Raw genomic sequence first — 1,060,263 nt, forward strand, 5'->3', positions numbered from 1 at the left:
CCAGAGCCAGGCTATAAGATGGGACCAGTGACAGAACTATTAAGTCCCGTAGGCTGCAGTGTGGATGAAGATGCCCATCGGAGCAAGAGGCCCAGGGCAGCCTCCCTGGAGGCAAGTGGTATCTGTCCCTCTCGTCTATGGCGTCTCCATCTCCCTTTAGCTCTGTGGAGCCTGCTCCTTGAGCAGGAGGCATTGTCAAAGAAAGCAGCAGCATGCCGAATAGGTCAGATTCTTAAGGCTGCCTCTCCTCTCCTCTCCAGAATACGCAGCCCCCACAGCACAGCACAGCCCAGATATGAAGTCGGCGGCCTTAATATACATTGGTATGTGGCTTGGGATGCAGACTGCACCAGGCTAAGTGTCTCTATTACAAATGTCAAGTGTTGTGAAAAGGAACACAGCTGCTTATGTGGCTAGCTGCCCTCTGCCAGGGCTTTTTTTTTTCCTTCTTCAAGATCCTCTTGAAGTTCCAAAAAGGTCAGCTTTACAAGCCCTCAGGACAGGGTTTTTCTATTTTAATGAGCAATCTCAGCTTCATAGCCAAAGCCCTCTGACTCCCCCCCCCATACCCATTTCCCTCCCTGATGGAAAGTACCATCCAGTGTGACACCCCTCCCAGAAGAAACAAGGTGGGCACTCCCTTTCCAGATCATGGAAACAGTCAATTTAGTCCAGAAATACAAAGATACAATAATGATATAATTATGTGATATAAATATTAACTTCCTTTCCTTGTAGTTGCCAGAGCTCAAGGACAGTTATCACAATAAAAAATAGCAATAGCAATTACAAGAAGTATACTCTGAAGACAGAGAAATCACAAGGCCCATCTTGACATATAAACACAAACATAAAAGTCACACATAGAGAACATTTCCAAGTTAAGGACACACAGTACCGTGAGAAGCACAGCAGTTAATAGAAGTTGTCCATATTTTTCCAAGAGCAGGTGTGTGTCCTTCAGGATCTTGTGCTCCTTCTCTCTGTCTCCAGGGTCATCTCCCCAAACGACTCGGCCTGAAGCCTGTCAAGCCTGTGCTCTGCTCAAAGGTCACCAAGGCCTCAGTTGTGTTTTTCTAGATTTCCCAGGGTAGAGGGGCCGAGCAGGCTACAGCTCCAACACCCTTTTCTGGGGTTCTGTACTTTGTCCTCCACCTCTCGAATCAGCCCTGTCTCCCCTTCCCTTCCTTCCTCCAGTCACACACCCCCTTCCTGTTCATTTCTTCTGCGTTCACCAGCTAATATCCCAATAGACAGCACTTCCAGGAGGGAGAAGCCTCCAGTTGTGGATAGTTCATTTCAGTGCATCAGTTCACTTGCCTCCCAGTAAAGGGGAGAAGCAGACACTGTTTCAGATGCCAGCACACTGGCAGTGTCAGGATGGGAGTCGGAGTCTCAGTGGGACAGGAAACCCACATTTGATCCCTATCCCTTTCTTTATTTTGGTTTTTTTAAAGGAGGCACTCTTGAGCTCTTGCCCAATCAGTTTTGTGGGTCACTAACTTGTTCATGTACAGACTGGAAACACATTTTAATTTAGTTGTCCTCCTCCTGCCCTGTGCTTCCTAGCCTGAGAAACTGTTGTTGACAAAAAGAGACCTTCTCATGTGAGCCTTGTTACCACAAACCAGCATGTTTTTCTCTACATTTCCCCCCTTAAAAAAAGAAAGTGGGGGGGCTGAGGGTGAAGATCAGAGGTTGAATGCTTGTTTAGCATGCACAAGGCCCTGGGTTCCTTCTCCAGCACCAGAAAAGGAACGAAGGAAGGCAGGCAAGCAAGACTTCAAAATACACTATCCATGCCTTGTTTAGCAGGAAATACAGACTCTGGGGAACATCTGGCTTTCCTAATAGCCCCTGAATTAAATAATATCATCTTAAGTTCTTGAACACATTTGCTTCTAGATTTTTAGTCCATTCTGAGGGCCTTTCACCCTCCCTCCGTGTCCACAGCTTCTCAATTCTCTGTGGTCCTGGAAAAAGTCCTGATTCCAGTATTGATCATCAGCTGCAGCTCGCAGAGTCTCCACATTCCTACCCTCCCAAGTCTGGCGTGCCTGCGTAGCCCTGGAAAGATAGCCCTCTCCTCCCACTCCTAACTTCTCCAGCTCCCTTCTCCCCATCTCCCCGTCACAAAGACAAGGGCTGATATTTCCTAGATCAGTGGTGGTGAGCCTATGGCATGGGTGCTGTAGCGGGCTGTTGTTATCATTGAAAGCTCTGAAAGGTTCCACATCACTGCCCTACATGCTATTCCTCTCCCTCCTCCTCAGCATGGGAACCTAATGGCAAGGGGGTTGGGGGTGAATCCGTCAGGAGGTATGGGCATCCCAACAAACCTGGCCTGACAGTTTGTGGCCTGAGGAAGGTGGCTTAGGCCGTGAGACGCCTCTCTCTGGTTTATAAAGTAAGATCGGAGGCCCTGGCCACTCCCAGATAACCAGCAGCCCCTTCTGCAATGCTGAGATGCTGAAGCTGTATTAGGCTGCGGCAGGGACCCACCAACACATCACGGCATGATGGGGACGGGCAGGGTACCACTGCGCTACTTTCTCAGCACCTCCCTAACTCTTTTCTTAATAGGTTCTACCTTAAGAGGCTACTTTGACATTCCTCAGATTGCCTGAGTCCCCTTGCCCAGACACTTCCTTTGAGCTACTCACATACCCACTCTGAGGGTTACTTAGAATGCCCATTGTTCTGCAGGCTGGAAAAGAACCACCCTACCCTCTTGCCTTGGGCACCACTAGAAATGCGCTCCGGAAGCCAGGCCAACTCTGAGAACAAATGGCAGCTCCCTCGGGGCTGCCAGGGGCCTGAGTGTACCAGCTTCAGTCTGAGACTGAGAACACAAAGAGGGGCAGGAAACAGGCCTCAGGCATAGGGCCCTTCACTTGGGCCACCAGTCTTTCCTGTGAGTCCCTAAGAGGCAATCAGGCAACCTGGTTCCCTCTGCCATAGATGGAGGGGTGAGAGATACTGGAGGTTACTGCTGGGTTTCCCAGCCCATCCGGACCACCCCCCTCTCCATGGCCCTCCTCTATGTGGCCTCCACCTCCCGAGGTGTCCGATTGCGCTCAGCCTGGCCCCGACTCTTTACCTTCTTGCCCAGCACCAGCCCTGCCCAATTTTTGCCCTTGGCCTGTTTCCCCTGGCTTTGGAAAGAGCCTGAACGCTCCCCAATGCCTCTGCACCATACACGCTCACAGTACTCATCCACCTGCGGCAGATGGGCAAAGCCAGTGAGCTGCAGGACGTCTTTATACCACCCCTTGGGGAGGGCAGAGGTCAGGCCTCTCTGGGCTGGGCGTTCCTCCAGTCTCGGCTTTCCCGGGAACAGACGATCCAGCTGTGCAGCCCCAATCACCTCCAGAGCCAGGCGGAGCACAGTCTGGGAGAAGCCGTGCTCCAGTGTCGTGCAGGTGTAGGTTCCAGCATCGAGGCGGCTGAGTCTGCGGAACAGCAGCCCCTGCTCTGTTTGCAAGACTCGCTCATCAGTCTTCACCTGATAAGTGGGCAGAAGGCACAGGGGATGCGAGGAGGGACAGGACCTCTGCCAATCAGCTCCTTCGCCCCTACTTTTCCAAACTTGCTATCTTCAGGACTCAGTGCTTGGGTACTTTCCCTTGCCTTTCTCCCCTTCCCAGGGCGCCCAGACCCCAACAGTGAGCTAACTACAGGCAGGACTTCACCTTCCATAACCTGGGAAAGGGGCTGCAAATGCATCTCAAAAATTTAAATGACTAAGGGGCAAGGGATTCAGCTCAATGGCACAACACCTGCCTGGCAAGCACAAGGTCCTGAGTTTGATTTCTGGTCCCTCCCCAAAAAATTTTTTAAATGACTAATGTGCCCCTGGTTAGAACCCTGACGAGCAAATCTTGGCTTCAGAGAGCCCAGCACACATTTCTAGGAAGCAGAGGGGTCACAAGGTATCTGCAGGCTTTTACACATCCATGACCAGATGGATTCCCTGTCTTCTCCAGGGTATGGCCTACAGTCCCATCTCAGGTTGGTAAGTGCCCACTTCAGTGGAGGAGGGAGGGTGGATCGGACCCAGTCTGTGTCTCTGAACCCTGTCTGAGCTTTAGTTTGCCTGTGTGTTGAAGGAGATTGCTTGGGCTGTTAGCGTTGCGCAATTTCATGTTGTTACTCACTTCTATCCCTGGGAGTCTCCTTAGTGCCCAGCCCAACAGCTGGCCCAAGGCTGGCCTTCCCAAGTTCCCAAGCTGCTGGGGAGCCCCTCCTGTAATCAACACCCCCTCCCCTTCCCGCTCTGCTTCCCTGTGGGAGAATGGTTCTTCACCCTGTCGAGCCCATACCCAGCCTCAAGTCCCAGACTGAAGCCATCTGGGGGATGAGAGGATGGGGGAGGGATGTCAGATTCTTCTGGATGGGAGGACAGGGCCTGGGCAAATAGCTGCTCTCCAAGAAGAAATTACAGAGCTGAGAGAAGTATGGAGGTGGGACAAGATCCAGCAATCAGAGACTCAGGCCTGGGACAAAAAAGGACCAAGAAGCCCTGGGGAAGAGACCCTTCCAAGGTGACCACAAGTGTAAGCATGAGGGACTTCTGGACTCTCTTCCATCTCTGTTACCACTTCTTAAACTGGGAAAGTCCCAGTCAACTGTAACATACCCAGAGACAGAAATAGAGACACCTCTTCCTAGGCACTCCAGGAACCTTATACCCAACTTTCTTAGACTGATTTTAGCAGATTTATCTTTCCTCAGAGCCCTTCCTCAGGTTGAGGGCTTGAGGTTCGGGGTAGGAGGTGAGGGTTGGAGGTAGGATCCTCCCTTACCTGGTCAGGCCCCTCATCCTCTGACCTCTGCAAGAACCAGCGCACGACAGCCCGGGGAGATTTGGGCAGGCACTCCAGGAAGGTGCTGTTGTGCTCCGTGCCATAGACCGTGTTGGCCACCAATCCTGGAGTCTCCTCTGCAGAGAGGCCCAGATTGGATCAACATGGGAATTATTGACTCCCATAGCTCACTAGTAGGATGAGGACCTACGTATCTGTCCATCCCCGAGCCCACACTGCATCCCGGGACCCTGAACATGTACTGATCGTAGGTGCGCAGCTAAAACGTTACACAGGATCAGTCTGAGGCAGTGCTTCACAGGGAGGGTGCCCAGGCCACAGGATAAGCAGAGACCCACTCACCATCCTGCCTCTCACCCAGGCACTGTACAGCAGGGTTGCCATGCCGGATGTCCTGCCGACGGAACCGGCGCTTGCCCAGGCTGGGGCGGTATCGGGTGCAGGAGACACCATCCCAGGCACAGTAAGGGTCCCGAGCCAGACAGCACTCGGCACAGGCACTGCCATAGGCCTCACACTGGTGCAGCCGCATCTGGGCCACACCCAGCAGAGAACCCACATACAGCATTTGCTGGGGAGGAACACAAGCATTGGGATCCTGGCCTTTACTGAGGAGCAGTTAGGTGCTCAGACCCACGGGTTTCCTGGGACTCTGCCATGTCCAAGAAGCCTTCCAGAGTTTCCTGGGTTTATTCACAAAGATGTTCATCGCCCACCTATAGCAGATCCTGTGGTAGGATGTGGATGGGCTAGGGTGGTCCAGGATCTTCTGTCTAAGACACGTTTCCAGGCCTCCCTGCTGATGGCCTTTGCCCTCTGCCCTACTAGCCTACTGGACTGACCTCTAACTCTAGAGATATATGTTACTTTAAGCAATCCGAGATGTGTGAGAAAGTTGGAATTTACCATCAGGAACAGGTACGATATTTGCAAGTTGCAAAATGGCACACAGCAGACTTCTAAAAGTGGCTCTCTTGTTTGACCTAAAATCTGGATTTTAGTTTCCAAGCACATCTTACCTCCCTCAAGAACTAGACTTGGTTTTGGTTAGTTCATCAAACAGAATGGTTCGTACTGTCATTGTTTGATTGTCTACTTTTTATGCTTTGATTTTGTGACTTGAGCAACTACTTCTAAGATAATAATATGTAAGTTATCAACTAGTGATTTCTTACTTTTTTTGAAATTCTGTATTATTTCTACATTTTGTTTTGTTTTCTCTAAAAAAAAGAAAAGAACTAAACTCTGCAGCTCTGTCCTTATCTTGCTTACTCAGCATGCTCACACTGCCCACTGTTTCACACAATGTGAATCCTAGCTCTCAGCCGGTTAGGCCCTTGTTGCAAGACCTCACCAGGCTGCCCACACAGTTCTCCAGCACACTATAGCAGTGCTCAAGGGGCTGCAGGTGGGGCAAGAAGATGGAGACATTGGAGAGGGGGCAGCCACCCTTACCCTTTTGACAGAGATCTCCATCTCAGTGATGGGCGTTGGCACCTGGGGAAGAGGTAGGCTCTTAGGATGTGTGGGGTGGGGTAAGAGTCCCCCCTGCATCATTGCTTTCGGTCTCCTTCCCGGCCTGGGTGGGGGTCACCTATTTCCTATCCTGTCCAGCCCACGTTTTTGTCACTAAGGCAAAATGGTCTTTCTTAAACATCAGGTTACAAAAAGAGCCCCCTCTTTCTGGCTGGCTTCTTAGTGGGAGGCTTAGCACAAAGCACAGAACTCATGTCCCCTCCCACAGTTGTGTTCCCCAGAAAGGGGGTGCTGTCCCAAATCATCATCTCATGTCCAGCAGAGCCAACATCCCCCAAATATGCATGGCCCACTGCCTGAATCTACAGAGGGGCTAACAGAACCCTTGGGGACCTGGGGATCTCAGCCACCTCCTCACTGTGACTTAAGCCCTGCAGGACTTTGTCAAGGTGCTCCTTTTGGTCATCTCTCCCTGGGAGCCACTCTCAGCCCACAGGCTGGCTCTAGGCCTCTCACTCCTCCTGAAGCATCGGTAAGACCTCGATAGCAGCATATGCACCAGCACTTTCAGCCCTCCCCAGGCTTACCCGGGCTTCTCTCTCTCCAGCCTCAACCCCAGAGACAGGATTCCCTTCCATCAGCCCACTCACCTTGAACACCTGGAGCTCCTCCAGAAGTAACTCTTCAGGCTCAGCTGAGCCTGCAGCCTGGAGAGCCATGACCTTGAGCACAGAGCCTGAGTCTGGAGCAGCAGTGGAGAGGTCAGCAGAAGAGGTAGAGGGAGCCCACACACCTCCCTAGCCTGGCCACCTGCTTTCAGCCCTCCTACCAGTCCCCAGGAAAATGACATCATAGGTCCCATCTTCTGCCTCCACGCGGTCTACCACGATCTGCCGCGGCATCTGGGCCAGGTTAGTGTTGATGAGGACAGGCCGGCCACGCCGAGGCCGTACAGGCTGGAACATGAGGGGGTGAGCCCTGACAAACCGCAGCACCTCATCTGGGTAGTCCTTGGTGCTGCCAAAAGGTCGTCCTGGCTTCGCGGTCATTTTGCTGGGGCACTGTAGGCAGTAGCAAAGAGAGCACCTGAAGAACCCTGAGATGGCATGCCCCCCACAGTTTCTGCTCCCACCAGGAACTTCTCCCATCTCCCAACATGCACCATCCCACCCAGCCCACCAGAGCCCCAGCCATTCCTGCCACAGGGCTGCATGTGGACCTGGCCTTCCCAAGGAGTCCCTCCTGGCATCTGCTCAGCCTTCCCTTGCCAAGCAGATACTCACCACACCAGGGCGGGGGAAGGGTACCTTGCCCCCATAGGGTCCCCACTGGTGCTGAGGACCATCTCGGTGGGCAAAGGGCCCATTGAAGACCTCCCAGATGTCCACCATGTGGTATACACAGACGGCGAAGCCCTGGAACACAGCACTGCCCAGGACAGGAACAGTCAGGCCAGGGCTCTTGTCACAGAAGGGGAACAGACTGCATTCATTCACAGTGGAACACAGGTGACAGTACGTGCTGCAGACAGAGACTGAAAAGCAAAGACACTGAGGCAAAGGTAAAGAGAGGCAGTCAGAGAATACAGTCATGGAACCACCAAGTCAGGGACAAAGAAAAGGACCCACAGCAAGAATGGGATAGAAGGCAGAGGCTCAACAGAGGGACCAGAAGTGCAGAGAGGGTGCCCAAGATGGTGGGGTACAAGGAGGCCGTATGCACCCACCTGACAGTGCTGAACAGCGCGTACACTTCAACATTCTTTCCTGCCTTGGGCCACAGCAAGAACACATCCTCTGGGACACAGAAGGGACACAGGATCACTCGCTGCCAAGATGTTCCTTCACCAGGTCTGCATCCTCCCACTCCCAGCACACAGGCCTGCCCAGCCGTGCCCTTACCCAGCTGGTCAAAGTGGGTCTCGGCACCTCCAGGGCCAGGCACAGAGCAGACCAGCCTGGCCTTGAGGAAGGTGCTCCATTTGTTCACCAGCACCCGCTGGCCACCAGCATCATTCTATGGTGGGAGCCAGAGTCAGCATGGCTCCACACGACGGTCCCCACCTCCTTCTACTCCACCCTTGGCCATTGTGGGGAAACATGAATGCCAGCTTTGAAGCCTCAGTTTCCCTGGGGGGTGCAGGTCTGGGGAAAGGGGCTGCAACAGGGGTCTGGAACCTCACCACCCCTTCACAGCTCTTACCACACAGACGCGGCCCACACGGCTGACAGTGACATGGCCTGGGCCACCATCAGGTGATGGGACAGTTTCCGAGAAAAAGAAGTACACTTTGTCATTGTCCTGGTCAGGGTTGTCAGGGATCCGTGTGGCCATCACAAACCTAGGGTCTGGGAGAATGACAGGGTGCTGCTGGAGAGAGGGGCTCACAGAGGAAGATAAGGCCCTGAATCCGTAAAGGAGAGAAAGCCGCAGGGGCACCCCACTGGAGCAGAAGCCCCAGGAAGTACGGAGGCCTCCATTCCCCGCTCAGCACCTCCTCTCTTGCCAAGAGCAGACTGCAGCCAGCCTTGCCTCACCATGCAGGACACTTTGATCAGAGTCTGAACGCAGAGCTGGTCGGGAAGCCCCACTTCGGAAGATCATAGCCTCACGCCCCAAGAAGTCAGCAGTGAGGCCCGTGTACAGCTCCCCACCTGGAGTTGGGAGGGGCAGAGTCAGCAGAGTAGGCCAGGCTGCCCTTCCTACCCTCCCTGTGCTCACTCTGGCCTGCATCACCCACCTACAAAGGTACTGGCGAAGGGACGGCTGGGCTCGTGCGGGCACCGTCCCCGTCCACTTTGCACACTGCCGGGCTCCAGGTGGAGCACATGCTGGGGGAAAGGGGAGGCATCACCTGGGGAAGCAGCTCTAGCTCCCACCCAGGCAGCAGTCCTTGCTCGCGTGTGGCTGGACAGTGGGGGTGCACAGAAGGTGCCCTCATTCCAGGCCCCTTTGTTGGGGTCAGCACCCAGCACAAAGGCGCCTTTCAGATCTGTGCTGCCCCCCCTCCCCCCCGCCCCGAGCTCAAAAGGAACCATCTTGGTGGCAGGGAGGAAATGTCGCAGCTTCTCAGTCCTTTGTGGGGCTGGCCCAGGCTCACCTCCCCACGATGCCCAACGGCGATGAGGGCACAGATGGGCTGGAAGGCCCCAGTGCCACATGCCAGCAGGTGAGTCCGGTTGTGGGGTTGCAGCACCCGTACAAAGTTGGCACACTCCATCTAGCAGAGAGGCAGGTGCGTGGAGCCTGGGGCCGAGGGAAACCTTCCATCTCCCCACCCCAAGTCTCAGCCCTGCCTGGCTGATAAGCTCAGGAAGTGGGTAGAAGTGACATTTTTCACCAACTTCAGAATCCCTCAGACCTTGCTCCAAAGGCCCCCCGTAGATATGAGGGAGCAGCTGCAGATGCCCATGGGGTCAGAGCCTAGGGCTGGCTGGTGGGGAACAGACCCCCCCATAACACTCACCAAAGGATCTCTTCCCTTTCGAATGCATTCCTCCCTCTGTCCTGGCTGCGGTGGCCACAGGACCTATAACACAGCCTAGTGATCCAGGTATTCCTCTAACCTCCCACCCTCATTTCCCCACTTTTCCCCATCTGTCCAGCTCACCTCCCGAGGGTCAGGCCATGCCTGGTCCAGCCGCAGAGAGTAGAGAGCATTGCGGCCCCCCAGAAAGAGGCGGTCCCGATACTCATCCAGGTACATGGCCTGGAGGTCCAGGGAACCTCGGGGGCCCAGAAAGATCGAAGAGCGATTGGCAGACAGAAGGTCTAGGAAACAGGAGAGGGTGGTGGATCAGCCTACTTCCCCAGCCCAGGGGTGGAAGTGGCGCACTGCTGGCTGTGCATTTACACACACACACACACACACACACACACACACACACACACACATGCTGGAAAACATTCCATCCATAGGGCTGCTGGAAGGCAATGGGCACATGGTTCCTGGGGGCAGATGGGACAGGAGGTGCTGAGCCTCCACCCAGTCCCACGACCCAGCCACCTGCCTTCTACTTCTCCATCCTTTGGCCCCCTGTTCCATCTGGGCCCTGCCCAGTCCAGGAAAGATGGCCCTACTGACAGAACTTGCAGCAGCAAGCTGGGCAGAAGGCTAGGGGACCTAGAGGAAGGGCAGGTGGGTCCCAGAAGCAAGCAAGGCTGACTGTGGCAGAGGTGGACGGACAGGCAGGAGTGCATCCCCAGCATGGGGACACCTGGCGAGAATATAAGCATGGGGTAAGCCAGGCCTGGCTGGGCAGAGTTCCAGTCTGCAACTCAGGGGTGTGGATGCTGCCTATTTGGGCTCCAGTGCTGGGAGGGGAACTGTCTGAAAACAGGAGTCCCAGGATATAGGATCCTGAAATAGGTCTTAGGGTTTGACAGCCAAGGCAGAGGTGATGTGACAGAAGGACTGTCAGTGGGACAGGGCAAGAGAAAGCTATAGGCTACCCATAGGCTGGGTAGGCTCACCAAAGGATGCCTTTCCCTAAAGGAGCACCTCAGCCCTGACCTCACTTCATACCCAAACTCATCAATAGCCTCTTCCAGGAAGCCCTTCACGATTTGTCTATACTCTGGGGAACTTTTCCTATTGGGGTGTGTGTGTGTGTGTGATACTAGGGCTTGAACTGAGGTGACATCTTCTATTATTTCTTTTTTTTTATTATTTTTATTTTATTTATTTTTTGGGTGCCGGGGATTGAACTCATGACCTTGAATTGCCAGGTAGGCACTTATGCCACTGAGCTAAATCCCTAGCCCCTATTTTTTATTTTTGAAACGGGATCTTATTCAGTCACTAAGTTGCCCAGGCTGGCCTCTAATTTGCAGTCCTCCTGCTTCATCCTCCCAGAATACTGGGATGGCAGGAGTGTGCCACCACAACCAACTCCAGGGCTTTTTCTAGTAGTCTGACCACCCCTAAACCACAGCTTCACGGCTGTTCCCCTAACCCCCTCTGGGGTGGAGCAGCACATCCCCTCAGAGCTTCACAGCATGCCTGTGTCTCGGGTCTCTGTCCTGGGTTCCTAGGGGAAGGTGATTACCACTGCTTTCCCCAAGAGAAATCTGCCACAAGCCTGTGTCTTGGGGACCTGTAGAGGAGGCTGAGCCCTCGGCAGCACCACAGCAGGGTGAGGACAGAGGAGGCCCCCCTAACCCCCACCCCCAGCAGGTGGCAAAGGAAGAATTGCTCTCTGGGGTCCCAGTGGAGAGAGATAAGAAAACCAATTTGGGGAGTGAGCTGCAAAAGGTGGGGGAGGTTCCTCCCTTCCCTGTGGGATGGGCTGCTGTTCTGTCCCTGCTGTCCACCCAGACCCTCCGACCTTCTCCTTCTGTCCCCTCTCTCCTGCCAGTCTGCCCGCGTCTCTCAGGCTCCACGTGTCTCTCTCCCCTCAGGATAGCCCTGCCCTGGCAGTGGCTCCCAGGACCTCCCTGCCTCCCCAGCCCTCCCTAAGTCATCCCCAGCACCATCGTGGAAGCCTTTGCCAAGGGTTGGGGCGAGGCTGGGTGTCCCCTTCCAGGGCTGGCTGGGAGGACCTAGAGCCTGGGGCACTCATTCAACATGCACAAGGAAAGGACAGCTCAGGCCAAGTACCTCGGTAGGAGAGCCGCAGGCGGGGCACACTGGCACTGGGGACGGGGCTGGGGCTGCCCTCTCGGAGCAGGAGGGCCCCCACGAGGCAGCAGACGGCCCAGGCCAAGGGGGCCATGCTGAGGAAGGAACTGCCCTCTGGTGCTGCTGCTGGCTGTAGTTTGCTCGGTTGCCACCAGGCCAGCCACTTATAAGGCATCAGCTCCACCCAGCCCTGGGCGGGAGGCGGGGAGGAGGAAGGGAGGCGGGAAGAACCCTCATCCACCTGCCTCTCCCCTTTGCCTCAGCTGGCTGATGCTTTTGAGCCAGACTGACCGGTACGCCTGTGAGGAGACTTTCCCAGCTGAAGTATGGACAGCTTTCACAGAGAGACGTCCACACACACAGGTCCCCAGGCTCCAGCAAAGTGACAGAGAAGATAGCACAAACAACAGGCCAGAGATCAGGGGTCAGAGTTTGAAAGGCTGGTTGGGGTTCAGCTGGGTTCCTCTTTGCTCTCTGCCTCTCCAGTACCCATAAGCAGAGACCCCCCCCCCACAAACTAACCCTGTGCCCCAGTCCGGGGTATTATGGCCCAGCCTGCAAGGGATTACCAGGCTCCCCAGCTCCATAGCCCCTCCTTACATCTTCCAGGCTCCATCTCTGTTCACTGGGCTTATTTCAGGGCAAGGGACAGGGAAACCCCAGTTCTTCAGCAACCCAGGGTACAGATCCTGGCAGTGTGCTCTTTCCAGAGCCCCATGGGCCACACACGCGGTGATCCTGTTGCCCTACTCTGATTGGGCAGGGGACGGAGATGGAATAGGGTTGGGGGAGATGAGACAAAGGGGATGAATCTTTCTCTGTCTGAGAGCAACTTCTGCCCCCGCCCCCCACTTACCTCCATTCCACCACCACCCCTAGACCCAGATTCTGAGGTTTGGGCACAAAGAAAATTTCACACAGGAGCTGAAGTTGCAGCTCCCAGGGTCTAAAAACTCCCTCAGGTTGGGCATCACAGAGAGAATGGCTCTGGCTCTCAAATGGTGGTCAGGAAACATGAGGGTGCTAAGGGAAGGAAGGACCTAGCCCATATTACACAGCAGGCTGAGGGCAGGACAACTCAGCCCCGCCCCTTCCTGGGGCCCTCTTTGTTTCTGGGGCTCCTGGGACCCACCTACTCTCCCCACTCAGCCCTGGAAGGAAGCAGATTGCCCATGGACCAGGGGTACACAAACTTGTCTCCTTGTCCCATTCCCACCCTCCCCCCAGCACGTATGCAACTTGAGCTGCTCAGAGACTCAGGCTGGACTCAGCCTGGCCCTGCCTCTGGCTGCACAGGCCTTGGCCCAGACCCCAGATCGATTGTCTCCCAGGGTCAGGGACCAGCCAGCTCGGGTATAACAGGACTTATAAACTGTGAGCAGTGCTTATGCAAGGCTGCTAAGGGGTGATGCTATGTTGGGACCTCAAAGGTTCCCCCCCCCCTCTATTTCCCCAGGAGACGTTTTGGTACAGAGCCCAGGCTGGAGGCCACCATCTAGCTGGAGACTGGGCCAAGTAGTCCTTCTGCCATCATGTGGTCACCATCTGTGGGCAGGAAGCCCAAGCACTCCTCAGCCTGCCAGCCCACCCTGGAGGTCTCTGCCCAGCCAAGGCCCTGTTGAAGCTGCAGGAAGGGCTGGAGCTTCCTGGAGCAGGGTATGAGGGCCAGCTCACTCCTCAGGGGCTGGGACCTCAAACTCTGTTGATTTGCATGGCGTTGGTCAAGTGCTTCTGTTCTCCGGATTTCATTTCCCAGTCTAGAGGGGCAATGGGATCCCTGCTGGCTACCAGGTGGGGCTAAATTCCTGGATCAGTGGACCCAGCCACAAGTATTGGGTGTCACCTAGTGGACAGAGATGGAACTGCCAGATTACAAAGCCACCGGCTCCCAGCCGGGTAGGAGTACTACCTCCCAAAAACCTTGGGTTCTTCAGGAGTTAGGCAGTAACCAGGCAACTACAATGGAGCCATCAAGAGGAGCTTCACAGAGAAAGCATTGTCCAGGCCAAGGATACACAGCTCAGAAGTGAAGAGGAGGCCCAGCAAAATAGACAGAGCTAGGTGTGCATACAGGAGATAACAGACCACGAGCAGATTGGAACTTGTGAGCCACGGGCCACTGTGTGTGTATGATGTGTGCATGTTCATGAAGCAGGTGCCTCAATGGGTGGTAGAGGGTAGCAGCCCAGCATACCTGGCAGAATTCTGGAATGGGCATACCTGAAAGAATGGGTGCTCCAGCCACCCACCCCACACAGCTCCTACCTCACCCAAATTCTCTGATGCATCCCCTGGAGCTCCCACCACAGCTGGGACCACCTCTCCCCTCTCTCCCAGGACTTGAGCCCCTCCGAAGGGACATCCAGGAGGTGGTTGGGGCCACCTTTTCTCAACGTGGAACACGTGGCTTTTTATGGCACCATGTTACTGGACAGGCTGTGGCTCTGGGGAGACCCCGACATCCTCCTCCTTCCACTGCAGAGGGACGTCCCTCCCCCTCACCCATCTCATGAACATCCCACATGCCTCAGTGCCACCTCAGCTGGCTTGGCCTCCTGAGTCCTTGTCCTGCTCATCACCAATGACCTCAGCTTCCCCCTACATCAGCAACTGCCCTTCAAGTAGCCATCAAAAGGGATGTGATCTTCCGCACAGCCCTTTAGAACATCCCTTCTCTTGGATACCACCATCTGCACCTCAGTTCCTCTAGTGCCAGTGTGACCTGTCTGCCTGCTCCCCTGCCTCAAGCACCCCTTTCCAGCTCAGATCCAGGGCCCAGCACAATGAGGAGGCCCTGACGTGGCCTGCTGCAGGCACACAGCTGCATACCTGGGCAGCTCTGCCCTGCACAAGTATCATCCCCTGTGCTGCCTCATGGGCTCGTTCACATCAGCAGCCCCCCCCCCCGCGGGCCTCTCTGTCCTGGGGCACTGTCCACACTCATTGTGCCTCCTGGACTTGGTTCATGCCTCACGCTCCACTGAAACCCTCCTATCCAGGCGCTCAGGGCCTGAGGACCTCTGTTCCCCAAACCCCAGGGCCAGCAGCTGACACTCATGCCTTGGTTCTTCCCTCCCATAGCCCAGTACTCTCTTTCAGCCAGCATCTCCCTCTCACTCCACTAGCTACATGTCCTTCCCAGCTGCCCATAAGGAGTGCCCAGCACCCAGCCCTCTGCCACCTCTCTACAGAATCTTCCCAAGGTCCTCATTTGTGCCAAAGCCAGGAAAGGCTTCCACACTGATGACGCCGACATTCACAGCTCTTACTCTGCACCCTCCCTTACCTCTGACCTGGCTTTACCTTCCCACTGTACCATATCAAACGCATCTCTACTTTAATACGGACAAAAACTCTCCATCTGTCTTGTGATCAACCCATCAAAAATGCCTGACTAGAGCCAGTTGTGGGGTTGCACACCTATAATCCCAACACTCTCTGAGGCTGAGACAAGAAGATCCCAATTTCAAGTCCAGCCTAGACAATTTAGCAAGTTAGGGAAATCCTGTTTCAAAAAGGGCTAAAGGCACTGGGTTCAATCTTCAGGACTGGAGGACAAGAAAAAAAAAGAAAGAAAAAAGCCTTGCCTGGACCCAATCCTAAGGAAACACAACAAATCATGCCTCCCCTACAACCTGTTCCCCCTTCTGCAGCCCCATGAGCTGCTCAGCCCTCACACAAGCTGAACCCAGCCACCAGGTTCCTCCCGGAGGCTGTTGGAGCTTGGCTGCCAGCCCAGCACTGCCTTCCTGCTTCTGAGGCCTTCTCAGTCTTTCCTACGACTGGTTCCCTGTGGTTCTTTAGGCCTTGCTCAGTGTCACCTCCTCCAGGAAGCCTTTCTGGACCACTCTTTCCCATAGGCCCACCATGTCATTCTAGCCCTGCACATTCTTCTCCTGCTGCATCCTCAATTGACTAGAAATTCCAGAACTTCAGGACCAGGCCATGCTCTTATTTGTCCCAGAATCCAGGGTCAGTTGGCACATGCTCAGTAACCTCTGGATGGTATGCTGGTAGGCCGGGCTGTTCACTGTGGCCCTTCTTTATCTCCGAAGCATCATCCTTCCGGGGTCTTTCTGGGTGTCTGTATAGTTCCCTGAGTTCTCCAGCTTCTGAGGGCAGGCCTGAGGGGATCCTTCTCCACTCCTCCCAGATCTCTCCAGGGACCAGGCAGCTCCTGCCAGAGGCATCCCTAGAATGCCAAGACTGTCTCTGGAATGCGAGGCCTGTCTGGAGAATGCCAAGGCTGGGACACAGGTGCAGAGGCTGCGGGCTGGCTGGGTGGAGCCAGGACAGCTGATGACATTCTGGTTAAGCCTGGGTGCCAATGGCAGCTGTCCTTCCTACAAGTGCCACTCCTGACACCTCCACTTCCTTACAACCTCCGACTGCTGCTCTGGCCTGGATGTTCCTACTAAGCTGGAAGCCACCACGGCTTAGGCCCCTATTCCCTGTCAGAGAGGGAAGTTGGATCGCTGAGGCCAGCCCCACAGACATGGCCGTGGCCTGGGAGTCAGGTGACCTAGACTCTGTACCTGCAAATGGGTGATGGGATACTGAGCAACCACATGCCTCTCAGGGTCTGAAAGTCAACATTCCTGAGTGGGTAGACAGGTTAGATCCAGCAGTCCCCACAAGGTACAGCTTTACCTCAGCCGGAGCTGAGAGCTCCAGGTGGATGTGTCAAGGGGCAAGCAAGCCCCATGCAGCTAACTCAGCCCTCCCAGCAGAGGGATCCTCAAGGCTACCAAACTAGCTGACCAAGGCAATGCTCCACATGCTTGTTAAATCTCCACATGCAGATTCTGGAGCTGCAGAAGCTGACTGCTGCAGATAGGGCTGGGGTCAGCACCTGGGAAAGGCAGTCAGCAGGGCATGGTGCAGGGCATCTGGGGTCTAACCTGCAGAAGGTAGGTGGGCAGCAGTCAGAGCACAGTTCTGCCGGCAGCCTGCTGGGATGGGATTGTCAGGCAGGAGAGACTCCGGGCAGAGCCAGGCCAGGGAACATCAGAGTCAGACACCAGGACTCCCGGGAGCAAGGTTTTATTTATACATCCCAGGACAAGGGCAAGAGAAGGAATCAGAGAGGATCATGGATCAAGGACACATCCATGCTCAGACCCTGGGAACCCTAGCCCCTGTGCCCATCCCTGGGCCTGGCTGGAATGGAAGCTTGGGCTTGGGCAGCTCTGGGAAAAGGCCAGTGTCTACTCCACACCCTTCATGAACTCCAGGAACTCTGCAGAGAGACAGGCAGGTGTGGGTAAGTGGTAGGCCACCCAGGGTGTGAACAGCAGGAAACTGGGCCCAGTCACCCACTCACCATCATAGTCGATGCGGCCATCATTATTCTTGTCTCCGTCCTTCATAAGCTCCTCGATATCATCCTCTGTGATGGTCTCACCCGTAGCCTGCAGCATCATCTTCAGCTCCTCCAAGTCGATGTAGCCATCAGCATTCCTAAAGAGAGGGCAAGGGAGCCTCAGAGCCCAGAACGGCATGGGGAGAAGCAGAAGAGGCAGCCCACAGGTCAGCAGGTGGGGAAAGGGGCACCGGAGACAAGCATGCAGAATGGGAGACTGAAGCTGGAACATTCCCAGGCTTGGATCTGGGGCTACTCTCCTTCCCTGGCCTGCTTGAGTTGAGGTCAGAATCGCAGCGTCTGCTCACTTGTCAAACATGCGAAAGAGGTCTGACAGCTCCTCCTCAGACTTCCCTTTGCTGTCGTCCTTCATGCACCGAACCATCATGACCAGAAACTCATCAAAGTCCACTGTGCCGCTGCCTAGGGATTGGCAAGGTAGCTGTTTTAAGGCCAGCACCTGCCCTACAAACCCTGTCCTTCCCACACTGTCACACCAACTCTGTGAGGCACTGCGGGCATTGTACCTATTTTATAACTGAGATGTCAGAGGCCCAGAGAGGTGAAAAAGCTTCTGGCTAAACAGAGAAAGGATCTGAGTCCCAAAACCAAGCTGTTTCTGGAAGTTGGGGGGTGTGGGGTGCTCACCATCCTCATCCACTTCGTCAATCATTTCCTGCAGCTCCTCGGGTGTGGGGTTCTGGCCCAGCATCCTCATCACTTTGCCCAGCTCCTTGGTGCTGATGCAGCCATCCTCAGCACCCAGCACAAAGATGTCAAAGGCTGCCTTGAATTCTGTGTCCAATGGCGGGCATTGAGGGGACAAAGCAGCCAGGGCTCAGCAGCTAGGACCCTGGAAAGCCAGGTCTCTGGTGCCATTTGCCAACCTGCCTGGCTCCCTCTGAGACCTCTCTGAGGTCACAGTGAGAAGGACCCCCAGCTGGGTGGCTTCCAGTATGGTGTTCACTCTTAGCAAGAGGTCCCCATGCTCCCCCAGCCTGGCTCACTGTCCCCCCACATGTGAGACAGGAGGTACTCACCATTTTTTTGCTCTTCTGTCAGCTGCTCTACCTAGAGAGAAAAAGGGGTCTCAGGACTCAGATTCAGGCTTTAGCTGCCACAGAGGAAACCAAGTCACTCCACAGGCAGGAAGACTAAAGCAGGTCCTAGGCCATAGAGCAGTGGCCTTCATCTTCCCTTCCTGTCCCAAAGACCTGAGGTAACACAGCCTGCCTCAGAGAGGCTGGGCTCAGGGTCAGGGTGACAGGTGGGCATCCCTCATCCCAGAATCAAGGTGACCCTGAATGACAATACTCAGTGACCATTCCATGCCCTTTCAGCTACCCTAATGAAACCTAAGCTGCATAGTTGAGGGACAGCTGTCCCTCAGGTTGGACAATAAAACCAATGTGGGTGTGAGCAAAGCCACCCACTGTAACCTGACCTGGATGGCCACTGGGCTATTTTTAACAGGGGACAAAGTTAAACCTGGTGATTGTTCTGGGGACTCTGGCATGCAGGGGGTGGGGCAGCCTTATCTGGCCCCCTGGCCTTCTGGTGCTGCCTCGGGAGCCAAAATTAGTCCCCAGCCCCACCGGACCTTGTATGGGCACTAGGCGGACCTTGTATGGGCACTAGGCGGAGTGCTGTTCCCCTCCCAGATCCATGGGCTCCTACAAGACAGGCAGGGACACCACGGAGCCAGCTATAACTCTTCCCTCCCCAGGAGTGGGGCCATTTTCTGGGGGTGAAGGGGGTTCTTCTGGGAATAGCCATCTGGGTCAGGATGTCCTTGCCTCCAGGGTCGGGGAAGATTGCCTCCTCCCTGACAGAATAGGATCTGTAGTCCTTTAATGACCCTAGCAAGCTGCAGAGCCTTGGGGTGACCACTCTCCAGCCCTTACTCCCTTACCCTTCCCTCCCCCTCCCCTCACTGCCCCTCCCTAAGCACTGGGTATGGAGCCTGTCAGATCCCATGGGAGCCACAGCCTCCATTCTCAGTTCCCTTCTTCCCTGACTCTTCCAAGCCCTGTTCTTCCTGGCCTCAAATTTCAAAGCCCCTTTTCTTAGCCCAGGATTCAGGTCCTCTTCCTGCCCACTAAAGCATCTTCAGCTATCTAAGGAGCTGGAGGAGGTGACAGATCAAGATGGGGCAACAAGTTCGATCCCTGGTACTGATAAAAATGAAAAAGACAAAACAAACAAAAATGGGGCAACAAGAAACAGAATGTGAGGGGTAGATATAGGGGGTGGGGATAGGGAGACAGCAGCAGGGACACAGAACTCAGCAGAAACAGAGGCAGGAAGAGATTGAGAAAGACAAAAAGACCCAGAAAAGAGAGAGAGGAATGTAGAAGAGGTGGGTGAAAGACAGTAACAGACTGAAGACACTCAGAAACACAGGGAAGACAGAACACTAAGAGTTCCCTTCCATTTCTTGTGAAAGCCCCTCCCATACCCTCACACTCCCCTCCCTCCTGCACCTTCAAATAAATGCCAGCTCCACCATCCCCTTGAGGGTCTGTGCTGAAGGTATGCTGAGCTTTCTTGGGGCCCCATCACTTCTCTGGGTGACCTTGATCCCCCCATTCTGAACCGAGTAATCTGCCAGTTTGCCCACCCACCCGAATCCTTCCCAGACCCTTCCCTTACTGCAGCCTTGTAGATGTCATCCATGGCAGCGGCTCACAGGACAGACTGCTGGGGTTGCCAGCCAGCCTTCAGGACTCAGCTTAAATAGCCCTGCCTCCTGCATTCCCAGCCCAGCCCACCACTGGGCTTCGAGCAGTAGCCTCCACCCGCCTCCACCCCCTACCCTATTGGGGAGATCCCTGGCTGGCCTGAGTCCCTGTATCCTCTGCCCAGGGCAGAGAGCAATGAGAGCTGCAAGGACCAGGTCTCTCACCCTTTGTCTTGGTCACCCCACTGAGAAGTCTCAGGAAAAGTTTCTTGAATGGGTAAAAACATTAGCCTTGGCACAAAGAGGCAAAGTAGTGGTCCCAGGCCAGGCCCCTGTACATAGTGCCTCAACCTTCTAGCCAGTCAAGGAAATGGGTGCTATTGCCCCCCCTCCCCCCACTTTCTGGATAAAGGCACTGAAGCTTCAGGAAGGGTACTGATTTGTCCAAAATCTGACTCATAGTACCTCCTGCCCAGGGTACCTCTCTCTGAAGTGATTGTGAGGAGCATGCAAATAAAAACTGAGTGCATAAGACCATGTCAAGAGGAGCCAAGTTCGGAGTACAGTGATATGGGACTGAGGCAGGAATCGCTGACCCTCTTTTGGACAAGGTCTAGAGTTCTTTAGCCAGAGGTACTGAGAAGCCATGCCCCAGCCCTTCCAACCTCCCCAGGAAGAGCCACACTCACTTTGGGCTTGAGTCAGCTGCAAGCATGTCTTTCAGCAAATATGGCTGGCAGAGGGCCAGCCACTTGTCCCAGGTCGTCTCCCCATTCCCTTTAGGGGTTGCCTCTCAGGCTGCCACTGGGCCAGGGCTGTTTCCCTAAGCCAGCACCGCAGTTCCCAGGTCCCGGGTCAGTGTACCTCTCATGGGTTTGAGCTCCAGCAGGTCATCCTAGCGCACCTGGGCTGAACGGCCAGCACAGATCCTTTTGTCCACCTACCCACCATTTCATGCAGCCTCCCCCGCCCCTTCATAAACACAGCCTGCCCTCTGCCTCGGTCTGCATGACTGCAGCTGAGAACAGGCTGAATTAGCCCACGGTATTCTCCAGGAACCAGGCGTGACACAGGAGACACCTGCGCGTTAAGCACTGGTCAAGTCTCCACACAGGGAAAGAACTCCAGAGCCGGGCACGCCACTGTTACTGCCCCCCCTTTTCCACAGCGGGAAACAGACGAGGCGAGGCAGTAACTTGCTTCAAGTAGCTTAAGGAGTCCGAGACCTCAGTTCTTCCTTTCAGAAGACAGAGGGTTTATAGGGGATCAAGTTCTTGCGGCGGAGGCACGCAGGTACACAGCACAGTAGTACCAGCCGGTCCACAAGAGCTGCGCACGCGCGCTGCCGGCGGACCTGTCAATTACGGGTGAGGGGCGGGGCGAGGACTGAGAAGGCGGCGGGACCAAGATGGCGGCGCGGGCGGGGGTCTGCGGGGACCGGGGGGCGGTGGGACGCTGACCCCGCCTCCCGCTGCCGCCAGTCGGAGTCAGGAACTGCGGAGCCGGAACATGGCGGCAGCGACGGCGCGCGGCTTCGGGCCGGAGCGGGAAGCAGAGCCCGCTAAGGAGGCGCGCGTCGTGGGCTCCGAGCTCGTCGACACGTATACGGTGTGCTGGGGGCGCGGTACCTGAGGTGGGGCGGGTCCCGGAGACCAGAGACCCAGGTGGCGGGTCAGGGAGGCGTCTGGGCCCGGCAGCCCGGAGTTGGAGTAGAGGGGTCTGCCATTGCCGAAAGCCGAGCCCTGGGTGAGGGGTTAGGGGAGAGTGTAATCCCGCATGTCCGGAGGAGGGCTCTGGGGCGGGGTCTCGGGGGATGGAAGAGGAGATTTGGTTGGAAGGGGTCTGGGGCTGATGGAGGCCTGGGCTGCAGGGATGTCTAATTGAGGCGGAGTCCTAGATCCTCCAGGCCTGCCAGGGACGCGAGCCTGCGTGAACATGACAGGGGTTCCAGGAGGAAGGCCTGGGACCGGAGCGCTGGGAGGATGCGCTGCGGGAAGGAGTAATCCCATACAAGACGTGTGGGAGAGGAGGCAGGATTCTGATCTAGGTGCCCAGGATCACCGTGGAGATCTGCTGTGACAAATGAAGGAGGAATCTAGGAGGTTCATGGCTTTGATGGGGCAGCAAGCGCCCTCACAAATCCTCGGCTATGGAGGAGACAGAAGACCGAAAAGAGCGATATTTCCAGACTGCGATGGGGTTGAGACTCTCTTGGGTCTGGGTAGAGTTGAGTACCAGGCCTGAGTCTGGGGGTGCTGCCTGGTAAAACTTGTTTTTGGGTGGGGGCTCATTGAACACCTCCCAGTCTCCTGGCCATTGTTCCCAAGAGGATAGGGAGTGGGTGGGAGCCTTGCCTCTGAGTGTGTTGTACCCCCTTAACCTCCTTCCTAACCCCCCTTGAGATCCATTCCTGTACTCTTTTTCTTTTCCTGGGAGCCGGAGGAGGGAGCTGCTAGGATGGAAGAGAGGCTGGGGGCGGATCCTGGAGCAAATGGCCTGCCCTGGAGACATGGCTGCTCCTCGGAGGATAGAGGATTAGCTGTTGATTATTTCCTCGTCCCCCTTCCCTGCTGCAGAGAGGGGCATGAAGTTACCATCTGGGGTCCAAAATCAGCTGGAGGGTCATCTCTAAAACGCATCTCCAAAAAGCTACCTGTTTGGTGCCCTGCCTTTCCTGTGAATATGTGGATGGAAGGTAGTAATCCAGATTGATCCTAATGATATAGGACCTCCAAGTGATATAAAGGAAATATAATTCCCAACCTGCTAGATGTCCAGTACACCAAATTTGTGTTCCCCAAAATCAAAGAATGAAGCTCAAGGAACAACAGAGATTAAGATTAGGAAATTTTACTGAGGGAGAGGCATCTACTGAGAGACAGAAGAGGGGGCCCAGGTGGGTTGCCTTGGACCCCACTTTTAAGAGGGAGTTTTATAGACCAAAATCATGAGATAGATACAAGGTGGAATGAAGCTGTGATCAACCAATAAGATTACAAGTATAGCTGCTTATGTAATATTGGTCCAATGGGAAAGCAGATCATGTAGAAAGTGTACATTGAAAGAATAAGGACCTTCTTTGGAAGAGATAAGTCAGGAGGTCCTGGTTACCCACTTGAGTGACTGATATATGTCTAGACAGGAGATACTGGTTGTCTTAGTTACTTTTCTCTTTGCTGAGACAAAATACCCAGTACCCAAAGTTAAAGGGGGAAAGGTGTATTTAACTCACAGTTTGTAGAGATTTTAGTCCATAATCAGCTGGCTCCAAGGTGGAGTGGCTTGTCAGAGAGATTTTGCAGAGAACTGTTCATGGCACCGAAGGTACCAAAAGCAACAAAGAACCTTAACCACATCTTTCTGCCCCTTACATAGTATCCAGGCTACTGGGCCCTAGTGCCAAACCAATCAGTGGACTGATTTAGTAGTCACCTACCCTTTATCCTAACATTGCACTATGAATCAGTCACACACATTAGATTCAGCTGCCTGTGGAGAATCCCCACCTGTGACCACATAAAGCTTGGGGGGGGGGGCATCTAGGTATAAGCCATAACACAAGTCATAGTATATTGGGTATCCCTTGGGAGATATGTAGACCTGGTCATTCTGTCTTTGTCTTGAAGCCAGGCTTTCAATGGATGCACCTCCGTAGTTGTAATATATTCTCATCTTCTGCATTGACTCCCTCAAGGGGCTAGACTATAATATTTTACCTTAAAAAAAAAATAGCTGTCTATAATATTCCTTTCTCTGAAGAGATACACCTGACTGCCACAGGGGCAAGGGACCAAGATTATTCTGGCTGCTTCTGGCTGATGGGGGTCATAGTTGTGATTGGCAGCCAAAGATACTACACAGAAGGTCTGTCTAAAGGCCTCATCTTGGGTAGGCATATAGCTTTGGGAGGAGGCAAGGCCAGAGAAGCAGTTAAGTATGCATGGGCTAAATAAGATCAACAATGCTATTACAAATAAGACTAACAAATGTTTCCACCAGGAAGAGTTGGTAATAGCTCCCCACAAAGAGTTGGGAGAAGGTCCTGGGAATTTCAGAATCCGATGTGACATTAACGTGTCATTTCTTGAACAGCCATTGAGATATAAGCAGAAGAATCAGGAATGTTCCTGCAATACTCAGCTTTTACAACTGTACAAGTATTCTCTTGTTAGAATGTCTAGTACCATCCAATTTTGGAAGACAGCTTGTTTTATTAATTTCACTTCATCTGGGAGAGAGAGATCAGTTGAGGTGTTGTTTAAGACCCAATGAGTATAGTCAGTCAAGGTCTTGATGTATTACAAGGTATCTTCTAATCCTAGGGAAGCAATAAAGATAGAAAGCAAATGATCATGCCAGTGAAACACACTTCTAGTTTCACTGTTTCATCAGTGTCATAGATAGGGTAAGTCTGCAGGTTGGTTGATATTTTTGACATTCCTCCTTTGTAACCATGCAAATCTCAGCATGCATCTCCTTATCCATGCAGGGGGCAGCTAGGGACACAATTTAGTTCCACAGGATCAGCAAGTGCCATTGGAGGCTTCCCATCTAATTCAAGGGTGTTTAAACCAGTCTGTTACAAAGCAGTCTTCAACCTATAAAGTTGTGGTGTATATAAACTGCTTGGGGAGTGTCCCTCCCAAGTAGACCAATGAGAATAAGAGTGATTTCTTTGTTCGCAACAGAAGGGAACTTTTCTACTAAGTTGTCTTATAGTTAACCACATACAGTCATCTCACGTCTGAAAGTAACCATCTTTATATATATAATTGTTGGCTCTGATGACAGATCCCTTATTCCTACTTCATAGGGATTTTGCCAGAGTCTATAGCAAGGATTCAGTGGCATTTTTAGGCAAAAATTTGATTATGTCCAGGATTACTAAGGGTGTCATTTATGGGCTACTCAGTTGCTTTACTGTGGGGTGAACTATGAACCACTGAACTTTTTCATACCTCATCAGTGTTATATTGTAGCTTATTCTAGTCATCTCTTTGAAGTGAGGATACCCTCCAAGGAAGTCCTGATGCCCTTAATGAGGGGAACCATATGTCCAATGAGATGTTTATTGTAGTGACTCTGCATATTCCTGGGCCCACACCAGGAAGGACTTGCTGGAAAAGTAATTACTAGAAGGGCTAAGAGTAACACCTTAGACTACATATCTGAAGACTTTGCTTTCTTTTTGAAGAATTTTAAGTCTTCTGTGAGTTCACGTGGTTATTCGGATGGTTGCTCACACTCAGTGACAGTTTGTGGTTCCCTGGGTTTGAGTCAGGTAGTGAATACAAGAGTCCAGGTGTGCTATCTGGACAGTTGATGGAGTTGATAGGATCACCATGTATGGTGACCTAGGGAAGGAGATAATGAGGGCAGAGACTTCACCAGTCCTAAATCTCTTGAATAGAATATGGAATTTCCCTTTGCTTTAGGCTGAATTTCCATTACTTGTTGAAAAGTGCTACAAGTTAGCCAGTGAGGTGACATCTTTTAGTAAGACATCTGTTTGATGATTTGTAAGAAAAAGGTATCCATTAAGCATTTCAAATGGATCACGGCCTTAAATTTGAGGTGTATTTCTTACTTTGATTAGAGCTAAAAGTGGTAAGTGAGACCACTGTAGTTAGGTCTCCTGAGCCATTTTGCAAAGATGTCTCTTTAGGGTCTCATTTTCTGTACCTTTCCTGATGATTATGATCTCTCTGCACAGTGAAAGGGATGGAGAATGCCCAGTGCCTGAAAGACAGCCTGTGTGACTGTTCCTTTAAAAGAAGGCCCATTATCACTCTGTAAGCTCTTGGGAAGCTCAAACCTGGGGATGATTTCTAAGACAAAAACCTTTACTACTACTTGTGCCTTTTGTGTTCTGCAAGGAGAAGCCTTAGCCCAGTTTGTGAAAGCATCTACCCAGACCAATAGGCATTGGGCCCCTTACTTTGGCATACAAGTGAAATAAGCTGTCAGTCTTCTCCAGGGTGTTTACTATGTGTCTGTACACAGAGGAGGGGCTGTAGTCCAGTTAGGAGGACTGTCTTTTGGCAGGGCTCATGTATTTTAACTATATGTTGTGTTGTCTGGGAGAGTCCCTTTCCTTTGAATCACTTTGAGGCCATCTGCTAGGTCTTGTCTCTCCCCAAGTAGAAGATTTGATGTAAAGTCTTAATGCTTTTCCATTGGCCAGAACCAGGAAGGAACAGTTTACCATCATCTGACTGTAACCATTCTGATGGAAAGAACTGACATCTAAGGGAGAGAGCCCGTTTGATTTCTGACTGAGAGTACTTAGCTTGAGTGTGATCAAGGGGCCCTTCCCAGATTGCAGGGGGGGAGTTTCTGAAGGGGACACCCTTGAGCGGCATCTTGTACAGCTGTATCAGCCAGTTTATTACCTTGAGATACTTTGTCAACTCCTGTTTGGTGTCCTCTGCAGTGAATAACCACTACTTTGGAGGGCATATAAGCAGCTGATAAAAGTTTTGCCTGTCAGACAATTTTGTTTCTTTCCATATGGCTGCATAGGCATGTAATACAAGAAAAGCATACTTTGAATCAGTATAAATGCTGACTTTTTGTCCTTCACTGAGATGAAAAGCCCTGGTTAGAGCTATGAGTCCTGCTAGCTGAGCACTAGGGGCAAATGAGAAACTTTCAGGCACCTGAAAAAGTTACTGCACACCCTGTCTTTCTTGGCCCATTTTCCACAAAGGAACTGCCATCACAGAAGAGAATAAAATCAGGGTCAGTCAGGAATGTGTCAAATGAGTCTTTTTTTGGCAGTGTGTATAGGGAGAATTACCTGTTTATAGTCATGCTTTCAGCTTTTCAGCAATTTCCTCCTTTTCAGTAGAAAGGTAGCAGAATTTAAAGAAGGATATGTCTTTATTCGAATAGCTGATCCTTCTGGGAGTAAAACGTGGTATTCTAAGAAATTTGATTGAATGGGGCTCGGGTTTTAGCTCAGCGGTATAAGCACCTGCCTTGCAAGCAGGCAGTCGTGAGTTCAATCTCCGGTACCAATTAAAAAAAAAACGAATTTGATTGTCTGGCTCTTTTCAAAAGAAAGAAGTCCTGCCACATGGTGAGATGTATATATAAGGAGATCTTTGCCTAAAGTCTTAGATGCCTCCAAGTCACTGTGACCACAGCTGTAAGACACAAAGGCCATCCCTTTGCTATAGTGTATTAAATCATGACTCAGGTACCCAAGCTGTTGAGCAGCTCCTCAATCATGTATAACTCCCAAAGCCTTGCCCCACCTTTCATCAGCATACAGACCCAAAGGGTGTCCTGTTGGCAGGCTTTTAGAAGTGCTTGTTTAAGTTTCTGCAATGCAGTTTGGGATCAGGTTCCCAGGTTAAAATATGGGTATCTGCCTTTTGGGCTTCCTTTATAAGCTGTTGCAATCTCACCATACCCTGCTATCTAAAGGTGACAAAAACCTGTAATTCCTAGGAATCCACTTAGCTGTTTTAGGGTCTTGGGCTGCAGGAAAGAAAGTATTGATTTAATTTTCTCTTCCCCTAGCCTTTGGGTTCCCTTAGATATGGTAAAGCCTAAGTATTTTATATCAAAGCTGCAAAGTTATGCCTTAGGCCTAAAGAGTTTATAATTTCTGTCTACTAGAAAATTCAGCAGAGCATGGGTACCTTGGCTAGAGAGCTCTTTTTAGTGAGTACATAATAATATATAATCTACATATTGCGAGATTATTCAAAATACACCGTCATGGGAAAGCACTTACTTACCCAACGAGATGAGGACGGACTGCCTCCAAAATGATTGAGAAAGCACAGTCCAAGTCAGTTGAGAAGCCTGGTCATGAGGATTTTCAGAGGCAATAAGCCAGGGATTTAGCTCTGTGGTTCAAGCACCTGCCCAGTAAGCGTGAGGTTGTGAGTTCGATCCCTGGTACCAAAAAAAAAAGCCAAAAAGAAATTGGGAATCTGTAAAGAAATACAAAAGAAGGCATCTTTTAAATCTAGCACTGAAAACCAATGGACATCTTGTAGATCTGTGAACAGACAGTATACAAGTTAGGTACCACCAGGTGGGTTGGCACTGCTGTGTCATTTATCAATCTGATGACCTGTACCAATCTCCATTCCCCGGAGTTTTTGAGCCTCCAAGAGTGGAGTGAGCACAAGATATTACAATGTTTGAGTAGACCTTATGCCCTTAATTTACTGATTATGGGCAATAATTGTTAGAGGGCATTATCTCTGATGAGGGAAAAATAGAGGGATCTTTTTTTTTTTTTTTTTTTTTTTTCCTTCTTTTTCCTTTTTCCGGGGATTGAACTCAACGACTGCCTGCTTGCAAGGCAGGCGCTTATGCCGCTGAGCTAAATCCCCAGCCCCAAAATAGAGGGATCTTTGAAATGTATTTGCACTAGGGCAGCTCTTACTGCTTTACCTATTCTACCTTTAGTTCCTGTGCCCATGGTGGGGAGGCAGCCCTCCTGACCGTGTGTATTACAGGATTGAAGTAAAATAAGGTATCTCTCCCCAAGAGGGGAACTGGAATTTTGGCATAATTTAAAAAGAGTGAAGAGAAAGCTGTCCCAGTTACAACCTAAGGGTTGTGAGAAATGGTAAGAGTCACCTCCTCTCCAGTGACTCCTTTCACTGAAGTAGATGGCTGGAAGGAAGGCCAGGGTTGAAAAGAGGGCCTAGAGGCATGCATCATTGTCTAGCAGTAGGCTGCTTTCTTTCCCCTCAATAGTCGTATTTCCCAGAGCTCCTATGGAGGTGACTGTCTAGCCAGAGGGAGAAGGCAGAGAGTGCCCAGATACTTTCAGAATGCTGGAACTGCTGGCAAGATGGTCTGATTTCTGGGGCCTTCACCTCAGGGCTCAGTCTGACTGCCAGTGGTCACCTTTGTGATCAGGGAATGACTTGGGGGGCCTCTTGTTGTGAGGGCTTTTATCACTGTCTCCTATGGTGGCCTGGCTTTTAGCAGTGGTAGCAGGTAAGTTTAATTGTCAAGCTCATCTTGGAGCCCCAAGAATGAGACTTATAGAGTCTACTCCTTTTAAGGCAGCCATTTTTTCTTGGTTTCTTTGTTTTCTATCGTTGGCTTCCTCCTGGTCTCAGTTGTAAACTACTAAGGAGGCAGTTTTCACTAAAGTATCTAGAACAAAAGTGATGTTCTGTAGCTTTTTTCTGATATCTGAGGGCAACTGGGTAATAAACTTATCATTAAGAATAATCTATCAGGGCTGGGGATTTAGCTCAGTGGCATAAGCGCCTGCCTTGCAAGCAGGCAGTTGTGAGTTTGATCCCTGGTACCGATAAAAAGGAAAAAAAGAATAATCTATCCTATCAGATTCAGAGCCAAGAATGTATATTTTATCAATGATTTTTGTAAACAGTTTAAGAAGGCAGAGGGTTTCTCATCTTTCTTCTGGTAAATGGTTAATAATTTAAATAATCAAAAGTCTTAGCTTTCATCCTTCTTACACCTCCAAGAATGCATGTTTGAAGATGTCTCCTATAGTTCTAGTCTCCCATCTGGTTAGTAGGCCAGTGAGGATGTTGTATAGAGTATGCTTGGGCTCCAGTAGGAACCAGCTATTCCCCTGGCTGCTTGTCTTCTGGCCTTCTAAGATTATCAATGTGATAGTCATCTCCAAATGTAATAACAACTTGTAATGCTACTTGTCTCTCATTAGAAATCAACAGTTGATTTAAGAGTGATATTACATCTTTCCAATCTAGTTCATAGGTCTAAGTAAGTTCCCTCAGTGTACTTACCAGGATCATCTGAAAACTCTCCCAGATCTTGTTTGATTTGTTTGAGGTCCCTGAGAGAAAAGAACACATGAACATGGGTAGTACCATATTTACCATTTACTTCCAGTAAGGAACTGAACTTGAGGGGCTTGAACAAAATCGCCTAAGGATGGATATAGCCTTACTCTTAAGATCCAAACAGCAACTGGGGGAAGTTATAGTAAAGGAGGGTTTGAGTAAAGTTGGAAACCTCTGCAGGGTCCAAACCTCATTCTCAGAATCCAAAGGGCAAGTCGGGGGGAACCTCAGGCTGGGTGATCGTGGATGTATCCAGCTGTGTCAGCTGGGCCAAAGGTGTCTGATTTTCCTGGCTTACATTTATATTTTGAGCACAAGTAAGGATTATCTTTTAATGCAAAGAAAGCCTGAACATAAGGTAATTCTGGCCATTTTCCCTTTCTCATAGGACAATTCTAATTATGAATTAGTGTCATAATCAGTACTTCCTTCTGCATTCTATTTTGCCTCTAGAGGGTAGGCAGGCCATATGCAGGCAAAGAAAAATATTAAATAGCTCTTTCTCAATATGTGATGATCGAACAATTTCTAGTGCTTAAGAATACATTCCAGGGCCGGGGATTTATCTCAGCTGCACAAGCACTTGCCTGGCAAGTAGGAGGTCATGAGTTCAATCCATGGTTCAACCATGGAGTTCAAACCAAGAAAAAAAAATACATTCTAAAGGAATAAATGAATTCAACATCGAGTTTCCCCTGTGCCACACAAGAGGAAACTAGGTATCCCTTTTAATCCCTATATACCCTTTTAAGGTGTCCCCTGAGGTGACCTTCTTTGGAACAGATAGCTGTAGGATGACCAGAAGATAGATTAGGCTGGACTGGCTATCCTTACTGACTGATACCCTTACTTTGCCTAGAAACTCACATACCTAACTCTTAGCATGTGTTTCCAAAAGTACAAGCTACAGTTGATTCCAGCTGTAACAGTCATGTTTTAAAAAGGAAGGATTGCTAGCAAAATTAAACCAATAATCAAGAGATCTTTCCAGTTTTTGAAAGAGAGTGAGGAAAATATCAGAGGGTAAACTGGAAGTGGTTGGAGTACTTCCCGGCCTACAAAAGAGATCCTTCTAGAGATAGAGTCAAATAATGGCTTGGAGAAATCCTGCCCTGGGACCTAGGGCAAAGAAGTCCATAAGACATGTGTTGTCTATGTAATCACCTTGGGAATATTCCTTAGGAGCAGACTAAGTGTTACTCAGATTCCACGCAAAAATTTCTGTCTCCGCAACACACTATTGAAGCTCACAGGTTAAAACTTAACACTCATTGTTCAGCAAGCACCATTTATTAGCAAAAGTGTTTCCTTCCCTTACACACATAAATGATGAGAGCCACACCTAGGAAGGGAGAGTGAGCCAGGATGTTGAGGATTCTCCATTAAACTAAATGTTTTAGTCCCCTTAAATATTGTGCTTGAGGAGACAGCTCCTTCTGGTCTCACCCAGAAGTCAGTTCTTTCCATAGGGTCTTAGGTTTAGACTCTCAAGGCAGACCGTTGCCCAGAACACTTAAGCTGGGACATGAGTTCACATGCATTCTCCTGGATGGCCTAAATTCTATTATTTCATCTGATCCAGAGCAGCCATTTTGATGGAGACAGGGGACTTCTGCTTGCTGGCTGTCTCCTTTTTCCATAAAGAACATCATTTTCTCCTTTTAGGTTTACATCATCCGGGTCACTGATGGCAACCATGAGTGGACAGTCAAGCACCGTTACAGTGACTTCCATGACCTGCATGAAAAGGTAACTCTTAGGATTTGTGGCTTAGGGCTTGGGAGTGTGAAGGCCAAGTTTAAGGGCAAAAGCAATTTCATGGGTGTAGTTTACTGTAATAAACCAGTGTATCAATATAATTGGGAAAAAACTGGTAGATACTAGGAGTTTAACACTAGTTCAGGGGGTTCTCCGAGGAACATGCTTGAATTTTGATTTTCACATTTGAGTTTTGAATTCTGATTGCCAGTCCCATATTAGACAGTTTCCCAGTCTGGGACAGGTTTGAACTTTTTTTACCTAATATAGGTGTCTAGAACCTGTTCTTTAGTATCTGGGTGTGACTCCATTTCTTTCTTTGCTTTTGGAGAGAGCAGCCTTTCTCTAGGTCATTGGCAGTGAAAATGTTTTTAAAACGCTCTTGCAGCCTTCATTGGTTTTCATTTTGGTTTGGAAGGATGGTTGTTTTTTAGAGCTCAAAGTTTTGCTTTTCTCTCCAAAGTCTCCAGATGAAATTCCTCATCTGGTATTGCATTGGTATTTGTAAAACTAATTGGATTTGAAGAAGCCTATCCCAGGTGCCCTAGCTGGGTCACCAATACTCCTGGATTTCTGCTATGGAATTTGTAACAAGTGCCTGCTTTCTCACTTTGATTTGCCCAAGCACGGAGCTTCTTAATCTGTGATTGATAATGCTCATGTTTTCTCACAGCTTGTTGCAGAGAAAAAGATTGATAAAAATCTACTTCCACCCAAAAAGATAATTGGGAAGAACTCCAGAAGCTTGGTGGAAAAGAGAGAGAAAGACCTAGAAGTGTACCTTCAGACCCTCCTGACTTCCTTCCCTGGCGTGGCCCCTAGAGTGCTGGCCCACTTCTTGCATTTTCACTTCTATGTAAGTTCCTCTTGGGGTTCTCACCTTTGCCTGCACCTCCACCACTGCTAGACTAGAGGCAGCAAACCAGTATAGACTTCAGCTTTGAAGAGAGGTGCTTTGGAGTTTGACCTTGAGGCTAGAAGACAAAGGAACATCACCCTGGGTTTTGAGCAGAAGCACATTCATTGGCAAATTGCCTTAAATAAACTGACTAGCGATAGAGAGGTTTTCCTCCATCACAATACAGTTTGTTCAGAAAAAATGGCCTGTGGGTGTTTGGAATTCCATTTTCTTCAAAATGGGTGAAGATGGATTAGGGACAGCTGACAGCTGGCTTACACTGTCTTTGAGCTGTTAGTTCACAGCTTAAGACTAATTAAAGGATGGGGTGGTATCTTGGGGTATAAGATCCAGGCTTGCATGGTCGGGTCCTGAGGATGATAATAGATACCTTCCTGGGATGGACTGTGTCCTAGAGCACCTCTGCCCTCCCTTTGGGTAGGAGCAGTCATGGACTGCTGGTGACAGAATAAGTCCCAGATCTCATGAGGAGCCTTTGATACTCAAAGAACCATCCAGCCATTGTATAGTGGGCATCTTCTATAATGTCTTCACCCTTTTTTAGGTTTGTGAATCCATTAAATATGCTTTCTCAGAATGTCCAACAGTATTTCTTTAAAGGCTTCTCCTTTAGATGGCTTGGCCTGCCATCCAGGAGTTTGGATGTGTAATTTGTGATGCCTTAGAAAAATAAGCACAAAATAAACTTTTCGAAATACTTAACTAGCACTGAAATAAAGAAAGGGCATCTCAGCACACACCTGTAATCCCAGCTAGGCTGAGGGAGGAAGTCTCAAGTTCAAGGCCAGCATGGGCAGTTTAGTGAGACTCTCAAAATAAACTTTTAAAAAATGGCTAGGGATGCAAAATAAAAGGCAGTTAGCCTTTAAAAGCAGCTAGCAGTTCCACTTCTGAGAATTATTCCAAGGAAGTGGCAAAAAGAATATATGAACAAAGGTAGTCATGCCAGGATTTGTAGCAAGATACTGAAAATCCAAAAATCCAGTGGGACGAGGTTAAGAAAAATAAAGGGTGCAGCCATGCAGTTGGCTATTAGGCTGTTGCAAAAATGCTGGCAAATGTACATTTGTTAGCATGAGAAAATAGTTAAAGGAAATGAACAGGTCATGAAACAGTTCATAGACTCTGGGATCTCTTTTATAAGAAAAGATTTATGTGAATATATTTAGGACAATTCTAGAAGGTTATACATTAAAATACTAGGAACAGTTTTCTATGGATAGATTTTCAGATAATTTACATTTAATAATTTTTTTCTTTATGTGATGAGGATAGGAAAGACTCCCCTCTCTGTCTTGTCTTACAAGAACGGAAATACAGGTGACGGTTATAAAGGCTCAGACATATTTAAAGTATAGCTTTCTAGAAGTGATTGCAGAGTAAGACAGCTGAACGTTTCTTGGAGCACAAAATACAGTCTAGAGATTTGGGATTTGGTGATAGTGCTAGCTCAGGTCACCAAGCTAGTAGAGGCCATGTGGGAAAACAGTGATATTACAACTGGATGTGTTATGTGCTTTGGATTTTATTTAGTTTATACTGGTAGCATATGTGGTAAACAACACTTTAGTGTTGCAAGTTATTCTGTTTTGTTTTGATACAGGGCCTTACTCTGTAGTTTAGGCTGGAGTTGGACTCACTGTGTAGCCCATGCTGGCCTCGAACTTGCAGCAGTCCTTCTGCCTCTGCCTCCTGAGTGCTAAAATTAGATATGCACTACCATGCCTGGTTGCAAGTTTTTTTTGTGGGGAGGAATACTGAAATTTGAACTCGGGACCTTGCATTTGCCAAGCAGGCACTGTGCCACTGAGCTAAATCCCCAGCACTGCAAACTATTTTCCTTTTTTTTTTTTCTTTTTCTTTTTAGTACTGGGAATCAAATTCAGGACCTCATCCTTGCCAGGCAGGTGCTGTGCCATAAGTCTTGCAGATAAACTTCACTGATTAGTGTTTTAAAAAACTTTGTCCACTTAAGGATGAAACCTGATGAGCAGCCCTTTGAAAGAATAATTCTTATTTATTTATTTTTAAAGCACTGGGGATTGAACACAGATCCTTTATACTGAGCTGCATCCTCAGCCTTTTAAAGTTTTATTGTTATTATAGTATATTTTATAATTGTTCTATCTTAGTATTAGTTGTGGTTAATCTCTTACTCAGCCTAATTTGTAGATTAAACTTTATTGTGAGTCTGTATATATGGGAAAAAACATAGTATATATCACTCGGTCCTATCTGCAGTTTTATACATCTACTAGAGGTCTTGAAACATATCCCCCAATGGGTAAGAGGGACTTCTGTACCACTTTGTGTTTATCTGTGTGTCAACTATTGGACATTTGGGTTGTTTTCACTTTGGGGCTATAGGCAGTGCAGCTGTGAACCCTGATGCACAGTAGTCCCTGTATACCCACAGGAGGATACTTCCTAACACCGGGGACAGTACCCAGCCCTCTGTGTGCTATGACTTTTCTATACACACACAAGGTCATTGCCTTCTCTGTCTTAACTAAGTACTTACACACTGCTGGTAACTTTTGCAGTTTGAGGTACGATAATAGAATTAGCAAAAATTTCTTTTTCCTTCTTCATAATTTCACAGATAGAAGATTCATTTTTACTGTGTATCTCAGCAATTTTAGCCTCTCAATTTTTTCTCATAAAGTGGAAAACCTTCATCTTTTCACTTAAGCAAACACTTTTAAGACTTCTCTTTGGTGGGGTTGGGGATTTAGCTCAGCGGCATAAGCGCCTGCCTTGCAAGCAGGCAGTCGTGAGTTCAATCCCTGGTACCAATAAAAACGAAAAAGACCAAAAAAAAAAAAATTAAAAAAAAAAAAAAGACTTCTCTTTGGTTTATCCAAATTGACACCATCAGTCCTGCACTTCGAGATTGTCTGTTGAGTAAAATAAGTGTTAGTTAAATGCAAACACTTCAAGATTGCGATAAGGCGGGTAGTACGTAAGCTGTGTGTAGTGTAGCTACACTGAACAAAGCCCAGTTGATGGCTCAGGAGTGATGGCAGGTGGCCTTAGATTTTATTATCGTACTCAGAAGCGAATGGCACACAGTTTAAATTTATGACCTATTTATTGTTAGAATTTTCTGTTTAATAATTTCAGGCTGTTTCAGGTATCTATAGGTGGATGAAACCTAGAAAATGAAACTAGACAAGGGGGGAGTATAAAGTTACAGTTTTATATATATTGGAAGCTGGGTCATATAGTAATTTTTGACTTTTTGAGAAACTGCCAAATTGCTTTTCTTTTTTTTTAAATTTTATTTTAAAGAGAAAAAAACCAATGATACAGAATTTCAAAACAAGATAATAGGAAATTAACAAAGGTTTATATATTGCGTATTGTTACCTTCAGAGTAATTGCTCAGATTATAAGACATGGGCCTGCAAATTGATCAAATAGTATAAGCACAAACCGTTCTTTACAATGCACTAAAAGAAATTAGTAGTATAATTATCTTAGCTATCGTGTGTGTGTCTGTGTGTGTGTGTGTGTGTGTGTGTACACATTTGTGTATTCCTGCCCTTCTTTCCTCCTTTCCTCATCCCAATTGTTCTTTCCTTTTGAGCAGTTTCTTTCCCTTTCACAATAGCTATTGCACATTTTGGGTATTACTAACTCTTTGAGTTTCTTACCGTAGAGAGACAATACAATGTTTACACACGCAGGACTAATTTATTTCACTTCTGGGTATGGTCTCTAGTTGCCGCCATTTGCCTATAAAAGCCTCAAGTTTATCCTTCTTTATAGCTGAGGAGTACTCAATTGTATAAAACACCACATCTTTTTTATCCATTCCTCAGTTGATGGGCATTTGAGTAATGGGACCTCCAATCCTAGTTTTTTGAGAAATCTACACACTGATTTCCACAGTGATTGCACAGTCTACACTCCGACTGATAGTGAAGCAAGGTTCCTTTTTCCCTGTGCAGCCCCACTAGTGTTTATTACAGGTTGATTTCTTAATGATAACCATTCTTTCGGGAATCATAGTGTTTTAATTTGCATTTCTCTAATGACCAATATCTTTTTTTTTTTTAAAGAGATTAAGACAAAACAGGACGTAAGAGAGCAGATCAGAACAGAGCAATGTAAGCAATGCAGTATTTCACCAGAAGACAACCCATAATTAACAGTAACTACCACGATGTCTCTTTCTTTGAAATAGTTGAGTATAACTTCATATACAATACTATCAAACAGAACAAAATAGTATAAAAACATTCAAGAGAATGAGAGTATTACGGGGCTTTCAGAACCAAATAACAGAAAACAAATAATGGCTACTATATTATCTCATTTTCCACAGGAAATTTGTTTATACTTTCACATGTAATACAATCTAATGACCAATATCATTGAACATTTTTTCATGTTTATTTGCTTTTCATATTTCTTCATCTGAGAAATGTGTATTCATGTCAGATGCCCCTTTTTGGATTGAGTCTTTGAATTGAGGGGCCCCTGATTTTTTTCAGTTGTTTATACATTCTAGATAGAAGTCCTTTGAGAGACAGTTGACTAAAATTTTTTCCCACTCTATGGGTTATCTTTTCACTCTGTTGGTGATTTCTTTTGATGTGCAAAAACTTTTTAATAAGATGAGATCTTAGTCGTTGATTCTTTGAAGTACTTCCCTTGCAGTTTGGTTTTTTGTTCATAAACGCTGCCGACACCTACAATATTCCTACGTACTTTTTCCTTCAGTAGACTTCTGGCTCCAAATTGTTTTTCAAGTTGCTATGCTTTTCCTACCCACGTACATAGGTTCTGATTTGTGCACATCCTCATATCCTTACTAATTTTTGTTCTTTTTCTTTTTCTTTCATTAAATCCTAGACAACCCATAAGTGTGAAGTGGCACAGTATCTCATTGTGGGTTTTAATTTGCATTTTCACAATGACTAATGATGTTGAGCCTCCTTTTGTGTGCTTATTGTCTTCTTTGTTTTTTTTTTTTTGTTTTGTTTTGTTTTGTTTTGGTTTTTTTTGCTTATTGTCTTCTTTGGAGAAATGTATTCAAATCAGTTCAATGTATTTAAACATCTTTGTAAACATCAGGTTGGTTTTTTATTGTTGTTGTTGTTGTTGCTTGTCTTTTTGAGACAGGGTCTCGCTATGCAGTTCAGGCTGGCCTTGAACTCACTTTGTAGCCCAGGCTGGTCTCGAATTTGCAAGGATCCTCCTGCCTCAGCCTCCCAAGTGCTGGGGTTACAGGAATGTGCCACCACACCTGGTTTAGGTTGTTTTTCTTTTTTGTGGCTAAGAGTTCTTTCTATATTCTGAATGCTAAAGCTTTACCAGAAAGATGATACGCAAATAAAATGATCTCTCCCATTCATGTTTTTTTTGAGATGGAATCCTGCTGTGTCACTCAACCCACCCTTAAACTCAAAGTCCTCCCACGTCATGCCTCCTCAGGTGCTAGAATTACAGGTGTGTGTGTCACCATGCCTGGCCTTACACATACCTTCTTTTAGGAGTTTGAGTTGTAGCTTTTTGGGTGTGAGGGCGTGGGTGTGTGTGTGTGTGATGTGGAGACTGAACCAAGGGCCTTTTTTCTGAATGACATACCCACCGTTTTTATTTTTTGCTTTGGGAGAGTCCCATAGAGTCACTGAATTGCTCAAACTGGACTGGAAGTTGTGATTCTCCTGCCTCAGCATTTCAGAACACTGAGATTACAGGTGCCACCACACCTAGCTAGCTTTTGTATTTAGATCTTTGAGTTAATTTTTTTATATATGGATCAAAATAGGGGTCTAACTTGGTTCTTTTGTGGTATGGATTTTTTGTTGTTGTTGTCTTTTTTGAGATGGGGTCTCACTATGCAGTTCAAGCTGGCCTTGAGCTCACTTTGTAACCCACGCTGGTCTCGAACTCACAATGATCCTCCCACCTCAGCCTCCCGAGTGCTGGGATTACAGGCGTGAGCCACCACTCCTGGCTGTGGTATGGGTTTTAAGGCGAGGAAAGACAGTACCACTTCTCTCCCTAGCCAGCTCTGAGGTGGGAAATTAGAGGAAAGAACAACCTGTGTTTGCTATCTCTGGATACCTGTACCCTGCTCTTGGGCCTGTGGCAATAGACTCCACCCACAAACTGTAGAGTAGAAGTTTTTACTTTCAGTGGAATAGAATACAATAGAGAATTCTAGCACGTCATTTTAGGACAGGACAGCGGTCTTGGAATCAGGCAGAACTGAGTATTTTTCTGGGTCCCAGTCTCTCTTCTTGGTATACTGAGGGGCCTTTTGAGGCTTGCCAAAGACCATGTAGTGAAGGTCTAGGGCAGCAGTGGCAAACCTAAGGCACGCATGCCACAGCAACTGTTGGTACCATTGAAAACTCTTAAGAGATTCGCCATCAGGGGTCTGGCGTTAGAAGAGAGGGTTTAGGTTCAGAGCTTTCCACATGCCTGCCAGCCATGCCTAGCTGTCCTAGTAAGGGAAGACACTTTGATCTCTTGAAAAATGGTTTTTGTGTCATTCTCTGTATTTTGTTTTGTTTTTTCCCAAATCCATTTTATTTCAAGAATAAAAAGAAAGTAAAAAAGGAAAGAATAAAAAGCTACAATAAAATTTCAAAACACATAAACCAGGGGCAACAGTGGTACATACACTGCACGTTGTCATCCCCAAATCATTCACCCAGAGCACAGGACCTCTGCATTCAATTGTCCAAACAATACCAACACAAATCTTTCTTTTCAGTGAACTCAGATAAATAGTAGTATAACTGTCTTAACTATTGTTTTTATATGCAATATGCATACATTTTTTTCTTTCAGCTTCTCATACTAACTAATCAATATGCTGTTTACACATGTCTTATTCATTTCACTAATTAGTATGGTCTCACGTTGCATCCATTTACCTATAAAAGTCTCCAGTGTATCCTTCTTTATGGCAGAGTAGTATTCCATTGTACAAAAAGACCACATCTTTTTTTTTTTTTTTTTTTTTTTTGTCTTTTTTATTTTTATCGGTACCAGGGATCGAACTCACGACTGCCTGCTTGCAAGGCAGGCACTTATGCCGCTGAGCTAAATCCCCAGCCCCAACCACATCTTTTTTATCCATTCCTCAGTTGATGGGCATTTAGGTTGTTTCCAAGATCTGGCTATTATAAAACTGCTGCTATAAACATGGGTGCACATATATCACTGTGGTATGATATTTTTAATTCTTTTGGGAAGATAACCAGAAGAGGTATAGCTGGGTCAAATGGGACCTCCAATGCCAGTTTCTTGAAAAATCTCCACACTGATTGCACAGTCTGCATTACTAACTGTGGAGAAGGATTCCTTTTTCCCCACAGCCCCTCATTCATTATTTCTTGATTTCTTTATAGTAGCCATTATGTTCTCAATAATAATACTTTGCGGTACAGCTGGCAAACATTTTCTCTCATGTTGTGGGTTGCCTCTTTACTCTGTTGTGGTTTCTCTTGCTGTGCAAAAAGCTTTTCAGCAGAGTAAGATCCCATTTGTTGATTCTTTGTGATAGTTCCTGTGCACTCTGAGTTTTATTCATAAAGTCTTTGCCTACTCCAGTGTCTTCAAGAGTTTTACCTACTCTTATCTTCTAGCAGATTTAATATTTTTGTTCTAATATTTAGATCTTTGGTCCATTCTGATTTTAGCTTAGTACATGGTGAAAGATATGGGTCCAGTTTTACTCTTCAGCACGTGTAAAGCCAGTTTTTCCATTTATTACAGAGGCTATCTTTCTTCTAGTGAATGTTTGGCACCTTTGTCAAAGATAAAGTGGCATAGTGGGTCTGGAGTTGTTTCTGCATCTTCTAATCTGTTCCATTGATCTTCAAGTCTTTTTTTTTTTGCCAGTACCACACTGTTTTTAATCACAGTAGCTTTATAGTATAATTTCAAGTCAGGGATTTTGATGCTCCCCCCACCTTATTTTTGTTGCCTTTGTTATTCTAGGTTTCTTCTGGTTCCAGATGAATCTTAAGATTGTTTTCTTGAATTCTGTGAGAATTCTGTTAGAATTTTGATTGGGATTGAATTGAGTCTGTATAATAGTTTGGGAAATATGGCCATTTTCACTGTACCCAAGAGCATGGGCTATCTTTCCATTTTCTAATATCCTCTTCAATCTCCTTTTTCAGAGTATATAGTTTTCAGTATAGAAGTCTTTTACCTGCTTTGTTAGATTGATTCCTAGGTATTTCATTTTTTGGGATGCTATTGTAAAAGGTAATGTTTTCCTGATTTTTCTCTCAGCAAATTTGTTATTCACATACAAGAAGACTATTGTTTTTTGAGTGTTGACTTTGTAACCAGCTACATTATCAAATTTGCATGTTAAAACTAAAAGTCTTAGAGCCAGGGATTTAGCTCAATGGCATAAGCGCCTGACTGGCAAGCGCAAGGTCATGAGTTCGATCTCTGGTACTGCAAAGAAAGAAAACTATAAGTCTTTTGGTGGAGTTTTTGGGGTCTTCTAAGTAGAGTATCCTGTCATCTGCAAATAATGATAGTTTAACTTCTTCCTTTCCTATTTTTATTCCTTTTATTTCTTTTATTTCTTTCTCTTGTCTAATTGCTTCTGCTAAAGTTTCCAGGACTATGTTGAATAAGACTGGAGACAGTGAACATCCTTGTCTTGTTCCTGATTTTAGAGAGAAAGCTTCAGTTTTTGTCCTTTTAGCATGATGTTGGCTGTTGGTTTGTCATAATGGCTTTTTTATCACATTGAGATAGAGACTTATCTATTCCAGTTTCCTGTAGTTTTTTTTTTTTTTTTATCATGAATGGGTGCTGGACTTTGTCAAAAGCTTTTTCTGTATCTGAAATGATCATGATTTTTGTCCTTGACTCTGTTAATATGGTGTATTACATGTATGGATTTACATATGTTGCACCATCCATGCATGCCTAGAATGAATTCCACTTGATCGTGATGTATAATCTTCTTGACGATTTTCTGCAGTGTTTGCCAGTATCTTATTGAGGACTTTTGCATCGATGCTTATTAGAGAAATTGACCTGTAATTCTCTTTCTCAGTTGAGACTTTCTCTGGTTTTAGAATCAGGGTAATGCTTGCTTCGAGGAATGAGTTTGGAAGTATTATCTCCCTTTCAATTTCATTAAAGTGTTTTTACTTTTTTTTTTTTTGGTACCAGGGATCAAACTCACGACCACGTTGTTGCAAGGCACGCACTTATGCCGCTGAGCTAAATCCCCAAATAAGTGTTTTTACTTTTTCCACTAGGATATTTCTATATAGCTGAGACTTGCCTTGACCTTGTTATAAAGCCAAAAGTGTCCTCAAACTTGAGATCTTCCTGCCTCAACCTCCTGAGTGCTGGAATTGTGGGCATGTGCCATCATGCCCAACTTCTTTTTCCCGTTTTAGAGCCATTTGACTAGAACAAAGAGGCTTTTCAAAATTTGGAGCTATGACAGAATTGTTACCATCTCAATGTTGGCTGTAGCATCCAGTTTATTTTCATAACTTATTTTACTTGCAAAGGACCAAGGTCATGAATAAGAACAGATTTCTTTTCAGCTTGCAATCTTAACACTCTGTTTAGGTTTGAATTCCTTAGTGGGGAATCTGCTTACAGCTGAATCACACGTTATGTGCCTGATGTCAGTCAGCCTGCTTTATCACCAAAATAAAAGAAATTAGACAGGATCCCTAATCCTTAACATGTGTGTCCAGCCACATTTGGTGATGGCCTTAGGAATATCTAAGTGATTTCCTAGTTAATGCCCACTGACAAGCACCATCCTAGCATAAGCTGAGCAAAAGCATTAGGATTTCATTGAGCATAGGCACATATATTTGGGGATTCTTAGTTACTTTTCTCTAGTTGCTAGTTTTCTCTAGTTCCCAGTACCCAAAATTAAGGAAGGAAAAGTTTATCTAGCTCTCAATTTGTGGAGATTTCAGTGCATAATCAGCTGGTTGCAAGGTAGGGTGGCATGGCACAGAAGCAACAGCTTATGGCAGCGTAAGGCAGCAAAAGGAACAAGAGCAAAAAGTGGGAGAACAGCCTCATTTCCTCCCGCAGGTGGTAAGTATGCGGCCCCAGCCCCTTCAGCCCCACCCCTGAAGGTGTAGCGCTCTCCATCTCTATGCCCCCTCCTGTACAGGATGAAGGGGTTTGCAAAGTGCGGGCCCTGGCTCCCTGCTGAGTCCCTTAAATTTATAGTTATAAGCTTCTCATGTTGGGGATATACTTGGTTCTGGGGTTCTCTGCACAGACATGCTCAGTTAGAATGTAAGTCACAGCCATAGCCTGTGTGTTCTTATAAAAGACAACCTTCTTCCCAACTCAGGGTGTAGTGCAGTGATGAAGTACTTTCCTAGACTGCACAAAGCCCTGGACAGGGGAAGAAGGAAAAGAAACTACCTTCGCCCAAGCTGCAGTATAAAATGCTGGTAGGCAAGAAGTGTGACAGATCAGTAGGTCCCATAGGGCATTTAGGGGAGTGAGTGTTTTAAATATATACAGCTAATGTTATTTGTTTTTCTCTCAGCGCTGGAATTTGAACCCATGGTCTCACATGTGCTAGACAAATACTCTACCACTGAGCTGCATGCTTAACCTTTTTAAAAAAAATATTTTTTTTGTCTTTTTTGAGACAGGGTCTCGCTATGCAATTCAGGCTGGCCTTGAGCTCACTTTGTATCTCAGGCTGGTCTTGAACTCGCAACGATCCTCCCACCTCAGCCTCCCAAGTGCTGGGATTATAGGGGTGAGCCACCATGCCTAAAATTTTATTTTGAAACAGGTCTCCATTGCTCAGATTGGGCTTGAATTTGCAGTCTTCCTACCTCGGCCTCCTGAACAGCAGGGAGACATCTGTCACCATCCTCAGTTTTAATTTAAAATTGTGCTTGTTTTCTCCGTAGTGAGTTCAAGAACAGTTTGAACTATATAGCAAGACACTCTCCCCCCAAAATTTTTGCCTTGTGTTAATTTAAAATTTTATTGAGGGTTTTTTTGGTTTTTGTTTTTATTTATTTATTTATTTATTTATTTTTTTTTTTTTTTGAGACAGAGTCGTACCATGTAGCATGGACTGGTCTTAAACTCATAGCAATCCTCCTGTCCCAGCCTCCCAAGTACTAATTACTGGCATGTGCCACCATGCCTGGCCAGTAGTGTTTTGTTTTGTTTTGTTTCATTCTATTTAATTAGCTTTGACTCAGACATTTGTGTCACCCAAATCACTTCAGATCCTTTTAGCACCCATGGAGTAGAGCATGAAACTTACTGTTCTCACAGGAGATTTTCCTGGGAGTATCAGCAACAGCTGAGGACAAAGGGCCACAAGGCCCCCTCTTCCATTCTGGTCTAGAGAGGTGTGATTCTGCCCAGCCTCCCCCACAGGCGCACAGTGCTCTGGGTCAGCAGGCTGAGGCATGTGTGCATTCCTCTGTTTCAGGCATCCTCCAAAGGTGAAGGTCAGCCTGGGAAACCAAGTAGAAACCAAGTAGAAAGTGCAGCAACAGTGTGCACTTCCTGTGCCCCTACAGCAGGGAGGAAAAATAGTTTGCTTTTGAGATGCCTCAGAAGTGAAAGCACGCTCCTTCCCTTTGCACAGTGAGGAACAAAACGAGACCCTGGCTCAACAGGCTTTTGTGACAGCAACAAGACAGACAGTTTAATACCTGGGTGTAGGCAGACAGAGGGTGGAAAGGCAGTATGGGGGAAAACACAAGCGGCCTTTTTTTAGGGATTGGAAAAAATAAAGGATATAAGTCAGGAAGGTCTTAGTAGACATCAGTGGTCAGAGTTCTCTGGCAGTCTTGCACCTCAGTGGGCAAAGTCACTAAGGCCTCTGGTATGAATTTGGGGTGTCTCCAAATGTCCTGAGACCTGCAAGATCCCATGTCCTATCTTATCTCTTACTCAGAGAACAATGTCTGCTGGCAAACAGGTCAAAAGCTCGGAAGCTCATGTCCTATTCCAGCCTTAGAGGCACAAGCCCCTTGGCTTTCACTGTCTCAGCTTTCTGTGTCTTCTGGAAATCCTGTGCTGTCTGTTTTACAAAGCCAGCATGCAGGGTGATTCTTATTTCTGAGCTGACACCAGTTGCTATAGGACATAAAGGTTGTTCATGCTGATGGTGAAGCAGGAGGCCTGTTCCTGTGGGAGGCTTTGAAGAGCCCTGTGTATTGACAGTGCTGAGAGGCCTCGCAGCTACTGTTGGGGAAGTGATGTGGGTGCATTTAGGCTGCCCCTGGGGCATCTCAGAGCCACCCCAGGTTGACTTCAGGGAGAATTTGTAGACAGAGTTTGGTTCCCAAAACTATTTGCATTGTTCATGTGCTCTTCCCAATCTTGAGGTCTTCACAGTTGCCAGGATAAACAAATTAACAGGTTCGATGGTACTGATGTTAAACTTCAGAGTGAGCCCATAACCTTTCACATTTAATTGGACCCCAATTATTCTGCTGGCCCTTGCACATTTGAGCCTGCACCCTGCCAGAAAGGAGCAGAAGGAAATTAGGAGAATACTTTTGCAATCTTAGGATAGAGGAAGAGGCCCTGCAAGTCACAAAGGAAAAGAACTACAGATTAAACAATGTAAAAATAACCTCAGTATGTGAAGAAAACCACCTGGAACAAAAAAGTAAAACGCAGGCTGATGGGGACATTAACCACCATTAAAGTAGCCATGTTGTATAAAAGAGATGAGAAACTGAAAAACAGGTTAAAGGATACCTGTGGCCTTTAAGTCCCATAAACATGTGAATTGCAGTCCTGGTGACAGTGATGTTCCTGTGAGTTATGAGGGTGATTGTACAGCCTCCTTCTGGACCTGATTACAAAGGCCTTTTGGCTACCGTCTGTCAGTTAAAATCTCACCTGTGGGATGTGGGGCTGTGGGGCTGTGGGCTTTGTGGAGCCCTGGCTGCTCCATGGTTGCCCACTGCAGTTCCAGGCCAGTTTGGTCATATACAGAAAGGCTCAAGGCCCAGTACTTGGATATAGCTGTGCTGGATTCTACTGTGTAAAATGGAAGGGTCATGGCACCTCCGTACCTGTGGTCACTTGGCTGTGTAACAAGGCTCAAAGAGCAGCTTCCTCCTATAGGGTGTTGGGAGGGGTCAGTGAGCCAGCACTCACAAGTGCTCAGGCATTGCCCAACATGGTTAGGGCCCAGCGTGTTAGTGGCCCTGTGACTGGAGGCTTAACCTTGTCATGCCCCCTTCATCACATCGCTAAAAAAAGAAATCCTCGGGGCTGGGGATTTAGCTCAGCGGCATAAGCGCCTGCCTTGCAAGCATGTGGTCATGAGTTCGATTCCTGGTATGTCGTGAGTGTCTTAGAGCACTCTGAACTCCGGGAAAGGTAAACACGCACACACGCCTTATCGGGACACGGGGGGTACAGTGCTCGGAAAGGAAGACAGGACACGGCACCTTTACTGTCTGCACCGCGTTACACTGCACTGCACGCACAATCTTTATTTTAGGATTCATATATAGTAAACCCGATCAGTTCACAGAGCCCAGATAATTAAGTAGTGAAAAGGCATTCTTTGTGGCAAGCTACAACGTGACAGACTACAATGTTTATTCTAAAGCTATCTAAGTGAAGTAAATAATCACAACCAGTTCTCATAACTTCTCTAGCCCAGGAAGAAATTCATTAGCTCAAGAATGTTGTTAATTTGTCTGCTGTTAGTGTCACAAAGGGTGGCCAGCCACTTCCTCAAGACTTCTGCAAAACAAAGCCAGCTCACAGTATGGATTCCAGAGGGTGAGGGGTCTTACTGAGAACAGGCATTCCTATTCTACCTCCTTTTCACATACCAGGGCGGCTATTGTAAATTGTAGGTTAGAGGGGGTTGGGCCTACAAAGTGACACCTCATCCCCCACACTGGTACCCGTAAAAATACAAAAAAAAAAAAAAGGAAATCCTCTCTACCTCTTGCTAGTGATTCTGGGTACCGTCGTGTGTGTGTGTGTGTGTGTGTGTGTGTGTGTGTGTGTGTGTGTGTGTGTGTGGTACTACTGGGAAATGGTGATTTCCAGGGAGATTTGGCACTTCAGCCCAATAAGGTAATGGGAACCTCTTTTCCAAAAGAAAAAAATATATATATAGGGTTTTTCTAACCCTAACCCTAATGCTAACCCATCCAGCCTTCATCTGGTTTCCCTGCTGTTGAGATCTTTCAGGTAGCCTCATAACTGGAATTACTTAGTTTGCCTTTTTACGTTCCTTGCTTTTTTATAAGTTTACACTCTCCTTTAGTCTGTTTGCTCTATAGAGCAGGAGTCCTGGAATGCATCCTGGATAGCTAATAACATAGCCCGACAAAATTGTACACTCATGGGAGCTGAGGTGACACATGCCCATAATCTCAGCACTGGGAGGACTGAGGCAGGAAGATCACTGTGAGTTCAAGGCCAGCTGGAGCAACATGGGGAAACCCTGTCTCAAAAAAACAGAAAACAAAACAAAAAATGTTTGGTAAACATAACGTAATTATGATCTTTGAGTAGTGTTTTTCATATCTGATTAGATGGTGCTCGAGAGTGCACTGTGGGTGACAGCAGACACTGTGCCTCAGAGGGCACACTGAGTGCAGGCTCCACCTGCACCACTGAGACAAGTCCCTCCGTTCAAACCCGTGCATACCAGGTGCTCCTTGTGTTTATGGGACCTGGCAAGTAAAACACAAGTGATTACCAGTAATGATAGTTCAGCCCACCTGAATTAAACAGGCATGTAAGTTTTCTTATTTACTTACTAAACTTGGACCTGCTGTATTTCATAAAATAGTTTAATAGCTGGATGTGGTGGCTCACACCTATAATTCCACTACTTGGGGGGCTGAGACAGAAGGACTGCTGTGAGGTCAAGGCCAGCCTAGACTGCACAGCAAGACCCTGTCTCAAAAAAACAAAAAATAATTTTATAAATTAAACTATTGTTTTAGCAGCTGTGGTATAGGAAATACACAAATATATCAAATAGTTTTTTGCTCATGATATTTGATAATGTTCTAATTACATGTGCAACATCACTAGTGGCTGGAAATGTTGCTGGGCATAGTGGTGCCTATGGGAGGTTGACACAGGAAGATTGCAGAGTTCAAGGCCATTCTGGCCTAGTGAGTTCAAGACCAGCAGGAACTAATTAGCAAATTTGGTGGTGGTGGGGTGATGCTCTAATACAAATAAGTCAAATGTTTAGCTATATTGGCTACAGTGTATCTTTATATGCACCCAAGACAGTCTGTCTTTGCTCAGTGCATCCCAGGCAAGCCAAAAGGTCAGAGCCCCATGGACTAGATAGCCCTACAGCAACACAGGGTACATAATAGGGAATGCACGAACTCCTGTGACGGAAGGCACAAGGACTTTCCAACCATTGGTTTTGTTTTCCCTGCAGGAGGTAAATGGGATCACTGCTGCACTGGCTGAAGAACTCTATGAAAAAGGTACAAATGGCCACTGGCCCTTGAGATGCCGGGCACAGCTTGTCTGGGCCTACCAGGCAGTCATAGTACTGAATCAATTGAAGTCCTGGCCAAGACCCACCTCCCTGAGTACTCAAACCCAAGTCTGCCCACCTGCATGCACTGCAGATGCGTAGTGGTCCTTCACCTTAGGGCTCTGAGTCCTGCGCTGGGAACTTAGCCTGCTATCAGGGTCTCTTCTGAGGCCCATGGCTGGTTGCTGGGAGAGCAGTGGTGTACTGCCCTCTTACATCTGGTTTGTCCTTACCTGAAAGGATTCAGAGGACAAATAACCAACCTGGGAGCACAGCCCTCCTAGAGAGCATAGGAAGTGTAGAGAATATATGAAGTACGAGCCTTACCATTGAGCCCTGTGTTTACCATCCTACTGCCTTCTGCCAGGAGCCATAGGTACTGGTGAGGACAGTAGTGGTCAGAAATCCAGTAACTGCTTGAGATTGCGTAGGTGAAAGGAGCAGAGGCCCCTATGCCAGTCAGTCCAGCTGAGAAGCCATCTTGCTCTCAGGTGCTACATTGTCCTGGCATCTAAGCCTGCACCTAACCTCAGCGTCTTCATTTGGAGGTTGTAACAGATCTGTTACCTAAATGCTGCCTCTCATTAGCCTTATCCGGGCTCCGTGCCTTCGCACTGACTCAGCCTCAGGGTGGACCCCTAGTGGCACAGTCCCTGTGGCCTTGTCCTCTGCTGTTACGTGTCCAGGGTTGTTCCGTGTTGGGTGTGAGCTCGGGAGGACAGCTGCTCTTGCATGCCTAGGTCATGGCCTCATTTCGATGCAGAGGGTGCGCCTGTTAATAGGTGCTTGCTCTGTGCTTATTGATTGGCTGGCTGGTGAGCTGGGGCCAGGGCCGAAAGCTCATCCCTCAGCATATGGCTATTGCAGGAGAGCAGCTCCTGGGGGCCGGTGAAGTCTTTGCCATTGGGCCCCTGCAGCTGTATGCAGTCACGGAGCAGCTGCAGCAGGGAAAGCCCACATGTGCCAGCGGGGACGCCAAGACTGACCTTGGGCACATCCTGGACTTCACCTGTCGTCTTAAATACCTGAAGGTAAAACTGTGCAGCTCAGTGGCATGGAGGTTGCAGGGTGGGGAGAGGGTGTGACAGAAGGTCCCTTTGTATTCTCAGCTGTGTTTCTGCCTGTGAGCACCAGGGGCATTTCACACACACACACACACACACACACACACACACACACACACACACGGGAATTGAAACCCAAGGCCTTTGTACTGAGTTGCATCCTCCCCCCACCCTCCACTTTTGAGGCAGGGTCTAACTAAATAACCAGGCAGTGTTCAAATTTGTAATCTTGCCTCAGCTTCCCAAAGTGCTGGAATTACAGGCATGTGACACCTGTCTGGTTTCATTACTTCAGACTTAAGCCTTGGCATGCTTTATTGAATGTAGAAGTGGTCAAAGCTTTAGAGGTGGCAGCTGCTGTTACCCCAGTCCAAAAGTGTGGATGGGGAGTGGTGGTAGCAGCAACCTTAATTTAAGCCATGTCTTTGGCTTTAGGTTTCTGGCACAGAAGGAGCTTTTGGAACCAGTAACATTCAAGAGCAGCTCCTGCCATTTGATCTGTCAATATTTAAGTCTCTTCATCAGGTAGAGGTAAGTCCCAGGGGAGCTGGATTGGTGGGCACCATTTTGCTCCCAGCTATCTGGCTAGGAAACAGTATTAATGTCAGTGTCCAGATGTAATTACAAGGCTCTGTTGCTTTTGTATGTGGCAATATGTGACAGATTCTGTCCGGGGAAGTCCTCTTCTGGCTTTGGCTGGCCCTTTCTCTATCCCTGGCATGGATGGCAGGGACAAGGGGTATAGCCCCAATTCCCACCTCATGGGTCTGTCAAGTCATGGGAAGAGTATTGTTTAAGTAGACATCCTAAGAAATCATCCTTAGGATTAAAGAGACCTAATTCCAAGTCTTTTATTTCCCCAGGCAAGAAACTTGGAAAGTTCCCTGCCCTCTGGGGTACCCATAAGAAATGGTTTATATTACTTGCTAATGAGCTCCTTGTTTCTCAAAACAATTTTGTCACCCATTTTAAAAGGAAAGTGAAAGTAGTAATAGTAAAAGTTGTTTTAAATGTGTTAATTGTGCAGTGTGGGTTGCTGGGAATTAAATCCTGGACCCTCACATTGCACAAGTCTCGTACCCCGGTTGGGCTCGAATTCATGATTCTGCTAACCAGCCTCCCAGAGTGTAGGGAAACAGATGTACTCCACCATGCTGGCTAAGCGTGTACTTCCTGAACTTGGATTTTGTGTTTAGCCCTGTGCTCTGTGTCCGATGTATACTCCTTGATCCAAACTTCCCTTGAAAATGGGCACTTTGATTCCTCGTTTATAACTGAGGAAACAGACTTAGGGAGACAAAAGAATTTGGCCAGAATAACACAGTTAAGGGGGGAAAGCCAGGATTTTAATTTGGCTGAGTTTGACTCCAGAGCCTCTGCTGCCCATTGACCACTTCTGACTGTAGCATCCTAGGCTCGCCTTGGAGACCTTAAGGGCCTCTCTGCTTGATGGAGATGGGGTATGTGCCTGGACCACTGGGAAATGAGAAAAAGGCCAGCCCACCCTCCTTAGCAGCGGGGTCTCTCTCTATCTGATCTGAAGAACTGGGCAGTGTGCTTGGCCTGAGTCCCTCCCCTTGTTGCTGCAGGACCATCAAGAGCAGAGGAGCCAGACTGGGTGAGCAGGAGGGCACCACACTCACTGTGCTGTAGGAGTCTCATGTCTCCTAGCACTGGTTTCTATGACTTACCATTTCTGCCTGCCTGCCAAGCCCGCGACGGCCCTTACAGAGAAAATGGAACTTATGGCTCATTGTTAATCTGGAATTTCTCTTCACAAACTATTTAGTCCTAAATAGCTTTGGGAAAAGGGAGGCTTATAGGTTACATTCTGTTGCTGAGGATTTAGACTTGCTCATAGTTGGACTGCTTTTGTCTTTATACCTATTCCCTGAGACTTCTGATGGGGCTACAGTGCCATTCCTGGGGCATAACTGTTCTTTGTTCCAGATAAGTCACTGTGATGCTAAGAACATCCGGGGACTGGTTGCTTCAAAGCCCACCTTAGCTACCCTGAGCATCCGCTTCTCAGCAACCTCAATGAAGGTAAGCTTTGCCTGTTTCCTGCCTGGGGCCCTCTCTGTGGAGCAGAGTCCTGACTGTGGTCCGCAGTACTGAAGACAGTTGTCTGTCAGTAGCCAGAAGTGCTGTCTTCCCCTAGGTTGCCACACACTCATATAGGGGACCACTTCCCCCAGACTTGAAAGCTTTAGGGGCACTTTAGTCCGCATCTTCATCAGAAGGCCATGGTCTGTACAAGCATACTGCTTATCGCTGTCTGGGACCCTGGCCTGAGCCCTGATCACCGGCCAGAGGTTACGGTGCAGGAATGAAACAGAGACAGAAATAATCATGCAAAATGGGGAACCAAGACAGACAAAGTCCAGTGAAGACAGAGCAAGAGGCTTGGTGCCATGTATATTTATTGGAATTTCAACATAAGTAGTGAGTTTCCGATGGGAAAAAAGGAGAACTGAAAGGCTAATCTGCTGACACAGGCAGGGCTCATGAACTGAGGAGCAAAGCATTCCAGCAGAGCTGTTATGACAGTAGCTTTTAAGTTAATCAGTAGCTGCTTAGCAATTACTAAGGCTCTTGGACTAGAAAAGTAATTTAGGCGAGAACTGCAGCACTTACCATGGTTTGAGGCACCAGGGCCGTTTGCTGACCTCCACTCTACCGGCAGTAGGATGGGTTTCACCCAAGACACCAGAGGGAGCCTCTCTCTCGCCCACTTAGCCATGGACTTCCTGTCTCATATTCATACATGCCAGTTATAAATCACCCCTCCTGTTCAGCCTCACGGTGTTCTCCCACATATACAACACATTTATAATAGCTAAATCTTGGAAATAACCTGTATGCCTTACCCATTTATTGTGGCATTTGTCTACAGTAGAGTACTACTGTACCGTAAAGAAGGGTAAGCTTAGGGTGTTTGTAGGTAAAAGAATATAGCTTGAGACTATGTTGTTAAGTGAAATAAATCAGACACACAAGCTTAAATATCACCTGGTTTCTCTTTTATGGGGAACCCCAAGCATAACTAATGAGGAAAACAAAAGATCATGAGAAGGAGGAATTGGCAAGTGGGAGGTCCTGAGTTTAAGTCCCTGTACCAAAAAAAAAAAAGTAGGGAAATCTTTTTCAAATGAAGAAAACAAAAGATAAAGGGAAGGGGGAGAGAAGGAAGAGTAAAGAGGTTTTTAAAAGAGATGAAGAAAAAGTGGAAGTAGAGCTTTTGCAAAGAAAAAGGGAACAAGGGTTGGAGGAAGTGGGGAAAGAAAGGGGGCCTCTTACGTACATGCACATATGTATCTTATGTACATGGGCAAACTCAGCACAACAAATTAACCATCATGGGGCTGGGGATTTAGCTCAGCCGCATAAGCGCCTGCCTTGCAAGCAGGCAGTCGTGAGTTCAATCCCTGGTACCGATAAAAATAAAAAAGACAAAAAAAAAAATTAACCATCATGTACTCCAAGCATGTACATTATTTCAGTGTCAGTGTAGTTAGCAAGCCATTTTAAGGAACTGGGGATTTTTTTCCTCCAGAAAGAAGGGGAATGGTCACTTTTTAATGAGTAAACTGTGGCTGGGATGGAACCTTCAGTTGCCTTACAAGCCCTGGCTGAGCACTTACAGTAGACGGTAAGGTTATGAAGGTGCTGGCCTATTTGTACAGGAGCAAGAGTAACGTTCCAGTTGGGAACATAGGATATTTCTTTTTCCTTTCTCTGTGTCTTTCTATGTGTCTTAGTAATACTAAAATTTTCCATGCATATATAAAAATCATCTAATGGCTAAGTTTATGACTTTGGGGATGTGATCAAGAATTGGATTTGGGAAAAACACTTTCTCGTGAGGCTGCCGTGTGAAAGGAGAACGCTGCAGAGAAAGCAGGCATGTTGGGCTGGCTTGTCTCTGTCTGAGGCACTCGTTGCTGCTGATAGGGGAGCCCTGAAGGGACACACTGCAGGAGGAGCAGTCTTGAGGGGCTGATGTCAGCCAGGGAGGCCCGACTTCTTCCTTATGGGATTCTCAGGGTGCCATGCTGCCCTACTTAGCACTGATTTTATCCCTGTGAAGTAATAATTTAAAAAGCCCGCTGTCTGCAGTAGGGGTCACTCTGAAAACACAGTTGCTTGGCCACGCTATGAATTCAGACCTCCAAGCTCTGAAAGAGCCAGAAAAGGCATCACCATGTAGCAGATGCCCTTAGGGGCTTGAAGGACATTTGTTTCTGAAATAGGGCCAGAGCATGTTGTAAGTGGCTGTTATGTTGCTAAGCCTTTTGGTTATTTCACAATTGTTTAAAGACACATACACAGAAACCCCATTTTAATGCAAGCTCACTTCCACATGCTAAATATGATCCAGCCTTTCCTTAAATTTTGCAGCGGTAGTGTTTCAGTTAGTGTTGCGTGAGGGCCCGAGCTGCTGCCTAACAGATGTTCTTAATACAGGAAGTCCTTGTTCCTGAAGCGTCAGAATTTGATGGATGGGAGCCCGAAGGCACAGCCCTCGAAGGCTCTGTGACTGCCATCATCCCCACATGGCAAGCATTGACCACCCTCGACCTAAGCCACAACAGCATCTCTGAGATCGACGAGTCTGTGGTATGCTCATGACAGCCAACCAGCTTCAGCCCTGGGTGTTTCATTTGGCTGTTTTTGGAAGAACCGCACAGAACCTATATCCAGTGCTCTGTATGTTGCCTGCAATTATAAAGCTAAATTTCAAAAGGAGAATATTTAAGATAGGCAAGGAAATACCTGGAACCAAGCGAAGCATGTTGACTGCAGGTGCATTGGCTCTGCAGCAAGTCCCTGATTCACGAACAGCCAAGTCATGAACTTCACAGGTGTATTGTGTAGGCTCACTTTGTCATCTTACACATGAGTCTGACTTAGCAACGTTTCTCTTGGAATGAATGGAACTTGTTCATAAATCAAGTGACACATTTACTCCCAAGGAGTAAAGCAGAAAATTCTTCTGAGGTCACAGATGTGACCATATTAGAGTGGCATCCAGATAGCCTTAGAAAAATGATGTGATTCTGTGTTTGTCAGATGGGACAGGCAGGGATGAAGTAGGGCAAACTCCCTCTCTGGAGTGTTGCCGTGTGTTGTTGTTATAAGCCAAGTATTCTGTAAAAACAGTAGGTGGTGCTCAGCCCTGGAGCCCTGTGTGTTCCTTCCGCTGGGTGGGAAACAGGAGGCGTCCCTTCAGTGGTCCTGCAGGGAAGTCAGGAAGGTATCCAGCTGTCACCTGCTGGGACAATGGAGGCTACATCCTCTAGAGTAACATTGGATGGTTTTTTCTTTCACAAGAAACTGATCCCAAAGATTGAATTCCTGGACCTGAGTCACAATGGAGTGCTGCTCATGGACAACCTGCAGGTAATGTCTGGGGACTAGGCATAGGCTCTGCCATGTCCTCATTCTCCCAGGTTAGCAGGCAGGTGCAGCATGTGGATCTGGCCTCACTCACAGGTTGATGAGGGGAGGGAGGCTGCACCTTCCCATCCAAGCTCCAGCAGTATGCTTACTGTTGCTCTCCTCCTGAAGACCCATAAGGACATACAAAACCTAGTGTGGTAAAGATGTGCAGACTCGTTCTCAGTGCTCACCCCTACCACTCTGCAGGGCCTGCTCCTGGGCTATGGTGCAGTAGGGGAGGGGCAGCTCCCATTCCCAGTAGCTGTCAGACCACCGGAGCTGGCAAAGCAGGTGGGCAGGAAGGCCCCAGCCCCATCTCTGGAGGCATGCCCTGAGCTGCTCCCCTGTTCTCAATGCCGCTGCAGCACCTGTACAACCTCGTGCACCTTGACCTGTCCTACAATAAGCTTTCCTCCTTGGAAGGCGTTCACACTAAACTGGGCAATATCAAGACCCTGAACCTGGCAGGCAACCTCCTGGAGAACCTGAGTGGCCTGCACAAGCTCTATTCCCTGGTCAACCTGGACCTCAGCAACAACAGAATCGAACAAGTAAGCACCCCTAAGAGGGATTCAGGGCTCTGGGGTTTCTGGGCCCTTTTCATTTAAAAAGGGCCATCCAGCATGTTGCCCGGTTGCTGAGATGCTAAGAGAAGGGGCCAAAGCGGGTAGCATTCATATCTTACAGATGGAGGAGGTCCGGAGCATAGGTGGCCTGCCATGTCTGGAGCACGTTTCCCTGCTAAACAACCCGCTAAGCATTATCCCAGACTACCGGACCAAGGTGCTCGCACAGTTTGGAGAGCGGGCCTCAGAGGTAGGTGCCAGCTCCACCCAGGCAGCCCAGCACACTGGTGGATGGAGTCACAGTCAGCATGGGCAGGAGATGGGGGTCCACCATCCTTGCCTCTTCACAAGGGCATCTCTAGGGATCTTGAATGTTGGAAGTTTACTACCCCCTTGGAAGAGGTTCTCAGTTCCTCCTGCCCCTCTCCTGTTGTGGATTGTCAGCGGCAGGAGTTCCCCAACAGGCTTTATGCCACTTGTGTCAGAGATTCAGACCAGGAGGAGCAGAGCCACAGGCTTGGTATGGGGAACTATCTTTAACTTTAAACTCAGGGCCTGCACACTAACTTACATCCTCAGATTTTGGGGTCGGGGGGATAGCCTTGCTAAGTTACCCAGACTGGCCTAGATTGTGAGATCCTCAGCCTCCCAGAGTGCTGGGGTTATAGAGATGTGCTGCCATACCTGGCTTGTCTTCAACTTTTGAAAAATAACGTTGGGACTGGGCATAAAGCTCAGCAGCACAGTGTCTACCTCACAAGCACAAGGTTATGAATTCAATCCCTGGTACCAAAAAAAATAACAGTAGCATTGTTTATTCTAGTCAAGGGGCAGAAATTCTTAAAATAGTCATGTTTCCCGGCCAGTGTCTGGCTATATATACTGTCTGATTACAAGCCCAGAGTGTTTGCCCACCTCTGCCACTGGAGCCCAGCACAGTGTCTGCTGCCTGCTGGCCGTAGCCATCTACCTGCCACTATGCAGGTCCTTCCCTGGGTTCACTCCATTGCATCAGCCTCAGGTAGGCCCTGCCCTGTTCTTCTGCTGATCCATGGTGCCTCTATTCTAGCCATATCCCACACCTGAAGATATATGAGGCTGCTTGCGTCCCAACTCTGCTCCTTTTTTCCCCAAGTGCCACTGTGTCTACACTGACATTACATCAGTCTTCCCAGGATGCCACCTCCTCCCCTTTCAGGTTCCAGGCTAGGAAGACTTCCCAACAAATGGTGTTGGTTCCTGTACAGGCCCTTGGGACTTTTATTCAATGATGCCACTCGTTCCCTGAGTGCCTGCCAACCGGCATCACCCCCTGCATTTCTGGACTGGGGTCCCTGCCTTTTCCATACGGTTTATGTGTCTCTGCTCTCCTGGTTCCACTGTCCAGAAAGGCCCTCTGCTTGCTCTTGGGCAATCTGAGCTCCACTTGTGTGTGGGAGCTTAGTGCCAATCCTCCCTTCCCTCATCGCAGCCTCCAGGAAGCTGCTGGAGAGATCCCAGGGGAAGATGGGGCAGTCGGGACTTCCTTAGCCTCTAGTGTCCTTACGGGGCCTGGCCCATGGCAGCTACTCGTGTTCCCTCAGCAGTGCCTCACCATCTTCCTCCTGCATGCTTGACAGTCCCCGTGCTGAGATAACACTGTCTGGCCACTGTATAGGTCTGTCTGGATAACACAGTGACCACAGAGAAGGAGCTAGACACTGTGGAAGTGCTGAAAGCAATCCAGAAAGCCAAGGATGTCAAGTCCAAACTGAGCCACCCAGAGAAGAAGGTGGGCATTCATGTGAGAGGTGGAAGGGAGGTTCTCGGAGAGACTGGGCTATGGAATTGCTTGGAGCCACTGAGTGCTGGCTGTACTTCACTGGTGCTCAGGTGTGAGATGGGGCAGTGATGGTGACAGAACTCACCCCTCAGGATTTCTGTGGGGCCATCTTGGCCATCACCTGTGTCAGGCAGCCATTGAGCTCCTTCCCCCTCAGCCCCGTCATTTCTGTTGTTCCTGCGCCTCCTGCTTTCCCCTGGGCTGACTCAAGTGCTGTTCCTCAGGTTGGTGATGATTCCCGGCTCTCGGCTGTTCCCTGCACCAGGCCCAGTGGCTCACCCCCGCTTTCGGCTCCCACCTCTGCCTCCCTGCCCCAGCCCATCTTTTCCAACCAAGGTAATCGAGTGTGGATCATGCTCCTAACAGCTGCACAGCCCTGCCTGGGCCCCCTGGCTGAACGGGGGCTGGAACTGGGGCTGGGGCTGGGGAGAGATGCTGTCACCTGCTTCCTACAGGGTCAGGCACAGGAGGGCGGGCCGTCTGCAGGCTGGCTCCTTGGGTGGCTTGTGGCGGGGGACACCGAGCCTGATTTCAGATTTGTTACTTGCTGAGTGAGGACCCCCATTGCTCTGGACACCCATAGCTAGTTCTGCTAAGATACCACAAGGTGTCTAACAGGCCCTGAGGCTGCGCTTTGAGTAAACTTGGAGCTGTTGGCTCATGAGGACCAGAGGTGGTCAGCTTCTCTAATGGGATACCAGGCCTCATTAGGTTAAGAGGCTGGAGCCCTAATCCCTGTACGAGGAGCTTTCTTTTATCATTGCCTCATCCATGGCTCTCATGGTATTGCCTCATCCCAAAGCACTGTATTTGTGGGACCAGGATGGGCTGTCTGGGTCCCTGTGGACCCCTGGAGGATCAATCCCTTTCACCTGCCCACTGTCTTAGAGTTTTCAAAGGGCTTTCACCTCTGAACCCAGGCATCCTCGGAGATGAGTGAGTGAAGCAGGTCCTATGAGCGAGTGAAGCAGGCCCTGAGAGAAGAGGGGCAGGTGTGCCATCCCCGAGTGGAGCTGAGGCTCAGGACGCGCAGGGAAGAACACCACCTATCCAGGCTCCTGAAGACACAGAACTTGGCGTGAGGTCTCGGGAAACCAGTTTGCCCCCCTGTTTCAAGAGCCAGAAAAGAATCCCATCCCTTGGTGATCCCACTGGTGGAGATCTCCTAGAGAGAGATAAGATAACTGGGCAGGGAAAGTGAAGTCCACCCTGCAGACGGCCCAGGCTGTGGCATGCACACTGAGGAGGGAAAGGAGAGGCGGCGTGGTCCAGCAGCCTCTTCGGCAGGCCCAGCAGGGAGAGAAGACTGGGTAGCAAGAAGGGAGTCACGCATTTATATTAGGGGAAGCCCGAAGCAGAGCAGTGCCCTGAGACCATGCCAGTGACATGCAGAGGAGAACACGGGAGCGCAGAACTGTGGGCCTTGGTGCCAGCGCGTTTGCTCGATGGCGCTTGTCAAAACCTTGACTGAGAGTTTTTGGTTGGTTTTTTTCAAGTTTTTTGTTTTTGTTTTTTAAACATGAAATGGGTGGGGGATTTGCATCCCTGTGAGGAAACCCCTGACCCTGCCACCTGCATCGAGTCCAGACTCCCCTGTGGGCCCCACAGCCCTGACCACAGCGCCGATGAAGCACGCACACTCAGGGAGGTTCCCAAGGGCAGCGAGGTAGGGGCTGGGGATTTAGCTCAGCGGCATAAGCACCTGCCTTGCAAGCACGCAGTCGTGAGTTTGATCCCTGGTACCGATAAAAAGGAAAAAAAACAAAAACAAAAAAAATCCTTGAACCAAGGGCAGCGAGGTATGCCTGGCCCCAAGGCCAAGGACCCAGCCTGATTCCATGGGCATTTGTTGAGTCAGAGAGATTGAGTGTGTGCCCGGCAAGTGGAGAAGTGGGCAGGCAGGAGGAATGAAGTGTCCCTCAGGGCGGCAGCTGCACCCGGGCCTGCTCGTCTGCCCCTTTCTGCCTGCTCACTTAGGACACTGGAGTGGCTCTGTAGTCTGCCTTCTCCTCCTGGTCACTGGACATTGAGACACTATTCCAGACTTGCACCTTTATAAATAAAACTACAGTGGATGTCTTTGTGTGCACATCTCTTTCCTTTGGGTAAGACATGACCAAAGTCAAATTCCCTTTCTGAGGACTTTTCTGATGTCCCTATTCCATGAGCTGAGTGGCCTTTTTGGACCACTTATTTGTGCAGGCCGCAGTCCAGGAAGGAAGTGGACAGACTGTCCCTGTCTGCATTTCCTCATGTCCAAATGGCTAGGCAGAATGGGGGTAGTGGCAAAAAAAGTTGCTTTTTTTTTTTTCTCTCATGAATATGGAAGAATCCACTTAAGTGTGTATCCGCCTGTGTGTGACTGGGGCTGGTCTGGATAAACAGGAGCTCTTCCTGTGGGAGAGCAGCTTTGCTAACTGCCACTGTTGCTCCAGCCTGATCTCTAGAGGAGAGCATTACTGTCTATTAACTGGACCCTCAGGGGCCTGCCTGAAGAGGGTGCTTTCCAGAAAACACCAGACCTCTGGTCATCACAGGAGCTGTTAACCAACTGTTGAAGCCCCGAAGGATTGTGACTACTAAGAACGAGTGTGCAAAATGCCAGTTGTGGTGTGTGCCTGTAATCCCAGCCCTCGGGAGGCTGAGGCAGGAGGATCGCTGCACGTTTGAGGCCAGCCTGGACTACAAAATGAGTTCAAGGCCAGTCTGAACCCCGTAGTGAAACCTGTCTCAAAAGAAAAAGTGCCCGTTGGTTCTCCAACCAGGTGTGGGGCTGAGAGACAACTGTAGAGAGGAGGTTAAGAGCACGCACTTGAGCTCAGGTTCCCTTTACCTGGCTGTGTGATTTCAAGCAACTTGTAGCTCACTGAAGCTGTTTTCTCAACCATAAAGAGGATACATCTTCGTGGATTCTAAGAGGCACGTTTCCTCCCATGACTGCTCTGAATGTGAGATGCGTCTTTCAGTCAGTGGCATCCCCTAGTTGCTGTCAGCCAGCTGGTATTCGTGATGGAGTCGAGGGAAACCTTCCTTCCGTGGACACCTGCTATGATCAAGATGGCACTTCATCCAAGCGTCTTAGATTTGATAAAATGTGGTAAATAACAAGAGGCACGCATGAGCTAATGCTGGGGAGGCGCTTAGCATTGCTCTTGGCTCAACCACAGTGGTCAATGAGGGCTCCCCTTTTCCATATTCATGGGGGACTCAGACAGTGCCCATGAGGGAATGGGGAGCTGCCTGGGAGATGAGCTGCATCCCTGAGGGAAGCAGGGAGGCACAGTTGGAAGTACTCACCAAAGGTCTGAAATAGTGGTTTGAGCGGAAGTGGTGTCTGAGGTGAACCTTGAAGAGTGGGTGACATCTATAGGAGAAGACAAATTCCTGGGGAAAGGGCAATATAGGGAGAGCCCAGAGGAGGCCCCAGGATGCTTCGTGCATGGCTGTATGCTTGCTGTCATTCCTGCCTTGCAGAGCCCTGCTGCTTCGCTTCGTGAGGGTACTGGGCTTGGGCCACCTGCCTGCCTGACTTTTGGGCAGAGGATTTGAGTCATGTGAGCTGTCCTGTCCTGGGCAGCAACCAGACCTGACAAGGATCTCCTGCCCTGTGCAAATCAGGGTTCCGAGTCACTGCACTGGGCTGTGAGGACTGGTGGCAGCTAGGCTGGGGAAGTAGCCTCCAGCCCCGCTGGACCAGCTTCCTACGGTTAGGAACACGTTAAGCCTTCCCCTCAGCCATTCTGCCCACTCTGGAGTGAAGTAATGGGTCCAGACAAGCCATATTTGTCAAACAGCTTCAATAGAGTATGTGAGTCAGTGCCACTGTCATAGAAGGCGGCCCTGGGGCAGTCAGTGGGGTTCCTGCAGGAACAGGAAGTTGTACTCCCCAGTCCTGGAGGACCTTGAAGCCTTCCAGTGAGGTACATCCTGCTGTATGGATCTGTGAACCCTGCAGAGATGTCAGATCTGGGAATAGGGTCATGTCTGGTCATTTCCTGGGACATTGCTCCAGAAGTGGACACACATAAGGCTCTTGATGGACATCACACCCAGCTGCTCCCAGGAGGTGAGCTGGCTCACACCTGGTGTCCAGTTAAGGTATGGCTAGGCTGCATGGGCAGTTTGAGCTTTGCCAAAGTGAGAGGCAAACCGGTCTCCTGTTTCAACTTACCTTTCTTTGTGCACTAGAGAAGATAAGCATCTTTTCTTGCCACTCTTCTGTGGAATGCCTCTTCGTGTACTTTACAGTCTTTCAATAGAGAGTCTGACACCTCACACTCATTTTTTTAAATCTCTAAGAGTTCTTTTAAAAGATAGACACTTGGTTAAATATTGCCAGCACATTTTTCTGTTTGATTTTGCCTTATCTTTGTTTTTAAAATCCATGTACTTGGGGCTGAGGATCATGAGTTTGATCCCCGGTACCGATAAAAAGAAAAAAGAAAAGAAAAAAAAAATCCATGTACTCAAGTTTGATTTTTTTCATAGTCACAATTAGTGTTTCTTCTTTGGTATGTATTCTCAGAAAGCCTCTCTCTGTGCCCTGAGATTAAAGAAGCAGTCATTGGTTCATTCTTGAGTTGTTGGGGATTTCAGCTTGGCCAGTTTCCTCTCTTACCATGTGTTGGCTTTGGGGTCTGACTGGCCCCTGGCCAGGCTAGTAGCCTGAGGCCAGCCCCTTGTTGAAGGGCTGCTCTCCCCGCCCGCCTGCCCCCTCCCACTTCATCTCTGCAGGAGTCATGTTCGTGCAGGAGGAGGCTCTGGCCAGCAGCCTCTCATCTACGGACAGTCTGGTTCCCGAAGACCGGCCCATTGCCCAGGGCTACTCTGATTCCCTGGAGTCCATCCCTGCGGGACAGGTAATGCCTCTGTCTGCTTCTGGGCTTAGTGTACTCTGCTTGGCCACTGTCTTTTGGAGGTGTCTGGTTGAGTTCTTGACAAAGCAAGCAGTTAAGGGTCTGTATTCACGTACTTCTCTCCGTGTATGTTTGTGTCTCTTCCCCTCTGCCTCTTCCCTGCCTCCTCTGTATCTGTTTGTCACATGGGAACAGGCACTGCTCTCTCATTGGGCCCTGGAGGCAGGGGAAGGGCAAGCACCTTGATGCTGCGAGAGGAAACTGCCTTGGGGAAGCCAGATCCAAAGGAGAGCTTCCCTCCCGCATGGCATGTAGGAGCCACTCTGCCCCTTCTCTCATGTCACCCAATATGACCTTGGGACTCCCTCTATAGTGACTTCTCAGTCTTCTGGAGCATATCCCTGTGCCCTGGAAAAGGGGGTGGGGGGAGTGAGAGTGGCTGCTGGTGTCCCTGCAGGCCAGTACCTGCACATTCCTGCAAGACACTGGGGTGGTTTGCAGAGTTTTTGTCTATTCCCAGCTGTCCCTCCCCGGGGTCACACAGCAAGAAATTCCTAGGCCAGGGATTTGCCAGGGCTACACCTCCACTCTTTCCAGGAGGCCAGACCAAATCGGTGATCCAGAGAGCCCTGGATTCCAGCCCTCACTGAGAGTGGTGTCAGGCTTTGGCCTTGGGTTGGGGGTGTGGACTCAGGTCAGATGGATTGGGGTGGGAATCAGTCGCAGCCCTGCTGTCTATTGGCAGGTAACTGGAAGCACGAGCCCCAGGCCCTAAGTGGAGTGTGGGAGCAGTGAGGGTCCTCCACAGACAGCCCAGTGCCTAGCGCAGGCCCACACCCGGTTAATGCATGGGAGTGGCCACAGCAGGTCAGGCTGATTGCATTTTCTTTTCTATCAGGCAGCTTCCAGTGATTTGAGGGACGTACCAGGAGCCATTGGTGGTGCAAGGTAAGGAGGAAGTTGAGTACACTTTCTAAGCCTGGTGGCTACACTGTATTCAAGCTCTCGGCTGCAGGTGAGGGGTAATAAGTTGGTGGGAGTCCTGCAGAACTATCTCTCTCTTTAATGACAGGTGAGATGGACTCTTGTCTATTTCCGTAAACTGCCTTATTCATGTTATCTTACACAAGGGGTTGCAAGATCAAGAGTGGTTTGGTCAGCAGTCTCTTATAGTCTACGAACTAAGGATGATAGTTACTTTGGTTGGTTGGTTGGTTTGTTGGGTTTTTGCAGTATTGGGAATTGAACCCAAGGCCTTCACACTGAACTGCATCCTCAGTCCTTTTATTTTTTATCTTGAGAAGGGTTTTGCTTAGTGACTAAATTATCCAGCTGGGCTCAAAATTGCAGTCCTCCTGCCTCAGCCTCACAGAATGCAGTGTACAGGTATATACACTGTGCCCAAAATGATTGTTCTTTGTTTTATTTTTTTTAGACACGGTGTTACTGTACAGTTCAGGCTGGCCCTGATCTTTGTAGCCCAGGCTGGCCTCAAACTCACAGCAATCCTCTTGCCTTGGCCTCCCAAGGGTTGGTATTATAGGCATGCACCACCATACCTGGCCTCATTTCTTAAGAAGATTCTTGGATTAAGGGTCCCTGGAGTCATGAAATACTAACTGGCCTTTTACAGCAGTTTTCCATTTCTTGTTATACATGCAAGGGCTGTAGTGGCCAGAAGGAGGTGGTATTTAAACTTGAAGGCCCTAAGACATCACCCAGCCCACTTCTCTGTCCCTAGAGGCCACTGGAGCCCCTAGAAGAGAGCTCTTATAATATAATAAGTGGGTTCTTATTATATTAAGAGCTCTTGGAGTGCTCACTGTCTCTAGAGCCCATCGTAGCATCCACACAGGGAGCAGTCTTTGGGGTGCTCCAGAGGAGCCAGTGTGGTCTGGCAGGGCTGTGCTGATTGGCTGCAGTCTGCCCATGAAATCTTGCTTTCTTGACTAAAGCAGGCCATCCCAACCCTGTGGCTGTCAGCACCATGCCCTCCTTCTGAGAACAGGCTCAACTGTGTAAGAGGATTAGGGGACCCATCAGTTGGTCTCTTGGGACCAGGGTGCAGCAGTAGGCTCAGGGACAGGTGGGCAGCGGAGCGTTGCTGACGCAGCTTCTCCCTGCACAGCCCAGAGCACATGGAGCCGGAGGTGCAGGTGGTGCCTGGGTCCGGCCAGATCATCTTCCTACCCTTCACCTGCATAGGCTACACGGCCACCAACCAGGACTTCATCCAGCGCCTGAGCACACTGATCCGCCAGGCCATCGAGCGGCAGCTGCCTGCCTGGATCGAGGCAGCAAACCAGCAAGAGGAGGGGCAGGGTGAGCAGGGTGAGGAGGACGACGACGAGGACGAGGAGGATGTTGCTGAGAACCGCTACTTTGAAATGGGGCCTCCAGACACAGAGGAAGAGGAGGGCGGCCAGGGGGAGGAGGATGAGGATGAGGACGAGGAGGCCGAGGAGGAGCGCCTGGCCCTAGAGTGGGCGCTGGGTACAGATGAGGACTTCTTGCTGGAGCACATCCGCATCCTCAAAGTGCTGTGGTGCTTCCTGATTCATGTGCAGGGCAGCATCCGCCAGTTTGCCGCCTGCCTCGTGCTCACAGACTTTGGTATTGCCGTCTTTGAGATCCCACACCAGGAGTCACGCGGCAGCAGCCAGCACATTCTCTCGTCGCTGCGCTTTGTCTTCTGCTTCCCCCATGGCGACCTCACTGAGTTTGGGTTCCTCATGCCAGAGCTGTGTCTGGTGCTCAAAGTGCGGCATAGTGAAAACACACTCTTCATCATCTCTGATGCCACCAACCTGCACGAGTTCCATTCTGACCTGCGCTCCTGCTTCGCCCCCCAGCACATGGCCATGCTGTGCAGCCCCATCCTCTATGGCAGCCACACCAGTCTGCAGGAGTTCCTGTGCCAGCTGCTGACCTTCTATAAGGTGGCTGGTGGCTGCCAGGAGCGCAGCCAGGGCTGCTTCCCAGTCTACCTGGTCTACAGTGACAAACGAATGGTGCAGACGGCCGCTGGGGACTACTCGGGCAACATTGAGTGGGCCAGCTGCACACTCTGCTCAGCCGTGCGGCGCTCCTGCTGTGCACCCTCCGAAGCCGTCAAGTCTGCTGCCATCCCCTACTGGCTGCTGCTTACACCCCAGCACCTCAATGTCATCAAGGCTGATTTCAACCCCATGCCCAACCGAGGTACCCACAACTGCCGCAACCGCAACAGCTTCAAACTCAGCCGTGTGCCGCTCTCCACTGTCCTGCTGGACCCCACACGCAGCTGCACACAGCCCAGGGGCGCCTTTGCTGATGGCCATGTGCTCGAGCTGCTTGTTGGTTACCGCTTTGTCACTGCCATCTTCGTGTTGCCGCATGAGAAGTTCCACTTCCTGCGCATATACAACCAGCTGCGAGCCTCACTGCAGGACTTGAAGACTGTGGTCATTGCCAAGAGCTCCACAAATGGGGCCAGACCCCAGAGCCCTCCAGTGGATGGCCAGCCTGCTGAAGGCAAGGCCAGGTGAGACCAAGTACAGGTTCCTGGGCCTGGGGAGAGCCGGGGTGTGTGTGTGTGTGTGTGTGTGTGTGTGTGTGTGTGTGTGTGTGTGCGCACGCGTGCGCGTGTACCTCCACTCTGGCTTCACTCCAGCTCTTGAGTGCCCCTGGAATCGCCCTTACTCCTATAGACTTGGTACTCAGCTGCCGCTTAGCTTCCAGTACTTCAGAAGAGCCTCGAGAAGGCTGTTCTTTCACGAGAACAGGTAGACCCAGGCTTCTTCCACCCACACAGTACTGGGCAGCATGTGACTTTGGAGGTTCCTCCCCAAAGAAACTTAGGTGCTAAAAGGAGCAGATCATGGCTGGGCGTGGTGGCTCACGCCTGTAATCCCAGCACTCTGGAGGCTGAGGCAGGAGGATCCTTGCAAGTTCGAGACCAGCCTGGGCTACAAAGTGAGCTCAAGACCAGCCTGAACTGCATAGCAAGACCCTGTCTCAAAAAAGACAAAAAAAAAAAAAAAGGCAGATCAGCGTGAATTGGGTGGGTCCTCTAGTCCAAAGCCCCATTCTTCTGGAAAGATGCGGGTATTGACAGGGAAGGAGTTGGCAGCCCAGTCCTCCTGCTCCCTCCTTGTCCCCCATTTCCTGCTCCTATTCCACAGAGCCTGGCTATTCCTGGACTCCGTCCTGGGTTTCCCTCTGGAAACCTGGGGGTGAGGGTAAAAGAGGGCCCATGTTAGGACCCAGACAGCTTGAGCCCACCTGGATCATAAGAAGGACCTTGTGCCCAAGTAGGTAGCCCTGCATCCTGTTGCTGAGTTTCCTCGGCCACTCCCACTTGAGTAAAAAGCCTTTTATTTGTCTACCTCCCTGTCCCCTGAGACACAGTCTAGCTTATGTTCTCCCATCCTGGTAGACAGCATCCCCTTAGCGTCTCATGGGCTGTGCCACCCCTCTCTGAGCCCATCTTGGTCTGATGCTCTTCAAGAGCTCTCTACCTGTTCCCAGCTGAATTTGGTGACCCCAGTGATTGACTCATTTCCCCACCCCTGGGGAGGCTTCAGCAGTGGGCACCTTGTCTTCACTTCCCCGTCACCCCAGTCTGGCTGGCTCCTGCCTACACAGAACACATGCAGAGCCCTATAGCAGATGCCTGGGTATCTAGCCAAATGCAGGATACAGCCCCAGGGATCTCAGCAGCCAAACTAGGGCCAGTTGAGAAGATGACACCTAAGGAGCTCCCTCTGCAGCAGCTGGCTTCAGAGAGGACCCTCTCAGCTTCCTTGGTATACAGGTTCTGACCATTATTTAGTCTAGTGTCTGGAACCAAGCAGTTCATGTGTAATGGTGGCAGTGTCTAATAGCTTGGGCCACCTGAGGACCCCCCCAGAGGCAAACAGCAGTTTTGAGAGTTTGGTTCTTAACTCTGCCAGCACCCATGCACATTACTCTAGTCGGCACTCAAGACCCTGGAATTTTTCTGCCACTTTGTCAAAAGTTCCCGATCTATGGGCCACAGTGTCTATTACATGCATTTGGCTGGCCCAGTAAGACCCATTCTGTCCCTGTGTGCCCATCTCCTCCCCAAGAGGAAAGGCTTTTCTCTGCTGTTTGTCCTAAAGAAGCTGGTGACCAAGTCTCCGGTAACCCATGGAGTGGTATGTGATGCACACCATGATCCTCACCTTCCGAGGTGCACAGTGTGTACGTGGTATGATTCTGCAGGCCCACACATTAATGTGATGTTTCTTGGGGGATTGGGAGATACAGGGATGACCAGCGTCCCCAGGAAGGCCCTGCAAAGGCTACAGCCCTAGCCCCAGCCCCAGCTCCAGCTTCAACCTCAGCAGAGGCCCAGGCACCACCTCCAGCCCCAGCAGAGGCTTCAGCTCCAGCTCTGGTCCCCGAGGAGGCTCCAGTAGAGACCCCACCTCCAGCCCAGTACCCAAGCGAGCAGCTGATCCAGTCCACCTCAGAGGAGAACCAGATCCCCTTGCACCTGCCTGTCTGCCCATCTCTTCAGCACATTGCCAGCCTGCAGGGCAAGGCTGTCATCGAGCTCTTCCACAGCAGCATTGCCGAGGTAGCAGTCCACACCTGGTCACACCTGGATAGGAAGGTGTCTGTCCCGGGTGAGGCAGGACTTCCCTTGAGTTTCTGTGACATGATTTGAGGATGTGGGTTGGAGGTCCTGAGCTGCCCTCTCTGTTACTCCCTTTAGCTGAGAGGAGCTTCCCACCTTGCTCCATCTGAGGCCTTGGGCATGTGCAGGTCACCCGGGCAGTGTGGGTGGTGGTGCCTAACCTGCCCCGCTCTCGTTCAGGCCCACACCCCACCCCTCTTTGTCCAGGTTGAAAATGAGGAGCTGAGGCACCTCCTGTGGTCATCAGTAGTGTTCTACCAGACCCCAGGGCTGGAGGTGACCGCCTGTGTGCTGCTGTCTACCAAGGCTGTGTACTTCGTGCTGCACGATGGCCTCCGCCGCTACTTCTCAGAGCCACTGCAGGGTAGGACCAGGCTCGCTGTCATGCAGGGGCTCGTGGCATGCATGCAGAGGGGCTGCTCTGGCCTGGGAGTCTGTCTAAGGAAAAGGGGATGACAGCAGCGCTTGCAGCACTTCCTTCCTGGAGCTGTCGTGAGGACTGAAGGCGCACACTGTGCTGGGACCCAGCGAATACTGGGACCTGGCTATGAGAGGGACTGGGCAGCCTCTGCCCCTCGGGGCCTCTGTAGGAGCCTTATTCACTTCTCGGCTCTTCAGAGCCAAGAGAGGCTCAGACCTCAGACCGAGCTGCATTTGAAGCCTTGCATGTGTGCAGGTGGTGGCAGCTCCTCACCAGGTGACCCAATCCTGTCGGACATGCTGCACATCTGGGACCCTTGTGCTCGCCTGCCATAGCCACTGTCACCCTCAGTCCCTTTCTCTCCATGGCAGATTTCTGGCATCAGAAAAACACTGACTACAACAACAGTCCCTTCCACATCTCCCAGTGCTTTGTGCTTAAACTCAGTGACCTGCAGTCAGTCAATGTTGGCCTTTTTGACCAGCACTTCCGGCTGACGGGTGAGTGACCCCCCTGTGCCTTGTGTGATCTTGGATGAAGGCCAGTGGGCTTCCACTTCCATGTGTGGATACATTTATCATAGACAGAGTTATCTCCCTGTTTCCAGGCCAGTCAGCTGAGTGGGAGGAAGCAGCTTCAGGAACTGCTGAGATTGCAGGACTTGCGCCCCAGGGCTCTAGACAGGAGGTGGGGTATGCAGCCAGCACCAGAACTGAGGTCTAGTAGGCACTGGGCTGGGGCAGGATGTTTCTGACTCACACTTCCTGAAGAGAGATAGCTGAGCTCTTTCCCTAATGCCTGTGGATCCCCTTCCAGAAAAATGTCTCATCCCTTCCTGTCTGAGGAATGACAGCCTCTCCAGACCCCATGATGCTCTCCCACATGGGTTCTCCCATGGCTGGCTTTCGGGGGCGGATACCTGCCAGAGAGGTGGTGGTCTGTGGCTGTGACACACCCCTTCTTGCGCAGGCTCCTCCCCAGCACAGGTGGTCACATGTCTGACTCGGGACAGCTACCTGACGCACTGCTTTCTGCAGCATCTCATGCTCGTGCTTTCCTCCCTGGAGCGCACACCCTCACCTGAGCCTGTAGACAAAGACTTCTACTCGGAGTTTGGGAACAAGACCACAGGTACTCTGTCCAGTTCAGACCTCAGACCAGAATCTCTCTGCCCTAGATCCCTCTCTGCCTCTGCTTTTTTCTCTTGCCTCACTTAGCTGACCAGGATGTGGTGTGGGCCTTTCTGTTTTCATCCTAACCATCCTTCAGCCATCCAGGCATATAGTGTCAGCCCTTGGCTGCTGGCTTGGGGCCCTCACAGGATCGACAGCGTGGAGTGCCCGCCATTGCTGGCTTACGGCTGCTGGCACTCCTGGCCCCACCACAGGCCAGTCCGAGGCTGCAGCCCTGGTAGCATCTTTCTCTGCAGGGAAGATGGAGAACTATGAGCTGATCCACTCGAGTCGTGTCAAGTTCACTTACCCCAGCGAGGAGGAGGTTGGGGACCTAACATACATTGTGGCCCAGAAGACAGCTGATCCAGACAAGGCCCCAACCCCCAGCATTCTCCTGTACGTGCAGGCCTTCCTGGTGGGCCCACTGCCACCAGGGCGCTGCCGGAGCCCCCTGCGCCCCAAGACACTCCTGCTCACCAGCACGGAGCTCTTTCTTTTGGATGAGGACTATATCCACTACCCTCTGCCTGAGTTTGCCAAAGAGCCACCACAGAGGGACAGGTACCGGCTAGATGATGGCCGCCGTGTCCGAGATTTGGACCGCATCCTCATGGGCTACCAGCCCTACCCACAGGCTCTCACCCTTGTCTTTGATGATATGCAGGGCCATGACCTCATGGGTTGTGTCACCCTGGACCATTTCGGAGAGGTGCCGTGTGGTTCCGCCAGAGCAGGCCAGGGCCATGAGATCCAGTGGCAGGTGTTTGTCCCCAGCGCTGAGAGCCGAGAGAAGCTCATCTCACTGTTGGCCCGCCAGTGGGAGGCCCTGTGTGGCCGGGAGCTGCCCGTGGAGCTTACTGGCTAGCTCTTCTGCCAAGTCTAGCCCAGTGCCTACAAAGAACAGGGAAGCAGGCTCTCTTTGTTCTCTTAGAAGTATTTTCTCTGCTCCCTTTTGGTATCTTAATTTGACAGTCCCTGTGAGAATGTGAACATGTGTGTTCAGTTAATTCTGTCCAGGGCTGGAAATGAGAATGCCGTTACCCCCCCCCAGGCCTGTGACTCAGCCTTCCATGTGCTGCCCACCCCAGAGTGACACAACAGGCACATCAGCATTGTGTCACTGTGTGCCATTGTTAACGTGTGCAGCTGTGGATCTGACCAACTCCCCTGTCCTTTGTCACTGTTGCTATCATTGTGGGCATTTTGCTGCTAATCATGAAGCTGGTAGCAGAGAGTATGTTGGAAGCTCCCGCCCCATGCAGCCATGGTGGACACCTGTAATCCTAGCATTTGGGAAGCTAAGGCAAGAGGATCACCCAGCGTTTGAGGCCAGCCTCAGCAACATAGTGAGTTCAAGGCTGGCCTAGATTACATAGTGAGTCTCTGTTTTAAAAAAAAAAAGAAAAGAAAAGAAAAAAAGTGAAGGCCTCCTGTGGTCCAAACAAGAGGAAGATCCTGATAGGCCAGTCCAGCAGCCTTGGGGCTGCCGTGGGTTGTGGGGTTCCTAGAGCTACTGGCACCAAGAGTGATTCCTGTTGTCTATTTTCTCTATTCCAATAAAGCAGTTTGACATGGTCTGGGTCTTCCAAGCCAAGGTTCCAGAAGGACCTCAGCCAGGATGTGTTCAGCACAGGGCGGGGGATGGTACGCTGTGGACACGAGGGCAAGGAGTCGGGTGGGAGGGGCAGAGAGCATCCCTCCTTGAGCCTGAGGGTGGGGACTTCTCTGGATGGGCTATGTGGACCTGTGGCCTGGGACAAACCGAGAGAGTGCATTGAACCCCTCGGGGTACCCCCAACACACCAGCCCTCTGACCCTCTGCCAGCTCCTCAGCTCGTCCTGCACCTGGGCCCAAAACCCCTGAAGCCATAGCCCATTGTGAGGAGCATCGTGGGTCTGGGATCACTTTTGGGAGGTGTCTCACTGAGAAGGTTCTGGCCCTTGAATGGCACTGAGGGAGGCAGGTCCCTTGCCTGTGCCTCACTTCCTGTCCCAGACTGGTTGAGTTCAGAGCACTCTCTAGAAGCAGGGCAGGGTCCCCACTCACCTCGCCTGCTTGCTCAGCAGCTTCAGCCCCTGGGGTTGAGCTACAGAAGAGCTGAGCTACTTTGGACAAGCTGCCTGGCCCCTCTGAGCCTTGATTTCCTACCCTCACCCTCCCAAAGGTGGCCAATAAAAGTAACCAACTCCCTTTACCTAGTCATTTCGCACATCTGTACCAAGGCAGTGCCACCCGAACTCCCACAGCTGGCATTCCAGGATTGAGGAGACAAATTCAGCGCTGCACAGTAGCCTGTCCTGTGCAGCTATATGAAGTGGGCGGATTGAAAGCTTGAGAACAGGGGCTGGGGATTTAGCTCAGCGGCATAAGCGCCTGCCTTGCAAGCAGGCGGTCGTGAGTTCGATCCCTGGTACCAATAAAAACGAAAAAGACAAAAAAAAAAAAAAAAAGAAAGCTTGAGAACAGCCTGGGCAATTTAGCAAAACCCTCTCTCAATATATATATATACTATACATTAATCTGTCATAAAGATAAACTGGAAACTGGGCATGGTGGTGCATACTTGTGACCCCAGGACTCTGCAGGCTGTGGCAAGAGGATTGTCACACATTCAAGGCCAGCCAAAACTATAGCTTTCTCAACCAAACAAATGAAAGAAGTTATCTGTCGGAACACAAATGCACCTGGAAACCATGTTTCGATGAATCAAACACAAGCTCAAATATGTTTTCTCTTATATGAGAAACCCAAATTTTCAATAGCCAAATGAAAGATAATAGGAAGTAGGAAGATAGAACTTTCTCAAAAGAAAGGGGATCAAGGTGAAGAGAAAGGATGGAAAGGAAATAAGGGGGGGCTGGGGATTTAGCTCAGCAGCATAAGTGCCTGCCTTGCAAACAGGCAGTCGTGAGTTCCATCCCTCATACCGATAAAAACGAAAAAGACAAAAGGAAGAAAGGAAATAAGGGAATCAATATGTAAACATTTTTTAAATATATATATATATATATATATATATATATATATTTGAGGGGTGTGTACTGGAGATCAAACCCAGGGCCTTCACATCCCCAGGCTTTTTTTAAATTTTGAGAGAGGTTCTTGCCCATGCTGACCTTCAACTTGGGAACTTTATGCCTCAGCCTCCCAAGTGCTGGGGTTACAGGGCAGGGATGCAGCTCAGCGGTAGAGCGCCCTAGGTTCAGCCTTTGGTGTCTGGGGGGTGGGATAAATGAGCCAGCCCCAGCTTATGGCCAGTGCTGATGAAGGTGGAGCCAGGTGACCCTCCCTGCAGCCTGGGAGCTGAACCAGTTTCTTTCATTAAAAAAAAAAAAAAACCTGGGCTGGGGGTGTGGCTCGGTAATGGCACCATTTAAAAAAAAATCCTTCTTGAGTTTAGCCAAGTTTATTTTAATGAAGAAAATGATTATCAAATTGGCCCACCCTCAGAACCAAAGAGGTTCTGAGAGCTCCAGGCAATGAGTTAGGCAGCACCACAATGAGGGGCAGATAAGGTATGAGCTGGTTAACAGCCCACAGGTGCCTGCTGCTCCAGGCTGGGATTGAACTCCTTATTGATCTGACCTGTGGGGCAGGCGTGGAACTTGATGCAAACCCACGCGGCTGCCTGTGCCTTCCTGTAACACCCACCCTGAAGCTGCATCTGCACAGAGGAGGCTGTGTAGGACTGGGGTGACAGCTGGGACCGCAGGAACTACAGTTAGAAAAGCCTAGGCAGCTGGAGCAGAGTGGGGGGCATCGGAGAGGCTTGCTGCTGGGTGCTGTCTTGGAGGGCAGCTACAGGGGCAGCTGCTGAGTGCAGGAGGAATGGCGGTGTGGCTGTCATGGAGGGCGCAGGCCAACCGGTGGAGCACTGAGGGTCAAAAGATTGCCTAGCCAACAGTCTGTAGGCACACACACGCTTAGCTAGAAGGCTGAGGAAAGAGCAGATGCCAGTCTGAAGGCTGCCCAACCACCACCGAAACCCCAAAATCTCTGAGTGAGAAATGTGGGCTCTGAAGATGGGGCAGGTTGTAAAATCTGAGTGAAAAATGTGGGCTCTGCAGGTGGGGCAGGTTGTTACATTTGCATCTGAATTCACTTCAGAATCTCTGATGGAGCCAAGCAGGTGACTGACAGTGGGCTTGGGCTTCCAGGTGGGAATTCTTCTGGAGGGTCTTGGGCCAGGAAGCCCTGAGCAAGGTCCCTGACCATCCATGCAGGGGTCAGTGGCCAGCGCCTTCCCTTCCGCCTGCAGACTGCTGATATGCAGGAGGAAATCCTGGCAGGTTCCTGTCGGGGTGGGTCGGAGGGGGCAGCTTTTAAAGGCAACTGCCCGCCCTGTCCTGCTTGCCTGTGCTGTGCCTGCATCTCAAGAGTTCACTGCCGAGCGACTGCTATAGCCACTTCTGACTTCTGTCCTGGACAGTGAGCTCACCAGCCACAGCCAGCCATGGCAGAGCCCTGGGGCCGCCTCCTGCTCTGCTTCCTGGTCTTCTGGCTGTCAGGCTCCAGCTTTACCAGGGGACAGAAGGTGAGTGTGAGCCCAGAGGGTGGGAGTGGGGAGAGGGAGCATGGGTGTGGGGAGATAAGGAGCCACCAGTGCCTGCCTGAGGTGTGCAGACCCAGATAACTGGGCTGGTGTGCCCACTTGCAGGAGTTAAGCACTGTCAATAGGGCGCAGGTACGAAAGTGTCAGCCTGCCTGCCGTCCGGTAACCAGGCCTGGCCCAGCCAGCCATACGGTATGAGCGGCTGTCCTGGGCTTCCCAGCCTGTGAGAGGAGGGACACAGAACCAGGCCTGTCTGCCTGTCCAGACTCATGTGGACCCTGGGTTTGTCTGCCTGGAGATGGAAGAGCTGCTGGGGACAGCCCAAGATAATGATTTCCAGCTGCCAAGCTGCTGCTTACCAAGCCACAGGCCAAGCCGTCTGTATCCTCACAGCCTCTGGGCAGCCTGTCTTGTTCTTCCAGTGAGGCAGCCAAGGCCCAAGGGTGAGAGAGGCCAGCTATTCCCTCGCTGGAGCCTGCTCCAGACCTTTCCCTTCGAGTCCCCACAAGGGCATGCTGGTGGCAGATGAAGCCACATGTGCAGCTTCCCTTGGTAGGGACATGGCTTTTGTTCAAGCTTTGGGTAGACCCTTGCACCCCGAGTGAATATGGAGACACAATCCCCCAGCTGAGACCTGCTACCGAGCAAGGGAACGTGCCCTGTGAGGCCAAGATCGCGTTTGCGTGATATAACACAGCTTGGTTCTTCTTTTGCCCCTTCCCCTCCACCTCCATTTAAAAAATGGTTTTTCTTTTTCTTTTTTTGTGTCAGATTTATGTCTTTATCAAGTTAATTGTCATTAAAAACAGATTAATATCCAAACTAATAGGCAAAAATATATAAAACAAGACAATTCTGCTAAATCAAAGTCCACTTTAGATACAGTGGCTGTGGTGAATTACAATAACATTTTCTCCTCTTTTTTCTATTGTCTTTTCTATTATTTTTTATTTGTATATTGTATTTTTCATATAAGAAAAGCCATGTAATATTTAAGCTTATGTGTCTGATTCCCTTCACTTAGCATTATGGTCTCTAGACACATTCATTTGCCTTCATACCTTTTATGGCAAAGTAGTCCATTCTGTGTAAATAGCATGCCTGCCTTAGCCATTCATCTGCAATGGACACAGAAGCAAGATTTAGCTTAGAATTGTTCTGCCGTAAACATGGGCCTGCATGTATCCCTGTAACATGCCTTTATAACCCAGAAGGGGAAGAGCCGGGCTGACTGGACTCCCTAGTGTTAGTTTTGAGGGACCCCGTACTGACTGCCGCGCTGGTTGTACCTGTGCACACTCCAGCGACAGCACAGGACTCCTGCTGCACCACACGCTAGCAATGGAGACCGAGTCGGTTCAGCTCCTTGCCTAGCCACAGACTGGTAGCTTGGGCACCACTTGGTCCATTCTGGGACTGGAAAAGAAGGTCTGGGGACCCTGTGGATCCGTGGGATGCAGCCATGCCACCTTCAGTCACTCAACCCTCCTGGTAGCCTGAGTAGCATGAGAACCCTGAGGATGGCTAGGACCAGTGCCTTGCAGCTTCGCCGGGAACAGCCCTGGCCTTTCCTGCTCTGACCCAAGGAAAGGAAGGCAGCTTGGGATCCCTTCCTCTTGGAAGGGGGTTGGGTGCTGGGCTGTCAGCCCCAGAAAGTCTCTAGAAGCCTGGTCCCAGCTTGAGGAAATTTCTTCTCCCTTCTCCCCCACACAGGCTTCCTATTTTATTGTCTCTTCAGCGTCCCCAGCAGGATCTCTGTGAGAGCAGACAGCCCAGTGGGCTCTGAAATGCGGATGGGAGGTGGGGGCAGGGGTACGCTCCGTGGCTCTGGCTTGGGAGGGCCCTGAGGTGCCCAGGAAGAAGGGAATCTGATTCAGCACTCTGGTTGTGCTCCAGCCTCTGTCTACCTGGCAACACCAACAGCAGCACTTGGACTCCAGCCACTGCTGCTGCTTCCAGGTGACTGGGTGGACAGAGGCCTGGGTGCCAGCTTTGGGTGTGGTCCCCAGAGAGTTGGCAGCAGGCTTATCCATCCATCACCACTTCACACACACAGACAAAGCTCCTGCTTCCTCCCAGCCCCTGGCCCAATTCATCACCCGGCCCTTGCTGGCCCTAAGAAGAATCAGCGCACTCCTCTCCACCCTGAGCCAGGCCTGACAAGCATTCCCTCCAGTGCTGGTCCCCAGCCATTACAACCCAGGTCTCTCAGGTGGCTTTGCGGGGAGCCCACCAAGGCTTTACCCTGAACCAGAAACTACTTGGCCCTGGAGCTACTCAATTTTCTAGTAGCTCCCTGGCTCACCAAAGATGAGCCTTAGGGTGAGTTTGAGACCACAATAATCCAGCCCCTCAGCAGGCCACTGCGCGGCTCCCAGCAACTTCCCTTTTGTAGACCGCAGAGGCATGTGCAGAAAAGGCCAAATCACAGCAGTGGAGAGGTCCTGGGACAAGCATGCTCATGGAAGAAAGCACTGTTTCTCCTTTTCTTCAGCTTTGAGAGCCGCACATCTGTAATTTGTTCCAAGACGGAAATTCTGGGCTCACTTCTTTTGGACTACAGTGTGTTCAGCATTTTTCAAGAGGGAAACAGCTTGGCTCCTTCAAGCCATGCTCCAAACACACTTATCAAACACGCCTTCCTTCTGCCCCTTTTGCTCACAGCCAGGAGTTTAGGTTCTCCCCTCCAGGGTAAGTTCTGCTCTGTAGCTTTCTGACATTTTGTCCCCATAAAGGGAGCCCTAAAAGCAGTGTTTTAAAAGCAGTGGCAAAGCCGGGCGTGGTGGCTCACGCCTGTAATCCCAGCACTCGGGAGGCTGAGGCAGGAGGATCCTTGTGAGTTTGAGACCAACCTGGACTACAAAGTGAGCTCAAGGCCAGCCTGAACTGCATAGTGCGACCCCCATCTCAAAAAAGACAAAAAAAAAAAAAAAAAAAAAGCGGCTAAAAAGATAAGGGGCACACAGGGCTAGGCAAGACCTTTCCACATCTCCCACCCCCAAACTCATTCTATGGCCCACCTCAGCCTAGGCACCTTCAGGTGGTGAGGTGCCCTCCTCCCCTGCCCCATCTCACCCTGCTTCCTTGGCTGATGGTTTAAAGCATAAACCAAGTTCTGGGCCTGCCCCTAACCTGGTCTCACTCAGGTGGGGGTTTTGGGGTTTTGTTTGTTTGTCTTTTTGAGACAGGGTCTGCCTATGCAGTTCAGGCTGGCCTTGAACTCACTCTGCAGCCCAAGGTGGCCTCAACTTTGTAGCAATCTTTCTGCCTTAGCCTTCGAGTGCTGGATTACAGGCATGCACCACCATACCAGGGACCACTCACCCGGGTTTATGAAGCTGCTGGTAGCCTGGCCACCAGCCCTACTCTGACCTCTGCTCAGACCACTCTGCCTGTCACATGTGGGCACAAGCTCCTTCCCGCTTCCAGCCTTTGCCTTTGTGCCTGTGACTGACTACTGTGCAACCTTGAGATCCTAAGTCAATCGTCACCTGCTCTGGGAAGCCCCCTATTCTGTCCTCCCAAGTCCCTTGGCAGCTTGTGTTGCCACCGTCATGTGGATGGGTCCCTGCCTATGTCAGGGCTTGGTGACCATGCTGCAGGCCCAAACAGACATGGATCAGATCCCTTGCATACTGCTGCCCATCTCTTAGATCCACAGCTCTTAGTCTCTGGACTAAGTGGAGAGAGCCCATGGGTCCATGCAGTAGAGCAGGGGAGCAGAGCCCATTCAGCACCCACCGTGACAGCCAAAAGCTTGGGTCCTCCTCCCTAGTACAGTAGCCATGACTTAAGAGTGAGGTCACTAGGGGCTGGGGATTTAGTTCAGCGGCATAAGCACCTGCCTTGCAAGCAGGCAGTTGTGAGTTCGATCCCCGGTATCGGATAAATAGAAAAAGAAAGAAAAAAAAGAGGTAAGAGTGAGGTCACTGAGCCAGGGATTTAGCTCAGCAGCGAAGCAAGCACAAAGGTCCTGAGTTTGACCCTCAGTATCAAGGAAAAATATCCTGGGGCTACTATATTCCAAGCGGGGTCAGCTGTGATATATTTCTTTTTAAATGAAAGACAAAGAGGAACATTAGGCTGGGAATCCAAATTCCAATCCCTGATTCCCACTCCATCCCTGAGTGACTTTGTGCAAAGGCCACCAGCCTGTGCTTTGGTTTCATTACCTGGAGTGGGTTGAGAGACAACATGGAGCAAGTTCTCCTGAGGTCACAAGGTACAGACTCAGGCTTCTGGGCTGCAGACAGGAGGCCATGCCGTGGCATCTGCAGCTCCTGACAGTGTTTCTCAGGGGCCTCCCCATCTTTGCATCCCCACTGAGCAGATGGGAGACTGAGGCCTGGAACGGTGCAAGGCCTGTCTTGGGCAGAGGCAAGACCGAATACCGGCCCAGGCCCCTTACTCGCACCCCGCCTGTGGTCCAGGTGCGGTCCAAGCACTGCGATGTGAAGACCAAGTTCATCACGCACACACCCTGTACCTCGTGCGCTGTTAAGAAGTGGATGTGTCCCTCGGGCTGGCTGCTTCAGCGTTTCCCAGACAGGGCATCCCAGAACTGCCGGTATAGATCCCACCCCATCCTGCTTGCTTCCAGAAATATTCTGTAGGGTGGCAAGTACAGGACCTCAGAATGGGGGAAAGGGCTCACCCATGGGTTTCTGTGCCCTGCAGGGAGGTAGAGGGGCAGACAGTGTTACCTGGGCAATGATTGTGTGCTAGGCCCTGTGCTCAGCTCTGGGCCACGGAGAACGAAGAGGTAGTGTAAGAAACAGGAACCCAGTGGGGGAGGTAGAGCGGGCTGCAGGTGCGAGCCCTCCCCTTTCTGTTCCCTCTGTCCCCAGCTATGAGGTGCAGCTAGGGGACTCGCTGATGTCCATGAATGGCTGCAGCATGGAGTGCTGGAAGGATGTGGTACAGAAGGCCTGCTGTCCTGGCTACTGGGGCTCCCAGTGCTATGGTATGAGAGCCCCACACCAGCTCCCTAGGCTTGGCTCTGGGCCCCCACCTGGGGAGCTGCCTATGTTCTTCCAGTTTGTTCATTTCAAGGCCACCTTCTGAAAGCCTTCCTGGCTCAGCCTCCCAGCCCTAGGTGCCCTGGAGGGGGAGGGGCAGGGGAAGTGAAGAGTTCAAGGGCCAGAGCTAAGTTCTTGGCATCCACAGAGTGCCCCGGGGGTGCTGAGACCCCATGCAATGGTCACGGGACCTGCCTGGATGGCATGGCTGGGAACGGGACCTGTGTGTGCCAGGTAAGGCCTGGACAGGGTTGTGGCAGGGGCACTAGGAGAGCTGACACTGACTGGGTATGTCCCCCAGGAAAACTTCAGGGGCTCAGCCTGCCAGGAATGCCAGGACCCCCGCCGGTTTGGGACCGACTGCCAATCTGGTAAGGCCAGCTGGGTCCTCCCTGCCCCTCTCCTCCCCAGCACTCAGCCCTGCAGTTCCCCTTCAGGGAAGTGTGCCTTGCTTCCTCACCCCGTGCGCCAGGTCCTTGCCACTCTCAGAGGCTCCTTCAGGAGCACTCCCTCAGCCCCAGGCTGGGCCATGCTCCTCCCAGGACCTCTCCATGTCATCCTGCATCAGGCTCTGGACTCCTGGGTTATACCTGTAATGCAGAGGGCAGGAAGCCCATGGCTGAGGTCTCACCCACCCTGCGTGTCCCTTCCAGAGTGCAGCTGTGTGCACGGGGTGTGCAGCAGTGGGCCTCAGGGGAACGGAAGCTGTCTGTGCTTTGCTGGGTACACGGGCCCCCGCTGCAACCAAGGTGAGTGTGCTGCTGCGGCAGCCTGGGACAGCGGGTTCTCTGGCCAGGGCAAGGGAGGGTGACTGCTTAAGGACAGGCCTGAGTTTCTGCAGGAGTTATACCTGTAGCCTCTCAGGGGATGGGGCTGTCATCTGGGACTGCCACCGTCTGGAGACTCAGAATCCCACAGCATTGGCAGAAGACCTTTAACCAGGGGTCTCGGGCCCTCACACTTCTCCTTTCTGCCTCCTCAGAGCTGCCTGCCTGCCAGAACCTGAACTGCCCCCCAAACTCCCAGTGCTCCCCAGAGGCTCCTGCCTGCAGGTGCCTGCCTGGCTACACCTTGAAGGACAGCAGATGCGTAGGTGAGCCTGTGACCTGAGGGCTGAGCCTGGGAAGGCACTCTTTTACCTCAGGGGATACAGCGGGGTAGGGGTCCAGCCTTCAGGGCCTGGCTCACCACACACACCCCAGCTTCAGGTCACATGATGGAGCTGTGAAGGAGACCGGGCTGCCGGTGCTCTACTTACGCAGGCTCTCTTTGTGCTGGCAGCTCCTAACCCCTGCCACCCATCACCTTGTTCCTCGATCGCCCATTGCTCTGTGAGTCCTGAGGGACATGCTCAGTGTCGCTGCCCCGAGAACTACCATGGTGACGGCAAAGTGTGTCTGCCCTACGACCCATGCACTGCCAACTTTGGTGGCTGCCCCCGCAACTCTACTGTGTGTGTATACCAGAAGCCAGGCAAGGTGAGCCAAGGGCTCGGTGGGACTTGCCCCCAGTCTGCCTGCTGGCTCTGGCTGTGGGACCCTGGGCAAGTCACAGGCCTCTGGGAACCACAGCCAGTCCGTTGGATGGCGAGAGATGGGGCACGGGTGACACTCCCATTCCTGGAGGCGCATGCCAATAGTTCTCCCAGGTTCTCATAGATGGATGCCTCTTTCCCTCCTGCCCTACAACTTGGCCAGGCCACTTGCTCGTGTCAACCAGGCCTGGTCAGCGCTAACCACAATGCCTCTGCGGGCTGCTTTGCCTACTGCTTCCCCCACTCCTGTGACAAGTCAGCCACTTGCCAAGTGACCCCCGAAGGGAGGACCAGGTGGGCACAGGAGTGGAGCAGAGAGGGTGGGGTGGGCAGCACATACACGCAGGTCCAGGGGCCTCGCAGGCCAGGAGAAGCCCCTGTCCTTACCCTGACCTATCCTCCTCGGGCTCCCAGGTGTCAGTGCAAGGCGGGCGAGGTGGGGGATGGGCGCGCCTGCTATGGACACCTGCTCCATGAGGTCCAGAAGGCCAACGAGATGGGCACGCTGTTCCAACGGCTAAAGGTCACTGTCACCATGCTAGGTGAGTGTCCCCTGGGCCTGCCATTGACTCGTGCAGGAGAAGGTGGGCCACAGTCTGCAGAGATCCTGTTTTCTCTAGCTGAGAGCTCGGAAGCAAAGAATGAACTGTCGCAGGGTATACATGAAAGTGGGAGCTGGAACCCAGCCCCGAGGCCCCCACTTCCCCTGTAGCTAGATGCAAAGCCCCCCACCAACCCCTAACCTGGGATGGGTGCCTGAGGTCTTCCCAGACCCACTCCCTTCCCCCAGGCTCTCCCCAAATCTATTCTGATGCTCTCTCCCTGGCCTTCCAGAGCAGGGCTGCCAGGAGATTGTCACCACATCGGGCCCATTCACAGTGCTGGTGCCATCTACCATCTCCTCCATCTCCTCCCGAAACATGAACGTGAGGCCCCCTACTTTGCCTGGGTGCGGGCCCGTCTTCAGGTCCTGAGAGAGGATCTCTCTGACCCTGGGGACGAGCTGGGAGGTGTGGGCCCTCCTGTGCTGGGTGGCGATCTGAGGTGTGGCTCACAGGACCGTCCGCTCCTGTGGCACACAGGTGACACTGGCCCAGCAGCTCTGCCGACAGCACATCATCGCGGGACAGCACATCCTGGAGGATGGGGGGCTGCCAAGCACACAGAGGTGGTGGACGCTGGCTGGCCAGGAAATAACCGTCACCTTCAGCCGCACGGTAAGGCAGGGACTGCAGCCTGGGGGCCATAGGAGCTACAGGCAGAGGGTGCAGCCCAGGCAAAAACATGGAGGTGGGAAGAAAACTTGGAGCAGGGAGTTGGCACGTGAGGTCTACAGAGACGGGGTCTTGCATCTTCTCAGAGGTACACCTACCAGTACAAGGACCAGCCCCAGCAGACATTCATTATCCTCAAGGCCAACAACATCGCTGCCAATGGTGTCTTCCATGTGGTCACTGCTCTGCGGTGGCAGCCTCCGCCTGCACTCCCTGGGGACCTCAAGGTGTTGCCTGGGCTCCCTGGGGACCCTAAGGTGAGCCAGCACACTTCTCTCCCCACTGTGTGCTGCTAGCTGACCTCTGAGACCTGCAGAGCTCAAGGAGAAGGTGGCAATTATTCCTGGCAGGCAGGCAGGAGGGAGCCAAGTTGCTTTTCCCTCAATCTGGAGCAGACTCACCCTGTCTCTGAAGGTCTCACATGTGTCCCTTTCAACAGCACACCATTGCCCAGATCCTTTCCTCTAATGAGGCCTTCAGCCGGTTTGAGACCATTCTGGAGGTGAGCTGGGGGTGGGATCTAGCTGGCCTGGCCAGGAGTGCTCATTGCCCTAGATGGCCTCGCGGTGTTCTGGGGTTCTGGAATAGCCTGCTCAGCCTGATCCTGTGGTCTCTGTCTCACTTGGTGGGAGTTCTCTGTGGGCTGAAGGTGGCAGAGGCTGACCACGGGTCCCCTAGCTTTCCTCTCCCTGCTGCAGAACTGTGGCCTACCCTCCATCCTGGATGGGCCTGGGCCTTTCACAGTCTTTGTGCCAAGCAATGAGGCTGTGGACAGCTTGCGTGACGGCCGTCTGATCTACCTTTTCACGGAGGTGAGCTTGGTGGGGAGCAGGGCCTACGGGTGTGGGGGCACCAGGACTTCTACCATTCCCAGTGGGGCCTCCAGGAACCAAAACCTTTCCCCTGCCAGGGTCTCTCCAAACTGCAGGAACTGGTGAGGTACCACATCTTCAGCCGTGGCCAGGTGAGAGGTGCTGTGATGGGAGGCCCCACAGCCATGCACTGGGGGTGCTGCTGTGGGTCCGGCCTGCCCAGGGCCCCCACTATAGCATAGAGGAAATCCTGGGACCTAGGGGGTGACTGGATCATCTGGGAAACTTGTGGCCAGTGCCTAGTCTTTGTTTTTTTTTTTTTTTTTTTTTTTTTTCTTGTCCTTTTGAGACAAGGTCTCACTATGCAGTTCAGGCCAGCCTTGAGTTCACTTTGTAGCCCAGAGTAGTCTTGAACTTGCAACGATCCTCCTGCCTCAGCCTCCCAAGTGCTGGGTTTATAGGCATGCACCACTATACCAGGCAATAAAGAAGTCAGTTCATTTCTTTCTTTCTTTTGGTGCCAGGAATTGAACTCATGACCTCACGCTTGCCAAGGAGGGACTTGTGCTGCTGAGCTAAACCCCGGCTCAGTGCTCAGACTTAAGGCACCCTTTCTTCATCCTAGATGACTGTTGACAAGCTCATTGCCAAGAGGCGGATTCTCACTATGGCAAACCAGGTCCTGGCTGTGAATATCTCCAATGAGGTGAGGTGAGACCCAGAGTATCCAAATAAAGGGCCCAGCAGTGGCGCTGGAGATGACCAGACAGTCACCCAGCCTCTTTCTGACCTGTCTGCTGCAGGACCTGTGGGGATCAGGACACTGTGCTGTCCCCAAGTAAAGCAGCCATCAGTCAAATTTCTCTCTTGGGGCCCAGTGGGTGGGAGGGCTCCGAGGAGAAGGGCTGAGCCCAGCCCGTGCAGGGATGCTAACCCCCACCACAGCGAGACCAGGCTGGCACACAAGGTCTGTGATGCAGGGGCGCATCCTGCTGGGACCTGAAGGCATCCCTCTGCGGCGTGTGGACATGCTGGCTGCCAACGGTGTCATTCACATGCTGGAGGGTGTCCTGCTGCCCCCAACCATCCTGCCCATCCTGCCTAAGCACTGTGATGAGGAGCAGCACGAGATCGTGATGGTGAGCCCCTCCAGAGGCCAGCCACTCACTCCCATGGCAGCGGGAGCAAGACCGTCATCTGTCTGAGTCCATGTTCCCCATCACCACAATACCCCAGACCGGGTTGTGCACAGAGGAGGAGGTTATTGTAATAAGGTTCTGAAAGTGGCAGGGCACAGCACTGGCATCTGCTTGGCTTCCGCTGAGGGTCTTGTATGTCCATGGCCAGGGAAGATGCCGAGGCGGGCAGCTCACAGCTCACCCTCAGCGCCTCCTGTGTCGGGGGAGCCCCACAACTGTAAACACCTCCTCTCAGAACTCTTACACTGGGGAACTCAGCATAAGTTCTGGTAGAGACAAACCACATTCAAACTGCAGCAGGCACCAAGTCAGTGGGTGGGCTGATGGTGACACTGAGACCCCACCGCGGACTCCCAGAGACCCGCTCGTACCCTCTGCCTTTGGGCCTGACGATTCGCCCTTTGGGATTGCTCACATGGTCCTCTCCTCGGCCCAGGAGGCCTGAGGGTCTCCTTCCCTCACCCTACTCACTCCGTACCTCCCTGCCCACCCTGCTGCTTTCCCCAAGATGCTACATTCTCCCCCTCTCGGGCCTCCACCGTCTTCCTTCCCTCAGCTTGGGACACCCTCCCCATGACCTCCGTTGCTCACTCTACACCCTTCATTCCTGCCCTGCCCCACCTGTCCCACCCTTTCCAGGGCTCCTGTGTGGACTGTCAAGCCCTAAATACCAGTGTGTGTCCCCCAAACAGCGTGAAGCTGGTGAGTATCCCTCAGCCCAGCCCCCAGGGCTCCCTGAATCCCAACCACTGGATTCTGCTCCAAGTCACAGTGGGAAGCGTGGGGGTGGGAGGCCAGGCCAGACCTGGAGGCCTGGGCTCCACAGAGGCTCTGAAGGTGGGCGTGTTGGAGCCAGGGATGGCTCAAGACCTCCCTCTTGACTAGCTCCACATGGCCTGCACAGGACATCTTCCCCAAGGAGTGTGTCTACACCCACAGTGCTCTCGGGTTCAGCGTGCTGAAGAAGGGCTGTGCACACAACTGCAACCAGACTATCACGGTGAGCCTGAGCAAGGTGCAAGTACTGTGCCCTGGGGAACCGAGGCGCACACTTCTCTCCTGGGGCCCTGAGCTGGGCCAAGTCGCCTGCCTTCCCTAGAGCCACACTGCATCTCTGTGGCAGAAAAGGGGCCATCGAGGGACCTCATCTGGAGTCAAACCAGGAGCAGAAGTATCCTGGGTAGGGTCGGGCATGGCCTGGACCCACGCATGCCCTGTCTCTTACAGAAGCGTGGCTGTTGCAAAGGGTTTTTTGGGCCTGACTGCACCCAGTGTCCCGGAGGATTCTCCAGCCCCTGCTACGGCAAAGGCAACGTGAGTCCTCCTCCCTCCCTGGGCTGGCAGTGACCGGCTATGTGTCAGAGCTGAGCCTGCCTTTCTGGCTTAGGGTTCTTTGCAGGTAGGCAAAGGCAGTGGGCCAATTTTCATTATTTGAATTAGAAATAATTAAATTCATAGATTGTTGCTTCTGTTTTTTAAGGGGTTACTGGTCAATAGTGTTCGTTTTCCTGTTTTTGCCATTTTGTGACATCAGGGCCACTGTTGCATCAGCAGTGGGAGAACGCAGGACTTAGGTTCCCTAGAGAATGCAGGACCTGCCAGACCAGGTGCCTTTTTGAGGCTTAAGAGAAGCATCTGTGATTCTGAAGGTTAAGGTCTTGGAGGAGCAGGAGCTCAAAGCCCCAAGGGAACGAGGAGCTGGCACTGTGGAACAGGACGGGCTAAGTCCCCTCCCAGGACCGACCCTGTCTCCTGCCCACTTTCCAGTGCAGCGATGGGATCCGGGGCAGTGGCGCCTGCCTCTGCTTCCCAGACTACAAAGGCATCGCCTGCCACGTCTGCTCCAACCCAAACAAGCATGGAGACCACTGCCAGGAAGGTGAGTGGCTCTGGCCCAGTCTAGGACCCTGGGATTCCCAGAAGGGAACAGAAATCATCTTCACCTATGTCAGAAAGGCAACTGTAATTCAATCTAAAGCAAACAGGATTTAGGTCAGATACATTGGAGAGCTTCCCACGGGCGGCATCAGGAGCAGAGCAGCTGGAACAGGGCAATGGAAACGCAGATGTCCCTGCCACATTTCATCTGCTTGTCCATCAAATCGGGGCTGACCTATGATTTTGTGACCTTGAAGTGAAATTTCGGCTGGCTGCCCCACCACCACCCCGCTAACCCAGTCCTGGCTCCCAATTAGCACTGCCTCCTGCCTCAGTTTCTCTGCTCCCATCTTCTCCCTACAGACTGTGGCTGTGTCCATGGTCTGTGTGACAACCGTCCGGGCAGTGGAGGGGTATGTCAACATGGCACATGTGCCCCTGGCTTCAGTGGCCACTTCTGTAACGAGACAGTGAGGGACTGTGGCCCCCCAGGGCTGGCTCAGCGCTGCCACCCACACGCCCGCTGCATCAGCCAGGATGGGGTCTCCAGGTGAGGACTCGGACTTCCTTCCATCCCTTTAGTAATCTTGGTGCTGGTTTGCTTGGTGTCCAGCATCCCCCTTCCGCCCATGCCAGGTGTGTCTGTCTAGATGACTTCGAGGGCGATGGCTACTCCTGCACCCGCCGGCACCCCTGCTCCCAGCCAGACCGTGGTGGCTGCTCAGAGAACGTCAGTTCCCTCATGTTCTGAACAGGAGGAGGAGGGGGCTCCCGAGACCCCTGCCCTTGGCCCTGCATCCCTGAGTCATTTATCTGTGCTGTCATAGGCTGAGTGTGTCCCTGGTGACCTGGGCAACCACAACTGCACATGCCACAGAGGCTGGAGCGGGGACGGCCGTGTCTGTGTGCCCATTGATGAATGTGGACTGGACACTCGAGGTGGCTGCCATGCAGATGCCCTCTGCAGCTATGTGGGCCCGGGGCAGGTGCGTAACAGTGTAGTGACCGAGGCCCTGATCCCAGCACAACCTTGGACTCAGGGAGCTGAGGTACAGATGCCAGCCATGCTCTCTGGGATTGGTTCCTGGGCGCTCATGTGCCATCAGGTCCCTGGCAGCCCCTGGTCTTGACTCAGACACTGTCGACCAAAGTAGGAAGAGATCCATCCCTGTGGGACCCGGAAATGTAGCTCTGGAACTTTGCAGCCTCATGTGCTATTCAGTCTCTTAGGGCCTGGAGCCTTCCCCAGGAGGGTTACAGGCCTAGTGGACATGAGTCTTGACGGGTGTGAGAATGTCTACTGCATTGGAGGACAAACCTGGCTGTTTTGCAGTCAGCCTCCACATGGCTTAGGTATGAGCGAGGACCTGTAGGGCTCCCTGTCCTCCCAATTGCACGGTGGCCTTGGGGTCCTGGCCCATGGGATCCTGGCAATAAGAACTTGCATGGCATAAGGCTGGATCAGGAATCTTAAAGTTCCTAACTGCAGTTTTGAATGAGCAAGCTGAGATGTCCCATTTGCCAGTGTGTGGACAAGCCGAAGGGAAGGGGCTAAAGGAGCTATACAGCATGGCAGGGGTGCAAATGAAGCCCCTCCTGCCATCCCTGAGCTGGCCTCAACAGATCCCTACCCATTTGTCACAGCCATGGGCCCGAGTGCCCTGGCAGGGGTCCGACTATAGTGGGCACCAAGGCTCCACAGATGCTTCCTTGCCAGTGCCTTCATTTCCTTAGTCTCACCCTGGGAGCTGGGGGCTTCTGGACACAGAACTCCAGGGAAGCATGGGGAAGGTCCTGTGGGGTCCAGGCCAGGCTCGGTGGGGACAGTCCCCAGGAGGGCCCAGGAGTAGAGGAGGAAAGGACTGGGTGTTCATGGTGAGATGAGGTCCTTTGCTCCCTGACTCCCCAGAGCCGATGCACCTGCAAGCTGGGCTTCGCCGGGGATGGCTACCAGTGTAGTCCTATTGACCCCTGCAGGGCAGGCAACGGAGGCTGCCACGACCTGGTGAGAGGGGTGGGGTGAGCCCTGGGAGGCTCTCTGGTCAGCCTGGCTGTGTCCCCTGACAACTTTGAGACCTTTCTAAATCCCAAATCCAACCATGTCACTCTCTTGTCCTGTCACAGGCTAAAACCCCACAGGTCCTGCAAGAGCCAGCCGAGCCTCCTCTCTCTGCCCCATCCCACCCCATTCCTTGCTGTCACTGAACCTCACTCCCTTTCCCCAAGTCGCCCCTCTGGCCTGGCTATCTCCTGCTCTTAGCTCAAGCTCCTAAAGGCACAGGGCTACCTGGGTGAATCCTGTAATTTGCACGTCAGATGCTCTGGTGCTGCTGAAAGTCAGCAGGGTTGGGGAGTGAGAACCGGTGGCTGGGCAGGTGGAAAGCAGAGATGGATGGGAAAGGGGAACAGAGACAACAGATGACCAGTGTCCAGCTTGCCATATAGCTGATTCATATAGGTGCTGAGTGGAGGGCCATGTCTGTCTGTCTTCCACCCCACCAGGCCACCTGCAAGGCAGTAGGGGGCGGTCAGCGAGTCTGTACATGTCCCCCTCATTTTGGGGGCGATGGTTTCAGTTGCTATGGAGACATCATCCGGGTAAGTAATGGTAGCTTGTCCTTTCTTCCCTGGGCTTGAGCAGGAGTCCTCCTGTGCACCTCAGGTGGAAAGGTGGTAGTGCCCAGGTCGCTGATTGGCCTTCAGTTGCAGGACTAGCTCTTCCCCTCCCTGTAGGAACTGGAGGCAAATGCTCACTTCTCCACCTTCTACCAGTGGTTCAAGGTAGGACAGGGTAGGACCCTTGGGTGGGGGGATCAAACTCCAGCAGGCCTTTCTGGAAGCAGGGGTGTCATCTAACATTGCCAAAAACCGGAGGCTGTCTTATCACTCTTGCCCTGTTCATGGTGTTTAGAGTGCCGGCATCACCCTTTCTGCTGACAGCCGAGTCACAGCCCTGGTGCCCTCTGACTTTGCCATCCGTAGGCTGAGCCCTGAGAACAAATCCTTCTGGCTGCAGCCGAAGATGCTGCCATACCTGGTCAGGTGGGGCAGCTGTGAGCGGGCCAGGCCATGGGAGGGGGAAGCTCCTGGGGGCCCAGGCACTCCCCAAAGAGGCAGAGAATTGGGTCCTCTCCTGGCATGTGTCCACCTGTTGCGTGAAGTGTCCAGTCCCAAAGGTCTCTGTATCTTACAGTAATCTGCTTCTATCCCCCCTAAACTGTTGTCCCTCAGGGCCCATTTTCTCCAGGGTACCCTCTCTGAGGAGGACCTGGCCCGGCTAGGTGGACAGGACGTGGCCACACTGAACCCTACCATGCGCTGGGAGATTCGCAACATCAGTGGGGTATGAGATGAACTCTGGGCAGAGGAGGGACCAGACAGGGGATAGGAGGGAGCTCAAGTGGTTAGAGACTCCCCCCGACCAGTGTTCCCAGAGGATGAGGTTGGGGTCTCCTCAGTCGAGTTCAGAACACAGTTGCTATGTCCTGATGACCATGTCTTTGGGCCAGCAGTGATTTCCCCCCGGGGCTGTCTACACGTATCTACCTGTCCTCCTCGTTGTGGACCCTAGCAGATGTCTGTGTAACCTACTTGGCAGAGCCTGAGTCTGAGCTTTGCCAGCCAGGCTGGGCCACACTGCTCTGCTTGCTGTCTTCCAGAGGGTCTGGGTGCAGAATGCCAGTGTGGACGTGGCTGACCTCCTTGCCACCAATGGTGTCCTACACATCATCAACCAGGTATTGCAGGAGGAGGGTGTACGCCGGACATTGCCTGGGCAGGCCAACAGGCAATGACAGTCCCTTGTGTCCACGTCCATGCCAGGTCTTGCTGCCTCTGCGAGGGGACGTGCAGGTTGGGCAGGGGGTTCTGGAGCGGCTGGGTCAGGTGCCCACTTTCCGCCTCTTCAGGGAGCTACTGCAGGTAAAGCAGGACAACAAGAGCCAATGCCTGCTTGCAGGCACCTTGCCCAGTCTGGGTAAGGCTGGCCGGTAGCTGGTGTCAGGACTGGGATTAACACGCCCATTCCAGGGGCTGAGGATTTAGCTCAGCAGCATAAGCACCCGTCTTGCAAGCAGGCGGACGTGAGTTCGATCCCCAGTACCGATAAAAATGAAAAAGACAAAAAAAAAAAAAAAAAAAAAAATCCACGCCCATTTCTAACCCCTGTTCCTAGCACCACAGCCTGGTGCCCCAGCTTGAGGCTGCCACTGCCTATACCATCTTTGTGCCCACAAACCAATCTCTGGAGGCCCAAGGGAACAGCAGCAGCCTGGTGAGTCCATGTTTCTGGGGGCGGAGGCTAAACACAGAATGAACCTCCTGTGCCGAGGCAGTGATGACCAGAGGGCTTGGGAGTCCCAGATCCCCCTGAGCTGAGCCCCCATCCCCCAGGATGCAGACACAGTGCTACACCACGTGATCTTGGGGGAGGCGCTCTCCATGGAAGCCCTGCAGAAGGGGGGACACCGCAACTCCATGCTGGGTCCAACCCACTGGCTTGTCTTCTACAACCACAGTGGCCAGGTTTGAGAGATGGGCATGTGGAAACCCCTTCCCAGGGACCTGCTCTGGAAGACTCTTTTTGGAGTTTCTCTGCCTAGGAGCCTCTAACCTGTGCTCCTGTGAGACCCGCCTCCCATCCTCGGAGCGCCCCTATGCCCTGTGGTGTGTCCTGCCTTTACAGCTCCTTAAATGCTGGAGGTTGGGGGTGTGGGTGCATTCAACTTCTGGCCCCCTTTTCCCAGCCTGAGGTGAACCACATGCCCCTGGAAGGGCCCTTTCTGAAGGGTCCTGGATACTCGCTGTTTGGCCTGTCGGGGGTCCTGACTGTGGGTAGGAGCCGCTGCATGCTCAGCCACACGGAGGCCCAGCGGGTGAGAGGCTGGAATGGGAGGGAAGGCAGGGGGTGGGAAGGGGTGGTGGGGATGGGGGTGGCTGCCAGTTGACCTGGCCGGCTATGGGGAGCCCTCAGTCAGCCACCCTGAAGGAAGCACAGAGGGTTTGGGGGCCCCCAACCTGGACCACCTGGTGCTGTTTTCTTCCCAGGAGAAATGCGTAAGCTGCTCCCGGAAATTCCGCTGTACTCAGGGCTACCAGCTGCAGGTGAGGCCGGGTTCTGCACAGGCAGGTGTCCTTCCCCGCTTCACTGCCCTCGGCTCCCAAGCAGCCCATACACACCCTGGGCCCGGCTCTGCCATGTACCTGGGGAACTGGAGTGCGTGGGCAGCCACTTCCCTGTGGCTAGGGTTCTGGGAAAGAAGCCCCACTCACCAATGAGGTCCACTTCCCACAGCAGTCTCTCTGGGCCCTCCTACACCGAGGCTCCTGCTCCCATCTGTCTGTCTTACCAGCTTAGACACCTGCAGTGCTTTGTGTCTCTTCATTCTCCTCATCCCTGCCCAGCCCGCTGGCTGACCCTCCTGTCGTTCTGTTCCAGGACACGCCCAGGAAGAGCTGCGTGTACAGGGCAGGCCTTGCCATCTCCCGGGGCTGCTCCTACACCTGTGTCAAAAAGATCCAGGTTTGCCCTGAGCCCCTCCCCCACAAGGTTTTGGCCAGGGAGCAGGTGCCGACAGAGGAGGAGCTCAGACTAGATTTTCAGGGCAGCACAAGCGAAGCAAGGATGGTCTGAAGAAGGGAAGGGAAGAGATGTCCAAAGTCAGAGGGCCGCTGTTTTCCCTTCTGCCCCTCCCCCAGAGAGTAGGGAAGGAGGACTCAGCCCTGGGATCAGGCACTGCCCTTGCAGTCTTGAGCTTGTTCCCCCACCCTGCCAGGGTTGGTGGTAAAAGGCATTCAGCTGCTTTCCGCTCTTATCTGCCTATCCTGGGTTTGTGGCCCTGAGAGGCCCATCTTTTTCTCCCCCTCATCCATCCTGCCCTGCATGGAACATTTTCTTCCTTCCCTAATTCCCAGGTCTTTGCAGGTGCCTGATTGCTGCCCTGGCTATTTTGGCACACTGTGTGAGCCATGCCCCAGGGGCCTGGGAGGTGTGTGCTCAGGCCACGGGCAGTGCCAGGACAGGTTCCTGGGCAACGGGGAGTGCCGCTGCCATGAGGGCTTCCATGGGACGGCCTGCGAGATGTGCGAGCTGGGCCGCTATGGACCCAACTGCACGGGAGGTGAGGACGGGAGGGGCAGGGTGGCGGGCACCTTGGGGGAGGGGCAGGATGCAGGCTCCGCATAATTCCTGCACTTCCTCGTCCCTTTTCAGTGTGCAACTGTGCCCACGGACTCTGCCAGGAGGGGCTGCGAGGGAACGGAAGCTGTGTCTGTAACGTGGGGTGGCAGGGTCTCCGCTGTGACCAGAGTGAGTAGAACACCAGGGCGTGGGGTGAGTGATTCTAAGGGAGACAGTGCCTGAGTGTGAATGACCAGAACCTTCTTCCTGTCCCCAGAAATCACTGGTCCTCAGTGTGAGGAGAAATGTGACCCCAATGCCAAGTGAGATGAACTTTGGGGGGAGATGGGCAAGTAATGGGAGGACTGGGGAACAGGGCAGGGGGTGGCAGGCACAGTCTGAACTGCCACTTCCCTCCTAGCTGCATGCAGAGCTCAGCTGGAGCCCCTGCCTGTGTCTGTGCTGCGGGATATTCGGGCAATGGCAGCTACTGTTCAGGTCCAGCCCTCTGGGTGCCCTAGACTCTTTTCTCAGATGTAGGGGGTGGCTGACCCTTCTGCTGTCCAAATGAGTCCTACCTCTCCCTCCGACCTTTTACCATCTCTCATGACCTCCTCTCGTGCCCCACCTCCACTTCTCACAACTCTTTGGAATGATTTACCCCTAGAGGTGGATCCCTGTGCCCACGGCCATGGAGGCTGCTCCCCCCATGCCAGCTGCACCAAAGTGGCTCCTGGGCAGCGAACGTGCACCTGCCAGGATGGCTACACAGGTGACGGGGAGCTGTGCCAAGGTGAGGCTGGGCCCACCAACCCAGATGGTTATAGGACTAGAAGTCTGGTGTCAGTGGTCTGAAGCAGGCTAGGGTTGGAAAGCAAGGTGTGGAGACTGGAGTTCCAGAAAGGGGAGGGAATAAGCACCTGATGGTATAGACAGATGGATGAATGGAGGGGCTACCAATGGCCACCCCCTCATCCCAGTGTCTGTACCCACAGAGGTTAACAGCTGTCTCAACCACAATGGAGGCTGCCACATTCATGCTGAATGCATTCCCACAGGCCCTCAGCAGGTCAGCATGGCAGGCTGGACACTGGGGTTGTCCTGTATGGTGGGGCCTCTTTCAGACCAGCCCTGGGGAGGAGGTGACCCTTTTGTCTAGGGCACTGGCCAGCTTTTGGCTCCCAGCAGCCCTACTGATTGGGATTTGGTACAGGTGTCCTGCAGCTGCCATGAGGGTTACAGTGGAGATGGGATCCGGACCTGTGAGCTTCTAGACCCCTGCTCCAAGGTCAGGTCCCCCACTAGCACATTTTTCAGGAGAAGGGACTGTGGTGGGGAGCACCTTCCTTACCCTGGGAGGACCCTAAGGGCCTGTGGAGGGCGGGCCACCTTCCCCACAAGCTCAGTCTGGTTCCTGATAATAGAAATGGAGCTTTAGGGTCAGACAGCCACTTCATGACTTCACACCAGGGCTGGATGTGACTGAAGGGTCTTGGAAGTCACTGATGCCTCCCTTCCGGTCCCTGTCTCAGAACAATGGAGGCTGCAGCCCTTATGCTGTGTGCAAAAGCACAGGGGATGGCCAGAGAACGTGCACCTGTGATGCAGCCCGGACAGTGGGAGACGGCTTCACCTGCCGCACTCGCGTGGGCCTGGTAAAGATGCTCCAGTCTGCCCCGACCTGATCCTGGTTATGCTTCATGGCACTGACCAGGATTTGATCCTGATCCTGGTCTTGACCATGGTCCTGCACCCCTGACTCTTCCTGAGCCTAACTCAGCTGTGACACATGACATAACCCTGACATAAGCCCCACTCAGACTCCCTGAGCCTTCCTTTCCACATCTCTGGCCTGACCAGACCTTAGGTGCAGGTGCTGGGACAGGAGCCAGGCCCTGAATGGGGCCACCCCAAATCTGAGCTGATCCTTGCTCCCCAGGAACTCCTCCGGGACAAGAATGCCTCATTCTTCAGCCTCCATCTGCTGGTGAGTAACCAGCCTGGGCCCACCATCTCCCTACTTACCCATGTGGTAGGGAACCTGCTCTGAGTTTGTCTTTGGGGATGATCTATGGAGCCGGAATTGCTTCTCACTTCTCAGGAATACAGGGAGCTCAAGGGTGACGGGCCCTTCACAATCTTCGTGCCTCAGGCAGATCTGATGACCAACATGTCGCAAGTACGAAGCTGCCATAGAGGAAGGTTGGGGAGGGAGGTTGACACTGGTCGTGGGCGCCTGCGGGCAGAGGTAGCAATCGGAGGCCCCATTACCTTTGTGATGCCGCTTTAGGAAGAGCTGGCTCGGATTCGGGCACATCGCCAGATGGTATTCCGCTACCACGTGGTCGGCTGCCGGCGGCTGTGGAGCCCGGACCTGCTGGAGCAGGAGTACGCCACGGCGCTCTCAGGGCACTCGCTTCGCTTCAGCGAGAGGGAGGTGAGCAGGGCGCAGTTGCACCCGCCCTAGTGAAGCCCGTCGGGTCCTTGCCCCAGTCCAGGTTCAGATCCTCAGACTAGCCCAGGGGCACGTGCACCTCACCCTATGCTTGTTTCCCGAGCCTCGCCACGCGTCCCACTCCTAGCTCCTCCCTCAGTGCTGAACCTGACGGTGGGTGCAGCCGGTGCTGCTCCTCCAGCCCCCACCATACCCCCGACACACCCATTCTTCGGCTCCTCCCACCCCATCAGCGCCATTCAGCTCCACGCCCCACCCCCAGGGCAGTATTTACATCAACGACTTCGCACGGGTGGTGAGCAGCGACCATGAGGCGGTCAATGGGGTCCTGCACTTCATCGATCAAGTCCTGTTGCCACCAGACGTAGTATACTGGGAGCCCGGTGCTGTCACCGTCCCCCGGGTATGGTACAGGGTATGGTCCAGACTGGGGCCTGGATTCCCCTTTCCGCCTGACCTGGCTGCTCACGATGGTCTCTCCCCAGAAGAACCTCACCATCACCACCGCTGCAGACAGCTTTGGTTACAAGACCTTCAGCCACCTGGTGAAGGTACTGCCCCAAAGTGTGCCTCACAGTGTTTAGCTTCTAGCAGATGAGGGTGCCTGTGCACACTGCAGTGTGCAGACCACATCTCTAAGGGCGAGCCCACTGACCCAAGTGTGCAGGGGGTGTGTGTGCCAATGCCTCTCCATAAGGGTGCTCCCGTGAAGTGGTCCTTATCTGCTTCGAGCAATTCCAGCTACCTGCACTCAACTGCAGTCTGAAAATACTAGGTGGAAAGTCCCAAAAATAAATGACTCTTAGCTTTCCCCCAGAGCCCCTTAGATAACTTCTAATGTGATACACTGCTAGGAATTCTAATTTATTATTATCGTTAATTTCTTACCAGGAAGAATAGGCTGCACAGGGTTCAGTGCTATTTACAGTCTCATGCATCCCTGGCAGGGTGTGTGCGCGCGCATGCGTGCAGAGTGGAGTAGAAGGAATCCCCTGAGGGTGAGGGGTGTGGCTAATGCACCCTCTTCCCTCATTGCTGCCCCTCACCCTGCAATCATCCTGACTGCTGCCTCTCTGCTCCAACCCACCACCAGATGGCCGGCCTCCTACCCATGCTCCAAGATGCATCCCATCGGCCCCTCACAATGCTGTGGCCTACGGATGCTGCCCTGCAGGCCCTGCCCCCTGATCGGCAGGCCTGGCTGTACCATGAGGACCACCGTGACAGGCTGGCAGCCATTCTCCGTGGCCATGTCATCCGTAATATGGAGGTGAGCACACCTCAGAGCTTGGGGGATCCCCACTGCTTGCTCCTTAGCCTGCCTGCTGGCTCCAGTTGTGGCTCCATTTGTTCAGGCCTTGGCATCCGACCTGCCCAACCTGGGCCTACTCCGAACGATGCATGGGACTCCCATCTCCTTCTCCTGCAGCCGTGGCAGGCCTGTGAGTCTGGGAGAGGACTCAGGAGAGGGCAGTGAGGGACGGCAGGGCCTCCTACTCCCATGTGCTCCACATCATCTGTCTGCAGGGTGAGCTCATGGTGGGTGAGGATGATGCCCGGATCGTACAACGGTACCTGGCCTTTGAGGGTGGCCTGGCCTATGGCATCGACCAGCTGCTGGAGCCCCCTGGCCTTGGTGCTCGCTGCGATCGCTTTGAGACACGACCACTGCGACTGGTAAGGGAGACCACAGGCCAGAGGTGGCGGAGCTGGGGCCCAAGCGCAGCTGTTCTGTCTACACCCACCTGACCTTGTGGTGTTGGCCTCTACCCCTTCCAGAAGATCTGCAGCGTCTGTGGGCAGGAGCCACCCTGTCCTGAAGGCTCTCGGGAGGAGGTAAGGCACCTAAAGTGAGCTAGGATAAGGCAGAGGCCAAGGACTGCCAAACTTAGGCTGCCTATGACCTGACTCTTCCTGGCCCAGGGTAGCACTGAGACCTGTTGGCGCTACCCAAAGCTCTGGACAAACGCTCTACTGCATCCCTTCATGCTTGGTGGTGTATGGGTGCGGCCCAGCTACTGGGGTCAGCCTCAGAGCTTGGACAGGGGTTGCCAGCGCTCCTGTGTCACCACCATCTGGAAGCCTACCTGCTGTCCTGGCCACTATGGCAGTGAGTGCCAAGGTGAGCATCCTGAGGTTGCAGACTCCCGACCCACTCCTCAAGCCCCCAGTTTACCAAGGACAGAGCTCTGGTCCTTGTCCCTAAGAAAGGATATCCAGGGTGGGGGAGGTCTGGGCAATGAGCAGATTTACTAGAGGGGATGCTCAACGGGGGATGGGCGTGTGGAGGCTGTGGAAATGCTGGAGCACCTAGGAGTTCTCCAGGGCCTCCTGGCATGGAGGTGTCCTCAGCAATGTGGGAGCATCGTGGATGGGTGCTCCCTGAAGAAGCGGCCACTGGTTGGGGGGCAGATGCCAGGACTGAGCTACATGCGTGAGTGTCCTGATGGGAGCCCTTCCCAACCTCTTTCTCCTGCCCTGCCTCCCAGCTTGTCCTGGTGGCCCCAGCAGCCCCTGTAATGACCATGGTGTGTGCCTGGATGGCATGAATGGCAGTGGGCAATGTAAATGTCATTTGGGTTTTGCTGGGATGGCCTGTGAACTCTGCGCCCCGGGTGCCTTTGGACCCCAATGCCAAGGTGGGCTATCCCTGCCCTGTCCCACCTAGCCCCAATTCCCTTGGCTTAAGTGCCCACCTTTATCCTCCTGCCTGTCCCTCTCTCCAGCCTGCCGCTGCATGCCACATGGCCGCTGTGATGAGGGCCTTGGGGGCTCTGGTTCCTGCTTCTGTGATGAAGGGTGGACTGGGCCACACTGTGAGGTGCAGCTGGGTGAGTGTCCGTGGGGTTTGTGCCCATGCAGCGTACACTTGCACACTACCCCAAGGGTACACGCAGTGGGGAGGCCTGAGGGTGGCTAGGACAGGTGGACACCAGGAGCGCAGCTGCTGACCTGGTCATATGGGATGGGCCTGGGGGCAGAGTTGCAGCCCGTGTGTACCCCACCCTGTGCATCCCAGGCCATGTGCCGTGCAGGCAACCACTGCGAGTGTGGCTTGGGCTATGAAGGTGATGGCCGTGTGTGCACAGGTGAGCAGGTGACAGGGAGGGACGGGGGGCACCTCCAGTTCCCTTATCACCTGCCTTAACCACTGTCTTCTTCTGTCCCAGTGGCAGACCTGTGCCAGGATGGGCATGGTGGCTGCAGTGAACATGCCAACTGCAGCCAGGTAGGCACAGTGGTCACGTGTGCCTGCCTGGCCAACTATGAGGGCGATGGCTGGAGCTGCCGGCCCCGCAACCCCTGTGCGGACAGCCATCGTGGGGGCTGCAGCGAGCACGCTGACTGCCTGTACACTGGCCCAGTAAGGAGGGCTTGAGCTAACAGCCAAGGCGGGGCAGTCCCTCCAACTCACTGCCCTTGTCTCTGAAGGACCCCACTATCTCCCTGCTCTAGAACACCCGGCGCTGTAAATGCCACGCAGGCTACGTGGGTGATGGATTACAGTGTCTAGAAGAAGCGGAGCCGCCTGTGGACCGCTGTCTGGGCCGGCCGTCACCCTGCCATTCGGATGCAGTGTGCACTGACCTGCACTTCCAGGGTGTGTTCCCTGCTTGCTGCTGGCTGGTGCTTTCTCTCTCTGCCTTCTGGCCAGCTGACCACCATCGCTTTTCTCCTGCAGAAAAGTGGGCTGGTGTCTTCCACCTCCAGGCCACCAGTGGCCAATATGGCCTGAACTTCTCAGAGGCTGAGGCAGCCTGTGGGGCCCAGGGAGCTGTCCTTGCTTCATTCTCTCAGCTTTCTGCTGCCCAGCAGGTATGCGAGCTCAGGAGTCACAGCCAAGTCTTTGGGGTCCCAAGTTGGGCCATGGGTCTCAGCATCCCTGCTTTTGCAGCTGGGCCTCCACCTCTGCCTAGTGGGCTGGCTGGCCAATGGTTCTGCTGCCCATCCTGCTGTGTTCCCTGCAGCAGACTGTGGTGATGGTCAGGTAGGTGTGGTCAGCTTAGGCACCCGAAAGAACCTCTCGGAGCGCTGGGATGCCTACTGCTACCGTGTACAAGGTGCGTCCATCCTACCACGCCCTGCTTTGCCCCTCCTGCCAACCTACGAGTCACTGACCTGCCTTCCTTGCAGACGTGGCTTGCCGATGTCGGGACGGCTTTGTGGGAGATGGTATCAGCGTGTGTAATGGGAAGCTGCTTGATGTACTGGCTGCCACTGCCAACTTCTCTACCTTTTATGGGGTGTGCAGGGACCCAGACTCAGGGGTGGGGCCCGGGTGCCCGGGGTGCCCAGGGAGGAGCCTGTCCACAGCCCTGTCTTCTCAACCTCCCAGATGCTGCTGGACTATGCCAATGCCACCAAGCGAGGTCTGGACTTCCTGGGTTTCCTGGATGATGAGCTTACTTACAAGACACTCTTCGTCCCTGTCAACGAAGCCTTTGTGAATAACATGGTAACACAGGGGTGCGGGCACAGCAGGCACCAGGCTGTTCCCTCTGGCTGGCCCCACCTAACAGGCCTTTCTCCACCCAGACGCTGAGCGGCCCAGACCTTGAACTCCATGCTTCCAATACCACCTTCCTGCACACAAACGCCACGCAGGGGACCTTGCTCCCTGCCCACTCAGGTCTCAGCCTTGTCATCAGTGACGTGGGCCCTGACAATAGTTCTTGGGCCCCTGCGGTGAGTCTAGCTTCGTCCTCCCTGCTGGATCTGGTCCTCTCCTGCAGGGCCTGACACTTGTCTCCCTGCAGGCTCCAGGGACGGTTGTGGTTAGGCATATCATCGTGTGGGACATCATTGCCTTCAATGGCATCATTCACGCTCTGGCCAGCCCCCTCATGTCGCCTCCACAGGCTGTGAGTCTGGGGAGGAAGGCAGAGCTGTAAGGGGTGAGGGACAGCTTTGGCCAGGTCTCTGATGCTCTCCTTGTTTGCAGGGGGCAGTAATAGTACCCGAGAGCCTGCCTGTGGCAGCAAGTGTTGGGGCTGTGGTAGTCATTGGAGCACTGCTCTGTTTGGTGGCAGCAGCTCTCTACCTCCGAGTTCGAGGCAAGCCTGCTGGGTTTGGCTTTTCCACCTTCCAGGTAGGGTTGGCGACACGGAGGTGGTGAGCAGGGTCATTGTCCTTCCATCTTCCATGAGACCTGTCATCCCTCTTAGGCAGAGGATGATGCTGATGATGACTTCGCTCCATGGCAAGAAGGGCACCCAACCCTTGTCTCTGTACCTAATCCTGTTTTTGGCAGCCACGATGCTGTCTGTGAGCCCTTTGATGTGAGTGTGGGAGGTGTGGAGGTGTGGAAGGGGTCCCGGGCCCCATCTTGCCCTGCTGCAACTGGCCTCCCTCTCCCAGGACTCACTCCTTGAGGACGACTTCCCTGACACTCAGAGGATCCTTGCTGTCAAGTGATGGGCTGAGGTCAAGCAGAGCATGTGGGAAGTGACCACTTTTATTGCTTTTCTGGACAGAGGCCCAGTGTGGATGGGGCAGGAGGGAGTGGGGGTCTGTCCTGGATAATAAAGGTACCCTCAGCGGATATGAGCCATGTCACCGAGGAAGGGTGTCTTCATGCAGCCTGTGCACAGCTGGTCCATCCAGAGGGGTGCCTCATGCTGCAGGGGTGTGCGGCGTGGGTAGAAGGTGAAGTCCACTCGGTAGTTGAGCAGGCAGCTGAGAGAGGCCATGTAGAGGTCGGAGAAGCGCACGAGGCGCCTGGAGAAGTAGGTGGGGTTGTGGAAGGTACGGAAGATGCTCCCAAACTGAGCATTGAACAGGGCCTTGGTGATGTACCTGGGGAGAAGAAGGGGCTCTTGAGAGTGGACACATGAGGGCCTAGGACAAGACCTACCCTGGCGCCCCGCTGTGCACCTCAGCTCCTGCCGCTCCTTCATCCAGGCAGCCAGCACCTGTTGTGACTCTGCGTCCTGATAAGTCTGGAGTGGGGAAAAGCCAGTATATGGCTCATCTGCCCAGGAGGCTAAAGCCCTGGCCTCTCCTCCCAGACGACCTACTGCCCTGTACCTGCATGCGCTCCAGCAGCCCCGTCAGTGCCTGCTGCCAGGTCAGCGAGTGCATGTACTGTTCAGTGTTGATGATGCGGATCTCGCGCTCCAGCTCCGGGATGATGGCGCCTGTGCGCCAGCCATGACGCAGCATGAGATCCTGGTGGGAGACTGGCATCAGTGACAGCTGGGAAGCTCCCCACCCTTCAGCCCTGTGACCCAGCCCTGCCTCCTCACCGCTAGATCACTGTAGAGATGGTCTCCAAAGTAGAGGACCCGGGGGCCACGCCACTCTGTCAGCCGGAGGAAGTCAAACAGGTTTCCCTTGGGAATGGAGAAAGACTGCTGAGTCAACAGGTCCCATGGGGCCGAGGCACCGCCCTCTCAGTGCTGCTGGAGGCCAGAGGTCGGGCTGCCCTTTCCAGCGGCCTGGCTGTGCTGTAGTCCTCACCACTCACCCTCCCACTTGAGAAGTGGGTGTCTGCCCACCACAGGGTGGGCGCCTGTGGGCCTACTGCAGTGTCCTGATCCTGGAGGGTCTCACACCTGTTCCAGGCTGGACACTAAGTCCCTGTTTATGAGAAACAGGCCATTGAGCAGGCCCCATGCTCTAAAGCAAAGGGCCCTGAGATTCCTGTTGACTGCCTCAGCCCAGAGGGATCCAAGAGACCAGAGGCCCAGCTCACTGGCCAGGCTGTTGGCTTTTCCTGCTCCGAAGTCAGAGAAACAAACACTTGGCGGGCCCAAATATAACTGGAAAGGTCATGGGGCAGAGTGATGGTGGAGGAGTCAGAACCAGTTGTCCCCTCAGATCCAGAAGCAAGAATGTACACCCAGTGAACGTACACCCATAGTTCACAGAGCTGTCTGCCCCCAAGAGCCTCAGAGGGATGGGAACAGCTGGGACAAATGGTTGTAGAGAAGCAGGCAGACCCACTTAAGGCTGTGACCCCTGGCCAAGGAAGGATCTTGAGGCAAGAGATGGGGAGAGGACAGAGAATGACGGGGACTTAGGGCGAGGCTCATGAGAACCAGGCAGGATCCAACACACACAGCATAAACAAACTTCAGACCGTTGGATTAAGAACTGCCTGGCAGCTACAGAGGAAGAAGTTAACATTCCCACAATAGTGCCTGCTTTCCTCCACCATGGGTAGATGCCGAGACCAAGGAGAGCACTTTCCTCAGAGTGGGGTTGGAGTGCTGCCGCTAAGCCAGGCCTGAGCACTTGGACACTGTGCCCTTGGCCAACTGCTGGCTCCCCCAGCACCAGCATCGAGGCCTCCGGAATCTCTACCCGTAAGACACCCGGCTCAGCCAGGATTTCCACATTCCAGTCAAGGCCAAATGCCTTAATCAGCTCCTCTCATGGCCACCTGATAGTTCAGGCTCGGCCCTTTATCTTCCTAGCCAGGCAGGAAGAGGCCCTCTCCAGTTTTCAGGAACTTGCTACTAGCCTGGCTCAAGAGTTCCCCAGCCGGGTCTTCCCATAGCAGTGCTCAGCCCCAGCTAACTATAGTGCCATTCACCAGGTCCTCAGAGGGGACAGCACATTCTAAGTTCTTTATGCCACAACTTGAGGAGAGTACCAAGCTGCTTTTGCAATAAGGTGACTAGGTCAGGCTCCCCCTGCTACTGTGTGGGGTCACACTCATGCAGCATGACCAAGAAGCCAAGCACCCTCTTCCCATGGTTCAGATCTCCCAGACCTGCTCTCTAACTCACCTGCCATGGTGACTAGCAGTCACTGCTGCTGGTTCTAGCCCAGTGTGGGGCTGGCCAGGGATATGGGGGCTGTGGTGCTTCCTCAGAGGCTGTGGCTACACAGGCCAAGGTCTTGGTTAGCCCCTAGCAACTGCTGGGTGCTACCTTTCCAGACTGCCCTCACCTGCCGATAGATTGTGCCCTTTTCCAAGCGCGTGATCCGGTCCCAGTGGAGTGAGCCCTTTTCATCGAGTTTTCGGAAAGGCCTGAGGGGAGAGCCAGGGGCTGGATCTGCAGTCTGTGCTCCCCGATCTCTGCAAGCCCACCCACAAGTGCATGCCTCCTAGCAAGGTCACTTTCTCACCCCACACGGAGTGACGAAAAAAGGCCAGTCTGGCCTTGTGTCTCAAGTCCCCTCACTAGGGTAGGGGCCTCTGCTTCCCCCACCCCACTGCCTGCTTCCAAGACCATACTTGCGCCGGTCAGTGAAAAAGCTGGGCTTGTCTGCCTGGACGATAACCACGTCAAAGAGTTGGCGCCAGTCGGGACCCACCATGTGCCTCATGCCCTTGTCCCTGTGAAGATGTGATGCAGGCTGCAGGTAGTCTGGCCACCAGCCCAGGCTGCGGTCCTGCCCCCCCATCCACAGTGGGGCTGGACTCACACAAAGCTGAAAGGACTGTTAGTGATGAGGAACAGCTGTTTCCCATGGGCTACCAGGCGGCTCAAAACTGCAAATGTTTCATCTCCTCTCAGGATGTACTTCTCTGAGGGAGAATATGGGCTGTGAGGGCCAGTCCTTCCTCCTGCTCAGACAAGCCAAGGAAGGGCTACTGTCCACCCTTACCCATGTCTCGCTCAATCCACTGGTACATGAGGCCCTTCACATGCACATCTCGAATAGCATCCTGCAAGATGAATGGGAACAATAAGGGCACAGCAGGGTCCAAGAAAGGCCTGCCGTATTGTGGTTGGACTATGCCTTCCTGCCAGCTAACAGGCAGTCCTAGAATCCCTACCGTCACATCCTTGTACAGGTGTGCTTGGTCAAACTCCAGGCTGTGGCCCAGGAAGTAGTCCACCACACAGGACAGCAGTGCCATCTCTGGCAGTGAGAAGATGTCCATGAACTGCTTGATGGAGGGGCCCTATGGAGAGGGCTATGTCTCAGCCATCCCTCTGACCCCACCACCCCGGCACTGGGGTCTAAGGCCTTCAAATATGCCTTGGAACACTGTCAGAACTCAGTGGTGGGTCAGGGCTGGCCAACTGCCCTATGGGGAGCTGGCATCAGTGAGATCACCACTATGTGGCCTCTTTGAGGAGCAAGATGATGGGAATACCTTGCCGTAGAAACCACTCATCTGGTAGAGTGGGATGTGCTGGGTGCCTCCGTAGAGGTCGATCACTTCTTCATCTGGCACAGGCTGGAGGCCCCTGAATTGGGGCACAAACACCATCATTCCAAACCCAGGCAGGGTGGTGGCTGGGGCAGGACCAAGGCAGAGACAGTACTGACCTGTAGGCTGTCCCCAGCTGCACATAATGGAACGCGTCAATCTTCATCAGAAGGCTCTGGGGGCACCAGAGGCAAGTCAGCAATGAGATGTAAGTTTCTGCCTCTGAGCAGCAGAGTTCTCTGCCTCATTGATGTTCCTAAGCTTTAACTAGCTGCCCTGAGCCAGCCTCTTCTAGTCACCATGCCAAAGCCTCCATGGGAGGGTCCTACCGGATCAGGTGCAAACCAAGAAGCAGCTACAGCTTTGAGACCAAGGGGTTAGAGAGATGAGACCTTTCTTGAGAGGAAAGCGGTGACAAGCAAAGAGTCCTGCACATGTCCAGCCAGGACGCTGTACCCAGCCACTCACCTTCTGAATGTCATAGTGGAGGCCTCGGATGGCAAAGCTGGGGTTGTAGTCATACTTGCGAATTCCCTCTGGGTACTACTGAGCAAAAAGAACCAGGCCTAAGCCAGCAGCACTACCAGTCCTGCTGGCTGGCTGGCTACCTTACGGTATCGATCCAGCTCTGCCCTGAGGACCCGAAGAGTCCTACGACTCAGCCTGGAGCTTAGGTCAAGCTGGGCTCTACCAGCTTCCAGGCGTGTCTCACCTTGTAGTGTTCAATCAGGATATCCCGGGCAGCATTAAAGATCTCAGGGTGCAGAGCATCTGCATACTGGGCCAGCGTGTAGTCATAGTCAAAGCCATAGACCTCAACATCACGCAGACTGATCTCATTGTTGGCGTAGATGGCTGCTGGGTTGAGGAGGCTGCAGACCTCAGGGGGCAGAAGATCTAGAGATAGGATAAACAGTATGAGGAGGAAGATGATCCTAGGAGTGGCTATCCTGGGCACTTTGTAGGGTACCTATTCGGGTAAGCCTCATGAAACAACCCAAGATAGACTCTTAGCCTGATGTTGTAGTGGATAAAACAGGCTCAGAGAGAAGGTACTTGCCAGGTAGCAATGGGCCAAGTGCATGGCTGGAGCTCCTCCTCTTCATGCAACCCAGCAGGTGTACCAAACCAGGCTCTCACCAAGCCCCATCAGACATTCAACTGTGGTGGAAGCCTGGCAACACCTGGGGCAGGCAGCTACTGCTGGCTGAATAGCTGCTCTTGAAACTATCTATAGTACAAATTCTGCCGCTTTCTCAAACTCTGTTCAGGAGCACCACTCTTGGTCCCTCCCTTGCTGCCCACTGGCCATATCTACCCCTCCTTAGAGGTATTTTTAAGGGTAGTACGAAGGGACTGGGGAATCTGTGAGTGGGTGCTGAGCACCACAGCCTTTCTACCCTGGCCAGAGCTAGAGCTAGGGCTCAAGAATATGTGATGTAGGAACCCCTTCTGCTGCTCAGGCTGCCAACTCTAAATACCTGCTGCAGCCCAGGGAATAAGGTCTCACTAATCGGATTTCAGCTGCCAGCCAGCCAACATAATGACATTTCCTGGATTTTGCCAGGGAACATTGCTAATTACAACAGTTGGGACATGTGATGCCAGGTTCCAGGCCATTACCTGAGCTGCTCCCTTTGGGGGACGTGGTCATGGCCACTCAAGCCTCGGGCTGCCCATGGGGAGCTGAGCAGGGCACTGTGTGGAGTGAGCTCTGGAGTCACAGGCTCTCTTGCCTGCTTTCCTCCCCATCTGTACAATGTGGGAGGTAGGTGTAGAAAGGGCATGGGCTTTGGGGTCAGCCAGCCCCTTAACACCCATGGTTGTGACTTCGGCCTCAGGCCCTTTCCCTGTTTCTGAAGTTGTACCAACCCATGGGGGTTAATGTGCCTCTTAGTCCCACGAACTCCTTGTCCTGTTTCCCTGAGTTGCAGACAGGGGAGGAGGGAGGACTAGGTGTGTAGGTGTGAAGAGGTCCCAGGTCCAAATACCTCAGGACTCTGTCTCAGCCACAGTCCTAGTCACCAAGCAGGAGTTCCTGATCCCTAGCATTCCTGGCATCTGCTGTATTCAAAAGCTGGCATCGCACCAATGTGCTCCCTGCTCTACAGCATTTACTGCACAGGGATCAATCCCTACCTTCTTCCTTTGGAGTCAAGTGCAGGGTGTGGGTGTGAGAACAGGTGTGGCTGGTTTCTCTGGTGGCCCCAGGCCAGCACAGCGAAGCAGCTGCTCCACAGATCAGATCCATGAATGCGATGAAGCACTTCACTAGGACTGTGACACAGCCAACTGCAGTCTAAGGAGCTGCCTCTTAGGTGCCTGTCTTTACTTATTGTCACTAGGGTCCTGGTCCTTAGCTGCCCGCCTAGCTAGGCCTTGCCTTCCTTATGTTTCCAGGTACAAACTGTGCCAGTGACTCTTGGCACAGTGTTCATAGCTCCCCAGAGTAAGAGGGGTCTGCTTGGAAGTGTAGCACCTTGCTGGCAGAGTTCTTTGCCTTTGCCCATGAGGATGTTCTCAGGGGCAGACAATTCCAGGGACAAAACAGAATGAAGAACCAGCCCACAAGCCCTGGGCTCCTCACGCCATTTTCACAGAGAACACTATAGCTCTGAGGCAGCTGCGTTGCGTTCCCTTCCTGAGGGCTGTGGTGTAGAAGGCCAGGAGAGGATGTGCCCTGAGCTGGCACTGGCCTGCTACATTTACAGTTCCTTGTCCCACCCCTACCCTCCTTCTCTTCTCAGCCCCCAATTCCCTCACCTGCCCAAGCTCCAGGTTCTGTGCTCAACACCTTCCTTGCAACCATGAAACACTCGTGGTTGCCTAAGGGATTCTTGTTCAATCCTCACTCAAGTGAGGTGAAGCAATCACATTCATTCCTCCGCATTCCAGACAAAGAAACTGGAGCTCAGAGAGGTGAAGTCACTTGCTCCAAACCACTGAGCAGTAGGCAATGGAGTTGAGATGTGTGTCTGGGTTACCCCATCTGCCTTAACTCTTCTTCAGCAGTCTAGCCACACAGGTGGGGCAGGAAGTGACTCTCCTGCTACACTGTTCTCCAGGTGTGCATGTAGAGAGCTGGTCAGGAGCTGCAGTTTTGCCCATAGGCATCAGACTAAGGTATACCTCAATGCCAAGAAAACTCAATAAACTGGAGAGGATCAGGCCACAGGGGCACACAGCTGGCTCACGCTGGTGTATCAGTGGAAGGACACTGTACAACAGGAACTTACATGCAAGGTCTGAAGATGCCGGCAGGTCTGGAGGGAATGCCCGGTAGATCCCCCTTTGTCTACCCCTCACACTTCCAAGTAGGATTCTCAAGACCCAGAGTCTTCTCTAGGTGTATGACAAAGACTTCGGAACACTCAGGCTGCCTCTCCATAGAGGAACTCTACCCAGGACTTCAAGGGCTTGTAAACAATTCTCAGAGGTCCTAACTATTATTTTCAGCTTGTCAAAAGATGTGTTTTAGCTACCTTCTGAGTCTTCACACAGCAGCAGTGGAAGCCCCTGTCAGCTGGAATCTTCCAGACAGGGCTACTTAGTCTTAGTCTTACTAGACAATGAAAGGGGGTAACCCAGGGGGGAGTGATATCCCTAAGCTCTGTCTTCTTGGACTCATTTTTTTCCCACAAGTCATCACAACTCTGTAATACAGGCCACTCAGGACACTGAGGGTCCAAATGGGTAACACTTGCTCACTTGCTGAGGGCCACCCAGCTAGGCAGTGATAGGGCCAAAGCCCAAACCACAACTGTCTGGAGCAGGGACAGGGCCTCACTAGATGGTGGAGGGACGTCCAACACTGAGCTTGGGGACTCACTAGTGGCCCAGCCTGCCCTGCAGGGGGGAATTGGGCCTCATCAGCTTATTCTGAGAGACGGGGTGGGGCGATGTGATAAGTGTGCTTATGCAGCCCTGACCAAGGGGATAGCGCTCTCAGGGATTTTAGGGGACGGGGATGACTTGGTGTTTCCCCAACGCTTTTGTCGCCCTTGTAGAGCGCACCCAAACTCAACAGCGAAACCAAGAGGTGTCTTAAAAGCTTAATAGCTGTCAGCTTAGGATCGGGCCGTCACCAAGAGCTCGTTCCCGGCAAGCCCGGCTCCTAGGCATTGTGCACAGCACTCCCACCCAAAAGGCCGACGGTTGCCTGCTTTTCCGCTGCGGCCCGCCCTAGGTAGGACCCCTCGCAGGCCGGCGGGGGGCGCGCACGCCCGGAGCCGCTCCAAGCTGCAGACCGAACTGTGAAACACCCCGCCCCGCCCGCCCGCTCCCCGGCGTCAGGGCTCTCTGCGAGAGAATCGGGGCACCCCAAAGCTCCCGGGACAATCGCCGAAGCTTTTTAAAAGCTGCCCCGTTCTCTGGCTCCGGAGCCCTGACGAGCCCCCGAAGAACCGCGCCTAGGACAGTTTCGGAGCGATGTCCCAGTACTTCGACTGTCCGTCCTCCCGCCTTGCGGGAAACTCACCCCCCGGGGCTCGGCCCACCCCAGTTCACCCACCGTGCACCAGTTTCCGCATGTCCTGGTAACGAGCCCACAAGTGCGCGCCGAGGTCGGCGCTGCCTGCGGGAGCCGGGGAGGGCGCGGAGCGTGGGGTACCGGGGCAGGGGGCGCCAGGACCTGGCGGGCCGCAGCCAGGGCAGGAGGGCGCGGACGAGGCGGCTCGCGGCCCGCCGTGGCCTCCGCACAGCAACCAGCGCCGAGCGGCCGCCCACAGCCCCGCACCAGCCATGCCCCCTGCGTGGCCCCGCCACCCTCTGCCCGTCAGCTACCCCGCCGCCCTCCGACTGCGCGCCCGCCACCGTGGCCACGTGCTCTTCGCGGCGGCGAGCCAATGGGCGCGGCGCGTGGATCCGGCCAGCCAATGGGCTTGCCCCTTGCCCAGGGGGGCGGGAGGCCCGGGGGGTGGGGATAGCCGCCCCTTCCCCCTCCCCCAGTCCCTGGCGCGGCTGAGGGCTCGGTGCCCCTCTTTGGCCGTCGCGGCGGTGATGGCGGCTCCTTCTTGATTCTAGAACCTGAGACCGGCAGTCCCCTCCAGGCTCCAGACGGCAGGGGCACAGAGAAGAGGGGCTGGAGTGCGCGGGGTCCTGGGGACCTGGGGCCTTCTTCTCTTTACCCGGGTTCTTCGGTGCCTCAGCCTCCCCTCTCCCCCGTCTTCCAGTCCTGCCTCGCGGGATTCTGTTCTCCGGCCCAGTCAGACCAGACTGCGTGCTGTGCAGAGCCCGGGCCACTTTGCCCACTTACCTGCTGGATAAAGCTCTCTTCCCGCGCCTGGGGTGCCAGTCTCACAATAGCTGGCATTAGCAGCAGCCTTTCCTTTCTGCCGCTTGGTGCCCACACAGCTGACTTCTTACCTCCACCCAGAGTGTGCATGCACAGCAGGGCTGTGGCTGGGAAACCCTGCGCACAGCTCCTTATGGCCCTCCTGCTGCAGGTCCCTTCTAAGTTGCTGCAGTCTGTTAAAGCTGGACTTCATAATGAAATTCCTCTTCCCTGCTTGGAACAACTGTGCCCGCGTTTTTCTGCCCACATCCATTTTGTGGCCACGCACTAGGAAGACCAGTCCAGCAACAGTGGGCTGTGGGTCAGCTGGGTAGATTTCTTTGCTGGGATGGCTTCTGTGTAGATGAAGACCTGCTGCACCTGAGAACCTACTGTGCCAGTCAGATCCTCTGGTCTGCTGCTGGTAGGGATTGAGGTCCAAAAGGTGGGTTTGTGGGCTGCCGCCTCCCCACAGGCCCCAGTGAGCTAGGTGGGTGCTGGAGACTTATGCGAAAGGTCTTTGGGCAAGTGGATGTCCTGCATGGTCCAGGCCTCTAAACCACCACGTTAAACACGTTAAGCTAGTGCCAAGCAGTTTGTGTGCATGCTTCCTGGCTAGCCTTCAGGGTTGGGTTGCAAGGCAGCCCCTAAACATGCTCAGGACCAACCTATGACCCTTCTTCCCTGCTTGCCCTTTTTGGGGGGGCAGTCCGGGGATCAAACTCATAACCTCACGTTTGCTAGGCAGGCACTCACGCCACTGAGCTAAATCCCCAGCCCCAGCCTGCTTTCTTCTCAGTCCGCTTCTGCCTACTTTGTGTCCACAAAACCATCTTACTGGTTTTCCGCCATCATTTGAGTGTCTTACGTTATCTAATAGTTGTCTCCCGTCTCAAAGCTATTCCTCTGGTTATTTTTTTCCTCTGGGTATTTTCAGCGAGGGCAGTGATACAGCATGAAAGGGTAAAATAAAGTGAAGACTGGGATCAGAGTGCCATTCCCAACTTCTCCGTTAAGGAACACACGTGTAGAACGAGGGCTCAGGACCTCCTCATTACTAGTATTACGTGCAGCTAATGTTAACTGATGAGTTACTCTGCTGCTGGCCCTGTGTTCAGTGCTTTTTATTATTTCACTAAATCGTCACAGTATCAGAGAAAGACCCTGAGCCGCACACCAGTTGAGTAACCGTGGTGTCGTCTTTGCAATACTGTGAAGACGATGCACTCAAAACATCCACACGTGTCTCATTGATTTTAGGGTTATCACAAAATGCTTACTTAGAATTTCCTTGCGATTTATCTTTAGATCGGCTTTGAACAAAGCATATCAAATTCTGTTGTTTTGGAAGTCTCAGCATCAGTCACGTTCCGGAATAAAAGCAAGGAGTTGGATAATTGCATCTGAGAGTATGGTGGAGAGTGCATGTTTACTGCCTAATAGAGGGTCGCTATTTCTGTCAGGCTACTAGGAAAAAAATATGGCGGTGGCAGAGTAGGCAGCGCGGCAGCCAACCTGAGCCTAGGCCTACTCGGTGGATATAGTGCAGTGGGGCCGGCCGCGCCACGTAGGAAGCTCCGCCCCCTGGAACAACCTCACGGAGCATGCGCCATCCAACAGTACTCTAATTGGCGGATCGGCACGCCTCGACGCACATTCTGATTGGTGGTGCCAGGTCGGGAGGTCACCTTCCACCCCGCCCCCCAGTTTCGCGGCTGTCTAGCAGTTGCAGGCGTGTTGCGCTGGTCGGGTGGGCTTGATTGCACCCAGGCATTGTAGCTACGCGTGAGTTCGCTGTATTTGTCTTCAGAGCCACAGTCGAACATGTTCTTCAGGGCCCAAGTGAGGCGATTTCTTCAGAGGGTTCCCGGGAAACAGCGACTTGGCGTCTACAGGTTCCTGCCCTTCTTTGTTGTCCTGGGAGGAACAATGGAGTGGATCATGATTAAAGTACGCGTGGGCCAGGAGACTTTCTGTAAGTGGGGGTGCAGCAGCCTCCGTTTCCCTTCAGGACGGCACGAGGCGGCAGGGATCACTTGTTTAGGGGTTATTACATTGTAGACTGTTCAGCCCTCTAAGCGCCGAACTGAGTTCTCACCCTTGTTGGAAGGACAAGTGCGGTTCCACTCCCTGGCAGCTTTAGGGCAACACCGGCTGGAGGCGCAGCACTTTTTTGTCTACCTCGTACATTGACGTCCAGCTTTATGTCCTTTTCTGCAATTTTGAGGGGAGAGCATATTCCTCGTCAAGCCACCTTTCCTCCTGTCAAGCCTGCCTTTTGCCCTTGCTGGTTATATTGTTTGGGCCTAAGGACAGGATTGCTCACAGCAACAGAATGAGGGTGGATCTCGAGGATTCATGGAAATCTCTATTGGCCTATTCTCTCACAACTCTAGCCCAAACTTTGGAAGGGGCTGGTCTGGTAGGTTAGCTAATTACCATTGTCTTTACAGGGCACCAGGCCTTTAGCCTGGAGTCAGGAGCTCAACATTGAAAAGAAAGCCTACTATTCATTTGTAGGCCACTTCTCTGTTTAAGGAAGAGTTCTCCAAGCACTAAATTATTTCTGCTTTGTCTCTCTCCAGAAACATTATCACTTGTGAATTGGCAACTTTCATGTGTAGTGTTTCCTCCATACATTCATCCATTATTTAATGAGAACCCATGAGAGATTCTGATGGACAAAGCAGAGGGTCTTACACTCTGGCAGAACTAATGGGAAGGCCAGATCCTAAAAGTTATCTTCAGGGGTTGTAGATCAGTAGTAGACTGAAAAGCAAGCAAGCAAACAAAACCATTAGTGCTTTAGGTTGAAGTGCAAGAATAACTAAGTTCTCGGTGGGCAGGTACCATGTTAGATGGGCTCTCAAGACCGTCAGCTAGGGAGTTTCTGAGGAATTGTTTTCATGGCAATGGCAAGAGAAGGCCTGGACACCTTGAGTATATGCTGTTTGACTGAAGCAGATGAAGGGTGAAATAGCTACGAAGATGCCTAGGCAGAGCCACAAAAGCACTAACATACATATTCCTTGGGCTATTTTCTTAGAAACACATATTATAGCCAAGGATCGAAAGGTTGAGAAGTGGCTCTTTGTGGAGAGATTTGTATGGACACACAGGTTGAGGTGGTGGCCTGGTCTAGGCTAGAGAAGAGATACCAGGAAATGCATGAAGCTGAGACAGTCTAGGATAAGTGCTGACAAAGTGTGGCAATTGAGTGCGCTGAAAAGATATAGAAGATAGAGAGGCTTCTGGGGGATAGCTGGGGCAAAGGTGGTACTTCTTTTGCTGGTACAAGACACAGGCTGGGTAATCCTGGCTTTCAGTAGAATGGGCTCAGCTGTAGACACACAGATCTGAGGCCCAGGAGGCACATCGGGCCAGAAATCTGGCTTGGTGGACCAATCACAGGTGAATTGTGATGTGTGTGTCAAACCTTAGTATGTTGAGGTTGACTGTAAATGGCCAGAGAAGCAAGGAGGGATACCAGGTTATCACAGAAGACAGGTGGTTAAAGAAGTATGACTATGTGAAGGAAAAATAATCCCCAGTCACAGAGACTGGAGGTATACAACTGCTGATCACAAGCAGAGAGTAGAGAGAGGCTGGACACCTAGACCCTTGAGAAGGTGCATGGGGCCAGTGCCTGATAGGATAACCTGCCCTTGGAAGTTAGTTGGAAGAGTACTTTGTTAACACAGGACAAGAAGAGCCTTTGAGGGGCCCATTTTTCTCCTTTTCCTTTGCTGTACAGTACTGAGGATTGAACTCAGGGCCTTTACACTTAGCTACATTAACAGCCTTTTTTTGAGTGGTTCTCACTGCTAAATTGTCCAGGCTGGACTCAAGGTTTAGATCCTCCTACTCCCAGAGTGCTGGGATTGTAGATGAGTGCTGCCTTGCCCAGATAGAGGGCAGGTTTTTTTTTTTTGTTACCAGTACCAGGGATTGAACTTACTACCGCCTGCTTACAAGGCAGGTGCTTATGCCCCAGGGCTAAATCCCCAGCCCCAAAGGGCAGTTTTTAGTTAAGGATGATTTCAGAGAGCAGACTAGAAACTCATAGGAGAAGTAAGTGAGGGAATTGTTAAAAGACCAAGGTATACCAGGACCTGATCCTCTCTTTGAAGGTCATGATATCTACCCTGTCATTTAAGTCTAGAACTCCATGAATATAGCCCTCATTTGTTTTGTTTTGAAGTTTATTTTGGCATTGAGTTAAACAATGTTGAGATTCAGAAAAAGATGACAAGTTTACTGGTTGAATTACTCAGATTTTTAGTGTCTTAAAAATCTAAGAAAAATTTTTGTTTGATACAGATGATGTCTACCGTAGAAAAGCCTCAGAAAGGCAGTATCAGAGAAGGCTGGAAGATGCATCAGAAACTGAACTTCAGCAGTCAATAAAGTGAACATGAATTTTACTACTGGTTCTAGCTCCTTTAAAAATGTACTCATTAGCACTCATTCCACACAGCTTGTCCTGTAGCAGCTGTATACTATTCTAAGAACTGCTTTTACAAAGCATTTCCATAGTTCTGCAGTCTCTGAAGAGTTCTTGTCACTATTGGACAGTATTTTTATAGAAGGCGATTTTCTCCTTAAAATATGCATCTAATGGCTGTAGTCCATGAATAAATCTAGTCCATGAAAGATTTAACAATTGAAAGATCAACTGGGATGCTTTTCACAACAGTCTAATTATTGTAAGGCCCTTTTTCTCCCATCCTGGACCTTAGGCATGCTAGGAAAGTGGTCAAGCAGTGAGCTACAAACCCAGCCAAAGCACCTCCCCCTGCCCTTTTGAGACAAGGTCTAGCTATGTAGTTCAAAGCTGTCCTAAAACTCCTGGTAATCCTCCTGTCTCAGCCTCCCAAGTGCAAGTGCTGGGATTACAGGTGTGGTCACATGCCTGGCACCTTTGTTTTTGGTTCTGAGGACTGAACTCACAATTTGTTCCTTGCCAGGCAGGCACTTTTACTGATGAGCTAAATCTCCAACCCTTTTGTTTTTTTCACTCTTTTAAACAAATAATGCTTTTTTGTCTTTATTTTTTTTGAGACAGGGTCCTGCTATATAGTTCAGGCTGGCCTCAGATTTACTAGTCTAGCTTGGCTGTGAACGCCTGGTGATTCTCCTGCCTTTGCCTCTCAATGGCTGGGATTACAGGCATACCTCACCATGCCTGGTGATAAATTTTTTTTTTTTTTTTTTTTTTTACAGAATTCAGGTTAAATAATGGATGTCAAAGATCTCCAGTGCAGTATCGCCTAAACTAGAATAATTATGCAATTACATTTGTCTGCTACCAGCTTGTCTACTTTTTACTACAGTGGTGGGAATTCCTAAATGACTAGTATGCATTACTCATGGTAGTTAGTACTCTTGTGAACTCCCTGGCACAGGAAGGCAGGTCCATGACTCACACCCCTTTATAATCAAAATACTGCACTTAAAACCATAAAGAGAATTTACCTAAGAAAGCAACCATAGACTCGAGACAGGCAAGAGGTCCAGAGAGATCTGCCAATCTGACCAGCTGTATATTTGGGGTACCACTGGAAAAAGCAAAGGCATTTTTTATGTATATTCAAATCTTTTCAAATAAGAAAATGTCCACTTTCTACAGAAAGTTCTGAAAGTTCCTAGCTGTTAGGAAAGAATAAACAAGGTGGTGGTGAAGACTACAGAACAGCTTTAATTTTCTTTGCCACAAACGTCTCTTTAAAGTTTTTCTAGTTTTTTTTCTTCCTAATCTAAGTTCACCCTAGTACCAGTTTTGTGTAAATTAAGAACAAGGGACTTGGAGCTCATCAAAGTACTTCCTACAGCAAGATCAGCATCTATTGGGAGGTGTCCTGTGTGTGACCACTTGGAGTACCAGTGAGCACCACGTGCTGCATCATTTGGTCCACTGTGTTGTCTAGTTGTAAACATAACCTTAGATATAGTGATTAGACTGTTGTCTAAGAAATTACAGCAGGAGGAGGTGGGAGATTACAAATTCAAATTTTAAATCATGCCTGGGCAACTCAGCAAGACCCTGTCTCAGAATTAAAAATATTAAAAAGGACTGGGATGTGAGTGCTCCTGGGTTCTCAGGACTGGGGAAGAAAAGTGGTACAATTCTCAATGATATGGCCACATTTGTTATGTTCTCTCCCAGTTTTAGAAGCTGAAGTATATTTGATACACAATACATGTAAAACACTTTTTGTAAAAAATAGTAGTAAATGCCAATAAAACTGTTAGCTAACTTCTTTTTCTGTCGTTCCTTTCCTGGCATAATTCTTTTCCCCAGAATCAATCACTAGCCTGAATTCTGTGTTACCCTTCTCTATGGTTTTCCTTACTGTTTTTCTCTTCAGAATGCCAATTTTTGTTTTATTTTTTTGATGGTCTCATTATGTACTTCAGGCTGACTTTCGACCCACTATGTAACCCAGGCTGGTGTCAAACTCAACGACCATCCTTCTGCCTCAGCTTCCTGAGTGCTCAGATTCTGGGGATACTACCACAACCAGCTCAGAATACTAATAATAAACTTTTGAAAATATAGCACAATGTCTGACTTTAAGGTAGGCAGACTATAGCAAAGCGGTTATTTTCTGTAAGACACATTTTCAGAGCCTTTTTGGATACAATGAGGAAGAACTCATTTTTTTTTTAAACTTTTTTTTTTTTAATCGGTACCAGGGATCGAACTCACAACAGCCTGCTTGCAAGGCAGGTTCTTATGCTGCTGAGCTAAATCCCCAGCCCCTGAACTCATTTTTGTTAAGGTGCAAAGTTGTTACTTTGCTGCATTCTGTATTTTTTTTGAAGTGTCATACTAGGCAAACACTGTACTGCAGCTATCCCAGTCTTCCCTCAAATCTTTTAATCTCCTGGACATGGTGTCAGATACCTGTAATCCCAGCACATTCGGAGTCTGAGGCAGGATTGCCATACATTGAGGGAAGGCAGGTGTACATGGTGAGCTCAAAGCCAGGTTAGGTTACATAGTTCGACTCTGTCTCAAAAACAAAGCAAAACAAAAATGCCAAAACCAAAAAACTTTTTACTTTATTAGTAATATATAACTACCTTATGTATTATATATACATTGAAACTACTGGTGGAAATTTAAAACGAAGAAATTTATAGTGCTGCTATATGCTGAAAGTGGAATGGCAGTGCCCCCTACTGAGCTGTAAGACCAAAACAGTTTTAATAAATTCAACTTCAAAAGCTCTAGCATGAAAATCTAATTAGTACTTATTGATAGAAATCCACCACCACTATCTGTGATACAGGGCTTTGGAGTTTCACTTTATCATCTGAATTGATCTGGGAAGTACCTAAATTTGATACATAGTAAATAATAAAAAAGGGTTATTTTTGTCCATCTAGCAGTTTCATCTTTGGAAGTTTTTTATTTTTTTTTAATCAGTACCAGGGATCAAACTCAGGATCACGGGCTTGTAAGGCAGCCTGCTTATGCCACTGAGCTAAATCCCCAGCCTGGAAGTGTTTTGTTTTGTTTTTGGTACCCAGGATGGAACTCATGACCTTGCACTTGCCAGGCAAGCACCTGTGCCACCCTGGTCCCATCTTGGACTTTTCACCTAGACCCCTGATTGATTCCAGTAAAGCAGTATCAGGGTTTAGACTGCACATGCATATAAAATTTGAAATTTCTTACCACATTTATGTGTAATCCTTAAGATACACCAAAACAGGAAAGGGATAGTCAATCAATTGCTCAGAACTGAACTTTCATACTACTGACATAGCATAGTTCCAAACTAAACAGTGTCATACTTAGCAGTAATGTCTGCTCATAGAGCTCAGCTAGGACATCAGTGACCATTAAAAAAAATACTCACTAGCACAGATGCACTACAGCCCCACACACTCAGAAGAACGGCAAAGGGATTAGAAGACAGTGGTTAACTTTACTAACATTTCTTAGTCAAAAGCATGGTCATGTTTTAAGAATTTACAAACATGTTAAACACAACTGGGCGACCTCTGTCTCTTCTGGCTATAGACAAACTATTTGAAGTGCAATATTCTACTTTCTGACAGGGAATACAAGCTTACTTTCTGTCCTCAATACATTGCTCTTCAATTTTAATGTTGACCTGCATTTCTGTCTACTCTGCCCATCCTCAGCACGTTAGTCTGCCAGCCTTGGAGGGGTGCTAGGGGACACTTAAGGCTGCAGGCTGACTACACATACTTTTTTGGACTCATGAAGCCTGAGCCCAAATGAGGGATTAGCACACTGACTTTTTTTTTTTTTTTTGGTACTGGGGAATCGAACTCACAACTTTGTGGTTGCCAGGTAGGCGCTTATACTAACTTTTAATCTGTTCCTGATAGCATGAAATCAGGGCTTGCTATATATATAAATCAGGAGTGTTTCTCTTTAATCTGCTTGAAACTAATAGAACAACCAAACGGGGCTAATCCAAATCACTTTGCAAACTCCATTTTTATTTTGATTAAAAAGCTTTAGAGGAACAAACATATGATACATACATGTTATAAGGACTAGTAACCACTGAAACTTCAGATGATGATATAATACAGAAATTAGAATAGACCAAGTTTTAATCATGTCTGAAATACTCAAACTGAAAAATCAATACCATTAGAGGACTTTACACAAGTTAAGTGTCCTCCCTCAATTCCTCATAGGAAAGGGAGGGTGGGTTAAAACAAATAATTAAAAGCCTTTAAAATTAGTTGGCTAACATTCTATCTTAAACTTATAGATCTCCACCATATAAACAGAATTCTCCATAGGAACTTACATTTTGAAAATAGGCTATTACACTTTCCAAGCCACATTACTATACTTCCTGAAACTCTTAGCGGGGAAAAAAAAGAGATACATAGCTTGCTTGTACTTTTAAAAAGTTAGAAGTTTTTTCTTTTTTTTTTTTTTTGGAAAATGGTTGACTTCAAATTTTAAATCCTAAATATTAACTGATGTTCCCTAAGTTAATGTACAGAAAGACATGATTCTAAAATAAATAAATTTTTTTTTCCTTAACTTAATTAGGGCCTGCCTAGCGGTACCCTGAGCCATCTCTACACTGCCTTACAGAGCTCCTGGCTGGCTCTTGGGTTCCACAGCACCCAAGGGATGGGGAAAAAGCCTGGAGGAAGAGTACTCTGGCTTCCAGTGCCTCTGTGGCCCATGATAAAGAGTTTTTAAACAAGTCTTATCCAGCCCTTAAAAAGGGATATACAATGAATGCATGAAATAAATAAATAATTTAACCAAAATTACGCTTCAGGTTCTTTGGTGTAATTCAAGGATGTCTATAAAGAAAAGAATCTGATTGCATCACACAGTTCATGATGATTTAATGATCCAAATAACCAGACTTGAAGATTTTTCTGGTTCAGTTTAAGAATAAGGTATTGATATACTACTGTAATATGTTTCAAAATTCAAAATTATTGAAAATACTTGATGCAAACTGATATCCAGTGGGGTTGACTAATGGCAGTTAAGTTATAAGGGCCTCTTGTATGTATGTTTTTTGAGACAGGGTCTTGCTATGTATTCTGGGCTGGCTGTGAACTCATGATGTAGCCCAGGCTAGCCTTGAACTTGTGATCCTCTTGCCATGGCCTTCTGAATGCTGTGGTTAGAGATATGTGCCACCATGCCTGGTTAAGGGCCTCCTATATTCAAACATTTAGATATAAGAGATATATTTTTACTCTATACTCCTTTGCCCTCATGATTTATTAAGTATTGGTAATTAAGCATCTGGGTATTGATTCATAGATTGAAAGGAAAAAAGTATCCTCTGAAAGTCACTCACAAACTGGTGCTCCACCACAAATGTAACCATTGTTATAATAAAGTAGGTTTCAAAAACATGCTGCCAAATGAAATAATGTTTTGTATTTATAGTTTCCTACCATTTGAGCAGCACATTACCTCTAAATGTTTACCCTAGGACCATATAAGAAAGAGGGTCACTGAAACCTAGTAGTTAGGATCTGTAATGGTCTTTTTAGTGAGCATTTCCTTACATTATGATTCCCTTTTCCTGTAATTCAAAAGCACAAGTTAAATTTAAAAATATAGTTTAGAAAGTAATAGATTTCTGGTTGAGAATTACAACCCTGAAACAAAAAGAATTCCCCCAACTGATAAGGAGATAAAGAATATGAAACATTTGCATATGTAGGCATTGTACCCTTTCACAGTTAGGTGCATGACAGTTCATATCCAATTACTGTACTCCCTTCTGTAGATAAGGTTGTGTTATATTTAAAAATAAGTCATCCCCATGTAGATCTTAATGCTTTTCTTCAAGATGAACTTCAATGTTTTCCAATGTAACTTTTAAATTCTCAAGCCACCTAACATATATAGGCATAATTTGTGAATTTATTATAAACAGATCGAAAGTACCCTTAAACTTACCTTCCAAGACTAACTATAACTCTGGGCTGTGTACATGTTCTGCAAAAATCAATGACACTACTGATGTCTAACTCAACACAACAAAACTGCTGTTTTCCTCCAGGTATCTGGGAATTATACTAGCTGCAGATGAATGCATAGTACTGACTATGGATTTCTACAGAGACCCTCTGAGTTAAAAGAGCAAATGTTTGTCAAACATCTATAATCTAAATAACAACTAGCAGTTGACTTTACCTGTAAGGAACAGCCTTTTCAGAAAGTGGCTTAAGATATTCAGGCACACAAAACATACATATACACACTCCCCCTCTCTAAGTTGTAAACTAGAACAAACTTCACATTTCATTGTCAACTTAAACTAATTTGTAAACTGTTAAGTTTTTTTTTTCATTTTGTTTGTTTTATAGAAAAAAAAGCAACCCCTCCCCAAACAAAACAAAAAACAAAATTCCCAAGCCAAGACAAAATCGTTGATGGTTTCAGTTCCATGGCAACAAGTAAAAAGATAAAACTCCAAGTCTGCATATACAACCAATTATGAAAATGGTTTTAAACAAAGGAAACATATGCAAAAAAATTGTTGTGTATTTGAGAAAGTCAACTTAATATAACAAAACCAAATTGAAATAGCTTATTAAAAGTGTCCTTATATAAAAATGGCCTTGTGATGTACAGTAAAACGCAATAAAAATTATCCTTTGTTCCTTCCCCCCACCCCAGTAACTAAAATGGCTACTGTTCCACAACTCTTTATGTTGTATAAAAGAAACATAATGATGTGATTAAACGTTTTCTAAGTTGTATGCTTGGCGAATGTTGAGGGTATCTCGAAGCATCAAATCTCGCAAGCGCCAGAGGGCATCTGCCATGGTGGTGTGGGCTCCTTTACTTTTGAGCCAGTGGGAGGGTAGACGACTCTCCTGTTCTTTTGATAAATGGACATCACGTCTTCGAGCTGAAAATTAAAGTGCAAATAAACACGAATTGGAACGTTAAGATGACAAAATGTCCTTCAGTTCTAAGGGCCAATAGATTAAGCCATAAAATATTTTACATTATTATTATTATTTGGTACTGGGGACTGAATTCAAGTCCTTCATACTGAAGTACAGCACCAGCCCCTTTAAAGGTTTATAACCTTTTAAGACAGGGTCTTGCCACGTTGTTAAAGTACTCACACTGGGCTCAACTTTATAATCTTCCTGCCTCAGTCTTCTGGAGTGCTGGAATTACAGAAGTGAGCCACCATGCCCCAGATTAATACCATATTATGAATTTTTAACAAGCAGATTTCTTTTCTTTCCATGGTACTGGGTATTGAACCCATGGAGTGCTGAGATACATTACCCTACCTTTTATTATTTTATTTTGAGACAGGGTCTCAGTTTGTGATTCTCTTGCCTCAGCCTCCTGAGTAGCTGGGATTGCATACATGTGCTACCTCAAGCAAATTTCTTACATCATTTCATTAGGTACTAAGAAATCTGATCATTAACAATTTATTATAGGTGCCACTGATATTTAATAATTACTTAATTGCTAACAAACCAGCCTAAAAACAAATATGTGAAGGGGAAAACATACACTCTTAAATTATCAAATTTGGGGGGCTGGGGATTTAGCTCAGGGGCATAAGCGCCTGCCTTGCAAGCAGGCAGTCGTGAGTTCGATCCCTGGTACCGATAAAAAGGAAAAGGACAAAAAAAAAAAAAAATTATCAAATTTGGTTTAGAAATAAATAAATAGAAGCTTCTAAATTTCTCTACAGATTCTAGATAACTCACTCTAGTACATACTAAAAATATACATTAAATCTACTGATCCAAATAACTAACTTGATAATCTGATAAAAGTATACTTTTCAATTTTTTCACCTTTTAAAAATAAATTTAACATCTAACATGAATACATAACTTTCTGAAAAATTTAAAAACTACTCCAAAAAAATGTTTATGAAAAAACTAAACTTTGAAATTTGACTAAAAATTCCATTTTTAAGTATGTGATGTTAATATTCTAAGAAGTTCCAAACCATTCAATGAAACATACAGTTTATTTTACTGGTATATGCAAAAGGCATGTTTTTTTTGACAGGAGCCAACAGCAGGAAAGGACTGGAAAGAAGAATGTATTATTTAGAAGGATTCTTACCTGCCAGGGTTTGGTCCCATTTGCTAATGCTATTGGACTCCGCACTGAGTCCCTCAATGTATTTCAGGTAGGCCTCTGAGTGGAGAAGCCGTTGTGTTTTCGGTGGGGGAGCCACAAACATAGGTGTTGTTGGCTGCTGTATGACAGGGGGGCCAGCTGGATGTGGGCCAGGATATGGAGGTGGTGCCTGCTGCCCCGGAGGCCCCAAAACTCCCACCTGAAAAAGCATGGGACCATGTGGTCAGGCCAAGAAGATACTCTACATATTCTAAAAAGCAAGGTGACTAGAATTGTATTGAGTCTGTGGAAAATCAAACTGGGTGGCTCACCTGTTGTCCATATGGACTTCCACCTGGTGCTGGAGACCCTACCATAGGGGCCACTCCTTGATTCATCACACCTATAATTCAGAATGCAATGGCACAATTAGAAGTTCTGGTTGAGATGACTGAAAAACTTGTTTGATGAGAAATGATGCCATTTATAATGCCAATCTATACATCTCTGCCCTTGAGTGTGATAACCATAAGCACCCAAAACAAGATTCAAATAGAGAATTTGTGTGTGTGTGTGTGTGTGTGTGTGTGTGTGTGTACGTACTTAAACCACTATGCTAATAGAACTTGTCAAATATGGCCATTCTCTAAAAATGATTTGAACATTGTATAAAATTGTAATCTTTCCCTAGGTGAGCTATAGTCAGAATACATCTGTTTTCAAGGTACTTTTCTTCTGACAACACATTCAGCAATTGGAACCTGCTCTAAATTTCAACAGAAATAGCACTGGGATCAGGCTCAGCAGTAAGCAATGTGCTAAAACAGCACAGACACAATGGAAGAGGTTGTGAAAGTGTAATTAACTGAGTTTGTGGAAGTTAGAAGCACTGCCTTGCTGTTCTTTGAGGGCCATCACGGGATACTATAATACTGCCACTTCCATCCTATAGACTAGAACTTTGAAAATCCATGATGTGGGAGTGGAGTTACCTGTTGTTATTCCTTTAGAAGCAAAATGACTTCTGAAGGAACAGAAAGACTTCATGACCTATTATATTTATACTGTTTCTTTGCAAATAATTTAGTAAACTTCATTTAGTCAGCGCTCATGAGCAACTGTTTTCTTGCAAGTACTAGAAGATAGTAAGATGTCTGAAATTTAGTATCTCAGGCTACTTTTATCTCAAGCCATCCATTTGCTGTTTGGATAAAACATAGAAATAGGGAAGGGACCCAGTTCATTAAAAACAAAACCACAAGTAAAACCACATCCAGCTGTTCTTTAAAGCTTAAACAAAACCTTCTGGCTATGCTGTGTGATCATGAAAAACTAACTTCACAGTCTACAGATCTCTACATTAAAAATGCTGGTATGTTGATCAGGCAGAATTCTAAGGTTCAGAGATGTTAAATGCCACCTACAGAAGAGGCGTTCTCTCTCTTGTTAGAGAAAAAAATAAGTAAAAATAAGCTTGTTTTAAAACAGGGATGTTTACATTTCAAGTGCACAGAAGTATACCTAGATCATCACAGTAGGATCCTAATGATTATTGGTGAATGAATGGAGGTGGTGGCAGTTAAGCTTCTGTTCCAACAATACATTACTAAACCCTTGACCCTTCTCCTAGGACACTCATCCACTCCACCCACCCTAGACTTCACACATGGAGGCTCCCCTAAGCTTCCTGTTATTGCTTTGTAAGGCAATACAAACAAGCAAACCTCTCTGCTTCCTGTTTATATATGTGCTCAGCCTGATCAGATATGTGAGTGTACATACCAAGAGGGTTCTTCCTTGTTTATGACCAAAGTGCTGTGCTTCCTTCAAATGCAACTTAGTATCAGAAGAAGGGGGAAAGAAGGATAGCTATGCCCCAACACCCACCAAAAGACACTTGCTATCACGAAGCACTGGAGTAGGACAGGGCTCCCATTGAGGACTATATGCATCTAGAAGGTATCAACTCCAACTCTGTCTTACAGACCAGAGAAATACCCTATGTCAAGCAAGAGGGCAGAGAATTAGGTCCAAGTCCACTGGTCACACAGGAACATCTATTTTATGACTGATTCCTGGTGCCACAGCAATTTACCTACCACACCACTATTTCCAAAATGAAATACCCACTTCTATGACCATTTCCTCCTTTTAAAACATTTGGGATAAGCAAATCTGACAAGATTCCAACCACATTTTATGTGGGTTGGGCCCTTGGTTGATATTTTAGTACTGGAGCAAATAGTATTCCAAGTCATCTGAGGGCATATTCCCTCAAACTAGATAATTAAGTCAGTTCATTTGCATATGATAGCAATTAATATGGGAATTTAGGATTTTCTTTGAAATAATTTTCAATTTGTTAATTCATTATAAAGTCAAACTAGCTATTTCTGGGCCTCATTTATATACAATATTGCTATGTAAAAGAAGTTCTAGGCTTCTGTTGACAAAATAACATCTATGCTAGTATAGTGGGCTAGATGGTTCTTTAAAATGTGATGTCAGGCTTCTTAAGGGGCTCAGATACAGAAAACTAATTCAGTGCAAATCAATTTCCTTCTTCCTTTTTGTTCCCAGGAGGACAGTTTTACATTAGTGATTCCACAATCCCATTAGAGAAGGGCTGTTTGATGATGAGGATGTACAGCACAGATTCTAGAGAGAAGACTCTGTGAGATAAAGAATTACACTCAATGGAAAAATGCACTCAAGAGCAGAGTACTATTGTGTATGACTCTGGGCTACAATTTGGGAAACTTCATTTACTGATAGGAGGCATGACCCTTAGGTTGGCTGGCTCTTTGAACACATGTCATACTATTTAATTATATAGTATGCCTCTTGCCTCTCTCTTGATCTGCTGAGTCTGGCCTCTGCCATGTATCCTGTGTTGCTGCCATAGTCAGGACACAAGTACTGGGCCACTTGCTCAAAGTACAGGACAGGCCCTGCTGCTGATAGCTCTGGGATTCTCAGTGAGGGAACCCCAGCCACAATTGGCAGCAGTTACCTCCTAGAACCACTGGCTGAGGGAGTAAAAAAGAACACGAAGGTGAGATTAATGAGTGAATGAGGATGAAGTTCTTACCCTGTGGTGGGATGCCCGGGAGGCCAGGTACACCTGGCGGAAGATGGTGGGGTGGAGGCCCCCCAGGGTGAAGTGGCTGCATGCTGCCCATGCTAACAAGGCCATCAACTGGGCCCTGCAAAGGTGGAAGGCCTGGCGGATAGCCACCCATCATGCCTTGAAGGACACAACAAATTTCAGACATGCATCATTAACATGCAACATGAGCTAATCACAACCCCCCACATGCACTACCCATGAATAAAGCACCCTTAGTATTGCATGATATAACTGTAATTAGTGAAATTATTTTGTTGTAATAATGAACAAAATAAAAAGTTACAAACATGAAACCAAACATTTCTGGAAGAATTAGTACTTAGTACATTATTGTTGTAGTTATTTTTGCCAGGATAAATGTGCTACATTTTCCACTTAAATAATAATAAAGTGGAGTTCTAATAACAGCTTTCCCACTTTCAAAGAACTGCCTCAAACTGTTCAAGCAGAGCAATCAGTTCTATGGACTGCAACTCTAATTGAACAGCATATACCCTTATCCACTCTGCCCACACTCATATGCCTATCATGGGTACAATGAGGGGAAATCAAAATGGAGGGAAATGAGGTGCACAGTCCTGATCACAAAACAACAAAGCATGGCTCTCCAGCTTTGGTCAAGGATTTTTTCAAGTCTAGTTCATCATCTACTCCACCCTTTGATCCCCTCACTGCTAGTAAGAATGGATAGTGTCAAGGTTTAAGCTGTGGAACAGCTAAGAGCCATCACACGGAATAATGATTCATCTTTAGATTTCAAAATATGTGGAAGATAAAATCTACGTCTTCCCAATTCAACCAAAGCACTGGTCACTCAGAAACCGCTATTTAGAACTTAAGAAGAGCTGGAGAATCAGGCTCTGCTGACATGAGAAAATGCCAATTTTCATCACTGTCACCAAGCTCACAAATGTCCTCACGCAAACCTTCAGTTAACAGGGAGCATTTTAATCAAGGTATAGAATTTCTATAAACAGAGGCTTTTAATCCTTTATTATCAAAGCATACCTTCAAACAACAAGTATCTTCTGTTGGCTAAGGAAAAGCTTCAGCAAACGAGTATTTTTTGGCAAAAGGATTGAAAATAAAATAATTTCGAAATGTCAAAGACTCACCTATGGAAAGCGTTTTAAAATCACATGGCACTTTTTTTTTTTTAAACAAGAAAAACACTTTTTTTTGGATTTGTAATGATTACAAAGCTCCCCCGAAGCATAGTCACTTTTGGTCAAAGCTATGGGACTAGTGCCAAACTTCATTTTTATAGTGTATTCTTTGTACAGGGACTCTGGGAAACTCCAGATTCTGAGAATTTCACTCTGACATTTCCTGAAGACTTATTTTAAAAGTATTTTTAAAAGTTTAATTTTAAAGCTATAATATTATTGAAAATTCTGATTTTGACTCACACTGCTTCCTTTAGTCTTAACTAAACTGAGAAACAGTTACACAAACTGATAAAACGAATGTGAAATCTCTTTATACATGAAATAGAATGGACTTCATTTTTTAGCAATGAGAATTCTGAGAATAAAACTACTTTTTTGGTACTGCTAATCAAATTCAGGACCTTGCACTTGCCAGGCAGGTGCTTATACCGCTGAGCTATATCCCTGGCCCAATAAAACTACTTTTGAAAAGACACCGTAATCTTAAACATGAGGAAATCCAATGCTGCTAAACTGCCTTTTAACCACACCAGCAGCTATAGTTTTTAGGGCTAAGTAGATGAGTAATTTAAAAGATGTTAGGAGGCTTTGCTTTCAATGACAAAAGCCCATCTGAACTCAGCCTTCATGGGCTGTGGCTGAAGATTAAATATTAAGCACTGACACTTGTCTTCATTAAACTGTACTTTGGCATTTATTATCCCAGTCACATGTGTTCAAATGAGCTTCAACGCTTGTAAGCAAAGCTGGTCTCAGATACCAATAAGGCAAGACTTGGGTGGTAAGCAATCTGTAAATTCATAGAAAATCATCCTTTTGGCTGCAGAGTTCCTTCTGTGGACCAAAGACTGGTTACTGTTGAGAATGCCTGCCTTTCACTCCCATGACCCAGAGGTCTGGGCAGCACACCCTTAATAATGGAGCAGTGGCTTTCTAAGGGGTCCAATTCCTCACCCACAGAACTCTAGGATGTTATTCCCCAACAGGGAGCTAAAATGCTGCAGCTGCTGTTTTTCAAAAATGTTTTTAGCTGTTTGTATTCATTTTGTTAATATGTCCCTGGGTTTTGTAGTCATGGGCACAGTGCCACAATATCACACATCAAATAGAACAAAACAAGATGTCAATGAGGGAATTCTAACTTTCAAAGTCCCCATGTTCAAGGCCTGATTTCTAAAAACTTCTGGAACCGCATTAACCAAAATGGGCCATGGAATAGAGCAGGTGATTATGAGATTTGTTAGATCAACATCAGTTACATTGAGAGTACTGAAAAGCCATGATTCTGATGTGCTTTGGTGAGTGCAACTGCTGAGTTCAGAGACAGTGCATTTGAGAACTTGCCATCACAAAAGTTAGGAGCAACAATGGAAAAGTTAACCTATGCTATCTGTTTTTCCTTAAAAAGCAAAAACAAAAAGAGCATCCCAATGAACCTGACTTGAACAACACTGTCTTGGACTCCGTGAGAAAAAGGTCAAAGTCAGACTGGCTTAAGAAGAAACAGGTGGCTTGCACTGACCTCTACAGTCTTGGAGAGGTCACAAAGGAGAGGCCTGAAGTAGTTCTGCAGGCTTCTCATTGGAGACAAGTCAGACAAGGATATTTGATAAAAAAAAAAAAAAAAAGTCAAATTTGCTATGGCTACCAGAATCAGAGACAACACACACAAGCAAACCACATTCATCATTTTCTTTCTTTCTTCATTTAAATATGTGACTGGGATACTAACAGAAAATGCAGTTTAATGTAATTAAATAGAAAAGCATTACAGAGTGGGCACAATGCATTTAATAAGGACTTTGTATTCTATTTATCAGTCATGCACATTGGTGACCAAGAAAGGATTTACAATTCATTGTCAAAAATCCTTTTAAATGGTCTGTCTGTTAAGGATGGCTGCAGCAGAACAAGACAAACTGAATACTGGCAAGAAACAAAATCAATATCACCTAAAGACTGATTTTGTGTTTTTTCTTAGGAATTCCTCTAGAATAGAATTCAGCACCTATTTATGTTTTCTGCTGTAGCAGTCTATCAAGAGCAGTCTGGGGTGAGAACATCACCAGACCATGCCCATAGCCAGGGAAGAGATGGTCCCTATCAATTCCCAGGGTTGGGTCCAGGGCCCATTTCTGGGTTAGAAGGGCGGCATTGCCTGCATGGGAAAGGCAATAGACAACATGGATGATTTCAAACTTTGAATCTGTCATGACAAAAGGCTACAGATTGTGGCCTACTCCTCTTGGAGAAAAAAAAAATGAAGGATTTCTTAAAGTGGAAAAAAATGGTCTTATCTCCTGTTTTTACCTGCAACAGGTGTCAACTGCTGATTGAGCATCCCCATTGGTGTTGGTGGTGGCACCACCCCCATGAGAGCCCCCACAGGGGTGCCTGCTCGGGGAGAAGCACTCGGTTGCTGTTGCTGTGCTGCTCGCTCTCTCTCCTGCTGCTCAGCAACTTTAGCTGCCCGCTCTGTAAAGGCATTTCAGATTTTCAATTCTGTTTTTAACCCAGGAATTCAAAATACCATCCATTGCATTCAACAGGACTAGTAAAAACACAGGCAACAGTTCTGTCTCAATGGAAAGAACAGTAGATGACTAGTCTCAACACAGGAGGAGTCGGGCCGATTTCACTTGATAACCTAGAATCCAGCTTTCCTATCCCATCTTGAGAACTGGTCTGCAAAGATTTCAAGAATGTTAAGACTGCAACACACATTCAGAAAGCACAGGTTTTATTTAAACACATCACCAGCGTAACCACCGTGGTTAATCTCACGAGGCACCCTGAAGATGAGAAGCACTACCATTATTCTAGTATTAATAGCAATACAGATTATTTATAATTTCAACATGAAGCAATTCCATGGCCCATTATTATTTTTGGCACAATTGTTACTTACTATATTTTCCTGATTCCTTGTACCCAATTTTACTAACATTTTGAGGACTCTAATAATTAAAGTCATAGGTTTAGCAGCTGAAGAAAATTAACTCTGTAAGGGAAAAGTAGCTTACTACCTCTTCCACAAGACTTTAGGGAAAGTAAATGGATAATTTCTGTGTTCTAATAAAGCAAGGAGATAATGTTTACTAAATCCCAAAATACATGATACTCTAGGTTACAAGCATCGGAAGCAGGGAATTGACTTACACATGTGTGTAGCTATGTTTCAAAGAACCAGGTTTCCTGAAGCTGAGCAGTTCCAAACTAACCATAAATCATCCTAATTAGCAAGACTTCCAGAATCCAATCTTATTTCATCCAATACACAAGAGGAGCACTTTCTTGTGGCCCTTCTGGGTTGTTACCTGCTATCCCTTTCACTCTCTTGAGCTACTATTCTGCATCTCCAGAGCCACAGCCCCAACAATCCCATTTCAAGCCCACTGGAACTTTATTTCAGGGGGACTGTATTTCCAAAGTTCTCACTACACATGGTTTACTTAACTTCACCATTTATAAATAGGAAATTTTCCCTCATCTTCAGATGGGCAAATGGAGTTTGGGAGACAGGTAGTGTCTTGCCCAAAGATGTGGAGAAAACCAGCAACCTATGATCCAGAATTTTGATATCACTCTCCAACTGGAACACATTAACCCTCCAACATGAAATTCAAAAGGCTACCATAAGTTGAGTAGGGGAAAAATAGCTAGAGGTCACACGTCTTTATAGAGAACCAAGAGACAACAGCTTCAATCCTCCTTTAGGGTAAGAATGTAAAAGTCAATCAAGTTAAAAGACCCTTGGCTGTGATGAAGCTGCCAACAAAGACTCCATCACTAACATAGTTTCACTTTACAGACCCTTAGTAAACTGTGTACAATGAGAATGAGGGACAAAGGCCATTTGAACATCTTCAGCAAGCAGTAAAAAAAAATCATTGATGATTTTTACACACATTAAATTTTGGTATTTTCACTACACAAACAGTAAAATGAGAGAGAGAGAGAGAGAGAGAGAGAGAGAGAGAGAGAGAGAGAGAGAGAAAGAGAGAGAAAGAGAAAGGGAGAAATGGAAGAAAAAAAAAAAAAAAACCCCAACATAAAAGCTCCGGCCTGTGCTGTTGGCTCTCTCTGGGAGCCCAGTTGGGCTGTCCTAGAAAGCAGAAGTATTAAAATTAAGTGAGCCAAACTCCTAACTTTGGGTTTTGAATTTAATGGACAACCCCACCAAATGTTCAGAGTTGAGTCTCAGCCAAATATTTGACAATTCACCCTCACTAGATTCCTCCTGAAGTTCAGATTCCCTGTTGGGAAAACTTCTTGTAAGCCACCATCTCTCCCTCCCTGCTCCAGCATTTCTGCCTTGTATTATTATCTCTAGATTTCTCTCTCCTGTTCACACCCTAAATAACTAGCTGTTCAGTACTGGCTTTGCCTCAGAAAAGGCTTTAATCACTTACCAGTCCAATTATTTAAATACAGGATGACCAAAAATTGTATTTTTTCATTAATTTTTATACGATATTGTAACTAGAAATACAAAAATGACAATTTTATCAAATTTATTCAATATAAGAAATCAGCAGTTGAAATGATACCTGCTTGAGCAAAAGTGCTCTGGATAGTAGGTCAAAGAATGTAAAGAATGTTCTGCAAACTGCCTGGGTGATGCTGGTGTAAACTGTTAAGTGGTTAACCCTGTTAGCTTGCAACTGAGTGCTATATTTCATCTTAATTTGCATAAAGATGAGAAATATCAAAATTCCCCCAAAATTCTAGGTTCTCAGGGAACTGATAAGGATTTCTGAAAGAATGTTCTATAATATAGTTCTATAGGATATTAGCATATATTACAGAAATACATGGTTGAATTTCAGAAAACGTCAGATAATAAGAAACAGGTTACTTATTGTAGGTCTTAAAGACTTTAACATGAAAATATGCCCTGTAAGTTTTTTTTAGTTTTTTTTAAGTCTCTAATGTATGCACTGAGGGTTTTAAAGACAAGAATGCAGAATTCTTCTTAAACTGACTTTGTGACAAAGTGATTTGTGGTTGATTACCTGGCAGAAGAGCCTCAGGAAAGCCTGTCAGATTATTTTATAATAATCATTTATAACAAATGAAACTTTAAAAAAATAATGGGTGTTTTTGGAGACTGTATAAACTAATAAAGAAGGGCATTCTTTTTTTTTTTTTGTCTTTTTCGTTTTTAACGGTACCAGGGATCGAACTCACGACTGCCTGCTTGCAAAGCAGGTGCTTATGCCGCTGAGCTAAATCCCCAGCCCCTACGGCATTCTTAATAATTGTGTTTGCTGGAAAATAATGGATTTGGACCTAGCCAAGATTAATGACTGACCACTGTAAAAAAAGATGGCTCTAAATTGGGAAAATGAATCAATATGTAAAATTTCCAAGGAAAAAATATAGCTCAAAGAGCAAAAGTCCTTCCTAATCTAATGTTTACTACTCATTTTTGTATTAAAGCCATGCCTGCTATTAGCAAGAATAACAGCAGCAACAAAAACAAAAAAACCTCAGAAATTCCCAAGTATTTGTTCCTCAATGGTTAAGAACAACCAAATCCTTGAATAACAGCTCATGGCCTGAAGTGATTTAATTATAGGGTAAAAGGCAGTTGAGCTTTATCAAAGAGAGCCTTAAGTGTCTTAACAGTAGCTACAAATACAAATATAGCACCGTCAGGACTGGCCTAGAGAACCAGGCACTTCAGTTAACCTTAGACTACAGTTAAACAGAGGGCTCTGTAAGAGCCATAATAGAAGATTAACAATTTTAAAAGGCCCCTTTCAAATGAATTCTAATGAAAATTATATTTTAGAACATTGTGCGATCATTCCCTATCTCAACACATGTGTACTTACAGGGTCAAAGAAAAAGGAAAATCACAGTTTTCAATCGCTTTTGTTTGAGGAATTTGGGCGCGGGGTGGGGGTATGTGTGGTGGAGAGGACACACAAGGTCAGGATCTGAGGCCAAGCATTAGGGCAGCTCTCTGTTCAGTCAGAACAAGGCTGTCACCTCAACTGCAGTTGATTACCATCTGGAACAGTTCCCAACATGAAGTTCGTGTGCACACAGCAAGACTGAGAAGAATAAACCCTATCTATGCACATGCATCCCTTAAAAACCTCTCTTGCTTAGAAAGCTGAGAAAGTTGTGCTTAGCCTTTATTTACCTTCATATTCTGCCTTCTTGGCTGTCTCAAGGTTTCTCCATTCTGTCCCCACCAGTCGGCTGAGCTCCCCAAAAGAGTAGTCTGGGTGCTGGGCTTTAATCACAGCTCTCATCTCACTGCTGAACAGGATGTAGCCACTCATGTTGATTTTCCTTTTAGAGCCTTCCTTCTTTGCACTGCCTTTAGCAGATTTTGGGGTAGACTGTAACACAGAAAGGTCTTATAGTGCATCAGAATGTTTTATTTGGTTAGCTGCTGAGTTTCTGAAAGTCAGGAGCATAAGATTCAATAGTAACTGTTTTATAAACACATTCCATTTGCAGCTGGCCATTTCTCAGTCAAAACACACCTTTTTCTGGCCTCTTACCAGAGAAAGTAAGTACCACAGAATTCATAATGGCAATCGGTAATAGTGACCTCATAATAAAAGTCTTGAGAAAATTCTAAATGAGAAAAAAACTGCCAGTAGGTATCACCTCAACCAAAGAACAAGGTCCTAAGGAAGAAGAAATTAAAATGATATAGGCAATGAAAGCCAGAGTAATAAAAAGGGTGATGGTACTCCTTGTTGCTTTTCTTCAAGGGAAAGTGAGGAAAGAATTTTAACAAACTTGAAATTAAGCAAAGTCTCTATGACAATCAAAAAAAGTTAAGCTATAAATCATTATAGCTTAATGATAACTATAAATTATATAATTCAAAACAAGTAAGTAATAAGTTAAAGGCACTGACATGAAAAACATCCCTTTTTCCTGCAGAATTCTGGGCAAAAATTCACTCATGGGTGGGGGACACATCTGCATACCAAAGCTGAGAGCACAACAAGTAACAGGAACATGTCACCTTCACCTGTGGGGGTGTATAGGGCATGAGGTCCAGCTCACTGGCTAGGGGAGTCTGAAGCTGAGGTAGAGAAGGAGGTTCAATGACCTCACTATCTTCTTCTCCCATCTCTTCAACATCATCATCTCCACCTTCTAATTCAGCAAATTTAGCTTCTAGCAATTGGATCTTCTTTTCCAGCAAAGGCGAAGGCTCCTTTTGAGGAATGATTGGCTTTCTGAAAGAAATGATATTACAAAAATGCTCAGTAACACCTCTCCAGGACTGGTCAAAAAGCAGTGCTTTTCTGCCTTTTATATCTAGAAATCACTTCCTGCAATCTGCAGTGTACATTCTAAGGAGAGTAAGGGAATTTAAATGAAGTTCCTTCTCCACTCTGCATTTTGTTTCCCTTCAGCATTAGGCAGCAGCAGAACAGACCAACTGACCAACTTGACTGTGGACAAAGCCAACATATGGTGAGAAAGGATATGACTGAAGGGGGTGGAGTTAGGCAGCGAAAGGGAGAAACAACAACTAAGCCAGCAGCGCTAACCAAAAGAAAAGCCGGTGGTTATTGTAAATTGCTGAAACAATGTGGGTTGTATTCCAAAAGTGACTCCTTCCACGTGGTAGGCTGGAGAAGCAATCCAGTGCAGTACCTACCATATTTGAGAGTAAAAAGCCTTGGGGTTAACTGTTTAAGACTGAACCACAGAACAAGTGCAAAATGACTTGTTTAAGGTTTCCAGAATTATCCTATTACAGCAACTGGATGAGACAGCCACAAGAGACAATCATGGTGGATCCTAGACATACGACTCCCTAAAAAGTTTAAGCTCAGGGTGCGGGATGCAGCTCAGTGGCACAGCCCCATGCCTGGCAAGTACAAGGTCCTGAGTTCGAGTCCCAGTACCATAAATAAATAAATACTTAAGCTCAGACTGAGAATGGCATGGGACCCTGCCCTGTGTGGTGGTAGACTTGGTATGTTGGCTTTCAGAGGTGGTGGGGTCTGAAAGTGCTAGCACTAAGTGAAGTAGTCTGCCTGAACCCCATCTGCACTGATTATATCCACATTCACTTATCCAGGACATGCCTTGGCTTGGATGACTGCCACAATGTAGGGTATAAGGGCAGGGGCTTCTGCAACAGGCTAACCACCTCAAAAAACCATAAAACTTGGTGCAAAAAACTGTGATTTGCTGAATTTTAAGCCTATACATCCTGGAAAGAAACCACTTATTCAAAAATACAGAGAAATTATTTTTGGACTCATTTTTTTTTCCCACAGGTTTTTTTTGATGTTTGGGTTTTCTTTATTTTTGGTTACTTTTTAATTTATTTTTTTGGTACCAGGGATTGAATTTACAAACCTCGCACCTGCCAGGCAGGCTCTTACTCTGCTGAGCTAAATCTGGGGCCCTTTTCTGTTATTTTTACCTAATTGTGTTAATTTCCTTTTATTCTTTTAAAAAGACTTCTTGGGGCTGGGGATTTAGCTCAGCGGCATAAGCGCCTGCCTTGCAAGCAGGCAGTCCTGAGTTCGATCCCTGGTACTAATAAAAAGGAAAAAGACAAAAAAAAAAAAAAAATTAAAAGACTTTTTATCTCACTTTTCTCTTTTATCCCTCCTAGCCCCCAAGGCACCAGTGCTGTTCTCAGCAGGAGCTCAGCACCACAGCTGTCATCCTCCACTGCTGAAAGTAGTAGAGGAGATAAGCTAGGAGACAAGAATCGTGAGTTAGGACAAGAAATTTTACAGGTCCTGGAACATATGGGGACATCTAGAGACACCCAAAAGTTTACATCACACTTCACTTCAAGGACTTTGTCATTGAGATGCAACACTGGCAGAGAACTCTGACCATAAATGTTTATTAAAATCTTCCTGTGCCTGCTAATGTACCCTGCCTTCTCTTGAGCCTTATTAAAGGGGCCCACTTTTGTTTGTTCCCTGTATCCTTTTGCTGTCTGCCTGCACTCAGGTATTAACCCACATGCCTTGCTGCTTCCAAAAAAACTTGTGAGTGTTCTCTGCCTCCTTTGTTCACATGCCCGTTTGTTAGATTATCACCATCCATTATGTAATTACTCAAATTTTGTTCATTCTCTCATTCCCTACCTCCTCTGTCTTTACTGAAAAACCATTAACATTTATTAATCTTAAGTTAACTCTGTTATTACTTTTGAGGTTTTTTTCTGTTGTTAATTTAAATAATTGGTTTGTCTTAGTACTGATACAACTGTAGATGTTTTTATGGTATATCAATATCCAGCTTGCTTTTGATACTCCTAGTACTGATTGTGGTGCTGCTATTGTCAGGGTGGTAAACTTAGGACCTCATGCTTGCCAGGCAAGTGCTACATCACTGAGCTAAATCCCTAGCCTAGTTGTTGCTATTAAGAGGTCTTCTTTGTATGCCAATATCTAGATTGCCTTGAGTCAAACAATACTAAACTGCGTTCCCACTCCCAAAGAACTGCATGCTGAGTCAATTACACAGTATCCATCTGATATAACAAGTAGGGTAGCAAAACTGGCTGGGGAAATAAGTGGGACCAGTCAATTACAAGATCCTAGGACAGCATCAAATAATTCTCAGGACCCAGTATATGGAACTTTTTCTTTTGGGCATAAAATGTGGACAGTATAAAGAGACAAGACACCCTGAGAAGCCCGGTATTATGACTCTTCAGAGTAGCCTATTCTGCATCTCCTAGATGTAGGATGTATTTTTAAATTCCTTTTACCCTTTCCTCTCTTTGTTTAGCCCAAATTTGCTCTGTAGAGCTAGATCTTCCCTTATCCCTCCACTCCTCTGTTTCCAAATCAAACTTTTAGTATCATTTTTTGGCTTGTCTTGTCCAATTCTTTGTCTAAGGCAAGAAGGACTGGGAACTGTTAACTGGTGAGCCATTTCTAAAGGAACTACCTGTAACAATCCTCTCCCAAATTAGCAGAGGTGGCTAAATCTTGGGACAGAGGCAAATGTCTATAATTAGCCAAACCTACAGAGCATCACTGAAAAGCAGATATCAACTGTTATGGATTATATCTAGATATCCCCCCAAAGCCTCATGGGTGGGGCTTATTGGAGGTGGTGTGTGCTAGGATGTGTGCTGCTGGGATCAAGAATGTGAGACAGGATTGATTCATGGTGCAATGGTAGGATTAAGAATGTGAGGAGAAGGGTGGGTAGTACGGATAGAGGATAGAGGTAGTACAGAAAGAAGGCTCGTTGCCTATCACTTTCTGCCTGCCCTGTTTTCCTGTGGACTGTTTCTCCTCTGCCATGCCACCCTGCCTTGGAGCCACCTGATTATGGACTGATACCTCTACAAAGTGTGAGTTGAAATAAACCTTTCCTCCTTTAACTTTGGGTGTCAGGTATTTTGTCTCAGCAATGAGAAAAGTAACTCAAAAAGCAATCCAGATACTGGTGTACAGAGAAAACCACTTAATAGCAACAGTTAGGCTAGGGATTTAGCTCAGTGGCACACCAACTAAAGCAGTTTCCATTGTAGCAACAAAGTCTCTCCACTGTAATCAATCTGGAAAATGCAGTTTGTATGTGCATGAGTGTACACACACACACACACACACACACACACACACACAAAAGAGACTACAAGGCAACAAAATGCCCCCAAACTCCCAAATTTTCCCAAAGCTGATTCAGAAGGCATTAAAAGAGAAGAAGTCAAAAGTCACACATCTAAATTTTTCTTCTTCACACAGGGTTGTGCTATGTAGTCCAGGAAGACCTCGAACTCACTATATAGCCCAAGCTAGCCTCCTGCCTCAGCTTTCTGACTGCTGGGATTATAGGCATGTGCCACCATGTCTGCTAACAACTGAATTACTTGAAATTGTAAGAGAGATGAAAAAAAATAGATCGATAAGGTGCCTGGAGAGTTCAAAGAAGGTATAACTAAACAAATAATGGAATTAATAAATAATCAACAAATTTATAGAAGATACTAATATAGCTGAACTAAATAGGAATGACCAATTTAGCAAAGAATTAAGAGTCTATAAAATGTTACCAAACAAGTCCAGAAGATTTCTACTAAAATATGGGCAGCAGAAACAACCAGTATGACAACAGAGTAGCAGAACTAGAAAACAGGGCTGATGTTGGCAACCAGTTACTCTGAGACACCTTAAAGACAACAAGAGAACATAAAAAATGCATTCAATAGCTGCTACCTGACACTAAGATTTATAGGAATTAGTGAAACATTTGAAGATAGAACAAATAGCATAAAAATCCTGTTCAGCGAAACCACATCAGAAAACTTTTCAAATAAGGGAAAGGAATTTAACACACAAATAATTAAGGAATATGGAACCCCAAAAAGCCACAATAAGAAAAGAACCTCTCTAGAACACTTCATAGTCAAAATTCTAGAAGTCTAACATGAGGAAAGAATCTTAAAAGCTGAGAATACATCTTACCATTTCAATGAATCACCTATTAGAATTACAGCAGACTCTCCACACAAACCTTCAAAGTTGGAAGGCTTAGAGCAAAGTGTTCCAACCCCTGTAAGAAAACAACTTTCCAGAATGATATATCCTACAAAATTATCTTCAAAATTGATGGAGAGGCCACTGTGCTCTTTCACGGTGGTCCTCATGCTGTAGTATATTTCTTTTTCAACTTTGGCCCAAACTTGCTCTGCAGGGCCTGTTTCTTTTCCTACCCTTTAATAAAACTTTGCTACTATGAAAAAGTGTTTCTGATGGAGAAATAAGATAGTTTCATGACAAATTTGTGTTTTGCTCATGTTTTGAGATAGCAGGAGGCTGAGATTAAGGATGACAGATTGATTAATCTGGCAGAAGAAATTTCAAGGCAGTCTAATGTTGAGTTGGTAGCATGGATACTGTTTGGAACCTTCAAATAGTTCTACTTTGAGAATTAGAATCAAAGGGCCCAGAAGAGCTGGAGCACAGCCGGGCATGGTGGCACATGCCTGTAATCCCAGCACTATGGAGGCTCAAGCAAGGGGATGGCTAAGAGTTTAAGGCCAGCCTGGGCTATATAGCAAGACGGGGTCTCAAAAAAGAAAAAGAAAAAAGAAAAAAAAAAAAAAGATGGAGCAGAAAGGAACTTGGTTGCTGAAAGAATTAGCATTAAAAAAAGGAGTACTTTGGAATAGGAACATAGCAAAGATGGCCTGAGGGTATAACAAGGACCAGCAGGACTCAAAATTGCAAAGGTAAATAATTTTGCTTTGAGAAGAGGGCTCCAGGATACTAAAATGGCAGCAGCCTGTCAAAATGGGGATAGACTCCTCAGAATTCAGTTTACTTTGCTCAGTTATCCAGGCACTCTGAGGCCTCTGCAACTATCAGCAAGACACAAAAGGGGTTAGCTACTCCTACAGCTGGTGGCAGACCTTACTGTCATCCATATGATACTGGTTTTAGGTACATGGAAAATTCAAGAGTTGTGGGCTCAGAAAGGCTACCATTCAGATTTCAGAAAAAGGCCTGGGAGGCCAGGCAGTATGTCCCTGAGTGGGTAATTCATGAAGCTATGTGAAGCCAGTGTGCAGAGTAGGTCCCAAGATGTTGGAAAAAGCAGGAATGTAGAATGTCTAAGGAAAGCTATGAGGAGTGAGCAATGCCAGGCAAGGTGACAGGCCATGAGAGAACTGGCAGTGATACAAGGATAGGGCTATCTGAGCTCTTTGGAATTTGCATCTTGCCAGTGTCCCAGGTGCTAGACTTGGAAATAGAAAATTTAATGTTTGCCCTGCTTGATTTTGGTCCCATTCCTTTCTAGCCCTCTAGTACTTCATTTTGGAATGGGAATATTTATCTTGTGCCATGTATGTTGGAAATATTTAATTTTCATTTTTCTAGGAACTTGCAGCTAACAGTTTGCCTTAAATTTCAGAGAAGTCTTTGGATTTGGACTTTTCAGCAGTGGTGAAACTGCTGGAATTTTGCTGACTCTTAGAAATGTAATAATGCATTTTACACAAAAGGATGTACATGAATGTTTTGGGGCCTAGGAATAAAATGTTATGGTTTGTATCTAGGTGTTCCCTCATGGACTCATACAAAACTTCTGGGAAGTTAAGGGATTGTGAGCATGTTATACTGGTCATGACTGTGTGACACTTAATTAGTCCACTGATGGGTTTATAGCTGGGTGTGATATTAGGAGGTAAATCATGGTGGGAAGAGGCAGGTCACTGTGGGTATAGCTTGGAAGGATATCTATTCCTCCTCCTTCCTTGATTCCTCTCAGGTTCCTGCCTGCCATACTATAAACTGTTTCTCCTTTGCCATGTGCCCTGTCATGCTGCCATATCTTGGAACCAGCTGACTACAGACTGAAGTCTCTAAAAACAATGAGCCTTTAACTTGTGGGTGTTAGGTATTTTTCTCAGAAGTGAGACAGTAACTAAGACAGCAATCTTGGGCAATAAGAGCAAAGTGGAAGGCATCACAGTCCTGGACTTCCAAGTTGTATTACAAAGCTACAGAGATAAAAAACATAACATGGGGCTGGGGATTTAGCTCAGCAGCATAAGTGTGCCTGGCAAGTGTGAGATGGTGAGTTTGATCCCCAGTACCAAAAAAAAAAAAACCAAAAAAAATTAAATTTAAGGGTTAGGGATTTAGCTTAGTGGCATAAGCGCCTGCCCTGCAAGTGCCACAGTGAGTTCAATCCCTGGTACCTTAAAAAAAAAAAAGGTACTGGCACAGAAACAGAGAAGTGGATCAAGGGAATAGAACAAAGGACACAGAAACAACCTGAGTCATATTTAGCTATCTACTCTATGAAAAAAGGGCCAAAACCATATGCTGGAGGAATGATAGCCTGTTCAAATGGTGTTGGAAGAATTGGCTATCCACATGTAGAATACTAAATCTAACCCCCTTTTCTCACCAGATATTAAAACTAAAATCCAAATAGATCAAAGATCTAAATGTTAAAACAGAAACCATCTGCTAGAATATAAAATAGGTGAAACTCTTGGAAGGCATAGGCCTAAATAAAGACTTTCTTGAACAGAACCTCAACTGCAAACAAACAACAAAATCAACAAATGAGATTAGATGTATCAAATTCAAAAGCTTTCTGCACAGCAAAGGAAACAGAAACTTATAGAATGGGAAAAAGATTTTGCTATCTTTTCCTCAGAGGACTAATGTCTACAAAAATATATAAAGAACTAAAAAAAAAAATCAAAGCTCCAGCAGTGCGTGATGGTGCACATCTGTATCTTGGCACTTGGCAGGCTGAGACACTAGGATCACTGTGAATTCACATCCAGCCTAGGCTACACAGGGAGACCATGTCACACACACAAAATAAAACAACAACAACAAAACCCCCCCAAAAAAATAAGCAATTAAAATGAAAAGAGTTACTCCTCAGAAAAATTACAAATGGTCAATAAATAATGAAAAAATGTTCGTATCACTGGTCATTAAAGAAATGCAAATTTAAACAACACTGAGATTCCATTTTACTCCAGAAAGAATGCCATCATCAAGAAATTAGTAACAAATGATGCTGAGGCGTTGGGGAGAAAAGAACCATTGTATATTTAATGGGAACATAAACTAGTATAACCACTATGGAAGTCAGTGTGGAGATTCCTCAAAAACCTAAAAATAGAAATTCCATTCCATCCAGCTATTTCCCTTCTAGGTAGCTTCCCAAAAAAGCTGAAAACATATTACAGTGATACATGCATACCTGTATTTACAGCAGCACAATTCATAATAGCTAAATCTTGGAAGCAGCCTGTATGTCCATCAACAGATGAATGGATATAGCAAATGCAGTATTTATACACAATGAAGCACTACTCTGCCATAAAGAAAGATTAACTTGTGTCACTTGTAGGAAAACGGATGTATCTTTACACAATAATGTTAAGTGAAATAAATCAAATAAGATTAAATGGTTTTTATTATATATGAGAAAGCCAAAATATAAAGAGAACAAAATAAAAGCAGGAAATGGGGAGATAGATCTTTTGCAAAAGAGAAGTGAAACAGATGGATAAAGGAGGGAAAGAAACAGCATAAAAAAGAGAATTAAGATGTGTTATGTATATATCTAATTCCCCATGAGGTACTACATTTGTACTATAATCATGTACTAATAAAAAAAAATGAAATTACTTTTATTTAGAGAAGTTTGATTTTAAAGAATTCTGCTGAACATTAACAGGATTCTTTGCAGCACTGGATCCAAAGTCAGATCCTAGGGCTGGGGATTTAGCTCAGCGGCATAAGCGCCTGCCTTGCAAGCAGGCAGTCGTGCGTTCAATCCCCGGTACTGATAAAAAAGAAAAAGACAAAAAAAAAAAAAAAAAGAACAAAGTCAGATCCTAGTTGCTTGTGTAAGGCAAAAAGACTTTTCAGCCTGTGGGATCAAAGAATCTCTTGACAGACAGGACATGAACAAGAAGCCAGTATTATCAGAGTCTAAGCCAGTGGTGGTGAACTTATGGCATGCATGTCATGGCAGGCTGTTTGTATCACTGAAAGCTCTAAGAGGTTCATTATCACTGGTCTGAACCAAGAGCACTATGAGAGGAGCTACCAGTTCCTAGCAGATTATGATGATTTTCCTTTATTTTTTAACTGAAATAGTTTTTATTTTTGAAATGTAAACTTCTCCAGTTTAGGATCTAATAAAAGAATTCAAAACACTGGACTGTGCTATTTTGCTGTTGGCTTAAGTGTTCTTAAGTTTCCAAGCCTTACCTGAAGTAGTAAATTTCATCATCTACCACTTTAGCTGAGAGGGAAAACCTTTTCAGTCCCTTGAATTTCTTCATCTGCTTGTCACTCTCATTGTAGCGGCTCTCACAAAGCATAATGTCATTTTCTGGTATTTCAGTTGGCCTGCAGGAGAGGAAGTCTTTGAAGGATAACACAGCACACTTTCCTGAAAGAGCAAGTTGGAGAGAAATTAAAGGAATAAATTGTGGTCATATTTTTTAATTAACACATAATTCAAAAATAAAGATATATACAGGATATATGAGGATAGATTTTGCAGATCAGTATGAGAAAGAATTGAAAGTTTAGGCAAAGATCCATATATGAGTGCATTTTCTTGTGGGGAGGCAACTGATTTTTTTCTCAGACTGAATCCAGGGCCTGTGTTCACTATGCATGAACTCTATCACTAAGCTATATCCTCAGTCCCTGTACAACTGGTTTCTCTTTTTCTTTTTTTAACATTTTGAGACAGGACCTCACTAAGTTTCCCAGGCTGGTCTCAAACTTGGAATTCTCCTGCCTCAGCCTCCCACTGTTTTGGAATTATAGGTGTGCACCTCCACAACCAACTCCACAACTGATTTTCAACAAGGGTACCAAAATAATTCAATGAAGGAAGGAATCATTTCTTCAACAGATGGTAGTAGAACAAATAAATTTCCACATGCTAAAGAATGAAGTTGGATTTTTCACCTCATAGCATATTAAAAACAAAAACAAAACCCCCAAACCAGAATGGATCAAAGATCTAAATATGACAACTATTCAATTAGTAGACGAAAATCCAGGTATAAATCTTTGTGATTTTAATTAGGTAACAGTTTCTTAAAGACACTGACCCTGGGGCTGGGGATTTAGCTCAGCAGCATAAGCGCCTGCCTTGCAAGCCCATGGTCGTGAGTTTGATCCCTGGTACCGGTAAAAAAAAAAAAAAAAAAAAAAAAAGACACTGACTCTAATAGAGCACCACACACAAAAAAGAAAGATACACTAGACTTCATCAAAATTAAAATAAAAAGGACTGGGGATGTAACTCAGTAAGAGGCCAGGGTATCAATCTCCAGGTATTCCACCTGTACAAGTGAAACACAAAGTTACTGTATGATTCAGCAATTCTACTTCTAGGTATATATCTGAAAGAATTGAAAGCAAAGGTTCAAATGTACCTGTAAACCAATAGTCCTAATAGTGTTGCTTACAATAGCTAAAATGTAGTAATTGCCCAAATAGCCATCTAAATAGATGAACTGGTAAAGGAAATGTTGTATATGTACATTATGGAATATTACTCAGATTTAGAAGGGAATAAAATTTTGAGACATGCTACAACATAGATAAAACTTGAAAACACTATGCTAAGTAAAACAGACCATATATAAAAGAAAAAGTATCAAATGATTCCATTTATATGTTGGATACAGGATTATATACAGGATACGTAAATTTATGTGGACAGTAGAATAAAGAAGAGAGAAGTAGAGAGTTATTATTTAATGGACACAGAGTTTCTATTTGGAATGATACAAAAGTGCTAGAAATAGTCAGTGGCAAGGGGCTTAATGCTAGTGAACTGTATACTTGAAAACAGTTAATTTTATGTTATGTACATTTTACCACAATCAAGACTCCTACAAATGGTAGCATATCACTTACACTGATTGATTGATTGATTGACTGATTTTGGGTACTAAGAATTGAACTTAGGATCTTGCACTTGCCAGGCAGATACTGTGCCACTGAGCTATATCCTCAGCCCACTTATACTGACTTCAATCTAAACTTTGTTGAAAAATATATTTTGGGCATTATTGTTTGCATTATTCAACTAGTTATTCCTGATGATGTTTAGGTTATTTCCAAATTTCTACTCTTTTACTGAAGCTAAACATTGCTGAAATAAATAATTCAACACATGTAACAACTAGTACATGATAAATACATTTGAAGCCTAAATTTCTAGAAGTATAAATGCTGGGTCCAAGGATATGTATATACGATTTTATTTTTACAAGTATTTTAAATTACGTTCCTTGGGCTGGAGATTTAGCTCAGTGGCTCAAGCACTTGCCTGGCAAGCTTGAGGTCATACCAAAAAACAAAAACAACAAAAACCAAATTACCTTCCAAAGAGGTTGACTAATTAAGATTAAGTGCAGAGTGGCTAAATACAACTTCCCTATGCTCTTATCTGTCAACTAGTAACAAATGTCTGGACCCTAGACAATTTGACAGGTCATCTTTAAAAAAAAAAGAAAGAAAGGAAAGAGCATGTATTTTTTTTTTTTTATTTTAAAGGGGGTAAAATTAAACACAACAAAATAGGACATAGGAAAGCAATGTAAGAGATATAAATTTCAAAGCTAGATGACCTGAGATCTTTACTGTCTATCATATTGTCTCTTGTTTTCTTCCAAATATTTGTCCATGTCTTCGCATACAGAGAATTCATACAAAACAACATAGTAATAAAGAATGAGGAAGGCGTTTTAGGTCTTCAAAATCAGACAACTGGGAAGTCACTAATGGCTGTCCATAAAGTCTCTCGTTCTCAATAGCTATCTCTACTTTCATGTATACTGAAGTTCAACAAAACAAAACAGGCAGAGGGGGAAAGGTTGCTTGTTTTCCCCTCGATCTAGGTCCCAGCATGGCATGAGTCCCAGGAAATGCCAGTGACTCCTGTCCTGGGCTGCTGTAGCCTGCCATGGTCACAGCCACTCACCGGGGGGGAGGGGTTGCTTGGTTTCTTGGTGCTCCAGGTCCTGGCAAGGCTCAGGTCTCAGTAAATGCTGGTGGCTCCCATCCTGGGCTGCTGCACCCTGCCATGCTCACAGCTGCTCACCAGAAGGGGAAGGGACTGCTTGGTTTTTTGGTGCTCCAGGTCCCAGCATGGCATGGGTCCCAGTAACCAGTGGGTCCTGTCCTGGGCCACCGCATCCTGCCACACTCACAGCCACTCATGGGGGTGGGATGGGGGGAGGGGTTGCTTAGCTTCCCAGCGATCCAGGTCCCAGTATGGCATGGGTCGCAGTAAACGCAGTAAACGCAGTAAACAGGAGCCTGTGGCTCCTGTCCTGGGCCACTGCAGCCTGCCATGCTCACAGCTGCTCACGGGTGGTGGGTGGGTGTGTTTGCTTGGTTTCCTGGCGCCGCAGGTCCCAGTAAACACCAGTGGCTGGGCTGCCACATCCTGCCATGCTCACAGCTGCTCACCCAGTGGGGAGGGGTTGCTTAGTTTTCTGGCACTCCAGGCCCCAGCATGGCAGAAGTCTCAGTAAATGTTGGTGACTCCTATCCTGGGCTGCCGCAGCCTGCCATGCTCACAGCCACTCACCAGTTGGAGGAGGGGTTGCTTCAAGCTGTTTCTTTCTAATGAATTTACCATTTCACTGGCCAAGTTCTGAAGTGGCCAACAGACCATAGAAAGACATCTCTTTTGGCTCCTGCTTGAAACCAACAATGTCAGGAAGCTGCCGGCCTTGATTCAGGGCCAAAAGAAAGAGCATCTAGATAGTTTGTTTTGTATTATATGTATGAATGTATGTATGGGTATGTGTGTATATACACACATACTCATATGTTGAACTGTACAGGTATCTAACCTGCCTGGGCAGCACTGAGTGAAAAGGAATTGTCTTAGACTGCATATAAAATATACAATACAGTTAACATATACAAGTAAAAAAACCTCTTTTTTTATATTTTCACTTAATAAATTATTTTACAAAGTAACACAGTAAGCTCAAGTTTGATAATTAAGTAAAAAAACCTTGTATGTCTGCTTAATAGCAATGAATGCATTTTCAAAGACACACATGTAGGTAGGCTAGAATAGTATTATAAGTAATCATTACATTTTATGTTCCAAGTCACACAAGAGCATGTAATGTTGATAAATGTGGCTTCCTATTCAACTGGCTACATAGGGGGCACAGGCAGCGGCGTTAACACTGCACTATGCTCCCCCTACCTAGTGTTTCATTGTCACCTATGCAGTCTGTGCTTGAGCACTGTAAAACTGAATCAAGAAAAATATCACTAAAAAAACAAAACAAAATAAAACATAATAATGTTAAAAGTTTATGGCCTTTCCAGGTCTGGTAGTGACTTCTGCATTCCCGACGCTCTAGGAGAATGAGGCAAGATCTGAGTTCAGCCTGGGCAATGTAAGTGACTTAGTAGGAATCTATCTCAAAATGAAAAGGCCTGGGCTGGGGATTTAGCTCAGCGGTATAAGCGCCTGCCTTGCAAGCAGGCAGTAGTGAGTTCGATCCCTGGTACCGATAAAAACGAAAAAAAAAAAAACACCAAAAAACAAAAAGGAAAGGCCTTGGGGGTATAGCTCACTGAAAAAATTCTGGGTATAGTTTCTGGTACCAGAGCAGGAAAAAAAAAAAAAAAAAGTATGATCTTGTGGGTTGTATTACTACTGGTCTAAGGCTGGGGGTTTGGAAACATGAGCACTAGACTAAGATTGGGCATATTTCCATTTCATGACTGCTGATAATTTCTTTCTGTTCTTTCTTGCTGTTTTCTGTTAGGCATGATTTTCTTCTAATTGTTTCTAGGAGCTCTTTATATGTGAAAGAAAACTGATCTGCATCTGTTATATATATTGCAAATATTTTCTCAAGGTTGTCACTTGCTTCCTCCAGTTTTGGCCATGTAGAGATTTTCAACTTTTCTGTAGTTGAATTTATCAATCTTTTCTTACATGGGCTCTGGATTTTATTTGCAAGAACACAAACACTTCTTCTGGGCTGGGGATTTAGCTCAATGGCATAAACATCTGCCTTGCAAATGTGCAGTTGTGAATTGGATCCCCGGTATTAAACAAAACAAAACAAAACCCTCTTCCCCTTCGTTTCTTTTGCTATCTTTAATGCTTCACACTTCATATTCATTGAAATCTTTAATTTAATCTGGGAACTTACAAAAGTAAGATGGGACATAAATATAATTTTATTTTTTCAAATAGTTATCCAGTCTCCAACTATCACTTAAAAATCCATGTTTTCAGGGGCTGGGGATTTAACTCAGCGGCATAAGTGCCTGCCTTGCAAGCAGGCAGTCGTGAGTTCAATCTCCGGTACTGGTAAAAACGGAAAAGATAAAAAAAAAAAAAAAAAAAATCCATGTTTTCCTACAGTTATTTGGTGTGTCATCTCTATCATAGTCTAGATTATATCTGAGTCTACTGTTAACCTTTTACTTTGTTCAGATACTCTTTTTTCTTATGTCCCATATAAACCGTTTAAAGTATTGTAGGTTACAATGTTTTAGTAAGGATATCCTCTTTCACTACACTTTCTAGGTAATTAGAGAGATTAATTTAGAGCCAGGTGATGTAGTGCATACCTGTACTATCCCAGCCCTTTGGGAGGATTAGGAAGAAAGAAGGCAAGTTCAAGCCCAGTTTAGTGAGATCTTGTCTCAAAATAAAAAAAGGTCAAGGATGTCACACAGTGTGAAGGCCCCCAGTTCAATCCCCAGCAACATTAATTAAAGCCAAAACCAAAATACATTAATTTACCAGAGCAGCCAGCCCTCATAACCTTCAAATATTACTTTAAAGGTCCAATCTCCAAACACTGTCACATTATGGATGACATTTTATTTTTACTTATTATTTATTTAGATACAAGGTCTCGCTATGCAATTCAGGGTGGCCTTGAGCTCACTTTGTAGCCCAGCTGGGTCTCTAATTTGAAATGATCCTCCTGCCTCAGCCTCCTGAGTACTGGAATTACAGACAGGTATGTGCCACTACCCCTAGCTTATGGATGCTGTTTGACCTATAAATTTTGTTTTGTCTTTTTGAGACAGGGTCTCAAGATAATAGTCCAGGCTGTCCTTGAACTCACTATTTACCCAGGTTGGCCTCAAATTCATAATCTTCTTGCCTCAGCCTTTTGAGTGCTATGATTACTGGTATATGTTAGTATGTCTAGCTTGAGCTATACATAGGACATACATACTGAAATCATAGCAACACTAAAAGGCAAATGAACCAATTGTTGCCAGCGAGGACAAAGGGCAGAGAAGCTGGAAAAAGCCTGTGAGGAATGGGTAGAAAGTGAGATGATATGATAAATGAGGTGTTTTTGTTTTTGAGATAAAGTCTTGCTAACTAGTCCAGGCTGGTCTTGAACTTGCAGTAATCCTCCTTAGTCAGCCTGCCGAGTGTTGGGATTAGAGGTATGCATCACCATGCCCAGCCTCTTTCTCTTTTTGAAAAAAGGATTTTCCCAAAATCTCTTGGGATTTTATGATTCCAAGCTGATCACTGAGCTGCATCCTTAGCCCTGAAAACCAGATTTCACATATACATACATCCATCTGTCAATTACTATAACTCAACTACTATGTTTGACATTAATACCTTCGACTGAAACATGTCTTCTTCCAAGTAATAAGTAGACTTTATAAGCAAGTACCTAAAGATCAATTCAAGTAGTATTTCGAGTGCTCAAAGGAACTCCCTGGACAGGAGGCAACTGTTCAGTTTCCTAGTGCAACAATCACTTTTTTTTGGTAAAGAAGTCATATGTTCACAAAAATATGTCTTTACAAAATACTGTCACAGTCTACTAGTCAGAGATAGTAAGAACAGGTGAATTTATGGGTGAGTTACTTTCTATCCCATTTCTGCTCCACTCATAAGCTACTGTGGCCAGACAGCCAAATAAGATAACTAGGCCTAGATAAGGTTGACATATGGAATTTCTACACTGTGTATTACTGTATGCTCTTTTGTGGATCTCTAGCACATCACCAAAAAAAATTTTTTTTTTCTTTTGGTACCAGAAATTGAACTCACAACCTTGTGTTTGCCAGGCAGGCGCTGTGATGCTGAGCTGTATCCTTGGCCTGTTATCAAATGTTAATAATGTGTTAGGATTCACTGATCAGACCCAGCTAGATCACCATGCTACCTAAGATGTTTGAAAGAGAGGGTTATCTCCAGAAGTGACTCGCAGGTGGCCTTTTTTTGATGGTGGCCACTCTGAGGGCATCTACTAAATCTAGCTAAGGGGTATAATGTTTGCTTACAAGAGTGAAGCCCTGGGTTTGGTCCTCAGCACCAAAAAGTTAAGACAAAAACCAAAACCAACAACACCCCCCCTCCCTAAATAAGAAAAGAAAGAAAGAAATAAACAAACAAACCAAGCCAACTTCCTTTACACTCAATTTTACTTCTACCTGGGCAAATGACAAACTAAGGCTATACTACAATTTCCTTTTTCTGGGTCTTGCTGAAGACTTTTATTAGCTCATCTCTGGCCTCCTTACCTTTTATACTAATTTCAACAGCAGCCCTAAAGGCAGCTATCAGGGTTGTTGTTGCTTGACATAGTAATTACGTCTACAGCTGGGTCTTCTGTATGTTCAGTTAAGCACTTCATGGCCTGAGTTGCTGTATGTAATACAGTATAGCCGAAGGCATTCGAAGGTCTGCTCTCAGGTCAGGGCATTACCATGAGCTGCCACAGAGCACATTCATCTCCTTACTTATCTTGAACCAATGTAGCATTATCTGCCGTTTCTTTTGTGAGACGGTAAGGCAGGTGAGAGACTGAAAGACATCCTGATTTCAATCCTGACATGAGCTTAAAAATGTATTTTCTAACTGCTATGGAGTAACTAAAGGAAACTCCATGGTCAGCACAGTATCATTAGCATTGTGATTGTGACCTTCCTTCCTAATGGTCTCTGGGAGTTATGCTGGTTATTTAAAGGCTCATATAAATTAAAAATTCCCCTTCCTAATGTGAGGTTGGAGACTATTAACTGGATAGAGTTCAGTTAGTTATCGCCCCTCACTACTCCCCACATTCTACGGAAATGGAGAAGCCAATCCTTGAATTCAATATACCCTCATTCTTGAGGGTGTACTTTCATTAAAGACAGCTGCCACTCCAAGCTCTGCCTGCTTAGAAGTCTTGCAAGTGTACGTTAACTCCAAACCTAAAATAGACAGGGACTGCTCCGAGTCAAACTCACTCTTGAGTTTTCAGTCCACTCCCACTCTGTAAAGTATACTTTTCTTTAATAAATCTCTGAAGGCAGATTATTACTTTTATGTTTTTGCTCAATTTCTTGTTCTGTATACAAATATGGATATCAGGAGAGACTTATAACACTTGTCTGGTAACAGTGGGGTCTCATCATGTTGCACAGGCGGGCTTCAGACTCTCAGGCTAAGGGATTCTTCTGGCTTAACCTCAAGTAGCAACAGGTGCCCTGAGCTCAACATTTGCCTTCTTAATTCAAACATTTCACAGTTCATTGCTATCAACTTTTGTGCCACTTCAATAATGATACCAAAATTTTTCAGAGTTGCAACTGCAGGTTTCTCACAGTGGTCTAGTCACTGTATAATCTATGAAGACAGGATTGCTGAGGCTTGGAATACAGTATCTTTATAAACTTAACAAAATCAATAGTGGAACATCTTTGTTTTAGAGGTTGTCTCCTAAAACTGGTATTATTTAGAATTCTTCCTGAGGCAGCATGTATTAATTTGTGATAGGTTACACTTTGGGGGTCCTAAGATCTTCAATGAACACTGTGCTGGAGGCAGTCCTCCTTGAGTTCTGCCAAATTATTGGTGGTTGCCTCCTCTAGCCACTTGGTACTATTACCTGTGCAGATATGCAGCCATAATACCTTGCCTGTGAAGATTTTTTTCCTCTTGTATAAAAAACTGTGCTGCCTTTGCCCCATCTACCTGGAAGGTGGATGGGGCAAGGCAGCCCATGTGTTCCATCACTACAGCACCACCACCTCTGCCACATGCAGCAGGCTAAGTGTATACTTCGTCCCTATCACCTAGGAATAAAAACTGAAAAGCTTTTACATATTTATGGAACTAAGAAGTCCATAGGATGTATGTTCAGAAAAAGCCTAGGAAGTTGATAATGTTTCACGTTTGGCTAACATTTATGCTTTGTGCAAGTAGGAATTACAGGTAGAGTGGTAAACTGCAGGGTTAAAAGTTAAAGGTATTTACACAAAGATACAGAGGGAATCTAGACGCAAAGACTGGAAATTTTGTTGTAGGCATTTAAAACAAACTCTTTCACTAGCTGATCACTAACCTAATAGGACAGAAATTTCAGTGATCTCTCACAATAATGATACCAATATATAAAAAAAGGCTTAATATATAAAATAAAGTCACTGAACGAAAAGTATAACCCATAATAAACAATAAGAACAAAGCTTGAAAAGGGCAAGAATGTGATTTTCAGATTTATCCCATGATGGTATAATATTCGAAACATCCAGTTTTTAACAAAAACTTATGTAGCAAGCAAAGAAATAAAAAAATATAGCTCATTGTTAAGAAAAAACAGAAATTATTCCTGGAAAGCCTAGAAAATGGATTTACTAAACAAAGACTTTATTTTGTTGCCCTAGAGTTATATCAGTATCTCCTTATAATTTAAGCACCTTTTTAGGGGTCAATCACTTGTCTACAGCACTGCACTGTTTATTAAACTTTTGACACATCCTTTTTTGGGGATGAAAAGTTAAAGGATAGCAAAGATTTATTTCTTCAAAGCCAACATGGGCAAACTTTTAAACAATAAATGATCAAAAATTTCAATTAAGAGTCTTTTGAAAGAAAAGTATTGAGAAACTGAGCATGGTATTGCACACCTATAACCCCAACATTTGGGAGGTGAGGCAGGAGGATTGCCCTGAGTTTGAGGCCAGCCTGGGCTACACAGACACTGTCTTAAAAAAAAAAAAAAGATATCAAGCTTTGATAATCTTAGGCCAAACAATAGCACAAAAGTTGGAGAAAGCTGGGTGTGGTGGCACACACCTGTAATCCCAGTGCTTGGGAGGCTGAGAGAGTAGGATTCTTGTGAGTTTGAGGCCTTAGGTCACATATTGAGCTCAAAACTAGCCAGAACTACACAAGAGTTATGTCTAAAAAAAAAAAAAAAAAAAGTAGAAATAGTTCAGTTCAGTTAGTAATAATGAAAAATATTTCTCATTATTTCATCATAAACAGGATTATCAGATATTTTTTAAAAAATCTAACAAAATATGTCTGAGTTGAATAATTCAGACTAACCTGTTAGTTATGCAAGGAGTTACAGAAAAGTAATGTTTTTGAGAGTTTGGAAGTAATATCAAGATAAAATTTTTAAATATTTTTCAAAATGGTAGACTAAGGGGGTTGGGGATTTAGTTCTGTGGCCTAAGTGCCTGCTTGGCAAGCGCAAGGTCATGAGTTCGATCCCAAGTATCAAACAAACAAACAAACAAACAAACAAACAAAAAAAGGTAGACTGAATGTATACATCTATTTCAAATATCCCTAAATTTCTACTGAAACAAGAAAAATGAACTAAATCACATATGACAACAAGAGTTTAGAATACAAAAGGACAAATTTAAATCCTGGAAAATACAAAAAAGAGGATCAGATTAATGAAGACAATCAATCAATGAATAAATGGAAAAAAGCTCTGAGGATGCCCCTTGCCCCATGGTTGCTCTCATAAAGCTCTAAACTCAGGAAAATGTTGGGTGGCTATTTATTTTTTATTTTATAAAAAAATAAGACAGTTTTACAAATAAGATTAACAATAGTTATTATACTGTGCATCATTTTTCTTCAAAGTAGTTACTCAAGGAAAAAGATTCTTGCAAAAAAAAAACAGACAATAACACAAATCCTTCTTTTTAACAAACGAAGATTAACTAGTAATAGAAATGAAACTGATCAGCATATATATTACTTTTTAAAAAACGAATTAATTTGGGGAAATATTTGAACTTCTCCTTACTTCCTGTTTATCTCTTTTCTGTTTTGCTCTTTATTCATGTGTATAATATAAATGAAGTCTGCTAAAAAAAAGTACACACATTTCAGGAAAAGAAAAATAGTATGATGTTTTTCAATGGATGGTGTTACCCTCAAATGGGGGACCCTACAGGGTGCTGCATGTCACAAATAATGAACTATACTGCCAGCTCATAGAGAAGAAATTGAAAATGCATACATAGCAATCTCAATGACCAAGATTACCCAAGCAGTAGTCTGTTGTACTAATAAATATCTCTAAGCTAATGGTCACCACTTGGAGCACCTCTTGCAATTGTAGAGGCAAAAAATAAAATAAATTTATTATTGAAATATTTTTACAAGTTTTACTTTTCGTGACACTTTTTGGCTCTCTCTCCATACACACACACACACACACACACACACACACACACACACACAGAGTAGTTTTTCATATAAGAGAAACCATGGGATATTTAAGCTTATGTATCTGATTTGACTTAACATTTTATGTTTTCAAATTGTATTCAGTACCTATGAATGCCTCGAGTTTATTATGGCAACACAGTACTCCACTGCATATAATTATCATTATTTTCCTTATCCATTCATGTGTTTCCAAGATCTAGCTATTATAATTTGTGCTGCTATAAACATGGATATGAATGTACCTCAATAGTATGATTTTAACTTTTTTGGGAAGGTATCTTAAAAGAGGATAGCTGAGGAATCACCACACTGATTTCCACGGTGGTTTTATTAGTTTATATTCACACCAGCAATATAGTAGAGTTCCTTTTTCCCCAAATATTCATCAGCCTTTTGTTTGTTTTTATTTTTTCAGACAAGGCCTTGCTATGTAGTTCATCCAGGTTGGCTTTGAACTGACTATATAATTCAGGCTGGCCTCAAACTCATGGTGATCCTCCTGCCTCAGTCTCTTGAATGCTAGGATTACAGGGATTCATGGCCATACTTGGCATCAGTATAATTTTAATTTGCATTTCTCTGATTATCAGAGAAATGCAAATTAAAGAGATGATGAGCTGAGAAAGGGTCTAGCTATAAGTAGTTCAAGCTGGCCTTCCGCCTCAGCCTCCCCAGTGCTGGGATTACAGGCAGGCACTACAACACCAAGCTTCTTCTATTTCTATTCTATTCCATGGATGCACATGCCACGTGTTTTTAATCATGTTTTATACTATGTCCTCAAGCCTGGATTAGGATGCTACCTGCTTTGCTTTTTTTTAATCCTGAATTGCTTTTGCTCTTCTTGGTCTTTTCTGGTTCAATATAAATTTTCTAAAGAAAGACTTTTAATCATCTGTTTTAAGAGAGACCTAAAACAGGTATGTATAACCTACTGCCTATCTTTTGTCCTCTAATTTTTTTTTTTGAATGAAGAACTGTCTTGGGACATTTATAAAATACTTAATAAGAGATAACTATATTAACTGTTTATATAGAGATAAATATATTAACTATATATAGTTAATATTTATAAATAATGAAATTTTCTTCACTTTTATTATAACATTAAAAAAAAGGTGGGCTGCAGATTGGACATGGCTAGTTACTATGAGAAACTGTAAGGAACTAAAACAAAACAAAACAAAATAGAATTATGTCTCACTAGAGATTATCAGAAAGTGACAGAATTTATAAAAGCTAAATAGAAATCCTGAACCTGACAAGTACAATAACCTAAATGAGATTCAACAGAAGATTTGGACAGGCAAAATAATCAGTACACTTAAAGATGTGTCAGTTAAAGTTATCCTGTTTGGATTTTATTCAAATCTGCTATGATTGATAGTACCAAGTTTGAGAGTATAGGCAACTACACTGAAGATAACAAGACTCACTAGGATACCTGTTCTGGTTTGATTATTACCTGCTTTTGAAGTTTTACACTGTCTAAAATGTTTTGTTTTTATTAATATTATTATGTACTGCTATATTCAATTATACTATGCGTGATGATACGGACAATTCTATTGAAGATAACAAGAGACAACACAGTAACCATTGTAGAACTCCTTGTATTATAGTTTTATATGACTTTTTCATTTCATATTTTTATAGGAATTTGTTTTGTTTTGTCTTGCTTTGTTTTGTTTTTCCCTTTAATATAGAAAGGATAGAAATACATGGAGAGACTCATGCATGCGTAGAATCTATAAACAATTTGTGAGAACTGATCATGTAACACATGATGAAATGAACAACTACTTTAAAGAAAAAGAGACACTACAGTACCCAGTGTTAATCCCAGAGTGTCATGATATGAAATCCAGCAATATTATTCTTTGTTCAGAGTGATTTTAGCCTGTTTTGTTTTGTTTAATCTTAATATACATGAAGGTATGGACAGCTATTTTGAAGAGAATGAGAGACATTATGATAGCCATTGTTGACATCCCTATTGTCTGATCTTGAAGTCCTAAAACACCTTCCTCATCTTATTCAGATCAGTTTTATACTATGTTATTTCATGTGAATTCTCTGTATGTGAAGATATGGACAACTATTTGGAAGAAAACAAGAGACAATATGATAGTGAACATCTCTTGATTGTCTTGCTTTGAAATTTGTCTCTTACATTGCTTTTTTATGTTCTGGTTAGTTGTATTTAATTTTATCCTCTTTAAAATAAAAATTAATCCTGTCTGAGGAGAAGAAAAATAAAATGAATAAAGAAAAATGATTCTATGACATCGCTAAGATACCACTAAGTAAATCACCATAGGTATAATGGGAATTGTAGGAAGGAAAAGAGAGAAAGTAGTGGAAAGAACATCTGAGAAAACAGTAAGCAGAAACTTCCCAAATTTTATGAAAGATATTTAAAAAACTATTAAAAGAAAGTTCTCTATATAACAAATATCCTTCAAAAATTAAAAAGGTAAAGATATTTCTAGATAAACAAAAGCTTATCACTAGCTCTGCCATATAAGAAATGCTAAAGGGAGTCACTTAGGTTGAAAGGGGACTAGACAATAACTTGAAGTTATACAAGGAATGGGGCTAGGGATTTAGCTCAGCGGCATAAGTGCCTGCCTTGCAGGTAGGCAGTTGTGAGTTCGATCCCCAGTACCAATAAAAACGAAAAAGACAAAAAAAGAAAAAAGTTATACAAGGAAACAAACAAAAATACCAATACAAATAAATATATAGGTAAATGTTGAAAATCTAGTATTAAGTACTCTGAAAGGCTGAAGCAGGTATATTGCAAGTTTGAGCCCAATCTGCACAAACTAGTGAGACCATGAATCAAAATAAAAAATAAAAAGGACTGAGGATGTAGCTCAATGTAAAGGTTCTGGATTCAATTGCCAGTAGAGAAGAAACAAAACAAAACACAGTATTATTATAATCTAAACCAAACCTCTCTTTTTAATTATAAACGTATGTCAATGGGCATATAAACATGGCAAAAACATCACAAACTGGGTTGGAGGTATATATACAGTAGTTTTTGTTACTACTGAAGCTAAGTTAACAATAGTGGCTAAATTAGAACTAATTCAAACTAAGTGGTCACAAAGTTAAGATTCATTGTAATTTTTAGGGTAGCTACTAAGGAAGTAATGAGGACTGTGAATGCAGCTCAGTGGTAGGACACTTTCCTAGCATGTGGTGTGAGGCCCTGAGTTCAATTCCTAGCAATGTACCAAACCTCCAAACAATCAAACTAAAACTAAAAAGCAAACAATACCCAAAGGAGACTTTAGTCTCAAATTCATTATACTCCTGGTGCTCTGGGATGAGTTTACATTAGGAAGTAAGGCTGTGTAGGACTGCTTTAGTCTGGAACACAATTTGGAAGGAATATCTTTTCGTTGTTGTTGTACTAGGAAATGAACACAGGGCCTTCACACTGAGCTAAACCTCTGGCTCTTTTTATTCTGAGAGAGGGTCTCACTAAGCAGTATAGGCCATCTTCAACCTTGTGACTCTCCTGCCTTAGTTTCCCAAAAAGTTAGGCTGCTACAGAAAGATAAGAAGCATTTAATGACTTTATTAGTCTTTGTATCTTTTCCCCAGTATGGAAAAGCAAAAATCTGTTACACAGTTAGACATTTTTACCATATCCAATTCTGAAAAACTTGAAAGCAAACAATGTGTGTGTGCATATACATATATATATATATATATATATATATATAATATATATTCTCATATTCTATGTAGCCCAGACTGGCCTCAAACTTGCAATGATCTTCCTGCCTTATCCTCCCTAGTACTGGAATTACAGGCATGCACTACCATACCCAGTTAAAATACTTTTTAATATACAAATTTTGTTTTGGTTATGAGCATGACGACTTCTTTACAACCTTGAGCAATAGGAGCTGGTATGTAGAGTGGCAGAGTGTATGCTTACCACAGATGACACTTTGGGTTCAATCACAGCACCAAAACAAAACAGAAACAAACAGAAAAAAAAAATACCACTTGATACCATAATCTTAAGTGACATAAATTGGACACATGTGTAAACACTGCCGTGGTTCTTTGTTGTGAGAAACCAAAAGTGTAAATGGGACCAAAATGTATAATAGGTATTGTGAAATAGGAAGAGAATGTTCAAAGGGGGAAAGGAACAAAAGAGGGGGAAAGAAGGGAAAAATTTTTTAAAAAATGAGAAAAGAAGCCAGGCATGATGGTGTACTCCTGTAATCCCAGCTCTTGAGAGGCTGAGGCAGGCAGATTGTTGCAAATTCAAGACCAGCCTAGGCTACAAAGTGAGCCTGAGGCTAGCCTGAACCACATAGTGAGACCCCATCTCAAAAAGACCCCCCCCAAAAAAAAAGAGAAAGAGAAAAGAAGGAAAACATGGAAACAAAGCTTTTGTAAATGGGGAGAGGAGCAGGGGTTGAAGGAAGGGCAGGGGAATGAGAAAAAAACAAGTTATACCATGTACAGGTACAATTCTCTATGATGACCAAATTCTCTACGACGAATGTGATCATTATGTATATCTGAAATGTAACAATAAAATCTGATTGAGAAAAATAAAAAACCATGAGCCATCAATGTAAAGCTTGTGACCAGTAATTATTGTTTTTTTTTTTTTTTGGTACCAGGGATCGAACTCACGACCTTATGCTTTCCAGGCAGGTGCTTATACTACTGAGCTAACTCTCTGGCCCTGACCAGTAATTATTTAGGAAACCATTCCAAAAGATGCAAAGAGTAGCTGAGGTAAGTAAGCCTTAAAGGTAACTGAGCCAGAAGAATTAACAGCTGAAAAAAATATTGGCATAATACTTGATATATATGACTAGAGCCAAGAGACAGAATGTCACAGTGAATACTCACAGGATGAGGAAAAGAAAACAAAACAAGAGTCTGAAGCAGGGACTACAGTAACACCAGGGTTAAGACACTAAGAGAGATTGAATCTTTTGACTGTGCTCTCCATTTTCCACCTTGTTTTTATAGCATAGTCTCCACTCTGCAGCAACAATGATTTGTTCCTTTGTCAGCTCACACCTCCATTCTACTCAAACCTCCTCCCTAAACTCCACATTCAACTATTGTACTGTCTATAGGACCCACTACCATGACTGGGTGCCCAACCCCTTCAGAGTGCTCATTCCCTACCACTCCTACTGCTCTGTTTCCATAACCCAACTTTCATTATTATCTTGGACATGACTTGATATTCTACCGTAAGGCTTTTGCTGTGCCTAAGAGTACAACTTCCAGCAGTCCAATGGTTTTCCGATGTATTTCAGGACTCTACTAGCATGCAATGTAACACAGGGTTTCTGCTGATCACCCACCTTGCATCAAATTATACTTAGTCCCCTTACTCTGCTTTATTTTCATTGGTAACCTCTGTTACCACCTCTGTTCTGTACCTTTGTTTTTAAATTTACTTACCAGATCCTCAGCTTCTACTCCCACATAAGTCTTTAAGAGAGCAGAGTCTGGTTTGTTCACAACTTTAACCCTAACATCTAGAAGCATCCTAGCACATTAATATTCAATCAATTTTTATGGAATGACTGTGATTAAATGAAAAAGCATAAACACCTACCCAAAATACATGTCATAGGGCAAGTTTCTTCCAGGTTACTCAGAAACACTTCTTTTTTGTAGAACATTTTTGTGGGCTCATGCTCTGTCTCTTCTGGATGAATGAAGATGGGACCATAAAAATATGCAGCTCCATCTCGGACCCATACTTTTTCAATTCTTGGGGGGAGGGGATGGAGAGATAAGGTTACAATAGTATCATTTTTGAAGGATTACTCTAATGAAAAGTCTCTTAACTATAATAATATATACCATTTAGAGGAGTTTCACTGGGTGTTTTGATAATGAGACAATTTCATTTGTTTCCCTCTTTTTCAAGCACATGAGAAGATGCTTGGAAAAAGAACATATGGCAACTCACCTGAGAGAAAAAAATTTTTATCATGGCACCAAAGCATATAATTTAACAGTGTTTCTGACTCCCAGGTTTTCTGTCATAAGACTTATGAATCCAAATAAAGACACAAATTTTCAATATGAGCTGGGCATAGTGGTGCATATCTGTAATCCCAGCACTCTGGAGGCTGAGGGATGAGAATCACGAGTTCAAGGCCAACCTGGTATATATAGTGAGTTCAAAGCCGGCCTAGACCCTTTCTCAAAAACACTTCAATATGTAGGGTAAGATCACACAACTGGCAGACATGCCTTTAACAAAGGAAAGGTTGGTAATCCTTTTGCAGTGCAAGATCTAAAGCCCCTTATCTCCTGAGAGTTTGATGGAAGTCAGAGACTATCTTCCTATTAAAAAAAAATTAACATGTCTGCTATGTGCCAGATACTATACTATTTCCCACTACCAATGCATAAAGTTAATGTTATTGCCCCATATTTTCCTGGTTCCTGACATGAAATAGCATCCTTATTTCACTTAATAGTAACTTCAAGGCTGGGGATTTAGCTCAGTAAGTGCCTGCCTGGCAAGTATGAAGTTGTGAATTTGATCCCAGTATTCTCCCCCGCAAAAAAAGTAACTTCAACCTTTCAATTCTCCTGGCCCATAAACAGGAGTCATTCTTTACTGCCCTCAGACCCATATCTCATTTATTAAGACACTATGAACATGGTCTTCAAAATAGTAGCCTTTGCCATCATGTGGTCTGAGCAACCATCACTCATGCCCTGATTATAGTAATAGCTTTTTAGCAAATCTTCTTCCTTCTATCCATGACCCTTTACAGTCTACTCTCAATAATCAGAAGGCAGAGCAATTCTGTTAACACCTACCTCAAATGTCACTTCTGTACCTGAAACAACCCAAAGACACCATTTAATTTTGTAAAAGTCTAAGTACCCACATGATCTGTACACTATCCTCTGCCTTTAACTCCAACCTACCTCACACACCCTCTGCTAGTAAAACACTGCTGGTCTGAACAGGCCTGATACACCTCCTTTTCAGACCTTTGCACTGACTATTCACTCTGCCTAGGTTACTTTTCCTATGGATACTCACAATTCTTACCCTCTCAGTTAAGTGTGAGCTTAACTGCTCAGTGAGCTGTGTAATGCAGACTGTCCTCCTGTCTCCTACCATGCCTGATTCCCTTTACCCTGCTTTCAGCTTTTTCAACAGCATGTATCACAATGTAACAGATTGTAACTTTACTTACTCAATGTTTGTCTTCCCACTAGAAAAAAGCTCCACAGTATTAAAAGTATTTGTCTCTTTTACTCACTAACATATCCTCAGAGCCTAGCAAATAGTAGCTATAATAAAGGTCTACTGAAGTAGAATAAATCTGATGAGAATAAACCCACAGAGGTAAATCATTTGCCTAAGGATATGCAACTAGCAGAGCTGGGAATATAATCAAGATCTCCTGGAACCAACTACTGTTATTTTATTGTATGTTTGTTTTTTCATAGTGCTGTGGGTAGTACTTAGGACCTCTTTGATTTGCTAGAAAAGTACTTTACAATAAACTGCATCATCAGCTCCCAAATGCTGCTCTAAATCACTGTCCTTTCCAGCCCAATCCAGTACCTGACTCCTTCACTGATGTTTCTTTCCCCAATACTAGGGAATGAACCCAGGTCCTTTGCATTGAGCTATGTCCTCAGTCCTTTTTTAAGTTTTTATTTTCATTAAGGTCTCATTAAGTTGCTGAATTGCCCAGGCCATGTTTGAATTTATAATTTCTTGCTTCAGCCACTCGAAGTTGTGGGATTACATGAGTATGCCACCACTCTTGACTTGTCGTCCAACTATACTTTTATCCTTTCATCAATTTACTTGCTCATTAAATATATAAGCCTCTACCATGTTTCATGCACTATGATTTGAGCAGGGTATACAAAATTCAGCAAAAAGAGCTAATTTCAGGGCATGTGGAAAAGCCAGGGATAGAAACTTGACAATATAATAAATACCAATGTATGGTATATACTCTAAGGAGAAGGAAATGCATGGTTCTCTAGGAGTAGAGACCTAACCCAGTCTGCAGGGTAAGGAAAGATTTCTTCTAGGAAGTTACCATTTCAAATGTAAGCTAAGCAGTTTACAGTACAAAATGGGAAGGGAGATTCCAGAGCTGAGAAATCTGCTAGTGTTAAGAGAAGAAAAAACTAAGAGCCAATGAATGAATTTTTTTTTTTTTTTTAGGTTTTTAATTTTTCAGACAGGATCTTGCTGTGTAGTTTAGGCTGGCCTTGAACTCATGGCAATCTGACTGTTGGGATTTACAGGTATGTGTCACTACATCTGGCAAATGGATGAATGTAAAGAAAGTGGTTAGAAGGAAAAGCAGGGGAAGTATGGTTTGAAAAGAAGCTGGAGAATTTTCCAGAAAAGGGACTTCTGTCTTAGTATCCTAAGAGATGAATGTCTACTGGCTCCCAATCTCAAGACCCAACTTTATCTTCCCTACCATAGGGACAGACAACTCACCTCCCAACACGAGGGCGCACCAGACCATGGGACTTGATGAAGACACAGTCTCCAACTTTTAACCACATGTCATTGTAATGGAGCTGCTCAAAGTAGTGACAACCTGGCTCTCCATTGGACATTTCCACAGGGACATCTTCTTTATCCTACAGTAAAAGAAATGGTGGAAGAAGGACAGCTAACAATCAAGGAGTAGACAGAAAAAAAAAAGCAGACTTTCCTTCACATTAACTTAAAAGAAAAGTCTACCATAAATGGCCTTACCAAACACTGTAATTATTTTAAATTTCTAGATATTTTTCATAAAATAATGTTATTCTAAAATGCCTTTATCAACTCCCTATTCTTCCTTCCCATTCCTATGGCTGTTAGGAAAAACTACTGGAAACAACATTACCATTCAGAAGCAGACAAATTCACACACTGTTATGGAGTATAAGAAGTAAACTTTTCATAGGTTTTCCCTTTACTGTATTTACTGAGCTTCCTAATTCCACCCACCCATCTATCCATCCATCCATCTGGTTAACTGGTTGGTTTTTTGAGACAGGGTCTCACTATGTAGCGCAGACTAGCTTTGAACTCTCAATGTTTCACCTCAGCCTCCCAAGTTCTGGAATTATAGGCATGTTCCACCAAACCCCCCCCCCTTTTTTTTTTTTTTTTTTTTGTCTTTTTGAGACACGGTCTCACCATGCAGTTCTGGCTGGTCTTGAGTTCACTTTGTAGCCCAGGCTGGTCTTAAACTTGCAATGATTCTCCTGCAGGCTAGGACTACAAGTATGCACCAACACACCCGGCTTCTCTTGTTTTTAAATCTCTTTATAAACTCAGTCCAGTCAGTATCTTTGAGTAGCAAAGTTCATTTACTGCACACTCAGGAAAGCAATACAGTAGTTCTTTCTGTCCTCTATAGGAACGTGAAATTAAACAACTCGTAGCTCAACCTGTCTTTATAATCTACTCCTGTGGGTGACATGAAAAAGAATTTCTCTCTCCCTTTCTATCTCTCTAGCTTTAATCACTGATTATATCTAGTGAAATGAGAAGTCAGGGAATCCCCTGGGTCAGGGAAGCCATTGATCAGCACAACAGAAATGAAAGTAAAGACTCGCTACTTATACCACAGTAGCACCTAGAAGCAAGTAGAAGTAGCTACACCAAGTAGAAAGGAGGTGAGCATATAAATTCCAGGAGGCAGGTCAGAGTAATGGAATGAGGTAACCTCCGACTGAAAGCCACTTCCCTCCAAGCCATCTCCACATCCCTTAGAAGGCACGTGAGAGTAGGCCTAATGTGAGAGGTGCAAAGCCCTGGGAACCCACACTGTCCAGACAGTGAGAGGAAGGTAGGTCCATGTCAGAAGCTTCCTCACCCTCCGGACTCCTCCCTCTGATTCTCTGCTTCCACAGAGGAACTATGGCTTTTGCTCACTCATCCCTGGGCAATGTAGCTTCCCTATCTATATACAAGAAAGGGAGCAGGAAGAAAGTTAAGCTAGGTATTTGGTGCTCCCTCTCACCTTCTACCACACCCTCATTTCATAACATTGGAACAATCAATAGATCTTATATTTTTATTATCTTAATTTATTCCAACCTGGAAATCGCCTTGGTGACATAAACACATACTCTGCTTTTGAATAAATTTGAGTTTGTCACCTACTATCTGATGTGAAATTAGGCAAGATATTTAACTTTCATTTCTTAGTTTTTGCATTTGTTATATGAGAATGAACTAGGAGTGATGGCATATGCCTGGAATTTCAGCATTTGGGAGGCTTAGGTAAGGAGGACTGCCACAAATTTGAGGACAGCCTGGTTACACAATGAATTCAAGGCCAGTCTGAAGTACACAGCAACAACTTGTCTCAAGAAGAAAAAATGATGATGATAATGTGGCCATGATATGGGTTTCACAAAGCTTAAATACAGATATAATGTATGTGTAACTATTAACTATAGAGAACTATTAATAATTTCAACAATCCGTGCATTCCTAGAATGAACTCTTCCTTTTTGGTCATGTGTTCTAAAAGAAATTATTTTATTTCTCTTATAAATACACCTTTCCAAACTGGGAATGGTGGCACGCAACTATAATCCCAGTACTCAGGAGGCTGAGGCAGCAAGATCGCTGTAAGTTCAAGGCCAGTTTGGGCTACATAATGAGTTTAAAAAGCCAACCAGAATTGCACAGCAAGAAGACCCTGTCTCAAAAAATAAATAAATACACCTTTCCACTCAAGTAATTTTCATATCAATATTTGTGAGCCTGAGCTCTAGCTTTTGCCAGGCTATGAAATCCACATTATCTGTTTTTTTATAAAATCAACTGAGAAATTTTCCTTGTCCTCTATGGCCTGAGACAATTCACCCATAGATGCTCAATACTGTTTTGAGGGTAGTTCTTTTTTTTTTTTTAAATCGGTACCAGAGATTGAACTCACGACCGCCTGCTTGCAAGGCAGGTGCTTATGCTGCTGAGCTAAATCCCCAGCCCCGAGGGTAGTTCTTTGACCATTTTAAAATTTTTTCATGTTGTCTACTTATGTGCTATATCTCTTCTTCATTTTGATAATTTGTAATATACTAGAAAATCATTCTGTAAGTTTTACAATTAACAAAAATATATACTCTGAATTTCTTCCATTTTTCTGTATCTGAACTTAACTCTGCCATCCCCTTTCCCCCTCTATTAAGATAGTTATAGTTGGGGGCTGGGGATTTAGCTCAGCAGCATAAGCACCTGCCTTGTAAGCAGGCAGTCATGAGTTCCATCCCTGGTACCGATAAAAAGGAAAAAGACCAAAATAAATAAATAAATAAATAAAATAAAATAAAAATAGCTGTAGTTCATTTTATTAGACTTCTCATATGATCAGCTCTTGGATTCACTTTTATTTTTATCTATATTTATTTTTCCTGCTAGGAACTTAATCAGTGTCTTAAGCAGGCCAGGCAAATGCTCTACTACTGACCCATGTCCTCAGTTCTGGGATTTACTTTTAAATTCTATTGTACTGTCTTCTACACATTATTATTCTTTTTCTTTGTCTTCTAGTTTCTTCTCTGTGGCTAAAATGATTTATTTAATTTACTTATTTTGTTCATTTTATATTTCATATTTTATTTTATATTGTTGATATTTTCCTGAGTTTTACTGTTCTCTGGAATGGATTATTTTCAAATGTAAAATTTTTTCTGTGTGACTATTATCTATATACCTTTTCCAAGTTAAAACTGTCTTCAGCTCGACTGTCCTCTGAGTTGTCTGTATTCTTCTCATCATCCCCTTTATCTGCATTTGCAAATACAGATGCCACTCGGACTACAGGCAGGGGCACATCCCGAGGAACAAACCTAACTGAGCTAATGGGCATGGTCCACAGTTTAATTTTCTTAAAAGATTTAGTTTTGGCAGAATAACGTGATTCACAAACAAAAACATCCTCATCGCGAAAGTTTTCTGGGCATAATTTGAAGTATTCCTGGGGAGAAAAGAACAAAACAAGTCAGGTAAATTTTCTAAAAATCAATCAACCCCTGCACCCCCGAAAAAGCAAATACCAACCAATCAACCAAAGGTTAAACTGTTAGGACTTTCTGGCAATAAACAGTAAATGGTGAGATCTAGGATACTGTCTACAGATAGATTTATTAAATATATACCTTTTAACTTATGAACAACATTTCACTCACCAATGACCTTTGAAAATGTTAGTAGTTATAATCTTCCTTAAAGCTTTTGACAGGGTTTATGTGTCTATATTGGCAGATAAAACATATACCTTATCACCTGAAGACCAATTAATAATTTAACATGTTCCCATCACCTTGAACCACTGGTGATGCATGCATGACTCTTCCACTGGGCGGCATGAGTCACCAGTGATACATGCATGACTGTCTCATCAGGCAGCTTGAAACACTTGTACAAATGGATCTAATACTTTTTTATCACTCTTTTTACTAATAACATTAAACCAGAGTTGCCCAGCAGATACAAGAATTAATCAGAAAGGCCTGGTAGCAAGACATACAAATTATAGCTCCATTATGAACATGTGAAAATCTTTCAGAAAACACTGTTAAAAATCAGTGCTTGGGGCCAGGGATTTAGCTCAGCAGCATAAGTGTTTGCCTTGCAAGCATGCAGTCATGAGTTCAATCCCTGGTACCGACAAAAAAAAAAAAAAAAATCAGCTTGGCTTGGGACCAAGGATATAACGCAGTAGCACAGTGCCTGTCTGGCAAGCGAGCACAAAGTCCTGAGTTCGATTTTCAGTTCCCTCCTCCCCCACAAAAAATTAGCCTCGCTAAACCAGGCATGGTAGTATATGCCTGGAGTTCTAGCATTCTAGGAAGACGAGGCAGGAGGACTGCAAGTTCAAGCCCAGCCTGGGTAACTGCTGGGGATTGATTAGACCCCTGGATATGTGGTGGTGGTGGGGTGGGGAATGGCAGGCAGGGAATAAAGAAAGACAAAAGATACTATTCGAGGTTTAAGGGGATCTGGTCTCTTGTGGACTGGCTCTCTGGTAACTCATTTTTATTACTTAGAAGATCAGGGGGTTAATACTGTACTTTTCTTGGAACAGATGATTGTTCCATGAAGGAATAATAAAATGGGGATCAAGTTTAGCTTTATCAAATGGAGCAAATTAAGTGCCTGAATGCCTATTCAGCAGATACTATCTCGTCTTAGGAAGCTGTGAATATAAGTCTTCCAACACATCCAAAAAGCACGCAGCTATCTGCAAACTCTTCTGTCCCTGAGGCAAGTCTCTAAGCTGGGACCACACACAGTCTCATCCCTAACACAGTACACTATTCACATCCTCATATCCCCAACAAGGAAATTTCATGAGCTCCTAGCTTAAAATAAAAAACAAAGGGCTGGGCATATAGCTCAGTGCAAAAGTTCTGGGTTCAATCTCGGCAACACAAATACATCACACATACAAACAAAAGAGGTCTAGCAATGTAAGTTAAATAGTAGAAACAACAAATGGTCTTTCAAAACAATATTCAGGTTAATTTCTTCCCAAATTTATACTGTTACACAGGAGCAGTTTAAAACAAACTTGTTGATTTTATAAATACTACTAGTTTTCATGTTTTTAAGTCTTATTCCCACAAAATGATTGGTATTTTGGCATTCACGAGTTTCTTACCTTGACAAACATGACCACACATTTGCCTAGAATTTTACTAACAGGAATTTTATTGTAATAGTCACTCTTAAAAACTTCTTTTTCAAGAAATTTTCGTGTAGCCAGGTGGAATGTTTCATTTGGCCGATAAAACCAACAGCCATATAACCATTTTTCACCTCAAAAACAGACAGAAAGAGAAAATCATCATTAAGAGAAACTACCTACTCTTTGTAAACTTAGGAAATATTCTACTATCCATGGTATGAACTATCATAGCATTTTTTAGATTCTTAGCATAATTATCTTAGAATAAATAATATAAGGAGGTCCTCTTATAGTAAAAGAGATATGAGAGAGGAAGGTGCTGAGACTTGCTCTGGTCAAATCATATGTAGAGCTCTGTACTTTAGTAATGACTAGATACACTGAAGAACATACTTAGCACTCAGGAGGATAATCCAAAAGTTTCACATGATGGGCAGCTAAAAGAACTGGACTGCCTAGACTACATTTCCAATAGCCTGCTTGTGGCTGTACAAACTTCTATTTTTTTTTTTTCAAGGAGGTCTTTCTGACAAATTCTAAGTGAGGACACTCGTCTCTGCATAATAATTTCTTTCTTATTTGTGATTCACTACTGGAGCGGTTTTGCTGAGGGAAACGAGCTTTGTGTTCCAAATCTGTGCCATCCTCCAGAGTTTGGCTCAAAGTATCTTTTAATAAGCATCAGAAAATAAATGAATCCAAAAATAAATAAATAAATAAAAATAAAATAAAAAAAAAGAAAATAAATGAATCCAAATTAGATTTTAAAAAGTTGTAATTCTAACTCAATTATGACATAATCCAATACTGCAAGATTCTGTTTTTCATACTGTTGGTGCTTAATTGTATCTGTTAGTACACTAAGCAATTTTATTTATTGATGCAACGGATCAATTGCTGTTGGTATAAAATACCTCTGTTAAACTTGTCCTCCCTGGGGAGCAAGTACAATAGCCACATCCTACCAATGTGCCCTTAGATTTAAAAGAAATTTACCAGCTGAATCCTCCCATAGCCTCTCAATACAGACTATGTGTGGCTGTAGGTTGGCTTCTGCAGGTTCTACATAGACATAGTCTCCAACATGGTACATGCTGTTCTTAAAGCTGCAGTCTTGGCTGTATGTGCGATGTAAGCCTGATAGGGTTGCAGCACCTGAAGAATCTTCACTCTTTTCAGCTTCTTAGGTTAAAAAGAGAAAAAAAGTACTCACTAGGAATGTTGGCATCACCTGGAGGGTCCAAACACTACATATTAATACATTTAATTATTTTTGTGACATTCGAAGGATGGAGTCAGAAAGGACACTTTTGACATTCTTAATAGTCTCAACTCAAAATCGCCTTTTCTTTTGTTTTCAAATGGAATCTATGTTGCCGAGGCTCGTCGAACTTACAGGCTTAAGTGATCCTCTTGCCTCAGTCTCCGAAGTAGCTGGAACTACAAACATGCACCACCACCCCTGACCTCAAAACTGTATGAATTATAATCAATTGCCATTAACATACAAAGATTCTATAGAATAATTATTTTAATAATATATGCTCAGTCATTTTTAGTAAATCAGAAAAGCATAAAGAAAATAAGTCACATATAAATCATGTAATCCTAGATAAAATCTGATGTACACTCTCTCCATCCTGTTTCTGTAAATATGAATATCGATGGACTATGAACCATATGTATGTGCCTTTATACTTCATTACTATGAACATTTTCCCTGAGGTGAAACGTTTTTCAACAAGACTTTAATGATTTCACTACAAGTTATCATTTGCATATACCATAGTTTTCCTTTTTCCCCCCTTTTTGTGGTACTGGGGGTTAAACACATGGCTTTTGAACTCAGTTTTATTCTAGGTCTTTTTTTATTTTGTCCAAGATCGACCGGAACTTGCAGTCCTTCCTCAGCCTCCCAGACTGCTGGGATCATATATATGTACCACCATGCCCAACTACTTTTTTTTTTTGGATAATGCTTTGCCAACATTTTGATAATTTCATTAAGATAACATCTCATAAATGCAACAACTTGAAATAAGCAATTTAAATGTTTTATAAATGGATATTTCAGATTATTCTCCAAAAGGTTACATCAGTTTAAATTCTTCACTGTCTAAGTTTTTTTGGGTCAATTTTGGTAGAAAATGTTACCTAGGAATTGACTACTCTGGCAAATTCCTGTGACATACAAAGCATATTCACAACATTCTTGAGAATTTCATATCATCAGAAATAGTCAACTGGACTAAAAGGGATAGACAAAGTACAAAATTAAAAAACGCTATCTGACACCCCAAGTTCCAGAGACAAGAAACAAGGTAATAACACAACTCCTGTAGCCCAGGATGAACTTTCATGAATTCAGAGGACTCCAAGGGCTGAGTATTGAGTACAGAGGACAGTTCCTGGATCAAGAAATCCAAAGCTTGATTTCTAAATTGCTCAGAATAGAAACAGTTCAATCTTTCTCTTTTCAAACAGTAGTATTCACCCGTTATTCTATGCATCTCTCACTATATTTTAAGAGCAGACAATTTGTTTGTATTTTACTAGTTCACAGATTAATAGTGTTTTGGGATGGACTGTGCCCAGAGGCTTACCTACCCACCTACTTTAGAAGATTTACAACATGGGTATCCAACCTTTTGGTTTGCCTAGGAAGCAGTGAGTGAAGAGAAATTAACCTGGGCCATGAATAAAATGCATAATATAGTTAACATATAGAAGCATGAAAACTAATTATTTATAAAGCAACATGAAGCCAAGTTTAATAAAAAAAAGGAAGCTTACATGTCTGCTTTACAATAAATGCTGACGTTCAGAAGCACATGTTTAAATAGGTTGAAAAACTGTTAATGGCAATCCCCATTTTACTTACCAAATCTCAGAAACACATGTGGTTGCCTAATATACTTAAGTTTCAATTTAACTTTGTGCACAGGGAACAGGAGGAAAAGCAAGCACTGCACTACACCCTTTGCTATGCAGAGTCCAATGCAGTGCACACTTGAATACATCACAAACAAGACAAAAGAAAAATCACATAATATTGTTACAAGTTTATAATCCTGTGGGGTAGCATTACTAGCTGTTATAGCTTGCATCTAGATATTCCCCAAAAGCTTCATGCAATCATGGCAGGGAGGGCTTTTTAGAGGTGGCTGGATCTAGAGTGTGTGGTGCTGGGATCAAGTTTGTGATTAGTAAATCGGTCCACTGCATTGTTGCATTGTTCTGCTACACCCACCTTAGGGAAGATAGCCTACATAAAATATAAAAGCAGACAGAGGGATAATCTATTTTTGCCTACCTGCTTGGCCTAGACTATTTCTCCTCTATGATGTCCCTCTGCCATGCAATGCTAGCTTAAAGCCAGCCAACTATGAACTGAAACATCTACAAACTGTGAGCCAAATAAACCTTTCCACCAATAACTTTGGGGGTCAGGTATTTTGGGTCAGCAACAAAAAGAAACTAAGACATTAGCTAACCAGAGCCTAAATGTAGCCTACAAACCTACAGGCTGAACACAGCTAACTTAGATGGTGAGATCTGGGACTTCCGAACTGAGGATATTTAGATGAGACTGTGGTGGCTATCAGAAGAGCACTGTTATAACTATAACTTAAAATATATGGGACTGGAATTCTGTGATGACTAGAAGAAACTGGAAAAATTTTGAAAAACATGATAGAAAAGCTTATATTGTCTTGAACAGATTGACAGTAGAAAAAAATGGACATTAATGACTTAGCAGCTGAATGCTTAAATGACAATTATGAACCTGTATTTGGAAACGGGAGAAAAAGGAATCTTTATATCGTGGCAGAAAGCTTACTAGAATTCTGTCCCAAAATTACTGGATTGTGAGCCTCTGGGGCTGCCTTTTTTATTTGTTTATCTATACACACACATTTATTTATGGATATTTGACACAGGATCTTGCAATGCAGTGCAGGCTGGCCTTTAACTCACTATGTAGCAAAGGCTGTTGTTAAAATCAGGGCAATCCTCCTGCTCAGTCTTCTGAGCACTGGGATTATAGGCATGTTTCACCACGCCTGCTTGAGCTGCTTTTTTGGTCACCTCTTTTTTTATTTTTAGTTTCTGGTAGCTTTCTACTTCATATCCCAATTTTTCTCTGAATGCTTTCTTTCTACTATGATATTTTGAAAACAGCTTTGTTGAGACACAATCCACACAATGTCTAATTCACCTTTTTAAAATATGTAATTCAATGAATTTTGGTATCTGTTTTTTTAAGTGGTTAAAAAAATAACAAACTTTCTATTCCGATCACTTCTAACAGTACAAATCAGTGGCACTGATTACATTTCAATGTTATCCAAGCATAATCACTATTTCCAAAACTTTTATTTCAAACAGAATGTATACTCATTAAACAATTAATTCCTTCATAACTGCAATCATATTTGTCCTTTTCTGACTTATCTTTTTTTTTTTTTTTTTGGTATGTTTGACACAGGATCTTGTAATGTAGTTCATGCGGGCCTTTAGCTCACTTTGTAGCCCAGGCTGATCTCCAACTTTTGAAATGATCGATCCTCCTGCCTCAGCCTCCCGGAGTGCTGGAACTATAGGTGTGTGCCACCACATCCAGCTCATAGTTATATTTTCAAGGGGTCCATCCATGTAGCATGTATACTACATTTCTTTTATAGCTGAATATTCCACTGAATGAACATATTAAAATTTGTTCATTAATCTGTTGATAAGACACAGGACATTTCTGCCCTTTGGCTATTATGAAAAATGCTTCCATGGACATGGGTATATAAATACTTCTTCTAAGTCCCTGTTTTTAATTCCTTTGCAATATATACTTAGGAGTAGAACTGGTGGACCATGTGGTGATTCAGTTTTTTGAGGAACTACCAAATCATGTTCCGTAAGACTTTATCACTTTATATTCCCATTAACAATGTATTGAGTCTCTGATTTCTCTGTATCCTCACCAACACTAATTTTCCTTTTTTAAACAATAGCCATCTTAAATAACATGTAAGTGGTATCTCATCACAGTTTTAATTTGCATTTTTCTCAAGATACGCAGCTTATAATTTTTTTTTGTAGCTTATTTTTATGTGCTTCCTGGTCAGCTGTATAATTTCTTTGGAGAAATATCTTCAAATCTTAGGTCCATTTTTAATTGAATGCTCTGTTTATGTTGGATTGGAGCTTTTTATGTGTTTTGGATATTAGACTTATTGTACTGTATATATGATTTGTAACTTTTTCTCATTCACCACCCAGTCACATTGTGAGCAAATAGTCTTTAAGTTAGTAGAAGAGATTACAGAGATGCTCTGGCCGTCTCAAGGCTACTCTACAATGTAGGGCTCTTTCCTCTATTCAGCAAAGTCCCCATGCTCATAAAATATGTACAGTGATAAGCAAGGAATAAAATTTCCTACTCTATTTCTATGTGTGGCCCTGCTTTTCTCTAATAGTTCTTATTCACTCATTAAGACAACCACAATATTTTCTGGTAATTTAGGATCAATCAAAGACAGTGATGAATAGGTTTAAAAAATGTTACGCCTTTTCTCCTAAATACATGCTATTTACATTTCATATTTTGAGGAAAAGTATCAGCTAAACTTAAAAAATGATTCTAATTATACAAAATTTCACAGGTAGAAACAACATGAGTGATTCCAAGTAACACACAATCAATATATGATTAGCATTTTCTGCTTTGTCTCTCATGTCTTCTAATTTCTATTTCCTCCTTTCTACTTACTCTGGGGTTCATTTGGTCTACTTTTAATGATCTTAGATCTTTCTTTCTAATCTGTTTATCTCATAAATTTACTGGTTTTTTTCATTTCAAGATTTTACTTATTGCTCCATGTCTTCTTTATTAATGGACAATTTACAAGTACACTAATTTCTGGGCAGGGAAATGGCATTCCTAGATTTGTCACTGATTTCTAACCTAATTTCACACTGCATGCATTCAGAGAAAAAATTTAGTATAATCTGAATCCTTTTTTGAGATGGGAGTGGGGAGGTGACTGAAACCAAGGTCTTCTAACCAGTAGCAAGCTACATCCCTTTTTAATCTTATAGAAATAGGCTTCACTAGCTTGTCTGGCTATCTTCAAACCTGAAATCCTCCCCCCCCCCCCCACCTTCTTGAACAGCTGTTCAAGTGGGCTTGGCTATAAAACCAAGCCTTTTCTTTGATAACTTGTTTTATTACCCAACATATGGCCTATCCCAGATAATATTCCATGTATGTGCCCCAGCACGGTAACACATATCTGTAATTCCAGCACTTGGGAGGAGGATCATCGCGAGTTTGAGGTCAGACTGGGTTATATAGTGAGTGCAAGGTCAGCCTGAACTACATAGTGAGGCCCTGTCTCAAAAAATCCATAATTCCACGTATGCTTCAATAAACATATATTCACAGTTACTTAGTACAATGATACATCCGATCAAGCTAGTTCACAGTGCTACTGAGGTCTATGTCTACTGATTTTTGGTCTGGCTGTTCTATCAATTACTAAGGAAAAAGTATTGAGAGTATACTTGTTCAATTGCCTGTTCCTCCATTTAATAGTCATTTTTTCCTTTGTATTATTTTGATGGTTTATGACATCTGTGTATTTTTATGAGTATTCTATGTTCTAAAAATGTTGACCCTTTTTTCCTTAGGAAACATCATTGTTAACATTGCTTTTCCTCTTAAAATTTACTTTGTGTGGTATTAATCCAGCTAATCCAACTTGCTATGGTTACAGTTTGCATGGAGTTGTTCTTTACCTTTTAACTTTGTCTTTCTCTTACAAAAAGTGTAAATGAATCTTACTTTTAAAATTCAGAATGACAGTCAATTCTAATTGTAAAGCATAGTCTTTTTAAGTAAAATGTAGTCACTGATGGCACTGAATTTATTCATGTCTGATATTTTGCTATTTGTTCCATATATGATTTGTTATCTTTTTGTCCTTTTCCTCTTTCCCAATCTTTTTTTTTTTTTCGGGGAAGGAAGGGCTGCGATGGGGCCTTGCTAAGTAGTTAAAGGTGGTCTCAAACTCACAGCGATCCTCCTGCCTCAATCTCTCCAGTGTTGGGATTACAAGAATGTACCACCACGTCCCTTTTTAAAGTTTAAAGTCACTTTTTTTCCCATAAAAAATCTGAATATAATCTAGAATGTAGGCTAATATTTTTCTATTCCATCTACCACCCTTAACCTACTCTTCTCTCCCCAACTCTCTTCTTCTTGTCCAACAGTCTTTTACTTTTATGTCCTTTTATTGATTCCTTAAGAGTCCATATTTAGTGAAAACATGCGATATTTGTCTTCCAATTTCCAGTCACCATCTTCAATAAGAATATTCCCTCAGGTAGCAAAGCCCATTGATTTTGCAGTTAGCCCTATGCTGGTCAAGTTACTATTGTTACCAAATAGGCCTTCCTCTTTGGTTCTGGGGATTGAACTCAGGGTCTCAGATATGCTAGACAGCTGCTCGACTAGTGAGCCACATCCTCAACCCTTTTTAAAAATCTTACTATGCAAGGCTGGGGATTTAGCTCAGTGATGTAAGCACTTGCCTGGCAAGCACGAGGTCATGAGTTCGATCTCTGGTATGAAAAAGTTGTTTTGTTTTGTTTTTACTATGACACAGAGTTTTGCTAAATTGCCCACTCTGTTCTTGAAGTTGTGATCTTCAGCCTCAGCCTCCCATATAGCTGGGATTACAGGTGCACACTACTCTTTCTCTTCTTTTTTGGGTACATCACCACTCAGTACAATTTACTTCAAACATACGTTTTCCTGCTCTGAGGACAAGGTTTGATGTGAAAGACTAATATAACTTTTGGAAAGTCATATATTGTTTCTTTATGTAACTCAAGTATTATTAGAAATTATTGAATTTGTTTCCATTATCAAAGTATCTGTAAGCTATGGCAAGCGACTGGAAGTAATAGTTTTAGATTAACATAATTAAAATAAATCTTTTTTCCTAGGTATATGGCTCAATTAAAGTCTTCTTGTCTGGCCCAGAGAAGCTAACAGAAAAGCCATGCTACTGAAATGGCAGATAGTCAATGTATTCCATGTTGAGAATGTATTGTACCCTCAGTTGTGGGTTGCTTTGTTTTCATCTACCAACAATATGAAGAAGCATTAGACACCCGTATTTGTGAACTGACATTCCTGTAATATGAACTGTATCACTTTTAATCTTATCTGGTCTGATGACCAAACTGATAATGATAAGAAACATTTCCGTCATATAAGTCCAATATGAAATGCATTATCACCCTAAATCTTTATTAAAAAGGACTCTTCTCCAGAACATAGTATTTTTTCACGTTTCATACAATGAAAAGAAACCAACCTCGTTTTTCTTCTTCACGTTTTAGTTTATCTTCTTCTATTTCTTTTGGTAATTTTTCCTTTTTTTCTTTCTCCACATCATTATGCAAATGTTTTGTGGTATAGCTGAGTGCTGGAGAAAGAAGAATCTCTCCATTTTTGCAGAGTTCATCACGAATTTTAATAAAAAACTGCTGAAGTTCTACAGCATCCTCATATATTTCGGAATCTGTCCTATAATGGCATCAAAAGTATCCATTATCATAAACTGCTTTTTAAAAACATTTCAATTATATGTAAAATTCTATTCTATTACTATGCTAATTGCTATAACAATATTCCATTAGAATTCTAATAAGGATATCCCTGAGGTTTGTTAGAGAAGACTCTAATGTGTCACTACCAAGCGGGGACCTCCTGCCCACCGGTTTTTCTCCAAAGGCTGCCTGTTTAGTCACATATAAGCAAAAGCTTCAGCACTTTTTCTGAGATATGCAGCACATACATCAATCATGAATGAACACTGTCACTGTCAGAGTCGCGGACTATATCGTGGCTCCAGGCAAAGTCCAAAATTATATTCGTTTAATTTCAGAAGAACGTATTCTTTTTGGTCCTGCATCAGATTTACCAGGATTGGTAGGATTAAACTAAACTGCGAAGCCACGAGGACATTCTATAATGGCTATAAACCTGAGAATTACTATAAATTTTAGTTTCTCAGAAGTAACTGTAATTCTAAGAAACACAAGAGACAACCTTGTGAGAGAAAATATTATTTGTATCATATTTGGAACCTTTCTAACCCTCTTTCCTCATTTGTAAAGTAAGACGATGGGGGCAAAATATACTTGTAATTCTATTAACTAAGAAGATAAATGTCTAAAAAGTTATTCCTAAAACTAATCACAACAAATGTCTCATCAGCAATCATGGAGACACTTTGGTCAGGAGAGTGTGGCAAGGGAAGCAAGTCCAGTGTGATGTCTGCTGACACATGTCACTAGAGTAACAGACTTGGCAAGGCTTTCAAATGCCTCTCCTCATCAGCAAAGCAAGTGGCAAATACTTAAAAGTCAGTGCTAATAACCTAAACGGTTACTTTTGGAAAAGTTTTAAACGTGTTGTAAAATCACAGGAATGTGAATACTTGTAAGAATAAAATAATAAAAACAAAGGCAAGGGAAGAAGCCACAAAGTAAGACACTATCTTGATGCCTGTTTTCCTGAACAGATATAACTGCAGACTTTTCTTAAAATTGTTCATTTTGTAATAGCTTACAATTTTCAATGTAAACTTTTAACTGGAAACACACATTTAACAAATCTGTTACTCTGAAAAGGCAGATTAACAATTCTATCATATCATTTGGTTTAGTAATGAAGGTTTGTACAAGTCACTAAACACCTGATACACTTATATCATTGTGCTTTATCCAAAGTATCATAAAAATTTACTACTCTGACAAAAGACTAGGTGTTCACTGAAGGTACAAAAACCAAATCTTAAAATGGAAAAAGAACTTTTTCTTTCAATTGGTAATAATCATTTTATTTATTTAAGACAGGGTCTTGCTATACCATTCAGGTTGGTCTGGAACTTGCAATGATCCTCCTGCCTCAGCTTTCCAAGTGCTAGGATTACAAGGGAGTGCCACCATGCCCGGTTTAGATAACCTTTTTTTATAAAGGGTGACATTCAGTGAATAGAAATGATGGAAAAGGCTACTGATACTTTTGTTGTTCTTGGCTTCCCATGAATGAGCAATTTCTCTTTTAATTTTTTCCTTTTTTTTTTTTTTTAATCTATTACCTATCTACCTACCTCTTTCTTTTTGGTGGTCATACATGCTAGGCAAGAATCCCCCCCACTAAGCTATATTCCTAGGCCTTTAAAATTTTTTATTTTGTGACAAGGTCATACTAGACTTCAAAGACTGGCCTGGAACTTGTGACTCTCTTGCCTCTGCATATTAAATAGCTAGCATTATAAGTGTGCACCACTATGGTCACTCTATGGATGTTGGTGTAGCTGACTGATTGCAGTACTGGATATTAAATGCAGGGCCTTGACACTGAGGTATGTCCCCAGCCCTGTTTTATTTTTTGAGAAAAGGCCTACCTCACTACGTTGCCCAAACACAAAATACTACCTTCATTCACAAAAAAAGAATAGCTTTCCTTCTGTTTTTCAGCAAAGTTCTGGGCATGACAAAGAAAGTGTATCTGTAGCAGAGTCTTATATAAATGCACCCTAGGCTCTATTTTCCTAGGCTCTCAAAAGCAAAAACCAATGGGGGAATGAAAAGAACTCATCATCCAGAGGTACAAATCCACTTACTCCTTAAAATAAATGCTACATTAAATAGAACAATTTAAGAGACAAATGCTATTTGCAAGACTCACAGAAGCCCAGAGGTGATGGAGTTGGGGATAAAGGGTAAAACAGAGCTATTTCATTTATTTTTGTTTTGTTGAGACAATGTCTTGCTACATAGTTCAGGCTGATCTTGAATTCACTATGTAATGTAGCTGGCCTCAAACTCACTGATTATCCTGCCTCAGCCTCTCAAATGTTGGGATTACAGTTGTGTACCATCACGCCCACCTCAAAATGGCTTTACACCTAAGAACTATTTAAAGAATAAAAATGGAAATTTAAATTCCACGAAAGCAGGAGCTTATATTTGTTCCAGTGGTGTATCCCATGGATCTAGAATATGTTAATTACCTGGCAAGCACCCAGTAAAAACCTGTTGAATAAAAACCTCCTACAGATTTTGACAACATGCCACCTTTCTTTCTCTATTTTTATTGCTACTGGCAAAATATTAAGAACTGTTTCTTAAATATGGCACTCGAAGGCCTCTTCTATTTGACCTCATCTCAATCTCTCAAATGTATCCTACTCATCTCTTATTTAAAATATCCTCACCTCTATTCATTTGAATCCTACCCATTCTCCTATTCCCTGATGCCTCTTGCCTTTTTAGGTGAACTTAAGCCTACAGAGTTCCTTATACCAATATTTTTTCTAAATCAGGTTGTGATATGTTGTCTTATCTCTGGAACTATTTTTTCCTTAAGCATAAATTCTGTCCCATCCTTCAGATTTTGAGTTCTCAGAGCACAGAGCGCAAGGATTATCCATGGATGTGCTCTATGATGGTGATGATCAGCAGCAGCCCTCTACAGAGGGAAGGAAACAGGACAAGCCACAATGCCTACTAGATGTGGCTTTGGGTGACTTCTTCCTATTCCTCCATTCTTCACATACAAACTGGTAAGATTACCATTTGCCTAGAAAAGCTACTATATATTTTATAAAGAGCATGTGATCAACAGGAAGAGTAAGTGTTACTACTTATTTTTTTTTTTGAAGTTCCGAGCAAATGCCAGCTTTACATATTCTCACTTTGCTTAAAGGTGTAGCCCTTAAACCATAAAACTATAAGGTCTAGAAAAATAGGATTTGTATCTTTAACTTTTTTGTACTTTCTAGAGCACAGAGGATACACAATAATTGCTCTATTGGGATCTAACAACTGAGTATACTATGGATATATGACAAATATTTACCACAGAGTAAAATTAAAAGGAATTTAAATTTTATATAAATTTAAAATGTATCTTTCAGAATATTTTTAATTTTTAAAAAATGATTAAAAATGTTTGTGTGTATTGTGTTGGAGACTGAACCCTGAGAATTGTGCATGCTAGGCAAGTGCTTTACCCTTCTACTGCATTCCCAGCCCTTCTGTCCGAACATTTAATGTCTATAGCAAGTTTTTCTGTTTTATTTTGTTTTGGTGCTGGGGATTGAACTCACGACCTTGTGTTTGCCATGCAGGCACTTATACCACTGAGCTACACCTGCTACAGCAAGTTCTTAAAGTGAAAAATTTGAAATGAAAAAGACACCATTTCAGATGTATGAATGATGGCCAAATTTGTATCAGTGTGATCTCAGAGCAATAACCTAGAGCTGTTTATTTAAAGCACTATCAGACTGAAGTCAGACTTTGAAAGAAAAATCCTATTGCTATTTCTAAATACCATTTCAAATTGTAAGTACTTAGCCTTTAAAAATCATGTTTTGTGAAAGGCTACATTTTTAACTATAAATATGCTTTCTATGACTTCAAGTTTGACATCTTTCCTCTCACTGGCCTTTATTTAGATGATTCAGTAGAGTGGCTCTCTTCCTCCTCGAAGGATATATTTGCACTTTAAGAAATTTTGACTGTCTAGAATTCAGAAGAGCATGATACTAACTATAATCATGTACCTAAGATGAAACAGAACATCAAAGCAGTTTGTCTTCATCTAGTTTGCATTAAATTAAATATCACATTTTCTCAAAAAGAAATGGCTTCGAAAGCATACCGATTCATCCTTCTTGCCCTTTCCAATACTTCAAACATATGCTCTTGAAATAAATCAAGCCGCCGGTAGCGATTATTTTCAACATTCTTCCTAATAATGTCAAAAGTAAGGGGAGGTTTGTTAGGAAAGTTGGGATCCACAGCAGGAATTTCTGCTAAGGAATCACTATAGCATCTTCCTTCATCATCCTGATGACTCATGACCGACACAAAAAGATTATGGATAAGCTCTTGAATAAGCAAAGTCACATTTGGGACATGAGAGTCCTCATCTCCCTCCAAGTCTCTCCTAGTTTCAAGCAGGACTTTGTGTAGGACAAGGGCATCTTTGTAGATCAAAGATTCAGGTTCATTGTATGTACAAGCATTGTTAAACATCATGACAAAATCCTCAACCATAGAGTCTATATCTTGGTACTTGTTCGCCATCATGTGACTTCGAATTTTTTCCATATCCATGGGCTTTTTAATGGTCAGATAGTAGTCTGGCAGTTCAGATCTGGAGGGAAGCCTCAGAAATATTGCACTGAGGCGGCGACCTCTCTTATCAGTGTAGTTTTTAACAGCTTCATAAACTTCATTTAATTTCTGCTGCATTGGAGTCATATATTTTGATTTTTTTGGAGAAACACCACTCTTTCTACCTGAAAAAAGAGAAATAAAGTTAAATGGATAAAGTGAAAGAAATCTGACTTTGTATATAGTTAGTAGTAAAACAATAAGAAAGGATCTATCCAAATGATTTGCAAATCATCTTAAATTAACATGTCTTTAATGAAACAGGATCTATAGATTAAAAGAAGAAGTGGAAGATAACCTTAACTGTTTTCAGTAAACGTATTTTTGGTAGGCGAATTTGTACTCCTGAGGTAGCTGTACTTAAAGTGGCATAAAAGCAAATAAGTAGCTATGTGACACTGTAATTCTATCACCAGAGAACAGATTCTCATCATGGGAGAATGGAGGATGTATATAAAAACTCTGCAGCCTCAAATCTCAAATAAAAGTATCATCAAATTATAACACATTTTATGTTTAAAAATAAACTCACATAAATTTTTTTAGGCTGTCCACTGAAAACCCTAGAAATGATTACCAACTCACACAAATGTATCTCAGAGTACAATTTTATTTATTTTTTAAATTTTATTTATTTATTTAGTTTTTTTGAGACAGGGCTTTTGCAATGCAGCTCAGGCTGGCCTTGAGCTCACTTTGTAGCTCAGGTTCATCTTGAATTCGTAATGATTCTCCTACCTCAACCTCCCGAGTCCTGGGATTACAGGTGTGAATTACCACACCTGGTGCCTATAGTTTTAAAATAATAATAATAATAGTTCTAAATACTAATATCAAGGACCCCTGACCTTTTATCAGAAACCCCAAAAGGTGAGGACTCCCTGGCAAATAGCTGATTCTCAATTTGGTGTATCTTGGAATCCTAGACATCAAATAATCTATCAGTGACTTCCTACTATGGTCATGTCAAAAGAACACAGTCATTAGCCGGAGACAAGTATCAATAAGGACAATAATTGCAATGGGTTAAAACTCAACAATATGTTTGAATCTAGTAGTTTTTGTTTGTGGTATTGGAGATTGAGCCCAGGGCTTTGTACTGAGCTACACTCAAAGACCTTTTTCAAAAATGTATTTTTCTTTCTTTTTACAGTACTGAGAATTGAACCCAGAGTCTCTGCATTGAGCTACACCCAAGCTTATTTTTACTTTTTATTCTGAGTTGGGGTTTGTTAAGTTGCTAAGAAGACCAGGTTGGGTTTGAACTTGGGATGTTTTTGCCTCAGCCTCCCAGAGTGCTAGGATCACAGGGATGTGTCACAATATCCAGTCTAAATCTGGCAGTTTTTAATGATTCATTAAAAAAAATGAGTAAAACTGGAGGGTGCTAGTAAACTAATGTATTATTTTGAAAACTAGTAAGTAAAAGAAAAAAAGGGGTGGGGGGGGTCAAGCTTTTATAATTTCAAAACCAAGAAAAGACAAAAAAATTATACCACTGGTAACCTAATATTGGATAAAGGAAAGTATTTCATTTAATAAATGATGAGAAATGATAAAAATTATCATTTTTAGTTCTTTTCATGGATGAACAAACCAATATCAAATAACATTAACAGAAAGACACAACCAGATACCACGTATCATGTCATCTATTGAGCTGGTTCTTGTGCCAAGAACAGGGTCTCAAGTCTGAATCTTACTTTGGTTCAAACTACTAACTTACAGTAAATACAAGGATGGCAAAACATGTACTATAACACAGGGACTCAATGAATGAACAAAATCTAGACTGGGAAACTACAACAAACACCTTTTTTTTAAGTGGAGCAGAAGGAAGGTCAGATAGGACTCAGACATAGTACCATGTAAGTGTAGAAAATCTTTTGTGAGGTATCATTGCAAAGCTAAAACTGAATTTCATCAAGCCTTTAAAGTTAACTTTCGCCGGGGGTATACCTCAGTGGTACAGCACCCGCCTGGCAAGCGTGAGGTTTTGAGTTCAATTCCCAGTTCCAAAAAATAAAAGAAAAATTAAGCTTTCATTTATAAGAAATAAGGGGGATTAAAAAAAATTAAACTGACATCACAAGGGTCTAATCCAGAACTTGGGACTTTGTACAGTGACTTGGTTTCACCAATGAGCCAACAGGCATGAAGCAAGAAAAGGAGAGACCCTAGATTATGAGTTTAAGGGTAAAAGAGTCAAATCTAATATACTGAACTTAATTAGATCTGGATTTGATGGAGCCAACTGTAAAAACACATTTGTGAGAATCAGCAAAACCTTAAAGCTTGTTAAGTACTAAATGAAACCAAGAAACTACTGATAATTTTATTAGAAATTGAGATTTCTTGAGATTTATTGAGATTACAGTTAACCATACAGAAGAAACAACATGATTAGAGTTGCTTTAAAATAATTTAGAAAAAAAGTAAACAAGATATAGTAAATTAATGTGGCATAAGTTTGCAATTGTTAAATAACATATACACAGAAGTTCACTGTACTAGTCCTTTCATTTGCATATTTTTGAAAGTCTCTGAGCCAGCTGTGGTAGCGCATGCCTACAATTCCAGCATTTGGTGCTAATGCAGGTGGACTGCTGAGTTTGAAGCCAGCCAGGCATATATAGTAAGTTGAAGGCCAGCCTGAACTACATAGTGAACCCTGTCTCAAAAAACAAACAAAAAAATTTTTAGAAGAAAAGATAATTTAACATTTCACATTAAAATTCCTTTTTCCAAAAAAAGACCGAGGTATATCATGTACAGGGACAAATTTTCTATGATGAATGTGATCATTATGTGTACCTAAAATGTACCAATAAACTTAATTTTTAAAAAAATTTTTTGCGTCTCTTTTTTATCGGTACCAGGGATTGAACTCACAACCACACACTTGCAAGGCAGGCGCTTATGCTGCTGAGCTAAATCCCTAGCCCCAAACTTAATTTTTAAAAAACTCCCATAAAAAACAAAAAAAAACTCCCTTTAAACATGTGTTTAAATGTATTTAGTTATTATTGTCATTAGTCTTCAATTTATAGAATTATTTCTAATTTTGAATAGTATTTTATCCTAAAAAAAAAAAAAAAAAAAGTAGACTGAGTTTTGCATTTTTGTAAACCTGTATGCTTTTACAATTCCACTAAAAGATGAATGACTTTAACAAGAAGGAATTTTTACTCAGCAATAAATAATTCTCTATGCAATTGTGAAATTCAGTTTGCAATCATTTCATATGAAAAAAGAGGTGACTGCCAGGGATTTAGTGCAGTGGCATAAGTACCTATCTGGCAAGCAAAAGGTCATGAGTTTGAGCCCTGGTATCAAAAAAACAAAAGACCAAAAATACAAAAAGAGGTGCTTGTTTTCTCTTTTTCAAAACAAGTATGACTTAAAAATATCTGACAAATCACTATCATTTGTTTGGTATTTACTTTATTCATAAGTTTATATAAGACAGAAATCTCTTAGTTTAATGGAATTACTTTTGCTGTTCTTTCCCTCATAAATTTTAATAAAACCACCTTTCAAAAATATAAAAGAATGATATCTGAGTAGGACTGCTCCTGTCAAATTCTGTCCAGTAGGAGCTGCTAGGAGTCATTTTTAATTCTAGAAATCATCAAATGAACACATGCAAAGACAAAGCAAAACTGTCACAATTCTCTTACAGGTTTCAGATACAGAAACAATATTTATTCTTACTATTTAATGTTTAGGAAACATTTCCTGTAAGTATTTGGGAAGGCATATAAAACCTTTGTTGTTACAATCCATTTTCCACACATTCTTCACTGTTTAAACTACAGTAAGAATGTGCTTCACCATTTAATTAAATATTAACAAAGTATGATGCCATCTTACTTAGCTTGAGTTTGGGAGAAGCCAAGTCATCATCATCAGGGAGCGGGCCCAGCTCTTTCCTTTTATCCTTGAGTAATTTCTCCAGGATATGTGCATCATTATATACCTACATTCCAAAAATACATGTAAGATTATTTTCTAGGAAACTTTGAAGGTATAATATATGTCCATAAAGAAATTTTTTAAAAAGTTTAGAATTGATGCAGGTTGGGGCTGGGGATTTAGCTCAGCGGCAAAAGCACCTGCCTTGCAAGCACAGTCGTGAGTTCAATCCCCGGTACCAAAAAAAAAAAGAATTGCTGCAAGTTTTAAGATAAGTCCCCAAACACATTTACATATGTTGTTTTCCTCAAAACCTATCTTGCCCTTGTTACATTATCAAAAAGAACAATTTGTATTTTCACTGATTGTTTGATCATTTTCTCATGCTTATCTTGTAATCTGAACAACCACTTTTAAGATAATAGTATATTAACTGGTGTTATTGTTCTATTTTTTTTTAATTCTGTATCTTTTTTTTATCCTTTTTTGTTTTTAAAAGTTAAAAAAAAAAATCTATCTTTCCCTAGACCTTCAAGTTACTAGATACCCTGATGAAAATTAGAGATTTAAAATATGGAGAGGAGTATCTCAAATCTTATTAAATCTCAAACTTGAGTTCGATATGATCTGTTTACAAAAGCAACCTTGCTTAAGGATCTTTCTTTCTCTAAAGACTAAGGCTAGAGTGGCAAGATGTAGTTGAGAACAAGGTTACTCACCTAATGGCAGTGCCTTCACAGATGCCTCCTCCTACCTCCCTTCATCACCCCCAAAAGCAGGCCAGCTGAGGGAATAAGTGACCTCTCTTCTATGGTCATTACTCTTCGGGTCAGCTTTTATTTCTACCAGTGACGGGTGGTATAATGACCAGTGATGCTAAAGATAGTATTAATTCCTACTATAGAGGAACTTTTTTTTTGTCTTTTTTGAGATGGGGTTTCGCTATGCAGTTCAGGCTGGCCTTGAGCTCACTTTGTAGCCCAGGCTGGTCTCAAACTCGCAATGATCCTTTCACCTCAGCCTCCCGAGTGTTGGGATTACAGGCGTGAGTTACCACGCCCGGCTATGAGGAACATTTTTTTGATCTACAAGTATTTTCAGTACACATTTATTTTTAGTATTATGGACTGAACTCAACGGCCATGTACTTCATATGCTCTACCAATGAGCTATATCCACAGCCTATTTTTATTTCTGAGAAGTCTCACTACGTTTCTTATACTGGCCTGGAACTTGCAATTCTCCTTCCTCAGCCTCCTGAGTATAAGGGATTACAGGCATGTACTACCATATCTGGTAACACATAATTTATTTTATATTCAAATGTAACAGTAGAGGAAAAGAAATGACTGAAAATGTTAGTGAGGTCATGAAATCAATACCTAGTACTGCCACCTTCCTCAATTAATCTGAAAATCAAGATACTTCATATTATTTAGAGGTGCTTTAATAGGAGCACGATGGTGATTCTCATATAAATGCACAATTTCATGGGCTGTCTTTGGAGAAGTATAGCCACTGAAGACAGTAATAATGATGATGTATCTGCAATGTACCTCCATGACAGCATTTAAAAAATTTTTTTTGCAAGACTGTATGCTATTTGGCTTTCTTTTGGGCACTTTTTAGCACTATTCTAAATGTTCAATATACAATATCTTGGGTTGGGGATTTAGCTCAGCAGCACAAACGTCTGCCTTGCAAGTATGAGATCCTGAGTTCAGTCCCCAGTCAAAACACACACACACACACACACACACAAAATGTCTTTTAAAATTCAGAAACAATCCCAGTGTAAGTATTATTATCATTTCTAAATTTGAGATCAGGAAACTTGCACAGAGACTGGCACAGCAGGACTCAAATCTAAGATGATTTCCATTTTAAACAATTAAGAAAAGACAAATGAACTCAGCCATCAAGAATAATCCAGGTTAGGTCTAGAGCTTGTCTTTCAAAATATATTCTACTACTACCCAAAAGAAACGGTGTGTACTGCAGGATCCTCATCTGTCCTCACCTGGGAACCCTCTTCATTGTAGTGCCTGGCATTCCGGAACATCAGTTTCATGTCCTCTATCATTCCCTCTTCACCTGCGTATTTGTCATTGCGGATGTTATGCTCAATTATTTTCAAGTCCATTGGTTCCAAGATGATTTTATAATAATCAGGATAGTCCTTCTTGGATGGTTTAACCATAAATAGATCACAAAGTCTTCTGCCTGAACCTGGCTCTCGAGCTTCAAGAACAACATTGAATAAAATTTTCATTCGCTGCTTTCTTATGTTCTTTTTACTGTTGAAGGGGGAGGCAGAAGGGAAAAATGGTAACAGGTTCAGTTTTCTTTATACAAGGATGTACATAAAATGAAACAAATTAATCTTGCGGGCAGGTGCTTCATAATGATTATAATGTATTGACTACATATGCCACAAACACATTAAACATGCTAGAAGCTATAAACAGATAACAGGAAAATTAATAAAATAGTAAAAACTGTCTGTGATTAACAGACAAATCCGTTAACAATATCTTATGAAATGCAATGGTTGAAAAAAAGATTTTGTTCAACATCAAAAGAAACTGCTAGGGCTGGGGATACAGTTCTGGGACCGGGGATTTAGCTCAGCAGCACAAGTGCCTGCCTGGCAAGTGTAAGGTTCTGAGTTCAATTCCCGGTACCAAAAAGAAAAAAAAGAAACTTGTATCATCAAATGAAATATGGTTCTTCGTTTCTAAGACAAAATAGAGTAATAGTGCAATAAAATTGGCTACTCCTTATTATTAATAAAATCTGCACTTCCAAGCACCAAAACAAACAAACAAACAAACAAAAACCCAAAGAACAAAAACCCACCAAAACTAGAAGTACTTTACCTCTTAATCACACCAAAGCAGTAAATTCTGGTTAGCAGAAAACAAAAGACTGCCTACCAGGTTAGTGTTTCTATAGTGGGCATAACACTTGCACCAATCACACATCAGGGTCAATCCCTGTTGCCTTCCTCCACCAGCATTACTTAAAGAAGTGATTTACAGTTCATCTGAGCTCTCTGTAAATTTTCACCCTTGAATGTGAATCCCTCTTGTTTCCAAATTCCCTGGATGAGATGATTCTGAGAAACTGATAAGTGGTATGGAATAAAGTACAAGGGACCAGAGTCTAACACAAACATTCAAAAGGGGCCAAGACAGCAGATGGTCTCATCTAGAGAAAACTGGTTCAGAAAGGCAAATGATTTCCCCACAGTGGGCTGTTCAGAAAATTAGAAGAAATGACTTTCCAATACAATCGATTGATCTTTCTTTCTTTTTGGTTTGTTGAGATAGGGTCTCAATATGTAGCCCAGGTTGGCCTCAAACTTGCAGCAAACTTCCTGCCTCACCCTCCTAAATGCTGGGATTAAAGGTGTGTGCGCGTCTCATCTGGTCCAGTATGATTTCTGTTCAACTGTTCTTATAGTTTACAGGATACTGGCAAAGAATTTCTAGCTGAATTCTTAACCAGCAGTCTTCAAGTGAACAGTCAGGTATGTAATAAATGACTTAGAACTTTGTTTCTATTCAACAGTCATTTACAAAAAGCCTATAATACAGCACTTGGAGGTAAATATTTTGTTTCCTACCCTATAAGGAAAAGGAAGTTCACTCTGGAAGCACATTTTGTGGCTGTATGGGTCTTAGTCCAATCCTCTGACTCACTCTACTGCTGGGTCATGTGGATCTGGGATCACGCTTGCCATTTTCTTCCATCATTTCTTTTGGGTCTCTGTGTTTTTGTTAGGTAATCTAGGAAATGTTTCAGCTGTGGATACTATTTCTGTAAAGAGGCATCATGCAGTGATGATATGAGATAAACAGTTCTCTCATTCTTGGTCTTTAGCACCACTAAATCAAAACAAAAGGAAGACTCAATAATTCAAGTCCGAAGCCCTAATCATAAAAGATCTGAGTAATCAATTCAAAGAAATCAGTCCTCATTCCACTGAAGGCCTTATCCAGACCAGGAGATCAGTTCTATTGCCTTCCAGAATTCAGCACACTACTTACTCCTAATTGCCAGTAGGCTTTTCTGTATGAAGCTACAAATATGCCCATCTGGGACTGAACCTAAGGCATTTTTGTATTTTGAGACAGGATCTTGAAATTGTGATAGGTTGGCATCTCACAGGCTGGCCTTGAACTCTTGATCCTTCTGCCTCAGTCATCTGTGTGCTGGGATTACAGGGCATGTACAACCAAGACTATTTTAATTCAGATTTTTGTAAGATTTTTAAGAAAAGGGAATGGTCTTAACTGAATTTTCAAAACCAAGTAAAAGAACAGTAAACAGTCCATTCTTCCAATGCCAATAACTTTGAGTTTTGGTAGTTTACAAGAGAACATATTAATAACTTGATATCTAGTTGCAGATAAGAAATTGCTCTAGGCAGGGGTGGTGGCATATACCTGGTAAACCCAGTATGCAGCAAGCCAAGGCAGGAGGTCTGCTGCAAGCTCAAGACCAGTCTTTTTTTTTTTTTTGGTACCAGGCATCAAACTCACAACTTGACATTTGCCAAGCAGGCATTTAGGCCGCTGAGCTAAATCCCTGGCCCTCAAGACCAGTCTTTAAAGCACACTTCCCTTGTCTCAAAAAACAAACAAACAAACAAACAAAAAAACTGGTTTTTAACCTTTGTGCTAAGGTCATAAGTGAACAGATTCTGTTTTGTTATTTTGTTCACATTTTTCCAGACTCTTTTACTGCCTCTGACAATGAGAACTACTGGTCTATTCATTTTAATATGGTTTCTAAAAATCCTGAGAGACAAGGTCTTGCTAGGTCACTAAGTTGCCCAGAATGTGCTTGAACTTTTGACCCTCCTGCCTCAACTTCCAGAGTGCTGAGATCACAGGTGTCTGTATACACCACTCCTGGCTTCTAGCTGCTGTTTTCAATCTCACTGTTTTTCAGATTCATCTTAGAACCCCTGTATGAATTCTATCCTTCCACTTCCTTTAAACTATTACCTGATAAATCATTTTTTTTTTTTAAATCGGTACCAGGGATTGAACTCACAACCCCATGCTTACAAGGCAGGCGCTTATGCAGCTGAGCTAAATCCCCAGCCCCAGTAAACTGTTTTTGACTCATCCATTTTTGGAAAACAAACCAAACATTACAACTTGTAACTGGAAAAAATAATTTTTTAAAAAAAATCAGTACTTTTGAGCATACTAAAGTACAAATACATCTTAAGAGAGTTCAAAACCAGGACTGTTCAAACTTAAGAGAATACTAAGTCAGATCATAAACACTGTTATAATAAATATATATAGCAAGTCCCCAACTTCTTATAAACATTCAAATTGTGAACTTCACAGGTATACTGTATAAGACTCACTTTATTAGCTTACCAACAAATCTAACTTAAGAACTATACTCCCAAAGTGGAACTTGTTCATAACTTGGAGACTTCCTGTAATTTTAAATATGTAATTTTAGAATTTTACAAGAGATAGGCCATAAAGAGTCCTGTACTAAAAATATCAGTATATTACAACAATTTTCCAATACACAGAAGTTACATATCTTAAGAAATAGGTACTGTTCTAATTTGCACAAAGATTTGACTAGTTAGGATTCTGTTCTGAAGCATTAATTTTTTTAAATATCATCCTCCTGAGCCCAATCTACCCTGAAATATGGGAGTCAGTTACCGTTTGTTCCTCCCAGCTTGTCACCAAACTCTAGATTTCCAAAGCATTCCGGGATCTGATTTTCCTTTAATTCCTCATATTACAATGTTAGACCTAACCTAATCTTTGTAGCTGACCACTTTCTCAAATGTCCTTATCATTATTCTTCTACTGAAACTCTTACTTGAATGTATACCAATAACATTTATATTTACAGTAATAGATAATATTTCTATCATTGTGAAACACTACTCTCATATACTGAGAATCAGGTACAATTATTAACCTAACTTTGCAGAAGTCAAAAATGAGCTATTCATTAGAGACCAAATGAATACCTAAATCCATAAACTGAATAATCCAAACAAACATTTGAATCAGCTAATAATTACCTACTGCTTTTATCATGTTTGTTATTTTCCTAAAAGGTAACACTTAACAATTGGTTTCTTACCACTTAGCTCCCTGGTCGAAGACCTTCAGCAGTACTTTCTGAAGTAAATTAGGTAAACTCAAAGGTTCTTTCCTTTATAAGGTTTGCTGTGTTTTACCCACCTTTTCATTCATCTTTCAGTTTTTTTCAATGAGTCTTCCTAGAAAGTAATATCTGACTAAAACTAGCCAGGTGTGTTACTGCACATCTGTAATCTCAACAGTCAGGAGGCTGAGGCAGGAAGATTGCTGAGAGTTTGAGGCCAGTTGGTACTACATAGTGAGTCCAAGGCCAATCTGAACTATATAGCAAGACCTTGTCTCAAAATAGAGCAGAAGGAGAAGAGGAGGAGGAAGGGAGGAGCAAGAAGAAGAAGAAGAAGTAATAATAAATATTATGAAGGGCTAAAATTAAAATTTGCAAAGTCCCTAACAGGAATTTCTTCCAGATATAGAGCTGTATTTAATAAGCACTCACGACATCTAGGCCCAGTTTTAACAGTTTTATACATATTAATCAACTGCATCCTCACCTATGTGGTTACTGTCATTATCTCCCTTTTCAGACAAAGAAGCTGAAATGAGACTTAGACTCCAGAGTTGAAGAATAGGTAGAATTTGAATTTGGGCATTCAAATCTCTATATTTCAGGGTTTACCAGTGTCTCAAGAAGTCCCCATTTTCACTTCCACTAACACCCAGAGTTGGTACCATATACCATAAAAGACATGTAAGAATGCCATCTATAGACTTTTTCATAAATTAATGAACAAAAGTTTTTTCTTTATGAAGATGACAAAATAACAGTTTTGTAGAGTAGATTAGATATCATAGCAACATATAGGTGGTCTTAAAATACTTAATTCTCAAGGAAAGACGACAAAAGGAATCTTGCCAAAGCTGTTTGGGCAATCAGGCAACATTTTTACAATACACAGTTGTGTCCTCTATGCACTTATTTTACAACATTGCTTCCAATATAACTTTACTTGTTTTCAACTTTCCTCTTTCCTTGACCACAAAGTTCCTAGCACATAAAAAAGATAATTAAATGTTTTCCTTTATGATCTGTTAACGTCTAGTGTTTAGCAAGTAATTGATACTCTGAAAAATCAGATGGCAAATGTGAAAACAAAAGCACTCCACAATTATCTTAGCATTGTGATACAGCAACTTGGAAATGTTTCTAAAAATCTAAAGTAACATGCAAAAGAATGGGTGCATTTAAAGAAATAAGGCATGGATAAGACAAAGACTGAGAAGATGTGTCTATGTTCAAGAAATACTAACCCAATGTAGAAGAGCCCACATGCACTAACATCTGGATTATCAATATTGATCCTTCCACCATCCTCAATCAGGGAGACATCCCTAAAAGGGAATCAGCATCCACCAGCCTGTCATCAATAATGCCCACTAAGTAGCAGCCTCTACCTTTTGCTACAGAAGCATAGCCACAATGACTGATGAAGGTGCCTCTGTCCCTGGCAAAAGTGGCAATAAATTTAGGCTCATACTGAACATATCTAGGGATAGCCAATTCTTATCTTAATACATGGACTCCTAAACTGTATTATTTTTTATTTATAATATAAACTGGCACCACATGCTTAAGACTTTAGTTTTCACTTTGTCAGTACTGACCATGTCATAGAAGAGTTACACTTTTAAGAGAATGTTTATGCATAAAAAAGGACTGCACACCTGGATAGCCTCCTGAGACCCAACATCTCACTGTCATGAGTGTTCCTGGGAAAGCAGAAACAAATATTAAATGTGAAGAGAAATAAAACAACCAACACTGGAGGATCATGCATAAACCAAATATGGTTGAGGAAAGGAGGATTATTCAAGCCCAAAGGATAAAAGATCATAATACTTGAAACATTTTGATATGGAAGACAGAAAGTAGATTTTTGGGTAGAGTGATGGGAAAAAGAACCTACTCCTCGCATAAAGAGACAATATAATCATTTTTTCTCACCCTCTTTGGTATTAAAAAATTAGAGAAAGATACACTCATACACAACAGGAATCAAGAAGTATTTGGGAAAATTTGGCCCTGAATTCCCTGACCAAGCTTAACTTCAGCTCCTGGATCGCTGTTTGCTTAACTTCTGGAGAAGTCTATATCATATTACCAAACCCTCTCAACAAAACTAGTTCTGAAAGGTTAATCATATTATTTTGTTGTTGCTGTTGTTACCAAAGTAGGAGACTTATTTTCTCAATCTTTTAAAGTTCACTTATGCTTGCAACTCAAATCCAAGTTTGTTCTTTTAATGCTTTGGTAGATGACTTATAGTTGATTTCTTACTTGTGTATTTCAGTTTATTACACAGAGCACTTTACAGCCAACCTCTGTTAATACAGTGACTTTGTCTGAAATAGGATTTTATCATCTTAAGAACATAAAGCTCAAGCTTTTTGGTTTGTCTTTAAGTAGGTTTTAGGACAATGAAGTTTCATCTAATCTACTTGTGAATCCCAAACTATAAACCACAGAGATAGGTAGTCTTTAAGGGTCTGCCCTTGAACTTTATTTTTCCTTGAACATTTTTTTTTTCTTTTTTTTTTGAGACAGGGTCTTGCTATGTAGTGCAGGCTGGCCTTGAACTTACTTTATGTAGCCCAGGCTGGCCTCAAACTCACGGCGATCCTCCTGCCTCAGCCTCCTGAGTGCTGGGATTACAAGCATGCACCACTATGCCTGGCATCCTTGAATTGTTTTAAAACACAACTAATTTATGATCTCTCTTCATCTAGTGCTGGCACAAAATGTACCATCACATTTGCCTCCATTACCTTCTTTTGCCTGAGAAGTTTTTATCTTTGGTTGGTGACTGATTTGGCAAACACAGGTGATGCTGCAGTAGCGTTATATAATTATACTCAAGGATGCTCTTGATTTGTTGTCTATGATCTGGTTTCACATTTTTCCTCTGTTGCCCCTGGTATAACAAAGAATTAAGAACTTGGAAGGATGAAAGTCACAGGCCAGTAATGGAGGAGGTTTACATCTCAGGGCACACCAATCAATTTAGTTACCATGGCAGAGTACTACAAATTTATTTTCTAAACTAAAAAAAATTGTTTTCCCCATATGATCTTTAAAAGAGGGAAAGACAGGATAGTTTCCCTTTTGTAACTCTTATTAGATCTTTTAATCTATGTACAGAACTGTGTCAATGGCTACTAATGATTTCTTGAATTCTAAATTTATCAAATCTTGCTATTAGGCATTACCTCATTCTTTGTTTAAAGTATCCTTCACTGATTGAATACTATTTGTTTTTTGTTTTTGTTTTTGGGTACTGGGGATCAAACTTATGACCTTGTACTTGGCAGGCAAGTGTTTATGCCACTGAGCTAAATCCCCAGCCCCAGGACTGATTGAATACTACTGCAAAGACTGTAACACATTTAAACTGAGTGTTTCACAATATGTTGTTTCACAATAACCAAGCTAGAGAAACTTCATGTGGGAGGGGCAAATAAAAGGAGATGGTCTTGCTTGAGTGCTTATAGGAACCCAGCTTTAGAATCTCAAGAGAGACTGTCCCCCTTCCACAAAATTCATTGGAGGAAGAAAGGATTAGGGAAGTTGACAGAAAAGTGATGAAACACAAAACACAAAACATCCAAACAGCTAGTTTAACATTTTATGAACTATAAGCTATGATTTGATCATTTACAACCTGACATTCTTAAAATCACAAAGATCAAGTTAACATGGGAAAAGAAGAGCAAGAGCAATTAACTGACTTTACCACAATGGTAGCACCAAATTTCTTCCTACTTTTCCTAACTCAGAGTTCACCTTTGCAATTCACTATGCAGAAATTATTGTATCTAAATTAGATTTAAGTGGCACTCTTAAATGCCACTTTAAAAAATAATCTAAATAGTAAAGAGAATAACATATTTTGCCAAAATATACATCGCACATAAGCTGTCATTTTTCTCTGTGTCATCTATTTTCTTTTTTTTTTTCTCTTTTGGTACCAGGGATACAACTCACGACCTTGCACTTGCCAGTCAGGCGCTTATGCCGCTGAGCTAAATCCTCGGCCCTCTCTGTGTCATCTAAAAGCAAATACGATACCTTTAAACAAAAAGTACAAGAAAAGAGGGTAATAATTCAATTTTAAAATAAATTCTAGAAGTTGAAGTCATTAAACATTTAAAGCTTGTAATAGAATTCATACTTCCCAATTAAAACTTTTTCTGTGCATTTATCTGAATTGAATAGGAACTGAGATGGTTCTGACTATGAGATGAACATATACCTTTTTCTTTTGGCACTACCAGTATCAGAGGTGGCTGAAGAGATCATGCTGTCTCCATCCTCAATGTCATCTCGCCTGGCAAGTTCTTTCTTCTTTGCCTAAAACACAGCAGATCTTGGGAGTCAGGCTCACTTTTCTGAGCCCTCCTATAAATACATGAATGTTAAAGAGCTAGAGGATACACAAAATTAAAGTTATTAAACATTTTTAATAATTCAGTGCAATAAAAAAGCCAGTACACAGAAAAGTAAGTTAAAAGTGGATCCAGTGGGCTGAAGAACAGACATTAGATAAAGCATTTAAGACTATGAATGGTGTCACCTGAGGCAAGTTGGAAAGACATCTTGCTCTGGTGGCTATATTTAAGCTATGCCAACTCACAATGGGTCTTTGGTATTCTTGACTTCTAAGGTGCAATGTGGCTAACAATATAGTTTAACATGAGCAGTGAAGGAAAATCTAAGTTCCAACACACGTATTTTTAAAGACCATCTACCAAAGAGAGCTAAAGGTCCAACCACAGCAGGCTCTGGGAGTATATTTACAGAATACTGTAAAGGAAACATTAGGAATTCATAGCATTAAAGATTACAGTGTTAGTCATAGAAAATTAAGGTACTACGGGTTACCTAAAACTGTCTTTGTTGTTTCCTTGCCCAAAGACTGTTCTTCTAGAACGATTCTACAAAAACTGCGAGAGTCTGATACAGGGGGGTCATGGTTTGGGGCAACTTAGTGAGACCCTATCTCAGAACAAAAACTAAAAACAGGCTGAAGATGTACCCTGTATTGCAACAAAACACATCAAAACAATGCCCAGAAAACATAATAACAAAACAAGAATAAACTAAAAAACCAGAACAATGAGATGGACCAACTTGTATTTCACATCTATCTTTTGGTTTTATAAATAGATGACCAGAAACTTTAGATGCTCTTTCAGGACTATGAGAAAGGAACCTTTGGACACTATACAATGATTAATTCACTTGTGGAGGCTTTGTTCTAGACCAGCCCTATGTGAACTGAGGCGAAGTCTAGAATCAGAGGGACAAAATCTAAATGAGATAATATTATTTGGGATTAAAGCATAAATTCCCAAGAATCCTAAAGTTACATCCAAGGAACAAAACTCTATTTCCTCCATTCATCAAGCTTAATTTTTTTTTAATCTATGATTTTTCTTCTACATAGCCCTGGCAACTCTGAAAAAGTATTTAGCAATAATTGCTGTTAAAATCAATGATCTGATATTGCTGAAGAGGAAATGACATATTTTAAAAGAACACGTGACATATGAAATTATTTCAATAATACAACAAACTGAGCAAAATCATACCTAAGAAATCATACCTGCATGACTTGCTGTAACTTAAGAACTCGCTTATAGATGGCTGAATTGGGAACATTATAGCGTTTGGCATTTTCAAACATTAAATTCAAATCACATTCCAAATGATCTAAGGTTTCATATTCTTGGTTCTTTAGCTTTGTTCTGTGAAAGACCAAAAAAAAAAAAAAATGATTAGAACTTTCTATCATAAAAATTATGAAATATTATTACTAAAAGTCTTGACCAGCATCACATGGCATCTTTCCTAGTGATAATTATTAGGGGATTTTAAAAAAAGAGTTAAAAAATAAAAAGTAGTGGCAATGCCATGAAAAAGCATCTGGAACCTGCAAGGATGATAACTATGAAGAGTGAAGAGATCTTATGATAGTAAGTAAGATGGAGATTTGTAAGAGTTCATTCACTACAATTTCCTCCAATATAATTACTTTATACAATAGCTTAAAGCTGAAGTTTACCTTATTTTATCTAAGTTCTAAGAATCCTGTTATCTTAGACACTATTTCTAGTAGCGTAACACTGAGTTTTAGCAGACCCATCACTTACTTTTCTACTGAAAATTTGTACTGTAGTGTAACAGTAGCTGGCTGAGAGTCTCGGTAGCTATCCCTGAGGGAAACAGGAATCAACCTTTGTATTTATCTACTTGGTATGACAAAGGGTAAGACGTGTGTATCTGTGCAAAAGTGACAAGATGGGATTTTTATCCATTTTATGTTGTCTGATTTTGTATATGTTTACCTGAGCATCACAAAGGGTCAAATATACCTGCACCACACCAAGATTGGTTAAAAATATTTTTCTTTTGATTTTTCTAAGCAGCCCAATTCAGTACAATGGCACATGAAAAACAAGATTTGCAAGTTTTGGAGGAGGTCAAAGGTGAATCATCAGATTACTCATGCACAGATGGTGAAGATGATCTATTATGGTAAAATACATGCTTTCATGACAGAAGAGTGGTGTGGGCATATGACAACAATAATGATGATAGTGAAGATGATGACTTTGACACTGTCTACATGATCCAAGTTCATGTGACAGTAAAATGGAGCAAGAATTGACTGGTAGACACAGGAAATGCAGATCTCTTTAATTCAGATGACAAAGAAAATGGCAATGTGAGTATATATTTGACTAGTTGAAATGTTGCAAAATGGTCATGCAACCAAATGGAATGATTCAATGTTAGAACTAGGTCTGAAAATTTAGTGAGGGTTTTGACAGGAGTGAAGTTTATTGGACAAAATGCCAAATTGCCACTCAGTGTTGGAAATTCTAACAGACAAAATGGTACAAGATGCTGTGAAATACACAAAGGCTGAAATTCAAGTAAAACATTCATATGTACAAACAGCCATATTAAAAATGTATTTATGATAACTTCACTAGCTGAACTGAAAGCATTTATAGGTCTACTGTACTTAAACAGGGATTTCTCTTAGTGATAGCAGGAATGTAAAAGACTTATGCAAAAGCAATGAGTCAAAATATAGGATAAAAATTTATGACCTTGTATAGGTGAAAACACAATATGCTGTTAATTTAGACATTTATCCTGTAACTCAAGCCATGAGGTTATCTGTATATTAATAAACCAAATGATGTAGTGAACAGACTTGTTTCTCCAATCTCCCAAATTAATCAGAATGTGATTCAGACAACTGATTTATCAGTTTTCAATTGATGTTGCATTTGCTAACAGAACAAAAGGTAAATAGTGTAGAAACTGTAAGAACAATGCAAACATTCCAAATGAAATGTTGCAATTTCAAAACAAAGAATTGTATGGTACAATCTTTGGATTTCAGAAAGATGTAACATTGGCCTCATATATGGCAAAGAAAAACTGGTACTATTGACCTTCACATTCTCTGGTTTCTCTTCAGACTGTATAAATATTTTACTTTTTACACTGTAGTTCATAGGTTTTTATTTCTGATATTATCTTTTATGTTTTGAGAGCAAATAAACAGCTGATGTGAAAATGCTGATATCTATTTTAAGCACTCATTATATATTTGATACTTTATTTTATTGGTATCTTATTTCCCTGGTAAGGGCATGTTGTACAAAATAGAAGCTTCTGACAAAACAAGAAAAGAGGTGACAAGATTGCCACATAAGCTAAGGACATGTGCCGTCACTGTATGCGAGATATGTGCATATAACATGCAGTTATCATGTGTGAAGACTGCATTGAGTGTGACAGTTAAAGCAAAGCTTATTTCTATGGTAGAGTTTAGTGATATTTTCAGTGTCATTCATATAGGAAATTATTTCTGATGTTACCTTTTAGGGTCTGTAAGCAAGTACACAGCTGGTGTAAAAATGTTGATGTCTGTTCTAAATGCACAATACAAATTAAGAATTTAATACTTTATTGAGATTTTATGTTCCTGTTAATTACACGCTGTATAACAGAATAAGAACCACCTGACAGAACAATAAGACTGGTGAGATGTCAAGTATGTCCTACAAAAAGACCATGTGCTGGCAGTGTAAATGATATGTGTTTGGAATGTGCTGTTGTCATGTGTGCAGACTGCCTTAGGTGTGATAACTTAAGATTTTTTTTGTAAAGTGATATTGGTATTTTCATTGCAGCTCATATTTACAAATAAAATTTTGTGTTGTTCTTTTCTAGACTTTGTAAAAAACAGATGATTTTGAAATTTTTAATTTTTTTATAAACAATAAAGACTAAAAATGATACTTTATTTTTGTGATTTTTTTCAGTTATATACCCATTGTTTAATATATAAACCTCATAAAATTAAAAATTCAACAAAAATATCAGAAAGAGTAAGATCCATGTTTTTGTGCCTTTATCACAAAATTAGTGTTACGTTCCTAGTTAAAACTCAGAAAGATTTATGTACTTTACAAAAAAATGAAGAGTCACAGCTTGCTCTAACTATGAATCTGTATAGGATAAACATTTAAATCTTTTGACTGAAGGATCTACATATTAATCATCAAAATCACAAAAACAGTATTAAAATTACTGAAAATATGTAAAAACAACTTCACTGAGTAAATATAGAGTTAAAACTTTCTCTTAAAATGGCATTGTCCATTTGGTGTACATTATTGTACATAAAGTTTACCAAAAATTATATTCAGATCCTGTAGTGCTTAAGAAGGTAAAAATATTACAAAATATCTTTGCAAGAAAGCAAAAACTAAGCACAAATTCTGTTCTCAGTACCAGCTAATACAGCTAGCATCCGATTTTAAATTATACCCTGAGATTATTCCTGTCAACTGAAAGGGTATAGTCCTAGTTATTCTCAAAACTCACAAAAAAAATGAGAACTAAAACTTGTAAAATCCAATCTCTGCTAGATACACAAATATTTTTCAAACTAATGACAATCAGGGTAGAAGGGGAAGGAATGGGAAAAATAGAAAATAAAACATGACAACCCAACAACACAGTGGAAAATGATTTGAGGAAACATACTACTTCATGCTCTCTCTTTTTTCATGGTGACATGCCAGATCCAGTGAAGATTGATAAGGATATGCTGTAATGTTTAATTTGACAAAAACTGCTATCAATGAAAACTTTTAACTGCTTCAGAAAGAGGCAAGAATGATGAGATAAATGTATCTAAAGCAAGGGAGCATATTTTATAGAGAATTAATGTCAAGCTGAAATTTGAGATTCATGCTAAGCAAGTGCCCTACCACTAAGCTACCTCCCTAGCTTCTCCCTTCTATTCTTTGTTGGTTTTGAGGAGACTTTATTATGCCAACAAATCTTCTTATGGTTGACTGTATGCAGGGTGACTAAAAAGTATAGTGAATATTTCACCTTAAATATCTTATTGTAATAAAAAGACATTGCCATTACTTCTGCAGTGGTACCTTGGTTCATAAATTTGATTGTAAAGGAGTGTATCTGAAGCAAGGGAGTGTATTTTAAAGGGAATTAATGTCAATGTGTCTGTTAGTGCAATAAAGTTTTTCTAAGCACACTTCATACTGCACATCATGCAGCATCCACTCATCACATATGGTTGCTGAAATTAAAATTAAATAAACTTATAATGAAGTTCCTTAGTTGGGAATGGTGGTACATGCCTGTAATCTCAGGACTCAGGGAGGCTGATGCAGGATAGCCACAAGTTTGAGGCCAGCCTGGGGTACATAGTGAGTCCAAGGCTAGTCTAAACTACACAGCAAGACTCTGCCTCATAAAAACAAAAAATCAAGTCCCTTGGTTGTGCAAGTCTCAGTTCAAGTGTTAACCAGCCAGTATGACTAGTGATTAACATCACACTGGATGACATAAGTAATACAAGACTTTTTATTCCTGGCAGAAAGTTACAGTGGACAGCACTAACCCTAGATGGCTATTGCTCTATAGAATACAATAGGAGCCCAGGAACAGCAGGTTCCTGACAAGCATCATCGGTTCTGGGACCTTAGAAAGCCTTAATAGCCTAAATGCTTATCATTCAAAATTTCAATGCAGCCAGGTTTGGTGGTACGTACCTGTAATCCCAGCACTCTCGAGGTTGAGTTGCTAGGTCATATACTGTATTTACCCAAAAGTAGGACCTAGCCAGAAAATAAGCCCTGCTCAATTTTTTTCAGGATGTTCATAAAATAAGCCCTTCCTGAAAATAAGTCCCAGTTAAGATCATCAGCCAGAAAGATGCATTTAATATGTCTGTTGTAACACATGATGGATATATTGAATCATATAATAGTAACTACTAATAATCTTACTGGCATTAAATACTTAAATAATATAAATTATAATTACAAATACCCAAGCAGCTGCCTCTGGACAAAAGATAAAAGGCTAGGTAAAGAGATGAACTTGAGTTATTGCCAAATGACCAAAGTACAGATACAGTGTACGAATAAGAAGCGTACTTAATAACAAACTGACAGAGTTGTATCTAACACAAACTTCATAATTCAGTATGTCCTGTGTTGTAAGAGATGTATCTAATGCGCTTGTGTAAAATAAAGATAATAAGTTTTCTGAATTTTGGTGCTGCAATTTTTGTTCACTTTCAGGTGGACAATCTTTTATTCCATCATTAATCATCCTCATTTTTTTTTTTTTTTTTGGTACCAGCAATCAAACTCAGAACCTTGCACTTGCCAGCAGATGTTTGTGCTGCTGAGCTATACCCCTGGCCTAATGACCCTTGTTTTTGTTGCCATGTTTGTCTCAGAAGACTTCAGTTAACATTTGATTTGATGGAAACTTTGTAAAGCCCTGTCTGCAAGAAGTCATGATTTGGGTGAATTCATGGGATAAAATCGCTGACAGCTGTGTTACAAATTATGTGTTATGAATAGGCTACATTGGCAAGAAGTGCTCATTTAAGGAGTGCTCTGTTGCTGGACATGAATGATTAGGGCCAACAGTTCTACAGGAAATGAAGTCACAAGAAATTTACACTGGAATTTGGGGTTTAGATTTTCAATGATGTTCCACAAGATGATGACTTGACTGCATATGAATAAATGTACATTTCTGTATATGAATAAATGTAGATTGTTATCATGAAAAAGTAAGATATTCCCTGAAAATAAGCACTATTGAGTCTTCTGGAGCAAAAACTAATACATATAAGATCCAGTCTTATTTTGGGGGAAATATGCTAGATACAGTAAAACTCAATTTTCTGAAACTGTCACAGTATTTTCCAGTGTACGACCTTCTCAACAGTGTAGAAGGGTCTCACTTTGTCTACATACTCAGAAACACATATTCACTCCAGTCTCTTTTTTTTTTTTTTGACAGTAACTAATATAACAGTGTAAAGTGATATTATTGAACTCACAACTGCCTGCTTGCAAGGCAGGTGCTTATGGCACTGAGCTAAATCCCCAACCCTTATATATCATTGTAGTTTTAGTTTTTCACTTCTCTAATGATCAGTGATGTTGTTTTTTTTCCCGATGTGCTTATTTAAGCCATTTATGTATTTTTAAGAGAAATAGGCTACATGGACAAGAAATCCATAAATCCATTCATATGCTCTGCCCATATTTGAATTGGGTTTTTATTATTGAGATTTCTTACTATTATTAATGATACTAGGTAGGGTTTAAGCATGTTGCTTCGTTGATTTCCCAATGATTACATTAACATTTTCTTTTTTTTTTTTTTTTTTTTTAACCCCACCCCTACATTAACATTTTCTAACTTGAGTGCATGCATATTCAAGACCAGTTCAGGCAATATAGAGAAGGCCCTATAACAGAACAAAAAATAGAACAAAACATAACTTTTCTAAAGAGAAATGGGAAACTAAGAGGAGCTATATTTCATGTTTAGTTTTAGCTAATAAATTCTCCAAGAACTGACTATAGCTATTCTGGAGATTCAAGTATATAGACTTTAAATACAAATAAATTATCATCACTCCAATATCAATGAAAAGTATAAACATAAAGAGTTTTATACTTTGTTGAGCTGTAAGAAAAAACAATAAATTTTGAGATAAAGGCATTCTACCTTTAATATCCTTATCCAGTACAAGATGGAATATGTGCAGGCTTGATCATAAGAAAACAAATATTTACACTGCGTAATGCAGAAGTGACCTTACCTGATCTGCTGTAGGGATATGGGCATTTTAATTTGCTGGTAGTAATCAGGGTATTTTTTCTTTGAGGGCAAATGGAAAAAAGGTTCCGCTATTAGCTGCCCTTGGTTATTTCGACAGCTCCTAACTGCGTCATAAAGCTGATAAAAAGGATTTGAAACATCCATAAAGGAAGTGATACTCTCTGCTTCTGATTCTCCTTCTTCATAACGTGCAGCTGGAAAATCAAAAAAAGAACATTTAGAAGTGGGGAAAAGAAACGGAGAAAGAACCACACTTCAAAGCTCTTTTGGTAACCTTGCAGATCAGCCTATACACATTTGAAAACAATTTTTCTGAAAGAATAGTTTTTAACCTTCATTGAAAGCTATGTCAAGGATAAAAATATTACTCAGAAATAGTACATCAAGTAGTGAAAGTTTCAATGGTTTTTCAAAAATTACAAAAAAAACTCTCTCCAGTACAGGGGATTAAACCCAGGGCCTTCACAGAGAGGCACATTCTCAGTCCTTTTGATTTTTTTATTTTGAGAGAAAGTCTTACTAAGTCACTAAACTGCATCTCCAATCTTCCTGCCTCAGCCTCCCAGAATGTTGAGATTACAGATATGTACCATAAACCCTGCAAAATAGTTCTTTTTAATGTGCTTTCCTTGCTGTTGGACAAAAGAAAAAGCCACTCAAGGATTTTAGAGCTAAAGGAACAACATAAAGTTTAGTGCCTTAGTTTGGATGGAATGTTTCCTTATGGCTCAAGTGTAAAGGCATGTGTTATGGTTTGTGTCTGTATGACCCCCTCAAAGCCTCATGCAGTCATGGTGAGAGTGCTTTTCGGAAGATGCTGAAATCTAGTTTGTGACTGATTCATGGTGTAATGCTGGAATAAGGGTCGTGAGTGCCACACTTGTCCTAAGGCAGGCAACCTGGACACAATAAAAGAGACAGAAAGAGGTTTATCTCTCTCTTCACTTGGTTTCTGCTGCTATGAAATACTGTCCCTCTGCCATGTGCCACCCTGCCTTGGAGCCATGTGATTAGGGACAGAAATCTGTACAAACTGTGAGCTAAAGAAGTCATTCCTATTTTAGCTGTTGGGTGCCAGATATTTTGGCTCAGCGATGAGAAAAGTAACCAAGTCAGCTTGGTCCCCAAAGAGCTAGTAGTGAAAGCTAAGTGAGGTGTAGTGGGAGGTTAGGACACATCTTGACTTGAAGGGGTCAATAGGACTCTGTGTCTGTCTCCTTCTTTCCTCTGTCATGAGATGAATCATTTTGCTCTACGATATGATTCTGCTATGATGTACTGCCTTGCCACAAGTCTAACAGCAATGGATCCACCTAATTGTAGACTAGAACTTTGGAAACTGTGAGCCAAAACAAGGTATCTTAAGTATCTCAGGTATTTGTGTCCAAATGTCCATCAGCTGATGAATGGATAAAGATGTGGTTTTTCCTCCTCCTCCTCCCTCTTTTTCTTTTTGTATACAATGGAGTACTACTCTGCCATAAAGGTAAGTTTAAGACATTTCTAGCTAAATGGGACCATGAGACCATATAAATCAAACACAAGTTCAACTACCACATTGTTTCTATGATGAGAGAAACCAAAAATGTAAATAAAGACTAAAATGTATAACAGATTCTGGGAAATGGAAAGAAAATGCTGAAATGAGAAGAGAACAAGGGCAGAGGGGAGCGGAATGGAAAAAAAGTACAGCAAAAAAAAAAAAAAGGGAAAAAAAACAAAAAAAGCTTTTGTAAACAAGCAGGGCAAGAAGGGTTGAAGGGAGAGGAAGGAAATGGAAAAAAAAAAAGATATATCATGTACAGGTACAAATTCCCTATGATGATTATTACGTATATCTAAAAGGTACCAATAATTTTTTTTTTTAAAGGCAGAGTTTTATTATGTAGCGGAGGCTGGCCTCAAACTCAAGGAGATTCTCCTGCTTCAGAGTCCCAAGTGCAGGGTAGGCATACACTGTATAAGACAGAAAATTTAAATTGTCTTATACAGTGTTAATGAATTCAAGGAAACGAGAAAAATCTGTTTTCTTTTTCTGTTTTTAAAAACCCATTTTCTATTTGTATAAAAATAATTATATGTTTTTGTATACATTTTGTATATGTTTTTGTATTTGTATAAAAATAATTGTATGTTCTGGTGTTTTTAATAATTCAGCTTACACCTAAAAATGACCTCTGCAATGGATTATACCTCAGCTGTGATAGATCAGTGAGGCAGAGTCACAGAGACTTAAGACTAAAATATATTATGTAGCCCAGGCCAGCCTTAAACTCATGGTGATCCTCCTGCCTCAGCTTCCCAAGTACTAGTACTAAAGCATGTACTACATGTCCAGCCTATGATACTTTTATAGTTTATGTCTAGATGTCCACTGCAAAGCCTCATGTAGTAATGGGGGGCAGGCTTTAAAGAAGTAGTTGAATCTACAGTGGTGTTTAGAGTAAAGGTGTATGATTAGTAAATTAGTAATTAGTTTGGCACAGTTTCAGCTAGGATTAAGGGTGTGAGTGCTACATCTGCCCTAGGGCAGGTAGTCTGCATGTACAACATAAGGGAAAGAAAAAGGCTTGTGGTTTCTTCCCTTGTTGCTTTTGCTATCTTCCACTGCCACCAACAGTTGCTCCTCTGAGAAGTGCCACTCTGCCTTGAAGCCAGTTGATTATGGACTGAAACCTCTACAAACTGTGAGGCAAATAAATCTTTCCTCCTTTAACTTTTGGGTGTCAAGTATTTTGTCTCAGCAATGAGAAAAATAACTAAGATATTTTTTAAAAGAAAATCTTGTTTCATTTACTTATTGAGATAGGGTCGGTCTCATTAAGTAGTTCAGGCTTGCCTTCAACTCACTATGAAACCCAGGTTACCCTTGAACTCCACAGCAGTCTTCCTGCCTTAGCCTCCTAAGCACTGGGATCACAGGTGTCTACCACTATGACTAGCTTTAATTATATACTTTAAAGCACTGCTAGATATTGTATGCTTATATTTTGTTTGGTTTTAATATTTAGGTATATTAGAGCCATACAGTGGATTAAGGAATTTTTTTTCTATTTTATGTAGAAGTTTATATAAAAATTTGTGCCTCAGGAGGACTAAGAGTATAGCTTGCTGATAAGAGTGCTTGCCTGGGGCTGGGGGTTTAGCTCAGCAGCATAAGCACTTGCTTGGCAAGCATGAGGTTGTGAGTTCAATGCCTGCACTGCCCTCCCCTGAACCCCCACCTTGCCAAAAAAAAGAATGCTTGCCTGTACTGCTGGGTTTGAGCTCCAGCACCAAAAAGCTCAAAAAACAAAAACCTCAGAATTTTGGCTTTAGAGTTTTATGCAGAAATTTTTTTTTTTTTTTTTTTGGTCTTTTTCCTTTTTATTGGTACCAGGGATTGCTCACGACTGCCTGCTTGCAAGGCAGGCGCTTATGCCGCTGAGCTAAATCCCCAGCCCTCTATGCACAGATTTTTAACTGCTAACTTCTTTAAAGATTCTATGACTAACTGGTGTTTTTAATCCTCAATCAGCTTTATATTTTTACCATTTTCTAGGAATTTGTTCATCTAAAATTTTAAATTTCTTTGCATAAAGGTATTATATATTCTCTTTTTAAAACTCCATAATACTTCTTCTACCCCAACATTATTTACTTGGGTTCTTCTGCTTTGCTCCTGATAATCTTAGTACAAATTTACCTATTTTATTAATACTATAGTTCCAATAAAATAATTTTAGAACATATTGGTGTCTTCCAGTACTACACAGGTTTTTTTGTATTTTATTTTAAAGAGGATAAAGCAGAATAAAACCAATAAAAACAAACCAGTATAAAAAATACAGGACTCCAAAACATTACAAAATCAACAATAGCTACCATAATGCATTCTGAGGTCTTTAAAATAGCTGCAGGTAACTTCAGATATAGTGAAAAATCAAACAGAACAGAAAAGAATAGAAACAATAAAAACAACAACAACAAAAAATGAATGCAATGAAGGATTTCAAAATAAGCCTATAGCAAATCCAAAATCACTAACATAATATATCTTCCTGTGTTTGAAATAGCTGCTCCTGCCGCCAGATTTAACATAATCAAACAAAACAAAAGAGGGTAAAACCCAACCCAACAAAACAATGGAAACGATATATGACTTCCAAAACAAGACCATAGGGAATCAGCAATGGCTGCAACCCTCAGAAGAAGATCTCCCTAGATGTCACACTGAGTATCACTCTAAACATATGAGCAGATCACTGGCCACAGACCTGCAATGGTATGTATGTATGTATGTGCGTGTACCTGCTGTTTGTCAGCTCACGTGCTAGAAGAGGCTGGGGTTTGCCTGTTACAGTCTGCCAGCGGCCTGCACATGGTGCTGGTTCCCAGACAGGGTTTGCTTGCTGATACGGCTTTGTTTTTTCTACCCTTGGTCTGTCTGCAAATAGTACTGACTCACAGGGAAAGGCTGGGGTCTCTAGGTTTCCTTTTTAATGAATTTAATGTCCCTTATTCATTTATCATCTTGTTTCTTTTTCCATTCTCTTATTTGCTTATGCTAGATATCTTATTTCCTTTAGCTGTTTTTCTTTTTTGTGAAGAAACACTTAGACCTATAAATTTCTTTTAAGAGTTATCAGTTTATCTGTTCCCAACTAGTTGCTTTTTGATTTTGTTTTGTTGTTGTTTTTGTTTTTTTAGATGGGGTGTTGCTATGTATTATAGGCTTGCCTCAACCTCGTATCAATCCTCCTGCTCAGTCTCTCAAGTACTCAAATTAAAGGTGTGTAGCACCACACCTGACTCTCTACTAGATTTGGTATGTTTTATTTTTCATTATTGCTATTATTCAGTTGTATTTTTTGGTGAGGGGTACCAGGAATTAAACTTAAAGCTTGCAGCTTGCCAAGTAGGTGCTTATGCTGCTAAGCTTCATCCCTGGCCCACTATTGTTCAGTTTTAAGTTTTTTTTTTTTTTATTGGTACCAGGGATCGAACTCACGACCGCCTGCTTGCAAGGCAGGTGCTTATGCCGCTGAGCTAAATCCCCAGCCCCAGTTTTAAGTATTTTTAACTTTTCTATGTAATCTGTCTTTTTAACGTGTTTACTGTAAAATTTCTACACATTCAGGTTTTAAATTTTTATCTTTTCATTATTAGTTGATAGCTGTCATGCAGTCAGAAATATGACTGGTATAATAATCATTCAAATTTGTTAGTAATTTGTTTTACGACTAAGTAGGTGGTCAGTGTTTTGGAATGTCAACCTGGGAAGAATATGTGTTCTTTAACTGTAGAATACATATATCAGTATATATGCATATAATACATATAGTATAGTAAGTTGAGTGACAGCCATCAAAACATATTCATGTCTTACAAAACCAAAATGGCAAGAGATTCTGCAGATGTGTAATCCTGACACAGAGCAATTAACCTAAATTAGGTCAGTGGGTACTTACATGTAATCACAAGGATTCTTTTATGGTTCAGATCTAAAAAAGCCACCCGAAGTCTCATGTGTTGGAAAATGACTGGGTTATAAGGGCGTGATAGCTGGTACATTGCTGTTAGGAGGTACAGTCTGGCAAGAAGTGTTTCCTTCCTCAGCTCCAACTATTACTCTCCACTTCCTGGCTGCCACCGTCTGAGCAACCTTCCTTTGCCCAGGCCCTTTCTACCATGCTGTTTCTATGTTTAAGCCAACCAAACATGGACTGGAACCTCTGAACTGTAAGTCAAAACAAACTTCTCCTTTAATTTGTAGGTGTCAGGGAATTTTGTCCCAGCAATAAGGAAAGTGACTAAGACAGAGTCCAACAAAAGGAAGGGAGGAAAGTCAGACACAGTGGCACCTACCTGTAAATCCAGCACTCTGGGAGGTTGATGCAAGAGAATGCCAAGTACTACCCCAGTCTAAGCAACTCTGGAAGACTCTATCTTAATAATAAAAAAGAGGTGGGGTTTGGGCATATAGCTCAGTGTCACAAGTGTCTGCCTGGCAAGCGTGAGGTTGTGGGTTGGATCCCAGGTACAAAAAAACAAAAACAAAACAAAACAAAAAACTTAAAAAGGATCTGGGTATGTAGCTCCATTGGGTTACCTGTAGCTGAACTGGGTTCGGTGCCCAGGGGATAGAGGTGGGGAAGGTCAAAGAAAAAAGGGACATATTAAAGAGGGTATAAGGGCCATCAGCCAAGGAATACTAGTAACCTCTACATGCTAAAAAAGGCAAGGAACTAGATTTTCCCCTAGAATAACCAAAGGTACTGGTCGACAGCTTGATTTTAGACTTCTTGGCTCCCAAACTATAAGAAAATAAATAAATTTGTGTTGTTTTATACTAATAAGCTTGTAGTAACTTGTTTCAGCAGCAGTGAGAAACAAACATACTTAAAAAGTGCTTAAGTTTCTGTATCTTCTCTGGACTTCTGTCTGCTTATCCAGCAACTGGCAGAAGGCGGCTCCCACACTAAAGGAAACAGCTTCCATTTTTTTTCGGTAAAGTACCATCTCCTAGGGCTGGGGATTTAGCTCAGCAGCATAAGCACCTGCCTTACAAATGCGTGGTTGTGAGTTGAATCCTCGGTACCAAAAAAAAAAAAAAAAAAAAAAAAATTTTCCAAGCCCTAGGAAACAGGTGGAAACAAAAACAAAAACAAAAACAAAAAAACAACAAAAAAAAAAAAATCAAAAGAAACTAAAAGTACCATTTCCTTGTTTCACATACTAGGCACTCCTTTATAATCCCTTCCCCTCAACATCTTATCATTTTGAGGTAAGGTGAATACCTTTTTATATTTGAAATAATCTCCTTGAAAGTCTGTCTTATGGGAAGACAATACAACTATTCTTCAGTTATTTGCTTGTTGTATTTTTCTCTAAACTTCTATATTCAATTTTTCTATATTTCTATTTTTACTCAACTTTAAAAATAAATAAAGCATAAACTTTGGTAAATTTGTCAACCAAGGAGTACAATCAAATGCAACAAAAAGCATGTCCTTCAAAACTAACAAACTGAAGGCCATTCCAATGTTACAGAAATTTCCCTTAGCCAGAAAAGATCCACCTTGAAGGTACTCATTAGCTACCATTTAATGCCTACCAGCTAAAGTAGCATCCTCTTCACTCTCTGAGCCATACTGAAGTGCCATGGTAATTGCAGATAAACGACCCCCTTGGACTGCTCTTTTATTACTAAAAAGAAAAACAAGCAATTAGAAAGTAAAAAAAGACGTTATAACAATTTGATTACATGAACCAGTAACTGTTAACAAAGTATTACTTATAAAAGTAATTTTTAAGCTAGACATGGTGGTGTGTGCCTGCTATCTCATCACTCTGGGAGGCTGAGAGGAAGGAGGTTCACAGGTTTGAAACCAGCCTGAGTGAGACTCCATCTCAAAATTTTAAAAAAGTGTTAAACCTGTTATCCTCTTGCCTCAGCCTTCCACAAAGCTGGGATTACAGGCATGCATTAGCATGCCTGCCTTGTATTTCTTATTATTCCCCATAATCGAGTTTTGGCTAGGCAAAATTTTTTTCTTTTCAGAAAACAGGGAAGAGTGGTAGAAAGCTATAAGTATGCCATTTACAATTTGCTTTTTACTTAAATACAGCACTATTGCTTATTTTATGAAAAATAAAAGGTTTGGTTATTCTAGTATGTTCATTCCTTAAAACACTCATAATGTAACACTCATATTGACAAAACTTTTACTATGAACACAAAACTTAGTCATTTAATACAAGTATTAACCTCACATCTTGTTTTAAATTAATATTAAATACTACCCCATAATATTAAAACATTACACGAGAGATAAGACCTACTATAGTACCTCAATTTTTCAATAAATCACCTGATAACAAGTTCTCAGAATAATCCAAAAGTATTATGTCAAGAGAGCCATTAGACAAAAGTTCGTACGTCTACTGTCACAGCGCGGTTAACTGTCAGACTAAATTTTCTCTCACCGGTAGTATTTGCTAGTGGCGTTTCTCTCTTCACCAAGGCTGCCTTTACTGTGTGTTGAACCTGTTAGTCGGGCTGCAGCCAAATTGGATGCAGTCCTATCCAGAGATAAGATTAAAAAATGTTTAGGAACTAGATAGCACAAATCAGAATTCTGAATATATTTAATAAAAAAAAAAGATTCTCATTTTTTGTTTTTGAGATAAGAGTCTTACTATATGGTTCCGGCTGGCTTTGAACTCACTATGTACCCCAGGCTGGTCTTGAACTTGTAGCATCCTGCCTCAGCTTTCCAAGTGCTGAGATTACAAGTGTGTGTCACCATGCCTAGGTTTTCTCTTCTTTTCTAATGTATTTCTGACTCTCATCTATGCAGCAGGCTCTGTTCTAGGATCTGGGGACTCTGTGAAAGAGGACAGACCAGGTCTGGTCCTTGAGCACCTAACATCATTTCAGAACCTGAAAACTTGGTACTGAAACAATGAGAAGGCGAGAAGAAATCTAGGAAAGCAGGCAACCTTCTCATTTCAGGCAAGGGAAATGAAATTCCACAACTAAGCCTTATTCAAAGTTGTGATCCTGCTTACAGAAAAGCCAGAATTGAGAGTTCAAATCTGCTGGCTAAATACCTGTATTGCAAATATGACTATATACTATTGTGTGTGTGTGTGTGTGTGTGTGTGTGTATATATATATATATATATATATATTTTTTTTTTTTTTTTTTTAAGACATTGTTTCCTGCATGGTTTATCTCCTCAGTCACTGCCCAAAGGACTCTGAGAAGTTGTAGGAATATGCAGGCGCAGACACAAGGTCCAGCTTCTTCTCCAACATCGTGGAAAGTGACTGTACATCATGGGGCAGAGCCCTATGTTCCCCTATGCCACCTGGACTATACTATTATATATTATACACAAATAGCTTGTTATATATACATTTAATATGTATATTAACTATTAAATATATAAATTTGTATTTTTATAAGTCAATAAAAGTACATAGTAGTGCTAAAAACCAGAAAGTTTCTATTTTTTTGGTTTTTTGAGACAGGATCTCTTCATGTAGTCTAGGCTAGCCTTGAACATACGGCAATCATCCTGCCTTGGCTTCCAAGTGCTGTAATTACAGTGGTGTACCACCATGCCTGGCTCAAAATGTTTTTTTTTTTAAAAGCCCTTCAATTGCAACATAGGAGCCAGATAAAGACTTACCTCTGTTTTTTTCAGAATCACATTATCAATATTAAATATAGTCGTAAATTCCGAATCACATTATCAACAGTAAGTATAGTCTTTTAAGACATAAATCTTGTTTTACATTGTACTGATATCACTAGCTAGAAAATTTACAAATATAAAAGCACAAAGGCCTCACTATGTAGTTCAGGTTGGCCTTGAACTTACTATGTAATTTTGGCCTTAATCTCACAGCAATCCTTCTGCCTAAGCCTCCCCAGTGCTAGGATTATAGGTCTGTGCCACCACATCCAGCTCTTAAATATTTTTTAACCTACCTTATCCGAAGACTTGATTTAGTCATTTCATGATGTTCAATCTCTGCTTTTTTCATATAAAATATTTTTTTAATTGAATTTGCATCCTGTCAAGACAAAATTATTTGGCTTTAAAAAAGGAACATAAAGAAAAGTTTAAAATGCCCTCACTCAAGTACTGAGTACTTTTCATAGTACTCTTTCCATTTGAAGCCAATTTCTATTCAGTTGCATAAATCTGCATTCTCTAGCCTTCCTGTAAGTTTCCAAACATCTTTATAAAGCTGTCAATAGTTAAATACAAGATAAAAAGGCCTCTTTCTTTCACAATTAGTCAAGTAATATGCAAACAAATATCTAATGGTAAAAATATGAAATCTTTTTAGGTATACTGATCTAAAACTGAAACGAAGATGAACTTTTAAGTTTCTAAATACTGTATTATGCATGCAAATTTAGAACGAGGGTACTTGCTTAAATTAATAACACAATAAAATTTAGTTTAGGCAAAAAAGACCTATATGTATCAACAATTAGCACTGAACTATAAAATGTCCCATCACAGACTAAGAATACAAGAACTTCATAGTTCATTCTTCCTGATCTTCCTCAAAGCTTCTTAAAAGATGAAAGGAAAAAGTTAATATTAAGTACCAATAACAATTTTGAGTATCTAGGAGAGTGTTTATAAAATCTAACAATTTTAGCATCAAAAGATGTCCTGACTGTCTCTTCCTAAATTTCTAGTGATTTGATTAATTCAACACATTTCTACAAGCAACTATTCATTATAGGTCTACAAAATTTCTAAGAAGAAACTACAAAATAATGAATCAATAACTTTATAATTAGTGTTATACTGTAAAAATGGCTTTTTATATTTATGAATTTTAAATACAGGAAATAAATCAATATTTAACTTTAAAAATGGATCAAAACCTTTTTCTGACAGAAGAATAAATATTTAGATGAATGGAATGATACCAAGATTTCTGAAATAGATCCCTATATCTACAGTTAACTGATTTTCAACAATTGTGCCAAGATAATTCAATGAAGGAAGGATAATCTTTTCAATATATGGTGCTAGGATAGTCCTCCAGGTAAAAGAATGAATTTAACTCCTACTCCATTATCTCAAAGTTAATTCAAATCGGATCAAAGGTTCAAATGTCAATGAGTTAAAGCTATAAAACTCTTAGAAAAAAAGGCATATTAATCTTCAGAGTGTAGAATATGTGGTTTCTTTGATATGACAACTAAAATATTAATAACCAGAAAAAAAAAGGATAAACTAGACTTCATCGAAATTAAAAATTTGGGGGAGTCAAAGGACACTATCATGAAAGTGAAAAGAGAGTGGGAAAAAAATATTTGGAAGACATATCCAAGAATCTTACACCAACACAATAAAAAAAGAGAAGTAATCCAATTTTAAAAATGGGAAACATTTAATTTAATTTTAATTTTATAAATGGGAAGAAAGTTCACACTGTTAAGTGAAATAAACTAGACAGACATGTTTAAATATCACATTGTTTCTCTAATGGGAGAAACGGAAAGGTTAAATAAGGACCAAAATATCTAACAATTACTGGGAAATAGGAAAAAAAATATTCAAATGGGAAGAGGAACAAGGAATAGTGGAGGGGGAAAAGAAGGAAGGGAAAGGACTTCCTCTAATGAATACGATCATTACATATATATAAAATGTACCAATAAACTTAGTAACTTTTAAAAAGAATATAAATTTTAAAAAATGGCAATTGATCTGAATAGACATTTCTCCAAAGAAGATACAGAGATAGGCAATATGCACATGAAAAGATGATCTGCATCAATACTCATTAACAAAAGGCAAATCAAAACTACATCACAGTTCATACTCACTATAGTGGCTATGACACAAATAAAAATAGAAAGCAAGTGTTAGCGAGAATGTTAAAAAATTTTAACACTTGTACATGCCTGAAGAGAATGCAAAGTGGTATGGCAACCTTGGGAAACAATCTATTAGTTCCTTAGAAGATTAAATATATAGTTACTATATGATCAAATAATTCCATTTCTTGGTATGTGTCCAAGGGAAATAAAAACATATGTCCACATACAAGCTCATATGTGAATGTTCACAGCAGTGTTATTCACAATAGGCCAAAAATGGAAACAGTACCAAATGCTGGATAGTGAAATATAGAATATTATTCAGCAAAAAAGAAAAGTAAGTGCTGATGTATATGTTACAATATAGATGAAATTTGAAAACAATACGCTAAATGAAGAAATTATGTCACAAAGGAGCTCACAGCCATAGTAGTGTAAAATTCCTTTTATATGAAATGTCCAGAACAGGTAAATGTGTAAACACAGAAAGTAAGATGGTGGTCACAAAGAGATAGGGAAGTTGGAGAGAAATGAGTGATGGCTAACTGGATAGGGCTGATGGCTACACAACTCTGTGAATATACTAAAAATGAATAAACTGTATATGTTAAGTGGGTGAATAAACTGTATATGTTAAGTGGGTGAAATCTCTAGTGTATGACATATCTTGACAAAATTGTTATACAAAATTATTGACTCTAAATGCAAGTATCTACTAATATCAATGAAAATAGCAACAACAAAGAACTAACCTTGAATACTTGAGAACCAGGCTCATTATAAGTTTTGGCATTTTTTGCTAGGAGATCTATATCTTTGGCCATTGCATGAATACTTTTGTAGCTTCCATTCTACAGTAAACAACAAAATACAGTGGTTCCTCTTAATGACAGTTAATCAATATAACCTTTAAAAAAGAACTCCATATGCTTTTGTATTTTTAAATTGTTGCCAGAATCCAAGATTTTATTGGAAAATATGTATGTATAGTATGTATTCACACCACTACCCACTTACAAATGAAGTTTTGCAACAAATAACAAATCAGAACTAATTATCTTCATAAAAATCTATAAATTTCCAACAAATTAAGTAAAAATGTTATTTACCAAACACATAACACTTACAATAAATACTAACTCATCAAAGTAGACTTATTAGTGTGAACTAAAACTCCCTTTAGTTATCTGGACCACTTGGAATAAATTATAAAAAAAAAAAGTCTGTTATGGAGTCTAACATTCTGCACATACAGTGTGCCAAAGCTGTCGTATTTTAAATCTCACTCAGTCCAAAATAACCCAAGGATACTCATAGCTGCCTCACCTTACTAAGGAAAGAAACACAGGACACACATGAAGCAAAGGGCACATAATAATGGCAAACACACAGAAATATACAGGACTAGTTCTAGAAACAGGAAAGCAAATTAAGTGGCATGGAGGGTAGGGAAGTATGGAACCGTAACACAAGCTGTATACAAAAGGTAAAGTGAGGGAGAAACAGGGTAGAATCCAGAGAACCAGGCAAAGGACTGTAGCTGGTTATCTGCTATGTGGTACTCTTCAACATCTGAATACCCATCTTTCAGAAAAGCGAATCTAAGAACAGATAGAGGACCCTACCTCTCATAGGGGTGAAAGGTGGCATACGTTTGCTTTGCTAACAGCCTAGCAACAGGGCAACTCATGCTTGGCTACTGAGTGACTAAAAAAATGGCCAGGGAATGAATGGCAGTAAGGAAACACGTTGCACAGTGGCAAAAACACAGTAACAGCAAAGATACCACGAAGTGGTTTTGGGTAATCATGGCTATGTCATGATGTCCCAGAGTTCCACTTATTTTCCAAAAAGTAGCTTACCACAGCTTTCCAATCCAATAACTCTATGATGTATCTAACACCCTTTTCATAAATTTTTCTGCTTTAGTCAAAATTGATTACCTTTGAGCAGTTGTTGTGACCAGCATTAGAAAACAAGTGGGATGGCAGGAAGGTTAGGATCAAGAAGATGTAGGAAAGACTAGTTGGCATTTGATTTAACATATTCCCCCTAGACAGATGTCAGGAAGTATGTTCTGTAGCAGTCAGTGGGCTGCCTCAAAACCAGATGATACATTATGGAGTCTGCACAGATTAGAGATCTGTGTTTTAACATCTTGTGAACATACATCTGTAAAACCAGTACTTACTACATAGCTACTCTTTACTACTTAGAATTTAAAACCAAAGAAGTTTCTCCCTCCTGTGCTTCAGTCTATTACTTAATGAGATTAAAGGACACATTTAAGTTTGCCCTTTTGGTTTACCTCCAAGGATCATTAAACCCTCCTTTTACCCTGAGATGATGACTCATACTCACATTCTATGGATGGCAAATGTTTTTGTATATTTTATCATTGATCTCTGTGACTGGGATACTACACCCCATATGCAGCAGAGGAAACAGGCAAGGCACCTGACCAAAGTGACATAGCTAGTAAAGAGTAGAGAAAAAAACAAAAACCATGTTCAGTTCCTTTTAAGGGAACTAGGTTTCTGGTATAAGTTACAGCTTTCCTTATATTGTATGCTTAATATTTTTTCTTTTTTTTTGGTACCAGGGATCAAACTCATCATCTTGTGCTTGCCAGGCAGGTGCTTCAGCTGCTGAGCTAAATCCCCAGCCCTGTATGCTTAATCTTTGATCATCAAACTATAAGCCTTAATCACTCTATATTTTCTGAGTACCTATCTCTGAATGGGACAGTAAATGCAAAGGTAAAGAGTCTGGAGCCAGACTGGTCAAGTTCCAGCTCTTAACAGGTAGTGACTTGGGCAAGTCACTTAATATCCTCATCCTTCAGATTTCTAATCTGTAATATGGGAATAATAACAGTATATATATCTCTTGCAGTTTTTCTAAGACAGGTAATATATATAAATTACTTAGAAGAATACTAGGTTCATAGCCTTTTTTTTTTTTTTGTCTTTTTTTGGTTTTTATCGGTACCAGGGATAGGTTCATAGTCTTTATCAGTGTTTTTGTTGTAGCTACTACAGCTACAGAAACAGTGAATGGACAAAGGACAGAAAGGGTTGAAGAGAACAAGGTATTTTCATTGACTTTACACTCATTCTATTGTGAGATAATTTACTATGAGACACTAACAGTACTTGGAAGTGGATAAAAATAAACAACGAAGTTCTTAGTGCTCATGATCATTTCACAATCAGAAATAGCAGTAGTCAATTCTTTTTTGTGGTGCTGGCAATCTAATGTAGGTCCTTGCACATGACAGATAAGCTCTCTACCACTGAGCTATATTCCCAACTCTAATGTTTGTCTTAAAACACACTCCAAGATACTTCATCTTATTTGGTAACAATATCCTCTTAGACATCTGCTTTACTGAGTTCTAAAAGCCCCTAAAAATGTCTATGAGCTAGAGGACTTCCGGAAGAACATGGTGGATAGATGGCAGCAGCTACAGAGGCTCTCTGAGATACCCCGCTTAGAATCCAGGAATGCTGCAGTACGAGTAGTCCTAAGCAAGAAGAAATACACCCTGCTGACCCAGGAATGAACTAAGCTAAGAGAAACCAACTGGAAATCCAATCCTGGTGCTATAAGAGATAAAAGCGCAGAAGCTAGAACCCGCCCCACTGGAAGTCATGATCTGAATTTCCTGCTGCGGCTGCTGCGTCCAAATCTGCAGGGCAGGGAGAGAGACGCGTAAAAGCTCTGAGAGCGGGAATCTGCCAACGGAGTTGAGAGCAGGACTAGCAAGGAGCCCTACATCAACTTGCAGTTAGTAAGGGGAACGGGACCCTTTCATAGAGTAGGAGGCGCCAGCAAAGGACATACTGGGACCAGGCAGACTTGCCGGGACGGGGCGCTGCAGTGACTTCAGTCACATATTCCCCTCTCAAGCAGGATTGGTGAGGAGAGCCTGGCCTGCGTGACACACTGACTTAGATCTAGTAGGCGAGTCCAACACAGGTCCCAGCGCCTGGAGGTGCACCCTAGCGGTGAAGCCTTTGGTAGGTTGACCTGGAGGGGTGGGCCCAGCAGAGGCGGCCCAGGTCAGTGTCTCCCTAGTACACTGCAGTGGGCGGAACACCTAGCAGGCGCAATTCGAACAAACTATAACTGAAAGAAGAGAAAAAAATTGGGCCTCCTACATTCACTTGTATGGAAGGAACAAGAAGTATGGGAAGAGAAAGGAACAAGAAAAGGTCCTCAATCCCCAATCCTGAGAACACTGATCCAGGAAAGGGAAATGCAAAGGAAGACAGAAAACATGCAATATCAGACATGGCACCAATAGACATAAAGCGATATCTCCAGAGCCTCACAGACAAGTTTAAAAATGAAGTATTTGAGCTGGGGATTTAGCTCAGCAGCACAAGCGCCTGCCTTGTAAAGCAGGCAGTCGTGAGTTCGATCCCTGGTACCGATAAAAAGGAAAAAGACAAAAAAAAAAAAAAAAAAAAAAAAAAAGAAGTATTTAATGAAATAAAGCAAGAGATAAGTAGAATAGTTAGAGAAATGCTAAGCACCACCCAAGAAAAAACAGATGGTGGAATGGAAGAACAGAAAAAAAGGGGAACTGTTTGATGGAGAAAATGGAGAAAATATAGAATACATGAAGCAGGTTCAAAGAGATTACCAGGAAACTAAAAACTCTATCAAAAGCTGGCATAACAGCTTGAAAGAAACTAAGGATAGATTATCTGAATTGGAGGGCAGACTTGTAATATGGGAGCATGAAATGAAAAACTTCTTAAAAATAACAAGAAAACAAACAGCAGTAATACAAAGACTAGAAGATGATAAGAGGATCTACAACCTAAGAATTAAGAACATAAAAGAAGAAGTAGGGACACAAACAAATGGACTACAAAAGCTATTCACAGAAATAATCCAAGAGAATTTCCCTAATTTAGCAAAAGGTAAAGATACTCAGATGTATGAGGCATACAGGACCCCAGCCACCTACAACCCAAATAGAGCTACACCCAGGCATATAATAATCAAAATTCCAGAAATCCAATATAAGAACAGAATACTAAAAGCCGTCAGAGACAAGAAACAGATCACTTACAAGGGAACACCCATCAGAATTACAGCAGACTTCTCGGTACAAACCATCAAATCACCAAGAGCATGGGGGGAAATGATTCAAGCTTTGAAAGATAATAACCTCTAGCAAAGATTGATATATCCTGCACATCTGACCCTAGAAATTGATGGAAAAACATGGTGCTTCCAGGATAAAGAGGAATTAGGGGAATTTGCAACCACCAATTCAACTCTACAGAGAATACTGCAGGATATTCTAAAAAAGGAAAATACCAAGACTTCAGACACAGTGGCAGAGAGGCCACAATGAATAGAGCAGAAAGTGAAATGAAGAAGACAAACTGACAACAAATGACAGAAAAAGAGCTCAACAGAAATGAGGCAGAGAAGATTAGATGGTAGGAACAGCTATTTTGGAGGAAACAAGACATCATAATAGCTAATGCTGATTCAGTATCATCTTGAAGTCCCATCAAGCTTTTATTCTTCTGTCTCCATCGGTCTTAACAGGTTGTAGCTTATTGGATTTTATTATATGTGATAATATAAGCAAAAACTTTTATAGACAAGGAGATTATACAGAAACTGTTGTTCATTTTCTGATAGTTGATTCTAAATACCCTATAATACTGTCATTCTCTTGAATGGTTTTACATTGTCTTGATATGTTTGGTGCTACAGTATACAAAGTTATACTCAAAGACTTCAAGGAAAGAGACATTATGGTAACTACTTTTATGTCGGGATGTCTTGTGGTGAAACACTATTTTGCTTAAATGGTTATGCTTTGACCTGCGCTGTTTTGTTGTTATGCCCTCTTTTATCTCAGTCTCCTTTTTAAATTTATTTTCTTTTTAATAAAGGGAAAAATTTTTAAAAAGCAGGATATATTATTATAGTAACCCACTTTGATTTCCTATTAACTTGATCTGAAACCCTGTATAGCCCTCACCATCTTGCTTTGACTAATTTTCCTCTATTCTGCTTTCCTTGATAGTACCAAGTTCAAAAATATAGGCAACAACTGTAAAGACAATAAGATTCATTATGACACCCATTCCGGTTGACTATTATCTTCTTTTAAAGCCCTGTAATATCTCCAATGTTTTGGTTTTATTCTTTATTGTTTTGTTCAATTTTATTATAACTAATGATATAGGCAATTCTTTTTAAGATAGCAACAGGCAGTATGGTAACCATTGTTGATCACCTAGTATTTTTTTTTTATATTATCTATTATGTTCATCCTTTTGATTTGACTGACTCTGTTCTGTTATGTCACATTTGGTTTTACTCTCTTCAAAAAAAAGTATAAGAACTGGGAGCAATAAAACCCAAAATGTGTAATTGTCATTGTACAAAAGAAAGGAAAAGAAAGTGCTCTAAAGAATATAACCGCATATATATTTAAGTGTATAAGATAAATAACCATATTACTGAGTTTTGTTGGATCATTGAACAAAACTGTTTCCAGTCTGTTTGAAAGTCCACTTTATATGCTTTAATTTTATAACTTGAACAACTATTTCTAAGATAACAATATGTAATCTATTAACTAGTGATTTCCTATTGTTTATTTTTTCTGAAATTCTGTATAACTTGTACCCTATTTCTGCTTTTCTTTTTCTCCTTAATTAAAAAAAAAAAAAAAAAAGAGTCTCCATCCCCCCCAAAAAAGTCTATGAGCTAACTACTCTAAACCACATATGATAATATATGGTCATCTTCATACCTGTATCCTCTGGGCAATGGTCTTGAGATCTATAGGCTCCTTAATTATTGCATAATAGTCTGGATATTGCTGGAAGACAAAAACCCAGGTATGCTCAGTGAGTGCAATCAGCCAATGAGAAGACAAAAGCACAATGACAATCTGTTCTTTGACCAATAAATTAAGTAGCTTTGTGAGATTCACAACTAAAACACATAGCTGTATGACAATTATATTTAAAGCAAAAATAATGCTTAATTTTAAGAAGTTTCATGAAATATGCAACAGCAGCAGGTTAAAGTTTACATTTAGTTTTTGCTAGTTATCATTATGTAACTAACAAACTACAATTTAAGGTTTTAAAAATTTTGAGTTCACAGATTCAGGTAGTTTTGAAGAGCCCAAGATCTTTATTCCTGGAAATAAAGCATAAGTTCGTGATGGACCTGTAACAAGCCTTTCTTCTTCTGTAATCTAAATAATATATTTCATTGAAGCATTTATAAGGAACTATCCATAGCAAAGATTGTAAAATGTTATTTTCATGTTTAACTTACTGTTTCAACTTAATGTTTTACTCAATTTTTCCAAAATAAAAAGTTTTAAGTGAAATCAGAGGGAAAAATGAAGCAAAAATTATAAGCAATTTTTACTTTATCAAATACTAGTCAACCCCAAGAATTTGTACATGTTCGCCGATGTCCTTGAGGTTTTCACAGTGCCTACAGTCATTCATTATGGCCAGGCTCTACTACAAGCTTTGTTTTTGGAAAAACAAATGAAGTTGAACAAAAAGTCAAAAGTTTCGATCCTCGGTACCACGAAAAAAAAAAAAAAAGTCAAAATTTGGCAGCACCCTCCCTGTTGCCCCACTCATGTGCAAGAAGTTCAAGGAAAGTCAAATTAGGCTTTTCCTCTGTCAGTTGGCAATTGCAATTCTACCTTCTGTTTCTGACTTTTTGTTGTTGTTGTTTTTTGAGTCAGGCAGGTCTTGCTGGTTGACCTTGACCTCACTACGTAGGCTGGCCTTAAACTCAAGGCAATCCTCCTGCCTCAGTCTCCTCAGTGCTGGGATTATAGGCCTTTGCCACCATGCTTGATGTACCTTGGTGATATATGACTACATTCTAGGTACCTCATATTTATATAATCTATCTTTTCTTGACTGGCTTATTTCCCTTAGCATTATGTCCAGGATTTATTCATACTGTAGTATGTATTAAAATTTTTTTAAAATTTTTTTATTTATATATATAATTTATTCATTCATTTGTCAATAGATATCGGGGCTGTTTCTTCAATGATTAAAATAAGCACCTAAACAATTTATTTTTAAAGGAAACATTGGTCAAAAAACAGGGTGACAATCCAAAAATGGACATCTGCGATGAATACAAACTTCTCAAATGAAACAAACACAAACAGCAAATAAATATATGAAAAAATGTTCAACATCACTGGTCATTCAAGAGATGCAACTTAAAACAACACTGAGATTCTATCTCACCCTGGAAAGAAAGGCTATTATCAAGAAATCAAGCAATAACCAAACCGTGGGGGGAGGGGGGCTGAGAGGGGAAAAGGAACCCTTCTCCACTGTTGGTGGGACTGCAAACTGCTGTGACCACTGTGGAAATCAGTGTGGAAAGCCCTCAAACAACTGGATTGGAGGTCCCATTTGGCCCAGCCACGTCCCTTCTGGATATCATCCCAGAAGAATTAAAAACATCATACCACAGCAATTAATATAATGTATGTGCATCCATGTTTACAGCAGCACTATTTGTAATAGCTAGATCTTGGAAACAACCCAAATGCCCATTAAATAGGGACTGGATAGAAAAAGATGTGGTCCTTTTATACAAAAGAGTACTGCTTAGCCATAAAGTATAAACAGGAGACTTTTGTAGGTAAATGTATGCAAATTGAGACCACACTCATTACTGAAATAAACCAGATGCACATGTATAAACACTGAATTGTTTGCCTGATGTGAAAAAGAGTAAATAAGATCCAAAATGCACAGCAGATATTGTAAAATTGAAAGAAACTTCCAAAGGAAAAAGAAATTGAATGGGGAAATGGAGAAAACGAAGAAGGCAAAAGCAAAACCAAACAAAAAATATATGTAAGATAGTTAAAACAGTTATACTACTTTCTCTTAATTCACTGTAAAGAAAGATTTGTGCTAAGATTGTTTGGACAATTAAATGCCGATATCCTGTACTCTGAGTAATTTAAAGATAGCAATACACAATTTAACAATTAACCATTGTTACTCTCCAGTTATCCTGTCTTGAAATTTTATTTTTTTTCTCTTAAAAAAAAATGGATGAGCAGAAGAGAAATAAGCTGTCTTATTCTCTGTGAATTCCTGGTAACAGAGAAAAAAGAAATTAGGTACTCTTATGCTGTAAAAAAAAAGAGGAGGTTTTCTGTCCAAGTGAGACATAAAGTACCAATGCACTTATGACTTCATAGCCAAGAGACAATTAACAAAGCTATAGATCTGACTCATAGCACAGCTTCTGAAACTTCAGAATTTCCATGGCCCACTCACTCTTAAATCTCTAGGTAAAGGTATACTTTGAGAGGTATTCTACTATAACACATCTACTGTGATCATTTGCTTCTGTACCTACCATGCTCTCTACTCCCTGAATTTCTTAGGGACACAAACCATGCCATATTTACTTTTATATCCCTGCCACGTAGTTGAAACTCAGCATGTCACTGGAAGTATTTGTTGATTGTTGAGTAACAAAGTTTTTCCCATCACTCACTAAAAAAACTAGTTACTTAAAGGTGGTCTTGATCACAGGCAGGACAGTTATGATATTGAAAATAAAGTATATGACTTCTGTTATCTTAGGTATAGATCTGATTAGAAAGCCATAATGATTATACCCAATATATGATTTTAATGTTTAAAACAGGAAGAAAATAGCATGGTGACTCCTCAAAAATTTAAACATAGAATTATCATATGATGCAACAATTCCACATTGGGTATAGACTCCAAAGAAGTGAAGGCAAGGTCTTAAAGAGATACACCATATGCAGACCATATTTATAGTAGCATTACTCATAATAGCTAACTATAAAGAAGCTCAAATGTTCATTGACAGACAAATGGAGAAGCAAAATGTGCATTGTTACAAAGGAATATTATCTGTGCCTAACACAGGTTACAATATAGATAAACTCTGAAGACATACATATGCAGAGTGAAATAAGGCAGTAACAGGACAAATACAGTATGGCATCTCTTAGATCAAGTAACCATAATCTTAGAGACAGAAAGTATACCAGTGGTTGCCAAGGACTTAAGAGGCCAGAAATAGAATTGGTATTTAATAAATAATGGAGTTTCAGTTTTTAGGTTTTTTTTTTTTTGGTACTGGGGATAGAACTCACAACTGCAAGCTTGCAAGGCAGGTGCTTATGCCACTGAGCTAAATCCCCAGCCTCTGAGTTTCACTTTTGACAGATGAAAAGATCTAGAGATGGGACAATGGTGATTGGTTACATGACAGTGTAAATGTATTTAATGCCACAGAACTATACATTTAAAATGACTAAAACAGTAAGTTTTATGTACATTTTACCACAATAATAAAATAATAACCTTTTGGTCAAGTAAAATGATAAGACCATATCCTTTGTGCTTGCTTTTGAGACCATGAGGTAGGTATTTGGGAACCTCCAATATCTTCCTTTGAGCCTTATTTATTTTTTTATTTTAAAAAAATAAACAAAATAAAACCCATTAAAAGAAAACAATGAAAGTGGTAACAGGACTTCAAAACAAGATAATAGGAAATCAACAATGGCTACCATAATATCTAGTTATTTTCATAATAGCTGCCCATGCCACCAGATATAATAAAATCAAAGAAAAAAAAAAAAAACAGAATAAAACCAAGCCAACCAAAACAATGAAAATGATACAGAACTTTAAAACAAGATAATAGGGAATTAACAATGGCTACCACCTTTAGAAGGAAATTCCCCATAGTTGCTATATTCCATATTGTTATCCTCCAAACAGATGCTTAGGCCTGCAAAGTCAATTAAATACTAAATACTACAAGCATTAAGTGGTTTTTTCTACCTCAGTAACTATCATACCAGCCTGTGTTTCTCCGGATCAGCCGGTTGCTGCTCGGTTCTCATCAAATAGCCTGCAAACTGGCCAGCTCACAGGAAGGGTTGGCTTATTTTTCTTCCCAGCGGCCCATGACTGCCTGAACCTTACTTTATTCATCATTTTTTAATACTATGAACTGAACTCATGAGTTTACACATGCTAGGAAAAGGGTCTCTTTGACTGAGTTACAATCCCAGCCCATTTTATCTTGAGTTGTCCAGGCTGGCTTCAAATTTGTAATCCTCCTGCCTCAGCCTCCCACATAGCTGAGATACAGGCATGGGCCCCTGCCAGCTACTAATAAAATTTTTGAAGTATTTAAAAAGAAATCAAACATCTAAATTCATCTGTCTTTAATCACATCACTTACCACTTTAGAAGGCAGTTTCTGAAAAAGTTCACTAATAAGATGTCCTGATGGATTTGTGGCTACAACTATGGCTTCCAGTAGCTGCTCTAGTATCTCCTTCAGGTAACCTGGAGAAGACTAGGGGGTGAGGGATAAGAAAATCATACTTTGTGATAGAAAACAAAAGTCAGCAACTGGTTCAATCCCCAGTACAGTAAAAATAAAAAAAATTAAGAAAAAAGAAAAAGATAATCAAAGAAATGCTGATACTAGTGGGGGGATTGTATGCCCTAGAATGACCTACATCAAACTAATTAAGCACCTTATATTATTTCTATAAATCCCTTGGATCAAGTCCTTTACTGAACTCTACTTACAGTAAATACTACAAAATCAAAGTTCAAGCACCATGTGTGTAAAAATGATAAAAACACATACATTTTTAGAGTCTGAGCAACTAAGTTTAAAAAATGGCTGTTTCAACACCTGCTGTTCACATCTAATGAAGTCATAGTATCTGGCAGGATGATGACTACATGTATAGAGTTAGGACTACACATTATCAACCTTGGTATGCTCTGTCTGGACTAAAAACTGAATTCATGATACATCAAAACAGAATAAATTGATACATACCATTTTTGCTTTTAAGACTGACTAGCCTATACTTGGAGTCACTGTTTCAATACAATAAACTGTATGTCCTAAAGAGTACTTAGCCAGGAAAAGTTCAAGTTTGAAGCAAGTTAAGATGAAGTATTATAGTACTTTGAGTCGAAATCATGTTTTGGGCAAAAAAAAAAAAAAAAAAAAAAAGATTGTTAATTTATGTTTTAAGCAATAAAAGCACTAAAATTTTTGTGCTAATCCAACACAAGTTCTTTATTTAGTGCAACCTCAATTTAAAGGTCTAATATAATTAACTCTGCCAAGAGGGCATTAACATCTCTTCAAGTTAACACAATGTCTCAACATTCAGTAAATATTTAATATGCAAGACATGTAATTTTTTTTTTTGAGACAGGGTCTTGCTATGGAATGCAAGCTGGCCTTGAACTCATGGTAATCCGCCTGCCTTAGCCTTCTTTTTTCTGTGTGTGTGTGTTTATTTTCATTGTTTAGTGGCCCTTGTTTGTAACACAAAGTGAATGTTTTTGGTGTGTGGAGTTGGTACGTGGACTAATACACTCCAATCCTTCTGTCTTTACTCCTCCCTGCTTTCTCTGACTCCCCTCTAGTTCCACTTTCTTTTAACTTCCTGCCACTCCCCAATGAAAACAGGCTCAGCCAGGACCCTTTATTCTGCACTGTGTACATGTCTGAGCCAGGCACAGGTGCTGATTCATTGTAGAAGCCCTGACCGCAGCTGTGGACCGGTGCCAGCTTCGGTCCCTTAGGAACCTGTCCCCCAGCAGATGATGGGTCCACTTCTCAGAGGAGATGAGCCCTGCTGCCAGCTCTGCCCTGGAGAGATCCAGGGTGAGCACCTCCTAACCAAACCTCCTCCCCTGATGCTTCAGCCTTCTGGGATTACAGGTGTGTGCCACAATGCCTGGCAAGGCACGTAATTTGGGAAGAGTTCTAAATACATTAGTTCAAACATCCAACAGGATACTGATGAAATAAAACTGAAATTGCTATGTCTTAAATCATTTATTTTCTGGTTAAAACACAGCATATCACAGAGTTAGCATCAAAAAAGGAATTATGTTCTACAGCCAAGACTCCTTTCCTTCTCCAAAGAGCTAATTTTGAAACATTTTCCAGGTGACAAGTGGAAGAGGCATATGAATACACACATTCTATTTCAACTGGAAAAACTTTTGAGGAAATTACTCTTGATTTAAAAATGAGCAATCTAAAAACTTCCCCTTGCAGGTGTGGAAACACATGGCTATATCCCAGAACCTGGGAGTCACCTTGAGTTTGAGGCCAGCCTGGGCTATGTACTGAGTTTTAAAGCCAGCCTGAACTACACAGTAAGACACTTTCTCAAAAAAATGAAAACAAAAACCTCAAAAAATAAAACATATGACACAGCTGAATTTATTCAGGAATACGAGATTTGTTCAATATTAGAACAGATTTTCTTACTGGGCAAAGTGGTGCATGCCTAATCCTAGCACTTGGGAGGTTGAGGTAAGAATATCTCCATGAACTGGAGGCCAGCCTGGACTATATAATGAGTTCAAGACCAGCCTAACCACAAAGTGAAACACTGTCTCAAAAATAAATAAATAAAAAAACAAACAAAAAACTTCTTTCCCTTTCACAAATACCTTAAGGCAAGAAAGAAGCTTGGGAGATATAAATACAAATATACAAGACCCTCCTAATTTCTTATGAATTATGTAAATAAAATACAAAAAAATATATAGTTAAATCCTAAACGTAGACAGGCTTTTATAATGTAGTTCAGGCTGACCTTGAACTCACTGTGTAGCCTACCTAGGCTGGCCTTGAACTTGTGGCAATTCTGCCTTGGCCTCCTGAGTGCTCAGACTTCAGGCCCAGCTCATTTTTATTTTGACTAGGGCTCTGAATACCTAAAGTATAGCTGGGCCTCAGCAGGCAATGTTCTGTCCAAGAAAGCATGAGTTAAATTGCTTCTCCTGTATTCAAAAGAGATTAAAATGTCAAGGACCTTTTAATAATTGCCTTCTACCAAGTTCTAACCATTTAATTTCTCCAAATAAGCTGACAAAGAACCTGGCAAACATCATTTTTAGGGATCCTGGAGATTAAACCCAGGCCCCCCATACTAAGTAAGTGTTCTGTCACAGAAATATAAGCGGACATCCCTACCCTATCTTTTTTTGAGACAAAGTCTCACTAAATTGCCCAGGCTGACCTCAAATTTGTAATCTCCTGCCTTAGCCTCCCAAGTAGCTAGAATTATAAGTATCCACTATCAGGTGCAGTTTAGCAGCTGTATTCTGAAACTCCAAGAAGTAGTTTTGATGAATTCATCCAACATTATTTTTTTCTGTGTTACAGAGTTCCAACAAAAGGCCTGTTTAGGTAACTTACAAAAGAATGTAGAATGCTACATTGTGATTTTCACAATTTAGAGGCAGAAAAGAGTGTGATTCTTATTTTCTTTCTCTTTCCAAATGTGTTTTGCTTCACAAATACTTACCATTACCTACATGTAAGGCAAAAGTCGAGACCCTAGAAGTGGATGAACAATAACTGCATGACACACTGTCCAGGGTCACTTGAAAGTGGAGTGGGGCATTCTGGCTGAATGTCCATCTACGTTTCTAGTTACCATTACAACAGCACAGGAAACCCAGCTTCACACAATAGACCAGAAGTAATCACAGGTAGGACACTGTCTACCTTCCCATAGTCCATCAATGACTAGTTCCAGCTGCACACTTACTCCTTCAGTCACTGTGCCTTGATTGTCTTGTCCATCTTCATCATCATCTTCATCGTCTGCTTCTCCTTTCTGAACAAACTCATTTCTTGTTCGAAGATACAAATCCCAGAGCTTACAAGCAGCTTTATATTCAGGTGAATCTGGCTATACATTGGCAAAAAGAAAATTAAAACCCTCAATTTCATATTTTTATTGTGAATCAACTGCTATTTAAAATTTTTTTTTCTAGTATTGGAAATTAAGCTACATTTCAGGTTTTTTTCTTAATTCTTTGTCTTTTATTTTAAGGCAGGGTCTCCCTAAGTCACTAGGTTGCCCAGCCCCGCCTTGAACTTGTAATCCTCCTGCCCAAGCCTCAATGAGTACTGGTTCTACAAGTATGTGCCACTATGCATGGCTCAATGGCTCCAGCAGAGACCAGAATTCTAAGGCACAACTATGAAAAATCTATTACAAAGTTTACACTCTATATAGTTAGAAGATATAGGGGTTTCAAATCCTCTTCTGAGATACCAAGCACATATTTTAAAGACATTATGAAATCACATTATTTACTTATGCCCTATCCTCTTACAAAAACACTTGGGCAGAAGATAAATGAGCTACTAAATTAAATCTACGTATTACTCATACATTAAGAAAGTCAAATAATAGGACAAGACCTCCCGTAAAGGAAGTTAATGATGTCCTGATATTCTTCTTCTTTTTTTTTTTTTTTTTTTTAGTACCAGGGATCAAACTCCCAACTTTGTGCTTACCAGGGTAGTGCTTAAGCCACTGAGCTAAATCCCCAGCCCTGATATTCTACTTTTAAGACATTTAATACCTTCAGATTTCTGGACATGAAGGGTAATATGCATGAAATTTCTTAGTAACAAACCATGCTGAATTTAAAAAAAATGTTTTAAAATGCATTCATGAACTAGAAATAAAAGTGAGAACCCAGGTGGGTGTAGTGGTACATGCCTATAATCCCAGCACTTGGGAGGCTGAGGCAGGAGAATCGCCGAGTTCAACATGAGCTTGCATTACATAACCAAGCTCAAGGCCAGCCTGCATTATATAGCTAGACCTTGTCTCAAAAACAAATGTACAGGCTGGGGATTTAGCTCAGCGGCACAAGTGCCTGCTTTGCAAGTGTATAGTCGTGAGTTTGATCCCTAGTACAAAAAAACCCCCAAAAAACAAAACAAAAAACCAAATGAACAAACATCCAAAAGTGAGAACCCAGGAAAATTAAGAACTCAGAAAACAAAGTTCATCTTAAGGGCATTTGTAAGATAAGACAAACCATCTTTTAGTGTTTGAAGGCATCCTGGACTATAAGGATGGAAGACAAAGGCTAGAGTCTACAGAAGCTGGAATTCCAAAATCACAGTTGCACAGTAAGTGGGACCTCAAATCAGTTCCTGTGCTGCCAAAGAGCAAAGAAGACTGCCCACATCAACCTTCAATTATCTGAAACCAAAGCACTGCAAGCAGTAAAGAGTCGTAAAATGAGTCTCTAAGAGTTCTTCATTGGAACCTAGTCTGCAAAGGCAGGCCAGGTAGCTGATATAAACAACAAATTGAAGATAAATCCAAAAAATATGAGCCCATAGTCAAAAACTTTGAGACATATAAGAATCAAAGAATCACCAGAAAAAGCTAGCAAAAATGACAGTGAAACTAGACAAACACATTAGTAGAATAGCAAAGACAAAAAGACATTATAAAGATAGAAAGAAAAGATCTTTAAAGCTACTGCAGTGATACTAACAGATGACTAATAGCAAAAAGGAATGAAGAAAAAAACCCAGTAAATTTGTAAGTAAAAAGTACTTATGCCAAGCATGGTGGCACCTGATAGCAAGTTGTAATAGGAGGGCTGCAGTTCAATCCCAGCTGGGCAACTTAGTGAGACCTTCATGCAAACAAAACATTTAAAAGCAGGAGTGGTGGTGCATGTCTGTAACCCTACTACTCTGACAGGCTGAGACAGGAGGATCATAATTTTGAGCCTAGGCTGGGCAATTAAGTAACTCAGCAAAACTTTGTCTCAAAATAAAAAATAAAAAATAAAAAAAGGGCAGGGGATATAGTTCAATGTGAAGGTCCTGGGTTCAATGCTTAATACCAAGATATAAACACATTTTTAAGAACTGAAATAAATAAAACACCTTTAGTCGGTAGCTATACATCCAAACATAATAATTACTAAAACTGTAAAAAACTGAAATGTTCTAGCTTTAAAAGATAATCAATTGGGGCTGGGGATTTAGCTCAGTGGCATAAGCGCCTGCCTTGCAAGTGTGCAGTCGTGAGTTTGATCCAAAAAAAAAAAAAAAAAATGACACTCAATTGGACCGGGGATGTAGCTCAGGGGCATAAGTGCCTGCCCTGCAAGCGTGTGGTCCTGAGTTCAATTCCTGGTACTAGAAAAAAAAAAAAAGATAAACAATTACACAAATATAAATTCATACATATGGGGCCAGAATATAGCTCAGTGGCACAGTGCCTACCTTACAAGTACAAGGTCCTGAGTTCAATGCCTGGTACCAAAAAATAAAAAAAAGTCACACATATGCTATTTACGGGATACATATATGACAGAGATTTTAAAATGTTTAGTAAGTGGATATTTCAGGCAGGAAATCTAGACTTAAAAGATTTTGGCACCACAATTAACAAGCAGATCATGTGATCTAATAAACACACAGAGCTTTGTGTCCAATAAATTCTCATATTCAAAAAATTCATAGTAGCATTATTCATCATAGCCAAGATATTGAAACCAAATGCCCATCAACTAGGAAATAAACAAAATGTGGTATACTCATACAATGAAACACATTGTGTCACAAAAGAAATGAAATACTGATACACATTACACTATGAATGATCCTTGAAGAGATTATGCTCAGTGAAAGAAGGTAGTAAAAAATTATAACTGGACAAGGAGATCCACTTAAAGCAGTATAGTTTCCAGAAGCTGGGAAAAGGGGTAAAGAAAAGTGCCTGCTACAAAGTTTTCTTTGGAGATGAAAATATGCTGGAATTAGCTAGCTAGTGGTAATCACTGTACAACATCTGAATAACTAAAAATCCCTCAATTCTACATTTTAAGAGGATTGTGAATTATAGCTCCTTCAAAATCATACATACAGTCTTAAAAAGAAATCTAAGCTAGGCATGACTATGATGCCTATAATCCAAGCACTTTAGGTGGCTAAGGCACGAAAATCACAGGTTTGAGCTTAGTCTAGGCAACACAGTGCATGTCTCAAAACTTAAAAAAAAGAAAAAGGACTAAGGATATAGCCCAGCGCAAGGTGCTATGTTCAATTCCTAGTATTGCCAAGAAGGGGAAAAAAAGACAAAGAAATCTAACATTCACAAAAACGCATTCAAAGCCAGGTGCCAGGTGGGATGGCACACATCTGTAATCCCAGCATTTGAAGCTAATGCAGGATGGCCACAAGTTTGAAGACAGTCTGGGGTATACAGTGAATTTAATGCCAGCCTGAACTATATAGTGAGACACTGTCTCAAGAAAACAAATAGTAATAATAATAGTAGTAATAACTATTATGTCAGTTATCCCCGATATGATCAAAGGAGTCAATCCAATTTCATAAAAATGTGGTCAATTTTAAAAAATTTTATTGGTACATTTTAGATAGACATAATAACATTCACCATGGGGAGTATGTATCTGTACATGGTATGTCTTGCTTCCTTTTTTTCTCATTTCCCTCCCTTCAACCCTTCTTCCCTTGCTTATTTATGAAAGCTTTGTTTCCCTTTTTTTCTCTTTTTTCTTGTGCTTTCTTTCCTTTCACCCATCCCCCTCCCTTGTTCCCCTTCTCATTTGAGCATTTTCTTCTCATTTCCCAATATCTGTTACACATTTTGGTCCTTACTTATACTTTCGATTTCTCACACCAGAGAAACAATGTAGTATTTAAACATACTCAACAATTTTTTTGTACTTGTTGATTTAACACACTAATTATAAAATGGTTAAGAAAAAACCAAGGGTCAGGTATGATTAATTCAACCAAAGAATTATAAAACCAAAGAAAATGAGGAAGGAATAATAGTATGGTCCAGAAATAAACTGGCCTATAAACAGAATAAAATAGAAATAGACCTATAAACACATAAAAAGGAAAATACAGTACTGACATGACACTATGCATAAATGCAGAGAGGATGATGTTGGTTATGCTGAAAAAAACATAGATTCCTATCTCATAAAAGACACACACACAAAAAAAATAATGCCAGCTGCATTAGTTTTATATATGAAAAAAAAAAACTACAAAAATATGAGAGAATAGTTTTATAATCTTTGGGCAACATGATTTTCAGAAACAAAACACGAAAGAAAAAAAATCACAAAGTCAAAGGTGGATTGTTTTGTTTGAGACAGAGTCTTACTAGGTAAGTTAAGACTGGCCTTGAACTCATTTTGTAGCCCAGGCTGGCCTTCAACTCACAAAGATCCTCTTGCATCAGCCTCCCAAGTGCTAGGATTACAGGTGTGCATCACCATGCTCAGCAAAACTGGATAAAAATTTTTTTTTAACTGGATAAATTTGATTTAAAATTTTTAAAATTTCTGTTTATCAAAAGAAATTGTAAAAAAGGAACTGCTAATGTAGCTCACTGGGAAAGTATGTATTTAGCATGACAAGGTCCTAAGTTCTACCTCTAGCACCCCTTCTCCAAATTAAGAAACACAACAGAAGATAAATAAAGCATATATAATTGAAAAATAACATCAAAAATATTTATAATGTTTCAGAACTGAGTATAAACATGAAAACTCAGGAAAACATGGGCAGAAGATCTAGGCAGACACTTTAAAAGTTCACAATAGGGGCTGGGGATTTAGCTCAGCGGCATAAGCGCCTGCCTTGCAAGCAGGCAGTCGTGAGTTTGATCCCTGGTACCGACAAAAAGAAAAAAGACAAAAAAAAAGTTCACAATCATGAATATTGCCTTTTTACTAATAAAAAATTATCCATTCCAATCAAACAGAAAGCACTACTCACCTGCCAGATTGATAAATATTAAAAATCTGGACAATTGGGGCTGGGGATTTAGCTCAGCGGCATAAGTACCTGCCTTGCAAGCAGGCGGTCGTGAGTTCGATCCCTGGTACCGATAAAAAGGAAAAAGACAAAAAAAAAAAAAAAAAAAAAAATCTGGACAATTATCAAATCAGGTATCTTTCAAATTTGATGCTTTCTTACCTTATAATAGGCCTTTGCATTGTTGAAAAGCAGCTGGAAGTCAGCTGTCAGCAGATTAACATCATCATACTCTTCCATTTTTAGTTTTTGTTGGATTTTCATCAAGTCAATGGGCTGAGAAACCACTTCATAATAGTCAGGCTGATTTCTGTTATAATTTAAATGTTTTTAATGATATTAATCCAAGGTGTATAAAAACTAGTTACATTTAAAAACTATCTGTGGTAACATCCAACATTCCAAGTAATAGACCAAATTACAATTTGCTGTAAGACTTACTCCCATCATTTTAACTACAAGAGAGTAACAAATGCAAAACAGATATATTCCCATTTCAAAATACATATTAGTGATCTAAAAACCTAAACTCACATCTGTGATAGGCTTTTATATGCTAGGTATCTAAGGACTACGGTGCCAGCCCTAAAGCCTTGTCAATGCTACCTTTTATATATGAAGATAAAACGCCTTTCATGGTGTTCAAAAGTGGCTCAACACCGATACGTGTTTCACAGCTCTTTATAAACTTACCAAATTTTTCTCCAGTTAGTGATCATATATTTTCTAAGTGCCATCAAGTGCCTATACTCATACTACCATAATAACAATTACTAAGGTTAGAAAAGAGAAAATAAAGCTTTTTGTTTATGGAGTTTACCAAAATGAAAAGGTACAAAACACTGTGTATCTACTTTTAACCAAAGTATTTTTTTTTAAAATAAAATGTATAGGAATGATAAACACAAAAATCAGTAGAGTGATTATATCTAGGAGTGGAGGAAAACACCATGAAGAACTCTGAACATTCTTATAATGATAATTTTTTTCATTTCCCAAGATAATTTTTTGGGTCTTGGATTCATGGATGTTTATTATTCTTTTTGGTTTTCATCAGAGTTCCACAAAACAAACCTTCTGGAGAATGATCTAAATAACTCTTCCTAAATAATTTTTTCAATTCTCTCATTGGATTTTTAGTTTCCTTCTGGATGTAGGAGATAAATTATCACATACAAAGAACGTCATAGTTATTAAGGATTTAATGTTTCTTGGGACCTTGGCAGAGATATGCAATAGCCATTCTTTTAGTGTGTATATTAAAAAATTTTTAAAATTTTATTCTGACATAAAGTATGAAAGAGAAACACAAAGAGCTTTTTTTAAAAAACCACTTGAGTAAGCTCTGACATGACATTCTACCACCCTTGATGTTTTATTTCCTACAATACAAACAAGGACCACAATTCAACCATCCAAATCAAGAAATAAATTTTGATATAGTGCCATCTAATCCTAGACTGTTCATAACTGGCCTGCTGTTCCTAACTTGTCCTTCACAACAAAATAAGTGCAAAACCACATGTTGCATTTATTTGCATTTTCTGGTTCTTTTTATTCCGAAATAATATTTTTGTTAAACTTGATTTTCATGGTCATCACTCTTTTAAAGATTAGGGCCCAGTTATTCTGTAGTCTCTTTCAATGAGTTTTTCTGCCTTTTGGATGATTAAACTCATATTATGCTGTTTTGGCAGAAGCATAAGAGGGATGCTTATGCTTATCTCACTGTACCCTATCAGGTGGCACATGACTTTGCCTTGCTCCATTACTAGGCAAGTTAACTTATTTTTTCTCCTGGCACTGGGGGTTGAACCCAGGGCATTCACACTAAGCTATATCCCCATTCCGTTTCCTTTTGAAAAATTTTGATATAGGGTCTTGTTAAGTTGCTCAGGTTGGGCTCCACTTGCAATCCTCTTGCCTCATCTTCCTAGAGTGTTACATTATAGATGTGCACACCACACCAGATTGATGATGTTAACTTTATTTATTTTTTAAATTTTTTTGGTACCGGGGATCGAACTCATGACCTCTCACTCACCAGGCAGGTGTTTATGCCGCTGAGCTAAATCCCCAGCCCAATGATGACGATGTTAACTTTAATCAGCTGATTACAGTGTTTCAGCCATGTTTCTATACTGATCAACTTACTCATCTCTGCTTTATATTTTATAGCAAAGTGCCTTCAAACAGCTGATTTCTCATCATACTTTAATTCATTCATTTATTTATATCGATATGGGCTCTTGGATTTCTATTTTACCAGGGAGGTTAAAAACTTACTTGATAATTATTCTGATGCTCAAACTGCTCCAGGTTTGGCCAGTAAGAGTTCTTTTCAGACAGCTTCTCTTTTCTCTCTTGTCTCTGTCTCTCTCTCTCTTTCTCTCTTTATACTAGGGATTCAATTCATGACCTCGAGCTTCTCTTTTCTTTTTCTTTAAAAGTTTCCATTTTTCTTGTCCTTCTGACATGTTCCCATCACCCTCTGAGCACTTTATTACTTTATGGAACCATACAACATTCTATCCTCATCTTGTATTTTCCTATCCTCAGGCCTTGAAATCAGTTCAAGGAACTCTGGTTCCTTTTATCATGGTAAATGGCATTTAAAAACCAAGATATGAGTACAAGGTGTGCTTACTTTACCTTGGAGTTGTTCCCAGGCTGCCTCAATGGACAGAGCTAGTCAATATACATATGCTTATAACAGTGTATATTGGAAACCATGAATTCACATCAGTATGAACAATTTCAATTCAACACAGTATTCACTCCGTACACAGGGCTCAATCCAGTTTTCTTTCCCTACTTGCATATTCCTTATCAGCTAAAGATAAGCCTGGCTCCCATTATCTATAACATATTTACATGTGTGACTAGTTTCTCGTATGCTCTCAGTTTTCTCTTTGTGCCATCCTATTACCAGCCTATCCTGATTTCCTCAACCTATTCAGGCCCTGACTTTCTCCTCCAAACTAGACCATACTCTGGTGTGGATGCCCTTCTTACACCCCTCTCAAATTCTCACATTCTACAACAGAAAACTACCACCACCCTTCTCCAAACACGGACATCCTCTTTCTTTCTCTACTTAGGCCAAAATCCTGTACCACAAAACCCACCTACATGACCATTTCCCTACCATGCTCAGGCTCTGACACGCCATGGTGCAACACTACTGTCTACCTGCTCCCCTCCCCATTTCCAGGAATCCTTCCTTCCTGCTACCTCTTGTCATCCATGCAGACACCCATCTTGTTCAGCCTCGCCTAGTGACTTTTGAAATGAATTCTTCAGGAAAGAAAGAAGAAATTTTTACAAATGTATATCATCTATTTATGGTTTAAGTAAATTATAACATTAAGCCTGAGGAGATAAAAAGGGTATTCCATCTGCTATTCAAAGAAAGCATAGGAGCATACCCAAGATACCTCTCTTCATGAGAATCCAATGAAGTGACTATATTGGGCTACCAGATTTTGCTACCATGGTCCTCACATTTTCAGAATTATCAGAGACAAAAGGAAGATAAGGATACTGAGATACATGACCAAAGGTACGATTGTACCTCTGCTTTTCAAGTATAACAGTTTTATTTTTTTCCATTTAAACATACACACAGAAAAACAGAAGTGAAAACTGTCACTATGGTCCAGTTAATGACATTATTAGTATTTTTATGAAGCTTCTTTTAGACTTCTAGGTCCATGTGTGTGTGTGTGTGTGTATACACACATATATATATGTAAACAAAATTTAATTAATTTGTATAGTACATATTCTTTCATAATGGCTTTTCTCTTTTCCTAATAGGTGAGGGTGCCCTAACACAACATGACTGCAAAACAGTCATAAGCACGTTATAGTTTAAACCAGAACAGTGAGAAATACCAGCCCTGATGCACAAAACCTGCTCAACCACCTCTTTCTTTATCTCAGGATGACACATTCTAAATTGTTTTACTGGCTACTGAAGAGCATATTCTCTATTCTACTATAGCTAGGTTCCCAGCCAATAAAAGAGCTTAAGTGGGGCCAGGGATTTAGCTCACTGGCATAAGTGCCTGCCTAGTAAGGTCTTGAGTTTGATCTTGTGTACAAAAAAAAAAAAAAAAAAGAGCTGAAGGGTGCCAAAGCCAGGTCATGCCTTTCACATGTCTTCTTTTTCTTACTAGCTGGTAGGACAGCTGTGTTGAGTCATCTCAAGACCCCTCACGCACAGGTGATACCACAAGGACAACAGAAAAAATAAGTACTTGGGCCCTGAGGACTTCACAAACTTTTGTGCAAGAGAAAGGAAGTTTTCTTTTCAGCCACAGTTAATACAGATGTCTTAGTACAAGCAGCTAATAAAGTGAGGTAAGAGATTCATAAAACGTGTATTTCTAAGCAATATACATGTCTTCTATAGAGGGGCAGTGATGCCTTGGGCACAAGGCTCACATTTTCAAGACTGCAAGATGAAAGTACTCCAGAACCCAAAGTCTGTACCCTTTGCCCCAGGCTACTAAGACTGCTGCTGGAAAGGAGGCAGCAGATGGACACACCTTCCACAGAGGGGTTTCCTGTACTCTGGTCTGATGTTCTTCAACACTACATAATGATTAGAAGACAGTCTTCATAAGAAGACTTAAGTCTGAACACTGATTATCTTTAGAAATTCTGTGAACTTGTGTAAGTTCTTATCAGAAAACTATGATAGTACATCCAGTTTAAATAACATATGAACTGGATACAGTACTGCATATAACACGTGATTAATAATAAACACAGACTTTTATTATTCCATGTCAATTAAACCATGGCTTTCAAGACTACTAGTGACAAAACAGTTTAAACCTGGAGACAGGCCTGGGGATGTAGCTCAATGGCTCAAGTGCTTGCCTGGTGAGTATGAGGTGTGAGTTTGATCCCTAGTTTAAAAAAAAAAAAAATCCGGGAGACAAATTACTTTATTTTTAAAACAGCTCTTCCTTTGTGGCCATGACTAAATTATAGGGCTTTTTAAAATTCAGGTCAATAATGCTATATCTATCTGTTCTTTGAGGTGAGAAATACGCTCATCTTGGAGGTTGTTGGCCACCCGCTCATTTTAGAGGTTGCTGGCCAACTACTGCAGCATAAACAATCACAAGTCAGTCTTGTTAATGTTACTAGCTCTATTAGTTTCCCATAGCTCCCGTAACAAATTAACAACAAACTTAGGGGCTAACCATTTATCATTTTAGTTCTAATAGTTGGAAATCCAAAATGAGTCTTAATGGATTAAAATTAATGTGCTGCTCAGAGGTTTTAGTGAAGAACCTGCTTCCTTGCCTTTTTCAGCTTCTAAATCTTGCCTGTATTCCTTAATTTGTAGTCAGTCCTATTCCTCCAACTTCAAAGCCAGCATTATAGTAACTTCATTTCTCCATCTTCTCCATTTAAAGTGAATACACTGTGCCCAGGGATAATCTCTCCAAAGGTCAGCTCTTTATCCAATTTCATTTTCATGTTCCATTTAACCTAGCATGGTCACAGGTTACATGGATTAGAATATGGACATAGATTTGGAGTTATTATTCTGCTTAGCATGTATGTCTTCAGAATAAGTAACTTTTAACTGGCAGGATTTTGATGATATTTTTATAGCAAAACAGGAAGGATGAAACACAGTTATCAAAGGATGCTGTGTGCAAAATGTCTCTGCTTGCTTATTTATTTATTTATTTATTGGTACCAGGATTGAACTCATGACCTTGCGTTCATGCTTGCCAGGCAGGCGCTTATGCCTGCTGAGCTAAATCTCTGGCCTTTATTTATTTTTGAGACAGGGTCTCACTGTATAATTTAGACTGGCCTTGAACTCACAGCAATCCTCTTGCCTCAGCCTCTCATGTGCTAGGATCATAGGCATGCGCCACCACACCCAAGATGTCTCTGCATGTTTTAAAAAACTGGTCTCTGTTATGTATAACAGAGAAATTCACTGGTATTTTAACAACTATTACAGTACTTTTTAAAAACATTAACTGTCAAGGAACTACAGAAGAAAGAACAAACTAAGTACAATTGTAGGACAGAAATAATGAAAGCGAATCAACAACAGAAAATAATAAAATTAAGGTTATTTTTTGGAAACAGTTAACAAAATTAATAGTCTTAGCTAGAATAATGAAAATAGAAAGTTCAAATAATAAAAATCAGAAATAGAAGAGGAGGCATTATAATCAAAACCATGGGGAGAAAATGGATCATGACAGAGTATCATGAAAAACTGGATGACAATAATAAAAGGATAGAATAAAAGAAATGGATAATTTCCCAGAAATACACAATCTATCAAGACTGCAAAAGAAGATGTAAAAAGCTTGAAGAGACATACAATGAATGTAGAGACTAAATAGTAATTGAAAATTTCTCAGTAAGAAAAACCGCATGGTGGCACATGCCTATAATCCCAGCACTTGGGAGGCTGAGGCAGGAGGATTGTTTTGAGTTTGGGGCCAGCCTGGACTACACAGTGAGATCAAGGTCAGCCCAAACTATAGAGTAAGACTGTCTCAAAAAACATACATACATAAACAGAAAAACCTTAGACTTGGTATTTTCATGGGTGAATTTTATCAAACACTTAAAGCAGAACTATTATCAATCCTTCAAACTTTCCAAAAAATAAAGAGGGGTCACTTCCTAACTCATTCTATAGAACATTGCCCTAACACCGAAGGCACTATCAGAAAGCTATAGATCAGTATCCTGTATAAACACTGATACAAAAAGTCCCCAAATATATTACCAAATTGAAATAATTAGCATTAAAAGGATTACACATCGTGACCAAGTATTCTTGGGATGTTTCAACATACATCATTTGAGCCTTGCATAGCTAAGGCAGGAGGATTGTAAGTTTAAGCCCAGCTTGGGCAGCACAATGAAATCCTGTCTCAAAATTAAAGAACAAAAAGAAAAGAAAGAGGAAGTTGGGGAAGTAGCCCAATGTGAAAGCCATGGACTAAATACCAAGGCCCTTGACTCAAAACCCAGTACCACAAAAAATGAAAAGAAACAAAACAAAATAACCATTAGACTGATTAATGTGATACATAAACTAACAGAATGTAGGAAAATAACCATAATCACATGATCATCTCAACTAATGCAAAAAAGCATCTGACAAAACTAAGCACACTTTCATGATAATACATTCAGTAAATTAAGAGTAAAGAAAATATCTCAACATAATAAAAGTCATATACAAAAAGCCCATAGGAAATATAGTCTTAATGAAAAACTTAAAGCTTTCCCTTCAAAACTGGAAACAAGACAATCATGCCTACAAGACAATCATGCCTATTCAACAGAATACTGGACATTCTAGACAGAGGAAATAGGCAAGAAAAAGAAATTAAACACCCAATGGGAAAGGAAGACATAAAACTATCTGAAGATGATTTTTTCTGTAGAAAATCTTAAAGATTTTATACACACACACTTGAAATATCCCTTAAAAATACTTCAAATAAATGAATTTAGCAAAACTACAGACAAAAATCAACATATACACAAATAGTTGCATTTTTATGTTAACGATAACAACCTAAAAAGATACAGAAACCAATTCTTTTACAATAAAAGAGAAAAAATTTGTAGAAAAAAATAACCAAAGTAACAGAATTGTATAATGAGAACTTAGCAATACTGCTGAAAGAAATTAAAAGACAACAGAAGGAATGATATCAAATATGTTCATGGACTGGAAGAGTTACCATTTTTAAAATCCAACACAAAACTTTTTATAGATTCAATACAACCTCTATCAAAATTCCAATAGGATTTTTGCAAAAACAGAAAAATGTATCCTAAAATTCATGCCAAATTTCAAAAGGCATCAAAACAGACGTAGGCTAGGCATGGTAATACAGTCCTGTATCTCAGTGCTTGAGAGGCTAGGGATTGAGTGCAAGTTTGAAGTCAGCTTGTAGGCTACACAATAAATCGAAGACCCTGTTTCACAAGGAAACAAAACAAAAAACAGGGTAGTCTTCAAAAAGAACGATGTTGCAAGACTCATACTTCCTGGTTTCAAAACTTACTGTAGCCAAGCATCACTTAATAACTGGAATGAACTCTGAGAAAACATCATGAGTTAATTTTGTCATAAGAACATCATAAAATCAACTTATACAAAGATGCCTACAATATCACTAAGCAATATGATGTTAGGGAACATCACTGCATCTACAATCTGTCAGTTACTGAAACATGGGGTATAGCACTGTATAAAGCTACAGTAAAAATGTGTGATACACATAAATTAATGGAATAGATAGATTTCAAAAATAAACTCTTGGGTACATGGTCACATGACTTTTTTCTTTTGAGACAGGGTCTCACTAAGTTGCTAAATTGCCTAAGTGTGGCTGGAACTTGTGATCCCCTTGTCTCAGCCTCTCAGGCATTACAGTCATGTACCATCACACCCACCTTCAAATGATTTAAGGGTATCCAGATCTTTCAATGAAGAAAGGAGGTCTTTTCAACACATGATCTGGGAAAGTTGAATATCTACATGTAAAGAAGAAAGCTAGACACTTTCTTTATACCAAATGGGAAAGTTAACTGAAGCCGGGTGTGGCAGAGCACGCCTATAATCTCAGCATGCTGGAAAGCTGAGGCAGGAGGAAGGCAAATTCAAGCTCAGCCTGAACAATTTAGGAAGGCCCAGCTCAAAATAATAAAAAGGGCTGGGGATGTTGCTCTGTGTGAAAGACCTGGGATACATCCTCAATAGGGGGGAGGGGCAGTTAATTCAAATGGGCTTGACAGGAAGCCTGAAATTCAAGCACTTGAAAGGTTGAGGCAGAAGGATCTATGAGTTTGAAGCTATCCTGGGCTACAAAAATAAGTTCAAGCCCAGACTGTAGCACATAGTGAGAACTTGTCTCAAAAACAAAAACCAAAAATCGCAAACCAAACCAAAAAAAGGGGCAGGAGAAAAAAGGGCTAAAAACGGACCGAAATTCTACATTTAAGCACTAAAACTGTAAAATACAGAGTTGAAATTTCATGGCACTAGATTTGGCTCTCATTTTTTTTTTTTTTTTCCTTTTTTGTCTTCATGAAAGTGAAAACCTTTGGGCATCAAAAAAACATAAAACAGAGTGAACAGGCAACATGCAGAAAGTAGGAAAATATTTCCAAGTCATATATCTGACAAGAGATCAAATCCAGACTACACAGAGAACTCCTAAACTAAAAAAAGAAACAAACCCTCAAAACTTCAAAAATAGGCAAAGAACTTGGACATTTCCCAAAAATGATGTACAAATGAGTGTGAAAAAAGTACTCAAAATCATCAGTAGTTACTGAAATGCTAATCAAAACACAATGGTATACTATCGTCCATCCTTTAAGAGGGCTACTATAGAAAATAAGGAAGAAAGGAAAGAGGGAGGAAAGGAGGACAAAAGGATAGTAGGTATAGACTGGGTTTCTTTCTTCTTTTGGATCTTTTAGGGACAGGGTCTCATTATACATTCAGGCTGGCCTTGAGCTCACTTTGTAGCCCAGGCTGTCTCAAACTTGCAATGATCCTCCTGCCTCATCCTCCCAAGTACTGGGATTATATGCATGAGCCACCATCCTCAGCTTTTGTTCTTTTTTGAGACAGCATCTCTCTATGTAGTTATAGTTCAGGTTGGCTCTAAACTCACTATGTAGCCCAGGCTGCACTCAAACTCATGATGATCCTCCTGCCTGTGTCTCCCAAATGCTAAGTAGGAATGCCAGGCAGCAAGGATAGATTCTAAAAATACACTGCTAGAACATTCATTATAGGCAAGAATGTTAAGAAATTAAAACTTTTATTGCACTGTTGGTGGGAATGTAAAATAGTATTGCTATTATTTACCACAACATGTTACATGCTTAAAAACTAGAAGAATTAAAAATTATTCAGCAATCCCATTTCTAGGTATTTATTCAAAGAGATAATAATAGGATCTTAGAGATATATCTGCACACCTATATTCACTTCAGCATTATTTACAAAAGCTACAAGGTGGAAGCCACACTAGGTTACTGATAGACTAATGGATAAACAAAATGTGATATACACATACAATGGAAAGAAATCCTATTGTACACTACAATACGGATGAATAATCTTGAGGGCAGTATGCTAAGTGAAATGACTAAGTCTCCTGGTTTATCTGCGCATGCCACTTAAAGTCTTTTGTGTGCATAGGTAGAACTTTTGAGAGGTGCTGGAACATAGGGGTATGAATTAGTAAGTGAAGAATTTATAGCTAAACATAATTTGGGAGGTGAAGCTTGGTTGGAGGAAGTGGGTCCCTAGGGTCATGGCCTGGAAGGATCTATCTCCTTCCTAACTCTTTTGATCTCTCTCGCTTTCTGCCTGCCATGCAGAAGCTATTTGTCCCCTGCCATGCCACCCTGCCTGGGACCCAACTATGGACTCAGATCTGTACAAAATAAGCCAAAATAAATCTTTCTTCCTTCAAGCTGTGGGTATCAGGTATTGCAGCTCACTGATAAGCAAGTACTAAGACAGTTATAAAAGACAAATACTGTATACCTCTATTTATATGCAGTATCAAAAGCAGTCAAATTCATAGACCAAAAACAGAATGGTACTTGCCAGGGGCCAGAAAGATGGAAAAATGGGAACTTGTTTAATGTTTAATAGGAACATTCTGCAGGCTGTTGCACAACATGTTACTACACCTAACACTTATTGAACTGTATATTCAAAAATGGTTAAAACTATAAATCTTATGTTTATCATTTTTTAAGTATTAAATTTTCTTTAAAAAAGCTTTACTGTATCTTCACAACTAAGAATAAAGTTGGATCTCAGTATCCTAAAGCCATTTCTTCCAAACTCTTTAAACAGAAATCCTGGACAAGATTCTCCCGCTGTATTGATGTATTTCTAACTCACCTTCGCTTTGGTGCCCTAATGAAGAGTTCACAAAGAAGTCTGCCCTGTTCATCCTTATAGTCTCGGATAGTATTGTAGAGTTCATGGCACACAGCAATCTGTACATAGAAAGAAAAATCACCAGAAAAGTAAACAGAAAGCCAATGTGAACATAAGGATTAAAGACTACTCTAAAAAGAAAATGAAACTTTTTGACCCACAAAAGGCAAATAGAAAAGAGAAAATCCTCCAATTGCCAGATGAGAATTCAAGTTTGAAGAATGCTGCAACTCTCCTTCAAAATAATCTAATGAAGTCTTAGGTATCTTTCATCAGATTTATACTACTGGTGATTTTTTTTTTTCCTGTTCACAATTCTTTTGCTTAAAATCATCCAATAAAGAGGTTTTCATTACAGCAAAAATAAAATCTAAACTTCCACTACTGCCTAAAAGGCCTTATATACTCTGGCTGGGTGAAACTCACTAGTCTCCTCCTTCCTGACAATTTTTCTGTAATTACAATATACCAACCCATCCCTGATCCATGGATGATTGTTTTTATACAGAATCTTCCAGAAGATTCAGGCCAAAATGGCCTAAATCATCCAAACTTTTCTTATTATCACTAGCTTCCCTCACCTTGAACTCTAAGCTTCATATGAAAAATGGGCTTGCCTCACATGTACCTATATCCCAATCACCAGCATAGTGCTTATCACATGACAGGCATACAATTAATTGTTAAATGAACATGTGTCATAAAATACTGATATTCTTTATTGCATTATTAAATTATACTATTACTATAGGACTTTCAGCTAAATATATACTTTTCATTAAAAAAAGAAGAAAAAGAAGTAAAGACACCCTGTATCTCAAATACTTCACCATAAAAGGAGGGAAAGGCAGGGAAATCATGAGAAAAGCAGTCAGAAACTGTGCCACTCACAGGATCTACTGTTGGAAGATTGGACAGTCTCCTCCTTTTCCTGCTTGGGCCTGGTGTGGGTACAGAATGGTGTCCATCATCAAAGTCCCCACTGACACTGCTAGAAGGAGAAGTAGCTCTTCTTCTCTTGGAACCCATGGAATCCAATTTCTTCTATAAAAAATAATTAGCCACACTGTTATATTTAAATTCCAACTCTGCCACCAAGCCTCCAATTGGTTACCTGACACCAAACTAGGTCACTAACTGTTGCAAAAAAGTAAAACTGGCAGTAAGTTTTTTTACTTTCAACTTTGACAACTCAACTACTTTGGGCCCCAAAGTTACCCTGGACTGACATTTCCTAAACCATGTGTGGTGAGTGAGTGGTACAACAGTGCCCTGGAGGTACTGATTCCTAAGCCCCTGAGGTCTCCAGGCAGCCCTCTGAGACACAGGCTCTAAAATAGCAGCTGTTAATGTCAGCAGCTTCATCTGCTTTTCTGTGAGCTTTATTATTACGATCATTTTCCAAGTGGGCCATGATGTAGAAAACACCAGGAAGCAAGCCTAAGGCAAATTAAGTGTGTACGTGGGGTAGAGGTACTGTAGAAAGTTACCTTTCTAGCACTTTGGATTCACCTTGAAAATGAAGTTTCCACACTCATTAAAGCAGGATTCACAAGCTATGCCCCTAAAAATACTTAATCATGATTTCTCTTATGTAGGCAAAAATAGCAAAATGGTGCTTTGAAACTTCTATTAATTCATACTATCTCCTTTTCACACATATGATATACTCTATACCAACAAATTTTGAAATTATAACTTTAAGTGACTACATCAGGGACAGCGAACCTTTTAGAGTGTTCAATGATTCAAACAGCCTGTTGGCTAGAGGATCAGTGAGAATACCTCATAGGTAGGCTTTTAGGTTCTGTTTGGGTGTTCAGAAACACAAAAAAACTGTCATTGTTTTGTTTTGCAGCAGTTTTAGATTGGATGCTAAGAAAATAATCTTAGCACAATTTTACAAATACATATATGTGACTATAACATAAAAAATAGAGAAGCACTGAAAGAATCTGCTATGGTTACAGAGAAATGGTATATACTCAAAAAGTCTACAACTAAGGCTTATCCAATATAATAATAGTATCAACATAATACCAAATGGTACATTGCAATCTCAAAAGTCTTTTTCTAAAACTAGAAGAAAAAAGCAGATTCCAGTTTCAGTCACAACATTCATTTTCAGGCAACTAAAAATTAGTAGGAACAGTACAACAGTAGTTGCCAGTAGTGCCAGAAGAAAAGTTGGGGATTGTGAGGAAACAGAAAACAGAAGCAAATTACACAAAAAATTGTGGTAAGCAACTAAGAAATAAAAGGAATCTCATACATCTTCCCCCAAAATAAAGTCCACATGGAGTTTAAGACAATCTACCATGATGATGTTCTTCAGACTTTGACTTACTTGTAAGTATGTTAGTTTAAAGTTGGCTAAAAAACTTCTAAAAGCTTGAAATAAGGACACCCAATTTTTGTCAGTATTCACTTAACAAACTGGCCAAAATTCAAGTAAAAGGACGTAAGGACCAATCCTTTGTAAACAAGCTATGACAAGCTCACAGGTGAATTTGATGAACACAGGAAGGACCTTTTATGGAGAGGATAATAAAAATTTAAAAAAGATGGGAAGGAAAAGGTAAGGAACGACAGAAAAGGGAAAGGGTGTAGATAATCAGTAATTTACCAGCTTTACCAGAGCACAACCAGCGCCTCGAAAAGCCAGTCTCCTCATTATGTCTGAAGGCCAACTGAAGCCAGTAAGAAGGCAGGACTTTAGAAGTGCTGATTCAATGTTAGTATATTCAAAACTGAAAGAGAAGGCAGAGAAAAGGGAAATCGAAAAGAGTCAGAAGGAGCAAAAATGAGTATGGATAGAAAAAATTCAAATAAAACTGCTAAGAAAGACAAAACTATAGAAAACAGGAATATCAATTCTCTTGTACCTATAAACTGCTGCAGAGGCTCAGGCACTAACACTTCCTGATTGTTCCTTCACTTTATTTATTTTTGTGACACAGTCTCACTATGTAGTTCAAGCTAGCCTCAAACTTGTGGAAAACATGCTACCTCAGCTTCCTGAGTGCAGGAATTACAAGCATGTGCCATCAAACAAGGTCATTCCTCCATTTTAAAACCGAATACTTTCATATGCTTAAAGTTGTCACACTAAGGTTCCCCTTTACTCACATGGAATGACTGTCAATTCCAGGAATGGAGCATGCCTGCTCAAATGCCTCCTAGTCAATAAGAGCAGAGGTCAATCACAGAGCTGAAAAGGAGAGTGAACACATGTGTGAGGCTCACATGTGACACCACGAGTTAGCAAAGCTGGAACAAACCAAGAATGGCTCATGTGAGCCACATCTGGAAAACCCTTTCCCTCTCAAAATTCAGAAAAAGACACTTCTTCCTTATTTGCATTGGGAAGACATCACATATAAATTTAGTAAGGTTTCTTTAAAAAGTCTTCAACTATTTTGGCAGTTAAAAATTATTTTTATAAATAATCCAATAAATATCAAATAACAAAACATGTAAGTATGTTGTTTAGATGACATAACACCCAAAACTTCTGGAAGCATTTAATTTACCTTGGTAAAACAAGAAAAAGATGCAATATAATCACCAAAAATTTTGAACCCAAAAAATACATTTTAACATGTAATCTGGAAGTCTTGCCACAAAGGCAATGTGCTGAGCTGAAAAGCAACAGGACATACATTCAGATTAGGAGCTCCAGACCTTCCATCTTTCCCTGATCCTGCTTGAGTTATACCCTCTAGGATCTGTTTCATTTTTATACTGAGAACAAGAAAGTGTACACGTATCATTTTGGATTGCTGTTACAGTGAAAGGAGACAGAAATCACTTTGAAACTTCAAAACAGGACTCTAGGACCATGTTTCCTGCGACAAGAACAGCCTTCACTTTTTGTAGCCTTGCCTTATAGAACAGTGTTGAATACACAATTTACCTTTTTAATAAACATTCTAAAAGTGCGCTTCAATGAGACCTTTAAAAAAAATGTCAATGTATGTAGTTTAAAAAGGCATCCCTTCAAGTAATCCGTTTTTCACGAAGAGGAAAAGAAATAGCCTAGCTCTGTGGCATGTACCTGTCATCCCAGCACTCTGAGAGGCTGAGACAGGTGGAGTGCAAATCTGAGCCTGGCCTGGGCATCTTTAGACTTTGTCTCAAAAAAATAAAACAAAGGGGCTGGGGATTTAGCTCAGCGGCATAAGCGCCTTTGCAAGCACGTAGTCAAGAGTTCGATCCCCAGTGATATACCTCAACGTGAAGATTCTGGGTTCAATCACCATGTTGGGGGTAGGAGTGGGGAGGAGAAAGGAAAGAAATAGATTTTGTAGTTCAACTCCAGCTGTAAGCCACAAGTCCAAAAGCCTGATAACCAACAATTGACAAGAAGCAATACAGAATACATAATGTGTAACTAGAATACTGACTCATACCCATTCTATTTTGATGATATATAAACTTTTAGTATTATTCTGTGTTTCCAAGAATATTCATACTGTAACACATGGATAAAAGTCTTGGAAAACAAGATTCAAAGGTAAAATAAATAAATAGAAAAATATTTATACAATAATCCTATTTCTCAGAGAAAAATCATCCTTTATCATGTAGGTTGTTTTTCATATTTATGCCTTAGTTACCTACTTTCTTAAGTAAATGTGAACAAATCATATATACTATTTGGTAGCCTATGTTTTAACTAAGAGAAAATTCTTCCAAGTTAACGTTCTTCCTCATGCTTAATGGTCTGATAGCACTTAATCATATACACAAATATACCACAATTTACATTGGATGTTTCAGTAAAGAATTATTAATAAAGGTATTTTGTATACTCTTAAATCCCAAGAAAGTTACCAAGGCCCTTCCATTGACCCACACACATATTTGCTACAGTTTTAACCTCAAGTATGTCTTCAAAACATACTTTCCAATCTTCCATTTTGGATCTTAAGATTCAAATTATGATCAAATGGTTAGCAACTACCAAAGCAAAAACTACATTTCTCTTTAATATTTGTATTAAGTCCAAAATACTTCCAAGCCGTATTTGGAGAAAAGCGTACTCCTAAATGGGGGTGAGAGGGAAGCCACTATCATTTTTGAGGAGTCTGGTTAAAATGCTTTACTTCAACATACGCTACTACATTACTGCAAGAATTTCTAAAATCACTCTACTGTCATTTATTCTTCAAGACTTCGTCTACACTTTTAACACTTTCTTCCCCTTTAAATCGAATTACTTTGGTATAGTAACAAAGCTGCTTTCCTTTCAGAAGAAAACTTTCTAAGGATAAAAAATATTTTATAACCAGAGAACAGTTTTCAAAACCCCGAAGCTTTGTTGTATTGTAGATGAAAAGCTGAAATAGCTAGTCTTTACTCTGAATATAAGTCCCATTGAAAGACGTTCGGCTTGAACAAATCCTCCGAAAAAGAGTTCTTAAGTTTTTCTGTCGAACCGTCAAGAAACAAGAACCTAAAAAGAAGGCCCCATGTTGAGGAAGAAAAGGAGGGCTTTCCTGACCTGTCACTGGTACGGGGACTAAGGGAAACGTTGACAGCTTTGAAGCTGTCCCGCGACCAGCGGGAAAGAGGGGCGCGGGAGCTTCCGGGCCCTGGCGCGCCTTTGTCCCGGCCAGCAGGTGCGACGAGGCTGCTGGGCCCGCGCGAGGCCCGCCGCGCCCCGCCCCACGCCGCGCCCGGCCCGACCCGAGCGTCCTTACGGCCGGGGCGGAGCCTCCTCCCGCGCCGAGGCCCACACAAAGGCCTGGCAGCTGGCCGTGAGAGAAGGGCCCCGCCTGGCCCGGGACCGGCCTTACCCAGCCGCTCCGCCGCCTGCAGCCTCGGCCGCGGTCGCCGACCGCTGTGCCCCGCCCCGTAGCCGCCACGGCTGCTACTATTGCTCCTCCGGCCACGGCCACTGCCGTCGCTCCAACACCGCCGCCCTCACCGCCCTCACCCCTCCCTGTACCGCCGCAAAACCAGCCCGCGGCCGCCAAGCGATCCCAACGCTGCACGACACTGCGTGCGCGCGCACGCGGAAGGACGGCGACGCGCTTTACAGCAAGGGCGTGCGTACGTGGTGTTGGTCCGGGGTCTCATTTCGCACGTGGCTCCCGCAGAGTCACCTTGATTCTGCTGTTCTGCCATCGCCGTTTCCAGTGCCAGCATGAAACGGCCAAGTAAGTGGGGTTGTGAGGCGGACGTGGAGAGGCCCTGTTTCAGGTAGTTGCTCTTCGCGTCGGTCTCTGCGCAGACGTAGGAAGCGAACTGTAGGTAGGCCAATGTCTGGAGCCGCGTGGACCTGAGGGCGGGAAGGCCCCGCGTAGATTCGCGGGCTCGCTGTACAGCACAGAGGCCTTCCCCGAGGATGGAGACCATCCGCGCAGATTTTTACGGGCGGCAGCATCTGAACTTGGTTTCGGATCCAGTATTTCATCTTCTACGTTAGCTGAGAACCAACTCTTGAAGGCGTACTTAGTTTTGTGAAATTTTTTTAATGCGGATTTTTACGATTATTAAAGTTAGGAAAGGAAATAGCCTTCCAAAATACGTGTGGGTCAGTTAATAGTAGGAAAAAGGAGGAAGTTTTGCATTATGCAGAACGCGCCTCTAAAAGCTAACAGTGGGCCTGATTAGTGATTCTTTTTTGTTTTTCCCCTTACGGGGGATGGAACTCAGGACCTCGCGCTTGGGAGGCAAGTGCTTATACCGCTGAACTAAATCCCGGACCCCTGATTGATAATTCTCTAGCCAAAGTGGTGGTCGCTTTAGAAATGGGCTTTTGTGTGTAATTTCTGCACTGTGAAAAGAGGTAGGCATTGAGAACTGGCTCCATCCTAAATATCTTGACTCAGTGGGATTTGAAAGTGGCATTTTTTAAAAATTAGGTGCTGTATGTCAGTCTTAACATAAGGTTTGATACGTAATTCCTTTGTTTCTGTATAGAGTTAAAGAAAGCGAGTAAGCGCATGACCTGCCATAAACGTTATAAAATCCAGAAAAAGGTAAATTTTTCGTGGGATACCTTTACCAAACATGCTGCTGATTTGATTTCTGCTCCATCTCCTTTTCACTGGAAGTCTGGATTAATAATTTAGGGACTGGTAGACCATGGGCATCAGGAGTGCACCTGTGGGGAAGTAACCTGTAAATTTTGGTTAACATAATTTTTTTAAGCTGGGTGTGGTGGCATTCGACCATAATCCCAGCACGTGGGAGGCTGAGGCAGTATTGCTGGGGAGTTCAACCCAGCTTGAACATCATAGTGAGACCCTGTGTTTTTTTTAAAAAAAAAAAAAAAAAACAAAACAAAACACTACATGATTTCTTTTGGGAGTGATTATTATTTTTTTTTTTGGTTGTTTTATACCTACACATACATACATGTTTTGTCTGTATGATTCCAGTTAAACTTTCATTTTTCCGGGATTCCGGGATTTTTTTTGGAGACAGGGTCTTACTGTGTAGAATATATAGATTAATGTTGAATTTCTTATGTAGCCCAGGCTGACCTCTGACCTCAGACTTGGAGCAATCCTGAGGGCTGGGATTATAAGCATGCACCACCACACCTGGCCTTTTCTAAGACATTTTACAGACACATCTATATTACAGCCACGTTGATTTCTCACTTAGAATTCTTAAAAGGAATATAGGTTTGTTTTGTTTTCCAAATAGGTTCGAGAGCACCATCGAAAATTGAGAAAGGAGGCCAAAAAACGGGGTCACAAGAAGTCTAGGAAAGACCCAGGAATTCCAAACAGTGCTCCCTTTAAGGAGGCTCTTCTTCGGGAAGCTGAGCTAAGAAAACAGCAGGTAGGTTAATCAAAACGTTGATCTGTGATGTGGTGTGGGTATGTATGGTTTGTGTGTATGTTTGTATATACACTTTTAGTCTAATGGAGAAATTTGTACACTTTTTAAGTAAGGTAACAGCATCAGTCAGTCTCTGGCTAACTTTATCTTCTGGACACAGCTTGAAGAATTAAAACAGCAGCAGAAACTTGATAGGCAGAAGGAACAAGACAAGAAAAGAAAACTTGAAACTAACCCTGCTGATGAGCCATCTAACATTGAATCTAAAGAGGTAGGATTTCATTTCTTTCAAGAAATGGTGCATATCTATAATCTCCACACTCTGGGAGGCTGAGACAAAATTTTCAAGCCCAGGCTGAGCAATTTAGATGAATTTTTTTTTAAAAAAAGACTGAGAATGTATAGCTCATAAAGGACTATGTTCAGACTCCTAAAAAATTAGCCAGGCGTAGTGGCACCCTCCTGTAATCCCAGCACTTGGGAGACTGAGGCAGGAGGATCGATGTGAGTTTGAGACCAACTTGGGCTACAAAGTGAGCTCAAGGCCAGCCTAAATTGCATAGAGAGACCCTGTCTCAAAAAGACCCAAAAAAAATTTCCTTGCCACTAATTAATCAGCTATGGAAAACATGAAGAGAATACAAGTTACAATTACTAGTATGTCAATTTTGTGTTTTCCCCCTTTATATTATCTAGGAATTTGGACAAAGCAAAACTAAGCGACCCAAGCTGACCAAACAGAGTCCGAAGACAGTCCATTATCAGGAACTTAAAAAGGTACCTTAATCTAGGTCAGTGTCTAAAAATGGTAATGAGATTTAAAAATAGTCATTCCCTGACCTGGTATCCCTATAAAGTGGGAATTCTGCAAACTTAACTAATAGGAGGAGGATGATTATGTTCTTGATGATGCTGCTTTCAAGTGCTGTTACCCCAACACACATTTCCTACCTATAATTAGAACCTTACAGAGGAAATTCCATGTGTTAGTTTTGGGTTTGGTTTTTGTTACTTTTAACCACAGGGTCTCACTGTGTAGTGGTAATCCTCCTGCCTCAGCTTCCTGAGGACTGAGAACAGGTATGTGCCACCATACCGCTCTAGACTGTTCTTTCTTTGAAATCCATGTTGATCAAAGTCTGCTAAGCAAGCTTCTGTGTTGCCTTCCTGTGGGAGAAATGATGAGCATTTCGGTATTCTTCATTACACGTGAAGACATGAGATCCAACTCTGAACTCCTTGCTAGGTAAATGTTAGTAGGCTCATATTAAGGGCATTCCTAAAAAAGAAATACTGTTAAAATTGTTCTTGCTTAACAGGTGATTGAGGCTTCAGACATTGTGCTAGAGGTATTGGATGCTAGAGATCCTCTTGGTTGCAGGTGTCCTCAAGTAGAAGAGGTGATTATCAAGAATGGGCATAAAAAGCTGGTACTTGTATTAAATAAATCAGGTGAGCAAAAGGGGGGGTGCCTGTTGTCTTTTGTTCACTAATGAGGTATGAGGAAAACATCTGAATCAGTCTGATCCAACTCTGACCTCAGCAAACCAGAACACATGCAAAGACAGTACTTGTCAAAGACAGTGGGGAGCAGTTGGGAAGTGGTGGGTTGTTTTTTTTTTAACTTTTTTTTCCCCACATTTGTGAAATCCAATTTTTGTTAACTTTTTATCGGTACCGGGGATCGAACTCTCGACCGCCTGCTTGCAAGGCAGGTACTTTATGCCGCTGAGCTAAATCCCCAGTCCCGGAAGTGGTGGTTTCTAAAACTGGTTTTCCTAGCGTTTTTTGTTTTTTGTTTTGCCATTCAAACATTCATTTCTCCCACAGGAAAGTAACAGAAGCTTGCTTAGCAGACTGATGCAATATAGACTTCAAAAAAAGAACAACCTAGAGCTAGATGTGGTATCACATGCCTGTTCTCAGTCCTCGGGAGGCTGAGGCAGGAGGATTACCAGGAGGTTCAAGGCTAGCCTGAACTACATTGTGAGAGCAACCCTGTGGTTAAAAAAAAACCAAAAACCAGGGATAATTCACACAGGGATTTATGTGGCTTAGAAGGTCTATTTGGCCTTCATAAAGAAGTGCTTTACTTAAAAATGTAAGCTTCTGTAACAGTTTCTTATAGGAAGTGATGAATATACCAGATTACTTCCTTTCTACACAACATGAGAGTATTGGTACAGGAACAAGATAAATTAGACTGTGACAGAGTATTTTAAATGAAATAATCACATAGTGGGCCTGAGCAGCAGGAAGAAGAAAACCCAGAACACAGACTTGTGAAGCAGAAAGTAGGAACAGGGTCAAAAATCATTTTTAGGAGTCAGAAAACAAGTGGCTGCAGGCTGTGTTACATTGTAGAGCTTGACTTAATCCTAAAAAGGTAAGCAATGCAGGAAGAATTGAAGTGTACACGTTAAGCTGTATTAAGACAGGCAGCGAGAAAGCTTGCCTTCCCATTTTCCACTTCAGTCCTTTTATAAAACTAGGAAAAGGCAAATAACGTGAAATCCATAATTTTAACAGTTTATAAACTCAACAGGTGGATCAAATTAAAGCACATGTTGTGTTCTTCATTTCTATCAGATCTGATACCAAAGGAGAATTTGGAGAATTGGCTAAATTATTTGACGAAAGAATTGCCAACAGTCGTGTTCAAAGCCTCAACAAATCCGAAGGACAAAGGGAGGATAACCAAGGTACACTTAACTGTTAGTGGTGGGAAGTGTTCTTTCTGATTTTGGATGGTTGAAATATGATGAGTATATGAGAAGTTGAGTTAAAATGAAAAATAAAAAGATCCAACTCTGATTTCATCCAGAGATCGTCTGAAGAAATAAGAGCCCAGTAGCAAAGAGCTGGGCTCTGGTGCTAATTTCTTGAGTTTTACGTGTTGTCAGAAAATTAAACATGTATTTAAAATTTTACCAGGTGAAGGCCAAGAAAAAAGCTTTTCCATTGAAAAATAATGTTTGTTTTGGCAAAGAAGGTCTTCGGAAATTTCTTGGAGGTTTTCAACAGACTTGTGGCAAACCTATACAGGTTGGAGTAATTGGTAAGTTTCAGTTTATCTCATTCTACCTCTTAGCCAAGAATTTTTCCTTCTTAAGAACAAGATTATCATGAAATAAAGGACTTGCTCAAAACTGCGCTTGCCACTTCACATCACACACAAATACAGCTTAAAAACTTAATTGCTGCCAGGTTCAGTTCTTTACTAAGACTGGGCACCACAGGAAGTTGAATTCTAAAAGCCCTTGTTAGCTGGGGGGATAGCTTGGTGGTACAACACTTTCCCGACATGTTTGAGGCCCTGGGTTCAATCCCCAGCACCACATCATTTCATCACCTGGGTAAGACATGAAGCTAAGACAGGTCAGTATTGAACTAAAACACTACAGTCCAACTCTGATGTCACTCTAAACATCAGGCAGACTTAAAATTGGGCAGTGAAAATTTTGTAATTGCCAATATATTAAATGTCTTATATGTGTGGATTTCCCCCTTTTTGTAGGTTTCCCAAATGTGGGGAAAAGCAGCATCATTAATAGCTTAAAACAAGAACGAATATGCAATGTTGGTATATCCATGGGGCTTACAAGGTAAAACTTTTATTACAGATGAGTATTTTCATCATCTTAAACCAATTCCTTGTTCTTTATTTAAACCTGTCAGTGAAAGGAAAAGGGTCAGGCCTACAGTGGGTAGGGTAGGCTTCGAGGAAAATCTGAGCTGTCCAGTTCAGTTTAAAAGACAAATGAATTAGCTTGATTAAAAAGGAAAACTGCCTCAGACCAAGTGTTTTTTCTAAGCCTTGAGAAGAGTATAAGAGCTTTCCAGGTAAAATACTATTATGTTAGAAAAAATAGCTATTTGTTAGGTAGATGTAGACACTATAATGTAGTTCTTTTTAAAGGGGTGGATATTGTTAGGTTTTAGATACCTATGAAGCAAATGATGACAAACTGGATCTGACTCACTGTGCTGAGTGTTTTCAATCCAACCCTGAGCTTCATGTTCTATGTCTTCCAGATAAACCGGTACCCAAGTAATTGCATCTCTTTTATTTTAGGAGTATGCAGGCTGTTCCCTTGGACAAACAGATCACAATCATAGATAGTCCAAGTTTCATTGTGTCACCACTTAACTCCTCCGCAGCCCTTGCTCTTAGGAGTCCAGCAAGTATTGAAGTAGTAAAGCCACTGGAAGCTGCCAGTGCCATCCTGTCTCAGGCTGATGCTAGACAGGTAAAAGTGCTCCCCCTTTTTTTATTTAGAAGATTTTGGTGATTTTTTTAAAAACTACCCTATTTAGGTAAATGATAATTCTTGTTTTGCCTTTTTTTTTTTTTTTTTTTTTTTTTTTAAAGGTAGTTCTAAAATACAATGTCCCAGGCTATGAGAATGCTCTGGAATTTTTTACTAATCTTGCTCAAAGAAGAGGTCTACACCAGAAAGGTGGAAGCCCAGATACTGAACGTGCTGCCAAACTGCTGTGGTCTGAGTGGACAGGGTAAGGCTTATTAATAAAGGAACTGGTTTGTTGGTTTATTTTTGTTTTTGGTACCAGGGATTGAACTCACAACTGACTCATGCTTGCCAGACAGGCGCTTATGCCGCTGAGCTAAATCCTCGGCCCAAAGGAACTGGTTTTTAACAGATATTTTTGTTTTAAAACCAGTGCTTCGTTGAGTTACTATTGCCAGCCCCCTACTTCTTGGACCCTTTCTCCGCATTTTAATGAAAGTATTGTGGCAGACATGAAAAAGGGCTTTAATCTGGAGGAACTGGAACAGAACAATACACACAACATACAAGGTGTGAGAGACTTGTGTTTCACTGCTATTTTCCTCTGTTGACATGCTGATAGTGGTCTCATCAGTTTTTGGTGGGGGCTGTTCCTTTCCTAGCCATCCAGAGCCCTTGTTCAGCCAATAGCGTACTTTTTTATTCTTCGGGTCTGACAAATGGAATAATGGAGGAGAAAGACATACCTGAATTGCCCGGACAGAAGAGAGAAAGAAAACAAGAGGAACGAAAGGATGTGAAAGATACGGTTAGTGACCAGTAAAGTGTTGATTGTGAAGTTGTTAATGTAAAGTGTGTTTTCTGTGAGTTAAAGCTGAAGTGCTTTTCCACCATTGGTACAATAAATGGGAAGGGGTTAAATAGAACAAAGTATTATGCAGTTGATTGAAAGAAGCTCTCCATACTAAGTATTTTTTTACACATCCTGTTAGGTGTATTTTCAAAAAATAACTGGATTAAAATGCAGGCAAGGATTACTAATTGTGCCAGTTCTCTGTCCCATAGGAAAAGATCTCAGACATGTCACCTGTAGAAGAGACAGGAGAGGAGGCACTACCAGAGGAACCTATCATAGCAGGTGAATTTGGGGCAAAGGACTTCACAAAGCAGCTTGCTATAGAATTTTGTGTGTGTGTGTGTGTGTGTGGTGTTTAAATCTTCACTTTCTCTCCCAATATAGGTGACCCGTCTATAAGACCTTGTATTATCTTGGATGAAAAGACTAAAGAGGATGATGCTTACGACTTCAGCAGAGATTATGTGTAACAGAACTCATCATTTTATAAGGATTTTCTTGACATTTCAGGCAAATTGCTAACCAGTTGTATATGTATAATGTGCTGATTTTGGTGTGGCATAACTTGTAAAAATTTTGTGAATATGTATCTTGTACACATTAAAGTGATTAAACAATTTACAAACTGTCCATATTTTATTGAAAAAACTGACTTAGTACAGTGAGGGGACAGTAGTAGTTACCTGGAAGCAAAGAAATCTAAAAATGTATGTTTTACATATACATCAGGCCACAGCTTCCAAAATTAAAATCCAGTAGCAGTTTGAACTGGCTGTACTAGTTATACCAGTCATACCAGTCCATCTGGTCGGTTCACACCATAGTAAGCAAACACTTAGTAAGGCAGATGGAGACATTCAAAGTCCCATCTTGAAAGCTGACTACCAGATTGGACAAACTCAACTTTATCCAGATGAAACAATCTTTTTTCACTTCAGTTGCTACAGATAAGCATTGACGCCCATCAATTGTTAATTCTACTTGTGCGGTCTTCCAAGATTTCCTGAGAAATAATTAACTGTTTTACTTTATGTTCGAGAGCTCCGTATGTCTTCGGATTAGGCTGAATTTGCCTGTTGGATCTGGGATATACCATTTTTCCCAAATATCAGTGTATGATGCAGTTCTTCCCCATGGCTTAAAATGTCCATTCCAGTGGAGTAACTTGGCAGCCTTTACAAACTGTGGTGAATATCTTTTTCCAGCACTGGAACCTTAAAATTGAGAAAGCCAAATGATTATGACAGACAAAAGCAATGCCATACCAGACTATAGAATAGTTAAGGGAAATGGGCTATATTGGAGCTTTCAGTAATGAGGTGGTTTTGGGTTTTTTTTTTTTTTTTGGTACCTGGGATCAAACTCATGACCACATGCTTGCAAGACAGGCGCTTATGCCACTGAGCTAAATCCCCAGCCCCAGAACTTTCAGTAATAACCCATTGTGGTACAAGGTTTGGCACTATTGGCTTTGCCATCAGTTATTTCTACTTACCAAGGTGGCGAACATTCCACATAGGGTCGATGTTAGAGTGCTGCTGATAGAATACAATAAGCAAAGGAGGTGTAGTGATGCTGCCAGCCAGTGTTCTGCTATATAAGCCTTCTCTTGGGAAAGATGACAAATATTAGTGACAGTAGTGACCAACTCCTTTCATTAAGATTCCTTGGGGTTGAAATAGCTGGGCCAGTTATATACTTACTCTACATTAAGTTTCATCCATTTCTCCAGCTGGTTAGTTATATTCTGTCGTTTCCATTCTGTCAGATTTGCAACAAAAACTCCAGGATTAAAGGAACAGGTGCTAGCTTTCATGGAAAGCTTACGAATTCTTTCCTTTTTGTAGTCAAGGTAGCCAATGTAATTGTACTAAAAAACATGGGGTAAATGTTTCAGTTTTGAAAAAGAGTATATAACCTGTGAAAAATTAGCTAGTTGAGTCAGGTGTGATAGCACATGCCAGTTAATCCTGGCACGTGGGCTGGGGCAGGAATTTTGAATTAAAGAGACCCTCTCAACAGCCTTGAGGGTGCAGCTCCATGTAAAGCCCGGGTTTTAATCTTCAGTACTCAAAAGGGGTGGGAGTTACTATGGTCAGCAACAAAAGGTTACAAAAAGATTTCAAGTAAGTTGGGACCTAGCAGACATTTAAGGTGAATTGGGTTAATTCCATGAATGTACAGAAAAGGCACCGTGAGTTTAGTTTTGTTTTTGTGTTTTTGAGACAGGTCTCACTAGTTGAAGCTGGTCTTGAACTCACTATTCAGCCCAAGCTGGCCTGGAACTTGTATCCTCCCATCTTAGCGTCCCAAGTGCTAGGATTACAGGTGTGTCACCACACCTAGTTTGAGTTTTGACATGAAATATGAAGGGAATAAGATGCAGCAAAAAGAACTCACTAAATTTGCCACCTCTTCCTTTTAAACTATTTTACAGGGTGCAGGGTATCTAGTGAGTAGTTTTACCTGATTCCCTGCTCCACGAATGACAACTTTAGTAGAGGCTGAGTCGCAGTCTTCTGAAAACGCAGCTGCATGTCCTGGCTTCAGAGGTGTATGGTACAGGGCAAGAATATCACCTGAAATGGATATGGTGAGGTGGAGGACCAGGTGATGATGACTGCAACATTGGTTGCTTGGAGGCTGCCTGTGCCTCCCCATTGTTTCTCTATAAGGTAACCTTTACAGGAGACCATGAATAAGACACCCATAGCCTGCAATCTAGATACTGACATTATTACCTTGCACAATAACATCATCATCCATGTATATGGCCTTCTCTGCATTGGGAACCAGAATTGGCAAATAGAACCTTGCAAAGGTTAACTGGAAAAGAAGCAATGGTATAAGATATAGTGTCTATCCTTTTATTTGTATAAAAATTAATAGACGTTCTTGGGACCTTTGCAGAAAATATCCAAAGGACTCTTGGAACCACCTAGGCTTGGTCCCCAAGGAACTATGCACTGTACCCACATTAGCTTGGTATTTTAATCATTTCCTAATATCCACAAGTATCAGCAAGGATGCATGGAACTCACTGGTTTCATGGACTCCACCTGGTCAGGATCCTCCTTTACTTTCCCTTCCAAAAGTTTAGTGTCAAAATTCAGAATTTTGTACCTGATGTTTTTCAGTGGGCCACTACTGAGCCATGACCTAATGAAGAAAACACACCACAGTTCAGTTTTAAATATTCGTGTTTTCAAGCCATAGCCTTATCTTTGTGCTCTTCCTAGTATGAGCATAATTTAATGTAAGATACCCTAAGAACCAAATAGATATTTTTGAGCTTTATTCCCAATTTGAGCATATTCCCAATGCCTTTATCTCTTGAGACTCGATTGCCTCATGTGATGTGAGGGTATTCTTACTAATGTCCCTCCATGTACCAAAATTCTATAATTAACTTCTATCACTAAAACACACACACACACACACACACACCCGTTAGGACATCCCATCACCACATGGACCATTTCTAATACACTAGTGAAAAAAATAAGTAAAAAGTACAATCAAAGAACTATTAACAATTCACTGATTAAATGAAAATTGACTATTATTAAGTATAACCCACCAACATCTGAGGCACTGTCCAAGTGTTTCTTGAAGTACATGATTTCTCTAGTCCATTCCAAATCAGAATTTTGTGTACACTTAAAATACAGCCTTGTTTGTTTTCTTGGTTTTTGAGGTAGGGTCTCACTATGTAGTTAGTTCAGGCTGGCCTTAAATTCACTATGTAGCCCAAGTTGGCCTCAAACTTGAGGCAATCCTCTTGCCTTAGCCTCTGGAGTTCTGGGATTACAGGAACTTGCCACCGCACATGGCAACTATAGTTATACTCTAATTTAGTATTTGTTTTTATATCTTGTTGGGTCCTAAGTCTGAATCAGAGAAAGCCACAAGTACAGAAATATTATACAACTTTGACAAATATGAATTTCTTAGTCTAGCTGTTTCTTGGAATGAACTTTGTCTCATTTTCATGGATAAACTCCCATAAGGCTGAGTTTTTATTATAGCAATTAACATATTCCCAATGGCTTGAACCACCAGGTGGCTTGTACCATCGGTGGTACAAATGAGTTGAATCACTTTTATTGGCCTTTTTACTAATAAAATTAGTCAGCTGCTTGATTAGACAGTCATGCATGGTTCAAGCCACTCTGCAGCAAGACACACTAATTATAGTCCCATCATGAACATGTTAAAACAGTACCATTCACTAAGCAACTACTCTGCTAAGTGGTATACATATTCCTTATATACTGCATTTGACATTCCCTAAATTGAATACTGTTTCTTGACTCAACACTCCCATAAATACAGATGAGGGAATGGCCTCCAAGTTTCTCCAAATACCGTGAGCTAGGATTTAGATCGCAGTCTCTCCTCGATTCATCTCACTATCTTGCCACTATGCACTTCCCACTCTAGACCAGAACTAAAGTCTGTCTACAAGATAAGGAATTTGTGATTTTTAAGTCAACATTAAGAAAGCCTTATTATCAAAAAGTTTCAGTATTATTACCGAAGCAGTAACTGAGGAGTTAACAGTATATACAGCACAAGATCATATCATTTCTGCTGTCGTGGGACATGCTTACAATACATTCATCATCTATGCTGCTTCTATGTGGTATAATCTCAATAGATGTATTATATATATATATATATTACATAGGTAAGCAAATCTCACCGAAGATGGTCTGCTGTATTATTAAGTGTGACAATGTAGAAAATCACACTGGAGCGCGTGTTGTGCTGAATGCTGTTTATGGCTGCAATAGCCCCCCCAAGCCTGTCTTCAGATGAAGCAATAACCACAGGAATCTCTTCTTGTTTCCCATCTACTGCATGACTGGGAGCATCTGGGACAAAGTCTATAGGCTCAAGTCCCAGAAATCCTGAATCTGAAAGGAATACACACAAAGAAGGCACTGTAATATAAATACAAGTGCAACAGTTTCCATTTTTGATCAGAACCTAAGAATGGGAGAGCTGATATGAGGATTTATGGTAGTGACTTACCTTATGCTTTCCCATTAAACTTTAAAACACACAGGCCCAAAACTGTTTTCCTCTATGTAACCAAGCTTTTAAAAAAGAAGTGTTTGATAAAACAGGCTGAAAACACTCTGATACACTCTTAGTAAAAAAGTAACCTTTTCAGAGTACATTGTGGCAATTTGTATCAAGAGCCTTGAACAGGTACATGGCCTTTCAACCAATCATTTTCCCTTGCCACATCTGCTAAGAACAAAATCCAAAATGTAATCAAGTTATAATTTTAGGTTAGTATAGTATGTGTTTAAATGCACAAGGCCTAGTTTTAATCTCTGACACTGCCAAAAAGAAAAAAGTCACATTCCCAGGCTTATGTTCAGAATTTGAATAGAAATCTCTGGATCAGAATGTAAGACTAAAATAAAAAAAGACAACAGAGTGCATGGTACTTAGCAACAGCAAGTATTATTCTGTGTGTGCATGTATGCATGAGCACACGTGCATGTGTGTGTGTTTTCCTTCAGTAGTAGAGACTGAACTCAAGGCCTTCAGAGTGAGCTATATCCCCAGCCCTTTTATATTCTGACATAGGATCTTACTAAATTGCTAAATACCTCCCAGGTTGGGCCTGAACTTTCCATTTCCTGTCTCTGCCTCCCAGAGTGTGGGAATGGGATTACAGGTATGTGCCATTACAGCCAGCTTTTTGTTTTGTTTTGTTCTGTTTTTTGGTTAAAGTCATGCTTTTACTATGTTGCCAAGGCTGGCCTCACACTCACAGTCCACTTGCTTTGGCCTCTGAAGTAGCTGGAGTTACAGCCATGTGCCCACATATAGGCTCCTTCTTGTCTTTTACAATAAAATTGGCCCTTTTATCTGTGGGGCCCATGAATTCAAGCACCACAGATCAGAAATTCTAGAAACAAAATTAGTGTACTAAACATGTAAAGCCTTGTTTTTCTTGTCATCACTATATAAACAATACAATACAGCAACAACATGGTATTTACAATGTAGAAGTCAGTGAAAGTGAACCTTTTAAAGCTATCGATGATAACAACTAGCTAAGGCATATATGCTAAGGATTCACCACCACCAGTAAAAGTAATCTAGAGCAGCTAAAATACACAGTAGGATGTACATAAATTATATGAAAATACTGTGCCATCTTCTATACAGGATATGAGATCCACACCTTTATTGATTCATTTACTTATCATTGAATGCTGAGTCCCTGTTATGTTCTAGGCAGTATCTAGACACTGGGGTTACAGCCATGAGTAAAATATATGAATTCCTAGCGTCACGGAGGACAGACAATAAGCAAACACATATGAGTGTGTGTGTGCACACACATGCGTGCATGCTGCACATAATTCATTTCTTGTGGGATTGCTATCAAAAAGTCTGAAAGTCATTGTATCAAAAGATAAGTTTTCTGGGACTGGGGATTTAGCTCAGCGGCATAAGCACCTGCCTTGCAAGCAGGCAGTCGTGAGTTCGATCCCTGGTACCGATAAAAAAAGAAAAAAAAAAAAAAAAAGTTAAGTTTTCTATGGAATAAAGTAAACTTTCACATGAAAATAATATATGAGAAGAGTTTCTCCTATCATAATGATATGCTTATGATAAGATACTTGGATGAGGGCTGGGGGCTTAGCTCAGTGGCACAAGCACCTATCTGGCAAGTCTAAAATCATGAGTTCAATCCAGTACCAAAAAAAAAAAAAGCAGGATTGCAAGTTTGAGTTCAGCCTGGGAAACCTAGTGAGACCCTGTCTCCAAATTTAAAAAGGCTGAGATATACCTCAATGTGAAAGCCCTTGCTTTCAATCTCCAATATAAAAACAAAAAAGAAAACATGTCATGTTCAGTTTCACATAATTTCAACTGTATAGAAAAAATATATACATAGATAAAAAGACTGAGCCAAAATTTTTAGGGAACTCTAGATAAATAAATAATTTTACCAAGTTTTACTCAGCATTTCTTGGGTATCAACTATCAGCCTTGAGCAAGGAGATAAAGCAGTAAAAAAAATACTGTCTTGAAAATTAAATGCTTTTTCCTTTTAGATAAATTTTCCCAAAAGCATGCATAATCTTTTATACATCTCCTGAGTGCTAGGATTATAGGCATGAGCCACCACACCCAGCTACAAATACATATACTGCTTTAAAAAACATGTCATTAGGGCCGAGGGTATAGTTCAATGATAGAGTGCATATGTATGGTCCTGTGTTCAATTCTCAACATCAAAAAAAAAAAAAAAAAAGCACACTATCAACACTACCAGGCGTGATGGTACACACCTGTAATTCCAGTACTTGGGAGGCTGAGGCAGGAGGATTGCTATGAGTTTGAGGCCAGCCTGGGCTCCAAAGTGAATTCAAGGCCAGCCTAAACTACATAGACCCTGTCTCAAAACAACAAAAAAACACTCTAAAAGTCAAGGGGAAAGCTATTATTTTTTTCTTTCTCTAGTCAACTATAGTGGTTTGCAATCCAACAATGATTTTTGGAGCTAGGTGTGGTAGAACACATCTGTCATGCTGACACTTGGGAGGCTGAGGCAGAAAGATCACTTCAAGATCCAGGCCAGCCTGGACTACATGGTGAGACCCTGTCTCAAAAAAAAAACAAAAAACCTTTTTAATACTCTGAAGACTCAAACATACCTCAATACTAAAGCAAGGCAGTATAAACATCTAATTTAGAACAACTTGCAATGGAATTATAAAATAACATGATGTTTTAAAAATCAGCTTACAAAAAACCTCCATAAAATCAGGTTACAAGTGCTTTTATGATTTATTATTAGAGTTCTAGTGATGTGGTTACTCAAGCTAAATGGAAGTAATACAGGTAAAGAAAAGTAACTAGAGTAACCCTACTGACCAGAATGAATTTCAAATACCATGGACACTTGTGTGCTTTCATCTTCTAAAGTCCTGCACTGCAGAAATGTGAGCAGAGGGCAGCCTACAGGGGTTCCTCTAAGGCTGTGATTGGACATAAAGGAATATTCTGTCCAATCAAACCTTTAGCTAATGACTGCACCACAGATGAGAGTGCCACAGGAGTACTAGGTGTACTACTGTGCCTCCACCCAGAATCTTCTGCAAAGCCAAGAAACAAGCTTTCTGTTCCTTAGAGGACTCAGTTGTCCACAACAAAGTAACCTGAGAGTTTAAAGTGACAGTCTCAAAACTTTAAAAATTGCTTAAAAATACAAAACCAAACAAAAATCTGGGCATCTTGATGCACACCCATAATTAACCCCAGCACTCAGGGAGCCTGAGGCAGGAGGATCAGAAAGTTTGAGCCGAAACTGAGCAACTCAGTGACTTAAACCTTGTATCCAAAAAAAAAAAAAAAAAAAAAAAAAAGATGGAGATACATAGCTCATTGTAAAAGCCCTGAGTTTAAGCCCCAGTACCACCTATCCCCTCAAAAAACTGGCCCATATAATGTAAATTAAGACGTGGGATACAACGAACTGCAATTGCTCAACAGATTTGAAGGCATCAGTAAAAATAACCATACCTGAAACTTCCTTCCTCAGCAAACTGCTCAGGCCAAGGAAGTTATGATGCAAAACCAGTAAAAAGAGAATAACAGCCAGCATCAGAATGACAATGTTTACTGAAACAGACAGGAAAAACATGCATTATCTCTCTTTATCTTTCACTAGGTATAAAAGCAACGTAACTGGAAAGAGCACATACCTTTACGGAATGACATCTTTTTCTTCTGTCTTATATATTAGTTATTAACCCTAAAAAACAAAACCAAGTCCCCAAAGTCAGTAAAGTAACAACATGACAATCAAAACACCTAGACACTTTTACTTATGGAGAAAGAAGAGGAATATATGGTATTCTGTCAATAAGCTGTAACCTGGAAAAATACGCAGCCTTAGCCTAATACATTGAATGTTTCAAGATTAAATCAGAGATAGATTCAGTTGTCTGTGAAGTAACCTAAGAATTTAGAATGCTAGTCTCAAAAATTAAAAATTTGCTAAATGGGGCTGGAGGTTTGGCTCAGCTGTGAAGTTCTTGCCTTGCATGCACAAGGTCCTGAGTTTGATTCCCAGTACCACACACACACATACACACATATACACACACATAAAAATCTGCTAAAGGAGGGAATAAAAAAAAGATAGAGCTTCTGAAGCTTATAGTTCTGTTGGTTAACTACCAACTGTTAAGAAAATAGTGTCCTTGGGCCAGGAATTTAGCTCAGTGTCATAAGTGCCTGTTTGGAAAGCATGAGGTTGTGAGTTTGATCCCTGGAACAAAAAAAAAAAAAAAAAAAGAAAGAAAATGTATCCAGTGTTATCCCTCTGCCCTGATTAATCCTCTCTAGCTCATCTGATACCTTCACTTCATCAGAACAAATAATTCAATGGGAACAAGACTGTAGTGTTTAAAAAAAAAAGAAAGGTAGTATAACTAAATTTATTACACAATTGGGCTGGGGATTTAGCTCAGTGGCATAAGTGCCTGCCTGGCAAGTGCGAGGTTGTGAGTCTGATCCCCAGTACCACCCAAAAAAAAAAATTATTACACAATTAAGTTTCTACAGCAATCGCTAGGAAATGTTTCACTAAAGACAGATTTTATGCAACTATGACAATGGGATTACACATTTGCGAACTTTAGCCCTTTCTAAGCTTTATCTTCACCTATAATACTACTTAACTTTTACAAAGACTTGCTTTTTTTTTTTTGTACTGGAACTCAAACTCAGGACCTTGCGCGACATCAAGCACTTGATTCTCAAGGCCTTTGAAGAGAGGAAAAAGATTGAGGTGTTTCAAAGCTGGGTATTATGGGCCAGACTAACAATCTGGGTTAAAGTAATTCAGACAATCTAAAACACAAACATAGTCATTTCTTCCTAGAGCAGTATATATGAAGTATACTGTATTAATGAACTTTCTCTCTGAAGAATACACATTATATGCCCTGTGCTACGTGTCTCTATCACACTGTGGGCTAAACCTTACCTAAAGAAGCTGAGAGATTGAGAGCTGCTAACATCTGCCTGCTTTGACCCAGCTTCTACTACAACTGGACACACAACACACACACACACAAAACCTCATTCTAATAAATCCCAAACAATGATACACAGAACAATACTTTAGTTCATCAACCTCCAGTAACAGTTACAGATAGTAATATACATGGATCCACATGCATGTATCTGTGCTATTTCAGTTAGCCAGACACAAGAAAACCATAACTCTAGCAAGTATTTAATGTACTTAAGTAAATTAGCATGGCAAAAACCACTTGTTGTGAAAACTTTAACACATGCAAAATGCCAATTATTATAGAGTATGTCTGATTGATATTTCATTTCCTAGTAGCAAAGCTGCCTTGATCTGTTCTTGACCTGCTGAGAAGAATCTTCACAACAAAACTGCAGGTATACTCTAAATTTGTAACACTAATATACTTTTGTAAGAATATACAACTATACCATTTGATCAGCAATCTTACACTATTCACTACAAAAGTATTTTTCCTTAGAAATTATAAAACCTGGGCTGGGGATTTAGATCCGTGGCATAAGCACCTGCCTTGCAAGCAGGCAGTTGTGAGTTCAATCCCCAGTACCGATAAAAATTTAAAAAAAAAAAAATTATAAAACCTTAAAGTACTCATCCTCCTTCAAAATAAATAAAAAATAAAGGTCATCCTCACTTCACACAAAGCCTCGCTTTGAGGGCTGTGCTCTGGCTGATTTGCTGCAGAGCTGCTGCTTCTCTTCCTGTATAACCTGGGTGCTGGCCCTCTCTGCCATTCCTTCCGCAACCTCTTCCTAGTGCTATGTATGGCCCTTCCACCTGCTCATGCTGAAGACAGCAGCCTCCTTAGCTTGGACTCACACAGTCCTTTCACCCAGAATTTCAGGTCATTTGCAGAAGCCATTTCGCCAAGGATACTCAAGAGAAGGCATCACTGGGAGGAACACCTGGAGGAAGCCATGTAGCTACTGAGGCAAAGAGCATTCTTCAAAGGGAGACTATGATATACAGTCTTGAGGCGTAGCAGAAGTAGTAAGGAAACCAGTGTGGCAGTAGCAGAGAGAGCAGAAGTGGGAAGGTTTTGTAAACCATTGCACAGGGTTGAGCTTTTGTTCTAAGTAAAACAAGAAGCTGTGGGAGGGATTTCTGGAAAGATGGAGTAGTAGTAAGCACCAAATTACTTATAAAAAACAAATCACCCCCTTAACACCTGCTCCCCAGCACACAAACAAGTCATCAAAGGTGGACATACCCATTAATATGTAAGAAACTTCAGAGGGCAAAAGACCAGTGTCTTTTTTTTTTTTATTTGCTAGCTACCTACACTTAAAGATACACTTATGGCACTTGTGCCTGCTTCTGGTTTTCCCTCCTGTCACTATGGACCAACTACTTCTGTGAAAAGCCATTCCACTGGTGCTCTGGACACTGATAAATGTTTTCTTGGTGTAGCATCATGTTTTTCTCAGACTGTGGTGGGTCACACCCATCAAAATGTTTAAACATGTTCTTTCAGGAGACTCCCCCACTCTACCTCAGCTGAATCACAGGCCCATCTCTCTGCCACTCTTCACATTTTTTTTTTTTTTTTGGACAGAGCCTGGCTATGCAGTTCATGCTGTCCTTGAACTCACTATGTAGCCAAGTCTGGCCTCAAACTTGCAGAGATTCTGCTCAGCCTCCTGAGTGCTGGGATTACCTAAAGTGTTGAAACAATTCAACATATCCAGCCTCCCCCAACCAGACTTCTGCTCCTACATTCAAACTGCTCTTGTGAAGGTCACTACAAACCAAAATTATCTTTTTATCTTCCCCTCCTTAGTGCCAAAGCCACAGGAAAATTCACCCCACTCCTCCTCCTCAGTTATAGGCTTATTTATTTGTTTACTTTTTTTTCCAGTCAAATTTAACAGTATTTGTTTACTTTTGTCTTCACTGACTAGACTGGAAGCTCTAGGAACACAGGGACTTTGACGAAAATGTTTACTGATACATCGCTGCCATCCAAAACTGCCTGGCAAGTGGTAGTAAGCAGGTGATACTGGTTGAATCTAGTAATCATTCTAGTAATCATGAAAACAAACTACAACATAAGGAAAAACACAGAATTGTAATAGCCTCCCCTGATAGGCAATTCCTTTTTTTTTTCCCAAGATCTTTGTAGTTCAAATACCTAAGGATTCTACAGCAATTGGCATCCTACGAAGTGCACCTAAAAAGCAACCCAGAATATGTTTATTCATAAAGACAACAGAAAGTCTGTTCACACAAGAAATATAGACGTTGCAAGTGAAAGCAGTCCCATGCAAACTTTTGCTCTTCCTTATGTCTGCCCTCTCATGCATGGGCTCCTTCGGAGACCGCGGTCTGAATGTTACTGAAAGGCGGAAAAGCACTGAGAAGATCTAGTCACTTTCTCCCATCCCTCCATGGCTAGTTCCCACTTCTCTTTCAGGAGTTTCAGCTCTTCCAAGCCCCACGCTGAGCTGTCCCACATCTCCTGCGCCTCCCTTCCACCCGGGTCAATCCAACCGTCAAGTATTTCTGGTGTGATGTGGCTGTCTCCTTTGACATACTCTGGCCTCTTAAAAAAGCCAAACCTGATCCACTGGCTGGCACAAATAAGGTGAGGGGAGAATGTGCTAGACGCATGATCGCGGCGCTGGCACACTCCTCCCTGCCCGAGGTGCCTAGAATCTCAGCATCTGTAGCTGACCCTGCCCTTACAGCAGAGAGGGAGAGCCCGCTGACCCCAAAGGGGAGGACTGCCCAAGACGTTTCCCTCTCAACGTGTGCACCCCGCCTAGCTCACTAACGGGGGAGGGTTCGAGCTTTTGTAATATACACCAAGCTTCTGGGGCCAGGAAACCCTTGGCTGGTCTCCATGGGAAAGGCCCACCGTGGGTCTAGGAAGCGGACAAATAGGTTTGTAGATAGAGTTTGGGACCACAAGATGGGGGCTGTCTCCACGCGGCGTGAGCAGCGCACGAGGACCCGGGTCTTCTCTCCCAGAGCATTCCCCCTCTCTGAGAAATGCGGCCGGGCCGCCCTACATTTTAAGACTCGGTAGGGCCCGCTCACGTTTAGGAGTGACAGGAGGTGACGAAACGTCCCAGAGACCCCGCCAGGCCCGGAAAGGCCAGGTAAAGGCCCGGTATGGGTCAGTCGTTCCACCAGACACTAGACGCTGGCCGCAGCCGCCCTTACCTGCAGTGGGAGGTCAGCAGCTGCCGCCCGCGCCCCGGCCCGCCCCGCCAGCACAGCGCCCGCGCCGCAGGCCCTGGGGCCCAGCACACCGCCGGACCGCTTAAGTCTGCTGTACTCCGAGCCAAGCCCACCTGCCCGCTTGCCTGCGAGCTTCTCCGCAGCCTGGCAGTACCGCACCACAACTGCCGGCCGGCCCGCGCCTCTGGCAGCTGGAGCAGATCGGCCAGCAGGCGCCACGGGGCAGCCCGGCCGCTGGGGTCCTAGAGGAAAAAAAGGCCGTCTCCATGGAGACGCGCCTCGCGCCCACAGCCCTTAAAGCCTCTGAGATGCTGCAATGAACAGTTTGTCTGTTCGGGGCCGCGGCTTCCGGAACCCAGCGGCGCTGAGGAGGAACCCTTCACGGATGCGCGATGCCTCAGCCAGATCGCCGCCTCGGCCCAAGCAGGCGGTACGCCGTACTACGGCCAACTGCCAAACTACACGTCGCCTAGCGACGACGCGGGGCGGGGCCACAGTTTGTTCTGGCCTGTCCTTGACTTCCGCTTCCGGGGCCGAGGCCGTAGAGCTCAGGGCTTCAGCCTGCTCACTCTGTGACTTACAGTGTCAGGCTTTGGCTGCCGAGGTCTCTCCGTATTGGCTTCGCTTGCTACGCTGTCTGCCTCCGTTAATCATGCTGGAACATCTGAGCTCGCTGCCCACACAGATGGTGAGAGTGTGGCCCGGGGATCCCTGCAGCCTCGAAGCCATAGTCGGAGCACTAATCCGGTGCTGCGTGGTTTCCAACCCGGAGGATTATAGTCCACACTGTCTTTCCCGAATTGTGCCTCTTGGGTCCTCGTCACTTTCCCTGAAAGGACCTTCTCACCCCTGCACCGTTAGAGTGCTCAGGCTCTCCCAGGAAACCCAGAATTTGAATTGTTAGCGTTAGTGTGGCCCGTGCCAAGGCGGAGTTCCATACCATGGATTCCCTTGGTAGTGGGACCAATACTTGTCTTGTTCTTTATCTCTAGGATTACAAGGGCCAGAAACTGGCTGAACAGATGTTTCAGGGGATTATTCTTTTTTCTGCAGTAAGTATGATTTTACATTTAATTTTTTTTTTTTTACTACCCATCTTGACTATTTAATATACTTTGTTTTTAGATAGTTGGATTTATCTACGGATACTTGGCTGAACAATTCGGATGGACTGTCTATATAGTTATGGCTGGATTTGCTTTGTCCTGTTTGGTAAGAAATTTGTGGGTGCTGGGGCATTAGTGACAGGGTAGGTTTTCTGAGTTGGGTTGCTTTGGTTGGACCCAGTCCCTTGGCCTCAACTTCCCCATCAGTGTTTCTCCTCACTACATTGGATAAATGGAATGTTAGTGTCTGTTGGTGTAAACTGTATGAAAATTTACAGTTTATTTCGTCTGCAACTACTGCAGGCAATAAAGTCAAAACTAGCAAGAATTTCTCTCAGTGCTCACATTGCCTGCTCCACCTTTCTTTCAGGGTAAAGCCTTGTGTGTAAACAGTAGGGCTTGATCCCATCACTCTACAGTATGTTGTCTTGATAGTGACACAAAACTTTCATAAAACTATCAGTTTTCGTTGATGTTATGTTATTAACTTCACCACAGGAGTCATTTGGTAACCAGGCAAATTATACATAACAGTCTTTAAAATTTTCAACAGCTATAATTGATTTTTTTTTCTCTTCTGGTCTAGCTGACACTTCCTCCATGGCCCATCTATCGCCGACATCCCCTCAAATGGTTACCTGTTCAAGAATCAGGCACAGAAGACAAGAAATCAGGGGATAGAAAAATTAAGAGGCATGCTAAAAATAACTGATTGGAGTTTTCATGATTTAACACCTGCTTTTATTTCCTGTGAGATAAACTAAATTGCTTTCATACCCAAAACATGAGCTAAAACCACCTATACTCTAAGAGCACAGCTGTGTATGGACAATTCTTTGTGTTTCATTTCTAACCAGTTTGGACCCAAAAATACTTGAGACCCTATCTTGATAATCTTGTTCTAAATGGAGAACAGAAAACAAAATACAAGTATGTAGTGTTTCTTTCAGGTATACATAAAAAATAAATGCCTCAAACAATAATACAGTTTATCAAAAGTTTTATAATTCATTATAGATAATTAAAAAAATCAAAAAAAAACTCAGCATAAGTCTGGGTCTAAAGGGTCTTTGTTGATTGTTCTACAAGACTTTTAAAAGTTAAAGTTAGAAGTTCATGGTTTTGTCGGATGTGGTGGCACATGCCTATAATCACCACACTAGGGAGGTCAAGCCAAGAGGATTGCCTTCAGTTCAAAGCCAGCCTGGGCAATTTAGCAAGACTCTGTCTCAAAATAAAAAGGGTTGGGAATATAGTTTAGTGCAAATGTTCAGTCCGCAGGAACACAAAAAGTGCGGCAAAATTCCAGTCTTGGTAACAGGCCAGCACGTTTATCTTTCAGAATCTGGAGCAAATAGTATACATATAGAAAAACTTGTGCACTTATTCCCCCGCCCTGGAATATCTTCCCTCAGATACACAGTTGGCTCCCTCCTTTCACTGAGGTCTCTACCCAGGTATCACTACAGTGGAGTTTTCCTACTACCCTAAGAAATAACAATTATATGCCACATCACTTAACCTGCTAGGTCTCATGGCATTTACCATATCTCACAGTTTATATTTGTTAATTGTTCTCACTAGAACATTAGCTCAGTGGGAACAGAGACTTCATTTGGCTCACTGAAACTAACACTTCAGTTCTTTGATCAAAATAGCCACAATTCAAGGGTTCAGTAGCCATATTTGACTACCCCATTGGAAAATGTAAACATAGAACATTTCTGTCATCATCTATTAATTATGTCTTATACAACTAAATATTTAATGAGTGATTTTATGTATAACAATTCACTTTTATTGAATGCCCAATAATGAATCCTGCACTAAGCAACAGGGGAAAAAACCTCCAAGTAATGGTTGTGCAAGTCATACTCAGTAACAGTGTTGCAGTATAGCTGGAGTACAGGTATGGAACTTTTTTGGCCTTCTAACCCTATGCAAATTAAGAAACACTTTTAAAAGAAAATCAAAATCAGTGATTGACTTTTTAGAAACTAATGTCATAAGAGGTAGATCAAAGTCTCTTAAATGTGGCCAGTGGCATATCTTAGAAGGTGGTTATAAAATTAAGGAAGAGGGTAGGGATATAGGTTAGTGGCACAGTTGCCTGCCTGGCAAGTGTGAGGTCATGAGTTCAATCCTAGTACCAAGAAATAAATAAAATAAAGGAAGATATGCACCAGGCATAGTGGGCACACACCTGTAATCTCAGCACTTGGGAGGCTGAGGCCAGCCTGGGCTACAAAGTAAGTTCAAGGCCAATACAAACTACATAGTGAGACCCTGTCTTAAAAAAAAAAAAAAAAAAAAGATAAGTGAATTAACGAAAGAAAACCCCACAAAATACAAGATCAGGGTAACAACTGAATGTTTAAACAAAAATACAATGTAAGAGAGAAGATTCTTCTAATCCTAGGAAAATAATTTGTACTACTTTATATCAATTAATGAGAAAACTTAAGTAAAACCAGCTGGTGGAATTACCTGCCTGTAATCTTAGCACTCTGGCTAAGGCAGGAGGATCACAAGTTCCACCCCCACCTAGACAACTTAGTGATTTAGTGATATCCTGGCTCAAAACAAAGGGCTGGAGATACAGCTCAATATTAAGGCCCTGGGTTCAATCCCTAGTATTACCAAAAAAAAAAAAAAAGATGTAAGTAAAATCAGTGATTATCCAGAGAGATACAGACTTACAAAACATGCAAGAGGTAAACAGCTCAAAAAGCCCAACAATTTGCCAAAAATGTGCCCCCAAGTAGATGGTTTTTATAATTTCAGTTCTAGTAAACCTTCAGAGTAAAACTAAGTCTCAGAAACTAGACTGTGAGCACTGTTAAGGGCTGAGAGTATTGTTTGATTTACCACTCTATCTTAGTTCCTGACACAGCACCTGGGACAGAGTAAAAATTAAAAAGTGACAGGGGCTGGAGATTTAGCTCAGCGGCATAAGCACCTGCCTTGCAAGCAGGCAGTCGTGAGTTCAATCCCCGGTACTGATAAAAAGGAAAAAGACAAAAAAAAAAAAAAAAACTTAAGTGACTAAAGAATATTTCACTAAAACATTTGTATGTATAATTTTCAAAGAAAAGGGACTTTTTTTGTAGAAACAAAACATCTGGAGAAGTCAATTTTAGAATTCTTTCAATACCTACGTAAAATTTAACTAACCAAGACTTGGATTTTATTCTATAAAAACTTTCGTAGATGAACATTATTTCTTTAAACTAATAAAATATGTGATATACAGTGTTTTAAAACAACACTATCTTGATGAACATGAAGACAAACTATGAGACAACATTACATATATCCAATATAACTAAGGATCTGGGCTTTACTTACAAATTGCTTCACTGGAAAAAGAATTAGTGTTTATGAGTTGTTTTTGCTGATAGGAAAATGAATCTAACAAAACTAATAATAGAAAAACATGATACAAAGCAAGAATTGTTTAACATCAATTCCTGTAAACCCAAAATGAGACACATGTTAAATGAAAACAAAACATTGGAAGTCTATGTGTAAATAAGGAATGGGTTGCCCATATACTACACAGAAGTTCATATTCTTTAAACCTCTTCACAGAATAGTAAATGAACTGTTTTTAAAATAATGTATCAACTCCTGAAGGTTAGCAGATAACATCACTACACATAGTCTTTATTTCTCCTGTTGCTTTTATCACTGTAGTACAATATAAAAGTTCCAACCCAAAGCTTTATGGTCCTGCTTTCCAGCTAATACCTTAAAAAAATAAAGCTCTAGATATAAAGTTGATGCTTTAAAAGGCTCAGTAACCAAACAAATGTAACATTTGTCCTCATAAAAAGGATATGAAAGCAAAAGTTGCTTTTCCTCTGTGAACTAGCTTCATATTACTCTATTTTGTCCAATTTTTTCAAGTACAAAAACTTCAAAGAGATGCATAAAGGGTGGTAAATGGCTTCTAAACAGCTTTTCTATGGTTTGTTTTTTAAGCCAGAAACTTTTGAAAATAGGTCAAAAAATTCTCAAAAATTCACATGTTCTTCAAAAAATTTCAACTGACGAGCTTTCACACTGTAAGTTGTATATTTCTCACCCATGTGTTCCCGTAAATGTACCTATTTGGGAAACAAAGAGAAAATCAGTATATAGTAGAAAAACATTTCTGCAGTCTTAGAAGAGCTTTCCTTAGCATAATACTGAAGGTGTAACCTATATAGAAAAATACTAGTAGTAATGTTTACACAGAAATTTAAATTTCAAACTTTAAAAAAAGATAGTATAAAAGAGCAAAAAAATAAACCAGGAAAGATATATAACATTTATGCCAAAGGATTAAAGGCATTAAATATAAAGCATTCTTAAAATCCAACTGTATTACAATACTAGAATTTATAAAGCAAAACATCCACAGATAACCCCGCAACATTTACAAAACCAATTCATAAAATTCAACCTAACTAGTAAACAATAAAGTACTGCGTGCCAGGCATGGTGGCACATACCCGTAATCGCAGCATTCTGGAGGGCTGAGACAGGAGGATCAAAAGCTCAAACTCAGCCTGAATAACTTAGTGATTTAGCAAGACCCTCTCTCAAAAAAGAGGTGAGAATAGTGCAAAGGCTCTGAGTGCAATCCCCAGTACTGAAGGAAAGAAGAAAAGCTTTGTGACATTCGGCACATATGTGTCATTAAGCAAGTATCCACGGCCTCCTGATACAGTGTACCGACACATCACTTGGGTGGTGTCCCTGGCAGAAATGGGTAACCTGAATCAGTCAAGGGAAAACACAAAAATCTATACCAAGTGACATTTTATAAAACATATGGTCTGTTCATATTAAAAATGTCAAAGTCACAAGGGACCGTTCCAGATTAAATGAGACGTAACTAATATAAAATTAATCCTGGTTGATTCCACATTGCACATGACAGCATGAAAAGCTCTACAGATCTGTCCTCAATGAAACTGGTGAGAATAATTTCAAAGAACCATTTCAAGGATGCAAAGGGCCTTGAGGCACAGCATATGAAGAAAGTTGAAGGAAATCTACTAAGACCTAATAAAAAAAATGAGAGTTACTGTTCTGCAAATCAGGACCAAGTGCCATCTGGAACTCTATGAAACAACTATTACAGGGTCATATGGCAGAGCCCTGAAAGCCTCTGCCTGCCAGCAGTTCACAGGTGAAAGGCTTTCTTTTTGGTAAGTGCGGGCACCTAGCCTATTAGGGTCAGGATTAGGGCTAATTATTGCTGCAGCCTATGGCTGAGGCTAAATTGCAGAGAGTACAGCCAAGGCGTGGACGTTCTTTTCTTCCCCCCGGGTATAAAGACCTGGGGAACAGAGGCTGTATCTTGGGTGTGGTAGTGCTGAAAATAAGACAGCTCCAGTCTCCTTTGCTATAGGCCACAAAGTAGAATCCCTACTAGGCAAAGCATACAAAGACCAGAGGCTGCTATCTCCACCTGCCCCCACAAGTGCTCAGTTTCAGTTTTCTTTTTTTAGGAAAAAAATGCATGCCTTGTGTGTTGCCCAAGCTGGCCTCAGCTCCTAGGTTCAAATGATCCTAAATAGCTGAGACAACAAGCATGGATGACCATGCCTGTCATAAAGTGTTTGGTTTCTGAAATGGGAATGTTACACATATGACATTGTCTCCAACCCTCCTTCCAGAGCCATCTCAGACTCTAGTGATAGAAACAGGTCGCAAATCAGAATATCAACTGTCTTCTGAAATGAGCTTTCTTGGGAACAGGCCATAGAGAATCTAAGCTGATCCTCTCAAAGAGTAGAAGAAATGGTAAAAGGCAGCTTGGAAGTATTTAACAGATTCATTGGCATGCAGGCTGCACTGTAGCATGGGCTAGTTTACTGGAGGACACCAGCAGCTTGGGAAGAGCTCCTTGGAGTCAGAAATAAAGATCTCAAACAGTGGTCTCGGGACAATCCTGTCAAAAGAGCCAACATTTGTCTGCTGTTATGTGCTCCTCTGCAACCCTAGTACTCTGAGAGGCTGAGGCAGAAAGTGTACAAGTTTGAGCCCAGCCCAGCAACTTAGTGACTCAGAGGAGACCTTGTCTCAAAAACTATAGAGCTGGGTGGGGATACAGCTCAGTAAGAAGGCCCTGGGTTCGAGTCCTAGTATGGAGAAACAAAATGATTATAGTCTGTGGCACAATGTATACCCTAGGGCACTGTTGAAAGTAACAGGATGGGGCAAAAAAAAGACAATCAGCAGGACCTGAAAAGATGTTAGAAGCTGAGTAGTCGGGGAAAAGACGAGGCCTGCCAAGTCCAGTTGTTCCACCGGCATTCCCTGGCTGCACTCACTGAGAGACAACTCCAGGGTCTTAATGCTGCACTAAGAGGAAAAAGGAGGGACTGAATTCACTAAGCTAATCCAGCCAGGCTAAACAAATAAACAAATAAATGTGATCCCCCAGGGGGACAGTACCCAGAGCTACAATATCTGAAAATGTCCAATTTCCAATAAAGTTATTAGACATGCAAAGAAGCAGAACAGCATGACATGTACACAAGGGGAAAAAAGCAAGCAATAGAAAGTGCCCAAGAGCAATCAGAAGTCAGGTTTAACAAACACTTATACAGTCCACTCCTGGGTATAATGGTGCACACCTGTAATCCTGCCTACTTGGGAGACTGAGGAAGGAAGATCAAGAGTTCAAGACAGCCTGAACAGTATAGTGAGACCCTGTCTCACAGAAACACATAAAGAGGGCTATAGGAAGATATGATGGGGCTGGGGATTTAGCTCAGCGGCATAAGCACCTGCCTTGCAAGTGTGTGGTCGTGAGTTCAATCCCTGGTACCGAAAAAGACAAAAAAAAAAGGAAGATATGATGACAATGTTATATCAAATACAGAATATCAATAAATAGAAATTATAAAATATCAAAATGGAAGCTCTAAAGTTACAAAGTACAATAACAATATGAAAAATTCACTAGTGGATTTTACAGTAGATTTACATGTCAGAAGAATTAGCAAACTTGGGGCAGATCAAAAAAGATTATGCCATACAGAAAATAGGAAAGAGAAAATAAAAAATGAACACAGTCCCAGAAAAATTCAGGACACCATTAACTGTACCACATAAGAACAGCAAGCACATCAGAAGAAACAGAGTAAGGTTCCCAAAAACTTCAAACAATTGATGCCTAAAAACTTTCCACATTTATCAGAAAACAATCTACACATCTAGAAAGCGAATTGAAATCCAAGTAGGATAAATTCCAATACATTCATAGACACATTAAAATAAAAATGATAAGACCACAGGAACAAAGAGAAATTCTGGTATGCAGCAAGGAGGAAAATGACTCCTCAGGAGTAAAGGAAACCCAGTAACATTAACAGCTACCTTATAGGCAGCACAGGCTGGGACAAAGAAGGATGAGACACACACACTTCTTAAAGAAGCTGACAAGCAAGAATCTGCCAAGCTATCTTCAAAAATGAGATGAAATAAATTTCCAGATAAACAAAGGCAGAGAAAATGAGGTTGGAAGACTTGACTTACAAGAAATACTGAAGGTAGCAAGACTCTGTCTCAAACAAACAAACAGAGCTGGGGGTAAAGCTCAGTGGAAGAGTTCTCCTGAGCTCAACTCCCAGGAACCACGCCCCCTGAAAAAAAAAGGGGGGGGGGGAGAAATTAAGAAAATTGAAACAGTCCCAGATGAAAAAAGTTGACAGATTTCATTATGCTAGATTTGCTTTCTGAGCAATGTTGAAAGGGAATCCTTTAGGTTGAAATGAAAGGACACCTCACACTACTTCAGAGCTTTATGAGCATCTCCAAAATAATTAAACCTATAAAAGCAGAGTAGCATGGTGGTACAGAAGGCAACATGATGAGGGAAATGGGGAAATAGTGATCAAAGGGTAAAAACTTCCAGTTAGAGCATTAAGTTTTTTGAGATCTATTACACAGCTTGATGATTGTAATTAATAATAATGTATATTTCAAAATTCTAAGACTAGGGGCTGGGGATTTAGCTCAGCGGCATAAGCGCCTGCCTTGCAAGCAGGCAGTCATGAGTTCGATCCCCGGTACCGATAAAAAGGAAAAAGACAAAAAAAAAAAAAAAATCTAAGACTACATTTCAAATGTTCTTATCACAAAAAATAAGTGGCAGTCATGTTAGCTTGATTTAATCACTATACACTGGATACATGTATCATGGCATGACACTGAACCTCACGACTATGTACAATTATAATTTGTCAATTAAAAATAAAAAATATTAGCCAGGCATGGTGGCTCATGCCTGTAATCCCACCACTCAGGAGGCTGAGGCAGGAGGATGGTTGCAAGTTCGAGACCAGCCTGGGCTACAAAGTGAGCTCAAGGCCAGCCTGAACCACATAGCAAGGCCCTGTCTCAAAAAAATAAAATAAAATAAAAAATATTTATTTCTTTTCAGTTTTTATTCTTTATTAGTACACATCTTCATTACATAATGATCACACTTGTAGGGAGTTGGTACATTCACACAACACACTTTAATTCTTTTTTAATCCCCTTACCCTCTCTTCCTCCATCTCTCAGTCCCTTCCTGTTTGTAAAAGATCTACCTCCCTATTTCCTATTGTCCATCTTTTCTTTTGAACTTTATTTATATTTGGGTTTCTAATGTAAGAGAAGCCATGTGATATTTAAGTTATATTTTCCTACAAATGACTCACTTAAAGGATATGTGAGAATGGTAATCCACTGTGTATAAATACCACATTTCCTTTACCCATTCATCTGTTTTTAGACACAGAAGCCACTTCCAAGATTTAGCTACTCTAAGTTGTGCTGCTAGAAATGGGGATATGTATGTATGTATGACTGTAATATGATATCTTTAACTTTTTCAGGAAAATACCTAGAAGAGAGGATTGAAAGAAGTTTCTAGTTTGAGTTTCTGAGGACTCTCCAGAATTCCTTTTTCCCCACTGCCTCATCAGCATTTGTTACTATCTGATTTCCTGATAACAGCCATTCTTACTGGAGTCCGGTGGAATCTCAGAGTTGTTTTAATTTGTATGTCTCTAATGGCCAACGGTTTTTTAAAAAGCAAATTTTAAAAATAAATGAATATTTTGGTGTATATAAATATATGGACAATTATAAAAGCTGGTATTAGTGTAACAATGGTTTGCAATTTCACCTTGTGTATGCTCCATGGTTTAAGACACTAATACATTTAAATCATTAGTCTAAAAGCTAATATTATTGTGACTTTGGGTTATAATTCCATATTTTTAATTTTTAGAAACCACTTACTGGTTTATAAGGCATAACAGAAATATACAGTGAATGTGTAAATTAAAAAAAAAAAAAAACACTGCCATTAACATCCCTCAAAATATCCCCTCACCTCAAACACACTTATTCCATCACGCTTGCTCCTTTCTGAAGCAATTCTGGGAGTCCTCTTTTGAGTGTCTTCACAATGTATGATCAAAAATACAGTGTGTGCCATTGCCAAGTGCCATCCAAGGGAAAGGCAGGCTCGTAAAAACACTACTACGTGAATTTATTTTGTGAATAAACGTATTCACAGGATCTGGTACTGTGTGAATTCCTGCTCAAAGTGACCATGAAAAAGTAAACATTTTGAATTCATTCAGGATTTCAAGGCAGCTATGATAGCTCATCTAGAGTCACTCATGAAAAGAACTTCTAGAACTAGAACCATCAAGAAAGCAGCAAGAATTATGGGATATTCTAAGTGAGAGTATTTTGAGGGGAATAATTTACTATAAAGTTTTAATTTAGTATTCACTGTATTTTTATCACACTGTGTATGTTTTAGACACAATATATAAGGATATAGTTTGTTTTTAAGATATAGTTTTGTAACAATAACTGCAAGAAATTGGGACAGACCTGTCAGAGGGAGAGTTTCTGCATGTTATTGAGGTTGAGCTGGTATAAATTCACATTGAAGTATTATAATTATAGGATGTTAAATATAATCCCCTGGCTGAATGTGGTGGCACACACTTGTAATCCCTGCCCCCTGGATGCTGAGGCAGGAAGGCCCCTGCAAACCAGCCTGACTTGATAGTGAGTTCAAGCCCAGCTTGAACTGCATAGCAAGATTTGTCTAGATGTTCCCCCAAAGCTTCATGGAATCATGGGGTGGGGCAGACTTGTCTGACGTGGTTGAATCTAGAGTTTGTGATTGATTTGTGGTCCAATGGTGGGATTAAGGGTGAGTGCTCTGCTTGCCCTAGGGCAGTTACCCTGTATACAACGTAAGAGACAGAAAGAGCCTTCTCTTATTGCTGCTGCTCTCTCTCCTCTCTTGCTGCCATGAACTGTTGCTCCTCTGTCATCGTCATCCTGCCATGGAGCCAGCTGATTATGGACTAAAAACCTCTATAAACTTCAAGCTAACTAAACCTTTCCTCCTTTGAGTGTTGAGTATTTTGTCTCAGCAACAAGAGAAAAGTAACATACACACACTCACTTTCCCCATTGTAACCATATTTGCAAAAAAGGAAAAAAAAAGTAAAGATAAAAAAGAGGAAAAAAAGAGAAATGCATAGGATATTAAAATATTTCACAATAAAATAATCAATTATGGTAAACATAAAACAAGATAGTAATGTAGGAAGTAAGAGATAAAGGTCACACAGTTGATAGAAAACAGTAAATCAGAGACTCTCATCAATCATCACTTTAAACATAAATGGAAGAAATGTTCCAATCAAAAGGGGGAGATGGCAGAATGGACTAAAATAACAACAGATACAAATTTAGTCAATGAAAGACTAGATCTAAAGATACAAATAGGTTGAAGAAGATACTCCATACAAATACTAACCGAAACAGAGAAAACAAAATAGGCTTTAAATTAAATAGGGTTGCAAGTGGCCAGCTGTGGCGGTATATGCTTGTAATCCCAGAACTTGGGAGGCTGAGGTAGGAGAACTGCTGCAAATTCTAGGTCAGCCTGAGCTAAAAGTAAATTCAAGGGCAGCCTGAACTACACAGCAAGACCCTGTCTCAAAAAAAAAAAAAAAAAAAGGTGAAAGAAGCAAACATATCATATGTTAATAACAGATTCAATATAACCAGAAGATAGAATAATTACAATCTTTAAAATATATAAAACAAAGTCAGGTGTGGTGACATATGCCTGTAATCCCAGAACTTCGGAGGCTGAGGCAGGAGGATCATTGCAAGTTTGAGAACAGCTTGGGCTATAAAGTGAGCTCAAGGCCAGCCTGCATTGCATAGTGAGATCCTGTCTCAAAAAGACAAAATAAAATAAAATATCTTAAAAAAAAAAAAGAGCGGAATTGAATAACAGTGGAGATTTAATGCCCTATTCAATCCCTGAAAGAATAATTTGGCAGAGGATAATTTTAAAAACAGAGAACATGCAATAGTTTGGATCTTGATTGTCTCCCAAAGCACATGGTATCAGCTCCAGGACTGTTGGGAGGTGCCACCCCTTAGAGGGAAGGCCTCATAGAAGAAGGTAGGTAACTGGAGAGATGCCCCAGAAAGGGATCCTGGGGCCAAGCTCCTCTTCTTCCTTTCTCTTTGCTTCTCAGCTGCAATGAGATGAGCAGCTTCCGCTACCACTTACTACCAGCACGGTACACTTCCTCCCATAGGCCCACGAGCCACAAACTAGCCATTCTGAAACCAAAACTAGAATCCAAATAAATCGTTCTCATTTTTAAGTTGATGACTCAGTCACAGCAACAGGTGACTAACACAAGACTTAATAAACCAATGAGATCTAACAGATACATGCCAACCTCTACCCAGCAACAGATTGGGTAGATCCAGAAAAGGACAGTTTTTGACCCTTTTACTGAGCTTTCTCAAGCTTATTCAGACTTTCTCCATGACAGAGCATAAACTAGGATGTGATTAAGTCTCAGTAGCTTTTGAAAGATAGCATCTTTTTTTTAAGTTTTTTTTTTAATTTTTATTTTTTTCTTTTTTCTGGTACCAGGGATCAAACTCATGACTGCCTGCTTGCAAGGCAGATGCTCATGCTGCTGAGCTAAATCCCCAGCCCAAAGATAGCATCTTCTTTAACCACAAGGGATGTAGTTAAGAGCCAGTAACAAAGAAAACTAAAAAACTGACAAATGGTGGAAACTAAGCATCATACTCCAAAACAATCAGTGGGTCAAAGAGGAAGTCATGAAAAAAAACTACAGACAAGTGAAAATAAAACACAATACATCAAACACAGGATTTGGTTAAAACAGTGGTAAGGTGGAACTTTATGGCTATTAATATTTATTAAAGAATGTCCCAGGGGCCAGGGGTTTTGCTCAGCGGCATAAGTGCCTGCCTGGCAAGTGCAAGGTCATGAGTTCCATCCCCTATACCAAAAGAAAAAAAAGGAAGAATGTTCCATCACTGTGGAGAGAAGATTTCAGATGAAAACCTAATTTTACAATTTAAGGAACTCAAAAAAGAACTAAACCCATATCAGAAGTAAATAAATAATAAATATTAGGGCTGAAATAAAAAACAGAAAAACATCATTAAAACCATGAAGTGATTTATGAGTGATACTGATCTAATATCTTTTCATGTAGTATACTTGTTTGATTTTAGGATCAGGGTTGAGCTGGGCTTGTGTAATGAGCTGGGAAGTATCTCCTCCTAAACTTTTCTGGAAGAATTTGCATAGTATTGGCATTATATCTTTCTTAAATGGTCGGAAGCATTCACCAGCATAGCCATCTGAGCCTAGAGTTTTCTTTGTGGACAAATGACTGTTTCTAGATGGTACACTTAGGCTTTATATAACTGCTCAGTCAACTGGAGAGATGAAAGTAGAAAAGTAGATGCCAGGGACTGACAGAAGCAGGGAATGATGCTTTAGAAAGCACTGTCTAAAAATACCGTGAAGTCTAAATAGCAAAATTTGTTACAGTAAAAGGCACATCATTACTGACATCTTCACAATACTTCCCCTTGTTTCAAACACACTTATCCCATCATTCTTAACACTTTCTGAAGCAACTCTGCAAATCCTCTTTCCTGCCCTATTCTTAATAATATTCATTAAAATTATAGTGAAGCTGGGTGTAGCAGTGTATGCTTGTATTCCCAGCACTCAGAAGGCTGAGGCAAGAGGAATGCTCTGAGTTTGAGACCTGCTTTGGCTGCATAGAGATATCAAGGCCAGCCTGAAACACATAGAGATCCTATCTCAAAACAAACAAAAAGTACAGTGAATGCTACTGCTGAGAGTCATCCAGTAGAAAGACAGATTCATAAGAATATTACAGTGTGGGGCTGGGGATTTAGCTCAGCGGCATAAGTACCTGCCTTGCAAGCAGGCAGTCGTGAGTTCGATCCCCGGTACCAATAAAAAGAAAAAAGAAAAAAAAAATATTACAGTGTGTCCTCATCAAACATTCACTGCATCTGGCACCATGCAACTTCTGGCACTTTCCCAAAGTCCAAATGACCGTGAAAGATTAAAGTTCTGAACTGATGCAGGATGTCAAAGCAGCTACAACAGTGCAACTAAAGACACTCGTGAAAGGATTCTACAACTGCTTCAGAAGGTGGCAAGACATCACCATACACTAGCAGATTGAGTCTCACTTTCTCCATTTTGATATCGTAGGTTGAGAAAATTTTTTTTGCAAAATACACGGGACCAGTTTCAAATTTCAATGTTTTTCATATTTGGGATACTTGCAAAGAATTCATTGGTTGAATATTCCTAATTTAAAAATCTGAAATACTCTGAAAGAAAAGTTTTTTCAAGGTAGAGTCTATTGTATAGTTCAGGCTGCCTTAAACTCAATATACAGTCCAGGATGGCCATGAACTCACAGCAGTCCTCTTGCCTCAGCCTCTCGAGTGCTGGAATTATAGGTGTGTGCCACCACACACAGCACTGTGAAATTTCTTTGAGTACCAACAAGTTCTAAGCCAATTTGGCTTTTAGAGCACTCTGGATATTCAAATAAAGGATATTCAATATGTATAAGCATTTCCCTGTTACTAAGTGTTCACAGTTATCTTTTATTGTTTATACTTTTTTTTTTTTTGTCTTTTTCCTTTTTATCGGTACCCGGGATCGAACTCACGACTGCCTGCTTGCAAGGCAGGTGCTTATGCCACTGAGCTAAATCCCCAGCCCCCAGTTATCTTTTACTGTACAGAAAACTCTTGCTTCAAATTTTTAGTATTATCTTTACACACAGATCATCTTCTGCATTATTTCATTGGTTAAATTGCTGCATGGAATTTTTATTTCAAAGGCCATAAACCTCTTATGGCCTCTGGTATACTGTATACCAATAATTTGCTTTTGAACAAGTTTAACAGTCAAATTAAATTTGTTTACTCTTCTGGCCCTGAATCAAGACTGTCAGCTTCCTGATGCTGTTGGTTTCAAGCAGGAGCCTAAAGAGATGTCTTTCTGTGGTCTGTTGGCCATTTCAGAACTTGGGCAGTGAAATGGTCAATTCACTGGAAAGAAACAGCTTGAAGCAAACGCACCCCCCACACACACCATGAGCAGCTGTGAGTGTGGCAGGCTGCAGCGGCCCAGGTTGGGAGCCACCAGCATTTACTGGGACTCGAGCCATCCTGGGACCTGGAACACTGGGAAATCAAGCAACCCCTCCTCCCTGCCTGTTTTGTTTTGTTGAACTTCAATATACATGAAAGTATAGTTAGCTATTTTGAAGAGAACGAGAGACTCTATGACAGCCATTAGTGACTTCCCTATTGCCTGGTTTTGAAGACCTAAAATGGCCTTCCTCATTCTGTTCGGATCAGTTTTATACTATGTTGTTTTGTATGAATTCTCTGTATGAAAAGACAATGGATAACTATTTGGAAGAAAACAAGAGACAATATGATAGACAGTGAAGATCTCAGGTCATCTAGCTTTGAAATTTATGTCTCTTACATTGCTTTCTTATGTCCTATTTTGTTCTGTTTTGTTGTGTTTAATTTTACCCCCTTTAAAATAAAAATTTAAAAAAATTGTTTACTCTTAAAAAAAAAGAAAGTGACAAGAAAAAGGGATAAGTATGCTCAATGTGAATGGGAGTATTTTAAAGGAATTAACAGCAATTTATATTTTATTGTAATAATTTACTTAAAAAGTAAACATTTACCATTTTTTAACATATCTCATATTGTTTAACAGATGCAGAGTTTCACTTTTGCAAGATGAAAAAGTTCAGAAGATGGGTAACAGCTGCACAACAATGTGAACATATTTAATGCAAGTAAACTATATACTTAAAAATGGCTAATGTGGTAAATTTTAAATATGTATAATTTACTATAATTTTTAAATGTATATATTGTTGAGTCGATAACAAAAGAAATCTATTTGTCAATAACACAACTGCATTAAGCTAAGGAAAAGACTCCAGATGTTAAGTTATATACACAAGAATAAAAAGGAGAACAAAAATGATAAATAAGGCCATTCTTGGACTGCAGGGGAGAACAAAAAGTTAACAAGAAGCTAAGACCTCCTGTGAGTCCACCCAATGCACAGGCTGAATGCGGGGGAGCCAGACACAAGCCCTGTCCTGTGAGTTCACACTATTCGTGGACTGTGGGGGAAGAGAACAAGAAGTCAATGAGAAGCTAAGACCTCCTGTGAGTCAGTGCCACACACACACTGACTGGGGGAGAGCCAGATGCCAGCCCCTTTAGAAGTGTAGGCAGGGAGACAAGAAGAGCCCATAGTCCTCCACCTCCAGTAAGCGATCAGCTGATCCAGAGAAACACAGGCTGTGATGATAGCTTATGAGGTAAAATACAATCTAATGCTTGTAGTGTCTAGTGTTTCCCTGACTTTGCAGGTCTAAAACTGGTAGTCTGATCAGCTATTCGGAGGATAACAATATGCAGTGTAGCATCTATGGGGGATCTCCTTCTGAAGGTGGTGGCCACTGTTAATTCCTTATTACCTTGTTTCAAAATCCTGTAGCATTCTCATTGTTTTGTTTGGTTGCATTTTATTCTATTTATCTTGTTTGATTTTGTTGTATCTGATGGAATGGGCAGCTATTTCAAAGGTATGGCAGCTATTTTGGATTTACTATTACCTTGTTTTGAAGTCCTGTACTGCATTCATTATTTTGTTTTTATTGGTTCTTTTCTGTTCGTTTTGTTTGATTTTACTATGTCTGATTTTACTATGTCTGAAGGTATCTGCAGCTATTTTGAATAAAACAAGAGGCATTATGGTAACCATTGTTGATTTTCTATTATCTTGTTTTGAAATCCTATGTTACTTACACTGTCTTGGTTTTTTGTTTTTTGTTTTTGTTTTGTTTTGTCTTTTTCCTTTTTATTGGTACCGGGGATCAAACTCACGACTGCCTTCTTGCAAGGCAGGAGTTTATGCCGCTGAGCTAAATCCCCAGCCCCTACACTGTCTTGTTTTGATTGACTTTATTCTGTTTTATTTTGCTTGGTTTTATTCTCTCTAAAATAAAATGTGGCTTCCAGGAAGACAATTATCAGTGCCTCCTGAGAATCCGCCATGCTGGGACTGGCAGGATCTAACAAGAAGCCAACTAGCCAGGCTTTCTGGTGAGTCACACACACACACGTGGGTTCCAAGAAGAGAAAAGTCAGATAGTGCCTCATGTGAGCCTATAGGCATGTGGGCTGAGAATCATATACATACCGCCCCCCACTGCCAAGCAACCTACTGGTTCAAAGGACAGGCTGAATGCATAGCAACTAAGGTACATAAAGCAACTAAATGCTTGTATTGTTTGGCTGATTTTGCAGGCTCTTGAGAGGATTATAGTATGCAATTTAACAAATATGGGGATTTCCTTCCATCTTGATTTGAAGGTCAATATTGTTCTCACTGTTTTGCTTTGTTGTAAATGTTTTGCTTGATTCAATATTGTTTTGATTGGTTTTATTATTTTGTTTTTGGTTTGATTTTGCTATACCTGATGCAATGGACAACTATTGTGAAGATAAGCTATATTATGGTAGGTATTGTTGTTTTCCTAGTATCCTGCTTTGAAGTTCTGTACCAATTTTGCTGCTTTTGTTTCGACTGGCTTTGTTCTGTTTTGTTTACTATCTTTAAAATAAAAAGAAAATAAATAAACATAACCATCTGTACAAATAACTTGAAATTGAGTATCTTACCCAATATTCATCAATGATATAAAATATATTGAGACTACATTGAAAGCTTGAGTCTGGCAAAACATCAGGAGTATACATCATGACCAAATGGGAATCACCTCAGCAATGTAAGGCTGACCACCAAAAATCAATTAATGTAACATAACACACAAATAGAATTAAAAACAAAAGCCACCATCACAGAAACAGAAATAAAGCACTTGAAACAAGAATGTGGAACTTTGGGTACTGCTGGTAGTAATGTAAAATGGTACAGTTTTTTTGGAAAGTGTTGTACTCTAAGAAAACAGCTTCGTTATATGTGTATTATAGCAAACCTACAATGTGGCTTACTAAATGTGTTTTTTTTATCCTTTTTCCCTAACTGATAAGTTAAGTGACCTAATTGATATGTTGAGCAATACTCTCCTCTGTAAAGAATTGCAAGAATCTCACCTAATTGATATGTTAACCATTGTTGCCCTCTACAAACTACAGAAGTTGTGCTAAAACAAGCTAACAAGGGTTGTTAATCACTGTTAGGCACCTCTATTCTCCCCTAAAGAGCTAAAGAAAACTAGGATGACCCACTAATTTACACTTGTTTGAAGTAACTTGCTTGTGTGCAGAGAGATTTGCATATGAGTTTAACCCTTTACCTAACCTTGATTCCCCTCCCAGAAAGATAGATACATATAACCGCCGTTTTCTGTTCTGTATGGCGCCTTATTGCCTCCCTCTCCCCTCACCTATCTATTTATAGACCATAAAGAATTTGGGTTTCTGGTGACCTCTTCCCGATCCGGTGATGATCTGTCATAAAATGAGCCTGCCCCAATTTTAAGAACTGTTTAGCTTCAAAGAAATTACCGGGAAATACTATGGCCCAAACCCCAATCGGTGCTTTCCTTTTGTTCTGTATGCATCAAATGAGTTAGATATCAGATCTTTGTAAAACTTAAGTTTCAGCTTCTTGTAACTCTTGACCCCTTTGCACCCACTAGCGAAAATGAGATGTCCTGGGATAATTAACTCTCCGCTTTCTTCTCCAAATATTGCTGCAGATGTGCCACTCCAAGATAATGTCAGTCTGTAGGATGGGAGTAAATTGAGAAACACCAGGAACTCCTGAGATTGTCAGAGCTAAGTGGACAGCAATACAGTTTCCAGACTCAGGTCAACAAGTTTGATGGCTCTGCAGGTTTCTTTGTTTCTCCCCCCCCCCCCTTTTCCTCCAGCCTCTTTTTAAAGTCCTCCCTTCAGTCTCTGGGACACAGTCTCCAAATTGGCTCCCGGAGACTCGTCGCCAGGCCTGGAAATAAAGCCTTTACTACCTAAATTTTCGGTCTCTTGCTTCCTTGGATTTTATACTGGGGCCGAGTTATAACAGAAAGCAGTTTGAAATTTCATCCAATGTTTCAATGTAAAGTTACAAAGTGATCCAGCACTTCCATTTCTGGATATATATATCCAACAAAACTGAAACCCCATACAAACTTCCATGAGGACTCACAGCAGCATTAATCATGCCAAAAAGAGGAAGCCCCTCAAAGGCCATGAGTTGATGAGTGAACAAAATACACAGAATATGGGGCTGGGGATTTAGCTGAGCCAAAGAAGCAAAACAAACACCACATCTTCCTTAAAGACCCTAATTAAATGAACTGTCCAAAAGAGACAGATCTATAGGGAGCAGAAAATACTTGTCATTGTTTAGGGATGGACAATTTAGGAGACAATAGGAAATGAATGCTAGTTAGTACAGAGTTTCTTTACAAGGTTAATGAAAATGTCCTAACATTGTGATGATGACTGTACAAGTCTATCCACATACTAAGAACCTCTGAAATATACACATTAAATGGCTGTATTATATGGTATGTGAATTATATTTCAAAAAGATGCTAAAAAATTGTATAGTATAAGCAGCAGAACACAACCAGTAAAACACTCACCTCTCTCTCCATTTCATCCTCCTCATCTAAGAGATCATACACCTGCTCCAAAAGCTGAACTCCTAGGCCCTGGATGACATCAGCTCTCAAGACTTCAAGTATTCTCCTGATCTTTTCAGAACCTGGCATGATAGCTAAAAAGCAACAACAAAAAAGGGAAAACAAACATTTTTAGTAACAATGAAGAAAAACAATATTTTTTTAAAACATCGTTTTAAAAAATAATCTTGATAGGTTTGGTTTAACGATTGTGTGTGTGTGCGCGCGCATGCACTTAGTAAATACTCTACCATTGAGCTATATCTGTGGTCTAATATTTTACTGTCTAAAAATTTATGTCAAAGTCAGTGTCTCCTGAGAATTTGCCATGCTGGAACTTGGGGACCCACCAAGAAAGCAATGAGCAGCCTTCCTAGTATGTGATGCAAGCCACAGGCAAGCCAGGGAGAGAGTAAGTCAGCGTCTCCTAAGAATCAGCCATGCTGGAACTTGGGGGATCCACCAAGAAAGCACGAGCCAGCCTTCGCGGTAAGCCAAGCGGCCTGAGCCGAAGGCAAGCTAGAGAGAGAATAACTCAGTGTCTCCCATGAACGGGTTGAGAATCAAATGTCCTGAGGTCAGCCGGAATTGATAGCAATTAAGGCACATAAAGCAACTAAATGCTTGTATTGTTTGGTTAATTATGCTGACCTAGGGCCAGAGATCTGAGCATCTCTTGGGACGATGACAGTATGCAATATAGCAAATATGGGGGATTTCTTTCTATCTTGTCTTTGAAGGTCAATATTGTTCTCACTGTTTTGCTTTGTTCTGATTAATTGTTTTGCTCTATTCAATATTCTGCTTTGATTGGTTTTATAGAGTTCTGTTTTTCGTCTGATTTTGCTATACCTGATGGAATGGACAACTATTGAGAAGATAACAAGATATACTATGGTAGCTATTGTTGTTACCCCAGTATCCTGCTCTGAAGTTCTGTACCAATTTCACTGCACTGTCTTGACTGGCTTTGTTCTATCTTATTTTGTTGTAGTTTACTATCTTTAAAATAAAATTTTAAAAAATCAAAATAAAAATTTATGTAAAGCTTCATATTTCACTTCCATCTCCTACACTTAAACTATCTCCTAAAAAAAGTCTAACTTGAAGAAAATACACTGAAAAAAAATCCCAATCACATTACATAATTTTCATAAAAATTACTGGGTTATTTACATTTATCTTTAAAAATTAATTTTCATGAAATTTTTCAGACTATGTCTGTTGCATAAAGTAAGATAAATCTTTCATAGAGATATCCAAATAAAATTTAAAAATTAAAACAATTTACAGGTATTAGCTCCTAATAAACACATGTTCTAGTTTGCTGTAAAAAACTAAATGGATCACCTGAGGGCAGCTCTTTAAAACGGAGTTGCCCTGACTCTTCAGCAACTTTCCCATGAAGAACCAGTGTGTCCCGATACTTTCGATTAAGTCTGAATTCTGAGCCTAGAGCTGGTACCGGGAGATCTTCACTGCTCTCTTTTGGGTCCAGTTTAAGGGTTTGAGTCATCAATTGTATCAAGTCACTCATTTCATTTGTATGACTTTTCCTGAAAAACAATTCTTCCTGTTATTTAGTTGGCTTCATAAAAATTTTTTATTTCAAGTTAGATGCAGGTTTGGGGATACAGCTCACTGGAGAATGTTTGCATGGACAAGCCCTGGGTTTGATTACAAGCATGCTTACACAGAGACACAAAATGACCTTTTTTTAAAAACTTTTTATCGGTACCGGGGATCAAACTCATGACTGCCTGCTTGCAAGGAAGGTGCTTATGCCACTGAGCTAAATCCCCAGCCCCCACAAAATGACCTTTAGGGAATGCTGCTTCCAAATGTCCATGTAAGCTCCTAAAGAATAACACAAAAATAACAACTACAGACACTATGCAAAATACAAAATCAACTAATGTGAAGACAATGGAGAATGAAAAAATCTGGAAGCAGATTCAGGAACAGAGTCAAGACTTTTTAGCCTAAGGGTAGGTCATACGTAACTCAAAGTCCAAGAATAAACCCACAGTATATCTAGCCTATAAAACCAAAGACATAGTTCAGGACAACTACTGCCAATAGAAAGTGAGAGAGAAATCTTGCAAAAGAGAGATCCTAGAGAAAAGCTGACCCAGATTCTTGGTACAAGTTCTGTCCAACCATTCCAAGTAACTTAACTACATCCAAATACAAAGGTCAAAACTATTTAAAGAAACACAGAAATACCAGCCTCCAATGAAATAAAATTCACAGGATATGGCATCCAGTCAAAAATTACCAGAAATGCCCAGGCATGGTGGTACGTGCTTATAGTCCCTGCACTTGGGAGACTGAGGCAGGAGGATCACTGTTAGTTCAAGGCCAGCCAGGGCTATACAGTGAGTTCAAAGCCAGCCAGAACTACACGGTGAAACCCTGTTTCAAAAAAGAAAAGAAAAGAAGTTACCAGAGACTCAAAGAAGCAGGAAAACACCACTGATTTGTAAAGAAAAAAACTTAGTTAACAGAAATAGATCCAAAGGTAAAACAAGTGATAAAATTAGCAGATGAGGGCATTAAAATGGTTATCATAAATATGTTTCATATAGTTATTACAGATAAAAACATGAACTGGTTAAGGAAAGGCACAAAAGATGTAAAGAAGACCCAAGTTCTTTCTAAAAGTGAAAAACACAGTTATATTAACTCATGAAATAGGATAAACAGAATAGAAACTATAGAAGAAAAAAATCAGTGAACTCAAAGATACACCAGCAGAATCTATGAAAAATGAAACAAAGCAACAAAGCAAAAAGAATAAACGGAAACCAGCATTCTGGGACAAATTAGACAACTTAGGGACTCAGTGAGATTCTGTCTCAAAAAATAAAATAAAATCAAAAAAGGGCTGGGATGTAGCTCAATGCGAAGGTCCTGAGTTCAACTCTAGGTACCCCCAAAAAGAAAAGGAATGAACAAAGCATCGGTGAGGTTTGGATAACTTTAAGCAGCCTAATACACATTTAACTAGAATACGCAAAAGGCAAGAGAAAGTCCAGTGAAAACTGAAGAAATAATGGCCAATCAATTTCCCATGGTGGATGTGTTTACTATGGTATGGTCAAACTTTTCCAAATCTAATGAAAGCTGTAAAACTAGATGTGCACACAGAAGAGAGATTCTTAGCTGTAACATATACAATACAACATATATATTGTCAGTGAGTACTACAGGTCAGAATACTGCTATAAATGTATATTTAGAATCACTCACACAGAAATAATTTCTGAAGGGAACCAGAAAAATAAAAACTTACCCATCCCTGGAATCCCCATCTGATTTGTCAGTTGAACTTGTAGAAGAACTTAACTCATCCTCAGACAGACATTTAATCCGTTTTCTTTCCTATTAATATGTAGACAAAATTCCACATGACAACACAACCAGAAGTTAATACAGGTTTGCCAGTCTTAGACGCAATCACTAAACAATCTATACCTACATGCAATTTAACAGGAGAAATGAGCAGATCTAAAAATTAAAGTTATTTTATCCAGTGACATCCCAGTTCATTCATGAAGCTCACAAGTGAAGGCTAAGAAATACTAATGTAGTTTTACAAAGCCCTAGGGAATTTCAATGGGGAAGAAACTTCCTTTCCAGAAGAAAGAGGGTGATTAGTTCTAAGTGATTCAGTTCATAAAAGGGCTTGATCCATAAAGAATATTGGCATTTTAAACCAGACAGAATTTCACCTAAACAATTTACCCTGTTCATATATAAAACTCTTACGGTGCTTTAAAGGGTTGATATAATTAACCCAAACCTTGAAACTTTTGAGAGACAGAGATGGCAGCCTAAATTAGTAAAATACATCAATGATATGGTCAAAGAAAGATCTTCATTGCTTTTATTTACATTTATTTATTTATTTATCTTTTTGAGATGGGATCTCGCCATGCAGTTCAGGCTGGCCTTGAGGTCACTTTGTAGCCAAGGCTGGTCTTGAACATGCAACAATCCTCCTGCCTCAGCTTCCCCAGTGCCAGGATTATGTCCATGCACCACCATGCCAGGCTTTCATTGCTTTTAAAGGGCAGAAAAATTCATCCCCAGGGCATTTATTATACAGAGAGAGATGAACATGGGTTAGAAACACCGCAATTACCAGGTAACCACCAGATGGTGGGGCTATATTATCCATAAACAAGAAGGTAAACTGACACAAACAGGAAACTGAGAGATGATAATTAGCAAAAGATTAAAATCTAGTCACATCACTGTATATACTAGTAACACAGCAGAATAAATGATGTGTTGCGTAGTGAAAAGTCTTAGGGCTGGGGATTTAGCTCAGTGGCATAAGTACCTGCTTTGTAAGTGCAAGGTTCTGAGTTCCATCCCAGGTAACAAAAAAAAAAAAAAAAAGAAAAGTCTTAGGAAGTCTTGTTTTAAAGATTACCAGAGAAAGATTCTTAACTAGACTGTCAACTATTTACAAGAATACCTGAAAAATGTATGCCTTCAGTGGGTCACACATCATCCTTTTAATTATTATTTACCAGCTCCTTTCCTCACCAAGAGCGCTTAGCAAGGCCCTGTCTCTGAAATAAATGGAGCTGACTGGCACGAGGGTTACAGTATTAGGCTGAAGGACACAGACACATCCACCCTCTCCTTTTGGGTAATGCACCTGTGTACTGCCGTAGTCAGAAGAGAACCGTCGGGCAGGGAAGGCCTGGCCTTCCTCCTGCAGTTTCCCCGGCCCTACTGCACTCAGACTTCTCCTCACTGAAGGGCCTGAAACGAGAACACACCCAGTAGTTATCTGTGGCAGGCTGGTCTCAGTTGAAGAGGGCTTTGCACAGGGTACAGAAGACACCTCAGGCAAAGGCCAGCCAAAAGTTACTCAAAAACCTCTTCATTATCACTGCGGTGTCTGGCACCTTAGTTCAAATCTTAGCCCTGGGTCTGCCCTTCTGTGACCTTGAGTAAGTTAGCCGGTCCCTTAGAACCTCAGTTTCCCCAGCAGAAACCTTGGAAGTTACTGTAAATAAGAGATAATGCCCTTACAATCTTCACCATAACCTCTTTAGATGTTTAGGGAAATAGCATTAGAGCTACAGTAAAACTATGTTTAGATAACGGTAGTAAAAATGACCATGGCCCTCAGCCAGAGCAACACATCCCTCAGCTTCCTGGGTGGTCCTGAGGAGAGAACACTTCTGACTGACACAAAACCGAGTTAAACATTCATCTGGTTTTCAGTCTGAATTCTCCCGGGAGTCACTCTCCTCAAAGACCTCTTGCACTCTTTTTTCACACTTCCTTTCTCTGATGATATATTTCAGATTCAACAGCCTACACTGATTTTTAAAAAAAGAAGAAAAAGAAAAAAGACTCGCCTAAGAAATCTGATTAATTGATTGATTGAGACAGGATCTCACTATGTAGTTGAGGCTGGCCTCAAACTTGTGGCAATCCTCCTGCTTCAGCCTTCTGAGTGCTGGTATTAGAGGTGCATGCCACCACACCTGGCAGTCTAAGAAATTTAAAAATTCTTCCAAATCTATTCCCCAAATGGATTACCACCTCTTGAAGTCAACACTCCATAATCAGAACTAGCACTGATGCTCATGAGCGAAACTAGACTGTCAATTAAATGAATAAAAAGGTCACCTTCACATGAGGGGAACACCTCTTCCCGTGACTGCTTCAGTCGCCTTCTCTCTCTGGCTGATAATGGTCGATCCTTTTAACGAAAGTCACAGAGTTATTTCTGTTCCTACTCACTATTTCTGTAATGCCTACAGTGGATGATGCACCACCTAACACTAAGAAAGAGGCCTTGCACTTGCCTCTAAAGGAGTGCCACTAGAAGCCAACCCATACCCAGGTGACAGCTACTGATGAAGGATTACAGCCCCTGTTTTGGGGAGATACTCATTTTTGGAAGGGCAAAGGGGGACTTTTTCATTTCTTATTTTCAGAATCTACTTAGTTTCTTTAGTTAACTGGACATCTGTGCAAACATAGAATCTCTCCATGTCAATCTAAGGTTCTGCTGAGAATCATCAAGCTGGCTCTTCCAATGTCTGGCAGAAAGCAGGGCTATTAGGTGCTAACACACACAGGATTATACAACCCACAACACACACAGGATTATACAACCACAAAAGCCTTGTAAGATTTATAAAATCCCAACAGGCACTCCCACAAACCTTTGATGATGCTATCCCACTGCCCCTCATACTGCTCACAGACACAGTGGCCGTGCTACTTGGGCACTCAGCATTCTGTTGTGTTGGTATGGTATCCACTTCTCCAACCATGGGATGGGAAGGCAAAAGCCGAGGAGATGCCCCTGGGAACTTAATTTTAGGGGAAGATATGGTAAGTTTTATATGCAGCCATCTATAGAGGTCCCTACTGTCATAACCTGAATGTACACGTCAGCAATTTGTCATTTGTCCCTAAAGCTTCAAAACATTGTGCGTGTGGTGTGTGTGTGTGTGTGTGTGTGTAACAGACTGACAAAAGTGGATAATCAAGTAAGAAGCTTATAGAGAGGGTATCTTACTTTAAGAAAGATGGTATCAAGATGAACTGTGCGTTATGAGTTTGATTCCTAGTACCAAAAAAAAAAAAAATGAATTGGGCAGAGTATTTATTTATTTACTTACTTATTTTTGATACTAGGGATCGAACTCACAACCTTGCACTTGCCAGCCTGGAACTTATGCCACTGAGCTAAATCCCCAGCCCCAGACTATTTATTTATAGTAAGTAGCAAGAACTGCTTAGCAATGTAACATTAAGCAATCAAACACTTACCCTCATTAGCTGGTTCCTTTACCTCTCAAAATGATCTGTCTGTCTTTGCTGGGGAAGATAAATTCCTTCTGTATTTCTAATTTGCTGATACTTAAAAATCAAGTATCAGGCCTCTTGCCCTTGACACCCTTTTCTGCATGTTCTTGCTATGCTGTTTAGGTGCCGTTTTGCCGGGTATTAATCATCCTACATGAGAAACGAGCTTCCCCAGTCTGATTCCAAACATGCCTTCCTGCTGACCTGGCTCCTTCCCACGCCACGCTCAGCCTGTTCTCTCTTCTTCTGTCGCCGCTGTCGAGACAGGGAAGGTTCAGTCCCACAGCTGTGTGGCTGTAAACCTGGCTGGATTCTGCTCTGTTTTTCTATAAAAGCTTCATCAGCAACTTGATCCTTAAAAATAGGAAAATGAAACAAATATACACAAAAGACGACCACAGAATGAAAGTCTTTTGAACTTCAAATGTCAAATACCTACTTTTAAAATTGCAAAATGAAAAAAATAAAATTGCAAAACAAAAATGGAAGGGAATAGTTCTCTTTCTCAAAATGAATATTCATTTGCAGTGCTGACAAACTATTTTAGATTTTTTTTCTCTTACCCCAAATAAAAATAACTCTTTTAATCAAATTACTCAAATTGCAATTAAACCTAAAGCTACTTCCAAGGGCTGGGTATTTAATTTAGTGGCAGAGCACTTACCTAACAAGCGTGAGGCCCTAGGTTCACTGCACAGCACCAAAAAATTCAAGAACAAAACAACCATAAAAGAAACCACTTCTGCTTGATCTTACTTTTAAAAACTTATTACTTTGGGCCAGGGATTTAGCTCAGTGGCACAAGCACCTGCCTGGCAAGTGTGAGATTGTGAGTTTGATTCAGGTACCAAAAACAAAACAAAACCTCATTACTTTTAATAGGTTTTCTATTTTCAACATGAATAAATGTTTTACATGACATCAAATTTAATACACTCCCCAAGTAAACACCAGCTATCTGTAAAATGCACAATTAAAACAGCACTGTGGTCTGATGTATGTCAAAAGCCTGCCTTCCTGAGCCCACTTCCTCATCTGAAAACGGGACCAGTGCCTGGCATACATTGTACAGTTGAGCCTTGGTATCCATAGGGGACAGATTCCAGAACTCCCTTTTGCCCAGGTACCAAAATACATAGATGTTCAAGTCTCTTATATAAAATGGCATTTAACTGCACATTCTTTATATCCTTTAAATCATTCTAGATTGCTTGTACTGCCCAACACAATGTAAGCACCATGCAAATAACTGTGACACTATACTGGTTAGCGGGTGATGACTAGAGAAGGCGTCTGTACACATTCAGTACACATAAAGGTTTTCCTTCTCCCAGTATCTTTCATCTGTGGCTGGTTGAGTCCACAGATGTAGGAGATGCAGATACAGAGTGCTGGCTGTGGTGCTGTTAGAGTTTAGCTGAAATGGGACACCAGGAGCAGTCAGGACAATCGTACTTATTCCATGCTCAAAAACGGTGACCTGCTGGTGGCAGCACTAATAATAAAATTAACTTTAAGTTACAAAAGGTGAACAGGATAGCTAGTTTTAGAAACCAATGTATACCAAACATTAACATAAGACTCTATTTATTGCATTTTTTTAACCTATCAAGAGTATTCAAGTTTCCAAGATGATGGACACTGGTAAATGAATATCATTCAATTGATACTTCATTTGTTTGTTTAATGGTAGTGAAAATTGAACCCAGGGCATTTACACTGAGTTATAGTCCCTTTTTTTTTGTCTTTTTGAGACAAGGTCTTGCTATGCAGTTCAGGCTGGCCTTGAGCTCACTTTGTAGCTTAAGCTGCTCTCGAACTTGCAAACAATTCTCCTGCCTCAGCTCCCAAGTGCTGGGATTACAGAAGTGCGCCACCACACCTGGTTTATATTCCCTTTTTAAAATTTTTATTTTGAGACAGGGTCATGGCAAGTCCCTAAGTTGCCCAAACTGGGCTTGAATTTATGATCCTCTTGCCTCAGCCTCCCACAGTACAGGGATTACAGGCACGAATCACAATGTCTAGACACAGTCAATGCATTTTGTGCATATGTGTGGGTACACAGAACTGAACTCAGGACTGTGCACTTGCCTGGCAGGCACTGTGCTGCTAAGCTATGTCCCCAGCCCTATCAATGCATGTTTATCAGAATCCTACTATCAAAATCTATCAGGTGTTATCATTAATACAACATTTTTAGATCTCTGGAAAATACAAAATTATAGGTAAAAATAACTTACTCTTTAAAGAGGAAACCCAACATCCAACATAAAATAGAGTACAATAGATTAATTTACAACATTGCTATTCTAGCTGAACAAGATCAGCATAATAAATAACAAATGATCCAACTTTTAAGAGAGAAATAAATGTTTTTCTATTGGTGATAGTTTAGAATACTCAAAATAAAGCTTACATGTGTATGAGAATGACATGAACAAATGACTTAAGGAGCATCTCCATGAAATCCAATTGAATTCTGAAACAAATTATTCCATTTTTATGAAGAAGAAAATAATAACAAACTGACAGCCAAGTGTGATGATGCACTCATATAATCTCAGTACTCAGGGGCTCAGGCAGGAGAAGCACTTTGAGTTCGAGGCCAGTCCTGCCTACATAGTGAATTCTGGGCCAGCCTGAACTACAAAGAAAGACCCTGTCTCAAAACAAAACAATAATAATAATAACAACAACAATGAAAAGTAATAGAGGAAATGCTGCACGTTAAATTCTACCAAACAAGTTTACTATAAAAGCTTAGTGTAAGACAGACTGAACAGAGACAAGACAGGCATGGCTACTCTCACGCTCAACATGAACAGTAAGAATGTTGACAAGGGAAGCAAAGCAAGCCCTCCCTGCGAATCAGCGCCATGTGCGGCCCATGAAGGGGAGCGGGAAACTAGGCCCCAGCCTTTTCCCATGAGTCAACAGGATTTGCAGACTGCAGAGGAAGAGAACAAAATCACCAAGCAGCAAGCCCTCCAGCCCTTCCTGTGAGTTGGCGCTATGTGTAAGCTGCTGGGGGGACGGCCAGATGCCAGCCCCTCTGGCATGTAGGCTACGAAACAACAAGAGCCAACCCCCACCCCACCTTCCATAAGCAACTGGCTGATCCAGAGAAACACAGGCTGGGATGATAGCTATTCAGGTAAAATACAATTTAATACCTGTAGTGTTTAGTGTTTCACTGACTTTGCAGGTCTAAAGCCGGTAGTCTCATCATCTATTCAGAGGATAACAATACACAATGTAGCATACATGGGAATTTCCTTCTGAAGGTGGTAGGCATTGTTAATTCCCTATGATCTTTTTCTGAAGTCTTGTATCATTTTCACTGTTTGATGGGGCTGAGTTTTATTCTGTTTTGTTTTGTTTGATTTTGTTGTATCTGATGGCATGGCATGAGCAGCTATTTCTAAGACAGCAAGACATATTATGGTAGCCATTTTGGATTTACTATAGGCTTGTTTTGAAGTCCTTTATTGCAGCCATTGTTTTGTTTTTATTGGATTCTGTTCTGTTTTGTTTGATTTTTACTATGTCTGAAGTTATCTGTAGCTATTGTGAAGACAACAAGAGGCAGTATGGTTAAAACAAGAAAAAGAAAGTGTTGGCAAGGGTATAAAAAAAATGGAACCGGGGCTGGGCATTTAGCTCAGCGGCCTAAGCACCTGCCTTGCAAGCAGGCAGTTGTGAGTTCAATCCCTGGTACTGATAAAAAGGAAAAAGACCAAAAAAAATAGAACCCTCTGATAATGCGACTGAGAATTAAAATTATGCAGTTTCTTGGGAAAAAGTTTTGTTTTAGGGAGAGTTTTTTTGTGTTGTTTTGTTTTTTGAGACAGGCTATTGCTTTGTAGACCAATCTGGCCTCAAACTCACAGCTATCCTCCTACCTCAGTCTCCTGAGTGCTGGGATTACAGGTGTGCATCACCACACTCATCAGGGAAAAGTTTCACAATTCCACAAACAGACAGATGGTGGTACACCTCTGGCTAACTCCAGCACTCGGGGAGGCTGAGACAGGAGGATCAGAAGTTCAAATCCAGCCTAGACAATTTAATGACTTAGCAAGAGCTGTCTCAATATAAAAAATATAAAAGGGCTAAGGATGCACCTCAGTGCAAACGCCCCGGGTTCAATCCCTAGCAATCTAAGCAATGTTTAAAAAAAGTTAAACATAAACCAGATGTAGTGATGTACATTATAATCCCAGCTATTCAGGATCTAAGTCAGGAAGACTGCAAATTCACAGCCAGCATAGGCAACTTAACAAGGCCCTGTCTCAAAGTAAAAAATAAAAAGGGGTGGGGGTATAGTTTAGTATAGAGCAACCCCAGATACAATCTCCAGTACCACCACCAAAAAAAAAAAAAGAAAGAGAAAAGGAGAAGAAAGTTTACATACAGTTATCATATGACTGAGCAATTCCATTCCTAAGTATAAATTCAACAGAAAGGAAAGCACACATCCATATAACAATGTCTAACAAGTGTTCACAGCAACAGTCTTAACACTGGCCAAAAAGTAGAAGCAACCCAAATGTTCATCAACTGATAAATAGATACATAAAGTATCATAGAGATATACAGGGGAATTTATTTGGCAATTAAAAAAAAGGTACTGGCTACCTTAGATACTATGGTACTACCATAGATAAACCTTGAAAACAGTCTAAGTAAAAGCAGCCAGACATGAATAGCCATTGGCTGTATCAGAATAAGCGAACAAACTAGAATAAAAGTTGTCAGTGCTTAAGAACAAGAGAAAATGGAGAGTGACTATTACTTTCTTTTCACTGGGTGATGAAAATATTCTTCTGCATTTACACTGGAACACTGAATAACTAACTGATTTTCCTAACACAATAACCAAAGCATGTGATCCTTTTTAACCACACTTCCCTGTCTTCTCTCCGGAAGCCAGTCCTACTGCATGTCACTCACCTGGAGCTCTGGCTTTTGAGCTTTGTTTAGAGGCTGTGATGGCTTTGCTGCTTTGGTCCCTTCCCCACTACTATCATCAGAGGGCTGTGTGGGGATCCAGTTTTCAGGCTGGGCACTGTGGTTAGTGTTAACCTGCAGACTCTCTGCTTCCACTTGGGAAACACTGCAGTTATCTTCCAGCTCCCTAGAGGTATCTAAGTGTCCTGAGTGAGTCTTCTGAACGAAGTCACTGTTCACTGAACCCCTCCTCTTTGCAGGTAAGATGTCAATATTCACCCTGCTGATGGTAGCTAGTGATTCTGCGGCACTGCTCACACCTGGTTTGCTAGCGTGCTCTTCTGGAGGAGCAGGTAACCTCAAGGGGCCAATGATGACGGGTTTCTCCTGGGGCAAACATTTATCTTCGCTCTGAGTAGAAAGATGTTTCAAAGTTAGAGTTTTCCTCCTGCTTACACAAAAACTAACTCAAAATTGAACATGTTCCTCAAAAAGTTAAACACAGAATTATGATACAATTTACCTTGGAATGGACATGTTACCAGCAATTCCATTCCTAGGTACAGAACTGAAATCAGGGACTAAAGTAGAGATATGTGCACCAATAATTCTCAAAAGGCAGCAATGACCCAAATGTCCATCAGCAGATGGATTTAAAATAACATAGTGCATACATATGAGTATTAGCCATAGAAAAGGAGGAAATTCTAACACACTACACATGGATGAACCTGAAAACATGCTAATCACAGAAGAATACGATTATACGATTCTATTTATACAAAATATTTAAAATAGCAAAATTCACAGAGACAGAAAATAGAGAAGTTATGAGGGCCTAAAGACTGAGGAACTAGAGAGTTATCTCTCAGTGTTAACTAGAACAATTTCTGATATGATGAAAGGGCTTGGAAGACGATGGTGATGGTTACACAATATTGTGAATGCAATTAAAGACCCCCACAGACCAAAATGCCTGCTGTAGCAAAAATAGAGAAATACTACAACTGACTAAGTGGATTTATTCCTAGAACATGAGAATTGCTCACATCAAAATAATCAATGTAATATGCCACATGAACAAAATGAAGGGGAAAAAAAATCACATGATCATCTCAATGTGGAAAATGCACTAGCCAAAACTCTACATTGTTTTATTTTCTATTTTTTTCCTGAGGCTCACTGTGTAGTCCAGGCTGGCCTTGAACTCAGCAATTCTCATCTCAGGCTCTCCACCATGTCTGGCTGTTTCATAATTTAAAAAATTCAGTGAAATAATAATAAAAGGAAGTTATCTTAATACAATAAAAGCTATATATATGGGCTGGGGATTTAGCTCAGCGGCATAAGCGCCTACCTTGGAAGCAGGCAGTTGTGAGTTCGATCCCTGGTACCAAAAAAAAAAAAAAAAAAGCTATATATATATGTATAAATCTTACACCAAATATTCTACTTAAAAGTAAAATCTGAAAGCTTTTCCTTTAAGATCAGGAAAAAGGAAAGATGCCTCCTCTCACCACTTCTACTCAACATAATATTGGAAGCTGTAGCCAGAGTAATTAGGCAAGAAAACAAAGATAACAAGCATTGAAAATGTGTAAGAAGTAAAATTATCTTCGTTCATAGATGATATAATCTTATGTTGTAAGTAAATCCTAAAGATTCCTCAAAAAATTGTTGGAACTAAGAAGTAAATTTAATAAAGAAGCAGGAGACAAAAATCAACACACAAAAATTAACTGCTTTTCTACACACTAACAATGAATAATCTGAAACAAAAACTACTCCATTTATAATAGCACAAAAAAAAAAAAAAAACACTTAGATATTAACTAAGAAGCCAAAGGATCTGAAAGAAACTAAAGGTGGGCTTGGTGGTGAGTCCCTGCAATCCCAGCACTCTGGGAGGCTAAGGTCAGAGGCCAGCTTAGATTATACAGTGAGTTCAGTACCAGACTAAACTACATAATAAGACCTTGTCTGGAAGAAAAGATGAAGACAAAGAAGAAGAAGGGGGAGGGGAATAGAGGAGAGGGAGGGGAGGGGAAGGGGAGAGGAAGAAGAAGAGGAAAGAGGTGAAGGAAGAAGGAATTAAGACATAAATAAGTGGAAATGTTCATAGATTAGATGACTAATACCATTAAGACGTCATTAATAGAATAATCTATACACTCAGTACGACTTCAAACTCCTAAGAACTTTTTTTTTTTTTTTTTTTGGTCTTTTTTGTTTTTATCGGTACCGGGGATCGAACTCACGACCACCTGCTTGCAAGGCAGGTGCTTATGCCTCTGAGCTAAACCCCCAGTCCCCCGCCCTTTTTTTTCTGAAACAGAAAAAATCCATCATGGAAGGCCTGAGAAATCTCAAGGAATTCCAAAGAGTTAAAGCAATCTTGAAAAGGAAAAAGAATATTCACCTTTTTCAATTTTAAAACTTATTCTAGAGCTATAATAATCAAAACAGTTGGTACTAAAATTAAGTACCAGAGAAATGGAATAAAAGATAAAGCCTAAAAATGAATACTTACATGCACTCAAGTGATTATTGATGAAGATAATACAACTATTTGTGTTAATCAATTTTCTGTTGCTGTAACTGCATAACACTCATTGTTTTGGTCACTGTGGGGTCCAGGGTAGAGGGGCTATGTGTTGTGAGGACCTTGTTTCTAGAGGGAACTCCACAAGAGTATCAGGGTAACACAAAAAAATCACATGGCAAAAGGAACATATCTAAAACAGTCAAACTGGCTTTTGTAACAAACTGATTCTCAAAAATAATTGATTAATCCATTAATCCATGAGTGGACTAATCCATTCTTGAGGATTACACTCCTGATCTAATTACACTCTTGATCCAATTACCTTTAGGCCCCACCTAATCCCATCTCTTAACACCTCACAATGAGGATTAAATTTTAGCATGAGTTTTGTTGGAAACATTCTAGCCATAGCACCACCTCTCAATAAATTTCAGCTATAATATCATTCAATAAATTGAACAGAACAGTCTTTTCAAAAAACGGTGCTGAGAAAACCAGACCCACATACAAAAATATGAAGTTGAAGCCTTTTGAAATACCTTATATAAATATTAACTCAAAATGAATGAAAGGCCTGAATGTAAAAGCCAAAAATTATAAAACTCTCAGAAGAAAAAATAAGGCAAAATGACATTGGATTTGGCGAAGATTTCTTGGATATGACACCAAAGAACAAAGAAAACGTAGACAAATTGTGTTTTTCTCTGCTTCCCATCTGACTCCAGGTGAACATGTCCCCGGGCTATGCATGCCATCCTGCCTTGGAGCCAGTGAACTATGAACTGAAACCCAGGCCAAGTAGGAATCCACTGTCAAGTAGAATGACCATGCTTCTACTGCCCTGCTGGGGCCTTTGCTTAGAAGAATCATTTTGCTTAGAAGAGCACAGCTGTGATCTGGCTGCCTTGGGGCAGCAGACACCAGACTCACACACAACTCCAGAAGAAACATACAAGCAGGGAACAGCAGCTCTTTCTGCAAACTGTCATAAGAGTAGATCAGAGATCTCCATGTTAAAGACATCACAGCCCTATGGACCTTAAAAGTTACCTGCTTATTCCACACCCTAGTCTTTTCCTTCTACCGGAGCTGCGAACAAGTCTTTGGGCTCACTCTAAATTCTTGTATTATTGTCATAACCATTTTTAATAAAAGGACTTCCTGCCACTGGGTATGGCACCAGGAAATGGAAAAAAAAGAAAAAGAAAAAACGTTCAACTTAAAGATTTCGGAAATGCTCACCAACAATGGAATGATATAACATCTTGTGGATCGCTCCTATCCAAAACCCAAATGAACAGAAAAATAACAAATGTTATGAGAATGTGAATAAACTGGAACTGCTGTGCCCTGCTGATGGACTGTAAACTGGTGCAGCTGCTATGCTGCTGTTGGAAAATGGTGTGGAGGTTTATCAAAAAGTCAAATACAGTATTATCATTTTACCCAGTAACTCCACTCCTTGATATATATCCCAAAGAGCTGAAAACAGGTATTCAAATATTGAAGTACTAAACAAATGTTCATAGCAATAGCCAAGAGATGAAAACAGCTCAAATGACCACCAATGGATGAATGGATAAACCACCTGTGGAATACACGTAAAATGGAATATTAACCAGTCATAAAAACAAAGGAAGTCCGAAAATGTGCTACATGGATGAACCTTAAAAACACTCAGTGAAAGCCAAGCATAAAGGGTCATATATTGTCTGACTCCATTCATATGTGTGACTCCACATTCATACCTAAATCCACAGGGACAGAGGTGGGGGTTGTCAGGGGTGAGGTGAAGAAGGAAATGAGAAGTGATTGCTTAATGAGTAAAGGATTTCCTTTAGGCTGATGAAAATGTTTGGAATTAAATAACTGGTGATGGGCCTGGTGTGGTGGCGCACACCTGTAATCAATCCCAGGACTAGGGAGGGTGAGGCAGGAGGATTGCTGTGAGTTAGAAGTCAGCCTGGGCTATGTAGTGAGTTCAAGGCCAGCCTGAACTACATAGTGAGACTCTGCCTCAACAAACAAACAACATACATAAGAGATGACGGCTGCACATATTTGTGAATTATTAAACACATATAATTGTTTACTTTGAAAAACTTCACTTTATGTCATGCAAACCTCATCCTTTAAAAATCTAAGAAGTTATTACAACACTGATTTCATGAATAATTTGACAATTTGAGTCTTCTGTGAACAAAGTGAATTTAAAAGAATTACCTTCATCAGTATTCTTTCTTTAGGATACAGGATTAATTGCACATCAGAATTTCTAGTAATAATTTCCCCATAACATAATTTGTCCAGGCAACCTGTCTTCTAAAATACAGTCTCTAAATCACGAGCCTTTAAAAAGCCACGTACAGGCCAGGGATTTAGCTCAGTGGCAGAAGCGCCTGCCTGGCAAGCACAAGGTTGTGAATTCAACCCCAGTACCCAAAAAAAACAAAGCCACCTACCATTACACGTGTCTGGGGGTGCTCAGCAGAGGGGAGCTGGGGGTAGACTGCTTCATGATTTGATTCTGTCCTCCTGGAGACCACTGTAGCAACAGGCTTGGATTTGGCATCACCGTTTTTAATGTTGGCTTTGGAGGTTTTTCTTTATGAGGCAGAAAAGAATTAAAGAATATCAGTACAGTCAAGATTAAGGAGCTTTAATGCATATATGAAAACATGTGTACACATTACACTTCTCTAAAAAACTGCAACCTGAATAGAGAATAGTCTTAAAAATCTGGTAAGTATTTTGTGAAACACCTGACAAGTACTTTTCAAAACAAAGTCATAAAAAACAGGGTGAAAAACTATCACAGACTCAAAAAGACCAAGGAGATATAAGGTAATACAGTAACTTGAACTGAATCTAGAAACAGAAAAAGGACATGACAGGAAAAACTACCAAAAGCCAAATAGTCTGGAGTTCAGCAGCAACACATCAATGTTGGTTGGTTTCCTAGGTGTTTTTTTTTGGTACCGGGGATTGAACTCATGACCTCACACTTGCCAGGCAGGTGCTTGTGCTGCTGAGCTATACCCCAGCCCTGTTTCTTAGTTTTGACAAATGTACCATGGTAGTATAAGATGCCAAAGATGAAAGCAGGTGAGAGGGTACACAGATATTCTAGTAGGTGACAGTATTCAGATCCTGTCTGTACTAGCCTGGCAACTTTTCTGTAAATACAAAATTATTCCAAATAAAAATGCTGCCTGCAAAGTGCAAGGTCCTGAGTTTGATACCCAGTCCCCCAAAAAAAAAAAAAAAAAAAAATGCTATGAGAAAGTGCCTCATGTAGAGAAGTACCAGTGAAAGTTTCCTCTCAAGATTCATGTTTGCAATAATGCCATAGGTGATTTGACAAATCTGACTGGTAGAGAACTGTGTGGTATACACTTTCTCACTTGCAGAATAAATGCATACAGGAATAGCATCAAACCCAACCGTTTTAGTGTTATTTCTAAAACTGGACTATCCCTCTGGAGAAGTCAATGAGAACGTGGAGATCAGAGTGTTGGAAGGCCTGCTTGCTTGGAAATTACAGACAATGTAAACAAAAAGACAGTCTCAGTCCCTGGGGCCCTCTATTATTGTCTTCTCTCCTTGCACATTAAACTTGCCACAAGGAAGACGGAGAAGACAGAGATGGTGACAGTTTTGATCAGCCCTACGTCTTAGCTCCCAGACATTCAGTTAGTGAATGTAAAACCTGAGAGTTGATAAGAGGAATTCATTTCTTGAAAAACTATGTGAATCAAGAGTGAGCTTTATATATGGTCTCATAAATTTGAATACTATTTTATGTGATTATTTTTACACATAGTAAAGACTGTAATGGTTCACTGAACAGTTCTCTCCATTTTTCTGAAACCAAGAGATAAAACCCTGTATGGGAGATGTTCTCCCTGTATCAGAAGGAAAATAACAATCTTGTCATCAGGAATGAAAAGTTGAGACAGATAAGACTGTACAAACAGACCATATTAAAAATAATTCTGATCTTCCTTGATCCTCACAAAGTTTACTTTTCCACGCTTACTTTTCTTGTTCAATCTTTTATAAAAGCTATAGGTTTCACTTCTTGTTTTTGTTTGTTTTTTGGTCTTTTTGAGACAGGGCCTTGTTATGCAGTTCAGGCTGGCCTTGAGCTTGCTTTGTAGCCCGGGCTCATCTTGAACTCACAATGATCCTGTCTCAGCCTCCTGAGTACTGGGATTACAGAACTGCACCACCACATCTGCCCTAGGTTTCTTTGGGTCTTCCTCCTCTTAGGAGGGCTCCTGGCTCACCTAAAACTTTGGTAGACAAATTTAAATCTGTATGCTTCTCATCTCTTAATTTGTCTTTCATCAGTTTAATTCTCAGGCCCAGGTTTAAAAAAAAGAACCCAAAGAGGGTAAAATTTTGCCTCCTCTATATATTCTAAGCACAGTTTACTTGGTGTTTTAAAAAAACTCACCATAAATTCTTGCACATGAAAATTATAGAAGCCACCCTCTTTTACTTCATCTAGTTAGCCCAGCTATTTTCAAGGAAGTATCTTACGCCTTAGTGGCCTCCAAAAACAAGGAAATCTGGTGTTTTATATAAGGCTGCCGCAGGATGCTCCTCACAGAGGGTCTTTCTTCAGGCCTTTTGCTCAGCATTGTTCTTATCAGGTCTGCCAGCTCGGGGCTATAAGCTTTTGGCATTGGTGGCAGCTACAAAGAAAAATAATCCTGCAATTATGACTAATGATCTTATGAAACAAAGTAAAAGATGGTTTCCCAATATTTATTAAAAGTCCTACATCCATAGAAGTAGAAAATAATCAGCATATTAGTCTATAGCAAGTATGCTGGTACTCTAATTGAAATAACATGTAACACTATAAAACTGTTTCTTTCAACCCAGCAGTCATATTAGAGGATAACTCTCTCCCCGAAAAGTAACAGCATGAATTTCTAAAGATTTATACACCAGGATGGTCAATGCATTACTGTTCTTACAGTAGTTAAAACCTGGAAACAAACATCTATGGACTTGCATTAAATTATGGTCATTTATTCCACAAAATAATTATGGCACATACTTTGTGTGTATGTGTGTTACTGAGGTTCGAACCTAGGGAGCTGCATCATTTCCTGTTCCCTTTCTAATTTCACTTTAAGACAGTTTCACTGAGTCACTCAGTGGCTCCAACTGGGATCAAACGTGCCATTCTTCTGCCTTAGCATGCTAGGATTACAGGTGTGGCTTAAAGGACACTAGCACAAGTGCCTGCCAGGCAAGCACAGGTGCTAAGTTCGATTCCTGGTACCAAAAAAAAAAAAGAAAGAAAGAGAAGGAATACTAAACTGCTGCTTAAAAAATAAAAGACAAGTGCCCAGCAAGATATGCCAAGTATAGCAAACTGCAAAAGTAAGTTATATGTCACTATGTACAGCCTGATTGTATTTTGGAACTTTTTAAAAAAGTAGCTCTGTGAGGGCTGGGGGTTTAGCTCAGCGGCGTAAGCACCTGCCCTGGCAAATGCAAGGTAGTGAGTTTGATCCCCATTACCAAAAAAAAAAAGTAGCTCTGTGTATACCTTGTCTGTTTACAGGCAGGTGAACTCTAGCAGCCTTGAAATAAATTGCCACCAATAGATAGCTCTAAGCGATGGAAACAGAGATGGGAGATTCACTCCCACCAAATGTGATTCTTTAAGTAGCAGAATTAGGGGCAAATTGGACTTGCTCATACACACACACATACAGACACACAGACAAACAAAACCCCCCTTGGTGCATGGATGCCTCAGACTGCAAAAGAGCAACTGGTCTCACTGAAATAACACACAGCTGGGCAACTCTGGCATCCATATTATTGACAATGCTTTTCTTGGTCCTCTACAATCCTGGCCCCACGGATTAAACCCAGGACTAGGATACATCCCCAGCTCTGTTTTATGCTTTGAGACAGAGTTTCACTAATTTGCCCAGGCTGCAAATTAGTGAACCTGCAGCTCTTCTACTTCAGCCTCCCAGAGTGCTGGGATTTACAGGTGTGGCTGACAGTTCTTAATCACTTCCCAGTGACCATGACAATTATCAAAGGAAAAAGTTAAAACAGTAGACTCATCACTGGCATGGCTCATTCATCCACAGCTGCTCAGGAAAAGATACTCATACCACCTTAGAGCACTTGTACTCTTGTGACTAAGGAAGAAGTTTCCAAAAAGCTGATTCTTTTGAGCCACTGAACCATTTTTGCAAACTAATACTAAGAACGGATGGATCACATCTCCTCAAATTCAACCCTTCTCAAAGAAGCAAGCCATCACTCTTTTTTTGGGGGGGTCTTCTGAGACAGGGTCTTGCTACGTAGTTCGGGCTGGCCTTGAACTTACTATGTAGCCCATGGTGATTGTCCTGCCTCAGCCTCCCAACTCTTGGGATTTTAGGCACACACATGTCCAGCATGCAACCCACCACTCTTAATTATCTGCCTAATATTAATGATTACTCATCAAGTGATTTAAATAATCACTGATTTTGTCCATAGCTATTTGCAAAGATGCATTATATCAACCTTACTTAGTTAATTCCGGGTAATGTTTACCTTTCCTTCAATAATCCGATAAACTAAAGAATTCATGTCTTTTGCATTGAAGGCATGTTTCAGGGTGGCCATTTCATAGACACAGCATCCCAAAGCCCAAACATCAGACTAGAAAAGAAAAATAATAAATGGTGAAATGTTTAAGTATCTTACTTACATTTTCCCCCTTTAAACAAACAAACAAAAAAATTTTTAACTCTATTTTCCCTTAACAGAGCCATAGACAATAGTAATTTAACTATTCTGAAAAATTCTGAAATTCTGGATAGTCTCCAAAGACACAGCAAGCCATCACGCGCAGCCCGATCCTACCTTGTAATTGTAGGGTTTGTTTGAGAAGAGTTCAGGGCTCATGTAATAGGGTGTGCCAATGAGGGTGCTCGCCATGTCGCAGTGGCTCTCCAACACTCGGGCAATTCCTAGGTCCCCCACTTTGATGATGTTTGTTCTTGTCAGGAAGACATTTTGAGTTTTCAGATCTCGATGAAGGATATGTTTTTCATGTAAATACTGAGAGAGGAAATAAAATTTCATTACATATATGCTGATTTACTTATTCCTAGCTTCTTAGGCTGGGGATTTAGCTCAGTGGCAAAAGCGCCTCTCCTGCCTGGCAAGTGCAAGGCTGTGAGTTCGATCCCCAGTACCACCAAAAAATATATATAAATAAATAAATAAAAAGTCTTTACTTATTCCTAGCTTTTTAATATTATCAGTCATTGCATAAGTTAAAGAGCTTTAGTTACTTAATCACCAAAATGTTACTGGTTTATAAACTCTGAAGTTAAAAGTCTACAGTAGGTATGGTGGCCAAAGCCTGTAAACCCAGTGTATGGAGGCTGAGCAGTGAATTCAAGGACAGCCTGGAATACATTGTGAGAGCCTGTCTCAAAAACAGAAAGAAACAAACAAACAAAATAACGCAACAGTCTCACAATTTTCAAAGCAAGAAAACTAAATTCTATACATTAAGTGGCCCAATGTCTTCCAAAATCGTTTCCTGGTGCCTTGGCATTTATGTCATTTTTATATTACCTGGATCTAGTTTTAAAATATGCTTATAAACGCCCACTCAAGGTAAAGACAGCTTAAACATCAAGTACACATTCCTTTCCCCATGAAATCCTAAGCTTAATAACATTTTCGAATATAGTATAAGATTATATTTATTTACTTCTGTTTTGGTTTTTGAGATAGTTTTGCTGTAGTCTAGGCTGACCTTGAACTTATGATGATCCTTCTGCCTCAGCCTCCTGAGTGCTGGGATTACAGGTGTGTGCCACCCTATTCTGCTCCTAAGATCATTTTTATTTAAAAAGTATCTCAGAATTTAAACAAGGCCAACTGGTTCTAGAAAACTCTACCAGTTACTGAATAGCAGTTAGTATACAGTTTCACTTTGGGGTTTGTGCTCATCCAAACACACACTTGTTTTACATTTCTCTCTTTTTTTTTTTTGTACTGGGTACCAAACTCACAACCTTGCACATGCCAGGCAGATGCTTACACCCTAAATCCCTAGCCCTTGTTTTGCATTTCTACTCACTGCCACAGAGAATAAAATCCCAAATCCTCAGTTTAGAAATACTAGTTAGTCCAGCCACCCTTCAGCCCAACACAGCTGATCAGCAGATAACAGTCTGCCTCTGTCAACTCAGAGACCTTAAAACTGACTTTGCTATAATTGATTTCAAAAATTTGCTTTTCTTTTAAATAGACATGAAACCTGTGTCACATAGACATCACTCAGACACATTCAAATGCTAGAGCAAGAAGAACTGAGTTTACTTTATAAAAACTACATTATTTTTCCTCTTTTTAAAAGTTTTTTGAGACAGTGTCTTGCATGTAGCTAAGGCTGACTTCAAACTCCAATTCTCCTGCCTTGCCTTCTGAAATGCTAGTATTCCTGCACGCATCATCTCACCCAGCTTAAAAGAAAAATACATTTTTTTTAATGTAAGCATTTTGAAAAACATTTCCTGAAATACATCTGCCATGTTCTTGCCTTGGAACAAGCAGTACAGTGTGTAGACAGCACAGCACCTGCAAAGCCATGGCGATCTGTACAAACCACTCCACCACCTGACGCTCGGGCAGCAGCTGGCCCTTCCGCTCCTTGAGCTTTTGGTACAGATCGCCCCCTTCACAGAAGCCCATGACGATGTAGAGCAGGCCGTCTCCTCCTTCCCACGACTCCTTGTAAGTGACAATGTTGGGGTGCTTCAGCTGAGACAGGAGCTGAGCTTCTTGCTCAGCAGCTTGCCGCTCTCGGCTGGTTGCGTTTCGGAGGTTTAGTTTTTTGATGACATACTAATGAAGGAAACAGGTGTTTTACTATAGAAACACGGTTTTGTATGTTCTTAAAGTATCTAGAAGCTCACAAGAATGTTCTCAAAGTCAACCTTCTGCGGCCTGTTCATTTTGCTTGTTTTGTTTTCCTTTGTTTTGTACAGGGATCAAACTCACGACCTTGAGCTTGCCAGACAGGCACTTACACCACTGAGCTAAATCCCTGGCCCCTTCTGGAGCCTATTCAATAATGTATTTATTTTGTTTTTTTAAGAAGCATAAAACTGGGGCTGGGGATTTAGCTCAGCTGCATAAGCGCCTGCCTTGCAAGCAGGCAGTTGAGAGTTCGATCCCTGGTACCGATAAAAACGAAAAAGACAAAAAAAAAAAAAAAAAAAAAAAGAAGCATAAAACTGGCAGGAAGTTAGCTCAGTAGCATAAGTGCCTGCCTTGCAAGCGCGCCGTCATGAGTTCAATTTCTGGTATCAAAAAAAAAAAAAAAAAAGAAACAGGAGCTATTCTGGAGCTATTCTGCCTGGAACACAAGCTCAGGCATAAAAGATTTATTCAGTGGGTATTGAGGAATCATTGATTAAAGATAACTCCCACGTGGCCACCTCTGACAACTTTAAGGGTGATGATACTGAAATGGGGGCCGTGAGAGGTCTGACAGGAAGATGAAGAGCTGAGTTTTAAGTGAGTCCAGCAGACTGCAGGAGAACTGTTTGGGACTCTTCATTCAAGGAGCAATGTTTGCCAGTCGCTGAGTTAGACCCCGGGAATGCAGGATGCTGCGCTCAATCATTCCCCATAACACTGGGGAAAATACTTGCTAATACTAATGATGCTTCTTGTAAGACAGATTTATGGCCAACTGAGGTCACAAAAAATTAGCCTTTCTACATGCATTTCACAGTTCCATTGCTGCAGAAGCCTACAGTTTCAGCTGCTTTGGAGACTGAGGCAGACTGATCATTTATGCCTCCGAACTCAAGGCCAGCCTGTACAACATAGCAAAACAGTTTTAAAACAAAACAACAAAATACATTTTTATTAACAGTTAAAAGAGTGAATCTGAACTCACATATCATTAGATCAATTATAAAACCTGGAACTGTGGATGTAACAGCAGTAAAGTACTTGCCTAAGCATGCACAAAGCCTTGGGTTCAATACCCAATATCACAAAACAAAAAAAATTGTGTTACAGATTCCTTGAACTCTTAAGTTCTCCTTACACAGGTACATAAAAATGTGGCTTAAATATATACCTGCCAACAGAATGGGTCTATGAATTACATTAGATTCTTAAAGAAACATATGACCCGATAAAGTTAGAAGTCACTGACCTTCAGTATACGAAATTACTCCCCCTTTTTAAAAAATCAGTAATCTCTAACATTTAATACACTACCCTCAGCTCAAAGATCATACAGTTCATCTCTTGAACAAACACATAGATAAATGTGCTTTGTGAAATATAAACTATTGCTCAAAGAGAGCAAGTAATCTTTCATCCTCGGCTCAAAAATCCAATGATTCTTCAATACCCACTGAATAAATCTTTTATGCCTGAGCTTGTGTTCCAGGCAGAATAGCTCCTGAGACAGAGGAATGTGTCCTACACTTAAGGGGATCATCTCTTCTTAGTGTTCCTGATTCAACTGGGTTGTCTTACCTTGATGTAACTATTGTCTTCTTTCAGTTTCAAAATTGCCTCGGCTTCTACAATATATGTTCACCCTATTAATAAACTACACTGAGGGCTGGAGGTGTGATTTGATCCCTAATACCGCCTAAATAAATCATACTTAAGAACTGACTTGTTACCCTGTGGGTGGAGATAAAGTGCTTTAATTTAGGCAAAGGAGTAGTAACATAACATTTAAATGTCAGAAAGATCACTGACTGGATAAAAGTGAGGGATTAGAGAAGTACAAGTATGTGGCAGGGTCCGTTTGAGACCCAACGGCCATAGCCATGGCTCCGCTAGAAAGACATGCTGGATTGGGTTGGTACCAGTGGAGATGGAGAGGCCTGTTGGTTTAGTGACAAACAGACTTGGAGTTGCGGGGGGGATTAAAGATAACTCCCACGTGGCCACCTCTGACAACTTTAAGGGTGATGATACTGAAATGGGGGCCGTGAGAGGTCTGACAGGAAAATGAAGAGCTGAGTTTTAAGTGAGTCCAGCAGACCGCAGGAGAACTGTTTGGGACTCTTCATTCAAGGAGCAATGTTTGCCAGTCGCTGAGTTAGACCCCGGGAATGCAGGATGCTGCGCTCAAGGAATTGTCAGGGATGCGGAAAGGTGTGCAGATCAAGCACACTACTTAATACTACACAGGAAAGTAGAGGACGTTTGGTTGGGACACATGTTACAGGGAGTGCTGGCCTAGCTTTGATAACCTGGACAAGTTCCCCATGGAAACGCCATCCCAGATGATCCGGCCTGCTTCTCCGGACAGCGCCCTCGGCCCTCCCCGTCCGTACCGGGCCCCAGCCTCGCGGACCTGCCTGCCGTCCCGCCGGTGCTTCACGAGCGTCACCTCCCCGTAGCTGCCCCGGCCCACGACCCTCACGTAGCAGTAGGCGGCCAGGGGCATGTTCCTGGCGCAGGCCCACGGTCAGGATGCAGCGGAAGCGACGGGCAAGGCAGTGGGCTACGGCGGTAGGCCCCACTCATGCCCGAGAGGCAGCGGTGGGGTGGGCAGCGTAGGCGGCCCGGCGGCGGTAAGAGAACCAAGAGCCAGCCCACCGCGACGCCGCTGCCATAGCGATCCTCGCCTGGGAGGCTGTGCGCATGCTCGGATATTCCCGGAGGAGAAGCCATAGAGCCAACGCTGGAGCAGCCAGAGCGGTTCCGCCGCCCCGGGAGGACCTACCATAGAGCCAGAGCGTTGGGCAGCCAGAGCGACTCTACCGAGTCCTGTGCACTCGGCTTGCGCTCAATCGCGCTGGTGCTAGCGATAATATAGGCTGTATAGTTTCTACTCGCTGGACTCTTCCTGGTTCTGAGCTCCTTACAAGTACAGTCCAGGCATTCTACAAATAGTTACTGACTTCCTATTTGTGTGGTCGAGAAAGTTTCTGGTCTCCTGGAGCTCACATTCTAATGAGCAGGTGGCAGCTTCTAGCTACACCAGTAACTTTTAGTATGTCTGGTTTTTAACAGGTCTAATCTGTGCACCCAGCCCAGTTCGTCGTTTTGATACTTGGCCAAGTAAATACACTGTAGATACCGGTAGTGCACTTTGATCCTTAAAAATTCAGCCGACTTACTGAGAACTTAAAAGAACTCTCAGTGTAATGACTTAAACCACGGCCGTGAGAACTGAACAGTGTGTAGCCCAACTTCTAACAGTTTGAGACAGGATCTCCAAGAGAACGCAGCAACGCTTTACCCAAAAGCATTTACTTTTTTTTTTTTTTTTTTTGTCTTTGAGACGGGGTCTCACTTTGTAGTTCAGGCTGGCCTTGAATCCATGGCAGTCCTCCTGCCTCAGCCTCCCAAATGCTGGGGTTAAAGACATGTACCACTATGCCCAACAGAGCATTTATTTTTAGAAAAGATATATAATCATAAAACCTTTCTCTATTTCATTTCAATATATATACATATATACACACACACACACAACCAGGAATATGTCAAAACCAAAATCTCTTCCTTTGAAATATTAATCATCTGCCAGATGTGGTGGTGCATGCTTGTAATTTCAGGAGGAAATTACAATACAAATGTAATTTCAGGAGGCTGAGGCAGGAGGATTGCTGTGAGTTCAAGGGAAGCCTGGGCTACAAAGTGACTTCAAGGCCAGCCTGAACTGCATAGTGAAACTGTCTCAAAACCAAAAAAAAAAAAATTATCAGAAAGTGTTAACCAGGCATAGTGGTGCACGATTACAATCCTAGCACTTGGGAGGCGGTGGCTGGAGGATCAAGGATGAGTTGGAGGCCACCCTAGGACTACAAAGTGAGTTCAAGGCCAGCCTGAACTGCACAGTGAAATCCTCTCTCAAGAAGACAAAAGGAAAAAAAAGTTAGATGTCACTTCTATCTCCCAGTCTATGTGGGAGGAGAGAGCCCTAACTTCCGTATATATGTATATTGGGTTATAATTCAGCCTTGAATGAAAGTCAAGAGATTTTGCCACATGAATGAACTTTCCATAATTGCCAACTAGCAGACATAGTTGATTTAACTACACTTACACTGACCAACCCTTTGTATTCTCTCCTTCCTTTTAATCTGAGTGAGACCCTTACTCCTCTTTCCTCTTGCACTGTCCCTTTAAAATGCTCCACCACCCTACAGAAATTGTAATGCAGATCAGCTTTTTGCCCTGCTTTCAGTAGTTGCTGAATAAAAATCTGTTTTTTCTAATTTAGCTAATGCCTAGTTTTGTTCATCTTTAACAATAGCATCAGGCTGGGGGTGTAGCTTAGTGATAGAATGCTTACTCAGCATGCACAAGGCCCTGAGTTCAATCCCCATTCCCCTCACACACTCCAAAAAAAATAGCATTAACTAAAGTTCAGTATTTATTTGTTGTTCCCTTTTGTTTGGTTTTCTTGTACAGCTGAAATTTGCATTGTAGACAGAATGTGCAAATCCTAAATGTACAAATAGATAATCTTGACAAATACTTCTACCCAATTCTATCAAGATATAGACCAGATATGGAAAAATCAGAACCCTTTTGCATTGCTGATGGGAATATAAAATGTTTCAGCTTGCTGGAGAAAATTGTATCATGCTTCCTCAAAAAATTACACAAAGAGATGCTTTCCCATGAAGCAAGCCCCACCACACTGATTGGAAAGAGCCTCAACCAAAAGAGAAACCATGCCTTCCCATGAGCCAGCCGGTATGCAGCTGAAAAACCAGAAAAGCATGGCCTACTCTCTGCCACCTGCTGATTCAGAGGATTTAGGATAAAATGATAGCAACAGAGGGTAAGAAAGAGGCTTGATGCTTGTGTTGTTTGGTTGACTCTGCAAGGCCTGGAGCCCCAGGTCTGGGCATCTACCGGGAGGATGGCAGGGTGCATTGTGTCAGCAATGGGGGTTTCCTCCTGTCTTGTTTTTGAAAACCAATGTTTTGTTCCATTTTACTGTTTTGTTTTATTCCTGGGTCTGGTAACCTGAGCAACATTTTTTAAGATAACAATGTGCAGTATTTTTCTCAGTTTTGTTTTATTCTGATTTATTGTTTTTATTCAGTGTTATGTTTTGATTGGTTTTATTCTGTCTTGTTTTGTTTGATTTTTCTTTATGTAATGGTACAGATAACTATTACAAAGATAGCAAGATATATTATGGTAGCCATCATTAATTTCCCATTATCCTGTTTTGAAGTTCTGTACCATTTTTACTACTTTATTTTGATTGGCTTTTTTCTGTTTTGTTTTGTTGGGTTTTATTCTCTTTAAGATAAAATAAAAAATACTATTGCAAAATTACACAGAGAATTACCATATTATCTAGCAATTTTACCCTTGGGTAGAGACCCATGCCTCTAATCCCAGTACTAAGAGAGACTGAGGCAGGAGGATCAAGACTGGCCTGGACTCCCAGTGGGTTCAAGACTGCTTACACTATGTAGCAAGACCTTGATCAAGCAAATAAAAAAAGGATTAGAGGGAAACTTTGTATTTTGTCCATTTTCTCGCAATAAAAAATGGTTAAATTTTTTTGAAATTTCAAAAAGCTATGGAGTATTTATAATCTTTATTTCATTATCAACCCTATAAGGAGACTTTTAGACAACTTTTAAAATCATTTTCTCACCATGAAACCTTAATACCACAAATACACTCTATATCTGTTTATATCCTGTGATCACTGAGAGGGAGACAAACCGCAGGGCTACCTGAATTATTCCTGTCCTCCTCCAAGAAACAATTTTTGTTTTTTGATCCATTGGTGACAATATCACTGCTGTTAACAATTCTCTCTCTCTCTCTCTCTCTCTCTCTCTCTTTCTATATATATATATATATATATATATATATATATATATATATACTAGAATATTACTGCCACCCTAGAATATTCTAGAATATTCATCATGCCCCTTCTCAGTTAACCCCCGGGCCAGGCATTTAGCTCAGCAGCATAAGCACCTGCCTGGCAAGCACAAGGTTGTGAATTCGATCATCCTTACCAAAAAAAAGGCGATACTCAGTTAATCCCCAGTGCCCTCCTAGAGGCAAACACTGTTCTGTTTTTTCCACCATAATTTTTTTTTTGTCTGATGAAAAAGCTGAACTACATATTATATGATCCTTTTCATCTCTTGTTGTCAGCATCGTATCTAGGAAACTCCTCTGTACTTTCACTTCTACTGCAATGTACATTTGAGGGTCTGCTTATTTCCCGTACCAGCATGAACTGAGCCCACAGTAGACTGCGTATGCCAGGTTCTGGGTACCACTTGGAAACTGGCTGCCATGCAGGGGGCTGATGCCCTTGGAGAAGAGAGCCAGCCAAGTCAAAGGAAGCCCCATAAATCCCAAGGAGGAGGGGGCTGGGGATTTAGCTCAGTGGCATAAACGCCTGCCTTGCAAGTGTGTGGTCGTGAGTTCGATCCCTGGTACCAGTAAAAATACAAAAATAAAAAAAATCCCAAGGAGGAGCCAGAGGCTGAAGAGGCACTAAAAGGAAGAGCTGTGGAGGGTTGGAAGGTGGAACTCATGTCCACAGGAGTTAGAAACTTCCTGCAGGAGGCAGCTGGGAAAACATACAGTGTCACATTGATCCATCTGATCTTCCACAAGGACAGGAGAAACAGGTCAGAAAGTCATCTGTGCCTTTCCTGGAAGCTGCTCTGAGACAAAGTCCAGGACAAGCAAACAGATTAGTGAGGCCTCTGGGCCCCTCGTCTCCTCAGGGTCAGAGCAACCAGATCATCCCACTCCTGGAAAGAGTGGACTGACCAGAGGCCGTGTCTGCCCAGTACGCTGAGGCTTGTTGGGGACAGGGAAAATTTGGGCATAAAAATTAAGAAATTGCATGTACAAGAGAAGTCCCTTAAGAACTCTTGGCATTTGGATCTTCAACTCTGCTGCTTCTTCCTTCCGTGCAAGGCAAAAGGAATTTCTGTCATTGTGGAATGGGCTTTGGAGTCTAAGAGGCCCAGCGGTGAACCCTTGGGTCTGTCACTTTCTGTAGGACCAGCATCCTGGAAGCATCACAAGGCTGGAAATTGGACAATATAAGGCTGAGAGCAAGATGTGGATCCTAATGAGCCCTCAAGTGTGAAAATGATATCTTTATCCTTGCCTGGGTGGCAACACGGCAAAGCTGATTTATGTCCTACTTTCCAAATCTGAGTGTTACAATCCAGAACAATGAACAACCAGCTGAAAGCATGGGTCACCATTGAGCCTCCCTCCTGCAATGGACCCACACTGCCTCTGACAGAACCACTGCCAGGGTTGGCGTCATTAGAATCACAAGTGTGGCTAAGTGCCTCAGTGCTGTCCTAGCTACCGAACTACCTCCCTGGCCTGAACACGAGTGAAGAGTGTATTGATGCTTAGAGTTTCTTGGCATGGTGACACACGCTATAATCCCAGCATTCTGGAAGGCTGAGGCAGAAGGATTGCAAGTCTGACTCTAACATGGGCAATTTGGTTACTTAGAAAGATCTTGTCTCAAAAAGGAGGGGGAAAAAATAAGTGTCGGGGAGCACGGGCATAAAGCTCAGTGTGAAGACCCTGGGAGTTCAATCCCCACTACCAAAAAACTTTTTAAGTATTACTTAATGTAGTTTAAAATCCATTTTAACTGTAACTTCTTGTCGAATCCCCTATCAGCAGACATAGGACAAGGTGCGCTGTTGAGGGTCTTCACAGCTCACATCAGCCTGGTTGGGAGTTTACACAGCCCAGCGCTGGGACCCCCACCCCCAAGGAGAGAGCTTTTACTGCTGATTTTTGATCTGCACCTCCCAATATTTGCCTTCCCTGTGTCTAATGTTTAATCCATGTTTATTCAGCATTGTATTGATTAACGGTCTGAGTAAAATGAGAGAGCGGCAGGAGCCCGGAGACCATGGATGGTGCCATGGGGCTGCAGACGCTGCTGTGTGTGTATCTGGTGTCCCTCCTCACCCTGCAGGCCATGCCCGTCTTGGGCTTGGCCACAGGCAGGTCCAAGAGCAGTGAGGTATGTGGCAAAGCCTTCAGGGCAGAGCCAGGCAGATCCACCTGGAGGGGGCCCTGGAGGGACACAAGACCCCTCTTCAGGGATCGGGGCCCTCTCCTGCCACCCTCAACCTCCCCTGACCAGACAGGTCACCCCCTGCAGTAGGAGGTGAGGCTGAGGGGCAGGGGACGAACTGTCTTCGAGCATTCCCACTCACCCCTGGCCCTGGCTTTGTTTTGCAGAAGCGACAGGCTGTGGACACAGTGAGTGAGCCTGGGCAAAGGGGTCTGTGACGGGGCCATTATTACAGGTTTGCTTTCCCTCAGCCCTCAGGGATCAACTCCTCTTCTGGCGCTACAGGCAGAGGGGGCTCCTCTCTTCTGGCAGTGGCAGACTGTCCCTACTCACCTCCCCCTCTCTACAGTCTCAGAAGAGAGAAGGGGGTCTTCCTGTGAGGCCCTGCCTCTTCTTTTGGCATCTGGCACCCTCCATCAGAGGTGGGCCCCAGGATGACAAAGAAGTCTCTCACTCACTCAGAGGCCCTGTCCCAGGCTACCACTCTGTCCTGTCTTATTTCAGATAGTCAATGGCGTATTCATCCGGAGTTTGAAAGTCAACTGCAAAGTTACATCTCGCTTTGCTCACTATGTTATTACCAGCCAAGTAGAAAACAGTGCTGACACAGCCAGAGAAGTAGCCTTCGAGGTGGAAATCCCCAAGACAGCCTTCATCAGTGACTTTGCCATGTGCGTGTACAGCCTGACACCCACACCTTCCCCCAGGCGTGTCCATTCATCTTTCCCAGGTTAAGAACAGAGCACCCTGACAGGATAGACCATCTCCTCACTTCCACAAGAGGCACAGTCTGCCCTAGCGCTGAAGGGAAGAAGAAGCCCTTTGGGTCTCAGAGGCAAACTGGGGCCTCCAGTGGAATGTGTTCAGCCCCAGGCCCGAGGAACAAAGGCCATGCTCAGGGCTGACCTCTGTGGCCAAGGGCTCACGTGGACAGGGCCTTCTCAGGACCCAGGCTCAGCACACCTCCAGTATGAAGTGCCTGTGTGGTCAAGGAGCCATACTGCCCCTGAGGGCCTTGTTTCTTCCCCACAGCACCGCAAACAGGAACACATTCATTGGTGACATAAAGGACAAAGTAACTGCATGGAAGCAGTATCGGAAAGCTGCCATCTCTGGGGAGAATGCTGGCCTTGTCAGGTATGTTCTTGGCCCTGCTGGCCTGGCCGCCAGGGCTGCCTTCCCCGGTTCAACAGAGCTGTAGGGGCCAAGGTGGCTATGGCCAGAGAAAGTCCCAGAGGACAGAAATGTGAGCAAACTACCCAAATCCAGATGCCAGCATGGTGCACTGGTCAAGGCTCCACAGACCTAGATCTCCTGGGGGAATTGGGGCTCCCATCCCGAGCCTTGATCTTGATCAGCCAACTGATACTGGGGAGACAGCACTAATGTAAGAGTCATTGATCTTGAGGGCCACGCTCTGAGTGAGAAGGCTCCATGTGTCATCTGCCACTTGTCTGCCTTTTCTTGCTTCTCCTGGTACATGCAGGGCCTCAGGGAGAAATATGGAGCAGTTCACCATCCATATCACTGTTGGCCCCCAGAGTAAGGCCATATTTCGGCTGACCTACGAGGAGGTGCTGAAACGAAAACTTACACAGTACAACATCATCATCAAAGTGAAGCCCAAGCAGCTGGTGCACCATTTTGAGGTAAATCACAGCTCCTGCCCTCTTACATTCACCAAGGCTCTTAGCACTGGTTCAGCACCCACCGCTTGCCACCTCAGACAGAACAATTCAGTTTGCTTATCTGTGAGATGGGAGAGTCTTGCACTGTCCAGGATTGGTGCAAGACATGCTGAACACCCAGGTAATGTGTCAGCCAGAAAGTCCTGGGCGGCCTGATGGGCTGTGATCATTGATGGCACCTAGGTGGTGGCTGAGTGAAGGGATTCAGGCAGGCACACTCTCAGTGGTAAACACTTTTTGAGTGCCTACAATGTGCCAGGCTCTGTGCTGAGCAGGTAATTGGGTCAATTGTTGGTTCCTGGCTGCGACGTAATGCAGGCCCAGAAGGCCCAGGTGCTGGCCTTGGAACAGAATTTGCTTCAATGGTATAGATCGATGTGGACATCTTTGAGCCTCAGGGCATCAGCAAGCTGGACGCCCAGGCCTCCTTCCTCACCAAGGAATTGGCAGCCCAAACTATCAAGAAATCCTTCTCGGGGAAAAAGGTACGTGTGATGGCAGGGGATGAGGTGGACCCTCAGGGACTTCCTTACCTGGCTCACCCATGGTGGAATGTCCAGGCTTAGCCTAGGAGCCAAGTGGGGCTACAGGCTGCCCTCAGACTGAGTGAGACTGGTACCAACTGGTTTTTCATGGCGAAACTAAGCATTCTTGATTCTCAAGCAATTGAGCAGAGCCTGAGTCTTTAGGTTGGGAATACACCAGCTCCAGTTCTGCTACTCATCAACCCATGTATATTCCTGACTTGCTTGAGACTCAGTTTCCTCTTTGTCTCCCTCAGCCCTTGGGACAGCATGCAAGGAAATGAATGGCATATAAGACAACCGTGGATGCTTTGTGCTTAGGACTCCCAGTTTCAATTTTCTTGGAAACACAGTTATGTTCGAAAATGCCTGGCCTTGGTCTACCCAAGGATTTGCCACTTGGTACTCATTTTCAAGAGTCCTGAAAGCTCCCTGCTTTGTCCCCACCCCAGGTCTTGGAGAAGTGTGGGGAGGAGGTGGGTGGCCCAGGGAGATCTCTGCTTCCTATCTCGCCCTCAACCTGAGCCAGGAGCAAATCCTCTCATTCTTCTGCACCTTATATAGTTACTCCATAGCAATTCATTGAAAAGAAATGTCTGGTACAGGCAGAAGTCCTTTTAAACAAAACAGGACTCCTCTATACGTTAGCATAAACACACTTGCTTTCCAAGGGGGACCTTTTAACCAGCTTTTTTCCAAGTTTTGGCACCTTGTTTTTTTATTTGACAGCTTGATTACTATCTTTTATGTTACCATGCTATTATTTTGTTTCTGTTTATATGCCCCAAATGGCGATGTGTATTGTAGAAAATCCCCAAAATTCAAAAGTATAAAAGCAAAGGAAAAGGTCTTAGCTCCCATCATATACAGGCATGTTCTCTCAGCAGCTAGGTGAGTGGTCTACTGGACTAATTTCTGTGCCCAGACACACCCACACCCCCACACACACACACCCTTTCTTTGTTTTTGAAAACATCCTGCTCAGTCTTCACATTCTGCAGGGTCATGTGCTCTTCCGCCCCACCGTAAGCCAGCAACAGTCCTGCCCCACATGCTCCACCTCTTTGCTGAACGGGGACTTCACGGTGACCTATGATGTCAACAGAAACAAGCTCTGTGACCTCCTGGTGAGGCTGAAGCTTCTGGTATGAGCCCAGGGGGCAGGCCTGGGGTGCTAGTGGGGTAGCCTCCTCACTCTCCTCTGTTTCAGGTGGCCAATAACTACTTCGCTCACTTCTTCGCCCCCCAAAACCTGACTAACATGAGAAAGAACCTGGTTTTCGTGATTGACATCAGTGGGTCCATGGAAGGCCAGAAGGTGAAGCAGGTAAATTGCAGCAGTCAGCAGGTCAGCCAGCAGAAACTTTTTCAGTCCCGTCATTCCCTCCACACTGGCTTGGCTGCCAGAGTCTGGCTTACGACGCTCACTCCTGGGGGAAGCAGAGTGATTTAACTGAGGTCGCAGCTATGCCAGGCTCTGAGATTGGCTGTTGCTTCCTGGAGATACAAGCACATTCACTTCTCAACAGCAAAACTGTGGGTGACAATGATACCCACAGTGTCCCCCAGGAGATGTGTCTGGAAGAAAAAATCTGGCTGCTGAAAATTCTAGAAATAATCAGGATGGTTTATGGGGAGGTGTCTTGCTGCAGGGCCCACTGCCCACAGGCTCTCAGGACCCCTCCCTCGGTATGCTGAAGCCATGGCTGGACAGGCCAAGCTACAGAAACACCCCTTCCTCAGGGCCTCTAAATCTTGTCGCCATGCTGGATTCCTTTGCATTCGCCTAGCCCTAGCAAGAGATGCTTTTCTCTTGAGGCCACTTGGCTGGCCTGTCCACTCCCTTCTGTGGTCTACTGCGGGTCTCTGAAATGGGCATCTGGAGTTGATGGAGGGTGCTATCCTGTGATGAACCTGGTGCCATGTCATTCTACTGACTGTCCTGCCCCTGCAGACCAAGGAAGCACTCCTTAAGATCCTACAGGACATGCGGCCAGAGGACTACTTTGACCTGGTCCTCTTTGGCTCCAACGTGCAATCTTGGAAAGGCTCGCTGGTACAAGCATCCAAAGCCAATCTGCAAGCAGCTGGGGACTTTGTGCGACGCTTCTCCTTGCATGGAGGTAAGCGCAGGGGTCTCGGATCACCCTAGGATCACATCTACTTCGTTAGAATATGGGTGTACCCTGCTCTGGTTTCTCCCCTTTACAGCCACAAATCTAAATGGAGGTTTGCTCCGGGGAATTGAGATCTTGAACAAAGCTCAGGAAAGACTCCCAGAACTGAACAAACATGCCTCCATCGTCATCATGCTGACAGATGGGGAGCCAACAGAGGGTGAGCACCTGAAGGGCTGCTTTGGGAAGTGGCAGTCTCCTTGTCACCAGAGGCGTTCACCCTAATGTTGGAAACCCAACCATTGGAGGTGCTGTTGGGGGACTGAAAGCTTAGGACTAAATCAGGCATTGCTTTAAAAACACAGTGGAGGTCATAGACTCTGTAGGATCGTCAAGGTGCAACTCTTCCTGTGCATTGGGAAAGGGGGACATTTGTGCTTGACACAGGGCTAACCAGGCCTGGAGGAAGGCTAGGATTCCCAGGTAATGAACCATGTGTTCAGCTCTTCCTTGTGCCAAGTGCAGGACAAAGAACTGAGAAGAAATACTGAGAACAGAGCTGACTCTTCTTTGAAGGAACCCAAGCTCTACAGGGGGAGGCAGACCTAAGCCCTTAAACGAACAGGGTGCCACAGGGCTGGAGGACCACAGACAGGGGACACTTGGCTCAGGTGAGGTCTGGAAAGGTCCTTGGAGGAAGTGAACAGTAAACTCAGTCTGGAAGGAGAAGAGAGGGGCAGGAAGGGACCCCTAGCAGAGGGAGCAGTTTGATAGGAGAGTATAGGCACTGCAGAGCCTGTCCAGAAAAGGTGGGCCATGTACACTCGGAGAACCAAGGGTGGAGTGGTGGGTGGGGCTTTGTAGGCCACAGCAAGGAGCCACACGGGAGAGTTTAAAACAGATCAGATCTACTCCTCGTGGATCCATGAATGGACAGGGCCTGGGAGGAGCTCTGTCACCAGCTGCTGCAGTTACCAGGTATGCCAGGAGGTGCTACCTCCACCTAGGAGGGAGGTGGTCTGCACTAGGAGGCTTGGGCCTTGGGCAGTGCTCCTCACATGCTTCACATGCCTGTGCGCTGGCATCCTGTCACCGTCTGCATGTGTGGCTGCAGGGGTGACAGACCGAGCCCAGATCCAAAAGAACATCCGCAATGCCATCCAGGGCAGATTCCCTCTCTACAACCTGGGCTTTGGCAACGATGTGGACTTTACTTTCCTGGAGGTCATGTCCATGGAGAACAATGGATGGGCCCAGAGAATCTATGAGGATCACGATGCCGCCCAGCAGCTACAGGTCTCTCCCGTACTCCTCACCTACCATCTGTGGCATGCATGGGGAGCCCATCAGCCTAAAAGAGATAAAGCCCTGACACAGAGTGCAAATCAGCTGTGTGACCTTGAACCAGTTACTTAAACTCTCTGAGGCTCAGGTTCCTCCTCTAAAGTGGGGATCCTGACACCCATCTTGTGAGCAGTGCCTTCTTATCAAGGAGCTCGGCTCTGAGGCCACACCCCATATCCTTTCAGGGCTTCTATAACCAGGTTTCCAGTCCCTTGCTGGTGGATGTGGATATGCAGTACCCCCCGGATGCTGTCTCGGCCCTGACCCAGCATCGGCATAAACAGTACTATGATGGCTCGGAGATCGTGGTGGCTGGGCGCATTGCAGACAACAAACTGGGGGTCTTCAAGGCTGATGTGAAGGCCCAAGGGGTAAATGGTGGCCCACAGAAGGCAGAGAGGCCAGATAACACCCAGAGGAGTCTCCAAGCCCATGCTGTTCTCCAGGGATCTCCCTTTCCCAGAATAGTGTCCCTAGATCCACATGTCACGCTCAGCAAAGACCTGGGCAATGGACAGGCTGGAATGGGGCGAACATGGCCTCAGTTACTTGTACTGTCTTGACCCTAGGGGTACCACCTCTTATTTGTCACATCATTCTCCTGGTATGTGAGATAGCAAGAGTCTCATATCCTCCCATGCACGCTCACGTTACAACCATTTCTCAGACATCTACCATGTACCAGGCTGTGTGGCACAGTGCAACATGTGCATGTGCGTGCACAAGGATGGGAGGAGAACTCACTGGTCAGGGAGATCTGGGCCCTGCCCTCCAGGTGTAGACTTGAGACCAGGTAGTTTAGGGTTCTGTACAGATCTTTTGAGTGCAGAGAGCTTAGCTGGACCCTAGCTCTGCCCTAACCAGAGTGGTGACCTTGAATAAGTAAAGTCAGATCTCTCTAAGCCTCAGTTTCCTTTTCCATACAGCACAGGTGACACCACGTTAGACTGTTTTATGGGTAAATGGAATGATCCTCATAATAGCTTTATGCAGTGCCTAGACCAAAGGACCCCCTTGGGAAAGGGGCTCCATTATTGTAGCTGGGAGGTAGAGGATATTTGTGTGCTATGGCAAGTATGCGGCATGCCCAGAACTCTGGGCATTTGGAGAAGCTGCTCACAGGAGGAACAGCTTGGTGTTTACTTGTCTTTCCCAGAGACAGTAACTCTATGAGGGCAGGGCCTGGTCCTCCCACCCCACCAGATCCTAGGGCCTACGCCAAGCCTGGCTTGCAGGGCCTGCTTGGCCAGCATTTGTAGAATCAATCAATAAATGAACAAATGAATAGGCATGAGGAGAACAGGCTCGGGAAAGTGGGTGATACTTAGATCGAAGTTGCAGAGACCAGAAGATATTGGGACCCTTCAGATCCTGGACACCTTTTCACAAGCCTCTCTCACCACAAATATCAGGAGGGCCAGGAATTCAGGACAACTTGCCTAGTGGATGAGGAAGAAATGAAGAAACTGCTCCAAGAGCGTGGCCACCTGCTGGAGAACCATGTTGAGCGTCTCTGGGCCTATCTCACCATCCAGCAACTTCTAGCCAAGCGGTAGGGGCCCTGCAGCTGCCAAGGGTGGACAAGGCCACCCCAGAATTCCCTAGCCCTCGAGGCGAGTAGAGAAGGGGAAGTTCTGGCCTTTTGGGGTGATGAGTGGGTCAGACTTCTTTCCTCCTTTTGTTCTGGCTCAGAGTTAACATCAACCAGCTGGTCAACAGTATGGGTAGGGCGCTCTGCAGACAGCGCTGTTTGCCCCATTGAGCCATCTTGGAAGAGATAGCCATTTGCTGAGTAGCTGGTGTGTCTAACACCCTAATTTGGGCCCCAAGGTCAGTGGAGAAATTCCCCCTAATCCCCATCTAACAGATGAACAGAGGCTTGGAGAGACCAGACCACTTGCCCTCAGTCTCGCTGCTGTTAAATTCCCAATCTATCTCTGAAGCATATCCCTCCATCCCAGAGATATCTTGAAACCCTGAGACCCTTAAGGCCACAGCCATTGAATAAGGCACTAGAGGTGCTCAATGCATGTTTGTTGAATGAAACAATGAGTAAACAAACAGGTGGAGGGAAAGGGAGTACAGGTCTATCACTGCCTGAGCTGGGCTCTTGGAGCCACATGTGTCTTGCGTGCAGGATGAAGGCAGAAGGGGAGGAGAAGGCCAACTTGTCAGCCCAGGTCCTGAAGATGTCACTGGACTATCAGTTTGTGACACCGTTGACCTCCATGACCATCAGGGGCATGGAGGATGAGGATGGGCTGGAGCCCACCATTGACAAATCTCCAGAGGGTATGACTACCAAGGGTCTGCAGAGCGGGAGGCTGTGGGCCAAAAACCTTTTGGGTGTTAATTCTCTTCTTTTTTCCTCCTTTCCAGATTCCCCACCCTTGGGTGAGTTTTAATGGTGGTGGTTTTAGTGTGGGACTTCTGGCAGTTGGGCAGGTGGCACAAGCTCCAGCCCCTAGGCAAACAGCTCCCCATTCCCTCTCCCTCTCTGGTTTTGGCCTACCCCAAGACTCCCTTCCCCACTTCACCCCAAACTTGGCACCACACTCTCATTGTTTCGTGATCCTCGCACTGCCTGACCACCCTGTGCTCTTTGTCTTTGTCTTTTGCAGAGATGGTAGGACCCAGAAGGAGTAAGTGGCAGCCACCTTGGCAACTTGCATCTCCACCCCTCTCAGTTCTCATGTTGCTGGCCCTCAGCTGAGCCTGCAACCTCCACCAAAGCCCTCAGCTCACCAGCTCTCTTCACTGCCCCACTGGGGATCCCCTGATGAGGGCATAGCTCACCCACCTAGATCTCCATCAGAGGGGAAAGAGCAGCCAGACCATTGTACCTGGTCAAACTTCTTTCCCACATGCTGAGAAGCATTCTGGGGCACACAGTGCCTGCCTCTGCTCTCGTGGTCTCAGGCCAGCCTGGGAGGGTGGGAGAAACATCAGCAGAGGGATTGGCAATCCCTGAGGGCCCAACCCCTCTCTCCCCAACGTCCTTTGCTCTGCCCCACAGCGTTTGTACTCTCAGCCTTGCAGCCAGCTCCTACGCAGCCCAGCTCCAGCTTCCAGCAGTTACCAAACCGAGTGACAGGTGGTAAGTGCTGGGGGGGGGGGTTGGACAGATGCCCACCGTGCCTGGCCTTCTCTCTCTTTCTAAGACCGGCCTAGTTGAATTCTTGCCCCCACTGGCTCCACTTGCCTGATGCCCAATCTAATGTTATCGTGCTTGGCTCCCAGTGGACACTGACCCCCACTTCATCATCCACGTGCCGCAGAAAGAGGACACTCTGTGCTTTAACATCAACGAGGAGCCTGGTGTGATCCTCAGCCTGGTACAGGACCCTGACACAGGTAGGGTGGATAGCATGCCCTCTGCCAGTCAGGGCAGGGACAGTCCTCTTCCACATTCAGGCATGGACAGACTGCCCACAGCCTGCACACTCACTTCCCTGTGCAGCATCAGTTTGGCCAGGCTCCACCTACCTCCTCCTTGCTCCAGCATCCTAGCTGGACCCTACACGGGGCTGGCCTCATGGACATGGACTACATAAATGCGCAAGACTTGCACTTAGAAGGGCAAACTTCTTAACGTTCTTCTCTTGCTGTCTTGAAATCCTTAACTATTCTAGAGCAAGAACCCCTTCTTTTTATCTAGTATTAGATCCTGCAAATATGTAGGGGTCCTCACCTACGTCCTCCATGGCACGGCTGTGTAGAGCCTCCAAGAGTCCCCTCCCTCCGTGCTGAGGAGATGGGGACTCTACCTTTTGCCTCTTTCTCCTTCTGCTTCAACTTCAAGCATTTGCTGAGAACTTGCTGGGGACTGGGGATGTAGTGGGAACCAGGACAGTCCCTGCCCTCATAAAATTGAAGGAAAACTGAATGCAAACAGGTGACTCTCTTCGTAGATGGTTATTTCAGAGTGAGAGAGATGCTGTGCTGGATGTTTAGGTGGGAGGAGGCCTCTCTGAAGGGTCCCCACAGCACTGCTGTGAGCCTCCTCCTCAGTGTGAGGACAGAGAAAGGAAGGCAAGGCCTCTGTAAGAGCCCAGGACAGAGGGTGAGGCCCAGGACAGCTGGTATGGTGGGAGAGGTGGCAGGGAAAATTTGGTTCTCGAAACAGGACAAGTTTCGACAGCTCTATGGTGTGGATGACTGTAGCGCATGAGCAAAGACCGCTGGACCTCTCCCTGACAATGGCCCATTGCCCCCCTGCAGGTTTCTCAGTGAATGGACAGCTCATTGGCAGCAAGGCCAGGAGCCCTGGGAAGCATGAGGGCACATATTTTGGGCGGCTGGGGATCACAAATCCTGCAACAGACTTCCAGCTGGAAGTGACTCCCCAAAACATCACACTAAGCCCTGGCTCAGGTGGGCTCATGTTCTCCTGGAGAGACCAGGCTGTGCTGCGGCAGGACGGGTAACTAGGCCAGACCTGGGTGGGAGAGGGTTGTGGTGAAGACCCAAAGCTCCCGTACTCAATTTGCTGCCTGGATCTGCAGAGCCCTCATCCCTAAAATCCATGGCGATGCCCGGAGGCCCTGTGCAGACATGTCAGGGTCTGGGGACCACTTTCTTTGGTTCCTGGGCAAATGCTTCTGGCCTAGGGGCCTGAATGCTCTGAATTCCATTCCCAATGCACCAACAAAGCCAGCTCATCTCCCCAGATCCAGCATGTACTGCTTCCATGAAGCCTCTACTCTCTTGTTCTGCTGAATCCCAGCATTCTCTGGGCTCCCTTTCAGCACCTGTCACATCTGCCTTGTCTCACATTTGGTCCTTCCTTTGGTTATTCATTTATTTAACAAATTCTGTAAAGTACCAGAGCCTGATTCTGGGCAGCAGAACTGAGTCCCATATAGAGGACATAAGTGATGAGTAGAATTCAGAGGTCACAGACTCTGATAATAGACTGGCTAGAAGCTAAGTCTTGGATCCACTCCTCCTCAGATGTGTGACCCTGGGCAAAGAATTCAGTGTCTCTGACTTAACTCTGCTCATAAGACCTCAGTCTCGTAGAATAGAGACAATTAAATAGAGGTGTGCAGTGTAGTTGCTTCTGTTCTCATGCCATCCTGGCTTTGCAGAATGGTGGTGACTATCAACAAGAAGAGGAACCTGGTGTTGTCCATGGATGGCAAGGCCACCTTTGAGGTTGTCCTGCACCGAGTGTGGAGGGGAAGTGCAGTCCACCAGGACTTCCTGGGTTTCTATGTGCTGGATGGTCGCTGGATGTCACCTCGGACACACGGGCTGTTGGGTATGTCTGGCCAGGTGTGCTCACAGTTTCTGGGGCACCCAGACAGACCAATCTGCAGCGTGGCTGACAAGATTCAGAGCTCTGAGATGGCTTGTCCCAGTGAAGGTCTTGTCCTTTCAAAGTACTGTGATCAAACACAAACAAAAGCCATTTAAAGCCATAGCGAGAGGTCCAGTTAGCAGACAGAAAGGTCCAGAGGATCTCCAGGGACCTTGTGAGTGGGGAGGGTCATCAGCCACTCTGTTCCTATATGGCCTTTCTGTTGGTTCTGTTCTCTGTTGGGCACCGAAACCTCTCGCCTCTCTCTCCAGCCAGATTCCTTCAGAACTGATTAAAAACAGTACCACCTAGAAATATATGTGCCTCTGCAACAAGTGAACTAAGGTGGCTTTTGATGTTAAGTCTTACCAGAAATACTCAAGCCCTTAAAAAAACCCACACAAGAAACTGGCTCAGCCCCCAGTGAGCCCCTGCTGAATGCAAGGCAGGAGCAAACCCATGACAGTACCTTCTTCCTCTCATGTGCCTTGCTAGGACAATTCTTACACCCCTTTGATTTTGAAGTGTTGGACCTCCGGCCAGGCTCTGATCCCACAAAACCAGATGCCACACTGGTGGTGAAAAACCGCAGGCTGACAGTCACCAGGTAGGTGGGCTGTTTGCCAGTGTTTCCGTGCATGGTGCTTTCTGTTTCCTATTGTTGGTCCAGGGGTCTTGTGGATGGTGTGTGCTTCCAGGGGAGGTGCAGCCTTGCAGAGCTCCAAGAAGAGTAACAGCTGATTTGTCTGTTTCCAGAGGCTTGCAAAAGGACTACAGCAAGGACCCCCGGCATGGAGCAGAGGTGTCCTGCTGGTTTGTCCACAACAATGGAGCGGGACTGATCCATGGCATTCACACTGACTACATCGTCCCTGACATCTTCTGAACCCTTCAGCTGGCACACTAGACTTCCCTTGCTACTGTAGCAGAGTAGGAGGGCATCTGCCTGACCAAGCTGGCTCCTTATTTCAAAGAACCCTGTGACTTGACTATGCCCAGAACTGGCTGTTTTGTTTTATTTTGGTGGGAGGAAGGAGCATGGCAAGGAAGTGACTCAAGATACTGCACCTTGAGAGGACTCAGTGATCACAGCCAAGCCAAAGTCAGGAGAAGTGGGTCACAGGCTGGGAGGGCAGCCCACGGCAACTCTACTTCCCATATCCTGCATTTCAAACTTGCCAGGCAGGCACTTATACTGCTGAGCTAAATCCCCGGTCCTATGCATTTCTAATCTTTGCAGCTGTCAGGCTCCAGGGCCTCTGGGTCCCCAGAGTGCCCCTTGTACAGCACTCCCCACTCAGGATAGAGCCACTGTTACTATGGTGACATGAACAGCCACACTGGCCCAGAGCTTCCAGTAGCCAGCACTCACCCTGCACTTCACATGAGCTCTTTAAATGTATGTTCCCACAGGCCTAGGGGAAACTTTTATTATACTCATCTACAGCTGAGATTAGGTGATCTGTCCTAAATCACTTTTATCAGTGGCAGAGCCAGGGTTTGAACCCCTGTTGTTGACATCAAGCATCTGTCATATATAAATATTCCAGTCACCAGGTGGCCAAAACCTATTGGGATTCAGTTCTGGATAATTTAGAATGAGCATATGAAAGAACTATATCCAGACAGACCTGGTGTCCTGAAGAAGTCCTCAAAGATCAGGAGGCTGCACCCCGGGGTCAAGGCCTCCATTTCAGCCCATTTCCCTGCTGGGGTGTCTACCTCTAGGAACCAAGCTGGTGCCTTCCCAAAGGCAGACACAGTCACCACTATAAAGCTGGGATTTCAGGGGACCAGGAACTGCAGCCCATGGTCTCCTCACACTAAAGTCTAGAATTCCCTCACTAGAATCTCTTCCCTTAGTTTGGTCTTGAGACCCAATTACAATACAGCATCACAGTGTGCACTCTTTGGGGGAGCCATGGACCCTTTGTGTGAAGGTGTGTGGGCCTCCATCCATGCTGTTCCTGAGTTTATGTTGTCTTCTCTGCTGACTTCTGTCCAGTTCCCACTACAGATAAGGCCTGTGAGGGCTCAGACAGCATAAGGGGAATTTTGTGTTCTGAGGACCGAATGATGAACACAAATGCTGAGCCCCAGGTCTGGGAATACAGGACCCCTTCAGAGTCGGCTGTGTGGCCAGCAGAGGTTTGGAGGTCAGCTCACCTTCGAAGGTATACTGCCCAGCTGGGGTCTCATCTGCACTTTCCATAAAATGGAAATGGGGACCTGGGGACCTCTTAGATTCCACATCATTCTAAATTCTGGACAGTGACTCCACATCCCTCCAAGACCTTAGCTATTGATCTCTTGGGGGTCCTTTAAACATCCTCAGAATCCTTATTTTGAGTTGTCCCTCTCATAAAATTCCAAATGTTTGGGGGAAGAGACAGTATGTGATGCAAGAGGCTGAGGGGAACCTCTGCAGGTAGCCATGGGGCTATGAAGAGAAGTCTTTGGGCAATGTAGGAAAGATTACAGTCCCACCTTGACCCCAACCATCACAGATGCTTAAAATGACCACATGAACAAAAGTCCCTGGATCCAGAAAACAGCTCTGAGGGGTCCTCCCTCCACCTCTAGGTGTAAGCATCTGTTTGATTTGGTCTCTACCCGGCCAGAGCTTGGCACCTGCTACCAGTAGAGAGTGGCATAAGATTCAGGAGATCTGAGGAAAGCAAGTGCTGCCTAGTCTGGCCTTAGGCATAGGTTTTTGCCCCCAGAAGCTGTATCTGTCCCTCTGCCATCACTTTTCTGACCTAATCACTGTCCTTGCTCTGCGGCTTCTGCCACCTCCAGCATTAGTCCATTGTCATCCTCGGCCTCACATTTCTCCTTTCTGCCTTCTCTCTCTTCCCTGCTCCTAGCTCTTTCTGTACACCTCACTGGCAGGCTCAGGGCTTTAGTGGCAGCTATGGGTCCATCCATAAGTTGGCTTAGCCAGGTGTCCTTTGTCTATTCTCCCCAGCAGTGAGCCACGCAGGCAGGATACGGGGTCTGCTCTGCTCCAAGAAGTTATGCAGATAGTGGGCCCATGGCAGCCTCGCTGAGAGGCTGGGCACTGACAGGGCCTTGGTGTGTCTTAGGAGATCTCAGTCTTCATTAGAAGGAACTCAGTCCTCATTCAGGAGCTCCTGGCCTGGATGCCAGTGCCCCAGCCCCATGAGAGACATTTAGGAGGATGACTGAGTTCAGTCACATCCTTGGCCAGACCCTGGAAGGATGGAAGGGAACGTGACAAGGTCCAGTCTTCTATGAGCATCCTGAGGGCACCATCATACCTGAGCACACAAACTTCACCGCAGTGACAAGACAAACCCTCAGGGAGCTTGGGTGTGGGGCAGGGTTGCCCTGTAGTCCATTACAGGAAGAAGGAGGAAGGCTGTTGGAGGAGGGTGCCCGGGGATGGCAGAGAGATGAGAGATGCCAGGTGCAGCAAAGAGAGGGCATGCCAGTGTGGGGACAGTAAACTAGACAAGCAAGCTGGAGCCAGATCCCAGAGAGAGTGCTAGGTCACAGAATTTAAGGTTTATCCTTTTTCTGGGGCCCTGGCAGCCAGAGAAAGGATAATGAGCTAGGGACTCAGCTGTGGAGGTCCAAGTCTGAGAGTGACGGCTTGGTTTTGTACCTTGAGAAAGGAAGGGCTGTGATCGAGGGACTAGATAGGCACCATGTGAACAGTGAGGACAAAAGGCCACAATGCCGGGCTGGGGATTTAGCTCAGTGGTATAAGTATCTGCCTTGCAAGCAAGCGGTCATGAGTTCAATCCCCGGTACCAAAAAAAAATGAAAAAGACGAAAAAAAAAAAAAAAAGGCCACAATGCCAAGGTGGTTCCTGCTCTCCACGAAACTCCATACTCATCTCCAACGCTCACACCAAGGAAGCCAAGAGCCCAGTTGCCCACATGCAGTTTCTATTTTCTAAAGAGCCTTCGTAGCCTTTGCCTGGCAGGAGCAATGCCCTAACACAGCTGACAGTTCCCACTGGGCCTCTTTAGATAGTCCCACCCACGCCTACCTTCCCGGAAAGCTTCCCGCCTCTGTGGGGTCAGCTGCATGCTGCGGGTCACTGACCCTGCTTGGAAAACACTGGGCTCATATAAGGAGGACGAGCCAGGCCTGTGAGCTTAGCAATGGCATTGGTTTGGCGGCCCTACCTCACCTTGGCTTTGTTCTTCAGCTTGGCAGCCTCTGGCTTTCCAAGAAGTGCTCTCCGGCTGTTAGCGGTGAGTCTGCCCCTCTTTGCCATCAGAGCACCACTCTAGGAAAGTCCTTTGAGTGGGGTTAAGAGGAGGTAGAGGACTGGGCATTGCATTACTGGACAGTGCAGGACATTGGGAGAACTAGGCTGCAGCCAAGGCCTACTCTAGCCTGCTGTCTTGCCCTAGGAAAGGCTCTTAAAACGCGTGGGCCTCAGTTCCTTAAATGGGCACCATGCCGTGAACTTCTTGACTCTCTAAGGTCATGAAGGCTGAAGTCTCAGACAAGTGCAGAGGCCCCTGCAGAATTTAGAGCTGAGTCCCATGGGGCTGTGGTTGGAGACAGGGTGTTCTGGGAAGAAGCCTGAGGGCCCAGGGCCAGGGAAAGCAGAATGAGAGGCAGAATGAGCTGGAGTTTGTGGGGCATGAAGAGCACACTGGGTCCAGTTTTTCTTTTTTTGCTCCCTGGGTAACCTAGAGACTTATCTCTTTCTGGACCTCAGTGTCCCCACCTATTCAGAAGCCCTTCCACCTCTGACACATGGCCTGGGCGGGTCTTGTGTCTGGAGGTTCTTTAAAGTTATGTAGTGGGGCACGGTTAAACCCTGGCCCCAGTCAGAACCTGCTCCCTGGCCATGGTGGCCTTACCCTTGACCTGACCCCTCTGTTTGTTTTGCAGATACGGAGCCTCCCGGAAGGGGTGAGAACTTTCACTGGGGTGGGATCCAGGTGGGGCTTGGCAGGAGGCAGCTGCTTGCCCAACTGCTGGAGGTGTGGGCCATGACAGGTCCCACACAGCTTGTGGGCTGCTGCCCTGGCAGACCTTGTGTGATGAAAGACCTCTGGGAAAGAGTACTATGGAACCACCGGTCTCTAGCCTCCTGGGAGGTGACTCAGAAGAACCTCATCAGTCGTCCCTTCCTCCCACAGACACTTGTCATAGTTGCTACCACCTGGCCCCATGAATGGGGCTGGAAGAAAACAGTAAGGTGGCCTCATCACCCTCACAAAAACTTTATATCCTAAGCAGAGGTCTCCCTAGAGCCTCCTTCAGTCCATCACTGTCATTGGAAAGAGGGTGTCTGGGGACTCCCCTTCAGACAGAAAGAGGTGCCTGTTTGGGAAACAGAACCAGCCAATATCAAGGACACAAGAGGCAGGCTGGGGTGTACTGGGGGAGAAGAGAACATGACACAAGAGAAGAGATGCCAGGAAGATCTGGGGCAGAGCCCTGGGTGAGCAGAAGCTCAGGATGAACAGAGGGGTCAGGATTCTTCCAGATAAGTCTGGGGCACAGGGAAGGCCATGGTCCCTGTAATGCTGTGACCAAAGGTGTGGGAGCAATGGGGAGCTGTGGGAAGCTGGTCAGATTTGGGTTTCTACAAGCTCTCACTGGCTATGCCTGCCTAAACAGATTTCAGAGTTAAGGAGGCTGAGCAAACCTCGGTGCCATGGTGGCCAACTGAATGTGGGGATGAACACACTGCCTAGCTTCCAGTGGAGTAACCAAGGGGCTGACTACCAGGAAGGAGCCTTAGATCATGCAAGGAAGTGTTTGGAAGGGGAGTGGCCAGGTTAACACGTGACTCCTGGGTGTCACACTTTACTGGCCACCACCCGCTGATCTTAGCACATCTCTCCCACAGTTGGGAACTAATGACATTGAGGTCTACAGTACCACGATCAACTGCAAGGTGACCTCCCGCTTTTCTCACAATGTCATCACCACGAGGGCTGTCAACCGTGGACATGAGGCCAAGGAAGTTTTTTTTGATGCGGAACTGCCCAAGACAGGCTTCATTACCAACTTCACCTTGTGGGTACCATGGCTGCTGGTACTGAGCTCAGGAGAGAGGTCTGGCCCAGAGTGACATCCCTCATATTTTCCTCCTCCAAACTCTGTGTTGCTACAGGACCATCGATGGTGTCACCTACCCTGGGAACATCAAGGAGAAAGAAGTCGCTAAGAAGCAGTATGAAAAGGCTGTGTCCCAGGGCAAGACAGCTGGCTTGGTCAAGTAAGTGTGGCCCTGGGGCCTTGGGAACGGCTGGGCTGTGGGGCCTCCAGAGATGGAAATAGTAGCTATTCGACTGCTGTAGCTACATGTGTCCAAAATGTCTACATTATCCCATTTTACACTGAAGCAACAGGGGATCAGAATGGTCAGAGTAGAACTTGAGCCCCGGGGCAGGGTGGGCTCATGCAGTCTGTCACATCCTGTCTAGGGCCTCTGGAAGGAAGCTGGAGAAATTCACAGTCTCGGTCAACGTGGCTGCGGGCAGTAAGGTCACCTTTGAGCTAACTTACGAGGAGCTGCTGAAGAGGCACAAGGGCAAGTATGAGATGTACCTCAAGATCCAGCCCAAGCAACTGGTCAAAAACTTTGAGGTAACAACCACATCTGCTCCCCTGCTGGGGCTTGCTTTGCTGTGGAGAAAGGCCCACAGACTAGAGCACAGGGCAGGGTCAGAGGTGCACAAGTTCCGGCCCTACATGTGGTTCAGGAGCATAGAGGAATTACAGCGCCTCTGGCCACAGCAACTAGGGGCCACAGGGGGAGGCTGAGCTAGATGCAGCACATCCAGGTTTGGTGCTGGGCCCTGAGGGCCAACACCACAAAGAGCCTCTGTGATGCTTGTAACTGTGTACATTTTACCTGCATCAGAGCTGAAAGCTACAGGAAACACCTTAGTGGCAGAACACACCAGGCAGAATAGAGAGTACTTTGGGATGGGGCGCCCTTCACAAGCCCCTGTGGTTACTTCCTGGCGGGAGACACCAGCCTTAATCTTTACCAGTGTCCTAGAGGACTTGCTTCATTCCATTTGACCTTGATCCAGAGGCTGACCTTTGGACTGTCATTGAGTGACATTGTCTTACTTTGGTCATTTCAGATTGATGTGCACATCTTTGAGCCCCAGGGCATCAGCACACTGGATGCTGAGGCTTCATTCATCACCAATGACCTCCTGGGGAGTGCCCTCACCAAGTCCTTCTCAGGGAAGAAGGTGTGGTAGATGCCTCTGGACCTGAGTTGCAGGGGCAGGAACTGTGGCCCCAGCAGGACAGGCCTGCTGTTAGGGGCTTGGCTCATGTGAGGGGGCCTCAGGGAATGGTTAGTCCACAACCATCCTTTTTCTCCTTGGCCACCTGAGCCAGGAGCAAGGATGCTAGAGGCAGGGGCTGCTGATGACATGTGAGGAGAATTAGGACCTCAGCTCTACTGGGGCTGCGGGGACGAGGGAGCTGTTTAAATTCCAGCCCCATTCTATCTGGGAAGTGGACAGGGCAAGCATTACTGTCTCTGATTTACAGACAACGAGGCTGAGGCCAGATCTGGTGACATCACATTAAAGGGTACCTTATTCTTGGTGTTGGGTAGTTGGCTCTAGTCCCCAAGGCCCTCAGCTATTCCAAAGACCTTAATGGCAGTGAGCAGTAGCTGAGCAAATGTTTCTATAAACAGCAAGACTCAGACCTCCAGGGTGAACTACAAAGAGCACAAAGAGGGAGCTTAGCTTCTGCAGGGCAGCACTCCTGAGACTAGTGCCAACGAGGGGGCTTCCTCCTTCTCCCTCCTTCCTCTCCTCTCAGCACCAACTCCAATACACAGAGCCACCCAATGTGAAGTTTCCTTAGGTAGTTTTCTGGTGCTGAGCTTCAAAGTAGATTGAGTTGGGGTGTGAGGATTCAGGGAAAAGGGAGAGAGGTGCTCAGAAAGCCAGAGCTTGGGGAGAAGCTATGCCTACTGGGACCTGGCATTCAGCAGCATGCCAGTCCTCCAGCTCCTGTCAGTCTCTGCTCTCCTAAGAGCTCCTGTCAGGGAAGGCTCCTGGGGATGCCTGCCAGTGGGCAGGACTGGCCAAGACCCTTCAACTCTGTCTCTCAGGGCCACGTGTCCTTCAAGCCCAGCTTGGATCAACAGCGTTCGTGCCCAACCTGTGCAGATTCCCTCCTCAATGGAGACTTCACTGTCACGTACGATGTGAACAGAGAATCTCCAGCCAACGTGCAGGTAGCTGTCAGTGGCTCCGTTGGGCTGGCCCATTCCCCATTATAGTAGGGAGAGGCTTTTGCCAGGGGGGCTGTGGATGCATCTGCTGCCACCTCCTCCATCTTCAGCCCTAGACTGAGTCTCTTTCCCTGACATAAGCCAGCCAATGGCTGAGTCTTTGCATAGTTCCTCCTAGAGAACAAGAAAGGGACATCTTTTGCTTAGGTGGAAAATGCCTGACTTCTATCTGCAAGAGGAGCCAGTATGGTACTCCTAAAGGGACACTGGCCTCTGACTCTCTCTGTCTCTCTCTGCTTTCCAGATAGTCAATGGCTACTTTGTGCACTTCTTTGCACCTCAAGGCCTTCCAGTGGTGCCAAAGAATGTGGTCTTTGTGATTGATGTCAGTGGCTCCATGTCCGGTCTCAAAATAGAGCAGGTTTGATCTCATCTCTCTCAGCACAAGGGACACAGAAGGGTGGTGGGGGGGAGGGAGAAACTTTTTTTTTTAAGTGGCAAATGCTGGTATTTCTGGTGAAAAAGAATGAAAGACTTCTGTTCACCTTTACGAGGGGCCACAGGGAACACTCACTCAGCAAGGACACCAAGGGCTCGGCATCCAGCAGGGGCCAGGAAGGACCTTGCCTGCTGCTGCTTTTGCACTCAGCTTCTTGTCTGCTTGCCTCACTCTTCCTCAGACAAAGGATGCTCTTCTCAGAATCCTGGAGGATGTGAGGAAGGAGGACTACCTGAATTTCATCCTGTTCTCTGGGAGTGTGACCACTTGGAAAGATCAACTAGTTCAGGCTACTCTTGAGAACCTCCAGGAGGCCAGGACGTTCGTGAAGAACATTTATGACCAAGGATGTAAGAACACAGTGGAGAGCAGATGCGCAACCCACTGGCTGCTTCCTTTTCTCTGAGAAGCATGTTTCCTTCCTGCTTTGGGGCACAGCCTCTGCTGGTCTCAGCCCTGCTGATCCTGCTAGCGTAGAGGTAGACTGGGCACTCCTTAGGCCTTGAAGGCAGGGTTTGGGGTATCTTCTTTGTGGTAAAGAGAAAGTCATTCTTTCTGTTTCTGACCTACAAGCCTGGTGCCCTGCAAATCCTGGCAAGATAAATCTACACAGAACTCTTTTAGGTGGGAGACTCCACCACCTATGGAAAGTCATAAATGATGTCTACACAGCTCCCTTCTTTCAGAGAGAGGGGCTTGAAGTCCATCATATACTTGTCTTTATAATCACCATGGGGTTTTTGTTTTTGTTTTTTTGTGGTACCGGGGATCGAACTCATGACCTCATGCTTGCCAGGCAGGCACTTATGCCACTGAGCTAAGTCCTTGGCCCCTCACCATGTGTCTTTTAGGTAGCCTTTTTATCTTCATATGAAAGAGTAAATCATTGGTTCATTCTGTCATTACTCACTGAGCACCACCACGTAAGAGAGATGGGGTGCTCAGCACACAAGTAGAGTCTATTGTCCTGACTTCCTCCACTCCAGTATCTTTGTAACCTGGCACCCCAAGAACACCCTCCAATGGCACTGTCTGTGTCACAGTAACCAACATCAATGACGCACTGCTGAGGGCCATCCACATGCTGAACAAGGCCCAGGAGGAGCACCTGGTCCCCGAGAGGAGCACCTCCATCATCATCATGCTGACTGATGGGGATGCCAATACTGGTGAGGGGAGAGAGTGGTTCTGACCCAGGGTGAGTGCCTGACTGTTTTCTGGCTCTGTAGCAGGCTTACTACTACAGCTATTCCCAGGGAAAACCTTCAATTTCCCCACAGTCTATCAGCCCCTCAAAGCCTGGGCCCTGCCTCCTCCTGCCAGGCTCTAATAGCTCTGCTCCTGTAGGAATCAGGCACTGCCAACAGAGCTGGGGCAGATGGACCCCAGAGTCATGGCTGGGGCATGAACACTCCTTTGCAGGTGAGAGTAGACCTGACAAGATCCGGGAAAACGTGCGAAACGCCATCCAAGGCAAGTTCCCTTTGTATAACCTGGGCTTTGGCAAGAATCTGGATTACAGTTTCCTGGAGAGTATGGCTCTGGAGAACCAAGGGCTTGCCCGGCGCATTTACGAAGACTCGGATGCTGACCTGCAATTGCAGGTATGCCTGTCTTGCACATTTCCAGGAATGACGGAGCCCATCACTGACTCAGTTGCTCTTCCACTGGGTGGCAGTTTCAGGCATTAGAAGGTGCTTCCTTTTGAGTTGAAATCTACAGTCAACAGCCTCTGCCTCCTAGCCATCAATAATGGTTCCTATCCTGTCCTCATGCAACAAAGAACAGATCTGCCTGCTCTGCGGGACTGCCAGGTCAAGTGCAAGATATTCCGTGAAATATAAGCTGCAATGAATAATTTTGATGTAAACATTTCCAAACATTGTATCCGATGTTGTATTAGTTTACTAGGGCTGCCACACAAAGTGCACTGCCACAGACTCAGCTTAAGCAACAGACATCAGCTCTGATTCTGGAGGTTGCAAGTCCAAGATCAAGGTGCCAAAGCTTAGTTCCCTTCCAAGGGTGCTGAGGGAGAAACTGGGTCCAGACCTTCCTCCCTGGCTTGTCAGTGGTCATCTTCTCCACTCTTCTCCCCAATCCCACCCTTTGTGGGACTGGGGACGAAGCCAGGACCTTTGCACTGAGCTACATCCCCAGCAATCCCCTTTTGATTTTTCAGACAGGGTCTCACTAAGTTGCTAATTGGCCCAGGCTGGGCTTGAATTTGCAAATCTCCTGGCTCAGACTCCCATCATGCTGGCATTATAGGTGCATACTGCCACACTTGGATTCAATTTCCCTTTTTTATAAAGATACAAGTCATACTGGATTAGGGCCCACTGAAATGACCTCAATGGATCATCTTCGTAAAGACTCTACCTCCAAATAAGGTCACATTCTGAGGAACTGAGAGTTAGGACGACAACAACATAAGAACTTTGGGAATGCAGTACATAATTCAACCCATAACAAGCATACTTACACTTAAAAAAATTTTTTTCCCCCAACATTCAAATTTAACAGAATGTCCCATCTTTATTTGCTGAATCTGACAACCTCTCCCAGGCAGGTGGACCCTCAAGTCTTCTTCTCCCGTCTGCTACCTTCTCTGTCTTAGCAGCGTCCCTTGATTTTCTTTTTTCCTTGCTTTCAGGCCAACAAGTATTTCTTGCTATGGTCCTGTGTGGGGAGTTCTGTTCTGTTCTTCCTGGTTTTTGCAGAGACTGGGGGCCAGGAGGGCTCCCACAGACTGAAAGGCATAGTCAGGGCCATCTAGGAGTGAAAATGAGGGAGCATGGTGGCCGATGCCAAGCCACAGCAGCATTAGAAACTAATGTACCCCAGCCTCTTCACATCTGCCCTGGGGAGCCCAAGATAACTGGACCTTTGCTCTGGGCCTCAGGGCTTCTACGAAGAGGTGGCCAACCCACTACTGACCGGGGTGCAGGTGGAGTACCCTGACAATGCCATCCAGGACCTCACCCAGAACAGTTATCAGCACTTCTACGATGGCTCTGAGATTGTGGTAGCCGGGCGCCTGGTGGACGAGGACATGAACAGCTTTACGGCAGATGTGAAGGGCCAAGGGGTGAGTGGAGATCAGTGTCTGGGCACGTACTGGTTAGCACTCTTGGCCTCGGTTTCCTGGTTGATGTCTGGGAGCAGCTGCTCCTCAACCTGGCCCACCTGGCTTCAGGTTCCAGCCCCCATGCTCCTTCCTTCTTCCCCAGGCTCTCAATGATCTGATCTACACAGAGAAGGTGGATATGAAGGACATGGAGAAGGCCCTGAAGGAACAAGACTATATTTTTGGGAACTACATTGAGCGGCTCTGGGCCTACCTCACCATTGAGCAGCTCCTGGAGAAACGGTGACCCTGGACCACTCCTCACGCAGCTGGGCCCCAACCTGGGCACCCTGCATGGCCTCTCCCCCGACCTTGGCCTCCCCTGTGGCTGCCTGCACTCTGAGCAGGCTGAGTGGGAAGAGCTCCCTCACACTTACCTTCTGTCCTCTGCTTGGCCCAGCCAAGGAAATGCCAGAGAGGCTGATAGAACTGAGGGCTGGGGACTGAGGTCTCAGCACCCAGAAGGCAAAATTGGGCCCACCCCAGAGGGTGCCGTAGTGGCATTTAGGCTTACTAGGATATAAAGCCCCTCGCACAGGAACTGGCACATGCTGGGCATTGGCTTAAGGGCAAGTCATTGTCGTACTAGCCATTCCAGAGAGGAAACAGCTCCAGAGAGCTGGTGAACCAGTCTTTTTTGAGCTCCACTGGGGTAATCCCTAGCTCCACTGGCGTGATGGTGTCCCTGGTTGCACCTTGTCAGCCTGGTCTTGTTCTAGGGGCCAGTGGAGGGGAAGGCAGGCAGGGGGCTGTTCTCAAGACTTATTCTCCCCACAGCAAGAATGCCCAGGGTGAAGAGAAAGAGAAACTTACAGCCCAGGCTCTGGACCTATCCTTGAAGTATCACTTTGTGACTCCATTGACTTCCATGGTGGTGACCAAGCCAGAGGATGATGAGAATCAGACAGACATCGCTGACAAACCTGGGGAAGGTGGGCACAGAGAGAGAAGGGCAGAATCTGGAGACTCTCTCTAGAAGCCCAGGCCCAGGGTACCCAGAAGAGCAGGTGACAGTCTGGGAAGACCAGACCTTCCACAGAGGGGCAGATCGCTGGCCTCAGAAAGAAAACAGGCCAAGAGATAGGGAAGGCGGTGTGGTGAAAGCAGTCACCAAAGACAGCAGGGTGTGGGGCAGAGAGGTGTCTCTGAGCTTCTCCAGGCTCACTGCCCAGGGGACATTTCAAGGACAGGACTTAGGCTGGAGCATTCAAAGTTTCAGTAGACAAGAAGCACTTTCAACCAACAATTTTGACCCAAAGAGCAGGCTACTAGACACCCAAGGGCTGTGAGAAAGAGGACAAAACCTACTCAACCAGACCCCAGACTTTACTCTAGGGCTTCCAAATGTTCATTGCAAATGGGTGCAGGCTGGAGAGGAAACAGTTGGGCCAGGCAAGGCCAGGCCCTAGCTTCCATGAGTTCCTGGTTCCAGGGGACACCCTGTTGCAGTGCAGCTTGCTGTAGGCCAGGCAGCAAGCCCCAGGACTCTTGGGCCACTACCATCTGTTCACTGGCTCTGGCTAGTAGTATATGGCCTCTAATACATTTATCTCCTTCCTCTCTCTCTGCCTACAGATGCAGAAGGTAAGCTGCAGCCAGAAGCCAGGTGAACACTGTGGAAGGGAGGAGGAGGACATAACTGAAAAGGTATTTCCAAGCCAGCAAGGACACTTAGCCTGAGTGGGTAGGGTACTCAGCAACCCTACAGTTAAATCTAGCTCTATTCCTGCACCTCTTGTGGGATGGAGAGTCAGATTCTGCACATCTCGGAGCTTCAGGGCTCCCATCAATTGATTGTGAGTGACTTTCCCTGCCAAAGAAGGGACAGTCAGCATGAGAGTAACCTGCATCCTACATCCCATTCACAAGTGCCTTTTGACTTTTTAGCCAGGTCTGCAGTCCCCTCCATGGCCTACCAAGGTGAGTATCTGTGGCCTGCTGGCTACCCCTGCCCCTGTCTAACCTCCCTCTGGGGTCTTTCCTCTATCAGCTCTCAGGTAGGTAGATGGGCCAAGTGTCCAAAAGAGATTAGGGGGTGGTGGAGACTAGGAAAGAATGAGAACATTAGGGAGCAGGAAGGAAGGGAGCATAAGCTGAACTCCAGCAAGGGGTCCTGGTCTTCTCCAAGCTGCCTGCTCAACTCAGCCCTATCCTGCTTTGCTCCACAGTTAGCTACCAGCCTCCTCAAAACCCCTACTACTATGGTGAGTTCCCCTGAGACATGGCTCAGGGTCCTGGGAGTGGAGCACCTGCCGGCCAGGGTTTAAGGAGCCAGGGGAGACCCTCGGCACATTGAGAGGCTCCAGGAGTCACCCCTTCTCTGATGTGCCCTCAGTGGATGGGGATCCCCACTTCATCATCCGAGTCTCCGAAAAGGATGACGCCATCTGCTTCAATATTGATGAAGACCCAGGCACAGTGCTGCGTCTCATTCAAGACCCGGTCACAGGTGGGGGCTGCAGGCCTGGGTTCTTCCAGAAGGGAGGCTGGAAGCCCTGGGCGGGCTCAGGAACCAGGTCCTCTTCATTGTGCCACTGACACACCTACCTTCACATGCAGAACCTTCCTAGGGTGGGAGGGGCAGGGGCTGCCAGACTGTCTTCATGTGGGGATGAAGCCCAGGGTCTTCATATCGAGCTACATCCTCAGCCCTTTTTATTTATTTTTTTTATTTTGAGACACAGTCTTGCTAAGTAGCCCCGGCTGGCCTCGAACTTGTGATCCTTCTGCCTCAGCCTTGGGCCAATGCCCTTAGAAAGAGTTCTAGAGTTACTGGGTAGCCTGGCCCTGGGGATAAGACCCATTTCTCTGGACTACACTCTCTGGTCTAGGCAAGAAGCAGATTCACAATGTCCCTGTACAAACCAGACCTGAATGTCTGGAATGAACAGGACTAGGCTCTGAGGTCCCATCTTCCCCCGTGGATCCCATTCTGCTATTCCTCCACAGGTTTGGCTGAAGGGAGAGGCACATCCCTAAATGCAAGCTTGTACTCAGTGGGTCTCTGGTCTCTCTTCCTGGTCCTCCTTCTGGCAGGTCTCACTGTTAATGGGCAGATCATCGGAGACAAGAGAAACAGCCTTGACTCCAACACCAGAAAGACTTTCTTTGGGAAACTGGGCATTTCCAGTACTCAGATGGATTTCCGCATTGAGGTGACAACAGAGAAGATCACCCTGTGGAAAGGGGCTGTGCCAACAAGTTTGAGCTGGCTAGATACAGTCACGCTTGTGCAGGATGGGTAAGGTCCTCCAACTGTGTCTTCAAGGGGTACAAAGCCTGAGCTCTTGAGGGGATCACAAGAGAGATCAGTAGACTCAGAGTTCAGTCTCCATGGAGCATGACCACAGCGTCCCCAACTAACCTCTGGACCCCCTGGGTCAGAGCCAGAATTGATAGCTGGAAAGTTCATAGGTCTGACTTTGAGGGAAAAACTCGTTGGATGAGACAATCTGGGCGTAGTGGTATGCACCTGTAAGTCCCAGTGGCTCTGGAGATGTGGTAGGAGGATAGCTGGAGCTTAGGAGTTCACAGCCAGCCCTGGACAACATAGCAAGACCCTACATTGAAAGAAAAAGAAAAGAAAGCACCAGGTTAATATTTAATATTCTCTGGCAGAAGCTGCAAGTTCTCAGACTTCTTAGCCTTTCTTGTGTCTTCAGATCCTACCGAGACTGGTGGACAGGGAAGGAGTGATGTTCCCACTGAGGCTCAGAGGGGCACAACATGCCCAAGTCCACACTGACAGTGGCTGAGCTAGGGCCTGGATTCTCAGGATGGCCCTCTCTTGCTATTAGACATGCACAAGGCACAGCCTTTTCTACCCTCATCTGGTAGCTCCTGGAGTCTGTGTGCATCAGGTGCTATGCACTGAAAAAAGCCTCGCTGAGATGATGCCAGTGTCACTGGCCTCAAAGCCACCTACTGTTTTCTCTTAGGCTGTCGGTGACAATCAATAGGAAGAAGAACATGGTGATTTCCTTTGGACGCGGAGTTAACTTTGTGGTTGTCCTGCACCAGGTGTGGAAGAAACATCCAGTTCACCAAGATTTTCTAGGCTTCTATGTGCTAGATAGTCACCGGATGTCCACGCAGACACACGGGTTGCTGGGTAAGGAATGTTCAGACATCAGGCTGCTCAGGCTGCACAAAAGCATGGGAAAGGCTACCCGTCACCCTGTACCCCGTTCACGATACCCCAGTTTTGCATCAACTCTGAAAGGCCAGAAATCCCATTACCTGTGGCAATGGCCAGCGGCTAAGAGCCTGAATGCTTTTGTTTCCAGGTCAGTTCTTCCACCCCTTTGACTTTGAAGTGTCTGACATCCACCCAGGCTCTGACCCTACAAAACTAGATGCCACAATGGTGGTGAAGAACCACCAAATGACCGTCACAAGGTGAGGGGACACCTTTGACACCTAGCTCACCCTGTCCAGCCATAAGACAGGAGCAAGGCACCCTCTCTGGAGTGACACATTTGCCTAGTGGGCTCTGGTTTCTGTTCTGTTGTTTCTCCTAGAGGTCTTGACCTTTTCTAGGTCCCTCTTAATCAAGGAGAACCTCAAAGTTGGAATCCCGGAAACAGTAATCATGTGACCTTATTCTAGGCCAAAGACTTCTAGATTCTTACAATTTCCAATTCCACACTTGTTTTTCAACCTTAAGCCCATGACTAACACAAAAATATCCTCCCCACCCTGTGCATTACCAGCATCTCTCTCTTTTTTTTACCCCAGGGGCTCCCAGAAAGACTACAGAAAAGACACCAGCATGGGGGAGAAGGTCAACTGCTGGTTTGTCCACAACAATGGAGAGGGGCTGATTGATGGTGTCCACACCGATTATATAGTCTCCAATCTGTTTGAGTAAACCTGCCAGCTTCTGTTGAGATGGAGGGTCCAGTATACCCAGGACACAAAGCGCAGAGCAAGGCTGTGGAAGCAGTGGTGACAATAAAGTCTGATGTGGGAACGAGCTAGCTCTAAGCCTCTGTATGCCTTCATGGGGCCCTGCTCTAAGAACAGACAACTGAACCAAGCAGCTCAAGGAAGGGACAGCTGGTGGAGGCAGCATCTTGGGGCTCATTTGACACAGATGGGAGACAGAGTTGGTTGGGCTTGTACTACTCGGGGGCAGGAACCAAAAGGATGATGTGGGAGGAAAAATCAAGAACAGGCTCTGGAGCAAATGGGCTCTGAGAAGTCAGGTTGAGTATAGTTCTGGGTCCAGGAATGTCATAGGAGTCAGTGGTCATGGCTCAGGAGTTCCATTTAGGACCTTCAGCAGAAGGAGGTACTCTAGGGAAAACGTAGCCCACCGCTAAGTGGAGATGTCATCCATCTGTAATAGGACCTGTCCTATTAGCTTTCTGTCACTGTACAAGATACCTGAGATTATCAATATAAAGAGGGAGATTTATTTTGGCTCAGAGTTTCAATCCATGGTGCTTAGCTCCATCACTTTGGCCTGTAGTGCTACAATGGGTGATGGCAGGAGTACGTGGTAGTCTGTTCACTTTACGATGGTCTATAAAGCAAAAAGCCCTTGGAAGGGGTCAATACCTCGATAACTCCCTGTAGAGGATGCCATTCAATCCTCTAGGCTCTACACTCTAAAGGTCCCATTGCCTCCCAGGAATGCCACAGGCTGGCAACCAAAACTTCAATACATGGACCTTTGGGGGACATTCAAGACCCAAACGGAAGCACTACCCGTGTATTCACCCACTCACTCATTCCTTCAGCCATCCATCCCTGCCATTTACCAACGCATCAATCCGTCCACTCTCATTGATTCAGCAGAGGAACACAATACGCTGGGGTCAGGACACAGGGCACACAATTTAGTAATCCAGTTTGTTTCCATGGCTGCCCAAGTTTGCCCTCAGCTGGGCCAGGCCTTTCTGCAATCTTCCAGTCACCTCGTGGGAATCACTAGATTTCCTCCCAGTGAGTCTGGGGTTGGGTAGGGAGGCAGGGAGAGGTCCCTGGAGAAGGGCTCTAAGAGAACTCCAGCCTGGACAGCTCTCTCTCCCTTGGCCATCCTGAGCCTTTGTGTCTCCTCATGGCCTCCCAAAGAACTTTTCAGAGCAGAACGGATCACCACTCCCTGTTTGACTCCCCACAGATGGCAGGACCTATCCATGGCTCTTGAGGCCAAGACAAACCTTCCTCTGGTGTCTCCACTTCCCTCCACTTTCTGAGTTCCAGACTCACAGGCTGCTTCTAGTGGCACAAATATAACCCACCCTGCCCTGGAGCCTTTTCCCCTGAAGCTCTCTGTTGAGGCCCTAAGGGTGTACTAGGCAGACAGGACCCTGGTTAGAAGCAGTGGAGGATTTGCTGTAAGAGTACAGAATCAAACGGGGAAACCTGAATGCCAGTGTGTGGTGACATGTATGTGTGTGGGGGGCATAGAGTTGTCCCATCTCCCATTCCACACCCCACAGCTGGAGCCAAAACTAGCACTTTCCAAGTCCCACACTGGCCTTGGGGTCTGGAGAGGGGACTGGAGAGAACAGAAGGTGATCCTTTAGGTAGATGGAGGGCACTACTGGTGGTCTGGTGGCAATTACTATTCTAGATGAGGGCACGTGGGATACCACTCCCACCATGGGGCCTCTCCACGACCTTGGGTGACTGTAGCAGAGGTCTGGACTGGGTTGGCTAGAAGGGCCTATGAAGGGACCCTAGAGCAGGAAGACCCTGCTGTCCTGTTCAGTCCTGGAGGGCTGTGGAGCCACGTGCTGGCAGGCAGTCAGTATGAGGTCAGTGTTCACATCTAGGCAGTAGATGAAGAGATAAGAAAACTTCATGTGGTCTTAGATCTTCCTCAAGTGCTCCTTCCTGCCCTGCTGCTCCCACTAGCAGCTGAGCTAAAAGGGCTGGAAGAAAAGGCAGAAAGGTTCCCAGCCAAATCCTGCTGCTGGCACAGGCAGGGAGGTCTTCCACGCAGGCAAGGAGGAGGCTGACTGTCTTCCAGACCCACATGGCCTGCGTCCGCCTGTCCCTGCCTGCAGCCAGCTTTCAGGATAGAGGCCACGCTCCAGGCAAGCACACACAGCCCAGCTGGCCTGGCCCTCCCTCCCCTTCACCTGTCCCACGCACCTGTCCTTCCCCTTCCCTGAAGTCAGTGCAGTGGCCTGGCTCTCGTCATACGTGGTTCTTCCTGATATCACTGCCCTGTTTCATCCTGGGCTAACTTCCTGTCATCCTTCAAAACTCAGTCTCAATGTTACCACCTCCGGGAAGCTTCCCTGATACCCCCAGATTGGCAAGGTGTCTCCCCAGACTCTGGCAGCACCTTGTGCCTTGCTGGGTAACGACGGTCACAGTGGCATTGTGTCCATCATTGGGCCCAGCAGGCACAGGACCTGGCCCAGGTCATGGCCCAGGTAAGCACTGGAAAGCACCTGGAAGATGAAGGAATGAAGGGCACAGTACCCAGCCTGCAGGGGCTGGCACGGCCACCGCCAGCCCTGACTCCTCTGCTTCTGCACAGTCTGTGGCCTGGCCAGGATGTCCATGTGCCAGGGAGTGAGCTTGAGTTGGGCACCCTTCCAGTATCTGTGTAAGGCTCTTGTTAGCCCCACAGAAAATGCCCCATGGCCCAGGCTGCTCTCCTGTGTCACAGGACTCTGTACTGAGCCCTCTAACCAGGAGACCCTCCACCGGGAGCTGCAGCCTAAGACACCCACTCGCCAAGGAGATGGGCAAGCGTGGGCCTGGCACAGGCCTGACACAGAGAAAAGAGTTTCTCTGTGTCAGGCAAATTTGCTGCTCGAGACCCCTCCCCTGGCCTGTCCGCTGACCTTCCAGACTCATTCAGCAAACATCCTTCCTAGATCAAGAGCTGGAAAATAAATGCTTCTCTGATGGCTCAGTCTGTTTGCTCTTAGCCAGCAAGTGAGTTCATTTTCTACTCTACCTTGGCTGCCAGGAAGCTCAGAGGAAAGCTGAGTCAATCATCTTGGTCTCTGATTATTAGCTTCCCTCTCGGTTTTTAGTCTCATGGGTTCAGTTTTTGTTTCATTCCCCTTATTCTATCTCTTTGTAACTCACAGATTATTCCCTTTCTTTTTTTAGAAGCAGGTGAAGCTCAGCCATCTCTTGATATCCACAGTAGACTAGTTGCAGGACTCCTGTGGATGCCAACACTCAAGTCCTTTATACAGAATGGTGCATATGTCATACGCCCAACTGTGGATTTTTTTTTTTTTTTTAAGGCACTAGGGACAAAACCCAGAGCCTCGCACTGAGCTACATACCAAAGTCTTTCCTTTTTATTTTGAGACAGGATCATGCTAAGTTGTCTAGGCTGGCCTTAAAACCTGCTATCCTTCTTCTGGGCAGCTGGGATTACAGCCATTTGCCACCACATCTGGCTCTTCTGTATATTTTAAATCATCTCTAGATTATTTATAATTCTTAATATAATGTAAATAGCATGCACTTGTAGAGAGGATCATGAGTTTGAGACCAGTCTGGGCTACACAGAGGAGACTGTCTCAAAAAGAAAAAAAAAATCCATTCATGTTTGAATTCAATTTCTTTGACAATTTTCCTTCTGTGATTGACTGAATCTACAAATGTGAACCTAAAGATACAAAGGACCAACTATAATAATAAAAAAGTTTTTTTGGTGGTACTGATGATCTATCACCATTTGTTTGTTTGTTTGTTGTATCACCCTTTATATTTTTGAGACAGGGTCAGTCTGGGCTCAAACTTGAAATCCTCTTGAAATCCCAGCCTCCCAGAGTGCTGGGATAACAGACGTGCACTACTGCTGTGTGGCCACACATTAGTCTGGCTAATACATTTTTGAAGTGTGTCTTGCCTGTAGGAAGTGGGTAGAATCTTTGGGATGGCCAACCATGGGACATGAGCAGGAGCAGGGACCCAGAACACCCCACTGGATGAAAGGTTTCTGGGAATCGGACCCGGCTCCTTCCTGAGCCTGGGATGTGGCCACTGTCTCTTGTCTTCAGCGCCACCTTTACCTGGCAGGGAGTAGACAGGCCCATTCCTGGCAAATTCCATTGCAAAGCACCCCAAAAGTTAATGTGAAAATCTGGGGGTTCTCCTATAAAGGACAAGCCACTCCACTTCACTGTTTTTGAATCAAAACTACTTTTCAGAGACCCCTGAGCAGCCAGGACTCTGCTCCCTAAGAACGATCACCAGCTCTGGACCCCGCCAGCAGGAGACGAACATTCTACATGAGTGGCTTAGCTTTACTTTCCCAGCTTGCAAAACAGAGGGGCAGGGCTGAGAGTCTCCAGGCCTGACTGGCTACAGGCCCTCGAGGGCTCACGGTGAGAGAGTCTAACGTTCCACGGGCTGTGTTCAAGATGGATTCGGAGGCCTTGTGATTTGATGTGAAGCCAGAGTCACCTCCTTCTTTGGCTCACACCATTTTTATTTGTAACAAGTGGGAATCCCCTTTTCCATTGTGATTCAGGCCCCACAGGGGATCCCTGCAGCCACCTGCACACAACAGGGCAGCAGGGGGAGGGCATGGACTCCTTTTATCTGAACTACAGCTCCACCTTCCAGCAGGAAATCTCTGTCCCTTCTTGGTGATCCAACTTGAGCTCTCTGGGATAGACAGAAGGATAAACAGATGGTCAGCAAGTCTCAGGTGTGGAGGAAAGAGGGGGATAGGTGGGAACAGGAACACATAAAGTGGGGAGTAACTGGTCTCCATAGTACAGATCAAGAATGCCTGATTATCCATCCTAGGGTCTGGGGTTCTAAGAGTTCGGGACAAGGACAATGAGAGTTTTCTAGTGATCCTGGGGCTGTGTTTTCTGTGGGGCTGAGCTAATCGTCCTTTGGAAGGTCACGGAGAGCTTTCAGACATGTGTCTGTTACCCATCTTTCTTTCACCTGGTTCTAACTGCTGAGCAAGGACAGAAGGAGTGGGGTTCTGCACGACCTGGCTCCAGCTCCCTGTCCCCATCCTGCCCTGGCCATGCTCAGTGGCTGTAGGTGCCAAGTCACCTGGTGGCAGAGTACTCCTTCCCTTGAACCTTCAGCTTGCGTCTGGTGTCATCTGTAGCTGCTGGTGGCTCCCAGAGCACATCTTGGTAAAACTGACCTGAGACACAAAGGGTGGATCAGTGAAGGTTAAAGACAGGGGAGCCTGGGAGACACACAGAGGGGCAGATACTGCCTGCTCTTCAGCAGAGCTGGTCTCTGAGGATGCAAGGCCATGGGCTGAGTACCGAGGGTCCCTCTGACGTGGCTGGAGAAGCGGTCAGTGTCACGCAGAAAGAGCAGGAGCCCCTTTGCAGGACTATTCTGAGACGACAGGCCAATGGTTACTTTGTCTGGGCCACTGAGCAGCAGGAGTCCTGTCTGGTTCATGGTCATCTTCAGGCTGTGGAAAAACCCAGTGGTCTGAGCAAGAAGGCAGAGACACCTGGATGGCAGCACGGGGCATGACAGTGCCTTGGGTGTAGAGTCCCTGTGTCTTCAGGGTTTCTGTTTCCTGTTGCTGATAAAAAAGAGCCAACCCTGGCTTCATGATATCCAATTTCCTTAGCATTATTTATAAAACAAAACAAAACAGTGGTTTCTTTAACCACTGGTTTTCTTAAATTTGATTTTTCTTACGAGTTAGTTTTATATGATTTAGGGCATTTCTCTGATACAGCTCTCTATCCTTTCCTCTTGTATAGCTGGTGCCACTTGCAGGTGATTAGGGTTTGACTGTGCCTTGTGTGTGCTCGGTGTCTTTTGAGTCCACTCCCTCCTTTTTACTTACCTCCTTGGAAATTGCTACCTTTTGGAATGTTAGGCTGCTTTAAACCTGCAGACTATGATTCTGCTGTTATTCTGACAATATGAATGCAATGCTGAGGCTTTAAATGGGCTCGCCTATAGTTTAGCCTGCTTTCTTTTGCTTGGTTGCTTGCCCGCTGGCCTTATTCCCCTTTCCTTCCTTCCTCTCTCCCTCCTTTTCTTTTTTATTCTGTAGTCCTGGGAACTAAACCCAGGGCTTTTACACTGAGTTACATCCCCAGTCCTTTTAAATTTTTATTTACTTATTTTTTATTTTGAGACCAGATCTTACTAAATCACTAAGTTGCTCAAACTAATCTTGAACATATGAACTTCCTGCCTCAACCTCCAGAGTGCTGGGATTATGCATATCCATTGGTCTATTTTTTCTTTTTCTTTTTTTTTCCTTCCTTTTTTCCCAGTACTGGGAATTGAACCCAGGACCTTTGCACTGAGCTACATCTCTAATCCTTTTTACTACTTCTTCTTTTTTTTAAACATGAGACAGGGTCTCACTAAATTGCTAAGTTGCCCAGGCTGGACTTGAATTAGAGGTATATACCACCATCAACTTCATATTTCTTTATGAGGATCTTCCACAGCTCATGAAAACAAATGGATTTTCCATTATTACAATGAATAGAAATGTTTCATTTTCTGGTATGTATTTCTAAGGTACAGAAATACTACTGATGTTTGTGCAACTATTAGATAACAGGAGATTATAAAGTCTTTTATGAAGTTGGGGAGGTTTTCAGATAAACTCCTTGGGCCGGCTGGATGTGGTCATTTGTCAAGTGGAGACGAGGCCCAGCCTCGTGGTTCATGAGGTAGCAGTGAACAAAGCCCTCCACCCTGGGAAAAGATGAGCCATGCACAGGCTGGAGGCACAATGAGTGTGGTCGACAGAAGGCCAGGGTCTCTGGCCTCTTATAACTTCCAGAGCTAGAGGACTGGCCCTGGAAAGTCTATGGAAAGGCAGCCGTGCCTCTTGGAAGTCACCTACCACCATTACCCACCAGCTTCCCAGAATGACCCTCAACAGGTCTCAAACATCACCAGAGTCTCAAGGGTTGTGCTAAAGGTAATACTCCCGGGGCCAGAGCTTGCCAGTTCTCATGACTGCCATCAAGACCTCCTGTGCCCCACAGCTGTGTAGGAGGCACAATGTATCATCTGATGGCAAATGCTCCCTGAGAGCCTCTTCCTTTGGGTCCTCTGACCCCTCTGACTCAGGGTTAGGTATCAGTGGAGAAAGTGGAGCTCAGAGGAGCTAAGTGGTCAGCAGAGGCTCACACAAGATTAGCTGCAGAACTAGCTCCAAATGACAGTTTCATGTATGGGACACTAACATCAGTGAGTTGTCAGAAGAACCAGGTCTCCAGGATAACTTAGTGGTGCTTCCAGAGTCAAAGGGCTTTGGTGCAGAGCCCCTGAGTCTCTGCTTCATCCCTAGGTCTGTGTTCTTGTCTGCTGGTCAGTGTCATCACTAGCCAGCGTGGCAAAGAGCTCATCTGCTTTTATACCCCAGCTCGGGACATACCCAGGCAATACTGAGAACAGTGTCTCCTTCCAGTTGTATGCAGAGTTTCTTCGGTTCCGGGTCACCACTATGCGTTCAGGGGATACATGAACCTGCAGCTCGGGGTTCTTAAAGGTCACCTTGATCCACCAGAACCCCGCCTTCTCTGCCTTGTACTCGCCAGTCACCTCAAGCCCTGAAAAAAACAAACCAGGTCAAAGCCAGGGCAATGCACTGCCCTGAGCAGGGAGTTCTCTTCCTAGAAGTGTTCTTCACCAATTAGTGTCCTTGGAGAGCCCCCTACTTCCTCAGCAACACTCCACACTGTGGCCCGGCTCCATATTCCCCCCACTTCTTCCTTGGCTTTGCATGACTTTGGAAGGACCCCTGGTTCCTTGATGAAGGCCATTGACAGTGGGACTTCTGAGGAGGGATGTCTTGTCTCAAGTCTATAACCTTCATCAAGCCCCTGCAGTGTGGCTGGGCCAGAGTTAGCTGCCTCGTCAAAGGTAAGATGGGAAATCCCTGAAGGCAGGGAGCACATAGCCACTTGGGCCTGAGTGCTGTCATAGGAGACCATGTGATGATCCTGGGAGGACCAAGGGATGGATGTCCTTTAGCTCTTCTGGCTCTGTTTGTGTACTCCCACGTGCTGTGTGTCCCCACGTCTGCTTTGCCACCTCAGCTTGACCAATGAGGCCCCTCCAGGGTTATGGGGTGGGGTCAGGCCAGCATACCACTGGCCCCCATGGAGAGATAGGGTTCTGTGCTCTGCAAATTCTGTTTTCTCTATCTGAAAGAGCATTAACTTCTTCTCTACTTGTCTGGCCCAGCCACTCTTGGGTGACCTAGAGTGCAACTTGATCCTCAGGGAGCTCTGGCCCCTCGGCACAGACCACAGTGAACCCAGTCACCCAGATCTGCACAGGATGTCTGGTGAAGGCCTATGGATGGATGGCTGTTGTGGGAATCTATGCTGGGGTGCAGGGCATGTGTACATACTGTGTGTGTCTCTGTGGGCAAATGGTAAGGGGGTATGAGCAGTAATGGGCTCTCTCTGGGTGACTGGCTGGGTGTGTAACCTCTCACCTTGGCCAGGGTCCAAAAGCAGGTCCATGGGACCCTGCGTGTGTCTGATGTCCACACAAAGTCGGTCCACACTGGGCTCCGGCAGCAGCAGGATGACAGTGGGAGGCTGGACAGAAGCTGGGACAGCCACACACAGTTCCTAGAGCAGATGAAGAAATCTAGGGGGCAAGGATGGGGAGGGGAATTGGGAAGGCTGGAAACTTACCTGGAGTTGGAGCTACTATAGTTGCTTCTAAAATAAGAAAAAGAAAGAAGTCTAGGTTCAGGAAGCCCTTTCCTGGAGAGTTGGAGCACCAAGGGTAAGCAATGTACAGGTGTGGCTGGGCTCCCTCTCCACACACCCACACGGCAGGTTCACAGAGACCCGAAGGGCCCCAATTGGAAGGAGACACTGCTCCAGAGGCTCTGGCCTCGGTGTACCTTTGTTTTTTACTTTGGGACAATGCAACACACCTTGAATGAGATCTGGGAGAATCATTGGCCTTGAAGCGGATGCAACTGCAGGAACATTCAGAAACAGAAAGGGAGGTAGCATCAGGACTCAGAACAATCTGCACAACCTGTGGGCATCCCTGCCCTGTGTCCACCAAGCTCTGGCACATTTGTGTCCCGGAAGAAGGGCCAGCAGGGGAGATGTGGAGGAGATAGGTCCAAGTCTGCTCTGCAGCTGCGTCTGCGTTCTGTTCCAGACTTCAGGAACAGAAAGTGCGAGGGCTTCCTGCTGGCCCTGGGTGTGGGGGAACCCTTCTCTCTAGAAGGCTCTAGCACGAATGGTGAATCACACCCAGAGGAACTGTCTTGTCTTGGGAGGGAAGTCTGATGTCCCTGAGCCGGGGGAAGGGGGTGGAGGTGAAGGTGCCTCAGGAGGGCAGTGACGTTCAAAGAGCCCAACCACGAGCCCTGTGGTCAGCCATTGCCCTCTTTGGTCCCAGGGTTCTCCCCGACCAATTAGTGTGAGGGAAGCTGCAGTCCAGGTTTGGAGTCTGACCACCTTAGGGAAGGCAGAAAGCCATCACTCACACTCAGGAAGATAAAATGATGAGGAAGGGGTAAGGGGTGGCTGGTTGAGAGGTGTGCGGTCAAGGGCGGTGCCTCAGAAAAGGCTGACTCCCCTCCTCTCCCTTCTGCTCTTTCTCTCCTTCTAGAAAGGATCCAGCCCATGCTCACTGAACATCATCTTCCTGTTTTTGGCTGTGCTCTCTCTCACCCCCCTCTACAGAGCAGGTTCAGTGGCCATTGCAGAGAAACTGTGGCCCTCTGGGGGTCAGAAAGTAGCTTACTGAGGTCTATGCCTGTCATCCTGTTCCAGTTCTGAAGCAGTAAGGAGCCAGAAACAGGTGGATGGGGATCATGAAGAGGAGGCACAGCTATTTCAGGTAGAACATCAAGAGGTCTAGCGTGTTTGAATCTCCCAGCAGCACCAAGAGCTCCAGCTCCAAAACTTGTAGGGAAGTTAGAAGTACCTAGTTTGCAAAAATGAGTACTTGTGATCTTTTCTCAGGCAGTGTCATGGGTCCCCAGAAACAGGGTTCAGGGACCCCATGCCAAGAATGGATGTGGGCTCTCCCTTCCAATATTTAGCTATTCTGTGTAGCTCCACCCCCCATCTCAGCCTGGGAGGATCTCAGACTGGACTCCTCCCCACACAGCTGAAGATCTCATCTCCCCACTGGTCACCCCTCCAACTACCTAGCCCAGTGTGTAACTGCTTCCATCATTAGCCAGGCTCTGAGCCTATGGCTGGGGTTATGATTCTGTCCTCCCCCACCTCTACTCCCTCCTCATTTGTCACCTGGGTTTCTGGGCCGTCCTCTTGCCATATGCAATCTTGAAACATGACCTGAATGAAAGTCATTGAGATTTGGGTTTACTCTTAGGACTTATCTTTCTTGGGCCCTAGCATCCCTAGTGCCCAGGACACGGCCTGGGGGGCAGCCAGTATTTAAATGAACAGGTGATTAAATTCACCAGTGTGCTTGGTCAGATAACACCACCTCCTGCCCCCAAGATGGGGCCAGCCTTTGATCGTATTGGGTTCTTACCTCCTCTGGGGACATTCGTGTGTCTATTATCTGTATAAAGTACACAAACACAACACAGGGAGAGAGGGAGAGGAGAAAGAGGGCACTGTCAGGGTAGTTTTGATCAAGATGAAGTGCTTATGTTCCAACTTGCTTCCCAACTCCAGAAATACAGAGACAGAGACTGAGCCTGTCCTCAATTTCCCCATCAGAGTCCTCCCAGACTCTTGGGAGTATGTGGACGGCAGGCAGGGTCTTGGTTGGGGTGCAGGGGAGGCGGGAAGAAGGGCTGCCTAGGAGGTGGAGAGCCTAGCTTCACACTTACCGTCCTCCACAGGCTTGTTAGCCACTTGAGACTGCTCCTGGCCTTCAGGTTTGGTGACCACCATAGATGTGAGGGGAGTGACAAAGTTGTAGTTGAGAGATAAGTTCAGAGCTCGGGACTTGAGGGCCTTAGATTCGGCATCTGATGCTGAAACACTGTTGAGGTTGAGGATGTCAGAGCCCAGGAGGTCCTTGGAACCTGGACCACTTTTGGTCCCCCCTGGGCCCCTCCTTGGAAATCCCCATGGGAGAATGTGGAGCTCAGACATGATACACCTCTCTGCAGCTGTGTCTGCCCTGAGGAAAAAGCTGAGGAGTGCTGACATTGTGCGCAGCCTGCCCCAGTGGTCTGCAAGGTCAGGGCCACTCACGAATTCTCCAGCAGCTGTTGGATGGTCAGGTATGCCCAGAGCCTCTCCATGAAGTTGTGGAAGATGTACTTAGGACTCTGGAACAACTTCTCCTGCTCAGCAGTGCTGGACTCTGTCTCGAAGGTGACGTTCTGCATATCCTAGAAAGAGGACCCAAGCAGTGCTGGAGCAGATCTAGGGCACTGACCATGAGGGTTGCATTTTTCCTCTGGAATAGGGAAGGAATTTAGGGGTGCAAAGAGCTCAAGTTGCAAAGCCTCCAACCTGACAGGAAGGGGAGATAAAAGGTTGCCATGTGTCCCAGGTGCAGGTTGGCAGTACAAAGCCAAGAGCTGACCCTCTGGGGGAAAGGGCAATGAGGCCTGGAACATACCGAGGGCTACATTAGAAACAGCAGCAAGAAGGATTTGTAAATGCAGTGTGAAGCAGAAAGGGTCCCCAGATATAACCCACACTTACTCCAAAGAGGAGGAAAAATGACAAGAAGGGGAAGGCCTCAGTGACAGAGAATAGAACTCACTTGTCCTCAGCCCCAGATCTGGGGGTCCACTCATCCTAATGAGCTGTCCCATGCCCAAGCCAACCCTCTGCTATGGCTGGCCACTGTGGGATGATGACAGGGCAGCACATGGCCAAGCTCTGTGGAGACTGACTACTTTCTTCCCAAGGTAGGGGCCTTGACAGCAGTTAGAAACAGAGGGCTGCGGGACCCCAGGCTTCTTTCAGCAGAGCCACTCACAGCAGACAAGAGCCCCTTACCAGGCAGATCGTCTCCTGCCCACCCTGCTGGCATCAGCCTCTTCTCGCTCTTGGCCAGGGCCTGACCTCCCGGTGCTTTGGCAAATCCTGGCCATGTCCGTGGATTTTGCCCTATCCACACGCACAGCAATTTATTTGACCCTCACTCTTTTTCAGTACCGGGGTTTAAATCAAGGGCTTCCGCAATGAGCTACACCTCTGGTCATTTCTTTAGTTTGACAAAGGGCCTCACTCAGATCCCCTGGTTGCCTAGGTTGGGTGCAAACTTGTGATCCTCCTGCCACTGCCTGAGGTCTTTTCTTAACTGAACTTTAAATAGATTAACACTTTTACTTGGCTTTATCTCAGGCAATAATTTTGTTATTGTTGTTGTCTTAAGATAGGGTCTTGCTATTTAGTTCAGGCTGGCCTTGAAATCACTATGTATCCCAGGCAGGCCTTGAATTCATGGTGATTCTTCTGTCTCAGCCTCCTAAGTGCTGGGATTGCAGGCTTCTGCTACCATGCCTGGCTTGAGTTCTGTACTTGGGGACTCCTGAGCTCCAGGGTGATGTCAGATGCTAACATGCATGGAGTGTTTATTCTTCTGGGCTAGACATGGGTTATACAGTAAACTTCAGAAAGTGGGCATGGGACTTACTCTCATTTTTACACACAGAGAAACTGAGTGACTTCCTCATTTCTCACCTCTGGGAAGCAGCAAAGTTGGGTCTGAAATCAGACAGAACGGCTACACTGTCTGCAGCAAAGGGCCCAATAACGGGCTATTTTTGAGCTAAGGTCCCCCTCTCCCACCTACACTACTACTTTGCTCTCCAGACATGCTGCCCTCCTGCCATATACGCCTGGCACATCCCTCCATACCATCTGAGCTCTGCCCACCTCCTACTCATCCCTCAGTCTCAGACTACTCCAGGATACCCTCCCTGAGTCTCCCAGGCTGGCACTCCTGGCACTGCTTTGTGAGTCCCTGGGTTTGTTCTGTCAGGTGCCTTCTAGTCTGTAGCTCTATGTGTATAATCTGTGTGTGTAATCACCAGAGGGCAGGGAGGAATTGGCTATGCTCACTCCTGCATCCCCAAGGCGTAAAGAAGGATGTGACATGGAGCAGGGGCTCTGTTTCTCTTTGCAAAATGATAGGGACGTCCTGGGAGAAGGAATTCCAGGCTGAGCCTCTTGTGGCACAGGCAGAGAAGGCTGAGCAAGCAGACTTGGTGAGCTGGGCCCAGCCACAGTGCTGCTTTGGGCAAGTTGCCTGCCCTGCCTGGTGAGCGCGGTTGCTCATCTGTGAAATGGGCAGTCAGCTGCCACTTCAGAGGGCTGTGAGAAGACAGGAAGGAGCCTGTGGTCACTTCACGCTCACAGGAATGGTGAGGTGGCAGCAGCAAAGACTGAATGCTGAGTGCTTTCATGCATCAGGCACAGCACAGATGTTACTATGAGAAGCACCAGGGCGTCTCACAGAGCCTGGTGTCATCCACAAGTTGGGTGACAGAGGGGATACGTGAGGCTTACTCGAGACTTTGAGACTCACTCAAGGCCGATTAGCTAGAGCTTGGTAAGGCAAGGATATGCTCAGTCCCTCTGGCTGCAGAGGCGAAGCTCCTCCCTGCTCTTCCCTCCCAGCCGACTTGGCCAACCTACCATCTGTCCACTGACTTTGGCTGAGAACACATCAGAGCGCTGGTCCCGGAGCTTTCCAGCTACTACCATCTCTGAGCCCTTGAAGAGGAGTCGGAAATTGTCTTGTGTGACCTCTTCCACAGCGTTGCTTGGGTACTGGAAGGCCACGTTTGTCAGCAGTGGATTGGCCACCTCCTGGTAGAAGTCCTGCAGGGTGCATGTAGGGGGTGTCACAAAGGCAGGCTGGGTCTGCCTGGCCCTATGCAGTCCAGTGGGGGACACTGGCACCTGAAGTTGCAAGGCAGAGTCTGAGTCTTCATAGATGCGTCGAGCTAGCCCACCATTGTCCAGTGCCAGCTTCTCCAGGAAGGCATAGCTGACATCAAAGCCAAAGCCGAGGCAGAAGAGGCTGTACTGGTTGCCTATGGCTTCCTGCACGTTCTTCTGGATCTTTTTGGGATTGGTCTCCCCTGGACCAGTGGATTTAGGAAGAGATCAAAAAAAGAGCTCAATGGATATTTCTGGATATTTCAGAGCCAGAAGAGTCTAAGTGATATTCCCTTTGCCCAAGCCCCCCAGCAAGCCTGGGTGCAGCTGCTTCCCCTGTGCAGTGTGACATGGAGTGGCTGGGCAGTGCCCTCACCCACAGTGGGGTCGCCATCAGTGAGCAGGATGATGAGGGAGACGCTCCCGGCAGACAGCAGCTCAGCTCGGTTGCTGCTTTCCAGCAGCTGCACAGCCATCAGCATCGCATCATTGATGTTGGTTCCTAAAGGGCACACACTTAGAGTGGCTCCCAGCCCAGCTCCTTGGAAGCCTTCAGCCTGCTGGGGTGTGAGCCACTCACCTCCAGAGGCATAGATGGTGGCAGCATAGCTCTTGGCCATGCTCACATTCTCCTCTGATGCTGGCACCAATGCTGGCTTCCACTGGGTTGCTTCCTCACTGAAGACAATGATGTTGAACAGATCCCTGGGGTTGAGGTCACTTAGGATCTTGATGAGGGCTTCCCGGGTCTGATCAAGAAAGAAACAAGAGGAGATAAGGTGGGTGACTCAGAGGGATCATGGTCCTTAGGTTGGACATGGAACATGGAGCATGCTCTGGGGACAGAGGCTGCCCCATGCCTAGGCCAACCTCGACTCCTGGAAGCCTCCCACCCAGGAAGACAGAGCAGGGAGGGGCCCCCCACTGGACCAGAGCTGATGGTGGAGAAGACTGGGAGTTTTCAGGGCATACCTGCTGTATCTTCCTGCCGCTCATTGAACCACTCTTGTCAATGACAAAGACCACATTCTTGGGCATTGTGGGCAGACCTTCTGGGGCGAAGTAGTGCACAAAGTAGCCATTCTCAATCTGAGGCCAGAGTAAGACCACACCCACAGGATCAGAACTGCAGCCCTACCCTAACCTTGTTCAGGCTTCTTACGGTAAATCCTTGGGTTTTTATGTTCATCTATTCTATGCCCACTTCTCTGTCCCAACCTCTCAGTTCCCCAAATTCATGCCATCTCTCAAGGCTCAGTCCCTCTCTTGCTACTATAATTGAGCATAAAACTGAGGTATGTCTTCTGGCAGCAAAGGTAAAGAGGGACCCCACAGAAGAGCTCTTCAAAGAGACAAACCTTTTCTGCCTCCAGCAAGTTTTAGGGACAATACAAATAAACTGCCTATTTTCTTTCTGTGTCAATATGTAGTGCACACTGTAAGTAGGGTTCATGATTTTTCTCTCCTAGAATACTCAAGCTCAGGTCTTTGTGAGTGGACAGATTTCTAGGTTCCCTTGCTTTTGGCTGGACCCACCCACCTGAATGGAGCTCCCAGAGGCGGTCCGGTTCACATCATAGCGGACAATGAAGTTGCCATCCAGGACTGTATCTTGCTGACCTGCAGTCTTTTGCTGCTGGGAGAGTGTGGGCTTGAACTGGATGTGAGCCTGGAGGAATAAACCAGGTTGAAGCCAAGGAAGAACAGCGAGGCCAAACTAACATCTTCCATCTCCATTTGCATAATAGGAAGTCAGAATTCCGGGATGCATCTTCAAGTCAGTATTCCAGGGACTTTCTCTCAGAATGAGCTGCTGCTAGACTGCTTCCATGTAAGGACTAGGTGTTATAGGAAGTCCAATTTCTGGAGCCATGCATGGAGGCTGGGCCCGGGACATACGTGATTCTATTTCCTCCACTCCACCAGTCTACTCTTCACATCTCTCCCCAACAAGTCACAGGGTCCCCACAAGGAAACAGAACGCCGTTCTTCTCTAGGCTTTGCCCTCCGTGTTTGCCCAGACAGAGATCTCCAAAGCTCCTCCAGCTCAGAGAGTCTGCCCAACTGCCCCACACTCTGGGATCCAGCTCACAGGAATAGACTAAAGACAGGTCCCTGGGAGCTCCACCTGCTGGTCATGGCAGGCCCACCTTGTTCTTATTCTGCGTGGTGGTGAGGGCACTGGCTAGCTCGTTGGTCATGAAAGTGCTCTCTGTCTCCAGGAAGCTGATGCCCTGAGGCTCAAAGATGTGAATGTCCATCTGGAAGGAAAGATCCGGTCGTCAGGCCAGTTAGGAGCCTGGGTTGGGCCTCAGAGGGTGGGGCACTAAAGAGAAGCAGTGCTGGGTACCTGCAGGTGCTTGACCAGCTGCTGGGGCCGTACTTTGAGTAGCAGCTCATATACCCCCAGATGCCGCCTGAGTAGCTCCTCATACACCAGCTCAAAAGTAATCTTGGCAGCAGGAGCCACACTGACCGACACTTGGAACTCCTCCATCTTTCTCCCAGTGGCCCTGGGGAAGAAGTGTATCGGGTCTGCCCTGTTAGGGGCCAACGAAGGGGCAGTTTCCCTCTCCCTCCTGAGGAACCTCCAAGGGCTCACTTGATGAGGCCAGCACTCTCCCCTCTGCGCACAGCTGTGCTGTACTGCTCCTGGGCCATAGCCTTCTCCTTGATATTCCCCGGATAGGTCACACCGTCGATGATCCTGGGGGCACAGAGGTGGGAGCTGCCGAGAGGCTGGTGGGAGGGATCTCTCCAGTAATCGGTGTGTCTCCTGACACAGTGACTCTATTTTGCCTGTGCCACTGATGTTATTGTGTATCTACTGTGTCCAAGATCCCAGGCCTGGGTGAGGCTCTTACCCATCCTGTAGTGTGTGTAGTGTTAGCAATAGGCATTCCACAGAATGGTCAGGGAAGGAAAGGGCTGGGCTAAATTCAGCCTCCTTTCTCCTGGTTACATTCTAATTCGCCCTTCCAGACTCACAGACTGTTCTGGAGGAACAGTCACCAGCAAGAACTTTTCTCACTTGGCACTATGCGGCCCAGCTTGAGCAGGAGGGAGACACAGAGCAGAAGCCTTGGACCTCTTCTTTGCAGTTGCCTCCATCTGCCGGCTCACGGACTCTGCAAGGAGCTTAGCCTCTCTGGAAGTAGTTTAGCCAACTGCTGGATGGGATTCCTGGGAGTGTGAACCTTCTCTTCATCAGCCATCTTTGGGGTTGGAAAATCAGTGTGTGTGTGGGGGGCAATTTCTCTGGAAGGGAAAGGGCTGCTCCTTTACATGTCAGTAAACACCTACTCACAAGCTCCATGGGGGGCTGGTGTGAAAGGGGAGTGCAGAGGGTGAGAGGGCAAGCAGCTGCACACAGCTGCCATCCCACCTCCCACTCCCTGGTTATACTCTAATCCTGGGCCGGAATGGTGCTGGGAGGGGCAGCCCAGCTCTCTTGATGGGGGCAGTTCTCAGTATCTTCAGATGTGCTGCTGGGGTGTGTGGTTGGACTAGGGAGTGGGAAACTCTGTATCATGCTTCCCTATCTCACACAGCAGTGAGATCTGGGGCCAGAGAGACGTGGTGCCAGTCTTGGGCTCTCAGTTGGTAAGGTGGTTTGGCTTCTGGTCAGAGAATGGCACAGCCTGAAAAGCTCTTGCTGCAAGCTGGGCAGTACTGGGCCAGGCTATGAAAAAAGTAAAACTGCCATAGAGGGGGGATCTAGAACATGCCTTCTCTCTCTTTTTCATCTAGTACCTTCCCTAACTCTGGGAGCAGCCTCTCTCCTGTCCTCAATGACAACCTCCTCAGGAGGCCAGGGACAGACAAAGTGTTCTGCTGAGCTTTGTAAACATTGCAAAACTGGGTGGGGAAGGGCAGCTCAGAGTCCATAGAAAGCCCAGGCTTGGCAGAGCAGACAAGCTCTCTGCAGTCACAAAGATGATCTCTCCTCACAGCTACTCTTCTTGTAGGACAGTTCAAAGGCTAGGAAATTCTCCTCATTCTGAGCTGGAATCTGCTTTGATCACTCCTTTCCACCTGGGTCTGGCCTCAGGCCACTACAAGCGTGCACTCTTCAAAGGCAAAGACAAATGTGCTGCGGTCCCCTGCCTGCCATCTGGGCAGCACTTACAGATGAAGGCTGGGGGCAGGAGGGCCAGATCACCTCTGAAAATAGGGAGCTCCCTACTGAAGCCTCTTCCTCTGAAGCCTGTAGATGAAATATGCTTTTTGCTTCTAGAAGAGGGGCTTAGGGCCCAGAGGAGATGGAGGCGCAGTGCTGGGTTGTGGGTGGGGAGGAAAGGAGGTAGGCACCTACATGGAGAAGTTGGTGATGAAGGCTTTCTTGGGTAGCTCCATCTGGAAGGTGGCCTCCTGCACAGCATCAGCTTTGTTGACCACCCGGCTGGTGATGACCGTATGGGCAAATCGGGAGGAGACCTTGGAGTCCACAGTGAGGCTATAGATGTCGATGCCATTCTGGACCAGTGAAGGGGAAGGGAGTCAGTGTTCCAGTGCCACACTAGCTGGGCAATACTCTTCGAGGGGGCAGGGGAATGAAAATGATCAAAATACGTGCATGTGTGAATGTGCCAAAATGAAGCCCATTAATCTGTACAACTAGTATGTACTACAGGAAAAAAATGTGAATAAAAAAAGAGCCTAACCCAGACCAATCCATGCCCCCAATCTGAGTTGCTGAGCAGACCTCAGGGTGAATCCAGGGTAGATTTCAATCTGAACACCCATCTGAAATAAGAGGCAGGGTATATTCATTCTCTACCCTACAGCATCAAGGAGCAGGGGCCACATTTGTCTTGTTCTTTGGGGACCTATAGTGCCCCATGGGAACAGCAAGCACCTAGGGGGTTTGCTGAAACCCAGAGTTTAGGAGGAGATTGTGCTTCTCCTTTGTGTAGAGATGAGGACCCTGGTGCAACCAGGAGCTGCATGTCTAGCTGAGCTTTGCTCAGCAAAAGGACAGTAAGGAAGTCCTTTTATTTTGGTGACTCCATGAAAACGGGGCAAAACAGCTCCTGCCAATCTCTAACCAGAAGTGGGAGCATGGAGGTAGAAAAGGGTCCAACATGTGAGTGCTGGGAATCTTTTTTGTCCCTATGTTCCCAGCAGTGGACCCTCCATTCAACCCACCTCTCTTCAGGATCCCCCACAACACATGACCTTTGTCCCAACACCTGAGGTGCCCCAAGACAGAACACATGGGCACACATGCAGAGCCTTACACACTTTTTACCCACCTGTGGGCACCATGCTTCTGTACACATCAAGCACGTTCTTCTGGACATGTACACATGGTTCAGCAGAGGTGCGAGCTAGTTTGTTTACACACTAAAGGGCTTGCCTTGTGCCAGGCACTCTTTATTTTTCTGGTGCTGAAGACTGAATCCAGGGGTAGTTCCATCACTCAGCTACCCAGGCTTTTGGTTTTGTTATTGTTGTTGTTGCTGTTTTTAATTTTGAGACAGAGTGTCTCTAAGTTGCCCAGGCTGGTGTTGAACTTGCAATTATAGGCATGTGTCCAGCTCTAATGGGTATTTTATAAGTAGTATGAGGCAGATTTTCCCAACAATCCTGTGTACTGATTGTGTGATTACTCTGTTTTATAGATGAGGGAACTGAAAGCATGGGAGTAGAAGGGCTAGCTCATAAAGCTATATTGCTGGCCACCTGCTCTGCAGCCAACCTCAGGGGGCAGCTGGCTAAGCTGTATTTTCTTATCTGCAAAATGGAAATAACAGGGTAGTCCTTCTAATACAGAATCAACTGTGAGGCCCTCAGGTAGTGCCTGATGGTGGGCCAACACTGTTTCTTTTCGTACACGCACGGGGTCGCACACACTCCTACTTAAATGCTTGCACACTCAGAGGCTCTCCCCACTTTCCACACACATGCTCTCATTGCCCAGCTCACACTGCATCCATTTGGGCACACACGCACAGGCACCATGGGTATCCGATACCTTCTGAGCAGTGACAGTCTGGAGGACCGGTAACAGCAGTGCGGACAAGATCAGGATGCTGCTGCAGGTGTGGACATGGTCTGGCATCTTCATTCTGGCTCCAGAGTCTGGCCAGGCTGCCTCTAAATCTGAGAATAAACGAGAAGCAAATTAATAAACTGTATGCTGCTCCACCCCTGTGGGGGCAGGTTCTGGGAAATGGGGATCTGTAAGCCAAAAGCTCAGGGGCCTCAGATAAGCAGGCCATGATCAATGTCCAGTGGACTTTGGTTGGGGCAAGGGAAAGGCAGATTCAGGCTGGATTTAGGTATTGGAGCCCCTTTTGAAAGGTCTGGAAGTTTACCAGGCACCATGACCCCCATCCCCCACCAGTTTTCTGAGCCCCAGCTCTATGGAGCTTGGTAGGATGATGGGGGAAAACAGAGTAGCAGTGATAACTAGTGCTAGAGAGCTATCCCTCTACGTAGCTTCTTGAGGGAAGGGGGGACTTGATAGCACTGTGGGACTGGGCAGTTGGGCCCAGGAATTGAGAAGCCCATGGAGGTATCTAAGGGGGAATCAGACAGAATGGAAAGGTGTGGATCAGGACCTCTTCTCTTCCAGGTGCAAGACTGCTGTTTATGCCCCATTGATCTAGTTCAACTCCAGCAGGGCCCCCAAGCAGGTCTGCAACTCGACAGTATACAGAGTCACAGAGATGTATGTCTGGTGGCCTACGCAGGTTGCTAGTTCACTGGCAGGATAGCAAGGCACAGAAGCCAGATGCAGAGAGCTCCTGCTGTGGTGGGTGTGCTCAGGTGGCCTGACTGGGCAGGATGCCACTGTCAGGGTGGTCTGATGCAGCCACAGCAGGCCTGCTGAGGTGCTGCCCAAAGGCCTGTGTGGTAGTGTTTGCCTTTGATAAAGGTGAAGTGCTGCTTTTATGACAAATAGTAGTAAGCTGAACAAATATTAGGCTTCTGGATGCAGCTGACACTCATTCCCTGGTGGCTCTGGGATGACCAGTTCCGGTCTGTGGACACACATGGATCAAGATTAGTCATGAACGTGTGGCCAAGTGCAAAGTCCTAGGTTAGGGAGGTCAGCTCGGTGACACACAGCCTCAGGGGTCCAAGTGCTTGGGTGCCTACTCAGGGCCTTGGGGTAGTGTCCCCACTATCAGTCATGCCTTCTTCAGAGCTGGCTTTTCAGACTTTGGAGTCTACAGCTGTGAATAAAGCTTTCCCTTTCCTCAGCATGGCTGTGACTAGAAGCCTTACCTCTGTGCCTGTCCAGACTGCTTACACTTTTGGCTCTGGGGTATGAGTGGGGCCATAGGGAAACATATCCCTTTTGCATCTGGGGGAAGAGCTTCTCCAGGGTCCCAGAGTGCAAACCCAGGTTCTGTCCCCACAGATGGTCTGTTCTCATGGGGCACAGAGCATAGGCTTAGCCTGGAGTAAGAGCTATGTAAGATGCCAGGCTAGCTGGGAATGTGGGAAAGGGCCTAAGCTGCCAGGTCCACTGGCCCAGGGGACAGAAGGGGTTTCCCAGCAGGTTTTGGCCTTGTGCCAGGCACTGCAAGCCCAAGGCCTGCCAGTTCAGCCTCAGCCTGCCGATGGTCAGGCCATTATAGCTGGATGGTCTCAAGTTTCCCAATTTGACAGTCCCATTCACATGGCTCAGGGGTCTGAAGAGGGAAGGATCACACACTGCTGCAAACTTGGTATCCTTTGCCCTGGGAGCATGGGCGGGGGCTGGAAAGTGGAGGTGAGGCTCAATCTGCTGCTTGCAAAAGGAGACAGTAGGGAAGGAAACTCACTGCTACTGGCCACAGAGCAACCCTGACTGGCCTTGTCTTTGAGAGGTGTGCAGCTGCCAAGGAGGCAGCGAGAACGAAGGTGCAGGGGCAGGGGCAGGGGGCTGTTGTGAGGGCTGAGGTCCCATGAAGTACCTCAGTGACTTCTGTGGCAGGCAGGGGGAGGGGTACTTCAGGCCTCCATTGACTTTATTCTGAGCAGTACAGGCTCCAGCTTCACTCTTCTGTTATATACAAGGGGAAACTGAGGCTTGGATAAGAAGAGGCTGAAGTCAGAGTCAGTACAGGATCTCCATATCCAAGACTCTAAGATGTCTCAGTGGCCTGAAAAGCACCAGCATTATTCCCTGGGCCTTCCCAAAACCCAGGAAGGCTACAGGCATGTCTCTATGCACCGCCCCCATCCTCCCTCTTCTCTGCAGACAGTGCCATGACCAATCAACACCCTCCCAACGCCAAGGTCAACTGGGCATCTTCTTTATTGGTGTTTGCACAATGCTGGTACCAAAGGGCCAGGGCAGTGGGGGAGAGGCTGCAGTCTGGAGCCAGTGGGGAAAGGGCACATTGTGGCATAGAAAAAGAGTTCATGGGAAAGGCTCCTGTGTCTAGGGGTCAGGACGGCATAGGAGTGGTCAGCACTTCTCATCCAAAGATGCTCTTGGCTGGTCCAGCTTTGGGCTTCTCAAAGACCGTCTCAGTACCTGTGCGGCTGCGGCTGAAAACCGATGGGGCGGCCATGCCAGCTTGCTCTGGGGAGGGAACACAGGGTACCATCAGGGCCTGAGAGCTCTCTCTCTAGGAGGCACCTTGTGCTGGAAGCAGCCCCTCCTTAGCCCAGGAGCTCTGGACTCTTAGAAGGGACCCTTGACCTTCTTTCCCCATCCCCAGCAGACTATGTGCCCTAACCCCACCCTCACCCGCAGCAGACATGGAGGACACTTACCACAATCCCGCATGACCTGGTAGGTCTTAGATTTGATTTCCTGATTCTTGGCCAGGTTCCCTCGGGCCCCCTTGAGGTCTTCTTCCTTCACAGGGGGCCGCTTCTTCTTGATAGGGCCTTCAGGAACGCCATCCTTGAGGTGCCCAGAACTCTGTCTTATTATCTGAGGCCTCAAAACAGAGACTGTTTCCGTACCTCTGAAGTTCTTCTTCCTCAGCTTACTGAACTCAAGTCAATCTGAGGCCCATTCCTCTTCCAAGAAGCCTTTTTCACTACACCCCATCCCTTACCACCTTGGTCTGACCTGTGTACCTGCTTTCCCCAAGTCAGGGAGCTCCTGGGGCAGCCTCACATGCCTGCCCAGCCAAATTCAGATGGGGCACAATGGGCAGAGGGGAAGAGAGGATCACCTTTGAGGCTGCACAAGCCTAGGCAATCTATTGAGTTCTGCAACCTGCTCACTGGGTGACAAGGGGTCTTTTAGAAAGTAACCTTCTGGGGCTGGGGATTTAGCTCAGCGGCATAAGCGCTTGCCCAAGCAGGCAGTCATGAGTTCAATCCCCTGATAAAAAGGAAAAAGACCAAAAAAAAAAAAAAAGAAAGTAACCTTCTCCCCACGAAGCCACCAGTATTTTTATTTTTTCTGGAAGGGAGAGGTAGACAGTCCAGATGTCATAAAGTTACAGTACAAACTTGGTGCTCACCCACAGAACAGACAGCAAGGACAATCCATTCCTTTGGCAGGCTGCTGTCTGTCCAGCGCTGGGACATCCTGACTCAGTGCTTACACACATACCCCAGGCACCTAGGAGTCTAAATCTGTACTTTCCTAAGCCCTCGAGGCAGGTGCAGGAATTCCCTCCTTCAGCCTGTACTAAGCTTCTGGGGCAACCTCTCCAAATCTCCTAGAGAAACACTGCTAGAGACAGCTTTAGGGGCATAAAGCTGTGCATCTATAGGCATGTGTGTGTGTACACATGCACACTCTGCAAAGCCACAGCTACAAATGTCTACAACTCTCTCATAAACAGAGATCTACAGAAATGCCACACACACCACCCTCACCCACCCACCACAGAATAACCAGAGTCAAACTTAATACAGATTTATGAAGGTAAGCTGGGACCTAGAGTGTCCTTGCTGGTCACAGCGCTGCCTGTTTATGTTTGGTTCTAGGCTCAAGACAGCTGTCAGAAATGATAGTATCTGGGTCTCCTCCCCCGATCCCTCTGGCTCCAACCCAGCCAGTGCTGGATCTCCTACCTGGGACATGGTGGGTGCTGGGCAAGCTGGCTCTCCGAGGGCTACTCTGGAAGGCAGTAGCAGAGGGACGAGATCTGCGTGAAGCCTGGCTCTCTGGAGTTTATATAGCCTGCTCTCCCCTGTCCTGGGAAGTCACTCCCCTCCTCCAACAGGCTCCCTGATGATTCAGGTCCACACAGCCACTAGCTTCAGAGTTTATTCTTGGAGATGAGAGGGGCAGTACTCTAGAGGAAGCAGACAGCTGGAGAGACCCAGTACCCTCAGGAATAGCTGCCCAGCACAGGTGGTGACTGACTTGTGTGTTTAGAAATGAGTTCTGGAATGTGAGTCTGCAGAGGCCCATCTCGGTGTGGGAGGCTGTCTTTGAGGAACCAGGGTCCTGAGCTATGTCAGATGCTGCAAGCTTTTCTCTTCTCTTTCCCTGGATTCCAGTGGGAAAAGACTTTCCAGCCCCCAAAGACAGCAGGACAGAAGTTTCCTGTCTATCTCTCAGAAGCATCTGCTCAACAGCCTTCAAGGAAGGGGCCAGTGCTGGTTCACAAAGGTGGAGGGAGTGAGGCTGAGGGGAGTCTGGGAACTGCTGCACTGGGTTTTGCTGATGTCTTTGTTCTCTATCCACCACCAGTGCAAGGCACGCAGAGGGATGCAGCAAGGTGAAGGTAAGGGGCCCAGGAAGGATGGGAAGGGAGAACAGGCTTGATGAAGAGGGCTCGAGCGAGAGCCTCTCTGCCATGGGTCACTAGGGGGCTGGCCAGTGAACAGTTTAAGCACCACAAGAAGCTTGGGGGACAATGAACCCCACCCTAGCTACCAAGTGATAGACAGGCCAGGCTCAAGGACTCTCCTGGAAGGTCACTGAGGGCTTTGTGCTGGAAGTTTTCACATCTTCATCTTTGCAGGGGAAGATTCCCAGGGGCACATGGCAGGACCCTAAGCATGAAGTAGCCATGGGGAGTGGATGTGAATAGGTCCAAGCTCTTCCCATTAGACTGTCGGTTCTTTTTTTTTTTAAAAGACAGAACAGAATCTTCCTATCCAAGTTAACTTCAAACTCACAATCCTCTTGCTTCAGTCTCCCAAATGCTGGAATTACAGGTGTGTGACACCGTGCTTGGCAGGGCCTTTCCAGTTTGTTATGGTGGTTATTTTTACCCATGAAGGCTTCTGGCAGACGGAGCCCAACCAGGCTCTGACATTTGGTTATCCCAAATGCCACTTCACTGCTGTCATACCTCAACCTCCACCCTAAACCCTCTCTGGGCCCAAGATGCCAGTGTGAGGACTGCCCGGCAGGGTGTGAGATAAATGCTGACATGGGGAATGCCTGGGATGCCAAACAGGGCTGAGAGGCAGGGCACGCACAGCAGGCCCTTTGAGGGCTCTTCCACCAGTGCTAGAGGGGCCACCTGGGTGGTACCTGAGGTCTGGCACTGCCCCGTAGCTCTGTCTGTCCAGCTGTAGGGGCCAAAGACATGGGAAATTCACTCCTCATATGCTACCTGCCAACACAACTCATTCCTCTGGAGGCAGTCTGGCGTAGGCTCATTAGCCAGGAAGTGGGAAGAGTATGGCCATATTTGGTTACTTTTTTTAGTAGATTTCAGCTCCACTGCTCCCATCAGGCCGTATGAGGTTCCTTCTTCCTCTGTTCCCTGGGGGAAAGCCTTCTAACTCTCTACGGGAATTTTTTTTTAACCCTACTGCACTGTTCCAATTCTAGCAAACCTACAACCAATAACAAAAACAACAAAATGTTTCTTTAAAAAATAAAACCTATAATAAGCTGTAAAAGCTTTATTGAAAATCATCTTACAATGTAAGTACATCACCTTCCCTTTCATTTCAAAAATGTTTTCCTGTGACTCGTAACACCACTGGCTAAACACCTCCAGCTAAAATTGACAGTTTTTGCTCATGTAGGTCTGATTTCATGAAAAGGAAAAACAAATGTAAAACAACCAAATCAACCAACCGACCAACTAACCTACTCTCAAAGCAGGTCAGACCGAAAGTCCTTCACCAAAAGCAATGTCTTACAGGGTAAAACAGAACTCTGCCTCTTAGCTGTCAGCACAGGGGCCTCTAAGAGCCAGCTCTCCACCCTCGAAGGTGGCTGCTTTGTCAGGCTGGCAGGTAGCTCCTAGGGCCACCTAACCTGGCTACGAAGTGGCCAGTGAACGTCAGCCTGGGAGGTCCTGGGGCAGCCTTCAGTGTGTCCTGGGCTGAAGGGAAGTCACAACTTGCATGTGAGTCTTTATATTTTACCTGAAGAAGATTAGGTGCCACTAATCTTGGTTCCCTGTTGTAAGGAGGACACAAGTTTGAGGCAAGAGGCCACCAGCATGTAGGTCTGGCTACCTGAGGTTGAGGGGCCACAAACTCTCACTCTACACATCTTCAGGATGTGCAGACTGAGGAGCCCACTCCCACCCATGATCTCACTGTTATCGCCCCCTGTCACTGTCAAAGTCCCACCGACAGTACAAGGAAATAACAACAATAACCATCTCTTCTAGTTAGATGACAGTTCCTCCTCATCGGTTTATTAGTTACAAGAAACTTGTTCATGACCTTGACTTGGATAACTTGTCCATGGATAACTTGTTCAAAGTCCAGATTTGGACAAATGAGATTAACAGAACACAATATCCATTAGTATCTCATTGCTTCTCAAGCATGGTGATGCCTGCATTAGCCGGGCCGGTGAAGGGCTGCAACCTCATAAGGCACCTTGGAGCAGGCGGTAAGGAAACTTATCCTGGGGGAAGGACAGCTCAGGAGGATGTTCTGATCACAGCCCTGCCTCGACTTTCATGGGACAGTGAACTACAGAAGAGGACCCAGTGACTACCGGCAGCTCTCCTGCAGCATGTGAACATGTGTGCACATGTGGGGTCAGGTAAAATACATCCATGTGGGAAGAAGGTAAGGCCACACATATGCTGCCACGCTGTCCAAGCCTGCACTCCAGGAGGCCTGCTGTGATCAGACTTCCTATTAGACCTCCATCCCTGCTAAGCCAGCTCCACAGCTTCTCCTTTTTAAAAAAAATCAGCATTCTGGGAAAACCCAGCTCTCACTGCCTCTTCTGTCTTCCACACCTACTGCTCAGCAGGAGCTGGGCTGTAGGTGAATCATCTGAGGTCAATGCAATTTGGAATTTCCGTTTTTCATAGACTGGAGCTCCCACACGTCTGTGCCTGCTTTGGAAACACTAGGAGTTTAAAACTGACTATGTGGCTGTGGGAAGGTGGCAAATAGCTTCACAGGTTGACCCACCACAGTGAACAGGAGGGGGGAAGAAAGGAGGGTCAATGATACCACTAGGGATGGACAGACTCATCAGGAGTGCTAGTCATGTTCTTCTCAAAGGGGATCAGTAGATCCCCACTGGAGAGGGGTGGGGAAAGATCACAGGTGTGGAATGGAGAGGTACAGGAGCAAACAAGAGCAGGAGCCATGCAGGCCTAAGAGAGACTCCCTCTCCATGGCTCTCTCACTGCCAGCCACTCCACTCCCGTGGCCATGATGGCCATGCTGACAAAATCAACTCCTACTGCATAGCTAGTCCCCATCCTGGTGGTGTCTGCATTTCTAGGGGAAGTTGGGCTGAGAGGGTCTTCCAAGGTGTTCTCCGGGGTCCAGGACTGGCAGCACCATAAGCAGCAGGGACAGTCCTGCAGGCCTGCTTTAACAGCTTGGCTCACCCACTCCACACATATTCAGACCCATGATGCTTAAGGAAAACACACGAGTTTAAAAAGAAGGATGCACAGGGTTGTCTCCACTGTCCGTCTTCCCACCCATACTGCACCACTGAGGTTTCTTGTTCTATGTGTCCATGGCAGCCTGTCGGCTTGATGAACCCTGGACAGCTCCACCATGCTGCTTCCACAGCAGGGAAGTGCTGGGCTCAGCCCACTCCACCACATTCGGCCAACTCCCAGAGCCAGGGGCTTTTGGCTATACTGAGACATAGGTGCCACCATCCAAACTAGGGACATAGCCTAGAAGCACCTTGTGCTGCTATGGATTTGGACAGGGAGCTCTCTCATCTCTGCCTGCTCTACTAGTCCACTTGCAGCTTTGTGGGGTGTAAAAAGAGACTCACTTGGCCAGGTGGGTATTCATCAGACTGCTGTGCAAATGAGCAGATGACAGCAGGTGACACACCAGGGCAGGGCTAGTGCTGCAGGCTGCCACAGTGGAAGCAAGGAATACAAGCAGCCTGGGGGTCTGGATTCCTCTGGACACAAGATCTAACTTTAAGAGTCTTTTCTCAGCCAAAATTAACTAATACCTGTAACCTGTCTGCATTCCAGAAACAGATGCCAAAGAGCTTTGGACTAGCTGCCTCCTACTCAGGCCTGTTCTCTACATACTGGGCTTCTAGTTAAGGTTGCTCATCTCCCCTTGAATCTTTTTTTTTTTTTTTTTAAATTAAGTTCTGTCCCTGAATCTTATCTTGACTCATTGAACATTACCTAACAATATTCCAAGTAAAAACTTTTGACTTTGTCCTCCCGCCAGCTCATATACCATGAAAGGCAAACAAATCCATTTCTTTGGGGATTAAAAAGCTTTTAAATACAATAGTATGAAAATATAACTTAAAAAAATATAAAAGTGAAACAGTATACGGAAGACTTAAAAATCTGTTTTGCTCATTAGTCCCATAGGTATTTTGTAGGAATAAACACGTACTCAAAAAACAGTAACACTGTCACAGCTCATAAAACCGGCTTTAGAAATCAAGAGTTACAAAAGCCATTTAGAGTAAGAAAACATTTCCGTTCCAACTTGGTCAATGAATGACTTCTAGCCCCAAACATATCATGTGCCCACACTGCCTGCAGCCTCGGTGAGGTCCATGTATACCTGTGTTTTCTACCATGCCACCCAGTCGGACACAGGACAGGAGCTTTGGGGTCCCTCACAGCACTGTTCAGGACAATGACAAACAAAGCTCTTGGCTTGCATATTTGGTCAGTGTTTGTAGTGCAACTGAGCGGGGTACCTCCAGCTGCCCACGGCCCACTTGGGCGCTGGTTCTTCTTCCCTGTTTACGTCACAGTAGTCTGGGAGTGGGCAGAGAATGGGCAGAGACAGTGGAGGAGTGGAGGTAGAAGAGGAGGGGCAGAGAACGGACGGAAGGGCTGATGCTGTGGGGTGACCATCTGCTGACACAGCAGCTGGCCGGGCCCCAAACTTGTCACCCCCAGCATTGGAATGTGTCATACAGGCAGCCCAAAGCGGTGCTTTTTCTTCTTCCCAGGCTTGAGGGGCGTCAGTCTGCAAAGGTCCTCCTCCACATCGGATTCCTCCATCTCATCGTCAGCTGAGATCAGGATCTGGGGCAGAGGAGAAGCATGGCCTGAGACGCTGAGCAGTGCCTTCTGCCTCTGCCTGCTGTACACCTGGGTGCTCCAGGAGGTTCCAGGGTGGCGCTTCTTCACATAAACAGAAACCAGCACTGAGTTGACAGACCTTCTGTCTCTGCTGACGCTCCCACCCTCTTCTCCCATTCTCTAGCTGGACCGCCAATCAGTTAACAGGAACCTGCAGCTTGATTTCATATAGGGAATCTAGAGCCTTGAAGCTGCCTTAAATACAGCAGAAGTAAACCAAAAACCCTCTTTTCAAAAGGAAAAGAAATTGTTCATGGGATGTACATAGGGCAGGGGGATTCAGAGGGGCTGTTTTGTCACTCTGAAGAACTTCACCATCATTGAAGGCAAATAGGAATGTTTGCTTGTCTGAGCCCCTTGAATAACTCATCACACAGACTGAGCTTCCAGAACAACTATGCTCATCCCCTGTTCACTGTCGTGGCACCTACTGGCCTCAGATCTCTAAGCATCAAAGAAAGACCAGCAGAACCCACACTAAGTGGGAGAGGCCCGGGCTCACTGTGCAGGAAAATATGAACTCCTTCTGCTCCAGGAGCAGGGCCAACAGCCATCACTTCTCCAATGGACTGATCTCTTGAGACGGTGATGGCAAATCTTTCAGAAACTTGAGTGTCCAAACTGCAACCCAAATCACTTACATACTGCAAAGTGCCAACTCTGGCCCTATCTGTACTGTTATCTGATGTTCAGTTGCTGGGGTGATTGGCTCATGTGCCTGCTGCAGCACGTGTGTCATAGGTCTACCGTCACTGTTTTGAAGGCCTGATTGAGCTTTCACTATTGCCTGTGCAAGCATAGCCCAGGCACAAAGTACCTTACTTGGCTGGCGCAAACTTTGCTAGTCTCTCCTTTTTGTCAGTCCATCCTATACACTGGAATAAATACTGCTCTGGCCACAGTGAATTTCATATTACCCAGGCCCCAAAACATGTGGCTGAATGTTCACAAGCTGCTCTTTCTGTCTGTAATGCCATTTGTCACTCACCAAATGTTTACTAAGCTCTGATGATATGACGAGCCCTGTGCTGGATTCTAGGAACACACCTAGAGAAGACATGGGCTTAAGCTCTATTCCAGTTATCTTCTGAAAATCCCCAGACAGCCCCAGGGGCCTGCTAGGGTGCTATGTGTGCCTCAGAATGCACTGCCCTGTGAGGAATTCTCTGTGCACCTATCTTCACCTACACACAAGTCTGCAGGTTGCGGCTCACATGTAAGCAGTGAGTACTGTGAGCGCCAGCCCAGAAACCCTTGCCTCTATGCTGCTGCTCATGATTACCATCCTTCCCTGCAGTCAATGCCTTCGGGAGTCCGGGATATAAGGGAGATGAGGCCATCTCTTTCACACCTGTCTACTCCCTTCTTTACAAGTTAACAGGTGGCTGCAAAAACTTCCAGACTTGTTAGTGGTGGGCTACGATTTAACAACTAACACTTGAAGGCCAAATGCAAGGCTCACGAAGGTCCTTGCCAGCTTCCCTGGAACAAGGCATCTCCTTCTTTGCTGTCTTTCTCCACTGACGGTGGGACCGTGGAAGGCAGGCCACACTTACCTTGTGCTCTGCCCTCTTGTCCTAAAGAAGACCCACTCAGCAGCAGGCCTGATCACTGGCTGGGTGGGAGCTGTGACCTGGCCTCTTCCTCTCTCTGGGTATACTGTGACTCAGCACTCAAGAGAAGACCAAATGCAAAAGTGAGACCAGAGGCTTCCAGGGCCAGAAGTGCAACATCAGGCCACGGAGAGTCAGGGGAGAGACTCCTACCTCAGACTCAGATTCCTCGTGGGATGCGGCCCTTCGGTAGCGGACTTTGCTCCCATTCCTGGAGTCCTGGTTTGCTCCTCTCTCTTCTAGCTTAGCTTTCGTCTTCCCTTTTCTCATGAGGAAATTGTCTACTACCCAAAACATCAAAGCCTGTGGAAGGAAAAGTACAGGTTACTGTGGTACAAGCTAATCTCACAGCAGAGCAGAACATTCCCACAACCACCCTTCCCCAGGCCATTCTGTGTCACAAAATTCAGAAGGAGGAGGAGAAACCTCATGCCCCAACCCTCTTTATCTCCTAGAAGCTTTGTGAGAGACTCCTAATCTCTATTTCCCTGGTGCAATCTTCTTACTAGAAAATAGGCAAGAAAATCCTCAGCCTCTTTACCAAGGAGTTTTTCTTGTAGTAAGTGACTGGCTGCCTGTTGGGCTCAAGATAAAGGTCTCTGGACATCTATTCTAGGCCATCTATGTGGGTCCCTAAAGGGTGGCTATACTGCTTCTGTGTGCCCAGATTCCTACAACATTCCTATTTCCTGTCTTTTAGCCACTGCGTCACAAATTTTTCAGAGGACTGTCTGTGGAAAAAGAACTGGGGAGCATTCAAAATGATCCTAATCTAGAATTCAGGGTCACAGGGAGGGGTATCTTGGTGGTAGAGTAACTGGCAGGAAGGGCAAGACAAAATCCCCAGGACCCTTCATCTTATATAGGGGTCCTGAGTGGGAACCTGCCTTTTAATGAAGAAATCCTGCCCTTTCCAGGGCAGAAGTGGGGAGATGACAACTGATTACACAGAAAGAAAGACCTGAAGGCTATCGAATGAGACTTTTTTTCTTTTTGTCAGACTGTAAACTTTGAACAGAAATATGGAGGCCAGGACCCAAACCAGGTAAAATGCAACATGATACTGACATTGACAAAGAAGGGGACGATCAGCATGACAATGGCCAGTTTCAGGTCTGGGTTTTCAATGGGATTCAAGAGGGCCACCTGTGAAGAGAGTAGAGGAAGTGAGGGGGACAGGCACAAGGCAGGGCTGAGAAGCCTTGAGAGGGACTAGGCTAAGACACCCTCCCCCCAGAGCTGGACAAGAACAGCCTTAACACCAGCCCTGAATTAAGTGTAGTCCCCCAGATCTGACTGTAATGTGGGGACACCCTCCCCCCCCGCTGTAGACCATAACTTTTTGAGCAGTTGGATTTGCTAGGTGTGGTAGGCTTACAACTAGAGCTAGAGCCAAGCTGTGTCCACAGTGACTAGAAAGGCCAAGGTGGGGGGGACTGTGGGCATTGGGGACTGGAGAGAGGAATTCAGAGGATACTCATTAGTGACATGAGCAGCAAGACCACTTTCTAGCAGACAAGTGGACCCCAACCACTCATGTGAGTCAATGCACTGAAATGCCTTGGCTTACTTTCTTAAAAAAATAAAGCCCAGTCACAAATAAAACCAAATGGAGGCCAAGAATGGAGCCACATGTTCTGGAAGATTGGGGCTGCTTCCTGAGCAGTGGAGGCATATCTGTGTGGCATTAGGCCAGAGGGCAAAGGTCAGGCTGGGGAAAACTATGAACTCACTGGAGTGTGTACATGCTGGTGGTCACAGACCAGGAAGCTGACTGCAGCCCCAAATGGCTCAGTTAAGTAACTGGCAAAAACAAATATGTCTTTCAGAGAAAAATGACAATGGCAAGATCTGAAGCCTAATCAGTCAGTAAGCAACCCACAGGCAGAACCTGCATTTTCTTTGGTTTATATATCCCCTGGCTTAATTTAGGGTGGACACTTATGTAAATAAGATGGATGGGTGCTAAGTAAAAAAATGAAGTTAAGGCTCTTATAAATGTTGCCCTATCAGACCAAAGACAGGGTCTATTCATGGAGTTAAAACAGAAATCAAACTGGGTTTTCCAACAGGGCTGGAGTGTGTGGGTGATAGGAGGAAGTGCTGTTTGCTTAGCTTAGCAGGCAGCTTCTGCAGCAGGGACAAGTGGCAAACCTTTTTCCACTGAAGTATGAGGAGTACGATGAAGACAACAGACTTTTCAAAGATCATAATCACGATGTAAAGGGCGCACTGCCCAGCCCAGGCTCGCCACTGCAGAGGGTCTCCTGCAAGGACAGGTGGGTGTGTAGTCGCAGGCCCAGGCATCCGAGACAACATGCCCGCCCAACTGCCCCCACCCAGGTCTTTTGTGAGCCCTCATACCCAGCCACATCCTAGAGTCCTGGCTCTAAAGATACTTAAAGTGGCCCTGAGCACCACTTCATTTCTAACAGGCAAATGCAATGTTTTAAGTAAAATCAGAATTTCCAATTTGGACATACTAGAATCATCTTTATTTCAAGAGAGTCTAAGAATTAAAAGGCACTAAAGTTAGTAAGTGCTCCTGCTGGGACCCAGAAAGGCTGGCTCTCTGTGCCCTGGCAGCAGACGCTGTATGAAGCAAGACTGCTATTATTATCTGTTGTTGATTTTTCCAGTGACTGTGTTATCCTTCCTTTCCTCAGATGAGTGATTTACAAAGGCAGTAATAGACCTCCATGTTCATTTCCCAACTTTCAACCTCCTACCTCTTATGCTACTTCCTGGTTGCTCTCCCTCCCTGATGGCAGAAATCCATCCTGGGAGGAACTAAGGTTCTATATGTTCTATACGGGTAACCTTAAATACCCTGGCTAGGACAAGAAAGAGAAAAGCCCTTAAAGCAAGGAATTGGGAATGATGAGCAGAGGCCTGCAGTGGTGACAAAAGCCCCCCAGTGATCCTATTGGTTACTATACTGGAAAACTTGAAAGGGGCACCAGTCCAGGATACTCTGTTCTTGGCGAACCCCCAGAATGCTTCACAAAGGACTCAATGTAGGGTAGAGGACCCGCCCGTCAAGGGAATGATCTCAACATGCAGAACCTAGTGACAGGTCCTGGGAGCTACATAAGCCTCTCCAAAGTGGGAAATCACTGGGGGTTGCCCCAAAAGCTCTGTCAGAGCTGCTGAACACCACTGGTCAGAATGAAGGAGGGTAGAGAAATATTTTAGGAGGCAAAGGCTCTAATCCAGGCAGTGAGAAGAGAATTCACCCAGAAGGGCAATCGTCAGCTCCTCATTTGATTCCAACATTTCCATGGCACTCTAATCCCTGTGCTGTACAGGTCCCCAAGGCCATCTGGGGCTGCCAGTGTACAGGCAGAAGCACAGGGAGTGCCTCCAGGTAGTTGTAATCGACAGATCACCAGGCTGTTCCCATTCAGCAGAAAGCAGGGGCAAACATACCAGCTGCCTCGTCTGAGGTCTTCCCATCTACTTTCAACTCTAAGGTAAGGTGATGGAGCCAAAAACAACCCATTTCCAAAGTACACCCCTCCTTGTGAGGTTGTTATAGGTTTTTGCAATGCTTACGGTGAATCTCCTGACCTTATGGAGAAAGTAGATGAAATTATTTGCTTAATTAAGCAAGACTGGGAATAGCCAGACAAGAAATGTCTCTGAATTGACACCGTGTGCCTGGAAGTCAGTGGGGGGAAAGGGCAGCATTTATTTACTATCAAAACACTACTTGGTCACAGTGTACACCCTCCACTCACTTAGACTGATGAACGGAAAGTACTTTCCCTGCCATCTGCCTCACATCTGAGATTCTGGTGCACAACTGAGTTGCCTCTTCCCTCTGTTTTAACTAAAACAAAGTTTAAAATAAAGCCCAAAACCACAGTGAAGAGAGGAAAAAAGCACCAGTGATCTCGCTCCAACACATCAGCTCTTAGAGACTCCAAACTCATCTCACCACAGCAGGAATGCACATTTGTGCTCGTTTCTGTTCCGCTGACAGTCAAGTACTCCCAGAGTCAGGTGTAGTCACCGTGCCCTGTCTTTTACTGGATAACCTCAGGTACATGGCTGTTTGGTTTTAAGGTTGCAGGAATAGGGCCCAAAAGGAGGGATCAAGCTCGTGCTGCAAGGCTCCTGGAAGGGAGCCTTTGAGTAGAGACGGGCAGCAAAGCCCATGACACACTGCCCCTGTGGGATGCAGACCTCACTTTCAGGGAGAGGGCAGCCCAGTTATCAGACTACAGACACCTCCGACTGGGCAAGTGCAGCCTACTTCTCAAATCCTGTGTACTTTCTTCTAGAAACCATGCAAGCTTCCCCAAAAGCACGTTTCTCTCCTTCATTTACAATAGAAAGTTGTGGGGCCTACGTGGAGTTTCTGCCTTAAATGCAGACAGGTTCCCAGGTGTCTCAGGCAGAGTAAGGGTCCACATGCTGATCCCCAGAACCTGGGAGTATGCAACATTACTAAGCAAAGGGGAATAACGGCTGGCAACAAGAGTAATCAGCTATGTTAAGACAGGGACAGCCTCTGAACACCCAGGTGCGCCCAGTGTAACTGCAGGGACACTGTACGGTGGAAGGCAGCAAAGGTCAGAGGAGCAAGGTCGGAGCAGTGTGATGTGAGAAGAACCGGATCTGCTGTTGCTGGCTTTGAAAGTGGGGAACCACGGGCCAAGGAATACAGTCTCTAAGGCTGGGAAGGTGCAACAGAACAACCTCTTCTATCAATTCCTGAAGGGTCTGTTCCCAACGTCACCCTGATTTTAGTTCAAGAAAATCATGTTTCACTTCTGAAGGAAAGAACTATAATTAATTTGTGCTTTATTCCCTAAGTCTATGTTAATTTGTTACAACAGAGACAGAAAACAACACAAGCTGACAGAAAGGAGTAGTTAACTGAAGAGTGAAGAGACAGTCTGGCAAGTGAGACTTGTGATGGTCCTTAGCAAAGAGCAAGTATCTCTGGAGACAATTTGCCCCTGCTTGAAGACTCGTCCCCAAGGTTAGTAACCGAGAAGGCAATGTCAGACCAAATGGCACGAACATCATCATTGCCTCCTTCCTGCTGACTCACTCTTCAGACTGCAGACAACACATCTGGGAATAGGCCTGCTGTAGTGCTGAGTGTAACAGGTTGAGAATTGATCCCCACTCCAGGTACCTGAGTAGTATACAGTTGACTGTGGGATCTACCTTAGCTCCGGCTGGTTGTACTTGAGTCAAGGGCCCTGATCTGGGTGGCTATAGTTCAGTTTAGAGTCCTGCTGTCTGGTTGGTTATGATGGGCTTGAGAGCTTTGCTTTCCAGAAGGGAATCTCAGTAGCAAAGGAATAGTGGTCATGAGCAGTCTGTGGAGGTGGCAGGATTCAGGTAGCCCACCACAGAGGCCATGAGGTCTTCAGCCACATGCTGGTTGGGTACACTTTGTGAATCACCCAATTTCTCTAGATACCTAGTCTATAAATGAGGATGGTGCTGCATTGGTTCACACATGCTGGGTCCATTTCCATCCTGCAAGCTGAGGAACTGATGACTTGGAGAGCCTTCCCTGGAGCCCAGGAGGTACAGGCTGCGTGCTGGACACTATCTTAAGTCAGTGACTCACCAGGCATCAAATAGCAGAGCTAAGAAAAGCCCTCTCCTAAGCTCATTTTTTCTCAATGGCGACAAACAATTATACTTAAGGTTTCTAGAAATATCCAAGGCACTCGCTAACTTCACAAATCGGCTCCCATCTAAACTGTCAGTCCACTGAGAGTCTTCGACCATCTAGAAGTGAGTGGTCCTTGGGCCCAGAGTAATGGTAATGAGCTTTTTTGGAAGGTGTGATCATGAAAGGAGACTGGAACCCAGGATTCTATCTGTACTTCTTTCTCTTGTTCTGTGTACCCTCTCATGGCAAAGGCTCCACTGCTGCTGCTCCTGCCTGCAGACAGCAGGAACTAACTGGAAAGATGGGAAACAGCTGACCCCTTAGTCCTATCCTGAAACCCCAGGGGCAGCTTATTTGTATTTGTGTGTGTATGTGTGTGTTTGGTATCAGGAATTGAATTCACGACTTTGCACTTGCCAGGCAGGTGTCTGTGCCACTGAGGGCAGCTGGTTGAGGCCACATCTAGCCATTTCTCATGCTCAGAGCCAGTAGGAAGGTAGGTTGCTACTGAAGTTCTATCTGAATGGGTCTGATGAGATGGGCCAGTATACACAAATCAGCTGTTTCAAGCCTCTGAGTGAGGATTGACCTTGTGTCCCTGGTGATTGGTCTATCCTGAAGCCAGATTGGGAGGGGGAGCAAGTCAGCATTTGGGAGAAAGCAAGGTATTCTAACTTCAAATAGAATGCACCATTTAGTTTTGCCTATGTGAGCTCCTCTCTGCCAGTGGAATGCCCTAACAACAGGTCAAACGCAGATATGCAACAGAAAGAGGGGCAGGACTTCTACCTCCCAAGAGAAAGTTGCCTGCATCTCTCCAACGTGCTAGGTGAACTCTATAGGAAGCCTGGACAAATGAGGCAGCCCTGCAGCCCAGAAAGAACTGCCAGTGCTCTTAAGTAAAAACAGCTAACATTCAGCCCCTATAAGTCCAGTACTTCCTGTAACCTTCTCTGAAACAAGGTAAGAGCTTTGCCAGTGAAGCAGGCACCCACCACCCAGAGAAGTAGCCTTGCCCACCATGCAGAAGAGACAGCTCCCAGTTCCCCACCACCACCACCACCACCACCCTGTGCCCGTGGTGTATGCCCGTGGTGTATTACCATATTCGCCAAAGCGCAGGGATTCCCACTGCTGCCACTCCACCAGGACACTGACAGCACGCACACCCACATAGATGAGTAGCATGCCCACGGTGGCATCCAGAAGAAAGTTAATGAGGTACCTATGAGGAAAGGGGTAAACATCACTAGCTGTGCCCTCAGTGCAGTACTTGCCAAGGTCTAAGGTGAAGACTGATGTAGACAGAGCCCAAAGAGAAACTGACTGGCCCAGCATGTTGTCTGGCCTTGTTCCAAGGGATTCCAGTCAGCCCCTGTGGCAGGCTGCAGGGGTTGTGGCTCTCACTTCCCACTAAGGTGCTAATTCTCAGCAAGATGAGGTAGGAGAGGGATAAAGAAACTTTAAAAACCTCATGTTCTTGCCAAGCCAACATTCCATAGAAGACAGAGTCCTTGGAAGCAGCCAAGGAAATAGATGGCAAAATAAGACATAATTAATAATAACAACAAAAAAAAAAAAAGGGGGGGGGGTTGGAAATTTAGCTCAGCAGCCTAAGCGCCTGCCTTGCAAGCACATGGTTGTGAGTTCGATCCCTGGTACCAATAAACAACAACAACAACAACAAAATCTGTCCAGTGATGTTTATACCCTATTGGTATGGCCACAGAAGGCCTGAAACAGTGCTGCTACCCCGGGAAGTTTAGGAAAATGCTCTCAGAGTTTCTTAGACAAAGAGGGCAGGACTACATATCCCTCATATGCCCCTGTCTGCAATATTACAAGTGATATTTTTGCACTAAGGAAAGGTTTATTCCCCAGGAGGAAAGGCTGGAGGACTGGAGGAAGCAGGAGGGTCAGAGGCCTGCCGTGTGCAGACCACAATTCTGGTAAGGTGGTCCCATGTATCTGACACAAAACCTTGATCCTTACCAAAGAAAAGCCCTTTTCCTATCTGCTCTCCCTTGAGGGCCTGCACTCAGCTCCAGGAGAGTACTGCTCACTGTGGCACAGTGGGAGACAAGGTTGGCAGTGACCCTCTGTGACACAAGGCTCAAAATCCCTGCTGATGAGCTCCAGGATACCATGGGACCTGGCTATGGGCAGATTCTGCTCTACCCAGCCAGAGCTTCTGTGATGTGCACAGCATGCCAATGCCAAAGGAAGCACACTGTGTTCAGTCTCCAGAGGCCAGAAACCAGATTAGAGAGGGAAAGGGGACAGTTATTTCACAGCCTGCCCTTCCCGTTTAAAGTCACAAGGGGTCACTCTTAGACCAGAGATGGAAAACCACAGGCCTCCAAGGTAATTTCTCCTCTGGCCTGAGGCCAGGTGGCTCTGCTCACATCTAATTAGTGTCCAGTGGGCCTCACATCCTAAGACCCAATATAAAAATCACAAGGATGACTGATGTACAAACATGCCTTACGTTCATACCTTCGCTCACTGAATACTTCTTGAGCCTGCTGCACGCTGGCCTTAGGAATAAAGAGCAAGCTCTATACTCTGTTCTCAACACAGGAAGATGGGCAGGCAGCAGGGCATCGTGCAGGCCTTGGAGCCAAGCATACTGGACTTGAGTCCAGTTTTACCGCTCCAGAATTGTATGAATTTAAGCAGTCAAACCTCTTTGTACCTTAACTCTCTAGCTAGAAAGCAGAGCTCATCAAAGCTTCTGTGGGGCAAGGCTGTTCTGTGGATAAAAGAAGGCAGGAGATGAAGGAAGCCAGTTTCCGTAACCATCTGCTAAGAGAACCACTTGGGCACTATCAGCAAGGAGGACAGGATTTACGGCCAGGTGAACATTTCAGACAGATGCTCTGGGGCTGTGAAAGTATTTTGCACTGCAAGGCAGAAAATCCCCTGCTCTTGAGGTTGAAGAGATAAACGATAGTCAAAGATAATCTGACAGTGAGTGGCTGATACCATAGAGAACCCTCTCCACTCCATGCCCTATTCTGGAACAGAATAGGGCTTTGTCCTACGGTACCAAGGGTAGCTGGGAGGCTGGGAGATGTATATGCATGGGGTAAGGCCTTGAGAGCCAGCTGAAGCTGTGTGCGATGAGTTCTCAGGGGAACACAGAAGAAATGGAGGTCCTCCCCAAGCTATGGAGGTGAAACGGTGGCCGAACCAAGCCAGCCCACATTCTCAGTGGAGGGTGGACCGTGTCTGTACTTAACCTGGGCCACTTACAGTGAACAAGGGTCCTCTTCAGTGAGATCTGCTAAGTACACATTTGCAAAATGGATGAACAGCATCCCTATGGCTTGTTTGGAAGTATCTAAAAACCTGCATAAAATAGAAATGGCACTTGTTATTAAGTCGGGACAGGAGGGTAATATCCAACTTGGAGAAAATAATCAGACCACAGAGGTTAACCACACCAACCTGGAGACAAAGCTTGAAAACTAATCCCTAAACAAGGAGAGGGAGAAGGCAGGGAAGGGTCTGCGTGTATAATAAGACTCAGAGATCTCTGGATCTAGGTCTTCACAAGGTTCCTCCCTAGTGCTGAGTTTGGGAGTCACCTAGTTAGAATCCAAATACCCAGATCTGAGAAAACCAATGAGCAGGGAAAAAACCCCAAAGATTATTAATATTTGGCAGTAATGTCTTTAAGACAAATATATGCTTAAAATTTTATGAAGTGCCATTATCACAGTGACCTATTAAGGTTTTCTCTGAAGGCAAGTGTTTTGTGTACACAAGAGCAGACCAAGCAGCCTACAAAACCAGCTTCCTGTAGACAGTAGCTGTCCTGAGGGGCTGGCAGTCTCCTTCCAAGTGACTGGGTATTTTGGAATTTTGTCTTCTGAACTTATCTGTAAAGCTTTACCACCTTATACCCACAAAAATTGTCACTGCAGGGTCATCCTTTAGGAAACAGGCTTGAGTATCTATCTAAATGAATACACACTTGGTCTCTGCTCATTTCTTGACACAAAGCCCCTAAACCCTTTGCGACTTCTTGAGTGATGATAGGGGTGCTACAGCAACTTTGTCCTAATACTTGGTTTCTGACTCTAGTTCCTGTTACAGAGCTCCTAGTCCTTTGGAATGTTTGGGGTGACAGAATCCTTTGTTTTAATGATCTGACACTTTGTGGCTCCTAGACAGCTGCAGCATGGACAAAGTCACCAGAAAGACTGAGCTACGATCAGAAGCCCCTCCCTCTCAACACCATCCTCCAGGGCCAGAGGGGCTTGCGTTTGAGTTGACTGTCAATTGTGACTATGTGATGAAGCCCCCACACAAATCCTTCAACTACATGATCTGGAGAGCTTTGGGCTCATGGAGGATGGTGCACCCTAAATCCTCAGGTACAGAAGGTCCCAAGCTCAGAAACCTCCCAGACCTTTTTCTACAGATCTCTTCATCTGGCTGCCCATCTTTATCCTTTATAATAAACCAGTTAATGGAAATAATGTTTCACAGAGTTTTATGAACTGTTTTAGCAAAGTCCTGAACAGAGGACGGGGCTGTATATACTCCCTACTTTGTAGCCACAAAGTAGGTCAGAAGTATGGGTTCCCTGAGGATCCACTACTCATGATTAGCATCTGAAGTGGAAGGGCAGGTTTGTGGCACTGAGTCCTCAGCCTTTGGTGTCTCTGCTAACTCAGGCAATTGGTATCAGAATTGAGTTAAATTATGATATGTTCAAGTAGCAGTATCTGGGCTGCTGGAAAACTGATTAGTATGGAAGGAAAAACCTGTACATTTTGTGTCAGAAGGGTCATGAATATAAAAAGTTTTCCTTTATAGTGGGTCCAAGGAAGACCAGTTTGGGGCAGAGCAGCATTTATGTGGTATATGATAATGGTAGTTGACAATCTCCAAATTTGGATTCTTTTTGGTTTATATGTATATACTACAGAATCCAAGAATTTAAACATAATCTAAAAACAGGGTGGTAAGACACAAAGATGCCTGCAGTAGAGAAAGATGTATTATTTTCTATCTTCTAAGATTAGAAACAGTGTGATCATAAAATAATGCTAGGGATCAAAAGTAATCTGGAAAAGTAATCTGGAAATTAGAAATGCTTTCCCATTATACATAGTCCTAATGATTAACTCAGTGAAGGGTTCCAGACACTCTATGTTACGTATACTTTTTTGTATTTCATTCCCTACTTACCATGGCCACCTCTGAATACCTGGCCCTGCAAAACTCAACAATCAAAACCATTCTAGGAGTAAGTTCATACTTCAGTACGTACCATATCCTCCACGGACGTCTTTCATGCTTTGGTTCTCTGAAGCGTTTGACTGGAAGAAAAGACAGACAGCAGCAGCTTCCCAAAGCAGCCACGTAAGGCAAAATACACACAGAAGTCACTGGTCTACTCACTGTTTATGCTACTGCTAAGTACTCTCTCTTTTAACATGTAACAAAATACAATAAGCCCAGTGAAGATCACAGAGGTTCTGTACTGCCTGCTGACCATTGCAAGCTTGGCTCTTCAGGAGCGGACACTTAGGAAGTATGACTTCTCACAGCATGTGCAAAACTGTATTTTCTTCTTTATGACAAGGCTTGCTCAGATCATTACTGGAAACAACAAAGCAGAAAATTGCTGCTCCCAACTCTGGGACATGCTCGCTCAGAGGACAAACCTACTTACTGGTTTACTTAATGCCTAGCTCTAGCAAGGCACCAAGGGTAGAAATGTAAAGTCAGCTACCTAGCAACTAGGGGAACAGACACATGTAGTGCAGGCAGCCCTAGCGAAAAGGCATGTCAGAGTCCAAAGACAGGAAGGGTGGTATCAGGGCAGGTTTTCCTGATGGAGATGGGCAAGCCCAGGCCTGAAGACTGGGTAAGAGTTGCCAAATGGCCTGGGAATGGGAGGGAAGGTACCTCCTGGGCAGAGCCAACACCATGAGTTCACAGGTTCAAGGGCAAAGTGTGACTGTTTGCTTGGTGTCATTTGGCTTCAGTAGAGCAGACAGCAAGGGAACCTGCTAAGGAAATCCCGTAAGAGGGTAACAAATCAAGGAGAGACCACATGAAAGAGTGACACATGACAGTGCTGAGTCAAGGGCCCTGGAACGACTCCTGTGGAAAAGGAAGACCCTTTCATAAGGGAAGGGTTCTAAGCAGATTCAAAGACATCTGTGTTTTAGAAATGCAGCTCAAAGACAGCAACAAATCAACCTCTCCAAAATTTGGAATCCGGACACTGGAATATAATAACTTGGGAAGAGAAAAAGGAGAAAGGATCTGAAGGGAAAACTGGAGCCCGAAGGGGAAGTAAAGAGACAGGCCTCAATGCAGAAAAAGGAGGTAGCAAAACACACTTTCTCCCTCGCTTCTGGCTTGAATCTACACAGTCACAGAGAGGGTGGGTGACTCTAGAGGCCTCCAGGGAGACCACACTAGGGGAACGGTGCAGTGGCTGCTGTGAGCTATAATACCAGGTGAATGGTTCCAGTCCAAGCATCTGCGCTGTCCCTAGAGAGGATGCTTGGCCCAAAGCACTTTAGGGAGGGGCCAACTGAACCTGGGACTTGGAGCAGCAGTGGACTGGCTTCATTCAGGGCTCCCAGTGACTGGGTGAGGAACAACAGTGGGAGACATCCAGGGTCAGGGAGCTAAAGTCCGTCCAGCAAAAGACACCCAGAGTGTTGCAGGCTGAACAACTTCGGCCCCAACTTTACAACCAGAGACTAGGATCAGTCTGAACTGCTTTGGAGGCAAAAGTACCAGAATCAACACTGCAGCCTATTCCTGCCTCAGGCTGGCTGGGGCCCTCCAGCATGGATCTGGGCTCTGCTTTCCGTGACAGCAGAGACACACACTGAGTTGGACACTACCATGAAACTACAAAGACCCCAGAAGATAACCACAGGCTTGAAATCACAGAGAAATCATTTTTCCCTTTTGTTTGGTTGGTTTTTCATAAGTGTGAATACACTATTTTTTAGGGTTTTTTAAAAATCCTTTTTCTTTCTTTTTCTCCTGTCTTCTTCACCAGTTTCCCAAGTAACCTTCCTTTGCTTTAAGCCTTCTAATCACTTCTGCTTATTTATCTATTTTTTTCACTTTTCTCTTTTAAATTTTCTTTCTGAAGGATAAAAGCACTCTATTGAGGGGATATTAATATATCTCCTCAGTATTATACTGTATATAATTTTCTGATTTTAGGTTTTGTTATATAACTATAAATCTTGTACCTATAGTTAAAGATGGCAAATTAACAGTTTCCACAGTTCACCACCTCCTATACTTCTTGAGGATACCGTTATTAGTAATTGTACTAATTTAGCCAAGGCAACATAGTTTTTCTGATCAGGTGTTCTTCCTTGTATGCCAATACTGAGATTGTCTGGGAGGTCATAAAAAAATACCAGTCTAGTACAAAGAACTTGGGGCTAGGCCCAATAGGCAGCAACCTCTCATCCCCAATAAACTGACGGGGAGGGATGCTGATTTAGATTGAAAAGCCAAAAGCCAGCTGGTTATACCTAGAAGACATCTCAGAAAAATAGCCATTTCCTACTAGTCAAGAGGTCGTAAATACTGGTAATAAAGCTACATTTCATAAGCAATTTACAATTTAAAAAACAGAAAATGAGAAAACATGGAAACAAGATGCAACCTTAGACCTCCAACTCGCCCAAGGCAAATCCAGGAGGTACTGAAGTGATTCAAATAAAAGACAAACCCTTAGGCAACCTTTATAAAACAAGGAAAGAAAAGACCCAAATCCATGCAATTAGGAATGAAAAGGGAGAAATTACAGTGCTTCCTGCAGAAATCCTAAAAATCATTAGGGCTACTTTGAAAACTTATATTCTAGGAAGATGGAAAACAAACAAATGGACAGATTCCTAGATACATATGAATTACCAAGGCTGAATCAAGGGTATAAAAATCCTAAATAGAACAAGAAGCAGGCCCTCCCTGTGCATGGACTATGTGTGGCCAGCTTCTTCCTGTGAAGCAGGGCCATTCGCGGACTGGAGGCAGTGGGGAGAACAAGAAGGCACCAAGGAGCAAGCCCTCCCCATGAATTGGCGCCACGCAAGGGCCACTGGAGGGAGACCGGATGCTAGTCCCTTCTGGTGTGCAGGCTAGGAGACAAGAAGGGCCACAACCTCACCCTGCCATAAGTGGTGAGGATAGCTGAGGCAAAATACAATTTAATGCTTGTAGTGTTTAGTTTTTCACTCACTTTGCGGGTCTAAAGCCTGATCATCTATTTAGAGGATAACAATACACAATGTAGCATCTATGGGGATCTTCTTCTGAAGGTGGCAGCCACTGTTAATTCCCTGTTATCTTGTTTTGAAGTCCTGTATCATTTTTATTGTTTTGTTGCATTGGGCTTTATTCTGTTTTGTCTTGTTTTGATTTCATTATATCCAATGGCTCAGGCAGCTATTTGAAAGATAACAAGACATATTATTGTAGCCACTTTGGACTTAATACTATCTTATTTTGAAGTCTTCATTGCATCATTTTGTTTTTATTGGTTCTATCTTGTTCTGTTTTGTTTGATTTTTACTATGTCTGAAGGAATGAGCAGCCTTTTTTTTTTTTTTTTTTTTTTGTCTTTTTGAGACAGGGTCTCTCTATGCAGTTCAGCTCATTTTATAGTCTAGGCTGGTCTCAAACTCATAATGATCCTCCTGCCTCAGCCTCTCTAGTGCTGGAATTCAGGCATGGGCCAGAATGCCCAGCTGAGCAACTATTTTGAAGACAACAAGAGGCATTACGGTAACTACTGCTGATTTACTATTATCATGTTTGAAGTTCTTCTTCTTCTCTCTCTCTCTCTCTTTTTTTTTAAATCGGTACCGAGGATTGAACTCATGACCGCCTGCTTGCAAGGCAGGTGCTTATGCCACTGAGCTAAATCCCCAGCCCTGTTTGAAGTTCTATATTGAAGTCCTATATTGCTTACATTGGTTTGTTTTGATTAGCTTTATTCTGTTTTATTTCACTTGGTTATATTCTCTTTAAAATAAAAATTAAAAAATTCTAAATAACCCAGTATCAGTCAATGAAACTGAAGAACTAAATAAAAAACAACCAACAAAGAAAAGCACAGGTCATGATAGTTCATTTCTGAATTCTACAAGGAATTTAGAGAAAATCCAATGTCATTACTCCTCAAACTCTTTAATGAAACTGAGTAGGAAACCATATTGCCAAACAAATTCCTGAAAGTAACCTGATACCAAACCAGAGTTCTCTTCAACTACAGGGCAATCTCACCAATGTACATGGGCACAAAAATTCTCAGTAAGATACTGGCTAGCAGGCTGCAATGAATCATCAAGTAGATTATATACTATAAGCAAGTAAGATTCATTCTGGGATGCAGAGATGGTTCAACATATACTAGCCAGAGAAATTAGACAAGAGAAAGAAACAAGGAATAAGAATAGGGTTGGGGCTTTAGCTTAGTGGCATACGCACCTCCCTGGCAAGCACAAGGTTGTGAGTTTGATCCCTGGTACCAAAAAAAGAAAGGAGGGCCAGGGATTTAGCTCTGTGGTATAAGTGCCTGCTTGGCAAACATGAGGTCATGAGTTCAATCCCTGGTACAAAAAAAAAAAAAAAACAGAAAAGAAAGAAAGATTAGGAAAGGATGAAGTTAAATTATCATTATTTGCAGATGACATGATACTCTACATAGAAGACCCCTAAAATTCCAAGACTCCTAGAATTAACCAAATTCAGTAGTGTAGCAGGATACAAAGTCAAAACTCAAAAATCTATAGTATTCCTGTACGCAAACAACAAACTCACTGAAAGCAAAATTAGGGAAACAACACATTTCACAATAGTATCAAAAAAAAAAAAAAAAAAAAAAAGAAAGAAATAGTGATCAATCTACCAAAGGAAATAAACGACTTTTATATTGAGAACTACAGTGCTCTGAAAAAGAGATGAAGAAGATATCAGAAAACAGAAAGATAGGGGCTGGGGATTTAGCTCAGCGGCATAAGCACCTGCCTTACAAGCAGGCGGTCGTGAGTTCAATCCCTGGTACCGATAAAAAGGAAAAAAGACAAAAAAAAAAAAAGAAAGATATCCCTTGTTCTTGAGTTGGATAGGCAGAACCAATACAGTAAAAATGACTACTTCCAAAACTGTTATACAGATTTAATACAATCCTGGTCAAAATACCAGTAGCATACCTCACAGAATAATCCTAACGTTTATTTGGAACCAGAAGATGAATAGCAAAAATAATTCTGGGTAGTAAGAGCAATGCAGGGGGCATCATAATCCCCTACTTCAAATCATATTACATAGCTACCATGATAAAAATAGCATAGCACTGGCAAAAGAAAAAAAAATCCAAACAAACAAACTCAAGGGTCAATGGAACAGATTAGAAAATGCAGAAACAACTCTGAACACACTCAGCCACCTTATCTTTGACAAAGAGACACACAGCTTTACTGGAAGAAAGACATCCTCTTTAATAAATGGTGCTGGGGGTTGGGGGCGGTGTAAGTGCCTGCCTGGCAAGTGTGACATCATGAGTTTGATCCCTGGCACCCAAAAGTAAATCAATAAATCAATAAATAGTGCTGGAAAAACTGGCTTTCCACATGCCAATGATCAAACCCAGACTCACATCTCTCACCATGCACTAAACTAAAATCAAAATGGATCAAAGATCTAAGTGTTAAAACAGAAATAATTTGCTGAGAGATAGGATGGGTAAAACTTCAAGACTTTAGGCAAAGACTTTATGAATAAGGAAATATTACAAAAACTCAACAACTGAGATCTCATCTTATTAAATAGCTTTTGCACAGCAAAAGAAATCCACCAACAGAATGAAGGGTCAAGCTACAGGGTGAGAAAAATTTGTTAGTAGCTATGCCTCAGACAAAGACCTAACATATAGAATATATAAAAAACTCAAAAAAAGCATATCCCTCCCAAATTTAAAGACTTAGCGCAGAAAAGGACATCTGAAATGAATAGACATTTCTCAGACGAAGTACAAACAGCAAATAAATACATGTAGAAAAGTTCAACATCACTGGTCATTTCACAAATGCAAATTAAAACAACACTGAGATTCCACCAAGGCTGGCTAGCATCAAGAAATCAACCAATAACAAATGTTGGCAGGGCTGTCAGGGAAAAGGAACACTTTTCCACTGTTGGTGCAAGTGTAAACTGGTGCAATCACTGTGGAAATCTGTATGGAGATTCCTCAACGAACTAAAACTAGCTGGGCATGGGGGCACATGCCTATAATCCCAGCACTTGGGAGGCTGAGGCAGGAGGATTGTTGTGAGTTCAAGGCCAGTCTGAATTACATAGTGAGACCCTATCTAAAGCCCATGCCCCTAAAAAATACTAACTAAAACTAGAGGTTCCATTTGACTCACCTGTTCTTCTTGGTATCTTACTGAAGAGTTAAAAGTATCATACTATAGTGACATATGCACACCTACGTTTATAGCAGCACAATTTGCAATAGCTAAATCTTTGAAACAGTCTAGATGATCACCAACAGATGATTGGATAAAGAAAATGTTTTCTATATACAATGGAGTACTACTCTTTCACAAAGAAGGATAAATTCAAGACTAAAGGTAAATGGATGTGCCTTGAGAACATACTTTTAAGTGAAATAAATCAGACACATGTGTTAAAATATCACATTATTTCTCTTCTGTAGAACCTCAAGGACCAAAACGGATAACAGATACTGGGAAATAGGAAAAAAATGTTCAAATGGGGAGAATAAGGAAGAAGGAAGGGAAAAGGGAAAGAGAAGGAAGGGAAAAGGAAAAACAGGCAAGTTTTTGTAAATAAGGAGGAAAAAAAGGGTTGAAGGGAGAACAGGAGAATGAGGAAAAAAAGAATCAAGATATAGTATATATAGTTGCAAACTCCCTGTGGTGAATGTGATTGTTATGTATATCAAAAGTATACCAATAAAATTAATTTTAAAAAGAAAAGGAGCTCTGTTAACTGTGCAGATAGGTTTCTGGGGCTTCAGGAACTGAGGAAAGATGTTGGTTGTGGTCACAGTACTAGATATCAACACTTTAGGTACAGAAGAGTCAGCAGGAATAGGGTGTCCATTGAGCAACAGCCTGCCCAACCTGGCAAAGGATTCACAAGACTCGCTTTTCCACCCTGGGGGGCTTCAGGCACAACTGTCTGAACCACAGGAAATGAAAAGCTTTAAGGCGTCACGTTTACCACTGAAGATCTCAGCAAGCATTTCTGAAAGATTCTGCCTACTAAAACAAACACCTAAAGTGCTGCTCATGAGATGTCTTCCTACACAAAAGCACCAAGAGGAAAACACAGCAGCACCAGTCCATGGAAGATGCCTTGTTATAACTGGCAACAGGTGAGAACCAACTTCTGTCAGTCTTTTTTTTTTTTTTTTGTCTTTTTCATTTTTTATTGGTACCAGGGATTAAACTCACGACTGCCTGCTTGCAAGGCAGGCACTTATGCCGCTGAGCTAAATCCCCAGCTCCCACTTCTGTCAGTCTTGAGCCTCCAATGAAGCTGCAAGAGGAGGAGAAGGGTGACACAGCAAACAGCATCCAAATCAATAAACCCTACTCTAAATGGGCAATCCACAGCTGGCAAAGCAAGAGCTACCTGTACAAAGAATTGAAATAACAAATCTGGTATTTAGGGGTCATGTTGATATAACAAGACCAAAACACATGTGGAATTGCAGAGTCTGTCATCTTAACACAGAACAGATCCAAAGCCTCAGCAATGCCAAAGAATCTGGTTTGAAGGCCAAGAGGTTCTGCTTGCCTGAATGGCTGTGAAAAGCAGGAGGCTCCTTCCCACAAGTACACCAAGTCTGACTGAGGGGCTGGGAGACTCAGGACAAAATGAAATGGGGGAAAAGCCACCAGCCAAGGCCACAGCCACTTCATGTGCATTCAATCTTCTACCTCAGCAGACTATCTCTGTCAATACAAAATAAAGAATGTCAACATAAATAAGGAGATGTTCACATTCCTAGGAGATATACACTGAAGTACCAGTATACATCTGCTCTCTGGTGGTTAAGGGAGAAATTATATGTAATTATGTACATTAAATATATTATAAAGGGTATATTATAATGTTATAAATACATAATAAATCTATTATTATACCATATTAATATGATCTTGTATACATGTATGAAGAGAAAAAAATGTTGTCCTAAGGGCTGAATTGTGTGTCTTCCCTCCCCTCTAATTCATATGCTGAAGTCCTAACCTCCACTACCCCAGAGTATAACTATATTTACAGATGAGACCTTTGAAGAGGTAATAAAGGTTCACTGAGGCCATGTGGGTGGGCCCTAAACTAATACATTTGGTTAGAAAGAGATTAGAACACAGATGTATGAATACATGAAGAAAAGACCATGTGAAGACACACTGAGAATGTGGCTCTTTGTGGGTCAAGAGAGAGGCTTTGAAAGAAACCAGTTCTGCCAACTCACATCTTCCTCCGAAGCTTTCAGTCTCCAGAACTATGAGAAAAGAATGTCTATTGCTTAAGCCATCCGGGCTCTGATACTTTATTATGGTAGCCTAAGCAAACTAATTTATGTGGCAATTCAGTAACTAGTGGACCAGGAGAGAATACTGGGATATTTATTACTCTTAGACTTCTTTGTAGGTTTAATATCTTTCCAAATACAACGCTGGGGGCAAAACATGCTCCAGGAGGAATGAACTAATACAGTTATTCAAAGGTCAATTTGGGGATGTCTTCTAAAATTTTAAAGGTATGCATTCTACCAGTATTATCGAGTTGGAGTGGGACACTATCATAATACTGTAAGATGTAGTGGGACATTATTATAATACTGTCACAACAAAAATCTAGGAAGAATCAACTTTAAATAAATGTCAATATAGAGTTAAGTGTACATGTATCATTATGCATATATGAAAGCAATACTCACCAATGAGGTACACAGATGGATTAATATGGAAAGACATGATTTTATTCACATCCATTTTAACAGGTACATATTTGTGCATATTAATGCACACTCTTTTTCCACAAGAATATATGAATGATTAGTAACAGGAGCTATCTTTGATGAAATGAATTATGAGTCAGGGAAGCAGACTGTTTATTTTTTAAAATTTTTTGAGATGCTCAAAATCCAATTCAAACCCAAGGCCTCTTGCATGGTAGGGCAAGTGCTCTACCACTGAACTAGATTCCCTGCCTGAAAGTAACTTTCTATAGCACTCTGGATGGTTTAAACATTCCTTCATATTTTCATAGTGTGCTTTCATTTAAAACCTGAAAAAAGACAAACTTCTCAGAGACCTGTGCTAATGCAGCAAAGTACAGTAACACTGTGGGAGAGCCAGTGTGATTTACAGGTGGGATTTGAGCCAAGAAATGCAAAGGAACTGTGTGTGCACCCAGGTCAATACACGCAGAATGCAGACCGTAGTCAGGGATTCAGGAACTTCTGAAAAGCAGAAGTGTGGCCTCTGCCTTTTCCTCTCTCATCTCTTTTCCTTGGAATGTTCTGTAGTAAAAAAATCTTTAATTAAAAGAAGAAAGAGAGAACTCACTAGGTCTAATTTGGTAAGGGAGAAAAATCCAATCAGGAAAATTGCTCATCCAGCCTGTTGTGTCTTACAGAGGGGCCTGACAGTCAGCAGGGGAGATAAACACACATCCTTCCCTTCTTTACACTGGGAGGGGTGCTGTGTGTGGGGAGTGAAACGCGGAACACAGCCCAAGTGGAAGTGAACTCGGCAGCAGGCAGACAGGAGGGGTCAGGCAGGCGGGGAGTGAGCGCTATGCAAGGAGGTGGCAGGGATGGGGAGGTGGAGACTGGAACCCGGGAAGGTGCAGGATACTCAACAGGCTTCAGCCCTGGAGTCTGTGCAAGGGCTGCCCTTCTGCCTTCTTTAGACCTGGTGGGCAGTGGCTGAGGCCAACAACAGGCTCACTGCACTGCAGTTGTGAAAGCAGCCTGAAAGGGTGATGTAGGAGAAAGAAGATCCCTTAGAGATCATGACAAAGGCAGGGACAAAGGACAGCAGTATGACTTGTTGCCACAGGAGGTGCAGGGAAGTCAGATTCAGGCTGTTTCTTAAATGTTGAGCTCACACAGTGACTACAGGGCAGGAGAGAAAGAGAACAGTGGAGAGGCCACCAGCTCCTCCCTCAGAAGAAACCACCACGGCTCAGACAAGGCTGAGCCACCTGTCCTGGCCTCAGGCAGAGCTCCAGGACTTTCAGCTTTCCTTCAGGATGGAGAAGTCATTCAGATGGAGTCAGGAGGCTTAGCAAAGTGCAGTATGCCCAGCATCCTCTGCAGAAAGGACGGGCCGAGGGCAGGCCAGGCTCCCACATCACAGCTGGAATCAAAGGCCTGTGGAGCCCAAAAGGACTTTTCCAAAGAAGGAGGAGAACACAGGTGACCTGGACACTGCAAGGTTTTGCTGGCAGGCAGCACTCAGGGGTACCCACCTCCCACATAACGGCTCTTCCCATCCCTTCAGTGAAGCCTGAGTCAACAGCCTCCAGGCCACGGTGGGCTCCTTAGCAGGTTCTTGGACTGTACACATCCTAGAGACAGGCAGAGAGTCATAGTATTCCTCAAGAAGAGGTGTGGTCAAGTGACTCTGAGACAAGTAGTTCTGAATCCAGCCTCTGCTGCTAACATGCTATTAAATTTGTGCCAGAAAAGAGGAGGGGCACTGCTAGGAGCTCCACATTGTTATCAAGTTAAATGACACAAGACAAAGGACCAACACAGAGCCTATGGTTAGGAAAGCAATCCTACTGTTCTTACCCTGCACCTTCTCAAGAATTTCATTGTTTTATCTCTGTTTTTTTTTTTTTTTTTTTTTTTTTTTTTTTTTTGTACTGGGGATCAAACTCATGCAAGGCAGGTGCTTATGCCACTGAGCTAAATCCCCAGCCCTACCCTGCACCTTCTCTTCCTTCTCCTACTGGTATCTACTCTTCACAGGCCTGGGCTGAACCATCCTTATCCTGGTCTTAGAAGCCTATGACTATAGTCTGCTGGCCGGAAAGCGACCTCTCCTTACCATTTCATTCTTTCCCTCCCTTCCTCCAGGTAGCTCAAGAGCCAAATCCTAGTAGAATCTTAAGACTGCAACTCTGCTTGCCTCCCCCTGGCCACCCTCCCAATTTTCATGGCTCTTTTTCCTCTTGACTCTTGGGAAAAAGCTGCCCTCTATGCCAAGGTATGCCAGCCTCTATCCCGTACCCAAGACTTTCAGTGGTACCACTGACTCCTACCCATCTGCCTAGCTTGGTCATTTCTTCACAGCATAGAAATAAATTGCCTCTGGGGCTCTTTCTTTCCTCACACTCAACTGCCAACTTTCTCTGCCAATGCTGCCATGGAGTCTTGTGGACATACCCTTTTCCTCATTCCTACTACCTAACTAGTCCAGGCACCATGACTGCATTTCTGTTCTCACATCTCCCATTGCTTTCCCATCCATCCATCCCCTGCTACATTGAGCGCTCACCCTATGCTGGAGATGGAAGGATGGACAGTATAGTCAACGTCACTGGCCTCAAGGACCTTTCAGTCTTGTTATACAGCACACGTCTAATTTGCCTACAACAACCTCCATTTTCTCTAATCTTATTTTTGAATTAAAATATAGTTTTTGGAAAAGATGACTACATAGGAATTTATAAAATTCAGAGAACATTTTTCTATTTTATCTTTTAAGAGTACATTTTTTTAGTAATGTTCGTATGGTATTATCTTTCTCAATTTCTATTCTTTCAACTTTAAGGTTAGTCTATTATAAGCAGCAAATAGATGAGTTTTCCTCCTAAACTCTAGTGGATGATTGTAGTGGACTGAATAGTGGTCTCTCCCAGGCAGCCTCCCTTCCACTGTTCTGCAGGGAAGCAATTCAATCAACTACTTGCCTCCTCTCAACACAGAGGGAAGTGACTGATTCATGATACCTTATGCGCTTAAAGTTTGAATATTGGACATCTGGGTATCAAGAGTGATGGAGTGGGCGTGGTGGTGCACACCTGTAATCCAGCAGTTCGGAGGCTAAGGCAGGAAGATCATTGCAAATTCAAGATCAGCTTAGGCTATAAAGTCATGGTGCCTGGACTAGCTCAACACCAGCCTGCACTGCACAGTGAGACCCTGTGAAGAGGTCAATTTAGGCAACATAGTCTTATCGTGAAGAATATAAATAAATATAACAAATCAAAATGCAAACAACTATCGAGTGTCACATCTTATAGATGGATATCCACACGGTTGGCTTGTGGAAAAAGGTACACAACGCACATTCTCAGCAGAAAGGAGGCTGAGCTTGTGGGCTGTGGCAAGAGGGAGAGAACCAGTCCAGATTTGCTCACAACCATCAACAGTACTTAGTCTGAATGGAAATGCCTGCAGGGAACTATAGAACACAGCACTGAGCCAAGTCACTGGCACAGACCTCAGGGACCACACTCTTCCTGCCCCACCACTGGTCTTTTCCTGGACAGTGTCAAATGCCCCTTTTAGGTGTTCTTTTACACTAAGCACCATGCTCAAAGCCACCCTGTGTTTTGTCTAAGATGGGAATATTGTTTATGCCTCCATATGGCTGTCAATGTTGTCTCATTTAAATTTATTAAAATTTTGTTGCCTCCATTTCACTTAAAAATCCAATGACACACAAATTGTATCAAGCTTTACACTTAAGATCTGTGCACTTTACTTCGTGTAAATGATACCTCCAGTGAACTGCAACACACAACTTGAAGCCTTCCCATTTCTTTTCATAGCATTTAAGATAAAGGGCAGATTCTTTCTCTGGTCAAGGCGTCATACTACAGAGGCCATGCTGCTCCTCTTCCTGAGCCCCACTCACTCCCACCACATGGGCTTCCTCTCTGCACTGCACACCCTGCACTCCATCCTCCTGTTTACAACACTCTTCTCCCAGATAGCCAAGTCCCTTGCTCCCCTTCATGTCCTGCTGTGGCTCTCAGCTCACCTCTTGTGATCATGTCATCAGCAGGGGGCATCTTGCCCTGTTCCTTGACATCAGTTCTCTCTTCTATTCCCTCCAGAGCACTCACCTCAGAAAGTCACATGCCCTTTCTTGTCTGTTCACTAGTAAAGGAAGCTCAGCAGGGCCAGGCCCCTCTATTCTGTCCACCTCTGTACTCCTGGCATCCAGAGGAGGTCCAACTCTTCAAATGCAGTGATCAGTGAACACAGAAATTCATTCATTGCATCATGTAAGCCCTGTATAGTGAGGACTGTGCACGTATTTATTTTCACTTCAGTGAGTTCCATGAATTTTCATGATGAGGTCTCCCAGAAGCTTAGTTTATAACCCACAAACCCTGTAACAGAACTAAAATCATTTTAGTCTTGGACAATGGAAGGTAGCAAAACTGCCAGGGACAACTACTCCCAACTCTTTCTCTAGTTAAGGCAAGGAAGGATAGACTACTTATCAAGGTCTCCCTCACCAAATCTGGCCTTAGCTGTCTGGACCTTGGTTTGTAAGCAGCCTAAGGACTCATGAACACTTTTTGGTAAGGACTTCACATTTTCTGGACCAGATGAAGCCCAGGTTCTAAGTCTGCCAGCTTTAATCCTCTTAGATAGAAGCTCAGCCAAAGGCTGAGAGAAATGATGACACCTTTCCACCCCTGCCAAATGCTGAGCTGTCTAGCAAATGGATATGCTTCACCTTCTGGACACAGTCCTCCTTGAAGACACTGCATCCCTGGGGTACAGGGCTGTGATGCCACCTGCTAAAGATAACAATCCCAGGAGGAGTATGGGGGCACTATTACTGTGCGTACCACATGGGATTCTGTCTGACAGAAATATGAATGGCTGATAAACACACACAAAGATTTGAAACCATGGCAACACTGATTTTTAAAATGCAAACTAGAAATTATCTTTAACTCTAATAGATTAGTAAAACATTATCAAAACATTTTTTGAATGTACCAAACTAAAATCAAAATGCTGAAGATCTAAATATCAAAACAAAACATTAAATCTGCTGGATAAAATAGGTAGAATTCTTGAAGACACTGGTGTAAGCAAAGACTTTCTGAACAAAATCCTGACTGCACAGGAGATATCACAAAGAATCAACAATAGGCATCTTATCTTATTTAAAAGTTTTTGGACAGCAAGAAAAACTACCAACAGTGAAGAGACAACCAACAATGTGGGAAAATATTTTTGGTCAGCTGTTTCTCAAAGGATTACTATCTAGAATGCATAAAGAACTAAAACAAAACAAAATAAAAAAACCTCAGACCTCCAAAATTTAAAGACCCAATCCATAAATGGGCATCTGAGATAAATACATGCTTCTCAGATGAAAAAGCACAAGGACAGAAGCCCCAAGTATGAAAAGCAAATAAATATATGAAAAATGTTCAACATCATTGGTCATTCCTGAGATGAAAATTAAAACAATGTTGAAATTTTGTCTCATCACAGAAAGAATGGCTATCATCAAGAAATCAACCAATAACAAATGTTGGCAGGGCTGAGGGGAAAAAGGAACCCTTCTCCACTGCTGGTGGGAGTGTAGACTGGTGCAACCACTGTGGAAATCAGTGTGGAGATTTCTCAAAAAACTAGAACTAGTTCAATTTGACTCAGTTATTCCTCTTTCTGGTATCTTCCCAAAAGAAAACCATCATACCATAGTGATATATACACACCCGTATTTATAGCAGCATAGTTTGTAATAGCCAAATCTTGGAAATGGTCCAAATGCCTATGAACTGATCAATGCATAAAGAAGATGTTATTTTTTTTTTTTTTACAGTGGAGTACTACCCAGTCACAAAGAAAGATAAGCTTGAGACATTTCTAGGTAAATGGATGCACCGTGAGAATATACTCTTAAATGACATAAATACTGTATTGCTTTTCTGGTGTGCCGAAAGTGTAAATAAGGACCAGAATGTATAATATATAGTGTGAAATAAGAAAAATGTTCAAGTAGGGGAGGGGAAACAAAGTGAAAAAATAAAACTTTTGATAAGGGTACTGAGAAACAAGTACTTTTAAGCTGCTGATAGAAAACTGTAGAACTCCTTGATAAATGTGGGGAAGTCAATGTAACTACACTGTTGTCAGGGTGGCCTCGGTGGCCTAAGTTTCCTAGGAACCAGAGATGCTATAGGCAGAGTGTCCGAGATGCTGCTCCAAGGCCTGGAGATAGGGCTGGGAGGTGAAAGATGCAGAGTCTGACCCAAGGACCAGGAAGAGTTGGAGAACTGTAAATGCTTTCTAACGAGAGCCTGACAATCCGTGTGGACAGAAGCCCCAAGTATAAACTCAAATGGGTTGCCCTGGGGCTGGGGATTTAGCTCAGCGGCATAAGTACCTGCCTTGCAAGCAGGCGGACGTGAGTTCGATCCCCGGTACCGATTAAAAAAAAAAAAAATGACAAAGACAAAAAAAAAAAAAAAAAATGGGTTGCCCTATAAAATCCTATCCTGTAAGCCAGGTCTCTGGGCAGCTGAGGAAGCTCTAGTACAGGGAACTCACAGAGATGAGTAGCATCTGACCCTGCTTTGTCGTCATGGCACTGCCATCTCATATGCTAGAGACAAAGAAATTCAAGAATTTCATTTACTTATAATGGATTGGGGGGGGGTGTTCTCTCAGATCACATGAGAAGTTGAAGCAGATACTTTTGCAATGCCTATCAGGATTTTATTTTTATTTTGTTTATTTTCTTAAAGATAGATAGGGTTATGTTGCCCAAGCTGGGCTCTAACTCCTAGCCACACGTCACCCTCTTGGCTTAGCTGCCTGAGTACCTGATAGGTATGTGTCACCATGCCCAGCTCCCCACTATGACTGTAAGTGGCCATACTCTGTGACCCAGAAGCTGCTTCTACGATTTTCTTCTATAGTTCCACTTGCATAAATACCCACAAGTTTATATGTGAAAGTGTCCTCTGCAGCACTGTTTATTATAAATAGCTAGCCAATATCCAACAGGGAAGGAATTAAAAGTTATACATTATCACACAATGGAAGCCAACTGCTGAAAAGTAAGGCTGAGATAGTACACATACAGTAGCAAACTTGATGATATATAAATTATACTTCAATAGAATTATTTAAAAAGTGAGGTAGCACAGGGGGGTATGGTGGTATATGCTTGTAATCCCAGAACGTGGGAGGCTGAGGCAAGAGGACTGCTGTGAGTTTAAGGCCACCCTGGGCTACATAGACCCTGTTTCAAAAAAAGAAAAGTGACATATTACTAGAGGTAGATCTATTTGCATTGAAATGCAACATTATATTAAATGTTAACAAAAATAATTCACCAATCTCCTTGAGGCTGAGACAGAAAGATCACTACAAGTTTAAGGCCAACCTGGAATGTAACTATAGTAGGTTCAAGGTAGCCTAGACTACATAATTAGATCCTGCCTCAAAAAACAACCCCCTAACCCATATATATATATATTTACCCAAACAATAAATATATATCATTTTTATTAATGTGCTGTATTTTTATTAAAAATATATATACATACAAAAGTTTGGAGGTATACACAATAGACAAGTTAGTCTCCAGAGCATGGAGTTACAGTGAACTTTCACTTTTTATGCTACCTATTTTCATAATATTCTGGTTGTCTACAGTAAATATATATTACTTTTATAGTAAAAAAAATACAGGCCTCTGCGGCTAAAACTAGTAATTTAAAAACTATTAAATTACAATTTTGCACATTAGGCAATTAGTAGCCTTCCTTAAACTCAACTCACCCTCAAAATTTCCTCCTTAGAGAAGAGCATTCAGCAGGCAGAACTCCCTCGAGATGGAGAACAGGCCTTTGGGTCCAAGCTCAGTAGCCACTGAGGTGGGCCAGGATCAGTGCTGCAGTGATCCTGTGTACAGCAGCTCCTGGGTCCCCATCTGCCAGACCAGGGCTCTCTCATTCTATGCCAACAGGCACAAATAAAATAAAGTGTTCATGGTATATATGTTTCTATTTTTTTTTTTAATATTCTCTGGTTTTATTGCCTTTCAAAAATTAGTCACTAACAGCCAATCCTGACTGTGCTGGATAAGAGACCTTTGACTATAAAAAGTTTTCTTTAGTAATTATAGAGCTGACCTTCATGGCAACTTCATAGCTCACCAAGCTTTTAGAAAAAGGTAGATGCTAGCAGCTGAGTTTCTCTGAGGTAACATGGACAACCCAGCCAATCCTACCACAGAGGTTGCATCTTCAACTCAAGCAGGGCAGACACCTGTCTGCCTCCTTCTAAGGAGAGGCCCCAGTGAACCACTACATGGTAAAGAACTGTAAGCCATAGCTGGATTTTGTTCTAGGAAGAACTTCAGTTGCTTTCATGGCCCAAACTCTGCACAGGGAACACAGCTCATAATGGGCAGAATGCCTGTGATGTTTTTGTTCCTTGAGCTCTAAAGGAGAGGATGACATATCTTGGGGTCTACCTGCCAAGAGTTAAGCACAGAAACTAAAGGACTTGCTGGGGATTTAGCTCAGCACCATAAGCGCCTGTCTGGCAGGCACAAGGTTGTAAGTTGGATTCCTGGTACAAAAAAAAAAAAGAAACCAAAGGCCTAGATATTAGGTCATTCAACTGTACGAATTTCCCTGGGAAATGCCCCCTTGCCCCGTAGTGTGTTTCATTCATAAAGATTATTTTAGTCGGGCAGGTTCACCTTGACATGGCCCTCAATAGCATCATGCTTCACCTTAATAGACAAACAGCCTCATCCACTACCTAAATCCATTACGCATTCAGCTGAGTTCCCACAAGGATTTCTGAGTCAGCCTCATCAGATAAGGCATTATCAGCATCAATTACACTGACGGCTCCAGGCTCAAGATAAATTAACTCACTCACTCTATGAGGTGGTATATAGAATCAGCCAATTTTCAAATGAAGAAACTGATGCTCAGAGCCACGAAGGAACTAGCTGAATCCTACAGGCAGTGTGGGGTAATGTCAGGACCAGAACCTGGGCCAATGCAAAGAATCAGCATTGAGCCTCTCAGAGCCTGGTCTGAGTTCAAAACATAAAGCTTATGAAACTTAGACCTTTATGAAATCCAGGTGAGATTACCAAATGTGAAGAACCTCTGAAAGAGGATCAGCTAAGAAAATGTAAACCTAGATGGCCAAACAATTCTATGTATCTATATCTGTATCTGTATTACAAGCAAGGTTCAAAACTCCAGGATGTGTGGCAAAAAGTGGATTCAAATTTTACTGCACTTAAATGTGAGGATGGCTGGTCCCTGAAGTTTATGAGGACATGGAAGAGGCCACACTAGCTCCTCTGAAAAGCTTGTGGCCATTCCTGCCACCACCCTTGGGGCAGCTCAGACTCCTGTGCAAACGTGCATTGCTGTCAGTTGGGAGCAGGACAGAGCAAAGTCTTGCATTGCATGCAAGAGCATGCAATGTCTCTGCATCATCACCACATGCTTCAGCCACCTCCCACTATTGCTGCTCTGGGTTCTGTGCTTCTAGGCTGTTTCAGCCAAGTGGTATACTAGGAGGGTTGCGTTTCCTTCCTCATGCTACAGGCCAGACCAAACTGCCTGGACCAGTTACTGAACATAAACAAACACATGCCACGGTAGAGGGCACAGAAACAGCCACAGAGCCATGCAGTGGAGGGCAGGAGTAAAGGCCTCTAGGGCAGGACACTTTGGCCTAAGTTGGCTGAGATGCTGACCTTGCTAGGAAGTCTCAGACGAGTCATGCAGTCCCTCCAGTTCCACCTATAGATGGAGTCTTGGATTAAGCTATCTGTATTTTTCCAATTATGACTGATAAGAGATGGTGTGACGGGGATTTCCTACTTCCCCAGGACCTTCTGCTATGGAAGTGTGCTGGCAAGGTGAGCTCAGAAAGAGAATTCTCACTCAGCACCTACCATGTACCAGGCCGTGCTAAGTTCCTTTTCCCGTTCAATTCTAAAAAACAAAACAAACAAAAAAAAACATCAACACAGGTAACTGCCTCCCCCAAATGAGGACAAGAAACAATTTCAAAAGGATAGAGTCACACAGCACTAGAAAAACTATCATCCTGTGTCACAGTGGTCATGAAAGGCCAGGGCATTTGATACCAAGGCCTATACCTTGCCACAGAGAGGCCACATGTAGCCTAAACATCTTACAAAAGCCAGTGTGATACTCCCTTCAGAAGCTGGTGGGACTTCCAATAGCATGGTAGATAACCAGTTTTTAAACACTCCTCTGCTGTGCAAGTGAGCCATGCATGACCAAGATGGAAGTGACAGTACTTTTTAATAGCTAAGTATCAGAGGCCACAGGAGTACTGATGTATTCTCCTGGTATACAGACTAACCCTGATAAAATGTACAGCAGGTCTGTAGAAGTTAGAAGACCAGGAGTAAAGATCACTCAGACCCAGCACGGAAGCTGGCTGCGGTATCTGTCATTGTTAAGCACTCACGAAATTTTTATGGAACACAGAATGGATTCATTTCCAGGTGGAACCTGAAGCTGTTGCTTTGCTTTCAGTTCAGTCTTAATGACTCTCATGCTTTGTTGACTTATTGGGCTAACAGCCCTCCAAGGTAGGAAATAGAACAAGGCACTACAAGTACTCACCAAGTGCTTCTGTGGACACTCTCCTTCCTCTATCTACTTAAAAAAACTTTAGCTTGAAGTTGTTTTTCTTACTCATCCAGAAAAGGGGCATCTGCTCAGTGGATTGGAGTGTGTGCTGACAGGGCTGGCATTGGGGCTCAGTGGTACATTGCTTGGGCAGCTCACCAAAGGCACTGAGTTTGATACATACATACATATGCATGCACACACATGCAAGCACACTCCCAGGTGCACGAACACATACAGGAAAAAAGACCTCAATGATGCCACGTAGGGTATTAAGAAGGGCTCAGAATCTGGCACTTACAGCATGGCACAGAACACTAGGGAGGAGGTAGAGATGGGGAATTATAAACAGGAGACACTGTGATCAACTGATTACTCACATGGCTTCTAGGAGACTAAAACCATACTGACTGTTTCCTGTTATTGGGGTGGCAGGAGTTTTCAATGTTTGCAGGGCAATTCGAATTTCCCAACTCATGCAATTTACTGCAGCTACACCTAAGTACTGAGCTGTAACTAAAGACATCAAACTTTGTCTTTCTTTAAATTATTTTAAAAAAAAAGCTTATAAAGGGACCCAGATGCTGAGTCCGAGCGGTCACAGTAAGATCCACTGGCTTTGGATATGCAAGGTTCAAAATGCTTTTAAACATTTTGTAAAAATCTGCCTTCAATTATGGAAGATATTGCTCACTAGATACAGAATCCTAGCTTGATAGGCTTTTACTTCTGGTACTTTAAAGATGTTGTTTCATTGTCTTTTGGGTTGAATAATTCAATAAAGTCAATGTTAATTCTTATGCTTATTTTCTTATATATCTTTTTTCTTCTAGTTGTTTTTACAATTTTTTTCATCTTTTTTTTTTTTTTAAACAAAATTTTTTTTTGTACCGGGGATCAAACCCATGACTTTGTGTTTGCCAAGCAGGCACTTACGCTGCTGAGCTAAACTTCCAGCCCCTCCTTTTGTCTTTTTAAGACAAGGGCTCACTATGCAGTTTAGGCTGGCCTTAAACTCACAATGATATCAGTTTAGGCTGATCTTGAACTCACAATGATATTCCTGCCTCAGCCTCCTGAGTGCTGGGATTACAGGCATGTGACGCCATGCCTGGCTTATAATTTCATTTTTATCTTTGTTTTTCAAAAGTCTGATTTCACTTGGTATCGTGATTTTCTTTTTGTTTATCCTGCCTGGGGTTCATTAGCTTCTTGGACCCGTGAATTTAAAGTTTTCAGTAACCTTGAAAAATATTTAGCCAAATAATTTTTTCTGCTCTTTCCTATCCTGCCTCTTTTGAAAATCCAACTACATGTCAGGTCTTTGATATTTTTCCATGACTCACTAAGGCTCTCTCCACAGTTCTTTCATTTTTCCTCTGTGCTTCAATTTGAAAGGTCTGTTAGGCTTTTAAGTTGACTCATCTATTCTTCTGAAAGTCTAATTTTTTGCTAAATGTATCCAATGAATCCTTCAGAAACTGTATTTTCAGTTCTAGAAGTTCCATTAGGTTCCCCTTAATATCATCCACTATGCTCCTCATTACAATTTGATTTTTCTTTAAAACTTCAGCATATTTATCATAATTATTTTAAAATTAATTTTAAATTAATTTTAAAATTAATCTCTGTCATCTCCTGGTCTACCTACATTGATTGACCTTTGTTTTCCCCCACAATTTCCTATTTCTTCACATGTCCAGTAATTTTTAAGTTAGGGATATACAGTATATTGTTTTTAGTGACACTGTTAAGTACATTTTGTTGTCTTCCTTTAATGAGTACTGAAGTTTGAGCAAACACAGAAAAATTTGATCACTGAGGCTTTTTTCCTTAAATCTTAAGGTATAATTTACATACCAAAAATATACCTGTATTAAGTATACAGTTCAAAGACATTTGAGAAATATATATGTTGATGTGACCCTCACTATAATATGGAGTAATTTCCATCACCTCAAAAAGTTCCTTCAAATTCTTTTGTAGTCAGTCCCACCTCTGCCATCCCAAGACAACCAGGTATCTGTTTTCTGTCACTAATATATTTATTTATTCTCTAGAATTTCATATAAATGGAGTCATAAGTAGATTTCTTTTGCTTCTGGCTTCTTTGGCTCAGCATATGGAGCACTGAGGTCCAACCATATTGCTGTATGTATCTGTGGTTTATGCCACTAAATTGCTGGCACTTACTCCATTGTACAGACATACCATAACTTGTTTATCTGCTCATTCACTGATGACCATTTGGACTGCTTACAGTTTGGGGCAATTATGAAACTGCTATGAAAATTCACTCGAGTTTTTCGGAACGCGTTCATTTCTCTTGAGTAATCTACAAGTAAAACTGCTGGATTATATGGAACATGAAATTTATAATAAACACTCAATTTTCCAAAGTTGTGTCATTTTAAATTTCCAACAGCACTCTTGAGAGTTTCAAATTTATTACTCTTCTGTTCTTGGTATTTTTGGTCAGTCTGTTCAATTTTAGTCATTCTTATGGATCTGCATTAGTAACTCATCATTTTAGTGTATTTATTAGTACATGTTTATATGTCTTGTGTGGAATTGGTATATGTACCTAACGCATCTTAATTCTTTCTTTCGTCCCCTTTCCTTTCCTTCTCTCCCTCCTTGGCCTCCTTGAGATCTGTTTCCCTACTTCTTACTATCTTTTTGTTCTTCATTATAGTTTGGGCTCTCCTATTTAAAAAAAAACATGCTGACTCATTTTGATTTTAATTTGTATTTCCTGAATAATTAGATTGAGCATATTTTTATGTTAATTGGACATTTGTTTATCTTCTTTGGAGAAATGTGCATTAAGATTGACCTATTTTCAGGAAAGGACTTTATAAATAGGACCCCAACTGCACAGGAAATAGCACTAAGAATTAATAAATGAGATTACAGCAAATTAAAAAGCTTCTGCAAAGCCCAACAATTGATAAGCATGAAGAAAAACCTATAAAATATGTAAAAATTCTTGCCACCTACTCCTCTGACAGAGGGTTAATACCTAGAATTTATAAGGAGCTCAAAAAAAAAATTGCATCTCCCAAAATAAAAGACTCAACCAAAAAATGGGCAACTGAAATGAATAGATACTTCTCAGAAGTACAAATGGCCAATAAATACATGTAAAAATGTTTAACATCTCTGGCCATCGGAGAAATGCAAATTAAAATGATACCGAGATTCCATTTTACTCCAAGAAGAATGGCTACCAACCAAAAACAAGCAAATGAAGCCAAGTAGCCAGCCTTTCTGGTAAGCTGTGCAAGCCATGTAGGGCCCAGAAGATAGAAGCCAGCAGCTCACGAGAATTGGCCATGCTGGGACTGGAAGGAGCCCACCAAGAAGCCAAGAAGCCACTAGCCAGCCTTTCTGGCAAGCCATGCAAGCTATGTGGGACCTAGGAAGAGAGAAGTCAGATAGCACCTCCTGTGAGCTTACTGGTGTGTGGGCTGAGAATCAAGAACTCATCCCACTCCTCTGTAAGCAACCAGCTGGTCTGGAGGACAGGCTGAGTTGATAGCAACTGAGGTACAAAGAGCAACTGAATACTTGTACTGTTTGACTGACTTTGCAGGCCTGGGGCTGGCGGTCTGAGCATCTACTGTGATATAACAATGTGTAATATAGTAAATATGGGGAATTTCCTTCTATTTTGTTTTTGAAATTGAATATTGCTATCACTGTTTTATTTTGTTCCAATTAATTGTTTTGCTTTATTCAATGTCCTGTTTTAATTTGTTTTATTCTGTTTTGTTTGGTTTGATTTTGCTATATCTGATGCAATGGACAACTATTGTGAAGATTACAAGATGTATTATGGTAGCTGTTGTTTTCCTATTATCCTGCTTTGAAGTTCTGCATCAGTTTCACTGCTTTGTTTTGATTGGCTTTATTCTGTTTTGTTGGGATTTACTATCTTTAAAATAAAAAATATGAAAAACATACACACACATAAATGCTGGCAAGGTTGTGGGAAAAAAGGGCAATCTTCTATATTATGGGTGAGGTTGTAAACTGATACAATCACTATAGACATAAGTATGTAGACTCTTCATAAAAAACTAAAACTAGAAATTCCATTTGACCTAGTTATTTCCCTTCTTGCTATCTTTCCCAAAGACATAAAGACAGCATACCCATGTTTAGAGCAGCATAACTCAATAGCTAAATTTTAGAAGTGGCCTATCTATCCATCATCAAATTAATAGATAATGTTAGTACATAATGGAGTACTGTTCTGACATAATGAAGAATAACTCTGAGTTATAGGTAAGAAAACAGAGAGCTGGGTATGGTGGCATACCCCTGTAATCCCAGCACTTGGGAGGCTGATGCAAGAGGACTGCCATGAATTCAAGGCCAGTCTGCCCTATTGGAAAAAAAAAAAAAGATAGTAGATATACCTGGAGACCATAATGTTAAGTGCAATAAATTGATATATAAGCTTATATACCATATAACTTCTTTTATATGAGAAGCCCAAAGTATAAATAATAAAGAAGGAGATTGAGAGATGGGGTAGGGAGGCAGGAACAGGAATAAAATGAAATAAGAGGGGCTGGGGATTTAGCTCAGCAGCATAAGCGCCAGCCTTCCAAGCAGGCAGTCGTGAGTTCGATCCCTAGCACTGATAAAAAAAAAAAAAAAGAATTAAGATATATTAAGTACATGTACCTATCCCCTAAGAGGAATGTAAACATTATGTACTCCATATATAGTCTAACAAAATTTTTTTTTGAAAGATCCTTTGCCTATTTTAAAAACTGCACTCTTTTTACTGAGTTGCAGGAAGTTTTTACATGTTCTGACTTCACACACTTATTTATGTTGGAAACAATGTTTCTCAGTTTGTGACTTGTCTTTTCCCTTTTTAAAATTAAGATTATTTTAAATTGACAAATCTTGCATGCATGTATAGGGTACAATTTGATGTTTTGATATACATTTATAATGTGAAATGATTAAATCAGGCTAATTAGTATGTCATCACCTCATTTGCCAGTTTTTGTACTAACATGTTTGAAATGTATTCCTTGTTACTTAGAAATAGAAGCAGCATACTCCCCTTATGTGAAATGCTTGGGCTGGGAAGAGTCATGAGCTGCAGAGAAATAGCCTTTCAGAGATTTGGTATCCAGAGGCTGGAATACAGCAATGTGAAGAAGAGAAGCACACAGGATCTAAAGCAAAAATTGAAGCCCAGGGAGGAGAGAGAAGAGAGAGACTTCAACACAGGAGGTGGAAGGGGCACTTTTCCCCTAAGTCCTGACTCACCGTGTGAGAGACATAGCTTGAACAGATGCACAGTGACTACTGGTAATCCCAGAGGCCTCCACAGAGAAATGCACCAGTGGAATAGAGCCATGGATGCAGCGGACTGCAGTGGCTGGTGAGTTAATTCAGCTTCAGACACCCCCCAGGAGAGGGCAATTGGCCAGTAGCCACCTTGGAGAGCGGCTAACTGTGCTTGAACTCAGAGCAGCTCTGTGCTGGCTCCATCTAGTAGCTCTTACTGTTAAGGAGAAATGGAACTGAGTTCAAGTTGGTAGGAGGTCAAGGGACTGAGTTTAGCCTGGCAGGAGGCACATGGACTGTTGCAGGCTGAACACAAAGGGTTCCAGTCTCACTGCCAGAAAACAGCCTGAACTTTAGTGGACAGGTGCAGGTTGACTGTGATTACCCATTGCCCTGCCATAAATCTATGGCTAGCTTGCTGGGATTAATCAACATGAATCTGGATTCTGTCTGCCTACTTTGTCTACTAGTGACAGCAGAGAAATACCTTGGAGTAGACATTTTTTTCTTTTGTTTCCTCTTTGTTTTGTTATTTCTTGTTTGTTCTTGTTTTTATGAGTTGTGAACATTGTTTCTAATTTTTTGTTGTTGTGAAATGCTTGGGACTAGAACAGTTTCAGATTTAGTTTTTCTTTTGTTGGAATATTTGCATAGATATTACTGGCTTAGCATTCCTGATCTGAAATCCAGTAATTTAAAAAATGTGTTGAATTTATGTTAGGGATGTGTGACCTGTATAGAATAAATTACTCTTGCCTGTGGTCACACTGTTATACAAGAACTCAAAGCTTATTCCTATCTGAAATTTCATACTGTCTGACCAAAAACAACTCATTGCCTCTGTTCTTTTTTCCTTTGTATTTTCTTAACAATAAGTTACGAAGAACAGAAATTCTTAATATAGATGAAATCTAATTTATCACATTTTTATGGCTCAACCTTTTTGTAGCCTAGGAAATGTTCACCTATGTTAAGATCAGAAATATTTGCTCTTTTAGTTTTATTTTAAAGAGCATAAAGCCAATTAAAACAAATCATTGTAAGTGACACAAGACTTAAAAGCTACAGAAAATCAACAATGGTTACCGTAATGCCTCTTGTTGTCTTCAAAACAGCTGTAGATACATTCAGACATAGTAAAAAATCAAACAAAATAGAACAGAATAGGACCAATAAAAACAAAATAATGAATGCAGTAAAGGACTTTCAAAACAAGACATCAATAAATCCAAAATGGCTATCATAATATATCTCCTTTTCTTCTAAATAGCTGCTCATGCCATCAGATATAATAAAGTCAAACAAAACAAAATAGAATAAAACCCAACCCAACAAAACAATGAAAATGATACAGGACTTCAAAACAAGATCATAGGGAATCAACAATGGCCACCACCTTCAGAAGGAGATCCCCATAGATGCTATATTGCACACTGTTATCCTCTGATCAGCGGATCAGACTACCAGCTTTAGACCTGTAAAGTCAGTGAAACATTAGACACTACAAGCATTAAGTTGCATTTTACCTCAATAGCTATCATCCTGGACTATGTCTCTCTGGATCAGTTGGTCACCTATGGCAGGGGTGGGGTGGGATAGGGGTTGGCTCTTCTTGTTTCCCAGCCCATGTTCCAGAAGGGGCTGGCATCTGGCTCTCTCCACAGCAGCCTGTACTTGGCGCTGATTCACAGGGAGAGCTTGCTTCTTGATGGCTTCTTGTTCTCTTCCCCCAGAGTCCATGAATGGCACTAACTCACAGGAAAAGACTGGCATCTGGCTCCTCCCCCAATGGCCCACACATGGTGCCAGTTTTCAGGGAAGGCTTGCTTCTTGGTGACTGTCTGTTCTCTTCTCCTGCAGTCTGCAAATGGCTAGAAATATTTTTTCTTAGTTTTCTCTTTTAGAAATATTATACTAGCACTCAGGTTTTTTTTTTTTTGTACTGAGGATCAAACTCATGACCTCACACTTGCCAGGCAGGCACTTGTGCCACTGAGCTATAACTTGAGCTATAACTTAAGCCTAGCATTCACTTCTGTACTTGCATCTATAATCTGTACCTAGTTGATTTTTGTATATGGCATATGGCTATATCTATATCTGGCTCATGACTCCTTCTCCAAGGCAGGCCAGAGAAGCTAGAATTTCTCTTTCTCAGAAGCAGGTCACAGAAACTCTAATTTTCCTCCACCTGATCTTGGAGCTGGCCATGAAGAAGTTCTCTGACATATCTCATCTGATTGAAGACCATAAGTCCCCTATTTTAGAAGGCATCCTTGGGCTTGGGATATAGCTTAGCAGCATAGTGCCTGCCTGGAAAGTGTGAGGTCATGAATTCAATTCCCAATACCAAAGGAAAAAGAATCTTTCTGAAGAAGCTGAACAGAAAGGCTGGCTTTCCCTACCCAGGATATTAGCATTAAATCATACTTTTTGTTCAATCGAATTTCAACATGGTTGTCCACGCTTTGATCACCATCATGCAATAAAACATAAAAATCCAAAAGCACAGGGTTTAGCGATTTTCTGGATAGCTGAATACCTGGAAGTTCCTAGAGGGTAATGTGTCCAGAGAGCAAGGAAGCTCAGTGCCTCTTATCTGTATTCTAATCATTTATTTTAAACCAGCAACCCAAATAAATGTTTCCCTGAATTCTGGGAACTACTAGAGCAAATCAATGGCAATTGAGGTGGTGTTGTGGAAACCTTAATGTATAGCCAGTCAATCAGAAGCACAGACAAAACAGTCTTGGGCTTGCAGTAGGGGGACACCTAAGGAGAGAGGCAGTTTTTGATACTGAGCCCTCAACCTGTGGGATTTTATCTCCAAGGAGATAGCATCAGAATTGAATTTAGTTGAAGGACGCACAACTGGTGTCTGGTGCTGCAGAACTAATTGCTTGCTAGAACTCACCCACGTTGGCGAAGAGATGTCTGGTTTCTCTGGCCAGCCTTAGAGAGAGTTTGGAACTGAAAGCCATGGAGGAACACCCAGGCCTCCCTTGTGTCAGAAGTGATCTGTTATGTCATAGGAGACACTGAGTTTTGTTGTTTTTAAACGCAGGTATGAAGACTTGATTTTAAGCTATATTCTTCTTGAGCTACACACTAAGGCATGACTCTACTTCATGTTCTATATGTCTACCAAGGAACCTCCACTATCAATGTGACCTGGAAAGGACTCTACTTATATTTCCCCAGCAGCTATTCTCTACTTCACTTCATGACTTTCAGCTTGCAAAACACAGGTGAGCATTCACCAAGCAAATGTCTCAAGCTTTTCTCTGTGGGGTTTTGTTTCCTTCACATTGTGTCCTGCACATTCCAACTGCTTTGGCCTCCTCAGTTTGTCTTCTCAATGCAAACTGCTGGTTCCCTTTAGGTTCCTTTGCATTGTGAGGAGATCTGGAAATTATCTCCAAGTGGAATGTGGGGAGAACCCTATTGGGCTAACCATCCCTTTTCTTCAGGGATCACTACTGTAGTAACTTGTTGTCCAACATCTTTAGCCATTGTGCTGCAAAAGCTCTGTCATATATTTTGACCTGTTTTCTGTTGCTTACAGAAGAAATGTAAGCTCTCTGCTTCTTCACAGGCAAAAGTCACTTTATTCACTTTTGCGCAGGCTCAAATATAAATGTATTCACACAGGAAAGATTCTTCTGGCTTCCATGAAAAGTCCTACTGGATCCCAATCTCAAAATGCAAACCTTTGGCTTTTTCCCAGTCCGTCGATTATGGCTACAAAGGAGTGCAGTGATGCTCTCAGTAAATAACCATGGTGGTCAAGGACAGCGCAAACCAAATCATGTTGAAGATATCCACTTGCAGGGGAGGCAGGAGGCCCACAGGCATTAGAAGCAGCATCCTGCATCATACAGCACAAGTGTATGCTATACATGGCAGGCCAAAGAGTAAAATCCACTGGGCTTAAACTATACTTTGGCCATTCTGTGGCTGTTGCAACCTTAGATAAATCACTAAAGCCAGTTGGTACCTTAGTTTCCTTGGGTATAAAACAGGATATTCATCTCAGAAGGTTAATATGAGGTATAAAGACTTACAATATGCAAAAAACTTACAGGACTCCGCACAGATAGAGCACTCTACAATGCAGCTCAGTGTTATACCAGTTACCAGATCAAACTGGCCAAAGCACCTTTATTTTCCATTGACAGCCCCAACCTCGTCTCCACGGGGGCTTTACAAAAAATACTGAATATAGACCTTGTATTTACATAGTCTGAAAGTGTATTCTGGGATTCAGGTATAGCTCAGGGGTAGAGTGCCTGCCTAACATGTTATGGTTTCATCCATAACGGCCAGCATCACCCTAACATACACCTCTAAATCACTGATTAATTACAAAGATTGAAACTATAGCTTCACAGTGGAGAGACCTAGAAGAACCACCTTACCCAAGTTATCAAAGAACCAACACCAGGTACCCTGAGTTACAACACATGGAGAAGGTCATAACAAAATAAAAAGAATCCATGACATCACTTATGCAGCACCCTTGCCAAAAACAGGGAACAAGGATGTAATTATGAGAAAGTATCAAATATTCTACAAAATCTCCTGCTAAAAAAGACAAACGCTAAGGAACTATTCTAGACTAAAGGAGACTGAAGAGACATGGTAACATGTAACATATGACCTTGGACCAGGAAAAGAGCTTTCACAATACTCAGGTGACTGATGAAATTTGAGTATGAGCCATGGATAACAATATAGTAATGTTAAATTTCCGGCTTTCACAATAAGCTGTATCCCCATTCTTTCTTTATTTTGAGTCAGGGTCTCACCAAGATATTTAGTTACTTATGCTGGGCTCGAACTCATGATCCTCCTGTCTCAAAATAAAGTCCCAAAGTGGGGGATTACAGGTATGTACTACCATGCCTGGAAAATTTCTGAGTTTTGATCATTGTACCATGCTGTCAAAAAGATGCCTATGTCCTTAGAAAATGCATGCTAAGGTATTTACTACACAGAAAAGACAAAGATCCCACCCTCCTCCCACCTTTTAAGACCTCTTACTCTTAGAACCCTTGGCCTAGACTACCTTCCCAAGCACTGAGTACTCCACCATATGCCATGAAGGCCTGGCAGCAGATCAGATCCAGGCAGAAAGACAGGCAGAGCAAGCAGAAGCCTTCCCTGTCTAGCACAGACTAGATATCCTACAGATAAAGAAGAGGAAGAGGAGGAGGGGAGCGAAAGGGGAGAAGGAAGAGAAAGAGGAGAAGGAAGGCAGCAAAAATTGTTAGGGAATGTTTCTTGGAAAATGAACAATGTGGCGAGGATAAAAACGAAAGAGAGAAAGAAGAACATGGGTAAGGTGAGAAGATTGGGAACAGGGCCTATAAGAAGGGGCATCTTACTGCATCTCGGCATCTGCTAATACCGTGGCTCTGCCTGGCCCAGGCTGAAGGGCAGACTATGGTGGCTGCAATGACAAGCGGAGTTATTGCCAAGGACGGGGGCTGTGGGGCAAGGAGCCTGGCTGTTCTGCAGGTTGCTGAGTTATAGCTTTATTCTAAGCTATGAAGGCCCCACTACATAACATGACAGCAACTGTAGCCAAGGGGGAACAAGAACCGAGGAATCCCACAGAGTGGTTCAGCAGTTCTCAGGCCACAGGCAGGAGCTGCAAACACCCTGCACACGTAGTGTCCACCTGCCACGTTCCTTGCTGTTATGCCTGCATCACATAGGCCCAAATCAGCCTGAGCTACTGTCCCCATAAGCCTGGTGCAAAGATCTCTGTTATTAGGAGAATAAGACCCCACTGTAAAATGGCTGTGTCCAGAATACTGTCTCATCTGTAGCAGTGACACTTGATCTCAGCTCCACAGCAAGACTATGACATGCATGTTTGATGTTTCCTTGAAGATATTTCCCCATTTTGGATACGGGTAAACTATTTATTTAATCACACACTGAAAAAAATCAATATGAAATCTGCTAAGTGGACTGATGGGCAATTTAAAACATCTCTATTTAACCTCAGAACAAGATGAAGACGATAGCAATGTGATGATAATGATTTTTTTTTTTTTTTGTCTTTTTCCTTTTTATCGGTACCAGGGATCAAACTCACGACTGACTGCCTGCTTGCAAGGCAGGTGCTTATGCTGCTAAGCTAAATCCCCAGTCCCGATGATAATGATTTTTATTTATTTATTTATTTAGGTCAGTAACTGATAGGGAATCTCACAGAGAAATCTGAAGGTTGAATTATAAAATCAAGGCTTGACATAAAAACATATCTGTACAACCCCAATACGGATTCCTCATCTCTGGCCCCTCCTGTGCTTCTGCTATAGAGCTCAGACTGGAGTTGGGGCAGCTTTGGTAATGGCAGACTAGGAACCTGCTGTTGGCAGCAAGTCAGAAACCCAACCCCAAAGCTAGTGAATGAGCAGAACCTTACACGTGCCTCTCACCGTACTCTACTCTCTTCAGGGGACCACTCGTCACACATACCTGGTGCAAAGGTCTTGCTCTCTGCAATGACTGGCAAGTATTTCGCCAACCAGGTAGAAACCCTGCACCACCTCAGCCAAGACATTCACACTGCCCAGTCTGGCCAGGAAATGTGACAGTGCTGCAGCTGGGTTTCAACCGTTTTCAAATGCATTTTACCACCTCATCTCTAGATCACATTAGTAACAGAAAATGTCTTCTAGAAAAATGGAAAGGCCTGTGACAAATACAGATAAGCTTAAGAGGTCTAGAAAAACCCACAGACTAGAACACACACACACACAAAAACTGAACAGAAAAGAGTATTATGAGAAAGATGAACATATAAAAACATCTACGTTTGACCCCATGTATGTCCAGATTTGCTCTATAATTATTCATTAGGCCTCAAACCCAAAGCAATCCCCAAGCACATGACATTTTAAGTTACACACTGTGTACATTCCTTCTGGTATCTAGCTACCTGGTTATCTCACTACAGAACAAGGCAGACTGTATTCCTGGCTGCCACAGCCTACAGTCCAATGATATCAGGAAGGGAAATGTTCTCTGAAGATCCTCCTGCTTTGGGCTAGGACTTGTTTTAAATAAAAAACTTAATCTTAATAAGTTTCTTACATGGTTAAAGCCCCTGAGGAAATACAACTTAAAAAGGACAGGGAGAAAATTTTCAATCTCTAAGTAATTTCTAAGTAAAATGGTATTAAGCATATAATCACCCAAGTTCGCCAGACCCTAAGAGTAACTCCTGGGGGTGTAAAGTGCAACCAAGCTCGCATTTGGGTAGGTGCCTTCATGGCATTGCTGTCTTCTTGCTTGAAGGTGCAGCTCTCTCCATATCTATTTTACAATACATTCTACCTAGACTTTTGTACGGCCCATGAGTCTTGACTGAATTCTTTTATCAGAGTACTCAGAACTGAAGACCAAGGAAGTAGGGGTTGGCTTCTTGCTGGCTTCCTGGTAACAGTAGAACAGGATTTCCGGAATACGCTGACAAGTGGAGCTCTCATCAGAGGTATTATGTAGCAAAGTGCAACCCTACCAAGCCCTTGGACCACACTCTCAGGGTGGGTGGCAGCTGTTCCTAGGACTTACACCACATGACATGACTCTGGCCACACTCCCCCAGTGCTGTACAGAATCAAAGCTGGGATTTAAAAAACAGGAAGAAAGTACCTCTACTTTTCCTATATCTCGATGCAATGCAGTAGATAGTCAATAAAAGCTAGTTAATAGTAAAAAGCCTCCACATGATACTTCCTGTCATGATGTTCTCTGCCTCACCACAGTGCAAAAGCAATGGAGTCAAGTAAGCAAAAACAACTGAACCAAAAATAAATCTTTCTTCTTTTCCATTATTTTTTGCAGGTGTTTTGTAATGGAACACAGTAATGGAAAACTGATTAACACACAATCATAAAGCATTAGGCAATTTATAAGAAAAGCATTTTATAAGAATCAACAGATAACCTTAAAAAACACAGCAGTCTGGAAATCCCTTCCTCTGCTGCTCAAACACTAGATCCGTGGTGGCAAACCTATGACATGTGTGTCACAGCAGGTTGTTTGTTATCAGTGAAAGCTCTAAAAGGTTCACCATCACTGCACTAGATTCAGCTGTGGGTAGCACCACCCCCATCTCCTAGGTAAAGAAATCTCCACAAAGGCCAAAGCAATTTTCTGTAAATCTATGATTTATCTCACATGTGCATGAAACGACTGGAAAAGTCATTTCAAATTTATATGTTAAGGCTACCAATAATCATAAATGGATCAAAAATCTATAGACATAAAAAACTATGAAAGAAAATCAGAACCATTAAGATAGCCAAAAATGAGGTGATGCAGCCACAGATAGGATAATCAGAAAGTACAGCTGTATGAGCAAGGGGTGGAAAAGCAAGTAAAACACAGGAAGCACCCAGAACCTGAGGGACCTGTCTAACCCTTCACCTCTCGGCACCTACCAACCAGGAAGCTGCATGTAAGATAACCCCTTCTTTCCTGGGTTCCTGTGAGTGTATCAAGTGCTGAGCATGAAAGCGGGCACACAGGTTACTCAGGAAGAGCACAGTACAGAAAGAGGTCAGCTCTAGTGGCAAGTGCCACACACCTGTTACCATGGATGTAGGTGAAACAAAGCCAGTGACTTGAATGCAGTTTGTCACCTGGAAACTACACAGCTCAGTCTATTTGATGCCCTTTCAAGTGCTGTGGAAAGGAGGAGGTTATGATGTCTTCTGAGCTATTTGGAATTCTCAACTTTGCTGCTTAGGTTAAAGTTTTTACACTATGTACTCCATAAAACAGCACTAATGTTAAACAAATTGTACAAGCAATTTTTAAAAAATGAGGAAATCTTTCACTTAACTTGGAAAACAAGTTGTTTTTACATAACTCCTGAATGCACATACTGTAATAATGCAGATGACATTTCCCTCTGTGTTATCTTTTCAACACTGTGACAAACTAGCTGAGAACAACTTAAAGGAGGAAAATTTATTTTGGTTCAGAGTTATGGAGGTTTCAGCGCACAGTCAGCTGGCTTCATTGTCTTTAGGCCTGGGCAAGGCAGAAACATAGTGGATGGGTGTAATAGAAGAAAGTTCCTCACCTCAGAACAGCCAGGGAGTAGAAAAAGAGCAAGGGAGCCAGAAGGGAAGCTCAGAGGACGAAATATAGTCCCCAAGCCAGTCATGGTGGCACATGTCTGTAATCCCAGCACTCTGAGAAGCTGAAGCAGGAGAATCATTTAAGTTGGATCCCACCCTGGCAACTTATCAACTTAGGGAGGCCCTGTCTCAAAACAAAAATAAAACAAGGGTGGAGGATACACACCAGTGGGAAGGTCCTGGATTCAACTCCCAGTGCTGGGGGGATACATACATACATACATATATACATATATAAAGTCCCCAAGGTCATACCACTCCCTTTATTTAGGTCCCATCTCAAATTCTGTCACTCCCAATAATGCCATCAAGTTATGAGTCCATCAATGGGTTAACCCATTAATGAAATTAGAGTCCTCACAATCCAGTTACCTTCTGAAGGCTCCAACTCTGAACACATGAACCTTTATTTTATATCTAAGCCATAACACTCCCAGTCTCATTGAGGGTCTGCTGGGTGCCTGACACTGCTTTATCTTTCTTAAAGACATTCTTCCTAACTTTTGCAGCCCCACAGGACAGAAACTACTATCATTATTTCACTGGGGAAGATACTGAAGCTTCGAGGAATACACAAGTTTTTCAAGTGCCCTCTGTAGGTGAAGCAGAAGTGGAACCCTGGACTAGATCGACAAATAGGGATCCTGCGTTTTTTAACCTCTTGTAAAACTTCGTTACTTCAAGTAAGTATTATACTAATTGCAAATGATTTTAAAAAGATCATTAAAGCAGCAGACAGCCTCTCATAGAGGAACCTTTGCCTGAACAGGCAATGAACAGTCTAAAAACTGTAGTTGATGAAATTATTCAATAATTCAGACTGTTCCCTACTTCAGACAACTCCTTCTTGCCCTGATTTTATTCCAAATTAATGAAGTTTTGTTATAAATAAGGTAGCTGATAATCATAATAGATAAGTGCTACCAAATAAAGTAGCATTTAGAAAATCTAAAAACTTCCTAAAAACAGACCTTGAGCCAGCCAACATATTAACATTGTCTGTAGCACTTTGTCCCAGGGGCACAATACCAGCCTGGGAAAGGAAAAGGAATGTTCTTTCTTTGCCTGGATGAGTTCTTCACAGGGAGGAAAGAACACTGGCATTTGTGGAGTGGGCCACAGACTGGTGGCGTCAGTCCTGAGCTCCCGTTCTAATGAAGCCATATCTGGGCTTTCTCATTTTACCTCTATGGGGTGAACAGTTACTGAGAAACATGGTATCATTTATTAGTTGCTAAAGAGACAGGTACATTTACAAGGGAGAGATGAGGGGTCTTCCTCCACCGCCTCGACATCACTGACCTTACTGTTATCCACAGTGGGAAAGCCTGACTTTTTGTGCCTCCCAGGAGGATGTAACAAGACACACAGACCATGGCTTATGCAGTGTTCTTCCTATAAAAAAGATTTCAGGATCTCATTCCCCTCCACACTAACGTGAAGAAACACAAGGGTGGGTGGGACAAGCACCACCACAAAGACACACAGAGCCATCTCCAGAATGTACGACAGTTTCTCCACCCCAACCAGCACTCTTGCAAGAGTCAATATATTTAAACCAAGGCATGGGGAGAGTGGAGGGCGGCACTTGCTTAGCTTGTGTGAGATCCTGGGCTCGATCCTCAATACTACCACCAATGAAACGGAATGAAATGAAATAAAAAGTAAAATGCGTATGAACAGTATGTGTGTGTAGGGTAGGAAGATTCTTCCAGAAGCAAAAGTGACTTAAAAACATAACAAATACAATGTACGGGCCTTGACTGCCTCAGGTTTTTAAAAAAAAATTTTTTTTTTTTTTTTTTTTTTTTGGTCTTTTTCCTTTTTATCGGTACCAGGGATTGAACTCACGACTGCCTGCTTGCAAGGCAGGCGCTTATGCCGCTGAGCTAAATCCCAAGCCCCAACTGCTTCAGTTTTTTAAAATTGTAGTTATAGAAGACCTGTCATATTTGGGGAAAGGTAAATGTGAAATGTGTTATTAGGTGACATTATAGAGTTACTATATTCTTAATTCTCTTATGTTGTTAGGAGGAAGTAAATGTGGCAAAATTCAAACAATCACTGAATCTGTACAGGGCAGACTGATATTCTCTGGACTATTTCTTGTCTTTCCTGTGGGTCTGACAACTTCTAAGTTAAAAACTGGGAAGGTGTGTGGGGTGTGGGACTGGTGATCACAGAAAAGGCTGTGCCAATACAGAGGATACACAAAAGCCGGCTCAGTATGACAGAAAATGTCAGGCATTCTTACGTGAGATTAAGATATGAAAGCTAGGTGCACTGGCTTGTGATTTTACTTTGGGCCACAGGAAAAAGGCTATCAATTCTAACTGTTTCTGTACCACACAGATTTCTACCAATCTGCTGGTCCAAATATTGATGACATAAAAACAGATTTATCCAAGCTCTTAAATGCTTGTTTTGTTAAAAGCTAATTCTCTCCACACTTCAATCCAGACCTCTGACTGCACAGTGAAGAAGGCTTGAGTTTGCTTTGCACTCACAAGCCGTGAGAATAAACATTCATAAACGCCAACATATACACTGGCCAATGATGACCTTTGGCTGATGGTTGGGCAATTTCTCCACACTGGAACAACTGTTGAACTCTAGGGCTGCTTAGCTCTGTTCTGCTTCGGCTCTGGTTTGAGTAACTTCACTGAGTCACAGAGTAGAAACAAAGCTATCAAATCAAGAACTGCCTAACAGGCAGAACACAACCAAGCCCCGTCACTAAAAGTATTTCTTTTTATGCAGACAACCAGTCACTTCCGTGAGATCCTAGAAGACCTAGAATGGAAAGTCACATAATAAACTGGCCTCTGGGTTTGCATGGCTTTCCTTGTACACATAGGGTCCTTTACAAAGACCACAACTTCATTAACAAGGCGAAGCTGACATCAGGATATGCCACTGTTTGGTAGTCTGCATATTCACATAGATTGAAAAACAGGATATACACAGGACCTGGAATCTGTGCTCATAACTGCCTGGACTGAGTTTATAAGGTAAGAAGTCTTTTAGCGTGCCAGGATGGTAATCTTTATGAAAACCAAAATTCTTCCTGAGGCTGTTAAGACTGGTGTGACATCTTCCTTCAGGACAAAACTTCCCAGCTAAAAAATGAAGCAACTGGTTAAGGGGAGGGGAGGTGGGGAGGTTATTTACAAAAGTAAATAAATAAATGGCACATAAATGCTATGATCTGAAGATGCACTGAAATCAGGGATTTGAAGTGAGGAAAAGTATTCAGTTTGTCTGGCACAGAAGTGGGTTCATTGCCTATAAAGGGAACTGGTCTAGCAGGAAAGCATAAGTTCCTGCCCTCAGACTTGAACACCACCCAAGAAGACACACACTGAGACCCCTGCCTGGACACAAATACCTGGAAGGGGAAAGATGATGGCCTCAAAGAGGGCAGAGAGTGTTATACTGCACAGAACAGACTAGCATTGAAAATATGCTTACAGATAACAGGATGGCATGGCCTCATCTTAACAAACCAAGCCCTTCCTTCCTCAAGGGCAGCCAGGTGCACACTCTCACCCAGGAGCCTGGCCCTCTACCTCCTGCAGCTGGGCCAGACTGACAGAACAGTCTCTGTGCTAGAAAGACAGAGCCTAACAGCTGGCATATTCAGCTGACAGATTCACTTCCTTGAGATCACTACTTCCTCCCCTTCCACTTTCTCAGCAAGATCTACTGCAATGCATAAGGTAGCCTCTTAGGGATTTCTTCCTCTCCCCAGCAGTTCAAGAAGGAAAAACCCGACAGTTCTACTTCAACCAAACTATAGAAAGGCTCATCCTCTACTGAGTCTCACCAGTGGGATCTTGCCCAGCCACACAGTCCATTGCTTGGCCTGCACTTTTGTGTCTAGGTAGGGCCTCATTCCTGGGTCAAGGGCAGAACCAGCTCTGGTCTTGCCAGCTCTTCATCACTACTACCCTCTACTGTCCCAAGACCTACCAGGCACTTCCACAAACCCCATCCACATCAAGACTTCCACTGAACAAAAGTCCTTCTTCAGTTTTTGCAGAGAAAGCACAAACTACAAAGGAATTTGCACATATGCTCACACTTAAAATTAAAGAGATGAGCATGTCCCCAGAGATTCAGATTCTGGACATATTCAACCAGGTATACTTCTCAGCTGTGAGCAACTCTGCACTGTGTTAATCACATTTTCCTCTCTGAATTACAAATGCCAAACCCTAGAGGGGAGAAGGCAGGTTATCAACATCAATCAAACCCACAAACAGCCACAGTTAAGTGTCTTAGTTATTTTTCTCATAGCTGAGACAACATACATGACACCCAAAGTTAAGTAAGGAAAGTTTATTTCAGTTCAGAGTTTGTAGAGGTTTCAGTTCATTATTGGCTGGCTCCAAGATAGGGTTGCATGGCAGAGGGGCATCACACAAGAGAAACAGTTCATGGCAGGCAGAAGGCAGCAAAGTAGCAAAAAAGTAGTAAGTGACCAACAAAAATGTTCTTTCTGTCTTTTGTATTTTGTTTAGACTACCCACACTAAGGGTGGGTAACACGCAAACCCAGGGCGGGCCATCCCATTATTCACAACTAGAATGATGCCAACCAATCAGTGGACTAATTTAGTAATCACACGAATCCCAATATAACACTCTGGAGCCAGTCACCTCTGAAAAGGTCCACCTATGACAGCATGAGGCTTTAGGGGAGACATCTAAATACAAGCCATAACTGGTAGGTAGGCTACATAATCTCTGGTCAAGGGAGAAAATAAAAATTCAACCAGGGCTGAGAATACAGCCTAGTGGTAGAGAGCTAACCAACACGTGTGAGGCCTTGAGTTCATTTCTAGCACCCCTGCCTCCCAAATTAAATCTATGGTTCTTTCAGGAGAAAGGAAGGCTGGTTAGAGGTGAGGAAAGCAGGAGAAAAGAAAGGCTGTACTCACAATGTCTTTTCATACACACACACACTACCTACTCTCAAATCAGTAAGTGAATTTGGCTAAGTTGTCAAAAATTGTTGTGGGAATGTGAATATTTTTTAGAGCAGAGAAGGTAGCAAGGTAAGTAGAGACTAAAAAGCGAAGAAAAGGTAGCAAACACTACAGTTGGGCATTTGTTGCAGGATTTAGCAAGGCCAGAAAATTAGAAAGCAGTGTCATCCCTCCAGGGAAACCTAAAGCCTCAGAAAGTTCACTTCCACAAACACTTATTATAAACAAGTACCGTAATGAGACCTTACAAGATACCTGCACACAGCTGTCTGAGTCCTAAGGCCAACTGAGGTGCTGGAACTCCCTGCTCTGCCCAGAGAGTACAGCAGGAAAGTTTTGAGAACAAGTCATTCTGGAATTAATGCTTATGTACAGATAGTTATAGCCTTATCTTCACCCAAAACACAATCACAGGGTACTCCTAAGCCCATATGCTACACTAAGCTTTCAGTTACTTTAATAAGAAAGATGTGCATTAAGAAAACAACATCTCCACCAAACCCTACTCCGACCCCGCTCTGGCACACCGGGCAACAAGAGCCTTCTGGGACTACTTCTCATTAGGAAACTCCCAAAGAAGTGCCCCTGGTTACTGCACAGGGACTCTGAGACCTCTCATGATCTTCTGGGCCTCCTTCTCCAACAAATCATTAGTTTGCCTGAGTTTCATGCAAAGAAAGAAAACTTAACATATGCATAATAAAAGGTTGGGAAAGGGAACAACCAGGGAAATCTTGAGATGCAACTTAAGGTCAACTTGAGACAAAGATGGAACAGGTGGTCCTGCTGGGGAAAAAGTTGGGGGGAAGGTGTGGGGAGAGGGCAGTCCGGTCGTATCTTGCCATGACCAAGGGGAGAAAAAGGCCAAGGGCTGGCGCTAGTGGTTCTGGATGCGGGAATCTAACACACTTCAGGAACCACAAGGGATGCAAGACAGCAAGACTCAAATGAGAACAGAAAATGCAAATCTTTTAAAAGTGCAAAAAAAAAAAAAAAAAAAAAAAAAACAACCCCAAAAACAAACAAATAAAACCCTCAGCATCAGACATATAGGGATGTGAGTTCAAAGCGCAAAGGGAAAGACTAAAGAGAAACCTTTGAGAGGGGTTAGAGGGTTGCCACCCCCGGGGATCATAGCTCCAGGCTGTTACGCGGGTTAACCTTAACTTGTGATGAAAACGTGGGAAGGGGGCGAGTTTTAGACTGGTACCTCAGAAGACAGACGTGTAAGGTGGCAAGGGGAGGGTTCCTCCCGACTCAGGACGTTTGGGGTTAGGGACCTGGGCGATCTGTAGTCTGGAAATGTCCAGCCTGAGCTCGCGGGGGGAAGGCGTCTTGGCAAAGGGCCTACGTGCCCACGCCTGACCTTTTTGGGCAGTAGGGTGCCCGGGGCGGGGTGGGGTGGGGTGGAGGGCTCTCAGCGCAGGGCCCGAGGAGGGGTTGGGGTCCGGGACTCACGCATCAACGTGCTGAAGGCCACGACACCGAGCAGCCCTTGCAGGAAGATGCCGAAACTGTGCATGAGTGCGCCGCTCTCGCAGCGGCCCGGTCCAGAGGCGACCGTAGAGGGCGGCCTGCCCGTCAGTCCGCGGCTCGAGTTCCCTGCGGGGCTCTGCATGGCGGCCTGACCCGAGGGCGCGGGGCGCCGGCCCGCCCGGCCTCACTGCTGCCGGGGCCGCGCCGCCAAACGCTGGGCTAGTGATTCTGCGGGCGGCCGACTCCGCGCCGCGCGTAAGCCGACGTCTGAGATCACAGGGCCCGATTGGCCCGGCCCGGCATGGGGGCGGGCCCTGCCTTTCCCTGAGGGGCGGGACTCTGGCCAAGGCGAGTGGGCAGGGCCGTGGGTCTCGGTTTGTAAGTAGCCAGACCAGGTGAGTCTGGGGCTTCTCAGAGCAGAGTGTCCACCGCGGGGACCTCGAGCTCCAGAGGTCAGGAAGACAGTAGCAAGGATATCTGTGGCTAAATTTTTCGGTGGCTAAATTTTTTTGCCGCCAAGCTAAATTCCTTGCATCCAGGTGAATTTATTAAAAACATGCTTGGATTTCATCCTCGGAGATTCCAATTTGGCACTTCAGGAGTGCGCTCCAATAAACTGCAGCTGATTATTCTGAGCAGATGGTTGAGGAATACAAGAGAGCACAGGTGTCTTCCTTCCAAACTAGATATTCGGTGTCCTTCTACTTCCCTGGCCCAAAGATGGAATTCAAGTCATTAAGCAAAGCCCCGAATTACGCCCCCTTCCTTTTTATGACATGGGATGTTGTGTTGTGTAGGCTAAACTGAAACTCAGCTCAAGAAATCCTGCCTCATCCTCTAGAGTAGCTGGCACTACAGATGGGTGACTATGGCTGGCTCCCCAAAGTATAATTTAAATAGTGACTTGAACTTAATAGTTTCATTTAGAAATATACTGAATTTAGATTGAAAAGTCAGTGTACACAAGTCCTCACTTTGTTCACTTAGGGGGTAAAACTTTATGTTGAATGTGATTGGTAAAAAAGCAAATGATTGGTTTTGCCAGTCTCAATGTCCCTTGCAACACACTAACATGTTTAGGACAGAGGCTGTAATTCCTAAGTCTGGCTCCCAGAGGTGCTCTGAACCCCCCGACACACATGACTGTCAATCAGGCAGCATGGGGCAGCCCAGTTGGGTGATTCTAGCTTTGGGGAATATGTTAACCTCCACCTGACTGGTTGGAACCTGTTTTCTGGCTGTGTCAGGGATGCTAGTCTCCTCTGACTTCTGTCCACATATCTCTTGCTGCTCCAGAACACCTGTCCTTCCTGCTGTATGTCACCGTAAACACAGCTCAAGCCTGGCTACTTTTGTTGAACAGTAAATACTACATCCAGGGATTTTTTTCACCCATAAAATATCTTCAAGAAATTCCAATTATATGAGGATTAAATGGTATCTAAAAAGTTTCTTAGTTGACAGGAATATTTACCTGATTATCCAGACAACAGTAATATTTTCCAGTCTTTGTCTTATAATACACTTTTCACCTCTGTGTCTCTACATAGCATGGTAGCTTTGCTCTGCTCTGCAAACTGCTGCTTACGCTTGAGTGCCCACCTGACCGCCTTTTGTGCTCCCTCGTTCCCTTGGGCGTGGTGGTCTGCTGTAACTTGCCCAAGTGCTAAGTCACACACCTATCTACGTGGCTTGTACAGCCAAATGTGAGCCTTCTGAAGACAAGAACTGGTTTTTACTCATTTATGAATCCAACACAACGTCCAGCACAGATAACATACAACAAAATACTTTTTAAATTAAGTTGAAGTTTAATTTATAAATTTTAAAACTCTACACAAATATTGATCATTGGCAAATACAGAAAATCAGTTTAAGAAAATAAATGGATAAAAGAAGATTAGACTACTGTTTTCAAGACCAAGAGAGATCTTATGTGGTTCTCAGAGAGAACCAAACCAGAGGACATGTCTTAAAGCAGAAGGAGATTGTGACTGGGAATAAGAAGACTCTGAGTTGCTTGAAGACACAGATAGCTCAAGGAAAACTGCACAGTGGGCTGAAAAATGAAGTTCCAGACAAGGCCAAGTTTGCACATCCAGATGTAGAAGCATCCTTAAGGCCCACAGAGAACAAGAATCACCTTTAGAGTTAAAGGGCAGAATCCTCAGTGGCAGGAGCAAGGTCACTGTGGAGGATTCTGCTGTTCCTACCTTTCCTGAGCTGAAATGAAAAAGTATCTAAATCCAGAGAGAGAAAGGATGAGAGGGGCAGAGAATTATGTAATTTTATTAAAGTAGAAAGGAATATTCTCCTGTATTTAGAAATAATTCCCCCAGGCCTGCCCCCACCCCCTGGCCTGGAGTTTTGAAGAGTATAGTCTGGCAAAATGCCCTCCTGTCAAATCTGCAAAATGACGTTAAAGTTTCTCTTCAAGTTTATAAAAGTTATTTATGAAAAGTAAAGAAAACACGCAGATCTGTCCAAAATAGTGTTCTGTTTTTAATCCTTTGATGTTATGCCATCAAATGATGGGAGTTATTTTATAGGTATTCATGTATATATTTCTGCTTAAGAGTATTTTATCTTCAATGGGTAACTTTGAAATTAAGAGAAAAGAAGAACAAGCAGGAAAGATACAACGTAATAAGCATTTCATTTCATTTCACTCCAAACAAGCAACTTTAAAAAAAAGGCAAAATACATTAAACAAAGTGCATCAGTTCCAACAAGTTACTACTAGAAAGAGGCCTAAGGACAGTGCTGGAACCAGCCAGGAGTCCTTCCCTGGCAGGCCTCTGATTGTCGTTAGAGAATATTCAACCAAAACAGGAAGGGAAGGGAAAAGAAATAAGCACTTAAAATCTCAAAAGAAATGTTCAAAGTATGTTTCTCAGAGATCTGTGCAAAACGAGCTAAGACCTGTCCAGCATTAACTTTACCAAGTTTTATAATCTCCCTAAGTCTTCTGCTTTGTGACTTGATTTTCACCACAAGCCTATCCACTTAACATAATCTGACTACCGCCCTTCTGCCAAGCTAGGCTTGGGGTCTGACTGAATGAACCATGTAAAGAAACCCTTAAGACTTGAATTTCCACACATCCCGTGAACAAGCATGCCAATCCCCATCAGCCATGGTGGCACCATTTCACTAGTCATCATCCTTTGCCCCCTAGGGCACAGGTCTACACTTTACTGCTGGTGTAGGGACATGCTTAGCACGTTCTGCCTTGTATGGTTCCCTTTCCTCACAGTCCTTTGTGATAGGCCACAGTACCAGGACAGACCGGTCAGCATAAGGGGCAAGTTTTAGGTCTACTTCTCTCTATCCTCAACTCTTCACTCCTAGTTTTTCTGGATCCTGTGAACATCTGCTTCTTAAACTCCATATCCAAGAAAACAAATCTGCACTGCACTGTAATGCACACTACCTCCTATACCTCTGAAAGACTCCCCTAGAAACAAGGCCACCAGTATGGTCTGAAACAAGCACTAATGAAACATCTTAAGTAAGAGGGCTTGAAACCAGACCAATTTGGACTGGCCTTCAAATTTAAAACTCTTACACCAAAACTCCAATTCTAACAGGTAGCTGATTTAGATAAATTCAGATTTCCAAAGCATACACATTCTCATACAAGGGAATCATCAGAATTCACTAGTTAAACATTTACAGTAATAAAGTCAAGAAAGAATTATAATGACAGGAAACTGATGTTTCTTTTTGATTTTGTAGGAGGCTGTCAAATAGTTTCTGAGCCAGCAGCATACCTGTGATACATGGTTACTTATAGTAGACGCAGGACTAAAGACATTCAAATTTAAAAAGGGAACAATTGGTCTGCACTAAGATTTACATTTCATATCTGTTGGTGATGCCTCCTTCATGATAAGGCCTTTACATCCTACTGCTAACACAGAACACTTGAAATTGTGTGCATGCATATGCCCACACAGAGAACATCTCCAGTGCAGGAACCAGAGTTCAAATTGAAGGCTTGAGGCTAACAACTCTTTTAGAACTTCCATGGGAATAAATCAAACCAGCAAATAAGACCTTGGTGACAGGTAAGTAAACATAAATGCCAGTGACACTTTTCACAAGTCCTCATCTAGATTACCTATTTTCTGTGTGTCCCCTGAAGAGTTGTTGATTTGAAAAGGAGAAATAGTTCTGAACCCTATTCTACCTAAGGCCTCCTAGAACTTTTAAATTGTATTCAGGTACTACATTAGTTACTGAATTCATACTAGAGAGCAAATAAAATGTATTCAAATCCTCAGAAAACTTTGGTCTAATGCCCTTTCTCTCACAGTGACAATAATTTTACTTACAGGAGAGAAGACATATGAAGGCCAAATTCTGACTGTTTTCTATGTGTTCCTCTATTGTAATTCAATACATATTTACCAATATCATTTCCAGTGTTTTGTGATTATCTTTCCTTGACCTAAGGTTCTATTTTGTAGATCCTAATAGCTACCAATATTCCTAAAGGAAAACTAAAGATGGGATTAGAAATCCCTACTAATGCATTTCTTGCATTAGTCATTTCAAATTCTGCTCAAATAAGAAGGAAGATGTTCACAAAGGAAAACAGCATGGTCCTCAAAAGCCCACAAACTATAGGAAAAAGCCCAGAGCAAATCTGCATGTGCAATAAAAGGTCTCCCTTATACGCTAACCTAGTGGTAAAAGTCTATTGGCTGTCTAACTTCTCAAGTCCAGGAGGATGATCCAGTCCATTAACCTGTTTTTAAGCCTGTTAATCCAAGGTAAAAATGGATCATGAAAATCCTGATCTCAGACAGCTATGAGACCAATTAAAGGTAAAATCCAGATAAATGTAGCTCCTTACTAATGTACCTCTCATAAATTTAAGAGTATGTCTCTAAAACACAAAGTTCATCCGTGTGTGTGTGTGTGTGTGTGTGTGTGTGTGTGTGTGTGTGTAATACATAAGCATTTACTCCAACACAGTAAACTATTATCAGGTTTAACATCTGTTTTGCATCACAATAAATGGGCTATCACTGTTCCTACTCCCAGTGGCTCTATGAGGTAAACAGCATTGAAAATTTGTGCTTTAAAAAAAATGCCCTGTGCCACATTTCCAAACAATTATCCTTTAATATATAATATCTGGAAGAAGGGGAAGGGAGAATATAGTTTTTCTTTAATACAACTGTCCAAAAAAATGTATCCTAGCAGATGAATACAGCAAATATTAAGGGAAACCCCACTCACATGTGCAGTTTAAAGCCAGTTTTTCTCTAGAAGGAAACGGCTTAACTAATCATGGTAGAGATAAACCAACCTGTTATGCTCCGACCCCACACAGGTTAGAGACCATGTACTTCAACTATCAGGGGCTCCAGCCCCTCATCTGTCAAGGGAGGTGGTTCTAAATGCTGGTGTCTGAAGAAGTCAAGAAGAGAGACAAAATAACATTCAATACTATTATTACATTTTGTAAATTTCACTTTCCTAAACAAGAATGCAATATGGGACTCTAAACATTAATTCTGGAACTTTTGTGTTCCATTGCTCTTCCTCAAGGGACCCTCTTTTGCTTTAATGCCTTGACTGCTAAGCTGTTGGGAAACTTCCTAAACACGATGTCACCATCCCAAGTCCACCTGCTTGATGCTGACTGTTCTCCAGCATCCTATATGTTTCTTCCGCAGATAAAAAAATTAACCAAATTTTAAAAACTGGATCTTTCAGTATGTTCAAATATGCTTTTACTCAAATGAAGCCTATTTTCAAAGACAGCCGGCATTAACCCAAGCAGAATTAATGCTTTATGATTTGGTTGGAAGGCTTGAGTCAAAGTGGTTTATCTAATAAAGAAAGCATCCACACTATAGATTACTTGCCAGTGTTCATAAAAACAAGTGGAGTTTGAGGAGAGAAATGGAAACACAATCAGTTTAAATTTGTAGTAGTATTACCTTATATTTGTATAGTTGTTTGGAATTTACCCAGTTTGCAGTTTTAAAACAGTTTCAGTTCTGGAAAAGATTAGGTTATAAATTTGCAAGTGACTAAAATAATGCAAAAGTAAATAAATAAGTAAACCAGGTGAAGGAGGCAATCTGTGTAGGTCTTTTCTCATTCCTGCCCAGAACAGTAATAAGTGCTATTATTTTCTAATAGTTGGCAACAAAATCATAAAAGTGAAAATTTGCCTGAAGTTTCATGTTAATTTAAGGTGAATTAAACACCAAAAAGGACACTGAGTTATCAAGTGGGACTTCAATCTACAGATCACATTCAATTTAAAGGTAATTGAAGAAAAGCATAAATGAGGCTGGGCAAAGGGGTTTCCCGACTCCTTAGCCATTCCCAATTTTACTCTGCTACTGAGGAAAGTGCTGCAGAAACTACACGCTGTTTTACCACCAAACTCTATACTCTCTGCTGCTCATCTAAAAAGCAGAAGCAATAGGGTAGCTGGCTCTTTTCTTTTTTTCAAGATGGGGTCTAGATGGCCCTGAACTCATGGCAATCTTCCTGCCTCAGCCTCCTGAGTACTATGATAACAGAGAAATGACCTTTCTTTACACTGGATCCAAAGGGATACCTACTATTTTCACAAGAAGTAAGGACTGCAAAAATGAAACAGAGGTAGACAAACAACTCTAGAGAAAGTAAACACAAAATAAAAGCTACTTAAGTCCTCTGAGACTAAAAAGGCCAGAGTAATCAAACTAAAATACTAACAATCTTCATGAGGCTACTTGACACAGGTAGCTGGAGCTGGGTCAATGGAGAACCACGACAGTAGGGTTCTTAGATCAGGCCTGTTGAGGAACTGGTTTAAATGCCAACATAGTGTTCTTAAGAGGGCAAATAGTGTTTTTCTGCCCTTCAACTTCTGTCATAGTTTTAGTGTTCACTAGCTTAAAAATGGCATCATACAAAAACCTCATTCACAGCCATAAGCTCAATTATCAACAGAGGTAGTAAACAAAGGAACTTTTAGAATAGATTCTAAAATGGATCAAAGTATGACTATACATTCAAAACCTTGGAGCCACATAATTATCCCCAAAATGAACTCTTTTAATTTTAAAATGCTTAAAAACACAATGACAGTGAAGCACTGATGTGCCTTAGGCACAGTTACAAATCAGTGCTGAATTAAAGCTATGTCTTCTCTTTCAAAAAAAAGAAAAGAAAAGAAAGCAGAGAACAAAGTTCAGTCTACAGTGGGAAGAAACAGGATGAAAAGGAAACTAAAAAGGTGCTATCCAGTCACCTAGATTATTCTTTGTTTTCAGTCCACACCACTGGAAATGCTTACTCTTCTTCTTTTTCTTCACAGCCTTTATTTTTTAAAAACTGCAATATGAGATGTCCACATTTCCACTGGCAGGAGAGCCACTTTTGTGCCGTTTTTTGCTTCCTCGGTGTGGGTCCTCCTTCCCTGAAAGTGCAAAGAGAGCAAGCCGACACCTGCAGGGTCCAGAGCCCCAGGATTACTCAGCTCCACTTAGAGAACAGGGTAAGAGATTGGCTGCATTTGTGCTTCAAAGGTCCAGCTCACTTTGGTTGTCCTTCTCAGTTGGCAAACTGCTCATAAAAAGCAAACTTGATCCTTTCTATGTGATGGCAAAGCTTGATGGCAGGGCCTAATTTTAAGTCCATGCACTCTTGAACGGTAGGAAGGGTAAGGAGCAACAGGGCCTGACCATCAATTTCCTGTTAAGGGATAAACGCAAATTACGTATGACATGCATGTGAGTAGCAGCTTGATCATGACAGTCCCCATTTATTTTGTCTGTCAAAATCAATGTCCCTGTCCTTCACGGTCCAAAGCAACAAAGTCCTTCACTTTCCCTTTAAATAAATGTCACACATTTTCTTTCTGGTGGCTCTTCAATCCTACACCCTAAGGAACTTTTAGAGCTGATTAATAAATTTTACCAAGAATGAGAATCTATTCTTCAAGCCTCTGTTCAGCAAAATTCAGTAAGCTAGTGAACCCTGTAACTGCCAGGTAACTGTGCAAAATAACATCTTTTTAGAGGGGCCAAAGTCTGAAACAAAATATTAACTATAAACTTTAAGGCTCTTATAACATTTGTAAAAACCAGTTAAAATCTTCAAAGATGTTCAGTTTTGAACACCCTTCAATTACCAAAACAAATTTCAATATTTATTTAGGGTCACTGACTGTTTTCTTCCCAGTGCTGGAGATCAAACCCAGGATCATGTACATGCAAGGTAAGTAACAGATCACTGAGCTACATTATCTGTCCACCACTGTTAGTACTACAGCAAGTCTACCTCTGTGTGTGTGTGTGTGTGTGTGTGTGAGAGAGAGAGACAGAGAGACAGAGAGAGAGAGAGACAGACAGACAGACAGACAGACAGACAGACAGGAGACAGAGAGAGAGAGACAGAGAGAGACAGAGACAAAGACAGACAGGGTCCCACCATGCAGTTCAGGCTGACCTGGAACTCACTTTGTAGCGCAGGCTGGCCTCAAACTTACAGCAACCCTCCTGCCTTAGGCACCCAAATGCTGGGATTGCAGGTTTCCCCAACACACCCAGCTTGCCTTAAAACTGGTTACCATGCTAGAGCTTGATGTATGACAAATGCCAATATTTTAAAAAAATAAGCAAATTATTTTCAAAAAGATGAGGTCAGTTAAGAAAGGCAAGTTTGATTTTAAACTACCTAATATTGAGGGGATAGAATCAAGTTCTTAGAAAAAAATGGAAAAATGATAACCTGTTTCAACAATGAAGTCTGGTAAACAATTTTTTACTGTCTTTTCTCTCCTAAAAAGAGAACTGAAACAATGTGTTTCTTTTAGATTAAAATATTTTCCTGCAAGTTGTAAATAAACTGTGGACATTACATGCGCAGTTGTTTGCTAAACGGCATTATTGTTTTAGGTGACGGTATCTGTGATTACCTGGTCTAGGAATATTCTTGCCAGCGGAGCGCAGTCAGTGGTTCTGATGAACCGCACCACATCTGCCACACTCCATTTCAGAGGGTTACTGTCCAGATGAAGTCTTTCAGCAACTTCAATCCTTATTTCCTTCATTCCCAACAAAACCAGACCAAATGATGTAAGAGCTATTTTACTCTTTCAAAACAAGTCTATTTAAATTTATAATCCTTCAACCCAAAATCTAAAGTGATCTTACGACATGACTTCTCCCAGCAAACATGGTAAAGTCCCACAGGCATTAGTATAGTACTTGAGAAAATTATAATACAAATTTTATTTATTTTGAGATAAGGTCTCACTGTGTAGTCCAGACTGGACTTGAACTCTTTGTGTACCCAGGCTGGCCTCAAACTACAGTGATCCTCCCTCCATTTAGCCTAGGATTACAGGCATGTGTCAGCACACCAGTGGAACAAATTTTATTTTAAATTGACTTTTACAACACAAAATACCACTAAAGAAGAGTTCATTACCAAGTTTCAGTAAAATAATTTAGATAATTTAACAGAGAAAAGCATGTTTTGTTTTGTTTTGAAGAGAGGGTATCACTATGTAATTCAAACTAGCCTTTAACTTGTGATGATCCTTGTGGCTCAGCCTCCTGAGTGCTGAGACTATAGGCATGTGTCACCAGGCCTGACAAAAAGATTAACAATAACTTTTAAACCTCCTAGTTGTTCCTTGCATATTGTGCCTCATAGCTCAGTGGCACAAGTGCCTGCCTGGCAAGTACAAGGTTGTGAGTTCAATCCCTGGTACCAAACAAACAAACCAAAAGCATGCATATTATAAAAGTATTTTCCCTATAATAAATGGCAGACTACAAATAAACTAGCAATATCATCACTACCTTTTTAAGAGAGACTCTAGAAATTCTTTGGAAGAAATGGAATACCAGATCATAGAGGAAAACAACAGAAAGCAGGCAGTGAGGAGGACAGATAGACACTTTTTAAAAGGGTACCTTTGGTGAAGGAGGTTTATTTTCGTCATCAGAAAATGACAAAGTGTGAAGCTCCCTTTTCCTCCTTTCTCTGTCTGGGAGCTGTGAGGAAGACATCTCACTTTGGGTAGGAGAGGAGGAACATGACTTTTTCTCTGACATTTCTGACTCTTCCTGTAACTCATCCTGCTGCTCGGACGTACTGCCCTCACTCAGAGAATCATCGTCCCCTTCATCTACATCATCTTCGTCTTCAACCCCACTTCCCTAGAGGAAAAGGAGGCAAGTGTCCTTAAAATTCAGGACAAATCAGTTACTGGACTACAAAACCATCATCTATTGGCCAAAGAACTGATTTAGAGAGACCAGCAGGTCTTCTGCATGTGGCCTTATCGTAAGCCAGTGGTCACTTGGCTCCTACGCATGACAGATGCATCACAGATCTCCTACCTGAGGGGAACCCACTGGAGTATTGTCAACGGATGTAGAGGAGCGTTTCTTCTTATGAACAAACACATTTTTCCGCCTCTTTCTTCTCTTATTGGCTTTTTTCAGCGCACAAGCTAAGTTACTATGCCCACCAGGTGGCCTCCCAATTCTTTTGTTTTTCTTCTTTCCATAGTAGTGGGCTAAATGTGGATGACAAAGACAAATCAAGTAGTTTCATTATTGTTGCATATGTTAGAACTGCAAGAGATTCGACTAGCACAGCAAAAAACAGGAATATTGTATTTGAAGTTTAAATGATACATATGGTACAATAAGCAGAAAAGTGTACAATTTGATTAGTACTGACAAATGCATAAACCTGAATAAGCCTCCTCCAATGGATCTCTATCAACAGAGAAAGTTCTGAGGATCCCTTTCAGGAGCACCACTATTCTAATTTCCAACACTGTAGATCAATTTTGTATCTGTGGATCACAGAGTAGGTACTTTTTTGTAAATGACTTTCACAGTATGTTTTTGAGTCATCTATCCTGTCATACACAAGAGCAATTCATTCCTTTGTGTTAGCAACTAGCATTCCATCATATGAACATACCAGTTTATCTATTTTTCCTGTTAAGCATCGAGACTATTTCACTTTTAATACAATTAATTTAATTACAATGAATATTCTTATTTAAGGCTTTTAATGGGTATGTTTCATTGCCTTGAGTAAGTGCCTAGTAATGGAATTGCTGTATGATAAGGTAGATGTAGGTTTAACTTTTAAAGAAACTGCCAACTTTCCTAACTGGATGTATAAATTCACATGCCCACCAGCAATGTATGACATCAAGTTGTTCCCTATCTGTGCCAACCATTATTAGTAATGTTGGTCTCTTCCATTTTAGCCAATCTAGTGGGTGTATTTGGTTATTTTTCACTGTGCTTTTTTTGTCCAGTTTTTGAAAAGTACATTTTTACTGTTAATTGGCACATAACAATTACACATATTTATGGGATTCAATGTGACATTTCAATGTATGTATATAATGTGTAATGGTCAGATACAGGTAAAAGATCTACATTCATCAACTTAAACTGTTATCTCAATCACTTACCATTTCTTTTTTGTTGGGAATATTCCAAATCCTCTCTAGTATCTATTTTGAAATATATGAATAGTTTATAAAACAATTAGATATTATCTCTTCTATCAAACTGCACTCTTGTACCCATTAACAATCCTTTCTTCATTCACCCTCCCAGGCTCTGAGAACCACTCTTCTATTTTTATTTTTATACCAAGACTTGTATTTTATTTTCTATGTTTATAAGATCAACTTTACCTTCCACATATGAGAACATGTAGCATTCACTTTTCTGTGCTTGACTTACTTCACTTATCCTAATGTCCTCTAGCTCCATCCATGTTCTTACAAATCTCACTGCAGTGTTGTATTCCCCTAATCATTAATGATTCTGTGCAGTTTTCATGTGCTTATTGGACATTTGTATATGAAATGTATGTGAAAGTTTTTTTTTCATTGTTTTGAAACTGTTTTGTTTATCTTTTATGGTGCTGAAGATAAAATCTAGTCTCTCTTGGGTTAGGGTTAGGGCTAGGCAAACTCCCTGTTTCTCATGAGCTACACCTCAAATACTTTTTAAAAAAATTTTTATTGAAATCATAGTTCGTATAAAACTTACCAGTTTAAAGTATACAATTCAATGGTTTATGCTTGCAGTCTTTACCACTATCTAATTCCAAAACATACAGCTTCTTTAATTTTAATTTAGTTGAAACTCACATAGCATAAAATCAACCATTTTAAAGTGTACAATTTAGAGATATTTAGTATATTCAAAATAGTGTGAAGCCATTATTGCTGGCATATCTTAAAACTTCCCTTTTTGTTATTGAGTAGGGGAATTCTTAATACACTCTGGAGATAAGCTCTTTACTAGATACATGTATTAAAAATAATTTCTTCACATACTGTGGCTTTCGTTTCTATTTTTTTAAATGGTATTATCCAAAGAGCACAAGTTTTTAATTTTCATATTTCACTATATGGCTTATATGCAGATGTGCCCCCAAAGCCTCACATGGTCATAGGAAGTTTTGAAAGTGGTTGGTTTGGGGCTGGGGATTTAGCTCTGAGGCATAAGCGCCTGCCTCGCAAGTGTGTGGTCGTGAGTTCAATCCTTAGTACCGATGGAAAAAAAAAAAAAGTGGTTGGTTTAGAGTGTGGTACTTGGTTAAGTGTGGTTTGCTGGAATTCAGGGGCTGGATAAAGGAAGGCCCCACCTCAAAGGCTGCTGGCCTGTATGAGATAAAAGGGGGAGGCAGGCTTGCTGTTGCTACAGCCTTGTTGTCTCCAGTCTGTTGTTTCGCTGTTTCCTGCCTGCTTGCCACCGACTTTCTCTTTGTGATGCCCCTCTGCCATGGCACCCTACCCTGGAGCCAGCCAATAATGGGCTAAAGCCTCTACAACTGTGAGCTGAAATAAACCTTTCCTCCTTTAACTCTGGATGTTAGGCATTTTGTTTTGGCAATGAAAAAAGTAAGATATTTACTTACTAATTGCTTCCTTTCTGCTAGGTGTATTTCTAGATTCTAAGAAATCTTTGCCTACCCCGAGCACTTGAAGACATTTTCTTTGTTTCTGTCCAAAAGCTTTATAGTTTTAGTTTTCACATTAGGTCTATGACAGATACTAATTTTTGTATATGACATGAGATATGAGTCAAGTAGTTTTGTTTTTGCTTTTACTATTTGAGAATTCAGTTGTACCAGTAACATTTGTTAAAAAGAACTTCCCTTCCTCACTAATTGTTGCTCCTGTAAATCACTTGACTATATATAAATTGGCTCTACTTCTGGACCTTCTATTCTGTCCCAATACTTTTACTACTCTTTAATAAGTTTGTGATGGGGCCATAATTTGTATGTCTGGCTGCCGGGCAGCTCTATACAACCAGTGGTATATGTGTCAGTACCCCACTGGGCAGCATAGGACAGTCCCATTAGGTTGTGTACACTGCCTAATTGTGCAGTCATTTATGTACCACCAGTGGTTTGAGCCAGTGGAATGTGTTAATACCGAGTTCTACTGATTACTAGCTTTATGATTTTTTAAAAAAGAAGGCAGCAGAGAGCAGAGTAAAAGTTCTTCAACTTTATTCTTTTCCAGAAATATTTTAAGCATTCTAGATTCTTTGCATTTCCACTTAAATTTTAGAACATAAAGACAATTCAATAATGAAATATATTCTAGTTCTAGGTTATGTATTAAGGCAATATCAAATTCTAATGTAAATTTCTGCAAAAATGAATTCCTAATAATACAAATCCATTGGAGATCACACTCAAATTACTAATTAGGAGAAATAGGATTATTTTAAAGCCTAGGGTAATTTCAACTTATCATTGCAAAATAAAGTTCATATATCTTCCCAGTGTTTCTCTATTTTATATATGTAATATTATTCATATATTTATATGAATGTTTTCCACTTAGCTCCTAATAACTGCAGTTTCCTAAATGAAGGGTTGATAATAATGAACTAAAATAATCTCTGCCTTTAAGGAGTTTACAATTCAATAATTACAAACAGAAACTACTAGGAGGTTAGACTTTTACATGCATTTGTAATTCAAATTCTGATTAGAAAGTCTGCCATGCCGAATAGATCAGCATCATCAGCTGCATTAAGGAACTGCTGGAAACCTGATTAATCAGAATGTGCATTTAAACAAGACGCTCAAGTGATCTGCAAGAACTATATAATTTAAGAGTCACAGATTCCTAAAAGAATTATTTCAATCTGACTCAGTAAAGTCCTCCCTTCTGTTAGTTTTTCCAAGTGACACCAGGGTTTATATTAGTTAAGGAAATGCAGGATAAGAATTTTGTTTTTGGGTGATAATGCCCTGATGAGAATCCACATTGTGAGTTTCACCCCACATGACTCTTGCCCCAGTTTCACAAAGATGACGACCAGCAGGAGGGAGGACAGTTCAGAGCTAACACTGCACTTACCTCTTCTTTGGGTACTTACATCTCCCAACCACCAGGGCTTCTTTTTTGCTCTTCACAGACACTGAGCAAGCTCCTGAAAACCCTGTGGCCTTGTTGTTCCCTTTACCAACTCACATGCACAGCAGTCAGAAGACTCCATGGCCACCTGTGCCCGGCCTTCCTATTCAGTTTTGTGCCTCATCTTGCTTCATCTCCCCTGCCTCATACTTGTCTCGACATCTGCTTGCTTCCATCCCACATTAAATGAGAACTTAGGGAGGATAGGAATTTTATTTTAATTATTATTAGTTTTGGTACCAGGAATCAAACTCACGACCTTGCGCTTGCCAGGCAGGCACTTATACCACTGAGCTAAATTCCTGGCTTTATTTTATTATAATATCCCAGGCCTATGACAGTGGCAGCACACATTCGGCACACACAGCTCACAAGCGTATGAATACATTTTATACTTATTAGATGTATCAGCTAATTCATATACATGTCATATAAAAGATGGCAAACTAGGACTCAAAGCCTGTTTTAGTATAGTCCTACAGCTAAAAATGGTTCTTTTACTTCAAAGAGAGTTCTTTACCACAAAACAAAAAACAATGTGTGACAGAGATCATAGAACTGGCAACATAAAGTATTTATTAATTGACCCTTTACAGAAAGTTTGTGTACTTCTGCTATATATAAATGTATGCAAAATAAAAATATTTTTCCAGTATATGTGGTATAAGCTTCCATGGTTAACACACTTGAAAAACATAACTCACTGTATTTGGTCTTTGTAAGTACAGAGCAGTTCTCAGAACATGTATCCAGAACCATCCGTGGACCAAAAAGGTTAGGACAGCATTCCAGTTTGATACAAGTTTGCCGGCAGAATTCAGTCACCCGATCTGCTGTCTTCACTATTTCCACAGTAGCCCGATAACTCTTTCCTTTATATCTGTCATTGGAAAACATTGGATGCCAAGTTTATTGAGCCAGTGACTACCCAGAGAAAAATCGAATGTATTAATATAACTGAAAAATACTTTTGCTTCTTAGAGTACTGTGTCCTTCATAGTTTATTGACTTCGAGAACAATTAGAACGTTCTGTGACTTACACTAAAACATGATAAACAATGACAATGAAAAGCTATTACTTAAATAATCAAAATAAAGTTCCAATGTTCTATTTTTAGGTGAAGGTTTTCAAGCAATATTTTTACTTACTATTATAAAAAGGATAGGAGCTTTTCATTAAATCTTTCTTTACCCTTGCAGTGATTCTCATGGTGTGGCTCAAGGATGTGGTATGATCTGCCAACTACCATCATCCATCCATGAAGAAAGTCAGGTCAGAAAATAACAGCAAATGTTTATAAACGTTCACAAGAATTTGAAAAAATAGTTTTACATCTTCTGAATCTAATAAAAAATTGTTCTTGCATTTCTTTTAAATTTTGTATTGCTTATACTCCATTTTTACCATATGTTATAAACTTATTGACGGAAACCAACAGAAAAAACAAGCCGAAATCCTTTGCCACAAAGAGCTAAAGCAGCACTACCACAGGAAACAAGCACTCTATTATTCACAGAAGTGACGTGTGACCGAATAAAGACAAACAATAGTAAAGGGTCGAAGAATCTACTCACTTGGCTTTTAGTACTTCCCCACAACTGTGCCACACAGAGTCTTTGTCCAGCTGGAGCTCCCGAAGAACACGACTGGGCTTATAAGCCGCATTGATGAGTAAAGTGAGGACCTAAGTTCAGTTTTAAGGAATATGGATTGGGAAGGAGAAAAATAGACCATCAGAAGCGTGACACTTTCCTTACTCTGCAGAGTACTAATGCCATTTTGGAAATTAATTCTTTCTTACTAATTAAAAATGTCAACAAAACAATATTACCTAAAATATGACAGTTGCCATAGTTGCACATAAAGAACAACTGACCTTCAAAATGTTACGATCAGTAAAAAACAGGCGCCATCAATTTCGATTTACTGTCACTTGCTTCCAAATGCTTTCCCAACCATGGTACACACAGAAAATTACCATATATGTGTTTGTGACATTGTGCAGACAGTTGAACATTCTTGTGGCTAAAAGAGTTTGTCCCAGAAGCTTTTTGTTAGGCCCTGCCTTGTCACACCCTGAGGGCTGAAAGGTTCTACAAGTCCTCACATCTATTATCCATGGTACACAGTACACTAGATCGAAGTATGAAAGTCCAGCAGATTCACTGCTTTATCATGGCTCTCAGTTAATGCCATGCAGCTTCTAAGTCATAGCCTAATCTCACAGTTCACTCTTTTGTAGAGAGGGCTGGCCTTGAACTCACAGTGATCCACCTGCCCCAGCCTCCTGAGTGCCGCGATTACAGGCATGTGCTACCATGCCCAGTTCTCACAGTTCACTCTTGCACTGTTCTCATGTGTCTCTGACAGAAACGAGGCTGCTCTGTGAAGAGCTACTTACATAAATGTTCTAGTTACTTATGGTCAAAAACATTAAATGGAAAATTCCAGAATTAAATGAGTCTTCAACTATAACTTTAAATTATACACTGCTCAGAGCAGCATGAAGAAATCTTGTGCCACTCTGCCTGGGACATGAATCATCCCTTGTCCAGCGAACCCCCAGTGTACATGCTCTTATCTGCTTGTCTGTAGCTTATGGTTTATCAGATCAACTATGTAAATGCTGTGTTGCTTGCATTCACCCAACACTTAGTGAGCCCAACACTGCTTCATGGTGCAGACACCATTCATCTCACTTCACCTCAATCTGTATGCACTGCATCATCTTATACCACCACAATTACAGTAGCAAACACAGCATGAGACACAGGTCACATTTATGTAGCTTTTACTGTAGTGTTTTGTTATCATTGGTCTGGTTTTACTTACTGTTGTTGTTAATATCTTACTGTATCTCATTTGCAAGTTAAACTTTATCACAGATGGTATAGCTTAAGTGTCTCCCATGTGTCAGGAGCTTGGCTCTGGCGTGGTAGCTATGGGAGGTGATGAGGTGATGGGGCCTATGGGGTGATCCTAAGGCCACCTGGGGGACATCCTTGGAAGGACTGGTGGACGCCAGTGTCTCTCTAACTTCTAGTTTGGTTAAGCAGCCTGCCTCAAAAAATGGATTAATATGATAGTTATGTGTATATATAAATTTTAAAAAACATACTATGTAAGCTTTGGCACCACCCACTTTTCAGGCATCTATTAAGGTCTTACCATGGTGACAGTGAACCTTTTAGAGCATTCAATGACAACAAGCAGCCAGCCACGGCACCTGTGCCGTAAGTTTACTACCACTGTGATAGACCATGGCGGACTACTGTACACGAGAAAAGCTAGTAACTTGATAGCGCCTAAAGCATATGGCAAGTGGCTCCCCAGATGAGTAAGCTTAGGAGACTGCTAAGAAGTTCGTTTGATCTAGGCCAAACCTTACCTCTCTGAGGACAAGAACACAGTTCCCAGGTCCTACACATTGAGGGAGCTCAGCAATTCTTCCTTTGTTAAGATATGGCCCTGAGAAGCAGCGGTGGTTGAAATATATCTTTGGACAACAATACTTTCCATTAATTGTAACTGGGAAATTAAGAAAAAAATATTAGGAACTGTCATTCTCCTCCCCATATTTAGAAAGCTGAATTACTAGGGTGAAAAGTTCAAGCATATACATCATTGGGTGAGGTGTTTTTTTTGTTTTTTTTTGTCTTTTTCCTTTTTATCGGTACCGGGGATCGAACTCACGACTGCCTGCTCTCAAGGCAGGTGCTTATGCCGCTGAGCTAAACCTCCAGCCCCCATTGGGTGAGTTTTATAAATTACTTTTTTTTGTGTGTGAGCTAGGGATTGAAACCAAGGGTTCGTGCATACTACGTAGGTGGTCTACTGATCTGTACTATCAGGCCCAGAATTACATATCTAAAGGTTAACAAATTATCTGAGGATGACCTTGAAACACTGTATACCTAGAAGTTTATGCTTACCTCATTCTAGACCACAGAGTTTATCACTATGCTAAAATAAATATCCTGAATTACATGCTGATTTCCTGGAATTATGTGACACTGATGTAGAGTCAATCTGCTACTTCTATCAATAAAGAAAATAGAGAATCCACTTCACGAACCATGATGACCCTGACAGTAAAACATTTCCAGTTCTTTAAAAAACAACTACTCAATAATCTATTTTGGAATACTTGTAAGGATTCACAACGAATGTTATCCAGAATCACATTTTGTCTCCTAAAATCCACCAACTACATACACTGACCCTTGAGCTAGAACTGCCCTCAATAGGAGAGACGTTTTGCTCAAGGTTCCATTCCTTGTGAGGTGGGGTGGGACCTATAGCTTACTTCTAATAAACAACCACCACGCCTGGATTTCAGATACTTTCTGTAGTGGTATCAGCTCCAAGACTGCCTTGGGACTAAAAGCAACTTCTGTTCCAAGTGTATTGCACTTTGGTTCACCTCTTGGTATAATCCTGCTCCTTTATTCCTGCATCCTTACTCCTTCCAGGAGCTGTTTCCAAAACCCAAATCAAACTGCCAAGGATGTAATCATAAAGGAGATATTAATGTCTTAACTCTACAGTTTAATTCTATAGTTTCAGTAGGCCATCAGTGCATCAAAAATAACAAATTAACACAGTTCTGGGGGCTGGGGATTTAGCTCAGCGGCATAAGTGCCTGCCTTGCAAGCAGGCAGTCGTGAGTTCGATCCCTGGTACCAATAAAAATGGGAAAGACAAAAAAAAAAAAAAACATAGTTCTGATCCTCTACGTACAAACAATATAGTGAAATGGTAGAGGAGTAGAAGAGACAAAAATTTTGAACATTTGAGTTCCATTTCTCACCCCACCACTAAACAGCTCTCTGAGTACTGGTTTGTTTTCTAGGCATTTACTAAATACCACCTAAAGACCCAATCTGTACTAGAATACACAAGGCCTAGAAGCTCAGCATTATACAGCTAGCACAGGGTTAGTCAAGAGTTGTATTAAAAGATTCTGGACAAAACCTGAACCTCTAGGTTCATCTCGTTTATTAGTCACTGCTTCTGGGACAATCAAATAAATCCAGTGTTTTATTTTTTAATTGTGAAATTTATATATGTCATCAAAAGTGTTTAAAAAGAATAAGCCTCTGCACTCAAGCTCCTAGCTTAAGAAAGAGCACTCTCCCTGGAAAGCCTCAGGTTCCTTCATCTAAAGTGGGTGACAGTAACATTGACCTCTACAGCCCTTCATACACAACAAATGATCAGTAAAGAATAGCTACAATTACAACTTGGCAGAAATATTAACATACAGACAACTATAAAATGAAGCGCATCTTGCCTTGTTCCACACAAGGCACAATCAGGCAACTCTTTTCTGAATGTACATTCTATAAATAAAATGTCAAATACTGCCCATTAGAAGAAACTAAGGGTCCTCTTTTCTGTAAAATCACAAATGCTTATACCTGAGTCTGTAGAGTTCAGCTCTTGACTCTTTAAGCCCTGATGGACAGTCCTCGAGGATGGTATTCTGGGTTAAGAAAACATAGCTAAAATAGTGAGATCATCCTTAAGATCAGCACAGCATGAGTGTTAGTTTCCTCCAAATATAAGAAAAAAGCTAATACAGCAGGTTGCAAAATCTGCAATAGAAGGACTTTCATCACACCTTGTTTTAAATATGCAATTGCTTCTAAACTTATGTACAGAGTCTAATGAGCCAATGGACTATCTGTAGATGATGTGATATTGCATGGTTCAGATGAATTTTCCTTTTAGTAATACGTGTGCAAGAAATTAGAAATTATGAGATTCTTAACTTTTTTTTTAATTTTTGGAGACAGGGTTTTGCTACGTAACCCAAGCTGGCCTCAAACTTGTGATTCTTCTGTCTCAGTGTCCAAAATGCTGAGATTACAGGCCTACACCAAATATGCCCAGCTTCTTGTAGAATTTTTAAAGCACAAGTAAATTATTTTTTGCAATAGTCATGTAACAAACATTTCATATACGTGTCTTCCACTTATTTCAAAATTGTTTTAAAATTATGTTTTAAAAGAAAAACCCAGACTTATTCTACAAGTAGCAATTCCTTTTTTTTTGTCTTTTTCTTTTTTATGGGTACCAGAGATCGAACTCACAACCGCACACTTGCAAGGCAGGCGCTTATGCCGCTGAGCTAAATCCCCAGCCCCAAGTAGCAATTCCTAAACAGGGCTAATTCACTTTTAAAGAACACTTTCTGACTAAAGCTTTGGACTAGTCTCCGCAAAGTCAAAGAAACATCCAAGGGCAGCTTTTGGTCATCATTATCTTACTTTTTTTTTTTTTTTGTCGTTTTCGTTTTTACCGGAACCGGGGATCGAACTCATGACTGCCTGCTTGCAAGGCAGGCACTTATGCCACTGAGCTAAATCCCCAGCTCCATTATCTTACTTTTATAACTAGAGTAAATTTCTACCATAACCATATAGAGAGATAATCTAAATTAAATGAGGTCATAATGATAGGGTTGTAATCTGATAGGCATGGTGGCCTTATAAGAGGAGGGCAGAGAAGATGCCCTCAAAGACAAGAAAAAGAACAGAGAAAGAGACAGACAGACAGACAAAGATGGAAGGGAAGGATGGGGGTAGGGAGAAAAGAAGAGGGAGGAGAGGAGATGAGGGAGAGAAATGGGGGTGGGGAGAAGAGGTAGAGAGAGACCTATTTTTTTTTTTTTAAATTGGTACCAGGGATTGAACTCATGACCACCTGCTTGCAAGGCAGGTGCTTATGCCGCTGAGCTAAATCCCCAGCCCCTAGAGACCTATTTTTAACATGTGAAGACTCAGCCAAAAGGTAGCCATAAACAAGCCAGGAAGAGAGCCCTGATCAGGAACCAACCCAGATGACGTCTTGATCCTGGACTCTTAAGCCTTCAGAAAATAAATTTCTGGGGGGCTGGGGGTTTAGCTCAGAGGCATAAACGCCTGCCTTGCTAGCAGGCAGTCGTGAGTTCAATCCCCAGTACTGATAAAAAGGCAAAACACACACACAAAAAAGAAGAAAATAAATTTCTGAGATTCTAGCCACCTGGTCTGCAATATTTTGTTATGTCAGACTAACAAAGAATTTGAAACCCACTGGTCACACACACACACACACACACACACACACACACACACACACACAGAGAGAAACTTTTGTATGGTGAGATTCAAAGGGACCACCAATTAACTTTTGGTTTTTAAAAATCATGAGTGAAGATGCTACAAAGAATTTCCTAATTTAAGTGTCTTTTCTTTTGGAGTTGCTTCTTCTAACTCAAGACAGGTATTATAACTATTTCCATATTTACAATTTTTGTCCTTCCTTCACAAATACTAGCAAGGGGTCTTAATTTCTTTTATTCAAATGACTTCAGGCTCTAAAAGCCCTTGGAAGATATTTTGAGAATGTAGTTTATCCTTTTTATATAACACCTTTTAAGAAAATACATATATTGTATCAAGATGTACATAAAATTATCAAATTGAATTAAAAGATTATGCTTCCACCTGAGAAAATAACTCAAGAGAAGATATAGTCTGATATGTTTATTCTTCTTTTAGACTGCCTAACTTTCAAATTTCAACTATTCAGACATCGTATTATACTTACTGTTTTTCTGGTTGAACCACTGCAATCTTCCTCTGTTTATGTACTGTAAAAAAAAAAAAAAAAGAAAATGTCAAGAAAAATAAAAAAGATAAAGGAAAAGTTATATATGTATTAAGCTTATTGTGACTTATTTAAAACTTGGTTTCTGCTGGGCTGGAGGTTTAGCTCAGCAGGCGTAAGAGCCTGCCTGGCAAGTATGAGGTCATTCAGTTCAATCCCTGGTACTAAAAAAAAAAAAAAAAAAAGTTCAAAACTTGGTTTAACTATTAAATATGGTAAATTGGTATTTATATGTCTGAATATTTGAGGGACACTTTCTAGAGAGAAGGTTTTACACAAGGAGCAAAAACAGTATTTTCAAAGCTCTCTAGGTCAATGAATTCCTAAAGAAATTTCCAAGCAAAACCTGATATTCAAAAGAAATACTAATTTCATTCAATAGGGAAGAGCAGTATTCAGTAGATCATGATGGGGACCTGGACATCTACATATAAGTAGTCACACTCAAAGCTGGGTGTGGTGACACACTCTTATAATCCCAGCACTCAGGCAGCTGAGCTGCAAGCTTGAGACCAGCCTGGGATACAAAGTGAGCCCAAGGCCAGCCTGAACTGTATAGTGAGACCAGGTCTCAAAGACAAAAAGGAAGTTACACTCTTACCTGGCATCATTTATAAAAATTAATTCAAAACAGATCAAACATCCAAATATAAGATATAAAACTATAAAACTCTTACAGAACAATACACACAAAAATCGTCAGGACATTAAATCTGTAAATGATTTTTAAAATGTGATACTAAGAGAAAAAAATAAATGTTAAATGAGACTAAATCAAAATTTAAAATTTGTGCATAAAAAATTAAATCTTGTACAAAGCAGGAGAGTGAAAAGGCAATGAAATAGGAGAAAATATTTCCAAGTCAATATCTAGACTAGAGCAAAGAAGTCCTGTAAGTAATTAAAAGATAAATAATCTGGTTTTAAACTGGACAAAAATGTAGCTAAGTTATTTGATTTTTGACAAAGTGGCCAAAACGTATATTGGAGCTAGGAACAAATGGTGCTAGGAAAATTGGGTATTAAATGCAGAACCTGTTACTTATCCTGAACAAAAATCAACTAAAAAAAAAAATTAAGTCAAGTATGGTGGTACACGTCTGTAATCCCAGGAGGATGCTGGAGAAGGAAAATCACTGAAAGTTCGAGACCAGCCTGGGCTACATTGTGAGTTCAAGACCAATCTGAATTATAAAGTGACACTCCATTTCAAACCCCAATCTCCAATTAACTCAGCATGGATCAAAGACCTAAATATAAGATCTGAAACTCTGCAACTGCTAGAAGATACAGGGAAAACACTCCAAGATATAGGCACAAGCAGTTCTTGAAAAGGACTCCAAAAACTCAGGAAGTAGTGAGAAGTGACAAACAGTGTTCCATCATATTCAAAGCTCGACAGAAGGAAAAAATAGAGGATGAGACAGCTACAGGACTGGAGACAATCTTTGTTAGCTACTTTTCCAAAAGAGTATTAAAATGAACTCAAAAAAACTTAACACCTAAAGAAAAATAACCCAATCAAAACTGGACAAATAAACTGGACCCTTCCAAAAGAAGAAATGTAACTGGTCAATAATTATATGAAAAATTATATGAAAAGTGTCAACAGGTCTAGTTACCAGGGAAATGTGAATCAAAACCACACTGAGATTCCATCTCACCTAAGTCAAAATGGCTACAATCAAGATTAAACAAACAGATAGACAGATAAACTCTAATAAATGCAAGCCAAGATGCATCAAGAAAGAACCCTGTATACACTGTTGGTGGAAATACAGATTAATACAGCCAGTAAGAAAATCAGTAAGGATGTTCCTTCAAAAACAGTACTGTATGATCTAGATATACCACTGCTTGGTATATAAAAGGAAGGATTAAAGTCAGCATGCTACAGATAAACTCACATACCCAAATTTACTGTGGCACAATTCACAATGTCCATAATACAAAACTAGCCTCAGTGTTGGTTAATGGGTGAGCAGGTTTTAAAATGTGGTTTATATACACAATGGAGTATTATTCAGTCATAAAAAATAATAAAAGCATTTGTGGGAAAATGAATGAAACTGGAAATTACCATATTCAGCAAGATAAGCCAAACGTAGAAAAGTATAACATATTTTCCCTAATATGTAGACTCTAGGGAGGAAAAGATGACAAGAAAGTAAAAAGGGGCATGGCCTGGCTTCTTCCCATATTTATATTTTTAAAAATACATTTTATTGACTGACTACTATGAAGAGCAAATCAGAACCATGCTATGACATCAATTCACAAACACTAGGGTGATTATCAAAAACAAACAAAAATACAAAGCAAGTGTTGGGAGGATGTGCAGTAACTGGAGCCTCATACACTGCTGGCAGGGAGGTAAATGATGCAGCTGCTTCCAAAAAGAGTATGCTGGTTCCTCAAGCTACTAAACAGATAGTACCATATGACTCAGCAATACTACTCAGAATACACAAGAGAAACTAAAACATGTCTAAATAAAAAGGTTACTAGTGTTCAAAGCAGCATTATTTATAATAAAAATGGGAACAACTTGCGTGTTTATCCACCAATAATTAAACAAACATATAACAGAAAGTCATATAACAGAAAGTACTGCTGGACATTATAAGATGGATGAATTCTGAAAACATTATGCTAAATGAAAGAAGGCAGTCACAGAAGACAGACACATTCCATTGTATGATTTCATTTGTAGCAAATGTCCAGCATGATCAAATCTACAAAGGTAAAATACTAGTGGGTCCCTAGGAAGAGGGTGTTTTTAAAGGGTATGGGGTTTCTTTCAGAAATAAAGAACATGTTTTCAAATCATGGTAACAGTCAAATTGTGGTAACAGTACAACTGAGAATACACTAAAACCACTTAATTAATTAATTTTGGGGAAGTCTTTTCGATACAGGGTCTCATTATGCAGTTTAGGCTGGCCTTGAACTCACTTTATAGCCCAGGCTGGTCTCGAACTTGCAATAATCTTCCTGCTTCAGCCTCCCGAGTGCTGGGATTACAGTGGTATGTCACCATGCCCGGTAAACAACAGAATTTAAAAGCAAATTTCATGGATATAGTTATAGTTCAATAAAACTGTTTTTAAAAGAGTGGAGAAAAGCAATCACTTTCAAGATTAGATTATACAAAGACTCTAGCTTTTTCTTCTTCTTCAACCTCATGTTCTCTAATGTCTTCATTCTAATGGAAGCCAGTTGCCATCCTATGAGGTGCCCTGTGGAGAGACCCATGAGGCAGAGATCTAAGGGAAGCCTCAAGTCAACAGCTAGCAAGAAGCTGAGACCTTTGGCCCAACAGCTCAAGAAAGGCAAGTCTTTCTGCGATGGTCTGAATGTCTATGCTCTCCCAGTTTCATACTGAAACCTAATCACCAATGTATTCACAGTAGGAGATGGGGGTCTTTGGATGATGATTAGATCATAAGGGCAAGATCAGAATTAGTGCCCTTAATGAGGCCCTAGCAAGTGAGAATGTGGGGACATAGCATGGCTTTTTTTGACACCTTGCTCTTACACCGCACAGCCTCCAATAAGATATTATTTACAAGTTACTTGGTCTCTGACGTTTTGTCCCAGCAATGGACTAAGATGCCTTCCAGTCATCATTTGTGTAGAGCTGGGAGCAGATTCTTCCCAAGGTGAGCCCTGAGAGGACTCTTTCCCTGCCCGACAACTTCACTGCAACCTATGAAAGACCTGGATCCAGAGGACCTACCAAGGTACACCCAGACCCCCAGACCACAGCAACTGTAAGAAAATAAATGCTGTTGCAATAAGTAACTGTCTACGCAGGCAGAATACATTTTTTTCTCTACAACGTCCTGATTCATACTAATTGGTAGCTGCCATACGTGAGTATTTAACAATCAGCCTTCCACCCCAGAAATAAATACCTCGTGCCCGGCGAGGAGTGCTGAGGGGATGGCCATTGGTCTCACACCAGCCCAAAGGAAATATATCCATGGATTCTACGCTCACTATACATTCGGGTACAGGCTTCTTAGATCCTGTTTAAATTAAAAAAAAAAAAAGAACAAAATAAAGCACTTTTAACCCAATAAATAGCCATTAAATAGAAAGTACAGTACAGTACTTTCTAAACAATGTTCTACTGCTGCAATAATACAGATACAAGTCTGTTAAGAATATTTTTTTCATGGAAATCATACTATATCATGCATGCCAAACATTACGAAAAAGGTAAACTGTTTCTATGCATAACTTGTAAGGACAAAAATGGGTAGTGAAAATAAGGCTAAATCTCAGTAAAGAACAGCAAATAAACAACTGGTATTATTCAGATGGCTAACAATTATAGTCAGTTCCTTGAAATAATTAGATACCAAAAGGCAAAGTAATAGCTCTATTCAGTAATAACATTTGTTCTGGTACTCAAGGAGTAAGGCAGAAAGTAGAACAGTAAATTCAAACCAGAAAGTGATTAGGCCAAGTTGCTCAGAAGAGATTGCATGAGACTCTATATTTAATCCTGTCCTTCACATCTGCTTTAAATGCCAATTCTAAAAACTCAGAAGCAGTAGGTAGCTTCTCAGAATATGATTATCTGGCAGCAGGATGAAAAAGTAACCCAGGCCATACACAGTAACTGCTGTACTAAGTACTCACACGTCCTTTATTCCACAAACGTGCCTAATCGCTGAATACTAAGGTAAGTAAAATACATTAATTTCTACTTTTATACTCTCTAGTTCTGTAGGTTTCGGGCAACCCAAACATTATTTCTTCATTAAGCCTAGTATTAATGCTCACTTACTTTGGACACATAAAAATACACTCTATTTGACTTACATTCAAGAAAATAAAGGACTTGGGCCAGGGATTTAGCTCAGCAGCACAAGCACCTGCCTGGCAAGCATAAGGTCATGAGTTCGATCCCCAGTACCAAAAGAAAAGAAAAGACAAAACAAGACCAGACTCTAATACTGTTAAGTGAAATAAATAGGACACATATGTGTAAATACCACATTGTTTCTCTGGTATGAGAAACTGAAAGTGTAAATAAGAACCAAATTGTACAACAGGTACTGTGAAAGAGGAAGAAAATGTTCAAATGGGGAAGGGAACAAAAGAGGGGAGCAGGAAAGGAAAGAAAGGAAAAGTAAAAAAAAATGAGAAAAAAACACATGGAAACAAAGCTTCTGTAAATGAAGGGGGGAGGAGGGGTTGAAGAGAGAGTAGGAGAATGGGAAAAAAAAGTTATCTCATGACCACGTACAAAGTCTCTATGATGAATGTGATCATCATGTATATCTAAAATGTATCAATAAAATTTGATTAAAAAATAAAAAGGAAAATAAAGAATTCTATGATAGAGGTTATTAAAATTCATTTCCTAAAATTTGAAAGCCAAAGACAGGAAAATAATTTTTAGATTAGAACCTTGCATTTCGAATGAGAAATCCTGAAAAAGGTCACTATTTACTTGCCCATTAAGTGTAACAGGCTGCACTACAGCAGAAAGCTGGAAGAGCGACGCAGAACAGCCCTAAGAAAATTCCAGGAGAGCCTGCACTTACCTTCCAGCTGGAGCCACAGGTAGGAGCCTCTGACTGCAGTAATGGTGGCAATGCACACTTCTTCAGGGAGAAGGGGGTTCACTGCCTCCAGCTTCATGTTCTCCTTAAAATCATGTTCAGAAACTGACTAGAAAATGAATGAATCAAATCATTTTACTGAAAAGTATTTATTTCTGAATGGCCAGTTGTGAAACATGAGAAAGGATACAAGGTAATTTTCTGGAGACAATCATAATTAATGTTCTACCACACCCCACTCCCATACTGCAGATTCAATATAGAGACAATAGCACTAAGCCACATACCAATCCCTTTCTGTAATTTTAATTTTATTTTGATATGGGTCTCACTAAGTTTCTCAGGTTAGCCTCAAACTTGTGGTTCACTTGCCTCAGCCTCCTCAATACCTGGGATTAGGGCATGCACCACGTACCATGCCAGAATGTTCAGTTGCATGCATTTGTTAAAACTCAACCCATCCTAGCACTCAGGAGGCTGAGGCAGGAGGATGGTTGTTAAGTTCCAAGCCTGGGCTACAATGTGAGCTCAAGGCCAGCCTGAACTGCATAGTGAAACCCTGTCTCAAAAAAGGCAAAACAAAACAAAATAAAACAAAAAACCCCACATAAACATTTAAAAAAAAAACCCTCAAATGGTATACTAAGGAAATTCACTATATATGTTTTTTTTTTTTTTTTCTGGTACAGGGATCAAATTCACAATCTTATGCTTGCCAGGCAGGCACAGTGCCACTGAGCTATATCCCCAGCCCTAAGTTTTTGTTGTTGTTGTTCTGTTTTGTTTTTAATGAAAAACATACACACAAAAAATTATTGGATTAACCAATTAATTCATGTGTTTGGCTGGATGAACCTTTTTGCAAGTAGCATTCAATCCTGAAGTCCACTTTAAAGCTAGAATTTATTTTGCTTTTTTTTTTTTTTGTCTCTCAAGGAAGCAAAGGGGCTAACTTATTATAGACAGCATGATCTTTAGGTATGTTTCCTGGATATTGCTACACGCATGATGATCCTGCTCAAACTGTGTAATTTTTTTCCCTCAGTTTCTTCTTTTGTCAGAGGAAATTAAGCAGTAGGTTGTCACAAAGTATCAATGAAATAAGGCACTTAAGACTCTATGTCTTGAACCAAATGGTTTTCAACCACTGTTAGTTCACTTCCTCTTCCTGAAAAGGCTCTATCATGAGTGAACTCCCTGGCTCATACGTGTATGTGTACTCATAATAGGCGGAAAGGATTAAAAAAAAGCTTACAAATGGGAAGAGGTCATTTAAATCAGGTTTTTAAGAACTGCAGCTTCCAGGTCAAGACCAACAACTGAGTATCACCATTCCACAGTTCTCCTTTCTGATAATTCACTAAAAGTTAGGTTTTGCTTGTTTGTTTGGGTTTTTTTTCAAGATATAATCCTTATGGAATGGATATAACAGGAGAGGAAACATTTTATAAGCCAAAATTCAGAATAGGGTATTTTAACTAAGTATAGCAAAGAAAGGTAAATCTCAGTTGGTAATGAAGAAAGCTAACATGTCAGAAATGAGTATTAGACAATTGAAGGTAGAGGAGAAAAGGAACAAGAACAATTTGTTGGAAACATTCAAGAAGGATTTAGGTCACGCCACTGGTGGCTCCTCTACTCCATCTCCAGGGCACCTATCTTCCCTTCCCCTAAGAGAGGTTCGATTTATCGACTCCTAGGCAGGAGGACACAAGGAACTGTTAAGGGCATGCATGGAATGCTAGGGCCTGGCCCGAGCCGAACTATCAGGCAAAGGCTAGAAGGGACTTCTTGTGGTATATGGTTAGATCCACTGGGTCAACACCTAAAAATTTTAAATTCCAGAAAGAGACAAGAGTGAAAACAAAAGAAAGGAAATGAAACACGTGACTCAAGAAAATTTCCCCATACCGAAAGCCTTGATTGCTCGGACATAAAGTGCCCGTATCAAGGCGCATTATTGTGACAAGAGATAACAGATTCTATAACCTTCTGATGACCTTCAGGTCATCTACAAAAGATCAAGACTAAGAACAGCTTTTAGCTTCTCAGCAGCAATACTAGAAGTCAGAAAGCAACTGAGTCATGTTGTCAAAAATCTAAGGTAAAATAACTTCCAACCTAAAACCCCTTAAGCCAAACCTTGAATCACGTTAGTCGACATCTTCAAACATATCCTAATTTATGTCTTTGTACCACTTTAGGAAAATACTGAGGGCCGTGGATCATGACAATGACACGTGCTCACAGATGCGCAGACACACAAAGCACACCGGGCGCACGAAAGGTGCTGTAGTAAACACTCACCCATAATGCTGCTATGGTTATTTTCGAAGCAAGAAACTCAACTTAGTCACCTCAGTTTCCCCTAGACCAAACCACCTGCTGGGAATTCTGCGCTCCGCACAGGAAGAAGGCCGGCTGACACAGGGTCACTCTGCATCAGAAGGGAAAGGCTGCCCACTTGAGTACACGGCTGTGGGTGGCAGGGAGACCACAGGGTATGGCTGGGAGACTGGGAGCCCTCAGGACACTAAGCCTGGGTCACTGCCCTGCAAGTCCAGGGCGACCTGGCTCTGGGAGGGGCATGGCCAGAGTAGGGGTGAGCAGCTGAGATCCAGACTCCAAGGGAAGAAAGGTGGGCTAGAGAGCAGAACCAGGCTCCTCGGCTATGTGGTACGCAACAGTGTCTTTTGAGTGTCACTTCCCTGTCTGTGAAATTGGAGAGTTGCCTTCTTTCCCAGCCAGCTTCGTGTCCCCTCCTTTCTCTTCCCAGTCTCCATCTTACAGCCCCAGGCCCTTTGTACAAGCCACTGTCTGCAGAACCTCTCCTTTCCACAGCTCCACACACAGCCCATCAAAACAAGGAAGTAAACTGAGAATGGAGAGGTCCTATAAAATACTACAAAACTGCAGACTTCAAATCAGAGAAAATGAAGACAGGGCAATTCCTTGAGTGAAGGGCAGTTCCCCAATTATAACCACAGGACAAGTCCAAAGAACCTCTCGAGAAAGAAAAAGTAGTAATCCATTAAGAGAGATGACTAAGAAAGATTTTAGAAATGAGGGATTTCCTGACACAAGAGACTACTGGAAGATGTAGTAACAGATACAAAGGAAAATTAACTATATGAAAAAGCAATTGCTAACAATGTTTTAAAACATTGTTTTAAAAACAAAATTTTAAAAAATCATAAAATACTGCAAGTGTCAGTTGTAAATGTTTGAATGACTAAACTGAGCAAAACTGGGATTTAGCCAAAAACTGAAATACAGTTCTAACAGGAAGAAGATGTAAGGCAACAGGGGAGGCAGTATAAAGTAGCGAACTGCTCATTTATGGTAACACAATCAACAGTGGTGTCTTAAAACTAACACCTCAAGAGATGGCAACATTATTTTGACAATAAAGTTTAAATGCCAAATTTCATATTCCTGATGAGAAAAGGAAGTGGCAGTCAAGCCTGGTGGTGCACTTGGGAGGCTGAAACAGGCGGATCACTGTGATTTTGTGGCCAACCTGGGCTACCTAATGTAGCTACCTATGTGAGCTCAAGGTCAGTCTGTACTACCTAATGAGACTCTCTCTCCAGGGAGAGGGGAAGAATGGGAAGGAAGGCAGAGGAAAGTCATAGGACAGAGGCTGTGTTTCTACATTCTAAGCTTTTTACTGCTATGTGGTTTTTTAAAACACATGGAAGCATCATTTGGAGAGAAGTATTTTTAAATAAGATTAGCAATTTTTTCCATTTAATATTTCAACATTTTTTCATATGACAATATTAAGCCATCAAATTATGAAACAAAATCTCAAACTCACATGATTTCAGTTATTGCAAAAAACAGAACTGCTAAATCTTTTTTTTTTTTTTTGTCTTTTTGAGACAGGGTCTCTTTATGCAGTTCAGGCTGGCCTTGAGCTCACTTTGTAGCCCAGGCTGGTCTCACACTTGCAATGATCCTCCTGCCTCAGCCTTCCGAGTGCTGGGATTACAGGTGTGAGCCGCAACGCCCAGCCAGAACTGTTAAAACTCATAAAACTAAACTGATTAGAAAATTAATCTGTAGTAAATGTCTTCTTCTTTGGGCCATTTTATTACAATTGGTAGAACGGCCATGTGGGTTGTGTGAGATGATTAACTCCAGAGCTAACAGTCATGAAGAGCCAGGCAAGCACAGCAGTCCCTACAGCTCCTACTTGAGGATGTGGGGGTCTCACCAGAGGGAAGCACCGCTGGGGAGCAGCTTCAGCGCCGCACTGTTTGAGGTAGTCGGCCCAGTCGAAGTCCTGGCTCGGGTACCCTGTGCAGTGGAGACAGAGAGTGAGTGTTCCGCATCACACGTGCTCATCTGGCTCTGCTGCTCTGTAGGTGCACACCCACAATCCCCAAAAGTTGGTGATTTTATAGAGGGGAGAGACATTCCACACATCCAAGGCACAGCTGTTACTATTCTCAATTCTGAGAAACTGAAGCTGAGGGTACTCTATCCCCGAGATACATTCCTATTCTTCTTTTTTTTTTTTTTTTTTGGTTGGAGACAGGGTCTCACTAGGCTGCCCAGACAGGACTCAAACTTATGATCCTCCTGTGTCAAGTGCTGGGATTACAGGTTGATGCTATTGTACCCAGCTTTCCCCTTCCCTTCCCTCAAGTACTTTGACTAAGATCCTTGAGTAGTTAAATTTTATTACATAGAGTACTTCTGGTCAAACTACAATGCAATGAAACTCACTGGATAAATTTCTAAATTTTCAACTTTAAAACCAGATATTCACTTTGAGCAATATTTTACATGACTAATGGCTGGCATTTACCAGAAGAACTTCTGACAAAGGCTGGGGATTTAGCTTAGTGGCCTGAGTACCTGCCTGCAAGTGCAAGGTCATGAGTTCCATCCCAGGTACCAAAGAAAAAAAAGAATTTAAGACACTTATGATTGGATTTGATCAGTACAACTGAATGATTGGATTTGATCAGTACAACATAACTCCTACTTCCATGAGGCCCAAATTCTAAGCCTGATCAATCATTTACCTCCCAGCTGTGGCTCACAAGTCAGCTCCCAGTGCTCAGTATACACCCCAGCCCATCCCTGTGACTGCCCAACAGATGCAGGATTGAGTCCACCCAGAGCTACCAGAGAATCCAGCCATGGAAAAGTCCAACAGTGGAACATACTCTAACAGTTTCTTAATTATCACTTTCCAATATGTAAACATATGGACTCCAGACTTTAATGTTTACTTGTCTCAGGTCTCTAAAATATTAGGGCTACGGAAAGTAGGACAAAAGAGCTTGGGAATGCCAGCTTACACAACTCATTTAAAGGAACACTACCAAAGACCATGACTGCATACCTGGAGGTGGACTGATATGTACACCATTTTTTAGGCTCCACTGCACAGGGAAAATACCAGGGCTGTTAACATGGCACACAAAGGATCGCCGTGCATGGCCCTCTGCTCGCAAGTCATCCATCTCCACCAGAAAGTACTTCTCATCAAACACCTGCTCATGCAGTTAACAGATGAAACAGACAGATGGTTACACATATATCTGAACACAGACACGGTACACATGTATGCTTCACAGTCAAACATGTCACAAAAGTGCACAGTCACACTGGATAGCAGTAATGTTAAATGCTCAATAAATGTCAGCCTTCTATCAAACACCACTTTAAGTATAACACGATGGTCAAAATTTATAGCGATATTTGCATTTTAAAAACTAGTAACAGGGGGCTGGGGATTTAGCTCAGCAGCATAAGTACCTGCCTTGTAAGCAGGCGGTTGTGAGTTCAATCCCTGGTACCGATAAAAAAACGAAAAAGACAAAAAAAAAAAAAAAAAAAAAAAAAAAAACTAGTAACAGTGAAAGACGCATTGCCGTCAGTTCCCCTCAAAATACTACCCTTACTTCAAATGCATTTATTCTATAATTCTTGCCACTTTCTGAAGCAGTTCTGGAATTTTCTCTCTTATGAGGGTCTTTATGAGGTGTAATTAATAAAATGGTGATGCTGATGCTGAGTGCCACCAATAGGAAGGCAGGCTTGTAAAACATTACAGTGTGTCCTCTTCCTCGAGATGTGGCACCATGAGACTTCTGGTTCTTACCCAAAGTGAGAATGATTATGAAAGGTAAACATCTTTAATCAATTCAGGACATTGAGGCAGCTAGAGACACATGCCGAAGAGACAATTTCCAGAACTACTTCAGAAACCGGTACGAAAGATATGATGTGTTCCAAGAATGGAAAATATTTTGAGGGGGATTAATGGCACTATGTCTTTTACTGTAACAATTTTTTTAATTCACTGTATTTAGTTTTAATCTAACAATCTAATGAAAAAGGCTATATTGGAGCTGGAGATTTAGCTCAGTGGCATAAAGCAACTGCCTTGCAAGCAGGTGGTCGTGTTGATCCCTGGTACCGGAAAAAAAAAACAGTCAAAAAAAAAAAAAAAAAAAAAAAAAAAAGGAAAAAGGCTATATTAACAACTCCATTTTCTAGACAAGGAAAATGAGTTTAAAAACAGTAACTTGTCTCAGGTTACACAGTCAGGAAGTAGCAGAACTTGGATTCAAACCTAACAGTTGGGCTCCAAGTAAAATTTAGTTTATGCTTAGTCAATGGTCAGCTCCAGATCCCTGTTCAATTTCCATCGCTAAACTTAATAACCTTCTTTTAACTCCTAACCATACATTTCTTCAGACTCCAGACACATTATTATGACTTTATTTACAAGTTCAGAATTTTCCCTGGCCCAGAGAATCATCTTCTGTCAAGATAGGGAAAACTTGTATCTCAGCAGGTCAGATGATTCAGCAGTAAAGAAACTGCATGTTGCTTTCCACTTCTGGCTCTGCTTTCTGTAAATCCGCTTCTGCTATGATCCTACACTGAATCCTCTCCCTTAGGCAGGAACGGAGTCACTGGCCCTTGACAATGTGCTCAGCTCTTCTGTTTATTCCTAACAAAAGCCTGACATCTGTCAGTCTTTTGAGGAGTACAGTCTGAATCTGGGATACAGGGCTGTAGCTACTCTCACATCTGGTGACAGTGATTGCCTGCTTCCTCCACATCTGATGCCAATCAGCTCTGTCCCAGGCAGGACGATGATGACACTCTCGGCCTCCAGACTTCACAGACACAGTGACTGCATAACTTCTTCCAATGATGCATAGTTAGGCCTGCCCCAAAGACTAATCCTTGTCCCCACTGGGTACCCAGGCCCTAAGTCTTCTTTGCTTGACTATGGCTACCAAGCCCTGAATAAAAAACTGTCCAGATAAAACTGAACAATAAAGTACAAAATATGCACAGAAGTAATTCTAGCTGACCTCACAATCGGATATTTTGTTTTGCTTTTTCTGTTTTGAGGATGAGTTTTGCTAGGTAGTTTAGGTTGGCCTTAAACTCAGTATGTAGCCACCTGCCTCAAACTTGAAGCAATCCTCCTGCCTCAGCCTCCAGAGTGCTGGGATTATAGTACTGTGCCACCATGACTGGCAACAAGTTGGATTAACAGAGAATGAAGATCAAAATACTACCATTTCCTAAGCCAGTCACTATGATGGGGACTTTTCCTAAGAGAATTCTTTCTATTTTACCTTAACAATTGTAGCAGGAGAGATCTCAAAAGGTGACCATGGGTCTACAGCTTCCAATTTCATATTTACAGAGAACGCATGAACGCCAATAATCTGTTTGTCCTGAAAGGCAAACAATGAAAGGGAACAAAAATGTAGCATTGACTTTACACTCAAATGTAACTAAATAGTGTTCTAATAATTAATTAAAATAATGTCTAGCTTCTGCTCCTAAAGTCCTATAATTTCTTTCCTGGAAAAAACTAATCAAGACAAAAAACAACATAGAGGGCACATTTTCTCTCTACATTTAGAACACAAGGGAAATCTAAAGGAAAAACCAAATTTATTTTATAACAAGTTAAGACTACCCATTTAAGAGTGGGAGAGAATCTTAAGAGGACTTAAAGAGAAAATCCAAACAAAGACTGCAAAAGACAAGTGTGATCATAGGTTCAGCCTCAACCCTGCCTCCTTCCTGTGCAGACCAGGGCGCTTGTCTGCTTCTGGGGGTCATTTTCACTTTTTCTCTTTCCTTAGCCTACTATGAGAGGAGAAACATTGTCTCTCAAACATTTTTGACTTTACCTTAAATAAGTAAGATGGCAATGGTTCTTCTTCTTCCTCTTTGACTTTGGCCAAAATCTCCTGCCACTCAGCTTCATTTTTCAAATGTCTGATGGCTTCAGCAAGACAGGACAACATGCTTTACATAAGAAAGCCTATATACTTGCTTCAACTAATTTGAAAGAATCTACATAAAGAAAAGAAGTACTTCCCACTGGGACAGGAGAGAGTGCAAGCCCTTTATAATCATCTTCACTCAAAAGAACTGGCGTCATAACCTCAGTTAGGAGTTATACAGAGCTAAGCTTTGTGAAAACGCCTTCAGTAAGATCATAAGGGTTCCTATAGGCCACAAACCGGAGTTTAACACAATCTGCTGTGAATTCAGTTTACTACATATACCTATCTGAAAGTCACCCAAAGAATTTTTTCTTTGCTTTGATAAGAAGTCAGTATGAGTTTGGGCAGAAGTCCCAAGAATTTAATCAATGTGTGGTAATTATAAATTGAAGATAATGAAAGAAAAATAGGCATTTAACAACTCCATATAAATTTGTCATAATACCTCTGTTAGACTTTAATGAGAAGATTGTTTTTCAGTCTCATGGACATCATTAACAACAAAAATGTGTTTTAAAAATGTGTATTACAGATTTCCTACTGTTTATTTTTTCTGAAATTCTGTAAAACTTGTACTCTTTAAAAAAAAAAAATGTGTATTACTCTTTACCTAGTGGGGGCCGAAGTTCGTATCCTTGTTGAGCAGCCCAACCAACATGATGAAGAAACGGATCCAAGTAATACAACCAGTGTTCAAAACTGTCAGGACTCTCCAGTCCTTCGTAATGCAGCTTCAGCCGGCCCCCAATATTCTCTACCACAGTAACAATCCAAGTACTGAGAGAGTCCCGAAAAGCCTGGCACTCTAGCCTGGATCCTGGGGCAACGAGATCTAAAGGGTTCCTTCCGTGGCGGAGCTATGGGTTTAAAAAGTTGAATGATTAAATAAGAGAAGTTAACCTATTTTTTAAAGTTCCAAATTATTTTAAACCAACTTTCACATATTTTTGCCCATCAAAAGCCAGTGACTTTAAATTGTCAACTATTATACAAACCTCTTACATTATTACTTCTAGATGATATGAAAATGCTTATCTTAAACAAAAACTACCTATAATAAAATAACTGTTTTTAACATCTCTTATCTCTAGACTTGTTTCATTTAATAAGAATTTTTTGAGTATCATCACCACTTTGTCTGACTGTACAAGTAAATATAGTTATCATTTTTAACATGTGGAAGTGTCCCATAATCCCACCTCTGAGAACTACAGTAAATACCTGGCATTCACTCTTTTCTACACACAACTCACTACCCACTGCTGCCTCTTTTTCAAAATGAGACCAGTATATACTTTTCTACTTTCTTCAGTCTGTCCTTCACTTATTACACTGTAGGTATTTTTCTAGTAAGATCTAGTCTAGTCAGCTAGACTAGATTTACATCTAGTCAGCAGATGTAAATATTCCTCACTTTTTTTTTTTTTTTTAAACCAGTACCAGGGATCGAACTCATGACCACGTGCTTGCAAGGCAGGCGCTTATGCCGCTGAGCTAAATCCCCAGCCCCTAATCTTCTTCACTTTTACAACTGCTTTATGATATTCTTTATTGTAGGTGGGCAATGATTTATTCACTTAGTTTTTAATGACATCTCACTTATTTCTGATTTTTTACCCATTTTACAAGGTTCTAATGAAGTTAGTAAGAATTTTTTATTACACCAAAGGAAAGGGAAAATTCAACTCTATCTAGATATATCTTTAAAATTACAAAACAAAATAGAAGAGAAACATTCATTCCCAAGTCAGCATTTAGTCATTTAACACTTAATCTTTCATTTCTTTGAGTAAAAAGTGCTCCATTTCGAGGTATGCAAAGGAACATATAAACAAATGGAGAAACATATTCACAGATCAGATTTCAAAATGGCAGAAACACTGTCAATGCAGAGTAGAGTATTTCATCAGTGCATTTATTCATGCCTTCATTCATTCAAATTTTACTGTTTTACACATGCAAGTCTCTGACGAAGCATAAAAAAATGACTCAGACTATGAAAAAATAAAGAACAGCTTGAAATATAGTAGTCAAAAATCAAGACTTAAAAGGGGGTGTTAATAGGTCATAGATCTAAATGTAAAAGTTAAAATTATAAAATTTGTAGAACAAAGTACAAGAATGTCTTTTTTAACCTTGGGCTAAGCAAGGCCTACTTAGATACGGCACCAAAAGCACAAGCAACAAAAGGAACAGATACTGTACATTAGACTACATAACAAAATCCTTTGAAATGATGGAAAAAAAAAACAGTTCTCAGAATGGGAAAAAAAAGTCTGAGAATCAAATATTCTATCAGTAGTTGTACAGCATAAGAAATCCTTCAATTCATTAATAAAATCAAATTTTAGAATGAGGAAAAACATTGTTCCAAAAAGATTCATGAATGCATGTCCAAAAAGATGTTGCACGAGCAAACATTGTTCCAAAAAATGATGCATCAGTGACACACAAAATGATGCTCAATGTCATTAGCCCTTGGGGAAATTCAAATCAAAATGAAACATCACACCAATGAGGATAGCGATAATCAAAAAAGGTAACAAGTAGTAGCAAGAATGGAAAGAAATTGAAACCTTCAAACATCACATTTCACATACATATGCCACAAAGCAGTAAGGTATAATTTAGAAAGCCCACAACAGATACATTTCTCATGTAATCAAAAATTTATACCCACTAACAACTTCAAAACCACACTAATTTAAAAGGACTCTGGAAGTATGTAGCAGTAAAGTCTGAATGAAAAAAAGGTGATCTCAAGTTGTCTGGCCTGAGTTACACATGCCCACCCGGAAGCAGAATCAACCCCTGCTCAATTCCAGGGTGAGAGCTCTCAAAGGCCTCACTTTTTAACAGTGTCAAACAATCTGGAAGACTAGAATTTTTATGTATTAGCAATGAATTCAGAAGATTTGCAAGCACCTAGAAAGCCACCAGCTTGAAACCTCCAAGGATAAATTTAAACTTTATAATACTTATGCCTGTGTCTCTAGTAATAATGTTTATTTGCTTCAGAGTAGAAAATTAGCTACTGATTTTAGATTCCTTAAGGGCCTTCCACACTGATTTTGACATACAGTAATACTCACGCCCTCTAGCAGTGGAACAGGAGGACTACACGCTCCCATCAGGGCCTGCCGCAGAAACGCATCCCAATCAGAGACTTTATCTCTGATGCCTAGATGAGGGAAGAAATGACATTACTCAGTGTCAGCCACAGAGCACAAGGAAATCTGATACTTGGAAATGGCTCAGAGGTATGCTGCTCATTTTCAGATCTAAAAGTTCAACATACTGTTTTTTTGGGTGCATGAAAAGACAAGATAAAACAAAACAATTCTTCAGACTTTAGTAACAGTTGTATACAAAACAACTCTGTTACCACCATTTTAGCCAAAATGTACGTTTTATCTTTATAGGAAAATGTCAAACATACATAAAAAGTACAGAAAAAGGTAAAATGAGTCCTCATGTACCATCATGCTTAAACACATGTCACCTCACAGCCAGTCTGTTTCATCTACAGCAGGAATCAGCAAGCTACCTCCTGGGAGCTAAATCTGGCCTGTTATCTATTTTTGTAAATAAAACTGAACTGGAACACAGCCAAGCCAGTTTGTTTATGTACTGTCTGTGCTGCCTTCACACTACAAAGGTAGACATGGGCAGCTGTAATACAGACCATACGACCCACAAACCTGAAACATTTATATCTGGCCTTTTATAGATAATCTGTAAACCCTGGCCTATAACCTCACAAATATTATTCTCACTCCATCAACAATTACCTAGAAAACAATTCTAAGTATCATATAATATATAGTCCAGTACATATTTCTAGAAGTAAATAACTTTTTATGTATCCAGAACAGTATTGTAACCTTTAAAATGTTAATAATTCCTTAATGCCAAATCTCCAGCTCATGTTCAACTTTTTTCAATTGTCTCATAGTTTTAAAAAATTTATTCGATCAAATCAGGATCCAAAATTAAATCTATACATTGTAAATGGTTGCTCATCTAAAGTACCTATAATTTGTAGGTTCTTTTTCCTCCCTCTGGAGTCCCCTTCTTGCAGCACGAGTGACTCAGCCTTTATTCTAAATAGTTTTCAGAGTCTGTTTTCATAAGCTGCCTCTCAGTGGCAACCAGCTGTTCCACTGTCATATATACTTTTTTTTAGGAGTAGTATATATTGAGAGAAAGAAAACTTCCATTGAGAGACAGAAGGGTTCCAAGTGGGTTGCCAAATGTCACCTATGCTTTAGAGACAGGTGCTCAATCAAACTTGGATTAGGTATTTTTTGAAAGGAATTATATCCTCCCATCAACAAGTAAATAAGGTCTGGTTGTCTGTTCTTTGTGACACTAGATGGAATGAAGGCAAAAAATGGAGAGAGTCTATTACTCTATTTACTAACCAAAATACTTCTCAAACTTCTCTTCTTCAACTTTTTGATTATTTTAAAGCAGGGCTCACAAAACCTTTAAAATAACCAGTTGGTTCCTTGGCATCTTCCAAGGCCAGCAATAATTTCACTATGAAATCATAACTTAAAACACATGTATTTGACTGTAGTCAATCTGAATTTTTTTTACTTCTAATAGAAAAGTAAAATCATCATTTATTGATGTTATTAAGTTATTGATTTATTGATGCCCTTCAATCTGTCATTTTGTTAACTGTCAGATACATTGTTTGTACAGTTTCACTGTTATCCATTCTACTTGGATATATAATTTCACTTTTTAAATCTTTAAGTAGAGAGGTTTATATTTTCTACTGCTTACCTTTATACTAATACCTTTGTGTAATATTTTTAGCCTTCTATTTTTGGGCTATTTTCTTTTTGTCTCTAAACAATACTGAACTTAGGCAACCTCTTTTTGTCCTTCTCATTCAGCACTTCATTCTGGGTAATGTCATTTTACTGCCAGTTAATTCTAACAAAAAATTAGTTAAATTACATAGCAAACATGATTTTTAAGAGGCAATAAGCAGGCGTGTGCCAGTACTCACTCACATGTTCTCCTCTGCTGCGTCCCTTCCTTAAGAGCCTATGCCGACACTGCCAGAGCAGCTCCATGCACTGCCGTGTGCCTACATAATCCTCACTTAGTCTTACTCAACTTTCACACTGACATGTGATGTTTCTTGCAGTTCTTATACTCATTTGCTTCCCTATATATGACAAGCTTTTTTAGTATGTAATTTGAATTCTTTTATTTTAATAGTTTATTTAAATTAGTTACAGTATTTTGTTTCATTGTGTTGGTTTTCTTCTTTAAGGATTTCTACTTTATGTATCATAAATTTTATGTATCATTGTAAATCTGTCTATATAATTTTCTCCAAGTCTTTTTGTTTTCCCAGTTTTTAATTTCAAAACGTTTTCCCTTTCTTCATCTTCCAGATAGTGTCCGTGGTGATTTATCCCTGTGTTCATCTGAATTAAGTTTTTATGTCTAGGGCTGGGGATTTAGTTCAGCGGCATAAGCACCTGCCTTGCAAGCAGGCGGTCGTGAGTTCGATCCCCAGTACCGATTAAAAAATAAAGAAAGTCCCACACTATCAGCCTAGCCCAGCCTGTTTAGCTGCCGCGCCTGGCCATAGGTCTGCAGAGGAGGAGCTGGGCAGATCTGGGGTGCCCTCACCGGCCTCTCTGCGTGTCTGGAGGACTCTGGATATCTCCGCCCAGACTGCTGGAGTTCCCCCAGGCTTCCAGGTGCAGTGAAGGGGAGAGGTGGGTTTGAGGCTTCCACATCAGCCTCCCCATTCCGCCTTCACTTGGAGACCAGCTGAGCTCCCGATAGGTGGGCTGGCCCACACTACCAGCCTAGCCCAGCCTGTTTAGCTGCCGCGCCTGGCCATAGGTCTGCAGAGGAGGAGCTGGGCAGATCTGGGGTGCCCTCACCGGCCTCTCTGCGTGTCTGGAGGACTCTGGATATCTCGGCAACCAGGGAGGGTCCACAGGTTCCTGAAGCACTGCGGCCTGTGGTGAGTACCCTAACCCGGCTGCGATTGAAGAACTGTGGAGCTTCCAAGGGGCAGGTGGGCGCACAGTGTCCCTGAGGCCCAGCTTGTCTGGAACTGCGGAGTTCTGAGCAGGCAGAGGAGGGCCACTGGTTCTGTAGGCCCAATGGCTTGGGGTAGCGCGGTGCCAGAGTCTCAGTAGCTCCAAACATAGAAGGGGATTTTCAACAGATCCTGAGGAAGCTTTCAAATAACACTTGAAACACAGAAATATAGGAAAATGACAAAACGAAAGACCAAATTACAACCTCAAACCTCCAGCCCATCTCAAGAAACCCTAGGAGCGATGTATATGGAAGAAAATATATCCCATCCACCTCATATATCGGACACAATAGCCACTGAAATTGACAAGCAACTCCAGGAAGCTTTAAAGAAATTCAAACTCGAAATAATCTCCCAGATAAAAGAAGAAATGATAAAAGAAATGAAAGAGATTCTAAATATATCTAAAGAAAACACAGATAAAAAATTGGAGGAACTAAACAAAAAGATAGAATCCCTAGACGAGCAATATAAGAAACAAACAGAATACATAATGCAGATGCACAGAGATATACAGGAAATAAAAAACTCCACTAAAAGTTGTAAAAACCGCCTTAATGAAAGTGAAGATAGAATTTCAGACCTTGAAGACAGGATTGCAGCTAGTGAACAGGAAAGGAAAGATCTTTTGAAAATAACAAGGAATCAGGAAACAACAATTCAACAACTGCAAGACGATGCAAAGAAGAATAACATAAGAATGATAGGGATTAATGAAAGAGAGGGAGACAACATGAAGGATGTCAGGAGGATATTTAGAGAAGTAATAGCTGAAAATTTCCCAAGCATGAGAGCAGAAACTGACATCAGGATCAGTGAAGCATATAGAACTCCAAACAGTCATAACCAAAATAAAACTACACCCAGACATATAATAATCACCATCCCAGAAATCCAACACAAGAATAGATTATTAAAAGCTGTCAGAGAGAAAAGACAGATCACTTATAAAGGAAAACCTATCAGAATCACAGCAGACTTCTCAGCACAAACGATAAAGTCAAGAAGAGCATGGAGTGAAGTATTCCAGATCCTAAAGCAAAATGATTTCCAACCAAGACTGATATATCCTGCAAAACTATCATTCAAAATAGATGGTGCAATACGATACTTCCATGACAAAAGAACAGCTGAAGAACTTCATGAACACCAAACCAACCCTGCAAAAAATATTGAAAGACAGTTTAGATACACAAAGGAAAAAACCACTAAGCAAAGCAAATAATTAAACAGAACAGAAAGATAAAGATGCAACAGCAGAGAGATAACATTCCTACAATTAACCAGCATTTAACAGTAATAACCATTAATGTAAATGGTCTCAATGCACCAATCAAAAGAAACAGACTAGCAGAATGGATCAAGAAACAAAATCCAACCATATGCTGTTTACAGGAAACCCATCTAACCCAGAAGGATACTCACAGACTGAAAGTCAAAGGATGGAAAACAATTCTTCATGCAGCAGGAATCCAAAAAAAGGCAGGAGTAGCCATTCTGTTTGCAGACAACATGAACTTTAAACCAACAATGACCATAAAGGACAAAGAAGGTCACTACATACTCGTAAGGGGAAAACTCCAAGAGGAAGAGATAACTATCTTAAATATATACGCACCAAACTCCAGAGCACCCAGTTATATAAAACAATTATTAACAGAAATTAAAACTCAAATTATCAGTAACACAATTGTAACAGGAGACCTTAATACACCACTGACACCAAGGGACAGATCAACCAGACAGAAAATGAGCAAAGAAATAACAGAACTGAATCACACCTGTGAACAAATGGGTTTGATAGACATATACAGAATGTTCCACCCAACAACATCAGAATACACATTCTTCTCAGCAGTACATGGATCATTTTCTAAAATAGACCATATATTAGCTCACAGAACATATTTAAGCAAATGCAAAAAAGTTGAAATCATCCCTTGCATATTATCGGATCATAGCGCTCTGAAATTAGAAATTAATGACAAAAGATACTGCAAAAATTCCGCAAGCACATGGAAACTAAATAACACACTCTTGAGTAATCAGTGGGTCACAGAAGAAATTAAAGAAGAAATTAAACAATACCTAAAAGAAAATGAAAATGCAGATACAACTTACCGGAATCTGTGGGATGCAATGAAAGCTGTTCTGAGAGGAAAATTTATTGCACTGAGTTCCCACATCAGGAAAACAGAACGAATACAAATAAATAACTTGATGCTACACCTCAAACAGCTAGAAAAAGAAGAGCAAGTCAAGCCCAAAGCCAAAAGAAGAGAGGAAATTATAAACATCAGAGCAGAAATCAATGCAATAGAGACTAAGAAAACAATCCAAAGAATCAACGAATCAAAGAGTTGGTTCTTTGAAAGAATAAATAAAATCGATAAGCCCCTAGCCAACCTTATTAAAAAAAGGGAAGAAAAAGCTCAAATTCATGCAATAAGAAATGAAAAAGGAGAAATCACTACAGACCCAATAGAAATACAGAGGATCATCAACACCTATTTCGAAAACCTCTACTCTCAAAAGTTTGATAACACAGAAGAAATAGACAGATTCTTAGAAGCATACGAAGTACCAAAGCTAGATCAAGAGGATATAAAACTGTTGAATAACCCAATCTCTGCTAATGAACTTGAAAATGTAATTAAGTCCTTACCCACCAAGAAGAGCCCAGGCCCAGATGGATTCACTGCAGAATTCTACAAGAAATATACAGAAGACCTAATGCCGACACTCCTCAAACTATTCAATGAAATTGAAAGGGAAGCAATCCTTCCTAAATCATTCCTGGAAGCAAATATTACTCTAGTACCAAAACCTGAGAAAGACCCAACTATAAAAGAGAACTATAGACCGATCTCCCTAATGAACACAGATGCAAAAATCCTCAATAAAATATTGGCAAATAGGATCCAGCAAATCATCAAGAAGATTATACACCATGACCAAGTGGGATTCATCCCAGGAATGCAAGGATGGTTCAACATACGCAAATCAATAAATGTAATCCACCATATCAATAAAGCCAAAAATAAGAATCACATGATCATTTCTATAGATGCAGAAAAAGCCTTCGATAAGGTCCAACACTTATTCATGATAAGAACTTTACAGAAAATTGGAATAAATGGTCTTTACCTCAATATAATAAAGGCCATTTATGACAAACCAACAGCCAGCATCATACTAAATGGCCAAAAATTGAAAGCCTTTACTTTAAAATCGGGCACAAGACAAGGATGTCCTTTATCACCACTCCTATTTAATATAGTACTGGAAATACTAGCCAGAGCAATTAGGCAAGAAAGAGAAATAAAAGGGGTAAAGATAGGAAAAGAAGAAGTTAAATTATCATTGTTTGCAGATGACATGATACTCTACATAGAAGACCCCCTAAACTCCATTGAAATACTCTTAGATACAATAAATAAATTCAGTAATGTGGCTGGATACAAAATCAATACTCAGAAATCAATAGCATTCCTATACACGAACAACAAAATTACAGAGAGGGAAATAAGAGAAACTGGACTATTCACATTAGCAAGCAAAAAAATGAAATATTTAGGAATTACTCTTACGAAAGAAGTGAAAGACTTATACAGTGAAAATTATAATACACTGAAAAAGGAAATTGAAGATGATCTCAGAAAATGGAAAGACATCCCTTGCTCATGGATAGGAAGAACATTGTGAAAATGGCCATTCTCCCAAAACTGTTATACAGATTCAATGCAATCCCAATAGGAATACCATCAACATACCTTATAGATCTAGAGAAATCACTCCTAAATTTCATCTGGAACCAGAAGAGACCTAGAATCGCAAAGGCAATTCTAAGCAGCAAAGACAAAGCAGGAGGCATCACAATCCCTGACTTGAAGTTATACTACAAAGCAACAGTAGTAAAATCAACATGGTATTGGAATCAAAACAGAGCCGAAGATCAGTGGAATAGATTAGAAGATACAACCACAACTACGAACACACTCAACCACCTTATCTTTGATAAAGGAGCCAAGCAGGTTCACTGGAAGAACGACAGTCTCTTTAATAAATGGTGCTGGAAAAACTGGCTCTCCATTTGCCGAAAACTAAAGCTAGACCCATGTCTATCACCATGTACTAAATTAAAATCTAAATGGGTCAAAGATCTGAATATTAAAACAGAAACACTAAATCTATTGGAAGACAAATTAGGTAGAAACCTTGGAGACATAGGAGTAGGTAAAGAATTCATGAACAGGACTCAAACCGCACGGGAAATACTTCCCAGAATCAATAACTGGGACCACTTCTTATTAAAAAGTTTCTGCATGTCAAAAGAAATCTCCAGCATAGTGAAAAGAAAACCCACAAACTGGGAAAAGATTTTAGTGAACTCTCAGACAAGGGCCTCTTGTCTAAAACATATAAAGAATTAAAGAAACTCAGACCTCCAAAATTCAAAGATCCAATCCAAAAATGGGCATCTGAGATGAATACGCAATTCTCAGATGAAGAAATGCAAATGGCAAATAAATACATGAAAAAATGCTCATCATCATTGGTCATTAGAGAAATGCAAATTAAAACCACACTGAGATACCATCTCACTCCTGAAAGAATGGCCAGGATCAAGAAAACCGACAACAAATGCTGGAGAGGCTGTGGGAAAAAAGGAACTCTCCTGCACTGCTGGTGGGAGTGTAGACTGGTACAGCCTTTGTAGAGATCTGTCTGGAGATTTCTCAAAAAGTTGGGACTGGAAATCCCATTTATTCCAGCTATTCCACTTCTAGGCATATTCCCAGAAGAACTGAAAGCATCATACCACAGTGATATATGTGCACCTATGTTTATAGCAGCACAATTTGTAATCGCCAGATCTTGGAAACAACCCAAGTGTCCATCAACTGAGGAATGGATAAAAAAGTTGTGGTATTTCTATACAATGGAGTATTATTCAGCTATAAAGAAGGATCACATTGAGATATTTGTCAATAAATGGGCGCAGCTTGAGACCATACTCGTAAGTGAAATAAATCAATCTCGCATGTGTGAATACCGAATAGTTTCCCTAATGTAAGTAATGATTCAAATATATAAAAGTATGTGGTAATCATGATTCCCCATTAGGTGGCCTTGGAGCCTTATAAAGTTTTCACTCATTAATTAGAAAGGCTTTATTCTGGGCTTCTTGATATGAAAATATTCGAAGCTAGAGTATATGAAGTTTTATCCAAATATTTCAAGGAAAAAGACACTATGGTAACTACTATTAAGTCAGGTTATATGGTGGTGAAATACTCGGTTGTTGAAACAGTCATGCTGTGACCTCTATTGTTATATTGTTATGTCCTGTTTTATCTCAATCTCCCCCTTATTGTTTTAAAAAAATTATTTAGTCATTTCTTATGTTTGTCTTAATTAAAGAAAAAATTCAAAAAATTAGGATATATAAATAGTAACTCTTTTTGATTTCCTATTAACTTGTTTTGAAGTCCTGTAGTACTCCCACGATCTTGTTTTGACTGATTAGACTCTGTTCCATTCTATATGGTAGTATCAAGTTTGAAGACATAGGCAACTACTTTGAAGAAAATAAGATTCACTAAGATACCCATTCTGGTTTGACTATTGTCTTCTTTGGAAGTCCTGTAATGTTTACAATGCCTAAGTTTTACTGGTCTTGTTCTCTACTGTTTTGTCCAACTTTATAATATCTAATGAGATAGACAATTCTTTTTAAGGAAACAAGGGACAACGTTGATAACCATTGTTGATAAACTTATACTCTGTTCTACACCATGTGCTATGTCTATCCTTGGTATTGACTGACAGCTTTGTTTTGCCATATTTGACTGTATTCTTTCCCCCCGCAAAAAAGTAATAAGCACTAAGGAGTAATAAAATCCAAAATGTGTAAATTTTGTTGTAAAAAAGAGAGGGAAAAAAAAAAGAAAAAGAGCTCTAATGGATATAACAGCAAGTGTGTTTAGGGGTGTTAAATAGCTGACTATATCAATGTTTTTGGATCATTGAACACAGCTGTTTGCAGTCTCCCTGTTTGAATGTCCACCTTGTATTCTTTGATACTGTGATTTGAGGAACTATTTTCAAGATGATAATATGTAATCTACTAACAGGTGACTTCTTACTGTTATGGTTTTTTTTTGTTTGTTTTGTTTTTGTTTTGTTTTGTTTTGTTTTTTTGTAGTTCTGTATTACGTGTACCCTTACACCGCTTTGGTTTGTTTTGTGTTTTTCTCTTTTTCCTCTTAAATTAAAAAAAAAAAAGAAAGAAAGAAAGAAAGTTTTTTTTTTCTTTTTTCCTTTTTATTGGTACCAGGGATCGAACTCACGACTGCCTGCTTGCGAGGCAGGTGCTTATGCTGCTGAGCTAAATCCCTAGTCCCTATTTCCTTATACTTTTAGGATGAAATAGTGGGCGGGGTAGTTCTGTGTTTGTAGGGTTTCCCCTAGAGCTTCCTAAAAATCCATCCCCACTCAGGACCATAATATCAGATCTTAAGCTTCATTTCCAAATACCATCCTTCACTAAAAGAAATGAGGACTTCTTGAGGAAATGGTTGACTTCAGAGTTGAGACAGAAAACCTTTCTGAGCTGCAAAGTCTGATATTGATTGTTCAAAGAATGAAGAAGACATTATCAAAAAGACATTAGCCAATTTGAAGGAGTTCCTATTCACTGAATCTAGGACAGTTTCATATCAAAACAAATGAGACTAAAAAATGAGATTATAACCCACTGAATAAAACACAATTATAAGTGTACACTGAATCACAACACACACACACACATACACACACACACAGAATCTGCCCCCAAAATGGATACAATGCATACATACTTCAGAAAAAGAAAAATATCATGTTTTTTCAACACATGGTATTACCCTCCTACAAGGGACCCTAAAGGATGTCATACATCAGAGAAAACCCAGTACACTGCCAGCCCTTAGAGAAGAAACTGAAAATGCATGTGCAATAATCTCAAAGACCACGATTACTCAAGCACTACTTTGCTATATTAGTCAGTGTTTGGAAACTAATGACCACCACACTGAGCACCTCTGGTAATTGTAGAGGCCAAAGATAACTTGTATTAATCTCAGCTGCCTCAATAAATTTAGTATTAAAATATTCATACAAATTTTTCTATACATGTTCAATTAAGAAATGTAAACATTAGAAAAACAGTACTTGGCAGCCAGTAGAATAATACTATTTCAGATAAAATCTATAAATTGATGCTAAAAATAGTAGGGTAAAGTTTGAAAAGTAATACAGTATGTTCATAACATCAAAGAATCTTCCCATAAGATACTCCAATATAAAAGGGTGGAAGAACTTGACAGTGGAAAACCTGACATATACCACCTTAATCAAGTGATGAAAGTTTATATCAGTAATTCAACAAATTGAATATATGCATCTCTTAATAGGATACAATACTGTATTGTGTAAAGGACACAATTTCTCTTATTTTTCCTATAAAAAGGACATAATCTAATTCTAAGGAAACATATGACAAACCCAAGTTGGAGATGACTCTACAGAATAACTTGCCTGTACACTTCAAAAATGTTAAGACAGAAACCAAGCAACCTGCTTGCCTCCCTGGTAAGCAGCTGTGAGCCTATGGCATGCAGGCTGAATATCAAATATTCCATCCCATCCCACCCTCCCACACCACCCCGGTAGCAAAAGAAATAGCAGAAGGGGATTTCCTTCTACCCTCTCTCTGAAGGCAAACATGGTTATCACTCTTTTGCTTTTTTCTGATTAATGGTATTGCTCTACTCAGTATTCTGTTTTGATAAGTTCTGTAATGTTCTGTATTTGGTTTGATTTTGCTACATATGAGTGAAAGAACAACTATTGTGAAGATAACGAGATATATTATGGCACCTATAACTGTTATCCCAGTAACCCTGTTGTGACATTCTGTACCAATTCACTGCACTGTCTCAATTGGCTTTGTTCTGTCTTGTTCTGTTGTACTTTACTACCTTCAAAATATTAAAAAAAATTTTTTTTTAAATGTTAAGACAAAGATTAAAAAAACTGAGGAGAAATGACAACTAGACACTATGTGATCCTAGACTAGATCCTGAATCAGGGACAGACACAGGACATACAAAACATTCCTAGGACAAAGACGTAATGAATACTATAGAAAAAACTGGCCTATATGTTTCAAAATACCAAGGCCATAAAAGACCAAGCCTGAGGAAGTATTCAGATTAATAAGGAAACTTATTTATGAGACAACAACTGAATGCTGCATATAATCTAGGATTTTCTTATACAAAGGTTATTGGGACAAATCGTACAAATTATCTGTAGACTGAATAATAGAATTGCATCAGTTACTGCCTGTTTTTGACATTTTTATGGTATTAACGAGTGCCATGTGTTACAGATACATTACGGGACTTATGAGTAAAAGGGCAGCATGTCTAAAAGTGATTCTCATCCAGTTTGCTAACAGCATGCGTGGGCAGAGGAGAAAGGACAAAGCCAATGTGCTAAAATGTCAACATTTGGAGAAACTTAGCAAAAAGACTCCAAGAATTTTCTATACTGTTCTTACAACTTTCTTGTAAACCTAAAATTATTTCAAAGTAAGAAGAAAAATGCTGATTTTCTATTATTTTGTTTTGAAGTCCTATATTGCTTTCATTGTTCTGTTTTAATTTGCTTTATTTTTGTTTGGGTTTATTATCTTTTACACACACACACACACACACACACACATACACACACACGCTCTGTCACTTTTTTCTTTCTTTTGCCTTTATTGTTTTTCTCCTATTTAATTTGTGTTCTAGAGTTTCTTACTGGAATGAACCTTTAGTTGGTTCATTTTAAGAGTTCATAGTTCCAGACTGCTTAGTAGCAAGAAGAAATAGGCCAATAAAAATAAAAAGAGCACCAACAGCACATTGGCCCAGTGTTCTAAAAAACAAACTTACATGTCCCAAACTCAGAGAACTTCACAGTCATATAGGATCAGAAGCAACCAGTGTTCGCTACGAGCATCATAAAAACCTGAGCTTTTAGGGAGAAAATTTTAAAAGACAGAGAAATGTGCATGATTTCTTATAAATATTTTCATTCGAAATGAAAATCTAAAAGTGTTTAGTAAACCTATGTGGGTGGAGACTGAAAACTTCAGGGCTGAACAATCAAAACTCTTACAATAATATCGTTTCGTGTCTCAAATGTATTTTATTACCTTCTGGGGCTTCCAGGGTCTTCTTATTCTGCTCACACCACCCAATGGGGTAGAGATTGGCTTTCCTAATGTCATACCAGAAGTCTGCCCTCCGATCCTCCCCGTAGCCCTCGTAGCGGAGGAGAAGCAACTGCTCACAGGTGGTAATGATGGTGGCAACCCAATAGGTTTCAGGGTTTGTTCTCACAGCCACCTCCAACTTCATCCCAGGAGCAAATCCATTCTGTAAACGAATGTCCACCTAAACATGGAAACTATTATTAGGCACAAGGGAAGTACCATAGGTATTTCTCTGCCTAGCACTGAGAGAACATGGGAAGAGTACAGCTTTAGGGACTGAATCTAGGGCCTTGCCACACTAGACAAGCATTCTATCACCAAGATACATCCACAGCCTATTGTATTTTGAGACAAAGTCTCACTAATTTACCCAGGTTAGCCTTGAAGTTGCAATCCTTCTGCCTCTGCCTCCCAAGTAGCTGACATTGTAGGCCTGTGCTGCCATAATGGCTCAGTATTCTTTTAGTCCTGAAGCACTAAATGCAATAAAACCTTAAGAAAATCCTGAGAAAGTCCCATTGTAACTCACAGGGTCAATCCAAACAAACCACAGAAATAAAAATGACCCTTCATCTGACAAAAGAAGGAAATCAGTATTTCACCAAAGTAGTCTATTATGATTATAGAAAATTCTTTCTATGAAGTATGTACATTGCTAACTACGGGGGATCTCCTTCTGAAGGTGGTAGCGACTGTTATTCCCTATTATCTTGCTTTAAAATCCTGTATTATTGTTTTGTTTGATTTTATTATATCTGATGGTCTGGCCAGCTGTTTTCAAGTTAACAGGCATTATGGTAGCCACTGTTGATTTCCTGTTACTTTGTTTTGTAGCCCTTCATCATTTTCACTATTTTGTTTTGAATGGCTTTACTGTTTTTTAAAAAGTATGTATATTAGTAAATGCTCCCTATTTTAACAGCCTTCAACACTGTGTTTGCAAGAGTGATTTCTCGATCATTCATCAGAAAATCTATGAAACTAGAATAAGGAATGGTCAAATATAACCCATGATGGTGACAAATTAGCATAATATATACTAAATTGGGGAGCTATACTTCATAGTGTCCCCAAAATGGTCTGTTTCTACCAGTTATTTTATTTGATTTTGTAGCAAGAATCAAACTCAAGACCTTGCACTTGACAGGCCTGTGTCACTGAGTTACATCCCCAGGCCCCTACGAGTTACCCTTAAATAGTAATGTTCCCCTTTTCTCTCTCAGAGCTGTTCTAGCTCAGGTAAAGTATTATATGGTGATAAAGATAGGAAATAGAAATTCTGAAATTATCTTATGTGTGTATAAACCACTTTGATTTCTTCTCTTGGGATATACCTCAATTACTTGGCCAATTTTTTTTCATTCAGTTTATATTTTGGATCCCAGTTCTATAAAGGTTATTTGTGTCACAAGTATCTTCTCATTTTCATGCTGACATCTTTTGATGAACAGAGCTCTTTTAATTTAATGCAGTCTAACATCAATATCTGACATGTAGGGCAGCCAGTCTTTATATTTCATTAAGTGTGTCCAGCTACTTATGGACCTTGATCTATCCATATAAACTTCAGAATCAGCTACCTCAAATGGGGATGTGTGTGCAGTTTGATTTGGGTTGCAGTAAATCCGCAGACTTACTTGTTAAGAATGAACTATTTACAGGAATGAATATATTATAAACAAAGTATATTCTCCTTCATATATATGGGCCTTTAATTTAGTTTTCTTTTGAGTTTTCTTCCATGATCCATGTGTTACTTAGAATTTTGCTGTTTAACCTCCATGTATATGGAGATTTTTAACGTTTTTGTTATTGATTTCTAGTTTAATTCCACTGTTGTCTGAGAGCAAGTATTGTATGATTTCTATTAAATTTGCTATAATGTGTCTTGTGACCTAGAATGTGGTCACTGTGAATGCTTCATGTGCGTCTGCTATTGGATGAGGTATTCTATAGATGTTCATTTATCCAGTTGACTGATACTATTTTTAAACTGTGTTCTTACTGATTTTTTGCCTAAGAATTTGTGCATTTCTGATGGAAGTGGTGCTGAATCTTTCAACTATAGTATTGGATGTACTTCTATGAATTCTTGAAGCTCTGTTGTTGGGTACACACATGTTCATTGTTATGTCTTCTTACAGAATTGACCTCTTTATTATTATATCTTTCTTTATTCCTGATAACTGCTGCCTGAAATTAACAGAGTACTCCCATTTCCTTCTGATTGGTGTTGGCAAGCCATATTTACTTTCACAAGCTCTCTTGTTTTATGACACACTGAGACAGCTAACATTCAAACTCACTGTTGACATAGCTGGATAACTATTAACCATAGGATGGGCATGGTGGTACCTCCTTCCAATCCCAGGTACTGAGCAGGCTGAGGCATGCACAACATCTAGGGTTCAATCTTCAGCGCAAGTGCACATGGCATGCACACATGCACATGTATGCGCACACACTAAACAACAACAAAAAGGCCTACTATTTACCTTCTTTTATTGGGAAAAGGGATACTGCAGACTGAACCCAATCCATCAGACTAAATAACATCCTTACTCTTCTTACGTTTTATTTTTGAGACAAAAAAAATATTATATATATATATATATATATATATATAATAACACAATAAATATTATTTGTTAGTCCTAAATAAAAAGTATTGTATTTTTACTTCTAAATAAATCATCACCTTACTTTATTTAGAGGACAGTGTCTTTCTAAATTGCCCAGGCTGGTCTTGAACTTGTAGTGATCCTTTTGTCTCAGCCTCCTAGTTAGCTGCTCAGCTAATCTTAAGAGATTTTTGTAACTAGATTTACTTTGCAAGAAATAGTAAAAGAAATTCTTTATAAATAAGGAAAACTGGCCAGGTGTGGTGGCATACATCTGTAATTCTAGCACTTGGGAGGCTGAGATAGAACAATTGCTACAAGTTTGAGGACAGTCTAAGCTACACTGTGAGTTCAAGACCAGCCAGAACTACACAGCAAAATCCTGTCTCAAAAAAGGGGAAAAAAAGAAAAAGAAGGAAAATTATATTCGGATTTAAATTGAAAAGGAAGAGGATTAAAAGAAGGTATAAAAGGAATAAAAGAAGAAATAAAAGGAATAACAAAATAAATTTTCTTATTGTCTAAATTCTTAAGTCTAAATTGACTTTAAAAGATTAGTTTGTTTAAAATAACAATAGCAATAAAATATTTTTTGACTATAGCTTGTAAGTATCATATTATATGAATGACAGCAATGTTACAAAGGACAGACATATGGAAGGATTGAGATTACTTCAGTAAAGGAATTTGTACTGCTTATAATATGAAAGTGCTATTTTTAAAACACTTTGACTGATTCTAAATAAACACTGTGAATTCAAGAACTACTAAAAAATTTTTGTAGAAGTATAATGATATGCTAAGAGTACTATGCTAACTGAAATAAGACCAAAAAATGAAATACGATTGTACTATGTGAGGTATACAGAACACAGAATCGATGTTAGCAGGGACTACAAAAAGCTGGGGAAGTGGGAAGTTACTGTTTAATGCTACTTTCTTTTTGATAAACTGCATGTAGTTGCACTGAATGTATTTACTGCTGCTGAACTAAAAAATGACTTAAATGGTCAATTTTATGTATATTATAACAAATAGTTTATGATGTAGTGATTGAAAGGTTTCCAATACATTTCTTTACATATACAGTCTACTTACAAACAACATTTTACCCTTCATGTACTATATAAAGATCTTAACAACCCTATACTCCCAAATCTTCTCTTCACTGCTTGTACTGTTATAGTTACTGATATTATATAAACACATTTTTACTATTTTTGCTTCAGAGGTCTCTCTTACAGACACTGAACTTAAGAAAAAAATGAGCTTTATATATCTTACATATATGCCCTTCCTCACCATCTTTTAAGTTTCTTTGTAAAGATTCAGGTATCTATCTTACATCAAATTTTTCCATCTTTAACTTTTAATTTGTAATGATTTCTCTTTAATGTTTGCATTCTTGGAAAAAAGTATTTCTGCTTCACTTTTGGATGGAATTCTTGGTGGATGCAAAATTCTGAGTTGACCAGCTTTTTGTGTTCTTTTTTCTTTCAACATTTTTAAGATCATACTCTGTTATTTTCTGGGTTAGTTTTTGAAGATTTTGCTGTAGTTTTTTGTTCTTCTACTTGCAGTATGTCTTTACTTCTTAGATAGTCTTCTAGATTTTCTTTCTTTGGTTTCATAGTTTGGTATGATGTGTCCGGGTTGGTTCTATCTATTTAGTATTTTTTGATTTACATTCCCTGAGCTGCTAGATCTCTGCTGTGTTAGCTTTTTCCCTACTGAAACTGTCATTATGTTTCCAAATATGTTTTCCTCACTCTCTTTCCACCCTCCTAGACTCCAGTTACAAACTCATACAACTGCACAGTATCTCATAGCTGTTGGGTGTTCTGTCTTGTTCTACCCCCTTCTGATCTCCCACAGTCTTTTCCTTAGTTGTCAAGCCTATCGATGAGCCTGAAAAAGGTATTTGTCAACTTTCATTATGTTTTCATTTGTATTATTTTCACTTCATTCTTTCTAATAGTTTTCATCTCTGCTAATACTCTTTTTCTGTTTGTTCATGTTCTCTGCTGTGCTAAGGCCTTTAACATTTAATCACAGTTATTTAAAATCCCATCTGATAGCTCCAACATCTGGGCCATATGAGTCTGGTCTGTTGATTGCTGTCTCTTAATGGTTTGTTATTTTTCTCTTGCTTCTTTATGTACCCTATAATTTTTGGTTGAAAACAAAACATCAGGCCAGGTATTTAGCTCAGTGGTATAAATGCCTGCCTGGCAAGCACAAGGTCATGAGTTTGATCCCCAGTAAAATTAAAAAAAGAAAAAGAATTTAAGAAAACAAAACATCATAGAACAACAGATATTTAGGCAAATAACAATTATTCCTAGAAATGGGCATGTTTCTTCTTAGGCCTTTAGTTCAAGGAAGAAGATGAAGTTAATCTAGTTAGCTGTGGAGCTGGGTCTGGAGTTTGCTGTTGCTATGTTTATGCACATACATCACAGATTTCAAATTCCTATAGCATCATTAAGTATTTAGGGTATAGGCTCGTTTGCCAAAGGGCTCTTTTTGTCAATGCCTCTGCTCCACTCTCAGACTTAGATCTTTATGACTGCACAAAGAGAATGTCTCTTCATAAGCTTACCTTCCCCTAAGGTTATACGAGCTGGTGGTGAGAATAAGCTGAAGAGAACCACTCTGAAGATTCAACCTCAGTTGTAAGCTGAACTTTATTTTATTTTATTTTATTTTGGTCTTTTTATCGGTACCAGGGATCGAACTCACAACTGCCTGCTTGCAAGGCAAGCGCTTATGCCGCTGAGCTAAATCCCCAGCCCCTGTAAGCTGAACTTTAGTCTGTGTCCCAGGGCCTTGCAGGGACTCCTAATGCTTCAGCATGTGTTTCTAGACATCCCTCTGGAACGAAAGGGTTTTTTTGTTTTTGTTTTTGTTTTTTCTGTTTTTCCTCAGGCTGCTACAGACTTTCACCTGTTTCTCAGGATTGATAGGGTTTGCATTCCTTTCTTTAACAGCTGTAAAACCAATGTTGTTTTATTTTGTCTAAAATACCAGTAGAATTTAGTCTCTCAAGAATCAGTGCCGTTTCTTGAACCAGAATGCGCCATTAGGAAAGCCTTTACACTCTTCAAATATGAGAGGCTGAGTGTGGTGGCTCATGCCTGTAATCCCAGCACTCAGGAGGCTGAGGCAGGAGAAGCCCTGTATTAGTGACCAGCCTAGGGTACAAAGTGAGTTCAAGGCCAGCCTGAACTGCATAGGGAAACCCTGTCTCAAAAGACAAAAACACAAACAAAATCAAATATGACTTCTCTCAATTCTTTCTTCAGTCTTGTTTTCCTTTCTCCTGTGTTCCAAACCGGATCCTATAAAAGCCTTGCCAGATGCCTGTACATTCATCTCCACTGACCTGAAGATCTAAGTTCTACCAGCTTTTTCTGTAATAAGCTATAGGTATCCCTTCTCCACGCTTGGTTTTCACTATGTGGGGTGGCCCCCTGCCATATTCTATGATTCAGGTTTACAAATATTTCCTAGAAAACAATGAAAGAGTGTGTGTTTCTCCTTTTTGTTTCGTCATTCAAAGAAGAATAAAAGTGAAATGCTTTTCTTTAATTAAAAATGACCTTTTTTTGGATACAGGATCTCGCTATGCAGTTCAGGCAGGCCTTGAATTCAGAGGTACTCCTGCCTCAGCCTCCTGAGTGCTGAGATTAGAGGCATGCATCATCATGCCCAGAAAAAAATGACATTTTTAAAACTAGAATTTAGGTATGAGGTCTTATTCTCTAATTCGAACATTATATAAAATACATATTAGAATAGGAATAAAATTAAAAACAAGAATTCAAAGGTATTACAGAACCACTAACAGGCTTTCCATGAAAAAAGAAAAAAGTAACCAAAGCACTGTACCTCTAAATTTTTATGCTCAAACTCTAGTATGACTGCATTTAGAAATGGGTCCTTTATAGAAAAGGTCTTAATCCATACAGGCTGCTACCATAAAGTATCTTAGACTGAGTCATTTACAAACAACAGCAATCTCTTGACTACCATTTTTACTAGCTGAAGAGTCTAAGATCCAGGCACTAGCAGATTCTGTGTCTGGTGAAGCTCACTGTGTACTTCACAAACAGGGATTTCTTGCTATGATTTCACATGGTGAAATAAGCAAACAAACTCTCACAGGTCTCTTTTATATAGGCAATAATTCCATTCGTGAAGGTAAAGCTCTCAGCCTTTACTCACATCTCAAAGCCCTCATGTCTTCATGTCCCCACATCATCTCTTCCTATCATCAGAAAGGTGGATCGGTTTCAACACATGAATTGTAGGCAGACACAAATACTCACATCACAGCAGATGAAGTCAGATTAAAAAGATCACAGGGTGCACCCCCAACCCAATATAAGAAGAGGCATCAGAGAACTCCCACACAAGTGCACACACATATACTTCCTGTCCCAGCCTGTTCCATGTTATGTGAAGGCACAGCAAGAAGGCTGCTATCTCCAAGCCAGGAAGCAAGATCTTATCAAAAACTGACCAAGCACACTGATCTTAAACTTTTAGTCTCCAGAAATGTGAAAAAGTAATTTATACTGTTTAAAAAACAAATCTCCAATATTTTATCACAGTAGTCCAAAGCACACAATACACAGTAATTTCAGTTACTAATTTTGCAAGTTTTAAAAAGAAATTTAGCCCAAGCTGGAGGTGCATGTATGTCATTCCAGTGGTTTGGGAGGCAGAGGCAGGAGGATCATGAGTTTGACCCCTGCTTGGGGAACTTAGGAAGATTCTGTCATAAAATAAAATAAAATAAGAAAATAGGATGGTTCTGGGAACTGAATTCTGTCCCCATCTCATTATTTTTAACTTTTGAGACAGGGTATCACTAAGTTGCTAAATTACCCAGATGAGCTTGAACTTGCCACCTTCCTGCCTTAGCCTCCCAGAGTACCCCAACTACAGCATGTGCTACTATGCCCAGCTTAGACACAAATCAGTAACTAAATTTTCGATATTTTTTTACATTCTAAATTTTTACATAGACCAAATATGCTATTCCTTGCTAAAGCACTAAGCTGGGCTGTCAAGGCATAAAGCTGGGCTGCAAAGGCCATTAATAAGACCCAATAGATGACACATTTATGCTCAATTAACATTGCTGAAATCATTTTCAGTGAGTAAACCAATGAAGTACAAGAAATTTGACAATTTTTTTTTCAGTGAGAAGGGTTTTTGTTTGTTGTTTGCTGTTTGGGGCAATCCTTCTGCTTTAGCCTTCCAAGTGTTGGGATGACAGGTATGTATCACCATGTCTGGCTATTGAAAAGTGTTTTTGACAAAAATAAAAGAATACTTGTGAAGAGTCAAAACGGTAAGTACTATTCTGAGAAGAAAAAAAAATACACAAAACCAAAAAGGATTTTAGATTATGTCAAATTTTCTTGTCACACATTTGTAAATCCAATATTTTGGGAGGCTAAGTCAGGAAGATCAGCACGAGTTCAAGGCCAATCTACACTACAAAGTAAATTCCAGGCCAATCTGAACTACATAGCGAGACCCTGTTTCAAAACACACACACACACACACACGCATGCACGCATGCATGCACATACACACACAGAATATGTCAAGTTTTCTTAATGAGCAGGAGGAAGAAAAAGAAAAAAGCACTTAAAGTTTTTCAAACACCTCAACTTAACACTATATTCTCTAGTAATTACAGTGATTAAAAGGAAAAAGATATAACCAGTGAGCAAATAATTATTTCTTACATGTTTAAATGACCCATAGGGAACTGCTGTGGACCCTGTCTCTTCTAGATAATCTTCCCAGCTTAATTCCACTTCTTCCATACCAGATCCAGCATCTGGAATTAAAAACAAAACAAAAATGGTCTCAGTTTTTAAAAAAAACTACAAAATTAGTAATCTAACAGACTTTACTTCAGGACAGGTTGTTGATTTTGTACAAAAGAATTAAGTAGTTTTTTGTTGTTTTAATGGCAAGTTCCTGTAGTTTACAGATATTAAAACCCATCAATTAGTAGTAGTTTGGTCAGCTATTACTTGCTGAGTAAATATCAAATCTGAAGTTCTCATATGAATACAATTGTTACAATCACTTTGGACTGCAATTTAGAATCCAATATTAAATATGTAGTATATTAATAGGTATCTCAAACTTAAATTTCCAACTGATGTTTTCTGAGTATTTGCCAACAAGTACCCTCATCAATATCTCAGCTCAATCCAAAAAATGTAAGTTGTTATTCTTGCTTCCCCTCCATTTCTTTCACACTTTAAATCAAACTCATTAAAAAAGTTCTGTAGTTACTATCTTTAAACATATACCTAGTCTATTTCTCACCCTACGTTCTGATGTCTCTAGCACAAGGCCTATGTACAGTCACTTTCACCTCTCACTGATACTTAAATAAGATCTAAAATCTTCAGGAAACTAAAAAGATCCTTCCTGATCTAATCCCTAGCCACCTACTCTTCAACTTTCTCCCCATCTACTCTCACCTCCTCCAGGTGATAAAGGGTTCCTTGCCACTCTTTAATCACGCACACACTGCGAAGCCTGGAAGCCTGTCTACTGTTCTCTCAGCCCCAAGACTCATCTCCCAGTGGAGATCACACCTCCATTTCACTCAAGTCTCTGCTCAAATGTTCCACCTTCAGAAAGGCCTTCCATCAGTACCCATCTAAACAGGGCTCTGCTTCCACTTTCTTCATGGTATTCATTCTTACCTATACATCTTTTACTTCCCTATTGGATCATTAACTCGATGCAGAGAGAAATTTTGCTTTGGTTTCACCTATGTCTCTGTCACTCACCCACACTCAAAATACCTGGCGTATTGAAGTCTGTATGATAAAAATACAGTAGATGTTGCTGTGAGCGCCACCCAAAGGAAAGGCAGGCTTCTAACAGCATCATGGTGTGTCCTCATTACGAGGATCTGGCACTGTGTGACTTCTGGCTCTTCTCAGAAATGAAAATGATCATGAAAGGGAAATATTTTCAAATGATTCAAGACACAGAGGCAGTCACACAGTACAACTAAAGACATTCACAGAGGACTTCCAGAACTGATACAAACAATGGCATAAGTGTGTTCAAAGCATAGGGGAATATTTTGAGGGGATGCACAGCAATGTACCTTTTAGTTTAATAAATTTTCAAAAGTTAAACATTCACTGCACTTTTCAATCACACCCTCATATATTCTCATAAAACCATGGCTGGAACAGAGCAAGTTCTCAATAATCAGTTGAGTATACTCTGGAGGACCGTGCTCCCCATGAACGCAAGAAGGCAAATATGAGTACTGTGTACTCACTACCATTCTATCTGTAATAGTAACAGACTAGAAGCAATCAGTAGTAGGAGCATAGATAAATTGTTGCAGTCAGTCAATAGAACACTGTTATGTATATAGCAGTTGAAACGAATAAGCTAGTACCAACATAAATCTCAAAAAATGTCAAGTAGAAAAGATAAGTACAGAATGAAAAACAGCTAGAAAATTTAGGCTTGAAAATAAAACTGCAGCATAATGTTTATGAATACAAGCATATTAATAAGCATAGAAAAACAAGGTTAGAAAGAATATGTATGAACTTTACCAATATTACTTTTTTGGGGAAAAAGATAGCAATATTAGAAGGAAATACTAATAGTATTGTTTTATTCTTTTTAAAAATGGAAACACATGCAAAGAAGTCTAATATTACTGATCATATGAAAATGCATATCAGAGCCACAATGAAATAGTGTCTCACACACATTCGAATGGCTATTTCAAAACAGTAGAAAATAATTAGTATCCTTGTGCACTACTGTAGGAATGTAAAACTGTAGAAAACTATATAGCAGTTTCTCAAAAACAGCTTTTTAGAAATTATCACAGGATCCAGTGATTCCACCTCTGGATACATATTCAAAAGAAATGAAAGGGACTCAAACAGGACTGGTACATGAATGTTCCTAACAACAATATTCACAGTAGCCACTGAAGTAAAAGCAACCCAAGTTTCTATCAATAGACAAATGGACAAACAAAACGTGGTGTATGAACATAATAGAAAATTACTTAGTTTTGGAAAGAAAATCTTGTTACATGCTATGTTATGGATGAGCCTTGAGGATATTATGCTAAGCAAAATAAAAGACATCACAACAAGTAAATGCTACACGATTCCATTTATGTAAGGTACCCAGATTAGTTACTCTGGAGCCCCAAAGTAGCATGGTGGAAAAAAGAACTGGCGAGTTATTTATAAAAGGGAATCAATTTCTACTTTGGAAAAACAGTTCTGGAGATGAATGGTGGTGATGACTGCATTACAATGTGAACTTACTTAATGCCACTTTAAAATGCTTACTGGGTAATATTCGTATTGTGAACATCTTAGCACAAAAAATACAAACAAATATTAGGGAATGGTACAATTTTCTAACTTTTCAAGGTACAGACAGTTTGTTATATTTTTTCCCATATTTTTATGAACTTGAAATTTTTCACTAAGAATAAAAGTTGACAAAAACTGCTTGGAGAACAACCTGGAAGTACAGGCCAATAGAAAGTCAGTATTCATGGTCCTAGGGAAGGAATCTAATGCTTGCAGCAGCATGCTAATTTAAAAATGAAAAATAAATAGTAACAACAATTTGTAGACTAATCAAACAAAATTTCTTACACATTAAAAACTACTAAAGCTGAGAATAAGATTAATGATCTGACAGGATGATAAGCAAAACTTATGAAAAGAGAATAAAAAAGAAACAAAATAATCATAAATATATGAAAATATACAACTTCTCACTTTTATAAAAAAGTAAATTAAAAGTACACTGAATTACCAGATTAGAAAGAACTTTAAAGTCTCAAAATATTCTCTATGTTGAAATCATAAAACAGGTAAAGCACAGTCACACAACTCCTGTGGAAGAAAGCTTGGCAATATCTAGCAAAATTGCGTATGTATTTACCTTTCAATCCAGCAATCCCACTTCTAGGAATCTATCCCAAAGATATGCTGGCAAAATACAAAAAGACATATGTACAAATCTATTCACTGAAGCACTATCTGTAATACCAAGACTGGAAATAACCCAAATGTTCTTCAATAAGGAACTGACTGAATAAATAGTATATCCTTCAAATCTAAACACCAAGGCTACATTATTCAGTTCTACGGAGCTATTAAAAGCAATGAAAATAACCTCTACTTAACCATGCAGAATAATCTTCAAAATATATTAGGGAAAACAACTGTATAGAAAACGTTTTAACAACCTATAAAATGGGAGAGAAATAAATATGAATGTGCGTTGTAAAAAGAAATGCACATAAACATTAATATATGAAAAATGTGCAATTATATACACACATACATTGATTTGTTTCTATTTTTAAGATGAAAGGAATAAGTCAAAATGTAATAAAGCTAAATATGTGAGTAAGCCAGGGATTTAGCTCAGTGGCATAAGTGCCTACCTGGCAAGCGTGTAGTTGTGAGTTTGTTCCACGGTACCACAAAAAAAATGTGGGTAAAGGTGCAAAATAAACAGCATCAAGCTGAAAGTGACAGTTGTTATGTGAATTTGGTACTGTAAAATATTTAGATACTTTACACAATTCAGAAACATTAAAATGGTAGAAAATTTTTAAAAATTACACATAAGCCAAAACAAGCCTATTTAAAACAAAAGAAAAAAGTAGAATTCAATTGTCATGTTCAAATTCAGTATTCTGACCTCAAACCACAATGGAACTTATTTAAAGACAAAAATCATAAAGAAATGTAAAAAAAAAAAAACAGAAAAGAAAAAAGGAATGTCAAACTGCATACTGTTAACTTATGGATTTTTGGAATGTTGGTCTTGTTAGTTTGAAACAACTGTAGGAAACTCCAAGCAAGGTAACCTCTAAGAAATCTATGGAAAGAAACACCAAACTCAAACTTATAAAAACTAAAGAGAAAGATAGAAATCTTGAGTGTAACAAAAGAGAAATGACACCTCTCTCAAACAGGACACAGTGGAGGCGGCTCATGCTGGAAAGAGGGATATTCCCGGGATGACACATTTCTCATGAAGTCCAGAAGGATGAGGCATACTACTTTTCAAAAGCAGGAAAAAGAAATGTAACTTTAACCTATAATTCTATATCTAGCAAAAAAGTATACTTTACTAATCAATGGGGAAATCAATACATTCTCAGATGAAAAGGAAACCAAAAAAAAAAATCATTGCCTATAGACCTACCCTAAAAAAATCTGAAGAAAATTCATTGTACAGAAATGAAATGATAGAGGCTGGGGATTTAGCTCAGTAGCATAAGCAAGGCAGTTGTGAGTTCGATCCCTAGTACTGATAAAAAGGAAAAAGACCAAAAAGAAAAAAAAAAATGAAATGATGAAAACACAGTCTTGGAATAACAAGCAAGAATACATGGCAGTGGAAAAAATAAAAATACTGAAAAACATCACATTTTCTTTCTCTTATATAGTCTACATTATGCTTGACAGTTTAAACAAAAAGTTAACAATATCTGATACAGTTCCAAAAGTACGTAAAGAAACTTAGATATTGTAACAGGGCCAATGGATGTAAACGTAGGTAAGGTTTCTATACTCAGTAAAATGTGGTGTTATGTATATATAATGTAATACTTAAGAGCTACCACTAACAAGCCATATCAAAGGCATACACTCAAAAACATTCTAGTCAAATAAAAACAGAATTCTACGGAAGTGTTAAAGTAACTCTAAGAAAAGTGGGGAGGCAAGTTCAGGCCATTGGGAGGCATACAAAGTGTTGCAAGGCTGAACAAATATAGTTCCAGTCTCATAGCCAGAAACCAGTCTGAGCTTCAGTGGAATTACAAATGCTGACTTGCTGGGGTTATTAATGCCTCCATCATAAATCTACAACTAGCCTGGTGGGATTAATCAACACAGATCTGGACTCTTTCTGCCTACTGTGTCCACAAGTAAAAGCAAAGGCATGTCCTGAAGTGGAACTTTTTTTGTTGTTGTTGTGGATTGTCCTGTTTTTGTAAGAGTGTGAATATTTTTTCTAGCATTTTTGTTGTTCTGTTCTTCTGTTTTTTGTTTGTTTGTTTTGAGACAGGGTCTCACTCTGGAATTCATGCTGGCCTTCAGCTCACTATGTAGCCCAGGCTAGTCTGGAACTCATGGTAGTCCTCTTGCCTCAGCCTCCTGAGTACTGGGATTACAGGCAGGCATCACCATGCCTCACTTCTGTTCTGTTCTTCTTTTTATTTCTTCCTTCATTCTTTTCTTCCTGTCTTCTTGACCAGTTTCCCAAAGTTCTTGTAATCTTCCTTTATCCTCCAGGCTGGCTCCTAATCTCTTATGCTTCTTCTAGTTCTCTATTTTTATCCCCCTAACCTTTAAAAATTTTCTTCCCCGAGGGTAAAACTGCCATATTGAGGTCATATTTATTTTTTTTTTTAATTTTTTAAAGATATTTTATTTATTTAGACTGGTAGGAAAAATACAAAATGCATTGGTCATTTAAAACATGTAGTCTCCCTTCTTAAAAATCTACATTCATTAATCTTGTTTTCTTTTTTTTTTTTTTACCATAATTTATCTTGCTATCTTTTTTTTTTTTATTTAAGGAGAAAAGAAAAAAAAACAGAGAAAGGGTACAAGTTATACAGATTTGCAGAAAAAAAATGAACAGTAGGAAATCACTAGTTAATGGATTACATATTGTCATCTTAGAAATAATTGTTCAAGTCACAAAATTACAGCTTGTAGAGTGGACATTCCATCAATGATACTGCAAACAGTTCTGTTCAATGATCCAATAAAACTCTGTGATATCATTTTTTATCTTATACACTTAAATATACATGCAGTTATATAGTTTAGAGCACTTTCTTTTCCTCTCATTTGTACAATGACTATTACACATTTTGGGTTTCATTGCTTCCACGGTTCTTATTACTTTTTTGGAAGAGAGTAAAACCAAATGTGACATAACAGAACAGAATCGGTCAAGTCAAAAGGGTGGACATAATAGATAATGTGAAAACATAATACAAGGTGATCAACAATGGTTACCATAATGCCTCCCGCTATCTCTAATAGAATTGCCTGTATCGTTAGTTATAATACAATTGAACAAAACAGTAAAGAATAAAACCGACAAAACCAAAACATTGGAGACATTGTAGGTCTTCAAAAGTAGATAAAAGTCAACGAGAATGGGCGTTATAATGAATCTCATTATCTTCACAGCTGATGCCTAAATTTTCGAACCTGATACTATCCAGCAAAACAGAATAGGGGAACATCAGTTTAAAACCAGATGGTGAGAGTAATACAGGGCTTTAAATCGAGGTAATGGAAAGTCAAAGTGGGTTACTATAATATATCCTGCTATTTTTTTCCTTTAATTAAAAGGATAAAAATAAAAAAGTAAATAATGGAGTGGAGATTGAGATAAAAGAGGGCATAACAACGAAACAGCACAGATCAAAACATAACCATTTAAGCAGAATAGTGTTTCACCACCAGATAATCCTGACCTAAAAGTAGTTACCATATTGTCTCTTTCCTTGAAATCCTTGAGTACAACTTCGTATACTGTAGCATTAAGTATATCAAAACAATGTAAAACCATTTAAGAGAATGACAGCATTACAGAGTATTTCAAATCGACTAACAGAAAATGAACAATGGTTTCTGTATAATCTCCTTGTCTTTAAAAGGTTTTTGCTTATACTATCGTACATAATAAAATCCAGTAAGATACAACCTATTTAGACCATTGGAGACAGAAGGACAAAAGCTAGATGAGACTTCAAAACAAGATGATACTAAATCAGTATTACCTATTAAGATGTAATTTTCTCCAAAAAAGCTGTTCCTATCATCCAATCTTCTCTGTCTCATTTCTGTTGAGCTCTTATTCTGTCAGTAGCTGTCAGTTTGTCTTCTTCACTTTGTTCTCTGCTCCATTCGTTGTGGCCTCCACTATTTCTGGATTCTTTGTATTTTTCTTTTTTTAGAATATCCTGCAATACTCTCTGTAGAGCTGAATTGGTGGTTGCAAATTCCCCCAGTTCCTCTTTATCCTGGAAGCACCTTGTTTTTCCATCAATTTCCAGGGATAGTTGTGCAGGATATCTCAATCTTGGCTGGAGATTATTATCTTTCAAAGCTTGAATTATTTCCCCCCACGCTCTTCGTGATTTGATGGTTTGTGCAGAGAAATCTGCTGTAATTCTGATGGGTGTTCCCTTGTAAGTGGTCTGTTTCTTGTCTCTGACAGCTTTTAATATTCTGTTCTTGTATTGAATTTCTGGAATTTTTATTATTATATGCCTGGGTGTTGCTCTGTTTGGGTTGTAGGTGGCTGGGGTCCTGTATGCCTCATACATCTGAGTATCTTTACCTTTTGCTAAATTAGGAAAATTCTCCTGGATTATTTCTGTGAGTAGCTTTTGTAGTTCACTTGTTTGTGTCCCTACTTCTTCTTTTATGTTCTTAATCCTTAAGTTATGGATCCTCTTATCATCTTCTTGTCTTTGTATTATTGCTGTTTGTTTCTTTGTTATTTTTAAGAAGTTTTTCATTTCATTCTCCCATATTACAAGTCTGCCCTCCAGTTCAGATAGTCTGTCCTTAGTTTCTTTCAAGCTGTTATGCCAGTCTTCGATAGACTTCTTAGTATCTTGGTAGTCCCTTTGAACCTGCTTCACGTATTCTATGCTTTCTCTGTTTTCTCCATCAAACAATTCTCCCCTTTTTTTCTGTTCTTCCATTCCACCACCTGTTTTTTCTTGGGTGGTACTTAGCATTTCTCTAACTATTCTGCCTACTTCTAGCTTCAGGTCATTGATAACTTCATTCCTGAATTGGTCTATGAGGCTCTCTATATGGCGCCTTATGTGTATTGGTGCAGTGTCTGCTATTGCCTGATTCTCAGAATTGGGGGCCGAGGAGCCTTTCTTGTTGCTGCCTCTTCCCATGCTGCCTCTTCTTCTCTGTTCCTTATATATGCAAGCTTATATAAGAGGCCCAGCTTCTCTCCCAGTCAGCCACAGCCTGATCGAATTGCGCCAGTTAGGTGTTCCCGCTCACCGCTGCGCACCAGGGAGTTACGGACCAGGCAGCCTACGCGTCTCCCCTCCCGGCCACCGTCAGGCTCTTGGATCTGGGTTGGGACAGCCTACGGGGTCCGCCGGCAGCGTCACGCAGGCCAGGCACTTTTCACCAATCCCGCCCGAGAGGGGAATGTGTGGCTGGAGTCGCCACCGCGCCCTGCTCCCGCAGGACTGCTCGGGCCCAGAAAGTCTGCTGGAGTCAAACTGTGGCTCAAACTGTGGCTGAGTGTCAGCCTCTCTCACTCACCTCGCCACAAGTCAGAACATGCCTCCCTGCCCGTCCTGTTTTCGACTCCGTTCGCAGACTCCCGCTCCCAGAGTTTCTGCGCGTCTCTCTCCTTGCTGAGCCGATGTAGAGGCAGCCAGCCACCGCGCGGCGGGAAACCCAAATCGCAGCTTCCAATGGCGCGGGGTCCAGCCTTGGCAGCGAGGCTTTTCTGTTCCTGTTTTAGCACCAGGACTGCATTCCAAGTTGGTTTCTCTCAGCCGAGTTAGTTCCTGAGTCAGCAGAGCATAACTCCACCAGCTTATGTCTCTTTAGTCCGCACCATACCTGGCTTCTGAGCCTAGTTTTTCAGAGAGCCTCCGGCAGTTGCTGTTATCTGTCCGCCATGTTCTCCCGGAACGAGGTCATATTTATTGTATATAGTTTCCTGGCTTGTTTTAGATTTTCTTACACAATCACAAATGTAGTTCATATGCATAAAAGTGGCAAATTAATAGTTATCATTTTGTCACTTACGAGGCTGTGTTTGAAGCTACTGTTATTGCTGACTGTACTACTTTAGCTAAGATGACATAATTGTTCTAATTGGTTGTTCTTAGTATGCCAAGACTGAGCTTGCCTAAGGGTCATAAAACAATATGACAGGTCAGTGCTGAAGAACCAGAGTCTAGACCAAATAGTCAGAAACTTCTCATTACCCATAAATTGAAGAGGTAGGAGCTTGCAATAAACTCAAAACCCAAACTCCAACTATACCTGTAGGACATCACTGAGTAGTAGTCATGTTCTAAGGGTTCTCCATACTTGCAATAAAGCCACCTGCTGTAAGCAACTTACAAGCACCAACCCAGGAATTAAACTATAAAAAAAAAAAAAAGAAAGAAAGAAAGAAAAGAAAATGAGTAGACAAAAAAGCAGGATCCAATCCCAGATTTGCAGCTCCACAAAGGCAAACCTAGAGAGTGATGAGGCAAAACAACTCCAAAGCCATCCATCTGATTATTCTTTTTTTTTTTTTTTCTTTTTTCCAGTACCGACGATACCGACGATCGAACTCACGACCGCCTGCTTGCAAGGCAGGTGCTTATGCCGCTGAGCTAATCCCCAACACCTCCACCTGATTATTCTAAAGTAATAACAGCAGAAGTAACAAAGCAGAGGGAGGAACGAGGCTCTAGAAAATATCGTATCAGAAATAACTTCTCAGCTAACTACAGAAATGATGACCATAATGAAAGACATGTTGGTGGCTCCAGAGCAGATATAAATTTAAAAACTAGAGAAGCTTAAGCAAATAAAAGGTCCAACATAGGAAAGAAATGGAATTGATGAAACAGATTCAAACAGATACCCAGGAGACTAAAAATTCCATGTAAAGTATATGCTATTCTATTTGCAAAGTGGATTTCAAGCCAAAACTGATTAAGAGAGACAAAGAGCAATACATTCTTTTAAAGGGCACAATCCAAGAGGAAGAGATAAAAATCATAAATACATATGCAACAAATATTTAACTATATAAAAAATATAACTAGACATGAAAAATCAGGTAAGCATTAACAGAAATATAAAGGGGATCTCAATATTCCACTGTCATAAATGGATCAACTAGACAAAAACCAACAAAGAAATATCAAAACTCAACCAAATAAATGATATTGGAATGCACATTCTTCTCAGCTGCTTGTGAGATGTTCTCCAAAATAGACCATACTAGCTCCTAGAACATGCCTCAGTAAATCAAAGGAATTGAAATTATCTCACGCATATTATCAGACCATAATGCAATAAACTAGAAATATTAAAAGAGACCATAAACACATGGAAATTAAGACCTTCCTGAAGAACTAATGAATCACAGATGAAATTAAAAAAGAAATTAGACAGTTTCTATTCTTAATCATTAATGTCAATACAATGTACTAGAACTTATAGGACTCAGTAAAAGCAATCCTCTCAGGGAATTTACAGTGGTGAATTCCTATGTCAGAAAACTGCAGCAAGTTCAAATAAACAACCTAATGATGAACCTCAACTGTCTAGAAAAAAAAAAAGAGCAAGTCAAACCCAAAGCTGCTAAGAGGAGCAAATGAGAGAAACTTAATGCAACTGAGACTAGGAAAACAACACAATCAATAAATGAGTTGATTCTTTGAAAGAGTAAATAAAATTGACCAAACCTTAGCTAATCTTACCCCCAAAAAAGGAACAAAAAGATTCAAATCCATGCAATTAGGAATAAAAAGGGGGAAATCATAACAGATCCTGCAGAAATACAGAAGATCACTAATACCTGCTGGAACTTATTAGAGTAAGATTGAAAACACAGAAGAAATGGGCAGATTCCTAAAAACATATGAATTACGAAAGCTGAAGCAAGAGGATAAAAAAATTCTAAATAAACCAGTATCAATGAATGAAACTGAAGATGTAATTTGGAAAATTACCAACAAAGAAAAGCCCTAATGGATTCACTGCTGAATTCTACAAGAAATTCAGAAAAGACTGGCCCTGAATCAAAGCTGGCAGCTTCCGGACGCTGTTGGTTTCAAGCAGGAGCTTAAAGAGATGTCTTTCTATAGTTTGTTGGCCATTTCAGAACTTGGGCAGTAAAACGATCAATTCATTAGAAAGAAACAGCTTGAAGCAACACTCTGACCCCCACGCCAGTGAGCAGCTATGAGCATGGCAGGCTGTTGCGGCCCAGGACAGGAGCCATTGGCGTTTACTGGGACCTGTACCATGCCTGGACTTGGAGTGCTGGAAACCAAGCAAAACTCCTCCTCCTCCTGCCCCCCGCTTGTTTTATTTTGTTGAACTTCAATGTACAATGATTATTACACATTTTGGGTTTTATTGCTCCCACGATTCTTATTACTTTTTTGGAAGAGAGTAAAACCAAATGTGACATAACAGAACAGAGTCAATCAAATCAAAAGGGTGGACATAATAGATAATGTAAAAACATAATACAAGGTGATCAACAATGGTTACCATAATGCCTCCCGCTATCTCTAATAGAATTGCCTATATCATCAGTTATAATAAAATTGAACAAAACAGTAAAGAACAAAAACCTACAAAACCAAAACATTGGAGACATCGTAGGTCTTCAAAAGTAGATAAAAGTCAACGAGAATAGGCGTCATAATGAATCTCACTATCTTCACAGCTGTTGCCTAAACTTTCGAACCTGGTACTATCCAGCAAAACAGAATAGGGGAACATCAGTCAAAAACAAGATGGTGAGAGTAGTACAGGGCTTAATATCAAGATAATGGAAAGTCAAAGTGGGTTACTATAATATATCCTGCTATTTTTATTTATTTTCCCCATTAATTAAAAGGATAAAAATAAAAAAGTAAATAATGGAGTGGAGATTGAGATAAAAGAGGGCATAACAGCCAAACAGCGCAGATCAAAACATAACCAGTTAAGCAGAATAGTGTTTCACCACCAGATAATCCTGACATAAAAGTAGTTAACATATTGTCTCTTTCCTTGAAATCCTTGAGTACAACTTGGTATAATGTAGCATTAAATATATCAAAACAATGTAAAACCATTTAAGAGAATGACAGCATTATAGGGTATTTAGAATCGACTAACAGAAAATGAACAATGATTTCTGTATAATCTCCTTGTCTTTAAAAGTTTTTGCTTATACTATCGTACATAATAAAATCCAATAAGATACAACCTGTTTAGACCAATGGAGACAGAAGAACAAAAGCTTGATGAGACTTCAAAACAAGATGATACTAAATCAGTATTACCTATTAAAACATCATTTTCTCCAAAATAGCTGTTCCTATCATCCAATCTTCTCTGCCTCATTTCTGTTGAGCTCTTTTTCTGTCATTAGCTGTCAGTTTGTCTTCTTCATTTTGTTCTCTGCTCCATTTGTTGTGGCCTCCCCGCCACTATTTCTGGATTCTTTGTATTTTTCTTTTTTTTGAATATCCTGCAATACTCTCTGTAGAGTTGAATTGGTGGTTGCAAATTCCCCCAGTTCCTCTTTATCCTGGAAGCACCTTGTTTTTCCATCAATTTCCAGGGACAGTTGTGCAGGATATCTCAATCTTGGCTGGAGATTATTATCTTTCAAAGCTTGAATTATTTCCCCCCACGCTCTTCGTGATTTGATGGTTTGTGCAGAGAAATCTGCTGTAATTCTGATGGGTGTTCCCTTGTAAGTGGTCTGTTTCTTGTCTCTGACAGCTTTTAATATTCTGTTCTTGTATTGAATTTCTGGAATTTTTATTATTATATGCCTGGGTGTTGCTCTGTTTGGGTTGTAGGTGGCTGGGGTCCTGTATGCCTCATACATCTGAGTATCTTTACCTTTTGCTAAATTAGGAAAATTCTCCTGGATTATTTCTGTGAGTAGCTTTTGTAGTTCATTTGATTGTGTCCCTACTTCTTCTTTTATGTTCTTAATTCTTAAGTTAGGGATCCTCTTATCATCTTCTTGTCTTTGTATTATTGCTGTTTGTTTCTTTGTTATTTTTAAGAAGTTTTTCATTTCATTCTCCCATATTACAAATCTGCCCTCCAGTTCAGATAGTCTGTCTTTAGTTTCTTTCAAGCTGTTATGCCAGTTTTCGATAGACTTTTTAGTTTCCTGGTAGTCCCTTTGAACCTGCTTCACGTATTCTATGTTTTTTCCATCAAACAATTCTCCCCTCTTTTTCTGTTCTTCCATTCCACCATCTGTTTTTTCTTGGGTGGTGCTTAGCATTTCTCTAACTATTCTGCTTACTTCCAGCTTCAGGTCATTGATAACTTCATTTCTGAACTGATCTATGAGGCTCTCTAGATGGCGCTTTATGTCTATTGGTGCGGTGTCCGCTATTACCTGTTTCTCAGGATTGGGGGCTGAGGAGCCTTTCTTGTTGCTGCCTCTCCCCATATTCTTTGTTCCTTATATATGCAAGCGTATATAGGAGGCCCAGCTTCCTTCCCTGTCAGCCACAGTCTGATTGAATTGCGCTGGTTAGGTGTTCCCGCCCACCGCAGCACACCAGGAAGTTCCAGACCAGGCAGCCTATGTGGGGCCACCCCTCAAGGCCACCGTCAGGCTCTGGGATCTGGGTTGGGCCAGCCTACTGGGTCCGCCAGCAGCGTCATGTAGGCTAGGCACTTCTCACCAATCCTGCCTGACAGGGGCATTTGTGGCTGAAGTCGCCACCGTGCCCTGATCCCGCAAGCCTGTCCAGTCCCAGAATGTCCTCCGCTGGAGTCAAACTGTGGTAGAGTGTCAGTTTCTCTCACTCACCTCACCACGGGTCAGTGCACGCCTCCCTGCCCGTCCTGTTTTCGACTCCGTTCGCAGCTTCCCCTTCTCAGAGCTTCCACGCGTCTCTCTCCTTGCCGAGCCAATGTAGAGGCAGCCGCTCCGTGTTGGGAAACCCAAATTGCGGCTTCCAATGGCACGGGCTCCAGCCTCCACACTGAGGCTTTTCTGTTCCTGTTCTAGCACCAGGACTGCATTCCAAGTTGGTTTCTCTCAGCCCAGTTCGTTCCGGGGTCAGCAGAGCTTATCTCCACCGGCTTATGTCTCTATACTCCGCACCATTCCTGACTTCTGAGCCGGGTCTTTCAGAGAACCTCCGTAGCTGCTGTTATCTGTCCGCCATGTTCTCCCGGAAGTCTGAACTTGATTATTACATGTAGAAGTCTTTCAATGGAGCTCTGGGGGTCTTCTCATGTCATCTGTAAATAATGAGTTTAATGTCTTCCTTTCCTATCTTTATTCTTTTTATTTCTGTCTAATTGATCTGGCTATTATTTCCAGCAATATATTGAATAGGAATGGTGATAGTGGGCAGCCTTGTCTTGTTCCTGATTTTAGAGTGAAAGCTTTCAGGTTTTGGCCATTTAATATGATGTTTGTTGTTGGTTTGTTGTAGATGGCTTTTATCAGATTGAGGTAGAGACCATATATTGCAGTTTTCTACAGGATTCTTATCATGAACGAATGCTGGATCCTATCAAAAGCTTTTTCCTCATTTATGGAAATGATCACGTGATTCTTTATTTTTGGCTCTATTTATATGGTGAATTACATTTACTGATTTGTGTATGTTGAACTATTCCTGCATTCCTGGGATGAATCCCACTTGGTCATAGTGTATAATCTTCTTGACGATTGCAAATAACAATTTAACTTCTTCTTGATGATTTGCTGCAATTCTGTTTGCCGGTATTTTACTAAGAATTTTTGCATCCATGTTCATTAGGGAGATTGGCCTGTAGAGCTCTTTTTTGGTTGGGTCTTTCTCTGGTTTTAGTATTAGAGTAATACTTGCTTCCAGGAATAAGTTAGGGAGTATTGCTTCCCTTTCAATTTCACTGAAGAGTTTGAGGAGTATTGACATTAAGTCTTCCTTGAATTTCTTGTAGAATTCAGCTGTGGAAGCTTTGTTTTGCCATATTTGACTGTATTCTTCCCCCCCCCAAAGAAAGTAATAAGCACTAAGAAGTAATAAAATCCAAGATGTGTAAATTTTGTTGTAAAAAAGAGAGGGGAAAAAAAAAAAAAGAAAAAGAGCTCTAACGGATATAACAGCAAGTGTGTTTGGGGGTGTTAAATAGCTGACTTTATCAATGTTTTTGGAACATTGAACACAGCTGTTTGCAGTCTCCCTGTTTGAATGTCCACCTTGTGTTCTTTGATACTGTGATTTGAGGAACTGTTTTCAAGAAAATAGTGTGTAATCTACTAGCAGGTAATTTCTTACTGTTATGGTTTTTTGTTTTGTTTTGTTTTGTTTTGTTTTGTAGTTCTGTATTGCGTGTACCCTTACGCCGCTTTGGTTTGTTTTGTGTTTTTCTCTTTTTCCTCTTAAATAAAAAAAAAAAAAAAAAGAATTCAGCTGTGAATCCATCAGGACCTGTGCTTTTCTTTGTTGGCAAGGTTCTAATTATAGTTTCAACTTCATTAATTGAAATTGTGTTGTTCAGCAGTTTTATATCTTCTTGATTCAGCTTTGGTAATTCGTATGTTTCTAAGTATCTGTCCTTTTCTTCTCTATTATCAAGCCTATGAGAGTAAAGGTTTTCAAAGTAGGTATTGATGATCTTCTCTATTTCCACAGGGTCTATAGTAATTTTGCCCTTCTCATTCCTTATTGCATGAATTTGAGGGTTTTTTTTTCCTTTTTAAAAATAAGGTTGGTTAGGCACTTATCAATTTTATTTATTCTTTCAAAGAACCAACACTTTGATTCATTGATTCTTTGTATTATTTTTTTAGTGTCTATTGTGTTGATTTCTGCTCTGATCTTTATAATTTTCTCCCTTCTTTTGGCTTTGGGCTTCACTTGCTCTTCTTTTTCTAGATGTTTGAGGTGTAGCATCAGGTTGTTTGTTTATGTTTGTTCTGTTTTCCTGGTGTGGGAGTTCACCACAACAAACTTCCCTTTGAGAACTACTTTCATTGCATCCCATATGTTCCTAGTAAAATGTATTTGTATTTTTATTTACTTGTAGATATTGTTTAATTTCTTCTATGACCCACTGATTGTTCAGGAGTATATTATTTACTTTCCATGTGTTTATGGGGTTTTTGCAGTTTCTTTTGTCATTAATTTCCAGTTTTGTAGCACTATGAGCAGATAATATGCATGGGATAATTTCAGTTCTTTTGCATTTACTTAAGCATGTTTTATGGGATAGTATATGATAGTATATGTTTTATGGGATAGTATATGATCTACTTTAGAGAATATCCCATGTGCAGCTGAGAAAAATGTATATACTGATGTTAGGTAGAGCACTCTGTACACATCCATTAAGTCCATTTGTTCACAGGTGTGTTTCAGTTCTGTTATTTGTTTGATTTTCTATCTGGCTTATCTGTCTCTTTGTATCAAAGGGGTGTTAAGATCTCCAGTTATAATTGTGCTATTTAATTTTTATTTCTATTAATATTTGTTTTACATAGCTAGGTGCTCCCATATTATATATATATTATATATTATATATATGGATTGTTATCTCTTCCTCTTGGAGTTTTCTCCTAACTAATATGTAGTGACCTTTATCTCTTCTGATCATTCTTGAAGTTTACAGAATCTGCAAACAGTACAGCTACTCCTGCTTTTTGGGGGGCTCCTGTTATATGAAGTATTCTTTTCCATTCTTTGACTCATAGTCTACGAATTTCCTTTGGGTTAGATAGAATTTCTTGAATACAGCATATGGCTGGATGTTGTTTCTTGATCCACCTTGTCAGGCTATTTAATTGGTAAATTGAGGTCATTTATATTAATGGTTATAACTGTTATACATTGGCTCTTTTTTGTCATGTTATTTTTCTGCTGTTGGTTCTTTATCTTTCCCCTCTCTTTAGTTGTCTGCCCTTCTTAGTGGCTTTTTTCTGTTGGTATTCTTAGAGTTGTAGCTTTTTTTATGTCTATCTAAGAATATCTTTCAATATTCTTTATAAGGTTGGTTTGGTGGTCATGAATTTCTTCAGCTCTTCTTTGTCGTGGAAGTATCTTATTTCTCCATCAATTTTAAAGGACAGTTTTGTAGGGTACACCAATCTGGGTTAGAGGTCATTTTCCTTTAGGATTTGAAATACTTTACTCCATGCTCTTCTTGACTTCATTGTTTGTGTTGAGAATTCTGCTGCGATTCTGATGGGCTATCCTTTTATCCTGTTAAGACTTTTTTGTCTAACAGCTTTTAATATTCTGTCTTCATGTTGAATTTCTGGGATGTTAATTATTGTATGTCTGGCAGTAGGTTTATTTTGGTTATGACTAATTGGAGTTTTATATGCTTCACTTATCTTTGTATCAGTTTCTTTTCCAATGTTTGGGAAATTTTTTGCTATTATTTCTGTAAATAGTCTTTTGATATGATTTGTGTTGTCACCTTTTTTCATTTACATCTATCAATCTTATATTATTTTTCTTTGCATCATCTTGCAACTGTTGAAATTTTATTTCCTAATTCTTTGTTATTTTTAGAAGATCTTTCCTTTCTTGTTCAGTAAATGCAATCTTGTCTTCTAGGTCTGGGAAAATCTATCTTCACATTCATTGAGGCAGTTTTGCCAGCTTTCAATGGATTTTTTGATTTCCTGGATATCTTCTTGAATTTGTTTCATTCATTCTATTGCTTTCTTATATTGTTCATGCAAGGTTTTCATTTTCTTGCAGTGCTCCTCTATTTTTTTTAACTGTCTTCTTTAGATGTGCTCAGCATTTCTTTTATTATGTTTATGATTTCTTCTTTTACCTGATCTGAGTTCCTTTACAGCTTTCTGGAGTTGCTTCTTTACTTCAGTTGCTATCATTTCAGAAGTTTCAGGTGTATTGCTTAAATTTTCTTCTATGTTCATGTCTCCTAGGCTTGTTGGTGACAGACTGGAGGTTTGAGATTGCATTTTGTTCATTCTGTCATTTTCCTGTATTCCAGGTCCCTAGTGACACTTAAATGCTGCACAGATAGGGGAATGCACTGGGGGGACCTTCAGCACTCCCCACGTGACTCACCAAAGCTCCCCAGCTGTTTGTGTTCATTTGTCAGGGTTCTACCAGGTTCTACGTGGCATGGTGAGGTTGAATGGTATGTGGAGTATAATGGGCAGGCTTTCAGCTCATGTCATGTGGCACACCAAAGCTCCCTGGCTTCTTGGGGTCTCAGGGTGTGACTCTACCAGGTTCCAAGTAAAGACCTGCCAATGCACAGCTAAGTAGGGATCACTGTGGTGGGCTTCAGCTCACAGTGGCTCCTGCCTATCTGGACCCAGGTGATGACCTAAAGGTCCTGCACTGTTTGGGGACTCTGAGCGGAGGCCTACCAGGTTTCAAGCAGAGTTCCACAGCTATCCAACTAGGTAGGGATTTCTGTGGTGGGCTTCAGCTCACACACAGAGCTCCCAGCTCCATCAAGATTATGTATTACAAGTAGGATTCATCCTGGGATATAGGGATGGTTCAACATATGCAAATCAAAAAATGTATTAACAGAGCCACAAAAACCACATGATCATCCCAACAGATGCAGAAAACAATACCTAATCATGATTTTAAAAAATACAGAAAATTAGAATGAATGGTCTTTATATCAATTTGATAAAAGCCATCTTATGACAAACCAAGAGCCAAGACCATACTAAATGGTCAAAAACTGAAAGGTTCCACCCTAAAATCAGGAACAAGACAAAGCCAGATGTGGTGACACACACTATAATTCCAGCACTTGAGAGATTGAGGCAGGAGGATCACTACTATTTTAAGGCCAGTGTTGGCTACATAGTAAATTCAAGACCATTCTGAACTACATAGTGAGAGCCTATCTCAAAAAAAAAAAAAAAAACAAGAAAAAAAATCAGAAACAAAACAACAATGTTCACGGTCACCACATTTATTCATTATAGCTTAGGAAACATTAGCCAGAGCAATTAGAAAGAAATAAAAGGCATAAGGATGGGAAAGGAAGAAGTTAAATTATCATCATTTGAGGATTGTATACTCTTCCACAGAAGATCCCAAAAACTCCACTGAAAGACTAAATTTAATAACCCAATTCAGTCATGTAATTGTGTACAAAGTCACACTCAAAAATAGCTTTTATGTATATGAATAATTTCTGTACACAAATTCATTGAGAGCAAAATCAGAGAAACACACCCGTCACAACAGTATCCAAAAAAATAAAATACCTAGGAATCAATTTAATGAAGTAAAATGCCTTTACATTGAAAACTATGGTATTATCAAAATGGAGATCAAAGAAGGTATCAGAAAATGGAAAGATACCCCTCATTGTTGAGTAGGAAGAACCAATATAGTGAAAATGGCCATATCTCCAAAACCGGTACACAGATTTAATGAAATACCAATGAAAATATTAATAGCATATGTCACAGAACTAAAGAAAACAATCTTGAAATCTGTTTAGAACCAGAAGAGATCGAGAATAGCAGAAGTAATTCTGGGCAACAAAGGCAAGGCAGGGGGCATCATAATCCCAGACTTGAAATTATACTACAGAGCTACTGTGATTAAAAATAAATAGCATGGTACTGACAAACAGACCTGAGGGTCAGTGGAACAGATTAGAAGATGCAGAAAAAAACTCCTGTACACTCAGTCTTCTTATCTTAGACAAACGAGCTAAACACTTTCACTGGAAGACAGTCTCTTTAATAATAGTGCTGGAAAAACCTATTTTCCACATGCTGAAGACTAAAACTAGACCCATATGTTTCACCATGCATTAAACCAAAATCAAAATGGATTATAGACTTGTCAAAACAGAAACACTAACTCTGCTGGAAGACAGAATAAGGAGACTTCCGGGAGAACATGGCAGACAAATAACAGCAACCACGAAGGCTCTCTGAGATTACCAGCTTAGAATCCAGGAGTGGTGCCGTGTGAGGAGTCTTAAGCGAGGGGAGATATACCCTGCCAACCCAGGAACGAACTAAGCTGAGAGAAACCAACTGGAAATGCAATCCTGATGCTATAACAGGAACAGATAAAATCTCAGTGCGGAAGCTGGATCCTGCGCCACTGGAAGCAGCAATTTGAATTTCCTGCTGCCGCTGCTGCGTCCCAATCAGCACGGCAGGGAGAGACACCCGCGAAAGTTCTGAGAGTGGGAATCGGAGAACCAAACAGCATTGAGAGAGGGACTGGCAGGGAGCCCTGCATCAACCTGTGGTGAGTGAGAGAAATGGGGGCCCTTTCATAGACTAGGAGGCTCCAACAGAGGACATTCTGGGAACTGGCAGACTAGCCAGAACAGGGCCCTGCAGTGACTTTAGTCGCATATTTCCCTCTCAAGTGGGATTGGTGGGGAGCACTTAACCTGGTGACACTGCAGACTAAGATCCAGTAGGCTAGCCCAAACCAGGTCCCAGCGCCTGGTGGTGCACCCTAGCAGTGAAGCCTTCACTAGGTTGACCTGGAGGGACGGGCCCAGCAGAGGCTGCCCAGGTCTGTGTCTCCCTAGTACACTGCAGTGGGCAGGAACACCTAGCCGGCGGATTCAAACAAACTGTAACAGACAAAGACAAAAAGAAAACTGGGGCTCCTACATATGCTTGTATGGAAGGGACAAAAAGTATGGGAAGAGGGAACAACAAGAAAGGGTCCTCAGTCCCCAATCCTGAGACCATTGATCCAGGAAAGGTAAATGCAAAAGAGAATGAAGACAGAAAACATGCAATATCAGACACGGCACCAATAGACATAAAGCAGTATCTCCAGAACCTCATAGACGAGTTCAAAAGTGAAGTATTTAATGAAATAAAGCAAGAAATAAGTAGAATAGTTAGAGAAATGCTAAGCACTGCCCAAGAAAAAACAGATGGTGGAATGGAAGAACAGAAAAAAAGGGGAGAATTATTTGATGGAAAAAACATAGAATACGTGAAGCAGGTTCAAAGTGATTACCAGGAAACTAAAAACTCTATCAAAAGCTGGCATAACAGGTTGAAAGAAACTAAGGATAGATTATCAGAACTGGAGGACAGATTTGTAAGGTGGGAGCATGAAATGAAAAACTTCTTAAAAATAACAAGAAAAAACAAACAGCAATAATACAAAGGCTAGAAGATGATAAGAGGATCTATAACTTAAAAACATAAAAGAAGAAGTAGGGACACAAACAAATGAACTACAAAAGCTATTCGCAGAAATAATTCAGGAGAATTTCCCTAATTTAGCAAAAGGTAAAGATACTCAGATGTATGAGGCATACAGGACCCCAGCCACCTACAACCCAAACAGAGCTACACCCAGGCATATAATAATCAAAATTCCAGAAATCCAATATAAGAACAGAATATTAAAAGCCGTCAGAGACAATAGCTCAGCGGCATAAGCACCTGCCTTGCAAGCAGGCGGTCGTGAGTTCGATCCCCGGTACCGATAAAAATGAAAAAGACACAAAAAAAAAAAACAGAAACAGATCACTTACAAGGGAACACCCATCAGAATTACAGCAGACTTCTCGGCACAAACCATCAAATCACGAAGAGCGTGGGGGTAAATAATTCAAGCTTTGAAAGATAATAACCTCCAGCCAAGATTGATATATCCTGCACAACTGTCCCTGGAAATTGATGGAAAAACATGGTGCTTCCAGGATAAAGAGGAACTAGGGGAATTTGCAATCACCAATTCAACTCTACAGAGATTACTGCAGGATATTCTAAAAATGAAAAATACCAAGATTCCAGAAACAGTGGCAGAGAGGCCACAATGAATGGAGCAGAAAGCGAAATGAAGAAGACAAACTGACAACTAATGACAGAAAAAGAGCTCAACAGAAATAAGGCAGAGAAGGTTGGATGGTAGGAACAGCTATTTTGGAGAAAACAAGACATCATAATAGGTAGTGCTGATTTAATATCCTCTTGTTTCGAAGTCCCATCAAGCTTTTGTTCTTCTGTCTCCATCGGTTTTAATCTGTTATATCTTATTGGATTTTATTATATGTGATAATATAAACAAAAACTTTTATAGACAAGGAGATTATACAGAAACCATTGTTCATTTTCTGTTAGTTGATTCTAAATACCCTGTAATACTGTCATTCTCTTGAACGGTTTTACATTGTCTTGATATGTTTGATGCTACAATATACGAAGTTATACCCAAAGATTTTATGGAAAGAGACACTATGGTAACTACTTTTATGTCGAGATTATCTTGTGGTAAAACAGTATTTTGCTTAAATGGCTATGTTTTGACCTGCAATGTTTTGCTGTTATACCTTCTTTTTTATCTCAATCTCTTTATTATCTTTTTTATTTTTATCCTTTTAATTAAGGGAAAAATAAAAAAATAGGATATATTACAGTAACCCACACTGATTTCCTATTAACTTGATTTGAAACCCTGTATTGCTCTCACCATCTTGTTTTGACTGATTTTCCTCTATTGTGTTAATGCTTGATAGTACCAAGTTCGAAAGTATAGGCAACAACTATGAAGACAATAAGATTCATTATGGCACCCATTCTGGTTGACTATTATCTTCTTTTGAAGTCCTCTAATGTCTCCAATGTTTTGGTTTTATTGGTCTTATTCTTTACTGTTTTGTTCAATTTTATTATAACTGATGATATAGGCAATTCTTTTTAAGATAGCAAGAGGCATTATGGTAACCATTGTTGATCACCTTGTGTTTTGTTTTTATATTATGTATTATGTCCATCCTTTTGATTTGACTGACTCTGTCCTGTTATGTTGCATTTGGTTTTACTTTTTTCAAAAAAAAAAAAAGTACTAAGAACTGTGGGAGTAATAAAACCCAAAATGTGTAATTGTCATTGTACAAAAGAAAGGAAAAGAAAGTGCTCTAAAGGATATAACTACATATATATTTAAGTGTATAAGATAGATAACCATCTTCCTGAGTTTTGTTGGATCATTGAACAAAACTGTTTGCAGTCTCACTGTTTGAAAAGTCCCCTCTATATGCTTTAATTTTGTAACTTGAACAACTATTTCTAAGACGACAATATGTAATTAACTAGTGATTTCCTACTGTTTATTTTTTCTGAAATTCTGTATAACTTGTACCCTTTTTGGTTTTTTTTCTTTTTTCTCCTTAAATAAAAATTTTTTAAAAAGACAGAATAAGTAGAATTCTTGAAGACACTTGTGTAGGCAAAGACTTTATGAACAAAACCCTGATTGCACAGGAAATATCACAATGAATCAACAACTGAGATCTCATTTTATTAAAAAGCTTTTGCACAGCAAAAGAAATCACTGATAGAGCGAAGAGACAATCTACAGTGTGCTAAAAAATTTGGGGCAGCTGTTCCTCAGGCAAAGACCTAATATGTAGACTATACCGTATAAAGGACTCAAAAAAAAAAATCAGATTTCTCCCAAACTTAAAAGACTTAATCCAAAAAAGGGGCTGGAGATTTAGCTCAGCGGCATAAGCGCCTGCCTTGCAAGCAGGCAGTCGTGAGTTCGATCCCTGGTACCAATAAAAAGGAGAAAGACAAAAAAAAAAAAAAAAAAAAAAAAAAGACCTAATACCAAAAATAGACACCTGAAATGAAATTCTCAGACGAAGAAGTAGAAGTAGAAATAGCAAATAAATATATGGAAAAATGTTCAGTATCACTAGTCATTCAAGAGATGCAAATTAAAACAATGTTGAGATTCCTTCTAACTCAAGAAAGAATCGCTGTCACCAAGGAAATCACCAGTAACAAATGCTAGTGAGGCTGTGGGGAAAAAGAAACCCTTCTACACTGTTGGTGGGAGTGTAGACTCGTATAATCACTATGGAGAGCCTCAAAAAACTAAAACCAGGGGTTTCATTTGACCCAGATATTCCTCTTCTTGGTGGTACCTTCCTAAAAGAATTAAAAGCATCTTATCACAGTGACATATGCATACCCATGTTTATAAGGGCACAGTTTGTAACAGCTAAATCTTGGAAACAGCCCAAATACCCGCTGACCAATGATAAAGAAGATGTGATTTTTTTATATAACAAAATACTAGTCCACTCTAATGAAGCATAAGCTTGAGACATTTATAATGAATGGATGCACCTTGAGACCATATCCTCAAATGAAATAAATCAGACATGTATGTGTAAATACTATACTGTTTCCTGCGCTATGAGAAACAAAGTATAAATAAGTATCAAAATGTGTAACAGATACTGTGAAATGGGAAGAAAATGTTCAAGTGAGAAAGGAAACAGGGTGGGGTGGGGCAGGAAAATAAAGATAAAATGGAAACAAAACTTTTGTAAATAAAGGGGGGAGAATGGGTTCAGCTCAGCAGCACAAGTGCTTGCCTTGCAGGTGCAAGGTTATGAGTTTGATCTCCAGTACCAAAATCAATCAACAGAATAAGGAGGGGAAGAAGGGTTGAAGCGAAGGAAAAGGAATGAGAAAAAAAAAACAGCAGCAAGATATATCATGCACAGGTACAAATTCCCTATGATGAATATTATTATTAAGTATGTCTAAAATATACCCAAAAGAATTTTAAAAAGAAACTTACTTCAGATATAATACCAGTATTTTGAAAGCAAAAACATGAAAAACATACAAAATAGAAACATTAATCAAAAGAAATCAGAAATAGGTAAATACATAGAGACAGCAAACAGATTGATTTCCAGAACACCAACAGAACAGGAAATAACTGCCAGTGGTTTGTTTGAGGGATTTTTAAAATGTTCTGAAATTAGCAGCGGTGGTTATTCATTTTGTGATTATATTAAAAACCACTGAATTTAATGAGGGATATGACTCCTTGGTAGATCACTTGCCTACTACGTATAAGGTTCTGGATTGAACCTCCAGCATTGTAAAAACAAAAACTGAGCTATGAATTCCTAAAGGGTGAATCTTATGGTGTGTGAATTATATCTCAAAACATTACACTTCAAAAAAGTTTTATTTTTTTAAGACAAAACCTCGGGGCTGGGGATTTAGCTCAGCGGCATAAGTGCCTGCCTTGCAAGCAGGCAGTCGTGAGTTCAATCCCTGGTACCGATAAAAAGGAAAAAGACAAAAAAAAAAAAAAAAAGACAAAACCTCAACAGCAAAACAAACCAATTAGCACTGACATGAAGAGGTACTTCATCAAAGAGGATGTAGGGATGTCAAAAGATCATATATAAAGATATTCAACACCACTGGTGAATAGGGAAATATAAAGACCGTGATGAACTGTCTCTGTACAACCATCAGAATGACTTCAATAAAAATGATTATACCAAATTACTGTAAGAATGCAGAGAAACTATGTCTCTGACATTGCTGATGACAATGAAAATGGTACAGCTACTCTGAAAAATAGTCTGATAGTTTCTTCACTAAAGCTGTAATTTATAAAATTGTGCTCCTCAGAATAAGGCTCCTAAAATGAAATCTTATGTATATAATTATTAATAATGCATTCTAATAGCCAAAAACTGGAAAAAACCAAAACATACTACAAGAGATGAACAATTAATAGTAAACGGTAATACATACATAGAATGCTATATAGAAATAAAAAATAACAGTATTGACATAGCCAAGAACCTCAATAGATCTCCAGGCTATTATTTTGAGAAAGAGAAAGCTTGTAAAAGGTCACACACTGACTCTATGCACGTAGCATTCTTTAAGTAACAGAAATTACGAACAGTTGCCTGGAGTTAGAAACACAGAAAAGAGGGTGGGAGCTCTTCATGGATAATGAAATAGATCTATAACCTGACTAACGAAATAAACACAGGAATCTACATGTTTGGTAAAATGACACAGAATTGCAAAGACTTAATATCAATATCATTTCACAGACTTTATATTATAGCTATACAAAAATGAATTAATGGGAGAAAATGGGTGAAGGGAACACAAGACCTGTCAGTGTTATCTTTGCAACTTCCTCTGAACTGATAACTATTTCAAAATAATTAAAAGTAACAAAATAAAAATACTGCTTAAAAAAGAAGTCTGTCTGCACAAATTACTTATTTTTTCAACAAACATTATATTAGTATCCTTAGGTCAGGTTCTCTGACAGATACAGTTCATGGCAATGAAAAACAATGCATGCCTTCAAAGACCTTCCAGTTTAGTGGTAAAAAGTCCAAACAATAAAACATGGGTAAGTAATGCAATTCTATACTCTGCAGACTAAATTATGCTCAGTAAATCCAATACCTGCATCAGGCTGCTGTTCTCCGTTCATCTCCACAGCACATGGGCTACCTCCTCCCCATACAAAGGAAAGGCCTGATGGTCCTGCTACAATCTGCTACAAGATGACTTGCAGATTTCAAGTGTCGGTCCAATGGGCATCCAAAGGTCCAAATGAAAGTGCTGAAAAATCAAAAAGAAATACACAAACATCCTGAATCTCAAAAGTATTTACTCACTCATAACACAGCACTTGACTGGGTTCAGAGGTAAAATAAAACTGGCAGGAGAGATGGGTTTGGGGAAAAAAAACAGTATCTTTTCTAAATCTGAAGTGCATGCATTTGTAGAAAGAGGTGGAGGGAGAAAGACAGCAAGTCCAAGAGCAGAACTCACCAGGACCTTGATAAGATAATTTAAAGATCATAACCAAGTACATGTGTATGAATCCTGTCCTCTAAACTTAGATTACCACACTTGGTACCACGATTCCTACCCACAAAAACATTTCCTTATGGTTTTGAGGGTGGGATATGGTGTTTGTTTTCAGAGCTCTTCTTACCCAATGAATAGGATACCATATGTTATGAACTTTATCTAGTTTATCTTCTATTTTTCCTTATTTTCCATTTCATTTCACTAGACTATTATGCAGAAGCAAATTTTCAACTATGTTATTCTACAGTTACAAAGAGAACACATTCAAAGTAAGTTCTGAACCCATTTTTTATTACTTTACTGGAGTACAATTCTCATATAAAACTTTCTGCTTTATCCAAGTGTAGGGGTCCTTGCCTGTAGTCCCAGCACTCTGGGAGGCTGAGGTTTGATTGCAAGTTCAAGTCCAGCCTGGGAAACTTAGCAACTCAGTGAGATATCATTTCAAAATAAAATAACAAAGGGTTTGGGATGGAGGTAGCTGTGTGTGAAGGCCTTAGGTTCAGTCCCCAGTACAAAATGAAAAACCCACTTTAAATGCACATTCTAATAATTTTTAGTAGCTTAATAGTATATAATCATCACCATAATCCAATTTTAGAATATTTCTGTCACCCTGAAAAGAAGCTTAATGGTGATGTATGGTTCCTCCATCTCCCCTTTCTAGGCTCAGGCCACTAATCTACTTTCTGTCTCCAGAAGATTTTGCCTTTCTTCGATACTTCACATAAATGAAATCATACAATATGTGATCTTTTGTGCATTTCTTTCACTTAAGTTGCTGAGGTTCATCCATGTTGTTGAACGAATAAATCTATTTATTCTTGCTTTATAAACACGTAAAACAACCTAAGACATGACCTCTATATGTGCCTAGCTGACGAAAAGCTGTAGGATGGCATGACAGGAACTGAAAACAAGAGCAACAACACGTAAGGAGCATAGCCACCTTACAATGCAGCTTTGAGGGTGTTAGTCTGCAAGATCACCGGCATCTTGGGTGTACATGACAGCCCTTAAAAACTGATTCTCACTAAGGATTTAGCTCAGCAGCTCAAGTGCTTGCCTGGTAAGTGCAAGGTTGTGACTTTGATCTTGGTACAAAAAAAAAAAAAAAAAAAAAAAAACCCTTCTCAAAAAACTGCTTCTCATGAACAATTTTAATCACTAACAAATAGTTTAGATTTTAATACTGTATATTCCTTGAAATGGTGGCTATCTAAAATATAACAGTTTTAGATGGGAGGCAGGGATACCAAGATTCTTATTTCAGCTTTACTACCTATACAATCTTATACAGTATTATACTATGTTAAACTTTTATCTGTAAATGAAGTAAGGTCTTTTCAGATTTTAATAATTTCATTACAAAGTTTTAACGATTTTTAAGTTATTTAAGTGCCAGTTACCCAAATAGTTATATATAAGTACTAAAACCCAGACCTTCTCAAAGGAACAAGTGAACAAAAATTTGAGAGTGATATTTAAATCTAAATATACTTTCTCCCCTCTCTTTACTTTTCTATCCCAAGCCCCCAAACAACTAAACTGTAGCACTCCAGCTCCTAACTCATTCACTCCTCACATACTGATCAACACATGTTAGGGGATAAAACTATACTTCAACTGGGGGCAGACAATCATTTAAAGAGCCAGGCATGGTGGCACACGCCTGTAATTCCAACACCTGGGAGGCGAAGGCAGGAGGACCACTGCAAGCTCAAGACCAGTGTGGGGTACAAAGTGAGCTCAAGCCCAGTCTGAACTGCACAGCAAGATCCTGTCTTAAAAAGGGGGAAAAAAAAAAGCTAGGGATCTAGTTCAGCTGCATAAGTGCCTGCCTAGCTAGCATGAGGTCGAGTTCAATGCCCAGTACAAAAAAATTTTTTTCATTTTTAAAGTACTGTACTCTCAAGTAAAAGTACTGGATGCTAAAAACATAAAGGCAAGCGTAACTTGAACCAGGAGGTCACTAAATGTCCTTAAGAAAATGACATTTAACCACCAACAGAGTGAAGAGATAACCCACGCTGTTCTTCAGACAAAGGATTGTTGTGAAATTCTGTACCAATTTCACTATGTTGTCTCAATTGGCTTCATTCTGTCTTATTTTACTACCTTCAAAATAATAAAAAAAATTTTTAAAAAGAACATATAGTCTGTTCTTCAAAGGATTGTTGTGAAGGTCTGTACTAATTTCACTATACTGTCTCAATTGGCTTCGTTCTGTCTTATTCTGTTTTATTTTACTACCTTCAAAACAATTAAACATATTTTTTTAAAAAGAACATGTAAAGAACTGAAAAAAACCCATTCTCCCAAATTTAAATACTCAATCCAAAAATGGGCAATTGAGATGAATACACACTTCTCAGATAAACAAATACAAACAGCAAATAAATATGTGAAACACTGTTCAACACTGCTGGTCATTCAAGAGACGCAAATTAAAACAATGTTGAGATTCCACCTCACTCCAGAAAGAATGGCTATCATTAATAAATCAACCATTAACAAATGGGGAAAAAGGAATGCTTCTCCACTGCTGGTGAGAGTGTAGACTGAAGCAATCACTGTGGAGATTCCTCAAAAGCTAGGATTGGAGGTCCCATTCGAACAGCTATTCCCCTTCTGGGTATATTCCTAAAACAATTAAAAACATCATACCACAGCAATATATGCGCATCTATGTTTATAGCAACACAATTTGTAATACCTAGATCTTGAAAACAGCCTAAATGTCCATTCACTTTGGAATGCATAAAAAATGTGGTATTTTTAATACAATGGAGCACTACTCAGTCATAAAGAAGATAAACTGCAGACTTTCATAGGTAAATGGATGTAACTTACTAGTGAAATAAATCAGACACACGTGTAAACACTGGATTGTTTCACTAGTATGAGAAGCTGAAAGAAACTACATACATAAAGGAGGATTAAAATAGTTATACTACTGGTTTCTCTGAGCTCACTGAAAAGAAAGGTTTGTGCTAGTATTGTTCAGACGATTAAATGCAGGTGTCTTGTACTGTAACTGATTTGAAGATAACACTGTGCAATCTATATACCACTGTTATCCCCTAAATGTTGTTTTGAAATTGTTTTCTTTTCTCTCTAAAATTTTAAAAAAAGAAAGAAAATAACATTCAAGCTGAATACAGGGGAAATAGCAATTAGGCAAAAAGAGTAAAGAAAAGGATTACAGAATACACAGACTCTGAAGTGGGAAGGACAAGAGCAACCACGATAGCTGGAGCGTGGAAATCAACAGAGTAAGTGATATATGAAACTGGGTAGCAGATAATATTTACCAAGGATTGATTATGTGATGGCACTGACCTAGCACCTAAACTTAACACTATCCAAGTCCACAAGGTGGCTATTAGTATCATGGGGTTCCCAGGTATAAAACAAGTACCTCAGTCAACCAGGGTCCATAGTAAAACAGCTGTATGCTATGTCCTCAAAAACTACACTGCCTCTCCATGAGAAGCAAAGAAGGGGAAAAGATCATACCCGTGTTTCAGAAAGAGCACTCTGGACCTAGGTAGAAACCATAAAGGAGTGACAACATACACAACACACATGACCAAAAATATGCGTAAGTAAAACTGAAAGACAGATGGGATAGGTGACAATATCTGCAACATTTACATGGTAATGAGTTAGCCAGGCATGGTGGTCACACCTATAATATCATCTACTTGGAAAGCGGAAGGAGAAGCATCACAAGCTCCAGGATATCCAGGACAATCTAAGAGGCACTTTGTCTCAAAGTATAGTAAAAAGGGCTGGGCATCAGGTATGGTGGCACATACCTATGATTCCAGCACTCAAGAGGCTGAAGAGGAAGAGGGTTAATAGGTTAATTTCTATAAACAAGCACCTATAAACCAATAAGCAAAAAAACTGAGCAAAATATGCAAATAATCCACACTGAAAAATCAATACTGTACATAATTATAAAGTATGAATAATCAGGATGTGCTTATAAAATGTGCTCAATCTCAGTAATAAACAAAAATTCTAATTATATACTATTGTTTTGACTTTTCAGATTGGTAAAACTTTCTTTTTTCTTTTGAGATTGGGTCTTCCTGTGTAATTCAGGTTAGTCTTGAATTTACTATGTAATCTAGGCCAACCTTGAACTGGTGGCAATTCTTTTGCCTCAGCTTACTGAATGCTGGGATTACTGGTGTGTGGCATCACACCCAGCTTAGTAAATTACTGGCAAAGAAGGTGGAAGAATGGAAGGACTTTGGGATGTAGCCTGGTCTCAAATCTTTAACACAAAATACATGTGGAAAAATACATACTCAAAGGTGTTTGCCAAGTATTATCCAGAACAGTGAGAAACTGAAGAGAACCTACATGCCCATGAACCAGGAATGAGATGGTGTATTTATTTAAGCAGATCCATGAAAACATTTGGAAACACTGTCCACACTGGCTAAGCACAAAAAAAAAAAAAAAAAAAAAAAAAAAGCCAGTGAGGGACAATATTACTTATGTTAACTTTAAAAAACCCCATGTCCAATGTTCATTTGCCTTTGTGATTTTGACAAATGAATACATGTCAACTGTATCATTTGTAAAAGGGAGATACTAGTATCATAATTACCTTATTTATTTCACAGGGGTGCTAGGAACATTAGTAATCCAAAAGAACACTTAAGAAAACAGTAGCTATTGACTAAATGCTGAATTAATGTTAACTATTAAGCAGGGCTGACAGGGTCAAATTCCTATTTAGTTGGACTAATTTAGTTGATAAGACACTTCGATACGGTTTTGATGGAGTAAAGGCAGTGTTAATAAGTACCTGTTGGTTCACACTTCAGTAGATGATGGTATCTGCTTATGATCATAAACTTTTGGAGCAGAGAGGCACAGAATGTAAAAATAGTAACTACAATAAAAGAAACTTCAAAACCAAAAGTTATGTAGTGGAAGAAATGCAAATCTTTTTTTTTTTTTTTTTTTTTTTTTTGTCTTTTTCCTTTTCATCGGTACCAGGGATTGAACTCACGACTGCCTGCTTGCAAGGCAGGTGCTTATGCCACTGACCTAAATCCCCAGCCCCAGAAATGCAAATCTTATGCAGCTGAAAGCAAAGGTTGTGACATTTTCTTCAGTTTTACATCATCACTTAGATTTTAGCCAAAGAGCAATCAATCAGTTCATCATCTTAGGAGGATGAGAAATAAGCTGATGAAGGATTTTGCTGTGCAACATCTGTTGGCTCTATGCAATGAGAAAAAACAGTAAGATATCCAGTTTAGTACAAGAATTTTTTTTTCTTTTTTAGGGTCTTGCTATGCAGTTCAGGCTGGCCTTGAGCTCACTTTGTAGCCCAAGCTAGTCTGGAGCTCTCAACAATCCTCCTGCCTCAGCCTCTCAAGTGCTGGGATTACAGGCGTGAGCCACCATGCCCGGCTAGTACAAGAAATTTAATGCACTTCTGATTTATTTCCTTTATTTCACTTGCTTCGTACTCATGTTGCTTTACTGATCTTGTCTACTGGCAGTATTTTGTATTATAATTCCTCTTCTGGTAATCAGAACACATGAAGAGTTATTCATTTAGTTCTTTTGAATCAACTAACTGGTGTGACCTTGCTCATTTTATTTAATAATTTAGTGAACTAAAAATGTGATATTTAGTTATACATTTGTAAAGGATTCTAAAACAAAACATACTGAAGTTGGAAAAAATTAGAAACATTTAAACAAGCTGGACCTGGTAATACATGCCTGTAATCCCAACACCGGAAGAGGCAGAGGCCGGAGGATGCCAATTTTGAGTCTTGCTAGGGCAACTTGGTTGTTTCAAAAATGAAAAGGGAAGGGGTACATAGCTCAGTGATTGAGAATCTTGGGTTCAATTCTTAGTGGCACACACACACACACACACACACTCCCCACAAATTTTAGAAGCAAAGACAACAAAGTAACTTTGAAGTTAAGAATTTTAAAAAGGGAATGAAACCAAAATGAACTTGCTATTCAATTTAATGATATATCAGTGTAAAATAAAACCACCCTGGAGGGGCTGGAGGTATACCTTAGCAGTGCAACATTTGCCTACTTCATGAAGTCCTGGATTTGAGCCGCATCACCATAAAAACGTAAATAAGTAAAAATCAAACCATGGTCAAACAATTACCTTTAACAGACCTTTTAAAAGATCTAAATATTACTTGAATGACAATTACACCTGCTTTTCCTTCCTGCTTTGTTTCAGTTTACACAAGTGGTCCGCAGTAGTGACTTGACATCATGCTGATGCGTTGTTTTCCAAGGCTAAGATAACATTGACGGTATCACAGGGATGCTGAGTGCAAACCTGTAACAGGTGATAGATACATTCCTGTAATCTGAGCTACTCAGTAGCTGAGGCAGTAGAATCTCAAATTAGAGGCCATCCTAGGAACTTAAGATCCCATTTCTTTTTTTCTTCCTTCAAATCAGATTTCATTGATACCTTTTAGATACACATAATAATCACTCATCATAGAAAATTTATACCTGTACATGATATAACTTGATTCTTTTTTTCCCATTCCCCTACCCTCCCCCTTCAACCCTTAAGAACTCGTTTCTTAAAAACAATAGAAAACCATGGTAGAACTCCTTATACAGCAGTTTTATATGTCTTTTTAGTTTTATGTGTCTATAGGAATGTTTAGTTCTGTCCTGCTTTGTTGTTTCTCCCTCTAATATGGAAAGGATAGAAATACATGCTAAGACTCATGCTTACGTAAAACCTATAAACAGTTTATGAGAACTGATCTTATGACACATGATGAAATGAACAAATACTTTGAAGGAAAAAAAGGGGCACTGCAGTACCCAGTGCCGATTCCAGAGTGTTATGATGTGAAATCCAGCAATATTATTAATCTTTGTTCAGAAGGATTTTAATCTAATAAATTTTTAAGTCTCAACATAACGAAGATATGGATAAATGCATACATGTCTAAGTGTATAGGATTGATACTCATATTACTTACTTTTTGTTGAATAGCTGAACAGAATGGTTTGTAGTCTCCCTGGTTGAAGTCCCATTTATATGTTCTACTTTTGTATCTTGAACAATTATTTGTGGGGAGACAATATGTATACATCAACTAGTGATTTATTACTATTTATTTCTTTTCTTTGAAAGTATGTACTATTTCTGCCCATTTTCTATTGTTTTATCTTTCTTTAAATTTAAAAAAAAACAGAAAACAAAAAACCCTGGTGCAAATACGACAGTGCAAGAAAGATGTCTGGGAGAAAGATCCTCAGTCAAATGATTCACCATGTCTGATACAAATAACTTTAAAGGCATAGTACCCAGGCACACACCTGTAATCCTGAGAGAATGAGGCAGGAGAATCACAAACTAGAGACCACCCTGAGCAATTCTGTGATCTAGCAACATCTTGACACTCATGCACAAACACACAGTCTATAGATGCAGCTCAGTGCAAAAGCCCACACTAGACAAACCCTGAGAATGCTTTAAACAAAATCTAGAACTTGAGAATAATAATAAGCAAAACTGAAAACCAACAAACAAAATAGAAAACCAAATTATGGAGCCAACCCTAACCCTTTTAAAGCATTATTTTGGACCAGCAGTAAGAAATTGTTTGCACACACATACACACACAGAGTCACTAAAAACTGTTACTGCTTACAGAAATGTTTTTCTTCCCAATAAAAATTCCAATTGTTTTATTCAGTTCGATGATGCGATGGGGTACTAGAGACTAAATTCAGGGTCTTCTCTGAGAGCTACATCACACCAGCACTTTAAGTGCTTTTTTTTGAGACAAGGTCTCTCACTAACTCATTAAATGGTACATGTAGGACTTGAACTTGTGATTTTTCTGCCTTAGCCTCCCAGAGCACTGAGATTATGAATATAACCACCACACCTAGCTTGATGAACTAATTTTGAAAGAGAAAATGTGTTTGGAAAAAGATGATATATGATGAGGCAAATTCTATCAATGCACTTAAAATAGTGTGGGATTAGCAAAAGCAGATTATATCAGTAATGTAGAATGATGTTAAAAAATAAATCCTATTTAATGAGAGTAGTATGTGATTAAAAATGGCATAGTAAAGCATTTGTGAAAAGATGCAAATAAATAACATTAAAAAGCTACATTTTGGGGAAGAAAAAATTAGACCTTTATTTTACACTACAATAAATAAATTCCAGGTGAATAAAAAGGGAACAAGATTTAAAACAAATTAAAAGAAAACATAGGTGAATATGGTTATAACCTTGGGTAGCACAGACTTCCATAAGTAAGAAACCTATTAAAAAAGTGATTAAATGAACATTTAAAGCTTCTAGTTGGCAAGAACAACCATAAACAACTTTAAAAGGCAAACTGTATACTAAACTGATGCCAGCATGTACAACATGAATGCTAACAGCCATAACAATAAGACATCATCTACAGATACAATAAATTTAAAAGACTAACCAAATAAAGAAAAAAATTAAAGGTCACATATGGACAACAATTTAACAAAAGAATTACCAATGGCCAATCATCTTATGAAAACACATTCAATCTCAACAGCTAAAATAAGTGTTCACTCAGACTGGCAGAAAATAGATATTAGTAATATACAGATGAAGACACAGAGAAATACAAACTGTCATTACCAATTGAAGAAGGTATATGATATTATCCTTTTAGAAAAAAACTTAATTCTATCATAACTTAACTTACATTCTCTACAACCCACAAGTTCCACTTACAATATCAACTTTAGGAAAATACTCAGAGAAAATAAGGAAATAAACAGTGTAACAACTGCAAAGAAAGAATTGAAATGGTCTTCATTACCATGGCACACATGGAGAGACACCTCTACGTGTACAAAGTAGAAAGAGCTGCAATGTTTGCTTGAGCAATGTCTGCACTAGGAAAAACTGGAAACGTCAATGCCATCCAATAAGTTACAGTGTATTTAGAAGGTATCAGTTGAAAAAGATGAAACCACTTAATGAATAGCTTATGTTGAGGTGACAAAAAAAGGAGTACTGTACAAATCAGAGAAGAGTACTGTACAAATCAGAGAAGATCTATCTGGCTATCTGTGCATGTGTATATAAAGGTTTATATAAAACACAAATGCAACAAAACTATTTCTATAGATATATATGCACATAAACCTTTAAAATGGTCTGGAAAAACAAAGCCAAATCATTAACAGTGTTTCTAAGAGTGAGACACAGGGTAGTATAAAAGGGAATTGTTACCTATCTGCATTGGATAAACTTTTTATGACAGTGTACTTATGTTTATTTCAATGATTTAAAACTTTAAGAAAATCCATTTATTAACATGAAAGGTTATTTTGGTGTACTGTTTTGATACCAGGGATTGAACTCATGAGCTCATGTTCACCACGATGGTTTAGTTTTGTTTTGTTTTGGTACTGGGGATCAAACTCAGAACCTTGTGCTTGCCAAGCAGGTACTGTGCCACTGGAGCTATATCCCCAGCTTATTTAGCCACTCTTTCAATAAATATTTACCAGAAACCAACCATGTTCCAGGCCCAATCACAATATTCCAGATACATCAGTAAAAAACAACAACAAAAAACTATAATCTCTGCCCTTACAAAGCTCATACTTTAGTGTGATGAAAAAAGTGCAGTGCTGTACTTTTCAAAAATATTAAATCACAGAACTAGGCAAGAATGTTAAATAGGGTAGGGAGACTTGAGGCTAAACTGAGGAGGTAATATAGACAAAAACTTGAAAGAGATACAGAAGGAAAGGGTATGCCAGACAGAGAGAAAAACCAGCACAGAGATCTAAAAGTGAGAGCAGGTACATTATGCTCCAGGAACAGAAACAGGCTTGTTTAAAAGCAGACAGTAACAGGTAAACAGGCTTTAGGAACACACAGAAGAGCAAGAAGTCAACTTTATACTGCATGCCACACACCCCATCCTGGCTGTGAGCACCTTCACACGCCTATATTCCTTAAAGAACTATACTTAATGATCCTAATCCTCTGGCAGTGACAAAACCTAACAGCATTGCTCATGGGAGTATAAACTGGTGCAGTAAGAGTCCAATAGTCTTCAAAACACTCAATACAGAGTTAGAATAAAACCCAGTATTTCGATCATCAATATATACCAAATTCAAACAAAAACTTGCCCCTGAATGTTGACAGTCCTGTTATTCATTTTAGCCAGAAGACAGAAAAAACTCAAATGTCTAGCAACCAATTAATGGATAACTAAAAAACAGCATTAATAATACAGGGTAATATTATTCAGTCATAAAAGAAGTGACATACTAATACAACATAAATATATGAATTAAGAAATATTATGACAAACCAGACACAGAGACCACATATTGTGTACTCTCACTTAGAAAATGTCTAAAAAGCTTAATTCTGTTTTCACCTTCAACAGATACACAAAGTAGATTACTGATTGCCAAGGACTTGTGGAGAGAGGGTAATGAGGGGCAAATGCTGAGGCATTCAGGGCTTTTTGTTGTTGCTGCTGCTGCCACTGATGGGGGGGGAGGTGTGAAAGATATACTGAAACATTAAAAACTTAGATTGCACCGGTAAAAACCGTACCACTCTGTAACAATTGGTGGCTCTGTATAAAAGAAAACCTACCAAACTGTATACTTTAAATAAGTGAATTTTATGCTACAAAAAATAGTGTATCTCAAGCTGTAAAAAAGGCAGGGGGAGGTTTATACTGAAGGACACAACTTTGTTCTCCATAATCCCAAGTACTGAAGATTGAACTCAAGGCCTCACACATCCTGGGCAAGTGCTCTACCACCAAGCCACATCTTTAGACTTTTTCAAAAATCTGAGACAAGGCCTCACTAAGTTGTCCAGATTGGCCTTAAATTTGTGATCTTTCTACCTCCCAAGCAGCTAGGATTGTTGAGGCATGCCACCATACCAGCACACAATTGTGCATTTAAAAAAAAAAAAAAAAAGAAATGAAAAGAAAGAAAAACATTATTCTCATTACCAAATATAGAAGCCAATGACGAGGGGCTGGGGATTTAGCTCAGCGGCATAAGTGCCTGCTTTGCAAGCGGGTGGTCGTGAGTTCAATCCCTGGTACCGATAAAAAAAAAAAAAAGCCAATGACGAAAAAGCAACAAAAAGTCTGGGTTACCAGGCCAGACACAGTAGCGCCCATCTATAATTCCAGCACTTGGTAGGCTGAGCAGGAGGATTGCCATGAGTTTGAGGCCAACATGTATTATACAGTAAAACCATGTCTCAAAAATAAATAAATAAGTAAGTAAATCTGAGTTACCATTAGCATACAAAACAAGGAAGGAGAGAACTTCCACGACAATGGTGGAGCAGTAAGCAGTAGAGAAAACAGCCTCTCTGAGAGTCACCATCCAGACTCTGGAATATGGCATCACAAAGAAGACAAGAAGGAAGTGGGTCTCTGGGACCCAGGAAGAATCTGAAGCATGAACTGAAGCCCACAGAGTAAAAAGAAAAACTTAAAAGGAAGAAGAAGGTGGCAGCCAGCAGCGCCTTTACCCTGAGACAGAATTCACTCATGGCCACAGTATGGTGATAGCTGGTGACCCCAGTGGACTCTGCACAGAGCTGTGCTAGTGGAAGCACAGGCGTGGAGGACTGCACTGGCTGATGGTGAGTACACAGGACTTAGTTCTCCCACAGGGAGAGGGCAGTTGACCAGGAGTCATTCTGGAGAAGGGCAGGCTGAGCTTGGAACCCAGAACTGTGGCTAGCTTCATCTAGCAGCTGCTTGGACTGAAAACTGCTTGGACTGTGGGGAACCCAATGAGTCTGCTCTCAGGACAGGCCTGCTGAGATTATGAACTATCCTGACAAAAAGCTGCTGCTGGCTTGCTGAGATGGATTGGCACGATTCAGGGTTCTATCTCCACAGGTTGTCTACTATGAGCTCAGAGAGAGTCCTAGAAGCGCATTGTTTTTCTTTTTCTTTCTCCTTCATTGTTTTTATCAGTGTGAGAGTGGTTCCTAACCTCTTTGTAGGTGTGGTTCTGTTCTGATCTTCCTCTTATCTCTTTATCTCTCTTTTCCTTCAGTTCTACACCAGTTTCCCCAAGTTGGCATGATTCCCATCTTTGTCCTCCAACCTTACTTCTAATCTCTTTCACTTCTTCCACTTCTCTATTTTCTCCTTAATCCAATTTAAATTTTAACCCTCAAAAGAAAAATTGACACATTACAGATTTTTACATAGCATATAATTATATTTTTGTTTGTAAGTTTTTATTTTAAAGAGAATAAAACCCAACAAAACAAAACAATAAATCCAAACAAAACAAAGCAGAGAAAATGGTACAGAACTTCAAAACAGGATATTAGGAAAGCAACGATGACTACCATAATATATCTTGCTATTTTCACAATAGTTGTCCTTACCATCAGCTATGCCAAAATCAGACAAAACAGATTAAAACCAATAAAAACATTGAATTAAACAAAAACAATAAATTGGAACAAAACAAAACAATGAGAATAATACTGCACACTGTGTTATCTTCAAAATACTTGCTCAGGTTACCAGACACAGGAATAAAATAAAACAGTAAATGGAACAAAACATTGGATTTCAAAAACAAGACAGAAGGAACCCCCCACAGCTGACACGATGCACACTGCCATCCTCCAGGTAGATGCCCGGACCACCAGCCCCAGAGTCAGTGGAACAATGCAAGCATCAAGCTCTTCTCTTCACGGCTCTCTATAGCTGCTATCATCTCACCCTGAGTCTTGTGAATCGTGGCGGGGAGGAGGGGCCTCTCTTTTGGTTTTCAGCCTGTACTTTCTCTTCTGGCTGAGGCTCTTAGCCATCAGCATAGTGAAGCCCACTTCACACGAAGGTGTACTTTCTCTTCTGGCAGAGGCTCTTTTCAATCAACCTGGTGGAGCTTGCTTCACGGGAAGGCCTGGTTTTGTTTTACACTTTTTATATAATCACAAATCTAGTTCATATGGTTAAAAGTTGCAAAATAAGTGTTAGCTCAGTTTGTTGTATTCTAGGCTGAGTTTCATGCTACTGGTACCACTACAGGCAAAACGACATAACTGTTCTAAACAGCTGTTGGTACTGCTACTCCATGACTAAGATTAACTGAGGATCACAGAAAATACGTTGTCACAGTGCCAAAGAACCACAGACTAGGCCAAATGAGCAACAATTTCTAATTTCCAACTAACTGAACAGGTAAGATCTTTCAACAGACTCAAAATTCAAAAACCAGCTACACTTGGAAGATACCTCGGAGAAGTAATCATCACCTAAGGGTACTAAACACTACCAATAAGGTAACAAACACACCATAGGCAACTTACAAGCATCTCTCCAGCAATTAAACTAAACAACAACAAAAAAAGAGAAAATAAAATCAGAAGACACTTAGAGTACAACCCCTTACATCCACTTCACTAAAGGCAAATCCACAGAGCAATGAGGTGGGACAAACCAAAAGCCTCCACCAAGTCTCTCTGAAGTGGTAACAACAAAGCAACTGAACAAGGCTCTGGAAAAAAAAAATCAGAAATAATCAATCAGATAACTACAGAGATTATCAAAATACACACCATGCTTAGGAGAGCAGATACACACACACATACACACACACACACACAAACACACAAAATAAGACAAGCTTAAGAAAATTATGGAAGACCAGAGCAAAGAAATGGAAACCAGGGGAGATCGGATTGGGCTCAGTGGTGTAAGCACCTGCCAGGCCAAGCACAAGGTCATGAGCTGAATCCCTGGAACCAAAAGACAAACAAAAAAACAAATGAAATCCAGAAAGCACATTCAAGTAGATATACAGGAGAATAAAAACTCGATTGAAAGTATTGAAAGCAGATTAGCCCAATGTGAGGATGGGATCTCAGCTATTGAAGAGAGGCTTGCAGTTAGCAACCAGGAAAAGAAAGATTTCTCAAAAATAGCAAGGGACCATGAGAAATCAATCCAGCAGATGCTAGATGAGACAAAAAAAGAATAACTTAAAATTATTAGGAGCCAATGAGACATGAGGAAATACGACAAATGACATAAAAAACTTTCCTGATAGAGAAAAAGAATTTGACATACACATAAACAAGACACAAAGAACTCCAATTAGCAATGATTGAAAAAAAACTACAGCCAAGCATATCATAGTCAAGATTCTAGAAATTCAATAGAAGAACAGAATCGTGCAAGTTGTTAGAGAAAAGAAACACATCACCTATAAAGAAAAGCGCATCAGAATCACAGATGACTTCTCAGCATAAACTCTCAAGTCAAGGAGAGTTTGGAGCAATTACAAGTTCTGAAGGAAAACAACTTTTAACCCAGGATGATGTAGCCCACAAAACCATCTTTCAAAATTGAGGGGAAAAATTAGTTACTTCCATGACAAGGAACATCTAAGGAAATTTATGACCACCAAACCAGCACTCCAAAATGCTCTGAAGGACATTCTAGAAAGAGATAATAAGGACTACAACTCCATGAACCCCAACAGAAGAAATCTACCAGGGAAGGCAAACAACTAGAGGGACAGGAAAAAGTGGGATAGCTAACAACAGGAAAATAACATGAAAAGGATAAGTTAATATATATCAGTTATAACCATTAATGTTAATGGTCTCAATTCACCAGCCATAAGATACAGATTGGCCAAATAGATCAAGAAACAAAATCCAACAACATGCTGCATATAAGAAACACATTTAATTCAAAAAGAAACTGGTAGACTAAAAGTCAAAGGATGGAAAACAATACTCCATGCAACAGGGACCCAGAAAAAGGCAGGAGCTGCTATTCTATTTGCAGATAAAGTGAATTTCAAGCCAAGACTGATTAAAAGAGATAAAAGTCACTGCAGACTCATGAAAGGAACAATCCAAGAGGAAGAGATAACAATCACAAATATATATCAATAAAAACCAGTGCACCCATCTATATAAAATAATTATTAATGGACATGAAAAATCAAATAAATCCTAATATAATTATATTGGGAAACATCGATACCGCATTGTCACAAAAAGACAGATCAACTAGACAAAAACAATAATGAAATATTAGAACTAAATCCAACTTTTCAGGAAATGGACTTAGTAGACATCTATAGAGTGCTCCACCCCGCAACATCAGAATACACTTTGTTTTCTCTTCAGCTGTACATGGCACATTCTCTAAAACAGACCATATACTGCCTCACAGAACAGGCTTAAGTAAATGCAAAGGAATAAAAATCATCCCATACATACTATCAGACCACAGTGCAGTGAAACTGGAAATCCATGCCAAAGAAAACCACAAGACCTTCATAGACACATGGAAATTAAATAGCACCCAACAGAACAACAGAACAACCAACGGGTGACAGATGAAATTGAAGAAATTAGATAGCCTTTACAGTTGAATGATAATGACAATATAACATACCAGAACTTGTCGAACACAATGAAAGCAGTCTTAAGAGGCAAATTTAAAGCAGTAAATACTGACATCAGGAACAAGCGCCTATAAACAACTTAATGTTGCACCTCTTGAAAAAGAAAAAGAAAAGCAGGCTAAACCAAGAGCTCATACACAGGAGAAAATTGTAAGGATCAGAAATTAACAACCTGGAGACTAAAACAATAATACAAATAATCAATGAATCAAAGAATTGGTTCTTTGAAAGATTTAATAAAATTGACAAGCTTTTGGTGAACCTTATCAAAAAAAGGAAGGAAAAGACTCCAATCCATGCAATTAGGAATGAAAAGGTTGAAATCGCATCAGACCCTACAGAAATTCAGAAAATCATTTATATATACTTTGAAAACTTGTATCCTAATAAGATGGAAAACACAGAAGAAATGGACAGATTCCTAGATACATATGAATTACCAAAACTGAATCAAGAAGATATAAAAATCCTAAATAATCCAATAACAATAAATGAAATTAAAGAGCTATCAACAAACAAAAGCCTATGCCCTGATGGATTCACTGTTGAATTCTACAAGAAATTTAGTGAAGATCTAACAGCATTACTTCTCAAACTCTTTAATAAATTGAAAGTGAAGCAATACCCCAAATTCGTTCCTGGAAGCAAGCATTACTCTAGATTCCAAAACCAGAGAAGGAAAGAGAATTACAGGCCAATCTCAGTAATGAACACTGATGCAAAAATCCTCAGTAAGATACCGGCAAACAGAATGCAGCAAATCATCAAGTAGATTTTACACTTTGATCAAGTGGGGCCTTGTTCCAGTCTGATGCCGTCTTTTTACCTGGCTGACATATGTGCACTTTAATGGTCCTGATTTTATGCATTTCTCTTTAATTGTGGTCATGAGGGAGCTTCCAGACCTCTTCCTCTCTCTTACCATTTGTCAGCAGTCTTCCTTTTTAGGAGACTGGCTATGTTAAGGTGAGCACATTGGTAGTTACTCATAAGGTAAAGACAATTGATAACTTCCTTGGTTTAACAGAATTGGATCTTTGTAGTTTGCGGTCTATTTCTTTCTGGTTTTTTTTTTTTTTTTCCTTATTATTTTGGTACTGGAAATCCAACTCAGGATCTTGTGCTTGCCAGGCAGGCACTGAGCTGCTGAGCTATATCCCTACCCCCCACCCCCGTGGTCTATTTCTTTATCTTAAGCTAACTAACTAAGACCATCAGAAACATTGAAAGCTTTATTTCACAATTCTGTTTTATTCCATCTGTAGTACAGTTCGTCCAGTTAAACTATACTCATGATCCAGATTGTTCTCTATGCTCCTCTACAAGTATTAAACCATCTCATTGATGGACTCCCTTGTTGCTTAATGTAAATTTGATCAAGTTTCTGAGAGTTTTAGGTTAGGCTTCCAGAAGTTAAAATCAAATCAAGTCATATAACCTGTTTCTTGGTCATAACAACAGAGAGAAAATAAGGAAGAAGGACACTTCATTAGTTGAAGAGTTACTTCACAGTCATCTTTGTATCCTCTGAGATTCAACAAAGCCTGGAAGCTCAGATGAAAGTTGCTTAGGCTTTGGAATCAGACTAGCATTCAAATGTGGCCCTTCTTGCTTCTTAACTGTATTAACTGATAGGTTACTAAACTTCTCTGAAACTCTCCCTTGTCTATACATACACACTATGGCTTTATCATACATGGGTTAAGTAGAATAACTAGGATTAATTAACACATCATAGCCAGGCATGGTGGCACACACCTGTAACCCCAGCACTCGGAAGGCTGAGGCAGGAGGGTCATTGCAAGTTTGAGACCAGCCTGGGCTATAAAGTGACAGCTCAAGGCCAACCTGAGCTACATAGTGAGACTTTGTCTCAAAACACACACAAAAAAAGATCATTAAAAAATAGTTAAACACTTGAGTTTACCATGTGTTAGGCACTATTATGTGTGCTAATTATCACAAAATTTCCAGGGATGGACAAAGTATTCAAATATTTCTTCTTCCTGTTTTTCTTGTTAAGTGATTCACAACCACTTGTTGGGGTGGAATGATATTTCTGATCTGTGATGTGGGATGAGAAATCTGAGAAACAGCATTTATGAAATCTCAGAATAATTTCAAGGCTTTTCATAACCAAACAATGTTTTCCTATAATACCTCCTTTATTTGAGTCAGAATTTCCATTTATTTTCTAGGCTGATGTTGAACTCAAGATCCTTTGCCTCAGCCAGCTGAGTAGCTGGAACTGCAGATGAAATGATGCTGTGCCTGGATTTTGTAATTCTTTTATAATGCTATTGAAATTTGTGTGTGTGTGTGTGTGTGTGTGTGTATGTGTGTATTTGGGGGGGGGGGAACCAGGGATCGAACTCACGATCTCACGCTAAGCAGGTGCTTACACTGCTAAGCTAAACCCCTGGCTAAAACTGGTATATTTTAGCAATATTGGTAAATTAAGTACATCTTTATATGATCAACAAAGACATGCTTTTGACTTTTAAAATGCATTTTTTTACTGATTTTAATCTATAGAAAAAAATGATTATATTTGAACTGTATAAGGTCTGCCATTCTCCAGCTTACACATTAATGTATGGATAAACCACTGATTTTTAAAATGCTCCTGTCATATTTTGATATGGTGGATGAACATTTAAAAATCATAACTCAATTATCTTGGTATTTGGGACAGAGTAGGTGATTTGGTCTTTTGGTGCAATGGAGACAAGGAAAGGAGAAAGAAGGGAGAAAAGAGGCCTTTACTGCAGGCATGGGAGGGCTGCAGAAGAGAGGTAAGCACTCTCTGTGGGAACAAAGGAGCACAGGAACTTTTATGAGGTCTGGTTAGGGGAGGAGACGGCAGCCGCTGGATGGGGAAGGCATACTAGTATTAGACTGGGTATCACTTTGGTATGTGTGGGACCAGGAGCAGGAAGTTTATGTTGGGGTGAAGAAGAAGGCAGGCGGTTAAGGTACTGTTGGCACCTTCATCATTTTGGACCAGTGCCATGGTGACTCTGCATAACACACATGAGAAAACCATCAGTAAGTACTTTGCATACTGGTAGTTATCACTGAGGAGACAGGACTGAGAAATGGTCATATTAAGCAGGTGTGGGCCAGGGATTTATATATTGCTTAATACTAGATTTTCAGACTCATCACAGTATGATGAGATTTTGTTTCTGTTTTTTGTTCAGGCATTGAACTCATAACCTTGTGCTTGCCAGTCAGGTGCTATGCCTCTGAGCTACATCCCTGGCACAGTATTATGAGTTTTTGAAATATTTATGCCTGAAAATTTTGAAAGACATGTATTAAAGAAAACTTAGAAACACTGACACTGAAATGCCTTTAATGGAAAATTTTCAGGAATTGAAGTTGAGGTTTAAAAAATAAGACAGCATAGATAATTGAATTGGTACGAATTTCTTTTTGAATTAAATGTGTTTCTTGTATGCAGTATATTGTTAGATCTTGTTTCTTGATCCATTTGGCCAGTCTGTGTCTTTTCACTGGTGAATTGAGACTATTAAAATTAATAATTAAAACTGATATGTATTGATTTATCCTCGTTATTTTCCTGTTATTCCTCCCCCTTCTTTTTCGCTTCCGTCTAATTGTTTGCCTTTCCTTATGGATTCCCTCTATTGGGGTTCATGGAGTTGTAGTCCTTTCTAGAATGTCCTTCAGAACATTCTGAAGTGCTGGTTTGGTGGTCATAAATTTCCTCAGATATTCCTTGTCACAGAAGTGTCTTATTTCTCTCTCAATTTTGAAAGACAGTTTTGTGGGATACATCAATCTGTGTTGAAAGTTGTTTTCCTTTAAAATATGGAGTGCTTCACTCCAAGCTCTCCTTGACTTGAGAGTTTGTGCAGAGAAGTCAGTTATATTTCTGATAGGTTTCCTTTATAAGTGATTTCTTTTCCCTAACAGCTTTTAAAATTCTATTTTTGTGTTGAATTTCTAGAATTTGACTATGGTATGCCTGGATGTAGGTATTTTAATCACTGCTAACTGGAGTTCTATGTGCCTCTCTTTATTTGTACGTCAAATTCTTTTTCTCTACCAGGAAAGTTTTCTGTCACAATATCTGTGAACATATTTTTATTTATTTATGGTGCCAGAAATTGAACTCACGACTTCACATTTGCCAAGCAGGTACTTATACTGCTGAGCTAAACCCCAGCTGTGAACCTATTTTTAATGTCCTTTGTGATATCTCCTGCTTGTTCCTTAACTCCAATTAATCTTAAGTTATTCTTCTTTGTCTCATGTAGCAGCTGCTGATTTATCATGGTCCCTTGCTGGTTTTGAGAAATCTTTCTTGTCCTGGTCACTAACTGCAATCCTGTCTTCAATATCTGAGATTCTGTCCTCACACTTGCCTAATCTACTTCAAATACTTTCAGTGGAGTTTTTATTCTCCTGGATATCTGCTTGAATCTGCTTTATGAATTCCATTTGCTTCCTATGTTCTGCCTCCATAAGTTGCTTAAGCTCATCTATTTTTTGTCTGTGTCTGCTGTAACATCATGAGCATGGTATATATTTTGGTAATCTCTGTAGTTATTTGAGAAATTATTTTTGATTTCATTTTTTTCAGAACTTCATTCAATTGCTTTGTTACCACTTCAGAGAGCCCTGGTAGGGGACTTTCAGATTTTCCAGGCTCACTGCCCCTAGGGTTTGTCTTTGGTGAACTGGATGTCTGAGATTGTGCCTTGTTTCAGTACCTTCTCATATCTTTTCAACAGAATGCAAAACAGTTCTACACAATATATAAAACCATAATATATCAATTCTGACCTCAAGGGTTAAGATTCAAAATGGATTAAAGAGAAAAAATTGGGAAAAGAGAAAGAGATTACAAGTAGGTTGGAGGATAAAGATGGATCTCACCAATTTGGGGAAACTGACACAGAAAACTGAAGGAAAAGAGCACTGGGAGAGATTTAAGGTATAACAACAAAACCACACCCACAAGGAGGTTAGGAACCATACTCACACTCAAAAAAAGAGGGAGAAAGAGAAATAAAAAACTGAATAAAACAACAAACAAGGAAAGAAGAAAAGAAAAGCAAAAACAACACAAAACAAAACCAAAAAGAGTAGTCCACTTTCAGGACTCTCTCTGCATTCACTATTAGTCTGTGGAGACAGCGTCCCAAATCAGACCCACCTCCTTCCTTCTTGCATTCCCATGTCTAGGTGATGTCTTTCAGAGAGGCAGTTCTCTCTGCTGCTTACCACTCTGCCATCTTCCCAGAAGTATTGATATTCAGTGGACTGACACAGCAATCACTCACCCTTAATCCCAGCACCCTTAACCCCCGCACTGAACCATGAATCAATCACAAACTCTAGACTCAGCTACCTCTAAACACAAAACATAGACACAAACCATAACAATTACCTTAATTATTCAATTAATTAAACCATGGAAAGCTTATAATAAGTCTTCAAAGAGTTTATATTAGCTATTAATGTTTTAACAAGCCTCTTTTAGAATAAACATTTACTGTTTCAAAGGTGATTTCCAACTGTTAATTTAAAATGTTTCCTTTTCCCCCTAGCAAGTATCCTTCCAACTCTCCTAGCAAGTTCTACAGTACATTTTTTAAAATTACATTCCCTTATTAAATCTTTAGTGGAACACTAGTGAGTTTCCAAAATAGACAAAAGAGAAAAATAATCTATAATAAACAGCCATCATCAAAAACCTCAGAATCACTAGGACAGCTATAAACAAAGGTCTTCCCCGAAGGGAGGCAAAGGTTCCACCTTATCCCAGAGGACTTTAAAAGAAAGCTGACGGCAAGCAGCAGTGACTGACAGAGGGTACCCTGGGGATGCTGCCTGCAGTCTCATCATTCAGCAAACTGACTCTGGGGGTTTATTACTCTTGTTCTGTTACATTAAGCACAAAGGCATTTTAAAAAGATTTTTAAAAGTTAGATTTTAAAAATTCCTGAGTAACAATAAATTACAATTAATTGATTATAATGTTTAAGAGTTCAAGGCTCAAAATAGAGCAGCTGTCAGTCGTAAATATTAAAACACTCTGGAAAAGCTCCCAGCGCCCAAAATCACTGCAGGCATCCCCACAGGATGGTTAGATAAAAACAAGTCCCTCAAGAAGGCACCCAAACTACGGGGTACTCTGCTCTCCCCTGATGGCAAACACCCACTACAAAACACTGAACCACTAAGTCACAATCCACAAACCTAAGAAGCATGCTAAACATTTAACAACAAATAAGTTATTGAGAAAAAATATAAATCATTTAGAAAACAAAATAACTCTTCAGTAGCTTTCAAAATAAGTACTTCTAGAAAAGGAGTAAATCTCTGGTTACTATCAGAGGTATACTGCAAAACATGTAAAATTTATAAAATAATTCACTGCAACAAGTTAAACAGGCATAAAAATAGCCTTAAATTATGCTAATTATTAGGAATCTAACTAAACTCATACATATGTATAGTACAAAACTAAAACTCCTGACAGAAGAGCTCAACAGGATACTTGGCAGACTTTTGACTAGTCAGTATTAGAATTTGGTTGAACTTTATTATTTGCTTAATACCCACATATATTAACTAAATATATGCAAACATCAGCTAAAAACTGTAAGTGTCTATGTTATATATTTAGAATTTTTTGTTAAATCTCTGTACGTTATAAACAGAAATGATTGCTCTTCTCCCGCTCTATCACTTTTCTTTCCCTAAAGACAACTAGGTCCCCACACACCTATCGAGTTATTATTTTAATAATAACTGGCTTTCCACATGCTGAAGAATTAAACCAGACCCATGCCTATCACCATGCACTAAAGCCAAAATGGATCAAAGATCTAAATATTAAAACAGAAACTTTAAATCTACTAAAGACAAAGTAGGTGGAAATCTCAAAGACTCAGGGAGAGAGTCCATGAACAAAAGACAAAATGCACAGGAGCAAAAACTGGGACCTCATTAAAGTTTTTACACATCAAAAGAAATTACCACAAGAGTGAACAGACAACCCACAGAATAGGAAAACATTTAGCCAACTGTCCCTGGAACAAAGGACTTCTATCTAGAACATACAAAGAATTGAAAAAAAAAATCAGGCTCCCAAAATTCAAAGACCCAATCCAAAAGTGGGCGTCTGAGATGAATACACACTTCTCAAATGAAGAAATATGAACAGCAGCGAAATACATGAAAAAGTTCAACATCACTGGTCATTTGAGAAATGCAAGTTAAAACAATGCTCAGATTCTGGGGCTGGAGGTTTAGCTCTCTTGCAAGCAGGCAGTCGTGAGTTCAATCCTCGGTACGGATAAAAAGGAAAAAGACAAAAAAAAAAAAAAAAAAACAATGCTCAAATTCTATCTTACTCCAGAGAAAGGATGGCTATCATTAAGAAATCAATCAATAACAAGTGCTATGAGACTGTGAAGGAAAAAAACCCTCCTCTACTGTTGGTGGGAGTGTAAACCGGTACTATCAGGGTGGAGATTCCTCAATCCAGCTATTCCCTCCTGGGTATTTTCCCAGAAGAACTGAAACATCAAACCACAGAAATGTATGTGCACCCCATGTTTACAGCAGCAAAATTTGTAATAGCTAAATCTTGAAAACAAATGGCCATCAACCTCAGAATGGATTAAAAAAATATAGTATTTTTATACAGTGAAGTACTACTCAGGCATAAAGGAGGATATAGATTTTGTGATCTGAGCAACTACTTTGAAGATAACAATATGCAATAAATTAGCCATTGTTAATCTCCTATTATTTTGTTTTGAAATTCTGTATCATCATTTCTATTCATTTTTTTGTTTTAAAATTTTAAAAAATAAATTATTATTTTGGCAACCTTAAACACAATACTACAAAGGTTGCCAATTTTCTAAGATTAGTATTTACTGACTCTACTTTCTAAAAGTTATATATAGCCAGGGGCCAGGGACTTAGCTCAGTGGCACAAATGCTAGCCCAGCAAGTGCAAGGTCATAAATTCAATCCCTGGTACCAAAAATAAAAAAATAATTAAAAAGAAAAAGCTATATAGTCAGGTGTGATGGTGCACCTCAGTAATCCCAGACCTTAGGAGGCTGAGGCAGGAGAAGCATTGAGAGTTTAAGACCAGCCTGGGCTACAAAATGAGTTCAAGTTCAAGGCCAGCCTGAACTGCACAGTGAAATCCCGTTTCAAAAAATCAAAAATAAGCAAGCGGGAGGTCGTGAGTTAGATCCCTGGTACCAAAAACAAAAGTAAAAAACAGAAACAATAAAAAATAAATAATTAATAAAATAAAAGCTATATAATTTCCAATTCCTAATATTGATTATGCCATTAATGATAATTTCATGCCTTAGAAAAATATTTGTCCATAGAATTATATCTAACAATTTTCATGCTATGTAAGAAAAAAATCATTCTTTTTACAAAATACACAACTTCCTTCTTGGATAAAAGTATAACTGAAACAGAAGGGTGCATGGAATCATAAAAACAGGCTAGTAAGAATTACAAATTAACACAAAAAGGTAGACCTGAGGCAAATAATTATTTAGGTCTATTTAGAGAAAAAAATGCCCAGCATCCCCTATAAAAAACATTCTGAAATATATTCTAAAGACTAGTTGTTTTTTTGGCAATTTGCCAAGAGAAGTCAGGCTATTATTTTAATTAGTTATATTAAAGTGTTTTAAAAAGTTATGAATTGTATCAGCCAAAATTGCTCCAGAAAAATATCTTCATAAAGGAAAAAATAAAGCACAACCCCTAAATCATTCACATGGTTCCTCTTCAGTATTCTCTTATAGGATATGAAATAAATATAGAAGTAGTCTCGAGAAAATGGCGGCTTGATAGAGGGCTGGATGGAGAGCCTCTGCGGGGAAGGCAGCTCAGATGCTAGAATTTGACAGCATGCAGAGGGCCAGAAGATTGGAGGGTGATTTTTATTAAGCCAGGAGGAAACCGAAGGGAAAAATAAAAGTAGGAAGGGGAAGGAAAAGCGTGGGTGGAGGGCTGTAGCCCAACACGCTCACTGGGACCCATTCCACGCTGTGCTGGGCACGCCCTGGAGTCCGACGACCCAAAGTTGTGCTGAAGCCACAGCTGCCCATAATGGGAGTCTATGAGTCCCAGGCCCTTGACGGGAAGACGCGGCACAGTCTAAAGTGGGGCCAAGGGGGAGAGCTTTATTGGCTCTTGGTGAGTACTGGAAATTGGGTCCCGGGGCCCCGTGCCAGAGGCGGTCACAGAAAGGAACATGTAGCTGGTTGCCAAAGCTGGGCGCCACGCCACACAGTTTTCTGATGAGGCAAGATGCTTATCTAGATGTGGAAAAACATCAAGCTAGAATCTACCTCTGCAGAGGAAGGAAAAACATGAGTGGAGGGCTGGAGCCCAGTATGCTGAGTCTGGTCCGCGCTGTACTGGGAGCGCCATACTGGGAGCACCATGGAGTCAGGCGATTCAAAGTCGAGCTGAAGCCACAGCCGCCGATAACAGGAACTGTTGAGTCCCGAGCCCTTGGTGGGAGGACATGGTATGGTATAGAGTTCAGTCAAGAAGAGAAGCTGCGTTGATTCCCGGTGAGTGCTGGGGATTAGGTCCTGTAGCTGCTGTCACTGGCTGGAGGACATCTTGGAGTTGGGCAGAGCCCTGTGCTGCGGGGCATCAGTCAGCCACCTCTGGAGCAGAGAGGATAGGTGGGCTCTTCTGGGGCTGAGCTACACCTCTGTTTGGGACCCAATAGCCAAGGACAAAAAGGTCATGACTTATGTTGTACCTTGTGGACGTCACCAAGTCCCTGAAGGAAATTGCAGGTCGACTGGCTCAGAGGCTAGAGGTTGCCTGCACCATCCCTATGCCCTTGCCTGTACCTCTAATAACAGCAAACTGGGGAGGACAGCAAAACCCCAGTCAGCAAGCTTTTGAGGTAAAAACAGAAGAGAACCAGTGCACTAATCATGCAATATTAGACACAGCATCAGCAGACATAAAGAAATACATTCATGACCTCATAGACAAATTTAAAACTATACTTCTGATCCAAGTAAGGCAAGATATAAAAAGTTTAATTAAAAAAATTATAAGCCCCTCCCAAGAGAACACAGATGGAAGAACAAAGGAACTCAGTAAAGGAAGAGAAACCTTTCATGAAGAATATAAACAAAATCTAGAATACATGAAACAGATCCAAAGAGATTACCAGGAAACTAAAAACTCCATTGAAAACTGGCAAAATGCCTTGACAGAAACTAAAGTTAGCCTTTCGAAACTTGAAGAGAGATTTATGATGTGTGATCATAAAGAAAAGATCTCTTAAAAATAACAAGAAACCAGGAAGAAACAATTCAAAGGCTAGAAGATGACAAGAGGATTTATAACTTAAGAATTTATAACGTAAGATTTATAACTTAAGAATACACAAATGAACTACAAAGAATATTCACAGATATAATTAAGGAAAACTTCCCAAGCATAGGAAAAAGAAATGATATCCGGATAAATGAGGCATACAGAATTCCAGCCACCTACAACCAAAACAGATCTAAACCCAGACATATAATAATCAAGACCCCAGAAGCCCACCACAAGAACAGACTATTAAAAGCAGCCAGAGAAAAGAAGCAGATCACCTACAAAGGAAAAATCATCAAAATAATGACAGACTTATTAACACAAACTCTCAAATTGAGAACAGCATGGGGAGAAATAGTCCAGCCCTGAAAGAAAATAACTCCCAACCAAGGCTGATGTACCCAGCCAAACTCTCTCAAAATTAATGGAGAAACAAGATATTTCCAAGACAAGGAAGAACTGTGGGAGTTCATGGCCACCAACCCAACCCTACCAAAAATACTGAAGGACATTCCAGAGAGAGAGAGGAAAAAATATCAAGATTCCAGCAACAGTGGCAGAGAGGCCTCAAGAAATGGGGCAGACAGTAGAATGAAGGAGTAGAGTGGACAAATAATAGCAGAAGAATAGAATAGCAGAGATGAGGCACAGATGGTAAGCTATAATCTTTAATATACACTAACAAAAAAAGAAACACAGGCAGAGTAGACTAGGAGGCAAGATCCATCGAGAGACTCTGAGTAAGAAATACACTCAACCTGAAAGAGGTTAATAAATTGAAAGTCAAAGATGAGAAAACAATGCTATATGTGACAGGAAACCAGACAGAAATAGGAACAACTCATCCAGCAGCCGCAGACAGGTTGCAAAGTTATGACACTTATGTGCAGTGTAGAACTACACAGCTGGAAGGAAGGAAAACCTTTGTGGCTTTAGTAAGTAAAGGGGTACAGCTCAAGATCAAGCTCAGGGGTAAAAAGGTTCAGCAATATTCAAATAGATAACAGGTTAGCCCCCTAGTCTAAAAACTATAGGAGTTAGTGGGACCCAAAATATACAAAGCATCCTGAGAAGGGGAAAGGTGAGGAATTGCCTAAAAAAGGAAGGCAGTGGACATTGTTATAAGTGTATCAGAATTTAAAAGCCACAGTAGTCTTATTGCTCTGCTTAGTTTGATTATATTTTGTTCCGGTCCGTCTACTCATATGAGATTTGAGGGCACAGACAGCTAACCCAAAAATAACAGGTTATACCATGGTAACTATCCTTAATTTCCTATTAACTTAAACTGAAGCCCTGTATTACTTACATTGTCTTACTATGACTGATATTATTTGAAGCTGGTTTGCCAGACCGCTGTTTTATCTTGACTAATTTTATTTGAATTGTTCAGAGTGATATTAGTCTAGTCTCTTATGTTCAATTTCAGCATACGTAAAGATAAAGATAGCTACTTCGAAGAAAATGAGAGACATTATGGTAGTCATTATTGACTTCCCCAAAATCAGATCTTGAAGACCTAAAAAGTCTTCATTATCCTGCAATGATTTGATTAGTTCTATAATGTTCAGTATATATTCAATGTGTGTGAAGATGGGGACAACTATTTGGAAGAAAACTAGAGACAATAAGATAGACAGTGAAGATCTCCAGTGGACTTGCTTTGAAATCTGTGTTTCTTTAAATTGTTTCTTTATGAACTGTTTTGTTCTGTTTTAACATGTTTAATCTTACCCTCTTTAAGATAAAAAACAAGTGTGTAGGACTGATAACCATATTACTAAGTTTTTGTTGGATCACTGAGCAGAACTGTTTGCAGTGTCATTATTTGAATATCACTTTGTATGCTTTAATTTTGTAACCTGAACAACTATTTCTAAGATGACAATATGTAACTTATCAACTAGTGATTTCTTACTGTTTATTTTTCTGAAATTCTGTATTATTTCTACCCTTTTTCTCTTTAAATAAAAAAATATAGTAGTCTCCATTAAAAGTATAAAAGAGATCTCAACTTAGTTATTTAAATTTACATGAAATGATGTTTGGAAGACTCACTGGCTTGGCCACATCAAGTATAGAATTTGATGACATGTAGTCAGGTGACAGTGCGGACTTTCAGTCAGTCCTTCCTAACTCGGAAACCAAAATCCAGTGCCTGAAGAGAATGCCAAATCCATCAAGTCTTAAGCTTACATCAAATTCCTCTCAAAGGAACCTTTTAAGGAAAAAAACCAATAAGCCATTCAAACACCAGAGTACTAATCTTTCCTGAATCCCTAATAAAATGTTAAACGAACTCACACTGTCAGACCAACAGCCACTATAATGAAAATGTCTTCCTAAAAATTTAGAGAGGAAGGACAGGGCAAAACAAAGAGAAAAGGAAAAGTTTCCCAACCATAACAAATACTATCATCAGAACTATCATAAAGTTTTGGTCATGGGCATTAAGCAAACTTTGCAAAACAAGTAAACAAACTTAATTAAAACACTATTATGGAATGATGTCAATCTTCACAATTTTGAAAGGGTACTGATGGAGATGAGTGAAGTATAAAGAGAATAAATAATTTTTCACTCCAAATGATAAGTGGTTAAGTTCAATGTACTGTATAAACATTCATTCATTCATTGGCTCATTCCATCCTCCTCCCCAATAATTAAATAATTTATGCTCACATTACAGTACTATTTGTAAACATCTGCCCAGTGCCTTCAGGAACTACACATAGCACTACACTATTATATTCATTATCAACTGCCTGATTTTGTCCTTTTTGTTATTTTATTTTATTTTATTTTATTTTATTTTAGAGACAGGGTCTCACTGCGTAGTTAGACTGGGCTTGAACTCATTACGTAGCCAGGCTATTCTCAAACTTGCAAGGATCAAGCCTTCCAAGGCTTGTCTGTTTCAGCCTTCCAAGTACCAAGATCCATCTCTTTTTATTTCATTGAAGAACTGAGATTGGCAAATTTAAAAGTCATGAAGATCAGACCTCTTGTAGTATACACCATTCCTCAACATTCCCACAAATAGAAACAGTTCTGCTACAGCTTCTTCTATCTCACCCAAAACCCACATGTTGAAACTTAATTCCCAATGACAGTGTTAGAGGTGAACCCTGTAAAGAGTGATTAAATTACAGGGGCTACACCCTCATGAATGGGTTGTTACCATTTTTTAAAAGGCTCCAGAAAGTTGCTTTGCTCTCTCTCACTCTGTCCCTTGTACCTTCTGCCACGTGAGAACACAGTAACAAGTCAACATGAAGCAGGCAAGGTGTTTCACCAGATCAAATCTGCCAGCACCTTGATCTTGGACTTCTGAGCCTCCTGAACAGGAAAAAGTAATTTCTTCTATTTATAAATTACCCAATTTCAGGCATTCTATTATAGTAGCATAAACAGTCTAAGACACCACCCTGAAAAAGGTGAATATCCATTCTATTTCTGCTTTACACAAGGATTTCCATTCTGTGTTCCAACACCATGAATGAAAGCTGCCTTGACTGCCTTTTGGGACAATGTACTACAACTACACTTCTGAGCAGCTTACAGACACACAGTCTTTACATGGTTCCTCACTCCTGTGGCTTTTACGCATTGGTATTGCCCAGGTAGAACAAGTTTGTGCCTTCAAGCTCACACAAGAGTCCTGTGCACAGTGAAAGAGCTAATAGGTCACCCAACTGTGCTTTCTAAAATGTGTCCAAAGTTCCCTTGCTCTCCTAGCCCCTTCCTGAAATACTCAAATACCTTTGGGGAGGTGTGTGTGTGGCACATGTGCATGTATGTTTGAACCCAGGAACTTCACACTGAGCTATGTCCCCAACCATTGTTTATTTTGATACGGGTCCTGCTAAATCACGGTTAGACAGGCTGGACTTCAATTTGTGATTCTCCTGCCTTGGTCTCTGAGAGTGCTGAGATTACAAGAATGCACCACTGAACTCAGTTTTTAAATGTATTTCTGCTTTTTATAGTCTATTTCCATGACCAGACAAAATATTTCAAGAGCAAATTTGCTTCAGTTAATCAGACTTTCATGCTGAGATATTGATAAACAGATTAATGGAAACAAAAAATCTCTTTTCTCAGTATTTCCTTAAATTTAGTCATCTCACAAAAGCAAAGCACCTCTTGGCAAGAAAAGTCACAGGTGGATCGGCATGTTCCAAAGCATAAATGAAAACAATAAAACGTTCTAGTCTCTGAGGGTTTTCGGGTTTTTGTTTTTGTACCAAGGATTGACTTTGCGCCAGGAAGGTGCTTATGCTGCGGAGCTAAATCAATGGCCCCAAACTTTCCAACCTGTATTCAATTCTCCTTTTCTAAAAGCACCACTGCACCTTAAGTAGTCCTCTAGAAGAGAACATCCTCTACAGTAACTCAGCCTCCTTGCTACTAGAGATTGGCACCATGCTTGATGACAGTAAGCACGTAATTTTGTATCTGTTGAATGAAAGTGATTTGTCATCTATCTGGATAGTCTTCAAGCCTCAATATTCAATACCCTCATAATCATTCTTTAACATACAGGAGCATAAAGAAAACTAAATTATTAACATTCCCCAATTCTGAAATCATGAGCCCTTATCAGTTTAAAAAAACTAATGAATTTCAAAAAGTATTACATGATTGGTGGGATAAAAGCAATAGGGGAAAAAAATCTTTTTTCTAAACAAAAAGCCTCAACATTTTAAACTCCAAATAAAATTATGCAAAATGTGCAGATTTTTTCTCTTTAGTCTGTATGCCAATATACATTTAGTTACTTTCTTGGAAAGCATTTTTTATTTGTAGCAAAGTTATTAAATTGTACATATTATAAAGAAAGGTATATTGAAACAAATCACCATACTTCAAAATTTGAATACATTTGCCACAAATCAGCTACTCTGCTATACTATTTAAAGGTCTGCTATCCTCACAGTAGTTTCTTTACAAAATACATAATCTTTATGAGTTGCACTAAATTTTTACATCTTCAAGGATTAATTCCAGGATGGCAAACATTAAAAAATAAACCTTCTCGGCCCTACACATTTATTTAACTTTGACTATTCTAAGTATCTGCCACATACAGCTCCTACGAGGAGTTACATTTATTTACAAAACACTATTAAATTGCCATAAAATTACATTAGTATTTAAAACAGATGTATTGATGGCCAACGGGAGGGGAACCCTCAACCTATTCAGGAAGAATTCTGAAAAGTTAACCTAAAATAAATGAAATTTTTAAAAAAAAATGAAAGCTCAACACAATTTATGTCCATTTTATAAATTTTTTAAATCACTTTTCTTACAATTAAAACGAAAGAACAGAAGACTCTTTTGTAATAAAAAGCAATAAGAGACAACAGCCCTATAAATCAAGGTTGTAGGGGAAAAAAACAAGCAATTACTATATACTTATTATAAAATACTACACTGGGAAATAAGAGCAAGTCTGTTATTTACCCTTACAAAGCAATAGTTCAATTTATATGCAATTGATGCTTACAAAAACCAGGTCTTTAAGACACAAAGATACTTTGGGGGGGGGGGGGGACCAGGGATTGAACTCACAAACTAACACTTGGCAGGCAGGCACTTATGCTGCTGAGCTAAATCCCCAGCCCCTACAAAGATACTTTTATACAAGTTTCAACAGAAAGATTCGTCCATAATCCATTACTACAAAAGAAAACAAAAAATAAAAACTTCCCATGATCAGCTAATAAGTTTAAATTGTTTGCTAATTGGACTAGAAAATGATATATTAGAAAAAATACCTAGAGCCATTGCATCTATAATAATAATTAAACAATTCTAGAAAAATAGATTTTTTTCTTTAAATAAAACAGTTAATAAACAATAAAAGAATGGCAGAACCACTACTAAATAAATTATTGTAAGTGTTGACCATCAATAACAGCTTACACCAACCAAGAAACAGGAGATAACCTGAAAAACCCTGTATCTCCCAAACAAAAAACAATACCAACAATTAAAGTGCCTCTCAACAAATTGAAAAAGTCAAACTTGAATTTGTTGAGCTTCTATATATAACAGAGAAGTTAGAGAAACATGTTAAATATTGTAATGGTGAGCCAGTCAGTCAAAACCAAACAAACTACAGAAAATATCATAAGACAGCCCTTAGAAGAGTGAGGCAGGAGGATTGCCATAATTTACCTGGCTTTACCAAAGTAGAAAGAAAAAAAATGAGAGAGGGATGCTATATTTAAGACACTTATAATGAAATTCAAACCACCACTCAAGAAAAAAAAAATCTATTCACCATACCATCAAAAGGAATAAATGAACCAGTTGTGGTGGAACAAGCCTGCAATTCCAGCACTAAGTAGCCAAAAGCTGGAAATACCAAATTTGAGCCCAACCTAGTCAAATTAGCAAGACTCTATCTCAAAATAAATAATCAAAAATGGGTTGGGGACATACCTCAATGCAAAAGTCCTAGGTTCGATCCCCAATACTAGGGAGGAGTAGAATAATATCGAGACATAAAAATAGTGGATGGAGGGCAGAAATACTATGCAACACATTATTATAACAATTAGCAACATGTAAACATGAGCTCTATGACATAACAGGATTGTATCAACATTAAATTCCCCAAGTATGGTAACTGTGGGTCTGCAATGAATCCTCAAACATTTAGAGGGAGATGAACATATATATGCTTATTTAAATTATATATATTTATATGATATATATATATGAAAATCGTGATTCCACATGAAGGATTAAAAATGAGAACTCTGAACAAAACATAAACTAGCACAGGTTTATTGAAAAGCAATGTAATGACAGCTTAAAAACTGAAAATACCAGCTGGGCATGGTGGCACATGCCTGTAATCCCAGCACTCAGGAAGCTGAGGCAGGACAATTGCTAAGAGTTCAAGGCCAGCCTGAAATGCATAGTGAAACCCTGTCTCAAAAAGGCAAAAAAAAAAAAAAAAAAAAAGTACCTAACTTATCTCAGTCCAAAAGAATTAAAGACCATCCTTGATGTTCTGAAGTTCTGCACAAAATTTTTTATGATTGTTAGACTTGCCAACTATTAATGCTGGACATTGTAGTCAGCTTCTAATACAGGCCCAAACCACTGACTGTACTGTCTGGTACATGAGTTCCTAGCTCCTTGTGCAGACCATTAGCTCCTTGTGCTAATCTTCAGGAAACAAGAAGTCAGGTGCAGGTAGCACAACCTAAGGCGGCATCACAGGTCACTGAATGAGCCAGAGCAACTTCTCTGCCAAAATCAGCTTAGTTTAGAGCCCAATACACTGGACTATTGCCATCTTCTGTCTGTATGAGTCCGTTCATCCGTACACCTGGCTAACTTTCTCTAACTTACTGCTTGCTTATTTCCTTGTTTCACAAGGCTATCCAAACAGGGTATGGTGGTGCATGCCTGTAATCCTAGCACTAGAGAAGCTGAGACAGGAGAATCTCTGTAAATTAGCAGCCAGCCTGGATTACATAGTGAGCTCAGGGCAGCCTAAACTACATAGCAAGACTCTATCTCAAAAAACAAAAACAAGGGCCAGGGATTTAGCTCAGCAGCATAAACACCTGTCTTGCAAGCATGCAGTTTTGAGTTCAATCCTTGGTACCAAAAAAAAAAAAAGGCTATCCAAAACATACAAACACGTCTTTAAAAAAGGAATTGCTTTTAAAAAATTTTTCAAATACCAGCACAAAAGGATGGATGAAGGTGGGGAACAGGAGACTGACCAGACTGAATGGCTTAAATATAAATGTATGAGGATCTTTATGAAGTATCAATATGATTTTGTCATTAAAATGAGGTAATACAGGAATTATATAAAACTTATCTGATATTGCCCTGTTAGACCAGTACCTTAAAGTTCCTTAATTTGCATTTTTAAAGTTCCTAAGATCATAGCTTTTTCTCTTGTTGGCTGTGTGGGAAACTTTTAATTCACAGTTGTACCTTATTGTCCTGTTAATATCATATTCTTTGATCTATGACTTAAAAGAAACTTATACAAGAATGCAAGGAAGGAAAATACATTACAACATGGTAGGCAATCGTGAAAAAATTTTTAGAAACTATTCAAATATCCACCAACAAGTGTTGGGAAAATAAATTATGGTAAACACATGAAACACATTATGAGGGAAGAAGTAGAGATGAATATAAATGAAATAAAAGTGGGTATTAATCGGCCACTGCAGAAGCGATTCTTGGATGGATACCTGGATGTTTATTTTATACTCTGCTTTTTATATGTACTTGAAATTCTCCAGAATAAAGTTTTCATTAAAAAGGCCAAAGTTTTTTTAAAGTTCCAAGGACACAATTCTTTACAGGTAGTCACCCATCTTCTTTGTTTCCCAAATTCGTAATACCAACATGGAAAAGATTCTACATAATGTAAGTCATAAAAATATTAAGGTTCCATCACCCTCAATTTTTCTTAAATCCTCACACCATGCATGAATAGAAGAGTCTCACATTTCAAACATTTCAAGTCCAGTACAAAGTCATGGCAGCTCACTCTCACTGTCTTCTCATCAGCAAGCAGCCTTACATTTCCAACATAAGAACCACACTTGTGTGGCTAGCAAGAGAAAGAAGTATAGAAATGATCACTGCCTCGGCAAGGGTGGCATTGGCAAATGCCAACATCTGAGGGGCTGAGGAAGGGAAAAAGAGAGAAAGAGGGAGGGGACAATTTTGCCTATTTTAAACTTTGTTTTCTGTGGAGTTGTTCAGTTTTTTCTTTTAAGGTTTTAAATATTATTTGTACCATGTATGTAGCCATTTCTGAATTATAATAGAAACAAGAGAGTTGGAAACTACCCACCCCAGTATCTTCGATTAATAACAACAAAAAAAGTTATCCAGTCCCAAAATTATTTTTTCAAATTAACATTACGTTGTTAGTAGGCATTCTCCTTATTCTAATTTTCAGAGTAAATATTCATTGAATACCTGCTGAAATCAGCTACAATAAATAAGCGGAACAAAAACTGGATACCTATCATCAGGGCACTAAACCCCATAGTCCAACTTTACTGACTGCCACCCAGAACCACTGCCCATGGTAATGCCAGTCTGCTTAAATCCAGAGCAGTGATTTTCAAAACAACCTCCTCTTTCAACAAGTTGTGTGATATTCATGAACTCCAAGTCAGTGAGAAAACATAATGATTCATGATAAAATTAACCATGACTGATATTGTTAGATTTCTAGTATTTAGATCTCCTGCCCTTTTGGTCCTACTCCAAAATATTTCACAAAATTAGAGCATTTGATTTTCATTCCAGAGACAATACTTTTATACTGAATTTCAAAAGAAAAGGCCTGTATGCATTTTGCATGATGGACAATACCACAAATCAAAAAATAATCTTTACTCGGAAAAGAATTTAAAACAGTAATGATACAGACTATACATTTAATGTTAAGAAATGATTTTTTTGTAATTTTAAGGAGAATAAAACCAAGCAAAATAAAACAGAATAAAGCCAATCAAAACAAACCAGTGCAAGGGACATAGGACTTCAAAACAATATGAAATCACCTGGGATTTAGCTCAATGGCATATACGTGCCTGCCTGGCTAGCACAAGGTTGTGAGTTCAATCCCCACTACCAAAAAAAAAAAAAAAAAAAAAACGAAATCAGTAATGGTTACCATAATCCCTCTTTGTTATCCTCAAATAGGTTTCTATACCATCAGACATAGTAAAATTAAACAAAATAGAATAAAATCAATTAAAACAAAACAATGAAAGCAATACAGAGCTTCAAAGCTTCAAAACAAAGTAATAGGAAATCAATAATGGCTACCATAATATATTTTGTTACCTTTGAAAGAGCTGTCCAAACAAAACAGAATAAAACCAAACTAAACAGAACAATGAAAATACAGGTCTTCAAAACAGTGTAATACATTAACAATGGCCGCTGCTTTTTCTTTGTTAGACATTCCTCCCCTTTCACTTTTACAATATCTGTTGTACATTTTGGATCCCACTGACTCCTTCAGTTTTTACACAAGGGAAAGAACACAACATCCACCCATGTGACTCAACCATTTCATCCGTGGGCATGATCTCAGGTTGTATCCATTTACCTACAAAAGCCTGGCAGTTATCTTTCTTTATAGCTGAGTAGTTTTCCACTGTATAAAAATGCCTCGGGGCTGGGGACTTAGCTCAGCGGCATAAGCGCCTGCCTTGCAAGCAGGCAGTCGTGAGTTCGATCCCTGGTACCGATAAAAACGAAAAAGACAAAAAAAAAAAAAATGCCTCATCTTTCTCACCCATCCTGCAGTTGATGGATGAGCTACCCCCACTTCTTTCCGGTTCCCTGTCACATAGAGCATTGTTCTCTCTCCTTTGACTTTCAGTCTATGAACTTTCTTTAGAGTTAAATGCGTTTCTTGTATACAGCATATTGCTAGAACCTATCTCCTAACCTACTCTGCCTGTGTTTCTGTTTATTGGTGAAGTGAGGCCATCTACATTAATGGTTATGGCCAACAAGCACTGCCTACTCTCTGCCATGCTATTTTCCTGCCATTGGCCTACTTTTCCCCTCCATTCAATTGTCTGTCCTGCTCGGTAGTCTCCCTCTGTCGCTGCTCCTCGAACAGTGGTCATTTTTATCTTTCTCTAGAATGTCCTTCAGTGTTCTCTGCAGGGGTGGTCTGGCAGTCATGAATTCCTTCCGTTGTTTTTTGTCATGAAAGTATCTCGTTGCTTCATTAATTTTTAGTTTTTCAGGGTACATCAATCTTCTTTCAGGACTTGGAATACTTCACTCCAGCCTCTTCTTGACTTGTGTTGAGAAATCTGTTGTGATTCTGATGGGTTTTCTTTTATAGGTGATGTGTTTCTTTTCTCTAACAGCTTTTAATATTCTGTTCTTGTGTTGAATTTCTGGGATCTTGATTATTATATGCCTGAGTGAAGATTTATTTTGGTTATGGCTAGCTGGAATTCCCTATGTTTCACTTATCTTTACATCAGGTCTTTTTCCCATGCTTGGGAAGCTTTCTGCTATTACTTCTGTAAACAGACTTTTTAATGTCACTTGTGTTGACTCCTGCTTTTTCACTGACACGTATTATTCTTAACTTATTGTTTGTGTTGCCTTGCAGTCGTTGAATTATTTCCTAGTTTCTTGTTATTTTTAAGAGATCTTTCCTTCTGTGATCACAAGCTGCAAACCTGTCTTTAAGGTCTGAAAGCCTATCTTCAGTTTCTTTTTAATTTTATTTAAAGAATAAACAAAACAGAAAAAGGGTAGAGATAATACATAATTTCAAAGAAAAACAGTAAGAAATCACTAGTTGATAATTACACATTGCCCTCTTACAAATAGTTGTTCAAGTTACAAAAGTGAAGCATACAAAGTGGGCATTCAAACAGTAAGACTGCAAACAGTTCTGTTCAACTATCCAACAAAAACTTAATAATATGGTTAATAATCCTATACACTTAAACATACATGCAGTTACCCATATCTTCATGTACGTTGAAATTAAACAAACCAAAGCAGGCTAAAATCACTCTGAACAAAGAATAATAGTATTGCTGGATTTCACATCATGATGCTACAGGATCAGGATTGGGTACTGTAGTGTCTCTTTTTCTTCAAAGTAGTTGTTCAACATGCATTATAAGATCAGTTCTCATAAACTGTTTATAGGTTCTTTGCATGCATGAATCTCTACATGTATTTCTATCCTTTCTATACTAGAGGGAGAAACAAAACAAAGTAAGACAAAATGAAACATATTCCTATAAAAACATGAAAAGAAAAAGTCATATAAAACCACAATACAAGGTATTTTATCTTGTCTGTAATGTCTCTTATCTTCAAAAGAATTGTCTATATCATTAGGCATAGTATAACTATATATAGCAGTATATAACAATATTAATAAAAACAAAACATTGTAGATAGTGTAAAACTTCAAAAGCAGGTAATAATCAAACCAGAATGGGTATCATAGTGAATCTTGTCATCTTCAGTGCAGTTGCCTATACTCTCAGACTTGATACTATCAATCATAACAGTTTTAAATAAAACCCATTGATATCAAACAGCAATCTAACAAACCATATTCAACTAAGACCAGTCATAGTAAAACATTATAAGTTATACAGGGCTTCAGATTGATAGGAAATTAAGGATGATTACCATACTATATCCTGCTATTTTGGGGATAGTTAGTTGTCTGTGCCCTCAGATCTAGTACAAGTAGACAAACTGGGACAATGTAATCCATCTAAACAGAGCAGTGTGAGTAATGTGGGTTTTAAATCATGATACACTATTAACAATATCCTCTGCCTTCTTTTTTAGGATTATTCCTCCCCTTTCACTCCCCCAGGGTGCACTGTGCATTTTTGTGTCCCACCAACTCCCTCAGTTTTTAGATTGAGGGGGTAACCTGCTATTTACCTAAGTGGTTCCAAACCTTCTCACTCCTGGACTTGATCTCTAGTTGTATTCCTTTACCTATAAAATCTGTCTTTCCAACCTATCTGCAGGTGCTGGTCGAGTTGCCCCTATTACTCTCTGGTTCCCTGTCACATAGAGCATTGTTTTCTCATATTTGATTTTCGGTCTGTAAACCCTTTTTCAGGTTAACTATATTTCCTATAAAGAGCATCTCAGTGGACCCTGCCTCCTGATCTACTCTGTCTGTGTTTCTTTTTTTTTTTTTTTTTTTTTTTTAGTGTATCAAGGCCATCTATATTATAGATTATAGCCAAACTTCTCTGCTTCATTTCTGTTGTGCTACTTTTCTGCCATTAGTTGTCTGCTTTTCTCCTTCATTCCACTTTCTGCTCCATTCATTGAGGCCTCTCTGCCACTATTCCTGAAATCCTGGTATTTTTTGTCTCTCTCTAAAATGTCCTTCAATATTCACTGTAGGGTTGGATTGGTGGTCATGAATTCTTCCAGTTCCTCTTTGTCTTGGAAGCATCTTGTTTCTCTATTAATTTCTAGAGACAGTTTTTCAGGGTACATCAATCTGGGGTGGAGGTTATTTTCTTTCAGGGCCTTGGAATACTTCACTCTAAGCTCTTCTTGATTTGATGGTCTGTGTCAAGAAGTCTTCCGTGATTTTGATGGGTTTTTCTTTATAGGTGATCTGTTTCTTTTCTCTGATGGGTTTTAATATTCTGTTCTTACATTGAATTTCTGAGATCTTGATTATTATATGTCTGAGTGTAGCTCTGTTTTTGGTTGTTAGTGGCTAGAGTTCTGTATGCCTCATACATTTGAGTATCATTTCCTTTTCCTATGCTTGGGAAGTTTTCCTTAATTATTTCTGTGAATAGCCTTTGTATTTCCTTTGTTTTTACTCCTGCTTCTTCATTCACATTCTTTATTCTTAAGTTATAGATCCTCTTGTCATCATCTAGCCTTTGTATTATTATTGCCTGTTTCCTTGTTATTTTTAAGAGATTTTTCCTTTCATAATCACACATTGCAAACCTGTCTTCAAGTTTTGATAGTCTACCCTTAGTTTCTTTCAAGGAATTCTGCCAGCTTTCAATGGAGTTTTATTTCCTGGTAATCTCTTTGAACCTGCTTCATGTATTCTAGGTTTTCTTTATATTCATTAAACATTTCTCTCCTTTGTGTTCCTCCATTCTTCTGTCTGTGTCTTGAGAGGTGCTTAGCATTTCATTAATCTACTTATATCTTTCTTTACTTGATTAAATATTTCACTTTTGAGCTCATCTATGAGATCCTGAAAATATCTCTTTATGTGCACTGATGCTGTGTCTGATATTGTATGTTTGCTGCCCTCAATCTCTTTTGTATTTATCTCTCCTGGATCAATGTTCTCAGGGTTGGAGGCTGGGGACTTTTTCTTATTTCTTTCTCTTGTCATGTTTTTGGTGTCTTCCATACAGGTGTACAGAGGAGGTCCCAGACCCTTTCCTTGTTGGTTATGGTTTTTCTGAAGCTCGCTGGCTAGGGTTTTCTGCCCTCTACAGTTTGCGGTTGATCACTGAGGTGCAAGCAGGAGTGGCATATGCTGGCTCCTCCCCTCCAGGTCAGTCAACCTCCCGGGGCCTTCACTGTTAGTGTGCACTGCTCATAGGAATTGGTTTGGGGCAAGTTGTTGGGTCCCAGCTGGGGCATGACCCAGGCCAAGCAGAATCCCACCAATCTGGTCTGGGAAGGGAACTGACTGAAGTCACTGTCATTCCTTTTCCCTGCCCATTCTGCCCAATTCCAACATGTCATCCAGTTGGTCACCCCTTTCCCATGGGAGGGTCTTATTCCCAGTGCTCACCGCAGGTAATGCAGGTCCCTTGCCAGCTCTGTTCTCCTTTGGCCTTGCCGACCTCCAGCTTCAGCAGGACTGTGGTTCCAGCGAGTTGCACCTGTTGGAGTTCAGTTAGCTCAGTTGGCAAGTTGCAGTAGCGCAGGTTCAGGCACTGCGGCAAGGGCACCATGGCCGCTAATCTTAGCTGCTCCAATGGTAACCCCAGGACTGCATGTTTGACCAGCTCTTTTCCCTTTAGTTTCTTCCTAGGTCAAGAGGATCCATCTCCCTCTGTCCAGACCTCTCCACAATGTTTCTCTGGCATCTGAGTTGTCTGTCTCAGGTAGCCTCTGTATTCTGCTGCTTATCTATCTGCCATCGTTCTATCTTCAGTTTCTTTCAAGCAGTTTTGCCAGCCTTTAATGGAGTTTTTAATTTCCTAAGTGTCTCTCTGAATCTGCTTCATGCATTCTACATCTCTCTTATACTGTTCATTCAAGATTTCCCTCATTTTCCTAAGCTCCTCCATTTTTTAATCTATGTCTTCTTTAGAGGTGCTTAGCAATTCTTTTATTGTTTTTCATTTCTTCTTTACCTAAGATAGTATTTCTGCTCTAATTTATTTTCTAGCTTTACTTCAGTTGCCATCACTTAGAAACTTCAGGTGTGCAACTCCTGATTCCTTCTGTGTTTACATCTCCTGGCCTTGCTCTGTTTGGGTTGGAGGCCAGAGATTGCCTTTTGCTTCTTCATCTTGACATTTTCCTGGGTTCTTCCAGACAAGTGGGAATTGGGGTTCCAGATACTTCCTGCATTGGTTACAATTTCTCCTAAGTGTAACTGGTTCTCCTGGCCATTGCTGGCTACTGGTATCTAATGGTGGCAACTGGGTGCACTGGTGTGGGACTGGCTGCTGCTTTTCCCAGCCTGCACTGGCTCTCCCCAAAATAGTATTTTCTTCTAGTGCAAAATCAGCTTATTTGTTATGTTTTTGAAAACCCAGGTTTTGCTTTTAAATTCTTGCAAGTTGAGTTGAATATAGTCATATCACTTACCAACAAGAAAAAACTTAATGAAAATTACACATGTATGGAAAATGTAAACACATTAAATATGGTCCCAACACTTTGAGAGAATGTAGTACATCAGTTGGGAAAACTTAGTGACTTACAAGAACAGAGGATGACTACCAAGGACTCTGGACAGAAGACATGCACAAAGGGAATGAAGTGAAAGGGGGTGGGTGGTGAATCCAGGTCCAAAACAGGAATACAAGTTTGCAAAACTGAGATGAAGAAAAAGATTCCAAATAAGAAAAACATCAAAAGCTTAAAGGTAGAGATAGTGCAATGTACGTTTGAGATATAATAATGAGACCTATTTGGTTTGGGTTGAGGACAAGGTAAGATGACAAAAATGAAAAGTCAGGTTGTGTTGGGCTTAGAAGCCTGATGCATCAAAAATCTGTGTTCTGTCTGAGAATTTTGAATGCGGCTGGATGACACAAAAATAAGCAGTAGTGTACGGACAGGTGGGACAGTGATGTCCAGCACGAGTAAGGAGGAAGAACCTGGAAACTAGTTTGAGAGGGGTACTTATATTAGCAATTCTGAAAAGACACCAATACCAAAGTGACAAGAGGAAAATACCTCATTTATATAGCATTTCTACAGTTTACAAAGGACTTCTGTCTATCTCATTTTACTCACATAGTAATTTGTAAAACAGAACATCTGCTACTTTTCACAAGTAAAGAATTGCTGTCCTGGGCATTTCCTTTTATGACTATCATTCGGTGTTTCTTTTTATGGCTGTCTGTCTCTATCACCAGACTGTAAGTTCCAAGAGGTAGGGAGGGCCCTTGTATTCCTGCGACCTCCACAAAGGGCCTACCTTGCTGGGTAACCCCAGTAGATACTTCCTCAGCATGGGATGGTGAGTGAAAAACACATCCTCTTCCCCTACTCTTGTTTCAATGATGTTGAAATTTTGTTTTTAGCCAAAAGTTGTTTTTTGTTTTGTGTTATGGTGGTTTTTTTGTTTTGTTTTGTTTTTTTGTACCAGGGATCAAACTCACAACCTTGCACTTGCCAGGCCAGCGCATAGGCCACTGAGCTAAATCCCCAGCGTGTTTTGTGTTATGTTTATTGTCTTTTTTTTGTTTGTTTCAGGGATCGAACTCACAACCTGGCACTTGCCAGGCAGCAGGCACTTACACCACTGAGCTAAATCCCTGGCTTTTGTGTTATGTTTAGTTGTAGGTGATTATTCTGACAACGGAAAGGCCGTGACATCCTGTAGTTACTGTTGCTGAGACAGGGTCGCACTATGCAGTTATGTAGTTCAAGCTGGTCTGAACTTACCATCCTCCTGTCTTGGCCCCTCCAGTGATGGGATTACATGTGTATACCACCATACTTGGCAAGGCTTTGACAATTCTAACACCTTATCTTGGCACTCCCTAGACAAGTCCTCTTCTCTCTCTAGACAGGAACAAGAAAAATTACACCAAAAAAAGTATATCTGGTTGTCTGCCATGTTTACGGTTTACTCAGAAAGTCATTCTAACTGATATATTAGACTAAGGACACAAAAAAGGTATTTAGGAATTATTTCTTCAAGAATGTCTTATTTTCTTGCACAGTGGAATGGATGTTAAGACAACCATACATATAGTAAAGCCAAAAAACCTGGGCTCTGACATGTGTGCCAGAAAGCAAAAAAATGCTTCAAGAGAAATAAAGACTTGTCAAAAGGACAACAAAGCCAGCTAAGAGGGGCTCTCACTGGCCAAATCAAAGACAATTATGCATCAGTGTCTAATGTTAGCAACAGATTACAGATCACTAAATAAAATAGGAACTCCTGAGTTGATATTAATATAAATAAATCATAAGTGTGACAAAGAATGGGGTAGTTACATAGTTTTGAATTACGTATCCACAAAATGCTGACTATAAATGGAAGAATAATCTTATCAGTAAAAAATCTGCCAGATGCTGCTTAAGCAGCACCTAATTAGAAAAGAGACAAACTGACATTGTCTGTCACCAGATTGTACACAATGACACAGCATCATTTCTGTGGTACTCCTCCCCAAAGACATGTATAACTGTGAAGCCATCAGACAAATCCAAATTGAGATACATTCTGCAAATAACTATTTTTCAGGTAAAAGGACCACAACGTACCCTTGTACAGATGGGGAAACACATCAACAAGACTCAGACTGCACGAGCAAAGGCAAACCATCTCCCATCAGCACTGCTTTGGACTCCAGATACTTAGACATGCTCTCATTTCATCTCCAGAATGCAAACGCAAGCATTCTAATAATTTTACACATTTGGAAACCAAGGTTCAAGCAAGATTAAGAAACTTACTGAAATTCAAGTCTCTCTGGAGTTAGAGTTAGCTTCATCAATTTCCTACTAAATGTTAATCTGAGTTACTTCCGACCAGGACTAACATACTATACATATGTGCTCTAAAGATTTTTTTCCTAATTGGGTGTGGTGGCACACTCCTGTAATCCCAGCACTTGGGAGGCTGAGGCAGGCAAATTAGTATAAATTTGAGACCAGCCTGGGCTATGAAGTGAGCCTAAAGCCAGCCTGAACCATGTAGCAAGACTCTGTCTCAAAAAGACAAAAAGGGAAAAAAAAAATTTTTTTTTCTGTATCCTACTCAAGTATTCATTTCCTTAATTTCAGAGTTCCCAGAATTATCATCGCTGTAAAACAGAAATTGTTTAACTCCAAGGCCTTTGTCCATCAACATCATGGCAACATATAATAATCTTAATGACTCACTTACTATAGATCTAGTTACTAAAAATCAGTAACTGTAAAATAAGGTAAAATTTTCAACTTTCTTTATACTATACCTTAAGTAGTTTACCTTATTCTTGGCATTTACAGCAAGATTCTTAACCTGGAGTTCTAAAGCCCACAAAAAGAATTTAGGCGTCTATAACTATGGATGAGAAAAATATTTTATATCAATTTTCACTAACTGTAATTGAAATTTAAGATTTTCTTCCAAATGAGTATAGGCAACAAATCATCAAAGTTCCTCTAAGTATAGGGAAGTGAAACTGACACCTCACCACTACAGAAAAGCCAAACTGTCATCACAAATTACTGTGTATGTAACTGATTTCCTTTTAATTCTATGTATTTTAATTTTATTCTGAGATGACTTCATAAGCTTGTATGCAGGGTACATGAAGAGCAAAAAGCCTAATCCATGGTTTTAAACAATAAAAGTTGTTAATCTGCTAAGAATTTGAGAGATACAGGAAAAAGTTTGGTGAGTAAGCTGGCTTTTCCACATCGCTTGATCATTCAACAAATATTTACCTGGTTTCTATACTGTGTACTACACTATGCATCAGCTACAAAGACAAAACATTATACCTTTGCCTCAAACTAGTAAGACGGGAGACATCCACAAGTAATCATAATGAAAAAGAAGAATGATTTAAATACCGAAGGTCACACAAAAAAATACTTCAAAGAGATTCTCTCATTCCCAACAAAAGCAAGCAAGCAAAGTTCCTCTAAGTATAGGGAAACCATCAGAAAGCTATTCTGTCTTGGTTGCTCCTTCGGTAGAATAGTACAAGGGAGTACTGTAAGTCTTGAACCACCCAGCCCAAGGGAGACAGAGGGAGAGGAAGACATCAAGACATCAAGAGAGAAGAGCTGGGCCTTGGCTGGACTGTGTTCCCTTCAGCCAAAGGAAAACAGTGCCAGTGCCAGCGCCCAATTTAACTCTCTGTGAGACTGGCCAGTGCTTTCTCTTCCTGAGGTGCTTTGCTGGAGGGAAGAGTAAATAGCAAAAGAAAGTCATATCAGGGGCTGGGGATTTAGCTCAGTGGCCTAAGTGCCTGCCTGGTAAGCACAAGATCATGAGTTCAATGCCAGGTTCCAGAAAAAAAAAAAAAAAAAAAGGCATATCCTGGGCTGGGGATATAGCTCAGTGGCACAGCACCTGCCTGACAGGCATGAGGTCCTAAGTTCAATTCCAGGTACCTAAAGAAAATAAAGATGATGATGAAGATGATGACTGTTATGGTTTGAAAACTGGTGGTCAACTTAATACCAGCTGGATTACATCAGCATGCATTGAGAGAAGATGCTCCACCTGAGGACGGGTGCCAGGATAAATAGGTGGAGAAGAAGGGAGATGTTGGAAGGGATTGGGGCATTATGGAGGCATTGTTGGTTCTCCTACGAGTTGCTGTCTGAGCTGTTGGTTCTCCTGGAGAAGCTTTGGTCTTCACATTGAGCATTGCTTCCTGGCTCCAGAGGGGAAGACATGTGCTGCCTGGTCTCCAGGATGAACTCGTCGCGCTGCTTCCTGGCCTGTACCCGACCGTGCTTGTCGTCGGAGGAGCTCGGGGCCTCCGTGTCGCTGAGGACAGCTGTGGTGCCTTTCAGGATAGCCCCGCTCTTTGTTGTGAGTGTGACTTCTCGGCTCCAGTGTAGAACCCTCAACCCACTAGCACAGCTCCTTCATCCTGCTGGCATAGACTTTCTGGCTTTCACCGCTGACCCTTGGGTCTTCCCAGCATGAATCCGTAAAAGAGACTGGCGTGAGTCCTTCTTGTGGGCTCTGGACTTCCAGTTGGACTTGTGGAGGCGTTGTCCTGAGCTCTGGGTTTTTATCTGGACTCATGTGGGACATTGCCGTGGGGTTTAGACTCTTGACTAAATAATCTATGTCGTTGGTGTTGCGGATAGATTTCCCGCATTCTCCTGTATTCTCCGGTGTTAACTTCCGTGACCATTATAAAAATATTATAAACCCCATGTCCTGATCTGAATTGTTCTCTGTGTACAACCCCTGACTACAACAATGACAATGGAAGTCATATACTGAAAATTTTTCTTAATTTTCTTTATACAAGATAGATGGGGGAAATGCATGAAAAGGTAAGGAGGGGACAGGTTTCAAACATGATATTCACTTAATTTATACAACCAAAACATAGTATGTATGTATGTAATGATATATTTACCTACAACATCTTTGTTTGCCAAGCATGATGGCACATGCCTGTAATCCCAGCATTTGGGAGGCTGAGGCAGGAAGATCATCAAGAGTTGGAGGCCAGCCTGGGCTACATAGTGAGTTCAAGGCTGGTCTGAACTACATGCCAAGACACTGTCTCAATCAATCATCATTCAATCAATAAAATGTCTGTTTTACACAACTAAAAAAGTAGCAAATGAGTATCTCTCTTTATACAACTTAACTTACAAAACAAAATGTTTAAGATAATTTGCTCAAAGCTTCCATGTCGAATTTTAATTCTAGAATATTTGCTACATCATTACAAAATAACATGAGATAAAAGATGAAACAATCCCAGGGAAAAGGTACTATGGGGGCGGGGTATTTAACAGGGATCAAACTCGCGGCCTTGCACTTGCCGGGTAGGCACTTATACCATTGAGCTAAATCCCCAGCCCCAGTATTCACCATCACAATTAGAATCCAACATATTTACAATACTTTTTTTGTCTTTTTCCTTCTTATCGATATCAGGGATCGAACTCATGACTGCCTGCTTGCAAGGCAGGTGCTTATGCCGCTGAGCTAAATCCCTAGCCCCTACAATACTTTTTTAACCAGCTGTTATGGTTGATACACTGTGTCAACTTGAGAAGTTTAGAAGTTTAAGAAACTCAGCAGGGAGCCAAGATCCTTACTTTGTAAATATCCTTAGCCTGTGCAAGAAGAGGGCAGGGAGATTTTGTGAGTGCTACACCTGTTCTGCAAAGGGTTTAGCCCTTGTACATACAAGGGAGGAAAAGAGGCTTGCACCCGCACCTTTTGCTCTTGCTGCTTTGCTGTCTTCTGCCCTCTGGAAGTGTTACCCTTATGACATGCCTTGGAGCCAGCTGATGATAAACTGGAACTTCCACAAACTGTGAGCTACATAAACCTTTCCTTCCTTGATGTTGGGTGTTGGGTATTTTGTCCCAGCCAATGAGAGAAAAGTAACCAAGACACCACCAGCTTTCTAGCTACTCACTTCCATCTACTACTGAGCTCCTCCTTTGTTCCTGGCACTGCCCTAGGGATGGAGGAGCTTAGGTTTAACTGAAGGATTTTACAGCTAAGGAAATTCACTAAGGAAATTTTTGCAATGCAAAACATTTTAAAATTAGCTGTACAGAGATGGATACACCTGCAATCATACCATTCCAGAAGCTGAAGAAAGGGAATCACCACAAATTCAAGGCCACTCTGGGATACATAGTGAGTTAAAAGCCAGCCTGAACTAGATAGCAAGACCTTGCCTCAAAAAGAAAAAGTAGAATCAAAAGAAAATAAGTCATTTTAATTTCATGAGCAATAAATCAAGTTCAGAAATAAACACAAATAACATGTACTTGTTAGAGATGGTATATACCTGAAATCCCAGCATTCTGAGAGGCTAAGGCAGAAGACTGCAAATCCAAGCCCATCCTGGGCAGCTCAGTAACTTAGTAAAACCCCATCTCTAAATTAAAAGTTAAGTATTAAAAAATTTTTAAATCTAAGATGTAGCTCTGTGTCAAAGTCTTGGGTTCGATCCCTGGTACCTCCAAAAAAAAAAAAAAAAGTCAGTCTCTCTTCCTCCCTTTCACACACACAACACACTGACTTGAGTATATTCTACCTACTTCATGGTTGAAAAGCTAATAGCTCCTAAAATTTAACGCTAAAGAAACTAATAAGAACACTAAGTAGGATGTGTGTGATGTTGTGTGCCTGTAATCCAACATTCAAGAGGCTGAGACAAGAGGATCGCAGTGAGTTCAAGGTCAGTCTGGACTATGGAGCAAGACCCTGTCTCAAACAAAACAAAACAGAACAAAAGAAACCACTAAAATTTTCATGCTACAGAAAAGTTAAATGTTTCATACCATCTTTCCCAAATCTTAAACCACATCTTTAGAAATACACACTTACAAAGCAACTATAGTAAAATCAACACAGTACTAGAATAAAAACAGAGCCGAAGATCAATAGTATAGGTTAGAAGATACAACCACAACTACAAACACACTCAACCACCTTATCTTTGATAAAGGGGCCAAACATGTTTACTGGAAGAACGACAGTCTCTTTAATAAATGGTGTAGGAAAAACTGGCTCTCCATTTCCTGAAAACTAAAACTAGACCCATGCCTATCACCATGTACTAAATTAAAATCTAAATGGATCAAAGACCTGAATATTAAAACAGAAACACTAAATCTATTGGAAGACAAATTGGGTAAAAACCTTGAAGACATAGGGATAGGTAGAGAATTCATGAACAGGAATCAAACCTCAAGGGAAATGCTTCCCAGAATCAATAACTGGGATCTCCTTTTATTAAAAAGTTTCTGCACATAGGGGCTGGGGATTTAGCTCAGCGGCATAAGCGCCTGCCTTGCAAGCAGGCAGTCGTGAGTTCAGTCCCTGGTACCGATAAAAAGGAAAAAGACAAAAAAAAAAAAAAAAAAGAGATGGCTAAAAATGAAAAGGTTTCTGCACATTAAAAGAAATCTCCACCATAGTGAAAAGAAAACCCACAAACTGAGAAAAAATCTTAGTGAACTGTCCCTCAGACAAAGGACTGCTGTCTAAAACATATAAAGAATTTTTTAAAAATCAGACCCTCAAAATTCAAAGATCCAATCCAAAAATGGGCATCTGAGATAAATACACAATTCTCAGAAGAAGAAATACAAATGGCAAATAAATACATGAAAAAATGTCCATCATCATTACTCATTAGAGAAATGCAAATTAAAACTACACTGAGATTCCATCTCACTCCTGAAAGAATGGCCAGGATCAAGAAAACTACCAACAACAAATGCTGGAGAAGCTGTGGGGAAACAGGAACTCTCCTGCACTGTTGGTGGGAGTGTAGACTGGGATTGGAAGTCCCATTTGTTCCAGCTATTCCACTTCTAGGCACATTCCCAGAAGAAATGAAAACATTATACCACAGTGATATATGTGCACCCATGTTTATAACAGCATAATTTTAATAGCCAGATCTTGCAAACAACCTAAGTGTCTATCAACTGAGGAATGGATAGAAAAGTTGTGGTATTCATAATAACATTTCAATTTCTATTTGTATTAAGTATAACTTTGGTTTACAAAAGCTTTACAGGTTAGCTGTTCTTTAAAAATTATAATCTAGGAGCCAGGGATTTAGCTCAGCAGCATAAGCGCCTGCCTTGCATGCACGTGGTCATGAGTTCAATCCCTGGTACCAAAAAATAAAAATTATAATCTACTAGCATACTACATTGGCTTTTATGGAAATTGCATTCTCATCCTTTTGAACTCAAAATCAGAAGGAAAATCTCTTTCACAAAATGTACACTCAGGTGAAAAACTGATTTTACTTCCAGTGGCAGCTCAACTTTTAAAAAAAACAAAACAAAACTGCTTTTCAATGTCAATGGTAGATTGCATAACAAATATAGTAAAGGATATCGAGGTTTTTGCTAAAGAAAGAACTAGTAAATTCAGGGATTTTTCTCATATTTATTCAAAAATTAAGAACAGAGTCCACATCATTTTGCAGGGTAGGAAACATCATCTGAGAAATTTACTATGCACAAAGTTGCACCATAAAATTATAAATATCCAATGTTTCTATGTTGGCCCACAAACATTTTTGACATATCTGCATTAAGTTGGAAGATAAAAATATTAAAAATTATAAATTGAAGACATGCTTTATGTTTATCTTGAATACTTGAGGACAAGCAAGTTTAAATTTGACTGTTTTACCACAGGTACATTCATTTCCTGGCTCTCTCACTTTATTTTCTGATGCTACCTTATCATAATCCTTTTCTTATCATTCTTTCTAAAGTAATATCCCTCTCCTTGGCCATTTATTTATTTATTCCCCTAATCTTTATTTTTCTTCAGAGCTTTTATTGCAACCTAATATATGCTCAATTAATATTACATATAATTTGCATCTTTTCTCAGTAGATGTAAAATATATAATGACAGGAACTTTTTGGTTTCCTCCTATTTACTGTCCATGAATGTTGTCTGGAAATTAAACAATAGGTAGTTATAAGCCCTACAGATCATCTTCAAAAGCTTTGAAGCATGTCTCTCATAAGGTATTTCCTAGGTATTAAAGAGTAAATTGCTAGGCTAAGGCGTGGCTCAGAAGAGAACCCTTGTTTGGCATGTACAAGACCCTCAAGTTTGAACACCAACTTGAAGCAAGGAGGCCTGTAATTACAGGTACTCCCTATGAGGCCAAAGCAGGAGGATTACGAAGTCGACTTCAGTCTGGGCACGTTAGCCAGAGCTTGTTTCAAAAAATAAGTTCCCTGATTGATTTTTATGTATACTAAAATTTAAGGGCTGATGCTCCAGGATATAGTACCTTTGTTTCATATTTGATTTAACTTCACAATTTTTTTCCACTGAAGTTTACGTTTAACATTATGATGTTTGTCAACCCTTATTAGCCAGTGTATCTTGAATTACAGCTGGAATGGAAGAAAGATAAGAGAAATAAGGAACATGTTCACATATTCATGTAGAGCACAGGTTAAAGTAACTGGTAAATGGTAAGGGATAATATTTTAGGGGATGGAGGAAGGAATATATGACACAAGTATTATAAGTATGATACAAGTATTATTCTGAAAAAGCATGGAGACCTTTAAAGTCCTGAATTTAGCAGATTGTCACACAAATCATCCATCCTCTAGAGTGGCTTTACTCTTTAAAAATATTTTGTTAGAGAATTTTGAATATACAAAAGAGCAAAATAGGCTATTAGAATCTACATGTGCTTATTTATACCCTAGCAATGTTTATGATCAATTCCGTCCTATCTACACCTTCTATATCTCTACTCTATTCTGTATATTTTGAAGCAAATCACTGATAAATGATTATGTAAATAGTTTGGTTTGTAATTCTCAGAGATGAACACTTTTATTTAAATATGCAGTATCACATTACATTAAAAATATTTTTCTTAATAACAAATGTCTAGTCATTGTTCACATTTCCCAATGTTTCTAAATTATAGTTTTAAAATTGTTTATATAGTTTTAATAAACCAAGTAAGTCCATGTTTAAAAAAAAAAGTTGTGGTATTTTTATACAATGGAGTACTACCCAGCTATAAAGAATGATCACATTGAGATATGTATAAATAAATGGGTGTAGCTTGAGACCATACTCATAAGCAAAATAAATCAAACTCACATTTATAAATACCGAATAGTTACCCTAGTGTAAGAAATGGTAAGAATACATAAAAGTATGTAGTAAACATGATTTCCCATTATATTGCTTTGAAGCCTTATGTTTCCATTCATTAATTGGAATGGTTTTATTCTGGGTTGTTTGATTTTATTGCCTATGATGGTATGAACAGTTATTTTAAAGAAAACAAGACAATATAAAAGCTAGTGCTGATTTAATATTATCTTGTTTTGAACTCCCATGAAGCTTTTGTTCTTCTGTCTCCATTGGTTTATTATGTTGTATCTTATTGGATTTTATTATATGTGATAGTATAAACAAAAATTTTTATAAACAAGGAGATAATATAGAAACCATTGTTCATTTTCTGTTAGTTGGTTCTAAATACCCTGTAATACTTTCATTCTCTTGAATAGTTTTACACTGTCATGTTGTGTCTGATGCTATAATATACGAAGTTATACTCAAATATGTCAAGGAAAGAGACATTATGGTAGCTACTGTTGAGTTATCTTGTGGTGAAACACTATGTTGCTTAAATTGTTCTGTTTTGTCCTGTGTTATTATGTTATGTCCTCTTTTATCTTAATCTCCTTTTTTTTTTTAATAAAAAAAGGTTAAAAAAAAAAAAAGAAAGAAATAACACAATTGAAAGACCAATCACAATCATCTAGAAACCTGCTACTGGAATTGCAGTGCTAAAGGCCTTTATTACCATAGTGACAAACACAGGCACTGCTTCAGAGGGACACATTTTCCATCTCTTCTGGTGACAAGCCTTAACAGAGACAACACAAGTCATTCATAAAACTTGCCATTGTAAGTTATCCATTACAGTGATTTGTACTCAAAACGATAAAGGCATTCTATATTCAGTCCTCTGCATGAAGAATAAATTCTTTCACATTGGGGAAGTAGATAAGAGATATACCTAAAATGAGGAGAATATAATAACTTCTTTTTTTTTTTTTTTTTTTTTTTTGGTCTTTTTCCTTTTTTATCGGTACCGGGGATCGAACTCACGACTGCCTGCCTGCTTGCAAGGCAGGCGCTTATGCTGCTGAGCTAAATCCCCAGCCCCCAGGAGAATATAATAACTTCTTGATACTGTTTATTGGAATGTGTAGATGAACTGTTCAGAACCGAATGGAGAGGCCAGCCTTCTTCTCAATCCACTTTCCTATCTAGAAAGTTTCATAATACCAAATGTAACACAAGAACTATAGCATCAAATTTAAAAAAGAACTCCAAGTAACAGGTCCTCAAAGAGTTTTAAATTCATTCAAAATGTAATGGTCACTGTTTTTAACTAACCCAGGATGAAAGTAAACTACCCTGTTACACGTATGATCTGATATTATCTTGCCTTATATAAAGTTTTCAGTTAAAAACAGATCAATGATTTCAGCACAATATTGAAAAACAGAATCTTAAATTTATAATCAATTCTTCCTTGCAACAGAAACATCCTTAAAAATTACTGTTGCAAAGAATGTGATCATTATTTTTAAAATCTTCGTTGTAAAGACTTATTGCACAGTATCTTGAAACAGCAAAATCTAGAGTTGATTATTTTTAAATATTACAAAAATATTTCAATTCACTGTATCACTGTACAATAAAATTACTCAACAAATTATATTGACTTTCCAACCTCAAGTTTATCAGTTAATTTTACAAAATATTGGTTTCAACCCATACATTTTGATTGTATTCATTCCATTAACTTCCCTGACTACATAGCCCAGGCCAGCCTTGACCCTGCAGTGAGTGATCCTCCTGTCTCAGCCTCCCAAGTACTGGAATTAGCGGTGTGCACCTTCAGACCCAGCTCTCTAACTTTTCAGTGTAGGCACTACAGCTACAAACTTCCTACTCAGTAGTGTTTTCACTGTGGAAATTCTGGTACACTGTTTGCTTTTTCATTTGAGTCTAAGAATTGTTTAATTCCCTCTGATTTCTTTAATGATCCACTGGCCATTCAAAAGTAAATTGTTCAACCTCCATGTGTTTGTGCAATTCCTGTAGTTTTTCTTGCTGATGATTTCTAATTTCATTCAGTTATAATCTGTTGAGCCAAGGAATTATTTCAGTGCTTCTGTATTTGTTGAGAATTGGCTTTATGGTCTAAAATATAGTTTGTTTTGGAAAACATTCTAATGAGATGCTAAAAAGAATGTGTATTCTATATTTATTGGACAGAATGTTTGGTAAATATCTGTCAAATCTATTTGATCTATAATGTTTAACTGTTATGTTTGTGAATTCTTTTTTGTCCACATGACCTTTCTATTGGAGAAAGTGGAGTACTTAAGTCACCCAGTATTACTACATTGGGACTCAGGTGTTCTTTTATGTTTTTAGGTTTTGATTTTTTTGTTGTTGTTGTTGTTTTGTTTTTGTTTTTTGGTTCCAGGACTGAACTCATGACCTCACACTTGGCAGGCAAGGGCTTGTGCCACTAAGCTAAATCCCCAACCCTGTGTCCCTTTATGTTAAGTAGTGGTTTGTTTCATGAATGTGGGCACATTAATGTCTGGTGCATATTTACAATTCTTAAATATTCTTGAAGAACTGTTTTCTTTACCAATATGCAGCGCTCTTTGTCTTGCCTAATTCTGTCTTGAAGTCAGCTTTATCAGATGTGAGTATAACTATTCCTGCCTGCTTTCAGGTTCCATTTGCATGAAATACTGTTTTCCCTCCTTTCACTTTCAGTCCATGTATACTTTGCTAATGAGACATGTTTCCTGCACACAGCAAGCTGTTTGGTGTTCCTTTTTAATCCAAACTACCAACCTACAAGTTTAATTATAGAACTAAGACCATTTACATTCTGAATTACTATAGAAAGGTATGTACTAACTCCTGTCATTTTGCCATTTTTCTGACACTTGATCTTTTCCTAATTCTCAATAATTTATCTACTCTTCTTCTGTGAATAGGATTCCTTTAGGTATCTTCTGGAATGCTGGCTTACTGGTCACAAGTTTCTTTAGTTTATGCTTCTCTTGGAAAGCCTTTATTTCTCCTTCAATTTTGAAGGACAGTTTTGCAAGATAAAGTAATCTGAGCTGGCAGTTATTTTCTTTCAAGGCTTAAAATACATTATTCCATGCCTTCCTCGCCTTTAAGGTTTCTGCAAAAATGTCTGCAGTTTTTCTGACTTTGCAAGTGATATGGTGTTTCTCTCCTGCACTTTCCAATATTCTTTCCTTTTTCTGTACTCTTGACATTTTATCAGAATCTAAAGTTGACTTTAGCTATGTAAATGGTGATTTAAATTTTTAGTATCAGGTTTTTTTCATATCCTTGGAAATGCATACAATCTAAGTATCCTGTACTTATCTAAATTACTTGGAACCAGAAGTATTTCAGATTTCAAACTGTGGAATATTTGGACATAGTTATGCCAGCTAAGCATACGTTGTATGAAATTCAGATTACAGGTGCTCAACCTGTACAATTAATTACTATATTACTAGTGCCAAAATTTTCTCATTTGACTATTAGGTATAATTAATTAGTAGCTTAATATTACCTCCAGAAGGAACAAAGTTTATTTACAAAGGATGTTTTCTTTAAATAAACTGCCTTAAGGTGTGGGAGGAAGAGAACAGTGCTCAGCCCTATGCAATACGTCAACTCTTCCACCATTATCTGAAATAATTCCCATTTTAAATGTTAGCAAATGGAGATTTAAAGAAATTGTTTAACATACACATAAATAGTAAATGACACCTGAACCCAAAACATAAATTTTTTTCCTTCCACACCAACCTGCTTGCCATTCAAAAGTAAAATTTTTGTATGTAAGGTTTTTTTTTCAAAAATGCATTTCTCCATCTTCTATCATTTCTTCTTAAGATATTTTACTGTGTATTCTACAGCCTCAATAAAGGACGGAAGACAAACCATTCTGTAGTTTTTAGAACTGCTGACAATAAATAAGAAATGCATCTGAGAGCTGTTACTGGTAATAGGTCTTTCTTTTAAAAGCTTTGGGGAGTATAGCACATCTACTTGATCTTATAAACTCCACAGCCATGTTACATTCTTTATTTCCACATCACAAAATCAAGTGTCACTGTCTCTAACAGAGTGAACCCTAAACTACCTCAGGATGGAAGGACTCTTAACAACAGTTAAGCCCTCCAAGGTGTGTTGGGTGAGTGAATGAATATGAACACAGTCATGTAAACTGTAATAAGCAGCAATTATAAAACTGGAGGATCACCTAAAAGCCATTTAAAAAGACAAAATTATCTTTTAAAAGTAACAGACCTCTACATGTTCACTTCCTACAAGTCAGATTTCTAATTATATAAACACTGTAGTGAGCATGTAATGACATTTCACTACATTTTAATTCACATTTTCCCAGTGAAAGCACAAGAATGGCTCTGACCAAAAATAAATATAATAAGCATCAGTAAGAATTTAAGGAAGCCAAAAATGGCATATATTGCTGTAGAAATGTAAGATGGTATGGCTTCTTTGGAAAACTTTGACAATTGCCCTAAAAGTTCCGCAATAAGTTACCATATGACTCAGTAATTCTATTTTCAAGAGAAATTAAAACATGTCCTACAAAAGTCTGTACATGAATATCCATAGCAACACTGCAAATAAAATTAAAAAAATCTAAGTGTAAGAAATCTAAGTGTTCATCAACTAACAAATGAATAAACAAAATGTGATTATAGGGGCTGGGGTTTAGCTCAACGACATAAACGCCTACCTTGCAAGCAGGCAGTCATGAGTTAGATCCCCGGTACCGATAAAAAAGAAAAAGCCAAAAAAAAAATGTGATTACAATCTGGCAATTAAAAAATGAAATACTGAGATACATTAAACCATGACGAACCGCAAAAACTCTAAGTTAAATTAAAGAAGTCTCCACAAAGGACCACATATTATATATCATTTACATAAAATGTCCAGTCCAGGCAAATCTGAAAAGGCAGTAGGTTCAGTGCTACCTCGAACTGAGGAAACAGAGGAAAGATGGATTAGGAATAACTGCTAATGTACATAAATTTCTTCCTGGAAAAATGAAAATGTTCTAAAATTAGATTATAATGATGACTGCACAACTCTGTCAATACATAAAAAGCACTGAACTATGTATTTTAAAGTTAAGTGAGCTATTGTTTCAGTAAGAGAAGAAATAAATCATACAACTGTTTTTCATTCTTCCTCCTCAGTAACCAAATGGGGTGACAAATACTGATTTTATCAAAAATAGTACAGCTGTAAAAAAAAATAGTATAGTTGTTTTTCTCTGATCTAGAAGACTGTCTTTGTAGCACCCTATAATTAAGTTAAAGAAAACACAGGACTTCCTAACATCCAGAACACACTCATTTGTAAATTAAAAGACCCTGTAAGAAAAATTGCAAGAACTCTGAGTTCATGCTTATAACTCCAAAAGTAGGGCAACTGATGAGGTCTGGGTTCAGTGACTCCATAGGACATCACAATACCTCTTACCTCACTCTAAGCGACACAACCACAGCCTGAACCGTGGAAACACAAACCAGAGATTGCCTGAGGACACATACATGTAAGCCCACAGGTAAGAGCGAGCATACATCCGATTTTTTTAAAGCAGGAAATGTCCAATCTTCCCAAAGTGTCTGCAGAAACCTGGACCAGCAGTGAATAAAAGGGTCCTGTAGCTTCACATACACATTTTCTACACAGAGATTCCTACCCTTCTGCAAACCTAAAGAGGGCGTAACATCATCTCCTTGTGGTTCCCAATTAAAGTGAGGTCTAACAGCTTTTCTTATGGTTACTGACCCCGGGACTTTCTCGTTTGCAAAGTGCATTGTCAGGTCATTTGTCTACTAAACTGTACCCCTTTACTGATCTGTAGGAGCTTTTTATATATTCTGGAAGTTACATGTAATTCAAATTTATTTTACTCTAGCTTATTTTTCAGTCTCTTTATGGTGCCTGTTGATAATGGTCTTAATTTTAATGTAGTCACATTTATCATTCCTTTCCTTCATGGTTAGTAATTTTAATGACTTGTTTAAAGTCCTTCATCCTCCTGAGGATGCAGATATCTTCTCTTACTGTCTAAAAGTTTTCTGGTTTTGACTTTCACACTCAGTACTTTAATACACAAGAAATCAGAAAGACGCAAGTTCATTTGTTTTTCTTACAGAAAATAAATTATTGGGAACTAAATCTAATTCCAGTACTTAAACTCTTAAGTAGTAAGCAAACTAAGTAGGAAACTAATAGCAAACTCCTTTTGCTGAGGATGTACTATACAATGTTATATACATTATTTGCATTTATATACATTACAGATATATAATAATTCTGTGAAGTACCTTACTCCTATTCCCACCTTACAGATACAAAGGTGAGGCTAAGAAACATATCCAAGCTATCAGAAGACAAGAGGTGCCGATCCGTGTCTGTGTAATCTAGTACTGCACTCATGCTCTCTCTACCACGCCACATGTTTCACCTAAGAATTTGACACCTGGATAAAGAGGAAATATTTTCACTTTGAAGATGCTGCAGTCATTTTACTCTCCAGACCCACTAATACAGTGCTGCTCATTTTATTGTCATAGCTGTTTAATCATTCAGTTATTTTTCTGTATTCTTTTGTTGCTGTTGCTGTTCTTGTTCTTGTTTTTGAGACAGGATTTCCCTATGCAGTTCAGGCTGGCCTTGAACTGACTTGATAGCCTAGGTTGCCCTCACTCACAGTGATCCTCCAGCCTCAGTCTTCTGAGTGCTAAGAAGGCATGTGCCATCATGCCCAGCCAACTATTACTTCTTGAGGGTCTATTGTTCCAAGTTCTGGAAATGAATCAGTAAACAAAACAGAAGGTCCCTACCATCTTGGAGCATACCACTTGGTCACGAGTAGTCTCTCCTATCTACTCCACACAACTCAGTACTAAACACTTAATAAAGGAAATTGTCAAACAGCAGAGTCAGGACTGCAATATGTTACAATGATATGCAGCAAGGTTAACATGAGGAACAATGTGAAGCCAGCCAGTTATGGTGGCACATGTCTGTAAATCCAGAATTCTGGGAGGGTGAGGCAGGCGAGCCACAAGTTCAAGGCCAGCTGGGACAACTTAGAGAAAGCCTGTCAAAAAATAAAATAGAAAAAAAGGTTAGGAATGTAGCTCAGCCTGAAGGTCCTGTTTCAATCTCCAAACTGGAGTGGGGCACAGAACAACGTGGAGAAATATCAACATTCCTACAGAAAACGGAAAGGATTTAATGAAATAAAGCATCCCTATGTTTCTTCCTTTCACCTCAAGCTTATGCCTTCACTTTTCAAAAAAAAAACGAAATATCTTAACAAAATGAGCATAACTTCTTATAAGCATCAATATACGTCTTGCACTCTTTCTAAACTCTCTCCTCTTTCAAAAGATAAATGTCAGAGTATGACATTTCTGTTTCTTCATTTCTTTAATACAAACCAGAAGTGCTGCATGCTCAGAAAATTAAAGAATATAATAACTAGGTAAGGAAAAAGAGCTGATTCTGCACAGTAAAATGAGAGTGTTAAGAATTTTCTTAATTTTTCTACTACCTGATTGCAGGTGCTTTCATTCTTCAAACAAAGGAAAATCCCTTCCCTGACGTTCTAGACAACTTCCTTCCCACAGAACCCTTAGTTCTCCCTTCTGGTCCACATCCTCCTCTACCATACTGCTCCAAAAAAGCAGCACAAAAACATGTTCTACTGTGGCCACCTCAGTAACGAAAGAAAACCTTCCTTGACCCCCTCGTGTCATCTAAGTACATCTCCATTTCTCCATTTACTCTTTGCAGTAAGATGCCTCACCTCAGAAGCTTATCTATATATGCATATTTCTGCTTCCTCTCAATCTAGTTTCAGTCTTTTCTTGCCATCACTGACAACACTCTTGCCCAGGTCGCCAATGACTTTCCTACGGCTTCATCCGTTTCTAACAAGGTCCTCCACTCTACATAGCATCATACACAGCAAAGCACAGCTCCTCCAAACCTTTTTCTCCTCTCTGCTTCTTCTGTCTAACTCTACTCTCATTTTCCTTCCTTCTCTGTAGTAAATCCCTGGGCTCTTTTTCTGCTTCCTTTAGGATCACACAAAGCTTAGCTAAAAGCTAAAGCTCAGCATTCCAGAGTTTGGTGCCAAGTTCTCCTCTTAATTTCCATATACACATTGGACATTCTCTTCCCAGTTGACATCATACAAACTCAGAGATATAAATGCTACCAACAGTTATGGGGACTCACGCCCTCACACCAGATTTCAGTGCCCAACTACTCACTTAGAATCTCCATTTCAGTAATACAACAACAACCAAAACCCCACCCTCTGCAGGCATTCCCATCTCAGTAGCACACAACCGACCAAGACAAGTATCTAGGAGCCAGCACTAATGTCTCTCAAACCTTCATCCATTCTTTACCTCGTCCTACTGAGTCTACATTATCACACTATCTTGAAATCCAGCTCTTTCCTCTTGCACTGCTTTGATAATGTTCAAGCCACCGTGACAACTGCAGCTGCCTATAAATTGTCTCTCTTTTCATACTTGGAAGTCCATTTTCTACACAGCATGCAGATATCTTTTAAAAGGCAAAGAAAATTACCATTGTACTTACAGCCTTTCAGTAGCTCCCTAAATAATGAAATTCAAACTCCTTACTGGGTCCAAGTCCATACTTGCCATTACATCTTCTCTTCACTCATACCCCTTCTACTAGTTCCTACTTCACCAAAGACCACAGTCTCAGTGTCCTTCCAACTGCTATCATCTTGCCCACAGTACTCGTCACACAACTGCTTCTCATGTTTTAGTATAAAAGTCACTAGTACATAAAGATCTTTTCTAGTCAATATAATGGTACCACTTAAATTTCCCTGCCTAGCATTTATCACAATTACTAGATTTTATTTATTTCCTTGCTGGCTTATTCTCTCGCTACCATTCTTCAATATAAGCTTTGTCTCTTTTTTGGTAGTATATACTAGTGCTAATACATGTTTGTAGAATGAGTGGCAGAAACAACAAATGAAGGATGGAGAAAGGAAAGCAAAGTGAGTTTCAAACTATACTAGGTTTCCACCCAGTTTTCTAATACTGATTTTTCCACACTGCAAGTGAAAGCAGAGGTTTCCTCATTGACTATACTGAGCTTAACAGTAACATTCCACATGTAATTTACCTAAGTGCAGCGCTAGCAGTAATGTGTTTATTTTATGCTCAGTGCATTTCTACTTAAAGTTCAAATTAAGTTATTACTTCTCTACTCTTGGGAGTGACTGGTGGACATCAAATCTGCCAGAGTAGGTTCAGTAAAAATTTTGCTTTAGAACAGTGTCAAGAGGGAAAAAAATGACAATACAAAATCCAATTGTTTTATGACAAAACTCATTAGAAAATGCCTTTAGAATAGCAAAATATTGTCTGGTGATAAGCAAATGGAGGTCTATTATTTTATCTCTATTTTTATGTATTTAAATTTTTCTGTAATAAAAAGTTCAAGAAATTAAAACTACTTCTAAGATCAAAGGATAATACAGACCTCTAAGTCACAGATACATTCCTGGCTTGTTTACTCAGCTGTTATTTAGAAATTCAATTTAAATGACCTAACAATTCCTGATTGTATCTTTGGGCCTTCTGAGAGCCCTAGGGTACACAGGTAAAAAGACATGTGCTCTCATCTACTTTGGGTCACAGTCTTCCACACTGTCAACTTTCTATGGGCTGTCTATAATAACCAAAGCTCAAAAACAGCAACTCTGCAGAGGAATAACATTATTTAAAAGAGAGAAGGAGTAACAGTATACAAAAAGGGAAAACAGGGCCAGGGATATAGCTCAGTGGCACAGCACCTGAATGCCAAGTGTGAGGTCCTGAGTTTAATTCCCAGTATCAAAAAAGCGGAGGAAAGGGGGGAGGTATATTATTTTTGCTTAAAATCAAGCATAACATTTTCTACTAGAATTCTGATGAGCTAATACTTCTAAAACAACACCTCAAATTCAAGAAGAGATTTACAGAAGACTTCATGTATGTACAGCAAAAGCCAGCATTCTCAGCCAGAAAGCCCCTCCTCCTGAATTCCTCACTGTACTCCAGACCTTCTCTATGACATGAAATAAAATGTTATGAGTGTTAATGGTTAAAGAGTGAAAATTATACCCATGTTTTCTAGGTAGTACAAAGAACAGAAGGACTTACAATCCTCTGACAAAGGCTTGGCTTTTTGCTATAGAAATAGTCTAGTCTATGGGAAAACAAAAAAAAAATAGTTTATTTTCAGTTCACCTGGATTAAAGAGCACCACTTTTAAATTGCCTATTAAGAAATCACGGGAGTAGTGTTAGGCACAATTTTAACAAATTTATTATACCTTTACAAGTGAAACTATAAACATAATGAGATGGATCTAAACCAGAATATATAAACCTACTTGTTTACATTTACAAGTACCCAAGGATCATGCTCGAATAGCATTATAGAAATTCATGCTACTGTAATTTGATGAATGAAATAAGCTAGTACTTGAAGAAATACACAATAAATTATCCCCTCAACATACTTTTAAACATTAAAAACCTTCAGCACTTCAATTTCTGAGAAAAGTAAAAAGGATGTGAACTTTAGGAAAACTAAATTATGGTAGAACGCTAAATCATTAAAATGTAATCATTGACATAGGTGGTGGTGTTGCTGTTCCTGTTGTTTGAGATGGGGTCTCACTATGTTGCTCACACTGGTCTCAGATTCCTGGGCTCAAGTGATCCTCCTGATTCAGCCTCTTTTATAGCTAGAACTATAGGTGGGGGTCACTGCCCCCAACTTGGTTTACATAAAACAAAACAAAGCTGAGAATGGGTGCTTTCACCATCAATGACAGGCCTTTCATATCCAGGAAACAGACACTCAACCTGAATCCCTAGACCAGTGGTGCTGAACCTATCACACATGTACAGAGTCCTCTCTGTCAGCACACAGCCAAACTGCCCCAACAGAGGAGCATCGGTCAACAGCACACAAAAGCATGCCAAATGCAAACTTTTACCCTTCAATAAAAAGCTGCTTGTATTGCTGGAAGTTCCGTTATTGTGTTTTTCTCTTAAGACAAAAGAGGTTAACATATGAGTTGTTTTTGCCAAAGTAAAACCTCAGCATTCAAGTTTAAATACAGTGTGGGCACTTTGCAATACATAGTGGGTCTGGGGTTGCAGTTTTGGGCACTAGTCTCTGAAAGGTTCGCCATCATTGCCCTCAACCAATCTGAATGGTGCAGGGATGGGAGAAAGGGCAGAGTTTAAGAAATATCAGTTCCCATCATTTTCACTTTTTGTTTTGTTTTTATTTTATGAGACAGGGTCTCATCATGTAGTTTAGGCTGGCCTTAAACTCTGCATGACTGGCATGGCTGGCCTTGAGCTTTCAGTGATCCTCCTGCCTCAGTCTCCACAGTGCGAGTATTAGAGGTATTAGAGGCGGGTGTTAGAGCCACCATGCCTGGCTCTTTCCATCTTGAGAAAACAAAGGTGTTACCATTCACAATGAATGAGCAAAGTAAGTTATAGACATACAATGAAGTATTATTCAACTTTGAAGACCAAGTTAATTTTGACACATGCTATAACATCAGTGAACCTTGAGGGCATTATGCCCTATGAAATTAGTCACAAAAATACAAATTCTACAGTTTATGATTCCAATACAATTTCATGGAGACAAAAAGTAGTAGGGTGGTTGCCTGGGGCAATTGGCACATGGAGGGGGACAAGAAAGGAGTTTCTTGTTAATTGGCACGGGTGGCTTCTCAGATTTACAAGATGAAAAGGTTACAGAGATACATGGAAGTGATAGCTGCACAACAGTATGAACTTATTTAGAAACACTCAACTACACACTTAAAATGGTAAATTTTATTTTATAATAAAAACTGTGAAAACAAAATTTTACCATTTCCAACGTCAATATAAGCTTATTAACAGCAGGCTCATGTTACAAATCAGGATGAGCACTGATCATGAATGTGGCTGGCAATCAACATAGGTTTAGATTTTAGTGTCCTTATTCATCAGATGAGAAAGAAAAGATAAGCAACTCAATGCTGATACCCAGTCCTGCAGGACTGGAGCACTAGGGAGGATATAAGTAGCAAAGACAGAACCACTGATTTGGAGCCCACACAGGCCTGTCACACTTTAGACCTCTAAATGACAGCAGAGCCCTAAGAAAAGACTATAATCACATCAGAAGAGACCAGTATGATCCTTTAGGTGACAGAAATCTAATCTGGGACATGACTGAGTCTTACAACAGATTTACTGAACTCAAGGAAATGAGCACTTAATCACACTAAAAGATCACCAACACAAATGAAGATATGTTTCTTGCTGTGTGCCACTTCAAGAAGCTGGCTTTAATTTTGTGGTTCCACACATGGATCTAACTAATCAATTGGAATTTATACCACAGCACTTTTTTTCTAGTTCTGAGGACTAAACACTGGGCCTTTACACTCATGCCGTATTTTTTATTTGAGAGAGATATCTCCATGCCTTCTTATTTTTTATTTTGAGAGAATCTCAGTAAGTCATTAAACGGCCCAGGCTGGGCTTGAACTTGCAGACTTCCTGTTTCAACCTTGATCTTTAGCTCTCTTACATTCCAGATGATCTAAGACACTGTCCTGGTCTGTTACTGGGTGTTAACAGCCCAAAGCACTTGGCTTGTCCTGCCTGTCGGTTTACCTCCCCACACCAGTTAAACATACACCATCTGTGCTACACAGTGCACACCCACTGACCCCTACACTTACCGCTATACGCCCCCAAGTTACCAGACCTCTCGGGAGGGCTGAGAATCTCCTTGTCCATTGTGCTCCCATCAAGTCCACATGAGCACTAGCAAGAACAGGGGTTCCCACTGGGGAACAGAAAACACCAGCAGCACTGGTGGAAACGGCGCTAATGAAACCTCTTTTCCCTTTTGCTCTAGAAGAACTTAGAAGGCCTTCCTTCCTTTCATAACCAAATCCTAGAATTACATATATATCCTACTGATTTTTTTTCCATTTTCTTTTCTTCTTTTTTTTTTGGGAGGGGGGGTGTTCATGGTGGTACATGGTGTACCACCATGAAGTTATTTTCCCAGTCCTTTTTAAAATTTTGAGATACAGTCTCACTAAATTGCTCAAGTTGCCCTAAAATTTGTGATCCTCCCGCCTCAGCCTGCCAACAGCAGGGATTGCAGGTATATACTACAGTGCAGCATTTATAACCTCTACCCTGCTTTTTTTTTTCTTTTTGGTCAGTCAGGGTCTCACAATGTGGTTCAGGCTGGCCTTGGGCTCACTTTGTAGCCCAAACTGGTCTCAAACTTGCAACTATCTGCCTGCCTCAGCCTCCCGAGTGTTGGGATTACAGGAGTGCACCACCACACCCAGTTATAATCCCTTTTGATTCAAGCACATGGAATGTAACCTTCTGACTAATTCCATCAAATTTACAATTTATAGAATTCATAACCAGGGTGGGGAGCTATGCAATGAGAAACTGATTTATCCATTCATTTAATAAATCTTTACTTAACATCCACTATAGGTGAAACCCTGTTCTTGGTACTACAGATAATAGCAAAAAACAAAAGCCCTTGTCCTCAAGGAACTTACATTCCAGTGGAGAAAACAGAAAACACACAAGCTATAAAGCTGGGCATGGTGGTACAATTTTGTAATCCGAGCACTTGGGAGGCTGAGGCAGGCAAATCATTGCAAAGTCAAGACCAGCCTGGCTATATATACAAAGTGAGTCCAAGGCCAGCCTAAACTGCACAGTGAGACCCTGTCTCAAAAAGATAAAAACAAACAAACCAATAAAAACTCACAGGATAAATTAAAACACATATGTGTAAGACAAACACTAAGGAGGGAAAAAAATTAACAGAGACATGAAATGTTAGAGGGTCAAAAATTTAGATACCTAGGTCACTGTGAAGTGATTTCTGGAAAAAGACCCATCCCTAATCATGTACATATCTAAAGGAGGATCATTACACAAAGAGAAAACAGTACAAACAAGAGCACTGAGGAGGAAGGTCCCTGGGCATGTTAAAGAATAGGCTCCTAGTTGGGTGTGGCGACGCCTATCTGTAACCCCTTACTCTGGGAGGCTGAGGCAGGAGGACTGCAAGTCAGAGCCAAGCCTGAGTAACTTAGTGAGATCCTCTGAATGAATGGATGGATGGATGGATGGATGGACAGACAGACCAACAAATAAAATGGATTCCTATGTGGCCAAAGTAGTAAGTAAGGAGGACGGCTGAGAAGTGGGGAGGCAACCAGGCCTTGTAAGTCTTGCAGCCTGCCACAAAGGATTTAGGTACAGCAGTAGCTTCTGAGAAGTAACACCATGTGATTTACCTCTTAACAGGTCCTGCTGTGTCACCAGTGTACCTCAGGGACAAAGGGAGATGGAAAAGCAGCTAGTAAACCCTTTTCTAACCCAAGTGAAACTGAACACAGCTAAGACCTAAGCAGAGGCAGAAAGGATGCTGAGCTAATTCTGAATACATTTTGAGTTCCCATCTGATCTTTTAAAAATTAGAAAATGGTCCCTGAATCATACTGGAATCCACACAATAGTAATTTCTGAGATTCTTATCAGGTAAAAATATTATAGCTCTGGCCAAAGATAAATTGCAAACTGACATATTCTGCAATAGTCAATATAGGTAAATACTGATGTATAACCTGCTAGGGTTTTGAACTTTTTAATATTTTACAGAAATATATAGTAGTATCTATAAAACCAATTTTATTTCATAAAATTAAGAGATAAAATACAGCTTGTCAACTCTATTTTCAAGAGGAAAAATATCCTATGTAAATTTTCTTTTTTTTTTTTTTTTTTTGTCTTTTTCCTTTTTATCGGTACCAGGGATCGAACTCACGACTGCCTGCTTGCAAGGCAGGCACTTATGCCGCTGAGTTAAATCCCCAGCCCCCTATGTAAATTTTCTAAAAAGCCAAAAAGGAAAGTTAGAACTAGAAGAAAGTGACCCTGCTGTCTCAGCCTTCTGAGTGCTGGTATTACAGGTGTACACCACCACACCCATCTCCCTTCATGTGTTCCCCATATTTCCATAGTGCTGAAGGCTTGATCCCCAGACAGTGGCACTGTAGGGAGGTGAACATTAATAAGTCAGATTTCTTAGTCCAACAAAGTGAGTCTTATATACCTTGGACAAAAAATACATAATGTATATTGCTTTGCACTTCCTAGAATTTCCCTCTTCATCACCCCAGCTTTCCCTCCTGCTTCCAGACATCCTGGACTATGCCTGAGCATTGCACTACTGCGCACTACAGCACTGTGCACTAAACACATAACAGCACAACTGTGATGACATCTGGCAGACAACGTGCACTACTTCCATAATCTGTTTGCATCTAAAAATGTTCTTAACTCAAGTTCTGCTCATATCTGGAAAGTTTGCAACTTGACTGTTCATAAGTCAGGGACCGACTGTAACTAAGAAAGTTAGATTTACTGAAGAGTTTTAAATCTCCTAAACCCAAACACCCCTCCCACACCCACACAGCTTCAAATTTTTAAAAATTCTCCATTTCCAAGGAGGATGTGAAGAGGGGCTGATAAGAAAAACTTAAACCTATGGAGCCCTCTTCTACCTCAAAAAATGTGTCTCCTGGTCCAGGTCCACAGTTCCCCATCCTATAGATCCACCCTCAGTGCTCCCGTGACCGCTGATCCATTAAGAATGGCAGAAGTTCAATACCGGGTACCGATAAAAAGGAAAAAGAAAAAAAATGGCAGAAGGCAATTGGCTCCACTGGATTTGCTTCTGAAGTCCAACCTGCAGCTCACACACCCACCAGGCTCTTACTAGTCACAGTGAGGGAATCAAGGTAAAGTTACCCCACCTCAGACCTACACAAAACCTGATAGCAGATCGACTTGCACGAATACAACACACTTGGCAACCACGTAAGGATGTGTAATTATCTTGGAAAACATGATGCTATTAGTTACTATTACTTCAAAAAGGGGCTATCTGGTGGCAGAGGCAAGAACTAACCAACTGACCTGATTGTGAATGAGAATAACCACAGAGGAGAGAAAGGAGCAGCCAGACCCTGTGACTGCAGACATGCAGTGCAACACTGCACTCGAACCCCCACCCTGAGGCCTGCATCCTCTAGAAACCACAGGGCTATTAGCTTAAAACCTTGATCGCAACAGACACTTCAAATAAAATATGACAGAATACTGGCTTCTCATCCGAAAAAGAATCTAAACATCCGTAACTGAACTAGTGCACTTCCCATTCCAACAGGTGATGACAAAACAGGTTAATGACAAATGTGGCAAGTACACAGAAGCTATAAGTGAACAAATCAATTAGCAAGTCCACAGAAGACACTAACAAAAAGCTAGCAGAGTTAAACAACATGATGCAAAACATGGAGGACACATTTAGCAAAGAATTATGATCTAGCAAAAGGCTCCAAAGAGAAATTCAGGAGATAAAAAACTTAATTGAAAGTATGGTCAGCAGAAGTGACTAAAGTGAGGACAGAGGTATTAACTAGAATGTCAGGGCTGTTGCCAGTGACCGATTACTGAGAGATACCTTTAAAACAAGAGTACATGAGAAGTGGGTCCAACAGACCCATTAATACTAACATCAACAGACTCGGGGGCCAGGGATTTAGCACAGTGGCCTAAGTACCTGCCTGGCAAGCACAAGGTTGTGAGTTCAATCCCCGGTACCACTAAAAAGAAAAGAGCCACAATGTGAGAGACAATGTTTGCCAGCTATTCTTCAGACAAAGGATTGCTATCAAGAACATATAAAGAACTCAAAAAAAAAAATCAGACCTTCCAAATTTAAAGACCCAGTCCAAAAATGGGTATCCGTGATGAATGCACACTTCTCTGATGAAATATAAACAGCAAATAAAAATACAAAAAAAGTTCAACATCAATGGTCATTTGAGAGATGCAAATTAAAACAACACTGAGATTCCACCCCACTCCAGAAAGAATGGCTATTATTAAGAAATCAACCAGTAACAAATGCTGGAGGGGCTGTGGGGAAAAAGGAACCCTTCTCCACTGTTGGTGGGAATGCAGACTGGTACAATCACTGTGGAAATCAGTGTAGAGATTCCTCAAAAAACTACAATTGGAGGCTCCATTTGACCCAGCTGGTCCCCTTCTGGGTATCTTCCCAGAAGAATTAAAAACATCATACCACAGAGATATATACACACCCATTTTTATAGCAGCACAATTTATAATAGCTAGATCTTGGACACAACCTAAATTCCCACCAACTAAAGAATGGATAAAAAAAGACATGGTATTTTTACACAATCGAGTACTACTCAGCCATAAAGAATGATAAACTGGAGACTTTTATAGGTAAGTGGATGCAAGTTGAGCCTAAACTCATTAATGAAATAAATCAGACACACATGTAAACACTGTATTTTCTCACTAATATGAGAAGCTGAAAGAAACTATATAAAGGATAGTTAAAAGTTATACTACTGATTTCTCTGAGTTCACTGAAGATTTTGTGCTAGTATTGTCTGGATGTTAAATGCAGGTGTCTTGCACTCTGAGTAACTGATTTGAAGATAACAACATGCAGTGCTTATAGCATTGCTGCCCTTTAATTATCATGTTTTGAAATTTTGAGTTTTTCTCTTTAAATTTTTTTTTTGTCTTTTTCATTTTTATCGGTACTGGGGATCGAACTCACGACCGCCTGCTTCCAAGGCAGGTGCTTATGCCGCTGAGCTAAATCCCCAGCCCCTCTTTACAATTAAATTAAATTAAATTAAATTTAAAAGATTAATAGGAATTAGTAAAAACTTTTCAGGCATGGTAGTGCATACCTGTAATCCCAACACTTGGGAGGCTGAGGCGGGAGGTTGTCCTGAGTTCAAGACCAGCCTGAGCTACATAATGAGCTCAAGGCCAACCTGAACTACAAATTGAGACCCTGTTAAGAAAATGGAATCGGGGCTGGGGATTTAGCTCAGCAGCATAAGCGCCTGCCTTGCAAGCAGGCAGTCATGAGTTCGATCCCTGGTACTGATAAAGAAAAAAAAAAAAAGACAAAAAAAAGAAAATGGAATCATTAAAAAATTAAAAGCCAGCACAAATAGCATACAACTTATTTATTGAACTAGTAACAGAAAACTTTCCAAATAAAGGGAAAGAATTTAACATAGATGAACTGGAAAACAAAACCCCAAATAGCCACAACCAGACAAGAATCTCTCTACACTCACCAGAGTGAAAGTCCCAAAAGTCCAACACAAACACAGAATCTTAAAAGCAGTTAAAGAAAAGCAATAAATCACTTATGAAAAATTACACTGGAATGACAACAGACTTCTAAACATAACCCTGAAAGGCCAAGAGAGCTTATGGTGAAATGTTTTAAACCCAAAAAAGAAAACAATTACCAACCCATCTGACATAGCCTACACAACTATCTTTCAAAATTGATGAAGAAATATAAAAATATTTTCATGGTAAAAGAGTATCTAAGAAAATTCATGACCACTACACCAGCAGTCCAAAATATTCTCAAGAATCTCCTAGGACAATGAAACTAATAATGACAAAAGGTTTAGTAGAATGAATACACCAGGCAGGGTGAGGAGCTAAACAGAAAAGAAAGATAGGGACTTCCAACAGAAATACAAGGCAATGACAGGAATAAGTCAGTACCTGTCAGTAATAACTCGAAATATGAATGGTCTCAATTCCCCAATCAAAAGACAAGATAGGGGCTGGGGATTTAGCTCAGCGGCATAAGCACCTGCCTTGCAAGCAGGCGGTCATGAGTTCGATCCCCGGTACCGATAAAAATGAAAAAGCCAAAAAAAAAAAAAAAAAAAAGACAAGATTAGGAGAATGGATCAAGAAACAAAATCCAAGGTATGCTGGATAAAGTAAAGATATTTAACCCAAAAAAGAAACTCACAGACTAAAAATCGAAGTATAGAACACAATGTTCCAAAAGCCGGGTGTGGTGGCTCACACCTGTAATCCCAGCACTCAGGAGGCTGAGACAGGAAGATCATTGTGAGTTCAAGACCAGCCTGGACTACAAGTGAGCTCAAGACCAGCCTGAACTGCATAGTGAGACCCTGTCTCAGAAAAAATAAAATAAAACAATACTCCAGCAAGCTGTGTGGCTTCCAGGAAGAGAAAAATCGGCACCTCCCAAGAATCAGCCATGCTGGGACTGGGAGGATCCAACAAGAAGCCAACCAGCCAGCCTTTCTGGTAAGCTGTGCAAGCCACAGACTTCCAGGAAGACAAAAGTCAGATAGTGCCCCCCCACCCTCCATGAGCCAACCAGCGCATGGGCTGAGAATCAAACACCCACCCCACCCCAAGCAACCTGCTGGGTTGGAGGACTGGCTTGAGTTGATAGTATCTAAGGTACATAAAGCAACTAAATGCTTGTATTATCTGGTTGATTTTGCAGGCTAGGGGCCAGAGATCTGAGCATCTCTTGAGAGGATGACAGTGTGCAATATAGCAAATATGGGGATTTCCTTCTATCTTGTGTTTGAAGGTCAATATTATTCTGATTGTTTATTCAAGATATTCTGTTTTGATTGGTTTTGTTCTGTTTTGGTTTTGGTTTGATTTTGCTATACCCAATGGAATGGACAACTGTGAAATCAACAAGATATACTATGATAGCTATTGCTGTTTGCCTAGTATCTTGCTTTGAAGTTCTGTACCAATTTTGCTACTTTTTTGATTTACTTTATTCTATTTTGTTGGATTTTACTATCTTTAAAATAAAAAAGAAAACAAGATTCCATGCAACAGGAACCTGAAAAAAGCAGGGATAGCTATCCTATACTCAGAAAAAGTGAATTTCAAGCCAAAACTGAGAAAAAGAGGCAAATAAGGTCACACTATATAATAGTTACAGAAACAATCCAAAGGGAAGAGATAATTATAAATGCATATGTATCCAATAGTGGCAATCCAACTTTATAAAACAAGTACTTCTGGACATAAAAGATCAAATATACATAAACAAAATTATAATGGGGAATCTCAATAGCCCACTATCACAAACAGAACTAGACCAAAAAATCAACAAAGAAATATGAGCTGAATAAACTTTCAAACAGATGGACTTAACAGATACCTACAGGGTGTTCCACCCAACAGAATACATTCTTCTCAGCAGTATATGAAACTTTCTCCAAAATAGATCACAGGAGCCAATAAAGCAAGCTTAAATAAATGTAAAGGAACTGAAATGAGGGCCAGGAATATAGCTCAGCAGTACAGTGCCTGCCCGGCAAGTGCAAGATCGTGAGCTTGATCCTTGGTACCAAAAAAAAAAAAAAAAGAAATTATACCATGCATATTATCAAATCATAGTACAATGAAGCTAGAAATGTACCCAAAAAAAAAGAAATTATATCATGCATATTATCAAATCATAGCACAATGAAGCTAGAAATCAGTGACAAAAGGTAGAAATTATGCAACTATCAGAAACTAAACAATGCACTCATAAATAAACAGATTACAAAAGAAATCAAGGAAGAAATAAGACATTGTCTTGAACCAACTGATATTGCCAGGACAACATATTAAAACTTATGGGACACAATGAAAGTAGTCATAAGAGAAAAGTTTACAACTGAAGCCTACATCACAACAATATAGTGAACCCAAATAAATAACTTAACCAGGCACCTTGAAGGACCTACAAGAACAAAAATAATCCAAAGCCAAAACTAGTACAAGGAAGGAAATTATAAAGATCAGAGCAGTAATCAATGAAATTAAGACCAAAAAAAACAAAACAAAGAACACATCAGAGTTCTTTGAAAGAATAAACAAACCCTTAGCCAATCTAACCAAAAAAAAAAAAAAGAGAGAGAGAGAGAGAGTGAGAGAAAGACCCAAATCAATGCAATTAGAAATTAAAAGATGAGACTCTGGGAGAACATGGCGGACAGACAACAGCAACTACTGAAGGCTCTCTGAAAGGCTCGGCTCAGAGGCCAGGAATGATGCGGACTAAGGAGATACGAACCAGTAGAGATATGCTCTGCTGACTCAGGAACGAACTGGGCTGAGAGAATCCAACTTAGAATACAGTCCTGGCGCTAAAATAGGAACAGAAAAGTCTCGGTGTGGAGGCTCGACCCCGCGCCATTGGAAACCGCGATTTGGGTTTCCCGCCACCCGGCGGCTGGCTGCCTCCACAGCGGCTCGGCAAGGAGAGACGCGCCGAGCTCTGGGAACGGGAGTCTGCGAACGGAGTCGGAAACAGGACGGACAAGGAGGCGTACACGAAAACCGACTGGTGGCGAGGTGAGTGAGAGAAACGGACCCCCTACCACAGTTTGACTCCAGCGGAGGTTTTTCTGGGCTCAGGCAGACCTGTAAGAGCAGGGTGCGGTGGCAACTCCAGCCACACATACCCCTCTCGGACGAGATTGGTGAAAAGTGCCTGGCCTGAGTGACGCTGCTGGCGGACTCCCTAGGCTGGCCTAACCCAGATCCCAGAGCCTGACGGTGGCCCGGAGGAGCGACCGACTCCCGCGTAGGCTCCCTCCTCCGCAACTCCCTGGGGCGCAGCGGTGGGCAGGAACAACTAGCCAGCGCAATTTGATCAGGCGGTGGCTGACAGGCAGGGAAGCCGGGCCTCCTATGTAAGCTTGCATTTTATAAGGAACAGAAAATATGGGGAAGGGAAGCAACAAAAAAGGCTCCTCGGCCCCCAATCCTGAGAACCAGGCAATAGTGGACACCGCACCAATATACATTAAGCGCCATATAGAGAGCCTCATAGACCAATTCAGGAATGAAGTTATCAACGACCTGAAGCTAGAAGTATGCAGAATAGTTAGAGAAATGCTAAGCACCACCCAGGAAAAAGCAGATGGTGGAATGGAAGAACAGAAAAAGAGGGGAGAATTGCTTGATGGAGAAAACAGAGAAAGCATTGAGTATGTGAAGCAGGTTCAAAGGGACTATCAAGAAATTAAGAAGTCTATCCAAGACTGGCATAACAGCTTGAAAGAAACTAAGGACAGACTATCTGAACTGGAGGGCAGACTTGAAACATGGGAGAATGAAATGAAAAACTTCTTAAAAATAACAAAGAAACAAACAGCAATAATACAAAGACAAGAAGATGATAAGAGGAGCCATAACTTAAGGATTAAGAACATAAAAGAAGAAGTAGGGACACAAACAAGTGAACTACAAAAGCTACTCACAGAAATAATCCAGGAGAATTTTCCTAATTTAGCAAAAGGTAAAGATACTCAGATGTATGAGGCATACAGGACCCCAGCTACCTACAACCCTAACAGAGAAACACCCAGGCATATAATAATAAAAATTCCAGAAATTCAATACAAGAACAGAATATTAAAAGCTGTAAGAGACAAGAAACAGATCACTTACAAGGGAATATCCATCAGAATTACAGCAGATTTCTCTGCACAAACCATCAAATCACGAAGAGCATGGGGAGAAATAATTCAAGCTTTGAAAGATAATAATCTCCAGCCAAGATTGAGATATCCTGCACAACTGTCCCTGGAAATTGATGGAAAAACGAGGTGCTTCCAGGATAAAGAGGAACTGGGGGAATTTGCAACCACCAATTCAACCCTACAGAAAGTATTGCAGGATATTCTAAAAAAAGAAAAATACAAAGAACCCAGAAATAGTGGCGGGGAAGCCACAACGAATGGAGCAGAGAACAAAATGAAGAAGACAAACTGACAGCTACTGACAGAAAAAGAGCTCAACAGAAATGAGACAGAGAAGACTGGATGATAGGAACAGCTTTTTTTGGAGAAAATGACATCTTAATAGGTAATGCTGATTTAGTACCATCTTGTTTTGAAGTCTCATCTAGCTTTTGTTCTTCTGTCTCCAATGGTCTAAACAGGTTGTATCTTATTGGATTTTGTTATGTACGATAGTATAAGCAAAAACCTTTTAAAGACAAGGAGATTATACAGAGACCATTGTTCATTTTCTGTTAGTCGATTCTAAATACTCTATAATGCTGTCATTCTCTTAAATGGTTTTACATTGTTTTGATATACTTAATGCTACAGTATATGAAGTTGTACTCAAGGACTTCAGGGAGGGAGTCAATATGGTAACTATTTTTGGGTCAGGATTATCTGGTGGTGAAACACTATTCTACTTAAATGGTTATGTTTTGATCTGCGCTGTTTTGCTGTTATGCCCTCTTTTATCTCAATCTCCACTCCATTATTTACTTTTTTATTTTTATCCATTTAATTAAAGGGAAAAATATAGCAGGATATAATATAGTAACCCACTTTGACTTTCTATTATCTCGATTTGAAGCCCTGTATTACTCTCACCATCTTGTTTTTGACTGAGGTTCCTCTATTCTGTTTTGCTGGATAGTATCAGGTTCGAAAGTTTAGGCATCAGCTGAGAAGATAATGAGATTCATTATAACGCCCATTCTCGTTGACTTTTATCTACTTTTGAAGACCTACAATATCTCCAATGTTTTGGTTTTGTCGGTTTTATTCTTTACGGTTTTGTTCAATTGTATTACAACTAATGATATAGGCAATTCTATTAGAAATAGCGGGAGGCATTATGGTAACCATTGTTGATCACCTTGTATTATGTTTTTATATTATCTATTATATCCACCCTTTTGACTTGACCGATTCTGTTCTGTTATGTCACATTTGGTTTTACTCGCTTCCAAAAAAGCAATAAGAACCGTGGGAGCAATGAAACCCAAAATGTGTAATAGTCACTGTACAAAAGAGAGGAAAAGAAAGTGCTCTAAACTATATAACTGCATGTATATTTAAATGTATAAGATAGAAAATGATATCACAGAGTTTTATTGGATCATTGAACAGAACTGTTTGCAGTATCATTGTTGGAATGTCCACTCTACAAGCTTTAATTTTGTGACTTGAACAATTATTTCTAAGATGGCAATATGTAATCCATTAACTAGTGATTTCCTACTGCGCATTTTTTTCTTCTGTAAATCTGTATAACTTGTACCCTTTCCCTGCTTTTTTTCTTTTCTCCTTAAATAAAATTTAAAAAAAAAGAAATTAAAAGATGAGCTTGACTCCATTGTGTAATGCTGAACATTCTGGACTCAATCCAGAAAGTAAAAGATGAAAAGATGAAATCACAATGAATACTTCCAAGTCACAAAGATTAACTACTTTGCAAAACCTGTATGCCAATAAATTCTATCTATTCAGGAGAAATGAATAGATTCCTAGGTAAATATGAATTAACAAAACTGAACCAAAAAGATTTTAAAACTCTGAATAATCCAGTGATGGGTAATGAAACTGAACTAGTAGTATAAACCTACGAACTGAGCTAGGGATTTAACTTAGTGGCACAGTGCCTGCCGGCCTGGTCAAGCCTGAGGTCCTGAATTCGATTCCCGATACCCAGAAAAAAAAAAACCCTACCAATTAAGAAAAGCCCAGGCTGAATTCCACAAAAATGTCAGACCTAACACCAATATTCCTCAGACTCCTTGACACATTCCCACTGGCTCGGAACTTCCAGTAGCACCTACATGACTGTCCCTCTGGCAGCTTACACCAGTGGCAGTGTAAGTGGATTTAATCACTTTTATCAATCTTTTTACTAACAAAATTAATAAAAACCTGCCCAATTTACTAACAAACAATTGAAAAAACAGCCCGACAAGACAATCATGCAGGTACCACTGGTGGTTCAAGTCTCTTAGTCAGTGAGACATCCGAACTGTAGCCACACCGGGAACATGCCAATGAAACTGAAAGGGAAGGGGGCACTGCCCAAGTCATTCCTGGAAGTGAGCCAGGAATTGAACCAAGCATCAACCAGAAAAGAGGACTATAGCCCAATCTCTTTAATAAATGTAAATGCAAAATTCCTCAGCAAGATACTGGCAAATAGAATGCAATGAGTCATGAAAAAGACACATCTCATGACCAAAGAAGCTTCATTCCAGGGATGAAAAGATGGTTCAACAGATGCAAATCAGTAATTGCAATATCTGACAAAATCAGAAAGACAAAAATCACATCATCATCAATAGACGCAGAAAAAGCCTTTGACAAACACCAACATCCTTTCATGATAAAAATACTGAAGAAAATAGGTAAACAATCTTATCTCAATCTGATAAAAAATTTATGACAAACTTACTGCAAATATCATTTTAAATGGTGAAAAAGTCAACATTTTATCGCTAAAATCAGCAGATGACAAACATGGCCAGTATCTCCACTATCCTATTCAACATCATACTCAAAACATTAGCTCAGTGGCATAAGCGCTGGAGATTTAGCTCAGTGGCATAAGCGCTTTCCTTGCAAGCAGGCAGTCGTGAGTTCAATCCCTGGTACCGATAAAAAGGAAAAAGACAAAAAAAAAAAGAAAATTAGCAAGAGCAATTAGGTAGGAAAAAGACATAAGACGAGTATGTATAGGAAAAGAAGTCAAATTATTATTATTTGCAGATGACATGATCCTCTATACAAGACCCCAAAAAGTCTACCAAAAGACCCTTAGAATTAATAATCAAGTTTAGTAATGTAGCAGGTAGAAAAACAACACAAAAAAATTAACAGCATTCCTGTACACTGATAGTGAACCCACTGAGAAAGAAATTAGGAGGAAAAAAATAATTCATAATAACACCAAGAAAAATTAAACACTTAGGAATTAACCTAAGGAAGTGAAGGATCACTACAATGAAAGCTTCAGTTCTCTGAAAAAAGAAACCAAAGAGGATATCCACCAGAAAATGAAAAGATACCCTCTGTTTCAGGATAAAGGCAAAATGAGATCACAACAAATGAAAGAATTTCTGCAAAACAAAAGAAACAATAGAGTGAAAAGACATCTTACAGAACGGGGAAAAAATTGCCAGCTATTCCTCAGAGGACTAATACCTACACTATATAAAGAACTCAAAAAAATTAGGCTCCTCAAAATAAAAGATCCAATCAAAACAGGCAAGCAAAATGAATAGACTCTGCACAAAGGAAGTACAAATGGTCAATAAATATATGAAGAAATACTTAACATCACTGGCCATTAGGGAAATGCAAATGAAAACAATACTGAGATTCCATCTTACCACAGGGAAAAAAATGGCCAGCATCAAGAAATCAGTAACAAATCCTGAAGAGGAGGTGAGGGGAATAACAAAAACCAAAAAAAACCCTTCTACCCTGTTAGTGGAATATAAACTAGTACAGCCATTATAGAAATCAGTGTGGAGGCAAAAACTGAGGCAAAAAATTCCATCTGATCAGCTAGTGCCCTTTTAGCTATCTTCCCAAAAGCATTAAAGACTTCATATTACAGTACATGCATTCCCATGTTTATAGCCACACAACTCTGAGAAAAAATTTGTATGCTCATCAACAGATGCATGGATAAAGAAAATATGGTATTTACACACAAGGGGAGTAGCAATGTTATAAAGAAGGAAAAATCTGAATCATTTGTAGGAAAATGGATGCACCTTCAATTACAATGTTGTGAAATAAATCAGACACATAAGCTTAATGTCACATGGTTTATCAGATATGTGAAATCCAAAGCATAAATAAATTTTAAAGCAAAATAAAAGATACATACTAGGAAACAAGGACACATCTCTTGTAAAGAAGACAGGAACCAAGAGATGGAGGAAAGGAATAGGGTGCAGGGGTAAGGGCAGGAAGAGTGCATTGCAGATGTGTTACATACAGGAACTAACTCCACAGGAGGAATGTAAGTATTATGTACTGCAAACATGTACTAACAAATAAACAAACTACAACACGGGACAAAAGCCTCGAGTCAAATACACACACACACTCACTGTGTACACCTCCACTTAATATGTATGTATTTTCCAGGTGCAGTTCTCAGTACCAGAGATGTGTGGTGATTAAAAACCAGATGCAGCTCCTGACTACATAAAGTTAACAATACTAAATATACGAACAGGGCCGGGGATTTAGCTCAATGGCACATGACTGCTTGCAAGCACGTGGTCATGAGTTTGATCCCCAGTACCAAAAAAATAAAGTAAAATAACATAAATAAATCTATGAACAATGTTATTAGACTATTTCTATTTTTCCCACAAGAATAAGGAAAAATATTCTTGAAGTATATAGATTTTAATATGCTGTGTGACTCTAAAGAATTTTATAATGAGCTAAGATACTAAAATTAGATTTTAAAAATAATTCATACAGTAATAAACACCACAAAGAACATCAATGACAAGAAAAGAGTGTGGCTGGAAGTGCAGAATATCAGCTTAGGCTTCATCACTGAGCTGAACCCAAATAAAGAAAAGGAACAAATGTCACAAAGCATACTTGAGCAGGGCAGAAAAACATGTGGCTAGTACATGGAAAAGTAACTGGGGATGACAGAGTTGAGAAGGGAGCAAGTCACAAAGGGCACTCACTGTAGGCCACAAAAGGTATTTGGATTTTTCTTCTAATTGCTATAGAAAGTCACCAATTGGCTTGAGTCTGGTGATGATAAAATGGAATCTGATTAAACAATTATTTTTTATTCAGAACAGAATACATTTTCAAGTAGAAATAATGTATAAATGGTGGCACCATCGTATCATTTCTGTGCCTTTATTCGGTTACAATTTAGCATCCACTCTATGGCAGGTTGCATGTAAGATGGTGATGAAAACTTAAAAAGGGTCTCTGACCTTAAGCTCACAGTCTGGTATAGACAAGAAACCTGAACAAATAATTGTAATTATAGTATTTATTAAGAGTGGAATATATTGAATGCTGTGAGCACCCAGGGCAAAAGGTGCTTAATCTAGCCAAGTGAAGTCCAGGAAAAAATACTTTATAGAAGCTCTGGGTCTCAGAGGACAAGCAGGGACTTGGTATGGCATTCCCGTAAGTGCCACCTTAAAAGCCATCAGTGAGATGTAAGAAAACACGAGGCTATGGAATACTCCTCCTTTTGAAGTATTTAAACAGGATTATTAAATTGGAATGGTGAGAAAAGTGTAAACACGTCAGACTTGCAACTGTGACCTGACAGGTTATCGCCACAAAGAACAAGGCTTTTTCAAGAAGTTTGATAATCAGTGATAATCAGTTCTTGCAAAAAGCTGAAAATGAGGCAGTTTAAATGTCATTTCTTCTTTTTTTTTTTTTTTTTTTTTCGTTTTTTTATCGGTACCAGGGATCGAACTCACGACTGCCTTCTTGCAAGGCAGGAGCTTATGCCGCTGAGCTAAATCCCCAGCCCTAAATGTCATTTCAACAAGTGGTAAGTCTGTGTTCCATTCAAGGGTGTGTGTATACACTAATCCATTTTGAACTGGGGTTAAAAATCTATTTAACCACTTATCAGTCCAATTATTTAAATACAAGATCACTAAAAAATGCATTTTTTGTTATTTTCATAACAGGAAGTAAAAAAAACAATTCTATCAAATTTATTCAGTACAAAAAGTGACTGGTTGAAATGACACCTGCCCAAGCAGCACTCAAGACAGTCACCTTCTCACAGGTTCCTGAGATGCAGAAAGGCAGAGAAGAACTCAGTTCCACAGCTTCTCCTCAGGGTAGTCACCTTGTATCCTCCAAGGTGCACTTTTATCTTGGCTTTTATTTTTCCTCTCTTTTGCTCCCAAGTTTATTTTGAAGAGCCAGTTTCTCCCTAAACCTTCATCCTTAATTTTTTAAATAAACTTACTCACTATCTTTCCTTGTTTCATTGAATTCTTTATTTGAGATAAGAAGAACCTGGAGAGCAATTCCAGAAGAAGACATGAGCACCCTAAAAGCTGGTAATGTTTATTTGGCAAGCTATCTCTAAAAGAAATTACCTGTAACAGTTTCACTTCCTAAATAGCTTTCCCTTTCCTAGGCAAAAATCTATCATGGGCATTTAATTTTATGTTTCCTAGTCACAATCAAAATTAAAACTTTCAAGAGAAAACCAATGGGAAAGAAATGAGGTACAGAACAGGTAAAGCAGTATTCAAACGTGAGATATCCTCAGGTATTTCTGACAACCCCAGGGAAGCCTACAAAGGGAAGCCAGTCACTAATCCTACCCTGGAGAAGCAGAGAACAGCACTTAGGCACCTTGCCAGCAGGACAAGGTGCTGGCCCTTCACCCCCTTTCTACCAGCAGCACTGTAGTTTTAGGGATTGTAGATATCGAGCTTCCTAGAAACATTTCATTTGATAGAAGAGTCCCATAGCTTTACAAATTGGATAATCATTTGTTGTTGTTGGTTTTGGTTTTTGGTTTTTTGAAAGACAGTCTTGCTGTGTAGCATAGGTTGGTCTTGAACTCATGGCAATCCTCCTGCCTCAGCTTCCTCAATGCTGGGATTACAGAAATGTACCATCATGTCAGGCCTCTTGGCTTTAAAAATATGTGCAAACCAAGGAGTCAGGATTGTATATTCTCAAATCAGAGGTCAGGAATGGAAGAATACTCAAGAGTTCCACAGGAAAGTGACTGAAGACAACACCACCACCACCACCACCACCTAGGAGGAATATAAAGGAAGAGACCTCAGCAGGAAGGCCTACCAGCGGACTGACAGCTTTAGGGAAGAAAGAGATTTCATTCTGAATCTGTAAATTCTGGAGTCCTCTGAGGGTGTCCAACTTGGAGAGGCCCAAAGAATATAGGAATCAAGAGTATAAACTAACTCAGCAGAAAAGTTCAGGACCACACAGGAGCTAAATGAGGGCTAAATGGGGTCTGAAAAGGTCACAGAACGCAAAAAGTGAGGGTCTGCCTTGAGACAAGACTGTCTAGAGCCATCAAGATCACTTTAGGGAAGTCTGCATCCAGAAGCAGACAAAGCTACTGGCTGGACTGCGGGAGGTGGTTTAAATATCAGAGGCCACAGGAGGATGAAGGGAAAGAGGAAAAGATACTGGCCAGGCAGCAATGGAAGCATCAGACAATGAGTCTAAGCCTAAAGGGGCTGTACTAAGAGAAGAGGGCCATAGCGGGAGCAGGCCAGAGACATAGAAGGACAGGGAAGCCTCCCAAGCCAGTTCACAGAAAGAATAAAATACCAGAACCTAAAACTGCACTGGTAGACTGCTCTGAAAAGAGCTTTTCTCAGAAAAATGGAAGTTAAAACCAGGGCAAAGGCCAACGGCAGAGGAAGAGGCAGGGTGTGTCTTTAGAGCTCTGCTGTGCCTTAACACCCTGAGACCGACTAGCTGGCATGGCACTCTCCTCTTCTTCAGGCATTTGCTACAGAGAAAGCAGACTCTCCCTCGTAAAAGGGAAGACCAGAAGAACCCACTCCAGCTCTTTACTTGATACAGCCATTTCTGTTAACGAAGTCCAGCAAAAGTCATTTAAAGCTTCTCTCAATATAACCAGAAGCCCCTGTGTGTGCTTACGGGAAAACTGGGTACGAAGAATAATAGGGCACAGCAGATCTAAACCTACTTCCCAATTTGTGTACAGTGTTATTTCTATTAATGGTAATTTTAAAAGTATATTTTAAGTATAAACATAACTCATGATTAAGGACTGGAAGACAGACCTTTAGAAAGAAATACAAAATACTGTTAATTACATTAAAAGGGCAAAGAAAGGGTTCATAAGTTTTAATACGTCATAAACTACAACATCCAAAGCTTTTAAAATTTGTAATTTTGGAAAATCAACCCCTGCCCACTTTGTTCAACGATAAAAATGAAAACTGATCAAAAGGATACAATATTCCTGGGAAGAGTTTACTAATTTTAAAGAAAAAAGGTATCTATTCTAACAACTTCTAACAATTCAAGTAAGTAAGACTTAGAGTGTAGCTCAGTAATAAAGTGCTTGCCTACCATGCATGAGGCCCTGGCTTTAATCCCTAGCACCAAAAAGTAAAGAGAGAATTGGTCTATAAACTAGATTTTCAAAATACTTACCTAAAATCCAGAAGTAGTGATACAAACTGACAATGTGATTGGGAAAGTTAGGCTAGTAAAGGATACAGTCTTGCCAAAGACACTTTCAGAAAAGCTTTACCAACTCTGGGAAGAGCTAAATATTGTAAAATTTTGCTTGTTTTTAAAGAATTGGACAGCTGGGTATGGTGGTGCACCCCTATAATCCCAGCACTGGAGAGGCAGAGCTAAGAGGACTACTGTGACCAAGGCCAGCTTGTACTAAATAGTGAGTTCAAGTCCAGGCTAAACTACATAGCAAGACTTGTCTCAAAAAAACAAAAAACAAATGAAGTATTGAACAGTAACTAAGGGCACAATAAAAATCAGGCTTCCTGATATTTATTGTCAATTCACTAAGGGTTTCAAAAAGACAGCTGAAAGCACCCTTATCACAAAAGTAGGAAATTTAAGAGAGGCTCTCTATGTACCTGCTCTCCTTCAGCATCAAGCAGCATTCAAAAAATTCATCCACATTTACTATACCAACACAGCCCATTAAAAATAACCAAGCAAGGCATTGTACATCTATAACCCCAACTACACAGGAGGCCAAAGCAGGAGGATCACAGTTGGAGGCCAGCCTAAGCAACTCAGTGAGATTTTACCTCAAAATTAAAAAAATAAGGGGAAGGGGAGAAAGCGCCTCGGCTGGGATGTAGTTCATCAGTGGAGCACTTGCCTAGATGCAGTAACCCTTGGGTTCCATTCCCAGTACTGCAACAACAATAGGAAACAACACAAGGAAAAGCCACTGTGAAAGTACACAATTGTTCAACTAATAATACTTAAACCGGTAAAGTATGCTTCTTCTCCAATTACGACTGGACATTCATATTTCTTAAGTACAGAAGTAATGCAACATAATAAATCTAAAATGAAAAGTATTAATTTTGTGGCATCATTATTATATAGACCATTAAGCATCTCTAAATACTAATTTTCTGTTACTACAGAAATGAGAGTGAAAGGTGGCAAAGACAAATAACCAGACTAGCTGAGGAGGAAACATCAACTAATCATGCCTTTCAGGTAGCCAAAGGCTATGTACAACTCTGAATGCAAACTTCTTGGTTTACAATTCTGGATATCAACCTGGACTCAGGCCAGCACTGTGCACATAATGATTATACAGTAAAACGTCATCCTAAGGTCACAAAGCTCGGTCTCTACCCAAAGAGATCTCTGCTTTTAGGGTTCTCCTGCGCTCTGCCCTGTGGGCATGTTGTATGTGTCTCCCTTTCATTCCAATAGCCAACTGTCTGAGCTACCTCCAAGGAAAAGGAAACTGGCTCTCATCGCTCTGATCAGTAACTCTAGAGCTCTTTGAAGAGAGGTAAAACCGGCCCTAGTGACAGAACTCTGTAGCCTCTAAATTACCCACTGCAATGTGTTTTTAAAAATTTATTTTCAGCCGAAGATTTAGCACGGCACTGCCTCACAAGCCCTAGGTCGTGAGTTCAATCCCTGGCACCAAAAAAAAAAAAAAAAAAAAAAAAAAACAAAAACTGAAATAAAAGTTTATTTCCTCTGTTGGGCAAGCTGAGACAGAAAGTAGGATAGATGGTGGTGCCAAAGGCTCAGGAGCCAGAGAGATGGGGAGTCACTGCTTAATGGTGACAGTTTCACTTTTAAAAGATCAAAAAGAGTTCTGGAGATGGATGGTGAGTTGTACAACACTATCAACATATTTAATAGTACTAAAATATACTTTCAAAGCTGGTTAAAATGATAATACAGCTCAGCAGTGCAGCACCTGCCCAGCAAGTACAAGGCCCTGCATTCAATTCCTGGTAACAAAAATAAAATAAAAAAAGATAAAGTTCATGTTATATATATATTTTAAATACTTAAAAGCAAAATGGTCTTACAATATTTACCATGTTTTAGACAAGGGGTATGTTAAGTGCATCCATGTGATCATCATCTAGTTACTCTAAAAGGATTATTTATAAAGACATGAGTAAAACGAGCCAAAACAGTATCTCAGATTTACGATTCCAACTCATCCACTCAGGAGGCTGAGGCAGGAGGAGGACTGCTGCAAGTTCAAGGCCAGCCTGGGCTACATAGTGTGTCAAATGCTTGAACTACATAGCGAGACCCTGTCTCAAAAAAAAAAAAAATTGCAAACAACAAAAAACCACCACATTCTATTCTTAACATTAAAAAAGCATGTTTTATAGGAAATGATCTGTAAGAAACAACACTGGTAAAAACTCAGAAAAAGCCTGCTAGACTGGGTAGCAAATGAATATGAAAAACTAGGCACACCTCATAGACAGACTTACCACCGAGTAAGCCTTCTGCAGGAGCCACCTTACACGCTTTTAAAAAAAACTTCTCAGGGTATAAAGATCATTTGAGATGCAAAGTATTTCTTAGTTAACACTTAAAACCGGACAGCAAGAAAACTCCTCAGTCCTTTCAGTTATCTTAATGACTGCTATATTTCTCTGCTCATCTCATCGCGTCATTCCAAATGCATGAGTGTTTCACAGCTGACTGCCACCAAGCCACCTTCTATTTCTTATTTAAGACTCTTCTCCAGATATCTCAGTCCAGAACTCAACTCTTCCCTCCACGGCAGAGACCCTCAACAACCCTATCCACACCAGTATCAGTTTAGTAATTAACTTTTCTCTAGACTAAGCAAAAACATTAAAAAAAAAAAAAAACTGTTGGCAGTATTGTACATCATGTTAAACAGGCTACCTGATAGTCTCTCCCTGCATAATGAAGTGTGTTTGGCCCACTGAATTCATTCAATTACCAAAATGCAAAATTCCATAAGGAACACAATAAAAGACTTTTTTTTTTTTTTTTTTTTTTTGGCTTTTGAGTAGAGTCTTACGTGATCACCTAAAGACAAAGAGCCCAATAAAGTTTTTATAAACATCCTCTTAAATAAAAAGGACTGGAAAAGTATACTGCAAATATTCAGGTGCCTACAAGTTGTAGTAAAAGGTTTACAGTGGAATTTACTAAAACTTCTAGGTTGGGTCCCGGGGCACACACTGTAATCCCCGTATGTGGGAGCCTAAAGCAGGAGAATTGCCTCAGGTTCAAGGCCAGCCTGCATTGCACAGCAAAACACTGTCTCTAAAACAAAACACTTCTGTGGTGAAGTCATATAATTTTTCTATTAATAATTTGTCTTTGATCTTGCTCGTTTCCACTTTTAAAAATTAAAACCTGAATCTGCAACAACTTGACCACATCCTTTCTATTTTAAATCATTTTTCAGTGGAACCAGTATCACTTGAAGAACGGTAAAGTCTTACCAAAACCCCACTCCCACAAGTCTAATGGTTCAAAATCTCCCAGGTAATCAAAATCCTCAGACACTTCCATCTAATACAACCATGTTTATAGAGAAATGCTGTTTTCAAACAACAAATGTTTTTTGCTGAAAAAAAATACCCTGCCATAATGAAGCTGCTCCATCTATTGATCACATGTTCTTTTAGTCTTACTTAAATTATACTATAATATTGGTTATCAGCCAAATAATTCCAAAAAATAAAGTTTTGAGAAACCAAGACAGAACCTGGAAAGGGGTTGTTTGTTCTAAGACAGGGTCTCCTGTATCCTGTAATTTGACTCATGAGTGCAGAGATTACAAATGTACCACCATGACCAGCTAAAACACACATTTTTAATAGAAAAATAATAATCAAAATACCTGAAGTCTGTTTTTATGCTGCATTTATTTAATGTAGGCATAACATAAAGTCATAATTTTCTTAAAAACCAATGACATCGGGGCTGGGGATTTAGCTCAGTGGCAAGCAGGCAGTCGCAAGTTTGATCCCTGGTACCAATAAAAAGGAAAAAGACAAAAAAAAAAAAAAAAAAACAATGACAATTAAACCAGGCATGGTGGCACACACCTGTAATCCCAGCATTCCAGAGGCTGAGGCAGGAGGATCACTGTGAGTTCAAGGCCATCCTAGGCCACATAGCGAGACCCTGTCTCAAAAAAAAAAGACATTTAGACAGATCACCAAAAATTCCTACAGACTTTAAAGCCAAATGACATGTGTTTCTACATACCATTCTACAGTTAAACCCAGTCTAGTTGTCACTATGAAACTAATATACAGAAAACCAGAGCATTTTAAAGGATAAAATCAGAATTTACAAAGAAATATCAAAGAGAGAACATTCCTTTTCGTGTGTAATTTCTTATTATGTATCTAATTGCACCTCTCAAAGATTTAACAAATTTTATATTAAATAACCTGATAACTAAAAACCAAGAAACCTAAAAATAGCCAGCAAAATAAAACAGTGGTTCAACAAGAGCTAACTCATCACATGTAGTACTCTTGACAAACACTGGCTGGAGTGACCAAACCCAGTGTGCTGGCCCATGAACCAGCTAGTTAACTTCAACACAGGAATACATACTTAAAATACTCAGTGAAATCACTTCAAAAAAGAAACCTTTGCACTTTGTAGTCTAGCCCCTAACATCAGGGATTAGACCCTTTCTACTTTCTGTCACACCAATGTCCTTGCAGTAAAAAACACAGGCCTTTGTTAGAACTAACAAAGAATTCCCTTACAAAATCTAACTCCTTTTTCTCACTGTAGAAACAAGGAAGGGCACAAGGATACATTAAAAAACACTTGGGAAGAATAAGCAAATTGTTGCAGTACTTGCTTCAATAGTTTTTTTAACTGTACCATCTTAGATGGAGGGCTAATACAAAAGGTGTCTTTTTTTTTTCTTTTTCTCTTTTCCTCAGTCCACAAAAGTTATATTAATCATGTGATATTTTCAAAAATCTGAACCTAATTTTTAATTAACTTCTGTTCTTGGAGATTTAATGATTCGCCAGGTAGGTAATATTCATACACACATATATGTATACATACGCATGTCTTGCTATGGAAGGTCATAATTCATCCTTCTAACCTATCCTACAAATACATCTTTATTCAAAAAATGAGTAGTAACAGAGTAATACTGTCTGAACATATTGAACATAAGGACTCCTTAGAGTCACAGAGCCCAACCTGCAAAGAACTGCCTCAGTTTAAAAAACAAAAACAAAAACCACTTGACTGACACTCTCAGGTCAGCATTTTACACTATTCCAGATGTCAATAAATGTAAGTCATAAAATTACAAGATTGTGGCTAAAACAATAACTCAAAGTTTACATACCTGTTGTCCTGCAGCTTAATTATTAATATTGCTGCTTTTAACCTCTAAAAGGTTCAGTGTGGGGCAAAACTTATCTATTGTGACAGAAATCAGAATAGCAGTTGCCTCGCAGAGGGGGTAAGTGTTTAATGAATTGAAAGGACCCCAAGGGAGCCATTTGGGGGCTGAAATTTTTCTATACCTTGATCAAGTGAGGTTATCAGTGCACATATATTCATTTTTTTTAAAAAATCACGAAACTAGCCAGGTGCGGTGTCGCATGCCTATAATCCCAGCACTCAGGAAGTTAAGACAGGAAAATCATTGCGCGGCTGAGGCCAACCTGAGCTACATAGTGGTTCAAGGCCAGCCTTGAACAAATTGAAACCCTGTCTCAAAACAAACGAAAAGTAATTTCTTAAGCGCACTGAAGCATTATTAAATATCTTGTTCAAATTACATAAAATTATCCTATACACTGTTTTTGTCAAATGCATTTTTATAAAGATTCACACTGTGACCACTATTATATAAAACACTTCAAAACAGACTTTATTCTTTCGTTTAGAGAAAAAAAAAGTCACCCAATTTTGGAACTGAAAGCATTCACAAAGATGATCTATTCATCCTAATTTTTCAAGTAAGGTAAATCAAATCTACATAGATAGGGTAAGGAAGTACCCAATATAAGGCCTCTAGCCAACTGACAATGGCAGTAACACACGTTTCCTGATCTCAGGCCACTCCCATTTCCACCAGGCCGTTACTTTTCTGATAATGCAAACAAATCTGAACTCTCAATCTATCGGTGGCCTAAAAGGATTCTATATATGCCTCAAAACACCAGTTAACAGGCCCCAAAGGTACAGGCATGAAGACATCATCTTCTTCTATCCACTAAAGACAGCAGGCAAGCTAAAGGTAACATGTTCGGGCATTTTACTTAAGCAATAAAGTTAAGCACGGTATCTACAAAGGTGGTTCAGGAAAAAGTACATGCAAACAATGACACAAATCCACCTATTTCCTTTTAAATCTCTCTTTGGTGTGTTACTCGGTTCTCCAAAATAGATCACTGCTAAGGAACACCGCAGAATATCTCTTACAACCTTCAACCCGCACTGCTTTGAGAGATGCGCTGGGCACAGCCCCCACCAAATAAAAGCCCATCTTCCGGGCCGCAGCGTCCCACCCTTCTGCAAGCGCACAGCCACACTGGCGCTGGCCGAGTCTCGACGGATTAGTTGTAAACCCCACGCGAAGATCAGACACCTTGGGGAAAACTTAAACGTCCATCCTTTCCGCGGGAACGGGTGTGTGTTCTCACCAGGCGTTTCGGATCCGCACCGAGCAGGCCTTGCTCCCAGGACACTCTGTTCGCCCCTCCGGAGCCTCCCAGGCAGCATCCAAAACCTCCGGACTTCACCAACACAATTGGGAAAGGCCGCGGACCTGCCGAGTGGTTCGGGCCCCTGAGCAGCTCCGGGGTCGCCTGACAGTGCCCGGCGAGCCCAACGACGTGGAGGCCCGCTCACTTCTTCACGGCGGCTGAAGCCACCGGTTGCGACGGTCGCTCCACGCTCCGCCGCCGCGCAGCAGGCGCCCGGGCCCGCCGAAGTTGCGACCGGTCGCGCGGGCGGCGCGCCCAGCCCCAGCTGCGGGTTCGCGCCCCGCCCGGAGCGAGCCCGGGGGGCGGGTCCGCGGGGGCTCGGCGGGCGGGCGGCCGAGCAAGAGCGCGGGGCGCGCGCGGGGAGGGGCGCGCGGCGGGCCCGACGAGCCCGGGAACTTGAGGGCCGTCGCCGCCGCCGCCCGGCCACTTTCCTTTCACGCCCCCGGCGGGCTGACGCGCGCCGCGCTGGCCGCCCGGGGCCGACGGCCGCCGCCGCTCGTCTCCGCGCCGAGGTGCCGGGGCGCGCCCCTGCAGCCCGGCCGACCGGCGCGCGGGACCGCGCAAGGCCGCGCGCGAGCGCCCGCTCCCCCCCGCCCCGCCCCCGCCCCCACCGCGCCGCCGCCACCGCCCGTTGGCGCCTCAGCCCGCGCGCCCGCCGCGCCAGCTCCCGGCGGTTTTCCGCAGGCAAAGTTGCGCGGCCGCCTGGCGAAGGGGCGCCGCGCGGTCTCCCGCCCCGGCGCCGCAGCCGCCCCTCCAGGCCGCCGCGCGGGAAGGCCCAGCCGGCCGCCCCGCTTTTTTACCTGCCGGGAGTTTTCGCGCGCGCGCTCGCTCGCTCGCTTTCCTCCTCTCGCGCTCGTTTTCTTTCTTTCTTTCTTTTCTCTCAACCGCGCCGACGCTTTTTCCGTTCGCGCCGCCCGCGCTCGCCCGCTCGCGCCCTCCTTCCTGCTGGGCTCGGCGGAGCGGGGCGGCCGGCAGCTCTCCCCGCCCCCCTCCACCCGCGCTCCGGCGGAGGCGGCGGCGGCGGCGGCGCTCCGCGCTCCGACTCATTCCAATATGGCACGGGCGCACAGCGCATGCGCCCGCGCCCCCCCCCCCCAGCCCCGCGGTGCTCCCGGCAGCCCGCGCCCCTCGCGCCGCGCGCGTGGCGTTCCCGGCTTGGCCCCCGGCGCCTGCTGCTGGGTCCTCTTGTCCAGCTGGGGCCCGCGCAGGACGTGCGGCGTCTGTAGCTTGGGACCGTAAGGATCTGACGCCTCCGGCAGCCCCCGCGCCTCTCGTCCCCAGCTGCACCTCGCCAAGGCGGGGACTTGCGCCCCGCGACGCCGCTCTGGCCGGGAGCGGACGGGCCCCAAGTCAAGACGCACACTCGAGAGCCAGCGCCGTCCTGGCTCTGCTCTGACCGGGGGCGAGGGCCTCACCTCCGCTTCTGGACGGAGCGGTGGGGGACCCATTGGAGTTCCCGGGCCGGTGCTAGAGTCTCGGCCGTGGCGAAGCGCGCCGCTGTGGCCCGCGCGTGACTGACTCGGCCAAGACGGCATCCGCGGAGAAAAACACAGGCGCAGCCTGACCCCAGAGGGGCGCGCGTCGCCGGCCAAGGGGATCGCGCCCCCAGCCTGATCCACGTAAAGGGCCGGGCGCGTCTTTCAAGACCTGTAATGGAAGGGCGCCCAAGTAGCCTCTGCCTTCGAAGTTCGACTCAGACCCGGGACGCTCTTCGTATCTCCTGGCGTACCTGGCGAGACGCCTGTGTATCTGAGTTTTACTGCAGCGAAGGAACACAAGGCAGCCACGGAACTCGGGCATAAGATCCCAGAACCTAAGTAGGAGCGGAAGCTCAAAAGGGAGTGAACATCAGCCCCGTGGCCGAGCTACCCATAGGCTGTTATTGTGTTCTCCCGCAAGCACACATGCCCGTGGGACACGCACCCAACCTCCACCTGCTCCGGAAATAGAAGAGTCCAGCGCCTGCTAGGAGAGACCCGGGAGTGCCCAGCTAGATAGACCCCGGGCCCCTCGAGGGAAGTCTTGGTCTGTGCGCGCCAATAGCTCCAGGTTTGCTGAGAGGAGGCGCTTCACCCCTTGGGTCTGGTGTACCTGCTGTGCCTACTGCGCAGGCCATGTTTTACTACTGATTTCCACTGCCCCAGAAAAGTATCCAGTTATTACTACAGAATTTGACTTTTCAAAGAGAAAACCTGAATAGACACATATCTTTACATAGTTACCGCCACGCATTTTCTTATGTTTCTATTTTCATTAACATTTTTCTTCGTTAACATGTGTTTTTAAAGTGTCACATATCCTTACCCATTCACTTAGTCCTCTAATCTGGTACATTGTGTTCCTTTGAAATTGCTTGCTAATGTATCCTTGAGTTCTGCACTTGGAACAAATACCTGGAAGTGGAAAATCTAGATAGAAGGCTATGAATGGCTTTTGCCCTACAATGCTCTACGATGTTCTCAAAAAGCTGTTTCTTGTCACCTCCAAGGAACAAGTGTAAAGAGTTGGACGCATATTTATAAGCATTGAGTGCCGTCTTTTCTGCCCTGCATTAATGTCTGTTGGTAGTTGTGGGTTACTTTCCTTGACGTGTCTTAGATAACCACTCAAAAAAGAATATTTAACCACGCACTATTTGTGTTACCCCTTCTCTGAATGATCTGTTCATATTCATTCATCTGTTTAGCAGTCAAACCTCTTCAGACTTTGAACAAGCATTTTTTATAGCCATTAGTCCTTTGTTACCAGTGATGCAAATATTTTTCAGTCTGTTGTTCCTTTTTGTTTTATTCTAATGGTCGATCTGTCATTCTAGTACTCTGTGTTTTCATTGCTTCAGTGCTCCAAGGTGAACTATCTTCCACTCATCTACTTTTGTACAATTTCACTTTATGTTTAATTCTTTGATGTCTGCTCTAATTTATTTATTTTGGAGTAAAATGTATATATAACACATTTGCTTTATCACAAATTGTTATTGCTTATGTAGTCATCATTTATTAAGTAGTCCTTCCGTTATATGTTTAGTAAACCTCCATGCTAGCCTTTTGATATATTTCTGGTTGATATATTTCTGAATTCTCTTACTTCCTTACCTAGACTCTTAGTCTGAGCAAATACCATACCAATATAAATAATAGTACTTTTAAATAGTTTCTCAAATTTTACAAGACTTTATTCTCATTCATAGGGTCATTATTTGTTTTTTCAAAATATCACTTGATACGTACACTGGTTTATGTGTTCATACACATTCTAAGATACTCACAGAACTGCTAAGACCATTGGCTTTGAGGATAGACAATATGAGCCAGGTGTGGACCTAGGAGACTGGCAGCATCTGGGGCAAGTGCATCAGACTCTTTTCAATACTTAGCAGCTCCGTGACACTGAAAGTTACCTCTCCAGGCCTTACAATCTTGGTTTGTAAAATGGGGACAAGGATGATACCAGCCTCATAAGCTCAATGTCTCCCACATAGTAAGTGCTTAATAAGTGTTGGCTATTGTTAATATTTTTAGATCCAAAGAAATATTGAGATTTTTGCATAGACTTAAATTAATCCAAAAGTAATTTAAACAGATCATTTATTCTGTAGCACTTTGTTCTCTCAACCAGGATATGTGCTATCTTTCAGCTTGCTCAAATAAGGTAAAACTCACAGACAGAAGCTATTTCTCTTATGAACTGCAGTCTTTCTCCACTGCTCACCTTCCTGGCCCCTAATGCAATGGAAGAAGAGAGAATCATAAGAAATAGTTGAAAATGACACTTTGGGGCCTGGGGATTTAGGTCAGCAGCATAAGCACCTGCCTTGCAAGCAGGGAGTCGTGAGTTCGATCCCTGGTACCGGTAAAAAGGAAAAAGACAAAAAAAAATGATACTTTGAGGATCTGTGTGCATGTCAGGCCTGTGTGGATGTGCATGTGCACATCTTGCAACAGGGGTTGTGCATTCCCTGTGAACAAAGAGCAAACCATGAGCTTCCAGGTCATCCTTAGTAAGGGGCAGAGCTGGTCACAAACCAGGACTTCAGGCTCCTCAGCCACTGTGTTGTTGAGGAATTTGGGTGGGGGTCGTTAAAAGAGGAGGTCCCCAGAGAAGCATGGATCCAGTGGTTACCTGTGGAAGACTGACTTCTGGTCATTGCTTGCCCTGCCTAAAAGCCTCCCCAGGCTTCCTGATGTCCCTTGCCTCAGGCTAAATCCAAAGCCTACTTTAGCCTGTAACATTGGCTTTCCTCTGCTTTCCCGTGATCTGTCCACTCACCAATGTGTGCACCACATCCTTCCCACCTCAAGGCCCTAACACACTCGCTCCACCTCTGTACCACCTTCCCACATGTGGCAGTTTCTCATTGTTCCAGTATCTATTTAACAAGGTGGTTTCCTCAGAGAAGTTTCCAGCCCATCCCAATATAAATATGTCCTTTCTTTCCCCAGCTGTATTTATGTTATACCTGCATTTGTTTGCCATTTATTTGGGTTCTGCCCCACCCCCATAAACCTACAGATATGCATCAGTCCTCTGGAAGCAGAGACATGCCTGTGTCAGCCGTGAGGCAGTGGTGGGTGACAGCTGGCAGCAGGCAAGTCCAGAGGCTGCCGTGTCTCTGAGACCATCCCCAACTTAATCTCCACTCCCTGCTGGCTGTGTAGGATGAAGGTGGTGACACAGGATCGTTGTCTGACCATCCCACTGACCAAGGAGACTGTTGTCTGACCCTACCTTATGAGCCTACTGTTCCCCTGAAGCCTGGCAAGCTTTTTCCAAGCTGGCCTCCTCTGGCAATAACAACTTGAAGCTTTGTGCTGAGTGAGAACACGAGGCCCAGATGTGAAGGCGAGGGACCAGCAGCATCTGGGACCAGGGAGCAGGCTCTTTTCAACCCAAGGAGAACTTCAGTTCCTCAAGCTGCCATCAGTAACCACTGATCCTCCACTGTATCACTAATTACCACTGTATTTCTAATCAGTCAGCCCCCTTAGATCAGCCCATGTCACATAATGACTCCCAGGGACTACCCATGTGAGTGGGAGGTTGCTCCCAACAGCCTCTCTCACACCATGTCACTCTCCACGAGGCTTAGTTGACTGTGTGGCTGTCACGCCGCATTGAACACGTAGGCCACCGCTGTATGCTTCCCCACCGTACCCCCATGACCTGTTGCTCTCCTTCATCTCCAGGTCTTGGCTTGTGCAGATCCCTTCACCAGGCATGCTTCTCATCTATCCCACACTGTTATCAGGAAAAAACAATGGGCTTGGAAAGTAGATTGCCCGGGCTCGAGTTCACATGAGGTCACTGCTACTCTGTGACCTTTCACCTCAATTTCTTCATCTCTGTGAAATAGGGATGATGCTACTGACTTTGCTAAACTTTAAGACTCCAAGGATAAAATGTTTGCAAGTTGAATAAAACCATAATCAGCTTAGCCCAAAGCAACCTCCACCAAGAATCTTTCCAAGATTGTTTCACTTCCTCCTTTGTCTTCCAAAGTCACTTAGTTTGCTTTTCAGCTGCTCCCTTACAATGGCACAGGCACAGGCCTCTGACTGTGTTTTTCATCCTTCAGTGCTCAAGTCATGGGTCGTGCTCCATCCATCCCTAGGAAGTCCTTCCCTGTCTCCACAGTCCTCCTTTTCCAATGCAGAGGGGAGAATAAACTAATGGGAACATATTCTCAACCTTATCTTATTAATTTTTTTTCAAGCTTGTACTATCATATGCTTTTTTTTTTTTCTTTTTGGTGCCAGGGATTGAACTCATAACCTAGTGCTTGCCAGGCAGGCACTTAAGCTGAGCAGACCCCCGGGGCCTATCATACGCTTTTAAAAACCTTTTTTACACCTTTCTTATCTTTCCTGTAACAAGAGTGCATGAGTGCCAAATAAGTGACCATGGACACTCAGCCACTCATGGGAAAACAGGAGAGTCACTCTTTGAGCTGGCATTTGTGTTTGACGTGGTAAAACTGTTCTAAAATTAGGTAGCAATGATGATTGCACAATTTTGATTGTGGCAAAACCAAAAGAATTGTACACTTTTTTTTCTTTTGAGGCATAGCACTGGAGATGGGACCAGGGCCTTGGCACAGAGCTAGGGCTCTAGTTCTTCTTATCTGTGTGGATGCATGCATTTTAAGCCACGGTCTCCCTAACATGTTCAGGGGGAGCTTGAATTCATGATCTTCCTACCTCAGCATCTCACAGCACTGGGATTACAGTTGTGCATTGCCAGGCTAGAATTGTATTTCAAAAAGGTTAATTATGGGCTAGGGATAGAGCTTAGTAACATGGTACCTACTAGGAAATGCAAGGTCGTGAGTTTGATCCCTGGTACCAAAAAATTTTAAAACTAACTAAATAAAAAGGTTGATTTTTCTGGGTATGTTAACATATGCCTATAATCCCAACTACTGGGAAACCTGAGGCAAAAGGATCAAAGTCAAAGTCCAGCCTGGATAATTTAGTGAGAGCCTGTCTCAAGATTTAAAAACAAAACAAAACAAAAATCTATTGATCTATCGATTGATCTATCATCCATCTATATCAAGGGGGGGCACACGAGGGAAGTAGCTCAGCAGCAGCTTGCTTGCCAAGCATATGGGAAGCCAGAGTTCATTTTTCAGTACTGGGAAAAAAATTATCATACAAGTTTTTAGTTGTCATTGTTTTTGTGTTGTGTGTATTACTGAGGGTTGAACCCCAGGGTCTTTGCCCTAAGATGTGTTACCAGCCCTTTTGTATTGTTTTGTTTCCTTGCTTTTATTTGAGACAGGGTCTTGCTAAATTGCTGAACTGTCCAGACTGGGCCTACACTTGAGATCCTCCTTCCAGAGCTTCCGAAAGTGCTGGGATCACAGGCATGTCCTACAGTGCCCAGCTAGTATGAATATGTTTCTTTTCTTTCTGTCTCTGAGATTTATTCACGTTGATATATCATCAGATTATTATTTTTTCTTTAATATTAGGCCACTCTATTTCAGGTTAAGTATTATTTCAGTCACATAAAATGTGCAGGTCATAAAGATTGAGGTGAACCCTATTATATGAGTCTTTAAAATATTGTACCTAATGGCCGGGCGTGGTGGCTCATGCCTATAATCCCAGCACTCGGGAGGCTGAGGCAGGAGGATCGTTGCGAGTTCAAGACCACCCTGAGCTACAAAGTGAACTCAGGGCAGCCTAAACTGCATAGAGAGACCCTGTCTATAACCTATATCACCAAGCATATGCCCTCTAGTATGTTTGTGTTTGTATCTATTTATAGTAAAAGATTGGTATATGATAAAGCATAAACAAATATAGAAATTTTTGTACATTTTTTTTTTGTCTTTTTGCTTTTTATCGGTACCGGGGATTGAACTCACGACTGCCTGCTTACAAGGCAGGCGCTTATGCTGCTGAGCTAAATCCCCAGCCCCTAAATATAGAAATTTTTCTAAGCATGGTAGCACACAGTAGTACACCCAGCACTCGGGAGGCTGAGGCAGGAGGATTGTGTTGAGTTGAAGGGCAGCCTAGGCTGCATAAAAAATTCGAGGCCAGCCTGAACTACGTGGCAAAATTCTATCTCAAAAAAATTATATATATATATATATATATATATAGAGAGAGAGAGAGAGAGAGAGAGAGATAGATAGATAAAAATGAGATAAACCAGGCATGATTTGTAGTCCTATCACTGAGAGGCTAAGCCAGGAAGATGGCAAGTTTGAGCCTATCCTGGGAAATTTAGCAACTTAGCAAGACCGTGTTTTAAAAATTAAACAGAGGAGTGCTGGGCATGGTGGTGCTTGCTTGAAATCCCAGCACTTGGGAGACTTAGTCAGGAGGATTATTGCAAATTTGAGACCAGCCTGGGATACAAAATGAACTCAAGACCAGTCTGAACTGCATAGCAAGACCCTGTCTCAAAAAAAATTAAAAAAAGAGGGCTGGGGATTTAGCTCAGTGTGAAGACCCTGGATTCCACCTGCAGTATCAACACACACACAAAAATGAGATAAACAATTATTTCTAAATAATTTTTATTTGCCAAAGGGGTATGATTATTTTACACATCAGAATTAAGTTCTCTTAGTAATGACATTAAGAAAATTATGATACCAACAAATATTAATAGTAATTTAATAGAAGAAATATGGTTGAAAATGTTCCTATTTTTCTGTTACTTAACTATAATAAACTACACATATGTAATATGTATATTTATTGCTGACATATGAATATACCCATGAGATTATGACTACAACCAAGAACACAAATATTTTCATCACCCTCAAACAACTCTCTGTGTCTCTTTTCAATCTACTTAGCTCACCCATCTCACCTCCAGGCAGCCACCAATCTGTTTTTGTCATCGAGGGCTACTTTGAGTTTTCTAGAATTTTACATAACTGAAATTATATAGTTAGTATTCTTTTTTTGCCTGTCTTTGCTGAAGCAGCATAATAATGTGAGATTCCTACATGTTATTGTGGTTAGGATTAGCTCATTCCTTTTACTTTTTCATTTTTATCTATTTTTTATGAGACCATGTCTTGCTGTGCAGTTCAGGCTGGTCTTGAACCCATTATGGAGTCCAGGTTGGCCTGGAACTCATGCGCTCCTCCTGCCTCAGCTTCCTGAATGCTGGGATTACAGGTGTACAGCAACATGCCTGAATTTGTTTTTATTGCTAAGTAGTATATAAAATTTGTTTATCCATTTCCTTGGTAAGCATTTGAATTGTTTCCAGTTTGGAATGTACAAGTCTTTCAGTAAACATATATTTTCTGTTCTCTTAGTCAATAGCATGTATTTATTTATATTAAATAGATTACTTAATTATTATATATCATTTGGGTATATAATAATTACTAATTACATACTGTTATATGCATAGATGTATACCTAAAGTAACTTAACCACTGGGACATATTCTAAGAAACCCATCATCAGGTGATTTTGTCCTTGTGTGAACATCATAGAATAAACTTACACAAACTGTGTTGGCTCTGACATCTCCAGATGACACACTCCCATGGTACCACTCTTAAATGTGATCCATCATTAAAATGTTATGCAGCACCTGACTCTATACCTGTGTACATATATGTAAACATGCACATACTCTTTTTTTTTTTTTGTCCTTTTCCTTTTTATCGGTACCGGGGATCGAACTCACGACTGCCTGCTTGCAAGGCAGGCGCTTATGCCGCTGAGCTAAATCCCCAGCCCCAACATGCACATACTCTTTAATGTGTGGTTTTCAATAGAGCACTGAGTTCTCATTACTTGTGGTCATTTCTACCTGCCTGCTTTGAATGCCATTTAAAAATAGCCAGCCAGGGGCTGGGGATTTAGCTCAGCAGCATAAGCGCCTGCCTTGCAAGCAGGCAGTCATGAGTTCGATCCCTGGTACCAATAAAAAGGAAAAAAAGACAAAAAGAAAAAAATAGACATCCAGGCCTCACTCAAGAGGCCAGATCCAAGTCCCAGAGCCAAGCTGGGCTGAGGAGCTCACATTCAGAACAAAGATACTGAGTATTCCTATTCTGGCCCAGGGCTCTTTCTCTGACTGCCTGTGACCCCACATCCAGGAGGGAGTAAAAACCAGAGCCAGATGAGACAAAAATCACCTCCACACCCACTGTAAGTCTCCTGGAGAGCCTGGGGTGTAACACCTTGGAAAGGTCTAGTCGTCAAGCTTTTGGAAGGGACCTGGTAGGGCAAACTCCGCAAGGAGAGGAAAGCGTAAGGGCAGACGTGGGCCTGAGTCCCCCCAGCCGCTCTCCGTACTGCCTGCTGGTGTCTCTCTGCTGCCCCGACTCCTCTCTTCCCACCCTGCCTGCTTACCATGAGTGGAAACCAGTGCCTGCCTATCCCAGGACCTCTGTCCCATTCCTGCTTTTCCAACTCTATCATTTTTTCTATACGAACTTATAGTTTTTATACAATAACAAGATATTGATGAAAAGTCATAAAATATTAGCAAGAATATTTAAAATGTTTGATTGATGCCTATTTTAGTTACAGAGCAGCTTGATCTCCCTGAGTGACAAGAGCCCCCTCTAGGCCTTCGACTTGGTCACTGCAGGGCAGCTCTGAGTGACCCCGCATCAGGAGGAAACAAACAGGTAAAATTAGGAAAAATGTCTGTGGACCTTACTTTACCCAATAGCTGTATACAAAATGAAGCATGAGGAACTGGATCTTAGTTTTCTCTATTGGCTATTTTATAGTTCCTGGGATACATGATCTTCATTCCTATAGGCAGTTCTCTGCAGGCCTTTCGTTTCCATTCGGCACTGTCTTTAGTGAGTCATTCTGTCAGATCAAGAATGAAACACCTAAAAAAAAAAAAAAAAGAGTGAAACACCTGAGGCAGTCACTTAACTTCCGGATACCAGTTGTTTTATCCTTACAATTTAGCTAGTAACACAGAGCTGGTTGAAAACAGGGTCCTGCATTCAAAGATGAGGTTCTTTCAGCTATTTAAGATTTGAGTTTGAGCTATCAAGAAACTTGTCAGTATTTCAGAGGAGGAGTTTCCTATATTTTTCCACATGGCAGAGCCAGGTTCTAACACTCGAACATCTTTTTTACTGTGCTAATCAGGCTGTTGACAGGACTGTAACATGGCTCCCCAGCAGAACTCCCAGCCGAGCAAAGATTTCCCTGAGGTTGAATCAATAAGAAGGTAGCACAGAATGGACCTATGTTCAAAAGAGAAGGCTTTGTTTCTTGTCCTGAGCAGAGCAGCTGAGTCATTGCCTAGCTCTGTTTATAACCATAGGGATAAAGCCCTTTCTCTCCTAGGGCCTCCCTCTAAGTAATGGGGAAATAGAAACTCTGCAGACCTTCTCAGCACCCCAACAGGGTGGCCCGGAGGGGCTACTACAACAGGTACCTTTGGCAAGTGGAGGCAGGACTCTATAGGCAGTAAATGTTTTGTCTGCAATTTCCAGCAGGATCCTAGCACCCAGAAGATTAAATAAAGGCATGTCCGTGGAAATCTTAGTGTGATCCTCATGAGGGTCACCAAAAATTAAGCTCCTTTCTGCTCTGCTAGATCTAGGAACTGTGATTCACACTTGATCACATCTCTAGATCCTTCCCCTGCAGCAGGACTCTGGGTGACCAATCCCTGAGGAGAGGCCACCTCCAAATGTGGCAGAGGGTAGACTCATTGACAGAAGTCTGAGATCAAGGAACAATGAGAATTCTTATGCATTGCTGTTGGCAGTTTCTTTTTCTTTCCTTTCTTTCCTTCTTTCTTCCTTTCTTTTTTTTTTATCTTTTTGATACAGGGTCTCATTATGTAGTCCAGACTGGTCTTGAGCTCACTTTGTAGCCCAGGCTGGCCTCAAACTTGCAACAATCCTCCTACCTCAGCCTCCAGAATGCTGGAGGTATGTGCCACCATGCACAGCTGGTTGGCAGTTTCTTATGGTTACATATACACTTATCCAAAGACACAACCTCTCCTTTCTGATGTATTCAACCCAAGAGAACTAAAAACACACATCTATCCTAAAAATGGCAGTACACAATCCTGCAAAGATGGTACACAATCCAGTTCTCTGGAGGCTGAGTCAGGAAGATTGAGAGTTCAAGGTCAGCCTAACTACATAGCTAGCCTTTGTCTCAAAAAACAAAATAAAAATAAAATAAAACTGTGCCCACACATAGAGTCTGTCACAGAAATATTTAGAGGAGTTTTATTCATTTTTTGTTACGAACACTTGTAACATCAGGGCAACACTGGTGAATCTTCAAAAACTACATTTGGAGCAAAAGAAGCTGGCCATGAAAGAGAACATACAGTGTGATTACATTTGGGTGAAATTCTAGGATAGTAAAAGTGATCTCTGAGGCACTGACAAGGAAGGGATGCAAAGAAATTTCCAAGCAAGAGCTGGCTTTAGCCCAGTGGTTCCTTCCAGTCTGGCTTCCCAACCGCCCAGGCCGATTGGTCCAGTGGTTCGAGACCCGTGGGCGCTCTCCAGTCCTTTTAAAAAAAAAAAAAAAAGAAAGAAAAAAGAAATTTCCAAGCATGACAAACCCTTGCTCAGGTTCATACTTATACTCTATCTAAGTAAAACAACAAGTTATACATCTACCATTACACATTTTACTGGCGTAAGTTACTCTTTGGTAAGACACACAAGGCTCCAGCCCCTGATCCTACGTGAAGAGCCCCTCAAGACTGGTACACTACAGGAAAAGTGGGCCGTGTCCCTGGGTCTGTGTATAAATGCTCCCTCATGCAGCCCTTGCTGTGGGACCTTGGCTGGAAACCACTTCCTGATTCTGTGTCTGTGACAACTGAGTCTCTACCCTCCTGGCTGGTGAATGAGGTCATAAACATGTAAATAGCAGTTTACAGCAATTTTGGAGGCTTTTATCCCCAGTATGCCAGCACCTTTTATAGCCACCCATAAATACACCTCCTATTAGAGTTTTAACAGATCACAGCACAGGGGGCTAAGTGACACCCTCAAGTGAACTGAAGCACATGCCACTGCCAAACGCTGAGCTGTTCCGAGGCCTTATGACTCCCTGACGTGGGGTATGGGGTCAGCTTCAGGCAGACTGCCAAACACTGTCTTGTGAGGTAACGGGGCTTGATCTTAGTTGCAACTTAGCAATTACACCCAAAATTGGGCTAAACTAAGCTGGACTTGTTGTTTTCTATCTTGTCTTCTCTAAGCTCAGTTTGACTTCTGCTCTTTGCTGCCGAGCACAAGCTTGATCTTAGAGTGCCTCCCATCTGTGATTTTGAGTGCTGACTCTGTGGGAGAAACCACCTCAGTGGGGTGTGAACCTCAGTAGCTGCTCTGGATGCTCAAGTCCAGGATGGCTGGAGTTTAGGAGCTCAAGACCGGCCTGGGCAACACAATGACACTGTGTCAAACCCCAAAAATCAAAAAACAAAAGAAGGAAAGAAGGAAGGAAGGAAAAAGACCACCCGAGTGACAAGTACACACCTATACCAAGAAATGATGTGCACATGTGGGAACAACACACGCACACACACACACACACACAACTGCATCAACACACAGGAAAGGACTCACAGGTACACAGCTGCTTACAGACACAGGCACAAAAGTAGGCACTATGATGACAGTCATATTTTGGGTGTCTGCTAACCACTGTGTGCTTTCTAACACTTATGCCCACGTAAGTGTGCAGCATTGCGTTAAATGGTCTATCCATGTATGGTCCCATTTCACCCTTACTATAGCCCCATGTGGTAGGTGGTATTCGACCCACTTTACAGGTGACAAAGGTTCAGAGAAAACCCCTCTGCCCACAATCCACCCAGAAAGCATTGGACATTTTCCAGTGTAACCCTTAATTGCTGAAGGTCAGCCTGAAAAACCTGACACCCCTCTCAGGTCACTCTTTCTCAGGTGGGCTCTTCTTTGGTCAAAGTGATGTGAGCTCAGGATCTCCCAAGAGCCCATCTCCATCATTAGCTCACCCTCTATTTCCTTGGAGGCCAGAAAATCCCCACTGCTCTTTATGAGAGATCAAGAAAGAGGACTGTGACCTCAGGGGTTCCAGGAGAAATGTCTGAGACAGCCCACTTTTAGTGTCTCACTGAGCCTGGCCACACTTAACTCCCAGGATCTGGACTTGACCTCCCAGGTGTCCATTGCCTCTCTAGCTCCCCCAAAACCTCCTTCATCCAGGTTCTGGAGACAAGAAGTAAAGGCAGAGAGAGAATGTGATTTTTCTCCTGCAGCATTAGAAGTCCAGAAAAGGTAAGCTTGTTCAAATGTGTCATTGTAACACAACAGCCACCTAATTAGATGCAATGGTCATGCCTTTGGCCAGCCCTGCTATTAGATGTCAAGGAGGAACCTGGGGCTGGAGGATGCATAGGTCCTGCCTCAAGGAGAGAACCTGGTAGACTACTGACCTGGACTTCCCAGGCTCTGGGTAAGGCAGAGGTCTAGAGCCAGCAGGCTCTGCTTGAGGACAGGCTGTCCAGACAGTTCCCAGCATGACTGACACTTGGAATGGAACAAGCGTTGCTTGAAGTCAGGCAGAGGTTAGGCACTGGGGTGATCATCCCACAGCTGCCCCATCTCTCTGTGTGACCTGAGTCTGGTGAAGTCTTTCTTTGGTCCTTAATACAAACAGGAGAGAAAATGTAGGCCCAGGGCCCACCCAGTGAGATCCAGGGAGTGGGCTGGGTGGGGGTGGGGCTATTAGGGCCAAGTAGGCCCCTGGCTAGGCCCCAGTAGGGATCAAATCACAGCAGCTCAGGGTTGGAATGGGGTGTTAAGGGAGGGAGCAAAGTAGGAGTCTCCTGGAGAGAAGTGGAGTAGCTGGGCCTCAGTCAGCAAGGAGGCGGGCGCATGCCTATAATCTCAGCTGTATGGAAGCTGAGGAGGATCGGCAATTTGAATCCTGCCTGAGCAACTGAGTGAGACTCTGCATATATCTCTATCTGTATCTATATCTATAGCTATATCTAGATCTGTGGGTATAACACAGTGGTAGATTGATTCCCAGTATTTCCAAAGTGGGAGGTGGTGGGGTGTATGAAAATTTAGGTGGGGGTGGGCTTAGGAATTTTGGAAGGCTTGCTCAGAGGAGGAAAACAGATGTGAAAGGAATATGCAGGAGAAAAAAGTGTGTAGAGATCTGAAGGTTGGACTACAAATAGAATGTGGGGAGCAGAGTGCAATTCCCTTGGGCTAGAATGTGGAAAGGGGGCAGGAAAAGGCTTGGGGGCTTAATCCTAAAAGAATCTGAATCCTGAGCAAGGAAATGCCACAGATGCAGACGGTACCAAGGGCTCACTACTGCCAAGTATCCCTGTAATCCCCACAGCAGATCCATGAGGTGCTTGGCTGGAGGGCATGACTCTGCCATGCCCCTTATTTGGGCCCAGGTAGCCATTCTTCAGGCATGTTTGACGGTATGGGTCTCAGCAAACTGCACCTGGGTCATAGAAAAAGTTCCACCCATGGCACTATATTTTTTGGCAGACCACAGGCCTTGACAGGTCATCTTCTGGCCTGGCAGCCACGCTGGGGTCTGTATACAAATTTTGTGTTGTGGGCCACAATTCATCTTACACCCAAACTCCAAGGACAGGTCTTTAAGGTACCCTTAATCTCCCACAGCCCCTAACAGTATCGTGGTAGCAGAGATCAGCCTCAAACTGCTTAGCTCTCATCAGAAATATGATACCCAGCAGCTCTAGAGCTCAGTGGAGTTCCTGGGCCAGGACGTGGCCCTGGGAAAAGATGTTCAGCCCTGGTCTAAAACCAAACTATAGACTCAAAAGCAAGTCCTTAATTCCCATGGCTGCAAGCAAGCTTCTTGAGTCCAGCAGGCTGCTACTACTCTCTTAATTGGTTCTTTCTTCCTGGGTTTAGTGCGACTGTCACATCAGATGAACCTGTATGAGGACTGTCACGGTATTGACCGTGCCTTGCATAGCAGCTCTTATCCAGTGCCAGCTGCTCCTGGGTTTCACTGCTGGCCAGGTAATTTCAGACAAGGGGGAGAGGTCTCAGACTAGGAGAGCCAAGGTGCAAAGAGGCAGCCTTGTCCCTGCTGTAGCAGCCAGGGACTCCTGTAGATAAATTCTTCCTCTCCCTCTCCGTCTTCACTCCCTCTTTCTCTCCTTCTCTCTTTTGTCTTATCAATTGGGGCTTAAACACAGGCTTTGATGTCATCCTGCTTGGGTTGGAATCCCACTCTACCCTTGTTGTGGGACTTCAGACAAGTGGCAGCTTCTCTGAGCCTGTTTTCCCATCTGCAAAAATAAAGTGACCCCAACAGCACCAACCCTATGGGGTTATTGCAGGCACATGGCTCATGGTCAGTCCTTAGGAAACCTCTGTCCCAACCCAACCTATACATAGGGTTTGGTCAAGTGAGTTTTTCCCTGCCTTGGTTTCCTCACTTTACCAAGAGGAGGCCAGAAGACCTGCTTTCCTACTTGTTCCTAGTACTCTAAGAATTAGAGAATTATTAGTCACTTAATGCTTGGGAGAAGTTAGACATCACTCTGGCTCAGGCTGGGTTCTCAGGAGGACCTAAAGGTGCAGAGAGGGCTCGGGTGGATTTCTGCCCAGCATCTCAGCCTCAGCTGGACCCTACCAGCCCCCTGTGGTGACTGCACCCAGGGATTGCCTCTCCGTTGCATCTTGTCTGACTTGCTCATCTGTTCACCGGCACTTTTGAAACTAATCTATGGGAGGGCCCTGCCCTCTAGTGGCCACCAGAGACCAGGCCTCTGCACTTAGGGCTTCTGGATTTTGGAAGAGCTCTTAGGGCCCAATGTCTTCTCTAGTGCCTGGTCCGCAGGCGTGACTCATTTCACGGGCTGCTGAGGCTGCTCTCAGGAGTGGAATCCAAGAGTCCTTATCTATAAGCACCTTTGAGTCCTGACAGCCCTTGTTTCAGATATGTGCTTTCTTGCCAGGAGGCTCTGAGTGTCCAGAGCTGGGTCACAGAGTCTCAGTCCACTAAGACGGAGGCCTGACAGTGCCCAGGACACACACAGCACTATGGAGATGAAGTAAGGAGCATAGCTCTGCCCAGGCTGGGTGGGGGCCTTCCTTGATGTGTGACCAGTGCCTGCAGGTGAAGAAAGTGCCACAGGATCTGCAACTGAGATTGAAACAAAAGGAGCTTTGCTTCTGGGCGCCTTCATCTCTGCTCCTTAGGGAAGGAGGCAGGGGAAATGCCAGGGCAGTTCTACCTCTCCGGGAAGGGCCTCTGGGTATCTGTCTCCTTCCAGGAAGCAGAGTGTGCACCCTGGCAAATGGAGCAAGCCTTTCCTTGCCTTTATTGAGTGATGGGTTAAGGCTGGGATTGTGGCTTCAATAAAGGGTTCAGAAGGCCCGCAACTCTTCGGTGCCTCTCTCATCAGGTCCTGAGCCTCTCTATCCTTCCACTCTACAGTCTGAAAACTGTGAAGGGCTGTGGCTCTGTGCTACACATGCCTAATGAGAAACATTCAATAGCAAAGAAGGTGGGCTTGCCCTGCCCTTCCCTGGGGACAACTGGCACAAGGGATAGGAAGTGATGATTAGAAGAACAGAGGTCCGAACTATGCCTAGGCATGGCACATGTAACGCCAGGAGGAGACCCCCAAAATCCACACCAGCCCCAGGGGAGACGTGCATCTCTGGGGGAATGCCTATCCCAGAAAGTTTGGTGCCCTGGAGTTTGGACACCTCCCCTTCCTCCCCTGACTTCCTGTTTCCAGTTAACACTAATTGGTCAAGTAGGCAGGCCGGCCTGCAGACTGTGTAGCAAAGGAATCAGGTCTGCAAGTTCCAGGGAGGCAGCTCCTGTTAGGGGTAATCTAGGCCCTGGGGGATGTGCCCTGGGGTCCCTGTCTCTCTGAGGGGCAATCAGGCATCTACCAGGAACCCCTGTGGCCTCTCTGTAAGATAGGAGTTATCCCAGGACCAAGAAAAGATATGAAGGAGATAGGGAGTCTGAAAATACGTCCCCCCAAAAATCTAGCATTTAAGACCCTCTAAATCTGACCCTACAAGTCTACCCCTGCAAACCTGGTTTTTAAAATTTCTTATCTCCCGTCCTCACTACTCAAGTCAATCATTCATTCACACATTAGGTGTCTAGGAAGCCCCTCCTTTTAGGCCCAGAAATAACCAAGATGGACGTTCCAGGCTTGGCTGGGTGTGGGGGGGGGGCGGTGCCTTGGAGGCTTCTAGGGAGGCAGGATCTTGTCTAGAGCCCCAAAAGCTCTAGACAGTTAGAATAGGAACAAGATAGGTTGAGGGACCAAAAATGTTCCTAATGCTTAACTTCGGTCCTTCTTGAGCAGCCCTCTCCTTTGCCACTTAGACCTGAGCCCAGCCTGGCACAGAACACATGGGTTGTTCCCAGCACCTCTGGTTGGCTCCGTTTTATTTTTAGTGGGAAGGTTAAGCTGGCAGCTTTATTTGGGTGTGGAAGAGCTTTGGCTGGCCACTCCATGGGTGAGCTGTGAGTCCCTTGATCCTCAGACTGGAAGCTTTGCCAGGAGCTCCAGGATTGGAGGGAGGAGGAACAGCAGGCTCCAAATGTGAACATCTCGGGGCGTAGTGGTCCTTAGGGAGAAGGGAAACCCATCCTCAGCAAAGCAGCTGCCTGTGGCATTTGGTCTTGTTGGGCAGTCTGGTCCCTCGGCTCCAGAGAGAGAGCCTGAGCCAGACAGGGCCCCTTGCACTGTTAGCACACAGCTCAGACCCTCAACCCTGTCTGAGGTGTTGGGAGGAATGGACTCCATACCACACAAATGTGTCCAGCTTTCTCCCTTATTCTCCGTAAATCTCTGCCGAAAGATAAAGGCTCAGCTCTGTCTCCCTCCTTTTCCTGCCAGAGAGACCAACCTGGTCCTGGGCAATTTGGTGTTGCCATGGCAATCATACACTTTCTTCTTCCTCCCTTACTCAGTTGAATCTGAGTAGAGTTTAAATCTTGGTGAATTATCTGTTTAAAAAGTATGTGGCCATATCCATGCATCCCCCAAGTACCTCTGAGATCCATGCCTGTCTTTTGCCGGCTGAGGCAAAGGAAATGTGTCTTGTAGTTTTTCTCTATGTCCTTGGAGTAGTCTTGGAATCATGCCCAACTCTACCCCGCAAAATCCTCATGTACTCATGGATGGGCCTGTTCCTAGGTGGCTCAATCTAAAGTGTGTGATCCTAGGATTAAGGGTATGTGGTATTGGATTAGTACACTAATTGGTCTGTCATAGTTCTGTCTAGATGTGGACAATTGGAAGGCCTAGCCTGGGTGTGGGTGGTACTAACCGAAAGGCTGTTAGCCTGGATGGGACAAAAGGGAAAGGGAGGCTTGCTATTTCCTATTTTCTCCCTACCTGCCACGGATTATTTCTTTTTTTCCATGACCCCCTGCCATGCTGCCTTGCTGTGGAGCCAGCTGACTATGAACTGCAACCTCTACAAACCATGAGCCAAAATAAACCTTTCCTCCTTTGCATATTTTGTCTCAGCGATAATGAAAGTAACTGAGACAGATTTTGGTATTAGAAGTGGGTTTGTTGTGACATGACCTGAGTGTATAGTGTGGAAGCCTTGATATTGGATTGATGGACAAGTTTGGAAAAGTTTGGAGATGTCTGCTGGAAAAGAAACTCTGGAATTCTATGCACTGAAATTGCTGGGAGATTCTGGTTGGGACTCAGAAGACCAAAATATTGACTTCAGTGCAGCTGAAAAAGATCAGGCTCAAAGGAAGGACTCCATTGGCATTTGGGCTCCAGATTATGTGTGTCATGTTCTGACATAAAATCTGTCTGCATTTTGTCTCCATGTCCAGAAACTTTGCAGGAAACAGATTAAATATGGTAGACTAATCTCACAGAAGAAATTCCAAGGCAGTCTAATGTTGAAGCAGTAGTGTGGCTACTGTTGAAGACTCTTAGCCAGATTTCAGTCAAGAATCAAAAGCAAAAGGCATGGGAGAATGATTTAAAAAGCTTTTGAGTTTCACTAGAAAAATATTCCAGTAAAGTTTCTGACTGCAAACATAGAATGCAGAAGAACTTGGTTGCTGAAAAGATTGGCAATAGAAAGTCAAGTATTTCTAAAGTGGACAATAGAAAAGATAGCCTGAGAGCATCATAAGAACAGGCAATGTCATAAGGATGGAGCCACCCAAACTCTTTGGAGCTCACATCTTGCCATCCATTTCCCTGGATGCAGACATGGAACTAGAGGATTTAATGTTGGTGCCATCTGATTTTAGATTTGCTTTTGTTTCATTCCTTGCTTCCTCCTATTTGTATCTTTCAGAATTGAGACTGTTTATGTTGTGCCACTGAATGTTGTAAGTGTAGAAATGTCTTTTCATTTGTACATTAGTTTGCAGCTAAGAGTTTGCCTTAAATTTCAGAGGAGACTTTGGATTGGACCTTTTAGCAATGCTGAAATTGTTAGGACTGGCAACTCTTAGAGGGACTAAATGCCTTTTGCATAAAGGAAAATGAACAGATTTCTTGTGGGCAAGAACAAAATGTTGTGGGTTGCACAGGTCAGATATCCCCATCCCATCCAAAGCCTCATGTGCTCATAGGTGGGGCTTTTTGGTGGTGGCTAGCTCTAGGGTGGGTGATACTGGGATTAAGCATACATGGTAGGGGCTGGGGATTTAGCTCAGTGGCATAAGTGCCTGCCTTGCAAGCAGGCAGTCGTGAGTTTGATCCCCGGTACCGATAAAAAAGGAAAAAGACAAAAACAAACAAACAAACAAAAAAAAAGCATACGTGGTATTGGATTAGCTTATCATAGCTCTGGGTGAGAATAACAGAAAGGCAGCACCACCCCGAAGGCTGTTAGCCTGGATAGATAAAGGGAAAGGGAGGGGGCTGGGGATTTAGCTCAGCGGCATAAGTGCCTGCCTTGCAAGCAGGCAGTTGTGAGTTTGATCCCTGGTACCGATAAAAAGTAAAAAGACAAAAAAAAAAAAAAAAAAAAAAAAAGGGAAAGGGAGGCTTTCTATTTCTGCTTTGTGCCTACCCTGACATGGACTGTTTCTCCTCTGTCATGGCCCAACTGATTTTGGGCTGAAACCTCTACGAACTGAGGCAAAATAAACCTTCCCTCCTTTAATTTGAAAGTGTTGGGTATTTTGTCTCAGCTATCAGGAAAGTAACTAAGACACAGAGGTCCCTTGATGTATGGCTTGCAGGGAAACATGAATGGTAGTCTTATGCCCAGCTGCTAAGTGGGCTCCATAAGAAGCTTCTGATAATGAAGAGGCCTCTCTGGCATGAGGCATAAATGGGGTTGTCCAGCCAAAAGCTCCTGAATCAGCAGGCTCTCTATCCCATTTGGGAATGTGTGCTGCTTTTAAAGACCTGGGCCATTTAGGCTGGGAGTTCCTATGTGTGAGCACTTTGAGTGACCAGGCCACTGAGCCTTGACTCCCCCAGCATCCTCTTAACCTTCACGAGTTCCCCAGTGCTAATCTTAGTCTCCTCTGGCCAGAGATGGAAGAGTCTCCTGCAGTGCAGAGCTCATTGAGAATGGGCTCAGAGCTTAACCTTTCTGGCTACAGGCAGTGAGACATGGGGCAATGGCAAAAAGCAGCCCTGTGTGTGGTAAGTCATGTCTAGTGCCTCAGCCTCACATGTGGGAAGGCTGGCTTATCACACTTAAGGGGAAGCGTCCATGGGGAGGTCTTAGAAAATCAGAGATATGGCTGTGGCCCAGACCATCCTCAGATAGGACAGAACAGTGTATCAGTCAGTGTTTACTAGAGAAAGATTTAATATAAGATACAAATATATTAGAATTTACAAAATTGGCTTACAATAGTGGCCCACAGAATCAGGCGTGGAAGAGTGTAAAAGGTCTGTCTATGCACTAGGGATCCAAAGGATCAAGTCAGAGGCCTGGAGCTCACTGCAGTGTCCTCTGCAAATCTGTATTAGGAGGCCAGAGAGTCTGTGCTGGACACTAGCTGATGATGTCTAAGGCGAAGCTGAAGACTGCAGCTCCTCTGAAGAGACAGAATCAACCCTTGCTTCTTCATTTCCCTTTTATGTCTTTCTTGCGATGATCCTCCTTAGAGTGGATCTTCCATACCCAGAACTACACTGAGCCAATCTAATTGGGCATTTCCTACTCAACTTGACACAATCAACTAACAATCACGGATAGGGAATGGAAATGGACTTGCATGAAGCTCATCAGAAAGGGCCACACATGATGATCAGTTCATCAGTGATGGAAACCTCTGCCCCATGCTATAGACATTAAGTCCACCAATGGGCCCTGTTTATGTGACTGCATCCCATTGGGCTGCAGCATCTTGGCCCTGCATTATAACTGCATCTGGTGATCAGGCTTGTATCTTCACCCCAATCTTTCCACTACTCTGAGCTTCAGTTCCTTCTCGATGGGGGCCAGTAGACAGGATGGCAGGAATGGAGCAGGAGGGTCAGGGAGTCCTGCAGCACCATCCCCAGGAACCACAGAATCCATATCTGCTAGGCTTAGTCATACTGAGAAGAGTTTTACAATGTTTTACAAGAGTTTTACGAATAAAAAGATTAAAAAAAAGAGAATTGTGGAGTTTGCAGTAGTGAAAAGAACCCATTTTAGTATTGTTCAACTTAAGATATATATATATATGTCTTTTTTCTTACCAGGGATTGAACTCACAACAGCCTGCTTGCAATGCAGGCACTTATGCCGCTGAGCTAAATCCCTAGCCTCAAGATATATATTATTTTGATAAAAGAAAAATTAAGAATAAAAGCAGGTAGCATTTTTTTTTCTGTCTTTTTCATTTTTATCGGTCACGGGGATTGAACTCACGACTGCCTGCTTGCAAGGCAGGTGCTTATGCCACTGAGCTAGATCCCCAGCCCTGCAGGTAGCATTTTGAAAGAGAATATGCTGAGGCTTGAGAGGTTGAGTCCATTGTTCAAGATCATAGAGCAGTGTTGATGATGAGCCTTTTAGAGAGTTTGTGCCCAAACTCTCTTGGAGCAGCTGCAACCCCAAACCACTCATTACCACAAAGTGCCAATGCTGCAATTAAATCTGAATACTGAGATTTTAGGTTAGAATAAGACAACTGCTATTTAACACTCCGTTACTGGAGTGACTTGGCTCATGTGCTGACTAGAGGGTTATGTGTGTCTGCTGAGGCATGTGTGCCATAGGTTGGCCACCACTGTCAAAGAGTAAGGAGTGGCAGTAGGACTGGTACCTAGGTGTACTTTTGGGTCTGTCTGTGCTGATGTCCCAGCAGGCACAAGCCTGGAGTGATCCTGCAAGACTGTGAGTTCTACCTACAGGCTGGTGACTAAGAACTACTCCCCCAGTGCCAGCAATACTACCAAATTGTGCGTCCAGTCTAAAGGCTGCACCCCATTTCCCTGTTTGGGAGGTGAAGTAAGGGCCACAAGGAGGAAGCTTCCTTAGCCACTTGCCCGTGGAGGACATTTCATCTCAAGAAAGGAGTGGGAAGCAACAGGCAGAGACCCTGCTTTCGCTGTTCCACTTCTGTTTACTAGATGGCTTTTGTTCCCTCCTTTCTCATCCAGCTGGAGTAAATAATCAGATGCTCTGAGGGTAGGACGGGGGCATCAGTGACTTTACTGACAGCCAAAGGAGTTGCCTCAGGGGAAGCAATTACTTGTGACAGCCTGCACATTGTCAGTGGCTGAGTGTGGCACATCTACCTGTCTATGGCTACATGAGCTTGTAGGCCCATGACCTGACTACTGGCTTGGCTCAGCAGTGATACTGAGCTCCACTGCCCACAGGGTTTCCTAACTCTGCCATGGGAAAGACAGTCAGGTAAACAGCATGAGGACAGGCTGCCATGATGTCACAATTAATTCTATGTGATGCCTTCTTCAGACATGCGATACAAGGGACATGAAGAGTCTCACCCTTAGTCGACACGTCTTGAGTCCCAGGTTTTACCCTGGCTAGTTTGTCACTCACTGACTGTGCCCTCGGCAGGTTCTCTCTCAACCTCTCCTCTCTTAGGTTAAGGTTAAGGGCTGGCAGACAACGAAGTTTACTCCCAGGATTCCCAGGCAGGCACAATGCAAAAGTGGGCCCAATTCTTAGAGTTCTGTGTCAGGATATTCTCCACAATTTACAACATACCACACGCTGGAAACCTGATGCTTTACTGTGTAATAAACAGGATCACCACAGGGGGCAGTATAAGTAAGCAAGATGTCACAAGCAGCAAAGATGCCACAAACAGATGTGAGGGCCCTGTGCTTGCTTGCCTTCAGGGTAATTTATAATTTACTGTCAAGAAATAATGTAAAATACATGGCTGGAGGTTTAGCTCAGCAGCTCAGCACTGCCTTGCAAGTGCGTGGTCATGAGTTCAATCCCCGGTACTGATAAAAAAAAAAAAAAGTAAAATACATGATATCAGGAGGTGAAATTGCTTGTTACTAACAAACACAATACATGGACATAAACTGTATAATGACTTCTGCACCAGTTTGGCTCCGCTGCTTGAACAGGGGCCAGCACCCAGCCTCCTGTCTGGAAGTGTATAGGACATTGGACCCCGGTTCTTCATGCTACGTCACATACTGCTCAGCATTGACCTCCATGATGGTCTTGGAGCAGCAATGAGCAACAACTGGAGCTGTCTGTAGATGGAGAGAAGACACAGGCTCCTATCTCCACCCAGAACCTTCTGAAGGGACAGAGGCAGGGCTGAGATTAGAATGTGACTCTCCTTACCTGCTCTCCAGCTGTTGATTATGTGGACCAGCAGCATCTTTAGGCCCAGCAGGAAATGGAGTTGAGGGTAAGATGTCCTTTCCAGGGGGCTGGGGATTTAGCTCAGCAGCATAAGCACCTGCCTTGCAAGCAGGCAGTCATGAGTTCGATCCCCAGTACCGACAAAAAGGAAAAAGACAAAAAAGAAAAAAAAAAAAAGATGTCCTCTCCAGGCTGAAGAGGCTCGGCTCCCACAGAGGTGAGGAGAGTTTCCAACAGAGGGTGGCACAAGTGAGGGAGGCCTGCAGCAGAGGGCTTATGTGGGTCAGAAACTGGCTTGCTATGGTTGCTGGCAGAGAAGCAGGAAAGCCTGATGGGGGCTAGGGATTTAGCTCAGCAGCATAAGCACCTGCCTTGCAAGCAGGTGGTCGTGAGTTCGATCCCCAGTACCGATAAAAATGCAAAAAGACAAAAAAAAAAAAAAAAAAAAAGGAAAGCTTGATGGGCCACTCTACTTAGGCATGCTCTAGACATCAAATGTTAACTTCCTTCCTCCATAAGTATCTAGGGCAGGCCCAAAAATGTCTGGGGTTTCTCCGCCATGCCCAAATCCTAATAGGATCAAAACATGCATCTCGGGAAGACTCCACCTTAAAAGCAGCACTTAAGTTAACAGCTTTCGGAGATCCCAGTTTTGGCTTTTACCTTACAGCTGCTTCTGCAAGGAGAAAGCCAGGTAATCTGAACCTGGCATCCTTTATTCCAGTGTAATGAAGGAAAAATAGCAAACAAATGCAGAGGTTAGGCCTGAGAGGCTAAGGAGGAATTGGTTGGTTTTACCTTGTTATATTCTACTGATTGATTGATAAGAAGGAAAAACCCAGCAAGTTTCTGGATCACTTCAGGAGGCAAGTGCTGTTGTACCCATTTTTAGATTGATAAACTGAACTTAGGAAAAGTAAATACCTGGTTTAAAGATCCAGAGTGTGAAGAGATGAAGCAAGGCTGGGGCCAAGATCTGCCTCAAGGCCCCGCTCTGCCTTCCTAATTCTCAAGGAAGAACGAAAACAGAGGTGTTGGAAGAAAGGCAGGGAGGCATGATAGGGATAGGTGCCAGCACATGGCCACTGGACAGGGAAGTGGGGGACATGAGGACCATTACCTTATAGTATTATTTTATAACAATCACCCAAATAGTCAAATACAAAGCAAGGGCAAGAAACCTGTCCACACACTAAAAACGCAAAAAAATCCAGCTGAGGGCCCGGATCCCACAGCAACATCCTGCATGAGTTCAGCTGAAGGCCTAGAGCCCATGACAATGTCTCGTGCAAGTCTGTTTCATGGATCTGCTCTGGGAAAGCCCAAAGGTCAGCGATGGAAGGCAAAAAGTCTGTGCCAGTGGGATGAAGGATCTGTGCCAGCAGACTGAGGATCGCATTCCGCAGCCAGGAAGCAACACTCAAAGGACTAGGGCTCCTCCAAAAAGCACCACAGCCATCCATCAGTGACAATGGGTCTCAGGCTTCTCCAACAATGAGAACAGCCAAGTTCATATCAGAAAAGAAACTCAGCAAGTTCCTTCAAGAGGACCAATAATAACTAGAACCAACTACCTCTACCAAATACCATACTACCTCTTTCTCTCTAACTCCCCTTTTTATGCTGGCAACAATCCTCAGGTGGGCCATCCCCAGTCAGCACCATGTGATTCAGTTCAGCTAGTATTCCAAGTTGGCCACTAGTTGTTAACGCACCACACTGGGTCTGGGACTCTCAAGGGCCCCAGGTAGAAGTCAAAAAATAAACCAAAACCTGTGTCCTGGGCTAGCAGGCTTACTGTGTTAGGGTTAAAAGGAAAAGCTGTTACACCATGTAGTTTTCTGAATGGCAGCTTAACTGCTAAGCTTTTACTTTTATAGTTAAAAGCCATTAAATATCTGTCCCTTGCTAGCTCTGCCTCAGCAGGCATTTGAAAATGGATGAACAGGGAAACACAGCACAGGTGCCCACAGAGTGTGGCAGTGATGTTCTGGGGCCCACCTCAGCTGTGCAATTTTCTTCCTAGCTGCATAACCACTTCTCTGTTCCTTACCTATAACATGTAGACAATAGGTAGGATCATTGTGAAGACTTCACAGCTAACATGATTAAAATGCCTTCACACATACCTGGCACATGCTCCATGTTCTGTAACTGCCTGAGCAAGGGACACTTGCCCAAGGTCAACCAGTAAGTTAGAGAAGGGTGGCAGAGTATAACTGATGACAAATAACATAATGTACCACTAGAAGACTCCATCTGTTAAATAAAATCTTGCTTGTATGCCTCAAATGACAGGCAAGGATAGGTGAGGATTTTTCCAGTGATGGTGCAGATAGATGCAACACAAAGGACACCTCTGAGTGTCCCATTTAGAGCCTGCCTCTGGCCTTGTGATCACAGGTTTGCTGCAGGGAGAGCTGAGAAGAGGCAAAGACAAAAGTCGCCAATGTACTTGGGCACTGTGCCCATGAGCCCTGCTGGGCTGCCATAGCACCACACGATTTCACTCTTGGTTACTAAAGAAACAGATGTAAGCAGCTCTGTCCCTTCTATTGATCCCACTGCCTGACATCTGCACACTTGCATGAACATTCCCTTGTCACTACAGAGACAGCACCTAGGGATCTCAGAGAAAGACAAACTTCAGTTCCAGGTCAGGAATCTAAATGCTGTGCTAACCTGATTGTTCGTAAAACTGTTGTGTTAATGCCCTAGGGAACCAGAAAAGGAAAGCTATGTTAGCAACATTTTCTAGATTGGTTGAGACACGCAGAGGTTACAATGTGTTATTCTCCTGGTCTTTGTGATTTTCCCTGCATGGTCTGTGCAGCCTCTGAGTGGGGCTGGGGTAGGGGTGTACTTACTGTTAAAGACAGCCTGTGTCACCAGCTTCTTTCTGAATTTTCTTGGGAAACCAAAGCCCTTCTGAAAGGGGTTCTCTGGCAACACTAATGCCATTCACCCCAGTGTCACCATGGTTTTTCAACAGAAAGTGCAAAGGAGTATGGACGTTAGCTGGGAACAAGCCATGCTGCCCACAGTGTCACGCTTCCCTTCAGACTTCCCCTCTCCTGACCCAGCTGTGTGGAAGCTACACAATATTAGTTCCACATAATTGGAAAGTGTCAGGATCTCCCAGACATGAAACAGAAACATGCTCTCAGCTGTCACCTCCAACGTGACTAATGCAGTCACGTCTTAATTAGTCGCTGCTCAGGGATTGTGCCGACACCATCCAATCCCCCCACAAGGTCCAAACTTGTGATGGGGTGCTGATAACATTCAAAGTGAGGTGGGAAGCAAGGCCTAAGAGTTGTCAGGCCTGTTTTTCTAGTTTGTTTGTTTTTTTTTGAGATGGAGGTCTTGCTATCTTGCCCGGGCTGGTACCAAATCCCTGGGCTCAAGTGATTCTCTTCCTGATCTTTGAGAGTAGCAGAAATAACAGCTGTGTACCTGGCTAGGACTGGCCAGTTTTCCAGGGTCCTCCTCCTATGGAGCACTGTGAAGCCAGGTGGCTTCTGCCAAGGTGATATAACAGTAACATCAACAGGGATGTAACTTTGGGGGACTTCTACTGGAGAAGAGACAATCCGTATCAAACAGTTGGTAGTAGTCCTGATGATTCCAATCAGCTGTTCTGTCGTAGCCTCATGGGGCTTCTCTGAGGCTGAAGAGCAATCTGTGTCAATATATCACTCTGTGTAGGCCTCAGCCAGCAACAGCTGATCATGTCAGAGACCTCGCCTAATCCCGGGGTGGCCCTTCTACTGACCTACACTAGTTGCCTTATAAAGCTCACCTAGCCAGCTACATTTCTCCTTCTGGGGCTTTGCACTCGGAAATGGAACCCAATGAAACAGGACGAAGGGATGACAGCTGGAGGTAAAAGCTGGTGAGACTGCTGTGTCAATGTAGGAAGGCTGACCTCCCCCTGAGTGTAACGCCTGATCCTGGGCCCTCCTCTCACTGCCCACCAGCCTGACTGCCAGGCAGCCTCTCAGACATCACTGGCTCCTCCATTGCCTCTCCCTCACTCCAGGCCACCCAGGGCTTGTTGGTCCTTTGGCCTCAGGTGCAAGATCCAGGGCGCTTCAATTTTCCAGGAACCTCCAAAATGACTATCATGGAAACAAGAATTTACTGGTTCCAAAATAAAAGCTTCAAATATCTACAGGGCGTAACATTGTGTTGGTGAGGCACCACAGCTCTTATAACTTACATACCTATGCTCCAAGTGGGACATGGTGCGCTATAATAGGTTTGACAAGGTAGCATGGGGGTGAGAGAGTCTCCAAGAGTAAGTTTGCTGGAGCCTGCACAGTCTGGGACAGTTCTGGGGTCTTATTGGCTGATGAGGAGATACCACATGAAAGGAGAGATCTAACTGTACATCTCACCTCTAGCATTATCCATTTAAGCCACATTCCCCAAGAACATTGAAAAGTTGCTAAGCAAAGAGTCAACTACAGTGGGGGCTGGGGATTTAGCTCAGCGGCATAAGCCCCTGCCTTGCAAGCAGGCAGTCCTGAGTTTGATCCCTGGTACCGATGAAAAGGAAAAAGACAAAAAAAAAAAAAAATAGTCAACTATAGTTTGGGATAACTAGCAACTCTAATTGGCTAATTTGTCTGAAGAATAATTAAGAGGTATTTATAAGTTTTCCTTCATTAGGGCCCTACAAAGAGGCTGAACTGCATTAGGAGCCCATTCTCTCCAGACAGTCCTGGTTAAAAATTAATGACACTAAATTAGGAATTCATTAAGCCATAGTAATTGGGAGCCAAGTGATAATACAAATCAGTGTCCTCCTTTTCCCCAAATCGAACTCATGACTGCACTTATGCTACTGAGCTCAAACCTCAGCCCCGATAGGTATTTTCATGCAGTGGAAAGCTATCCAGCTATAAAGTAGAAAAATCTCAAGCTCCTGTAGGTAAATAGACACAACTGGAGATTATGTTCATGGGCGAAACAGTTTGAACTCATACACGTGAACTCTGGCATAAGAAACAGAAGGAGTTAATAGGATTCAAAAGCAAAATAGTTATTGTAAGAGTGATGGGGAGAGGGCTGGGGATTTAGCTCAGCAGCATAAGCACCTTCCTTGTAAGCGCGTGGTCATGAGTTCGATCCCCAGTACCAAAGGAAAGAAGAGTGATGGGGAGGAAACACCTGGGAGGGAAAGATGGTAACTACTGTTAATTTCTCATTGTCTTGCCTTGAACTCTTGTATTGTTTCCACAATTTTGTTGGGTTTCGTTTTGTTCTGTCTTGTTTTGTTAGATTTTACTCTGTCTGATGATAGGAGCAGCTATTTTGAATATAATGGGATATATTATGGTAATCATGGTTTCCTATTATATTGTTTTGAATTCTTATAATGCTTTCATTCATTTGTTTAATTAGTTTTATTGTTTTATTTGATTTTATTATGTGTGATGGCATGGACAAGCTTTTTGAGGAGAATGAGATATTATAGTAGCCATTGTTCATTTTCTGTTATCTGGTTTTGAAGTCCTGTAATGCTTTCATTCTTTTGAATGATTTTTATACTATATTGTTATGTTTGATATTATTGTGTGTGAAGGTATACTCAACTATTTTGAAGAAGAGACATTATGGTAGCCAGTGTTGATGTCCTATTGTCTTGCTGTGAAGTACTGTGTTGCTTGCATTGTTCTGTTCTGATTTGCTGTGTTCTGTTTTGTTTTTTTTTCTTTAAAGTAAATAAATTTTTTTTAAAAACCCAGAAAGTTAACCAGTAAATGAAATTAAAACCTAATTCAATCTGTAGAAGATTTAAACTGTATAGATCTCTATCTTTCACTCTATACTCAGATCAAATCACAATAGATCAAAGACCCACTTATAAAAACAGAAACTTTGAAACTGCTGGAAGATATGTACAGGTGAAGACTTTCTATTACTCTACTACCACAGGAAATATCAATATGAAAAAATGGAATTATACCAAATTAAAATTTCTGCAGAGCAAAGGAAACAACAGAGTGAAGACAATCTAAAGGATAGCAAACAATATTTTCTTGCTACTCTTCTTATAAAGACTAATGTCAAGAATATGTAAATAACTCAAAAAACTAACTCCTCCAAAATAAATGACCCAATCAAAAATCGGCAATTAAAATGAACAGACCCTTCTTCAAAGAAGTAAAAATGGATAATAAGTACATGAAAAAATGTTCAACATCTTTAGCCATTAGAAAAATATAAATTAAAAGATTCTTACTCCTGTAAGAATGGCTATCAAGAGAACATGAAAGGCAACAAATGTTGGCAATGTTGGGAACGTAGGGGAAAAGGAGCCCCAACAAGGAAACATTGTTGGTGGGAATGTAATTAATACAACCTCTTAGAAATCAGTATGGAGATTCCTCAAAAACTAAAAAAAAAAAAAAAAATTAAAAAAATTAAAAAATAGAAATTTCATTTGACCCAGCTATATCTCTCATATGTATTTTCCCCCCAAAATTAAAGACATTGGCCATGTTGGAACTTAGGACCCTGGGAAGCCAAACAAGCACCTCTCCTCCCTAGTAAGTGGCTGTGGTGTGGCAGACTGTGGCCTTTCCAGGGCAGAACCACCAGTGGCTCCTGAGATCCGCGCCATGTTGGAACTTAGGATGCTGGGAAACCAAGCAAGCACCTCCCCTCCCTGGTAAGTGGCTGCAGTGTGGCAGACTACAGCCCCTCCAGGGGGAGAACCAGCAGTGTCTTCTGAGATCCTCACCATGTTGGAACTTACAAAGCTGGGAAACCAAGCAATCAGCCTGCCTCCCTGCTAAGCAATAGTGAACCTACTGGTGCATGGCCTAGAGTCAAACACACACACACACACACACACACATACACCCCGTTAGCAAATGGGAACCAGAAATCTGAGCACCTCCTAGGAGTATGACCATGGCAAATAAGGGGGATTTCCTTCTACCATCTCTTTGAAGGCAAATATTTTTATTACTGTTTTGCTCTATTCTGATTAATGATACTGCTCTATTCAATATTCTGTTTTGATAAGTTCTATACTGTTCTGTATTTCATTTTATTTTGATATACGTGATTGAAATAACAACTATTATAAAGATAATGAAATACACTATGATATCTATTACTATTATCCCAGTAACCTGCTGTGAAGTTCTGTACCAATTTCACTGTACGATCTTAGTTGGCTTTATTCTGTCTTCTTCTGTTGTATTTTACTACTTTCAAAATAAAATTAAAAAAAAATTAAAGACATCACCTTATGGTAACACAGAGATACCCATAATTCTATCAGTTCAAATTTGTAATTGCTGAGCTCTGGAAACAGCCTATATGCCTGTAAACAAATGAATAGGTAAGAAAATGTGATATATATATGCATATTAGAGTATTATTCAGCCATAAAAAAGAATGAAACCATCACATTTATGATAGCTTCAAAAACAAATTAAATACCTAGGAATCGGGGCTGGGGATTTAGCTCAGCGGCAAAAGCGCCTGCCTTGCAAGCAGGCAGTCGTGAGTTCAATCCCTAGTACCGATAAAAAAGAAAAAGACAAAAAAAAAAAAACAAAAAACACCTAGGAATCAACCTAACCAAGGAAATGAAAGACTTCTATAATAATAATCATAGAATTCTGAAGAAAGAGACTAAAGAAGATGTTAGAAAATGGAAGGATTATCTTCTAAGTACATAAAACATGCTCAGCATCTTTGGCCATTACAATAACACAAATCAAAACAGTGTTATAGTGATACTCACATACCCATGTTTATAGCAGTGCAATTCACAATCTCTAACTTAGAGATACAGCCTAGATGCCTACCAACAGATGCATGGATGAAGAAAATGTGCCATTTATGTCACAGTTCAATGGGCCACTCGTAGTCTAGGTTCCTGCGTATGGTAAGGAAACAGTTGCCAAGCTTATACCCAGTAGTAAGTAAAACATAGCTATGTTTACTGAAGATCACGGGAAAGGTAACAGCAGCAACGGGAAGAAGGGCAAAGAGGGCAGATAACTCAATCTTTCAGAATTTAAAGGCCAGATACCTCTGGCTTTAGGTGCCTTCTAATGAATTTCCCTTGGTGTGAGTGCTCTAACAGAGGGGATGGGAATCTCTTAGGCTTTTGTTATTTAGTTTTGTACTTCTCTTAGGATAATGGAAACAGGAATAACTGCTCGGTACAATTTAGGGTTAGATGATGTGTGTCTCACTCAGTTCCTTCATTTCTAACTATACTATATATATATCCAATGGAGTACTGGGGGTGTGGTTAACGGGAATCAAACTCTGGGCCTCGCTCTTGCCAGGCAGGCACTGTACCACTGAGCTATACCCGCCAGTCCCACAATGGAGTATTATGCAGCCATAAAGGATAAATGTGGTCATCTGTAGGAAAATGGATGGATCTTGAAAGGATAATGCTAAGTAAAACGATTCAGACACAGGTGAAATATTGCATAGTTTCTTTTATATGAGAAACTCAAAAATAATTTAAAGAGCAAAATAAAGGAGAGACAGTAGGAAATGAGATTGGGAAGGGATCTGAGGAAGGGGAAACAGAGATTGAGGACGGCAGGGATTAAAATGATCAAGATATGCAATGTGTATTTAATTACTATGCATTGAAAACATACACTAATAAAGAAAAATAAACTCTACAGAGAATACTGCAGGGCATTCTAGAGAGAGAGAAAAAAGTACTAGGATTCCAGGAACAGTGGCTCAATGAATGGAGCAGAAAACTGAATGAAGAAGATAAGCAGACAACTGATGACAAGAAAAGAGCATAACAGAAATGAGGCAGAGAAGGTTGGTTATAATCTCTAATATAGATGGCCTTGATACACTAAATTTAAAAAAAAAAGAACCACATGTGGAGTAGATCAGGAGACAGGATCCACTGAGATGCTATTTATAGGAAATATAATTAACATGAAAAAGAGTACATGGACTGAAAATCAAATATGAGAAAACAATGCTCTATGTGACAGAGAACCAGAGAGTAATAGGGGCAACTAGACCAGTATTTGTGGATAGTTGGAAAGACAGGCTTTAATGGGTAAGGGAATACAATTAGAGATCAAGTCCAGGAGAGAGAAGGTTCGGAACCACTTATGTAAATAGCAGGTTGCTCCCCCCGCCCAATTTAAAACCAAGGGTCTTGGTCAGACCCAAAAATGCACAGTGTACCCTGGGGAAGTGAAAGGGGAGGGAGAGTCTTAAAAAAGATGGCAAATGACATTGTTAATAATGTATCAGGATTTAAAACCCACATTACTCATACCACTCTGCTTAGATAGATTTTTTTTGCATAGATTTTATTCTGTCCCAGTTTGTCTACTTGCATTAGATTTGAGGGCACAGACAGCTATCCCAAAAACATCAGGATATAGCATAGTAATCATCTTTAATTTCCTCTTATCTTAATCTGGAGCCCTGTATAACTTATACTGTTTTATCATGACTGATCTTAGTTAAATCTGGTTTGACTGCTGTTTGGTATTGACAGATTTTATTCAAAACTGATATGACTGATAATATCAAGTCTGAGAGTATAGGCAACTACACTGAAGATGACAAGACTCTACAATACACATTCTGGTTTGATAACTGCCTGCTTTAGAAGTTTTATACTATATACAAAGTTGTGTTTTTAATACTTTTATGTACTGATATATTCAATTATACTCTGTCTGATGATATAGCCAATTCTATTGAAGATAACAAGAGACAACACAAAAACTATGGTAGAACTCCTGTACAACAGTCTTATATGTCTTTTTCGTTTCATGTGTTTATAGGTATATGCTTTGTTTTGTTTCTCCCTCTAATATAGAAAGGATAGAAATACATGTTAAGATTCATGCATGTGTAGAATCTATAAACAGTTTATGAGAACTGATCTGACGACACATGATGAAATGAACAGCTACTCTGAGGAAAAAGAGACACTAAAGTACCCAGTGCTGATCCTGAGGTGTCATAGTGTGAAACCCAGCAATAGTATTATTCTTTGTTCAGAGTGATATTAGACTGCTTAGGTTTGTTCAATCGCAACATAATTGAATATATGGATAACTGCATGTATGTTTAAGTGTATAGGATTGATAACCATATTTCTAAGTTTTTGTTGGATAGTTGAACAGAACTGGTTGCAGTCTCACTGTTTGAATCCCTACTTTATATGCTCCACTTTAGTATCTTAAATAACTATTTGTAAGAGGACAATCTGTAGTCATCAACTAGTGATTTCTTACTGTTTATTTTTTTCTTTGAAAGTATGTATTATTTCTACCTGTTTTCTGTTTTGTATTTCTTTAAATAAAATTTTTATTTATTTTTTTAAAATTTTGAGAAAAAGAAAAAAACAGAAAAAGGGTACAAGTAATACAGAATTTCAAAAAAAATAAACAGTAGGAAATCACTACTTAATAGATTACATATTGTCATCTTAGAAATAGTTGAGTTACAAAATTAAATAAAATTTTTTTAAAAAGACACTACAGTACCCAGTGCTGATCCCAGAGTGTCATGATGTGAAATCCAGCAATACTATTATTCTTTGTTCAGAATGACATTAGCCTGCTTCAGTTTGTTTAATCCCAACATAAATGAAGATATGGATAACTGCATGTATATTTAAGTGTATAGGATTGACAACCATATTACTAAGTTTTTGTTGGATAGTTGAACAGAACTGTTTGCAGTCTCGCTGTTTGAATTCTCACTTTATATGTTCCACTTTTGTATCTTGAATAACTATTTGTAAAAGGACAGTATGTAAACATTAACTAGTGATTTCTTACTGTTTATTTTTTCTCTGAAAGTATGTATTATTTCTATCCATTTTCTGTTTTGTTTAGTCTTTCTTTAAATAAAATTTTTAAAAAATTATAAAAAATAAGAAAAAGAAAAATAATAAAATAATGTTATTTGCAGGAAAAAAGGATAGAACTTGAGAGCACCGAAGTCAGTCAAGTAAGTCAGACACAGAAAGTCAAACATTTCATTGTTTTCCTTATATGAGAGACCTAAAATATAAATAAATGAATGAAACAGAGGAGAAATGATAGGAAATAAAATGGCAGTCTCTTGGATATGGGAAGGAGTTCCAGAGAAGAGAGGAGGTAAAGAAAGGAGCATAAAGGCATTGAAAATGATCACTATTCTGTATTGCAAATATATACATATACATATACATATACATAATGTGAGGTGAAATAAATCAGACACAGGTTAAATACTGCATGGTTTTGCTTATAGGGGAAACCCAAATAAAAATAAAAGAAGGACTAATTCCCCAACATACAGTAAATAACAGTAAAAAAAACCCATTTTTCATCTGCATTTCTATTGGCTCAGAAAACTCATTTCCAAATTAAAAACACAAGCTTTAGTTCCTTCATGATCCTCATGGAATAATCAGCCAGTAAACTCTGAAGTTTAGTGCTTTGTTCAGTTGTATTTCAGTGCCTTTAAGAAGTGTCAGGCCTTCACAGCTGTCCCTTGGCTGTTCTTTCCAAAGCTGACCATTCTGGCAGGTTCTGAACTGGCTTCCACTTTGTCTCAGAACTCTCCCTCATGGACTCTGAGAACCTCATTCGAGTAGCATTCTCAGACTGTTAGTTCCCAAGACTCAGGAGACCAAGCTCCTGGGCCCTCACCAGCAATCATCACAGGGTGATTGCTCACTTGGCCATCAGTGCCAAAGGTTTTCCTCTCTGCCTCTACTGGTCTCCCTAAAGAGCAGCAATTCCTAACAATGTAAAAGGTTTTGCCTGCCCTTCCTCTTCTCTAGTCCCACATAGCACAGCCCATTTTCATTCACAGCTCTTTCAAGAGTGAGCTGGGAATTATATTCTTCCTGATTCCTTGGCTGGACATGACATGAGTTACATCCAGTTCAGAGGCTACAGCCAGCACTCAGAACTCCTCCCTCTGGGGATCCCCAGATTCCCCCTTGGATCCATGCTCTGCAGCTTCTGGATGCTCTGAGCTTCTATCTCTTCCTCCAAATCAAGGCCAGAATCTCTGATAGGGCTGGAGCTGAAGCTCAGAGATAGAGATGGCCAAGCATGTGTGAGGCCCTGAGTTCAACCCCGAGCTTCAGGAGAGACTGAGAGACAGAGAGTGGCTGAGAGAGAGACAGACAGTGAATCCCTGATAAAGTTAGTGTGCATCTTAGGGTTAATGAATCACTGAGCCTTTCTCTGTGGGATATGAATTTCCTCTAACTTTAGTATTAAAGATTTTGAGCCCACTGAAAGGAAATCCTATCATCTGACTGAAGAAGATGTAAGAGAAAAGGGGCTGTTCCAGACACCCTAAAATCAGTTTCCCTGTTTGCATGTACGGTACATGGAAACTTATCCTGATCCATAAATAAAAATGACCAAGACAAAAATTAGGCCAAATGGAGAAGATAGGAGAAGGAAAAGTATAATAAACAACAACAATAACAGAAGTATAATGGGAAATACTGCTTAGGTAAGAAGAGAAGTAAGAGACCCTCAAGTAATTCAGTACGAGGCACAGAAGGGTCTAGGTTACCATTTCCTGTTCCAAAAGTAGGAGTCACAATCCCTAGACCCAGCATCTACACAGGAAGAGATGATTCTGTGAGGAATTCAAATGGTACACAAACTCAAGCTGTCTGCCCATCTTCTTTATGAAATTTATGATTCATTCTGGAGGGAGGAAGGACATGAAAGGAGGAAGATCTTTACAAGAATGTGAAGAAGATAATGTATTTCTATTTTAAACAAGGGGACCAACATGAAATGAGCAACATGAATACATGATTAAGAAAAACACAGGAGGAAGGGAGAGTCAAACTTGAATTAGGTTGGGAAGTGGCAGGGAACAGGGCAGAGCAGGCAGCATCTCTAGAACTGAGGTCTGTGGAGTGAGCTTAATGCAGCATAGAATGTCTCTCACTGAGGGAGCTTAGATCAAGTCCAAAGTGACTGATGCTTCCACGTGGCCAGAGGAGTGCAGAAAGTTAGCAACACTATTATTCTCACCACCAAAGTCTTCCTTTTGTAAAAGTATGTGCTGCCAAGCATGGTGGGACATGCCTATAATCCCAGCACTCAGAGGGCTGAGGCAGGAAATTCGAGGTCAGCCTGGCCTGTATAGTGAGTTCAAGGTCACCCAGAACTACATAGTGAGACCCTCTCTAAAAAAAAAAAAAAACTAACTAAGTGAATGAATAAATAAATTAAATAACAATAAAAGGATGTGCTTATAGGCTTGTTTACATAGAGAAATAGTCTCACTATTCTTTCAAATGATACTTGAAACCAGAAGTGTGATTGTCCCCCAAATCTTTATTGCATGAAGTGAGATAGCCTAGCCTACACGCATGCAAGTGCCCAAGGTTCTTGGGGGAAGCAGCAAGGGTAAGTACCAGAGGCCATGGGTTCAGGGAGGCAGCCCTGAAAACTGAGGAACTGTGACAAATGTACTGAGAATCTAGGAGGTAGGTAGTGGCACTGGGAGAACCAATGGCCATAGTATTACCTGTTCTAGAAACAGGGAAGCAAGACATGGCAGGAAGTCCTGGGGCATCAGTTAGCCATGGTTCATGAGATGCAAACCCTAACAGCAGCACCTGGTGGGTGGCATGGCAAGAAGAGAATGAGCACACTATCCGACATGGACCTTTTCTCTACCTAAGAGCAGGAACCTTGTGGTGCTGCCAAAGCCTTCTGAAATCACAAGGCTGCTCATTCCCAGAATGGAAAAGAGAGACCAGGGACACAGGCCACCTGGTCCTGGGCCTGTCCAAAAGGATGATGGTAAGCTGTGCCATTACTGCCAGCTTACCATGAAAGCTGATCCCTGAGGGCCCCTTCCCCAAGCTGGGAACCTATGTTCCTTAACTTCCAAGTGATTTGGAGGATCATACTTTGAGTGGGATAGTGGGGTCCTGGGGAAAGGGAGGAAAAGAGGGATGGTCAGCAGCAGAAGAGAAGGAGCTTGAGGAGGCCTGAAGGTCCATTTTTGTGCACTCAGGCCATGCTGTTTTTCTGCCATAGCCTGACCCTGCCCTACAAAGACATGATCAAGGCCATGCTTTGGGAGTGCCTCAGGACACCTTGCATTTGGCTACGTGCCCTCAACTCAGAAGAGAAATAGATAAAATCATATTAGGATGACTAGGCACCAGCCTTGGTGGGTTAGTGGGGCTTTATCCTCCATTCCTTGGTACTGGCTCCAGGCATGTGGGTTTAAGTGCCTGCATTTTAGCTCATAATACCAATTGTTCTTACTGGCCCTTTTTCTGGTGGTAAACATGCAAGATTTGGACACACTGAATCAGAGAGTTACTATTTACACCTAAAACAGTTTGTGCCTCTAGCCCAAAGGGCAATCATATATACTAGGGGATTATTACATTCATGAGGAAATCAAAAACACAGAATAATGCTTGACACTCACCCATAGGGTGCAAGAAGCCTAGGCTCATGTGCTAGCCTAGAGGCCCACATCCACAGGTCTGCCATTCTTCTGGGGCTAAAGCTTGGACATAATGGGTCAGTGAGAAGGACTTGACTCATGATACTTGCCAAATCGAATTCATTCTATTTTACAGTTTTATTCTAAGGATTAAAAAGAGACACTTTTGGTCTGTAGAGATAGCTCAGTGGCACAAACTGGCTCGTGGATATAACCTGCCTGGCAAGTACAAGGTCCTGAGTTCAATTCCCGTACAAAAACAAAAACAAAAACATATTTTTCATTTTAGTCATCAACTTCCACCTGTGAAATTACAGAAAACTGCCGTGCAGCATTTCCTTCAAGGGGCAGAGTAGTTCACATTGGATCAGTTTCTGCAATGTCTCCCCCTTCCAGGTGGCCAGACCTAGAGTCTTTGGCCAGCTTTTCCCTCCCTCCACCAACAAATCCTGAGGGCCCATGCTGAGACAGGCATGAGCTGACTCAGGGGATGCAATGTGACCATGACAGGTAAGATTCTCCCTCCTCAGGTCAAAACTCCCATGCTGATCAGTAGTGGGATCACGCCTGTGAATAGCCACCGCACTCCAGCCTGGGCAATATAGTGAGACCCTGTCTCTAAAAAAAAAAAGATTCTCCCTCCCTCACTCTGCAAAAGTGATCAGAAAAGCTTCAAATCTGCATTTCCTGGGTTTCTCACATTTTTCTTCTCTAAAAACGTAGAACATAGCACTGATATGGGGAAAGCCAAATTCCGGGGTGCACTCTGATCTTGTAGTGTCTACTGAGCTTCATCCTCTACCCTGTTTTATTTTTCATTTTGAGACAAGGTCTTGCTAAGGAGCCAGATGCTAACTCAAATTTATGGTCCTCTTGCCTCAGCTTCCCTCCAGTGCTGGGATTATAGGTGTGTACACTTTAGAGTCTGATACTTTCCTTATTTTATTAAAGAAACTAAATATACTTATTAAGAGTAAATGGTTATACCTCTTTTTCTTGGCCAGATTTTTTTTATTGTTTATTTTTCTTAGCAAGATAATTATTAACATCCACAATAGTTTGTTGGAACACATAGCTCCAAATTTCAATCACATCTAACAGGGATTAGTTCATTCATAAAAAGGAAAAATGCAAATTCAAAAAACAATAGTGAAAAATATGTCTATTTTAAAAGGGTCTTTCGCTCTTCACTTAAAAATGTAACTCCTGAGGCTGGAAATTTAGCTCAGTGGCATAAGTGCCTGCCTAGCAAGCATGATTATGAGTTTGATCCCCAGTATAAAAAAAAAAAAGGTAACTCCTCCTTCAAATGGAGGTCAGGGACTCATCCACGGTTCTCACCTACTGGATAGCACACTCCACTTCAGACCCATCATCTGGGCTTTTGCACAGCAATGTATTCTGCCCAAAAACTTCCTCAGTTGGTCCAGATGCCAAGGCATCTCCACACTCATGTCATTTTGTCAGCAAGTCTGGACACACCCAGCTGAGTCCTCAGGAAATTGATGAGCTTGGTCTCTGTGAAGAATGCTGTCCCCAGAGAAACTCCCAAGCACAAGGCCCCCACAGCAATGTGTGCCAGTCTGGCAGGCCAGCCTTGCTCACAGCAGAGGAACACCTGGGGAGAGAAACCACTGTCACTGCTTGCCTCCTCAGTCTGTACCACCTCCCTCTGAAACAAGCCGGGAAGGTGGCTATCATTCCAGCTTTTAAGTCACATAAAAGGCCAACCGGGCACCTACTCTCTCCCCACTGGTAATATCCTCTGTGACACTTATCATAAGATGATGCTCTAGAGGCCTGGTGGGATAAAAGGCGGCAAAGACTTGTCCAGCTGGCTCAGACAGGGTGGGAAAGGGAAACCTAGCAGGAGGGACAGTGGAGAGACTGCAGAATCATGTGGTGTGCAGGCTGCAGAGTCTCACCTCTGAAATACCAGTGATCCCACCGGTGAGGGCAAATACTCCAAGGAGGACAGGCGACAGGCACAGGCCAGCCAGGGGTCTGTGGGGGCTGCCTTGACAGTAGCGGTGGATGAAGCAAAGGCTCTGCGTGATTCGAATGCCCATGTTAAAGCAATTGGCCCATATGAAGCCCACGCTGCCACACCAACGGGTCAGGAGATAGGACAACACCAGGAATGAAGACGACAGTGCCAGCATCATGAAATTGTACCTGGAGAAGAGACAAGCAAAGCAGGACAGTGGGTACCTTGTTCTAGGACAAGCTGCTACAAAAAAGTGGCCATGAACATCAACTCACAGAAAGAACCTGAGTACCCATAACATATAAGTCCAGATGAGTTCATATAATCCAGGTTTTCAAATACTGAATGCTAGATAGGTAACAAAGAAATGTCAGTGTCACCTTCCTTCATTCTTGAAGAGAAAATAAAATGAACTCAAGATATTTATGTTCTTCAAGGACAACAGTTGATTATTTAAGTGACACTTCATAGTCAAAACACACAAAAATCCTATCTAGCCTAAGTATCCAACAGGAAGCCCAAGACTGTGACCTGGTAACACTTATATATTGGATGCTAATGCTATAGGAGGTAGGGTGTGGTAAAGCTGGCTGGGGAAAAGTAAGTGGGACTTGTCAATTATGAGGTTCCAGGGTTGCACCAGACAGTTCCCAGCACTCTGTACGTAGAACTTCTTGCAGGTTCCTATGAGACGAGTCCTGCATATGAAGATAAAAATGTCACAGGGCGCCCACTATTGTGACTCCATGGCAGCCCATGCTGTCTTTCACACACAGGAGGTACTTTCACTCTTGCTCTTTTTGTCCTTTTTTCTTTTGTTTGGCCAAGTCTGCTCTGCAGAGGCAGTTTTTCCTTAGCCTTTTACCCCTCTCTTTTCAAATAAACTTTTGGTACCATCTTTGGCTTGTTTTGTCCAATTCTTTGTCCAAGGGAGGAAGAAACTTGAGTATGTTTAATTGGTGAGTCATTTCTTTTTTTTTTTTTTTTTTTTTTTTTTGTTAATTGGTACCAGGGATCAAACTCACGACTGCCTGTTTGCAAGGCAGGCGCTTATGTCACTGAGCTAAATCCCCAGTCCCTTAATTGGTGAATCATTTCTAAAGAAACTGGCAGACACCACTACTTCCGTGACAGGCCCTGTGAGGAACGCTGAGAACACACTAGTAAATGAGCACATGTGGCCCTTGTCATGTGAAGCTTGGATCTGTTTAACAGACAAGGAATCAACAGAGAGGGTGAGGAACTTGCCTAAGCAGTAAGCTGACACTCCAACCCAACTCCTGGTCTAAAACTAGTGTCTCGTACCACTTCCCTGGAGACATGTAGCATCCTGTAGTCCTGGACAATGGGCCTCACACAAAATGAGTAAGAGCGCCTCAATGAACTGTGAGCATGGAGCAAAGGCTGAATCCCCTCTATTCCAGACTCCCACACAATCTTTCTCCATGGTATAGATCTAGGGTGCCTTGTGTTCTGGAACTAAATGACTATGCTACTTGTCTCACTTCTGATTTCAAGGCAGCGTATCACTTAGTCACCTTCAGTTTTCTGAAAACAAAGGGACCCAGTAACAGCAAATATAAAATAACTGCCATAGTCCTCCAAGAGTATATGGCATAAAGGCTGGGGATTTAGCTCAGAGGCATAAGCACCTGCCTTGCAAGCAGGCGGTCGTGAGTTCGATCCCTGGTACCGATAAAAATGAAAAAGACAAAAAAAAAAAAAAAAAAAAAAAAAAAAAAAAAAACCCAGCTAAAAAGAGTATATGGCATAGACATAAGTCAAATTCTCCAGTGTGTGGTTTGGCCTAGCTCATAGCAAACACTCTATAAACACTGTTATTGAGGGAAGCAAACCTTTTAGACCACCAAAATATGTCCACTGGGTCAAGCCATCATGTAGGTTCTCCCCATGAAGAGTAGTAAGAAAGCTACTGAGACCTGTGACCCAGGAATGCCTGCTGTAGGTCTGTGGGCTGACAAAGCACAGGGTGCTATAGAAACATGCTTTATCAAAGTGCCTAAGATTGCTGCATCTCACACACACACGCATGTGTGTAGATAAAACTGTGTATCTGTAACCATATCATCACATGTAATATTATGGTAAACATAAATACTCTAACGGGGAAGGTGTGATTTTGAGAGGAATCTCTTTTCATGAAGAACAGAAGTACAAGAGCTTATACTTTCATAATGGAAGTTTTCTCACTAACTACTAATCAATAACAGGTTGGCCACTTCATAACAAGCCATGGAAGGTGGGAACCACCAAAGAACAATAGTTTGATCTATTTTTCAAAAGAGAAGCAGAGATATGTAATGTCACATTTTAATTATTCTATTTTTTACAATTGTTGTAAAATTGTTTTTGAGATAAGAGTCTTGCTATGTAGTTCAGGCTGGCCTTGAACTTACTGAGATCTTCCTGCCTCAGCTTCCTGATGGCTGGGATTAAAGGCATGCAAGACCAAACCCAGCAGTTTTCTGTCACTTTATTTATTTTTTATACTTTTATCATTTTTTGGGTAATTTGTCACTTTATAAGAAATTATCTCAAATTAAAACAAGAGAGTCCATCTCACCCAAGAAAGTATGACCATCATCAAGAAAGCAAGGGCCAGGGATATAGCTCAGTGGCACAGCACTGGTTTGGCAAGGTCCTGAGTTTGATTTCTGGTATCAAAAAAAAAAAAAAAAAGGAAATCAACCAATAACAAATGCTGCTGGGCCTGTGGGGGGAAAGGAACCTTTCTCAACTATTGGTGGGAGTGTAGACTGGTGCGACTACTATGGAAATCAGTGTGGAGGTTCCTCAAAAAATAGGTCTAGAGGTTCCATTTGATCCAGCCATTTGATTCCTGGGTATCTTTCCAAAAGAATGAAAAGCATCCAACCACAGTGATATATTCATACCTGTTTATAGCCACACAGTTTGTAATAGCTAAATCTTGGAAACAACCCAAATGCCCATCAACCGTGGAATGGATAAAAACAGTATCATTTGGGCTGGGCCTGGCAAACTATACTAATTCTTAAGAATTTAAGCCAAAGATTTTCTTTTATGATTTTTAAAATTAAATTTATTGGCAGATTTTAGGTATACATGATGATCACATTCATCATAGGGAATTCGTACTTGTATATGATATAACTTGATTCTTTTTTTCCCATTTTCTCCCCTCCCTTCAAACTCTTTCTCTTCCCCTCACTTTAAAAAAAGCCATAGATTTATAAACATGCAGTTATCTTCACCCAAATTCAAGTAAAATACCACCAATAAATGAAATTAGATGGGCATGGTGATGCAGTAATCCTAGCACTGAGGAGACTGAGGCAGGAGGATCACTGAGAGTTTAAAGCTAGCCTGGGCAACATAGTAAGTTTAAGACTAGCCTTGACTAGAGTGACATCTTGTCTCAAAAAGCAAAAATAGAGCTCGGGAGCTGCCTGTGCTCCGCCTTGTGAGATGAAAGTGCGCGTAGCAATTTCCACCCCATGGGAACCCTTGGCATGTTACTTGGAGACTAGCAGGGCTCCACCCAGCATCCCCTGTCACCGCAGAACCCACAGGAAGGTCCCTCTGGGCCCACTTGGGCCCCACCCAGTGACCCCGAGTGGCTGGGAGCCACCTGGTAAGGTCTGTCTAACAAGCTCCACTCAAGTGGGGAAACTCCCTGCAGTAGAGATAGATATTCTCAACCTAAGAAACAACAGAGACCTGGCCTTCAGCTTTCCTAAGGGAATATAGGAAATGATAAAACCAAAGAGCGAAATAAAATCTCTATCCTCCAGCCTATTCCAAGCAGGCCTAAGAGACACGGACACAGAAGAAACTTAAGCCATATAGCTGAAACTCTTGAAATGACAGCTACTGAAGTAAAGAAACAACTCTTGGAAGCTATGAAAGAAATCAGATCAGAAATAATCTCCCAGCTAAAAGCAGAAATGATAAATGCAATGAAAGAAATGTTGAACACATCTAAAGAAGACAGTTAAAAAATTAGAGGAACAATGCAAAAAGCAATATAAAAACCTTGGAAAGGAAACCTTGGATAAGCAATATAAAAAATGAACAGAATGCATGAAACAGATTCAAAGAGATATCCAGGAAATCAAAAATTCCATCAAAAGTTGGCAAAACTGCCTCAGTGAAAGTGAGGATAGACTTTCAGCCCTCAAAGACAAGATTGCAGCTCCTAAACAGGAAAGGAAAGACCTTTTAAAAATAATAAGGAATCAGGAAATAATGATTCAAACAGCTACAAGATGATGCAAAGAAAAAGAACATAAGATTGATAGGTATAAATGAAAAAGAAGGTGACAACACAAATGATATAAAGAGGCTATTTACAGAAGTAATAGCTGAAAATTTCCCAAATATGAGAATGGAAACTGAGATATAGACAAATAGCCATCACCAAAATAAAACTACATGCAGACATATAATAATCAACATCCCAGAAATCCAACATAAGAACAGGATATTAAAAACTGTTAGAGAGAAGAGACAAATCACCTATAAAGGAAACCCTATCAGAATCATAACAGACTTCTCAACACAAAGAATGAAGTTAAGAAGAGCATGGAGTGAAGTATTTCAGAACCTAAAGGAAAACTACTTCCAAACCAAATTGAAATACCCTGCAAAACTGCCCTTCAAAATTGATGGAGAAATAAGATACTTCCATGACAAAGAACAGCTAAAGAACTTCATGACCACAAAACCAACCCTGCAAAAAATACTGAAAGACATTCTAGATAGATACAGGAAAAAACCACTGAGCAAGACAAACAATAAAATAGAGGGGAAAGATAAAGAGTCAACAGCAGAAAGATAATATCAAAAATAAATCAGTATTATACCAGTTATAACCATTAATGTAAATGGCCTCAATTCACCCACTAAAAGAAACAGACTGGCAGAATAGATCAAGAAACAACATCCAACCATATGCTGTATACAAGAAACCCATCTAACCCAAAAGGAAACTCATAGACTGAAAGTCAAAGGATGAAAAACAATACTTCATGCAACAAGAATCCAAAAAACAGCAGGGGTAGCTATTCTGTTTGCAGACCATGTGAACTTCAAACCAAGAATGATCAAAAGAGATTTAGGGGCTGGGGATTTAGCTCAACGGCATAAGCGCCTTCCTTGCAAAGTGTGTGGTCGTGAGTTCGATCCCTGGTACCGATTAAAACGAAAAAAACAAAAACAAAAAAAGATTTTAAAAAATGTTATTATACACTAGTTAGGGGGAAACTTCAAGAGAAAGAGATAATAATCTTAAATATATATGCACCAAATTCAGGAGCACCCAACTATACAAAACAAATGTTAATAGAAATGAAAAATCAAATAAGCAATAACACAATTATAATGGGAGATCTTAACACCCCACTGACATAAAGAAACAGATCAACTAGACAGAAAATCAGCAAACAAATAACAGAACTGAAACACACCTGTGAACAAATGGACTTAATGGATGTGTAGAGTGTTCCACCCAAAAACATCAGAATGTACATTCTTCTCAGCAGCACATGGGATATTCTCTTAAAATAGACCATATATTAGCCCCTAAAACATGCTTAAATAAAAGCAGAACAATTGAAATTAAGCCATGCATATTATCTGACCATAGTGCCATGAAACTGGAAATTAATGATAAAAGAAATTGCAAAAACTCCACAAACACGTGGAAATTGAATAATACACTTGAGCAATCACAGAGGAAATTAAAGAAGAAATTAAGCAAGATCTGCAAGCAAATGAAAATATAAATACAACTTAATGGAACCTGTGGGATGCAATGATAGTTCCCAGAGGAAAATTTATTGCAGTGAATTCTCACATCAGGAAAACAGAACAAACATAAATAAATAACCTGATGCTACACCTCAAACATCTAGAAAAAGAAGAGCAAGTCAAGCCCATGGCCAAAAGAAGGGAGGAGATTATAAATATCAGAGCAGAAATCAATGCAATAAAGACTATGAAAACAATAAAAAGAATCAATGAATCAACGAGTTGGTTCTTTGAAAGAATAAATAAAATTGATAAGCCCCTAGCCATCCTTATTAAAAAAAAAGGAAAGAAAAAACTCAAATCATGCAAAGAATGAAAAGGGAAAAATTACCACAGACCCTGTGGAAATACAGAAGATCATCAATACCTGCTTCAAAAACCTGTACTCTCATAGGTTTGATAACAGAGAAGAAAGGATAGATTCCTAGAAACATATGAATTATAAAAGCTTGATCAAGAAGATGTAAAACTGCTGAACAACCCAATTTCAATTAATGAAATTGAAAATGTAATTAGAACCTTATGAACAAAGAAAAGCCCAGGTCCTGATGGATTCACTGTGGAATTCTACAAGGAATTCAAAGAAGGGGGCTGGGGATTTAGCTCAGTGGCATAAGTGCCTACCTTGCAAGCAGGCAGTCGTGAGTTTGACCCCTGGTACCGATAAAAAGGAAAAAGACAAAAAAAGAAATTCAAAGAAGACTTAAGGCCTACACTCCTTAAACTCTTCAATGAAATTGAAGGTGAAACAATTCTCCCTAACTCATTCCTGGAAGCAAGTATTACTCTAATAACAAAACCAGAGAAAGACCCAACTGAAAAAGAGAACTCCAGGCCAGTCTCCCTAATGAACATAGATGCAAAAATCCTCAATAAAATAATGGCAAACAGGATGCAGCAAATTATCAAGAAGTAGTGAAATTATTATTTGCAGATGACATGATACTCTACATAGAAGACCCCCAAAACTCCACTGAAAGACTCCTAGGTATAATAACAAAATTCAGTAATGTAGCTGGATACAAAGTTAACACTCAAAAATCAATAACATTCCTATACACCAACAACAAACTCACTAAGAGGGAAATAATAGAAGCCACACCCTTCACAAGAGCATCCAAAAATAAAATACTTAGGAATCAATCTAACAAAAGAAGTAAAAGATCTATTCAGGGAAAATATAATACCCTGAAAAAAGAAATTAAAGAGGATCTCAGAAAATGGAAAGATATTCCTTGTTCATGGGTAGGAAGAACAAAGCCATTCTCCCAAAACTGTTATACAGATTTAATGCAATTCCAATCAAAACACCACTAGCATACCTCATAGATCTAGAGAAATCATTCCTAAAATTCACCTGGAATCAGAAAAGATTTAGAATAAAAAAGGCAATTCTGGGCAAAAAAGGCAAGGCAGGAGGCACCACAATCCCTGACTTAAGTTATACTACAAAGCTACTGTAATAAATCAGCATGGTACTAGAATAAAAACAGACCTGAAGATCAATGGAATAAATTAGAAGATACAACTACAATTACAAACACTCAGCCACCTAATCCTTCATAAAGGGGCCAAACACGTTCACTGGAAGAAAAACAGTCTCTTGGGGCTGGGGATTTAGCTCAGCGGCATAAGCTCCTGCCTTGTAAGCAGGCAAGTTGTGAGTTTGATCCCTGGTACCGATAAAAAGGAAAAAGACAAAAACAAAAAAGAAAAGTAGTCTCTTTAATAAGTGGTGCTGGAAAAATTGGCTCTCCATATGCCAAAAACTAAAACTAGACCCACCATGTACTAAACTAAAGTCAAAATGGATCAAAGGTCTAAATATTAAAACAGAAGCACTAAATCTGCTGGAAGGCAAAGTAGGTAGCAATCTTGAAGACACAGGGGTAGGCAGAGAACTCATGAACAAAAATCAAACTGCACAGGAAATACTTCCCAGAATCAATAACTGAGATCACATCTTATTAAAAAGCTTTTGCAAAAAAACAAAAACAAAACAAAATCCTCTTTAAAATAAAAAGAAAAGGTTTTGCATGTCAAAAGAAATTTCCAACACAGGTGAAAAGAAAATCCAACATGGAAAAAATCTTAGTCAACTGTCATTTAGACAAAGAACTTCTATCTAGAACATATAAAGAATTAAAAAAAATCAGACCCTCGAAATTCAAAGACCCAACCCAAAAATGGGCATCTGAGATGAATACACCTTTCTCAGCTAAAGAAATACAAATGGCAAATAAATATATGAGAAAATGTTCAACATCATTGATCATCAGAGAAATGCAAATTAAAACAACATTGAGATTCTATCTCACTCCAGAAAGAATGGCCAGGATCAGAAAACTACCAACAAGAAATGCTGGAGAGGCTATGGGGAAAAAGGAACTCTTCTGTACTGTTGGTGGGAGTGTGGACTGATGCAGCCACTGTGGGAATCAGTCTGGAGGTTCCTCAAAAAGCTGGGAGTGGAGGTCCCATTCGATCTAGCTATTTCTCTTCTGGGCATCTTCCCAGAAGACCTGAAAACATCATACCACAATGACAAATATGTACCCATGTTTATAGCAGCACAATTTATAATAGCCAGATCTTGGAAACAACCCAAATGCCCATCAACTGAGGAATGGATAAAAAAAGATGTAGTATTTTTATACAATGGAGTACTACTCAGCTATAAAGAAGGATCACATTGAGGCCTTTATAGGTAAATGGATGCAATTTGAGAACATACTCGTAAGTGAAATAAATCAAACTCACGTGTCAATACTGCATTGCCTTCCTAGTGTAAGAAACTGAAAGAGTAAATAAGATAAGAAATCTTCAATAAATATTGCAAATGGGTAAGAAACTCCTCAAAGGGGAAAAATTAAGTCAGATAGAGAAAGGAGAAAAGAAAGAAAGGAAAGGAAAAAAGATATAAGTTGGTATACATAAGGTAAGATAACTAAGATGATTGTACTACTAATTCTGTTAGTTCTTGAGACAAAACAGTTAACATTCATAGGATAAGATCAATTTTATAGGGCTGGAGATTTAGCTCAGCGGCATAAGCACCTGCCTTGCAAGCAGGCGGTAGTGAGTTCTATCCCTGGTACCGATAAAAATGAAAAAGACAAAAAAAAAAAAAAAAAGATCAATTTTACATGTTTATATCTGGTAACTGGAGTAACTCTTTTGAAGAAAACTATGCAAACTAATAACCTTAGTTATGTATGTTTCTACCACCTTGTTTTGAAAGCCTATATTGTTATGTTTGGGGCTTTTTGTTATTATTATTTATTTTGTCCCTTTTGCTTCTTGTTTCTATGTTCTGTTTTGTTTTTCTATTACAGAAAAGACAGATGTACATGTACAGGTTTATACATGCCTAGAACTTTTAAAGAATTTACAAGAATTGATTTTATTTATTTTAAAAATTTATTTATTTATTTACTGGTACCAGGGATCGAACTTATGACTGCAGGCTTGCAAGGCAGGCATTTATGCCACTGACCTAAATCCCCAGCCCTATTTTTTTTTTTAAGAATTGATTTTATTACATGTGATGGTATGAACAGCCACTTTGTTTTTTTTTTTAAATTTTTTTTGTCTTTTTCCTTTTTATCGGTACCAGGGATCGAACTCACGACTGCCTACTTACAAGGCAAGTGCTTATGCCGCTGAGCTAAATCCCCAGCCCCTGAACAGCCACTTTGAAGAAAATGACATTATTGTAGCCATTGCTGATTTTCTATCATCTTGTTTTGAAGTCCAATAATCTTTTATTCTTTGATTGGTTTTAGTCTTTTTATATTCATTGATTTCAGTATTTGTGAAGGTATGGACAGCTATTTTGAAGAGAACAAAAGACATTATGGTAGCCACTATTGATTTTCCTGTTGTCTGATTTTTTTTTTTTTTTTTTTTTTTTTGTCTTTTTTGAGACGGGATCTTGCTATGCAGTTCACTTTGTAGCCCAGGTTGGTCTTGAACTCAAAATGATCCTCCCACCTCAGCCTCCCAAGTGCTGGGATTACAGACATGGGTCACTACGCACAGCTCGTTGTCTGGTTTTGAACTTTCATTCTTTTGTTTTGATCGGTTTTATACTGTTTTGTTTGAATTCATTGTGTGTGAAGATATGTACAACTATTTCGAAAAAAACAAGAGACATTATGCTATCTACTGTTGATTTCCTGTTGTCTTTTTTTTTTTTTTTTTTTTTTGTCTTTTTCCTTTTTATCGGTACTGGGGATCGAACTCACGACTGCCTGCTTGCAAGGCAGGTACTTGGGCCGCTGAGCTAAATCCTCAGCCCCGATTTCCTGTTGTCTTATTTTGAATTCCTGTGTTGCTTGCATTGTTTTGTTCTGATCTGCTTTGTTCTGTTTTATTCTTCTTAAAATAAAAAATATAAAATATCACTTTATAAATCAAAGCAAAATTATTCATCAGTCAATGACTATTCTACAAAGTTTGGCTAACATAACCAGTAAATTAAGCCAGAGATGGTGGCACAGCTATTTAGGAAGCTAAGTCAGAAGGATCACAAATTCAAGGCCAGTCTGAGCAACTTAGTGAGCTCTGTCTCACAATAAATAAAAAGGGGCTGAAAATGTAGCTTAGTGGTAGAGAACTTGTCTAGCATCCATGAATCCTGGATTCTATTGCAAAAAACAAATAAAAAAGGTAAAATTATTTACAATTATTTATTTCTTCATAGTTCGCAAAAGAAACTGATTTAAAATTAGGCTTGCCAAAAGACAGGAGGTCAAGGGTGTCAACTTCAGTGCCAACCCAAGCATTCCCCAGTAAGTACTAGCTGAATACATCAAAATACAACCACATAAAACAGCCTCTGCAGCCATGAAAAGGGTGGCACTGGCCTAATGTGCTAACATGAGAAGATCAATCATCCTTCAACACTCAAAGTCCAACAAACTTGACAAAGAAGCTATCAATCTTGGGCAACTAGGCATCCAGGCCTCAGTTTAAACACTATTGGGTAAGAAAGTCCCACCTAGCTTACCCAATCTAAAGGACCCAATCACTCACTATGCAATCCTGTTTTACATCTCGGCATAGTACACCCTCCTTTCTTCTATTTTTCCTCTTCCTTCCCTTCCCCTGCTCCTTTCCTCCATTCCCCTTCCTTCCTATCCTTTGAAATACTGGGGGATTTAATTACTGAGCTACCTCCCTAGACTATTTTGAGACAAAGTCTCACTAAGTTTCTGGCCTTAAAATTGTGCCCCTCTACCTCAGCTCCCAAGCAGCTGCAATTACAGCCACGTGTCACCATGTCTGGGTATGTACTTTCTCCTTTACTCGTTTGCTATCTGCCTCCCAGCTCATTAGCTCCAGAGAACAGAGATCTCATTCTTATTCTCAGCTACATTCCTAAAACTTAAAACAATGCTTGATGGAGAATAAGTACTCAAAATGATTTGTCAAATTAAACAAGACATGTTTAACAAAAAAGAAGACATTTCTTCTGCAACAGTGAAAAGTCCATCAATCAGATGTGTTAGCATTTCATAACTAATCAAATACTGTTTTTATTAGGAAAAACAATTGTTAACCTGAAGTTGGTTGAGGAAAATCCCATTTTTGCATCAATGTATTTTATCAATTCAGAATCTGAAATGTTCAATGTGAACATTACAATTTATGTAAAAATTAATAAACTACCCAGCGCTAGTACTAAAACCTTCATGGCTTTGTTTAAATTCACAGGGATGAAGGAAATATGAGGGTCTGTGATGACCAAAGTGTTCAGACCAGGGCAGGATGCTAGGGACAGGGCCAGACAGAATGGGGCAGCTGTGCTTTGTATGTCTGAAGTTACACACTTCAAGCCATGTTTAGTCTTAGGAAAGGAGTTACCTCATATGAGAATTACATTAGATGGTGCTCCGGTCCTTGCTTTTTCTGTTTCCTAATGCCATGAAAACAGCTGTCTATATACTATCAAAATTCCAACACAACAAACCTAAGAGTTGTTTCTTTTGGTTCAATGCAATATAAACCGACAGAAATCCATTTATGCCCATATTCCCTCATGATTTGGTTGCAGATTTTTTTTTAATATTGTAAATGGATTTAGTGTTGATACACTCTCTCCACAGTAAGGCTACTATAATAAAATTTCCTTCAAAGTGGTAGATTCCGAGTCTGGGATTTTTCCATGATGCCACAGAGATGCCACTTAGCATGTTTTAAATTATACTTTAAAATTATTCAGTGTGCTGGGCATGGTGGCATAGCTTTATAATCCCAGCATCTGGGAGGCTGAGGTAGGACAACTGCTATGAGTCTGTGGCGGCATGAACTACACAGTAAGTCCAAGAGGCCAGCCTGAACTACATCACAAGACCCTGTCTCAAAAACAAACAAACAAAAACTATTCACTGTGATGGGAGGCTGAGATAGGCAGTTTTGGAGTTTGAAGACAGCCTGGGCAATTTAGCAAGACCTTGTCACAAAATAAAATTTTATAAAAGGGCTAGGAATGTAGATAGTAGAATAGTTCTTGCTTAGCATACATGAGGCCCTGGATTCAATCCACAGAACCACAGGGAAAAAATAAATAAATCAATGTGAGAAGTAACTTTGAAATAAAAACATATTATTTTCAATGTTAAACTTTTTCATCTATAAGGAGAGAAGTAGATTTAAAGCAACTCTGTAGCTATAGGTCTAACTATTAAAAAAGCCTATCCATTTACTTATTGATTGGGCTAAGTAAGGAGATGGAGAAATGGAAATCTAGATTATTGTATGCTTGACTCACATACGTGGACATACATGACTCTTCAGTGAGGCTATTTCTCCCTTCACAAGGGAAGCAGACAGAACTTGTTGCCTCCTAGCTCTGCCATGGAGGCACTAAATGAATCATGCCAGTGCAATGTAGATTTCAGAGAAGGATCATGCTACAGGGGCTCGTGTTGCTTTGAGAGTCATATCGGTAAATTTGTTTTCAGAAGGAAAAGAAAAAGGATTGGCAGGTAGTTCATTTTGGCCAAAGAACAAGATGAGACATATACCTTTCAGGTTACCCACCTGTCAACCTCCTCTTTACTCATGGCAGCAAACGTGAAACACTCGGTTACTCCGTTGATGGCAAGCAGGAGGACATAGAGACAGTAGGAACGCAGCAAAACAGGACCTACAAGGAAACAATCCACCAAGGCTCCAGAGGCCGAACAAGAGGCCCCTACGAATTCTCAGCTGGCTGAGGCTCAGAAAACACCAGAACCAGGTCATAGGACCTGCTGGTATCAATAAGCAGACTATGTGCCCACTAGAGGACTCAGGTTCCACAGCACTGACTAAAATAATCTGCTAAAACCAGAAGGACAGCTACGAATAAATGTTCAGATCTCTTGCTGACCAACTAAAAGCTTATCTGGGCAGCAAAATCTCTGCTCACTTAAACCTGCATGATGAGGCCTACTAATCAGAGCACTTGAAGACACTAGCAGCTCTGCATATTTAGGGAATCTCAGCTGAGCAAGTCTTGAAGAAAAGGCCCTCAGAAAAACCAGAGTCCAGTACCTGCAGTAAACTACTGAGATGAAACAGTCACAATCTGCAGTTAGAGCCAGAGCCAAAAATGGTACTTTTTCTAAAACAATTACATAGATAACTAATAAGCTTCAGAAAGGTCTGCTGACCAGAGAGCCAACTGTCCTGAAGTGGCAGGCCTGTGGTGGGATGTCAGGCCTTTTTGTGATGTGCAGAAAAGAATGGGCATCAACATAGATAGAACACAACATGACAATTCAAAGTGCTAAATAACATTACAAAACTCCTATCAGGGAATTGAGAAATGTCACGTACATGTGTTATGACTTATATCTAGCTGTTCCCTCAAAACCTCATTTGTTCATAGCTGGGGCTTTTCAGAAGTGGCTGAACTACAGTGCATGAACTTCGATTATGAGTGTGTGATAAGTGGATTAATCCATCGAATGGTTTAGCACAGTTCTGGGTGTGAATAATGAGAAAGCTCTCCTGGGCTATCCATCTAATAAGCTTGTAACCTGGGTGGAAAAAAAAGGGAAGGCAGAAGGATGCTGCATTCTGCCTGCCCTGCTACAGACTGTTTCTCTTTTTCTATGCCCCTCTACCATGCCATCCTACCTTGGAGCCAGCCAACTATGGGCTAAAATCTCTACACACTGTGAGCTAAAATCTTTCCTCCTTCAACTTGTGCAGGTTGGGTATTTTGTCTCAGCAATGTAAAAGTAAGTAAGAAAGATTGTGCAATGAGAAAAATCACTAAGACTGCACATATCAATTCCTCACAATGAATGTAATCATTATACACCACAAACATACCAATTTAAAAAAGACTTTCTCAACCCATAGTTTTAAAAGAATGAATAGGATGTGCACATAGAATAGGTAGCATTGGGGGACAGAAATAGTACAAAACAGAATTTCAAACAATAAAATGCATGACTGCTATCAAGAAGTAGCATAAGGGGCCAGGCGTGGTGGCATATGCTAGTGCTCAGGATTGTAGCAGGATTGCTGCAAGTTCGTGGCTAGCCTCTGTTACAAAGAGAGTTTAAGGTCAGCCTGAACTGCATAGGGAAACCCTGTCTCAAAAAGACCAAAACAAATAAATAAATGCAGCAGCATGACAACACAGGAGGACTGCAGCTCAGATTACACTGAAAACATAGCAAGACCTGGACTCTGAATAAAAAATTAAAAAGAGCTGGGGACGTAGCTCAGTGAAAAGGGTCTGGGTTCAATCTCTACTACTATATATATATATATATATATATATATATATATATATTTTTTTTTTTTTTTAAAGTAGCGGCGGGGGCTGGAGATTTAGCTCAGGAGCACAAGCATCCGCCTGGCAAACATGAGGTTGTGAGTTCAATCCCTGGTACCAAAAAAACCCACAAAAAAGCAGCAGGGAGATAAGCTAACAAGGGAAGGGAAGTATACTCTTCTGTCTTACCACGTGGGCACAGGAGAACCTAGGCCTTGAGCAGAACAAGTGCTGATACCTGGAGGCTGATTTTTATGCTGTTTTCCACTGCAAAAATTATTCACCAAAACCTCTTTGTCAAAAGTATATAAAAGTAAAGGGAGCCAGGTATAGTGGCACAAGCCTGTAATCCCACCACTCAGGAGGCTGAGGCAGAAGGATTGCCATGAGTTTGAAGCCAGCCTGGGCTATCTAAGTAAGTTCAAGGCCAGAGTGCACTACATAGTGACACTCTGTCTTAAAAAAAAAAAAAAAAAAAGAGGATTGCTCCATTCTATTTTTTGTTTTTAACCCACAGACCAGAAAACAGGAACTTTGCCAATGGAATAGATCTATCTCCTTCCTTTAAGAGGACTGTTACCAAGAGATGGACAAGTAATTTCTAATAAAATATATATTCAACCTACTACCCAAAAGTTCCACCCAACAGAGATGACTATAAATCTTCAAAAAAAAAAAAAAAAAAAAACACTTGAGAAAAACATTTGTGCCAGGCATAGTGGCTCATGCCCATAATCTCAGCACTCCAAAAGCTGAGGCAAAAGGATCACTGCAAGTTTGAGGCCAGCCTGGACTACATCATGAGACCCTGTCTCAAATAAAACGAAACGAAACAAAACACGATTTATAGTGATTTTAGGCATCATAGCCAAATTTGCCAATAAGAAAAGGATAAACTAAGAAGAAATATTTCTCAGTAAGAAAAGAGAAAAACTACTGATCAATATATGAATATCAGAAATTTTATACTGAAGGAAAGAATCCCAATACAAAAGCATATATATGATTTCATTTATCTGAAATTCTTTTTTAAAAAAGTAATACTAGCACTAAGGAGGTAGTTAAGTATAGAGAGCTTGTACTCAGTCACGTGTTTGATTCCTAGCACAAAATAAAAATAAAGACAGAAAGAAAAGGGAAAAGGAAGGAAGGGAAGAAGGGAAAGAAAGGAGGGCCAGCTCAGGCCCTGTCTAGCAGACAGATAGCCAGACTAACCTAATACAGAAATTAAAACCATGATTGCGTGTGAGATAGAGGGGGCAGTGGACTGAAAGGGTCCTGAAGAACTATCTAGGGTAATGGAAATATTTTTATAACCGCTTCTGGATGTTGGCTACATAGATATATGTAATTGTCAAAACTTAACAAACTGTACTCTCAGAAAGTAACGTTTTACTTTAGGTAAATTATACTCAATAAAGAAAAAAAAACACAAAAAGAAAACGAGGGGAGATGCAAGTTCTGAAGTCTCAGAATCTGGGACACAATCAGGGTTTATGAAAGCTGTTTAATATGAAAGATCCCTATACTGTAGAAACTCTATTATATAGACCACAACATTACAAAAGAAACATTAACAGGTGAGCACTGATGCCCAGCAAAAAGCTATTTTCCATGGCCCTTGCTCCATCTTGTATGTTATCATATCGTGTTGCATTTCATCCCTGGAGCCTCTGAGGAAGGCAGATTACAGGTCCAGTTTCAGGAGTGATTACAGGGGAGGAAGCAGGGAGCAGGCAGTCCCGCTTCTCTCTGTCCTCTCTCTGGCAGAAGAGAGGAATTGGGTCCATCTCACCTGGTAACAGAATGCTCACAGTCTGTGGGCGCCCATCAGGGTGGACAGTGTGCTGCTCAGAGTCATAGAAAACACAAACCTGACATGAAACAGTAACTCAAGTAAAAAGACTTGGAGCCAATTTGGGGAATTCAAAGATGGAATCACAAACTGTGGGTTGAATCGAGAATGTTTTGGGTTGAATTGTTTCCGATCAAAAAAGATGTGTGCAATTCTAACCCTCAGTACTTCAGAATATGATCTTATTTGGGAAACAAGTTCTCTATGTGGTATTCTAGTAAAATGAGATCATTAGGATAAATACTGGCCCAATAACTTGTGTCTCTATAAAGAGAGGAAATATGACAGACAGAAATGCACCAAAGGAAGACAAAGTGAAAACACCCATGGAAAATATGGTCATGTGACTAGAGTGACACAAGTATAAGCTGAGGAATGCCAAACACCGCTGGCAAACACCACAGCCAGAGGGGCCAAGGAAAGCACCTTCCCTAGAAGCATCAGAGAACTTGTAGCTCTGCTGACACGGGGATTTGGAATTTTTAGCCTCCAGAACTGGGAGACGATACATTCCTATTATTTAAAGCTACTCAGGAGTGGCTGGAATGACTGAGTACAGCACTTGCTTTGCAAGCATGAGGCCTAGGTTCATCTCCAGCCCCTCCTAGAAAAACAAAAAGTCACTCAGCCTATGGTACTTTGCTATGGCAGCCTTAGGGTAGGAAAGTAATGTAAAGGAATGGTGAAGAAAAATGGTTTGTAAAAGGAAAGGAGCAAGAGATAAGTACCTAAAAGATAAATCTTGGAAGTTCAGTGAATTTTTTATTAAATTTTTTTAAATTTTTAAATATTTTTAAATTTTGTTTTGGGGGGTTTTTCTGTTTTTTACACAGGGTCTTGCTATGTAGCTCAGGTGGCCTTGAACTCACTATGTAGTCCAGGCCAGCCTTGAATCTTCCTGCCTCAGCCTTCTAAGTGCTGGAACTACAAGCATGAATCACCATGTCTGGCCTATTTGTTTCTCTTAAGAATGAAAAAGTTGAGATGGGCATAGTGGTGTATGCCTGTATACCCAGCACTTGGCAGGCTGAGGCAAGAGGACTGTCATGAGTTTGAGGCCAGACTGGGGTACACAGGAAGTTTGAGGCCAGCCTGAACTATCTAGTGAGACAGTGTCTCAAAACTCCCCCTAAAGCAAACAAAAAAAAAACAAAATACACAAAGAATAGAAGAGTTAAATATAAGAAAGGTTTCTCAAAAAAGCCTCCAGAGTACTTACAAAGTCTCTAATTACATGCTGTGTGAACCCCAAATAATGTAGGACAAAACCACACCCCTACACAAAGTTCTGTCTAACATTTTTTAGACAGATCCAACATTTGGAGATGACCAGTGTTGGTCACAGGTAAGCCTACTTCAAAGGTGAAAACTAAGACAAATGTGTAACTTAGGGTCATTGGGGACAATGGTGCAAACTGCACTTTCAAAACCGAAGTGATGGGGCTGGAGCTTGGTGTACAGCTCAGTGGTAGTGTCTGCTTAGCATCTGTGAGGCCCTGGGGTTCAACCCCCAGTACTTACATGAGTAAGTCAATAAATAAAGTGATGGGGTTGAGCATGAACAGTTGTTATTTTTTTTGTTTGTTTAATCCAGGAACAACATCTGAATAATGTCTAGTTTTGTGAATTATTTACATGATCCAAAAAGATCACTGGTTTGGGTTAGAGACAGCAGTAGTGTTACTGTTTTCTGACAGAAAGTCATTTGAGTGCACAGCACTAATCTGATAAGACAGGAATGAGCAAGGAGAGGCAGGCTGGTGTGGAGAGGGAGAGCCAGCAGGCACCCTGTGGCGAGGCAATGACCCTACTAAAAGCCACATGGGTTTTAGGCAGAGTAGAAGTCCGGTCAAAGTGAGAGGAAATGACACCTTGGATTCAAATGCTAGAAGATACTGTTGCAGTGGCACTGCGGGACCCTAGGCCAGACAAGAGGACAATGGTTCTGAACAGCCACACTAAACCACATGGTTTTGGTTTTTGTTGTCTTAGACAAGTCTTGCTGTACAGCCCAGGGCGGCCTCAAACTTGCAGTGATTTTACCATCTCAGCCTCTCAGGCTCTAGGATTATAAGATATATACTGCCATGCCCAGTTCACACGTGCTTTTAAGAGAATGAGAAACCAAAATCATTCTCAAGGCTCTGCTTTCTCTGAAAAAGAGATTTGGAGAGCTCCTTTTTGAATCTAAAATTATTAATGACTTAGAACACATTATCTCAGAATTTAACCAACTCTGCCTTTTCAGTTGATAAACCTATTATCAATGTTCAGAAGTACGCCAGCACCTCACTTAAATAAAAGGACAACAGATGAAAGCAGTTTATATTTCCTCTGTGATTACCATGAGTACATGATGGGACATCCCTTCTTGGCAATACCCTATGACTATGTCATAGTAAAGGTTGTTGCCTGGTAACTGCTTTCTAAAGGGGCAGAGCTGCTATGAAACTTCTGAGTCCCCAGTCTCTGTACATAAATTTACTAATGGCTTCCTAATGAGGCTTCTCTGCAGTGGCCTGATAGGGATGTACTTCTCAAAGCACGGCCCCAGGGAGCTGCAAACCACTTCACTGGCTTCAACAGCAGGTTTCTCCAAAGTTAATAACCTTTGCTATGGAGTAGAAATTTGGCTTTTTTTTTTTTTTTTTTTTTTGGTGCCGGGGGTTGAACTCATGACCTTGCACTTGCCAGGCAGGCAAGCTTGTACTGCTGAGCTAAACCCTAGTTCTTTTTTCTTTTTCCTTTTATTTTCTTTTTCTTCCTTTCTTTCTTTTTTTTTTTTTTTTGCCTAACACTGAAGTTTGAGCTCATTATAGTGACAATTAAAACAGGCCAGTGAACTTGTAAAACGGTATTGGACAAAGCCCTTTATTTTGAGAGGGAAGGGAGAAAGACTCTTCCAGGTGTTTGTCTAGTGATTTGAGGAATAAAAAACATCTTAGCTAAATCCAAGATGAAACATTGCAAATGGACTGCTAGCCTACAGCCCAGTACATTTTGAAAATGGTGAAGTCCTCAAAGATGAGCAAGAGATTCTTGGTGGCCTGGGCACCATGTATTTCAATGTTGGACACATTCAACATTTTTCTTCTTCAAAACCCAAAAGTCAGTGGATTAAATATACCATTTTATTTGCAAAAATCAATTTTATTCTCTGCAAATGGTTCTGGGTTATCCTTCAGAGGTTTTTATGCACCAGGCCATGAGATTTATATGGCATGTACTATCTTCAGATGTGTTTAGTACCAAGCAGGAGCTCATTAGAGCCTGCTCTCTGCCTCCTTCCCTTGTCCAGAGGAAGCATGAGCAAGTGCTTGGCAAAACACACTTGAAGTCTGAGAGGAAAGCAGGGAAGATTCATGACAGCTACTCTAGTTGAGGCTGAACAACTGACTGTCCTAGTGCAAGGCCCTGACTATACCCTCAGTGCGCATCTGACACTGAGTGACAGAACAGAACCACAAATCCAGCTATCCAAGAATTCTCACTGCATGGACTCATATGTCAATGGTATGTGCACGAGTTCTTGGATTCTATGAGACTCTATTTCTGCTCATAAATTAGAACAAATCTGACAAAATTCAAGTGCGTACCTGATCCTGAGCTAAGCATGGCCCCTCCATAAATATCTAGAGCCAGTTGAGAATAGGCAAAGCCAAAAACAGTGATGGTCAGGCCAGTCAGCAGGGCCAGCTTGAGCAGAGACTCCAAAACTGCAGCGGCAACAGCAATGTCCTCCTGGGCCAGGAAAAAGAAAAGGGAGTTGAGTCATGAGCTAAAGAACTTTCTCTCTCACGACTGCCTTCTCCCTGCACTGTTTCACAGCTCACCCAGCTGAGTGGGGGCCTGTTTTTCTTCAGTCCATCTTTGTTTTTATGACAATTAACAAATGAAAGAAAAAAGGTAATTGTGTCTTCTTAGGTGAGAAGGGGGGAGTTTAGTTTCCAACTCATTTAAGATGAATTATTCCAATTTTTGCTTTGATATTTATTTATGTCTTTTGAGGTAGGATTTCACTGTGCAGTTCAGGCTGGCCTTGAGCTCACTTGGTAGCCCATGTGAGCCTTGAACTCACAGTAATCCTTCTGCCTCAGCTTTTGCTTCTCCCTCACAGTAATCCCAAGTGCTAGGATTACAGGTGTGCAACACCATGCCTGGCCTTGGTATGTATTCATAATAAATAGCAAGTTTTTGTCTAGGCTAGCCAGATCTGTGCTTTAAAATGACAAATATCTCAAAATTCTGATGTCACTCATTGTATGGCAATATTCCTAAATCAGACTGGGAAACAGATTAGCTCATTTTGAAATACTATTCGTTAATTATATTTGCAAAATATTTTCTAATACATGTAAGAAACAGACATAAGTTGCTTTGAATTCTGAAGTATTAGACATTTTTGTTTTGGAAAAAGTAAAGAAGCTTCTATACGTAAATACTTGTGGGGTAAAATCACTTCTACAGTGACTAAGCAGAGATTCTCAGGGTCGGAATGTGTCACTGAGCATGGCACAATCTGCAAAAACCTTCAACAACTGATGGGGTAAGTTCAGCGACCATGTTCTTTCTTCTCCACAGCCTAAACTGGCATCATTTGGTTGAGAATCTGAGGATGGGAGAGGCTGCTTTATTCTTACACCTATGACATGGTCATAAGAGGGTGTCTGTGCTGCTAGAGGGTTTGGAGAGGACTGAAACAAGAGTAAGGTTAGGGGCTGGGGGTTTAGCTCAGCGGTGTAAGCACCTGCCTTGCAAGCAGGCAGTCGTGAGTTCGATCCCCGGTACCGATAAAAAGGAAGACCAAAAAAAAAAAAAAAAAGAGTAAGGTCACAAACAGAACAAAGGTGTGAGACAAAAGGGACAGCCAGGGGAGAGACCAAAGGTTACGAAAGAGAGATGAGCTCTGGGTCTGGCCATTAGTCAGAGTGTGATAGAAGAATGAAATCTAAAAGAAAAATTCAAATCAAACGGAAGGGAAACAAATTTCCTCATTTCTGTTTGTTGTGCAACCAGATGAAGATTCGTTTTAGAAAAGATGACATGAGAATCAAGACTACCTGCTTCTGAAGTGTGGCATCCTTTTTCCTCTCCAGCACTTTAGCAAAGAATAAATAAAAACTCTCCTCTATTGGCTGGAAAATTAACCTGGCCACAAGGGAACCAAGATTATTGACTACATCATATATACCTACAAAACAAAAAGGAAAACATAACAACTATATTAGTTTTTCTACTTTAATTTTCACTGTACTATTAACATTTTTCTAATTTAATAGGTTTATTAAACTTTTTAAAAAATCTTGAGATTTATGCACAACTGAAGAAATAATAGAGATTTCATGTACCTTTTACCCAGCTTTCTCAAATGACAACATCATGCAAAAACTATAGTATGGCCAGATGTGGTGGCGCACGCCTGTAATCCTGGCAGTTGGGAAGCTGAGGCAGGAGGATCACTATGAGTCAAGGCCAGCCTGGGTTACAAAGTGAGTTCAAGGTCAGCCAGAACTGCACAGTGAAATCCTGTCTTAAAAAGACCCAAATAATCCCCCCCCCCGAAGACAAAAAACAAAAACAAACACTATAATACAACCACAACCTGACACTGATATAGTCAAGGTACAAGATGCCTGTATTACTAGTACTTTTAAAAATAAAGGTCATTAAAGCAAAGTTGATTTTTTTCTACTTTTATATCCATTATTTTGAGATTATATTAAAAAGTAGAAACAAAAAATCAAGAGAGATTTTTGTAACTATGCCGGTAAGATACAGTTTATTCTCTCTTAGCATCCCTTTAATCCTAAAAATGACCTCTGCAGGAAGCAGGGGAAAGGCAGAGTTTCCAACAAAAACACTGTCACTCAAGTCACTTGAGAGGGCACAGTTTATTTGCTGTATATATTTACAAAGTCCCACACTTTACAATCTTTGGCACTCATTTTTGCACAATCTGTGTTTTGTTTAATTTTCAGATTCATTTTTTCATTAAATGTATCAAACTACAGAGGAAAATATTAAGAAAAATTTATTAATAGTATTCACCTTAATTAAGATACTACAAAATTTTATCTTACCCTGGTCACCAAAATTTAGTATGTTAAAAAATGTCATCACATATCGCTCGCCTATAATAAATAGAAAAGCAAATAATTAGCTTTTAAATGCAGACTAATTTCTTGTTTCATTTTCTCTTACCATGTATCAACTTTTTCTGTTGATGAATACTCTCAAAGAAGAAAAATCAAATGAAGACACATTACTTGCCCTAATGCTGATTTCAAATAGTATAATAATAATTTGGAAAGTGTTGAGGGCTTTATTGATGGCAAATCTCTAAGCCACTTAAATTAAAAACCAACAACTAATAACACTAGTCTAATACATTAAAAATATTGGGATATTACTAAAATGTCAATAATGAAAATGATCATCCCAGGTCTTAAGGAGGTCAAAAAATCAGAGTATAAACAAAGAATGAAAATGTCCATGAGTATGGGCATGGGCTCCTTTCAATTTTCTCTAGGGCAGACAGTGCTCTGGAGGCCCAGTTCATCACTGAAATATTAAGGCAGGCTAATGCCTGCAGGGCCACTGGAGCCCTCAACCCCTATCTCCGCCCCCACCCCTGGCTTTTGTGATTTCTTGTTCATGAGGAAAAAGCACTGAGATACAGTACTAAATAGTGACCACAGCCTCCAAGGTCAAATCCTCATCTTCTAACAAAAGGAAAATGAGAGGCTAGGTTTCCATCTTCTCTCAAGTCACTCCCCTCTGATCTTGTCTCCTACAAGTGTGTGTGGCAGGAACTGTGCTAGTCTTCCCAAGCCTGCATCTCTGTGCTTCTCTGACCATCTTCAAGACCAACCGTTTCAGCTTCTGAAAATGAAATCATCTTCCATATCTGGAGGTTATGCAACCAAGGATTCAACCAACTGCTCATTAAAAAAAAAAAAACAACCAGGTATGGCAGCATACATCTGTAATTCCAACACCCTGGGAAGGAGGATGGCAAGTCTGAGCCCAGATGGACACTTAGTGATTTACACAGACCCTTGTCTCAAAGTAAAAACTAAGAAAGGTCTAGGGATATATCTCACCAAAAGTGATTTTAACTTAGTTTCTTTTTTTTGATGTACCATCTTGCTATGCAGCCTAGGCTGCCCCCAAATCATGGTGATTCTCCTGCCTTTGTTTACCAAGTACTGGGAAGGATTAAAGCCATGCTCAAGTTATTTTCAGAGCTGTAGTTTTTACGGGTGAAAAGAATCTGGAGTCCCAGTCAGGCTACTTCTTTACTTGACAGCCACGAAGAGAGGTGCCTTGAGAAGTTCCTAACGGCCCTCTGCCATGCAACCAGAGTGGCCCAACTGTGAAGGAAGCATTAAGCACTGCATTCAGGCCAAGCTCAGGAAGCTACCATATATAGCTAACTAAACCTGCTGTTGCGAACACATGTCTAGCTATTGCAATCCAGCAACCAATTGAGAATCATCATTTGGAGTACACTCATCCTCTCAAACTCATTAAAATCGTTCTTAAAGACTGCAGCCCTTCCAGGGGGAGAACCAGCAGCAGCTCCTGAGATACATGCCATGTTGGAACTTAGGACACTGGGAAGCCAAGCAAGCACTTTCCTTCCCTAGTAAGTGGTGGCAGTGTGGCAGACTGCGGCCCTTCCAGGGGGAGATCCAGCAGCAGCTCCTGAGATCCACGCCATGTTGGAACTTAGGACACTGGGAAGCCAAGCAAGCACCTCCCCTCCCTGGTAAGCGGTGGTGGTCTGGCAGACTGGGGCCCCTCCAGGGGGAGAACCCTCAGCAGCTCCTGAGATCCACACTGTGTTGGAACTTAGGACGCTGTGAAACCAAATACCAGCCTGCCTCCCTGCTAAGCAATAGTGAACCTACTGCTACATGGCCTGGAGTCAAATATCCCACTCTCCCCCCCGCCCCTCCCCCCACCATTAGCAAATGAGAACCAGAAATCTGAGCATCTCCTGGGAGGTTGACCATAGCAAATAAGGGGGACTTCCTTCTACCATTTCTTTGAAGGCAAATATTTTTATTACTGTTTTGCTCTTTTCTGATTAATGGTACTACTCTATTCAATATTCTGTTTTGATAAGTTCTATAGTGTTCTATATTTCATCTCATTTTGATATACGTGATTGAAAGAACAACTATTATAAAGATAACAAAATATACTGTGATACCTATTACTGTTATCCTGGTAACCTGCTGTGAAATTCTGTACCAATTTCACTGTAGGATCTTAGTTGGCTTTATTCTGTTGTATACTTTCAAAATAAAATTTTTAAAAAGTGTAAAAAAAAAATCATTCTTAAAACTTTGAGAGGAGCCAGACCCAAGCCTTTCCCCCGTTGAGTCAGCACCTTTTGTGGACTGCAGGGGGATGACAAGGATTCACCAGGAAGCAAGCTCTTCCTGTGAACCAGCACCATAAGCAGGCCACTGTCGGCAAAGAGACAGCCAGATCCCAGCCCAGATCCTTCCGGCAGGGGCTGGGATACAAGAAGAGCCCCAATCCCTGCCCTGTCCCCTTCCGTAAGTGAACAGCTGATCCTGAGAAACACAGGCTGCAATGATAGCTATTGAGGTGAAATGCAACTTGATGCTTGTGGTGTTTGGTTTTTCACTGACCTTACAGGTCTAGGGCCAGTGGTCTGATCATCTGTTCACAGGATAGTGGTACACAGTGTGGCATCTATGGGGGATCTCCTTCTGAGGGTGGTAGCCCCTGCTGATTCCCTATTGTTTTGTTTTGAAACCCTGTATCACTTTCATTGTTTTGAGTTTTATTGCTTTTTTTTATTTTGTTATATCTGATAGCATGAGTAGCTATTTCAAAATAGCAAGATATATTATGGTAGCCATTTTGGATTTATCATTGTCTTGTTTTGAAGTCCTTTACTGCAGTCATTGTTTTGTTCTTTTATTGGTTCTATTCTGTTCTGTTTGATATTTACTATATCTAAGAGTATCTGCAGCTATTTTGAAGACAATAAAAAGCATTATGCTAATTATGTTGATTTCGTATTGTTCTGAAGTCCTGTATCACAATGTTTGTTTTGTTTTGTTTTATTTTCCTTGATTTAAAAAAAAAAAAAAAACTGTGGGAGGAAAACAAGTACATAACAACTTTTCCAGAACTCTTTCCATTGATTTTCCTATTCTAAAAATAAATATACAACTTCACTACAGTTACCTTTTGTTGTTGCTTTTCCTACTCGATCAATGAGTGACTGCTGAATACTTCCGAGGAGACAGTAGTGAACAGCACATTCTCTGCCTTCCAGGAGCTTACAGCTCACCACCTTCACTCAGCTCTCAAAAAGCTTCTAACCCCAAAATCTCTTAAACAGTTTTGCTTTTACACCAGCAAAGTTATAAATATAGGCTAGAAGTATGTACTCTTGAGGCTCAGGAAGCACTTAGCTCATAGCTGGGGAAACTAAAGCACAGAGGGAATTGTTCCCTTTGGAGGACTAATTAACAAAAAGTGAAGATGGGGAGGAATAATAAGAAAACAATAAGGGTAGGTGGATTAGGATGCTAGAATTATAGGAAACTTTTATTTTTTGGAACTTTTGTAATGGGATTGTTACTTTTATAATTTAAAGATAATTTTGAAAAAATTAAGAAATACTTCAGTAACAGGTACATAAAAAAATGGATATGAGACCTCTATGTAGAAAGAAACTACTACCTTAAGCTGTCCCTAGCTGCTCCAAATCTCATTCTTTGAGCTTACGCCAGGTACAAATAAACCAACACACACATATATAACCTAGATGTACATTTGCTCTTTGCTGGTCCTCTACATTAGGCACTCTATTGTTGCTAAGGTAGGCAGGAAGTAGGGATTCTGACCAAACTATCACACTAGACAGTCTTGTTGCTTAAGACAATAAACTGATGTCTGGCGTGGTGGTGCATGAGTGTAATCTCATACTCTGGAGGGCTGACGTAAGAGTACCACAAGTTTGAGCCTAGCCTGAGCAATTTAGTGAATTACTAAGACACTATCTCAAAATAAAAAAAAATTTAATCGGTACCGGGGATCGAATTCATGACCATGTGCTTGCAAAGCAGGTGCTTATGCCGCTGAGCTAAAATCTCAGCCCCAATAAAAATTGTTTTAAAAAGTGAGAAAAAAAAGGGCTGAATTTCATGGCATACCTGTAATCCCAGCACTCAGGAGGCTGAGGCAGGCAGATTACTTTAGGAGTTCAGGGCAGCATGGGCTACATATAGTGAGTTCATGGCCAACCTGAACTACATAGCAAGATCCTGTCTCAAGAAACAAACAAACAAACAAACAAACAAAAATCAAACAAAAACTTGGGAATGTAGATCAGTATGAAGGCATGAGTTGAATCCCCAGCACTATTAAATAAATAAATAAATAAAACAAGCCAATTTTTTTTCTTTTTTTTTATCTTTAAAAATCTATAGTTTTAGGGGCTGGAGATGTAGCTCAGTGCCATAACCACCTGCCTTGCAAGCAGGCGGTCATGAGTTCAATCCCTGGTACCGATAAAAATGAAAAAGACGAAAAAAAAAATCTATAGTTTTTGCCAAATATGGTTGTGCATGCCTGTAATCCCACCACTTGGAAGGCTGAGGCAGGAGGATCACTCCAAGTTTGAGGCTAACCTGGGCTACAAAGTGAGTACAAGGCCAGCCTGAACTACATAGTAAGGCCTTGTCTCTCTCTCTCTCTCTCTCTCTCTCTCTCTCTCTCTCTCACACACACACACACACACACACACACACACACACACACACAGAATCTGTAGTTCTTAATACAATTGAAAAAAAATCCAAAATTTAGGATAGGATAAGATTATTGCATAGTCTATTTCCCACATTTTCTTTTCTTTTCTTTCTTTCTTTCTTTTTTTTTTGGTGGATACCAGGGATTGAACTCATGACCTCACATCTGCCAGGCAGGTACTTATCACATTTCTATAATTTGATAATATTTTCATAATAAACTTATTAAAATGATAAATATAGTGTTTTACAGTTCAAATTTGCTATAGTTGAAATGTGTGTTGAAGGCTTGGTCCCAGCCCATGGTCCCACTGGAGGTAGTGGAACCTTTAGAAGCTAGAACCAAAGTCAGGTCCTTGGGGACAGTCCCTTGAAGGAGACAATGGACCTCTAACCCCTTCCTATCACTCTTTGCTTCCCAGTCACCATGAAACACTGTGTTGCCAGTTTCATAGCCACAGGGTCAATGACAATGGACTGAAGCCTCTGAAACCATGAGCCAATAAGCTTTTCATGCTTTCAAGTTGACTCTCTCTGGTATTTTGTCATATTTACAGAAAGCTGACATAGTCTTGGATTCTAATTAAACTGTTCCTCACTACAGTAGCCCCTAAAGATGTTCAATATCTTCCCTAACTTTCAGTTCTCTCATTCAGAATAAAGAGTGAAAATATTTTTATAAGGCTGTAGAGGGATATAAAGTAGATACCTTAAAGCATACAACTAAATAAATGTTGGTTTCCCTATCTATAAATAAAAACAAACCAAAAAATGGGGGGTCCTTTGCCAACAAAGCACCCCACAGGTGGATGGATCCAGGTAATCAGCAGTCCTGTGAAATTCTTTTGCTTCTAGTAGCTCCTTATTGATCAAAGTGACCTTTTACTTACCTTCTGTCAAAATTTGTTTCAAGAAAGACTGCTTAAAAAAACTCCAAGTCAATTTTGCCTCTTCCCAATTTACAAAAGCCTAGAAAATAAAAAACAAAATAAAAATATCAGGTATTTTAAGGATAAGAATAAAATGCTACCAGAAGCAAATTTATTCTAGACCCTGAACCCCAACTTGCAAAGTTCCCACTAAATCATATAATGTTAAGGCACACAGAAAAGACTCACAGATACTAGGAAAGAATATTTGGATCTTCAATGTTCCTCAAAGGTCAAGTGTTGAAGGTTTAGTACTCAGCAGTTGATATGGGAGGTGGCACAACCTCCCATAGGTAGGCCTAGTGGGAGGGCTTTAGTTCACTGGGGGTTTGTTCTTGTAGGGAACTGTGGGATTCTAGCCTTTTTCTCTTTTGCCTGCTTGTCATTCAGTAAGCTGTTCTGCTCTGCTGCACACTTCTGTGATGATGTGCTGCCTCACTACAGGCCCCAACTTGAAACTGCCATAACTTTAAGCCAAAGTAAATCTTTGCTCTTTATAAACTGATTATCTCAGATATTTATTTTCATTTTTGTTAGTATATGTGTGCAGTACATAATGATTACATTTATTGTAGGGAGTTGGCACATGTATACAACACATCTTAATTCTTTTCATATCCCCTTCTCCTTCCCCTTCTTACCCCTTCCTCTATCTCTTGGTCTTCCCCTTTGCAAAAGATCTACTTCCCTGTTTCCTATTATCTATTTTTTATTTTGCTTTTCATACTTACGGTTTCTCATATAAAAGAAGTCATGTAATATTTTAGCTTGTGTGTCTGATTTATTTCACTTAACATTATGGTCTCAAGTCCCACCTGCTTTCCTACAAATGACTTAAATTTATCCTTTATAGCAGAGTAATATTCCATTATATATAAATACCACTAATACAGTAATACCATTTATCCATTAATCTGTAGGTATTTGTTACAATAATGGAAAGCAACTTTAAAAAATCACTAAACATGAAGATAAAGTCTGTAAGGACACATCTGAGATTCACATACAGAAAGACTCCTAACGAACTGCCGATCATAAGCTATTTCCGACTTAGCACTACTGTGCATAAAGCTGTTATGAACTTAAAAACAAAAGAATTGCTGCTGCCTTACTGGAGGCCCAGACAGTAAACTGACTCCATCTAATACATATAGCTGTTTCCTTTAAAAAAAAAAAAAAAAAAAAAAAAAAAAAAAAGGCCTGATGGTCTGAAGAGTTAGCTCAATGGTACAGTGCTTGTCTAGCATGTATGATATGTATGATTCCCTGAGTTTGAACCCTAGCATTACAAAAAAGAATTTTTAAGTCTCCGAGATATGCCAAGTTGCAGAACAAATTTTTCCATGTATTCCATACCTTAATGCCCTTTCACACCAAGTATATGCTTATATATTTCAAGAGAAATTCAGTCTGCTCAGGTCAGGCAAACCACCGAGAATTGGCATGATAGAGGAAAGATAAAACAAAACTTTGGATATGGCTCTTCTGAATCACACAAAGGGCAATCAGATTGCTTATTTTCTAAAAGTAAAGTGAGCAAGAAGGAAGCAAATGATCAGGCAGGGTAAAGATCAACCTAGAAAAGACAGGTGCCCTCAAAGCCAGAGAGCTGATCATAAAATGGAGAGGAATGGCCATCTGACCTCCTTCAGTTCCTTCTGGGAATTCCTCAAACAGGCACCCCAGGATCCCTGAACTTTAGTCTAGATGGTTGATTCAATCCTAGAATACCTGTGCTTTGAAAAGTTTGCTAATCCAAAATGATGACTTTTGAATGATGGGATTTTAAGTGAGTTTTTGGAAGGGCAGAAATGGCTAACAGTCCAAGTCCATTTCACCTCTCTAAAAGGTGAACCTCAACCATCAAAATGGGCCCAAGGGCAGGCCTAGAACCTTCCCAGTTATGTGGACTCCTGCTCTTGGCCCAAAGCCCATCTAAATAGACCACTGCTATCTAAAAATGTAATTATTAAGTTGTTAACAGGTATTATTATGGTTTATGTCTAGCTGTCCCCCCAAAGTCCCAAAGCTTAAAGTTATAGCAGTTTCAGGTTGGGGGCAGGCTTTTTCAGAGGTAGCTCCATATAGTTTGTGACTGACTCACAGAGTGCAATGCTGGGATTAAAGGTGCTGGAATTAAGGCTGGGAGACTTCTGGATCACACCACTGATTGGACTGGTACCAGTTTAATCTCAGCAGTCTGAATAAGATAAAATGGGCAGCAAGAGGCTTATGTTTCCCTTTTTCTCTTGTTGCTTTTGCTGTCTTCCACCACCACGAATACTGCCCCTGTCATACCACCCTATCTTGGAGCCAGCTGATTATGGACTGAAACATCTACAAACTATGAGTAAGTAAACCTTCCCTTAACACCAGGTGTTAGGTATTTTGTCTCAGCAATGACAAAGTAACTATGACAGATACAATGAACAGGAAAAAGATACAAGTGAAACTAAATTAACATATTTTATTTGACCCAAATATTATACTTTGAACATGTAATCAATGTAAAAAATATGAGTGGCATTCAACATTATTTTTTTCATACTAAGTTTCTGAAATCCAGTGTTTCTTGCACTCACAACTCATTTAATGAATAGCCACACTGTAAAATGCTATATAGCCACATGTGGCTGGTAGCTATCGTTATGAAAGGGAAAGTCCAGAGCATCCCTGAAAGCAAAGGTAATTTCAATCCCCATTCTCCTCACCTACAGGTTTCTGAACCTTTCTTCTAGTCACTAAGAGCAGGTCTGAATCCACGCCATGAACCAGAACATGAAGCAGATGCTCCAGAGACAATTTTCCACAGAGAGAAAACTGAGCCATTGAGTATTTAAATTGGGCCATCACCAGACAACTATCACCACTGTCACCACTAGAGGACACTGTAGTCCACTAACAGTAGCTGATTCTCCCCACAGGTCTAGGGAAATCAGCAACAGGGAAGATACGGGTATAGCACCTTCTCTCTCATGTGACTCCCTGTTCCATGCCATGGCAGTCTTTTGAGTGGTCTCACAGAAGTATCCATGGGTTGGGTACTGGAAATTGTATCCAGGGCCTTAACATTGAGCTATATCTCCAGTCCTTTATTTATTTATTTTTTTGAGATAGGGTTTCACTAAGTTATGTGAGCTGTGCTCAAACTTGCAATGCTCCTGCCTCAGCCTCCTTGATTGCTGGGATTATAGGCATGCACCTTCACACTCAGTTACCTATGTTCTTTTCAAAGTAAACAAAAGTTGCAGGTTTCCAGTGAGGCTACTGTTAAGCCTACTTGCCAGGTAATTTACGAATAGGTTTAGAAAGATGACTGGGCTGTTTAGAGAAAAAGTTTCTCATGACAGAGAATATAACCTAAGAGCTCACACTCAAGAATTCCTTTCTTCTAATGCCTTCAAATTAAATAGGTCCAGAGCTGGAGATTTAGCTCAGTGGCATAAGTGGTTGCCTGACAAGTATGAGTTTGATCCCTGGTACCAAAATTAAATAAATAAATACAGAAATAAATAAATAAATCACATAGAGCCACGATTTAGAAACAATGACCACAGTGCTTACTATTACAAAGTACTAATTAAAGATAGATAGGCAGGCAATTCAATGTAAGATTGAGGTTCTTCTCAGGGTATAAAAGTGGTATAAGAGAGGAAGCAAATTCTGTAGACTTTTACCATTCTACTCAGAATGAATTTGGCACTTGAGTAGCCAAAGAGACTGACTTCACAAAGTGGGGCTGGTACTATTGAGCTTGTTTAAAGAGGTATGAACTTTTCTAGAATCTCCTAAAAACCTTCCACAGCCTTCCTATACTGACAGGGAAACTGAGATTTGGAAGGAAAAAGCTAGCTGGCAGTAACTCTGCCTCAAAACTCAGAGGCTCGGGGCTGCGGATTTAGCTCAGTAGCATAAGCACCTGCCTTGCAAGCAGGCGGTCGTGAGTTCTATCTCTGGTACTGATAAAAAGATTTTTTAAAAAAAATGTAAAAAAAAAAAAAAAAAACAACTCAGAGGCTCATCCTGCTTTAGCCTGAATCACTCTTCCACTTCCTAAACTCTTCTGACTCAGGATGACCCAATAGCCACATTCTTCCCACACTGATAAGTCACCAGAGAGTCACCCTGGTCCTGCCACTGCCCTCCATCTACTCCATAGCCACACACAGCACTCTCTCCTGTCCCCCTTGCTTGGCCTATCCCAGTGGCTCTGGGGCCACTGACTCAGCCTCAGCCTTGTACATCCTCCAGTCTCTATTCTCCTGCTGTTCTCTTCACTTTTCCTCTGGAAGACTTCCACAGCCTCTGTACTGAGGTTTTGCCTTTCTCTCTAGCCTACTGTTTTCACTGTAAGTTTAGGTTCTGGTGGGCATGTCTAGCCCTCAGCCCATGGACTACTTGCCTTCTTTTTATATATATGGAAGTCTCATTGCTTATACATAGTAGCTATATTATAAATAGTATCTGTATGGCCAGGGATTTAACTCAGTGACCTAAACGCCTGCCTCACAAGCGCTAAGTCATGAGTTTGATCCCCGGTACCAAAGAAAAAAAGTATCTGTAGCCCAAGACAATCCATCTTCACTCAGTGTCACTCAGGCAAGCCAAAAGTTTGGCCACCAATGCTTCAGAGTCAAGCTTGGAGACTGGGGCTCCAACTGTAGTTCCTTGACTTAGTCCAAATGCAGTGGGTCGGATACCCTAACATTGCTTTGGTTTTCTCATCTGTAAAACGGGATCCTCATGGAGCTGGTGAGGGCTGCATGAGAGAAAATGAGATCCTACATATTTGTAACAGATGGTAGCTACTCTAATAGGCAATGATAGTACTTAAAAACTTCTTATTGGGCTCCACTGCTCCTGAATTAAGCCCAAATTCCACAGCATTGAGGCCACTACTACCTGGCCATAGCCCAGCAGGCCAGGTTTACTTCCCTTCATAACTTCTGTCCACATGTTTTCTTTCCTTCACTCCATCCAGTCAACTAAGTACCCCAGTCATTTTGCATTCTCAGTTCCAACATAATGATGGGTATATAACAGGCCCACAAAAAAATTCTCTTTTTAGGGTACTGGGGAGTGATTTTGAGACAAAGTTTCACTAGGCTGGACTTGAACTCACTATGTAGCCTAGGTTGGCCTCGAACTTGTAGTGATCCTCCTGCCTCAGCCTCCTGAGTTCTGGGATTACAGGCAGGTTCTACCATGCCTGGCTTCAAAAATTCTTTCCTTCCTTGTCCTCAAGACTGCTACCACACATACACATTTCACGTCTGCCTGCACATGTGTCAAGATCTAGCTCAAAAACAGCTTTTTCCATGAAGGTTTCCTTGATGCTCCCAGATGGAATACATCAGTTCTCTCTCTGTTTCTATTCTGATAATGCTGGACACACACTTAGTCTTGTAGTGGAGTCAGTTGAGCACATATCTGATCTCCCCACCACAACATAAGTTCTGAAAGCTGAGACACCCCCCAAGGTACATGACACAGTACTCAACATAGACCCATGCTGAATACATGCTTGGTATGTTAAAGTCCTCAGCTCTTTGGCTTCACTTAAATATTAGCAGATCTTTCATATTAAATTACTCAGAAATTAGGGGCTGGGGATTTAGCTCAGCGGCATAAGTGCCTGCCTTGCAAGCAGGCAGTCGTGAGTTCGATCCCTGGTACCAATAAAAAAAGAAAAAGACAAAAAAACAAAAAAATAAAATAAATTACTCAGAAACATTAAGGAATATAAAAACCATTATTTGAGGCGTCATTAATTTATTGTAAGCCTAAACAAATCTGTGAAGATAGAATTCTACCAGGCTGGAAAGGACTGCCTCTTAATTTGCTCACAATAAAATGTATCACTTTTAGCAAGCAAACATATATGGGGAAAAGGAAATGCACTCCTTATAGAGTAATTCACAGAGTAACTGGGTGAAACAATGTGGCATGTCATTCTATGTGCACCTTTGGGTGGTAGACAGCAGTACTTAGTGTACCAGAACCGGAAACAAATGGACTATGAAGGAATGAGGCAGAAAAAGATTATACTTCACTATCTCACATCAAACCCCAGAATTCTCAGTGTTCTGGATGGGAAAGTTGAGCATGTGACAGACGGAGCTCACATCTAGATAAAGAAAGTGACTGGACGTTACCCCTTTCTCAGAACTCAGAACTACCTGTGCCAGAGGTCAAGCCAAAGAAAATCCAAAAGAAACAGCAGAATACACAGTGAGGAGTACACTGGTTAGAGCCTTGCTCTGCTGGCGTTTGAGCCCCTCCAGGTTCCCATCCTTGCTCTAAACCTCATCTTGAACAGGTGTTTATTTGATAAGCCTTAACTCTTCCACTCTAAAATACAAATAGTAACAGTGCCAACCTCTCAGAGTTGTAAATATTGAATAAAATATGTAAAGGATTTGGCATAAGGCATAGCACAATTGGGAGCAATTTTGTCCCTGGGAGATATTTTGCAGCCTCTGGACATGTTTCTGGGTATTGTACTTACTGAAATCTAATAAGCAGAAGACAAAGATATGGCTAAGTATTTACAATGAATTTCACAGTTCCTATAACAAAAAATTTTCCAGCCCAAAATATTACCAGTGCAAGATTTAGAAATCCTGTACTAGGAATCTAGCTCAGAGGCATAAGCGCCTGCCTGGCAAGAGCAAGGTTTTGAGTCTGATCTCTGGTACTGAGAAAAAAAAAAGATTTAGAAACCCTAATCAAGCATAAAACAAGCACACAACAAATATGATCTATTATATTTTTCCTATTACAACAATAAACCAGGTTCAATTTCCTTCTCTCAAGGATAACCATCCTCTGATTAAAATGATAAAATATATAATGTATTACTTACTCTGCTTCCTGTAACACTGGGTAACAGATCTGTTATTCTGGAGATAGGAAGATTTTGTTGCTTGATCAATTCTGGGGAACTCAGTAACTTTGCAAAATAAAAAACATAGCAAAGCACCAAAACTGCAGTATAAAAAAGCTGAAAAAGGAAAATAATAGGTTGAGGTTAAACTATTTTAATACAGAAATAACTATGTCTATAAATTTGACCTCAAAGGCAAATCAAGAAATAGAACTATCTTAATTAACTGTATTTTGTATTGAGCAGTGCTTCATCCTCAGGAAAACAGGGCCACACCCAGCCCCACTGTACCATCTTCTTGCAGAGTTCTAAATACCTCACCTAAGTGGCAGAATATACCTTCCATGACAGCCATTTGCCCAACAGCCACAATGTCACTTACAAGGCATGATTTAAAAAAAAAAAAAAGCAAAATTTAGGTTTTGTTTAACTTTTTATAGTAAGAAACATTGTCATTAATGCTCCTCAAAATACTATTCCTCAGTTTGAATATACTTAGCCCGTCATTCTTGCCACTGTCTGAAACAGTTCCGGAAGCCATTTTTCATAAGTGTCCTTAGTTTGGCTGTCATGGATGTCTTGATGTCCTGAATTCATCTAAAGTATTTGCTTTTAATGGTCATTTTAACTTTGGAAAGAGCTAGAGGTCACATGGTACCATATCTGGTGAATAAGGTGGATGAGAACATACCATAACATTTTTACGAGCCTGCCTTTCTGTTGGATGGCACTTGGAAATAGCATTTACTCAATTTTTGATCATAAAGACACTAATTAAAGCAGACTTCCAGGACTGCTTCAAAAGGTGGCAAGAATTATTGGATAAGTATGTTTGAAATAAGGAGGAGTCTTTTGAGGGGGATTAGTGACAATGTGTCTTTTGCTGTAGGAATTTTAAAAAACATTTACTGCATTTTTGGATCACATCTCATACATCCTCATAAGACTTTTATTTGCCCAAAGGAATGGCTCTCTCACCCACACAATATACTGTGAAGACCCAGGTATCATGACATAATCTAGGATTGTGAATTTTCCATCAACTCCGGAAACCTGTGACATTTATGATTATAAAGCAGAACTGAGCTACTTTTCCCTCCACCCAGCATGTGGGCAGGGTGAGAGCTACTATAGGATGGGGAAGGAAAGGGAGAGATGATAAGAGGGCCAATCTTTCCCTCCACCCATCTCAGACAAAAGAATGGCTTCTGGCCAAGAGTAGCAGCCAGATTTTTGTTTGTAAGTTGGAGAGGATAATCAAAAAGGGCCCCTTTTCCCCTGAGAACAACAACACACACTAGCTCAAGCAGACCCTACTGTCATCTGACCACATGAAGACTTCTCTTATAAAAAGATACATAGCAAGAAACATAAGGAGCTGTAGTTTAGGAGGCTTAATTTGTCTTCCTACACGCTACTAAAAACTACAAACTGTTTTGTATTACAAGATGTTTGGGTAAATATCTAATCTAGTTTCTGATTATCATAGCTCCTACCCAGGATATATCATAGGTCAGCCAAACCTTTTAGAGTTTTTACTTTTTTCTTTTTCTTTTTTTTGTCTTTTTTGAGACAGGGTCTCGCTGTGCAGTTCAGGCTGGCCTTGAGCTCACCTTGTAGCCTAGGCTGGTCTCAAATTCACAATAATCCTCCTGCCTCAGCCTCCCGAGTGCTGGGATAGAGTTTTTAATGATACAAACAGCTCACTGTATGTTTGCCCTCAGTGTCAGAAAGTCATAACGTGAGCACCTTTATTGAGAAGAGTCATTCAATAACCAGGTATCTCAGTAGCCTTCACATTCTACGACACAGAATGCATAAAAATAAGGATATATGATGAGATTTCAATCTAAGTTTAAAATAGACTTGTCAGTTTCCTCATATTCTGTAAGCAACTGATTAAAATCCAAGGAAAATTATACATACGCAGTTTTATCCCCACCCAACTCCTTAACTATTTTTTTCTTTCATAATAGTATCAGACAATCAAAGATCAGTTTGATATGAGCATGACCACAGAATGTCTAAAAGGGCTTTTTGATTCTTGATAATGTTACTGAGTATGGAGTCCCTGAGGATCCCAGCAGTATGAGGGACAGGATGGACACGGCAGCCAGAAAAGGGTTGGCAGGGTTAGCCTCCTGGCACTTCCAGCTTTGCCCCCAGGCATAAATGCTACAAGCAAGAAATACACAGTAGTGGCAACCAGAAGAAAAATCAGAGAATTAGACTACATAAAAATTCTTACCTGGGCCAAAGAGAAAATGTACAGTCCCAAGTGAGGTGACCATAGCACAAGCAAAGCTATGAGGGCACTCCTGAGAATTACTGACAGGCTCTCAGCTACCACCTGCAAACACAAGGCAAAGACATACTTCACAGACATTATAAAAAAGTAAAGATAAAAAAAAAAGTAAAGATGTAAAGAGCGACAAACAGAAAATCCAGGGTAAAGGTACACTTTATAAACACTGTCAAAAAGTAAAGATGCAAAGGAATAGGACCACAAAATCAGGGTAGTAGTTACCCTGGTAGAGGGGGCAGAGTATGGATAGACATAAGTATTGGTAATGTTTTACTTCTTGGGTTGAATGACAGGTTCACACATCTCCAGCATGCAATGTTTTAAGGTTTACAAATTCTATATTAAATTATATATATTTTTATATTTTAAATATAAATATATAATACATATTTTAGATAATATATACATATATAAATATGTATATTTATTTATAATTTTACACATATTAAATATTGAATTTTAAAAGATGAAAAGTTAATATTAATATTCATCTAAATAGAACCACTACAAAAATCTCTGGTGTATAGGCCTCCTAAATTTTTTTTTGTCTTTCTAAATTCTAACTAAATTTTAACTAATTCTAACTAAATTTTACAGGCCTCCTAAATTTTTTTTTATCTTTCTAAATTAAACTACTAACTTCCTTATTAGCAAACCTGTTTTCAACTGATAAACTTTAGCAAAGGCCATCTGATAATTTCAAGTAAGTCAACTGAAGTGATCATGTTATATTTTTTCAAGTAGCTTTTTAAGATCCAAACCTGAAAAAAAAACACTTCATCATATTAAAAAATATATGTATACTTTAACTTTATTTTCCATATTTCCCACACACAGCAGAAGCTACACTGACCTTAAGCCTAATGAACATATGTGCTTGTGCCAACACCCAGAAGGGCTCTCCTAGAAGTTCCACCACTGCTGAGAGACCAAACGCTACCACTCCAGTTCCGTAGTGGGGGACTACATCAGGATCAGGCACTTCAAGCAACTGCAACCAGATCCAGCCCAGGAACAAGGACCAAAACACACCTAATGGGACTCTAGAAGGACAGAAAAAACTTTTTAAAATATTGCTCCCTTGTGAACATGACAGGCTTAAAAAGCTAAATAAATAAACACACAGTGAAATAGTAACAATGAGTAAAGGGCTCAAAATAAAAACAGCTACCATAATAGTTTGCTATTTGTAGGTAATGTGGATATTACTCACATACCTGGCACTATGATTCAAGCTCTTTATCTCACTGACATCTCAAAGTGATCCTCTGTCATTATGTATACTTGGAAGATGAGGGAACTGAGGCTGATAGGCATGGGGTAATTTGGCCCAGGTCTTGAATAGGTAGTTAAGAGCAGAAGCAGGACTCAATCCTGATCTAAGCTCAAAGCCTACATTCCTATCCACTGAGTCATCCTAACTTAGCAAAATTCCCAGAAAGAAAATGCCTGTTGTCTGTACTTAGAATGACTGACAATATCTAGCAGGTTCTTGAACCCCAAATAACCAACAGTCACTATACAATGTCCTTTCACATGTGAACCATAGAGCACTTAAAAGTGACTGGGAAATTGACAGTCAGTCCTCTAATAAAATGAACACCTACCTACCAACCCCATGACAGTCATTTCTATTGAGGCAATAAGGAATCGTACAAAGGCAGCATCAGAAAACAACCCCAACTACCAGCCCACTGTGCAGAGATCTAGATGCAGAAAAGTTACTATAATTTTTGTTTTGTTTTTGGATACCAGGAATTGAACTCAGGACCTTGTGCTTGCCAGGGAGGTGCTACGCCTCTGAGCTAAGTCCCTAGGTAAGTCATTAAAATTTTTAACATACTTGATTTTCAAGGATATTCTAAAAGACTCAGAGCCAAAACCACACAATAGAATTGAAGATGTAATGAATCCTTTAAAAAGCTTCCAGAAAATATTAAGTGGTTGTTAAAAACTCAGGAAAGAATAGAAGATATAGCTCAGCAGTGCAGTACAGGAGACACGAGGTCCTGAGTTCAATTCCCAGTACTCAAAAAAAAAAAAAAAACCTTAGAAAAGATTAGGAATTAAATACAGGCCAAATGGGGCCTAGACTGGTGATCAGGAATAGCAGGAACAACTTCAAAGAGGACAACACCAGGGCTAGAAACCTGGCTCAGGAACCCCACCTAAACCTCCTTTCAGCTCCTGGACATCCACAGAGAAAATAAACCAAGAATCTCCTACCAACACTCTCCCTCTTTTATTCTTTTTTTTGCGGGGGAAGAGGGAGGTGGGTACTGGGATTGAATTCAGGACCTCATTCTTGCCAAGGCAGGTGCTGTACCACTGAGCTAAATCCCTGACCCTCACTCTCTCCTTCTATCTCCTACAAACCCACAGTTAAGACTCAATCTGGAGATTTTAGGCAGCCTTGGGGAGGTGCTACTCTTTCACTTATAACACTCATTATGATTGCTTTCCTGAATGCATTTCCTGCTGAGCCACAACTCACGTTAGCCACAGGAGGTTGAAGGTCTGGATCCAATCCCGCTGGGCACCCCCACTCAGACAAGCTCTGCGGAAGGCCTCTCTGGCCAGGAAGACAGTAGTTGAGTAAAGTAGTGTAAGTCTGTAAAGGAAAAGCAGAAATCAGTAAGGCTTCCAGTTTTTTCATAGAACATCTGGGGTTTTTTCAGCAACAGAGAGGAGAAAAAGTCTTCATCACATAACACTGGTGCCAAGGGGTAGGGCACTGTACTCCCACAGGACTTTTCACCCAAACAATTCATGTGAACAATGGAGTTAGGAACCAAATAAGGCACACATGAATGTGTGCAACCACAGAGTGATATCTGCAATAAAAACTGCTGCAGTGGCTCCAAGAGCCTGAGGCATGGATACGAGGAGACATGCAGTAGCCCTGATCAGCAGAAGAAAAGGATAAGTCACATAACAAGGATACGTCTAGATCACACTGAAACTAAAAGTGACTTGAAAGTCTCTGTGAGAGAAGCCGAAGACACTACAGTTTGGAGGCACTGGCCCAAAGAATCTCAAAGCAGGCAGTACAGCTGGCAACCACTAAAAAGACTGCTGCAACCCAGCTCCACAAAGACTGCCTGGGTAGCTTGAAGATGAATGGCACCACAGTAAGTCTTCTTGAACCTTAACAAATTGTAGTTGAAATTTCTGTCTCAACAGGCAGTGACCCAGATGAAGCTTAAGTGGAAGCGGTTCAGGATTGAAGTTCCTGAGGTTGTCCATGGGGCATGCAGTGTCCTTCAGTGCCTTTGTACAATACAAATGAGGAGACAGATCCACATCTTAACCAGGTGGGCAGGCCAGGCAAGAGTTGTCAACATAGGCACCTGCCAATCTAAGGCTGCATGGGGAGAAATATCAGAGCACGTAAGAGCATCTGGCCTTCTTACTTTCTGCTTTGAAAGCACTACTTCTCAAAACCATGGTCTCTGCTCCAAAATCACCTGAGGAGCTTGTAAAAATGCAGATTCCTGGAACCTTCCTCAGCCCTACCTAGTGTAAAGCTCCCTGATGTTCCTCTGCCAATCAAAGTCTGCAAACTGTCACTAGACTCAGGACCATGGGCTTCACGAATAGCACATATGAAATGCTGTCTAGAACATACTGTTTTGCTTATCAGCACAAAGAAACACCTTAGAAGCTGAGCTATTCTCAGCACTCATATCATTTTATGTACTTTTGTATCATTTGTGAATACAAAACGTGTGTGGGCGTCCCTTAGTAGAAAAGAGGTGAGTAGACAAAACAAGCTGAGTCTATAAGACAAAGCAAGTTCAGCTTTCTAAGAGTCTCCAAGGAACTAATGATGAGAACTCAAGCTCAGAGCCTGGTTACCATATCTCAAATGAAACATTATTGACAAAAAGAAGGTGGCAGCTCCAGCTCTGCTGTTATGAAAGACATCCTCACGAACTTCAGAACTCCTGCTTCCTTTGCTGTTAGCAGGACAAGAACACAGAATTATACCTGAGAGGAGGTTTGCAATGAATTACTCCTACTCTTCTGGGCTCTAAAAGCAAGAAAATTGAAACAGCTGGCAAAGAAATGTGCAGTTGGAGGCTGTTAATGGAAAACACTCTATGGGTCCATTAAAAGCAACATTGCCAGGTCATCCCCCACCCCTGCACACTCCTCTTCAGCCCACTGCTTTAACATCCTGCTTCTGGTAAATGTCCATGCTTCTAAAATCTAAGGGTGACTCATAAGTATAATCTGATACAAATCTGACTAGGGATATAAACTACCGACAGGGCCAGAGTATAACCCCCACATACCTTACATTCACTATGCCAACAATTTCCTTCGATAGGAAGCGAAGAATAAATGCATTTAAAACAAAGGTGATCAATCGAAACAACACCTGAAAAAAAAGAACAAAACATAGGTTAAATCATTTTAAGAATGTTTATTTGCTGAAATGAGGTCATTATCTCTGCTCTGCCTAATGTATTGTAAACACACAACAGCACTGCTGTGAAGAATCACCTCTAAGATGCTCAAATTGTCTGCTTTTCTTATGAAATTTCATTCCATGGAGTTTTTCAACATCCTGTGCGGTGGTCAAGGAACCTAGGAAGACATGGAAATCTCCCTAATTTACTGATAAAAAGAAAGAGGTCTTGATAGAGTCAATGAATTTCTTCAGGTTCAAAATTAAGCACTCTAGGAGGCAGAAAAAGGATACTACTTAGCCCACATTACCCAGCTCCCTAGCCAATACTGTATAGAAACATACTAAGCAAATGAGAGCCTACAGGGAATAAGAGACTTAATAGGAATTTTCTTTCTTCTCTGCCTGGTAATACCAAGAAATTCCAAGAATGACATTTAGTCTCTTTGAAATTTCCTTTTCTCTATTATAAATCAGAAAACACTGCATTTCTTTATTGGATACTTGACCCTCCCCACACAGGATTTGATGTGGCTTTCAAATAACAACTTTAACAATGAGATAGTATTAAATGAAGGTAAGGAGAGAGCCTAGCTATTGTCATCTGATGAAGTAGGGTCCTAAAGACTTTCAAACTTGGCAATTCAAGAAAACCAACTAAACAAAAATTGTTTCCATGAGACACAGAGAACAAGGCTGCAACTGAATGAGGTTGCCAAACGAACATGCTGGGAAAGATGCAGTAAATGACATCATTTTTGTGTTGAGTGCTCTGGGTTATCTGTGAACAGCTGCAGTTTGGAAGACTCAAAGTATGCCAAAGGACTACTGTTGTCTAAAAATCTGCAGGCTAATAACATGTTCCCTGAAGTGTGGTACATGTCTCCATGTCAAGATATTGCCTTTTAACTTTTATAAAGTCAAATGTAACCCCTACACACACAACTTTGAAGTACTGGAGATAGAACCCAGGGTCTTTGCACTAAGTTACATCTTCAGCTCTTTTTTAAAAACAGGGCTTGCTAAACTGCCCAGGTTTGGCTCAGACTTGACTCTCTTGCTGCAGCCTCCCAAAATGTTGTGATTATAGGTGTGTCGTATGACACCCAGCTCAAAGGTAACTCTTATGGCTTGTGTCTGTATGTCCCCCTAAAGCCTCATGTGGTCATAAGTGGGCCTTTTCAGAGGTAGCTGGATCTAGAGTATGTGATGCTGGGATTCAGTCTGTAATGCTGGGATCAAGGGTGTGTGATTAGCAAATTAGTTCACTAATTGTTTTGGCATAGTTCTGGGAGTGGATAATGGGAAAGTCCCCATGGATGTGAGTGCTGTTCTAAGGATGGGTAGTCTGGATAAAATAAAAGGGACAGAAAAAGGGCTGCTGTGATTACTTGCTACTTTGCTACTTCACTGTTTACTGCCTTCTGTTTTGCTGCTCTCTGCCCAACACAAGCTGTTTCTCTTCTGTGACACCCCTCTACCATGCCATTCTGCCTTAGAGCCAGTCAGTTATGAACTGACACTTCCACAAACTGGGAACCAAAATAAACCTTTCCTCTTTTACTTTGGTGCTGGGTATTTCATCTCAGCAACAAGAGAAGTAACTCAGCTGTGGCAGTACTTCTGTGAGTTCCAGGCCAGCCTGAACTGTATAGTGTATAGTAAAACACTTTTCTTACAAAGCCAAAAAAGACAAAACAGAAAAAGAAAAAAAGTAACTCAGACAGTAACCTTTTGAGAGTCTGATGAAAGCTCTGTAGTTTTTTCTTAGAAACTTGCAGGTGCACAGATAGAAACGAAATTTTATACTCAGTGTTAGGTTTGGAGTCAATTCACGGAGCCCTTTCTATAGAAAGTATTCAATCAAAAGTCTCTACCCATCATTTAGCTTTTAGACCCATTATCTTCTAATTTTTTATAAGCCTCAAGTTCCTTTTCTGTCGAATGAAGCTATAAATTTCCTAGAGTTGGGGCTGGGGATTTAGCTCAGCGGCATAAGCACCTGCCTTGCAAGCAGGCAGTCGTGAGTTCGATCCCCAGTACCGATAAAAAGGAAAAAGACAAAAAAAAAAAAAAAAAAATTCCTAGAGTTGATTATAAGGATCAAATGAGATTTTAGGGCAGAATGCATTTATGAAAAATGCAAACAAGTGAAAGATATAAATATCTATACATGGTTGGATCAAATTGAAACAGCTCTCAATTTAGTAATATCTCAAATTTTCCCATAAGAAAATGTGATTGAAAAACTACCTGAAGTGTCTGCACTGTAACTCAAGAAACATGTAAGAATGAATTAAAACACTCAAGGAACTTAAAGATTATGGCTATTTTTTAAAAACTATGTAGTTGCTTGAGAAACATAAGGTTTCAGGCTATAACCATATCTCCTAACTGGTTCAAAAAAAGATTTGAACTAAGAAGCTGAGTTACTCATGTTACCCAGTATTTGCCCCACACAGTTGTCCTTACTGGCAACACAGTCTCCATTTATTTTCCTAAAGGACTTTAGTTTTTTTTTTAAAAAAGATCTTTCATATCTGCTACCTATATGAACCTTAAAATAACCAGGTAACTGTACAGGGAGCAAAAGCGAAGTGATTTTCCCAATGTGGTACAGCAAGCAAACAACACAACTTGACCTTACGGATAGACTACCTGACTGCTAACAGTTACTTTTTCTACTACAACTTTTCTTATAAAGCCAGTCTTGGAATTAAGATATCATCAAAGATGGGAAAAATGGGGCTGGGGATTTAGCTCAGCGGCATAAGCTCCTGCCTTATAAGCGGGCAGTCGTGAGTTCGATCCCCAGTACCGATAAAAAGGAAAAAGACCAAAAAAAAAAAAAAAAAAAAAAAAAAAAGATGGGAAAATTAACAGTGGAAAAATCATTTAGATTCAGTTATTCTTACTGCAAAATATATACCTTATATGACTAGTTTTAAAGTCTCTCAATATATCCCTGTTGTGAAATAAAAACAAACAATATCAGTTACTTAGGGGGATGAGGGAGGATTTCAAATTCAAATCCAGCCTAGGTAACTCAGCAAGATCCTGTCCCAAAAAGGGAGGGAGGGGAAATATAGCAAAGGCCCTGGGTTCAATGAAAGAGAGAGGAAGGGAGGGAGGGAAGGAGGGAGAGAAAAAAAGAATGAAAGAAAAATTAGGTAAAATTAGGGTTAGAAGAGAGCCTAACATTTACCAAGTATGCATCATGTACAAGGCAGCCTTCTACACGCTTTATGTAGATTATTTTATTCCTACACTGCTTTTTTTTTTTTTTTTTTTTTTGGTTGAGACAGGGTTTCACTATGTAGGTCAGGATGACCCTGAACTCACTATATAGCACAGGTGGGCCTAGAACACTTGGTGATCCTCCTGCCTCAGCCTCCTGAGTGTGAAGATTACAGGCTTACACCACCACACCCAGCTATACTACCTATTTAAAAATTTATTACCCTAATAAAAATAGCTAACATGTATTAAGGCTTTGTAATGTGACTGGCACTTAAAAGGTATGATTTCATCTAATCTTCCTAATGACCTAGAGGTTGCACTATTGTTCTCATTTAAAATGAGAAAACAGAGGCTCAGAGAAGTCAAGCAGTTCTTTCAAGGGCAGGCACTCGGTAAATGACAAGCCTCGAACTCGGTTCCATCTGTCTAGGTTCGTCTCCTAACCTCTATGGACCTCACTAAAATAAATGGGAGGGTGGATTCAGGACTAGTGTGAAGTAGGGTTGATATGCTCAAAAGTGAGTCATAGATAACTTGAGCCTCCTGACTTAGAATAACCTCTTCCTAGATTGAAAGACTCGTCAGATGGTATTTGGATGACGTAGTATGTATCCTATCTGGCAGATGACAAAACTTAGAACCTAGAAGGGGGAGTGTCTTGTTCAAGGTCACCTAAAGAAAGATGTAGCCAACATTTATTGAATACACACTAAGGTACAGGTGCTGAGTTAAGTGCGTTTACTCAAATGATCCCATCCAAATCCTGCAACTACCTTATAGAGACTATTATTACTCTCATTTATCAATGAGGAGCTGACGTTCAAGGTGGCATCACTTTTCCTGTCATTTTCTCTCACCAAATACACAGTTCCAATCCATAAACCTAGACCCAGGTTCTTAGCTATGCCACAGTCTTTCTAAAATCAGCGGAAGTCAGAGCTGAAGAGAGATGTCTGAAGGTCAGGAACTCGACGTGCAGGAAATGGACCCCTTGTTTTAAAAAATATCAATCTAGACCACCAAATGCTCCCCGCCATTTGATCGAACTCTCTTCTATTGCAATATGGAAAATAAAACGCTCAGAAAAAGGTTTTGCTTGTAATAGCTCCGCCAAGACTCTGAACGCGGGCTCCCAACTCCTGGCCCAGACGCCGCCTCACCACGGCCACAGTCTCCGGAGGACACCTCTTCACAGAGGGGTCCGGTCACAGCTGGGTCCGCCCCGGGCGGACTCTTACGAGCCCCGGGGTCGCCCTCCCCACGAATCCTGGATGCGGAACGGACAAGGGCCAAACAGGCTGAGTACCTGCAGGAGGAGACCGGAGGAGGCCAGCCGGGCCGCCTGGCCCAGCACCTCCTGACTGCCCATTGCCTCGGCCTCTTCACCAGGAAACGCCGCCGCCGGATCTGTCGCTGGAAGACAGCGTCACCGGCGGCGCGCTCGCTGGTTGGTCACTTTGAGACTGGGGGCGGGACAAAAGGAGTTGTGGCCCATAGTATTCTGCCGCCAGTGGGCCTGTGCGCCGCAATCTCTTCTTGTTTGACGTATGCTTCCTGCCCCAAGTAGGCATTGGGATCAGTACTAAAAACTTCTGTCAAAAAAGTAATAATGATAAAAATAATTTAAAAATAAAAGCCACTGTCACCATAGTCTAAGCCCTTTCTCCCAGGATCTCAGGCACCAAACATGAAACACTAATGTCCCTGACTTCATTTGCCAAAAGAGGAACAGTCTGCTCACTTGTTATCAGTTTCTTGCCCTTGGTCTCCATTATGCAATCGCATCCACAACCAATCCAAAGTCTCAGGAGGAATTCCCCCCATTTTTCAGAGAAAAAAAAACTAAGGACCAGAAGTTAAATAGCGCATGTTCACGTCTATGGTTTTGTGAAATCCTTCTTAAAACTCTTGAGAATTGGGTCTTGTTGTCAGAGATACAATGCGAAGTGAATTATTCAAATCTCTACAGCTCATACCTGGACAGAAGGGATCTCAAGCTCTTCATGAGCTTGCCTAAATGTTAGGAATTGTAAGGCCACACACACAAAAAATGACGTGTGTTGTAAAATTAAAGCTTCTAACATACACTGCTCTAGAAAACAGAGTAAATCAGACACATGATACCTGATAAGTTCAAGACTTTAACCTGGGCACGTTGACCATCCTTGAGGATCATGGGCAGGCAAGGGAGGTGAGCTCCTATTCTCTTTATCCCCAGCCCAGAAGCTATCTCAGCTCATTCTTGGAGCAGACCTAGCCAAGAGCTTTTCACCACTTTTTGCCAAGCTTTTTGCCAAGCTTAGGACACACTCCTAAGATTGGGCATCCATGTAGCTTGCTTTTGGAGAGAAAGGGAGTTAAATTTTGCTGGAGGCAAAAAAGACCAAAGGGAATGCTCCAAGCTAACACAAAGGGCAAAGCCTTTCTGGATCCCAAGGGACAGACACTGAGGGCTCTTGGGAGAAAGCATCAAAGGCCTTTCCCCCTTATTCTGGAATATAAGACTTGACAAGGGCACTGAGCAGACACACTGGGCACAGAGTCTGGGGAGAGTGGAGGAAAAGAAGCTATAAGGAGAGTCCACAAGTGGTGACTGTTTTCTGGAACACTGTATGCACTCCTTTATCTCCTCAATAACCTATGAGGTACACACTATAGAGGAAACCTCAGCCACTTAGTTAAGGGATGGTCCAGACCAAGTACCTTTACTGACTATAAACACTTAAATAGTAATATTCCTGCACTCAAAAGGGACACTGGTCCTAAAAGAGGCCAAAGAGTCCCCATATTAACATAGGTGACATTGAGAGGACAGAGTCTAGGAGGACTGCAGGGATTGAGCTGCACTAGGCTTGGGGACATCTCCCACCTCGCTAAGCTTCTCCAGAGGCCTAGATCTCTTAGAGACACAGTGCAGGCCCTATTCCTACTCTTAACTGTAGGAGGGCTCAGTTCAGACTGACAAGCTGTAATCCTGTGGTTGTTACCTATTTTGTATGGCCTGCAAAATAAAGACAGTTTTTCCATTTTTAAATGGTTTAAAATTTCAAAAGAGTACGTTATGGCATGTGAAACTATGTGACATTCCAAATTCAGTGTTTACAAAGAATTTGTAACACAGCCACATCCACCCACTTGTTTATTTGTCAACAGCTACTTTCTTGCTACAATAGCAGAGTAGATCAGTGGACAAAGCTGAACATATTTACTAGCTGGCTTTTTAGAGAAAAGTTTACCCATCCCTAGTGATAGTCGCTGAGCCTGAGTATGTCAAATATAGTAAACATTTCAATAGTCAATGAATTAATGTATTTGTGAAATGAATGAATAATCAAGCATTAGAAAAGGGAGAAAAAAAGTAACAACACTTCTTTTCTTTCTTTCTTTCTTTCTTTTTTTTTTTTTTTCTTTTCTTTTCTGGAAGTCCTTGAGAGTACCAGACTGTAACTGGTGGTCACTGAAGAATACGTTTTTCCCCTGCTTTCTTCCCTGCCTCTTGCCTCTGGGCCAGGTGGTTTCTCTGCCAGAGAAAGCTGATCTGAGGCACTATTTTATTACAAAACTGGAGAGAGGATTCAGGGCTGGTGCCAAGCCAGTTAGGTTCCCAGGGCAGCAGGCAGGGATGCCAATGGTTGGGAGACAGAGTGGAAGCTAAGGCCAGCTGATCTGTGGACAGTAGCAGGGTAGAGACAGGAAAGCTGGGCATGGTCCAGCACACCAGCCACTAGGTGGTGTGGTGTCCTGGGCAAGGGCCCTGCCCTGCCAACTCTTTCTGCTGCTCAGAGAACATCCAATAGGGCCCTTCCAAGAAATAGGACTTCAAGGCTCTGCCCCTTGCTCAAAAAGGCCAGGACATTACATGGAGAATGCATACCAATAACCCCAGGTATTCAGGAAGCTGAGGCAGGAGGATTATGAGTTTGAGCAGGGCCTGACCAATTTAGTGAGAACCTATCTTTATCCAAAACAAAAAAGACTATGTCTGTAGTTTAGTAACATAGCAACTCCAGGATTCAACTACCAGTACCAGAAAAAAAATAGCTCTGGGTATGAGAAAGCAGCTGTGATACTAATAAACTACACTTCTTGTGCCTACATAGGCACCGTACTGGCCACTTCATATTCATTAACTCATTTAACTCCTATAGCTGGCCCAGTGAGACAGACACCATCATCATCCCCATTTTACAGACCAGGAAATAGAAGGTTGGCAAGATCAAATGATTTGCCTTAGGGCTGGTGAATAGCGTTGCTGAAATCTGAACTAGGCAGTATGCTCTCAGTGCCTTAACCAGCGCTAAATCAGAGGTCATCTATGATAAACTATATTACTAATCTGATCATTAATGCTGATCCCCAGGTGTCACCTCAGCAGTCCTGATTCAGTAAGTTTTGACTGGATCTAGGAATCTGCATTGACCAGCACCCCAGGCAATTTTGAAACAGTGAACAGGCTCTAAGAAACACTACCTGAAGGCAGACCTCCAGGTGCTTTGGAAAAGCTGCCTTCTTCAGTGAGCTAGAAGTGCCCAAAAGTAGGTAAAGAAAGTTCTGAGAGCTGCCTCTGGGTTTATACAGCCCTCTGAGTCTTGCTCTAAAGAAGAGTGGTCATGGTAGAAGGACCCAAAGGCAGTGTCTAAATGAGGGCCTTTAGGGAGCTCTGTGCCAGGAGAGGTCTATGGGACAGTCCTTGTGTCCTTGTGTGGAGCATTAAAAGAGACACAAGAGTGAATGAGCTACAATCATTGTCCTCTTAGAGCTCAGGGTTCCTCAGGGGGAGAACAGAGTGACAGCAGATAGGTTGAGGTAGAAAAAACAGTCTGAGGAACTCATGATTGGTGGGGCAAATCTTTTGGATGAGGCATCAGGGAGGCTTTCTTGCAGGGGATATTTGAGGTGAAGGGTCAGAAGGCTTGATCAAACAAAGAGACTAACAATGCAGAAAACAGATGCAGTGAAGCTCAGAGAAGTGAAGTTGCCAAGTCTGTGGGAGGACCCAGGAGTTGGCTGTGGCTGCCTTGGGATGCAAAGGTTATGTTGGTGGCCACAGCTGGCCTGGTGGTCCTGAGACTAGCAAGTCTGGGGAAGTGGACATGTACATCTGAATGAATACAAGCTCAGGTGCATGTGTTTGTGTGTACTGGGGAGGATAAGTGTGCAGACCTATTTGCCAGAGTCTGCCTACAGGTAACATCTGTGTGGATATGCGTGTATGTATATAAATTGACATAGTTGTGAATTTGCATGTGCATATGGATGTGAAAGCATGAGTGCAAGATTGTGTGCATGAGGCATGTGTATGAAGATATCTGTGTGTATAGCCTATGAGACTGTGGGGTATTCATGGCTACAGATATACAAAACATGTGATAGCCTTAGGGGTCTCTCTGAGTCGGGGTTCATGGCCCCTGTAACTATAATCATCGTTGGTATTATACATCTCTACTCTGAGTAAGATCCCTGCATTCTATGCATCACTTCAGTGAACACTCCCATCAAATTTATGAGATATAATCTTATGAGCCATTGTCATTTATTATGAGCCATTATAATTTAACTGATGAAGAAACTGAGGCTCAGTAGATGCAGAAACAACTCCAGGCACACTAAGCCACCTTATCTTTGGCAAAGGTGCCCAACACATTCACTAGAAGAAATATAGCCTCTTTAATAAATGTTGCTGGAAAAACTGGCTCTACATATGCTTAAGATTAAAGTTGGACCCATGTGTTTCACCATGCACTAAGCTAAATTTAGAATGGATCAAAGACCTAAATATTAAAACAGAAACATTAAGTCTGCTGGAAGATAGAGCAGGTAAAACTCTCAAAGACACTGGTGTAAGACAAAGACTTCGTGAACAAAATCCCGATTACACAAGAACTATCACAAAGAATCAACAACTGGGATCTCATTTTATTGAAAAGCTTTTGAACAGCAAGAGAGTGAACAGACAACCCACAAAATGCTTGTCAGCTCTTCCTCAGACAAAGGATTACTATCCAGAACATATAAAGAACTAAAAAAAAAAAAATCAGTCCTCCCAGATTTAAAGACCCAATCCAAAAATGGGCATCTGAGATGAATACACACTTCTTGGATGAAGAAGTACAAACAGCAAATAAATATGTGAAGAAATATTCAACATCACTGATCTTTTAAGAGTTGCAGATTAAAACACTGAGATTCCATCTCACCCCAGAAAGAATGGCTACTATCAAGAAATCAAGCAATAACAAATGTTGGAAGGGGTGTGGGGGAAAAGGAACACTTCTCCACTGTTGGTGGGAGTGAAGGCTGTGCAATCACTATGGAAATCAGTGTGCAGAGTTCTCAAAAAACTAGCCTTGGAGGTTCCATTAACCCAACTATTTCCTTTCTGGGGATCTTCCCAAAAGAATTAAAAATATCATGCCATGTGATGTATGTTCACTCATGTTTATAACAGCGCAATTTGTAACAGCTAGATCTTGGAAACAGCCTAAATGTCCATCAACTGAAGAATGGATAAAAAAGATGTGGTATTTTTATCCAATGAAGTACTACTCAGCCATAAAAGATGATAAACTAGAGACTTGTATAGATAAATAGATGCAACTTGAGACCACATTCATGAGTGAAATAAGTCAGACATGCATGTGTAAACATTGTATTATCTCACTATCATGAGAAGCTGAAACAACATATGTATATGTGTATATATATATATATATATATATAGCGATGTATATACTATTGCTACCCCCTAAAAATTGATTTGAACTTTTGTTTTTTCTCTCTTTAAAATAATAAAATGCACTTTAAAAATAATTTTAAAAAAAGAAAGAAAAGAAACTGAAGCTCAGAGAGGTGAAGTAACCTGCTCAAATTAGCCAAATAGTAGCTAGCAAAGCCCTGGCTGTAGGGCCTTAAAGGCCTCCTTTTAGCATTTCTTATAAGCTTCTACTCAGCCATTCAAAAAGCTCCTGATGAGGAAACGTCTCTGGCATACTCACAACTGGTCCAGACCTGGCACAGACACCCTGGCCTTCTTACACACTGGATGGGAAAGAGTGTCCCCAGGGCCCATGGTGACTCATATGGAAAAATCACACAGAGGTCAAACAAGGCAGCCTTTGTTTATCCACAAGCCCAAAGAATTTGGGTCAGAGCCAGCTGAGCCCCCCTGCCTGAGCATGTGTTGTATTTCCCCCTCCCTCAGAGTCACAGTTTTGTGCGAACAGTGGCCCCAAAATCTCCTGGGCCAGTTTCTTAAAAGCTTTTAGAAAATAGAAAATAAGAAAAGCCTGGGGATGTAGCTCATGAAGAGGGTTGGGGTCCCATCCTGGGGACCAGCATGGCCCTACTGCCCAAGTACCACTCCCTGCATCCTGACAGCCCAGTCAGCAGCAGCACCACCAACCTGCATTCCTGCCTTTCTTCTTGCATTGAGGGTACTACACATAGCAATGAGATTGTACGCGTAAAGGCTCCCATACTGGTAAGCACATATGATGAACAAGCTCTGTGAACAAGAGCTGCTAGCACCATTTTTATTTTATTGACATCGAAAGGGCTGTCATTTCTCCCTGAAACCTTGAGAAAACATTTACTATTTCTGGGCCTCCATCAACTGTAGGTTTTCTTGTAGCCAACCTTCCTTCTTGTTTCCCTCTCTCCTGTCCTCCCACTCTTTTCCAGACTTACTTAGTGGGAGTGGGGAGAAACAGGATTTCTTACGTCATTCAAGCTGCCCTCATTATGGAGCCCAGGTTGGCCTTGGACTCACAATGATCCTCCTGCCTCAGCCTCCCAGGTGCTGGGATTACAGGTGTGCATCACCACACTATGTTATTGAGATATAATTCTGTACCCAAAATTCACCCTTTTGAAGTGCACAATGTAGTGGATTTAGTATATTTACAGAGTTGTACAGACGTCACTACTATCCGATTCAAAAACATTTTCATCACCCCCACCCAAAGAAACCCTAAAGTTCCTGTCAGTTGCTCTCCAATCTCCTTCCCCTCTTGCCTTCTGACAACCACTATCCTGTTTTATCTCTTTGGTTTTGCCTATTCTGGACATTTCACATTAGTGGAATCTTGTGGAATGAAGTCTTTTCCACCTGGACTTATTCACTTAGCATAAAGTTTTTGTGAGTCAATCATGTTGAGTCAAGTATTTCATTCCTTATATGACTGAATCATATTCTATTTATGGTTATACTACATTTTGTTTATTTATTTATCAGTTTATGGATGTTTGGGTTGTTTCCTTTTCTGACCATTATGAATAATGCTGCTGTGAAAAATCTGTGTACACGTTTTCATTTGGACATATTTCTTAAAATTCATGTGCGTGGGGGCTGGAGATTTAGCTCAGCGGCATAAGCGCCTGCCTTGCAAGCAGGCAGTCGTGAGTTCGATCCCCAGTACCGATAAAAAGGAAAAAGACAAAAAAAATTCATGTGCGTGTGCACGCACGCCCGTGCACGCGCACGTGTATGTGTGTGTGTGTGTGTGTGTGTGTGTGTGTGTGTGTGTGTGTGTGTGATGGAACTCAGTACCTTACATGTACTAAGCAAATGCTGTAGCACTGGACCACATGCCCACCTATTTTTACTTCTTTACAAGTGGAATTTCTAGGTGCAAGCCATGCAAGGCCAGGAAGAAAGAAGCCAGATCACCCATCCCATGAATCAGCAGAAGCCATGCTGGGACTGGTAGGAGCACATCAAAATCGAGAAGAAGCCAATTCACCTTCCAGGTAAGCTGAGTAAGCCATGCAGGAACCAGAGAGAGAGAGAGAAGCCTGAAAATCAAGACGCTCTTCCCTCCCCCACCCCCCTTTAAGCAACCAGCTGGTCTGGAGGACAGCCTGAGTTGATAGTAACTGAAGTACAAAAACAACTAAATGCTTGTGGTTGACTTTGCAGGCCTGGAGCCAGTGGTCTGAGCATCTATTTGGAGAATAATGGTATGCAATATAGCAAATATGGGGGATTTCCTTCTGTCTTATTTTTGAAATCCAGTATTATTCTCACTGTTTTTGTTTTGTTCCAGTGTATTGTCTTGATTTATTCAATGTTCTTCTGTTTTGATTGGTTTTATTCTGTTTTATTTGATTTTACTATGTCTGATGGAATGGACAACTATGGTGAAGATAACAAGATATACTATGGTAGCCATTGTTAATTTCCTACTATCCTGCTTCAAAGTTCTATACCACTTTCACTGTTTTGTTTTTATTGGCCTTATTCTATTTTGTTTCCCTGGGTTTTGTTATCTTTAAATTAAAAATAAATAAAAAGAAGTGGAATTTCTAGGTCTGGTAGTAACTTTATGTTAAACCAGACTGTTTTCTATAGCAGCTATTTCATTTTAAATTCCCACTCAAAATGTTCAAGGAATGGAAACATCTTTTTGAATATAGATACCCTCGTACGTGTGAAGTGGTATCTCATTGTGGTTTAGATTTGCATTTCTCTAGTGACTAGTGCTGGTGAACATCTTTTCATGTGCTTATTGGCAATTTGTATATCTTTTCTGAGACATGCCTGTTTAAGTCTTTACACCATTTTAATTTTTTTAATTTTAGCTAACATTTACTAAGTACCTACCACATGCAAAACATATTGGGGAATTGAAAGGGATGCACAAAGCCAGGGACTCTTTTTGGGGCATGCAGGCTTGCTCTATTCTGCCTGCCTGGGCTGTCATGTAGGAAGGCTCACTGCTCCAAAAGGAGTGGAGGTGCAAACTGAGCAAAGGTCTCAGGTTTCTGAGGCTCTGTACTATCCACCCTTCCTGAGCCCTGCCACACCCGATACCACTGTGATCTATTTATTTTACCTTGCTGCCCGAAGCTGTCTCAGTATGGCGTTACCCAGACCATCAACAAAGCAGCACCCTCTGGGTCTGCACCCTCAGGTCTCACCCACCACCACCCACCCAGAGTCGGACTACAGCCCCTGCACTTCCAGTCAGTTCTGCAGGGTGAAAACAGTGGGGTGCTGGGGCCTAATGAGTAGGAAGACAAAGGACCCTACTACTCTGCCCCAACTGAGCCTCTTTTCCAATCTTGAGAAAGGTACTTGTCCAGGTGCTTATGAAGTTGAAATGAAAAGATGCATTCATAGGCTTCATGCACAATGGGGCAGAGGAAATGTTCACTAAATGAAATTCATTTTTGTTATTGTCTGAGAGGGATGAGAGGATTTATAAAAACCCTACTGCCTTACAGAGAACAGAGTTGATGAGAAAGCTGGGGCACCACCAGATCAGATGGAAGAAGCATAGAAAAGCCAGACTCCTTCAGCCATGCTGCTCTATGGGGACCAACTGCCCTGAGTTCATGGCTACCCAAAAAAGGACTTCAGAGGTGGTGCCCCTGACTGAGGCTGCCAAGCCATCCCAGAAAGCCCTCCTACTTCTGTGCTTTCTGGTCTCTGGCCCGGGTTGGCCTCCACCCACCCAGTCTAGGCAGTGGCAGCTAAAAGCCTTCCACTGACCTGCTGAGCTCATGGCCAAGGGGAAATATGTTTCCAGATAGGGTGAAAATAGATCCTCCAAATATGCTCATCATGGCTAAGAAAAATAAATAGAAACAAGAAGGAAAAGAGAGCAGGGAGCAGACATCAGACAAGCTAGGTGTGTACAGCTGTGGAGGGCAAGCTGCTGGCAAGTGGGGTTTGGATTCAGGCAACAGACCAGGGTGTATGTGTGTGTGCATGCGTGTGTGTGTGTGTGCATAGGTACATATATCTGACTGAATGAGTTCATGCATGACTAGGCATATGGAACAATGTATGTGTATATATGAGTCTCTGTATGTGAAAATGTGCCTATGTGAAGGTGTGTGTGCAGATTGTGTGAGCACATGTGTGAGAGACTGTGATACCACATTTGCATAGAAGGTGGAGGCATGTGAGCATATGAAAGAGTATGTAAACTGTGTGGGTATGAATGGGTGCAAGTGAGTCTATATATAATAGTGTGCAAATTGGTATATGAGCATTATGCATGACAGTGTGTGTGTTTGTATGTCTGTGCTCATGAGTAGGTGAGTGGGAGCATATACAGGAGTTTATGTGTGGATTTTGTGTGTGTAAGACTATATATGAAGCTGGCTGTGGTAGCACATGCCTATAATCCCAGCACTCAGGGGGCTGAGGCAGGGCGACCAGTATGAGTCGAGGCCAACCTGGGCTACAGAGTAAGTTCAAGACCAACCTGAACTATACGGTGAGACCCTGTCTCAAAAAAAAAGACTGCATTTGAGTACATACATGTGAATGTTCATCTGTTTTATATGTTGGGTAGAAATGAGCTTTTATGAGCAAATGTGTGTGTGTTTGCAGGTGCAACAATGGGTGTGTGAAGATTGAGAACAAGCGTGTGTTTGGACTTATGTACATTGTGTCCTGTAGTGTATTGTGATACTGTTTGTGTGTCCTGAGTCGTGTGCTAGGGCAGCTGGCCCCAAGGGAGAATTATCTGGGCTTAGTCACTCATGGCCTAGACACTGCCAATCCTCAAATATTTCAAAATAGACTCGCTCATATTTGTCATGGAGACTTCCTGCTTTGTGGTGGCAAAGGACCCTTAGAGTTGCAGTTTGACAGGGCCCTTTTAGAGGCATAGAATGCTGGAACCCAAAGGTCTTCTTGAAGCCTATCTCCTCAGAGAACTTGTGGTAACACTGCAAAGATGGAAGCAGGGTGACACAGCTGTTGAGGGCAGAGCTAGGCTTGGACCACGTATCTTGATCCTGCCCAGTGTCCCTGTGCGGCTGACACACACTTCCTCTCTCTGCTCATCATTCCTTCTGTCAGCAGTGCTTATGAGTGCTATTAAGTGCTAGACACCAAACTGGGCTCTAAGATACAAAGATCCTACTTCAAGGAGCTTTTCTTCATGTGTGGCAGATAGACTGTAAACCAGTAACCAAACTGATACAATAATTCCAGGTCCTGATAAGTGTCTCCAGGTCAAGAAGGCAAAGTGATGCCGTCTAAAGGCCTATTTCAACTGAGGGATGGGAGAAGGCTGTCAGGAGGCTCTCTGTACAGTGACACTGGAGTTGAGGCCAGGCAAAAGCCAAAACTTCACAATGGCTATCCAGACCTATTCCCTAATTGATTTTTCAGGGACGGTGAAGTGGCTGTTCTTGATGGGAAGCCACAGAGCAAAACCACTCTCCCATGTGTAACCAGAGAATCCTCCTTCAGGGAAACCAAAACTGTGAAGCAAATGGGCCTGAGACTGCTGGGCCCATTGGGATGGTAGAGGAGTGCTGCCTTCCACTCATGTCCTGAACTTGTGGTTCAGCCCTCATGAAAATCATAGTGATCACTGATATTAAATAATTAAGCTTGTATTAGGCACATTAGCTTGTATCAGGCACATATCACGTGCTTTAGGAGCATTACTGCATTTAACCTCTTCAACATAGCTGAGTATGGTAGTGCACACCTATAATCCCAGCACTCTTGGAAGGAGGATCAAAAGTTTGAGCTGAGTGAACCTTAATGACTTAGTGAGATCTTGTTTTAAAATAAAAATAATTCCCAGCACTTGGGAGGCTGAGGCAGGAGGATCATTGCAAGCTTGAAATCAGCCCAGGCTATGAAGTGAGTTCAAGACCAGCCTGAACTGTATAGTGTGACCCTGTCTTAAAATCAAATAAATAAATAAATACATAGTGGGTAGGGTAGGAATGTATCAGAATGTGAAGGCCCTGGGTTCAATCAACAAACCAAAAAAATGTCCTGAGATTATTCCCATTTTGTAAATAAGAAAAATGAGGCTGATTAAAGTGATTTGCAGAAGCATTTACCCCCAGAAGAGTAAAGCTGCCATATAGCCATTTGCACTTGGGTCTTTGTGTCCCCTGCCAGCAATGCCAGGCCCCTGAACATACATTCCACTCTCTCCTACCTGCCTGACCTTCATGTTTCACTGACACCAGCCCTCCTGGCCCCAAACCCTTGGATCACCATGTCTGCTCTTGGAGCTTTCAACAACTCATCTCTTGTGACCTGCCAGCAAGCCTTGAATCATGCCCGAGTTCACAAGGGCCACTACCATGCACCAGCATACCTGATTACAGTATTCACAAGAAGCCCCAGGTCGGACTTGTGCATCTCATCTTAGAGCTAAGAAGGTAGGGGAACTAACTCAAGGTCACGTGCCTATGGGAGGGGCTCCCCTGGGCCTTCCTTCCTGCTGGCCAGCAGTTCAGCCTGCTCCCACTCCATTTCATCTTCAAAATCAGTGACTCGCTCACTTCCAACACCAGTCTTGTCCTCAGCAGGGCTTAAATTCATGGCTCAGCAATGCTACGAGTGACAGCAAACCTCCAGTCTCTGAGGTCACTCTTCAACACTTCAAAACCCCAAATGTTGAAATAGTAAATGCATTGAGGGTCTCCATGCCTGTACCTCAGGGCTGTGAGGAAAGCAGTGTAAACAGCACACCTCCTCTTAGTGCAGGGGGCCTTGGGTGAACACTTCTACCCTTTAGAACCTCAGTTTCCCCTCTGTAAAGGGGAGTTATATAGTAATACCCACTTCACAAGTCAAGAAAAATCAAGATAACAGATAATGGTGCCAGGTAAAGATTATTGGGTCCACTGCTGGCTGAAAGTTGGTGTCAAGACCTCAGAGGGTGGGTGCTAGGGTCCAGACATCAGAGGGCGTCACTCAAAGGGTGCTGGCTGTCTCCCTTATATGGGGGCTCAGCAGGCCCCCGGCCCTTCCTCTGGGCACTGCAGGGGCAGAGGGGCAGTGACACAGACCCCAGCCTCTCCAGTTCACAGGCAGAGCCTAGCAGGGGAAGTAGCAGCTGCCAGCCAGCTGTGGCTCCAGCAGGGCAGTCCAGGGAGGGAAGTGCGGGTTCAGTAGGGAAGTTCCTGCCACAGACGTCCTCTTGAGAAACATGGTGGGGAAAATCCACCAGGCTGGGATCTGTCAGGGAGGCCTATGCAAACTACTCTTTTCTTCCTTCATCCATTGGCTTGAGGGAGGTAGCAGCTTCCTCTGCTAACCTCTGGGCTGCCTTTTCATTTCTTTCATGGCTTCTGCACTCGTCCCTCACTTGAATAATAGATTCCCTACATTTAACTCCCTCTATATGAGATACCTAAGATGACTTCTCTTTTCCTGCTCCCCCAGAATCCAGAGAGGTATGGTCCCATGTCCTGTGGCAGCCCATCCTCTGCTTTCTTAACACCCTTCTCCCTTTGGAGACTTGTGCTCCTCATTATCTCTCTGGCCTAATGATTTGACAGCTTCCTTGTCCTTTGTGGAGAAGAGTGGAGGTCTGCCTGGGCATTCAGTGGACTTAAGAACCACATCAACTGACCCTCACTAATGTATTACTGGGACTGCTACATGGGTCACCCAGAAGAACCTTATTCATGCTTTCTGGGGTGGGGGTGGGGGTGGGACACAGGCCATAGAGATGGAACCATACTTGTAAACATTGCCTTGGGTGTCTCTCTTCCTGTGTCCCTCTATTTTCTGCCAGTGACTCTCAGAGTCCAAACTAAACCACAGCGAAGGACAGGAAATACAGGCTGAAAAGGTTGGTTCCTCTTCAATACACACAAAGACCACAGCAGCGGAAGGATGAGGAATGATTCAAGACCAGCAGGCTCAGAATGGGTACATCCCTGTGCACTACGGCAGGGGACTAGACCAGATAACCCCCGAGGACCCTTGCTATCTGAAAGTTCACGAATCTTGGAACTTAGAAAAAGAGGACACAGTTTCCTTGGGTTGTGATATTAGTTCTGATCCTGCATGGCCTTTTGATTCCTCTTTTCTCTGGCCTGAGATGTCCCTACTGTTCAGTAGGGAGGTTGGTCAACCTTGCCCAAGAGGGCCTGGGAAGAAGACCTGTGTGTGGGATCTGGCCTGGATTCTCTGGAAGAGCTTCTCAGAAAACTGCTGACCTCACCATCTTTGCCCATCTAATGTCATCTCATTCTGCTGTCCCAGGCTGGAGCCCACAAGTCCTGTGCCCACTTTTCATCCAGCTAACGAGTTCATAACCAAGGACCCAAGCCCCCACCAGTAATTCCATCTGTCCAGTCTTTGACCTTCTGTCTGGGCTGAGGAGCCATTGCCATCAGAGGGATCTGAGACACCTTTAGGCCTGGGTGGGGACTCACTTGAGCCCTACTCCACCTCCCGTCCACTGTTGGGGTCCCTCCTTTCTTCCTCTTCAGAAAAAGAGAGAGGGCTACATTTCTAGAAAAACCTCAAAAGTGATGGAGATCAAAAGAGATCTTTCTTCTTCCTATGGAAGCTGAGATCAGGCTATTTATTTAATTTCAATACTGGGGATTTGTAATGAGCTATATCCTGGCCCTTTCTAATTTTACATTTTGAAACAGGCTGGCAAGAGCAAGGCCCTGAGTTTGATTTCTGGTGCCAAAATAAAATAAAATAACTTTTGAGACAGGGATTTGCTAAGTTACTAATTTACCTAACCTGATAGCCCGGTGTGGTGGCACATGCCTATAATTCCAGTACTAAGGAGGCTGAGGCAGGAGGATTGTTGCAAGTTCGAGACCAACCTGAGCCACAAAGTGAGCATAAAGCCAGCCTAAACTGGATAGCAAGATCCTGTATCAAAAAAAAGAAAAAAAAATTACCAGCCTTGGCTTGAACTTCCAATCATCCTATGCCTTCCCAGGTGTGTACCATCATGCCTGAATTGAGGTCAGTTCTTTCAGGGTTTCTGCAGGCTCAAATTCTAAAGGGAGGAGGTTTTATGTACCCACTTCCCATATCAAAACACTGTAGAATCACTTTGTAAGAACTGAGGTGTGCAAAAGCTGATGGGCTGTCCTAATAGTATAAATGATAGACATTTTGTTCAACAGGCAGGAATTTCAAGATGCCTATGACCAAGCTCAGAACGCGCGCCCCCCCCCCCATACTTTATAATCTCAATATGCCCTTCAAAAACTGGTGTTATTGTTAGCTCCATTTTGCCAGGGACAAAACAGGATGAGAGAGGTCCAGCACACTAGCTGAGGCATACCACCAGGGAACGATGGGGCACTGTGGGCTCCGCCTCTGCCTGTGGGCAGGCCTTCCCCCACAACCTGACCTTCCCAGTGCTCCATCTTCCACCCACCTGTATTTCTGGCTCTCCCTGAGGTCCCTGGGGAGGGAGTTTTGGGTCTGTAGAGTTCATCACTTGTTAGAAGATCTCAGAACTGTTCAGTTGCCTGGCCTACTGGACCAGAGCCCTCCTTCTGGCCCAGTTAGAGGCTTGGCACCAATGCCCTGGGACTCCTCCCAAGGGTGAGCTGCAGGGTACAGGGTTTACCTGCCAGGAGCCCAGAGGTAGGAAAGCAAACACCATAAATCATCAGGAAGCCTGTGTAAATATTTTATAAAAGGGACAGTAAATAATGCAGCTCCTTGGACGTGCCTGACCCAGTTCATTTGCCACACATGCAGCACCTAGGACTGTCTGTCTGGGCACCTCTCCTGCCCTTCAGTTTTTAAGCAAGTGCAGTGGCCCAGGGCTCAGCACCCTCACGTGTATTGTCTTCATGGCCTAGTCTTTGCTCGGGCCTAAGACACTGTTCTCCCTCCTTCACAAGTCACCTTCTGCCAAAACTTTTCTTTGATTTGATTTGGTTTCTCCTGCCTGGGCCCTGCTCACTCTGTGTGGTCATTCCCTGGCCCTTATGCTGACTTCTGGCGACTTGTCAGCTCTCCTTCTGATGGTCAGCTCCAAGAGAACAACTATCTCCCTGGAGATGAGTACAGAAGTTGGTATTTATTAGGCATTCAACAAATAATGTTCAGTGCAAAAATAGATCACTATGTTTAATCCTTAAATAAGTCTGAGATGCAAGTGTTACTGTGCTTATTTTTATTTTACCAGGAGAGTAACTGAGGCCCGAATGGCAGTGCTGAGATTGAGCTCAGTGCATCTGATCCAAGTCTGATGTTTGTTAAGAACTCATTTGAAGCTCAATGATGTGGCACATGCCCGAAATCCCAGCTCAGGCTGGCAGAGGACTGCTAAGATCTGTTTTGATTCTAAAACAAAAACAAAAGTGAAAGAATGGCTGGGGAAGTAGTTCAGTGGTAGAGCCCTTGCCTAGCATACACCCTGGTATACCCTGGGTTCAATCTCCAGTGCCACATTAAAATTAAATTAAATTAAATTAACCCCATCTTGGAACTTGTCTCTCTTTTCCTACACACTTCAGCTTGTCCTGAGTCAAGGATCACTGCTTCTATTCAAGGTGGATCTCAGATTGTCCCACAGGCTCTAGCACCCATTGATTGCTAATTCACACATCTGAATGACTGGAAAAGGCAAAAGACAAGGCAGGCTCTTGTCCTTAACCTGGGAGGGAATGTACACTGAACAGTTTGGCAGCAGGAGGCTGGGGAAGGGGAGCTGTCATCCCTGGTACTGGAACAGCTCAGAAAAGACCTATATCTGGGGAGGGTCACAGATGAAAACATAGAGCTGGCTGTGGAAGGTGCTCTAACGGGTCCTTGCCCCTAACTAGGCTATCGCAGTCTTGCAGGAACCTGAGACAAGAAGACAGATGATCCTGTCTGCCTTTTTCCCATCCTGTGTCAGGCACTGAAAATGAGGACAAAGGAAATCAGAGCACAGGCAGTGTGAAGAGGGAAAGAACACAGCGAGCTTTGCACAAGGAGCCCTGGCCTGACTGTGGCCCAGACCCTTGGCAGGAGGTGGGGTACAAAAGGGAAGACAAATGAGTTTTGATGGATCTGTCAATTCCAGGGGTTGTCAATGGCTCCCTGGAGCTGTGTTGAGAAGGATTCTGGCTGTATCCTTCCAGGCTTGGCAAGATGTGCTGCACAATCAATGCGATCAATTAGCAATTCTGCCTTAAGAGCAGGGTGAGCACAGATGCCCCACCCAGAAACTTTCTACTCCTCCCTGCACTTCTCAGCCTTCAGCACAGAGTAGGGGCTCAGCAGAGGTCTGGGAATTCATTTTTGATTAGTAACAAGATCAGTGCAGGGGTCATCTGGAGTTACCATTTACTGTAAAGATGAGAAATATAAACCTATGGCATTTTTACTATTGCATCTGGAAGAATCAGCAAGGGAGTCAATGAGAAAAGAATGAGAGAAAATATGAGACAGCAAAAGAGAAGTCAGAAAGATTCCCATAAGAACTTCCTGGCAGTGTGGACTGAGACCTTGAGCCCAGGGACAATGGAAATCACAGCTTGGCTCTCACTAGTCGGCAGAGACCAGGAGATTTCCAAGGCAAATTCCAGAGATTTATCTTGGCAAAGGCCTAGGCAGAGTATCCTGGTGCTGCAGGAAGCAGGGCTCAATTCTATGCCTAGAAGACTCAGACATCCTTACTGGGTCCAGCAGAATTTAAGGGGTACAGTGGGGTACTGGATGGAGGTCTGCCGTCATATAACTGCCTAAGATGTGAGGGGAGAGCTTTCTAGGGGCCAGAGCAGGCAGGGAGAGACAGGCAGGAAGTTCCCTATGGGATGAGAAGACCTGAGCAGGCTCCGGGGGAGGTGGCAGAGACAAGAGAGAGCCATGCTGTCTGTGCCTACCTTTGTCTTCCCCATCTGTCATCTCCCCCAGACACCCACATACTCTCCCACACGGCAGGTCTGTACAGTGCAGAAGGGAAACCCTGTCCTACCAGCTGCAGACACTTCCACGCACCACTCGCTTGTCTCACTCCACCCTAGCCAGTTACCAGCTCACACTTACTCCTGTTGCTTTAGTGACAAGCTGGCCTAGTGGTTGTAAACTGTGGCCTAAAACTGAGAGAGGCCCACTTTGCCCACTTCCCAGCTGTGTGACCACAGGCATGTCATTTCCCCAGAGAGCCTAAATCAAGTTTTCCCTCCTGAAGAGCAGGACTAATGATGGTCCTTACAATGTAGAAGTTTTGCAGGTAGCTTATGAGTTAACAGTTGTCAATTCAATGTAAAGTATTGGCTCAGGGTCTGGTAGGGAGTAAGCACCTGACATGTGCGAGCTGGGATGACCATTCTTACTAGTGTATTCTAATCTGAGACCAAACACACTCTCCACTCCCTCTCCGGCATCTGGCTTCCACCCAGGGGTCCACTACAGAGATCAATAGGCCTATAGGCCAGTGGAGGGCTCCAAGGCTGGGGGCTTGGGGTGCTCTGATCCTGAAAGCCTGAGATAGAAAAAGAGTGGGAGGGCAGCCCCCCTACAACTCCCTGCAGCCCTGTGGGCCCACTGAAGCCCACTGAACTCAGGGCTAAGTGCAGAGCTAGCCATCCCAGGCCACCTATAATTACTTTTCAGCAGAGCTCCGAAAAACTAGGCAAGAGGAGCAATTTTCAGGTTTTATTTTGATTCCCAGACAGTGCCCTTGGGCAACCTCACGACAGCGGGCTGCTACCAGAAGGAGAGAAAGGTTGATTTCTTTGGGGAGGAGGTCCTTCTAAGGAGGTTGACCTCTGGGCCCAGGGTTCAAGATTCCATGCCTGCATGAACTCCTCTTCCCCTAGGTCCCAAGGGCAGAAGCATCTCTAGGGAACATGGAGGTGCTAGGAGAGTTAGTGAGCAGCATGTAGGGTCTGTGAGACACAGCATGGAGCAGTAAGTTGAGCGAGAGGAGACATAGTGGGCTCTTTATCCTTGTCCTTCTAAGCTCTCCCCTCCTCATCTTAGGCACACGGAACTTGGTCTTACACAGAAAGAGACTGGCCAAACTTTCACTAAAGGTGTATGGTGCAAGGGAAGCTCTGAGCCCTCCCTGCCTGTCTCTGGAGGCCACTCACTCTTGCTTGCTTGCACCTAGCCCTTCTCTTGTCCTCTAACACTGGACCCTCAACAAGAACATATGCATGTACAGACCCTAGGTCACTTACCCATCCATGATGGCCAGTGTGTGCCAATGAAGGCAGAGACAGAGACTTCCAACTCCAAACTTCCATCCTGAAGCAATAAGAGAGGCAGGAACACCAGAGGTCGGATTCCAGATGGGGGCAAGAACACAATGAATATTTATGGACATTCAGGGGTGATAGTACAGGCAGGCTGCTGAATCATGGGCTGTGGCTCCCTATTCTCTTCTGTATATTCCTGCCAGTGGCATCAAACCCCCAGACAGAACCCTGGTGTTTCTGGATGCCAGGGGAGCTTCCAGGTTGGGTCTGCCACCACACCTGAGTGCAGAGAGCCTCTGAAATCCAGCTCAGCCCCAGCTTGGTTTTTGTGGAGCCTACCCTCCCTAACTTTTGCTAGACAGAGGCCCAGAGTGCCAAGGAAGCCAATAAACATGTGGTTGACAAGTGTTGCTGAGTGCCATCTCTGCACACAGTGACACCACTGTATTGAGCACCTACTACATACCTGGCTCACACAGTGTGGTGGCCACGTGAGTGTGGTAGCAATGGACAGTAATTAGGAGAAAGTGTGCTGACACCAAGGAGTGACCCTGTAGCTAAGGAGACAACAAAGATAGAAAGGCTCTAAGCCAAGCCCAAGTGCCAGAATGATGACCTCTGAGAGCCCACAGACCTGTGCGCATAGTTTTAAGAATTTCAGAATCGGCAGTGAAGGAAAGAAAGAGTTGTTGTAGTGACTGAGGAACTCCTTGGACATATTTATGCCCACATCTGTGAGTCACCCCTAGGTCTGATGATCAGAATCCCAGCAGCCCATCATTAAGAGCTCACTGAGCAAAGATCACAAGGGCAAAGGCTGTGGAGAAAACTCCTGGGATTCACACCCATCTGTGTCCTCTCATATGGGTCGATTCTGTGCTCCTAGAGCAGGCTATAATGGGTCTCAGGCACTTCTTTGAGACAGGGAAGCTGGGCATGTGGGCAGGTAGTGGGGCTGGGCTCTGAATTTCCAACCCTACGTTGGGATGGGCACTATGACCTGTAAAGCAGGGTGTTCTGGACCTCACCCTGTTGGGCCATGAGATCCAGGAAGCATTGACATGAATAACAAAAGCTATGTTATCACTGTTCATTTTTCACTCACTGTTCATTCTTTTTTTTTTTTTTTTTTTATCGGTACTGGGGATCAAACTCATGACCGCCTGCTTGCAAGGCAGGCGCTTATGCCGCTGAGCTAAATCCCCAGCCCCTCACTGTTCATTCTTTAAAGTGCCCAGTGTACTCATACCTTCCTACTTGCTCTCTCTAGCTGTCCTTCCTCTAAATCTCCACCCTTTCAGTTTCTGCCTGGGAAAACCCCTCCTCTGTGGCTTCTTTCTCATTACCTTCAGCATACACCCAGGCCTTTGTATGGCATCCAAGACCACTCCACTGCAGTCCCTCAGCTGGCCCCATGGGTACATGCTACCACTAGCTAGGCCTTTTGGGCTGCCTCCCTGTCCCCTAGAATCAGCCATGGATGCACCCAGGAGCTTTGCTCCCCTGGTGCCTCTGCCCATTCTGGATACAATGCCTTCTCAAGCCTTCCCAACACCACCCACTAAGGATTCCTTCGGATTCTTCCTGGCCCAGCTCCAAGGGCAGCTTTTTCATTAAGCCTACCTCACTCTGTCAGCTCTAGCATAGGAAGGAAAAAACAATGAATTATATTCTATTATTGGCTCTATTGGAGTCTATGGCTGTAAGTCACTCTGTCTTTTGGGGCCTTTGCCTCCTCATTCTGTATGTCCAGATGAGGAATTAGATGACACAATTTGCATGAAGCTGCTAAGAGCCTTAGCTTTTACTCAGAGGCGTCAGGCCGTGTAAGCATTCCTGTCCCACTTCAAAACACACCTGATAATATCAAAAGTATACAAAATCACAACAGAACTACCAGCAACCTATGGAACAGTGACTTGTTCCAGGCACTGTGCTAGACCTTCCTTTTGTCTGATCTCCAAGGATCCTACAACAAATATCCTTACTAACAGATAAGGAAGTGGAAGCCAGAGAGGGAAGGTGACTTACCTACAGTCATATTGCTGAGTAGTGGTGCTCCCTGTAAGAAGACCAATTGCCTACCCCCTTCCCAAGCCCAAGGAGACCCCTTGGCCATTGCCCTTTGACACAACCTGTGAAGACAGGCACTTTCGCTAGTACATTCTAATCCAGGAAGTTCAGGCTATGGGGCCTGAAATGCCTGTGGGCTGTGAAGCCTGAAGCCATGAAGAAGGGAAGAAGGGGCCCCGGAGGGCACTCAAACAGGAATATAGCAAGAGGGAGGCTCCAGTTCAGGATCCACAGGGGTGGAGGACAATAGGTACCTGACCTCCTGACTCTCACTGAACCCCATCCTCTACTTTAGCAGGGGCATGGGCCAAAGTCCAGACTGCTACCTCCTGCTCCACCATCACTCTAGCAGAATGTTGGCTCCTGTTCAAGTTTCCTGCATAGCTGTCCTGGTTTTGCCCCAGAACAGATTATTATCCTGCGGACCTGGCCCCAACCATGGCATCCATCTTTTATCCGAAGAAAGGACTGGGGCCACTGTATAAAACCTGCAGACACATCCAGAACCTGGACTCCTGCCTAAGTCCCCTGAAACAACCATTGTGGCTTTGGCAGGAATTCAACTAAACATCAATTTCCTCATCTATGGGGTAGGTGGGAATAATGGCTCTACCCTGGGTACAGGCAATTAGGTAGCAATTAGGTGGCTCTCTTCTCCATGGTGCCTGGGAGAAGCTCCCAACCAAAGGGTAAGAGTGGGGCAAGAGGAGCCATAGTAGCTGACCTCTGCACCTCCTGAATGCCCCACTCCTGTTAACACTCCTATCAGACCCTCGGATGTCGACTGGAAAGAGGTAGCTGTGGCATGACAAGGCAGTAACCTTCTTTCTCCTCATTCTCTCATTTAGTCCTCATGACCACTCTTTATCCTCTCATCATCTTTCAGGGAAGCTGAGCTTCCTGTCTGAGGTCACACAGCTGGTGAGGGCTGAGCCAGGAAGAAGGTCTACAGCCTAGGCGCCGCCTGACTCTGAAGCCACAAGGCATTCTTTCTGAAAGCCTGGAAGTGTAGCCTCTCACAGACTGAGGGCCTAGCCCTGGCACCTGAACTGCAGAGAGCCTTGAGTTCACCTCTGTGAGCCTCATTTATAAATGGAGGCTGCTCTTATTTTACAGGTTGCCTAGAGCATCAAACTCAAGGCTGTTCTTAACTGCTCAGCCTGTCCCTAGGGGCAGCCAGGATCATCCTTGTGATAATCTACTATCTGTTGTTACTCACTTCCCTTGTGTAGCAGAGCCATGGAGGCCTAGTGGGACAGGGACCTCCCAGGATCCTGCAGCAAGTCAGAGCATGGCAGGGCAAAGTCCAGCCTGGTGATCCCTTGCCTGGCATCTCTGCTTGCATGTCCACATGGGTCCTCGATTCTGCCACAACCTACTTCCCCAACACACACACTCATTAAATGTCTTCAGGTTCTCCCCAATTCAACAGGAGTGTCACTGGTTGGCCCTTCTCCTAGAAGCTTCAACCAACATCCACCTGGACCCCCATCAGACAAGGCCCAGGGAGCAGGGCCTATCCCTCAACTGCTAAGTTTCCTTCAGAGATGGACATAGTCAGGGGCCCAGACAGAGGAAGAGCTGACAGTCCAGGAAACCCAAGGTGAGGCAACTTAGGGGACTGTCAGTGGTACCAGTTCCCAGCAAGACATTCAGAGCAGGAAGAGCTGTCGAAAGCATCCCAAGATCCCCGGGTCATCCTCTGTCCTCACTTCTTCCTGGTCCTCAGTGTTCTTGATTCCTCAGAGACCTAGGCTGAGGTAGAGCATTAGGCTGGAGCCTTATGGCTGGACAGGGACAGGTGAGGAGGCAGAGGAAGTGAGGAGCCCTTGGACTGTCGGTGGGATGGAGGGCATACCTTCTTGGATAAGCTAGGACTCACTAGAAGACAAGGGAGATATTATCTAGGCATGATGTATCAATCAGTCTCAAAGCCCCAGAGGGAAAGCACTGCAGAGTACCATCTTCCAGGGACTGCAGGGAGCTCCTCTAGATGGAGCTCAGAGGCTGGCAGGGGAGGGAAGGCCAGGGCTGGTGCCACTACCAGCCTCTGGCCTTTATCCTGAGAGATTCATGGTCAGCCTCAAGGTTGGGGAGGGAGCAGTTTTTGACACTTGAGGATAGCATGGCAGACCTGACAATAAAGAACTGTAAGGAGTGGGGAAGTGGTATGCTGCCTGGAGGGAGCTGTATAGGGTCAGACAAGAGACTCTGGCAGCTGAGGCCAGCAGGGCAGCAATGGAGTCAAATGAATGAATGGAAAACTCAGGGTGAGGAGGGCAAGGCAGCAAGGCGACAGAGATCCATACAAGCTTTCACAATGAGCTGGAGCCTGACTGAGGCAGGGACCACTGTAGGGGGTGAGGTTGAACATGGGCTGGGGCAGAGGCTGCCCAGGAAGGGCTTTCGGGAACCAGCCTGGGACTGGAACAACCTACCTGTCTCAGAGGAAGACTTCTACCTGAGGTAAGGTTTCTTTTTTTTTTTTTTTTTTTTTTTGTCTTTTTCGTTTTTATCTGTACCAGGGATCGAACTCATGACTGCCTACTTGCAGGGCAGGCACTTATGTCGCTGAGCTAAATCCCCAGCCCCGAGGTAAGGTTTCCTTAGACTTCCTTTGTGCTGCAGCTAAGCGGTGAACCTCACTCAGCCCTCCCCCTCTCCCTGGCGGTGGCTGGACAGCTGTCTGCCTTCTTGATAGCCCCAGGGGAAGCTTCCTTGCGGCCTCCTCTTCTGGATTTTAGTGGCTTGGTGTGAGTGGTATGAAAGGTGGGGGCTTCAGGAACTGGAATGACAGATCACTTCTGCTGCTCTCTGCCTTGCAAGTACCTGCCACCCTGTCAGGCGTACACTCCAGCTGGTACCTTGCTGCACCCTCAGGAACCTAAAGTCAGGCTTTGTAGCACCCTTCCATTGCAACTGCTACAGCCCACAGCTCAAACCCATAGATGCTGCCTTTAGGTTCCCTCCTCACTCTCACAGCCTCCAGAGTTGCGTCCCAGAGAAAGGAGCAACCCACACACAGGGTGGCCATCTTGTACTCAGATGAGAGACCAGCAGGGCCATCTGTCACCATCAGGGAGCTAAGGCAGACATCAGCATGAACTCCTCAGGCATGCTTGATCTGAAACCTGAGGACAAGTTAAAAGGCTAGTTTACCTTTTTCACAATGTCCCAAAACAGATCTTAGATTTCCTCTGTGCCTGAAGACTCCTGTGATCTTTGGTCTGGTACCTGCAGCCAGGGCCTCAGTTCCAGAGCCCATTCTGGGGAAGCTTCCATGGCAGGATGTCACAAGTTGGCTAAGACCCAACTCTACATGGGCCCACCTGAGCCCCAAGCCTTTGATCCAAGTTCTAACCCTTATGCAGATATTATAGCCTCCTCCCTACCCCATACTTTCCTGGCTGATTGCCTTGCACCTACAGGCCCAGAGGGGCTGGCCTGGGAACTGGCTGTATTTCTGGCCCTAAGGCAAACCATTTCTCCTTTTTGGCCAGCCCAGCACTCTGGCCATTTGCCTAGGCACCATGGCCACAGTAGCCATAGCCTGTGCCCACAGAAGCATGTGGGCAGAGGCAGAGCCCAGACATGTGAAGGTGGTGATGTGGGCAGCACCCTGAGGGCAAACTTCCTCCTTGAGGAGAGTCCTTCCCTGGCAACCTCTGCCTCTGCCTGCCAAAGCTGCTAACCATTAGTGGAGCTCGCTGTCAGGAGAGAATGGAGACTAGTGTCCTATGTGCCCAGCATGTTCCTCTAGCCTTAGGGCAACCCAGGGGGTAGGGATTTTACAGGTGGGGAAGCTGAGGCACAGGCAGTTGGCACTTGCTTCAGGCACATTCCAGTCAGCATAGAGGCTGCATGCTAGCTGTTCTCAGTCTGAGGCACTATCTGCAAGTCATACTTTAGAGAACCCTGCACAGTGGGAGCTGGAGCTCCTGGGAAGCACAGGTTCCCTGCAGGAATTTGTTTGGTGAGTTTAGGTGCTAAGAGTTTGATGAAAGGCATTTCAGGGGCAAAGAACAGCTTGAGCAAAGGGCAAGCCTTGATGGCAGCAGGCAGCCGGCAGGGTGGCTTAGCACAAATGTCCTTGTGGCCCTGGACCTCTCACATCTCGGAGGACTTGGGGCGAGGTGGCTGGCTGCATGGTACTGCACTCAGGTTCTGCTGGTTTAACTGGCCCTACCACTTCTCTGGCACAGCCCACTGCCCCTGCGCACAGCCCTGCCAAGAGATGTTGGCAGACTGGGCAAAGTCTGTGTCAGGGACCTTGGATCTCCCCTTCCCAGTTCCAAACGCAAGGATTAAGTGGTCCTGGGCTCCAAGCTGCTCTGCTCAGTCTCTGTGGGCTCCATAGCCACCTCCTTCAGAAAGTCTGCCTGACTGTGCTGCAAGAACAATTTCTAACATGTAGTGAGAATGGGGAAGGTAGGTCTATCCGGGGAGATGAAATAATCTTTGCATTTCTGGGGGATTTCCAATGTCTTCTGTAAACCCTTCTTTCCACTATCTTCCTTATTTAACAAATATTATAGTTCTTATCATAACAATCAATGTGTCTTTTCTAGGTTTATTGCCTATCTCTCATTCCACATCCAGCCCCGTCTTCCCAGTCTTCTCAGTTTCCCAGCTGGCGAGCAGGCTGCAGTGCCATGGATGACTCTCATAGCCAGGACCTCGGTAGTGCATGCATGAAATGGGCATGCTCAAGTCTTCCCTGACTTTGCTGGACCAAGACAGTAACCTGGAAGCACAAGGAGGGCAAGAACGCTCCAGGATGACTGAGCAGCACCTCTCCAGCTGCCAGGTGTCTGCCCAACCGGCACAGACCCACATATTTATAGCTTGGCCTGCATCACGTGGCCTCCACCCCCACCCAGAAAGACATCCCGAGGGCGGGGTCTCAGGCGGTCCCTATGAAGGGGTTTACATTGCATCGCTGCAAGGAGGCAGAAATATGGGTGAGAAGGGAGGGAAGAGTGTGTACGGCACAGGTGACATTGAACCCTCTAGATATGGGGACAGAGGAGCCTCTAAAAGAGATTGAGGGTGCCAGGCGCTGTGCGGGGCTAGGGCAATTTAGGGCTGCATACCTGCCCATGAGACCTCCAGGAAAGATGGTGCCCTGCCCTTTTCCTTGGAAGCACCTTCCCTTCTCTCTCCGTAGGTATTTCTCAAATTTTACTCTATAACAATTTGTTGAGAGAGCTGGAGAGGACTAGGTCAGCCTGGCCAACTTCTTGTCAGATGGCACCAACATGAAGCATCTCAGCTAGTGCTGTCTGTCCTCAGCAACCAAGTGGTTTTTAGTTCCAGCTATGTGCCACAGAAGAGGAAGCCCAGGTACAGTAAAGTCACACGTCGGGCAGAGCCAGGCAGTACCTGGTCCCTTCAGCCCCCTGGCCTGGCTCTGCCCTGCCATGTGGCACTGCCTACAAGGCCACTTCTTTCTGATCCTGTTGCTACCTGCCCCTCCCTTGGTGCTCCAGGCTGGAACTGCTGTACCAGTGCTCTGTGGCATGGGCCTCCTCCCATACAGCCTCCAGCAAGATCTGCCAGGCTCTGCTGTTTCCAGGGGCTGCCCAGGTGCACCAGCTATGCTGACCTGCATCTCCTACACTGGAAACGAGAGCCCACTCTCCTGTGACCAGGCTAGGGCTCTGGGTCTGATGGAGTTGATCCTGATAGCCAAAGCTCTGGAGGAGATAAGAATGGTGTTAGCCATGAGCCAATTAAAAAAAAAAATGGTGACAGAGAGGTGGAAACAGACAAAGCAAGAGGCAGAGTGTCCAGGACAAGCACCAACTGTTAGCAGAGATTAAATGGGGGACCTTGTCTTGCCTTCAGCTTGGTTGGCCTCTGGGGCAGATGGTGGCCCAGGCCTTTTCCAGGTTGCTGTTGAGCCCTGGATTTCCAGTGGAGTGTTTCAGACCCCTACCATATTTGGCTTTTGGCTGAAACAAGGGTCAATTTATTCTCCTCTGGACAAATTCTCCAGGAAATCTGTAGAGGAACAACCTTGGGTAGAAGCTGGCTGTTTCTATCTCCTGTTTCCCTGGCTGTAAACTTGAACTACCAGGAAAACAAAGTGTTGCTTCTGGGAAGCTAGGAGCTCAACCTGTCTGAGGATTCATACTCCATGTCATAAGAGGCCATCAAGGACTTTTTTTTTTTTTTTTTTTTTTTGTATCAGGAATTAAACTCAGGACCTTGTACTTGTCAGGCAGGTGCTGTGCTGTTGAGCTATATCCCCAGGGCTTTTTCAAGGCTCAAAGCCTATGACCTGGCACAACAACTATACCTGGAACCCTGGCCAATGTAGACAAGTACCCACCAGGTGTCTACTCTGGCTGAGACTCTAAATATATCACCTCATGTAACCTTTATTCATCTGCTTTTGTAGGGGAGCACTCAGACTGAAAGAGATGTGGTCATTTGCTCAGGCCCATACAATTAGCATGTGACACAAAGTTTGCTCCTGGCCTTCAGCAGGTCCTGGATTAGGTTGGTTATGGAGGCACAGAGGCCAGCTCATGGTACCCAGTTAGCTCTAGGATGTGACAACTGCAGTTAGGCTAGGATTTGGCCCCTGAATCCTACACAAACCTATTCCTCAGGGGCCCTAGGACCCAGGGTGCATTTCTGGAGCAAAACCCATACACATCCCTCTTCTGCCCTTACCAGAGCTGGCCAGGACAGCCTTAGTCCCTCTGCCTCTCTGAGTACATCAGGCTTCCCTTGGAGTCTCTGGAGGAGAAGGCCTGGCTGACGCCAGTGTGCACTCAAAGGCCCTGACCTCATAAGTCCATGTAATCCTAAAGACAAGGAAAATGTTAACCTTGTTCCTACAATACTTACCCACTCTAAAAGCAGTGGTTTTTCAAGGGGTAATTTTCTTCCTTGTGGGACATTTGCCAATATTTAAAAGACATTTTTTGTCTGTCTTAAATTGCAAGGGGAAAGGGAATTGCTATTGACTTGTAGTAGAGGCCAAGGATTGTGCAGTGCACAGAGCAGTCCCCACAACAGAGAATTATCTGCCCAAAAGACCAGTTGTGCTGAGACTGAAGATCTCTGATGCATGGGTTTAAGAGACAGGCAGACCTTAGTTTGAATCCTCCTCTCTGTTATTTACTAGGTGTGCACTCTTAGGCAAGTGCCTTCACTTTTAGTCTCAGCTTGTTCATCACAAAAAAAAAAAAAAAAAAAAAAAAAAGAAAGGCACTAATATCCCTCACCTCCCGGGGGCTTGAGGACTATACAGACTGCATACATCTGGCACCTAGGACTGACTCTAATTGGGAAGCCTCTGGCAGTGATAGCCATTTATCTTCCTTTTCTTTTTCCAAGGTGGAAAGCAGTGTGTGGGAACAGGTGGCTGGACCTGTAGCTCCCAAGTGGCTAGCCTTCCCTGTTAGGTCCCTGGCACAGGCCAGGCCTATTGTTGAGGGAGATGCTGGGTTGGCTAGTGTAGACCTGGAGAAGGAGCCCAAAAAGAGACCTGATCCCTAGTGGGTAGAGATCACCTGAACCTCATCTTGTATATGCTTTCCTCCACCCAAACCCAGGGAAGCTAAATGAATCTGTCCCCTTAGCTCAGAAAAATGCTGTGGATTATTCCCAGACACCAACAAGGAGTGGCATTTGACAGAGAGAGATGTGGAAGTGGGTAGGAAATGGCCCATGAAATAGAATGGTCAAAGGCCTGGCTAGGAAGAGAAAAGTGTATTTCCAGAGGGGAGTCCAGTGTGCCCAGAGGAGCACAGTGTGATGTCAAATGCTTATACAAATGGGAGTTCAGGCCTGGGAACAGGCCTGATAACAGGCCTGAGAACGTAGACATCAGTTTTCAGACTGAGAGCTCCTTTCTTCCAGTGTGTGGGGCACCACAGTCCTTTTCTCTGCAATGGGAAGACTAAGTGTGGTTTTTGTTTTCCAGCCCAGATCCCCAACATACACTTAAAACAGGATTTGGGGATCCACATCCCTGCTAGGGCTTTCATCTCTGGAGGTCTCATAGCCTACCTGGTCTGGCCAACTTCCCTCATTTTGTCCATGTGGCAGGCCCTGAGGTCCCCATCTTGACTCTTTCAGTTTCTCCTCTTCCCTCCTGCTCCTCCCTCTGTCCCATCCATCCCCACAGGAGCCCCCTTGAGCCTGTTACCTACCTTTCCACTGTCTGTGGCTTGAGAAGACCAAAGTCATGGCCTGTCTGGCTCAGTTCAGGTCAACTCAGGGGTTCTGCCCCTCTCCCATCCCTTAGGCCTCCCGCATGAGGCCAGGGATCTAGAACCCTTCTTCTTGTCTTCTGGCAAGTGTGATTTCTTTGGATAAGTAGAAAGGCCTTGCTTTCTGAGCTTTAGGGGGTAGGGCAATACACCACTTAGATTCCAGTTGGTGCTTGGGATTTGGACTGCTTGAGAAACAGTGCTGCAGCAGCTCAATTAGAGCTTCTAGCCCTGGAGTATTGCCAGCTATGTCACTGGGCAGGGCAGGGACCAGCAAGAGTGGCGGCGGGCAGCGAGCCTGGCCCTGTCTGCGCTCCAGCCAACAGGAAGCGAGGGAGTGAGACCAGGCTAGGCCGGCCAGCTGGCCGGTGGGGAGTCCCAGGCGTGGGTGTAAGGAGCCGGGGAACCCCCGCCAGCGCCTCTAGGGCGCTAGGGTGGGGATGCATCCCTACCCCTACCCCCACCCCGGCCTCAGAGTCCTACTCTGTAAAACAGGGTTCCCTCCAAGGCTGGTTTGCGCTCCTTTGTAAGGGTGTGTGTGGGAACAGTTCCGGAGAGAGCAGAACAGAGAAGCGACCTAGTGACCAGCGCAGAGGGCAACCGAGACTCCAGGATCCCCCACCCCAGCTGCGGGGCGGGGCCGGGCCTCGGGGGCGGGGCCAATCGGCACCTGGGTGAGGTCGCCCCGCCCCGCCCCGCCCCCTCGCACTTCCGTGTGCTGCGGCGCGGGAGCGGGAGGTGGCCGCAGCTCCGATCCCCTGCGGACCCCCGAGTTCTGCCGCTGCGCCGAGACCCGGGCCGCACGTCCGGGCCGCTGGCCCGTCCTGGACAGGCCCACGCCGACCGCGGCTCGCGCGCGAGGGGAGCCGCGCGGGGAGCCAGACCCCGGCCGCCGCGACCCCTGGGCGCCCGGCCCTGGCCGGGAGGTGAGTGAGCCGGGCTCGGGATCAGGCTGCCTCGAGGGCGCAGCGCCCTCCCTTCCCCCTCCCCGCTTCGGTTCCCGTTTCCGAAAATGAGAAACTGAGCTGCAGCCAGCAAAAGTCCCGCCGCGCGGTCCCCTGTTGGACGGTGGGGGCGAAGCCCTCCAGTCCGCCCGCTTCTGGCCCCGGCGCCCCCGTGCGCTCCTGCCCCTCCGAAAGGCCGTCCGTGCCTCCCGAATCTCCCCGGGCCCGCCGTCGGGCCCTGCTGCCCCTCGGAGTGCCCGTGCGTCCCTCCCGGGACCCGTTCCGTCTGCCACGGGTCTCCGCTCCGCGCCCGCCGCCCCCTTGGGCCGGCGTCCCTAGCCGCGGGCGGGCTCCGCTGGCCGCCCCTCTTCTTCCACCATCCGGCCCAGGCCAGGCCAGGCCTCCCGCCGCGCCTCGCCTCCAGTCTCTGAGTCCCGGCCGGGCCGACCCGCGCGGCGCCTCCTCCTCGCTGTAGCTCCTTTCAGTCTCAGCTCCTCTCCCCCTGTGTCTCTGCGCTGGGCGTGGCCCCAGTCTCTCCCATCCCCCTTCCTGCCCCGCCCCTCCGAGCCCCCTCTCCGACGGCCGGGTCTGCTGTCTGTCCCAGCACTCCCTCCCCAGCAGCGATGCCACTCTCCTGGGAACCCAAGTAAGGAGGGGGCAGAAATGGGGCGTCCTGCTGGCCGGCGCTGGAGGGCGAGGAGGTGAACACCCATCACTACCTCTCCTACTTCCCCAGCTCCCTCTCTGCAGGTGAGGTGAGAGCTCCCCTGAGTAGCTCAGTTAAACTTGGTAGGAGGATTTCCTGTGAGCCCAGGAGGTCCTCTTTGCCCATCCCCAGTACGCACAGACTGTCTCCTGGTGTTGTGGATATGTTGTGTATCTGTCTCTTGTGTTTTCACAGTGGGACTTGTGTCCTCTCACATCTGTGGCTTGCCTATGTCTTATGTGTTCTGAGGTTGTGTGTGTGTCCTATGTTTTGGTGTGCTGTCTCCAGACTACTTGCTTTGTGTCTGGAGAGTCCTGTGTTGCACTCTGGGTATATCATGGTGACCAACTGGCTATGAATACATTAGATTGAAGGAACTGCTATTGGATCTCCAGCCCACCGGGCTGAGGGGGTGTTTTTGTGTAACTGTGAAAGAGAAGTGACTGGGGATTTAGCTCAGCGGCATAAGCGCCTGCCTACCAAGTGCGAGGTTGTGAGTGAGAGATTGTGAGTTTGATCCCCGGTACACACACACACACACACACACACACACACAAAGCAAGAAAGAAAGAGAAAAAATTTGGTTCAGAAGGAGGGGGGATGGTCCCTTGAGTTTCCTCATTCCTGCTGGGGACAGGGCTGAGGTGTGGTGGACAAGCCAGCAGAGGGCAGCTTTGTGGCGTGTCAGTGTGTGAGTGTATGTGTATGTGTGTGAGATGTGAAGGTGTCTGGGTAGCTGTACCTGGCTGTAGAATGCTGTGAGGTCTCCAGTGTGTGGTAGGACTGTGCTGGAGGTGACACGGAAGGAGCTTCACTGTGTGACTGTGTGAAACTGCAAGTGTGTAGGTACATGGGCAGTGACTGTGATTGTGGGGAACCAAGAGTGGCTGGGTGTGGGTGTTAGTGGCGGGGAAGGGAGGGTAACAAGGTGTGTGGTGACAGTGCCAGCAAGGACTGAGAGCCCCAGTGTGTATGAGTGTGTGGGAGATTGTAAAGTTGCGGTTATACACGCTACTTATGCATGGCCCGCTAGGACTCCTGGAGAGATGAAGAATGCTGAAGTAGAGTCTTTGGCTTTTTAGGGTTATTTTAAAAAAAAAATTTTTTTTTTTTTTTTTGTAATTTTTGGTTTTTTGAGATTGGGTCTTGAGGGCTGGGGATATAGCTCAGTGGCACAGTGCCTCCCTAGCAAATGGGAGACCCTGGGTTAAATTCCTAGTACCCCTCTGCCCACCCCCCCAAAAAGAGATCATGATAGAGTCTTGTTATGTAGTTCAGGCTGACCTCAAGATCATGGTAATCCTCCTGCCTCAGCCTCCAGATTGCTAGGATTATAGGTGTGTGCCACCACCCTTGACATAGGCTTTTTAGTGTTATGATTAAAACCTCAAATAGTTGTCATATCTGTCAACAGGAAGAGTCCCAAGCAAGTCCTCTCAGGGACTGTTTCCTTGTTTGCAGAATGGAGAAAGTTGTAAAGACTAGAGGTCCTTCAGCACAGCCTTGGTGCATACTGAGAAGGAAGAAAATGCTAACCCTTGTTTGGTGACCACCCCCACATATACACATGTGGTGCCCCTTCTCCTGGCAACTGAAGCTAATGAAAGCTCAGATGTCCCCGGTCCCATTTCCTGCCTGCAGTGAGATCTGCTGTTCCTTCCCATCCCCTCTACGAGGTGCTTGTGGCAAGGAGAAGGTATTCACAGAGCCCCCAGGATCCAGCCCTCTTCTGCCCAGATGACTACCCTCCCACCCCAACCGCCAGTCCTCAGGCTCTGTGACAGCACCACGGGAGAGAGTAGGGGTTAATTCAGAGATATGACTACAGGGCACTAAAACCATTTAGCTGGGACAGCTAATTGGACTTTAAATTAAAGTTAGAAATAAAGTACTGACAAAAAGATAGAGCCTGAGGATGCCTTTGCCCCATAGGAGTAGCTGAGGGAGGGGATCATAGCTCGGAGGGGGGAATTTTTGTTAGAAGCCTGGCTTGGCCTGCAGAGAAAAAGTCCAGGCTTTTCAACCAAGAGACCCTGGGTACCTTGCTCCCTCTGCCATTACTCCCTTTCTCTGCCTCAAAGGTTTTGTGTTTGTTGTTGTTCGGTTTTTTTTTTTTTTTTTTTAGCTGAATAATGGGCACGACAGTAATGTGAGAATCATGTGAACTATAGGGTAAAAAACAAAGGCTGAAAAGCATCACAGTTCATTTGTTACTTCCAACATGAGTCTGGGGAGCTGGCACAGCACATTTTAGAGCCTCAGAATTTCCTGGGGAGAAGGGTACTAGTATTCCCCTGCCACTTTAAAAAATTGGCACAGAGAAATTGCCCCAGGCCATCAAGTGCTGGTACTTGATTGTACCCTAGGATTCCAAAACCTGTAAGACAGCTTGTCCTTCGGGAGGCTTAGGTACAGCTCCTTACTGTGTCTGCTGGCTACCTCTCTGTCAGGTTGGAAATGTTCCAAGGACAGAGACACAGCATTCTGGTCCCTAATATGGAGGGGACACAGAAAATTTGGGCCTAACACCCCATTTCACAGGAGAGAAAAACAAGACCAAAGAGGCCCAAGGTCTAGGAATCAGGTGAGGCTGGCTAGGCCTGTCTCTGCCATGCTGAGGCTGGCTGAGGGGAGAGCCTATTTGGTTGGCGGTGCCTCCCTACTCAGCTGTTTTCTCCAGTTCCTGCAGGTCTTCTGGGAATCAACCCAGGCGGGGGCGGCAGGCCTACTTCTCCTGGTGGTTGACAAGTAGCAGGAGCAGCCTCAGCTAGGACCAAGGACAAGTGAGAGCTGGAAGCCCCGGGTAGAACTGAGAGCTCTTGGGTAGATGGATAGTGTGCTGGGAGACCTTCCTCCTTGGACTCCTCCCCTTCCCCGTGTGACTTCATGAGGCTTGAGGGGGCATGCAGAGGCCTTGACTTGGTACTTTCCATGATCACTGGGGCCTCTGAGGAGACAGCTATTAGCCCTACCAGAATGGGCTTTCTGTCTGGAGCCCAACTGTAGTCTAGGGAAGGCTTTCGCCTTGAAGCTCAGAGGACTGGGGTATTTAGTGGAAAAATGGTGGCACCATTTTGGCCAGTTGGAGAGAAAGTGGTTTATGAGCCAAGCGTTGGGGGTAGAGGTGTGGCCTCTTTTGTCTGCCTCATACTGCCCTCACCGTTACAGAAGGAAACGAAGGTTCACCTGGGCCCCACAGTGGGTTGGTCCCTGGGCTAGGAATAGAACCGGGCTTCCCAGCACATCTGAGACCTCTTGCATACCCCAGTTTTTCCCCCATTTTCCTAGCCCCTTTGAGTATAAATGGAGACTCCAAATCCCTTTTTAGAGGTGAATTGGGCAATGTCTCCAAAGAGTGCTAGGGAAGGCTGCAGTCTGAGGCCTGTCATGAAGCCAGCAGTCCTTCCCTTTGGGGCCAGCTTTCCTCCTTCACCCCCTCCCCATTGTAAGGAAAATGGCCCTGTGGGCTGGAGGTACAGCTCAGTGGTGAGCATGTGCTTAGCTTGAGCAAGGCCTGGGGTTCTATCTCTAGTCAGAGAGATAGAGAGGAAGAGGGGGGGAGGGGGGAGGAGAGAAGGGAGGGAGAAGACGGGGAGAGGGAAGGTGTAGAAGGATGAGACAGAGGGGGCAAAGAGTCTTGTGATTTACTTGCTGAGTGTTGAAAGCCCCAGTGAGCCAGGTTCTGGGTATGTATGAGAGAGCTGAAGCCACCTGGAACCTGGGAAATGCCTTTCTAGAAGTCATCCCTGATTACTTCCCTCATTCCAGCCTACTGGCTTTCTGCTCTCTGTCTTGGGAGTGACTGTAAGTAGACCTGAGAAAGTTGGTTCCCAGAGTTTAGCTGTTGGGGAAGGAAGAGGGCAAGGCCTGCACTCTGTTGAGTGCAGAACAAGGACAGGGTCTTCAGTTTATCAATGGACCTGGTAGGGTGGAAGTGAAGTGCCCTTGGTTGGGGCTTCTGCTGCCTGAGGTCAGGGGAGCCACTCTCTCCCACCTCCCAACCTTGTTCCCTGAGGAGTTCAACTATCCTTAGAGCCCTCCCACTTTAAACTTTCAAGTATGGCCTGCCTGGCTGGTTTGGCCATGCACATATTCAACAGGGATACAAAAAGCCAGGCCGCACTGGTCACCCATGCCATATAGATGCACGGTGCGTACACACACACCACACATGGGCACACAAGCACATGGGCGTTTGAATGCACCCGCCACGGACACAGTCAGACAGTGCAGCCACTCACCTCTGTCTCTATGCACTTAGACCACTACCCATACATACCACGCTGTGCTCATACTGTGTTATGAAGGGAGCCCTGCTCAGGGTCACAGTCCAGGCCAGTAGCCTGGGTCTGGCATGTGATGGTGATGTTCAGGATGCTGCTGTGACCATGGAGGTTGGAAGGACTTGGGCCATGCTGAAAGGTGGACTCTGACCATATGTTCAGCAGCTACCTATTCCCCTGGCCCGGACCCCAGGCTGACCACAGCATGGCATTGGAAATGGGGAGCGTGGGTGTGGAGGAGGTCAGCTGTTTGGTGCCGTTTGTGGCTGCCACCACAGAGGAGGAAGTAGGCTGTTTGGTCACGGGGCCAGGGTGCTCAAAGGCTAGTTGGGGTCACACCGACCCTCTGTGCCTCATAGTGTTTATGCATGGAGTGCGTAGAGTTGCTGGCTGCTGGGACTTGGGGAGCAGGCAGGGTATTCTCCACTTTTCAAGGCCAGAGCCCAGGGGACAGGCCCATGTGTCTGAGGCATTTCTGGAGGCTCATTTCTTCTGCGCTGCCCAGGAAGTGGTTTCACAGTGGGACTGACCAAGCTGTCCAGCTGTGGCCTGTCCCAACCCTGTGCTACCTGCGAAAGGGCTGGTGGATTGGGCTAAATGAAGTTATTCAGATATGATGTATATAAAGTGGCTAGCGCCATGCTTGGCTCACTGTCAGTGTTTAATGAGTAGAAACCATGTTCATGTGAGGCACATAGTGCCTGTTTCACAGTAACCATTCAAAAACCAGCAAGTGGTACTGATAATGTGCTTTTATTATCTGATGGTCTGGGGACTGGCCTGGTGTCACTGGACTAGAGTAGCTGTGGAGCCTGGCTGAGAAGTCAGGATCCTCTGGCTCTCTCATTTCCTTTCAGTTCTGCCTCCAGCAGCAATGCCAGGGGAGAAGGATAGCTGCTTGGTTCAGTAGCTCCTCTGAGAAATGAGCTCCAGGTGGAGTAGCTGTGGCCCCTCAACCACCCAGCCCCCTCTTATCTCTCTGCACTCCCTTTCAAAGAGAAAAAATAGATCCCATGACACATGGATGCAGGAAAGGGAAAGGAAGGCATTCTGCACCCGCCTGCTGCTCCCTCAGGGATCCTCTTGTTCCCTCCCTGCTCTGGCCTCCTGCAGGACCTTGCGATGGAGAATGGGCTGGGAATGAGGGGTAGGCGGTGAGCCCTCTTGTCAACCTTCGTACCCTATGGACCTCTGGGGTTAGCTTAGGGACTGGAGAAGGAACAGACATCTGGGACTGTTGTGGACTGGAAGAGTGGGCAAGCTAGAAATCCCTCTGCAAGTACATGCATGCCTGTATCCATGTCACATGGCAGCTGGTGGCAGGGGCCTGCCTATCCCAGGAACATAAGGTAGCAGTGAAGATTGGGCTGAGCTTTGGTCTTCCCCGTTTGGAATCAAGAGCTGGGCATGTGGTGTAGAAGAGTGGTAACAATGGGGGTATATCATGCTCACCTCAGGAGACTGGAGGGCTGGAGACTAGCAGGGGCTGGGGCCTGGGCTATGAGTGTACATGAAGACATCATAAAGGCTTGGGAGTAGACAGGGACCTCTGCAGGCATCAGACAGACCCTGGTTTGATATTTACTGGCCATGTACCTTTGAGCGAGGGGTGGATGACTCTGAGCCTCCATTGCTTCATTTGTATAATGGGTTGATTCAGGTCCATGTCGTACCTGAACGTGGGAAGGAGCCACTGCGGGGGGCGGGGTGGTTGGAGAGGGACAGGAAGACAGAACAGAAAGCACAGAGGGTCCTCAGTGGGAGAGGCTTGGCTGTTTAGGGAAATGAAAGAAGTCATTGTGACTGTGGCATCAGAGTGGGGGAGGGCAGCTACCTAAGAGGTCAGGGAGGTAAGGGTGGTAGGCTAGGTGGAACAGGCAGGTGGAAGAGTCTGGGCTGCAACAGAAAAGATGGGGGCTTAGGCAGGGGTGAGAGATCTTCTCTTAAAAGCTCCATCTGGAGGGTTTATGGAGTAGGGTTATGGGGGCCAGAAGAGAGAAGCGAGAGTCGTGGGCAGGCACGTGCCAAGCCTGGGGCAGTGGTAGCTTGAATGGGCCAGGAGATGGGAGGAAGTGAGGTCTTGAGGATGGCTGCAGAGGCAGACATGGTAGTGGGTCATGTGGGGAGGAGGAGAACTGACCCAGGTGTGTGGCCTGACAATGGTGTGAGCGTGGGCACTCCTAGCAGATGAAGAGTACTTGGAGGGGAGCAGCAGCTGTGGGCAGATCTGAGCACTTCTGGATTCTCTCACATGGCGAGGCTGAGGAGACAGGTGGGGCCTCGTGGCAGGAGTGCCACAGCATCTGGCTCAAAGTGGGTTGGGGAGGGCAGTCTCTGACCTCAGTGGGGATGGCAAAGGAGCCCTAGATAGAGGCTAGGGTGACTATCCCTCGAAGGTCCCTTCCTGCCCAGGCCCAGGAGGCAGGCTTGTGGTGGCTGAGCTGCTGTTTTTACAGCAGACAGGAAGCTTTGGATCATATCTATGGCTGTGTTGGGTAAACAGGTGCAGTAGAGCAGCCGTTCGCCTGGCCCAAGGTCGGATCCGGTGTCTGTGTGGTGTGGGCTGTGGGGCCTAGGTCAGGGAAGTGGGGGAGGCACTGTCTTGGAGTCCTCCGGTATCTGACCTGAAGAAAATTTAGGAACCTCCATTATCAAATGAGAGCAGCTGAGGCCCTGAGAGGGGCTGCTGCTGATCTTGGCTCTGATGGTGGAGTCAGGCTGCCGGGGCCAGGTCTATCTGCTTTCCAGTGCAGCAGGCTAGACCAGGACACCCTGTGGCTGAGCAGCCTGAAGGGTAGTTCCAGGGTGGAAACCAGAAGCTTTCCATCCCCACCCCACCTTGGGTCTGCCCCTTTTGCTTTGTGGCTTTGGTTAAATTGCTCAACCTCCCTTTTCTGCCCAGTGAGCCTGCAGCCTGTGCTTGTCATGCGTTGGCTGCCCCCAGAAGCAGAAAAGTGAGCCCTCCCTCCTTCCAGGCCTCAGGCCTGTGACTGTCACTTGTGATGCCAACCTCAGCCCCCTGAGGGCCCTGTAGGAAAGTGGGCACCCAGTGAGGTACCTGTTCAGCTCACCCCGTTCCTGACCACTTTGAATTTGCCCTGGCCCTTCGGTGGGGAGGCCTATCTTGGCCTGCCCTTCCCGTCCTCTACTTTTCTCATTAGCCATTGTGCCCCAAAGGAACTGCCAGATCCTACTGAGGCATCGAAGGCCCTTCCAGGCACATGTCTTGGTCTCCGTGTCTGCCTGGAGCATGCCTGTGCCTTGTATGTTACAGCTTATGGCATCCCACGTGCATGCAGATACAGCATGGCTGTGTGTGGTCTGTGTGCTGCACACAAGAGCTGGTAAATGGGGGGCATTTCTCTCTGTGTGCCCTCGAGTATCATTTGCTCACATATGTGCCTATGGCTTCAAATATATGTGTGGATGTCCAACTGCAAGGGAAGCCCCCTGTGTGTACCTATGTGTTTGATTCGGTGGCTGTGGCCAAGTATGCACATGTGTGGTTATTCTTGGAAAGCCCTAGGTATACATTCTCCAGCTTCCCCAGCCACTTGGCTTCTCACAGAGGACCCCTTGTCCTTGGAGGGGCTGCCTTTCTGGGTCTTACGATGAAGGGGCCTTAGTTCACCTCTCAGGGTTACTCAGAGTCCTCCCTCTGGCTGATCCCAGGGAGGGACAGTTAGGTAGCCCCAGGCCTGTGCCTGCTGTGGGCTGTGCCCTAAGTGAGATCCTATCCCCACGTAAGGTCCCTAGTCCTGCCATTCTGAGCCTTCCAGACCTCTGGCAGGGTGGGCTGTGATACTCAGATTGAAGGCCTCCCTACCACGCAGCCAACAGGCCCTATCACCCCCCATTCTACCCCAGCCCTGTCACTCTCTGCTGTCACTGTTTGATGAAGACATGGTCTTATCCTGCTCTGTGGTCTCAGCGTATTTATGTGACCGTCCCCCACCATGCTGTGAGCTTCATCAGCCCGGTGTGTTTTGTCATTATGGGACCCACTAGCTGAGCCAGAGGAAGGCTGGAGGTGATCTGGAACTTCTGGCTGCCCCTTCTGCCCCCTTCCCACTTGTATGCAGAATCCAGTCAACACATGATTGTTTTCCTTGGGAAGAAGACCCCTGGCTTTCATTGCATTTTTAGGGTAGTACAACCTCCTTTGTGATCCCAGAAGGTACGCTCATACTGTCTGCGCCCCATCTCTGATTCCCATTGCATTCCAGGGGGCTGGGTGGGGCCTGGCAGTAGGAGTTTTGAAATGTTCCTGGAGAGTCAACTGTGTAGCCAGGGCTGAGCAGATTGAGCTAGAGGCAGAGATGCCTCTAGACAGCAAGCCCTGCTCTTCAGATACAAATGACTCCAGATACCAACAAGGAGGCAGCTGACTTCCTGGGGAAGGGGGAAAGATCACCAGGGTTGGCCTTTCAAACTGCTTGGAAAGATATGAGAACTTAGGAGAGGCTAACGAGTCAGCATATGTGGGTGTGAGGGAGCATTAGAGTTAGTTACGGAGTGGCCAGAGGAGGATTTGAGCTGGAAAGCAGGCCAGGTCAGGGTGTAGGTTTCCTTGAGGGCCAGGCTGAGGTCTGCGCTTTGTCTCAGGCCAGTGACAATCCAGGAGATCCCTCCTGTGGGAAGACTGGCTGGGGAGTAAGAACCCAGGAAGGAAAGGGGTGAGGAACAGCAGAGCTCTCGGGAGCCTGAGGAGGAGAGGCCTTGGTGGTGGTTGGTCCACATTAGGTCAGGGAGGAGTGGAGGAGCCGCCCTGGTTGGGGATGAGTGCCGGTCCTGGGTAGGAGCTGTGTGGGTAGTCCCCTGCTCTGGGACTTGGCTGTGACCTGAAACTGTACCTCCAGCCCTTGGCTCAGGATAGGGCTAGGCACATGAGTTGAGGGCATGAGCCCTGGCGGAAGGGTTTTGGATAGACTTGCTAGCCCTTCCTTCCCCCACCTCCAGCTCCTGCGGAGCCCAGTCCCTGGGTTGTGAAACCCCTGTGGTCTCCTTGACCTAGTTCTGTCTGAGGAGGCCGTCTGGGAGCTCACCCTTGCTGCAAAGTTACCCTGCCTGCCTCCCCAGACTGGCTATTCTGTTGGGCTGGCCCTCTAGCCCTTTTCCAGCTGTCAGGCCAGCCTTGTGTTCATTTGTTGATCACACTCAAACTCTGTCCTGCCCCTACCAGACCCAAGTCAGCTCTTAGCCTTTCCTCAGGCTAGGGCTACATCCCTAGGAGAGGCCACTTTGCTGCCAGCTACCATCCAGTTTTGTTTGGCAGCAGGGGACCTTCCTTGGGCAAGGGGTGGGGGGTCAGTCCAAGGTTGGTCAAGTGTGGTTGGGAGAGGGCTGCATGCAAGGTACATGGTGGAGGGCTTCCCTGCTTCCCAGGTGTCTGTCCTCTAGGGCTACAGCTGCTGTCTCCTTGAGCCTGCTCACACGGTCCCTTGACAGCCTAGCTGTCTCCAGCCCCATGTACGTCTCTATCTATGGGCATCACCCTGGGCTGTACAGCAGAACTGAATAGGAGAGGGACAGGATAGAGGGAACCTAGAACCCGCTGCTCTAGACATCAGCCTCATTTACCCTCTCTGAACAGTGAGGTGGTGGGCAGGCCAGTCTCTGAAAGCCTATATCTTGGAGACCTTTGAGCTTGGTGGGTTTTGCTTTTTACCTCAGACAAAACTGTTTCAAGCAAATTACTTATGTTCTAGAAATATTAGAAAATGTATTTCACCTCTTGCTGATATCCCAGCCTCCTTTGCCGGCACTCACTTGTGGATATGTAGCTACACACTTGTCCAGTTGGAGGCCACCCAGCTGGAGCTCCAACAGTGCAGCCACTCTGGTCACCTTGAGGCTGGCTTCGCCCACTTCCCTGGGCTGGCTGGGAGCAGGTTTCTATTTGCCCTGAGGAGGTGACTTGCCTGTTCTGGTCTAGCCTGACCGCTGCCTCTCTTTACCTCCAGGCTGCTGGTCTAGGGCAGGGTAGGGAGCTGAGCCAGTTCCCCAGGTTTTGGCAACTGGAGGTTAGTCTAGGTGGTCAGTTCAGAAAAGAAGATAGCAGTTCAGGGGGTTGGGAGTCCTTAAAGGTAAGCCTAGGACGCAGCCTGAATATAGGAGTTGGACTGAGTAGATAGACTAATCAAGTGTAGGGTTCTTTTACCCTTACTGCAGTGTTCTCTGGCTTTGGGGGTTGTTCGTATCTGCTGTTCTTGGCATATTTGTCTCCATTTCTACCCTTTCACTCCCTTCATCTTTTCTTCCCAACATGGCATTAGTAGAAAGAACATGAACCACAACATCAGGCCTGCCTGAATTCAAGCGGAGTAGCTGCATGACCTTGGCAAGTTGCTTAACTTCTCTCAGCCTTGAGTTCTTCATCCATAAACTATTTACCCCCTGGGGAGTAGGTAGGGATAGAGTGAGCTGAGGCAGTTACAAGACTAATGTGGTATATTGTCAACTTCAAAAAAGGACAGTCCCTAAAAATGGAGGAGCTAAGATTCACACCTCAACCCCTGGACTCTGAATCCAGTGCTCTCTGCTTCAAAGGCCTGCATCTGCTGTGGGCTGAAACAGCAAGAGCAGAGAGTCTAGGAGCCCACAGACGGTGGGGAAGGCCTGGCTGGACCCCATGGAGTGCTGTGTGGGGTCCAGCCCTTGCTCCGCTCTTACCCTGCAAAAATTGTAAAGAGTCTGGGGCTGGGCCAGTGCCTTCCTTTGGGGGTTGTGGGTACATCTATTTGCATGACTGCTATAAATAGTAGGCACACCTTGCTTTTGTGCAGCTGCCTCACCCCTCGCCTTTCCACTACTGCTCAGGCACTGTCAGGTAGGTAGGTGGGTTCTGACTGCACTGCACAGAGAGTGCACACTCATAGCCCAGAGAGGGTGGCACAGTGGTAACAGCAGATGAAAGCTTACAGGATCAATCTCCTTCTTGGGGTCTTTGTAGTCCAGTTGAGGGCCGAGGGATGGAAGCATCAGATTAAACCCTTTGCCCTAGTTTTAGTCATAGGAAGCTGGAGCTAAGTGATCTGGTTCTAGGGTTACTGCTGGTAGACCCATGGTGCCCCACGAAGACCACGGATCCCTTGTGCTCATGCTACTGTGGCCTGGCTGTGCAGGTTTAGGGCTAGGGCTACGCCTGCTGTGGTTGTGGTTTTCCTTCCAGTGGCTTCTGTGAACAGCAGCTGCTGAGAGTGAGCCCAAGGGCAGGCCTGGGAGCCTGATCATAGGCCTTGCCTCATTCTCCAAGGTTTCTCTCTCCCGTGTCTTCCATGCAGCCATGGGTCCCCATGAGTAGCTCCCGCTGGGCAAGCTGGGGGCAGAGTAAGCCACTGCTCAGCCCCATGGTGCAATGGCAGGGAGGAGAAGCTGGCTAGCAAGCATACAGAGTGCTGGATCCCTGTGTTCTTTCAGATTTGATTTTCCTGAGAAATGGGTTCAATAACCAGTACTGTCTCCCCAGACTAGTGGACAGATGGACGAGATGCCAAATGCACATTGAGGACTGTAAGAGAGGTACACAGGTGAGGGGCAAGGTATCCTTTCTGCTCGGGGGTGTAGGATTCCTACTTGGACTCCTACACACACTCAAGGCTGGGCCCATTCCTCCATCAGCTGAGCTTCTGCCATGTGCCACCACCTGCTCCCGTGACCTCACAGAGACACACATTTCTGTGGGCGCATAAGTCACACTCACAGAGACCCATGTACACCTTCACGCATGCTGCAGCTCAGAAGAACCCATGATGGCCCACCGCTGGCTTGCCCTCTTTGTTCACCAACAGAATGTAGGTGGCTTGCCTGGTATTTGGTACCTTCTGGGGCTCAGGCCAGAGGCTTTGGGGCTGGGCGGAGGAATGAGCTTGCACACTTACTGTCAGCCCCCCTGTGTAGAAACTAGGTCCTGGCAAGGGGACAGGGTAGGGTCTGCCCTCTCTGGTTCCTTCTCTTTGTTCGGTTGCTGGCCTCAGAGGACTGGCTTTGCCACAGGGCTGAGCTGCAGGCTGAGGTCAGTGTTTCCTGTGAGCTCATCTGGGCTGGGAGCTTCCATCAGACCTGGCCACTTTTCTGGCTGCCTCACACAGAAGTGGAGGGAGCTCTTCCAGCAGCTGGGCAGCTGTGGTGTATGCACGAGTATGCGTGTGTGGGTGGGTGAGGGTGTGTGCCATATGTTCCAGGTTGAGTGTGTGCATGTGTGTATGCAGGAACACAAAGGAGTATTCATTCGACCATGGTTATGGATGATCCTTGTGTGGCTTGGATCTGGAGCTCATTTATACAGGAGTGTGAGTGTGTGCATGTGGTTTGCACACAGGTGTCCTCTACAAATAGCAACTGTAGAAGACTCTTGGGGTCACCTCCTGTAGTGACTCTTGGGGAACAGCAAAGCAGGGTCAGCATGGAAGGTGACCTCTGTGCATGTGCAAAGTGCATTCAGTGTTATGTTCAACATTGAAGCACAGTTTTACATTCGGGCAGAAAATCAGCTGGAAAGTACAGGCAGCCCTCCAGGTAGCAGAAGGCACACACTACCCCGGGGCTGGACCTCAGGAGGGTCAGGAGCGTGGCTGTGGGCAGAGCTTCTGCAGCCCCTGTTCCTGAACAGAGCAGGTACTAAGTTAGTGGACTCTCGGCTTTTGGTTATGGTGCAGCCTTCATTTCAGTTTCTCCTTCTAAAGAGGGTGGTGCTTATCTAGGCCCGGCTTGTCTCCCTGCAGAGTTAGGAGCAAACAGAACTAAAAGAGCTGTGTGGGGCAGGGCAGGAAGAAGTGAGGGGAACTGTCCTGCCCCTCTTGTTGGGTGGCTGCTAGCATGGAGGCATGAAAACCCAGCACATCCTGACCCCCTGGCACCTGGGGTAAGTGCCCAGCAACTGGCTGCTGAGGGAACCCCTGGGTAATTCCCAGGGGCCCCATTTTAGAGAAAGGCCCATTTTAGAGAAGAGTGACGACATGCCCTGGCCTGGGATAGATTGACAAAGAAGCAGCCATCCCAGTGTCTGTTGTCCAGTGGGTTCCCGTGTCGCATCTTCTTATTTTACCAGGGGTGCCAAAGGCCAGACTTAAAATCAAATCTCCCACTTTGTAACATTAGCCACTAGGACTAGTGTACTTTATGGACCACATTGGCCAGAGTGAGTGGCCTATGGCACTGAGGAACATGCATGCTTGCCTGGCCACCCTTCTGTGCTCTCCTGCACTTCGGCTTCACCCTCTCTCTGTTTATAGCCCTGCTCTAGGCTCCACCATGGCACCATTCCTGCGCATCGCCTTCAACTCCTACGAGCTGGGCTCCCTGCAGGCTGAGGATGAGGCCAGCCAGCCCTTCTGCGCTGTGAAGATGAAGGAGGCACTCAGCACAGGTAGGGTGGGGCAGTATCCCAAGAGGGAGTAGGCTCAGCAGGCAGGGCTGGGGGGACCTGTCTTGTTCTAGATACCCTGTAAGGTCCTTGTCACCCTGTCTTCCCTGCCCTATACAAGCGTGGACTCAGGAAAGGAGAGCCCAGTGAGTCTCTGTAAGGTCTCAGATTGAGCCCCTCAGGGCTCAATTGTTTGGCCCAGCATTTTCTACATGTCCATCTGGACCTGCCTCTGTGCTAGGTGCGAGGGATATGGTCATGCTCTGGGCCAACCTGGCCCTGCCCTCCTGAGGCTCATACTCAGACAAGGGAACTGAAGCTGTCATCAGGCAGCGAGTCCTGTAGTGAGGGAGCCTGGAGAGAGCACTGTGCCAGCTGATGGCTGGAAGAGGCGTGCCTCCCATTGCTCCCTCGTGCTTCTGCCCTGCCTGCCATCCTTTGCTCACACCCTGGGCCCAGCCACACAGAGCCTTAAGCTGGGCCAGGCACTGGCTTTGACTCTGCTTCAGTCTCATCACAGCTGTGACTTGGTGGTTACTGAGGGAGACCTTGGTTTGTGCCTCTGACTGGAACGTGGGCTGAGAAGGACAGGCACATGTGTGACTTTTATCTGTGCCATGTTCGTTTCCTCCAACTGTGGCTGGCATTTGGCAACTCTCAGCATGTGTTCACTGAGTGAATGCCTAGGGAAGGGGAGATGTAAGTGGCACTAGAACAGTGGTGGAGAGCCTATGTCATGCATGGTATTTTTCTTTTAAGACAAAAGATGTTGATGTATGAGTTGTTTTTTCTAAATTCAAACCTTAGTATTCAGATATAATTGCAGTAAATAAATGGGTTTTGGGTTGTAGTTTGAACACTCATCTCTAAGAGGTTTGCCCTCACTGAGCTAGAAGAACAAAAAGGTCGTGAGAGAGAGAAAAACAAGAGTAGAGACCTTGGGGTGGGACCCATAGAAGACCCTGGGAGTAGGAGAGGCAGGCAGATTGTGTTAGGCTAACGGCTGGGAGGGACAGAGGGCCCTAGGCTGACCTTGCCTGCCTGGCCCTGTTGCAGAGCGAGGGAAGACATTGGTGCAGAAGAAGCCAACCATGTACCCTGAGTGGAAGTCAACGTTTGACGCCCACATCTATGAGGGCCGTGTCATCCAGATTGTGCTGATGCGGGCAGCCGAGGACCCAGTGTCTGAGGTGACCGTGGGTGTGTCGGTGCTGGCCGAGCGCTGCAAGAAGAACAACGGCAAGGCTGAGTTCTGGGTGAGGGGCACAGTGGGCAGGGGTTCGGGGAGAGCGCCAGCCTGGGCTCAAATCCTGGCTCTGGGATCTTCTAGGACCCCAGCATCTTTGAACCTCTTTCCCAAGCCCTACCTTGGGGTCTGTTGTTAGAGGAAACAAGCCCCTATATGTCTCAGAACCTGACAGAGTTGGTGCTAAAGGAAACCATCTTCATGGTTGCAGCTACTTTTTGTCCCTTTAATTTTGAAAAGGCAGGATATCACATAATAAAATATTTAAAACTAGATGAAAGGCTGCCCCATACCAGGCCCTCTTCTCAGAGGTACCAGTTGTTCTGCTTCTTTGTGGAATCCTGCCCAGAGTTCCAGGCCTAGGCAGGTATGTGAAACATCACGATCTTTAGCAGTGAAGAGGTGGAGAAGGGGAAGGTTGGCCAGTCCGCCCACTCACCTTCTCAGACTGGAACACTGCACACCACTGTGGCCTGTGGCCGCCTGTCCACGTGCATCTGAGGTAGAGTCCTAGGGAGCCATAGGACACCAGCGCTGACAGACTCTCCGGGTTACCTGTAGGCTCGTTGCGGCCATCAGAGGCTCTGGTCAGCCTTCAGCGAGCCAGCAGCTTTAGAGAGAGCTTGACACAGGGCTACCCTGACCCTGCAGTCATGCAGGGATGGAGGAGTTCCTGGCTGTGCTGTTTCCACTCCCCCAGGAAGGAGGTCCCTCACAAGTCTGAGTCCTGGGGGCACAGGGGGTGGGTGTGGGGACTTTCCCTTCCAGTTCTGTTCCTAGGCTGAGTGACCTAGCTGGATGTGGGCTGGACCCTTTCACTTCCCCAAATGTAATAATACCCCTAGGTGCAGGGTGGGGGCGGGGCCTGGGCGGGGCCCTGAGTGCAGGGTGGGGGCGGGGGTTGGGGCTGGGTGGGCCCCTGGCCCCTACCCCCCCCCCCCCCGTCCCCCTGCCCATAGTGGGCAGATAGGTTCCTGTCCAGGCTGTAGGGGCTTCCTTGGCCTTGGGGGACAACCATGGGGGCGGGCTCTGTGTCTGATCAGGCCCAGGCCCGCCCTCACTGACCTTGTTGTTCCCCCTCCTACCCTCACAGCTGGACCTGCAGCCTGAGGCCAAGGTGTTGATGTCTGTACAGTACTTCCTGGAGGACGGGGGTAAGTCTCCACAGGGCTCAGGGAGGACGGGGTAGATCTCCTGGGCTGAGGGAGACAACCCCCAGCCATCCATGCGGGCCACCCTGGAAGGGCCTGTAGGGTGCTGCCCCTCCCAGACACCGGGCTGACTGTATTTCTCCAACCTTCCTCAGACTGCAAACAATCCATGCGTAGCGAGGAGGACGCCAAGTTCCCAACAATGAACCGCCGCGGAGCCATCAAACAGGCAAAGATCCACTACATCAAGAACCACGAGTTTATCGCCACCTTCTTTGGGCAGCCCACCTTCTGCTCCGTGTGCAAAGACTTTGTCTGGTGAGAGCTGATGGTGGCCGCTTTGGGTGATTCGGGGTGAGAGGCCCAGTCCTGGAGCTCTCCTCGCTCACCCCACCTGATGCTTTCCTTCTAGGGGCCTCAACAAGCAAGGCTACAAATGCAGGCGTAAGTACTTCCGTGGCCCGGTGCATGCCAAGGGTGCCAGTGTGTGTTCTGGATTGGTGTGATGTGCCTGGGTGAGGGTTCTGTGTGTGAATGTGTGCACGTGAGCGCCTCCCCTCAGAGAGGGTTTGAGGGGATAGTCGCTGTGTTAGTGAGTGCAGACCACCTCGCAGCAGCTCACCACGGCCAGTCCCAGGCATCCCTCTTCAGCCCTGTGCACAGGCGCAGGCACAGGCACGTCAGGTTAGTAGCCCACAGCAGGCCATGGACACTAGAGTGTCCATAGAAACCAGCAAGGCCAGGACCGGGGCTCTTTCCCCAAGAGGTGACTCCAAGACCTTACCTGCCGCTGCCCGAGCGTCACATGCCTGAGCATGAGTGTGTGGTCTCTGGCACGCAGGTTGGCCACCCCTTCCTCGTGGTGGTGTGTGTAACACCCGCCATGGGCTGGTGTTTCGAGCGTACAGTGCTCTACCTCATCCTAGCCACAGGGCCTTTGGCAAGCTGTTTTAGCCCTCTCTGCCTCAGTTTCTCTGTCCATAAGCTAGGGCTCATAGAGTCAGTATGAAGATACAGCAGGAACATAACCCTGTATTTTAAGTGCTTAAGAGTTAAAGCATTTAACAGTGTAAGAGTTCAATATAAGAAGTTTCTCATCATGATCTCGCCTGATGTGCATGTGTGGTGTCTTTGTGTTGGGGTGTGTTGGTGTGCATGTGTGGCTGGGGTGCAGCTCAGTGCGGAGAGCCTTGTCAGTCCTCCGTACTATAGAAGAAGAGAGGGGGCTGGGGATTTAGCTCAGCGGCATAAGCGCCTGCCTTGCAAGCAGGCAGTCGTGAGTTCGATCCCCAGTACCGATAAAAAGGAAAAAGACAAAAAAGAAGAGAGACAGGCTCTCTTGCCCATCTGCATGCCTCACTTATCCTGGCCGCCGCCCTTCACTCATGGACCTTCCCTCGTTTCTGAGACTGCCTACTACCATCTCCTTTGCTCCATCTTCTGCTTGGCTCCTCCTGGAAGGCTGGTGGGAGGAGGGAAGAATTAAGGCTTGGCCCTGGGCCAAGGCCCCTGTGGGTGAGGGTGTGGGTGGTCAAGGAGAAGGCTGGCTTTGTATAGAGGGCTGGATGGGCCCCGCGGTGCCCGTTCATAGACTGCCCTTCCCCGCGCCCCTCACCCTCTGTTCTTGGTCAAGAATGCAATGCCGCCATCCACAAGAAATGCATCGACAAGATCATCGGCCGGTGCACTGGCACTGCCACTAACAGCAGAGACACCATAGTGAGTGCGCCTGGGGCAGGGTCTTGGGGAACCTCGGGGCTCTGCCAGGTGGGAGGCCTGGGCTCTCCCCGCCCCTTCCCTATGGGCTCACCCTCTGTCCCCAACCTTCTTGGGCTTTTCTGGCTCCTGCCTGGCTCCTTGGCCTCTTAGTGCATGGGGTTTGGGAAAGTAGAGATTGAGGAGGGGCTGGAGCTGGCACATGACACCGCGGTGCTCTCCCCTCCAGTTCCAAAAAGAGCGCTTCAACATCGACATGCCACACCGGTTCAAGGTTTACAACTACATGAGCCCCACCTTCTGCGACCACTGCGGCAGCATGCTGTGGGGGCTGGTGAAGCAGGGCTTGAAGTGTGAAGGTGGGTGCCGCCCGCTGCACTGCCCCAGCCAGCCCATCTCAGCCCTCACCCTGAGGTTTCACAGGGCGCTTTGCCTGTTGCGTGGCCACCACACAGGTGGCTCTGTTTAAAATTGGGAAAGTAGGACGCAGGATCACTGAGAGGGACAAGTGGGCAGAGGTACTTGGCAGAGGCCTGGTGGCCAGCTGTGCAGCCCCAGACCTCCCTTGCCCTCTGCCTCCCTCACAAGGAGAAGCCAGAGACCCTGAGGAGAGGCAGCTGGCCTCGTTGTCCCAGCAGTCTTTAGGGGGTTTAGAGATAGGTTCTGTATCTAATTTTTTTTCTGTTTTTAAAATCACAAAATATTTGAAGTAGTCATGGTGGCTTTAGATATTTTTTTCTCCTGCCCCTTCCCTACCCTTGTCCTTGGTGGAGGCCCCAGGCTGACCCTTCTTCTCCCTCACGCAGACTGCGGCATGAACGTGCACCACAAGTGCCGGGAGAAGGTGGCCAACCTCTGTGGCATCAACCAGAAGCTCTTGGCCGAGGCTTTGAACCAAGTTGCCCAGGTGGGCAGACGCTGCGGGACATGGGACATGGGGCAGTAAGGTCAGGTTGGGCAGGGCTCCTGGCACTCTTGGGGACCTTCAGTGTTGGGGTTTATATGCAGACCTCACTTTTGGAAAAGCTGATGAGAAAATTTAGGGAGCAGACGGAGGTAGGCTTGTTCTTGTGAGAAATTTGTTATGTAAGCCATGCTTTACCTGGTTGTGAGCCTGAAGGATGACAGGGCTGGCTGTTGGAAAACTCTGAACTAACACTGTGTGTGTGTGTGTGTGTGTGTGTGTGTGTGTGTGTGTGTGTGTGTGGTTTGAAAGATGCATAAAACTTTAGGGTCAGGGCTGGGGATTTAGCTCAGCGGCATCAGCGCAGGCAGTTGTGAGTTCGATCCCTGGTACCGATAAAAAGGAAAAGGACAAAACAAAACAAAAACTTTAGGGTCAAATTTTAGAAATTTGTTAATATTAGTTACAAATAAATTTGTACATAAAGTTAATGTAAAACCTTATTAAGTGGTTAAGAAGACAGAATTCAATTTATAGAATTTCTGTGTATAGTTGGTCCCAGACCATCAAGACCGCCCTGTGCTTTGCTGTGGGGTACATGCACACCCCACACAAGGTTCAGGTCCTGAGCTCTGCCCATGCTGTCCCCTGTTGGTGTTACAGGGGGAGTTGGACTCCTCTTCCTGGGCTTGGAAGTCTCACCTTGGCTCCTGTGCCTCCGTTGCCTTTCTAGAGACCTCCTCGGAAGCAGGACGCGGGGCCCTCGGAGCCTGTTGGGATATACCAGGGTTTTGAGAAGAAGCCTGGAGTCTTAGAGGATGCCCCAGGTGAAGCTGAGTCCAAATCCCCCACTAAAGCTACTAAAGCTCCTAAAGCTCCTATTTCTCATCAGAAAATGGACAAGGGCCTGTTGAGTGAGTGCTGGGAAGAGGTCCCCGAGGAGGACCAGGCCCTGTCCCTTCCCAGGGCTCCTCCCCACAACAACCTCCTATCCCCACCCCACCTCCACTGGCCCCTTGGCTCTGGGGAAAGGAATCATGGTCGTTAAGACCATAGTCAGAGACACCTTCTCTTGAGCAGACAACACCGGGACCTACGGCAAGATCTGGGAGGGCAGCACCAAGTGCAGGATCGAGAACTTCACTTTCCACAAGGTCCTGGGCAAAGGCAGCTTTGGGAAGGTGAGGGATTGTGAGGCTCTGGGATACTGGGGGCCCAGGGCACCTGCTTCCCACTGCACCCTGGGCACTTCCTGGTTGAGTGGCATGGGTGAGCATCTGGGGGCAGGCCATGGCCTTTGTCCTGGCCTGTCTGCTCAGCATCCCACCTACTGGCAGGTGCTGCTTGCAGAGCTCAAGGGCAAAGGACAGTTCTTCGCTGTTAAGGCCCTCAAGAAGGACGTGGTACTGATGGATGACGACGTGGAGTGCACTATGGTGGAGAAGCGGGTGCTGGCACTCGCCTGGGAGAATCCCTTTCTCACCCACCTCTTCTGCACCTTTCAGACCAAGGTGTCTGGCCCCTTCGTGTCGTGGCCCGTGTGCCCTGGTTCCCCTCTGAATCCCCAAGGCAGGACCATGTCTGCCTCCCTCAGACATCCCAGGGCAGAGCTGTCCCCCTAAGCTGAGGGCCTGTCCGCTGTTTTCTGTTGGGGCTCTGCCCATGGTCTCAGCAGGGGAGTCTCCTCCTGACCCTCAGCCTCTGCTCACTGCCCTTTCCCACCCCAGGAGCACCTGTTCTTCGTGATGGAGTTCCTCAATGGTGGGGACCTGATGTACCACATCCAGGACAAAGGCCGCTTTGAACTCTACCGTGCCACGTACTCATGGGCCTGTGCAGGAGAGGGAGGGATGCCGGGGCCTTCTTACCTTCCTGGGGAAGCCATCCAGGCTAGGGCTGGAACTGAGGAGACTGGGGCTGCCCTGGGTCTCTGCACCATGCAGGAAGTCCCTGTGCTGAGTGGGCACTGACTGAGGGAACAGAGCAGGCATGCTGCGTCCTGTGGCGCCTTGGGCCTCAGCCAGAGCAGTCTGTGGAGAGTGGTCCTGTATAACAATAGATCTCATGTGAGGCCACAGGCTGGCGTGGTGACACTTCTCCCCATTGTGGGCCCCATGCTGACTGTGTGGGTACAGTGTCTGTATACATCACGTACTCATGACAGAGAATTGGCTTATTTGGAGCTTTCCCTTCAAAATGGCCTGCCTGGGCCACCAGCCCCTACTTGCCTGATACAAGGTGTGGTTGATCAGGCCCAGGTGATTCACAGCATTTCCTGCCCTGGGGGTGGGGTAGGGAGAAAGCCCATAAAGAACCAGCCACTAATGGGCAGAAGTTCTGGAACTCTCTCTCTTTCTCTGTCTGTCTGTGTCTCAGGTTTTACGCCGCTGAGATCATCTGTGGATTGCAGTTTTTACACAGCAAAGGAATCATTTACAGGTACAGGTGCAGGGGCCATGGAGCTTTTGGGAGGGATCGAATCAACCTTCACATATATTCTGACCTGCTTTGAAGAGTTCTGGCCCATCCAGGGCTCCATCACTTCTTGAACTAAGAGGTGTTTCCCTGAAACCCCCCCCTCTAATGCAGTGAAGGCTGGCATAGCTCAGGATCCATGAACCCTCACCCATATTCAGTGCCATTTGTAGGAAGGACTGCACTGATAGCCACAGTGTCTCCATACCTTGGGTCTGTCAGTCTCATTCTGAAGCCCCATCTGAGCAATCGGATTTTCATCTAATAATTGACCGTCTTGCTCTGTGGTAGACTCCTATATACCCCAAAAAGTCTGAGACCACACTGTGTATTGCTGCTAATAATACTGTCAAGTAGAAAATCAATCAATGGGATAGTGAATAGCAAATATTAGCACTCAGGTTTTAAAAGGTGGGTGAGATGCACAGTGTGGTTTTCCATGCTTGGGATCAGTCTGTGGAATGCTTAGTGGTTCACTTTAACATAAGACCCACTTTGCATTTTCCTCATTTCTAATAATTGCTCCCATGTGCATACATAATGGCAAAAATCAACGTGATCCCTGCCGTGTGGAATCAGACAGTTTAAGCCCTGGGCATCTGCTGCTGACTAGTGAGGTGACCCAGGGGATGTGACATTACCTCTTCTGGGCTTTCTTTTGGCTTCAGGGAGTAGGGCATACGTCCAGCACACAGTAGGCAGCGTGGGAAAAGCACTGGTGTTGGCACCTCCTTCCTCTCCTGCTTCCCTCTTGCTCATTCCCTCATGGGAACAGGGCTGGGAGGAGAGGCACTGCCTCTCATGACTGGCGTGTCCCCTGTCCCCAGGGACCTCAAGCTGGATAATGTCATGCTGGACCGGGAGGGCCACATCAAGATAGCTGACTTTGGCATGTGCAAGGAGAACATATTCGGGGAAAACCGAGCCAGCACCTTCTGTGGGACCCCTGACTACATCGCCCCCGAGGTAAATGGATGCCCACTTGGTCCTGTTGGCCACATGGTCCCCTATCCCTGTCCCTCCCCATTTCTCCCCCAATTGGTACTGGTGCCCTGCCTCTGACTGCTGTTGCCCTCTAGATCCTGCAGGGCCTGAAGTACACCTTCTCCGTGGACTGGTGGTCCTTCGGGGTCCTCCTCTATGAGATGCTCATTGGTCAGTCTCCCTTCCACGGTGATGATGAGGACGAGCTCTTTGAGTCCATCCGTGTGGACACGCCACATTATCCCCGCTGGATCACCAAGGAGTCCAAGGACATCCTGGAGAAGGTGGGAGCCCTGGGCTGGGCAGGGCCGGGCCCAGTACACGCCGGTCTACAAGATTGGAGCAGCTGTTTGTCCCTGGCGCATTGAGGGAATTACTCGCGCACCAGGTTCCCGGGGCCCCAGGCTGAGTCCCATGGGTGGAATCAGCCTGGCATGTGACTAAGAGCTCTGGGTCAGGAAACAGATCTGTGACTCTGCCTGTGACTAGCTGATGATCTTGAGCAGATAGTTCACACTCTTTCCCTAATCCTGTCTCCTTATCTGCAGAACACAGTTAAGAAAACCTGCCTCACAGAGTTGCTGGGAAGTAAATGTAAACCTGTGATGCTCAGTTCTGTGGCAGGCGGATGTGACTCTTAACAAGGGGTACTGCTTTCACCAGGCCCCACCAGTCAGGGCCTGTGATCTCTGGGGCACCTGGAAGCACAGCAGGCTGAATTGTCCCCCTGGAGTTCCCTGGGCTGTGTGCTAGGCCGGGCCTGCCTTGGTACCCCAAGGTCCAGGGCAGTTGGGTGATGCTCTAGTTTCTTGTGGTCCTTGTGTGCTGACCAGTGCCTCTGCTGGGTTGCAGCTCTTTGAAAGGGACCCAGCCAAGAGGCTGGGAATGACAGGAAACATCAGAATGCACCCCTTCTTCAAGACCATCAACTGGTCTCTGCTGGAGAAGCGGAAAGTGGAGCCGCCCTTCAAGCCTAAAGTGGTATGTGATTCCAGCCCTGCGTGGCCTTTGGTGTGGGGTCCTCCTGCTTTGCCCAGATTGTCCCCTGCACCATTCACATGACTGCTGCGTCCCTCTCAGCAGACTTCATCCCTGATCCCCCAGCATGCTCAGTCACAGTCTCCACCCTTGTGTTTTCATCCTCTCTCCTCCCTCATTCGAGAGACCCTGGGAACTAAGGACCTGGCCCCCATTGTCTTGGGTTTTGTTTTGTTTTGTTTTTGTTTAAGAGATGGGGTCTTACTCTGTTGCCCAGGCTGGTCTTGAACTCCTGGGCTCAAGTGATCCCCCCACCTCAGCCTCCCAAATGCTGGCATTACAGGTGCATGTCATCACACCTAGCTAGCATGCACCTGTTCACCAAACTTCTCTGGCACACACTGCATAGGGAACAATGCTTGGGCATCTGAGTTAAAGCCTCATTCCCTCTCTCCTCACCCCCATCCAGTCCATTGTCCAGTGCATGTTGGAAATGTGATCTCTGGGGGTGTTGTGCCTGGTGTGTTGGGAAACAGTCCCAGAGCTGGGGAGCCCAAATAGGAAACTTGCACACTGGGGATTAGCTGGGATGCAAGACAGCAGTGTGAGGTGTCTCAGGCTGCATAAAATCATTTGCCATTGAGAGGGTTTGTCAGTCGAGCCCAGGGTGCAGGGAACGCAGTGGTATGAGAGGCTCCTTTGGGAGCCAGATGGACCAGATGATGCCAGCGGAAGGCGGCTGGGGGCAAACCACTAAAGCCTAGAATCTAGAGGCCACTAGGGACAAGTGTTTGAGGGGGCAGGTTGGAGCCACTAAGAAGCTGAGACACAGGCCCTCTGCAAGCATGGTTCCTCCTCCCACTCCCTTTCTCTCTCCTGCCTTCCCTCATCTACTAGGACACACTGTTCCCTTCTGGAAGCCTCTGTAATGTGCCCTACATTTGTGCTTTGAGGCCACAGAGCGCTTCCCCTACTGGGCCTCCTGAGCTGGGCAAAGCATTAACAGGCAGCCCAGCTGCAGAAAAGCACCAGGCATTCAGGCTCTTGCTGCTCATAGATTGCTTTCTTCCTCTGAACTGTGAAACCTAAGCATGTATGATGGTGAGCAGCCCCTGCCAGTGGATAGAGGGACCTATGGTGAGTGGCCCCAGGGATGAAGTGTGGCTCAGTCACACAGTGCTCCCCTAGCATGCAGAAGGCCTGGGCTTGATGCCTAACAATGCAATATAACAAATAAAAGTAAAAGTAAAGAGTTGGTTCCAGATGAGGGTGGTGGTGGTGCACATCTGTAATCCCAGCACTCTGAGAAGCTGAGGTAGGAGGATAGCAAAATTAAGCCCAGCCTGGGCAATTTAGCGACTTAATGAGGCATTGTCTAGAAATAAAACAAACAAAAGGGCTAGAGGTCAAAGCTCAGCACAAAGGCCTTGGATTCCATCTTCAATACCAAAACAAAACAAAACAAGACCTGATTGCCTCCTTGTCCCACTGCTCTGGCCACACGCCAAGCCTCTGTTCCTCATCTCCAGGTAGGATAGTAGCACCTACTACTCAGGACCGTGGTGCAGATTAATAAGGCGATAGAAGGAAGTGGGCCCAAGGCTACTTGAATCTGCTGGTTTTCAAGGGAAAGCCAAAAATCTGGATTTTTATGTCGAATTGCCAAATTGAAAATATTCCCTCATATCCCATCAAAATGTGCAAGGTGCTGGGGTGTAGCTCAGTAGTAGCACACTTGTCTGGCATGTGCAAGGGCCTGGGTTCCATCTCAAGCGCCACTAAAAACAAAACTTCCCCCAAATGCAGGACTAGCCTATATGATTGTACCTGCTAGTTCAGTTGGCCCGAGGGCCACCACCTCAAGATCTCTGTTATCATCTGTTACATGCTCAGGAGCAGGGAATCTGCTGACTTGCTGTAAACAACCTGACAGCAAATACTTAGGCTTTGCAGACATTAAAGCAGCCGTAGACAAAATGTTAATAAGTGGACGCGGTTGTGAACTCATTTAAGGACACTGAGATTTGAACTTCTTTTCATATGTTGTGAAATATTGTTCTTTTGACTTTTTTGCTCTAACCATTTAAATGTGTAAAAGCCATTTTTAGCATGTGGGCACCACATACAGTAGGCAGGTGAGATTTGGCCCATAGGCCCCTGCTCAGGAGCAAGCCCATCTGTCCTTAACCAGCCCAAAGTACCCTGTCCCCTTTCCCCATCCACCCACAGTGGCGCTGCTCTTGGGCTGCCAGAAGAGCCTACCTTCCTTTTGGCCTGGCCTTGCAGGGGCCGCAGGTCTGGATGCCCACTAAGGCCTTGGGAGCATGGTCCTGGGAAATTTGGGAACCCTCAAAGGGCCAGACTGCAGCTCCCACTCATTCCCCTCTGCTTGCAGAAGTCCCCCGGAGACTATAACAACTTCGACCAGGAGTTCCTGAATGAGAAGCCACGCCTCTCTCACAGCGATAAGAACCTCATCGACTCCATGGACCAGACAGCATTCGCAGGCTTCTCCTTCCTGAACTCCAAATTTGAGCGCCTCCTGGAAGGCTGAAGCCTGCAGGCATGTCCTCCAAACTCCGGCAGAGCAGGCCAACTGCCCCTTGTCCACGCCTGCCGCTGCCCACCGAGCAGAGTGTAACTGTTGTGACTGCTGCTGCTGCCACCCCCCTGTCCCCAGAGGGGCCCAGCTCTGCTGACTGGGCTCTTATGGTACTTCCTCTGTGAACTCTGTGAATTTGCTTTCCTCTGCCCCAGAGGGAAACTGTAAATCCTGTGTTTCATTACTTGAATGTAGTTATCTATTGAAAATATATATTATATATATACATACATATATATAATAGGCTGTATATATTGCTCAGTAGAGAGAAAGCATGTGGGGCACTAGTAATACATTGACTGTAAAAAAAAAAAATATATATATATATACACACACACACACAGACACACATACACCCCTATATATACCCAAAAGGGGTAAAAAGGATCATAACCTGTTTGAACCACCAGGTTCTTTTATTTGTGTGTCTAAATAAATACTGAGTGGTACCAACCTGTCTGTGGGGACATTTGTCCCAGGAAGCTAGTGGCAGCTGCTCCCAATTCTGGCAGCTTTGATGTACAGAAACCCCTGAGCTGTTGCAGACTCAGACTCCTGGGCTTTCATGCACATGTGTTTGTAATTATGCATTTCCTTTGGCCCTAGGGCCTCAGGCTTAAAGTGGAAGCTTTTCTGGGGCAGGTCCTAATGTCCCTGTATGGTGATGGGAGGGGATGGGACCAGCTGCTGTCTCTGGAAACTGAGGGCCAGTCTGGAAATGCACAGAGTGGAAGGCCTGACCTGAAGTGGTGAGCAGAGGGTTAGGACCAAGTGCAATGCGTTTGCTTAACATGCACAATGCTCTGGGTTTGGTCCCCAGCAGGACATGCACACGCACACACACATGCACGCATGCACACACAATAAGGCTGGCCCCAAACTAGGCAGGAGGACTAGGAAAAGGAACCAAATCAAATTCAGCATTTAGATGCAATTGGATCAAATTCTGAGAGTGGCCAAAAGATAGGGGCATATCAGTTTTTTTAAGGGTCAGTGTTCTCTCGGGTGCAAAATGGAGATGAGGCAACCCCACGTCTTGTTACTATTTATCCTTGTTCTGGCCATGGAGCAGTGTGAGTTCTAGAATCTATTTTTCAGAAGCCTCTGTCTACCTGGGGGAGAGGGGAAGGTAGAGTGTGAAAGCAATGGAAGGAAATGCTGATCACCTGGCTGAGGTGAGGGTTATGCCCTATGTGCCAGTTGTGCGGGTGAGGGATCTGGCTCCAGGAAACCAGACAGGAGTAGCTGGTGAGCTGATGTGGCTGTGGCCAGCGAGTGCCGAGGGCCTCCTGCTGTCCCTCCCTGTCCTGCGATGCTGTGTCCCATCTCTTCCCTCTGTCCCCTGCCTACCTGCCCTTGTTCTGTTCCTGCCCTGTTGTCTGGGGCACAGGTCTAGGACGGGGGGCCTTCCTAGGCCCCACTAGTCCAGCCCCAGCCCTTTGTTTCTGGAGGGGAACCAGGAACTGCTAGCACCTGATTGGCTGTCCTGGCAGCCACGCAACTAACTGCCAGCAAGTTCAGTCTTCTGGGCTGAGGAACAGATTCCCTCAGTTGCAGAGGGTGGCCTGGTGGGACTGGGCTGTGGGGCTGGAAAGTCCTAGCTTTTCAGGAAGCACTCTGACTCCTGCATGTGGCAGACCTGCCTTGAAAAATGTCACAAATGGGGCCTGGGGATTTAGCTCAATGGCATAAGCACCTGCCTTTCAAGCAGGCAGTTGTGAGTTCGATCCCTGGTACTGTTTTTAAAAAGTTAAAAAAAAAAAAAAAAAAAAAAAGAAAGAAAAATGTCACAAGTGACGCTCATCCCTCTGGGCTCACAGGTGGGGAGATGGCACGACACTGGCGGTGCTGGGAACGCTGGGTCTATGTGAGCCCAGGAGGTGCCTGCAGTCCTCTGTCCCCTGCCTGTGCCACAACTGCACAGAGCTTAGGAACCCCTATGGGGCCCTCTGAAATGGATGCAGAAATGAAGCGGAGTTGGTGTTTGTATTTGCCTCCTCCCACCATCCTGCAGCCCTAAGACAGCCTTGCATGCAGGGCCCACTTTGCATCTGCGTGGAATGGGGAAAATGGCTCAGCCTAGCCCTGTGGAGGGTGGTGAGAATAATGCAATGCTTGGAATCAGAGCCTGGCTTTTCTGAGGTTCTCTGCTACTCACAGCATGTGTCACCTTCATCAGTTTTCCTAATCCATAAAAAGGGACCATTGCTCCTTGCTGCCTTGTGGAGCTTCAGGTTCAAGGGCTCCACACAGGGTTGATGCTGATGCCCAGTGGGTGGTGCTGGGCAAAGCCCAAGATAGAAGGCCTTGGGGCTCCACCTCAAGAAGCCTGGAATAGGGAAGTAGCTGTCAAGGACACTGCTGAGCTGCCTGGAAAGCTGAGCAGCTCCACATCTGTTCCCATTGCTGGGTGGCACCAAGCCTTATCTGGCAGCTTCAGGAAATGCCTCTTGTGGGTCCCTACCACACTTTCACTTCAGATTGGAGGCCAGGGAGCAGGTAGACTGTCCCCCACTTGCCAAGTGGGGCAACTTGACCCCACTGCAAGGACCAGATGGCACAAAGCTCACTGATACTTGGTGCAGCACAGCCTGGGAGCAGGAGCTCAGGCTTGCTCTCAGATTAGCTTGGGTTCAACTCGAGGGATCGCTGACAACATTGCGGGATCTCTAACGACATCGCAGAGTGACCTAATCTTCCTGAGCCTTGACTTCCTCTTCTGTAAACAGGGAGGCCCATGGCACTGCTGGAAACTGTGGTGACCACGACAATGCTTGCAAGTGTGTAGCACCGGCTTGGCACACAATAGGAACTTAGTAAACATCAGTTACTGTGACCACAGCCCTCAACAGGATGGAGTATGAGCTTGCTATACTCCAGTCCCTCCAGCTGGGCCACAGAAGGGCGACTAGTAGCACATACTGCACAGCTCAGCAGCTGCCTTCAGACAGAGGTACCAGGAAACTTGTCCACGGCCCCAGGACTCTTGGCCGGCTTGGACTAATTGGGGAAAACTGGAAGGAAGTAAAAGGCTCTGCAGCTGAGGTGCTGGTTAATTTTCTGGCAGGTAAAAACCTTGCAAGGCCAAGAGATCAGAAACGAGCAAGCCAGAAAAACAGTTCTGTCAATTCCACAGTTGTGGCTCCATGTACCAGCTTCTGTGGGCCCCAACGTCTGGGAGGACCGGGAAGGGCCACAGAAATGACAGATAAAACGAATGAATGAAAGGGTGGACTGATGGGATTCCCAGACTGACAGGCGGAACACAGTGACAGAAAAGGCACATATCCACCACTCCGAATTCTAACCGACACGCTCCACCCCGCTGTGGAACGCAACACCCGAGCTTCCCTTGTCTAATTACAAGGCGGCCTCTGGAGAAAACCCATGCAACAGCACTGTGAAAGCTCTCGGGGGTTCTAACGTGCAGGCAGCACACGGGACAGCCAGTGGGGCCAGCATCTGCGTATCGGTCTTTTTGCTAAGGCCGAGAAATCCTGCTCTGAATAGCTCACACCCTGTAAGAGAAGTCATCAGACAGTACCGCCCAGCCTGGAGGTAGGGGAGGCCGGAACCCCAAGCCCTGCAGCTCTGGCCTGCGTGCAGATAACAGGCAGATTAACGGCCCCACCAAGTGGGGCGGGCGGGCGAGCCGGCCCGGGTGGGGGTACAGCGCCCTCTGCTGGCAGCCTGCCTGTAGGCTTGGCGAGGGCGCAAAACCAAGAGGCCAGGGCTCCTGCGCGGGAAGCGCAGACTCTTCGCCTGCTGCACGGCCCTGGTCCTAAACCGTCAAGGGGATGCTGCAGACTATCGTTCAGAGACCCCGAGACGCGAAAGTAACACTCCTATCCTGGTGTTTGTTAAGAGTGTGTCAGGGCTGCCCCCAAACCAACGGGCATCTATCCCTAACTGGCAACCCCATTTAATCCTTACCAAGATGTGAGACTCGGTATCAGCCGGGAGGTGCCTGTTTCCTACGGGTCCCAGTTCCGGAAACGGGCGCGCACAGCATTTGCCAGGGCAGGAAGCGCTAGGAGGGCTCCATCGATTGCACTGAAGCCCTGCAGGCCGGTTGCCTCTGCAGCTTCACTCCCCCTCTCCTCTCCCGGCTCCCTCCTGCACCCGGAGCACTGCCCGGTGGGAGGCCAAAGGCTGGTTTCCTCTGAGTTCTGACCACCGTCCTAGCCACTCTCTTACTTCCTGGAGGGACCGGGGAAGGGACACATCTCAGAACCTGGCAGTGAGCAAGGGAAATGAGCAGGGTGTGGGCTCCCTCATCGGGTAGCTAGCTCCACAGGAGGCTGAGGCAGGAGGATTATAAGTTCAAAGCCAGCCTGGGCTACATAGCCAGACCCCGTCTTAGAAAGGTCTAAGATATAGCTCATTGGTAGTGCACCCTGGGTTTGCCAACAGAGTACTCTCCCCCTCAAACAAGAGGTTAATGAGCACCAAGAAATTCTCCCAAAGAGGAAGCCAGCACCAAGTCGTGATGACGCAGGAGTCCGACCTGTGATATTCCATGAGCTTCAGTGAGTTAAATCTTTGAAATTTAATGCCAGTTAAAGATTGAGGATTGAATCCAGGGCCTTTGCACTGAGCTACATCTCAACTTTTTTTTTTTTTTTTTTTTTTTTTGGCGGTACTGGGGACGGAACTCATGACCTCGTGCTTGCCAGGGAGGCAGTTAGGACGCTGAGCTAAATCCCCAGCCCATCAGCTTTTTCTCTTTTTCAATTCAAAACAATTTTATTAGCACGTTTGTGGTATATCATAATTACGTTTATCTCAGGGAGTTGGTACCTGTACATAACAGCTCTATTTTTAAAGACAAGATCTTGCTAAATTGCCTGAGCTGGGCTTGAACTTGTGAACTTCCTGCCTCAGTTTCTCATAGTGCTGGGTTCACAGATGTGCACCACCACACCCAGCCCAAATCAGGATTCCTAAGTGAGCCCCGAAGACCCCAGTTCCTCCTCTGTGCCTTCCATGCAGTGCAAACCCTAAGGCCCTGACATTTGCTGCAAGCCCACATTCAGCCTTGTATGAAGGCCAAGGCCCTTTGTGAAGAGCTTTCCATCTCCCTAAGCCAGGGGAGCTGGAGTTGAGGTTTCACCTGGGATGGTGGGCACATGGGCTGTGGGCGGAGGGCATCCTGGGTCTTACTCCGGAGTCTTTATGTTTCTTCATGGAACCGATGCCTGCCCCGGGCCTGGAGCTTGACAGTGTTCCAGCTGTCATTCAACAAGCACAGTGTGCATGGCACTCCCTGTGTGGCCCAAGAACTTATGACAGTGTCACTGCGTCTCAAACACTTCTGGGTGCTTTACTGCATCATGGCCTGTAATTAGTGCAGCAATCCCTGAGGAAATGGCTGGTACTCATCTTACAGTGAGCAAAATGAGATCCCGAGAGACTGAGGAATTTTCTTCATAGCTCTGGGCTATCTGCCAGTGAGTGTCCTTGACATAGGCTTCTGGGTTCTCCTGGAAGCTGTCAGGAAGAGAAGGAAAGAGGGCCCAGGCCTGGTCCTCAGAGGCCCGGCCCAGGAAAAGATGTGAGCAGGCTTGCAGGCAGGGACAGCGGGCAGGGTAACTGGGATGTGGCTCAGGCGGGCTGCCTTGGAAGCTCCAGGGGCATCTGCACTGATTCACACAGGGTTGATGCTGATGCCCAGTGGGTGGTGCCGGGCAAAGCCCAAGATAGAAGGCCTTGGGGCTCCACCTCAAGAAGCCTGGGATAGGGAAGTAGCTGTCAAGGACACTGCTGAGCTGCCTGGAAAGCTGAGCAGCTCCACATCTGTTCCCATTGCTGGGTGGCACCAAGCCTTATCTGGCAGCTTCAGGAAATGCCTCTTGTGGGTCCCTACCACACTTTCACTTCAGATTGGAGGCCAGGGAGCAGGTAGACTGTCCCCCACTTGCCAAGTGGGGCAACTTGACCCCACTGCAAGGACCAGATGGCACAAAGCTCGCTGATACTTGGTGCAGCACAGCCTGGGAGCAGGAGCTCAGGCTTGTTCTCAGATTAGCTTGGGTTCAACTCGAGGGATCGCTAACAACATTGCGCTGGCACCTGGTTCAGGAAGAGGCAGCTGTCATCAATAGTACTGACGAGGCTTGTCTAAACCAATTTCAGGGCTCTACATTATGAGTTCAGAAACAAGCCAATTAGACATATTTTGTATCAATAATGAATTAAAAAGTAACACTTTGCAAAATGCTTGCCCTGAACTAAAAATGGATTTTCTTGACTTAACTTTTCTTAGAAATCCAATTTGGAAAGAAGATGTTTAAGTTTGTAAAACACCGCACGTGATGGCACACATTTGTAATCTTAGCACTTGAGAGGCTGAGGCAAGGAAATCACAAGTTTGAGGCCAGCCTGGCTACATGGGGATAACTATCCCACTAATCTCGTTAGTTCATCAAAAAGAATGATTTGTGCTGTCCTCGATCAATTGTTGGACCATTTTATGCCTATGTCTTATAATCTGAACAACTACTGTGAAGATAACAATATGCAATATATTAACTACTGTTAATCTACCACTTTGTTTTGAAATTCTGTGTAATCTTTTCTTTTATTTAGAGGAAAAAGAAAAACTGAAAAAGGGGTAGAAAAATACAGAATTTTTAAAAAAACACTAAGAAATCACTAGTTGATAAATTACATATTGTTATCTTAGAAGTGGTTGTTCAAGTTACAAAATCAAAGTGTAAAAAGTGGGCAACCATAGTAACTTTTTTGATTTCCTATTAACTCGATTTGAAGCCCCGTATTGCTCTCACCATCTTGTTTTGAGTGATTTTACTCTATTCTGTTCTGTTTGATATTATCAATTTTGAGGGTATTGGCAACTACTTTGAAGGCAATAAGATTCACTATGATGCCCACTCTGGTTTGACTATTATCTTCTTTTGAAGTCAGTAATGTCTCCAATGTTTAGGTTTTATTGGTTTTGTTCTGTACTGTTATGTTCAATTTTATTATACCTGATGATATAGGCAATTCTTTTTAAGGTAGCCCGGGGCATTATGGTAACCATTGTTGATTACCTGGTATTCTGTTTTTACAGCATGTACTATGTCCATCCTTTGTTTTGACCGACTCTGCTTTGTTTTGTCACATTTGGTTTTATCCTCTTCCAAAAAAAAAGTAATAAGAACTGTGGGAGTAATAAAACCCAAAATGTTTAAATGTTATTGTAAAAAAGAGAGGAAGGCTGGTCCGATGGCAGTGGGTTATCAGAACTTATTAACATTAGTGTCACTAAAGTTGGTATACCACTCCCCCCACTGCTAAATTTGACGGCTTTAAAAAAAAAAAAAGAGAGGAAAAGAAAGTGCTCTAACGGACATAACTACAAGTGTGTTTAGGTGTGTAAGATAGATGACCATATTACTAAGTTTTTGGATCACTGAACACAACTGTTTGCAGTTTCACTGTTTGAATGTCCACTTGGTATGCTTAATTTTGTAACTTGATCAACTATTTCTAAAATGACAATATATAATTTATTAACTAGTGATTTCTTACTGTTTATTTTTTTTAATCCTGCATCTCTTGTACCCTTTTACTGTTTTGTTTTGTTTTGTTCTGTTCTTTTCTCTTTAAATAAAAAAAAAATGGACAATCAAGCAATGACAGTACAAACTATTCTGTTTGATGAACTAACAAAAACTTAGTAATATGGTTATCTGTCTTGCACACTTAAACATACATACAGTTATATCCTTTAGAGTACTTTCCTTCCCTTTCATTATTATAGTATCTATTATACATTTTGAATCTTATTACTCTTTAAGTTTTTATTATTTTTTATACTAGAGAGACAAGGTGATACTTATGAGTCTGATTTATTTCACTTATGAAGATAGTCTCAAGTTGCCTTCATTTACCTGTAAAAGCCTTAAGATCATCTTTTTTATAACTGAGTAATATTCCATTGTATAAAAATACATCTTTTTCATCTACTCTGTGGTTGATGAGCATTTTGATTGTTTCTAAGATTTAGCTATTAGGGGCCAGGGTTTTAGCTCAGTGGTATAAGTGCCTGGTTGGCAAACCTGAGGTTCTGAGTTCAAACCCTGGCGCCAAAAAAAAAAAAAAAAAAAAAAAAAAAGATTTAACCAAGATGAACACGGGTGCACATATGTCACTGTGACATGACCTTTTCAGTTTTTCTGGGAAAATACTCAGGAGGGGAATAGCTGGATTGAATGGAACTTCTAATCCTGGTTTTTTGAGAAATCTCCATACTAATTTCGATAGTGGCTGCACCAGTCTACACTCCCACTAACAGTGGAGCAGTGTTCCTTTTTCCCCACATCCTCGCCAACATTTGTTATCAGTTGTTTTCTTGATGGCAGCCATTCTCTTCAGAGTGAGAGGAAATCTTTTTTTTTTTTAAATTTTATTTAAAAGGAAAAAGAGAAAAACACAAAGCAAAACAAAGGGTACACGTAATACAGAACTACAAAAAAAAAAAAAAACAGTAAGAAATCACCAGTTAATAGATTACATATTATCGTCTTAGAAATAGTTGCTCAAATCACAGTATCAAAGAATACAAAGTGGACATTCAAACAGTGAGACTGCAAACAGTTGTGTTCAATGATCCAACCAAAAACATTAATATGGTCAATTATTTAACACCCCTAAACACACTTGCTGTTGTATCCTTTAGAGCTCTTGAGAGGAAATCTCAATGCTGTTTTAATTTGCATTTCTCAAATGACCAGTGATGGTCATCATTTCTTGATGTATTTATCTGCCATTTGTATATCTGCATCTGAGAACTGTGTGTTTATCTCTGATGTCCATTTTTGGAGAGGTTCTTTAAATCTGAGAGGTTTGATGTTTTTCAGTTCTTTATATGTTCTGGATATAAGTCCTTTGGCTAAAATTATTTCCCATTTTGTGGGTTTTCTTTTCACTTTGTTGATTTCTTTTGAAGTGCAAAAACTCTTTAGTAATATGAGATCCTAGTTGTTGATTCTTTGAGGTATTTCCCATGTGGTTTGCATTTTGTTCATGAATTTCTCTGCCTACCCCCATGTCTCCAAGATTTCTACCTACTTTGTCTTCCAGTAGATTTAGTGTTTCTGTTTTAATGTTTAGATCCTTGAGCCATTTTGCCTTTAATTTAGTATATGGTGATAGACATGGGTCTAGTTTTAGTCTTTGGCATGTGGAGAGCCAATTTTTCCAACACCATTTATTAAAGAGGCTATCCTTCCAGTGAGCATGTTTAGCCCCTTTTTCAGATATAAGGCGGCTGAGTGTCTTTGTAGTTGTGTTTGCATCTTGTAATTTGTTCCATTAATTCTCAGGTCTATTTCTTTACCAGTACCATGCTGATTTTATCACTGTGGCTTCATAGTATAGTTTCAGGTCAGGAAGTGAGATGCCTCCTGTCTTGCCTTTGTTGCCCAGAATTGTCTTTGCTATTCTAGGTTTCTTCTGTTTCCAAATGAATTTTAGGAGTGTATTTTCTAGTTCTGTAAGGTATGTTAGTGGTACTTTGATTGGGATTGCATTAAATCTGTATAACAGTTTTGGGAGTATGGCCATTTTCACAATGTTGGTTCTTCCTAAAGAAAAGCAAGGAATATCCTTGCATTTTATAATATCCTCTTCAATCTCCGTGTTTAGACCACTATAATTTTCAACATATAGGTCTTTTTACCTTCTTGGTTAGGTTGATTGTGAAAGATAATATTTCCATAATTTCTCTCTCACTGAGTCTTTTGTTTATGTACAGGAATGCTATTGGTTTTTGAGTGTTGACTTTGTATCCAGCTACACTGCTGAATTGGTTTATTATCTATAGTAGTCTTTTAATGGAGTTTTTTGGGCCTTCTATATAGAGTATCGTGTCATCTGCAAGTAGTGATAATTTAACTTCTTCCTTTCCTATCTCTATTCCTTTTATTTCTCTCTCTATTATCTGATTGCTCTGGCTAATATTTTCCAGAACTATATTGTTGGTTTTTTGTTTAATCAGTACCAGGGATTGAATTGACAACTACACGTTTGCAAGACAGGGGCTAATGCCGCTGAACTAAGTCCCCAGCCCCTCCAGAACTATATTGAATAGGAATGGTGATAGTGGACATCTTTGTCTTGTTCCTGATTTTAGAGTGAAGGCTTTCAGTTTTTGTCCATTTTGTGTAAGGTTGGTTATTGGTTTGTCATAGATGGCCTTTATGAGATTGAGGTAGGTACCATCTATTCCGAGTTTCTGTAGGATTTTTATTATGAACAAGTATTGGACTTTATCAAAAGCTTTTTCTGCATCTATTGAGATGACCGTGTGATTTTTGTTTTTGGCTCTGTTGACGCGGTGTATTACATTTATTTATTTAGTACTAGATATTGGAGATTGAACTCATGACCTCACACTTGCCAGCCAGATGTTTATGCCACTGAGCTAAATTCCCAGCCCTACATTTATTGATTTGCATATCTTAAACCATCCCTGCATTCCTGGAATAAATCCCACTGAGTCATGATGTATAATCTTTTTTTTTTTTTTTTTGTCTTTTCGAGTCAGGGTCTCGCTGTGCAGTTCAGACTGGCCTTGAGCTTGCTTACTTTGTAGCCTAGGCTGGTCTTAAACTCACAACAATCCTCCTGCCTCAGCCTCCCAAGTGCTGGGATTACAGGCATGAGCCACCACGCCCGGCTCATGATGTATAATCTTCTTGATGATTTGCTGCATTCTATTTGCCAGTATTTTATTGAGAAGCTTTGCATCAATGTTCATTAGTGAGATTGGCTTATAATTCTCCTTTTTGGTGGGTCTTTCTCTGGTTTTGGTATCAGAGTAATATTTGCCTCCAGGAATGAGTTAGGAAGGATTGCTTCCCTTTCAATTTCATTGAAGAGTTTTAGGAGTATTGACATTAAATCTTCTCTAAATTTCTTGTAGAATTCAGCCATGAATCCATCAGGACCTGGGCTTTTCTTTGTTGGTAAGTTTTTAATCACATTTTCAATTTCAATAGCTGATACTGGGTTATTCAAAATTATTATATCATCTTGATTAAGCTTTGGTAATTCATACAGTTCTAGAAATCTTTCCACTTTCTCCGTGTTTTTTTTTTTTTTTTTTTTTTTTTTTGTCTTTTTCGTTTTTTTATCGGTACCAGAAATCAAACTCATGACCACACACTTAGGCAGGCGCTTGTGCCGCTGAGCTAAATCGCCAGCCCCTCCTCTGTGTTTTCTACCCTATGTGAGTAGTGATTTTCAAAGTAGGTATTAATGACATTCTTTTGAATTTCCATAGGCTCTGTAGTAATTTCCCTCTTTTTAATCCTTATTGCATGAATTTGAGTTTTTCTTTTTTTTCTTGATAAGGTTGGCTAGGGATTTATCAATTTTGTTTATTCTCGCAGAAAGCCAGCTCTTTGATTTATTAACTCTTTGTATTTTTTTAGCATTAATTTCTGTTCTGATCTTTACAATTTCCTCTCTTTTATGAGCCTTGGGTTTGACTTTCTCTTTTTTTTTTCTAGAAGCTTGAGATGTAGCATTAAGTTGTTCATTTGTGCCCATTCCATTTCCTTGATATGACAATTTATTGCTATATATTTCCCTCTTAGGACCACTTTCATTGTGTCCCACAGGTTTCGGTATGTTGTATCTGCATTTTCACTGAATTGTAGGTATTGCATAATTTCTTCTTTAATTTCACCTGTAACCCATTGATTGTTCAGGAGGTTGTTATCTAATTTCCATGTATTTATGCAGGTTTTGCAATTTCTTTTGCCATTAATTTCAAATTTCAGTGCACTATGGTCTGATAATATGCATGGGATAGTTTCAATACCTTTATATTTACTTAAGTTTTATGGGCTAATATATGGTCTATTTTGGAGAATGTCCCACGCACAGCTGAAAAGAATGTATATGCCCATGTGGTTGGGTGGAACACTCTGTAAACATCTACTAAGTCCATTTGCTCACAGGTTTGATTCAGTTGTTATTTCTTTGCTGACTTTTTATCTAGTTGATCTCTTTGTGACAGTGGGGTATTAAGGTCCCCTATTACAATTGTGTTCTTGTGTATTTGGTTTTTCATGTCCATTAGTATTTGTCATATATAGTTGGGTACTCCTGTATTTGGTGCATATATATTTATAATTTTTAGTTCTTCCCCTTGAATTTTTCCACTAACAAGTATGTAATGACCTTCTGTATCTCTTTTGATCATTTTTGGTTTGAAGTTCACATTGTCTGCAAACAGAATAGCTACCCCTGCTTTTTTTCTGTGTTCCTGTTGCCTGGAATATTGTTTTCCACCTTTTGACTTTTAATTTATGAGTTTCCTTTTGAGTCAGATGTGTTTCTTGTGTACAGTATATTGTGGGATCCTGTTTCTTGATCCATTCTGGCAATCTATTTCTTTTTTAATCTATTTCTTTTAATAGGTGAATTGAGACTATTTACATTGATAGATATAACTGATATATAGTAGCTCAAGTTTGTCATGTCATTTTCCTGCTGTTTGTTTTCTGCTTTTCCCTCTGTTTAATTGCTTGCCCTGCCTGGTGGTTTCTTTCTGTTGTTATTGTGGAAATTGTGGACATTTTTATCTCTAATATGTCTTTCAGTACTCTTTCTAGGTTGGTTTGGTGGACGTGAATTCCTTCAGCTGCTCTTTGTCATGGAAGTATCTTGTTTCTTCATTAAATTTGAATGAAAGGGGCTGAGGGTTTAGCTTAGCAGCATAAGCGCCTGCCTTGCAAGCAGGCAGTCGTGAGTTTGATCCTCGGTACCGGTAAAAAGGAAAAAGACAAAAAAAATTTTTAATCAGTTTCCCATGCTCCTGTACTTTTTAAAAAATCTATGTCTTCTCATCATTTCTGTCTTTATGTGAGAAATTATTTCTTTTTTTTTTTTTGGTGCCAGGGATCGAACTCATGATCTCGCGCTTGCCAGGCAGGTGCTTAAGCCACTGAGCTAAATCCCCAGCCCCCAAGAGAAACTATTTCTAATTTGATTTCCTCTATGGCCACATGAATTTGTTTCTTTATTTCACTTGATCTCTTTTCAGAGATTTCAGGTGTATGACTTTTTTTTTTGTACCAGGGATTGAACTCACAACCTAGTGCTTGCCAGGCAGGCGCTTATGCTGCTGAGCTAAATCCCCAGCCTGGTGCATGACTTTTAAAGTCCTCTATTTCAGTGTCTCCTGTACTTACTCCTGATGGACTAGACGTTTGAGACTACATTTTGCTTTTTTGTTTTGTCATTTTCATCTTTTGGGCTAATATGTTGTCTTTCAGTCCCACTAATCTCAACTGTTGGTAGTGTGTATTTTAGAGTCTACTGTGTGGTTGATATTTGTCCAATTGCTGAGTGCAGTGAAGAGGAGGGCTAGTCATCTGAATTCCTCCTGCAGGGCTTGTTGAGTGAGTCCTATATTCTTCTTACGCTGACTAGCCTAGGAGTGTTGATGTAAGTCAACCCTTTAGTTCCCCGTTACTATATCTTCAGGTTGTTCCAGGCCACCAGATCTCCCTGTCTATAATATTTGTTTTGATTGAGATCCTACTGTGTCACTGGGTGTCTCATAAGTCCTTTTAATTTTCTGCAGATTGGGGGAGGCCTTGTGGGCACACTCCTCAACCCACCTGATGTTCTCTGTGTGAAGGACTCACCCACACTCTTGCCAGTCTTGCCAAGGTCCTGGAGCTGATGGGAGCTTTGCTACTACTCCTGTTTACCCACTGAAAACCTCTATTTTTCCACACTGATGGAAGCCTGCTGAGGTCCTCTGTTTGGATGAAGCGTTGCTGAGTCTTCCATCATCCCAGGAAGGTTAATCCACTGCAGTCCATGGATCTGGGAGGAGAAGTGGGAGCCGAAGATCAACAGCAATCCTAGGACCAGGAGGTGGGGGCGGGGGATCCCTGAGGGTGGTTGGTGGGAAGTCTGGTGTGGAAATGGCCTGCCCATTGAGGTGGAGGTCCAGAGTCTGAGAGTGATGGGAGGACCTGTATAATTGTTTTTATTCTTTGGTTTTTAATTTTTTAAAAAAAAATTAGCTTTAAAAAAAGTTTTAAAAACCAAGCTAAGATGTATCCATTGCTTGACATCAAATGCCCCTCTTAACAATGGACCCACATTCAGCCTTCCCTGGCCAGTGCCAGAAAACTGTACTGCTGGGGGACGAACCATAGGACTTGGAGTACTTGACCCATCCTAACTGTGGGCCTGTGGTGCTGTAGCTTGGATCTTGAAAGACCAAATATTAGATGCTCCTTCGCCAGCCTGTGGTAGTGCAGGGAGGCTGTGAACCTCAGGAGATCGGCCCAGATAAGGGAAATCAGGCCCCCAGGAGTGGCCTTGGAAGGTAATATAGGGACCTGGCCCCTTGGTGTCTTTTTGTTTCCTTGCCGTGTGAGTCGAGCCTGTGCCCCTACCGGGATGTACTGTTTCCCCACAGGCCCGAAGACACAGAGCCACGTGACCAGAAACAGGGACCTCTGAAGCTGTGAGCCTGAACACTGCTTTGTTTCTTCTAAGTCGGTTACTTCAGATATTTTGTCCCAATAAGGCAAAGCTGGCTCATATCCTCACCTTCTCCCTGACTCAGTTTCCTCACCTGTAGCATGTATATAACAATATCTGCTTTATGTGGCCAAGGCGTGAGCGATTCTCAGCACGGCCTGGCACCCAGCCATGCTCCAGAAACAGAAGAATAGTATTCATTTTTTTGGTACTGGCACACTCATCCCCCAAGCTACGCCCCCTGGCACTTTTTGAGGTAGGGTCTCATTAAGTGGCCCACGCTGCTTTGAAATCACAGTTCTCCTTCCTCGGCATCCTGAGTAGCTGTAATTCCACACGTGCAGCCTTGTACCCAGCTACTGTTCTTCTTCACTTTATGCTCATTTTACATATTTCATGTTTGCCTGATAAGAATGCCACAGAGTGAGACATGGCTTGGTAGTGCCAAAGGAATCCTGTGAAAGGGGGCACAATTCTCCCATGTGGGGATAGGGTGAAGAGCCCTGGCTGCCAGTCAGGAGTGGGCTCCTCCATGCAGCGAGGTCCTTCATTCTTTCCCTCATTGTGGGCTTCAGTCAGCAGCCAGCTCAACAGCAGGAAAATAAGTGTCTAAGATTGGCAGGATTAGCAAATGGATCTCATGTGGTTATAAATTACAAAAAAGAAAATTTGAATGTCAAATGCCTCAGTTCTTTGTACAAATTAAAATCAAATGATACGAAGGGCAGAGATTACCTCTGACAGGAAACTGCTGAACACGGGAGCCAGCAGCAGCAGAAGAAGCTAGAGCCACCTATGGTATGGGCTCTTCTCTATCCACTTTTGTCCCTTAGCCCATGTGGAAATCTCTCCCTCTACCTGCATAGGCTACCCAGTAGGTTTCAGGATAGAGTGGGAGGGCAGCCTGAGACTTCAACTGTGTCCCCGTGGGCGGCTGCTGGGTCATGAACATGCACCATACTGAGGTTTCTCAAGTAGCTTTTTTTTTTTTTCCTTTTTTTAGTACCAGGGATCGAACTCACGACTGCCTGCTTGCAAGCTAAATCCCCTGCTGCTGAGCTAAATCCCCAGCCCCTCTCAAGTAGCTTTTAAGGGCAGACCCTGGCTGGAGGCCTCTCTAGTGCATTAGTGCTCATGACCCCGAAAAGGAAGCTGTGCCAGTCATTCACACCTGAGTGTGCACTGAGCTGGGACTGCGGAGCCTCTGGGCTTTGCAGGACAGTGGGAAATGGGTGCAGACCAGGAGCTGGCCTCAGGTCTCCCAGGGAGGCAGGTGCACAGCAGGCAGTTAAAGCACTAGGGATGGCATGGGGAAGAGGGGCTCCTGGGAAACAAGACGGTTCATCTGAGACTCGGAAACCAAGCAGATCCCTCAGTGATCCTGGCAAAACTCTTAAGTCCGATAATACTAAGTGTTGGTGAGGGGCAAAGCAGGGTCCCTATTCCCAGCAGTGGGAACGGAAATTGCTCCCAATTCTCTGGAAAGCAACGGGGTGGGGGTGTCTGTAGGTGCTGACGCCCCAGGGAGGGTATCTGCAGGTGCTGACCCCCAGCGATCTTACCCTGAGCATTGTCTAGGTGGTGGCTCCCTGGCAAGAATGTCCATTGCTGTGTTGCTTGTAAAGGGCACCATTAGAAACAATCTAAATGTCTGCACTAGGAGACCAGATGAAGAAGGGGAGCTGAACTGCTGTGGGAGAATACAGACACTGCAAGGAGGCTCTTGCTTCCACGCCAGAAACACTGCCAAACTCATTAAGGGGAAAGCACAAAGCAAACGACAGAGGAAGATGTGCTAGGGCACCCTTCCTGCAGCCCGAGGCCCAGGACACAGAGGGGCTCCAGGGCTGGGGTCCCCTAGGGCACAGGGACAGGCCTGGGAACCTTGACATCCCCACAGCACTTTGCTCCCAGCTGTAATGTTTAATTTTGAAAACTCTCGGGGTCTGGGGTATAGCTCAGGAGGGGTGCGCTTGCCTGGCATGTACAGGACTTGAGTTTAAGCATTGCAAAAAGGAAAAAATCAGGAGCATGAAAGAAAAGGGTTCATAATTTTAGAACCCCTTTTTTAAGGAACAAGTAGGCGTTCTGGCTCTTGACCTGCCGGCTGGTTACCTAGGTGTTCTTTATAATCATTTGTACAAGTACAGTCACACTGTACGTGTGTCCTCTGGGCTTTTCTTTATAGATGTGCCAGCACAGCTTTGAAAAGTTAGAAAGAATTAAGGGGCAAGAGACAGGGGTGAGGGAGCAGCCTCAGCAGAGGGAGCAGCTAAACAAAGTCTGGGGGTGCTGCTCACAGCACTGGGGCACAGGCACCCAGCAGTCCGGCTGAGGACTCAAGTCCCCGAGTCCCTGAGGGAGATGCTGTATCCCTGAGGTGCAGTGACTTGCCTGGCAGCGCAGCAGGGCTGAGCCTGATTCATTTCTTTTTTTAAGCTTTTTTTTTTTTTTTAATCGGTACCAGGTTAGAACTCATGACCGCCTGCTTGCAAGGCAGGTGCTTATGCCGCTGAGCTGAATCCCCAGCCCCTTGATTCATTTCTGATTCAGAGGCCTGAGCTGAGATGGTGGCTCAACTAACAGTGCAGACTGGACCACCCACAGGGCTGATGGGAAAGTTGTTTTTCTGGGGGAAGCAAAAGAGAAACTTTTAAAAGGTGAGGCACATGGCTTGTTAAACTCTCCGTGTTCTTCCTGCATGGGCAGTGGGAAGGTGGGGCTTCCGGGGGACACAGCAGAGGAAGGACAGAGGGATCCTGATCTCAGGGAAGACTTGAAGCTAGCAGACAAAAGAAAGTAGAGGATTGCTTGTTGTGCCCCAGACCAAGAAATAACACACTAGAGGTACAGTGGCAGCTCCTTGAACCCACTTCCTCATATATATGCAAATGTCCCTCATTCCTCTGTACTCCCTGGAGGGAACCAGTACCTGCTATTAGGACATAGAGTGTTTCTCTGTTCCTTGGTCTTCAGGGTGACCCTAGCCCTCAGGAGGCTGAGGCAAGAGGATCGCCTTGAGTTCAAGATCACCCTCAACCACATAATGAGAGCCTGTCTCAAAAAGGCCAACCAGAAAAAAAAAAAAAAAAAAAAACAGTCAGCCAATAAGCAAGCAATATCCATATATTGACTATAAAAAACTTACTTCAGTGATAAATATATAAAGGGGAAGGCAGGGGAGTAAAAATGATCAATATGTAAATGTGAAAATGTACCAGTTTCCCAAAGTAAGTGTAATGATTATGTATTGCAAACATATACTAGTTTGTTTGCTAGTTTGGTACTAGGGCTCGAATTGAGCTTGCCAGGTAGGCACTTATGCTGCTGAGCTAAGTCCCCAGCCCTGTAAACATATATTAAAGAATAGGTTAAAGCTAGAGTTACAGAAGCTTTTTTCTCAAAAAACACCCACGGCAGATGATACTGGTGGATCAGGAGGGTCTGGAGGCCCAAGGCCCAGGTTTAGGCCAAAGATGAGGAGTGGATCCCTGTCCCTGAGCTGAGCTGGCTGGTCAGGCACATGGAGGTCAAGTCCCTGGAGGAGTCAGCTCTTCTCACTGCCCATCGAGGAGTCTGAAATTGTTGACTTTTTCCTGGTCGCGTCCCTCAAGGATGAAGTTCTGATGCTCATGCTGGTGCAGAAGCAAACTCATGCTGGCCAGCAGACCAGGTTCAATCCATTGGTCACATCTCAAAGCTCATTTTAGTCTGGCTGCAAAATATTCTTTTTTTTATTTTTTATTTTTTTGTCTTTTTCCTTTTTATCAGTACCAGGGATCGAACTCAAGACTGCCTGCTTGCAAGGCAGGCGCTTATGCCGCTGAGCTAAATCCCCAGCCCTGCAAAATATTCTAAGGAGGTGGCACTGCCATCCTCGGGCCATCACCATTCATGGGGCCAGCTCCCCATCACTCCCATGTGGTGAGGCTATGCAGATAATGGGATTGGCAAGCCCCTCACTGTCTCTCACTCGGCGATGGCCATGGGGCTCTGTGTTGGCACATCTGATCCCCACCCCAGAGGAGTGGGCCCATCTCAGTCCCTGTGCCCACGAAGCTGCTGCTGCTGGCCAGGTCAATGACTTTTATAACTGTGCCAGGGGCTGCACTGCCACTCTGGGCAACTTCACCAAGACCACCTTGAATGCCACCTCCAAGACCTACAGCTGCCTGGCCCTTGTCCTCTAGAAAGAGACTATGCAGCAAGTCTCTCTGCCGGGAAGTCACTGACCCGTGAGAGTCTCCATCCAGAGGACTCAAGCTACAACAGTCACTACAAAAGGATTTTTACACAAGAATAATAAAGTGAATGAAATGTGGGGAAAATGGGTCTAGGAAACCATATTCCATGGTGACACTAATCTGAGAAAGCTATAATTATCACATAAAGTAGACTTCGGGACACTGAATTTTACCAAAGTAAAACAGGTCATTTTATAATGATAAACATCAATTCATCAAGAAAGCATGACTATCCTTTTCAAAAACTTAGTAATCCAACATTTGAACAGTTAATAATTTCTCTAAAATATATGATGCATATTATACAGGATATGATGATGGAGCTACAAGAAGAAATAGAGAAACCTACCACTATAATTGAAAATGTTAACACCTCTCTCAATAATAAAATGGGAAGAAAAATCTTTCATATAACTTGAACAATAATAGCAACTAATTGACTCAGTGACAATGCATATTATTTTCACGTGTACATATTCTCATAAACACAATTCTCAGTGAATTTAAAAGGATTCAACTGATATAAAATGTATTTTCTGGGCTGAGGACGTAGGTCAGTGGTAGAGGGCTTGCTTGGCATGATCTAGACCCTGGGATCAACCCTGACCACAATGGAACTGAATTTGCATTCAGCATAGAAAGTGTCTGGAAAGTCCCCAAATATTTGGAAATTAAATGATACATTTGTAAATAACCCAAGGACCAAAAGACACAAAGTTTTGGACTGGATCAAAATATAATTTTAGAATTTGTGGGATGCTGCTGAAGCAGTACAAATTTAAATGAGGTAAATAAATTCCCTAATAGACACTGCTATTGGGTAGCTCCTTTAGAAATCTCCCCATTAAACATAGTCCAGGTTCTTTTTGCCTTGAACAGAGAATTGAATGCCAAAAGTTTATATGAAAAATGAGGGGTGAAGGGATAAGGGAAAAATGGGCTGTGCAGAGCAAATGGTAAAAAAAACAAAACAGGATAGGAGAAAAAGAGCCAAAATAAATGTACACTGTGACCCAGAGGACCAGAGCAGCTACTGTGAAGAGTCACATCATGGGCTCCATGTGGCATCTGTGTCTGTGTATGTTGTCTGCATCTCGTAGGAACCTGTGAGAAGTTCTACATACAGGGTCCTGGGGATCCTTGGCACTGACCTGAGCCCTTGTAATTCACTGGTCCAGTTTATTTTCCCAGCCAGCTTTACTATGTCCTATGTCCTATGTCAGTAGCCACTAAAACAAGCTCATTAGGAGAAACACAGGACTGAAATTATTCTACATCCATGAAAGGAATTAAATTTGAAGTTAAAATCTTCCTACATTAACAAAACAAAACAAAAACCCATGAACCCCCCTCCACCAGTCTAAATGGAGAATTCTACCTTTTTTTTTTTTTTTTTTTTGAGACAGGCTGTCGCTATGTTGTTCAGGTTGTGGCCCACACTGGCCTTGAACTTGGAACAATCTTCCTGCCTCAACCTCCTGGGTGCTGGGAATACAAGCGTGTACCACCATTTAAGGAGGATATAATACAAGTTCTACAAATAAGTGATCTAAAATTTTATTTTTATGAAAAACTAAATGTTACAGAGAAGAAAGAAAAGTCCTCATGAATTTTAAAGGTAAAATAAGAATCCTCAGACATACACTGGTCCAGGGACAGACCCCTTTGAACTCTCACGAGTTGCCTGGAGATTCTGTTCCTTCTTTCTCTTGGTCAGGACTGCAGGACCAAACAGGATAAGACTGACTTGGAATCTCAGATTTTTTGGTGTGGGAGTCAAAATCAGACCCATGGTGGCTAAGCCAGCTGCCAGGTCGCCCTCCATTTCTCACCACTGCTGTGTCTAATACCTTGTGGTCAGGCCAGAGAACTACCTGGGACGTTGTGTGTGGTAGAGATGCGACACTATTCTGTCTTCACAGTGAGGAAACAGAGACCCTTCTGATGGGTGAGGGATTTGCCTGAGGCCACACAGAATTAGAAAATTTAATCTTTTAATCATACCAAAATAATTATTTTAGATGACTCAACATAACAGATGACACTTTTTAAGGCTATGTGTGTTATCTTTGACCAACGAAAAACTCTTAATTTTTTTTTTTTTTTTTTTTTGTCTTTTTCATTTTTATCGGTACCGGGGATCGAACTCATGACCGCCTGCTTGCAAGGCAGGTGCTTATGCCGCTGAGCTAAATCCCCAGCCCCTGAAAAACTCTTAAATTATGGTGCATAGACAATAGTAGAATTCGTATTTATTTATTTTGATGCTGGGGATTGAACTCATAACCTTGCACTTACCAGGCAGATATTTGTGCCACTGAGCTAAACCGCTAGCAAGTTTGCATTTATGAAACTAATTTTTGGTGCTATCTTGGTTGTCTGTCAACCTGAGAGGAAACATGTCACTGATTTTAAAGATACTGTTACTTAACACTTAATTTAAATTAGACTACTGTTAAACTCTATGAGTCACAGGCATTTGGGCCAGTGTCTTGAGTGTCTCTTTCTAAGCCATCTTAAGTGGAACTTTTGGAGGATAATAAATACTTGAAAGCTAACACACATAAACAGATATATTAACCTAAATCATATGTAACTTTATGTTATCAAATTTCAAATTTGTAAGCCTTATGCCAGCCAATCTTGAGCCCTTCAGTCCTCATCTGCTAATATTTTTAATTCTTTTTTTTTCCTTTCCTTTTTTCTGGTACCAGGGATTGAACTCACGACTTCCTGCTTGCAAGGCAGGTGCTTATGCCACTGAGCTAAATCCCCAGCCCCATCTGCTAATATTTTTAAGTGAGCTTGGCCACCTTGAAATCCTGTGGGAACAGTTTTTGTGGAAAACTCAAGAAAAAAATTGTTGAGCCATAAAAAATATTAAATGAAGCAGCTTTAGGTATTTTAAATGATTATCAACATAGATTAGACAGACAAATATACAAGACAATTACATTTAAATCAGAGTGCATTCTCAGATGTATTGGCCAAGTCAAGCTATAATAACGCTTTACAGTTTTTTCCAGTTATCTCAGTGGGACCTCCAAAATGATACTGGGAAAATATAACCTGCAATGTGTTACACATCCTATGTGTTGAGTTTGTGGTCTTACAACATTAGGGAATAAAGTCACAAACCAAAGGAGAGTTTTATTGGAAATAAGGGGAAGAAGAATAGCTCCTGGATTTCCAGGTGGGGTTCCCAATGGGGTGGCCACTGAGGCCCTTTATTAGGGACAATTTATACAGCAAAATCACAGTGTGGGTGCAACATGGGTCAGACTACAACCTGTAGAGTTACAAGCATGGTCATTTAGCTAATATTGATCAGCAGGGAAAGCAATCACACAGCCAGGGTATATGGTTTTGGGGAAGGGAGGGGGGCATAGGTCCCAATGTTCTGGTCACTCACCTATGGGCTTGATGCCTATCTGGGCCTATTGGGTGGGAGGTGCTAACTGCAGCACAGTCTCAACTTGCTATTTATCTTTAGGGAGGCCCACAGACCTGGCTCCTGCTTCTCCATCCTGAGGCCTGGCTCTCTCTGGACTTTGCCTCCAGCCTTTGTTTTTGGGCAGACAGTCTTGAGGACCCCTTCCTCCTGGGCTGCATATTAATATCTATCTAACTTAGCTGCCTGTAATAATTCCATGTGCCTGTAGTCAAAGTAGACTTTACTCTTGTCCAAGTTGGATGCTTCCTGGAATATGCTCAGTCAAAACCCAGTCTGGAGCATCCTGAGGAAGACAAGAAGGGAGGAAGTGGGTTCCCTGGACCTGGGAAGAATCTCAAGTGTGACTTGAAGCCACAGAGAAAGTGAAGAGAATAACTTCAACAAAGAAGAAGGCTGTGGTAGCCAAGGGTGCCTTCTTCTTGAGATGGGACTCACTGCACAGAGGAGCTGTTCAAACCTGGGGATACATGTCATGGCAACAGCTGGTGACTCAGTGGCCTCTGCAGATGGACACAGCCGTAGAGGGGAGCAGCAGATGTGGAGGACTGCACTGGCTGGTGGGGAATGCAGAGGACTCTCTCCTCCCACGGAGCCATCTTGGAGATGGGCTGGCTGAGCTTGGAATCCTAAACTGTTGCCCACTTGCCAGGCAGGTCCTGAGCTAAATGCCATGGAGCTAAACCCCTGGGTCTCATCTGCTAGCTCTTAGCAGGGCTACAACCCATGGATATTGCTTTACTGTGCTGAGCCCAGTGAGTCTGGTCTTAGGGCATGCCAGGAATGAATTTGGGGTATTGATTCCCTTTCAATTTCATTAAAGAGTTGGAGAAGTAGTGGTGTTAGGTCTTCACTAAATTTCTTGTAGAATTCAGCAGTGAATCCATCAGGGCCTGGGCTTTTCTTTCTTAATAGGGTTTTAATTACATCTTTAATTTCATTTATTGATATTGGGTTATTTAGGATTTTTATATCTTCTTGTTATCTTCTTGTTTCAGCTTTGTTAATTCATATGTATCTAGGACTCTGTCCATTTCTTCTGTATTTTCCATCTTAGTAGAATATAAGTTTGCAAAGTAGGTATAGATGATTCAATGGATTTCTGCAGGGTCTGATTTGATTTCACCCTTTTCATTCCTGTTGCATGGATTGGAGTCCTTTCTTTCCTTTTTTTGATAAGGGTTTGTCCATTTTATTTAATCTTTCTAAGAAACAACTCTTCCACTCATTGATTCTTTGTATTGTTTTTAGTCTCTACTGTGTTAATTTTTTGCTGATCTTTATAATTCCTCCCTTGTAGGAGCTTTTGGCTTAGCCTGCTCTTCTTTTTCAAGAAGTTTGAGGTTCATCATTAAGTTGTTTATATGTGCTTGCAAGATATAAGTAGAATAGTTAGAGAAATGCTAAGCACTGCCCAAGAAACAACAGATGGTGGAATGGAAGAACAGAAGAAAAGGGGAGAATTGTTTGATGTAGAAAATAGACAAAACATAGAATACGTGAAGCAGATTCAAAGAGATTACCAGGAAATTAAAAACTCTACTGAAAGCTATCATAACAGCTTGAAAGAAACTAAGGATAGATTATCTGAACTGGAGGACAGATTTGTTAGGTGGGAGCACGAAATGGAAAACTTCTTAAAAATAACAAGAAAACAAATAGCAATAATACAAAAGCTAGAAGATATAAAAGGATCTATAACTTAAGAATTAAGAACATAAAAGAAGAAGTGGGGATGCAAACAAATGGACTACAAAAGCTATTCACAGAAATAATCCAAGAGAATTTCCCTAATTTAGCAAATGGTAAAGATACTCAGATATATGAGGCATACAGGACTCCAGCCACCTACAATCCAAACAGAGCTACACCCAGGCATATAATAATCAAAATTCCAGAAATCCAATATAAGAACAGAATATTAAAAGCCATTAGAGACAAGAAACAGATCACTTACAAGGGAACACCCATCAGAATTACAGCAGACTTCTCGGCAAAAACCTTCAAATCATGAAGAGCGTGGGGGGAAATAATTCAAGCTTTGAAAGATAATAACCTCCAGCCAAGATTGATATATCCTGTACAGGACTTCTGGGAGAACATGGCGGACAGATAACAGCAGCTAAGGAGGCTCTCTGAAAGACTCGGCTCAGAATTCAGGAATGGTGCGGAGTAAGGAGTCATAAGCAGGAGGAGATATGCTCTGCTGACCCAGGAACGAACTGGGCTGAGAGAAACCAACTTGGAATGCAGTCCTGGTGCTAGAACAGGAACAGAGGGGCCTCAGGGTGGAGGCTGGAGCCCGCGCCATTGGAAGCCGCGATTTGGGTTTCCTGCCGCGCGGCAGCTGCATCTACATCGGCTCTGCAAGGAGAGAGACACGCGGAAGCTCTGCAGGACGGGCGGGGAGCCATGCACTGACTTGTAGTGAGGTGAGTGAGAGAAACTGACACTCTACCACAGTTTGACTCCAGCGGAGGACATTCTGGGACTGGGCAGACTTGCGGGAGCGGGGCGCTGCAGCGACTTCAGCCACGTATCCCCCTCTCAAGCGGGATTGGTGAGAAGTGCCTAGCCTACGTGACGCTGCTGGCGGAGACTCAGTAGGCTAACACAACCCAGATCCCAGAGCCTGAGGGTGGCCTGGAGGGGCGGGCCCCGCATAGGCTGCCTGGTCTGCAACTTCCTGGTGTGCTGTGGTGGGCGCAATTCGATCAGGCTGTAGCTGACAGGGAGGGAAGCTGGACCTCCTATATAAGCTTGCATATATAAGGAACAAAGAATATGGGAAGAGGCAGCAACAAGAAAGGCTCCTCGGCCCCCAATCCTGAGAAACAGGTAATAGCAGACACCACACCAATAGACATAAAGCGCCATCTAGAGAGCCTCATAGATCAGTTCAGGAATGAAGTTATCAATGAAGCTAGAAGTAAGCAGAATAGTTAGAGAACTGCTAAGCACCGCCCAAGAAAAAACAGATGGTGGAATGGAAGAACAGAAAAAGAGGGGAGAATTGTTTGATGGAGAAAATAGAAAGCATAGAATATGTGAAGCAGGTTCAAAGGGACTACCAGGAAACTAAAAACTCTGTCGAAAATTGGCATAACAGCTTGAAAGAAACTAAGGACAGACTATCTGAACTGGAGGGCAGATTTGTAATATGGGAGAATGAAATGAAAAACTTCTTAAAAGTAACAAAGAAACAGCAATAATACAAGACAAGAAGATAATACAAAGCAATAATACAAAGACAAGAAGATGATAAGAGGATCCATAACTTAAGAATTAAGAACATAAAAGAAGAAGTAGGGACACAATCAAATGAACTGCAAAAGCAACTCACAGAAATAATCCAGTATAATTTTCCTAATTTAGCAAAAGGTAAAGATACTCAGATGTATGAGGCATACAGGACCCCAGCCATCTACAACCCAAACAGAGCAACACCCAGGCATATAATAATAAAAATTCCAGAAATTCAATACAAGAACAGAATATTAAAAGCTGTCAGAGACAAGAAACAGACCACTTACAAGGGAACACCATCAGAATTACAGCAGATTTCTCTGCACAAACCATCAAATCATGGGGGAAATAATTCAAGCTTTGAAAGATAATAATCTCCAGCCAAGATTGAGATATCCTGCACAACTGTCCCTGGAAACTGATGGAAAAACAAGGTGCTTCCAGGATAAAGAGGAACTGGGGGAATTTGCAACCACCAATTCAACTCTACAGAGAGTATTGCAGGATATTCTAAAAAAGAAAAATACAAAGAATCCAGAAATAGTGGCGGGGAGGCCACAATGAATGGAGCAGAGAACAAAATGAAGAAGACAAACTGACAACTAATGACAGAAAAAGAGCTCAACAGAAATGAGGCAGAGAAGGTTGGATGGCAGGAACAGCTATTTTGGAGAAAACAAGACATCATAATAGCTAGTGCTGATTTAATATCATCTTGTTTTGAAGTCCCATCAAGCTTTTGTTCTTCTGTCTCCATCGATCTTAATATGTTGTATCTTATTGGATTTTATTATATGTGATAATATAAACAAAAACTTTTATAGACAAGGAGATTATACAGAAACCATTGTTCATTTTCTGTTAGTTGATTCTAAATACCCTGTAATGCTGTCATTCTCTTAAATGGTTTTACATTGTTTTGATATATTTAATACTACAATATACGAAGTTGTACTCAAGTATTTCAAGGAAAGAGACAATATGGTCACTACTTTTATGTCGGGATTATCTTGTGGTGAAACACTATTCTGCTTAAATGGTTATGTTTTGATCTGCGCTGTTTTGCTGTTATGCCCTCTTTTCTCTCAATCTCCACTCCATTATTTACTTTTTTATTTTTATCCTTTTAATTAAGGGAAAAATAAATAAAAATAGCAGGATATATTATAGTAACCCACTTTGACTTTCCATTATCTTGATTTAAAGCCCTGTATTACTCTCACCATCTTGTTTTTGACTGATATCACCCTATTCAGCTTTGCTTGATAGTACCAGGTTCGAAAGTTTAGGCAACAGCTGTGAAGATAGTGAGATTCATTATGACGCCCATTCTCGATGACTTTTATCTACTTTTGAAGACCTACAATGTCTCCAATGTTTTGGTTTTGTCAGTTTTGTTCTTTACTGTTTTGTTCAATTTTATTATAACTGATGATATAGGCAATTCTATTAGAGATAGCAGGAGGCATTATGGTAACCATTATTGATCACCTTGTATTATGCTTTTACATTATCTATTATGCCCACCCTTTTGATTTCATTGACTCTGTACTGTTATGTCACATTTGGTTCTACTCCCTTCCAAAAAAAGTAATAAGAACTGTGGGAGTAACAAAACCCAAAATGTGTAATTGTCATTGTACAAAAGAGAGGAAAAGAAAGTGCTCTAAATGATATAACTGCATGTATGTTTAAGTGTATAAGATAGAAAATGGTATCACTGAGTTTTATTGGATCATTGAACAGAACTGTTTGCAGTGTCACTGTTGGAATGTCCACTTTACAAGCTTTAATTTTGTAACTTGAACAATTATTTCTAAGATGACAATATGTAATCCATTAACTAGTGATTTCCTACTGTTCATTTTTTTCTGTAAATCTGTATAACTTGTACCCTTTCTCTGCTTTTTTTTCTCCTTAAATAAAATTTTAAAAAAAGATATATCCTGTACAACTGTCTCTAGAAATTGATGGAAAAACAAGGTGCTTCCAGGATAAAGAGGAACTAGGGGAATTTGCAATCACCAATTCAACTCTACAGAGAATACTGCAGGATATTCTAAAAAAGAAAAATACCAAGATTCCAGAAACAGTGGAAGAGAGGCAACTATGAATGGAGCAGAAAGCCAAATGAAGAAGACAAACTGACAACTAATGACAGAAAAAGAGCTCAACAGAAATGAGGCAGAGAAGGTTGGATGGCAGGAACAGCTGTTTTGGAGAAAAGAAGACATCATAATAGGTAGTGCTGATTTAATATCATCTTGTTTTGAAGTTCCATCAAGCTTTTGTTCTTCTGTCTCCATCGGTCTTAATATGTTGTATCTTATTGGATTTTATTATATGTGATAATATAAACAGAAACTTTTATAGACAAGATTATACAGAAACCATTGTTCATTTTCTGTTAGTTGATTCTAAATACCCTGTTATACTGTCATTCTCTTGAATGGTTTTACATTGTCTTGATATGTTTGATGCTACAGTATACGAAGTTATACTCAAAGATTTCAAGGAAAGAGACACTATGGTAATGACTTTTATGTTGGGATTATCTTGTGGTGAAACACTATTTTGCTTAAAAGGTTGTTTTGACCTACGCTGTTTTGTTGTTATGCCCTCTTTTATCTCAATCTGCTTTTTTTATTATTTACTTTTTCATTTTTATCCTTTTTTTATTTTATTTTATTTTTTAAATTGGTACCGGGGATCGAACTCATGACCGCCTGCTTGCAAGGCAGGTGCTTATGGCACTGAGCTAAATCTCCAGCCCCCAATTTTTATCTTTTTAATTAAGGGAAAAATAAATAAAAAATAGCAGGGTATATTATAGTAACCCACTTTGATTTCCTATTAACTTGATTTGAAACCCTGTATTGCTCTCACCATCTTGTTTTGACTGATTTTCCTCTATTCTGTTTTGCTTGATAGTACCAAGGAAAGTGTAGGCAACAACTGTGATGACAATAAGATTCATTATGATGCCCATTCTGGTTGACTATTATCTTCTTTTGAAGACCTTTAATGTCTCCAACGTTTTGGTTTTATTGGTTTTGTTCTTTATTGTTTTGTTCAATTTTATTATAACTGATGATATAGGCAATTCTTTTTAAGATAGCAAGAGGCATTATGGTAACCATTGTTGATCACCTTGTATTTTGTTTTTACATTATGTATTATGTCCATCCTTTTGATTTGACTGACTCTGTCCTGTTATGTCACATTTGATTTTACTCTCTTCAAAAAAAAAAAAAGTAGTAATAAGAACTGTGGGAGTAATAAAACCCAAAATGTGTAATTGTCATTGTACAAAAGAGAGGAAAAGAAAGTGCTCTAAAGGACATAACTGCATGTATATTTAAGTGTATAAGATAGATAACCATATTACTGAGTTTTGTTGGATCATTGAACAGGCCTGTTTACAGTCTCACTGTTTGAATGTCCACTTTATATGCTTTAATTTTGTAACTTAAACAACTATTTCTAAGATGACAATATGTAATCTATTAACTTGTGATTTCCTACTGTTTATTTTTTCTGAAATTCTGTGTAACTTGTACCCTTTTTTCTGTTTTTTTTTCTTTTTTCTCCTTAAATAAAATTTTAAAAAAATGTGACCTTTTATACAACGGAGTACTATCCAGCCATAAGGAAGGCTTTTATAAATTGGAGACTTTTATAGGTAAGTGGATGCAACTTGAGATTATACTCAGTGAAATAAGACACACATGTAAACATAGTATTTTTCATTAGTATGAGAAACTGAAAGAAAAACTGTATATATATGTATGTGTATATGTTTATAAAAAGTAGTTAAAATAGTTATACTACTGATTTCTTTTCTTTCTTTCTTTCTTTCTTTCTTTCTTTTTGGTACCAGGGATGGAACCATGACCTTGTGCTTGCTGGGCAGGCACTGAGCTAAATCACCAACAAGAGAAAGATTTGTGCTGCTATTTTTGGACAATTGAATGCAGACATCTTGTGCTCTGGGTGAATGATTTGGGGATGACAATGCGTAATGTAATGTACTGTTGTTGTTCCCAACTGATGTGTTTTGAAATTTCGTTGTAGTTTTCCTCTTCTTCTTCCTCCTCTTCTTCTTCCTCTTCTTCTTCTTTTCTTCTCTTCTTCTTCTCTTCTTCTTCTTCTCCTCCTCCTCTTCCTCCTTGAAATACAATGGATTTGGAAAAAAAATAACAACAACAAAAAACCAGTCTGGAAGGGCTCGAGGCGTGGGCCAGGAGGAGAATCAGCGCTCCCAAATCCAGCCATAGTGGGACTTAGGCAGTTTATTCTCCCGCCCTCTTGGTAAGAACCCCTGGGGTGCACCAGGAGGAGAACCAGCGGCTCCTGTGAGCCTACAGGAGCGTGGACTGAGAATCAAACACCCTCCCCCCGTAGCTACTGGATGTCTGAGCATCTCTTGGGGGGATGACCATATGCAATATAGCAAATATGGGGGATTTCCTTCTATCTTCTGTTTGAAGGCAAAGGTTGTTTTCACTGTTTTGTTATTTCTTTTGCTCTATTCAGTTCTCTCAATTGGTTTTACAATGGTCTGTTTTTGGTTTGATTTCTCTATTCCTAATGGACTGGACAACTATTGTGAAGATAACGAGATATACCAGAGTACCTATTACTACTATCCCAGTATCTTACCGTGAAGTTCTGTACCAATTTCACTGCATTGTCTCGATTGGCTTTGTTCTGTTTTGTTCTGTTGTATTTTTACTACTTTCAAAAAACAAAAACAAAAACAAAAAACCAGTCTGTACCTGAAGGCTTTGCTGAACACCTCTCCTCTCAGAAGTCTTTGCTGAGGGCCCCACACCCCTGCCCTGTCAAGGCCTCTCCATTTTCTCCTGTGTACACTTCTGCTTTCCCTAGCCCTGAGTGTTCAGATGCCCACCAGAGTGGAGAGGTGGAGGAGGAAGTGGATGAGGCTGTCCGGGAACTGTGAAGAACAGCTCTTGGAGTGTGCAGAGCAAGGGAGAGATGGTCAAAATGGGCTGGCTGGGAGGGAGGAGGCCATGCAGGACCCTGCCCAGGGGCTGGATTTAATTCTGCAGTGGTCATGGGCTCACAGTTTAAGGGTCAATGTGTGATGGTCCAGAAGTTGCCTTGAGCTACTGAGTGGAGAATAAGTGTGGGGAGGGCCTGGCCAAGAAGCTCCAGGAGGCCTCTGACTGCTGCTTAGCTGGGGGAGGAGGGAGCGCTGGACAATGATGAGGGTGAAAGGTGGCACTTTTGAGACTTCCAATATGAAGTGTCTCTACTTTTAAGAAACACAAATTTTACTTTGAGCCAAATATGAATGACCATGGCCCATGCTCCACTGTTGAAGAGGTTCCAGGAACATAGTCACTGAACAAAAAGAATACACATATAAATCAATACATTTACCAGTTCTATCAATAAGAACACCAGTTAGCAGGCTCCAGCAAAACAGGGAAAATCTTTTTTCTTTCTCCAGTGCTGGGGATCGAAGCCTGGGCTGATACACACTAGGGAGGTGCTCTGCCAATCACACCCCCAGCCCTTGATTTGTTAGCTTGAGAGGTGCTCATCTTCAGGGTTCCTGGTCTGCTAATTTAGTGTTCCAATCAGTGTATCAGTCACAAGAGTATTAGGGCAGATACAAAAATTACACTAATTGAGGCAGGCATGGTGGTGCTCACAATCCCAGCACTGGAGGCTAAGGAGGGGGGATTACAAATTCAAGCCCAGGTTGGGCAATTTAGAGATATAGCAGCCCTATCTCGAAAGGAAAAAAAAAAAAAAAAGGCTGGAAAGCAGCTTATCAGTGCACTATCCCACCACCACTACCACTGAATAGATAGATCTGTTTGCGTGCTTTAAAAAGCTCTAGCCCCAGATAGGTTTGACATCCATGATGCGGTAATCAGTCAAGGTCAGGTAGTGCAGAATCTTCAGTGCAGCTTCTCTAGAGAACTCGAGTCCTCAGGGTCATCTAGGAGTAAAATCCACGGGGGTTAGGCAGGAGCCCTGCTCAGTGGTGCAGGAAATGAGTGATGGCCTGAGAGCTCCCTCATTAAAGCCGCATCACCATCACTGTGGGTCTGCAGAAGGTGCCGCCCAGCCCAGGTAACCCCTACACCCTCTGGGCCTATAGGGGCTTCGGGGCTCCTCTTTCACCTGCAGCTGTGAACTTGGGCCTCTGAGGATGGAGCAAGTAGCTAAGGTCTAGGTCTTAGAGCTCAATAAAAGAAGTTCCTCGTGTACCTGGGCTCCAGCATGTGCCAAGGCCCTGGCACTCTCCTGTGACACACGGATGGAGATTGAGGTAGAAATTGACAGTTTAGTGGAAAGCATTCTGCTGATGTCGCAAACCTTTGCTCTTGGGAAGTAAGACCTGGATGAAGCAAAGGGGCTCTGGGCTTTTCCACACCTTGGGCCGTATGTGTGTGTGTGTGTGTGCTGTGTGTGTATTGGGGGATGGTCAGTGGTCTATTGGCAAATTTCCACTTTTTTTAAGAAGTCTCCCTCTGCCCACTTCAATCCTAAGTACTTTAAACTTCAAATCCAACCTTTGCTTTAGATTCCAATATCTGTATCCGTGTTTCCATTGGGAGGCTAGGTGAACCGTGTACTTGGCAGATCTGGGGGCCCCAGTGGTCTAAAATGTTTCTGCTCACTTTATATACTATGCTGAAGTCCTAACCTCCTAATGTGACTGGGATGGTAAATAGAACATACGAGGAAGTAACTCAAGTTAATGAGGTCTGAGTGTAGAGCTCTGATGTGATATAACTGTTATCCTTATAAGAAGAAACAAGAACTGCAAGTGTGGTTCGGTGGTTAGAGCACTTGCCTAACACACATGAGGCTCTGGGTTCAATCCCCACCATAGAAAACAAACAAAAACCGATCCTATTCATTAAGCCTACATTTCTGTAGTACATCATGGCAGCCTGAACAGGCTAAGGTTGGGATTTTGGCAGCTTTCTGGCTCTCCCTTACTCAGGTTCCAGAGGGCTATGAGAAGCCCCTGTAAGGCTGCAGCATCACAGCAGCTAAGACCTTGGACCCTGGGCAGCCCCTCTCCTACCTTGCTACCTGGACCAAGGGGCTCTTTCCCCCTTCCAAGGCTGTGGCTGACCTAGAATAAGCCAGCACCTAAACTAGCACGGACAGAGAATGAGTTGTGTCCCAGCTGGGTGGGCAGCCTGAGTTCTGGGCCCATCTCCAAGGAGAAACGCTCCTGTCCTTGCCCTTGTCTAGGTGAGCCCTTCTCTGCAGTGGACGGTGGAGCAGGAAGCCTGGCTTGTGGATCTCTGCTCACCTGCTATGTGGATGGAGAGGGAGGTTGTGCCTGAAACCCGTGGTTGCATTATCTCTTTCCACACTCTGTATTGACCTACTTTCTGTGGTTCACACTTCAAATCTACATCTGTAAAACCCAGACCCCCTGAGGGTAAGTGCTTCTAAGAAATCTACCAGCACAAAAACAAAAACAAATTTTTTGGGAATTTAGCTCAGTGGCTTAAGTGCCTGCCTTGCAAGTATGCAGTCATGAATTTGATTCTTGGTACCAAAAAAAAAAAAAAAAAAAAAAAGAAAAGAAACCTATCAGGGTTAGCTTGCCTAGAAATGTATATACTATATATATGTATATGTATATTTTTAGACATAGTGTTGCTATATATTCTAGGCTTGAACTATGTGGCCCCAGCAGGCCTGGAACTTGCTGCAATCCTCCTGCCTCAGCCTCTTGACCTTTTGCTTTCTCCCTGTCCCAGAAGGGATAACGAGGACACAGAATAGCCCAGACCCCCAGGCACAGCATCTTCCGAGAGGCTGAGAAGCAAAATGACTGATGGTGGTCACTGGTCCAAGCACCCATCTAGGAGAGGCTCTTCAGCAGGAGGGGGATGGGTGTGGCTCCAGCTCTGCAGCAGGTATTATGGGTCTCAGTACAGGTGTGGTGGGTGAGGTGCTACCTTTGGGCGAAAATGGAAAAGCTCTGGAATTCATCACGGTGCTGCTGGCACAACCCAATGAATATTCCAGAAACTCAGGGAATTCTACACTGTAGGTAAGTGCCACACACGGAATGTACTCAGTAAAGCTGTGAACACAACACAGCTGCGGTGAACAAGACCCTGACAAAGAATGACAACCAGCTGTGCTGGGCAGCCACTGAAGGGCCAGGCCCCGACTCCCACTGCCAGCCTGGGCTGCTGCAGACAGTGTCCTGGCCTCCCCAGATCTACAGTCACAAGGTAGTGCCAAAGGCCACTCACCCTGTCCGTGCACTGTCAGGATTTGCAGCATGAGCCTTTATCTGCACTCATTAGGTATACCTCTTACTCCATTCTCACTGTGGCTGTATGAAACCATCCTTATTGCTGCTTCACAGAGGAAACGGAGGCTTGGGGAAATGACTCCCAACGTGGAGCAGAGAGTAGCAGGGTGTGGGAGGGCGACTGGATCCAGACCTGCCTCTCCAGCTTTGGTCTGGGAGCCCTGTGAGCTGCCCCTGCCTGTCCCGCAGCTGGACACTGAGAAAACGGCAATGCGCTCTGACCTCCAAGCTGCATAGCTGGTGCTATGAGGACCTCCAGCCACCCTTGGCCAGCTGGGCTGGGAGGGGCTCTCCATGGAAGCAAGAGCTTGGCTGTGGTGGAGCCTCCAGCCTTGGCACTCCCCAGGCCACACTGACCTCCAGGCCTCCCTTCTGTCAGGTCAGGTGACCCCTGCCACCAGCCAGGCCCAGGAGACACCATATCAAGTGTGCTCGGTCCAGGGCTCGCCCTCCCCAACCAGGGGCACAGGGAGAAACTTGGCCTGAACTCAGGTGCTTGTGATGACCTGGCTGACTAAACTTCCCATTCTCCATGAAGTCTTCTCAGTAAGAGGGATGTGGCAAGGTTTCAGGGCCCCATCAATGCCCCTTGATCTTTTTAAAAGACTCAGTCTTCTTGCATCTTGGACATTGCAGTACGGGTGACTGGGCCAGGGACCCTGGGTTCCTGTCCCACATCCTGCCAGTCCCCATGCACCTGCCAGCCTGGGCTTTTCTCTCCTCAGAAGGCAGGCTGACAGTGAGTGCAGTTCTCCCATCTCTCTCCTTTGGATTGGCCAGGGCTGCTCAGGTTTTTGGGACTTTGGATGGCCAGTGGGACATCAGCAGCAGCCCCCACAGCCAGCACTTCTGGGCACCACTATTCCATTTGCTTCTACACACATCTTGGGTGAGCACACAGCAAAGCTGCTGACACCTGCACAGGATCTGAGCTGTAGGCTGCTTTTATCCTGTGGGACTGAAGGCCTGACGGCGCAATTCCTCCTTGGGGAGCCACAGGGGCAGAAGGGTGCACAGGCTGCTACCTCTGCAGCCACAGACTCTTGCCTCTTTCCAGCTCCACACCTTGCTCAGGGTGCTGGGGCAAACGCTGTCTTCTGAGCCTCGGTGCTGCCTCCTTTGTAAAATGGGGGTACCATATTGTGGTGGATTAAAGTTTAATAAAGTACCACCTTGCAGGAGGGCCTCCATGATGTCATTTGCACCCCTGTTCCTGCTGGGAGAAGCTGCTGCCCAGTGTCCAGACCACCCAGTTCCCTATTCTGACAATTCTCCCACCTAAGTGCCACAAGGGGTGCCGTACCACCAACAGCCACCAGCTGGTGCTCACAACACTTCCAACAAGGCAGCTGAGGAGGACCCTTGGTATTTTTTTTCCCCCAGTACCAGTGATGGAACACACAACCTTATCCTCGGTCCCAGATTCTCGGTACCGCTAAAAAGGAAAAAGACCAAAAAAAGAAAAAAAAAAAAAACCCACTGAAAACAGAACAGAACAGAGTCCTAAACCTGGTGCCTGAGTTAATAAGCTGAAGGGGCAGAGCTGCACACTGGGGACTGTTAACTACAAAGGTGCAGGCCTTGGGGCCCAGGGAGGGAGCTGGGATCAGCCAGGCGAGAAGGTGGGTTGCAGTGGGTGTCACCCGGCCATGCAGAGGTGGTGACCACTGTTGTGGCAGTGGAGCGAATTCTGGCCTCCCTGCCTCTCTCTCCACCCTTCCCAGAACCGCTGCTGGCTCTATCCACTGTAAGGAAGAGAACACTTCAGGCGTGATTCATTTTTCTTAAAACATATATTTCCTCTGCCTCAGGACATCTGTAAGCACCTCTGCCCAGCCCTCCAGGAATGTGTGTGTAGCGCCCCACCTGTGGCACAATGAGCCCTCCCTACCCCTTGGTGATGAGACCCCTCACAGCTTGTGCGATGGCGTCCTTGTCAATACCAAACATCTTCAGCAGCTCAGCTGGCTTCCCGCTTCTTGGTACCTGGCTGACAGCCAGGCGGGTGACAGTGACTCCAGGTTCCCCCACAACTGCAGCAGAAACCGCCTCGCCGATGCCACCTGGGCCAAAGACAGGCAAAGACAAGAATTCAGGATGACGGGGGTCTGGGACGGAACCCTTAGCAGTGGGAGTTTCCTCCCTGGGCTGAGGGTGTCGGGCTGCACACAAGCTTCCCTCGAGCCCAGATGGTGCTCATCAGTCATGATGTTTTCTTTTTTTTTCCTTTCCCAGTGCTGGGGTTGAACCCAGAGTTTTCACACTAAGCTGCACCACCAGCATATCTTGCTTTAAGACAGGGTCTCACTAAGTGGCTGGCACAAACTTGGAACCCTCCTGCCTTGGCCTTTCAGAGCACTTGGGTTACAGGTGCACTGCATCACACCCTGCCAGTATTATCTGTATGAGCCCAAATGTGAGCTGCAGGTCACTTTTTAAAACATTACCCTCCAGGCAGCCACCACTCAGACACCGTGGCACCTGACCTCAGAGCCTCTGCCCCTCCTTTCCAGGGCCTTCTCAGGAGGCAGCAGTGTGCACCTGTGAGATTCCTTGGCGATGGCCTCAAGAAAGTCAGCAACTCAGCACTGCTCTTCCTGATTGATTGCACACAATACCCTTAACCTTTATCTGAGCCCCAGGAGGGCAGCCGTGGCCCAGAAAATCCCAGCTGTCCTCGGAGTCACATGGCAGGGCTCAACCAGGGCCTGCGGACCCAGCTAACTCACAGCCAGGCTGCCGGGAGGAAAAGGTGGACCACATCTCTGAAGAACTTACGGTCACGTCCAGCCTGGCTCTGTCCCCGGGACCTCCCCTGCCTCCCCCAACTGCCTGCCACAGGCCCAGTACCCTCGTAGTAGTGGTCTTCCACGGTGAGGATCCTGCCCTTGGTCACCCGGGCGCTGTCGAGAATGAGTTTCGTGTCCAGGGGCTTGACGGTGAAGAGGTCCAGCACACGGATGTTGATCTTGTCTGTGAAGGAAGAAGATGCAGGGCGTGGGTGACAGAAGGGGCCAGGCGCTGTAGCTTTGCCTGCAGTGGGCCCTGGATGGACCACCTGGGTACAAGTGTCCTGGGGGCTGACACATAGCTAGAGCCCCTAGACCTGTCCCCATCCTGGGGAGAATCAACCGTTCCCCAGTTCCCTCTGCTGAGCTTGTGCTTGCCAGCGCCTTCTGGGGAACCTCAGGCAGCTGTGCGGCCAGGAACTGCCCAGACCTGTAGGGTGGAGTGTGGGTTCTGCATGGCCTCACTTTCCCTCCCATAATGCTTTGACATGAAGAGAAAACCAAGGGGCATGTGGGTGTCTGCAGGTCTACAGGGTGATGAGAGGGGCACTGTGGTCACAAGAAGGAAGGAGTCCAGAGGGTCCAGAGGGTCTGGGGCCCACCCAGCAATGGCCTTCTCAGGAGGAAGAGCCTGCACCCTGGACCCCATCAGGCCCCCCTCGCTGCTGCAACCTCCCTCTGACCCCTCCACCCCTCTAGCTCTGCACCCACTGTGCCTGCACTGAGGTCACCTAGGAAGGCTATGCCCCCTACCTCCCGCTTTGTTTTTCTGGTGCTCAGCATGGCTGACACGGGACATGTTTTGCAATCTACTGCAAGGAGGCCAATGCCTGCCCTTGCTGCTCCATCACAGCTAACATCTGCAAGCCCACAGAAGCAACACTGATGACAGCCACACTTAATCCTCAGGACAGACGAGTGCTAACACAGCATCTCCACTATGCAGGTGGGGACCTGAGCACAGTGATGGTTAGCAGTAAACCAGAAGCGAGTCAAGCTCAGGCCCCAGGACTTCTGAGCTGACCGCCTTGCTAAGGCTATGGGGCAGGGACCTAGGCCACTGAGCCACAGGAATGAGCACCACACTGGCCACGGAGGAAGTGTTCCAATGGTACAGCTTTAATTCCCGTTGAGCTGAGGTCATGGCCCCAGGACCTGAGGCATGGGGCTGTCATCCTGGGGTTCTCTTCTCACCTTTCTTCAGCAGCTCAGCGGCAGCCAAGGCCTCATGTAGGGTCACACCAGCCCCGATGACGGTGACCTGGTCATCCTTGTTCTTCAGAACCACCTGCGGGTAACACAAGGGGCAAGTGAGGGCCCTGGTGTCACAGGGAAGGTCCGCGCACCTCTGTGTGTCTCACCAAGACAGTATGGCACTGACCTTGGCCTGTCCGACCTGGAAGTCCTCACTGTTGCTGTAGATGATGGCGTTTTCTGGACGGCTAGTCCGAATGAAGCAGATGCCCTGTGATCAGAACAGATGAACTGAGGAATGCAGGATGCAGCACCAGACTTCAGAGGGCTGTACCCTTGCAGACAGAAGGCCCCTTACTACAGGCAAACCTCCTCTAGCCCATCATCCCATGGGGGTGTCTGCCAGTCTCCAGGTCCTGGCTACTCTAGCAAAGAAAAAGGACATGCTAGCCTGCACCCTGCTGGATTGTCCTGACAGCTACCCATGACTGCCACCTCCACACTGAAAGCAACTTTCTCCAGGGTAGCCAGGCCCCTGGCTGGGGCTGTACCCCTGGAATGTATCAAGAAAGGCCCCAGCCCTCAAAGAGGGAAACAAGAGCCACCTGAATCCCTCTCTTCCTCTCACCCTGCTCATGGAAGGTAAACAGATGTCAGTGGCCAAACTGGCTGAGGCCATGAGCACTCAGTGATGGGCTGGCAAGGTCTCCCAGGGATAGTAAAAATAAGGTGCCTTTATGTTTTCCTAGCTGAATTTCTTCAAGCTATACAGATATCAGGCTCAGAGCCAGAAATTAACTTCAGGGCATTAGGCAGCCAGCTCTGAAGCTCCATGCTCGGGTCATTTGTCTCCTAGGGAAGAGCCAGCTGGCTGCCAGCTCGCAAAAAAACAGTGGTGGGACCGACCTTTGTGTTGGCAGCTAACTCCACTGCCTTCTCTGTAGCAACCCCGTCACTTGGGTAGAAGACAGTTGACATGGGTACTGCCCGAAACATGGCCAGGTCTTCCAGGGCCATCTGAGAAGGCCCGTCCTCCCCTGGGTTATGAAAGGAAGGAAAAGAATAAGCTAGAGAGACTTCCCATCCAGGGCTTCCCTGTCCTGAGATCCTGGCCCAGCTCTCCCTGCCTCCCGGCCTGCAGTCATGGGAAGCCAAACCCCAGCTCACCAATGGACACGCCGCAGTGGGAGCCGCACAGGTTGATGTTGCTCTCAGAGATGGCTGCCATGCGGATCTGGTCAAAGGCCCGCGTGAAGAAGGCTGCGAAGGTGCTACAGAAGGGCACGGTCCTGTTGCGGGTGGCACAGCCCACGGCAATGCTCACCTGGAGGAAGACAGGGCAGCTCAGCCTCAGAAGTGGGCGCAGCAGCAGGGCCTGGGGAGCCCAGCCCCTGGTGAGGGAAGGGTTCTGCGATCCTAGTATTTGTCAATGCCAGTGGGTGACTTCTGCAGGCCTGCTGACTGCAGTCTTTTCGGATAACAAACTTTACATAATCACTTCAAACACTTTCTCTCTCTCTCTCTTTTTTTTTTGATGTGTCTTTTTGAGACAGGGTTTCACTAAGCAGTTCAGGCTGGCTGTGAACTCACTTTGTAGCCCAGGGCTGACCTCAAACTTGCAGTGATCCTGCTTCAGCCTCCTAAGATGTTGGCATTATGGGCATGCCCCACCATGTCTAGCTATTTTAAATGTTCTCTGAAAGTTATTTTTCTTTGCAATAAGCAAATCCTTTCACCAAGAAGGCTAAAAATTGTGCATAGGCTGTCCCTCCCCCCAGGCTTCTAGACACCCTCCCATCTCTCTCAAAAGCCCCAAGGCCTCTCAGAGTCCAACTCAGAGTCTCAAACCTCTAGGTTTGAGAGCAGTGGCCTCGTGCCCTGAGGCTCCACGCCCCAAACCCATGACCCAGAAGCACCAAGCACCCTATGGCTGACACCTGCCAGATGACACGTACCCCTTCCCTAGTGTCTGGAGGCTCCGGTAGCCCCTACCCTTGGCCAGTGTAGGCTGGACATTCTTGAAGGCACACAGACAACAACAGGGCCCACTGGAGAAAGAGCTCCAGAAAGGTCAGTGGTTTTTAGGAGTACACTTCCTGTCCCTAGGGATACGCAGACTAGGCTGGGTTCCTGTACTAGTAAGAGGAGTAATTTTGAAAAACAGGTCAAAAATTCTTCCTTATTTCACAAACTCAGTTCCTGCCAAGTGGCTGATTTCTCCTCTGGGCATGTATAATCAGGGCCAGAGCTCAGCAGACTCCAGGTACTGCAGCCATCCCAGTTCAGCCTCCTGGCTATGCCACTCTTTACCTAAGAGGTCCTATTTACCACCACGCCTGGCCTACATGCACACGTATCCTGTACATCTGCTTCTAGGCATAATGACCTGAGTTGTGGCTGCTCAGAGTCAAACGTCTGTGCTGCTTTGTGGTCTCCCTGAGCTGGCTACTGGCACTGCCAATGTGGCTGCCCAAAACAGCAGCAGGCTTTAATCCTGACCCTGAACCCTCAGCCTGAAGCCTGATAGCTGCTTCTGGGCCTGCACTCTTGACCCACACCTGGCACCCACCATGTTCTGCTCTGCAATATAGCACTCAATGAAACGGTCAGGGTGCTCCTTTTTGAAGATCTCTGAGAAGGTGGAATTCTTCGTGTCCCCATCCAGGGCAATGATACGGTCGCTGCTGTGGCCCAGCTTGGCCAGCGCTTGCCCATAGGCCTTGCGGGTGGCAATCTGCGGGAAGAGCAGGAGGGCTGAGTGCAATTAGGACTCGCATGGCTTGGGGCCCTGCCTGTCTCTGAGAGCTTCTGCAGCTTTCAGGGAGCGGGACAAAGATGGAGACAGAAAGGAATAACTCGAGGTCCTCTGGAAAGGGTGCCTTTGACCTCCTGTAAGGATGCCAGTGCCTAAGGTGAACATCCTACGATGGGAGTCCCTGGAGCCCCTTATCCCAACCCTGCTTCGAGTTTTGTCACTTATAAAAGATAATCCTGCCGATCCTATTCCCACCCCTTAAACTCATCCTGCCTTGGACAGGAACACGGAATCCCTGGGAATTGATGTGTTCACACAGGGGAAGATCCCTTAGACCAAGGGTGCAGACACTTCCACGCCCGTGCCTGCCAGTAACTGACTATATGACTGTGGGCAAGGCTCCTGCCCTCTCTGAGCCTCTGCAGGGAAATCCCAGAGCTGGCTGTCCTTTGGAGGAGAGAGCCCTGGGGCTTCTTTCTCATCACAGACTAACCCTTTCCCACCCCTCCTGGAGGTACACTTTGGCCTTGGTAAGCCAGGTAACCAGGATTGCTCCACTGCAGCCTGTCCAGAACAGCCAAGGTCCAACAACGAACCTTGTCCCCCACTTTGTAGTTGGGCGGAGAGGGCATGCGGATGTTGGCGATGTCAACCGAGGGGGCATCTTCCTGTGGAGGCGTTGCCATGATCTTCTTTTTGCTCTGGATCTGGCTATAAATCTCCTGGATGATCTCCTCAGCCATGTTTTTGGGGAGGGGCTTCCCATGCCACAGCTCCTTGTCCTCTATCCCTACAGGTATAAAGCAGGAGAACAAAGGGACAGGTAAAACACGAGCTCCAGGAGCCAGAAGAAGTCCCTGTGGGGTACCTTCCTGGAGGGAAGAAGAAATGGTGTTGTCACAGACCAGCAGGGCCCAACATTGGGCACCACCATGGCAGTCAGGAAAAGAGGGCTGGGAAACAGGAGTCCAGTGCGCTGCCACCCGTCTGCTGCCTGTACCCTGGGCACAGCTGACTGGAAGGACAGGAGCTGGGTGGATGGGTACTGCTATCCGTGCAGCCCCATCCTCTTGGCCACTGTGTTCCCTGCCCTGGTCCCCCACCCTCATTACTCCCAGAGACGGTGCCCGCAAGTCTTACTATCCCTTTCTTGAGGTCACCTCAGACGTCATCATAGTCTGGGTAGAGTCAAGGCCAGACCAGCCCTTCTAGGTAGTATGCAGTCTGGGATAGTCTCTGCATACTACTAGCAGACCCCAGAACTGCGTGGATTCCAGATTCTACCTGGCAGTAACAGCTAAGGGGTCAGTGCCAGACAGTGGCCCCAAGACCATGACAATATTCCAGCATCCTCATCTCAATGTCTATCCCCTTCCAGAAAGTTCCCAATAGTGCAGCACCCTCTTTTTAGAGAATCCTCATATACTCAAGTCCTTGTAGGCAGGTAGAGGGCTGTGGTCCCCAGGTAGACAGGTGGGCAGCTAGAGGCATTTGGCACCAAGAAGCCAACCTAGAGCCTGGAACCAGGACCTCCAGCGCCAGAGACTTCCTTCTGTCACTGGGTAAGTCCCTTTAAAAAAATCTGTATATCTAAAGAAGTGCTCTCATCCCCATACCTTTGAATACTGGGGACCAAATCCAGGGGCCTCGTGCACATGGAGGGCAAAGTGCTCTGCCACTGAGGTGCGCCTTGTTGTTTTAGGGTTTTTTTTTTTTTTTTTTTTTTTTTTTGTGACTAAACCCGGGGCCTAGATCCCCAGAGCCATTTTTATTTTGAGTCAAAGTGCAGGGCTGGGGATTTAGCTCAGTGGCATAAGTGCCTGCCTTGTAAGCAGGCAGTCGTGGGTTCGATCCCTGGTACCGATGAAAACGAAAAAGACCAAAAAAAAAAAAACAAAAAAACAAAAAAACAAAAAAAACCAAAGTGCTACTAAATTGTCATGGTTGGGCTCAGACTTAGGGTCCTCCTGCTTCACCCTCCACGGGAGCTGTGTATCCCCCACACCCTATGGTGAGTCATTCCAGCTGGGTAGGATGCTTTATTGTCCCTGACCATTTCTACCGGCCCTGCTTTCCGTCTTTACAATGCCACCCAGGGCCAGAGGGTCTAGACTCCTGGATCTGGAGTGGGAACCACTGTCTCAGCTCTCGCCAAGGTCCTTGTAAAGCTATTTCCTATTGCTTGATGGGTGCACACCTCCATCCTCGAGAAGAACCCAGAGCTTCCCACATTCTCTGAGGCTGAGTCATGCCACCCTTGAGCTCAGGGGAGCCAGCGCTGTTCAGGAAGTTCTGCACAGTGCCCACCAGGGGGAGACTCGAAGCTGCTCCCTCCGGCCCGCTGCAGCCGCAGGTCCAGAGTGCTCCATCCTTCTCTCCTTTCTCCTGCCTGCGCACGTAGTAGCTCCGCTGCAACCAGACTAATCTGGGTTCAAACCTTGGTTCAGCCAGGCAGAGCCGAGTCACCTTGGGGAGCACAGTGCCTCCTGCTCTTTCCTGGGGCCCTGTGTACTCAGACAGTGGCATGGTCTCGGAGCCAAGCTGCTGCAGGGAGTAGGTAGGAGCGGGGATGGGAGGGATGCTGTCCAGACCTGTGATGCCTCGGCCCTTGAACGTCTTGGCAATGACAGCTGTGGGCTGGTGCCTGGCCTGCCCGAAGGCCTTGCAGAGCTCCTCCACGCTGTGTCCATCCACGATAATGGCGTGCCAGCTGGGAACAGAGTTGCAGGAGGTGAGGGGCGGCCAGGTGCTCAGAGACCCCATGGACGGGTAGGCGTGCACCTGAAGGCTTGCCTGGGCTCCACCCCACATCTGCACCCTGAGCTGGGGAGCCGAGGCTCTCCTGTTTCCTGTCTGGGTGTTCTTTCTTTCCCTACTTTGTCATATTATCTTACTTCCTTTTGTTTACCTTTGAACAGACTTCTTTCCTCTTTTCTGCAATAATTCAAAGCTTAGTTCATATATTGTTTCTTACATTCCTGATCTGCTCATTTCCTATTGAGGGCTGATTTGAGCACAGTGAACTAGGTTTCAAATCCGTCTGCTGTTAGGTTCCTGATAAATTTTTTTGGAGGGCCAATTTTTATTTGGAAGACACATTTTGATTACTCAAGACACTAGATATAGTGATGGAAACTTTTATGGAACAGTGAGGGCAGGTGACCTCATTTTTTAAGCATTCTTTCCCTGGACTCCTGTGGGCACATTAACAGTGCCGAAGATGGCAGTGAACACACGTGCTCACTGTGTGGACCCTGAGGCAAGTGCAGTGCATACTAAGTTCACAACTCCCAAGGGTGCGTTACTGTTGCCTCATTTTACAAAGACACCAAAACTAAGCCACCAAAAGTATAATAATTTACACCAGGTCACAAATCAGTTAGTGGTGGAGTCAGGGCCTAAGGAATTTGGCTTAAAAGCTACATAGTCCTCAGGAAGCACTGCCTGTGTTGTACTCCAAATCCCCTGACTCATGTGGCCTTGGGCAGTTCCTGGGGTACCTGGTGGCTCAGTTTCCTCGTGTCCCATTCTAAGGGACAGAATACTTCCTCAAAGTCCAGCAGCACTCTTTCTGGTTTTACCAGGAATTGGCTGGCTAGGGCTGGACACGGAGTCAGACTCTGAACTGACAGTCACCCTCTCCCTGGCTACATGTTCTTCAACCTGGCTGCTTCTGTCCTTCTCCAGAACACAGTGAAGCTTTGTGAGAAGCTCTGAGAGCTGTTTTGCAATTCAACCACACAAACAAAGACATTTGCTTCAGCCTGGAGCTCAATCCATAAATCCATGGTGGGGGCCCATCCTGAGTCCAATGCCCAGTGTCTGGAAGTGTAGGCCAAAATGCTCTGGAGGAAGATGGTTAGGTGGGGCTGGCCCTTTCAACTTCGGCTCCTGCCTAGGAATCCTCTATCAGAGCAGCTCTCTGTGCGCCATCATACCTTGGCCACAGCCCTGTACATACCCAAAGGCCTCACAGCGCTTCTGGTAGATGTCCAGCTGGTGCTGCAGGGGTGCGGGGTCACTCTGGCCCAGGCGGTTGATGTCGAGAATGGCCACGAGGTTGTCCAGCTTGTAGATGCCAGCAAAGGCCATGGCCTCCCACACAGAGCCCTCGGACAGCTCCCCGTCACCCAGCATGCAATAGACTCGGTAGCTGTGGAGAGAGGGCAGATGGGGGGGCTATTCCCCTGGGCCTATCAGGGTCCTGACCCTGTGCTCCCAAGGAGCCTGCGCTCGGGATAGCGGTTCAGATCGTATACACGAAGAGGAAGAGGAAACAGCATCACCCCGTCCCATCCGCACCCCACAAGGAAATGGTCATGCAGGAAGTTATCAAGGGCCCCAGGAATGACGGGCTTGCTTCTCTATGGAAACTGAGGCTATGGTGCAGCTCAGTGGGGTAAAGAACTGGCATGGCACATGCAACCCTGAGTCCAATCCCCAGTAACATACACACACGTGTGGCGACTGGGTCTGGCCAATAAAAGGCAGAACGGGGGGTGGCTAGGGTAGGCCAGGCCACTCCAACCAAGGCACAGGGGCTGCAGGGACTCATTGAGTGGACCACAAGAGGCCCCTAGGGGAGTGAACTCTCTGCTCCTGCCAGGAAGCGCTGGGCTATCGAGGCCAGGAAACACCCTGAACCAAGAAGTTGGGAGGAAGAACATGCATAGCTGAGCGCCTCTGAGGACAGCTTGGTGTGGGGAACCAGATGCATCACAATGTAGGTGCTCCCAGTCCTTGTGACTGGGGTTGGCTCTGGCTCATTCTCGACCTAGAAGACGCCCCCTCAACACAAGTGAGCAGTCACCTGGGCCAGCCATAGGCTGTAGACACGGTGCAAAAGCAAACAGACATGGGATAAAGTACTAGCCTTCCTTACCCGAGGGAAGGATACAATGAAGAAAGTGAGGATCAAGCCAGGGGAACCGATTTTGAGCCTGACTCCAACCCCAAGAAATATGAGGGGACAGGGGTGATGGAGGGGCAATAGCAAAAATAGGTACAGCAAGAGTAACTCCCTTCGTGGGGTGGCCATGGCCCCTGGAGCTCTGGCCACGCTGCAGACCAAGCTGAGTGACGCTCTCAGGTTCGGCTGTTACTCCTAAAACACATGGCTCTCTCAGAGTGGCCCTGGGACTCGCTGAAGCAACTGGACCCAGGGGTTCAAACATATCCGACTATAGCCCAGACTCTCTGCCCTTGCTGCATGGGTAAACACACTGGAAGAAGAGTGGGGACTCCCTTTTCCCTGCCCATGTCTGGCTGTGTGGCCCCCAAAATAAGGCTGACAACCTGCTGGGCTCAGAGGGGACAGTCACAGGAACAGCTACAGATGCCACTGCCATTTGGGTCGCATCTTCTGTGAGGCCAAGGCAGAGGAAACAGGAGGAAGAGCTCAGCCAGCCACAGAGCTGTCAGCATGATTCAGCACTTCTGCTGGCCGGCAGGCCAGGCAGAGCTCCCTGCTTCTTCCAAGGGCTTGGCTGTTCTGTTCCAAAGCTTCTGGGGGCCTGACCACTGCTTTCTTGGCTTCACAGCCTGTGCAGGGGCCCTCCTGGACCTGGACTTTTTCAGGATGGGTCATCTCTGCAGGCTGCCTGCAGGTCATGAACTAACTGAGAATATGAATATCAGGATATAGTTTGTTTGAAAACACAAAAGATACTAGGGTATGGTGGTACACACTTGTAACCCCACCAACTCAGGAGGCTGAGAGAGCAGAATTGCTAATTTGAGCCCAGTCTGGGAAACTCAGCAAGACCCTGTTTCAAAATTTAAAAGGGGCAGGGAGCCCACTGGGGATAAAGTATAAAGTCCCTGGGTTCAATTCCCAGTTACCCTTAACCCCTAACCCCAAAAAGAAAAACTATAATATATTGTTAGATTTAAAGAGTTAAGAAAAAAGTCTGTTTCTTTTTAACACTGTTCTCTTTCAAGGGAGATGGTAGAGAGACACAGTGCCAGAAGCCTGTCTACTCTATCAAGATGCTACCTTGTGGTGCCTGATCCAGCCTGATAATCCCTGGTGACCTGGCCCCTCCCCCAGATGGAATCTGCAGGCCTAGGCCTTAGCCAAACCTGGCCCGAAGCCACCCTGGCTCCTGGGAACCTAGCGAAACCCCTCCTCCCTAAAATGGCTGGTTCCATTATGTTAGGGTCAGGAAATGATCCCTCGTGGGGAATTATTTCAAGCAACTGTAGGGAATCATTAACTCACATCCTTGGTACTAGGCCAAATACAGTGTTCTTAAACATACATCTCATTCTTTGTGACTCATTCCACGGTGATTCACTTCCAATTAGAGTTAAGCCTACCCCCAAGCTCGGCCAGGGAAGGCAAGCTTAGGCTGTGTGGCTGGGCATCCCTGCCCCAGGGATTTGGGAAGGGTCCTTGTACGAGCCTCCTGGACAGCTGTCTCAGGAGTCTGTCCATGGGAACAGCGGCATATATGACAGGTGCTTCTCAGAGTACAGGAGCCACCGGTGGCCCAGGCCCACTCCCTGCCCCGCGGGCACTCTCCTGCTCGCACAGGGGCTTGTCATAGTGAACCCCGCTACAGCACTTGGACTCATGGCCTGACTCCCAGTGGGGAAGGAATAAGAAAAGTACTCTGGCAAATGGTCATACACACAAACCTCTCCCCACACTGGGAACTGAACCAAGGAACCCCAGAATGCTTTCCTTTTTTCTAAATTTTGAGACAAGGTCATGCTAACCTCCCCAGGCTAGCCTTGAGCCTAGAAGCCTCTTGCCTCAACCTACACATAGACAGGATTACAGGCGTGAATCACCACACTCCTGCAACCCCACATCCCCCAGGCCAGAGCCAGCCACAGTAAATAAGCTACGGCTGACACATGACTGGAGGGCAGTGCATATTCTGCAAAGTGGTGGGGAAGTTCCTCCTGCGCTGGCCAGGCTGCTCATGCAGCCTCTGCAAGGTTGGCCTCTCAAACGACTGCTTCTCCCTGGCTGATAAGAGGTGGCCCAAGTGCTCCTGCACCTTCCAGAACACACAGGCCTGCCAACCTTTCCCCAAGATAAAGTTCAGGCTGGGCTGAAGGGCCACCTAGGAACAACTTGGTCAAGCACTCTGCTGATAGCACACACACAGGGTAGGACCCTGTGCTCGGGGTTTGCCCGTCACAACTCAGGACAAGACCCTCAACAGTCACCTGAAAAGGGGACCAATTCTCAGTGGGCCTTTGGGAATACACAGCCAGCCACAAGAGTGAGCCTCTGCTAGGCGGGAGGAGATCCCAGGGGACAGGTAACTAGGGCTAGGCCACTGGGGACCTTCGTAAAAATTTCGGAGGGTAGAGGTGGTAGACAGAGGTTACCTGGCTTTGTCGAAGTATTTGCCTGTGTAGGCCATTCCGCAAGCAGCCCCAAGGCCCTGGCCCAGGGAGCCAGTGGCCACATCCGTGAAAGCTTGTTTCTGTCAGCAGAGATCCACAGTTACTTGCAGGCCGAGGAGAGGGCAGCACTCAGCACCCCCACCCGGACCAGGTGAGTGCTCCCTGCAGAAAGCTGCCCCTAGTACGCAGCTTCTCATGCTCATACTAGAGTAACGGTGAGTTCAGTGCCTAGCTCTGTCCTCTAGTAAGCTGGGTGACATTGGCTTGGGACTAACCCTTTCTGATTCCTGTCTCATCTGTCAAGATTCCCAAATTAAACAGCTGGAGAATTCATGACCAAACCGCTGACACAGAAGGTTTCACCCACACCATAGTCATGCTTTCCGTGGTAGCTCATGGACCCTAACATCTGCAGGGGTGAAGCTGGCACTGTGAAGAGCAAGCTAGGATCCTTTCTGGGTATCGCTAGCACCCTGCTGCACGTCCTCAGGGATGTCCCTGTGAACATGAGCTGGCCAGCAAGACCCCGTGGGGAGGGGTCCCAGAGGGCCCCTTCTTAGAGTTAGCCCAGAATCCCCTTGGCCTGTGGACTCAGTAGGATGTGCCCTTTTGCATTTCTTGGGGTGAATGCTGGGGTGAATGCAATGCAACCCCGATGTCCTCATCTTCCCTTCCTCATCTTAATCTCTTTTTCTGCCTTTCAACACCTCCGCTTCTCAGTGGGTGTCTCTGTCTCCTCCTCCATGCTTGGGAAAGAGGAAGTGGAAGAGCAGGGGCTGGGGGCGCCACTGGGGTGTGCTTACCGGGACAGGGTGTCCATCCAGGTCGGAGCTGATCTTCCTCAGGTTCAGCAGCTCCGCCTCGGGCAGGAAGCCAGCTTCGGCCCAGACAGCATACAGGATGGGGGCTGCGTGGCCCTGTGAGGTGGGCAGCAGAGGGGCTCAGATAGAGAACCCATACTTGGGGCCATTCCTGTGCTTGGACCCCAGGGCATGGCTGAGCTGGCCAGCCAGGTATCTGCTTCAAGGGAGGGCCACTTTTCTCCTTTCTCTTTCCAGCCTCTTGGTTTTCAGCCCGAGTTCCCACAGCCAAGGCTGGGCAGGTACAAAGCAGGTGCAGGGGCCCAGCTGTACAGCTGGATGAGGCCAAAAGCCCAGCAGGAGCCGGCTGCCCTAATCCTGGCTTCTGGCATGTGAAACACTTGGACAGACATCTAAGCCCTAAACCCTGCCTCAAGAGACCGGAGGCTGCTGACCCAGGCTGAGGGACAGGGAACTCTGGGCAACTGTGGCACAGTTCATTGCTGAATCTTTTATTAGGAAGAGGCAAGATGGGTGCTCTTGTCCTGCTGCGGCACGTTGCCACTCCCGAGGGGAATGTGATGTGGCCTGCAGAGGGCTGGCACAGGCAGAAACCCATAGGTCTGGGTTTAAGTCCTGCCTGTCAGTACTGGAACTGAAAGGACACTCAGCAGAAACATTTCCATTATCCCCAACCCCATTCCTCTGGGTTAGGGCCTTGTCATTGTGCCTGGACCTCATGGAATAACCCATAAATTCGATCACATAATCAGTCACAAGTTTACCAGCTGAATCAAAACAGAGGAAGACACTGAGGAGGGCCCAAGTTGTGTAGGTGGACAGGCTCCTGGGAGCAGTGGGCCAGGTCTCCTCAAAGACTGTTCACCATTCCAAAGACTGTTCACCATTCCACAGTCCACATGATGCAGTGGCTGGCAGTAGGCAGCTAGGTTCTTACCTTGGACAATATAAAGCGATCGTTGTGAGGATTCCGAGGGTCCAGGGCCTTGTAGCGCATGGTGTGGAAAAAGAGGACAGCCATGATCTCGGCGGCACTGCAGCAGGATGTGGGGTGGCTGCGGCCGGGGAGAGAAGACAGACGTATACATCACAGCCCTGGAACCATGACTGACAGCGCTCATCCCAGGCCTGAATCCAAGGGCCAAGGACACCTGTCCAGTCACACAGTCCTGCCTATCAGAGAGGCATGTTCCTGCTCCCTGGGATAGTGGCGGAGGGTCTCAATGAGGCCCCTGCTAACAGCATGGGAGTGGGCCCAGCTAGTGGATGTCAGGAACTGTCACCTTTCCCACAGACATCCGCTCCAGACCTTAGCCACGGCAATGACAAAATTCCAGGGCTGGGCCAGATGAAGAAAGAAAGAGGGACTAGGAGAAATCAACTCAGTTTACCTACCCTGAAGCAGTCCTGAGGCAGGGAAGGGAGCTGGGAGTGGCCTGGACCCCATCTTTTGGCCCCAGTTAGAGTCTAAGGACTCCTCTGCAATGTCCAGTGAGCTGCATCTTATGGGGAATGCCCAGGGTCTTCCCAGTTATAAGGGATACTGGTCCTCTGGGACATGGAGCAGGGAGTTAGGGACTGAGCTACCAGAAACCACCCAGCAGCCTAAACATGAGTTTGGGGAGGTTTAGGGCCCTAAAACAAATCAGGGTGGAGATTTGTAATCACTTCAGTGCATTATCTAATAGCTTTTTAAACAGGCATTTTGAGGGCTGGCGTAGAGTTTGGAACCAGGACTTTCTGTGGAATTTTAAAAGAAAACTACACCCTGATTGGCATGTTTTGAAATTCATTTTTTCCCCCTTTGAAATAAAATGAATTAAAAAGAATACACAGTACAGAGCCTCACCTACAAAGCCTATGATCATGAAAATAAGACCTTTTGTGCTTTGTGGACAAGGGCTGAATGGGCTCAACAAAACCAAGTATTTAACCTTCTGGCCCTGCAGTGTGAGGCCTAGGAATACCCCATTTTACTCTTGCCTTAATAACGAAATCACTCCTGAGCAAATGAATGAATACCAGAAAGTCCAAGGATTACACCCCAGAGATGAGACTCGTTTGGGTCCCACGGAGCCCACTTGGTTAACCTGGTCCTTGGCCCCAGACACAGGGCTGGAGGCTGGGTTTCCTGCTGAGACACCTGGCGACTGCTGGCAAGGCTGGCGCCCTCTGGACCATGGTTCTATTTAGAGGTCAGCCACACGGCACAGGGCTCCCGGGCTCCCAGGTTTCCCCACATGCAGTTCAACTCAGTTCAGCCCTCTGAGGCTGCACTCCGAGGAGCTTCACAGCAGAACATGCCCGACGCCAAAGCCAAGGGCACATGCAACACCTGGGGTTCAGCCCAGCCTCCCCCCACCTCCAGTAGGCACCTACAAGGTTAAGGGTGAGTCACTCCTGGCACAGACGCATTAGTAAAGGAACCCAGAGAACTGTCCATGCTGGTTTAGTACCACATTCTCAGCACACAATCATCTTATACTTAACCGTGTCTATGAACTCCGGGGTCATGGAAAAGACACTACACCTGAAAGAGGGAGGTGAGGACATGTAAACAAGAAACCCTTTCCTGCCTGGCCAAGACCCTCATCTCTGTCCCAGGGCCAACTTCAACACAATCAGTGGCTAGGTGGCCCCCTGCCTTTCCCACCCTCGAGGGCTCCGTCCCAGAGACCTTGCCTGACAGACCATGGCTCTGTTATGAGGAAGCTACAATGGGGGAAGAAAGTGGGTGGATTCCACGCCAAAACTGCCCACAGGAGAGGTGCTTTGCCCAATCTTTCCATCCGTGACCCCAGGGTGACATTCCCATATGGGCCCTAGAAAGGGCTTCATGGCAAAATGGGGTGGCACGTGTGCTTTCCCCACGTGGGGGAGGCATGCTCAGGCCAAGGCAGAAAGGACAACCCAAAAGGAAAGTGGTCACTCATGATGAGAATGTGGAAGTTGGGAAATAAAATGGACGATTGCTTTTAAGCCCTGCTTTGTAAGGAGGTGAGCCTGCAGTATTTCATTTCCTCCACAGCCAGTGTGGCCAGCTGCTGGCACTGTCTTCACAGCCGCCAAGTAGGCACAGACAGACGAGAGGAATCCCAGGAGCCAGGCTTCCGCTCTATCCCTTTCCAGGCTTTTGATGTTTTGAGGCTCTGCAAAGTGCCCTGGGCTGGGGCTATGGGCTATGGCACTGAGCTGCTTGATTGCTGGCCTCACTTCCCTGGGTTCAATTTCTTCACTCGCAAATGCAGGTGCTGTGAATGGGCACCTGGGGAACCTAGTGAGAGGATACATGCTAAGTGCCAGGGTCCTAATGGCTCAGAATCCAGGCACCTCAAAATCCTCTTCTATGGCCTGGGACTGCCAGTGAGTCACAGGCAGATAAGAAATAAGTCAAACATGGAGATAGGATTCTGTATCCTGTAAAGTACTCAACCTGCCAGGGACTCAGCTCAGCTACCTAAGTGCCTGCCTGCCAAGCGTTAGGTCATTAGTTCGATTCCCGGAACAAAAAAAAAAAAAAAAAAAAAAAGAAGGGGATGTAAAAATACTGAACCTGCAGGATGCCCAGCCAGTTCTGAGTAGGCTCAGTCAACTAGCTCAACCTCTAGGAAGTCAAAAGCACAGGAGTCTGTGGCCTCCAGGCCTGAGTTTTTCCAGCCCTCCCCACCAGCCTGGGCTACACAGCTGCAGAAGGAGGCTCCACTTTGCAGTCAGTATCTTTCTCAGGCAGCCAGGGGAGCTGATGGCTGTAGAAGGGGTGAGGGACTACAGGGCACTCATTCCACTGCCCATTTCTTTGTGCTCACAAGGATTAGAGGCAAATTCAAATCCCCTCCATGGGCCCAAGGGTGTGGGCCAAGAGTGGAGCCCCCAGACGGCATATACAAGGGTTCAATCTTCAATACTGGAAAAATAAAAAAAAAAAGCATAAACCATTCTGCAGAGATGGTGGTACACACTGAAATCCAGGATTTTAGGATTAGAAAGGAATTGGGAGTCTGAGACCAGTACTGGCTACACAGAGAATTCAAGGCTACCTTAGAGCAGGAACAAGACCTTATCTCAAACAAATAAATAAATCAATCACTTTAATTCCTGCACAGTCCACTCAGTGAAAGGTTTACAGTGAGGCTCAAATGCAGCTTCTCAAAGACTCTCCCTCTCTCTCACCTCCAGGGGCATTCTTCCCCATGTTCCCTGACCAGGAGGGCCTCTGACTCTTTCTTTCGCTCACAGACTTTGAGGTGAAAGGCTGTCCTCTGGCTAAGTAACAAGGATTTAAGCTTCCTTCCCCAGTGGTCCAGTGAATTAACTGACCAAGGAGCCAAGTATTCATCAAGACCTCACCACAACAAACTCCAATGCTTAAAAAAATACAAAAGAAAAAGGAGGAGGAGGAAGAGGAAAAGGAAGATGAAAAAGAAGAACTGCCACCACCAAAAAGGAAGGAAAAAAATAACCGTAACCCCATCTACTCAGGAGGCTGAGGCAAGAGGATCACAGGATCAAGACCAGTCTGGGCCACCTAAAGAGATCCTATCTCAAAAAAATGTGGATTTGAGATGTAGTTCAGTGAGAAACTCTTAAATCTTAAAAAGTTAAAAAAAAAAAAAAAAAAAAAAGAGAGAGAGAGAGAGAAAGAAAACAAGAGGGGAAGGCTGGAAATGCAGTTCTATGGTAAAACTAAGAAAATAAAGAAGAGACTGGGAGCCAGGAATTAGCCCTATTTATTTCTTCATTCACTTATTTAGGCAGTACCAGTTCTGCCTAATGGCCTTATTCATGCACGCTGGACACACACCCCACCCAGCCACATCCCCAACTCAAGCACAAGTTCAGAGGTGGAGTGGCGGGGAGCAAATGAACAAACTTGCAAACTTAGCCAGCTTCTGACAGGGAAAAATTGAAAACACAGAAAACATCAGCACTGTTAGGTCAGGGCATACGCCCAGGTAACAAAATACTCTGAGCTGCCTAAGGGAATTCAACTTGAAAACAGGAAAATTTCTAAGAAAAAAAATTTATCCAAAGTAGTTTAGAAGAATCACAAAACATGAGTATTAGCGAGCTCAGGGAAACACAGGTGTCCATGCTAACGGCAGTGGCATGACGAGGAATGACCCATGTGTCCACCCACAGCTCGGATGAACTGCAATATCTTCATGCTGTGGATTACTACATAGCAGTGAGGATGGTGACTTACACGTCACAGACACAGCATCAGCACAGCGCTACGTGGGAAACAGAGACCCAGAGCCAGGGACACCCAGTGTCCACACATGCTACCAGTCTCTCGGAGTCTAAAGGAAACAATGGAGTTATAGTGAAAACCCCAGAGTGTTTTTTTGTGGGCGACAGGAGAAAGGAGGAGGGATACATTGGGGATTTGAACCTACTATGACACTCCTTCTGCCTGGCAGTGGCTGCACAGACGCACTGCTTATAAACATGAATAGTAGTCATCTTCTTTATGTATATAAAGATTTAAAAACATATCTGGGCTGAGTTGTGGCACACACCTATAATCTCTACACTTGGGAAGTTGAGGCAGGGTTGCCTCAAGTCCAAGGTTCAGCATGGGCTACAGGGTGAGTTCAAAGCCAGCTTGAACTGCTTAGTGAGATACTGTCTCAAAAATAAGGAAGTAGATACAATCATTAGGGGTGATGGGACGGAGGGGGGAAAGGGAAGTAAAAGGGTCAAGAGGAGATATGTATGTGTGCCAATTCCCCACGATGAATGCATTGGTTATGTTACACAAACAAGGCATGGTGGCATGCCATAATCCCAGCATTCGGGAGGCTGAGGCAAGAGGATCTCTGAGTACAAGGCCAGCCTAGACTACAAAATGAGTTCAAGCCCAGTCTAAACTGCATAATGAAACCTTGTCTAAAAAACAAACCCCACACTAATAAACTTAAAAATATGTATTTGAGAGAGGTACTCCATGATAGAAGAGTACAAGTTCTCAAACTACAGAGCTGGCCCCTTCTAGCACGAACCTGACTCTAGACCTCAGGCTGTATGCCCCAAGTGGCTTCCCCAGTGGTACATCATGACAGTGCTCTTCTCCCTCTGCACCCCTGGCCCCCACTTGCCCCTTGACCACCCTACTGCATGCAAATGCTCGGAGGACAGGGACCTCAGGCCTTTCCACTGTTGTGCCCTCCAACCTGAACAGCACTTTGCACAAACTGAGGATGTGTACCTGACACTGTGACCTCTGAGCCTCAGTTTCCTCTCTCTGTGCAATGGTGAAAAAAGAACCTGATTGAACCAGATAGTGTGTGTAAAGAACACAATACAGAGTAAGAAACTGACAGTTGCTTAGTTAACCTAATTTTGAGGATGGGACCACCAAAATCCATAGAAGACCAGTAACTTCCTCAAGAATCCATAGACGACCAGTAACTTCCTCAAGTGCCTGAGGCTGGGGCTAATATCTAGGTGGCATATGCACCTGCCTGGCAAGTGCAGGGTGGTTGAGTTCAGCCCCCAATACTTCTCTCTAAAAAAGAAGACAGAACCTGTCAACCTGGCAGAGCTAAGACAAAAAGTGAAATGCTGAGAGAAACTGGTACATGGATAGCAAAATGTGGAATATTCACACAATGGAATATTCAGCCATAAAAATAATGAAGCTCTAATGCAGGCCAATGCATGGGAGATTTCCAAAAATTATGCTAAGTGAAAGAAGCCAGACCCAAAAAGCCTCATTTTGTATGATCCCATTTATGCACATGGTCAGTAGGGATCTTTCATGGACAATGACCTGTGCTAAAATTGGATATGCTAAGTTTATTTTACATGCCAAGTTGTACAATTAAATTACAATGGAAATGATTCCTCCACCAAGGCTGTTACAAGTTTCACCTGTAAAAGGAAGAAGCCACTCCCCGAGGGAAATTGCTCAGGGGTCCTCAGGGTGAGTTCCAGCTCCCAGCAGTCATCCCACCCTGCCACCCACAGCTCCAAGAAGGTCCCCTGCCCACAGTGAGTGCTCTGGGAATCCAGGGAACTGATGTGTGGTCTGTGGCAACAAGAAAGTTCCTGATTTTGTAGGGTCAGGTTCTGGTGACGACCCTGCCAAAAAGAGGCTAAATCCAGGGGTCAGAGCCACAACAGGAGCCAGAGTTATGAGATTCCAAAGAGCCACCAGCACGCTCCACCCAGCCCTGTCTGGAGGGCTGCACCTTGCTCCTTGGCTTTGAGAAGCACTGACCATTAGCTCTGCTGAGCAGAGGTCATACAGGCAGAGAACCCAGCCACTGCAGGGCAGCAAGGCGACTGCACTCTGAGTTGAACAACAGGGCTGCTGCTGCTGCTGCAATCGGAACCACTTCATTCTTGCCTCACTCAGGGCTAGGCCTGGACAGGAGCCAGAGGCCCAGAAAGGGCCTGAGTGAAGAAGCAGGCACCGCTAAGCCTTTTTCTGCCAAGCGAGGTTACATCCACCCAGGTCCCAAGGGGATGTTGGAAACCTTAATCAAAAGGCTCCCGAGTGCCACAGCTGGGCAGCAGGGATGCAATCCCAGCCACTCCAAGGCCTCGTGATCGCCAGGATGGCACCAGATGACAGGACTCACTCTGGACCCCAGCTGTACTCCTAGGGACCCAGCTGGAAAACTACCTGCTATCCTAGTTTGGACCCTGTCTGTCCCTCAAATGTGTTGAAGGTCTGGAGCTGAAAGCAGTGTAGAGGCGGTAAGAAATTTAGGGAAGCAGAGTCCAGGGGACGGTCCTTAGGTGGACTGGAGACTTGTTCTCAGAGGAACTGTGGGACCATTTGCCCTTTGACTTTTGGCTTCAAAATGTAATCTAATGGGTGTGGTGGCCCACACCTGTGATCCCAATGCTGGGGAGGCTGAGGCAGGAGGATCACCGAAAGTCTGAGGCCAGCCTGGGCTACAAAATGAGTTCAAGGCCTGCCCTGAACTACAACAGACCCTGTCTCAAAAACACATCCACACCCACAACTGCCATCCACCATGAGGGAGGACATGGAAACTATTAAGAATCTAAAACTGTGAGCTAAATCCATCTCTTTACAAAAGTTAGCCTGCCTGGGATAATTTATTAAAAATGAAAAATGGACTAATACATCATCCATCTATGACCCTATCCTTTAAAGATAAAGGGAGGTTTGGGGATGGGCAAGGTATTTCTGATAATGGCACAGCGGCCCAAAAAGAGCCAGGTTAGTCTTTATCTCCTAGTGGACTCTCAAGATCTGGTCACCTGTCACCTTCTAGATGCCTTCCTCGAGCCGTGGGTCAAAGAGTCCTGGGGAACTTGGTGAAAGCACAGACCACCTTCCCCTTCGAATCAGGTCTGTGTCCTTAGATGACCCTTAGCTCTGTTTGGGTGACACTATAGGAATAAGGAATGAAGGAATCTTCATCACCAGCCTAGACTCCTGGATACTTTCTGACAGGCCTTCAGGGTTTCCCTCTCTAAAGCTTGGTGAGTTGCACTGTTGCCATGGTTCCCTCAGCACATGGAGGGGGCTGACTTCAGAGCTCACTGGCCATTGTGGCTGCCGCCTCAACAAAAAGCCTCTGTGAAGGCTCCATCCCTCCACCTCCAGGTCCAGCTCCCCACACAGAGGCCAGTGTCACCTCCTGGAGCCTGGCCAGGTCCGCTGCACACAGGGCTGGTGATGGGCACAGGGGTGCAGAAGCTGTGGAAAAATCAGGACTTCACCCAAGCCTGAAACCAACAGGGTCCTCATTGACAGTCCAGCCTCGAGTGGGTGACCAAAGATTGGCCCCAAGTCCCGTTTCACCATCAGATTCCAATTCCCCCTGAAGGTGAAACCCTGACAGGGTCATCACTCCACCTGAGACTGTGGCTGGGTGGGACAGGACCTCAGCACCCAGCCTTCACAATGAGGTGAGCGAAATGCAGATCTCAGACACAGGGGAACATACCACAACATGGTCCCTGTTTCAGAGCTTCCTCAAATACTTTTTGTACACACAAAACTCTTACACATACCTTTCAAAATCTCTCTTGTGTCAGGGGTTGCATAGCAGTTACTTCCTTTTGAAAATGTTTTTTTCCAAGCATTGCTTCCTACATCTTTTATACACTCACACAAAGAACCATTTGCACACATTTTGCTAAAGGATACTTTGAGTTCAGGGAGTTCCATGCTTAGGCTACTACTAGGTAAACATGGGTGTAACTCTCCATAGCCACATACAGTATCTTTTCTGGGTGGCAACTATGCAACAAAGATCAAAAGACTCACTTGACAGATCTATTTTGAGAGCCCTCTGAAGTTGTAAATGTTACTTTCTTTCTCTCCAAGTCCCTTTTAAACTATGCCATTTCCCATTTCAAACCTTTGCCATTTCCCTCCATTCCTATCTGGTGCTGTCCACAAGCCCAAGAGGACTTCCCCACACAATGCACTCCTCAACAGCCACCAACTGCCAGCGAGGGCAAGTCATTTAACACACCAGTCTCCTTGTTCTCTTCTATAAAATGCACACACATTTTACCCCATACAATGCAACAAAGGGTGCTGCACCACACCGGGAATATGTGCTCAACAGGCTTAATGAAGCTGTGAATGCCTACACATTTTATCTAGCCCTGTAAACTGTCAGATACACAACACTACTTAGTTGGATAACTAGTAAGTCTCTGCAGCTAGATCCCTGATCCCATGAAGCGGCCAAGGGCAGCAGACCCAGTAGTGCTGAACAAGCAGTACAAGGCATGCAGATCTACTACATGCCTGGGGGACTGGGGAGAAGTTAGTCCCTGCCTGGAAAGGAACACCCCACACAAGGCCAGGACTATTATAACTCCAGCTAGATAACAGGTCCAAAGTATAGGTGGTGGGAGGGAAACCGTTGTAAGAGGTCCAAACCTGAGGCCAAGGGACTTTACATGAACAAAGGATGAGGGCCACCCAACCTGAAAAGCAGTTTCCTGTGGGGCCAGGAATTTAGATGAGCTGCACAAAGCCTGCCTGGCAAGCCCAAGGTTGTGAGTTCAATCCCCGGTACCAAAACAAAAACAAAAACAACATTCTGCATTGAATTGGCCAGAAGGCAGAATCTTATCTTAAAACACACAGCCTGGTTGGAAAAAAAAAAAAAAAATCACTGGAAATCACTCCCTATCCAATTCCCGGCCCCATTAATCCTATAAACCTGGCATCTTGCAGTCACAATGGCTTCCTAGCAGGCCCCACGTGGAGGGGAGGGTTCATTAAAAACCACCCCTTGAGTAGGCATTATTACTCCGCCGGCGACCCTAAAAAAAACAAAAAACAAAAAAAACCCTCCTTCATTCATTCACTTAGCCTCAGCTCCTTTCCCCTCCACCCCAACTTCCCGCCTGGGTCGGATCTTCACCTCCCGCTTCCACTCGCACCAGGCTTCCGCGACCACGTGTCTTCCCGCGGCTCTCAGCGGCCGCGGACCCAAGCTCTGAGCCCACCCGATGGAAGGCAGGAACGTGGGGTGCAGAAGCACTGCCCGTGGGGCGGGGAGGGCCTGGGCCCTCAGCCGTCTCCAAGATGGTGGATTAAAACGGGCGTTCACGATTCGGACTGCACGGGCTCAAGCGCCAGGTCTCCGGGTGTGTGACCTCCGCAAACGACTTAAACTCGGTGCCTCAGTTTCCCCAGAGCAAGGAGGAACATGGCCCGTGGCGCCCGCAGGCCTGAGCAAAGACGGAAGTCCACGCGTGCGCAGCGCACGGCCAAGGCCCGGGTCCCCCCGGCCGGCAGTCCTGGTCGGGACCGAGTACCGCTAGGGCTGCAGGGTCGCAGGCCTCCAGACACCTGCCCCGCGACCCGGACTCCAGGGGTTACGGCCGGCCCGCGGCGCCCCGGGGACGAGGCCCACGCGGCCGTGCCGGCAAGACCGCGGGAGAGCGCGCCTCCGCCACCTGGCCGCCGCCCTGCCGGCGGCCCCGCGAAGCGCGACCCGGAGCCACGGAGACGACCCCCCCCCCCCGCCGCCGCCTGGTGACCCCGCTGCGCCCCGGCCTCTCCGGGCCCCACTCACCCCGAGCCCGCCGCCGTGGTGGCCTGGATGGAGCTGATGCGCAGGCGGTTGGCCGTGTCCTTCAGGGCCTGCAGCTTCTGCTGGTCCGGCTTGTGGTAGCCTTCCATGGTGCGGCCGGGGCGGCGAGGATGCAGGTACGCGGTACTGAGGGAGCGGTGGCCGCGGACTGCGACCCAGGCCCGCGCGGGGGCGCGCTAAGAAGCCCAGGCCCCGCCCACGGGGCGGGGTGAGCGGCGGGGCGGGGCGGGGCGCCGATCACCCCAGGCCGACAGCGACCCGGCCCCGCCCCGCCCCTCCATGGGCGGGGCCCCGAGGGCGAGTGGGGCCTGCGGGCGTTAGCTGTGTGCACCAAAAACAAGCGTTCCAGGTTCCAAGGCTGGCTCGAGTTCGGCTGCTGACCCGCCGACTAATCTGATTGCTCTACAGGCAGACTGGGTGGGATTGAGAGGGCGGGTGATCCTCTGTAATCCCACTTCAGAGGTGAGCGAATTAAGTTTTAGCAAGGTCAGTAAAGGTCACAGGATTGGCTCCCATATGGCCAGTTACACCCGAAGTGTGGTATCCCATAGCCCCCGGCTCCTCCTGGATGCCCTATGGTTCCTAGCTGGTAAGGGTTGTGGCCTGGGCTTGGACCGTGTGGTCCCAGTGTGTACCACCCTCAGAGCCCTGACAGGTGTCACCTCTGCTCTCAAGCTACTCACTATGTAAGGAAAGAGGTGAACCCTGGGATTCTTTGAAAGCTCTCTGGCTTCTGAACCCTGTGGCTCTAGGCCGCGGTTTCTGTATTCCAAATTGCATATCTCCATCTGCCCAATGGGACAGATTCTGCCCTCTGCAACCACTCTCATCTGCAGTGATGCTGTGTGGCTCACTGTGGCTCTGGAGCCCCAGTAATGATCAAAAGAAAAATGCCCCTGCCTCATCGTGGGCCGCTAGGAATGTTCCCTCGGGTTCCACACAAATGGGGCTCAGTTCATTACGGAATTCAGCTACAATTCCCTGCTCTTAGTGTTCCCCAAAGTCAGCTTTGGACCCAGAATCCTGGGCTGGCTGGAGATGTTACTCATGCTGGTGCCCCTGCCCCATGACCTGGGTCTTTATTCAGGTAAACACCTTATAAATCACATGGCACTGGGGAAGGAGACATTGGATCCTACCTAGTTTCCAGCCGGTGTCTTGCTACCCTGCTGTCCTCAACCCCAGCCTTCTACTGCTTCCCCTTAACTCTCACAATGGCTGCCAAAGAAAACTCCTGTTGCTCCCCTGTTTAGAGCCCCCATTAACCTCCCTCTATATTTGGAATAAAATCCAGCCCCCAATGGCCTCTCTCCCTTTCCTGTTTATATGCTCCCTGCCCCACCCACTTCAGAGTGCTAGATTTCTTGCTTTTTACAAAACACCAAACTCAGTCCCACCTAGAGGTTTTGTGTGCTGTTCCCTGAGACTGTAAAGCCGTTACTGAGGCTCTCCCTGTTGTCTCCATCTAGAGCAGCTTCTCCCTCCCATCACACCGCCTTGGGCTCTGCAGGGCTCTCCTATTGCCTGCTTTATCTTGTGTCAGCTCCAGGAGAGCTGGGATGAGGTCTCATCCATGTCTCTATCCCCGGGCACCTGAAGCATCTCTTACTCACTGTAGGTGCTCAATAAATGCCTGGAAAATGAAAGCATGATTGTAAATTGTAAATTGAAATGAAAGCATGATTGTAAATTGATATGTTCGAGGTCACAGAGCCAACAGGTGTCTGAACTGCACTGTGGGTGTTGGGGAGTCCTCAGGGAAGGAGCTCTGTCTGCCCCAGCCTGCAGCCTCCAATTCAGCCTCTCCAAGATTTGAGACACAAAGGTGCTCTGTTGGTGTTCCTTTAAAGGAAGTGGCACAGATGTCCTGCTGCCAGCATCAGGTGACAACAAAGACCAAAGCAAACTGACAGCAGAGCCACAAACTGGAGTTTGAGTTGCCCTGCAGGACCTGTGCAGAACTAGGGTGAAGGGAGCTAGCACAGGGCAAGTCCTTGTAAGAGAGTCCCCCGTAGCTAGCACCTAGGACCTCCAGGATTACCAGAACCTACCTAAGAGGGGAATAGGGATATGGTGGGGTGCTTCTTAGGGAGTAGCTTCTGATCACTGGGACAGTGCTGATGGGTTGTAAAGGTGGCCTAGGGCAGAACGGGGAGCAGCAGAGTGCTGAGTTCTGCCTCAACAGGTAAACATTCATGGCCTGCCTGCAGGTGATGTCAAGGGTATTTTTTTAAGTTTATTTTTGCAGTACTGAGGATTGAACCCAGGGCCTTAACACTGAGCTGCATCCCCATCTCCTTTATTTATTTATTTATTTATTTTCACAAAGTCCTCACATTAAAACCTTTATTATTTTTTGAGACAAGTTCTCACTGAGTCTCTAAGCTGCCCAGGCTGGACTCAAACTTGCTGTCCTCCTGCCTCTGTCTCTCAGAGTGCTGGTGTTACAGGCAACTGAACTAATTAGAAATATTATAGGCCTGGAAGAAGCTGGCACAGAGGACCAGATGTCTGGTGACCTTGGAGGAGACATACACCTCTTGCTGTGGGCCAGATCTTAAGACAGAAGGCAAAACAAATGCAATCACACCCTTAAGTATAATCCTTAGAAATGAGGTATGGATCACCTTGAGAAGCCAGGAGTCACCATGCCAATCCCCAAGGAAGAGTCACTGCTCTCTAAGAATGCCCACTTTCTACGTGACTCACTTCCCCATTTGTTCTAATTTAATCAATTTTACCTGAGCAATTAATCTTATTGGTTGACCATAGCTCTGTCCCACCTCATGTCCATCTACCTTATGAGTTTCCAGTTTTCCCCACTGTAGACCTGCCTCACCTCATGATTTTACTCTTTAAAAATCCTGAGAAAATACAGAATCTTTGGCAACCCACTCAGGACCCCTTCTGTCTTTCTGACAGAAGCTTTCTTTCTCTCAATAAATGTTTCTACCCTTAACTTCCATTGTTCCTAAAATTCAATTCTTGGATTTTAGAGAACATGAACATGTTCTGGACATATAGTAGGTCAGGAGTTTCATTCCCCTATATCCCTGGGATTACAAGCATGCGCTACCATACCTGGCTTCAAGATATACTGCTAACAGTAAAAGCACAGGCTAGAACAGCAGGTAGAGGTGAGCCTTTCTGTCAAAAACAAAAACACATGTGTGTGGGTGTGTATTCATTTGTATGGGCAAAGCATGAAGCTAGGGTTTGAGCAGGTGGGGATTGTGGGGGACATACAGTTTCTTCTTAGCCATTTCTTTTTTGTTGGGATTTAAGTGTTAGTAAACATGGTTGGCCTTTATAATCAGAAGAACACAAAGTAAAATTCCATCTTCGAAAAACAGCATGGTGGGGGTTGCCTGTGTTCGAATGTACTTTCTCTTCACTTCCCATGATTATGTAAAGGTGCGCTTGTATTTCATAACCGAGGCTGCTGCCTAGATGTTTCTGGGTTGAGAACAAACCCCCAGGCTCTGTGTGCTCCTGCCCCTGCTTGGCTGTCTGCGTGCAGCTCAGGGTAGCTTTACCCTGATGTGCTCTGGCACGTCTGCGTCCACTGTCCGCTGAGCAGGCACCGATGAGGCGTGAATGGCTCTGAGCAGCTGCGTTCCTGAGTGACAGTGCTGGGCATCGACTTGGCAGGGCTGGGCCCATGTGTGTGCTCCTGGGCCACGCCTGAGCTGGGACACGGGGCTTGCAGTGGGGCTGATGTCCATGGCTGTGTCCTTGGGACACTTCTTTTGACTTACATCCAGGGTTCCTGCTTGAAGGGGCCTGGGGTGAGTCCTTGTGGGGTGACTGCCCTACCTTGGCCCCACCAATGTCTTGTGAATGGCCTGCATATAGTAGGTGCTCAACAGAAGCTTACGAGCTAAGAGTCAGTTAATCAAGCTCTGTCTCTCCCCTCAGTGCCCACAATTTCCTTCCAGAGGCACTTTCGATAATGTTATTCCTAGGAAGCAAGAACACAAATGAATCAACTTGCTGATGGAACTTCTGGATTCTCTTGGGCTGATTGTTTTTCTTTTAAGATAGGTTGTCATTAAATCACTGAGTTACTCGGGCTTGGCTCAAACTTGTCATTCTCCAGTCTCAACTTCCCAGACTGCCAAGATTACAGCAATATAACATCATGCCCAGCTTGAATTATGTTTTTTAACTTTTAATATCTGCTAATAAAAATAAACATACACATTATAAAAACCTAGAAAACACAGACTACTTAAAAGTAAATTGTTAGTTACTTTTCTCGTTGCTGAGACAAAATACCTGATACCCAAAGTCAAAGGAGGAAAGCTTTATTTAGTTTACAATTTGTAGAGGGTTCAGTCTCCAGGAAGGATGGCATGCAGACAAGCATCACAGAGGAGAAACTGCTCACGGTAGGCAAAGGTGGTGAAGCAACAAAGGGCAATCACGGCTCTTTCTATCCCTGATGTCTTACCCAGGCTACTTAGGGTGGGTAGCACTCAGACCTTAATCCTGGAGCCCTTGGTAGTAGCATTGCACCATGAATGGATCCCAGTGTCATGCATTTTAAATCCGGTCACCTCTGAATAATCTCCACCTATAACTGCCTAAGGCTTTGGGGGGACATCAAACCATAGCTTAAACTAGAATCATGCATGATCTCACCGAAATGGGACCATTGCTAAGGTTATTTATTCATTTGACAAATATTTATTTATTATAATTATTGTGAAGAATATAAAACAGTGTCATAGGTCAGGAGCTAGAGAACCACCACACAGGTACCTTAGATGGTTGAGCAAGGCTGAAAGTAGTCATTACTCTGTATGTATTTGCTATTTTTAAAAATTGTTAGGATCATAGTAAATATGCAGTTTTTCTTACATTTTCCCCTCTAGTTTTTACTGGGTCTTTTTTTTTTTGTCTTTTTTTGAGATAGGGTCTTGCTATACAGTTCAGGCTGGCCTTGAGCTCACTTTGCAGCCCAGGCTGGTCTCAAACTTTCTTTCTTTCTTTCTTTTTTTTTTTTTTTTTTGTCTTTTTTCATTTTTATCGGTACTGGGGATCGAACTCACGACCGCCTGCTTGCAAGGCAGGTGCTTATGCCACTGAGCTAAATCCCCAGCCCCTGGTCTCAAACTTTCAACAAATCTTCCTGCCTCCGGCTGCCAAGTGCTGAGATTACAGGCATGTGCCACCATGCCTGGCTTCCCTCTAGTTTTTAAAAATTCTTCAATTGCATCATTTTTACTGTGTATTATGCAGTCATAATGCTATGTCTTTCATCCTTTAGAAAGAGTGTTTGGACTGCTTCCAGCTTTTCACCGTGATGTATTACCTTCGCAGAACTTTTTGGTATCCATATCCTTGTGATTCTGCTAGCAGGCCACATTCTGATTTAGAACCCTAAACAAGAAATTGTTGGGTCAGAGGTGGCAATTCTTCCAGAGCTCTGGGTACCTATCTGGCAAAGATCTCTCTAGACAGTCTGGTTCTGCTGGCTCAGTCACCTTTGCCTCTAATTGTCGAGGTCCTGTTCTCAGCTTGGGAGAGAGCAGAGGGAGAGAATCCCAGGCGTATTCAGCTTGGGTGGATCTTTGCCCTCCCCTAGAACTGTTGCCTTACTTTTGTGAATTGAGCTTGTATTAAGTGTTTGCATGCACGGTACAGGCACTGGACCGTGCATGCATATTGAATACTGTGGCCAGTAAACAAAGAGAAGAACAAAGAGAAGAAAATGCCTTTTTCTAAGGCACCTTCAACACTCTGGGCCTTGTGCACCAGGAGGTGGGCACTCACGTGAGGCCCGTAAGGGCAGCTCAAGGAAACCTAAAGACAGAAGTGACCCAGCCAGCTCACCCGAGCGCACGAGGCTTTCTTGTCTTGTAGCTTTCCTTTTTCTTTTAACATTTTTTATGGAGATACAGTGTAATGAACACACTATGAAATTAATCCTGTATTTGTTCCAAAAATATTTAGCTTCAATAATTATAAGAAGGTCTTTTTTGCCTTTTGTTAACTTGTTTTTTCTTCTCACATTTGCTGTATACATATTTTGTTAACTTTTCAAAAAACTTGAATTTGTGTCACTCTGTCTGCAGTGTATATACAGGGTGTTGGTAAATGGATATAACATATCTTAATTTTTTCTAGAAACTCTTCCCCCTCCCTTTCCTCCTCTTTCCTCTCACTGGGCATTATAGTGACCAGCAGTCCTGTCCAGACTCTTGCTGTCCCATTCAAAGAATTTTATGGAACTTATGAGCATGAAAATGTAACACTTATTAATGGAAAAGAAGAAGAAAAGAAAAAGAAGCACGAAAGAAATGCTGAGGAAGAAAAAGTACTCTGAAGGAAAAAAGAGAAGATACTCTCTGTACACAGGATGTGCAAGTGAAAGGCTTCCAGAAGTCATGGCTTGCAGACTGCTGTCTTTTATACTCCCGCTCTGACATCAGATCTAGGTTCTCCTCTCAGAAACCCACCCTAAATTATGCCGGAAGAATTGAAAACAGCGTTCCCTGATTGGTGTCAGTGCAGGGCTCCGAAGCTGTTCTGCACGTGTGTCCTGAATCTCTGAAAAGCATTTGTCCATGGTTGACAGATCACAGCTGCTTTGCTGTGTTCGAATCTCCTGCCTCTCTCTCTCAATCTCTTGGCCCCCTTCTCATTTGTAAAAGATCTATCTCCTGGGCCGGGGACATGGCTCAGTAGCAATCGTGTCTGTCTGGCAAGCATGAGGTCCTCAGTTCAAATCCCCATCTTCCTGTTTCCTAATATATCTTTTTATTTTATGAAAAAGTAAAACAAAATTTCATAACAAAATAAGAAAATAACAATAGTTAATACACTGTGTATCATTATCTTCCAAGTAGGTACTCAGAGTAGACATATAGATTCTTATAAAAAAGAAAAAAAGAAGAGAAAACGTGTGATAATTCAGTTTGTGTGTCTGATTTATTTCACTTCACATTCTGGTCGCAAAGTGTGTTTATTTTCTACATCTGATTCACATTTATCCCTTATAGGAGGGTGGTGCTCCATAATGTGTAAATACCACGTTTTCTTTATCCATCACCTGTCGATGTACACACAGGCCACTTCAAGGGTGGTGCTGCTATATACCTCGGCATGGACGCATCATTGTAACAAGACGTCTTTGGCTCGCTTGGAAAGTTACCTAGAAGGGCGATAGCTGGGTCCAGTGGAATGTACAGCTTTAGTTTTCTTTAGAATTTCCACATTGATTGCCATAGTGGTTGTTCTAGTTCATCTCCCCACCAACAAGGTAGAACAGTTCCCTCTCCCTGCGGTCTTGCTAACATTGGTCATTGCTTGATTTCTTGATAGTGGTCATTCTTTCTGGAGTAAGATGGAATCTCAGTGTTGTTTTAATGTGCATTTCCCTAGCAGTTATCAATATTAAGCATTTGTATATATATATTCAAATTTTATTTATATATATTTTTGCCATTTGGACTTCTGAGAAGTGTCTATTTCAGTAGCTCATTTCTTATTAGGTCTTTTTTTTTTTTTTTTTTTTCTTATTAGGTCTTTTATGTTGGGGTAGAGCCTTAAGTTCTTTGAGTTTGTTATATATGCTAGCTATTAGTCCTCTGAGGTGTAGCTGGCAAAAGGTATTATTTTAACACTAGCCAAACAGCGATACAAATACCAAAATTCATGTACTTTGTATGTACAAATATCTATGGCTGGAGCATGGCTATCAAGTAACAAGACTTACTTAAACACATATGGCCAGAGAACAGTGGTCCCATTAATGAAAAATGTCTATATGGAAAAGGCTGAGGTTCATTGCAAAGCAATATTATATAGCAAAATCCAAGGAAGTGCAAATTTTAAAGATCACACTTTAAATTTAATGACCCAGACTAAAGTCTCAGTTACTTTTTTGTGAATTCAGAATGATTGGAAGTAGAAGAATGCTTTTCTTTTTTTCCTTTTTGTGATGTTTTCCTTTTTTTTTTTGTCTTTTTCCTTTTTATCGGTAGCAGGGATCGAACTCACGACTACCTGCTTGCAAGAAAGGCACTTATGCCGCTGAGCTAAATCCCCAGCCCCTGTTTTCCTTTTTTTGATTTGTCATTTTTTCCTTTCTTTCATCTGATATTTTGTTTCTTTTGTTTAGAAGAGTCCACTTCATTGGAACTGGAATAAGATTTTTTCCTTTGCTTATTTATTTATTTATTTATTTTTTAATTTTTAAAAAATCTTTATTGGTACCAGGAATCAAACTCAGGACTGCTTGCAAGGCAGGCACTTATGCCGCTGAGCTAAATCCCCAGCCCCTCCTTTGCTTTTTCAATTTAATTTTCTTTTTAATTTTTCTTTCCTCTTCTTCATTTATTCTTTTTTCCTGTAATGCCTACAATTTATTTTGTTTTTCATTCTCTTCGTCACTACCTTCACTTCTTGTAGTACTGACACCCAAAACTGCGTCCCTTTTGAGGTCCATTCAGAGAAAATTACAGTATTCAAAGGTCAGATGACCAGAGTGTGGCCACATTTTTCACAGCCTGCTCAGACACTGTCTTTGTTGCCACTGGCATCTCAGGGTGCCAGGCAAGCTACTGTGTGGGCCTGTCTCTCTCTGCCGGCCCTTAGCTGATCCTGTTCACCAGGCTCAGTCATGCGCCTTCCCTTCATTCCTACCTTCACTGAGTAAAATGATCCACCTGATGGCCTGAGTTCCTATTGGTTGACACCTACAAGATTTCCTCTCTTACAGCCTCCAATGTGTACCTCTTCAAAAGGCAGTTGGTAGAGAAACACAAGCTTCCCATAATGGTTGCCCCATTATGCTGGGAAGAGGGATTGCTGGAGCCCATAGCTTTCAAAAATACATATGCTTCATGCCGGCTGCAAGATAATCAAGATAATGCACAGAGGCCTCTGCCACCGGCTCAGCAGCTTTCCTGGTTTGTTTGTTTTGAGACAGCCAGTTTACTATGTAGTCCAGGCTGGCCTCAAATCTCCAGCCATCCTCCTGCATCAGCCTCTGGAGTGCTGGGATTACAGGCATGCACCATCACATCTATGCCCAGCAGAAGTTTTTTAATGTGGTGTAATCCCATTTATGGATTCTTGTGTTTATATTACAGATTAAACAGAAACAACCAAACTGTTATTTTTCTAGTATCACACATTCAGGAACTACAACACAGAATACTTCTGGGATCCCTGGTCATTAAAATGTCTGGGAATATCTTCCACTAAACAGTTCTCCAGTGGACACTAGTGTGTGCCCTCTAATTCAGGTCCATTCTGATATCATCTAGCTAGAGGCAGCACCACATCTCACAGGTTGAGGCTCAGTCCTGGTCTTCAACTCTGGACCTCTAGAACTTGGACAAGGTAGAATTAAAACTGACTTTTTTTACCCAGACAGCTAATGATTGGTTGTTAACCTTCAACTGGGAACCTGTGGTGACTCTAGGTTTGGTCTCTTTAAATTTGTTGAACACTCTTAACACCTCCTCAGACTTTCTATAATTTATGTATCATTGTGGGAAGTGTCTGGCTGGTGAGTTGAGTGCTGAAGATATTAGTAATTATGACTGAAATGGACTTCAATAACTTATGATTGCCTGGACACGAAAGATAAGTAAACCGGAATACGTGGTAAGTTAGAGCTGATGAGTTGATGTAGCTTGTGAATTCACTGTTACCCAATAGATTCTGACATTTTTGGTCTATGTTAGTGGCATAGCTTACTCATAAACAACCACTGAGCTACATCCTAGCCCCAAAGTTTTAATTAGTTAACTTTTTATGATTACTGGGATTCAACCCATGATGCTAGGTAAATGCTCCACTGTTGAGCTACATTACCAATTCTTCATTTTTTTTTTTAAATTTTGAGACAGGGTCTTACTCTAGGTAGGATTTAGTGATCCTCCTGCCTCAGCCTCCCAAATATCTGGGATTACAGGTGTGGTCCGCTGTGTCTAACTTCTTGAAGGGTTTTTACAAATTTCATCTCTAGCTCCTGCCCTACTTCTCAAGGAGACAGGTGGGTGGGGCTGGAAACTCCAAATTATTAATTCTCTGATCAGTTGGTTTCCCCAGTCTGAGAGGCTATCTGGGACCCCACTCACCTCACTCACATAAATTCACATGTTACCAAAGGGTCCCTCTAAGGATAACAACAGGCCGGATGTGGGGTGCATGCTGTAGTCCCAGCACTCAAGAGGCTGAGGAAGGAGGATCTTTGTGAATTTGAGACCAGTTTGGGCTACAAAGTGAGCTCAAGGCCAGCCTGAACTGTATAGTGAGACCCTGTCTCAAAAAGGCAAAAACAAAAAACAAAACAAAAAAACTAACTAAATAAATAGAATAACAACAAAGATACTCCTGCAGGTCAGGAAATTCTAGGGGGTTTTATTTTATGACAGGAAATGGAGACCAAGACTGGATATATTTCACATACCCTAAGTATGTTCATAGAATTGTGCAGTCATCACCACTATCTAGCTTTAGAATGTTTTCCTCACCCCCCAAAGTGACCTGCCCCCACTGGTGGCATACCTTACTCTCTCCTCTGCCCTAGCCCCAGGCACCCACTATGGTTGTCTCCTTCGGTTTCTATGGAGTTGGCTATTTCTGACATTTCATGAAGATGGCATGGAAGATGTGCTCCTTGTGTCTGAGCTGCACTCACTGGTATTTCCAGTGTTCCTCTGCCTTGTAGCCCATGTTACTCTGTTACCGATGAGTAACGTCCCACCGTATGGTTAGACTACATTTCGTTTCCCTTCAGTGGACAGGCATTTGAGTTGTTTACTGTTATGAATAACGCTGCTTTCAACAGTGATGTCAAAATGTTTGTGTGGACGTGGTCCTCGTTCTCCTGAGTGTACGCCTGGGGGAGGAGTTGCTGAGTCATGGAGGTGCTGGGTTCTGATTATTTGTGCTACTGCCAGTGTCTTCCAAAGTGTCTGCACCACTTTGGAATTTCACCAGTAATGCATGAGAAATCCAATTTCTCCATGACCTTGTCAACTCTTATTATTATTGTTGTTTTATAGTACTAGGATCTAACTATGGCTTCCCACATGCCGGTTGTGTGCTCTACCAGAGCTGCACTCCTAATTCCTGTACCTTTTATTTTAACCATCACGGTGGATACCAGGTGACATCTCGTGGTGGTTCTGCCATGTACAATATTATTTATTTCATTTTGTACTGCTGGAGATTGAGTCTAGAACCATATGTATGCTAGACAAGGGCTCTACTACCAGGTTATACTCTCACACTCTGTGGCTCTCTCTCTGTTGCTAGACTAGAGATTGAACTCAGAGTCTTTGCACTGAACTACATCCCCGCCTCTTTTTTGAAAAATACATTTGTTTAATTTGGAACCTGGGACTGAACTCATGGCCTTGCATTTGGCAGGCTGGCACTTATGCGCTGAGCTAAATCCCCAGCCCTTTGTTTATTTTGGTTGGGGCTTTACTATATAGTTCAGGCTGGCCCCAACTCACTATGCAGACTGGGCTGGCCTTGAACTCAGTTATCCTCTTGTCTCAATGCCCTGAGTGCTGAGATTACAGGATACTGATTTTTGTTTGTTTGTTTGTTTGTTTGTTTTGGTCTTTTTGAGATTTCACTGTGCAGTTCAGGCTGGCCTTGAACTCACTTTGTAGCCCAGGCTGGCCTCCAACTCACAGTGATCCTTCTGGCTCAGCCTCCTCAGCACTAGGATTATAGGTGTGCTAGAATTACAGGCAAGTGTGATAGAATGACAGAAGTGATAGAATTACAGATGTGCGGCACCACTTTGGGGCTATTGTTTTTTTGTACCCGAGATTGAACTCACAACCTCACATTTGCCAGGCAGGCTCTTATGCTGCTGAGCTAAATCCCTGGTGTCTTTTTTTTTTTTTTTTTTTTTTCCCTCCGAGGCAGAGTGTGGTTAAATTGCTAAATTGCTCAGGCTGGGTTTGAGTTTGTGATCTTCCTGCCTCAACCTCCCAGGGTGCTAGGATCACAGTAGTGTACCACTATGCCTGCCTTCACCATATTGCTTTTTTAATTTTAATTTTCTTACTGCTTTTTAAAAACATTATATAAATTAGGTCGGTGCTACAGGTCTGTAATCCCAGTTACTCAGGAGACTGAGGCAGGATGATAGTAAACTCCAGACTTGGTCTCAAAAAAAAAAAAGGTTGGTGATGTAGTTTACTGGATTCAATCCCTCAGCACCACCAAGTATAAACAAAAAATTAAATAACACATGCTCTTTAAAGAAAGATCGGGGCTGGGGAGTTAACTCAGCAGCATAACTACCTGCTTTGTAAGTGCACAGTCATGAGTTTGACCCCTGGTACCAAAAAAAATCAGAAATTTAACAAAACTACTGTGGTCAGGTTTAAGAGCCACATTGGAGGGGCTGAGGATTTAGCTCAGCGGCATAAGCGCCTGCCTTGCAAGCGCGTGGTACCGGTTAAAAAAAAAAAAGAGCCACATTGGCCAGTTATCTTAAACATTTCCCCAAAAACCTCAAAAATCCAGACTGCAGTTTCTGAGGCGGCCCTTTGCCAGTGGAGAACCCTGGGACTCTCTCTGTCTATCGCTTTCACACCCTTGAGCCTTCAGAGTGAGAAGGTCTGGCTGATTTTTGCAATGTCCTTAAAGCATCCTCCTTATTGTCTAATTGGCTTCTATGTATCTTTTTTTTTTTCTTATCAGTACGGGGGGGTGGGGGTGGGGGGGATCGAACTCACAACCGCCTGCTTACAAGGCAGGTGCTTATGCCGGTGAGCTAAATCCCCAGCTCCCAGTCTAATTGGCTTCTAAAACGTATTTTGGTGCGGGCAGGTGATTCACTGATATCACTGGCTAGAAAATTCACAAATATAAAAGCACGAGAATCTTAGATTTTTTTTTTTTGTTTTGAGATAGGGTCTCACTATGCAGTTCAGGCTGGCCTTGAACTCACTATGTAGCCCAGTTTGGTGCCAAACATGCAGCAATCCTCCCTCAGCTTCCTGAGTGCTGGGATTATGGGTGTATCACCGCCATACCTGGTAATAATTTGGTTTTTCAATGCTTGTCTTTTTAGCAACCAAGCTGTCCTGGGTCAAAACTTTACAGGCCCCAGTTTATTATTTTTTTTGTTTTTTTTTTCGTTTTTTCGGTACCAGGGATCAAACGCATGACTGCCTGCTTGCAAGGCAGGCGCTTATGCCGCTGAGCTAAATCCCCAGCCCCTGGGCCCCAGTTTTATAAACTCCAAATTTCTGGGTGCTTCCTTGTCAACCACCAGTAAAAAATGTTAAGTTGTTCAGCTCTGCTTTTTGGTCTTGCTTCTCAGGGTTGCTTCTCAGATATGGCTAAAAATGGCCAGCAGTACTCATGCCCTGGCCTCAAGTTTGGGCTACCTTGACGTTTCTTCAGCCAGATTAATTAGATTGCTGCCTTAATGTTAGACTACCATGAAATCTCAGGACACAAACAAAATGGAGGTGAATTTTCTGCCAATGGAGTCCTTGTTCAACAGAAATCTTCTGAGCCTGACCTTCATTTTCCCTGTTTTTATTAGCACTCCGATTTTCTGAGTGGTGACTAGAATCTTCCAGCAGGCTGGGCCCATAATACTCTAGGGCTTCTCCAGTTGGCATCACCCAAGCTTTCCAAATTCCTTCTGAAAACAGCCTTCCACAGGATCAGGCAGGGTACAGAGGCATCCATCCATAATCCTAGAACTGGGGAGGCTGCGGCGAGAGGATCACTGTGAACACAAGGCCTGCCTGGGCTACATAATGAGTTCAAGGTCAGCCTAAACTACTCAGCAAGGCCTGTTTCAAAAAAACAAACAAATAGTCACGTGGTTAGGGTCTAGCTCTTGCAATGACCCTACTTCTCTGCTGTCAAAATCTATCTTATCCACTTTCTTCACTGCTGAGATGAAGAGCCAATACCTGAGACTTAGCGGTTTACGTTGGCTCTTGCTCTGGGAAGGCCCAGTCCTGGCCTGGTCAGCCGGCTCCAGGCGGGAGTGGCATGGTGGGGTCTGGATGGAGGAGAGTTGCAGTTGCTTGCACCATGGTGGCCAGGAAGCAGAGAGAGAAGGGGGACTCAGGGAGGGAGACAAACCCTTCCAGGTCACGCCCAGGGACCTTTCCTCTTCCGACCACACCAATCTCCCAACACCCCCTTCATTCAGGCGCCTCCCAGGAGACCTGCCTGTGTGCACCTGAGGCCTCTGGGGACATTCTCCGTAACAACTAGTAACTTTGATCCGCAAGCGCTGGGACGGCGGCGGGCGAGGCTGCGGGACTGCGGGCTCGGAGAGGTGAACCCCGCTTTGGCAGGAGTCCCAGCCGAAGGGACCTCCCCGTTCCGTGCCTTGGGTCCCTGTCGTGTGTCTTCTTCTACGACGTGGCAGCGGCTGGAAATGACCCTGGAGTGCTGCTCCGGGCCTCGGAGGTGCAAGAGGTGGCGGGGTGGGGGGACGCCAGCAGGAGAGTGGCAGCCTGGGCGGGTCCCCTGTGGGAAGGGAACGTGCGGTCAGCAAACGTGTACACCACCGCGTGGCTGCGTCTTTCGGTGGGGGAGGAGAAAATAATCAGAAAGGGAAGTTGCGGTCAGTTTTTTAAATTTTTATTTTATTTTAAAAGTAGTAAAATACAACAGAACAAGACAGAATAAAGCCAACCAAGATGGTACAGTGAAATTGGTACAAAACTTCACAGCAGGTTAACGGGATAACAGTAAAAGGTATCACAGTATATTTTGTTATCTTTACAATAGTTCTTTCAATCACGTATATCAAAATAAAATGAAATATAGAACATTATAGAACTTAGCAAAACAGAATATTGAATAGAGCAGTACCATTAATCAGAATAGAGCAAAACAGTAATAAAAATATTTGCCTTCAAAGAGATGGTAGAAGGAAGTCCCCCTTATTTGCTATGGTCAAACTCCCAGGAGACACTCAGATTTCTGGTTCCCGTTTGCTAAGGTGGTGGTGGTGGGGGGACAGGAAAAGGGTGGTAGGAGAGGTGGGATGTTTGACTCTAGGCCCTGTACCAGTAGGTTCATTATTGCTTAGTAGGGAGGTAGGCTGGTTGCTTGGTTTCCCAGCTTCCTAAGTTCCAACAGCTGGTGGTTCTCCCCCTGGAAGGGCCGAAGTCCGCCACACTGCAATCATTTACCAAGGAGGGGAGCTTCTTGCTTGGTTTCCCAAGCTAAGTTTCAACATGGTGCAGATCTCAGGAGCTGCTGGTGGTTCTCCCCCTGGAAGGGCTGCAGTCTCCAGATTGTTAAAAGGATCTTTCAAAAGTAGGAGAGATTTTCTTTTGTTTTTTGGTGTCAGGGAGCGGACTCGGGGCTTGGCCTGTACTTGGCAGAGAGCTTCACATGAGCTATCGCAGCAAACCATGGAATATTTTTTGGCGGTGGTGGTGGTGCAAAGGGGTTGGGAGACTGATGATAGAACCAAGGGCTTTCACCCTGAGTTACCTCTTGCCTCCCTGCTTTTGAGGTTTAAGCTAAGCTGGACTTTGCAGTCCTCTCCTGCCTGCCTCAGCCTCGTAGAATACTAGGTACATTGAATTTTGGGCTGGAAATATAACTCAGTGGTGGAGTGCTTGTTTGGCATGCACCAGGCCCTGGGTCCAATCCCCAGCACAGTGAAATATTTCTGTCGGACAGTGCTGCTCTATGAATAGAGTATGTGAAACCAGTCTGAAAGCTTTCAGACCCTTCCTCCTGCTAGTGGGGTTCACCCAGCTGAGGTCCAGAAAAATGGAACAGTATTATCATAGGTTATTCACCCCATTTTATTAAAAAATAAAAACAGAGCCAGGGGTTTAGCTCAGCAGCATCAGTGCCTGCCTGGCAAGTGCAACATCGTGAGTTTGATCCCCGGTACAAAACAAAACAAACAAACAAAAAGAAAAAGAAAAGCAAATGTTAGGTGGTGTTGTGATAGTTTTTGTAGGTGTGATTACAGTCTGTAATCAGTGGATTTTACTGATTTACTCCATTGAGAGGCTGCAAAGGAATTCTGGTTTTTCCCACAGATTTCCCACTGGCCCCACCAGTCTCCAAATGAAGTTAAGCAATGCCTTGCAACAAATCTCTTAATGCATTGTAACAAGTATCTTACAGTGTATCACCTGCAGCTTCTGTTTCTTTGGATTAAACCCTGACTGATACACACACAAGGAAGAAAATCTATACTCTCACCATGCCCTTCCTGGTCAGACATCAGTACTGACATTTTTTTTTTTTTTTGGTCTTTTTCCTTTTTATCGGTACCAGGGATTGAACTCATGACTGCAGGCGCTTATGCCACTGAGCTAAATCCCCAGCCCCTGTACTGACATTTTGGTTATGTCTTGAAATTCTTATTCTTTTCTACTCATGTTTATGTTTTACATAAATTCCAAAAGTTCTGCTGATCCGATTGACTGCAGCATACATCTTAAACCTTCTGCATACGCATCCACTTCAGTTTGTACCCCAGGTTACTACTGGTACAGCAGGTCAACCACTGTCCCTCCCCTCTGGTTTGACATTTGCAATGCTTTTGCTTTTACAGTGTAACCAATACCACTTGTGCTCTCCCTCACCTAGCCCTGTGCTCCCGGGAGAGGTCTTTTTTCTCTGGTTGCCACTTTAGAGACAAGACCTTGCATATCCTTGACTGATTGACTCCAGGTCTGGCCTGGACTGCTGGCCCTCCGAGTCATTTCAGAAGGCCTGAAGGTGGTGCAGTGTGTTACTCAGGCAAGATTAGTGCCCGCGTTGGAGCCCAGCCAACTCCTGCCAGGCCTGCTTTCTTTGTGCTAAGGAACAAGTGCCTCGTCATGGTAACCTGTGGTTTGAAAAGTGGAGTCAGGTTCTGACTGGCACTGTGGAAGGCCAGGATCCCTCTGTGGCGGAGATTAAGGTGCCACCTCACACCAAGGCCTGCAGCTATTATTCCTGCTCAGGTGTGCTGACTGGGCTGGGCTAAGCTAGGGTGTTGGTATTGATAGGACACTGTAGGGAGGCTGGGTCCCACCTGGCACAGGCTGCAGGACATGGTGGGAAGAGATCTGCATTGTTTTCTCCTTTTCTATAGCCCCTGGGTTTCCCTGAGTAAGGCGGAAGTGGTGAAGGTGACTGTGTGTTCCCATGGATAGTGAAGCTTTATTTTGTTTTGTGGGTAGATTTTCTCTTGGGCTGGTTGTGGAATAGCTGAAAGTGAATTGCTACTTAGAGTAGGACCAAAGAGCTATGCAGAAGGTAGGGGGCTGCTCAACCGCTTTGAGCCACAGCCTCTCTTGGGAGCCGTTCCTTGTACGTTCCTCATTCAGTGTTAGATAGTATTAGTGAGGAGCATGTCAAGTCCCAAGGCCAGGCTAGGTGTGGGGATGGTGCCTGATGCTCCAAGATGAGCCTGTTTTGGTTCTGGGCTTGAAGCCCAGAGGTCCCAGATCTGCAGCACTGTCCTATGATCTGCACAAAGAATTGCCTACTGCTGGGTGTGATGGTGCACACTGTAGTCCCAGCACTTAGGAGACTAAGGCAGGAGAGTTGCTGTGAGTTTGAGCAGTCTGTGCTACATAGTGAGTTCAAGGCCAGCCTGCACTACATAGTCTCAATTTTTTTTTTTTTTTTGGTACTGGGGCTGAACCCAGGGCCTTCACTGTATCACTTCTCAGATCATTTATTTTTCTTTTGACAGAAGGCCTTGCTAAGTTGCCCAGGTTGGTTCTGCAGTTTAATCCTCCTACCTTCCCCTTACTGACTTCTGGGATTACAAGCATGCCTGGCCAGATGGCAAGTTTTTTTGTTTTTTATTTTTATTTTTGTACCAGGGATCAAACTCATGACCATGCGCTTGCAAGGCAGGTGCTTATACTGCTGAGCTAAATCCCCGGCTAGATGGCAAGTTTTAAATAACAGAATTTCCTGCAACAAAAACTATATTTGTGTCAAGCTGGGACAAATGTGAGGAGGGGACCGAGGCAATAAGCTTACTTTGAATGTGAAGTCAGAAATTGGCCGTGGCTGTGAAGAGGAAAAGAGGGTAGGGTCTATACTCACCTGCTTTCCTGGGCCTCAGTTTCCTTCTTGCCTTTATCCTAGCAGGATCCTGTGGCTCAAAGCAGAGAAAGCCCTCTGAGAACCCTACCTATGCGGATTGATCAGGAAAAATCCTGACCATAGAATCCTGAGATGCCCTAAATGTAGCTGTAGGCTGGAGAATAGAAGAGAGAGGGAAAGATAAGAGGAATTTATTTTCATTGATGGCTTTGGGCTAAGCCAACAAGAACAAAGAAAAAAATTGACCATAATCTTTAGTGCATGTTAAAGGTCAGTCTTTGCATTCTACATGCAAAACTAAACAACCAAGAAGCAACAAGCTCTTTTCCTAACAGACCCTTCTTCCCATGTCGGAACACTACCTGCTCTTATTTGTAGCCATGTGGGCTCAGTGGGAGTAATTTGCACCTTCTCCCCAGTTTCATCATAAAATACCCTGGCTTCTTAGATCCAGGGGACATTTTTGCAGCTGCTGTCTGGCCATGTGGCTATACTCAGGGAATCTGACTCAAGGCCATTCATTTTCTCTTGGGACAGCATCTGTACTGGTTCAATAAACCTTTTTGTTTTTCTTCAAAAATCTGCTTGCATTCTCCAATAAACTCATTTTCAGTTTCTTCATTTTGACTTAATAATCACAAGTGCTGAAGTAGTCCTCTTTTTTGGGTGGGGGGAGCCAGGGATCAAATTCAGGCCTCATGCTTGCCAGGCGGGGGGCTGTGCCATTGAGCTGTACCCTCTGCCCTGAAGTAGTCCTTTGAGCCCATCACTGCCCAGGCAGGGAGCAGTGTTTTTATCCTTTCCAGTAGCCCTCACAGTTTCTAGACCTAGAGGCCTCCTGCTCATGCTGCAGGCCCAGAAGGAGGTTCTCAGAACCACCCGATGATCTCTAGCTGGGTTAGGGTGATTGGTTCAAGATTTACTCCATGCTGCAGTCCCCTCATCTGTGAAATTGGTAACAGTGTGTCTCCCAGGCGAGGATGAAATTCATTCTATTCCACAGATAGGGACCTGCACCTGGCTGTGTCACTGTGCGAGTGCAGAGGGGCTCGAGCTGCTGTGGTTCCTGTCAGGTACCGTGTTTGGTACAGAACAGCCGCCCCTCCTGGTCTGATGGTCAGGAGAGAGGAGGACAAACAGCTTCTCTGTGTGTCCTCCCAGCATGGCATTGCTTCCCGAGGCACGTGCTGTGTGATCACAGGCACCAGGCCACAGCAGCTCCCTGGGCCACTATGACGTGCGTCCTCTGGGAACATGAATAAGGTCGCCTCCTTCAGACAATATCCATGTTGGCAAGAGCCCAGGTGCCTCCGAGTAGTCAGTGGCTGGAGGCCTTGGCCAGGGAGTGATGGTGCCTCCCTGACAGGCTCAGGACATAAGCTTTTCGGGGAGGCAGAGAGAGGTGTCAGTGTGGAGACCAGGGGTCCTCACTGGGGCAATCTTGAGAATTTGTACAGCTGTGCCCAGGCAATTACCATTTTACAACTTGTCATTTTAACTCCTAAATTCCTCCTTTACACACAATTACTTTAACATAATTAAAATAATTAGGTTTATTCAAAACAATTTAAATACACTAAAAATAATTATTTAAACATTTAGAAAATCTTTGGGGTGCCATAGGTTATTTTCTCTATAATTTCTAGGGAAATCACAGAATGTCTGTTTAGAAAGGAGGTGAGGTGCCTGCTGAAGTCGTCTTCTCTGCCCAGAGAGCTGGGGGTCAGACGGAAGCCAGGAAAGCCTATCCGTGTCAGGGGGTGTGCAGTGGGTGGGGGACAAGCCTAGTCAGGGCAAGCCACACGCCAGAGAAACAGGAAGATGGGGCTGTGGAGCAGATAGCTATGGGGTCTGGGTGTTGTACCTGCTTCAGAAGGCAGGGAACTGTGCCCGACCCCCTGAGCTTCCCCAGGAAATGGGCTGTGGTTTGCTAAGGGTGAGGCACAGGGCTCAGGCAGTACCAGATCTGTTGTTCTGTGCTCAAAGTGAAGGATCTGGTAAGAATCAGTGGTTTTGCTTGATGATGGCTGTTTTTCTGGCTTCTAATTCTTGGGTCTCCGAGCTCTTGGGGCCCTTTGCAGCCTGATGGCCTGATACTAATCCAGTCACAGGCAGTGTGCACCTCTGCTCTTCTGGGGCCTTTTCTGAGGTTACACTCAAATGCTCTCCCTCCCAGAGGGGTGGAAGGGTAGAGGAGAAGGCACATAGAGTATAGCCATGGGACAAATACCAGTTTTGATTCCTTGTGGAATTGCACTTCGAGTTTATTCGGACTTCTCTGAAAAAGAAGTTTGCTGAACATGATGGAACTCATCTCCTCCCACGTCATTCTACCTCTGTGGTTATAAAACACCTGTTACTGCCTTTATATTCGGCTACATGAGCCTAGGGACCCTGAGATATAGGTGCATAAGGATCTCAAGGACCTGGGAGTCCAATCCCCTCACCACTGTGGACAGCACTGGCTCCCCTTGGGCTCCTTTTCTTCTCACCCAGCTTCATTCACCAAGCTCCAGGGTGTTCAGAATCCTGAACTGATCTGGGCCCTTCAGAAAACAGGGCAATTCGTGCTCCATGTGACTGATACCCAAGCTGCACTGTCCCAAACATGGGCCAGGATGTGTTTGATTCGGTGACCATTGTAGCTGTTGTTACTTCCCCTCTTTTTTTTTTTTTTTTTTGTTTGTCTTCTTGAGACAGGGTTTCATTATGCAGTTCAGGCTGGCCTTCAGCTCACTTTAGTCCAGGTTGGTCTTGAACTCACAATGATCTTCCTGCCTCAGCTTCCTGAGTTCTGGGATTACAGGTGTGAGCCACCACACCCAGCCTCCCTTCATCTTCCTTTAAAGGTGGGTTTCCCTCACAGGGACAAGGTGGCTGCCTGCTTTCCAGCTCTTCTTTCAGGTGGAGCCTGGCTGGTAAACACTGAGGGGTCTTCCAAGGGTCTCGGGAGTCTCTTCCTCATTTGCACCTTATTCAAAGATCAGATGTGTAGCAGCCAGGATCTGCAAACAAGAGTGAAAATGTCATCAAGACATAACCAAGAAGCTCCAAACTCCATCTGTTTCATTTACAGAGAAAAACACTACAGCTCTCCCTCAGGACTTATGGACTTTAGTTTTTCACAAAATTCACAAAGTGAATCCAGTTACCAGAACTCCTAAGTCCTTTTTCTTTGCTTTGCTTCCTTTCTTTTCTTATCCGTGTTTGCAATATATAGGAAATATATTCTTTGTGGGGAATTGGTAATGTACATGCTGCCTTTTAATCCTTTTAACTGGATGCCTAGGTCTTAAAAGATGAGCAGCAGCAGAGGGGAAGCAGACTATCCCAGCTTTCTAAGACAGTGGGAACACGAAGCTTTGGGAACCACAAAAAACCATCTAGAATAATCTATCATGCAGGCAAGAAGGGAATTCTTGACTGGACTTGGCTCTGGGTCTTTGATCCACCACTGGCTTTTCTTCTTTTTTCTTTTGAATCCAGTGCCTTTGCACTGAGCTACATCACCAATCCCCTTCACCTTTTTACTTTGTAAGACAGGATCCTGCTTAGGTCATTAAATTGCCTGTGATTGGCTTGAACTTGCAATCTCTCCTGCTTCAGCCTTCTAGGGCACAGTATTAGGTGTGCCCATTATCATGCCTGCATCTACCACTGGTCAATATGCAGCTGAGTCGCTCTCAGTCAGGCACGGGAGGCTGAGGCAGGAAGATGGCAATTTCAAGCCCAGCTTGGGCAACTTAGTCACTTAGGGATAACCTGTCTCTAAAAAATAAAAAAGGGTTGGGGATACAGCTCAGTGAGAAGACTCTGTATTCCCTGGTCTCAACCCCCAGGACTATAACAAAACAAAACACATATGCAAAAGACAATAGCAGTATGGAAACATTCTCAGCTTCAACTCCCTTCTCCCTAAAGTGAGTTACGTGAAGATTAGGGAAATAACGGGGCAGCAGCATTGACGATGACTGGGGAGGGTGTAGTCACAGAGCAAAGGCTCAGAGTAGAAAGGCGCAGCACACATTTTAAGAAGTGCATTTGGAAATACATTGGTGTTAGCAATGAGTATTTGGGTAGATGGATGATTAAATCTTTTTTTAACCTTAAACTTTACTCTTTTCCACAAGTGTTTTATTTCCTTTCTTCCCATCCTGGATGCCTGGTGTATCAGGAGAGCTCAATCCATGTGAACTGAGTGAACTGAGTGAAATGACTTAAGACGGTTTTGGTAGTGACTGTGATGGTACCTTCTAACCCTGGAAGGGTAAATGAGGCTCTGGAGATGTTGCCCCTGTGAGTTACAGAGTAAATATTTAACAGGCACAGGACTCAGGCTCAGATCTGTGAGTCTCTGAGCCTGTGACAGTGCTACCTGGGAACAGGCTGCAGGAAACAGCTGCTTCTATACGTCCGCTTCACTGAGCCACAGGTGCCTACATAGCTGGTCAAACGTCACTGGGATGAGCTTGTGAAGGCGTTCATGGGAGAGATGAGCAGTTAAACTGGTGAGCTGAGTGGCTCTGCTCTCCTTCACCAAGTGGAGGGCATTGTTCAATCCCTTGAGGGTATCAGGAAAGTAGAGAGGAGAGGAAGGTTAATTCCACCTGACAGCTTCAGTGGGCACATCAATCTCCAGCCTGCAAAGCAGCTAGTTCCCAGGCTTTCTAACCTGGCCTATCATGTACACCACCAATTTCCTGGGTCTCTTCCTTCCAGATGGCATTGTGGGACTTCTCAGTTTCTATAGTCATGTGAGCCAGTAATCTAACTGTTAAATAAACTTTACAGGAGACAGTTGTTTGGACTTAAGTCCTGCACCAGGCCCAAAAGACCAAGCCAAAATGGAGTCAATGCTGAAATTCCATACAGCAAGCCAAAACTAAGTTGTTTAAAAAAATACAATAACAACAAAACCCCAACTATGCTATTTAACTGACCTTCAGAGAAATCAAAACAGGAAACTAAATTTTTGAATAAGCAGTTTTAGTTGGTATGATAAAGAAGTCCCATCTGCTTTAACTCTTTCAAGTTAGTGGATTTTTTTTGCAGTACGGGGGATTGAACTCACAACCTTCAGCTTGCCAGGCAGGTGCTTATGCCGCTGAGCTAAATCCCCAGCCCATAACTCTTACAAGTTAAAAAAAGAAAAAGGAATGGTGAAACACCAACCAATTCACTTTTGTTTCTGCTTTCCTCAGCCTATTTTCTGTTACAAAACCAACCTCCTGCCAGGGATGGTGAAGTGGGAGGTTGAGGTAGGAGGATCACAAGTTTGAGGTCTGAGCCCTGCCGACAATTTAGCAACACACACATACAACAGCTGGGGACGTGAAGGCCCTGGTTCAATTCCCAGTAATTGCAGAAACCAACCTATCAGAGGATGGCACGTTAGCAGTGCAATGGCAGTGTTTAGATTGCAGCATTTAAGGCCCTGGGTCACTCCCTACCACCAAAAATGAAACAAAGAAAAAAAACCAGTAGACTGAAATGTTGTATTCTAGATAGAGGAATAGTAACTTGCCAGATAAGATCCTTAAACTCCCCCCCCCCCGCCCCCCAATTGAACCAAGGACCTTGTGCTTGCCAGGCAGGCACTGTGCCCCTAAGCTATACCCTGGCCCAAACTCATTTTGTTATGATTCTGTTTTCTTTCCAGTCCTGAGGAGTGACCCTTCATATTATGTGATGTCCTTAACCCTTTTTTCATGTTTTACTTTGAAAGGGTTAAGTTGCCTGGACTGGGCTCAAACTTGTGATTCTCCTGCCTCAGCTTCCCAGTGATGGAATTTTACAGGCATATCTCACTATACCAGGTGTAATTCTGCCTTTTGACATAGCACATCTGTTCATATATATCTTTTAGCTCTTCTGTTTCTCTGAGGAATCCTTATTAGGAACAGGTGGGTGAGGTTTTCTTTACTCTCTCCAACCCCTCTTACCATTACAGAGATCTAGACAGGTACAGCAACCATTAAAAAATTCTTTTTTTTTAGACAGGGTCTCACTGTATAGTGTAGGCTAGCCTTGAATGTTTATGCAGCCTCCTGCTTCAGCCTCTTGAGTGCTAGGATTACAGGTGTACTACACCAAGCAGAGCTTAAAAGTTCTGTTTCTACAAATTAAATAAAAACACTGTAAAAATTTAATAGGTGCTAAAACTTGGTTTTGAGATTTTATTAAAAAAATATATTTGCAAACATATAAAATTTAAGATGAAAAATGCTCATTTTAAAACATGTAATAACTTAATATTTGCAAACATACACAGATGGTATAAAACCCATACCGTTAAAAATGTTAATGATGCAGTATCAGTATTGCGCTTGTGGAACAAAAAATCTTGCTGTCACCCCACAGCTTCTTGCCCCACACTGCTGGGAGCCAAGAATCCAGTACAATGAAGGTCATGAGAGCCACATGGCCAAAGCAGTGACACAGGATAAAAAGATCACTTAGAACACATATTTTAAAAACATGTTTCCTAAGGATTCGCACAGACAAAGGGCAAACACAATTCTGCATTTTTCCCACTTCGAAATGATCAATATTGCATCTTAGCATTTAAAGGAAAGATGCCAAATCCAAATCTGAGAAACATTGCACGTATCTCTCCTGCTGAAATCTGCTGAAAAACAGGCTTCCTGAGGCCCTGGCCCACTCACTGAAAGGTTCTCAAGCATAGGTTTTAAAAAGCCTAGTGTAAGCTGCTCTGCTCAGATCTCAACATTTTAGACAGTGAGAAGCAGAGCACTATTGCTTCTAGAAGGTAAACGCAGCTGAAGGAAACCAAAGGGAGGCAAGAAACATGGTCTGCACACAACACGGGGCAAGGATGCAGGGCGCAGTCCCTGACCCCTCACAGTCCTCTTTGCCATGCTGCAAAAGCTCACCTGTGCCTGCGCCACCTCACTCCTCCCCAAGTTACAGTGGGATGGCTGATTCTGTTTTGTAAGCAGTTAGGCACCTTCAATTTCACATTGCATTATTAGTAATACATTGGCAGTTATGGCCTCTACTATCAAAAAGAGAAAGATTCAAACTACATTCTTTGGGGCAGGAGAATAATAAAGCTGCATGGTTTAAAAATATTTACCTAAGAGTGGATTTGGTGGGATTTATGGTTTCTACAAGAAAACACAGGCCAGAAATATAACAAATGCATGGACATGCAAAATCTATCAGATACATTCTAAGGTAAGCCTGTGCATCCTCCTGTGAGAAGGGCCCAGGCTGACTTAAATTCTGAAAAAAAACCCAAAACACTTCTGTTCAAGGTAAGCTGTGGACATTCCACACACAGACTGCATGAAATGCTGCTTCTGACATTGATGGTCACTTGAAAACTTAGGTTCCAAGGTCAAGCAGGCCAACTTTTACACCTCACAAATCCCAGGAGAGATGCTCAAGAGAGAGGAATAAGGCCATCTGCAAGGTACATAGGTGTGTATGATTTGTTCAAAGACATCGCTTTACAACATAAAGAGCAGCGCCACCCATTGATGATCCTGTACACATACCATACTCTGGGCTGCAAAGGTTAGGGGAATGGATATATGAATAGATGGACTGAGTGGTCTAAATGCAGGTCTCCCGGGGTTCTGCAAAACCTAGCAAGAAGCACCTCCATCTTGGTGTTCACTTCTGTTCTAAGTTTCCAGTAAAGATGCGGCAGCAATGTAAATGTGCAATCTAAGCTAGCATGAGGTTCTGGAGAGTAAGCCTGAACGAAGAATAAGGCAACTGAACTGTGACTAGCCAAGGTCATCCAACTGCAAGAATCCAGGCTTGGCCTGGCTCTCTGGGGATTCATTTTGGCCTGAACTTCCTGGTAATCAGGACCACGAACTTCTGGCTTCTGCATTTTTATATAAACTTGGGAGTGAAACAGGTTTACCTTTTTCAAGTCTCCATGACTTGGGCACTTAAGTTTACTTTAACACTAAGGAAGCCTTATCATAGATTTTCTTTTACTGTCCATCATATTCATTCTGAGGATTAAAGGGTGACTGACTATAGCCCCTCTGTAGGGTATTCTCTTTGTACGCTCTCATATTATTAAACATACTCAAAAGCATCATTTAAATTCAAATGTCTATTATAGCGAGAATCCCTTGATTTGTCTCTTTCCTAAAGCCCCTGAGACTATACTTGGGGCATGATCAAACCAACCGGTAAATTCATTTTATGAGAACAGCCACATGGCTTTCTGCACACCATCTCTGGTGTCAGCAACACTCCTTATCTTACCGTAACTTTCTCTCACTGTAACTTTCTCTATCTTGGATGACGTATTAGCAATTCATTTTTGGTTGCTGAGTCTATACACTATCTTTGAAAACAAACTACCCCTAATAGAGTATGACAACCTATAAGCTTCCCTGAATTCTACACGATTCACACATAACTAGGTAGACAGTAAGAGAAGACACTAAACTGAGCAGAAACACTGTCTAGGAAGCATGTTAGATCAACAGAAGCCAATCAGACGAAGTATTCTTTATCCTAAAAAAACTAAGACCAAACTAAAGTATGTAATTCACAAGTAATTTCCTAAAATTTCAGCTAGAAAACCCCCCTACAGATTTATGATTGAGTTACCATTAAAGCTTAAATGATTGTTCCCAAGGAACCATCACATTTGTCAGCATTATTCACAGCTAATCCTTATGCTAGCTGGTTGAGCCACGTGGGTTTTTACCCCATCATTAAATAGTGCTCAGAAAAGTAAGCAGTGCATCTTAACTGGTTAAATACTACAAAATGATCTGTATCATAGAAACGAAGACACTTTCATTCAAAGAATATCTTAAAATTACTATTGCTGAAATAAATCAAAATCTACATTAAAATATTACTAAACACCATTACATGCCATAAAAGAATAAATATAAATCATGGCAGATCAATAGCAGCATAACAAAGCATCTTTACACATTTTCACACTTTGGGCTGGAAAAATACTCACAGCCTAGGAATACACTGGTAAAGTTCTGAATCTCACACTTTCTTCTAAATGCCATATTCAACAACAAAGTAAGGGCAGTGTGAATAACAGTTCCCTTTTCTGCATAGCTTTAAAACTGTTCTCAGTACACTTGAGGAATGGAACCAGAATGGCTTTGTCAGATTGGTCCACTGGTCCTTTTATGAAAGTGTTAAAACAAATAACAATGAATTTTATCGGTTTAGACAGAAAAGGAAAATAAAAGGCTGTGTTCCACACACAATTTAACATTTCCAAAACCACTGGAAAGTTTAACTTAAAATGAAAATTTCTGGTAGGATTTGAGCATTCCCAGTCCCAGCCTATTTCAAATTCTGTATCACCAAAAATCTCAGAAGGACCCTATTTGAACAGTAATGCTGCATTGGTGCCTGCTGCATGGCAGGAGTGTGGACATTTAAAAACAAGATGCTGACAAATTTCACAATTTTAAAGGCCCAAATGGGGGCATACATTTAAAATATACTTTGCTTGAACAAATAATTCCTAATTTGTCAACTTAAACTCTGATCCTTTAAAACTCAAAGTTACTGTTAGAACTGATTTCTATTCTGTTCCACACTAGACTGTCAGCCTAATGCCACGTCTAGTGGGCGGGTGGGTGGGGAAGGGGTGCAGGTGAGGTTGAGTTCTGCTGCAAGGCTGGTGGCTACTTCTCCCTAAGTCCTTGAAAATGAAAGTAAGCTGAAAAACCAGACTCCCTATTTCACATACTTCCGCATAGCTGATGAAAACACCCATATAGCTTAATACAATGGTCGTTTTGTTGTTTTGTCAAAATAAAAGTCTGCTGGTGATGCTTCACAGTGAAACCTCCATTGTCACTGAGAATGTCACTTAGAAACATTCTTAAGGACTGAGTCTTTCATAGGCTCGATTTCATAATTCTCAAAACTCCATGTTCTACTTAGAAAGAAATTTCCATGATGAAGTCAATTTGTTCTTGATTGACCTCTGCCTTCGGATTTATTCTACTCCAGTCATAGGTTGTAGTTGTCTTTGCTCTTGGTCAGAACCTGCAGGTAAACTTCATGAAGTGTACTGAGGAAGCTGGAATCATTCTGGAAGAGATGAGGAAGGTAATGACATCAATATCACATTTACCTCATCAGAGCTCACTTCTTAGATAATAGTTCAAGAACAAATTATATAAATGGTGTAACTAATTTATTAATTACCAAATGATCTCGTTACCCAGTCAGGATTAACACTGGGACTCTAAGTTATTACTCCATCAAGGGTATAAACTTACAAAGAGAGAAACATTGCATTACTTTTGAATTTGTAAGAAGAACTTATACAATTAGTTTTCTTTTACTGAATAAAAACAAGACTCTATTTATTGAGAGCTCACCTACCTTAATCAGATGTATCAATGTATCCTGGAGCTGAGACTTGCTGAGAATAAGGGAAGACTTTCTCTGATTTTCTGGTGTGCCAATGGTGAGGGGAGAAGGAGAATTTGCTTTTCTCTCAAGGTCGGCGGACCTTGGAACAGTCTGCTGGAAAACACTTGGCGATAGCAGGACTGAAGATACTGCTGTGGTTGTCGCAGTAACCAATGGAGGGCCTGCAACCTGTGTGTGGGCAGTGGTCAGTTTATATTGTGGAGAAGCAAACAGCTGGTTCCAAGCAGGGCCCATCTGATCACAGGCACTAGCAGTGTTAGGTCCAAAGCACTGAGCTAACAATGCTTTTATCCATCCCCCTCCACTTCTTTCCTGCACGCCTGTCTCCCTTCCACCCACTAGGTAGTGCTGGGGATTGAGCCCAGGGCCTTTCGCAAGCTAGACAAGTGCTTTACCGCTGAGCTAAAAGCCTCAGCTTTCAAGCACTAACTCTTTTGGGTTCAGAAAAGCACTTAGTAGAAACATTTGACCATTTAAAACCAGTTACCGTGGTGCATATTTATGTCCCAGCACTTGGCAGGCCAAGGCAGAAGGATCATTAGTTTGAGGCCAGCCTGGGTTACACAACGAGTTCAAGGCCAGCATGAACTACAGAGACCCTATCACAAAAACCAAACCAAACCGATCCAATGAAACATCTGAACATTTAATTTAATCTGGCCCTGAGGCTCCTGTTAGCTGAAAGATGGAGAGTCCACTTGTGGAAGAAAGCCCTAGAGCAGTGACGGCGAACCTTGCTGCAGCACGCATGCCTTAAGTTTGTCACCACTGCCTTAAAGTCATCTAGGGAATCCAAGTCCGACCACTACAGGAGGTAGCTGTGAGAACTAACAGTATAGCACGAACACTGAGAACAATCTTATGAAGAAACAAACTTTCCTTGGAGATGGAGCTGAGGAAATGACTGGACAAAGATATGATGAAACTTTCTGTGGTGATGAACTTGTTACCTATCTTGGAATGGCTTATCTTGGTTTTTTTCTGGTACTGGGGATTGAACCCAGAACTTCTGCACCAAGCTGCATCCTCAGTTCTTTTTATTTGGAAACAGTGTCTTGCTAAATTGCTCAGGCTGGACTCATACTTGGGATCTTCCTTCCTCAGCCTCCTGGAGTTTTGAGATTATAGGTGCATATCACCACACTCAGCTGGACTGTTTTACCAAGGGGCTGTTATATACATGTGTTAGAATGCCTTAAAAATCTGTATTGTATGCAAATTATAATAAAGAGACATTAAAAATTAAGTTCTGGGCTGTGACATAGCTCAGTGGTAGAGTACTGGCTTTGCCTGTGCAAAGCTGGTCCTAAGCTCCAGAACAGCAAACAAAAACCAGACAATGTTATACAATTTCTTAAAACACAGCAAACATCTACCTACTTCCTCTATTTAGATGTGCTGCGGTACTAATTACAGTTAGCGATCAGAACACATGAAACCAGTTTTATGATTCTCACACTTGATAACAATGAACAGAAGTTCTACCTTTCTTGTGCCTTTTGAGCCACATGCACAGCTCATTTTTTTTTTTTTTTTTGGTACCAGGGGTCAAATCCACAACCTTACACTGCAGTGCAGGTGCTGCCTGCTGAGTGAAATCCCCGGCCACACAGCTCCTCTCTCTTGCTTCCATGACACCTCCTCATTTACCAATAGCAAAAGAGTTTGCCAGAGTTTTATGGCTATGGTTCCTGTATCGAGCCATTTATCTTGTTTTTTGGGGTACAAAACCAGGGTAGAGCCCTTTGCTAATCACTACAGAGTCGGACAACCCACCCGAAACCAGGCAGAACCTGGATTAAACTTAAATTTGAGACTCAAGATGTATACATGTCCAAAGGCAAAAAAGAGTTTGACAAGAAAAGAACTGAAAAGAGAATGTGGATTTCAAGGTTGGTAGGTGATGGAGAATAGGGGACCACACAGGTAAAAAATGAGACCTAGTGAGGTGTGATAGTGCACACCTGTGATTCTAGTACATGGGAGGCTGAGGCAGGATGGTCATCCTGAGTTTGAAGTCAGTCTGGGATACATAGTGAGTTTGAGGCTGGCCTGGACTACATAGTGAGACTTTGTCTGAAAATATGAAAAAAGAAAAAGAGGGAAGACCTGAAAGGATAAACAAGGAACACAGTACTAAGGCCTGGGAGGCTCCATCATTACAGCAGTGGGAAATGAGATGGTGGCAGGATAGTGGCTGTCATTGTGAACAGCACAGTTCTCCCAGGACAATGAATGTTTTCTATTTATAGAAACCAGCTTTGATGGGGATATAATCCTGTAATTCTGGAACTCCGGGAGGCTGAGGCAAGAAGATCGTAAATTCAAGCCCAGCCTGGGCACCTTAGTACTTTGCAAGATTCTGTCTCAAAAAATAAAAAAGGGTTACAGATGGAGCTCAGTGTGAATGAAGGCCCTTGGTTTAGTCCCTAGAAAAGCAGACACACACACAAAGACACAGAAACACACACACACCGAGAAAAAAAAAAAAAAAAAAAAGAAGAAAAACCAGGTTGACACAGTCAGCAATCACCCACTCACAAGCTCCAATGAGGCCCACAAAGGCTGACCAGAGAAGATGATGAGGGCCACAGAGGCCACAGCAATGAACTCTACTTGAGGGAGCAGAGGGGCCCTGGGTAGGAGGGACATCTAAGGCCTGGGCTTGAAAGTTGAACTTTTTCACTAAAGTGATACTAGTTTACCCCACATCCAATAGTACTTCAAAAACATATAATAGATTCTTCAGAAAAATGGAGTCTTACCGAGATGGCACTGGATAGCATCTTAGGCTGGGCAAATACTTCAGGGTCCTGGTTTTGCTGCATAGACTGAAATGTTTAGTAAGAAAAGGTAAATACAGAGGGGAAGGGGTTGGGGATTTAGCTCAGAGGCATAAGTGCCTGCCTTGTAAGTGTATTGTCGTGAGTTCAATCCCTGCTACCGATAAAAAATAAATAAATAAATAAATAAAAAGAAGACAATATGTAACCTATTAACCAGTGATTTCTTACTGTATATTTTTTTCCTTGAAATTCTGTATTACTTGTACGCTTTTACTGCTTTTTTAAAATGTCCTTTCTTTTTTCTCTTTAAATAAAAAAAAAAAAAGGTAAATACAGGTAGCACATTTCAACTCAAATTTCCTGGTTACTGGGGTGATAAGGAACAGTTTAGATATTAACCAGTAGTGCCTGGGCTGTTCAGGGAAAAGGCTGACAGGAACTTCGGACAATGCAACCAATCACTCTACTCCACCATGAGGACTTGGGCAGGCTTTGCTCAGTTTCCTTGCAAAAGGGGTGTGGGCAGAGCTGTGTCTAGAGAAAAAGCTGAAACCTGAGTTTCTCCTAAGAGCTAAGGACAATCGGTTTTGCTGCTGGGTACAGAAGACAGATCTTGGTTGCCTGACACATATTTTTGTGTGCTGGGATCGTATTCAGGGCCTCACACCGGTGTTCTCCTGCTGAGCTGCACCCCAAGCTCAGTCTAACTTCTTTCAATCAAGTGACTTAAATCTGGGTGGCACTGAACAGTATTCACCACAGCCGCACTCCACATGCTCATTCTGTCCTCATTCACTGGAGAGAAAGAATTTGTAGAGCAAAATACGAGAATTCAATAAAGCACAGGTCCTACAATTAGCTGTTGTCACATATGTAAAAAATTACAGGCAAGTGAGTGATTCCTGCCAGGAGGCACCCAAGAGCAGGGTGTTATCCTGGAAGCCAGAACCTGCAGAGGATTTGGATCAGGATTCCTGGTTGTACTTTCAGAACTCAGGCAGTCATAGGAACATTTTGGGGACATGACAGCCATCTGTTAAACACAATGTTTTCTTTTTTACGCTGCAGAAAAAGACTGGAATGTGACAATGGAATAATGAAATCAGGACATTAAGTTTTCTTTCTATCCAACATGTCAAAGAAATGAAAATATCCCATTAACTAAGAAACAATATATGTAGTCTATCCTCCCTCCTTCCCTCTTGGGAGGTGAACCCATGGCCTTCTCACTAAGCTACAGTCCCAGGTCTTTTAAAATTTTCTGTTTTGAAGACAGAGTTGCTGAGCCACTATGCTGTCCAGGCTGGGCTTGAATTTGCGGTCCTCTTACTTGTGCCTCCTAGAGGGCCAGAACTACAGGCCTGCATCACCACAGCTGCAATGCAGTCATTCTGATGGGTTATTCTATATAAGCTGGTAAAGTGTTAAGGCTGGGACCGGGGATGATTTCCATTACCACTGAAGGGCACAAGACTCACATCCTAAAGGCAACCACTTTTATTTTACTTTTTCTTTTTTTGAGACAGTATCTCACAATGTAGTGCAGACTATCCTCAAACTCAAGGTGATCCGCCTGACTCAAGTTTCCTGAGAGATGTGACTGGAGGCAGGCGCCACCACGCCTGGTTACCCACTAGTGTTTTAGAGTAGCAGGTTCCATTCCCTTTCAGTCTGTGGTCTTCTGTGTGTCACTTTTGTGTGTCACTGTTAGTTGATTTTCTCATTTGTAAGCTCAGCAAATTTATGCATTATGGTGAAAGACAACTTTCTTTTTACTCTCTTCACCATTTACTGTGTACCTGTCCACGTTCTCCAATTTAAGCCTGAGCCAGGTTAAGCTTAGACTGCTGCAACCTCTTTCTCGGAAGGCTGTTCTTTTCTCACAACACACCAAAAACGTCCCAGGGCTGAGAATGAAGCTCAGATTCCTTAAACCCAACTCCAGTCGCATTCACCTCCCAATACCGGCTTCACTCCTTTCTACAACATACCTATCTCACCGTGATTTCCTGTTTTGTATTTTTAATGCTGGGGATTGAACCCAGGACCTTGCCATGGTAGACAAACACTACCACTGGGCTTTGTGCTTAGTTCTCTTGCTATAGTTTTCTAAATTGGCCAAATGCTTTCTCATCTCCAGGGTTCTGCATATGCTATCCCACTACCTGGCTGAGGGGCTGCACCCTCAGTCACACCCCCAAGGTCATCTCTGGGAGCTCTGGAATGACTGAGTCTGGGCCTCACATCTCTCTGAGGCTCCCATCAAGGTCCTCATGGCTACACAGGTCTGCAGGTGCTGGCAAACCCCTGTTCCTAAAGCCACTGTGATCTCAGCCAGGCCTAGTGGCACAGCCTTGTATCTTCTGTGAACAGCTGACCCTTCCTTGGACTACACTGCCTGAAGACAGGCTCCACCAAAGATTTCCTTGTGCATTTCAGTTCAAAGCAGGACTTTGACAAAGAGGGCTAAAGATACCATGAGTGGTGGGAACTAGTGACTTTGTCCAATAGCAGGGCAAACTGAGGATGCTTAGACAAGGAGCTCTCCTAGCCAGGACGTGTGGTCAGCTCTGTCTGGTGGCAACAGGACAAGGTCTTTGCCATCCCCGCCAAGCCTTGGCTGACAGGGGCCCCAGTCACTGAGCACCTCACCACAGTAAGGTGCCAGGGGCCAGTAAGAAGGGAGGTGACACACAGAACCAAGTAAGGGACTGGTACAGGAGAAGAGAGGGATCAACCTTAACTGAGCAGGACCACCTCTTATGACCTGCCCAGAAAAGCACAGTGGGTGCCCTCATTCCCCTGACTTTTTTTCCTTTTTTTCGTGGTGCTAGGGATTGAACCCGGGAGCCTTGTGAATAAAAGGCAAGAGTTCTACCACTGAGCCACATCCCCAGCCCCAGTCTCTTTTTTTGCAGTGCTGGGGACTGAACCCTGGGCTGTCACACTGATCTGCATCCTCAGTCTTTTAATTCTGACCGAGAGTCTCGCCAAGTTGTTCAGCTGCCTAGGCTGCTGAGCTCCCCATCCTGCTGCACACACTACTCTTGCCTTGAATGCTCCCAACACTAGGGAAAGAGGTGTAATCAGCAACTGAGTCTTCAGGCTGCCGCCAATACACTGGCTTTGTCAGGACGCTTTGCTGACCCCTCAGCTCTGCATCGGGATGCTCTTATGTCACTGCTGCCACAACACAGGCATGTAAGAGTGCTAAAGAAGATGGGAACGCCCTTAGCTTGGAATAATCTGAATCTAGCCTCGAGACAAATGAGGACTCCTAGAAATGTGAGACACAGACAAAACTAAAACGAATACCTGGCTAGGAAAATAGTTTCTCAGCTTCCATCAGCTGCAATAATCCTAAGTGAACTGAACTATACTCTCACCAACTATGATTAATTCATATAGAGTTTCTTACCACCCTGATTTGGATCTAGACCATGATTTATATCTAGGATTCCTCTAAAGGCTCGTGTTGAAGGTCTGGTCCCCAGTGCAGCAATTCTTGGAGGCAGGCTTTTGGGAAGGGACTGGATTGTGAAGGCTTTGATCTTATCAGTGGATTAATCCACTGGAGTTCAGAGCTGACTGAACTATTAGGAGATGGCAGAAGCTGTAGGAGGTATAGTCTAGTTGAAGCTAGTACACAGGGCACTGGGGTAAGGTACGCCCTGGGAAGGTGTATTTTGTCTGACCCTTCCTTGTTCTTCTCTCTGCCTCCCAACCACCGAGGTGACCAACTCTGCTCTACCACACCCTGCTGTCATGATGCTGTTTCACCACAGGCCCCAAAACAATGGAGACATGATCACAGACTGAAATCTCAGAAACTAAATCAAAAACTTAAATCTTTCCTCCTTTAGCTGATTTTCTTAGGTACCCTGTCATGACTGAAAGCTAACAAGCACCCTTGTCTCCACACACTTCACATCATCACAGTTCTGTCATCTTATCCCCCCACCCCTTCTGACATTACCTGAAGGGGAGCAAGCACCATGTTGCTCAGGGAGGCAGAGGCCACTGTTCTGGCGGCTGCTGTCTTCGGGGGAGGCTCTATGAAGCTCTCGGGTGTGGCCAGCTGGCCAGCTGCTGGAGGAAAGCTGGGTGCTACAGCACCTTTCCCAAGTGGCTGTGTCTGTATTTGGTCATGCTGTGAAGTCAACCTGAGTTTCTGCAGAAGATCAACACTTGGGAGGGGTGTGCCAGCTGTGTTTGTCATACTCAGTGGGGCCCTGAAGGGGCTCTGGCTGGCAATTAGACTGCTGTGGCTTAGCTCCTGGATTGGCTGGTTCAACAGTGGAGACCTCTGCCTAGGTGTGGTTTTCATTGCAGGCATCATAGTGCTATTTCGAGGTAATGCAGGGGCAACCTGTGTAGTAGCAGCTTCAGGTGGCAGAGTGGGACTGAGAACGGGGCTCAATGGGCTCGTGTAGCTTGGAGCATGCCTTTCACTAGACTGTGTGATTGAAGCTGGAGTGATGAGCACCGGAGTAGAGACTTCAGGTTGGACTGTGTGGTGAGCAGCTGAATGGACACTTAGGTTTTCCAACTGAGCGGCTTCTCCAGAATGCTCAAAGGGAAATGGTAGGAACGAGCTGGGCTCTTTCTGGGTGGCATCTCCTGCGAGCTTCTCTACTTCTTCTGAATCCAGACCCATAACTGCTGGTTGTTCTTTTGGCAAAGAAGTTCCAAACAATTCTTCCACTGTCAGATGTTTATGTCCAGATGGAGCAGACTGAAGAACAAATCAAACCACCCAGTGAAGGAAGTCTCTAGAAATCAGTGTAGCCAAACTTCCCCATCAACCAAAAGTCCTTTTATTTTTTGTTAGTGTCCTGCTAAATTGCCCAGGTTGACCTCAAACTTATGATCCTTCTACCTCAATCTCCCAAGTAACTGTAATTACAGGTGTGTTCTAGCACACCCAGCTCAAATGATTTATGTATTTTTATTGTTCCTGACAAAAAGCTATGATGGTACCTCAGGGACTGGGTTCCAAATATCAGTAAATTTAATTAATAGCATAACTTTCGCCCTTCTTATCCCAAATCACAGAATCCTTAAGAAAGTAAAGTATTAATGGGTGTAGAGCTGTATGCCTGTAATCTGTTATTTGGGAGACCTAAGTACACTGCAAGTTTGAGCAAGTTAGTGAGGCCCTGTCATAAAATAAAAACTTAAAAAGACATGTGGTGGGGCTGGGCATGTAGTTTCACAGTATAGCACTTGCCTAGCATGAATGAAGCTTTGGTTTTGATCTCCAGTACTACAAAAACCTAAGAATTCAAATCTGCACATTTTAAATTTATGTATTATTTCAGTGCATTAGCTAATTAACACCCTTTTAACTATTACTGTTTTTTGAGGTGAAATCTTGCTATGTTCCGGGGTTAGCCTCAAATTCACAATACTCTTACCTCAGCCTCCAAGAAGCTGGGATTACAGGTGTACACCACTATGGCTGGCCACTGGCAACATTCAAAGGAAAAATATGTGTTTCTCCCCTTCTGAGCTTTTCTTTGGTCCTTCAAGCAGTATTTCCATATCTATCACTTAACTTACATTTCCTGAGTACTCAGGTTACCAGGTCCTGCTCTAACTTGAGCCCAGGCTAAATGAGCAGGGAGTAACAACACACCTCCTCACGGAGCTTCCGTTCTGTGGGAGGAATACCTAAGTACTTCAAAAACACAATTTTTTATTGTTTCACTCTTCAAATATGTACTTAATTTTTAGAGTATGCTCATATTGAAAAATGCAATAAAAGACATGGTTTCAGGGAGTCAGAAAGGTCTGTAAAGCCCTAAAGCTCCCTGTACTTCAAGTTTCATGTGACAGCATTATGGTATGATCTTATTTATTTAGTCTTTTTGACACAGGGTCTCACTATGCAGTTCAGGCTGGCCTTGGGCTCACTTCATAGCCCAGGCTGTCCTTGAACTCCCAACAATCCTCCTGCCTCAGTCTTCTGAATGCTGGGATTACAGGTGTATACCACCACTGGGCCCAGTCTGATCCTATTTCTACAGGAAAATAAGCTCAGTTTTTTTCTGGGCAAATGTTTTTGTTTTAAGCATCTGATAAATCACCAAGTTCAACAGGTGCCAGGCAGTGTGCTCTCATTATGAGGTGGAGAGGATGCAAGGACAACTTGGTCCAATGGGCAGCTGTGAGGCAGAGCTGCAGGGGCCCATGGATGGAAGGAAGGAACTGAGGGGTGAGGGGAACTGGCTGGAGAGGCTTGGCAGAGATATGACAAAGGAAGAGAGAAGTACTGCAGAGTTTGTTGAAACACACTGGGAATCTCGGCTGTATTAATACGATAGAGGGGGAAAATTGGGGGAAATGAGCCATTCAGGTTTATATTAGAATGCATACTTTACTGGCCACAGACAGACAGACTGGGAGGATAAGACTGAGAAGCATCTGGACTAAGGTCCTATCAGAGAAGATGAGAACTGAGGAGTTAAAATGGAAGGAATCAGAGGCTAGGGAGCTGATAAGTGGAGGTAAAACCATACCCTGGTATCTGTATCCTAGATATGGTGCCACTATGCAGACAGGCAAGTCCAAGAAAGGCCTTCTGGCTGGAGAAGGGAAACTGAGGTGGAATGGGAACACATTTGAGCTCTTGTGGGATGTTTGGAACTTGGAGTTGACTTCAAAATTATTAGTGTTTCTTTGGTACCAAGAATCAAACTCAGGACCTTGCACTTGTCAGGAAGGTGCTTATGCTGCTGAGCTGTATCCCTGGCCTTGATTTGGAAATGATTAAAAGACAAAAATGGTCACAGTAGTTCCAAGGGCAAAGGCAATTCCTCAAGACATTATAGAGACAAAGCATTAGCATCCACCAAACATGGAGAGGCAGGCCTTGAGCAGCATGGATACTGCCTGGCTCTGTTTCTTTCTGGCAGTGTAGTCTGGGGAGTCACTGATTTCTCAGTCTCAGCTCTGCTGTGAAGCAGGGAGGGCTGGTGGGAAGTGGAATGCATGGAACCCAGCACACAGCAGCACTTGCTTAATGTTAATACTTGTAATATCCACAATAGAAAGTAAATTCCTCCAAGGCAGGGGCTGTCTTTCTCATTTATCCCTGATCCTTGGTCTCCTTCCTCCTGAGTATGCCTATCTCCAAAATGGTATCATGAGCCAGACCCAACAATGCTCTGTCCCTAAAGTCTCCCGGGGCTGGGGGTTAGCATGCGGAAAGAGGGAGCGCACTGGGTAATGGATCCCCTCAGTTAAGGAGAAGAAGGCCAACAGCCAAGACTGATGATGCAGGGGGTTCCCATGTTAAGAGTCATTTTTTGCTTTTTCTCCAGTGTAAGGACAGTGTCATCTTTCAGATGAGAGGTAACAGGGTAGGTCTGAGCAAAATGCAGGTGATATGAAATGAATGTGGGGGAAGAAGAGGCAGAAGAGTCTTTCAATTGTAAAAACTGTAGTTTCAGGGCTGGGGATTTAGCTCAGTGGCATAAGCACCTGCCTTGCAAGTGTGCAGTAGTGATTTCGAGCCCTGGTACCGATAAAAACGAAAAAAGATTAAAAAAAAAAAACCTGTAGTTTCATATCAAACCATTTTCAAAGTATTCAATAAAGAGAATTTTGCTAATATTAAAGAGCTAACATACTAGATCTTGGCAAGCTAACATGACAAGAAGCTTTTGTTTACGAAACTTTCAAGTGACAAATTCAGGCTCACTAATAATGCTGTAGTAAGTAAGATAGTAAGACTTATCTGTCATAACACCTTCTAACACTTTAAAGGATTTTTCAGATTCAGAATCTCACTTCAGCTATAAAGCAGCGCCAATAACTAATTACAAACTATGGGTGTAAAAAGCTAAAGATTTTATATGGTTGGATTTTCTCCTATTTCACTTCTGAAAAAACTGGAGTGCATAGTCTACATCAAAAATATCAGTTCTTAGCTGTGGACAGGTAAGGGTCTGTATTTTTTCTATTTAGTTACTAATCTGCAGAATGGGCACAAATGGTGACAAATATTTCATATAGCTGCTGTGGAAATCAAATTTTCAATGTAATGTCTAACGCCCAACAAGCTTTCACTAAGTTGAAATCTGTTACGATCACAAAGTATTACAAAGTCTTTTTTTATAAATAGTTTGGTGCTGGGGTTTGAACCCAGGGTCTCATGTATGCCAGATTAATGCTATATGACTGAGCTACACTCCCAGTCCAACTACAGACAAGCTCCCCTTACCCCCACGGTACTGGGAACTGAACTCACAGTCTTCACATTGAGTGCTCCCCTGCCCTTTCATTTTGAGACAAGCTCTTGCTAAGTTACTAAATTGCCCAGGCTGGGCTTGAGTCTGATATTCATGCCGCAATTTCCCAAAGTGCTAGGATTAGAGGTATGTGCCACAATGCCCAGTTACAGTCTTAATAGCAATCAAGGTAACTTTTTGTGTTTAGATATACCACAAGTTTCAGGGCAGCCTGGATTATACAGCAAGACCCTGTCTTGAGCAAAACAAAACAAAATAAAACACAACTCAAATTTCCCATCAAAACACAAAAACAACCCAAAAAATTTATCACATCTTTCTGAGGTAGTTTGAGACCAGCCAGGGCTACAAAGTTCAAGGCCAGGTTGAACTGCATAGTGAGACTCTTGTCTCAAAAAAACGTAAAAACAAAAACATTCCTTGTCTACGTCAAAAGAGACAACGAATTCCCTCTTGGGAAAGTCGCCTCTGTTGGGGCTGCACAACTGTAGCCAAGTGCACGTTTCACTTCCTGTGGTAAACATGGGGGTTTACTCACTTTTGGAACCCCGGATCATATATATTTATTGATAATCTGTCTGGCTTTTCTCCATGTAAGGAAAAATTCGGCACATGTGGTGTGGTAGTGTGTGCCGGTAATCCTAGCTACTTGGGAAGATGAGGTAAGAGGATCACTTGGGTCTAGGAGTTTGAGGCCTGCCTGACAATATGGCAGAACTCCGTATCAAACCACCCCACCCCACCCCAAACCAAATCAGGTAGAAGACATGTAAAATTTGCTATTTAAGTGGCATTCAGTATTCTGTATACTCACGATATTATGTAACAACCACCACGACGATGTATTTCTAGGGCTTTTTCAGGATCCTGACAACTCTATACCAATTATTTTTTTTTTTTTTGTCGGTACCAGGGATCGAACTCACGACTGTGCACTTGCAAGGCAAGCACTTATGCTGCTGAGCTAAATCCCCAGCCCCAACAATTCTATATCTATTAAATAACTCATCTCCCCTTCCAGTCTCTTCAACCCCTGGTAGCCTTTGTTCTACTTTCTTCTTCTATGAATGTGCATATTCTAGGGACCACATAAAAGTGAATCACACATTATTTTTGTGACCCACTGGGCTTATTTCATTTCACATGTTTTCAAGGTTCATCCATTTTGTACTATATAGCACAATTTCATTATTTTTTGTGGCTGAGTAATCTACCCTACATAAGAATCACATGCTGTTTATCCATCTATCTGTCGACAGACATGAGTTATTTCTACCTTTTGACCATTGTAAGTAATGTTGCTGTGCACAGCGGTACAAAAGTATGTTTGAGTCCTTGTTTTCAGTTCTTCTGTGTATGACAATGATCACATGGTTAATTCTACGCTTCCTGCTCTGGGACCCAAACCCAGGGCTTTGCACATGTTAGGCAAGTGCTTTACCACTGAGCTACATCCCAGCTCTTCAGTTTCACTTTTCAAGGTACTACCAAAGCATCTTTCAGAAAGGGTGCACTTGTCATGAGCAATCCCAACAGAATTCTAATTTCTTCACATCCCTGCCAACATTTGCAATTTTCCTTTCTACGGGTACCAGCCATCCTAATAGATATGTGGTACATCTGACTTTTTGCTTATCTCTAATGATTAATACTGTGCATCTTTTCATGTGCATACTGGCCATTTGTATAACTTATTTGGAAAAATGTTTATCTTCCCCTCTCCCCGCAGGGAACCGAACCTAGGGCCTTGTGTATGCTAGCAAACACCCTACTGCTGAGTTACATCCACAGCCTGTATTCAACTTTTTGTCTGTTTTTGAACAGGGCTAATCACTTTGTAACACACATTTATGTTTAGAACAAAATGGACCAAGATTGCTTGACAAACTCCTAGGAACCAGGTGTGACAGTACAGGTCTGTAATCCTAGCACTCTGGGAGGGTGAGGTAGGAGAGTATAAAGTTTGAGACTAGCCTGAGCAACTTAGAGAGACCCTGTCTCAAGGTGAAAAATAAAAAAGTACTGAGGGTACAGCTCAGTGTGAAACTCTAGTACTAGGGGAGAAAAAGTGCTAGAAACAACTGTGGTTCCTCTTCATTTATGCACATTATACAGTACCTTAACAATCACATTCTATTCTATATACAAATCAATATACTTTGAAAATTACAGCACACTGGGGCCATTCTGTTGAAATGCCAACAATATTTTTGTTTTAAGGAAAGGCATAATCAGGCAGGATGGCATGGAAAAACTCCATGGTAAAATATACCTGGGCTTGACCACAGGAAGCAAATTACACACTACGGAAATACCCTGAGGGGATTATAATAAGCCAACTTGAAACTGAAATAGAACTTAATACTATTAGGGTGTGACAGCATCATTTGTTTCACAGCACTAGATGGCAGTGTTTAAACAAATGTACTGTGTGTAAATGGTGATTATGGACTTGGCCTACTTTTAGGCAATCCCATGGGTTCTGACAATACCAGGTATCAGTATTTTATGAGAATTTTCTACTTTGGTCTAAAAAGTGGAATTTTAGAAGCACATGAGACCTGAAGGAATAACACCATCAGCACTATCTGAATTAGAGGGTATATCTTCTTGAATATCCATTTGAAATTCTTAGTCCATAGATCACTGGCACTGTTGTTGCAAAGCCGAGAGCATTAATAGCTTGTTACACTAATCTTCCAACTTTCAATGGACAGTGCTTTATGATTCTCAAAGCATTTTTCCTAGTCCTTTTCTTTGTTTAGGTTTCCTAACTTGCATTGTATCTCTGGGTGAGGCAGTCTAAGAATCCTTTACCTCAAGGTTCAAAAAGGAAAGAGGAAGTAATAGGCCCACTGACTGATAAGAGTAAAGTAAGTCTACAAACCTGGCTTTCAATTTTTCTTATTCCTTTTTTAAAGTTTCTTCTAAAAATTAAATTTGTAAGAAAACCTTATTTAATGCATGCTTCATTGTCAAGATCCTAAATCCAAATAAGCATCAAGGAACTGTGGTATATAAAATCAGGTTTAAATTAATTATTATCTAAATACCTAAAAATTACTATGGATACATTGCAGTTTCTGTTTCTTTTTTTCTCTCCTCTCTCTTATTTCTTCCTTTCAGGGGGTATGGGACTGAACCCAGGGCCTTCACACTGAGCTACATCCCTAGCTCTTTTTCTATTTTCAGTTTTGAGACAGATCTTGCCGAATTGCTCATGTTGGACTTGAACCTGTGATCCTTCTATATCAGCAGCCCAGAGTGCTGGGATTGCAGGCATGTGCTATCATGCCCTGCTGGCAGTTTCTTATTAAACTAAAACATACAATTATTAAATGATCCAATGTTTGGACTTGTGAGCATGTATCCTAGAGAAATGGAAATTTATATCCTATAAAACCCTGGAAAACAGGGGTGGGGAGACGGAGAAGATAAAGAGAAGCTGGATTCATCAGTTCACGTATGTAGGTACTGAGATAGCACAATGAATCTCATTAACATGTAAAATTAATACATGTTAACAAAAATCTACTCAAAAATAGGATTTATTTACAATAGCCAAAAAACTGAAAACAACCCAAATGTCTTTTAATAACTAACTGAACTGCCAAAAATGGTTCAAGAAACTCTGGTTTTCTAGTCTAAAAATCCAAGACCTGAAATGCTCCAAAGTCCAAATGCTTTTGAGTACTGATACAAAGTCAGGATGTGGTACAACGTAACAGGTCACCATCAGAACACAGGCACATTAAAAATAGTGTATTGAATTACCCTCAGGCTATGTGTATTATAAGGTATTACAAAACATGCATTATTTTCTGCTTTGGATTTGAGTTCCAGCCCCAAGATATCTCATATATATGGCAAATATTCCAAAATCTGAAAAAAAAAAAAAAAAAAAAAAAAAAAAAATCTAAAGCCTGAAAGACTTTTGGTCCCAACCATTACAGTTAAGGGGATACTCAATCTGTACTTCTATATCATCTAATAATACTTAGCAATTAAAAGAAACTAACTCAACATATACAATAGCTTCAGTGAATTCCCAAGAATTATACTGAATGAAAAAAGACAATCTCAAAACAATTTTGTATTTTGTACTCCTATTTATATAACATTCTTGGAATGGTAACATCAAACTGGAAAACAGATGAGTGGTTGCCAGGGCTTAAAAATGGGGGTGGGGGAAGGAAGCACAGAGTAAGGCAGAAAGTTAATATGATTACAAAATGGCAACCACAGTGCTTGACTGGTTGTGAAAACACAGACATACCCATGAGACAGAAGTACACCGAATGGAACGCACACACAAGAGTACGAGTAAAAGTGGATTGCGTCAATACTCCGGATGTGATATTATACTGAGATGTTACCAATAGAAAACAGGGGATGTGGGTTACTGGATCTTTTTGTATTATTTCTTATAACTACACAGAAATTTGAACTTTAAAAAAATCTATGGGTTTTACTTGCTGTCTACTGCTTTATTAGATCACGATTATAAAGAAAAACAAACATTTATAATGCTATATGTTAAAGATACAGCACTGAACAGGGAGATAAAACTACCTGCCCCATAGAGTGTGAAACAAGAGTGAATAAAGAAGAAAAATAAACATGTTAGCTCATGACTTTTAAAGAGAAAATAAAGCAAGCAGGAGAATAAGGGATGGAGAAGGTTTTTAAAAAATATTTATTTGTCTATTAGAGACAGGGTTTCACTAGGCAGTTAGGGCTGACCTTGAACTCCCTTTGTAGCCTAGGCTGGCCTCAAACTTGCATTGATCCTCCTATCTCAGCCTCCCGAGTACTAGGATTCCAGGTGTATACCATTATACCTGGCCTGGGAGGGTTATTTTTAGGTCATCAAACTCATGACCTAATGCTTGCCAGGCAGACGCTTAAGCCACTGAGCTAAATCTCTGGCCTTGGGAGGGTTATTTTAAATAGGGTAGTTGGAAAGGACCTTGAGCTAAATGGAAGACATTTGAGATCACAAGAAAAAAAGGGAACAAAGCATGCCCGGGAGGAAAGTATAGCAGGCAAAGGGAACAAGAGCAAAAATCTGTGAAAGTCCTAATGCAGGAGTGTGTCTGGTACATTTAAGGCGAGGCAAGAAAGAAAAGGAATCTGCGGCCAAGTGAGCAAGGCAAAGACGAAGATTAAGCCACAGATAACATGTTTCAGATCAGGTAGGACCTTGCAGGCTACTGCCTAAACTTTGGCTTTTATTTGAGCAATACAGGACTCCACTGGAGGTTTTTCTTTTGGTGGTACTGTGCCTGAACCTAGGAATACTCTTATCACTGGGCTATGTTCCTACCCCTTTATTTTGGACTGTCTCACTAGTCTCCATGGCTGGTCACCAAGTCTTGATCTTTCTGGCTCAGCCTCTCAGCCTCTGCATTAGCTGGGATTACAGGTGTGAAGAACCATATCCTGCTCACTGCAAGGTTTTAAGCAGTGGAAAGAAACGTGTGTTATGAGGATTACCTTGACTGCTGGGCTGTGACCAAGGATGGTGGCAGCAAGGGCAAAAAGAGCTGGGATAACAGATAGGAGACTACTGCAAAATCCAGATGAAACAGTTATGTGTATTCCTCCTGCAGGGCCTGTTGGGCGAGTCCTATATTCTTCCTAAGCTGAATAGCCTAGGATTATTGACTGTAAGCCAATTTTTAGCTTCTATTGTTACTACGGCTTTAGGTCGTTACAAGGCACCAGATCTACTGGGCTAGTGTGTACCTCTGCTGGGAACTTACTGCATCACTGGGTGTCTCGTAGGGCCTTTTGATTACCTCTAGGTTGGGGTGGCCTTGCTGGCACTCTCCTCAACCCAGCTGATGTTCTCTGTGTGGAGGAAGGGCTCACCTACACCCTTGTCAGACTCACTAAGGTCCTACAGCTGGGGAGTTCACTGCTGTTCCTGTTTACCCGCTAAGGTCCTTTATTTGAGGGGGAAAACTCACTATATAGATAGCTACACTACTAATCTCTCTTGGTTCATCAAAAAGAACAGTTTGCACTGTCATTGATTGATCATCTTTGTATCTAGATTTGGTAAACTCAACAACTAGTTCTGAGATAACAATGTACAATATATTAACTAGTGTTAATAACTATTAACTAGTGTTAATTTCCTAATTTTTTTTAAAATTCTGTATCATTTCTATCCTTTTTTTCTGTTTTGCTTAAAAAAAAAAAAAAAAAAAAGTTATGTGTATCAGGGGAATGACCTGAATGGATGTCATTATATTGCTACAATAAGACCCTGACAGATCTGTGAAAAGTTAAATTTGTATTGTAATTAAAACCCTTATAAAATGTTACTCTTTGTTTTGTTACTCTGGACAAAGCTAGGGCTTTAACTATACAAACCTTATCTTGTGATCCAGAGGACGTCTCTTCTAGAGTTTCAGTGCTTCCTAGATTGAAAAGCTGAGTGCTTGGCTGTAACCCAGGGCTGGAGATATTTGAGTCGCCCATCTGAGCCTTAAAAACAGAAATAAGAGACAGTATATTATGTAGAAAAAACTGCTATTACTTGGCTCACAAAACAGCATTTGAGGTTATTAGAAATGCTATGGTAAAAAAACAAGCAAAAATCCTACAAAACTTTGCTCTGAATTCCCATGTAAATAATTTAATGATAAAATTACTATAAAGCTGAGTACCTAACTTTAGACAATTATTTTTTTACAGCTTTTTAAAGGAAAAGTCAATGGTATTACTCTACTATGTGTTCTCTTGTATGTTTTAAGTCAACATATGATAAAATTAAATTAAAAGTGCTGTATCATTCTATTTGTGCACCATCTCCACAGTCAGGAACAGTTCTGTCATCTCAAAAAGCTCCCGGTGATATCTCATTGTAGTTAGGTTCTCTGCCTACTTCTGGCAACTAGCGTTCTGTTGCTATATTTTGCTTTTTTGAAAAGTATATAAATGGAATACAAGCAGAATGCTAGCTTCTTTCACATAGCCTAATGTCTCTGAGATTTGTCCAACTAATGAATGGTATTAATGGTTAAATCTTTTTTGTTGGTATTTCTGCCTGATACATATAGTTTTTTTCTGAAAGTTTTACATTTAGAAAATATTTTACATTTAGATCTGTGCTACAGTTTGAGTTGATTTTTATGTAAGATGTTACACTTAGGTTCAGGTTTATTTTTGTGTTTGTATTTTAACATTCAACTGTTTGAACATCATTAAGTTCTAACTTGCGTGATACTAAAAATGAAAATATTCCTTTTTTTTTTTTTTTTTTATCGGTACCAGGGATGGAACTCACGACTGCCTGCTTGCAAGGCAGGCGCTTATGCCGCTGAGCTAAATCCCCAGCCCCTAATGAAAATATTCTTATTTTTAAAATGATTACCAGACAGACATGGACAACAGGAGTGGTGGCACACACCTGCGATTCCAGTACTCCAGAGGGTAAAGCAGGAGGATCACTACAAGAGATCAAGCCAGCCTGAACTATATAGTGAGACTGTCTTGAAAAAGCCAAAACGGGAAAAAGACATGGAGTTACAAATTTTTGGAAACTTCACTTATATCTGAGCTATGATTCAGTATCTGGTGAGTACCATCCATGTCAAAACAGATGACTGTAGGGAAAAAGAAAAAATAAAAGCAGCTCTTAACTTCAGACACAGACTAAAGATACACATAAGAAGATACATGTTTAGCATAGGAATAGGCACTCAATTGTTAAATGAATGGATAATATACATTTCTTCTACTCAGATGACTTAATTATCCATTTGAGTAAGGGTGAAACAGTCTGTGAAAGCCTATGAATGACTCTAATCTTCTAACATGTGCCTGGCTTGGTGGCTCACGCCTGTAATCCCAGCACTTGGGAGGCTGAGGTGGGAGGATTGTTGTGAGTTCGAGACCAGCCTGGGCTACAAAGTGAGCTCATGGCCAGCCTAAGCCGCATAGCGAGACCCTGTCTCAAAAAAGAAAAAAAAAAAAAAAAAAAATCTTCTAACGTGACTATTTTTTTTTTTTTTTTTTTGGTACTGGGGATCTAACTCATGACCTCACACATGGCTAGGCAGGTGCTTGTGCTAGCATCATGACTACCAGTAACAAATGTATCAGAGAATGTTTAGAACTGAATGTTTAGAAATTTCCTCATTCTTAGCATAGTGGTTAAAAAAAAAAAAAAAGAAAAGAAAGAAATTTCCTCATAAGGTCAATATTAAATCTGACCACTGAATTTGATTCAGTTCTCATCCATTTTTGTTTGCAACCAGAATTGTGGAAAAAGTTAAGTTCATGAACTGAATACTACTGTATATTACAGAAAATATAAACTCAAAATATTATTCATAACAAGTTCTTATTTTTCAAAAATTACAGTATTTTTTTGGTGTGATATACTTGAAGTTGAACTTAGGGCCTTATGGATGATATGCAAGAGCTCTAGCACAGTTAAGCCCCAACCCATGTAACAAGCTCTTAAAACAAAAGGTATAACGCTGCTCAGAAATATTAAACCCACTATAAAACTCAGACTTGTCATTTCTAGAGGGGGCCTGGATGATCTGGCAACATCAGGTCATCTGGAGACCACTGTTTGGGGCTGAGCTCTAGCTGACCCTCTCACAAAGGAACCAGGCTCTCAGTCCACCTCAATTCCACCTTGGCCTGTTTTATACACTACCGCGGCCTTCCTGGCTCTTCAGGCATTTGAGTCTGCCTGAAGATGGGCTTACATTGTTATGATGTGTTTCAATAAATGTTCTTAAGAATTTTATCTATTTTTGATTCTTGTGTAAGGCCTCTGTTGAAGTTTTGTTTCATGTCTTGATGACATTCAGCATTTGTAACACTTAGGAGAAATATACAACCTCAGAAAAACTTGTTGGAGGGTAATTTTACAATACTTGGTAAAAATTTTTTAAAAAATTTCAAAATTCTTTGATCCAATGAATTCATTTCAAGCAGTTTATTTTAGGAAAAAGTTAATGGTGCATACAAAGACCCAGCTCCTATGCTGTATTGCTAAGTTCTTAATGGAAGGAATCAGAGAAATCTAGGGTACTGTTTGTATAAAGTACAGAATGAAAAATATACAGATATTAACATCACAGTTCTTTTTAAAAAAACTTTTCACACTACCTAATGAAGTCTCACGTGACTCTGAGATGAACAGTTACTGTCAATAAAAAGGCCAAGTGCAGACAAGAAAATAAGAAAGCTATGCCTAGCAGGGATGAGGCAGCAGGAGCCCTGTGAGTTTGAGGTCAGCCTGAGCCAACACAGTACATTCAAAGCTGGCCTTATCTCAAAAACCACCCTCTCAAAAATCCCTAAAATAAAAGCTACATCTTGGGTACATGTACTTACTTCCCACAATGAATGTAACATTACGTACTGCAAATATGTATTATATTAATAAAAACAAGAAAGCTATACCTCCTTATAGAGTTTTTAGAATAGCCTATATTATAAAGCAAATGTCAAAGATGAAATCCTCAGCCTGGTGTGGTGGTGCATGCCTGTAATCCCATCATTTGGAAGGCTGAGGCATGAGGATCATTATGAATTGAGGACCAGCCTGGGCTACAAAGTGAGCTCAAGGCCAGTCCAAAGCACACAGTGAGACTCTGTCTCAAAAAAAAAAAAAAAAAAAAAAAAAAAAGATTAAATTCTCAAAGGTTCCAGTTCAATCTAACCTTAGATAATGATTTATTTCATACTGTGGAGGAATTTTTTCTTTTTAAGAATTTTCTTGGGCCAGGGATTTGACCTGCCTGTCAAGTGCAAGATCATGAGTTTGCTCCCTGGTACCAAAAAAAAAAAAAAAAAAAAAAAAAAAAAAAAAATTCTTTACCACAGAAATGATTATGCTCTATTTAATCCTTTGATGATATAACTAGAACTTATACTAGACTTTTAGACAGTACACTTAATGCCACAGTTCCTGTAAAGCTTTGTGTACAAAAAGTAGGGCCATGGGGCTGAGTGTAGCTCAGTAGTAGAGCATATGCTCAGGATGTATAAGGCCCTGAGTTTCACTCCAGCATTAAAAACAAAATACCAAACAAAACAGGCCAAGAATAAGGCCTGCTTGCTTCTTTCTTTTGCGACTGGGGAATAAGCCAGACTGTTTTGGGTATCTCCCCTACTGTCCGGCACCCATAGATTCTGTATTACGGGGAACCTTGATGCAGTCATTGCCAGGGGCAGTGAACAGCGAAAGGCTTCAAGAAGTAAAACAATGACCCAGACTTTACTAAGGATAGGAGAAGGGGTTTGGAGACTCTTTTTTGGAGTGCTGGGGATCAAACCCAGAACCTCAAGCATCTTAGGCAGGTGCTCCACTAGCGAACTACATTCCCAACCTTTAAGGCAATCTTTACTTATTTATCTATTTATTTACTTGGTACGCATACCAAACTCACGACCTCATGCTTGTCAGGCAGGTACCTACTCCACTGAGCTAAATTCCCAGCCCCCAATCTTTATTTTTAATTTTTTTTGGTACTGGTGATCGAACTCACGGCTTTGTATTTGTGAGGCAGGCACTTGTGTCACTGAGCTATATCTGTGGCCCTAAGGCAACCTTTAAATCTAAAATATGACTCTTGAAAGTTATCCTCACATCCTATGAATCAATAAATTTATAATGGAGATCACTGCTTTTCCACTATTTTCCATAGACTTTATATATAGTTCATTATAGGGGCTGGGATTTAGCTCAGCGGCATAAGCACCTGCCTTGCAAGTAGGCGGTCGTGAGTTCGATCCCCTGTACCAATTAAAAAAAAAAAAAACAAAAAAAAAAACACCCCCCCCCACACAAAAACCAAATATAGTTCATTATAACTTATGGTGAGTATAGCTATTTTTAGAGGAAACTACTTTCCAGAACATTTTTTTTCACTTTGTTGTCTTAATTCCAAGATTCTTGAGACATTAACAGTGCAGCAGGTACAAAATAGTTCTATAGTGAAACTGATCTGAGAATTAACAGTATTGCCTATTCTACTGTAGGACCTTTAAGTTCTGAGACTCATAAAACTCTAAGGGGATGTGAGGAGAAGACATGTTAACAATATTTCTTAGACTCGTCTGACCAATTTGAACCTTTTTTCAAAGATCATTTATTAATAACCCAGAAGCCAGTGTTTTAGCAGAATTGTTTGGGAAACATGTCTTAAAATAGTGGTTTCTCACATTGCTTATTAAAGTTTTAGTGAGGTGAAGACAAATAGAAATGAAAAGAAAGCACTTCTCAATTTTTAGTGAAAAACTAACAACTGTAATTCTGCTGTAATAAAATGCAGTACTAGAATTTTCAGGTTTCACTCCAGGGAAACATGAGGCTTTGTGGTACTGATGCCAAGGAAAAGCCAAGACAGTTTCACAGCTAGAAGGTTTGAGACACAGTCAGAGAATGTCTACTGTGTTGTATATAGTGCGCATTTCATATCTGTGTTGAAAGATTTAATTAATGTCCTACCACTGCCATTTTACTCAATTTGTAAGGGCAAATTCTATCCATTAAAAGGTACAATGCATTTTAATGCCTAGATCTTGTAAACTGAACAACTATTTTTAAGATAACAATATGCAATATATCAACCAGTGTTGATTTCTGTTTTTTCTGAAATTCTGTATTATTTGTTTTGTTTTTTTAAAATAAAAAAGAAAAAAGTTAAAAAAGAAAAAGGTAAAATGCAAAGCAGAAGAGATGAAACAATCTCAAAAGAGCTTCACATTTGGGCAAAATTAAAACTATGCCTAGTGAAGGGTCCTTACTCACTATCAATTACTGCCTATGTACATTTGTATCATGAGATGCAAATTATCAGAATACTTTTCAAAACCTACTTAAATCCTCAAGACCATTTAACATCCTAACAGATAGCAGAAGGAAGAAGGGGTATGAAGCTTTTCTAGAACTATCTGTTGTGGTTCAACTTCTACCCTCTGACCCCAATTTCTTCCAAAATAATGTTCTTTGATTACAGGAATTTAAAAAAATTTGAAAAATTTCTGTCCAAACAAGCATCTTTGAGGCTTGCAGTTACAAACACGCTTAGTTTTGAACCAATTATTGCCAGCTGCCGAGGTGACAGTCTCAGTTGGACTCATTAGCTTTTTGCAGGCCTCCTACTGGTATCCAGTACTCAAGACGGTCTTACCCTCTCGTACTCATCCTTGGCTCTACTCAGCATTTCCAGGATGTCAATAGGCCTATGGTCACTGCAGCCATTGGCCTGGCTGGGACTCTGTTTATCTCGAGCAGCTTGCTGGGATCGCCGTGTCTCCTCTTCTACCACACTAGAGGAGGAAAACCAGGGTTAAGAAAGGCTTCTTCTGACAGTCTAATCCAAGAACCTTTATGGAGTCCAGGGACACACAAGGGTTTGAAATGATGATACTGCCTTTGCAAATAGTAACATTGGTCCCAGTAACTGCACTGAAACACAACTTACAGTCTTACCATCTCATTCACAGTATCACCAACCAGTATGTTTTACCTTCCTTTCTAGTGGTGGTGGAAGTAGGCACAATAAAAACTCTGCTAAATATCTCCTACAGGTAGCTCACAGTCAAACAAAGACCTCCCTTTTTTCTTTAAGAATCACTAAGTAGGTAACTGAGCTCAGGGTGTTTATGGGAATGCACTTTATTTCACTTTTCTTCAGACAGGGTCTTCCTATGTAGTTCAGACTGGTCTTGAACTCATAAGCCTACGCTGGCCTCACACTCTCAGGTTCCTGAGTACTGGGATTAGAGGTGTGCACCAGGATGCCCGAGGATGCACTCTATTTTGACTGGTATTAGCTTATGCCAGTTCTTCACTTGAAAATCCATAAAGCAAGGAAATTTCAGTTTAAGAATGCCACTGATGAGCCAGGCGTGGTGGCTCATGCCTGTAATCCCAGCACTCGGGAGGCTAAGGTAAGAGGATTGTTGCGAGTTTGAGACCAACCTGAACTACAAAGTGAGCTCAAGGCCAGCTTGAACTGCATAGCGAGACCCTGTCTCAAAAAAGACCAAAAAAAAAAAAAAAAAAAAAAAAAAAAAGAATGCCACTGATAGGGCTGGGGTTTTCAAATCATTTTTTTTTTTTTGGGACTATTAGAGACTGAACCCAGGAGTACTGAGTTATATTCCTAGCTCTTCTCATTTTTTAAAATAGGGTCTGGGTAAACTGTATAGGCTAGCTTGGAACTTGTAAGCCTCATGCCTCAGCCTCCAAGGTGCCTAAATTACAGGGATACATCACAGTACTAAGTGTGTATTAAGGTTGATACACTGCGTAACTTGGCAAGTTTAGAAGTTTAACTAAGAGACTCAGCAGGGAGCCAGGGTTCTTACTGCTGCTGCCTTGAAGTGTTGTCCTGGTGCCATGCCACCCTGCTTTGGAGCCAGCTGATTATGGACCTTAAACCTCCACAAACAGTGAACTAAATAAACATTTCCTTCCTTCATTTTAGGTGTTGGGTATTTTGTCCAAACAATGAGAGAAAATTAACCAAGACAGTAGGCTTTCATTTCCAAACAACTTCTCTATTGCCTAAGTAGAGAGGTTTGAAGAAATCATAGCAAAATGTCAGCAACTAAAAGGTGGGTAGAAAGCAGGTGGGTATTTTATTTCCTATATTTTTCTTCAAGCCTGAAGTAAGCAAAATAGTAAGTTTTAATAAAGCAACTAATCTTTAAAAGAAGTGTATTCAGATGTTAGTTCTAAATGTAATAAATATGTTCACCTATCATAGAATTTTTATGGACATAGCCACAGCTTGTTTTTATTTTATGAGACATGGTTTCACTAAGTTGCTCAGGTTGGGTTTGAACTTGTGATCCTCCTGCCTCAGCCTTTCAGAGTGCTGCGTTTATAGGCGTGTTCCACAAGTCTAGCTCAGCTTCAAGCTATAATTAATTGAGAACCTGATGGACAATGATGAAAAGGGAATTCAAAAGTGAAAGGTCTGTTTTTATGGAATAAGAGTTACTCAATGTTCATTCCCATTTAGAGAGAGAGAGAGAGAGAGAGAGAGAGTGTGTGTGTGTGTGTGTGTGCGTGTGCGGCAGCAATGATGTTACACAAACAGTGGGTTAAATAATATTAAACAAGGCTGGATGTGATGGTGCCCACCTGTAATCCCTGCACTTCAGAGGCTGAGGTAGAAGGATCACTGTGAGTTGGAAGCCAGCCTAGGCTACATAGTGAGATCTTACCTTAAAAAAGAAAAAAACAAAAACTCCCCAAACAAAAATGTGTTTAAAATTTTTTTAAAATAGCAGAACCAGTGGGACACGGTAGAGTATACCTGTAATCCCAGCACTTAGTAGGTTGAGGCAGGAAGATTGTTGTGAGTTTAAGGCCAGCTTGTACTATATAATGAGACTCACTCAAAAATCAAAACAAAAAATCAAAAGCAAAAAACAAAAACCAAAATAGAACCATTCTGAGCTAACATGTTAAAGTGTGATTTCCAACAAGAGTGGGCTTGCATATTTTCTCAGAAATTTCATTTGACTACAGAATTTTTGTTGTTTTCTGGTAATGCACAGTTTACTTAAAGCAGTAGGGGTGAGCCTAAGGCACAAACGCTAGTTTAAGACATAAAAGATGTCTTAAATACAGCATATACCTAGAGGTTCATTCACTTTTCTACTTAGTGTCTCAGCATCCATTAACACCTTTTGGTAAAAAAGTAAAATCAGTTCTTTTACTTGGGAGAATTTATAATACTGTATATTGTGGTTGTCAAAACAGTTAGAAGTATTTAATATAATGGGTACTTGACAGACATGTTTTATTTATTGAGGCACTGTGTAATCAAACCCAGGGTCTCTTATAGGCTAAGCAAGCATTCTAGCATTAAGCCACATCCCCAGTATAGATATACTTGTTTAGATGTACATATGTCAAAAAATTTTCCAGTATTTCTGGTTAGTAGAAGTTACATTCTAAATTATACACAGGCATATATAAAAAGATTTAGAGAATAAAAAGTATTCTTTATCTCTAGTGCTCAGAAGGTCATGTATCCCAAAACTGGCAACATTTATAAAGGATTCTCTTCATCTATAAATAGGCCAGACACTTAAAAGCTATCAACAGGGTACTTCGTAATCACTTCCTCTGCTTCTAGTTAAACAAGCTGCAAATGTAAACAAATGTCCCTCTTTTGGCTATTTCTAGGAATAGAACATACTGTTTCTACTTCTTTGCCTCATTTAGGATTCAATACAATAATTTTCAGGTAAGCTTGAGTTGTCAGCATTACACCTTGAAGTCTTGCAATCAGTTTACTGCTTGTCCTGAGAAAGAAAAAAGTTCAAAATGATTCCCTCTCCATAGTTGTTAGGGCTCAAAAAGCCAGATTCTCTTACTCAAGAGCTCAGATGATAGCAGGAAAAATGTGAATATATTAATATGCTCTCAAGTTTAGAGACTTAAGCATATTTCTTCTATATAATCAGAAAAATAAGTGGCCTTCACTGTCATTTTCACTCTTTTTTTTGGGTCTTTTTCTTTTTTACTGGTACCAGGGATCGAACTCACGACTGCCTGCTTGCAAAGCAGGCGCTTATGCCGCTGAGCTAAATCCCCAGCCCATTTTCAAAACCAAACACAACAAAATGATCCAGGTCTGGGGGTGTAGTTCCGTGGTACAGAACATCTGAGAGGGGTTGGCATCCTACCACATCCAGCTCTGTATCTCTACCCTTTATACATCAGAAGCCTTTGTTAGTTTTGTTTTTTAGAGATAAAGCTATAAAAAACAAAGTGTAGGTCTAGAACGACTTTTCTAATAAGCATGACTGCACGTTACCAGTGAGCAATGACTTCCAGGATGCGCCTACTAACAAACACCCATCTGTCCTCCAAGTTCACGACCAGAAAGAACTACAGAGGAGGAGCGTGACAAACATATATCTGGTCAAGATGTGACAATGGTCCCGGATTAGAGTTTGGCATTAGTCATATGTGTCATTATTTTTTCAACTTGGTATGTACCTTTTCAAAAAATGTAAATATTGGTACAGGCCCCTAGTCCCAACTGACTGGGAGGCTGGGGAAGGAGCCATCAAAGTTCAAGGCCAATCACGACAACTCAGCAAGATCCTGTCTCATATTACAGGGATGTACAAATGTGGTCCTCAAGCACATAGGCCCAGTTTCCTTGGGTGGCACTGAGTGGAGAGGAATTATCTCAGAACACATGAAAAAGGTGACCAAAATATACAGTGAATGCTTAAAGATACACTTCCTTCAAATAGCCCTCTTGTTTTGAACACACTTATCTTTCTTGCCATTTTGAAGCAGCTGTGGAGGTCCTCTTCTGTGTCTTTATGATATGTGTAAAACAATATGTGAATGCTGCTGCCAAGTGCCATCCAATGGAAAGTCAGGCCCATAATAACATTACAATGGTCCTTGTCCACCTTATTCACCAGATAGGGCATCGTGCAACTTCTAGCTCTTCCTTAGAGTCAAAATGACCATGAGAGGTAAAGGTTTGGAATTAATTCCGGATATGGAGGCAGCCAAGACAGTACAGGCAAGAGGATGTCTAGAACTGCTTCAGAAAAATGGCAAAAATAATGGGATAAGTGTGTTTAAAATGAGGGTGAAATTTTTGAGAGGGGTTAATGAAAATGTGTCTTTTAGTATAATAAAGCTTTAAAAAATGTACACATTTCACCATATTTTTGAATACCTTGTTTTATATATGCATAAATATGTAACAAAATCTCTATTAAAATATTTTTTATTAAGTTGGGAACACCTGTCATGTCAGTATTTAGGAGGCGGAGGTAGGAGAATCTCTGTGAGTCTAAGACCAGCCTGGGCTACATGGTGAGTTTAAATCTAGTCTGAACTACAAAGCAAGACTTTGTCTCAAAAAACCAAAAACAAAAAGCAAAACAAAACCAACTAACCAACAAAGAAAAAAGCTGAGGTGGTAGTGCACACCTGTAATCCTAGCACTTAGGAGGCTGAGGCAGGAAGGTCTCTGAGTTCAAGGCCAACCTGAACTACGTAGGAAGACCCTGCCTCAAAACACATGAAAAAATCTCTTTTTAGTATAACATAGGGGTCTCCAACTCCAAAGGGCTGAGAATATAATTCACTGCTCCCTGAATTCAATCTCCAGCACCAAAAATACCTAGAATTGAGGTTTTAGTGTCAATTATCTATACTTTTAAGAGAACTCATTAAAAATTAGATTGTTAAAAACTTAAGACTCTTGGATTTCATGCAGCTCAGAAAAAAACCCAAAAAAACAAAAAAAACTTAAGACTACTTTCTTCCATACATGTAGACACAAACTGTTACGGTTTATATCTACATGTTCCCCCAATGGCTCGTATGCTCATAGTGGGGCTTTTCAGAGGTTGCTGGATCTAGGGCAGTTGATTGCTGACCTTTTAGAGACAGGGTACCCAAACTCCAAATCAAAACCCACTTACTTGTTGCAAAGTGCCAACACTGCAATTAAATCTGAATACTGAAGTTTTAGATTAGAAAAAACTCACAATGAACAATTTTTGTCTTGTAAGAGAAACAGATAATGTGAGTGCCATAGGTTCGCCACCACTGATTAAGATGTATTAGTATTGGTTAAGGATATGTGATAGCTACAATTAGTACACTAACTGGTTTATCACGGTTCTGGGCATGGGTAATGAGAAGGTCTACCTTGGGTGTGGGGGCACCAACCAATGGGCTTGTAGCTGGAATGGAATAAAAGGGGAAGGGAGACAGGCTGCTGCTGCTGCTGTCCTACTTCTTCCTGCCTGCAACGCCACAAATGGACTCTGCTCTGCAGAGCTCCTCTGCCATGCTGTCCTTCCTTGAAACCAGCCAACTATGGATTGAACCTTCGGAAAACTGTGAACCAAAATAAATCTTTCCTCCTTTCACTTGGTGTCAGGTATTTTGTCCCAGCAACAAGAAAAGTAACTGAGACACAAACTTCATAAAAGAGGAAGAGAATTTTGATTTGGCAGAGTGGGAAGAGAGGGCTAGATTTTTAAGATTTAAGTAAAACTAAAGAAAAAAATACTGCCTGTTGCAGTATTTTCCTCGACCTCTGTATGCTCTTGGGCCCCTCCAAAACCAGTGTTTCAAGCTCCCAGAATCTAGGCTGGCAATCGAGCAATATGACTAGACCACAGGAGGCGTGGTTTTATGGGCTGGCTTGAGAAAGGATGAGGTATCCTTCAGAACATAAATTCAATGAAAGTCATTTTCCAAGTTTCTAGATTCTGTTACAAAAATGCTTCTGGATGATAATCCATTAGTGGGTTGAAGCCTGATAAATCTTGCCTGAGTCAGTAAGTTCACTGACAGTAAGTAATTCATTACAAACATGTGCTAGAATGTTCTACAGGGTACTGAATACAGTATCACTTATTACAGTGGGAATTTCGGTAGCCACTACATATGGTAGTCAGGCTGTGTTCTGGGTGTAACTGACAGTCTCTGGAGCCGGACAGTTTGCCAGGCCTGACCCAGAGTAGGCTGTGGTAAAGTTACGGACTACCCTTAGGGTTAGCTATAATGCAGTTATTATAAATGCTACCAAGGAAAATTTAATGCCCTAAAAAACTGATGTTGACAGCAAAAGCAGGATATACAGCATTACCATGACTATAATCCTAAGGTACATATACAGAGAAGACTGGAAAAAGTTACATGAAAATATTAAAAGTAGCAAATTACACACAGTTTTAGATTTAAGTTTTTCTGCTTCCTTCAAATTTTTGGCAATAAAAAGAAAATCAGGAAGGCAGTGAGAAGTCATTTTCCATTTCTCATATCTCACTAATTAAATCTATAGAGTAATAAAAATACTTACTCTGCCATGAGTTTTGCTATGCGGTGACAGTCGTTCTTGTCATAAAACCAGATACTGTATATTGATACTTGAAAAACAAAGGAAAAAGAAAAGATGAAGGGAAATGAGGTTTCAACATTTATGTACAATGGACCCTTGAGTTATGACCGACCTGCCATACAAACAACTTGAGTTAGGACTACTATTTTGGTTTTAACTTACAACCAGTGTGGAGTTACAACCTGAATACTGGCGCTTGTGCTTCCCAGATGGTCTCAGATACAGATTTAACCTTTAAGGAGTTCTGGAAGCAATACTGCATCCTTTCCTGTGGAGGTTAACTGAGAAATCCTGGGCCAATGCTTCTTTAAGAACACTGAGGCCTGTCTGTAGACAGGATAGACTTTGAAGACTGTACAGGAGGAGCCTGGGCCTTCAACTGGCAGTCTGAGTTACAACCAGTCCTTGGGAACGAACTGAGTTCATAAATCAAGGGTTCACTGTATATGTAAATAATATATCACCACAAAATATCATTGAATTTACCATTAAACCCTTAAATTATTAATACTCCCTTTAAAGGGGCAGGTAGGGGGAACACTTCTTCAAATCTCTGTTTAATAAAACCAGGACAAATGAAATATTTAAATAAAAACTGAAAAAAATGGTTTTAGACATATCTACTGGATCTCACTGAACCTAGGATAGAAATAAATATAAGATGCATCATTATTTGTTTTGTCAAGAAAAAAACAGACTTAGACTTTATCAATATCAATTAAGAGACACATTACATTTAAATTAAAATGTGAGGAGTCGTAACTACTGAAAATCAAGGTCATTGGCTAATCAAAGGTCAGAAACTGTCTCCTGAAGCTTCTAATATAGAATAAAAATTACAGTGAAAAGGGTTTGAATAGCTCCATATCCAACTTTAAATCAATTATTCACACATGATATGGATTAAAATTATAATCATACTTTTTAAAATTTTGAGACAAGGTCTTGCTAAGTTGCCCAGGCAGTGCTCAAATTTGCAATCCTGCTTCCTCAGCCTCCCAGAGTGCTGGGCTTACAAGTATGTGCCACATCTGGCTTCATTATGCTTTTTTTGGTACTGGGGATCGAACTTATGACCTCATGCTTGCCAGGCAGGTGCTTACACAGCTGAGCTAAATCCCTGGCCCATTTTTTTCCCTAAGTAAACTTACTTTGAAATAACTGTAACATTTTATGAAACTGTCCTATCATATTACAGCCAGGATAACGACAAAGATTAGTCAAGACGCAGAAGAATCTCCATGATCACAAAGATCTCTGGTGTTTTACAGCCCTATTCACTTTCCTGGGTCCCCTTCCCTCATACTGACCTGGCAAACACTATTCTTTACTTTCATGTCATTTTGTGAGTGTTGTGAAAGTGGCATCATTCAAATAGCATGCAGCTTCACGAGATCAATTATTCTAACAGTGTATAGTCCCCAAAGTCATCTAGCACACTGCTTGCATCAACAGCTGCCCCAATTCCCAATAGTGTCCCATGGCATAGATGCACCACTGTGTTTTAGCTACTCCGTGCATCTAAAGACTCTGGGGTGTTTCTGGGTTTTGACTATTATGAATAATGCTACTACCAATATCTGTAATAAGCTTTTATTTCTATGGATTAAATGCCAAAGAGTAAGTAGCCTCATGTTAAGTTTAGTCAAAAACTACGTTTTTCCAGTGCCCGCGCCACTTTACATTTCTATAAGAACTGCATGAGTGATGTAGTTTCTCCAAATTACTGCATTTGATGTTGCTGCTAATTTTAATTTTTGCTATTCTGAAAGGTATATAGTGATTTCTCACTGTGGCTTGAACTCACATTCCCTAAAAACTAATGATGTTGAACACCTTTTCATGTGCTTCTTTGACATTTTATGTCCTGTGTTTGAAATATCTTTTCATGTCTTACGCCCTAATTAAATTTTTTTGTGTTTAATTTTGAGAGCTTGTATAATTTAAGACACCAGACTTTTGCTGGAAATATGGCTTGAAAACATAACTGTTACATTTCTATCCTCTTGATAAGGTCTTCTCAAAGCAAGTTTTGACAAGGTCTAACAAGTTGATTTTTCTTTTCATTGATCATGATTTAATCTAGTGTGAAATCTAAGAACTCTTTTAGATCTACTTCTAAAATTCTCTATTTTTCTCTAAAGAGTTCATAGTTTTACATGTAAGTTGTAGATTTAGTCTATGTTAATTTTTGTTTAAAGCATGCAGTTTTCTTTTGGCCTAATATACCAGTGTTATTGTTAGAAATGACATCATCCCTCTATTAAGAAATCTTTTATGTCTTTGTTAAATATTAGTTGGACATAATTGTGTAGGTCTGTTTTTTTTTTTGTACCAGGGAGCAAACTCATGACCTAGCGTTTGCCAGGCAGGTACTGATGCCACTGAGCTAAATCCCCAGCCCATTTCTGTATTCTTTATTCAGTCCCATTAATTTATGTGCTTATCCTTCTAGTGGTACCACACTGTCTCAATTACTATAGTTATACAGTAGGTCTTAATACTGGGTTGAATATTTTCTTTTCTTGGTACAGGGATCAAACCCATGACCTTGTGCTTGTGCCACAGAGCTAAACCTCTGGCCCATGGGTAGAATATATTCTTATACCTTTTGTTTTAAGATTGTTTTACCTTTTAGGACCTGTACTTTTCCATGTAAATTTCAGAACCTGCCCATGCCTCCCAAAAACTTTGCTTGGGTTTTAACAAGAAATGTTTTAAATTGGTAAGTCAATTTGAGGAGAATTAATATTTTTACTATGTTTAGTCCTTAAAAACAAAGGCAATGTATCTCTCCATTTATTTATCTTCTTCAATTTCTTTCATCAGTATTTTATGACTTTTAGCACACAGATTTTGTACAAGTGGAGTAATTTACTTTGGAGTGACTGTAACAGGCAATGTTTTAAAATTTTGCTTTCCACATCGTTTGTATGTAGACATGCAATTGATTTTTGTGTGTTGCTCTCATTATCTTGAGACCTTACCAAACTCATTTATTAGCTCTTGGAATTTGTACAAAAACATTCATGTCACCTAAATAGGGGCAGCTGTATTTCTTCTCTGCCAGTCTGTAGCTACTTTCTTTTTCTTGACTCATTGCGGTGCCTGGAATTCCAGTGAGACACTGAATAGCAGTCGTGAGAATAGGTGCCCTTGCCTTATTATTGTTTCAAAGGGAAGGTTAGTCTTTCTCCATAAGTAGTATCAGCTGTAAACTGTTGTAGCTGTTCTTTACTAAGGTGAGACTGTTCGATTCTATGATTAACTTGATAGTTCTTACTATAAACAGGCCTTGGATTCTGTCAAATGACTATTTCTGTGTGTCAAAATATGATCACATGATGTTTACTTTTCCTTAGCTTGCTGATCCAACTATTCCACTTGTAGGTATATTCTCAAAAGAGTTAAAGACATTACAGTGATACACACACACACACACACACACACACATTCATAGCAGTATAATTCATAAAAGCTAAATCCTCAAAAAGTCAGTATTACACTTAACACAATGGATTCAAATGTTTCAGTAGCACATATATACTAATGGACTCTGATACATCCATTTCCCTACAAATATCTCAAGTTTATCTTTGTGGGAGAGTAGTATTCATTGAGTGTAAATATCACATTTTCTTGGTCCATTCATCTGATGATGGATATACACGCTGCTTTCAAGATTTAGCTGCTATGAATAGTACTACTATGAACATGGGTATGCATATATCATGGTAATATGTCTAACTCTTTAAGGAGAGGGGTAGCTGGGTCAAACAGAATTTCTGGTTTTAGTATTTTGAAGAATCTCTCTACTGATTCTATAATGGGTATACTAGTTTACATTCCCACTAACAATTAAAAGGCTTCGTTTTCCTTTGCAGTCTTGTCAGCATTGCTACTGTCTGATTTTTTTTGATGATGGTCATTTTGGTGGGGAGTGAGACGGATTCTCAGTGTTTTAATTTGCATTTCTGTAATGGCCAGTTATGTTCAGCATTTCGTCATGTTTTGATTAGCCATCTGTACTTTATTGTTTTGTGAAGTAACCACAGATTTTTTTATGTTGAACAATTTTATTTGTTAATACTCGGTGGAGGAATTCTACACTTCTAAGTTCATAAAAGATACTTATTTGTAGGGATTTTTTTTGAAATGTACTTAACACTGAAGTTAGGGTCTCAAATCTACTATTCAAGTTTTCTAACAGAGCTATACTTTCAGCTTTTTTTAGTTTTCAATCAGGAATTGAACTCATGATCTTGCGTTTGCAAGACAGCTGCTATGCCACTGAGCTATATCCCTAGCCTACCATCAGCTTTTCTCAAAAAAATTTTTTTAAAGACAGGTTCTTGCTGAGCTGACCTTAAACATATGGCAGTCTTTCTGCCTCAGCCTTCCTAGTGCCGTAATTACAGGCACATACCACACTACACCTGGCCTTAAATCTTGAGATAGGGACCACTAAATTGCCCAGGTTGGCCTTAGGCTTGTAATTCTCCAACCTCAATTTCTTAAGTGACTAGGATTACTGGCGGGCACCAACATGTATGGCTGTATTTTCTTTTTTGTTATTGTCTTTGCCTTATAAAATACTTGAGTTGGGCGTGTTAGTGCACACCTGTAGTCCCAGGACTCTAAGAGGTTGAAACAGGACTGCCAAATTGAAACCTAGATTGGGCAACTCAAATTTAGAAACTGCTCAAAACAGAAACAGAAATAAAAACAAAAGAGAAAACGGGGCTAGGAGTGTAGCTCAAAGGGAAGCTAGGTTCAATCCCCAGTGTTGCAAAAACAAAGCAAAACAAAACAAAACAAAAAAACAGGAAGAAAAGCAAACAATTGAGAAGTGTTCCTTTTTCTACTTTTGGAAGGAACTAAAATTAGGGTTAATTCTTTTGAATTCTCCTGTAAAACCACCTGAACTTGGAGATTTCTTTCTCCGAAACTCATTAAGTTACAAATTCAATATATTTAATATTTGTAGCACTGTTTGTATTATTTATTTTATTTTGGCTGAGCTCTACAGTTTGTGCTCAGACTGTTCTGCTCTAAGTCATCAAATCTGTGGATGTACATTTGTTCATAAAAGGGCCTTATTATTTTTTTAATAACTGCATGATTTAGCCAGGCGTGGTGGCACATTCTCATAACCCAAGCACTTGGAAGACTGAGGCAGGAGGATCACTTCGAGTTTAAGGCCAGCCTGAACTACATGGCAAGAAGCTGTCTTAATACTTCCATTCCCCCAACAAGTTGCAGGACTTGAAACAGATTCTGTTTCCTTCTTGATATGGCAATTTGTGTCTTATTCATTTTTGTTAGTTTTGCTAATAATCAACTTCACTGTCTTAAAAAAAAAAAAAACAAGCCTTTTGTTTCACTGAGTTTCTCTTTCTCTCTGGTACTGAGGATTGAACCCAGTTTTCACACTGAGCTACATTCCCAGTCGTTTTTTAAAATTTTGTACTTGGAGATAGGGTTTCACGAAGTCACTATGGTGCCCAGGTTGGGTTTGAACTTGTAATTCTTTAGACTCAGCCTCCTATACTGTGCTGGGATTGCAGGCATGTGCTACTTTGCCTGGCTTTTTTTCCCCCATGTTTTTCTATTTTCAACATCTTTGATTTATGCTTTTATTATTTCCCAACCTCTGTTTGCTCCGAGTTAATTTTGCTCTTCTTTTCCCAATTGCTAGGGGTGGGAAGTTAATAGGTACTTAGCCAGTGCAGCTAAGAGGGATTGGTGGAATTTCTTGTGGCCAGGCTACTTGGTTCCTACAGGAAGCAAATCGAGTCCTTGGACTTCACAGCTGAAATTTGCTTCTCAGCACTGGATGTGGTAGGACACATCTGTAACCCAGCACTGCAAAGCTGAAGCAGAAGGACTGCTACGAATTGGAGGTTAACCTGCTTACAAAATGAGTTCAAGGCCAGCCTGAACAGCATAGCAAAACCTTTTCTCAAAAAACAAAAAACAAACAAAAAGAAGAAATTTGTTTTCCAGGCCAGGCAGGTTGTGATATGATCCCCTCTTATTATTTCTCCACTGTCCACTCATGGAAGGGAGGGAGAGCTTCTCCCTAGTGGCTACTGATAATCAGCAGGGCTTCTGGTACTTCTTCCCAGTTTGACCTGGCTCGCCTTGTATAGTTGGCAGGAGTCCCACTCAGTCTCAGAAAGGAATGATCCTCCCTGGGTCACTCTGTGCTGTTAGGTTGGAGGGCAAGAAACACCAAGCCTGGGTTCTCTTCTTTGGTTGGGTAAGTGGCTGCAAGACACCCTGCTGCCAGGTTATTCCACCACTTGCAGGTCCTGGGACATACTACCTTTCTCTTTTTACCTTTCAGATTCTCCTGATTATCTTTTGTATCATTTCTAGGTTTTAGGGTTGCACTTAGCAGAGAGATGGGAGGCAAAGACAAATTAACGCCATTGCATTTGTTTGCAAGTCTCAGACATTTTGGAGGAGTTTAAGGGTTGAACCCAGGGCCTCATGCATGCTAGGCAAGTGCTCCACCACTGAGCCACATCCCCAGCTCTTTTTATTTTGAAAGGTGTCACTAAGTTGCCCAGGCTGGTCTCAAACTTGTAATTTTTCTGTCTCTGCCTCCTGACTAACAGGGATTACCTGCTTATGCTACTAAGACTGGAACCATTATGAATTTTTATGGTTAGAAAATAAAAGCTAAAGGATAGACTTAAGTGACTTACTACTAAGTGAAAAGTGAAAAGAAGTCTCAGAATTATTATAGAATGCAAGCACCCTCCTTCTTAGACCAATTGTCTTGCCACTACATACCACTTGCCTAAATCTCATTGGATTAAAGTAACATCACATCTTTTCATAGACATAAGAAGTCAGTGAGCTTCAATTATGCTTGAAGATTAAAGCAACATAGTAAAAAATTAATTTAACAGTCAAGTTAAATTTCACATTAAAAAGACAGCATAAACTATAGGAAACATAAATGCCAGTACAAAAAATAAAACCTTAAAAAGATTTCAAAAAAAAATTGTTTGTTTGGGATGTAGTCCAGCATGCTCTGGCTTAAATCTTCAGTACATAATAGACAATCTATTTAGGAAACCACAGTTTGGTTATTTTAATGGCAAATTATGTTTTCTACCAGCAATGGTGAACTTTTTAGTGACAAAAGAAAGCCCAAGTTGCAGCCCTAAACCCATTTGTTCATTGCAAAGAGCCAACACTGCAATTAAAACTGAATACTGAAGTCTTTAGTTTAGAAACAAGTCATACATTAACATCTTTGGCAAATTAACATGTGTGCTATAGGTTTGCTACCACATTTTATACTGAACTAAAGTCATTAGCTCACAAAAAGCTTCCTAACTTTAAAATTTCTCAAGAGAAATAGTGGAGTTTTTCTACTGTAGAGTGAACTAAAACACTGATACACAGAGCCAACACATGGCTTCATTTTAATGAATAAAGATAATAAAAAGTATTTTCCCCTAATTTGGCAAGGCAGCTTCTTTGATATGGAAAATCTCTGATCACATTAAACTGTACTGAGTCTTTGCATCCCTCAGTCTCATAGGTGCCCACACTACCTGAAGGAAGCCCACGTTGGTTAGCCTCTGAATCCCTGGCATACTGTGAACTTCCTGTTTGGAATGCTTTTATGGTGCCTCTTCTGTTTCACAGAATTTCAAAACAGTTTGAGCACTTCAAACAGAATCAAAACCCAATAAATTACAAGTAATTTTGGAATGTTTTACATGATATACAATGACAAATTAAGTCAGCTTTGACATCTCAATGGAAGCACACAAGCAGCCTTGTTACAGTGGAAATAAATACTAAGCATTATCTACGTCAGGGTTTTAGTTACGCTCTCAGCAGCTAACGCTTGTTCCAACATACAGTAAATCAGATTGGGGCTTTGAAAGACTCCATATATGGCAATTACATGCAGCCACCTTCTTTAAATATGTCTCTTCCAATCTTGGCTAAGGAACACCCAAAACACCAGAGTCCAAATAGAAGATTTTCGTTTTTCTCTAATACTGTGTGTGTGTGTGTGTGTGTGTGTATACCTTTTTATGATTTATAGTGATGAAAAAGAATTTACCGTATGTAATACATCAGGGTCAGAAAGGAACACAGGAGCAACTAAGTATATTTTCCCAAAAGATTCTAAAACTCTTAGGAAAACCAAAGTAAGCCTATCAGAATTGTCAACTTCTGATAAACTTTCACTCAAGTCCTTTTTCCTTCAAGAATTCCAGCATAATTTAAAAATAAGACACATACTTCTACACTTGTACATTATCAAATAAACTGCCAAAAAAGAGCCAAACACTTTCAAAGGCATGCTTGCAGAAGAAATAAAGATAAGGAAGCCATAGTGATAGCTTAATGGGTAAAGGATAAGAGTCACACTCAATTCTGCCAAAAGCAGACCTGTAGAGGTTCAGTTACGCATTCAGGAATCAGCTCTGTCTGCCAAAATATCAAATGCTCAGTGTATGGAACTGGCAAGCAAGCCCAGAGAGCTGCCACTAAGCCTGTCACTGCCACTAGTGAGGAAAGACAGATAAGTTCACCAGATAGCTAGAACTGCAAAGGACACTGTCTCTAAAACCAAAGCTGAGTATTCTTCCGTTAAGAGAATTTACATTCAAAGGCCCAATATATCCTGCCAACAATTCACTTTCTGAGACATCCTGAAATATTTTCTCTGATTATACTACAAAAGATGTAAGCTTTCAGAAAAAGCTTTTTTAATGTATTAGTTTGCTATACAAATAACAAGGGAATCCTGATTTACAAATGGCTTTTCTCAAGGTGAATGTAAACTAGTGAATGAACACCCATCACACATCGTGACTACTAGTCCCAAATCCATTATATACATAAGCCAAAGTGTTACACAGTTAGGAACTGTGACAGAAAAGACTGTACTTCTATAAAATATCAACTTGCACATTAAGAACACCCCTCATCAAACATTTCCCTTGCTTTTCAAATGTGAAAAATACTAACAACAATAAGTATTTGGATTGCTTAAATACTTAGAAATTTTTAAAAGCTTGTAAGTTTTCTATTTCCTAGAGTCCTTTTTGAAGACCCAGCCACACAGTATGGTTCAGTGTTACACTGGCTGCTCATCTTGAGTGCAGCATGACACACACAAGATCAAAAACATTCAAATTAATCTGGAGACTTTGTGGAGTCCTAGAAGACTTCTAGAGAAGCTGTGAAACTTCCCAAAAACAGAGCTGGGGACCATTCTCATGCATATGCTATCTTTTTGATTCATTAAGTATTTAGATCTGAGCTATTTTCTAACAGGACTTAAGAGGCTAGAGATTTTCTCAATATGGTGCCAAACAGATAAGGGGGGCTAAGCCTTTTGGTGCCGGCACTGAGCCAGAAAACTTCTAAAAATGGGAGCCAGGTGTGCTGGTGCGTACCTGAAATTTCAGTATTCGGGAGGCTGAGGCAGGAGGATCATTGGGAGTTCACGAATAGCATGGGCTACATAGTGAATTCGAGGGGAGCCTGAACTACACAGCAAGATCTGGTCTTAAAAAAGACCTAAACAAACCAAACAAAACCCTAACAACTTCTAAAGATATTGACAAAAGTCTCCTACACAAGGGAACAAATACTACACTTTTATAGTCAAACATGCTTTTATGGTACCTTTATAATCAGAAGGCCTTTCTCTAATACAAAAAAAAAAAAAAAAAAAAAAAAAATCTCTGGCTAGTGCAAAGGCCAATGGCTTTATCCATGGGAATAAGCCAACAGCCCTCCCAATCAGAAGGATAAGAAAGGGAGATCTGAGTGTGCAGTAGAACACACAGACATGGGGAAGAAGGCGGGTAAATATGAATGGAGAGTGGCCTGTGATTATAAGCAGAGAATTTTGGGAGGTTGCAAATACTTCGGCAGGCAAGAAAATATCGTGTGTTAACAAGCAACGCTGGTAAATGTGGTCTGGCTCTCTTTGCAGCTCACACCCTGCTCCACCCCACTCCATCTTTTGGCCAAGATCATTCATCTTAGAGCACTGAATACTAATATGGTAGAGAAAGAGCTCAATGAGTTCAATTTCTAAAATTAAAATGGTATCGCTGTAGAACATTAGTTAAAAGACCTAGGCTAGGCAATTGAAAAATGCTATACTGCAAGCACCTCAGTTTGTAATTTTAGTATTTGTCTCCCTTCTCTAAACTAAATCAAGTTAGAAGATATTTACTGGAAATACTGCTTCCATAGTTTTAAAATGCTATGATCTTGGACAACCCAATCAGGACCTCTCTTGTCTATCAGGAACTATTTCTATTTATTCTCTCCCTTTCTCTCTGTTTTGGAGACAAGGTTTTACTATTCAGTTCAAGATGGCATCAAACCCATAGAGATCCTTCTGTCTCAGTCTCCCAGTGTAATGTTTTCTAAATTCCAGAAAAAAGACATGGAAAGTATTAAATATTTAATGTAACTGTCTAAAAGAAATAAGTGTTTCATGTATAGTTAATTTAAAAAATCTTTCTAATTAAGATAATATCAAAGTATCTTCCCAGAAAAATTAACGGCACTATATTAGTAACACATGCACACCGATGCTTATAGTAGCACAGCTCGTAACAGCTAAATCCTGGAAGTAGCCTGTACCAACAGATGAATGGACAAAGAAAATGTGGTATTCATACACAGTGGGGTGGTACTCACTAAACAGAATAAACGAGTTATCTGTAGGGAAATGGGTGTACATTGAGACCATAATCTCAAGTGAAATAAAGCAGATACATAAGCTTAAAGTATGATTTTTCTTATATGAGGGACATAAATATAATTAAAGAGCAAAACAAAAGATAAATAATAGGAAACAGACTTTTTGTAAAAGTGAAGCGGAGCAAGGGGATGGAACGGAAGGCAGGGGATGAATAAGAATTAAAATGTGTTATGTACATGTATCAGCTCTTCACAATGAATGTAATCAATGTGTATTGCTAACACGTACTAATAAAAATTTCAAAGAAGACAACAGCAAGCCAAGCAGGGTGTTGCACACCTCGAAATCACAGCACTCTGAGAGGCTAAGAAGACAGGAGCCCAGCCTGGGCAATTCAGATAGATGCTGTCTCAAAATAAAAGCAAAAACAAACATACGCATCAAACGTACATAGAGATAAAAATTGCTTTTATCTGAGAACACTATTTTAGAAGGAAAAAAAGCTAATAATTAGGGAATTCTACTGAAAAACATCTTCTTTGGAAATTCCAAAATTTTGGATTAGAAACAGCTTACCAAGAAGGTACCTGGCTGAGGTTCTACTAGTGTGTGAAGCAATGGCTAACAAAGGGAACAGAAAGCAGTATGTATCTTTAAAATGTCTGACCTCAGAGCATCACAATCGGCCATTCTGAGTCCAAAGTCTGTATTTTCTCATGGTGTTTTTACCTCTTCAATCTACAAACACAGTAACAGCGAGGCTCTTTACTTATCTTGGTCTAGGAAGGCCAGACTAATGCAGTTGCCACAGATCCCTTCTCCTTCACTGATTATAGAATCATACCAGCAGAGCAAGGCTGCAGCTGATGGGGGAAGATGGCCTTTCTTCAGGCTACCAGAGAAACACTGTGCTGGACTCAAGATTGTAAAAAATGAACTGCGGAACTTTTCTTATTGTTTATAAATTCTTCTTTTAGTAGAACTCACATTTTTTGACTTGACAAATTACAAATTCATCTTGCAAGAAAATTTCTTTTGCTGTGCTTTAAGTCTGGAGAACTGCTACAAATGCCAGTAGCCATCTATTATCTTTGCTGTTCTGAGCATTGTCCTTGAACTGAGAAAGGACAACCAGAAAGACCCCCCCCCCAAAAAAAAACCAAACCTGCACACACTACTGCACTTGTAAAACTTTTCTACTAAAACTTTCGATTTAGCAGCTGCTTTTTCAACACTATGGAAATGAATCTGTCTGCTTTTTCAAGTGACCTAATTTTAATTAAGAACATTCTCTATCAAGAGACTGATGCCCGATACAAAGGAAAAGTTGTAAGTGAAGTGGAAACAAAAGGGTACGTCTCCCAGACTTTTAAAGGTAAGTTTTAAAGACTATTAAATAGTAGTAATATTTTTATTTTCAGTTGTATTTGTTAGGTAATTGATTTTTCTTTTCATTTTTATTGTTAAGCAGACTAAAGAGTAGTACATATACGTCATTAATATTTTCTTAAGGAAATTTCAGATTAGATTTGATTATTTTCAAGGTATTTCATACAAAACAAATTTGTTACTGTTTAAAAATGAGCAGGTAAAATACAACTCAGGATATATTTAACTTCTTTTAGAAAACTGAAAAGGACTTTGTTTAAATTTCCAAAACTACTTTGGGATTACAGAAAACATTTAAAATGAGAATAGTAACATTCAGCAGCGTACCTTGCCTTAAAGGTACTGTTTAGGGGAAGCCCCATAGGTTGTCTGTAAAATTATTACCTTTCAATAAAAAAGATGTCAAATATAGTAAATATAATAATTAGTTCTCTTTTAGCTAAAATTATATGTAAGGACTGAATAAAGTTAAGGCTGAGAATAAAAAAAAACCTAGCCTTCTTCTAATCAGATGAGACTGGCACATTCTAAGTGGTATGTACTCTTTCTAATCAATGGATGTACTCTTTCTAATCAATGGATGAATATTGCTATTGAAAATTACTGAGTTGAAAATACATAAACATCTTCAGATCTCTCTGGAAGACCAGATTTTCACTATTACGAGGCTAATCTCTTAAATTTACAACTAACAATCCTCAAACCACACACCTTAAACCTTATGCTAGATACAATTTAAAAATTATGCCTCAGTAACTTTTTTTTTCCAAAATCTATTTTATTAATCACTCATTTTTACTATAAATTCGTATGTGGCTATTTTAAGAATAGACATATACTCCTAGACTTAAACGTCTTTCATTAGAACCCTGATCTTTAGCAGGAAGCCAGAGTTCTGACACTGAAAATCCCAATAACACTTAATGATTTCTGCTTAGAGTTTTCTAAGAATTTACAGTAGAATTAAGGAGATACATATACACATGATACATATTTAATGAATTAAAACATGAAATAATCACTCTTAGTTAAAAACAAAAAAAAATATTTGAAATAGATTTTGAAAAAGATTACTAAACACAAGAATCACTTTCATAGAGCTTGATGGTACCACAAACCTGTACTGCAATATTTTCAATTAACCAGGTTTCCTTTTAAAAAAAGATTGTTTGCTTTTGTTTTTTGTTGATTCATATATGAGCTTTTAGAGTTGTAAAAAACTGCTCAGAATTCACTTTAGAGAATATGCTTAGAAGTATTTGCATATAGGAGCATATACATAAAAAACCAGATACCAAGCCACCACTTCTACTCTATGACATGTCGATAGGAGTAACAACCAAACCATCCTGACACTGATTGGGGAGGGGGGGAAATACCTTCTAAAGAAACATTACATAGTGATGTATGTTGCTTGTAGCAAGCAAGCACTTGAACAGTAGGTAATGGAAACACGATTTCTTGACCACAGAAGAATGGTCTGAAGAGACAAGTTTCCTGTGAAGGTAAGACTAGAAATACATAGCTCCTATACCTTTCTTTTTAAAGACTGAGTTTTCTATATGGAGAGCTGTCTTAGTATCATTTATTGAACAGATTATTTTTCTCAGTTTCTTTAGATTTGGTGGGAGATATATTAAAACTATAGACGTTTTTGTTAAATTATCCTTTCCTAGGAAACTCCTTACGCTCTGTCATTACTAAGGTAGCCTATTAAAATCCCTCATGATAATCATGGATTTTAACATTCAAAGTGTAATTCTGACATATATGAGATGCATACTACTAATTCAAAGTTGCTTTACCTTCTGGATTATTTATCATCTCTATGTAATTAATTATTATTGCTACATTAGATTTATAAAAACTGCTTTTTTCTAGTTGTGTATGATTTAAATAGTTCCATCAGCCTTTTTTGCTTGATGAACTGCATTTAGGCTATAAGTTTATACACTGCAGGATTTTAACTGGCAAATTTAGTTTACTTAACCTTTATTGACATTTCTTGTACTAGTTTGAAAAGTATCTTATTTTTGTTCTGCAGTGATTACCCTTAATTTTTTTCTCCCATGGTGAGGACTGAATGCAGGGCCTCCCATATGCTAGCCAATACTCCACAACTAAGCTATACGCTACATCCTCAGTCTCACAATCTTATTTAAAAGTCCAAAACTAATCAATTTATGCTCATCTAAGTCTTGGGATGCTTTTAGGTATGAGTTTATGTTATTACTGTCCAATATTTCCACTTCACCTTGAGCTTTCGCCTTTTTAAAATACCTTTATCAAAACCAGACATTTCACTGTTTTGTATTCTCAGTAATTATCTTGATTTGCCTCCTTTTTTTTTTTAAATTCTTGTTTACTTCTTATATTTTCCGTGTTTAATTGTTTTTTCTAAATTATATCCTTTCGGGGCTGGGGATTTAGCTCAGCGGCATAATCCCTGGTACCAATAAAAACAAAAAAGACAAAAAAAAAATTTATATCCTTTGGAATTGAACTAAATTTAAATCCACCGAAGCTAAACAGATTCATAACTAAGTTCAATGAAAATGAAATAGAATTAGCACCATGGCTGCACTGCCATCCTTTCCAGTACTCAAGGCTGCATGTGGCTGTTGCCTCCTGCACTAGACAAGGATGCTTCAGAAGCTCCTACAGCCATGATATGGCGGAGACAAATGCTCTGCTGTAGCTGAAAATGTTCCTTAAATTACTGGTTTGTTGGTTGTTTTTCCTTGATCCTCTAAGGAGCATGTTGTTAGTTTGGGGCTCTTTTGTAAAGATTATCTCAAGCAACCTTCACAGTTACTAATCAACTGTTGAAGCTAGCTAGAGTTTATTTCAGCAATTTAAATGTTACTTTCTATAAGTCTTACTTGGCTATTTTTCAATCTACTTGTTATTTTTAATGGCATTTTGATCTTTTTACTTCATTTTATAATCCATTAAAGTCTCTAGCTGATTATTTCATTAATTAAAGTTTTGGGAAGAGTTGTTTTAACCTACTTTTGTTGCATACTATTTTTCATTCACTGTAAGTTATTTCCTTATAGACAGCAGTTAGTAATTTGGACCTTGAAGCTTATTTCTGAGATTCCTGGCCAACTTGGGTTAAGGACATGTTGTGCCAAAGAATTTTGCATTTGCTTCTGTCAGATATTCTCGAGTATTTACTGGCTGATGATTTTTTATATTGATTTCTTGGTTTGAGTAAGAAATTATCCAGATGAATGTAGTAACTTGAACCACAAAAATTCATATGAAGGAAAGTTCATGGCTATAATTTTTAGGGAGATGATTTCCTTATAGCCCATGATTCAAACTGAGATAAATAAACTTGGCTTTCATCTCCTGAGGTTGGGGACAAACATTTTTCCACTCCATCAATATACAGCTCATTATGGGACTGGATATACACTGGTATTTGTGCCACAGCTCTAGCTCCCTACTGTGTAAGGTTTTTTCTTTGTTTTGTGCTGTTGGGGTCAGAACCCAACATCTCACACATGCAAGGCAAGTACTCTAACAATAAGCTACATCCTCAGTCCTCATGAGGTCCTGTTTCCTGATTTTTTATACTATAATGATATCCTTATATCAAACAATGCCTCCCAACCCCAAGAGCTCCATAACAGCTGGCAGCCAGTGTAAGCTCATATACTTCCTAGTTAGTTCTCAGTGTGTGTATGTGTGTGGGGGGCATTGGGAATCGAACATAGAGTGTTTGTTCACCCTGCTACATTCCCATTCCCCTTTTATGTTTTATTTGCTAAGTTGCCCATGCTGAGTTCAAACTTCCAATCTTCCTGCCTCAGCTTCCCATCATGTATTGTATAGCTTGATTTTTCACCTTGATGTAGGCCTACAGAAATGTCCCCTACTTGGGGGTGGGGTATTGCTGGACAGGAGCTGGATATTTTTGATGTGCCTATGTAACAGAAACCCTAGAAGGTTAAGGTCTCTGTGGAACAGTTTTATAATCCAGTTATTCAGTTCATTAGATTCTGTTTCCAAGTGAAAACAGATTAGTAGGTTGATAATAATGTGCCTGTTTACACAGCAAAATCTTTGTAACATCATAACCTAGTGGTCAGCATGACTTCTGCTTTGTGTGTGTGTGTGTGTGTGTATTTGCAATGCTGGGGATCAAAATCAGCACCTCATGCACACTTAGGCAAACACTACCACTATGCTATACCCTGGCCCCTTTTAGAGATAGGGTCTTGCTATGTTGCCCAGGCTGGCCTAACTCACAATCCTCTTAATTCAGACTCAAGGAGCTAGGAGAACAGGTGATTTCCACCATGCCTAGCTGCCCAGACTTATTTTTACTTTGAAGTTCAGGGGGCTGGCCATTTCATAATAATGGTCTATATGTCCATCAACAGATGACTGGCTAAAGAAAATGTGGCACTCACATACAATGGAGTGTGACTGGCACAAAGACTAAATTTGAGTCACTTGTAGGAAAAAGGGTGCAAATTGAGACTATATGTTAAGTGGAATAAATGAGATACACAAGCTTAAATATCAGATAGTTTCTTAATGAGAAACTAAAAATACAAACAAAGAGCAAAATAAAAGATAGATAAGAGGAAATGAGGGGGGCTGGGGTTTAGTTTAGTGAAGTAAGTGCCTGCCCTGGCAAGTGCAAGGTCGTGAGTTCGATCCCTAGTACCAAAAAAAAAAAAAAAAAAAAAAAAAAAGAAAAAGAAAAAAGGAAATGAGGAGCCAAATAGATCTCTTACAAATGGGAGGGGACCAGGAGATGGCAGGAGGGGGGAAGGATAGCAGATATAAAAAGAACTAAGATGTGTTATGCAATGTGCCAATAACCCCATGGGGAATGTCATTATGTACTGTACACGTGTACTGATAAAAAAAATAAGAAAAAAAAAAAACAAGTTTATAGAGGGTTGGGAGTGCAGCTAAGTAGTACAGTGTTTGCCTAGGTTTGTGCTAATGAGTGTGTGAGGCTTTAGGTTTGATCTCTCTAGCATTACATAAAAAAAGAAGACACACACACACACACACACACACACGGTCCTCTGCCTTTATGGGACTATTGCAGCCCAAAAGAACAGCAAGAAGTACACTACAGCGGGCCTGTATTATAGCCTAGAATACAGTACTTATCCACAAACCAAATTCCATGACAAAAACGTGTTCTTATAGAAAAGTCATCCTCAGATATATTTTCTGCAGCTTTTTAATCTAGAAATCATTTATAACTTTCAAAAAGGAATGACTAAACAAGAGGCATAAAAATCTAACACATAGCTTCCCAAGTTGTTGTTCCAATCAGACAAGGCACAACAAAAAATGTATTAAAAAAGATTCATGCTTTAAACTTTCCTTGTCCAATAAGATAGCTGCTAGAGCACATGGCTGCATAAATTCAAATAAAGTACCTAAACTAAAAAATTTTATTCCTCACTTATACTAGCAGCTATATTTCAAGTACTTAGTAGTTAGCCACTTACAGCTGGTGGCTATCACAATGGACAGTACTGACAGTACTGATACAGTACTTTTCTATCATTATGGAGTTCTACTAACAGCAGTGCTCTCAATACAAACTGATGAATTACAGAATTTTATTGCTGCAGTACATGGAAAGACTACTGGCTTTGAAGACCAACAGTTGTAGATTCCAATTCTGTATCTCTCACTGTCTTTATGACACTTAAACAGGTTTCTATGTCTCAGGTCTCATTTCCTTACCCTATGAGTTGGGAGTCAGAGATAAGGCAGTGTAACACACAATAATAAATGTTCAATAACTGCATAATCTGCAATCTCCCCACTTTTCATTGAAGTTCCACTTGATGCCTTTTTAGGTTGTTGAAAGCTCTTTGTACAGAATGATTACAGTGTTTCTGAAATAGCTGAGAAAATTACCAAACTTAAACTCCTGATTAATGAAATCATTTTCCCTGTAAGATGTTTACCTTTTTCTTAGGAGTAAAGTGAGCAGGTGGGTACTTTGCATGAATATAAAGAAACTAAAAATAAATAAGTGTTACAGTTCAAAGTTCTATTACATTAGCTCTAAAACTTGATTTGAATGCAATAAACTGGATATGAAGTTGTTTAACTTGAGTTAAATGGGTCAGGTGTCTTGGTGGTATTTCTCACAGGAGAATGACAAAAGAATAGCTAAAGAATCAGGTATAATTACCCATAGATATAATCAGACAGTAACTAATTTTTTAATCAAAAAACAAGTCCCTAAACGACTCATAAGCTTGGTGACCTAAGGAGACTTTTCTACTTTTAGGACAAAGCAGACAAAACAGACACTCAAGAGAAGCCTTAACGTTCCCCAAATCACTGTATACATTTTTCACTTCTCCCCAACACAGCTCTCTTCAAATAATTTCTCCTGTGGAATGATCTGGTTTAGTGTGTTTTCTGTTCAACAAAGGAAACTTGTTTCTACCACTTGTTGAAAATCTTTCTAGGGCCAGGGATTTAGCTCAGCGGCATGAGTGCCTGCCTGGCAAGTGCAAGGTCATGAGTTCAATCCCTGGTGCCACAAAAAAAAAAAAAAAAAAAAAAGAGGAAAATCTTTCTAAATGAAAATGTATTAGCTCATTTTTCACCCTAAGAAATTCTAATAAAACACTTGAGATGACTTAACATCTCCCTGAACAAAGTATGATACTATAATGGGTTAAAGTTGTAGGATACTGACATTTTTATATCCTTCTCAGGTTATAGCTTAGTTATATACAGATTTTTCACAAAATAAAACCTAGTATTATTTTGTTTCCTTACAATTTGCTCATTTGTTTTACATATGGACTACAGAAATAGTCCCAGAGACCTGAAGCCCTGGAGAGTTAGGTACTGGCTAATCATGGTACAGTTATACATCACACTTCAATTTCACAAGATCCTTTGCTTGTAAAAGAAATATAATTTACTTCAGGCTTTTGCCTAAATAGTAGTTAGGTCCAAGGTCTTTTGATCATTTTCCCTACTACTACGAGCAATGGCTAGATTAAGTTTCTAGACAGAAGATGCAGAATCAAGCCAATTTCTCTTTTAAAAAATTAAATCTGTATTCCTTGGCAGAACTTTCTCCTTAGTGGAATGTTCAACACAAAGAAAACAGCCATCTAAAATAATTTTGCTATTCACATTAGTGTAAATAAAATCCATCTAAACTTATAGGTATTAACAATATGTCCAATATATGTACAGAACTTAAAAATCTGGGATGTAATTATTTGACAAATAGCTTACTGCAAACAGATCCTATTTCACTTACTTAAAACAGGTGTGGAAGAAATCTGGGCTCTTCTCATTCAGTTAATTACAGAACATATAAATAATCAGTAGTTTCACACACATACACACACACAGACACACACACACCCCCCCTTAGCAGTGTGAGGGATTGAACATAGGGCCTTTTGCATGCTAGGGAAGCACTGAACTGCATCCTGTGTCAATTTTGAGATGAGGTCTCACTAGATTTCCTAAGCTGGCCTTGAACTTGTGATCCTCCTGCCTTTGCTTCCCATGAGTTTGCATTACAGCCAGGTAGTTTACATTGTCACCACACCTGGCACCTTGTTTATATTTTATACTGAAGATACTAATTACTAATTACTTCTCCAATACTAATTACTTCTCAACCAAATGAAAAGTAGCACAGTAACTTTTACTTTTAAAGTTAGAAACAAATTTCTCAAACAATATCCTTAGGTGAACACAACTGTTCTGCCACTATAATGAATTGTCATATCCTGAAATCAATGCCAAGACCGATTGGGCCAGGTGTAATCCCACCACTCAAGAGTAATCCTGTAATCCCAGCACTCAAGAGTCTGAAGTGAGAGAAATGCTAGGAGTTTGAGGCCAACCTGGGCTACACAGTGAGTTCAAGGCCAGCCTGAGCTGCATACTGAAATCCTGTCTCAAAAGACAAGAAAACAAACAACACCACAAAAAAACACAAAACTGATTGCCTTCAGACTTCAATCATCTTTATTTTTAATACCCAAACTGAAATGAGAACCCAAGTGTAGTTTTCCATACAGATGGTCCCCTATTTAACATGATTCAATCTAGATTTTTTTGACTTTCCAAAGGCGTAAAAGTGATGGGCATTCAGTAGAAACTGTACTTAGAATTCTGCATTTTTTTCCCCCCAGGCTAATTATAATATGATACTCTCCCGTGATCCTGGGCAGAACCAGCCAGGCATAGATTCCAGTTAGACAAGTGATCACAAGAGGAAAGAAACTACTAATACTCTTACAGTGTAGTGTGTTGTTAAGCTGTGCTATCTGGTGTTATTTTAAGTGCTTTTATAATATACACCTACTGCAGGTTGAGGAACATTTGTACTGTACTTTCTTTAAAGGGCTATTCTAGTTTTGGTGACTGCATTAATCATTATTAGAGACTGCAAAATGCCCAAAACAATCCTGAAAAAGCAGGAAAAGATTTCCAAGCTCCACTCTCCAACTGACTGCCCATCAATCTCTGAGTCACTGTTAACAGTGATACCCCACCACCACCACTATGCATCTCTGAGCTCTGGGCACGGCACAGGTACCCTATAGTCAGTCCATTAAACAACCAAAAACATCGCCATCCAGGGCAAAGACACTACTTCCTCCCTGGAGAGAAGTATCAGTATTTGCTCATCTGTTTCTCTCAAACTAAGTTCTGCTGCCATAGGCGTGGGTAGACAAGAAAGAGTTCAGTGCTCCTCAATGCAGTGCTAAAATAAGGAGTAAAACTTATTTTCATGACAGAAACAGAAATATAGTAATGAATTGGATAATACAGTTAACTAAAATTACAATACATTACATACAAGTGTTAAGTTTGATATCATGCAAAGACTCATTTATAAACTGTAAAAAACAACATAGGCCATATTCTGTAACTTCGAACTCCAAAAATCATGTGTGAAAACAAAGTTATTTAATATTAAATGTAAACAGATATACTCACAGCTTGCATTTCTATACAGAAGAAATGGTTCATGGAGTTGAAATTCCAAATCTTTATTCACTGGTTCAACTAGATTGTGCATATTCAGTCGATTTACAATGGTAAAACCATGGTAGGGTGAGGCTGACCTTAGATTTAATTGGAGAAAAGTCCAAATTATCTTAAAACCTGCAACAAAGTTATATACGACTCTATTTTCATCTCAAGAAAGAAAGAACACACTAGTGGACTGTACAGTATTATCAGCACTTAAAACCATAAAAAATTTAAGTCAGAGCATATCCCTCCTCTGCTCAGATGTCTTTAAGGACCAGTTTAAAAGCCAAAGTCCTTATCAAGGCCAACAAGGCCCCACCTAATGCCCACACCCCACTTTATCTTCTAGGTTCCTTTTCTTGCTTCCTCTGCCCCAATGCCTCTAGGCTCCTTGCCACTCTCTGCACAGGTGTTTATACCCAAAGACCTGTGCCTGGATCACTGCCCAATCCACACAACCATCTCATCTCCAGCAAGCTTCTGCTACAGTGTTACCTTCCTACTGCAGTGTACCTGGACTACCCTTTTTAATGTTCCCAACCTCAATAATGTTAACCTTTCTCTTTTTATTCATATCATTTACTTTTTATACTGATTGCTTTTCTCCCTCAACTATAGTACAAGATCCTTGCAAGTGAGATTTTTAATTTTTTTCACAAATGTATCCCAGACACACAGTGTAGATATTTATAAGAAGTATCATTCAGCCAGGCGTGGTGGCTCACGCCTGTAATCCCAGCACTTGGGAGGCTGAGGCAGGAGGATTGTTGTAATTTCGAGAGCAGCATGGGCTACAAAGTGAGCTCAAGGCCAGCCACAACTGCACAGAGATACCCTGTCTTAAAGACAAAAAAATTAAAAAAAAGAAGTATCATTCATTTATTTTAAATGTTACAGAATTGGCTACAATGACTCATCATTACATGAATAATTTTCCTTAACACCAAATAGGTTTTTATATAGTTCTCCTATATAGTTGGAACATCCCTCGACTTCTATAACAAGCAAAGTCTCCAGTTCCTGTATCAGCAGGATTTATACACAGTCCTTTGAACATGCCTTACACATATTTTAATACTTCATAATTTCTCATGGTCAATAAATAACAATAAAGCCTGTAAAGTACCTTCTAAATATCACTGATACCAATGTTCTACTAAAAATTAAGTGATTTTAGGGATTTATATTGCTAATGAAGAATAACGAAGAGGTTGAAGGGGAAGACTTTTTTTCTAAAGAAAGGAGAAAATAACAGGAAACAAAGATCAGAGAAAGAGCTTGGTATATGAAAACCAAAGAACTCACACTACAAGGAATCTAGAAAAGATCTCAAAGCTTTATACTAAAATTTTTAAGAATATCTGACAAAATCTTTTTTTAAAAAATGGTAGCAAAGTTTTATTAAAGGTAAGACAAGAAACAAGCACTGCGAGTTTATGACAAGTAAAAGTAGGAAAAAGAAATGCACCTTACAGCATGAGGGTGGGCTATAAAAGGCATGCGACAAAATCTTTTTAATTAGAACCAAAGGAGAAAGGCAATCCTTAAAACATACTGAATGCTAAGAAAAACAAAACAAAACAATCTCCACAAGATATCAGTAATAACTACCATTGCAGATACCTTAAATCTTGGAACACAAGAGACAGAACCTGCCTCTATCGGAACAAAACCTTTAGAGGAATTCAGGAAAAAAATTACCCCTTGAGTATAATATTCTTTAAGTTTCCTTACTACAAAGTTGCATTTCAATTATATTTTAATGTAATTAATTCTCTTAAAGTAAAAAAGTATGCAATTATGAATAATCTAGGCTTCTACAAAAAGCCTCTCAAATTAAAAAATACGTATTATCAAAGGCACTGTGCATAATTCAGGTCTTTTGCCAGGTTAGGGTGGTGGTGGTAATGGAATTGGAGGGAAGGAAGGGGGCAGAACCAGTCGTAAAAGACAAAAAAACACACAAGAGAGGACCTGAGGTCTCAATCATTACTTTATAGAACTAGTCAATACATGGTCCTCAAAAGTACATTTTTTCTATTTAACATAGCAGAAGGGAGACAAGCATCTGTTTTACAGTTATTCATTCCTAGAAAATACTATTTTTGAACAGTTTTATTCTAAATCAAAGCAAGGACCAGAGAAGAGAAATAACTAGGTTAGGACCCCACAATTAGGGATGGATAAAAACTTTAAGCAGGAAGGTTCTAAAGACAAAATCTAAACAGAGATAAACCTTTTTTTTTTTTTGTTTTTTGGTCTTTTTGAGACAGGGTCTCTGTATGCAGTTCAGGCTGGCCTTGAGCTCACTTTGTAGGCGAGGCTGGTCTCGAACTTGCAACCATCCTCCTGCCTCAGCCTCCTGAGTGCTGGGATTACAGGCATGAGCTACCACGCCTGGCTTATAAACCATTTCTTATGGTACTACTTACCATTTATTTTATTTGCAGTGCTAAGGATTGAACACAGGGCCTCAGCATGCTGGACAAAGCACTCTAATATTGAGTTACACCTTCAGTCTCTCATTATTAAGACTTAAAAAAAATACATATATATGCACACTTACCGTCGATATACAAATAAGGTCCCTTCTATATCTGTCTTCTCCTGTAACAGACAATGAATCAGTTAGTGTTATTCTCCCATAATCCAACCCCAAAGACTTCCGGTGAAAGAGGTTCATGTTCAAGATCGACATGTTTTATTTACTGTAAATTAATCACTTCTAAACAGATGAAGTCTCTCTATAAACTGCTGTCACCGGTTTCTTATCTATACAACCTATTCAGAAACAGCCCCACTTATCTGCAATCTGTATTTCACAAGTTTATGTACAGAACAAGTGATTCAATATGCTTCAAATTATGGAGTATCTACAACAGTCAAATTTGAAAAATAATCTGATTTTATTCTAGTGGGTTCTTGCATCTCCTCTTCCTGGAGGTAAAGGAAAGATAATTATGAAAACTTCATGTGAATGAACTGTTCATAAGTGCCAAAAGATTTTCACAAAATTACTATAAGTAAAATCTATGGACCTGTATGTTATAATCTTCCAAAGTTTCATTAACAGTCTCATTTCTTACTGACACGTGAATACCAGTCATTGATGAATTCAATCTAGCACTTAGGAATTATTTTCTAAACGCAAAGCCTATAGCTGAATAAGTTTTAATCATGAAAGGTCAATTACAAGAAAATGGGAAATTACAGAAACAACTAAGGAAGCTTCACGCAAGGGCTAACGAGTCAGTAAACAGACTGTAACTTTCCCTTCTGGTGCACAAAAGCCAAAAAGTACTTAGTTTTGGGGTTTTGGGAAGCCTTCAGAGGTGACATCACTGATCTCTTTTCCCTGTAAGGAGCCTCCAGAGAATCCAATTAACATAGACGCCTTTTCCCTAAGTGACTTGAAATCTTTTCCAAAACTCTGGAAACAGAATGCAGTTCCATTAAACACAGACTACAGCTCTTTTCTAAAGAACTGAAACTAACGATTTCAAGCTTCAAATCCAAATGACCTCTGCGAAGGGGGCTCTCACGTTGTTGGGATCACAGGAAGGGAGTTTACTTTATACATCATGTATACGTAGTTTGTCTAATAAACCTCAAACATAAGTTTTCAGATCCAATCAGTCTCAATCCCCAAATACCTCTGTAAAGACAGGTCGCCCACGTCCCCAAACCCGATCGATCCTCTGGTACTGATTCTGCTCCTATCCCTTCCTTCATCAGCCTTTTCCTGAGACGTGTCTTGGCTACTTCGCTCGCTCTTTCTTCCCAATCCCGAGCGCCCAAACACCTCTCAGGCTCTGGTTGGGCTCTAGGCCAGTCCTTGGCTTGTCTCCACCGCTCAGGCCTCCTGCCTGGCTCCTACCCCAGGCAGCCTGCGTAGCCCCTTTAAGAGGCGGCGGCGGCCAGGCTGGATTCTTCAGTGGACAGGTTTCACTCACCCACTGGTTGGCCTTGGGGCAGAAGGTGTACAGAGCGACCTGGCCCGTGAGGTCTGCGATGCTGGTGATGTAGGGGTCGTGTTGCTTCAGAGCCGCCAGACTCATCTCCTGCCCCGCTCGACTCAACGACTCCATCTTGAATCTCGAAGCTGAGCCCCTCCAGCGGGGCGGAGTCTCGAACCGGAAAGCGCCACCCAAACAAAATTCCCCCATTTGCGTCAGTTCCCTCAACTTCCGCCTCTCAGCCGGTCTTACGGTGGGGTGGTACGTCAACAATTCTTTTCCGCTCTGTGCACACCTTGGGCGCCGGGTTCCGGTAAAGTTATGTTCTAGAGAGCCAATAACTGCAGCAAGTATGGCTGTGCTGAGGAGCTGGCGGCCTAGCGTCCCGCCGCTTCCTCCTAGCGAGTTAAAACGACCAGATCGTGAGGGCCGTGTGCGTGGCCTCCGTGCCCCTGCCAGGCGAGGCTGCGCACTATCGCGGTGCCTGTCTCAGTTCGCCCCGGCAGGTCTCGGGGCCACAGAATCCACTCATCGCTGTGGCAGTTCAGGGCTCCCTGGGGCATTTAGAAAGCACCGGAAACTGCTGGAGGAGTGACCTCTGGACAAGTCCATATCTTAAGTTACACGGCATCATCCAACGTTAACAATTTGGTGATTTTTAAATTAATGAATGAATGAATTAATTACAGTTTGGTTATTTCTTTTTTTTGTTTTTGTTTTTGTCTTTTTTTTTTTTTTTTTTAATTGGTACCAGGGATCGAACTCACGACTGCCTGCTTGCAAGGCAGGCGCTTATGCCGCTGAGCTAAATCCCTAGCCCCCTAGTTTGGTTATTTCTTAAAAGTTCCAAAACAGCCAGATGAACCCGTCTGGAACTACACAGTTTTTTTTTTTCTATTTGCTTTAAAAACAAATTAGTAAATGTTTGCGATACCTACTAGTTAACAGTACATTTTTCATCTTGGATTGGTGATTGTATGTGTCGCATCTTAATTATTGTTTCTTTTTTCCTTTGTTTGGCCCCCATGTAAATACTTCCATGCAGTCCTGGGAAATGCGCGTGAAGACTTGAGCCTGTGTCGCATTCTTCCAATTATTAAATAGATCGCTTATTAGCAAACATCTGTTGAGCATTACAAGATATTTCTGAGGCAGGGAGTAGCCAAGAGTCAGGAACTAGCTAAAAGTAAATCAAAGCGGAAGATTGTGGGGGGCCTCCCCTCTCCAGAATTTTTTTAAATGGAACATTTTCTTTTCAATAAAAGAAACATCTCAACAATTGAAAGTTTTTGAAAGAAAACATTTTTTTTTCATCAGAATAACATTATATTTATATTGTTTATGATTTTACCACCCTGGGCCATTTGCTAGTAGACAAACCCTACATTCTTTGCAGAATTATGTGTAAAGCATGAGTAAATACAGGCAAAGAAAAGTGTAATTTATCCATCATCCACCACACAAGTATTTACTGAACTCCTAAGTTGATTTGTTGGGCCTCCTTTGGGGCTTCTAACTCTTTAAAATATCTTCCTGGCTCTGGAAAAAACTGAAGGAAGCAGAATAAGGTAAAGATAGTGAGACGGAGTTACTAACTGCAGGCTAAAGGCTTCAAGGAAGAGGCAGTGTTTGAGTTGGTTGGTGGTGCGGGAATGAGTAGGTGTTCCTCAGGCAATGGCTCTGGTTCATTTCACTGGCCCAGTGGGCAGGTTGGGAAGACCAAACCATTTTCAACTGATAGATGATTTAATTTAGACTTGGAAGCCTGATAGATGATTTAATTTAGACTTGGAAGCAAGAAATCAGTGGCTCAGAGTTCTAAGCTAGTCAGGGGTATTCAGATACTAGAGGCCAAGAACCCCTGCCTTCTACCCTGTAAGCCTGTCCCCCACACCTGGGCTATTTTTCTTCCAGCGCTGAGGGCAGGATCCCTGTACCCCTCTGCTTACCTTCAACCGAAGCACTTAAAAAAAAAATCTGTAACCTAATTTAAAAATATATGTATGTATTTTTAAATAGATAAAATATTCTCTTGGTACAAAATTCAAAAGGCACATCTGAAACTACAATCAATTTTTCCTTACATATGTTTTCTAAAATAAAATAAGACATTTCTTCATAATTTACTATTTTTGATTGAGTGGGGTTAGGCTAGTGAGGAACAAACTATTTTAGGAAGTTTTAATATTTAGAGTAGAAAATCGTTTCAAAATGCATTTTTGCATGCCTCAGCTCTCCTGCCTTTTACAGCTTTTAAATTGTATTAAAGACAATATGAGTATTTTGGAATTGCAAATTATTCTCATTTATCTTGAGGCCTAATTTTTCCTTATGTATGTGAATCAACCCCTAAAACCTTTGTGTGTCTTTAGGCAGTAGGCACTAAGAAGGGGAGAGATCTCAGTCTGTTAAATTCCTGTTATCTAGCTCAGCCCTGGCACAGACTAGACCCTCAATAAATAGTCATGAGGGAAGACTGTTTTGAAATTTAACTGCTTGAAGGCCACAGGAGAGGCTGGTGAGAGGAGAAGGGAACTGGATGGCTGACCTCAGAGGAGGAAAGGAGGCTTATTCTGTACTCGTAACCTTCAGCCACTTTTGAACAGTTTCAATTATCTTTTGAAAAATAAAAATATTTTAAAAAGTGAAAACAAACTACATCAATCTCCCAAGACCTCTCCTCCACTTTTACTGGCTGTGTGATTAAAAAAAATAAAATGAAATGAAACTTGCCTTTGAAATGATGGGAATCAAGCTGGCCACAATGGCATGTGCCTATAGGAGGATTTGTTTCTTTTTTCAGGAGTATTTCTTGAGCCCCACGAGTTTGAGGCCAGCTTGAACAACATAGTGAGACCCCATCTCAATAAGTAAATCCATCCATCAATCAGTCAATCAATCCTGGGTCAGAGGTAAAAGACACTAAGCTACAATTAGGGTAATCAGTTTTTTAGTTGCAAAACCTACTGATTATATAATTTTCTCAGTTCGCTACAAACTTCCTGTTTTTTCCAGAGTAAAATCTGTATCTATGAACTGCCCTTTTAGTTTTCCTTCCTTGTTCGACTGGCCTTGCTGTTCTACATGTGCTGTCAGAAGACAAAAATCACAACAAATTTAGTTTAAACTTTGAAGGAGCTTTTATTTGTGGCTGTAGAATCATGTAACACTTGTTCAGTGAAAGAATATTTAAACGGTTTGGCAGCCCTAGCACGGAAATACACTTGCCATCACGCAGAAGCTGGTATAAGAATCTGCTTTCTTCTGAGCCAGAAATTAAAGAGATTGGTAAAAATGTTACAAAAAAGAATGGATAGGGTGAGTATTGAACAGAGGAGACTGCTTATAGGTAGGAAGGGCTGAAGAAAGAAGAACAAAAAGTATATGGGTAGCTTTGAAATTCCTTTCTCTATGGACTTAAAGCAGAGGGATCTCCTTGTCATGATGGCTGAGGTAAACAAGACACCCTTTAAAGGCTTAGTTTTTGGAAACTCCTGGGTTTTTTTGTTTGTTTGTTTGTTTGTTTTTGGGGATTGAACTCATGACCTCACACTTGCCAGGCAGACGCTTAGCTAGGCAGACACTGAGCTAAGTCCCTGTCCCCAGAATTGTTTTTGTTTTTGCAGCATTGGCCTTTCTCAGAATCAGTTTAGGTTACTTAGTGCAAGTGATTCCATTCTGGCTTGGACTGATGGGATCTGGTGCGGGGGGGGGGGGGGTGTGCTGGGGCTGTGAGTCTGCCTCCCGTAAACCTCGCTCAACAGTGCTGGGTGAGTCTCGCCTTAGGTTCTTTGGGCTTGCTCTTCCTCCTTTCTTATGCTTTCCTCTTATATCCTGTGGCTCATTTTGTCATTATCTTCATAGCATTTACCCGCAACTTTTAATTGTTTTATTTATGTATGGTTTGAATCTCTTTTGTATCTCTGGCTAGTTCAGGGAAGGCAGGAGCCATGCCTGTCTTGTATACCATCAAATTCACAGGGCCTGGCACAGCAGCAGGACCTGATACTTGTTTCTTGAATAAACTGCAGTGTTAAGGTGCTCCCTTTTTATCTGTTGTACAACTCTGAAAGAAGTGATGACGATTTCGACTCCACCTCTGATAAAGCCCTATTTATCAGTTAATGATGCTTGCTTTGCTAGTCTTAATATATTTTGATTTTTAGGCTAAAAGCCACCATGTTGTTTTTAGTATAGTCCTGAATAGTCATTCAGCACTTCTCAGTTGCATCTTTCCTCATGTGTATGTTTTTTCCCTCCTCCTCTACACTTTTCTTTATTGTCTTTTCCCTCTCTCACTGCTCTGGCTCATATTCTAAAGATTTATTTTAGAAGTATCATTTTATTACTGTTTGCCTTTTTAGACAGAGAAACTAAGCTAACTAAATTTGCCAACGTCATCTAATGATTCATTTGTCATTTCGGGATTAACGTCTTCTAACCTTGGCTTCCGGGTAGATCATGTATCTTGCTATCATTCTGCTTAGCACACTCTTCAATTACACTGGCCACGTGTGAGTGAAACTTGTTACCCTTGTGCTGCTGTTCCACCATTGATACTTATTTTAATTTATGTTACCTGAATGGTAGTTAAAAGGTTGTGGGCTTACTAAAATTGATTATCAGGTTTATCAGATACTTAAGATAATAATTCTTTCATTTCTCCATAAAGGGCTCAGATCTTTGTATTTATAAAAGCTTTTTTTTTGAGATGAAATCTTGCAGTGTTATCTAGGCAGGTCTTGAATTTGTGGGCTCAAGCAGCCCTTTCACTTCAGCCTTGCAAAGTAGTCTGGACTATAGTTGTGTACTATCATGCATGGCTTATAAAAATATTGTTGCTGGGGATGGTGGTGTGTGCCTATAGTCACAGTACTCTGGGAGGCTGAGACAGGAAGATGAAAGTTTGAGTCCAGCCTGGGCAACTTAGTGAGATCTTTCTTAAAACAAAACAAAAAAATGTATATTTATATATACATATATATTTATATACATGTACATATTTATGTACATTTTTATATATACATATATCTGTGTGTATATATATATATATGGTTTGGGGATGTAACTGAGTATGAAGGTGTTAAAGATGCTAGGTGTTTTTTAGAATTACATTTCTGATATGTGAATTAGTTTAGGTTGTTCGTTCTGAAGTAGAAATACATATAATATTACCAAGAAGAAAAAAATAGCTGTTCCAGTTGGAATAATGTAATTAAAGAATATAGGGCAGCTTTATTAGGACATCATATAGTTCACCTCTTCATTGCCAGACAAAGTAACATTTAACATAGTATTTTCTGTACTTTTATGCATTTTACAGTTTATCTAATGCAGTGCTTTAAATAACAGTAGCACAGCAATGGAATAAATGACAACTGTATGGTTAAATGGTACACTGTTGAGAATAGATGCTTCATAGGCATATGCATCAGTGATCTCACGAGATTGGAACTGAATGTGCACAATTCCTATCCATTTGGAAGTGAAGAATCCCAGAGGCAGGAGCTTGGTTGCCATGCCTGTGGTAGAGATTGTTTTCAGTTCCACAATTCTGTTATCCCTTTCCGTTCCCAAACTCCTTTAAGGTTAGTTATGGCTCTGAAGTCCCATTTTGGCCAGTGGAATGTTAGAGATGCAGCCTGCCATCTCCAGGCCCTGGTTTTAAGAAGTACTTTGCCTGTGCTTTGTGATGCAGCAAATGGCAGAAAGCAGGAAGAGAAGAACCCGAACCCCAAGTCACCACTTGAAGAATAGCAGCCTGTAGAGAAATGATATCCAACTATTAGGTGGAGGAAAAGTAGTCTCTGCTGGGTTTTGTGGGCTTACGTACTTTGTGGTACTGTGTTACCTTAGTGTAGCCTATTTCAAAGAATTACACTGTCCACATTGTTTAGAAAGTCAGCAAAACACTTAAGTCTCCTGGAGTGTCACAAAAATTAAGCACATGATTTACTAGAACACACTGCTTAGTGCTGTGACAACCAGTCAAAAATTTTTAGAGCATCTCTGTGTTTTATAATCCATTATAGGCACAGATTTGCAGAATCACTAAGTGGCTAAAAACCAAAAATGTTTTTGTCTATACCATTAAATAATCAATTTTGCAATTGTATCATAAAGTAATCTGCTAAGTCAAATGGCAGATTGTCATTTAAAATTCACTTTTCCATGACAGTTCCACAGATATTCTCAGAGTTCCTTTGATTTTGCCTTTTTTTTCTCCTCAGGCATATTAAAATACAAGTATGTATTAACACAATGAGAAGACTTTAATTAAAGACATCAGTCTGCTATGTCAGTACTGAAAATTGCAAATTTCTTTGTTGATGCTGCTGAAGTTTTACTAGTGGAACCTTACACTTTATTCTTTTTGAGGATTTCCTAGTTTTAGTTCCAAGGTTCTTTTGGTCTTACATGCCATTGTTCACTTAGTCATATTTATTTTTTCCCAGAAAATTAATCATAATAATTATTATAATTATTCTTACATATGCATTTAATTCATTTAATGAAGTTTAGCCTGAAATTTGTTTGTTCAGTAATTAGAGCATATTGACAAGCCTTTGAATGCCTACGAATTGAATTTACAAAGAAACAAGAATAAATTACTTTTCTTCACTGTTCCCTCTCACTTTGTTATGAAACCATAGTGTAATATGCTTAATGAGTTTAATTTCCATTTTTTGATGGTGTACTGTCTTAATTTGGCTCTGCAACATGGGCCTGTGTGGGGGTAAAACTGATACAGGATTCACTGGAAGTCTTTTGTTGTTGTTTTAGGAATTGAACTTAGGAACTTGTACTTGCCAGGCAAACACTTACAGCACTGAGCTATATCCCTGGCCCTGGAAACCTGTCTCAAATAAACAGCTCTATATGATGTATGGTGTCTGGACTGCATTTAAATTATTTTGTTAAACTTGAATTCACTCATCCTGAGGGCTCAAACATGAGACAATGTTATTTTTTCTCACTCAGTTGTAGAAATTAATGTTAAAAGGAGATATTAAAAATTATTCTAACTTACAAATGCTGTAATTTAATGGAGACTGTCACAGTATGAAAAACCACTCACTTATTTGTGTGTTGCCCGTAGTCTTGAATTTAAGAAATATTTCCTCTTCTGAGACTTGAAGGAAATCTCAGTATTCATTATTTAAAAGAGAAGAAAGGCATGAATTATGCTTGGCCATTAAATAAGCATTAACTTAAAAGATAATAGAATAACCAATTTGTTTTGCATAATAAAATGATCATTACTACTATGGTAAGAGAGATTGAACTAGGTCAGAAGTGGTCCTTTTTATATTGCTCCAGAGCAGTAGAAGGATTAAAAATTGATGAATTATCTCCTAGAAACACTGATCTGGTAGAGAAATGTAATAAAATACCCTCTCTCCTGTGTCTCCCTAAGCTGCTCTGTGTTGTTTCATTTTGTGACCGTATTAGCATGACAACTTTCTGAAGCACTAGCAACTGTCTTCTGGCAAAGGTGAAGATTCACTAACCAGAAGGTTTTTTATTGAACGCACAGAGGCAGATGGTATAGAAAGGTAATGCTGAAATGTGAACTAAATAGAATTCTGTTTTGTGGGTTTTGTATATTTATGCTTTTATTTTGTTTTGTTTAGATCAATGATAAATAGGAGCAAAAAAAAAAAGTAAAAGAGCTTTTGGACTGGGAATGTAACTTGGTGGTAAATCACGTGCCTGCCATGTGTGAGGCCGTGAGTTCCATTTCTCGTACCATAAAAAAGAAAAGAAAAAAAGAGCTCTAAAGGTACCATAGAATGTCTTTCTTGGTAAAATTGTACAAAAAATACAGGACAGCTCTTTTGTATAAAATCTTCCAGCAACAAAAATGTCTAAGATTACCTCTTGGAAGACCCCTATTGGGAAAAATTACTTGTTAATATTTCTTCAACCTTCAGATACTTCTAAGTTTTTGCAGTATATATATATATATATATATATATGTACATATATTTTTAAAAGAGTATCTTAAAGCACATGTTTTTCTGTAACATTTAATGCTGGAAACTGGTGTTGCTTGGCAATACAGATAACCTGGCTTTAAGAGGCATTGGTAAGATATTGGAGTTTCTTATTTGTAAATGTCTAGAAATCTTGTTATTTCCTAAGTGTTGATGATTTAAATGAATGTTTTCAAATAGAAAGTTTTATTTCCTTACTCAGTGACCCGTTTTCTATTCTTTTTTCCACTGATGACCTTTCATTGTTGAATAATGAAACACATGAGAACATACACAGTTTCAGACTTTCCATTTATTTATTGCTGAGACAAACTGACTTCTCATTTAGTGATGGAAATGGAAACATGATTACTCAGGCGAAGTAACCATTCAGACAGTTTTTGCTTTTTACAAAGTCATGTATTTAAAGGGATCTACTGAGATCTGAGGCTTAGGAGGAAAATGTCCAACTACAGTTTGTAGTAATAGAATATCTGCGAATAAAATGCTTAAACTCTTTAGTCAGTTCTGTCCTTCCAGATTGGAGACTGGGATTGCAAAGTGAGTTTCAGAAGCAAAACTGACAAGCTTATGTCATTCTTAATGAAAATATTGAGGGCTGGCCTTTTTTTTTTTTTTTTTTTTTTTTGACACTGGGATCAAACTCATGACCACGTGCTTGTGAGGCAGGTGCTTATGCTGCTGAGCTAAATTGCCAGCCCAAGAGCTGATGTTTTACAGAAGTATAAGTTAGCTTCTGCCTCACTCTATTTGGGCTGCTGTAACAAAATACCTTAAACTGAGTAATTTATAAGCGATGCACATTTGCTCTTCATGGTTCTGGAGCCTGGCTGCTGATCATGGTAGCAGCAGATGCAGTGTCTAGTGGGAGCTTTCTGCCTCATAGATGGTGTCTTTTTGTTCTGTTCTCACATGGCAGACTTCTTCAAGACTCTTTGACAAGGGCACTAACCCCATTAGTGAGGGTTTGCCTTTGTGACTTGATGGTCCTAGCTTCCTGGGTGCTCTGTCTCCCGATTCCCATTGCTGGGGATTAAGTTTCAGCATGTGAATGTTTGGGTAAACAAACCTTCAGACTGTAATCGGCCCACGTGCATTCGATCTTCCCATCTCGTGGGACTGAGTGAGCCAAGTGCCTTGCTAACTGCAGTCTCATGGCCTCTTCATCATCTGCTTGGGGACACCTGTCTCCCACGACACAGACAAGGAGGAAATAGTGTTCAGCAAGCTGAAAGAAAACATAGACCTGGTTTTCATCTTTTTTCTTTTTGGTACTGGGGATTGGACTCACGACCTTGTGCTTAACTAGGCAGGCACTGTGCTGCTGAGCTAAATTCCCAGCCCCTAGACCTGGTTTTCTTTTCATTTTCTGCTCAATTTTTTTTTTTTTTTCTAGGGCTAGGGACTGAACCCAGGGCCTCACAACTATTGCCAGGTGAGTGCTGTATCCCTGAGCTACATCCCTGCCCTTGTATCTAATTTTGTTTAAAACAATCATGACCCAAGGTATGTATGGTCTGCTAAAATGCTTCACCAACTTTAAACTGCAAGTGCCTTAGAATGTTTTCTGTTGCTAAACGTAACACCTAAGACTGGGTAAGATATAAATAAAAATAGCTTATTTTGCTTTATAATTCTGGAGGATTGTTAGAATGGCTATTTGTAGTTAAGGACCTTTATGTTGTGGCAGCTCATGAGAGAAAATGAAAGAAGGGGGGGCACATAAGAAAACGAGAAGAGACGCTAAACACCTGATATTCCTACACCGTTCCCAAAAGAAGGACATTAATGTATTTACAAGGGCTCCAACCCTGTGACCAAAATTTCAACACATGACATTTTTGGAAACATACTAAAATTATAGCAGTCAGTAATAGACTTTTGAGAACTCAGTATATTTCTTCCAGTAAATATGTAGGTAGTTCAAACCCCCGCCCCTTCTGTGGTGGGTTTATTAGAAAACATTGTGATTCTCTGAAAAATAGAGAAGTACAGATAATAAAGAAGGTAAACCTTATACTCTTAACAAGTTAGACAGTTCAGTTTTGTATGGATAAAACAGTTTTGGTCCTACAGTTCCAAGATGAGGACACTGATAAACTACATCAGACCTTTTCCATGATGATTAAGACACCATGCTTTTTTTTTGTTTGTTAGTTTGCTTTTGGTACTTTGACCTTTGATATATTCCCTGCCATTGGAATACCAACTTATTACATAAAATATACACATATATTATCTCCTTTAATAATCAACAAGACATTTAAGCTTGTTTTATTGAGGGGAAGACCAGGTGCTGAGCTATATGAAATGACAGAGCCTGACTCCATAGTGGTAGAATCAGCCCTTGCACCAAGGTGCCCAATCCCCAGGACCAGTCTGCTGCACATTCCATGGAGTCATTCCTTTGACTTCCAAGGAAACGCTTGGCAAAACCTAAAAAGAAATGCTGATGGCCTCCTAGCTGCGCTGAGGGCCATTTCCAGGTAATACGCATTTTACTTGAGTAACGTTAGTAGTGTTTACTCATGGTAGATAGTTCACCAAAGCATGAGAACTGGTTTTGTGCCAGCAAGGTCATGAAACTGGGTTGTAAAATGAGAAAGGAGAAATGCAAAAGTATTTGGGACCTTAAAATTTAACTAGGTAGCGTAAGAACTTTGGAAAGTGTTTTGGAGAATCTCCTACTCTACTGAACTCTTCCTTTTGTGGATGGAACTTGCCTTCTGGGAAGCCGGCTGCAGGCTTTGCTCTCCTGCCCACATTGGTGGGCACTTGAGTAGCATTTTTTTTAGTACTAGGAATTGAACTCAGGACCTCATGCTTGACAGGCAGGCGCTTGGCCACTGAGCTGCATCCATGGCCCACTTCTGTATGTTTACTCCCACAATGCCCTGTGTGCAAACATCTGCTTCTGGTTTCCCCTTATGTGCAGTGGGTTTTAGTGAGCTCATGATGAAATAGTCAGCTCTAGAGACCTCAAGGGCAGATGATCCAATCTGTGCATGTCCAGGCTCTCCCCTTTCCTGCTTTTCAGAGAAGTCATGGAGGAGGCATAGTAAATGAATAGGGTTAAGATAGGGTATCAGGAAAGATGACACACACCATTCTTGTGTTTTTGTTTCAGAGAAAATTATATGGGTTGTCTTTGGGATTGCATTCTTTGTTGTTGTTGTTTTCTTTCTGAAACAGGGTCTTACTCTGTAATTCAGATTGGCCTTAAACTCACTATGTATGCCAGGGATGGCGGCACATGCCTGAAATCCCAGCACTTGGGAGGCTGAGGCAGGAGGATCGAGGCAAGTTCAAGACCAGCCTGGGCTACATGAAACCCGGTCTCAAAAAATCAAAAACCCAAACCAACGAAACACTATGTAGCCTAGGTTGGCCTTGAACTCATGGTGATTCTCCTGTCTCAGCCTCCTGAGGGCTGGGATTACAGCATGCACCACCATGCCCAGGTGGGATTACGTTCTTGAATAATAGTTCTTGGAGTGTTCTTAGAAATAATGTGTTTTCCTCTCTCCTATTCCCTATGATGTGCTAAAACAGTATCTCGTTGACAGCTTGAAGACACTCAATATCAGAGCATTCTAAATCAGAAAGTCAAACAATATTGGCTCCAAAACCTGACGACTGGAAACTTTGGGGAGGTCACTTAGTCCCTCCACATCTCTTTTCTCGCCTGCAAAAAATATGGCTCATAATACACATCTCCTATATTTGTAGACATTGAGAAATTGGCCCAGTGGGAAAATATGGGGGAAATTAACATGGTGCCTTTCACACAGTCAGGGCTCATTCAGTAATGAGGTTCTGTTCCCTCTTCATAGGCCATAAATGATGTTCGTTATGAGTAAGGCCAAGCAGCACAGCTCCTGGCAGCTGGTGAAGAATGTAGTAACTGCTGGAATGCTTGTCTCTGGAATTTGGGTCATCCCATTTTTGAAAACCCACGCCTGACCTTTCATTGGTGGGCGCCGAGAGATCCTCATTCCTGTATGGGAAATGGATGATGGTACCACAGTTCACATATCCCAGTATACTGGCGTCCGCAACCCTTGATAGTCTTTGAACACATGCCAGCTGTCAAGAGAATGAAAGGACAGTGGAACTTAGGACTGAAAAGTGCTGAGCCCTGGCATATATGTTAAAAAGTGAGGACATTTGTTACCCAAGGACAACTGCATATTGCTAAGTAATCGGAAGTTCCTGGTGAGCTGGTCCAGCAGAGAGCGAAAGCAATTTTTCTTATGTATGCTTTCCTGGCCAGCTTTCTAAAATCCTGTAGTAGTGCAGTTAGGGGGGGCAGACAGTCTTGTTAACCTTCTATTATGTAGCAGAGGAACAGAAATAGCTTTTCATGTTCTACCTAGTTAAAAGTTTATAGAGAAAGCAGCCATTATGATGGGGAGAACCTGAGTCTGATTTTGGAGCTGGTTTTAAGACTAAAATTTCAGAGAAAGGTGGAGGCTGCTTTATTACCATCCCTTGCAAACAAAGTAGCGCTCCCTTAAAAAGCTAAATATAGTTTCTGAGTGAATAAAGTATGCAACGCTGGGTCCTGTGACCTTATGCTCTGGAGTTCCTATCGAATTAATAATAACAAGAACAATGACAAATGACAAAACATTTGTAGAGGAACAGATTCAAGGCAGACCACCCGCCATGCCCTTGTGAAACTGCCTGTTTTAGCATCTGCAGCTAACAGCAGAAGGGAGAAACTTCTGCACCTCTGAAGATTTGCTTCAACTGCGTAGAGTGCCAGGCTCCTGCACAGCAGGGATGCTCTTTCCTACTTCACAGGGCTCCTGCTCTGTACCTCTTACTCCAAAACTCAGAGACTCAACGGAGAAGGGGATTCACATCAGAGAAAGTATTGTTTTTGAGATGTAATTAGGGTTAGTGTTGGGAACAAGGAGAAGAAGGTCTTAGAAATAAGATGACTTTTTAAAAAATACTGGGGGCTGAATTTTTGAAAAAAAAGTTTAAATTTTATTTAAAGAAAGAAAGAAAAGAAAATTAAAAGACAAAAAATGTAGAATATAGAATTCAAAAATTAAAATTAACATCATAAAATCGTTAGTTGATACATTACATATTGTCATCTTAACAATAGTTGTTAAAGTTATAAAAATCAAAGCATAAAAAGTAGCTAGACACTCAAACATTGACAGTGTAATCTCTTCTGTTCAATGATCTACAGAAATTTAGTAATATATCTTTTTTTTTTATCAGTACCAGAGATCGAACTCATGACCACACACTTGCAAGGCAGGTGCTTATGCCGCTGAGCTAAATCCCCAGCCCCGAAATTTAGTAATATGGTCATCTATTTTACACACTATACATACTGTTATATCCATTAGAGCACTTTCCTTCCCTTTCACTTTTACAATATCTATTATGTTGGGTTATCTATTTTTGGATCCCATTATTCTGTCAGTTCTTATTATTTTTTACATAAGAGAGACAATGTGATTTTTTTTTTTTTTTGAGACAGGATCTCACTATGAGTTCAGGCTGGCCTTGGGCTCACTTTGTAGCCCAGGCTGGTCTCGAACTTGCAATGGTCCTCCTGCCTCAGCCTCCCGAGTGCTGGGATTACAGGCATGAGCCACCACGCCTGGTGACAATTTGATATTTACTAATGTGAGTCTTGTTTATTTCACTAATGAGGATATTTTCAAGTTGCCTACATTTATTTATAAAGGCCTCAAGATCATCCTTTTTATAGCTGAATAGTATTCCACTGTATAAAAATACCACATTTTTTCATCCATTCTGTGGCTGATGGACATTTTGGTTGTTTCCAAAATTTAGCTATCACAAATTGTGCTGCTATGAACATGGGTGCACATATATCATATCACTGTGACATGACCTTTTCAATTGTTCTGAGAAAATACCCAGGAGAGGAATAGCTGGATTAAATGGAACTTCCATTCCTAGTTTTTTAAGAATCTCCATACTGATTTCCGTAGTGGCTGCATCAGTTTACACTCCCACCAACTGTGGAGCAGTGTTCCTTTTCCCCCACAGCCTCGACAACACTTATTCTCAGTTGTTTCCTTGATGGCAGCCATTCTCTCCGGGGTGAGATGAAATCTCAATGCTGTTTTAATTTGCATTTCTCAAATGACCAATGATGACGAACATTTCTTCATGTAATTATTTGCCATTTGTATATCTTCATCTGAGAACTGTAAGTTCATCTCAGATTCCCCTTTTTTGAGAGAGTCTTTGAATTTGGGGGCTTGATGTTTTTTAATTCTTTATATTTTCTGGATATAAGTCTTTTGTCTGAGGGATTGTTGGCTAAAATTCTTTCCCATTCTGTGGGTTTTATTTTCATTTTGTTGGTGATTTCTTTTGAAGTGAAAAACTTTTTTTTAGTAATATGAGATCCCAGTTGTTGATTCTTTGAAGTATTTCCCATGTGGTTTGCGTTTTATTCATGTATTCTCTCCCTACCCCTACATCTCCAAGATTTTTACCTACCTTGTCCTCCAGTAGATTTAGTGTTTCTGTTTTAATATTTAGATCCTTGATCCATTTTGATTTTAGTTTTGTACATGGTGATATGCATGGGTCTAGTTTCAGTCTTTGGCATGTGGAAAGCCAGTTTTTCCAACACCATTTGTTAAAGAGGCTATCTTTTTTCCAGTGAACATGTTTAGCCCCTTTGTCAAATATAAGGTGGCTGAGTGTTTTTGTAGTAGTGTTTGCATCTTCTAATCTGTTCTGTTGATCCTCAGATCTATTTCTTTGTCAGTACCATGCTGATTTTATTACTGTGGTTTTGTAGTATAGTTTCAAGTCCAGAATTGAGATGCGTTCTGTCTTGCCTTTGTTGCCCAGAATTGCTTTTGCTATTCTAGGTTTCTTATGTTTCCAGATGAATTTTAGGAATATTTTCTCTAGATATGTAAAGTAAGTTAATGGTATTTTATTGGGATTGCACTGAATCTGTATAACAGTTTTGGGAGTATGGCCATTTTCACAATGTTGGTTCTTCTTAACCAAGAGCAAGGAATATCCTTCCATTTCCTAATATCCTCTTCAATATTCTTTTTTAGAGTAGTATGATTTTCAGCATATAGGTCTTTTACATTTTTGGTTAGGTTAATTCCTAGGTATTTCATTTTTTTAGATGCTATTGTGAAAGGCAATATTTCCATAATTTCTCTCTCATGGGGTTTTTTTTTTTTTGTGTGTACAGGAATGCTAGTGATTTTTGAATGTTGACCTTATATCTATAAAGCTGTGCTGCTGAATTTGTTTATTACTTCTGGTAGTCTTTAATGGAGTTTTTGAGGTCTTCTATGTAGAGTATCATGTCATCTGCAAATAATGATAATTTAACTTCTTCTTTTCCTATTTTGTTCCTTCTGTTTCTCCCTCTTGTCTGATTGCTCTGGCTGATATTTCCAGAACTATATTGAATACGAGTGTTGATAGTGGACATCCCTGTCTTGTTCCTAATTTGAGAGTGAAGGCTTTCGTTTTTGTCCATTTAGTATAATGTTGGTTGTTGGTTTGTCATAGATGGCCTTTTTGGGACTGAGGTACATGCCATCTATTCTGAATTTCTGTAGAGTTTTTATCATAAGAAGGCATTGGACTTTGTCAAAAGCTTTTTCTGCATCTATTGAGATGATCATGTGATTTTTATTTTTGGCTCTGTTGATGTGGTGTATTACATTTATTGATTTGCATATGTTGAACCATCCCTGCATTCCTGGAATAAATCCCACTTCGTCGTGGTGTATAATCTTCTTGATGATTTGCTGCATTCTATTTGCCAATATTTTAGTGAGAATCTTTGCATTAATGTTCATTAGTGAGATTGGTCTATAGTTCTCCTTTTTGGTTTCTCTGGTTTTGGTATCAGAGTGATGCTTGCCTCCAAGAATGAGTTAGGGAGACTTTTTTCCCTTTCAATTTCATTGAAGAGTTTAAGGAGTATTGGCGTTAAATCTTCTCTAAATTTCTTATAGAATTCAGCCAGGAATCCATCAGGATCTTGGCTTTTCTTTGTTGGTAAGTTTTTAATCATGTTTTCAATTTTAGTAGCTGATATTTGATTATTCAAAATTGCTATATCTTCTTGATTGAGCTTTGGAAGTTCATATGTTCCTAGAAATCTGTCCATTTCCTCTGTGCTTTCCAACCTATGTTAGTAGAGATTTTCAAAGTAGGTGTTCATGATCTTTTGAATTTCCATGGGATCTGTAGTGATTTCCTTCTCTTTAGTCCTTATTGCGTGGATTTGAGTTGCTTCTTTCTTTCTCTTGATAAGATTGGCAAGGGGCTTATCAATTTTGTTTATTCTCTCAAAAAACCATCTCTTTGAGGCATTCTTTTTTTTTTATCAGTACCGGTGATCAAACTCATGATTGCCTGCTTGCAAGGCAGGTGCTTATGCCGCTGAGCTAAAACCCCAGCCCCTGAGTCATTAATTCTTTGTGCTTATTTTTAGTTTCAATTGCATTAATTTCTGCTCTAATCTTTATAATTTCCTGTCTTCTATGAGCTTTGGGTTTGACTTGCTATTCCTTTTTTAGAAGCTTGAGATGTAGCATTAGGTTATGTATTTGTGCTTGTTCCGTTTTCTTGATGTGACTATTTATTGCTATATATTTCCCTTTTAGGACTGCTTTCATTGTGTCCCATAGGTTATGGTATGTTGTATCTGCATTTTCATTGTATTGAAGGTATTGTTTAATTTCTTCTTTAATTTCATCTGTAACCCACTAGTTATTCAGAAGGGTTGTTATGTAATTTCCATGCACATATGCAGGTTTTGCAGTGTTTTTGCCATTGGTTTCCAATTTTAGTGCACTATGATCAGATATTATGCATGGGATAATTTCACTCCCTTTGCATTTAGTTAAGAATGCTTTATGGGTAAACATATGGTTTATTTTTGAGAATGTCCCATGCGCAGTTGAGAAGAATGTATATTCTGATGTGGTTGGGTGGAGCACTCTGTAAACACCCACTAAGTCCATTCTCTCACAGGTATGACTCATTTCTGTTATTTCTTTGCTGACTTTTTGTCTAGTTGATCTAACTCTTTGTGACAGTGGGGTGTTAAGGTCTCCTTTTACAGTTGTGTTCTTGTGTATTTGGTTTTCATGTCTATTAGGATTGTCTTATATAGTTGGGTGCTCCTGTATCTGGTACATATATATTTATAATTATTAGTTCTTACTCTTGTAGTTTTCCACTTACAAGTATGCAGTGGCATTCTTTATCTCTTTTAGTCATTTTAGGTTTTAAGTTCACTTTGTCTGCAAACAGAATAGCTACTCCTGCATTTTTCTGGGCCCCTGTTGCATGGAATACTGTTTTCCATCCTTTGACTTTTAATCTATGAGTTTCTTTTTGAGTCAGATGTGTTTCTTGTATACAGCCTATTGTGGGGTCCTGTTTCTTTTGATATGTGAATTGAGAATTTACATTTATGGATATCACTGATGTGTACTGGCTTGACTTTGCCATGTTGTGTTCCCGTTGCTGGTTTCCCACTTTTCTTCCTTGTTTAATTTCTTGTCCAGCCTGGTGGTTTCTTTCTGTTGTTGTTCTGGGGATTGTGGTCATTTTTAAAAATCTCTATCTAGTATGTCTTTTAACACTCTTTCTAAGGTTGATTTGGTGGACATGAATTTCTTCAGCTGTTCTTTGTCATGGAAGTATCTTGTTTCTGCATTAAATTTGAAAGACAGTTTTCCTGGGTACATCAGTCTGGGTTGAAAATTGTTTTCTATTAGGACTTGAAATACTTCATTCTAAGCTCATCTTAACCTGAAGGTTTGTGCTGAAAAATCTGCTGTGATTCTAATGGGCTTTCCTTGATAGGTGAGTTGTATCTTTTCTCTAACAGCTTTTAGTATTCTGTTTTTATGCTGTATGTCTGGGAAAATGGGAATTTACCAAGAGCTTTTCTGGGTCAATCTTGTCATCAAGTTTCAAGACATACAGAACCCGATCCTTGATTACTTCTAATGTCAAAGGAGGTGCATTGCTCTAGTGGGGGCAAAACTGTGGAACCCTCCCTGGAACCTGTGCGAGGTTGCCCCGAGCATTGTCTCGGGACCAAAGCTGAGGGCAGGCAGCATAAAGACGGTAAGAACAAGAGCCACCATGGTTACACTGACTCAGGATGTACAGCTACACGCCCAGGTTTCCCTGGGGATTGAATTCTGTGCCTGTTGATCTTTTTGAATGTCTGAAAGTAGACTTCTAATGCTTCAGGCAGCAGAAGGGCCCGTGTTTAAAGTGGTCCTTGGGCTAGGGAGTGAGACATTCACCTGGTGAAAGGGGTCATTAAAGGTAGTTTTAAATATGTGAAGCAAAACTGATACAATGCTAGTTACTGGGCAGTGCTTCTCCATGCAGGTTCTCATTCAAGTGGGACCTGAGCCTTTGTAAGAATGTGGTATTGTAGGGTGCCTTAGAAAAAGATACCTTAAGTAGACAGAAGCCTTGGAAAATGAGAGGATTTTCTTAGGGGTTGATTTTTGCCTACCCCAGAGACAGTTTACCTTGGTAAACTGTGTCCTGAGGTGCATTGTATTTCTGAGGGTATGACTTAGTGGATATGGTGAATACTGTATCCTCTTGACTTCTGCCTACCTTATCTAGAGCCTGACTCTTTGTTTGGTGTATTACTCAGCTTTTGGTTGATATGACATAATATCTGAGAATAACATAAAGGATGAAATGTTTATTTAATCTCCAGCTCCAGGGGTTTCAGTCCATGGTAACTTGGCTTCCTTATTTCTGGGCTTGTGCAAGGCAGAATCATCGTGCAAGGCACGCAGTAGACAGAGCTTCTTCATAGTTTCCTGGGAGGATGGAGCGGGAGGGGCAGAGAGGAGAGGAGAATGGAGGAGAAGAGATGGTAGTTCTGGTGGGGGTCCCTCTTCTGCTTTTCTCTATTCAGATCCCTCCCTGGGTGGTTGGGACAGTGCTGCCCATGCTGAGGGCTGGTCTTCCCCCTTACTTTGATGCCTCACACACCACTAATCATTTTTGGATAGACTTTTTCGGAGACACCCTGAAGTGTGCTTGACTAATTTCCTAGGTGTTTCTCAAGCCAATCAAATTGACAGTCAAGATTAACCATGAACTTTGATTGGTTTTGGTTTTAAAGTAGGCAGAGATGGAGCATTAAGTTATCACTGTATAATTGAGGTCAAATCATAATCTAAGTATTTTTTGTTGGGTAACATTTTAGTTGAGAAATTTAATCATTTAAAAAAATCTGTAACAAAAGCTTTTACGGTTTTCAGATTGTCTTTGATAATTAAACTTTCAATGAGATATATCTAAATAAACAGTTAAGCTGAAGAGACTTGGTATAAATGTTAAAGATGGGAATCAATTAAGAATATGGTGTGATACTTCTGAAAATGTTGTGACTCTACCTGGGTGTAGCAAAATTGGATGTTGAAATTGCTAGTTTAATGCTGGAATCTATGGATGGCCTTTAGAAATTCTGTGAGTGCCCTAGTATTGAAAGCAAGATTGTGTGTGTGTGTGTGTGTGTGTGTGTGTGTGTGTGTGTTATGTGTATGTATTCTTTTGATTTTTTGGGGGGGTATTGGTAGATTTCATTAGATTGTTCAAAATTTTCTGTCTTTTGGAAAGGTTGAGAACCACAAACACTTGAACATGTTCACCATATTGAATTAAATCTTTAAAAATTGACAAAAAAGTGAAGTTCCCTGTAATCCACTTCCCTTTCTATGCTAAAAGGCTTAGAATGTGAGGTACAGAATACACAACTTACTTTATTTAGAATTTTAAATCCTAGTACAATGGTCACAAAATTATTTCACAAAATAAAAGTTCAACAGAAGGAAACACTTTACCTTAGAGAATGGAGTGATTTAAAGAATTCAAATGAAAAATATCCTGAGAACTGATGGAGAGGATATGGAAGAAAAGACTGTTGAATGGCAACTGAGGTGTAGTGGGTGGAAAAATGTCACTGGGTGCCACTGGGGGGCGCAATGGTACAGGAGTAAGAAGAAGCCAGCCTCTTGCTACCTCAGCTTCTGTCTCCCTAAGACATGGACAGGTCAGTGAGTCTTGTTCAGGGTCAGTTTTCTTATCTGCATAGCAGAGATATTGTTTTACTCAGTCTGTTTTTATAAGACTACTATACACAGCAAAGTACTTTTAAAAAGTGCACGGAGGCCATTACAGTAAATGGGTTGATAAAGATTGCCGAGATATATTACTAAATATAAAGGGTGAGTTGTAGAGGTGTAGCTGTAGCATGCTGGGTTTCGTATATGAATTTTTTCAAACATGTGTATGTGGAATATTCATTTTAACTAGAAAAATAAATAACTGTGATTATCTCAAGAGAGCAGAACTAAGAGTGGGAAGCGAAGTATCTACTTTTCATTTTATTACTTCTATTAAAATATTAACAGGATATCTGGGCAATGGTGTTATGGGATGTTTTTATTTTCTCTGTTATTTTTTCTTTAAAAATAAAGATGATTTAAAAATAATAATGAAAGACTCCAGGGGAAGGGCACTGCGTAATTACTATGGTATTATTATCATCATTATCATTATTGGTGGTGGATACTGGGGATTGAACCTGGGCTGCTTTCACACTGAGCTATATCCCCAGCCCTTTTTTATTTTTTATTTTGAGAAAATCTCAGCAAGTCACTAAGTTCCTTGGGCTGGGCTCAAATTAGTGACCATCTGGCTGCCGCCCCACAGAGTGCGGGTTGTAGGCATGTGTCACCACGTCCAGCTTGGAGTTATTATTAGTGAAGAATGATCCTGACTGGCTCAGGGCCTGATCCAGGAAGGAAGACATTTTCAGGAGTGTTCCCCAGAAGGTGGAGAAATAATCCAGACTCATGAGTTGCCTGGTGCAAGCCCAGTGATGGTTTTCTCTCCTAAAAATTCTGTGTCCCTGGCAGTGTCACCGTGAGATGGTGCTGCTAGTTGTGTTTGCAGGGAACTGCATGGTGTCCAACTGCAGGTTGGATCTGGTAACTACCCTCTCTCCCAGTGGTTTCCCCTATGTACAGGCTCGCTCTGTTACGTGCAAGCCCTGCCTAGTTTCTGCCACTTTCAGTAAATCTGTGGATGCCACAGTCTTTTCTAGCTATTGAACTGTTTCTTGGCTTCCTTTTACCAGATCATCTAGAGAGAGGTCTGTTTTTGCTCTCTCCAGAGCTGCTCCTTTCATTCTAACTTTCAATGTGTTTTTTCCTAGTGAGTTTTAAACTGATATAAAAGTAGGGACATTAATCAGGCGTTGTGGCATACGCCTGTAATACAGTACCTCGGGGGCTGAGGCAGGAGGATTGCTGCAATTTCAAAGCCAGCCTGGGTTACAAAGTGAGTTCAAAGTCAGTGGACAACACAAAATGAGACCCTGTCCCCCCCCCAAAAAAAAACAACAATAACAACAACAACAAAACCTAACCAACCAACCAAAAAAGAATAACAACAACAAAAAGTAGGGACAATAGCATAATGAACTTTTGTATACTGCGTGTCCAAGTTTAACAGTTGTCCACCACAGTCATATTTTCTTCATCTATATTCTTATCCACTTCTCCTTTTCCATATGTTAGACATTTCATATACTACATCATTTCATTTGTAAATATGTTATATTGTTAAAAGATAAGGACTTAAAACTATAACCCATATCTTTTTTTTCAGAACAGAACAATTTAAGCAACATAGTGTTTCACCACAAAACAACATGACATAACAGTAGTTATAGTGTCTCTTTCCTTGAAATATTTGAGTCTACCTTCATACACTATAGTATCAAACATACAAGACAGTGTAAAACCAATCAAGAGAATGAAAGTATTACAGGGTATTCAGAACCAGCTAACAGAAAACAAACAATGGCTACTATATTATCTCCTTGTCCATAAAAAGTTTTGTTTATACTATCACATCTAATAAAATCCAATAAGATAGGGGCTGGGGGTTTAGCTCAGTGGCATAAGCGCCTGCCTTGCAAGCAGGCAGTCGTGAGTTCGATCCCTGGTACCGATAAAAACGAAAAAGACAAAAAAAAAAAAATCCAATAAGATACAACATGATAAAACTGATGGAGACAGAAGAACAAAAGCGTGGTGGGACTTCAAAACAAGATGATATTAAATCAGCACTAGCTATTATAATGTCTTGTTTTCTTCAAAATAGCTTATAACCCATATCTTAAAAGTCATTATTTCTCCATATAATTAAACATCCAGCCAGTACTGAGGAAAATTCTAATTGTCCCATTTATGTTGTTACTTTTTACATTCTATTTGAAATAGGATTCAACTGTGATCTGGTAATTACATTTGTTTCCTCTTGTCTTTCTCCCCCATTTGTAATTATTCATTTGTTGAAAGAATCATGATTATTTGCCTTTTATGGTTTTTCACAGTCTCAATTTTGTGGCTTTGTAACCCTGTGGAGCATAGTAACTCTGACCTCTGAATTTCCTAAAAATTGGTTGCTGAATCTAGAGGTTTGATCAGGGTGACTTTGGGAGGTATGAGGCCGAAACTACTTCTGAGGTGGTAAAATGTTTTTTTTGAGTTAGTAAAAGCCTTACAGGGCTGGGGATTTAGCTCAGTGGCATAAGCACCTGCATTGCAAGCAGGCAGTCATGAGTTCGATCCCTGGTACCGATAAAAATGAAAAAGACAAAAAAAAAAAAAAAAGCCTTACAAAGTCTTTTAAGGTATGTACTATTATGTGTTGATAGTCCCTATGTGAATTAATTTTTCAGATGCTCTAAAAATGGTAGTATTCTAATTTTATGACTTTTTTCATTGACTAGCAGGAATAAAACCTAAGGCAGAAATTTACCTTCATATACTCCTTGAGTACTTAGCGGTGCCATTTGCACAGGAAAGGCAGGATACAGTTTTTCCTTTGCTTACTAGTTTAAAGATGATGAGTTGTCTACCTAGCATCTTCCAAATTAATTTTAGCCTCTTCTTTGTGATTTCTAAGTATCGTCATGAATGTCTCTGTTTAAGCATGTTAGCTGTGTCTCAGCTCGTTACAGCTGTTGTCCGAGTTGATGCTCTAGCGTTAGCCTTCTGATTCTTGCTTGAACTCGCTCCGCTGATCCCACCGTGCTTGTCAAACCCATTGACCTCTGCATTGCTAACTCCAGTAGTCGAGCCTGAGTCCATATATATATATAATTTAATATCCAGCACACCAGATGAGAGTCCTTATATTTTTAGTCTAAAAATTGAGATATAATCCATATATCTAATATTCACTCTTTAAAAACTAGTTTAGTATCTTTTTATTTGTTCATAAAATCCCACACTCATCACTACTTTATGATACCAAAATATTCTTATCAGCCTCAAAAGAAACCCATGGCCATAGACAGTACTCCTCAGTTCTTCCTGCCCCCTAGTTCCTGACTACTGGTTTGTTTCCCATCTCTATGGACTTGGCTGCTACAATATGAATGTGAGTCCTAAATCCTCATTTTGACCACTGAGAAATACTTGATGTGGCTGATCCTTCTTTCTTCACCTGACTTCTGGAGCACCTTCTCTCTTAGGCCCTCCTACTCACTGACTACGCTTTCAGTCTTCTCCACGCACCTTCTTATCTACTTGTCTTATGTTGGTGAACTCCTAGGCTGAGAAATCTTTTTTCACACTCACTTCCCACAATGCCATGGGTTTAAATCCCATATCCGTGCTATCAAGCGCTAAACTGACACCACTAGCAAGGACTTTTCTCTGAATTCCAGAGCTATCTATTTATCTCTTCTTGGATGTCTAGTACTCATTACAAAATCAGCATGCCTGAAATTGAACTCTTGAGTCACCATATCTTCCTTCCCTCCAAATTACTCCTCCTACAGCATTTCCTCTAATTAATCAGCCCAAAACTCACAGTCATGCTTTACTTTTGCATTTTCTTCGCCCCTCCCCACATTGCATCTATCAGGGCATCTATTTGTTCTTTCCTTGAAAATCTGTCCAGAATTCAGCTCCTTCTTGTTACTTTCTCTGCTACTGCCCATCATGTTGAAGCTGCCATCATGTCTTGATAGGATAATTATAATAAAATCTAGGTTGGTGTCCCTGCTACCACCTCCACAAAATATTCTCAGCAGAATGAGGTATCGTTTTAAAGCACAAACCACATCATGTATGTCTCTTTTGTGTTCAAAAGGACACAAAACATGTAAGCAACAGTCCCCCTATTTATAAGCATGCAAGCTCCATTTGTATAAGCCATGTTCAGTGGGCCTAAATGTTGTTCAGGGTAAAAGTCTAAGCCTTCCAGTGTCCTGCAGCCCTACGTGTTGTGCCCTAGCTAACCTCATCACACCCACCTCTTGCTCTCCACGTTGGTCTCCCTCAGTCACCTACACTGGCCTCCATGATAACCCTCGCATAGAACACCAGAGTTCTCACCGCAAGGCCTTTGTGTTTACTCTTATTTCTGCCTAGGGTGCCCTTCCAGATGTTTCACGTACTCATTTTTCATTTTTGTGTTTGCATGTCACCTAATCATAGCAGACTACTCTGACTACCCTATTGATGATACCAACTTCCACGCGACACCTCCTCACATTCCCTATGTCACTTTCACTGCTTTTTGTGTTTCCAAAATGCCGCTGACTCCTACAAACCCACCTAAGTAGATGCATTTACACATGCACACACACACTTACACAGGCACACACATGCACACACATACTTACATAGGCATACGCACATGAATACATATGCCTATTCGTTTGCCTGGCTTTCCCCTAAGTTACAATGTAAGCTACATGAGGATAGGAGCTCTATTCCTATTTTACTCTATTTCCGCAGTTTCTATGACAGCGGCACATCGCAGGGTGTCAATTTATATTCACCAAAGGAGACGATGATCAGTTTACATAGTTCTTCCCCTCCCTGGAGACAACTAATGGGAGAAAAAATTTAAGCATTGTTTGGGTTGCCTTCTACTTGATGTGAGCTGGCTGGCTGTACCAGCTGTGAAATGATGGGAGCTTTCTGTTCTCTTCCAAATCTTAGGCTGGTCAGAGGGACAAATCTTAGGCTGGTCAGAGGGACAAATCTTAGGCTGGTCAGAATGGACACAGTTCCGCCAAGCTATGGCTCAGTGATACCTAAGAGACATTTAGTCTGTTTCCCCTTTGGTCTCCCATAGTGTCCTTGAGGAGTCAAGGTTTATCCCATCTGTGAGACTGGCCCAGAGCTGCCTTTCTTTTCTGATGTGTGGATGTTTGTCTTTTTTTTTTGGTGTCGGAATCAAACTCAGGAGCGTCTGTTTGCCAGACAGGTGCTGGTACTGCTGAGCTATATCCACAGCCGCGCTTGTCTTTTGAGTTGTGATACCAAACAAGGAACAGAAGATTTGGGGGTGGGGTAGGGATTACTTCCAAAAAGTCAAATGTGATAGAAGCGCTATCACAAAGATTAGCAAATAAAGGGGCTGGGGGTTTAGCTCAGCGGCTTAAGTGCCTGCTTGGCAAATGTGAGGTCATGAGTTCGATCCCCAGCACCAAAACAAAACAAAACAAAACAAAAACAAAGATTGGCAAATACAAATATCTTAAAATGAGTTGGAATAATGCTGCTTGCTACGGAATTCAACAGGGATTTGAAATTATAGTCCCAAACAATCTGGTTTTCAGCACTGGAAGGATATTCTCCCTCCTGTGCACCTCTTTCATTTCCTTCCTCTCCTCCTCTCCCTATCTTCCTTTGCTTTGCTTTCTTTTCCTCCCTCTTTCCCTCCTCTATCCCTCCCTCCTTCCTTCCTTCCTTTTTTTTTTTTTTTTTGGTCTTTTTTGTTTTTATCGAACTGATCATTGTCTCCTTTGGTGAATATAAATTGACACCCTGCGATGTGCCGCTGTCATAGAAACTGCGGAAATAGAGTAAAATAGGAATAGAGCTCCTATTCTCATGTAGCTTACATTGTAACTTAGGGGAAAGCCAGGCAAACAAACAGGCATATGTATTCATGTGTGTATGCCTGTGTAAGTATGTGTGTGCATGTGTGTGCCTGTGTATGTGTGTGTGTGCATGTGTAAATGCATCTACTTAGGTGGGTTTGTAGGAGTCAGAGGCATTTTGGAAGGGATCGAACTCACAACTGCCTGCTTGCAACCTAGGCGCTTATGCCGCTGAGCTAAATCCCCAGCCGCTCCTTTTGTCCATCTACCTCTTTTTTCTCTCTTCTTCCGCCTTGCCCTCCTCCCTCCCTAAAATAGGACAAAAAGAGCGAGAGAGCTGTAGAAAATACCCAACGTTTCATGGCAAGTAGTAGAGTCAGAGCCAGAACTAAGTTTTCCTAATTATTATTCTTTAGAATACACTGTGCTGCCTTCACAGTATACAAGGGAATAGTTAGGACAGTGTTCAGTTAAATATCCTGGAGAAAAGCTGAACACGTAGGCTTTATCCCAAGGATGCTAGGATGGTTCAACACAGACAAATCAAAAAATGTAATGTATCACACAAACCAGGTAGGACAAAAATCACAGGATTATCTCATATGAGAAGAACCCTTAATAAAATTCAAAGGAAATAGTTACAGGAGACTTTATCTCAACATGATAAAAGCCATTTATGACAAATCTACTACCAACATCATACTCAGTGGGGGAAAATGGAAAGCTTTCCCTCAAAAATCACGGAAATCACTAGTCCTGTTCCATATAGTATTCAAAACAACCATAGCAACCAGGTGAGAGAAAGAAATAAAAGGGGTACATATAGGAAAAGGAGACGTCAAATTGTTATTATTTGAAGATGATATGATTCTCTATACAAAAGACCCAAAAAATTCCTCCCTGCCTCCTTCTCTCAAATTAATAACCAAATTCAGCAAGATGCACAATCAACACATAAAAATAAAAATGTTACTATACACCAAGATGAACTCAACAAGAAAGAAATGAGAAAACTATGCCATTCACAATTACATCAAGAAAAATGAAATATTTAGGAATTAATCTAACCAAGGGAATGAAAGATCTCTACAATGAAAACCACTGTACTGTGAAAAAGGAGACTGAAATAGACAACAGAAGGTGGGAAGGTATCCTCTGTTCATGAATAGACAGAATCAATAGTATCAAAATGGCCAGACTTACAAAATTGCTCTAACAGATTTAATGTAATTAATTAAAATATTAACATTAATCAATTAAAATTTTAATCAATTAAAATATTAACAGCATTCTTCACAGAACTAAAAAAAAAAAAACCCTTAAAATTCATATGGAACCAGAAGAGACCCAGAATAGCAAAAGTAATCTTGGGCAATAAAAGCAAAGCAGGAGGAATCGCAATCTTAGACTTCAAGTTATACTAAAAAATTATAATAATAAAAACAGCATGGGGCTAAGGATATAGCTCAGTGGCATGACCACTGACTTGGCAAGTGCAAGGTCCTGAGTTTGATTCCTGGTACAAACAAAACAAAATACAAAAACAGAAAGCAAAAACCTAGCATAGTATTGGCAAACAAAACAAAACAAACAAACAAACAAAAAACTAAAAATCTCTAGGGAGAAGAATTGGTGGAACACAATAAAGTATGCAGAAATCACCCCAGGAACATTCAGTTATCTGGCTTTTGACAAAGGGGTCAGTAGCATGCTCTGAAGGAAAGGTAGCTACTTTAACAGGTGCTGGGAAAACTGGCTGTGCACATGCAGAAGACTGGACCTAGACCCATATCTCTTACCATGTAGTAAACTAAAAAAGATCAAAGGTTTAAATTTAAAACATAAACAATCTGCTAAAATATAAAACAGGTGCAACTCTTAGCAGGGTGCCTGTATTCTAGCTCTTGAGAGGCTGAGGTAGGAGGATCACTGTGAGTTTGAGGCCAGCCTGGCCTACATAGTGTTTTCAAGCCACATGAACTATACAATAAGACTGTCTCAAAACAAACAAACAAACAAAATGACAACAACAAAAAGGTAAAACTCCTGAAGACATAGACATAGACATAGACCAGGACTTTCTGAACAGAACCCCAATTGCACAAAATAATAGTTCCAAGAATCAACAAATGTAAGGTTATCAAATCAAAAAACCATACAGCAAAGGAAACAACCAGCAGAGTGAAGAGACAACCTACATAATGGAAAATATTTTTGCTAGCTATTTCTTGGTAAGAGGCCCAATATCTAAAATATATAAAGAGCTCAAAGACTTAGACCCTCCCCCCCAAATAAAAGACCCAAACCAGAAATGGGCACTTTTCAGGCAAGAAGTTAAAATGTTCACTAAATCTTTGAAGAGATGTTCAACATCTCTGGTGTTCAAGAAATGCAAATTAAAACAAAAGTGAGATTTAATTTTAGAAAGAATAGCCATTAAGAAATCAAATAATAACAAATGCTGGCAAGGCTTTGCAGAGATAGGAACATTTCCACATTGTCAGTGGATTGTAAATTAGTACAACCATTAGGGAAATCATTATGGATATTCCTCAAAAAACTAAAAGTAACAATTCTATTCAACCAGTTATTCCCCTTCTAGATATCTTCCTGAAAGAGTTGAAGACATCATACTAAGTGGTACATGCATGCCCATTTTTATAGCAACACATTTCATATTAGGTAAATCTTGGAAGCAGCCTTTATGTTCATCAGTAGATGAATAGATACTGAAAATGTAGTATTTACACCACAATAGAAAGCCACTCTGCCATAAAAAAGGACAAATTTGAGACATTTGTAGGAAAATTGATACATCTTGAGATCATAAGGTTAAGTGAAATGAGACACACAAACTTAAAGATCAGATGGTTTCTCTTGTAGCAGTAAGGTAAAATACAAATGACAAAATGAAAGATAGATAATAGGGAGCTAAATCTTTTGGAAAAGTGAAAGGGACCAAGAGATGGGAAGCTGCAGAAGCTATGAGAAAAGCATTGAGTTATGTATATATAATCATGCCACATGAGGACTGTAATCATTGTGTACTGCAAATGTGCTAATAAAAATAAAAATTAAAAATTTATCCCTTTTAAATGTAAGAAACATAGGCTGCTGGGGGCACAAATCAGAGGCCTGCCCTTTCCTATGGGTCAGTGCTATTTGTGGAATGCAGGGGAAGAGAACAAGAAATCACCAAGAAGCAAGTCCTCCCTGAGAATCAGCACCATGAGTGGGCTGCTGGGGGGACAGCCAGATGCCAGCCCCTTCTGGTGCAAGGACTGGGAAACAAGAAGAGCCAACCCACCCCCAACCCCATGATAGGTGACCAACTGATACAGAGGAACACGGCTGTGATGATAGTTATGGAGGTAAAACACAATTTAATGCCTGTAGTGTTTAGTGTTTCACTGACTTTGCAGGTCTAAAGCTGGTAGTCTGATCAGCTATTCAGAGGATAACAATATGAACTGTAGCATCTATGGGGATCGCCTTCTGAAGGTGGTGGCCATTGTTAATTCCGTATGATCTTGTTTTGAAGTCCTGTATCATTTCCATTGTTTTTTTGAATTGAGTTTTATTCTGTTTTGTTTGATTTTATTATATCTGATGGCATGGGCAGCTATTTCAAAGCTAAAAAGATATATTATGGTAGCCATTTTGGATATACTATTGTCTTGTTTAGAAGTCCTTTACTACAGTCATTGTTTCGTTTTTATTGGTTCTATTCTGTTCTGTGTGATTTTTACCGTGTGTGAGGATATGGGCACCTATTTTGAAGACAAGAGATATTATGGTAACCATTGTTGATTTTGTATTGTTTTGGAGTTCTGTGTCACTTACACAGGTTTGTTTTGATTGGCTTTATTCTGTTTTATTTTGCTTGGTTTTATTCTCTTTAAAATAAAAAAATAAGTTTAGGAAACATAAAAAAATCCTGAAGAGATTAACATCTTTTTTCCTCAAAAGCTTAATACTCTTGGACAAGTAGCCAGACTTTAACCCAAGAAAGGAAAAAGGAACATTTCAAACTTTTAAACCTTAAAGTTTCTAGTCTTGTACATTAAGGCTATTTGTTTTTAAATAATTCTTGCTCATCTCCTTGTACAGAGTGTATATTTTCTATGGGAAAGAGAATAAGAGAATCCCAAGCAACATGCATTTAAAACTTACTACAAAATAACTTTAGTTACATTAAAAATAGTTGGTTAACATTTTTTGAACATTCTATATATGGGAGATGGTACTGCACATTACTACATCCAAGAGGTGTGATTGGTAACTATAGTTGTGATGGTTGATTGGTTGGGTCAACTTGAGTAAGAGAAGCTTAACTAAAAGTCTCAGCAACTCCACATCCTAGGCTGTGTAAGACCAGCTCTAGGGTGGCTTGTTGCCTGGGTGGTATAAAGGAGAAAGGAAGAAGCATGGATTTGCTTCTGTTTCTTTGGGGGAGTTCCATTCTTTATCTCCACCTTGGATGTCACCCTCTGGTTTCCAGCGCAGACTCTTTGGCTTCCAGCGTTGATTCTTCAGCCTTCCATTGCATTCCCATCAATCTCCTGACACAGACTTGCACCACACACTACAGCGAGCACCAGACCTTCGACTGAATCTTTTGGTCTCCAGGGCAGACACGACCCTCTGTGGTCTTCCTCATCCAACTCTGTGGGTGGCCACTGTGGGCCAATGTTGTAAATTCCTATGTATTTGTATATCATGTTATATCTCCAGTAATGCTAGTTTCTCTAGTAAATGCTGAGTGATATAATACTGAATGTTTAAAATCTTAAAAATTTGTTATAATGAACATTGCTATCAGTTCTCCTCTAAATAGTCCACCTTTTTTGGAACATACCTCTTTTTGCTGTTTTCTGAAGCAGTTCTGGATATTTCTCTCTCTTCCCTCTCCATTCCTTTCTCTTTTTCTTTAAACAAAGACTTCATTTATTAATATCTAACACAAGGCTCTTATTTGTGTATGTAACATATATGATAATTCCACTTTAAGGAACCCGGGTAGGATTAGAACATTTCTTGTAATTACTGCTTTATGCCTATGAAGACTAACATTTGAATTTGTGAATGATTCCTGTCTTCAAACCAGGTTAACTATGCTGTTCTCTGAAGAAAAAGCTTTCCATAAATTATTAACTTGATTCCAGTAAAATATGGTCTCAGCAAATGTGAAAAGAGGAAATCATGTTATTTCTTTGTTGAGTCATGATACAAAGGGAAAAATGTTTTTTTGTACTTCTGTACAAAAAATAGATTTATAGAATTCTGATAGGTAAAGTATTAAAAAATTTAATAAGCTCCTTCTTTGTCGGGAAAATAAAAATGATTTCATTGTGCTCAAGTTGTGAATCGATTAGCAACCCCAAGTGATTTTCAAATTGGAAGGCAAATTACTGGCACTGAGTTAAGCAAAAATAGATCTGTCTTCAACAGGAACATTATAGAAATCAAGACCTTCTTGCTGCTGTGTATCTGGTGAAGCCTGGAATTAGGTGCTGCATGGCCCAAGCCATCAGCTAAATGTGCCAAGAGACTGAACTTCATATGACAGTCTTCTAGGGAGCTATCTTGCCAGTTACTGGGAAGAGACGAATCAAAGATTTCTTGAATATGAGATTCCAAGCGACTCTGGAGATCTTCAGGTAGCACCGAAGTTCAGCTTGTAATGGTGGCAAACCAGAATAAGTGCTTTTTTCACTTCTTCAGTCTTGCCACCACTGGTTTTTTCTCTTTTTTGTACCAAGACCAAAACTGTCTGTGTGCTGCCCCAGCAACCACTCACATCCAGCCTCGTGGAATGCCAGATACAGTGCTGCCGTATTTGAGAGGATCCAGGCAAATGTCTTTAGTTGTGCTGCTATGGCTGCTTTGGTGTCTTGAGTGAACTGAAAAACATTTACCTTTTGTGGTCATTTGGACTTTGAGAAAGAGCCAGAAGTCACATGGAGTCAGATCTGGTGAGGAGGTAGATAAGAAAACATTGCAATGTTCTTATAAATCTGCCTTTCTGTTGGCTGGCACATAACACCAGCATTCACCATATTTTTGACCAAACTTCATAAACACATTTATGAAGAGGAGTCCCACAATTGCTTCAGAAAGCATCCAGAATGATAGAATAAGTGTGTTTGAAGCAAGAGGGAATATTTTGAGGGTGAATTAATGGCAATGTGTCGTTTATTATAATAAAGTTAACCTTAAACATTCAGCTTACATGGTGATCAGGTTTCAAAATGTCCACAGTCTTTGAGGTAGACACTATTATTATCTACATATTACAGAGGCAAAAACTGAGGTTTCAAGGCATTGGTTATTTTGAGGTGAAGCATGCATTTTAAATATCTTATCAATGGCCACCCTTCTTGCCACTCACATACCTTTGTCTCTCTATGGCTTAGTGAGTAGGTACTGTGTTAGCCAACAGAGATTTCACATTAATGATTTTGAATGATGTGACAATATATCCATATGTCTAAAGATACAGATAATTATATATAAGTATATGGAACACAAGGTAACTTGAAGCAGTCGTTCTTGGTCAGGAGGAGCTCTTTAGATATGTCAAATGGAGAATTTGACTTCAGTGACTATTCTAAACCATGTTCTATAAAAAATAGCACTAAAATATATTTTGTATATTTTCGTTATATTTTGTGGTCTTTATAGTAAAGGAGTGCCTGCATGACTGTCATTGTACATAAATGAAAACATGATTCAAAATAACAGCATTTGTGAAAACTATAAAATTCTTAGCAGAGGCCTGGGGATATAGCTCAGTGGCACAGCACCTTCCTGACAAGTTCGAAGTCCTGAGTTTGATTCCTGGAACAACAAAAATATCTTAGCGAGGAGTATAGATGCATCTTCATGATACTAAATTGCAAAAGTTTCTTAAGTATGACACCAAAGCATAAATATTTGAAGGAAAAATTGACAAATTGTACTTTGCCAGAATTTGAAATTTATGTAGGGACATGATCAAGAAAATGAGAAGACAGCCTGCAGATTGGGAGAAAATAGTTTCAAACCTTGTACCTGATGAGGTCTATGAGATTATAGAAAGAACTCTTGCACTTTAACAATAAGTCAGACAACTCAGTTTAAAAGTGGACAAAGATCTGAATAGACATTTCTCCAAAGTGGATATTCAAATGGCCAATAAGAACATGAAAAGATGGTCAATATCATAGTCACTAGGAAAATAAGTCAAAATCACAATGAGATGTCACTTCACATCCAGTAGGATGACAATAATTAAAGAAATGAAAGGAGCATCAGAAAATAGTGGCAAGGTTGTGGGGAAAGTGGAACCTTAGTACATGGTTGGTGAGAATATAAAATGCAGCAGCCACTTTTGAAAACTGGCAATTCCTCAAAATGTTAGCTATCACGCTCAGAAGTTCCATTTCCAGTATACAAAAAGAATTGAAGATGTACCTTCGCCAAAGGAGCATGTACACAAATGTTCATAGCACCATTATTCAGAAGAGCTCAAAGGAGGAGGGAACCCAATTGATGAATGAATCAATAAAATATAATATATCTATACAGTGGGGTTATTCAGCCACCAAAAGAAAGGAAGTACAATACATGCTATAGCATGGAGAATCTTGGAAACATGCTAAATGAGAGAAGCCAGACAGAAAAAGCTTGTATTCTATAATTCCATTTTTGTTTTGTTTTTGAGACAGGGTGTTGCTATGTGGTTCAGGCTGTCCTTGAACTCACTATGTAGCCCAGGTTGGCCTGAAACTCAAGGTGACCCTCTTGCCTCAGCCTCCTGAGTGCTAGGATTACAGGCATGTGCCACAACCCCTGGCTTATGATTCCATTTTTATGAAATATCCAGAGTAGGGATATTTCTAGAGACTGACTGTGAGGAGTTTATTGGAAGGAGGAATTGGGAGTGATTGCTAAAGGGTGTGGGGCTTTTTTTGAAGTGATAGCAATGGTCTGCAATTGGTGGTTTTTGCACATTTCTGTACATACATATTTTATAATAATTAGAATAGTGATTGCTGTATGCATTTTATCTTAGTTAAAAACATTTTACAGACTGTAAGTGATACATATATTTGAATCAACTGGTCAAATTTGATTTCTGTGCTCTTTATTGCAAGTGAGCTTTGATTTTTGCAACTATTCCTTCAGGGTTTGGTTTTGAAGTGACGCCAGGTCAGGGTTAGGGCATGTGCTTCTTGAATTGTATGTGGTTGTCCTGCTTTAACTCCATCTCATCCTAGGACAGGGAAGCAGGCTGGGGATTTAGCTCAGGGGCATAAGTGCCTGCTGGTAAGCATGAGGTCATGAGTTTGATCCCTGGTACCAAGATAGGGAAGAAACGCAGCCATTACTAAAACTGGGTCAACCCAATGGCAAAACACTTGTTGAATTTGATTTAAAAATCAGACTGAGGGCTGGGAGCATAGCTCATTGGTAGGTTGCTTATCTAGCATGCATGAGTCACTGGGTTTAAACCTCAGAATTAGAAAAAAAATCAAGCTGAAAAAACTAGATTTTTAGAAGTCAGGACTATGATTGCCCTCCTTAAGGAGGGGATGAGAAGGGAAGGGTGATTTAGAAAAAATGAGAGAAATTTTCTATGTCTGGATCTAGATGTTGGTTAAACATCTGTGTTTGAGTTGTGCACATTCATCCAGTGATATGTGGTGAGCACTATTGTATTTGTCATAGTTTAATACCAAGTTTAGAACTCCGTTCCCCTCCCAATACTCGTTCATGGTGTCAGCGAATTGATGTGATTAGCTGGGGACCAGATCTGGCCTGCTGCCTGGGAGACGGCATCCAATTGTGGCTATCCCAAGACTTTGTGTTTCCATGGACAGGATGACAGCAGGCGCTCTCAGGGCCCTGTTGACTTCAGCATCTCCCAACAGTTGTTTTCAAGAGCAAGGTTGAGGCAAAGCTGCGCCTCTTATGGACTGGAGCTGCTGAGATGCTCGACTCCTGGATGTGCCGATGCTTTGAGTCACAGAGCAACAGTTGCATCCCACTCTGCTCTGTCACTTGTGCCATGGCGCTTGTGTCACAATCTGCTGTGGTAGTTGCTGTTTCAGGTAGATTCCAAAATGCCACTGTGGACGCCCTCCCAAATCCATCCAGCTGGCACAGCCACAGTCTCATACCTGAAACATCTGATGCCAGATACATCTCAGTATTCCAGTGTTTCTGGATTTAGCAAAGTGAGATACTGCATATAGTGTTTGTTATGGGATACTGACTATGGCCTTGGAAAGCTCTCTATGATTAGATCCTGGTGAATAATTACACCAAGCAGGATGAAGACTAAAATAGTCTCACGTCAGTTTAGGCCAGAGTGTACTGCCAGATGAGTTTGCATCAAAGTTCAAAAAAGTTTTTGGTTTTCAGGGTTTTGGGATATTATGATTGCTAAAAAGAGAAGGTCAAATTTGCTTCTTAGTAAATTTGCCACTGAATAAAGGTCTTCCTTTGTCAGTTCTTTCTTGACGGAGATTTTCATGGACAGAGGTACTGATTGAGAAGGATAGAGTAGCAAAATATAATCTTAGAAGGAAATCGGCATTCTCCTAGGCTAGGGTTGTGCCTCTAGGTAGTAGGTAATCCTTTTTGGATTCCACTCTCCTTGGTAGCACCTGGTCAATGCTTGTCAATATGAAATGAAATCATTGATTCCGACAGTACATTAGAGAATTCTTGGGGCATTCAACCATAGTCAAGTGTACAATGTAAACTTCCTGGACTAATATTTACTCGAATGAAGTGATTTATAGGGGTGATAAAGCTCACTTAGCTATGTATCTCGAAAATACTCAGGTTGTGGGCTGGGGATTTAGCTCAGCAGCTTGATACCTGGTACCTCAAAACAAACAAACAAACAAACAAATTAGGGTTGAATTGTCTGAATAAGGAGCATGCAAAACTTTTTTCAGAAAACTGATTTGCCGTCGTTCCTCTGACCAATAAAGGGTCACAAGTTCACTGTGGATGTGGTTTGTCAATACCACTGTTTAAGACCATTTATTGGGGTTAAAGCAAAATAAACATGAATTTCATTATTTTGGGAAGGTACAGTCTGCAACCTCAAACACAGCTCTTGGTCTAAATTATTTAAATAAGGATGTAAAGAAAGTGATGGGGCATTGTGTGTGTGTGTGTGTGAAAGGGTAGGGGTAGTTTGTAAGCTGATTTCAATTGTGATTGATGATTACACTTTCTCTCCCTCCCTTTCCTGTCTTCCTGCCTTCCTTCCTTCTTTCCTTCCTCCCTCCCTCCCTCTTTTTCTCTGTCTCTCCCCCTCCCTTTCTCTCTTTTACTTTACAACTCAAGAATCTGCTACTCAAGAGTCTTCCTGCCTCCAACTTGCTGGGATGTTCACCATCTTCTGCCGGTCATTAAACTTCATTTTGAATCATTCAATAGCTATTTACTGAGTGATTTTTGTGGTTCTGGAGATACCACAAATGTATAGTGAATGTTAAGGAAATAAAACTATTAGGATCTGATTTTTGTTCTCTAAAGCTTAAAGTCTGGTGAAGTAAACAAATATAATAGTTGTGAAAGTACAATGGAATAAGTTAAAGCCTGTTATAGAAATATTTATAGAGTGTTGTGGGACCACTGTGGAAGGGTATCTAAATGATCTTGTATTAGATGTAGGGCTCAGGGAGAATTTCTAATAGGAAACAATGCTTTTGAATTGACATCCTAAAAATTTAAATAAAATGCACGGATTGTTACCTAATTAAGTGCATTTCAACAAGTGTACACAGCCATGTAAACACTGCTTCAATCAAAATCTACATCAGGGTGGAAATGGTAGTTACTTGCCTGGAATCCCAGGCCTTGGGAACCTGAGGTGGGAGAATCAAGAGTGCAAGGCCATGTTGGACTATATAACAAGCTGAAGGCCAGCTAGAAACATTCTAAAAAACACAAAAGAGAGATATAAATAATTTTCATCACAATAGAAGCTTCCGTTGTTCTTCTTTCCAGCCAATATCCCATTCTTCTAAAGGCCATACAGATAAACTGCCTTTGGTCTGGGTGCTAACAGTGGGAAGAAAGGGAGGAAGGGCCGTGCTTTGGAGGGAACATGTACAAAAGCATAGATGTATGAGAAGTTATGAAATACACAGGGATCTCTAGACCTCTGATCTCACATTGTTGGGACTGAGAACGTATTGTCTCTTTTGGTCAGATATTTGATAGAGAAGAGGCTAGAAATCAGGACGCTAGGGAGTGAGAAGTCAAGTAAGTAACTTTTATCCAGTGGGAAAAAGGGATGTATATTAGTTCACTTTCTGTTGCTATCACAAAATCCCTGAGGTTGGATAGTTTGTTTAAAAAAAAGAGAGAACTGTATTAAGCTCACAATTCTGGAGTTTCAAGGGCATGGCACTGGCATCATATTGGTTCTGGTGACAAGGTCATGGTGAGTGCCATCACACTGGGAGAAATGTATGTAAGAAGGGAGATTACATAGGAAAACCAGGGAGTCAGGAGAGGTAGGAAACCAGGGAGAGCGACTTTATAACAATTCTTGTGAGAAATAACTAAGGCTGCCATGAAAACTACTTTAATTCCTTTAAGGCAGTGCCCCCAGTGACTTAATTCCTCCCCTCCTAGGCTCTACCTTCTAAAGCTCCCCCACCTCAACATCACCACACTGGGGACCAAACGGTTAACACAAAAATTTGGGGAGACAAACCATATACCAACTATAGAGGAGAGAGAAAGGTTTCTGGCAGGGTACCAGTCTTAGTGGTACACCAAGGGCTTATTTTAAAAAGATTAGTCTCTGTGGATTGGTGTGGAGGTCAGTGTGGAGATTCCTCAACAAACTGAAACTGGGTTTTCCATTTGATCCTGGCCTTTTCCCTTCTCGTATCTTCCTGAGCCAGTTGGAAGTATCCACGCCATGTTTGTAGCAGCACTGTTTGTGGTGGTTTGTCTTGGATGCAGCCCAGGTGCCCATGCCAGATGGATAGATGGGAGGGGATGTGTTTTTTTTTTATGCAATGGAGTGCTACTCAGCCATGGGGAAAGATGGGCTTGCAACGCTTCTGGTGTGGATGGATGCACCTTGGGAGCATAGTTTTGGATGAAATAAATTGGACACACGTGTAAATGCCACATTGTTTCTCTGGTGTGGGATGGGAGTAGGGAACAAGGTGTGTGGTGGATATTGTGGTGGATATTGTGAAGTGGGAAGGGAGAATTTGGGGGGAGGAGAAGTTGCAGGGAGGGGGAAGGAGGGAAGGGAAAAGAAAGGAAAGGAGAGAGGAGGGAAAAGATGGAGGCAGAGGTTTTAGGATGAGGAGGGGAAAAGGGATTAAGGGTAGGGTAGGGGAATGGGAGAAAAGCAGGGAATCAGGATGTCATGTATGGGTACAGATTCTCTATGATGTGTGTGATCATTGTGTGTACCTAAAATGTACCAGTAAACTTAATTACTTAAAAAAAAAGAAAAAAAAACTAAAACTAGAAGTTCCATTTGACCTGACTGTTCTTCTGGGTATCTTCCTAATGTCATTATATTACAGTGATTGTTATGGATTAAGAACTGGTGGTCAACTTAATGCCAGCTGGCTTACATCAGCATGGCACTGAGCATAGATGCCCCACCTGAGGAAGGTTGCCAGCATAAATAGAGAGGTGGAGAAGGAGAAGGAAGGCGTTAATGCATTATTGTGTTGAGGCATTGAGGTGTTGAGGCATTGTGGTTTCTCCTATGAGTTGCTGTTTGAGCTGTTAGGTTCTCCTGGAGAAGCTCTGGTCCTTACATCAAGCATTGCTTCTTGGCTCCAGAGGGGAAGATGTGTGTCCCTTGGTCTCCAAGATGCATGCACTCGACTGTGCTTGTTGTTGGAGGAGCTTGGGGCCTCTGTGTCGCTGAGAATGGCTGTGGTGCCTTTCAGGACATCCCTGGTCTTTGTTGTGAGTGTGACTTCTCAGATCCAGCATAGAAACCTCAACCTATCAGTACCCTGCTGGCATGGACTTTCTGGCTTCCATGGCTGACCTTTGGGCCTTCCCAGCATGGATCCATAAAAGAGACTGGCGTGAGTCCTTCTTGTGAGCTCTGGACCTCCAGTTGGACTTGTGGGAGGCATTGTCATGACCTCTGGGTTTTCATCTGGACTCATGTAAGACATTGCTGTAGAATTTAGGCCCTTGACTAAATATTCTATGTCTTGGTGTTGTGGATATATTTCTTGCAGTTTCTTGTGTTAACTCTGGTAATCATCATAAAACAATATTATAAACTCCATGTCCTTATTCTAATTGTTCATTGCACAACCCCCGACTACAACAGTGATATATGCATAACCATGTTTCCACAACTCATAATAGCTAAATCTTGGAAGTGACCTATATGCAATCCACAGATGAATGGATAAAGAACCTATGGTATTTATACACAACAGAATACTACTCCGCTATAAAGAATAATAAACTTGAGTCATTTATAGGAAGATGGATGCACCTTGAGACTATAATGTCAAGTGAAATAAATCACATAAGTTTAAATATCACATAGTTTCTTTTATAAGAAAACTCCAAATGGGAATAAAGAGCAAAAGCCAGGTGCAATGGCTCATGTCTGTAATTGCAGCACTCAGGAGGCTGAAGCAGGATTGCTGCAAGTTTGAGGCCAGCCTGGGTTACAAAGTGAGTTCAAGGCCAGCCTGGACTGAACTGAAACTATCTTAAAAAAAAAAAAGGAAATAAAGAGCAAAATAGCAGACTGCAGCCCTTCCAGGGAGAACCAGCAGTGTTTCCCGAGATCTACGCCATGTTGGAACTTATGACCCTGGGAAGCCAAGCGAGCACCTCTCCTCCCTGGTAAGTGGAGGTAGGGTGGCAGACTGCAGCCCTTCTAGGGGGAGAACCAGCAGCAGCTCCTGAGACCCACACCATGTTGGAACTGAGGACGCTGTGAAAACAGATGACCATCCTGCCTCCCTGCTAAGCAATAGTAAACCTACTGCTACATAGCCTAGAGTCAAATATCCCACTTCCCCTATCCTCCTTCTCTCCCCCGCCCCCTGCCCATTAACAAATGGGAACCAGAAATCTGAGCATCTCCTGGGAGGTTGACCATAGCAAATAAGGGGGACTTCCTTCTACCATTTCTTTGAAGGCAAATATTTTTATTACTGTTTTGCTCTTTTCTGATTAATGGTACTGCTCTATTCAATATTTTGTTTTGATAAGTTCTATAGTGTTCTATATTTCACCTCATTTTGATATATGTGATTGAAAGAACAACTATTATAAAGATGACAAAATATACTGTGATACCTATTACTGTTATCCCGATAACCTGCTGTGAAGTTCTGTACCAATTTCACTATACGATCTTAGTTGGCTTATTCTGACTTGTTCTGTTGTATACTTTCAAAATAAATTAAAAAAAAAGGCCAAAATAGAAGATAGATAATAGGAAATATCAAGATAAATCTTTCTCAAATGGGAAAGAGATCAAGAGATGGAGGAAGGAGGAGAAAGGGAGGGGAGAGGAAAACGATAAAAAACATTAAGATGTGTTTTGTACGCATACCAACTCCCCACATGTGTTGCAAACATGTACTGCACTAATAAAAAAAATTTCAAGCCTTTCAAATCAAAATGGCCTCGGAAGGCCCAATGTTGGGAAGTAAATAAATAATTCTAACAGTAGTGTGGTTGTAGAATTGAAGAAAAGTATAGAATAAAGGCAGAGAGACCTGATTGCTTGGTGATTACAGTCATCCAGAAGTGACAGACACCTGAGTCTAGACTGTGAGGTGGAGACGTGGAAAGAAAACGGATGGGAAAGCAAGGAGTTAGACTGTAGCGTACTTGGTGATTAGGTGCAGGTTGAAGCAAGGGAAATCTGTTTCATTTTAATTTTCATTTCTTGAGTGGCCAGAGATGTTAAACATCTCTTCAAGGGTGCATTGAATATTTGTACTTCTTATCTGAGAAGTTTCTATTCATTTCAGTTGCCCGTTTTTTGTTTGAGTCTTATTTTGGGGTTCTACAATTTTAGCTCTTTAGATATTGTAGATAGTGTGCAAGGAATAGTTGGGAAATTTCCCCCCATTCTGTAGTTGTCTCTTCATTCTGTTGGTTGTTTCTTTTCCTGTGTAGAAGCTTTTAAGTTTGATATGATTCCATTTGTTGATTCTGGATGTCATTTCTCATGCAGAAGATTGTTTCTGATTTAAGATTTAGACCTTTGATCTATTTTTCTTTTAATTCATGACTTGATGAGTGATACAGATCTAGGTCCAGTCTTCTGCATGTGCATAGCCAGTTTTCTCAGCATCATTTGTTAAAGAAGCTTCTGGTCCCTTTGTCAGAGGTCAGATAACTGCACGTTCCTGGGGTTGTTTCTGCATCTTTTATTTTGTTCCTCTGATTTGTAAGTCTGTTTTTTTTTTTTTTTTGCCAATATCATGCTGTTTTTTAAAAATCACTGTAGCTTTGTAGTGTAATTTGAAATCCAAGATTGTGATCCTCCTGTGCTGTTCTTGTTGCCCAGGATTACTTTTGCTCTTCTGAGACTTTTATGGTTCCATATGAATTTTAGGATTAGGTTCTGTAGCTGTGGGAGAAATGCTATTGGTATTTTAATTGAGTGTATGTTAAATCTATATATCAGTTTTGGAAACATGGCTATTTTGATGTTACTGGTTTTGCCTATCCAAGCACAGGAGATATCTTTCTATTTTCTGACATCATCATCAATTTCCTCTTTCAGAGTAATGTAGTGTGCATTGAGTGGTTTTTCATTTCATTGGTTAGATTAATTCCAAAGTATTTAATTTTTCTTTCTTAAAATTTTATTAAAGAAAGACTAAACAAAACAGAAAATAGGTAGGAATAATACATACATTCAGAGAAAAAAATAAACAGCAAGAAGTTACTAGTTGATGTTTACATATTGTCGTTTTACAAATAGTTGTTCAAGATACAAAAATGGAACATGTAAAGTGGGAATTCATACAGTGAGACTGCAAACAGTTCTGTTCAACTGTCTAACAAAAACTTAGTAACATGACTGTCAATCCTATACACTTAAACATATATGCTGTTATCCATATCTTCATTTATGTTTAGATTAAACAAACTAAAGCAGGTTAAAATCATTCTGAACAAAGAATAATAGTATTGCTGGATTTCACTTCATGACACTCTGGAACCAGCACTGGGTACTGTAGTGTCTTTTTGTTTTTTTAAAAATTTATTTGAAAGAAAGACTAAACAAAACAGAAAACGGGTAGAAATAATACATAATTTCAAAGAAAAAAATAAACAGTAAGAAATCACTAGTTGATGATTACAGATTGTCTTCTTACAAATAGTTATTCAAGATACTAAAGTGGAGCTTATAAAGTGGAGATTCAAACAGTGAGATTGCAACCAGTTCTGTTCAACTATCCAACGAAAACTTAGAAGTATGGTTATCAATCCTATACACTTAGGATTGATACATGCAGTTATCCATATCTTCAATTATGTCAAGATTGAATTAACCCAAGCAGGCTAATATCACTCTGAACAAAGAATAATACTATTTCTGGGTTTCACATTATGACACTCCAGGATCAGCACTGGGTACTTTAGTGTCTCTTTTTCTTCAAAGTATCTGTTCATTTCATCATGTGTCATAAGATCAGTTCTCATAAACTGTTTATAGATTCTATACATGCATGAGTCTTAACATGTATTTCTATCCTTTCTATATTAGAGGGAGAAACAAAACAAAGCAAGGCAAAACAAAACATATTAATATAAACACATGAATTGAAATAAACATATAAGACCATTGTACAAAGAGTTCTACCATGGTTCTTGTGTTGTCTCTTGTTATCTCCAATAGAATTGGCTATATCATCAGACAGTATAATTGAATATATCAGTATATAACAGTATTAATAAAAACACAACTTTGTATATAGTATACAAAAACTGGCAGTTATCAAACCAGAATGTGTATCATTGAGTCTTGTCATCTTCAGGGTAGTTGCCTATACTCTCAGACTTGATACTTTCAGTCATATCAGTTTTGAATAAAATCTTCTCTGACTCATTTATGTTATGCTCTTTTTTTTGCCATCAGTTGTCTCCTTATCTTCATTCTATTTTCTGCTCCTTTCATTAAGGCCTCCTCTGCTACTGTTCCTGGAATCCTAGTACTTTTCTCTCTCTTTAGAATGCCCTGCAGTATTCTCTGTGGAGCTGGATTGGTGGTTGCAAATTTCCCAAGTTCCTCTTTGTCTTGGAAGCATCTTGTTTCTCCATTAATTTCTAGAAACAGCTTAGCAGGGTATATCAATCTGGGTTGGAGATTATTTTCTTTCAGGGCTTGGCATATTTCACTCCAGGCTCTTCTTGACTTGATGGTTTGTGTTGAGAAGTCTGCCATTATTTTGATGGGACTTCCTTTATAGGTGATCTGTTTCTTGTCTCTAACAGCTTTAATATTCTGTTCTTATATTGAATTTCTGGTATCTTGATTATTATATGCCTGGGTATAGCTCTGTTTTGGTTGTAGGTGGCTGGAGTTCTGTATACCTCAGATATCTGAATATCATTTCCTTTTCCTATGTTTGGGAAGTTTTTCTTAATTATTTCTGTGAATAGCCTTTGTAGTTCCTTTGTTTGTACCACTACTTCTTCATTCACATTTTTTATTCTCAAGTTATAGATCCTCTTGTTGTCTTCTAGCCTTTGTATTGTCACTGCTTGTTTCCTTGTTATTTTTAAAAAAGTTTTCCCTTTCATACTTCCACATTGCAAAACTGTCCTCCAGTTTGGATAATCTATCCTTAGTTTCTTTCAAACAGATTTGCCATCTTTCCATAGAGTTTTTGATTTCCTGGTAATCTCTTTGAACCTGTCCATGTATTTTATATATTTTTTTTACATTCTTCATCAAATGGTTCTCTCCTTTGTTTGAGTTCCTCCCTTCTTCCGTCTGTGTCTGCTTGAGGGGTGCTTAGCATCTCTTTTATTAATCTTCTTATATTTTCCTTTACTTGGCTTAATATTTCACTTTTGAACTCATCTATGATGTCCTGAATATATCTCTTTATATCCACTGGCACTGTGTCTGATATTGCATGTTTGCTGTTCTCATTTTCCTTTGTATTTACTGTCCTGGGTCAGTGTTCTCAGGGTTGGGACCTGGGGACTTTTTGTTGTTGCTTCCTCTTCCCATCTTTTTTGCTTCTTCCAGGAGGCCTCAGTTTCTTTCTTTGTTGGTTACAATTCTTCTGAAGCATGCTGGCTAGATGACCCTTCCCACAGCTGTGCACTAGTGAGTTGCAGACAGGGACAGCATATACTGGCCCCTCCCCTCCAGATCAGCCAAGCTGCTGTGGCCTGCACTGCATTACTTTGTGCCGCCTCCCCTGCAGGTCAGTCAAACTTCTGAGACTTTACTGGGTTAGTGTGGTTAGTGTGTGCCACTGCAATAGAGAATTGATTTTGGATAACCCATTGGTTCTCAGCCAGGTCACATGACCCAAGCCTAGCTCATTGCACCAATACCGTTCAAGAAGGGAACAATTGACTGCAGTCATTGCTGTCCCTTGTACTTGCCAGTCCTACCTGGTCCCTGAATGTTTCCTCTGGAGCCCCCCTATTTATGGAATGGCTCCATTCCCATCACTCACCACAGGTTGATGTAGGCAGCCTGCCAATTCAACTCTTCATTTGGCTCGCTGACTCCAGAACTCAATGTTACTGTGCCTCCTGTGAGTGGAAGCAGCGGGACCTTGTACAGCTCAGCAAGTCATGGGGGGACCTTGGCAAGTTAGGGCAGGACCTTGGCAAGTTGCTGTGGGACCTCAGATGGTCAGCAAGTTGCCTTAATTTCTTCCTGGGATGAGAGAATTCATCTCCTTCTGTTTGTGGCTCCCTACTCTATTATGTTGAATTCTAATTTGACTATTTCCGGGAGCCTCTGTAGTCAGTTGTTAGCTCTCCTCCCTTAATTTTTCTTGATGCTTTTACGAATGGTAGTGTTTTCCTAATTTCTTTCTTGGTGCATTCATTATTGGCATAGAGGAGTTTTACTGGTTTTTATGTGTTGGTTTTTGTATCCTGCTATGCTGTTGTATTTGGTTATTAATTCTAGGAGTCCTTTGGTGAAATTTTTTGAGTATTTTATGTGGAGAATCATGTCATTTGCAAAAAATAATTTAACTCTTTCTTTCTTCAGCATATCTCTCATTTCTTTCTCTTCTTAGTTGTTCTTGCTAACAACTGTATTAAATAGGAATAGTGATAGTGGACATTCTTGTCTTGTCCCTGATTTTAGAGTGAAAGCTTTTAACTTCTCCTTTAGTATGGTGTTGGCAGTACGTTTGTCATAAATGGCTTTTATCAGATTGAGGTAAGATCCTTCTGTACCTATTTTCTTCAGAGTTTTTAATCATGAATAGATGAATAGTTTTTAATCATAAAATGGATTTTATCTAAGATTTTTTCTGTGTCTGTTGAGATGACTGAATAATTTTTGCCCTACCTTCTGTTTATGTGATATTAGACATTGATTTTCACATGTTGAATCGTCTCTGGGATGAATCCTACTTGGTCATGATTGCTGATGTTTTTGATTATTTGTTGCATTCTCTTTGTTAGTATCTTGTTGAGGATTTTTGCATCATGTTAAAGAGATTGACCTGTAGTTCTCTTTTCCTTGTTTTGAAATCAGAGCAGCCCTAGCTTCCAGGAATGACTTTGGGAGTATTCCTTCCCTTTCAATTTCATTAAAGATTTTGAGGAATATTGGTAACATTTTTGTGGTATTCAGTGTTGAATCCATTGGGTCCTGGGATTTTCTGATTTGGTAATTTTTAAAATTACTGCTTCAATTTCATTACCTATTATTGGATTATTCAGTGTTTTTATATCTTCTTTATTCAGTTTTGGTAATTCATGTGTATATAGGAATCTATCCATTTTACCCCTTTCCTATTTATTGGAATACAGAGTAGTTACTAATAATCTTCTGGATGTAGGTAGTAGTTTTTGTGATCTCACTTTTTTTCATTTCTTTTTAAAAAATTTTTATTTTAAGGAGAATAAAACCAAACAAAATAAAACAGAACAAATCCAATAAAAACAAACCAGTATAAGTGACACAGGACTTCAATACAATATGAAATCAACAATGGCTATCATAATGGCCTCTTGTCTTCAAAATAGCTGCCCATACCCTCATACATAGTAAAAATTAAAAAAAAAAAAAAACAGAACAGAGTAGAATAGAATAGAAACAATAAAAACAAAACAATGAATGCAATAAAGGACTTCAAAACAAGAAAATAGTATATCAGAAATGGCTACCATAATGTATCTTGTTATCTTTGAAACAGCTGCCCATGTCATTAGATATAATAAAATCAAACAAATAAAACCCAACTCAAAAACAGTGAAAATGATACAGGACTTCAAAACAAGATAAAAGGGAATTAACAATGGCCATCACCTTCAGAAGGAAATCCTTAATAGATGCTATGCTGCGTATTGTTACCCCCCGAATAGAAGATCACCTATCAGCTTTAGACCTGCAAAGTCAGTGAAACACTGAACACTACAAGGACTCAGCTGTATTTTATTTCAACTACTATCATTGCAACCTGTGTTTCTCTGGATCAGCCTGTCCTTTACAGTGGGACATTGTATTGGCTCTTCTAGTTTGCCAGCCCGTGTGCAGGAAAGGACTGGCATCTAGCGCCCCGCCCCTCCCTGGGCAGCCCACACATGGTGCTGATTCATAGGCAGGGCTTGCTTCTTGGTGACTTTTTGTTCTCTTCCCCTGTAGTCTGCAAATTGCCGCATTTTTCATTTCTAATTGCATCGATTTGTGTCTTTTTTTTTCCTGGTAAGATTAGCTAAGGTCTGTATTATTTTTATTCTTTTAAAAACCAGCTTTTGCTTTGTTGATACTTTGTATTTTTTTAAGTCTAAGTTTCATTAATTTTGCTCTGATTTTTATAATTTCTTTCCTTAAGTGTTCTATTTTGGAGAAACTTCCTTGTGTACCTAAGAAGATTTTGTATTCTGTTGTTGAGTGGAATACTATGCAGACACCTATTAAATCCATTTGTTTGAATGTGTGATTCATCTGATTTTTTCTGTTAGTTTTTTTTGTCTAGTTGATCTTCTATTCATGACCAAGGAATGTCAAGATCATAAATTGTGTTGTATAATACACTGTAATTGTGTGCATGTCTAGTTGTGCTTGTTTTATGAAGTTGAGCCCATCAATATTTGTTACACATAGGATTATAGTTGTTATCTCTTCCTGTTGGATCATTCCCTTAACAATCACATAATGACTTTCTTTGCCTCTTCAAACCAGTTTTGCCTTGAAATCCACCTTGTCTGAAGTTAGGTAACTACTCATGATTCTCTCTGTTCACATTGCATGGGATATTGTTTTCTTTTCATATTTTTATTTTAAGGAGAAAAAAATAAAATTTCAAAACAAGATAATAGAAAGGTAACAATGGTTAATATATTGTGTATTGTTATCTTTAAATTAGTTGTTCAGAGTACAGTATATCAATACTGTCCAAACATTAGCACAAACTTTTCTTTTCAATGAAGAGAAATTAGTAGTATAACAATCTTAAATATCATATCTATATATGATATATATATTTGTTGTTGTTATTTTGGTTTTCCCTTCTTTCTTTTCTCCATTCCCCCATTCCAGTTTCTCTTTTCTTTTTTCTTCCCATTTCACAGTATCTATTATACATTTTGGATCTTATTTATTCTTTTAGCCTCTCCCACTAGGGAGACAATATAACGTTTACACATGTGTCTGGCATATTTCGCTTTTGAATATGGTCTCAAGTTGTACCCATTTACTTATAAACCTCCCTGGTTTATCCTTTATGGTTTACTAGCACTTCACTGTATAAAAAGACTGCATCCTTTTTATTCTTGAATATTGTTTTCTGTCCTTTGATTTTTAATCTGTGAGTTTCTTTTTGGGTTGCACATATTTCTTGCAGATAGCATACTGTCAGGTTTTATTTCTTGATCCATTTTGCCTATCTGTGTCTTTTGATTAGGAAATGGAGACCATTTACATTGAGAGTTATTACTGAAGGATACTGACCTTTTACTGTCCTTACCTCATTTCATGATTTTCCTATTGCTGCTTTCCTTTACTTCTCCCTTCTGTTCAGCTGCTCACCCTGCCCAGTGCCGTCATTCTGTTAGAGTTTTTGGCACTATTGGTTCCAATATCTCTTTCTAGGATGTCCTCTAGATTTACTTGGAGTGCTGGTTTGGTGGACATGAATTTCTTGAGGTGTTCTTTGTCATGGAAACACATTTCTCCATCAATGTGGAAAGATAGTTTTACGGAATATATCATTACGATTTGTTTTAGGGCTTGAAACTCTTCACTCCAGTTCCCCTTGGCCTTTAAGGTTTGTGTTGAGAAGCTTGCTGTAATTCTAATGGGTTTACCTTCATAAGCTATTCTTTGCTATTTCTTGTGGTTTTTAAGATTCTGTCCCTTTGTTGGAAATTAGGATTTTGATTGTCATGTATCATGCAGAGGTTCTTTTTTTTTCATGTTTCTTTTTGGGATTTTATATGCCTCACTTATCTGTGTGTGTAATTCTTTCCCAATACTGTGGTATTTCTGTTCACAATTTTTTTCCATGATTTTGGTAGTAAACTAAATTGGCCAAGAACTGAATCAAATTCAATGGTTATGGGGAAATTTGATTCAATTCTTGTACAATTTTGTTTTGCAGCCAGAATCATGAAAAGAATTAAGTTTGTGAACTCCAGTACCACTGTATTTGGAAAGATTTGTGCTGTGTTTTCAGTAAATAGGTTTTTATACCACTTGGGCTATCTTCTAATTTTTTTAGTAATTCCAATTAATCTTCTTTGCCTCATAGGGCATCTGTTTTTAGGGTATCTTTGAGGACACAGTCAAGGCATCACCACTGTCTTCTAGTTCTGACATTCTTTTCTTACACCAATCACTTCTGTTGGCTATTCTTTCAACAGAATTTTAATTTCATGGAGTGATGTTTGGAACCTTTTCATGAACTCTAATTCTTTGCTAAACTGGTTGTTCATGTTCTATTTTCTGTAGCTCAGCTGTCACTATACTAGTTTTGTCTCTCAACTCACTGATGAGTTTGTTTATTGGGTCTGTTATCTGTTTAGATATATCTTCTTGCAGCTTGCTGACACCTTAGTGATCTTTTTAAATCTCTTGTGTTATCCTCTCAAAGAATTTGGCCATGTAGCTTTTGATTTCCTTTCCTTTGATGTCCTATGGGTCAGCTTTGGGTGAGTTAGGAGTTTTGGAAGACATTTTGCTACATTTTTTCATGTTTTATATTTTTCCATACTCTCTATGTGTATTGAGGTTTGCAGGTCAATTACTGTAGAGAATTTGTTGCTAGATGGAGATATCTTTAATAGTGTGTGGTTTTCTGATATACTTATGAACACAGATAACTGTAGGACTGGATCTCAAGATCCAGTCACTTTCATTAACTTGGGAGGAGAGAATGCAATGTAATTGGACCAGCATCCAATTCTTTGGAAATAGAACATGGTATTTTGACACAAATGTGTAGTGATTGGCCTACAGAGTCAATTTTTTTCAGAGTCAATTTATTAATAGCAATAATTATACCATTGTGGCAATAGCCAGTAAATCAGCAACAATAATAAAGTTAAAGACAAACTAGATGTTAACATGCCATAAGAATTGATTATGTACCATTCTCAGCCATAGAAAAGAGATCTGTAGTATAAAAACTAAGAGAAACTAAATACCAACATATAGTAAACATATACTAAATGCGATATCGCCATTAACAATAGAAAACAATTCAAAAGTAATAACAGAGTGAACTAAAGATTAATGAAGCTTAATTTTTATATTAGTAAAGATAGAGGGGTACTAGGGAATAAGTGCACGAAAGAAGAAAAATTTGAAAAATTAGAACACAGATCAGAAGGAGGCGAGAAAAGTGAGATGAAATATCCCATTATGGAGTGAAAATAAATGAATTGAGTTAGATAAAAGTAACAGAAGAGAACAAAAAGAAGAAAAATAGGGAAAAAAGAAAAAAATGAGAATGATTAAAAATTAAAAGGAAAAAAGAAAATGTTTAAAAAGAGGGAAAAAGTAAAGCACCCAAGCCATCCCCCCAAAACAGTAAATAACAGAGAGAGAGAGAGAGAGAGAGAGAGAGAGAGAGAGAGAGAGAGAGAGAGAGAAATGAGTCCACAATTTTTTGCCTGTTTTTGAATGAGTGGCTTCTTTCCTGGCTCCATAGTTTTGGAATCCAGAGTCAGGTTTCTCCCCTGTGCTCTGTGGGTTTATGAAGAGCTCTCCTGCCCTGGGAGCCCTTCTGTTTGTTTACCCTCAGCTGTGGCGACCATCCAAACTGAGGCACGTCCTGCTCACATTGGTAGATGCAGGAAGCAGTCTCTGATCTCTGCTGGATGTAGGCAGCGGGGCAAGGGTTCAAGCAGACCACTATACTTAGTGCCAGCGTGTTCATACCCAGCCACTGCTGGGTGCCACACGTACCAGGTCTAATATGCATTAATATCAAATTTATAAAAAAAATGAGAATGTCTACCTAGTAAGGGTATTGCAAGAATAAAGGATGCATGTAAAGCACCAAGTATGGTGCATGGTACCAAGTGCAGGATATACATGGTAATACCTCACGTGGTGAGGACAGAGCATTGATCACAAGTCTCTTTTGGGAGTAGAGATGATTTTTTGATGGCTCTTAATCATTTCTTTTCCTCTTTTACCCTACTTTATGACTCCACTTTGGTCTTTTTATTTCTAGTTTCTCTCTTTTTCTTTGATAATTAGTCTTGGTGGTACCTATTCTTGCCCCTTTTTTCCCTTCCCCAAGTCATGTGGGGAGTATTCCCACGGGAATGATTTCCCTGTGCATTACTTAGTACCTGGCAGCCTGAGCACAGGGGCACAGCCTTTTCTGTTCTTTGGGAATGAACCTGAATGCGAAGTAGAGCAAAGCACAGGGAATTACTATTGGAAAGAGTTGACAGGAATTTTTCTGGATTTTCAGAGGTTATATTTTAGGTGGTAAGATCTAAATAACATTTTTTATCATAATTAATAAGTTTCAAAATTTTTAAAATATACAAATGCTCAGAGATCTGTGACCTTTAATCCAAGGAGTGTTTGGAGTTTTTCTATATTTTCCCAAGATAATTATTTTCACAGGCATTTATCTTAATACTTACTTTTATTAATGTGCATCATAATATATGATTAAATTTATTAATATTAAGTACATTTTTATCAATATGTAGAAAGTGGAAAATAATTGTGAAAGAATTTACATTTTAAAATTCAAATGGTTAAAATATTTTGAGGACAAAGTACCATTTACTGGTAGGAAATCATTAAATTCATTCTTCTGCAAAGTACTGTAGTCATTCTTTTATGTGAAGAGAGACAAGTATCTAATTAGATAATATCATTTGACAGCAAACAGTTGATCAAATGTTTTGATGAAGACAGTGATGTTCAGTGCTAGTGCTGGATAACATCTGCATTTGAGATGCCTTTAATATTAATTCATTATGTCATTGGTCTCTCTTTGATTCACATGAAGGAGTCAGAGTCGATTTTTTCTGAAGGGAAGACCTCAAAAGCAGACATGGAACTGACACTATAGAAGAAATGGAAGAATACTCATTAGGCCTTTTGAGAAGTGTTGTTTGCTGCAGCTGTTCCTGATAACACTGAGTTTTTTTGCTTTTGAAGTAAGAAAGAGAAGAGTTACCTGAAAGAAACTCTGGAGGGAGGATGGCCTACTTTGGGAATTCTTAGTCTAGTGTTGACTGGTTGGTTTTGTGAAACTCTTCCTACTTTTCTCCAAAGAAAACACTAGAATGCAAATTTGTTTTCAAAACTTGTTGTTTTTTATACTTTGAAAAGGGAATTTATGTAATAACCACCCTATGGAAGTCTGTTTTTATGCAAAAATTAAGGTAGTATAGGCAACAAAATTACCTTGGAAGATATGCTGAAAAAATGCAGTTAATGTAGTATTTTAAAAAACCTAAAAACCACTAAAAAAACAAAGATAAGGTTGGTCATGATGGCACATATCTGTAATCCCAACACTCTAGGAGGCTGAGGTAGGAGGATCCCAAGTTTGAGACCAACCTAAGCAATTTAGTGATTTAACCTTGTTTCAAAAATCTAAAGGGGGTGAGCGCAGAAAGGGACAGTGGAGATGTAGCTCACTGTGAAGGCTCCAGGTTCAATTCATCTCCTGCCAGTAAAAAGAAAATGATAGAGGATATGAAAGAACATCATTCATGAAAATTAGAAAAAAAAAAAAAAAGGAAAAATGCATTTAGAAATGAAGAGAACACTAGACCTGAAGGAACCAAATCAGAAGGAACCAATGGGAACACCGGACCAAAAGAAACAATAGAAGGCCAAAAAAAGAAACAATTTCAAAATCAAAAGAGAGAAGAAATAAAAGCATCTGAGAGAAAGTGAAAAGTATAGAAGATAAGAAGGACCCGCACCGATAGAAGACCCTAGAGAGAGAGGACAAAGAAAGGGAACAGAACAAGTCTTAAAACTGGGAGACAAACATTCCTGAAACATTCCCTAGAGTATTCTGAACTACAGATTTAAAGCTTGCCATGTATAGTAGTTAAGCATACTGATCCAGTGCTCCCAATACCAGGACATATTATAGAAAAGTTCCTGGGTTTTAAAGACATAAATAATTCTCCTATTGTAACCAGGGTTTACAAGAGAATAGATTTAATACAGAATGCACAATTTATAGGATTACTTTATAATATACATGTAAAGAATTAAAGGCAGAAGATTTGGGAGATTTGTTGACACACTAGAGAGCTAAAGAATCCAGGTGAGGGCCTGGATCCCACACCAATGTCCTGCATGAGTCCAGCTGAATTAAAGTCCAGAATTAAAGTTATAAAGTCCACAACATTTCATGCAAGTCTATATCAAGTAGGTATTGATGATCTTCGGTGTTTCCATGGGGTCTGTAGTGATTTCTCTCTTTTCATTTCTTATTATGTGTATTTGGGGTTTTTCTTTACTCTTTTTGATAAGGTTGGCTAGGGGTTTATCAATTTTATTTATTCTTTCAAAGAACCAACTGTTTGATTCATTAATTCTTTGTATTGCTTTCTTAGCTTCAATTGCATTGATTTCTGCTCGGATCTGTAAAGTTTCCTTCCATCTTTGGTGTTTAGGCTTGACTTTTTCTTCTTTTTCTAGAAGTTTGAGGTGCAGCATTAAGTTGTTTATTTGTATTTTCCTGATATGGGAATTTAAGCTATAAATTTCCCTCTGAAAACTACTTTCAGTGTGTCCCACAGGTTCCAGTATGTTGTATTTGCATTTTTGTTCATTTTTAGATATTGTTTTATTTCTTCTTTAATTTATTCTGTGATCCATTGGTTATTTAGAAGAGCATTAACTTAATTTCCATGTGTTTGAGGGTTCATATGGATTTTTTGTCATTAATGTCCAATTTTATTGTGCTATGGTCAGATAATATGCATGGGATTGTTTTAATTCTTTTTTTACTTATGAATGTTCTGTGGGCTAGTAAATGGTCTATTTTAGAGAATGACTCATGCATTCAAAGAGGGTGCCACAGGTTCAAGAGTAAATAAATTGAGATTTTATTGAAGATAATGTTTAAATGTGTTTAAATCCATGAGTTACACAAACACACACACACACACACACACACACACACAAATTTTTGTTGCTGTTGTTGTTATTACTGGGAATCAAACTCAGGACTTTGTAAATGCCAGGCGGGCACTTGTGCCACAATGGGATGGAATTAAAATACTACCCCTCTATTTCAAATGAAGTAATGGACCTAGAAAGTGTCTATGACTGCGACCATAACTCCCCCAAAATTAAAAGTACAAATTATGTACTTTCTAGGGAAAGAACACCTATAATATAATTTTGCCAAAGGTTGAAATATGAGCCTTACCAGTCTGAATTCAGATGTGAATTTGCAAAAAATACAGAAACATGTCAAAATGTACCATGAGGATACAGCCATCAAAGTCTACAGTGTAGAAAACTTCACAGGTAAAAATGGCCTAAGTCTTTCAATGGATGCTTTGCTGGAGAAAAGGATGGGTGGGAATATACCAAACTTAAAAAGGGATTAAACAAAACTACTGTTGTGTCTAGGGCTGCATACTTGGGTCATAAACTATAACGTAACCAAGGAAAGTCATTACTTTAAAGAAGGAGGGGCAGAGGGTGTGATTAGTGTGGAGCACACAGAGGAGTTTCTCAGTCATCTGGCAAAAGTGGTGCTGGGATCACACCTAGGGCCTCGTGCATTCTAGACAGGTGCTGTACTTCTGAGCTGCATCCCCAGCTCTTTATATTTTACTTTAAAGACAAAGTTGTACCAAGTTACCCAGGCTGGCCTTGAATTTATGGTCTTTATGCCCCACCCTCTTAAGTAACTAGGATCACTGATGTGTACCACTGTGCCTGGCTAAAACTATTTCTTGACGGGGTACTGATTACAAAAATGTTCTTTGAGAGTTCTATAATTGATATATTATTTTACTTGTTTCATCAAATGAATATATAAATATGTACTCACTTTCTTTGCTCATTTTCTTGTCACTAGGACAGAATACCCCAAGCCCAAGGTTGAATAATATTCTTGCTCACGGTTTGGGCCGTGGTCAGCTGGCTCCAAGGCAGGGATGGCGTAGTGGGAGGGCATGGTAGAGGAAAGTTGTTCGATCCGTGGCAACCAGGAAGCACAGGATGAAAGGAGGATCCTAAAAGGTAAATACACCCTTCCAGAACACAACCCTGTGTACCTGCATCTTCTTACCAGGCCCCACCTATTAATAGCAAAGTTAGCCGTGAACTCAGCAGTAATGCACAGATGAGTACAGTGACCAAGATCCAGTCACCTTCCAAGAGCACCCCTCTGAACACAGGAATCTTTAGAAGGATATTCTAGATCTAAACCATAGTAATACCTGTATCTCCTCATATCTCTACATTGTTATTTTATGGCAAATTAAAAATAAATAGCATTTGTATACTCCCCCTCAGTACTCTAATACCGATATTTAGAGTTTAATATTTATTCACATTTTTCTTGTGTTGTAAAATTTACATGAAATGTACATATTTGAAGTATATATTCACTGAGTTTTGAAAAGGTATACACCCTTGTAACTTAAATTCTTATCAAGATGCACATTAACTGCACTATGTATGTTGTTGTCCCATGATTGTTGTGTGTTGAAGTTTTGTTTTATTTATTTTTTTCTCTTTGAAATAAAATAGATTGGGGAAAAAAGTATGCATTACCATTTCTCAAAACTTCACTCATGTTCTCAACCTCTAAAATTGGAATATATTTGTTATGGTTGATACACTGTGTCATCTTGAGAAGTTCAGAAGTTTAACTGAGAGACTCAGCAGGGAACCAAGATCCTTTTTTTTAGATTTTTAAAAGTAATTTTAAAGAAAGACTAAACAAAACACAAAATGGGTAGAAATAATACATACGTTCGGAGAAAAAATAAACAGTAAGAAATCACTAGTTGATATTTACATACTGTCCTTTTACAAATAGTTGTTAAAGATACAAAAGTGGAACATATAAAGTGGGAATTCAAAGAGCGAGACTGCAAACAGTTCTGTTCAACTGTCCAACAAAACTTAGTAATATGGTTGTCAAGCCTATACACTTAAACATACATGCAATTATCCATCTCTTCATTTATGTTGAGATTAAACAAACTAAAGCAGGTTAAAATTCTGAACAAAGAATAATAGTATTGTTGGATTTCACATCATGACACTCCAGGATCAGCACTGGGTACTTTAGTGTCTCTTTTTCTTCAAAGTATCTATTCATTTCATCATGTGTCACAAGATCAGTTCCCATAAACTGTTTATAGGTTCTACACATGCATGAGTCTTAACATGTATTTCTATCCTTTCTATATTAGAGGGAGAAACAAAACAAAGCAAGGCAAAACAAAACCTATTAATATAAACACATGAAATGAAAAAGACATATAGACTGTTGTATAAGGAGTTCTACCATAGTTCCTGTGTTGTCTCTTGTTATCTTCAATAGAACTGGCCATATTATCAGACATAGTATAATTGAATATATCAGTACATACATAACAATATTAATAAAAACAACTTTGTATATAGTATAAAACTTCAAAAACTGGCAGTAATCAAACCAGAATGTGTATCATAGTGAGTCTTGTCATCTTCAATGTAGTTGCCTATACTCTCAGACTTGATACTAGCAATCATATCAATTTTGAATAAAATCTAGCAATCAAACAAACCAGATTTAACTAGGATCAGTCATGATAAAACAGTATAAGTCATACAAGGCTCCAGATTAAGTTAATAGGAAATTAAAGATGATTACTGTGCTATGTCCTGATGTTTTGGGGATAGCTGTCTGTGCCCTCAAATCTAATGCAAGTAGACAAACTGGGACAGAATAAAATCTGTCAAAAAAAGAATAAAATCTATCTAAGCAGAGTGGTGTGAGTAATGTGGGTTTTAAATCCTGATATACTATTAACAATACCTTCTGCCATCTTTTTTAAGACTCTCTCTCCCCTTTCATTTCCCCAGGGTACACTGCATTTTTGGGTCTGACCAAGACTCTTGGTTTTAAATTAGGTGGGGGGCAACCTGCTATTTACCTAAATGGTTCCAAACCTTCTCGCTCTTGGACTTGATCTCTAATTGTATTCCTTTACCTACTAAAGCCTGTCTTTCCAACCTATCACAAATACTGGTCTAGTTGCCCTATTACTCTCTGGTTCTCTGTCACATAGAGCATTGTTTTCTCATATTTGATTTTCAATCCATGTACTCTTTTTCATGTTAATTATATTTCCTATAAATAGCATCTCGGTAGACCCTGCTTCCTAATCTACTCCACCTGTGGTTCTTTTTTTTTTTTTAAATTTAGTGTATAAAGAGCATCTATATTAGAGATTATAACCAACCTTCTCTGCCTTATTTCTGTTACGCTCTTTTTTTGCCATCAGTTGTCTGCTTATCTTCTTCATTCTGTTTTCTGCTCCATTTATTGAGGCTTCTCTGCCACTGTTCCTGGAATCCTAGTACTTTTCTCTCTCTCTAGAATGCCCTGTAGTATTCTCTGTAGAGTTGGATTGGTGGCTGCGCATTTTCCAAGTTCCTCTTTGTCTTGGAAGCATCTTGTTTCTCCATTAATTTCTAGAGACAGTTTAGCAGGGTATATCAATCTGGGTTGGAGGTTATTTTCTTCTAGGGTTTGGAATATTTCACTTCAGGCTCTTCTTGACTTGATGGTTTGTGTTGAGAAGTCTGCTGTTGTTCTGATGGGCCTTCCTTTATAGGTGATCTGTTTTTGTCTCTAACAGCTTTTAATATTTTGCTCTTATATTGAATTTTTGGTATCTTGATTATTATATACCTGGGTGTAACTCTGTTTTGGTTGTAGGTGGCTGGAGTTCTGTGTGCGTCATATATCTGAATATCATTTCTTTTTCCTATGTTTAGGAAGTTTTTCTTAATTATTTCTGTGAATAGCCTTTGTAGTTCCTTTGTTTGTACCACTACTTCTTCATTCACATTCTTTATTCTCAAGTTATAGATCCTCTTGTTGTCTTCTAGCCTTTGTATTGTCACTGCTTGTTTCGTTGTTATTTTTAAAAAGTTTTCCCTTTCATACTCCCACATTGCAAAACTGTTCTCCAGTTTGGATAATCTATCCTTAGTTTCTTTCAAGCAGATTTGCCATCTTTCCATAGAGTTTTTAATTTCCTGGTAATCTCTTTGAACCTGTCCATGTATTCTATATTTTCTTTACATTCTTCATCAAATGGTTCTCTCCTTTGTTTGTGTTCCTTCTTCCATCTGTGTCTGCTTGAGGGGTGCTTAGTATCTCTTTTAACAATCTTCTTATATCTTGCTTTACTTGGCTAAATATTTCACTTCTGCACTCGTCTATGAGGTCCCGAAGATATCTCTTTGTGTCCACTGGTGCCATGTCTGATATTGCATATTTGCTGTTCTCATTCTCCTTTGTATTTACCTGTCCTAGGTCAGTGTTCTCAGGGTTGGGACCTGGGGACTTTTTCTTGTTGTTTTCTCCTCCCATCTGTTTTGTTTCTTCCAGGAGGCCCCAGTCTCTTTCTTTGTTGGTTACAATTCTGAAGCATGCTGGCTAGGTGACCCTTCCCACTGCAGTGTGCTAGTGAGTTGCAAACAGGGGCAGCATACTCTGGCCCCTCCCCTCCAGATCAGTCAAGCTGCTGTGGCCTGTACTGTATTACTGTGCACTACCTTCCCTCCAGCTTAGTCAAACGTCTGAGGCTTTATTAAGTTAGTTTGCGCCACCGCCATAGGAAATTGATTTCGGATAATCTATTGGGTCTCAGTCAGGTTGCATGACTCAGGCCTAGTTCACTCCACCAATACCGTTAGGGAAGGGAACAACTGACTGCAGTCACTGCTGCCCCTTGTACTTGCCAGTCCTGCCCGGTCCCAGAATGTCATCGGAGGGAGCCCCCTTTCTGTGGAATGGCTTCACTCCTGTCACTCACCACATGTTGTTGCAGGCTCCCTGCCAGCTCAGCTCTCCATTCAGCTGGCTGACTTGACCTCAGTGTGACTGCGCCTCCAGTGAGTTGAAGCATGGGACCTCAGCCGGCTCGGCAAGTCGTCTGCTGTGGTGGGAGCACTGAACCTTTAGCTGTTTCAATAATAGCACCAGGACAGTATGTTTGATTGGTTCTTCTCAGCTTAGTTTCTTCTTTGGATGAGAGAATTCAGCTTCCTCTGTTTGGGGCTCCCCACACTGTATTATGTTGAATTCTAAGTTGACTATCTCAGGGAACCTCTGTAGCCTGCTGTTATCTATTCACCATCTTTGCTCCCTCCTCAAGGGAACCAGGCTCATTACATTGTAAATATCCTCATCCTGTGCAAGAGGAGGGCACAAAGATTTTGTGAGTGCTATACCATCCTGGAGGCAGGTAGCCTGTGTGCAATATAGAGGAGGAGAACAGGCTTATTCTTCTGTTTTTCTCTGGCTGCTGCCTTGAAGTGCTGCCTCGGTGCCATGCCACCCTCCCCTGGGGCCAGCTGATTATGGACTGAAACCTCCAAAAACTGTAAGCTAAATAAGCCTTTTTTCCTTCATTTTTGGTGTTGGGTATTTGGTGTTGGATATTCCTTAAGGAGGTCAGTACTTTGCAAATTTCAGCAATGAGAGAAAAGTAACCAAGACAGTATTTTTCCTCAAATTCAAGAATGAAATTGATTTTATTTTGAGTAAGAGGAAAAATTTTTGTATTCTGCTACCTTTGTCACTTTCCCGATAGTCCCAATTTTTGTAGATTTACTCTAGGAATCTCATTTTGGGTTATTAGTAATTGTACTTGGAGGCAGACAGTGAAAATCTGTGGCCAGATTATCAGTGCTGTGACCTTGGTTATTTCTTTGCCACAGTTTTATTTTTTGGAAGATGGTGATAATGATAATGCCTTCGTCAAGGGACAGTTGTGAAGATTAAGTGAGGAAACAGATGTTAGCACTTCAAATAGTGCCTGGCATGGAGTAAATAAGTCCTTGATTTTATCATTTTGACAATTGATTTCATGTTTTAAATTTTATCAGTAAGAATCGTGAACAGTTATTTAGACTTGAGGATTTGTTGTAGACATCACAGTGATTTAACTATGGCTCATCCATATAATCTGGAACCATTTGTTCTAGTATCTTCCAGAAACAACTATTTAGTGTGGATCCCATGTAGCCTTGACCTTGAGGGGGCTTTCTCTCTGTAGTCTTATATTCCATGAGAGGTGAGAAATATCACAGACTTGTACAGGAAACTTATTAGACTCATTATAGAAACTGCTTGCCTATAAATTAGATAATTCATGTGAAAACTTACTAAAATCTTAAGGAGGTCAGTACTTTGCAAATTTCAGTGATTGTAACTATTTATAATTTTCCAAATGAGCCAGTCCTTTTCATCATTCAGGCATCCTAAAATGAGCAGATGGGTCAGCTTGCAGAAGATCAATCACTGATGTCTCCGTATTTCTTCCTCATTGAGTTGTATTCCCCAAGGACACCTCCATCTTCTTCATCGTCTTCAGCCACTTCTGGAACAACATGGCCAGTGTCATCATGATAGGTCCAGTGCACTCAGCACTTTTACAGGGGCCAATCTGCCTTTTCTTGGTAGGAAGGCAGAAAGGCATCTGTCAGGTCTTTGAAACAGTTAACTTTGAAGCTTTTGAATTAGTGCAGTGATTTGGAATTCTGTTTGATTTTTACCTTGCGTGTCTTTACTCCTACATTCTCAAATTGTTTTCTGACAGCGTGTACCAGATCCTTTATTCTGTCAAGTTGGATTTTTTATGCTAAAATAATTTGTTTTCTATCTTTTGAGGCTTCTTAATGTCTCCTTTGTCTCTAACAAGAGAACCTACATTTTAAATTGAGAAGCACATTGAAGCTGTCAATATTTATTGACTTAGATTGAATTTGAAGTTTTGTCTTGCATTTCATGTCTTCTGCATATGTGATAAAGATCTCTCAAAATTGTGTTAAAATTGTAGAGATTCAGTAAAATGAAACAAACATTAAATAAGTTCTCAAAAACAAGCCTGTGGTGCTTCTCCATCTGTAAAAGTTCAAGCATGTTGTCTTAGCAGAGGGTTATACTTTTGTCTCCCTCTGTGCAGTCTCTCTCCAAATAGTCAATTCTTTGTCTCCACTGTTTCTTATTACCTCCATCCCCATGAAATACTTAAGTTATTGTCTGCTGTCTGGCGATGCTCTACAAGAGAACAGCAGCTAGATGATCAGTTACCATCCAGTTGCATGAGCTCACATACCAGAGAAGCAGGTGTTTCTTTCAACTGAGAGTACCGTAGTCTTAAAGGAATTCAGAAAATTGACCTAATCTCATACCTTCCTTCTGTCTGAAAATTTATGAGTGTCTACCTTCTCATGATACCCTCTTGATCTAACTTACTGTTCTGAACTCTAGGTCATACACAGGTCTTACCCTATTTAAGATGTTCTTCTCTGTCCTGGATGCTAGCTAAAGATAGAACATGGTGTCTTTTCTTTGCATATCTCAAAATAACGTACACAAAAGACATGTATAAAAACAACTTTGTAACTACATGACAAAGTTTTAAAAAATGGTTTTTAATGGCCAGGCTTGATGGTTCATACCTGTAATCCCAGCACTCGGGAGGCTCAGGCAGGAGGACGTTGTGAGTTTGAGACCAGTCTGGGCTCTAAAGTGAGCTCAAGGCCTGCCCGAACTGCATAGTGAGACCCTGTCTCAAAGAGATAACAACAAGAAAAAGTTTTTAGAGGCTCCTGTACTCTGTCGGTGTTTGTTTATAAGTGTCCTCCTCCCTTCTATTGTGTGGCTGTATTGCCACCCTTCTCAGCCATTTTTCCTTTTTTTATTTCTCCACCCTATCTCATCACCAAATATTCTTTTATTTCCCTTGAGCAGAGGACACTAGCTATCTTTTAATTTCCCAGTTTTATTCCAAATTATGGTTAACTTCACTTTTGGGCATGTAAATCCATGTGTTTTACTACAAAGGAGTTTATGGCTCTGGAGAAAATTGTGCCACTTCCACAGCAACAGACAGATGTGATTACAGTGATAAATATTTTTAAATAGTAGTGTTTATTTGTTTACTTCCATCACATAGTATAGTACCAGGAAGTTTACTGACATCATGTTGTTGCTGGAAACTTTAGTTGTTTCTAGTTTTTCCCAATATCTGATGGCATTTTAAATGGAATATTATGTGGTATTATATATATATATATATATATATATATATATATATATATTTGTCTTTTTCCTTTTTATCGGTACCAGGGATCAAACTTACAGCTGCCTGCTTGCAAGGCAGGCGCTTATGCCACTGAGCTAAATCCCCAGCCCCTGGTATTATATTTCTTAATCCTGCTTGTTTTATTAAGTATCATTGTATTTCTTCCATGAAATCCATTCCCAGGAAAATGTCAAAAAGTTTAAAGATATCAAACTAATATCGCAGGTTTTTCACAGCCAGTACTTCAAACTTGTGCCCACTGGATGAATACCAGTCCTGTCTTTTCCTGTGTATTGTTCATTTGGTTGTCTTTTTAAAGTCATACTTTCTGTTATTTATTTAGTGATTGTTATAGGACTGACAATATACATTCTTAGCCTATCAAAGCTTGTTTCTGGCTACTATTGTGTTGGTTCATGCCTCAAATACTAACATTTCCCACTTTTCAAATACTTAACATTACATGGCACTATTCCATTAAACCAGCCACCATGTCTTGTGGTATTATTGTCCTATCTTTTATTTATTTATATATTATGAATACTATATTATTATTATTTTCTTGAAACAGTTGCCATTTAAAAGATTGTAAGATGGAAAAATATTGTAAAAGTTTACCGTTATTTACCATTGCTGGTGCTCTTTCTGTTGTTCATCATTTCTGGAACTTTTTCCTTTAGCATTCCAGGTTTCCGTTTGATATTATTTCCCTCCATCCTGAGGCAGATCTTGTTCCTTAGTATCTCCTGTGAGGCAGATCTGCAGGCACTAACTTCCTTCCACTTTCGTTTGTCTCAAAATGTCATCTTTTACCTGTTTTGGAGGGATATTTTGTGAGGTATGGAATTATGGGTGAGTAGTCTTTTCCTCCTTTCAGCTCTTTGGATGGCTTCCTAATGTTTTCCAGCCGCCTTGTTTATAGTTAAAAGTCAGCTCTTACTCATGTCATCATTTCCTATATGTACCGCATCAGTTTTCTCTGGCTGTATTTAAGATTTCTGCCTCTCCCTCTCTCCTGGGTCTGCTTCTCCCTTCACCCCCAAGATTCAACCTTCAAATATGCTAGGCAGGCACCCTACCACTGAGCTCTGTCCCCATTCTTTTTTATGTTATTTGCAACAAGGTCTCACCATTTCTTAGGCTGGCTTTAAACTCATGATTCTCCTGCCTCAACCTCTTGAGTGGCTGGGATTACAGCCGTGCTGTGCTTGATTTTTCTATTTATCTTTAAAGATGTACCAGTGATGTGCCTAAGTATGTTTTTCTTCTTTGTTTATCCTATCCGTAAGTCAACTTTTACATTTAAATTTGGAAAATGTTCTGCCATTCTTTCTTCAAATAATGTGCCTGTACTGTTATTTTCCCTGTGGGATGTACTTCTTTTATATGTATGTGAGACAATTAGGTAATTATTACACAAATTTCTCCAGCTCAGTTTATTTTACTTACTCTTTTGAGACAAGGTCTCACTATAATACAGACTCTCCTTGAATTCACTGTGTAGTCCAGGCTGGTCTGAAACTCATAGCAATCCCCTTGCCTTAGCTTTCTGAGTGCTGGGATTACAGGCCTGTGTCACCACGCCCAAGTCAGTTCATTTCAAAATGAAGTGTTTTTTTTTTTCTGATTTTAAGGTTGGATAATTTTATTTGTTTATGCTTTCTATTTTTTTTTTAATTTTATTTAAGGAGAAAAGAAAAAAAAAGCAGGGAAAGGGTACAAGTTATACAGATTTACAGAAAAAAAATGAACAGTAGGAAATCACTAGTTAATGGATTACATATTGTCATCTTAGAAATAATTGTTCAAGTCACAAAATTAAAGCTTGTAAAGTGGACATTCCAACAATGATACTGCAAACAGTTCTGTTCAATGATCCAATAAAACTCTGTGATATCATTTTCTATCTTATACACTTAAATATACATGCAGTTATATAGTTTGGAGCACTTTCTTTTCCTCTCTTTTGTACCATGACTATTACACATTTTGGGTTTCATTGCTCCCACGGTTCTTATTACTTTTTTGGAAGAGAGTAAAACCAAATGTGACATAACAGAACAGAATCGGTCAAGTCAAAAGGGTGGACATAATAGATAATGTAAAAACATAATACAAGGTTATCAACAATGGTTACCATAATGCCTCCCGCTATCTCTAATAGAATTGCCTATATCGTTAGTTATAATACAATTGAACAAAACAGTAAAGAATAAAACCGACAAAACCAAAACATTGGAGACATTGTAGGTCTTCAAAAGTAGATAAAAGTCAACAAGAATGGGCGTCATAATGAATCTCATTATCTTCACAGCTGATGCCTAAACTTTCGAACCTGATACTATCCAGCAAAACAGAATAGGGGAACATCAGTTAAAAACCAGATGGTGAGAGTAATACAGGGCTTTAAATCAAGGTAATGAAAAGTCAAAGTGGGTTGCTATAATATATCCTGCTATTTTTTTCCTTTAATTAAAAGGATAAAGATAAAAAAGTAAATAATGGAGTGGAGATTGAGATAAAAGAGGGCATAACAGCAAAACAGCGCACATCAAAACATAACCATTTAAGCAGAATAGTGATTCACCACCAGATAATCCTAACCTAAAAGTAGTTACCATATTGTCTCTTTCTTTGAAATCCTTGAGTACAACTTCGTATACTGTAGCATTAAGTATATCAAAACAATGTAAGACCATTCAAGAGAATGACAGCATTACAGAGTATTTAGAATCGACTAACAGAAAATGAATAATGGTTTCTGTATAATCTCCTTGTCTTTACAAGGTTTTTGCTTATACTATCGTACATAATAAAATCCAGTAAGATACAACCTATTTAGACCATTGGAGACAGAAGGACAAAAGTTAGATGAGACTTCAAAACAAGATGATACTAAATCAGTATTACCTATTAAGATGTCATTTTCTCCAAAATAGCTGTTCCAATCATCCAATCTTCTCTGCCTCGTTTCTGTTGAGCTCTTTTTCTGTCAGTAGCTGTCAGTTTGTCTTCTTCATTTTGTTCTCTGCTCCATTCGTTGTGGCCTCTCTGCCATTATTTCTGGATTCTTTGTATTTTTCTTTTTTTAGAATATCCTGCAATACTCTCTGTAGAGTTGAATTGGTGGTTGCAAATTCCCCCAGTTCCTCTTTATCCTGGAAGCACCTTGTTTTTCCATCAATTTCCAGGGACAGTTGTGCAGGATATCTCAATCTTGGCTGGAGATTATTATCTTTCAAAGCTTGAATTATTTCCCCCCACGCTCTTCGTGATTTGATGGTTTGTGCAGAGAAATCTGCTGTAATTCTGATGGGTATTCCCTTGTAAGTGGTCTGTTTCTTGTCTCTGACAGCTTTTAATATTCTGTTCTTGTATTGAATTTCTGGAATTTTTATTATTATATGCCTGGGTGTTGCTCTGTTTGGGTTGTAGGTAGCTGGGGTCCTGTATGCCTCATACATCTGAGTATCTTTACCTTTTGCTAAATTAGGAAAATTCTCCTGGATTATTTCTGTGAGTAGCTTTTGTAGTTCACTTGTTTGTGTCCCTACTTCTTCTTTTATGTTCTTAATCCTTAAGTTATGGATCCTCTTATCATCTTCTTGTCTTTGTATTATTGCTGTTTGTTTCTTTGTTATTTTTAAGAAGTTTTTCATTTCATTCTCCCATATTACAAGTCTGCCCTCCAGTTCAGATAGTCTGTCCTTAGTTTCTTTCAAGCTGTTATGCCAGTCTTCTATAGACTTCTTAGTATCTTGGTAGTCCCTTTGAACCTGCTTCACGTATTCTATGCTTTCTCTGTTTTCTCCATCAAACAATTCTCCCCTTTTTTTCTGTTCTTCCATTCCACCGCCTGTTTTTTCTTGGGTGGTACTTAGCATTTCTCTAACTATTCTGCATACTTCTAGCTTCAGGTCGTTGATAACTTCATTCCTGAATTGGTCTATGAGGCTCTCTATATGGTGCCTTATGTATATTGGTGTGGTGTCTGCTATTGCCTGTTTCTCAGAATTGGGGGCCGAGGGGCCTTTCTTGTTGCTGCCTCTTCCCATGCTGCCTCTTCTTCTCTGTTCCTTATATATGCAAGCTTATATAAGAGGCCCAGCTTCTCTCCCAGTCAGCCACAGCCTGATCGAATTGCGCCAGTTAGGTGTTCCCGCTCACCGCTGCGCACCAGGGAGTTACGGACCAGGCATCCTACGCGTCTCCCATCCCGGCCACCGTCAGGCTCTGGGATCTGGGTTGGGACAGTCTACCAGGTCCGCCGGCAGCGTCACGCAGGCCAGGCACTTTTCACCAATCCCGCCCGAGAGGGGGATGTGTGGCTGGAGTCGCCACCGCGCCCTGCTCCCGCAGGACTGCTCGGGCCCAGAAAGTCCTCTGCTGGAGTCAAACTGTGGTAGAGTGTCAGCTTCTCTCACTCACCTCACCACAAGTCAGTGCACGCCTCCCTGCCGTTCGCAGATTGCCGTTCTCAGAGCTTCTGCGCGTCTCTCTCCTTGCCGAGCCACTGTAGAGGCAGCCAGCCGCCGCGCGGCGGGAAACCCAAATCGTGGCTTACAATGGCGCGGGGTCCAGCCTCCACACCGAGGCTTTTCTGTTCCTGTTTTAGCACCAGGACTGCATTCCAAGTTGGTTTCTCTCAGCCCAGTTCGTTCCTGAGTCAGCAGAGCATATCTCCACCTGCTTATGTCTCCTTAGTCCGCACCATTCCTGGCTTCTGAGCCGAGTCTTTCAGAGAGCCTCCGATAGTTGCTGTTATCTGTCCGCCATGTTCTCCCGGAAGTCCCTATGCTTTCTATTTTTATCAAGCCCATCCAATGAATTTTTTTCATTTTAGCTATTGTTCTCTTTCATTCTACAATTTCTACTTGGTTTTTTTTTTTTTTTTTTTTTTTTTTTTGGTACTGGGAATTGCATCCAGGTACCAACAAGCTACCTTCCCCAGCTCCTTTTAAAATTTTTAAATTTTGATCACTGATCTTACTAAGTTACCAGACTAGTTCTGAATTTACAATCCTCCTGCCTCACCCTTCTGAGTAGCTGGGGCTGTAGGTGTTTACCACCATGCCCACCTCCACTCAGATCCTCTTCTGTCTAACAAATGAGATCCCTGATCTGTTCACTCAGTGAGAAAGTATGTTTCGTTAAGTCATTGAACATACTAATAGCTGCTTAACATTATCTGCTAAATCTAGTAGTCTTGAGATTACTTGCTATTTCTGTTTTTTTTTTTTTTAAGCAGGTCTAATAGTGAAATTATATACTTAGAAATATTGTTGATATAATGTAGATTTGTTATCTTCATCAGGAGGGTGATGAGTTTTCTTCTAGCAAGCAGTTCAAGCACTGCCTTATCATTAAATCTGTGTGGAATTACTTTATGCTTTGTTAGCATAGAGTTGTGGAAAACCCATATCTTTGGCAAACCCATTCTAACTTCGCTGAATGGGCAGGACTCAAATCCCTGGCGATCTGCCTCTGTTTCCCTGGAGATGTTTGTAAAGGCTTTTGAATATTCTTTTTCTTATTATTTTTTATATATTCTGGGTACAAGTTCTTTTTTCCTCAGATCTGTTGTAAACATATTCTCTTGATTTATAGCTTGTCTTTTCACTTTATGATATCTTAAGTAATAAAAGTTATTAATTTTGATGTAGTGAACATTTTTTGACCTTTAAAAAAATGTACTTTCTCCATCTTCTTTAAGTCTTTCCTCACTCCTAAATCATGAAGATAATTTCTTCTAAAAATTTAAATCTGCCTTTTCCAGCCTTAAGTTTTTAGTCTATCTTGAACTGATTTCTATACATCATGTGAAGTAGTAATCCAGTTTGTTTTTTTCCTTATAGAGAACCAGCTACCTTAGTATTATTTATAATCCAACTTCTTGTCATGTCCTTTATAATGCTATTTTTCTTTTTATTTTCAAAATTGTAACTACCAAAAAGTAAGCAACTTTTAAATTGGAGTGCAAAATCAGGGCACCTCATTGGTTTTTATATTAGTTATGTTTACTGGTGCATTTTAGGTAAATACAATGATCACGTTCATCATGGGAGTTTGTGCCTGTACATGATGCAACTTTATTCTTTATTTTCCAATTCCCCTACCTTCTCTTCAACCTCCTCTACCTCCTCCTTTACAAAAGCTTTGTTTACACTTTTTCTTCTTTTCTCACATTTTCCTTTCCTTCTTTTCCTCTTCCCCCCATTCTCCTTTCCATTTGAACATTTTCTTTCTATTTCACAATATCTACTATACCTGTTGGTCCTTATTTACACTTTCAGTTTCTCACATCAGAAAAACAAAGTGATATTTACATATTGTGTATGGTGTGTTTTACTTAAAAATGTGTCCCCAACATACATCCATTTACCTAGAAATGTTTTAGGCCTATTCTTTTTAATGACAGAGTGGTACTCCGTTACATAAAACTACCACATACCTTCTTTAGCCATTTATCAGTTGATGAGCATTTGGACTGTTTCCAAGATTTAGCTATTACAAACTGTGCTGCTATAAACATGGATATACATATATCGCTGTGCTATGATGCTTTTAATTCTTTCGAGAAGATACCATGAAGAGGAATAGGAGTAGCTGGTTTAAAGGGAACCTCTAGTCCTAGTTTTTGCAGAATCTCCACACTGACTTCCACAGTGATTGTACCAGTATACATCTCCACTAACAGTGGAAAAGGGTTCCTTTTCCCCACAAGCCCCTCCCCCAGCATTTGTTATTAGTTGATTTCTTGATGACAGCCATTCTTTCTGGAGTGAGATGGAATCTCAGTGTTGTTTTAATTTGTGTTTCTTGAATGACCAATAATGTTGAACATTTAAAAATATATTTATTTGCCATTTCTACTTTATTTGAGGGGTGTGTATTCATCTCAGATGCCCATTTTTTGGATTGACTCTTTAAATTCTGGGGAGAGGTATGATTTTTTGAGTTCTTTATATGTTCTAGATATTAGTCCTTTGCCTGAGGAACAGCTGGCAAAAATTTTTCCAACACTATGGATCTCTTCAGTCTGTGGGTGGTTTCTCTAGCTGTGCAAAAGCTTTTTTAATAAGATGAGATCCCAGTTGTTGATTCTTTGTGGTAATTCCTATGCAATTGGGTTTTTTTTCCTGAAGTTTCTGCATACAACAATGTCTTCAAGAATTCTTCTCCAGCAGATTTAGTGTATTTGCTTTAATATTTAGATCTTTGACTCATTTTGATTTTGGTTTAAGTTTTAAATATGCAAAATCAAGAAAGCATAAACATATTCACATTTTTAAATGGTCATTTGTATTTGCATGGTAGGTAAATGCCATTTTAAAACATTTTTAATAGAAAGGTGATTTATAAATCAGTTTATAGATGACAAAGAAATTAATGTTTAACACCAACTTTAACTATAAATACGAAAAGGGGAAAATTACCCTCTGTCTTTCTGTTTTTGCTTCAGCCTCTGTGTCTTTTGCTCCTTACTTTTTGTAGAAAATATTGTGTTTTCTGCCATCTTTTTGGGAGAAGGCAAAGAGCAGTATCTTCTTTAATGTAACCTATTTCCATACACGTATGACTTAAAGGAAAGCCAACTTCCCAGAAATTCTTTGGAGTTTTGGGTAGAACATAGTAAAATCAGTATCGTGAGCAGGAAGCCAGCTTCTTTACTATTTTTCCTAGTCCATGTCTGCACAGTGAATTGCACATCTTGCATGTGTGTCCAGGTAGTTTTCTTTTTTATGAACCACCTCAATATGAAGAAAATTTTCTAAGCTAATATCTCATCATTTTAAAAATGCTTTCTGCTTGAATTTATCTTCTTTATCATCATGTCCATTTGGTTTCTTTATGGCAGCAGATAATTCCTCCAATTCATTTACTACCTGGGGGAAAGCATCTGCCAAACAGAATTTGATCTTCTTGTGTTGTCTGATTAAACATATCTTCCAAGCTATCATTCATTTTTTTTTTTTCTGTCTTACTGTTGTCAGACTTTGTTTTAGCAATTTTGCAGGGATTTAACTGAAGAGTTGATGTAAGTTCACATCCTCTTCCATGGACCAATCTGGTTGTTACTTTTACTGGCATTTGAGAACCAGCATGCTTCATCAAAAAGATTCTCTGTCTCCAAACTTTTGTGTGGCTGTAGATGGATTTTGAAGACAGTATTTTCTTTTTTTAATTTTAAAGATAATAAAATCCAACAAAACAAAACAGAACAAAAAAAATCAAAACAAAACAGCAAAACTGGTACAGAACTTCAAATCAGGATGCTAGGAAAACAACAATAGCTACCACAGTATATCTTGTTATCTTCACAATAGTGGTCCATTCCATCAGGCAGAGCGCTATTAAACCAAAAGAACACAGAATAAAACCAATCAAAACAATATTGAATAAAGTAAAACAGTTAATCAGAACAAAGCAAAACAGTGTGAACAATATTGGATTTTAAAGAGCATATAGAAGGAAATCCCCCATAATTGCTACATTGCACACTGTCATCCTCCCAATAGATGCTCAGACCTCTGACCCTAGGCCTGCAAAATCAACCAAACAATACAAACATTTATTTGCTTTTTGTACCTTAGTTGCTATCAACTCAGTCTGTCCTCTGACTCAGCGGGTTGCCTACAGGGGGCTAGGGGAGAGGGGAGGGGAGGATTCATGAGGGGTGGGTTTGATTCTCAGCCTGCATGCCAGTAGGCTCACAGGAGGTGCTATATATTATTTCTCTTCCTGGAACCCATTGTGTCGCCTACCAGAAAGGCTGGCTGGTTGGCCTCTTGGTTGATTCCTCCCAGTCCCAGCATGGCTGTTCCTTAGGAGGTGCTGACTTCTCTTCCTGGAACCTGCATAGCTTGCATGGCTTACCAGAGAGACCAGGATTTTCTTCTTTAATATGTAAGAGTGTTTGCTGTCTGGAGGGGATTTACTCAAAGACTGAAGAATGCATTCCTGTAAACTAGACTCTTGGAGAATATTTGGGTACTATGCAGCTCACATTCAAGGTCTTACAGCTTGAGGAAGAACCCTCTGGAATGAATTTAAAAGTCTTATATTTACTTGTGTAACTCTGTTTTTAGAGGTCTCATTTTCTTGGCTTTTCTTTTGACATTAAATAGCCAAAAACTGATTGGTCAGATCCAGAGGCTTATGCAAAATGCGTCCCTATTCTTGGAAAACTGACTTCCCATGGGAAAAGGAAGAGTATTTCCTTTATCAAAAGAGGCTCGTGGGGCAGCTTACTTCACATTCACTTTCTTCCTTGGTTTTCTGCCTTATGAATGTTCTGCTTCACAATAACTTCAGGGACACCATGTGTCTATCAGTAACAGCATCTGTAGTGTGATTGGTACTACCCTGTTTATATCTGGATTCACTTAGGTTTGTTTTTTTTTTAAATCGGTACTGGGGATTGAACTCACGACCATGTGCTTGCAAGGCAGGACCTTATGCTGCTGAGCTAAATCCCCAGCCCTCACTTAGGTTTTTAAGAATCTGTTTCCTAGAGCATGATTGGTTAATTCTGCTTATTACAAGATAACTGGATAATGACATTATTCACTTCAGACCAAGATTATGATGTGTGAAAAGGCTGTTAATTAGACTTTGATCTAGTTTTCTCTGATCTAGAAAGAGAAGCATTGCTAAAAGGATCTATTTTCAGATGACTTTCACAGTACTTAAAAAAGATGGAGAAAACTTATATATTCAAATACACACTCCTTTTCACATTAGAGGTATCTCCAAATACAAGAGATGACACCAAAGTTGTCAATCCTTCTTGAGGAGGAATGTTTGAAGTAGAATCTGAAACTATCTTTGGTATTTCTTGTGGATTCCTCAAAAGGTTGTTTCCTGTGACCTCCATCTAGACAGTGGTAGAGGTCATCATCAAGATGATTTAGGGGACCTTGAGATTAAGATTCCTCTTGAACATTGAGTCCATGAGTTTCATCAACAGCTGCAGTAGCCACTGGAACTTCCCTTTAAATCACAACTGTCAGCTATCATTTTTAGCAATTCCCCTAACCCGTCAATTGTTGAATTATATCTGGTGGCCAATGCTCTTTTGATAACTCTTCCTTGCTTCTAAATAGTGTCATTGATCATGCTAAGAGAAGCTAGTTTTTAATGTTATTTTGATACCTTTCAGGTTCTTCATTTAACTGAAGCAAAGCTTTAAGCTAAAGAGTAAAGATATGTAGCAGTGGATTTCTAGGTAATTACTACTGTTAGGTGGGGGTAGATGACACAGGGAAAATATTAACTTCATCTTATACCTGAGATCAAACCAAATCAGTGTGCATTGTTTTATTCCAAAACGCTAGTTAGCAAGCTTTAACTGAATATCTACACAATGTATTACTATGGTAATATGGTTTAGTCTCAAAAAATTAGGAACAAGTAATATCCCCAGAAGAACTGAAAGCATCATAGCACAGTGAAATATGTATATCCATGTTTATAGCAGCACAGTTTGTAATAGCTAAATCTTGGAAACACCCCATTAAATGAGGAATGGATAAAAAAGATGTGGTATTTTTAAACAATGTAGTAATAGTAGCTATAAAGAAGGATCAAATCAAGGCTTTTATAGTTAAATGGATGCAAATTGAGACCATACTCATAAGTGAAATAAATCAGTCTCACATGTGTAAATATCGTATTGTCTCCATGGGTAAGAAACTGAAAGGCTAACTAAGCTCCAAAATCTACAAAAAATAAAGTGAAAGAGCAAGAAACTGCTCTAAGATGAAAAATAACTGGAATAGGTAAAAGGAGAAAAGAAAGATGGGAAAAGGAAAAAGATTTATATATATACTCATGTGATTAGATCAATTTTTCATGTCTATATCTGGTAATCTAAGCAACCCTTAGGAAGATAACAATATGCAATATAACAACCATTGTTAAATTCTTATCATCTTGTTTTAAAAGCCTATATTGTTATTGTTCTGGATTTTTTGTCATTGTTTGTCTTTTCTGCTTTTTGTTTTTGTTTTCTCTCTGTCTCTCTGCCTCTCTCTCTCTCTCTCTCTCTCTCTCTCTCTCCCTCTCTATCTCTCTCTCTGTTTTCTTTTAAAAAAAGACTCCATACTGATTTTTTTTTTTGTTTGCTTTTTGCCTTTTTGAGACAGGATCTCACTATGCAGTTCAAGCTGGTGTTGAATTCACTATGTAGCCCAGGCTGGCTTTGAACTCACAGTGATCCTCCTGCCTCAGACTTTCTGAGTGCTGAGATTACAGGCAGGTGCCATCATGCTCAGCTTTCCATGGTGATTTTTACAGTGTGATTGTACCAACTTATGCTCCTGCCAACAATGGAGAAGATTTCCTTTTTCTCTCACAGCCTCACCAATATTTTTATTGGTTGATTTCTTGATGATTGCCATTTTCTGGAGTGAGATAGAATTTCAGAGTTTTAATTTGTAGTTCTGATGTTGAGCATTTTTCATATATTTATTTACTGTCTGTATTTCTTCATTTGAGAGTGTCTATTCCTTTTAGATGGCAGTTTTTTGGATTGGGTCTTTGAATTTAGAGGCTCTCATTTTTTTGAGTTCTTTATATGTTCTAGATGTTAGTCCTTTGTCTGAGGATTATCTGGTAAAGATTTTTTCCCATTCTGTTGTCTCTTCATATTGTCGATGGCTTCTTTTGCTGTGCAAAAGCTTTTTAACTTGATGTGGTCCCAGTTATTGACTCTTTGTGATATTTCCTGTGTGATCCGGATTTGTGTCCCCACCTGCATGTAAGTCAACGGAGACCCTAGAGGGGGAGTGGGGATTTGGAGAGACAAGAGATACGAAGAATGGAGACAAGACAGTGCTCTGATCAAGTCTCGTTTATTCAAAGAAGGAGTAATGAATATATAGGGTATTTGGGAAGGGGTTGGGTTCTGACACATTAGCAGATAACTTAGCTACAGCGGGAAGTTCTAGCGGAGGCTATAGGGTAATTTGAATCTCCTGTGAGTGGGCCCATAAGGTGGGCTGATTAGCACAATCGCTGTACAGGCCGAACCACAGGGACATGTGACAGGCTGGGTGAGATGGAAACTTAACTATCAAATAGAAACTTGGCATTAAGATGCCTGTTGTCTTATTAACTTAGGATGATGGCCAAGGGTTTCCCACAGATTTGTTCATAAAGTCTTTGCCTACACCTACGTCTAGTGCTACCTATTTTGTCCCAGCAGATTTAGTGTTTTTGTTTTTATATTTAGATTTTTGATCCATTTTAATTTTAGTGTAGTGTATAATGAGAGATATGGATCTAGGTTCAGTCTTTGGCCTATGCAAAGCCAGTTTTCACAGCACCATTTATTAGAGGGGATATCCTTCTAGTGAAGGTATACGGCACTTTTGTCAAAGATAAGGAGGCTCAGAGTTGTTTAGAGTTGTTTCTGCATCTTCTATTCTGCTGCATTGTTTGTCAGATCTGCTTTAAAATTTCTTTTTGCCATTACCATGCTGTTTTTAACACAGTAATTTTGTAGTATAGCTTCAAATCCAAGATTGTGATGCTCTCTGCCTTGTGCTTGTTGCCTAAGACTGCTTTTGTTATTCTAGGTATCTTCTAGTTTCCTATGAATTTTAGGATTGTTTTCTCTAGTTCTGTGAGGTATACTGTTGATATTTTGATTGAGATTGCAGTAAATCTGTATATTAGCTTGGAAGTATTAATTCTGCTTATGAAACAGGAGAAATGTTTCCATTTTCTGGTATCCTATTCATACTACTTTTCCAGAGCATTATAGTTTATTTTTCTAGCTAATTAATTAGTTTTTCAATTAATTAGGTTTATTTGTACATTTTAGGAAACATAACAATCACATTCATCATAGGAAATCTGTACCTGTACATGATACAACTTGATTCTTTTCCCCTTTTCTCCATCGTCCTTTTAACCCCCCTTAACTTCCTCATTTATAAAAGTTTTGTGTACAGGTTTTTTTTCTCATTTTTCCTTTCCTTGCTTTTCCTCCTTCCTCTTCCCTAGTTTCTCTTTCTATTTTCTCCCTATTTCACAGTATGTAATATATATTTTGGTCTTCATTTGCCCTTTTGGTTTAGTACACCAGAGAGGAAATGTTACATTTGAACATGTGTATCTGACTTATTTCACTTAAGATACGGTCTCAAGGTATGTTTGTTTACCTAGAAATGTCTGAAGTTTATCCTTTGTGGATGAGTAGCATTCCATTGTATAAAATACATTTTTTTAATCCATTCATTGGTTGATGGGCATTTCAGCTGTTTACAAGATTGAGCGATTACAAACTGTGCTTCTATAAACAAGGGTGTGCATATGTCACTGTGGTATGACAGTTTTTTAATTCTTTTGGGAATATACAAAGGAGAATAGCTGAGTCAAATGGAACTTCTAGTCCTAGTTTTCAAGGAAACTTCACACTGATTTCCAAATCAGTGTGTTCTCCTACTAACAGTGGAGAAGGCTTCCTTTTTCCTCCAAGGCCTACCAGCATTTGTTATTGGACGATTTCTTGATAATAGTAATTTTTTCTGAAGTGAGGTGGAACCTCAGTATTGTCTTAATTTGCATCTCTTGAATGTCCAATGTTGTTGAACATTTTTTCATGTATTTATTTTCAATTGTATTTCTTCATCTGAGAAGTAGCTGGGGATTTAACTTAGCAGTATAAGTGCCTGCCTCGCAAACACAAGGTCGTGAGTTCAATCCCTGGTACCAAAAAAAAAAAAAAAAAAAAAAAAAAAATCTATTCATCTGAGAAGTAGGTATCCATCTCAGATGACCATTTTTGGATTGGGTCTTTAAATTTGAGATGTCTTTAAATTTGGGAGATTTTTTGAGTTCTTTATATATTCTAGATAGAAATCCTTTGTCTAAGGAAAAACTATCAATTTTTTTTCCTGCATTATGGGTTGTCTCTTCACTTTGTTGGTGGTTTCTGTAGCTGTGAAAAAGTTTTTAGTAAGATGAAATCCTAATTGTTGATTCTTTATGATAGTTCCTGAGCAATCAGGGTTTTGTTTGTAAAGTGTTTGCCTGTACCAACGTCTTCAATGTATTCTGTCTTTCAACCGATTCAATGTTTCTCTTTTAATGTTTAGATCTTGGATCCATTTCAATTTTAGTTTAGTGCATGGTGAAAGACAAGGGTCTAATTTTAATCTTCAGCATGTGGAAAGCCAGTGTTCTCAGCACTATTTATTGAGTAGGCTATCTTTCTCCCAGTGAAGGTGTTTGACTTTGTTAAAGATAAGGTAGCTAAGTGTGATTGGAGTTTTTCTGCATCTTCCACTCTGTTCCACTGATCTTCATTTTTTACAGTCACAGTGGCTTTGGCATATATAGTTTTAATCAGGGATTGTGATGCCCTGTGCCTTATCTTTGTGGCCCAGAATTTCCTTTGCTATTTTAGGTCTCTTTTGTTCCAAATGAATTTTAGGATTGTTTTTCTAATTCTGTGAGAAATGCTGTTGGAATTTTGCTCGAGATTGCATTAAATTTGAACAGCTTCAAATCAATACATTTTTTATTTTATTTTAAATAGAATAAGACAAAACAAAGGAAAGCAAAGTGAGACAAAACAGAACAAAGCCAAGAGAGTAAAACAATGCAAATAGCATAGGATTTCAGAAAAAGACAGCAGGAAATCAACAGTGGCTACCATAATGTCTCTTGTTCTCTTCAAAATAGTTGTCCATACCTTCACACAAATTAAGTTAATACAAATTAAAATAGTATAAGAGCAATCAAAACACAAGAATGAGGGCCTTAAGGGCTTTCAAGACTAGACACTGGGAAATCAATAATGGCTACCATAACGTCTCTTGTTTTCTTCAAAATAGCTGTCCACATCTTCATACATATTGGAATCAAATAACTGAAAACATACTAAAACCAATCAAAAGCAAGAATAAAAGCATTATTGGCTTTTCAATCAAAATGATAGGAAATCATTAATGTCTACCATGGTGTCTCATTTTCTTCAGTGTAGTTGTTCATACGATCACACACAATAAAGTCAATTCTTGTAAACCCTTTAGGTGAAATTCTAAGTATATATCAGCCTACACATGCACATCTATCCTTTCTGTATTAGAGGAAAAAAAACAAAACAACAAATAAGTCTATAACTAAGAGACCAAAATAACAACACTGTAGGCTTTCAAAACAAGGTGGTAGGAACATAATAATTTTTGTTTTTTGCACTGCTATCTTCTAAAGTCTTACTCGAATTACCAGATATAGTCATGCAAAATTGATCTAATCCTACAGATGCTGTTTTGTTCCAAGAACTAATAGAATTAGTAGTATAATCATCTTAGTAATCTTAAGTATATATATATAAGATATTTATATCTTATTTTGTCTTCCTTCTCTTCTCCTTTTCCCTGTCTGAGTTATCTTTTCCTCTTTGAGCAGTTTCTTACCCTTTCATGATATTCACTGAAGATTTTGCACCTTATTGACTCTTTCAGTTGCTTACACTAGGGAAACAATATGGTATTTACACATGTGAGTTTGATTTACTTCACTTATGACTATGGTCTCAAGTTGCATCCATTTACTTATGAAAGCCTCAATGTAGTATTTCTTTATAGCTGAGTAGTATTCCATTATATAAAAATACCACAACTTTTTTTTATCCATTCCTCAGTTGATGGGCATTTGGGTTGTTTCCAAGATTTAGTTATAACAAATTGTGCTGCTGTAAAAATGAGTGCATATATATCACTGTGGTATGATGTTTTCAATTCTTCTGGGAAGATGCCCAGAAATGGGATAGCTGGGTCAAATGGAAACTCTAATCCCAGCTTTTTGAGGAACCTCCATACTGGTTTCCACAGTCTGCATTCCCACCACACTGCAGAAGAGAACCTTTTTCTCTACATCCCTACAGCAATTGTTATTGGTTGATTTCTTGATCCTGGTCATTCTTTCTGGAGTGAGATGAAATCTCAGTGTTTTCTAAATTTGCATTTCTCAAATGACCAATGATGCTGAACATTTTTTCATATATTTATTTTCTATTTGTGTTTCTTCATCTGAGAAGTATGTATTCATCTTAGATTCCCATATTTGGATTGGGTCTTTGAATTTTGGTCTGATTTTTTCAGTTCTTTGTATGTTCTAGATAGAAGTTCTTTGTCTGAGGGACAGTTGGCTAAGATATTTTCCCAATTCATGGGTTTTCTTTTCACTCTGCTGGAGATTTCTTTTGAGATGCAAAAACCATTTAATTAGATGAGATTCCAGTTGTTGGTTCTGGGGAGTATTTCCTATGTGGTTTGATTTTTGCTCATGAATCCTCTGCCTGTCCCATATCTTCAAGATGTCTACCTACTTTGTCTTCCAGTAGATTTACTATTTCTGTTTTAACATTTGGAGCTTTGATTCACTTTGACTTTATTTTTTATTTTAAAGAGGGTAAAATTAAATGTAACAAAACAGAACAAAACAGATCATAAGAAAACAATTTAAGAAACAGATTTCAAAGCAAGGACACCAGAGATCTTCACTGTCTATCATATTGCCTTTCGTTTTCTTCCAAATAGTTGTCCATATCTTCACACACAGTGAATTCATATTGAACAAAATGGTGTTAAACTGATCAGAAAGGATGATGAAGGCATTTTAGGCCTTCAAGACCAGACAATAGAGAAGTCAACAATGGCTACCATAATGTCTCTTGTTCTCTTCGAAATAGCTGTCCAACCTTCATGTACGTTGAAATTAAACAAATCAAAACAAAACAGGCTAATATCACTCTGAACAAAGAATAATAGTATTACTCGATTTTATATCATTACATTATGGAATTAGCACTGGATACCTTAGTATCCTCTTTTTCTTCAAAGTATCTGTTCATTTCATCATGCATTATATAATCAATTCTCATAAACTGTTTAGAAGTTCTACACATGCATGAGTCTCTACATGTATACTTATCCTTTCTATATTACTAATACTTTCTGTATTAGAGGGAAAACAAACCAAAACCAGACAAAACAAAACAAATTCCTAGAAAAACATGAAACAAAAAAGACATATAAAGCCACAATACTAGGTGATTGACAGTGGTTACTATGGTGTCTCTTGTTATTTTCAATAGAATTGTCTATATCATCAGGCATAGTATAATTGAACATAGCAGTACATAGCAATATTAATAAAAACAAAACATTGGAGACATTATAGGACTTCAGAAGCAGTTAATAATCAAACCGGAATGGATATCCTATTGAATCTTGTGGTCTTCAGAGTAGTTGCCTCTACTCTCAGACTTAATACTATTAAGCATACCAGATTTGCATAAAATCAGTCAGGACAAAACAGCGATCTAGCAAACCAGATTCAGATAAGATAAGTCATAGTAAAACAGTGTAAGTAATACAGGGCTTCAGATTATGTTAATAGGAAATTAAGGATAGTTACCATAGTATATCCTGCTATTTTTGGAATAGCTGGCTGTGCCCTCAAATTTAGTATAAGTAGACAGACTGGAACAGAATAAAATCAAACTAAACAGAACAATAAGAATAATGTGGATTTAAATCCTGACACACTATTAACAATGTCCTATGCCTTCCTTTTTTTTTTTTAAAAGAAAATTCCTCCCCTTTCACTTTCACAGGATGTTTTGTACATTTTGGGTTCCATTAACTCCTTTAGTTTTCAGATTAGAGGAGTAACCCACTATCTGCCTAAGAGATTCTGAACCTTTTTACCCCTGAGCTTGATATTTTGTTTCTTTTACCTACTAAAGCCTCAAGGTTTTCCTTCCTTGTAACTGAGTAGCTCTCCACTGCACAAGGTGTCATCTCTTTCCAACCTATCTGTAGCTGCTGGATGAGCTGTCTCTATTTCTCTCTGGTTCCCTGTCACACAGAGCATTTTTTCCCTTATCTTTCACTTTCATAAATCCTCTTTCAGGTTGATTATATTTTCTAAACAGAGCATCTTGATGGATCCTATCTCATGATCTACTCTGCCTGTGTTTCTTTTTATTAGTGTATCAAGACCATCTGGGTTAGAGATGATAGCCAATCTTCTCTGCCTCATCTCTGCTATGCTATTTTTCTGCAGTTGGTTGTCTACTTTTCTCCTTCATTCAATTGTCTGCCCCATTCATTGAGGCCTCTCTACAATGTTCCTGGAATCCTGGTGATTTTTTTCTCCCTCTAGAATGTTCTTCAGCATTTTTTGTAGGGTTGGATTGGTGGTTACGAACTCCCCCAGTTCCTTTGTCATAGAAGCATCTTGTTTTGCCATTAATTGTGAGAGACAGTTTTTCAGGGTACATCAATCTGGGTTGGAGGTTATTTTCTTTTAGGGCTTCCAAGCTCTTCTCCAAGTTCTCTCCAAGCTCTTCTTGATTTGATGGTTTGTGTTGAGAAGTCTGTCATGATTTTGATGGGTTTTCCTTTATAGGTGATCTGTATCTTTTCTCTGACAGCTTTTAATATTCTGTTCTTGTGATGAATTTCTGGGATCTTGATTATTATATGTCTGGGTGTAAATCTGTTTTGGTTGTAGCTGGTTGGAGTTCTGTATGCCTCATATATCTGAATATCATTTCCTTTTCCTATGCTTGGGAAGTTTTCCTTAATTATTTCTGTGAATAGCCTTTGTATTTCATTTGTATTTACCCCTGATTCTTCACTCACATTTTTTATTCTTAAGTTATAGATTCTCTGGTCATCTTCTAGCCTTTGTGTTGTTACCTTGTGGTTATTTGTTGTTTTTAAGAGATCTTTCCTTTCATGGTCACATATTGCAAACCTGTCTTCAAGTTTGAAAGTCTAACTTTAGTTTCTGTCAAGTGATTTTGCCAGCTTTCAATGGAGTTTTCAATTTCCTGGTAATCTCTTTGAATCTGTTTCATATAATCTAGATTTTGCTTATATTCTTCATCAAAGGTTTCTCTCCTTTTTCTGGGTTCCTCCATTCTTCTGTCTTCTCCTTCAAGCACTTGTTTGCATCTAAACATTTGCTCAAATTCAGAAACTGAGCAAGGGACCATAATGTTTTATGGGGGACAATGACTCTTGGCCTCTAGATTATCCATTTTTGGTTTCACAGTTTAAGTAATACTTTTATTGGCTTCCCACTTATTTCCCCCCAAGGTTTCTGTGTTCTGTTAATGATCTAGAGGAATCTGTGTCTCAACGTTCCCTGAATAGTCTATCAACATTGCAACTTATTGTGATAATTACACTTATCTGCCCTCTGACAATTAGGCATTGCTGCCTGTCTTCTTTTGGTTTGGGACAGGGTAGAGTCCTCACGGTTATCAGTGAGTCCAGTTTTAAGCAGAGTCCAGGGCATTTATTGGCTCTGGTCTAGAGAGTGCATCCACCAATGAACTTCTTAGTAATGCTGGTGGGTTCTATTGCTTTGGTAAGTGATGTATTCTCTCTGACCGCCCATGAAATATAGCCCTCTGGTGGACTTTCTAGCCTCATATAATATATATCCAACCTCTTAGCCCTTTATTCCCTTTTCCTATCATCTGCTGTGGCAATATTTGTATTTCTATTTCACTTAAAGCGGCCCATTGCCTGGTATCTTTGCTAGCATGTTATAGCAGGTATCCTAGAAGAGCATTCTGAAAGCAATAAACTCTGTATTCTTCAACCTTACGTTTGACTTCCTTCATCCAGCACCCTTGGTATCCTGTCCTGTGCATCTTCTCCACACCCTTGCAGGTAGGTGCTGGGTCCTACAGTTCTTTTGTGGCACAGTCTCCTTTACCCCTATTAGCCCTCAGGGTTCTGTCTTATTTTTCTCATACTCTAAACATAGGAAACATTTAACCTTTGCTTTTATTATTTGGTGTTACATAGGTGTACTATGTTGTGATTTAAATCTCATTATTGGTCCAGTGGCCAGGAAGAGAGATGAGGACACATCCTGAGGTGGGGACATGTTATTTTCTGAACAGAAGCTTCCACATCCTCTTCAGAAAGAGGAAACTCTACTTTCTATTGGGAAATAATGAGCTGCATCTTCATGCTCAGAAGGTTCAGGAAAAAATAGGGACTCCACATATTCAAGAACCCAGATGTCGCCATTCTCTGCACAATGGACTCATTCTCTCCCCAGCAAGGTTGAGAGTTTAATCTTTGAAACTCAACTGCTTATTGTTAAGACCTGGTTTTAATTCTGAACCTTTTCTGTTCTCCCATGGCAGATGATGGGAATCTCTTCATATGTTATGAAAGGGGCCATCTGGCTTTCACATTTAGCTTTTAATTGATGATTAATCACTCTCAGCTTTCCATTATCTTTTCCCAGAGTGTCAGTTGTGTTTAGCAATAGCCACTCAATTTCATTGTCCTTCTTGTTACCATGCTACCCGTATTTCTCTCTAATGCTTGATGAATCATGCCAAACCAGTGCTTTATATAAGTATATTCAACTCAATTCTCCACAGGTAGAAATTTAAACATTTGTCCCATTACCTTGTGCCATCTCCCATCAATGATATCCTCATTGCCATCCTGAGTGATCCAGTTTAAAAAGCCTAACCTAGTATCTGCTTTTTTTTTTTTTAAGACAGGATCTTGCTATGTAGCCTAGGCTAGCCTTGAATGTACTATGCAGTCCAGGCTGGCCCTGAACTCACTGGGATCCTCCTGCCTCAGTCACCTGAGTGCTGGAATTATGGGCAGGTACCACTGTGCCCAGCTAGTACCTCTTTTGTTAGACTACTAGTACCTTTTGAAGGTTATCAGGAGATTAACTAGAAATTGATTTCAGAATCTGAACCTCTCAAAAAGGAGAGAAGAATTTGAGATGTTATGTAGAGTCCTAAACTAACCCTATGGGGAGTTCAGAATTTCCCAAGATGACCCTGGAGAGTTGTCTCAAGTCAGGGCTAGAAGGTTTAGCTTTTATACCCCAATGCCGTTTTGCAGGTTTCCCTGGTGAGGGGCCATATCTTTGGCAATGCAACTGTCTTTAGCCAGGAGGTTGCGCCTGTGGGTGATTCTTTCATTAAAGGGAGATATGGGTGGGGCATCATATCCAATATACTCATTAGTTGTGATGTTTTAACAATCTTCAGTATGACATCTGACCTTTTTGCCTTGGTTGGTGAAATAGGATTGTAAAGAGTAATACTAAAAGGTATAGAACAAATAATACTTGTAAGGAAATGAGAAAAAGCAAGACTTGACTCTCTGGCTTTGAATGATCCTTTGCTGTAAAATGCAGTGACTATCCCTACCCTGTTGCCCTGTGCTCTGTCCTGCCCCTCGCCTACTCCTACTTCCTGCCCTTCTGCCTCTCCACAACTACCCACAGCACTGAGGACTGAACCCAGGGCCTTGAATCTAGGTACAGCTCTACTATTGAGCTATGTCTTCACTCCCTTTTATTTTAGTTCATAGACAGGATCTCACTTAATTTTCCAAACTAGCCTTGAGTTTGTGATACTCCTGCCTCAACCTCCCAAGTACCTTGGATTTCAGGAATGTAACACTACACCAAGAGCCTTGCCTTCTTTAGTTTTTGAAGATCTCATTAGCCAATAGATAAGATGAAAGTTGTCTCTGACTGCACAATTTCAGCCAACCTGCAATGGCAAGCAGGAACACTGAAACAACACTCAGAATTTTGAGGCAGGTTCATTTTATGTTCATGGGCACTGACTGGGATCATTCCCAAAATATCAGCTCCCAAAGGCTCAGGGAGGGAGGTTTTTACTGGATTGCAAGAGGAAGTACAGAAATAGAGAACTTGGCTATCTTTGATTGGTTTTGGTAATATAGATGATAGTGACCAGCTATTTCTAGAGTACAGAAGCAACTGGAGCTGCAATAGGAACTATTATCTGGGTAACTAAGAAACTGCAGTGTACAGGTTGGAGGAGGGTATTTTCTGCTATATTTCTCCCCTCTTTTAGTTTCCCTGGCAGATTTTTGCTGGGCATATGTCATGGTTTATGTCTGTGTCCCCCAGGCCTCATGAGTTTACATTGTGTATTTGTGATTGGTTCATTGTATAGTGCTTGGATTGATGGTGTTAGTGCTACACCCACTTAGGGGTGGAGCCAGGATGTGATGTAATGGCAGGAAGAAGGTATATCTTTCTCTTTGCTGGGTCGAGCTTGCTGTTTGCGGCTGCCATGAACTGCAGCCCAGCCATCCCCACCTGTCTTGGAGCCCACTGAGTGTGGACTGAAACCTCCAAAAACTGTAAGAAATAAACCTTTCCTTTCCCAACTTGGGCATCAGGTATTTTGTCTCAGCGATGAGCATAAAGTAACTAAGACAGCATATTACATACAATCTTCTGAAACAAGGCCCAACCAGAAGCAGTAACATTAGGGTTGTCAGTGATCCTAGGATGGATCCTAGCCAAGATACCCAAGATTGTCTTATTATAGAGTTTTTCCCTAAGTTGCTTTTAGAAAGAGACATAATTTGGGACTGTCTGTTCTGTAACATTACTCTGGCAAGGTAGGGAGGGAGTTAATCTGATCTAGGATTGTCCAATGGGCCTTGAATGCTCATCAAATTTTGATCAAATATTTGACTAATTGTCCATAGAGCTAAGGCAAAATCCACGGCTAGTAGGAGGGCAGGGAAGCAGGGACTGGATTAAGCAACCTGAAAAGGCACAAAAATGGGGGAAAATCTTGTATTGAGGTCTGGAGCACTCCTGTGAATAGTGTCCTCAGGCTTCAGCTGTGTGTTGACTGGTCAGCATCCAGAGTGACCAGAGCAAGGCTTTGAGTGTGTCATCTCCTGGTCCAGGTAAATTTTTCAGAGATTTAGCAGGAATCTAGAATTGTGGATCTTAGGCTGGAATTTTTGAAACTTTGAGAGCTGCTAATATGCACCTGGATTGTATATGTGTGCAGGAGTGTCTACAGGTATAGCTGGTCTTTTAGCTAAACTTTATGGAACTGGCTACAAGCTGTTCCTGTAAGACTATGTTTTATTCTTTTAACTTTTAACAGTTTTTTTAGAGCTTTGAGGCCCATATGTTGTATAGTTCTGCCAGTTTTGAGTTATCTCTCTTACAAATGCAGGTCCATTATTGCTGCCAATAGTCAAGGGTAGGCCATATCTAGGGATGATTTTTCTCAGCAGGACCCTACACACTTTTGTTGCCTTTTCAGTTTGGGTGGGAAATGCCTAGGCCATCCTGAGTAGGTGCATATAAGCATCAACAGATATCTGCAAGTGAAGGTCAAGGTTGATGACCCAGACACCAAAGTCTGAGCTGGCTGTAGGTGTATGGGTGCCAATGCTGCAACTTGAGCTTGCAGAACAAAGAGTGGGGGGCTGGCTCTGATCTTCTGGGAACTGGGTAAATTTTTTCTGGCTAGGGTTGATGTTTCAGTCAGTTGGATACCCAGAGAGGGCTTAGGAGTGCAGGTTTGGTGTCACTGGTGGCAAACAGCAGCAGAAAGCAGTAGCTGGAGAGCTTTGGCCAAAATAAGTTTGTCCAACGTGGCTACAGCATATCTAGCCTGTGGGACTCCATTCCTAACACAGCTGCTTCCATCTGTAAATACAGCACACAGAGCATCTGTCAGGGATTTATCAGTCATGGTAGGTGGGCCCAGCTTGGTGGGCAGGTATGTGGCAGAATTGAGTGTCCACAGTTACTCAGGAGGAGGTCCAGTAAAACACATGGGACCTGGACAGGTAGGTCTCGGCCTAAGGTGAGCTTATTAGTTTTCTTGATGGGAACAGTGGCTATTTGAGCAAGAAGACAAACAGGAGAGGTGCCTTAGTGACTGGATGCAAGTATTTGTAAAGGTAGGCCATTGGACACTCCTAGGGGCTGACTGAATAAAAATCATTACTTGTACGTGTGAAACCAAGGCTTCAGAGTCTATAGAAACTAGAAGGTCTAAGGTGTTTGTGGAGTTTACTTTTGTAACCATTTTCTGTCAGAAATTGTAGTAGAGCTTTTTTTGCCTTTCCCGCAGGTAGCTTGGTGTCATTAATCAAAAGTACAGTGATATTCAATCCTGGGAAACTAGTGAGGTCATCTGTGAGGACTTATTTAAAGAGGCTGAGAAGGTTTTGAGCCTCTGAGAGGGTGAGTCCAGATCACTTTTGAGTTCAGAACTGAGGTCTTTCCATTTAAAGGAGAAGAAGGGCTAGCTGAAAGGAACCAATCAAAGGTAGAAGAAGGCATTATTTCTGTCCAGGAAAGTGTAACAGCAGGCTGTGGGTGGCAGAAGACTGAGGTAACATATCCAGAGAGCAATCAGCATGGCATTGGCAGCTTGGAGATCTTAAACTGCCTTTATAGGCAGGAGAGGAGTATTCTAGCAGTTTTACAGCCTATAGATATTTTACAGTTTTGAAGAATCATTTTTTCTTTCTTGGGAGACTATGATGGAGCTGGAAGGGACAGAAAAACAAGGTATCCTGGAGTCAAATATGTTGCTAGGGCTTCCCCCAAAATAATGGGAGACTTCCAAAACCCTTGTGGCAATTGAGTAGCTGTCCAAAAAGGGTGTATGGATTGGAAACCACAGAATGCAAGGCGATGACTGCATTGCCATCAACAATCTGGCACAGAGATCTTGCCCAAGATGATTAACAGTCTATCAGGCTGATGTGTGGCTGGATATCTCTTTGTGCTTCCCGTGACATCTGACAGCAATGGGAGTCATGTTGAGGCAGCACGTTTGATGATCAGGCCCGGTGGCAAATCTTTAGCCCATTCCTTTGGGAGAAGAGTTTTCAGAAATTCAGGATTGCAGTTATCTAACCCTAACCCTAACCTTCAGGCTGAGGAAGGCATCATGTTCCTCTAAGGTAACAGTCAAAGTTGAAAGTGAAGGGTTAAACGAGGGGGAATTAGTGGTGTGAAGGAGGTAGTCACTTCTAACTTAAAGAGGAGCTCTCTTCCCAAAAGAGGTGTGAGGACTAGCTTATATAGGAGTTTATGTTGGGGAGCTGTCTCCCCAGGTTCCAAATTTGTGCCTGGCATAATGGGAAAGAGGCAAGAGTTCCAGTTGTCCCAGTGATGACAACCTTTTTGACAAAGGGAACTTTTGACAGCAGAGAGTTCTTTCCATTGTCAGGAAAATTGCAGATTTGCCTCTGACTTTTGTAATGATTGTTGGCTTTCAGGGGCCCAGTTTGATAGAGCTCAGTCTGTCCTATCCATGCATGTCTGACAGGGAGGGAGCCTGGACAGTTAGGTTTCTTTGTGTTTCACAGAGGGCATCTATTTTGTATCCATACCCATTATAACTCATGGTCAGAGGGTATGGTTGTCTATCAGGCTGGATTTCTTAAGGACATCAGAAGCTTTTCTTTTATAAGATTTCTGGGTAACAGTGGTTGATGGGCTTTTGTTCCCCTGCTCTGTTTGATGTCTTTGAGACATACTCTACTGGCTTGTTTCTAGGTAAGGTGACTTTTGGAAAGGCCATGGAAACTCATTAATCTGGGCTTACAGTCCATTTTTTCCTCAGCCAAAATATGGAACTCAGAAGGAATTGCTGAATCATCGTGGGTGGGCCCTAGATGATGTCATCTGACCAGGATAGAAGCAGAAGTCTCCAGAGGGAAGGCCTCTGTGGCCAAACACAGACAATGCTAGCTGTAACCAGTTCTTTTGGCTGCAAGTAGAAAAGTTGAGAGTGGGGAGTGGAGCTATAGGTGTTGGCAGCAACTGTGGTGGTTGATGAGGGTGCCAAGGCTGAATTCTCAGCAAAAATGGCCCTCTTTTTCCTTTGAGATGTAGGGAGAGGTTGGTTTCATTTTTTATTACATAAAAGCCTTTTTCCCTACAATCAGGGGCTGTGAATTTTGACTAACTAGTTCCTATCTCTGACTTCCTACACGTGTGTTATGTACCTTTGAACAATAATGTAACAGACAAAGAGTGAGTGACCCTCAGAGAGAGATCATTTAGATGCCCGCCTGGCCACAGGGTACTTACATGTGACTTAGGTAAGAAGGGTGCAAGGCCTCTGTTATAGGATATGTTAATTGCTGTGGAACTGTAGGTAAGGACCCAATCAGCCACTGAGACCAGTGCTTTCCAGTCTTGGTGCACAAATGGAGCAGCCTATTGCTTATGTTCCACTCACTCACTAAAGCATTCAGCAGGAACTCAGAGGTTAAACATTCCAATCCCTTTCCCACAAGGGAGGTTCTGACTACTAAGAGTTGATCAAACTCTCCTTCTGCTCAAGTGAGCAAGACTGACAGATGGACTAACTGGGGTACCCCCAGGGTCTTATTGGAATCAGGCAGTCAGGCAGGTAGACAGACTGTGTTCTCCCTTTGGGGTCCAATGTTGAGTCACTTGAACAGGGAACCAAAATATTCCCCAGACCTCTAAGGGGATCTGAGAAATCTCAAGAATGTGCCTTCCCATCAGGACCTGGGAAAGTCCTTGTTCCATCTGTGAGGTCCACAACCAGTGACCAAAGAGGTCAGCATGGTCAGTCTTCCCAGCCCACACACCAGATGTTATGGCAAAGCAAAAACACCAAAACAACACCTGGGATTTGGAGGCAGATTTATTTTACATTGATGGGTAATGATTGGGATCATTCCCAAAATATCAGGCCCCAAAAGCTCAAGGAGGGAGATTTTTATGGGATTTCAAAGGGATGTACAGAGGTAGAGTACTTGACTGTCTTTGGTTCTTACAATATATGTGGTAGTGACCAGCTAGTGACTTGCCATTTCTAGGAGAGCAAAGCAACTGGAACTGCAATAGACACTATTACCTGGGCAACTAAGAAATTGAAGTATATTAGTTGGGAGGGAGCATTCTCTGTTACAAACTTAGTGCTGTTTTCTATACACAACCCATGTCTGTTAATAAGTGACAGGTGGTGGAAGGATCTCCCTTCTTTAGATGAGTTCTAGAAATTTTAAAATTTTGTTTCATTTGGAATATTTTCAGAGTGGTCAGCCTTTGAGACAGACAGTATACTATGTTGTTATCACTCATTTATATTTTAGGCTACATGGGAAAGTCTGTAGAGGAACAGAGGAGTCCCAGGAAGAACATATGTGAGATTGTTAAAAACAAATTACCTAGCTAGGCATAGTGGCTCATGCGTGTAATCCCAGCACTTGGGAGGGCGATACAGGAGGATCATTGCGAGTTTGAGACTAGCCTGGGCTACAAAGTGAGCTCAAGGCCAGCCTGAACTGCATAGCAAGACCCTGTCTCAAAAAGACAAAAATAAATAAATGAATAAATAATCTAGTCTTGGCTCTAGTGATGCTTCACTGGGTAGTGAGCTAGGATAAGAGGATTGCTGCTCACTGATCTGCTCCAATGGGCAGTTCGGAGTTTTAAGCAACAAAGAGCTTGCCCACTTGTGCTAGTTAGGTCACAAATTAAGTTTTGTTCAACTCTACCAAATCCCACAGAAACACAGTGTCCACCAGTGATCTCCAAATTCCAACCCTCCTGGTATGGGACAAGGAACTCTGCAGGTATTCACATTTTCTCTTCAGAAAGAGAGCTGATGGAATGCAGGTTCAAGATTTACCTCATCAATCATTACTAGTGTTTCAGGTGACAGCTGGTGCACTCCACTCAGTTGCTCCTCAGCTCCTACCAGGATGTAATGATGATACCTATTGTACACAGAGTGGGTGATGATAAAAATTCTCTATACCCATGAAGTGCCTTGTTCACAAAGCTATTCTGCACTCAGAGTGCAGCTAACGTGCAGCCTATCTGGTTTGAAGTCTACCAAGAAGCAAACCACAAGATGGGATTAGACTGCAAGACATTTCTTGGAGAATGAGCAAGAGGAGGCAAAAGACTATGACACAGATCTCATGTCTGTAGGATGAAAGGGAAGAAAATAGGATTGTCCATGGTTTCCATCGGTTTCTTTTCCTCAGGGAAGCCTAGAAGAGGTTACTGGTATAAACTACAGGGCCACAACTGATGCTCACCCTCCTTTTCCTTCACTATTCATTTTGAGTTTCCCCTGTCCTCAGTCATCACCTTAGCCGGCTGTGGTAACTACTGTTTGTGTGACTCAAATCTGCAACTCAAGGACTCCGAGCCCTTGGCGGTCATACCCTGCTCAGCCTGGTGTTAGTACATGTATCTGTGACAGTTGCTTTGAGGCAAGGGAGTACCAGCCGGCACCTAGATCTCCTTCCAGGCTTCTGCGGCCAGGCAGTTGGCCATGGTGTGGGAATCAGCCTCTCTTCAGGTAAAGTGTATGATTGAGCACACTGCTCAAAACTGTACCCATTGGGAAGATTTTTCCTCTCTTCTGTACTTTTTCAAAGCAATTCTGAGTGCCGTTATACTGTAGCTGCTATCATTTTCAGCTTAACTCTTTGTAAAGCTTGTGTTTTAAAAAGGAGGGGCTGGCAATGTTGTTTAGTGGCAAAACACTTGCCTGGCATACCTATGGCCCTAGTTTCAATCTCCAGTGTGATCACAAATAAAAAAGGAAACGTAATTCACACACCACACATACTTATTAGCCATTGGTAAACTAAACTTGGGCTGCATCCTGCTTCAGCTGATTGTGTAGGACTCCCTAGAGGGCCAAGGTGCAAGCTGGGAGAGAGGTATGGATATGCTCTAGAAAGTCTTCTGGCATCTGGGCCACCTGCTCATGGCACTTCTTTGTGCTCTTCTCAGGCCCAACTGCACATGTACTGTTTCCTTCTTGTGTGGGACTGCTGCTGGGCCCGTCCCACTTAATGACTTGGCAGGTTCAACAGGATCCAACTTTTAATGGACTGGTGTAGATGTATAGTCATTTGTTTATCTCAAAGTCAAGCATTCTAATTCTATCATAGTTCAGGATCTGATTTTATTTTTTTGATATTTTTTGAGGCAAGGTTTCATTGTGTAGCCCATGCTGGTATCCAACTTATAGTGATCATCCTGCCTCAGCCTTCTTAGTTCTGGGATTACACGGGTGTGTTACCATATTCAGCTCAGAATCTGCTTTTCAAAAGGTATAAAATTCCTCCCCTTTGGAACAGGAGCCATTGTTCTGTGCCAAAATTCCCCAGCCTCCATTTGAGATTCTCCTCCTGGGGCTGACCAGAGGCTCAGAATCCATCTCTTCCTCCCACCCACACACACTCACTCACTAGACTGCTGTAGCATTAATACTATGTCCAGTATAGCAGCTATAATCAAGATAAGCAATTGGTTGAGCTTGTGGTTGTCTACAGATATCCTGAAGAATTTAATTAAGTTTATGCAGGGGCAAGATTGGTGAACTGAATAGAAATGTGGTAGGTTAAACCTGCTTTAGGTCTTTAACTAATAATTGCCATAATCTGCGTGATACACAGCCTCAAATTTATTATTATTATTATTTTTGGTACCGGGGATTGAACTCATGACCACACCCTTGCAAAGCAGGTGCTTATGCCGTTGAGCTAAATCCCCAGCCCTGTTATTTTCAGTTTAATATCTTGGCTTGTGAGGGCTCAGTCTCAGAACTCCTATATGGCCCTTTTCATTATAGTAGTTCCCATCCCACAGTTCAAGGGCCAGGGTGGGACTTACTGTATTTGCCAAAGTGTACCAACTTCAGTTATTCTTTCAGGGCTTGGGGAGTAGTAACCCATGGGTTGATCCAGGAACCTAGGGCTTGCTGTGAACTGGCCTGTAACCAGGACTCTCTTGCCTCACCTCTGTTATAGGGGCCTATGATACTTTCGGTTTCTGTGTATCAATTTAACTCAGATCTTTGTCTAAGAGTTCTCAGAAAGTCTGAGGATTTCCTTATCCTTACAAATAAGCACATGAGTAGATGACCCTTGATCTTTTGAAGAAAGACTGGGAGAATCAGTGTAGAACACACTTGCATTATTGTAGGGTTAGGGACCTGATCACTTAACATTTTTTACATAGTGAGTTATAATCTAAAAATTGCCTTGAGCCTGGGAACTGAACAAGGGAAAGTGATTTTTTAAAACTGAGGTTACTAGCCTTGGTCTTCTTTCTCCATCTTTGTCTGTCTCTTTCTTTTTGCTTGTAATGTTAAGTATCATTCTTAATGGTTGCTTATTTTGCTCCAGGAACACTATATACTGTATACCGTATTAGCTGTCTCTGAATTTTCTGTGTCAAGCTCCATTCACCACCCTACTTCCCCAGCTTTTATTACTTTGGGAGCCATCATCTCTATGTCTGTTAGTGAGGCCAGCTTTGATTGCTTTCTCCATCAAGAGCGCTGGCTTGCAGAGCGAATCTCTAACACTAAACTTTGTTAGAGATGCCAGGTGGAGGGGAGTCCCCGGCCAAAGGTATCTGCTGGAGGACTCTGTGTCTTGCCCTAATAAACCCGCATTAGTACTCCTGTTGCGCTCAGCATTGATTGAAGGCAGAAGCCTGGCTCAAATGTGGTGGCAAATCCAGAAGAGTAGCGGCTGGGGTCATCAGTCAGGTTTTCTTTCTGTAGCAGGAGCTCCGAGCAGTGAATTTTCAGGGCTGCCACACTGCCTCTTTTAAGGAAGGGCTCAGGAGTGGAGAGCACCTCTAGTTTATAACATGGTAACAGAAAGAAACAATTGTAAGAAATACACGAGGTCTGAGTTGATTCCCACCCCACCCCACTTAAATTATTTCTGGATAGCTCACTTACAAAGACTTATTCTTCTATTTACCCAACATTTTAAACAATTGAGATAAATTTACAAAACACAATACTCCTCTACTTAAGGTGTACAACCTAGCGGCTTTTAATATATTGACAAAGCTGTGTAGGTATCGCCACCAACTTCAGAATGTTTTCATGTACTGAAAAGAAATCGCCTACCGTCAGCAGTAGTTCCTCACTTGATCCTCTGTGCCCATCACCTGCATTCCAGAAACCAGCACCTACTTTAAGGATCTGGAGACTTGCCTGTCATGGACATTTTGTGTAAACAGAATCATGCAATGTATTATTCTGTGCCTGGCTTTTATTGAGAAAAATGTTTTCAAGATGAATCTATATCATAGCTTATATTAGTACTTTTATTTCTTTTCATAGTTGAGTAATATTATATTATGTGGATATACCACTTTTCATTTATCCACTTGTCAGTTGATAGACATTTGGGTTGTTTCCACTGTTTAGCTTTTACTATAAAATATATATATATGTATTTTTTTTTTGGTACTGGAAATCACACTCAGGACCTTGCACTTGCCAGGCAGGCACTTGTGCCACTGAGCTATATCCCCAGCCCACATTCTAATATTTTTAGAGACTGCCAGTATATGCCTAAAACTGTGCACAGTACTAAACTCTTTATATACTATGTTTTTTCATATACATACATGTTTATGATAGTTTTATGTGTGTTAGGCACAATAAGAGATTAACAGCAGTAACTAATAGTAAGAAAAAACAATTACAATAATTATTATTCAATAATTATTATTATGTTATTCAAGTTGTGTGAATGCTCTCTCTTTCAATACCCGATTATACTGTAGATTTTGACCATCTAGCAGTTTTTTCTTTCCTAATTGAGACTTATCATCTTTTCAATTAAAGGAAGCATCTTCTGGGTACTCTTTGATATATCCAAATTGCTTACATCACTACTCTTGTACTTTGGGACCTTTATTAAATAAAATATAGGTTACTTGAGTTAAAAATGGGCAAGAGATCTGTATAAACACCTCTCAAAAGAAGGAATACAAATGGCCAAGAAATATATGAAAAAATTCTCAATGTCATTAGCTAATCAGCAAAATGCAAATCCATATGACAGTGAGGTTCATCTCACCCTAGTTAGAATGGCTTAGATAAAAACAAAAACGAAAACAAAAACAAAATGACAAATGATGGTGAGGACATGGTGGAACAGGAATTCTCAAACACTTTTAGAGGAAATGTATTTAGTTACTGTGAACAGTTCCCCAATAAACATGAGTATGGAAGTATCTCTTTATATGTCAACTTCATTTCCTTCAGATACATATTCCCACTCGGAGTTGGGTAGCTGCATCATATGACAGTTTATTTTTAGTTTTTTGTGGCACTTTAGCTGTGTTTGCCAGAGTGTCTGTGCTAATTTATATTTCTACTTAAAGCATATGTGTTCCTTTTCCCCTACATCCTCAGCAATATTTGTTATTGTTAATATTATTGTTGTTTTTACATTTATTTATTTATTTATTTATTTATATTTTTTGATACCAGGGATCGAGCTCATGACCTCACATTTGCCAGGCAGGTGCTTATGCCACTGAGCTAAATCCCTGGCCCTGTTGTTTTGATAACAGCTATTCTAACTAGAGTGAGATGGAATCTCAATGTAGTTTTGATTTTGATTTTCCTGATGGCTAATAGTATTGGATATTTTTCTACATAATTCTTGGCCATCTGTATTTTTTCTTTAAAAAGTGTCTATTCAGATCACTTGCCCATTTTTAAATTGGTTTATTTTTTGTTATATTTTTGTGTCATTTCTAATTCTGCATAGTACTCCTTTGTCCAATGAATCTGGCAAAGATTTTTCTCTCATTCTGTAGGTTATCTCTTCATTTGGTTGCTTGTTTCCTTGCTATGTAGAAACTTTTATTTTGATGTAATCCCATTTTCCATTTCTTGGTTTTGCATTCTGAACCTTTAGAGCTCTGGCCAGTAAAACAGCCCATGCCAGTATCTTGAAGTATTTTCCTCTAGTAGTTTTAGAGTTTCAGGACCATCATCTTGGATTTATTTTGAGTTGGGTTCTATCAGGTGAAAAGTTTCAACTTTCTTCTTATGGATATCCAGTTTTCTAAGTACTGTTTGTTAAAGAAACTTTACTGTATTTTCTCCAATGAATGTTTTTGGTACCTTTATTGAAAACCAATTGGCTGAAGGTGTGTGGATTTATTTCTGGGTCCTTTATTTTGTCCTGTTGGTTTACATGCCTGTTGTTATGCCAACGCCATCCTGTTGTCCCCATGACTTTGTAGTATGTTCTGAAATCAGGTACAATGTTGCTTTCAGCTTTGTTATTTTTGCTTGACATTGTTTGGCTACACTGGGTCTTTTGTGTTTCCATCTGAATTTTAGAATATTTTTCTAGTTCTATGAAGAATATCTTTGCCATTATGATGGAGATCGTACTTTGGACTTTTTAACAATGTTAATTTTCTCAATCTATGGATATGCAAGATGTTTATCTTCTCATATCTTTTTTTATGTACTTAGTTAAGTTTGTTCCTAACGTTTATTTTGTTTTTGTTTTGGAGGCACTTGTGAATGAAATCACTTTTCCTTTTTTTCCCAACAAATTCATTATTGTCATATAAAAAAGCCATTGCTTTTTGTATGTTGATTTTGTATCCTGCTACTTTAATGAATGCATTTTTCAGGTCTAATGATCTTCGCTAGAGTCTTTGGGGTTTTTCTATGCAAAGAATCGGATCACCTGCAGTAGGGAAAATTTGGTTTTCTCCTTTCCTATGTGTCTATTTTCTTTTTCTTTAATTTTTAAAGAGAGTAAAATTAAACATAATAAAACAGAACAAAACAGATCATAAGATAACAATGTAGGAGACACAGATTTCAAAGCAAGACAACCAGAGATCTTTACTGTCTACCATATTGTCTCTTGTTTTCTTCCAAATAGTTGTCTTCACATAGTTGTCTTCAAATAGTTATCTTCACATACAATGAATTCATACAAAACAAACTAGTATAAAACTGATCAGAACAGGTTGATGAAGGCATTTTAGGTCCAAGACCAGGCAATAAGGAAGTCAACAATGGCTGTCATAATGTCTCTCGTTCTCTTCAAAATAGCTGTCCATACCTTTACATATGTTGAAATTAAACAGTACAAAACAGACTAAAACCACTCCAAACAAAGAATAACAGTATTGCTGGATTTCACATTGTGATGCTACGGAATTAGCACTGGGTACTTGAGTGTCTCTTTTTCTTCAAAGTAGCTGGTCATTTCATAGTGTATTATGTTATTGATTCTCATAAACTTTTTAGAAGTTCTACACATGCATGAGTCTCTACATGTATAGCTATCCTTTCTGTATTAGAGGGAAAAACAAAACAAACCAAGAAAAAACAAAACAAATTCCTAGAAAAACACAAAACAAAAAAGACATATAAACAACAATAGCAAAGATCCCAGAAAACTGACAATATAGGCCTTCAAAAACAAGGTGGTATTAGCATACCTGGAGTTGTTATTTTATACATCTGCAAAAACTCACTTTACATATCATTTCACTGTAATTATTGAGTTTTTTTCACAGGTGCAATATAGTATTTACACATATGAGTTTGATTTATTACACTTATGAGTATGGTGTCAAGTTGCATCCATTTACTTATAAATATCTCAATATGATCATTCTTTATAGCTGAGTAGTACTCCATTTTATAAAAATACCACGTCTTTTTTATCCATTCCTCAGTTGATCGGCACTTAGGTTGTTTCTAAGATCTATTACAAATTGTGCTGCTATAACCATGGGTGCATATATATCACTGTGGTATGATGTTTTCAGTTCTTCTGGGAATATGCCTAAAAGTAGAATAGCTGGATCAAATGGGACTTTCAATCCCAACTTTTTGAGGAATCTCCAGACTGACCTCCACACTGGTTGCACCAGTCTACACTCCCACCAACAGTGCAGAAGAGTTCTTTTTTCCCATAGTTTAGATTGCATTTTGCTCTTTTGTTTTGTCTTTTTCCTATATTCCCAGTGGGAAGCGGAAGGCCGGGTCTCTGTTGTTTCTTGGGTTGAGAATATCTATCCTTCTGCAGGGAATTTCCCCAGTGGAGTAGAGGTCTTTAGACCAGCCTTACCACGTGGCTCCTGTCTATGTAGGGTCAACTGGCTAGGGTCCAAAGGGACCTTCTTGTGTGTTTTCCGGTGATAGGGAATGCTGGGCAGGGCACTTCCAGTCCCTGGAAGCTTCTCTATTAAATGGAAATCCCTGCACACACTTTTGGTATGTGAGGTGGAGTGCTGGTGGCTCTGGACCCCTCGCTGGACAGGGCCCCAAATAGGCCTGGAGGGATCTTCCGGTGGGTCCTCCAGTGATGGGGGATCCTGGATGGGGCCCTACCAGTCTCTGAGCAATGTGCCAAGGCTTCCCTGTGGGATGGCAATCGCTCTAAGTATGCACTTTCGGCTTGCGGGGTGGAGCGTAGGCCTCTTTCGACCCCTTGGGAATTGTTGGCCAGGGCTCAAATAGGTCTGAAGGGACCTTCTTGTGGGTCCTCTGGTCGTGAGAGATGCTGGGCAGGGCCCTACCAGTCTCGGAGTGTGTGCCAAGGCTTCCCTGTGGGATGGAAATTGCTGCACACACTTTTGGCATGTGAGGCGGTGCATAGGTGGATTTGAGCCACTCGGGTGGAGACATCTTATACATAAGTGGATGCAACTTGTGACCATACTCATAAGTGAAATTAACCAGACCCACATGTGTATGCATGGTATTGTCTCACTAGTGTGAGAAACTGAAAAAGTAAATGAGACCCAAAATGTACAACAGATATCGTGAATAGGGAAGAAACTGCTCAAAAGAAAAGAGAAACTGTGATGGGGGAAAGGAAAAGGAAGGCAAATGGAAAAAAGTGTGTGTCTATCTACATCTATATCTACATACACATGATAGTTAAGATAGTTATGCAGCTAGTTTCTCTTAGTTTATTGAAAAGAACAGAAAGGTTTATGCTAATATTACTTGGATCTTATTTTACACCTATATCTTGTAGTCTGAATAGCTACTATAAATATAACAATATGCAATGTATTATTGTTACTTTCCTACCAGCCTGTTTTGAAACTGTTGTGCTATTTTCATCTCTTTAAAACAAAATTTTAAAAAGTTAAAGAAATAAAGAAAAGGATTGGGCATGTAGCTTAGTGCAAGTTTCCCAGGCTCTGGATAAATGAAGTTCTATGCTGATAAAAAGAATATGCATTCATAGATGAAATATTGTATGAATGCCTACTTTTGTTCTCTAGTATAACTTAACTGTTTCTTTTTTTCAGAAATTAAGAAACATTTTAATATAGTTGTAATTTGAAGGAAAATCAAAACATACTATACAAATTATCTTGAATATAACACAAAAAATACCTTACATCTAAACCTAAGATACTCGATGCAACTGTATTAAAAGTAAAATGCATAGTTTTTAAATTTATGTTACTATTTCAAAGTAAACAATGAAACATATAAATTACAAAATGCTTTGTTTTCATAATTTAATTTTTTATTAGTACAAATTCAGAGTATATGATGATTCCATTTCTCATGGAGAGTTGGTACATGTATGTATAACAACTTGATTCCCATTTTTAGCTTACTCATCTCTTCTCCCCTTCCCTGTCTCTTAACTCTTCATCCACTTCTCATATGTTGAAAGTTACTTTGATATTTTATATTATCTAACTTTCGTTTTGTTCTTTGTATGTATTTTGGGTATCTTATATAAGACAAACCACGTGATGTTTAACTTTGCAACTTAGTATATAAAACTTACAGTGTCAAGGTGTATCCATTTTTCTGCAAAAGACTTAAATGTGTCCTTCATTATGACAGAGTATTATTTTACCATTTGTAAATATCACATTTCCTTTATCTATTTATTTGTTAGTGAATACATAGCTCACTTTGAAGATTTGGATATTGCAAATTGTGCTGCTTTGAACATGAGAGTTCATGTATTGCTGTGATATATTCTCTTTAACACTTTAGAAAAGATACGTAGGTGTAGAATAACTGTGCCCAGTGGAATTGCTTGTTTTTAGGAACCTCCATATTGATGTCCATATTGGTTTACTGCTTACATAACTCTGATGTTTCTTTGTTGGTTGTTGTCTGGATCTGTTGGTGAGAGTGGGCTATGAAAATGCTCATGGTATTGGACTTTATCTCTTCCTTTAGAGCTAGTTTGCTTGTTTTATAAAATTAGGTGCTCTGAGTCTGTTGCAGTGGTGCACATCTGTAATCCCAGCTTCTCAGGAAGCTGAGGTAGGGGCATCACTTCGGCAACTTATACCCTGCCTCAAAATAAAACAAGTTGTCTAGGTACGAAATCCATCACTCCCTAGGTTCAATCTTCACAAAACATTGGATGCTCCGATATTTGTTATGGTATGCATACTTTGTAATTGTTTTGTCTGTTCAATGATGGTTCCTTTGATCATTGAGATATGAACATACTTACTATTTTGATCATGTAAGATATGAACATAGTTACTATTGCTTGCATTGATATTCCGCTTACTTGGAATATCATTTCCTATTTTATCATCTTTATTCTCTGTGTTCCCACAGTACAGTATTATTCAGCCATAGAGAGAATGAAATCCTGTCATTTGCAGCAAAATGGATAGAACTGGAGATCAGTATTTTAAGTCAAATAATTCAAATGTAGGAAAATGCTTTGATTACATGTTCTCTCTCATATGTTAAAACTAAAAAAGTTGACCTAAAAGTAGAATAATGATTACTAGGGAATAAGAAGGATATAGAGAGAGGAGTGGTAGTGGGAAAATAGGGTCGAATATGACTAGTATAAACTCTATGGTATGTACTATGGAAATATTACACTGAACTCCACTAACATGTATAATTAAAGTGTTAATATAATAAATAAGACAAAAATGTAGACTACTGGAAGACAAGCACTGCAGTACCACAGTATATTTGATAGTCAAGGAGGCTATTAAATGAAAAAGGGATTTGTAGCTTATATAGAGTGGCTACACTGGAAAAAGGGGTGATTCATGTCTGATAGCAGAGTTGCAGGGTGTGAGGTTCCATGAGGCTGCCAAGAAATTAGGAATTGTTTATTTGTGGGATTTCTTTTAATATTTAGACTATGGTTGAGCCTGTGTAGCTGAAACCACAAAAAGCAAAAACCACTATATGGGAGAGAACTACTATATGGTTAATTTTGCTCTGAATGTTTCCATAGAATTTTGTTTACTTTTTTTTAAATTTTTGAAAGTAGTAAAAATACAACAAAACAAGGCAGAATAAAGCCAATCGAGACAATGCAGTGAAACTGGTGCAGAACTTCACAGCAGGATAGTGGGATGGTAGTAACAGGTACATGGTATATCTTGCTATCTTCACGATAGTTGTCCAGTCCATTAGGTATAGAGAAATCAAATCAAAAACAGATTATAAAACCAATTGAGAGTATTGAATAGAGCAAGAGAAACATAACAAAGCAAAACAGTGAAAACAACCTTTGCCTTCAAAAAGAAGACAGAAGGAAATCCCCCACATTTGCTATGTTGTGTATGGTCGTCCTCCCAAGAGATGCTGAGACATCTATCCCCAGTAGCTGTGGGGTGGGGGCGGTTCTCCTCCTGGCCCACACTGGGGGTGGTTACCAAGAGGGCGGAAGAATAAGCTGCCTAAGTTCCACCATGGCCAGATCTCGGGAGTGCTGGTTCTCCCCCTGCCCCATGCTGGGGATGCTTACCAAGAGGGCGGGGAAGTTTTGTTTATTTTTATGTAGGTTTTCAAACTTCTTAGATGTAAGGATGGATTTCTGGACCGCTTGGTCAGTATTAAACTGCCCAAGGAATTACCAGTCTATTTTTCAAAGCCAGTACCCCAACACCTTATATGGATTTCAGAAGATGCAAAAGTGAAGTCAATCGTTCATTCAAAGAATTTGCAAATTATGGTAAATGGGGGATGAAATTTAACATGCATACATTAAAAATAAAATTAGAGTGCTACTTATTTTGAGGGGCTAACCTGTCTAAATTAAAAATAGATCTGTACTCCTGAACTCTGAAAACCAGAAGGGATGACAAGTAAAGGGGTATGGAAAAAAGGGGGGCATGGCCCTCAAAACATCCATTTCCACAATTTTCTTCCATGAGATCAGCATGAGAACACTCGAGACAAGGAAGTAACAATTGTATGAGACTTGTGGAAAACCTGCCCTATGATAGGGATGTCTTCTCTCATGTTGACATTGTATTTTTAGACAAGAATATGATGGGGAACTAATTGTAAGGCTCAATTTGGACATGCCTTTCCTAGTATACAACCTGTCTGCCAGCAGAATCACTATTCTCAGCTCAGCACTGGTGCCCTTGGCAAACACAGGTTGTCATAAGACAGGTAAAATTTAGCATGGACTCTTCCAAACACTAGGACATTTGAAGACACCCAAACATTTGCACTGGGTGCTCAAGGACATTGCCCACTGAGGCACAAGATATTCGGAGCACTTTACCAATGATGTTTACTAAGATCCTCCTGCCTAATGTCTCTTGTCTTCTTTCATGCCCTATTAAAAGCCCCACTTCTCTTTGTTCCACACAGATGGCCTTTTTGCCCTCTGTCTGCCTGCACCTAGGCATAACAGGTTCCACACCATGTGGCCTTTACACCAGCCTGGTGGTCTCGACTGGTCTCTACCTTGCATGGTTCTTTACACTAATTCTTTGTAATTTTTTTCTAAAAGTGAACATAAGTTTGAGCAGAGTTACTATTACCCTATAATTTAGCTCCATTTTGTTATACGGTATAAATTTTCTGACTAACTTGTTTGAGTTAATGGTTAAAATCTGTGACCAGGAGTAGGGAGAAGGCAATTAGTTCATAGGGTAAATAAATTCTGTTATGTATTCAGGGTCATGAAATAAATACTTGTCTCAGAGTGTTTATTTCATGCCACAGCAATGCTGTACAATTAATGTCTTTCCTTATTTCCTTCTACTGTGGTCATCTTAGTAGATGGAGTAAAACATTTTCCATTTTCTGTCCATTTGTCTGTAATACCCTACATAAATGATAAATGCAAACTATTCCACTGAATTATTCTGAGGTACTTGTTAACTGAAACTGGTATCACTTTCAGTCTATGTCACTTTGAAGTTTGCTGACAATTTCCCACTCTTTGATTTCTATGACTCTTCCTCTCGCTTTAGGTCTTCAATGCCTTGTTAAAGAACAGCAGTCACTGACAACCCTGTAAGACTGTGCTCATCACATGCTCTGTCCTGAAAATGCTTATCAGATTTGTCCTTCCCGAAGAGATTTGTTTTGAACTTTACACACCCTCATTCTGAGCTTCCTCACCTTCCTTCCAGGCCAGCTTTGTTCTGAATTTTAAGTACGAAAATATGAGGAGTGGCAGGGTAAGGAAGCCTTTTTTATTTGTGCACTAAGATGTTTGTTCTGTTTCCCTTTTTGAAGGAACAGAGACTTGATAATGGACTGATTCCTTGCACTTGTTAAATTCTCATCTCTTAGCACATATCTAAAAAAAATCTCCACCAAATTGCATGGTGAATTTGTCTTTATTTTCTCCATGACTAAACACTGCATTTTTCAGCACTTAACAAGTCATTCTTCTGAAAAAGTGGTTTCAGATCAGGCCCTGTTTCCTAATGAAGCAATGACTTCGCTGGTAATACATTTTTTTCTTGGCTCTAAACAGCGGCAGGCATGAAAAAGGCACAAAAGATGGATGGGAAATAAAATTGCCTAGTTGGCCACTGAAAGTGGAGTCTGTCTGTAAATAATAAAAGGTTGATGGAAATGTTTGATTGGAATTCTATCAATCAGTTTTTAAATAACTAGTACAAGACCACTGATCACTGATCACTGTTGGAAACCCAAGGAAAGCAGGATTACTGAAACCTAATCTGGGACTTTAAGGGTTAATCTTGTCCTTTTTTTTTTTTTTTTTTTTTTTTTTTTTTTTTTTTTGAAGTTTCTTGTGTCTATCTAGTCTGAATTCCTCCTTTTTTGGAGAACCTCCCCCAATGGGAGGTTTACCTGCTCTTACAACTTACCATTTTCTTCCCCAAAAGGAATTCTTACTCTGTCTGTTTTACTGGCCTTGCTCCTTGCTTTCCTTTATCACTCATTCCAAACTTCAAGATTCTACTGCAGATCTGATTTGATTTCTACTTTTTGGGGAGAAGCCTCTCCATTGTAGCATTTACTGATCATTTTATTCTGTTCTCATGCCATGAATCTATTAAATACTTTGATTTTTATGCTAGTTTGTATTGTTCAGTAGTTTCATGTGTCCCACGAAATTTCCCTTCAGTGTTGCAAAAATATCTTATGTCATTTGTCTCAGAGAAGTGAGCGCTATCAAATCAGCAACATTTATTCAGGGCTTATTTTACATCAGCACAGCTTAAGTCACTGTACATACAGCAAAAGAAGACAAAGGTCCTGCTCATGTGTCTCTGGTCTTCTAAGGGCAGAGGCAGATCAAAGAAATGATCTAATACAAGATAGCATTGAGTGATGAGCACAGTCCTGAATATCTGTCAGTTCTTTAGAAATCCTTGTTTGCAAAACAAGTGGAGACTAACTGGAAAATAATATAGCAAACAATCTTGTGAAGATTACTGGCGCACTTTACAATAGATCTGTTATGTCAGGTATTTAACTTTGTAGTGCTTTCATTTTCCTCATTTTGACACTGTCTATCATGCTACTTTCCTTTAGATCATTAGCCACACCTTTGGAATGGTCATGGTAATATGCAATGGCGGTTGTTCAGGATGAATATCATGTTTATCTCCCATAATCTATAATCACTTAAAAATAAGATTACCCCTTCCACACTGAAACAATAATACTTAGTTATTTGCATAATTCAGTGGTCTACCAACTGTGCAAAACCAAGCCTCTTACAATTGTTCTCTGTTTTGATTCATATTGGGTAAAGGGATTGAAGCCAGAAAAAAATTTGTTGGCAGAGTCAGGACCAGAACCTAGACGTCAGATACTATCCCCTCCCCGGCTAAAATTTAATTAATTCATTCCTTGTAATCTGAAATTGCTTTCCTTGACTCAGCGAGAATCAAGGGGACATAGTTCAATCCAAAGGATCTGGGTTCAGTCCCTGCTACTGAACAAAAAGACATTTTGAACTCTACTAAAAGCCTTTGAAGACATACCAGATTCAATGCCATCCCTCATTCTGGCACTCAAGGCTCTGTTCCTTGTGCCTCAGTCTGCCTCCTGTGCTTCTCTTATTTGCTAGTTTTATATATGAACACTGGCTGTTCTATGATGTTGCTTTTGCTTCCTCCCTTTCTCACTGTTGTGCTTCTCCAAACTTGGCTTTGGCTTTCAACATACCAAAATATAGATATGCAAAGTCAGGCTTTGCTTTTAGAAAACAGATTGAGCAAAGAGACAGCATATACTATTCTTGAACATACAAAAACTTAATCACACTGACTTTAAGTAGTAGTTCGTTTAATATACTATGGTGCTGATTTATATACTGTCACAGGCTTTATAAAGTCCCTGATCTGAACCCTTCTCCACTTCTGTTAAGAGTATAAAATGGCAAACCACTATGGAAATCATTATGGAGAGTCTTTTTAAAAAACTAAAACTAGATGTGCCATTTAACTCAGTTATTTCCTTTCTAAGTATCTTGCTGAAAGAGTTAAAGTCATCACACCACAGTGATACATGCATACTCACGTTTATTCAGCAGCACAATTTGTAATAACTAACTCTTGGAAACAGCCCACATGCCTATCATCAGCTAAATGGATAAAGCAAATGCATTTATATACAGTGGAGTCTGACCCTGCCATAAAGAAGGATAAACTTGAGTCACTAGCAGGAAAATAGATGTACCTCAAAACTGTAATCTAAAGTGAAATAAACTAGATTCACAAGTAAAAATATTATAGGTTACCAGAGTTGTGCATATTTAATATTGCTATTAAAGAAATTTTTCTGGTTCACTTTCCTAACTTATGAAAATGTGTTAGAATTAAACTACTCATGTTTGAATGGTAGATCTGGCTTTTTCTTCATTGTTAATGTTCTTAGTGTTAAATGTTCAGATGTATGAACCAGTTCTTAGTGTGGATTTTTGGGATACTTGAGAAAAATGAGGTGTTTTGTTTTTTTTTAATTCGCAGCTGGATAAAAGCCTGTAGGTCCAGGAAATTACATGTTATGAGCCTGAATAAAGGTAGCTGGGATTAGGCCTATTACATGAGGTTCCTCTCAAATGCCATGGCAGTAACAACTCTTCTGGGACAGCCTCTATTTCTAGTGCTGTTACTTTTTCCTCTGCATCTGGAGTTGGGCATGAGTTGAGACTGCATGAATCCTTTGGTCATGGCAAAGCTGTTATCTCAAATGGTAAAGTAAACGTCCTCCTTTGTAGGATTACTGTCAGGGTTAACACTTGGCCAAAAAAGTGAAGCCAAGGGAATTTGACTTGGGCATTTTTTGTTACTACTATCCTCTTCATTCCCCCTTAGTTAAACATCCCCACTTTGATACTCTTCCTAGGTTCTGGCCTAGGTGGGAAGCTTCCCTGGAGATCTGGGCCACTTGAAAAGAATAAGATAATACTATTCAAACTTAAGTGTTAATGTCGAGTCATAATTTAGCTCTTTTCCATTTTCTGTGATGTGTGTATTTTAGTATGGATAAATTTCTTTGTAATATCTGGGAATGATAGAAAATTTCATAATCCAGTATTGTGGACCCAAAAGGCAGGGTGGTTTTCAACAATATCCAAGTCAATGTCATCGCTTTTATCTGAAACTCCCCCTCTACTATCCTGAAATGAAGTTCAGAGACAATACAGGTTACTTACACATGTAATTTAAATCATTATAATGCCTTATATATAATATAAAGAAGAAATACATGGATTTTATATAACAGAATATATATTTCAGAAGACATATTAAAGCAGTCAGACGTTTCCTGATATAGGTAGAATCATTATAAATGTGACAGCTACCAATGCCACAACTATGAGTGAGTAATATTGGCCCTTGTTTATCATTTTTATTGGCCATCAAATACAACTAGTAGCATTCCTGTCAGTGATGTGATTTTTATGAAATGGTGAACAGTTCTTGATAAAGTTCTAAACAAAATAAATCATCATCTTCTCTTCTTAGTAGCTTTCCTAAAACACCAGTATATATTTAAATATATGCAAAAAAAGATAGCGTGTGTTAATATGTGAAAGATTTTTATTCAAGGATCAGGTAATTAAGAATAAGTTTTTCACCTATGTGGTCATCAGGCCAAAATGCAAGTGAGATACTTTTGGGTGGGTCTCTTCTCCATCAAGGGAAGGAATTGAGTATCCCTCACTACCATCTACTAAATGTTTATCAGAAAGTTCTCTACAAAGTATTGTGGAAAAAAAACCATCTAACACATTTCCTAAAATACACTCCAGAGAGGAAAGGGCAGTGATACTTCTCTTGAGAATGACAAAAACAGATACTTAATTCTGTTTAAGTTCTATAAAGGCCTTGTTGTTGTGGGTTCCAAAGCTTGTTCAATTTGGGAGCCTTTGTCTTCAAACAAAGAATCAAAATCACAAATACAAAAGTAAGTGTGAATATTGACATTAATTTATGAGAACAATTGCAACAAAATACAAAAAAATTTAAAAAGCTGACAGATACTACATTTGTTCTTTTTAAAAAGTTGTTTTCTATTTTAAAGAGAATAAAACAAAACAGAACACAGCAAATAAAACAGAATCAGTGCAAGCAACACAGCACTTCACAACAACAGGAGATCAACAGTGGCTACCAGAGTGTCTCTTACTTGTATGTGACCATACTTTTTTTTTTTATTTAAGGAGAAAAAGGAAAAAAAAAAAAAAAAACAGAAAAAAGGGTACAAGTAATATAAAATTTAAAAAATAAACAGTAAGAAATCAATAGTTATTAGATTACATATTCTCATCTTAGAAATAGTTGTTCAAGTTACAAAATTGAAGCACATAAAGTGGACTTTCAAACAGTGAGAGTGCAAACAGTTTTGTTCAATAAACATATATGCAGTTATAACCTTTAGAACACTTTCTTTTCTTTTCTTTTTTTTTTTTTTTGTAGAATGACAATTACACATTTTGGGTTTTATTACTCCCACAGTTCTTATTACTTTTTTTGAAGAGAGTAAAACCAAATGCGACATATCAGAACAGAGTCAGTCAAATCAAAAGGATGGACATAATAGATAATGTAAAAACAGAATATAAGGTGATCAACAATGGTTACCATACTGCCTCTTGCTATTTTAAGAAGAATTGGCAGTTATAATAAAATTGAACTAATCAGGAAAGAATAAAACCAAAGCATTGGAGACATTACAGGATTTTAAAAGAGAATAATAGTGAATCGGAATGGGCGTCATAATGATTCTTATTGTCTTCACAGTTATGCCTATACTTTCAATCTTGGTACTATCAAGCAAAGCAGAATAGAGGAAAATCAGTCAAAACAAGATGGTGAGGATTTCAAATCAAGTTAATAGGAAATCTAAGTAGGTACTATAATGTATCCTGCTATTTTTTATTTATTTTTCCCTTAATTAAAAAAATTAAAAGAAAAAAGTAAATAATTTTAAAAAGGGGGGATTGAGATAAAAGAGGGCATAACAACAGAACAGCGCAGGTCAAATCATAACCATTTAAGCAAAACAGTGTTTCACCACAAGATATCCTGACATAAAAATAGTTACCATAGTGTCTCTTTCCTTGAAATCTTTGAGTATAACTTCTTATACTGTAGCACCAAACATATCCAGACACTATAAAACCATTCAAGAGAATGACATTATTACAGGGTATTTAGAACCATGAGCAATGGTTTCTATATAAACTCCTTGTCTATAAAAATTTTTGCTTATATTATCATATATAATAAAATCCAATAAGATACAACCTTTTAAGACCAATGGAGACTGAAGAACACACCCTTGATGGGACTTCAAAACAAGATGATACTAAATCAGCACTATATGTGACCATACTTTCACACACAATAATATTAAACATAACAGAATAGTATAAAACCAATCAAAAGAATGAAAGCATTACAGGACTTCAAAACCAGACAACAGGAAATGAACAATGGCTACTGTAATATCTCATTTTCTTCAAAAAACTTGTCCATATCATCACACATAATAAAATCAAATAAAACACAACAGAATAGAACCAAAGAAAATAAAAGAACAAAAGCATGATAGGACTTCAAGATGATAGGAAATCATCAATGGCTACCATAATATCTTATTTTCTTCAAAATAGCTGTTCATACCATTACAAATAATAAAATCAAGCAAAACAAAACAGAATAAAACCAATCAAACAAACAAATGAAACCATTATAAGATTTCAAAACAATATAATGGGGAACCAACCATGCTTACCATAATACATCCCATTATGTTCAAAATAGCTGCCCAAACCACCAAACAAAGTAAAATCGAACAAAACAAGACAGAACAAAGCCAAACCTAACAAACTTATGAAAACAATACAAGAGTTCAAGACAAGACAATAAGAAATTAACAATAGTTACCACTTTTCCCTCCTAGGTGTTTCCTCCCCATCACTCTTACAATGACTATTTTGTTTTTGGATCCCATTAACTCTTTCTGTTTCTTATGCTAGGGTTCATGTGTATGAGTTCAAACTGTTTAATCCATGAACATGATCTACAGGAGAGTCCATTTACTTACAGGAGCCTTGAGATTATTGTAATTTATAGCTGGGTAGCTTTCCACTGCATGAAAATATCATATCTTTCTTATCCATTCTGCAGTTGAGGGGCAAGTTACTCTTGCTTTTTTTTTTTTTTTTTTTTGTCACATGGAACAATTGTTTTCTCTTCTTTGATTTTTTTAATTTTTATTTTAAAGGGTGTAAAATTAAACACAACAAAACAGAACAAAATAGGGCATAAGAAAACAATGTAAGAGATATAAGTTTCAAAGCTAAATGACCTGAGATATTCACTATCTATCATATTGTCTCTTGTTTTCTTTCAAATAGTTGTCGTCTTCACATACAGAGAATTCATACAAAACAACATAGTAATAAACTGATCTGAACAGAATGAGGAAGATGTTTTAGGTCTTCAAAACCAGACAATAGGGAAGTCACTAATGGCTGTCATAAGAGTCTCTTGTTCTCTTCAAAATAGCTGTCCATACTTTCATGTATATTGAGTTAAAAAAAAAACAGGCAGGGGAGGAGGGGTTGCTTTGTTTCCCTGTGCTCCAGGCCCCAGCATGGCATGGGTCCCAGTAAAGGCCAGTGGCTCCCATCCTGGGCCACCGGAGCCTGCCATGCTCACAGCCGCTCACCGAAGAGGGAAGGGGTTGCTTGCTTTCCTGGAGCTCCAGGTCCCAGCATGGCACAGGTCCCAGTAAACGCTGGTGGCTCCTGTCCTGGGCTGCTGGAACTTGTCATGCTCATGGTGTGTGTGGGGGAAGGGGTTGCTTCAAGCTGTTTCTTTTTAATGAATTGATCATTTCACTGCCCAAGTTCTGCAATGACCAACAGACCATAAAAAGACATCTCTTTAGGCTCCTGCTTGAAACCAGGACGCTGCCGGCCCTTGTTTCAGGGCCAGTTTCCTTTGATTTTCAGTCTATGAATTTCCTTTCCAATTAAATGAGTTTCTTGTGGACAGTATATCGATGGATCTGGTTTCTTGATCCACTCTTCCTGTGTTTCTTTTTATTGCTGACCTGAGGCCATCTACATTAATAGTTACAACCAGCATACATTGGTTTGTTTCTGCCCTGCTATCCTCCTGTTGGTGGTCCTCCACTTTTCCCCTTCATTCAATTGCCTGTCTTACTTGTTGATCTTCCTCTGCTGCTGTTCCTGGAACCATGGTCATCTTTATCTCTCTCTAGAATACCCTTTAGAACTCTCTGTAGAGTTGGTTTGGTGGTCACGAATTCCTTCATGTGTTCTTTATCATGGAAGTATCTTATTTTTTCATCAATTTTGAAAGATGGTCTTTCAGGGTATATCAATCTAGGTTGGAAGTTGTTTTCTTTCAGGGTATGAAACACTGCACTCCAAAGTCTTCTTGACTTGATAGTTTGTGTTGATAAATCTGCCATGATTCTGATTGGTTTTCTTTAATAGGTGATCTGTTTCTTTTCTCTAGCAGCTTTTAATATTCTGGGGATTTTTTGATACCAGGGATTGAACTCATGACCTCACACTTATCAGGCAGATGCTTGTGCCACTGAGCTAAATTCAATATTCTGGTTCAATATTCCTGGTTCAATATTCTGTTCTGTCCTGAACTTCTGATTATTAATTTCTTGATTATTATAAGTCTGGGTGTAGATTTACTTTGGTTATGGCTAGTTGTCTTCCTATATGTCTCACTTATCTGCATGTCAGATCCATTTCCCATGTTTTGGAAGTTTCCTGCTATTACTTCTGTAAATAGCCTTTTCATTTCATTTGTGTTGACCTCTGCTTCTTCACTGATACCTGTCACTCTTAAATTATGCTTCTTTGCATCAGCTAGCAGATGTTGAATTGTTATTTCTTGATTCCTTGTTAGTTTTAAGAGATCATTTCTTTCATGATTGCTAGCTACAATCCTATCTTCAAGGTTTGAAAGTCTGTTTTCAGTCTATTTCAAGTGGTTTTGCCAGCTTTCAATTGACTTTTAAATTTCCTAGATCTCTCTTTGAATCTGTTTCATGCATTGTAATTCTTTTCTGTATTCATTCAATGTTTCCATCACTTTCCTCTCTTTTATCTATGTCTGTTTTAGATATTCTGAGCAATTCTTTCAGTATGTTTGTTATTTCTTCTTCTGAGACATTATTTTTGATTTGACTGCTTTTACAATCTCATGAAGTTGTTTCCTTACTTCAGGTGCTATCCTCTCAGAGATTTCAGGTGTGTGACATCCATTTTCTTCCATTACTGTATCTCCCAAACTCATTCTGTGTAGGCTGGAGGTCTGAGAATGCTTTCTTCTTTATCTTGACGTTCTCCTGAGTTCCTCCCAACAAGCTTGTTGTGGAACCCCAGGCACTTCTCATATTGGCTACCCCTTTGTGGTGTAGGGGAATAGGACAGGCACCTAGGTTCCTCTGACCCCAGATTTATAGGGAGATAGCAGGGCATGGAGTGGACTTCTCCCAATGTGTGCAGCTATTCTGGGGCTTCCCTGATGAATAGGAGTGCATGGAGGTGGGGCTGCTTCTCAGCCTGTGTATCTATACTGGGGCTCCCATGATGGTGGCAGACATACAGGGGTGTGTTTATCTAATTCCTCTAGTGGGTGATTGCTGCTGGAAGAAACCAGGGGCCTCCAAAGGTGGCCTGTGGGTGCATGGGTTTTACCTGGCTGTGTGTCCTTGCTCCTGCTGGCTTCCTGTAGCATTCAGCAGGCAAAGGCAGATCTGTCTGGCTCTTTCTGCCCATGCTGGCTGCCTGCAGGAAGGGGCCTTCCCAGTATTTATTTTTTACTGTATATGTGGCATAGCTGTATAATAATTGTCCCATATATTTTTGGCTGAATACTCTGATTACCTCTTAACATGACAATGAGAACTATTCTGTAGAGACTAGGAAAGAAAACTCAGTCTTTCCTTTTAGCATGGTTAATCAAAGTTTGTTTTTATTAGTGAAATTTACAAGTTTCTTTTAGCTTTTCAGCTCATTATTTTTATCGTGTAAATGTTTAGAATTTATAAAATTGGGAAATTTTGAGTTTTTTATATATAAGTGATAAGACTTCTTTCATATACAAATGAAGATGACTTTTTTCATATAGTGACCATTTTTTTCTTTTAAAGAGATTAAGACAAAAGAGGACATAACAAAGCAGATCAGATCAGAACACTGTAAGCAACACAGCATTTTAACACAAGACAACTCATAATTAACAGTAACTACCATAATGTCTCTCTCTTTGAAATAGTTGAGCATACCTTCATATACAATAGTACCAAACATAACAAAATAATATAAAACCATTCAAGAGAATGAAAGTATTACAGGGCATTCAGAACTAAATAACAAAGGATGAACAATGTCTACTACATTATCTCATTTTCCATAGAAAATTTGTTTATACTGTTGCACATAATAAAATCCAGTAAGATATAATATGATAGAACCAATGGAAACAGAAGAACAAAAGCATGGTAGGACTTCTGAGTAAGATGATATGAAATTAGCTTGTTTTTTTCAAAATAGCTGTTCATACTGTCACAGATAATAAAATAAAACAAACCAGGAAAAAAACATTCCAACTAATGAATGCAAACATTATAAGGCTTCAAAGCAATGTAATGGGGAATCGTGATTACCATAGACTCTTATGTACTCTTACTTTTTCTTATATTAGGGAGGCAATACGGTCTTTATACATGTGAGTTTGATGTATTTCACTTTTGAGTATAGTCTCAAGTTGCATCCATTTATTTATAAATATCTCAATGTGATCATTCTTTATAGCTGAGTAGTACTCCATTGTATAAAAATACCACATCTTTTTTATTCATTCCTCAGTTGATAGACACTTAGCTTGTTTCCCAAATCTGGCTATTATAAATTGTGCTGTTATAAAAATGGGTGCACATATATCACTGTGGTATGATGTTTTCAGTTTTTCTGGAAATATGCCTAGAAGTGGAATAGCTGGGTCAAATGGGACTTCCAATCCCAGCTTTTTGCGAAGTCTCCAGATTGATCTCCACAGTGGTTGCACCAGTCTATGCTTGCACCAACAGTGCAGGAGAGTTCCTTTTTCCCCACAGACTCTCCAACATTTGTTGTTGGTAGTTTTGTTGATCCTGGCTATTCTTTCAGGAGTGAGATGGAATCTCAGTGTGGTTTTAATTTGCATTTCTCTAATGACTAATGATGATGAACATTTTTTCATGTATTTATTTGCCATTTGTATTTCTTCATCTGAGAACTGTGTATTCATCTCTGATGCCCATTTTTTTATTCAGTCTTTAAATTTCGGGGGTCTGATTTTTTAATTCTTTATCTGTTTTAGATAGAAGTCCTTTGTCTGAGGGACAGTTCACTAATATTTTTCCTAGTTTGTGGATTTTCTTTTCACTCTGCTGGAGATTTCTTGTGACATGAAGAAACTTTTTAATAAGATGTGATCCCAGTTATTGATTCTGGGAAGTATTTCCCATGTGGTTTGATTCCTGTTCATGAATTCTCTACCTACCCCTAGGTCTTCAAGTTTTTTAACCTTATTTGTCTTCCAACAGATTTAATGTTTCTGTTTTAATATTCAGATCTTTGACCCATTTAGATTTTAGTTTGGTATACTGTGATAGCCATGGGTCTAGTTTTAGTTTTGGCATGTGGAGAGCTAGTTTTCCAGCACCATTTATTAAAGAGACTGTTGTTCTTCCAGTGAACATGTTTGGCCCCTTTATCAAAGATAAGGTGGTTGAGTGGGTTGGTAGTTGTGGTTATATCTTTTAATCTATTTCATTGATCTTCAGATCTGTTTTTATTCTAGTACCATCTTGATTTTATTACAGTAGCTTTGTAGTATAACTTCAAGTCAGGGATTGTGATGCCTCCTGCCTTTCCTTTGCTGCTTAGAATTGTCTTTGCTATTCAAGGTCTCTTCTGGTTCAGGATGAATTTTAGGAGTGATTACTCTAGATCTATGAGGTGTGTTGATGGTATTTTCATTGGTATTTCATTGAATCTGTGTAATGGTTTTGGGAGAATGGCCATTTTTACAACATTTATGCTTCCTATCCATGAACAAGGGATGTCTTTCCATTTTCTGAGATCCTCTTCAATTTCTTTTTTCAGGGTATTATAATTTTCTCTGTATAGATCTTTTACTTCTTTTGTGAGATTAATTCCTTAGTATTTCATATTTTTGGATGCTAGTGCAAAGGGTGTGTCTTCTTTTATTTCTCTCTCAGTGATTTTGTTGTTAGTGTATAGAAATGCTATTGATTTTTGAGCATTGACTTTGTATCCAGCTACATTGCTGAATTTGTTTATTGTATGTAGGAATCTTTCAGTGGAGTTTTGGGGGTCTTCTATGTAGAATATCATGTCATCCACAAATAATGATAATTTAACTTCCTTTTTTCCTATCTTTATCCCTTGTATTTTTCTCTCTTTTCTAATTTCTCTGGTTAATATTTCCAATACTGTGCTGAATAAAAGCCGTGATAAGGGAACTCTTTGGGTTTTTTTTTTTCTTTTTTTTCTTTTAAAGAGGGTAAGATTAAACATAACAAAATGGAACAAAACAGATCATAAGGAAACAATTTTAAGAAACACGGATTTCAAAGCAAGTCCACTGGAGACCTTCACTGTATCATATTGTTTCTAGTTTTCTTCCAAATAGTTGTCCCCATATTCACACATATTGAATACATACTGAACATTATAGAACTCTTCTAATCATAACAGGATGATGAAGCTTTTTAGGTCTTCAGGACCCGACATTGAGGAAGTCAACAATGACTGCCATAATGTCTCTCATTCTTTTTGCAGTAGCTGTCCATATCTTCATGTATGCTGAAATTAAACATAAGAGACTAGACTAATATCACTCTGAACAGTGAATAATAGTATTGCTTGATTTTAAATCATTATGATACAGAATTAGCACTGGGTATCTTAGTGTCTCTTCTTCTTCAGAGTATCTGTTCATTATATCATGCATTATATAATCTGTTCCCATAAACTGTTTAGAAATTCTCCACATGTGTCAATCTCTACATGTATATCTATCCTTTCTCTATTACAGGGAAAAACAGATCGAAACAAGACAACAAAACAAATTCCTAGAAAAACGTGAAATAAAAAAGACATATAAAACCACAATATTAGGTGACCTACAGTGGTTACTATGCTTTCTCTTGTTATTTTCAATGGAATTGTGTATATCATCAGACATAATATAATTGAACATAGCATTACATAGCAATTTTAATAAAAACACAACATCAGAGACATTGTAGTACTTCAAAAGCAGTTAATAATCAGACTAGAATGAGTATCTTATTACATCTTGTCTTCTTCAGAGTAGTTGCCTCTACTCTTAGATTTGATACTATCAAGCACACAAAATTCGAATAAAATCAGTCAAGACAAAACAGCGGTCTAACAAACCAGCTTCAAATAAGATTAGTTACAGTAAGACAATGTAAGTAATACAGAGCTTCAGTTTAAGTTAATAGGAAATTAAGGATAGGTACCATAATATCGCCTGCTATTTTTGGGATAGCTTTCTGTGCCCTCAAATCTAGTATGAGTAGACAGACTAGAACAAAGGAAAATCAAATTAAACAGAGTGATAAGACTAATGTGGCTTTTGAATCCTGACACACTATTAGCAATGTCTCTGCCTTCTTTTTTTAGGGAATTCCTCACCTTTCCCTTTCTCAGGGTACTTTGTATATTTTGGGTCCTACTAGCTCCTTTAGTTTTTAGACTAGAGGGGCAACCCGTTTTCTATCTGAGTGGTGCTGAACCTTTTTACCCCTGAGCTTGATCTTGAGCTTTATTCCTATACTAACTAAAGCCACAAGGTTTTCCTTTCTTCTAGCTGAGTAGTTCTCCTTTGCACAAAAGTGTCATGACTTTCCAACCTGTCTACAGATGCTGGATGAGTTGTCCCTATTTGTCTCTGGTTCCCTTTTACACAGAGCATCATTTTCTCATCTTTGACTTTCAGTTTATTAACCCTCTTTCAGGTTGAGTATATTTCCTATTCAGAGCATCTCAATGGATCCTGCCTCTTAATCTACTCTGCCTGTGTTTCTTTTTGTTAGTGTATCAAGGATACCTATATTAGAGATTATAGCCTACCTTCTCTGCCTCATCTTTGCTATTCTATTTTTCTGCTATTATTTGTCTACTTTTCTCCTTCATTCCACTATCTGCCCTGTTCATTGAGGCTTCTCTGCCACTGTTGTTGGAATACTGGTATTTTTTTCTCTCTCTCTCTCTCTAGAATGTCCTTCAGTATTTTTTGTAGAGTTGGATTGGTGGCCATGAACTCCCACAGTTCCTCCTTGTCTTGGAAACATCTTGTTTCTCCATTAATTTTGAGAGAGAGTTTTTCAGGGTACATCAATTTGGGTTGGAGGTTATTTTCTTTCAGGGCTTGGACTACATCTCCCCAGAATCTTCTTAATTTGATAGTTTGTGTTGAGAAGTTTGTCATTATTGTGATGAATTTTCCTTTATAGGTGATCTGCTTCTTTTCTCTGATTGCTTTTAATATTTTGTTCTTGTGGTGGATTTCTGGGATCTTGATTATTATTTATCTGGTTGTAGATCTGTTTTGGTTGGAGTTCTCTGTGGCTCATTCATCTGGATATCATTTCTTTTTCCTATGCTTGGGAAGTTTTCCTTAATTATTTCTGTGAATAGCTTTTGTAATTCATTTGTGGTTACTCCTACTTCTTCGCTTATGTGTTTTTATACTTTTTAAAAACAATTTATTGAAAGAAAGACTAAACAAAACAGAAAATAGGGAGAAATAATACATGCATTCAGAGAAAAAAAATAAACAGTAAGAAGTCACTAGTTGATGTTTACATATTGTTGTTTTACAGACAGTTGTTCGAGATACAAAAATGGAACATGTAAAGTGGGAATTCAAACAGTGAGACTGCAAACAGTTCTGTTCAACTGTCCAACAGAAGCTTAGTAACATGGTTGTCAATCCTATACACTTAAACATACATGCAGTTATCCATATCTTCATTTGCATTTAGATTAAGCAAACTAAGTTTAACCAGGTTAAAATCATTCTGAACAAAGAAGAATAATATTGCTGGATTTCACATCATGACACTCCGGGATCAGTATTGCGTACTGTAGTGTCTTTTTAAAAATATTTTATTTAAAGAAAGACTAAACAAAACAGAACACAGGTAGAAATAGTACACAATTTCAAAGAAAAAAATAAACAGTAAGAAATTACTAGTTGATGATTACAGATTGTCTTCTTACAAATAGTTATTCAAGATACTCAAGTGGAACAAATAAAGTGGGGATTCAAACAGTGAGATTGTAACATGTTCTGTTCAACTACCCAACAAAAACTTAGAAATATGGTTATCAATCTTATAGACTTAAACATACATGCAGTTATCCATATCTTCAATTATGTCAAGATTGAATAAACCCAAGCAGGCTAATATCACTCTGAACAAAGAATAATACTATTGCTGGGTTTCACATTAGACACTCCAGGTTCAGCACTGGGTACTTTAGTGTCTCTTTTTCTTCAAAGTATCTGTTCATTTCATCATGTGTCATAAGATCAGTTCTCATAAACTGTTTAGAGATTCTACACATGCATGAGTCTTAACATGTATTTCTGTCCTTTCTATATTAGAGGGAGAAACAAAACAAAGCAAGGCAAAACAAAACATATTAATATAAACACATGAAATGAAATAAACATATAAGACCATTGTACAAAGAGTTCTACCATGGTTCCTGTGTTGTCTCTTGTTATCTCCAATAGAATTGGCTATATCATCAGACATAGTATAACTGAATATATCAGTACATAACATTAATAAAAACACAACTTTGTATATAGTATAGAGCTTCAAAAACTGGCAGTCATCAAAGCAGAATGTATATCATAGAGTCTTGTCATTTTCACTGTAGTTGCCTATATTCTCAGACTTGATACTATCAATCACATCAGTTTTGAATAAAATCTTTTCTGCCTCATTTCTGTTATGCTCTTCTTTTTGCCATCAGTTGTCTGTTTATCTTCTTCATTCTGTTTTCTGCTCCATTCATTGAGGCCTCTCTGCCACTGTTCCTGAAATCCTAGTACTTTTCTCTCTTTCTAGAATGCCCTGCAGTATTCTCTGTAGAGTTGGATTGGTGGTTGTGCATTTCCCAAGTTCCTCTTTGTCTTGGAAGCATCTTGTTTCTCCATTAATTTCTAGAGACAGCTTAGCAGGGTATATCAATCTGGGTTGGAGGTTATTTTCTTTCAGGGCTTGGAATATTTTGCTCCAGGCTCTTTTTGACTTGATGGTTTGTGTCGAGAAGTCTGCCGTTATTCTGATGGGCTTTCCTTTATAGGTTATCTGTTTCTTGTCTCTAACAGTTTTTAATATTCTGTTCTTATATTGAGTTTCTGGGATCTTGATTATTATATACCTGGGTGTAGTTGTTTTGGTTGTAGCTGGCTGGAGTTCTGTGTGCCTCATATATCAGAATATCATTTCCTTTTTCTATGTTTGGGAATATCATTTCCTTTTTCTGTGTTTCCTTAATTATTTTTGTGAGTAGCCTTTGTAGTTCTGTTGTTTGTACCCTTGCTTCTTCATTCACATTCTTTATTCTCAAGTTATAGATCCTTTTGTCATCTTCTAGCCTTTGTATTGTTACTGCTTGTTTCCTTGTTATTTTTAAAAAGATTTCCCTTTCATACTCCCACATTGCAAAACTGTCCTCCAGTTTGGATAACCTATCCTCAGTTTCTTTCAAGCTGATTTGCCATCTTTCCCTAGAGTTTTTAATTTCCTGGTGATCTCTTTGAATCTGCTTCATGTATTGTGTATTTTGGTTATATTCTTCACCAAATGGTTCTCTCCTTTGTTTGAGTTCCTACCTTCTTCCGTCTGTGTCTGTTTGAGGAGTGCTTAGTACCTCTTTTATTAATCTTCTTATATCTTGCTTTATTTGGCTAAATATTTTACTTTTGCACTCATGTATGAGGTCCCGAATATATCTCTTTGTGTCCACTGGTGCCATGTCTGATATTGCATGATTGCTATTCTCATTCTCCTTTGTATTTACCTGACCTGGGTCAATGTTCTCAGGGTTGGGACCTGAGGACTTTTTGTTGTTGCTTCATCTTCCCATCTTTTTTGCTTCTTCCAGGAGGCCCCAGTTTCTTTGTTTGTTGGTTACAGTTCTTCTGAAGCACCTTGGCTAGATGACCCTTCCCACTGCCATGTGCTAGTGAGTTGCAGACAGGAACAGCATATGCTGGCTCCTTCCCTTGGGATCAGTCAAGCTGCTGTGACCTGTACTATATTACTTTGCTCTGCCTCCCCTCCAGATCAGTCAAACTTCTGAGTCTTCAATGGATTAGTGTGGTTAATGTGTGCCACTGCTGTAGGGACTTGATTTAGGATAACCTATTGGTTCTCAGCCAGGTCACGTGACCCAGGCCTAGCTCACTCCACCAATCCCGTTTGGGAAGGGAACAATTGACTGAAATCACTGCTGCCCCTTGTACTTGCCAGTCCTGTCGGTCCCAGAATGTTGTCCGCCAGAGCCCCCCTATTTATGAAATGACTCCACTTCCATCACTCACCACAGGTCTATGTAGGCACCCTGCCAACTCAGCTTTCCGTTTGGCTTACTGACCCTCAAACTCAATGTAACTGTGCCTCCAGTGAGTTGAAGCGGTGGCAGGACCTTGACAAGTCATATCGGTCAGCTCTGCAAGTCGTGGCAGGACCTTGACAAGTCATAGCAGGACCTTGGTTGGTTGGCAAGTTGCCTTAATTTCTTCTTGGGATGAGATAATTCATCTCCCTCTGTTTGGGGCTCCCCACTCTGTATTATGTTGAATTCTAGGTTGACTATCTCAAGGAGCCTTTGTAGCCAGTTGTTATCTATCCATCATCTTTGCTCCTCCCCCATGTTTTTTATTCTTAAGTTACAGATTCTCTTGTCATCTTCTAGCATTTGAATTGTTACTTCCTTGTTCCTTGTTATTTTTAAGAGGTCTTTTCTTTCACAATCTATTCTTGCAAATCTATCTTTAAATTTTGAAAGGCTAACTTTAGTTTCTGTCAAGGCATTTTGCCAGCTTTCAATGGAGTTTTTAATTTCCTGGTAATCTCTTTGGATCTGTTTCATGTATTCTAGATTTTGTTTATACTCTTCACCAAAGATTTCTCTTCCTTTTCTGGGTTCTTCCATCTGTGTCTTCTTGAGAGAGGCTTAGAATTTCTTTTATTAATCTTTTTATATCTTGCCTTACATGGGTTAGAATTTCAGTTTTAAGTTTGTCTATGAGGTCATGAATGTATTTCTTTATATCCGCTGATTCTGTGGTCGATATTGCATGATTGCTACACTAATTCTCTTCTGTATTTACCTCTCCTGGACTTATTTTCCTAGGGTCAGTGGCTGGAGGTATTTTGTTATTTCTTTCTTTTGTCATATTTCTGGTTTCTTTCAGACAGGTGTTGTGGTGGAGGTCCCAGGCCCTCTCCATATTGCTTATGGTTTTTCTGAAGTATGCTGGCTGGAGTTTTGCTGCCCTCTCCAGTTTGCTGTTATCTGAGGTGCATGCAGGAACTGTAGGCTGGCCCCTCTCCTCTGAGCCGGTTAACTGGTGAGGGCCTTCAGCACCTTAGGCTGTGCTGTGGCAGATGTCACAGGGTCAGGACAGTTTTGTCTCTACCTAATGGGTCCAGACCAGGGGTGTGACTCAGCCCAAGTAGGTCCCACCAGTCTGCTTTGGGCTAGGGGTTTCTGACTGATACCACTGTGGTTCCAGGCTCTGCCCCACTTCAAGATGTCTTCCAGACAGCCACACCTACCATGGGACCCAATTTCCAGCACTCACAGAGAATTAATGCAGCTCTCCACCTTGGCTCCACTCCATGCTGCACCGTGTCCTCCCGCCAAGGGCCTGAGACTCAACTCCCATTACCAGTGGCTGTGGCTTCAGCATGACTGTGAATCCTGTGACTCCACAGTGCACCCATCACAGTGTGGGATGGGTCCTAGTGAGCACATCCAGCTCTAGCCCTCCACCAGTGTTTTTCTTTCCTCTTTCTAATTTTCTTTTTACTTCAGTTTCCTCCTGGGTCACAAAAATCCCTTTCCCCTCATCCAGCCCTCTCCATTTTGTCAAATTCCAGCATCTGACCTATTTTTCCCAGAGAGGTTCTCCACCCAGCTACCCATCAACCTGCCATCTTATTGTCTCCCCAGGGGCATCCTTGTCTTGTGCCTGATTTTAAGGTAAAGGCCTTCAGTTTTTGGCCATTTAATATGATGCTGGCTGTTGGTTTATCATAGATGGCCTTTATCATATTGAGGTAAAGACCATCTATTCCAATTTTGTATAAGGTTTTTACCATGAATGCATGTTGAACCTTATCAAAAGTTTTTCTGCATCTATAGAAATGATCATGTGATTCTTACTTTTGGTTTTATTGATATGATTGATTACATTTATTGACTCACGTATGTTGAAACATCCCTGCATGCCTGGGATGAATCCCACTTGGTCGTGGTGTATAATCTTCTTGATGATTTGCTGCATCCTATTCGCCAATATTTTATTGAGGATTTTTGCATCTGTTTTCATTAGGGAGATTGGCCTGTAGTTCTCTTTTTTAGTTGGGTCTTCCTCAGGTTTTGGTACTAAAGTAATATTTGCTTTCAGGAATGACTTAGGAAGAATTGCTTTCCTTTTGATTTCACTGAAGAGTTTGAGGAGTGTTGGCATTAAGTCTTTTTTGTATTTCTTGTAAAATTCTGCAACGAATCTATCTGGGCCTGTGCTCTTCTTTGTAGATAAGGACTTAATTACATTTTCAATTTCATTGATAGAAATTGGCTTATTCAGCAGCTTTACATCTTCTTGACCCAGCTTTGGTACTTCATATGTTTCTAGGAATGTGTCCATTTCTTCTGTTCCCATTATCGAACCTATGGGAGTAGAGGTTTTTGAAATAGGTGTTGATGATTTTCTATATTTCTACAGAGTCTATAGTGATTTTGCCTTTTTCATTCCTTATTGCATGAATTTGTCTTTTTCTTTCCTTTTAAAAATAAGGTTGGCTAGGGGCTTATCAATTTTATTTATTCTTTCAAAGATCCACCTCTTTAATTCATTGATTCTTTGAATTGTTTTCTTAGTCTCTATTGCATTAATTTCTGCTCTGATTTTTATAATTTCCTCCCTTCTTTTGGCTTTGGGCTTGACTTGCTCTTTTTTTTCTAGATGTTTGAGGTGTAGCATCAGGTTGTTTATTTGTATTTGTTCTGTTTTCCTGATGTGGGAACTCAGTGCAATAAATTTTCCTCGGAGGACTTCTTTCATTGCATCCCACAGATTCCAGTAAGTTGTATTTGTATTTTCATTTGCTTGTAGGTATTGTGTACTTTCTTCTTTAATTTCCCCTGTGACCCACTGATTGCTCAAGAGTGTGTTATTCAATTTCCATGTGTTTGTTGGGCTTTTGCAGTTTCTTTTATTATTAATTTATAGTTTCATGGCACTATGATCTGATCTAATAACATCCATGGGATAGTTTCAATTCTTTTCCATTTATTTAAATATGTTCTGTGAGCTAAAATATGGTCTATTTTAGAGAATGTTTTATGTGCTGCTGAGAGGAATGTATATTCTGATGTTGTTGGATGGAACACTCTGTATATGTCTATCAAGTTCATTTGTTCCAGGTGTGATTCAGTTCTGTTATTTCTTTGCTGATTTTCTGTCTGGTTGATCTGTCCTTTGGTGTCAATGGTGTGTTAAGTTCTCCTGTTTTAATTGTGTTATTGCTAATTTCATTTTTTCATTTCTATTAATACTTGCTTTGTATAACTGGGTGCTCTGGAATTTGGTGCATATATATTTAAGGTAGTTATCTCTTCCTCTTGAAGTTTTCCCCTCACCAGTATGTAGTGACCTTCTTTATCTCTTATCTCATTCTTGGTTTGAAGTTCACATGGTCTGCAAACAGAATAGCTACTCCTGCTTTTTTTTTTTTTTTTTTGGTTCCTGTTGCATGAGGTATTGTTTTCCATACTTTGACTTTCAGTCTGTGAGATTCCTTTTGGGAAATATGGGTTTCTTGTAGACAGCATATGGTTGGATGTTGTTTCTTTATCCATTCCACCAGTCTGTTTCATTTACTTGGTGAATTGAGACCATTTACATTAATGATTATATCTGTTATATATTGGTTTATTGTTGACATGTTATCTTTCTTCTTTGCATCTTTATCTTTCCATTCTGTTTGATTGTCTATCTTGCTTAGTGGTTTTTTCCTATGTGTATTTAGACTGTCTTTCAGTATTCTTTGCAGGGTTGGCTTGGTGATCATGGAGTTCTTTAGCTGTTCTTTGTCATGGAAGTATCTTATTTCTCCATCCATTTTGAAGGACAGTTTGCAGGGTACATCAGTCTAGGTTGAAAATTATTTTCCTTTAGGATCTGAAATACTTCACTCCATGTTCTTGTTGCCTTCATTGTTCATGTTGAGAAGTCTTCTGATTCTGATAGGTTTTCCTTTATAGGTGATTTGTCTTTTCTCTCTAAAAGCTTTTAATATTCTATTCTTGTGTTGGATTTCTGGAATGGTGATTATTATATGTCTGCATGTAGTTTTATTTTGGTTATGCTTATTTGGAGTTCTATATGCTTAACTAATCCTAATGTTAGTTTCCATTGTCATGTCTGGGAAATTTTCAGCTATTACTTCTGTAAATAGCCTCTTGATATCATTTGTGTTGTCACCTTCTTTTTCATTTATCCCTACCAATCTTAGGTTGTTTTTCTTTGAGTTATCTTGCAGCTGTTGAATTGTGATTTCCTGATTCCTTGTTATTTTTAAAAGATCTTTCCTCTCCTATTCACTAGCTGCAATCTTGTCTTTGAGGTCTGAAATTCTATCTTCACTTTCATTGAGGCAGTTTTGACAACTTTCAATGGAATTTTTGATTTCCTGTATATCTCTTTGAATCTGCTTCGTGTATTCTGTTTGTTTCTTATATTGTTCATCCAGGGATTCTATATTTTTGTTTTGTTCCTCTAATTTTTAAACTGTGCCTTCTTTAGATGTGTTCAGCATCTCTTTCATTACTTTTATCATTTCTTCTTTTACCTGGGAGATTATTTCTAGTTTGAATTATTTTAAAGCTTCCCAGAGTTGTTTCTTTATTTTAGTTGCTATTATTTCAGGTATTTCAGGTGTATGGCATATATTTTCTTCTATGTAAATGGCTCCTAGGCTTTCTTGGGATGGGCTGGATGTCTGAGATTGCATTTTGGTCTTTCATGTTGTCATTTTCCTATAATTCCATGTTTCAAGTGTTGTTCCAAGGGTTACCCTGGGCATGTTGGAAATGGTCTCCTGTTCCCTGGGCTCCTGGGACTGAATGGAGGTTGCTGACCATTCTCCAGTCAGGCCCACAGGACCTCCTGTGCCACCTCCAGTGTTCCAGGAAGCTAGGTGGGCACCTAATCATTGTGGATGATGGTCCAAATCTCTTCCCAGGCAAGGACCAATGCCCTGCAACTCACTTCACATTCCCTCAAATCCTCTGGTTTAAGAAGGTCACTGGGCATAATCTAGTCGGGCCACAAAACCTCCCAAGGCTAGTGTACTGTGGCTGGAAGCTGGGTGCGTCCCTGACCACTGGGAGCCATGATCTTAAACACTCCCAGGGCTTGGGATGGCATGCAGGATTCACCCCAGCTGGAAGCTGAGTTTCCTGGATTGAAAGAAGGTCACTGGGCATGGCCTAGGCAGGCCTGAAACCTTCTGAACCCAGCCCAGTGTGGCTAGAAGCTGGGTGGGTCCTTAACCACTGGGAGCGATGATCTTAAACTCTCCCAGGGCTCAGGATGGTGTGCAGGACTCACCCATATAATGAACATTTAAAGTACATCTTCAACTGACAATACTCAATTAGTAGCTCAATATGAATTTTATGATATTTTCATCATTTTAAATCACATCAGCAATAATTTTTTTTTTGTACCAGGGATTGTACTTACAAACTCATGCTTACCAAGCAAGTGCTTGAACCACTGAGCTAAATCCCTGGCCCAAATCAGCGAGAAATTTTAAAGACAATACTTCTAGAAAATTCTCTTTTGGATAACTCCTATAAGAAAACAAAAGAAAAGAAAAAAGAAAAGAAAAGAAAAGATGAATTTATAAGTGTATAATTATAATTTTCTTTTCAAAAAGATGTGCTTATAATTGTATTTGCCTTATTGTATTTCTTTTAGAAAGTGCTTCTTTTTTGTTGTAGCCTCACTGATATCTTTATTCTTTATTATAGTTTGTATCTGAAATGTCCTCCAAAGATCCAAGTGCAAAAAAGCCTTCATCCCCAGATGGTGCTATTGGGAGGTAGAACTTTGGGGAGTAGGGCCTAGCAGGAGGTCTTTAGGTTATGGGGCCTCACCCTTGAAGGGTGTCTTGGGATCCTGGCTCTCTCCTCACTCTATTTTTTTGTTCCTTGGCCATGTGTGAGTAGTTCTGTTGTGCTTCACAATTCATGTTGATAGACTTCATTGATACAGGTCCAGAAGCAACAAGATCAACCAGTCGTGGACTGGGGCCTCTTAAAAACTGGGAACCAAAATAAACATTTTCTCCCTACAAATTAATTATCTGAGATTTTTTATAATGGAAAATTGACTGACAACCTTTATTCACAACTTTACATGTCTGATGAATGGAAGGAATTCCATAGACTAGCTTCTAGATATGTGTGTTTTACACTTTGCTTCTCCACAGCTCATGTACCTCTGGTGCTGAGCACCACAGGAAAGGTTCGTATCTTGTCATGACCTTAGTTCTGCATCCTGATAAATTATCAGAGGGGCAGTGGAAACATTCCTAAAATCTCTTCTTAGGTATAGAATGAAATGAAAACTACACACAGGTCACAGTGAGTCTTACTAATGTTTTTAATTAAAACCAAACTGAACATATCCACAATCCAACTCCCTTGTCCAGATTCCCAAAATGGCTTCTAAAATGGTACCTGACTTTAGAAGATCTGAGAGGAACAAAATATGGAAAGAGACAAAATTCTTTGTAACTGGGGTTGAAAATATTTTATTTCTTAAAATATAGTATCACTCCAAAAATACTTATTAAATGAATAAATGAATGTGTGTGTGTGTGTGTGTGTGTGTGTGTGTGTGTGTGTGTAAGACTTATTATCTGGTAGACTTTTTTTTGTCTTTTTTGAGACGGGGTCTTGCTATGCAGTTCAGGCTGTCCTTGAGCTCACTTTGTAGCCCAGGCTGGTCTGGAACTTGCAATGAGTCCTCCCACCTCAGCCTCCTGAGTGCTGGGATTACAGGCATGAACCACCACTCCTGGCTATTATCTAGTAGACTTAACAGTAGATAATTTGATGAATGGTTGAGTGTTTTTTTTTAATTGGAAATCCTCAAATGTCAGTATCTGTAAGTCTTTGCTTATCTATCATTCAATTTCTCTGAGAAAGGTTCATCTCATCTCTTGCCCAAGGTATATAAGAAGCCTGGATGCCCTCATTTTGTGGGTATGCAGTGGGAGGGATTGGGGTTACTATATTCAGAATGCAGGTTTTCATTTTATATGCCAGTGTTTAGTTCTGTACCTCACCAATAGCCCTCTGTCCCTCAGACCTATTGTCTTCTGTATTTGGTCTTTGGTTTTTCACCACAACATTTACCTTCTTTGTGAGAAAGAGAATCCATTGAAAGGCCAAATGAAGGTTGAGTTCTTGGGGCTGACTTACTGACTCTGTTCACCTCTGTCTTCTGTTTCCTGATTCTTGTCAAGTTCTTGAGGATGATTTAGCTTTTATTTCACTGGCATGTTCCTTTGTATGTCCTCAGCTTTGACCTTTCTTCTGTTAAGTCATTTATCCTTTCTCTATCCTTTTACTGACTTTATGTGAAGTTTCTGTTTCTTTTCTTCCTTGTTTTGGAGAAGTTTTGAGAGGAAGAGAAGGTCATGTTGATACTGAAAATCCTAAAAAACATTTTCATCCAGATGTTTAACATCTCGTTGGGAATAGGCTTAAAGTCTAAAAATGTTGATGGAAAACCTTATCAGAGGAAATTTTATTCTGTACTAAATGTGGATATTAGGGAAAGGATTCCAGACCATTGAAGTGTTAAATAGGACTGCAGGCAGAGGTGAGAAGTACCACCTGCAGCCAGTGCTTCCAATAATGCATGTTTCCTGATCCCTTTTGGCTCCACAACTGCCATTTTGTGGCCGTCTTAAAGGGTTAACCAGAAATTTGTGTAAAAATAAAGTCTCAATCATGTTTATCATATCATTAACCATGTTGTCAAAATTAGAGCAATTCTAGGAAAAGAAAATATGGCATATTCATTGAGCTATTATGCAGGCATAAAAGAGAAAGGACTTTTGAAAAGGAAAAAAGTAGATATTTTAAAGACTGTTTAATGACATGAGAAACTGCTCACAATATAATAAATAATAAAACCTATGTAAATATGTATTTTTATTGAATAAAGCTTTTTAAAGGCACAACTAAATTAGAGACCACTTAATTTATTTTAAACTATTTTAAAAGGCTCTTAAGGCACCCAGAATGTGTGTGTATACCAGCAAGTACCATGTAATGGTTTATAAATTAGTTCAAAAGAAAGCACCTGTTTTCTCCCTTGGGTACCTATTTCTTCTATAGCTAGATGCAAAAGGGAATATAGCAGTTACCCTTTTCAAGGAAACCAATTACTTCTCTTTTAGACTGTTTGATAAACTTATAAGCTTTCACTTTTCAGTTTTCCAAAATAATCTTTGTATGTACTTTAAAAGAACAGCTTTTTCTAATACTTTGCCAAGTGTTTTTTTTCTTTTAAAGAAAAGAACTATTCTTGACCAAGTTTGGAAAAGCATGTAAGTGTTCATTCCACATAAAATCAGTATGTTCATTTCATAGGAAAATCTTTCACATGTGGGACGCTTTTAGAGCGTATGGATGATATACACTCCAATATTAATACTAGAAGAATTTACTGAAAAGTTATCTTAATGAAGATGTCAGTTTTTGTAACCACTGTCTGCTACATAAAATGGAGATTGGAAGCTCAAAAAATAATCACAACAAACTTTTGTGCTTAGCCTGTGTTCATTTACCCCATCAAAGGCATAGTAATTATGTAAATTCTAGGCAGATATTTCCAGCTCTTATACAAAGCAAGGGTTTATAGTGCCAATTAAAAGTTAAATTACCAACAACGTAGAAAGGTTTCTCTTTCACCATGGTTTTGCAGCTTTTGTTATTTTTTGATTCCTTGATAATTGCCATTCTTTCCAGAGTAAGGTGGAATCTTGGTGTTTTAATTTGCATTTCTCTAATGGTGAAGAGATGAGATCTTTCAAAGAACTAAAGTTAGAGATTCCATATGATCCAGCTATCTTACTTCTAGGTATCTACCCCAAAGAACTTAAGACATCATACTATGGGATACATGCACACCAGTATTTATAGCGGCACAATTCGTAGTAGATAAATCCTGGAAATAGCTTGGATGCCCATCAATAGGTGACTGAGTAAAGAAAGTGTGGTATCTGTATTTAACAGAATCTGTTCAGCTACAAAGAATGACAAATCTGACACATTTGTAAGAAAATGAATGCACCTAGAAAACATAATGTTTAGTGAAATAAACCAGACACTCAAGCTTAGATACTGTAAGTTATGTCACATTTGAATAAGCCAAAGTAAAAAGAGATTGATAAAGGATGGATGGCAGGAGACGGTGTGTGTGTGTGTGTGTGTGTGTGTGTGTGTGTGATCTCTTGCAAATGGGAAGAGGTCTAAGGAACTAAGGGTATGGGCGAAGGAGAGGGAAGGGAAAGTAAGTAGAATAAAGATATTCTGTGTACAGGAACCTAGTAACCTCATTGAATAGAAACATCATATCCAATAAACAAGAGCTAAGATTAATAATATCAGCAAGAATGAAAACCAAGAAAGGAGAACTAGAGGAGGAGGGAGGTGCGGTGGGGGGTAAGGGGAAGGAGATTTAAAAAAAGAAGCAAGCTGTATTATATATATATGGGCCCACTCCCCAAGATGATTGTAAACTGCACGCACTGCTAACGTGTATTAATAGAGAAAAAACTTCCCTTGCAATGTAAAGGTGAAGATAGGATGTCTAGTCCACAAGCTTATAGACCGGAAGGATTTGAAAGTATCGTCTCTGTAACCTGATATGATTATAAAGAAAATAAAAGGTAAATTAGGATATGTGTTCCCATTTGTTTTCCTTTCTTCTGCTTGCTTGTTCTTTCTGTCCTCCAAGTTCCCCAACAGAGAGGACAAGTTTTTGTGTTTGCTGTTCTAGCTCCAAAAAAACTTCTCAAATACTCATGAACTAACACTAACTACAAAATTATGCATTTAGACATGTTGTCTCTCGTAGGTTTATATTCATTCATACAGGGGTTAGACCCAGGATCTCACAGATGCTTACCTGTGCTTTACCACACAGTGATAATCTTAGCCCTCGCATTGTGCGAGACACATGTTTCTAAGGAACTTACGACTGAGCAAACAATTCAAGATGGTCAGGACAGACCGTGTGATGTAGGTAGACAAGAAAGAGATCATTGTGGGTGGGTTTCATAGCATTTAGCTTCTGAGCTGGCATTTAACTTTTTGGAATAAAGTTTGTGTTTTGTTAGCTTAGATTTTGTTCATTTAAATTTCTTTCTTTCTTTTTTTCCTTAAGATTTTTATTTTTTGTACCGGGGATCAAACTCACGACCATGTGCTTGCAAGACAGGCACTTATGCTGCTGACCTAAATCCCTGGCCCTTTTCTTTCTTTCTTTCTTTGGTCTTTTTGAGACAGGGTCTCACTGTGCAGTTTAGGCTGGCCTTGAGCTCACTTTGTAGCCAGGGCTGGTCTTGAACTTGCAATGATCCTCCTGGCTCAGCTCCTGACTGCTGGGATTACAGGTGTGCACCACTGCACCCAGCTGTTTTTTGAAATTTTTTACAATTATATATTTGCATTACACAATTATTACATTTATCATGGGAGCTGGAAATATACATAACACATATTAATTCTTTTTTCATCCCCTTTCCCTACCCTTCTCCCTACTCCTTCCTTCTCTTGGTCCCTTCTCTTTTATGAAGGACCTATTTCCCTGTTTCCTAATATATATATATATATATATATATATATATATATATATATATATCTTTGTTTTGTTTTTTAATTTATATTTTGGGTTTCTCAGAAGAGAAACTATGACATTTAAGACCTGCACCCGGTTTATTTCACTTACTATTATGAACTGAAGGTGCATCCATTTTCCTATGAATGACTCAAGTTTAATCTTCATGGCAAAGCAGTGCTCTGCTGTGTATAAACATCGCATTTCTATATGTACTCATTTGTTGATAAACCTACAGGCCACTTGCAAGATTTGGATGCTATGAGTTGTACTGCTATTGACGTGGGTGTGCACATGTTACTGTGTTCTGAGGTCTTTAAGTGTTACGGAAAGAAACCTTGAAGGAGAACGGCTGGATCAAATGCAATTCCTAGTTTTAATTTTTTGAGGAATCTCCAAACTGATTTCCATAGTAGCTATATGAGTGTACATGCTCACCAACGATGTAGAGGGGATTCTTTTTCCCCACATCTTCATCAGCATTTGTTATTTTTTGATTTCTTGATGATAGCCATTCTTTCTGGAGTGAGGTGGAATCTCAGTGTTGTTTACTTTGCCTTTCTCCGATGGCCAAAGATTTAAACATTCTTTGTGTGTACAGTATTTATTAGTCATTTATTACTTCTGAAAATTGTGTTTTAATTTCAGTTGCCCATTATTTGATTGTCTGTAACTTTGAGAGGTCTAATAGTTTGGAGTTCTTTACTCTTAGTATTAATCCTCTGTCTGAAGTATAGGGTGCAAATTTTCCCCCCATTCTGTAGGTTGTTTATTTACCCTGTTGTTTCGAGTGCTGCACCTAGTTTTGGAATTAGGATAAGACTAAATTCTAGGAATGACTTCAGGTGTTCTTCCCTTTTACTTTATATGTCATATTATCTCATTTGCTAATCCTTGATGTTATTTCTTGTGTAATCGGATTCTGTTCAGAAAGCCCTTGCCTACACCTGGGTCTTCAGGAGTGTTTCCTATCAACTTTTAGTAGATTAAACGTTTCCATTTTAACATTTAGATCTTCAACCCATTTCGATGTGAGCTGTAGGTGATGATTCAACCTTGCTAAAAAGGCTATTTATCCTTCAGTTTATGTTTTCTGGCTTCTGTGTTAAAGATCAGATAGTTGGGTGTTCTTGGGGTTGTTTCTGCAGCCTCTGTTTTGTTTCATTGATCCAAATGTCTGTTTTTGTGCCAGTACCACACTTTTTTTTTTTTATCACCATAGCTAGCTTAGAAATATAATTTGATGTGTGGGATTGTGATGTTTCCTACTTTGTTCTTGTTTCTATTGTGGGTCTCTTCTGGTTCCATATAAATTTTGGGTTGTTTTCTCTAATTCTTTGAGGAATGCTATTGGTATTTTGATTGAGAGTGCATTAAGTCGGTGTATCATTGGTTGAAGTATGGTTATTTTGACGGTATTTGTTCTCTCTATCTAAGACATGGGATAACTTTCCATTCTGATATCATGTTCAGTTTCCTTTTTCAGAGTATTGTAGTTTTCATTGTACAGTTTGGTTTTTTTTGGGGGGGGTCAGGTTAACTCTTGAGTGTTTACTTTTTCTAGATGCGATTGTGAATGGGATTGTTTTCCTAATTTCTTATTCCATTTTTGTGTTTAGGAAAACTATTGATTTTACATATCTCAATTTTATATTCTGCTATATTGATGAATTTGGGTATTAATTCTAGGAATCTTTTGGTAGAATCATTTTGGTCTTCTATATAAGGGATTATGTCATCTGCAAATAATGATAATTTAACTTATTCCTTTTCTCTCTCTCTCTCTCTCTGTATATATATATATATATATATATATATATATATATATATATTCCTTTTATGTCTTTCTCTTGCCTGGTTGCTCTGGTTGGTATTTCAAGTACTGTGTTGAATGGGAATGGGAATAGTTGGCATCCTTATATTGTTTCTGATTCTAGAGGAAAAGCTTTCAGTTTCTCATTTAATATGACATTGAAAGTACATTTGTCATAAGTGGTTTTTACTAATTGAGATATGGTCCTTGATCTTTTAAATATCAAGAATGGATATTTGATTTTGTCAAATTCTTTTTCTCCATCTTTATGGATCTTGTCCTTACTTCTCTTTATGTAATGGATGGCATTTATTAATTTGCATATGTTGCCTCATTCTTGCATCTCTGGGAGAAACCTATGTGGACATGATGTATGATATCTTTGGTATTTGTTGCTTGTGTGCCAGTATCTTGTTGAGGATTTTTGTGTCTATGTTCATTGAAGAGATTAGCCTGTATTTCTCTTTTATAGTTAAATCCTTGTATGGTTTTGGAAGCTGGGTAATACTAGATCCCATGATGAATGACTTTAGGAATTATTCTTCCCTTTCAACTATGTTAATGAGTCTGAGAAGTATCTCATTAGACAGTCCATGAAGTTCTTGTAGAATTCAGGGGTGAATCCTCCAGGTCCTGAACTTTCTTAGTTGGTATTTTTGTTGTTGTTGCTGCTTGTTTTTGTTTTGTTTGTATTTTTTTATTGCTCAATTTCATGGCCTGTTTTTGTGCTAGTCAGGGCTTATTAAAAAGTTTCTTCTTGGTTCAGTTTTAGTAATTCATATGTATCTAGGAATCTATTCAATTTCTCTGACTTCTCCAATTTTTTACACTACAGGTTTTTAAAGTAGTCACTAATAATATAGATTTGGCATTGTCTGTTGTGATTTTGCCTTTTTAATTTTAATCCCATTGCTTTTGGTATTAATTTTCTTTCATTCTTTTTTGGGGGATACGATTGCCTATGAGTTTGTTATTTTGTTTTTTCTTGCAAAAACCCCAGCTCTTCAATTCATTGATTCCATGTAGTATTTTTAAATTCTTAATTTCATTACTTTCTGCATTGATCTTTATAATTTTGTTCCCTGTACTAGCTTTGGATTTGGAATATTCTTATTTTCCTAGGACCTTGAGGTGCATCATCGGTTATTAATTTGGGTTCCCTTTGCTTTCCGGATGCAAGAATTCACAGCTATGAACTTCCCTTTTAGCACTGCTTTCATCGTTCACAGGTTCTGGCCTGTGCATTACTGTTTGATTCTGAGAACTGTCTAATGTCTTCTTTGATTTCTTCTGTGACCCATTGATTATTCAAGAGTGTACTGTTTAATTTTCTTGGGTTTGCATAATTTCTGTGGTTTCTTTTGCTATTTATTTCTAGTTTCATTGCACTATGATCTGGTAATGGGTGTGAGATAATTTTGAATCTTTTGTGTTTATTTAAGCATCCTTCATGGGCTAGCATGTGGTCTATGTTGGAAAGCTCCATGCTCTGAGATGTGTATTCCATTTTTTTTTTTTTGTTTGGAACACTTTGTAGATACCCATTAAATCCATTTACTTGAAGATATGATTCTTTTTTTTTCCTCCTAGTTGCTCTTTTTGTGAAAATAGGTAGTTAGTTCCTCCATTATAATTACGTTGATGTGTATCTGTTATTTTAGTAGTACTTATGTTATGCAGTTGTATACCCTGGTGTTGGGTGTATACAATTGTTATCTTTTTCTGTTGAGTTGTTCTCTTAACCTTCTTTTCTCTTCTTATCAATTTTGGCTTAATGTTCATTTTGTCTGAAAATAGGATACTTAAAGCTGCTTGTTTCTATGTTCCCATTGCATGGAATATTGTTTTTCATCCTTTGATTTTTTAGTCTATGAATTTGATTTTGGATTGTGTTTCCCGATTAGAGTACATTGTTGGATTTTGTTTCTTGATGTATTCTGCCAATCTGTGTATTTTGCTTGGGGAACTGAGATCGTTCACAGTGAGAGTTATTTATTAAATGGTACTGACTCATAGTGTCATTGCAATATTTTCCTTATACAAATTTCTTTTCCTTCCTTTTGCTTAACTACTCAACATGTGTCATACTTATTTTTCTCACTGCTGAGACACAATACTCAACACCCAAAGTTAACAGAGGAAAGGCTTATTTCAGTTCCGTTTGTAGAGGTTACCGTCCACGGTTGACTGGCCCCAGGTCAGAGTGGCATGGCAGAGGAGTATTGCACGGCAGTGTAAGCAGTGTCAGTAGCAGCAGCAGCAGTGTGTAAAGCCTTCGTTCTGCCCCTTTGAATTCCACCCAAGCTACCTGGCCTTTGGACAAATGACTCACACCCATGGTAGGCACCCTGTACCTCACCAGAACTCTCTTAATCCCAGCATCACATATCCTAATCCAGCTGTCTTTGGAACTCCCCACCTATGACTAAATAAGGCTTTGGGGGACATCTAGATAAAAGCCATTAACACCCTGCTTAGTGTATTTATTCCCTTAGACTTTCATCACTGCTGGCTTCATTGTCTCTTTCTAGAATACCCATGAGAATATTTTGGAGTGCTGGTTTAGTGGTCATTAAATTCTTGATGTGCTCTTTGTCATAAAATACCTCATTTTCCCATCAATTTTGAAAATAATTTTGCAGGATATATCCTGGGAAGTTGCTTCTTTTAGGACTTGAAACACTTTAATTTCTCCTGTCCTTTAAAGTTCGTGTTGAGAAGTGCTGTAATTCTAATTGTTGTCTTGAATGTGTTTTTTTCCAAATTCATTTTATTTCAAAGAGAAAAAATATTTCAAAACATGTCAATTATGTTGGTGTGTATCTGTTATTTTATGTCCAGTAGTACTTCTTTTTTGTTTGAGAAGCTTTGTTTCATTTTAATTTTGTAATCTCAAGACATCCTCTTTTGAAGTTTTTAAAACATACAATCTTAGGTTTACTATGACTTGCACATATGCTATCTCCTTGTGGTGTATGTTGTATATTCTTGAATGATGGTGCAACAGAAAAAGAGTGGGTGCTCCTAAGAGAGAGACCATTCAGATGCCAACCTGGCCATACCCCTTGTGGGGACTTAGGCATGACTTAGCTAAGGACAGTGCAAGGCCTCTGTTATACCATAGGCCAATTGCCATGGAACCACAGGTGAGGACCTAATCAGCCACCATGACCAGTGCTTTCCAATCTTGGAGCACAGAGGGAGCAGCCTACTGCTCACATTGTCCATTCTACTCATACATTTATTCAGCAAGCAATTGGAGGTTAAACACCCCAACCTCCTTCCCTTGAGGGTAGTCCTGACTAATGGGAGTTGATCAGACTTCCCCTTCTGCTCAAGCTGAATAGAACTGACTGGTAGACTAACTGGGGTTCCCTCAGATTTCTACTGGAATCTGGCAGAAAAGTAGACAGACAGACTGCATTCTCCTCCCTTTGGGGTCCAATGTGAGCCACTTCAGCTGGGAGCTAGAAATTCTCCTCCAGACTTCTGAGTAGACTCGAGAAATCTTGAGGGCATGCCTTCTGCAGGACCTGGAGAGATCCTTGCTCCATCTGAGAGGCCCATGACTGGTGACCAAAGAGATCATCATAGTTGTTCTTAATAGCTAACACACCTGGTGCAACAGGAAGCAGAAACACTGAAACAGCACCCAGGATTTGGAGGAAGATTTATTTACCTCAATAGGCACTGATCAGGATCATTCCTAGAATATCAGCCCCTCATCTCTGATGGTCTTGGGCTTATAGGGATAAGCAAGCAGGAAGTACAGAGACAGAATGGCTTGTCAACTGGGGATTGGTTTATACAATGTGCATCATAGTGAGCAGCTATGCTTCACAATGACCAGCCATTTCTGAGGGAGAGACACAACTGAAAGTGGAATAGGACCTAGAACCTGGGCAACTAAGAAACTGAAATATACTGTTACAAGGAAAGGCAGCATGACAAACTCCAGCAGGAGAATCAGAAGTATACCATCTGCCTCTCCAGTTCTCTTTATTAAACTGTTGACAATAATCCTCAGGCAGCCCCTCCAAACCCAGCACCATGCTGATTCAGTTCAGCTGGGTGTTACAAATTGACCATCACAGATAGTGAATCACTGCAAGACCTCTTTTGTTTTCACACTCATGTTTTTGTATATGAATGTTGAATTCTTCCCTGTCTTTCCCACCATAAGTGGTTGGTCAGTGATGTTTGCCTTAAGACTGTAGTCACTAGCATCTTCCCACTTTTCACACCATTCTGTTGTGGTTTTCACCACCTAGTTTTACAGCTGGGATTGTGAGTTGTCCACCTCCCCTGCTCCAGAGGCCCCACCTCAGGCTGGGAAAACCATCCAAGAAAAGGTGTCTCCTTGGTCACATGGGTAGGCAGGGAAAACAAACCAACCACTGAGTACTGTGCTGGATATAGGCAGCAGGGTGGGGGTTTAATCAGATCTCAGGACTTAATGCCATCAGTTTCAGATCCAGACCCCACAAAAGCCACACATGAATGGCCTGGCTTCTCACCATGGGTTAGGGGTGGGAAGTGTCCTTCCCAGTATGAGCTTACACTTCTCAAGGACAGTCTGTGTCTATCCCACACTCACTCCATAACTGTTTCTTGGGTCATCTCCCACCTAGTCACTGTCGTAGGGTGACAGTGGAAACCCTGAAGTGTAGCTGTTGTGTAATTGTTCTGTGCTTCAGTCTTAAATAGTTAAGTTCTTCCCAAAGGAGATCCTGATTAAACCTTCTCAAATATGACAGGTACTACACTGGATCTGTTCTCTAATTCTAGCCTGATATCTTACATATTTGTTTATTTTTAAACTTTTTTGTTTTAAAAGAACAAAACCAAATAAAATAAGATAGAATAAAGCCAATCAAAATAAAACAGTGAAAGTGATATGGGACTTCAAAACAAGATAATAGGAAATCAACAATGGCTACCACAATACCTCTAAGTTATCTTCAAAATAGCTGCTCATCAGACATAATAAAATCAAACAAAACAGAAAAGAATAAAACCAATCAAAACAAAACAGTAAAAATGATACAGAACTTCAAAACAAGATAACAGGAAATCAGCAATGGTTACCATAATATATTTTGTTACATTTTTATTTCTAGGACAAAATACCCAATACCCACAAGTTAAAGGAGTAAATGTTTCTTTTTCCTTATGGCTTGTAGAGGTTTAAGTCCATTGTCGACTGACTCCAAGGCAGGGCAGCATGGCAGAGGTTCATGGCAGAGGAGGAAGAGTCTGTGGAAGGGCATTAAGCAGCAAGCAGTGTGCCTTCCAGACTTTTATTCCACTCTAGCAACAAGTCTATTGGTTGGGGCCACCCTTACTCAGAGTGGGGCCTCCCATTATCCACACACAGAACTGTGCTAAACCAATGAATTGCCTAATTGAGTTATCACATACACTTTCCAAATTTACATACCCTAAATCCAGCCACCTCCAAAAAGCCCCTGCTGTGAATGCATGAGACTCTGAGGGGACAGCTAGATTCAAGACATCACGGCTGCCCTGTGGAAAGATTCACTTTCAGAGTAAAATTCCATGCTGTTTTGTAGTTTATAATAACTGTGAGGATAGCACTGCTGCCTGGTCTGTTCTTTTCCTTAGAGCTGCAGAGCCTTTCTGGGTTTATTTTTCATGGCGGACAAACTTCCTCTCACCTGGGATGTGGGATCAGCTTTCCAGACTGCTTTCTTATGTTCTGTTTCTCCTGGTTATCCTGCCAGCTCTTTCCCAATTCCTGGAGATCTACTTTTTTACCTCTTCACCAAGTTGTTGTTTTCCAGGTGTCTCAATTCCACATGCCAAAGAGGCTGTGTCTTGCTGTCCTTTTAAATCCCAGATTTTATTATTACAGCTCTGTTTTTATTTTTCATTGTTTTTCTGTAGTGTGGATTGAACCCAAGTCCTTCACATTGACCTACATAGCTAGCCCTTGTTACTTATTTATCAGTTTTCATTTTGAGACAAGATTTTTCTAAGTTGCCTAGGCTGGGCTTGAACTTGTGACCCTCCTGCCTTAGCCTTACAGAGTGCTGGGATCACAAGCATGTGCCTTCATGTCTGGCTAAAGTCTTCTTTCGCACAAACTCAGAAAGTTTTGAATGAGCAAACAGATTTCTTCACCCAAGAAAAGTTGGCATTGACTGCTAGAAATTTAGAGGTAAACTTTCCTTTCTATAGAATGAAGGAATTTATTTGGTAGAAACGTTAGACACAGGTACCTTAGAAAGAGGTGAGTTAATTAAAATAGGTTGAAATTCTCAGTTTTTAAGTACATGTCAAACATTCAAATTGTTTTTGTTGATAAAATTTCACTGACGCAAGTCAAATATCTGAATCCATCACTTGACAGCTTCCAACCCCAAATATTTAATCCTTTGCCTTGCCTTTAAGGGGCTAGCACTTCATTAATTAAAGTGTTTCTAGTGACTTGAAGAGGGAAGTTTGGGGTGACAGTTACCTTTCTGTACTGCTGGTGCTATTTCTAAATTTAAACAAATCACCCTAGAAACCTGCTGCAATGCTTTTAGTTGTGCCCATAAATTCATTTTCTAATTTACTCTGGGACTTTCAGAAAGGTATTGAGTCTCTGAAAGACACAATAGAAAGCACACAATAGGAATGTGGTGAATCTTTTGGGAGCAATGGTATTGTATTTTTAAAGAATTCTCATATATATTAGGTAAAGTAGTGATGTTTTTGTTTGTTTTTTGTGGTGCGGGGTAATGAACCCAAGGACACTCTACCCCTGAGCTACCCTGCCTGTCCTTCTATACATTTTTGAGACATGTTCTTGCTAAATTTCCCAGACTGGCCTCATATTTGTGATCCTATTCCTAAGTAGCTGGGATTACAGACATGCACCGTGTGGCCAGACAACAATAATCTTTTTGAACAACTCTTTTATGCAGCTACTTGAGTCCAGAAAACTGAATCGTAAAGAGTGAGCTATACGAAATTTAGATTTGAGAATCTGAGAATCTAGCTACTCACATGAAAAGCTTCTGTCTCGAGTACCCATGGCTCTCCCCAGATTTTCAGATCTTTTAGTGTCTGCACATACATTGTCATTTCATTCATTCTGACACCAGATACAGCTAGGATTGGATAACTGCTTCCTGCCAGCTGCTTAAGGGGTCTAGCAAAAGCAGAAGTGATTCCTGCCCTTTTAGACATTACAAAGCAGCGAGAGAAAACTTGACAAAGAAATACGAAGAACGAACAATTCATTGAGGGTTCCTCATTCGACTGGATATAAACTTGCAATAGTTTTATTTTTTCCAGTCACTGCTTTCAACTTTGTTCACCTAGTTTCCCATCTCTTTGTGAATGCTTGGCAGATCCTGTAAATTTCCAGTCAATTAGAGTGGCTAAAACACAATCCAGGCAAGCTTAAAACTCAGTCTGATTTCCGAGTTAACGTGAACGCCTCCTCCTTGCTGTGCTCTACTTCTGTTCACCCCACTAGGAGGGAGAAACTTAAGGATTAGAATTGTTCCTTTCTTCTTGGGTATAAAAAATCACCAAGAGGAAAGTTAGTGGGATGAAATGCCTCTCCACTGCACTAGTCTCAAAGCTGTAAGTGACACTTACTGTATTCTTTCTCTATGTTTATTATAAAGTCTTCTTACCATGATGACACAGCCTTAGATGTTTGCATTAGGAAACAAGTATATTTTGAATCTCTGATCATGCTTGAAATATCCAAGATGCAAATGTGTTGTCCTTGTTCATGCTTCTCAGCACTGGGCAAGGGGGATACCTCGAGATGTGCTATTGGGTTATCTGGGTACCAAATACATTCTCCCCTATCTCTTGTTTAGTGTCAGTCTCACCTCTGGTTGATGAGCAAGGTCAGTGATCTCTGCCAGCATGGGAATGTCTTTTCTTGATCTTTTAGAACAAGAAGCTCAAATGAACATGAGCCATACCTTAAAGCTGAGTGGATTTTTTGTGTATTTCATGGCTGAAGTGTTTCTTTTGAACATTGGTTGCTGGACTCATGCATTTTACTTACTGGAGACACAAGTACAGTATAATGGTCATTAATTTAAGTGTGACTTGTGTGTGTACTCTGTTAAGTATCATCTCTAAGCATGTACTCTGTCAAACTGACATCTTTTGGAAATATGGAGAATATGAGAGGACCAGCCATATGCTGTACTGCTTTATTTCCTTTGCCATGAAGTGGTATTTTCATCTAATATGATGCTATGAGTATCCCGGACAGGTGGACTAAACATTCTGCAAACCTTCAGATAATAGTCTGACCAAAGTCTCGTAGGCATGAAAGACAAAGATAAATTCTCAAATCCTAATAGATAAATTATTTCCCCCAGGTGAAAGGGGCCTAATAAAATTAAATTTCAGATTGGTCTTCTTAAACAATGATGCTGTAATGAGCACTCAGATTTAGTTTCTGTTGTTAGGAAGTTAGATATTTTCCAGTGACAGTAGCAATACCAGCTTTGGTGAATGAGATCCCATTGGACTGAGTCACGCCTGTCTTTTCTTGCTTGAATCTTGCTACTCTACTCAGTCCATTGTGCTAAACTGGGAGAGTCAGCGATAGAGGCTGTCCAGTGTCACCTGGTCACACCATTCTTTTTCTATGGTAGATGACATCTCGTGAACACTAATATTTGATACAAATATCTTACATATACGCTTCTTCTCACAGGTCCATCCATGACTCTTCCTCACATGTCCACATCTGTGACATTCCAAACTTTTCTCTTCCATGTCCCCTGCACAAATCAAGCCATTCGTTTCTTTCCATAAGTCTATCTACTTTCTTACAGCAGGATGCCATTATCCTACAAAAGGCTGATTACTAAGTACTTGGGTTTATAGGTGTTTCCTAGTCTGAATTCACTTAAAACTTGCAGGCTTACCTGTCATTTACTAAGTGAGTTTGAGCAGTAGTCTCAGTTGTGGAATGTGCTGCTTCCAGAACTCAAAGATTTCTACCAGTTTTGTGTTTCAATATCCAAGTGAAAATATCAAGTAGATAATTAAAAAAATCTGGACTACAAATGTAAATATGGGAGCTCCTAGTAGATAGATGCTACTCAAAGAAATAAAGAAAATATATTAGTTCATACAGAAAATATATTAGTTTATTCAGACAATTTAAAGTAACAGTACTGCAAATGACATCTTTTTTTCTCTCTAATACAAGTCTGGGTAGGTGATTCAAGGCTAATATGGCAGTTTTTCAGTCATCAGGAACTCATGTTTGTTCCACTGTTTTAGCTCGGCACATGACAACTGTCACCAAATAATTCTAGTTCATGGTTAGGAAGGTCACTCCAGGCTGCTATAAATTCAACTTTGTAACTGGTTGAATGGAGAAAAGAAAAAAGAAGGTCGTATCCCACCTTTATGTAAAGGCACTTCCTAAGTGTTTCATACAATTTTCAGTTTTCTTTTACGGATAGAACTTAATTGCTTGGTCACCCCTAACTGCAAGAAAGTCTGGGAGACACAGTTCTCTTCCACATAGGCATGTGACCCCCTAAACTTGCCCTTGCTTTACAAGGACAATAAATAGGTATTAGGGGTCACCTATTAATTTCAGCTTCCATTGCATTGAGAACACTAAAAATATGTAAGTGGGGAGGAAAAAAGATTTAGGTTGAGAGACAGGGGAATTAGATGAGAATGGTAACTTTAATAGAGAAAGGAAAACATTCTGAAGAGGAAGGAGATGTTCACTGAGTGAAATGATAGAAAAACAACCAAGTTTCTGAGTAGGACCAAAGTTTAGTACAGAATTTACCTAGGAGTGGGTTGATGAGTGAAAATAAAAACAATGTATAGATTAATTTTTATGGATGTCAGAGTGAAGAAAGACAGGACAGTATGATACTGTAATGTTTCAAGTGGATTTTGTTTTTGTTAGTTTTTTGAAATATTGTTGATTGTCAGATGAATGGATGAGGAAAATTTAGTATTTAAATGCAGTGGAGTACTACTTTGCCATAAAGAAAGATAAATGAGTTATTTTCAGGTAAATGGAGGCACCTTGAGACTATAATTTTCAGTGTAATAAATCAGACACAGACATTTAAATACCTGTGCTCTGCCTCACAAGCTGAAAGTGCATGCAGTGATTTCCATCCCATGGGAGGCCTCAGGGCATCGCTCTGAGACTGGTAGGGCCCTGCCCAGCATCGCCCATCACTGGAGGATCCACGGGAAGGTCCCTTCTGGCCTAGTTGAGCCACACCCAGTGACCCTGAGTGACTGGGAGCCACCTGGTAATCCCAGTCTAACAACCTCCACTCAACTGGGGAAACTCCCTGCAGTAGAGATAGATATTCTCAACCCAAGAAACAACAGAGACCTGGCCTTCATCTCCCCTAAGGGGATATAGGAAAATGACAAAACCAAGAGCAAAATGCAATCTCAAACCTCCAGCCCATCCCAAGCAGGCCTTGGAGACTGGACATAGAACAAACTGTAAGCCATAGAGTTGAAACTCCTGAAATGACAGCTACTGAAGTAAAGAAATGGGAAGCTATAAAAGAACTCAGATCAGAAATAATCTCTAAGGTAGAATAAGAAATGATAAATGTAATGAAAGAAATGCTGAACACATTTAAAGAAGACATAGTTAAAAAAATTAGAGGAACAATGCAAAAAGATGGAAACCCTGAATGAGCAATATAAGAAGCAAACAGAATGCATGAATGGAATATTAAAAGCTATTAGAGAGGAGCGACAGATCACCTATAAAGGGAAGCCTATCAGAATCACAGCAGACTTCTCAACACAATGAAGTCAAGAAGAGCATGGAGTGAAGTGTTTCAGAAAATGACTTCCAACCCAGATTGATATACCCTGCAATAATGTCCTTCAAAATTGATGGAGATATAAGATACTTCTATGACAAAGAACAGCTCAAGGACTTCATGATCACAAACAAACCCTGCAAAGAATACTGAAACGTATTCTAGATAGACATAGAAAAAAATCGTTGAGCAAGGCAAACAAAGAGAGGAGAAAGGTAAAAAATCAACAGCAGAAAGACAACATGTCAAAAATAAACCAATATATATCACTTATAACCATTAATGTAAATGGCCTCCATTCACCAATTAAAAGAAACAGACTGGCAGAATGGATCAAGGAAGAACATCCAACCATATGTCCTATACAAGAAACTCATCTAACCTGAAAGGAAACTGTTAGACTGACAGTTAAAAGATGGAAAACAATACTTCATGCAACAGGAACCCTCCAAAAAAGCAGGGGTAGGTATTCTGTTTGCAGACAATGTGAACTTCAAACCAAGAATGATCAGAAGAGGTAAATAAGGTCACTACATACTAGTTAGGGAAAAATTTCAAAAGGAAGAGATAGCAACCTTAAATATATATGCACCAAATTCTTGAGCACACAGCTATACAAAACAAATATTAACTGAAATGAAAAATCAAGTAGGCAATACCACTATTATAATAGGAGACTTAATACCCCATTGACACAAAGAGACAGATCCACTAGACAAAAACCCACGAAGAAATAACAGAACTGAATCACACCTGTGAATAAATGGACTTAGTGGACGTTACAGAGTGTTTCACCCAACAATATCAGAATATACATTCTTCTCAGCAGCACATGGAACATTCTCTAAAATAGACCATATACTAGCCCACAGAGCATGCTTAAGTAAATGCAAAAGAATTGAATTTACCCCATGCATGTTATTGGATGATAGCACCATGAAACTAGATATTAATAATAAAAGAAACTGCAAAACACCACAAAAACATGGAAATTGAATAATACACTCCTGAGCAATAATTAAGTCACAGAAGAAATTAAAGAAGAAGTTGAAAAATATCTGCAAGCAAAGGAAAATACAAGTATAACTTACTGCAACCTGTGGGATGCAATGAAAGCATTTCTCAGAGGAAAATTTATTGTGGTGAATTCCCACATCAGGAAAACAGAATGAACACAAATAAACAACCTGACGCTATACCTTAAACAGCTAGAAAAAGAAGAGCAAGTCAAGCCCAAGGCTAAAAATGGGGGAAAATTATAAAGATCAGAGCAGAAATCAATGCAATAGAGACTAAGATAATGATACAAAGAATTAATGAATCAAATAGTTTGTTCTTTGAAAGAATAAATAAAATTGATAAGCCCCTAGCCAACCTTATTTAAAAAAGGAAAGAAAAAACTCATGTCTATGCAATAAGGAATGAAAAGGGTGAAATCACTGCAGACCCTGTGGAAATACAGAAGATCATCAATAACTACTTTGAAAACCTCTACTCTCATAGGGTTGATGACATAGAAGAAATGGACAGATTCCTAGAAACATATGAATTACCAAAGCTGGATTAAGAAGATATAACACTTCTGAAAAACCCAATTTCTATTAATGAAATTGAAAATGTAATTAAAACCTCATCAACAAAGAAAAGCCCAGGTCCTGATGTATTTACTGTGGGGAATTCTACAAGAAATTCAAAGAAGACCTAATGGCAACACTCCTCAATCTCTTCAATGAAATTGAAAGTGAAACAATTCTCCCTAACTCATTCCTGGAAGCAAGTATTATTCTAATAACAAAACCAGAGAAAGACCCAACTGAAAAAGAGAACTACAGGCAGATCTCCCTAATGAACATAGATGCAAAAATTCACAATAAAATACTGGCAAACAGCATGCGACAAATCATCAAGAAGATCATACATCATGACCAACTGGGATTCATCCCAGGCATGCAAGGATAGTTCAACATACACGATCAAAAATGTAATCCACCATATCAACAGAGCCAAAAATAAGAATCATATGATCATTTCTATAAATGCAGAAAAAGCTTTTGATAAGGTCCAACACTCATTCATGATAAGAACTTAACAGAAAATTGGAATAGATGATCTTGACCTCAGTATAATAAAAGCCATCTATGACATACTAACAGCAAGCATCATGTTAAATGACCCAAAACTGAGAGCTATTACTCTAAATCTGGAACAAGACAAGGATGTCCATTATTACCATCCTATTCAATGTAGTGCTGGAAATACTAGCCAGAGCAATTAGACAAGAGAGAGAAACAAAAGAGGTGAAAATAGGAAAAGAGGAAGTTAAATAATCATTATTTGCAGATGACATGATACTCTACACAGAAGACCCTCAAAACTCCATTGAAAGACTCTTAGATACAATAAACAAATTCAGCAATGTAGCTGGATACAAAATCAATGCTCAAAAATCAGTAGCATTTCTATACACTAACAACAAAATTACGGAGAGGGAAATAAGAGAAGCCACACCCTTCACATTAGCATCCAAAAAAATGAAATACTTAGGAATTAATCTCATGAAAGAAGTAAAGAATCTATACAGGGAAAATTATAATGCCCTGATCAGAGAAAATCTCAGAAAATGGAAAGACATTCCTTGTCCATGGATAGGGAGAATAAATATTGTGAAAATTCCCATTCTCCCAAAATTACTATACAGATTCAATGCAATCCCAATGAAAATACCATCAACATACCTCAGAGACCTAGAGAAATCACTTCTAAAATTCATCTGGAACCAGAAGAGACCTAAAATAGTGAAAAAAATTCTAAGCAGTAAAGGCAAGGCAGACGGCCTCACAATCCCTGACTTGAAATTATACTACAAAGCTACTGTAATAAAATCAAGATGGTACTGGAATAAAAATAGATCTGAATATCAACGCAATAGACTAGAAAATACAACCACAACTACCAACACACTCAACCACCTTATCTTTGATAAAGGGGCCAAACATGTTCACTGGAAGAACGACAGTCTCTTTAATAAATGGTGCTGGAAAACTGGCTCTCCACATGCCAAAACTAAAACTAGACCCATGCCTATCACAGTATACCAAACTAAAATCTAAATGGGTCAAAGATCTGAATATTAAAATAGAAACACTAAATCTGTTGGAAGGTAAAGTTGGTAAGCATCTTGAAGACATAGAGGTAGGTAGAGAATTCATGAATAGGAATCAAACTGTACGGAAACTACTTTCCAGAATCAATAACTGGGATCACATCTTATTAGAAATCTCCAGCATAGTGAAAAGAAAACCCACAAACTGGGAAAAATCTTAGTGAAAGGTCTCTCAGTCAAAGGACTTCTATCTAAAACATATACAGAATTTAAAAAAAAAAACAGATCCCCGAAACTCAAGGATCCAATCCAAAAATGGGCATCAGAGATGAATACACAGTTCTCAGATGAAGAAATACAAATGGCAAATAAATACATGAAAAAATGTTCTCATTGTTAGTCATTAGAGAAATGCAAATTAAAACAACACTGAGATTCCATCTCACTCCTGAAAGAATGGCCAGGATCAATAAAACTACCAACAATAAATGCTGGAGAGGATGTGGGGAAAAAGGAACTCTCCTACACTGTTGGTGGGAGTGCAGACTAGTACAAGCACTATGGAGGTCAGTCTGGAGATTCCTCAAAAATCTGGGATTGGAGGTCCCATTCAACCCAGCTATTCCACTTCTGGGCATATTCCCAGAAGAACTGAAAGCATCATGCCGCAGTGATGTATGTGCACCCATGTTTATAGCAGCATAATTTGTATTAGCCAGATCTTGGAAACAACCTAAATATCCATCAACTGAGGAATGGATAAAAAAGTATGGTATTTTTATATAATGGAGTACTACTCAGCTATAAAGAATGATCACATTGAGATATTTACTAATAAATGGGCACAACTTGAGACCATACTCATAAGCGAAATAAATCAAACTCATATGTATAAATACCGTATAGTCTCCCCAGTGTAAGAAATAGTAAGACTACATAAGAGTTTAGGGTAATCATGATTCTCCATTGCATTGTTTTGAAGCCTTATAATGATGGCAGTTGTAATGTGTTTGTCCTGGTTTTTTGATTTTATTATCTGTGATGATATGAACAGCTAATTTGAGGGAACCGAGTCATTATAATAGCCAGTACTGATATAATATCATCTTACTCTGAAGTCCTGCCAATCTCTTACTCTTCTGTTTCCATTGGCTCTATCAGGTTGTACTTTATTGAATAATATGACATTTGAAAGTATAAACAAATTTCCTATGGAAAATGAGATAATATAATAGCCATTGTTTGTTTTCTGTTATTTGGTTCTGAAAACCCTGTAATTCTCTCATTCTCTTGAATGTTGTTATACTATTTTGATATGTTTGATACTATTGTACATGAAGTTATACCCAGCTATTTCAAAGAAAGAAACATCATGGTAGTTACTGTTAATTATGGGTTGTCTGGTGAAATACTGTTTTGCTTAGATTGTTCTGTTCTGATCTGCTCTGTTATGTCTTGTTTTGTCTTAATCTCTTTAAAATAAAAAATTATAAAAAGACAAAAAAGGAATCAATCTAACAAAAGAAGTAAAAGATCTATTCAGGGAAAATTACAATACTCTGAAAAAGAAATTGAAGAGGATCTCAGCAAATGGAAAGACATTCCTTGTTCATGGATAGGAAGAACAAACAGTGTGAAAATGGCCATTACCCCAAATTGTTACAGATTTAATGCAATATCAATCAAAATACCACTTGCATACCTCACAGATCTAGAGAAATCAATCCTAAAATTCATCTGAAACCAGAAAAGACTTAGAATAGTAAAGACAATTTTGAACAACAAAGGCAAGTCAGGAGGCATCACAATCCCTGAGTTGAAGTTATACTACAAAGCTACTATAATAAAATCAGTATGGTGCTGGAATAGAAACAGACCCAGAGATCAGTGGAATACATTAGAAGATACAACTACAACTCCAAACACACTCAGTCATCTTATCATTGATAAAGAGGCCAATCTCATTTACTGGAAGAAAGGTAATCTCATAAGTGGTGCTGGGAAAACTGGCTTTCCATATGCTGAAAACTAAAACTAGACTCATGCCTAGCACCATGCACTGAACTAAAAGTCTAAATGTATCAAAGATCCAAATATTATTACAGAAACACTTTGTCTTCTGGAAGACAAAGTAGGTAGACTCTAAGACAAAGGGGTAGGCATAGTATTCATGAACAAATTCAAACCGCACGGGAAATACTTCACAGAATCAACAATTGGGATCTTGTCTTATTAAAAAGTATTTTTTCATGTCAAAAGAAATCTCCAACAGAGTAAAGAGGAAACCCATGAATTTTGAAAAAATCTTATTCAACTGTCCCTTAGACAAAGGACTTCTGTTTAGAACATATGAAGAATTAAAAAAAAAAATCAGACCCCTGAAATTCAAAGACCCAATCCAAAAATGGGCCTTAGAGATGAATACACAATTCTCAGATAAAGAAATACAAATGGCAAATAAACACATGAAAAGATGTTCAGCATCACTGGTCATTAGAGAAATGCAAATTAAAATCACACTGAGATTTCATCTCACTCCCAAAATAATGGCCAGGATCAAGAAAACTACCAACAACAAATGCTGGAGAGTGTTTGGGGGAAAAAGGAACTCTCCTGCACTGTTGGTGGAAGTGTAGACTGGTGCAAGCACTACTGAGGTCAGTCTGGAGGTTTCTCAAAAAGCTGGGATTAGAAGTCCCATTTGGCCAAGCTATTTCACTTCTGGGCACATTCACAGAAGTACTGAAAACATCATATCACAATGATATCTGTGCCCATAGCAGCACAATTTGTAATAACAGATCTTGGGAACAACCTAAGTGTCCATCAACTGAGGAATGTATAAAAAAGATGTGGTATTTTTATACAGTGGAGTACTACTCAGCTATAAAAACCGATCACATTGAGATATTCGTAAGTAAATGGATACAACTTGAGACCATACTCATAAGTGAAATAAACCAAACTCACATGTGTAAATGTCATATTGTCTCCCTAGTATAAGATATGGCAAGATATGATACGATACAAAATCCTCAATAAATACGATGAAAGGGCAAGAATTTGCTCAATGGGGGAAAATATCTCAGGGAAAAGGAGCGGGGTGGGGGGCAAGGAAGGGAAAGGAAAAGATACCTAAATTTATATACACTTAGGATTTCTAGGGTGATTGTGCTACAAATTCTATTAGTTCTTGGAACAAAACAGTTAACATTCGTAGGATTGGGATAATTTTGCATGTTTGTGTCTGGTGATCTGAGAAACTCTTTTGAAGATCACTATGTAAAATAACGACCTTAGTTATGTTCCTAACACCTTGTTTTGATGGCGTATATTGTCAGTGTTTTGGGCTCTTTGCTATTGTAATTTGTCTTTTTTGTTTCTTGTTTTTCTAGTAATTTGTTTTGTTTTGTTTTTCTTTCTAGTGCAAAAAGGATAAGTGCACATGTAGAGGTTTATACACGCCTAGAACTTTTCCCAAACTGTTTACGAGAATTGATTGTATTATGTGTGATGAAATGAACAGCTACTCTGAAGAAAGAGACAATATGATATCCACTGCTGATCATGCTGTGAAACCCAGTAATGCCTTTTATTCTTTGTTCAGAGTAGTTTTATTTTTTTTTGTATAATTTAATTTCAACATACACGAAGGTATCGACAGCTGTTTTGAAGAGAACAAGAGACATTATGCCAGCCATTGTTGATTTTCCTATTGTCTGTCCTATTTTGAAGGCCTGTAATTGCCTTCATTACTCTGTTCTGATCAGTTTTATACTATTTTGTTTTACATGAATTCATTGTATGTGAAGATATAGACAATTATTTAGAAGAAAATAAGAGACATTATGGTAGCCGCTGTTGATCTCTTGTTGTCTTACTTTGAAATCTGTGTCACTTGCATTATTTTCTTCTGATTTGCTTTGTTCTGTTTGTTTTACCCTCTTTAAAAAAAAAAAAAAAAAGAAGCTTAAATACCATCTAGTTTCTCTTATGTGAGAAAGCCAAAGCTTAAATAAGAAGCAAAGTGGAGGACAGACATGGGGAAGAGGGAAGAACATGTTTGAAATGGAAGGGAATCAGGAGAGGAGGGGAAGGGAAAAGAAATTTTTAAGAAAGAATGGAGGCAAAGAAATGAAAACACAGCTTTTATAAATGGGTTAGGAAAGAAGGGTTGCAGGAGGGGAGCATATTGAATAAAATATATTATGTACAGGTACAAATGTCCTGTGGTGAATGTGATCATTACACATGGCAAACATGCACTAACAAAGTAAATAAATTAAAGAGCAAAATAAAAAATAGATAATAGGAAACAGAAAGATTGATCTTTTGCAATTGGGAACAGTACCAAGAAGTGGGTGGTAGAGAGGAGAAAGATGCAAAAAGGATTAATATGTGTTATGTGCACGTACTCACTCCCCATAAGGAATATAACCATTATGTGCTGCAAACATGTGCTTGTAAAAATAAAAATTTAAAAGCACATTATCCTGAAAAAATAGTTTGTTGTTTTTAGGATAGGCAGTGCTAGCGTTTTAAAATTTGCGGCTGTTGAAATAATCCAGTAACAATGAAGGAGACTTACAATGGAGAAAGAGAACATAACTGATGGAGGAATATATTTGAGATGCCAGAAGCAAGGGTGGGCGTTCATGTTGATGTATGGGGTCACGTAGAGAAGACATCTTCTTCCCTTCAGCATTAGTGGGTAGGGAGAACATGGGTTCAAACGTGGAAAGTTTGTGGACTGCTGGAGCAAGGATGGGACCACAAACAGATGGCTTTGATTTCTCAGCTTGGAATGGGGCAGGACTGGGAATAAGGAAGGGGGACAGTTGTGCATGTCTGAGGACTTTCTTCAGCAGCTTTCATTGTTTGGGGGCAGATACAGTGAAGAAAGATGTCAGAATACAACTAATCAGGGACGAGGTTTGATCAAGGGTGTATAACAGTGGAAAAAAAGAGGGCCAAGAGTGGTGTAAGGATTTACAAGCAAGCGGTTATAAAAATAGGACATGGAGCCCAGAGAGAGTAAGGAAAGTAGGGTAGGGGAGATGATAAATACACTGACATTCCAGAGTGACGCGAACTGATTGCTGTAGCTATGATCCTTGAACGTGTACACCCAAACAGCAGGAAGTCAGAGTTTAAGTCTGGAAAAACAGAAGTAATACGTGCATATGTATGTGTGTGTGTGATAAGGTCCAGGGTCCTGCATGAAGGGAGGTGGATCACTGCAGTTTTGTCTTGCTTGTTTACATTGCATCCTATGCAACCGTACTTCAAGTTCTTACGTGTGGCCTTAGACCCAGCGCTGGGCTCCTAAAAGAGATTCAGTGTATACATGAAGGAACAGACTTAAGGTCTCATGTTACAGACCGAAAGAAAAGCCTGAGGTTCCAGATCAAAGAGCTAGTGCTATTTAAACTGAGTGCAAGGTGATGTTTATACATACTTGTTGGGAGATACAGTGTTTATAAAGAGGTCAGCAGATCAGTGATGCAGAATAGATTTGAACATTTTTGATGTTTGCATTTGTAAAGTGACTGGAGAACAGGAAGCAAAACCAGAAAACAGAATCATTACAGAGGCATCACCGTGTATTTCCAAACGTACATTTCTCCCCTTATGTCCAATCGAATGGTTCAGTTTTTAAAACTATAGAGAACCTGCATAGATATTTACTTTCCTCTCATGTTATAGATTTGTATTTTTTGTCTTCTTTCAAAGAAAGGTAGGAATGGCTTTGACTTTAGGGACATCAAGACAGCATACACTTAGTTATGCTAAATACTTGGTTTTTGGATGGATTGAGTTTACCTACCAACCCAGGAGTCACACAATGCATACTTGGATCCCAGTTTCTATTTACTTAGCGTGCAGGAGGTTCTGGATCTCCATCTTCTGGTTTCTTGTTTGTATAGTAGGTATAATAATTTCTTGTGTGCTTTACATTATGAAGATGAAGCCAAATGAGTTTTGTGATTGACATGGGCTTTTATATATGTGACTTTTGTCACTATTGTTGTGGCATGATGGCTGAGTCTAGGTGGCTGACTTGGACATGGAAAAGAGCAAATTAGAATATTTAGAAAATTGGTAGAATGAAAATGGAGCTAAGATACCTGTGATTCCAAATATAAGTATACAAAAAAATAAGGCTCGAACACTCGTTCCTATATCCCTTTCCAAAATAAGGACTCCTGCCTTTCTTGCAGTCTTGTCGGTCTCTTGTCTTCAGAGCTCACAGGCAGTTCCTCAACAATGGCTATCTCCGTTGTTTATCTGATTAAATCAGGATAATCTACACTTTTTACTTTCTGAATTTCTGAACTCTTTCTCTCTTATCAAATTACAAGTATTTCAAAGTCTAGGACCATGTATAAGAATGTCTCTTATCCCTCGTAATAGCATATGACAGTGATTTATACCAGGTAGGCAGTGGAATGCTGGTGTTTATGCAAAGTGGGGCCACGATATTCTTTGTTGAAGAGTGGAAAGAAAAGAATGTTCTGTTATTCTTTAAAACCCTTTATTAAAAAAAATGATAAGTGAACATGCATTGAAAAGTTAGATTGTGATGAAAGGCTTACAAAAACTAGTTCCTACCAACCACACACTCTAGTCTGTTTCTCAGAAGTAACAACTTCTTAGTTCTTTTAGCTGGTCTTCACATCCTTACATATAGTGTGTATGTGTGTGTTTAGGTGTTGAGCATCCTTTATGCTTTGCAGAATTTGCCTATACATAGTGAAATATCTTGGGGATGTGACCAAAATACATTTATGTTTCATAGACACCTTATACACATAGCCTGAAGGACATTTCATGCGATATTTTTAGCCCACTAATGTTTTGACTGTAACCCCTCATATGAGGTCAGGTGTGGAATTTTCCATTTGTAACATCATATCAGTGCTCAAAAAAAAAAATCAGATTTTTGGGGAATTTCATACACACACACATGGTAGGGGCCAGAGAAATCTTTATATGAATTTAGATAAACTATAAAGAGGCCTGTTCTTTGGTAGAGAGTGGCCCAATTAGAGAAAGACTAGCATTACTTCCTTGGGGTTGGTGCATCAGCGTGCAAGGCATAGTGAGCAGAGCAGGCTGGTTTCAGTCCCCTTCTGCTTTCCTGGCTCGGTTCTTGGGCGCGGCACACACCGCTTCAGTGCTGTGCGCACCAGCCTTGGTGTCAGGCCCTCTGAGCGGGCCTTGCAGGCTGGAAGCTTGATGGATTCCACAGCTGGCAACTTTTTTGTATTATTTCTTTAATAGTCCCCTTTGTCTTCTCTTTTTGGAATCCTATTTCTCAGATGTAGGAACTACGGATTGAATTACTATTTTTCTTGTCCTTGTTCATCTTTTGGTTCTTTTATTCTTAAGTTCAATTTTCAAGTTAAAAATTTTAAACTAAGACCTTAATTTCACTTATACCATATTTAATTTTGGTAAGCGGCCATTCTGAGATTCTTTTCTAGATCGTTCTATTCTTACTTTCTAAGTGCATGTTTACCTTTTCATAATTAGTAGACAGGCTTCTTCTCTTTCTCAATTGTATACATTGCATTTGTTCTCTCATGTTCCTTTAAAATACTTTCTTTAAACGTCTGTGTATTGTTAAGGAGGCACTGAAATATTAAAGAAAAAATCTGTATGTGTGGCTTTTAATAATGGGTCTTGTAGGAGGAAAACAGAATGGCCTAAGTTTTTGGAGACCCTGAAGTACCAAGGCTTTTACCCCCGTGCAGTTCACCTTCTTCAGAAAGCAGAGCTTTGGACTCGGGCCTCAGAAGCACAGACCTGTCTGTTTGCTGTTGTCCTGAAGCTCTGTGGGGAGCCTCACATTCAGGACAGAATTTTACTTAAACTGTTTCCTCTCCTTTCACCACCTCATTCTCTCTATTGTTGAACTGGGGTCTTCTAATTGTGATATTGTTCTCTTAAGAGACTACACCTCTTCACTCCTTCTAGCAGGGCAATGGGAACAGCTAACCGATGGTGTTTGGCAGGGTGGGAAAGGAACTGGGGTAGACCACTGCTCTTTGTGCAGAGTTTCAAGTAATCCTCCAGTTTTGTCTTCTGTCACAGCTTTTTTCTGTCCCTTTCCTTCCCTCCCCTCCCTCTCCTCTTTTCTTTTTCTCCTCTCTCTTTTCCTCCTCTTCCTCTTCTTTTTTTCAAAGGTAAAAATGTACATACATCAAAATGTATCTATTAAGTATAAAATTCAGTGACCTGAGAACTTACCTTTTAAAAATTTTAAAAGGTTTGGGGATGGTGTTCAGGGTAAAGACCCTAGGCTTACTTTCTTAGTAACAGAGAGAGAGAGAGGGAGAGAGACAGAGAGAGAAAGAGAGAGAGAGAGAGACAGAGAGAGAGAGACAGAGAGAGACAGAGAGAGAGACAGAGAGAGACAGAGAGAGAGAGAGAGAGAGGGAGAGAGAGGGAGAGAGAAACCATGTAAGATATTCTTTTATCTTCCTGCTCTTTTGCTATTATTTTCATATATTTTATATCTATGTACATTATAAACACAACAATTTTATAGTAGCTCTAAAGAGTCAGATCTGTTAAAATATTAATGGAAGAAAAGAAAAAAGTGTAGTATTCTCCATTTCTGAGCATATTTCATATTTCTGGAACTTTTCATTCCCATAGATTCAGTTTTCCATCTGGTGTTAGAACTTCTCCTCAGCCCGAAGAACTGCATTTTGCACTTCTTTTAGTGGGGTTGTAATGCTTTAAGTTTTTATTAATTTGAAAATGATTTTGTTTAGCTTCTTTTTTGCAGAATGTAGAGTTGAATGACTTTTGTCTTTTAGCATTTTAAAGATACTATTCCATTGTCTTCTAGCCTTACTTTTTCTGTCAAGAATAGTCATCTGTCATTTGTTTTTTGTTCTTTAGTCTATATGTAAAGTGCAATATTATACATTTTTATTTGACTTTCAACAATTTGATTACAATCTGCCTAAGTGTGGTTTTTCTTATATTTATCCTGCTTGCTTTTTCCTGTGCTTCTTGGGTGTTTTCCACCAAACTTGGGGAAATTTCAACAATGATTTCTTTACATATTATTTTTGCCCCACTCTTTTTTTCTCTCTCTTTTGGGGGCTTTTATTAGACTTTTTAATATTTAACCACAAGTCTTTGAATTTTTTCCTCTTGTTCTTTTTTTTGTATTTTGATTTAGATAAATTACTACCAATCAATTTTCAAGTTCTGTCATCTCCATTTTTTTTCTTAAACACATCTAGTTAACTTTTTTTCTGTCATGGTTTTTAATTCTTTTATATATTTAATTCTTTTATAGTCTCAATTTCTTTGTTGAGTGTTTTGATCAATTCTTTATTAGGCCTGTATTTTCATTTAAGTCATTAAATATATTTATAATGAAAATTTCTGTCCACTAATCCCAATCTGAGAGTCTCCTTGGGATTGGTTTCTACTAATTCCTTTTCCCCTTGACTATGCATCACATATTTCTGTTCTTTGATTCTAATTACTTGGTTGTAAATAGGACATCATGAATGGTAAGTTGAAGAGATGCTGGGTTCAATTATTTTCATTCATGAAGGGCCCCCCTCCCCCTGTGAAGTTGATTAATTTAGCTGGATTAAACTCCAAACTCTCTTCTCGAAGGTGGCAGCTGTGGAAATCTCCACTAAATTCTTTCATCTAGTGGCTGCTTGTTGGTTCTTCTAGAATTTCCCTAATCAAGTAGTGTATAGTTTCAACCAGTGGTTTGTTTAAGTTCATACTTAGATTTGGAGGATCAAATTGTATGTGAATTCCTCCTTTCTGGGATTCCTCATAATTTCCAACCTCTTTGCTAGTGTAAACTCTGTTCTTTCAACACCTCCAGGCAGTAAGACTATGCTTTTTGTCAACCCACATTGTCCATTTAGGAAAGTGCCCTATCATACTGACATTGCAAGCATCAAATTTCATCTACTGCCTCCCTCCCTCCATCCTTCTTTTCCTCCCCATTCCTCTCTCTTTCTGTACTGAAGATTAAACCCAGAGCTTTCTCACCGAGTTATATCTGCAACCCTTTCTAAAACTATTTTAAAAATTTGATACAGGGTCCCCCTAAATTGCTCCTGTGAGACTCAAGTTTGCAATCAATCCTCCAGCCTTGACCACAAAAAGATCTGAAATTACAGACATACATCATTGTACCCAGCTCCCATTTTTGAAAGGCTAACTTGCCACTTTTTCTGCCTTTTTTGGAGGGAGTTTATCTCCAGCCTCATTTATATTTTTTTAAATTTTGGAATAGGGTCTTGCAACATTGGCCAGAAAAGAGTCAAAATCACAATCCTCTTGCCTCAGCCTTTCTTAGTCCTAGGACTATATGTACACTAGATTTGGGTTGCCTTGTTTTGATCTATTTGCAATGATTTGTAGAATTTAAATTTTTTATTCTTGATTTTTATAACTTTTATCTGTAGGAGAAATACTTTTCTTAAGCTATTCCACTCTTAGCAGACTGGAACCTCAGTCATAACTTTTACAGTATCTAGTGCCACAATTCCTATAATTTTTTGTTCTTTTCTAGGGAGGGGGTATTAAATTGGTTTGCATCCTGCTGGAATCTCTTGGGGTTATTAAACTTTTACCTTCATCTACTTAGTTAAGTCATTGACTTTTCTTCATGTGCTTTGTTTCTTCATGAAATATAGTTTATGTTTTCATCAGGATTTTTGTTTTCATTTCTTCCTCTTATTATTTCTGAACAGTTTCTAAGGAGACAATGAGAGTAGAAGTATCTGCATTCTGTCATTTTGAAATATGAAGCCTCTTGACTTATACTTTAAAGAGAATAAAACCAAACCAAACCAAACCGAATAAAGCCAATCAAAACAAAACAGTAAAAATGGTACAGGACTTCAAAACAAGATAATAGGAAATCAACAATAGTTACCATAATGCCTCTTGTTATCTCCAAAATAGCTGCCCATACCATCAGACATAATAAAATCAAAGAAAACCGAACAAAATTAAACCAATCAAAACAAAACAATGAAAATGACACAGGACTTTAAAACAAGATAATCAGGAATTAGCAATGGCTACCATCTTCAGGAGGAAATCTCCCATGGTAGGAGCTATATTGTTTATGTATCTAGATAGATAGATATTCAGATTACAGACTTTAAGCCTGTGAAGTCAGTCAAACAATATAAGCATTAAGTTGCGTTTTTACTTCAGTAGCTGTCATTTCAGCCTGTGTTTCTCTGAGTCAGCCAGTTGCTGATGGGATGAGGATGGGGGTGTCTCAGCACTTCCTGTCTCTCAGCCTGCACACCGCCTGGCTCACAGGAAGGGCTCAGCTTCTTTTTAGTTCTCTTTCCAGCCAGAATTGACTTATTCTTGAGTGCATTTAAATTATAAATTCTCTTTGCACTAGGAGAGATGTTTGTATTCTCTTGTCATCGTGACTTTATGGGATCTACATTTAGCAAAAAGCATCTTGAAATCTGGGTGCTCTGGGTACATAAACACCTCTGAGAAGGAACAGAATCTCTGGCTGCATAAGAACCTAACTTCAATAATACCGCCTTCTTGCATTCTATGTAGCTGGTTTGCTTACAGGATTATAGTTGCTCTCTATCCTTTCTCAGTGATGTATGAATCCTTCTTTGATAAAAATGAAAAACTTGTTCCTATGCAAGGCTAAAAGGATGAATACTGTCCTCAGTTTCGAGAGAAGTGATACTTCTAGCCCTTTAAAAATGGGAATGAGGGCATGGCAACCTTACATTTCAGCAGGAGAAAAATTCATTCTCAAGGTTTTCTCCAAGATCTCCCAGAGAAAAATAAAGTGAAAGAATCACGTCACAATTTTTAATGACATTTCTGACCTTCCAGTTCCCTATTTATCTTGAAGATGAATCAAGCAATCTGGGGTCGTGGCCACACTGCATACAGTAGCATCCATGGTTTTTTCTCCTTGGCTATCAGATTTCTTAAAGACCTGTAAATTCTTCTGTGCCTATAAGCAGTGAGTACATAGATCTCTTTGGATGCTCTGAGAATGTTGGCAGAATTGGCAGATGCTCTGCCAATCCATGGTTGAGGTGGGTGAGGGAATCTAATTTTTAATTAGCCTTTGGCATAGACTATTCCTCATATCCTGTCACAAGGAGATCATTATTCTTCCAGGAATAACATTATGAATTAGGAATTAGAACTGCATAGGTGTCATGTTTGAAACAGCTTTTATCTATGTTTTATCAGTGATCTTTGACAACTGATCTCTAGTTCTGGCTTAACCATTTACTAGTTGTGTAACCTTGGCAAACTCACGTCCTCACAAAATAAACCCAGTGTACTCCTTTATAAGTTGGAGATGTTTTCCCTGACTTACCTCAGAGGTTTAGTGAGGCTTAAAGGACAGCAAGGAAATGAGAAGGCATTATAAAACTAAAATCATTAATATTAAGACTTAGGGCAGTTTGTCTTATGAGGAGGGGTAAATTAAAAAGGGAAATCTTTGTTGCAACCGGAGAGAGTAAAATTCTTGGAAAATGACATTGCATAGCACAGCGTAGCACACAGTCTGCTGGGAGCTCCACTGCCATATTTCCTGTCCTGTCCTCAGCCCTCACATTCTCACTGCCCTCCAGGTGGAGATGGCAGTTGACACAGGGTGAAAGCCTCTCCTCTGTGCTGCTTGGCCACCTATGCTGTTTGGTCTTGTAAGAGGGCTGACAATCAGATCCCTGCTGTGTTTTCATCTTTCAAAATCCAATTAAACATCACTGGCCACAGCGTGACAATTGTTTGGACTGCACACAGTGGAACTTCACCTGAGGTGGCATTAGGAAGCCAGAAGAGAAAAGCAAAGCTTCTTTACCCTGGAAAGATCGTGTTCACAGTCCTTAAAGGGCAAGAATTATAAGTTCTAGACCCACGTTTACACTGAGCAATTTCCTAGCTCTCTTCCAAACTTCAAAATAGATGTCAAAGGGTATACAACAGAATAATCATGTCCACACGGGCTCATGTGCCCAGAAGCAATCTGGTGTCTTAAGAATAAGCAATCATTGTGACAAGCAGTGATTATGCATGGAATGTCCTAGCAGAGAGGATGCTGGAAGGTTAGGCTGAGGCCAGATTGTGGAAGAGCTTGAAGCTGGAGTAAAGCACTGAACTTTGTTTCAGCAGGAGAATGGGGAGTGGGGAGTCCTGGATTCTAAGACTTGACCTCTGATGGAAGGCTAGAGATTTCTGCTGTGATACGAATCTTACAGATTGCTTTCTTGAGATTACTGGTTACCTCTTCGTGTTAAATGTTTCCTGAAGTTTATTCAGCCTTGCTAGTCCCAGCGATTTAGCGCACCATGGTGACTCTCCTTAAACCTTTAGGAGCATGCTGCATTTGGAAGCATCAGAAACTCAGAAATCTGTATGCTTGCCCTGGCCCTGAATCTGTTGCTAATCAACGGGGCAAGTGAGGAAGCTATTTCTGTTCTCAGGATTTCAGCTTGCTTATCAGTAAAGTGGAGGTCTGTGTGTGCATGTGTAGTGAGGGGGTAGATCAAGGATCTTTTAAGTTCCTCATGAGTGTTCTTACAGGCAAAGCTTCAGTTCCTAATATTTATATTGTATTATACTTTGCCTCATTTGTCCATGGGGCTATTCTGTTGTATTGAATTTCTGAAGTTGTTCTAAAGATAAAGTGACTTTTAAAAAAAAAATCCCAAGACCACTGATCTAATAGCCGTTACCAGGTAGATTTTAATTTGGGACACTTTAGAGAAAGAAAATTACTGCTAGCGGTTTAAGGTGCTCAGTTTTCAGCTTTCTCTGTCCAATTTACTTTCTGTTGTCAGCTGCAGAGCTTAATATATAATGGGAAGATTACTGTACTTTCTATAGTTGTGAGATGTTAGAGGAAAAGGAATTCATAAACCATGGAATGGTCAGGGAAGAACTGGGCTGGGTCATGGCATGGGTACGGAATTTAACTAGAAAGAAGATATTCTAGGTTATTCAGGGATGGTGAGGCAGGTCAAAGTGTCAGCAGGAGTCAGGGTAAGGCAGGAAGCAGTAGGAAACAAGACACAGGGCTTAAAACTGGACAGAATGGGAAATTATACTTGAGGCTGTAGGACATGTAGACTACAGAGTGGTCTGGTAAGCAGGGGCATCCCCATTAACATGGGAATGTGTTAGAAGTGTAGAATCTTGGACCACTCCAGCCCAACTGAATCAGAATCTGTATTTTAACAAGATTCAGTAGTTTTCAGTGATATTGATAATTGAGCCCCACCCATGCACCCTAAATCAGAATTTGCAGGATAGACTTAGACATGGGAAGTCTTAAAAATCTCTAACTTGCAGGCAAGGTTAGGAGCTACCATTTTCAGAACTGTAAAGCACAAATGAAAATCTTGGTTCAGGGAATAGAAAAGAAAGATTTAATAAAGCTCAGGCAGCAGAATGAAGAGTATACTCAGAAAATGAAGTTAATGATGACACACTAGGTCTACAAAATAAAAGGGAAGACAACTTTATTATGGAGTCTTGCCGGTTGGGAAAGTAGTTGGTTAGAAGTTGCTGTGGAGTGGGGATTTGTAGAGGATAATGAGTAGGCTGATTTTAGATATTCCCACCTAGATTTGTTGGTGACGTCTGGTATTAAACAGTGTAGCCTTGAAGGGCAGAACCAGAAGTGTGAATTTGTCATCCATTATCACAGATGTGGGAGCTGGAGTGAGACAAATATTACAAAATGACCCAATAATAAAGCCTTTGCAGTAAAATAGGATTGGAAGGAATCACAGAAAACGTGTAGGCCAGATTTCTATGCATGAACCAACTATGTTAACCTCACTGACAGAGCAAGGAATGTCTTTTCAGCTTGTCCCCAATAACCCTTTGCCTAGAGTCAGGGAAGGACATGGTCTGGTCCACCTTGCAGAGAGCCCTGTAGAATTCATGGCCAGAAGGGTCCGGCTGGTGTGAAGTTCCCCTGCCAACTCTGTGACTCATCCACACACTTCCACAGTGATATTTTCAGAGCACAATTATGTGAGGCAGAATCTCTTTTCCATGGCTGACAATGTTGCCCATCTGTGAAGTCATTAAGCTCTTGTGCTCTAAAAGCAGGGAGGAGATAAATACTGGGAGTAAACTGGGAACCTGCTAGGATGCTGGGAGCCTGGGATTCACATTGTGCCCTGGGCCCCTGTGCTCTGTACCCTCCTCTCTGAGAGAGTGTGGGAGTTGAGCATTAATGCATGGCTCATCTCTGCAGTAGAGTGCACAGCAGATTGAAAATGCACACTGAGATAAAGAAGTAGGATTGGAGTTGGAAAACTAGAATCCAAATCTGCGCTGTTACATATTCACGGTAGCCATACTCGAGTTTCCTCTTCAGTAAATGAGGATTTTTATCTTCCTCCAAGTTCTGTAGTAAGCAATGAATCATGGATATGAGAGTGCTTCATAAGCTATAAGGTGCACTATAAATATATTTTTAAAAAAGGGACACTCAAAAGTTCAGTGTACAGACAAGTAAGGAAGAAGAGGGCCAAACAGAATTGGAAGTTCAGGAAAAAAAAAGGCAGGACTACTCATTCATTTTCAGTAAGACTACACAGTTAATCCTTAAGGGTTTGTAAGTGCCTATAATATGTACCTGACTGTGTGCACAGCTGCCCTTTACAATGGTGAAGGCAGCAAAGGTGTCCATAAGGACCCCAGCTGCCCTCTTTGTAATCACAGTCCCCAGTCTGGGCTGTAGGCATTTCACTTCCTGCGGACAAGACCCTTGAATCCTCTTTTTTTCTGTTTCCCGTACCTGAAAAGTAAAGGAACTATTGTGATGTTTACAGGGATATTGGTGTTTCAGGTGGAGGACTAAAGCTTTTAAGCTGTAATGATGGAATTTCTGGCATCAGTGAGCTGTGTAGAAAAGTATAGAACTTGATCTCTTGGGTACCCTTGAAACCATAATAAACAGGCTTCTAAGAAATTTTTGGACTATCTTTGTGTAGAATATTTCCCAGTACTATAAGAAGCCAGGAATTGTATAACCTACATTTTAAATGCTATGCAATTATATAATTTTGTAGGGATTTTGGGAGACTTTGGAATGGGAGAGAATAAGCTATCATATTTACTACATGGTAAGTACCATTACAACACAAGGACATTAGCATTCCTTTTGCTGGCTGACTCTAGAACTATATAAAGCTACAATCAGAAGAAGAAATCTTATAAAAATTCATTTCTAGAGTGAAACATCTTCAAATTTAACAGGTATCAGAGTCATTGAAGGATTTTTTAAAAGGAAGATTGCTGTGCCCAAACTTTCGAGTTTCAGATTCAGTAATTCTGGGGTATGTTGGAGAATTTACATTTCTAACCAATTCTCAGGTGCCCTTGCTGTTGCTGTAACTACACTCTTTGAGGCAGGCATATCACAGATAAAGAAACAAGCTCGGAAAGGCTGTGACAGCTGTATTCATGGAGCTGGTGAAGATCAAGCGTGGGGTTCCCTTTTCAATCCTAAATTGTACTGGTGCAGGGTTTTCGGATGTCACTTAAGAACGGCCACAGTGAGAATGGTGATCTGACTCTCAAATCTTCCTTGTGATGCTCTCCTTGCCTTCAGTAGTCTGTAGTGAACTATAATAACTGGGAAATTTAAAAGATGTATGTAGAAATATTTGGAGAATTGGAGGGAAGGGATTGGAGGGAAGAAATTTCCAAGAAGAAGATCTACTGATGATGAAAGGGACCTAGTTAAGCAGAAGGACCTGGGAAAGGAAACCAAGACTGCGTGCGTGCTCTCGCGTGCTCTTTCGGTCTGTCTGTCTGTCTGTCTCTCTCTCTCTGGCAGCTGTAGGTAAAAAGTTAAGAATCCTAAAGATATTCTACATCACTTAAGCATTTAGCTTCATGGGACAGGGTGTCCAATCTTCTGTCTTCTAACTAGTTGGTTACTCTGCCACATCATCAAAGGTCTAATGTGTTTGTGACATAGTATGTTTGCAAAAGCCCTCTCATACACCCTGGCATTGTTTATTTGCCTTGGAATAGTATCAGTGTCTGAAAAATTTTGGAGTTCTTGCTATGGTTCTCTTTCAGCCCCATATGTTCCCTGTATCTATCAGAATGGTAAACTAACAAATATTTATCCAGTTTTGTAGCTATGTTGACAATAAAGACTACCATGTGTGTCTCCTTGCCATGATGATTATTTTGCTCAATACGTGATTGATTGAGATGTCTTAAATGTATTATAAACACACATTAAAATAACAGTTTAAAAAGTTCCGTATTCCTGGATGCAATACAGTACCATCCTGGTTATTAAAACACAAAACAAATAATCTTTAGTGAGTTATCTAAGTTTGTTTCAAACAAATGCTTTTGGATCCTTTTCATTTCTAAGTTTCTTAAGTTGAAATTTCTAAAAATTAGTCTTTTTCTCTGTGTAAATTTTAATCTACAATTGAACTATTTTATAAAATTTTTCAACCCACGGTCTCATTCCAATTTTTAGATCCATTTTTTAAAACCACAAGTTTGAAACTGAAAGAAGCTGTTCCATTTTCATATTGCATTTTTGTCAAATAGAAAGAAAATGGCCTTAAATTGGCTGAGTACTCTCTACTTTGCTAATCAAAAGGGATTAAAGGAGTACGGAGCACTCAAGATCTGTGCTGCTTATTTTGAAGGGTTTTATTAGTAGGGCTGAGAAAATGAAGCCTTAATATTTTAATGAGCTTCTATTTAATTCTCATTTCCAAATATTGATTTATGTTTAAAAAGCTTATGATAGTATCAAGGATTTGTAACTTAGCTTTTTTTTTTTTTTAAAGTAGAAAGAAAGTAAACATCTCTACATATATGATAGGTACTGAGGCTTGGGAATCATTTAAACTTCAGTTTTATTTCATGAATTGAATATTTAAACAACTGTTCTGAAGAAACCAAAAGGAAACTATAATGTTTGAACTATAAAATTTCTGACGTTTGTTGACTTTCTGGATTTCTCTAACAACTTCCTGTCCTTGTAAATTTGCTCCTGTGGTTGATCCAAAACAGATTTGTATCTTTTTTCCATTGCAGTGTGACTATATCAGTTTTATTTCTAGTAGCTAGCTTTTCATTTGGAGGTGGCTGTGCCATAGAATTGACTGATCCAATTTTGGGTCTGCTGTGTATATGTACACGTGTGGCCACACTCAAATTGAGTGTGCCATGGGCTGCACTTATGTGCCTGTGTGTAAAGGTCTATTTTACTATTATCTATGCTCTACTATATCTGCTTTAGGTGTTATTATTATTTTTTCTTTTGGTACTGGGAATTGAACACAGAAACTTGTGCTTTCCAGGCAGGTGCTTATGATGCTGAGCAAGATGCCTGGCCTTGAATGTTAAATACTAAAGCATATGCCAGAAATTAAAATGAAGCAAAATATAAAGATTATTAAGACAAAACAAGATACTGTGTTCCATTACTTTGAGACTATCTCTCATGATGGAACATTGATAACTAAAAGGGGAACCATTACAGTTTAATGTGGACGTGGCATTAAGGTCTAAAGTCAGGGCATAAAGTAAAGAATTCAGGTCAGGTAACAGACGGGCGGACTGCTGCCACATTATTTAAATGATCCCCTCTTCTTTTCCCTTTCTGTAACTGCGTATACTTAAGTTTACATAAGTTCTGTGATTCAACTTGATGATATGTGTTAGAGGCTATACAACATTATTCTTAACTTTTGCAATAAATCTAGAAGATGGGTAATATTATCTATGTTTTAAGGAAAGAAAACGAGGGCCCAAGAAGGTAAGTGACTTCCCCAAAACATCATAGCTACTATCTGGCAGGGCCAGGATTTGAGCCTAACTCTGCATGGTTCCAGAGTCCTGGGTCTCCAAAACACCATATTAAGAGTGTTATGAGCCCTCAGTGAGCGTGTGTTGTGACCCACTTATTTCACAGATGGTAAACTGAAGACTTCTTCCCTTCCCTCAGCGTGGATAATGGCCTGCAGACTCTGCTGTGATTTCCAGCTAGGGAAGTGGAGAGGATTCAGTACACCAGAAAGTGGTAAGATTTAAGAATTTGGTCAATGGGGATAGGAAAGAACTGGTTAAGGAATTGGAATTACTTTGCTGTGAGATACAAATCCTGCTCTTCAAGTGAACAGTCACTTGACAAAGGATAAAGACCAGCTGGAGTCCACTTGCAATGAAGACAATGCAAGCAGAAAGAACATCAAGTTTTCTGGGGGGCGGGGTGTGAGCTGTTACTGAGAAGTCCTGATGGTAGCAGGCGGAGGACAGAGGGGCTGGTTAGTACTGTGGGACAGGGGACCTCTCTAGGCTGAGCTACCGTTTGCAGCCAGGCTGTTCTCTCTACCCCATCTCAGAATAGCATTCCCCTTTTCAATAACTACAGTTAATAAGAACATTGTCTTAATGGACCCATCAGAGCATCCTGAATCTAAAACTCTTCCCACTCTCTGATTTCCCTTGCTTACTGAGGTTAGAGGTATTTTCATAAAGCACAACTTGCACATTTGTCTGCTCTAAAATGGCCCAGAGCACCCTGAACAGCTGTTTTCTAAGTGTGGTCAATGGAGTTCCAGAGGTAAGCTCGCCAGTGGTAACAAATAAAAATACAAGAATTCCAATGAAGTTTGAATTTCAAATAAACAAGATAGTTTTAGTATGTCTCATGCAATATTTGAGCATTCTGAACTTTATCTGGTGAGCCTATGGGGGTGCGGGGGACTGCAAAAACCCTGTCAAAGAACCTTTGAGATAAAAACTATTTTCATAGTAATACTGACTTATTTGCCTTTTCTACTGTGTTGACATCTGCACTGAAGGTACAAAATCAGCAGTGTTTACAAGTCCTGGTGTCCTAGCATGAATCAAGGCAGTGACACCAAACGGTACTGGTGAGCACTGCATTATTCTCTGTGATGCACTCATGTTAAAACAATTTTTTTAAAAAAAAGAAACAACACCAGTTTTATTTAAGACTCTCCCTGAGGAAACAGTAAAAATCATTAATTGTATTAAATCTTGACACTTATGTGGATTTTATTTTAATATTCCAGGTGACAAATTGGGACAAATGCACAAAACATTTCTGTTGCATGAAATGTCTCATTTGTGTGGTGGTTAAGGTGGGAAGCAACTGATGGGTTACTTTTTCCTGACAAACTATGGTTAAAAGACCTATTTGGCAGACATTTTATTGAAAGCGAATGAAGTGTGCAAGCTACTTCTAAGAAAAAACTCGACAGTATTTGTGCCAATTATAAAATTTAAGCTTTCAAGTGAAACTTAGAATTTTGAAAAACTTCTATCTACCACTGAAAGCTTGACAGCTTTCCAATACTTAAAGATTTTCTGATGAAATTGGTGGTGATAAAAATGAATGTGGTTTTTGACATTGTATAATGAAATATGTCCACATTTAGAAAATCTGTAACCTGTATTTCCCAAATGACCAATGCATGATGATATCAAATCCTGCATGGACAGCACATCCATTCAAACTTCAACAGAGACTGATAGATTTTAATGTGGCAGAGCATACAAATTTTCACTTGGAGGATTTCAAATCCCACATTTCAAATAACCTTTAAGAGTCAGGTTTTGGTGTCATAGCAAAGAGTAATAACAACAGTTATCTGATTAAACAGTATTAAAACAATCCTCTCTTTCCAACTACCTATTTATGTGAGGGTTGGATGTTCATCACATACTTAATTCCAAACATTCTTTCCCTAAGAATTGAATGCAGAAGCAGATATGAGAATCTACCTGTCTTTTTGGCCAGACAGTAATTTGCAAAAATGTAAAATGTTGTTATTCTATTTTGTTGAGAATAATAATAACTTTTCATTTCTAAAAAAGTATATTAATGATCTTATTACTTTGTTATGGTGAATCATAAGTGATTCTTTTCAACGTTCTTAGTTTAAATTTTGAATTTTAAATACCAATAGATAAAAGCTACATGGTAAAAATTCTTTCAGCCCTACCTTAATCGTTAGTCTCAAGAGGTCCTGGGGTCAGAAAGTATGAGAACTGCCAAACTAGAAGGTAACACTCATACTGGTGGGCAGACATGAAGAACTGTTCCCTAACCCACCCCAGGCTGTCTCTGCATCCTCACTGCTACTGTCTCCCAAGCACCCCTAGCCTAGCTGTCTACTTACTGATTTCTGCTCGTTCCTGACTTTGCCTAGGCCATTTTTCTACTTAGAACACATGCTCCTGCCCACTTCACTGCCTGTTCTGGGGGTTAGTGGGTCAGCGCTATCTTCTCAGCACCAGGGCCTGTGAATGGAAAGACTCACTGAAACTCAACTTCACAGTGTGTTTATGGATATACTCTGCATATAGCCTTCAGGATCTGTTTGTTTTCCTTAATTAGAATTCCTGGTGTGTGAAGGATCCAATTTTCTGTTTTACATTTTTGCCATCTAAGGGCCAAGTGTGCTGCCATAAACTTTATGGGATTTAGGTAAATATCAGTTGATAATTTCTAGTGATATTTGTAAGCTTTTATGATCTCATGCCAATTAATCGGAGTATTTAGTGTCTTCTGTGGGCATACCCACCTGGCACCTGGGGGAGGGGGCTAAGGAGGTGACTTTTTTCATTAAACAATTTAATGAAATGGATGATGATGTTTGCTTGAATCTAGATCAGTGCTTTCAGTGCCACTTCAGGCTGACTGCACTGAGCTGGCTTTTCAGAGCCCCACAGACTTAAGAAGGTGATTCCTGCTTAAGGACCTGCACTGTGGTTGGAGAGACAGGATTTATAGCTCAAAAGCAACCAAACA

At 42.1% G+C, this 1,060,263-nt stretch overlaps 23 protein-coding genes, 7 non-coding genes and 3 pseudogenes across 111 annotated transcripts; 13 read left to right on the forward strand and 20 right to left on the reverse strand.

The window, feature by feature from the left end:
* Nucleotides 1–678: 678 nt before the first annotated feature.
* Nucleotides 679–16,954, reverse strand: Sema3g (semaphorin 3G). 3 transcript variants are annotated; one of them, XM_013143827.2, is made up of 16 exons: nucleotides 16,824–16,954; nucleotides 9,913–10,073; nucleotides 9,769–9,831; nucleotides 9,403–9,522; nucleotides 9,043–9,133; nucleotides 8,840–8,956; nucleotides 8,505–8,650; nucleotides 8,204–8,318; nucleotides 8,029–8,098; nucleotides 7,586–7,730; nucleotides 7,132–7,363; nucleotides 6,953–7,044; nucleotides 6,282–6,323; nucleotides 5,169–5,397; nucleotides 4,806–4,942; nucleotides 679–3,505 (listed from the first exon to the last, which is right to left on the reverse strand). In XM_013143827.2, exons 2-16 carry the CDS (start codon nucleotides 10,006–10,008, stop codon nucleotides 3,041–3,043), a joined length of 2,160 nt encoding a protein of 719 aa, XP_012999281.1. In that variant the 5' UTR covers nucleotides 10,009–10,073; nucleotides 16,824–16,954; the 3' UTR covers nucleotides 679–3,040. The 3 variants fall into 3 exon arrangements, with proteins under 3 accessions (XP_012999281.1, XP_063113278.1, XP_003480161.3); XM_063257208.1 differs by lacking the exon at nucleotides 16,824–16,954 and adding an exon at nucleotides 11,902–12,072 and having other exon boundaries at nucleotides 5,184–5,397; XM_003480113.5 differs by lacking the exon at nucleotides 16,824–16,954 and adding an exon at nucleotides 11,902–12,071.
* Tnnc1 (troponin C1, slow skeletal and cardiac type) lies at nucleotides 16,950–20,053 on the reverse strand. Its single transcript, XM_003480112.4, has 6 exons — nucleotides 19,937–20,053; nucleotides 18,325–18,355; nucleotides 17,933–18,079; nucleotides 17,593–17,707; nucleotides 17,246–17,382; nucleotides 16,950–17,161 (listed from the first exon to the last, which is right to left on the reverse strand). Exons 1-6 carry the CDS (start codon nucleotides 19,958–19,960, stop codon nucleotides 17,130–17,132), a joined length of 486 nt encoding a protein of 161 aa, XP_003480160.1. The 5' UTR covers nucleotides 19,961–20,053; the 3' UTR covers nucleotides 16,950–17,129.
* Nucleotides 20,054–21,346: 1,293 nt separating this feature from the next.
* Nucleotides 21,347–70,526, forward strand: Nisch (nischarin). Of its 2 annotated transcripts, XM_003480111.5 has the most exons (21): nucleotides 21,348–21,572; nucleotides 31,442–31,525; nucleotides 32,208–32,390; nucleotides 47,860–47,908; nucleotides 48,829–48,992; nucleotides 49,461–49,556; nucleotides 50,976–51,071; nucleotides 53,493–53,645; nucleotides 54,360–54,428; nucleotides 54,833–55,018; nucleotides 55,155–55,283; nucleotides 56,691–56,804; nucleotides 57,080–57,191; nucleotides 61,590–61,714; nucleotides 62,610–62,659; nucleotides 63,840–65,234; nucleotides 66,983–67,295; nucleotides 67,563–67,719; nucleotides 68,148–68,276; nucleotides 68,746–68,907; nucleotides 69,206–70,526. In XM_003480111.5, the coding sequence occupies exons 1-21, from the start codon at nucleotides 21,474–21,476 to the stop codon at nucleotides 69,814–69,816; spliced, it is 4,476 nt and encodes a 1,491-aa protein (XP_003480159.1). In that variant the 5' UTR covers nucleotides 21,348–21,473; the 3' UTR covers nucleotides 69,817–70,526. The 2 variants fall into 2 exon arrangements, with proteins under 2 accessions (XP_005008327.1, XP_003480159.1); XM_005008270.4 differs by lacking the exons at nucleotides 61,590–61,714; nucleotides 62,610–62,659; nucleotides 63,840–65,234; ... (3 more) ...; nucleotides 68,746–68,907; nucleotides 69,206–70,526 and adding an exon at nucleotides 57,776–58,934 and having other exon boundaries at nucleotides 21,347–21,572.
* Nucleotides 70,527–73,258: 2,732 nt separating this feature from the next.
* Stab1 (stabilin 1) lies at nucleotides 73,259–99,334 on the forward strand. Of its 5 annotated transcripts, none has more exons than XM_013143884.3 (69): nucleotides 73,271–73,486; nucleotides 77,935–78,071; nucleotides 78,352–78,467; nucleotides 78,671–78,756; nucleotides 78,824–78,893; nucleotides 79,176–79,271; nucleotides 79,505–79,615; nucleotides 79,804–80,000; nucleotides 80,220–80,350; nucleotides 80,471–80,598; nucleotides 80,891–80,982; nucleotides 81,139–81,273; nucleotides 81,417–81,587; nucleotides 81,770–81,832; nucleotides 82,029–82,142; nucleotides 82,241–82,294; nucleotides 82,768–82,848; nucleotides 83,123–83,281; nucleotides 83,981–84,043; nucleotides 84,246–84,341; nucleotides 84,569–84,655; nucleotides 85,109–85,220; nucleotides 85,583–85,769; nucleotides 85,856–85,949; nucleotides 86,047–86,205; nucleotides 87,129–87,224; nucleotides 87,722–87,817; nucleotides 87,953–88,000; nucleotides 88,131–88,261; nucleotides 88,451–88,562; nucleotides 88,879–88,956; nucleotides 89,042–89,140; nucleotides 89,394–89,492; nucleotides 89,612–89,743; nucleotides 89,965–90,093; nucleotides 90,266–90,322; nucleotides 90,657–90,740; nucleotides 91,143–91,338; nucleotides 91,431–91,526; nucleotides 91,615–91,660; nucleotides 91,759–91,835; nucleotides 92,005–92,130; nucleotides 92,333–92,406; nucleotides 92,551–92,625; nucleotides 92,870–92,992; nucleotides 93,277–93,324; nucleotides 93,439–93,516; nucleotides 93,628–93,774; nucleotides 94,055–94,195; nucleotides 94,281–94,343; nucleotides 94,886–95,062; nucleotides 95,148–95,234; nucleotides 95,320–95,469; nucleotides 95,572–95,628; nucleotides 95,716–95,914; nucleotides 96,282–96,431; nucleotides 96,519–96,623; nucleotides 96,774–96,881; nucleotides 96,963–97,156; nucleotides 97,249–97,393; nucleotides 97,475–97,608; nucleotides 97,688–97,853; nucleotides 97,927–98,036; nucleotides 98,129–98,248; nucleotides 98,329–98,478; nucleotides 98,550–98,654; nucleotides 98,735–98,881; nucleotides 98,958–99,071; nucleotides 99,151–99,334. In XM_013143884.3, the coding sequence occupies exons 1-69, from the start codon at nucleotides 73,406–73,408 to the stop codon at nucleotides 99,205–99,207; spliced, it is 7,746 nt and encodes a 2,581-aa protein (XP_012999338.1). In that variant the 5' UTR covers nucleotides 73,271–73,405; the 3' UTR covers nucleotides 99,208–99,334. The 5 variants fall into 5 exon arrangements, with proteins under 5 accessions (XP_012999339.1, XP_063113277.1, XP_012999338.1 ...); XM_013143883.3 differs by having other exon boundaries at nucleotides 73,272–73,486; nucleotides 94,278–94,343; XM_063257206.1 differs by lacking the exon at nucleotides 96,282–96,431 and having other exon boundaries at nucleotides 94,278–94,343.
* Nt5dc2 (5'-nucleotidase domain containing 2) lies at nucleotides 99,230–107,709 on the reverse strand. Of its 4 annotated transcripts, XM_003480109.5 has the most exons (14): nucleotides 107,415–107,707; nucleotides 103,617–103,801; nucleotides 103,373–103,447; nucleotides 103,024–103,079; nucleotides 102,848–102,941; nucleotides 102,524–102,652; nucleotides 102,352–102,412; nucleotides 102,169–102,271; nucleotides 101,978–102,079; nucleotides 101,689–101,770; nucleotides 100,038–100,124; nucleotides 99,820–99,960; nucleotides 99,667–99,731; nucleotides 99,230–99,588 (listed from the first exon to the last, which is right to left on the reverse strand). In XM_003480109.5, exons 1-14 carry the CDS (start codon nucleotides 107,644–107,646, stop codon nucleotides 99,327–99,329), a joined length of 1,674 nt encoding a protein of 557 aa, XP_003480157.1. In that variant the 5' UTR covers nucleotides 107,647–107,707; the 3' UTR covers nucleotides 99,230–99,326. The 4 variants fall into 4 exon arrangements, with proteins under 4 accessions (XP_003480157.1, XP_023417515.1, XP_063113279.1 ...); XM_023561747.2 differs by lacking the exon at nucleotides 99,667–99,731 and having other exon boundaries at nucleotides 107,415–107,709; XM_063257209.1 differs by lacking the exon at nucleotides 101,978–102,079 and having other exon boundaries at nucleotides 107,415–107,708.
* A 2,150-nt stretch (nucleotides 107,710–109,859) lies between these two features.
* On the forward strand, nucleotides 109,860–112,600 carry LOC100728772 (ubiquinol-cytochrome c reductase complex assembly factor 5). Its single transcript, XM_003479977.5, has 2 exons — nucleotides 109,860–110,151; nucleotides 112,497–112,600. Exons 1-2 carry the CDS (start codon nucleotides 110,001–110,003, stop codon nucleotides 112,586–112,588), a joined length of 243 nt encoding a protein of 80 aa, XP_003480025.1. The 5' UTR covers nucleotides 109,860–110,000; the 3' UTR covers nucleotides 112,589–112,600.
* A 4,036-nt stretch (nucleotides 112,601–116,636) lies between these two features.
* Nucleotides 116,637–249,310, reverse strand: Pbrm1 (polybromo 1). Of its 37 annotated transcripts, none has more exons than XM_013143855.3 (34): nucleotides 249,173–249,310; nucleotides 246,501–246,582; nucleotides 246,007–246,121; nucleotides 244,263–244,412; nucleotides 243,333–243,430; nucleotides 232,544–232,691; nucleotides 227,304–227,447; nucleotides 223,940–224,056; nucleotides 219,441–219,509; nucleotides 213,397–213,495; nucleotides 210,782–210,867; nucleotides 209,268–209,363; nucleotides 208,396–208,487; nucleotides 201,280–201,493; nucleotides 194,695–194,836; nucleotides 193,342–193,439; nucleotides 190,757–190,801; nucleotides 184,957–185,233; nucleotides 182,895–183,000; nucleotides 178,504–179,146; nucleotides 174,140–174,351; nucleotides 166,755–166,940; nucleotides 165,732–165,889; nucleotides 163,782–164,045; nucleotides 160,556–160,701; nucleotides 157,667–157,824; nucleotides 140,790–140,973; nucleotides 132,068–132,278; nucleotides 131,219–131,420; nucleotides 127,375–127,539; nucleotides 123,857–124,012; nucleotides 121,098–121,168; nucleotides 120,769–120,985; nucleotides 116,637–119,572 (listed from the first exon to the last, which is right to left on the reverse strand). In XM_013143855.3, the coding sequence occupies exons 3-34, from the start codon at nucleotides 246,043–246,045 to the stop codon at nucleotides 119,400–119,402; spliced, it is 5,166 nt and encodes a 1,721-aa protein (XP_012999309.1). In that variant the 5' UTR covers nucleotides 246,046–246,121; nucleotides 246,501–246,582; nucleotides 249,173–249,310; the 3' UTR covers nucleotides 116,637–119,399. The 37 variants fall into 37 exon arrangements, with proteins under 37 accessions (XP_012999309.1, XP_012999308.1, XP_063113284.1 ...); XM_013143854.3 differs by having other exon boundaries at nucleotides 244,263–244,415; XM_063257214.1 differs by having other exon boundaries at nucleotides 245,998–246,121.
* Nucleotides 144,168–144,304, reverse strand: LOC111754657 (small nucleolar RNA SNORA2/SNORA34 family). The gene has a single exon (XR_002789339.1). It is a non-coding gene; the product is annotated as a small nucleolar RNA SNORA2/SNORA34 family (small nucleolar RNA).
* LOC111754638 (small nucleolar RNA SNORA73 family) lies at nucleotides 209,998–210,197 on the reverse strand. The gene has a single exon (XR_002789320.2). It is a non-coding gene; the product is annotated as a small nucleolar RNA SNORA73 family (small nucleolar RNA).
* A 9-nt stretch (nucleotides 249,311–249,319) lies between the features above and the next one.
* Gnl3 (G protein nucleolar 3) lies at nucleotides 249,320–256,902 on the forward strand. Of its 3 annotated transcripts, none has more exons than XM_005008695.4 (15): nucleotides 249,320–249,535; nucleotides 250,302–250,360; nucleotides 251,034–251,171; nucleotides 251,332–251,442; nucleotides 251,868–251,948; nucleotides 252,491–252,623; nucleotides 253,761–253,873; nucleotides 254,106–254,229; nucleotides 254,689–254,776; nucleotides 255,247–255,421; nucleotides 255,544–255,686; nucleotides 255,855–255,991; nucleotides 256,084–256,229; nucleotides 256,487–256,559; nucleotides 256,662–256,902. In XM_005008695.4, exons 1-15 carry the CDS (start codon nucleotides 249,523–249,525, stop codon nucleotides 256,745–256,747), a joined length of 1,620 nt encoding a protein of 539 aa, XP_005008752.2. In that variant the 5' UTR covers nucleotides 249,320–249,522; the 3' UTR covers nucleotides 256,748–256,902. The 3 variants fall into 3 exon arrangements, with proteins under 3 accessions (XP_005008752.2, XP_063113313.1, XP_063113312.1); XM_063257242.1 differs by lacking the exon at nucleotides 249,320–249,535 and adding an exon at nucleotides 249,591–250,167; XM_063257243.1 differs by lacking the exon at nucleotides 251,868–251,948.
* On the forward strand, nucleotides 252,666–252,721 carry LOC111754678 (small nucleolar RNA SNORD19). The gene has a single exon (XR_002789356.1). It is a non-coding gene; the product is annotated as a small nucleolar RNA SNORD19 (small nucleolar RNA).
* Nucleotides 253,917–253,997, forward strand: LOC111754683 (small nucleolar RNA SNORD19B). The gene has a single exon (XR_002789360.1). It is a non-coding gene; the product is annotated as a small nucleolar RNA SNORD19B (small nucleolar RNA).
* On the forward strand, nucleotides 255,117–255,193 carry LOC111754679 (small nucleolar RNA SNORD69). The gene has a single exon (XR_002789357.1). It is a non-coding gene; the product is annotated as a small nucleolar RNA SNORD69 (small nucleolar RNA).
* Glt8d1 (glycosyltransferase 8 domain containing 1) lies at nucleotides 256,895–269,853 on the reverse strand. 3 transcript variants are annotated; one of them, XM_063257244.1, is made up of 10 exons: nucleotides 269,673–269,853; nucleotides 265,019–265,068; nucleotides 264,837–264,935; nucleotides 260,983–261,196; nucleotides 259,319–259,436; nucleotides 259,019–259,103; nucleotides 258,744–258,856; nucleotides 257,981–258,147; nucleotides 257,773–257,885; nucleotides 256,895–257,491 (listed from the first exon to the last, which is right to left on the reverse strand). In XM_063257244.1, the coding sequence occupies exons 2-10, from the start codon at nucleotides 265,032–265,034 to the stop codon at nucleotides 257,301–257,303; spliced, it is 1,116 nt and encodes a 371-aa protein (XP_063113314.1). In that variant the 5' UTR covers nucleotides 265,035–265,068; nucleotides 269,673–269,853; the 3' UTR covers nucleotides 256,895–257,300. The 3 variants fall into 3 exon arrangements, with proteins under 3 accessions (XP_063113314.1, XP_003480150.1, XP_063113315.1); XM_003480102.4 differs by having other exon boundaries at nucleotides 269,542–269,724; XM_063257245.1 differs by lacking the exons at nucleotides 264,837–264,935; nucleotides 269,673–269,853 and adding an exon at nucleotides 269,542–269,629.
* On the reverse strand, nucleotides 265,036–315,820 carry Nek4 (NIMA related kinase 4). Of its 8 annotated transcripts, none has more exons than XM_063257238.1 (15): nucleotides 315,526–315,820; nucleotides 312,768–313,034; nucleotides 311,034–311,231; nucleotides 310,722–310,829; nucleotides 308,685–308,839; nucleotides 306,602–306,743; nucleotides 301,598–302,005; nucleotides 296,834–296,995; nucleotides 295,993–296,142; nucleotides 295,451–295,523; nucleotides 294,465–294,571; nucleotides 293,088–293,176; nucleotides 291,143–291,348; nucleotides 289,754–289,887; nucleotides 265,036–265,068 (listed from the first exon to the last, which is right to left on the reverse strand). In XM_063257238.1, exons 1-15 carry the CDS (start codon nucleotides 315,616–315,618, stop codon nucleotides 265,063–265,065), a joined length of 2,298 nt encoding a protein of 765 aa, XP_063113308.1. In that variant the 5' UTR covers nucleotides 315,619–315,820; the 3' UTR covers nucleotides 265,036–265,062. The 8 variants fall into 8 exon arrangements, with proteins under 8 accessions (XP_063113308.1, XP_063113307.1, XP_063113306.1 ...); XM_063257237.1 differs by lacking the exon at nucleotides 265,036–265,068 and adding an exon at nucleotides 271,129–272,955; XM_063257236.1 differs by lacking the exon at nucleotides 265,036–265,068 and adding an exon at nucleotides 274,303–274,774 and having other exon boundaries at nucleotides 312,807–313,034.
* Spcs1 (signal peptidase complex subunit 1) lies at nucleotides 270,041–271,648 on the forward strand. Its single transcript, XM_003479976.5, has 4 exons — nucleotides 270,041–270,247; nucleotides 270,552–270,611; nucleotides 270,685–270,771; nucleotides 271,252–271,648. Exons 1-4 carry the CDS (start codon nucleotides 270,212–270,214, stop codon nucleotides 271,375–271,377), a joined length of 309 nt encoding a protein of 102 aa, XP_003480024.2. The 5' UTR covers nucleotides 270,041–270,211; the 3' UTR covers nucleotides 271,378–271,648.
* On the forward strand, nucleotides 285,026–285,162 carry LOC111754644 (small nucleolar RNA SNORA2/SNORA34 family). The gene has a single exon (XR_002789326.1). It is a non-coding gene; the product is annotated as a small nucleolar RNA SNORA2/SNORA34 family (small nucleolar RNA).
* A 5,171-nt stretch (nucleotides 315,821–320,991) lies between the features above and the next one.
* On the forward strand, nucleotides 320,992–333,216 carry Itih1 (inter-alpha-trypsin inhibitor heavy chain 1). The gene is made up of 22 exons (XM_003480099.3): nucleotides 320,992–321,186; nucleotides 321,408–321,428; nucleotides 321,745–321,911; nucleotides 322,273–322,377; nucleotides 322,727–322,889; nucleotides 323,300–323,413; nucleotides 324,454–324,579; nucleotides 324,663–324,779; nucleotides 325,407–325,575; nucleotides 325,664–325,789; nucleotides 326,684–326,865; nucleotides 327,099–327,284; nucleotides 328,326–328,465; nucleotides 329,051–329,205; nucleotides 329,293–329,307; nucleotides 329,535–329,555; nucleotides 329,930–330,010; nucleotides 330,154–330,267; nucleotides 331,135–331,336; nucleotides 332,004–332,176; nucleotides 332,711–332,822; nucleotides 332,972–333,216. Exons 1-22 carry the CDS (start codon nucleotides 321,073–321,075, stop codon nucleotides 333,099–333,101), a joined length of 2,733 nt encoding a protein of 910 aa, XP_003480147.1. The 5' UTR covers nucleotides 320,992–321,072; the 3' UTR covers nucleotides 333,102–333,216.
* Nucleotides 333,217–336,307: 3,091 nt separating this feature from the next.
* Nucleotides 336,308–349,036, forward strand: Itih3 (inter-alpha-trypsin inhibitor heavy chain 3). Its single transcript, XM_063257253.1, has 21 exons — nucleotides 336,308–336,442; nucleotides 337,095–337,115; nucleotides 338,062–338,231; nucleotides 338,329–338,433; nucleotides 338,642–338,804; nucleotides 339,311–339,424; nucleotides 340,306–340,431; nucleotides 340,733–340,849; nucleotides 341,109–341,277; nucleotides 341,971–342,096; nucleotides 342,350–342,531; nucleotides 343,833–344,018; nucleotides 344,161–344,300; nucleotides 344,835–344,989; nucleotides 345,633–345,641; nucleotides 346,226–346,261; nucleotides 346,393–346,506; nucleotides 347,094–347,298; nucleotides 347,996–348,168; nucleotides 348,344–348,455; nucleotides 348,795–349,036. The coding sequence occupies exons 1-21, from the start codon at nucleotides 336,350–336,352 to the stop codon at nucleotides 348,925–348,927; spliced, it is 2,649 nt and encodes an 882-aa protein (XP_063113323.1). The 5' UTR covers nucleotides 336,308–336,349; the 3' UTR covers nucleotides 348,928–349,036.
* Nucleotides 349,037–353,425: 4,389 nt separating this feature from the next.
* Nucleotides 353,426–370,750, reverse strand: Itih4 (inter-alpha-trypsin inhibitor heavy chain 4). Of its 3 annotated transcripts, none has more exons than XM_013143914.2 (24): nucleotides 370,732–370,750; nucleotides 368,799–368,926; nucleotides 367,137–367,297; nucleotides 365,424–365,528; nucleotides 365,172–365,334; nucleotides 364,972–365,082; nucleotides 364,362–364,490; nucleotides 363,794–363,910; nucleotides 363,402–363,570; nucleotides 363,198–363,323; nucleotides 362,843–363,024; nucleotides 362,576–362,761; nucleotides 360,173–360,312; nucleotides 359,803–359,957; nucleotides 359,499–359,528; nucleotides 359,249–359,296; nucleotides 358,737–358,823; nucleotides 357,910–357,954; nucleotides 357,662–357,688; nucleotides 357,457–357,573; nucleotides 356,389–356,563; nucleotides 354,287–354,441; nucleotides 354,063–354,159; nucleotides 353,426–353,657 (listed from the first exon to the last, which is right to left on the reverse strand). In XM_013143914.2, the coding sequence occupies exons 2-24, from the start codon at nucleotides 368,889–368,891 to the stop codon at nucleotides 353,597–353,599; spliced, it is 2,679 nt and encodes an 892-aa protein (XP_012999368.1). In that variant the 5' UTR covers nucleotides 368,892–368,926; nucleotides 370,732–370,750; the 3' UTR covers nucleotides 353,426–353,596. The 3 variants fall into 3 exon arrangements, with proteins under 3 accessions (XP_012999368.1, XP_003480146.2, XP_012999369.1); XM_003480098.4 differs by having other exon boundaries at nucleotides 358,737–358,919; XM_013143915.2 differs by lacking the exon at nucleotides 358,737–358,823.
* Nucleotides 370,751–371,057: 307 nt separating this feature from the next.
* On the reverse strand, nucleotides 371,058–372,960 carry Mustn1 (musculoskeletal, embryonic nuclear protein 1). The gene is made up of 3 exons (XM_005008267.4): nucleotides 372,803–372,960; nucleotides 371,540–371,672; nucleotides 371,058–371,345 (listed from the first exon to the last, which is right to left on the reverse strand). Exons 1-3 carry the CDS (start codon nucleotides 372,809–372,811, stop codon nucleotides 371,239–371,241), a joined length of 249 nt encoding a protein of 82 aa, XP_005008324.2. The 5' UTR covers nucleotides 372,812–372,960; the 3' UTR covers nucleotides 371,058–371,238.
* A 2,352-nt stretch (nucleotides 372,961–375,312) lies between these two features.
* Nucleotides 375,313–436,529, reverse strand: Stimate (STIM activating enhancer). 3 transcript variants are annotated; one of them, XM_063257252.1, is made up of 8 exons: nucleotides 436,427–436,529; nucleotides 390,749–390,797; nucleotides 388,720–388,815; nucleotides 386,568–386,689; nucleotides 381,978–382,090; nucleotides 380,892–380,969; nucleotides 379,977–380,126; nucleotides 375,313–378,252 (listed from the first exon to the last, which is right to left on the reverse strand). In XM_063257252.1, exons 3-8 carry the CDS (start codon nucleotides 388,782–388,784, stop codon nucleotides 378,037–378,039), a joined length of 744 nt encoding a protein of 247 aa, XP_063113322.1. In that variant the 5' UTR covers nucleotides 388,785–388,815; nucleotides 390,749–390,797; nucleotides 436,427–436,529; the 3' UTR covers nucleotides 375,313–378,036. The 3 variants fall into 3 exon arrangements, with proteins under 3 accessions (XP_063113322.1, XP_063113321.1, XP_012999371.1); XM_063257251.1 differs by lacking the exon at nucleotides 436,427–436,529 and adding an exon at nucleotides 431,089–431,379; XM_013143917.3 differs by lacking the exon at nucleotides 436,427–436,529 and adding an exon at nucleotides 431,089–431,368 and having other exon boundaries at nucleotides 375,313–378,153.
* Sfmbt1 (Scm like with four mbt domains 1) lies at nucleotides 432,895–607,544 on the reverse strand. 9 transcript variants are annotated; one of them, XR_010050120.1, is made up of 23 exons: nucleotides 607,367–607,544; nucleotides 517,140–517,298; nucleotides 490,862–490,956; nucleotides 482,416–482,656; nucleotides 470,173–470,261; nucleotides 467,691–467,937; nucleotides 466,982–467,076; nucleotides 466,415–466,516; nucleotides 464,155–464,305; nucleotides 463,015–463,097; nucleotides 458,778–458,904; nucleotides 457,134–457,247; nucleotides 453,157–453,199; nucleotides 450,981–451,045; nucleotides 448,949–449,088; nucleotides 447,135–447,244; nucleotides 446,263–446,438; nucleotides 441,477–441,655; nucleotides 441,048–441,293; nucleotides 440,042–440,170; nucleotides 438,374–438,816; nucleotides 437,064–437,123; nucleotides 432,895–436,527 (listed from the first exon to the last, which is right to left on the reverse strand). XR_010050120.1 is itself a non-coding variant. In XM_063257249.1 (23 exons), exons 4-23 carry the CDS (start codon nucleotides 517,165–517,167, stop codon nucleotides 438,676–438,678), a joined length of 2,601 nt encoding a protein of 866 aa, XP_063113319.1. In that variant the 5' UTR covers nucleotides 517,168–517,298; nucleotides 603,915–603,993; nucleotides 606,504–606,628; nucleotides 607,367–607,480; the 3' UTR covers nucleotides 432,895–438,675. The 9 variants fall into 9 exon arrangements, 5 of the variants coding, with proteins under 5 accessions (XP_063113319.1, XP_063113320.1, XP_063113318.1 ...); XM_063257249.1 differs by adding exons at nucleotides 603,915–603,993; nucleotides 606,504–606,628 and having other exon boundaries at nucleotides 432,895–438,816; nucleotides 607,367–607,480; XR_010050122.1 differs by lacking the exon at nucleotides 437,064–437,123.
* LOC134477968 (small nucleolar RNA SNORA2/SNORA34 family) lies at nucleotides 501,974–502,110 on the forward strand. Its single transcript, XR_010050308.1, has one exon. It is a non-coding gene; the product is annotated as a small nucleolar RNA SNORA2/SNORA34 family (small nucleolar RNA).
* A 38,740-nt stretch (nucleotides 607,545–646,284) lies between the features above and the next one.
* Rft1 (RFT1 homolog) lies at nucleotides 646,285–693,716 on the reverse strand. 2 transcript variants are annotated; one of them, XM_003480096.5, is made up of 13 exons: nucleotides 693,609–693,716; nucleotides 688,947–689,032; nucleotides 687,143–687,259; nucleotides 685,502–685,691; nucleotides 684,592–684,693; nucleotides 682,323–682,460; nucleotides 675,419–675,497; nucleotides 669,807–669,857; nucleotides 668,787–668,917; nucleotides 667,323–667,467; nucleotides 660,140–660,245; nucleotides 647,220–647,469; nucleotides 646,285–646,912 (listed from the first exon to the last, which is right to left on the reverse strand). In XM_003480096.5, the coding sequence occupies exons 1-13, from the start codon at nucleotides 693,669–693,671 to the stop codon at nucleotides 646,745–646,747; spliced, it is 1,626 nt and encodes a 541-aa protein (XP_003480144.2). In that variant the 5' UTR covers nucleotides 693,672–693,716; the 3' UTR covers nucleotides 646,285–646,744. The 2 variants fall into 2 exon arrangements, with proteins under 2 accessions (XP_003480144.2, XP_023417483.2); XM_023561715.2 differs by lacking the exon at nucleotides 669,807–669,857 and having other exon boundaries at nucleotides 693,609–693,705.
* Nucleotides 693,717–715,036: 21,320 nt separating this feature from the next.
* LOC134477766 (collagen alpha-1(I) chain-like) lies at nucleotides 715,037–724,488 on the reverse strand. The gene is made up of 3 exons (XM_063256857.1): nucleotides 724,447–724,488; nucleotides 722,440–723,921; nucleotides 715,037–719,015 (listed from the first exon to the last, which is right to left on the reverse strand). Exons 1-2 carry the CDS (start codon nucleotides 724,486–724,488, stop codon nucleotides 722,971–722,973), a joined length of 993 nt encoding a protein of 330 aa, XP_063112927.1. The 3' UTR covers nucleotides 715,037–719,015; nucleotides 722,440–722,970.
* Nucleotides 723,292–750,305, forward strand: Prkcd (protein kinase C delta). Of its 4 annotated transcripts, none has more exons than XM_063257255.1 (18): nucleotides 723,292–723,425; nucleotides 737,666–737,799; nucleotides 738,853–739,052; nucleotides 740,136–740,196; nucleotides 740,349–740,511; nucleotides 740,606–740,637; nucleotides 741,827–741,912; nucleotides 742,139–742,268; nucleotides 742,716–742,816; nucleotides 743,547–743,727; nucleotides 743,894–743,994; nucleotides 744,151–744,324; nucleotides 744,541–744,632; nucleotides 745,190–745,252; nucleotides 746,116–746,254; nucleotides 746,368–746,556; nucleotides 747,125–747,253; nucleotides 749,646–750,305. In XM_063257255.1, the coding sequence occupies exons 2-18, from the start codon at nucleotides 737,685–737,687 to the stop codon at nucleotides 749,802–749,804; spliced, it is 2,115 nt and encodes a 704-aa protein (XP_063113325.1). In that variant the 5' UTR covers nucleotides 723,292–723,425; nucleotides 737,666–737,684; the 3' UTR covers nucleotides 749,805–750,305. The 4 variants fall into 4 exon arrangements, with proteins under 4 accessions (XP_063113325.1, XP_003480018.1, XP_063113326.1 ...); XM_003479970.5 differs by having other exon boundaries at nucleotides 743,547–743,640; XM_063257256.1 differs by lacking the exon at nucleotides 723,292–723,425 and adding an exon at nucleotides 724,017–724,193.
* A 35,114-nt stretch (nucleotides 750,306–785,419) lies between these two features.
* Nucleotides 785,420–809,796, reverse strand: Tkt (transketolase). Its single transcript, XM_063257258.1, has 14 exons — nucleotides 809,594–809,796; nucleotides 799,504–799,621; nucleotides 798,549–798,662; nucleotides 797,728–797,825; nucleotides 794,345–794,536; nucleotides 792,975–793,093; nucleotides 790,980–791,173; nucleotides 790,198–790,362; nucleotides 788,796–788,952; nucleotides 788,535–788,665; nucleotides 787,816–787,899; nucleotides 787,629–787,722; nucleotides 786,496–786,618; nucleotides 785,420–785,708 (listed from the first exon to the last, which is right to left on the reverse strand). Exons 1-14 carry the CDS (start codon nucleotides 809,698–809,700, stop codon nucleotides 785,533–785,535), a joined length of 1,872 nt encoding a protein of 623 aa, XP_063113328.1. The 5' UTR covers nucleotides 809,701–809,796; the 3' UTR covers nucleotides 785,420–785,532.
* Nucleotides 809,797–817,494: 7,698 nt separating this feature from the next.
* Nucleotides 817,495–820,306, reverse strand: LOC100725812 (protein SREK1IP1). The gene is given in 5 exon segments (XM_005008334.1): nucleotides 817,495–817,588; nucleotides 817,670–817,785; nucleotides 817,911–818,108; nucleotides 818,111–818,153; nucleotides 820,272–820,306. Coding segments are annotated over 5 exon segments (486 nt in total).
* An 8,885-nt stretch (nucleotides 820,307–829,191) lies between these two features.
* On the reverse strand, nucleotides 829,192–893,263 carry Dcp1a (decapping mRNA 1A). 9 transcript variants are annotated; one of them, XR_010050125.1, is made up of 11 exons: nucleotides 893,075–893,260; nucleotides 891,688–891,728; nucleotides 889,086–889,213; nucleotides 867,968–868,034; nucleotides 861,284–861,422; nucleotides 855,495–855,608; nucleotides 844,835–845,593; nucleotides 840,838–840,903; nucleotides 838,022–838,240; nucleotides 837,378–837,724; nucleotides 832,032–832,217 (listed from the first exon to the last, which is right to left on the reverse strand). XR_010050125.1 is itself a non-coding variant. In XM_013143869.3 (10 exons), exons 1-9 carry the CDS (start codon nucleotides 893,207–893,209, stop codon nucleotides 832,062–832,064), a joined length of 1,605 nt encoding a protein of 534 aa, XP_012999323.1. In that variant the 5' UTR covers nucleotides 893,210–893,263; the 3' UTR covers nucleotides 829,192–830,661; nucleotides 832,032–832,061. The 9 variants fall into 9 exon arrangements, 8 of the variants coding, with proteins under 8 accessions (XP_012999323.1, XP_003480016.2, XP_063113352.1 ...); XM_013143869.3 differs by lacking the exons at nucleotides 837,378–837,724; nucleotides 838,022–838,240 and adding an exon at nucleotides 829,192–830,661 and having other exon boundaries at nucleotides 893,075–893,263; XM_003479968.5 differs by lacking the exon at nucleotides 832,032–832,217 and having other exon boundaries at nucleotides 833,819–837,724.
* A 31,138-nt stretch (nucleotides 893,264–924,401) lies between these two features.
* LOC111754621 (large ribosomal subunit protein mL50-like) lies at nucleotides 924,402–924,961 on the reverse strand (annotated as a pseudogene).
* A 37,480-nt stretch (nucleotides 924,962–962,441) lies between these two features.
* On the reverse strand, nucleotides 962,442–964,396 carry LOC111754620 (DNA endonuclease RBBP8-like; annotated as a pseudogene).
* Nucleotides 964,397–1,002,220: 37,824 nt separating this feature from the next.
* On the reverse strand, nucleotides 1,002,221–1,002,349 carry LOC111754667 (small nucleolar RNA SNORA2/SNORA34 family; annotated as a pseudogene).
* Nucleotides 1,002,350–1,060,263: the final 57,914 nt, after the last annotated feature.

Source organism: Cavia porcellus, unplaced genomic scaffold, assembly GCF_034190915.1.
Source record: "Cavia porcellus strain 051 isolate PalLab524CR breed Dunkin Hartley unplaced genomic scaffold, mCavPor4.1 scaffold_10, whole genome shotgun sequence".
Taxonomy (NCBI): Eukaryota; Metazoa; Chordata; class Mammalia; order Rodentia; family Caviidae; genus Cavia; species Cavia porcellus.

What these genes read in the sequence shown, in the direction of transcription:
- Sema3g (XM_003480113.5), bottom strand. Translation starts at nt 12,016, where the DNA reads ATGGCCCCCTTGGCCTGGGCCGTCTGCTGCCTCGTGGGGGCCCTCCTG. An exon ending in GCGCTGTTCAGCACTGTCAG is followed by an intron (nt 7,731 to 8,028) that starts GTGGGTGCATAC and finishes TGTCCTGGGCAG; the next exon opens with TGCTGTGTTCCAGGGCTTCG. An exon ending in TGTCATTTTCCTGGGGACTG is followed by an intron (nt 7,045 to 7,131) that starts GTAGGAGGGCTG and finishes CTGCTGCTCCAG; the next exon opens with ACTCAGGCTCTGTGCTCAAG.
- Tnnc1 (XM_003480112.4), bottom strand. Translation starts at nt 19,960, where the DNA reads ATGGATGACATCTACAAGGCTGCA. An exon ending in TGACGAAGTGGATGAGGATG is followed by an intron (nt 17,708 to 17,932) that starts GTGAGCACCCCA and finishes GCCAATCCCTAG; the next exon opens with GCAGCGGCACAGTGGACTTT. An exon ending in CTCTTTCGCATGTTTGACAA is followed by an intron (nt 17,383 to 17,592) that starts GTGAGCAGACGC and finishes CCCTCTCTTTAG; the next exon opens with GAATGCTGATGGCTACATCG.
- Nisch (XM_003480111.5), top strand. Translation starts at nt 21,474, where the DNA reads ATGGCGGCAGCGACGGCGCGCGGCTTCGGGCCGGAGCGGGAAGCAGAG. An exon ending in TCCATGACCTGCATGAAAAG is followed by an intron (nt 31,526 to 32,207) that starts GTAACTCTTAGG and finishes GTTTTCTCACAG; the next exon opens with CTTGTTGCAGAGAAAAAGAT. An exon ending in TGCTCATGGACAACCTGCAG is followed by an intron (nt 54,429 to 54,832) that starts GTAATGTCTGGG and finishes ATGCCGCTGCAG; the next exon opens with CACCTGTACAACCTCGTGCA.
- Stab1 (XM_013143883.3), top strand. Translation starts at nt 73,406, where the DNA reads ATGGCAGAGCCCTGGGGCCGCCTCCTGCTCTGCTTCCTGGTCTTCTGG. An exon ending in TGGGACCGACTGCCAATCTG is followed by an intron (nt 78,894 to 79,175) that starts GTAAGGCCAGCT and finishes TGTCCCTTCCAG; the next exon opens with AGTGCAGCTGTGTGCACGGG. An exon ending in TGATGACCAACATGTCGCAA is followed by an intron (nt 93,517 to 93,627) that starts GTACGAAGCTGC and finishes ATGCCGCTTTAG; the next exon opens with GAAGAGCTGGCTCGGATTCG.
- Nt5dc2 (XM_003480109.5), bottom strand. Translation starts at nt 107,646, where the DNA reads ATGGCTGGTGCGGGGCTGTGGGCGGCCGCTCGGCGCTGGTTGCTGTGC. An exon ending in TGAGTGGTTTCTACGGCAAG is followed by an intron (nt 102,653 to 102,847) that starts GTATTCCCATCA and finishes CCCTCTCCATAG; the next exon opens with GGCCCCTCCATCAAGCAGTT. An exon ending in AGGGCACAATCTATCGGCAG is followed by an intron (nt 100,125 to 101,688) that starts GTGAGGGCAGTC and finishes TCCATTCCCAAG; the next exon opens with GGAAACCTGTTTGACTTCCT.
- LOC100728772 (XM_003479977.5), top strand. Translation starts at nt 110,001, where the DNA reads ATGTTCTTCAGGGCCCAAGTGAGGCGATTTCTTCAGAGGGTTCCCGGG. An exon ending in CGTGGGCCAGGAGACTTTCT is followed by an intron (nt 110,152 to 112,496) that starts GTAAGTGGGGGT and finishes TGTTTGATACAG; the next exon opens with ATGATGTCTACCGTAGAAAA.
- Pbrm1 (XM_013143848.3), bottom strand. Translation starts at nt 246,045, where the DNA reads ATGAGGAGACTGGCTTTTCGAGGCGCTGGTTGTGCTCTGGTAAAGCTG. An exon ending in AGAAACTGCCTTCTAAAGTG is followed by an intron (nt 219,510 to 223,939) that starts GTAAGTGATGTG and finishes TTTGTCTTCCAG; the next exon opens with CAATATCCAGACTATTATGC. An exon ending in CAAGAAGGCAGAATATGAAG is followed by an intron (nt 127,540 to 131,218) that starts GTAAATAAAGGC and finishes ATGCCTTTACAG; the next exon opens with AGCGGGCAGCTAAAGTTGCT.
- Gnl3 (XM_005008695.4), top strand. An exon ending in CTGTGGTCTGAGTGGACAGG is followed by an intron (nt 255,687 to 255,854) that starts GTAAGGCTTATT and finishes TTTTAAAACCAG; the next exon opens with TGCTTCGTTGAGTTACTATT. An exon ending in GAAAGGATGTGAAAGATACG is followed by an intron (nt 256,230 to 256,486) that starts GTTAGTGACCAG and finishes TCTGTCCCATAG; the next exon opens with GAAAAGATCTCAGACATGTC.
- Glt8d1 (XM_063257244.1), bottom strand. An exon ending in GCTGAGGAAGGAAGTTTCAG is followed by an intron (nt 261,197 to 264,836) that starts GTATGGTTATTT and finishes TATTCCTTTCAG; the next exon opens with ATTCAGGATTTCTGGGACTT. An exon ending in TGATGATGTTATTGTGCAAG is followed by an intron (nt 258,857 to 259,018) that starts GTAATAATGTCA and finishes TATCCATTTCAG; the next exon opens with GTGATATTCTTGCCCTGTAC.
- Spcs1 (XM_003479976.5), top strand. Translation starts at nt 270,212, where the DNA reads ATGCTGGAACATCTGAGCTCGCTGCCCACACAGATG. An exon ending in GCTCGCTGCCCACACAGATG is followed by an intron (nt 270,248 to 270,551) that starts GTGAGAGTGTGG and finishes CTTTATCTCTAG; the next exon opens with GATTACAAGGGCCAGAAACT. An exon ending in GATTTGCTTTGTCCTGTTTG is followed by an intron (nt 270,772 to 271,251) that starts GTAAGAAATTTG and finishes CTTCTGGTCTAG; the next exon opens with CTGACACTTCCTCCATGGCC.
- Nek4 (XM_063257235.1), bottom strand. Translation starts at nt 315,618, where the DNA reads ATGCCCCTGGCCGCCTACTGCTACGTGAGGGTCGTGGGCCGGGGCAGC. An exon ending in ACAAACCCTACAATTACAAG is followed by an intron (nt 310,830 to 311,033) that starts GTAGGATCGGGC and finishes TTTCTTTTCTAG; the next exon opens with TCTGATGTTTGGGCTTTGGG. An exon ending in GGAGCCAGGTCAGCAGGAAG is followed by an intron (nt 296,143 to 296,833) that starts GCATGTTTGGAA and finishes CCTAAAATTAAG; the next exon opens with TTCCCAGGGGCATCTCCTCG.
- Itih1 (XM_003480099.3), top strand. Translation starts at nt 321,073, where the DNA reads ATGGATGGTGCCATGGGGCTGCAGACGCTGCTGTGTGTGTATCTGGTG. An exon ending in ATGCCGCCCAGCAGCTACAG is followed by an intron (nt 326,866 to 327,098) that starts GTCTCTCCCGTA and finishes ATATCCTTTCAG; the next exon opens with GGCTTCTATAACCAGGTTTC. An exon ending in GGTACAGGACCCTGACACAG is followed by an intron (nt 330,268 to 331,134) that starts GTAGGGTGGATA and finishes GCCCCCCTGCAG; the next exon opens with GTTTCTCAGTGAATGGACAG.
- Itih3 (XM_063257253.1), top strand. Translation starts at nt 336,350, where the DNA reads ATGGCATTGGTTTGGCGGCCCTACCTCACCTTGGCTTTGTTCTTCAGC. An exon ending in AGTCCTTCTCAGGGAAGAAG is followed by an intron (nt 339,425 to 340,305) that starts GTGTGGTAGATG and finishes TCTGTCTCTCAG; the next exon opens with GGCCACGTGTCCTTCAAGCC. An exon ending in CCGGTCTCAAAATAGAGCAG is followed by an intron (nt 340,850 to 341,108) that starts GTTTGATCTCAT and finishes ACTCTTCCTCAG; the next exon opens with ACAAAGGATGCTCTTCTCAG.
- Itih4 (XM_003480098.4), bottom strand. Translation starts at nt 368,891, where the DNA reads ATGAAGATGCCAGACCATGTCCACACCTGCAGCAGCATCCTGATCTTG. An exon ending in CCAAAGTCAGTGGACAGATG is followed by an intron (nt 360,313 to 362,575) that starts GTAGGTTGGCCA and finishes TCCTCTTTCTAG; the next exon opens with GATATGCAGAACGTCACCTT. An exon ending in CAACAGCTGCTGGAGAATTC is followed by an intron (nt 359,958 to 360,172) that starts GTGAGTGGCCCT and finishes CAACCTCAACAG; the next exon opens with TGTTTCAGCATCAGATGCCG.
- Mustn1 (XM_005008267.4), bottom strand. An exon ending in CCAGGTCATGCGGGATTGTG is followed by an intron (nt 371,346 to 371,539) that starts GTAAGTGTCCTC and finishes TTCCCTCCCCAG; the next exon opens with AGCAAGCTGGCATGGCCGCC.
- Stimate (XM_063257251.1), bottom strand. Translation starts at nt 431,248, where the DNA reads ATGCAGAGCCCCGCAGGGAACTCGAGCCGCGGACTGACGGGCAGGCCG. An exon ending in AGACGTCCGTGGAGGATATG is followed by an intron (nt 388,816 to 390,748) that starts GTACGTACTGAA and finishes TATTTTATGCAG; the next exon opens with GTTTTTAGATACTTCCAAAC. An exon ending in TCATACTTCAGTGGAAAAAG is followed by an intron (nt 380,970 to 381,977) that starts GTTTGCCACTTG and finishes CTCTCTTCACAG; the next exon opens with GTGGCCCTCTTGAATCCCAT.
- Sfmbt1 (XM_063257246.1), bottom strand. Translation starts at nt 517,167, where the DNA reads ATGAACGGAGAACAGCAGCCTGATGCAG. An exon ending in CCCAGCGGTGCTTCCCTCTG is followed by an intron (nt 458,905 to 463,014) that starts GTGAGACCCCCA and finishes TTCATTTTCTAG; the next exon opens with TCAGTTTCTGAACATGATTT. An exon ending in GTGGTTCAACCAGAAAAACA is followed by an intron (nt 451,046 to 453,156) that starts GTAAGTATAATA and finishes TTCTTAACCCAG; the next exon opens with AATACCATCCTCGAGGACTG.
- Rft1 (XM_003480096.5), bottom strand. Translation starts at nt 693,671, where the DNA reads ATGGGCAGTCAGGAGGTGCTGGGCCAGGCGGCCCGGCTGGCCTCCTCC. An exon ending in ATGCCACACTTCAGAAGCAG is followed by an intron (nt 667,468 to 668,786) that starts GTAGTCTTGATT and finishes TTCCTGGCCCAG; the next exon opens with GAGGACATTGCTGTTGCCGC. An exon ending in GGATCACTGGTATTTCAGAG is followed by an intron (nt 646,913 to 647,219) that starts GTGAGACTCTGC and finishes TTCTCTCCCCAG; the next exon opens with GTGTTCCTCTGCTGTGAGCA.
- LOC134477766 (XM_063256857.1), bottom strand. Translation starts at nt 724,488, where the DNA reads ATGATATACCCAGAGTGCAACACAGGACTCTCCAGACACAAA. An exon ending in CAGGACTCTCCAGACACAAA is followed by an intron (nt 723,922 to 724,446) that starts GCAAGTAGTCTG and finishes TGAGACTGAAAG; the next exon opens with GAGCTACAGCGAGGAGGAGG.
- Prkcd (XM_063257255.1), top strand. Translation starts at nt 737,685, where the DNA reads ATGGCACCATTCCTGCGCATCGCCTTCAACTCCTACGAGCTGGGCTCC. An exon ending in GCAAGGCTACAAATGCAGGC is followed by an intron (nt 740,638 to 741,826) that starts GTAAGTACTTCC and finishes TTCTTGGTCAAG; the next exon opens with AATGCAATGCCGCCATCCAC. An exon ending in CGCCCTTCAAGCCTAAAGTG is followed by an intron (nt 747,254 to 749,645) that starts GTATGTGATTCC and finishes CTCTGCTTGCAG; the next exon opens with AAGTCCCCCGGAGACTATAA.
- Tkt (XM_063257258.1), bottom strand. Translation starts at nt 809,700, where the DNA reads ATGGAAGGCTACCACAAGCCGGACCAGCAGAAGCTGCAGGCCCTGAAG. An exon ending in ATCGCTTTATATTGTCCAAG is followed by an intron (nt 798,663 to 799,503) that starts GTAAGAACCTAG and finishes CCCACCTCACAG; the next exon opens with GGCCACGCAGCCCCCATCCT. An exon ending in ACTACAAAGTGGGGGACAAG is followed by an intron (nt 790,363 to 790,979) that starts GTTCGTTGTTGG and finishes CTCTTCCCGCAG; the next exon opens with ATTGCCACCCGCAAGGCCTA.
- Dcp1a (XM_003479968.5), bottom strand. Translation starts at nt 893,209, where the DNA reads ATGGAGTCGTTGAGTCGAGCGGGGCAGGAGATGAGTCTGGCGGCTCTG. An exon ending in ACCTTATTTGTATATCGACG is followed by an intron (nt 889,214 to 891,687) that starts GTAAGTGTGCAT and finishes ATTAAATCTAAG; the next exon opens with GTCAGCCTCACCCTACCATG. An exon ending in TCTGTATAGAAATGCAAGCT is followed by an intron (nt 868,035 to 889,085) that starts GTGAGTATATCT and finishes TTGTTTTTCAAG; the next exon opens with TATCAATATACAGTATCTGG.